The sequence below is a fragment of the Cetorhinus maximus genome, chromosome 9 (genome assembly GCF_964194155.1).
Source record: "Cetorhinus maximus chromosome 9, sCetMax3.hap1.1, whole genome shotgun sequence".
Lineage (NCBI taxonomy): Eukaryota > Metazoa > Chordata > Chondrichthyes > Lamniformes > Cetorhinidae > Cetorhinus > Cetorhinus maximus.
In genome coordinates, this window is record NC_135887.1 from 8,308,443 (window position 1) to 9,461,875 (window position 1,153,433).

Sequence of the window (1,153,433 nt, forward strand, 5' to 3'; positions counted from 1 at the left end):
AAATTCCAAATAAGTTCAGGTCATATTTACTCAGCCATGTTACTCAACATAGAATAAGAAATTCATCGTCCCGAATGGCAAAGAAACAGATATGAACGCAGATTTAAGAAAACAATCAAATGTAACCCTTTGAGTACTGATTGTCTATTGCGGCTTTCAGAATGCTTTTTTTTAATTATACGCTATCTGCAGAAATGAGTTTCTGTAAATGATGATCCTTTTGTCAAAGAGATTCAACACTATGCCACCATGGGACCTCTCTCCAACTGCAGCATTCCCTGAATCAGTGAAAATGCTGCATTATCATGGAGCAGCTGTGAAATAGATCCAAAAAAGAAGCTGCAAATGGGAGATATTCCCTGGAACATCAAAGGGCTTTTTAAGAGGTGGAAGCACGCATCATTTAAATCAGCACAACTCAAAACCATATATAACCATATATTAATTAGGATGCAACTTTATTCCACTGTCTTATTTTTAAGATGAAATTTAGCAAGTTCAATTTTGTCCAATTTTATGTATCAATGAACATCTGGAGTAATTATATCAATTTTGCTGCAAATTTCATAACTGAAAAATCTTTAGGAATTTGAGAAGAGCCTTGGTTCCAACTAACCTGTTCCTTTCTAATATATCCCTAATACATCTACGCAATTTCTCAACAGGTCTAGAAACATTCCTAAAATCTTCTTAAACAGATTTTTTTTTAAGGTTTCTCCACAAGTGTAAAAACATGGCGCCTTCCTTTCCTACTGCTGATTAGCATATTTTTCACATGCGTCTCCCTGCTGATCTTGGCACAAAAGTTTACAGCCATTCTTCACTGGACCCTGAGAAGAGATAACAGCCTTGAAATCACTTCCATTGAGCACTTATCCCAACTGGGTCATTTTCTTGCAGTCCAGGTGTCACACAGATGTTGATGGGCAGTGCACCTAGGGTCACTGATAAAAGTGTTCGCATCCTTGCTAGTTATGATTCGACCACTGCTTATATGATGCTTATTTAGAAGTTTATTATTGGGAGGTGCCAGTCACTTGATGCCACAGTCAGCACACCACTGGTTGATTAAACTCTTTGAATCTTGCAGTGATATCATCATTAATTTAACTTTTCACAGAGGATTTTATCATGCATTAACAGATTGAACATTATGTGTCACCCATGGCATCCATTGCTAAAAAATAACACATCCCTCATAGCTACTCTAGATAAGACTCCTTATTCTGATGGTTAAAATAACACTGCAAAAAATGTACTATAAAAATAATAGTGCATGGTGAGTTCAAATGACAAAATAAACGATGATATTTATTCTTATATTTTATATTATCTGAACTCCCTCAATGAAATTTTCATCCATTGTTCTCTATTCAGTTGACAACATGTTCCAGAACTATACGATAATATTCAAAGAGACACAGGAATATGAGCTGGAGTAGGCTATTTAGCTCCCTAAGTTTGATCCATCATTCAATGAGATCATGACTGCTCTGCACCTTAACTCCATATATCCACCTTTGCCCCATATCCCTTGATATCTTTGGCTAAAAGAAATCTATCAACCTCTGTTTTAAAATTAACAATTGATGTAGCGTCAATTACCAATTGCAGAAGAGAGTTCCAAACTTATACCACCCCATGTGTGAAAAGCGTTTCTTAATTTCACTCCTAAAAGATCTGGCTCTAGTGTTTTGACTATACTCCTGAGTCCTGGATGCCACAAACTGCAGAAATAGTTTCTCTATAGTCCACCCTATCTATTCCTCTTAATATCTTGAAAACTTTGATAAAATCACCCCTGAACCTTCTAAATTCTAGGGAATACAATGCTAATTTGTGTAATTTTTCCTCATAATTTACCCCTTGGAGACCAACTATCATTCTGGTAAATCTACGCTGCACTCCCTCCATGGACAATCTATCCTTCCTAAGGTGTCCTGTGGAGAGCTGTGCACAGTACTCTAGGTATGGTTTAATCAGGGCTTTGCGTGGCTGAAACATGACTTCTAACCCTTGTATTCTATTCCTCTAGTTATAAAGGTCAGCAAGCAATGAGCCTTTATGATTATTTTGTCTACCTGCTTTTGAAATGTTAAAGATCCCATGTAACTGGGCCCGAAAGTCTCTTTGAACCTCCACTGTTCCTACCTTTTCAGTATTTAGAAACTATTGTGTTCTATTCCTTTTAGGTCCAAAGCGGGTGACCTTACGTTTGCCTGAGTGAAAATCCATTTAGCACAGTTCTGTCCATTCACTCAATCTATTATCTCTTTTTGTAATTTGATGTTGCCATCTACACTGCTTACAATGCCGCCGAGCTTTGTGTCATCCGTCAAGTGGGATGATTCAAAAAATCTCCAACACACAAGACAAACTGCTTTCCTGTCCTCTTTTACTTTCTGTCGCTGTGTATTATTTCCATAGATTCACTCAGTCTGCAGAACTGACAATACAACTCTCAGCATTGTCCTTATGAGCAATGTTGTGATTAGCTAGCAAAACCACTCTTTCCAGATACAATGTTCCACTGCTGTTAACAAAATCATCTAGTGGCCCTGCCAAGAACTGCAAAAAAATATCTGCTGAGGCCAACATGTCAGTCAAAGTCAGGTCTGATACTCAGCGACCTTCTGAGGTGCGAATGAACTCGCCACTATGAAAGCTACTGGGCACCATGCCTCTAGATGCTTCTTTGAGAATGAAGAATCAGTATTGCTGCATAAGATCTGATGATCAGCAGAAACAGTTTGCGTTTTAGTTTTAATATAGTTAGTGTCTATTCATGCAGTAGATCAGATGCCACAATGGGAACATATGTTCCAACAATTAGGAAAACCAACATGAGCAGCAAAGGTGGCTGAAAAAAAATCTTACATCTGCTCATTGTGCACAATACAATCTGGAGGCTTCAGTATGTAAATTTAGAAATTCAGAATTAAAGAATAGAATTGTGGAACATTTAACCTACATTGTTCTGAAAATTGATAATTGTAGTGTTGGAGCTAAGGTGTTTTAATATTTGGTTCATTTTATCATCAGTGACTTATGGGAACCAATTTCTCTCTGCAGCACAGGTTCAGTAATTTACCCCTACAGCATGTAACCATTCCAAGCAAGTCTATTACTTTCAGGTTGGCAATGCTGGAAAGCCTAAGCTATTGTTCACTGAATCAAGGCGTGGCTAACATAATGTGATAATAGGCTGGACATTCCTCTTCAAATCTGATATAAATCTAGTTCTTAAAAGGTTCATCGGTCCAGTGATCTACATAGGACTTTGAACTCACTGCTTTAGTGTTAATATAAATTGAGATGTGGTCCACTTTATAACCAACAGTTACATAAAGCTGTTTTCAATCAGGTCTTCCCAGTATGATGTGTAGTACACAGATTCTATACTGTCTTGATAATGAGCATGAATGCCAACCACAGTAGCATCCTCCTCTACTGCACCACTGTGGCAATTCCTATCACATCTGAGAGTTTCCTTGGCAGTAAATGTGCTATAAAGTTTTGTATGCAGCTGCTGGAAATTGGATTCAGACTACCTATTGTTTTATTCGAGACCCTTATTAACTGGCAAGTGAGATAGAGGGGATCTTAAAGCTTTTTATGAGTTCAGCTCACTTCTAAGCCCTAGAGGTGAAAGAACAATATTCCAACATAGTAGGCCAGTTCCCTGTAACAACTTAAATTTAAGTAACCAAGAATCTACTTGCCATTTTCCACTGAGAGAAAATTTCGCAGTCAGCATCTACCAATCAATATTGGAAACAAAGGAACCTGTGGTTATTATTATTCTTGAGCCAAGTGCAAGAGTTATGTGAAAGACAGTAGAATAAAGTATGGGCTGTTCAGGTATTTTTCAATGGTGCACTTTCAATGCACAATCATGTGGCTTTAAATCAGCCTTGCAATCTGATTTACTGTTGACACTCTTTCGTGCCCAATAGTAATGCATGGACTGGTGACCTTACATATTGTCTTTTACTTTTAATTTTTATATTGAAAAAAAATTCTGTTGTGAAAGAACGTTTGAGTGGTGATATTATTTCTCAGTGAGTGAAAGTTGAATAATGCGTTCCAGTTCCTCCTCCTCCTGCCTTTTACGTTTCTCTACTTCCTCTTGCTCCTTTGTAGAGAGTTCCATAGCCAGTCGCAGCTGCTCATCATAGTTGGGGTACAGTTGGTTGCTGGGTATGTGCTGGGTGCTGGGCTGACTGAGGATGTTGTGTTGTGGTGTTCTGAAACAATTATTGTGCACAGAGTTAGAAACAAATGATAAATAACTGCATGTGAACTCTCTTCTGGAACATCCTAACTGGAGGCAGACCTCTTATACTGTTAATATTATGTTCTCTGAGTCTAAGAAAGCCTTTCAGGAACCTGACAATATTATGCAAACCATTGGAACGCTAATAAAATGCAATATCACAAACGTAGGCCATTCTTTCTCATGTTTTTGGTATTTTTAGCTCCCTTATTTCATTGCAGGTCCAGTATAGCATTTGGAGGTAAGGAGGAGGGGTATAATTTTTTTTTGAACAATCCTGTCTGAAGTCACTTCCTGTACCATTGCAGTCGGCTACCTATAACCCAGGAAGCACTTGCAACAAGAGCCTCCAATCTTAAGTTTTATTTGCCCCACGTGCAGCATCAAAGGGCATAATCCTATAGGGGGTAGGTAACTGGAAACTGTTTTGTGATCCTTCTTCAAAGTGATAGAAACAAGACAAAATCCAAAACAGGTATTTTAAAGGTGCCTAAAAAGTAACTAATACTTTAAACTCAAGGAACCAGTCATTTTAAAAGTGTTGCAAACTACTGAACGTGTACAGGCAAGATAACATCGACAATGGAATGTTTGTCAATCTGCTGTACTTAAAAATCTGGCGTAGAAAATAATGTTGGTGATTTTGGGTGTCAGTCTGTTTATAAGTAGCATTTAACATTCACAAATAATGTGAGGTAACATGGGCTGTAATACCAGGAAAAGGAGTGTATTTTGGGCAGCATACATACTCCTTGAAGCCAGGTGTGACAGCGCTAGGAAATGGAATCTTCTTCCAACCATCACCGACAATTATATCAAATAATCCCAGTCTCAAAGTGAGTTACAAAGCTCAGGGCCTTCTGCAATTCTGTGACAAAAAGCGTTCTTTGAGAAAGTGGTCGATTACTCCAGCCTTAAATTTTCAAGCAGTGTTTTTTTTTGAACTTGTAAAATGGACTAGTTGTATTTGAAGTTGCGTTGAAAGGCAACTGATTATGAGTTTTAACAGTTAGTCATCATGTGAAAATTAAAACCAATAGCAATGAGAGTATTATCAAGTTATGTAACCAAATTGTGGGCGGGGTTTTCCACACCCGCCCACCGCCGTGATCTTCCGGTCCCGCCGCAAGTCAATGGACTTCTGGCAACAAGGCCGGAAAATCCGGGCCTATAGGCGAAATTAATTTAGCCATGGTTACTAGTTGTACCTTTGTTTCAATGTACGTCCATTGTTATAGAAACAGTTTGATCAATCACTAAAACTAAAACCCAAGTGTACACAAGACTCAATTATGCCACATTAGCAAGAAGGCGTGGGAGACTTAAAAAAGGTACCATCAGAATACAGGTTCAAAGCCACCTCAACCCATCATGACAAAGCGCCCACAGAGCATAGAAAATCAGGACTACAGTGCTGTGATAGAGAATGGTACTAATAACACCACTTTGATTTGGCAATATGCTTATTACTGGCCTTAAACAGGTGATCCTGTTTACCATTCTTCACTTTTCTTGGGGTGCCAATGAGCATCATTGGGCCTGTGAAGACCATATTGCCATAGGAAATTGTGACGTTACTGCGTCTGGCCCCAAGTTTCAGCACCGGGTGGCTGACAGCAAAGGAATCACTTCAGAGCTAGAAAAAGCCAGAGGCCGCCATCTCCATCCTTACCTTTAACCCTTTGAGCACTGAAGGACTTTATTTTATCTTCTGAAAAACAAACATGTTTACCATCACATGTACAGATAAGCTCACAATGCTATCGCAAGAATGAGAATTCTGGCGGGAGAAATATACCGAAAGACATTGAAGCAAAAGTACCGCAAGTGTCAAACAGGTCTCTCTTCACCGGATATGCAAAAGCAATGGAAAGTTGTACCATTGTACTTTTTTTTTTGGATATCTTGCACTCCTGGCCCTTACAGTCCTGAATGAGCAGATGCCCCTGCGCACATTTCAGAAGTGGAGGCTATTACTGAATATATCTTATATATCCCTTGGAAATCTGTTGCCAGAAAAACTAATATTACTATATTCCCAGACACATGACACTGTTTGCCTTCAGGGCCTGTGTCACAATAAACTTCATTTTATCTCAAACAGCTGCTCAATCCTTTTGTTTGCTGAAGAGTGAGAAAATCCCATATTGATGACTTTTTATAAAAAAAATATCAAGTATACTATTCAATGTAAAGACCAGCAAATCTCTGGCACTGTTTAAATTGAGCAGCTTGTGTGCTTTTCTTTCAAGAGTTATGATGCAATTTGAACTGCCTAATTCAATTGCTGCCTTGTACCTCACTGTTAGATATCTATTAACTGCTCTATCTGACAGCCTCAGCACAGACTGCAATCAATCTGCAGCAGACTGCTCACCATGTTGCATCTGTATAAGGCACGTCAGCACACAGACTCACCAGAATGCATGGTAAGAGGGTAGGCAGCAGGCTTCCATTATATGATTTGCTCAAACCAACTGCAGGGATAAGCAGAAGTGCCATCGCAGTAAATGATACCGCACTGCTCACAATTCATCACCTAGGTCACCTCAGCTAAAATTCTGCCTGGGTTGCAGCTCCACAATAAAGCACAGCAAACGATCAAAAGGCACCTAAATTAATTATTGAACCAGCATCACAGCTAAAAAAAAAAGCAGCATCAGCGCTTATACACTGACAGCAGTCAACTAAATGTGGACTCTGCTCCTACTGTTGGCGTACTCTGGCTAAGATGAAATGCTGCACTGACCTAAACAGTACAGGAGACAAGGCTACTGGATAGCTTTTTTTCTGGGTCTGAATCACTGCAGAAGTGATGTGATAAATTAGCGCTGTCTACTATTGCATAATCCAGATCTGGGAGCAAACAACAGCTTTAAAATTTGTAGCCTTCCTGTTTTGATATTCAGTCCAATACTCCATACACGTAGATCAGTTTTAGCTATGCTACCTTGTGGGCCTTTGATTTGTATGATCTGATTTAAGACTTTATCACATATATATTTCATTTATATTTATCCTCCTGATAAATGACTCAGTCTTTCATCTAACTCTTGGTGTGAAAATCCCTATTTTCTCATGAATAATTTAAAAGCAACGTGCCGATTTTATGCTAAAGAGAGCTGACAAGAAGATTTAAACATGTTTCCAAAATATGGATACTTAGGCAGATGTCATGGACTCTGCATCCCAAGCCAACTTGAGTACATAAGAACCAGGAGCAGGAGTAGGCCCCTCAAGCCTGTCCCGCCATTGAATAAGATCAGGGCTGATCTGCCCCAGGCCTCAACTCCTCTTTCGTGCCACCTCCTCATATCCCTCAGCTCCCCGATATTTCAAAAATCTATCTACCTGCTCTTTAAATACTTTCAGTGATCTAGCCTCCACAACTCTCTCTGGGATAGAGAATTCCAGACATTCACTACCCTCTGAGAGAAGAGATTCCTTCACATCTCAGTTTTAAATGAGTGTCCCCTTATTCCGTAACTATGGGCAACATTTTCTCCCCATCGGGGGTGGGGGGGGGGTAAGCGCGGGAGCGGCCTTCCGAGCGGCGCCCCCAATCGGGGTCGGTCGGGGGGGGGTTGCCGCCATTTTGTGTGGGCGAGCCAATTAAGTTAAACTTTTGTGGATGCTGGGAATCCAAAATAAAAACAGAAAATGCTGGAAATATTTAGAGGAGCAGCCAGTTCCTGTGGAGAGAGAAATAAAGTTAGCTTTTCAGATTGATGAGCTTTTCAAAGACCTGAAATGTTAACTTTGTTTCTTTCTCCACAAGTCGCCGCTTTGACCTGCTGAGTATTTCCAGAATTTTCTGTTTTTATTACTCTGTTAAATTTACCTTGTGACGGAGAAAATTTGGGTGACTTAATGGTCCATTCACACTAAAAGTTTGAACGGTAAAACAATCAAGCTATATGGGGGATAGGGCGTCGAAGTTGAGTTGAGGTAGATCAGTCGAAATCTTGTTCAATGGTGCAGCAAGTTAATGGGCTGAATGGCCTATCCCCGCTGCTATTTCTTAAGCTTTAATTAATTAGCATTGGTGAAAAGTAGTTTCAACACCAAAATAATTCCAAAACGAAGTACAGTGCAACTTCTTCCACCAATTATGATTCGGAGGTTCTCTTATGGGTTTGAATGAATTGTAAAACCTCTGCACTGCTATTTACTTCTTTTGGGAGAGGCAGGGTAATTTTGTAATTACCATTATCGCCTTGTAAAGTTATTTGGGAGGTGAATACATCGACATGAAGGGTGACGCAATGACATTTATTGTGGCGCCATGTCTGACTGCCTTCCTCCAATTCAGATCTAGCAAGAAAAAGTAGTGCATTTAACCCCTGCTTCTGTATAATCCCAATACAGCAGTTAACATGTTTGAAGTTCAGTTACTCTTCCAAAGCAGGCTATTTTTGATCGTTACATGTGCCTTAACATACTCAAACATTCACTAAACCAGTAACATAAGGCTTGTTAAAGACTGTATATAATTTCTGAGAGGGGTTTGGTACCCTAGGGTTGTTTCTGAAGCATCCAGGAGTAGCACGGTATTGGGAAACTTCCATCTACACTGGACACCCATCTTACTGCAACATGAGCACATTATCTACTGTAGTGTATTGCCTTATGAATGAAGAGATGTAAGACACCTTTGCAAATGATTTAAGCCCTTCATAACATGCTAACATGTGCTTTAACAAATATTAACTCCCATCTTTTCATTACAAATGATTCCCACTTTTAAAGTTTTAATCTTCATGAATGAGGCTTAGTGATTTGTTGGATATTAATAGAAATTGTAGAAACATTTTGGGAGTTCCCCAATGTGTCGTATTAAAGAGAATAACCTGAATTCATGATAGTGGGATAAATAATTCATTTTATGACTAACTTTAATGGATTTTACAGTGTAAGTAAATTGGGTTTGTGGTTATAGTGGCAGAGGATTTTTTTTATATAAAAAGGCCTCCAGTTGTACATAATAAATGCTTTAAATTAAAGCCAATTTACAGTTACGAATCATAAAGCAACATACTGCATTGTGGAAATATTAATATAAAAGGATAAAGTTAGCAAGTAGATTGTTAACCCTTTGCGGACTGCCAGCGCTTTCCTGCACTATGTCCAAAAGTAGCCCAAGAATTCTCCATTTCCACTGAGAGTGAACTGCAGCATATGTAATGATACTTACAATATATTCAAAATTAGATTGTATAAGTCTCATTTTTGGGAAGACAGGTGACTGAAAATGTATGTTTCACTGAAATATTGAATAAAAACGAAAACAAAATAAGTCCTTCAGCCCTCAAAGGATTAATTATAAGGGGGGTGGTGGGGCAGTGGTGAAAACATTGCTGCCTTTATACAGCAATTCTGTTTTTATTCTCTGCTTTTCTCTGCTCTGAAAGCTAAACAATGGACCAGATTTGGGCAATATCAGTGGAGGTTTACAAACACTCATTCAGTTTTGCAAATTCAACCCAGTACGAGATAATCAAGTGTCAGATTCAATCAGTAAGATGCAATATTTCATTTAATCAGTGTTTGCAGTTAGGTGCAATACAATGAAGCACTTACAAGTGACTTGAAACGAAGTTCCTTGCCATGACCATAACTCGGTGTTAAACTAGGGATTGTTTGACAGGGGACTGGGGTGGGGTTGCCGAATGGTGGGGTTGGTGGGGTGGGGGGTGCGGGGAATGCTGTCTGATCTTTAGATTTTCTCCTAACTTATTAACTTGCGATGGATGTAAAGCACCCAAAATTGCCTGTATTTTGTGCATGTTTGTTTTTGGATAATCAATTGCCAGCATCAATGTGATGCCAGCTCACAGCCAGTGGCATTAAAGCAACCATTTAAATATTACCGGAGTTACAATGGAACGAAATGCACAGTCAGTGATGTTATTAGAAATGTCACCTTGGATGTTTACCTTGGTGGTTTGAGCTCCCACAGGCAACCATGTCAATGTTAGAGGATTTAAAATTTTAAGGTATTATTATATTTGCCTTACACTTTAATTATTACTGACATTTAGTCTATGCTTACAGTAGGGTTCTAGAATTCATATACTGTAAAAGTTTTACTGGGTGTCGCTCTCACAGAGAATGAACATGCCCTCAAAGGATATCATTCTTTTAATTCTTGACATCTCAAATTAACAAGACGGGTTGGGGGCTGAAGCCTAGCCTCTGAATTGGAGCTTTTTAAATCTTCACTAACTACAGAATCAATGAGATCTGAATTGTCACCCATATCAAACTGGTAAACCTGCCAAAAGATCTTGGAACAGCTGCCCTTGTTCAAATTGCCTTCATTAGGCATCCTGGCAGGAAATGTGGTATTATCCATTTTATTAAAACTCCCTTTTGTAAGACACAGACAGCTTTTTGAGAATCAGCTGGTCACAGCAATCTGGAAAATATCCAAATGTTCACTCAAATCTTCCAGAGTCCATTGTTAGGTCGGTATCATCGACATAAAGATAATTATTTTCTTAGTTATGTAGCCTTCCAACAAATAAATATGATTGACCACTATATGTTTATCTTTTCTATGGATGTAAGGGGATAAGAGTTTTATTCATTATGTCCTGCGATCTATTATGGAACTTCCAGCTGCCACTTCTTCCTGTGATAGCATAGAAGTCAACAATTCTGTGGAATGATGAGCTGGAATAAGTTAGTATAAAGCAAAGGTAAAGGTCCTGGGAGAGGTTTGATGTACTGGCCTTTCAAGTGAAGGATGAACACGAGACCATTGTAGCACTAAATTTGGGAGCTAATCACCTGCCTGAGCTCAGCAACTGGTAGGTCTCTTGCAAACTTCACATTGCATTGTCTGTATCATTTACCCTATTTAATCTATTAGTAAGTGAGGGGCTCAACATCTAGAGCTTTTGTTCCTGATACAGAGGCAACAAGCCCCAAGTTTTGTCTGCAGCTGTATTTATCAACAGTAATACTTCTGCTGGAGGAGCGGGTGAGTGTGTTACAGTTTTCTTGCCTTGAAACTGGGAGTATTTAGAAGTAACAGATACCAAACCACATTTGGAATGGCTTCCTGTGGAGTCAATATGACTTTTTGATCAGGAGGAATGGGAAATCAGCTGTATATTTTATTTATCCTAGGCTGGGATTTTTGTTTTGATTTCCGCACTGTGTATTAATGGGAACAATGCAATTTGCTTCAAAGTTCAGCTTTAAATTTTACTTTGCATGTCCCAAATTTAGGTTTTCTCGGTGGCAACTCAAAAATGGATTGTCACCTGTGTCCTCGCTCACGTTCTTTAGTTCTTTAGACATAAGTCAGCCCATAACCTACTCGAGAAAGTATGAATAAGCATAGCCACTATTGTACATTGCATTCCGTGATCATTTAAGTGTACTACTGCCCAATGTCATCCAACCCTTAGATGATCAGATGCATAGTCTACTGGAAATATGATCTATGCTCCTGCCATCTAGACATGTAGCAACAAACAGGTAAGGTGTTATTTTGAACTTTAAAAATAAAAGGCACTCGAGGCTCTTCCTTTTTTTTTTCAGTCATCCCATCGTTCCTGCTTGATATGAGTCAGGCAGTGTATGTGGGGATTCTGAACATCTCTGGCATGTTATTGGATCTTCTAGTTAAGCACTGAGCCGAATTCATAAAATGAGTGAACCAACAAAAAGTATACGGTAGGTTAGCTATTTTTTAAGAGTTAACCTGTTTTAGGTTGATACACCAATGCCAAGGGTTAGGCCGCATGTTACGGTAAAGTCTTTGCAAATCCATCAAACATAAATGCTGCCCTTCACACTGCCAATTGAATATAACTTACCAGAAGTTATTTATGACTATTTTGCTGAATTGTTTCTCTGTGGTTGGTACTTAAAATGATGCGTTGAGATAATTCAATGAGGACATTTGCAATAATGTCCTCTGACAGGTTTGTTCCATCTAATGAATGTGTTACACTAGAAATGCACTTATAACAGTAAACAATGAAATGCCTGTAATCCAAGTGTTATCTAAGATCCTGAGGTACTATATACCAGAGTTAATGAATCTCTCCAAATCTGCACTACCTTTCTCCTTTCCTATCCTCACAAGTCATCGGCCGTGTTCCTGGCTTGCTGTTTGTCAATGCTTCCCAGATGGTCACCTGGAAAGAAAATATGAATAGAAAAATAGGTGAATAACATTGAAAGCATGGCAGCTATCCATAATGTCATTAATTTAAGTTTCTTGTGATTAATGGAAACAAGGCGAAACTCCAAATGTAGTTCCAGGCCCCAACTGGTCTGAAACAGGCAAGTTGCATCTGTTTTTTTTTAACATTCTCCTCTACCCAGGTGTCGGTGTAGACTCGATGGGCCGAAGGGCCTCTTCTGCACTGTGATCCTGTGATTCCCCCCTGCCACCCTACTCCTCTGTGCATCCAAGATAAATGTAGTAACCAGAGTTGTAACAGCTGCGACACCTCAACCCACCGATAAATTTAACTGAAGTCCTTCTCCTGGCGAGTGATCAATGTGTGAAGTGGTCTTTTAAGTGGAGGCAAAACTTTGTAATCATTTAAGAGGTGGTTGGATGGTGTGAAGGGAGGCCTGCATTAGGCTTTGTCTGGAGGGATGAACCGGGATGGGCTGAATAGACTTTTGCTCCTTTGCAGCAATCTTTTGATTGAGAAAAATGAATGACTTAGGCTTGGGCAATTGAAAAACAACACAGTTGAAAAATCAAGTCAAGATTCTGAACGTTCAAAGATGATAAGGCTGATATTAGATGTGCTGAACCTTTGCATATTGTGAAACCCGAAGTAGCAATTGCCTCAGAATTTCCCTCATCACCCTGCACCTTGAAGGCCAACGGTTGGCTCTGATTGAAAATAGTGTTACAAAATGCATTGCTCCTTGACATGAGAAAAATTCTGGTCCTAGATCAGGATGAGGTTGATGGAAAATATACCACTTGTGTACACAAAAATACTGTTAGGAACCAGAGATAGATTAAGTAAGTTATATTTGTATTTGTGGCTGTTAGGAATGAGTTTTAGCTTTAAGTTTAATTTGTGTTTCTGTATTGAGGGGGGGATCTTGAGTTTTAGATGCCTGCATTCTAATGAGGCTTTATGACTCCTGGAGGGGAGTTAGAACAAACACAAGGTAGAAAAAAAAAACTGTGTTGTTGCCTAGGAACAGGGGTCCAGAGAGAGTGACCCACAGAGACAAAGAAAAACAGAAATGCAGTTTCAGTTCAGTTGAAAGGAATTGCCAGCAGAAGTAGCATTGGAGAGGGACAGATAGCAAGTCCCAAACTAAAGTTGAAGCCAGGAGAGGCTGGACACAGCAGAGGGAACTGTAGAGAGAGCAGATTTCCCATAAGAACAGGAGATAGTCCCAGAAATCAGGGAGCTGGTCCTAAAGGAAAAAAGAAAGTCCCAAGAAGACCTTCTAGTCAAAGGAAGAACAGAAGTCTAGAAAAGGCCCTGTTCAGTGGAAGTGGAAGTAAGGAGCAGAGAGAAAGACTCCAAGCTTAAAGGGAGAAAGCTGCAGGACGCAGACTTAAAGCAAAATAGGCTCGCGAGAAGCCAGAAGATCCGAGGAGACAGTCAAGGTTGGTGACTCCTTACTATGGGCATGTGAAGCAATGGGTGCTCTGTTAGCACGGCTGGGTATCTGAGTGTGTGTGGAAGGCAAAGCTTAAATGCACGTGGTGATTCAGGGGAGAGGAACATCGGAAGGAGAGTTTGAAACCCTGGAGGTGGACCCTTGTGGAAGGCCTCCAAGAGAAAATGTCATTTGGGAGAAGAATCCAAAGCAGGTTCTTTGAGAGTGGAGATTGGAAACCCTCGTGTGAAAGAAGGAGTTCAGTGAGACTGGTTGGCTCACGGTGTAACAAGTGCCTGGGGGGGAGTTGAGGAGAGATCCATAGCATCTGTTTGGGGTGGCATCTATCACTTAGTTTCAGAGTGTGATGTGTCTGACCACAGGTCACCTAATGGTTTACATGGACTGTACTTACTGTGAACATAAAAGTTTTTGTAACTTGTGTTACCCTTACCCTTAATAATCTATATTCGTAACAGAGTTTGGAAAGTCGGGATTAATGGGAACATTGATGTTTTGTTCCGAGAACATAGGAAAAAGATTTGTTCTGTTCAATACTTGTAACTGGACCATAGATATGCATTTAAAAAAAATCAAGATATTGTAAGCTATACTAATTGAAATACAGAAAACCCACTTCTAAAATTGCCATTACACCACTGATAGTGAGGTCATTTAAAAACAGAAAGAACTTTGAGTCCATCACAAGCTTTAAAAAGACAAAGCTGATAGGATGTTTCTGAAGACAATGCAGCTTTGCAGAATGCAACCTTGCTTTGTGAAATAGTGTACAAATGAAACAAGTTGTCTGAATCTAATTGAGATCACTCAACACTGCTTAGTAAAATTAAATTACAATTATTGTAAAAGGATACCGAGATACTGGAGAAAATGCAGAAAGGATTTGCAAGTATGATAGCAGAACCAGAGATTATAACTATCAGGAACGACTGAACAGACCAAGTCTCTTTTCTTTAAGAAAGAAAAGGCAGAGGGATGGCCGAACAGAAGTCTTAAAGATGTGGAAGTGGTTGGATGGGGTAGATTTAGACATGTTTTCACTTAGGGGAGTCCAAACCTAATGTCATAAATATAAGATAGTGACTAATATATCCAATAAGGAATTCAAGGGAAACTTATTTATCCAGAGAATGATTAGGATGTGGAATTTGCTACCACATAGAGTAGTTAAGGGAACAACATAGATGGATTTAAGGGAAAGCTACATTAGTACATGTCAGATAAAGGAGTAGAAGGAAATGCTCATAGGGTTAGACAAAGTAGGATGGGAGGAGGCTTGTGCAGAGATTGAACATCCCCATAGACTGGATGGACCAAATGGCCTATTTCTCTGTAACTTCTACGTAATTCTATGAAACATGAAGAAGGGATGTAAATACTATTTGCAAGAATGACCAGATATGCTGGGTTTTGATGAGGGGGTACCTTATAAGGAACTAAAAGGATGTATTTATGAGACATCCCTTTAAACCTGACTTCACAAAGGCTCAAGCTAATCTTTCATTTGTTGCTGATGATCAATTCAGGCAAATGCTCCTTAAGATTATTACACTCTATTGGGATTATAATACAGCATCATAGTTAAGTCCAGTAATTTCTAACAATCACACCTGAAAGATTGAATTCCAAAATTGGGATAAAACTCAGGAGCACTGGCACGCTGCAGTTCGTGTGATGCACTCAACTACTATCTTTGATGTTAGGAAGCATTTCACATCCTCCTTGTTGCAGTATTCATGAAGACCACTCCCTTCTCCCTATTCATAGTCCCCGACATCGTCTTGGTGGAGGAAGTGCACAGGGCACAGCTAACACTGTAATGAACTCCTTTCAATATTATATCTTGGTGAAGACAACTGTGAGCATTTATTTATTTGGGGCTGGTGGAGGTATTGCGGCAGGGAGGGAGCAGCTCTAGGGAAATTCTTGGCTCAAGTATTTCATATTTCATTGTCCTGCCTTCTAATTATGAATCTTTTAGCCAAGAAGTGGTTCACACAGAATTGCTTTTTTGATCTGGATTCGGGAATAAATTAATTCAAGATTTACAAGACCTAATCAATCATATTGTGCTGTGGACTAAAAAAAAATGCATTTACATAGGATGAGGCACTATCGTCAGGATATTCTGGATGTAAAATTATTTCCCAAGTAATCAATTCAAATAATTGTGTAGCAATAGGATCCCAGCTCTCAATCCTCTTGTACGAATTCACTGTACATCGGTAACACTTTGACCTTTGGGAATTATTATTGCACAGACACCAGTTGTCAGCGCAAGAATTAACCTTATGCAGAATAAATTCACATCTAAAATTGAACTAATGGACAATATCAGCTTTCGTAGTCACAGGAAGTGATTTCAAGGCTATAACCTCATTTTGGGATTTAAATAACAGTTACTAACAGCTCAAGCTTCAATCTTATGACATTATTTGATTTGCTCAGTCAGATTACTTCTAATCACATCCAGATTTTCATTATTCTTTACATAATTTATTATTAGAGCACATCTGAAGCTCCAACTGTCAGTCCCAGAGGATGTGCAGATATCCCTCATTCTTTTTCGGTACTCTCAGTCCTTTTAACTTATTTTAAGACCTGTGTGAATTTAACATGCAGTTCCTGTCCCCAGCACCAGAGGGGCGATCTTTCCTTCCCCCTACCTGATCGTATTCAGTGCCTGCTTCCAGCAAGCTCTGCTGAATAGCAAACTGCAAAAGGTCATCATCCTCCTCCCGCAGGGAATCCCGGTTGCTGCCAACTACGGTGTAGCCTCTGGGCACTTCAAAGAGCGCCGGGTCCATATCGCAGCCACGACACGAAGCTGCCAAGAAAAACTTGAAGATTTAACCGAAGTTTGCTTGTAAAACAAATTCCATCAGCCATTTTATTACCTTAGATAAATGCCACGGCTGTCAGCACACGTCAGTCAATAGTTATGTGAGCAGCTTAGACATGGGACTTAATCATGGAAACTATAAGGCTTCTATTATCTAGTCTTTTTTTTAAGGGATGCTGCTTTTGTACAAGGGAGGTTAGAAGCTGGCTAAATTCAAAGATTTGGCAAAGACATGAAGGGTCAAATGTCATGAAACTTTCCTGTAGGATTGTATGATTCCAAGTTCATTGGAAACTAAGTAAGTACTGTTTCAGGGACTGAGCTAAAGATCTGTTGTGCAAGTGCAACATCCTTTGGAAATGTATTTAATTGAAATAGGAAAGTCTCCATAGACTGGTACAATTAGTGGTGTTAAGATAACCTAATGACACCATTGATTACACTATCACATAAATCTCAATCAACAGTCTAATAAAAGCATTTTATAAAGACACTTCGTTGATTGCAGAGTTAAAATCATACAGCGCTGAAAGTGTCAACTCAGCTCATCATACCTATGGTGGTTCTTTGAAAGAATTAGCAATTCAGCTCATTCCCCTTCTTTTTCCCCTAGACCTGATTATTTTTTGTTTTCAAGTGTATATGTGATCCCTTTTGAAAGTTGTTGTTAAATCTGCTTCCACCACCCTTTCAGGCAGCACATTCCCGATCATAACAACTCAATGCACAAAACAATTCTCCTCATCTCCACTCTAGTTCTTTCGCCAGTCTTCTGTGTGCCCCCTGGAGTCTGGGGGTGGGGGGAAGGAAGGAGTCCTGAGAGGGGGAGGAGCCCCGGGGAAGGGGGGAGGAAGGAGTCCCGAGAGGGGGAGGAGTCCCGGGAGGGGGAGGAGTCCCAATAGGGGGAGGAGTCTGGGGCGGAGAAAGGTCTGGGGGCGGAGGAAGGTCTGGGGGTGTAGGGAGGAGTCCCGGGGGGAGAGGGCGGAGTCCCGGGGGAGAGGGAGGAGTCTCGGGGGGAGAGGGAGGAGACTTGGGGGAGTAGGGAGGAGTCCCAGGGAGGGAGGGAGGAGTCTCGGGGGAGAGGGAGGAGCCCCGGGGGAGAGGGAGGAGTCTCGGGGGAGAGGGAGGAGTCTCGGGGGAGTAGGGAGGAGTCCCGCGGGGTAGGGAGGAGTCCCGGGGGGTTAGGGAGGAGTACCGGGGGGGTTAGGCAGGAATCTGGGGGAGAGGGAGGAGTCCCGGGGGAGTAGGGAGGAGTCCCGCGGGGTAGGGAGGAGTCCCGGGGGGTTAGGGAGGAGTCCCGGGGGGGTTAGGCAGGAATCTGGGGGAGAGGGAGGAGTCCCGGGGGGGTAGGGAGGAGTCCCGGCGGGGTAGGGAGGAATCTGGGGGAGAGGGAGGAGTCTCGGGGGGCTAGGGAGGAGTCTCGGGGGTGTTAGGGAGGAGTCTCGGGGGGTAGGGAGGAGTCCCGGGGGGAGAGGGAGGAGTCCCGGGGGGGTTAGGGAGGAATCTGGGGGAGAGGGAGGAGTCTCGGGGGGTTAGGGAGGAGTCCCGGGGGGAGAGGGAGGAGTCTCGGGGGAGAGGGAGGAGTCTCGGGAGGAGAGGGAGGAGTCTCGGGGGGAGAGGGAGGAGTCTCGGGGGGAGAGGGAGAAGTCTCGGGGGTGGGGGAGGAGTCTTGGGGGAGAGGGAGGAATCTCGGGGGAGAGGGAGGAGTCCCGGGGGGGTAGGGAGGAGTCCTGGGGGGGTAGGGAGGAGTCCCGGGGGGGTTAGGGAGGAATCTGGGGGAGAGGGAGGAGTCCCGGGGGGAGAGGGAGGAATCTGGGGGAGAGGGAGGAGTCCCGGGGGGGTTAGGGAGGAATCTGGGGGAGAGGGAGGAGTCCCGGGGGGAGAGGGAGGAATCTGGGGGAGAGGGAGGAGTCCCGGGGGGGTAGGGAGGAGTCCCGGGGGGGTTAGGGAGGAGTCCCGGAGGGGTAGGGAGGAATCTGGGGGAGAGGGAGGAGTCTCGGGGGGCTAGGGAGGAGTCTCGGGGGTGTTAGGGAGGAGTCTCGGGGGGTAGGGAGGAGTCCCGGGGGGAGAGGGAGAAGTCTCGGGGGGAGAGGGAGGAGTCTCAGGGGGAGAGGGAGGAGTCTCGGGGGGTTAGGGAGGAGTCTCGGGGGGAGAGGGAGGAGTCTCGGGGGAGAGGGAGGAGTCTCGGGGGAGAGGGAGGAGTCTCGGGGGAGAGGGAGGAGTCTCGGGGAGAGAGGGAGAAGTCTCGGGGGTGGGGGAGGAGTCTTGGGGGAGAGGGAGGAATCTCGGGGGAGAGGGAGGAGTCTCGGGGGAGTAGGGAGGAGTCCCGGGGGGGTAGGGAGGAATCTCGGGGAGAGGGAGGAGTCCCGGCGGGGTAGGGAGGAGTCCCGGGGGGGGTATGGAGGAATCTGGGGGAGAGGGAGGAGTCCCGGGGGGTAGGGAGGAGTCCCGGGGGGTAGGGAGGAATCTGGGGGAGAGGGAGGAGTCCTGGGGGGGGGTATGGAGGAATCTGGGGGAGAGGGAGGAGTCCCGGGGGGGGTAGGGAGGAGTCCCGGCGGGGTAGGGAGGAATCTAGGGGAGAGGGAGGAGTCTCGGGGGGTTAGGGAGGAGTCTCGGGGGGTTAGGGAGGAGTCTCGGGGGGTAGGGAGGAGTCCCGGGGGGAGAGGGAGGAGTCCCGGCGGGGTAGGGAGGAATCTGGGGGAATGGGAGGAGTCTCGGGGGGAGAGGGAGGAGTCCCGGGGGGTTAGGGAGGAGTCTCGGGGGGTAGGGAGGAGTCCCGGGGGGAGAGGGAGGAGTCCCGGGGGGTTAGGGTGGAGTCTCGGGGGGAGAGGGAGGAGTCTCGGGGGAGAGGGAGGAGTCTCGGGGGGTTAGGGAGGAGTCTCGGGGGGAGAGGGAGGAGTCTCGGGGGGTTAGGGAGGAATCTGGGGGAGAGGGTGGAGTCTCGGGGGGAGAGGGAGGAGTCTCGGGGGAGAGGGAGGAGTCTCGGGGGGTTAGGGAGGAGTCTCGGGGGGGAGAGGGAGGACTCTCAGGGGGAGAGGGAGGAGTCTCGGGGAGAGGGAGGAGTCTTGGGGGAGAGGGGGAGTCTCGGGAGAGAGGGAGGAGTCTCGGGGGAGAGGGAGGAGTCTCGGGGGTGGGGGAGGAATCTGGGGGAGAGGGAGGAGTCTCGGGGAGAGGGAGGAATCTGCGGGGAGAGGGAGGAGTTTCGGGGGAGAGGGAGGAGTCTCGGGGGGTTAGGGAGGAATCTGGGGGAGAGGGTGGAGTCTCGGGGGGAGAGGGAGGAGTCTCGGGGGAGAGGGAGGAGTCTCGGGGGGTTAGGGAGGAGTCTCGGGGGGGAGAGGGAGGACTCTCAGGGGGAGAGGGAGGAGTCTCGGGGAGAGGGAGGAGTCTTGGGGGAGAGGGGGAGTCTCGGGGGAGAGGGAGGAGTCTCGGGGGTGGGGGAGGAATCTGGGGGAGAGGGAGGAGTCTCGGGGGTGGGGGAGGAATCTGGGGGAGAGGGAGGAGTCTCGGGGAGAGGGAGGAATCTGCGGGGAGAGGGAGGAGTCTCGGGGGGAGCGGGAGGAATCTGGGGAAAGGGAGGAGTCTCGGGGGAGAGGGAGGAGTCTCGGGGGGAGCGGGAGGAGTCTCGGGGGGAGAGGGAGGAGTCTCGGGGGGAAGGGGAGGAATGTGGGGGAGAGTGAGGAGTCCAGGAGGGAGGAGCAAGGGAGGAGGAAGAAGTAACAGAGGAGGAAGGAGTAAACTTGGAGGAAGAAGTAAGGCTGGAGGAAGGAGTCAGGAAGAGGGAAAGACTAAGGTGGGGATCTCTGGGGATTGGCGGGAGGAGTCCAGTGGGCGGGTGGAAGAAGTTCCAAGGGGGCAAGGAGTCCGTAGGGGTGGGTGGGGATGTCCAGGTGAACATGCAAGGGAGGGATCTGCTGAGTCCATGATTGCCTCCTGGGGATGGAACTGAGGACAGGCGTGGGAAGAGAGAATAGTGAGAATGACCGAGGGCAGAATGAGATGGTCGGGTGGGAGGGTCAGGATGTGACGGTATTGGTAGAAGGGAGGGCGAAGGTGGTAGGTGGGGACTTGGAGGCAGACACAGATCCTGGAGGTGGGAAGGAGGAGGTCGGGGAGGTGAATGTGGGTGGGGGTGGGATTTTCGGGAAGGAAGGGAACGTGCACGTTCACCTGGACATCCCCGAAGGAAAAGGGCTGGGGCTGGTAGGTCACGGAGGGGAGGTGGAAGGTGATGCCAGGGGGGTCAACAGGAAAGGAAATGGGTGACTGGGGGAGGGGAAAGGATGGGGAAGTGCAGGAGAAACTGTAGCACTGCCATGCTGGCTAAATCGAAAGTGAAACGCGAGTCGTGGTGGGCGAGATCAGGCGCTGTATGGGAGTGTGATCAGCGGGTGGGCGGAGATGCAGGTCAGCTCAGATGGACAACTGCAAGCAAACCCCAGCAGGCAGGATTGAGAATGCTCAGGACATTGAGATGAGTGTGATGAGGGAAGGATGCTTGGCAGAGTGCTGGCACTCGAGAGCCCTCCGCACACACAGATTCTCGCTCCAGAATCACTCGTGGGCCAGCTGCGTGCAGCTGAACTGCTAGTTGGCAGGAGGCGGGATGCAGGGGGAGGACGCGTGAGGCCTGTCAACGAAGCTGAAAGACACCATTATACATTATTCAGTGCAAGTGAATATATTTTCAGATTGTAAAGTGACAAAGTGTGTTCACCCGTGCAGCCAACTGTGATCAGAATTTGTTAGCTTCTGAACGCCTTAGACTCCCAGGTGCTCCCCTGACCGACACAGCAGGGGTGGAGACAGCCTGTGCAATGGTTGGCCCGTGTTGCCTCTGATGACTTCGGTGTGGGTCCTCTGGAGAGCCGAGGCCTTGGGGCGGTGGCTTGCTTTGGCTGTCCTCCTGTGGGTCATCTGCTCCCTGTGTGGTGACAGAGGACGAGGTTGAGGAGGACAGCTTCCGAGATTCCTGAGTGGATGACCCAGGGTGTCCAGCTGTCGCTCCTCCTCCTTTCGGGTGCCCAAGGGCCCCGGCCTGACTCCTTGAGCAGAAGGAGCACCTGGAGGGATGTCGAGGTGCCCCCGCTTCCCTCTCGTGTTGCCACTGCAGGAATTTACCCGTGGCCAAGGCAATGGAGTGCAGTGTGCACGCATCTCTGCGTTCTGCTGGACAAGGGTCTCCATGGTGTCCGCCATCCTCCCCATGGAGACCTCCATACGCACATATGTGGGCACCACTTTATCAGAGAGCAGGCAAATGTGCTCCTCTGGCTCACGTGTCACTCTGTTGAGGGCTTCCGACACCTCTGTGTGATGTTCCCCTGTCTTCTGCTGACTCTGCGATCAGTTGGGAGGCCAAATCCAGAGGCTCATCATCCGACTTGTGGCCCTCACAGATGCCTCTTCCCCAGCAGTCCTCTGAGTGCCAGGAAGCTTGGCTGAACCTGTCTCTTCCTGCTGCAGACATGTGTCTGTGCGGTGATCACCAAATTGTGAACCTGAGCCTGCTCTAGATCTAGATCCCACCGAGGTGTGTGTCTCTGTGCTGGTGCAATGTGTGGGTAAGCGCTGTGATGGGTCTTCCAGGCTGCTTATTTCCAGCTTTTCATTGGATGAGGTGTCCTCTTGGCTGGGCTGAGGACACGGATGGAGCTGAGGGACTGGCTGGCTGAGGGTGTTGGTCGCTTGGCAGAGCTCCCTGTGAACCAAAGTAGAGATAATGAGTGCATGGCAGCAGAGTCAAAAGCAGGAGAGAGAGCACTCACAGTTGTGTTGAGAGAGGGATGATGTGGTGCAGGATCCTCACGACAGTGTTCACTGCCGACCTCCTCATCCTCACCGGTCACGCTCCTCAAACTGAGTGAGGGGCCTAATGCGGGCCACTCCACCCCGGGTCTGAGACCTCTTCCTGCTGATGTGAGCCAGCTTCTCCTGCATGAAAACAGATGAAGAGAGTATGAGCAGGACACACGGCACTGAGTGGGGTGTCTGTGTGGTGAGTGGAGCCATGGACAGAATGAAGATGTGAGCTTGGGAGGAGATGGGGATGTGAGGGTGTGTGTGAGAGTTAGTGGTGTTGTCCCTTGAGGTGTGAGATCCCTGTGGATGTGTGATGGGTTTGTCAGTGTGTGAACTGAGAGTGATGAGAAGAGTGACTTACCCTGGCGGAACGGATAAGACCATTCACCCTGTAGTGGCACTGGGTGGCTGTCCTCTTTTACAGGGCATTGGCACTGACCACCGTTGTCACCAACTCCCATCCTCTCTACTGGATTAGTGCTACTGCTGCCCACCCTGCGGTCAGAGTGGGGGTGAGGTAGAGGACATCAAGGCAGGCCTCCATTGTGTCCAAAAGGCATCATTAAAGCGGGGTTTGGGACGGTTTGGGGTGGGGGACGCGGCTGCTGTCTTCTGGCCTTTCGGGGCCATATCTTCTTTGCAGCAGTCGTGAGCTGGAAGCACTGAGTGTGCGCGCGGCTGCACTTTTTAAATATGGCGCCCGGCATGAGGAAGTGGCGAGGTGATGGCGTGGCGGGCGATCGAGAGTCTGCCCGCTATTGAAGTGGCGTGTTTCCCGGGAATGCATAATGCACGAGGCTGTATTGGGACCACACAGGGTGAAAAGCCACCATTGCAGCCAGTGGATAAAACGTCCTTTTTAGCGTCCGCTACCCCACTTAGCGCAAATCTGGAACGATTACGCCCAGTTTCTTTTTATTTATTCTACCAGCTCCTTAAAAACTCCTCTGCTTTAGGGACTGACTATGTCCAGGTTGCGGGTCCACAAACGCCATCAGTTCTCCGGCACTCACCCAACTGTACATTGCTCCCATTGTGGCCTCAGCATAGTGTTCAGCTATCATCACGTCCCAAGCTTGTTCTAACCCAATGTCTACGCATATTCGCTTTCAAGAATGGGAATACTGCCTGATTTTCCGCCCCCCCTCAAGCCCAGTCCTGCCAACAGCAGCAGCAGGAAGCTTGGCGGGTGGGGGGAGCTTAACTTGGCGGAGTTCAAAGGTCAGTTTCCCGACAGTGGGATGAACTTTCGGAATTAAGTTCTCGAGAATTCAAAGGCGGATTTAAAAGGTGGTCTGAGCTTCCCGACAGACAATGCCAGGGAGCCCTTTTGCGTGCCTTAGCATGCTCATTAAAAGGCCACCTCTCTGGAACTGAGTCAAATTAAGGGCCCTGACAGTGAGAAATTGGAACGTTCACATTCACAACGGCACATAAGCGGCGCGCACCTGGCGAGGTAGACTTCTCCCACGATTAACGGTGAGTTGCTGCCGAATTGTCCTCTTTGGGGAGTGTCTGTCAATGCCAGCCTTATGCTCGAGACCACGCCCCCAGGCGGCGGCAGTGCAAGTTGTGTGGAGGATGACTAAGGAAGGGAGGAGTGGTCAGTGGGGATGGGTGGAGCAGTGCTCAGGCAAAAATGGAAGGGATAGTGCAGGCTCTCCGGGTGCCCATTAAATATGGTGCCCAGACTTTCAACCCCGTGAGGTAACGACGTCCTGCCTGACCCCTGCCGTGAGAATCGGCGAGCTCCTCCCAGATGCATATATAATGAGGCACCAGCGTGTGGTCAGCCATCCCGCAGGCATCACTCCCACTTCTATGCCTGACCAATCTTAGACTCCAGAACAGAAGAGATTCAGCCCCAGGAACACTGAGGCCAACTGCAGTGGCCTAATTGTTGTGACCAGCAATGCTACTTAAGTGAACCTTGTAGAATTTACAAATGCAACAATGCATTCGCTTTAAGTGAAGTTTTTCAATAACAGACATCTGCTTAGCTGCTTTTATTAATTTGCCTTAGTGCTGTGTTAGTGCCACTGGCTTCTGATAATGTGGATGGTTCTCAGCTGGTGGCAATGTGAAAGTAAAGTGGTCAGATTTGCGATGGTTTATGGTCAGGAAGATCCAGTTACTTGAATGGAAGGGTTTCTCCCACCACAAGCCTTAAAGAATCCAGCACATCTATGCTGGTGTCACCACTAACTATTTAAAACCCACAAGTTAGGAGCTAGCAGGAGAATCACTGATTGGAAGCCAGCTGCACCATAACAATGTAAGAGCAGCAATTATATCTCACCACATGTAATTATACTGTATCGCCTGTGCCCAATTTAAAGCTAATTCATTTATTTTACTTATATGGTTACTAAAATGAAAAAGAGATTTTGTGAATTCATAACCCAATGACTGTCTATAAAAGTCTAATGAAATGCAACTGTAGCTCAGTGGATCGCACTCTTACTTCTGAATCAGCAGGTTGTGGGTGCAAGTCCCACTACAGAGATTTGAATACAAAAATGCAGGCTGACACTACTGTGCCTTACCGAAGGAGTGCTACACTGTCACCGGTGTGGTCTGTCAGATGAGATGTTAATACCAAGGCCCTGTCTATCCTCTCAGATCCCGTGGTACTATTTTGAAGAACAGGGGAGTTATCCCAGTGTCTTGACCAATCTTTATCCCTCAGTCTATATCACAAAGTCAGATTAACTGGTCATTATCACATTATTGTTTGTGGGAGTTGACTGTGTGCACATCGGCACAGTAAATGGTAGGGCACTGAGGAGTACGGAGGAACAAAGGGATCTGGGAGTTCAGATACATAATTCCCTGAAAGTGGCATCACAGGTAGACAAGGTTGTAAAGAAAGCTTTTGGCATACTGGCCTTCATAAATCAAAGTATTGAGTATAGGAGTTGGGATGTTATGATGAGGTTGTATAAGACATTGGTGAGGCCAACTTTGGAGTATTGTGTGCAGTTCTGGTCGCCTAACTACAGGAAGGATATCAGTAAGATTGAGAGAGTGCAGAGAAGATTTACTAGGATATTGCCGGGTCTTAAGGAGTTGAGTTACAGGGAAAGATTAAACGGGTCAGGACTTTATTCCTTGGAGCGTAGAAGAATGAGGGGAGATTTGATAGAAGTTTACAAAATTGTGAGGGGTATAGACAGAGTAAATGCGAGTAGGCTCTTTCCACTTAGATTAGGAGAAATAAACACGAGAGGACATGGCTTTAGGGTGAAAGGGGAAAGGTTTAGGGGGAACATTAGGGGGAACTTCTTCACTCAGAGAGTAGTGAGAGTGTGGAATGAGCTACCATCTGACGTGGTAAATGCGGGCTCACTCTTAAGAATAAATTAGATAGATACATGGATGGGAGAGGTCTGGAGGGTTATGGACTAGGTGCAGGCCAATGGAACTAGCGGAATAATATTTCGGCACAGACTAGAAGGGCCGAATGGCCTGTTTTCTGTGCTGTAGTGTTCTATGGTTCTATGGTTCTATGGCTGTTGAGTTTCCGATATAACAACAGTGACAATACTTCATTGGCTGTTCAGCCTCTTTGGATCATGGTGAACGGCACTATATAAATCCATCTTTTTTCCCCTTCGTGAATCACATATAATTTCTACATTTTCAGAGAATGAAGATTAATTAAAATGACAACATTCAGCTCAAGTCATACAGTTCTCTAATTAAACACCCACATTTTATGGCGTCAATGTTAGGTTAGACTGTAAATATAATAATAACCTAAGAATGACTGATATTAGTGTTGACTTTTCTGGGTTTAACATGTAGTGATAAATCACTGCCACTGTTATTATTGCTGTAGTTCAGTTTCCCTCAGACGCATGACTCTTTCTGAACCACCAGCCTGTAAATCAGACAAGTTTATTTTGCTGCCGCCACTGACTGTGCAAGACACAGAGAGCTGGAGGCAGTTGAACAATGCGAAGCAATTACTTATTTGCTTCCTGTTGATGCAAACTTTTATTTAAATGTGTATTGTGCTCATTCTGGTTTTTTTTCCTGAAAAACAGCACTTCTTATTTCAACTAAGGTGTTAACCCATTTAAAATGAATGACTTCATAAACCTATTAAATTATTGGAAAAATTAATCATAGCAACAGATTAATTGTTCATAAGAAAATATCTCACATGACAAATATCTAACAACTTCCAGCAATGTGGTGCTAAATATTTCCTCTACCTCTGCTTTTAGAGTGTTAGGGGTCTAACCACCAGCAACTTTGGATTTAATCATTTAAACATGCAATAGAAGAGTGGTATCCACTAATGGGGCTTATAGACGGTTATCTTTTACAATAAAATAACACCTCATTCTAAAAGAATCATGCAAAGCCCTCCATTGCTGTTTTCTGTTCTTTTAAGGGGCTCCATATCTGACTGAGTGGTGCCTAGTTTAAATGAGAGTCTTTTTATATCTCCTTGTGTTTCTAACCATCTGCCAGTACTTTTATCTGTCTTTGTCTGGCCTTATCTCTCTCATTTCCACCCCTCGGTTCCTGAATGTGCTGCTATGACATCAGTTACATTGAGCAACATCACACAATGTTTATACTCACTTAGTCAATGGAAAAGGGGCAAAATAATCAACCCATTCATTCAGCCTGTTGCTATCACATCATGGATTAAGAGAACTCAAATCCAGCAGGCAAAGGTAAAGTTGCAATGATATTGAATAACACAATGAAGGTTTCAGGATTCATTCGTGAGTGTTGACGTGATTTACATCACTGGCATCGAGTATATTGGAACAAATGAATAGCCAAAAAGATCCTTTTCCTTAAGGATCTCAGCTAATAATATAAAAAAACAGCTACTTATATTTACTCTCCAAATGCTTTACAATCCTCACATCTTTTGATAAGAAAATTTGTCAGAGTTCTTTAAAATTCGTTGAATTTATCTATTCTCCCCCACCCCACCACCACCCCCACACCAAATCCTTTAAGGTTCTGGATTATGCAATGTACCATTACCATGGTGAGAGGCTACAAGTTCCTTGAATTGCCCAATACCCTAGTGGAGCCCCAAAACTTGCTATATCAGATATCACGTATGTCATTCCTGCCAAACTGTGGTTCTCAATCAATATTTTACAAGGAAAATACACTTTTGTTTACACAGAATTCGGGAAACAAAACATAGGGATCAAAATATGCAGTGTAGTTATTATTGAATAATTATATTTTATTACTGTTGCTGCCAACAATTACTTCGCCTGGGTTCCGATTCCACAGTCAGAAATGGCGCCAGCGTTCCAATTAATTTATATTTCTCTTTAGTGGCACTCTTTGGAATTTTTGCACTGGACTCTTGGTAATCAAGAGTCGAGCTTTCCTGCAACGTTAACAGTAAGTCAAAAGCACAGCCAAAACAAATCTGCAATACATCAATTACTAATATACCATAATTACAGTAGATCCATCAAAATAATTACTGCAGCCTACACTATATGAAGCATTCATAAATCCTAATAATGCAATCACTTCTTATTTATAGTATCAAGTTATATTTAAAGGTAAGCTCTTTTCCCTCCTCCTCTTCTGACCTGTGTCAGGGCATGGTTTTACAACTGCCAACAGGCCTCAGCCCAAGAGCATATGCCCAAGTTGACAATACTTTGACTGGAAGCACAGACAGGAACAGGCTACAACGTACACGTCTGTATGGGAAACATCATAGCCCCATCCTGTTGTCACTCAGTGATACAGGATAGCAATCAAGAACAGGAGTCCTTTTTTACTGTAACCTAGCAATGATGAGGCTAGCTGTAAAATCCTATCAACTGTCTTTGCTGTGATCAGTTTTTAAAAGACATCCCAGTAACAGCAAATTCTAAAAGCTAAATTTTCATAGATTTGAGTGTGCTAGGTGTGTATTCAGTGGGTGCTGTTGTTAGGGTGGCTAAACATTCTGAATCTTAGAGCCACACACCATAATCTTCAGACGTTCAGAGAGCCGCAAGATACGGACAAACTTTCCAGACATGTTTTTATTACTATTACACGCACTTCTGTGAGGAAACCTTCAGCTTTTTCCTCCCTTCTCTTCCAAACTTCCTTCACACACAACTCAGATCGTGGCAAAAACAAACCTGCTTCACTGACACGTATCAGAGTGAGCACATGCTCACTGCTTAACTGATATTGGCAGCCTTGCTATTCCAATGTGGAAAACCAGTCCAGAGGTTAAAAATAGATTTATTTTACTTGGGGGAAAAAAAGTTGTAACCACCGATTGATGACAAATTTGAATCAGAGTACCTGTGTCCCAATACAGTAGATTCTTACGTTCCTCTTCTGTATTAAACTGTTTCCTCCCTTTCCAGACAGAGGTTCAAGTTGGAGGTTCAGCAGCGAGAGGGTGGGTTATGGACAGGGTTGCCAACCCTCCCAGAATGACTGGGAGACCTCCAGATTCACCCTCAATCTCCCAGCGGCTATTAAAAGCAGCCTGAGAGATTTTAAAACTGTAAGATTCCATCAGCCAACTCTGGTGACCAGAGAGTCCATTTAACTGAATGGTAATGGATGATTGCGTTTTGTGCAGCATGATAACATAGAACGTTTATGTCACACCCACGCCCACGCACTGCACTCATGAACGTCGCTGTTTGCTGCCCGGTCTGTTTTTTAGTCCCGCTGGCGGACGGCGCTGAGCCTGAGAGCGAGTGAGCCTCGAGTCGAGACAGAGTGTTATAGACTTGATTTTACAGACACGTTTCTCATGAGAAACAGTGAACTTTATTTACAGGTCTTCAGCAGCAGTTAAATGCTTTCATCAAAAATCACAACAAAAAGGCACAAACACCACCCCTAAGGTTCCCCACGCTTAGGGCTGATTCGTTCACACTGTCATATGATACTACACAGTACAATTACTCTTAAAGCTACAGTCACTCCATTCCTTAAAGCTACAGTCACTCCATTCCTTAAAGCTCCAGTTACTACATTCCTCTCCCTTTAAATTTTTGTTACAGTTTGTATTTTCAAGAACAACTACATTCCTGACATTAGGAATATATACATGGGTTATGAAATTATAAGCTCAGTCCCTCAGGTGGTTTTCTGATCTGGGTGGAATGTTGTAGCTCCATGGCTTCAGAATCTTTAATGAATCTTCATTTTCTGGAACTGCAGCAGCACCAGGTACCTCCTTAGGCCCAGGCAGTTCAGTGTTATCCACTCCGACAGGGACATCGGGTGTGTGTACCCTTGGTTGATCAATCACAATGGGGACCAATGATTACAGGTGGAGCATTGGCTTGTTGGGGTATCTCCCTTCTTCTAAAATGATCCATGTGTTTTCGGGTGATCCAGCCCACCCCTTCTATGCGGTGCGACAACGGTCTAGTCACAGAAACTATTACACCGGTAACCAACTAGATACACCACTGGAGTTTTGTACAAATACTGTTTCACCAACAGTAAATTCTCACTCTCGACAATGCAAATCATGAGTCACTTTTTGATTCCCTTGGCTGTTCTCTACCTTCCCCTCCAAATTGGGAAGCACCAGGCTTAATCTCGTATGAGGGCGGCGCTTCATAAGTAATTCTGAAGGTGTTGAACCTGTAGCAGTGTCGGGGGGGGTCGTTCTATAGTGAAACAGGAAACGGGAAAGTTTAGTCTCCAGTGATCCTCCCAATAATTTTTTTATCCCATCTTTAAAAGTTTGGACTGCTCTCTCAGCCAATCCGTTAGAGGGCGAATGATCCGATTCTGTTTTTGAGTGTTTGGTACCATTTAGGCTCACGAATCTTTGAAATTCAGCATTAGTAAATGCGGCACCATTGTCTGAGACAATGACTTCTGGCAATCTGTGTATAGAAAAACTTTAGTGTAATCTTTCTATCGTCGCACCTGACGTTGGAAATCTAACTTCGTACGCGTCTAACCATTTGGAATGTGCATCAATTATTAGTAGAAAAATGGTCTCTAGAAATGGACCTACATCATCTATATGCCTGGGGTCGGCCAGGCCATTTCCACGGGTGTACTGGAGCTGCAACAGGCAACTTCTATAGTTGCTGGCACTGGAGACAGTGTCTAACCATTTTTTCTATATCGCTGTCTGTACCTGGCCACCAGATATAGCTCCTTGCAAGCATTTTCATTTTGGAAATTCCAGGATGGGTGCTATTCAGTTGGGCCCCCTTCCTTGTGAAGGAACAACAACTCGTGCACCCCATCATAGGATATCCTCATGACTACTCGATTCATTCTTTTGAGTGAAGAATGACTTCATTTCTTCGAGGACTGGTTCCTGGGACCATCCTTTCAATACTCAGTCTCGTACTCTAGATAAGACTGGATCACGGTTTGTCCAGTTTCTTATTTGTCCTGCGCAGACTGGTGAAGAATCCAGGAAATTCATCGCTAATATGATCTTTTGAGGAGTTGGAGCATGTTCAATGCTCTCCTGCAAAGGAAGGCGACTTAGGGCATCTGCATTGGCTCTATGCATCCCTGGTCTGTGCATAAAAGTGTATTCATATGCTGATAAAATCAAAGCCCATCTTTGAATTCTTGCGGAAGCTATGGGAGGGATTGTTTTTTCTTTGCTAAACAGACCCAAGAGTGGTTTGTGATCAGATACCATACTATACTCTACTATGGTACATGTTGGCCACGTACATACTGATGAAATTTTTTGACTCCAAAAATAATAGATAATCCTTCTTCCTTGATTTGTGAATAACCCTTCTCAGCCATTGAGAGGGTTCTGGATACATAGCCTCTTGGCCTTTCTGAACTTTCGTTCATCTTGTGAGATAGTCCCGCTCCTGTGCCATAGAGAGGAGACATCGCAAGTTAGCACCAATTCTTTGGTCAGGTCGTAGTGTACTAACAGGTTCGAAGAGTGCAAGAGCTGTTTAACTTTCGTGAAGGCTTCTTCCTGAGGTGACTTCCAGGACCAACATTGGTTTTTCTTTAATAATGAATGTAGAGGGGCTAGGGGACCGTTGAAAAGTTGGGTAGAAATTGACCATAATAAGTTACCATACCCAAGAATGACTTGAGCTCTGACACATTTGTAGGTGAGGTTGCCTCCTTAATAACTTTAACTTTTTCTCCTACCAGGTGTAACCCTTTGGCATCCATCCGTTTGCCTGAAAGATACACTTTTCCTTTTTCAAGTGCACCCCTGCTTCCAAGAATCACTTTAAGGCTTCTTACAAGTTAGTCAAGTGTTCCGCTTCTGTTAACCCAGTTATTAGGACATTGTCCAGGTAGAACACAACTTGAGGTGGTCCTTGCAGCAAGCTCCCCATCATCCTCTGGAAAATCGCACAGTCTGAAGAAACACCGAAAGGCAGGCACGTGTATTGATACAACACTTTGTGTGTGTTTATGGTTACAAATCCTCTGGGTGCATCACCCAGTTCCAGCTGCTGATATGTGTGACTCATACCTAATTTAGTGTAAGTTCTCCCTCCTGCTAATTTGACACACACATCCTGAATCCTGGGGATATACTTGTCCAACTTGGCAACCTTGGTACCTTGTTTACTGTTAACTTGTAATCCTCATAAATACAAATGGTCTGATCCGGTTTCAAGACAGGGACTATGGGTGCTGCCCATTCTGGAAACTGAACCGGCTGAATAACACCCAGCTTCTCTAAATGGCTTAATTTAGTGTAAATATTCTCTCTCGGGGCAGAAGGCACAGGCCTGGCTTTAAAAAAATGAGGCGTTGCTTCAGAGTCAACATAGATCTTTGCCTGCAGGCCCTTGATTTCCCCAGTTCCTCGCAAAAGACCTTGTCATTTTTTTTAGAAGCTCTGGCAGTTCTCCAACTCTTAGCTGGAAAATTTCAGACCCATTTAGTTTAATTCCTTTTGACCAATCATAACCTAGAAGGCTTGGTCCTTCACCTTCCATTACAATCACAGGGAGCTGTGCTGTCTGGTGCTTGTAATAAACAGATATAGTGATAATACCTTTCACTTGCATGGCTTCACCGGTATACGTTTTCAATTTGGCTGAAGTCTGCTCCATATTCCATTGTTGAGTCGCCTTGTTTAAATATTTGAATGGTCCTCCCCCACTATAGTGGCTGATGCACCCGTGTCCACTTCCATAATCAAAGTTTTTCCATTGGCCTACAGAGTAACAGTGATTGGCTCTGTTTTCCCTTCTTTCACATTAAATAGAGAATAAACATTGGGATTAGTGGTTTCTGGTTCTTTCACATTATGTACTCTTATTGGTAGAGCTGTTGTCATGGAGAATGCGCCAGGGAACAGTGAACTGCCATGCTTTTGTTTAAATTCAAACCAGGCAGGTCAATGCAGTGCCTTGACCAATCAGAGCCCACTTGCCAACCAATCAGCACTCTCTTCTCATGCAGTACAAATTGTTGTTCCCTTTGAGATTTGGTATTCTTGCGAATCTGTCCTGATGAGTGCAAGACGAAAAGCTTCGATAGCAAATTTCTTTTTCAGCAAATGCAATTTTGTTTTTATATTACAGTAATGCAACCAACAAAAGACGCACAGGTCCCCATAGCAACCCTGGGAGCCCACAACCGAATAGACCTTCACATTATGTCTACAAATACGTTGCCTGGTTTGGAAAGCCATTTTCATTTATGTGGGAAAGGGAGTCAGTCCCCTTACTTACACCCTATTAAGTAACTTCACATTGTACACTGGAACCTAATACAAATGGCAGCCAATTCAAATGAAAAGATGGAGAGGTCTGCACAAAGATCACTCTGCAAATGGAAAAGGTTGGAAACTGAAACATTTTAAAACGTGGATCAGATTTCCATAGACTTATTATGATAAAAGGATACAGTTAAGTATTCGCTTTCACGTTCGATTATATATGAAATATGTCCGTGTTTTAACACAATGGGGTAAATTTGAATTTACACAATAGTGTAAAATGGCAAATTGGTAACTTGTTTTACATCTCCTGATTTTTTATTCCCATTGCCTTTAATAGAAATGCAAATTGGGAGAGATGTAAAACGGTTTTGTAGTTGTTCACTTTATGTTATTGCACAACATCAAAATGATTCCGATGTGAGTTACTGAGCAATGTTTAACACTGGAATATTATGCGTTTATCTGCAGTTAACTGTACTCACTATAGATAATTAATCACAGACTGGGACTCTTAACACATACTCATGGAGCTGGAGCTGCTCACACTGGACGTATCGCTGCTGGGAGATGGGGCCTCACTGGTAGGACTGTTCCTGATGGAATTCACTGGTTCATCGCTGCCGTTCAGATTCACAAAGGTGATACGAGCATTCAGGATGTGAAAAATTGGAATTTCTGCAGAGAAGATTTAAATATTGCTGAGGTCTCCAATGCAAGGCTAAAGACAATGCAAGTTCAAACCAACACGAGAATTTAAGAGACCTTTAAAGCATGTTGAAATAATTGGATTCAAAAAAAAAGAAATAGTTGCGTTTATCCAACACCCTGTCAGACTCTCGAAGGATCTCAAAGCAGTGACTATTGTGGATCAGTTGTCAGGTAAGCTAGAAAAATCCAAGTTCATCTGGTTTATTTTGCTAACACTCGCTGAGGGATGTTAACTAGGATAATTTCCTTCTCTTCCTTGTTATTGGGGCAGATCTATTACATTTTAGGACTTTTGAGTCCTAAAGCATTTGATACGATTTATGTTAATTTGTTGCTATTAGAGTGAATTCCCAGCTAGATAAGTTTAAAATTCGCCTGCTGGAGCCACTTGGCTAAAGAGGAAATTAATATATTGATAAGCTCTCTCTTGAGGGAGAGCAGCCATTGAAAGTTGTGTTCATGACATACATCAGTTAGACTGTGGTTTGTTAGAAACTAATTGCCAAAGGTCTTTAAATAAAATATCTCCCTGGGCTCCCAGCAAACATTTTACAATTGTTGGACTCTGCACAAAGCCGTTTTGAAGGGAGAGGATGCAGTAGCTACTGACCAATTCTTGGAGGGGGGAGGGATCACGAATCAAGGCTTCAACTTCCTGTTGGACAGATGACAAAAAAAAGATGCATGTGTTGCCTCTCCCTCAGAACACTGCATCAACTGATATGCAAGTAAGGCCTAGGCAGTTTATGTTAAGAATATATCTAACCAAACCCAAAGTTAAGCCTTGATCTAATGCAATCGGAAAAAAATCAAATATATCTAGCCTGTCCCAATATAGGGGAGGGGGGTGTGTGGGTTCTTATTTTTCTTACCTATGAGGGGGTTCTGTTGTGAAACCTTTGAGTCACGCTGTTGCATTACTTGGCATTCAGCAGTAGAGGCAAACTCCTGAGCATTAGGGAGTGAGAGTGACCAGTGTCGCTGAACTTCAAAGCTGCCTAAATCTATCTCAAAACTTGTAATAAGGGGCAGAATTTTGCCCTTGGCAGGGGTGGTCGGGAAGTTGGCCGCCGCCTGTGATTGGCATCGCACTGCGATTTCAAGCTGGTGGGCCAATTCAGGTCCGCTCACCGTAAAACGCAAGCGGCAGCGCTGGACGCTGCCTGTGGCCGGGGTGGGGGGGAGTGCAAGCAGGCTCAGCGTGAACTTTGCGCATGTGCTGCCTCAGGGAGATGAAGCGCAGTTAAGAAAAGAAAATGAAAAAAATACAAATGTAATAAATCGTCCCCTTGTGTGACTCTGTCACATGAGCAGGGGGCATATTATTGAATCAATCTTAAAAATTTTATTTTATCTTTAATTTGCTTTTGGAAACCTCATCCCATCTGTTGGATGAGGTTTCCAAAAGAATGCAAAGGCTGCTTGGCCTTTTCGTCTGTGGGCAGCGAAACATTGGAGTTAGTTGATTAATTAAAGGCCTTAATAGGGCCTTTTAATTGTTGGCGGGTGCGCTGTCGGCTCCAGTGCGCGCCTGCCGACCGAACTATCGCGCGATTGTGCGTAGACATCGACACGCTCGGCCGACATTGACGCGCGTCATTTCACGCTCGAGCGGGTCGGGGGCACGCCTGCCTGCCGAGCGAAAATTTCTGCCCAAGGTCTTTTTATCATCTCCCGGAACAGGCAGAAAGGATCTCAATCCCCAAAGGGTGACAACTCTGACAATGTAGCATTCCTTCAGTACAGCACAGAAACATCAACCCAGGTTAACCATGTAAGGCCTAGTCAGGGAGACAACCTCACAGTCTACTTAACTGGAAGCAAGAATATTAACTGAATTATACTGTCAAAAGGGCACATGATTATATAGAATGGCTCTGGACTTTCAGGGTTTCCATAATGCTTGAAGTCTTGTTGAAACCATTAGAAAATGGCAGCAACCTACACAAACTCTGGTGGGATCAACGTTGGGAGAACCACTGCAAGTGACCCCAGTGTAACCACTAAGATCGTGGCCCAGGCAATTTTGGGGGCAACAAGTGAACATCTAGCATTTCAGATGTCAAAGTGTCAAAAAGATTATTTTAAAAGGGAAAAGAATTCAATCATTTTCTGCTGTTTCATTTTTTTACCTTGATACGCTGAACTTTCCTGAGGTAAAGAATTGGAAATTAAAATCAGTTGCTGATCTACTGAACATCTCCAAGCAATTTACCTCTACCCGGCCTCAGGGTCTGCCTGTTTTGGCCTCTTTCCCAGAGGGAATGCCTGAACAGTGGCCCTAAAGAGTCAGGCTATGTTAAATGCAGTTCCATCTTAGCAGTTGTGTTGCACGTCCCAAACTACCATAAGTGATAATTCAGGAATTAAGCTAGTTTTTTTTGTAAAAGGGCAATGCTAAGCTCTTAGGAATTTACAATTCACTATTCTCCTTAAGATAATAGAGTTTGGTTGTCTTTGGATGTGACATGCAGAAGGCAAAAGGCATGTGAAAATGCAGAGCTTCTTTTCGGTTGCTTACCTATTTTGACTGGAAATCCTGGTGGGAGCCGTAGAGTGATGAAGTCCCTAAGTTTAGCAAAAAGTGCGTTGCTTATTGCCATGAGGTCAATGATGGGAGCTACCTGCTCAGAGAGGGACAGTGGGTGGTCCTCACACAGCCAGAGTTTCGCTTTAAACCTTGTCAGAGAGATAAGGAAATACACAATTAGCATTTCAACATGTGTTTCCCTTAGCATGTACTGTAGAAGCAGCTTTAATGGGAAGAGCCTTGTGAAAAGGCAAATGTTGCTTCTATTGAACTGGTCTTAAAAAAACAAACTCTACGGAATGAATAAATCCCTTGGTTAATATTCATATTAACAAAGTGCTTATTATTTGGAATTGAATGAATCATATGTGTTATTGACATATGGAAAAATCTATTCTTCCACTGTGGAGTTACACCTAATGTAGAAATGTTACAGCATTGAATATAGATTAGTGCACATTTGTATAATCACACTTCAGATATATTTGAATAACGTAAAATATCTATTTACATTCCACAAGACCACAGACATCAATTGATGCAGTGCGTCAACCTTAAATACTCACAAGGGGAACGAACCTTAACCAGTCTGTAAAATGCCAGTATCATAGACTCAAGCACCTGAAGTGACCTACCAGTGAAACTTATGGGAGAGAAACAAAAACATCAATAGGTGTTACTGTTCTTGCCATTTAAAAAAAAAAAATTGCAGATATTTTGTGTTTATTAAAATGAGATAATACAATGAAAGGGAACAAAATACTACTGACCAGTCAGTGCCGGTCTCAATCTACCTAGGGTAAGGTAAGTGAAGAATAAAGCTCTCCCTTCAAAGTGACAAAACCAATACTAGAACAGCAATACATTCTTCAGCTGTGTAACAGTTTCCATTTTTGGTACAAGTCACCTTTGTGACCTTTGACTGCTGACCCTGTGCTTGTTACTGAACCATTGCCCACCAGCAATGAAGTTGAAACTTCTCAGCTTCGGTCCGGTTAAGACCCTTACGGTGGTTGGCAGACAGGAGACTTTTCACCAAAGTGTCTGGCAAGCCAAGAGGTGAGACTATAGTGCTGGCCTATAGCATGACGCATATAAGCCTAAAAGGGAGGGAAAATCCACAGGGATGATTTTTTTAAATCAAAGGGCATCCTTATAAGAGAAAATCATAATTTTTTTTAAAACCTTACCCCGGAAAGTTAACTTATTCAAGCTTGTCATGATAATAGCCGATTGTGGTTGTGCACTCCAGTATTAGATACTATACGGTACTCTGTACTATATATGGGGTCACCTGACCTGGAGGTTGAAGGTCAGATAGTACATGTGGGAGCCTGACTTGATAGACTTCAGACACTGCAGATATGTGTTCATATTAGGAAAATGTGTTATCAATAAAGTTAGCTCAGCTACAATGTCGATGGCCTGTGTGCGTCATTAAGAAATAAGAAACAAGACATGGTGTCAGAAGTAAACCAAATGCGACAATGGAGGTTCTGAAACCACCGACAGAGCTCAGTTTGAAGGGAAATCTCGCCAAAAACTGGAGGTGGTTCCGGCAGCGATTCAAGCTGTAACTCACAGCGAAGTGATAAAAAAGACCCTCAGGTACAGTCTTCCATCTTTCTTCATGTAACAGGGGAAGAAGCCCTAGAAGTCTATAACACATTCACATTTGAAAGTGATGAGAATCGAAATGACTTGAAAGAAATAATGGAAATCTTTGAAGCCTACTGCAGCCTGAAGAAAAACATTATGTATGAAAGATACTGATTTTTTTAAACATGCACGCAAGGCAGTGACAGCATTAGTCAGCACGTAAACAAAAACAAAAACAAAAAACTGCAGATTCTGGAAATCCAGTCAGTAGGACTATTTTTAGTCAGTACGTAGCTGAGTTGAGAAAACGAGCTAAATTGTGTGAATTTGGAGAGCTTGAAGAATCACTCATCTGAGATAGAATAATTTGCGGGATTGTAAATGACTCTCTGAGAGGACGGCTTTTCAGAGAAGTTGATCTCACGCCGGAGAAAGCAATAAATATCTTCAGAGCAGCAGAGACAACGAAATGCCAAATTAAACAGATGACAGAAGATGATAAGCCACACACGGTCAAGCAGTTTAGATGCAGTTAAACAGAAACAGCCCCGGGAAAGAACAAATAGACAACCTGAAGGTAAAAAGAACAAAACTGTGATTTAAACATTTAAATGCAGCCAATGCAGAACAGAGCATTTACCACGTAGTTGTCCAGCTTATGGAAAGTAGTGTAAGAACCGTGATAAACTAAAACACTTCGCGAAGATATGTAAATCGAAGAAAGTGCACACGATTGCAGATGATAACACAGACAATGAAACTGAACTTTTCGTTGGTGCAGTAACAACAAATTCCAAAGTAGAAGGTTCATTTAAAAATTGCCAAAGTGATGGTGAATTTCAAGCTTGACACAGGTGCACAAGCAAATGTCATTCCTATAAACCTGTATTGTAAGATAAGCAAAGAAAAACAGCTAACTAAAACAGAAGTGAAGCTGTCCACTTATACAGGTGAAAAAGTTGCTGTAGAAGGAAAGTGCACACTTAGAGAACTACAAAAAACAGTTTCAAGCACTTCCATTCACAGTGGTGAAAACTGATGCATAACCCATTGTTGGAATCAAAGCTTGTGAAAATCTGAAGCTAATCAAGAGAATAATGACTGTCACCACTGATGACATCCTGAGTGAGTATAAAGATGTGTTCCAGAGGATTGGCTGCCTAAAAGGAGAACACACCACCAAGACTGACGAAACTGTGACACCCAAAATACACCCGCCCAGGAAAATACCAGTAATGCTGAGAGGCTGACTGAAAGCAGAGTTGGACAGAATGGAGAAACTTCACATCATCAAGAAAACTGAAGAACCAACAAAGCGGGTTAATCCAGTTGTAACTGTAGAAAAATCAGATGGGAATCTGCGAGTCTATCTGGGTCCCAGAGACCTAAACTAGACAGTGCAAAGAGAGCATTACCAGCTGCCCACAGTAGAAGAGATCATGTGTAAACTAGCTGATACTAAATACTATTCAGTCTTGGATGCGAGTTCAGGCTTCTGGCAGGTCAAGCTGGATGAACGCAGCTCCTATCTCTGTACCTCCAACACACTATACAGGCGATACAGGTTTTTATGCTTCCCTTTTGGTATTAATTTGGTTCCGGAGGTGTTCCACAGAACAGTGAAGCAGTTGTTTGAAGGGTTAGAGAGCACAGGAAGCTATATCAATGATGTACTGGTCTGGGGAGTCTCACAAGAAGAACATGACCACAGACTGAGGCAGGTACTGGCCAGAGCTAGAGAATTGAAGCAATCATGAACATGCCACCCCCCAGAGTGTAGGAAAGACTTGGAGAAGTTTTTGGGAAAGGTGACCTATCTTGGGAAATTCATTCCGAACATGTCAGATCTGACAGCAGCTCTCTACAAAATGATGTGGAATGGGACTGGGAATAAAGTCACCAGGAAGCTATGACTAGTCTGAAGAGAACACTGACCCAGGCACCAGTGTTAAAGTATTACCATGTCAGTCAGCTGGTCAAGATCTCAGTGGATGCTCCAAGGACTGGCCTGGGAGCTTCCCTCTTGCAAAGTAAGGCAGCAATGGCATACGGTTCAAAGGCAATGACTGAAACACAGCAGCCGCATGCCCAAATAGAGAAAGAAATGCTAGCAATTGTGTTTGGCCTAGAACACTTTCACCAGTTTGTCTATGGCAAAAGCGTGGAGGTACAGTCTGAACATAAACCTTTGCAGCTAAACTTAAAAAGCCCCTGAACTGTGCACCACCAAGAATCCAAAGATTACTAATGTGTCTGCAGAAGTATCAGGTCAGAGTTAAATACAAACCAGGCAAGGAAATGTACATCACAGACACTCTGTCACGTGCATACCTACCCATCACAGAGGAAGAGGATAAAGAAATGGAAGCACAGGTTCACATGCTGACAAAGGACTTACCTGTGGCTGTAACCAAACTGGATGAGATCAGGGAAGTGACCAAGAATGACCCCACCCTGAGAAAACTGCAGCAGATTGTGCAAACTGGCTGGCCCACACATTGGACCGGAGCCCCTTCTGATGTACAAGAGAACTGGAACTTTCGTGAGGAACTTCATGTAGCAGAAGGAATACTTTTCAAGGGAGAAAAGATCATAATTCCGGCAGCAGTGAGGAAAGAAATGCTGCAGCGCGTACATGAAAGTCACCTCAGCGTAGAGACATGCAGGAGAAGAGCCCGAGATGTAATGTATTGGCCTGGAATGGGAGCACAAATCGGGGAAATGGTGAGTGCATGTGCAGTGTGCCAAAAGTACAGTAAATCACAACAAAAAGAACCACTCCAACCACACAGAGTTCCAGAGAGGCCCTGACAGAAAATTGGAGTGGACTTGTTCACATTTGACAACAGTGAGTACCTACTGACAGTATATTATTACTCAAAGTTTTTTGAGTCTTTGCTGCTGAGAAATGATAGTAAGAGCATCACTGTAATAAGTCATTTAAGATCAATTTTTGCCCACCACGGCACACCTGAAGTGCTCATCACAGGCAACGGTCCACAATTCTCAGGCTCTGAGTTTCACAAATTTGCACAGGACTGGGAGTTTTTGCCACACTACGTCAAGTCCCAAATATCCACAATCCAACGGAATGGTGGAATGTACCGTGCAGACCCTAAAACACCTGTTGAAGAAGACAAAGGTGGACGGAAGAGACCCCTACCTGGTTCTGCTGGATTTCAGGAATACTCCATTAGAGGGCTTTGGATCATCTCTAGCACATCTCCTGATGGGGAGAAGACTAAGAAATAAGCTTCCAATTGTGCCCCAACTGTTATTTCCACAGTCAGTGAGCTACAGTGTTCAGGACTTGCTCAGACTGAGACAGCAGAAGCAGAAACAGTACTTTGATCGAGGCCCCTGAACTCTGCCTGACCTGAACATGGGAGAGACGGTGAGGGATCTGCAATCCTGCTGTTGTCACAGGAATCACAGGAGAACCAAGGTCTTACATAGTGCAGACTCCAAACGGACAACAGTACCGGAGAAACTGGAAAGATCAGAGAGCACACGTTGGAGCCTGTCTTGATAGAGTTCAGAGACTGCAGATATGCGTTCATGTTAGGAAATGTGTTATCAATAAAGTTAGCTCAGCTACAACGTTGATGGCCTGTGTGTAGCATTAAGAAACTAGAAACAAGACAAAGCTCTATACTTTAATAGTTTTATTATTTCATTTTCCTTGTTTCTAATTCAGATGACTTAAAATTCCCAACGCCATCCCACCAAAACACAAGTTTATTTCCTACCCACTTCAAGTTCCCTCAGGCTAAGAGCATAGACTTGCGTATAGACGTATACCGACACCAGCTCAAGCTGGGCACTCGGGAACCACCTGAGAGAGGCTGGTAAAGGTTTTTCTCTCTCTGCCTTTTGGAGAGTTCCCAGGGTTCCCCTTAGCACCTTGCCAATGGCATCGCTTGCCCTTGAGCTAAGATTTTTGTTTTGGTCCATGGAGCCTCAGTGGTATAGTTTGTCCCACCTGTATATTCCCCTGTTTGGGAACTCTTGTTCCATCTAGGCAGAACAGCAGAACACTTGGATCATTCATTCGCTGCCAGTAAAAATGCCTCCTCGCAACTTGTGCTTCAAATGATGGATGGCTTTGTGTGCAGTGGCTGTTAGGCATAGGACATGTTGCTCCAGTTGAGGAACAGCACCAGTACAGGCACAATGGCTGAATGGCCTCTCTGTGCACTGTAAATTCTATGGTCCTGTGATGTTGAAAGTGCTAAAATGGACCAGCAAATACATTTAATAATATATTCCAAAAAGCTAAATCTACCTGCCTAACTAATGAATATGTATTTAACAGGGAGTACGACAGGGGTAGTGCTACATTGTTAGAATATGACATGAATTGGTATTTATTCATAGTCGTAGTCATTACTAGCTGAATTTTAATTTACCTGATGTTGGTTCTTTGTGGCCTTATTTATACAGATGCCAGGGTACAGACATGCCACCTGCTGTTCAATAAACATTCTCTATTAATTGAGTAAAATAAACATGGTTTAAAGAGGCAATCAATCATTCACCAGGATTGACTGAAATTACTCACGTGCTGTTATGATTAACTACCTTTGGTCATTGTTCAATAGCCAAGTAAACAAAAAGCGGCTACTATGCAATAAATAATTGCACCAACAATGCCCACAAACAGCAACAATACAACTGCCCAGTTACACTGTTTTTGTGTAACATAATTGAGGAACAAATATTGGCCGAGGCATTATTCGAATTTCCTGCTCTTTATCAAATAGAACATACCATAAACAACCTCATGATGCACTAAAGTACTATTGTGGGGTTTAACACAGCATTTGAACTGGAGCTAGAATGGCATAAAATTGGCCAAACTGACATGGGCGCGAGCGAGATTTTACTGATCATTTATCCTACTGTGGTTTTTGGATATTGTGGCGGAAGCCACAGTTGGCAGGACAAGCAGGAAGCATGTGCAAGCTGTTGTCTGAACAGATGACTGGTTGAATGCACTGACCATGGTTTCAAAACTTGTTCTTTGTTTCTTTTGTCAGTTCCCAACTGAAGGGAAAACTGCAACTTCAGGTTCCCGGGAAATGAAGCTGTGACTTCTGGATTCTAGGAAATGAGGCTGTGACCTCAGGTTTCAAAGGAAACGGAAACTAGTTGAAAACAGCCAAAGGCACAGAGCCATAAAAAAAGTTTAGACTGCTCATGGGTGCAGTGCAGTGCAGGCAGGATGTGGAGTGTTGTGTGTAGGAGGTGGAGTGTTGTGTGTAGGAGCTTACAGAAGGAAACCTGAAGGCTGAATCCAGGATTGGGGATAGGAAAGTAAAGTTACTGCCACTGTCAGTTTTATTGAAGGAATGGATTAACTGGACCCAGCCATTTTGGTGAAAACTATGCCCATGGGACTTGGGTTGGTTGGATGTAGCCAAAAGAATCAATGGACATTTCTCTACGCTAACATATATGATAATTGCAGTGGGTTAATTGAAATAATTCAATATTAAGATTGATATTAAAACGTGCATTAACAGCTTTAAAAGTAGACAAGTGTAGTTATGAGAGCTCTTTCTAGGCATGATGGGAAATATAGCCAATACTGTGGGAACCAGCTAAGAATCACAAACCGTAAACCTAATGGCCTTCACAGCTTGGGTAAACAAGGTGTTAACGGGTTAAGGAAACAGGCAGGGTGTCATTAAGACCCAGGCACGAACAAACTCCTGCTGAGGCCAAATGCTGAAACTGTTGAGATAACAGGGAACATCTGCAGAATGAAGTACCCCTACTCTTGAGTAGGTGATGTGTGTGTTAAGGCAATGCCAGTGATGGGGGTTGTAACAAACAGTGTTTTGCTATGTGAGAACCAAGGACTATAAAATTGTGACACCGACTTTGTATCGGGGAGAGATCCTTGGGAAAGGAGCCAAGATGATCTCTCCAGCAAATGCTTGAATAAAACCTTTGCTGACTGGAAACTCACAGACTTGAGCGGGCTCATCTTTTTACCACAACACAATCCAACTCATCAACTGCCATGATGATTGGGTGACCTGGTGGAAGGGAAATTGGTATGGCATGTTGGATGACAGTGCAGGATACCATTAGAGAGGCTCAATATTGCAGGACTTAGTACAGTCACCTACTCCACCATTGTGAGAGCTGAAAGGGTATTCTAAATTGCCATAGAATATAACCACAGTAACAGCAAGATTAGTCCCTTGATCCATCTAGCCTGTTTAGCCACAATATTTGTTGGGTGCATTTCTAATGCTCCCGAATCCTATTTGTTGACAAACTCGTTCAGTTTCTTCTGTGAAGCCCATTAAGGTATCTTGTTCTATCACTGTTGGTAATCTGTTCCACATACTTACCATCTGTTTTAGTTAAAGAAAATAATTTGTCATGCTCTCTAAGGGCATGTACAATGATAGAAATTATAGCAAGCCTGTTGTGTCATTCACACAGTCAGAAAGGCAGGAGGGGTGGGGAGTTGTGGGGAGTGATTTAGTCACACCGACAGGTGCAAGTCTATGATTGTGGACGTTTCTTTTTTGTTCTTTTATGGGATCTGAGCGTCCCTGGCAAGGTTAGCATAGCTCACATTCCATAACGGAATAAAAAAAACATTCACAATCCTAAAGCTGCACCTGTGGTGGTCAGAGCTCAAAGTAAAGGAGAATAGGGCTGAACGAAAAATTGGTTTTAGTAAAAGGCCATTTTCGTGCAATCTTTTCAAACGTTCCTCCACTTGTATTGTGTCAGTATCATATTTTCAAAACATGAATTCCTTTGAAAACAGTGGTTCTCATGCCCTTTCCCGAGCTGCAGCTTCAAACAAGTTCCCCATATGGGGCACAAGAGAGGAGCAAACACAGGGCAACTTACCATATTACTGAAGGAGGAAACAACATGAGAACTGAGGCCACTGCCACAGTGAGGATGGGACAATTGAATGTTTTTTTATTATTAGTCTTATCTCTAACTGCCTTTTAAATGGGTGTAAAAATATCTCATTGTACTCTTAGTAGTGGAGCCAGGAGCTCTAGTGTCCTGGCCAACAGTCATCTCCACCAAAGCCACTAGCTCATCTGGTCACCCATCCATCTCATTTGCTGATGGTCACATCTCGATGTGTGTACATTGATGGCTGCACGTGCCTATTTAACAACAGTGGTTATGCTTCAAAAGTCATTACTAGGCTATGAAGTGCTTTGGGACATTGGGAAGACCTGAAAGGCTCTGTATCAGTGCAAATCTATTTGTTTTCATCTGTCTTATTAGTGGATTAACAGATTCCAATTCACCAGCCATTATGAATAATGCAGACTCAAAGAACATAGCAAACACATGCTGTGAACTTACATAAAAGATGCAATGCTTGTTGAATTCTTTGATTACAGGACTCGTTAATACTTTTTTATTGAACTGTATCCACTTCACTAGCAAATTCTGCATTTTTTGTCTGTGAGATAAACTGAAAGCATCAGTGCCAAAAATGGAGATTAATCTATACTGCGGGCATTTAATTCAAGGTGAAATATACACTTTGTATAAAAAGGTTAATCATTAACTTCATTATTCCAAATGCTTTAATGTAGGGAATATTCTAACTTTGAAAGGAAGCACCTTTAATGCAGTGTATTTGTTTTTACCCTTCATTAAAAAAAATTATGGATATCAAGTAGACTTTTTAAAAGTGACGATTCATTTTGGTGCAGTAAACTCAGTCAATTTGTTTCCACAAAATAAAGTGTCCAGTGGTTGAAAAGCAGCTAGACAGCAAAACACAAAAATAAGAAAAATGGAGCTAAACTCCTTCGGAAACGTTTCCTATTCTTATGATGCATTTAATGCATTTGGAGAAAACAGCTAAAGTGAATATTCAGCGTGGATAAAAGCAAAAAACTGCGGATGCTGGAAATCCAAAACAAAAATAAAAATACCTGGTAAAACTCAGCAGGTCTGACAGCATCTGCGGAGAGGAACACAGTTAACGTTTTGAGTCCGTATGACTCTTCATTTGTTGATGAAGAGTCATACGGACTCGAAACGTTAACTGTGTTCCTCTCTGCAGATGCTGTCAGACCTGCTGAGTTTTACCAGGTATTTTTATTTTTGTTTTGAATATTCAGCGTGTTGTTTATTGAAGTTTGGGTAAGAATTGGGGATTAATTGAGGATTGACTGAGTAAACCCTTAGGGGGATAAAAAACTCTAAACACAGGGCACCTGTGGGATGTAAAAGAAAATGAACTTGCATTCATACAGCACATTGCATGACCTCAGGATGTCCCAAAGCGCTTTACAGTCAATTAAGTACCTTTGAAGGATAGGAAACATGACAGCCAATTTTCTCACAGCAAACTCCCATAAACAGCAATATGATAATTGCCACAGAATCTGTCTTTTCACTGAGGTTGATTGAAGGATAATATTCGTCAGGACACCAGAGAGAGCTTCCCTGCTCTTCTTTAAAACAGTGACATGGAGTTTTTTTACATCCACCTGAGAGGACAGACGGGGCTTTGGCCTATTGGTGCATCTGAAAGAAAGCACCTCCAACACTCCCTCATTCGTACGCTGCAATATCAAACAGATCAGCAGCTCCCAAACTGTGGGTCACAACCCCCAATGGGGTCCCGAGCTCCTTCTCCTCTGAAGCAGCAATGGTGATTATGGAGAGGAGATGACCCAGTCGGGAGGCACTGCTGGGACAGCCCTCGACCCACTGGATCAATTCTACCAAAGAGAACAGGGCGGAGCGTGGGCCCAAAGTGCTCTTTAGCTCCGGAAAACACTTTTAGCGGCAAGGTCAAGTGGGCCGGGGATGTTTGTGGGCCAACTTGGTGTTGACCCTGAGCGTGACCAGCGTGTGGGAGAAACCGGCAGGTAATGCAGACGAGTTGAGAAGGTGAACGACGGCTTCAATCTTTACTATATTTCTGCTCCTGCCTGCCTGTTGTACAGGCTTCTTAACCTGGCTCAGGCTACACAGGCACCGGCAACTTGACCCAAAGCGGGGGAAGGGGAGATGGGGCTGATGAGTGAGTGAATGAATGGGGTGAGGGGCTGGTTGTTGGGAAGAGGGGCTGCTAAGTGAGTAAGTGGTGGGGGGGTTGGGGGTGGAATTGGGAAAGGGGCTGGTGTGTGTATGTGAGGGGGAGGAGTTTTAGGAAGGTGTGGGTGTGATTACAATGTGTGATTACAATGTGTGTGTGGGGGTGAAGGGAAGGGAGAAATCACTGAGTCTGCTTTCACCGGGGAATATGGAGAGCTTGGCTGAATCCTACAACAGTACATAATATAGTAATATTTTTACAAATATTCTAAAATAAGATATTCATATTTATATGATGTACTATTATAATAGTAATATGCAAACTTCAATAATTATATACTGGATATTACAATATACTGCTTTATTGCTGTTTTGTTTTTGCTGGCATCTGGGGTCACATTAATTTTCAAGTGTTAAAAAGGGCTCACATTGGAAAATAGTTTGGGAAGCACGGGCTGAGAATGTGTGCTCGGTCTTTGGAGTAGGGCTTGAACACACAATCTACGGACTCAGAGACACGTCCCATAATTAAGTCCACGATCAGCCCAGAAGTGCCTGATAAGGACAATGCCTTCCTGAGATCTAATAAAGCTGTTAAGATATTGCAAAGCACCAGCATTTCCTTCTGGTTCAGGGTTTAGATCTGGCGAATGTTGGGGCGGTTTTGGTGAGGAGAGGTGCTCCAACTTGCGCAATGAAAAATCAGCAATTCAGTCAAGCTTTGTCTCAGAAGAGCGCATTATGGATCATTATAGGCAACAGCATCTCATTAGCACTCAGTATGCCTGCAAATTGCCAAGTGATGGACGCTTTCCATTTGAAAAATGCTAATCATTGGAGTTGATTTTAGCACGCAGTGCTTCAGAATTTAGCAATTTGTGAAACATGGTTGTTTGACAGAACAGTATATTCCCAGATAACATGAACAAAACTGTAATATCCTACTTACGTCTCATCATCACAGTGCTGAGTTTATAATTAACTCCATTATATGCCATTTGCTTTGCTTTCTGCTCTGTTTCCTACCCCATTTTGTGTCCATCTCACTGCCCAGAAGGGAAAAACAGTAAAAACTGGGAAATAGGAGTTACTGGTCCAAATTGTTCTTGTATACCTTAAAATGGAATACCAGTAAAAACTGGGAAATAAGAGTTACTAGTCCAAACTTTTTTTTCCTTTGGGTAGTGAGTCCTGAGTTTTTTTTGTTATATATATCCTGCATTACAACCAGGACAACACACCAAAAGTACTTAATTAGCTGTAAAGCACTTTGGGGTATCTGGAAATCACGAAAGGTTTTATATAACTGTTAGGTTTTCTTTATTTGTTTTGTGCAGTGTTGCCTTCTATCCACTAGTGTTCACTGGCACGGATAGCGAATGTTATATCATACATTAAGAAAGTGTTGCAAACATAAATAACTGGACAAAGGGACAGTTGCTATCTTCCTTTTAATGTTAAATGAACTCTGTATCTCACTGTGAAAAAGACTTGTTGGATTACAAACCTACACCAAGGATTTTGTTTTAACAACTTTCTCTCCTCATTCTTTTCTGAAGGTGTTGATTTCTGATGGGGTAAAATTCCATGAGTGCAGGTCACAATCGAGTGGATTATGGCCACGTGGGAAGTCTGGCAGCTTTAGTTACATTGGCTGGTGTTGGGCCAGAGGAGTGGGCCACATTTGGGGGCTCCCTGGGCCCATCGCAGGCACTTCCTGTAAGATCATTCTGCCCACCACCCCCCTCCCCACTTTAACACTCCACCCTGGCCTCTTGAACTCAGCACCCCCACCTGCCTCACTCACCCCCTCATCGAGACTCCCGACCCCAGACTTACCTGTCAGTCTGGGCTCCTCAGCACTGGGGACTGCTTGTAATCCAAGCAGTGACAACTGCTCCCAACTGGTGCTACTGGGACTTTGAGATGCCAATCATCCAGGACTTCCTCCTGAGAAAGGGGCGGAAAATTGCTGCAGGGTAGCGGTGGGAATCATGGGTAGGCCCTGCCCCCGAATTTTTATCCGGGGTGGGGGAGACTACGGCACCCTGTAAAATTTAGATGTATGCTGTGGATTATTATTCTAAATCTCTGGATTACTGGTATAGCAACATAACTACTACTACACCATCATATCTCCTACAGAATCAAGTTGGATAAATGTTTATTTCCCTAACATGAGGACCGTAGGGATTTTTGTAATATTACTGTCAGCCACAGGGGCTGAGATCAGACATAATACAAACAGAAAATGCTGAAAATGCTCAGTAGGTCATCGACAGACCCGAAACGTTAATTCCGTTTCTCTCTCCACCTGCTTGCCTGACCTGCTGGGCATTTCCAGCACTTTCTGTTTTTATTTCAGATTTTCAGCATATGCAGCATTTTGCTTTTATGCTAGTGTCGAGATCAACTAACTCAGGAATTAAACCTAAGGACTCTTGGTCTTAATGGTGTAGTTGTTCATTGCCCTTTATCATGTCAGACTTTATGGGTGCCTTAGTTCTATCACCAACACAGACATGGAAGATCATTAACCCAGTAACCCTTTTTCTTCATTTTGAATCATTAAACACAATATTGACCCCCGGAGATTGGCTCATCAGAGTCTAAATGGACTCACTGATCTTGGAATCGTAGATCTGAGGTTCCCTGGAAATGAGTTACAAAGTTGCACTCTAAAATCATGGTTCCAATATTGTCTTAAACCATGATGACAGAGATTGAGACTGCCTACCACACATCCATACCATCTCTTGTCTCCATCCCTACCTCATCCCACCTGCTGCTGAAACCCTGAACCATGCCTTTCTCACCTCCAAACTCATCCATAACCTTATAGTTAATCCAAACACTGCCACCCTAACCCTGACCCATCACTTCTCTGCTTCCTGGCCTACATTGCCTCCGGATTTCCCAATTCCTTCAATTTATAATTACCATCCTCATGTCCAAATCCTTCCTTAATCTTGCCCCTCCCTATCTCCAACTCCTTGTAGCCTGAAACGCTCTGCGAACTCTGTGTTCCTCCTACTCTGACCTCTCGTCCTTCAACAACTCCCTCATTGACCCCACCATTTGCTACCACGCCTTCAGCCTTCTAAGCTCCAAACTCTGGAATTTCCTCCCTAATTCTCTCTGTTTTTCTAACTCTTGTTCTCCTTTCATATCTTCCTTAAAACATATCTCCTTCACCAAGCTTTCAGTCACTTCATCCAATATCTCTTTCTTTTGATTAGTGTCAAATTTTCTCCAATTATATAGAAGGACAGAAATAGGCTATTCGGCTTAACGAGTCTGCGCTGGTATTTATGCTCTAACTTTGCTGCATTTCAGCCTTACTCCATTTTGCTGCATGTCAGCCTTTCAGCACATCTTTCTAGTCCTTTTCTGTCATGTCCTTATCTAGCTTCCTTGCGAAAGCATCCAAGCTATTTGTCTCACTTTTTGCGGTGGTGAGTTCCACTCTAAGTAAAGGAGAGGATGAGAACGGTGTGGCCTGACCAGGGTCCTATCTGAGTTTAATATAAATTTGTTCCTTTTGAATTCCATACCCTTAGAAATAAATCCCAGTGCTTTTGAAGCACTTTTAATTGCTTTGCGAACCTGCGGTGTTCCTTTTAGTAATTTGTTCACTTGTATCCCTACATCCCTTTGCTCTTCTATCCCATTCAGTTTCTTATTTTCTAAGGTATAGATAATGTTTGCATTTTCCCTACAAAAGTTCACCGCCTCACATTTATCAATTTATCACTTAACTGCTGAGTGTGCAAGTTTTCTAATGTCTTCTTGTTTTATGTTGCATTCATCCTCAGTCTATAGCACCCAGTTCGTAGCATCTGTAAATTCTGGTGTTGAGTCGAAATCCAAATTGTTAATGTGAATTATGAGTAATATTGGTTCCAGCATGATGTTTGTGGAATAACCTGCTCTACTTTGTATCATTACCCTTTACCTCAACTTTCTGCTTTCTTTTTTAACCAATTTGTTGACCATGAAGCAACTTGACTCCACATACCCAAACCTCTGCCATGAGATTACCATGCACATTCTTACTGAAGGCCTTTTAGTTGCTGTGTAGCAACTAGGGATGTTTTCCTATGTCAAAGGCACTATGTAAATGCAAGTTGGTGCTGCTGCTTATAAACCTAATCCCAAACCTGAGGTTAGATTTAACCTGTCTGCCTACTTGAATCTGAGATTTCAGCTTCGGTGTGTTTCGTTGTAGGAAGAACATGGCATTTCAGTTTGTTACGTCTACTTAAGGGGATCAGGGTCCTTGTTATGCATTTGCCGTGTTAAGACCACAGCAGGATACAGGAAATTACATCATATTTATTAGCAATCGCAGACAACGAAAGAGGCTTTTAGCTTACTTCTGTGTTTTTGTGGTGAGTTCCATGGGGCGTCCAATATCTCGGCTTCCCAGCTCAAAGTTCGAGTTGAAATACTCCTCTGGAGTAATAGATGTTGGGTTTGTATTGCTGAATGTCTGAGTAATGAATGCCTGGATCACAAAATGATATGACCTAATTACAGCAGTTCTAAAATACGTTACAAAGGGTTGGGTTTAACAGCAGTGAAACAGCAATTCATTATAACTCAGTCTTGTTGAATCAATCCGAAGTACAATCAGATCATAATATAGGGCCACTGATTTGCAGTTTCCATGGGAAAATGAGAGAATCGGAGATGTTACCCACTGAAACAGTGAAATCCCGAGTCCCAGGTGAAACAGAATGTGACTTATTTGGTCACTGTAAGCCAGTGGTCCTCAGTGTAAATAGACAGAGACACAGAACATGACTTGCAAAACTCCAGTGAAAATCCTTGAAACCCCTGTAATAGAAACAAAATCAATCACTGTGACCAAGTGGGCCTTCATATAGTCTAATACAAACTGGAGTGCGGGCAGATTTTTGAGAGCCTGAGGGCTCGACTCATTTGCTAATCCATTGGCACTGCTTTCTATAAATGGTTACATTTTCATTGGCCAGTCAAAGTTTGGTGAATTGGGCACCTGATCAGGGTTAGTGAGTTGAATTTTAACAGGGGTTTTCCCAATAGCCCAGCATAGATGTGGTGGATGGTCAGCAAAAATCTTGGAGAAGCAGCACACGTGGCTGCTTATGCTGCTTATTGGGGATTTCCACTGAAGGTCTGATTGGGAGAACCTCCAATCCTTTCTCTTCTTTAATCATCCTTGTCCTGGTTATGAATTGCATTCAGTTCTTAAATACTGGGCATGGCAAAGTGCAAACCCAAACTCAGCACCACTTAATCACTAACAAAAACAGAATTACCTGGAAAAACTCAGCAGGTCTGGCAGCATCGGTGGAGAAGAAAAGAGTTGACGTTTCGAGTCCAACATGACCCTTCAACAGCGATCCTTTTGTCCGTGACATCTTTTGATTATCTGCTCCTATCGCTGCTTGCTTGTCCCTACAACCACCCCCACCCTCAACTTCTCTCCCCCCACCCCCCACCTTAAACCAGCTTATATTTCACCCCTTTCCTAACTATACTTCAGTTCTGTTGAAGGGTCATGTTGGATTCGAAACGTCAACTCTTTTCTTCTCCACCGATGCTGCCAGACCTGCTGAGTTTTTCCAGGTAATTCTGTTTTTGTTTTGGATTTCCAGCATCCGCAGTAGCTTTTTGTTTTTACCACTTAATCACTACTTGATTTAGCTCATCTTCTTCCCTGCTCTTTCAAACTTGGATAGTGTTCTGCACTTCATTGAGGTTTCTCATTTTAAAACAAAACAGTTTTTCCAGCATTTGTGTTTCACTGGGAATGACAGATTAAGAAGCACTTTGACGCAATATACTTCTGAAACACCGTAAGCTTGAAAAAAAAAGTCAATTTATAGTATCCTGTGACAGAGAGCAGACTTGAACTGAGTTAATATCACGTGATCTATAAACTATAACAAAGTTCTGACTGAGGTAACAGAACAAAATTTCCAATACAAACCCCATTGTGTGGTCCAACATGTTGCTCTGCAATGCCCAGGAAGGACTGGAGAGGCGTTTTACTGCCTGCAAAAGACAAGTGGTGCTTTTTCACTACAGTGTTAGTTCTAAGGTAAGTGTGTTTACAATGATTGATCTCTTCATTAAAGATGTAAACCTGCTGAGTTAGAACTGTTTGAATTTAATTCATTTTTTTGAGAGGCAAGACTCCTAATGAGATTGCCTTCCTTAAAAAATAACAAAAATGATCAATGAGGAATTCCTTTTCTACTTTATTCGGAATGAAGCTATCATGGAGAAATGTGTGCAGAACATTTTGATCTATTGCCTTAAGTCTTCAGCTTTTGGTTCTGTTAATTAAGCTATCACATTCAACTTAGTTTTTCCGGTGTATGAGCTATTCATTTTATCATCATCCCCGCCTCAACCTGGTGAATAGTTTTGTCACCAATTTCCACTACCTGTGCTCTGAGTACAATGACTTGAACTGCACATGATCCCAGTCACAGACTGATTACTGTGCAGCATATTCATGATGAGCTTCAAGGTCGGTCCAATTGACTAGTCATTAAATATGAATTTATGCTGATTCACACTGATTGCTCTATGGAATTATTAAGTGTCAAATCGCTTCATTTTTACACTGCTAATATTTTTTTCAGAAGTAATGTCACTTTTTAATGTCTCCTTTCACTCAGTTTATAGATGAAAGTTCTTTAGCTTGAATGAGTTTAACTGATAGAAGCCACCCTCTGCCAAATATTGCATCTGGCTAGAGATGACATCAGTGGAAACCTCTTCAGTCCCAGGGATCAAGGTTACAGTTACAATATCTATCTTAGATTTACAAGTACAGACCCGACTGCTTATAATCCCCAAACTTGTCAATCACTAACTGGACCATAAAGCAATTCTGTGCAAAATGCATTACATTAAGGATTGAAAGTGTGAATTGGGAATGGTAATGATTTCAGCTGCACATATTTGAATTGTATTTCTTTTAATGATTAGTTGAACCACAGTGATGTCACGCATGAGGGAGTCAAGACTGACTGATGTGGGGTTAGAAGGCAGGGAAAAATTGGATAAAAGCGAAATACTCTGAAGAAGAGTATTTTGGAGCTTTGAAGAAGAGTCATATGGACTCAAAACAAAAGCAAAATACTCTGAAGAAGAGTATTTTGGAGCTTTGAAGAAGAGTCATATGGACTCGAAACAAAAGCAAAATACTCTGAAGAAGACTCAAAACATTAACTCAGTTTCTCTCTCCACAGATGCTGCCAGATCTGCTGAGTTTTTCCAGCATTTTCTGTTTTTCTTGAGGAAAAATTGGACCAGGGTGAGCACATGTAATTTGCTTCCCATTTTAAAAGTCATGCATTCTGTCCATAGAACTAAATAATCCCTTCATTTTATCATAATTATAGTTAAATATCAAAATGTGTTGCAATTTGAAAAGCAGTGATGGGTCAAGCAAAAGGGTTTCTTTGCAATGGAGCCTAAGGAATACAAAACTAAAGATCTACTGGTTGGAGGGTATCATTACGTGGTAAGTTTACATTTTCCATTATAGAAGTTGACATGGACACCTAGGATGGAAGAAGGTAACATAAAAAGTGACAAAGTAGCATGAGGATGTAAGGTTTTGTAGACACTGAATTTTTAACAGGTTTATAGTTATGACCAGGTAGAGCAGGAACGCTTTGTTTTAAAATGTATTTATCTATTTTTTATTATGTTGGGAGTATGCACTCCCATTCAGAATAAAATATATTTTTCCCATCTGTAAAGGGCACCATCATCAAGAGTATCTAACCAGATATTCCTGCTTTTAAAGAGTAGTGTATTATCAGTGGGCTAAATTTCTTCACCCCCGCCCCCTCGCCCCCCACCTCCAATTTTTTTTCTACCTCTCTTGAAGGTTCTTAGTTCAGCTGTGGTATGGCTGTATCAGTGCAAGCCTGCTCTGTTAACCCCTGAAGTAATCGTTCTTCATCAATAAGGGGAGCAGTTCTGTTGACATATAAATACACACACATGCACACGCACATACACACACCTTCCTAGCAGGTATCGCTGATGTAAGAATCCAGGCTGATGTTTACTTTCACTAATTGAGGTCAAATGTCACTCCGCCCCGCTGCCACCATGGCTGGGATTTTCCAGCCCACCATGATGGGAACCCCCGTGGGGGATGCGCCGGCCAGGCCAAAAGTCCATTGACCTTCGGTGGGACCAGACGATCCCGGAAGGAGGGCGGGGCCGGAAGATCCACTGAGATCAGGAATTGAATCTCAGACCTTTGTGGTTTTTGTGGCTCAGTTCTAAACTGCAAATTATATTTACCAACTGGAATGTGCGAGAGCTTTCCAGGATGACTTCTCTTCTGTAAATGCCTCCCTTGTTATGAAGAAGCGTCTGGCCTTTGTTAGGTGCATGAGGTGTTTTTAAAAACTTAAGCAGTTCTTTTAGCTGCTGAATTTAAGCTGGGAGACCAATGTGTAATATGGCAGCCTTTCCACCCAGGAGAACTCTGAATATGTTGAAATTCATTGTAAAGTTCTACGCCTGGAATTTCCACAGGATTTCCCCAGCTAGAGGTCAGAAGAGTGACCTGAGAACACGTTAATGGCTATAAACGGCTGCACATGCTTTGTCTCCAAGGCTTTTGCCAACCCTCTGCTGAAAATATGGCAAAAGATTTGAAGAACCCCATGGAAATTCTCCCCTTTATGTTGTATTCCAATTTTACTCATACTGGCAAAATTATTGCCAATTGGTTCTGTATACTTGCCACTCTTCTGCAGACTAATCTGATTGCTTACATTCCATTTAAATGCAATTTCAGACATACCAATGAACCCTATATGGTTGCCTTCAATATCAACAGCACCATTGCAGAGTGTACTGCAGTATAAATGTCCTTTGTCTTCTTAAGCCAGAGACAGTGATACTATCCTGAAATGGGATTTCAATCTTTGATGAAAGCTGTTGATGGTAGAACACCTAAACGGTGTGCTCCAATAGCATCTAACATTAGGTTCCCATATTGTGACTGTTCAAAGCCCCACAGGCCAACAGTGCACATTTAGCATTGCTAGCCTATATGGACCTCTCCGCAGCACCAGGGATGGTCCTGGTCAGGCTAGTAAAGTCTCCAGATTTGTATACACACCACAGTATTGAAGTAGCATTTGCAATGTAATGATAAATTTTAGCACAGCAGAGATCAAAACACGTTAGTGAACCATTCCCAATGAAAGATATTCAGTAATATAAAACAACATAAACACCAAAGTTGTAATTTTGTGGTCTGTGATGAGCAGCAATGGCACTGAGGGACATTGTTAAATTATAATCAGCCTACTTTTCCTTTGTTCCATAGTTCTTCCCTCCCATTTTCATTCAAAACCCATTGAGACAATGGCGTCTTTTACTGAAACTTAGTTCTTAGGCTGCCAACAGCTTCAGGGAACTCCAGGTCCCCCAGGTTATCAATTTTTCATATAGCTCAACGAAATGCTATGGAAGTACAAAGGAAACTCCATTATCCACCAGATGGAGTGGATTATGGAAATTGGTGAATAATTGAGAGTCTCCAAATCTGATCTTCTAACAGCACAGCAATACCCTAGGCACAGGAATGAAGAGAAGCACGATACAATTAACAATAAGTGTACTTTGATTCGGTAACAAAAGGAGATGAAATACAAGCAACAAAAGGGGCAGGGTAACCTGGTGACATCTTACATAAGGCTTTTGTCCTGTGAAATAACCAGCGGATAATTGGCATGAAAAGCTAATCGGAATATGGATAATGGAGGTTCCACTGTAATAAGCTTACTCAGAGGTCACTAAAATGAACACTTTGAAATTTAAGCAAATATAAAAACACTTTACTTCTGATCTTCTGGCTGCTCGATGGGGTAACTCGTTGGTGGACCAACAGAGTGGACGCTGGTGAAACAGGTTTGTGTCGTCGGTGCCCTAGAGGTTGAAACAATTTAAAAAAAACACAATCTGGGGTTGAGAAATGCAAATGGGTGGTGTAGCACCAGCTCTTTGCCCCCAGATAGCAAACCCTAACAACATCAGCATGTAAAACAATTATGGTGTTGACTTTGAGAAAGCCCAGAGCTGTCACGCCTGCCTCAATCGCAGCATTACACTAAAAAACTATTTCCATTGCAAATATTTAGTTTTTGAGTTGGAAATCATTTTGCCCTGACATTAGATCTCTGTTAAACCATTCAAATTGAGTGCCTAGCTTCACCCACCTCACCAGTCCACCTCTAGGGAGCCCAAATAACACATTATTAAGAGGCTTACCACCCCTTATCTCACATGATCACCCAGAAGCCTGTCTTTCTAGTCAGATTGCTTTGCAACTCCATATTAAATACCACAACTAATTAACTTCAAAATGGACATGCTTACATTAGAGTCTTTATAAGCCTTTTATTTTAAAGAAACTCATTTACAATATTTGTACCGCAGTTAATTAAATTATTGCGAAAGCAAGTGAATCTAAATTAAATCTTTAGCTGTGTGTTCTTTGTCTAGTGAAGATAACTGGCACGTGTTGGGTTGAAAGCGCTCAGTATTCCCAATAATGAACATGTAAATATTTTAATCTTTAATATTATTCTACAGTAAGATAAAGCCGTAATTTTCTGCATTCTTCCAGGAGATGAATCAACTGGTATTACTATTGGATCAGTCATGTGATGCCACACATGTTTAGCCCCCTAAACCATTAGTTTCTTTTTTAAGCTCCTATGTATTTCATGATTCACCTACCATCTCACTGTGGTTTGCTTTTTAGCACTGCAGAAAGGTGTCATGACTAGGCTAGCCATCAATACCTCAAGGCTTTGCCATTTTGTTATCTTAAGGTAGTCTCCAGACGTAGGTAATATAATGTTGCCAGTATAATGCCTGCTTGACATTTTGAGTTTTAACCTTTTGGTTTATAATCTCATCAAAGCCTCCCAATTGGATTGTAGCTTTCAAAGCCCTTGTCAAGCACCTAATCATCATATATTTAATGCAGTGCCTGCCATGTGAAATCTGTACCCTGAGAATAAATAGGCAGTGATATAATATACAGGACCTGCATTGGAGCCAGTATGAAATTCATCTTGTGTCGATTATATTTTTACTGGAGTGAGAACCATGTATTCAACAACAGGGTGTGAATATGGGGAGAGAAGCTTTCCGAGATTAACACTATCCCCCCCACCCCCCCACCCCACTCTGCCACCCCCAACAGATGTTCCACAGACAGAAGATATTGGGTATATTTAAAGTTATTGATTTATTAACTCTTTTCAAAACTAACGTTTACCTCCCCACTTACTGCTCAGCTTTAGAGACTACCCCTGCTCCTGGCACATTTGCAGTTACTATTGTCTATAAGGAATAGAATGCTTCAGCCTCTTTTCATTGTTCCTTTCTTCCCAGTGCCGGTGTTAATGAGCTGTCACTGCTCTACCTGTTTACACATGCTCAACGCAGGCCCAGTAATGCACTCCTTTACTTACCTTTACTTTTACTCTTGTTCTGGTCCGATAGGTGCTCTGTTCTTGTCCTAGTAACTAGTTCCACATTTGAAGCTCCATAAACCTATGAGGATGCATGAGAGGGATTTTTATTTTGCAAGAAAACCATTGAGTTACATAGAAAGTACACTGAAATGGGCCACCGAATCCAACTTGTACCTGCCAGCATTTATTCTGCACATGGGCATCCTCTCACCCTACTCCTTATGCCCTATCACATTTACTTCTGTTACTTTCTCCCTCACACGTCTATCTACTTTCCCCTTAAATACTCTGGTTATATTTGCCTCAATTACCCCTTGGGGTAGCCCATTCCCCATTTCTTACCACTCGTTGGATAAAGAGTTTCTCCTGAATTCCCTTTTGGATGTATTAATGACTGTATTGAGCTCTGTCTAGTTTTGGATATCCCCACAAGTGGAATCATCTTCTCTGCACCAATACTATCAAACGCTTTCATTATCTTAAAGACCTCTATCAAGTTTCTGCTCAGCCTTCTATTTTTAGAGAAAAGAATACCAGCTTGTTCAGGCTTTGCTGACAAGTGCATCCTCTCAGTTCTGGTATCATCTTTGTGTATCTTGTTTGTAACTTCTCCAGTGCCTCTATGTCATTTTTATAATATGGAGACCAGAATTGTGCATAGTACTCAAAAGAGTGTACTAACCAAGGTCCAATGCAAGTTTCATATAACTTCTCTATTTTTCAATTTTAATCCTCTAGAAATAAAATCCAGTGCTTGCTTTGCTTTCTTCTACCATAGAACCATCGAACACTACAGCACAGAAAACAGGCCATTCGGCCCTTCTAGTCTGTGCCGAAATATTATTCCACTAGTCCCATTGACCTGCACCTAGTCCATAACCCTCCAGACCTCTCCCATGCATGTATCTATCCAATTTATTCTTAAAACTTAAGAGTGAGCCCGCATTTACCACGTCAGATGGTAGCTCGTTCCACACTCTCGCCACTCTCTGAGTGAAGAAGTTCCCCCTAATGTTCCCCCTAAACCTTTCCCCTTTCACCCTAAAGCCATGTCCTCTCGTGTTTATCTCTCCTAATCTAAGTGGAAAGAGCCTACTCGCATTTACTCTGTCTATACCCCTCATAATTTTGTAAACTTCTATCAAATCTCCCCTCATTCTTCTACGCTCCAAGGAATAAAGTCCTAACCTGTTTAATCTTTCCCTTTAACTCAACATCTTAAGACCGGGCAACATCCTAGTAAATCTTCTCTGCACTCTCTCAATCTTACTGATATCCTTCCTGTAGTTAGGTGACCAGAACTGCACACAATACTCCAAAGTTGACCTCACCAATGTCTTATACAACCTCACCATAACATCCCAACTCCTATACTCAATACTTTGATTTATGAAGGCCAGTATGCCAAAAGCTTTCTTTACAACCTTGTCTACCTGTGACGCCACTTTCAGGGAATTATGTGTCTGAACTCCCAGATCCCTTTGTTCCTCCGCACTCCTCAGTGCCCTACCATGTATGATCGTATTAACCTGTGTTGCTTTTTCTAGTGGTTTGTGTATCTGTACCCCTTGATTCTTTTGCTCCAATATCCTCTTTAGACTCTTTTTTAAAATTATCCATTCACAGGATGTGGGTGTCATTGGCAAGGCCAGTATTTATTTCCCCTTCCTAATTGCCCTTGAGGAGGCTGTGGATTTTGAACTCACGGGCAGAATTTTTCACCCTCCATATGGGCGTCCGCCGGACCCGAACGGAAGTGAAATAGCGCGCGATGATGTCGGGCGAGCATCCCGATGTCATCACGCACTCTCGCGATCTTTCGGTCAGCAAACGCGCTGCTGCCTCTCTTATTAATTAGAGTTCCCGGTTATGAACGACACTGATCCCTGTGGAACACCACTTTCTACCTTTTACCAGCCGGAGTACTGTAGCTACCCCTTAACTTTTACTCTCTGTTTTCTGTTTTGTAGCCAACCTGCTATCTGTTCCCTGATTCCCCATGCTTTGGCCTTAGTTATGGTTCTACTATACGGTACCCTGCATGTGATCTTGCCTAAAACAATAAGTATAAAGCATGGTACCAAAATATTTAATCATAGTATCCCTGAAATTAACACAGAAAATTAGAAATTCCATTAATGATATTATCAATACTTGTTTTTTAACCAAAACTACTTGAAAAAACAAAAAGTCAGAAATAAAACTATTAGATATGTAGAGTTAGCTCTTAGAAAGTTGTTGTGCCAATTAAGTCCTTCACAAAGCGGCTGTACAAATGATCAAGTTGAGATCCATAGAGATAAACTGAAGGCGATGATCATCAAATAATATACTTGACACAATATCTTCTGTGCTACTTAGGCTGAGAAGGAAGGGTAGGTGGGGACATGAGGGTGGATAAATGTTCTAAATTTTTCCTTGATTGACCTTTGAAGTTAGGCAGGACGTCCTCCCGGGAGATTAAATAGGTGCATGACAGGATAGGTTTTATCTGGCTAATGAAGCAACAAGTCTAATGAGCAGAAAGTCCTTTTCTTGCACCATACTTTTTTGTGTCCTTGTAAGCTTGTAACGTGCGTAGGGTTGCTAGCTGTGATTAAATGTATTCCTGGAGGTTTCATCACATGACTTGTCCCCACACTCCAGCCGTTATCACAGAACTTTAACGGCACAGAAAGAGGCCATTTGGCCCATTGTGTCTGCACCAGAGGTTGGCCAACACATCCATCCTTGTGACGCTTTGCCTTCTTACTCAGACTGGAAAGCAAAAAGACTCATTATTCAACTGGATGATACTTTACTGTCAGCCAAACAGCCCTTTCCCCCCAACCCCACCATTTTCAATATCCTTCGGGCAGAATTCTGAGTTTGGCGGGCTGGTGCGATCGGCGGGCCTGGGAGCAGCTGGGAAACGGGCTGCCGCCTGCGTTCGGCACCCCCCCCCCCAACCCCCCCAACCGCGATTTCACACTGGCAGGCCAATGAAGGCCCGGCCAGCGTGAAACGTGGCTCCATTGGTCGGGAAGGGCGAATGGAGGCCGAGGCCTGTCGGCCACCGGGTCCAATGGCAGCCCAGCGGCCGGTTTAAAAACAGCCCAGGCAGCCCCTGGAGAGCTGCCAGTGAAGGGGACACCTTCTGTGTTGTCAACAGGAAATCATGGCTTCCAGTGCGGCTGCAGACGCCAGGCAGGAGGGTAGGTCGGGTGGGCACTCGGGCCCTCTGGTTTGCTGATGCCTCGTGGTATTCCTGGAAGAGGTGGCTGCCAGCAGGAGCATTCCCCAGGGTTGGAAGGAGGAGGCCACTGCACCTTACAATAAGAGCTTGGGAGGAGGTGGCAGTGCTGGTCAGCAGCCATGATGTTGTGTGGCGCATCTGGGTCCAGCGCCGCAAGAGGTTAAATGACCTACTGCGCTCAGGAAGGGTGAGTACCATGTTGGCATGGATCAGTGTGTTGAAGTGTTAAGGGCTAGCCGTGTCCCCATGGAACTCAGGGGTGTTAGAGCCTGTGTCCCAACTGTCAAAGACGCTGGAGCTGGCCAAGGGGGTAAGCCCTGGCTGCTTGGACTGAGTGCCCTGTGGCTTGAGAGCCACAACTCAGATGTGCCCTGCCAGGTGCTCCTCAGGTGGGGTTGGCCAGAATGCAATGGCGCTGCAGGTAGTGAATGGACTAATCAATGCTCCTCCGTCCTTTCAGGAGAAGACAGCCCATAACAACATTGAAAGGTTGTGGGCTGGCGGAGGCCCCATAAGCCTCCTAATCCTAACCAGATATGAGCAGGACGCCTTGGAGCTGGAGAGGCATTGTGCACCTCAGTCAACCGGCAGAGGAGGGGCTGGGATATCAGACGAAGGTAAGAGTGCAGTGCACAGAGTTGAGAGTTTCGGATGGTGCAAACATTCTTGTGTAGTCTCATCCATTGATGGGAGCCTCTCGACTGGATTCCCCATTGAGCATTGGAAGATGAAGCTGGTGCCAGCAAGTGGGGAGCACCAAGACGTACCACTGGCAAACGTAAGTTTAAGGCACCATGAGCACAAGAGGGACTGATCATGGGTGAACTCCTGTTGTGCAATATTTTGTTTATGTTTGCTGGTCTGGGGTTGAAGACCAGGGAAGATTCCGTTAATTTGTTTTGACTGTCAACATAAGATAAATTTTCTTTTGTTGTAATGGCCTGAGTATGCTTCACCTGTTTTATTTAATGTGGTGCAGGGTACGCCAGTATGTAATGCTGGATGTGGGTGGCTCGAGACTTTATTGCGCAGGCACTGAGTAGACTTTGGGGTCAAAGGAAAGGGTCATTGCAGATATCTGGGATGGAGGCAGCAGCCCTGGCATGAGATGGTAACGCTTATTTAGCTGAAGGAGCGTTGGATCAAGGCGACCCTGGTGTCCCTGCCTCCCTGGAGGTTACAGAGGTCTGCCTCTATGCCCTCAGTGTTCTCCTCATCGTGCTCCTCTTCTTACTCACTACTGGACTCATCATCTGTGGTTTGTTGAGCTGCCTTAAGAGCCTCTTCCTCCAGTGGGTCCCCCCTTGCCAGTGCCAGATTGTGGAGAGTGCAGCACATGATGACTATCAGTGACACCCACTCTGGGGGGTACTATAGTGCACCTCCTGAATGGTCCAGGCATTGGAAGCGAATCTTCAGAAGGTCTATGGTCTTCTCTATCACCGCCCTTGTGGAGGCATGACTCCTATTATACTGCTGCTCTGCCTCTGTTCTTGGGTGGTGGAGAGGCATCATGAGCCACCTTTTCAAGGGATAGCCTTTGTCACTCAGCAGCCAACCATCCAGCCGGGCTGGAGCACTGAAAAGCCCCGGCACCTGGGAGTGTCTCAGGATGTAGGCGTCATGGGAGCTGCCTGGGTACCTTGCACAGACTTGTAGAATCAGCATCCTGTGGTCACACACTATCTGCACGTTCATGGAGTGGAAGCCCTTCCTGTTGACGAGGGCACCCGGCTGACCCGCTGGTGCCTTGATGGCCACATGTGTACAGTCTATAGCATCCTGGACACGGGGGAAGCCAACAATCGCTGCAAAGCCTCTGGCTCGCTCAGCCTGGCTGGCCTCGTCCGTACGGAAATGAATGAAAGTCAATACCCGCCTGAACAGAGCTTCTGTCACCAGCTTGACGCAACTATAGACAGCTGATTGGGAGACTCCACACAGACCCCCCACTGAGCCCTGGAAAGAGCTGGAGGCATAGAGTTGAGGGCCACTGTGACCTTCAGAGCCACTGGCATGGGATGTCCACCCACACAGTTGGAGCTGATCTCAGGCCCAATCACCTGACAAATGGAGATCACTGTCTCTCTTGAGAGGCAGAGCCTCCTTTGGCATTGCACCTCGGACATATTGAGGTAGCTGCATCACCGCCTGTAAACCCTGGCAGCAGGATAGTGGTGTCTTCCGAGGCCCCTAAAATCTTGGCCTGCCAGCTGGCCCTGCACCCCCTGTGCCTGCGTCTCTCCTCCCACAGGTCCCTCCCCTGGAAGCTGCATTGGGACACCTGGCCTCCTCTCCCTTCTGCCCCTCTCTTCCTCCTCACAGGAGGTGCCACCAGTGGAGACCACAATCCCCATTACCATGATACATGGAAGAGTTCACTCAGTCTGAATTCTCCAGGGTCCTTGGAGACACCAAGGAGACCTGAAACGAAGCCTGGAAATGCTAACAATGAAGCCCCGAACAGAGATGAAGCTGCCAGATACCAATAAGTCACCAGCAACAAACTATCTACCAAACTCCTCACACTGGCGATGCTGCTGAACCTTTTTATCCCGCCCGTGGATGAGGTTTTTGAAATTGTTGATTGGCTGCTTGCCCATTTTGCCTGTGCGACGAGCGTGAAATCGCACAGACAACAAAAAATCAGCATCAATTGGCTTTTTAATGGCCTTAACTGGCCTCTTAATCAATGGTGGGCGCGGCTCCGGCTAACCGAAACATCGCGCAAGCGCGGGACGATGTCAGGACGCTCGCGCAACGTCCTCACGCGCTATTTTACGCTCGAGCGGGTCAGGCCCACCCACCCGCCTGCTCAGTGAAAAGTTCTGGCTTTAGAGAAATGTACAGAGAAACGTTCAAAGAAAATGTCCCGACAATTTTCTCCAGGACTGTACACAGCAATTCTTGGAGACTCCAGGCCCATCCTTGTGGGTTGACAACCCTCAGCTTGTATCCCCAGCAAATTCAAATGACAGCTGGGGATCAGGGAAATCATGATCATAAATCTACACAAACCATTGCTGTAATACTGGGCTACCAAGTTATCTAGGGACAAATGTTAACATTTAGTGAGCTGCGGGCACAGAGATTCGCATGGCAGGACACATACTGGGAATTTGGATGCAGAGGTCAATAATTTACAACTGTCATTTTCCAACTATTAAAATTAGGCTGTCAATCAAATGCATTAACCTCCGAGCCTCGAGTTCCTGATGTGTGGTAACCTCACACAAAGTTTCCTATTGGGAATGCTAAATCATAAATGATACTCCCTCTTGTTTGCATAAGAACATAAGGAAGTGGACTAGGCCACTCAGCTCTTTGAGTCTGCTCTTCCATTCAATAAGATCATAGCTGATCTACTTCTTTGATTCTTTCATGTGATGTGGGCATCGCTGGCAAGGCCGGCATTTGTTGCCAATCCCGAATTGCCCTTGAACTTAGTAGCTTCTTAGGTCATTTCAGAGGGTAGACTCAACCACATTGCTGTGGGTCTGGAGTCACATATAAGCGCCAGACCAGGTAAGGACGGCAGATTTCCTTCCCTAAAGGACATTAGTGAACCAGATGGGATTTTACAACAATTGAAGATAGTTTCATGGCCACTATTACTGAGACTAGCTTCATATTCCAGATTTTTCTAAATTAACAATTCAAATTCCACTAGCTGCCATGGTGGGATTTGAACTCATGTCCCCGGGGCGTTAGCCTGGGTTTCTGGATTACTAGTCCAGCGAAATTACCACTAAGCCATCGTCTCCCCATATACTCATCACCCGGCCCCACACCCCACCCTGCACCCTGCCATCTCTCCTTCAAAACCATTTTCCTGCACTATCCCACTATCCCTTGATGTTTTTAATATTTAGAAATCTATCAACCTGAGTCTTGAACATCTTCAACGACTGAGCCTCAACAGCCCTCTGGAGCAGAGAATTCCAAAGATTCACCACCCTCTGAGTGAAGAAATTCCTCCTCCTTTCAATCCTGCATGGCCTGTCCCTTATGCTGAGAATAATCTCGCAGCACACAATAGGGGCACCCTTGAATGGTTATTAGCACTTTCCTTTACCTTGGACTCATATCCGTTTATTATCTCAGTCTTCTCACTCCTCCAACCCAGGATTCCAGATTTATTTCTGAGAAAGGTAAATTGAAAAAGAAAATAGCAGTGAAGTCATCTTCAACACATTCCAATTACTGAAATCTGTCAGACCCGATACATTATTCAGTGTTGCGCAACAAATCAGTTCAAATCATGTTACTTGAGGCATTTAAAATTAGCACACGTAAAGGTTACTTCAAGGAAAGGTGGGAGAAGAAAGCAAGTATTTGTGAACCATTTTTTATTTTTGCTTATAGTTTAGTGTTTGTTTTATGCCCTATCTACTTGGTAAAAGCAGATACGTTTTGGTCAACAATAATTATTAACGGAGTAAAGTAATCAAAACAAAGATGCGCCACTTTGTCAAACTCCAGCTATTAGATTCTCAATATGTTGGCCAGTCAAAGCTGGGAAGGCTGTAAGGTGATACGTTTCCTTGTAGGGGTTTGGAAGGGATAATGGGACCTCTGGGACATGAACCTGAATCCAGGAGTGATGGGATGAAGATAAGAATTTTACGTTAATTATTTGAGCAATTTCACCTTGATTCCTAATGGGTGTGCAAAAATTGGCCATCTTACTTAGAAAAATTGCAAAGATGTCTAGTGTGGGGAATGGAAAAAAAATCATAATGGTACAGTAGAGATTGTTCTTCCCAGGCAAGATTAAGGCATATTGTTGTGGTTGATCTGAATACAATAAGCTGTATTCCACATCAAGTATTAGTGCTGACATTGGACTAAAATGTAGGGAACTTCCCATTCTCCAGCTCTACTGCTCTTCACCTTTATGTCAAATGCTCAGATGTTGAATTTGGATCCCAAATTCGTACCTCCCACACTTTGGGCCCAATTTTAACCCTGGTAATTGAATGGATTTTGAGTGAGTTAAAATTTCACCCAAATTTGTTTCTGGACATCCCATGGTTTCTGCTTTGTCCTTTTGAGTTTGATGCACACAAACCATTTTGTGTTCACTTTGCGTTAGCTCAACTGCCAAGGAATGTCATGAACTGGGCTTAATAATTAACCTTCATCACCAACATACTGTTTAAGGAGTTAATAAATAAATATTCATGTGGCATTGTAATGTCGGATAGTTGGAGGCTGCAGGCAGCTTGTCTGAGTTCAGTAGAGTCCATCAAAAATGCAATTGTGCAACTGGATCGCCCCTACGTGGTTGAGATCCATTAAGTCCGCACAGGCTAGAGAAAGAACCTGAGATCTTCCTGGTCAATATAGCGCAGTACATTTATCTACTTAGCCTCTGAAGGCAGCAAGAAATAATATTAGGGCTGTGATATATGGTGCAATTTTAACTGTTTCAATTTAGGAAGTCACCTGTACTTCTTCCTTTAATTTAATACTTGTCTTGCCACCACTTTTATTTTTTACTTAGCACTCAGCACTAAAATGCACTTTTGAATTTTAGCAAAAACCTGCGTATTTTAGCACATTTAGATAATATTCAAAGAAGCACTCCTAAAGCATTGTGTACATTGCTTCATCCTTCATACTATAACTCACTGCGTATCAAACATCACCCAGTATATGCAATGCTATCTATATCATTAAATACTACTGTTAGCTTTGACCCGTAGAGTACTGAAAAATTTGCCTGCTATTATATCTAACCAGAAGTGTGTAAAGACCTGACAACTGTTGCAATGTATTGTCAAATATGTTCAAGCTAAATGAGTTTTTGGGAGATATAGATAAAGCAAGTGTTGAAAAATATCTATTCTGTCAAAAATATTAATTTAACATTCTGATACAATTGAATTAGATAGTGATTAAGTTACTATGCAAACTAGTATAGGAATGCCAATTGGAAATATTACACAAATATATCTACTGTAAACCTGCTAGTTAGGTTATGGTAGGAAGTATGGTTATTGTACAGAATTGGAAGAGGCAGCAAATAACGAGGACTGACCTGTCAAGAAAGAGATGACATAAATATCTGGTGTGGAGAGGATATTTTGGAAACTAAGCATCTTTTGCCTTTCAAATAGAGGCTGTAAGATGGAGCATGATCATTTATTGAAAAATGAATTACTGTGTGATTCATTCACATGACTCACATCAAATGTTACGCCAGAAAACCTCACAGTCATATATATTTTGTGTTACATATATGTTACTTATGTTGTCTACCAATTAACGAATTTAATGATTCTTTGTTCAATTCTTGGCACTGTAGAGATAGGAGGGTGCATTACACAAGCCTAAGGTCAAGTGACGCAACCAAAGAGAAACACTAATGAGATCAAGCCTTGGTTCCATGTAGCTTCCTATAGCCTTTGTAGCTTGAAGATAGATCCAAATAGGAAAGAAGGGAAGAGGAGTCAACATGGAGGGAAGGAAAGAGGTTGTGTATCTGTAATGGAATTTGCATTTGTGCACACGAGAACTTTGAGGAGAGAAAGGAAAAAGCAACAGAGAGGTAGATTGTGAGAAGAAGATGACAAGAGGCATAAGGCTGAGCAGAATGGCGCCAAAATACAGATAAGAACGTAAACAAAAGTAGAAAGTCAAGCAAAGAGTGAGCAAAGCAGAAATAATTTCAAGAGATGTTGTCAGTGAGCCCTTTAATGTAAAACCAGGGGGAAAAAAACTTCCATTCAAAAATAACAAGAATAGTACAGAAGACCTTTGAGAAATCAATATTTGTAAAATAAAGAGTTAGAGTGAATTTCTTCAGGGGGATCTGTGACTAACATTGGCAGAAGGCCAAGGAAACTCTGTTTAGTGCATAACAATCCTCCAACAAAGTTACTGTGGCCAATCAGGATGACTGACAAGAAAATGCCTTGCATAGAAATCAGGATGGGTTCTGTGTTTCAGAGATAAAAGCAAAGAACTGCGGATGCTGGAAATCCAAAACAAAAACAAAAACAGAAATACCTGGAAAAACTCAGCAGGTCTGGCAGCATCGGTTGATGCTGAGTTTTTCCAGGTATTTCTGTTTTCGTTTCTGTGTTTTAGAGCATCAGTTCTGGGGGGAGGTGAAAGACTTGTGGAAGAATCTCACAAATACAACAGTAATATTGGTGCTGCTACTATTCATGTTCCTCTTACCTTAGTAAAAATAAATTCCTATCCCTTATATCCATGAGCTTGGCTACTATAATTCATTTACCTGCGTGCAGATATGTAAGGAAACATTTTCATGGCTTTAATTTTTCCTTAGTTTGCCTTTTGACCCAAGTATTGGGAAAATCAATTTTAATTAAAATGGTAAGATTGTTGAAGGGAGGAGGACTTGAGTTGCAGTGGTAGCATCCCTACTTTTGGGCCAGAAGCTCTGAGTTCAAATGTCACTTCAGGACTAAATGTCCATGAAAGCTGCGTGCATAATGTGGCCATACACATTGATTATCAGCCTGTAAACCCTTCCAATACCTGATGGCAGGTGGAAAGACCAGGAGAGTTTCCTGGTCAGCCATACTGCAGAGGACTACGGCAAACCACTGCGGTACTTTGCCGAGCATAATCATGGACCAATCCAATGGGAGTCCATCGTCGCCAATGCCCTCTTGGGGCATGGGACTTGGAGGAGGAGGAAGATTGTTGAATGTAAACAAAGCATTTAAAACTTGTCCAGAAAATAAGCCCTAGGTTTGGGTTTGGATTCAGATCTCAGAACAAAGGGAATGGCCAGACTCAAGAATTTGATCCAAACATTAGATTTTTTTTTTTTCTTGTTTTTCTTAGAATTTTAGAACAAGATTTCAGATCCAAGAAAGGTCTGAAGGATTTCTACTTCAACCTCTGTGAATTCAAATCCAAAATTCTGAAGCTTAGTCCTGGGAAGCACAAATGATCCTACTGGGACCTTCGCCCCATAGTGCCTACCTCTTTGGCCGAGTGGCCATGTCTCTTTATGTCTCTTATCTCTTTATGTTGCATGGTGCCAAATGCTGGTTGATGGTGCTCCTGTGATGCGCCTTGGGACTTCTTATTACATAACAGATGCTAAATAAATGGAAGTAGTCGTTCTGCTGGAACCCAGCAACTGTTACCTTTCAAATGAGATGTTCTTGGTATCTAGTTGGGTGGTAACGATGGGGGTGGTGAGACGACTTGCCACCTGCTCTTCTGAGGGCTGCACGGCAGCCAACAGCATGTCACGGTCAAAATTAGCCAGTGACAGAGTTTCTGAGTATACCATTTGACGATCATGGTCAATCTCCATTACAACTGCGCAGTTGTCTAGTGGAAGCAAAGAAATGACAGAACATTAATAGTACCATCTCCTTCATTCAAATGATGTGAGTATTTCACCTGTGGCTCAGTGTACCGAAATCGTAAACACATTGAAAAGGAATCGTTTGTGAATTTGCTACATCTAATACACATGGAAATACCCAATTTCAGTTAAAAAAAAATAAATAGAAACATGGAATCTCCATGGAGATCCTTTGACTATGGTGTTCAGTATTTTCAGTATTACTTCATCACAACTCAATAGCACATAACAGTATAATAGGTGCTCTGCTTATAATTTAAAAACCCTATAAATAAAATACCTACTTGGGTATTACACCGTTGATGTAAGGCTGTCAAAGATAGTCATTGGGTCTTCTTAAATGTAGCTGTAACTCAGTGGTAGCACTCATGCCTCAAGGTCAGAAGGTTGTGGGTTAATGTCCCATTGCAGACTGGACTACAAAATCTATGCTGACATTCTGCATGGTGAGAGTGCTGCACTGCCAGAGGTGCCATCTTTTGAATGTGACACTAAACGAAGACCCTAATTACCCCAAGTGGACATAAAAGATTCATTGCCACTATTCACTGAAGAATTGGGAATTCCTTGAGTCCTGGCCAATATTTATCGGTAAAACAAATTATAGGAACATAGGAAGTAGAAGCATGAGGAAGCCATTTGGCCATTCAAGCTTGTTCTATCTTTCAACTAGATCATGGCTGATCTTCTACCTCAATGCAATTTTCTGCACTTTCCTCATACCCCTTGATATCTTTAATAACTAGAAATCTATCTCAGTCTTGAACATATTCAATGACTAAGCCCCCACAGCCCTCTGGGGTAGAAAATTCCAAAGATTCAGTACCCTCTCAGTGAAGAAATTTCTCCTCATCTCGGTCCTAAATGGCCTACCTCATATTCTGGGACTGTTTCCCCGGTTCTAGACCCCCCCAAAAGAGAATTACCTGGTAATTATCAGATTATTGTTTCTAAGACCTTGTTGTGTGCATATTGGTTGACACTTTACCAACATTTACAACAGTGACTATACTTCAAAAGTACCTAATTGGTTTTAGAGCACTTTAGGATGTCCTGAGGTCTTGAAAGGTACCATTTGAATACAAGTCTTTCATTTCCTTTCTGCAGCACTTAGGAAAAGGGCACAAGATCTGTGCCTACATGTTTCGTTCCTTTGGGGCACCCAATCCTGGCAGGCCAGTTAGCAATATATATCTGGCCCTTGCCAGTATTGCGCCAGGCTTTACATCTGGTGAGCAACATGTAAATGTATCAGTGCCTGGCTGTTACTTGCAGAAAAAAACATTTAACGGTTAGTGAGAGGTGCGTCCACATTCTCTTCTGGTCCGTATGCAGCCAATTGATTTTCTTGGCTCTGCTATAAACCTCTGAAAGCTAGGTCCCTCTGTTGGTGTATGGCATTGCTGTGTAGCTCTGGCCCTCAATTCAAAAGTCACCATGTTATTGCATCATCTTTTATTTCATTTGGGTTTTTTGTTCTGCCTATGATTCCTGGCATGACGCTGCCTTTAGTGCACTCCTTTATCTTTATGTTCATTTTCAGACGGGTGTCTGCTAGCTACATTCTTTACAAGAGGTCAGTACTTTTGTATGGAGTTGCCAATGGGGCTGCCAGCTAGATACATAAATTGTCCAGCAAGCACAGGGCAAAAAACAAGCTAAGTTATAATATCTGAGTCTTCAGGCAGAATCTTGCAGTCCTGCCAGCAGTGGGAAGCTTGGTGGGCGAGGGTGGAGGAACTTAATTTACCGTTAGTTTCCCGATGACAGGACGAACTTAATTCCTAAAGTTTTCGGGACTTTAAAGGCAGGTCAAGCTTCCCGACAGACAATGTCGGGGAGCCCTTTTGCATGCAGTAGCACGTCCCCCGCCAAATTAAGTTCCCTGTCAGTGAGAAATTAGAATATTTACTTTTACCACTGCACATAAATGGTGTGCGCCAGGCAAGGTGGACTTCTCCCATGGTTAACGGTGAGTTGCTGCTGCATTGCCCTCTTTGGCGAGCGTCTGTAGATGCCAGCCTACGCTGGAGACCAGGTGCCGGCAGCTGATCAACATTTACAGCTTCCATGTACTCTACTGAGGGTCCTCTCCCTCATGCTCTCTGTATTACCCTGTGACCTGTCCACAGACCTACTAAATAATTCCCCAAAGCTGACCAAGGCAGGGTTGGCAGGAAAGGGTGGAGCAGTGGCTGGGGCAAAGGTGGAAGGGATAGTGCAGGCTGTCCAGGTGCCCATTAGAGCTGCGACCCCCCCCATGAGGTAACAGCAGGGACGGCAACTTCCTGCCTGCCTGCCCCCACCACAAGAATGGGCGAGCTCCTCGCAGATGCATATTTAATGAGCTGAACAGTGCAAGATCGCGCATGGTCAGCCCTCCTGCACCCACCACCCCCCCCACCCCTACCCCAGCAGAAACCACTCCCACTTCCACATCCAACACCAAACTTAGATTACAGAATGGGGGATTCCACCTTCAGTAATCCCACTGCTTGTTGCAATCAAGAGGTGGTGACTGTGAAACTCTGTTTTGAGCTTAAGCCTTGGCCTTCAGTTATGCTGCCTGTTGGTGAGACCGTTCTGCTGTTCAGTGTAAAAATGCAGACCATTTGCAGTTGTGAGTCAGAAAGAGTTCATTAAAAGTCCAGTTACTGGTGACCTAATGGTGGCCTGGGTTTATCTTCAAATTTCCTGCAGAGCTGAAATTTTGCCCTGCCAAGGCCTTAATGATCTGGATTACTTATAATGTCAGCTTTATATCAACCAAACAAATCGCATTCCTTCAAAATGCACATACATATAATCAAAAATCCAATAAACAAAGCACATTACAGCATGGGTGAGTAAATTCAATTACTCTGAGCCTACATTTCAATTAAAGTGACAAAAAGTTAACAGCATTCTGCTTTGTTCAATGATCATTCTTTCATTGCACTGTCCATCTAATCAATTACTGGATAATCAGTGGCTCCATTAATAAAATATATAGACAAATTGATTTGCCCAAGTTGGGAACCTAGAAACAGTAGCCCCATCTAACAAGTTGCATTAATTAATCACCAAATGATTTAGAGGTGTTAAGCTGAATGGTACAGGCTATTTGGCAGATCATACACAGGGCTGAGGATGCAGCCAGATAATATGCATCCCAGGCACACTTAATACACCAATAGACACCAAAGCTGAAAGTGAAAGATGATAGAACTGTAATTCCTGCCTTTGCTAATTTTTGGAAAACTAAATTGGTAACAATTGTGGCCGGAGTTTAACAAAGCGATGAGTGGTACCCATTGTAGATGGGGCATTATATTATCATTCACATGGATTCCATCTGATCTTCTGCCCAATTCTCAAACTCAGACCTTAAGGCACTGTCTATAATCTGCTTAAAATTGGTGCTTCCAATTAAAATGGTGCCGTGGTGGGTGCTAGAAGCGTTTGTAGCAAATAACAAATGATAGCCATCCCACCCCCACCTTATGCAGGATAGGCAAGAAGATTCCATCTTTAACCTGCGACCTGTGTGGAATTAGCTGATTTTAGCCAGAGGAGCACCATAACTAGCCTCGATGTCCAAAGGGAAGAAGAAAACCAATCAGCTAGGGTTCCGGCTTCCATACAGTGATGGCTGTTCAAACTAATTGCGTGCGGACAATGGGTAAGGGCAGCGATGAGCTTGGTTGTGATGTTTCTGCCCTGACTCTCAGTCGTTAAAAACACCAGCTGACACACAGTCTCGTTCACAAATCAAAAATGGTCACTTGGGGATGAGCTTCAAGAGGGCAACCAACCTACCCCTCCTTGGGAATCAGCACTTTCAGGGAATTATTTATAGATATTTATAGACATTTCACTTCCAGCCTTTTACTTGCTACTTTTTTTTGCAATGGACCATGGTCACTGGTAGCAATCAGCTTGAGAATTATTAATTACCATTGACCATACCTTTTTTTTTACTAAATTCCTATTTGTTTCAAATTCATTATAAAGGAAAAATCATATTTTGAGAGCAAATTGAAGCAATAATTTTCAGCTTAGCATTTAAACAGCTTTTTTTGCACATTCCTCTTTAGGCTGACTAGCTCCTTGACAGCATTTAATGAATTGACAAGTGGATTGCACTCAGTGTTATGCTTATTATTGTACCTGACATAGATTGACAACAACTCACCAGGAAACCAAACAGATCGACAATGTGCAATTGCACTACTATTAAAACCGAATTTAAAAAAAAAGTATTTTCCAATTTTCTCTCCTAGATCTGCCAGCTCACACTGGGCTCCAGTTCAATAAAATATTCGGAGGTGGCCCCTTAGCCAGAGTGGAAGTAAGAGTAAATTAGCTCCAGTCAACAGTTCAAGTGATAGGATGACCACCTTCCCCAGTTTCTGGAGGTGTCAGCTGTGGCTCGTTCATAGCACCCTCGCCTTTGAATCAGAGGGTTGTGGGTTCATGTCCCACTCCCGGAAACCAAGAACTGTGATTGTACTCGAAAGAGTTGCAATCTGTGACTGTTGATAACTCAAAAGAGTTTCCCCAGTTTCTGCCACAGTGGTAGGTGGGAATATAGTGGTGGACCCAGCAGTGGTAAATGGAGAGGAATTGCTGCAGATGAATGCAGTCCCACTTTCCTCTCTCCAGAAACTTTTTCACTGACTTTCCTTCTAAACAAATCTGTAAACGTGGACCGGTTCACTCAGGGTTACAAGTTCGTGTTTCAACTTGATGAAGGCACTGCGGGTCACACATTCCAGAATACTGCCTGCACTGTTGAAATGTTGCTGCAAAAGAAAGGGTCCCTTTAGAGATGATCTGTAGCTGCCTACTTGCCAGAAAACAGTCTGACTTTTCGTGAGTTTATTTATGTTTTGGCCATATTGATTTTGCATATGTAAACTGTTCTGTGAGATAGCAGTGCATGGAGAAATCTGATGTTAAATAAACAATTAATTATTTTGCCTAATTTATTTATTGATGTGGTTAACTCTGCACAATCCCCTCAGTTTTGCTCATCACAGATACTGGTTAGTAGGGAGCTACCTGAGATAGACATTCTCAGGTCTCAACCCTCCCGGCCATGTCAAAATTCTGACAGGCACAAAGATGCAACAGAAGGGCTCAGAACCTGAACTTTTCCTCATTCCATAATCCAGACCAATTTCAGGCAGGAGAATCCCAAAGAGTTTGATAGCATTTTGGCTAAGATCAAGTGTAGTATCTGTTCTTATCAGTTTTTAGTTGGCTAGGGAGGGACCATGATCATGGTTGCTTCTGCATGTGTGTAAGTGTTGTTTTTGTGGGTATCATTTCTTTTACTGGGGGGTTTCAGCAAAGGCTTTGGCCTTTTTGCCCTTTGGTATTGGAAGCTTTTCTGTGGTTACTTGAAGGGGCTTCAGGGCCTAACATTGGGAACTTAAAGAGGTGATGGCTGTAACCAGTCGAGCCCCAAACCAGGGGTATGTAACACTGTTAGGGTGGCGGTAAAAGACAGCAAAGGAGTTACACCCATTGACTGTGTCTTCTTCATTAAGAGAATCCTTTTGGAGTCCTGTGGATTCAAAGCTGCGGAGATCTACTGTCCGCAGGACTTCCCGAGCGCTGGATACTTTGATGTGACCTTCAAGAATGTTGCTGCCTGCATCAAGTTCCTGAAAGTGTTCAAGGAGAAGAGAGACCAGCCATAGATGAGAATCCTCATGGTGGAGCCACTGTTTACTTTGCCATCACAGCGGGACCGTGTGGTGACCGTGCATGTCTACAGCCCCCATGTTCCTGTCACTGATGTGCTCACCTTCCTCGCCAAGTATGTCGACAAGGTTGGGAACTGCAGAGAGGTCAAAAACGCCTTCGGGATTTGGACTAGCAAATGCAAAGTTAAGGTCACACTCAAGATGGATGGTAAAGGACGAATTCTCCACCCTCCTTCCAGCTTCGCTGTCGGGTGAAGCCATGGCTACCTTGTCTACGTTGGGCAGCCCAAAGCTTGTTGCTCATGCGGCAACTCTGGTCATGTGGTGGCCAACTGCAGCGCCGCCCTCTGCAAGAACTGCAAACAGGAAGGGCACCAGACAAAGGACTGCAAACAGACTAAGTGCTGAAACCTGTGTGGCGAGGCAGCTCACCTCTACAGGACCTGCCCCAAACGCTGCCTCACTTATGCACAGGCAGTCAAAACCAACAAGGGGGAAGCAGACAAAATGGTCAGTGTCACAATCGCCAAGGACACTTGCAAACCTCCACCACCAAGGCCTCCAGCGAGCACAATGGGACAAAGAAGGACACAGAGAGAGACAAGATGAAGGAAAAGATTGAGGCAGCAGACAGCCAAACGACTGCACCGCCCCCTGAACCTCCCACTCCTCAGCAGAGCGAATCAATGGAGGAGGAACCAGCAGACAATCAACCGGGTGAGTGGCAGCTGATGAAGACGGCCAAAAAGAAGAACGGGCTAAGAAAGGACCATTTCCCAGACGAGTGGCAAGAGGTGACTCCCATCTGACAAGGTTGACACGGGCTGCTGCTCATTGGATGAAGAAGGGCAAGGGTGGCATCAGCAGAAAAAGCGGCAAAGCTCTAAGGAGCTGGAGGAGGAGACACCAGAGCTCCAGAACACGGGAGACAATGAAGAGACCAGCGCACCCCAACTTCACCCTCAACTTGAAGAGACCACCACATCCCAGCCCCAGGAAGCTGGGAGAAGTGAAGCACTCAGCGCACCCCAGCTCCGGGAAGCCGGAGGGGGAATGGATCGGAGAGACTTCTCCAACAGAGAACAATTCAAACCTCGCTCCTTGCACGAACCCCCCAGATGCCACCTGAGTGGAACATCTCCAATAGGGCGGTTCAGCACAGTTTCCTCAGCCCATCCAAAGTGAGACAATTTGTGAACACTATGGGTATGCAGGAGCAGACCAAAGGTCTGGAATTCTCAAAGACAACAGGTTTGCTACATGACAAAATGCTTTAAAAATGGGGGTAAAGATTGTATCCATTAATGCGCATAGCGTTAAATCTACTACGTGGTGTGTTGCGACCTTGGATTACCTTGCCAAGGTCAAAGCTGACCTGTTGTTTCTGCAGGAGTGTGCGATACCGCACCTCAGCTCCTACAGGCAATGGTCACCATGGTGGGTCCCACGGGCCATCGATCTGGTCGGGAGGAAACGACTCTCGTTCCTCCGGCCTGGGTATTCTGCTGCTGGGAGGCAACTTCACCATCTCCGAGGTTAAGGAGGTGGTGGGCAGGTGCCTCCTCGTTGCAGACGTAATGTACAAGAATGCTCCACTCCGGGTAATTAACGTGTTCGCCCCGTCACAAGGGGCCGAGCGGCTGGAGGTTTTTCAGCAGCTCCCACTGCTGCTGGCGACCTCCAGGCTGGTCATTCTGGGCGGTGACTTCAACTGCATCATCAATGCGGCTGGAACGATCCGGCGGGGGCGACAGCAGATTGGACGCTACGTCCCGATCCCTGATGGAAACAGTTAAGGATGCCAAGCTGCACGACGTCTTCAGCAACCCTGCAGATGGAGCGCAGCGTAGATACACCTGGTCGCGGCCAGACGGGTCCATCCGTTCCAGGATAGACTTCCTGTTTGTGTCCCGCGCGTTCGCAGTCAGATCCACCGACGTCAAGCCGGTGTTCTTCTCTGACCGCTGCCTCCTGCTGGCTGACTGTCATTTACAGGAACACCAGAGGGTTGGCAGGGGGACATGGGAGCTGAATGTGCAACTACTGACCCCAGAGAACATTGAGGAACTCAGGAGGGATTACAAAGGTTGGAGAACAGTGAAACCCCTCTTTGAGTCCCTGACTAACCGGTGGGAAACAATCCAGGAGAACATCAAAAGGTTTTTCATTCTCACAGGTGTCCAGAAAGCTAGAAAGGAATAGAGGGAAATGTCCCAACTCCAGAAAAACATGCAGAATCCGGCTGCAGTAGATGGGGATCGATGTCAAGGAGGAACTCCAAGAGGTGAAGAGCCAGCAAGCCTCGCACTTTGCCTCGGAGGCCTCCAAGATCATCTTCCATTCCAGAGTCCGCTCCGTGGAGCAGGATGAGACAGGTTCATGTTTCTTCTTCCAAAAGGTACACAGAGAGAGCTCTGTGATCAGCAGCCTGAAGGAAGAAGACAGCTCAGTGAAGTCATCACAGTCCAATATTTTGAGGATCAGCAAATCCTTTTATGCCGGATTGTATGACGTGAAGCCCACAGACAGCACGGCCTCCCTGTCCTTCCTGTCCTCTATCACGGAGGTCTTAGACGACAGTACACGGGAGAGTCTGGACAAACCACTAACTCCTGACGAACTGACAAAGGCCCTTGAGTCCTTCGAGAAGAGTAAAACTCCCGGAAGCGACGGCTTGCCGGCTGAGTTGTATTCAGTTCTGTGGGACTTGATCGGCCCAGACCTGCTAGAAGTGTACGAGAGTATGCTTCTGGCCGGCAGCATGTCAGAATCCATGAGAAAAGGCATCATCACCCTCATCTACAAGCAGAAGGGGGAAAGGGAGGAAATTAGAAATTGGTGACCCATTTCACTGTTGAATGTGGACTATAAGATTCTGCCCAAGGTCATCGCCAACCGGATCAAGTCTGCTCTGAAGTTAGTGATCCACCCTGACCAGACCTGCACTGTGCCTGGCAGGAAGATCTCTGACAGCCTCGCGCTACTCAGGGATACGATTGCCTATGTACAGGACAGGGGTGTGGACACCTGCCTCATCAGCCTGGACCAGGAGAAGGCCTTTGACAGAATATCGCACACCTACATGGAGGATGTGCTCTCCAAAATGGGGTTTGGGGAGGGAATCCGCAACTGAATCCAACTGCTCTACACTAACATCAGTAGCGAGGTTTCAATCAATGGGTGGGAATCAGAAAGCTTTCCAATTAAATCTGGAGTCAGGCAGGGCTGCCCTCCCTCCCCTGTCCTGTTTGTGTGTTGCATAGAACCCTTTGCTGAGTCCATCAGGAAGGATCCGGGCATAAGAGGAGTGACAATCCCAGGCAGTGGAGGCACTCAGGTCAAAGCCTCCCTGTACATGGACGATGTCACCATCTTCTGCTCGGATCCTCTGTCGGTGCGCAGACTGATCAACATCTGCGACCAGTTTGAACTGGCCTCGGGAGCCAAGGTAAATCGTGGCAAGAGCGAGGCCATGTTCTTTGGGAACTGGGCTGATCAATCCTTTGTCCCCTTCACTGTCAGGTCAGATGGCCTGAAGGTGCTGTGGATATAGTTCAGAGGGATCAGGGCATGTGTTAGAAACTGGAAGGAGCGAGTGGCTATGGTGGAAAGAAAACTGGTCATTTGGGAGCGATGCTCCCTCTCCATTGCGGGTAAGAACCTGGTCATCAGATGTGAGGCACTCTCGCTGTTGCTGTACGTGGCGCAGGTCTGGCCCATTCCAGACTCCTGCGCGATGGCGATCACCCAAGATGCTTCACAGAAACAGAGAAAAGTGGATGCCAAGCTAAAGAAGGAGAAATTAGAAGTCTTGACGAACACTCTCTTCTAAGGAAAGAAGGAGAGGGAAGTAGAGAGCTGGAGAGATTTCGGGATTGAGTTCTGAAGTCTGGGCCTAAATGGTATAGCTGTATAATGCTGGGAGGTTGGGGAAATGCTTGAGGCCAAATTGGAGGAATGCAGTTCTCAGGGGTTTGTGGGGCACAAGTGTCAGTCTAAATTTTAATGTTCAATGTTTGCACAGACCTTGGCCCCACAGCTCCTCGATGTGGATATGGGAGTGGGGTCTACATTGTTTTAAAACATGAATAGTTTTCCCTTTCTAAGACCGAACCATCCTGTTCGTGGGATCTCAGTTGAGATTTTTCGTTTTTGCTTCAGTTTTCTTTCTGCGATAAGTCTCAAACCAATGAATTTCTAGTTCAAATTGAGAGTGTCAATCTCGTGTAAACCTCCCTGTGGTGCTTATAAGGTGGTTAGGGCCAGCAGGACTGTAGCTATCTTCAGGGGACTGACAAGGAGAATGGCAAGGAGAATGCAAATGTGTATAAAATAAAATAAAGGGTACAATTTTAAAGGGGGTGCAGGAGCAGGAGTACCTGGGGTATATGTGTGCAAAATGTTTAAAGGGGCAGAACAGGTTGAGAAAGCAGTCAATGAGGCATGCAGGATCCTGGGCATAGAGTACAAAAGCAAGGAGGTTAATGGTGAACCTTTATAAAACACTGGTTTGGGCTCAACTGGAGTATTATGTTCAATCCTGGGCACCACACTTTAGGAAGGATGTGAAGATATTGGAGGGGGTGTGGAAAAAATATATGAGCTCCAGTGATAAGGAACTTCTGTTTTGAGGATAGATTAGGGAAGCTGGAGTTGTTCTCTTGAGAAGAGAAGGTTGAGGGGAAATTGGAAGAGGTATTCATAATCTTGGGACATCTGGGCAGATTAGATCGGGAGAAACTGTCCCCACTGAATGGAAGGATCGAGAACGAGCGAACACTGATTTAAGGTGACTGACAAAAGGAGGAAAAACTTTTTGCGCAGTGAGCATTTAGGATCTGGTTTGCATTACCCAAGAGTGTGGTGATGGCAGATTTAATCATGGTTTTCAAAAGGAAATTGGATAATTATCTGAAGAGAAAGAAATTGCAGTGCTACAGGGACAAGACAGGGAAGTGGGATTAGCTGAGTAGCTCCTGCAGAGAGCTGTGTGAGTAAACATCCTATGATTCTATGAATAACTCCAGACTCTATTATTTGACCTCTCCTTAGAGCTTATTAAAAAGACCAAATATTAAGTGCAGGGAGCGTGTTAAATGATTCTATGTTGAAAGAGGTAATCCATGTGTGTGTGGTAATCCCTTACAGAAGCACACCATGATGAAGTATTTACTCCTGAAGTGATTTTTTTTAGAACTAAGAAATTGCCCACATTTCATGGCTCATAAATATTAAGCCAACACGGCAAGATGGATTTTATTTAAACTGACCTTGTCCTCTGAAGACAAAGCTGCGGCTCCCCCGCTGCCAGGTCATGTGATCAAAGCCGAGCAGTGTCGTGTCGACCCGCAGATTCTGTCCACTTTTCCAGACCCTGTAGGTGTCGCTTGGGCAGATTTTGGAGACCAGGGGCACTGCAACAATCATGCGAGACAATCATTAGCATTCGGACCGGTGTAGACAATTCTCTCCTGCAAAAAAAATTGACGTTTAAGCACCCAATGAGGATGCCAGCAATACAGGCAACTTTTGTATGTTGAAAATGACTAGATAATTGGATCCAGTAGTATGATTCACGGTATGTCACATGATCACCAGCACAATAGATCACATCCGGTATCTCAAGCCTGATATAGCCTGATAGGTTAATTGAATAATCTTTCTTCTACATCCTTAGCATTAAAATTACCAATTATTTAAAAACAATTTTTGATAAATATTGACATTCGAGGTAAATGAAGCTCACTGGCACATCAGAAAATTGCCAGTTTGCGCACAGCAAATTAAGATTCTAGCTCAGTTCTAGGAACCGGCAGCCCAACAGGCTGAACATTTACAATCACGCATCATTGGCCCAGATTTTGCAGTCAGCAACCAAGCCAGGGCACCTCTTGCTGGCCTCAAAGGCAGCTTCACTGAGAGATCTACCAATCTGTGGTGAGAACTTTAACTCTCCCAATGTGTCATTGATTGTAGCATGGTTTAATGGGGATTTCCAACGTTCGAGCTGCAGTAATACCATCGAGCTGTTTAAGTAACCAATCACATTAAAGAATTCTCATAGATAGCCCATCAGGAAATAGAGAACACTAATAATCAAATCACTTTTTAAAATTTTATAGGCAGTGAAATAAAGATTGGGATAGATACATGGCATGAAAATAGCAGCTGAAGTATCCTGAAGAATCTCCTGAAATTTTTTTCAGTTATATTAAAAAATTTAATAACTAATCATAATGGAGACATTTAACAGCACTCTATATATCATTCAGGGCTGGGTCAGTTGTTCAGCAGTAGTTAATATTCAAAGTACCATTAAAAACCCAGTTATACCTCACTATGCAGGACCTAACTTTTTATGGGATTTCTATCAGTGACATGAGAGTTCCCACCAGATCAATTGATTTCGCTGAATGCCAGCTCTGGGTAGGAGTCCATATCATAGCCAGTGGCAGTGGTGTGAATGAAAACCACAACTTCAGGATTTCTGAACTAATCTGGGCTTGTGCTAATCATTGAAGTTGAGGTCAGATTCAGAGGGGTATTCACAGTGCACGCTGACAATTGTCTATCAAAAACACCACAAATTCCGAGCCATTTTATACAGATGTTGTTCACAATGCTTCTCCTACTTGATGGGGAATTGCAATCTTCATCTGCTCTCCTGGATACTATTTAGTCATTGCAATGTTTGCAGAATAATGTCGCAGGTAACCTGAAGGGCTTTGCATCATTATCTTCCATATATCCACCTATTGATGGATGGATAAATGAGAATCCATAAATGTGCTGACAGTATGTCTCCAGAAAGCACTATGCACAGCAGCAACAATTTGCACTTATTTGGTGCCTATTATTTAGAAAGATATCCCGCTGAGAGAGACGGTGAGATTAGTCTAGGTGACTTATGTGGAGTCAAATTCAAGCCAGCTGATGGACCACATGGCTATTCCAGTGCTGTACTATTCAATGCTTCTACACACTGGGAGGTTCCCTCGCCAAGGAATTCATTTTGACTTCCTTCTCCTGGCATTAACGGAATGGTAACAACCTGAAACTGGGGTTGTAACCTTACCAACACAATTTCACCGGCAATGCAGTCAGTTCCATCTTGAAAGGGCCTGCCACTGAATGTCCAAAATGCCCGCTGGCTTTGGGCAACATGTTAATCGGAGTTCTGTGATGTAAATAGAACTTGGATTGCCATTCTTGGTTGGAACTGGTTGGAGCCCAGGCCGTGCACTTCCACAACCGATGGGACCAAAGAGACTTCTTCGTGCAGCTAACCAAGGACGGCAGTGTACCAGATTGTATTTGTGGATCCCGGGACAAACCCTCCCCACAACACCCCCTCCCCACTAACAAATGTTGATGGAGGCTGCCCCACCCATTCTCAAGGTCTCACTCCAGCAAGCTGCCTCTGAGATGTATGCCAAATTTAAATGAGGACAAGGCCTCAAAATTGAGGAGGCCTTTTCAACCCCAGAACAGACATCCAGTCAACACTTCCATTAGTCACGCAAAAGTTAAAATCACCATGCATGAGCATCTTGACCCCAGCTGATGTTGAGCATACATATACCAATGTTTTGGTCCTGGATGAAGTAGAGTGAATATTAGAGTTCACAATATCAGTAAACGTTTAGGGACCAGATGAGATTTGAGTGTCTGCGTCAATGAAGTTTTGGCAGCAGATGAGGTTGGCTGTGTTTGTGTTGTTCCACCTAAGGTGAGCGTTTCGGCATTAATAAGGTTGAGTCTACATCAGGGTTTATTATAGCTTGAAAACTCCTGCCTCACTTTCTCTTCTTTAAGACTCTTAGATGCTCCTTCTTAACCTAGTACGATAAAAATGATAAACAAAATCAGGTAAATGAGATCCATGAACTGGCTTTAAATCTGTAATAGCCGTCAGCCACCGTAGATCTATTTTACATCCAGAAATGTAGGCGCTATTTCAGTTCAGTCTATAGGCTTTTTTCTTAATGGAATTGGTGGGATGAATAAAGTTGCTTCAGGCTCTTATCACATTTCACACAGCTCCAATGAGCAATCCAGCTCTGACATGCTCCCAATTTGCAGCCCGGAGTTACTGGAGCAAAAGCATCCCATCATTCAAACCCAATCCACTGCTACAACCTGTTCCAATCCTGCAAATTGATTCCTCTTCACATTGTCAGCACAGAAGTGGTTTCAAATGCTACTTAGAATTCACACTTCTCAATGTGCTGAGCCTTGCTCCCTGGCAGGCAATGCCTCCTGTTACTTAAGACATTATTAGCATCCACTTATTAAACTTTTGGGCAAGGAAGCGGAACTATTAAGATGTTCGCTTCTCACGGATGTTACCTCCAGAGCCCTTGGCGCTCTGAGCTGTCAGTTTAAATTCCAAACTGCTTGATGGGGAGTAGTGGTGTGTAGAAAACTGTGACAGCAGGTTAAATAACTTTCGAGTATCACAGGCATTAATATCCTAGATCTCTGATGTGCTGCACACAATGTAATTGCTCCTTATCTAACGTACCTCATCCATTGTGCTGTTATAGTATTTAATTTGTATATGGATAGATAATACTCAACATCTGTATATGATATACAGTTACTAATCATTGAATAAATGTGACCTTCCATGACCATCAAAATTCACTATCTTTCCATGATTTACTTCCTCTGAAAATTTTTAATTAACTCTTGTGCAGTCCCACTGGTGCCTAGTTGGTAGATCATTCTTCGCAGTACACTGGATGTCAGCAGGTATTTTAAGATGGGGGTCATGAAACAATGCCTACATACATGTATTTTTCAGCAGAGGCCATTGGACAGCAACCTGTGGGCTTCTGAACCCCACAGTCAGGCTGAAATGCCACTTAAAAAAATCGCACTGTGAGAAGCAGTCATTTATTGCGATTTTCCCTGGGGTGACCCATTAATGGCCAGTGGGTTGGCTCACCGTCCAATTAATGGCCAGTGGGTTGGCTCACCGTCCAATTAATGGCCAGTGGGTTGGCTCACCATCCAATTAATGGCCAGTGGGTTGGCTCACCGTCCAATTAATGGCCAGTGGGTTGGCTCACCATCCAATTAATGGCCAGTGGGTTGGCTTGCCATCCAATTAATGGCCAGTGGGTTGGCTCACCGTCCAATTAATGGCCAGTGGGTTGGCTCACCGTCCAATTAATGGCCAGTGGGTTGGCTCACCGTCCAATTAATGGCCAGTGGGTTGGCTCACCATCCAATTAATGGCCAGTGGGTTGGCTCACCGTCCAATTAATGGCCAGTGGGTTGGCTCACCGTCCAATTAATGGCCAGTGGGTTGGCTCACCGTCCAATTACGGACAGTGGGAGGGCTCTTGAAGCTGGAGGGCCAATCAGAGGACTTCCAGCTTCAAAGCAGCAGCAGATGCAATGGAAAGTAAGTGAGGGAGAGAGAACTTCAAAATGGCGGTGCCCTCTCGCTAACCTTTTTAAATTTAAACTAAAAATTGGATTTAGCAGCTAGGCCGCCACAGTGAATGGGAGCCCCCTCTACAGGGTGGCCTGCACCCAGACAGGCGAGGCCCTGTAGGCAGCTAAATTGGCCCTTGTTGCCTGCAGGAACCTGGAGGGAGACTGGGATTTTCCAGTCTGTTACCGGGGCTCAATATGCCTTTGATCACTTGGATTGGCTGCTACCCAGGTGACTCAGCTGCCCGTTCTGCCACCCAATTCCAACCTCTGCAAAAAAGGTGGGATGGAACCAAGGAAACATCATGCAGGCTGGCGGTGTTGCCCACCCACCTCCAATCCTGGACCCGGCAGGGCCTAAAAATCAAGCCATTGGATTGGAAATATTAGCTGCCTTTTCCTCTTCTTTAGCCTCAAGATATTGGGTGACATTTTTACTCACTGAAAACCTATTCACCTTTACAACATTAAAATTGGGCCCATTGGGCCTGAAATGCCAGTTGGACTTAAATGGTCAACACAGGAGGGGCTGGAATTTGTGCCAGAATTTGGTTCTGCCAGGATGTGTTGCTTTGAATTCTGTCATTTCTTCATTGCAAATGTTTCTACGAGGAAGTTTCTGGGCCAGATTTTAGTTTCCAAATGGGGGCGGGAATCAAGTTTGCAAAATGCTGAAAATAGTTTTTTTAGGCAGGAAAAACAATTTTCCTCTGACCTCCTGATCCTGTGCCATTTTCATCTGGCCTATTTGCAAGCCGGGAAGGCTTTGGGTAGAAAACGCATATGCACCTCTTCTTCAGTTGGGGTCGCCATTGTGAGGAACACAGGAAAATTGCATGTCCTTCCACACACTATGTTCATGTACTGGTGCAGGTTTTGGAAGCCTTAAAAAATGGACCTCCTTGGAGAGATCATGACCACTGGGGGGGAAACCTGTTGAGGATTTGGGAACATTCTGATAGGTAAGTGTAAAATGTTTTGACACTTTCAAATGTCACTGTTGGATGCTGTATTGTAATGTAAAGGTGTTTTTAATACAGTGATTAATCATAGGGCTCTATCCTGCAAAGGTAAGTTGACCATTAAATTGACCAGCATTGTATAAGTGTTGACATGCATTACAGTACATTTTCCATGGAGAAAGTGTCATAATGCATTCTAAACTGTAGAAAAATGTGCTGGGAAGCTTTCTTGTCATGTTTGCTACTGTAATTTGCTGTTGAAAGTTTAAGGAAATCTAACCACCTGCCCCCCTCCATTCATTGACAGACAATCTGCTTTGTAATAGAATTGTGGCACCATCTGTTCTTTCAGTTTCAGAGTTTTGGAGCCGCAAGCTAATGTTTTGACAACTGTGGTCATTATAAATGTTTGGCTGAGTTCCAAAATCTATAATGTCTTGAGCTCAGCAGGTACTCCAAAATCTGGTAATGTCTTGAGCTCAGCAGGTATTGACATAGCTGCTCAGGGGAATGATTGACAGTTTTTAGAGGTTGTAATAACATAATCTGCCTTTGATGTGGTCTCTGACTACATGGTTGTTTGTTTGCACAACATAATGACCACTTACATGATTGAGCTTTTTTTTCTATAGGAGTACGTTTTCTTTTCTTTGCAGTATCAATGACAAATGTTTGAATGAGAGTTTTATTAGATTTTTCCAGGTTTAATTGTTTTACACCTGCGTTTAAAGAATTTACATTGCTATTGTTTGGTTCCTGAGGACTGTGTGTAGTTCATAATGGGCGAGTGACTCTGGGGAAATATATGGAGGGCTTCAAGTGGGCATGGGGTGGTGTGGGAGATTTGAGGAGGTATGGGACTCTGAGGAGGCATGGAGGGGGCATTGGGTTTGGGCGGGTGGGTGAGTAGGGGGTGAAATTCAGGGGGCATATGAACAGTATTGGGAGTGGAGCTGCCGGATGGCCTTCTAACCCACGTTCCTCCTGCACTCCATCGCGGCAAACAGCACCACAAACCCAAACCCTGCAGGAGAAAACAAAAATCCCGGGCAAAGTCAGTCATGAGTTGTGTGTGTTTTGGAAGTCGGGTCCCAACCTGCATTTCGCACACCCCTTACAAAAATCCGGCCCTCTAGCTCCAAGTATGTGAATGCCTGCCGATAATAAACGTCCCTGGTAAGGTTTTCCTGAATGTAAACCTTACTCATCCTAACCTAAAAATTCAATTTCAGCCTTCACCTTGCTCGCAGAATTGTTCTCTCGATCTTCTGCCCGAAATAAAACATCTAACGAGTCAATTTAATTGAAGGTCAGATCAAGCAAGTTAGGCTGTCAGGACAATTATCCCATCATCAATGTATTCCTTTAGGCTCTACTGGGAGTGCAAATGAGTTGACAAGATGAACTCTCATGGTCAAGTTATGCTGCAGTCTTTGTATTGATGAATGTAGCTTTTTGTTATGAATACAAATACTACAGTCTAGCTGGGGAGTGATCTGACAGTGCATTGGATTTTGTCAAGCAATTAAAGATCTTTGCTTTCGCGTCCACTATTCAATGTTAGCCAAGAGTCAAATACATGCAATGGCTTTTTGCCACTATTGAAGAAATATGGTGGTGGACATACCATAGTTTTCCCCACACAGATAGGACAAGGTGTTCCATAAGAGAGCATTGTGATGTCATAGGTATAGAGAGAGGGATCTACAGTGTCTGAAGCTCCAAACTGTGGTAGAAATGTGCAACTGCAGATATGACTATGCATCACAGAATGACACTCCCCAAATAAAAAATGCCACAACATACATGGCAAATTTAACGTATTACTAGTTAATCTATCCTGATGTTGCACATGACAAGTGAAGGTCAATCATAGTCTTTAAGGAAAGCTGGGTTAATTGCTTAAATGGTGGGGATAACAGAGCCAGGTGCACAAATGTAATTTAGTTTCCGTTTTAAATTAGATAATCTGTCCTTATTTTATATTTCCATCTAAAATTCCTAGGTCCACATTTAAAATGGGAATTGCTTATGTAGGATTGTCATGCTGAATTTACACCCTGCTATCAGTCATGGTGTGGCAGTGCCTTAAATGGGTTAAGGGTGGGGGGCTGGTAATTACAGCAGGACAAGTGTATTTAAGACCGAGATAGATGGGTTCTTGATTGGTAAGGGGATCAAAGGTTACGGGGAGAAAGCGGGAGAATGGGGTTGAGAAACTTATCAGCCATGATTGAATGGTGGCGTGGACTCGATGGGCCGAATGGCCTAATTTCTGCTCCTTTGTCTTATGGTCTTATGGACAAGTTGATTGTTTCCATTATGAATATGAATATAGGAATTGATAGTCCAGAAAGATGGCAGCGTACAAACTGATATAAGATGTTTAATATTGAAAGAAAAGAAAAACTTGCATTTATGTAGCACGTTCCTTGGCCTCCAGACGTCTCAAAGTGCTTCACAATCAATGAAGTGCTTTTTTGCAGTGTGGTCACTTTCATAATGTGGGAAATGCAGTGGACAATTTGCACACAGCAAACTCTCACAAACAGCTCTAGAGACATAGGATGATCTTGGAGTAGCAGATTATTTTGGCAGAGTGTGAGATCCATTAGCACTTGGGGTGATCAAACCAGACCTGGCTAAACCTGTCTGCCAGATAGTCTCTCAAGTTTGCACCCCTAGTGGGAGCAAAGATTAATGCAATACCATGGCGCGACCAGGATTGGACAGAAGTCTTTGCTCAGGATGAGGGTGTCAAAGGTAGAAGTGAGCAAATGGTTGAGCAAATTGGCAGTAAAAGCACGGAAGGTCAAAAGCTATGTAATCGGGAGTTAGAAAGTGACTTGTGGAAGACCTTTCCAGGGTTGAATGAAGAAGGAAATGAGGTTGGAAGGTAGGGAGGTGTGGGTAATAAGGCCTGGATGGAAATGGCTGAAGATGATTATGTCATCTACTTTTTGCTTAGTCAATAAGGACTGCTCTCTAAATCAATGGCCGGGATTTTCCATGCCCGCTGTCATTGGGCGTGAGTGGACAATATGGCGAGAAGGCCAAAAATTGGTTTCATAACGTTGTGAAACCAATTTGCGATCATCCACTCATCCCATCGATGGTGGGCCGTGTTCCCCGCCACTGGGTGTCAGCAACCTCATTGTAATACATCAGCATTTTATTCTAAGGCCAGGCTGCTGGACTCATCCCCCCCTGCATTGGATCGTCTGCCCACGTTGGCAGGAAAACACGCCAATGTGTTTCACAATAGCATATATAAGGCTTGCACTTTGGCGGGCTGCACTTTGCCCAGGACTTCAAGGTTTGTTTTCCCACCTTGCTTCAGCCAACACTTGCAGCCATCAGCGCCAGGCTTCACAGACAGCACCACATCACTTTTAGAGGGGCTCACGGGCAGGTCTCTACCTGCCAGACCAGCCGTTTATGGGTGGCTTTTCAATGGCTGCAGGGCTAGGGTTTGCTTAGGGAAGGGCGAGAGGTGGCCTCAGGCTGCAGGATGAGGGTTGTACTGCGGAGAGAGGGGATCCCAGGGTGTCTTTGGGGGAACATGTTGATCTGTGCAAGTGGCCTCGAGATGGTGAGGGCTGAGGAGGCAGTCTCCAGAGGAGATGAGGCCAGATGGAGATGTGAGAGTATGTGTGTGAGAATGGGGTGGTGGGGGGTAATGTCCCTTGAGCTGGCAGTGAGTGAGATGCCAGTAAATGTGTGATGGGCTTGAGTGTGTGAGTTTAGAGTGATGAGATGGTTGCCATACCCTGGCAGCACGGATGTGATCATTCATCCTCTATCTGCATTGGATGGCCAACCTCTTCTGTGCGACACTGGCACTGATCACCACTGCCATCGCCTACCAAGCGGGAGTGGTAATATTGCTGCCACTCCTGCAGCCAGAGCAGGGGTAGAGGACATCATAGCGGGCCTCCATGGTGTCGAAAAGGCACTCGAAGGCTGCAGTCTTCTTGCTTTTCAGGACCATGTCTTCTCTGCAGCAGTCCTGGGCTGGAAGCACTGAGCGCGGCTGTACTTTAAACATGCCGCCTGGCGTGATGAAGCGGCGAAGTGATGGCATGGCAGACGAATCAGAGCCATACCCACCATGGAAACGCCGTGTATCCTGGTGATGCATAATTAATGCGGCGGGTTTGGGACAGTATGGCGTGAAAAGCCGCCATTGCGGCCGGCGGGTAGAGCGTTGCTTTTCCCATCCGCTTACCCACTACTGCGTGCAAATTTGGGACAATTCCGCTCGCTAGCAAAGCTTTACTCTGCACGTGACTCAGGAGGAGGTGCTAATCTCTGGGCCATGCGGATGTCAGGAGTCTGTAAACACATCAATAACAATTTTTTTTTACTGAGGGATGATTTGTTTTGTGCAGTTAGTTAATTGGATTGATTTTTACAACTGCTCAGCTTTCAAGGTCAGCGTGTAAACAGTTATTCCAAAGCAAGCTGTCAGTGGAGTTCCTGCCAGTTTGAAGTCTCAACAACGCCAAGGGGAAAGTGTGTTACAGGTGTGTTCCGAAGTTCAGCACTTTGGAATGTATCATGTACACCGAGTGGCCTTGGCAGAATGACAGAGATCTCTCATCAAAGGTGGCGGGTTGACAGCCCTGTGTGATCAGAGTACAAAGTGAGCTCTCCAGACACCTGCCCACACCCTTAGGATGTTTTAATTCCCTACTCCTTTACCTCAATTTTGGCTGAGCTGAAGTAACAGATTGCTCATCTCCAGGAGTCTCTTGGAATAGCCAAGTTACATTATTAAAAGCTAGTGGGGGCTAATGGAAAACTGTTATTCTTATCTTCAGCTCATTTTATCAATATTTGAGTTCTTTTGCCAATCGAAATCAATCTTTTAAGTCTAAATAAATTCTATTGAACAAAAATGGCTTTTTGAGAAACTGTGTTTTATTGGGTTCACCCAGCTGAGGGATGCGGAGATGTTAAGAGTGCTGAGTTTTATAGTGCTCTTGTAGATTCTTGCTGTTGAATGCTCAAACACTTTTAATCTACAATCTTGGCAGGGCTTTCTGCTTCTGTAATCCTTTGCCATGATTTACCAACATTTACCTTAATGCCTTGGGCTGGTGAGAGCAGAAGCATTAAAAAGAACTTCAGTTTCTGTCTCTTCTCATTGAAAGATTTCCACCCATTCAGACTGGATGAGAATTTAAACCCAGATTCCAGGGGTGAGAGGTCATTGTGGTACACCCCTATTCCATACAGGTGGATGTAAAAGCTCCCATGACACTATTTGGAAGAAGAGCAGGGCACTTAGCCCTGGTTTCCTGGGTAAAATATATCCCTCAACCAACATCGCAAAAAAAAAAGACTATCTGGTCATTACCACATTTCTGTTTGTTGGGAGCTTGCTGTGTGTAAATTGCTGCTGCTTTTCCTACATCACACCAGCGACTACACTTCAAAAGAATTTCATTGGCTGTAAAGTGCTCTGAGGTGACTGGAGGCCTTGAAAGATGTTATGTAAATGCAAGTTCTTCCTTCCTTTCACTAGAAGCTGACCATTTCGTTTTGAATCCTTGCGCTGTAGAATGTGCCAATTTACATTGTTAATCTTCTCATTTGCGACAAAAAGGAAGCAACTGCAGTTTTTGTGCTCAGTCTATTTATTTTGATGGGGATAGGAATGAGAGGGTTGTCCTATGAAGAGAGATTAAACAGAATAGACCTAAATTCTCTTCCATTTAGAAGAGTGAAAGGTAATCTCCTTGAAACATGTAAAGTTCCTAGAGGACGTGACAGGGTAGATGCTGCGAGGTTGTTTCCCTTGGCTAGAGAGCCTAGAATTAGGGGACTGAGGTGAGAAATTTCTTCACTTGGTGGAATTTGGATCTTTGGCGTTCTCTGCTTTCTGGAAATTCGGTCGTTCAAGACTGAGATCAATATATTTTTGGATGCTAAGGGAATTGGGGCATGTGGGGATGGGCGGGAAAATGCAGTTAAGATAGAAGATCAACCATGATCTTATTGGATGGCAGAGTAGCCTTGAGGGACCATGTGATCCTGTTTCTTATATCCTTATGATAGAGCGAGGAAGGAGAAACTGTTTCTGATGGCAGGAAGACCGGTAACCAGAGAACACAAGTTGAAGAAAAGTGGAGATACGGGGAGAATCTGTTTATGCGGTGAGTTGTTATAATCTGGAATGCACTGCCTGAAAGGGTCCTGGAAGAAGATTCAATACCAATTTTCAAAAGGAAATTAGATATATATTTGAAAAGGAAAGTTTGCATGGGTGTGAGAATGAGTGGGGGGACAGTGGCGGAGGAGTGGGGGAGGGTTGTATCAATTGAACACCTAGCTCTTTCAATGAGTTTATCCATTTAACGTAAACAAGTGAAGGATTAGTACATGAATATCCCTATGTCAGTCAATATTTTTAGCAGCATTCAGTAACAGAATGGGACACCCACTCACAACCCAACCAGGTCAGGCAAAGTCTGAGGCAAGTCTAAAATTATTCATTAGGCTGACACAAAAGGCCGTAATACAGAGGAATGGCAGAACTTTGAAAATCCATTGCCCTACAGGGATGGTAAGACTTTGATGCACACTCATTTTAAAAATTACTATTTTAAGGATAAGAACTCTGCTCATAGATTAGGGATAAGGGCTGTTACTTTGAAGAAAGTTTGAATCTCCTGTCAATGAGCTTAATTTGCCTTCATTACCATTGCCAAATGATGCTGGATCTACAAGGTCAGAAAACAAAATCACAGGATAAATATAGAACAGGGAACTCATCAATCTCGAGAAAAAACATTACTGTCCCCCACTGCATCATTTAATTGGATCTTGAGTGATGTTTTCTCCTCCACTCTCTACGCAAAACACCATTCTAAATGTCAATTCCTTTTCTGATGAAGAAAATTCCTGACCTTGACAACGAATTTTTACTGAATTAAAAATAGGGCCTTTCTTCTTCTGATTTTTATACAAGCTGGACTAGTCATAGGTTTCTTTAAACAACTTTTGTGGTCTTGTCTGTCACAGTGGCATAAAATATCTCTTGTTACGTCCTTAATTCCTTTTTCACCTGTTCAGCCTGCCTGTGTAATGTATCATGCCTGGCAGAGAGGAAAGTTCTGGAACAAATTATTATTACATAGGGCTGCCATCTCAGAGATCACATGATAAACATAGACAAGGATGGTTCTTAGCTTATAAGTTTAGGGAAACAAATCTAAGGGGATAATTTTCCCGAGAACATGCCGGCAGGAGGGAACTTTGCCTGTCAGCCACAAGGCTCAGCGAAACAAGAGCCCAAAAATCTCCATTCCCCTGCTGGTGAGTGGGGTTCCTGGCATGCAGAAAATGACTCCATTAGTCGTCCCAGGAACTGCATTGTGAACAACTCCATGGCATAGCTGCAGCTTAGAGAGTAGCTTTCCTGCCTCGGAGGTAGCAGGTTGTGCGTTCAAGTCCCACGACAGGGAGTTGAATGCAAAAACCTAGCACTGAGGGAATGGTGCACTGACAGAGATCCCATCTTTGAGCTGCACTTGTTAAACCGAGACCCCCATCTGCCCTTTCAGATTAACATAAAAGATCCCATGGAAAAGAGCAGGGGAGATATCCTTGATGTCCTGGTCAATGTTTGTCTCCCAATCAATATAACAGAAACAGTTTATCTGGTCATGGTCATATTGCTGTCTGTGGGAGTTTGCAGTGAGCAAATTGGCTGCTGTGTTTCCTACATCAGTGACTGTACTTCAAAAATACTTAATTGTCTACGAAGTGCTTTTGGGTGTCCTGAGGCCGTGAAAGGCTCTCTATAAATGCGAGTCTTTCTTTCACCTCCACTACACTACATGGGAGACCATTCTAAGTATCCTCTTTGACATCAGCCCTGACCTTTGCTAGGTTTAGCCTTGTTCTACCATTCTGGCCTACCTTGCAACAGTGCTTTTATACTGTCTAGTAACTGACATACCTCTTTAAGATCTAACTCTCCGTCATCTCCTATTAGGGATAAAGAACTCTACTTTTGTCAGTCTTTCTTTATTCCTCACTGTAAGGGTATAAATATTAAAATGCATCAGCCCTCTAAAAAGGTAAGGTGCAACGAGGAAACATTGCTGCCATGTGTTTTTAAGGTTTCTAAAATCCCGAATGTGGTCAAAATGATACTTTGGCAAAAACTTCTCAAAACCTCCACAGAGTAGATTGGATTGAACTTACCCCAGCTTGTAAACTCCCATTTCATTTCAACATAAAAGTCTTGTGCCTGTTGGAAACAAAAGAAAGGATTGAGGGTTATAGAGATATTAACAGAAATGCTGGCTTTATTTTTCAAAGGGTGGAGGGAAAGGAGATTACCTATCCTTGAAGAAATGTTTGAGTAAATGGTGAGAATGCAGGGGTCTATATTGAAATAATCATTCATAGATCCAGGGTAGAATAGCCTTGATGAGCTGAATGGCTTATTCTGGCTCTAGACTTCCTTGCATTTTCATGATTGCATTCAAAGCCTCTACTTTTCAGTCCCATCAATCTACCAATGTATTCAATCAACCATTTAATCAAAGGCCTCTTACTGTTGACTTCTGAGCTGTCTCTTTCTTCAGTATGGATGCGATTGGCATTGGTTTTCTTATGTTCTTGCACCAGCGTTCGAACATATGCTTTGCGAATGTGTGAATTTATTTTCAATTTTGTGTTTTATAAAAGAAAAGTTCACATTATTTACTTTCCTTTCGCTGTCTCCCCACAATAGTTACCTTCCCCAATATGAAGGAGAGTTTGGAGGAGGCCTGGTCCCAGACCATTGCCAGTGGCAGTTTGCACGTATAGGTTTGGAGGGTGAATGGCCCAGAGTAACCAGGCCTCTGATTTTCTCTTCAGTGTGGAGACGCACATGTAACTGCCAATGATGGCACAGCTAGGACCTCAAAGTATGAGTATTCAATGGTGTGAGCACATATCCTGCAGCACAGGCGGTGGTGGTGTAGTGGACTGATAACCCAGAGACCCAGGGTAGTACTCTGGTGACCCGAGTTTGAACCCCACCACAGCAGATGGTGGAATTTGAATTCAATAAAAAAATCTAGCACTTAAAAGAAGTCTAATGATGACCTTGAAACCACTGCTGATTGTTGTAAAAACCCATGAAATTCTGCCATCCTTACCTAGTCTGGCCTACATGTCACTCCAGCAGTGTGGTCGACTCTTAAAAAAATGCCCTCTGAAGGGCAATTAGGGATGGGCAATAAATGCTGGCTTAGCCAGCGATGCCCACATCCCATGAACGAATATTAAAAAAACATGCTATGTCACCATTCACCCAGGGAAGGCGGAACACAAAAAGAAACAAACTATAATTGCCTTTTCCCCCCAAAATTCAGCATGAGAAATTTCTACAACAAGCCTCACTGACAACAGAAATGTTCTGAGAATGCTGCTGCTTTACCTGACGGAGTTTTTCTAATAGGCATGGGATCCCTGACAGTCGTTTAATAGATCTTTGGTAATCGCGATATCGAAGGACAAGTTGCACCAGCTCCAGGTCCCCTGTACTTATAGCCTCCTGGAGACCTGTAAGTCGAAAAGGATGAGCTCATGGATGAAAAGACCAACAACTGCTGAATTCTGTCGGTGAAAGCAAGTGATTCATTTCCAAAGTACCTTCATAAAAATTTCATTCAGATTTTGATAGCTGTTTTAACAAAAAGTATTTGCCACAATTTACAGAAAGCTGCGTCTGTGGAAAATGACATGGCCCCCTGCCAAAACACTGCTGTAATTGTATCAATTGGTACATTGTTGAGACAAAATGGAAAAATTATCCTGAGATTCTACTGCACCCCCACCACTCATACACAGTGGAAAATCACAGGGGCGTTGCCCATGGATTTTCCAACCATTGATACAGCCCGAAACACCGTTGCAATATTTAGCTGCCAACCTGCTTTTTCCCTTTAAGATCACCACTCCGAATATTCCCGATGGGAAAGTGGCAAGTCGAAATAATTGAAGCTGCTTTTAACTTCTAGGGAGTCAATCACAGGGTGATTGTAATAGTTTTTACAGCTCTGGCTCCAGGTCAGTAAAACTGATTGTAAAATAAATGTCAGAGACCACATATAAAACTTAAATCCACATCCTATTATTTTGCAGGCATCTCATGTCGTCGACACTAATAGGTCTTAGATCTCATTCATGCCTTTTTTAAGGGCTCAGCTTTTCTGACACCCTCCTGGCTGGTCTCCCACAGTCTATCCTTTGTAAACTACAGGTCATGCCCATGTCTTAAATCCCATTCACCTATCACCTCACTGACCTACATTGGCTCTCAGTAAAGCAACGTCTTGATTTTAAAATTCTCAACCTTATTTACAAATCCCTCATTGGCCATTTCCTGCCTTTCCTCTGTAATGTCCTCCAGCACCACAACCTCTGGGATCTCTGTGTTCCTCTAATTCTAGCCTTTCGCGCATCCCTAATTTTAATCGCTCTCCCATTGTTGGCCATGCCTTCAGTTGCCTGGGCCCTAAGCTATGGAATTCCCTCTCTACACTTCTCCACCTATCTACCTCACTTTCCCCCTTTAAGACACTTCTTAAAACCTGCCTCTTTGACAAAGCTTTTGGTCATTTGACCTAATATTTCCTTTTCACTGCTGTTAAGTAAGCACAGGCTCAGGTAAATAGAAGTGTAATTTGTTGGAAAACTGTTATTTCGAATATCTGGTCAGTTTTCAGGCTGAAGTTCAGAAACCGATCATTTTGCATCTAACATGTGGTTCTCAGTGGCTTGCTCACAAAGTGAATCATTTGAAATGTAATACTTGGGAGTGTGACATCTGAACATATGTGATTGCAGATAGTGTGATTGATTTTTGTCTTCATGACCTGGTAGTAATTCGGTGCGGTGGTGTATTTTGTGTTGCTGGTTTTCTCTTTGTGCCTCATCCTCTCTTTCTGCCCCTTCCTTTTTTTTTCTATTTGTCATTCTTCACTTTTCTGTCTCTCTCTTTTTCCCATCTTCTCTCCTTTCTGAAGGGTGATGAGGGAGTGATGTGGCATGGTGGGGAAAGAAGCCACCAATGTCTGCAGGCCGCACTGAGGTGGAAGTTTGGTGTGGGGGGAGGGGAGGGGAAGCGGGGAGGGGGGATGGTCCTCAGTGGCTCCCTTCCTATCTCCTCCCTTAATCATATGCACCTTCCTTCAACCACTGACTCCTATTTTGGTCCCCACCCTTTTACTTACCTACTGCCTTCTCCCTTTCTACAATCCTCTCACTCCCATCACTGCTCCTACACTCTATCACTTTGAGCCACCTGCTTAACACCTGTATCCTTGGTCCATTCTCACTCACTTGGCTCTTGACTCTTTATCTGCCCTCTTCTACCCCCACATGCTCCCCAAAAGGTCAGAGATTAAAGGTCATCATCAGACCTAATCAAATGAATTACTGCCAGCTACCTATTTATCTATATCAAATCTGATTAAACCTTGCATGGTGGTACTTCTAGGTACATATTGAGTATTAGCATTTTTATGTCAGAAGATTTGTTCGAAATCATTTCACTTCAGTAGATGTTGGTTCTATAGGTCCCAGTGTAATCAGTGATAGGACTACAACACCGGAGCCCTGATTCTCCGTCCCCTACTCGTGACAGCGAGAGTTTCTTCCCACTGTTAGCACAGGATCGCAGCTCATATCCGCACTGAAAACCACATGCTTGATTCAGAACTCCAGCAGACAGATGTTAAGTGGTCCTCACTGTGTAAAAGTAAAGCAATGCTTGCAGTCCTGTCAACGTTTATTGCAAACACTGAACGTTATCGAACAAAACATTATTGGAATATCTACATATCTGGACCTTGAAATGTAAATGGTTTTTAGATTACAGGCACGATTGGATTTTTGAACATTACTATGAACGGCTGTGACAATGTGAGAGGTAATTACAACCCTGTAAGTTATAAGCAATTTAATGTGAGAAAAATAGCAGGAATGTCAAGCCTGCCATGCTTTCTTCATTTAGCTGCAAAAATCTGAAATTAAAGATCCACAAGTAATGAAGCTTTGGAATGTAAAATTAAGTTTGATTATAATTGATTTTGCAGCATAATAGAAAGTTGAAAAGTGTCCCTACATATAGAGTCAGGTCCTCCAGCACTTCCTACATTGCCTAAATATGATCACACATTATTGCACAGCCAATATCCAATTGATATATTAATGTCACCTCAGCTGTACTCACTCAACACTCAACTCTGCTGCAGAATTGTTGGGGGGGAGGAAGGTGGGGGTGGGGGTGGGGGTGGGGGTGGCGGAGCTGGTTGTAAAGGGAAGATGGCGGTGAAGTGGTAATGCTAATGGTTAATGCTCTGGGGAACATGGGTTCAAATCCCACCATGGCAGCTGGTGGAATTTAAATTCAATTAATTTTTAAAAATCTGAAATATAAAGCTAGTCTCACATCCCAACGACAGACATCATTAATTGTTGTAAAAACCCACCTGGTTCACTAATGTCCTTTAGAGAAGGAAATTTGCCATCCTTACCTGGTCTGGCTTACATGTGATTCCAGACCCACAGTAATGTGGTTGTCTCTTAGCTGCCCTTGAAATGGCTTAACAAGCCACTCAGTTCAAGAGCAATTTGGGATGGGAACCAAATGCTGGCCTTGCCAATGACACCCACAACCCATGAAAGAACAGAGAGAAAAAAAATAACGAGTTAGGTCAAAAGGTGACTTTGCTGTTATAATTTAACATAGCTTGCTTCATTAAAAAATGAGTTTCTTGTCAGTTTAAACCTTTAGCATTTCAATATTAGGTCATAAGAGGTGCAAGAATTGAGAACAAAGTAATATAACATAACCAGGCTTTGAAATGTTCCAGGCTGAATGCCCAGAGATGGAAAACAGGAATTATTTGACCCGGAGTTTGGTCTCCGTGACTTTAGAAAGTTGGGGATGAGAAACAGACAGGGTTATTCTTAATTGGAAAATAAAAGACTTCTAACGCTAGTTCCTATTGAAATCATTTAGATGTATAATGTGGCTGCTCTGCAACTGTTGCATATATTCTGTTTGTTTCACTGATTCTGTGAAAAGTAATGTAACCTGTTTCTGCATGAAAAGTTATTCAGTCATCAGATTTCATTTGATTTGCAATCTGTCTCCCAGTTTTATCTCCTAAAATGATGCTGTTGGAATTTCCAATATTCCTGGTAATGGCCTGACGTGGAATGCATACTCCATCACTGAACAGATCCTTTTAGCAGTAGGATAGCTATTGTTTGGGCACAATCTACCCAGAAATTATAAGCATTATCCTTCATCACAATGGTTTGCATAACTATAGTATATGCAAACAAAACAATTACACTGCTGGATGTGTTCTTTGAAGAATTGGATGTTGAGTGGGTTTGATTTGTCTCCTCTTTCCTGTGGGCTCGGCATGCCTGTGCATGAATCTATAGCACAACACCAGCCCATGATTTAGCACTAAGGGGACCTAAAGTGGTGCCAAGGGCACATGTAAGAAATCACACTGGTGTTGAAAGGGGCTTTCTTCTGAGAGTGATATTATGGCATGTTTTTGGGACAGTGATCGAGGCATTTCTTGCACTGGCAATCTTTACCAAGAGGCTGAATTTCTGTTGTATGTTTAGCAAAATCGTTAATGATTTCGAAAGGAAATTGGATAGGTAATTGAGGGAAATAAACTTGTGGGGCTACGATGGTAGAGGGGTTGGGTGGGGGTTGGCAGGGGAGGGTGGGGGGCTGAGTGGGCCTAGTGGATTGCTCCACAGAGAGCTGACATGGACTTGATGGGCTGAGTGGCCTTCCTCTGTGCTGTCATGACTCCGTGACTCTATAAGGAACAATTTTAGAAGCTTATCACAAATACTGCAGTAAAATTCCATGGGGTAAATCATGACTTTTGCGTGATCATGTAAGAATAGGCTGCCTACATCCCAACCTATTCATATTTCCATTGGCTTTACCTGTATCCATTAGCAACAACTGAACAGCTCTACAAATGCCTGTGGAAGCTATGACCTTAGCAAAGATTACAAACAGATGAAAATGAAAGGGGATGTAGTTTTCCGAATCCACCTTTTATTTTCCTCTGTTTGCAATCTTTGCTAAGTTCATAGTAGTTGCAGCTACAGTAGTTGCAGAGAGCCTTGTCTGTCAGCATTGTAATTCAAGAATTCAGGCACATATTACTCATAGTGTTTGACCACAGGGCTGAATATTGTGGGCAGTATGTGCCCAAATTTATGCTGATAATTCAAAAGACTCATTGTTGGCACCACGGATTCCTAAACTTATCCTGTTCTTTTTTTTTCATTCATTGGATGTGGGCGTCACTGGCTGGGCCAGCATTTACTGCCTATCCCTAGTTGCCCTTGAGAAGGTGGTGATGAGCTGCCTCCTTGAACCGCTATTGTCCATATAGTGTAGGCACACCCACAATGCTGTTAGGGAGGGAGTTCCAGGATTTTGACCCAGCGACAGTGAAGGAACGGCCGATATATTCCCAAGTCAGGATGGTAACTGACTTGGAGGGGAACTTCCAGGTGGTGGTGTTCCCATGTGTCTGCTGCCCTTGTCCATCCAGATGGTAGTGGTCATGGGTTTAGAAGGTGCTGTCGATGGAGGCTTGTTGAGTTCCCGCAGTGCGTCTTGTAGGTGGCACACTCTGCTGCGTTGGCGGTGGAGGGAGTGAATATTTGTGGGTGGAGTGCCAATTAAGTGGGCTGCTTTGTCCTGGATGGTGTCAAGCTTCTTGAATGTTGTAGGAGCTGAACTCATCCAGGCAAGTGGAGAGTATTCCATCATACTCCTGACTTGTGCCTTGTAGATGGTGGGCAGGCTTTGGGGAGTCAGAAAGTGAGTTACTCGCCACAGAATTCCTAGCTTCTGACCTGCTCTTGTAGCCACAGTATTTATATGGCTTGTCCAGTTCAGTTTCAGGTCAATGGTAACCCCCAGGCTCTTGATAGTGGGGATTCAGTGATGGTAATACTATTGAATGTCAGGGGCGATGGTTAGTTTCTCTTTTGTTGTAGATGGTCTTTGCCTGGCACTTGTGTGGGACGAATGTTATTTGCCAATTGTCAGTCCAAGCCTAGATATTGTCCAGGTCTTGCTGCATTTGTACATGAACTGCTTCAGTATCTGAGGAGTCGCAAATGGTGCTGAACATTGTGCGATCATCAGTAAACATCCCACTTCTGACCTTATGATGGAAGGATGATCATTGATGAAGCAACTGAAAATGGTTGGGCCGAGGGCACTACCCTGAGATGAAACAATCCAAACCTATTCCATATGTTCTAAACTTACACCATATTCCCAGCTATTTGATATTTTTCTTAAAATGGGCTATATAATTAGATTTGCTTACACCAAAATATAATTTGGCATATAAATGTAACATAAAGAAATAAAATCTGGCATCTCCATCTTTCAAGGACTCTGAAGAAAGATGTTCAATTTTCATATTTAATACTGTACATGCCTCATTAATTGCATTTTAAAATCCTCTAAGCAGCCTGAATTCAATAAGATTAATGTATTAAAAGTTTACCAACTTCCTCAATGATTCAGTGAATTTATCCTCAGTAACTGATCCCAGGTTTCCAAGGTATTGATGCCAGGTTCAAACATCAGTCTGTATTGAGTTACCTTATCTAGGTGGGCCAGTGGGAGAGTTACTATAGTTAAACTCAATGTCAGTGGATTAGGAACAAAGAAGGGAAGAGACCCCTGATGGAAGTTGGATAATGAAGGGATCATGCTCAGCAGTAATGCCCCCATGGTTAAATAGCCTCCTGACACTAACTGTGAAAGCTAACACATGGATAATGATCACAAGGGTATGGTAGTAGAGGGCAATAAGTGCCGATGAAACTAACTCAGTGAGGAGTCAACAGTTTCAGGAGAGGAGATAGGGAGGAGCAGGAGAAAACAGTGAAAATCTTGAACATGGAGCCTGTAGTCTTTATCATTAAAGACTATCATTAAATTATATTATTAATGTAATAAAAGCAAAATACTGCGCATGCTGGAAATCTGAAATAGAAACAGAAAATGCTGGAAAAACTCAGCAGGTCTGGCAGCATCTGTGGAGAGAGAAACAGAGTTAACGTTTTGAGTCCGTATTGACTCTTAATTGCTTCCCAGATGCTGCCAGACTTGCTGAGCTTTTCCAGCGCTTTCTGTTTTTATTTCAGTACAATGTAACATTGGCGAAAAGCTAAGATGGAGCATAGATTTTACAGCATTCTTAAATCGGGCGTGTGTTAGGGGAATAGTTCCTTCAATCCTTGTCCTTGAATGTATCCAAAACCGGCTAATGCTAGTCAATGGCGGATCAAACAGTAGTTTTGACGTATTTTAGGAAAGGAGGAACTTTGACATTCAGTTAACAAAGAATTGTAATTAAATATTGATTTAAGGAGGGGATGTGTTAAAAAATGTTCCAGTTGTTGGGCAAAGTATTCTGAGTAGCCAAATGCTTTGAATTCAGTGGACTGGGCTAAATCAGAGCTGACTAACAATACTATTACAGGACATGCTAATCTATAGGTGGGTGTCAACCATTTTCCCCTTCCGTGCACATACAGCAATGGTGGCCAAATTTGTTATGGTTCCAGCACTGACAACTTCTCTTAAAACAAATTGTAAAACAATTCAAGGACTTTGGCCACTTTTTATTGCGATTGGTGAGGGAGAATGCCTCCGTGTTGAAGGTGTCATAGACGGCCGAGAGATGGTATGATAACTTTTCCCCTTTCTCCTCACCGGTTGGTTGTCCGCAACAAGATATGTATTTTAGAGGGTGTGTTTTAAATCTTTTGAGTATCGTGACTTTTAATAACAGACACAAGACGGGCTTTCAGGTAATTTTAAGTCAGAAGAAAAAAATAAACATTTATTCACACAATATCCCGAAAGGTAAATGCCATGAAAACATACACTCCCTCAAGCACACAGACATGCGTATACAGGTACAGGTGCATACTAGAGACGAGGCATGCATTTAGGCTGTTAATAGAATAACAAGAAACAAATCACATGTTCAAAATAGTCCTTTTAAGATGCATACATTCCAGGCCTGGATGGGTTCTCTCTCGTGGTTCTTTGGAGATGAATGGAAGTTGGAAATCTCTGGGTTTCCAGATGAAGTTGTGGCCAAGTTTCTGTAGAGATGAATCCTTGCAGGTGTGGACAAATTTGCCCCCTCTCACTGTCTGTACTGACTGGTTGTTTAGGCAGGGTTCTGTTCTTCTTGCTGAAGGTATGGTCCCTCTTGTCCTGTTGGTTTCCAGACTGACTGGTTGATTCTTGGAGGAACAAAGTTTTTTTATCTGAAGTCAGTTTAGATCATGTGACTACGTGATTGCTACTTCTGTGGTCCACACAAATGATTCAAAGTTAGCAGCCATTGCTACACAGTGGGCAATGAATGGCGGCAGTTCACACCTGCTTGTGATGAACTGGTTTCTTCACACTTCTCTTTGTTATGTTTCAAGCTTGCAGTCACTGAGTCTGGGGGACCACTGAATTTGAGTATCGGAAAATACCCAGACAGTGCGCAGGAGGTATAAATTCACAAGTGGTCACACATTTTAAACGTCTTTTCAAAGGAGGGTCTTCCACCTATGGACATTTACATTTTAATGACTTTCCAGAAGCATTTTTGGACATGAGTTAATCCTTGTCCATCTAGAAACCACAAAAGTTGACCTGAACTTTGGAAACCATCTTTGCAGCACATTGTCTAAATTTAAAGTCAATTTCAATACGTTCACATTGAATAAAATCTGTAACTCAAAAGTTAGGAGTATGATGTCTTTACTGGGCATGACAAAGTGCCCTCTCAGTTACTTAGCTTTCTTTCCAGCCTGCTGATCTTCTCAAGCCAGAAGGCCCTCCATTTCGAGAGCCCATTGCCCACCATTAATTGGACAGTGAACCTGTTTCCATGCCAATCAAGGGGGCATCTCAGTCAAAATTCTGAGGAACGAGTGTTCCCCCCCACCCCCCCACCCCCCACCCCCCCACCACCCCCAGGGGAGGGTTGGGATCTGGAAACAGACCCAACACCTGTTTCCCACCCCCAGAGCAAAAGTGCAACCCTATATTTCACAGGATAGCAATATCAGGGCAGATTTTAGTGAAGTCTTTAGCAGAACCTTGCTGGACAGAAGTGCGAGTTGAAGATAGAGTTATAGGATCGCAGGAATTGCTTGGTGAGAAAAGGCCAAGGACCATCCAGCTTGCCTTCTACCATCTTGGTGGCTACATTTTTTCCTTCCATGGATGTGGGCATCTCTGGCAAGGCTGGCATTTACTGCCATCCCTAACTGCCCTTGAACTGAATGGCCTGCCAAGCCATTTCACAGGGCAGTTAAGAGCCAACCAAATAGCTGTGGGTCCAGAGTTACAGGTAGGCCAGACTGGGTAAGGACGGCAGGTTTCTTTCTCTAAAGGGCATTAGTGAACCTGATGGGTTTTTACAACCATCATGTTTAAGGCTAACTTTATATTCCAGATTTATTGATTGAATTTAAACTCCACCAGCTGCCTTGGTGGGATTTGAAGCCATGTTCCCAGAGCATTGCCTGGGCCTCTGGGTTACTGGCCCAGTGATTTTACTATTACACCACCATCTCCCCACTTGCTACAACAATAATGGAGTAGTTGACTAATGTTAGCAATCAGTCTCTATCGATGAGTCCACAGCAGATCTGGTTATGACCTGAGGAAAAGCTCCTGTGATGAAGAGCTTTGGAAACTATAAACCCAAAGCCACCTTTTGTCCCAAGCAAACTTCACTTACCAAATGCCTGTTTCAAATTACTCATGTACTGTACTAACCTGATTCTTCAATTCATGTACCCATCTCATGAGGAGTATAGCCACCCTGATTCATATCAAACATAAACGCAGCATTGTATTCCATTTATGGGATTTTAGCCAGTCTGAGTCATTTTCTAGAAGGCACAAGCACTCAGCACCTAAATTGAACTGTCCCTTCATGGAGATGAATTGGTAATCTCATTCAGAGAGGTCACAACGTGGGTTTAGCGTCATAACATTGGGGTCATGCATATCAAAGGTCCCCTGGTTTAATTCCCTCCCTGTGCTGACTTAACTGATTTCCCCTGATACAGTAGCTACAATTAGCTTCAGCACCTCTGAGCTAAGGAGAAATGAAAATCAGCCTGGCTGATTGCTCTTCAGTGACCTCTGCGGGAGAGTGTTCGTGTATGGACATCAAGAAACAACTTGTCTGTGACGCCGTTCGCTGCCAAAAAGCTTATTAACAACTCATGTTTCAGCTCTTGCATGGTGACTAGCCGATTGGGTCCTGGCAGCAGCTGCAGTGGTACCACCCCAGAAATAACCTTTTCAATACAGATTGGAGGAAAAACTGAAAGTTAAATAATTGGACCCCCACACAGACGTGCCATGCATATGTAGCGTGCATTTCTGTAAATGCACAAAACAATCATAATTACACCCATGGGTAGCTCCACTGGATGGCTAGCAGCAGAAGTGAAACAGCTTCACTCGATCCACCTACACACACTTACATCCTTTGCCATGGTTATAGCAGTGTGGTTGAGTATAAGTACTTAACGTTGTGCTCACTATCCATACGATATGAAAGCGATTCAGTCTTAAAATAAGATGAGTCCCAAAGGTGATCATTATTGGCAGCTCTCTCTCTCTAGTTCACTGCTGAACAATTAGACATGGGTTTTATTTACTCATATAAAAAATGCTTTCATTACAATGTGCAGCAGAATCAGAATGGTCCTGTAATGGTGCAGAGTATTTAGTGATGGTTTAATGATGTTGTTTTATATTCAAATTAGAATCTTCCACTCAAGACCACACTGAAATACATCAATTAACTATTGGTAAAAGAGAAATTAAAAATAATAGAAACCGTCTGGTAAAAAATGCTTTGTATTAATCTCCAGTGCTCTTAAAAACTGCTTTACTTGTTAGAAATTTACAACTTATTCTTTCTAATGACCCAATTATTTATACTGTAATTTATAAAATTTGCACTGCCAAATAAACCTGACCATATTCTTACAGGTGCTCACAATGTTGTAATTTATTTGACAGCACTAAATTCTCAATTTATCTTAAATTACTGAATACATTGAGATCTGGATAAAATTCTGTTTCTGTTTTGTCCACAACAATATTATTGCCCTGAGCTGTAACAGGTTTGTAGCAATGTTAATGAAGTAGTCCAAAATTGGCTGAGAGGCAGGAAGCAGAGTGTGATGGTAAAGGGATGTTTCTGTGACAGAAAGCCTATTTCCAGTGGGGTTCCACAGGGCTCGATGCTGGGGCCCTTGCTGTTTGTGGTGTACATAAATTATTTGGACTAAAATGTAGGGCGTATGATCAAGAAGCTCGCAGATGACATGAAAATTGCTGGGGTGGTAAATAGTAAGGAGGATAGCTGTAAACTGCAGGAGGATATCAAAGGACTGGTCAGGTGGGCAGAACAGTGGCAAATGTAATTCAACCCGGAAAAGTGTGAGATTATGCACTTGGGGAGAGCTAACAAGGCATGGGATTACACTGAAAATGGTAGGACCCTGGAAAGTACGAAAGTACTATAGATCAGAGGGACCTTGATGTGCATATCCATAGATCCCTGAAGGTAGCAGGGCAGGTGGATAATGTGGTTAAGAAGGCATATGGGATACTTGCCTTTATTAGCTGAGGCGTAGAATACAAGAGCAGGGAGGTTATGATGGAACTGTATAAAACGCTGGTTAGGCCACAATTGGAGTACTGTGTGCCGTTCTGGTCACCACGTTATAGGAAGGATGTGATTGCACTGGAGAGGGTGCATAGGAGATTTACCAGGATGCTGCCTGGGCTGGAGGGTCTGAACTATGAGGAAAGATTGGGTAGGCTGGGGTTGTTTTTCTTGGAGCAACAAAAGTTGAGATGGGATCTGATAGAGGTGTATAAGATTACGAGGGGCATAGATAGGGTAGATAGGAATGCACTTTTTCCATTAGTAGAGGGCTCAATAACCAGGGGGCATAGATTTAAGGTAAGGGGTAGAAGGCTAAGAGACGAGTTGAGGAGAAATTTTTTCACCCAGAGGGTTGTGGGAGCCTAGAACTCACTGCCTGAAAGGGTGATTGAGTCAGAAACCCTCATAACATTTAAGAAGTATTTAGATATTCACTTGCGTTATCGTTGCCTCCAGGGCTATGGGCCAAGCGCTGGAAAATGGGATTAGTGCAGTCAGATCTTTGTTGACCCAAGCGGACACGATGGACTGAATGGCCTCCTTCTATGCTGTAGATGCCTATTAGTCTAGAGCTGTTAGTAAAGGAATCAACCTCTATTCAGATTAATGACCCCACGTATCAGTTACAGAAAAAACAGGAAAAACCTGTACCTCAAAAGGAAATGTCTAAAAAAAGACCTGGTAGAGGCAAGTAAGATGGTAAAGCATGTTTAAAAAGGCAAATTCAGAGCATTGTCATGACAGCAGGTCAAAGATTCAAACTGCCAAAGGCCAAATGTAGGTCCGATAGCAGGGAGTTCCTCTTCAAACAAAGACTGAGCAGTACACGGACTTCAGGGTAGAGGTGAGGAGTAAATGCTATGATCACAGACTCAGTTTTCTCTTGAGATGTGAATGAAAGTTGGCTAAACGACTTCTTCCTCTACACCTTTCCTACAATCCTGCAAACTCTATGGGGTTAAATTTGCAACATTCCCATGTTGCGATTTCGCAATCCCTTGCCAACTGTGTGTGAGGCCCGAATTCGGCTGCATAAAGCTTACCCTTGTGTATTGGAGGGATAAGATTAAACAGATTCCATCTAAAATCCTTTCAAATATGCGTCTGTTTCCTCTTGATTGTAGGTGCAAGATGCAGACTGACGTGTGAGACATCTGTGAGTGCAGCTGAATAAATGGGTGAAACCTCAAAGCTTCCAAATAATTTTTGCTGCTGCAAAGTTCATCCATAGCAAGAGATACGATTTAAAGAAAGTCAAGAGTGTCCAAGAGTGCTGGCAGCCTCAGGCGATGTGGAAGGGTCTTTGTTTGGTATTCCATTTTGCATTATACTTCATTAGTAATTGAAAAATAAGATGGATCTTTGTAACAATACTGTGAGCAAGCTTTAGAGTTCATTTTTTCTGGAAGTAGGATTGTAGAGTGATGCAGCATGGAAGGGAGGCATTTGACTCATTGTTGCCTAGGCACAGTCTTTAAATTGTTGTCCAGCTCCCTTGCTCTTTCCCCAGAGCCCAGCAATTTTGGTTTCCTTTTCAAGTAGTTCAAGATGCAGCCCCCAGCACACACTTCAGTCCCTAACCACTGAGTCCATCCCTCTCTCTAGCAACCACCTGAGGCTGAACTAGGCTGTTCACAACACTGGTGTCACATTTGTCCCCAAGATGAGTTTCCAACTGCCATCTGTTATGATATGGCAAGTGGTATTTGCCAAGCTGACCAAATCCACAAGGGAAACTTGGCCAAGCTATCACAACGATTTTGCAATTTGTATTTATTACGAGAAGGCTTGTGCACTGAAGTCAGAAGTAATGAGTCCACCACTACCACCTTTAGAGATTTTAAAGATTAAATTAAAACATTTATTAACAAAAGAAGAAAAAACTTAAACACACACAGGATTACAGTTACACAGTTATAACTTGTTCCCAGGATTTCTACTTAAACAGCCTCCCAACTACCCACTTTAAGGCAACAGTCCAAATTGTTTCCAAATTTATTGTCATCCAGCAATTTTACCATAAGCACCCACTGGACAATGGACTTCCAAAGGCTTTTAACACAACTTTGGTCACTGGAACAGCAAACTTCTGCAGGGTGGCTTTTCCCCAAGTCTGTTTCACACACCTTTCAATATCTCGCATAGCCACCCCTCACACAGCGTTCCATCCTTCTTTAAATATATTTCTCCCTTTTTGATATGTAAATCCCATGGTTTCAACTTGTCTTTAGAAGTTACTTTTCCCAGAACATAAAAATCTTTCATGTTCTCATTATGGCCAGCACTTCTGGGAAAAATTAAGGTAATAACCTTGCCTTATTCATCTTGTCAGTTGTAAACATTCTCCATGTCCCTTTGAAAATCAAACACTTCTCCACTTATCTAAAAATGCAAATTTCATTCACACCTAACTGCCGACCTCACCCCAGCTTTAGTCATCTCCATTTCAAATGCTTGTTTTACGCCTTATTTCTTTGATAATTTAAACCTTGCAGTCTAATCATCTCTATTTTAATTAAATTAGCCCAGGCATAGAACCATACACCCACACACATGTGTAAGCCTGCTTTAAAATATTACACGATAATATTAGGAAAAATACGATAGTTTCCTGACAATCACCATGACTGCCTATTGCCCCAGCCTCAGGTCACTTGTTGCTGAAATCCTCATCCATGCCTTTGTTACATCGATACACGATTTTTCCAAAACACTCCTGGCTGGTCTCCCACATTCTACCCTCTGTAAATTTGAATTCATCCAAAACTCTGCTGCCCATGTCCAAACTCACACCAAGTCCCATTCACCCATCACCCCTGTGCTTGCTGATTTACATGGGCTCCCAGTTAAGTAACTGCTCAATTTTTACCTTCCCATCCTTGCTTTCAAATTCCTCCAAGGCCTTGACCCACCCTATGGGCAGAATTTTGCCCTTGATGGGCGGGCGGGCCCGGCCGACTCAGCGGTGGGCGGGCAGGCAGCCGATCGCCGCCGCCGAAACGGGCCCCGCCGCCATTTTAAGTGTGCGGGCCAATTAAGGCCCATCCAACAGGCCGCCCTATGGGATTCCCCAACTACCAGAGTGCGTTCTTTCGCACATGTGCACGAAAGAGCGCACATCTCCCTGAGGCTAAGTGCTGCCTCAGGGAGATCGCTGAAAGGCTGGCAAATATAAAAAATAGAACAATAAAAAATTCATTAACATGTCCCCCTCATGTGAAAATGTCACACGAGATGGGGCATGTTAATCAAATAAACAAAAACTTTATTAAATGTTTTTAAAACCCGCTATCAAACCTCATCCCGCCACTGGATGAGGTTTGTAAAAAAATCTCCTACCCGCCTGCCCATTGGGCCCATGCGCCAAGCCGAAGTTCGCACGGGCCCCTCAAAATCGTCGACGGTTGGCAAGTTAAGGGCCTTAACGAGGCCTTTAATTAATGGCGGGCGCGCATCCCGCTGCTGAGTGCGCCCGCCGACCGAAATATCGCGATGCCGCGTGCTGACATCGGGACACTCGTGCGACGTCAGCGTGCGACATTTTAAGCGTTGGCGTGTGGGCTCCGCCACCCACACGCCAACCAGATGATTCTGCCCCATACGTGTAATCTCCTCCAGTCCAAGATATCTGCAGTCCTCTAATTCTGGCCTCTTGAGCATCCATGATTTTAATCACTCTATCATTGGTGACCGTGCCTTCAGCTGCCAAGGCTCAAAGCTCTGGAATTCTCTCCCTAAACTTCTCCACCTCTCAACCTCAGACTCCTCCTTTAAGATGCTCCTTGAAACCTACCTCTTTGACCAAGCCTTGGGTCATCTGCAGTAATATCTCTCTATTTGGTTCAATGTCAAATTTTGTTCAATAATGCTCCTGCGACGTGTCTTGGCACATTTTATTAAAACAAAGGCACTACAAAATATATGTTGTTGTTTTTATCCAATTCCATTTCAAAAGCTATTATTGAATCTGTTTTCACCATTCTTTCAGGCAATGCATTCCAGTTCTGAACAATTCACTGTCTAAACATTTTTTTCTTCATTTCACCTCTGGTTCGTTTATCAATTATCTTAAATCTGTGTCCTCTTACCAATTGTTGTAATATGCCTTTAAGGGATAGCAGCATGACATCACTAGAAGGGAAATGTGCCACATGATCCAGTCTTAGTTTCACTTTTGACTTGAGCAGAGCACACACACACAGTACTGATATCTTCAAGCTTTATACCTGTGTATTTCTGTTCTCATGTGCCTAGACTTAATAAATGAACTCACAATGTGTTTACCCAGTCCTGTATGAGTGATTGATGCCATGTGTCTTGTGCAGTAAATAAGCCCAAGGTATTATATCATTATAATAACATGACACCAGCCCTTATGCCATTGGAAACAACTTCTCTTTATTTACTTTATCAAAAACCTTTAAGATTTTGAACATCTCTATCAAATCTCCACTTCACATAACCCATCAAATCACCCCTTCATTGAGCTAAAAAGAATGATTCCCTTTTCTCAAGTATCCCCGCATAATTGAAGTCTTTCATCCTGATCCCATTCTAATAAATTTCCTCTGCAGCTTCTCTAAGGTCCAAGACGACTATATCTCCCACCACTTGCCTCACCAAAACTGTTGCAGTGCTCTTTTGGCATTTATCTCCAAATGACAACTTGACCTGACCTGCTACTCCTCTGGCAGTTTCTCCTCCTTTGAGCATCTCACCTCATTCCACCCCTCTCGCCTCTCTTTCAAAATCATCGTTCTGCACCGTTCCTCCCAAGTACAATAAAAAGTTTACCACCGAGATATCTTCACTGCTTTCCTCCCTCGGCTTCTGCACCAAATGACTTTTCTGATTCCACATCCTTGCAAACTATCATCCCATCTTCAACCTCCCTTTCCTCTCCAAAGTCCTTGAACATGCTGTCATCTCCCAAATCCATTCCTATCTTTCTCGGAAGTCTATGTTTAAATCCCTCCAATCATTATTCTATCCCTCCATAGTGAAACAATCAATGTCACAAATTACATCCTATGTAACTGTAACAAAGGTAAATAGTTCCTCCTCATCCTTCTCGACCTGCCTTTGACACTGTTGACCACAACATCCTCCTCCAACGCCTCTCCACTGTTGTCCAACTGAGTGAGACACTTCTCACCTGGTTCCATTCTTATCTATCTAATCATAGCCAGGGAATTACTTGCAATGGCTCACTGCTCCTGCACTGTTACCTCTGTTGTCCTCCAGGACCTATCCTGCCCGGTCTCCCACATTCTGCCCTCTGTAAACTTGTGGTCATCCAAAATCCTTGTGCCCGTATCTTAACTCGCAGCAACTTCTGTTTCCCTTTCAACCTTCTTCTCGCTGTCCTACATTGGCTCCCAGTCATGCAATATCTAGATTTTAAAATTCTCATCCTTGTTTTCAAATCCCTCGCCGCTCCCTATCACTGTTATCTCCTCCAGCCTCATAACCCTTCGAGATATTTGCGTTCCTCTAATTCTGGCTTCTTGTGCATCCCTGATTTTAATTGCTTCACCATTGGTGGCCATGTAATCAGTTGCCTATGCCCCAATCTCTGGAGTACTTTCCCTATACATCTCCGCCTCTCTAACTCACTTTCCTCCTTTAAAACACTCCTTAAAAACTAACTCTTTGTCCAAGTTTTTGGAGTCCGAATTCTCCTTATGCGGCTCAGTCTCAAACGTTATTTTATAATGCTCCCGTGTAACACCTTGGGACATTTTATGATGTTAACGATGCTATATGGAGGGAGGTCACATGACGGGAATGGAGCAAGGCATGGCTGAAGACCACTCCCATGATTTCTGTCATTTATCCCTGTAAAAATTCCTGATATTGGGTTAAAAGTTTCAGCTTTTTGACTGTCAGTGTTTTGGGGTTTACTCTGATGCTCAACATACATTTGAAATGTCTAAACCCAGAGACAAACGCAATCAGAATGAAACCGGGCCTGGTGCTTTATCAGCTGCCGTGTCTGATATTACAACTGGTAACAACATGGCGGGTTTCCTGTGCTGAATTTTAATTCTGTCACCTCAATTACTGACTTACAGAGCACTATTCTCACTGAATTTGCTGGACTCCGTTTGGAGCTCAGTTGCTGTTCTACAAGCCTCTGTCACCTCCTTCAATCATAGGCTGGGCGACGTGGAACAATCAGCTACTGACTCGGGTGACAGAATTGCGGCTCGGGAACCCCTCTGCACCCACCTGGAAGCCCAAAGCACTAAATTATTGGTGAAGGTAGGTGACCTGGAGAATCGCAGCAGAAGACAAAAATTTTAAGGATTCTCTCGGTGCCTGAGGGTGCGGAACAGGGAAATTTTTACTGAAGCACTTCTTTTGGAGGTTTTCGTCAAGGAGAGTTTCGATTCGCCGCCGGCAGTGAATCGAGCCCATTGTTCTTTGGTGTTGTGGCCACAGCATGACAAACCCCCAAGGCTGATACGACTAAGAATGCATCACTATAGAGTGAAAGAGCAAATTATGCATCTGTCTAGAGAAAACGATCAACTGTTCTTTTGTGGAAGCAAGATCTTCATCTACCCTGACCTCAGCGTGGGTCTAGCCTGGCATCATGGAGAATACAAATCTGTTAAAGTCCAACTTCGTGAAGCCAGGCTTAAGGATGGCCTTCTCCACCCTGCTGGCCTGCGTGTTACTTTCAGCAGAGTGAATTAGATTTTCAACACGCCACAAGAAACTTCAGCCTTTATCAAGGACACAATTGTATCTTCTCTTAATAAGTCATATCGTAACTTCACTCAGGACAAAACGGTGCTTGATGCTTAATTAGGTAACTATGCCTGATGGTTCTGTTACACAATAAGTTGTGTTGCTCATATCAATCTCTTTGTATCTTACGTCCAAACTGCACTAATCGTGGGAAGTTTTACATAAACCCAGTGGGTGTTTATTTTTTACCTTTTACCACATATGCAATTGAACTCTTTGAGAGTTGAATCTCTCTCTATAATCTCCCTCTCTTGTTGAGTACTGTATTACAAAACTGTTGCTTCTGGACAGATTCTGAACCTTGTTTAGCATGTGCTGAGCTTCACAATGCTTTTATTTGGGATATTTGATTGTATAATGCTTCAATGTGGGCTGTCTTTTCAAGACACACGGGTAAGATAGGTTTGAATAGTAGACTAGCTGTGAGGGGTAGCATTCACCTAGTTTGGGGAGGTGATATAAACTTTTCTTTCCTTCTCCTCTTCTATTTTTTTCTCCCTTTTCTTCTCTTTTTCTTGCTCCTTTTCAAATATAAATATATACTTTCCTTTTGGTCAGTTTTTAACATTCTTCAGGTAGATGAGCGCTGGTACAAAAAGGTTAACATATGGAGGCCATATGCTTTGATACGCTTTTATTATCATAATGTCCACTAATGTTAAAGCCTCACAGGGTGGTTGTCCAATCCATTTTATCACCTGGAATGTGAAAGGCCTAAATCATCCAGTTAAAAGAAATGAAGTTCTCTCTCATTTACATAATTTGAAAGTGGGCATTGCCTTCCTACAGGAAACTCACTTTCGGACATCTGACCACTTTCCAATGCGGAAGGATTGGGCTGGGCAGAGGTTTCATTCTCATTTTCATAGTAAACTGAGAGGTGCGGCAATTCTAATCCATAAAGGCATTCCCTTTGTTCACTCTCAGGTTATAGCTGACCCTAATAGCCGCTATGTTATAGGACAAGGCAGATTTTTTAACTGTCCATTGATCCTAGTTAATGCATATGCACCCAACTGGGATGATCAACCATTTCATTTCAAGCTTATTTTCCATTCCTAATTTAGACTCATATCGTTTACTTCTTGGAGGAGACTTTAACTGTGTTCTTAACCCAAGTTTAGATCACTCATCCCCAAAATCTGTTCCAATATCAAAATCAGTGTCAGCCATCAGCTCTTTTCTGGATACACACGGATTGGCAGACTCATGGCATTTTCTACACCCATCAGCAAGGCTATTCCTTTTTTTCTCTTGTTCACGTTTTGACTACTTTTCCTTGACAAGAGGCTGCTCCCATTTATTCAACCTTGCACAAACAATAGTTTTGTGATCTCTGATCATGCTCCCTTAATTTTAGCAATACGATTCCATGATCAACCTGTTTGTTGTCCACTATGGTGCCTTGATTATCTTCTTCTGGCAGTCCCAGAGTTAAATAAATTCATTTCTTCACAAATAGAGCCTATTCCACTCTTTATATCTCAGACTCCTTTTCAGATCCTGGTTTATTTCACCTTTTTTTCGATAACATTGACATCCCATCTCTAATGTCTGACTCTATGCATGTGTTAGAAGCACTCCTTTCCCAAGATGAAATACTAAAGGCGATTAAATCCATGCAAAGTAATAAGGCACCAGGACCGGATGGATTTCCAATAGAATTTTATAAAAAATTCCCATCCCAACTTTCTCCATTATTACTGTCTCTGTCTTCAGAATGGTTTTTCTTTAAAATGCTCCATCCTCATCTTTGTCTATTCTTTTAAAGAGGGATAAGGATCCTCTGCATTGCAGTTCATACCACCCTATTTCCCTTTTAAATGCGGGTGTCAAGATACTAGCTAAAGCCTTAGCCCACCGTCTTGAACCTGTCCTTCCATCTATTATCTCTCCCGACCAGGCAGGTTTCATACAGGGCAGGCAATCCTTCTCTAATTTAAGGTATCTTTTCAATATTATTTATGTGCATTCAACTACTCCTCTCCCTGAGGTTCTGATAACTATGGATGCAGAAAAGGCTTTTGATAGAATGAAATGGGACTAACTTTTCTTCACTCTTCAAAAATTTGGATTTGGACACTATTTTATAAAGTAGATAAAACTATTGTATTCCTCAATGGTTACTTCAGTACATACAAATAATATCCACTCTAAACTCTTTGACCTCCATCGAGGTACCAGGCAGGGCTGTCCCCTTACCCTGCTACGTTTTGCTATTGCTATTGAGTCCCCGGCAATTTCACTGCGGACCTGTGAAGATATACAGGGTGTTTTACCGGGTGGAGTCGAGCAGAAACTTTCCCTATATGCCGATGACCTGCTTCTTTACATCTCTGATCCAGCCTCACCTCTCCCACATATTTTCTCTATTCTTGAGCGATTTGGTCATATTTCAGGTTTTAAAATTAGTTCGCAAAGGAATGAAATTTTTCCTATTAACTCTAATTACCACCTTTCTTCCCTCCCTTTCAAGGTCTCAGTAAACAGTTTTAAATATCTAGGAATTTTAATTACTCGATCCCTTGGAGACCGTTTTAAGCTCAACTTTGACCCTTTGTTAGAATGTACCAAGCAGGACTTAATGCGTTGATCTAGCTTATCCCTTTCTTTAGTTGGTCACATAAATTCTGTAAAGGTGAATATTTTGCCAAAATTCCTATGCTTATTTCAGTGCATTGCACTGTTTATCCACATTAAGTATTTTTTTGTTGCAACAGACAAATTAATTTCTTCCTTTATTTAGAATTAGAAAACGCCCAGAGTTCATGAAGTTTTTCTACAAAGACCCAATCATTTGGGTGGTTCGGAACTTCCAAGTTTTCCGTTTTATTATTGGTCTGCACATATCCATAATATTTCTTTTTGTCTTCATTCGGACTGGGCTAGTTTAGCGTGGGTGCAATTGGAAGCAGCCTCCTGTCAATCTACATCTCTGCCTGCTCTGTTGTGCTCCTCCATTCCTTTCTCAACCAGTCACTTTTCTTCAAGCCCTCTCGTTGGACAGTCACTTAAGATTTGGACCACCCAGTTCAGAACACACTTTGGGTTCAATCTCTCTGTTTACGCAGCCCTATTGATGCAAACTATTTATTTCCACCTTCTATACATTGATAATATTTTTGCTTCTTTTGACTCTCCAACTTGGAAGTGCAATCTGCCCCACACACACTACTTTCGCTACTTACAAATCAGAGATTTTGCGTGCAAAAAAAATTGCTCAGTTTCCCTTATTGCCCCCTAAATCACCAATAGATATTATATTAGAACTAAATCCTTCTGTTGGGGAGTTTATTTCCAAACTGTATTCTCTCATTTTTTCACTATACTGCTTTTCGCTATCTACCTTGGAGCAAGATTTTGACTCAGACTTATCAGACGATAGCTGGAAGGCTATTCTCTCTCATGTACATTCCCCATCTGTTTGTGCAAGGCATGTGTTGCTACAATTTAAAATCTGACATCGTACCCATCTATCCAAAGTGAAATTATCTAAGATTTATTCGAATTTTGATCTAAGCTGTGATAAATGTCATACTGCCCCAGCCACTCCAACTCATGTGTACTGGCCGTGTCCTAAATTGGCTTTATTTTGGGCAAAAGTTTTTAGAACACTCTCACATATTTTTACTAGCAACATTGAACCTTCTCCTATTACATCACTCTTTGGAGTGGAACCAAATGGCTTCCCTCTTAGAAAAATTCAGACTGGCGCAAACACCTTTTCAACATTATTGGCTAGACGCATTATTCTATTAAATCGGAAACAGTCTGCCCGCCTTCTTTTACTAATTGGATACGTGATCTTATGTAGAATCTTAAACTTGAGAAAATAAAGTACACTATAAGAGGCTCCACTGATGGATTTTATGTAGCTTGGCAACCTTTCTTAGATTATTTTGAAGAACTAAAGCTCTGTGCTTTCATCTAACTAACCCTAATTAGATGGTATGTATGATATCTGACCTATAATTGTTGTTGATTTTCTTATTATTTATTTTTGGGGGGGAGTGGCTGGGGTGGGTTTCTTTATTTTTCTTTTTCTTCCTCCTACTTCTCTTTCTCTTTCCCTTTCCTTTCTCTTTCTCTTCCAAGTGTAAGTGTATTAAATTATTGCTGTCCTGTAAGCTTTTCTTGTACTCATTGTGATTGTCATTAAAGCTTAATAAACAGAAATTTTAAAAAATGCTATATAACTATACTTTGTTGGCGTTGTCATCTTGACAACCTTCCTAAAGTGTGTTGCTCAGAATTAGCTGCAATATTCCAACTGGGGCCTAACCATGTGTCTTATAAAGGCTTAGCATTGCTTGTTTTTGTATGGCTTTTAATAACCTTCTCAACTTCTCCTGACACCAGCAAAATCCTGTGGACATCTCAGATCTTTCTGTCTCTGCATCCACCCTTTAATACCTGCAGCATAATGGACTGAGTTCATGCAATGTGAGAATGTCGGATTTCTGATGTTGAGGTGAGGTACACAGGCCTTTGGGAATGTAGGGTTAAATGAGAGGGACATAATGGAAGGAATTTGATTTGCCTTCTCAACCTTTTATTGAAAGCAATGACCAAAACATTGCTGCCTCCTTCCTCTGGCTACGTTCTATTTTATGCCTTGTTTCCCTCCTGCACAATCTCCTCCTGATGTTAGGATGGAAGTTCATCACTCTCTCTCTCTCTCTTTCACACACACGTACACACATCATCAGCTCCTACAGCTTTAGAATGGACATTATGCAGCAAGCTAACACAATTCTGGACATGCTTCCTGGGCTATACTGCAAGGCACTGCCAGATTTGTCCAGGCACCAAAAGCAAGATTTCATAATGCTATTGGTCTCCTCCAACAAACCTCTTGTGGTCCCAAGGGCCTCATCCTATTAGTCCTCTCCCTGTGTATGTGGAAGGCATATTAGTGTCATCAGCCATGACTTCAGGAGATATACTGGATCACCAGTTGACTACCCAGAGGCAGAGTTTTAGGTCGTCTAGGCTGGTATGGTGGATTGCCACTTGATAATAGCATCCAGGCAGATTCCTGGGCAGCAAGCATTCAGTTGCAGCATAAGGTGATGGGCATCAGACACTCACTATATCAATGAAATCTATTCCTGATAATGAAATTGAGAGGGTTGTTGCTTGGATCTTTCACGGCCATGTACACTCTGTTAATTATTCCCTGTTCCTGTGGGAACCCTGCAAGACAATAGAATTGGGTGTCTATAGAATGCATGACTATAGAATTGGGTGTCTATAGAATGCATGACATGACTATAGAACTGGGTGTCTATAGAATGCATGACTATAGAATTGGGATCTGGGTGCCCTCGTGCATGAATCACAAAAGGCTAGTATACAGTGGAGCAAGTAAATAGGAAAGCTAATAGAATGTTATGATTTATTGTGAGGGGAATTGAATACAAAAGTAGGGAGGCAACACTTCAATTGTACAGGGCAGTGGTGAGTCCACATCTGGAGTACTGTGTACTGTGTTGGTCTCCTTATTTAAGGAAAGATGTAAATGCGTTAGAAGCAGTTCAGAGGAAGCTTACTAGGCTAATACCAGGAACGTGCAGCTGTCTTATGAGGAAAGGTTGGACAGGCTAGGTTTGTATCCACTGGAGTTTAGAAGAGTAAGAGGTGACTTGATCAAAACCTTTAAAATCCTGAGGGGTCTTGACAGTGTGGATGTGGAGAGGATGTTTCCTCTTGTGGGAGAATCTAGAACTGTTTAAAAATAAGGGGTTGCTCATTTAAGGCAGGGATGAGGAGAAATATTTTCTCTCAGATGGTCGTGAGTCTTTGCAACTCATTTTCTCAAAAGGCAGTGGAAGCAGCGTCTTTGAATATTCTTAAGGCAGAGCTAGATAGATTCTTGATTAACAAGGGGGTGAAAGGTTATTGGGAGTAGGTGGGAAATTACAATCAGATCAGCCATGATCTTATTGAATGGTGGAGCAGGCTTGAAGGGCTGAGTGGCCTGTGCCTGCTCCTAGTTCATATGTTAATATGTAATTGGTCTACTTACTCTCTTTATTTTTCAGATAAGACTGAGAACATGATGAACTATGAGATCCATCCAAGTAGAGCATCAGTTACTTTTTTTAAAACAGTGTTGAAGTGTTAGTTGACAAAGTAACCACTGCCTACTCGAGAGCAATTAGGGATGAGCAATAAATGCTGGCCTTGCCAGCAACACTCGCACCCCAATGTTATGAATGTGAGACAATTTTGCACTTTTTCCCACCCCTTGACTGAACACAGCAAGATGTATTTTTTATGAAGGAGTGTTTTAGCCCTTTTGAGTGCTGTGACTTTAAAGAACAGACAGGAAAAGCTTTCTTGTAAGTTTAAATCAAAGGAAAGAATAAATGTTTATTTCCACAAAATCCAAAATGTAAATGCAACAAATACCCACTCTTCAAGCACACATTTACACACGTAAGAAAAGATGATTTCTGCAGATGTAACATGCACTTAGATTACTAGTAGGGTAAAACAGAAACAGTTTACTTCTTTACACTGTCCTTGAAATGGTGGTTGAAAACATTACAGGCTTGAAGGATTCTTTCTTGGTTCCCTAAAGACAAATGGAGGTTGGAAGTTTCTGGCTTCTCAGTCAAAATTGTGGTCAAGTCTCTGTAGTGAAGAAATCCAATATTGCAGGCAAAATATATTAGCCCATCTTCACTGCCTGAGATGACTTTCTTTTCAAGGCAGGGTTTTTTCCTGCTTCTGGATGAGATCTTTCCCCCGAGGTGCTGGTCCCAAACTGTCTTGCTTGGTTGCCCTTGTGGATAAATAAGGTATTGGCTCCCCCTCCAGCCAGTTTCTGTCATCTGGTGACAGTATTGATGTATTACATTACCCACACAAGGGGTTGAAGTTGATGTAATTGGGGAAATACTTGATATCCCACCAACATTCCAGCTATGATCATTCCCACTGAGTGGCTTTATTTGAAATCCCATCTTCATGGGGCTGACAGGTCTAGCAGCCATTGTTGTTATAAGCCTCTCCCATTAAAAATGATGAGGGGTAATCAATCAGCAGCTAGGAGGGCCATTTGCATTTAAGTAACTTCCCAGAGATGTGTTCAGGTCTGTCTGTCTCTGTCTGTACCGAACCCACAAAAGAAATCACCTGATTTCCTGCAGTCCATTTTGTGAAGCTGCAGTGTCCATATTTCATGTTATTTTTTTCAAAGTAAAGCATCCATCTCCCAAGGGCATTAAGGGCATATGATGTGACCATAACACCAAGGGCGAATAGAGACAAAATGACAAGGATTTCTCAGGGCCACTTAGAAGCATCCAAAGGCAAAGTTTTGGTGGGTCAGTTTTTGGGCGGAGATTTTGATAGTCACCACACTGCCCAATTTCAATTTTAGTGCTTCACGGTTAAATAAATATTCAGCCCAGTATGCCACAAATGCATGGATTTGCTTGTAGCAGTTTTAGTCAAAGGTCAAACAGTGCTTATTATTCAAGCTCCTTCGCCCCTTGATAAGATTAGTTTGTTGTTTTAAATTGATAAATAGATGGTAGCCACAATGGTATCTGTTTTGCTCTCAGTTAAATAAATGAATGGTTTATCCACTATGTCTAGACATTTGAATAATAAGCAAAAGCTTTCTGCATAGAAATAGATGATTTTATGGTGGCTTACCTCTCAGTACAAATCAGTACTGCAGTTTGGATCAGCAAATTCTCTTGAGTTAACAATGTGGATATATTAGGATTACTGAAAGGATCATTTTTCTACCTTGAATTTAATCTCATCAAGTTTGACTAATAAGATGAATATAAAGGAAAGTAACTGGATATGAACAGAAACCTGTTGCAATTCTTCTTCATTCTGAGATTTGGGGATAGGAGCCCTATATTATGAAGCTTGTGTTATACATATTATGACTGAAGGTCAATTGACACAGACCAAAGGGGTACAGATCATCAAATATGGGCAGAATTTCACAAATCCAAAAAGTTTTCTTGAAAAAAGCTAGCTAACCACTTTGCTCATCTTTTCTGCCATTAACATCTGCATGTTGTATTATTTGATTACATTTGATCATCTTTCCACTTCCTCCTGAATTGTGAATTATTATTTTAGTTGCTTTGACTTTATGATCTCTGTAGAGACTGATGACTTTTAAAGAGAAATTTGAACTTCCAGTTATTAGCTGAAAGGAGGACACACAAGATTTCACATTTTAAAAGTTTTACTGAGACAAATGCAAAAATAACACTATGAACTAAACACTATTTTTATTTTGTAAGCAACGTATACTTTCAATTAGTGAACAGAGTGTGTTCCTTTCTAATTTTAGTTACAACTGAAAACCCCAATTTTGTTACATTATCGCTCTCTTAAGTAGATATTCAATTTTCCTGAAACCAGTGATTCTCAGCTCCCAAGGGTTTACTTCTGTTCTGTTCCTTTTGCAATACTATCTTCCACAGCGAACGTTTTCCTGGGGATTCTTCCTCTAGCACCAGCTAGGAAAACCCTCCAGCCTTGTTTTAACATCTCACGAACTTGGTTTTCAAACTGAGTGCAGACTCCCACCCATGTTCTGCACGATGAACAATAGAACCAGCATTTTCTCTGCTCAAGACGCACGCCTGACTAAATTCTATCTTTTCCTTGCTCTCCTCCTCTCAGATGGCTGCAGGCCACACAAGACCAAAAAACTGCAACTGCCGTTAGCCTGTGATTTTTCTGGGTTTATAGGGAAGCCAGTAACCTGATCTCAAAATGGCTTCCTCCATCTCCTTCTTCATGGCAACAAGAAACACCTTAGCTTTGTATCCAAGTAGAAAGGCTAATCAGTTACCTCTGGTCACATCTGCCTTTCATCTTAGAAACAAAGCGACAAGTTCCAGCAACTTGATATTGATAACTCCTTTCTGGGTCTTAGGATACTTGGGATCTTCTCACTGTGGACTTAGAAACAGTTGCCACTATCCCCAAGTGTAAATATCTAGCACCTTCCTCCCAACAAAATAATCTGAGTCTTCCATTTGATCTTTAACAATTAAACTACCCAGGTTTACATTCCTGGCAGACTTCAGCACATCACATGATCCCTTTCATTTACCTGAAATTTAAAGATACTGTCCCAAATTTTAACACTGCTATAAACCAAAAGATATGGTCTTAAAACATAATAATCCTATAAACCGCACAATTGTGACAATTTGTACAAATGCTGGTTCAACAATTTTCTATTGCTGAAGAGAGTGGAATAGTTGCTTGAGATTATAGTAAATCCAATACAGGTACAGCAATAGGTTAAACATGAATCACACAATTCTGAAAGAGCAGATTATGGAAAAGGTCTAAGGTCCTCTCACAGGGGGCAAGGTCCATTGATGGAGACCAGTGGGAGTCTATGGACAGCGAAATATTTCCACAAAAGCCTAAATTAAAACATGGTAAAATTCAACAGTATTTCAATAGAAAACTTGAGTCTACCAGTTGTGAGTAAGGTATTACTGTACCTGTCCATCCATTACGATTCTCTTTACTAACATCAGCGCCATGCTTTAGCAAAACTCTTGTGCACTCCAGGTATCCGAGCGTGACAGCAAGGTGCAATGAAGTCCGACCTCGTGGGTCAAGCTGTTCAATGTCAACCTGCCAATCAAAGGAAATGTTCAGCAGTTGCATTTTTCACCTGTTTGCTACTTGGATTTATAAATAAGCATGGAAAAGCAAAATTGGTCACATCAATGACAGGGTCATCTCCAATGGAACCTACTGTTTGGACATTTCTGTTAAAATCTGAGCTAGAACCAATTTGAAGCTGGGATTTTGCTGCATTGTGTGAGATATTTGAGCCAACAAACCTTCGACTGGGCTCAATTCTCTTTTTGCTCCCAATTATTTCCTTTCCTTTCCTCAAGCCACTTGACTTGCACTGGGTGTTCATCCACCACCTCACTAAATGTCCACTTTTCAGGTGTGAGACTAGACAATGGATATTCAACTGTGAGAAGCATCACATTACAAGCTCGGCTAAAGTGCAAATAAATCCACTTTCCAAAAGGTCTGCCAGCAGCTCGCAAGAGAAGCATGACTGAAACTGTTGTGGTCGTGGTGATTCTCAGGTAATGGAAGCAGAGCGAAACTGGGAAGGGGGGCAGCCAGACTGGGGAGTAGGCCTGACCAGAGGGTGCTGTGGTAGAAGTGACCAGGCAGAGAGGGTGGTGGTGATGATGATTAAGTGGGGAAGTAATGGTTAAGAGGTGGGAAGGTAGTAGCGATGATCAGATGGGGACGCAGTGGCAGTGATCGGATGGAAAGGTCTTGTGGTGATCGGGCATGGAGGTAGCAGTGATGACCAGGTGGGGAGATGGTGCTGGTGAACACGTTGGGCAGTGTAGCAATGATTGGGTAGATTTGTTGTAGATCTGATTTTCCTGTGTACAGCCTAATGGTACCGCTGCCTGCCTTAGGATAAATCAGTCTTTGAGTGGGGGGCCTCAAACAGGTGTTAGGCTCCTTATTTGCATTTTCAAAGGGCCTTCCTCCTCTATGAGGCATGGGACCTGCAATGATCTGCTGGTCTTTCCCAATATAGTGGGTGGTGCATTTTTGGATCATATTGAACTTAGACTACCTGGTCTCCATATTAGAGGCTTAGTGGGCTGTTTAGCCTCTGGTAGTGCTGCATGGCTGGATTTATAAGCCTTGCCCTTTCAATTACAATGTTCTTGGCATCATTCCTCCTGCCTCTTGTGACTCCAACAAGCTGTGATAACAGCAATGTGTCCGTCACCTAAAATTGTAAAAGCGATGACTGCAAGGGGCCACACTGGCATGGAATAAGCCATATCTTAAGCTCCAACAACAGGTCTGGATTTGTAGCATATATTTCCGCTAACTGGGTAGATTTCAGATCTATTATATCGATTCAGAAAGCCACAGCAAAACTTGAGATTCATCTGTGTCAGAACATAATTTAATAATTAGGTGTGATTAGGAACTAGTTAAATCATGCTTTATGATTGCAATCTTTATTCATGCATTATCGTTTAGTGAAATAGTTACATAACTAACTGGTCTTTAGTGTTTAGGAAATGAATCTTCCCTTGAAAAATTGGCCTGTCAGATACTTGTGTTTCAAAGCGAGAAGCTATATGTGCGACATTTATTGGCTACATTGATGAAGCTTTTACTACAGATATTATTAAGCATAATTGAACTGTTATAATGGATCAAAATGCTCAATATCAGAACCTTAATAACCTTTGTCCTGTAGCCAAGCCCCTACAAATACTGCAGGAATTCCATAAAGAAGATAGGGAAAACCAACTTTTGGTTTTGTTTCGAAGTGCAATATATCTGGCGCTGAGCTATAATGTCTTTGACATTTGCTCCATTGGTGCTGACTAGACGGTCTCATCATGGCTATTTATCAGTTCATTGAAATAAAATGAGTCACCACAAAATGCTTGGCAGCTCTTTTCATTGTGATTTATCATTTTCAAGCTGCAGTTTCTTTAAGAGACGCACCTTCTGTTACATGGAGGGAGAAATCCAGAGGATGAATGTACCATTTTCACTATAACGTCACAAGTGACACAGTATGGTTTGCATAATTGCCTGTCCTCCTTGAAACCAAGTACGCGGACATTATAGGGCGAATAAGCTCAAGGCTACTCCCCCAGTGGCTGAGTTGGACCAGAGGTTCGGCCTCATACAGGCCGTCCATCTTTGCTCTTGCTTGCAGTTGGTGCGTGGCCTGTGCTAAGGGGACAACACTTTTGGGGAAAAGATAGAAAGAACAGAAGGAAGGGAAGGGGAGGGAAGGAGGGAGGGAGGGAGGGAGGGAGGGAGGGAGGGAGGAAGGAAGGGAGGGAGGAAGGAAGGAAGGAAGGAAGGAAGGAAGGAAGGAAGGAAGGAAGGAAGGAAGGAGACTTGCACTTATATAATTTTTTTCATGTCTCAAAGTACTTTCCTACCCATTAGGTATTTTTGAAGTGAAGTCACTATTGTAATAGGTGATGCAGTGGTCAATTTGCTCACAGCAAGCTCCCACAAACAGCAATGTGATAATAACCAGATAAATTGTTTTTGTGATGTTGATTGAGGGATGAATATTGGGCAGAACACCAGGGATAAGTCCCCTGCTTTTCTTTGAACAGCCCTATGGGATCTTTTACTGAGAGGACAGGCAGGGCCTCACAATTAATCCAAAACAGCAAAATGTTATTTTATTCTCATCATTCAATGATAGATGGAGCCTCCAGGGATGAAACGCGGCCTGCCATAAACCCTTGGGAGGCATGTCTGAGTACAATGGGCAGAGTTGGTGCCAGCAGAAGTATAGGGCCACCTGCCCAGATACCTAACTTCAAGATGTTATGCTTGAAGACAAAGCCAGAATGGCTGTAAAAGAACCATTTTCTTGCAGCAGAGAAGAAGAACAAATATTAAACATTTCCACTGTTTCAATAAATGATCATAAAGTAAACATTGACAGGAAAACAGATGTGTTTCCAAGGTATATTGTCTTTCCTGGAGGCAGACTAGGAGGTATCAGGATGATGTATGTTGCGCCAACCGCCAAGGTATTGGCTCTGAGGAAGAGACATACAGACTCGGAACGTTAACTCTGTTTCTCTCTCCACAGATGCTGCCAGACCTGCTGAGTTTTTCCAGCATTTTCTGTTTTTATACCAAGGTATTCAAGCTACTTAATCTGGACTCCAGAAGAAATCATTAAAAAAACTTACAGCGTATCAAAAAAAGGAATAAGTGCAGCCAGCGAGTTACATTCTAACATGAGTATTTTTAACTGACATTTTCCACATGCCTTTAGGTGGTGATAGCATCTCAGCAGCTTCATTTGTACCAAAGAAGGTGATGTGCACAAAAGTTCACAGGTCTTCTGGATAATGTTAGCACTGGTTCTAACTTCTATTTAGGCGTTATGCGGCTATGGGAAAGCACTGGAGTTGCTGGGGATAAACTGCCACGGCCATTTTAACTGCCTATTTAATTATCCCTGCCAGGCGGGGAAGGTTAAAGCCTTCTTTATAATTCAGAGATGCCTGAATCTGGACAGCTGAGAGTCTGGAACTGCCACCATTGAAAGGGCATTCACAAAACGTATGTTTAATTACCATCCTCCTGTATCTTGTATACTGATCACTGAAATATATATTGGTATTTCGCTCCTTTGTGTGTCCTGAAACAATTGTCTGCCTCTTGATCTCCATATTATTTAAGCCCAGGGAGCTACCCTAGACAAATATTCTTACAGTAATCGTTTAAAAAGAGGGTATTAGGCCAGTGACAGTGATTTGCAAGGCTATAATTCAATTGAATGATATTGTTGATTATATCACAAATGCTATGGGAAAACGTGTTGAGACTGAATTACAGCCTTAAACTGGAACATGATAATACTATACATTGAGTATATTAGGCAGTAACAGGATGTTAATATAAGAAACTTAAATACTTGACAGAATAGAATTACATGTTTTCAACTCTAAAATAGTGAAAGATACACTGCACGCTATACAAAGTGCGCCATTTGCGGGATTACTATTCAGCAGTGACTCAGTTTAATACAGTTCACTACTAAATTACATGGTTTAAAAATATACCTTGATTAAAACGGGAAGCTGTGACCCAGTGGCAGTATCACCTCTGAATCAGAAGGCTGAGGATTCAAACCCCATCTTCGTGACTTCAGCAAGTGATCCAGACCTGATACTGCAGGGCTGCATTTTGGAGGGGCTGTCTCTGGGATGAGATGTTAAACCCTGATATGACCTCTCACGTGCACGTAAAAGATCCCATGACACTATTTCAAAGAAGGACGTGCTGGCCAATATTGATCCCTTATCACTAAAAAAATACATCAACTCGTCATTATCGCATTACCGTTTGAAGGAACTTGCCTGGGTGCAAATTAGATGCCACATTTCCTACAGCAGAGCAATCACTGCAGTCCAAAAGTACTAATTCACAGTAAGCCGCATTGAGACATCCTGAGGTCATGAAAGGCGTCATTCTCTCTTTATAGCTTGAAAACAAAGGGTGCAAATGATAGATGTGTATATTTCCACTGTTTTTTCTCTTATGATTGTCAAAGTAGGTTTGATGGTTGTGCCGTCAAGAAAGTGTAGCTTCTACATTCCTTTGAATAAGATCTTCTCAGCACAATACAGTTAACATGATGAGTCGTTCTCAACTGACAGCAAGGCTTGAGGTAAAACTTGTTTTAAAATGAAAGGGGTGTTCGCTAAAAATAAGTCCGGCGAATTTTGTGAAGGAAGTAATATGGAAACAATGGACTTGACTTTCCTCTTGGGAGCTTGCTTTGCTTTGCAAGTCGGGCCATTTCGTAGCTGGCAAACTGCACACTCAACTGACGTGTGGTTTTGCCCAGAATTTTTGTCTTTCCCCACAGGGTTCGGGTTTGCACTGCAGTTTGTGAGCCATGAACTAGTGCGGGAGGGATGCAAGTGCTGAGGCAGGCTGGTAGGAAGGCCTGCCTCAGTTCTCGGTGATGGCAGCATGGCTCCTAACATTGTTTAAAGGTCCCTTAAACCTCACTTCTCTCCCCCTCATCCTCTTATCCCCACCCCTACACCCTATGTTCCCTCCATGAGCCCTTATGTATCCTCCATACCCAGTATCCACCATCTACAATCATGAAATTGCATGAAATATCAATTTAAAATATTTTACATTCCTTGGGAAAAATATAAACTTCTCACCATCTAATAAAAGCCTCCCTCAAACACGCTATTATTAATACTGTGAAACAAATGCATTTTGCCATGTGAAGAAACCCTTCAGATACTTGTATTATTTTGTGTCAACAAACCAGAAACCACATCACAGGCACAATCTGTTATTACAACCTCTTAAGACTGTCATTTGTTCTCAGCTGAATGGAACACCTACTGTACTGAAACCCATCCACTGAAACTCAGCCAAGCATTCATAATGGCCACTCTGTAGTTGGACAACTGCTGGGAAGATCTGAACAAGGAAAGGGAGAAAATAAGTTTTAAAAAGAAAGATAGCGTGTACCTTCCCCAAAGAGAACTGAGGCCTAGGAGCAGATTAGTGTTCAATAAATGAAACTATAAACCTTACAAATAAGTGACTCGGAGGGGATCAATTCCTTGGTTGTATTGTGATAACAACATTATAAATATAGTGACAAGGTTTCTAAAAACAATTAAATTATTTCAAAAAGATGCAGTTAGACCTTTGTAAAAGTAACAATGAGGGAAGGACACCCCACTGGATGTACAATGGTTGGACTTGCTCTGGGGACGAGTGGTTGGGGGGTGGGGGGTGGGGGGATGAATGAATGGCACTCTCTGATCACTATAGTTACACTTGCCGACAGACTTTCTATGGACTATTGTACTGGAGCTTATTGTAAATTAGAGAGCCAAACTGGCACCGTGTCCTCTACAGGGGATCAGAGACCTGCGTCAACAGGGCAAACAATTGTGCATTTCTTCAACCAATCAGATTGAGGAGCCACTAATGAGCTGCGCAGTCAGAACCAGAAAAAGTCAGTTAGAATGGTGAATGTGATGCCAGATCGTGTACAGAAAGCGAAACAAAGGCCAGAATCTTACCAAAATCCAGCTTGTCCTGCTGCCGGGACCGAAAGCAGATCTCAAACCTTGGACAGTGGGACCCCAGGCAGGGTTTTATCAGTGGCAGTCAATGAAGATGCCACCACTGGGACTACCATCCAATTGAGGATGGCAGCCCCGCCTCTCGCAGCTGCTTTCCCAATTGAATGACTACCTAAGCCAGCTAGCTGTTTTCTCTCACATTGTTTTTAAACTGTGCCAGGGCCAGGCAGGCGGGCCCCAATTGGAGGGGTGAAACCTCCAGTGGTGTCATCGGAGTCAGGGGCTGGGGCAGCCATTGCCACTCGGCGGGGTGGGGGGGGGGGGGGGGGGGGAGTGGGGGGGGGGGAGGGAGGGGAGGTGGGGAGGAGAGGGGTGGGGGAGGGGGGGGGAGAGTGGGGGGGAGAGGGGGGGGGGAGAGGAGGTGGGGGGGAGAGGAAGTGGGGGGGGAGCACTCCCGTGTGCGGTGGGGGTGCCCATTAAGGAATCTGCCCAGGACCTGCTGAGAGGCCACCACAGTTTATCTCCACGCTCAGCGTGGCCCCTCCCAATGCTGGTAAAAGTTTGGCAGGGGTGGAAAGAAGCTGTTAAGCTGTTCATTGGCCAATCGGTGGAGTCGGTGGGCAGCCCACTGCTGACGTTCCCACCGTTGAGAATATGGGAAGACACGAGCTCCCCTCACAACGCCTCCTGCCGCCATTTTACAAGGCCTCCCATCCCATCTCCAGGGGGGTTGGTAAAATTCAGCACAGAGGGAAGGGGAAGAAAGGTTGCATTCAGGGAGGGAGATAAACCTACAGGAAGTAAAAAAAATGCATTTTCTTTATTTTCTTTTTAAAACTTCCATCAATGATTAAAATCTGTAGGAATGGGACTCCACATTTGTAGAAGGTAATTTTCAGTGCCAGAGAGGTTGTTGGTAGTAAGCAAGACTTAGTATGACGTTAAATGGCTGTATATACTGAAATGGACAAGCCCTAATTTTTTCTGGTGCATTTAGTCCTTTTCTCTGCAATGTCACGCCATTCCCTGTATTTGAATGCCGAGGCTCTCAGCAAGATTCTATCATTGGGCGGCTTTTGGAGCAGCACGCTGTTTTTAACTGCACATGTGTGGGCGCCGACAGTTAGCTGCCTGATACCCACACAGATAACAGCAAGCGCTTCTAGACTCACTGGTATTTCTAACCTCAAAATCTGGCCCAATGTGCTTGCTAAACACTCGGGGGAAATCTTTCTCCTACATTTTTAACAACTCTTAATGAAATCCAATAAACAACAAGTGAACTCATCGTTATAAAGCACAGCAACACAAAACACCACAACATTGAACATTGATCTGCTCCCGTTGATTTGGTTGGGATTAATGCTGCAACTTACACAATGAGAAAAAATGGTTCTAAATAGATGCTGGGAATGTTCTGAGAGCAAAATTTTACAAGTGGAGTTGTAAATCTTAATAGTATTAATGTGTACACGCAGCAGCTCCTTGACCTGACATCTCTTGAAACTTATATTGGAACATTGAATGATTGGGCTCAATCTGCTGAATGTATTCTTTTAAAGTAACTCTGATGCTCAAGCAATGTTCTCTGAATGAGAAATATGTCTGCCAAAGCAATAAAGAGCTCTGGAATTGATTTTTTAAAGATTTAAATGGAGTCATTTTTTTTGTCAATTGGGGAAAACTGATCTCAGCCTAAGCTCCGACTTCCAGCACTCAGCTATTGCCTGCAGATGGCCCTCTCTCAATTATTGTCAGACCATGTACCACAGCACTGATTCGCACCAATGCCATTGAGTTCCTGACCTCGGTCACATCATTGAAAAGAGGCAATGCAGTGATCCTGGCTGGCTGCTCAAGCTAATGGATGGCTCATTCACATCATTCACCTCCATGTGCTGTCATTGAACAGTATAAGGAAACCAAAACAAGAAACACAGAGGTAGTTATGCTGGGGGGAAAAAAATAGGAGAGATGGTCTGGTTTGGAAAATTATACGCCGAAAGTTGTCATTTTAATAATATGTAGTGAGAAAAAAAGGAGCTTGGGGCAGGCAACGGACCAGGAGAATCTCTCTTATCATTCATGTGTGGACTCAAGACGAATATCTCCATTGAAGAAGAGTTGCTGCAATCCACATTGATAACAAGAACTCTAAGCGACCCTGAAAGTGATCTTCTGCAACAGTGTTGTGTGGCATGACCCCACTCTGACCAATCTTGGAGTGAACCTGGACTGCATGCAAACCTTCTGCTGCCACTTTGAAAAAGGTCATCACCAAGTCGGAGACAAGAGTTAGCCCGGCCCAGAAACTGGAGATTACAGGCTGGTGCATATCAGCATTAGTGCTTTGGACATCAGCGATGGTCCTTGTGTACACTGTAGCTGAGTGCAGTGCACTGGTATGGAATGGAAGTAGCCAGACTCGACTTGTTAATGTCCAACAATGCGTTGTAACACTGAGGCACTCATGTCGACCCCAAACACTCTGTCTGGCTGTGCTGTCGCACGTCACTCCCCTTTTCATTCACCTCCGGAAAATCCAGCAAATCGAGGAAGTGAACTTCTCCCCACACACCAGCACCTCGACAACATTCCTGCACACTGCCTGAAGTCGTGCAAGGCCTTTTGGACCCAAGTGCCTAATCTTTAACAGTGCAATTTCAACCTTCCTGATGAAGCTTGGAAAGTAGAACGTAGTTCACAGGAAGTTACAAACGAATCGTTTGTGAAAGATCCAACTCAGGGGACTCCTAGCTGTGATCTTCTGCAAAGCTCATGGTCAACCCTAAACCGCATCTACACAAACCATGACAGATACGGGTGCTTGATGCACAAATGGAGAACTAAAAACTCTCCAGACCATTGGTACCCAGAACAGACCATGGAACATATAACAACTCCACGCCCACTCACAATTACGAAGGGGGCATCACAGTGATATATACTTCGTTAGCCACTGCCATAATTATCTGAATTAACAACCGAATGCAAAAGGTACAGTCATTGCCATATACCAGCCATAAGAAAGAGGTTTCTCATGGAAAATAAAACATTTCTAAACTCTTGATCCATCCTAAACGAACCTGAACTTGAAAGATTAGCCCAGTGATCTGATATGCGTATGGTACTGCAATGCTGCAGTACAATCTTTGCATGAAAGGGCCTTTACATCTATCGCGTTCAAAACTTCATTGAGATCAAATGTTTCTGTGAAGTTTGCTGTTTAATAGCGCTGGGCGATCAACTCCCTGGCATCACAGATAAGCTGCTGTGGGACTTAAATGAGCATTTGAAATAATCCCTGATCAATGATGAGTGTTTCATAGTATAGCTTAGAATCGCAAAAAATGACACTTGCCAACACAGCCCATCTACATTTTTATTGGAATTGCTTGAAATTTGTTCAGATAGATGGGCTACAATGCAAGATGAAGACACAGGCCTCTATGTTACTCAGATCCCTTGTGGCTTTTTGATAGGACACAATGCTTCTTCTACAGAATACTGCAAGGTAAAAGTTGTTCCTTGTTGCACACATCTGCCAGGTCGAAAAAGGCTGCACAGAAAGTAATAATTTCACAGGGCTTTGTCCCTCTCCCCCAAGCACCTCTGTAATACGTCTAGCCCTGTATTGGTCTGGGCAATTTTTCAGGTTGCCCTTATTGACTACGTAAAACAGGCATCAAGCACCTTGTTTAATTATTACAGGTCCCAACATTGTTTTAATGTAGATTTCCAGCTTTCACACAGTTTTGTCTGTGAGGTGAGGTCATCAGTTTTGCATTAGAATAAAAGGAAAATTTCCAACCGATGGAGGAAACTGTAAATTGCACTATTTACTGTGGTCTGGTATATTTCTCTAGCTTACATAACAATCCCTAACAGTAAAATTCCCTCGGATATCATTTAGCTGTAAAGATTTCAACAAATGGGGATTCACTGCCTGTTTGATGTAGAAAGAATCTGTCCACACACCAGGAAAATCGTCTTAATAGCGTTCATGTGTCTGAGTCAGGTATGCCTATTGCTGAGTTAATTAGTATTCTATCTGATGATGGACACTAACAGGGCTCCATATAGTGACACCACTATTCCTGGCCATTACGCCTGCAAATTGCACTGCTATAAATAACTGGAATTAATTTTGTGCACATAAAATCATAGAAATTTACAGCAAAGGAGGCCATTCGGCCCATTTTGTTTGTTGCAACCAAAAAAGAGCTATCCTGCCTAATTCCTCTTTCCAGCTCTTAGTTCATAGGTTACAGCACTTCAAGTGCATATACAAGTACTCTTTAAATGTGATGAGATTTTCTGCCACCACCAGCAGTCAGTCTCAGATCCCCATGGCTTCCCGGGTTTTTTTCCCAGGCCGGAAATTTCCAGCCCCATCGGTGTCAGGCGTCATGGCGGGTGTCGGGAGGGGCAATATGGCAAGAAAGCCAAAAATCGGTTACACTCCGTCATGAAAACCAGTTTGCGATTGTCTGCTCCACCTGTCAATGCCGCACACCAGGAACCTGATTTCAATACTTTAGCATCGCATTATAAGCCCCCTTCGCTGGGATCACGCCCCCGCCCCCCTACACTGGATCACCTGGGCATCACACCAACTGAACATAAGCGACATGCACCTGGCGAGCTGCACTTTGCTCAGGACTTTAAGGTTTGTTTGCCTGCCTTGCTTCAGGCAGCACTCACAGTCATCAGCGCCAGACTTCACAGGCAGCACCACCTCACTTATAGAAGGGCTCACGGGCAGGTCTCTACCTACCAGACCAGCTGTAAGGCTGGGGTGGCTTTTCAATGGCTGCAGGGCTAGGGTTTACTCGGGGAAGGGGGAGAAGTGGCCTCGGGCAAGGGAAGGGGCTGTACTGGGAAAGGAGGGTATCTCGGGGTATGTGCGAGGGCACAAGTTGATCTATGCAAGTGGCCTCAAGATGGTGAGGGCTGAGGAGGCAGTCTCCAGAGGAGATGAGGCCAGATGGAGATGTGAGGGTTTGTGTGAGACAGTGAGTGGTGATGTCCCTTGAACTGGCAGTGAGTGAGATGCCAGTGAATGTGTGATGGGCTTGCGAGTGTGTGAGTTTAGAGTGATGAGATGGTTGCCTTATCTGGGCAAGTGGAGAGTATTCCATCACACTCCTGACTTATGCCTTGTAGATTGTGGACAGGCTTTGGGGAATCAGGAGGTGGGTTACTTAAGCTCACCTATTCCCTTTGGGGAATAGTAGGGAGATGGTAGAGGATTCTTGGGCTGATTATCAGGCACTACTACTGTGCCACAAGACCTCCCTACTTATTGGGGTGAAAAACCTTCTCCCCAGGTCACCTCTAATTCTTCTGCCAATTAATTTAAATCTTTGTCACATGGTTATTGATCTGTTTGTTAAGGGAAATAGGTCCTTCCAATCCACCCTATCTAAGCCTTTCATGATTTTATACACTTCAAGTAAATCTCTCCTCTGTTTCAAATACAACAATGCCAGCCTATCCAATTTCCCTTCATAGTTAAAATTCACCAGTCCTGGCAACATTCTTGTGAAAAAATATATCATGGCAGCAGGTGCCCAGAGTCCATCCACCATCCACAAGGCACAAGTCAGGAGTGTGATGGAATACTCCCCACTTGCCTGGATGAGTACAGCTTCAACAACACTCAAGGAGCTTGAAACCATCCAGGACAAAGCAGCCCGCTTGATTGGCACCACATCCATAAACATTCACTCCCTCCATCACCCACACACAGTGCCAGCAGTGTGTACCATCTACAAGTGCACTACAGGAACTCTTCAAGGCTCCTTTGACAGCATCTTCCAAACCCACGACCTCTACCATCCAGAAGGACAAGGGCAGCGCATTGGAACATCACCACCTGCAAGTTCCTCTCCAAGCCCCACACCATCCTGACTTGGAACTATATCACTGTTTGATCACTGTCTGGGTCCAAATCCTGGAACAGCCTGGCGTAAGAGCTGTGGGTTGCCTACACCACAAAGACTACAGCGCTTCAAGAAGGTGGCTCACCACCACCTTCTCAAGGGCAATTAGGGATGGGCAATAAAAATGCTGGCCTAGCCAGTGAGGCCCATATCTCATGAAAGAATAAACAAAGTGTGTGCGTGTGTGAGTGTATGAAGATACACTAGGGCTAGAATCTTCGGGTTGGCGAGTAGTGGTGAGGCCTGCTCGCCGATGCATAAAATGACACGCGGTGATGTCGGACGTGCATCCCAACGTCACCGCGCGTCATTCAGATCTTCAGTTTGGCGGGCACGCACCGGAGTTGGCTGCGTGCCCGCCGAACTGTCAAAGGCCTGTTAAGGCCATTTAAATAGTAATTGAAAAATTTAACGGAGCTGCCCGCCCAACCTTAAGGTTGGCGAGCGGGGCAGGCGAAGAGCCCAGGCAGCCTTCGCATTTATCATGAAACCTCATCCACGGGCGGGATGAGATTTCATGAAGTGTTTAGAAATTGAATGAAAGTTTTAATTAAAGTTCATTGACACTGTCACATGAGGGGACATGACTTAAAAATTTTTTTTTTCTTTATTATGATCTCCCTGAGGCAGCTCTGTGCCCCGTCTCAGCCTACACCCCCCACCCACATAGGGAGTGCTCAGCGCTTCCGGGTGTGCGTGTCACGCTGGGCGGGGCTTAATTGGCCCACCCACGTAAAATGGCGGCGCGCAGCTGATGACAGGCGGCGATTGGCTGCACGCCCGCCCACACCCGCTCCTGTCCAACCCCCCCCCGACGGGGAGAAGATTCTCCCCTCGGAGGCGGATTCGTCCCAGATTTGCACTGTGTGATTTTTTTTTTGACATTTCACAACATTTCTATGAATGCACTTCATTTTTTATTGCAGTATGCATTTCCCAAGGCCAGGCTGTGCATTTTGACATCTTCTTTTAAAGCAAGGGAAAAAAACAACCTCTAAACGAAATAAACCTGCACAGTGGTGAGGCAGGGTTGGCACACAATCTGAAGGATGCAGATTTTTTTTGTTAGATACATAAAATCTTCACTCCACTGGGCTGGTGATAGCGGGCAGGGAGAAAAGCCATGTTACCCGCCGGCCGCAATGGCAGGTCTTTGCGCCGTATCATCCCATTCCCGCCTCATTTATTAAGCAGCCATAGGAAACGTGCCATCCCGCGGGTGGTCGACCTCCAATTTTCCCGCCATGTTGTTACCTCGCCGCTAACTCGCGGAGGGCGCCATATTTAAACTGCAGCCGCACGCACACTTCTCAATCCTTGCACCCCAGGACTGCTCCAGTGAAGACATGGCCCCAAAAGCCAAGAAGAGTGTAGCCACCCCCAACGATTCAGTGATGGCAATACAAGTAAAACAAGTCATCATAATTCACAACCTAGTTATAGACAGTCATTCAAATAAAATAAAATAGAAAATAATGAAACAATTGTACGATTATGAACATTTAATTATACAAATAATTACAATTCGTTGCAAAATGCAGGTCTCTTTAATTTGCAATATAAAAATGAAAGGTATGCTGTACTCCGCATTTTGTACTTAAGTCCATAGATCATATGTTGTCAGCTTGAGTTCATTAACTTTCAATTATTTACATACTATTTATGAGTTTCATAAAAGAGGGAATTGGGCTGTCGCATGTTCTATTCATTCTATATCTTATTTGCAGAATGGTGACTTTCTGTAATACATCCTTCCTGTAATAATATATATTATGCAGCCATCCCTCCGCTCATTGTATTTTGCTGAAGAAATAAGTCTGCTTTTATTGTAAGATACTGCTGTAGTTCTGGTTATGAGTTCTGTTTGCTGGTGGTTCATGGAGAATCTTTTCAAGTAGATTCTGTAGACTGTTTTCTGTAGTGTGCAGTTTAAACAGAATTTGTTTGCTGACTTCGCTGTTTCCTATTGGTGATGCTGTTCAGACAACAATGTTTCAACATGATGTACAAATTGGACTGAGAGTTGGTTACTGATATTTGCACCAGATATGTCATTTAGTTACAGCTTAGCTCTGATCAACACTTCTGTGCTCTAAGTCCCAGCATAGACACCAATATAGACTGGTTCATTTGAATAGCCTATTTCTGTTCTGTAAATTCAATGTAAAAATAGTCTGATTCCAATCTTTGTGATGTCAGGAATTTGAACCTTTAAATCACTTGGTGAGAATATTTCAATCCTGGGTCAAGAAAACAAGAAAGCAATATTTTTCTTCTGGTAATAACACTATCATATTTCTTATGTACTGGAAGACAGGCTGTTGGGGGTTGTGAATGTGGTAATTGGAGTAAGAGCCAGAGTGACTGCAAGAGTTTAAAACCTATACTAAGGAATGGTTTTGATATGTTAATGAACCAAGAGGAACTTCAATCAGAATTTTACATAAAGCAATAAGAGGAGTAGTTTTGAATTGAGTTGCTTTAGTTCAAAGAGGGATATATGCAAGTTGTAAAAGGTGTAAGTAAGTAAGGTAAAGATAGGGTAAGTTTGTTTTTGTTAAGTCTAAGAGCTAGGGTAAAGAAACAAATTTCATCAATTCTGGGAAGAAAGCATTTCTGAAGAGACTGGTTGAGACAATAGAGATCAAAGGGAAGGGTAATTGTGGATTTTTTTTTTGCTTTTTAAAAAAAATAAACATTTACTTTACTATAAAATCATCACAAGTAGCCAGAGACATCATTTCTTGATTTCAGAACCTCTCATCATACTATACAAATTGCAAAAACCATTTTGGCAGCTGTTTCAAGTTTCCCTTTGGGATTTGGATAGCTCAGCATTTACGATCAGCTGTGCCATTGTCGCACAAATGATCTCCATGTAGTTTGCATTATAACTGGTGATTCAGCAATGGTCCAGTCCGTATAGAGAGAGTGGGTTGACAATAGAGCGACAATATGATCATCCTGATGCTCTGACCCATGCTCCCTGTGATAATGACTTTCCATTGGAAGAGTGGAATCGCTCCTTAAACATGTTATATGTACATTTCACAGGTGGTGTCCCTTGCACTTCAAGGAGGTTCCAGGCTTGAACCCCAACTTGTCCTAGGCTGATTGTTGTCAAGTTGGTCAGCAGAGAGAGCACCACAATTTATCTCAGGATCCCATGACCTGAATGGGGAAAGTTAATCAGCATTGATACCCCTAGTTGCTAACTAGTTGGTCCTGTTGAGTGTGTGTGAACATCAGGTTCAGGTTTGGTTGTTAGGCTACACATGGTGGAATGTCCGCCAACATCACCTGCCTAGGCTCAAACATGAAGAACAGACACTGGGCTAGTTTCTAGAAGGTTGCCGGCGTCTATTGAATCACAGTCCTGTAACAGACAGGGGATGGGGGGAAACATATTTTACAATTGAAGGACAACTGTATTAGCAACAAAATTAAATATGTTTATGGAGAAAGTGAAGAAATAGCCTAAATTCTCCTCAATATAGTGTATAATCATAAACAAGTTTAACAGAAAATAACTTTTGCATGATTTTAAGAAGAGATACCATTGGGTTATATGAGAAAATCTGGTGCATCATTAATCCCCGATTTGTAATGTAGTGCATTAGGCAGAATGTCAGCTGTGATCTGCCTGATATCTAAAGGAGAACAGAAGGCAACAGTGTCATGGGCTTTAGGTTTCTAGAATGACTTTGACTCATAAGCAGTGTTTACAGCTGCTGTGAATTCAGATTTATTGCAGACTCACAGCCATTTGGATTTAGTCCTCCAGCCTAACTTACAGGCAGCCAAGGCAACCAGAGTAATTCTCTCATGAGGATCTGAAATAAAAGCAAAAAACTGCGGATGCTGGAAATCGAAAACAAAAACAAAAATACTTGGAAAAACTGAGCAGGTCTGGCAGCATTTGTGGAAGGGAGCACAGCTAACGTTTCGAGTCCGCATGACTCTTCAACAGAACTGAATCTGAGGATCTGAAACTGTATTGTCAGAAATGCTTTGCATTAGCTGAGAAAATAGCTCTTGTACTGCCACAAAAACTCTATGTTAGTGTTTATGTACAGTGTAGTGGTGATGCCACTGGGCTAATACTACGGAGGCCTGGGCTAGTGATCCAGAAAATAATATAGGTTCAAATCTCACCGTGACAGATGGAGAATTTGAATTCACTTTAAAAGATTTGAAAATTTAAAAACTGGTGTCAGTAAAAGTGAAGCTGTTGAAAAATTGTAAAAAAAGAAATCCTCAAATGGTTTATTAATGTCCTTTAAGGAAATAAACCTTCTACCTTTACCTGTTTATGGTCCTATATGTGACTCCAGTCTCACACCAATGTGGTTGACTCTTAACTGCTCCTAGCAATGACTTAGCTAGCCACTCACTTGTATCAGCAGTTACAGCGGTTCAAGAAGGCCTGCCACTTTCTAAGGGCATCGAGGGAGCAGCAATAAATGCCAACATTGCCAGCGATGCCCATTCCCTGAGAATGAAAGAAAATGTATTGACGATGAAAAAAGGTAACCTGGGCCCTGTCAGCTAATTCCATCTCCATATACTGGCCTTCCCTCTCGCCCCGTCTCCCAGGGGCTAAACAACAGAGACCTGTAGCCAATTCAGGATCCTCCCTCAGCATCTACTCTATGAACCCACATGAATAATCAGGCAGGTCTACTAATAACCTCAGCCTCGTCAATCTGAATATCCAGCATTTTGTGGCGTGGGTGAAAAACTGATTGATACTCTGATTATTCTCAGGTTCTTAAATTGAAACTTGAGGCTGATTTATCAAATGAACTGCACCGGTTCGGGTAAATCTGTGATGTTCACACTCTGGGCTTCCTGAACCGGGGGGAGAAAAAACATGCCTACCATTATCCCGACTCCTCCCAGCCTCCTAAAAATTAGGAACAGAAGCAAATATGGAGAAGGCCACCAGATCCTTTCTTTCCACAGAACATGTACAATTTATCCTATCTTGGGTTCTATCCAGTCCACACAAACTTTTGCAGGAGAGCACAGGCAAACTGCTAAGAGTATGCTTAAACTAATGGGGTTGAAGGTCTTTTCTTACTGCCAAGCTGTGAGGGTCCCAGTTGACCTGTGGCAGCACATTTTCAAGAGGACATTGGCCTGCAGCACCAGACGGGTAATGCAACATAACCTGACACAATAATCTCACTCAAGGAGACTATGGTGCTAAATGAGCAAGCAGAAAAAGCCACTAGGACGCATTAGGTGATATTCTTCTCAGGTTGAGGCTTAGGATACATTAATCAGAACTTCAGGCACCAGCTAGCAGTGCAAACCCTGCTTGGGGAGTCTGTACCCAGAGAGCCAACAATGGAAAAGGTGCCCCCTTCCCCAGCACTGGTTTCCTTTACCTTGATAAGCTTTCAATTCCTCACACACCGACACACTGCCCCTAACACTTTTGACACATAAGGCTTCAAATAAATACTCAAGCCTTGAGGTTGTGCCAGCAATGTTTGTCAGAACACCTTTGATGCAATTCAAGATATCAGCAAATTTTAATTTTAGTTGATGTGTGGGAAAAAAATTGACTATGACCACAAGGTGTCATCAGTGAACACGTGTAGCTTACATGGGCAGTTCACATGCTCGGAGATACATAAAGCGAGAGTGAAGTGCCTGGATAGGAACTGAGCCCATACAACATTGTAATTATGTGCAGCTGAGGCAGTCATCTATTCATAATATATTAATCTGTCCAACTAGATCAGTTGAGCACTGTATGACAGTAACACTACCAAACCAAGCTGTGAACTACCCTGATTCTCTTGAATTCCATCAATTCTTCCACTAGAGTTGCAGACTTCTGTAAAAGAAAATTTGCTAGAAAAGACTTATTCAAAGGGTAATTTTTCAACTTCACATTCCCAGCAGGGACCCCTGCCAAGAGCGTACATCAAAAAGTCTTGGCCCAGCACTGCCCAGGATTCTCCAACTGTTAACAAATTTCTGGTGTGCAAGACTCATTCATCTCATTAATACTTTATGGGATGATTCAGAAAGTTACTGCCTCCTCCACACTCAGCTATTATCACATTAAAAGATACAGTAGTAGAGCAGTGCATTGCCACTGCATTGCCATGGTCCACAGATTGATAGGGTATGGGTTTTTTTACTAGCCCCAAATTGGTTTAGTATCTTCTCCTCCATGCTCCTGACCTTTGCCTTCCCTGCAAATGTGGAAGGAGTCCCTGTGACAAGTCTCCGGGTCCTGATAGACTTCATCCTAGGGTCTTAAAAGACATGGCTAATGAGATAGTAGATGTGTTGGTGTTAATTTTCCAAAATTCCCTAGATTTTGGAAAGGTTCCATCAGACTGAGGAGTAGCTAATATAACCCCTCTATTCAAGAAGGGAGGGAGGCAGAAAACAGGAAACTATAGGCCAATTGGCTTGACGTCTGACGTGTGGAAGGTGTTAGAATCAATCATTAAGGAGGTTATAGCTGGGCACTTAGAGAAATTCAAGTTGATCAGGAAGAGTCAACATGCTTTTGTGAAAGGGAAATCATGTTTAACCAATTTATTCGAGTTCTTTGAAGGGGTAACGTGTGCTGTGGACAACGGGAGCCTGCAGACATGCTGTAATTGAATTTCCAGAAGGCATTTTATAAGGTGCCGCATCAAAGGTTATTGTGGAAAATAAAAACCCATTGCATATTAGCATGGATAGAAGATTGGCTGGCTGGCAAAAAACAGAGAGTATGCATAACTGGATCTTTTTCAGATTGTTAGGATGTGATGGGTGGAGTCCCACAAGGGTTTTTGCTGAGGCCTCAACTTTTTACAATTTAAATCAAATACTAAGATGAGGGGAGTGAAGGCATGATAGCTATGTTTGCAGATGACACAAAGATAGGTAGGAAAGTAAGTTTTGAAGAGGACATAAGGAGGTTGTAGACGGATATAGACAGGTTGAGTGAGTGGGTTGACGGAGTATAACGTGAGAAAATGTGAAGTTGTTCACTTTGGCAGGAAGAATATAAAAGCAGAGTGTTACTTAAGCAGAGAATTCTGAATTCCGAGCTGCAGAGGGATCTAGATGTTTTAGAGCACGAGTCACAAGAAGTTAGTATGCAGATACAGCAAGTAATTAAGGCTAATGAAATGCTATCCTTTATTACGAGAGGAATTGAACATAAAAGTAAGGATGTTATGCTTCAGTTATACAGGGCATTGGTGAGACCACATCTTGAATATCGTGTGCAGTTTTGGTCTCCTTATTTATGGAAGGATGTAAATGCGTTGGAGGCGATTCAGAGGGGGTTTACTAAATTGATACCTGGAATGAATGGGTCGTCTTATGGGGAAAGGTTAGACAGACTGGGCTTGTTTCCACTGGAGCTTGGAATGAGGGGTGACTTGATTGCAGTACATAAGATCTTGAACGGTATTGACAAGGTGGACATGGAAAGGGTGTTTCCTCTGGTGAGTGAGTCCAGAACAAGGGTCCATTCTTTTAGAATTAGGGGTCACCCTTTTAGGACAGAGAGGAGGAGAATTTTTCTCTCTCAGAGGGTTGTGTGACTTTGGAACTCTCTGCCTCAGAAGGCAGTGGAGTGGGGCCATTGAATATTTTTAAGCCTGAGGTAGATAGATTCACATTAGGCAAGGGAATCAAAGGTTATCAGGGGTAGATGGGAATGTGGAATTTGAAACACAAACAAATCAGCCATAATCTTAATGAATGGCAGAACAGGCTTCAGGAGCCAAATGGTCTACTTCTGCTCCTATTTCGTATGTTCATTTGCACATTAGGGAAGTTCTACAATCTTAGCAAGACTGAAAGCGAAGACAAAAACACACCGTGTCCTGATCAGGGAACTCCTCTACACTGACGATGCTGCACTAGTCGTCCACATGTCAACTCAGCTACAAAGAGTCATGGACTGTCTCTCTCCTATGCCTGTAACTTGTTCTCTCAAGAAAACCACAGCCATGGAACAAGCTGTTGCATCTCTGCCCCTGATCATACTAAATAACACCCTGCTAGAAGTAGTTAGCAAATTCTACTACCTTGGGTTCACAGTGACAGAGAATCTATCCCTTGGTGCAGAGCTTGATACACACATAGGAAAGGCAGCTATCACCTTTGGCCAATTTGCGAAACCTGCATGGAGTAACACTAAGCTGACCCATAGGACAAAGTTGATGATTTGTAAGGTTGCTTTCCCAACACCTTGACGTGTGGTTGTGAAACATGGGCGACTCAAGGCTATTAATAATTTCTATTTTCGCTGTCTGTGGTGCATTATGGTATATCCTGTCGGGACAAAATTATGAATACAGCAGTCCTCTCAAAGGCAGAGCTCCCAAGTGTGTTGGCAGTAATCAAACAGAGGTGGCTTCGTTGGCTCAGGCACATCTGCAGGATGGAAGATGGTCGCATACCCAAGGACCTTTTGCAATGGTGAGGTGGCTGGAGCTACACGACCAGCGCAGAGCCCAATGCTCCACTTCAAGCGTGACGTGAAGGCTGTAACCATCGACTATCACATCTGGGAGTCACTCCCTGGTGAAAGAGGGAAGTGGCGACACCTCCTGTGGGCTAACATGTACCATCGCAACGACCAGTGGGCTACAGTAGCTTGGCAAAAGGGGCACCAACACCAAAAAACAAAAACCCACAACATGATTTGGCAGCTTCAGGTGGCAGAAGCAGCCTCTCAAGGATTGGCCTTGACAACCATCAGCAAAGGTGGACCAAATGAAGATGCCCCACCTAAATGGATTGTTTTCTGCGCGCCCATTATCTCTTGCAGATGGGGAGGGGGGTCTTTCTTCATAGTTCATCATGAGGTAAGGTTCAGACTGTGAGGTTGCTGCTTTCATACCATTAATGGTTCCCTCAAGGAAGCCCTTGAGAAAAAGCATTGCAATAAGGTTCTTGCCTGACCTTTAGGCCTGTGGAAAACTGCATAACAAAGGGGGGAACCTGAGCCACTCACCATCCTGACTTGGAACTACACCGGCCGTTCCTTCACTGTCGCTGGGTCAAAACCCTGGAACTCCCTCCCTAACAGCACTGTGGGTGCACCTACACCACATGGACTGCAGCAGTTCAAGAAGGCAGCTCACTGCCAACTTCTCAAGGGCAATTCAGGAATTGCCAAAAAAAATCTGGCCTTCCATCGATGCTCGCGTTGCAATAACAAATAAAAAACAAACATAGTTTTTGTCAGGATAATTTGTACAATACTTGAAATATTACCTGGAAGTGAACCAACTGTGTATCAGAGTGGCTATAAAACCCAGGCCTTTTTCTTTTGAGGGAAAACAACAAGGGGCGGATTTTATGCCACACACCCCCAAACCCCACCTAGCTGGGTGTGTTTTTGGCTGGGGCGCATGTAAAATATAAGTGTCTAGCCCACTGCCTTCCCACCCATCCCTAACCCAGTCCCCATAATATAGTAGGAGAGTAAGCCCTCCCACCCTGAGGTTGATTGAGGTCTTTAACAGCCCAACTAAGGGGCAATTAAAGGCTCTACCACTGTAATATGGTTGGTGGTGGAAGGCAGGTATCTGCCCCATCCACCCCCCCCCCAGCCTCCAAAACCTGACCCCCTCCCCACCAAACACCCAACTGCCAACTGCTCCGAGGGTGCCCAATCCCTCCCCATCCAAAAATCCCAGACTTACATGAGTCCGGAATCCATGCTGTCTTCTTTGTGGAACTGCTTGCAGTCCCAGAGCCATCCACCACTGGTGCTGCTGGGGCTGCAAGAGCTGCCGGCCAATCGGATCAGGCCAACAGCTCTCAAGGGCAAGACTTCCTTCCACTAAGGGGGGTAAGTCACATGCTGAACTTGTTAAGGTCGCCCGCAGCATATTATCGCTGCAAGACAGCCTTTTTGCAAGTTGATCGGTTCACAGCTGACTTTTCTAACAAAGAAGGGGATCTGGGATGACCAATATACTCCCGCCATAAAATTCACTCCCAAGCTTATGTGCCTGCAACCTTGTGTGAAACAGGTCTTTCACAGCCATAAGGAATGCTTCTAAACTCCATGGTACAGGCAAGATATTCTCTGGTTCATGTCTTCCCTGTTTTTGCCTTGTTTATATTTGTCTCAGTTGGGTCTGTTCCCAGCCCTTTTCAGCACAGAGGATGATTAGGGGCATTTCCATGACAACCAACAGTGCTGCTCCATTTCTACACAAAGAAACCACTAATGGTGGTGTGGTTCGGGTCTAATTTATCCTCTCTCACTTCCCCTTGTAACCTAGCACCTTGACCTCCCCATAATCAGCTGCTTCATCAATCAGCTTGACCAAGAGATGCCAGAATTCATCTGCAATACATTGTAGCAGGTGTAGCAGAGTGGCAGTATTGACACAGAGACATGCAGTTTGCTATCCCCCCATTTGATGCTGATATTTTTGCATAATTCTATTCATTAAAAAAAAACTTTATTCGATATCTTCCAATAATTATGAAAATTTAGGGAGGGAGTTCCATTCTCCTTTGGGATCAGATTCCTAGCTGTAGGTAAATGCTAGTTTCATAGAATTGTTCCGGCATAGAAGGAGGCTATTTAGCCCGGCTCTCTGAATGAGCAACTTGCCCAGTGCCATTCCCCATTCTTTTGCTTGAACAAAGTGCTTTGACTCCATCCTCAGACATTACCCCATACTGCACCAAGGTGACACTTTCCCCTTCCCCGTGCAGCACTTTGTGGGCTGCTCATGCAGAAATGGTCCAATCAGCGCTGATTTAGAGTTGGTTTGGCACTGGCCACATTCAGACAACACAAACTAATGTCACGGAGGATCCTCACAGTGCAGCCTTTCATCCTGCCTGTCTGGATTTAGACTCAGAAGTAAAAGGCACCCCCACTGCCTGCCCTGTCCCCTCGATTGGTTCCTGATAATGAGTGACCTGCTTCATGGACTTGAAGCCATGTTGACAAATCAATCCAACCTTGGATCGTTGTTGGGTCAGGAGCACTCTCACTATCCCGATGCTTTAAGAATAATTTCTTTTTTTAAATTCCTGTATCATACCAACAAGAAAATATTTCAACTCATAACCTTAGAAAACCTACAGGATCAACGTGTTTATAATCTTCCTAAGAGACTTTTTCTGCCCTCCTCATTCTCCTGAATGCTCTGACTCCATGCAATGGCCCAGATAAAATGGCGATGCCGTCAGTGCTTAACGGTACTGAGGAGTAAATCTGACAGCAACAGTCACTAAAAAACAGGGGAAAATTGGACGATGCAAAAGAAGAAGCATGTACCTTTAATACTGTTCATTGCTCATCTGTAGGCTTTTTAGTCCCAGAGTAAATCAAACAGATTTGTCATGCTTTATTGACCTTCTTAATTAATGCCTGTTGGTTCTGGCAGCCTTCACCAAATAGCACGGAAGTTCAATGATAGCCGTGATTACCTGGAATGTCTTGTCAAGCCTACTTAACATTGGATTACTAAGCAAGTCATTCTGAGTCCTACCACCACCACCAGCATCCAGGCCCCAAAGTTTTGCATTCGCAATTCAGTCAAATTTTCTTATTACAGATGTATGATGGTATAATGCTCAGCAGCAGCTAATGTATTATAAAAGACAGCCTGTTAAATCCTTATTTTTCAATAATGAGCAGATTATTCTCTCTCTCTGTCAATCACAGGCCTGCAGGGCGCTTTAGGAATGTGAGCTGTGTCAGGCTAAGATGGAAATTCGAACGAGAGGAGCTTGGTTGTGAATGAAAAGCTGGGACATTCAAATTCCTTTCTTGAGCAGTGTAGGGAGCCTGGGAATATTTGACTCATGGCAGAATCTGAGTTCCACTGTCACTTTGGGCCAAAAACCTTGGGCGTTATTTAACGCGGTGGTCAGAGGTCTCGCCCACTGGCTCGAGAACCAGCAAGAGCCCCGTATCGTCCCCTTTTGGGAAGGTCAACTCTATTTAGAGACCATCGGGCACTTAAATGGCCAGTGGGCTTTCCCCTGGATCAAGGGCCCTAAGGGCGGAAATCCAGCCCCGCCCCCGAGAACTGCTGACCAATCGGAGGCCGGCAGCTGTGCACTGAAGGTAGCACCAGTCAGAGCAGCGGCAGCTGCCGGCAATGCACCCAGCAGAGTCACCAAGATCGCCGAGGGACACCAGAGCGAGGGCAAGATTGGGGTTGCAGGGGAAGGGGTCGGCTGCAAGGGCATGAGGTTGCCTCTCCCCACCCCCTTTCCCAATGCCAAGTCCCTCGATCGGGCACTGAAGGCCTTTGAACGATGGGTGGCCCCCACTCCCCAGGAGCCTGCGCGAAGGGTTTGCTTTTTGGGCTACCTGCTGCTGGGTGAATACCCAGCGGAGACAGGGTGAGTGGGCACTCGTTGCCCACTTCAGGACTTCAGTTGGTGGTGGGGCAGGAAGTTCATCCATAGTCCTTCAGGATGGAGTCGGGGAGATGGTGGGCTCCCCACTGCCACCCTCCTTCCCGAATAAATAACACCCTGCCTCCAAAATTACCTTGGCAAGGGAATTAAATTTCACCCCTTGAACTGCTGGTGTAAGGACACATTTGCACTGTTTTCTCATTACCATATGGGCACCGCCCTGGCAGCACACTTTACTTGCTCACAAAGGCAAGGGAGTGGTGAAATTTCTGGAAAGATTCTTGAAAGCACCTCAAAACTGCACAAACACTTCTGTTTTAACCTAGAGTGGTGTAGCCGTGTGTTCTGGAAACGAAAAACATCCAGTCACCTTATCCGGTTCCAGCAATTTGGCCCATCTTGATTTGGACAGCAGCTTTGGTGAAAGCATTGTAAAGATGAGTACTAATTCTGGCAATTCCCAGGGTACAATCAGGAATGTTGCCTGAATGAGACTGCCTGGGAAGTCAGGTTAAGGACAGGCAAAGAGCCATTTCATCTTTGGATGTGAGGGACATCCCCTTCACCAAATATAGTCACAGCTAAATACGATGATGTGGCAGAACAGTTTCCTGCAGTTTACAGTTAGGAGGAGAGCCTTCTAGATGAAGGAGAAAGTTTCTCAAGAAACCAGCCAGGTACATCAGTCTTCCACTTCTCTCTTTGAAGTGCTCTGCAGAGTCATGCCTGAAAAAAAGCACATGTATTTTCACTTCTTCAGCTGCATGCCTACACGGACCTTCTAATCCCTGACAAGCAGTCTTTTCACTGTTGGGGGACAGAGCCATTGGAGACTCCCTCACTACCATTTTATGGTCCCAAACTGGTTTTGAAGGAACCAATGCCCTTTGAAGGGAAGCGGGTTTTGGATTAATCTTTGTGCCGCTGTTCAAGCAATGCCAACACTTCCACATGCTGTACATCACGTTCTGGTCCCTTTCCCCTTTATCTTTCACCTCAAGAAAAACAGAACCCCTAAACGGGTGTCCATGGTGTGGACCAATTTATGTTGGCCAGGTAAAATGACTGGATGCTTATTAGGGGAGGCAAAGTCATGTTCCCAAATAAATGGCTGCTCCGCTCCACATTAAAAGGACACAAACATTTGGAGGCTCTCACAAGCCTGGAAAAGCTCAAAAATAGACAAGTGGGGACAACAAAGAAAAAAATAACAGGCTCAGCAGAATTGGACACCGAGATCTGGGCGCTGGATTCCGCCCAATGCAGAGATCTCCTGCAAAAGTTATGGCAGGACTTCAATGGTTGTGAATGTTGAAGCCTACAAATTCACCCTTAAGAGATCTTCTGATCTGCCGCACTGGAAGACCCAGTCTCTGCTTCAATGTTGCTTTGGCAGACCAGGATGGTAGCATAATTTCTGGCGAAGCCCGCACTCTCCGCTGGAATGCCTCTGATGCATAGAACAATGATTCTTGGACGTGGGACAGTGCAAGCCACTTGTGCCCCCTGCACAAAGACCCAGCCTAAAATCCAGGCCATTGTTTATCCAGCTCAGGGACCATATGTTTTCCTCCCTCTGCTCGATCACGCAGATTAGCAGCACAATTTCAAGCCCCTTGTTTTGATCCTCAGTGTCAATTGGTTAATAGGGGTGCAGCACAGTTATCGTTCCTGTTGACATTCAGGTTGATAATGCCAATTTTCTCCCTTCCTGAAGTTGATGGGTCTTTGCTGAGGCGCTGATGTCAAGCCAACATTCTCTGGCATTCATCTGGGCTCTTTCATATGAGGTTCTAATCACCCAGCTGCTCACCACAGGATTGTGATCTCTCCGTCTCTGGACGCTGCTGACATAAGCAATAACCCTGTGTAGCTGAAGCATCCCTTCACTGCAAAATCCATTTATGGCAATGAGTGACAAGCTGCCTAGAATGCGTTGGACTGTAGACAATGTGTAGGTGGTATTAATGTATTCTTCTCTCCTCTATTCATAGCCTTTTTCTCTCTTTATTATTGTTCTCTCTCCTCAAGAGATTTGCAAGTATCTTTCGTTATCACAATGGAAAGTGAAGGAAATTGTTATTGAGGTGGGACTATGAAAATTGTTGGGTCTTTATTCTTGTGTATATTTTTATGTACAAAACCTAGATGCTCTCAGAAGTGCCAGAATCAAGTCTCAGCAGACTGCTTGGCCCTGCAACAATCAATACTGGTTGAAACTCTGAAACAGCACACAATCTGCTGCTGAATCTGAGGATGCTAGAGGGATGTATGAAGGAATCAAGAGAGCAACAGGCCCAGCATCATCCAAGTCAGCCCCCTTGAAGACAAAGGCGGGGTGACCATCACTGAACCAAGCAAGCAGATGGAAAGGTGGGTGGAGCACTATCTCCAACTCCAAGCAATGGGGAACGTTGTCAGCGAAGAAGCTCTCAGCGCCATTCCGGACTTTCCTGTCATGGGGGAGCTGGATAGCGAGCCCACCATAGTAGAGCTCAACACCACCTTCTCAAGGGCAACTAGGGATGGGCAATAAATACTGGCCCAGCCAACGAAGCCCACATCCCGTGAATGAATTAAAAACCGCCATTTGACAGTCTTGCTAGTCATAAAGCTCCAGGATACGATGGCATTCCACCTGAAATCACCAGACATGGAAACCCACAGCATTGCTGCAGCACCTCCATGAATGTCTCTGTTGGAAGGAAAGATTTGTGCCTCAAGACATGCATGCTGCAAAAATAGTCAGCTTGTTCAAAAATAAAGGGGATCACAGAGACTGCAACAATGACCAAGACTTGTTAAGTATTGTGGAGAAGGTCTTTGCCCATGTTGCTCTGACCAGCTGGCAGACCCTGGCATTATGCATCTACCCTGAGTCTAAATGAGGCTTCAGAACTGGCAGATCAACAGTTGGCAGGATGTTCTCACTTCGGCAGTTACAGGAGAAGAGCAGTGAACAGCACAGACCACTCTGCATTGCCTTCATAGACCTCACCGTCGCCTTCCACCTTGTCAGCAGAGATGGACTCTTTAAATTGCTGCAGAAAATAGGCTGCCCGCCTGGACTCCTGGACATCATTTCTTTCCACGAGAACTTGCGCAGTTTAATCAGTTACAATGGGGCGTCATCGGAGGCTTTCAAGATCGGCAGTGGGGTAAAGCAGGGCTGTGTCCTGGCACCAACTCCCTTTGGCATATTTTTCTCCATGAGGCTGTAGTTCAAATGAAGGTGTCTACCTGAATGCCAGACCTGATGGCGAGCTGCTCAACTTGGCGAGTCTGCACACCAAGACCAAAGTGCATAATGTCCCAGTCAGTGAGTTGCTGTTTGTTGATGACGCCGCGTTGGCATCCCAAACAGAAGTTCACTTATAACAGCTTGTAGATCGGTCCTCCTGGGCCTGCAAGGAGTTTGGACTGACAATCAGTGTCAGGAAGGCCAAAATTAGAGGCCAGGACGTAAAGTCTCCACCTCCCATCGACATTGATAGCCTCACTCTGGAGGTTGTTGACAGCTTCACATACCTCGGATCAACAATTACCAGCAACCTGTCCCTTGATGCCGAAATCAGCACCAGGATTGCCAAGGCCGCAGCTGTCATGTTAAAGTCGAGAGGTTGAGTGTGGACTGTTATGAAATACAACTTACCTTAATCTTGAGCGTGGAGGTTGGGAAATCCAAGTCCCGACAAGCCTCAGATCCCCTGCGCACGCTCAGTGGGAGGGGGTTGCACATGGGCAGATCAGTACTTTCATCTTCTTTGGGGCCCAGTGCATTTGTGTCTAGAAAAACAGCACAAAAACCCAGATCAAGTGACTGGGTGCAGAGTGCCATAGCCAGCAAGTGTCCCAGACGGGGGACAAGGGAGAGGGGACAAGAACAGGTCCCAAAAAGAAGTCCCAGGTATGGGACAGAGACAGGGGACAGCAACGGGTTCCAATTAAGTTTAGGAAAAAGAGAAGAGCAAAGAAACAGGCTCCAAATTAGAGAAAGGGCGACAGGGAGCAGACTTTAACTAATGAGAGCTCAGGAGTAGCCCCGGTAATTGAAGGGGATCATTGGGGCAAAAGTACTCCTCTGGGGCATTAGCCTTCTGTTTGATGCAGTCGAAGATCTGAAGTTGTGTCTGCAATTTAGTCCTTGGGGAATCCAAGGGAATGAAATCTTGGAAGGCGAGATTGAAGCCCTGCGAGGTGGGCCGTTGTTGATGCCATCTGAGTCTGGCAAGTGAAGGGGGCTCAAGAGCAGCCCTGAATATCCAAGAAGGCGACCAAAGGTTGGTGACTCCGTGCTGCGGGCCGTTGGGGCAAAGGTATTCCCTTTGGGGCAGCAGTGTTCTGCTCAGCGTGGCTAAAGAGCCGATGCTGTGCTTGTGAGTTAGCGCTTGGGTGATTACACAGGAATCTTGGGGAAGAAATCTTGGGAGGTGTGACTGAAACCCTGCCACCCGAGTTGGAGTGATTTTGGAGAGGATTCCAAGGTGAAAGCCTCAAAGGTGAAGATTGGAAACCCTCGTGAGAGAGACAGAGTTTCAGTGAGACTGGCTGACTCAGTGTTACAGGCATCTGGGTGGGTTGTTGAGAAATCCATGGAATCTGTCTTGGTCGCATTTGTCATTTATTGTGTAATGTGTTGTGTTCGACCAGGGTTTGCCCGTTAATTCACAGGTACCTTACACTTACCCTGAATGTCAGAAAATAAGATAGATATTGTAAACTGTTTTCTCTTTCTGGCCTTGTATAGTAAAGTTTATTTCTGTTTGTTCAAAATCCGTAGAATCTCTTCACTGAGCAAGTGCCCTGAATCTCAAACTTTGTCTACTTTAACCAACATGTCATTGGTCCCTAACTGGATCTCGCCAGCGTCTTTGGGATCTGGCCAAGGATCATAACAGGACCAACAGCAAACTAACTGAAAATACCAAGCTCCGTGTGTACCAGGCTTATGTTCCCAGCACCCTCTTTTACAGCAGCGAGGCACTGACAACTTACGCAAGCCACAAAAAGAGGCTGAACAGCTTCCACCTCCGCTGCATCAGATGAATATTGGGCATCTCCTGGCAAGACAGAGTGCCAGCATGCAGGGATGTCCCAGCATGTTTGTCCTCTTGTGTCAGTGGTGGATCCGTTGACCGGGTCATGTCAGCCGAATGGATGACGGCCGCATCCCAAAGGACATTCTCGATGGTGAGCTTGTTGTCGGCATGAGGCCAACAGGTCACCCACGTCTGCAATACCAGGATGTCTGCAAGCGAGACTTCAAGTTGACCGAGGTCGGAGTCGGTGCATGAGGAGTCCTTGCCGCTGACGGTGTGCCTGGAGACGAGCAGTGCAGGGAAGGGTGTGAAAAAAAGCAGAGGACAAAAGAAATGACCAGATGGCAGAAACGTGAGCCCGCCACAAGGGAAAAACATCAGTTGACCTCAGGCCAAAGCTATTCACCTGTGCCAGCTACAGAAGGGACTGCCACTCACCAATCAGCCTCTACAGCCACAACAGACGATGTTCAATACACCCTGGGTGCAATCCACAGTCTACGGAAATGGATTAATGCCAATATACATCCTTATCACCCTGATTCTGAGAGACTGCCGAATTACCTTGCCACACAATTTACATGACAATCACTCAAACTCCTTGAGTTAATGACCCTGTGTTGATTCAGCTCCCTCATACAATTTTCATTTTTTGATGATCTCTCTATTTTGTATTATCTCCATGTAGCTTTCATAATTGGCATAATTTAGTGTTGTGTTTTGTTCCAATAAGGTTATAACTGAAAGGCAACCATTTAGGATCACTGATGGGCCCTTAATTCTATTATATTCGGCCGCAGTGTTTTTTTTTTCCACACCAGTCAAACTGGCACTAGGTCCCAGATTGACAGGGAAAGCTTCTGAGGTTACTTTTGAAAAATGAGACTGTGGGGGGATTCCCTACTCCTGGCAGGATAATGGTGCTATAGTGTAGGCCTAGATTCAGCACAGGTCCAGGGCTTCATTTATCAACACTGATGAATTTAGCACTTAATGGTCAGAAGGGATCAAAGAGGCTAATGGCTCAGAAATATCAGGGACATGAGAGAACAGTTAACCTGTCTTTTTATGATATCTTAATGGAATTATCATCAATTATTGAGATTCACTCAGTGAATAACATAACCACAGCAGTTCCGAATGTAAATGTGCAGTGATATATTGGTAGCTTTATAGCTGCTGTGAACTTATAAAGCTGTGTTTCAACTTTAACAAGAATCTTTGCAGAACTTAATTTTCTAGACAGAATTATGATTAACCTTGACATCATATTCCCTTATTATTTCTCTTGACTGTTTCAAAAGTGTTCTTGGCACCTGCAGCAGAGCTGGTGTAGAGGGGACACGTGAATGGGATCAACTTCTACCTTAATTATAGTTGCAAACAGAGGTGAACAAATGGCTCAAACTCTCTTGTGGCGTGTTTGAAGGTGGGGAAAGCACTTAATCAAGCGGGAGACAGGCCTGTGAGCACCACAGCACCTTCCCACGTCTGCCAAAATTAAACCCAGGGCAGGAAAGCCCTCGGTCAGCCTTCCCGCACTGCCGCCAATTGAGGCCCTAATGACCACTTATGGGCCTCATGCCACTGCCATTAGTATTAACCCACCTCATCACCACACAGGGAGCATGGGAAGCAAACCTGTGTGGGCTGTTTGTGGTCTTCTAGGGCTGGGGGTTGGTGCCTGACTGAGGGTCCTGGCATCAGGTTGGGGGAGGGACCCGCAGAGAACCACCCTCTCTGGCCTTGCTGCCAACCCCCCTACAACCTCTTCCCCGCGAAACCCCTCCCGCCATTATTTACCTGCGGCCATGGGTCTCTCCTCACTCCTGGGCCTTCAGCGGCTGTCATTCCAACAACAGCCACCACAACCCCCGCCAGTGACACTGCTGAGCATAAGAACTGCCGGCCTCTGATTGGCTGAAAGCTTTCAGCGAGCGGGACTTTTGCCCCTGAACTCGAGGCACTCAATAATGGCAGGTCTTCCCAAAGGGGGCAACATGAGTCTCCCACCGGCTGTGCAGCCGGAAGGTGAGACTCCCAATGCCTCCCTAAATCCTTCCCCTGCGGCTCTGCTCGATGTACCTTCAATGATTTCCCAGAGGTAGAATCGGCAACAGCAGCATCAGCAAAAACAAGGGCAGCCCGCTAAACATGGCAGCAATGTGTCTGACTGCTCTGCTGCACACTGTGCCGCCCATGAAGCAAAATGCCAGCTTGGCATTGTTGTCAGTACTTTTCCCCCCCCCTCACATTGTGGGTCCCAGCCCCATTTCAGCACCTGTGACACACAATCGAGGCTGACACTCTGCAGGATTGTTGCACGTGCTGTCTTTTGCATGTGACAAAGCCCCAGCTGCCTGTTCAGGTGGATGTAAAAGAATTAGGGTTGCCAACTGTGACTCAACGTATTCCCGGAGGTTTCATCACATGACTTGCCCCACATTCCAGCCATTCGTCAGCCAACAGACCCACCCTTGTGGCGCACTGCCTTCCTACGCCAATTAGAAAGCAAAAACACTCATTGGCCAGTTGGATGATGCATCACTGTTAGCCAAACAGCCTTTTACCCCCATTTTCATTATTTTTATATCTGCTAAAGAGAAATGTTCAAATAAAATAACAAAAAAAAACAATCCTCTTTTAATGCCCTGATGGTTTTCTCCAGGGTTGCACACAGCAGTGTCCTGGGGACAATCTTCAATCCCTGGAGACTTCAGGCAACCCTAAAAAAAAACCCATGGTCCCTTTCAAAGAAGCATAGCCGTCATGGTCAACATATTTCCCTTAAACCAGGCCACCAAGAAAAAACATGTTAACTGGTCATTCACCTCACTTACTGTCTACGGTACCTTGGTGTGTCCAATTAGCTTCCATATTTGTCTACAAAATAACAATAGTGATTGCACTTTGCAAATAATTTTGAAACATAGAAAATAGGAACAGGAGTAGGCCCTTCGAGCCTGCTCCGCCATTCATTATGATCATGGCTGATCATCCGACTCAATAGCCTGCTCCCGCTTTCTCCCCATATCCTTTGATCCCTTTCACCCCAAAAGCCATATCTAACTCCTTCTTGAAAACATACAAAGTTTTGGTCTCAACTACTTTCTGTGGTAGCGAATTCCACAGGCTCACCGCTCTCTGGGTGAAGAAATGTCTCCTTTATTGGCCGTGTCGTGCTGGAGATAGCCTGAGGACATCAGTAACGTCTTCAACAGCTTGGACTTGCTCGGCCGACTGTTTCTGAGCTGTAAATACTTTGCAGTGTGTTTTCTGTGGGTGTACCTACACCACATGGGCTGCAGTGGTTCAAATAGGTAGCTCACCACCACTTTCTCAAGGGCAATTAGGGATGGGCAATAAATGCTGGCCTAGCCAGCGATGCCCACATCCCATGAATGAATATTTTCAAAAGTCTTCACAGTTGTACAATAAAAATACGTAACTTAAAAAAAATAGTAATCTCCCCTCCCCTCTCTTCAGTGAACACTTCCAGCAAATGCACAGGACTGGCATCAGCTGCTATAACTGGAGTGTTAATAGCTCAGAGAGGAGTGAGAAGATTGAAGGCAGGATCATCCCAGATCAGTGCAGTGTCAGGCGGGTAAAATAATGTTTTACTCGCCAGCTGCAATGGTGGGTTTTCACGCCGTATTATCCCAAACCTACCACATTATTCATGCGTTCCCGGGAAACACGCTGTTTCCATGGTGGGCGGGCTCTCATTCGCTCGCCACGCCATGACCTCGCCGCTTCATCATACCGGGCGCCATATTTAAAGTCCAGCCACGCACACACCTCTCAGCGCCTCCAGCCCACGACTACTGCAGGAAAGATGTCCACGAAAGACAAAAAGACTGCAGACCCCATGTTTAGTGACGCATCACTGGAAGGCCTTTTGGACCCCATTGAGGCTCGCCGTGATGTCCTCTACCCCCACTCTGGCCGCAGGACGGGCAGCGGCGTGACCAACCAGGCTTGGTAGGCAATGGCAGTGGTGATCAGTAGAAGATGGTCGATCTCATCAATTCTGCTAGGGTAAGGCAACCATCTCATCACTGCAAGCTCTCACACTCAAAGCCCATCACACATTCACTGGCATCTCACTCACTGACAGCTCAAGGGACATCACCACTCCCTCTCTCACACACACACACCCTCACATCTCCATCTGGCCTCACCTCCTCTGGAGACTGCCTCCTCAGCCCTCACCATCTTGAGGCCACTTGCACAGATCGACATGTGCCCCCAACACACACACACCCTGGGTTACCCTCCTTCCCCAGTACAGCCCTGGCCCTGCAGTCTCTTCCGTCCCCCTTCGCCAAGCAAGCCCTAGCCCTGCAGCCATTGAAAAGCCACCCACATGTGGCTGATATGCTCGGTTGAGACCTGCTGTGAGCCCCCCTAAAAGTGGATGGCGATCCAGCGGGGGAGAGGGACGATTCCAGTGGGCAGGCCTCGTAATGACATGCTGGTGCCTTACAATGAGGTTCCCGATGTCCGATGGTGGAGAACGTGACCCACAGTTGGCAGGCTGAGCGGACGATCACAAACTGGTTTCACGCCGCCAGGAAACCGATGGCGCCATATTGTCCGCTCACGCCACTAAACATGCCCAATGCTGGCGGGCACGGAAAATCCCAGCCTGAGTTAGGTATTTGGTTCTGACTAATGGTAGAGGTGAAATGATACTTCCAGGACTGGAAGGATGTAGTGAGTGAAGTCCCTCAGTGAAACGTGTTGTGCTACCCATATTTACTATAAATATGTTCTGTTGAAGGGTCGTGAGGACTCGAAACGTCGACTCTTTTCTTCTCCACCGATGCTGCCAGACCTGCTGAGTTTTTCCAGGTAATTCTGTTTTTGTTTTACTATAAATATAATACAGGGTTAATCAATGGCAGGCAGCACAGGTTTCTAAAAGGCAAGTTGCATCTTATAGAATTCCTTCCGTTACAGAAGGGACAGTTAAAGGCAGTGAATGTGGTTTATATGGATTTTTCAAAATGTATTTGGTAACGTACCATGTAAGAGATTTATGGCAAATGTAACGGCAAAAAGAATTAAGGTGAATGGATAGAGAACATTTGGAGAGCAGAAAGTAAAGGGTACGAGACTGTCTAATAACATTTCGCGCACAGTGAACTTCTTAGGGAGGGCAGGCCTATTACAAATGCTCCGGTTTTGATGGAACTGTATCGACGATTTTACATCGATCTCTGGAAATTGATGTTGCCTCCTGAGATGCGCAACCTATATCCAGCCAGGGATTTGCCCTTCACGCAGTTGTCTGCTCCTCTGTATTAACAGTTGTCCTATTCGCAATTATCTGTATTATGGATTCTCATGCTGCTGGACCACTGCCTGCAAACTGCTGGATTATTAAACTCCAATCAGATTTCCATGTTAACACAACTAATTCACTGTTAAATTAGATGAAGTGAAGCCTAAGTATGTGGCAACAGTGCAATAATGGAACATCGAAAACACAAGTAATGGATCGCTGTGGGTTAATTACCCTTTTTAACAAATGTTGCTGGGAAGTAATAAATTTAGGTTTGGCAATATCTGCCGCCATTCATCTTAAGTCCATTTCTGATATTGTTGTCGAATAGAAATTGGATTGTGACGTGCGTATAACTGTATCCATGCATCACAAAATCAATCTTTCCAGCACGAGCTCAGAATTACAGCAAAAGTCCAGATTTTATCCACTTATTTTCCATCCAACTGGATGAGATTATAATTTATAAATAAACTACGACAGTACAACCAACACATATATGACTGCAAGTCCGGAGCGTAATCTAGTTCACATTTATTACAGCAGAAAACAGATTTGTACAGCTGCCATTGCTGTTACATTTTTTTCCAGATAAAATAGTTTCACAGCTGGGTGTAGCAAGCAACTTTCTCTTACAGTACAGGAGCTCCTACTATTTTCATGAAATGTCACTTAAAAAGCAATCCCTTTTTTTTATTCGTTCGTGGGATGTGGGCTTCGCTGGCTGGGCCAGCATGTATTGCCCATCCCTAGTTGCCCTTGAGAAGGTGGTGGTGAGCTGCCTTCTTGAACCACTGCAGTCCATGTGGTGCAGGTACACCCAGAGTGCTGTTAGGAAGGGAGTTCCAGGATTTTGACCCAGCGACAGGAAAAGAACGGCGATATATTTCCAAGTCAGGATGGTGAGTGGCTTGGAGGGGAACTTCCAGGTGGTAGTGTTCCCATGTATCTGCCGCCCTTATCCTTCTAGGTGGTAGTGGTCGTGGGTTTGGAAGGTGTTGCCAAGGGAGCCTTGGTGAGTTCCTGCAGTGCATCTTGTAGATGGTACACACTGCTGCTACTGAGCTTCGGTGGTGGAGGGAGAGAATGTTTGTGGATGTGGTGCCACATCCTGTTCCTATAAGAAAGATCATTTTGGATGCCAAGACCTGTTGGCACCATGTTTCGTCTTAGATCTTGAAAGACAATGAAATGCCTTCAACATTCATTGCAAGCCCTCCAGAAGCTGCACTATTCTCAAACTGAGCTCCAACTGGCACACGGTCCTCCAGCTTTCCTTTGCAAGTGGGAGTGAAGATGAGGGAAACATAATAGTTGAACAGTTGCCCACACAATGCTTTCTACAGCAGCTGCTCACAGCCTGATGAGAATACAAAGGAAACCAGAAACTTGCCTTGAAATAAACGCTTGCAGTGTTAAGAATTCAAAGAGTTTTGGGAAAATTTAGGACCAAAATTGGTAATGCCTAAGAGACGGAATGGTACACAGTGAAATATTACATCCTAAACATAGATACACCTGTTCGCATAAACGTAGCTGTGGCAAAGCTACATTTGTATTATGTTTGGTCAGGTCTGCTCAATGTTTCAACATGATGTCACACGTACAGGTTTAAGCTTACGAAAGGCAAATTTAGGACTGATGTCAGGAAGCTCTTCACACACGAGTATGATTTGCACAGGTCTGAGTTTCCTCAAAATTACTGCCAACCTGCCTTGGAAACTTCACTGGAAATGGTGACACAGTAATCGTGCATCATTGACTCCCCAATCCAGTTTGGATTATGATCCAAAGCGAGACACCCCTAGTTGGTTTTTCATCCCCCAGCTCAAGGAATCTGAGGCCAATTGCAGTGTTTCTGCTCCCAACTTGCCTGAGCACAGCTAACTCAGCGTAGACAGGGGATGCCACTGGGCAACTTCTTGTCTGCACAGCTCGGATTTTGAAAATCCCACTGGTCAAACGTTAGGTGGGTGCTGAATGTAGGTTTGAATTAAAATGTCTGACTCTCTAGGTTCAGATAAGAGAGGGTTGTAACTTGTCATTGCAACTTTCCTGAGATGTCACTTTGAGACATTATTTATGGTGTAACCTTTCCATGTCCCATCTCTACTTAATTTGTGTATCTATTTGTTATAGTTCACATAGGAGAGCTGGAGTTGCTATGGCAATGCAAATGGGAGTTAATGATATAAGCCAATGATAATGTTTCATGTATAAGGACAGCAGTGCTTTGTCAGTGTCTGCCTCAGTGAGAGGCTTTATTGAACTGAAGAGAAATGGCAGCCTACAGTCAGCTTACCTCATTGCAGAGTCACATCACTATGACAGGCCAGGAAGTACATTTAGTAAAGATTGCATTTCCAAAACCCCAACACCCCCTTTTTCCTAGCAAACAGAAGACACATTTGCATGCATGATCCTGTGTGATTGCGAGTTACCCAAGTTACCCGCTATACACCCATTGTTACTAGTCAGTCTCTGCACATGCTATGTACACATAGTCTTTAAACCATGCAGGTCTTTTAAATGTGTGCATTTACATTGGCTGTACATCTGGGTGATGTTCCTTGTTCAGAGAGTGTCATTCCTGTGGCACTTGTTTCCTTGGTGACTGTTGTTGTTTCACTGCAGTTGTTGGGGACAGGTGGATCTCTGGGATTGATGGTAGTTTTGTACTCAGTACAGCTGACCAGCTGATTGTGGTGAAGAGCAGCTTCGCTAGTTGATCACATATGCCTGCAGTCGCGCCTGTAGATCTGGCTGAGTTTTTTCAACTCCTGCTTTGTGTTGCCAGCTGTGGAATTGAGGGTCATTATTTCCTCCTGGTCCCTTTGTGCTGTGTCTGACATTTCAGATCGCGCACAGATTGGTTCATTGAAGACTTCGGTGTATTGTGAGTGTTCAAAGGTGTATATTCAGCTGGAATCTTGCCCTTCAAATCTTCCAGTTCGGCTCTGATGTGAACATTTTCCTGTAGAACGGCTTCACTTACCTTTGGCTTTTGCGATTCATTGCACCGATGTGGTCGGCAACCATTTTGTGGTTTACCTCACTCTGGAATCTTTTGTTTCCCTCACTCTGGGGTCTTTTGTTACCCTTTCTCAGTTGGCATGTTCAGGGTTACCAGCCCATGTTTTAGGCTTGCTCCAGTTGAGATGAGTGGCCGTTGCATCCCATCTATGATCTGGAACTCGAGAACTTCCTTCTTGCCATTGTATTGGGCTCACAGGCTAATTTGTCCTCTTGGTCAGGCCATCATGTGGCCTGAATCTTACTTTCGAGGGCTTCAATTTTGGATCGCTGTGTTTTTATAAATTCATTTACAGGATGTGGGAGTCACAGACTAGGCCAGCATTTATTGCCCATCCCTAATTGCCCTTGAGAAGCTGGCAGTGAGCTGCCTTTTTGAACTGCTGTAGTCCCTGTGGCATAGGTACATCCACACTGCTGTTAGGGAGCGTGTTCCAGGATTTTGACCCAGCAACCATGAAGGAACGGTGATATATTTCCAAGCCAGGCTTGGAGGGGAAATTCCAGGTGGTGGTGTTCCCAATTACCTGCTGCCCTTGTCCCTTCTAGATGATAGCAGTTGTTCAGCCACTTCACACAGGCCTGCGAAGGTCATTGTGTTGCATGATGCACCATTGTCTATTTGGCATTTCTTGTTGGCTTGATACTCTCCCTTTGTGGTCCTCATTGTAACAGCCACAAACCATTCATCTCCTATAGGTTTGACTGAACCAACCTGTTGTATCGTGAATAGTTCTTCATCAGACTCTTCTGTTGATATCTGTCCCGTGGCCATCTGTGTAGGTTGTTTTGTTCTTTCTAGCCAAACACTTGTGTGCAAAATGATTCTGCTTCTTGCATGAAAACACTTCTTTCCCCATGCTGGGCAATCCTTAATTTCCTTTGTATGCTGCCCTCCTCAGTATTTGCATCTTAGTCTTTGTCTGTGATTGCTCTGCCCTTTTGGCTTGGACTGTCTCTCAGCATAATGTACCTCCTGACCTTCTCTGTCATACCTATGCTCTAGTTGACGTTTCGCAACTTCCGCATTTTGACATACGTCTTTCTTTAGTATCAGTTTCTCATCTTTCAGTAGGCTTGCTCTCACCGAGGGGTCTCGCGCGTCTAAGACTAATCTATCTTTAATCAGATCATCTCTTACCTGTGTGAATTCACATGATTCTGCTACCTGTATTATTGCAGTCACGTACTGTTCAATAGTTTCTTGTGCTCTACTGTTGAATACATATATAACATTCACTCAGAGTTCAAAGCATTTGTTCAAGGCTTTAAAAATCCCTGTCATCTTTTATCTTCTCGACTACAGCTCCTCACACCCCGCTTCCTGTAAGGATTCCATCCCATTCTCTCAGTTCCTTCGCCTCCGTCGCATCTGTTCTGATGACGCTACCTTCAAAAACAGCTCCTCTGACATGTCCTCCTTCTTCCTTAATCGAGGTTTTCCACCCACGGTCGTTGACAGGGCCCTCAACCGTGTCCGGCCCACATCCCGCGCATCCGCCCTCACGCCTTCTCCTCCCTCCCAGAAACATGATAGGGTCCCCCTTGTCCTCACTTATCACCCCACCAGCCTCCGCATTCAAAGGATCATCCTCCGCCATTTCCACCAACTCCAGCATGATGCCACCACCAAACACATCTTCCCTTCACCCCCCCTGGCGGCATTCCGTAGGGATCGTTCCCTCTGGGACACCCTGGTCCACTCCTCCATCACCCCCTACTCCTCAACCCCCACCTATGGCACCTCCCCATGCCCACGCAGAAGATGCAACACCTGCCCCTTCACTTCCTTTCTCCTCACCGTCCAAGGGCCCAAACACTCCTTTCAAGTGAAGCAGCATTTCACTTGCATTTCCCCTAACTTAGTCTACTGCATTCGTTGCTCCCAATGCGGTCTCCTCTACATTGGAGAGACCAAACGCAGACTGGGCGACCGCTTTGCAGAACACCTGCGGTCTGTCCGCAAGAAAGACCCAAACCTCCCTGTCGCTTGCCATTTTAACACTCCACCCTGTTCTCTTGCCCACATGTCTGTCCTTGGCTTGCTGCATTGTTCCAGTGAAGCCCAATGCAAACTGGAGGAACAGCACCTCATCTTCCGACTAGGCACTTTACAGCCTTCCGGACTGAATATTGAATTCAACAACTTTAGATCTTAAACTCCCCCTCCCCCCATCCCCACCCCGTTTCATCCCCCTCCCCTTTTTTTTCAATAATTTATATAGATTCTTCTTTTCCCACCTATTTCCATTATTTTTAAATCTAAAACTAAAACTTTGTTAGTCTTTCCACCCCACCCCCACTAGAGCTGTACCTTGAGTATCCTGCCATCCATTCTTAATTAGCACTTTTCTTAGATAATATCACCACCTTCAACACCTCTTTGATCCTTTTGTCTGTGACATCTTTTGATTATCTGCTCCTATCACTGCTTGCTTGACCCTACAACCACCCCACCCTCAACTTCTCTCTCCCCTGCCCCCCACCTTAGACCAGCTTATATTTCACCTCTCTCCTAACTATACTTCAGTTCTGCCGAAGGGTCATGAGGACTCGAAACGTCAACTGTTTTCTTCTCCACCGATGCTGCCAGACCTGCTGAGTTTTTCCAGGTAATTCTGTTTTTGTTTTGGATTTCCAGCATCCGCAGTAGCTTTTAGCTTTTTGTTTTCATCTTTTATCTTCGTTCATCGGTTAGATTTAGGGTGGTATAGACTTTGTAGCAGTCTCTCCCCAGCAGTGCTAGGAGTGTAGCTACTCTTATTTGTTCTGGCTTTTTAATTAAGTCTATTGGAATCTCATAGTTTTGCCATTGTAAGTGGAAAAACTGCCAATTATGCCACGTATCACCGTTCATTTCGACTGGAGCTGGGATTGGAAAGTTTGCAAAGTTGGCCCTGTATTTACTTGCAGCCTTTGATATGTGTTTACTTGTCTTCTGCCCTTTTGTGTTTGCTTTTCCTTTGTCAATATGTGTTTGCTTGTCTTTTGTCCTTGTTCCGCAGCTTAGTGCTTTTCCGGAACTCCTTTTTCAGCAGCTTCTTTTTTCAGATTTCAACATTTCTGTGCGCCTTTCTGGGCTGCGTTTTCTTTGCACCATTTCCAGAGTTCAAAAATCTACTTTTCTTCACTTCCTGACACCATGCTTCATGTATAAGCACAGCAGTGCTTCTTCAGTGTCTGTCTCAGTGAGAGGCTTTATTGAACTGAAGAGAAATGGCAGCCTATAGTCAGCTTGCCCCATGGCAGAGTCACATGACTATGGCAAGCCAGGTTGTGCACTTAATAAAGATTGCATTTCCAAAACCCAAACAGATAATGCACAACCTTGGAAAGTATTTAATTTTATTCCTCAAATAGAAGAATTTGTAAGTTAAATAGTTTAACTTTCTGACCTAGCTGGTTCTTTATTTTTAATTAATTCACAAGAAGAAAATTCAATATTTTCTTACAATTCAAAGGGAGCCCATTATCACCCCACTAATCGATATTTTAGCTCCATTGTAAATACAAATGAGCACTGTCCATTGCTTTTAACATTACATGTGGAATAAGTGATGAGTATTCTTATTTAAATGGACTAACAAGAGTCTCTGCATTTATACAAGTTGTTAAGTCAGCACTTTACATTTAATCAAATTTTTCCTTCATAAAAAGGCAGAATTATTTAAGGGATACCAGAATGATTGAAGGGATTGGATAATGAGAAGTGATTATGTAAATTGGACATGTTCTCACTGGAAAAGAGAGGATTGACTGGTCTGATAAGATTGCTGCTTTTAGGATTCTAAAGGGGCAAGTTAATGTAGACCATGACCAATTACTTCACTTTGTCTGCAACAGGAGAACAAGTGGACATCATCTGCGTTCGAAGGGTGAATTTGAAACTAATCTGCCCCAAGTGTCACTCTCTTCTTATTCCCCACTTAACCCCAATCCAGCGCTCCCCTTCCCACAATGTTAATTCTCCGCCCTCACATAAAATTGTTAAGGGACTTAAGGGGTAGATGGGATTTGCTGGGAGGCTGGTTCCCCTGGCTGGGGAGTCTAGAACCAGGGGCACAGTACCAGAATGGGTCAGCCATTTAGGACTGAGACGAGGAGACATTTTTTCACTTTTTGGCATTCCCTAGGTGGTAAGAAATCGATAGCTAAGGGGATCAAGGGATATGGGGGTAGCGCAGGAAGGTGGTGTTGAGGTAGAAGATCAGCTATCATTTTAGTGAACGTCTAGAGCAAACCCGAAAGGCCAAAAGGCCTATTCCTGCTATTTCTTGTGTTCTTATGACAGAGATTCTGGGGGTGGTGGGAGGGTGAAGTTTAAGAATCTTAAGAGGGCAGTGTATCCCCACCCTGCCACATTAACAACCAAGGGTGTGTAGTATGTCATGTGAGGTTCCTGCCCTACCACAGTGCAAGAGCCATTGCTTGGTAATACAGAAGTTGAATATTACTGAAAAGAGAGACATGTTGCTGGAGCTTTTTGTCTTGCACTCATCAGAACAAATGCAAGAACGCCAAATTTTGAATAATCACAACAATGGTGTGAGATATAACTCCAGGATTGGGCAGCACTTGCTGCCAAATCCTGAGTGTGCTAATAGCTACATTAACAAGCAATTTAAGATAATCAGTCGGGCTTATAACGTGGCTCATTTATGCTTGCTAGAAGTGAAATCCATTCATTCACATCCGTTCTCTGCAAACAAAAGGAATATGTTCAAGCCTTGCACCTTTTCTGAATTACCCAGGAACTTCAGGAGCCTATAGTTCCCTGTTGCTTTCTCCATGGCAATGCCTCGGCCAATCAGTGAAGAGTGCAGGAGGAAATACCAGGAGCAGCACCAGGCATTCCTAAAAATAAGGTGTCAACCCGATGACGCTACAGCACAGGACTACTTGTATGCCAAACAGCGGACGCAGTATGCAATAGGCAGAGCCAAGCAATCCCACAACTAACTGATCAGATCTAAGCTCTGCAGTCCAGCCACATCAGTCATGAATGGTGGTGGACAATTAAACAACTAACAGGAGGAGGAGGCTCCACAAACATCCCCATCCTCAATTATTGGGGAGCCCAGAACATCAGTGTAAAAGACAAGGCTGAAGCATTTGCAACCATCTTCAGCCAGAAGTGGCAAGTGGATGATCCATCTTGGCCTCCTCCTGAGGTCCCCAGCATCACAGATACCAGTCTTCAGCCAATTCGAGTTACTCCACGTGATATCAAGAAACAGCTGCAGGCACTGGATACTGCAAAGGCTATGAGGCCTAGCAATATTCCAGCAATAGTACTGAAGGCATCATGACTCTTTGGCTATGGTAAACTGGAAAAGGTTTATCAATGTGTAATACACTAAAGGTCCTTTTTGTGCCTTCATGTATTATATTTACTTCCTGCAACATTTTGTCAGTGATTCTTTTCTGCAACACAATTGCCCTTTCTATTCTATCACACTTCAATATTACATCCGGCTGCGATGCAGTTTCCCAGCTCCAAAATAGGTGGCGCTGTGATGCTTTTCTCTTGGCTTCCACTTGCCCGAATTGACTGACTGGATCATATGATCAAGTTCAGCCATAGTCCCCCAAGCCCCAGCACCAACCCTTTTTCTTAATTCAGTACAGCACTTAGGCCTGCAGAAGAAGTTAAGAGACTGACAGGTAAAAGAAAATTTACTCCGGTGTGATGTCCCTGGCCCTTGATGCCGGAAAATTGGTTTTGGCCAAAAACAGTATTTAGAGGTTGTCTTTTTAAAATGTCTGTATAATTAATCAGTCAGCTCCCCATTCGTGTGACACTGCATAAATACACACCTGAGATTTGTTTTGTTAAATGTAATGGTTATTTTATGCTCAAATTTGCACTGATCCCCCTCTTGCACAAGCCAAATTGCTTCACTCCAACATCAATGCGTCTGTTTCTGGATTTGTAACAAGAGTAAAGTGCTGAGTGGCTAGAGGAGTTGCATTGGAACATATTTTGTTAGGGCCTTCTCCCTATCAATGTTACCAGACCATTTTTTGCCCTATTACTTCCAACCTCTCCAAAAATGCCAACCCCAATCCCTTCCAGGCATCTTCAAGACTCTTTTTCTCTCCCCCCGATGAGTACTAAGTCCAGGTTTCTAGAAATCACACCGCCACACCACCCCCACCGGAAATGCAACAGGAGTTGCATTTCCAATCATCCAAGAATCTGGTCCCAATCCCACTACTCTAAGATAGAAGCTGAAAACACCAGAAATACACAGCACTCCGGTCCGCATCTGTAAAGGTAAAAGAAAAGTTATAATGTTTTGGATCCGTACCTTCGTCAGACCTCATGACTCCAAGAATCTGGCATATTTCCCTCCCACACTGAGTGACTACTTCCCCATTCCTTCAAGATGATGATGCTAGTCCCATTATTCCCACATCCAGGAGCCTCATTCCCAATCCTCGGAACTACCCATTGATCACTGAAGGGCCCCAAATGCTTCTTGCACCTCTGTCAGACCCTGTTATATCCAACAATTCTCACATCTCGCATGATCCCACGCTTATTATTTCCATTTTCGTGCCTTGTTACTGCTTATCGTGTAGACCTGGGAATCACCTTCCCTATTGCTTGCACGATACGAACACCTGTACCTCATTCTTCCAATGTCTGGATCACTATCGCTTTATTTTTCTTTTAAATGTTAATATTTAATTTATATGGATATGTATTAATTATTTACACAGATGATGATTCAAACCTGATGCCTTTGGATTGCTATGACAAAGTTACATACAGGGTGGTAGTCTTTTGCATTCTGCCAAAAGGAACACAATCTATCAGGTATTTAAAAGGTAACGTTTCAGTTCTAAAGAAAGATAGGTAACCAGGGTCAATGTCATGGGTGACATGTTATCTGATTGTGCAACTTACTGAAGTGAGGTTGCTGGTGCACAATGGTACAGAATTGAATAGCGATAAAGAGAACAGCTCCGAGAGATAATAGCAAAGTTTAATTATCCCCCACACAGACTGGATTAAAGTAACGTGTGAGGTAAAAGTGGAGAATAATTTTTAGAATTCATCCAAGTCTGATCAGGATGAGAATGAGGAGAGATATTAGGAGAAATTTCTTGGCATTGTTAGTGCTTCTCACCAGAAGTCGGTGGTCAAAGCATCAATCCTGCAATGTGAAAAAAATGTAGAAATATTAAAAGCAGAGGAAGGTTACAGGGCTTATGTGATGAGAGCAATCTCATGAAATATCTGAGCTTCAGCTCGGCTGCATTGCTCAGTGAAGAACTGACAGTGAAAAGATGGGCCGAATGGCCTAATTGCACTGTAACCATCCATGTTTCTGTGGTTCCGTAGTTATTTTGTGCTCTCAGTCTGGATTTACAGCACAACTCTGAGCTTGCAAGAATTTAGTCACTTAATTATGAAATAGTACAATTGTGCCATAACTCTGAAAGTGCATTGCCATACTACTTTCTTCATTATTTCAGCTTCTATTTTTTTAAATATTTAATATTCGGCTTTGCTTCTCATTATTAATTGTTTATATCCTACACTTTTTGAGGCTTTATTAATGTAAGCAGTTTCAATTCCATCATTGATTTTTACACTTAACATTAAATTTGGATATTTCAGAATTTACTTCGGCAAAATTATGTGTCTCTCTGCAATGTCTTATAGACATATTGGGAAAGAACTGTGCAGATATAGCCATTTTAAAATTGACATTTGAGTCAGTCTACTGCTGCCTTAGGAATTATATTCTGGGGGCTAGATTTTTAGGTTCTGCCAGGGCCAGGGACAGAGGCGGACAGGCGCTGAGTTTTGCATTCCCGGTCCCTAGCTCCGCCCAGACCCCACACCATTTTCCTGGGGGTATGATGGAGGCAGCAGAGTTACCCGCCAACACATGGCATGAGACGATTGAGCACGTAAGGACTTAAGGTCAGAGGCCGACTGAAATTTTCCAGTTTGCCTCCAGGCCCCTATAGGAGGCGGGGGGTTGGCTGCTGGGAGGCTGCACACTGTACACGGGGCTAGCACCCCAGACTGGCTTGGAGGCCCTCACTGCCAGCCTGGGTTCAGCAGCAGCCATAAGACACACCCTGTTGGAGGGGGGAGGGGGGGTGGGGAGGTGCCCTTTCGCACATCCCCATTCCCTCAATCACAGTTCCCTTGTGATCGAGCAGCATGTGCCACACAGCCCCTGCCGAAGACCCTCCACACTAAACCACCCTCTCCCCCACCTCCGATTCGGCCCCAGCAAGCCAAAATTTGCAAGAATGTGACAGTGGGAAACAAATTTAAAGTGAACACCATGTCATTGGCATGGAAATGGTAAATGTGTGGCACTGATGGCATACGCACTGGGATTGAATGGAAGTCCCTTTATCCGGTCTCCATGAATGATGTTGGTCCTGGCAGCAATCCCGGTCTCACACCAGCTGCACTGGTCAGAACCCTGGTTTTGCTATTGAATCGAGAGCCACTTTCCTCCTGAACAATGTTATATGGGATGTAAATATTTAGGCGATAAAGGTCTGGCTATGCTCACCACACGATCCGGTCTTCTCAGATGTCAAGTAATGATCCACTCGCTCTCCTCTCGGCCTCCAGCAGTGCTCCTGGCCCTGGGCCTAGTGCAGTACCAGCGGTGGCCACCGCTCCTTATGGCGCCATGAAACCGAAGAGCTGCCAGTCCTCTGATTGACCCACAATGCCTTAGAAACAGGCCCTTCGCCTCCAGAGGGCCAGGGATCCCAAAGGCAGGCACTTAACTGACTGACATTTAATTCTGTCGGGGATCTTGGAAATAGTCATGGCAGGATTGCCACTGCCTTTCTAGCTGGCGGATGGGGCCACCGCTGCACCTATTAACATCAGCCTAGTGTGGGCTTCTGACCCCCCTTTTGAGCCTGAAGATGGGGTTCAGAAGCCCACAGGAAAATCCTGCCTTGAGATTCTGTCCATTTGTATGCATAAAGTGTGAACACTGTGTAAATCAGTGGTGTTGAGCTGAGCTGAATTTTTTACTCTCTGTTACAATAATTTGTTATATTGGGATGGGAAGAGATAAAGAAGATTTTTGTACCACACATTCATAATAACAAACTTTTATATTCTAGTGCCCACCTAAGTCCCAAGATAATTACTTATTCTCTGTTCGGTTGACAGAATTTGGTAAATATTCATATTCTCCATATTCCAAGCACCTACATACAAGTATTCAGATTTATACGTCCAGGACCTTCACAGAGTAACTCGTATGCTGCCTTGCGGACTGTCATTAAAATACAAGTCCTACTGTCGAGGGAATGGGGTTCACCTCAAACGGAAATGGTGGCTGAAAATTGTACCCGATGTGAAAATAAATAATACCTGAGACTGATCTGTTGGCCAAAATGTTAAAATAAATAAACGTGCTGTAGATACCAATTGATTCATCGGCTCTCACTGACTAATTTGTGCTTGCTTGCCACAGGAGTTTTTAAATAAGGTCCAAGCTATGTAAAGGCAACATGACTCACTCACACAAAATTAAATGTTAATTGTTCTGCAGGTGTCAATCAAATTATCAAATCATGAAAGGCTCAATGTTTCTGCTACCATATAATTCCCCTCACGCTGAAATGCTGACGTGAAAATAATTAATTAGTTTAGGCAGATGCCTGACCTGGTGGCCAAACCAATGGATACTTTCTCTTTCCGCGCTATCCTTTGTTCAAGTCCTAGTTCCTGCTCTGTTTTGCTTTTTACTCTGGTCTTTTTTTTTCCCCATGTCCTGTTATTTTCCTCAGTCCTTTTTTTAAACAAAATATCACAGTTGTTTTTAAAAGCCAGATCCCCAGCCTTTCTTCCCCACCACCCTTTTTCTTTTCAATTCCTTTATCTTTTTCTGCATACATCAACCAAAACCCCTAATATTTCAGTCTGCACAGCCAATTCCTCACTAATTCAGTCCCTCAGCTACTCCATAGAACCATAGAATACTACAGCACAGAAAAACAGGCCATTCGGCCCTTCTAGTCTGTGACGAAATATTATTCCGCTAGTCCCATTGACCTGCACCCAGTCCATAACCCTCCAGACCTCTCCCATCCATGTATCTATCTAATTTATTCTTAAAACTTAAGAGTGAGCCCGCATTTACCACGTCAGGTGGTAGCTCGTTCCACACACCCACCACCCTCTGAGTGAAGAAGTTCCCCCTAATGTTCCCCCTAAACCTTTCCCCTTTCACCCTAAAGCCATGTCCTCTCGTGTTTATCTCTCCTAATCTAAGTGGAAAAAGCCTACTCGCATTTACTCTGTCTATACCCCTCATAACTACTCACTTGCCCTCTTACATTCCCCACCCGACAAAGCACTAGATCTCTTCCTTCTCCTTCACTACAATACCCCAGCTATTAACTATCTTGAAAAGTACTCAATTGTCTCCTGCCCAATAGTCCCTATCCACTCCCCCTCACAAGTCCTCAATTTTGCAAACCCAATTGGTTATTCCTGCTTCTTTACAAACCAAACAATATGCTCTCACAAGCCACTTGGGCTCGCCCAGCATTGTAAAACCTTCTCTTATAAAGGAGTGTATGTTCTTGCTTCCCAAGAACAACATTGGAGATAAAATATATTATGTATATAAAAAGAAGTCTCCCATCTAGTGCGTGCTTGTGTCTGACACACCTTGGGTGTCACATTTGTCATGCAAATTATTGGCTTTACATATGCATTTGATTAGTAAGTTGCCTGAACATAGTTTTTTTTTACGAATCTCCATAAAACAGGATAGCCTTGTAAAATTTAGTAACTTCAGACTGAAATGGAACAGTAGCAAACAGGAAATAATGCAAAGTGTAATATTAAAACATACCATCTTTTAGTAATATATTTGCATTTTAATTTCCACAAAATTATCTACCAATTTCAATATGTCAAAATATGATGTGTTTTATTATGGAATAAATTAAATGTCACAAGTCATCCTTCTGAATTATTTCATTTCACAGCAGCTTGGTCCTGGCAATGCCCAGCAAAATCATTACATTTACAACATAACTCCTTGCAATCTTCCAGCTTTCAAAACCTGTAAGTGGCTTTTTCCAGCCTTGCCGAATAAATGAATGCACAAACGGTATCATCAAGCCTGCTTATTAACATATTGCTTCATGATATAATCTATATATTATCAGAAACTGTCAACCTGCCAAAACAGATGCAATTGATTTTCTGTATTTTTGTGTTCTGTAATATAATGTCTATATTATAGTTATCGGACCTGAACCAATTTAAAATTCAGCCCAGCAGGGTTAAGTGAAGATTTGCTTGCTTTGTTTTTTGCAAGTTCTTCTTTCTATCTTACAGCAGCCATTCCATTGAGAGAAAGAAGCTCCAATGGAAAAGAGAGCCAACTGTATCTAACTGAAGAGGTTAAGAATAGTAGCATATTGGACTAAAAGAATAAGCTTATAATATTGCAATGGAAAGTAGCACGTCTGAAGATTGGTCCTCAGAGATTGCCCAAGAAATTGATGAAGAGGGAGAAAATAGAGTATGAGAGTAAACTAGGTATAAAAACAGATTGTAAGAATATGTAGAAAGGAAGTGAGTAGTGAAGATAAACATAGAGGCAGAGACAGGAGAAATTATAGTGGAGAATAAGGAAATGACAGAGACCATGAACAAATGTTTTGTGCCTGTCTTCACAGCAGATGACACAAAAAATACCAAAAATAGTGGAGAACCAAGAGCCTAAAAAGAGCTCTTGAAAAGAGTGAAGAACTTAAAGTAATTAACATTAGTAAAGAAAAAGCATCATGGAACACAGGACATGATGGCCTATATCCTAATGTTCTAAAGGAGGCGGCACCAGGGATAGCTAGTGGATGCACTGGTTGTGATCTTCCAAAATTCCTTAGATTCTGGAATGGTCCAGTGGATTGGATAGAGTATCCATTCATCCGACTTTTAGCCGGTCTGGCCACTGTGTGGTACTGGATGGTTTTATGTCTGGTGTTTTGTGCCTTAGCACACTTATTGTAGTGATGCCTCAGCAGGGGCCTAGGCTCTCTCCTTTCCTTGTCTGCAGCAGCCTCAAAGAGTCTGGGAGACAGAAAACAGGCTGGTTTACTTTTTTTTTTCCCCCACATACCCGCCCCCACCCTCCAACCTGCCCCCCACCTCCTCCCCCTCCACACACACACACACACACACACACACCTCACCATCTCTCACTTGCAATTGGCCGTTTTCCATCTTGAACCGCGAAGGGTCACCATACCTGATGACATCATCTCCATATGCAATTATGTCATCTCCATGCATGATGAGGTCATTGTGTGTGATGATGTCATCCCCGTGCCAAAGCAGTGATCAGAATTCGTGGCCTCCAGCAGAATGGCCACCCTACAATTGGAAGCTGGCAAATGTAACACTGCTATTCAAGAAAGGAGGGACAGAGAAAACAGGAAACTACTGGCCAGTTAGCCTGACGTTAGTCTTTCCTGTAACCTATAATACTCATAATAAGGTCCATGGAACAATGAATACCAACTTCTCCTACGCCTTTGACCTTGACAGAATTGCTGCTTCACATGCTTAAGGGCCTTCATTCATTGGCCTGCCTAACTGTGGCATGTTGATCAAGTTGGGACTCAGTGTTGTTCCTCTTTTCTTCTTTCTCTTCGGCAAATGAAGTTGAGAGTATGTTATTACCAGGCAACTTTACCCTTACCAAGTCAAAAAGTCAATCAAATACTATTAGCGGGCAGCATAATCCAATCAAGTCAATATTTAGAAAATGAACAATTCAGTTGAACTGCTTCTGGTGAGGAGAAGTGCCTGTTATTCAGCTGGTAACTGTCTGCAATGCTTCAGTTAATCAGGGTCTCATCGTTTGGAGAAACTCGGGGGCAGACCCACAGCCCTTCACTCCGTGGTAGAACATGTTTACAGCTTTCCACATAACAGAAGCTTTTGAACAGGATGTTAATGGAGATTCTGGCCGTCAGAAATTGGTTAGTAGCTGTGCTACTACAACCTTTGCTGGAAGTATAAACAATAGGCGAAGGCAAGATCAAACCTGGCTATAATCCCAATCGTTGATTAGTTCACCAAGTTACTTGAGGGGCTTAATGGCCTTCTCCAGTTCTTATGTTCCTAACGTTCACTGATCAGTCTTCATACACGAAGAATAAACAGTGGGTGAGGAACTAATTGGGCATCAATACCTGCAGAACTGAATCTTGCCTAAATCACCACCTTCAGGAGAGGGTGAATAGAGGAGAACATTGCCGAGACCTAGATGGAAAAATTAAATGCTTATTCTTTGTGTAAGTTGGCAATTGAATTGGGAAGGGTCACATACAGCTCCTTCCAATAAACAATAAAGGAGAAAGTATTGCCACAGAGAAGAATGAGCTCAACATCCAATGGCTTCAAAGATGATTAAGCTGACCCGCAAAAACAGAAAATAGATCCACTGCAACCAGTGAGACCATCACTTCCAGTCCAACAACTGAAAGCACGATCTCCATCTGAACATTTCGAAACAAACTACCTGGGCGAGGGGGGTCCAGGAGTCCAACACTGCCTCAAATTCCCAGGACTCCTGAGAAACACTGAGATTTGCTTTCATGGGCTTGCTGAGTTTCACTTATCTTGACTGGACCTCATATAAACATATATGTTTATTTTGAAAATCTTTATGAAAACCTTCTGTGTCTATATGGTTAAAAAAAAAGCAAACAGATATGGTTCCATTCATTTCATTAGGCTCTCAACTTGTCTCATTGCTTTTCCTCATGAAGTGTTGTCTTTGGCAATTAAGTTACTTGAGCAGGCATACCTTTGTTTTTGTAACTTTATTTAAGTTTATAAACTCCTTAATATCAAAGGTCTGACTGCCAACGTAGGTATGGCAATCATTTATGGCCTCGTTCATATTATAACACTTTATGCAAGCAATAGAAATGTCTTAAATAGAACTGTTCAGCTATTGCTTTATGAAAAGGATAGTGGAGCTATCTTTTCTCCACCCTCTCCTTGATAGAAAAGAGCAGAAAATATCCCTTGATTGGTGCAAAAAAAAAGTCAGCTAGGATTTTCTCTTGGGGACTGTTCATGTGTGTACAACAGTTGATTGCAGGATCGTGGCTTGTCTCATTGTCATGCTTGAAAAATTAACTAAATGTTGAGTTATTTTGATCTAATTTTTTTAAAATATGCTTCAAGGGTAATGTAATTGGGAACCAGCTGTAGAAGGGAATACAGTCATTGACACATCTTTCATCCAAAAACTCTTGTCAATTTTGCTGTCAGACTTGGATGTGTGGCAAGTCTAAAACTCCCTTCAAACTTCCCAATTATTATGAAACTGACAGATACTTGGGATTGGTATCAAGAGCAATGTTGAAATGGGTTAGAGTGCCATCTGAAACCTTCATTGAGAATTATACCGTGTTATCATTCATGGTAACATGTTATTCTCTCTATAATTTAATGGCAGTCACCCAGCGTCAATATTTACAGTCTCTTGTTTTATTTATGGTTAACACAATGGCTCCAGTCACTTTATGTTGGCCTTTGCATGCTTCAAGTAAAGTCAACTTCACACAAGGCATAATACCAGAAAGCTCTATCGTAAAGGATAAATGTATTCATCATGGTTTGAAAATGTTACTCATAGCTCTACCAAGCATGAGTGATGACCACCTTTCCGCTGCTTCACTTCCGTGTGATCTATGGTCCCCAATCAGCAGTTGGCAACTGTAATCTAGCTCATGAATACTTATGTGCAAGCCCTTAATGTCATTTCAAGACTCTCTTCCACCATGTGTAGTTAATACTTTATGCTGTCACATACAACCTCAGCCAAAGCAAGTACACTATTATTTAACTCATCCAGGCTAATCACCATTTTATATTTTGGTAGTGCCTTCAATATAAAAAAGAAAGTCTCAATCTGATTCACAGAGGGTGGAGGAGGAAAAATAATAATTAGGAATACACGAAGAAGCACACACTGATTCATGGAGCAATTAGGAGAGAGAAGAGGAGGGCTGGTGAAGTTCTAGAAAATAGGACCATTTCATTGTTCCAGAGCACTAAGGTTCACTCTTACACGGCCAACTGCTGGCCCAACTGAGATTGGTTGACAACGCAAGGCATCCTGAGCTATTTGCCTCAGTTCCACGCAATGAGTCAGATCTTTATCACTGAGCCATCAGGATCATCCCTCTGTTATTTGCTAATCCACTTATGTCAATATGAATGGATCTTTGGCCCTGCTGTACAAACACACTGACGTTACAACTTTATGATCTAAATATGGATTCCAAATAACACCCAAAAATTGATCTCTTAAAGGCCAGTCCTTAAGCTGTGAACATGATTGACTAAATGAGGGACTGACCATGACTATAACTCTTTAGAAATAAGCCCATTTCGATACTCATGTTGCAGTTACTTGCCATCATAATTTTATCCAATCACGTCCTGTCCTTGATGTCCTGATATTGTCTATAAGGCCCTACCAAGCTGGGATGCCTGTACTTGGTGAAACATGATGTTTACCTGCACAAGGGGTGTTTCCCATCTGCTGGTGCACACACATGGCACTGCTGTTGCAGGGCTGAGAGGGTCAAGGTACAAACAAGTTTCAAAGTAGATCACAATATATTGTACTCAAGCAGCTACACTGGGTCCAAAGAAGCAGGCTCACCAACTGTGAATTGCTCTCTACAAATATGAGTCTACCACAGTGAGTACCATCTGGAAACATTAAAGTACATTTTTTCTTTTTTATGATAAACATAGAGTACCATTAATTATTGAAATGTCCATTTGCAGTAGACCCACAGGTGGATTGTATATGTACACAGCCAACTGCAGTTGAATGCATAGCTGCTTCAAGGATAGTATCCCAAAGCAACTGCCACCTCCATTTCACTCTCCTTCTCAAAAATTCCAATTCCACTCACTCAATATTTTTCCTTTCCTCTTGTGACGGCGCTGACTCTCACTGAAATGACAGCTCCCCTGTGCCCCATTTTATTGCCTAGGCAGCATGGTGCAGACTTTGCACTGCTGAGGTGCCTACTTTTCTGTGGATCTCAAGTAGGCCAGGGGCAGAAATGAGTTGCACCCTGTCGCATCCCACCACTGCGCAGCTCCTCTTTCTCTCTCTCTAATATCCCCCCCCGCCCCAGGTTCCCGGTTTTCATGTGGGCAGGAGTATGTAAGAATGGTGCTACTAACAGAAATAGGTCTTCTGCTTTGTATTGTCGGGAAGCGAGACACTAAGGCCACCTGTTTGGCCCAGGTGCTCAGCACGCGGTGGTAGGGAGGGAAAGTTTTCAGGAAAGATGGGACCTGTCTAGGTGCTCGCAGAATGTGATCCTGCATACGCCATGGAGCGAGGAGCTCACTATTTTAAAAATCAATTCTAATGTGTTATTGGATCGGAGTATACAGTTAAGTGGGCAAAGTCATTGCATTACATTATCACTCCAAATGTCAGACTTGTGAGATAGTTAGTTCATGGTCAGCATTCCCACAGCTGATGAACAAAATGGCAGTGGTTAAATCCATGGCATAAAGCATCATCTTCAAGTGTGGTCAAAAGTAAATAAATAATTTGTAAAGGTACAGCTTCCAAAACCGTCACCAGACTATCCTTTATTACTTTTGAGTTTTGAAGGTCTTCTTTAAAGGTGTGCTCTTAGAGAATCTTTCAAAGAATCAAGTTGGAACCATTGTTAATGGGCCAGTGAAGCTCCTGCCTGTTTCTGACGGTATCTTCCTGTCCCTATTTCAATAGCCATCAGAAACACAAGTCAGGGAACCAGCAGCACTGATCTCTGTCCAATTTTATTCTCTGTAACACCCCCTGTGCATGTCGGCTGCAATGGAGAAGGGGATTCATCTCCAGGTTCTGCATACACAATCCTCGATTCTGCTTGCCTAATTTAGCTGAGTTCAGGACTCAAAAGCTGCTTTTTATATTGTTTTTCCTTCAATTTGGATTCTGGGAGCCAGCTTTTCTTGCTGTATGGTTGAAATTGTTTTTTTGTAATCCAGCAGTAGACTTGCTGGACCCAGGTCAGCGAACATCACCCATTATTTCCAAGACTTCCCTTCATGTCAATACCGCTATTAAGAATAGCCTGTCAGAGTAGCCTCTATATTATCACATGAATAAAGCATTGTGTATAGGCTGGTTACAGCAATTAGACCTATAAATAGAACCATGGTTTTCTTGTTCACAGGCAAACATAAACTTTGACTTGACAGATAATCCTTGTCGCCTTTTCATTCCCCACATATTTCATTTGCTGTTCACGCAGTTGCGTTTTATTACCCTTTGGTTTAAATTTAACTCTTTCTGCTTATACAAGAAGGAAGTGCCTTTCGGCTCGTTTCCCACTCCCGAATTCTTCCCATGTCTCTTTCTGCTTGTCTCACCAGGGTAATTCTGAATTGTCTTACCTGTTACGAGAATGCACTGGCAATAGGCAAGCTCATGTGTCTGGATCCAGGAAGAATAGTTTGAAACCTGGTGCCATTGATCTGAGTTTGTCTTTAACCCTTAATGTGGGTTACGCATTGGCAGCAGGGAACAAAGTACTGATCATTTGCATAATCGGAAAAATCGCAGGAGAGAAAATCATCCTTGTTTTCAAAACCCTCTGTAGCCTGGCTCCTCCCCCTCTGTAAACATGTCCGGCCCGCAACCCTACGAGACATCTGCGCTTCTCTAATTCTGGCCTCAAAAGCATCCCTGCATCTTAATTCTTCCACCAATATGATGGCTGGTCCTTCTGCTACCTGGGCCCAAGTTGCTGTTATTGTACAGGAGAGATCCCAATGCACCAAGCTGGACTATGAAAATTAATAAGTTTGATTCATGTAGCACCTTTTAACGTAGAAAGACATTCCAAGAATTCCAGAGTTTAGGTCCATGACAGATGCCAATGGTGGAGTGATGAAAATCAGGGATGTGCAAGAGGCTAGAATTGGAGAGGTACAGAAATCTCAGAGGGCCATTAAGCTCTTCCACTCCCAGTGTATTCTGATATACTGTCAAATTCCACAGCCATAATGCCATTATTTCAACTTAATTAGAGCATAAGATGCGAGTACTTTTGCTCCTGCGATGCTGTAGGTGAATTAATTTCAAATCCTCATCACACATCACAAAGTTTATCATCAAATTCTCTGAGGATAGGGTATGATTCAATCTAATCGCATCAAACATAGGTCAATGAAGGGTTAACAATACAATCTGAGCAGGTGCTGTTCCCCAGTCACTGAAGTGGGCTGACCTCCATCTCATTTGAGTGAAGCACCCAGAGAAAATCAGGGATGGAAGAGAAGTGAGAGGCTCCTCAGCCTCTTTCTGCACACCAGGCAGCAGGTGGATAGAGAGTCGGGCAAAGGAGGAGGAATCCTGCCTGTTACCTAGGCTGAGGATTTAGGCATGGTAAACAAAATCCTAAAGCAGGAAGATAGATAAATGCGCTGCTGGTATATCGATGAGTCACTTCGACTGAGAAATTTGCAGGTACATTCTGAGGGAGCCGATCTCAGCTGAGGTGACAGAAGGGATTCTGCAGGTGACCTCGGGAAGGGAAAAATCAGCCAGGGCGTCTGTTCCTGTTTGCGGTCCAAGTGAGGTGTGTGGCTGTGCAGCGATTTTAGAGATGATTTCCTTGCACTCCCAACTGACTATCCTACTGACATTCACAGTAAACATTCGCACACAAAAAATAAACATTAGACTATCCTTATCTCAAAAGCCACTCAAGCCGATTAAGGAAGGTGGGAGGAATCCAATGTTGCTATGGCACCGGAAAGGGTCAAGGCAGGCTATTTTGCATCTGTAACAATTGGCTCAATGCAGTTTCTGAGACTTGTGCTTCTTCAAGGTATAAATTTAAAAACTCTTCAGTTGAGTTCACTGTCTGCATGCTAACAAAAAAGAATTCAACTTGTAGATTCTGTGAAGATGGATTTTTCTTAATATTTTGGGAATATGGTGGTATTCTAAAAAGAAGGGTGTGTGTGTGTCCATGATTAAGTAAACTGGGGTAAGGTTAATAAAGACAGCTTGTCTGTGAGAGTTGAGAGGTAAAAAGGTGAAGGTGGTAGATGAATGCATTTGCAATGAGAGGCTACGGTGAAGTTGGATTTATAAGTAAATAGGTTGGGTTTTTTAAATTTGCATTTGGATATAGGTAGAGATTTGGCTTTTCAGCTGTTAAATTTCAAGGGGGAGTTTAAGGGACTTTGACAATTTTCATATGTAAACAAGGGAAGATTATTACATTTTATTTGGTCCGAAAGTGGAGGCAATAGGAAATCATGAAAGATTTTTATATTTTGGAAAAGTTAAGTTCAAAGAGGTGCTGAGGACAATGGAATCTGAGATGAAAGGGGAAAAGGATATTTAAGGAAAGATGTTCAACTGATTGTGGTGGCTGTATGGGGGAGATGTCTTGAGACCAGCTCTGTGCTGAGAAAAGGTGTGAAATCTGAAACAGCCATCTGGTCAAACCAGAAAAATCTTTAATTCAGAAAGCAGTTTGGGTGCTGAACTGTTTTGGATTTGCACAGCAGAGTGGAAGAGTTTGAGAAGTCATGTGGTATACCTTTATTAAAATGACAGCAGTTTTGCCTTGGGGTAATATTACTAGATTTTTATAGCAAAAAATCTATAGAGGGAGTTGTTGCCAAATAGTTTACTTGTGCTTTCTGACAAAGTGGATTTTCTGGATGGATTTTTTGTAAGACTGTTTCAACTTTGTAACTTTAGCATTTTAAAATCCTAATGGTGTTATTGGAGTTCTATGCTTCTGGGATCAGTAATGTTTCCTCCTCATTTTCAAAATACCAAAAAAAAAGGTTATGATCAGTAAGACAGGCTTCCCTCAGGGATTTGGCTTGCTCAGCAAATTGGCTGTGGTTGTAACACTTCCAAGGAGCAGAGGTCCATGATCCGTTCCCATAGAACGAGGTAACCTTGGCAGTTAATGAAGGAAGACCAACGGAGATGCCATTCCCATCTGCCAGATTCTCTTTTTAAAAAACAGCAGTTTGTTTAAAAACAAAGCCCTTTCAAGAGGGCTTTTTTTTTTAACATTCTTGTAAATACTTTTAAACTCCTGAGAAAAACTTTTTAAAAATTAAGGAAAGTTATTAACATGTTGCAAAGCTCTTTAAATGCTAAAAGCTCATGAAAAAAACATTTTTAAGATTTCTTATCAGGCTACTCTGGGTTCGATCTCTCCTTTAAAATGAAGCCTCATGCAAGCAATCCCACAATGCCCCTTCGCTTGGTATGTTGACCACCGCTGGGAGCTGGGAGATAGACGAGGGAACTATGGCCCTTCAGTGAATCTTGTCCAGCTGCTGCCATTTGCCTGTGGTGGATCCTCAGTGAAGTTGGATGAAAATCTGCTCGTATGTCTATGCATGCAGACCTACCCCAGACTTCAGTCCCTTCCAATACAGCCAAAAATTGGCTGCCAAATGGAGACAATGCCCTGTGTCCAACAGCTTTTGACTGCTCTGAACATTATCAATAAAACAGGTATCCCCTGTTGATAAAATATATTCCCACTTTATTGCTTGTATTCCCATTTGATAGAATATATTCTCATTTTATCCCATCAATCTCCATGTCACAATACACTCTGATCCTATGCAATTCCCATTTGATACAATCCATGCCAATTCCAAATGAATTCCTACTTAAATGGTTTCGTGTAAACCGTCAAATATATTCCCAATGGAAAGAAGGTATCTGCCCAGATTATTGGGATCCAAGGCTTACTCAACATGCTGGTGAAATGTGTTACTGCAAGGGCATAAATCCAGAACATCAGGACTTGAAGGGTACAGTGGATTAGAAAGCAGTTTTTCATTACTGGAATTCAAACCTAGCCCAGACAGATGGAACATCAATGTCCTCTGTTAGTTGCAAGGTACAGACTAGAGGGAGCCTCATCTGCAATCTAGCTATACTGTACCAGACCTAGGAGCACTTGATGCTGACATTAGGGCCCTCAAATGGAAAAGTGCCCCATCGCTCAGGGACTGCAACCCCCCACTTTAATGAGCATCAATAATGTTACACTGAAGGAGAAACCAGGTAAGAATGGGCAGCACAGAGCTTATCCTTAAGGTTCTAATCAAATCTCCATTGATTGTACAACTGTTTCCCAAAGGTGTCATCACAGCGATATAAAACCAGAATAATAGCAGTTGATGTTTTAAAACATCTGTTCTGTGTCACATACATGTAGCATCCCTGGAGAGAAATCTGATCAACGTGGCATCTGAAACAATTCATTGGTGTTCCTCACTAATGAGAACTTGTAGCGGGAGATACTAATTGCTATGACCCTGAGACTGCTTTCCTTTTCCCTATGGTTTCCCAGTTGAAAAGCCTTCTAAATGCCAGCCTTCACTCTAGAGCACATAAACAAATGAAATTAGAAGAGCAAATTTTAGCTTCTCTCACATTTTCAACTTGTAGCTGCTGGTTGCTTCTGTCAGGTTTGAAGCATATTTTTCAAGTAATGCAAATGAGTTGGTATTCTATGGCTGTGCCTTTTAAGTCATTAATCCTGATAATTTGAGCATATTATCTGTCTTCATCGCATTAACATATTGAGTGGGTAGGCTGTACACAAACATTCTACTCTGTCATTTAAAGCACTGTGACTTCTTCTCAGTTATATTAGAATAAAGCCAGTTAAGGGCCCGCTCGGTAAATGATGCAGAATTTGAACTTTAATGGCAGGCATTTGAGAGTTGGCCTGTTCAACATGAATATGTGAAAGATTTTAGAATAACCTATATTATAATAGGACATATTATTTCATCAAATGGAAAAGATTATCATGCATCGATGAATAATCAAACATGGTAATAAAAGGCATAATAAGTGGCCATCAGTCAGGATAGAAACTTGTATTTATTTTGTGATAGGTATGCCAATGCAGCTGAATCCAACATTCTGTTAAATCAAAGTTCCTTGGCCATCGGCACTCACACAGCTTTAGCTCTGTGCATGCCTGAAATGTTGAATGAATACTGCTTCTTTCTCCTTCCCCCAAACATAGTGGAATAAATGGAGTTGGGAGGGAAGGGGTTGTCAAGTGGAACAATGGTACAGGATTCCAAGCCAGTACCGTACTGTATTCATATGTGCAGCAGAACAGTTTGCTGGCAGTGTGTTGTGAAGTATAATTCAATCCAGGAGTAATGACAACCGATGCTCAAATACATTGTGTCAGGCAGCAGGGCCATGGGATTGAGCTCTTGCCTTGAAGCCACTGCTATCTATTCCTTGCACTTTATACCATAGCCCTATTTAGAAATTGTGTGTGTTCTTGCACATCTCTCACTGTTAAGTGCCATTTTGTTGAGATCACTGGGGACAACATGAGATGGATGATCAAATATAAAATGCAGAGCCCAAACATATATGGGGCTTGTTCAACTGGTACTGATGTGTTTTACAGGAACCGGTTAATCTGTTATAAACAAGGCATAACTTTTGCGCTCTCTTACATCCCTTATCAAGCTGCATCTATGTGTTTTGGAGTACTTTCTGTGCTCTATGATGCTTTAAAGCTGCTCAGGTCTGGTTCGTTAGTCTCAAAGACTAGAATGCCCATCTTACTGGCACCTTGGTCGTATATCTGTACAAATCCTTGAAGGTTGCAGGACACATTGAGAGACTAGTTAGGCTTCATAAATGGAGGTTTTTAGGACAAAAGCAGGGAAGTTATGTTAAACCTTAGTAAAGCTCTATTTAGGTCACAAATAGAGTATTGTGTCCATTTCTGGTCACCACGCTTTAGGAAGGATGTGAAGGTCCCTGAGAGAGAGATTTACCACAATGGTTCCAGGGATGAGGGATTTTAGCTCCAAGGTTAGGTTGGAGGAGCTGGAGTTGTTTTCCTTGGAGCAAAGGAGATTAAGGGGAGATTTGATAGAGGTGTACAAGATTATGACAAGTTTAGATAAGATAGACAAAGAAAAGCTTTTCCCATTAGCTGGTTGTACAAGGACTAGTGGACACAGATTTAAGGTTTTGGGCAAGAGGAGCAGGTGAGATGCAAAGAAGAAGATTTTTATGCAGCAAGTGATAAGCTAGAACGTGGTGCCGACGAGGGTGGTAGAAGTAAAGATGAGGAATGATGTCAAAAGAAAATTGGATGTACACTTGAGAGGAATAAACCTATGGGACCATGGGTGTATAGCAGGGCAATGGGACTGAACAGATTGCTCCACAGAGAGCTGGCATGGACTCGAAGGGGTGATTGGTCTCCTTCGATGTATGCCTTCATGACTGTATGACCTGGGGCCACAATAGTGCTAATAAAGTGCTTTATAAAAGTTGTTTTAAATTCATTAAAATAAATCTTTAGCTTACTAAAGATCTGTCATCCGTAGATCGCTGAGGTGATTGATTATTAAATTTAGTAAAAGAGTGTAAAAGAGTAGTCTACAATAATTATAGCAAGTTAGCATTTTAGTGTACAACCTGAGCACTGCAGTTTGGGGAGGTAACCAGTAGGGAAGTGTCAGTCGGTAGGTGAGGAAATAAGGTCGTGCAGGTCAGCTGAGGAGTGGAACTGAGACATTCTAACCTTTGAGACAAGCTAACCAAACCTGAGCTGATTTGAAGCTCTATAGGGCACCGAAATTACTTCAAAACACATGGATCCAACCTGGTAGGGAATATAAGGGATGTTATGAAAACTAAACTTAACCTCGCTGAAAGTGGAGGTCAGGAACTTCAACTCCCCATGGACCTCGGAGCTTTAACGCATACATAGACCGGGAGCGGGCTGCACACGTGCAGTTCTGCAATTTTTACGTTCTTTGGGCCCAGTGAGAGAAGGAAAGGAACGACGCGAAAAACAATGTCAAGTGGCCAAGAGAAGAGTGGCATGGAAGACCAGTGCCCGAGGTAGGGAACAGGGAGAGATCCCAAAGGGAGAGGGGGCAAGGAGAAGTTCCAAATGAAGAGTCCCAGAGAGGAGACAGGGACAGGAAAAGGACCCAGTTCCATTAAAAAGAGAGGAGCAGAGCAACAGGCTCCAAACAGGAAAAGGGCTGCAGAGAGCAAACTTTAATTGAAGAAGGCATCCGAAGGTTGGCGACTATGTGCGGGGGTGCTGTAGGGGCAAAGTCTGCACTTTGGAGCAGCAGTGTTCTGCTTGGCATGGCCGGAGAGCTGAAGTTGTGCTTGTGAGTTGGTGCTTGGGTGCATACTTGGGAATCCAGGAGAAAGGGAATCTCGGGAGACAAGATTGAAACCCTGTGAGGTGGGCTGTTGTTGATGCTGTCCGAGTTAGAGCGACTTTTGGAGAGAATTCCCAGGTTAGATCTTTGTAGGTGAAGACCGGAATCCCTCGTGAGAGAAAGAAGTTCAGTGAGATTGGTTAACTCAGTGTTACTGACATCTGGATGGGTTGTTGAGAAATCCATGGTCTCTGTTTTGGTCATATCTGCATTTATTGCGCAATGTGGTGTTTGACCACAGTTTGCTTGTCAATTCACACATACCTCATACTTACCCTGAATGTTAGAATATAAGATAGATATTGTAACTTGTTTTATCTTTCTGACCTTGTAGTAAAATTTATTTTTGTTTGTTCAAAACCTGTGAAATCTTGTGGCTTTATTCTCTGAGCAATTGTCTTGATTCTCAAACATTGTCCACTTTAAACAAATTGTTATGGGTCCCTAACCAGATCTTACCAACAACTTGGGGGTCTGGTCTAGGATCATAACAGGGAACACACAAGTTATGCCTTGTTTTTAATAGGTTAACCTGTCACAGTCAAAAAAAAAACAACAGTACCAACTGCACTCTCCCCATATATTTGAGCTCTGTATTTTAACTTTGTTATTCTGTCTCATTGTCACCACTGATCTCAAGAAAACTCAACAGTGAGAGAAGTTTCAAATATTTTCCCTTCCCACTGAAAACACTGACCTCTTGCCTGTCTTTGGTTCAGAAGGTACCAGTCACCTCCCAGCGACTCACTCAATAGTGGCCATGATTCATGTGTGAGGCTTGACAGTGTCATAGGCTATTCGTCTGTGCAGGGCACCGCAACCTAATTATTCTGTCTCCATCCGTGATCCATTCACAAATGGTCTGAGTACAAGTCACTAGAAATCAATCAGGAGCTTGGAGTCTTGCATGACCTCAGGGTTGGTGATGCCACCATGGTGCTCTCGTCGCTGTCCCACCACAGATCAGGAATCTAACCCTGGGACTTTCCCAGTTTGTATGATTCAAGTCGTCATTATGTAAACCTGCTGATCCATTGGGTAGCTAAGAAACAGTAAGAACTAATGCCACATTTACCCAAACATGGTGACAGTTCCAACTGTCCAGGAAATGCTCCAAGGTAATACTGAGGCAGCTGTGACTGCTGGCAAGGGGGCCACCATGTCCAGTGAGTGGGTGACCCCTTGCAGCCGATAACATTAACATAAATGGTTCACACGTGCGTTGTTTCTTTTGCATTGTCGCCAGTGCCCTGAAATCTAATCTGCCCTTGTGAAACCAGCAGCCAAGAGAAAATAGGTGTGTATATAACATAAGACCACTAATGTGAACTACTGTGATCAAAAGGACAGCAACACTCCAACAGGCGGCTCATGGGGACAATGCCGATTTCCATTCTCAGTTGGTGACATTCTGTTGCTGGCGCTCGCAGCAAGTGCATGCTTCTGTAGCATGTCTCTTCAATACTCTGTCTTAGTTTCCATTAAAACTGATGAGGCCAGAAGGAACGATAGTCGGCATGATCAGATTGTGTCATCACTCTGGTCGTCGGCAGGCACTTTTATTTATTAACAGGAAGAAGATCTTTCATCATCCAAGCTCTCAGGATTCAAAACTATGCTCTGTATTGACTCATAAAAAGACTAAAGATTACCTGAGGGAATTCATGTAGAATGCTGACAAGCTTCTATAAGTGCACTTTCTGTGAGAAGGAATAAAAACATGCAGACATTTGATTTCAGGATGAACTCGGTGTTGAACATAGTTTGAATTTAAGTAAAAGAAAAAAAAATGTTCACGTTTTCTCACATCTCTGAGAAATGTCTCAAAGCACGTCACATCTGATTTTGAAGTACGATGGCTTACAGTGGAAAACCAGCAGTCACACTATGCGCAGCGCAATTCCACATCCATCGATGAGGTGAATAAGCAATTAAATTATCATTAGCATTGTTGGCTGAGGGAGATAATGTTGACCTGAACCATCAGAACAAACAAATGAATCTTCATTTTAATGATTCAACCACACTATGACACTTCAGACAGTGCAGCATGTTACAAACACTGGACTTTACAGGATGGTTATGTTTTAAACTGTCTCCTTTAATTCAAGGTAAAATGGAGTAGTTTGGAGAGGGGGGATGTGACCTCCTGCAAAATCTGCCAGAGATAAGCCCATGTGACCTGGTTGCCAAGGTGAAAACTCATTGAAATATGGTACAAGTTTTAACACTTTGACACAAAGCGGGTTTGGCAGCTGGCCTTGCCATGCAATCACGCCAACGTGAGCGGATGATCCCGCGTGGGAGGGAGGATTCTGGTGAGCTGGGCTTATAATGACATGCAGATGTATTACAATGAAGATCCCGACGTGTGACTGCGGGTCCACCATTGACGGGCACAGCGAAGGATTGCAAACGTGTTTCACGACGTTGGGAGTTTTGCCCTTCCCGCCAGGTTGTCCGCTCACGCCCACCGTGACTCCCGACGCCAATGGGCACGGAAAATTCTGCCCAATGTCTTCCTTTGCTCCACAGCTTCAAAGAGTAAAGATTATGTGCTTGTAATGCACCTGGCTGATCACGTTTCACACCGAAAAAGACTGACGCTATTTTTAAAATGTGAAATAAAGAACCGAGAGCCAGAGTGAAAAAGAATAGAGTCAGAACTAACGTAATGAAGTCTTGATTTCAATCTGGAAAGGATGTAAAATTGGCAAAAAGAACGAGATACCATGTTTGGAGCTTTGGGAACAAGGAGAAGACTTCACTGAAATGTAGAGATAAAAGAAAGTTGGCAGCAAGGAGAAAGTTATTTTGGATTTGAAAGGCCTGTGAGATGGGAAGAGCCTCCAAAATATGGGAGCGGTATTTAAGTATTGAAATGATCTTTACTTTAGGAACTCAGGGTTGTTGAGTGGATCAGCATCTTGTCCTTTACATCTGGAACCTGAGTTTGAACACAGGACAGGCCGATAGATCCTTTTGGTTTGGTGGCTGCAGAGATCCTGAATGAGATGAATTTGGATATTCACAATAACAATCTTGGGGAGAATTTTCTCCCCATCGGGCGGGTCAGTTGGGAGCGGGCACGGGCGGGCGCAGAGCCGATCGCCGCCCGCGATTGGCTGCGCACCGCCATTTTACGTGGGCGGGCCAATTAAGGCCCACCCAGCATGACCTGCGCCCGGTAGAGCTCAGCGCTACCTATGTGGGTGGGGGGAGTCGGGGCCTGCGCTCTTTCGCGCATGAGTGTGAAAGAGTGCAGAAATCTCCCTGAGGCACGGAGCTGCCTCAAGGAGATTAAGCTGAATTTGAAAGTTCAAAATAAAAAAATTTAAAAATCATTTGCACATGTCCCCTCATGTGACAGTGTCACATGAGCTGGGACACGTTTATCAAATGTTTAATAAATATTGATTAATTAATTTAATAAACCCTTCCTGAAACCTCATCCCGCCCGTGGATGAGGTTTCATGAAAAATGCAAAGGCCGCCTGGGCTCCTCAACTGCACCCCCCGCCAACCTTAAGGTTGGACGGGCAGCCCTGTCAAATTGGTTAATTACTTCAATTACGGCCTTAACAGGCTTTTGACAGTTTGGCGGGTGCGCAACCGACTCGGGCGTGCGCCCGCTGAACTGAAAATCCGAATGATGCGTGGTGACGTCAGGACACACGCCCGACATCACCACGCGTCATTTAACATGTTGGCGAGCGAGTCCCGCTCACCAAGCCGAAGATTCTGGCCTTAGTGAACGGATGGTATCATTATTGCTCCATTCAATTTTTTATATTTGGGTAAAAAAAATTATGACCTTGTTTATTTTTGACTGGTGCTAAAATATCGCTGAAGCTTTTTAAGAGTTTACTCCTGGCTAAACAAATTGATTCGTACTGATTTCAGGTCGTTATGTTATCAGGCCTTTGCTTGCAGTCAGCTGATTCTGAATAGCATTTCACTCCAGGGAGAAACAATCCTACGGAGAACCTTAATCTCAACCCAACTGCACATACTGATAACATTGGGATTGGGAAAATTTTAGAAACCAGAAAAGAAAGACTTAAAAAAAAAATGAGGGATAAATTGGAGTATGAAAGAAAACCAGCAAGAAATATAAGAACTGACAGTAAAAGCTTCTACAAGTATATAAAAAGGAGAAGAATAGCTAAAGGGAGTATGAATTCCTTAGTGGGTAAGACTGAGGAATTAAAAATGGGAAATGAGAAAACGGCAGAGACTTTGAACAAGTGTTTTGCATCTATCTTCACAGTAGCAGACACAAAAAGCCATGATCTTATTGAATGGTGAAGCAGACTCAATGAGCCTGCTTAGTCCTGCTCCTATTTCTTATGACCTTATGATCTGAACAAATATTGCACAATCTTATTTGATTATTGAAGTATAAACCAAAGGTTCTTATCCTTAGCAATGCAAGTGTATTTACCCTCCTCTCCTTTAGTTTTATTCACAGAAGTTATCTTCCTAGAATATTTATCTGAGTGCACTCTTTCTTTTCATATGTCTGTGTGTACACTTTTTGAGAATGCAATTTAAAGAACAAAATGTACCATCCTTCACCTAAGACAACCTGCTTCCAGACCTCTATAAGCAGCTTAGGGTACATGGCATTTCAGCTTTGCCTCCTTTTCCACGAGGAACCCACAACTTCCATTTTCCATATTTCCCTCACAACAGGGTCAAGGTTGTAAACTTACTGTACCAATTGTGCCACGTCCTATGGATAGTAACATGTTGTATGTCAGTGCAGCAACAACAGGTTGCCAAGGAATACTGTGCTCCTACTTAAAGGGTCCCTGATTCCCATGTTAAACTTTTCAGGAAATTTCAAAGCGAGAGAGGAAAATCAGATTCAAAAAATGTACTCAGTGCAAAATTCAGCTTTAGTGTCTTTGCAATCGCAGACCAGTTGAGCCAAATGGCCCACTTCTGTACTGTAAATTCTATGTATGGAAGTATCCCTATGAGAAATTTGCATCTATATCTCTATTCTATTGTCCTGTGATGTGCTCACAGTATCCAATTAACTTAAACTTGGAAGCTATCTTAAGAAAAATAAAAGAAAACTGATAGGCTGAAGCTCTATAATCTGTTTTCAATGGGAATCATAATGATCTTTCAAACTCAGTTGAAATGCAAGAGAAAAATTCTTTGTAAAAATGAAATGTTCGTTTTTGATTGTTCTTTAATACTTTTTGAGTAGAAGTGTTTACTGTCCAACTTTACATTAACCATGCATTGCCTGTGCAGTAAAGAAGATAATTTGTTGCTTCATATGGTATGGATCGAGATGAGGTCACACACAATGAGATGAGATTTTGTGATCTCATTCTGATCAGGATCAGCATAAATAATGCTATTACAATGTGAATTAAATGTACTCAGATTGTTTACAAAACAGAAGAAATAACATTAAGTTACAGAAATGACGACCATTGCAGCTGGAGTATTACAGCAGCTCTGAGTAGAAATTGTTTGGATGGAATGTAGTTCTTTGTTGTGCTCTAAGATAGACAAAGTCAATATATAGCATCACCAGATAAAAAAAAAACGGATAATGAAGACTCAAACTGTTGTGTTGGGTAAATCAACTGCTTTAAATGCATCATCTAGAAATCTACAATAACATAGCTGTCTCCAATCACATCCTCAGTGCACACACGTAGGACTGCTGGATTAGGATGCCAAGCAGGATGTGTTGATGGGGTTTAAATGGCTGTTAGGATCAATCTAGATTGCAATTATTCTGAAAGTGAAGAAAGGGAAGGCAGATCTCTAGAAAATGTGCAATTTATCATTCAGCCATCCTATTGTTCTCTCAACAGTTTGTCATCCCTGGGCTGCATTCAACCAATACAAAGTAAAGGGAGTTGTTTGAGCTAAATATTTGCAAAATTATCATGATCAAATTGTTTGTCCTGAAAAACACCCATTATTACAGACACAATAAGTCCTGTCTCAAGCATACACTGAACTGGGTGTTGGAAGGGATTTATCCATTGCTGTGATTATCCCCACTGCTAAATAACTTGCTGCCACTTATTATCTGGGCTCATGCACAAATACTTGGGGGAGCTACTGGAGACTGGTCGGTACCTAGGAAAATAGCGTCATGGAGAAAGCACACAGTTTCAGCTTTCCAGTATATATCATGCTGCTGCCTGTATTTATTATATCTTCACATACACCAATTCATCTGAATAATCTTATCCGCGTAATTGATTTTAAGTATTCATTAATTGCAGCCGCAGAACATTTTTTCTTTCAAAGATGCACACAACCACACAGACCAAAGTGATGAAGCCTGACTTATGTTAAAAATACAAAATTTATAACATTGTTATGCTTTGGGACTGTCTCTTTAATTTAAGATAAAGAAGGAGGAATGAAGGGGGTCATGTGACCTGTTCTAAATTCTGCCTGACAACAAGCCTGGTTGGCTTGGTTATTAAAAGTTAAAGGGGGCCCAGGCTATCGTACTGGGAAGAAGGTGCGAGATGTTTACACCAGTAGACAATAACAGAGCAGTTGTGCTGACTGTATGGACCTTTAGTCTCCAAGTTTCACAGGGAGGTATTAGGAATGTCAGGTTTTATAAACAGTTATGCTTTGAACTGTCTGTGTATCTGGATAGAAAGGAATAAGGGATCTAGAGGATAGCTAATTAGCACTTCTACCCAGACACAGGGTGCATGTAATTCACTTTGCCATCGAGATGGGCTTGGGGAAGGGAAGAGTCCAGAGGAAGCCATTGTAGTATCGAGTTACGGGGTTTCTAAGAGATCCCTGAACCTCTCAGACCCAAGTCAATGTGCAAGAATCTGAGAGAAAGCAGGAGATGGAGGCAGGTGCTCTTGCACCTGAGCCAGAGAGATGCTAACCCTATTGTGGAAATTCATGCTCAGATTGAAGAGACCGAGTTTGTGAGAATTTAAAGGAGGTTGGAAGATTTGCCTAGCCTGGGCTAGAGTGAAGGAATCTCCAGTGTAACCCTCACAGTGAAAATCAGTTCTGGGATTAGAAATTACTCAGCTGGGAAAGGAAAAAGGAAGCAGACTGTCAAGAGCTTTGGACTAGTTCTGGAAGAATAAAGTTTAAGGGACAGCATAAAGTATAAACCTTGTGGGGGATGGTCAGTTGTACTAAAAGTTACATGGGGGATCTTTTCTTTAATTTAAAGTATAAGTTGCCTGCTAAATAGTGGTTAATCAAAGTTGCTTTTAGTTTGTTGGTGTAAAAGACTTAAAACTTGAAAACTTGTTGTGTGACCTTCTAGTCAGTCACTGGAAATTCTAATATATTTGAAAAGCTCGTGGTCTGTATGAGGATCGTAACACTTCCAATGCACTGAGTTTGTTCAGCAGAAGGTCCATGCTGTCATCAGGCACAGCACAACGCATGGAAGTGGGGAGACACTGAGCATAGGTCCAGATGGTTTGTCATGGGAGGGAAAGAATATCTGAGTGCAAGTTACTTTGATGAACATTCCTATGTATCTCTTCCTTTTTTTTGCCCCCTGTTTTTGGGTCAGCCAACTCACTCTTGCTGTACCAGTCGGACCAGCCAAGCCTGACCCTGTTCTCATTCACACATACACAGAACACGGGTTACAGAATGGTGTTCAGCACTGACAATCCTGATTGATTTGTCCCTCCCTCCCTTAAGGATGCTGAGATGAATTGTAGCAAAACTGCAGCTCTGCTCTGTGCGGCCACCACAGTACAGACTGGGAAACAAAGCTGGGATCTTTTAGCCTGTATAGCTTAATGTTGCAGTGCGTAATATTGCTAGGCCACCAGGAACTCCATGGAAATATATTAACCTGGTACTAAACAGTAGATGCCATCCAATTAACCTATTAACTGGGGAATAGCGGATGCTGTGATGGTGGGCGGGCGGAACAAAAATAATTGGTAATCTATTTTAAAGTGTGTTTGTGGGGAAGGAGAGCATGTAACTTTGAAAAAAATTAACTTATAGGTAGTGACTACATCCACCTTTAAAATATACTTTGATAGGCATTAATCTTCATGGAGGTTAAGGTTTGACAGATATCCTATCAGAAGCAAAAGTCATTTGATAATTTACCTTTGTTCATCTGTATCATTTCTGAGCCTGGTCTTTGAGTGTGAAATTGCGTGACGGTCCTCCTATAATCATGATTATGTTGGATATTTGTCATACACAGTTTATGGTCATAAATATTTAACTAAACTGACAGATATTGAAGCATATGACTGTAGGCTATATTTAGCTTTTATTCTTGAGGGGAATGAGAAAAACAAGTCTCCAATCAAATCAATCCTCATTTCCGAGCTAAATGAGCAGCTTTGCCTCCTGTCTGGACACTTGGGATGAATCCTATAGTGAACAATCATGTTTCTTATTTTGAGTGTTGTTCAGCATGCATGTGGCTGCAAATATTGGCAAAAGAAGGCAAGTTACATAATGTGCTTTCCCTCTCCCGTGCCCCCCTCCCCACTCTCCCCAGCTACCTGCCCCCTCCCCCCAGCTCTTTCTGCTTTATCCACATCCCACCAAAGAAACACGCTTTCAAGTGGTTCACAAACAGGGGTCTGAGGACCCTTGGGGATCCATAGAGACTTTTCAGGGCAAAATGATGTAAAAATGCTTCAGTTGGTGGCCGGAGCAGACTTGTGTAAGGTGGGAGGCAGAAGCAGAGAGCCGCCGTACATCTCACCTAGGAGGCTGGGGAGCGTGCATGGGACAGCATGAATATCTCTATACCTGTAAGAATCATTAAAACAGTCTTGGCATATAGCACTTTCATATTATGATTATCATATAGTACTATAATTTAAATGGAGTGGGGGGGGGGTCCATGATTACTAATCCGTTTGAAAAGGGGTCCCTCAACCCAAACTGTTTGAGAGCCACTGCTGTAAGTGGTAGTTTTCTTGTAGTCAAGAGTCATTGTTCTTAAAATTAACATTTAACAGTATATTTGAGATCTGAAATGAAATATGGATACTGAACTATGCAGGCATTCTAAACTAGTTGCAAACGACTGGCTGTATATTTTCAAAAATGTTCTTTTTTTATTTATACTGTTTTATTTATTCACACTTCTTTCAGGAACGCCAGCCTTGAAGAAGTTATATTGTCCAGCGCCCCAAATACTCCTTCCATTGAAGACAGCAACTTACAACTACTTCCTCCGATTATCTAGTATACTGTACGCATTGTTCACAGTGTGGTGTCCTCCATGTTAGGGGAGCACAAACATAGCTGGTGACTGCTTTGCTGAACAGTTCTTTCTGCCCAGAAGTCTAACCCTCAGCTCCTTCTGGCTCACCACTTCCATTATATTTCAGTTTTCAGTTCTGAAGAAAAACCCGACCCAAAACCGTAGCTTGTCTTTCCTCTCAACAATTTTCATTTATGTGCCACCTTTAACTCATAAAAATATCCTGTGACATTGCACAGAGGCGAAAATAGATGCCGAGCTGTAGAATAGATTAGGACGGGTGACCAAAAGGTAGGGCAAAAGTTGGGCTTTCAAGCGGGACTTCAAGAAGTGGAGGGGTTTAAGAATTCCAGAGCGTAAAGCCTGAGCAGCTGTAGGCACAGCCACTAAAAGGGCAGTATCAGGAGGGAGGTACAAGAGGCCCAAGTCAGAAAACAGAGAGTCCAAAGGAGGAGCTGATGAGTCACGAGGGAGGGGAAAAACAACAGAAGGATTTAAATACAGGGGAGCATTTAAATTCGAGTCTTTGGGAGTCTGGGAAACCAATATAGGCGACAAAGATAGAGTGAAGGTGAGTGGAAATCAAGTGGTTTGGGATACAAGCAGTGGAATGTTGGATGAGCTGAGATTTCTAGATGGAGTTGCACAGCAGGTCAGTCCTTATCTCAACAGGTACTGACTGACCCTTTTGTGTATTGCCTAGATATCCTGTTCCCGTTTCAGGAATATGGATGTAGATGAAACTTTTTATGTAGGAAGGTTCATGTCGTGGTGAGCCATTTAATTCCATAAGTATCTCGCAAATAATTGGATGATGTCATCAGCAAATGGCAAATGGATAGATTATACTGATAGATCATGAGCAGGGTCTGAACAAGATGTGTGTTTTTTCTTAGAAAAGCTGGCAAATTGCTTAATGCAACCCACAAAACCCTGGGAATGCTGGAATCCCATGTGATTAAAAACAGGATTTGACTTCTGCCATTATGCAATCCAGTGCCTTTAACAGTAACCGGACAATCTTGCAGAATGCAATCCTCAAAACACTTGCGAACCCAGAAGCCCATGAAAATAGAATTTAAACTAATTCGTTCACCATAGACAACGAGTCGTGAGTTGACATTGGTATTCATCAGCTTCCACCACCTAGTCTATCAATGTCATTGAAGTACAGGCCAATGTCAACATGTTTCATATTAATCGGGGGCCTTCCTCATCTATGTGCTGAACTACTCACTGAATGAACTCACTGAGCCACCAGGGAAGCTCTAGGCTTCTTCAGGCTAACTGCTCGTTTATCTCATTTGTCGTCTGCGGAACTGTGTTGTGCACAAATCAGCTGTTATGTTTGCCTTCAAAATAAGTGACTACATTTCAAAAGTAATTCCGTGGCTGCAAAGTACTTTGGGATGCCCGGCAGGTCGCGAAAAGTACAATAAAAATGCAAGTCTTTTCCCTGCCCTTTGCCACATATTTTTGAAAAAAGAATTCTAATGTAGCTGGAAGGTGGACAGGATTTAATATCCAAATGGTTAATGGATAACCAGTGCTGGATTAAGTGAGATAATTTCAACGTTTAAACAATAACTGAGATCCTGGCCAAATCACAACCCAGAAAGCTGAAATTTAATAGATAGGTTGAAGGAAATGATAATGTCGCCCTTTGGGAATAGCAGATTCCGACTGAGAATAGCAGATTCCAACAGCAATTGAACTTCAGTGACATTCTTTGACACACGGTGCTTTCGAATTCTTAACGTTGGTCAAACGTGACTTTGGACCTGTACGTCTTCGTCCTGCTGCAAAAACTCAGCCAATTTACCACAGCTGAAAAGAGTAGTTTTCAACTCGTGTCTGGCAACTGCATCTTTGCTGGCTCCATAAACACCTGAAACTGCTAAAAACTGTTTTAACTCATAAGGGACGTTCTGTTTAATTCTAATACCAGCAAGATGTCGGTGGTAGGAAGTACCACCAACAAGATTCTTAAAAAGACCTGCTCCTTTAAAAATTCCGAGAGAGAAAAATATTGTATTTTTAATGCACTTTATCTCTAATTTGCAATTTTATTATATGACAGAAGCAAATACAGTTAAATATAGAGTCTTGTTATTAATAGGCATTCAACAGTCTGACAACATGAAACCAGTGTTTCAAGAATGTCTGACAGCATCTGTGTAAAGAAAGTATGAAAGGTATAATTTTGTGGAAGCATTTAACCTTTCGCATTGTAGACGCAAGCACTTGAGCAGAAATCTAGGCGTTTACTCATGTATTTTCTGTACATGGTCTAAGTTGAGTTTGGTAGGGGATCAATTTTATAGTTATAGAAATAACAACAGGGTTGGAGGTCATTCAGCCCATTCTTTCAATAGCCCATATATCAGCATTGTATTCAACTGAGGGGTACACCAGTGCACAGCTCAAGCTAATGAGGGTCAATTGAAATATAGAAGTTTCAGAACAAAAGGACACATTAAATCATAATAGTGACAGGAAAGATCATTGGGAATTCTGATTGATTTTCCCCTTCAGTTATGTGGTTCAACCATTGAACTTGTTGAAATCAGGTTAACTCAGCGCTGTCCAAGGATTAAACCTGGAACTTTCAGGTTTTTATAATTTAACAACACAGTAATGCCTTTACCTACTGGGCCACCAGCAGATTTAGCGCAGACTTCTGAACACCGTATTCAGCCTCAAGTGAGGGTCAGAAGCCCGCACTGTCTGAGGAACAGTCACTTACCTGTGGTTTTCCCTGGACCGACCGATTAATGACCAAAGGGCGGTCTCAAAAACTGCAGAGCCAATCAGAAGCTTTCCAACTTGAAAGCAGCAGCAAGATGCCACGGCAGGTAAGTGAGGGAGGGGGTGCTCTAAAATGAAGGCACCTTCTCTCCAACCTTTTCAAACTTAAAGTAAACGACAGATTCAACAGCCTGGCCACCATTGTTGGTAGGGGAGGGGTGGGAGGGGTGGGAGGGTTGCGGTGGTCTCTCTATCCACAGGGAGGCCTGCAGCTGCAGCCAGGGAGGGACTGTAAGCTTGCCTGGAGCATTCCCCGACCTCCCCACACCCACAACCCCATCCCCTCACACCAACGCCCCCCCCACCATGGTCTGATACTGGGAGGACGCCCCCCCCAGACAACTGAACCATTCCCCATTGCCTGCGGGGGAGGGGACCTGGATGCCAAATGGCAAATCCTAGTCAGTGTCCAACAATTGGCCGTAAGTGGTCCTTAATGAGCTCAGTTGACTATCCCGTCTGCCGCCGCTCCATCCTGCCTCCGGAACATGACCCAGGGGAGGGATGGATCTGGGAAACAGGCACATTGACCGGTGGCACAAAATTCCACACCCACCCACCCACCTCTGTTCCTGGTCCTAGCGGTCATTGAAGAAAAGACACTTTGAAGGTGTCACCAGACATTAAAACACTGCCAGCTACTAGATTATCCACATTAAACCATAATGTAAAGCTCACTTGCTGTCATAATGCACCATGTGTATGCATTTTAATGGTAATGCATTTGAACCAAGCAACAATGGTAATCCATTTATGTGACCATTATGTAAGCTTCCATCACACTTCAAAGACCAACAAATCCCAACTGAATATTTATTAAACATACAAAAGCCAAAAGAAACCCAGTTTTTTCCCCACTGTTTCTTTTCACAGCCCAGGAAAGTTGCTGAGATGAGCAGAGAAGCCAAATAGTGACCAATCTACTAAAATTTCCAACAACAACGATAATTAGCTTCTAACTGATCTTGGGGTATTATTGCCCAGGACGTACCTAAGAAGAGTCACTTTACAGGGAAAGGGCAGATTAGCAGCTAAGTATTACCACTTACAAGTATACAAGTATTACATACCCAAAACCACAAACTAAAAGGCGAGCCATGATATTCAGCTAGTGTTTTTTTTTTGGAATTGAGGGCAGTGTAATATTTTCTTACAATTATATCATCTCTCAGGGCCATGAACCCAACTATGCTGAAGATGGGAGGTAAGGTAGTATAATAGTTCACCTCATTTCTATATTTCCTCAGTTCTGATGAAAAGTCATACGGACTCGAAACGTTAACTGTGTTCCTCTCTGCAGATGCTGTCCGACCTGCTGAGTTTTTCCAGCTATTTTTATTTTTGTGAATGGTTATGTTGCTGGATTAATACTGCAGAGGCCTTGACTGTTCTGGAGACATGAGTACAAATTCTGTCATGGAAGCTGGGTAACTTAAATTCAATTAATTAAATAAATATGGGATGAAAAGCTAGTATCTGTAATGCTGACCATGAAACTACTAGATTGCAATAAAAATTAATGTGGTTCACTAAAGTCCTTTCAGGAAAGAAATCTGCCGTCCTTACCTGCTCTGGCCTACATGCGATCCCAGGCCCACTGCAATGTGGCTGACTCTTAAATGCCCTCTTGAGTTAGCTTAGGCAGCCACTTAATTTTATTCAAGGTGGCAGCTCGCCACCACCTTCTCAAAGGCAATTAGGGATGGGCAATAATGTCAGCCTTGCCAGCGACACCCAGGTCCCCTGAATGAATTAAAAGCCAGTTTCCAACTCCATTGTTACCACTCTGAGCATCGTCACTAAGGGATGTGGATTGACTCTTGCTCTGTGTTTCCCTCCCTGTGATAATGCCTGGTTTCTGCCCGTCACCTGACCACAATCACATAGCTGAGTCCAGCCATGAACCAGGAAAGGGGGTTACTAACCTTTCACTGCGAACCAAATCACAGTTCAACAAAACAAGGGTCACCAATGTTCACCGTGGCCATGACTATCAGCTTCAAGTTCGAGTGAGCTTACGGAGTTAAGAGTATCAATTTATAACAAAAAGTGAATCCCCTGGATGATCATAACACTGCAAATTCAGATTGGGATTCCAATAAGGATTAGAAACAGTTCAAACTTTGCTTTTGCAGTTTGCAATATCTTCCGCAAAAGGTGTACTCTGACTGGTAGAGACATTGCCATGGAGAATGCACCAGTGATGGTGACTGACAGTTAACTGCCAAGCATTGTTTGAAATTTTAAAAAGGCAAACAATGCTTGGCAGTTAACTGTCAGTCACCATCACTGGTGCATTCGCCATGGCAATGCCTCTACCAATCAGAGTCCACTTGCCAACCAATCAGCACTCTCTTCTCATACAGTATAAACTGTTGTTTCCCCCTGTTATGTGTATTCTTGCAAAGTGTCTTCGATATGTCTCTTTTTGCAGCGATTCTGTGCTACCAAGCGACTATCTTCCTAACCCTGAAGCTGGGATGATATCACTGTAGTTGTTGCTATTCTGTACTTAGTTTAAGACACTGAAGTAATACTTTTAGTTTATTAGAATTATTTATTCTTTTTGCTCTTTTATTTTGTATTTTATGTTTGAATTTCACAGGCAGGGGTTTGGAAAATTCTGTTCTCAATACTATTTCCTCGTTGGTTTTCAAGGTCAAAACCTGAACATTTTACAGCCTGGGAGAGACGTAAATCAATAAAAACATCATCTTAAACTTGTATATCTTGCAGACCTCTAGTGGTACTTGTGCAATGATTTTACAGAATAAAATGTCCCAAAGTACTTCATAGCAATAAAAAGCAACCAGAAACTGAGAAATGAAGGATGATGGACTGGGGCCTTGACTATTTGCAAGCGGAAAGTAGGATTTGAGGAAATTTTGAAAGTAGAGGAGAAAGTTAGTAAGGCCTTAGGGAGATCGGAGTGCCGGCTTGACGTTTCTGCAGAAGAAAGTTGAGTAGTGAAGGAAGGAACATATAAAGGAGGCCGATCAAAAGAATGGAGGGCATATTTAGGAACAGGAATGTAGAACTGGGGGAAGTCGTAGAGTTGGGGAGGGGCAAGGCAAGGTAGGTGAGGGAAGGACTTTGAAATTGGTGCATCGTTTAATAGTGAATTAGTGAGAGTCAATGAGAATGGGGCAATGGGGACCAAACCAGGATATGATACTGTCAACAGAATTTTGGAAGAGATGTAGTTTGTAATGGTTTGGATTCAAGAGGTCAGCAAGAAGAGCACTAGAGTAATTCGGTGTCAAGGTGATGATGGGCACGGAGAAACATTTCAGCAGCAGCAGTTAGAGACAAGGGCAGAGGTAGGAAAGGGAGGTTTTGTGGGTAGCGTCCCTGCCTCTGTGCCAGAAGCTCCAGGTTCAAATCCCAGTCCAGGACTTGATAGCCAAGTCACAACATGGCCAAACAGGTTGATTATCAACCTGCAATTCCTTCCAACATGCCTATGGCAGGCGATAAGAACGGGGGAGACTCCTGGTCAGCCATACTTGATGCAGAATGGCTCCCCTCAAGCTTTAGCCTCTGCCCTCAGGCTAGCGATCTTTTCCCGAAAATGTGACCTATGGAAACAGACACAAGCGTATGGTTCATCTGCCTTATGCATCCCTAGATGTGTGAAGCCTTGTAAGTTAGAGGTGGGAAGGGTTGCAGAGGTGATCTTCAAGGTGACAAAGACTTAGGGATTGAAGATCATCTCGAGTCAAGTAGGACTGCCAAATATCCAGGATTGTTCTAGAACCTCCTGGAAATTAATAATAATCTCCTGGTCACTACTACAAGCAACCCAGGAGAAAAATCGTGAGAACATTTTTAAAAATGGGGTTTTCTTAGAACAGTGTTGTTTTAGTTGTAAAAAAAAATATTGGGAGATGGGGTGAGATTATTTGGCTAGAATCATCTGACATCCCCTAAGTTCAATAGAGTCGGGGGGCAGAGGTGAGTATGGTGGCCATTACCAAAGAGAAGGTGCTAGGAAAACTGAAAGGTCTGAAAGTGGTTAAATCACCTGGACCAGATGGATTACACCCCAGAGTCCTGAAGGAGATAGCTGAAGAGATAGTGGAGGCGTTAGTGGTGATCTATCAGGAACCGCTTGAGTCAGGGAGGGTCCCAGGGGACTGGAAAATCAATAATGTAACTCCCTGTTTAAGAAGGGAGTGAGGCAAAAGACAGGAAATTACAGGCCGATTAGCCTGACCTCGGTCGTTGGTAAGATTTTAGAGTCCATTATTAAGGATGAGATTTCAGAATACTTGGAAGCGCATGGTAAAATAGGGCAAAGTCAGCATGGTTTCATCAAGGGGAGGTCATGCCTCACAAATCTTAGAATTCTTTGAGGAGGTAATGAGTAGGTTAGACAAAGGAGAGCCAATGGATGTTATCTACTTGGACTTCCAGAGGCCTTTGACAAGGTGCCGCACAGGAGGCTGCTCAGTAAGATAAGAGCCCAAGGTACTAGCATGGATAGAAGATTGGCTGTCTGGCAGGAGGCAGAGAGTGGGGATAAGGGGGTCCTTCTCAGGATGGCGGCCTGTGACTAGTGGAGTTCCGCAGGGGTCAGTGTTGGGACCACAACTTTTCACTTTATACATTAATGATCTAGATGAAGGAACTGAGGGCATTCTGGCTAAGTTTGCAGATGATACAAAGATAGGTGGAGGGACAGGTAGTATTGAGGAGGCAGGGAGGCTGCAGAAGGATTTGGACAGTTTAGGAGAATGGGCAAAGAAGTGGCAGATGGAATACAACATGGGGAAGTGTGAGGTCATGCACTTCAGTAGGAAGAATAGAGGCATAGACTATTTTCTAAATGGGGAGAGAATTCAGAAATCTGGAGTGCAGAGGGACTTGGGAGTCCTAGTCCAGGATTCTCTTGAGGTTAACTTGCAGGTTGAGTCAGTAGTTAGGAAGGCAAATGCAATGTTGGCATTTATTTCGAGAGGACTAGAATATAAAAGCAGGGATGTGCTGCTGAGGCTTTATAAGGCTCTGGTCAGACCACATTTAGAATATTGTGAGCAATTTTGGGCCCCGTATCTCAGGAAGGATGTGCTGGCCCTGGAGAGGGTCCAGAGGAGGTTCACGAGAACGATCCCAGGAATGAAAGGTTTAACATATGAGGAACGTTTGAGAACTCCGGGTCTATACTCGATGGAGTTTAGAAGGATGAGGGGGGATCTGATTGAAACTTACAGAATACTGAAAAGCCTGGATAGAGTGGACATGGGGAAGATGTTTCCATTAGTAGGAGAGACTAGGACCCGAGGGCACAGCCTCAGAATAAAGGGAAGACCTTTTAGAACAGAGATGAGGAGAAACTTCTTTAGCCAGAGAGTGGTGAATCTATGGAATTCATTGCCACAGAAGGCTGTGGAGGCCAGGTCATTGAGCGTATTTAAGACCGAGATAGATAGGTTCTTGATTGGTAAGGGGATCAAAGGTTACGGGGAGAAGGCGGGAGAATGGGGTTGAGATTGAATGGCGGAGCAGACTCGATGGGCCAAATGGTCTAATTTCTGCTCCTATGTCTTATAGTCCTACATAGAAGGAATGGCTGGAGATCAAATGATGCAGCCACTAGGAAAGTATCCACCCAGAGTCGGTAACCTTAGATTCTAGCGAGTCAGAGGCTTTGCACGTTCTTGATTTAACTCATTCAAAAATTGCAACCAAAACTTGCACTTAAATAGTTCATTTAAATTAGTAAAATGCTTCAACGTGTTTCCTAAAGGTGAGGAATGGACATTCAGCAAGATTAGGAATAGGACGGAAGTGATGGCCAAACAAATAAATGTTGAGAAAGTTCTTGAAGCTGGTGGTGTTGTACAATAAAATTCATAATTTAGAAACACCTGAAGTGATAAGTTGGTACAGTGTTTAGTTTTGAGTATAGAGTTCTGATCCATATGTCAAAAGGGCTAGCATGCCAATTCACTGGGGATTTCCAGTTCTGTTTCATTTCAATTTAAAGCTTGTGCTGATTGAGCTAGTCAAAGTAGCTTGGAGCCATTTTATGTGACAAGCTAGGTGATATTGATTAATCAACATTTGAGGTTAGAATATTCTCCGTGCTATATTTAACAAATTGGCTAACATGTTCAATTGGAATTCTTCTGTTCACAAAGCCTTTATCCATTAAAAATAAATAACCTTTTAAAATATCTCTCGGAGTGGGACGTTGTTACCCCTTGATTTGAAATTGCGACTCACTCTCTCCCAAAAGGCGATGATTTTTGACTAGAGCAGTTTGCTTTCCAGTTCTCTCTTCTCCTCTCCCTAAGCTGCTGACAAGGTAAGTGCGAAGGGAATTCACTGTTCTCCAAACCTTGCAAAGGACCATAAAGATGGAACAAAAATCCTATTGGAAATCGGGTTTTGCCTTCATCAACTTCACAACCTTCCTTTACAATGAAGTAAATTCTTTGAGCATTGCAACAACCAAGATCCTGACCACTGTTTTCCTATCTTCTTTTGTTTGTTTCCCAGTATAGTGTGATGGTACAATTTGGTCCTAATTGGTAGCAGAGCATCACATGAATCAAACCGTGTTGTGCAAAAAGTGACATTTGGCTCTTCCCTGTCTCAAAGGATTTGACAGATACTTTTCCAATGAAAAAAAATGCCCCTTTAAACATAATGATAATGCCTCCTTGCCCCTGTAACCGTTAGTGCTGTAATGCTGAAATGTAGCACATCGGGCTCTAAGTGACAGTGCTAATGTGAAATCCTTTTACTTGGGAGGGAAATAAGTGGCTACAGGTTGGAAAAAATGAATGTGATGTGAGAGAAATGAAGTGCTGTCTTAGGTAATTATACACGTCAGAAAGTAATCGGTCTGAGGCCAGCTGGAATATCATGAACTTTTCCAAAATCTATTATTTAACCTTTTGAGAACTGTGGGAGCAATCCTACACTAGAGCTCTTGTAGTGTTATATTAAGTCCCCCACTTAGGGTAAGGGTAAAATGTTTGGTTGATTAACAGGACTGATTTTTGCTCCATTCATTGGTTCTGATAGTTTAGATAGTGAGTGGCTGAGCCAATTCTGCTAGAGCTTGCTGTCAGAGGTCACTTTGAATAATAGCCATTTGGGCACCCTGCCAGAGGTTTTAAGCACCCTTAAAACTGCACCCCCAGCAAAAAATTAAAGGTGGTTGGTTCATCAAGTGGCTGCAGAACTGGGTGATGCAAAATTGAGATGTTACACGCCATTGATCGCAAGGTGCAGTTACAACATGACCAGTTTACATGCTCAGTTTCCATTATGAATGTGAACATAAGAAATTTCTGGTGGGGAATACTGATTGAAAAATGTGACAATGAGGAGTATGTTTGTAGATATGATGTGCCCCCAGAGGCTGGGGCCATTTATTTGAACATCTTGCACTAGACTCAAATTGTCATTTTGCAAAGATTGCATCTTAATTAACATACCTAGCAAACAAAAAAAACCTAGTAAACAACAAGACTTATAGCTGGATATTCATGGCAGAATTATAATTATGCAAAACATGATGTCACTACAATGACCAAATAGAAGTGTAAGACAGTGCGAGCTGTAAAAACCCAACTTGAAATCTTAGACAGCAATATTCGAGAAAACTAGAAGGGCTCATTTTATTGAAACAGGATCCTGTTTTAGAGTGTTACTTTGTGTTTCAATTAACGTGCATTCACAGAATCACACAGTGCAGAAGAGGCCCTTCGGCCCATCGTACTGCACCGACACATGAGAAACACCTGATCTACCTACCTAATCCCATTTGCCAGCACTTGGCCCATAGCCTTGAATGTTATGATGTGCCAAGTGCTCATCCAGGCACTTTTTAAAGGATGTGAGGCAACCCCCCTCCACCACCCTCCCAGGCAGCGCATTCCAGACCGTCACCACCCTCTGGGTAAAAAAGATTTTCCTCACATCCCCCCTAAACCTCCTGCCCCTCACCTTGAACTTATGTCCCCTTGTGACTGACCCTTCAACTAAGGGGAACAGCTGCTCCCTATCCACCCTGTCCATGCCCCTCATAATCTTGTACACCTCGATCAGGTCGCCCCTCAGTCTTCTCTGCTCCAACGAAAACAACCCAAGTCTATCCAACCTCTCTTCATAACTTAAATGTTTCATCCCAGGCAACATCCTGGTGAATCTCCTCTGCACCCCCTCCAGTGCAATCACATCCTTCCTATAATGTGGTGACCAGAACTGCACACAGTACTCCAGCTGTGGCCTCACCAAGGTTCTATACAACTCTAACATGACCTCCCTACTTTTGTAATCTGTGCCTCGATTGATAAAGGCAAGTGTCCCGTATGTCTTTTTCACCATCCCACTAACATGTCCCTCCGCCTTCAGAGATCTATGGACACACACGCCAAGGTCCCTTTGTTCCTTAGAACTTCCTAGTGTCATGCCGTTCATTGAATACTTCCTTGTCAAATTAGTCCTTCCAAAGTGTATCACCTCACACTTTTCAGTGTTAAATTCCATCTGCCACTTATCTGCCCATTTGACCATCCCATCTATATCTTCCTGTAGCCCAAGACACTCAACCTCACTATTAACCACCCGGCCAATCTTTGTGTCATCCACAAACTAACTAATCCTACCCCCTACATAGTCATCTATGTCATTTGTATAAATGACAAATAATAGGGGACCGAGCACAGATCCCTGTGGTACGCCACTGGACACTGGCTTCCAATCACTAAAGCATCCTTCTGTCATCACCCTCTGTTTCCTACAACTGAGCCAATTTTGAGTCCACCTTATCAAATTACCCTTTTTTTTCATATGCATTTGCCTTCTTTATAAGTCTCCCATTAAAACTATGTTCAATAATATTTAGCTAAAACAGAGTTATAACATAGGCATTATATTATTGATGGGTTAGTGTCAATATGATAAACCACAATCAAGGCAAATGCGACATTGAATAGTCCAAACATAGGTTGCCAAAGCACCATAACCATAATTTTACATGATTTAATTACATAGTTATCATTCTGACTTTCTAAACTATGGTTCTATGGGTTGAGACGGGCTTGAGCATCTCAGTCAAACAGCAATTCTTCATAAAAGCAAAGTACTGCAGATGCTGGAAATCTGAAACAAAAACAAAAATTGCTGGAAAAACTCAGCAGGTCTGACAGCATCTGTGAAGAGAAAGACAGAGTTAACATTTTGAGTCCGTATGACTCTTCTTCAGAACAGCCATTCTTCATAGATGAAGCCATTCTTCATAGATGAGCAAAGACAATGAGCATCAACAAACTGTTTAATGGAACCAATGGAGGTTGTACCTGGGCCCCTCATGGTCTGTGTGGCTCAGTTTCCTATTGGGTAATGTTGGTGCCAACTGAGCTATTTGGGGGAACCTTTCCATTTCTTCAACTGTCAGCCAATCCATGGCATAACAGACAATGATTGATAAAATCTAATACTAGAGGAGGTTTTTGAAGAGATTTAATACATTGCTAGTTCATTACCATCGAATGCTTTTCAAGGAGGAATTTTTTTTGGAGATTTCTTTTTAAATTACTGAGTGAATTATTTTGCATTGTGTCAATTTTAACCCCCACTTTGGCCACAGTGTAAGTGCTGTTGTAGTACAATACCATGTCATCAACTTATTTTTTACCATTTACAACTGGATTGTTAATGTATTCAAAGATATTTGTTGTGTAATTTTGGCCAACATAGATGGTGGATGAAAGGAAACGGATGAGAAGCCAGAGAATGGAAAGTCTGCTGTACGATAGCAAAGGGGGATGAGTTCATTTGCCACATTAAAAAGTCTGAATTGTTTGTTCCAAGTTAGTTCCAGAATAAACATGACCCACTAACAGTACGGCCTCATTATGCTGGAGATGGAAGCATTTTCCATCATTAGCATTAGGAAGCCTTGATCCTAGCCTCACCTGCTGTCACCTCCTGTAGAAAGACTGGCCCATTTCCCCTTTACGCGTTTGGTATTAAGTATGACAAGTTATCTTTGATGAAAATCGCATAGCTGAGCACCAACTAAGGACTGAAACTGGGCCACTCCTAATCTGCATGATTCAGGAACCACGCTGTGAGCACTCAGACATATGGGAAGCTGATTTCCCCTGCCATTCATCAAGATGTTTCTGTTTCCTGACATTTTCTACATTCACCATAATTACATAATGCACTTTGCATTTCTGTTCTTTAATTCTTTTATCAATCCTTTCAGGTGATAAACTGTAAAAACATGATCATTTCCAACTGTTGACTGACTTGGAAAACAAGCTCAATAACGCCATTAGATAGACGCAATTAGCCAGGACAATTCTTTCATGTTACAAGGCCCCTTCTGACACCAATGGAAGCAACTGCCACAACTGACTCAACCAGACAGTAGGTTTAATGTGGAAGCAGTTTTCTCAGGGTTACTACTTGGGATGCAGAATGTTAGTTAAAAAAAAAATGACCTTGTGAACAAAATTGAATAGATTGTTGGTTAATAGGGACATCCGTCCATGAAAATAAACAGAAGGCATTGGTCGGCAATGAGATTTATATTCAAGGATTGAACCTAAAATCTGCTTCACACAACTGCCTTAATGTATCATTTTTATTTCATTGAGTTTACTCAAGGATTGCTACACTTATCACTTATTCATCTTCATACTGAGCTCTGCCACTGACTGGGCCTCTGGCTAAATCAGGTCTGCACACATCATTTACAACTTATTTTAAAAATCGTACATCGGCTTCTATTCCAATCTGCAAACCTTAGATCTGTCACTATATTTTTCTCTCTCACTCCACATCAACTTTTCCCAACAAAGTACAATGTTAATTTCAATGTCATGCCGCACATCACACCATTTGGCTAATTGTGGTGTGATATGGCATCATCTTGGGCCATCCGGTTCCAATTAAATCTACTTCCAGAATTGCTGTACATTTTGCAAGTAGTTGTCGTAATACAAAATGAAAATACATAAAAATAAGGATAGAATATATTATGATATTATGTATTGTGTAAAACTGTGGAAGCAGTCTGAATAAAAATTTTCAAAGGGAAATTGGATAAATACTTGAAGGGGAACAACAGGCAAGGGAGTTATGCTACGGGGAATGGGAAGGGAGTGGGATTAATTGGATAGTTCTTTTAAAGAGCCAGCACAGACATGATAGCCCAGATTCCGTTCTATATCACTCTATGACTTTAAAATAAAAACTGAGTTACACCTGCTCATTCTGGTCCAATCACCCCCAATTGTCTAACCCTGCCTTGTCTGAACACCACACTTGATCTTGACTCTCCACGTGTAACACCATCGGAGAATTACTAGTTAGTTCATTCAAGCAGCAGATATACAATAGGTCTGTCAGGATCTAAAATGAAAGAAGATGGGTAAACATTTTTGTAGAAACTATTCATTAGAACTCGAAGTGGACAGTAGTGAGTCATGTTAGAAGGCTGATCAAAACAGAGGTGTGACAAAAGATAAGTGCCATGAATTAAAATAGGCTAGGCCATTTTTATATCTAAACTGTTTTCAAATTTTTTTTTTAAAATGAATGGCTTACTTCCCCCACAGCTATGGTTGGCCAGCCTTTCCTGACTGTGTCATTGTCTACTGTATCAAAAATTAGCTCCCGCCCACAGAATACCATTACAGATTACAGACATGTAAAATCCTCACCACTGCCTCCTTCATTACATCAGTGCACAGTGCCATGAGCAGTCAACCTGAGGGTCTTCCCACATGATGCCAGCACTTTAGTTGATAAATATTCTAGCTGATTCATAGTAAGTTAACTGTGCAGCTGGAGTCTGGCTTTAAACTGCATGGACTCGCAACCTCATGGTGGGGAGCAACTCCTGGAGTACAAGACAACTGCTCATTTAAGCAAAGGAGGTTTTAAATTTTAAGACAGATAGACTGGTGATTGTACAGCACGATCTGCATTTAGGCTCTGAACATGCTGCAGCTACCTTTTGGCACCTTTAAACTTGTGCAGCTTTTCAATGAGGAAAAGTGGATTTGAAGTGACATTTAACGTAGTTGGTTAATGATTTGTGATGAGGCTGGCACTTTTTTGTCAGAACAAGGCAGGGTATGGAATGAAACTATAAAAGTGTTTAAAATTACGAAAGGATGGCAAAGCGTTGTTAGAAGTAGACTGTTTCCAGTAGTTGAGGGGTAGAATGAGGGACCATCAACACATGGTTAAACGCCCGTCCAAGTTTTGCTGCATAGCCGGAGGCAGAAGGATGCTCGGGGATATGATCTGTCACATTTTTTTTTTGGTCATTCATGGGATGTGGGCATCACTGGCTAGGCCAGCATTTATTGTCCATCCCTAATTGCCCTTGAGAAGGTGCCCTCCTGAACCTCTGCAGTCCCTGTGGTGTGGGTGCACCCACAGTGCTGTTGGGGAGGGAGTTCCAGGGTTTTGACCCAGTCGCCATTTTGTACTCTTGCACCCTATTGCCAGAGTGTCAGTCCCATTGGCAGGGAACACCCCCCACCCATTTGTGAATGGGCATATGCAAATTTATAGATTTCCAGCTATTTGTGCTATTTGGAGTGTCGGATACAAGGGCAGCCCGTGATCCAGTGTTCATTGCATGGCAGAAGAAGGTGGAAAAACACTCCTGGTAACCAGGGCCTGTACTCACAGAGTGTATGTACAGTGAGCACAAAAAGAAAAGTAAACATTTTTCATCAAAAATCCTTTTTTAGCAGGCATTATGGGGGATTTTTAAAATTCATTTATGGGATGTTGGCGTCACTGGTTAGACCAGCATTTATTGCCCATCCCCAGTTGCCCTTGAGAAGGTGGTGGTGAGCTGCCTTCTTGAACTGCTGCAGTCCATGTGGTGTAGGTACACCCACAGTGCTGTTAGGAAGGGAGTTCCAGGATTTTGACTCAGCAACAGTAAAGGAACGGTGATGTATTTCCAAGTCAGGATGGTGAGTGGCTTAAAAGGGAACTTCCAGGTGGTGGTGTTCCCATCTGTTTGCTGCCCTTGTCCTTCTAAATGGTAGTGGTTGTGGGTTTGGAAGGTGCTGCCTAAGGAGCCTTGGTGCATCTTGTAGATGGTATACACTGCTGTCACTGTGCGTCAGTGGCGGAGGGAGTGAATGTTTGTGGATGGGGTGCCAATCAAGTGGGCTGCTTTGTCCTGGGTGGTGTCAAGCTTCTTGAGTGTTGTTGGAGATGCACTCATCCAGGCAAGTGGAGAGTATTCCATTATACTCCTGACTTGTGCCTTGTAGATGGTGGACAGACTTTGGGGACTCTGGAGGTAAGTTACTCCCTGCAGGATTCCTAGCCTTTGACCTGCTCTTGTAGCCACAGTATTTACATGGCTAGTCCAGTTCAGTTTCTGGTCAATGGTAACACCCAGGATGTTGATAATGGAGGATTTAGTGATGGTAATGCCATTCAATGTCAAGGGGCAATGGATAGATTCCCTCTTGTTGGGGATACTCATTGCCTGGCACTTGTGTGGTGTGAATGTTACTTGCCACTTGGCAGCCCAAGTCTGGATATTGTCCAGGTCTTGCTGCATTTGGACATGGACTGCTTCAGTATTTGAGGAATCATGAATGGTGCTGAACATTGTGCAATCATCAGCGAACATCTACACTTCTGACCTTATGATGAAAGGTCATTGATGAAGCAGCTGAAGATGGTTGGGCCAAGGACACTACCCTGAGGAACTCCTGCAGTGATGTCCTGGAACTGAGATGATTGACCTCCAACAACCACGACCATCTTCCTTTGTGCTAGGTATGACTCCAACCAGTGGAGACTTTTCCCCCTGATTCCCATTGACTGCAGTTTTGCTAGGGCTCCTTGATGCCACACTCTGTCAAATGCGGCCTTGATGGCAAGGGCAGTCACTCTCCTCTCACCTCAGGAGTTCAGCATTTTTGTCCAGGTTTGAACCAAGGCTGTAATGAGGTCAGAAGCTGGGTGGCCCTGGTGGAACCCAAACTGAGCGTCAGTGAGCACGTTATTGTTAAGCAGATGCTACTTGATAGCAGTGTTAATAACCCCTTCCATCACTTTACTGATGATCGAGAGTAGACTGATGGGGTGGTAATTGGCTGGGTTGGATTTGCCCTGCTTTTCATGTACAGGACATACCAGGCAATTTTCCACATAACCGGGTAAATGCCAGTGTTGTAGCTATACTGGAACAGCTTGGCTAGGGGTGTGGCAAGTTCTGGAGCACAAGTCTTCAGTACTATTGCCGGAATATTGTAAGGGCCCATAGCCTTTGGACTATCCAGTGTCTTCTGCCGTTTCTTGGTATCATGTGGAATGAATCGAATTGGCTGAAGACTGGCATCTGTGATGCTGGGGATCTCCGGAGGAGACCAAGATCGATCTCCAATCAGCACTTCTGGCTGAAGAATGTTGCGAATGTTTCAGCCTTTACTTTTGCGCTAATGTACTGGGCTCCTCCATCATTAAGGATAGGGATATTTGGGGAGCCTCCTCCTCCAGTGAGTTGTTTAATTATCCACCACCGTTCACAAGTGGAGGTGGCAGGACTGCAGAGCTTAGATCTGATCCATTGGTTTTAGAATCGCTTAGCTCTCTCTAGCTTCACCAAGCTGACACCTCAGTTTTAGGAATGCCTGTTGCTGTTCCTCACATTCCCTCCTGCACTCTTCATTGAACCAGGGTTGATCCTCTGGCTTGATGATAACAGTAGAGTGGGGAACGTGCTGGGCCATGAAGTTACCGACTGTGGTCGAGTGCAATTCTCCTGCTGCTGATGGCCCAGAGCACCTCGTGGATGCCCAGTCTTGAGTTGCTAGATCTGTTCGAAATCTATCCCATTTAGCACAGTGGTAGTGCCGCACAACACGATGGAGGGTATCCTCAATATGAAGACAGGACTTCGTCTCCACAAGGACTGTGCGGTGGACACTCCTACCGATGCTGTCATGGACAGATGCATCTGTGGCAGGCAGGTTGGTAAGAATGAGGTCATGTATGTTTTTCAGTCTTGTTGGTTCCCTCGCCACAGACCCAGTCTGGCAGTTATGTCCTTTAGGACTCGGCCAGCTCAGTCTGTGGTGGTGCTACTGAGCCACTCTTGGTGATGGACATTGAGGTCCCCCACCCAGAGTACATTCTGCACCCTTGTCACCCTCAGTGCTTCCTCCAAGTGGTGTTCAACATGAAGGAGTATTAATTCATCAGCTGAGGGGGTGGCAGTACATCATAATTAGCAGGAAGTTTCCTTGCCCATGTTTGACCTGATGCCACGAGACTTCATGGAGGCCGGGAACGATGTTGAGGACTCCCAGGGCAACTCCCTCCTGACTATATAGCACTGTGCCGCTACCTCTGCTGGGTTTGTCCTGCAGGTGGGACAGGACATCCCCAGGGATGGTGATAAGTCTGGGACATGATCTGTAAGGTATGATTTTGTGAGCATGACTATGTCAGGCTGTCATGCCTGTATCTTGACATTGTGGCAGGCCCCTAAGCCTGCCTTGTCAAATAATGTTCTCTATTTGGTAACACTTCAGACCAGGGAGCCCATCTCTAGTAGGTAAATGACCTCAAGACTGAAAAATAGGCCAACGCCAATTGTTCATCCATTAGTTCTTTGTCTGCTGACCTACACTCGCTCCTGGAAAGGCAAAGTATTCATTTTAAAATCGTCAGCCTTGCCCCTCCATGGCCTCACCCTTCCTTCTCTTTGTAACTTCCTCCAGCTCCACATCCCTCCAAGATCTCTGTGCTCCTCCATTTCTGGCCTCTTGTGTCCCTGATTTCTTTCACCCCTCTGTTGGCAGCCATGCCTTCGGCTGCCTAGGCCTTAAGCTCTGGACTGTCCTCTCTAAAGCTTCTGCTTCCGTCTCCTCCTTCAAGACACTCTTTAAGTCCTAATTTGTAACATCTCTTGGTGTGACACCTATCAACTTTTGCCTGATAAAACTCTTGTGAAGTGCTTTGGGGGCTTTTCTACTATATGTTAAGGTGGAACTTGCTACCACATGGAGTAACATAAATGAGCATTGGTGCCTTTAAGGGAAAGTTGGACAAGTGTATCAGGAAGAAATTAATAGGAGGAGATGTAGATCATGTTAGTTGAAAGTGGGTGAGAGGATGCTCACGTGGAACGTATATCAGTCAGGCCAGATGGCTTGCTCCTGCGCTATAACTTCTCAGTAAAGGCAGTATATAAATGCAAGTTGTTGAGGCTGAGGGTGGGGGTAATTTCAATGGAAGGTAGTCACGCTGTCCTTCTCCCTCTCCACTTGAAATGTGCCCTAACAGCCGGGTGTACTGGGGGAAAGGGAAAGCTGAGGCCAGCATTGTTAGGAGAGGAGACTGAAAACTGGGTGAGGGCAGAAATTCAAATGCAAACTACAATGAAATTGGCAGGAGCTATTTATTACATTTCATGATATTTAAAGAGGCAATAATTCTCATGAAAAGCTATTTGTTTATAAATATCCAATGCAGTGGCAAAAATTACCTCAAAAAATCACCATGTTATTTGCGTGTGCTGCATTGTGTGAAAAATCATTCTGGTCCTTTTGATTCTCTCGGGCAAACTGTGCTTTGCCAGCACCTTTCTCATGCCAATGATAGCTCTTTAAACTACCTGTTGCACATTAGCAAATGTTCTAGTCCATGACATGCAGGTAATTTTTTGTAGTGAACTTTGTGTAGAATCCCCAGGGCTAAGATAATGAGACACAGGCTTTCTTCAGCTAGCGCTTGTCACTTGGGCCCCTGGCTCCAAGCAGGTTTCCTGCTGTTTCTCTCTCTCTGCTTGAATCTGTGCCCAAAGTAAACCTCCAAGATTAGTAACCTGTTATCTGGGGGAGGCCCGAGTGCCTCACATGAACTATCAATTTCACCCACGCTTTCAGGGGAGGTACTGAGATAATTACTAGATATTGACTCACCGTCAGGATGGGACACACCATAAGGTAAGCTGATCTGAGGCGTTCTCATTGTACTTTTAATGGCTGTTTAGGCGATGGTCTGGGAGCAGCCTAATTGCCGTCTGCTCTCTCAGCTAAGGAAAAGTGCCCGACGCAAGATAAGGTTGAGAAGATGAGAAGCGTAAGTTGTGAAGAAAAAGCCATCTTCACTATCCCACCACAGTGTGCGAGACAACCATGCTTGAAATTAGTTTTGAAAGTTTAGGAATGGGCATATGAGAAGTCAGCCAAACAAGGAGCTTGTGTGCGCTGAAATCAAAGAGAGCATGGCCTTCTTATCTCTTCCACTCAGGGAAGAATGAAAGGAGCTCAGAGTTTTAGGAACCAACAAGGAGGCGGAATGCACAGAAGTGCAAACAAAACAAGTTTGCCATCCCTCCAATAATCCCTCTGGAATCCTCCAACTATCTCAGGCTCCATCAATCAATCGTATTTTTATTATACTCTTAAGAATTTGCAGAATAATATTCTGTACTCAAATCAATATCCAATCAGATTTCAATCCTAATATGAACCCAAATATACAGTGAACTAAAAATGTAGATGCAAATGTAGACATTTCTCGGCCGCCATTTTGAGAATGCTATAGAACATTAGTTTATGGTTTTCTTTTGAGACTCAGTTGCAATGCTGGTGAGGCAGACAGACCAGGAAGCTTTCGGGTTTCAGTCCCTGGGCTGTGTTGTGTTAACTCATCTCACCTGTGTAGGTGGCACAGGCATGAACCCCCAACAATGGCATAAATACCAACAAAATGATGTCTGGGCACAGGTCACCTGGTCAGGTGTTCACACTTGAGACAACCATCTCGCCTTGTTGCAACAAGGTATTTAAAAATATTTCTTGATGCCCTTCCTGAACTCTGTTACTGAATTTTGTGGAATCTCTATTACCTCGCTTCCATGGAAACATATTATAGAATCAATATTTAGTTGCTTTTGAAGAGTGGTTTCTGAACATCATTTCGATTTGACACCATTTTATTAACATTCCTCACAATTATTACAGCTGTGGTCGACATTTATTCACTTCTTGTGCTTTAGACTGAACAGTGATTGCTTGGCTAATGCATTTTGTTTCTTAATTTCAATACAGAGAAAATAATTTCATGCAGGCTTATGCAATATGTCGCACCCACTGAAACCACTGAATTCCGATGTTGATTTAACCCCAGATTCACCACATCGCTAAACCTGCCTAATTCTACCACCTTGACCAGAGGCGGGCAACCTGTGGCTCTGGGGCTGCCCGCAACCCGTTAAGGATTCGTGCTGCTCCTGACCTCGATCGATCAAACCCATTTTTTTTCTCATGATCAATTTTCAGAAAAAAACTATCTAAATGTGTTTCTAATTTAAAAAAGATTATCAGAGATCTCAAAATCTCCTTGGTCGTGAATAACAGATAACGAGTGGAGCTTGTGAAATATTTAACCACAAAAATATGAAATTCTTTTGAAAACTTGCTGGATCAAAAGTCATAAGTTACAGTTGCACTGTTTTGCCAACCAAAATGATGATGTGCACCATTGCGTTAATGGTTTACCTACCATCCACTAGGCGATCACGGTCACTTCCAGACGTAAATGTATACATCAATAAAATAAATAATTGTAACTAAAAGCAAAATACCGAAGATGCTGGAAATCTGAAACAAAAACAAAAATAGCTGGAAAAACTCAGCAGGCCTGACAGCATCTGCGGAGGGGAACACAGTTATTCCTGTGGACTACAACTGTTATTCATCTCCGCAGATTCTGTCAGACCTGCTGAGCTTTTCCAGATAATTGTGGCTCCTGTTTTGCTGCAAAAAATTTTAATTCATCACAGGAAACGGCAGTACTGTGTGGAATATTAAGATAGACAGGTTTTTTTAAAAAAACTCATTAGCGTTTGGATTTAATTTGAAAAAATTGACACAATTGGAGGTGTTGAAATGGCTACAACGACTTTGAGGGGCGGAATAATGAAGCTAGCCACAGATATCACCAGTCAGCAGATTAAGGATATAAATTCATCCCCAGGCTTCTCCCTTGCTTGTGTGATGTTGATGACATTGCACAGATTTCTCTTCTCTGCAGGAATGTGAATGAGCTTCAGTAAAAAGATTTTACATAGAAATCCATAAATGCGTCTGTCTTATTTTTCATTATTATTGGCATTTGAGTAACAACATTACGACCCTTAAGATATTGCATCTTTGACTAAATTTTAAAAATGGCTCTTATTATTAAGGTTGCTGACTCCTGGCTTAGATGAACAACGGCAATACCAAGTTACCTGTCAAGCACATCCTGACTTGCACATATATTGCTATTCCATTATTTTGTTGGATCTAATACCTGAAACTTCTTCCCTATCAACATTGTGGAAGTATCTTAACCAGAAGGACTGCAGCGCATTGCAGAGGGGGTTTCATTTAAACAGTCCTGATTTATCCTCTCACCACCCGTCCATAAACAGAAATGTGTTCGATTTTGATTTCCCCCTTTATAAGCGGCGGCGTATTTCCCAACCCCTCAGTTTTGGTGTGATCCAATTTCTATTAATAACTGCAAAGCAAACTTGAGATAGGGTAAACTCAAGAGGGTTAGCTTATTTGCACGCACTCAAAACACGGGAGGAGGGTCGCTACGTAGCCCCACGTGCATTGATACAATAAAAGAGGGATAGAGGAAGAAACATTTATAGGGAAAAGACCACAGAGCAAAGAATTATTGTTTCACGTGAGTCCAGTGTCTAGAATCAAAGTCCAATGGTATATTCCTTGAAAAATTCATTATGCCCTTAAGTAATTCGTGGCTGTAATTGGATTTTCATGACAAATGTCACATGACCCCCACCTCTCTAATTTGGCTTTAACGAAGGGTGTATATCCCTTTGTCTGGGTTCCTGACATTGTTAATGTTCCAACCATTAAATCTTAATGGGAGGTTGCAGGGTCCTTTGTCCTAGCAGATGACCCGGCTCTGGTTGGTCAGGCGTGGCCTATGAAGTATAGATGGCCTTTGTATAATTCCCTTTGAATTTGATCTCTACAGTCCACAGGGGCCATTAGCATCTCTTCAGAAATAAGGAGTCACAAGTTTCTGCAATACTGCCAAATAGTTTATAATATCCCCGTTTAAACATTGTTGGAAAATGCCAAGCATTTAGTGGACTGTCTCATCTCCCTGACCGACAGGATAGTGACTATTCCAAGGTGTGAAGTGGACAGGGTAGTCAATCTTCCCCTAAGGACACCATCCTGATATCCTGCTTCTCCCATTCCATTAACATAAGAAATTCAGCCTCTTCCCGGTTTTCTTGGCTAAATGTGTTCAAAATAAAGGAGGAACTCTCAGAAAAATGATTCCGGAACCGAGGAGTTTGTAAAGGTGAAATGAATTTTGTAATATTAAGCTTCGGTAATTAAGGCCTATAAATGGTAATTGAACCTCTAAAAGCTCCTGTACGTTAGCGCTGACTAATGAATGTGCTGCCGGCTTTAGACACCGTAGCTTCTTTATACTGGGCAAGATCTCTAGCAATGTGGCACACAGAGACTGCATCACATCCTGGTTAAGTCTGCAGTTTGCAATCTGTTGGTATCGCTTGGCCTCTTATTTTAGGTAGATGTGTGCGTCAGTTGTCGGAGTGACCAATTCTGCGTTTCAGTTTATGGCCATTCAAATAACGTTGACCCTGTTTGTTAGAACAGGGCTGGAGATCCTGAGTCAGAGATGTCAAGGACACTGGGCATTCCCTTCCCGTGGTGCTATCCTGCCTAAAGGGCATTTCAATACGCGTTTGATTCTTCATTTCATTGCAGGTCGGGTCAGATTCATGACTTGGTTTCAGATATTTTTCTGCCAATCTTATCAACAGTTAAAAACATGACTTGCTGTGACCACTTGATAATTAAAACTATCTACGTTATTAATAGTTTTTGGAGTGGGGTGTGGGGGGGCGGATTAACCGTTTGTCACATGGCTGGATAGTAAAGACTAACTAGGCTATAACAGGGTTCAATCGGCTGGTAAATAGTCATGAGGCAATTATCAAAGGTATTCAAGGCCTCTACTGTCTTCAGTGATGTGTGACATTCAACGTGAGACCAAAGATAAACGCGTTTGAAGTATACCATGACTATGATTTTCCAATGCTTCTGCTGATATGTAATTACTAAAACCAACATTAAAACAGAAACACCATCTGCAATAATCAAAAGACAGATTAAATGATGATTGGGTTCTTTCACAGACCTGAAGGGACAAAGAGAATAATGGAAGGTCAGGTCAAGGAGGTCAATGACCCACCCCCACGGATATTTGATAACAATCCTTTAACCATTTCAACAGCAACGCTGAGGAAGGCTCGTGAGATTAGAGTTTCGATTGGTGCGAGCATACATGGCTCATGTGGAGAGGTCAACCCCAGGTCCCAATTCCCTCATCCTGCAGCGCTGTCATTTTGCCACTTGCACTGTTTTATTGCTGCATCTGCGATGTGTTTGTCACTGCAGGGCACCTCCTATTGAATTTCAGCAAAGTATTGACAGCTTGCGCCTGCAGGACTTGTAGGGCTTAAAATGACTCTCATAAATCTATAGCTAATTGGTTTTCTCCCACTGTCTTAATTATAAGGTTGAGATTCCCTCCTCTAAATTAACAGATCCCAGATCAAAAATGGGGATTGATCTCAGATTTAAGAGTCGTTAGTGTGTAGCACTGTGTGTTCCCCCCATCTTACTGCAGTGTACACTTTGCTTCAGAATTGAATTCTACCTTCTCGCACAGCTTGAGGTCCATTGTATTGACATGTTTGCATCATGGCCTCTCCCTGCTGGCCTCCCATCCACTCACCAACTACCCATTGACTGGATCCTATGCTGCATATTTTAAATTAAAAAGAGAGCAGCATTGTAATCCTTTACAGTACATGTCACACTTCCTTCTATTTGCATATCACGCATTAGAAACGTATACCATAATAGAATAACAATGTGAAGCCACAAATTCTCGCACTGGATTTTGTTCAAGAATAAAGCCCCTACCTCCTCCTCCTGCATTGCACTGACTGTATTGCAGTATTTTGCTTTTGTTTTGATTAATAGAGTTCCTGTTAAAATTATACACAGGACAGTGGAATGGGGGAGGGGAGAGAGTGGGTGGTGGTGGAGGGGAGGGAGGATGTGGTGGGAGGGCGTGTTGGGGGATGGGGGGGGTGGGGGTGTTGGGGGATGGGGTGAAAGGGGGAGGGAGGGTGTGGTTGTGGGAAGGGAGGAGAGGGGGTGGTGGGGAGGCAGGAGGGGGGTTGGTAGTGGTGGGGAGGAGGAGGTAGCGGTGGTGGGGAGGGAGGGAGGGAGGGGGTGAGGGGTGGGAAGGGCTGGTAATGGGGGGTGGTGGTGGTGAGGGTGGCAGTGGGGAGGGGTAATAGTGGGGAGGGAGGGGGAGCGGTGATGGTGGGGAAGGAGGGGGTGGCGGTGGTGGGGGGAGGGGGAGGTGCTGATGGTGGGAGGGAGGGGGATAGGGGGGTGATTATGGTGGGAGGGGAGGGAGGGGGAGGGGGTGGTGGTGGCTGTGGGGAGGGAGGGCGACGGGGTGGTGGTGGGAGGGAAGGGGCTGGTGGTAGGGATAGAGAGGGGGGGTGGTAGGGAGGGAGGGGGAGGGGGATAAGGGTGGCGGTGATGGTGGGAGGGGAGGGAGGGAGAGGGGAGGTGGTGGTGGCAGTGGGGAGGGAGGGGGAGGAGGGTGGTGGTGGTGGGGCGGAGGGAGGGGGAGGGGGAGGGTGGTGGTGGTGGGGAGGGAGGGAGGGGGGGTGGTAGGGAGGGAGGGGGAGGGGGATAAGGGTGGCGGTGATGGTGGGAGGGGAGGGAGGGAGAGGGGAGGTGGTGGTGGCAGTGGGGAGGGAGGGGGAGGAGGGTGGTGGTGGTGGGGCGGAGGGAGGGGGAGGGGGAGGGTGGTGGTGGTGGGGAGGGAGGGAGGGGGGGTGGTAGGGAGGGGGAGGGGGATAAGGGGTGGTGGTGGTGGGAGGGGAGGGAGGGAAGTGTTGGGGGAGGGGTGGTGGTGGCAGTGGGGGGGGAGGGGGAGGGGGGGGTGAGGTCCAGGTGGTTAAAATTCAATTTCAGCAGCGGTGTAACGATGGTGGTAGCCAATCTGCTGCTTGTTATAAAAACAGAAAATGCTGGAAAAACTCAGCAGGTCTGGCAGCATCTGTGGAGAGAGAAACAGAGTTAACGTTTCAATTCTGTATAATCCTTCTTCCGAGCGGACTCGAAACATTCACTCCGTTTCTCTCTCTGCACAGAGGCTGTCAGACCCGCTGAGTTTATCCAGCAGTTTCTGTTTTTGTCTCAGATTTCCAGCATCTGCAGTATTTTGCTCTTATCTTGCTGCTTGTTACACATTGCTGGGTTCACCATTCCACTGACTTCACCTGATCGTATCTGTTATCGTACAAGGCTTATATCTTAATACAGTAAAATCTTTATTATCCGGCATCCATAGGGAATGGGTGGTGCCAATTCATCAAAAATGCCGGTTAACGGAGAGTTCCATTTACCAATAGAATGCAGCACAATTAATAATTGTAGCTGGAATTAGTATGCAAGTGGGCAGTATTCCTTTTACTTTTAATCTTTAACAGTACATTAAAACATAAATTAAAATATAAAGTAATACAGTATACAGGTATGGGTTCCAGAGAACTTCATAATTGCTTCCGGTTGGGATTCATATTAAGGGGAACATCCCCAGAAATTCTGGTCACAAAGAATTCCAGTTAGTGGAGTGCCAGATAACACAAATTGAACTGTACTATGTTAGGCTACTGGTAAAACAAGATTTTGACCAAAAGCATTTTCAAAAAATGTTTTTGAATGATTTCTGTGGTTTCTTGTCCTGGTTAGTTGTTTTGTTAATACTCCTTTGCTGGCTGTTCATCCATGTTTGGTAGTTCCTTAAGTGTCAGTGTCCATCAGAAGGTTCTTTACCTATTTGGCGATATTCCAAATTTATATGTGCAGTTAAATTACCTGTTTCTTTTTAATTATTCGTTCATGGGATGTGAGCGTCGCTGGCTGGGCCAGCATTTATTGCTCATCCCTAATTGCCCTCAAGAAGGTGGTGGTGAGCTGTCTTCTTGAACCGCTGCAGTCCATGTGGTGTAGGTACACCCACAGTGCTGTTAGGGAGGGACTTCCAGGATTTTGATCCAGCGACAGTGAAGGAATGGCGATATATTTCCAAGTCAGGATGGTGTGTGACTTGGAGAGGAACTTGCAGGTGGTGGTGTTCCTTGTCCTTCCAGGTGGTGGAGGTTGCAGGTTTGGAAAGTGCAGTCAAAGGAGCCTTGGTGAATTCCTGCAGTGCATCTTGTAGATGGTACACACTGCTGCTACTGTGAGTCAGTGGTGGAAGAAGTGGATGTTTAAGGTGGTGGATGGGATGCCAATCAAGCGGCTGCTTTGTCCTGGCTGGTGTCGAGCTTCTTGAGTTTTGCTGGAGCTGCACTTATCCAGGCAAGTGGAGAGTATCACCCTCCTGACTTGTGCCTTGTAGATGGTGGACAGGCTGTGAAGAGTTAGGAAGTGGGTTACTTGCCACAGAATTCCCAGCCTCTGACCTGCTCTTGTAGCCGCAGTGTTTATTTGGCTGGTCTAGTTCAGTTTCTGGTCAATGGTAATAACACCAAGGATGTTGGTAGTGGAGGACTCAGTGATGGCCATTGCCTGGCACTTGTGTGACACAAATGTTACTTGGCACTTATCAGCCCAAGCCAGAATATTGTCCAGGTCTTGCTGCATATGGGTTTCAATATCTGAGGAGTCATGAATGGTGCTGAACATTGTGCAATCATCAATGAACCTTATGATGGAGGGAACATCATTGATGAAGCAGCTGAAAATGGTTGGACCTAGGGCACTACGCTAAGGAACACTCGCAGTGATGTCTCAGGACTGAGATGATTGACCTCCAACAACCACAACCATCTTCCTTTGTGCTAGGTATGACTCCAACCAGCGGATAGTTTTCCCCCTCATTCCCATTGACCCAAGTTTGCTAGGGCTCCTTGATGTCATACTCGGTCAAATGCTGCCTTGATGTCAAGGGCAGTCACTCTCTCCTCACCTCACCTCTTGAGTTCAGCTCTTTAGTCCATGTTTGGACTAAGGCTGTAATGAGGTCAGGAGCTGAGTGACCTTGACGGAACTCAAACGGAATGTCAGTGAGCTGATTATTGCTGAGTAAGTGCCACTTGATAGCACTGTCAACAACACCTTCCATCACTTTGCTGATGATTGAGAGTTGACTGCTGGGGCATTAATTGGCCAAGTTGGATTTGTCCTGCTTTTTGTGGACAGGACACACCTTGGCAATTTTCCACATTGCTGGGTAGATGCCAGTATTGTAGCTGTACTGGAACAGCTTGGCTAGGGGCATGGCTAGTACTATTGCCGGAATGTTGTCAGGTTCTATAGCCTTTGCAGTATCCAGTGGCTTCAGCTGTTTCTTGATATCATGTGGAGTGAATCAAATTGGCTGAAGACTGGCATTTGTGATGCTGAGGACTTCAGGAGGAGGTTGAGATGAATCATTCACTTGGCACTTCTGAATGAAGATGATTGCAAGTGCTTCAGCCTTGTCTTTTGAACTGATGTGCTGGGCCTTGCCATCATTGAGGATGGGGATATTTGTGCAGCCTCCTCCTCTTGTTAATTGTTTAAGTGTCCACCACTATTCACAACTGGACGTGGGAGGACTGCAGAGCTTAGATCTGATCATTTGGTTGTGGGATTACTTAGCTATCTATCACATACTGCTTCTGTTGTTGGGCATGCAAATAACCCTGTATTGTAGCTTCTTCCGGTTATTTCCTCATTTTTTAAGTATGCCTGGTGCTGCTCCTAGCATGCCCTCCTGCACTCTTCATTGAACCAGGGTTGATCCCCCGGCTTGATGGTTAATGGTAAAGCGGGGAATATTCCAGGCCATGAGATTACAGATTGTGGTTGAGTACAATTTTGCTGCTACTGATGGCCCCCAGCGCCTCATGGATGCCCAGATTTGAGTTGCCAGATCTGTTCAAAATCTGTTCGAAATCTATCCATGGTGGCAATGCCACACGACACGATGGAGGGTATCCTTAATGAGAAGCATCTCCACAAGGACTGTGCAGTGGTCACCCCTACCAATACTGTCACGGACAGATGTATCTACGACTGGTAAATTGGTGAGGACGAGGTCAAGTAGTTTCTTCCCTCTTGTTGGTTTGCTAACAACCTGGTGCAGACTCGTCTAGCAGCTATGTCCTTTAGCATTTGGCCAGCCCAGTCAGTTGTGATGCTACTGAGTCACTCTTGGTGATGGACAGTGAAGCTCCCCCACCCAGAGTACATTCTGTGCCCTTGCCACCCTCAGTGCTTCAACATGGAGGGGTAGTCATTCATCAGCAGTGGGGAAGTGGTAGGTGGTAATCAGCAGGAGGTTTCCTTGTCCATGTTTGGCCTGATGCCATGAGACTTCACGGGGTCCAGAGTCAATGTTGATGAGTCCCAGGGCGTGTTGACTGTATACCACTGTGCTGCCACTTCTAGTGGATCTGTCCTGCCAATGGGACAGGACATACCCAGGGATGGTAATGGTGGTGTCTGGGACATTGTCTGTAAGGTGTGACTCTGTCAGCCTGTTGTTTGACTAGTCTGTCAGACAGTTCTCCCAATTTTGGCACAAGCCCCCAGATATTAGTAAGGAGAACTTTGCAGGGTCGACGGAGTTGGGTTTGCCATTGTTGTTTCTGGTGCCTAGGTCGATGCCAAGCAGTCTGTCCAGTTTAATTCCTTTTAGACTTCGTTGCATACATTTCAAAGGAAATTTAAGAGTCAGACACATTGCTGTGGGTCTGTAGTCACATGTAGGCCAGAGCAGGTGAGGATGGTAGATTTCCTTCCCTAAAGGACATTCTTGAATGAGATGGGTTTTCATGGTATTCAACAATGGTTTCACGGTCCTCATTACAGAGGCTAACTTTTAATTCAAAATTTTTATTAACTGAATTTAAATTCACCGGCTGCCACATTGGGATTTGCACTCGTATCCCCAGAACATTAGCTTGTGCCTCTGGATTAGTAGTTGAGCGACATTACCGCTACGCCATTGCCTCACTCTTTTTATAGCTAAGTTATTAAATAGAAGGAAGTGTGATATATACTTGGCTTTTGTGATGGCTTTGAGGTGTGATAGATGTTTGACATTTTAAAATGGGCTGCACGTCGATTCAAGACTTATAATTCTACAGATGGTGAAGTGTCCCCTAGTTAAGAAGGGACCTTGAAGAGGTTTGCAAGGCATCTCATTTGCAAGCAGAGAAACCATCAATTTAAGCAGAATTTGAATTCGTCGCAAGTTACCTTGAGTGGTCTCTAGTGCAGCGATCTGAAATCAATTCAGAGGATATTAAGAATGGAAGTAACATATTGCAATATATCCAGCTTCCTCTGTGCAACACTCTACAGCATTAAATCCAATACCACAGGATATGAGGGCAACAACCTTTGTGATATGCTAGAAAACTTCAAGAAAATTCTATACTGTTCCAAGCACAGTAAGTGCACAGGAAATTGCACTTCAACTAATCATCAGGAAAATTAGCACAGGCACCGAGGGTTGTTATAGCTTGACACACATGAGACTGGAGCAGATGGCCTCCATCTACAAGTGACTCTTGTCCTAGAAATCTGCATTTCCTTTCATATTTTTAAGTGGGCACTTTTTAAAATGATTATATTGTTCATTCTTATCTTGTGGCTGGAGCGATTTTGTTTTTACTTTTCTGAAATACTCTCACCTAGTCAGGAAAGCATTTCTATTGCCGTCGTGAACTCTGCTTTTTGCCTCAGCCTCAGTGGTGCTAGTCTTGAAAAGAGCAGTTAAACATTCTTCAAACATATTAAAAGTAACTGTACTCAAATGGTATCTCTTTCACTTCATCGTCACAGCAGCACTAGAGGATGCCATTCAGCCCATTGAGTCCATACTGGCTCTCTATAGAACAATCTAGTCAGCCCCGATTCCCCTAGAGTTGTTAGGTGTTTTTGAATTATTATTGCAGTATATGGTACACCATTGTGCATCGTGTAAACCATGCAGTAAGTAACCTTGGGGATGATTTTTTTACACGAGTTCACTTTCATGAACGGAATATGCCTCTTTGCAACCATGAGGAACTTTAACACATACAGTGCCAAAACTGACTGGGGCTAGAACATAAAGCTACCTCTTATGCACTCAAGGACTTGGGAATATGCCCTTGTAGTTTGTGGGAACTAAACCGACCTGAATACCCTAAGTGGACCGAGTTGGGCACCTTAAATCATTTTACACATTCTGTACCAGGTCACAAATATAAGGGATGGAAGCTAAATCTGAACTGATGTTATATACATAGATTTCAGTAAGGCCTTTGACAAGGTCCCTCATGGCAGACTGGTACAGAAGGTAAAGTCGCACGGGATCAGAGGTGAGCTGGCAAGATGGATACAGAATTGGCTTGGTCATAGAAGATAGAGGATAGCAGTATAAGGGTGCTTTTCTGAATGGAGAGCTGTGACTAGTGGAGTTCCGCAGGGATCAGTGCTGGTACCTTTGCTGTTTGTAGTGTACGTAAATGATTTGGAGGAAAATGTAACTGAGCTAATTAGTAAGTTTGCAGACGACACTAAGGTTGGAGGTGTTGCAGATAGTGAAGAGGGTTGTCAAAGGATACAACGGGATATAGATCGGTTGGAGACTTGGGCGGAGAAATGGCAGATGGAGTTTAATCCGGACAAATGTGAGGTAATGCATTTTGGAAGATCTAATACAGGCAAGAATTATACAGTAAATGGCAGAACACTTAAGTGCTTCGACGGGCAGAGGGATCTGGGTGTACAGGTCCACAGGTCACTGAAAGTGGCAATGCAGGTGGATAAGGTAGTCAGGAAGGCATATGGCATGCTTGCCTTCATTGGCAGGGGTATTGAGTATAAAAGCTGGGAAGTCATGCTGCAGTTGTATAGAACCTTGGTTAGGCCACACTTGGAATTTTGCGTGCAATTCTGGTCACCACATTACCAGAAGGATATGGAGGCGTTGGAGAGGGTGCAGAGGAGGTTCACCAGGATGCTTGAGAAACTCAGATTATTCTCACTAGAGCGACAGAGATTGAGGGGCGACTTGATAGATGTCTACAAAATTATGAGTGGCATGGACAGAGTAGATAGTCAGAAGCTTTTTCCCAGGGTGGAAGAGTCAATTACTGGGGGCCATAGATTTAAGGTGAGAGGAGAAAACTATAGAGGAGATGTGCGGGGCAAGTTTTTTACGCAGAGGGTAGTGAGTGTCTGGAATTCGCTGCCAGAGGAGGTGGTGGAAGCAGGTACGATAGTGGTGTTTTAGAGGCAGCTTGACAAATACATGAATAGGATGGGAATAGAGGGATAGGGACACCAGAAGTGCAAAATGTTTTGGTTGAACGGCAATATGATCGGCGCAGGCTTGGAGGGCTGAAGGGCCTGTTCCTGTGCTGTACTTTTCTTTGTTCTTTGTTCTTTGTTCTTTGATAATTAGAACTGATCTTAAATTGGGAGTTAATTTAAATTTAATTTTAAATAAAGTCTGCATTTAGGTCCTTTTTGAATCTGGATATAGAAAGCCCATGATCCCAAACGTTGCAGCGGAAGTGGGAAGAGCCATGAACGTCTCTATATCTCTGCATAGCCAGTTCATCCTTTCCACTTGAAGTTTCCTAACAGCCGTCAGAGGTCGAGCTGTTCCCCACTGTAATAAAAACTGCAGCTGCAGAGAAGCATTTTGGCATAAGTCTAGATTTTGCTGAGAGACAACCTGATCCTTAATGCTATAGAGGAGAAGAGTGCTCATTTTCCCTTGTCGACTGAAGCTGTCACATTTGATCTTTGATAGCCTGGGATCTATCCCATTTCACCAGAGTCTCAAGGAATATCTGACACTTGAAGCATGCATCTAATTTATTTTTGCAGTACACTACAGGATTAGAGATCCATGGAGATATGTATGCTCACTTTTGGGTTCAGCTTTGCACATAACCTGATTTTGACTTCTGAAGTTAAATTCAAAGCTAAACCCAGAGCAAAATTTTGAGTTTGCGCAGAATCTAGGCCTCTCTGAATCTAAATATAAAGAAGGACCTAATTCAGGGTCAAATATTTAAAATTAAATTTAAATTACTCCCTAGTTTAAGGAAAGTTCCAATTACCAGTTCAGATTTAGCATTCATCGCTTATATTTGTGACCTGTTACGGTATGGGGAAAATATAAAACAGGCAATACAAACAGTTGCTTGGTAGTATAGAACTTGAGTAATACTGAAAAGAGAGACATGTTGCTGAAGCTTTACGTCTTGTACTCAATAGGACAAATGCAAGAATGCCAAATTTCAAACGATCACAACAATTTATACTAGAGGAGACAAGGGTGCTAATTTTTTTTTAAATTATTCTTTCAGGGGATGTGGGTGTCGCTAGCTAGGCCAGCATTTATTGCCCATCCCTAATTGCCCTTGAGAAGGTGGCGGCGAGCCGTTTTCTTGAATCGCTGCAGTCCATGTGGTGCAGGTACGCCCACAGTGTTAGGAATGGAGTTCCAGGATTTTGACCCAGCAACAGTGAAGGAACGGTAATATATTTCCAAGTCTGGATGGTGAACTTGCAGGTGGTGGTGTTCCCATGCACCTGCTGCCCTTGTCCTTCCGGAAGCTAAAGGTCGTATGTTTGGACTGTGCTGTTGAGGGAGCCTTGGTGAGTTGCTGCAGTGCATCTTGTAGATTGTACTCACTGCTGACACTGAGAATCGGTGGTGGAGGGAGTGAATGTTGAAGGTGGTGGATGGGGTGTCAATCAAGTGGGCTGCTTTGTCCTGGATGTTGTTGAGCTTCTTGAGTATTGTTGGAGCTGCACTCATCCAGGCAAGTGGAGAATATTCCATCATACTCCTGACTTGAGCCTTGTAGATGGTGGACAGGCTTTGGGGAGAATTCCCACCTTCTGACCTGCTCTTATAGCCACAGTATTTACATGGCCATTCCAGTTCAAATTCTGGTCAATAGTAACCCCCAGGATATTGATAGTGGGGGATTCAAGGGGAGATGGTTGGATTCTCTTTTTTTGGAGATGACCATTGTCTGGAACTTCTGTGGCACGAATGTTACTTGCCACTTATCAGCCCAAGCCTGAATGTTGTCTAGGTCTTGCTGCATATGGACAGGCACTGCTTCAATATCTGAGGGGTCATGAATGGTGCTGAACATTGTGCAATCATCAGCCAATCAGAGTCTACTTGCCAACCAATCAACACCCTTTTCTCCTGTGGTAAAAATTGTCGTGAAATTTGGCATTCTTGAGTTTGTCCTGATGAATGTAAGCAAAACATTTCTCTTTTCAGCAATGTCAAAGAGGCAATATGATAATTATCATGGAGAAACGGAAAAGTGAGAAGAGGAAACTACAACAAAACTGCTCTTCTTGAATAAATCACATTACAGAAAAGACTCATTAAAAAAGATAAAAATGCAACATCTCTTGACAAAAACACAGAGCCAAGAATCCAGAGGAAAGGAAAATAATTTCCACCCTCAGTACACAAATGGTAGAGTTTATTTCAATTTGCTTGCCTCTGCTCTTGAAGGTGAGGGGATACCTTTTCCTGGGTGTTAGCTAGCTACCAGTGTGCCACCCAAATGGACACACTTCATATGTGAGCCAAGCAGAGCTTTTCTGTTGACAGTGAGTAAGCCATTATTTAATACACTAATAGAGCACCCCAGATTCATCCCAATTAAAGACACTCAAGGGTTGATCAGCCTTGAGGAGTCCGCGTAACACATTTTACATCCACAGTTCTGCACCTGTAGTTCAGCTTTTCTCCTTGTACATGACTGAATGTTATGCTACAGCAAAACTTCCATCTCTGAAGCTAGCCTCCAAGGAATTGAAAGCATGTTTTCCAAGTGCTTTAACCAGCTGCTTGACTTTTTGTGCTAGATTGACGAGTGCATCTTTTCCATGTACATTCTGAAACCAGTGGAGAAGTGTGACCTCAACCTCTTCATCTTTAACTTCACATTTCTTTTTCCTGTTTGAGTTGGAATTCTGCTGCTACTTATTGTACAGCTTTTCATACATCGAACTTAGAAGCAGGAGTAGGCCATTCAGCCCTTCAAACCTGCTCTGCCATTCAATAAGCTCATGAGTGATCTGGTTGTGGTCTCAACTCCATCCTCCTGTCTGCTCCCGCAACCCTAGACTCCCCTGTCTATCAAAAATCTATCCAACTCAGCCTTGAATAAATTCAATGACCCAACCTTCTGGGGAAGGGAATTCCACACATTAATGACCCTCTGAGACTATTTCAGCAAGTCCAAGACAATAGATTTGGAAGACCAAAGTGCTGTGTGAGGTTGTGTTGGCTCATAAATTAGAGGCAATTAAGTATACAAGGGAATTGCACCTTAATGAGGTGTGATCTACTGAACTCAACTTGTTATGACAAATTAACAGAATAAAATGTTTCAAGGTGCTTTACAAAAACGTTCTTGAGCAAAATATGTCACATGAGGTGATATTAGGGCAGATGACCAAAGATTTGGTCAAAGAGGTAGGTTTTAAGGAGTATCTTAAAGGAGCAAAGCAAGGTAGAGAGACTGAGAGGTTGATGGAGGGAGCTCCAGAGCTTAGGGCCCAGGCAGCTGAAGACCTGACCACCAATGGTTGAGTGATTGAAATGCTGAAGAGCCAGAATTAGATGAGGGCAGATTTCTCAGAGGGATGTAGGACTGGAGGTACTTACAGGGATAATTAGGGGTGTGGCCATGGAGGGATTTGAAAACAAGGATGAGAATTTTTTTCAAGGCATTGTGTAACTAGAACCCAGCGTAGGTTAGTGAGCACAGGGGTGACAGGTGAACAGGATTTGGTGTGAATTCGGACACATTCAGCAGAAATTGGGTGATCTTGAGTTTATGGATCATGAATATGGGAGGTGAGCCAGGAGTGCGTTAGAATAGTTAAGTCCAAGGTTTCAACAGCAGGTGAATTGAGACAGGGGTTGAGTTGGACAATGTTACAGAGGTAGAAATGGGCGGTCTTAGCGATAGCCGATTATGTGGGTAGAAGTTCGTCTCTGGGTCAAATATGACAACTAGGTTGCATATAACCTGGTTCAGCCTCAGGACAGTTGCCAGGCAAAGAGATGACGTTAATAAAAGCAGAAAATGCTGGAAATATTCAACATATCAGGCAGTAGCTGTGGCGAATAAAGAGTTAACATTTCAACCTACTTTGCTTTTGTACTAGAGGGGTGGGGCTGGTGGCTAGGGAGCAGAGTTTCTGGCAGGAGCTGAAGAGAATGGCTTTGGACTTCCCAATATTTAATTAGGGGAAATTTCTGCTCATCCAACACTGGATGCCAAAGAAGCAGTCTGACAATTTAAGGACAGTGGAGGAAAGGCAGGCTGTCATCAGCAGACATATGGAAGCTGATGTGTTTTTGGGTGATGTCACCGAGGGCTAGTATGTAGATGAGAATTAGGGTTGAGGGGGGTGGCACAAAGATAGATCCTCGGAGGACACCAGAACTGACAGTGTGGGAGTGGGAAGAGAAGCCATTGCAGATGATGCTCTAGCTGCAATTAGGCAAGAATGGAACCAGGCAAGTGCAGTCCCACCCAGCTCGACAACGGTGGAGAGGCATTGGGGAAGGACAGTGTAGTCAACTTTTTCAAAGGCTGCAGACAAGGTTGGGAAGGATGAAGAGGGATAGTTTACCTTTGTCGCACTTACATAGGATGCCATTTTTGACTTTGATAAGAGATGTTTTGATACTGTGGACAGGGCTGGAAACCTGAATGGCGGGGGGGATTCAAACAACCTGGGAAAGATCAGCATACATTTGGGGGATGATAACACATTTCCGTGACCTTGGGGAGGAATGGGAGGTTGGAAATGGGGTGGTAGTTTGTAAGGACACAGGAATCAAGGTTTAGTTTTTTTGAGGAGGGGGGTGATGATGACAGATTTGAAGGAGAGAGGGCCAGAACCTGAGGAGAAAGAACCATTAACAATCCCAGCTAACTTGTGAGACAGGAAGGAAAGTTGGGTAGTTGGCAGTTTAGTGGGAATTGCGTCGAGAAAGCAGGAGTTGGTCTCATGAACAAGGTGAGCTCAGAAGAGGCACGAGGGAAGATAGAAGATAAAGTAGAGAATGACACACATTCAGGGCTAGTATGAGGGCAGCCTTAGAAGATGCTTGGCCAGTGGGCTAGGAGAAGGGAGGTAAGTGATAGAGGCAGTTTATGTAACCTTTGGAATTAAGGGAGCAGAAATGAGGACTGTACCAGGGGAAAACAGCCAGAGTGAGAGAATGTTATAGTTTTAATATGAATGAGGGCATCAAAAGTGGAGTTGAGGGTCTGGTTGAGCAGATTGGTAACTACAAAAATGTCAGGGTCAACAGAAAGCCCAAGGTTAGAAAATTGAGATTTTGAAACTACAGTTGTCAATAAATTGGGGGATAATTGCTTACAGGGGCAGATACAGAAGGAAGTAGGGTTTGAAGAAGGAAACAGGATGTGCATGGAGTGTGATACAAGGAAGTGATCAGAGTTGGTCTTACCTGTGATTGATATTATGGGACATGTGAGATGCCAAGGTCAAAGGGGTGGTCATGAATGTGGATTGAGTAGTTTACATGGAGAGAGAAATTAATGGTGGGAACAGTGAACTCAGAGGAGAGACAAAATGATTTGAGATAAAGGTTAAATTTACCTAGGATGAGGAGTCACGTGATGCAGAGGCTGAGGGAGGAATGCAGTGAAGATATCTCAGTGAGAAAATTGTCATGGCACTTTTATGGGGACAAGGATTTTAAATGAGAGCTGAGAGGAGTGAAAGAAGGTGAGATGCTCAAAGGAGGTGTTATGGCACAGTGGGTGGTAAATGCTGAGCTGCTCAAATCCCAGAGGGAAACTTGAGACAGCTGCCACAACTATTTTGCAATTTGTATTTTTATTTCGAGATGCGTGCCTTGAATTCAGTAGTAATAGGCTCACCAAATCTTAGAGATTTTTTACTAAACTAAACCTTTATTAATAAAAGAAATGATTTTAAGCACATACACAGGTCTACAAATTACTACTGTGATAACTCCTACTTCCCCTAATTAATCTAACTCCCAGTTACAGCCCCATTAAGGCAACAGTAAAACAAAATAGATTTCGACAGACCCAGGCCAAGCACGCAATACCCTGGACAGTGATATTCAAAGTGAATTCTCTTAGCTTCAGTTCCTGGACACAGCAGCTGGAGGCTGGAAGCTTTTCACACTTGTTAGATCTTAGAATGCCTTCTCCTCACACATAACCTCATCTCCTTTATACAGGTTTCTCCGTTTTTAATGTAAATCCCATTGTCCCAATATGTCTTTACAACTTTACTTTTTCCATAATATAAATCTTCCATGGTACTCGTATTATCAATAATCTTTGGGAAAAATAAACACACTGCTTGGCTTAGCCTCTTATGGCTAGGTGTAACACCTTACCATCTCTTTGAAATTAATGACTCTGCTTTATCTAAAAACACAAATATTCTTCACACCTCACAACTAAAGCTTCAGCCATGTTTACACATTTAGCATTTCAAACCTAGTTTCCCTTCCGATACATCAAAGCACCCAGACCAGCTGTCTGAAATTCAATTAAAACCCCCATACACACCCCGCTACACACAGAAACTAATCCAAACCCCGCTATTAACCTACCTTTACAATAAACATGAATGATATTATGAAAATTATGATATTTTCATGACAGAGAAGGAAGTGCCAGAGGGATCAAACCAAGGTGTAATTTGGTCATAATAGCCATGCTGTCACCTTGACAGTCTGGATGAGGCAAGTGGTGGAAGGGAAGGAGGCTTCAGTTAGTGGGGTGGTGTTATGACCCCTCAGCTAGGTTTCCAACAAGGCCATCATGTTGATGCAATCGTCCATAATAAGTTCATGGATTGCAAGTGCTTTGGTCACAAGTAAATGGACACTCTGGAGGGAGATGCAGAGAGATCCGGTGAGAGCTGATCAGCTGGAAGAGTCCACAAGATCAACATTGGGAAGGGTGAGTTGGATAGACGGAGATTGGCATGATCAGGCCCCTCCCAGCATGCTGGGTGAGGAGTTCAGCAAGGGAGTAGGATGGAGTAATTGTGATTGCTGCTCATAAAAAGGCAATGACAAGTGCCTCAATGGTCCCACAGGAGGATGCCAAGAAAGGCACTGAGGGAAGCTGTTGGCTTATTTAAGAGGGAGGTGAAGGCTGGGATGGTGGCAGGAGAGTAGAAAGGTTGAGGGGCACTGAAGGGGTGGGGTAGGGATTTGGGGGAGCAGAGTACTTCAGAAGGGAGAAATGAAAACAATAATATAATGAAATACACAGAGTGTTTCACATTATCAATGGCAACTTTGCAATGGATTACAATGGAAATGGAAAATGGTTAATGCCATTTAGCCAATTAAACAATTGCCTAGTTTAAATAATAGTCTGATTTCAATGCAGGCATCTTAAGTGATAGAGGCTGTATTGGAAAAATGTGAGGCTGTTGGCACTTTACTCATGACTAGTGCAGGCATTTTAGATTTTATAGGAAAATTTATAGTGATATTTTTAGGTAACAGCCGAAATATTTTCAATATATCTTGCAAACAATTCAGGCCAGGGCACTCTTGAGGTACTCACCAAGTACCAGCAAAAAGCCTGAAAATCAAAGCAATTCACCAGCGCTTACCTCACTCTCTTTCTGATTGGTCACTGCTTATCCCGGTGCCACTTTCCTATCACATTACAGCTATTCCCTTCTACTGCCTGACTTCCACTTCCTGCCAACGGTCTAGTTTGTCTTTTATGAAAGAGCTTCTGTCAAAGCAGCACCGTTGACATTTTGGGATGGAAAGATCACAAAAGGGTTGTGCAACATTCTCCTAGCATTTATTGCAAGTAACGCAATGTTTTCCACTTCAAGTGGCATGATCAAATTGCCTGTTTATGAAAAGTGGAAAAGTTGTGTTACAGGAAGTGACAATACCACTACAGAATGGATGAAGTAACGTCTTGCCGATTAACAATAACTTCTACAAAGTCAAGTGGCAGATGAAGTTCAATGCAGGAGAAGTATGAAGTAGTGAAGAACTGTGGCTATGAGGATAGATTGGAGAGGTTGAGACTGTTTTTCCTTGGAGAAAAGACTTGATATAAGTATTCAAGATCCTGAGACGAGACTTGATATAAGTATTCAAGATCCTGAGGGGTATGGACAGGGTAAATAGTGAGAAACCTTTCCCACTAAAGAGAACATCAAGAACTAGAGGGCACAGATTCAAAATAATTGGCAAAAGGAGTAACAGTGATGTGCGGAAAAATTTTTTCACCCAGAGGGTGGTTGAAGTCTGGAACGAACTTCCTGAGAGGGTGGTGGAGGCAGGTTCAATCAAGGTATTCAAAATGGAATTGGATTGCTATCTGAAAAGAAAGAATGTGCAAGGTTATGGGGATAAGAAAGGGGAGAGGAACTAGGTCTTTCAGAGAACCAGTGCAGACTCGATGGGCTGAATGGCCTCCTCCTGCACTGTAACAATTCTGTGATTCAGATGAATTTAACGAAATACGATTCTCTGAACTTTGTTCAGAAGATTTCTTCAAGGCGGCTCTCATACTGGGAGCCTTTCAATTATTTGACCATCGCTGCGCTCCCATTCATCGCTCGCTAATTGACGTCCGCATGTAATTTTCCTCGGTGAGCAAAATCAATAGGCTGTAATCTTTAGTCGGTGACATTAACAAGCAAAAATCAGACAGCGCTGCCCACTGACTTTATAAAACAAGTCAAAAGGTTCTTTAACATTTGAATGTCAGTGAAAGGATATTGTGATAGAAATATTGACAGCACTTCTTTGACAGTCAGCTAAACTATTTTATTATTCATTCACAGGGTGCGGGCAAGGCCAGCATTTATTGCTATAACTAATTGCCCTTGAGAAGGTGGTGGCGAGCTGCCTTCTGGAACCACTACAGCCCATGTGGCAAAGGTACTTCCATAATGCTGTTGGGTAGGCAGTTCCAGCGATGATGGATCAGAGGTATAATTTCCAAGTTAGGATGGCGTGTTAATTGAAGGGGTACTTGGAGGTGGTGAAGTTTCCATGCACCTGCTGTCCTTGTTCTCCTAGGTGATAGAAAGGAGTTGCTGTCAAACAAGCCTTGGTGAGTTGCTGCAGTCTTCTTGTAACTGGTATACACTGCTGCCACATCGTGTCAGCGGTGGAGGCTCAATTGCACTCAACTTGTATGCAAGTGAATAGCAGCATATCTATGGACATTGCATTTCAGCGGCTGTGGATTTCTTCCTTGAGTGCTCGATTCGTGTTGCTGTTAATTTGGGTTGCGGTTAAGCTGTAATAGGCTGTAATGGACTTTCAGGTGCATTTTAGATGAATTAAGACTTGTGCAATGCTGTAAAATGATGGCGTTGCTCAAGTGAATAAGGTGATGAGACACCTTCTTGAGCCGCTGTAGTTTCGATAGCGAAAGCTCTCCCACAGTGTTGCTAGGGAGGCAGTTCCAGGGTTGTAATCCAGCGATGATAAAGGTATGGCAATATATTTCCAACTCAGCGAATGTAAAGGTGGCGATGTTCCCACGTATCCGCTACCTTTGCCCTTCTAGGTGGTAGAGGTTTCTGGTTTGGCAGAATACAATTTTCTGTATCTTTTTAAAAACTTATTCTTTCACATGACGTGGGCATCGCTGACAAGGCCAGCATTTGTCACCCATCCCTAATTGCCCTTGAACTGAGTGACTTGCTCGGCCATTTCAAAGGGTAGTTAAGAATCAACCACATTACTGTGGGTCTGGAGTCACATGTAGGCCAGACCAGGTAAGGACAGCAGGATATTAGTGAACCAGATGCATTTTTATGACAATCAATGATATTTCATGGTCACCGTTACTTAATGCCTTCGATTCCAGATGTTATTAATTTAATTTAATTTTTCAAAAATTGTTAATTCCAAATGTTAATTTAATTTAAATTACACCAGCTGCTGGGTGGGATTTGAACCCGTGACCCCAGAGCATTAGCCTCTGGATTACTAGCCCAATGACGCTACCACTCTGTCACCACCTTCCTGGCACCATCTGCTGCATAGCTGAAGCTGAATAGCCTTTGTAATGCACAGAATCTGAAAGACCCTTGTTTTTTTTCTCTGTATGGAGACAATCGGATTTGGCCTGGGAAGTTCACAATGCTGCCTCTCAGTCAAGGTTGTGGATTTGTAATCTAGGCCAAGACTGCTTGCAGTACTGAAGAAGTGCTGCATTGTCTGTCGGTTGTGACATCAAGGTGACGGCCTTTCTGGCAGTTTTGGTGGGCTTTAAAAATCCCGTGGCATCACTCAGAGGAGAACAGGGAGTTCTTCCGGTGTCCTGGCTAGCATTGCTCCTTCAAGCAACATCACTAAAGCTGATTCATTTACAGCTCATTCATAGTGTTGCTGTTTGTGAGATACGGCTGTGCATAAAATAGCTTCCACTTAGCTCATGCAAACAAAATTCTCTGCAGTTTGTTGTGTGTGAAGTGCTTGGACACGTTTCAGAATGCTTCACAACGTCAAGGTAAAAGCAAAATACCGCGGATGCTGGAAACCTGAAACAAAAACAAAAATTGCTGGAAAAACTCAATGGGTCTGACGGCATCTGTGGAGAGGAATCTAACAGCCACTTTCATACACTTGCCAGCAGAGATCACTGACCAGTGATCAGGAGCAGGACCATTTCACTTAGTCTTGTGAATGGGTAAGGGATCGAGGGCAATCAGCGTGTACAGTTCAGCGTGTACAGGGCTTTTTGGAGAAGAGGGGAGAAAAGAGGACAAATATGCCATTTGGGAGTGGAGTCACTAAGATATGCAACTATGTTAAAGAGTCGGACTCAGAAATGGATTTGAATCTCTTTTACTCTGCAAACACCTCCTAGAAAAATAGATTGATGCTTTCGTTTAGAAAGATTCAGGTCATTGACTGTTGGGTTTCTGATTATGCCCTTGCCCTGCGAAGGAAGTGCGAGAGCTTGTCGGAGGGGCATGGAGGGTGAGGTTTTTGGAGGATGAGGTGTGTCATGTTTTTTTTTGTTCTTAAAGTTTTTCCTTCATTTCTGATAGTGTCTAGAGAATCTGATGAAGAGTCATACAGACTCGAAACGTTAACTCTGTCTTCCTCTCCGCAGATGCTGTCAGACCTACTGAGTTTTTCCAGCAATTTTTGTTTTTGCTTCATAACATCAACTCTTTTCTTCGTCAGTGTTCAGTTTAATGTCCAGATAAATAAATGAACGAAACTTCCCTCCCCCATTTCCCCCTAAACACTTCTGCCCTCCACTTCTGAAGGCTCATGCTGGTGTAGGGTTCAATGATAGGGTGACCAGATGTCCTGGCTTTGCCAGGACAATCACGGTTTTTCATTAAATGTCCCAGAGCACCGACAGTTTCCTTGAAATAGTCCAAATGTCCTGGTTTTCACCTTTTTCCTTTATTGTCAAATATAAACTGGGCCTGGAGGAAGAAAATCTGTGTGAAATTTCATCCTTCTGCCTGTTAACACCTATCACATCACATTGCATTGCATGCAGCTGGTCTGTATCCTCCCTGCTCCTTGACATCGCCAAAGAAGTTGTCACTACCTTTTTGATGCCGACGGCTTGATTGCTGATGACACCTTTTAAATGAGCTATGGAATAGGGCTGCCAACTCTGGACATATTCTGGGAGGTGTAATCACATGACATCCTACCGTCAATTGACCCTCCCCCTGACTCCTGCCATTGGTCGCCCAACATGTCAATCATCATGGAGCCCTCCCTTCCCATAGCTTTTCATTGTGTCCCAGTTTTGACTTTTGAAAATCTGGTCACCCTGTTCAGTGACTCCCAGTGCACTTTTCTACCATACCCAAATAACTAACCTTTAGATGAGCCTAGACATTGAGTTGGCAGACCATTGAGTTGTTTGGTATTAAAGCTGTGCCTGATTCAGTCCTCACCTAACAGCCACTTCCATGTGCTTGTCAGCAGAGGTCACTAACCAGTGATCAGGAGCAGGACCATTTTACTTAGCCTTGTGAATGGGTAAGGGATCAAGGGCATTCAGCATGTAGGGGACCTTTTGGAGAAGAGGGGAGAAAAGAGGACAAATATGCCATTTGGGAGTGGAGTCACTAAGATATGCAACTATATTAAAGAGTCGGACTCAGAAATGGATTTGAATCTCTTTTACTCTGCAAACACCTCCTAGAAAAATAGATTGATGCTTTCGTTTAGAAAGATTCAGGTCATTGACTGTTGGGTTTCTGATTAAGCCCTTGCCCTGCGAAGGAAGTGCGAGAGCTTGTCGGAGGGGCATGGAGGGTGAGGTTTTTGGAGGATGAGGTGTGTCATTTTTTTTTGCTCTTAAAGTTTTTCCTTCATTTCTGATAGTGTCTTCAGAATTATTAATATTGTGAACTTATCATAAATACCCTAATGTCAGTCAGTGCAACATCTGATCTCTGTCGGTGTTAATCTAATGCTGTTAATCTATTTCTGGCCACTCTGTAGCTGACAAAGGCCTGATAGCACAGCATTCTATCTGACTCCGAATTATCAGTGCACTGCACGCATGTGATGCCTGACCACTGGCGTGAGCCTAAAGGCTGTGCATGCATCTGATGCTTGGTTATCTTATAATGGATTATATATTGATTGCCATCAACTAGGCTCACACACCAATTGACATCAGTGGGATAGGCTTCTAATTTCTGTATATCCACATTTTAGGAATTCTGTGCATACACACCCCTCACTAACATTCATCGATAATGATCGTATAAACGCAATAAGAGTTTCCTTAGATTATCCCTAAGGAGTTTTCACCTTGTGAGGCTGCACAGATCTGCAGTTAAACAAAATATCCCTTTTGCCATTACAAAAACGGCACAGAAAGCTGCAGATAACAGATTTTCCATTTCCACTGCCAGTTTTCACTGCAAAAAAAATACATAAACGCATTCGATTTTATTTTAAATAAATAAAAAATCAGGTCAGATGCTCCAAGTAGGTTAATCCTATATCAATGTCTTGCTTTCATTGGGTCTGTTAATTATGAACCTTAAAAGGTTTCACAGTGGAAAAGGGCAGCTAAACAAACCATGCGTTCAATCGGCAACACAGTTACCTGATCCATTTTGCAAAAGGAATCTAAGTATTTTTCGGGCAGCAATGCCAAATCAAAATCCAGCAGCGAGCTCTAAAGTTTATTCATTTTCTGTTCCTTCCTAATTTACTCCTGAAGGCCTGTGCTCAGGCTAAGCTTTGGTTTCAGAGTAGCTGCTGGTTGTGGATATGTTGCTCATTTATTAAACGCGAAGCTGGACATGTCAGGCTATTCATCCATCAGGAGCATCACCGCCAAGCCTCATCCTGCAATCAGGAATGGGAAATCTGACTCATTTTTCCCCTTTCTATACCGGGCCAATGATAACACCATACTTCCGGCCCTGACTGAGATAAATTCACTCTCCACAGACAGTAAATTAATCCTGGGACCTTCTGGCTTACTGTTACACTAGGGAATGTTTTTACCGATACACTATCAGGATAGCTCCCTGTTCCCTGAAAGTGAATCAATCAAAGTTCCAGAATATTCACCAAACCTTATAACACACAGTATTTAACCCTTAACAGTTGCCTATGAAGAAAGAAAACTTGCATTTATATGGCGCCTTTCACAGCCTCAGGACATCACAAAGCTTTTTACAGTCAATTAAGTATTTTCAAAGTGTATTCATGTTGCAATGTAAGAACCGCAGCAGCTAATTTGCATGCAGAAGAGACCCCAAGCAGCAATAAGTTATTGACCAGATGATCTGTTTCTAGTGGTGTTTGTAGAGGGATAAATACGACAACACTGGGTGGCGGGGAGAGAGCCACACTGATCACCTTTGAAATAGTACCATGGGATTTTTTTATATCCATGTGAGGTGGCAGATGCAGCTTTGGTTTAACATCTTATCTGACAGACAGCACCTCTCAGTGCTGCACTGTGAGTGTGAGCCCATATTGTGTGCCGGAGCGGGAGACGAACCCACAAACTTTTGACTTGCAGGTAAAGTTGCTGCTACAGACACTAGGGGTGGGATCGTCTCAGATTTCCACTAAGTGCGGTAGCAGGCGGGAAAAAGAACGTTTACCCACTGGCCGCAATGGCAGCTTTACACGCCGTATCATCCCAACCCCACACCATTAATCATGCATTCCCGGGAAACACGCCATGTTGATGGCAGGCGGGTTTGCATTCGCCCACCACGCCGTCACCTCGTGACAGGTACCACACACACACCTCTCAGTATTTTCAGCCTATAACTGCTGCACGGAAGACACGGCCCTGAAAGGCAAGAAAATTGCACCCCCACCCCAGTTTATTGACGCATCTCTTGAGCACCTTTTTGACACCATGATGGCCTCTACCCCTGCTCTGGCTGCAGGAGGGGGAGCAACATTACCAATCTGGCTTGAGAGGCGGTGGCAGCGGTGGTCAGTCCAACGCCCTGCAAAAGAGGACAGCCACCCACTACCGCAAGAGGATGAATGATCTCCAGGGTAAGTCAGTCTTCCCATGACTCTCAACTCTCACACTCAGAAACCCGTCAAACATCCACAGGGGGATCTCGCTCACTGCCAGTTCAAGGGACATCACCATTCACTCTCTCACACATACTCATTGTCCTCATCCTGTCCATGGCACCACTCACCAACCACATATGCCAGCCATACTTATCATCTGGACTGGCAGCATTCCGCTTATACACTGTAATCACGATCTGTAATCATGCAGGACAAGCTGGCTCACAACAAAAGGGAGAGGTCACAGACTGGTGGAGGAATGTCCGACATCAAGCTCCTCACAGACTTTGAAAACAGAGCCATCCAGCTGGCCGGTGATGACTGGGACCGGTCCTGTGCTGACGATGAGGTCAGCGCTGCTCTACCAAGTGAGAGTCCAGCAGTGCAACATCCATCAGACAACTATGCTGTGAGCAATGTGCCCTGCACTAATCATCTCTCCTTGCTTTCGCAGGCACATCTGCCAAACAGCTGAGGGAGTCCACGACACACAGCCTCCAATCGATCTCCGAAGACACCTTGGAAGAAGAATCTGAAGGCACCCTCATTGAAGACCCATCACAGCGCACACCCACACCCTCCACCAGCGCAGAGACACTCACCTCGGTGGGGCCTAGTTCTAGAATAGCCTCGGGATCACAATCCGGTGAGCACACCGCACTGTCTGATCCAGAGCAGGCAGAGGCAGGGACTCCCCGGGTTTCCGGCATTCAGAGAGCTGCTGGAGACCAGAAATCTGCTGAGTCTGAGTCAGATGAGGAGCCTCTGGACTCGGTCATGTCAAAGTTGCTGGAGCTGTAAAGGCAAGCTCGGGAACATCAGGAAGGGATGTCCGCTGCACTCCTCAGATTGCAAGGCACGATGGAGGAGTCCATCCGTCTTCAGACTGAGGTGATAGTGCTGGCATTGCAGTGCACAGGGGTCAACACTGGTAGGATGGCAACGGCCATGGAGACCTTGGTCCAGGACTTCTGTCCTGCACTGCTGTGCGGGCTTAACTCCATCGCTGACGCCATAGTTGGCCTCCAACAGTGTGTATGCGAGATGGGTGCAGGGCAGCTTGATCTCACTCCAGCTTCCCCTTCTCCTCAAGGTGTCAGCCAGGAGTCCTCTGGCACCCATAGGGAGGAGGATCAGCAGGTGCACGCCCTGGGTTAATCCACCCAGGTTAATCCGGGAGTGTCCGGCCCATCCAAATCCCCTCTTCCTGTGACCCAACAGTTCCAGCTCCACAGGCCGAGGAGGGTGTCACTGCCACACAGCAGGACCCCGAAAACAGGTCGTGGCCCTCAAGGTCTTGGCCGTCCAGAGGACGCCGCCAAGGTCATCACAGGCAGGGCTTTGGCAGTCGGCAGCTGCCTCCACCTCAGCTGTGGATGTTGGGGGAGCACCAAGACAAAGCGGCAGGGTTAGTAAGGTTAAGAAGGTGTAATTCTTTTGATTCAAAACCAGTTGAACTAAATTAACAGATCAGGGGCAAAGTAAAAGGCAGCTCCTTAAAGGGAAACTGCAAAAACGTTGCACAGCCTGGGCACGGGTGTTAATCACTTGTACAAAATCGTCACTATTGTAAATAAACTCCCAAGAATGTCTCCCTGTCTATGGCTCCTTGTTCTGATGAGCAGTGTTTGTGTCACTCAGATGTGAAACCTTGGTTCCTGCACAAGATAAAGGCAAGTGTCTCAGTCCAGGGCCTCTGCCCTGTGCTCTGTGCAGCCTTCAGACCAAAGTGATGGTCCAGCCTCAACCTCCCTGGACACATTACTGACGCCTGCTCCTCAAAGGTGCTTGTCATACTGTCAGAATGTCATGGACAGAGGTCACAGAGTTCCATCACTCTCTCTCTGTGCTCTCAGCAACTCTGAGCTGGGGACAGCCCCCATCTCTTCAGCCTCTGTGACCGGTGACTCTGTGCTCCTGAAGGGCTCAGCTGCTGAAGTTGACAAAGGGTCAGTTGCATTTAAAGTTTCACGGCTGTGTCTCTGTGATATGACCCTGATCACAGAGCGCAAGTGAGCTGCCCTCCGTCCGGACAGGAGTCAGACATTTACAGAGGCTGTGTGAAGGTCTATGGAGTGTCCTCACTGCATATTGTCATCATCCTCCTGCAATCAAGTGACTGTTAGAATCTCCACTGCGTCTCCATGACGGGAGCATTCTCACAGAGGGTATGTGTGCTGCAATCAGCTAGACTGGAGTCAAGTGTTCACAGATGTAATGTGAAGATCTATGGTGTCTCCTCACTGCAAGTCGTCATCATCCTCCACAAATATGACAGTTATGAGGGCCTCCCAAGCTCGTGTGCCTCGTCTGGTCAGTGCGATGGCCTCGTCGCCATCATCCTCGCCTTTGATGTCCTCCTCCCCCTCATCCCCGTTCCATCCTTCTCATCAGAGGAGATCTTCAGCTCCTCCATCTCCTCCTCAGCCGGCTCCTCTCCCCATTGCAGCGCCAGGTTGTAAAGGGCACAACAGGCGATGACAATCCGTGAACTATATCGTGGATTCTCTGCGGACAATGTTGCAGGGCTCTACCAGACTGGTCCAGGCACCAGAACCTTATTTTCATATTCCGATGGTCTGCTCCACCAAGCTCCGAGTTGCAGCATGAGCCTTGTTGAACCTTCGCTCTGTTGCAGCCTGAGGCCACCGCACGGGTGTCATCAGCCACCTCCTCTGCAGGTAATGCTTGTCCCCAAGGAGCCATCCCTGCAGCCTCTCTGGACCATGGAAGATGCCAGGGATCTGAGAGCGACTGAGAATGTAAGAGTCATGGACACTCCCTGGGAACCGGGTGCAGACCTGCAGGCTGTGTTTGTGGTGGTCGCAGACCAGCTGCACATGGAGCAAATGCAAGTCCTTGCGGTTGACATAGTTGACCACTTGTTGCGACAGGGATCTGAGCACCACGTGAGTGCAGTTGATGGCACCCTGCACCTGCGGGAAACCTGAGATCTGGGCAAACCCCAGCGCTCTTGCATCCGGGCTTTCCTGGTCCGGGGCATAATGCAGAAAGTTGTGTGCCTTCGAGAAGGTGGCATCCGTGGCCTCATGGATACAGTTGTGGGTGGAGGTTTGCGATGTCCCACAGAGGTCACGTGTGGAGCCCTGAAAGGAGCCACTGGTGTAAAAATTGAGCGCCATGGTCACTTTCACGGCCATGAGCAGTGGATGCCCTCCATGCCTCTGTGGCTCAAAATCCTGCAGCAGCTGGCAGATGTGACTGACCAGTTCCCTAGACTGGTTCTCGGTCATCTGCAGGAATGAAAGCGGGCGTCTATAGATCCTGGGTCTAGCTAGGAGCCAACCAGCAACAGCTCGCTGTGGCTCTTTAGCAGTGTGTGCAGGAGCCCCAGCTGCCCCTACTTCCTGAGGGTGCTGCTCCTCCCTCTGCCCTGCCAGGTGCTTCCATAACTCTCTTCTCCTTCATCTCTGCTCTCTGTAAGCCATGAGGCATACAGCTAGGTCACCAGGCTCCATGCAGGATGAAGGAAAGAGACGCATGGGTTAGCTTGGGTGTTCTAAGAACCTCTCTTGGTTAAGTCTGAAGGTTCCTTACTGCATCCAGAGAGTGCTGGCTACCAGCTGGATGGCCAGAGTTTAGTGCGCTGCATGGCTGCCCGAAACCCCACCCACCTCCAACCCACCCCACCTGACTGATTGGCGGCAGCTTTGCCCATTGGACCGCATGCTGTGCTCTCAGCTCAGGCACAGGCATTCTCCTAACCCGCACTGCAAGGCTGCATTGTTAGCGCGAACCATGGGGGAGACTGGCCTAAACTGGAATGATGATATTGCAAGAGGCTGTGAGCACCTCCACCAGTGACTGTTCTACGGCCAGCTTTAGCAAGGAGATTGTACAACGTGTGCAGTCGTCCAACTGTTCTGCAGTCCACTAAAACACTCATTAGTTTGCAGTCTGTGCCTGAGGGGTGAAAAGCTCTGGAGCACTTGGTGGCACTTTCATGACTCTGCATTGTTTGAGTGGGCAGATAAGCTAGAGGCCCAACTCCACACACATCAATGTGGCTGCATCTGCACTGTCTCAGCTGTGGAGGAAAGGTCATTTATACAAGGTTTCCCTGATGTGTGGCCACTTCCCTCCCCCCGACCCTGCATGTGCTTGTGCACCACCTTCAACCGCAGGGCAGCCCTTTCCTCCCCCACCCCCCCCCAACTCGCCTCAACTGCTGGGCAGCCCTTTCCTCCCCCACCCCCCCCAACTCGCCTCAACCACGGGGCAGCCCTTTCCTCCCCCACCCCGCCCCAACTCACCCCAGCTGCAGTGCAGCCGTTGCCCCTGCACCGCACTGTCAGCCAGCCGGAAAAAGGTGACTGGTCCTGTGCCCTCGTCTGAATGCGCGGCGCCACAACCTTGAGGTCCAACAGGCAACCCTCGCGATCGCTGCTCAACATTACTGCGCACTTGCCTCCGAGTTCCTCTCAAAGTGCAGCTCGCCAGCTGCAAGCCTTATATATGCTGCAGTGAAACATATCAGCGCGCAATCCCGCCGACGTGCTCAGGTGAGCCAGTGTTTGGGGGGAATGATTCCGGCGAGCTGGGCTTATAATGATATGCAGATGTATTACAATGAAGTCCCCCAGGTCCGACAGCGAGAAACGTGGCCCGCCATTGATGGGCAGAGCGGACGAGTGCAAACGTGTTTCACAACGTCGCGAAACTGATTTTTGGCCTTCCCGCCATATTGTCCGCTCAGGCCACCGACCACACACCCACCCCCTCCGCCCTCATGGAAAATCCCACCCTAGATTTCAATGCTTTCAACAACCACGAGGAGCGACTTCTATTCCTCATTACAGTCACTAACATCTGCACCTTGTTGTTTTGCCACCCTAAATGCACAAGAAAAACACAATCGACACATAGGGAATTTTAAAATTCCCCTGATTAAAGCTGTTGGTTTCCAAGAGCCGCAAACTAGGTGAAAGAAACCAATGTCTTAATACCCAGGGTGAGGTGGATTGTTTACACTTACAGCACCGACTCCCCGGGCTTGACTTTCCCCACAGGCTTCAGGACCTCGAAGTCAAGGTCAAATGAAGGTCGGAAAACCGGACTGTGCGGGAAACGGTTACCTGGCATCGATTTTCCCAGAATTGGCCAAGTGACAGCCAGAGGGCGGGGCTCACTGTAAAGTTACTTACAGCAGGCAGGCTTCCGGCCTTGATGGTCAATAGGAGGTCCCCCCCCCAGCACTGAAGAATCAGAAGCTTGCCTTTCCAGGTAAGAGAGTGGGGGGAGGGCACCTCAAGATGGAGATGCCCTTCCTCTCCAACCTTTTAAACCTTTATATTTAAAAAAATCTCCTCAGCAGCCAGGCCACCATCATAGAAGGGGAGCCTGGGGCTGCAGCTGAGGCCAGGCAGGCAGTGAGGGCCTCAGAGCCTGTCAGGAACACTGTCAGAGTCTATTAATGCTGGACACCAATAATTTGAAATTGAACTGTGTTTTCAGTGTGCCAGTTGTTTTGAGGCTGTTGCAGATGGGGAAAGGGCGTGAGCACAGACCCCTTGCCGGTGCTACACTGAGGTAAGCGTGCTAATGTACAAAATACAAAGCCTAAAGCCACTAAGTACCCGATAGTGGCCAGACTGACTAAAAACCGAACTGCCCAGTACAAAACTACAACAACTTATGTTTATGTAAATTACGAATGGCACGCCTTGAGTTGGAGTGAGAAGAGAGGCAGTCCCAGTCATGAATACTAGTGTGAGGTACCGAGGGTGCCTAGTGTTTCTGTACCTCAACTCCCAACTCAAAATCTATCTGTAAAGAAGAAACATGCCTTTATATAGCATTCCTCTGGAAGTCTCATAGTACTTTACAGCCAATGAATTACATTTAAATTGTAATAATTTTTCTAATGTAGGATAGGTAAAAGCCAACTTGCACATACTTGGATCTGTCAAACAGCAAACAAAGTGATTAACTAATCTGCTTTGGTGGTGGTAGTTGAGAGATGGCACAGGAATAATGGGGTGAACAGCCTCCTTCTGTGCTCATATCATTCTATGAATGTAGGCCAGAACACTGGCAGAACTTCCCTGCTCTTCTTCGCATAGTGTCATTGGTGGTTGAACATCCAGCTGAACAAGATCAGACCTCAGTTTAAGATGTAATCTGAAAGATAGCATCTCCAACAATGTAGCATTCCCTCAGAAACACACTGAATTTGTTGCCAAGCTGAGGCGTTCAGGTCCTAGACTGGGACTTAAAACCATGGTCTGGGAGATGGTGACGTAGCGGTAATGCCACTGGACCAGTGATTAGAGGCCCCAGGCTAATGCCCAGTGGTCACGAGTTCAAATCCCACCACCGCTGCAGCTGGTGAAATTTAAATTTAATTAATAAAATCTGGAATTGAAAGCTACTCTCAGTGACGGTGACCATGAAACTATCATCGATTGTTATAAAAACCCATCTGGTTCACTTATGTCCTTTAGGGAAGGAAATCTGCTGTCCTTACCTGGTCTGGCCTACATGTGACTCCAGGCCCACAGCAATGTGGTTGACTCTTAAATGCCCCCTGAATGGCCTAGCAAGCCATTTTGTCCAAGGGCAATTCGGGATGGGTAAACAAGTGCTGGCCTTACCAGCGACGCCCACATCCCATGAAGGAGTAAAGAAAAAAATTAACAAGTTTACATAGGTAGCTGCCAGTGATACCGTTCAAATTTGTTCCTCAGTACACCCAGTTTTTTCAGTGTACAGTCCCTTTAAATTGTTTTGCACAGCCCCACGCACAAATATTTATCATGGGATATGGCCTGTGCAATACCTTCCAGGCTCCTGTGGGTCCCACACATGTGTACAGCTTAGCCAACACATAGGTAGCTACCGTTATAAATGTGAGCAAAGGTATTTATACAACAGCATTTATATAGCACCTTTAACAGGGAACGCTGTCCTAAAGTGGTGGACAGAGATATCTGTAGATAAAAATGGGTAAAGAATTATGAGCGGTTAAAAGTTTGCTCAACAGGTTAGCTTTACAGGGGCTCTTAAAAGCAGAAGCTGAAGCAATGGAGGGAATTAGAGGGTGGGACCCAGAGAGCTGAAGGCACGCCCGCCAATTGGGCAAACAGAGGATGGAATGCAGCAGAAGTTTTGAGTTGTAGAAACACAGTCTGGAGGGTAGCGGATGGCTACAAAGATAGGAAGGTGTGAGACCAAGGATAAGAATCTTAAATTTGAGGCGTTGGGGGACCAGGAGTCAATCAGTGTAAGTGATGGGTGAGCAGGACCTGATTCGGGACAAGATACAAGGATCAGAGTTTCCATTCACCCATCACGAGTGTGATCAGTGGCCTATGTTGGTCCTGGTCTGGCAATACTCAGTTTAAGAATTCTCATTCTGGTCCTCCCCCACTTCCTTATTTCTGGAACCTCCTCCAATCCTCCAAGATCTCTGTGCGTCATCAATTCTGGCCTCTTGTGCATCCCCAAATTTAGCAGTGCACCGTGCTTTCAGCCACCTGGGCCTGAATCTCTGGAATTCCTTCCCTAAACTTCTTTGCCTCTCTTATCTCTTTTTGTTCCTTTGAGACGCTCCTTCAAACCTACCTCTAACCTAATATCTCCTTATGTGGCTCATGCTCCTGTGAAGAGCCTTGGGCTGTTTGTTGTTGTGTTAGTGGCACTATATAAATGTAAGTGTTGTTCTGTAAGCATTTCCCTTTTCCTTTATCTGACACCTTTGTGTTTTATTTGGTGATACAGATGAGAATAGCAGTATGTGAACATTATCATTATTCACCGTTCCTTTGCTACTGGAAAGCTGGCTTAAATCCAAGGAGGTGAAAATATGTTCACTGGAAAAGCTGTCAAGGATATTGAGTGAAATGGAGTTGGACAGTCTATATACAGTCCCTAGTGGGCATACGTCCGCAGCCTAGCAGCTGCTGTGAACAATTCACCAACAGCAACCTCACCTAAAGTGTCACAGTATGGGAAATGAAATGGTTCTGTTCGTGTTGTTTTCTGTTGCAATGGAGATGAATTGAATGAGAAACTTTGCATTACTAACTGAATGTGTCACACATGACCTGTTAGCAGAGATTGTAATTACTTCTAAAATCACAGGGCTGAGTGCGCTGAATAGTCACTGAAAAATGAAAAGAAAAGTTTAATTCATCAATATTGTCTCCCCTTAATCACTTGTGATTACATCCACAAATACACATTGATTCTAGAAACCCTGATATCTACAGTTCTGTTAGCATTTGGAACTATAGTTCCTTTGGAATTTTTACAGTTTCATTTTTCTGGTTTCCTCCTTTCTCTCCTGAAAGTAATGACTTTCACTCTTGTACAGCTCAATGCATGAGGGACAATTTTCCAAATTTGTGCAGTTGGGAAAATACTGGGAAGCAGATTTCCTGATGTCCACAGTTGGCTGGCTCCCTCCCCCCACCTTACCAGTAGAGCCAACTCAGAACCAACTCACCCTATGGGGAGCCAGCATTATGTCCCAATAACCATCTCTATCCTCCTCTTTCAGTTCTCTGTCCAAAGACAGCTCCAGCCCACCGCTCCACAGCCTTCACCACGGGTAAGGCAAGGAGGCAGACCCCAAATCACCTCAGCCGGGACAGGGATCAAAGCCCGCGCAGCGGCACCAATCTGATCCAGACCGACTGTCAGCCAGCCGCTCCCCCACTCTCCCAAGGAGTCTAAGTTGCCGTGGCAACGTACACTTTTACATACATGTTGTATTCTGGAGCTATGGACAGTGATGGCAGAGGCTCCAATTTCCTTCCATCATATGGCTGACCAGGCATCTCCCCAACTCTTACTGCCTGCCACTGACGTATGTCGGAAGGATTTACAAATTGATACTCAACCTTCCTTGGCCGTTGAGGCCTGCAGCGGGACTTGAAACCAGAGCTTCTGGCTCAGAGGCAGGGACACTACCCACTGTGTCACAAGGCTTCCGGCTCCATTCTCTATATATGAATTTAAACTGTAAGGATCAGAGCACTACCTGATGATGGAGAGGATGCCAGTCCTTGTCTCTCCCAACATCTACAAACCGTACACTGCCCAGCAAGACGAGATCAATGATCAAAGTGCTGATTTCCCCAGCTCCCAAGACATTAATGACCCGGATTTTGGGATCAACAACGGTACTAATCACTGACATTTTGGTTAGGTGTAAACTTAGCTAACAATGACGGAGGCAAGAATTTCACTTGCAGGGAGGGAGGAATCCCTCACGTCATTGGGTCTCAGTGTGGCTCTTGAACTCCTAACGTGGACAAAAAGGCCACATCACACAGTGCAGTCAATACAAGGCAGGGCCACAGAATCTCTCAATAAATGGCTGCAGTATAGAATCACGTCAAAAAGCCATGAGAACAATGGAATAAATTTGAGCAGAATCATTTACAAGAATCAAATTTATACATTTTTTAAAGGCCAGATAAATGGTCAGTCATTTAAAAAAAATCATACTTATATTTTTAAAAAGTTAGATTAATGATAGTTATTAAATCATAAATGTATACATATTTTAAAGATCAGGTAAATCTACCTGGTCAATAAATCAGGTATCAGAACAATATTTAAAAAGCCTTCCAATCAATTTGAAAGTCAGATCCCAGAGCCTTTTTGAAAGTTGAGATGCTTTCCAGTGTTGGGGTTGCCAACCCTCCAGGATTGGCCTTGAGTCTCTAACACATGCAGCAACCTTGGAGAAAATCATCAGGACATTAAAAAAAGATTTTTCTTTGTCATTTTCTTTGAGTATTTCTCTTTACCAGATATAAAAATATTGAAAATGGAGGGGCGTGGAGAGGCTGTTGGGCTAATAGCCGAGCATCATTCGGACATACGAGCGAGGAGCAGGAGTAGGCCATTCGGCCCCTCAAGCCTGCTCCACCATTCAAAAATATCATGACTGACCTGATAGTAACCTCAAATCTACATCCAGCCTACCCCCCAATAACCTATCACCCCCACCCTTGCTTACCAAGAATCTATCCACCTCTGCCTTAAAAATATTCAAAGGCTCTGCTTCCACCGCCTTTTCAGGAAGAGTTCCAAAGAGTCACGACCCTCTGAGAGAAAAAATTTTGCCTCATCTTCGTTTTAAATGGGCGACCCCTTATTTTTAAATGGTGACTCCTAGTTCTAGATTCTCCCATAAGAGGAAACATCCTCTCCACATCCACCCTATCAAGACTCCTCAGGATCTTATATGTTTCAATCAAATTGCCTCCTACTCTTCTAAACTCCAATGGATACAAGCCTAGCCTGTCCAACTTTTCCACGTCAAATAAGCTGCCCATTCCAGGTGTTAGTCTGGTAAACCTCCTCTGAACTTCCTCCAACACATTTACATCCTTCCTTAAATAAGGTGACCAATACTGTACACAGTACTCCAGATGTGGCCTCACTAGCGCTCTGTATAACTGAAACATAACCTCCCTACTTTTGCCCTACTCGCAATAAATAATAACATTCTATTAGCTTTCCTAATTACTTGCTGTACTTGCATACTAGCCTTTTGCGATTCATGCACTAAAACACCCAGATCCCTCTGCATCTCAGAGCTCTACAGTCTTACACCATTTAGATAAAAAGCTTCTGTTTTATTCTTCCTGCCAAAATAGACAATTTCACACTTTCCCACATTATACTCCATTTTCCTCATCTTTGCCCACGCACTTAACCTATCAATATCTTTTTGTAACCCCCTTATGTCCTCTTCACAACTTACTTTCCTACCTATCTTTGTGTCATCAGAACATTTGGCAACCATTCCATCCATCCCTTCTCACCAATGGAATATTCCTCTCCTGTCCTAACCAGTAAATCTCTAGAAATTCAAAGTCACGTGCCACTGGTTTCCCAAGGGAGAAGAATTATTGTACTCCTATACCCAATATCAAATAACTGCACAGGCAGTCACGTTCTGCAGGGGACCTGATTATAGGGAATTAGATTAAAGGACTCAACCAAAAATGCTTCAATCAAACTATCTCGGTTGAATTCCCCAGTAGAGATTCTTAATGATTAATTAATGACACACATAAGCGCTCTGCAGTGCCGTATTGCCGAATCTTACAATCAAATAATAGGCACCTGTAATTAACATAAATGGCCACAGATGTGTTCATGGAACATATAATTCTGGAGCACATTAAGCTTCATGAAAGCTGCCTATTTTTAGCAAACAGCAGCTTAATTCATGAAAGGAACAATACACATCAACAAAATACTGTGGATGCTGGAAATCTGAAATTAAAAAAAAGCTGGAAATATTCAGCAGGTGGCGCAGCCTCTGTGGCGAGAAACAGAATTAACGTTTCAGGTCGGTGACCTTTCATCAGAACTGAAGAAAGATATAAATGCAAGAGTTTCAGAGCTTTTAGAAGGGGGTAGGGGCAAGAATAATGGGTATAGTGATGAAACAAGGCGTGATTGGCTATGTAGCAGCCATCTGAATGCAACATGAAGAGATAAAGAAAGAAACAAGCCAGCAAAAAAAGAACACATGGAACAAGATGGAGGCAGAGGTTATGATCTATATGGCTATACAGGGAGGCCAATCTTCCTGGATTTTACAGGATCATATCAGAATTGAGGTGATTGTCCCTTGTCCCAGGCTGTGTGTTGTCAGGTCGCTCTTTTTCCCTTTGTTCCACCCTTATATTTTAAAGTAGGCATTTACGCGTTTGCACTGCTTTGACAGGTTCACCAGTAACCTCCAACCCCTCACAGGTTCACCAGTAACCCCCAACCCCTCATAGATTCACCAGTAACCTCCAACCCCTCACAGGTTCACAACTCCCAACCCCTCACAGGTTCACCAGTAACTCCCAACCCCTCACAGGTTCATCAGTAACCCCCAACCCCTCACAGGTTCACAACTCCCAACCCCTCACAGGTTCATCAGTAACCCCCAAACCCTCACAGGTTCATCAGTAACCCCCAACCCCTCACAGGTTCACAACTCCCAACCCCTCACAGGTTCATCAGTAACCCCCAACCCCTCACAGGTTCATCAGTAACCCCCAACCCCTCACAGGTTCACCAGTAACCCCCAACCCCTCACAGGTTCACCAGTAACCCCCAACCCCTCACAGGTTCATCAGTAACCCCCAACCCCTCACAGGTTCACCAGCAACCCCCAACCCCTCACAGGTTCACAACTCCCAACCCCTCACAGGTTCATCAGTAATCCCCAACCCCTCACAGGTTCACCAGTAACCCCCAACCCCTCACAGGTTCATCAGTAACCCCCAACCCCTCACAGGTTCATCAGTAACCCCCAACCCCTCACAGGTTCACCAGTAACCCCCAACCCCTCACAGGTTTACCAGTAACCCCCAACCCCTCACAGGTTCACCAGTAACCCCCAACCCCTCACAGGTTCACCAGTAACCCCCAACCCCTCACAGGTTCACCAGTAACCCCCAACCCCTCACAGGTTCACCAGTAACCCCCAACCCCTCACAGGTTCATCAGTAACCCCCAACCCCTCACAGGTTCACCAGTAACCCCCAACCCCTCACAGGTTCACCAGTAACTCCCAACCCCTCACAGGTTCACAACTCCCAACCCCTCACAGGTTCACCAGTAACCCCCAACCCCTCACAGGTTCACCAGTAACCCCCAACCCCTCACAGGTTCACCAGTAACTCCCAACCCCTCACAGGTTCACAACTCCCAACCCCTCACAGGTTCACCAGTAACTCCCAACCCCTCACAGGTTCACCAGCAACCCCTGTCCACACATACAGTCCACCCACGACAAAGCGCCCCTTAATTCTTTCCGAGAGTTGGTCACCCTGGACTATGAGGTTATGACAATACACATCAAATTATGTTTGACTTTAAATACAGGATAAAACTGAAGCAAGATAACTGCTGCACTTAGTATACATATCTCAGTGAGCTCTCATTTGACAGGCAGAGGCTGGGTGACATTGAGCCTTCAGAACAGGTGTGTCCAGACTCAGCTGGGAATATGACCCTTGCAGCCCAGGTAACACTGTTCTGTTTGATTTTATAACTCTTAGTTGCTGGCTTGTCCTGTTTGCATTTTCTCAGCCTGGGAATTTGAAAAGGGTTATTATTCTGCACTTTTGGACATTTGTTATAACGCAAACTTTAAAATAAAAAAAGTGTGTTTGACTTTGAAACTGTGGCAACTCGTTAGGTGTTTTTCCCCCCTCAGGTTAGTGGCTGTAGGAAAATAGACCCACAAGTGCCATGCTAAACAGCATTGACTGTTAAGCTTCTACTGGTTCAGTTACTGATGGAGGAAGCCTAGCAGAATATGGGCATGTCATTGTCACTGCACTACTGTCAATACCAACGTGTTGGTATTTTCATAATACATTCTAATATACTTTGCATCAATTGTATTATAATATCTGGAGTGAGCCGCAGTCTTAGTGGAAGTATTCCCTCTGACTTAGAAGGTGTACGATTCGAACCTTAGTATAGATAATCCCAGTAAGTGGAGACTGTAGCTCTGTCTTTACATTCTGGGTTGACATCCAGTGGGATACTTGCTCCTGCCAGATATGGGCGCTTACTCCCCACCCCTCCCCCTCCCCCCACCACCACCCATCATTGTGTGGGTTGTGGAAGCCCATAATCTCTCCAACCGTATAAGACTAACCAATTTATTCATTAGTGTGAAGGTGGTTATGGCTATGGAGGGAGTGGTCATGCTATGCCCAGTGAATCAGCCTGCAAATCTTTCCATTACTTCACACAAGGGGAGAGTGTGAAGATACTCCAGAATGCATCGCATGGAAACAAAAGAATTGCAGTCTCGCTGGGGGTGAAAAAAATGCAACATTGCAAGTTGTCTCTGTAAGCTCACAGCGGATGGGCCAGTATATATGCCATGGAATTGTGTACATTTTTAAAACAATTTTATAAGTGTGATTAATGATGCTTCATCTATAAAAGGTGAGTTTTTGATCCAAGTAACTCTATTGAGGCTTGAAATGATTCAATTGTGTTGTTTTCCATGCCTCTCAATTTATTTCTACTGACTTTCCCACTGGGGTCTGACACTGCTGAACCATTCATTTTGCAGAACCTCAACCAAATGGGCAGATTTTATGTATGAGCTTAGACTGTACTTGCATGTTAACTCAGAAAGCTAACATGCAGGTTAGGCAAGCAATTAGGAAGAGGAATTGTTTGTTTCTCTTCATTATGAGGAGGTTGGGATATGAGAGCAAGGAAGTCTTGCTGAAATTATGTCAGGCTTTGGAGCAATCACATCTTCTAGAATGCTCTGTGCAGTTTTGGTCTCCTTTCCTAAGGAAAGGAATATTTGCTTTGGAGAGTGTGCAACAAAGATTCATTGGATTGATTCCCAGGATGAGAAGATGGTCCTCGAGGAGAGATTGCATCAAATGGGCCTACGTTCTTTGGAGTTTAGGAAAATAAGAAGTGATCTCACTGAAACATAAAATTCTTAGCAGGGATGTGACAGGTTAGACGCTGAGAGGCTGTGTCCCCTGGCTGGAGAGTCCTGAACTAGGGATCACAGTCTCAGGATAAATGGTCGGCCATTTAGGACTGAAATAAGGAGAAACTTATTCGCTCAGAGGTTTGGAAATCTTCAGAATTCTCTACCCCTGAGGGCTGTGGACACTCAATTGTTGAGTAAATGCCAGACTGAGACTGACAGAATTTTAGGCACTAAGGGAATGGAAGGATATGGGGATAGGGTGGGAAGATCAACCATGATCTTGCTGAATGGCAGCACAAGCTGGAGGGACTTTATGGCCTCCTCCTGCTCCTATTTCATATGTGAGTCTCAGGGGGCGATTTAGCTCTCACAACAAACTTGACCCGTTTTTACTCCATATCTGCACACGCGCCCACACAAATACATATTCTCCAATAGGGATTGCTGGATCTCCCCTCCCTGCCCCCACCTCCTGCAGAGCCATTTGGTCCAGCTGTGAGAACAATTCACTATCAGACTATGGAATGAAGCTGGAACCTCTGTAGTCTATATGATTCAGGATGAAGAGTTTACTAGCTGTGCTTGAGGAAGGGGGTGAGGGGACATAGGAACAAGAGAAGGCCATTCAGCCCATCGAGCCTGCTCTGCCATTCAATACGATCATGGCTGATTGAACACTTCAATGCCTTTTACCCACATTATCCCCATAAACCTTTTAAGTTATTGTTGATCAGAAATCTATCAATCTCTACCTTAAACATACTCAATGACTGAGCTTGCTCTGGGGTAGAGAATTCTAAAGATTCACAGCCCTCTGAGTAAAGAAATTTCTCCTCATTTCGGTCCTGAGTGGCTTCCCCCTTATTTTGAAATTGTGTCCCCTGGTTCTAACATCTTACCTGTATCTACCTTGTCTATTCCTTTAAGTATTTAGTAGGTTTCAATGAGACCACCTCTCATTCTTTGAAATTTTAGAGATTACAGGCCCAGTTTCCCTAATCTCTCTTCACTCCCTCTATGGCAATAATATCCTTTCTGAGGTAAGGGAACCAAGATTGCACACAGTACTCCAGGTGCGGTCTAACCAAGCTTCTATACAATTGAAGCAAGACTTCACTACTCCTGTGCTCAAATCCTCTTGCGATAAAGGCTAACATTCTATTAGCTTACTAATTACCGCTGTACCTGCATGTTAGCTTTCAGTGACTTATAGACAAGGACACCCAGGTCTCTTTGTACATCTACACTTTCTAATCTCTTACCATTTAGGAAATACTCTGCACATCTGTTCCTTCTAACAAAGTTGATAACCTCACATTTTTCCATATTATATTCCATCTGCCATGTTCTTGCCCACTCACTAAGTCTGTCCAAATCCTCCTGCAGCCCCTTCACATCATCCTCACCACACACTTTCCCACCTAGCTTTGTATCATCCACGAACTTGGAAATATTGCATTTGGTCCCCATGTCCAAATCATTGATACGTATTGTGAACAGCTGGGGCCCAAGTACTGACCTTGCGGTACCCCACTTGTCACAGCCTGCCAACGTGAGAATGATCTGTTTATTCCTACTCTCTGTTTTCTGCCTGTTAATCTATGCCAGTATACTGCCACCTATATCATGTGCTTTTATTTTGCTAATCAACCTCCTGTGGGGGACTTTATCAAAAGCCGACTGAAAATCCAAGTATACTACATCCATCGACTTTCCTTTACCATTCTGTTAGTAACATCTTCAAAATCTCCAACAAGTTCATCAAACATGATTTCCCATTCACAAATCCATGCTGACTATGCCCAATCGGATCTTGATTATCCAAGTATCCATTTATCACATCCTTTATAATAGATTCTAGCATTTTCCCTACTACTGATGTAAAGCTAACAGGTCTGTAGTTCCCTGTTTTCACTCCCCTTCCTTCTTAAATAGTGGGGTGACATTTGCTACTTTCCAATCTTCACAAACTATTCCAGAATCTATAGAATTTTGGAAAATGAACACCAATGTATCCACTATCTCTATAGCAACCTCCTTCAACACTCTGGGATGCAGAATATCAGGTCCTGGGGATTTATTAACTTTCAGTCCCATTAATTTCTCCAATACAGCCTTCTTACTTATACTAATTTCCTTCAACTCCTCATTCTCCCTAGTCCGTTGGATCTCTAAATCTGGGAGATTTCCTGAATCTTCCTCAGTGAAAACAGACACAAAGTGATCATTTAGCTTCTCTGCCATTTCTCTATTCCTCATTATGAATTCTCCTGACTCTGCCTGTAATGGACCCACATTTGTCTCAGCCAAACACTTCCTTTTTACATACCTATAGCAGCTTTTACAGTCCATTTTTATGATTTTTGCTAGATTGCATTCATATTCTATTCTTCCTTTACCAGTTTCTTGGTCTTCCTTTGCTGTATTCTAAAAAACCTCCCAATCTTCAGGTTTACTACTGCTACTGGCAACTTTATAAGCCTTTTCTTTCATTCTTATACAATCCTTAACATACCTTGTCAGCCACGGTTGACTGACTTTTTTTGGGTTTTTGCACCTTGAAGGAATGTATAGGTGCAGTAAGCTATGTAATAGTTCTTTGAAGACTATCCATTGCCTATGTACGGTCATACCTTTTAATGCATTTTCCCAATCCACATCCGCCAATTTGTCCCTCATGCCTTCATAATTTCCTTTATTCAACTTTAACACCCTTGCTTCAGAGTGAACTACCTCACTTTCAAACATAAAGTCAAATTCTATCATTTTGTGGTCACTCATCCCTAAAGGTTCTTTTACATCAAGATTATTAATTAGCCCTTTTTCATTACATAATACTAGATCCAAAATAGCCTGTCCTCTAGTCGGCTCCTCAACATACTGCTCTAGAAAACCATCCCTAACACACTCCAGAAACTCATCTTCCACAGCATTAGTGCTCGATTGCTTTACCCAGTCTATATGCAGATTGAAGTCACCCATGATCACTGTATTACCCATACTACATGCTTCTCTCATCTCCTGATTAATACCATGCCCCACGTTACCACTACTGTTTGGTGGCTGATAAACAACTCCAACCAATGTCTGCTGCCCTTTGCTGTTTCTTAGCTCCACCCAAACAGATTCCACGCATTGTTCTTCTAATCTGAGATCCTCCCTTATTAATGCACTGACTCTATCAGCACAACTCCACCTCCTTTCCCTTCATGTCTGTCCTTCCTAAACGTCGAATATCCTTGAATATTCAGTTCCCAGTCTTTGTCACCATGCAGCCATGTTTCCGTAATGGCAATTATATCATACCCAGTTACCTCTATTTGTGCCTTTAGATCATCTACCTTATTGCGAATGCTGCGCACATTCAGGTAGAGTGCCCTTAACTTTGACTTTTTGACATCATTCTGCTTTCGAACCATACCCAATGCTCTGCTTTGTTTCTCCTGCCTTCTAGTCTCACTAATACTTCCTGTTGCCAACTTTACTTTCTTCCAATTTGGGCCACCCCTCAGGTTCCCATCCCGCTGACAAGCTAATTTAACCCCACCCCAACAACACTAGCAAATCTCCCTGGGAGTATATCAGTCCCAGTCCTGTTAAGATGTAACCTGTCCAGCTTGTACAGGTCCCACCTGCCCCAGAACCGGTCCCAATGCCTCAGAAATCTGATGGTCCTTCCTCTTACACCAGTTCTCCAGTCACGTATCTAATCAATCTATCCTCCCATTGCTGTTGCTCACTAGCATGTGGCACTGGGAGTAATCCTGAGATTACTGCTCTTGAGGCCCTGCTTTTTAATTTCCTTCCTAACTCCCTAAAATCTGCTTTTAGGACCTCGTCCCTCTTCTTCCATAGGTCATTGGTAGCAATGTGCACCATAACTTCTGGCTGATCCCCCTCCAGACGAAGGATGTCCTGCAGCCGCTCCATGACATCCTTGACCCTGGCACCAGGGAGACAACACGCCATCCTGGGCTCACATTTACTGCCGCAGAAATGCCTGTCTGATCCCCTGACTATGGAAGGCCTATCGCTATTGCCCTTCTATTCTTCTGCCTCTCCACCAAACAATGCCCCCCTCCTCCTCCCCACCCTCCCCCCCCCCACCCCCACCCCCACCCGCCACAACCCATACAGCTAAGTCGCTGGAGACTGTTAAAAGGAGTTTGTCAGATTTTGTTTCAAGTAACTTTCTCACATTTACCGAAACTTTCAAACGGGGCATTTGTGGCTCATCTTAGAAAGAACAGAAATTTACAACATAGTCGGAGACCATTCGGCCCATTGCACCAGCTGGTAAGGAGCCATCCAGCCTGATCCCACTTTCCTGGGATCACTTTTCTCGGTCCGTAGCCTTGTAGGTTATAGCACTTCAAGGACATTTTCAAGCGCGCAATCCCTGGGTCAGAGATTCTCGCAAATGTCAAGTTGCATCTGTCATCACTACCTTCCTCCTTCCCGCACTTGTAGATTTACTTAAAAGGTTATCAGTCAAAACAAACCGTCCACAGCAGGGGAAGAAAGCTAATTGGAATGAGTGAATGGCAGATTGAGCACCTTAACCAATTACTGATTATCTGAGAAAGGTCACTTTGGTATTGACCAGGCCTCCTGGGAGAGGAATTCAGCCAGTACATTCAATGACCAAGGGAGAAAAGGGGTCAGAAGGAGGCGTGTTTTGCTGGTGAACATTATTTTATCGTATGCATGCTATGAATTGCAAATAGCATGGCTGAAATTACTGTTTCTCTTTCAACAAATATGTTGATACAATGGGCCATGATCCTGCATCACTGGCCAATGTTCGTGAAAACGTTGTAGTTTAACCTGCGTTATACTCACACTGACCTTTCCACTAACCTTTGTAAATAGTCCACTGAAAATTTCAAACTGGGATAATGGAGCAAGGAAGAATAATTGAGGGCCAAAACTCTCCTGAACATGCCACCTCATACTTGGTGTTAATTTTTAAGAGTTTAGGGAATCCCTCAGTATCTTGTCCATGGCCATGCTGCATGTCTGAGCCTGGACTATGTGTACCAGACTGTTCGACCATGGGAACCTACAGAGCCCTGACTAATCATGTCCTCACCCACACTACAAGCTCTTGCAGTAAGGAGTATAGGATTAAGAGCAGAAGCAGCAAGTCATGACTGATTCTCATTTTTTCATTCCAAGGCCAGAAGTAATTAAGCCAATCATGTTGCCTACAGATGCCCTCAGTGAGATTAAACCAACCAGGACAGAGCAGTGAAGAAATCTGGGACCCCTGAAGTGCCTTGATCACTCCTGTACCGCACAATGTGGTGTTGGGTTTTACATTGTGTTATGTTATGTCCTTAAATAGGAACAATTCACATGGACTGAGCTAACCATACAACACTGTTGTACACTATTATTTGGTGGTGATCTGAAAGTCATAAAGGGGCCTCAATGATATGAAACTAGTTACAGATTTCTGTTAACTGGAAATTCCAGTTGTTTTATTCAAATGTTTTAACAGGACAATAATAACTTTCAAAAGGGAATTGAATACATGCTTGAGGGGGAAAGAGTTATGAAGCAGGAGAAGAGAAACGGGGCTGATTAGATCGCTCTTTCAAAGGGGCAGCATAGGCTTGATGGGTTGAATGGTCACCTTCCATGTTATAATTACCATTTTTTTTAAAAATGAGGCAGGCATATTTAATTTTGTGGATGAGTTGGCCATTTGATGATATGAACAAGGCATCTATTTTTTAGAAGTAAAGGGTTTAACAACATTCATTCCTGGGTTCCTTATACGTTCTTTATAGCTGCGGCTGAACATTCATATTATAAGAAACCTTTTGCAGCAGTCAAACTCTGTGAACTCAATGTAACCATTTTCACTGAAGAATTTCTTCCAGAAACCTAAAAACTTGAGATGTTGATACAACTTGGAGCGCAATTCATTATTCTACCCAGCTAGGCAGCAAAATTAATGCAGCAAAGGCAGGTCTCAAAAAATCGATTAATAATAGGTTTTTATTAAGGTAAAGGAAACAAATGAAACAGAAAATAAGAGATTCTGAAGTACTGTGGTATTGTAAAAGTACTGCAGTATTGTAACATAAATCAGCATGGGCATACAATATATTGCACTGTACCAAATGTTCTGGGCATTTAATTAATGCTCCCATTTTCCCCCAAACAGGATTTTAGTGGGCTCTGAGTTTCGTTCAATTTGTGCTGAATTACCAAATACCTGTATTTAGATCAATTTCGACACCATTTTTCCCTCACTCATCTTCTTTCACCAGAAACACATTAGTTTCCACATGTATGCTGACAGCAGCAGGCTCTACCTCGCTACCAACTTGCTCTACTCCTCCAATGTCTCTAAATTATCGGACTGCTTGTCTGACATTCAGTCCAAGCTGATTAGAAATTTCTGCAAATTAAATATTGGGAAGACTGAAGCAATTATTCAGTCTCCACCACAAAATTCTAACTCCACCTCTCTCCCTGGCAACTGTCACAGGCAGAATCAGACTCTTTAGCAACCATGGCGTCAAGAGCTTTCAACCACATACTTGCACCATCACTGCAGTAATTATGGTTTATTTAGTGTGTAATGTACCTTTAAAAATAGTACCTGTTAAGGAAGATCACATGATCTGTAGTAACCAATAGGAGAGTAACGTGGGCTACCTCAGCAGTCAGTGTAGAGATAGAGTTGGAGTTGAAAGCGTGTGTGTAGTAGCTGCTGAGTGTATTGTAAATAAACTTAATTTTTCCATCCAAGAATTGTCTACAGATCAACTCTATCATTAATAGTACAACTTGGCCACCCTACAGCAATCACTAAAACCACATATTTCCACCTCCATAACATCACCCAACTCCATCCATGCCGTGGCTCCTGAAACTCTCATCCATGCCTTTGTTACCCCTAGACATGATTATTCCGTTGCACTCCTGGTCAGCCTATAATGTTCTACCCTCCATAAACTTGAGCTCACCCAAAATTCTGCTACCCGCGTCCTAACTCGCACCAACTCCTGTTCATCCATCAACCCTTTGTTCATTGACCTACACTGGCCCCCGTTTAAGGAATGCCTCAATGTTCAAATTCTCATCCTTGCTTTCAAATCCCTCCATGGCAGCGCCCCTCCCTATCTCTGTAATCATCTCCAGCCCCAAAGCCTTCCGAGATATCTGCATTCCTCTAATTCTGGCCTCTTGAGCTTCGCTGATTTGAATTGCTTCAGCTGCCTCAGCCCTAAGCTCTGGAATTCTCAGCCTGAACCTCTCTGCCTCTCTACCTTGCCTTCCTCCATTAAGACACTCTTTGACCAAGCTTTTGATCATCTGTCCTAATGTCTCCTTATGAGTCATTTTTTTTATTAGTACCGTTCTTTTTTAATCGTTCTTGGGACATGAGCATCACTGGCAAGGCCAACATTTATTACTGATCCCTAATTGCCCTTGAGAAGGTGGTAGTGAGCTGCCTTCTTGAACTGTAGCAATCCATGTGGTGTAGGTACAATACACCCATAGTACTGTTAGGGAGGGAGTTCCAGGTTTTTGACCCAGCAATAGTGAAGGAGTGGCAATATAGCTCCAAGTCATGATGGTGTGTGGCTTGGATGGGAGCTTGCAAGTGGTGGTTTTCCCAAGCGTCTGCTGCCCTTGTCCTGGCCAGAAGAGGTCACGGGTTTGGAAGCTGCTGTCAAAGGCACCTTGGTAAGTCGCTGCAGTGCATCTTGCTCCCACTGTGCACTGGTGCTGGAGGGAGTGAATGTTTAAGTTGGTAGATGGGATGTCAGTAAAGGAGGCTGCTTTGTCCTGGATGGTGTCGAGCTTCTTGAGTTTTGTTGGAGCTGCACACGTCCAAGCAAGTGGAGAGTATTCCATCGCACTCCTGACTTGTGCCTTAGAGATAGTGGACAGGCTTTGGGGAGTCAGGAGCTGAGTTGCTCACCACAGAATTCTGAGCCTCTGACCTTCTCCTGTAGTCACATTATTTAAATGGCTGGTCCAGTTCAATTTCTGATCAATGGTAACCCTCAGAATGTTGCTGGTGGGGGATTCAGCGATGGAAATGCTGTTGAATGTCCACAGGTGATGGTTAGGTTCTGTCTTGTTAGAGATGGTCATTGCCTGGCACTGGCGAATGTTACAAGTTACTTTTCAAACCTGAATCTTGTCCAGATCTTGCTGTGTGCATGCATAAACTGCTTCAGTATCTGCGAAATTGTAAATGGTACTGAAAATTCAGCAGCGAACATCCCAAATTCTGACATTATATTAGAGAGAAGGTCATTGATGAAGTAGCTGAAGATGGCTAGGCCGAGGACACTCCTGCAGCGATATCTTAGGGCCCCTGTGAAGCATTTTGGGATATGTTATTATGTTAAAGATGTTATATAAATGCAAGTTGTAGTTTCTGGCTGAAGAGGTAGTTGTTTTTTCTAAATTTGTCTCATAGCATGATTCACTAAGATGAGGGGTTTGCCTCATGGCTTTGCTTTGCATTGCTTCCAGAATTTAGATGGTTCCCTTGGTGACTAGAGCTGAGCACATAATTCAAGGTATAGCCTGAGCAGACCACTACACCACTTCAGCACAATGGCCTCAAACTTGCGCTCTACTGACTTTGTCAGCTTAACTAAGCATTCTGTTTGTTTTCAGTTCATTGCTGCTGCCAAAGTGACCATTATTCAGGAGGGAGATTAGGGAACCTTGTGGCTCAGGTGGTAGTGCCCCTGCCTCTGACCCAGAAACTCCAGGTTCAAGCCTGACTCCAGGAATTGTTGGCCAGAGGAGAAGCAGCTCAACAGATTGGTCATCAGCCTGCTAATGCTTCCAACGCTTCCCCCACTATTCCCAAAAGGAAAGTGTATGTGACAATATGAATCAAGGAGATGGGGGGATTGCCAGCTGATTCTTTCCTCCATAACTCAAAGGAGCTGAGATAACTAGCAACAACCAATGACTGTTCTAGTTGAGATCAGCTGATTCAGCCCAAACTATTTTTGAATCTATTTAATATGATTTTTCTCCCATTTTTACAATTCCCCGCATCATGCATCATTGAGGAGGGACAAGGGCCTTGGATCCATTTCTCTTCTGTTGCTACTCTTAGTACAGTCACTATCAGTGGTGGGACAACGCCCATGCAGGCAGATTCATCTGCTCATTTGCCTTTAATTGAAATTAAGAATTCTTTTGGGATTGTCAAACAACTCAACTAAAGAAATAATCTAGTGTAGCAAAAAAGTATTCTAATGGCTTGGATGAAAGGACTGACTATAATGTAGCCAAATTCGCAGATGAGACAAAGAGAGGTAGAAAAGCAAGTTGTGAGGAGGACATAAAGAGTCTGCAAAGGGATATAGACAGGTTAAGTGAGTGAGCAAGAATTTTGGCAAATGGAGTATAATGTGGGAAAATGTGAGGTTGTCCACTTTGTCAGGAAGAATAGAAACTTAAATGGAGAGAGACTGCAGAATGCTGCAGTACATGGATCCCCAGATCACTCTGTACATGAATCACAAAATGTTGGCATAAGGTACAGCAAGTAATTAGGAAGGCAAATAGGATGTCAGGTTTTATTGCAAGGAAATAGAATAATAGGGAGGTCTTGCTACAACTGTACAGGGCATTGGTGAGACTGCACCGAAATTACTGTGTACAGTTTTGGTCTCATAACTTAAGGAGAGATATACTTGCACTGGAAGTAGTTCAGAGAAAATTCACAAGGCTGATTCCTGGGGTCAAGGGGCTGTCTAATGAGGAAAGGTTGAGCTGGTTGGGCTTATACTCTTGGAGTTTAGAAGAATGAGAGGTGATCTCATTGAAACCTAAGTTTTTAGGGGGCTTGACAGGGTAGATGCTGAGAGGATGTTTCCTCTCATGGGGGAGCATTGAACTAGGGGGCCCAGTTTAAAGATAAGAGATCTCCTATTTAAAAGGGAGATAAGGAGGAAATTCTTCTCCCAAAGGGTCATTAGAATTTGGAATTCTCTTCCACAGAGAGCAGTGAAGGCTGGATCATTGAATATATTCAAGGCCGAGTTGGACAGATTGTTGATTGACAATGGAATCAAGGGTTATGAGGAACAGGCATGAAAGTGGAGTTAAGGCCACAATCAGATCAGCCATGATCTTACTGAATGGCAAGCCAGGCTCAATGGACCAAATGGCCTACGCCTGCTCCTATTTCTTATGATCTTATAATCTGTTTTATCTGATTAAAATTGGTATTTGTTTCTTTTTATTTCTGTCTTGCTATGTAGAAATGAAAAAAAATCATCGTCACCCACAGAAGAATGGCCCACATCTTCCAGTCAGCATTGGGACCCTGTGTCCAACACTGATCAGACAGAAAACTACCCACTTACTTGCATACGATTTTTCTGTCCAAACTTCCATTGGAGGGTCCTGCAGAACTGCCTCAGCACAGGGATCCACAGAAATAGCAGCAAAGAGAGTCTGTGTTGAAGCCTTTTTTACAGCACTAGCTGCCGTATTCTAGTAAGTGTTTAAATGACCCAGAGCCTCTCAATGTGTTAGTATATGAGTTAATGGGTAAGTGGGTGGGGTGGCAGCTGGGTGGGGTGGTAGATGGGTAGAGTGGGTAGGTGGGAGGAAAGTCAGGGGTTCAATGGGATAGTCAGGGATTGGATGGGAGTCAGAGGTGGATCAGTGTGAGTGATTGGGAGTTCAGTTGTACAGTTACCAAGGAGTTAGACTAGGATTTTTCTGTCTCATATTTCCTGGTTTACTATTCAGGTAAGTAAGTCGGAACTGTCTGAAGTCTCCAACTCTAACTCTGAGTCAGAGACTTTTTCAGAGGGTCCTGGGGATCAGGGGAATAGCCCACTGGAGGCTCAAACTTCCTGGGCAATTCCCATGGAGTCAGTATGTCGGGACTTCCGCAGGATCCCAAAGTGCATCTTAGGTCATACATCCAGTCTCTGATGACTCAGGGGCCAGAAGATCTGAGCCATTGTACCAGGTCGTTTTGTTGCAATAATTGTTTGGTTTGTCTGAAAACATATCTGGGGAGGAGTGAAGCCTTCCTATTCAAATCAAATCCTGTGTGATTTTGTTCAAATAGGTGTATAATTGGCAGCCCCTTTTTAAATTCAACATATTCTTTAAAGTCCTGGTAACCTTTTTGAAGATATTTACTTGTATGCATTCTGCCCTTTTCAAATTAATAAGTCTATCTGATGCTTTCGAAAAGACAAGCGCCTGTCTGTAGCCTTAAGATAGTATAGCTAGAGCCTCTGGAGTTAATTAAGTAAAATAGCTTCCATTGTGCTGAGAGCATAATAAGAGAAACCTGAAAGGACCTGACAGGGAAGTTTTGACATGTCTTACATGCTTCAAGCTTAAAACGGCATTGAAATTCTGCTGTCATTGAAGAAAGAGAGATGCTACTGTGTCTTTATCCCCACCTTTGTGACCTAAAGTTAGACTGTCCAGTAAGATCCAGAATATCAATATTAATCAACTGTGAAGACTGACATTCTTTGAATCTTCCATTCTACATTCTTCTGAATGATCTCCAATGATTTGACCCTGTTATTACAATTTAATACATCAACAAGACTTATTAAAGTTACATGAAATTGTATTCAATTCAATGAAACAGCAGCTATTTATTTAAGTAAACTCATCAAAGTAACACAAACTATTTTATTTTAATGGAAGAATGACATGTTAGATCAAAAACAACTGCAGAACAAATGAGGGAAAAGGAAACATAATCGACAAACTCTAACTCAACCCACTTCGAATGCTCACTTTATATTAAACTCAAATGCAACTTTCAGACATGTATTTAGTTTTGATTACAGTTGATTAACACCCTCAGCATTACACCCAAACGCACAACAGAAATACTGCAGTAAATGAAATATGGGGAGGGATAAAACGTCATCAACTACGAGGGTGGTAAGGTTAGTGATGTTTGCATTTATTTAAAATTCAAAACACTAAATAATACTTCCTTCTCAATTTGTCCTTCATAGTAACATCTGATTATAAGGCACTTTGTGCTTCAAGGGTGCTCCATGAACATAACCACTTGCAAGATCTACTGCATTGCACCTCACAAGATATACAGTACACTCCATTGATGGTACTTCTAGGAAGTCTGGGTTAGTTCATTATTCACGATTCTCCTTATCACCACCAGCTTTCTGTAAGGTGCTCAGTTATCTCATTTACTATAAAATTTATTGTGATTGGGGAAATTTTGATAGGCCTTGTGCTTTTGGTGTCAGTGATTCTATGACATGTGAGGCCGTCTCCCAAAATTTATCATGTTAGATAATCTTATTTCGTTCCCATGCTTTGTCTATTTTTCTTCTCTCCCTACTACCCTGAAGGAATTTGGACAAATAAGAGATGATCAGAGAGTGCCAGCATGGATTTGTAAAGGACAGGTCATGTCTAACACACTAACCTGAATTTTTTGAGGGTAACAAAGACAATGGCGTGTCCGTCATTCTTATTTACATGCACTTCCAGAAGGCATTCAACAAGGTTCCACATAAAAGTCTGTTAACAAAAGTGAGCATGCATGGAATTGGAAGCAACCTATTGGCTTGGATAGGGAATTGATCAGGAGGTAGGAAGGACAGGGAAGGGTAATGGGTACATATTCAAATTGGCAGGATGCCGCTATTGGTGTTTCCCAGGGGTCTGCCCTTGGGCCTCAGTTTTTCATGATGTGAAGGAATAAAGAACTGTATAATCTAAGTTTACTGACAACACCAGGTTAGATAACACAGTACATAGTGCAGATAGGAGGAAAAAGTTGAAAACGGAACCAAGTCAGTAGATGGAGTTAAGCTACAGATCATCGTCTAATTTAATGGCAGAACAGACTCGAGGGAGTTGCCTGGTCTGCTCCTGTTCCTATATTTCTGTGAGTGCCAAGTACCAAGAAACTGTTATTCATGTGTGAGTCTTGACGCTTAAGAGTTAGAAAACAATTTGATTGTTTGGGAAAATCAGAGTCAGGCCTAACTTTTATGGAATTCTGGGGTGGCTGATCAACATGGAGGTCATCACAGCTGAGCCTGCTCCTATTCTCATCAGGGAACATTTGCATTTTCCAGCAGACATCACTGAATAGTGATCAGGTCTCGCAACCCAAGCTGATTTTTTTTTTTTACACGCTATCCACTTAAGATCAACTAACACCACACCTAACGAGGGTCAAGCCTGAACTCTGATCTGTATTGCTTAGGTATTTGCTGCCTTTGACAGTTGAGGCATTGGCTGAGTTTACAATGAGTGATGTCGAATCTATAAGCATCACCAGCTTTGTCTCATTTTTGGGGATAGGATAGCGGATTTAAATCCATGTGCATTCTGGAACACTACCGTAACACCCATTCTGGCAGGGTGCCAAAATGTGCTGTGAGTTTGGGTCTGTTGGTAACCCCTCTGCCTCGAATCGGAAGGTTGTTGGATCAACCCCACTTTAAGACTGGAGAGCTGAATGTAGGCAGGCAATTCAATGCAGTACTGAGAGTGCTGCAGAGACACTCTCTTTCAGAAGAGATGTTAAACATAAAGCCACCTGTGCCTGATGCAAAAGATCTTGTTAGATCTATTCAAAGAACTGGGGGAGTGTCTAAGTCAACATTTATCCCTCAGCCAACATCATCAAAACACACAGATGAGGTGTTTGGATGGTTGTTTGTGAGAACCTGCTGTTTCTCAGATTAGCTGTCAATTAAGTACACTTCAAAAAGTAATTATTAGATGTGAAGTTGTGTCATGAGGGCTTGGAAGTAACTATTTAAATGCAAGTTCTTTATTCCTGTAATAAAAAACACATTTACATGGTGAAACCAGTAAGTGTGTGCCCATTTATTTTGTAGCGAAGTTTCTATTGAAACTTATGAAAACAACTGCACATTTCCAAGATTGTGCACTTACAGTTGTTTTAAAGTCATGTTTCACAGCTGTGTAACAGGCCTGGTGATGGGGAAGGTTGGGCTCTGCTGGTCTGTGCCATGGGATGAATGGTCAGGCTGATGGCTGTCAAAAAGTAAAGCTACCTCCCTTGTGTATTTTTTTAAATTTATTAATTCATTGGATGTGGGCATCACTGGCTAGGCCAGCATTTATTGCCCATCCCTAATTCCCCTTGAGAAGGTGGTGGTGAGTTGCTGCCTTGAACTGCTGCAGTCCATGTGGTGTAGGTACACCTACAGTGCTATTAGGAAGGGAGTTCCAGGACTTTGCCCCAGCGACAGTGATGAACAGTGATGTATCTCCAAGTCAGGATGGTGTGTGGTTTGGAGGGGAACCTGCAGGTGGTGGTGTTCCCATGCGTCCGCTGCCCTTGTCCTTCTAGGTGGTAGAGGTCGCGGGTTTGGAAGGTGTTGTCGAAGGAGCCTTGGTGAGTTGCTGCGGTGCACCTTGTAGATTGTACACACTGCTGCCACTGTGTGTCGGTGGTGGAGAGGGTGAACGTTGAAGGTGGTGGATGGGGTGCCAGTCAAGCAGGCTGCTTTGTCTTGGAAGATGTTGAGCTTCTTGAGTGTTGTTGGAGCTGCACTCATCCAGGCAAGCGGAGAGTATTCCATCACACTCCTGACTTGTGCCTTGTAGATGGTGGACAGGATTTGGAGAGTTAGGAGGTGAGTTACTTGCCACAGAATTCCCAGCCTCTTACCTGCTCTTGTATCCACAGTATTAATATGGCTGATCCAGTTTAGTTTCTGGGTATTGTCAAATGGGGTAAGTGCTGGGTGCACTAATGGAAAACATTTTGTTGCTGTCCATGCCACCTCATCTCTCCTTCTTTGCCTCAGCGCTTATTTCTCTCACTTCTTCGTGGAGTACCTTGGGTCTCTTTATATGTTAATGGTGCTGTATAAATGCAAGTTGTCGTCATTGTTGTTGATCACCAGCTCCAGCAGCATCAATGACACCTTGTTTACGTTGTATAGGTACAAAAATTGCAAACCGGCAATGCACAGTCAGCACAGTTTGTGGTAAAACTGGTTTGGGTGAATGAAGTAGGGTGTTTGTTTGAAAGGAGAGTCTTTACAAACAAAGTTTACTGCTGTTTACTTTTCACAGAGGTGGATCTGAAGACATTTTCCTCAGTGTTAGATGTTTTGTTTGGACATAACCAGTTTCACTGAGGTTTTTTCCCAAGTTGCTTTCATACCATTGGCACCATACATGCAAGTCCCATGGAGCTGACAGCAGCACCAAAATTGCCTTATTCACTAAGATTGGGCGGAACCATTTTTGTAATATTGTACTATGCACAATTCAAAAGCAGCTCAAATGTCATCATCATCTTATCAATGCAGACCTCAGCACAGTCAGGAGGTTTGCCCATTTAGATCAGGGTCATTGTATCTTGTGAGTTTAATCCAGCTGAATAGTTTTCGATGAGCGAGGCACATAAAGCAGCAACAGCCCTTGACATCAGATGTCACTGTACTTAAAGTTCAGAATTAAGTGAATAAGTTCTCACATGTGCAATCAAGAACTTTAATCAGGTCATTTATCTCCAAATGCCTGTTCTGCCCTAGAGCTGGAAAAGATCGAGTGTCTCAGAAACACCAGTGACATTTGAATAGTGGGAGGTGAAAATATCCTCTTTTCACAATAACTGGAAGAATGACTGTTTTTCTCCTTCATTATTTACCTACCAATAAAATCACATTCTCAGCTGTTGCTTTGCAGCTGTGGACTGCCATGGTTTTGTTAGCTGATCATTTATGATTGAGAAAAACCTCTTCATTAACATGAATAAAGCCCACTTGATTGGTACCTCATCCACCAGCTTAAACATTCATTCTCTTCACCATGAGCATACAGTGGCAGCAGTGTGCCTCATCCACAAGATACACTGCCAGCAACTCGTCAAGCCTCATTCGACAGCACCTTCCAAACTCATGACCATGTCATGTCCATAAACATACTTTTTTTAAAAAAATGGTCCTTGCTGGACCAAAAACATGGTCGTGACAGGTCACATGATTTGCAAGTTGGCTACAGTTCTTGAAACTTCCAACAGTAATTGCAGGACAAAGCTCAACCCTCATCCTTGTGAAATCTCACACCTATTATTGTGTGGACCCATTTTAATCAATGAAAAAAAGGGGAGCAGCAGACAGTCTTTCTCACCAGCCTGGACTTATAACTAAAAGCCACTGAAACTCATTATACCCATGGAGGCGCTAATAGCCACCATCTATTTTGTAAGGAGAACAATGGATTTTGATCAGAGACATAGAAACTGATTGTTTACCTGAAACTGACTCATCACGTGACCTAAGCTTCTCTGGCTTTGGAAAGTTTTAATGTTACACTCCTGGACTCCCAGAGCAGTCTGCTGTTTAACATCCTGCCTGTCAACACCAAAGCAGGACTCCAGGCTGACAACAAAGCCTGCCTCAAGTCTAAACCTCCCCAAATCCTGGTTCTCAAGAAGATTCCTGCCATCACCTGTAGAGCAGACCAAGTCTCTGTATACCAATCTCATCTTGCTGCATCATCTTTAAAGGAATTCTGCAACTCCTGATTTTAGCTAGCTGAACCCGCCTAACTTTAGCTCCTACATGAAGGAACACTCACTGGATTCTGACATTCACATGAATTAATATCCATAACTTTGATTCTTTTTTTTAAGTTATTCCTACTTGTAAAACTCTTTTCCCCTTCTTATTTCCTTCCTGTGTGCTTGTGTGTGTGTGTACGTAGTTGCGACAACCATCTCCTGGATTTGAATGTATGAATAAACAATACTTCTGATTTAACCATATATGTGTGGTGAGTCACTTTAAAATTGATTTCACAGATAGAGGGTTTGGGGAAACACGCTACAGCCTATTTCAAAAATGTAAACACCTCTGCTTATGGACAGATTTCAAGAACAAAGGAGTTCAGTTTGCCTCTCTCCCCTGTCCGTAACAACCCATACCATCTAGAAGAACAAGGGCAGCCGACATGTAGGAACACCGCCACCTGCAAGTTCCCCTCCAGTCACACGCCATCCTGACTTGGAAATATATTGCTGCTGTTCCATCGTCACTGGCTCAAAAGCCTGGAATCCCCTCCCAAACTGCACTGTAAGCATACCTATACCACACAGATTGTAGTGATTTAAGAAGGCAGCTCACCAGCACCTTCTCAAGGGCATTTAGGGTTGGGCAATAAATGCCATGACATCATCCCATGACAAATAAAACGATTGACCCCCCTCCTTGTGTGTTCAAGGCCTCGATTTCATTGGGAACTCGATTAAATTGCTGGTGTCATTTTTGACAAGCCATTCCTTTAATTCTTAACTTTAAAGTTGCTGTCAACTTGAACTATTGCAGCTGTCAGGACAATGCAATTAAAAAGAAATTTGCACCAGCTTGATTTCCTCCATATTCCCCCATACAAGGTCTTCACTGTAGAAACCCTGGTGTCTATGCCACAATCATTTCTCTAATAATGCTTCTATCGGAGTCAGTCTCTGTGGCAACTGTCCAAATGATTCTGAAATGTTGTCAACTTGAATTAGATAACTACTGTGATCTTCATTAAATTTTGATGCTGTATACCTATTTAAGGAGAATCTCTCGTCTACCATTAAATATTTATTATTGCATTAAAGGTATTGTAAATCCTTTGAACATTTTTTTCCCCTTGTCTTTAGCTTTTTATTGGTTCACTAGCGTTACTGACAGATAAATGTTTTGCTGCTTTTTAGGGCATTTCAAACAAATGATAATTTCAGTCCCTTGCGCGCAGACCTTTTAATAGTTAGAAGAGATTCATTGCTGGAGCTTACCCTGTTTGACTACGGTAGGGGAATAAGTGGAGCTTTGCTCGTCTTCAAAATACTGGCTCTTCTTTTCTCTCCTGCCTGCCCAAACAGTGCTGACTTAAACTGGGATATTGTGCCAACCACCTATCAGAACCTCAGCCAAATAGCAATTCCTCAAGAACAATTATTCATTTCTAATGACTGTGGAGTCCCACGGCTCAAGATTCTGCTGTTAGCAATGTGTGCACATTAATAGCTATCTGGATGATCTGGCTGAGAATTTTAATACACATTGATTGCCTTCAGCTGCAAAATTGCCTGTTTAATTATTGATGCAAACCAGAATAAGGTCTTAAAGGGAACACACATAAACATAAACCAATATTTGAGTGCAACAAACTATTTGAGTCACAAACAAACCTTCACCATCTACGTTGTGTGCAAGTCTATTAAATATAACATTTCTATATATGTTGTACGCTCTTTATTTGGACATAATGCACTCCCGGCTGCTCTCCCAAATTCTACCCTCCGTAAACTTGAGATTATCCAAAATTGTGCTGCCCATGTCTTACCTTGCACCAAGGCACGTCCACCTTTCACTCCTTGATGACCTACATTGGATCCCAGTTAAGCAACATCTTGATTTTAAAATTCCAAACCCTTGTTTACCTATGCCTTCCTGGCCTCACCCCTCCCTCTCACTGTAATCTTCTCCAGCCCCATAATCTTTCAAGATATCTACACTTCTCTAATACTGGCCTCTGGTGCATCCCGGATTCACTCCATTATTGGTAGCCACACCTTCAGTTGCCTAGACCCTAAACCCTGGAACACCCTCCATACAACTCTCCACCTCTCTTTCCTCCTTTAAGTTCACCTCTTTGGCCAAGCCCTTGGTCTTCTGATGTAATATCTCCTTATGTGGCTCTTTGTTTTATGATATGCTCCTGTGAAACACCTTGGTGCATTCCATTGCGCTAAATGCACTATAAGCATAAGTTGCTTTTGTCGTTGATGGTCACATCGCCAATTTCAGAATCTTGACAGTAGAGGGAGCTTCATAAGCATCAGAAGCTGCAGTACCTATAACCAAAGCATCACCAGTGAACTCTGAAGGAAATTCACGTAGTCCGGGCTATCATCACCAAAGCCACAAGAGATCCAATGGTTGATTTTAAAAGGGCATAAAGTATAGAGCTAATGGGGAATTTGATCAACTTCTCGATATTCTCCAGTCCTTGACTGTTCTTCCCTTAGCATATTCACATCAATTCAAACTAATTTGGGGCATGTATCAATGCAAGAGGTGCAATGTAACATTTGTAGTCAGGCTCCAATCTAGTATTCGGGTGCAGGGACGCTGAGCCATGTCAGACCATTCGTGTAGGTAGACTGACACCATTTGGGTCTTTTACTGGGTAAAGTGCAGTTATTGCCCACTATGGACCATTGTTTAAAAGTACTCAGCGAATCCATTAGAATTCTTGGAAACTTGGCACAGAGTCATCTTATCATTACACCATAGCTGCCACTCCTGCCAGTCTTTCTTGGCGCTAAAAATGATCGAGTGTGGAAGCACAGCTCTGCATATTTGTCCAATGTTTTCTAACTGAATCTAGTGCAACTAAGCTACACATCATGCTGTAGAACAATTAATCTGAGTCACTGAGCTTGAACTCCAAAGAGAGAGAGAGAGAGAAAAGGAGCACTGGAGAAGAAAGCTCTGCAATTAAATTCATTAAGCCAGGTTTTCCAGTGATTACGCCGATGGTAACCCGTACATTTTAGTAAGACCATAAGGCATAGCAGCAGAAATTAGGACATTCGGCCCATCGCGTCTGCTCCGCCATTCAATCATGGCTGATAAGTTTCTCAAACCCATTCTCCCGCCTTCTCCCCGTAACCTTTGATCCACTTACCAATCAAGAACCTTTCTATCTCAGTCTTAAATACACTCAATGACCTGGCCTCCACAGTCTTCTGTGGCAATGAATTCCATAGATTCACCACTCTCTGGCTAAAGAAGTTTCTCCTCACCCTCTGTTCTAAAAGGTCTTCCCTTTACTCTGAGGCTGTGCCCTCGGGTCCTAGTCTCTCCTACTAATGGAAACATCTTCCCCACGTCCACTCTATCCAGGCCTTTCAGTATTCTGTAAGTTTCAATCAGATCCCCCCTCATCCTTCTAAACTCCATCGAGTATATAATGGATTGCTATTAGCAATTCTTTATCGAATATTTTCACACTATCCATTGGATCAGTTAAATTTTTGTGGGGTTTTGTACGAAAGAATCCATCTCAGATCATTTATCTTTCTGTACCATAACAACACTGTGCCAGCATCTATTAATGATTCCTTTAAGTACAAGAGGAATTTCGGTTCAGTGATGGAAATAAGTTATTTAGGAACAACTGATCATTCTTGGTAACTAAAGGATGAGTAAAGTGGAACAGTACATGCATCAGACTCTTCGGGAAACCTATGGGGAAAAAAATATTGTAGTCTTTACTTTGACTCAGGTCAGCCATATGTAGACTATATCTGAAGAGTCTGCCTAGAAGTCTTTCATCAGTGCATACAGGTAAGGTTTATTAAAGTCAAACACTGCTGGATGGCAAACCCACACTGCCTGTATTTATATAGTGAAATTAATATTTAATTTCAAATGAATTTAAATATAATTACGTTTGGCAATGCAGTTGGTATGTATGATTGATATACCATAAAGATTAATTTTGTGCAGAGTATTGCTGCGTAATAACCACTTTTTTAAATTCTCATGAGTGGTCAAACAGACTATTAGTCGTGAAAAATGGGAGTGCCATCTGAATTGGTATTTGTTATTGTAGTTTGGACTGGGGAATACTTTCTACATAAAATCGATAACATTCCATCAAGAATAAATTCTTTCTCGCAAACCTTTAATACTACATCAAATTGTTAGAAAAAAAGTGGGTTGATATTGGAAATGAAATTCTTCGTGGATTGTTATCATAGTGCTCACACTGTACTGACAGGAGTTCCTAATGATGGATCTAAATTTCAAGGCTGTTAGTCTAGAGCTCAGTTACCTTCTGACAATTTTCTTTCAAATGCAATTGTGCCCGCGAAGGCATTGTTTATGGGAAGTCAGCTTTACAACTACAGGCGGGTTATTACCATGGATTATCCTGCTTTTTAAGGACCTCGGTGTAATCTTTTAGAGCGGGCAGATCCTCAGGTCAGTTGAGGATTAATTGCATTTAGATACTTTCTCAAATCAGTAAGAGATTAATCACATTTAGGAAGGTTCTACGATCAGTAAGAGAGTATGTTCTTTGCCGAGGTTATTTTTCTGAAACAAGAAGGAAATGATTTTTTATAAATGCTTTTCTAATATGACACAGTTGTGACTAAGTCTAACACTGAACTGTGCAAGATGTGTCTCACAAACTTTCACATAGAATGTGATGGATAATTTTATATCAACCTAGTGTCTGTCAGCTCCAGTGATCCTGACTCTAGTTCCTTGCTGCTATGTAATGAGGCAACGCTTTTGTCTCTCGAGGTTTGGTGATCCACATGAAAAAGTGACTTCCCCAGGTGCCTCTAGAGGTAGCAGCTTTTAAGCATCAAGATGCCATTATTTCTAGCAATGATCTGGCTTGCTAATGTTTTTTCCCGACCTTAAGTGGAAGCAGATCTACAATATAAATGTCACGTCAATTGCAGATGAAATTCAAGGCTGTTGGGTTAACAAGGTCAAGGCTGAGCGGTGTAATTTCAGGAAAATGCAGCAAATTGTGTGGACTGCAGCAAACCTGAATGCTCGGGGTAGTGGCTATTTTAGGTATTCAATCATTTTATTAGGGTGTTAAATTGCCTAGACATCACAGGACTAATGTGAATACTGGCCTGTGGACACTGCAGATTCAGAGCAATAACAATTACTTTTACAACAGAATGGTGTGCCAACCCATACCCATTTCAAATGTAACAGCCTGATACACATCACTATACATCCAGACTCGGCAGGCTTGTATGACAACCATGGAGGCGGCCTTATTTTCATTTGCAGACGCGTTTGCAGTTAGATATTTTAATGTGCTGTCTCCAGCAGAATTCAAATAACTGCAGCACTATCTTCTCCTGACTTGTACCCTCTGCACTCGCACCAAATCAATGAGCCTTGCGACTATTAGCAAAAGCATCTCCGCAGAGAAAAATCTGTGTCGCATCTGACTGCACTTCTGTACAAAGTTGAAACAAATGATTTGACGTCGGGGGGCGGGAAGAGCTCAGGAATCCAGGCAAAGATTGAAGTCAGTTCTGTGATGCTGTAAAATACACCTGGCATTGCAGGTTTAATGATCGCAAATTATACATTAGTGGCTTTCTGAAAGGAGAAGGACATTCACTTCTCTCAACCGCATTCACCCTTCACTTCATTTCTGCTGCTATAGGATTATAGGCATTGATAGTATAAGGCCCATATACAAATAAGGCCACCTTTCTTTTTTGCTCCTCTCAGCTTCCCTCCGATTTCCTTACTATCCCGTCCTGCTTTCCTTTCCTCCATTAAAGGTAACAACTCATCAGATAGAGTCCCATTGGTGGCAGTCTGCTGGCATCACACACAACTCTCCGTCTTTCATGCGACTGCTATCGAAGTAACTGAAGCTGCATCTCTTAGTGATATTAACAAGGATACGACTAATCTCAATGTGATTTTGGAATCAGTACAGGTAAGGTCCAACACCTGTAAATACAGTCCAGCAAGGTCAGGGACAAAGATATGAGGGAAGAACTAAAGTGGGTTGACCGAATAGAATGATCTATTTAACATCTTAGTTTAGGATGCACTGAGCAGCCTCGCAAGCCTAAGATTTAGAAGTGCATCTGCTTAAGATATTACCTCAAATGGGTCAAGAAGACAATCAGAAACAAAATATGAAAGAGAAATGAGTTTCGCAAGGCTTACAGTGTAGGTGAAGGACTGGCTGTGAGGGGAAAAAGGCACATGCTGGAGGAGTGATGTCAGAGTGGGCGAAATTAGTAATTACTACTCACTCCTTCTATAGCACATTCCAAACCTGTAACCTCTACCACCTCGAAGGACCAAGGGCAGCAGATGCAATGGCATACCACCACCTGCAAGCTACACACCATCCTGATTTGGAAAATTTCGCCGTTCCTTCACTATCGCTGGGTCAAAATCCTGGAACTCCCTCCCTAACAGCACTGTGGGTGTACCTACACCACATGGACTGCAGCGGTTCAAGAAAGCCGGTCAGCACCACCTTCTCAAGGGCAACTAGGGATGGGTAATAAATACTGACCTAGCCAGCGAAGCCCACATCCCGTGAAAGAATTTAAAAAAATCAACTCTACCTGTATCCCATGCATAATATAGAAGTGGCAGAAAGGAAAAACAGAAAGGGAACTGAAAATGATATTAAGTTTGACAGTTAACATGTCACATCTTTGTGTAACAATAAGTAAACAGAAGATGAATGTTTAATTATATTTTGAGATCCTTTGTATTTAAGTAGAAGAAGCTATGAGAAAATTGTACAGTGATGTGGTCAGACTGCAGTCTTCAGGCTTGGTCAACATAATGGAAATATTGAAACCAGAGCACAGGCCCCAGGCGATGAAGGTAGAAGTGTCTGTGGAGGGGTAAAAGCAGGGGAGAAATGCACAAGGTTGATGCATTGCTCCAAAGATTTTAGAAAAGACTGAGAACCTAGGACTCTTTTTTTTAATATGTTTACACTGAAGGGAAGTTAAATAGATGCTAAAAAGCAAAGCTAAGATTCATTTGGTGCACAACTTCAAGATACATCTCGATAAGGAAAGGGCATAGGTTGAAACTGCTGAATTGCAAGTTCAGGATAGATAGTCGGAAGGACTTCCCTACACACAGTTTATCAACCGTTGGAATGAACTCCAGATAGGATAGTGGGGTCGAAAATCTTACATGAGCCAATTTGCTGACGTGATGGATGAAATGTAATTCTTTTAAATAAATGAGTTATCTTCTGAATCCAATTTTACTGTCATCTGGTATCTGCACATTCCTATTTGGGTGTAACTAGTTCATTTTTTTCCCTACCTTCTTTATCCTAATACCAGCCTGGCTGAGATTTACACCAGTTATGGGTTCTGAATGATCCGTATGGCAGCTGTTCCTTTAACTTCTTTGTTGGGTAGAGGTGGAAGGGAGTGCTGCAAATGGCCCTTTAAATTGCCATGGGATAATGTTGTCATTCGCCCTCCCCCCATTCCCATGTGGTCTGATGGAAAAAAATGGCACAAGAACTTATGTAAATTCCTAATTACCATATTCATCCGGCACCAGTCACTACCACCTCACCCCACTGTATGACATGTTCCTTTTGTACCATGAAATCACTGTGTCATCATTACTGCTCTCAATAACAAATTAAGAATTGGGCACCCGTGACATATAATGTGCTGTCCACTTATTGCCCTAACACCTGTCAAGCCATCTCTACATAAGGGTTATTTTTCAGGCAAACCTAAAGGACAGGTACTTTATATTGTAATGTACGTATGTAAATTATTGCAAATTCTGTCTCTTTTATAAATTGTTTATTTTGCTCTTCTCGTGTCTGTAAAAACTTCTTCCTATTGCAGAATAGCAATTCTTTCCTGGAGCAGGCTCTGAAGCAGATCAGCTGTCTGCTTCACAGAGGCGGGCAGTCAATTAACATTGTTAAGGCCAAAGTTAGGGGCGATTTTGCTGCCCCACCAGCATTTTGCCAGCGGCAGAGCAGCCCCCACCCCATGCAGATGCCACAGGCACAAGGAGGTTGCCACCTTGCGGCAGTTGGGGGACCATTGGAGCCTGAGGCTCCAGGCCCCAATGACGGGGCCACGGGTAGAAAAGGCCACGATCCACCAAGAGGGCCTTTCCCCTCTGCTCCAAGATGTCAATCAGTTTCGCCCCTCAGATTTTGTATTTGTTTCCATGTCTCTGAGAGTGCCTCCGTGTTAAGGTGCCCTCGCTGTCACCAACATGCCTCAGCAGCAGCCACCTCTCCTTTGGGCTTGTCAAGAATCTAGAGCTGCTGGCCTCTGATTGGCCAGCATCATTAGGCGTCTACCTGTCCTTAATCATGAGCACACACAGTCTTTAATCAGATGGCCAGCATGGAGGCTGTCATGAATTAAGTCCTGACATCAGGGACCCTACAGGTCCAGAGCCCACAGCAGGAGGGCAGCAGGACCGCGATAGCACTCTTCTCGGTGGCAGCCGCTTAATCAAGGATGGCCGGCTGGCTCTTCATGCTGCTGGCCCAATTGGAGAGCCAGCAACTCTACAGCTTCTGCAGTGCCACTGATAGAGGCGGCAGCTGCTGAGGCTGCAACGGGAAAGAGAGGGCACCTTGCATCAAGCAAGTTGAGAAGTTTATTTCTGTGCTGGGGCCAGGCAGGCAGGCTCCAGTGATCAGAGGGGTAAACCCTCCAGTGGCAGCATCAGGGCTGCGAGGGTGACCATTGCCACCAGGGGACCCCTTCTCAAGGCACGAAGCCTCGGCAAACCACATCCTCCGTGGGAAGCCGTCTCCATGCATTTGGCGCCTTCCATACTTGGCAAGGGGCCGTGCCCCCGCTGGCAAAATACCAGCTGCCTGGGAAAATGGCAGTCAATGGCCTTTTAATTATGTAAATTGGTTGCCCACCTCTGGTTGGTGGACAGCCAAGTGCTGCTGTTTCCACCACTGGGAATATCTCCGAGCAGTGTAAACACATTGGGCTTCCCTCCCGGTGCCTTTCGTTGCCATTTTCCTGCCCTTGCCCAGCTCCTAGCCCCTCTCCAATGGGTGGATAAGAGCCCGGTCGTAGAACCATAGAACGGTTACAGCACAGAAGGAGGGTATTCACCCCATCATGGTGGCACCAACTCTCGGCAAGAGTTATTATCATTCATTTGTGAATACTTAAATTTTATTGTAACCATCTACTAATAGTAAACATAAATATTAGTTGCAAGTTACAAATGTCCAATTGTACTTGAATTCAAGTAGCAAAGACATCAATAATTTAGCACTCAACCAGGATAGCAAAAATGACTTGTCTGTGATTCTGTATTTGATGAAGTATACCTGCTGCAGCAAATAAATCCGTGCCCTAACACCGCTTACAGTGCCCATTTCAGCCTTTCAGGTAATCCCTTTTGTAATCCATATATCTCCTCTGCAACTCATATTGTTGAATTCTCCTGTTCTGATTTTGGCTAACTTTAAACATTTCCATCTGTTCTCATATCCTCCAATAGCCTGACCAAGTGACCAGTCTTTGTTTGCGATTTTAACCATGAATATCTGCAGGTTATCACTGGGGTAGAGGGAAATCATCGCCAGTTCTGGCCGCTCTCTCACCAAAGCCCACACATCAGGGTCCTGGTTAATGATCAGGAATGTAGCCAGCCATTCCCCCAGCTGGGGGACAATAATTCTAAACGCTAACAGCCATCACAAGATTCAGAAGCTGTTTTTCGTGGTGGTTCCTTGTATTAGCAAAGTCCTGGCAGTTTTGCTTTTGGCTTGCAGCCTGCACTTGGGGAATCAGCAGAAATAACACAATGTGAAAGAGCCTATTGTCTGCCAGGGGAAGTGGAGTGTGCTGCTGGATAGGAAAGAAGCTAACACAATATTTATATTTTACAGAGAAGTGACAACCTAATCCAGCAAACGGCAAACGCATTAGTCTTACATCAGTAACAGGTAAAACAATGCAATCAATCACCAGGACCAGGCTGGAGGATCTTGGAATTGATGTTGTAAATAACGTACAAAAAGGCTTCAGGAGGGAAATGTCCTGGCAGATCAATTCATTTGCTTAGAGGAGGTGGCATTGCAAGTGGACTATGCAAAACCTTATAATGTCCGATATCGGGGCATTTAGGAAGACTTGTGTAAAGCTCCTCCTGATAAGCTGCTATACATAAACATGAAAGTAGAGGATATTCAGATAAATCCAGGAAGTGAAAGAAAGACTTGCATTTATATAGCACTTTTCATGAGATGTGGGGAGACGGTGACATAATATCACTCGACTAGTAATCCAGGGGCCCAGGCTAATGCTCTGGGGACATGGGTTCAAATCCCAACACAGCAGCCGCTGGAATTTAAATTCAATTGATAAAATCTTGCCTCAGTAACGTTGACCACGTAACCATCATCAATTGTTAAAAACCCATCTGGTTCCCTTTAGGGAAGGAAATCTGCTGTCCTTACCCAGTCTGCTTACCCAGTCTGGCCGACATGTAACTGCAGACCCATTGCAATGGGGTTGACTCTTAAATGCCCTCTGAAATGGCTGGGTAAGCCACTCAGTTTAAGAGCATTTAGGGAAGGGCAATCCAGCGATGCCCACATCCCATGAAAGAATAAAAACAACTGATCACTGGACATCTCAAGGTGCTTTGCAGCCAATGAGGTACTTTTGAAGTGTAGTCACTGTTGTATTGTAGGGAACGTGGAAGCTCAGTTGTGCACAGCAAGCTCCCACAAACAGTAATATGAGAAAGATCAGATAAACCTGTTCTTGTGATGTTAATTGAGAGAAATATTGACCAGGACACCAGGGGTAACTCCCCTGCCCTTCTTCAAATTAGTGCCACCTGATCTACAAATCATTCACCTGAGCAGGTGGATGGGGCACCGTTTTGACATCTCATCCGGAAGAAGGCACTTCCAACATAGCAGCGCTCCCTCAGTACTGAGAAGCTCAGCGCTCCCTCAGCGCTGAGAAGCTCAGCGCTCCCTCAGTGCTGCACTGAAATGTCAGCTTGGACTTTTGTACTCAAGCCCCTGGAGTGGGACTTGAACCTGGAACCTTGCGACTCAGGCAAGAGTGCTACAAACCAAGCCACAACTGACACAATGGACAAGAAACTGGCATAAGGTCGGCGCAAGGTCATCCATCACAAGTCTCATCTGAGGTTTATTTCCCTCTGTACCAAAATGAAATTTACCAGAAATAAGTTAGAAGAGAAATTATGGGATGTACATTCTCTGTGAATGATGGAGAACAACCTGCCAGTTTGAAGGATTAAATTCACTGGTCCTGCCTGATATAATATGAGCTCTTTAGATGTCTCAATGATGAGATCTTGAGACTCATATTTAAACATGAACCCTTTATTGTTGATCTTTATCTATTTACAGATCCCAGGTGCTGTTTCCTCCATGCAGGCTGATCCAGGATGTTCTTTCTAGACTGTTCTCTCTGATTCTATGCATCATACCATGGACGGTGCTATGCTCCACTCCCACATTAATCCTTGCTCTGCTGAGCACCTTTACATTACAATGGCATGCAGGCACATACTACAGCAGTGTCTGCAGCAAGCAGCCACGTTCACAGGGATTAGGGCTTAGCATTGCAGTACCCATTGCATGGCCCACACTCCTTTTGAAAGCAAGGCCACGCTAATGTGTCAAGTTAATGTGTGCAAAAATGATTGAAAGGAAGCCAGATCTAAAACTGCAGATGCTGGTTCATAGGACTGAAATTAAATGGCACCAGCATTAGAGGAGCTAATGACTAATTCAATACAGCTCAGGGATCAAACATGAGACAGGACTCAGTAACTCATCTTTCCTAATTTAACGTCCCTAAAATATTTTTGCTGTTTCTCATGGAGATTGCTCATCTTTCCCTTGATGCATAATGTTAATCAGATTCACCAGAAAACTACAGCAATAGCGACTGGAAGAAGTGGTTTATTTCATGGAAGTTTCATTACAAATAATTCTTCTCGAATATGGTTTTGAGGGCAATTTCAAGCCTGTTACCATTATTTCACGCTCCTGTTATCTTTTATTTGACGATGATTAAGAAACTCAATGAGCAATTTTAAAGTGTGATTCTGAATTGAGTTCTTAAATATTTTAAGGGATTCTTGCACCCAGGTGATTTTTGTAGAGTTCTCTTTGATCATCTCTGGCATTGCATATGGGAAGTCGAGGTGTAGTGTAGTGGTCAGTTAAAACAGGAATTGGGCATCATGAAACCACAGCATGCAGATACAGTATAATCAGTCAATATTTTACAATTATACATTCTGTATTTATTTTGATATCTTTACTATAAATTTGGACGTTCACATTTATAATGGAAAGTATCCAAGTAAACTTGTCACTAAATCACAGAATTGTTACAGTGTAGGAGACCATTGGGCCCATCATGTCTGCAACAGATCCTGGAGCATTTTAACTTAGTGCCAATCTCTTCCTTTTCCCCGTAACCCTGCACATTGTTTATATTTAAATAATATTCCAATGCCCTCTTGAATGCCTCAATTGAACCTGCCTCCACCACACTTTCAGGCAGTGCATTCCAAACCCTAACTATTCGCTGTGTGTAAAAACATATTGTAATTACACCCTCCTGCCAGTCAAGGTTCTGCAGCACCACCATCGAGGGGAGGCCAGAGTTACGACATGACAAGTTTACATTTGGCAGCTTCCATGTGTAAAAGGCTCTTAACAATGGACAAATTGGCAGGAATTGCATGCAAAGATCAGATTGTTGACATGCTGCAGATAAAAGGGCTCTGTTCTTTGGGATGGCAGGGTGTATTGAAGTGTTTGTATATCTCAAGTACAGTTTTAATGTCTGGTAGTCATTCTGTTGGTTTTTTTGTTACTTGTCGAAATATTTTTCAATGGCATTTTCATTTTTGAGTGTACCAAGGTGAGGGATTATTCATCAGTTCCCACTACTTGAGCCCATGTACAGAAAATAGACATTGGTTGAGGTCCTAGAGAGGCAAGTGCAACCCAGCAGGAGTAGCATCTTCAGAAGTTTAGAGGAGAAAACTGAGAGGAAGAGAAGAGACAACTGAGGTGGCTTAATGGAGGACAAAGAGTACAATATAACCTCAGCAGCTCTCACTTTGTGGCTGATGCTTAAAAAAAAATGAAATAAATGTTTGGCAACCTTTTTTCATTTTTTGACAAAGGTTAAGACAGGATGGCATCAATCAAGTCCATACAGAACACCTGTCAACTGCACCAGAAAGTGGCAAGTGATAATGTGTAATCTCCACCAAAAAAAATGAGTTTGTTTGTGCAGTGAAGAATTGATTTCTCCAAGTTTTGTGCTCAGAAGATTAAACAGAAGATCCATGTTTTAATAAGATTTGTCATCACCCTTCAGTTTGTTTTGAGGCAGCAAAAGGCTCCCAAAATGACGGGGTTTGAATTTTGTGCATGTAGTTAAAGCTTCAATTAAAAAAAACAAACGGTATATTTAAAAGCGCAATACAGTTTATGGGTCAGAAGGCACTCACTGCCTTACTCGTAGATGAATAACTGACGGAATAGTATGTTCAAAGTAGAGAAATGAGTGTCACTGACCCACAGATTGTGCATTGTGTGTAGCGCCTGTAATACAGTACCGTTTTGTAAATAAAATTACACTCAACATTATACAACATAATAGCCTATCACTGAAATAGACAAAGGGTAATGTTAGCTTCTAAATAAGCTAAACTTAGAAATTACCATTGCTGATATCTGTGGACGAATCTTTAACAGGTCTGTGTTGCAATCTTCTGTCCACTATTTTAGCATGAGTGTTAACCCATTTAAAATAAATAGTTTAATATATGTAATATACATCCTAAAATAATGGACCAAGAATATCTTTCAATGGTATTAAACACTTGTCAGCTGAGTTGATTAACTTTTCCACATGTGCATTCGTCTAACCAGGGTATTGTATTCACTTAAAGAATTCTTCACTCTGCCTGTTTGTTCTTCAAACTACTCGCTCAACGTACAGTAAAAATTTCTGCGGCAAAGAACACACTCAGTAATGGAGAAGTTAATGATTAGGTATGAGACAGACTGATGTAATTGATGCAGACGTTTTCCAAAAGCTAGCAAAATCAATAAGAATCAAAAACACCCCAAGTTTCAATGAAATTCACTCAGGGTTTCTCCACAGAAGCTGCTATTAGCTTTACAGCTAAAATTCTAATACCTCTCAAACTCATTAGAGATCAGTTTGACTTTCAGTGACAGCAGAAAATTGTCAATTTCCATTTCAAATATGTATGGAAATCTGAAATAAAAACAGAAAATGCTTGAAATGCTCAGCAGGTCGGGCAGTATCTGTGGAGAGAGAAGAACAGAGTTAACGTTTCAGGTTAGTGACCAAAAAGTTCATTGACCTGAAACGTTAACTTTGTTTCTCTTTCCAAAGATGCTGAAAGTACTTCCGCCCTTTTCTGTTATCAATTCAAATGTAGTTATTCATCTTTCCAAATTTTCACTGACTTTACTGACTTGAACAAAAAATCGGAAGAGATGTAAAATGGGTGGCTGAGTTGATATCACCTGATTTACATTGTCAACTAAAGTCAAAATTATCCCCAGTATAACTTTGACTTAATGCTGCTATTTTAAAAATTGCACATTCAAAACACATTACCAATAAGCAGACCCATATGTATAAGATACCTTGTCATTTCAAATTGCGAGACATGATCTATATAACAAAATGATCAATACGTATCTCAGGATTGTAGCAGCAGCTATTATAGAAGGTAATGGGGTATCAAGGGATGAGAGTCCAGTGACCATGGTCTTCTGGAACTTAAGTGGTCACTTTTGAGGGTTGGGAAAGAATTTCCCAGAGTATTTTTTTCTTAAATTGCCTGTCGCAGGAGATTAAATAACTTGTGTGTGTCTAAGTGTGTTTGTGTGAGAGTGTGTATGGAGAGGAGATGGGGGAGTGGAGGGAGGACAGATGGCAGTGGTGGTGTACAGAAGTTGCACCATGACAATGCTGGACTGGCTCACTGCACCAGCTGGTCTTTTCCTATCCTTAATTTTTGTAATTGGATTATGTAAGGTGATGAAATGGTGATATTTAAAGGAAGAGAGAGGGGGGTGGGATACTCCGTTCAGCATGCCTGCTGCTGTCTCCTCACTTTGAACTTTCATTATTTAATCAATGGACAATCTTGTTCTCCCAGCCATCCCAATCAAGGCTGTATTTTCTCTGCACTAACTGCTCCAGTCATGACTGGCCTAGTTATGCCATTACGAGTTATGTGATAGCACGTTGCAAACCAAGCAGCTTGTGCTTTTTGGTTAGGTGACCCTTTGGGAAATCAACTCATTTCCCAATGGATCCCAGCAGGTGATGCCATAATATGTACTTGTCTGCAGCTGATGGCATTCTAGTTTATGTTGCTCAAACTCACCAGCTGAGTTCTTTATGCATGGGCTCCCTGGGTTATTAGGTAGTTGTAAACTGTTCATACTTTATACACAAAAGCATTGGATCCATGAAGTGCTCATCAATTTCCAGGGTAAGGTACAACGACTCCCCTGACACAAGGTTTAGTGGGTTTTTTTTTTCTGACGCACTCTATAATTGCATGCAGAGTATCAATGAACAGCCATCCCATTTTATCAATCTAATGCATACATTGTGACTGGTCTCCTGTATAATGAATGGCAACTTAACAGGTCATAGCAAAGGACAAACAGAAAACTTGAGTGAAATGCTGCTGAGAGCATGAATTTTCTTGTTTAAAATAATGGCCTGGATTTTGCAATGAGCGATGGCACTTACTGCTGGCCTCAAGAAAGCTGCCCTCAAAGATCTTGTGAGCTCTGGTGTGGATTTCACCTTTTCCAATGTTCTTTTCATCCTGGTTCCAACTCAAGGGGATCTCTAAAGGTGGCCAACAGTGATGTCATCAAGCCAAATAAGTAGCCAATCACATTGAAGAATTCTCATAGACAGCAAACCAGGAAGTATTCAGCAGATTTTATCATTCACTTTTTGGAATTTTAGAAAAAGCAAATTATAGATTGGGACTTACATATGGGATTAAGGTAGAATCTGAAATATAATTATCTTTTGTTAAAAAAATATATTTTCATTATAAAGATCAATGGAATTTTTATCACAGAATGGACAGATTTGACATTCCACAAACACAAAACTAGTTTCTCAGGGCCAGACAGGTTGTTCAGTAGTAATTAAGACATAGAATGCCTTTAAAAACTCAATTACATTTCATTTATCAAGGCATAACCCTTATCAAGGGTTTGCCAAATGATGATAGTGTAAAAAAGTCAACATTCCTATCAATTTCTATCTGCGAGGGCTTCAACAGTGCACCCCATGGAGGAACATGGACATACCAATGACAACTTAAGCATTTCTGCACTTATCTGCACATGTGCAGACGTCAGGAGTTCCTGTCAGTTTCACAGAACGATGATGCCGAACACTGACAGTTTCACTGGCATTACAACGGCAGAATCGAGGCCATTAAGTGTTCAATACTCATAAAAGAAAACTCTCCTCAATGTTTATTCTGCACATAATGGCAGTAAAATCAGTTTTCAGTTAATTATGCGCAAGAACATGTGCATCCCACAGCTCCCATAGACATTTACAGCACAGAGGGGCATTTGATACATCCTACCTATGCCAGTCCTTTGCTAGAGGAGTTCAAAACTATTCCCAACACCCTATATTTCCTCTGCTCCAAGAGTTTAGTTACTTTTCCCCTAAAAGGATGGAATGGCCTCTACTCCCACTTCCCTCAAGCCAAAGCATTTCATTGGCTAACGACTCTGTGTAAAGGAATTTTTCCTGACCTTGCTCCTTGATTAATTTTAAGAGTGTGCTGCAAGCCTATCAAATTAATTAGTAATTCACATGTTGTGTTACGTAGATTCAAAATGCCTTTAAGTCAAGCCACGTAAGAGGTTCTGGTCCAAGTCTACCTGGTCCTTCAATCCCTCCAACAGAAATGTGCATCTGGTTTATGAATATTGTGTCAGGCTCTAAGTATTTGATGCAAAATACCCCAAAAAATCGATTTTCGTTTTAAAACAAGCAAGTCCATGTTTTCTATTACTGTGCAATTGGAGTGTCTCAGCCAGAAGGATGAAACTGCATCTGTTCACCTGGCATTTTATGGAGTTGGGGGATCTTTCTTGATGCTGAACGTGTGTCAAGGGAAGGCATTGACTGGAACATTGTGCTCTAAAATGACACCACCGATGCCAAATCAGCATTGCACACTGATTGATTGAACAGCATGTTCTGCAAGCCTCCGGCAGATGTTTACTGCAATCGCACTAATGCCTGCACCAACATAGCACCCAGCGCAATTACAAACATACGAACATACGAATCAGGAGCAGGAGTAGGCTATCCTCGGGCCTGCACCACCATTCAATAAGATCATGGCCGATCTGGTTGTGGCCTCAACTCCACATTCCTGTCTACCCCCGATATCCTTTGATTCCTTTGTTAGTCAAGAATCTATCTACCTCTGCCTTCAAAAAAAAAATCAATGATCCTGCCTCCACTGCTCTCTGGGGAAGAGAGCTCCAAAGACTAATGACCCTCTGAGAGGAGAAATTGTTCCTCATATCAGTCTTAAATGAGAGACCTCTTATTTTTAAACTGTGCCCCCTAATTCTAGTCTCTCCCACAAGGGGAAACATCCTCTCAGCATCTACCCTGTCAAGTCCCCTCAGGATCTTATGGGTTTCAATAGGATCGCCTCTCATTCTTCTAAACTCCAATGGATACAGGGCCAACCTCTCCCACCTTTCCTCACAAGATAAACCCCCACCATCCCAGGAATCAGTCCAGTGAACCTTCTCCGAACTGCTTCTAATGTATTTATATCCTTTCTTAAATAAGGAGACCAAAACTGTACACAGTATTCCAGATAGCCCCATACATGTGTGTGTGTACATTGTGGACCCCATTTTGGAGTCCTAAGGGTACTTGTGCTACACAAAAATCGGCACTATTGAGCCAAATTGCTTGCCCATTCCATTTAAACACATTGGCCAGGTACTTTGCCATCTGGGTTGCCCTTTCAGTCATTCTCTTTTTTAACTGGTGTCCACCTTTTTCTGAGTATTGTATGATGATATTCTGCTACTTCCTCGCACACTGTCGATTGTTTCATTTTTATTTTCCAGGTCCACGAGGCAGACCAACGGCGCATTTGCTTTACAGCGCCATTGTCTATAGTAACGGTGACGTTAGCAGCAGGATTGCTGGGTGACTGAGGCGCTGATACCTACAGAAAGAGCTGACTTTCACTGATGCCTGCAGAGGCAGCAGTACAGCAGCTGCAGTGTAAAGACAGTGTCCGAAGCTAGAGCGGACCATCTTTTCTGCCATTGTCGCACTGAATAATGAATCCACCTGTGAGATTTTTTTGGTGAAGGCTAGTAATCAGAAAATAAGACAATTGTGGCTTTTAAGCAACGCAGCATCGGTGTTCGTTGCTCCAGGAGTGTAAAATCCGATGAGGACGGGATACATTCCACCTTAAGGAGAGTCCCCCGAGAATTACAGAAACACTCCTTTTTGAGTTACTATATAATATAAATCCTTACTAATGGCCCCTCACCTCTGTTCAGTGGCTGGAGATTTTAGTCATTAGTAAAATTATGTCCACTAGGATTGCCCCAACTTTTATGTGAAAGTATTTGTTTGCCATGTTATGCTGGCTGCTCATATGCCTGAGTTTGTTTGTGAGGTTAACCGGAAGAGTTGACTCTTCTGAAGAAGAGTTAACCAGAAGATTGTCAGCAATCCTTGCTGGAGAATGATGTATTTGATCTTACTACTGGTTTTGTACATCTTTCTCCCAATTTCCTCCCCTTCTCTCCCAAAACTAGCGTCTGATATTGGATTTGCAGTGCTGCAGCTGCCATCCCATTTCTGAGGCTAGGCAGTGGGCTTGGGTATTTTTGGGTGTAGATTGATTGGGCACTAGGTGCGGCCATTGCTCTGCCTTGCCTGTTCAATGAGGACAGCAAGAGACCAGATCAGTTTTGGCGAATGGCCTTCATTTAAATTTAGTGGTCTGTCAGCAAAAGGGGTATGTGGAGGAGGGGGGGTGGGGGGAGGGAGGGAGGAGGCAGAAAATCCAGCAGCCCCTTTGCAAGATCAAACAGGCCCATTCAATCAAGGGGAGGGGACAGGCAATCAGAGGGGGGGTTTGGCTAATTGTTTTTCTGAGGGGAACCCCACACTTACCGAACTGCCTCCAGCAACGTTTACTAGGCTGCTAGTTGGGCCACTCTACGTTGAACTCCACAGTTCAGGGCTTGTTCAGCATGCCTGTTGTCAACTGGAGCACCAAAACAGCACTGGGGTCTTATGTATCTCATACATAGCTAGATTAATGAAGTTCCTGTATGTTTATGGCAGGAGGGGGTACCTGCCCAAATCAGAAAACCTTAGGCAGCCCAATTAGCAGTTAACTTTTTTTCTATTTTCATCTCATTCCTGCGCCAATCGAGCTGATAAACATGGCGATAGTGAGGCGTGTCACTCCCAGGGATTGTTGGGAGGCTATTCTGTTGGGAGGGGAAACATCACAGCTGAGCCCAATCTTGTCTCCACTCTTAACCATGAAACCATTCTTTCCAACATGAGTCATGAGATAAAATCATGAACATAAACCATTATTTTTCCCATCCTATCTCCGTTGTCAATCTGCTCAAGATCAAACTCACTTGCCACAGAGATTGGGACCTCACATCTTAATTCTGCTCTGTATGAGTTCAGTGATACACTTGGTTGTATAGTTAGCCACTGAGATATCTCGATGCGGCAGTGTATTTAGATCTGAGTTCAGATATCCATTTTAGACAGGTTAGATCCTGTGAAATGAAGACCGCTCACAGGAAACAACAAGCATGCTGTATGGCCGAATCTGAAACATGATGTCTCATCATCTTTTGTGCTTATTAGTGTAGTTCTAGTGATGACCTGGCAGTCTCCCGAGACGCGGTCTTGTAACTATCAGTCCAGATATTTCCTGCTGTTTTGGAATTTTAGTTAACGTTTCCTTAAGTCAGAAGATAAAGGAAATTCATAGTCACCCTGCACATTTGCAACGGAACTTTTTGGTTCACTTTGACATAGTCACTGCCACTTTGCATTTTAAATGGATTTTTATTTTCTTCAATTCACAGCATTGCACATCTAGCTTTTAATAGAAATGTGTCCATTTAATTCTCCCAGATTAATAATTAAAGTGCAATTCACTTTCAGAAGGAAAACAGCTATAGGCTGCTTCAGTGGTCAAACAGACTGACTGATCATACGAATGGTTAGTGTCTTTCACAAAATTGCTTTCGGTCACCTCAGGCCTACACTTTGGAACTCTCTCCTTAAATCATTCCGTCTCGCTATGCTCCAGCCTTTAAAACTTATCTTTTAACCTAGGTTCAGAGGGGTGACTGAAAGCTTTCTCTTTGGTTTGTTGTCTGTTCCTCTTCATGTTTCCCTATGAAGCACTTCACCAGTGGGCTGTTTTTACTTTCAGACTGGCACATGCACAATACCAACCGTGTTGAGGTGAAAATGTCGAACTTCGTGCAGCCACCAAAACAACAGTACAATACAATGAGACAAGATGGCCACACCCACTAGGAGCCTCAGGCTCCTAGCCTCCAGAGGGAAAGAACCTATAGTGGCATGGCCTCTTTCTTTCTCTCCCTCTCTCTCTCCTGTACATCACATACCCATTTTCTGCTAAATTAATGATGCCCCAAAAATAAACTACGTTTATACATGTAAACCGCGTCCTCGTATCAAAACGCACTCACAATCTTCATGCCTCTCGTCTGATGCAATCTGAAATCAGCCAGGTCTAGGAGGTGGGCACCTGTGGCCTGCAAACCATTATGTAAATGGATGGTCTGCCATATCGAAGCAGGTGACGTAGATGCTTTAACTGTGGAGTTGCGTGATGTAACGGGGCAGTGATTGGCTAACTGCCCTAGCATCAGGTCCAATAGGTTCACTTTTCAATGGGCAGTGAGTCCTGGAGTCGTCACTTCACCTTCTGTGTCTCTGAATCCACGGAGAGGGTTATCCTTGGTTCTCTTCTCCCGTGTGAAACCATCAGTGAGGAAGGGGGCCAAGTTAGGATCAAGCATCAAAACGTAAATTAGGTCCTGACACCTATGTTCAAATGAACTGATTGTCTCGATCTTTCCTAAGCACCACTGCTTCGGTGTCTGCTGCACGGCTGCCAGAGTTTCAACTGTTACAGTGCTGTAACACTAAGGATTAAATAGAGGTCAGTTTCTGAATTAGTACCAAATAAACTCACCAATTTATTTTGAAGAGGGGTGTGAAAGTTTTCTGATGCTGCCACCATGCCAGTATGCTGTGTTTACTTTCAGGTTGGCACATACACCAGATCACAATACCAAAAGTGCTGAGGTGAAAAAGTCAATCTTTAATGCAGTGACTAAAACAACAGGATAAAACAATGAGACAAGATGGCCACACCCACAAGGGAGCCCTGGGGTCCCAGCCCCAAGATTTGGGGGAGGGGGGTGGGGTGACGGCAATGGCATAGTGGTATTGTCACTAGACTAGTAATCCAGAGACCTGGGGTAATGCCCTGGGGACCAGGGTTCAAATCCCACCATGGCAGATGGTGGAATTTAAATTCAATAAGAATCTGGAATTAAAAATGCGATGATGACCATGAAACCATTGTCAATTGTTATAAAAACCCATCTGGTTCACTAATGCCCTTTAGGGAAGGAAATCTGCTGTCTTTACATGTGACTCCAGACCCACAGCAATGTGGTTGACTCTGAAATGGCCTAGAAAGGCACTCAGTTGTAACAAACTGCTACAAAGTCACAAAAAAAAATGAATCCGGATGGACCACCTGACATCGGCCTAGGCAAATGGCAATCTCAGCCCTGTCAACCCTGCAAAGTCCTCCTTACTAACACCTGGAGGCTAGTGCCAAATTTGGGAGAGCTGTCTCACAGACTAGTCAAGCAACAGCCTGACATAGTCATCCTCACAGAATCATACCTTACAGACAATGTCCCAGACACCACCATCACCATCCCTCGGATTGTCCTGTCCCATCGGCAGGACAGACCCACCACAGGTGGCGGCACAGTGGTATACAGTCGGGGGAGGGGAGTTGCCCTGGGAGTTCCCAACATCGACTCCAGACCACATGAAGTCTCATGGCATCAGGTCAAACATGGACAAAGAAACCTCCTGCTGATTGCCTCATACTGCCCTCCTTCAGCTGACGAATCAGTGCTCCTCCATGTTGAACACCATTTGGAGGAAGCACTGAGGGTGGCAAGGATGCAAAATGTACTCTGGGTGGGGGACTTCAATGTTCATCGCCAAGAGTGGCTCGGTAGCACCACTACTGACCGAGCTGGCCGAGTCCTAAATGACTTAGCTGCTAGACTGGGTCTGCAGCAGGTGGTGAGGGAGCCAACAAGAGGGAAAAACATATTTGACCTCACCCTCACCAACCTGCCTGCCGCAGATGCATCTGTCCATGAAAGTATCAGTAGGAGTGACCACCGCACAGTCATTGTGGAGACAAAGTCCTGCCTTCACATTGAGGATACCCTTCATCGAGTTGTGTGGCACTATCTCTGTGCTAAATGGGATAGATTTCAAACAGATCTAGCAACTCAAGACTGGGCAACCATGAGGCGCTGTGGGCCATCAGCAGCAACAGAATTGTACTCGAACACAATCTGTAACCTCATGGCCCGGCATATACCCTGCTCTACCATTACCATCAAGCCAGGGGATCAACCCTGGTTCAATGAAGGGTGCAGGACGGCATGCCAGGAGCAGCACCAGGCATACCTAAAAATGAGTTGTTAACCTGGTGAAGCTATAGCACAGGACTACTTGCATGCCAAACAGCATAAGCAGCAAGTGATAGACAGAGCAAAGCAATCCCACAATCAAAGGATCAGATCTAAGCTCTGCAGTCCTGCCTTTTCCAGTCATGAATGGTGGTGGACAATTAAACAACTCACTGGAGGAGGTGGCTTCACAAATATCCCCATCCTCAATGATGGAGGAGCCCAACACATCAGTGCAAAAGGTAAGGCTGAAGCATTTGCTACAATCTTCAGCCAGAAGTGCCGAGTGGATGATCCATCTCAGGCTCCTCCAGAGGTCCCCAGCATCACAGACGCCAGTCTTCAGCCAATTCAATTCACTCCACATGATATCAAGAAATGGCTGAAGGCACTGGATACTGCAAAGGCTATGGGTCCTGACAATATTCCGGCAATAGTACTGAAGACTTGTGCTCCGGAACTTGCCTTGCCCCTTGTCAAGCTGTGCCAGTACAGCTACAACACTGGCATCTACCCAGTATTGTGGAAAATTGCCCAGGTATGTCCTTTACACAAAAAGCAGGACAAATCCAACTCGGCCAATTACCACCCCATCAGTCTACTCTCGATCATCAGTAAAGTGATGGAAGGAGTCATGAACAGTGCTATCAAGCGAATCTTGCTTAGAAGTAACCTGCTCATTGACGCCCAGTTTGGGTTCAGTCAGGGCCACTCAGCTTCTGACCTCATTACAGCCTTGGTTCGAACATGGACAAAAGAGCTAAACTCCTGATGTCAGGTGAGGGTGACTGCCCTTGACATCGAGGCCGCGTTTGACCAAGTGTGGCATCAAGGAGCCCTAGCAAAAATTGGAGTCAATGGGAATCAGGGGGAAATCTCTCCGCTGGTTGGAGTCATACCGAGCACAAAGGAAGGTGGTTGTGGTTGTTGGAGGTCAATCATCTCAGCTCCAGGACATCATTGCAAGAGTTCCTCAGGGTAGTGTCCTCAGCCCAACCATCTTCAGCTGCTTCATCATTGACAGTCCTTCCATCATAAGGCCAGAAGTAGGGATGTTTGCTGATGATTGCACAATGTTCAGCACCATTCACGACTCCTCAGATATTGAAGCAGTCCATGTCCAAATGCAGCAAGGCCTGGACAATATCCAGGCTTGGGCTGACAAGTGGCAAGTAACATTTGCGCCATACAAGTGTCAGGCAATGACCATCTCCAACAAGAGGGAATCCAACCATAGCTCCTTGATATTCAATGGCATTACCATCACTGAACCCCTTACTTTCAACACCCTAGGGGTTACCATTGACCAGAAACTGAACTGGACTAGCAATATAAATACTGTGGCTACAAGAGCAGGTCAGAGGCTAGGAATCGTGTGACAAGTAACTCACCTCCTGACTCCCCAAAGCCTGTCCGCCATCTGCAAGGCACAAGTCAGGAGTGTGATGGAATACTCTCCACTTGCCTGGATGAGTGCAGCTCCCACAATACTCAAGAAGCTTGACACCATCCAGAACAAAGCAGCCCACTTGTTTGGCACCACATCCACAAACATTCACTCCCTCCACCACCGACACACAGTAGCAGCATCTACAAGATACACTGTAGGAATTCATCAAGGCTTCTTCGACAGCACCTTCCAAACCCACGACCACTACCATCTAAAAGGACAAGGGCAGCAGATGGGAACACCACCACCTGGAAGTTCCCCTCCAAGTCAGTCACCATCCTGACTTGGAAATATATCACCATTCCTTCACTGTCGCTGGGTCAAAGTCCTGGAACTCCCTTCCTAACAGCACTGTGGGGGTACCTACACCACATGGACTGCAACAGGTCAAGAAGGCAGCTCACCACTACCTTTTCAAGGGCAATTAGGGATGGGCAATAAATGCTGGCCCAGCCAGCGAAGCCCACACCCCATGAATGAGAAAGAAACCTATATTGGTGCTTTGGGATGCTTTGTATGTTAAAAGTGCTGGATAAATGCAGTTGTTGGTGGTGGTGGTCATGGCACCAGCCCTGTGAATCCACCTCACCTTGTAAAGAGGGCAAATTCAGAGCAAAGACAGACTCACCACAAAGTAGGTGGTGGGCTTTTTCTTGTCATGACATCATATAAATTGAAACAAAGGGACTCAGTTCACAGTAGGAAACAGGCCATTATCAGATCAGCATCGCTCTGCTCATTTTCATATTGTGCATCATAGAGACTTACTGTGCAAGTCTGGACTATTACTCAAGAAAGTATTTTATAAGCAATGTTTCATGTAAAATGTCTACCATTATTTCAATTAAATCCTTCAAACCTATTCATGATAAAATAATAAATCTTGAATCACGCATTAAACGTTCAATACTCTACATTAATATGTATTCTCCTTACAACTAATTACCGTGGTTGGCAACCAGCTCTGTCAGAAAGTAAGGGTTCTGTGTACATGGGTAGCCAGGCAGCTCTTGCATCAGCTTGATGGGATGGTAACTAAAAGCGTAGAACATTTGAATGTTGTCCTCATAATTGGCGTTCATACCTGACTCATAGCACCAAACAGGAGCTGAATGAACACTTGATTCAGCTCCCATTAGCCCTATTTACAGTGGAAATCGAAAAAGAATGAAGTTCCAAAGGCCATCATCCTATACAGGTCTTGATTTGAAGACTGTGATGAACAAAAGCTTTTGATTGAAATGAAAATCTAACTTCTTTGGCAGCAAAGGAAACTTCTGAAGCATAAAAAAAAGCAATCTCGTCACTGCACAGTCAGGCTGCAACACAGTAAACACCTATATATACTTCAATTTGAGGGCAGTTACGGTATGCTGAATATAAATTTGATTCTTGGTCTTCCCATTATATACTGTATCAGTTTAAAGCAATATACTTACTGCAATGTACTTAAAACAAATAACATTGGACATCCCCCAAAGACTCAGGGAGCAAATGTACTGTCTGGTATGCTGCCACCTATTGCAAGGGTGTCCAATGCTTTATGTCTTTATGCACTGCAAAATTATGTACCATGTAATCTCATGAGCTACACATACAGCTGGAATTACCCCTGGGATTCTCTAGTAGGAGATTGAAGGAATTCTTGGAGAAATGGTGCCAATGGCTGAAACAGCTGTGTGTGGTATTTCTCCTGGGGTTTCACTGCTTTGCCATTAAAGTTGGAGCAGGAGATTGGGAGAGCCCTTTGGAAAGTTCAAAATCTAAATCAATGTTCCCATTAATGTGCATAAATCTCAAACTATGGATGTGAACAGATTTTGCAGTCCTGATTTCATGGTTATTCACCAAGAGGGCAGCTGTTAAGACAATTTCATTATTAAAACAAGTGATGGGCATTGGCTCACCCATAATGCGTACAGCTGTAACACTCCCGGGTGGGGGGGTGGGGGGAGGGGGGAAGGGGAGGCAAAGGGGAGAGAGGAACTGGGAGTCTGTCACTCTGTTGAGCTGGCTAAAGGATAAACCTGCTTGAGGTAAGAGACCATTTTCAGACTCATTCTTCCCTTATATACAATTATTGGAGTTAACATCCATGACCAGAACATTCACTTTCAAACAGAAGGAACTAGCCTTCTAAGAAATATAAACACAAATAGAACTTTGTTTGGTCTTCATGGACTTGATTGTCCATTTGACATTGTTTGGATGCCTTGGAGCTATTGAGATGTACAGACCAGGAAAGCCTCAAGCTTGATCCTCCCCGTGCCTTAACTCGTCTGGCCAGGTTGGTAGTGGAAAAAGACAACTGTTCCAGTGAAGGCTGGGGGAAAAAATCAATGCTGTTGTTTCTTCTTTAACCCCACTGGATGCAAGGTGCGTGGGTTTTGGCTGAGGTCAGGATATGTCTCAGCCGCTACTAGTTAACCTGACAACACTCAATGTCTAAGTTGCAAGGCTGTTGGCATCATACCTCATTATGAGTGACTGCATTCAGTAAAGGACAAGGTGAAGGGAAATAACTGGGAGGAAAAGCATGGCCTAATCTTGTCCATGTATATGTAGAGGGCGCCTTAGCCATCTTCATCACTATTTATGTATCAGTCAAAATAAAAGACTAGACATTAATGTTGACAATAATTGTAATAATTAATGTTGGCCTGGGGAGGTAGTGGCATAGTATTCCAGAGACCCAGGGTAATGCTCTGGAGACCCGGGTTCCAACCCCACCATGGCAAATTGTGAAATTTGAATTCAATAAAATTAATCTGGAATTAAAAGTCTTGATGATGACCATGAAACCATTGCTGATTGTTGTAAAAACCCATCTGGTTCACTAATGCCCTTTAAGGAAGGAAATCTGCCGTCCTTACCTGGCCTACATGTGACTCCAGACCCACAGCAATGTGGTTGACTCTTAACTGCCCTCTAAATAAGGGCAAATAGGGACGGGCAATAAATGCTGGCCTAGCCAGCGATGCCCAAATCCCAGGAACAAACAAACAAAAATAAATATTTGCAGGTGAATATTGAATTCATTTATAAGATGGTCCTCCTGTCCACTTTAACAGAGATTTAGCAGTTGTTTAACATAATTTCTAGCTTAAAATTGCTTCAGTTTGTTCACAAGCAGTTGTGCCGAATTAAGGAAATGGATTCTCTGATGATTGTATTTTTCTGGTGATTTTTCCAAGACCGGATGTGCCTCCTGACAACCCTAGAGGATATGATTTTCCTTCCCCTAGTTAGCAATGGCTGCACTTTTTTTCTCAGTGTGGTTGCACTCCTGTGTAATGTGTTAAGTAATGCACATCTTTAAAGAGGACGTATTAACATTAGTGCTTCTGACAAAAAAAAAACAAATCGAAAGAATTCTGATTATTTTTAATATATTTTGGAGATTTGTTTTCCTCTACCACTGATTTAAAAGGACATCACCATTATGATAAGCGGATAGCAAATTTAAATTTAGTTTGCAAAGGTCATTATATGAATCATGCCAAAGAATGCCATTTCTTCACTGATGCTTCATGTTTTATGTGTTTTCTTCAAATAAAATACAAAATTGCCATTTGCAAGCCACCTTACACAAATATGGTATGCTAATAAAAAACAAATCACCGGCACACGAGGGGGCCAGCAGTTAACGGTGAGTTTAATCAACAATACAAAGAGGCCAAATTAATGGGACCTTACATTACCTAAAAAGATGAGTCATTTCCATGTGTAATCCTTTCCTTTTAAATATTCCATTCCGTAGCAGTCCCTGTCACCCTGCTGGACTTTGCTGCAACATCTTTGCTTAAATTTGGGAGGGATTGAATTAAGATGGGCCGAATGCCCTTCCTTTTCTGTAATAATCTCATGGTCTTGTGAAATGGAATGTGAAAACAGGCACCAGCTCCCTGCCTTTACAAACCACCAGACCCATCTGTAGCTCTTCTTTCATCTAAAAGACCCTTGAGCATAATGTCACCTGAGGAAAATGTGCTCAACTTTCCTGCAATATGATGTTTGAATCTCTCCAGTCAGGGTGTCTGCCCGGACATAGCACCTGAAACAGACATAATCGAAGCCACAAATGACATCTCTGGGGTTTTTTTGACCTTGTCCCTCTTAATCTTTTTCAGCTTTTGACACAGTCAACCCCATCATCCTCTTCCAAAGCCTCCCCTGCAATGTTGAACTCAACCCTTACTTCATTCCGCTATTATCTATCCAATTATAGCCAAAACATCTCCCACAATGCCTTCTCTCCCTGCCCCTGCACCACACCCTCAGTAGAATCATTATCATATTTTACAACACACAAGGAGGCCATTCAGCCCAACATGCCTGTGCAGGCTCTCTGAAACAAATAATCCCATTCCTCCACTCCTGCCCTGTAGATTTTAAAATGCTTCTTTGTGAAATATATTCCCCCCTTAAACGCTATTCCGAATTCTGTTATCCCAACTGATTTTGGTTTGGAATTCCTATGATCTAACAACCCTCCAATTGAATAAAGTTCTCCTTACCTCTCCAATGATGCCTTTAAATTGATGCCCTTGCATTACCGACTCACCAAAAGAGTAAGGAATAGCTTTCCCAGCCTCCCATTTACCTCATCAAAACCCAATTCCAAAGCATTTGCAAGAACAGCAACTTGCATTTACAACGCCTTTAATGTAGCAAAATGTCCCAACGTGCATAACGCGAGGTTTTTAATCAGTCGAAAATTGACACTGGGTTACATTAAGAGATATTGGGACCAATGACCAAATGCTTGGTCAAAAACGTAGATTTTATGGAGTGAGATAAAGAAAGTACAGAAGTGCAGAGGTTTAGGGAGGGAATTCCAGAGCTTAGAGCCTAGGCAGATGTAGGCATGGCTGTCAATGGAGGAGGAACAAAAACCAGGGATGCGCAAGAGGCCAGAATTGGAGCAGCACAGCTACCTTGGAGCACTGTAAGACTGGAGGCTACATAGATTGGGATTCATCCCCTGACATGGATTTGCCATTCCACATTTACTGTAATGGGGGTAATTGTGATCATTGGCATTGGGTACATTGATGTACAAAGGGACCTGGGTGCCCTTGTACACCAATCACTGAAAGCAAGTATGCAGGTGCAGCAAGCAGTTAAGAAGGCAAATAGTATGTTGGCCCTCATTGCGAGAGGACTTGCGTACAGGAGCAAGGATGTCTTACTGAAGCTGTACAGGGACTTGGTGAGAGCACAGCTGGAATATTGTGTGCAGTTTTGGTCTCCTTACCTAAGAAAGGATATACTTGCCATAGAGGGAGTGCAGCAAAGGTTCACCAGACTGATTCCTGGGATGGCAGGATTGTCGTATTTGGAGAGATTGGGCCGACTAGGCCTGTATTCACTGGAGTTTAGAAGAATGAGAGGGGATTTCATTGAAACGTATAAAATTCTGACAGGGCTGGACAGACTGGATGCTGGGATGATGTTTCCTCTGCCTGGAGGGGGTCTAGAACAAGGGCCAGAATTTTTGCCTCGTTGGGCGGGCTCGGTAGGGGCGGTCAGGAAGCCAACCGTCGCCCACGATTGGCTCTGCAATGCGATTTCACGCAGGGCGGGCCAATTAAGGCCCGCCCTGCGTGTATCGCGAGCAGCAGCGCTGAGCGCTGCCTGTGTGGGCGGGGGGGAAGGAGGGAGAGCCAGGCCTGGTGCGCAGTTCACGCATGCGTACGAAAGAGCGTTTCAGTCTCCCTGAGGCACAGAGCTGCTTCAGGGAGATTGAAGCACTTTTTAAAAAAATTAATAAAGCATGTCCCCTCATGTGACTCTATCACATGAGATGGGACATGTTTTTAATTGCAAAATAAAGTTTTAGCTTTAGGAAACCTCATCCCGCTCGTGGATGAGGTTTCCTAAAAAATGTAAAGGCCGCTTGGCCTTTTTGCCTGCCCGCCAACCGTTAGGTTGGATGGGTAGCGTAAATTTCAAGTTAATGAGGGTGTTAATGTTAATAGGCCTTTTAATTACCGGCGGGCGCGCAGCAGACTCCGGCGTGCGCTCTCCAAACGAAACATCGCAAGACTGTGCAATGACATCGGGACGCACGCCCGACATCATTGCACGTCATTTCACGCTCAGGCGTTTCGGGCGTGCACCTGCACGCCCAGTGTAATATTCTGGCCAAGGGGTCCCAATTTCAGGATATGGGATAGGCCATTTAAGACTGAGATGAGGGGAAACTTCTTCACTCAGAGGGTGGTGAACCTGTGGAATTCTCTACCACAGGGGACTGTGGAGGCCAAGTCACTGAATATATTTAAGAAGGAAATAGATATATTTCTAGACTCTAAAGGCATCGAAAGACATGGGAAGAGAGCGGGTGTATGGCATTGACGTAGAGGATCAGCCATGATCACATTGAATGGTGGAGCAGGCTCGAAGGGCCGAATGGCCCACTCCTTGTATTTTTCTATGTTTCATGTTGTCTGCAAAGGCAGGATATGATAAAAATACAGCTTCTATATTGTCTCCTCACAGGTACTGATTGGAAACCAGAGAGGGAAAAATGATTTTAAAAGTATTAAAGGTATGTTGTAATTGGAACATATAAAAAAAAATATTTTTCTATAATGACATTTTCAAAAAGCACACTTTTCAAAATTGTTCATCTGCATTTTATTACTGAGCTGCAAAACTAGCATTTCTCCCATTTTTCGTTATAGAATTAAGGAAAGTATTGCCCCTAGGCAGCATTCCAGTGGGTTATCCAACTGTGCAGGCTAACAGCATCAAACCTGATAATGTCTTCTGTGATGAACTTTCTATCATAGGTCAATCATGGAAAACCCTGTCTGATTTTTTTCCTGTTGCCAGCCCTGGGACTTTGGGACCAATTACAATGTACCAGCTGCTCCCTAGCAAAGATGAAGTGAAACTAGGCAGAAAGTAAGAATAAAAGCCACAGGATCTTCATTGTGTGTATTTCTTAGCACCACCTTGGGTGTTGCCTCCATCGATGCAAGTCACCGGGGGAACACGTGGGAATCACTTGTCTTTGTCTTACTTGTTACCTGTCTTTACATTTGCAAAAGAGGAACACAAAATAGAATGGTGTAATTAGGTTACTCCAGTGTTGAAGAGGGAAATACATATGTGTGAGAATTTATCTATACAGGGCCATTATTTTTATAGCTGTGCATAAAACCAAAATCATTTTCTTACATTCCTGCCAAGCTGCTTCAAATAAATTTAAGTGAAGGCATGCCCCCCACAATTCAATTTCAATGTAATTACAGACATTTGATTAAACTTTTAGAGGAATACAGTGTCAGAGGTAAGTGCAAGGTAAAAATATATCACTTTAAACAATTTTAATATGGAGACCCATGAAAGATGCATTGTTCACCTCTAATAAGCAGTGCCAAGAGACTAGCTAGGACTGCTTCCAAGTTAACTCAATTGCTCAGTCTATGCACTTTTAACACTCAATTGCATCAATAAGAGAATTAACACATATTACTTAAGGTGAGTCTGAAGGATATTAGCCAAGCTGGTGCCAGTAGAAATGCTGTTATGATCTCAAGGGAGACTATTAACTTTTAGAAAAAGAAATTCAAACTCCCAGTTATTAACTGAAATAATTACGCCGCAAGGTTTAACATTTTTAATTTTTTTTCCAAACAAGAGTTAAACAAAGCAAGTACCTTAACATTATATTCTGTAAACATTTATCCTTCAAGCCTGAAAATCACAACAGAACACTTTCTGTTCTACTGTTATTCCACCCTCTAGCTCCCCTATACTTTCCAGGATCTTGAATGTTCTTTCACTTCTCCTGGGACCAATCCAAGGGTGTGCCACAGCTTTTAGGAATTCACTTTGATTCTCCTTAGTGTTCCTGCTATTCCACTGAGGTATAAGACTTCTTGAGGGTTCTTCCACTGCCATCCTTTTAGGCAATCCTCCAATTCTCTTTGAGCGCCTCGTGCTTATGGACACCCCGGCTCAAGCATGGGTCTCACTGCTCTCTTGCTCAGTGACTGCAAAATCAGGCAACACCCTTTGTTTCTGACAGCCCTTTCGCTACTGTTTGGCAGCTTCTGGCAAATTCTATCTCTGGAATTCTCTACCCCAGAGGGCTGTGGGTGCCCCATCATTGAATACATTTAATTACAAACCTCAATTCCCAAACTAAAAGTTATATTCCTACAACATAGGAATCATTAAATTAGACATTTCCACAACAATACGTTGTACATCAATACACTCTTCAAAGTGCCACTAATTTAATTATTAGATGCAGGAGTTGCCATTGCTGAAACTCCCCACCCCTCCCAAGCAACACCCTCAACACTGGAAACAGTTTAAGTTGTGTGGAACAATCATCTAGAAATTTGAAATTAAACAAATAAGAGGTTTGTGAATCCCTTTACCTTATCTTTAGTACAGGCTCTCTGTTTGGTGTTCCAATGATAGTTTAGAATAACAATAATATTTAGTGAAAGACAACAGAAAAGGCCATTACAGCATTATGGAAAATACAAATTCATGTTTTGATTTTAATTAAACAGCAGACTGGAGGATGAGGGGTAAATAATTTATTTCTGAGGATTTACTCACTTAATCCTCACCGCAAAATTTATAAGGTGAAAGTAGTCTTAAAGTCCAGACACCAGCAAACTGCCTTTAGTTGGAGAGTTTATTTCTGCATGTTGCCCAAATGCATATGTTTAATTTTTCAGGTCCATCTCTCATCTGTAAAAACTGCTCACTGCATCCCAGGATCATCCTGGAATAAAGGTAACACTCAGCTGCTCTTCTCTACCGCAAGCCATTTTCTTAAATCCCTCTCCCCTGTCTCCTTCCCCCTTGCCTCCAACAACAAGTGCAAGGGGCTCATGGTCTTCTTTGTCACCAACATTGAGACCATTTGATCAGCTGCCTCTGCCACTTCCCTCCCCCCAGTCCACCAGGCCAAACCTCCTCTGAGCTCCCCCTGTCCCACCTCTGAACTTGCATTTTTCTCTAGTTTCTCTCCTATTCTCCACCATATCCTCCACGAGTTCATCTTGTCCATGAGACCCACCTCCTGCTTTCTCGACCCTACTCCCACTAAACTACTGACCGCCCAACTTCCCTTCCTGTCTCACATTTTAGCTCGCATTGTTAATGGTTCCCTCTCCTCCAGTTCTCTCCCTCTCTCCATCAGGACTTCAGCCTTCAGGAGAGAATGAAGGAAAGTGCGGAGGGAAAAGTCAACAAATAGTATAAAGCTACTAGGTTCATAAGGAGTGGATTTCATCTATGTTCTGCCATGTTCCACATCACTCAGTTCCTCGTAAATATCAGCAGTTTAATTTTAAACATTCAGCTGTAAACTACTGAAGTGATATGAGTACTCGGAGCCTTTGTGTTTCTTGCCCCATTCCATTCCCCTTCTATTAATGGCCCTTAATCACATATGAAAAACCTGAGGTTGTGTCTTAGAAGGATTTTCTTAAAAAAAACAAATTGCATTGAATGTAATTTTGGGGTTTTTTCGGTATGCAACTGCATCGCAAATATAATCTGAGCATGGTCCTAAAAAATATTCTTGACGCTGTTTTTGTGCAGGGTCTTCTGCATGAGCTACAGTGCTTTACAAAAATAACTTCTATGTCCAAATTTTTTATCCTCACAAACACCAATGGTGTGCTATCCAGTGAGGAGAGCCAAAGGCTCCAGTCCAGAGACAACTCTATGGATGCTGTCAAAGTTGTTCCCTTAGAAACTGTCAGGAGGCAGTCAAGCAATAACAAAGGCCTACCTCTGAGGCTTATTTTCCCTGCCAATAGCAGAGAGAACAGCTGAAGCTGTCAAACTTATCCACAAGGCTGTATAGATGCCAGGTTTGGATCCAAATCCCTGAGCACCAATCCATTTTATTTTAGTTTGCAAATATCCCAAAGTTTTGAAAAGTATTACAAGGTTTAGCTATGCATCTTGTATTTATTTATACACTTTATTTAATGTCAATCTGGAATGTAATCTCTAGCTGATTTTTTAAAAAATCATTCATGGGGTGTGGATGCTGCTGCCAAGGTCTGCATATATTGCCCATCCCTAATTGCCCTTGAGAAGATAGTGGGGTGAGCCAACATCTTGAGTACAATGTAATGGTTTTCTAGGCCATTTCAGAGGGCAGTTAAGGAGGGGCTAAGAGTTACATGTAGGCCAGACCGGGTAAGGACAGAAAATTTCCTTCCTTAGAGGACATTAATGAGCCAGATGGGTTTGTACAGCAATCCAGTAGTTTCATGGTCACCAATACTGATACTAGGTTTTTATTCCAGATTTATTTAATTAAGTAAATTTAAATTTGGCAGCTGCTATGGTGGGAATTTAACTCATGTCTCTAGATTCTGTTTTTGTTCTCTAGATTATTAGTCCAGTAAAATAGCCTCAATGATACGAAACCCATTTCGTGTGTTTCCCTTCTTTTCTAACCCAGATGAAATAAGATCAGCTATTATGTCCCAACTGGAGCTTTAATTAAGATTAGCTAATTCAACACAGGTCAGGGGTCAAAACGGGTGCACTTCCAGTTTGTATAGTTCAGGTACACACTAAAAAAACCTCGCTCTGCTGCTGGTAAATTGAATTTTTAAAAAATTGCTAAATAAGCACATCGTTGTTTTAAGAGCAATAAACCTCCCCGCAAATGTCAATGAGCCTCATTTCAATTTGTTGCCCACTGTTCCCTTGACAACATTTCAACCCTTCAAGCAGTACAGCAGTTACTTATACTTTCAAAAAATGACATGAATTTGAATGTTATAAAATAACAACGGGTATGTGGAAAATAGCTACGTAATAAACCAGGATTATTTTGATGTTTACAACAGAATAAATTAAATGATGTGACCTATACTCCAGCATTCAGCACAATTGTTTCACGATAAATCCAATCCTTTTGCTTTTTAAAAAAAATTTCTTTCATTGACAATCAAAAATGAAAGCAAATCCCTATCATGCAACCACAAAGGCTAATATATGGGTGAAAGAGAAGAGAAAGTAAATTTGGAAGTTGTCATTAATGGATGCCACATTTGGGTTTTAAAGGCCTGCAGTTTGCAAGAGGAAAGGGAGCCTAAGGACATTTTGAAGTCTTGGCAAAACCTGGAGCAGAAGATTGGGTGTCTTGATTTCAATGTAGTGGGAAGATTGGGAGATTGTATGTATTTATCACAGTATATTTGGAGAACATCAGGAACAAAAGAAGGTTGAATGACAAAAAGAACAACAACTTGCATTTATATATCATCCTTAACACAGAAAACATGCAGGGATATAAAAATCCACATTAGCAACAGGAGATATCTGAAGGCATAATAGACAAGATAGGCTTTGAAGCTGGGGTGAGAGGAGTGAGGTGAGTTTAGAGGAGATTTTCAAAGTGTAGGACTGAACACTATATAGAGCAGAAAGAAAGGGACATGCACACACGGTCCGAACTGGAAGAGCTAAGGGCACATGGAAAGCTGGAGGACATTCCAAAGGTAGGATAGGGTAAGGTCACTGGCTTGCAAATGAGAACAAACATCCAGGCCGAGGTTTTCTGGCCCCATCGCGGGCGGGACCCGCCGCAGACGAGACGGCACCCCAGCCAGAAGCCCATTGGCTTGTGGTGGGACCGGAAGATCCCGGCGGCGGGCGGGTGCAGAAAATCCCGCCCTTAGAGTTTGGTGCATTGGGATATGGAGAGGTCGTGGAAGTCTGAAAATAGAGAGTGATAATTAAATGGGCGTTAATGAAATGTATGTTGCAGGCAGTAGAGTCTTATGTAGGATGGAACTTAGTGGACTGTTGTGAATGGTGCAGCAGCTGGGTCTAGAGGTAGCAAAGGAGAGTGGTGGTGAGGTAAGAGATGAGCAATGTTGCAGATGCAGAAATGGATGATCTTGGTCTCAGGATTAAATACAACACCAAAAAATTGCATATCGATGGGGGTTTAGTTTCAGTGAGCCCTCAAAAGGAGGGTAGGATCAGCAGCCTGGGTGAGGAGTTTTAAAAGAAAGCCAAATAAACGATTTCACTTCCAAATATTAAGTCGGAAAAAGCTGTAGCTCAAATATGATGATGATAGGCAGTTGATGCTGTGGAATAAGGTGGTGGAGAAAGACGGTGTTGGGTATGGTCAACAAGTATGCAGAGAAAAGCTTACCATGGTCAAATCGATGAAAAATAAAGACACATAAGGTTGCAGTGAAGGGAGAGTTTGGAGGTTAAGAGCTGAGAAAGGGACCCCCTGTTAGGTGACAAGCTGTTTACTCCACAGTGACCAGGTATTAGGGAGAGATCCTTGAAGAACCTCCCACATGTGAGATCGATTCAGGCAGGAGGCGATGGTGTAGTGGTATTGTCACTGGTCTAGTAATCCAGAGACCCAGGTTCAAATCCTGCCATAGCAGATGGTAGAATTTGAATTCAATAAAAACCTGGAATTAAAAGTCTAATGAAACCAATGTTGATTGTGGTAAAAACCCATCTGGTTGACTAATGCCCTTTAAGGCAGGAAATCTGTTGTCCTTACCTGGTCTGGCCTACATGTGACTCCAGACCAACAGCAATGATTCTTAAATGTCCTCTGAACAAGGGCAGTTAAGGGTAGTCAATAAATGCTGGCCTAGCCAGTGATGCCCTAAAAAAATACATTCATACTAGTTTCCTTTTGGTATTGTTTGGGAGCTATCACTTTTGGCAGAGTTTATAGAGTCCTGAGCCACCCAAGGGAAAAGAGTGGAAATTAGGAGACAATGCAGGTGATATAGAAGTTCCATTTAAATTCAGAGGAGATGGTGGAGCCAAGAATTTCCATAGATGAAGGAAGATTAAGAGTTGGATTATCAAAGGAAAGAGTGGTATTTGTTAGAATTGTGAGAAGCTAAGGAACTTCATCTTTTATTAAATAAACAAGCTTTTCATTCCTCCACTGAAAAGAATGATGGAAATTTAGATGCATGGTTTCAACCACTGCATTTAAAAAGACATGGAGATAGAGAGTACCAAGGGAACACGGTGTGAAGGAAATATATGGATGTAGAGTCAATTCTCAGTATGAATAATAGGATGACTAATAATTGGAGATCAATGATCTGAAGAAGGAACAGAAGGGGAGATGGCTCCATAGTATTCTTGAGTCAATGGGAAAATAGACATCAACTACAGCATAGAGAGTGTTTTCAGAGCAATAGCCATGATGTTCGTTTTAGTGGGAGGCTGTAGAAAGTGTACACTCTTAGACCCCAGAAAGGTTTTGGAAATATACAAGACAATGGCGTATAACCGACTTAAGTGTTCAATAATATAAATTCAGAGGTGTGAACTCTAGTTTACAAGTGGAAAGGGCAAACCAAAAACCAAACTGTTGATTGTGGTTTAAACTGGAACTTTTTCAGACTTTTCAAATTTACTAAATTACTTAATTTATTCTTGTAATGGATGACTTTAAGATATAAAATTATTTTTCATTCACCCCTATCATCCAGAACGCTGAAACCTAAGAAGCAGTTTGAATTTTTTTCTGCTATTCCCTCCTTCATGTCTTTCTCTTTTCTCCTGAAGTCAGTGAATCATGCTAGGGTGGTGTAAATTTCCCTTTTGGTATTGTTTGAAGGCATCACAGTTGAATACAATCCTGGCTTCACTTGATAAAAACGAGACCAGGAAACCTGGCGGGTTTCCCCTTTCCTTGATATCAGACTGCTAGTTCTTATGCTCCCATTGCTCCCTTGGCTGAGATCAATTAACTCAAAACAGGTGAGGGATTAGCACTTAGGTCTGTGTGTCTGAGATTCATCTAGCCAGCACAGACACAATGTGCTGAATGGCCTCTTTCTGTGCCATAACTTTTCTATAGTTCTATGAGTGCATGATAGTTAGCATTTTGAGAGTGTAGCCCTTGTATGACCCTCTGGTCAGCTTGGCACACTAGTAGCACTCTTGCCGCTGAATCAAGCTGTGGGTTAAAGCCCTCTTCCTGGGATCTGTGTATATAAACTAGATTGACACTTTTAGTGTGGTAGCGAGGGAATATTGCACTGATGAAGGTGTTGCCTTTCAGATGAGAGATGAACCAAGGTCCTGTCTACAGCTGGAGGTAAAAGATTCTGTGGTACTATTTGACAAAGAGGAAGAGGGGAGTTCTCCTGGTATCCTGGCCAGTGTTTACAATCAACATTGTTTATTTTGTTGGGTTTATATTGTACAGTACTTACCTTCGTTCCTGTGCCTACAGTAATGCTGTAGTTTAAGTATAAGACACAAATTTTGGGACTTTCAACTACTAGCGCATTTCTCTTAAACATTTGGAGGATCTGGACACAGAGTAAACTACAGATGGACATTGTGTTAACTGCAACAACGACTTGCACTTATATCACAGCTTGAACATAGTAAAAAAATCCCAAGGTGCTTCACAGGAAGATTAAATAGATTTGGCCTTCATTCTCTGAAGTTTAGAATAATGAGAGGCGATGTAATTCAAATGTACAAACTTCTTACAGGGCTCGACAGGGTAGATGCAGGGAAGGATATTTCCCTTGGCTGAGCGGGTGGCAGAGGACACAGTCTCAGAATAAGAGGCAGGCCATTTAGGGCTGAGGTGAGGAGGAATTTCTTCACTCAGAGGGCGGGGAATCTTTGGCATTCTCTGCTCCAGAGGGCTGTGAAGGCTCAGTCGTTGAGTATGTTCAAGACTGAAATTAATAGATTTCTACATCAACCGATTTGAGGATAGTGCAGGGAAATGGTGTTGAAGTAGATCAGCCATGATCTCAATGAATGGTGGAGCAGGCTTGAAGCACTGAATGGCCCATACCAGTTCCTATTTCTTATGTTCTTATAACCAGACAAAATCTGACACTGAGCATAAAGGCGGAGTAAGAGTCTAAAACTCACTGATTTACAACCAATGGGGTTACTTTCTATCCGATATCAACCAGGTACTGTGTGACAGACTGAGTCCTGCCTCCTTTGTCTCCTATTACTGATACTCTGCCTGCCAAATGTTGGTGGGTATTGTGGGATAACAATAGAACATCTAGGTGTGCAATGTACTTCCAATATTTTTAGCCAAAAGAGTAGGTATGTGCAAAAGAAGTAGAACACAAGAATATTACTTTACATTCTTCATTTTTTAACTGAAGCAGTAACCAGAGGAAAGTACATCTCCTTGGGATTTTATAAAGCAAATTAAAACCTAGAGTATTCCTTCAAACTGAAAGATGATTGCTTTTTTCAACCAGTGTATTTGTAATTTGGTGATGTGGAATTGCACATTCACATAGGTGCATCGTATTTTCTACCATCGGGCAAACTCCACAAGACTTTCTGCAGAGAAAAATTGAACCATACATGTTGGAAATCTGAAATTAAAATAGAACATGTTGGAAATGCACAGCAGGTATGACAGCAGCCGTGAAGAAAAGGCAGGTTACCATTTTGTTACCTGTCTTTCTCTTTCAGATGCTGACTGGCCTGCTGTGTGTCTGCACTGTTTATTTCTTGTCTTTACTACCTGACTTTGTGCCCCGAAGCACCTTTTTGTTGTCAGTTATGCACATACACAGTGTGTGGTGTGGGTGACTGTTGGGGAGGAATGGGAGAGAGAGGAATGGACCCCTTTGTTTAGTCAGTGTCGCTTTGTACTTCTCTTGCACAGCTTTAGTCATCCATGTCAGAATGTACACAGCCACTTTGAAATGCTCACTGTTTTAACTGCTGAACTAACTGCGTGTCTGTCCATCAGTAACAGGGTCTAAAATATGGAAACTCGAAATTAATAGTACAACTGAGGAATAATGAATTACTGAGGAATTGCTGCACACATTCATTCTTCTTGTTTGCATAAACAAAGCACACTCCAATGCACACACACCTCATTTGCATGTCTGTTTAATATTCATTAGATAGCGCCAAGCAATCATTAGAAAAATGTATATTTCAAAGTTATTTATTGGATCATTTGTTTTGACCCCTATTTACAAGATGAATGTTCAATCCACAAATTTCAAACTGTTACTATCTTGCTTTCTATTTGATGTCATCCACCTCAGATCTTATATTGCAATGTCTTCCTATCTACCAGCCTTCCATCATTACAGAGATAAAAACAAAAAACTACTGCGGATGCTGGAAATCCAAAACAAAACTGGATTTACCTGGAAAAACTCAGCAGGTCTGGCAGCATCGGCGGAGAAGGAAAGAGTTGACGTTTCGAGTCCTCATGACCCTTCCGCAGAACTGAGTTCTGCGGAAGGGTCATGAGGACTCGAAACGTCAACTCTTTCCTTCTCCGCCGATGCTGCCAGACCTGCTGAGTTTTTCCAGGTAATTCCAGTTTTGTTTTCCATCATTACAGTCTACAAATAAACGTTGGCAGTATTAGTAGACCCTCTGCAGCTGCTTTAATGCAAACAATGACCCATTTATTTTAAAGCGGCTAATGCTTCTTCTAAAGTAATAGATAGAGGAATGTCATATAAATATGTTAAATGTTTGGCTGCGACATCCCCAACAATGGACCAGAATTTGCTGTCAAAATAATGGCAAAGCTAATGGCACTCACCTTACGTACGGGTAAATGCTACAGAAACTTCAGGTGCGTGGTTAAATCTGAATATACAAAGATTGCTGTCCAAGTTGCACCTCTCCACCATTAGTTTCACAAAGACAGCATCTTACCCTTAGTCTGCCCTTTTTTAGGAACTTGCTGGATTTGCCCATTAATAGCCCATTAAACTTGCCACAGAAAGTTCAGATTTGACATTTCAAACATATTAACCCTTTAAATGACATGTTAAGTGGTAATGATCATCGGTCAACCTCTCTGGCACTGAAAATTATTACAACCAAGTTGGGCTTCCTGTCTTACATCTGGAAAAAAAAGGGATGAAAGTTAAAAATTATATTTACAAAATAAGATAAAGACTTTTTTTTTAATGAAGTAACCAACTGAGATAGTCACCCTATAACATATGGACTGAATGGGATTGGTATTAAAGCTGAAAATCAGACAAAAATGATTCTATTAAGTAATTTATTTGAAGCATTCTCATATCCAATAGAGTTCATTCAACAATTCACTTATCACCTTCTTTCACACAATTATTTTTATTAATAATTTTAATCCCACAAAAATGAAACACAAATGCCTAAATTCACACAAAATTATTATTATACTCAAAAATATTTGACAAAAAATATTTCTTTTCACAATTAATTTACCTTTATTTGCTTTACTTGGCTTGACTCGAGTTTAATTAGATTTTAAAGTTTTACTTTTTTGCTAATCATTCTCTACTCACTGTGGCATTCTGAAAACCCTCCGGATCAAAATTTACATTGATACCTATTTCCTCAATGCCTGTTATTACTCTGAGTATTTCATCATCAGTGTCAAAGGCATCATCTGTAGTATCACTCTCTACATTCTCAGTGTCACTGTCTGCAATTTCAGTGTTTAGTAACACATTAAATATTTCATGACAACCCACGTTAGAAGTTCTTCCTTCATGAGCCAAAATAAAGATATTTCTTGGTGATCCCACTCAGCTGTTATATTTTCTGATGATTTTCAGGAAGTGTTTTAAGTGGGTCAAGTGGCTCACTTAAGGGTGGCAATCACACCTTATCATTTGCGTAACACATTGAAAGTGGTTCTATTTTTTTATTGCTCCATAATATTCATATACTTCTGATCCACAGCCAATATCATATATTGAATCTGATTCATAATTATGATGGGGATCACAGCTGAAAGCTTCCTTAAAGAGTATTGGTCTCTTACTTGCAGCATTTGTTCTTCTTGCATTCTGTTGCTCTCTGTCAACTTCTTGCCTCTTGCTCTAGCCTCTTCATCTTCCTGTTATCTAATTGCTGCCTGTTGCTTTCCCTTACCAAATAATAATGTGTAGCTTTTCAGAACATAACTTACATGAAACAAATAGAAATATGCAAGAAAGTTGGGGATTTATGACATAAATTCATCTCATTCTTTCTTGGAACAGATGGTTAAGGTTAGGTAAAGCATGTCTGAGTTACATTGTCAGTGGGGACACAGTGTAGGTAGGGCAGTGGGATCCCCTGCTAGAAAGCCAAAGCCCCCCTCAGTGGAGATGGTTAGGTGTCAACTCTCCTGCTACATGCCTTCTTGGTCCAAAGTGTCATTGGAAATTTTAAACTTGATTTTATTTTCTTTCTGTCTCTTTCTGCTTTCTCCCTTAATGCAATCTTTCTTTTCTGCTTTTTATTTCTCTTTCTGAGCCTGATTTGGCATTGAATTCAACTCCTCCCCAATCCTTAAATCCCATTGGTTAAGGAGATACATTTGGGTGCCCTGTTTCCCTCACTGCACCGTTATCAGTTACACTTTCGGCAACTTAGTGGGCATTTATTTTTTGATCTGAAGGGCTCAGAGACAAGCCTAACTAATGGCAGACATGCTGTTAAATGCCCTGCTGCAGCAAATTCTGGCCCAATAATTTTTAGGTTTATATACTGTTTAGTATTGCCTCAGTCACTCTATGGGGCATGGGTTACGGGATACCTGTGTGTGAAAAGTAGTGCGAGGATTGTAAGTTTCTTTCATTAGTATCTGCACTAAAGTCCTGAAGTCCAGCTGTCAAGCTACCGTGACAAAAATTGGCACAAAAACTGCACACCATTTTTCTCATTTGAATAATTAGTATAAGATTCCAGCACAGTGTTTGCCTAGCATTGATGGCTAGTTTAATGGTAACATGGAAAATCTGATTTTCAGCTCAAATTGAATGGGAATATAGCGATTAAGCACTAATATAAATTAAATATAACTTGTAGGTAGAATAAGGTTTGCAACAGAACTTGCAAGCTGGTATTTTTCTTCACTGGTCTGTACGCTTGATTTTGAGCTGTGCTCAGTCTCAGTGGGGCTCAGTTTCTCATGCCGGAGCCTTATAAAATTGGGAGTGTAAAGGACTGCAGATTTAATTTGGGTTGTAAATGCGGATTATAATTATCACAGGTGGATTGCCATTCTCACAGTCTGACAGCACTCCCACCTCAGAGTCAGAAGTTTATGCAATCAAGTCCCACTCAGCAGACTTGAGCACAAAAATTTAGTACTGAGGGAGTGCTGCACTGTTGGAGATGCTGTCTTTCATATTAGGGGTTAAACTAAGGCACTGTCTGTGTTCTCAGTGGAAGTAGGGAATCCCAGTGTACTTTTTCAAAGAGCAGGGGAGTTATAGCTGATGTCCTAGCCAACATTTACATCAACATCACAAACACAGGTTATCTGGTCATTATCACTTTGCTGTTTGTGAGCAAATGGCTGCTGTATTTCCTACATTACAACAGTGAATACCTTTCAAAAATAAAAACAGAAATACCTGGAAAAACTCAGCAGGTCTGGCAGCATCGGCGGAGAAGAGCAAAGTTGATGTTTCGAGTCCTCATGAGGACTCGAAACGTCAACTTTGCTCTTCTCCGCCGATGCTGCCTGACCTGCTGAGTTTTTCCAGGTATTTCTGTTTTTGTTTTGGATTTCCAGCATCTGCAGTTTTTTGTTTTTACCTTTCAAAAGTACTTCATTGACTGTGAAGGACTTTGGGACGTCCTGAGATTGTGAACAGCGCCATAGAAGTACAAGTCTTTCTTTTTCCTTTTCTATCTTCTAACAAACCACCAGAAGATGTAACCGCCTATTGAGCTAAATATTTACAACTCATCCATATCCTGTGGACAAAATATATGATAGTCACACCAAATTTAATCACTCCCAGCATAAGAAGCATGAATGCTGGAGAAAAAAACCCCAGAAAATACAGTAAATGTACAGGATCTAAAAGAGGAAAATTAACCCTCCCTTCACTCTCAGACAGAGTGTTTTGATGAAGTAGCACACATAAGATGAGAACTCATCTTTAACTTTAGGTGTCAGCTGACCTGCTGTGCAATTCCAGCGCTTTTTACTTTTATTTCATGATTTATCCATTCTTTACATTGAGCATAACATGGGGGAAATTGCTAACCAAGCGGAGCTCCCGCACGCAACAGATCAGATCAGTGTACAGTGGTCTTCCTGTAACACATTCACATGACTATGAGAACTGGCTATACAATTAGAAACTTTGGATTGAACATATCAGAAAATTGACATTACACAAATCCACAAAGACTCTTAATTTCCGCATGAGGCATTATTGATTTCTCTGAAGGCAAAAGCTTACGACTGTAGAGCATTTTGAGGCATTCATCACAGTGCTATTGAAACTCCCAGGAACAACCTAGGCTGTTTCTAATAGCAACCGTGTCTTTTTTATGTCAATCGCAACACAAAGATGCATTTGCCCATGCATTAGCACAATATGGTGACATTGACTTGATTGTTGATTGACTTGATAATTAATAACATTTAACAAGGCTCATATGACTGCATTATCATGAAGTCAGAGTATGTACACCTTTGTTCTTTATTTTTGTGAACATAAGAAAATATAGAATCAGGGAATGATCATCTCTCCTACCCCTTCCAATATGAGGAACAACCAATGATGGTGGAATGTACTAATTTCACTGTATATTATCAGAGCACCATGAAAATCACTAGTTTTTAAAAAATTTTCATAGGATGTGGGCATCGTTGGTTAGGCTAGCATTTATTGCCCATCCCTATTTTCCCTTGAGAAGGTGATGGTGTGTTGCCTCCTTGAACCGCTGCAGCCCATGTGTTGTATGAACACACACAGTGCTGTTAGGAAGGGAGCTCCAGAAATTTGACCCAGAGACAGTGAAGGAATGGCGATATATTTCCAAGTCAGGATGCTTGTGACTTGGAGGGGAAATTGCAGGTGGTGGTGCTCCTGTGCATCTGCTGCCCTTGGCCGGAATTTTCCCTGAATTGCACTAAGTGTAGTGGCAGGCGTGAAAAAAGACATTTTTTTCCATTAGCTGCAAGAGCAGGCTTTTGCCCAGCATAGGGGTGGATGATTCCAGCAAGCAGGGCTTATAATGAGATGCTAAGCTATTGAAATTACCCTCCCGACGTGCTGCGATGGGGAACGCAGCCCGCCATTGACGGGTGGCGCAGACGATCGCAAACTGGTTAGACGACAACGTGAAACTGATTTTTGAAATCTCCCGATATTTCCCATTCCCGCCCACTATGACGCCCGCTGCAAATGGGAGCGGAAAATCCCGGCTCTTGTCTTTCTAGGTGGTACAGATTGTGGGTTTGGATGATGAAGGAGCCTTGGTGGAAAAGAGTTGAAATATAGTCCTGTGACCTGACAAGTACTAAGGCTGCAGTTATACTGACACTATCATGTCAATGCATAGTAACTTTCCACCCACAGTTCATGTTGCACTGTCCTTTCTCTTCCACCCTCTTCCTTACTTAAAGCTTCTCGTTCCATGCCAGTATTAACTGCAGTCTCCTTTCTTTATCTCCCACCTTGCTTAATGTGGAACTTTCTATGCTCCCTCTTCCCATGCCCCGCCCCCACCTCCAAGTTAATGCTGGCAGTGTTTTTCTCCATTCACCGTCCTTCCTCATTCCCAATGAGTCAATGCTTACATTTCCGATCTTCCCTCTCCATTAGTGAACGCTGACACTCTCCTCCCTTCCCTTCTGCCAATTACCGCTAGCACTGCTCTCCCCATCAAAGTTTCATTCCCAAAGTTCTGCTCTCACCTTCTCCCACTTTCTTGCCCAAATAAAAACTCCTTACAGCTTAGCCCACCCCTGCCCCCATTTATTCTCCCTCCCAAAATGCCACATCTGGCTTCCTCCCTCCCCATCAAAGTGCTGCTCCTGGTTAATTCCTTCGTTCCCTTAAAGTGCCACTCTGACTTTTCTTCCCTAATGTGTTGCTCTACACGCTGAGGGGAAACTGGAGCGGGCATCCTTTACTCGGAACGCCTCTCCCAACGGGGAAGGTGCCCTGATAAGGGGGAAGGAAACAAAAGAAATCCCCCATATTATACACATAACAGTCAAGGGTGTCACAGAAATTCATAGGAGCTGGGGTTTTTGAAAGCCATAAATTAAAACTTGCTTTGTTGTACAAAAAAGGCTATTGTGGTATTATTTAAACACAAATTTCTCTCACAGACACTACTGATCTTAAAGCTGTTTTGTTCTTCCTCTGTGCTTTTGTTCTTTGATCATTAATCTGCACATTTAAATTGTTACCTCTGGTTGCAGCAGCAGAACAAACTGACAAGCTGAACCGAAGCTTCATCTATTAAACTGACATGTAAGAGGCTTGAATTTAATGATTAAATGCATAACTGGTTACCAAAGTTACCAAGTACTTTTTAGCTATAAATGGTAAATGAAAGAGGCTTACTATATCCAGAAAATAGTGTACCACACTATTGGGTAGTCCCTGGTGACAAATGAGCCCTGTGTTACTGTAATTTAACCCTGATGAAGTTTGGTGCTACATCAATGATTTTTTTTGCCCTCATTGGCACTGTGTCTGTTTATACTGCAGAGACACTTCCAAGCAATGATTCTGCAGTACCAGCCCTGGATCTTGATAATGTGGAAAATGTTCCCTTTATAGTGTAAAGAGCATTCCACAACACTGGAACAAAAAAATCCATATCTGCACACACCCAGTTGCTTTACCATCACAATATGTGAGTTTGTATGTGACAATGAATGATGCCTTCATCGATCACTCAAGTTGTTTCGTTCACAGTGAGTGAAAGGCACTGGTGGAATCTACCACTTAGCAGGGACAATGAGCCTCTGCAAGCAGCAACACCACCTTGTTTCCTTTGCTATGGCAGCTGTAAAGTAAGGGCTGCCATCTGCAGCAACACAGCAAATTAGCTGATGTTCATATGAGCTCTCTGTGCATTGCAACATAAGGATAAGGTTGCATGGCTGCAAGCACAGCATCACATACCAAACAAGCCATTGGGAGAACTGAGCACAGTAATTTTGCACAGGATTCAGATGTCATTTGCCCCTGAGCCAAGCGAATATTCTTCCCCAAACATAAAGCTAGCTGAATGCTTATTAAAAGTTACTTAGTGCAGAAAGAGTAGCAATGAAAATATAATCACTCAAAGGAGCGGCAGGGCCAATTGTATTTGACAGAAATGGTTTCCTGTGATTTATAAACAGCTGATCTGTGACTAGGTTTGCAAATATATGTTCTATATTTTTGTCACTGTAATTACTCATTCCAGTCATTAAAAATGACCACTTATTACTGAGACCATGATCTGAAAGAAAATCTGTTGGAACACGTGGTCCTAACGCAGTGGCTTCTCTCTTGTAACTCTTTCCAGTACATTCACAGTTCTTGACTTTTTTTTTGTTCAAAGTCCTGGAGTGGGACATGAACCCACAACCTTCTGACTCAAAGGTGAGGGTGCTATGAACTGAACCACAGCTGACACCAGTCTGACTGACTGTCTGATCATCGTTAATGAATACCAGTGAAGTCGTCAGCAGTCTCCACGATGATTGTTACTAGAATGGCACTCATTGTCTTGCAAAGTTAATAAATGGACAGAGTCATATTTGTCATATCATTCAATGGGGAAGTGGGTACTTGCACCTGAACCCATCTGCATCATAAAAAAATGTCCGGGCATGTCCACAGGTTATAGTAAAGTGTTCAATATGGGAACAAAGTTTGTTGATTGGCTCAAATATCCTATTAATAAAAACCAATTAAAAATCACTATCTACAAATTGCCTGAGACTTCCTGTTTGTCATGCTACTTCCTCTCATCACAATTTAGTGGTGTAACTTGAAGTTAGTTCCTGAAGTATAATGGTGACACCAGATCCTATTATTTTAAGAGATAATATTTAAAAATGACTAGTCAGCCCTCCGGCTACTGGTGACACTGACTTGCTCTGGTCCACCCATCAATCTACCCTGTTACAGGAAGCTAAAAGATGTATCAATTGCTTAAACTAACTGTGAGCAAGGCCACAAGGGAATCACTAGTCTGTAAAAAGAATTCACTCTTTTCACAGTATCTGGTTATTTAATTGTTATCTTATCATTAAAAGAATTCACTCACACATAACCAAGCCTTGAGCCAATCCTTCGAAATGTTGCTGGGCCCAGCCATTTCCTCTAGGTCCCTGATGACTCATTTCTCTCCCAAATCCTGTCTGAGCCCCAGCCTGCCCATTCCCTCCTGCCCTCCATTCTCTCCCATCGGAAAAAAGAGAACACAAATGGAAATTTGAAATTTACAGAAAAACACACCCTGTTCTTTAAAGTCAACCTTTTTTCTCGGAGCTGAAGGGTGAGTGTATGCTATTTTACAGGTGGGAGAATGCCATTTGAGGACATGCATTATCTCATTACACACAAGATTAAATGAAAGAGGTGCATTTTCTGAAAAGTTGAGCAAATTTCTAAAAAAATACTGTAAACCATCCTATAGATAACATACATTCCGAATTTCAATAATTCAGCAATCTCTAGACAATTGCTACCTATTCATAGGAGCACTGTGTGCCTGCGGGAGCCTCATGTCAAAGTTTGTTTTGGGCCCTTAAGCACCAGACAATGACCCTAAGTACTATCTAAGTAAACTGATCAACTTGATCATGATCACAAAAAGGCACGTTTGCAATAAGTAATATAAAAATAGTTGACAAGATGTTCTGGGACCAGCTAATATAATTATATCAATGTCATGTCTCTGGATCCGTTTGGAGCCCCTGAATGGCTCAGGACTTAATGTAGTAATACGGTCCAAAAGGTTGCTAATGTTACTGAATTAGTAATCCAGAGGCCAGGACTAATGCTCCATAGATGTGAGTTCGAAACCCACTGGGGCAGCTGAAGGAATTTAAATTCAATTAATTAATAACTCTGGAATAAAATGCTTGTCTCATTAATAATAACCATGAAACTACTGGACTGTTGTTAAAAACCCAGGTTCACTAAGTACCTTCAGGGGAGGAATGCCATCCTTACCTGTTCTGGCCTACACATGACTTCAGATCCACAACAATGTGGTTGGCTCCTGACTGCCCTCTGAAATGACCTAACAAGTCACTCAGTTGTTTCAAACCACTACAGAAAAAAGCACCGTGGGTGTATTTACACCACATGGATGGCAGTGGTTCAATAAGACGACTCATCATCACCTTCTCAAGGGCAATTGGGCAATAAATGCTGGTCTTACCAGCAATGCTCACATCCCATGAAGGATTGAAAAAAAGTACCATACCATCTTATTGGATCAATTCATTGTTATGAAGGGAATGTCATCTAATAATTTGCTCTTCTTTTCTATCAGGCGCCAGCCTCCAATGTTATATTTCCATCATCATTTTCTTTCCAAAATACAAAATATCAATTTTTTTTCAAAGGAGGGATGAAGCATGAACAAGTATCTTGACTAAGGTCCTTCATACCAAATTGGGTTCTGATATTATATACATCAGCATTACAGGTAGTATTTAATTAGGTTGATCAAGTTTAAACAGTCTCTATACAATCATATCCATCACTTCTTTGTAGCTAAAACAAAAACAGAATTACCTGGAAAAACTCAGCAGGTCTGGCAGCATCGGTGGAGAAGAAAACAGTTGACGTTTCGAGTCCTCATGACCCTTCAACAGAACTGAGTGTAGTTAGGAGAGGGGTGAAATATAAGCTGGTTTAAGGTGGGGGGCGGGGGGAGAGAAGTTGAGGGTGGGGTGGTTGTAGGGACAAGCAAGCAGTGATAGGAGCAGATAATCAAAAGATGTCACAGCCAAAAGGAACAAAGAGGTGTTGAAGGTGGTGATATTATCTACGAAAAGTGCTAATTAAGAATGGATGGCAGGACACTCAAGGTACAGCTCTAATGGGGGTGGGGTGGAAAGTCTGACAAGGTATTAGTTGTAGATTTAAAAATAATGGAAATAGGTGGGAAAAGAAAAATCTATATAAACTATTGAAAAAAACATTTTCAACACCTTCAACACCTCTTTGTTCCTTTTGTCTGTGACATCTTTTGATTATCTGCTCCTATCACTGCTTGCTTGTCCCTACAACCACCCCACCCTCAACTTCTCTCCCCCCGCCCCCCACCTTAAACCAGCTTATATTTCACCCCTCTCCTAACTATACTCAGTTCTGTTGAAGGATCATGTGGACTCGAAACGTCGACTCTTTTCTTCTCCACCGATGCTGCCAGACCTGCTGAGTTTTTCCAGGTAATTCTGTTTTTGTTTTGGATTTCCAGCATCCGCAGTAGTTTTTTGTTTTTACTTCTTTGTAGCTATCTGACAAGGACATGTAAGTGATGACAATCTTTTTCACTAAATGAAAACATACACCATTATTACCACGAATTAAACCTGCTTGGCTCCTTTAGGCTTGAAACAATACAAAATCCCAGGCAAATAGTTGACTACAACAAAGACTGCAGAAATTAAGTATAAGTTATGCAAGACTTAAGAATCAGACTAAAATTTCTATGTCTACATTGTGACAACCTTGAGGGGAAAAAAAATTCTCTGCTTATGCAAACTGTTACACCATCAAGGGATTGGGATTCAGGATAGATGGCAGTGGGAGAGTATCTTAGGGAGGCAGAGGATTGGCATATTAACACTGCACCATATGGTGGTAGGATGAAGTTATTTCCCTGCAAGTCAACAATCGTAACCCAAAAATCTGGGTTGGGGCCAAGTGGAGATGTTTCCCAAGGAAATGAAGAAAGAAAAACTTATAGCACAATAGAGGGCAAAAATAAAACAGTTAAAAATATGTACACACATTTAATTCCATTTTTGGATATCACATTTCATGAAACAAAGTTATATTTATTTGAAGGGAAAGACAGATTTGAGAAGTTCAAGTTATGCATGACCTAACTTATATCTCCTGATTTACCTTATCTTCTCTCCGATCCTTTCACCCTTGGTGGTGTTATTGCACTTAGTTCTTTATCTACAGTTGTCAATCATCTCATACGTGAGATGCTGTGTATTTGAGTCTAAGAAGTTAACTGGAGAATTTACATGAAACTTGTACTGAGGACATGAAGTACCTAGATGCCTTTACCCGGGGATATGCTAAATTATACCAATTAAATGTATTGCTTATTCACTTTCATCTGACATCAAACATGAAATTCCTGATTAAAACTGAACTGGAGGCAAATGAGCCTTTGTCTGAAAATACTGGTTAAAATTACAGCGAATATGCTTAACTGAATAGCTTTCCATGTTAAGATTTGCTTCCAGTTAAAGTTTACATTGTTTAAGGTCTCTTCAAGCAAAAGTTATTTTTTTAATATATACCAATAATAAATAATGCTTTGATTAATGAAGGTCATTTTATATCATAATCACTCTGTTGTCCCTATCCACGTAAGTCACATTATTAATCCCCAAGCACTCAGGTACAGCCTTTGTGAGAATCTTTAATACATGGAAAGCATGAGTAAAGTCATATTAGATTGACTTTCATATAATTGCTGGATCAGATAAACAGAGGTATACACCTTACTCAACTGGGTATACTCCAAATCCCAAGATTCAGCGTCCTCTGTGGCCAAAACCTTGTTTACAATTCATCTCCATTTACTAAATTGTTAGACACTAATTCAGCTCCGAAATAGTAAACCAGGTAATGTTGCTAGGACCCGAAGATCACTTTGTTCTCCATAATAAAAGGGCTAACAGTTTCTATTCCTCTGGATCTATGCTACTTGCTTTAGTTTACTGCTTGGATTATCTCAACTCCCCTTCCATACTTTATGACCATGGCAGTATCCGACTGCCCTTGGCTTTTCAGCTGGATTTTCCACTTAGAGAAAAAGATAAGCATGGCCCTATCATAGCACCCAGAACTAAAGTAATCTTTGTTTTATTTTGCATAGAAATGTGTTTAAGTCTGACCTCATGGTCTTTGACTGTGAATGTGGCAGTCACAAATGGAACTTCAATGTGCCAAACTAGTCATAGGATTCATCGGAGCAGATGTTACACCTCCCGTAATGCCTTGGCAAGCCTTGGACCATATACAATAACAAAAATTAAAATCTCATCAACCTTTTGCTCATCAAAATACTCTTAAAGCTTTCCCCAAGTTCCCATCCTTTTTTTTTGCTGGTAGCTGGAGCAATTTTTTCACATGATTTTGGTTTGAACTACGGTATATCATGGGTATACAAGGCAGGAACATTTAAAGAAACTAATATTCCTAGTTGCAAATCTTAAAAAAAACCTGAGTAAATTAATGTGAACATTAGAGATTTAGGCCTAGGAACTGGATCATGCCCAAACTGAGCAGCAATACCAGTGTAGTCTGTTCTTTTAAGGACTAGCTTGATGTGCTGAGTCACAAACAAATTTCACAAAGGGCCTGTAAGGCCCTTGAATTGCATATACAATTGTCCAAATGCCAGTTCCAGACAGTTGCCCTGACAGGGCAACTTAGCCAATATGTTGTGGTGTATTTATGACTTAGAATAAGCAGACGCAAACTGCCCACCGTATTAGGCTGTTATGCCTCTCCTTTACGCCTGTAAAATGGATGCAGTGAGATTGAATATCTAGGCCTTAATCTATTTTGATATATGCTATGGTATTAATCATGACTCTGTTGCACTCTTGCCTCTGAATAGGTTCAACTCCACTCCAGGACGTCAGCACAAATGTTAAAGCTGACAATCCAGTGTAGCTCTGAGGGAGTGAAAGATCGTGTGACATTATTTCAAAGAAGGTCAAGGGAGCTGTCCCTGATGTCCTAGCTGGTCAATATTTCTTTCTCAATATCACAAAAACAAATGATCTGATTGCTGTCACATTGCTGTCTGAGGGAGCTTGCTGCCAACTTTCCTATCTTACAGCAGTGACTGCACTTCAGAAGTACTTTGTGGGCTGTAAAGTGCTAGATGACGTCCTGAAATTGTGAAAGGTGCTACTTAAATGAAAGTCTCTTTTCTTTTCAAAATGTAGGTTACTGGTTCATAAGGATGGAAAATTCTGCTCCATGTCTTTTCATCCACTGCTCTTGAGCAAGGTGCCAAGAGGCAAATCTGCTTCTGATTTCCCTTACTACCCCCTACTCAGCACTTCCTCTGATGGAAGATCTATATTTCATTCGCTAAGATAGAGGAATATCCAGCATTCCATCAAACTAAAGACACTCTGAAGCAACACTGGGCATGATATTAAGGTTAATCACAGCTATACTCACAGATATAAGTATCATTTACCAGATATAACTGCCAGTATCATCTTATACACATGCATTATTTTTCACACTGCACTGTGGAAATAACCATTAGCTAGGCGCAAATTCACATTGATCATTTCCTAGTAAGGCCTGATGGAGTGGGCTGCTCTGCCATATTGTCTCTAGAATACACTTAATTTACTGTAATAGCGCAGTAGCAAATTGTGATGTTGTAGGAAATGTAATATTTTATTATGGATCAAATTAATTCTCTGCCTAACTACTATCCTCGCCTGACAGAGAGACTGCTATTGTGCACAATGCTATGTGAGTGCCAGGTCATTAAAAACAAGGCAGAGATGCTTCCCAGCCAACTATGATTTAATGGGAGATGTTGTCCTGTGGTCCCAGCGGAATGTTAGAGAGCCCACAGCAGGGTATTGTGTACAATTATGAACATCCTCTGAACAAGGTTCCTGGCCAAAAAAAAAAATCTATTCAAAAGTGTAAAAAAAATCCAGCACAAAATTGATCGATGTCTAATGTATTGCCTCCTGGGTCTTCTCATAGTAATTACCCCCATGGTGACGAGCAAGTGCTAGGCATTGAAGTGGCAGCAAATAGGAAGCTCCTCCCCCACTCTATTTAGATCATTGAATCACTGTACAAAATCATCTAATCTGAAAACATCATGTACACACTGAGGTTAAAACACAAGAACTTCTCCAAAACATGGTCCTTGCTTCTGGTTTTCTACCAAGAATATTCTGGCATATCAGCAACCCTTCCACCCCTTCATATTTCAGGCAGCATTGTAGAGGAACACACTGCAAGCCATCTGACGGAACTCCAGATTTAACCCGACATTGATACTGTGAGCAATCTCAGCCATACATTCAGATATAACTACCAGTTATGAGATATAATGGCCAGGATTGTTCACCATCCTACTTCCAAAGGTGTTGGCCCCTTCATTGATCATTGTTCCACAAGCACTGGGGTGTCCTTCAGAATTCCTTCCAAGCGACCACCTTCCTGTGTGCCCCTAAACAGTGAATGTTGGTATGCCATTTACCATGAGAGATATTGCAGCCTAGTCCTATAGGAGCAGGAAATCTGGTTTTCTTCCCCCACCTCTCCCTCAGCACCACTATTGAGGAGCACATTGACAACAGCTAACTTGGTACAAATCAAGATTCCAATAAAGGACCTTCTGTTTTGTATTGTTTTGTGTCATATTATGATGCATTTCCCCAGTAAGTTGTCAAGGGAACTTGTGGAGTGGTTCTTAATAGAAAAATTGTAAAATGCCTCTCAAAAGTCTGACATGACACAATATCTGATAGATCCGATATTTATGCTGCTCTCGTTAACAGAGAACACTTTCTGTTGGGCTTCCAGCTGCAGCATTGTATCAAACCTCAGAAAACAAATGTCATTTTGATGTATGAGCGACGCTGTCTGAGCTGGCACTGAGCAAAAATTCATGGAAGCTCCCCTTTTCCAGGCACTTGAAGAATTACCAGTCTGGATCCTTACAGATCCATTTATCACAATATGTAAGGCCCTCTTTCAGTACCTTTTGCTGCCAATGTGAACCATGGGTGGAATTTTACACCAACGGGATTTTATGGTCCCGCCAAAGTCAATGGACTTTTGAACGGCTCACTGCATTTTACAGCCTCACCCTCACTGCAGCAGGTGTGTAAAATTCCCCCCCCACCCCCCCAATATTTTACTATTGCTGCTGTGAATGGAGTATTGACCCTGTAAGGGAGCGGGAAAGAAAGAGAATTCCATTCCAAATGATGCCCCTACTGCATCATTTTCGAGGTGATGTTTCTCAGCATTATTCCAGGCGGAGCAATATCCTGTTTGCCGTTGTTGATAGTTTATTCACAATTCGGCAGTGTACAGGGGATTTTATTTCCGCCAGGGTTTCACTGACGCAGGCGTCTATAAATTGATTTTTCTTAGATTCGTTTCTAAAAGAAATGTGCACTTTCCTACACGAACCCACTTTTTATTCATTGTGATAAATGCCACCTCTGTGAAACAGACGGCAGCATTTTACTGTGGAATTTGAGACTGAACAGGGGTCCTGAGCCCACACTGGCTAGCAGTGAGACCAACTTGGTGATTTTCCCGGAGGCGGCCTCCTAATTTGGCCACCTTTGCGCTCACCAACTTGTTAAGCTTGGCGGGCAGGCTCCTGAAGCAGCCGGCACTATCAGAGGGCCGGTAGTTCCAATATGTGGAGGTGGGCGCTGCTGTAGGCGGGTCGACCTTGAGGGCAACACAAAATGGAGGCACCCCTCAGAGGGGACAAAGTTAAATGAATTAATCAGAGGGCCAAGCCAATATGCCTCTTGGGGTGGAGGGAAAACCCCCACAGGATGCATCGTTGGGGCTGCTGCCTTTCATGCCCACAACCCCATCTTTGGAGCGTGGAGACTCCAGCTCCAAAGATCCCCCAAATTGCCACAGGGAGGCTGCCTCCATTAAGCTGGCAGCTTCCACATGCAACAGGAGGCCACTCCGCCACCAGTAAAATGCCACTGAGGGTCCAAATTGCCCCTACTGGGGACTTAAATATACAAATTGGCTGCCGCCCTCTTTGGTACAGACAGCTGACCTGTTTCCTAGGCTACCCCTGGGAAACTTCCCTGGCGGCGGGACTGCCTTGGGGGCCTGTCCTCACATGGCTTATGGCTCCCCAATTTTTCCTAGCACCACCCCCCTCCTCCTCCCCCAACCTCAAAGATCACCACCCTGGGGCCAGTGAAATTCAGCCCAGAGTGCAGAACTCCTAGTGAGATCTCTTTAGTTAGCCGACCTTATTTTAACCTTAGTTTGGTGTCATTGCATTTACAAATCACTCTTCACATAACAGGGCTCCACAGAACAGCTTACCATCTATAATTGTCATGGTTGACAGGAATGTGAAATATAAACTTCAGCTGGAAAGCTTCAAAAGGTTTTTAAAAGTTAAATTGTATATCTAATTCAAAAAGCAATCTTTGGGAGTCTGTCCAAGGCAATACATTATGTATTTGAAGTCTGCGAGAGATGCTTCCAGCTTTGCTCTTATGGTTTAAGAAATCCAAACAATGTGAGTATATAAAACCATTGTACATTACCTATATTACATTTCATCTGAATCTGCAAAATCAGAGAAAACAAGTTGTTTATGGGCTTTTTTAGTTGCAGTGAACACATCTGGCAAGTCTAGTGGATCTCCTTTTGCAATGTTTATCACAAGTGAAGATTGTGAAAACCCCCAGCATCAGCAGGGAAGCTGTCTGCAAGAAAAGGTTGTAAGCTGCATAGAAGGAGAAACCCAGAGGCTTATATAGGAAAATAATGCTTGCACAGAGATCATAAATCCTGTGGCTACAAGAGCAGGTCAGAGGCTAAAAATCCTGTGACAAGTAACTCACCACCGGACTCCCCAAAGCCTATCCATCATCTACAAGGCACAAGTCAGGAGTGTGATGGAATACTCTCCAATTGCATAGATGAGTACAGCTCCAACAACACTCAAGGAGCTTGACACCATCCAGGACAGAGCAGCCCATTTGATTGGCACCCTATCCACAAACACTCACTCCCTCCATCGCCAACACACAGTGGCAGCAGTGTGTACCATCTACAAGATGCACTGCAGAAACTCACCAAGGCTCCTTAGGCAGCACCTTCCAAACCCACAACTGCTATGATCTAGAAGGACAAGAGCAGCAGGCACATAGGAACACCATCACCTGGAAGTTCCCCTCCAAGCCATTCACCATCCTGGCTTGGAAATATATCACCGTTCTTTCACAGTCGCTGGGTAAAAATCCTGGAACTCCCTCCCTAACAGCACTGTGGGTGTACCTACACCACATATACTGCAGCGGTTCAAGAAGGCAGCTCACCCCCACCATCTCAAGGGCAACTAGGGATGGGCAATAAATGCTGGCCTATCCAGCGATTCCCATATCCCATCGATGAATAAAACAAAAATTGTAGCAGAGAATTAGCATAGCAGTGTAACAAAAAAGCTCTCCTAAAACAGAGCAGAAGACAAGGTCAAGGCTGCCTAGAAATGGAAGACTTTGAAGATGAAAGTTTCCTGAATGTATGGTAAAATGTTGTGGGTAACTGTATTTGTAAGTTATGCATTTATTATTTCGGAATTCTTTAATGTTGTATGTTTTATATAATCTGTTAAATTGTCGGTGGTGTGGCCCACAGTCAGTTCTTAAATTTAAGGTTTTTACATACAAGATGGCAACAAAGATGCGAGAGATTTCAATAACTCACTCCCAAGAGCTACCTGGTGACCAGATCCTGAACCTACACTGTGACAGTAAAACGGAATGAAAAATGTTTACGTAGCAATTGCAAATGTGAGTAAAACAACTAAAAATGCTGACAAGAGGAAGTAAGGTGCATGGACAGAATTGGATGTCTTACATAAGATTATTACTAATGCATAGATATATTTTGAAGGTCATTTGTAGTGGTATGTAGAATAGTAGGTGAGAACAAATGTGGCCATCGCCATTGGTGTATTTTCTTACCTGTATGGATGAGCAAATCACTGAATTTCTGTGAACTGGGGACGAGAAACGGCAAAGATTGTCCCACTTGAGGATGCTGTCCTGGAGAATTGGTGGCACTGGAAATGGGTTTCTAATATCACATAAATCTTGGTGGTGCAGTCACAAAGCACATTGCCACCTGAGGATACTTTCATGCTATTTTTTCATGCATTCTCAGAAGGTGCCATATAGGTTGGGTACTGGTCTTTCAAATCATAACACCCGCATGTTTTGTATCTGCTTATGTGAAAAGTTTGCACATAATAGACAGGAACAAGTTTTAACATTTGCCTCTACAAATCTTTGGCTAAAAGACCATAGTCAGAAAGGACATAAATGTGTTGGAAGCTATTGCAAAACTCACGACTAATAGCACCCTTTTCTTCTTTTCCTCCTACTAGCCATTCACCAACAGAGACATAGATTGTTCATCAACTACATGTCACAAAGCATATCAACATGTCCCCTCTGTTGGAACAGATTCCTTTCCTTCACCGTGCTTCTTTACCTTTACTGAAAATAAAGTGTTAGTTCTGGTGTCAGCAAACAAACTAGTACCTGACAGCAGCATCCAACTGTAAGCTACAGCTCAATGAAAAAACACTTTCACCTCTGAATCAGAAGGCCGTGTGTTCACACACCCCTCCAGAGACTTGAGCACATAATCCAGCCTGACACTCCATTACAGTACTGAGGCATTGCTACAATATTAGAGGTGCCATCGTTCAGATGAGACATTAAACCGAGGCCCTGCCTACAGCCTCATCTGCTCTCTCAGGTGGATGCAAAAGACCCCATGGCATTATGTTGAAACACAGCAGGGAAATTATCCCTTCACCAATATTTACTCTTTGAACAATATCACCAAAAAGAACAGATTATATCTGATCAAATATCACATTGCTGTTTATGGGGCCTTGATGTGCACAAATTGGCTACCATGTTAACCAAAGCACTCTGGGACATCCTGAGGTCATGAAAGGCAATATATGAGAGAAGGTCTCTTTCATTCCATCAGATGCAGGCAACAGCACATTTACATTCACCCTGGAGGATTTATCATCTCCAGTTGAGAAAGAATATTAGGTTCATCAGGAGGAGCAACTGGAACCAACTGGCCAGAGGAAAAGCTTAAGTTGTTCCTTGGTTACTGAGGCCAGGATTTGGCACTGTTCTAGATCTGTATAAATAGTGAGGCTGTTGGCTGAACACCAAAGTTTCAAGTTATTTGATAATGTTCAAAACTGCTTGCAAGGTGACAAAGTCTACTAGTGACATCTGTGGTGTGTTTTTTGATGGTTTTTCCAAGGTCACCATGGAGCACATTCAACTCCATAGCCAGGGACAAGCAGCCAAGTTTCTTTCCTGAATCAATTACAGCTTTTGACACTTTGGGCTCCAATATACATGAGGTAGTCAGAGGGTAAACCCTAATTCAGATCTTCACCCTCCTCAGTGCGAGGCAACTATCTGTTGCCATGCATGTCCCTGGAGATGACCAACATCTGGTCTAAGGCATGAGGCACAGATGAGGTTTGATCTCCTTCCTTTGATACTTCTCTTCCTCATCAAAATCTCAGAGTGACAAAGGAATTCCAAAATATACTTCCCATCTCGGAGATGACAATAACAGGCTTATGGCAAAAGGGGTGAGGTGGAGGATTACCAAAAATGCCATTAGAAAACACAAAAACAATGAATGCAATGATCAATATTTTTTTGAAAGGGCTCTAGAAAGCCCTAGAGCAATACGACTCCTAATGCATCAGCAAAAAAATTTTAATGCTTCTTTAATAATACAATACTCAAAGGTCAGAATATGCCTTTGTTCCAATATGGATTTTATATGGACTCATGACACTGTCAGTACATTCCTGGTGGAAAGTACAGGAACTCATCCATGATAGCTATTGAAAGAAATTTACATGAGGTTTGTCCCCTTAGCCTCTCGGATCATTCCTGCAAAAGTTCACACAGAGGGAGGATTTTATGGAGCCCACAACAGTGAGAAACATGGCAGGCCGGGTGACTTAATGAGGCAGGATGCGAAATTTCGATTTCCCGACGGTGGGTTGAGATGCGGCAATAAAGTCAGTGGCAGGTTTACAGCATGTTTGGCATTATGCCCACCTGTGGTGGGTTCATACTTGTAATACGTCTGCATGCTATGAACATATATTAGCATGAAACAGTTTTTAATAAAGTCCTACCCTCGGGATAAAGTCAGTGGCACACGAGTGTCAGCTTTGTGCAGCTGTGTGTAAGGTCAGCGGTCTTCCTTGTTTAATTCTACAGCACAAAGGAGGGGAGAGGGAGAATGGCAGATTGCATGGAGGCTTGGGGCTGGCAAGGGTGAGCCAGTGATGAGAGGGATTGTGGAGTTGGGTCAGCAGCATGGGGGAGTGGAAGAGGAATCTAGGGCCGGACAGAGGGTGGGGTGGGGCATGGAGGAGTGAAGTGGGCATCTTGGCTGTTGCGCAGTGTGTGTTGGGGACAGTCAGTCAAGGAAAGAAAATGTGTGCCCGTCTCAGGTTGTTGGCTGATAGAGTTCTTGCAGAGTTTGAGTTCACCTACAACATTTCAGTTATCCCCGCTGAGAGTGATTGAGGACAATGTCCTTTACAATGCATAGAAGGGAGGGCCAGCTGAACCTGTAACTTCAGCCATGTCTGACAGAGTGGCCAGTACAACACTGGACACCAACATGAACGTTCAATAAAGAGTGAACAAAAGAAACACACCATTGTTTCTTCCACAATAAAGAACATGTTCCTAACTCCACTCTAACCATCAATGCGTGCCAACCATGAGGTGTGCCAGTCCAGTTAGCGCTCTGACTAAGCTAGTCTCAACACATAACGATGATACGTACATGAATAAAGTGAAACCAATACAATGTGAAATATTTTCAAATGAATTTTAAATTTGAAAAACACCTTTGTGCTCTAGTCCTCTGTTAATGGCAGTGCAGTTGGACAGGAGGATTGTGGCTGTGATGCAAATCCTCCCTGTTTGACCAGGAGGCTCTTTTATAGCCCATCTGTACCTGCTGTATTGGTGAAACCCACCATCAGCTGACAGTGAAAAGCTTACCCCCGCTGCTGAATCACATGTATTTTCCATGCACGTCATCAGCACTTCAAAATTTAATTGTAATCACATGAGAAAATGGAAAAAAGAGAGCGTAAGAGGCACACAATTCTAGTTACAATATGAGCAATGGCACACTGTTGACAAAATCCTGGCCAGTAAGTCCCACCAGAAAAGATTGCAAGGTTGGAAGCAGGTGAGCTGCAGATCTATAAATATTTGTCTGATTCCTGGCACTTCTGTAGCAATCATTATATCCAACCTAACAGACCAGTTCTACAACAGGAGTTCATGCACAGCAATTAGGAATGGGGATCCTGCTAATGTTTCCCTTACCTAAAAGGTTTTCCAGTGAGTAGCAATCCCATGCCTGTACTGAGTTAATGATCCTGGCCAAGGTTTGATATGGATACTGCAATTAATCTCACTAATTGGGTTATAGATTGGTCAAAATCAGCTAGGGTTTCTACTCCTAATTGTTATCCAGTGAACCTTACTAGAAGTGCATGTGTGGATGTTGGATAAGTATAGGATCAGATTCAAATTTTGACCTCATGTTTAAATAACCTGCTAACGCTCACTGTCTCGGCTCAGACATGAATAATGGATCCATGTGATTGAGCTCAGCTAACTCAACGCAGATCAGGAATCAAACCAGGGTCCTTCCGGTTTGCATGGCTCAGCTACACATTGGGGTAACAATGTAAGTCAAAGAGTTTTAGGCAGCTTTTTGTTTAAATGCATTCAATTCATGTAAGAAATGTTATTTAAAAGAGAGTTTGCTAAAATCACTCTTTTATTACATTCTTGAATCCATTGTGAACATTCGAAATATTATCTGAAAATTAAGGAATTCACACCTGATAGCAATGTTAGTTTCTTTTTTAATTCTCAAGAAGTGGACAGTACTGGCAAAGTTATATTTTTACTTTATTTACCAAAATGTCTTTAGCATGGGGGAGCTCAAGATATTGTTCTATGAACTTTTCTAGAATTTGACATTAAAACAACTGCAATGACTAAATTGAAATGATGGCAATAATACCATTTAACATCTGAGTTTAACACCTGTTCCTGGTAAATCTAAACACAATCTCCACTAATATTCTTCGATTTAAATAGTTAATAAAACAACCTTTTCATTTATTCAGCGACAGTGTGCTCTTTAATATCTTAAGTCTGAATTATCAAAATAATTTGCAGATCTCCCATAGCCCAACTTACAGATGTGCTGGTACCTGAAATACGATTAATGATGTTTATTATGATTCCACAGCAGCCATATAACAACAGCAATTTTACCATCACAAATGCAAAGAAAGAAGATAGACTGAAGGTCAAAACATTGCCTTATTAATACTCAAAGTTGCACATTTTCACAGATACAATATTTGAAATGTCAATTATATGAAAAGTGCAAGTGACTTTCTTTCTTTCTCCCAGAAACAGCTTAATCCCAGTATTTAGAATTATGTCAGTTACATAGAGACCAGTAAAATTATTAACCCTTTGAGTGCCTAATTTTCTTTAGTAGCTGTATTTTTATATTTCACTTAAGATTTAGACCTCAACAACTTGATTGTGAGTGAGTTATTTAATCTAATGTTACTTCCACACTGTTGTGAATCCTCTGCCTATTGGAATGGGCACAGGGCCAAAGTGTTCAGTTGAATTCAGCATGTGTCAGGCACTCAGCTGGGGCAGGTCCAAGGGAGTAAGCTGATTTCCAAACACATCTGTCTATGTAACGTTATTTACTGTGCTTGTTTTTTTTCACAAAGGTTCCCTGCAGAGCTCTTGTGGTTGTGATTTATTTCAAACATTGACTCCCCTGAGGGTTTTGTGGCTGAAATTACCACTATGTGTAGTACTGACCAGGCAAAATAAGAAAGGCCTAAGATTAGCCGAGGGTGCTATGATTGTTCCCAAAATTATTGGGGTGAAGATCAGGGCTGCCAGTCTCAATTGGCGTCCAGTGACTCCAATACAAAATGTCTGCTGATCAGGTGAGGACAGGGTTGAGTTTGACTCTGACATCTCCGGTAGGCTGAATAGCTTTACTCACAGTTTGAGTTTGCACGTGAGTGAGGTATTCAGTCAAACTCCACCAAGAAAATCACCATTAAGAGAAGAGTTCAATCTTTTAAAGAAATGAAATCAATCAAAGCAACTTTGCAGTCTTAGCTTGCCAATGTGACGTCACACCAAAATACATACATTTTGTCATTTCTCCGACGTTTCTCCATAGAAGTGCTTTAATCAAGATTAGCAGTTGCAATTTAAGATGTATTGTAATTTAATCTAATGTAATTGCAAATCACCACCTAACGATAAGACTGAATATCCTTTCAATATTGACTGAGGGAAATGTGGTGAATAACCCATGTGACCCTGGTACCAGCTAACTGCATTTCAGTCAGGGATATCATTTATTTCTTATAAGGGTAGGGATGATTTTCTGCCAAGACACCTTGCTCATTTTTTCATGTTATTTAATATACTGCTAAGAAGCATATTTTTGTTACGCCTTTGTCTTATTTCCCATTTTCCATCACTGATTAGAAGATAATGGGGGAGAAATTCAATAGCCCCCAAAAGCAGGGGATTGCAGAGCACCATTACATTGCTCCCATTGACTACAATGCAGGAAGTACTTCATGCTGCCTGCATTTTCAAACAATTTTAGCATCCAGCCAGTGCTAACCATTCTGTTAGATGGTTGGATGCCTGAGCAGGGAGCTAATACTGTGAGTGACCAGTATCAGTAAAAGTTAGCCCACAACTCTTAAAAGAGAGGTGTACCGTGGCTGCAGGTGCTGGCAGTTGTGCAGTGTGAATCCAGCCTGTGAAACAGTGAAGAATTGCACAACATGGGGGAGAGTGAGCTCCAAGGTTCTTAAATGCTGCTCTAGAGATCTTGGTGGAGGAGGTGGAAAGCGGAAGAGATGTCCTGTATCCACTGGGTCCAGGAGGCCCTCCATTAACGAGATCAGAAGGCAGTGGGTGTTGTACGCTGGTTGTGACTGACTAAGGAATGATTGCAGAGACAAAAGGTATGTCTGAACAATAATTGGTAAACATTGTTATTGCTCTCTTTCATTAATGGCCTTGTGTGCGAAGATTCTCTTGTTATCCTCCGTGTATCTAGAGGTTTTCGTTCTGCACACCTTTTCAAAGAATCCAAACCTTTTACAATGTAAGCATTTTGCAGTGCTTGGAGGACACTGTTCATACCTGTGGGCTTTTTAGCGTCACAGTTTTGGCATGGTTTAGCAGCATCTAGAGCTTTTGTTCCATAAGGTGTCTTTTACCCTGGAGTGCCGGTGACATTCTTTTATTTAATAAGTTGCACCATCATTGGGGGTGTTTTTGATCCACAGTTTGCCTTCTCTTTAGTACGTCTCTATTTTGTTTACGAACCTCCATTTGTCTCACTAACTGTATCGTCTTCTCCAAAGTTAAGTCTTCTTTGGATTGCATAGGTCAGATAGGGGGTCATCACTGACACCAACTATGATGCGGTCTCAGATTAGCTCAGTTTTAAGATCACCATATTTACAACCTTCAGCCAGTCGATACAGGTCATTGATAAAGGTATCTACTGGTTCACCTGGTGTCTGGATTCTTTTGCTGAACTTGGCTCTTGCTAATATCAAGTTACTCTGTAAATGAAAATAATTATCAAAGGCTTTTAAGACTTCTTCGAATTTTTCTGATGTTTCATTGCTATAATGTCTTGCTATAATGTCATCAGCAATTGCTCCAATAGCATACAATAATGTATTGACTTGTTTAGCCTCAGACTTGTTGTTCAATTCGGATGCAATTCTGAATCTTAAAAATGTTTTCCTCCATAGTGCCCAATTCTGTGTTTGGTCTGGCCCTTCCATGTGCCCGAATCAATCAGGCAAGGTGAATTTGTAATCCATAGCTTTTTAAAGCTTTTTTTAGAAGGTTTGCCTTGATTTTTTAAACTTCTGTTGTGGTAGTGGAGTTTCCCACGCTGATCAGCCTTTCACTGATACCCTCCGTGGTCACTGATCATTTTTTGGTAATTATTCCTAAATCTCACAGAATTTTTGAAATCATCGCTGAAGTTAGGGTTAAGCTTTGTTCACTGCTTTCCTGCCATTGGAAAATCATCTTTAAGCAGCTGAAAATTTTTATTTCCATTTTCATTTTATTTTATTTCCATTGCTGCCTCGCGGTCACCGTGTGTAACAATGCCATTCTCGGATCCAGACTACGGGGTGCCTCGAAACCCGTACTTGCTAAAAGTGGACTTTTCCCAGTGTTGCCTGCTTATTGTGCCATTAATTTGAGTATTTGGTGTCTTTTTCAAGGTTTGCCCACCCTTTCTCAATTGTCACTAGGTTCTTTGGCTCTGCTGTCGGATTGGGGTTTTTCACGGATCAACGCGTGCTACGGTGTCACCTTTGGTAAACCGAACAGTTGATTTTTTTTTTCTCTGCCTCCACGTCTTCAATGGAGCTCTTTTGGAGATTTTTAACTGTCTTACCGAAGTCTTCAGTTTTGGCACCTTTTCTCAGGTCAGACTTACAAACTTATTTAAAGTTGATTTTTAGAGATTTTGGGGTCGTTCACAGCTGCCACCATGTTGTATGTTGGTTTTGACTGGCTAAGGAATGATTGCAGAGACATAGATACGTCTGAACAATAACTGGTTTATTGGATGAACATAACTATACACAGATATACAAGACTACAGGTGTTACTCAGTCTAAGCCATAAGCTTTCTCCTTCTTGACTCTTGGTCATGTATCTCTCTCTTACACCATCATGTGGGCAGTACATTAACTCTTTCAGCCCTGAACACCCTAATACTACGGTGGGAGATAGCCATGGAGATCAGTGACAGGAGTCATGGCACGAGGAACTGGATGCAGTGCTGCATGAGGTTCAATGGCCTCACACAAGTGGTCAAGGTCAGTGAACGCTTCTTCAAATGTCATATCCTACAAAGTGCACCACTAGCCTCACACACTGATCAATTCACTCTCCATCGCTCACCTACCAATAATCTCTATGAATCCGGACTCATGCCTGGTATTCATATGCTCCACCACACCGTCACATACTCAGCACTGCTGCAAGCCCCTCACCCACATTTCACAGTATGCACACACTGGCATCTATTCAACCATGACAACTTACAGGTTCTGATGAAGAGTCATACGGACTCGAAACGTTAACTCTGTCTTCCTCACCACAGATGCTGTCAGACTTGCTGAGTTTTTCCAGCTATTTTTGTTTTTGTTTCAGATTTCCAGCATCCGCAGTATTTTGCTTTTACAACTTACAAATCTTAGTTCAAGTCTTCACCCTCCTCAGTGCTGGGCAACTATCCATTCTCATGCAGATCCCTGGAGATGTCCAACAGCTGGTGCATGGCAGGAGGCACAAATAATTTTGCAGCTTTCTATTATTCTTTTGATACTCCTCTTCCCCGACACTCCTTTTTCTTGTACATAATCCTCTCTCTCATGTCCCACCTCTCCCTCATCTCACACTCTCCTTTCATTTACAAGTTGCACATAGTGTAAGCATGCACCTCTTACTTCTCCCCTCCCATCATGCACCACAACCTTGCCCTTTCTCCTTTCAGATACCCAGGAAGTGCAACCTGGCCCGACAGTGGAGGAACAACAAGAAGATGTTGATGATGAAGACAGGCCATTACTTGATTTCACACTTGCAGCTACCAGCACAGATACTAACAATGCACATAATTTCAAGGATAGCATACAGGCAGGATCTGCATGTGGTGAGACAATGGGCATGAGTGGGCTGCATCCAGAATAGGGTATGAGGATGACACAGATGCCAGCTCACAGGAGGGCAAGGCCATGGCATGAGTTCTGCAGCAAAGGATTCAGATGAACACTTGAATGGGATAGCCTACAGAGAATGCTGATGAGTATGCATAACAAAATGCTTTGGGAAGCCTGCCAGAGAGTCTGCAATCAATGTCAAGGAGTATCAAAGAGTCCTGCACCAATTTGACACAGGAGTTTGGAGCCCAGTCTTTTTCAGCGTGGAAATGGTGGCCAAGTCCATCAGCACAACTATGGGCCTAACCATGTGCAATGCCTGATGGTTAATGTCTCAGCTTTCATTGCAGCACAAACTGCTTCCACCAGACAGCTGAGTGCTGCAATGGAAACTGAAACTGAACTCATGCAAGCTCAGACAGCTGCCATCATGGCGATGGGTTACAGTGTTCAAAGGGACCTCCCAGCAGTCCAGAAATCTGTCCTCCAACAGATTACTAGGGTGGCTTGAGGCCCCATTGCAGGGGAGTGGCTCCATGTAGCACGAACCTGCTGTCTTCTCTTAGAAAGACAGCATTTGTCCATCCACCCCTCCCACCCCATTGCCATGCTGTTGCCTAGGTTGTCAGCCAGCTAGCCTAGGTTGCTGCTGAGATGGTGCAGTCCGCAACCAGGCCTCTGAGGCTCAGCTGCTTGATGTCATCCTACAAGGCATTCAGCAGTCTCCTCCACTGAAAGTCAGCAGCCTTCCACTTGCCAGGCTGCAGGAACTGGGGTAACACCGAGTAGGAGCACCAGGACATGCAAAGACACATGGCAAAAAGATATAGAGGGAATGGACCAAGGTGATTAGTTGACTTTTGTATATAGCATGACTTCATCTATGAATTTGGTATGGATTGTTTATTTTGTGGTAGCTTTTGCTTTTGCATTGTGACCAAGCTGTGGTGGCCAGTGTCAGAAGAAATGTAAGGAATGGGACTGGTAGTGAATGGGAAATTGGAATTGTGCACAAAGATGTGTCTAGGTTGCCTTCTTCCACCTCCTCCTGTTCCTCCCCTTCATGCTCCTGTTCCTTACTGCTCGCCATATAGCTGGGAACAAGAACTGTACTCTGCTAATGACAAGGTGGTGCTACACACAGCAGATCACCATAAACCTTGATACCCACTGTACCAAGTACTGCAGGGCTCCTCCATATTGGTCCAGGCAGTGCAAGAACTGCCTCAGCACATCAATGGTCTGCTCTATCACATTTCATGTGGAAGTATGGCTTTCATTGTATGCATGATGTGTACATGTGCATGGGTTGCATCCTGGGGACATCAGCCATGTCCTCAATGATTAGTCCTTGATGTCCAGTAGCCATCCAATGATTTGCCACAAAGCTCAAATGCAGCTGGTACAATAGATTGCCATAGAATTAAGGTATTATGATTGCTGCTACGATCCCAGGCATTGACCGACATGACTCAGCGCCTATGGACACACCAGTTGGATGTTGAGGAATTTGATGTTGCTAATACTTCGAGCTCCAGCCTGGAAGTAGCCAGATGCAATCAGTTATTCAGCACCATGACCTTCACAGCCACTGGAAATGTACTTTCCCTGCTCTGATGTTGCAATTGTGGCGACAGCAGGGGACAGATTTCAGTGAAGGTATTCTTATTGAACGGCAGATGTCTCACTGATTGTACCCCCACAAACGCTCAGGTATGAGAATTCTCCCTGAACTCCATGGGAAAATATGCTCTCCTCCTTAGAGCCCTTCTCCCCCACCTCCTCCCTTTTCCAGCAGCTTGTCCTGCCCTGAGTGTCCTCTCCCTCCACTCCAAGTCACACTTTATTCAAAGAGGAATGATTACAACTGCACCCTTGTCTGGGAGCAAATGGTTTGTGCAGAAACTTTGAAGTCAACAATAACTCCTTCAGCACCTGCCACACCACTTCCTGGAGACTTCTGCAACTTTAAACAACTGTAGAAAGAACCAAACATTTGCGGAATCAAAGCAACAAGCAGAAGAAATCAGCCTGCGACAGTTGATGGTCCCTTTAAATAGCACCATCATGTCACATGCAATTTCACAGTCCAGGTGTAGATCTTGATGTAACTCTTTCGAGTACATTCACAGTTCTTGACTTTTTTTTTTCCGGGAGTGGGACATGAACCCACAACCTTCTGACTCAAAGGCGAGGGTGCTATGAACTGAGCCACAGCTGACACCTCTAGATCTTGATGTAGCTGTACATCTACAGCTGTGCAAGCTAAAGAGAGGGTGTTAGCTGAAACACCATCACCAAATTAAGGGAGGTGTCAGCTGTGGCTCAGTTCATAGCACCCTCGCCTTTGAATCAGAGCGTTGTGGGTTCGTGTCCCACTCCCGGAAACCAAGAACTGTGATTGTACTTGATAGAGTTGCAATCTGTGACTGTTGATAACTCGAAATAATTTTGAGGTGTCAGCTGTGGCTCAGTTCATAGCACCCTCGCCTTTGAATCAGAGGGTTGTGGGTTCATGTCCCACTCCCGGAAACCAAGAACTGTGTTTGTACTCGAAAAGAGTTGCAATCTGTGACTGTTGATAACTCGAAAGAGTATCACCAAATTAGCATTGCATGCTGATTGGTGTCATCATCTTCTGCCTGCTCCAGCAGCTATTCGCTGTGCATAATGATAACCCCTCCACCAATATGGTGCCCGGCATGACTCATCCCAAAAGTATGCTTGCATGCTGCAGACACCAATTTGTTCCCCTAACCACACCTATAGCGTCCAAACAATAGGCACTACCAACCCCAATTCCACACCATGAAGCTACCTCTTTTGTTTGGTTATTCTATATAAGAATACAAAAGTTTGAGTAAAGTGAATCTTCTGGGATTTCAGTGCAGGAACAGATTTTGATAATGATGCTCGTTTTTTCCCCTTTGAAATGATTTATGGTGTTCTGGTTTTGCATGAAATTCTAATAACTATGGCAAACAATGAGTGGATAAGATTGATTGCAAGAAAATAACCTTGTTAAGTTTCCAGACCGTGTCACAAATCCAAACCTCCATCAAACATTGACCGATTTATTACAACCCGAGGCCTGAGACGGGGTTATTTTCATTGAAATCATTCCCATCTATTATCCTTAGAAAATATACACAGGCATTATAAATAACATCATTGAATCTTCCATGGCAATGCTGAAGGATAAAGAAAATTGAGCAGACAACTATCAAGTGTATTGCACACCAGCCACAGGGAACTAAATGAATGTGTGACCATCACATACTTCAGTGATGCACAAATAAATAAATCTTTGCATGTAAAATGGTGAGTTATGTTTGACGTCAGTTTATTGAAATAAGTTAACCTTGTATTCTGTAACTATGAGAAGTTGATATCAATGAAATGTGTCCTTCCATTCTTAACTTTCTACAATGTTATTTTGTGAACTTATTTTTATCATTCCCAGTTTGCTTTCCTGGTTTGCACCTTTCACGGATTGGTGGGTGTGAGGCCAGGAGAGCAGAGCAGATGTGTGGACCCACACCAGGAAGAGCCAAGGAAAGGTAAGCCTATGAAAATAGTGTACAACAGGTGCAGGCCTATGGGCATAGAATGTGACAGAAGCAGGATTACAGTTGGGAGAACCAGGCACATAGGCTGTAGAATAGAAGTTAAAGGCAGCAAAGAGCCAAGGTCAAAAGTGCCTTTATCTGTTGGATCAATCTGTGAAACCTGAGTCCACAGCAATGGTAGCGGTGGTAGCAACAATGTCAAAATCCCAGTGTTGGCAGGGACTCTGTAATTATTGCTGGTGACAGTGGTCAAAATCATTAAGCTGGTTGATAATTTGGGGTTGTAGCAGTTCACACCTGTCACACAATGCCTTAGAACAGAGCCCTCACTGAGGCCAGAGCTATCATTGATGTATAAACCAAAAGCTACCAAGCCTCTGCCTGTTTCTCTGCAGCCTATACCAGCTTGATACTAGCATCATCCAATAACCACAAATGCCATTTTCTGGCAGGGTCACTCGATAGGAGTAGGATGTGGTATTCTCTCCCTCTTCACTCAAAAGGGTCTCTCTATCCCACACCCTTGAGGAGGTCTCTCTACCTCTCTTTTTTTTCTCTCCCTCACTACAGTATTTCTCCACCCCCCTCTCTCTATCCCATCCCCTGAACTGGATTTTGGTCTCCTCTCTCCCTCCCCTGTCCATAGTAGGGTTTTCCCTCTGCCTCCTTCATTCTATCTCTTCTCCCCCGCCACCAACCCTCCCCTTACCTTCACAGACCCCCAATTAACAGCTTTTCTGTCTTTCTTCTACCTCTCTCAACAGCAGAGTTTCTGTCTACAAAGATTTACACAGTGGAATTGAATGCTACATGACCTCAGGAGCTTCTTCTGGATCATACCTGAGCATTGAACTGCCAGGGTATACAGGTTACTGGAGGAACACCTCATCTGCAGGGGGCTGACAGAGGCATGCCCTACTTATAGCCACATCTCAAGGACCTGCCTCCCCCATGCTGACAGACATTCCAGTGCCTAGCTGCCTCATAGGCAATAAGAATGTCCAGGCTGCCCCCAAGACTCCATTCCATTCCCTTTGTGTTCCTGTGTGTAATTGGGTCAATACAAATATTTCTGCATGTTTTCCCCATCTTCTGGATGACTTCCCTAGCTCGAATGCTCCTATTGGAGTCCAGTTTCTGTAGATAATAAGCCTAATCTCATCAGGTGCACTGGACTTCAAGTCTCATGTTATGGCTTGGAGAAATAGGAGTAAAGGAATTCCTTCCCCTTGGCTTCACTTCCTCAGACATAGCCGGCCTCATAAGAGTTGGACAGAGACTCCACCCATTAGAAGCCCAACTGTGAAGTCACTATCCTTTTTTAACAAACCATTCCGCCAGACTCCCACTGCGGTTCTGGTGGAAGAGTGAGGGCATCCCAGCCACCTATCCTTGTCCTTCAACCTGTCCAACAACCGGTTTCCAATCCCTGTGTGAGCCTTTAAATAAATAATGGCAGGTAAATTGTTATATATAGAACTAACTGTTCCACTGTCTTTAGTTGTTTGAATCATTTTATGGTGAATGAATGATGTGTGATGTCAACGTTATTATAATGACACATTGTGCTAACGATGTAATGGAGGTTTTAAGACATATTCATCTAAAACAATTTATATCGGCCTGAACTTGGATTTGGGCATCGTACAAACAAATGTTTTGAAAATGACTTTCCAAATAGTATTAAAACATTTGCCAGCAAAACGTTTAATGAGTATGTAATTTATTCATTTTGAAGAGAATTTGTTGTGTTTTAAATGTTAATTGACTCAGCAATTTATTGTAAGCAAGATAAAAAGTTTGCTCTCCTCTCTTCTTCTGAAGGTAATGATTCATACAGCATAGATTGATGGTCGATGGCAGACCTCCAGTAACTCATCTACACAACCATTCTGCATGCATGAGACTAAACATTGAATGTTGGCAGATAGTTCAACTGTGGGAGGTATTTCAGTCAAACCCAAACCCATTGAGTTTCTTCTTCAAACATAGAACCATACAACACAGAAGGAGGCCATTCAGCCCATCAGGTCTGAACTGGCTCTTTGAAAGAGCTATCCAAGTAGTCCCACTGCCCTGCTTTTTCCTTATTGCCCTGTAAATTATTTATTTTCAAGTGTATGTCCAATTCCCAAACACAGCAGGGACCAGTAGATAAACAATCAGAAGCAGAAACCTTTCTTGTTCTTGCCTCTTTAGTTCAGAATCCAGTCATGTTACCTATTGCATCTTTTCCACTAACATCAGCTCACAAAGCAAGAGGCATGAATTGAAATGGGGCCTTGCTCATCTGAAAGGCTCTGTACTTCACCATAAAATGTATTTACATGCTGAACTAACAGTGAAGACCAGCGTCTGTGTTACAAAAAAACAGCTCTGGATATTGCATTATAACAGGACTGCAGCAGTAAAGTGATTAGGTTGTACTTAGAGTAGAATTACCTGAATAGAAGTTACTGTGAAAAAGCTTGAGAGAGGGACTGTTTGTGACACTATGTATGAAAGACAGAACTATATAGGAGTATACCACTTAGATATAATTAATTTCTATTAAAGAATAATGTAATGTTCATATTTTATAAATTATCTTGAATTAGTTATTCTGCAAACAAAAACACTAATTGTCATCTTATAGAGAAGGTATTACAATTTTGAGTTTTTGTGGAACCATGTTCTCTGTACAGATTCATAACAGGTCTTGTTTGGCAGCATTGTTTCAAATGAGCCAGAACATATAATTGCAGCTAACAGAGTTATGTGACCTGTGAATTTATGATTTCCTTGTTTGCAATAATCTGGTTACTGGATTAAATTTTGTCTTGCGCTTTATACTGCGCACACACAGTGTGTGTGTTACTCACCACATAGATGTTACTCACCAATTAAGAATTTCTTTTAGCTAAAACTATTATATTTACAACTCATTTTATAACAAAAAATATACTATAAAGTTTAATATTCAAAAATTAATATGATCTAACTCCATAATATTTAATGATACTTTTAAAGAACAAGAATACAAGTAGTAGTCTTTTCTATTTGAAAATCAAAGTTGGTGTTACTTGTAAGGGGAGTTTAATAGGTTTCATCTTGTACTACCTTGCCGATTGGAATCTAAATATAATGAACATAATATAAGCCTTAAGTTACGGAATATTTTATCTAGCTAAATTTCAGAGTTTAGAATGGTTTAAAGAACTGTAGAAAACTTCTATTTTCATCCATTTAGTTTTTTGAAACTAAATTACCAACCGAACACAATATTGATGTTTTGAAATTATAGCAATATCACAAGCACTCGTATCTAATAAATATGTTTATGTATCTATTTATGGAACTTGACTGAATTTTCACACGATACAACTGAAAACACACTCCTGTCTGCACACCTACCTATTCTATCACATTTTTCCAGGTATGCAAGTTTGCTAGTCAAGTGTAACAAAAGCCCTTGAATGTTGGACAACAAGCTCATTCTGAGTGAAAGAAGTTCCGCTGTTTACATCAAATTCTACACTTCACCATCTTAAATCAGGAATTCCAATTCCAACTAGAATCGAAGCCCACTTCCACTTGTTCAACTCAAATACTTAATCTCTCGAACAACATTGCCTGTTCTTTTGGTAGAAGCAATCTGCAATATATGATGGCAAGTAGAAAGGAGATGATGCATAGCAACTGCTTCAGGCAGACTAAATTCTCAGCATTACAAAAAGAAACCAGAGATGTGTATAAAAGACTATGGAAATAGAAAACTATTGCCATCTTATAGAATAATGTCCCTGTAGCGAGTAAAAGTGTAACCTTCCTCAAAAATAATTACATTAAACCACTCCGTAAACATTGTAACATTGGCAACAAGGCTTGTTCATTCATGGCCATCTTGAATATTAAAACTTTTGTTCATTTGCATACATTCTTGTTAGGGTGTAAAAAAAAGCCCCAATGGCACACGATTAATATTTGAACTTCAATTCTTTAAATGAATCAGAATCACTGCATTCGCATCCAATGAATTTAGCATGAAGGTAAGAACTCTCACATTTACATTGTCTGGGCTTCAAGACTGGATGAACAATGGATATCTGACGATGAACAATTACCATTTGTAAAGGTGAAAATCAGAAACAATTTAATTCCCTGCATAATGCATTGTGTGCAGAATATAAAACAGCATACCTTTATACCCTTATAGGGAAAAGCATACCGGGCAAGGACAGTTCTGCTTCCAAACCATAATGCTGGAAGCACAGTACATGGTTAACGGGAACAAGTAACTAATTTCATATCATAGAATTGTAGAATGGTTATAGCACTGAAGGAGGCCTTTTGGCCGATCATGTCTTTGCAGCTTCTCTGCATGAACAACTTGGCTGATCCCACTGCCTCTGCCCTTTTGTGTAGCCGTGCACTTTTTTTTCCTTCCGGTGCTTATTCAATTCCCTTTGAAAGCCACAATTGAATTTGCCTCCATCAAACTCTCAGGTAGTGCATTCCAGTTCCTAACCACTCGCTGCATAAAAATACTCTTCCTTATGCCACTGTTGATCCTTTCGCCAATCAGCTTAAACCTGCTTCCTCTGGTTCTGACCCTTCTGCTGTAAATGGGAATTATTTCTCTCTATCTACTCTGCCTAGATCCCTCATGATTCTGAATATCTCTATCAAATCTCCTCTCAACCTTCTTTTCTCTTAGGAAAACAACCTCAGCTTCTCCAATCTGTTCACTTAACTGAAGTCCCCCATCCCTGGAACTATTCTTGGTAATCTTTTCTGCACCCTCTCGAAAGCCTTCACATCATTCCTAAAGTGGAGTGCCCAGGATTGAACACAATACTCCAGTTGAAGTTGGAACTTTATAAAGATTCAACATAATTTCCTTGCTTTTGTACTCCATGCCTCAGGATCCTGTGTTTTAGCCACTTTCTCAACCTGCCCTGCCACCTTCAACAATTTGTGTACAAATACCCCAATGTCTCTCTGTTCCTGCACCCACTTCAGAATTGTATCCTTTACTTCAGATTGCTTTTCCTCATCCACACTTCTCTGCATTTTAAATTTCATCTGTCATATGTCCATATTCCACCAGTTTGTCTATATCCTCTTGAAATCTATTACCATCCTCCTCACAGCTCACAATACTTCCAATCTGCAAATTTTGAAATTGTGCCCTGTACACCCAAGCCTTGGCCATTAATATAGATCATGAAAAGCCGTGGTCCTAGTACCTATGCCTGGGGAACCCCACTATATACTTTTCTCCAGTCTGAAAAACAACTGTTCACCATGACTCTATTTCCTGTCACTCACCCAACTTTCCTTAATTAATCCATACTTGTCCAAGTAAATGTTAATTTTGTCCCAGATTATCAGTTTGAAAAGTTTTCCCACCACTGAAGTTAAACTGACTGGGTTGTAGTTGCTGGGTTATCCTTACATCCTTTTTTGAACAAAGGTGTAACATTTACAATTCTTTGGCACCATGCTGTTTCTAAGGAGAATTGGAAGATTATGGCCAGCAGCTCTGCAATTTCCACCTTTACTTCCCCCAGTGTTCTCGGATGCATCCCATCCAGTCCTGGTGACTTTTCAACTTTAAGTACAGCCAGCCTTTCTAATACCTCCTCCTTATCAATTTTTAGCCCATCCGGTATTGCATCTACTTACATTTTCATTACAACTTTAATAACATCTTTTGCCTTGGGAAAGACATGTTAAGTACTCATTTAGTACCTTAGCCCTGACCTCTGCCTTCAGACAGGTATCCCCATTTTGGTCACTAATCAGTCCCACCCTTGCTCCTACTACCTTTTTACTATTTATGTGCCAATAAAAGACTTTAGATACCGATTATGTTAGTTTCCTGTCTCTTCTCATACTCTCTCTGTGCCTTTCTTATTCTACATTCAACTTAGCTATCACTCATATTGTCAACCTGACACCTGTGATCTACACCCTTTTTGCTGTTTCATTTTACTCTCTATCTCTTTCATCATCCAAGAAGGGCTGGCTTTGGTTGCCTCTATATCTTTCCCACAAGTTTATATTTAGAATATATCTAGTAATCTAATGGTACCTCTGTTGTTTCTTTATTCTAACCAAGTAGATTCTGTCCTTTACCCCCTCCAGGACATCCTCTGCCTACTGTAACATAACATTCTCCTTAATCAATATTGTCACCCCTGCTCCTTCCTACCTTCCCTAACTTTCCTGAAGACTGCATCGAGGAATATTTATAACCAGTCCTGCGCTTTGGTGAGTCGTTATTTCCACAACATCATATTTCCACGTGGCTATCTGCACCTGCAGCTCATCAACCTTATTTACTGCATCTTCAGTAAAAATGTGAATTAATTATTCCAATAAAATATCTTGGGTATATAACTAAAATGATAGAACTACTTAATGCATTATTAATTCCTATTAATAAAGAGGGAATTAGGTAAAAATCACAATATGCTCTGTTGCAACAGAAATACACTATTAGAAATAAAAACAGGAAGTGCTGGGAATACTCAGCAGGTCTGGCAGCATCTGTGGAGAGAGAAACAGAGTTAACGTTTCAAGTCCAATATGACTAAGCGTGCTTGGGGGAACAATAGCTCCCTGGTGCATTTGCCATGGCAACATCTTGACTGATCAGAGCTGACTTGCCAACCAATCAGCACACCTTTTCTCATGCAGTATTAATTGTTGTTCCCTTTGAAATTTGGCATTCTTGCATCTGTCCTGATGAATGCAAGACGAAAAGCTTCGGCTGCAAGTCTCTTTTCTCAGCAAAGTTATTACATCTTGAAGTAATTTGCAAATTTACTGTAACTTGAAACAGCAAAGCCCTAATTTCCTTTAAATATTTGGGAATATACTGCACAAGAATATATAAAGTTTGATATGGATTTACAATGCTGTGCATTAAACTCTCTGGTATCCATTTTCCCCTTCCCTGCAAGCAACACTTGCACTGGCAGAAAAAGTCCCACCCCACCCCATCAATGTCAGCTCCATGTAATCTGTGCTATTGAATAATGCCCACTTCATTTATCCTGTTTGGGTGATATATTATTCTTTGTTTCTTTCAGATGGGCGGGGGGAGGGCAATTTAGACCACAGGTTGCTGGATCCTGTTACTTTATGGCTAATCCAAGGCTGAAACGGACAGCAAACTTTACACAATGCCTTAGTAATGAAAGGGAACAGGCGGCTGCGTATGTTTTACATTAGAGGCAATTCGGAATATAATTTGAAATTACACATGAAACCTGACGTTGCACACAGCTCGATCAAGAGTTGTCCGAAGACGCTATCTATTGTGCATGGCCAGTGGAATGATTTTTCTAACGGCCTGGTTTGGGAGGGGGGAAGAAACGACAGGATTGTTGGCAGAGGGAGAAACACAGAACGATGCCTGGTCTAATCCCTTAGATCCAGCCGAGACGAATGTAGCGGATTCCCCCACCATCTGAAACTCTGCAGTCACTAGATTAACTGGAAACTCAGTGCCCCCCAATTTCCTGACATGTTAATCGTCCGATCTAGTTCCGAATAACTGACTGTAATATTTCCGATGCTCTCGGACGACATGGAAGGTTTGGAGCGTTTCTCTGTTTCCGGGTTCGAGGTGAAGCCACATTCACTCCACAGTCACAGGCTGCCCTTTGCTACCATTCACAAAGAGATGCTAGAAATGTATCTTGCTCCGTTCACTGCATTTCCGGTCCAGAGTTGGGCTTATCTATTCTCTCTGGATATTTTCACCTGTCAGTGGCGGATTGTGGCGGGGGCCCAGCTCAGTAAACTATTATCACCCTGTTAATGAAATGGGGCGGGGTGTGAAACGCTGCTCTTCGCTCAAATTTACACACTGGGCGCTTGTGCGCTGGCGTAAATTTCCACAAAATGGATCCAAAGAATTTATTTGCTGTTCATCCCATGTATGGAAACACCCCGGGGTGTGGGGTGGGATAGTTTTGGTGCTTCCCTCTAAAGAGGTGACATCCCGGGGCCATATTCTAGCAGATCTAACACCAAATTATTACCGCGCCTAAAGTTAAATATGGGCAGAAGCTAATGCTGGTTGCAGCGGCCTGGGAATTCAGGCAAGTTTAATATTAGCACAGTTCCTGGGTGGAAAAGGTTGTATTTTGTGATGTAAACATTTATTCCGACCCGGCCCCATGGTAAATCTGAACTGTCGTTGAAGTTGCAGAGATCTAGACGAAACTGGAATGTTTCTGAACATAATTCGGAATCGCTGTGCTGCAAGTTCTTGTCAAAATCAACTTGGAAATGAGAATATGAACGTTCTCTTGGAAAAATATAATGAGCTCTAGCCGTTTCTTGTGTCCCCCTAATCCCTGCCAGCCTTTAATTCCAGACGTCGCCTCCACAGTTCTTGCGAAAATAGTAACTGCACAAGCCCAAGAATCTATTCATTCAGATGCATTCATTTTTGTGGGAATTACTTATGTTTTATCAATTCGTTGCACCCAATCAATTAAAAACAATTTAGCCCATGTTGTACGAAATCGTCCCTGGGACATCTTATAGCCCGAGCTATGTAGAAACGGACAATCCCGGGATTCGGTTTGTATTTCTGCAGGCTTTATCTTGCGAGCATCTGTCAAATGTTATTTAATGTGGTGGGAAATGGCCATTTCTAATGATCAATGGAAATGATGGTAAAAAGAAAACGATATTGACACACTTTTAATTAATGGAAGAATTTTCCCCGTTGCCTATGTTACATTTATGCCCTATCGCAAGCAATTTACACTGTCTCAAAATCAGCTTTTGACTGTTACAGAGACCATGCTCAGCAAAGCGATGTTACAGCTGGATAGTACAGTAGTGGAGGGGAGCGGAGTGGCGCCTGCGCGATTAACTGTGCATCGAGCTCTTTAAACCGTGCAGCTGTGAAACGACAGCCGATACAGAGATAACAGCCCTCCATCCCCCCCACCCACCCACCCCCCAGCCCTCCTTTTTTTGGTTCTTATATCAAGTATGTATCGGAGGCATTGTACACCAGAGAAACTGTGTCAAAACGACACCCATAGATTTCTTGCAGTTGTTCATCAAACGTGACTTGATTCTAGCCAGAAAGCTACATCAGACAGTACGTCAGAAATTTAAACGATATTTATCACTATGATAGGAAACAGGTACAACACCATGGGAAAATAGTTTCTGTCTCTGCATAGTTTAGAAATAAATTGAAATGCCGGATCCTCGCAAGGAATAATTATTTTAAATGGACTTCTGTTGTATAAACCAGCCTCATTTAGTTTGTGGCTTATTTTGAATGTAGGTGCAGTTAGTTGCAAGCTTTTGTTGCTTTTAGTTCCGCAGAACGCTTAATTTGCTAAAACAACAATGCTTATTTTTTCATTTGCCACACTATAACAACTTTCTCCCTTTGAAGAATTCCTGGAAATTTGAAACCATTTCGATTGTGGAAAGTTAAATGTGCAGCAGAGTTTACGGGAATATTTCAAAGCACTTGGCATAATCTCCTTTCCACGACAGAACACATTTGGTTCCCGTTTTACTATGGATGCCTCATTTCCATATAAAATAGTAAAGCGGAGAATAGTAAACCTCACATTTCGTTTTTAAGTGGCCGAAGAGAATTCAGACTAAAAGTAAATACATAGTGGAAGCGTCGCGATCGGGATTTTCTCCTTATTGGGAGAAACACATTGAGACAATACCTAACCCAACGAAGGAATCAACTCATTATACAACACGAGCACAATTCCGTCAACCCAATGCCTGCTCACGGACATGGTCACAATTCGAGTTCAAGAGTATTTTTAATGTAGAAAGAATAAATAATCTCCAATCTTTCTTCTAAATGACAGCATTTAATTTCCGATACATAATTAAAGAGTGATTTGCCGGGTACCACAGCATCTGACAGCATTTAGATAATTCCACTTGCATTGCACCACCCCAATCACACACACATACACACATGACCCACCTGCTTGGTGCTAAGTTCCTTTTCCAGCTCCTTGTATTTATTATGCCAAACCAAATAATGCAACGGATATTTTTCTGCCACCCTTCTCGCAGAAATCATTCTGATATCATTCTTCTCTTCCAAATATCATACAAACTACCTTTGCAGCAGACAGTCAAACCCCTGGCAACAGGCACCAATCCTATATTGCTCGGCTACTGAATATCAGACGATAGGAAGCGCTGTAATTCTTGCTTTCTCTGTATTGGAAAAGAGGAAGTGGGAGAGAATCGAAGGGTGAGGAATTACCACCTTACTGTAGGGGAAACTTACATATTGGAAATATGTATGGAGCGCAGACTACGAATAGTATAAGGAAAAATCTACAAGATGGCCATCTTAAATAAACCATTATTTTTTGTGCATTCAGCATGGATACTGATTATGGGAAATATACAATAATTATGCATTTAATTTTTTGGTCAACCCCATTACCTACAATATTGGAGGTGCGTGGTTGTAACACCTCTTGGGAGCTGTAGTTCATCCGCTGAGGTTAGGATTATTGATGACAATTTATAATTTAAAATGAGCTACATCTTCTTAACCAACTCCGAGGCAATAATTCTCATATTTATAAATATTGCCATGCAAGTCGATGTGCTCCAGTCTGCTCAATGACATCACGCTGGCCCCAGCTGTCCCGGGAGAACTACAAATCCCAGCGTCCCTTGCGGTCATGGCCCCGCCCCCCCCCCCCCCCCCCCAGAGCGGGCGGGGGTCTCTTTTCGGAGTCGACCAAACTTCGGAGGAGGGGGGGAAGCCGATTGGCGATCAATGACGTAATGCACGCTGGCCCGCCTGTCCATTGGTGGGGCCGAGCTGTCAATCGGTTGACGGCGCGTGGGAATTCCACCAGCAGGTTGAACTGCGCGGGCCCGTGTCGTCATTTCCCGGTGGCTCTGGGAATGGGGGCGGGTGCCGGGGAAAGCTGCGGTTTTCCAGCAACTTGTCTCGAACCGGATGCGTCTGCGCTAAACACACCGGCCCTGGGAGATTTAGAGACTTGGTGGTGTCCGGTGGGGGGGGTGTGTGGTGTGGTGTGTGTGGGGAGGGGGAGGGGGGGAAAAAGGGGGGGGGGGTCAAGTGCTGGATATAAATAAACAGAAGAGGGAGAGAGAATAATAATTATCCCAAAAAAAAAATAAACCCCCCTTCCCCCCCCCCCCCCCCTCAACCAACCAACCAACCAACCAACCAAAATGTCCCGAAAGCTGCGGCCCAACGAAGTGTGCGCCGACTGCAGCGCCTCAGGTACGTGACTGAGGGAATATGGGGGGGTGGGTGGTGGTCGGAGCCCGGGTATCAGGGCCGCCTGTGGGCTTCTGGTGGGACGCGGGGGCCGGGCGGCGACGGTGGTGGGGGGAGGGGGGAGGTGTGTTGGTTCGAATGGGGTTTGACTTGGGGCCTGTCAATTTAACCGGTCAGCAGCCCCCCCGACTCTTTCCCCCCCCCCCCCTTCAGCAGCAACGGCTGGAAGGCGGTGGGTGTCGGTTGAGCCACTTGTGGAAAATAAACTGAAGTGAAACCCCCCCCCCCCCCCCCCGTTTGTCGTTGACTGAAGGAGAGAAGATGGTCCCATTGCGCCCCGGGTATCTTCTCTTCTCCAGTGCCAGCGGCCGGTTATAAAAAGTCTTTTTTTTAAATTTTGGAAACGTCAAGTTCCTTGAGTGGGGGGTGAGTGGGGGGTGGGGGTCCTGGGCCATTGTCCCAGGGCTGAGCTGTGATAAATTCGATGCTGCAATCTGTTGGACGAATTAACCCTACCAGCCGTTAAAAGAAACCGGGTGTTTCTTTGTGATCCATGTCCCTATAACATGCAAAATGCGACTCCGAGTCTGTGGATCTGTACCCCCCCCCTCCCCACAACCCCACCGAGAGCCCCTTTTTTAATGGATGTACCAAACTTTTCATCGGTATCGCCGTTTGTATGAGATTCGAAACATCCAACCGCTGCATTTATTTTACTGGAAAGAGCCAGCATATTTATTTGACCTTTTTTTTTTAATTCGAGGTGGAGTGCTTAAATATTCGTCGTTTTAAAGAAAAAAAAAAGAGACCCAGTTCGTTTAAAACGTTCTATTTTGCGATAGTCACTCCAGTTACATAACAGCTGAGGCACAAACGCGAGTTGGTTTTCTGCCAGTTGGGCTGTGATTTAAGTCTGATGTGGGGAGATATCAGATCTGATGGAGCAGATATCAGCTTTGTCGGAGCGAAATCCATGCTTATATTTTTTTAAAAAGTAGGAGTTTGCAGTAATTAAGGGATTATGCCATTGGAATGCATTAGTTATGTTACCTTCAAATTTTGAATTATATTTAAGTTTATGCAATATAGTATACTCAGTAAAGTGCATTGTTGGTTTTCTTGTGGCTTAATTTGGGATTCTTATCTATCTTGTAGTTTTTGTCACACTTTTGACATTTGAGTGTTGTTGTTCCTGCTTTCAACTGTGTGAAGAAAATGTAGACATTTTTATTTCTTGATTTTTTTCTATACTTGACATCCTCTCTGTGCATATTTTGTATTCAAAAATAAAATGCACCCTTGAATGGTCTTCCTGCCAGCCACTGCATTCGTCCAGGGGCAAGCAGAGAGTCTCTTATTGTGGTAAGCAGGTTGCACATGTCTCTACCCAAGGTGCCGAGAGAGTACTTGGGTCCAACTGCATGGGGAGGATTGTACAGCTTGGACTCCCTTTGTGCATTTGTAAAATGTTGGGTTGGTGCTCTTGGTGTTGCCTCAAGATTTCTAATAAAGACAATTCTTGATAGCATAATTTCTACTGTTCAGAGCTTTGTATACATGGGTGGTGAACCTTTTAACTATGTTTACAGTCACTGTCACTACATTTGTGAGGCTCAGATAATCGAGAACAATATTGTGAAATGTTTTATTCGTGATTTTTTTTAGAACTAAGGATTATGTCACGTTCTCTATACCCAAAAACTAAATTTCTGTACATCTTGAGACTGCATTTTCTTTCTCCAAATTAAAAGGTGTGCGCTTTTAAATATGGACTAATACTGCTAGAAATTGGTCCATTTTGCATGTCACTTATTTGTATTTGTAGCAATGTCTGTCTTTTGGATGGTGGAAGAGAATATTTGTATGATTCAATTTAAAATGGGGGTACGGTTGGTTGGGGGAGGCAAGAAAGTTATCTATCGATGCAAGTTTATTGCACTATTAGTGCCACCAACTGAACAAAAGTTCCAGATCATTGGCAGAGAAGGGAAAATCTATTAAAAAAAAACTGAATTGAAATATTGATAATGTCAAACAAAGAAAGTTTACATAGATTGGCCAATTTACCAAAATGTCAGATATCAGTTATGATCCCCAGCTGAGGTTATCCCTAGACAAGCCTGATCCCAGAGTGGAACCCAGCTTGATAGATCCTAACATTTAATTTGTTTGTTTAGATCTGTGTAGAGTAGCTACTGAACAGAGTCACAGGAGTCAGCTGGTGAACTTTTAACGAAAGAATAAAACAGTTATTCAACAAGAAAAGATGAACTTTATTACAATGCTCCTTCACCCACAGCTATACCTTTACAGATATATACAAATTTGTTAGAAAAACATTAGCTATAAGATAGCTTTTGTAACTTATGTCCACAAAGTACACAGTCCACGTACCAATAGGCACCCTTGGTCAGACACACCACACTCGGAAACCAAGTGACAGATGCCACCTCAACCTATGCTATGGATCTCTCCTCAACTCTCTTCTCTCTCTCTCTCTCTCTCTCTCTCTCCCTCCCTCTCTCTCTCTTTCCCACCCCCCCCCCCCCCCCCCGCAACAGACGCTTGTCACACTGAGCCAACCAGTCTCACTGAACTCTATCATTCACACGAGGGTTTCCAATCTCCACTCTCCAAGAGCTCTCCTTGGAATCTTCTCCCAAATCAATGCTTTCTCTCAGACACCTTCCGCAAGGGTTCACCTCCAGGGCTTCGAACTCTTCTTCTCCCAGGGTCACCACATTCGTTCAAGTTGTCTTCCATGCACCCTCTTTCACTGACTCAGCTGTCAACAGTACAGCACTGCTTCACATGCCCATAGCCAAGAGTTACAGAGTTTCAGTTGTCTCTTTGGACTTTCTTGCCTCTGTTCTTGCTTTAAATCTGTTTTCTGCAGCTTTTGTCTCTTTAAATCTGAAGTTTGGGGTCTTTCTCTCTGCCCCTCACAATTAACTTAATTAATAGGACTTCTCCAGGTGCCTGTCCTACCCTTGACTAGAAGGTCTTTTTGGACTTTCTCCCCTTCACTCCCCTGGATTTTTGGGGTTTTTCTTTAGCTTGGGACTGGCTATCTGTCCCCTTTGTTCCAGCCCCTCCTGGCAGCACTCCAAAACCAGCTGAACTCCAACAGCTTCCAAAACAAACTGCTGTCTTTCTCTTTTGTGTGTGTCTGTGGGGAGGGACCTGCCTCTCTGGCCCCCCTGTTGCTAGGCAACGCCCAATTCTTCTACCCTTTGTTTAACTTAGCTTACAGTCATAAAAAATCTTGTTAGAAATGCAAGCACTCTTTAAAAGTGAAACTAAAACTCAATTTGACCTTTCTTAATGCAACAATACAGAAATAAAAATCAAACTTAAAGTTTAAAGCTAAAACGCATTCCTAACACCTACAAATGCCAATATAACTTAAAGTATCTCTATTTCCTAACACAATTTCTCTAGAAATCCAAACCGTCTAATTCTCCAAGAGGAAGGAGTAAATCGGAGAATGCCCAAACCATATGTGTATGTGTTAAGCCAGAGACATAAACGCACACCTACACAAATAGATATTGAATTGGAAAGCACATAACAATGGACTGTGCTGTTTGCAATAGACACCGAAGAGGGAAATGTTAGCAAATTGCACTAGCTGATTGATCTCAAGGTATTGAAGTTTGTTTCCAAAGATCACTAAAGGACATTTGCTTTCTGAACAACCAATTTGTAAATCTTTTACCATTGGTTATAATTTAGGATTGTTCACACAATCCAGTGAAACATTTTCAAATGGATAAAGGCTATAGGTCGCAGTCATGGTATGAAAAGTAATCCCAGCCTTTACCAAAATAAATGAAGTCCAAATCCTCAGTGCCTGAGAAATTGATCTATTGATTCACTTAAACCATCGTCAAGAGTGTAATGAAATGCAAACTTCCATTCTGCGCAGCATACTTAAAATCTTAGAAAGTTATAGCATAGGCTATTTGGTCAATCAAGTCTGTCCTGGTACTCTTGTTACATAAACCATTGGTCTAATCCTACTCATCTATTTGCTCCTGTACCCTTAAATATTCCCCTCTTTCAAGCAGCTCTCTAATTTTAAAATAATTTACTGTGCTTCAACAACGGTTTCTGGCACAATTCAGATGAGGTCAGTGAAGGACCAACTTACGCAGAAAGAATGGAAAAACTTGGGCTTTTCATCCTCAAAAGGAGGTGAATGAGAGGCCCTTGTTGAGATAGAGGGAGTGTTTTGGATCCTTATTTTTTTGAAAAGATAGATCTTCAAACAGCTTTAAACCATAACACAGGACATGGGTTCATAGCAAAAAGGCAAATGTAGGACTTTTGCCAAGAAGCTTATTGCAAAACGACCTTCTGGAATGGGCAGTTGGGGACCTATGAAATGATTTAGGAAATATAATTGGATGTCATGGAGGAGTGAAATGTAGGGTGGTTCTTGGTGGATAATTTAAGATGTGTTGACTGATCTATATACGATTGTAGAACGGTACAGCAGTAACGGAAGCCATTCAGCCTATCAAGTCTGTGCTGGCGCTCTCATAGAGGGATTCAGTTAGTTCATTTCCTCATATCTCCGCTATTTTTTCTCCAAGTATTTTCCAGTTTCCTTTTGAAGGCTGCTATGGATCTGTATCCACCTCCCCAAATGGCATTGCATTCCAAATCCTAATCACTCTTGCATAAGGTTTTCCCTGATATCACATCTGGTTCTTTTGGCAATCACTATTCTATATCCGTCTTGATAACAATCATGAGGTGGAACCCCGGCTAATTTTTTTTCTTATCCCATCTCTACCCAGAGATGCTAAAATGTTGTGCCTCAGTGGTTCTTTGGCTGACATTAGATAACCACACAATGTGGCACATTTACTATTGGGAGTTTAAAAAAAACACAATTAGTTCTGTGTTTAAAGTAGATTTGTAAAATTTGACAGATGTCAACAACAAAGACTATTCAATGTTTTGAGAATATTTTCCCAATTGGCTGCTTGAAAATAAACCAATTGATCCAGTTTGTTTTCGGCGATGTTAATTCATCTTGTGATGTCAATTTTTTGGCAAAAGCTTTCTTGAAAGTTTTTTTTACTTGGTTTTTGTGGCAAACTTTAAACCTTGCTCCAAAAATGTAATCTGCTCCTTCAATATGCTAGTAAGAGGTAATAAATACACTGCTCAGTGTGACTTGCACAATTCTGTTCGCAAGATCCTAGCCTTGATGCGTGGTTGGCTGATCTAAATGAAACAGTACAGGGTCAGTAGAGACGTGTCCCTGGGTTAGGAAAGGGAAAAATTGGCCAGGGTGCGATTCTTGCTCTTTTTCTATTGGTCATTGCTTTGAAGTGTATGTGTGAGTGTCAGGTGAAGACTAGATTTGATCATCTTTCAGGATTGAAGAGCTCATCACTAGACTTTACAGGTTTTATAAAATTATAGCAGTTCATTATCTCTGCTCGGTCAACTTCTATTTTAATCAGTGAAAATTTTTTAAAATTTTAAATTTAGTTTCTTCATGTATGCGTCTTGGTTGTAATTTATGTAGGTTAGTTTATAATTGGGTGGATTTGCTTTTGAATCCACTTAATCATGGCTGCTCTGAAAACTACATGTTAGGGATAGCCTTTGGAGCAAGTTGGAGAATGTGGTCTTGCTGCATTTACTTCTAACCTCTCATTTACCTCAAACACCATTGGTCATCGACTTACATTCAATGCAATGTTTTCCCTTAACTTTCCATGATTGTGGTACAGGGATTGTTTAAGAAAACTAAGAACCATAGAGCCATAGAAAAGTTACAGCACAGAAGGAGGCCATTCAGCCCATCTTGTCCATGCCAGCCCCAGGACACCCAGGTGCCCTTTCTAATTTCTAATCCCACCTTCCTGCACCCGGCCCATAGCCCTGCAGCTTACAGCACTTTAGGTGCAGATCCAGGTACTTTTTAAAGGAGTTTAAAGTTTCTGCCTCTACCACCAACTTGGGCAGCGAATTCCAGACACCCACTACCCTCTGCATAAAAAAGTTCTTCCTCGTGTTCCCCCCCTACACCTTCTGCCACTTATCTCGAATCTATGTCCCCTGGTTCTAGAATTCTCCATCAAGGGAAACAATTTTATCCTGTCCACCCTATCTATTCCCCTCATAATTTTGTACACCTCAATCAAGTCACCTCTCAGCCTGCTGTGTTCCAAGGAAAATAGCCCCAGCCTATCCAATCTCTCCTCGTAGCTACACTTTTCTAACCCTGGCAACATTCTTGTAAACCTCCTCTGCACTCTCTCCAGAGCTATTATGTCCTTCCTGTAATGTGGTGACCAGAACTGCACACAGTACTCCAGCTGTGGCCTCACCAGTATTTTATACAATTCCAACATTATATCCTTACTTTTATATTCTATACCTCTGCCAGTGAAGGAGAGCATTCCATATGCCTTCTTTACAACCTTGTCTACTTGAACTGCTGCCTTCAGGGACCTGTGTACTTGTACGCCAAAATCTCTCACTTCATCTACCCTTCTTAGTATTTTCCCATTTATTTTGTAATCCCTGCCACTGTTTGACCTCCCTAAATGTATGACCTCATACTTCTCTATGTTAAAATCCATCTGCCACTTTACCGCCCACTCCACCAACCCATCTATATCGTTTTGGAGATTATGGCTATCCTCTACACTACCCACTACTCGGCCAATCTTTGTGTCATCTGCAAATTTTCCAATCGTGCCCCCCACGTTCACGTCCAAATCGTTAATATATAACACAAACAGCAAGGGTCCCAACACCGAGCACTGTGGAATGCCACTTGAGACAACTTTCCATTCGCAAGGGCATCCATCAACCATTACCCTTTGTTTCCTATGGGAGATGTTTTTTAAAAGTCGATGCAAGTGCCAAATTTAATCTCAACTCTATACTTGCATTTTTAGACTTGTTGGTTGTTCCTTTGCTATTGTTGCTCTCTTGCTGATAATGCAAAAGATCATAGTTTGATGAAAGGTCATCAACTTGAAACATTAACTCTGTTTTTGCCTCCACAGATGTTGCTGGACTCGTTGCATATTTTTAGTACTAATATTTTCTGTCTTTATTGCCTTTTGAGGTGTGTTGAGACCAAACTTTCATTTTTCCCATTTATATCTATATATAATGGATTTGACATCATTTTAAAGCCCCATACCTCTCAAATGTGCAAATACATGTATGTTGTTTGCACTTTTATTAGGGTTCAATTTTACTCTGCAGAAAAATTATCACTGGCATTGTAAGTGCTCTTCTGAGAATTGGCATCATGACCGGTGGAAACGGTTAGAGGGGCTGAATGGCCTACTCCTGTTCCTGTGTTCTTGATCCTGTGAAACAGAATCAGACACTTTGCATTGTATTTTGGAATAAGTGTACCACCAAAGCAAACTGAATTAGTTTTGAGCAACTTCACCCTGATTGTCATTGCAAGGTAAGTGATCTTGCAATTTTTAGCAGAATTATGTATTTCTTAAAAAAAAAATCTTGTTAGGTCCCCCATTTTATACACAATTCCCTAGACAATAGAATGGGAAGGCAACTTTCTAATAAGTTTCTTTTGCTCTGTAACTGGGTCCCTGGAGTTGACTGGTACTAAATCATCTACAATGGCTCCTCTTGCCACACCTGCACTGTTTGTTACCTCTGGTGTCCCCCAAGGATCTATCCTTGGCGCCTTCTCATTTTATATCCACATATAGCTTCTCAGTGGCATCATCTGAAAACACATTGTCAGCATACATGTGGAAACTGATAGCACACCTTGCTATCACCTCTTTCAACCCCTCCACTGCCTCTCTAAATTGACAAACTGCTTGTCTGACATCCAGTGCTGAATGAGCAGAAATTTTCTCCAATTAAAGATTGGGAAGACCAAAGCTATTATCTTTGGTCCCCACCCCATTCTCTGCTCCCTAGCACTGATTCCATCCCTCTTCCTGGAAACTCTGAGGCTGAACCAGACTGTTCGCAAAGTTGGTGCCATATTTGGCCATGAGATGAGGTTTTCACCATTATAGCTGTACCAACTGAAGAAGAAGGGTTCTGAAGAAGAGTCATACGGGCTTGAAACGTTAACTCTGTCTACCTTTCCACAGATGCTGTCAGAACTGCTGAGTTTTTCCAGCAATTTTTGTTTTTTTTTCAGATTTCCAGCATCCGCAGTATTTTGCTTTTATATAACTGTACTATAACTAAGATCACCTATTTCTAACTTTGTAACATTGCCCAACACTTCCTTTGTCGCAGCTCATATGCTGAAACCCCCTTCCATGCCTTTATCTCAGCTTGGCTATTCCAATGCACTCTGTGTTGGTCTCTACCCTCCGTATGCTTGAGGCATCCAAACTCTGTCTCTGCCCTAAGTTACACCCATCACCCCTGTTCTCGCTGACCAACATTGGCTCCCAGCATAGCAATGTTCTTTAAAAATTTTCATCCTTGTTTTCAAATCCCTCCATGGCCTCGACCCTTATCATCTCTGTGACCTCCTCCAGTCCTACAACCCTCAGATCTTAGGTCTCTACATTCCTACAGTTCTGGATTCTTGTACATTCCTGATTTTAATCGCTTCACCACTGGCAGCAGTGCCTTCAGCAGCCAAGGCCCTAAGCTCTGGAACTCCCTCCGTAAATGTCTCTGCTTATTATCTGTCTTTCATCGTGTAAGGCACTCCTTAAAAACCTACCCCTTTGACAATGCTTTTGATCATCTGCCCATACATCTTACGCAGCTTAGTGTCAAGTTTTGTTAGATAATGCTCCTGTGAATCTCTTAGGGATATTCTACTACAGTAAAGGCACTATGGAAATGCAAGTTGCTGTTGCTTTTGCTTGCCAATTATAGTGACAGTCTGGGGGTGAATATTATTGTGCACATGGATTTTGTTTGTTGCCCTATTTCTCCCAAACGAATTATTTTCTTGAATCAGTGAGAAAGAAAAAAATCATCCAAGTCATGTTCACATGAAGTAATTTGTTATCCCCTTGATTTCCAAGCCATTCATTTACCAGTTTAAACCTGGATATTTTTACTTTGAATATTCATCAACTGAAGAAGTGTGAGAATTTATAATTTATTCACACATCCCTGACTAATCCAGTGCCTATTTACTGCGTGGGATGAGTTGAAAGAATATTCTTCTGAATATAGTCCGTATCCCGTAGGAAAAGTAGTCATAGAGATCTACAGTACAGAAAAAGGCCCTTCAGCCCATCGAGTCTGCGCCAGTCAAACAAATGCCTTAACTATTCTAATCCTATTTTCCAGCACTAGGCCCATAGCCTTGTATGCCATGTCATCACAAGTGCACATCCAAATACTTCTTAAATGTTATGGGGGTTTCTGCCTCTACCACCCTTTCAGTCAGTGAGTTCCAGATTCCCACCACCCTCTGGGTGAAAAAATTCTTCCTCACATCCTCTCTAAACCTCCTGCCCCTTAACTTAAATCTCTGCTCCCTGGTTATTGATCCCTCCACTAAGGGGAAAAGCTCCTTCCTGTCTACCCTATCAATGCCCCTCATAATTTTATACACCTCAGTCATGTCCCCCCTCAACCTCCTCTGCTGCAGGGAAAATAATCCCAGTCTACCCAATCTCTCCTCATAACTAAAACTCTCCAGCCCAGGCAACATGCTGGTAAATCTCCTCTGCACTCTCTCTAGTGCAATCACATCCTATAATGTGGATTCCAGAACTGCATGCAATACTCTACCTGTGGCCTAACCAGCGTTTTATACAGTTCCAGCATAAACTCCCTGCTCTTATATTCTATGCCTCGGCTAATGAAGGCAAGTATCCCATATGCCTTCTTAATCGCCTTATCCACCTGTCCCGCTACCTTAAGGGACTGGTGGACATGCTCACCAAGGTTCCTCTGATCCTTGGTACTTCCCAGGGTCCTACCATTCATCGTGTATTCCTGTAACTTGTTTGCCCTGCCCAAGTAAAATCTACATTTTCAGCTTTTGGGTTTCAGCAGTAGAATGCTATATATTATTATCAGTCAATACCAATTCAACTATCATTGATTAATGGATGGGGATGCTTTTATCATAAATTTTGGAATATGATTTCTGATCCTGGGACCGGGGTTCGAATCTCGTCACAGCAGATGGTGGAACTTGAATTCAGTAAAAAAAAGTCTGGAATTAAAAGTCTAAATGATGACCATGAAACCATTGTCGATTGCTGTAAAAACCCATCTGGTTCACTAATGTCCTTTAGGGAAGGAAATCTGCTGTCCTTACGTGGCCTGGCCTACATGTGACTCCATGTGGCAGCAATGTGCTTGACTCTTAAGTGCCCCTGAACAAGGGCAATGAAGGATGGGGAATGAAGGATGGGCAATAAATGCCGGCTCAGCCAGTGAAGCCCACATCCTGTGAATGAATAAAAAAAATTCCTAGCATTACCTGCAACTCAGATTTTCATGACCTGAATTTTTTCCACGTTGGGTGGGCTCGTTGGGGGCGGCCGCCCGCGATCGGCTTGGCACCACGATTTCATGCCTTGTTTGGCGTGTATCGTGAGCAGTAGTGCTGAGCTCTACCCGTGCAGGCAGGGGGTGGTCCAGCCAGGTCCAGCGCTCTTTCACTCACGCACGCACGCGAAAGAGTGCTTCAATCTCCCTTAGGCATTGAGCTGCCTCGGAGATTGAAGCGCTTTTTAAAGAAATTATTAAAAACATTAAAAATTTAATGAAACATCCCCTCATGTGACTGTGCCACATGAGATGGGACGTGTTTTAATTTTTCAAAAAAAGTTTTTAATCAATTTGTAAAAGCTTTAGGAAACCTCATCCCGCTTGTGGATGAGGCTTCCTAAAAAATGTGAAGGTTGCTTGGCCTTTTCGCCTGCCTGCCAACCGCTAGGTTGGACAGGCAGAATAAATTTCAAGTTAATGAGGTTGCTAATGGCCTTAATAGGCCTTTTAATTATCGGCGGGTGTGCAGCCGACTCCATGCGCCCGCCAAACGATACATGGCGAGACTGCACGCCCGATGTCATCGTGCACCATTTTACATTCCAGTGTGTTGGGCCTGCCCCCGCTCGCCGAATGTAAAATCCTGGCCCATGTGATATAGCGCTTGGTGGGTGGAGTTATTCTGGATCAACCAGATGTTTAACAAATAATGTTATAATGTTTGGTAAGCTAAAGTTTTCCCAGGCTGTTGGGTAGTTTAAAACAATTCTGATTCTATACAGTACTGGAAGTTTGATGTCCTGTTACCTATATTTCAATGGTTTTAAGATTTTGGATGTAGGTATACTCAATAGGTGCAGATTTTGGAATGAGATTTTAGGAGCTGCTGGGCATCTGGAACTGAAATTTTGGTGGTATTCATTATTATCTTTTCAAAGTGTAACTAGATTTGCCATGCTATTATATGCTCCAATCAGAAAATTAATAAGCTGCCTATTCTTCCTTTAATGTTCTAATATTGCTCATTTCTTACTACTACAACCAATGGAAACAATCTTTCATTGTTCACCCCCTCCAAAGCTTTTATAATTTAAAAAATCCGTTAGAGCTCTCTTACCATTCTCAGTTCCAGTTAAAACTATTAACTTTATGCACCTTCATAACCATTAATTTTCATTCTTGGTATGATTCTAGCATTCTGGGATGCATACCACCCTGTTTTGTTTAGTACTTTTTAGCCAGGAGTATTTTTAGTTAGGAAGAGTTAGGCCCTCATCAGAAACTTGCTTTTTAATCGGCATCTTTGTTTTAGTAAAACATCCTAAGATGCTTCATAAAGGCTGGATGGGGAGGGTGGAAAGAAATCTAACACCAGGAAAGGTGTGGATTGAAGGTGTGGTTGAAGAGGACTGTTTTGAAGATCAAAATGCACACAACAGATGTGTTTAAGAACAGAATCCAAGTGTGCTGGGAAATGATGATTACAGGTTTCACCATCTGTGGTGAAATGTAGGCAACGAAAGCCAATCAATTATTATTGGCCAAGAGTGGAGGAAGTAATTTGGAATATGGGCTGGTAGAGATTGGTTATGGACTGAAAGATTGTGGAGGTAGGATGGGGCGAGGCAAATGAATTTGTAAATGATTTCAAAATCCTTTTCCTCCGTGAACTAGAGGATCGAGAGTCAGTGTGAACAAGGATTGAAGAACAGGAAATAATAATACCATGTGAAACTCTGGATATATTAGTGCTTGTGTGGGTTGGAACTGAGGAGCCTGGTGCACAGGGCTTTAGAGATGAGACCATAGGGGTCAAGATGCAGATTTGTTTGTTGGGCGTATAAGTACTTTCTCATCTGCTTTCTCTCTTTCCAACTCATCTTTTGTGTTTTGTATTTATTGTTCTTCTAGCTCCTATGTTTTTTTGTTATCTCCCTTTTCTATCCTCTTGCCATTTCCCTTGTGAGTTCCACTGATCTTTTCTAGGCCCTATTCTGACTTGTTTGGAGCATTGATTATATGAAATAGAATTTTGTACAGGACTAAGTTGGAAGAAATACCCCAATAAAGCTAGCAGAGCTTTGTGGGAATTAGTGTGGGAAAGTGGCAGAATGAGGCCGGGTGGGAAAAACAAGAGGATTTGAGGCCAGGGAAAGGAAGCTGGTTAAGTTGTTGCTGTGCTGGGAGCTAGCTGCAGGTCTGGCATCTGATTGGTCCCTAAAGAGACAGACCAATCAGGTTGGACAGGTTTATCAGGATGGATTGGATCCCAGAAAGTGGGGCTTCAGCTGGAAAATTGATTTTTCAGTTGATTGAACAAATTCTTGCACTGTAAAGTAAAAGCAAACTCTGCAGTTCCTTTCCTGTACAGTGTTGGGGACAATATTGTACTTGGTTTACTCGGTGTATGGCCAAGATACACACATTTTGAACAATGGCACTGAAGTAAGAAACTAGATATTTAACAGTTTCTCTGTTGCTATGCCTTGAATATGTTCCATTCCCTGTGGTTTTGTGGCTGTTAGTTACTATGAGGTACACATTTCTCAAAGCAACCTTCAAACTTAATAGGCATCTGGAATATAAATGCTTTAAAAATGATAAATGCTTACATTTAGAATTTTTTGACCATGTTTAATGCTTTGTTTTAATGTTTTGTGGCTAATGCCACAAAACAAGCATTGAAGTCTGAGATTGAGTTGGCGCTCCACTGCAATGAGTGAACAAGAAATTGCATTTAATGCTTTTTATATTGGGAATATTATATGAGAGCCTGCTTTACTTCCTGTAAAATCTTCCTTGAAAGATTTCACATTCTGGGAATCTGTCTCTGTGCCTCCAAGGTCAGTAGATTTGTGCTGGTAGCTGGACTAGACAGAGGAAAAAGGTTCCACACTGAGTGCTCAGTTTTGGACAGTGTAAATAAGGGCATTTAAGCATGTTATATGGTAAAGTTTTTTTTAAATACTCCCTTTCAATAATTATGTAGTGATTCCTATAATCTACTTAGGCCTTTCTGAATCTACTTGGTATTTTAAATGGCCCCATGCATTGACTACTGCATCTGAATCTAATAGTTAACTCACTGCGGTAAATTCTACAATGAAAATCACTTACAGTGGCTTTGCTTCCTGCTGCTGCAGCATTACTTTTTTATATTTATTTATGGGATGTAGGCTTTGCTGGCTGGGCCAGCGTTTATTGCCCATCCCTTGTGTCCAATGAGAAGGTGGTGGTGAGCTGCCTTCTTGAACTGCTGCAGCCCATATAGTGTAGGTACACCCACAGTGTTGTTAGGAAGGGAGTTCCAGGATTTTGACCCAGGATCTTGTGTCCACCTTGGCCCTCTCCTATTTTTCATCTGTAAACTACCCCTCAGCAGTATCTTTGAAGGCACAGCATTAGTTTTCATTTGTATGTTGACAACACCCTCTCTACCTCACTATCACCTTTCTTGACTCCTCTACTGTTGCTAAATTATCAGACTGCTTGTCTGATGAGAAGTGATCTTATTGAAGCATATAAGATCCTATGGGACTTGGGACTTGACAGGGTAGATACTGGATGGATGTTTCCCCTTGTGGGGCAGACTAGAACTAGGGCACAGTTTATGAATAAGAAGTCTTCCTTTCAAGACTGAGATGAGAATTTTTTTTCTCTTGGAGAGTCGGTAGTATGTAGAATTCTCTTCCCCAGAGAGCAGTGGAGGCTAATTGAAGTTATTCAAAGCAGAATTAGATTTTTGATAGACAAGGAAGGCAGGGGTGATAGGGAGTAGACAGGAAAAGAGTTGAGACTACAACCATATCAGCCATGATCTTTCTTAATGGTGGAGCATGCTCGAAGGGCTTACTGGCCTACTCCTGCTCCCAAGTCCTATTTCTTATGTTCCATTATTCCTGACATACAGTACTGGATCAGCAGAATTTTCCCCCAATTAAATATTGGGATGACCGAAGCCATTGTTTCTGGTCCTATTCCAAACTCCATTGCCTAGCTGGTGACTCCATCCCTCTCCCTGGCAACAGTTTGAGATTAAACTAGCTTGTTTGCAACCTTGGTGTCATATTTGATCCTGAGGTAAGTTTCCAACTGCATATTCGTGACGTCACTAAGACCGCTTGTTTTCATCTTTTTCAGATTGCCCAATTTTATCCTGTCTTGGCTTGTCTGCTGAAACCCTCATTTGTGCCTTTGTTACCCTCTAGACTTACTCCTGGCTGCTCTCCCACATTCTACACTCTGTAAACTTGACGTCATCCAAAACTCTACTGCCCATGTCTTAACTCACAGCAAGTCCCATTCCCCTATTATCTCTGTGCTCAATGACCTACATTGTCACCTGGTCAAGCAATGTATTAATTTTAAAATTCTCATCCTAGTTTTCAAATTCCTTCATGGCCTCACTCCTCCCTCTATCTGTAATCTCCTCCAGCCTCACAACCTTCTGAGATATCTGCACTCCTCGCATTCTGGCCTCTTGTGCATCCCTAATTTTAACTGCTTCGTCATTGCCTTCAGTTGTCTAGGCTCCAAGCTCTCGAATACCATCCTTGCATTTCTCTGCCTCTCTACATCGCTTCCCCCTTTAAAACCTACCTCTTTGACCAAAATTTTGCACATCTGACCTAACATCTCCCCATGTGGCTTGGTGTCATACCTTGCTTTATAATGCTCCTGTGAAATGCCTTGGGGTGTTTCATTATGTTAAAGGTGCAATATAAATATAAGTTGCTGCTGTTCTAGTTCAATCTGCTTGGGTAAGCTGGAAATTTCAGAAGCAGGGCCAGACTATTGCATGCTAAAACAACAGCCATATTTATTTTCACTTATTTCATATGTGCAGTATCTTAATTTAATATTATACACCATATTTAAACACCACAAGAAAGCTCTTAACACACTCAGCCTCTAGTCTAAGAAACAAATCCATACCAGTTGCAATGGCTTAATCAGCCCAATAAAATCCACACCAGCAGTGTTTTAGTTTCTTGAGGCTGTAATGTTAGCTTGCGTTAGAGTTCTTCTTTCCTTCTGACTTGCTTAGATTAAGGAATAAACTGCTGATGGCTCAGTTTTAGGGAAGGATTTCTTTGATTTATTACAGAGGGCTAATTGCTGTAAATTGCTGGTGGATCTTTTACAGTACCAGTGGTCTGCCTTGCTATGCAATACTGAAGTGCATCTTATAGTAGAAAAAGGGTGCATTTACTCTACAAGTTTAAGATTGGTTCCAAAGTGCAGCCTAAATCGGATATTATGACCAGAATGAACCTGAGCTGAAATAATATGCGATTCCCTCTTCAGGAATTCTCTCTTTACTTCATTTCATCATTATTTCCCTGACTTGGGATTTAGCTGCATTTACACGATAATGTGGCATCGGTATTAAGCAAAACTGCTTCATGTTGGTGTCAGTGAGCCTTTGGTGTTTGCTGAGATGCTGACACTGTAACCTTCGTCTGCATTTTAAATACACCTGTCAATCACATTCAGATCAAAAGGTTTTTTTTTATCTTAACCAGAATAATTATCAAAGAATCTTCCAGCATTCTTTTAAATTTGGGGGGAAAGCAGCATCCATCTTAATTTGGGTTACATTCTTAAACCTTAAAAGGCAAAATTTCTAATTTTGATAGTGTCACCCGGAATAATGTGATAGGTACATGTGAAAGGGTGTTAGTTTTATTCAAGTCCTATTTTATTCCAAGATACTAGTTTGCTACTTGCTTACAACAAACATGTAGTGACATTTCCATAACTCATTTAATTCCTGTCATTTTTAAATGGGTCACTACTTGATGGTTTTCGTCAGATGTACCTGAGTTTGGCTGAATTTAGAAGAAGCCAATTTGGATGGATGTGTTTGGACTTGGAATAATGATGACTAGTGTGACCAGACAGTGCTAAATGTTGAACCAGCATTGTTAACTCTATCAAACGTACAATGATCTGTGTAAATCCTATTCCTATCACATTTTAACTTTTTAAATGATTTCCAAAACACTATCAATTTTGTTTCTTAATTCGTGACAAGGTTATTCCTCCTGCTGCCCCCCTCCCCCAAACCCGACCATTCTACTTGGCAGTTTTTATTTATTCCTTTGCAATGGAGTTATCTATTCTCATCGTGTTTCCTGATACATCCTGTACTCTTTAATATTTGATACTTATGTTTATCCAATTCCCTCTTATATGCTGCGCTTCAGTAGGTACTTATTGCTGCGTTCCACATTCCAGTGACACTTTATGTGGAACACCCTTAAATCCATTTCCCCATTTCTGATTCACCAATCGCTGGAAATATTTCTCTAAAACAAACGCAAAAGAAATGAATGCTGGAAATCTGAAATAAAAATAAGTTTGAAAGACAGCATCATGTGAAGGGAAGAATCGAGATTGTGCAGTTAAAAACAGTCAGGGTAAAGGGGCGGCTAGGGAGGAAAGTACATAAGGCAATGTCTGTGATAGGGTGGAAAGCAAGAGAATTAGATTGCAGAAGTTGACGAATGCGCAAGGCAAAATGGCATGGTAATATGACAATTAAAGAAATAAAAAAGATGAGTACAGGGGGGGTGTAAATGTTCACAATTGAGTAGCATAAGGAGAGAGACATGGAAAACCTGGCAAAGAGAAGGCTGTCATGGCCCAGGAATATGGCGCAAGAAAGATAGGTGGACCACGAGGAGCACCTCGCCCACCATGTGCCAAGCGGGATCCCAACTTCAAGCACTAACCCTCCACTTCCTGTAGCCCTGCTGTAGTTTATCCCCATATAATTCACTGTTTCTTAAACTCTGACATTTTGAAAGCTTTTACATTTGCATGTAACAATTTGTGTTGTATCGAATGAGTCCCTAGTTTGTCAACTCTCACATCTATATTCGATGTCCTTGTATATTAAAAAATACCCTTGCATGCATCCAGAAAGCATGTTTTGTGCTACAGCTGACTCCATGACCGTGTCTGGAAGCGGCATGGCATTAAACTGAAGACTAAAATCACACAACCTGACTGTTGTCCTTACCACCCTGCTGTATGGCACAGAATCCTGGGTCTACTATAGGCACCCCATCAAAACTTTGGAACACTTCCACCAAAGATCATGAATAGGAGCAGGAGTAGGATCCCTGAGGCCCATCATGAGAATTTGATGGCAGGACAAAATCTCAAGCAATGGGGTCCTTCATCATGCTGGGCTCAACAGCATAGAAGCCACCCTCCAGCTTATATGTTCATGCCACATCTCTTATATGGATGACTACAGAATCCCCAACCACATCTTCTATAGCGCACTGTCTCAGGGCAAACGACATCAAGGTGGTCAGTACAAACAATATAAGGACACTCTTTAAACAGAAAAGAGCCTTACAAGCTTCTGCATTGAAACCCCCTCTCTTGTGAAAACATTGCAGCTGACCAGCCCATGTGGAGGCAAACACTGAAATTTCAAGCGAAAACAAAAAATGCTGGAAAAACTCAGGTCTAACAGCATCTGTGGAGAGAGAGAGACAGAGATAACGTTTCGAGTCCACATGACTCATCAGATCTAAAGGAAGATAGAAATGTGGTGAAATATATACTGATTAAGTGGGGTGGAACAATTGACGCTGGATAGAAGGCCAGTGATAGGTGGAGGCAAAGAAGGGATGGCAAAAGATGTCATAAACAAAAGGTCAGAGTTGTTAATGGTGGTTGTACTGGCTAAATGAGGTGCTAATGGTGACATTAAGAAAGCAAAATGTGATAATGGCCGGACCAGGGTAGGCACTCTAGAAAGTGACAGATGGCCCTAGTGGAGGTAGGGTGAGGGAAGAAAGATCAAAAATAGGCTAAAAGCTGGGAATAAAACAATGAATGAAAATGGAAATAAATTTTAAAAATAATAATGAAAACAAGTGGGGGGAAAATTAATACATTTTAAAAATAAATAAAAATGAATATGGATAAAGGGGGGTGGGGATGGAGGAGAAAGTTTCATGCCCCTTTTCCAGAGACTTCCAGGACTACTCTAACTCTAGGGTCACGCTCTTCTCTCATGGAGCTATGTACAAGCACATCGTCCATATGGCATATTACTCCTCTCGTGTCTTCTAGGGTTTGAGACATTGTTCTCTGGAAAATTTCAGGAATAGGTGCAATTCTGAATGGTAATCTATTAAAGTAATAATGAGCGAATAGTGTTACAAAAGTGGTCAGCAACTGGGATTCTTCTGAAGGTAAGCATGCAGGTGCAGCAGGCAGTAAAGAAGGCAAATGGTATGTTGGCTTTCATAGCCAGAGGATTCGAGTACAGGAACAGGGATGTCTTGCTGTAATTGTACTGGGCCTTGGTGAGACCACACCTGGAATATTGTGCACAGTTTTTGTCTCCTTATCTGAGGAAGGATGTACTTGCTATAGAGGGAGTGCAGTGAAGGTTTACCCAACTGATTCCTGGAATGGCGGGACTGACATATGAGGAGAGATTGAGTCGATTAGGACTATATTCATTGGAGTTCAGAAGAATGAGGGGGGAATCTCATAGAAACCTATAAAATTCTAACAAGACTAGACAGGGTAGATGCAGGGAGGATGTTCCCGATGGTGAGGGAGTCCAGAACCAGCGGTCACAGTCTGAGGATATAGGATAGACCATTTAGGACTGAGATGAGAAATTTCACCCAGAGAGTGGTGAGCCTGTGGAATTCATTACCGCAGAAAGTAGTTGAGACCAAAACATTGTATGCTTTCAAGAAGGAGTTGGATATAGCTCTTGGGGCGAAAGGGATCAAAGGGTATGGGGAGAAAGCGTGAGCAGGCTATTGAGTTGGATGATCAGCCATGATCATAATGAATGGCGGAGCAGGCTCCAAGGGCTGAATGGCCTACTCCTGCTCCTAGTTTCTATATTTGTCCAGATGCAACTGCCAAAATCTACTGTTTGCATCTAATTTGATGAATAGAGTACCCTTGGCCAATTAGGCAATACTCTCATCCACTGAGGCTATCGGATAGATCTCACGTTCCACTGATTTGTGTAGTTAAATTAAATGCACACGTATTCTAACTCAGCCATTTGGCTTTGGGACCATGACCATTGCTGAACACCATTTTGTGGCATGGTTACTGGTGAGACTTGCTATCGCGTATTGTCAGTTTCATCCTTGACTTGCCCAAGAGTGGATGAGGGACTTTCTTTGGTGTAAAGAGGGAAATTGTTTACATTTGTTTAGCATAAGCTCTTATGTTAAAATGGCACTGGGTCTTCAGTCTTCCCAATCCTATAAATAATCTTGGAAGTTTATTCCTGAATGTATTTCTGTAATGCTCATCAGCAACGTCATTAACTTTGTAGATCAGCTTCAATAAACAAGCCTTCCTGCTTAGTGAAGAAGATCCTTGATTCTGGATAGCATGTAGAGGTTCAAAAATTTCTCTATCTTTGTACTTCAGTTTTGCCATGTGTTGGCCTATGACTTTCAGCATGACCTCACTCAGACCCTGTAAGGTGATAGTTGAAGGCTGTAGTGTAATGCGCTCAAGCCACTTCGTCTGATAAGACAGAAACTCCTGCCCCGGTGTCTAATTTAAACTGTGGGGTGTTCATCCACTTCAAGTTTGATATTCCAGTATTTATTTTCTGTTTCATTTAATTCCCCTAGGAAAGTTATTTCCTATTTCTGTGGTTCTTTCACTTCTTGTATTTGGCTTGGCTTTAATATTTTTTCCTCATTTTTGCAGGCTCTGTGTTTTAGGTTGGCAGACAATTTAAAAATGTCCTCTTTTTCCACAGTTGAGGCACTTTGTTCTCCCTACTGGGTAGTCGCCTTGCTTATGCAGGTTTTTCCCCACCACACCAAGAACATTTCAAGATGGCGATTGGCACACTTTTCCCTGTTTTCTTGGACTTCTGCTTTCCCTCTTCTAGCCTATACACTGAACAGCCTCACTCATTTGTTTCCATGAGGTCTTACCTTCCCCGCAAACACTGTTTTCCTTTCTTAACTCACTTTGTCTTGCAATTTTTACTACCTTGATTTGAGTCAAGTCTTCTCTCATTTGCAAGAGATCTGATAGAGTTTCACCTCAACCCTTAAGACCCCAACTACTGTTCGATCATGAATCCAATCTTCCCTCAATATTCCGTTGTCACGGTTTTCTGCCAGTCTATGTACATCATTGATGAACGAATCCATGCTCTCGTATGGTCTTTGTTTTCACTTGCTAAATTCTGCCCTTTCATTTAAATTTTTGCAAACACTAAAATATGAATCAAATGCTTGAAGGGCTTCTTCATGAGAAGTTGTGCAATAGTGAGGCAGGGAGTCATTGGCAATAGCTCCAACTACATAGATTAAAGTACTGATCTGATCCTTTCATCATTATTTGTGCAAACCAGAAGTGGTTCTACATCTAAACCTCTTTTTCTAGTTGCCCCGGTGCTGAGCTATGTTGCATGCCTCAGGACTGCAGATTGGTTCTGGGAGTTGTAGTGTGGATTCCATGCTTGTACCAAGCCCTGGAATAGTTGATGCTTCACTGGTGTTATTCGTTGATTCTGGTCTGCCTTCACTGCTGCTCGGACTCTGGGTCTGTGTCTCAGCTTGCATCTGCTGCACCCGCAATGCTCCAATGTTTTTGTGAGTTTTGAATGCTTTCCTTTCATCCTTTTAAGGATCTCTTGACTTGCCAGGTCTGTAGCTGCTTCATGGAGTTTTTTCTGGATCTTTTACTTGCTGTCTGCTGCCACTATATTTTGTCATGTGTTCAGGGTCGAGACCGAGTTCTTTGGAGTTTGTCTGTTTTTCCATAGTAAGCTGCTTCAGACTATCGTTTGTTAAAACCATTAGTCTTTATTTATAGCTACAATATACATATTCGGTACTCTGCATGAAGTTGGAACTTCTGCTCCCCCCAGATCTCTGTTACACAATCATATGGTGTTATGTCATCATAGCATTTGCATCATGCTTCTGAACCCTTAACATGGTCCATCTAAACAGTCCTTAGATTGCTGTAACTAATATGTTAGCTGTTACCAATATGTTTGTGCTGTGGTGTTATATTTGTGTTAAGTGTAATGGTGAGCGTTTGAAATTTTCATACGCAGCCCACTGGAACTTCAAGTACTAGCCAGCAGTTTAGATTCTAACACTTCAGACCTGGACAGTGAGTAGAGAGAGCATTTAATATTTGCGTTTACAGATTTTGCAGGTGCGAGCCATATGAGAGTAAGGATATTTCATATTAGCTAAGGTACACAGGCTTGTGTGTTCCATTGCCCTATGTTCTTCCTCCCAGCTTCCCCTCCTTAAGAGATAAAGTCCTGGTAGCCACATTTATAGCAGCCACATTGCAAGAAATGCTGTGCACGTTGCGGATGCAAATGAGAACCAAGATGTTGAAAATGGCTCCTTTTGCTTTATGTAGCCCCTTACCAAAAACCTTTTGCAAGCAAAATGTTTTGTGTTTGACCTACAGAAGTCTTCCAGATCATAGCCATACTGTCATAGTACTTTTCGAGGAATTTGTTGCTAAGCAAATCATTAATAATACTTGCAGTTGCTGGTGCAAGCTCAATTGGCACTAACTAATTGATTCTTGTTTTAAAAGCCTTTTGAATTATGTTGATATCAGCTAGCTTTCATAGTGCTATTTTTATTAGCAGTAATCCTTGACTGTGAAGTCATGTGGTAATCTAGGTGTCATAGCAGCCCGAAACCTGTGATATCTGCTTTATAGGATGACTTGACAAAACTTGGCATTTTACCAAGAAAAATTTAGACTTGGTAATTGTCGAGCTTAAGGTATGAGTGGGGATCGTTAGTCAGTTTTTGCTGTCAATTTAAAAACCCAAGATTTTATCTTTGTTTTATTTAAAGGACAACATTAACGAGGAAAATGGGACTTAGCAAACTAAATTAAATGCAAATAAATCCATTTTTAATTTAAAAAATGAACATCACTAAAATTCAAAACAAAGAAGTGACACAAGTGCAGTCAAGCTAAATGATAACCCACAATTACTTACAGCTCATAGACATCATTTCAATGGGGTTCATCATCAAATTCTTGCTAAAATCCTACATTTAATTTAACAAAAATATTGAACCCATATTGTTCCTCCAGCCACTTACTGTTATGATGATGACGGAATAAAATTTGTTGGACGTTATGCATAGGGAACCATTATGATCATGCTTATAGTAAACAGCTTTGCATTGTCACCTGAATCAGCCTCTGGTTTAATGATCTGTTTCTTCAGGGGATTACTATCAGTGTGGTAACTATTTAGTGTATTGCAGTCCTTAACTAACTAGGAGTAAATGACTGATGTCTGCTGCAGTATAAAGAATATTGTTCTTAGAGCAATACCCAGATGGTCTAGGTCCTCTTTTTTTTTCATATATCAAAAAAGTATGCAAATTGCACAGCTTCAGTTTATTTCCCCATGAGAATTGAGTCCAGAGTGCGTGGCCATTGTACTATCTTGAACATGATATCAGATGAACATAGCTTTTCTTTGCCATGCTGCAGGTTTTGGCATAGTTGGAGTGTTGGAAGAATAAATTATGAAGGCTGTTGGATGAAAATATGTCTCATATACTGGATATTGGTGTCCAGTTAACATACATATTCGTGGGTGCCTTGCTGGGAGACCGCAGAATGGGGACAATAAGCTCATATCGAGTAAGAAATGGGCAAACCTGGACTGATACAATGTTTTCAGAGAGTAACCAATAGGCAAATTAATTTCCCAGTTTAAAGGCAGTGTGTGGAATGAAATCTGATGTTCAGTGTCCTGAATTTAGTCGCGTTGTTTCAAATTTTCCATTAGCACACTGTTTATAGGTTTTCAAACTGTGGTCTGAAGAACTGTAGTGAGTCAGTGTGGGGGTCCTCAAGGGTAGTAGATTTTTTCATCAAATTTCTGAATTTTTGACATTGCTAATATATTGCTTTGGTAGCTGGCATTCTTTTTAAAAATTCCAACAAGAGGTCAAAGAGTACGTCAGTATTTATTTCATATGGTGTCAGGGTTGGGTATGGGTCTTGCCCCATACAAAATCATTGCTGTATTGCCCTGTGGCTGCAAATAAGATCTGATATGAGTTTGCAGCACAATTGTAGTAACCAATTGTATCAGCATGGAGCTATTTACTACTGTTCAGTATCAGAAATTAAAAATGCTAACTGAATTGCCCAAGGCTCTGTAGAATTTGAGTCGTGTGGTTGGTGTATACATAAGGTGGGAAATTTAATTTTTTTTAAATTGTAACATTTTATGGACAGGTCTGACTTTCATGTAAATGCTGAACATTGATTGCGGTCTGGGTCATCCTGACTTTGATTCTATGACTGAGGTAAAAATTTTCACTGGACTTGAAAGTGAACTGATATCAGCTATTGCTTTGACATTTTTCCTAAGTATTACTCATCACTGTTCTTGCCAACATTGGAATCACAAGTGCAGTGTAATAACTTGGTGTGATTTTCAGCCTTGCAATGTGTTTGCACCCCAATTTGCTGTTTTAAGTACAAAGTTATGTCTGTATGCTTTGATTAAATAAATGATTTGTTGTCTTACCAGCCCTGCAGATTATGCTATTTGGCTTAAGTGCTTTGGAGTTCAAGATTGCACGATAGAGATGAAAAAGGTCCTTTGGCCTATCGTAGCTAAATAACCCAAAAGGATTCCAGTTTTTTTTCTTTCCCTTCCCCCATCATAACATGTAATTGTTTCTTAAATGATTCTATTTATTTGTCTCCAGTACTCTACCCAGCAGTCATTCCACATGTTGCTCATAGTTTGTTTGAAGAGCCTTGTGATGTGAGTCCTGAATTTGTCTTTCACCTGTTGAAACTTGTACTCACTCTGACTGATTAATACTTAATTTGAAGTAGTTTCTTGTACCAATTATATGAGCATGGAGCTATTTACTGCTGTTTAATTTCAAAAATTAAAAATGCCACCTGAATTGTCCAGGGCTCTGTAGAATGAGTCGTGTTCACCAGTAGAAATTGCCAAATAGCCCTAGCTCTGGCTATAGTGATGCGTTTTGACTACATGCACCAATTTTGGCAGAAAACGCCTGACGTACAGATAAATGTACTTCACACACACGTTTACTTAGCAAGCATCTATCAACATTCAGTCACCTGAGGAATAAAACATTCAGAATGAGAAAGTAAATACTCTCACACCTGTCTTTTGTCTTACTGTTCTATGAGTAAATGCATAAAGAGATGAAAATATGCATGGCTATGCCATACTAATACGCAGTTCGACACACCTGGATTTTTAGTTTGCTATGTGTGGTTAATGGCTAACATATTGGAAAATGCTCCTATCCAAGTTCTCTTAGATTGGAACCCAAGTTGTTTCACTCTTAGCACTGATTCAAGGGATTATTAGTCTTCTATGCAACATTTCTGAAGTTTGAATCTGTCCATAGTTTTTTTGAGCAGGATTGGAGACTATACTCAAGCGGTGGTCTGGCTAGGGCTTTGTATGGCCTAAACATACCTTTGTACACCTTGGGTTTCTACCACATTGGCTATTTGCCATTCTAATTTCTTTAATGATTGCTGCTTTGTAGTGATTAGACATATTTAGCAATTAGTCTACCCACATTCCTAGGCCCTGTTCAGCTTCACAGTTTTGCTGTTTCAGTATCATTCGGTGATAACTTCTGTGGCTTCCTGTTCTTATGTGTTTATATTTCATATTTATCATATAACTTCATCTGACCACTTAGATAATGTTCCTCAGCTACTGCCTCAGATTCAACTACACTCTCCTAATCTGGTACAGTGACTGAATTTGACCAGTTTGCATTGAGTTTCCTATCCATTTTCATGATTTTCCCTTGAGCATCCATCAGTATCATTTTCTATAGAACTTCATCTGTTGTTGGTTCCCAATGCTGGTGCCCTTAGATGGATATCCTCTTTTGTAGACTCTGTCAGGTGGGAAATTATACCCTGTTAATAACACCTTTATTGACACGTTCTTGAGTTCAGTAATGGTTATTTTCTAAGATTCTTGTGTAAGTGTTCAGCCTGCGGGCAGTGGCTGGAAGCTCTTCTAATTAACTTGGGTGTGGATTACTATCCAGGTTTGCTTAATAGCTGAAAATACAGCAAGCTGCCAAATTAACATCAATGTGTTAATATCTTTCTCTAATGCTTCCTTGTGTTTCTGGTCTTCAAAATCCAAATACCACTTACCGGAGTACCAAGGTATGTTGTACTTTCTGAAGAATGTTCCTTTAAAGTTCAATGATAGTTGGGCACAGTGATGACATGAAGTAGTGTATCAATGGCATATTTTGTGTTCAGCCTAGGATATTGGGGGCATTCCAAACACAGCCAGATCTTTCATGAGTGAAATTAGAAAAGACATTTACACACACAGCATGTTAGAAGTTTGGAACTTTTTGTAAATGGAACTGGATGCCAGGTCAGTTAATTTTAGATCTGAAATTGATAGATTTTTGTTAACCAAAAGGTATTAAGGGATGTGGGGCAAAGGTGAGTATTGGAGTTAGGTTGCAAATCAGCCATGACCTCATTGATTGGTGCAACAAGCTTGAAGGGCGAAATAGCCTAATCCTTTTCCTAAGTTCCTAATAGAGCACCGGTTAATTCTGCCACTAATGAATGCTGTAAGTGCAGGATAATATACAGACTAGAGGAGATGGTAAATGCAGTTTTTGGGTATGCTGAAAATGAAATTTGCACTGAATAACCTGCATTTATCCATATCCAAATTGTGTTTAGTCTGCCATGCAAAATGATTTGGTGGCTGTCCTAAGACTTATGGTTGCAATGTGATGTTGAAATACAAATAATTGGAATAGAATAGCATTGGGTACCAATTTGTTTTACACTTCTAATCTCTGAACAGTCAAGGATTTTGACATTTACAAAATGTATTTTGATTAGTTTTTGTAGCTTTCCCTGGAGCTGCTATATGCCATTTTTTCAAGAACCTTTCCCTTTTGACGGAAATAAAAACGGAAAATGTTGGAAAAACTCAGCAGGCCTGGCAGCATCTGTGAAGCGAGAAACAGAGTTAAGAGCTATATTCGACTCAAAACATTAACTCTGTTTCTCTCTACAGACCTGAGTTTTTCCAGCACTTTCCTTTTCTATTTCAGATTTCAGTATCCACTGTACAGTATTTTGCTTTTATTCTTTTGACATAGGTATAAAATAATTTAATGGCATAATTAAAAGAACATATGAAATAGTGGGCCATTTGGCCCCTCAAGCCTGCTCTGCCATTCAATAAGATCATGGTTGATCTGTTTGTGTTTCAAATTCCACATTCCTCAAAAAAAAATTCTCCTCATCTCTGTCCTATAAGGGTGACCCCTAATTTTAAAACAGTGCCCCCTAGTTCTGGACTCAACCACAAGAAGAAACATCCTTTCCATGTCCGCCTTGTCAATACCGTTCGGGATCTTGCGTGCGCTTGGCCGTGCGCTTGGCCATACATATACTTCAGTCAAGTCACCCAAATCTTAGCACATAGCACCTATAGCAGGGATAAATTAAAACTCTGGCAAACCCTATGACAAATTTATATAGTTTTCTGCAAGCCAGAAATCCACTCACTTTTGAAAGAATAAATAATTTTGAATTGCAGAATTTACACAAGTATGGCTAATTGTAACCTCACGAGGGAAGGGACAGCTAACAGCTTCAATTTTCATAGGAGCTTTTTTCATGTTTTTAATATTAAAGGTTTAATATCATGACTTTAACTACCATCAGTATCTGGTTTGCCATGCAGTGATGTAAACTCCCAGCAGGTTCCTCTTATCTGTTTGCCCAGGTGATTTTAATTCATGACACAATTACTATTTCATTGTAATGATCTGCTAAGCTCGAGTTTTGAGGTGCTCAGTTTGAGGCTCTGGTCCAGACTTGGTTTTGGTAGGGGGTAGTTACCCTCTTAAACAACGGTATTTTAAAAATAATTGACCGCTAGTTAATTACTTGTGTTTTTTAGATCTCGCTGTGCAAAAATTAACTGCCATCTTTTCATACAAAATGTTGCTTGTTGACTGTGAAGCACTTTAGAATATTCTGAAGATATGAAAGGCACTTTTGTTAGACGCAAGATATCTTTCTTTCTGCATTAACCGGAAATGCATCCGGCCACATTTACACTTCAATCATTTTTTGACTGTACTTGCCCTGAGAAATAATTTTATTAAAGCTAGGATGTTGAGACAGTCTGGATAATAATTACACAAAGTTTGACTGGCTACTTGAAAATCCAGTTGAAGAAAATGAAGATCAACACAAAACTGAAATAAACTATTGTTTTGGCTCTCTTTATATTAGTATATTAAATAAGTTATTGAATTTAGTACATTCTGAAGAAACTATTTTGTAAATTGCAAATGCAATATTTGTAAAATAACAGCTTAGAAACTTGGTGCCGTGCCGTTTTTCAGGCTCAAAATAGGCACCTAAGCACTCTGTAGTGGACAGGGCGTGCATGCTTATTAAATGTAGGAAGTGTGCCACTCACGATATTGATATTGACAGATGAAGGGCCTGTGCCTGAAATCAGGTAAGGTGTTTTCTCATGCATATAGGGGTCCTAACGCCTGATTGAGGCTCTCCCATTGCAAAGTTGGGCTGTCCAAACACAGGCAGCACAAGGCTGGCTTGGGGTGGTCATTCATCTGGTTTTAGACCAAACCATCTGGTTTTCAGCTGGTCTGTCCCCTCTCTGGCACCAGATGCCTTATGTCTGGTATTTTTATTTTGGGGTCAGGAACAATGCAAACAGTCGCTACCCTGAAACAGGATCTTTCCTGTACCTCACACTGACCACTCAAAGTTATTCACTTTGGTCATAAGAATAGAGAAACAAAATATTTTTTTAAAAGGTGTGTAACTTGTAAATGTTGATATTCGGAGAGACTTGGGTGTGCTTGTACAAGGGATGCAGAAAGTTAGCATGTGGGCACAGCAGGCAATTAGGAAATCAAATGGCACGTTGACCTTTATTGCAAGAGGATTGGGGTACAAGAATAAAGAAGTCTTGCTTCCAATGTAGGCTTTGGTAAGACTACATCTAGAATACTGTGCAGTTTTGGTATCCACATTTAAGGAATTATATACTTGCACTGGAGGTGGTACAATAAAGGTTCACTAAATTTAGACCCTGGGATGAGGGGGTTGACCTATGATAAAAGGCTGAGTAAATTGGGTCTATATTCTCTGGAGCTTAGAAGAACGAGAAGTGATCTCATTGAAACAAACAAGATTCTGAAGGGGCTGGAAGGTAGGGTAGGTGCTGAGCGATTGTTTCTGCTGGTTGGGGAATCTAAAACAGAGGCACATTCTCAGGGTAAAGGGCTGATGATTTAGGACTGAGATGAGGGAAAATTACTTCACTCAAAGGGTTGTGAATCTTTGGAATTCTCTATTCCAGAGGGTGTGGGTGCTATATTGTTGAATACTTTTAAGGCTGGGATAGACAGATTTTTGCTCTTTCAGGAAATTGAGGGATATGGGGAGCAGGTAGGAAAATGGAGTTGAAGTCTGAGATCAGCCATGATCACATTGAATGGTGGCGCAAGCTCGACCAGGCGCGTGATCTTCACCTGCTCCACTTGTGTTCTCTGCCACAGCGAAGCTCTGGCTGATGCCTGAGCTTGTCCTTTCCCAGCCGGCCTGCCACACTGAACTCCCTCACCTGTCCGGATCTACAGAGACTTTGCCCTGTTTGTGCTGAAGGCAATCGCTGATGCCTGCTCACCCTCCTTCCTTCCTTGATCACCTTTCTGCTTTGGATAGTATTTTAAGATGCTCCTCTGATTTTCTCTTCCCTAATCTCTTGAAAGTGTTAGCCCTTGCTGTTCCACCCCTGTCTCTTAGTTCCTCATCCAAGTGACTAGTTTTCAGATTGAACCTGACTGGCTAGCTTTTCTGGGAGGGGCACTACAGTTGAACCAGATTAGGCCTCTGGACATGTGCACAAATCTGTACTTTTCAGCATGAGTGAATAGAGATTGTGAGAGAACCCTGACAACTTTTATCTCCTCAACCCAAGAGCAATAAAACCATTTGTAGCACCCCTGCTACCATCTTGGCTAAGATTAATTAACTAATAAGGAAGCTGAGACCTACTGTTTTGCACAGCTCTGTTTTACATTGGGCGGTGAGCGAATTAGTTTTGCCACTGTGATTAATTCTATTTGATTCCACTTAAATGGCCAGTTCTTCATTTAAGAACAGTATTCACAGCATTATCTGGTCTTAGCAGCCAACCCTATTACCATAAAGTAGAGACTTTAAAAATGGATGAAGCAAGCTGCTAGGTGAGAGTTCAAGCTTATTTTTAATAACCTGTTTGAAATAAGTGCTAATATGTGTTTCAATTTTCAGAACCATCTTTGTTTCTGACTAAATCCAAATGTCTGGTTTTCAGGTGCCGTGTTTGCTGTATTCCATTTAGGTTAGCTCAAAATTGTATCAAAGCTTCATTCAAATCATTTCCGTCATAACCACTTGAATTAAATTTGAGCAATATGATTCATACCCAGTTTTAAGATTAATCCTAACCAGCTTTCAGGTAGCATGATGTCAAGAAGTTTGGATCATAGTGAGGCTTGCCTGGCACAACTGCAGAGTCTACCAAGATTCCTTATTTCTTTTCTACAGAACACAAATTGTCAATACAAGAACGTTAGCAACTAGCAGAAGGGTATTGATATTTTCCAGCTTGTCCTGCAATTTTTGATTATTTTACTGGACTTGCATGTATTCCCTTTTGCAACTGTGCTAAGAATGTATGTATCCTTCTATTTCCAACCAAATGGGGAGTGTGCCCTTTTTATCTTTTTAAGAATGCTTCAGTGGAATCCTTATCCACTACTCTGGTGCGGAGGGTGGGGGTCTTACTCTCGAGAACCGACAATCGTGTTTTAGATGGTGGCTGTCTTAACTATCTTTGTTCTGTTTAAATATCATCATCTTTGATTTTTTTTAAACAGAAGACTAAGCTGGCATGGTGGTATTCCAATGCCCTAATCCATAGTTATGGAAGAATGTGAGTCTACTTTCACAGTTTACAAACAGCAAGTTTCAATATTTGTTCCAGAGGAAGAAATAAAACACTAATAGCTCCCTACAGAGAAGAGGGAGAACCTAAAGCACTCATTCCTGCTGGCATTGTGACATCGGCAGGTGCTTAAGTGCAGATTGCCTGATAATCATCACTTTGAACAGTGCAGGATGACCGGTGAAAATGGAGAATAACTTGTCAAAACAAAATAGGCTGTTTTGTTCTGCTTTCAGTGCACAACAAATAATTTCCTATGGAGAAATGATTAAATTCTCTGAGCTCCTTTTTTAATCAATGACTGTGAACAATTGTTGCTATTTTGTGAATTTGTTCCACTGCTTCATATCATTTCTAAAACTGAACAAGTACAATATGCATTGACATCACTTTTTTGAACTTGCCTTTCACCTGCTTGACTTAGTTTTCACAAGTTTCCAAATTAGGATTTCACTTTTTGAATTAGCTAAAATTCTAAAACAAATTTGAAGTCCAATGAAAATATATAAAACTTTTAACAATATTGTTGCCCATAATGGTGCAAAATAATGGGCATCACATTAAGTCATATTGTTATGTATCTTGTTCTGTGGTGTTAGCATTGCAGGAACTGTTGCATGTTACAGCTAATGCACTGCACATACATGAACATTTAATTAGGTAGTCATTGATCAACATCTAGAAAGCAAGTTGCAGTCAGCTAGAAAAAAAATGTGACTAGTTTCTTGCATTGTATATGTTGCACTGGTAATCTGACTAAGATGAGTGTGATGTATAAAATACTATGATGAAACTAATCAGATTTATTGCATAAAATGTGTTTTTTTTTGAGCTTGATATGAAATTTTACAGAAGGCCTTCTCAGGCCTATGTGAGAGATCCAGGGCCAAGTTCTGGTGGTTTTGTGGCTAAGGGAAGTAGTTGTGGCAAAGAAGGCATGTGTTGCCAAGTACCCTTAAGTGGGGAGTCAGCCTTATGGCTGCATGCCTCTATGCACAGCAATTTACATGAAGTCTTGCATTAAATGGCAAGTGATAAGCAGGTCTAGTACATGGTATTGGACATCTAGAACATCAAGATACCACTTATAGGTCCTCCCGTTATGCTGAAGGTACACACCATATATTTTTTGGGCTTTATATCTACTAAAGTTGGATTGCAGAGAAATAGACTGAAGCTGAATATCCAGCTGGTAAATTTGCCACCTAGTGGAATATGGTGTGTGTCTGTCTGTCTTCAGGAGCATGCTGACACCACATTTTATGATCGGTTGTGTGGTTCATAAGTAACTTCTGCTATCAGCTGTTTACCTATTCACTGGTCAAACGTGAACTTATCAGTTGGTGTCCAGGTGACGCCAAGATAATAGGCTTGGTGATAGGAGTTCAGCAAGTCAATTCTATTCCAGCATTGATAATTTGCTAGCTGAATTGTTGCAAACCCTGTAAGGCAGTGTGGGAGTCTGTTTCAAAATTCCTGTGGTGATCCTGCAAAATTAATTGAGTTCAGTAACAATTTTGTGTTAATGGCTCAAGGAAAGCCATAATAGGGCACAGTACTCCATAATTGAAAAACAAGGCAGGACTGGTTTCTTGAAGTGTTTTGGGGATCAGCTCCCCAATTTGTGGAGTATAAAGTTTTGTTGTTGGAGAGCAGTGTGGTGACCAAGGAATTAGGAGAATTGCAGCTATTTTTTTTATAATAGTGTAATGGGATCTTTAATATCTACCAAAATAAGTGTTTTGCCCATCATACTATCCAAAGGGCAGCACCTGTAATGATTTGGCAGTTCTTCAATACCGCACCAAAAGTCAGGCTAGATTGTGTACTGAGGTCCAGGAGGGAGACTTGAATTTTGAGTCATAGAGGAGTGTTTTGCTAACTGAGCTAAACTATTTGAACTCTGTTTGAAAAGTGATAAATCATGTCCAATTCATTTGATTCACTTTTACGCTTTTGCATTAGATATTCTTGAATTGTCTCCTTTTATAATGACCTGGTATTACTTTCCTACAATAGATGGCTATTAAGCTAATAAAGATGTAGGTGGAAGGAATATACTTAACAGAATGGCATAATCAGTAGTTTCAAATTTTCCAGAAGAGTCTCCATGTTGAAAGATTTACAGATGTATCAAACACATTGAATATTGCTTCCCTTTCCCTGCCCCCAATTTAATTTTCCTTGGGCGCAAGGCACTAGTTTTGGGGCTACTTGGATGTGCAATTCTCTTGCATTTTACTGATCGATTCAATGGTAAAAGTGGATGCATTACTCAGACCTAAAGCCTCTAGGTTCAGGATGCAGGCAGTTCTAAAACAAAACCATGTGAAATTTGTGTCCTGAAGCACATGTTACTTATTGAGTATTCATGGCACAAAGCAATCATTAATATCAAAGTGCCATCCAGAAGAGCCCTTACATTGGAGTTGGCTGCATCACTCTAATTTTGGTTAGGGAAAGATGCTGCACGGAGAAATATCAGCTAAGAAATGGATGAATGGAAGGGAGGTTGAGTTAAATACTAGAAAAACTTTAAAACCTGTTTGGACAGCCACTAACTTACTATAGTATCTAAGTAACTTCCTTTCGTGGTACTTTTTTACTTCTTGTCTTGGAGTGGTGCAATGCAGTACTGAGGTGTTTTGGATCAGATGTTAAACCCAGTTTCCGTATGCTCTGTTAGGTGGAGGTAAAAGATCCTATGTCTATTTTGAAGAGAAACAGGGGAGTTCTCCCTGCAGTCAGGGCAACATTTACCCCTCCTCCAACATCACTTAAAAAATTCAGATTATCTGGTCATTTTCTTATTGTTGTTTGTGGGATATCACTGTGTGCAAATTGGTTGCTGCATTTCTACATTACAACAGTGATTTCACTTCAAAAGTACCGAGTTAGTTATAAAGTGCTTTGGGACATCTTGAGATCATGAAAGGATTTTTTTTCCCTCTTTCGGCTTTACCCCACGTTACATGCGATCGCCACAGTTGATCAGTCTTCTCCATCTCCATTCATATCAACCATCATTTTTGGGATTTGGCAGTGTATTTTACAGCCAGATGCCCTTTTGCCTCACCCCCTTTATCCGGGCTGCTGACCAGCACCAATACACGCTGGCTTACCTGAATCAGTAGTTGGGTTGTGAAGGAGCTATATAAATGTAAGTATTTCTTTTCATTCGCTGATTCAGTCATGAAGACTATTGGTAGGGTGTTCAGCTGTCCAGCTGTGTATGTTTTCCAGTGGCATCATCTTGATAGAGATTGAGACAAGTGCTCTGGTTGATCTTATTTGTTCCTACCCTATTGACCAGTACTGCCCCAAACATGAGCATTTCAACTGGCACAGCACACACTAAAAATTGATCCTGGGAATTTTGGATCCCTGTGGCTCTGTTATATGCTGGCATTTATTAACTCTGTCACTTTGGAAGCTCAGCTTGATTGGAATTGTAATTGGCTAATAAATTTGCAGTTGGTACTTGCAAAGGTATGAGAATCATTTTAGTCCCTATTATATTAACTTAATGGTTTCAGTGTTGTGTAAGGATAATATGTTTTCCTGCCTAGAAGGATTACTTAACTGGTGAGCAGGCTAGATTTTAGGAAAAAAAATTATCTTTTTATTTTAAAAACTTCATTAATCAACCTAGCTATGTCTGTCAGAAATAAGTGCAGATCAGTTGAAGTTGAAATTCAGACCTAAATTATCCTTCCACAGCTAAATGTCAATGGACACTCAGCTGCAGCGCTAGTGAATAATGGGAATTTTTTTCTGGTTAATCACTGCCCTTGCTTTCCAAATAGTCCCACTTCGATGTGTGTGTTGTGATAAGGCAGGTGACAGTTTTGCAGATTGGTAACTGGATGAAAAAATTAATTGAAACCCTCCTTCACATCTGACAGTGAAGGGTGCTGGTATATCAAAATTCTGCACTGTTATCATGCCTTTACTCAAGCAGCTGCTATATGGGCACACATTTATTAAATGGCACAGGGTATCAGACAATGACATACTATACAGTAACCCTGAAAACTGGTTGTGCATCTGTCAATTAATTTACAAAAGTGGCTTTGTGATCATATAGTAATACTAGCTTATGCAGCTGCTGGTTAAAGAAAGCAATGTTTGCCTACATTTTGTTTTCTGATTCCAGTGCCCTTTTCCAAAAGGGCAAGATATGTACAGTAACTTGTTTGACACCTGCTACCAGGTTGCCCTGTAATTCAACATGTTGATGTAATATGTGGTCCTATAATGTAGGGCAGAGCATTTGCTCTACTGAAAAATATTGCTAAAGCTTTTCAGTTTTTCTGAAGTATTTCAAGGATTCTTTTCATGCAACTATTTGGATGCTGAGAGCCTCAGGGACTCATCCAGTTTTACTAGGACTGAGGCTGTTTGTGCAGGGGGACAAAACCATTTATCTTGATGACTGAGCTCCTTAACCATGATTGTTGATGCATTTACTCAAATCCTTCAGTTAGATTTTTCAGATGGGTGTCTGTTCCTCCCCCTCCTTGATTTAAATATTTCCTTTGTGCCAAAGCTAAATTGAAGGCTAGAGACACAAAATTGGTTGACATGGCATAGAAACAAATAATTATCTAAGTCAATTAATGAAGCAAAATGCCGCATTGACTACGCCACGTGCACAGCATGTAACATCCTAGGCTAGCAACTTGAGCACTAAAGCGATAGCTGAATGCAAGAGAAAGTGTGCAAGGCCAGGAATAACATAGGCAAGCAGATAGCGATTTCATAGAAGCTTCCACTATCTGGGAAGAGAAACAGCAGTTAGCTGAAGAGGGTGGAGTGCATAGAAGAGACTGATTTGGCACACTACATTACTAATATAATGGCTAATTGACAGTTGTGGAGATGTGGGATTCGAAACTAGGAAATTCTTGGCAAACTTTGACAGCATATTTTGATTGCAAAATCTGCCTATTCTTTCAGTAGTCAGAAAAAATCCACTTTATGGCACGAAATGCAAATATCAAAGTAATGAAAATTACTGAGGAACTGAGCAGTACATTGGGTAACCATATTGTCCTCTCCATGAGAAGAGGAAACTTTACTCCCCTGACATGCTGTTTGCCTACTGGGAATGCCAAATGCTAGCACAAGATAACAATAGTGCAAAAGTAACCTAATCCCCAAATGCATCACCTTTTGTCTCAAAATATTAATTTTAAGGATACTGGCAGTCACTTGGTGGTACAGAACTTGAGTATTGCTGGAAAGAGAAACATGTTGCTAAAACTTTTTGTCTTGTACTTATCAGGACAAACGCAACAGTGCCAAATTTCAAACAATCATGAGAAAAGGGTGCTGATTATTTTACATTGGTTGTTAGTGAGCAGAATCACATCCAGCAAGTAGACATTTTGTTTGTCTCAACAATTGGCTGATTGGATCCAACAGCATGTTCCCTTGATTGTTCATAATAGGCAGAGTACGGACCGTACTCAACCAGCTCATGCTTGCAAAAGCCAAAACAAAGATAATCAGCCGTGATTGTGACATGGCTCACTTATGCTTGCTATCTCTGCAAACAAAGGAATATGTTTAAGCCTTGCACATTTTTGAATTACCTTAGAGCTCAAGAAGCGATAGTTTCCTGTTGCTTTCTCTATGGCAACACCCAGCCAACCAGAGTCTACTTGCCAACCAACCAGCACCCTTTTCTCCTGTAGTATAAATTGTTGCGATCGTCTGAAATTTGGCATTCTTGCATTTGTTCTTTGATTGCAAGACATAAAGCTTCAGCAACATGTCTCTTTTCAGCAATATTCAAGATACTAGCATTAAGGTCATTATTTTAGGGTGAACTTCAGTTGCCTGCCTATGGCAGCCTGCTGTCTAAATCTATCCAATCCTGTAGTTTCTCTGCTCCCTGGCTGTTTAAATACTCATTTTAAGCCGTACAGAATAAGAAGCTCCCAAACTTGATCTTCAGCTCATGCTGTTAGCTGATATAAGCTGGCAAAGCTGAAGAGGTGATGCAATTAATATTTACAGCGCTGGATTAGAGGAGAAAAATATCATGCCAGGACGTTATACCTTATCATGTTATGATCCCCGTGGAGATCGATGAACTGAAAGAACCAAATTTGATGAACAAACTCAATGAAAAACAGATGGACACGATTTTACTTTTTCATAACTTTAATTTATGTTGATTTGGGTTTGATTGTTAAACATGAATAACAGGCAAATCATGGTCAATATAAATTATACATTAAATAGCAGACACAACAAAGATAGGTCTCAGATTTATCAAGCAGCCCACTCAGCATATATGGCACCAATTTCAGCCACAAAGTCCTTCAAGATTTTAATTTTCCTCGGGTAGATGTCCAGCTCGTTTTCTTCAAGGATTTAGCCATTGATTCTCATCTGACAGCAGTTCCCAATCAACTTGAATTCTACAGGTATAATCTTTAGCATATTGGTGCACTTCTCCAGAACTGTCTCAGCTACGTGCCAGTTGGCGCTGGTTTTGGTTTTGTGAATCGCCTTTATCTGATCCGTTTGTAAAAACTTTGTGTGCTGTGTGGCTGATTCTGATTATTGAATGCCTTAACTTAGAAGCAGCGGCAGCAACCTTACTTTGCTTATTGCCCACTCCCAGGTCCAGCCTTGGGGTTGTCCTTCAACCATGTCATATTCTTTCCCACACAAAACCTAGTCAACCCGTTTTCACACCCAGGTAACAGGATTGTGGGTTTTTGTTACACCAGGCACTTCACTGTGCTGAACCACGCCAGACCATGCTGTGCCAGCTAGGGTCACATTGGAAGAGGTAACATATGTACATGTGGGCTGGTGGACTGTTGGAGTCTCACGGCGTGCACGTGTCCAGCAGCCCAATCATGGTGAGCTAAGGAAGGAAGTGCATCCCAAAAGAGGGGCCCAAGCAACATGGTCCATCTCCCTACTCTGCTGCTTGCTGAGCCTGTACAAGCAGCTTGTACTCATGATGTACCATTACAGCAAGCTGCTTCTGCTGACCTGGAAAGGATTTGCCCCCAGTGCTGTTCAGGACCACCTGGCTGCTAGCAGTTTCACTGTTAGCAAAGATGGGCTTCCCCCTTGGGTTTCCTTGATTCCCAATGCTCCATTACTGTGGAATCCATCACAATCACTATCCTGTAACCTCCTCCGAAGCCCATGACTTCAAAATTGAAATTCAAATCAATTCAACTGGCATAAGTCAAAACATTTAATGAGTGGTGTGGCTCATCATGGGATAAACTAATGTGTATTTTCCCAATGGGAATGTGGTCATCGATAATTATCCAACACATGCTGCAGGAGTATTTAAAATAAAAGCAAAATACTACGGATGCTGGAAATCTGAAACAAAAAGAGCTTGAAAAGCTCAGCAGGTCTGACAGCATCTGTGGAGAGGAATACAGTTAACATTTCGAGTCCATTTGACTCTTCATCAGAATTAAGGAAAAAGAGAAATGAGGTGAAATATAATCTGGTTGAGAGGGGTAGGACAGGTAGAGCTGGATAGAGGGCCAGTGATAGGTGGAGGCAAATAAGAGAATGCCAAAGATGTCATAGACAAAAGGACAAAGGGGTGTTGACAGTGGTGATATTAGCTAAGGAATGTGCTAATGGTGACATTAAGGGTAGAAAGCAGGACGAGCAAGTAACAGATAGCCCTAGTGGGGGTGGAGTGGAGGGAAGGGAGGGATCGAAATAGGCTGAAAGGTGGAGATAAAACAATGGATGGAAATAAATTTAAAAATAATAGAAATAGCTGGGAAAAGGAAAATATATAATATATATATATATATTTTTTAAAATGATAAATTATTGGAAAAGGGGTGGGGGGTCAAAGTGGGTGGGGATGGAGGAGAGAGTTCATGATCTGAAGTTGTTGAACTCAATGTTAAGTCCGGAAGGCTGCAAAGTGCCTAATCGGAAGATGAGGTGCTGTCCCTCCAGTTTGCGTTGAGCTTCACTGGAACATTGCAGCAGGCCAAGGACAGACATGTGGGCATGAGAGCAGGGTAGTGTGTTGAAATGGCAAGTGACAGGGATATTTGTCGCTTTACTGTTTTGCTTGCGCAGAAAATTCTAGTTATCAAATTGGTTACATGCTCTGCTTCTATTTGGATTTTGGCTTCACAGGCTTTTGATCAAATTAGATCAATGTTTTTAGCACAAATGAGCGCTATGAGACCTTGAGTTAGATTGAAAATAAATATAGTAACTGCCACAGTCTTGTGCACAAAATCATTCAGAACGGGTTGTTTAATTCAGGTAAATCTGTCCCAATGCTCATCTTTAAAGTGAAGGAACTGAGGTCAGTTTTGGCCACATATTAATCAAAATTTCACTATTGTCTTGATCACTGTATACGCCTCCTCAAACTGCCATTTACATAAAATTGACCCATCCCTGGAAAGGTATTGAGTGGGTGTCAATTTAGGTGCCTGTGAACTAAATGCACCCAGGCTAGGTAGGTTGCAAGCCAGTGTCAATACAGGTGTATCTGAATTAATTGGTAATAGGACTCCGCCTGAATGCTTAGATATGTCATAATCAAATCTTCTATATTCCCAGCAGTATAAATTAAAGCAATCTAATGCTGCCCTTGGATTATAGTCCTCTGTTTTATGAAATGTAATTGCTGTGTCAGTCAGCTTGTTTACATTGAGGGAGAGATCACTCCTTCATTTGAGTATACCGAACCAAATATTTTTTTTAAACATCCAGGTCATGTCCATTTTTACCTACCTGACGGAATCTAAATATATTAGTGTGTTAAGGATAATGTTGTGTAGACACAAGCATAGATTGCTGACAAGTAATAAGGTGATGTAATGACATATTAAAATGATCAGCCTAACTTGTCAATTGTTGTAATCCTTGAAATTTGGTGGAGAATGCACTACTGCAGCACTCGGCGATGCAAGAGATGAAGAGAGCCTTGGAAAGTGTGCAGAGGGGTTTTTTTTACCAGAATGACACCAGGGATGAAGAACTTCAGTTATGTGGAGAGATACTAGAGAAGATAGGATCATAAGACTTAGGAACAGGAGTAGGCCATTCAGCCCTTTGAGCCTGCTCTGCCATTTGATAATATCTGGTTGTAGTCTCAACTTACACTTTCCTGTCAGCACCCCATAATCCTTGACCCCGTTGCCTATCAAAAATCTGTCCAACTCAGCTTTGAATATATTCAATGACCCAGGCTCCACTGCTTTCTGGGGAAGAGAATTCCACATACTAATGATCTTCTGAGAAAATTTCTCAGGGAGACATCTTATACTTAACCTATGTCCCATAGTTCGAGTCTCCCCCACAAGAGGAAACATCCTCCCAGTATCTACCTATCAAGTCCCTTCAGGCTCTTGTATGTTTCAATAAGATCACCTCTTATTCTTCTAAACTTAAATAGGCATAGGTCCAACCTGTTCAACATTTCTTAAGATAAGCCCTTCATCCCAGGAATGATTCGAGTCAACTGCTAACACAATTATATCCTTTTCCAAATAAGGAGACCAAAGCTGTACACAGTATTCCAGATGTGGCCTCACCATTGCCCTGTACAGCTGCAGTAAAACTTGCCTACTTATATATTCCATTCCCCTTGCAATAAATGCCAACATTCCATTTGCTTTCTGAATCACTTACTGTACTTGCATACTAACTTTTTGTAATTCATGTACCAGGACACCCAAATCTCTCTGTCCAATAGAGTTCTACAATCGCCCTCCTTTTAAATAGTATATTGCTTTTCTATTCTTCTTGCCAAGGTGGACAAGTTCACATTTTCCCACATTGTATTCCATCTGCCAGATTTTTGCCCACTCACTTAACCTATCTATATCTCTTTCAAGACACTCTACCTCCTCTTGACAGCTTACCTATCTTGGTGTGATCGGCAAATTTAACTACCATACATTCGGTCTCTTCATCCAAGTCATTGATTATAGATTGTAAATATTTGAGGACTCAACACTGATTCCTGTGGCACTCCACCCTTGGCTTGCCACCCTGAAAATGACCCATTTATTCCTACGTTTTACTTCCTGTTAGCTAAGCAATCGTCTATCCCTGCTAACACGTTGCCCCCTACACAATGAGCTTTTATCTTGTGAAGAAACCTTTGACATGACTCCTTATCAAATGCCTGTTGGAAATCCGAGTACACCGCATCTACATGTTCCCCTTTATCCACGTTGCTTGTTATATCATCAAATAACTCTAATAGATTAGTTCAACACTATTTCTCTTTAACAAAACCATGTTGACTCTGCGTGATCACGTCGTAATTTTCTAAGTATCCTGTTACAACCTTCTTAATAATGGATTCTAGCAATTTCTCAATGACAAGATGGTAGGCTAACTGGCCTGTAGTTTCCTGCTTTCTGTCTCCTTCCTTTCTTGAAAAAAGGTGTTAGGTTTACTAATTTCCAATCCGCTTGGACCCTTCCAGAATCAAAGGAATTTTAGAAGATTATAACCAATGTATCTGCAGCCACTTTTAAGATTCTAGGATGCAGGCCATCTGGTCCTGGGGGCTTGTCAGCCTTTAGCCTATTAGCCTTCCCAGCATCTTTTCCCTAGTGATGGTGATAAGTTCCCTTATCAATTCCCCAAACTCACTCTAGAGAACCAACACTAGCTTTAGTTGCTCTTTTCCTATTTAAATACTTGTAGAAACTCTTACTCTATTTCTATATTACTAGCTAGTTTTCTCTTATATGCTGCTTTCTCCCTCTGTCATTTTTTTTAGTTATTCTTTGGTTCTTAAAGTCAGTCCAATCTTCTGACCTACCACTAATCTTTACAGATTTGTACAGTGTTTCTTTCAATTTGATTATAATCCTTATTTAGCCACAGATAATGCATCCTTCTCAGAGTCTTTCTTTCTCACTGGGAAAAATCTTTGAGAATTATTAAATATCTCCTTAAAAGTCTGCCACTGCATCTATACTATTCAACCTTTTTAACCTAGTTTCCCAGTTCACTTTTGCCAGCTCTGCCTTCATACTTGCACTTCTCCCCTTCAAACTGAACATGAAATTCTATCATGATATGATCGCTGTAACCTAGAGGCTCCTTTATCATGAGACTATTGATTAATCCAGTCTCATTGCACATTACCAGGTCTGGAATAGCCTGCTGTCTGGTTGTCTGTAGAACATACTGCTCTAAGAAATTGTCTCGAGTTCATTTTCAGGCTACCTTTGCCAATGTGATTCGTCCAATCTACATGTAGATTAAAGTCACCCATGATTATTGCGGTACTTTTCCTACACTCCCATTTATTTCTTCCTATATACTCTATCCTACAGTGCAACTACTATTGGGGAGCCTATAAACTACTCCCACAATTGACCTCTTACCTTTCTTATCTCTACTCAAACTGATTATACATCTTGCCTCTTCTAAGCTAAGGCCACCCCTCGCTACTGTACTAATAACATCTTTGATTAAGAGAGATACCCCAGCACCTTTTCCTAGCTTCCTGCCTCTTCAAAATGTCAAATACCATTTAATATTCAGGTCCTAGCCTTGGTCTCCTTGCAACCATATCTCTGTAATGGCTATCAGGTCACATATTTATTTCTAGCTGTGCTAACAATTAATCTGTTTTGTTATGAATGCTGTGCATGTTCAGCGAGAGCGTCTTTAACTTCTACCATTTTTGCAATCTCTGGCCTTATCTGCAGGTCTGCTGGTGCATTCTTAACTTTGTATGCTCTGACCCTTCCTGCCACATGTTGGTTATCATTACCCAAATTGTTGCCCTGTTCTTTGCTTCCCTTTGATTTACCAATTCTCCCTTTGATTTACCAATTCACTCCTCGCATGACCCTTTCCTCCCTACTATTTAGTTTAAAGCCCTCTCTACTGCCCTAGTTGCACGACTCAGTACAATAGTCCCAGCATAGTTCAGGTGAAGACCTTTGATGGAATTGTTCTCCTTGGAGCAGAGAAGATCAAGCAAAGATTTAATAGAAGTCTTCAAAATTATAATTTTTTTATAGAGTAAATGCAGAGGAATACTTTCCTCTAGCAAATGGGTTGGTAACATGACACACATTTAAAATATTTGGCAAAACAACCATGGGGAGATGAGAACTTTTTCACATATAGAATTATGATCAGCTGCCTGAAAGGGTATGGGTGGCAGATCTAAAAGTAACTTTCAAAAGGGAATTGGATAAATACTTGAAAAAGAAAAGTTTGCAAGTCTATGGGGAAATAAAGGATACTAATTTGATAGCTCTTTTGACGAGTTGGCACAGGTAGGATGGACGAAATAGCCACCTCCTGGAAGATCCATGGTTGTGAATGACTCTGAAGTTTTATTTCTGGTATCCAGTGCACAAATGAGCAGAATATTTTTAGGACCATCGTATTGATGGACACTACAAATTCCTCTGGGTCAATATTCATGATGTGGTTAATTTATAGCTCTATATTAGTGGAGAAAGGAACAGTGCACCGGTCAAGTAGAAATTTGATTGACATTGATAAAGATTATGTTGACTATAGCAACAGAAAGCCAAGTTGACTTCAATCAGGTGATTAACCACTAAAATGGTATTGGACGAGTGAACTGACTGTTGAAAATGTATTGCTTGATAAAGTTACCTATTTGAATGGTCCTGAGCATGATGGACCATACTGAGATTTTGCAGAGTATTTTTAAAATGTTTGTTTAACTCTGGGCTGCTTTTATGCATTTTATCATTAATAGCAGTTGAAAAGAACTGGAAATCATCAATTGTCACTTTTAAAATTGAACATCTCTTTCCCTTTTTGTTGATAGGCATTTATTTAAACAACAACATTGAATACCTGCATATTTCTGTAAAGGTTTCTGGTTAATGGTTTCTATAAATCATTGAGAAGTAAAATCTCAGTTCAGTTATGCTTACTACCAAAGATATAGTAACATACCACATGCTGATTCCTGCAAAGTGCTCTGGTTTTTCCTCCATGTGAGTTGTACTTGTGCTTTCTACTTTAACATCTGACATTTTTGATTGCCCCTTCACTTGTCATTTGTAAGAAGTTCCATCCTTATAGCAGCTTGATGGTACCAATCTGAGCCACCATGTCAGTGATAAGTACTAAGAGTATGTGTATGCATTTTAAAGTGGCTTGTGAATACAAAGGCAGAAATTGCATCCCATGGTTCTGATATTATTATGGTTTGTGGTCTCTTTGGAGGCCCTTGATTCAGCTACTGTCTTGTTTTTTGCTGCTTGGCCATCTGTTATCCTATGGGTAAATTTTATTGCATTCAGGTTACCCTTTAGATGTGTCAGCAGGATTTGCATGGTTGACTACAACATGTGTTCAGACAGCCTTGTTCTACCCACATTTTATACAGACAGACGCGCTCACACTCGCTGCCAGTGTGTATATTTTTTAAAAAAGTATTAAATGTCTAATTATTTAGTGAAGCTTTGCTGACTGAAAGGAAATAGTTGAAGGATTTTTCTATTCATGCCCTCTTTCCAGTTGAGGCATGCTACTGAATTGGTGAAAAATCATGACATTGCCAGAGTGTTTCTTGCATTTAAAGGAAAATAAAAGTGACTTCACACAAGTATAATTGGGCTGAAACCTAGTGGACTTTTGCAATTGAATTTTAAGAGAGATTAACCCCATTAAGATTTACTGTAATTGCTGATGATTTTACAATGCACTTTCAAAAGAATGCCATTTTAGTGCTAAGGTAGAAGGATGCTTATTTTGAAACTGTTTTGATTGCATAGCCATTATATTTGTACCTGAGGAAAATTGGCTTGGTTTCTTAACTGAAATGCAGCAGAAAGCATAATCTAGCCTGTGACTGTCAGTAGTGTCAGTAACGACAACTTGTATAGCATCTTTAACTGAATGAAATGACCCAAAGCACTTCACAGGAGAATTATAAAATACAGTAATGATGCCAAGCCACATAAGGAGATATTAAGTCAGATGACCAAAAGTTTGGTCAAAGAGGAATGTTTTTAAGGAGTGTTTTAAAGGAGGAAAGTGGGATAGCAAGGTGGAGAAGTGTAGGGAGGGAATTCAAATTAGGGGCCTGGGCAACTGAAGGCATGGCCATCATTGGTAAAAGGAGAGAGAGTGTGTAAACTAGTTTTAGCGTTTTGAAGAATGAGTGATGACCTCATTTGAAACAGAACTCTTAAGGAGCTTGACAGGATAGATGCCGGAAGCACATTTCCCTTGGCTGGGGAGTATAGAACTAAGTAATGCAGTCTCAGAATAAGCAGTTGGGCATTGTGAACTGAGGTGAGAAGAAATTTCTTCACTCAGTTGTGAACCTTTGGAACTTTCTACCCCAAAGAGCTGTGGATGCTCAGTTGAGTATATTCAAGACAGATTTTTGGCTACTATGGTAATAAAGCAATATGGGGATGGTGCTGGATACTCTTTCGAGTTATCAACAGTCACAGATTGCAACTCTTTTCGAGTACAATCACAGTTCTTGGTTTCCGGAAGTGGGACATGAACCCACAACCCTCTGATTCAAAGGCGAGGGTGCTATGGACTGAGCCACAGCTGACACCTGGTGAAGTTGAACCATGATCTTATTGAATGGCAGAGCAGGTGTGAAGGGTGCTACAGCTCAATCTTGCTCCTATTTCTTATGATCTTGAGTCTCCACTCCAGCAGATCCGCTGCTGAAACCCTCATCCATAACATTGTTACCTCCAAGCTCAACTATTCCAATGCTCTCCCATCTTCCACTGTCCGTAAGCTTGAGCTTATCGAAAACTCTGCTGCCTGTATCCCAACTTGCACCAGGTCCCATTGATCTGCCACCCCCGTGTTCGCTGACCTGCGTTGGCTCCTAATCGAGCAACACCTCAAATTTTAAATTCTGTGTTCAAATCTTCCATGGCCTTGCCCTATTTCTATAGCCTCCTCCAGCCCCAGCTCTGAGATCTGTGTGTTCCACCACTTCTGGCCCCTTGTGCATGCCCAATTTCTTTGCCCCACCGTTGGTAGGAGTGCCTTTAGCTGTCTGGGCCCCAATTCTGGAATTCCTTCTCGAAGCTTCTCTTCCTTAAAAGATGCTCGTTAAAACCACCCCTTTGACCAAGCTTTTGGCCACCTTTTCTACCATGTCAAGCTACTGGGGATCACATTTTGCCTGTGAAGTGTTTTGGGGTGTTTTACTATGTTAACTGCAGTATATGAATGTAAGTTGTTGTATAGTGTTGAAGCCTTCCAGACTTGCCATGGTAATGTAGCTTGCCACCAAAAAAGGTAATGAGCTCATTGGTTAAATTTCAGTGTAGAACCTTCTATACATTGAAGGAAATCATGGAATTTCTATCCTCATTATAAAACCTTTTTTCCCTGAAATTAACTACTTTGGTGGAATAGGTTAGCCTTCAGAATGAATAATCTGCTTGCATTTCTATGATGGCATTGAGCTCTGCCCCTGTCATATTATTTTTTGAAGCATGCTCAGAAAGCTATACAGTATATATCTAGTTACAGGCTGGCATAGTCTTTTCCCTATGTGAATAAAATTGAGCAACATCTTCAAAATGAGTTGAAGAGTCTTAACAGTACTGTACAAAAACGAAATACTGCAGATGCTGGAAATCTGAAATAAAACACAAATGCTTTAAAAAAAAATTCAGGTCAGGCAGCATTTGTGGCGAGAAGAAAGGAAAGTTAACCTTTTCAGGTTGATGACCTTTCAACAGAACTGGAAAATGTTAAGAGATATATCAGGTTTTCAGCAATTTCAGAAGCAAGGAGAGGGAGGAAAGAGCAAAAGGAAAGGTCTGTGATAGATTGAAAGGCAGAGTGATTAAAAGGGATGATGGTGCAAGGCAGAAGAGGGTGGTAATGGAACAAGTGAAACAAAAGGTGGGTCAATAGTTGTAAATCACAACAGAATCATTACAAACAGCTGCTATCCTGAAAAAATGGAGGCTAATTTGAAATTGTTGAACTTTGTAGAGTTTGGAAGGCTGTAAAACACCTAATAGAAAAATGAGGTGCTGTTCATTGAGCTTCCACTGAGCTTCATTGGAACTGTAGGAAGCCAAGGATGAAGAGATCAGAGTGGGAGTTAAAATGATGGGCGACTGAAAACTTATAGTCACACCTGCAGACTGAACTGACATGTTCCTCCTCAAAGCAATCATCCAATCCGTCTCCCTAATGTAGTGTAGAACACCTCTGTTAAGTCTGAAAGCATAACCCTGAGCTTCGAATTACTGAAGCAGAAATTGTGTTTTTGGTGATGTTGATTGAGGGATAAATATTGGCCAGGTCATCAGAACATCTGCTCTTTCAAATACTTAAGCAGACAGATGGGTGCTCAGTTTAACATCTCATCTGCAAATGGTGTCTCCGACAGTGCAGCACTCCCCTGTTATCGCATTGAAGTGTCATCTTAAATTGTGTGCTTGAGTCTCTGGAGTGCGACTTAGAATTCTACAGCATAGGAGGAGACCATTTGGCCCATTGTGCCAGTAGTGGCTTTTTGGTAGAACCCACAGTCTTCTGACACAGGTATGAATGCTACCACTGCATTTTAACAAATGGTTCCATGGCTACTGATCTATATTTTTCAAAGAAAAATGGACTGAATTTCAGAACGCAGTCCTAAAGCATTGGTTAAAAAATCTGTAATTCCATGCAATAGGTACTTTGACTTATTCAGCCGCTACAAATCATTAGCCTTAAATATAAACTGACAGGATGCAGTCGGCAGAACACCAGCCATAGCCCCAGAATCCCATGTAATAAAGCAAAATTTGACTGACTTGATTTAATCAGTCACTGCAAACCAGCAGCCCTGCTCATGTTCCATCTTGTGGGCTGTTCACCACTTGCCCTCACTTCCCATCTGCTGTGTTGTGCTGCCTAACTGTGTGATCAGCATTAATAGACAAAGCAGCTGCTTTTTAGGGGCACTGATAATTTGATACATTTATACTTAAGCCAGTGAGCTCACTGTACACCTTAATTCTAATAGCAGAGGTGTCAGCTGTGGCTCAGTTCATAGCACCCTCGCCCTTGAATCAGAGGGTTGCGGGTTCATGTCCCACTCCCGGAAACTAAGAACTATGATTGTACTCGAAAGAGTTGCAATCTGTGACTGTTGATAACTCGAAAGAGTTTAATTCTAATAGCAAGTGGCCACCTCTTACCAATTTCTGACAAAGTACAGGAGTTTCCCAGATACCTGCAGTCTTTCAGCATTTCTTACATCTTCCTGTTCATCGCATTAGCCTAGTTGAATGTCACAGCCAAACTTGGTGGTGTTCTCTTGCAACAACAGACATGTTGACAAGAGCAGTCAAGAGCAGGAACAGTTATTTTTTTAACTTTCTCATTGTTCCATTTGTGATTAACTAATTCAAGTTAGATTGGAAATCGTGCCAGGGAACTTCCAGTCTATATTAATTAATACTACGCTTGACTGTGTACACTCATGGAGTAGGCAACCGTAGGTTCTTAAGAGTGACTTGAAGCTGTAAAGTTAATGGTAAAAGGCAGCTGCTTAATTAACCCTTTTGAGCAGTTTCACCTGGCTAAAATTTAAAATTTCACTAGATTTGAGGAAAGCATAGTTTGGTTAAAACCAGTGACTGTTTAGTAGCCATAGAGGCAGTTGCAACAATAGGAAGGCTATAAATTAATGGTTAGATGTACAGTATTTCATTGGCATTTGCACAAATGGCTTTTTCCAACCACGGTTAACAATATATTCATTTTCTCTATGGACAAAGGCCTCTTTCATGAAACATAGCTTTGTGTTTTATCAAATGGATGTTAAGTAGTTTAGCAAGCTTCAATGCTATGAAGGCCACTCATTTTGAAAGTTATACTACAGACAGTTTTTGTATTTACAGTCTTCACTGTCAATGGAATGCACTTTTGAAAGTGCATACTGTTAATAAACGTGTAAAACAAATTGAACTCTCTGAACGCTGATGTGAAATGACTGGCATTAATGTATTTGGTGTTTTACAATCAATGTAAAAGAAAATGAAAAGTTGTAGTAAGTCTAGAGCAGACAATTTTGCAACCTAGGTTGTTATACTCCAATGAGAACCTGAAGCAGAGAGAACTGTTAAATTGATGAAATTAGTTAACGCTTAGAAAGGCTAATTAGATGCAATCAGCACGGATTTGTGAAAAAAACATTGTGCTTGACTAATGTAATTGATTTTTTTGAGGAAATCTCAATGCACAGATTGAGCGAATGCAGTGCCTAATATGTTTATAGATTATTTTTAGACTTTTGATTAAAGTGCTACATAAAATAACTTGTTTGGAAAATAAGTTGCATAATATTAAATGGTATATAACTGCGTGGATAAAAACGGTTTAAGGATGGAAAGCACAGAGTAGAAATAAATTAATGTTTTTTGGATTGATGTGATGTGGTTATTGATGTGCCACAGGGATTGTGCTGTGATCTTTATTTACCACTTTTTGTATAAAACAAAAATTGGGTATAGATATTTGCTGCTACCAAATTGGGGGCATTGTAAACTGGGGAAGACTGGAGGAAAATATTGGCAGGAGTGGGCAGGTAATTTTTTTAAAAAAGTGAATGGAAGTATACCCTAATTGTGATCTAAGTGTTATCTCGTGTACAAATACACAAATTAGGACTTTTTTTCACTGGGTCAGAGGGATGGGGGTGGGTGGGGTCAAGGGAATCTAATGGTTGTTTTTAAAATAATGAAAAGTTTTGAGACAGTAAATAAGATTGTTTCTACTGATTTGGATTTATGTCCTTTGTTACTATTTCACTAGATGTTACTAAAAGGATGAAAGGAGCAGTTTAAAATTGTTTCATTCAGTGATGATGATGTGAAATGCTTTACCACAGATGCCTGTGCTATCATTCCTTTTTTAAAAAAAGGATTTGGAGCAATAGTTGGAAAGGAAAAATATAAAAGCATGCAAGGATAGCTCCAGTTGAAGAGCCAGCAATGGTATGGGTGTGTGAGGTTGGATGGCTTCTCTCTCTAGCTGCTTAAATTTTATGCCAGTTATTTGAACTAACCACTAGCTTGTGATGTCATAAACCATTTTGGTGCAATAAATTCCACCTGCATTTAATTCACACAGTCTTTCATGGTGAGTAATCTTAATTGGTAAACGAAGTTCAATTGTGGTCTTTCGAAACTATTTCATAATATAGACATTTCATCCAAATGATATGTTGGGTGAGGTTAATGAGGTGCTGCGGCTTCCTCATGAAACTAAGCATAGCATAATCAAAGCTGTTCCTAATAAAATAGGAGTGCAACTTCAGATCACAGCTTTCTGTTCACATTTTACAGCAGGAAAGCTTTTGGGATCATTGGGTAGAAAACTAACCTGCCCCAATTGAAACGACAACCATTTTCTCTGAATTTATACATTGAGACCATATCTTACCTCCCTTTACATATATTGTTGGTAAGCTCATAATTCCATCATTATTTAAATTTGTAAAAATGTTAATAAAACAATAAACAAAAACTCAAGTACAAGCAGAGTGAATTTGACTTGGCCCAATTTATTTTTGCTCTTGGGATTTTTAGGAGAATGCTTTTGTTCTGCTTATAGTATGTCGCATGCTACTGCTGTTAAGCAGTAACCCTCATCTTTTAATATAAAAGTCTCTTGACAGTATTTCCAGGTCGAATTAAATGTCCAGCCTGAATTATCCATATGGAACTCTAATATCCTACTCATTGTACCAGCTGCTGCAGTGTGATGGTGCATCTTTAACAATTGTGCAACTGGGTAGCACTTTATTAATATTTCCTGTTTGGATTAGTATTGAATGGGAGCCAGGATGCAGCTTTGTGCACAGATTTTCTTAGAACTTCACTCACTGGCTTCAGGCTGCCAATGAATTTTCTAATGATTGATGCAACCATTGCCCTTTTAGCTCTTCACAGTCGGTAAAAATGGGAAGTAATTCTATCAGGCATCTGATGAGTTTTGATACATGGAGTTTGGGTGTAGATCAGCCATAATTTTATTGAATGGCAGAACAGGCTCAATGGGATAAAGGGCTACTTTTGTTCTGATTTTCCTACAATATTGTTTGGTTCCAATTATACAGTGGATCTTCCAATTTGTGTCCCTGGGATTATGGGGCAATGTTTTGCAAATAGTCTCTTATATGTAGCTATCAGGGATTGTGGTTGATGGAAGATCCTTGCTATGATTCAATTTTCTGGGCAATATTTGATCCCCTTAGTGTTTAATCTAAATATGTGTTAAAATCTCCAGAGAAGCAGTAAAAACAAATTGAGCAGTATGTCAATTTGACAAAATGCTGTCTTTAAACTGCTTATAGATTTTTTAAAAATGAAAATTGGGAAGATTATAACCATAAATGAATTCCAAGAGCTCATGGTGGCAGTCTTAGCATTTGGCTTTGGTCAATCCAGCTAACTCAAATTTCACACTTGTATCTATTTGAAAGGGGATCTTATGAATTATGGAGGCAGACAGTCCACTAAGAGGTGGGAATACTGGAGATGAAAACCAATGTTAAGGAAGTAGTAGTGTTTTAACATACCGTTTGTCTGACAACTTTGCAAAGAGCCTTGTTTACAGTGCAGCTGCTGCCAATGACAATCTCACTCAGTGGCAGAACTGTAAAGGAGGCAGTGTACCTGGATCTGGCTTTGGCTGGGCCTCCATAAGGAATAGCAAACTAGCATCAAATATAAATAATGCCAGAGGAGGGAGTGGCTACTACCTTTTCTGTCGAGTTATCCAACCCAAGTGCGCTTAGTTGCTCATTGATCTGTTTGGGCCTTCCCAAACCTTTAGGGAAGATTTAGTGACCTGAGAATTCAGTGCTGTGGAATCTGCCTAATTCATCAATTGTAAATGTAGCACAAAAATGCTTTTATAGTGTAGAGGAGGCATAGCATTCGTAAATTCAGTAATGCTCTTCTTAGAACCTGCAATAAGCAATGAGTGGTATCCTGGATTTGGCATATAATGGCAATGAGCCTACTTTGAAAAAAAGAAATGGATTAAGGATTTTTGGCACAGATAGCCCTGCTCCCATGATATCCCCCTGATTAAAAAGGACCATGGTACCAGATTACTGAGCCACTCACCCCCCCCAATAATTGATGTGTAGATTATGGTCACAATTCTACTCTTGCCAGATTATGGTGAGCAACCTGATGCAAATACTTAAATTATTTGTATTTGCAGTATACAGCATGTAGGTTTTGTACAGCACAATTTCTGACCCAGAGACTAGATTTGTATTCGATGCACCAATTGCTTTTGCTTTTGGCACAGTTTGTCATTTGTCAATCTTGTCCTTTTTACTGACCCCTTGGATGTCTTTGAAGCAGCATGGAAGGGACTGAGTGCTCCCTGACAGCACAACAGTTTAAAGGAGTTGCATTTAATACTAAGCCCTATAGATGAGTAAAATGCCAGATTAGTTCCCTGGGTTGTGTTCAGTTATCATGCTGCACTTGGTGGTGGCACTACAATTGGTTCTGACATTCCTTAGCCAGGAAAAAGGAGAAAAAGGTATACTTTCTGTACCACACTGCTATCCAGTGACTTTCTGGTGGCAAATGTGTGGACGGGGTTGTGTTTGGTTATGGTTGACTAAACTTCTAATCTGTCTAGACTTGCCCTTGAAGTATAGTCACTTAGGCAAGGCACCTGAGGGCTACTGGTGCTTTGGAACATTACCCCAGCATTAGCTGCTGCCTTCAGGAGAGGGGAACAATTGATTGGAAGGGAAAGAATGAGCTCAAAGCCATTGATTATAATGTTTCTCTGGAAGAACTGCTTTCTGTTGTAATTAGAGACTTTTCATTTTGTTAGTACTCCTACTGAATTGTAACACTATATTTGAACTTCCATTTACAGGATTATTTGTGATTTCTTAGGAGTACTACAAAATAGAAAAACTGCTAAGGAAGTTCTAGTTTATTTCTATGTACTTCTTTAGAATAAATGTGCCAAATTTGTGATCTAATGTAGCTTTAAGCGTGCCAAAGGAAACACCGTGGGCAATTGTGATCAAATTTAGCTCTGGAAGGCTAATTTTAAAAAAGGTGTGCAAATTCCATCTTCACAAATGTTTATGAACTGAAGTATGAATGTGCAATTTAACCTTTATGCTTTTCAGCAACGTTATTGTAGAGCTAAGATACTGGATTTTATAAAAATGATTACTTTAAATCTGCAACTGGAAGCAAGGCCTAATATGTGTCTCATATTTGGCGTTTTTTTTCTTAATGCTAATCTGCTTTGCTATTTAAACTTAATTTGGTGGCAGGCATGTGGCAACATGTACCACAGCATTTCAAATCATTGCCGTTTTTTTTCCCCATCACCTGATTGTAGGACCGGCTTAATTCTTGCCTTGACCACAGTTTGTTACTAATAGAGCTATTTGCACAGCACGTATGTGGCCTAATAATATCAGTACTTGGCAAAATTCTCGATGCTACCACGAGAATAACGATGGCTAGAATCTTTTGCATGGCGGATCTGGATGATTGGGATTGACGTTTGAAATTCAAACTAGTAGAACTCTTAATGTGTTTGCAATTACATTCAAAAGGCATGAAATCAGTGAAATTACCTAGCTTCTAAAGACTGAGAGACTGGGGGTGGTTGTAATGATTACACTTAAAAGTATTAAACTTCTTGTTCTCTTTTAAAATATCCTCCGCATTTGCTATTCAGTGGCAAATCTGTAAGCAGCATTTTTAAATGGAATGACAAGCAAATGGAACCTTATAAACTAGATAATCTACAGAACATCACCTTTTCAAGATTTCTGATAGTACTATATAACCAAAATGTGTCTTATCTACCTGGATTTCAAAAGGTTACAAAACATGATGAATGCTGATTTTACTTTATAAACATAGTTAACAATTGCTTTGTATAAACAAAGAGGTATAGATAGACCTTTATAATGTGTAACTGAGTATGGTGTATCAATCGCCAGATTCAATACTCCATAACTGAAGATTTTTTTTAATGCATTTTCAAAACGATGAAGAACAAACTAGGAATTTCCGGTTAGAGATTATCACTGAATGTACAGGAGTAATCCTGTACTTATGTTCATAATCTGCTGCAATATGAATCTAAATACATCGTGGCATCTTTAAGTAATTGTAACCGCTAAAGCAATTAGATTGTCCACAAGAGAGGAGCAATGGCGTCTACACAAATACTTCTCACATAGTTTAAATATGAAGAGCAGGCTGATCTGTAACTCTTGCACTGCATTATCATTTGTGAATTCCATTCAATGCTACAAATGAGAGAGAATTCATATGCTATTCATATCCACATTATCATGGTCTCTTTTGAAAGAATGAAAAAGGCTGTAACGCACTTTCCTGTTTTGAGTCACAACAACAATTTGCATTAATATAGTATTTTTAACATTAAAGAAATCCCCAGACACCCACAAACAAAATAAATATTGAACTTGCATCGCAATAACCTCCCAGAATTAGGCCATTTCACCCAAACTGGTTTGTGCTCCACAGGATCCCCCTCTCATCCTACTTTATCTTGCCTGATCAGCAAATCTTTCTATTCCTTTCTCCTTCATGCACTTTTTTGGCTCCCCCTCAAATGCATCTGTAGTATTTGCCTCTTCTGCATTTCATAGGAAGATCCACGTCCTAATTACACTCTAGGTAAAGAAATTTCTAATGGATTCTGATAAATGTTTAAAGGATCAGGAAGGCAAGGAGTTTTAGGATGATTTTTGCATTCAATACAACTAGCTTTACTCAATGAGAGAGGGATATATGTAGGGGCAAACATTTTGCAAAGGCATTATGGGTCTTTGTTTTGTGAGGTGGGTAACTTCACTCTGGTGGCGAAACTCAAGGACATGAGGCTTTTGACTATGTCACAAAGGCCTGTTTCTCTGAGCAGTAGTGGGGCTGAATGTGCTTTACTATTATCGACTTCTCTTTGAGGTAGTGACTTGAAATTACGCAGACATTAAATTGTAAATATTTGCCACCTATTTCTGATTGAAGGACATCCGTATGCTTTTTTTCATATCTCTGAATAATCCTAGTTTTAAACTTTTATCGTTTGTCTCAATTTGTTGGGATAGAGGCCAGATAGGCCTTAACTTTTGTCGGTCTAATTTCTAAAAATTCATCTTGGAAAGGTCAGTGTAAGAGACCAATCAGGGAAAGGGCAAACAAGCTGGGTTTCTTTTCTCTTGAGAAGGCTGAAAGGTGACCCAATAGAGGTCTTTATGATTACGAAAAGTTTTGATGGAGTAGATAACAGTATTTCCATTTTTGGGGAAGAGCAAAACTCTAGGCCATCAATATCAGATAGCAAGAAATCAAATGGGGAATTTGGAAGGAACTTCAACCAGTGAATGGTGAGAATGTGGAACTCAACCACAGGGAGTAGTTAAGGTGAATAGTATATATGCATTTTAGAGGAAGCTGGATAAGCATGTGAGGAAGAAAGGGACGGGTGGTTGTTTTGCTGATAGATGAGGAAAGATGGGAGGAGTCTCGAGTAGAATATGAATGCCAGCAGGGACTGGTTACACCACATGGATGTGCTGTATATTCTGTATAATTACAATATAAGATTAAGGTCAGTGGATTGTAATTGTTTGACTTGAAACCAAATAAAAATCCCAACAAAAAGTGATTTCCTTAAGGGGACTGTAGAGTGCCCTGATTATACCTCACACTAGATAACATATCAAAAGTTATTAAATATATACATGTGCATTATATTGATTGCCATTGAAACCACTTCAATGATGTGAATTGTCCTTCCCTCCCTTGGCATTGTCTGCTCAGCATTAAGACTCGAGATGCATTTCAGCTACATGAAATCATCCTTGATGGAATAATACAGAAATACTCAATAATTTTTCATGGGGAAAAACCATTTAAATACAAAAGCCCCTCGTTGCCACTCATACAAAAGGACTGGAGCTTCAAATACCCTGACAACTCAAATGCACTTCAAATAAGTAAATTCTCGTTTTGAGTGTCGCTGGCTGGACCTGCATTTATTGTCTCTCCCTAGAGACGGTATTGATGAGCCAACTTGGATCACTATACTGTAGTCTATATTTCGAGGCTGGAATTGCATTGCTGTTAGGTAGATAGTTCAATGTAAACGGTATGACATTGCATGGGTGCCTGTTTTTATCTTGCTCAAATGGATGCACCAGCAGACGACTATGAATAATTCAGATTTTTGCAGTAAAAAATTTAACCAAATGATTGATTTTAACAAGCATATGTAAACACAGTAAGATGGAAATTTAATGCAAATAAATTAAGTAATTTGAATTAAATGACTTTGAACTAAGAGGATTAAACTGCTTTCAGTGATGGCAAACACTGGAGACGAAAACATACAAGAATCACTGTTTTGTGAACCTGTCTCTAAAATGCTTAACCTCTCCATAAAATACTATTTTGGATAATGAGTATGTCAGTGAGAAGAATGGAATCATAATGAAAGCTATCAATCAAATTAATTCTCTTCAGTGCAGTGCAATGCCAGTAATGTGGCAGCTCTCTTCACATCTGGGACCTTGGTTCAAATTTCGTTTAGATAGATGGGATGAAAGTTTCTTTGACAGCTGTTAAAGGTGCTCTGGGATGAAAGTTTCTTTGACAGCTGTTAAAGTTGCTCTGTGAAATTTATTTTCTTCTGGCTTTGAATCTGCATGGAAAGTTTCCTTTGTGGCACCTTAACTGATATAAGGGGGGAAAGCAGATATCACAATGGTACAATTGAGGGCATGTGTTTGAGGTTTGGGATTAGACACCTTGGTGGGGTAAAATAGATATAACAATACTGATCTTTAGCCCACACTTTTAGCTGACCTGCAAGAAGTAGTAGAAATTGAAACATTCCCTAGATTTTTGAGGAAGACACAATTAAGCAGAAAATCTAAAAGGAAGGAAATGTGTTTAAACCAGAACAATTGTGATCCCATACTTTAAGTATAAGAACCTAAATGTATTCTAAGGATGCTTTATTTTAAACAGCATTTTTTTTCAAATTGCTTTGGTTAGGTATGCACACAATCCCTGTGCTGAAATCTGGAATCTTCATTGTGAGGAAAAAAAGCACTAATCCTTAAAACTTGTGACCAGAAGAATTGTTCCTCAGAGATCCACATGCTTGTTGCAAGTGGTGTCATTAAGTTAAACTTTTCACAAACGTCAGCTTGGTTTAGTCTCTGGCACTCTGGTCTCTGATGCAGAAAATTTGTATTCAAGCCCACTGTAGAAATGACTACATAAGTGCAGGTTTGATGGAGTGCTGCATTTTCAGCAATGCTGTTTTTTCTGAGGAGACACTAAACCTATATACAAAGATGGATGTGAAAGATCCAAATCCAATCAAAGTGAACAGTGTATACCTTAACAAACATTCTTCTTTTAAGCAACACTATAAAAAGCAGATTATCTGGCTGGTCATTCATTTGCTGTTAGCGGGATCTTTCTGTGAAAATTGGGCGCAGCATTTGCTTATGAGTGACTCCACTTCAAAAGTTAACTATTCGAATGTGCTTTGGGAGGTCCTGACATTTTAAGTTGTTATAGAAATGCAGGTTCTTTTTGCTTTCTTTCTTTGTGAATAACTTGGCCAATCTTTGTACTTGAACAGATAGATTGTTCACCGTCACTTGCCCCATGATCTAATTATGCACTGAGAGCAATAGTAAGGCATTTGTTTCTTTCAAGAATACACGTTCTCTTTGTTGGAGAGGGGAGAGCTGAACTCGCCTCCCCTGTTTTCTTCCTTTGTGCCTCACCTGAGCTGAAAGATTGGGTATTTTACCCCTACAGCTCCAGCCAGTAATTCCATTCTGAAAGCAGTTTTGTGAAGTATATTAGAGTAATAGTAATCTTTGAACCGTATCTTAATGTTTGACAGTTGAGCTGAGACCTACTTTCCTGCCCCTGTTCTTTGTTTTTATATGGATCGGAAAAACAAAATTAAAGTTTCTGCAGCAGAGGTCAATCTCAACAATGCAGAGTTTCCATTTTGCAAATCCCCTCCCTTTTGTCTCTCCCTTCTGGCTCTGACTAGCGGAAGCAGCATTGCATCAGCGATGTGAGAATTCAAATGATACATTCTTGAATTTGATCAGTACAGTTTTTGTTTGATGGGTGTTACTAGCAGGGCTAGGGAGAGAAACCATGGGCCCTGGTGCTTGGCTGCACCCCTCCCCCAGCAACCTTTTAACCCTTGACAGCTTCTGTCGAGCACCTTTGTGATGTGCCTTGGGTCCTATAGAATAGGATGATGCAGCGCAGAAGGAGGGTATTAAGCCAATTGAAATCTGCGCCAGTTCTTTCGAAAAGAAATCCTGTCAGCCCCACCACCAACACTGCCCCACCACCACCACCACCTGTTCTTTCCTTTTATTTTTCTTTCCAAGTATTTATACAATTTCTTTTTGAACACCAATTTAAATCTGTGTTCCCCACAAAATCAGGGAGGGAGTGCACTCTAAATCTTAACTGCACTGTGCAAAAGTATTTCATCGTGTTGCCTCAGGTTCTTTTGCCAGTCAACTTGTGAAATTAAATCTGGGCCATCTGATTATCGATCCTTTGGCCATTGGACACTGTTCCTTTTTATTTTATCTAAACCCTTCATAATGTTGTACACCTCCGTCAAATCTCCTCAGGCATCTTGGCTCTAAGGAGAACAAACGCATCTTCTTTGTAATCCCATATCCCTGACTCTCGTAAATCTCTTGTGGACCCTCTACAAAACCTTCACACTCTTCCGGTGCCCAGAATTGGAAACCATTGTCACAGTGGGACTCAATTTTTTTTACATAGGTTCAGTAAAGCTTCTTCACTTTTGTATCCTCTGCCTCTATTTTTAAAGCCCATAGTGCAGCTTTCAGTATGATACACTTTACAACCATGGCTTTGTCAGATAATTACACGCAACTTGATTGTTCATATTATGCAGCCAACTCTGCTTCTTAACGTGGCCCTTTGCAATGTCCAGACAGCACATCTAACAGACCCAAGAACCACAGACAATAACCCCATGTACAAATGAGAATATCTTGAACTCAGTGACATACTTGATTGATGCATGACACTTGGTTTCAGTTCCAAATTTAAAAATAGCCAGAGCTTCTAGTAAATTAGCACCAACCAATTCACCTGCAATAATGTGCTTTTTCTGTCCACACAAGTGGGCTTTAGCAGAAAAATTACACTTTGCATTGAATGATAAATATTTTCTCATGTTAATTTAAAACTAACTGCATTTGCAGGTGCCCAGCATGGAGCATATAACAGGTGAGCAAAGTACTGCAGATGCTGGAAATCTGAAATATAAAGAGAAAATGCTGGAAATCAGCAAGCCAGGAGGCATCTTTGGAAAGAGAAACAGAATCAATGCTTCAGATCCATGATCTGCACTAGTTCAGACAAAAGTGACACAGACCTCTGTTTCTCTGCACAGATGCTGCCAGACATGCTGAGCATTCCCAACACTTCCCATTTCTATTGGAGCAAAAATAACCCCTTTTGTGAATCACAATCTTTATAGTGCAGAAGGATGCCATTCAGCCTATCAAGTTTGCACTGGCTAGCTGAACGAGCATTCTATCTAATCCCACTCCCCTGCCTTATCCCCGTAACCTTGCACGTTCTTTCTTTTCGGATAGCAATCCAATTCCCTTTTGAATACCTCGATCGAACTGCTTCCACCACTCTTTCAGGATGCTTGTTCAAACTCCAACCGATCTCTGGGTGAAATGATTTTTCCTCACATCACTTCTCCTTTTGCCCATTATTTTGAAGCTGTGCCCTCTAGTTCTTGACCTTCTCAAGTGGGAACAGTTTCTCACTATTTACCCTGTCCATACCCGTCAGGATCTTGAATACCTTTATCAAGTCTCCTCTCGGCCTCCTTCTCTCCAAGGAAAACAGACCCAACCTCTCCAAATCTATCCTCGTAGCTACAGTTGTTTATCCCTGTAATCATTCTTGTGAATCCCCTCTGCAATGCCTTCACAGCCTTCCTCAAGTATGGCGCCCAGAACTGGAGGCAGTACTCCAGATGAGGCCTAACTAGTGTCTTATACCAGTTTAACATGACCTCCTTACTCTTGTACTCAATGCCCCTATTAATAAAACCTAGGATACCATATGCTTTATTAACTGCTCTCTCAACATGCCCTGCCACCTTCAATGACTTATGTACATATACACCGAGGCCCCTTTGTTCTTGCACCTCCTTTGAGCTGCCTTGAACTACTGCAGTCCATGTGGTGTAGTGCTGTTTGGGAGGGAGTTCCAGGATTCTGATCCAGTGACAGTGAAGAGACAATGATATAGTTTAAAGTCAGGATGGTGTGTGGCTTGGAGGGGAGCTTGCAGGTAGTGCTGTTCTCATACACCTGCTGCCCTTGCCATTCTAGGTGGTAGAAGTTGTGGGTTTGGAAGGTGCTTTTGAAATAACCTTGGTCAGTTGTTGCAGTGCATCTTGTAGATGGGACACACTGCTACCAATATGCATTAGTGGTTGAGGGAGTGAATGTTGAAAGTGTTGGGTGGGGTGCCAATCTAGCAGGTTGCTTTGTTCTGCGTGGTGTTGAACTTCTTGCGTGATGGTGCTGCACTCATCCAGGCAAGTGGAGAGGATTCCATCACACTCCTGACTTGTACCTTGTAGATGGTGGAGAGGCTTTCGGGAGTCAGGGGGTGAGTTACTCGCCACAGAATTCTCAGCCTCTGATCTGCTCTTGTAGCCACAGTATTTATATGGCTAGTCCAATGCAGTTTCTATTCAGTGGTAACCTCCAGGATATTGATAGCGGGGGATTCAACGATGGTAATGCCATTGAATGTCATGGGGTGATGGTTGGATTCTCTAGGTTGGAGATGGTCACAGGACATTTATGTGGCACGAATGTTACTTGCCACTTAGCCTAAGCCTGAATGCTGTTCAGGTCTTGCTCCATATGGGCACAGACACCGCATCAGTATCTGAGGAGTTGCAAATGGTGCTCAACGTTGTGCAATCATCAGTGAGCATCCCCAATTCTGACTTTATGATGGAAGGAAGGTCATTGATGAAGCAGCTGAAGATGGTTGGGCCTAGGACACGACCCTGAGAGACTCTAGCAGTAATGTCCTGGGACTGAGATGATTGACTTCCAACAACCACAGCCTTCCTTTGTGTTAGGTATGACTCCAACAGTGGAGAGTTTTCCCCCTGATTCCCATTGACTCCAGTTTTGCTTGGACTCCTTGATGCCACACTTGTCAAATGTGGCCTTGATGTCAAGGGCACTAACTGTCACCTCACCTCTGGAGGCCAGCTCTTTTCTGTCCATGTTTGGAGTCAGGCCATAATGTGGTCAGGAGCTGAGTGGCCCTGGTGGAACCCAAACTGAGCATCAGTGAGTAGGTTGTTTAAGTGCTGCTTGATAGCACTGCCAATGACTCATTCCATCACTTTGCTCATGATCAAGAGTAGACTGATGGGGTGGTAATTGGCTGGATTGGATTTGTTCTGCTTTTTGTGGGCAGGACATACTTGGGCAGTTTTCCACATTGCCGGGTAGATGTCAGTGTTGTAGCTGTATTGGAACAGCTTGGCTAAGGATTTAGCTAGTGCTGGAACATATCTTCAGTACTTCGCTGGAATCTTGGCAGGGCCCATAGCCTTTGCAGTATCCAGTGCCTTCAGCTGTTTCTTGATATCACGTGGAGTGAATCAAATTGGCTCAAAGCTGACATCTGTGATGCTGGGGACCTCTGGAGGAGGCCGAGATGAATCGTCCACTTGGCACTTCTGGCTGAAGATTGCTGCAGATACTTCAGCTTTGCCTTTTGCACTGATGTGCTGGGCTCCCCCATCATTGAGGATGGGGATATTTGTGGAACTACCCCCTCTTAGTTTAATTGTCCACCACCATTCATAACTAAATGTGACAGGACTGTAGCGCTTAGATCTGATCCATTGGTTGTGGGATTGTTCAGTTCTTTCTATTGCATGCTGTTTGGCACACAAGTAGTTCTGTGTTGTAGCTTCACCAGATTCTCATTTTTAGATATACCTGGTGCTGCTTCTGGCATGCCCTCCTGCACTCTTCTTTGAACATGGTTGGTCCCCTGGCTTGGTGGTAATGGCAGAGTGGGGCATATACCAGGACATGAGGTTACACATTGTGGTTGAATACAATTTTGCTGCTGCTGATGGTCCACAGCACTCCATGGATGTCTAGTTTTGAGTTGCTAAATCTGTTTGAAATCTATCCCAAAAAGCATGGTGGTAGTGCCACACAACATAATGGAGGGTATCCTCAGTGTGAATATGGCACTTTGTCTCTACAAGGACTGTGCAGTGGGCACTCCTCCCCATTCTGTCATGGATAGATGCATCTACAACAGGTTGGTAAGGATGAGTTCAAGTAGGTTCTTCCCTCTTGGTCCCCTCACCATCTGCTGCATTTCCGGTCTTAGCAGCTATGTCGTTTAGGACTTGGCCAGCTTGGTCAGTAGTGGTGCTATCAAGCTACTCTTGGTGATGGACATTGAAGTTCCCCACCCAGAGAATATTCTGTGCCCTTGCCATCCTCAGTGCTTCCTCCAAGTAGTGTTCAACATGGAAGGGGACTGATTCATGAACTAAGGGGGAGATGATCGGTGGTAATCAGCAGGAGGTTTCCTTTACCATGTTTGACCTTATGCCGTGAGACTTCATGGGGTCTGGAATCAATGTTGAGAACTCCCAAGGCATCTCCCTCCCAACTGTATACAGCTGGACTGCCACCTATGGTGGGTCTGTCCTGTCAGTGGGACAGAACATACCCGGTGATGGTGGTGTCTGGGACATTGTCTGTTAAGGTATGATTCTGTCAGAATGAATGTCATGCTGTTGCTTGACTAGTCTGTGGGCCAGCTCTCCCAATTTTGGCACAACCCCCATATATTAGTGAGGAGGACTTTGCAGTGTTGACAGGCCTGGGCTTGCCGTTGTCATTTCTGGTGCCTAGGCCAAGGCTGGGTGGTCCACCCAGTTTCTTTCTTTTTGTAGTGAGCGAATGAGCGCTGCATGCCCAGTTTCATACAACTGAGGGGCTCACTGGTCCATTTCAGAGGACATTAAAGAGTCAACCACCTCGCTATGGTGTTGCTATTCGTGACCTATCGACACCCATGCAGATCGAGGTGGAGGAGGCCATGCAAATTTTATCTACCCACTTCATCTGCATCATTGGCCCAAAGCAGTTGCAATGCTACATCCTCTACATCTGAGCTGCTAATTATGGGCTCTCAACATAGCAGGGGAGGGCTGGTGTAGGCTCAAGAGAGGGGATGCACTGGCACTGGTGCACCTTTTAGGTAGATCTGCCTGGAGGTGACCAATTAGGACGCCACATCCAGGAGCTCTGAATTGGCTGGGTTCCAGATGAGGTGAAGCCTGTGGATATGGCCGTGTGCCACCTGCAAAAGCTGCAAGTTGAGCTCGGGGGCCCTGGGCACGCAGCACTCATTCACTCACTGCCCCTGGGTTGAGAGTTTAGCCATTTGAGGGAGGGGCAGTGCTGTCTCACTCTGTCTGATGGATTTTATTATTAGAGAAGTATAAGTCCAAAATACCAATTTTACCAGTAATCTTTGGGAAAAATAAATGCATTGTTTCTCAACTTCTGGCTGGGTGTCATACTTCATTCCCTCTTTTTGAATTCAAGCTAGCCTGGTTTATTTAGAAATGCAAATGTTCTCTTTACATCTATGTTTACTTACTTAACATTTCAAACCTATCTTTTCTTCTGTTACATTGCTGCCTTTAATTAATTTAAGTTTCCCACACCCACACCCCGCACTATTACTCTATTTTACAATAAATTCCAATAACATTATGAACATTATATCTTCCTGACATTCCCCCTCCTTATTACAAAATGAATTGTCATAATTTAAAAAGACTGCTTCATTTTGTGAACCCATCTTACATTACCTCCTATACTTATTACACTATTACATTACTAGATGCATGCATTAACATACCAAGGATTTTAATATATCTTATCAACAGAAATCATTCCAGTCCAGTGTCCAGGTTTTAAATGTCCAATTTTCCCTTTAAGCTTCAAACTCTTGACAATGCATCAGCAATCAGACTTTCTCATCCCGTCACATGTATAATCTGTAGATTAAATGGCTGCAGTAATACACTCCATCTGAATAGCCTTGCACTCTTGTCTCAATTTATCCAGAAACTTTAAAGGATTGTGGTCTGTATAAAATGTTTTATCTTAGTGTTTAATTGACTGCCACTACTCTTCAAGGAATGCCTACCTTGAAGAAGTATTGCTCTTCTCTATTTTTGCTTAGTTCTGTTGAAGGGTCATTTGGACTCGAAACGTTAACTGTGTTCCTCTCCGCAGATGCTGCCAGACTTGCTGAGTTTTTCCAGGTATTTTTGTGTTTGTGTTTGATGAATTGTTTGCAACGTAAATGCAATTTACCTTAAAACCAAACCCAAAGCCTCCTTTTCAATCATTGAGTATCTTCTCTGTTGTACATTGAACTTCCATGAAAAATACCCTATCGGTTTTTCAATCCCAGTGTCGTCATCTTGTAACAGTACGGCCCTAATGCCTATATTGCTTGCGTCAACGGCCAACTTAAATTGCTTGGCGTAATTGGGTACTGCCAAAACTGATGATGTAGTTAATACTGTCAAATTTTCAAACTGTCAAATGCCTTCTGACATTCCTGTCTCCATTGAAACTTCTTGTTCTTTTTTTAATAGTTTAGTCAATAAAGCAACCACGCTACTAAAATTTGGTACAAATTTCCGATAAAACCCACCCCTGCCCAGAAATCGCAAAATATTTTGTTTTGTTGTAGGCACGGGGAAATCCACGATAGCCTTGACTTTCACACATCTCTGAGCCACCTCACCATGTCCAATCGTCTGGCTTAGATACGTAACTTGCATTTCTACAAATTCATTTTTAGCCAAGTTCATCACCAAACTAGCTTCTTGTAATTGAGTAAATAATTCTTCCAGATGTAAATACTGCCCCCCATGTCTGATTGAAAACTATCAAGTTGTCAATATAAACAGCACAATTGCTCAGACCTGCAATTACTTCTTGTCAGTCTTTGAAATGTTGCAGGTGCATTTTTCATACCAAACAGCTTGACTTTAAACTGATGTAGTCCATCTGGCATCACAAAAGCCGACATTTCCTCTGCTCTTTCTGATAATGGTACTTGCCAATATCCTCTTAGCAAGTCGATCTTTGTGATAAATTTTGATTGTATTGAGAAAGTGGGACAATCTTCCAACCATGGTATAGGATATGAATCCACTTTTGTCACCGCATTCATCTTTCAATAGTCCACGCACAGTCTGTGTTCCATCCGGTTTCAGTACCAACACAATAGGCGACCTCCAGTTACTGCAGCTAGACGAGGTATCATTTTGAAGCATGAATTCAATTTCTTTCTGCACTTGTGATAACTTTGGTGGATTTAATCTGTAAGGATGTTGCCTTATTGAAGATGAAACTTCTACAGACACATCATGTATAGCTAAATCTATCCTTTCCAATTTAGTTCCACAAATATCTTTGTTTGACTGCAATAGCGTGTCCAAATCACTTTGACATTTGCTTGGAAGGCAACTCAATATTCCATTTAAATTTTCAAGCCCCCCTTCATTATCCAATTTGATTAGAGGAAAATCAATTTCAGAGTCCTGCACCTCTTTCTCATTATCCACTATCACTAATACCTTTTTGTTCCTCTTTCCTGTCAAAGTACTTTTTAAGCATATTTACATGACACACCCTCTGCTTCTTTCTTCTATCTGGAGTATTTATTAAATAATTTACTTCACTGAATTTCTAGGCCCACTAAATCTTGCACTTAATGAATCACCTACTACTGGTAACAAAACTAATACTTTCTCTCCAGAAATATAACTCTGTGCTTTAGCTTTCTTGTCTGTCTTCACTTTCATCACTTGCTGTGATATCTTTAAATGTTCCTTGACCAATCTTTCCCTGAAATTTGATCTGTATTCCATGAGAGTAGTTTCTGAATTTTGACCCACCCATTTCTCATGAATTAATTTGTGGCCCCCTTACCTCATGACCATAAACTCGTTCAAAAGGGCTAAAACTAGTCGATGCATTAGGAGTGCCTCTAATAGCAAATAACAAGAATGTAGTTCCTCTATCCTAATGCTGTGGATAATCCTGACAGTGTGCTGTCATCATGGTTTTTTAAGTTTGATGCCATCTTTCTAAAGCTCCTTGTGAATCTGGATGGTAAGCTGTTGACTTAAACTGTTTTATCCCCAAACTGCTCATTACTTCCTTAAACAGCTGTGACATGAAATTTGACGCCTGATCTGATTGTATTTCCTTAGGTAAACCATATCTTGCAAAAAAATTTGATTAACTCCTCCACAATCATCTTAGTTGTAATATTTCTTAAAGGTATCGCAGCAAGAAGCCTGGTAGACACATCCATTATTGTCAGCAAGCACTGATTTCCACTTTTAGTCTTAGGGAAGGGTCCTACACAATCAATCATGACCCTAGTAAAACGTTCTTCAAATGCTGGAATGGGAATTAAAGATGCTGGCTTAATAACTGCTTGTGGTTTCCCTATCACCTGACGTTGACATGTTCTACAGAATTTGACTACATCCCTATGCAATCCAGGCCAAAAAAATGGTTTCGCATTTTTACCTGTGTTTTTCTAATTCCTAGATGTTCCACCATTGAAATTTCATGAGCTATCCTCAGAATCTGATTTCTATATCTAAATGGTATTACAATCTGATGCACCTCCCTCCCAGCTTTCATTTGCTGAAGTATGATAAGGCCTCCATTTTCTCATTAAAACATTACCCGTAAGGTAATAACATTCTGGAATACATTTTGCCTCTGTTTCTGAGTAAGCTGTCTGATATAAATGTTTTATTTGCGAGTCCTTTTTCTGTAACTCCACTAAATGTGTTGAGTTAAACACTTCAGCTGCATTGTCTTCCAGTCTTTCTTCCTGAACAATGTTATCAAAAACAGTGCCAGCTAATTGGATTTCCACACCTCCTCTCTGCCTTTGAACTTCCTGTTCTTGTTTCAACCTATGAGCCTGTTTCCATATCACACAATATGGAAACAATCCAGGATGCTCTTTCTGCAGCACTCCTGTTGAAACCACTAATACAGGCTGCTCAGCTACCATAGGTATCACCCACATCTGGGACCCAGCTATATCATTACCCAAAATAAATTGAACCTCTGCAATGGGCAATTTTTCCACTACAACAATCACCTCACCTGTTTTCCACTTACTTACTCTTTAAATTTACCTTCCACAATGGAATAGCTTTAGCAGCTCCATGAACCCCACTTATTATCACCTGTTCCTGCAATACTTTCTCTGAACAAGTCACTATCCCACAAAATTGAGGATTGACTAGCCCCATGTCTTTTTAAAATTTTAACATCTTTACCTATACCACCCTGTACACACAGACCTTCCCTTCACACACAAAATCTTTAAACATTTCTGCAACCTGCTTCTCAATTCTCTTGGGTAAATTGTGAACACATTCCCACTTCTTTACCTATCACTGATATTTCCTATTTTACCTGTACACAAACAACTGGTTTTTTTTCTGTGCCTGAACCTCAGAACCCACTGTACTTTTACTTCCAGACCTTTTCTGCACCCCTATAATTCCAACAGATTTTCCCTGCAATTTTTTCAGCACATTGACTTTGTGTGCCCCACTTAATTACAATGAAAACACCTCAACTTTTGAATGTCACTTCTACCCTCAGTACCTTCCTTTTTATCCTGAGAAAGAACTTCTTGCAAATTTCCACCTACTCCTTCTCTTCCCTGACTGCCCACCTTCATTTCACCTTCCCACTTTCCATCCTTTTCTGATTTAAAGGGGTGACGATAAAAAAAGTTAACCTCTATGAACTAGCTCATAATCATCAGCTATCTCTGATACTTGTCTTACCGTTTGAACCCTATGTTCCCCCACATGAGTTCTCACTGTCGAAGGAATTGAATCTTTAAATTCTTTCAAAAGAATTACCTAAGAGCTGCATATGTCATCTCTATCTTTTAATGCCTTTATCCACTGGTCAAAATTACTTGGATTTATTCTGTCAAACTCTATAAGTTTGCCCAGGCTGTTTTCTCATATTCCTAAATTTCTGCCTGAATGCCTCAGGAACCAACTCATATGCACTCAAAATAACCTTTTAACCACATAGTTCACCAACATTTCTTCTGACAGTGAAGCATAAAGCTCATGTGCTGTACCCACCAACCTGGATTGTAACAACAATGTCCAGTTTTCCTGTGGCCATTTCATCTGTTTAGCTATCTTCTCAAATAAAATAAAGTATGCTTCCACATCTTTTTCCTCAAACTTTGGGAGAGCTTGTACAAATTTAAACATCTCCCCACTGGGTTAAAGGTTTTTTTCATCATCAGAACTTTCCTCACAATCTGAGATCTCTTTTTTAACCTCAGCCTTTTAAGCAGGTATTCCCTTTCTCGTTTCTTCTCTCTTTCCCTTGCCTCTCTTCCTTTACCTTCTCTCTTGCCTGGAATTCTGGTTCTAGCTTCCTTTCTTTCTACTGCCTTTTCGCTTGCTCTCTTTGGAATGCCCGTTTCCTTTTTCTTTTCCGCCCTTTTTCTGCCTCTAGCTCAAGTTTTTTCACTTCCTTTGCTTGTTCAAGTTCAAGCTTCTTCATTTCTAACTGAAGTCTCACTACCCCCAGCTGTGATTCACTAGTGTCAGGTATCACTTCCAACTTTAAAAGCTGTGCTATAGCATCAATTATGTCTGCTTTCTTTGCCCCTGCAGGTAATACCAATTGTAACTTCTCCGCCAATTCCATTAACTTAACTTTAGTTACCTTTTGTGAACCAGCCAAAGTTATAACCTCAACTCCCAGACAAGTCTTAGTAACTGCCAAAGGCATATTGTAGTCTCACCACTTAAAAATAAACCTCACAGCAACTCCTAAATTCAAAGTGCTTCTCATACTTGTAACCTTAAGATTTACCAACTCCAAACCAATCAAAGAATCTCAAATATATCCCACAAAGAGCCCCTAATTTCTGTTATGGCAGATGGATGATAAATGCCGAGCTGCTCAAATCCCAAAGGGAAACTTGAAACAGCTGCCACAATTGTTTTGCAATTTGTATAAATTTTGAGATGCATGCCTTGAATTCAGTAGTAATAAGACCACTGAGTCTTAAAGATTTCTTACAAAACTGAATTAAACCTTTATAATAGAAGAAATGATTTTAAGTACACACACACATTTACAAATTACTACTAGCATAACTTCTAAATGCCCTAGTTAACCTAACTCCCAGTTACACTTTTGTCAAGGCAACTGTAAGACACACAGATTTTAAAAGACCCAGGCAAAGAAACACAAAACCCTGAACGATCCAATTTAAAATGAGTTTTCTTAACTTCAGTTCTTTGTAGACAGCAGCTTGAGGCTTAGATGCTGGAGGTTTTTCCACACTTGTTAGATCTTAGAATGCATGCCCTTACACACAGCCTTCTCTCCTTTATATGCATTTTCCCTTTGAAAGCAAATTCCCATTGTTTCACTATGTCTTTGGACTTTTAGCTCTCTAATAATAAAATCCATCAAAGTACCAATTTTACCAGTAATCTTTGGGAGAAATAAATGCAGTTTCTTAACTTCTCCTGGCTAGGTGTAATATTTCACTCCCTCTTGATTTCAAGCTAGTCTGGTTTATTTAAAAATGCAAATATTCCTTTGCAAGTATGTTTACCTACTTAAAATTTCAAACCTACCTTATCTTGATTGTTTTGGAGTTGGTGAATCTAAAGGTTATGAGTATGAGAAGCACTTTGAATTCAGGAGTTGCTGTGAGGTTTATTTTAAGTGGTGAGACTGCAATATGGCTTTGGCAGTTGCTAAGACTTGTCTGGGAGTTGAAGTTATAACTTTGGCTGCTTTACAAGAGGTAACTAAAGTTAAGTTAATGGAATTGGCGGAGAAGTTTACCTACTTAATATTTCAAACCTGCCTTTAATTCAATTAAGCCCACACACACACACACACACACACACACACACACACACACACAGTCCCCACTATTACTCTACAATAAATTCCAATAACATTATGAAAATTATTATATCTTCCTGACATTGCTGTTTGTGGGAACTTGTGCACAAATGGGCTGCTGTGTTTTCTGCATGACAGCAGTGACCACACTTAAAAGTACTTCACTGGCTGTAAAATGCATTTGGACGTCCTGTGTTTGAAAAGTGCTATATAAATGCAAGTTTTTTTTTAAGCAATTGAAAGAAACAGCTAAATTTAAATTGAAGCTGAATGGTTACTGTTCCAGGAGAGTAGCTTTTACCAATAATGAGCTTGACCTGAAACGTTAACTCTGTCACTCCAAGCATACTGCCAGACCTGCTGAGTATTTCCAGCATTTTTTTGTTGTTATTTTATATTTCCAGCATCTGCAATATTTTGCTTTTACCTTTAACCACCACTTAGAGTAAAATTAAATTTCTGATATTAACTGCAGCAAGAGTAACGTTTGTTCTAATGCCTCAGGGCCAGTATGGACAGAAAACGATTGACCGTGAATCAGATGTGATCATTTGAAGGTGATTTGCTTGATCTGGGATATTGTCTTAAATACTTTTGGCCAAAGTTGTCTTAATCATTTGAGTATGTGGTGGAAAGATATTGTTCTCGATTTGGGTGTCAAGATAGTATTGGCGTATGACCTAGTTTTCGGCATTACCCATAGTGGTGAGTTTTGGCGCTTGAAATATTACCGTCACGTAGCCTTGGTTGATTTCTGGTTGTAGTTTGGAAAAGAGCTGCGTTTGCAGTTCTCGTATTAAAGGAGAGTAAAGAAGTGCAACCATTTTTCTCCTTTATTATTGCATTAATGTAGCACATTCTATCTTTCAACCACCTCGAAGCACATCATGTCCAGTGAATTACCCTGAAGCACAGGCACGTAGAGCAGCCATCATCTAATGCTGTAAGATCCCAGGAACAGCAATGGCCAATGACAAGTTTATTTGGTTTTGGCAGTATTAATTGAGGGGGCTGCTAGTTGGGTAGAACATGCCTGGGAGCTCCTGCATGACTGTGTGAATAGTGCAGGTGATCTTCGTCCACCACATCACACAGGTCGGCGGGACTGCGGATTAAAATGCGAATGAGGCAGCTCAAATCTGATATCCAAAATTTGATTGTATTTCCACACAAAATAGTTGTTGAAAATTATTTTTTTTTAAAATGGGAAATGGGCCAGTTTCTTTTTAATTCTACGTTTAATGTGCGCTAACCCCAAATGATTTAGTTACCCAAGCTTGCCACAAGGAAGACTGTCCTTGAAGTTGCTGACTCTTAAGGGCAGCATCTGCTGTAAAATTTCAGGTTAGATCTAGTTGTTGTCCCAGGCCCGAGGATTAATAAGTTGTGATTTATATTGATGCTCTCAGTACAAACTGCTACAGATAGGTCTGTTGTTTGGCTTGCAGAATGCGTGTTTCCTTAGTTAGAAATCGGGAGAGTGGTCGTTCAGAATGTTTGATAGAAGTTTAGTGTTGTGACCTGGACTGAATTTCTGTAATGTTTGCAGCCCCCATGTGGCCAATAAATGAAATTGCCATTCACTTCAGAAATGCAGTTAACAGATCTGAGTTTTTTACTGCCTGAAAAGCTGAAGTCATAAATACGATATACATGTGTACGGTTATTTAAGATTTGAATTGAGTACCAGAACTTAAACCCATTATGCAAGGTGAGATGAGATATAAGCGATGAGGAGCAAAATCAACTGATTTTGGCTAAAGACAAGCTCTTGACCTGGCTAAGATGATGTGTGAAGGTGGCCCAATGACTTAGCCATTATTTATTTTCTCTCTCCTCCATTCCACCAGCACCCTCCCTCAACCTCCACTCAATATGGCAGAATATGGCTGATTTGAAAACTGCAATGTATTACACTGTTTTCTAATATAATACATTGCAGTAGTGAAAATCCCTTTAAGGACCTTATTGAAATTGAGGCAATGCTATAAAATTGTGTCCCACAGTTGCATTGCAATCTTCTTTTTCCTTCTGATTTACATTTGAGACCTAAAGCAATTCTATCAATTTTTACCAGCACCATCTGTTCTAAGGATATTCAGTTTTTTGCAGCTGTGATAAATTTTAGGAGTGCACAGTTTGTACTTGCAGTTCTACCTTCTGGTCTCTGCTTCGATGCCTTTGCTGGTAATTAGCAGTTTGTCCAGCCATTGAATTGAACTAGGTTGTTTTGTGGTTGAAATTCCATCAGAGCAGCATTACATGGCATTATTATTAATCTTGGACGTTAGTTCTGCAATTTGATTTGTTTGTTGTCACAATGGGAAACCAGGGTAATGGCCATTTGACTTGGGCAGCATGGCCTCACACCAGGCTTCTATTGTCCAACCTCAAACCATATATCTTAAATCTGTCGGGTTTGAAATTGATCAAATTTCCGTTTTAATTAATCAAAAGAGTCATTATTTTCTGCTTAAGGTGATGATCTTCTCAGAAGTTGAATAGGTACAATAGAGTACTAACTTATACCAAGATGGCCTTTACTGCTACGAAGACTAAGGATCTGTATAGACTCATTTCCTTATGTTGTTAGAACTCCTTAAATTCAGTCATGATCTTAATGAGTGGCAGACCAGACTCGTTGGGCCAGTCCTCCTGCTATTTCTTACGTTCCAGATGTTAAAAAAAAAAATTGCCTGCCACTCAACTGCAAAAGTGAAACTTTTTCCTCACTTTGTGACCAGTTTTTCTGTGTATGACTAACTCCCATGTTGCTGCACCCAAAGTGGGCAAGAGGGGTTAACCTGAAAAACCTTGTCTCTTGTATAGCAATAAGTGCTGAATTTAAAAGGTTTTTATTTTTAAAAGGTGTATCTTTTTTTTCAAAAAGCATGGCATTTCTCCAGTGGCATTGCAAATGGTAAGTCAGAGGAGATTCTGCCTCAAGAAAGCTATGCCGTGAAATGCAGAATAAATTGGATAACCTTAGGTGATGGTGCTCATTGGCAAAACAGTTTTGTCTTTGGGTTGTTTTTGTGTAATTCTATTTATCTTTGTTCTGCCTGTTCCTATTTCTCTTTTTTAACACCATGTTTTGGTAACCGGTTCAAGCTGCAAGTTGAAGGGCGGATATAATCATTTTTATGACTGCTTTCGGTGTTTTTGTTTGATTCATTCATGGGCTGGAGGAATCACTGACAAAGCCAGTGTTTATTGCCCCATCCTAAGTTGCCCTTGAGAATCATAGAATGGTAATAGCACAGAAGGCGGCCATTTGGTTCATTGTGTCCATGCCAGCTCTCTGTAAGAGCTATTCAGCTAGTCCCACTCCCCTACCTTTTCCTTTATAGCCCTGAAAATCTTTTTCTCTTATAATATCCAATTCCCTTTCAAAAGCCACATTTGAAGCTGCCTCCACCCTAGGTGGTAGTGAGCTGCTACGATCCACATGGCGAAGTTGCTTCTACAGCAGAGACATTGAACAAATTTTTACGTATGTCTTTTACAGTAGAAGATGCAAATTACATTCCTGAAATGAAGGGTAACCAAGGGTAATAAGAGTGAGAACCTTTTAAGTAATTAATATCAGCAGAGAAAGAGTATTAGAGAAATTTTAAAGGACTAAAAACCAACAAATCCCCAGGATCTGATGGCCTACATCCTAGGGTTCTAAAAGAGGCAGATGAAGAGATAGTGGATGCACTGGTTATGATTGTTCAAAATTCCCTAGATTCTAGAATGGTCTCAGAGGATTGAAAGATATTTAATGTAGCTCTACTATTCAAGGAAAGAAGGCTGCAGGCCTCCCAGACCCAGTGCAGGAAGGTGGAATTAGGTTGGGTAACTTTGCGGACAAGCATGGATATAATGGGCTAAATGACCTTCTGTATCTTAAATTTTGTATGGAGGAGAGAAAAACGGGGATCAACTCGCCAGTTAACCTGTCATCACTAATCAAAAGCACTGGAATTTATTAACGAAGTCTTAATGCATTTAGGAAATCATAGTATGATCAGACAGTGTCAACATGGTTTCACAAAAGGGAAATCGTTTTTGACAAATTTATTAGGGATTTTTGAGGATGTAATTAGTCGGGTAGATAAAGGGGAGCTAGTAAATGTTGTGTACTTGGATTTCCAAAAGGCATTCGATAAGGTGCCAGATGCAACCCCACTATTTAAAAAAGGAGGGAAGGAGAAAACGGAATTACAGACCAGTTAGCCTAACATCATAGTAGAGAAAATGCTAGAGTCTATGAAAAGCATGTGATAACAGGACACTTAGAAATATCAATGGGATTAGACAAAGCATAGATTTTTGAAAGGGAAATTATTTTTGACAAACCTACTGAAGTTTTTTGAGGGCATAACTAGTAGGTTAGTTGAGGGAGAAGCAGTGGATGTGGTGTATTTGGATTTTCAGAAAGTTTTTGAGAAAGTCCCACGTAAGACGTCAGTGTGTAAAATCAAAGCACATAGGATTGGGGGTAATATATTAACATGGATTGAGAATTGGTTAACAGACAGGAAACAGAGAGTAGGAATAAATGGGTCTTTTTTGGAGTGGCAGGTGGTGACTCGTGGGGTACCGCAGGGATCAGTGCTTGGGTCCCAGCTATTCACACTGTATATTAATGATTTAGATGAGGGACATAATATTCCAAATTTGCTGATGACACAAACTAGATGGGAATGTGAATGGTGAGAAGGATGCTAAGAGGCTTCAAGGCGATTTAGATAAGTTGAGTGAGTGGCCAAGTACATGGCAGATGCAGTTTAACGTGGATATGTGTGAAGTTATCCACTTTGATAGGCAAAACAGAGTGGCAGAGTATTATTTAAATGGTGATAGATTGGGAAATGTTGATGTACAAAGGGACCTGGGTTTCCTTGTACATCAGTCACTGAAAGCAAGCATGCAGCTGTAGCAAGCAGTTAGGAAGGCAAATGGCATGTTGGCCTTTGTTGCAAGAGGATTGAAGTACAGGAGCAAGGATGTCTTACTGCAGTTCTACAGGGCTTTGGTGAGAGCACACCTGGAGTATTGTGTGCAGTTTTGGTCTCCTTACCTAAGAAAAGATATACTTGCCATATAGTGAGTGCAGTAAAGGTTCACCAGACTCGTTCCTGGGGTGGCAGGGTGAGGAGAGATTGGGTCGACTAGGCCTATATTCACTGGAGTTTAGAAGAATGAGAGGGGACCTCATTGAAATGTATAAAATTTGGACACGACTGGACAGATTGGATGCAGGGATGGTGTTTCCTGTGGCTGGGGTGGGGGGGTTCTGGAACAAGGGGTCACCGTTTCAGGGCCATTTAGGACTGAGATGATAAACTTCTTCACTGAGGGTGGTGAACCTGTGGAATTCTCTACCACAGAAGGCTGTGGAGGCCAAGACACTGAATATATTTAAGAAGGAAATAGATTTCTAGACTCTAAAGGCATCAAGGGGTATGGGGAGAGTGGGGGAGTATGGCGTTGAGATAGAGGATCAGCCATGATCCATCATATTGAGTGGTGGAGCAGGCTGAGGGCCAAATGACCTATTCCTCCTCCTTTTCTATGTTTCTAGATGAAAGGTTTATAGGTAAGATAAGGGCTCATGAAGTTGGATATAATACGTTAGCATGGATGGGCAATTTGTTAATAGACGAGAAGCAGAGTAGTGATAAACAGGGCATTTTCAAGTTGCCCGGCTGTAACTAGTGGGAGTCCTGCAAGGATCAGTGCTGTGGCCTCAGCTATTTACAATCTATATTAATGACTTGGGCGAGGAGACCGAGAGTAATTAATCCAAATTTGCTGATGATACAAAGCTAGGTAGGAATGTAAGCTGTCAGGAGGGCACAAAGAGACTGCAAAGAAATTTAGACAGGTCAAGTGAGTGAACAGCAATTTGGCAGATGGAATATAATGTGGAGAAGTGTGAAGTTATTCATTTTAGTCATAAGAATAGAAAAGCAGAATTTTTTTTTTTAAAGGTATGGAATTTGTAAATGATGTTCAAAGGGACATAACTGCACTCGTACAAGGAATACAGAAATTAGCATGCAGGTACAGCAAGCAATTATAAGGCAAATGGCATGTTGGCTTTTATTGCAAGGGGATTGGAGTACAAGAATAAGAAGGTCTTCCTGTTAAAGTTGTATTGGTCTTTGGTGAGACCACAGCTGGAATACTGTGCACCATTTTAAGCTTCATATTTAAGAAGGATATACTTGCATTGGAGGCAGACAGGGGCGATTCACTAGATTAGTTCCTGGGATGAGATGGTTGTCCTATGATGAGAGACTGAGTAAATTGGATCTTTACTCTCCAGAGTTGAGAAGAATGCGAGAGAATCTTATAGAAACGTGCAAGGAATGGTAGATGCTGAAAAATTGTTTCCCCTGGAAAGGGAATCTAGAACAGTGGGTACAATCTCAAAATAAGAGGTTGATCACTTAGAACTGAGATGGAGAGAAATTTCTTCAGGGTTTTGAATCTTTCGAATCCTCTGCTGCAGAGGGTTACGGATGCTCCATCCGTGGCTGAAATAGACAGAATTTTTGTCTGTGAATCAAAGGATATGGGAAAGTTGATTTGAGGCAGAAGATCAGCCATAATCTGAGCAAGCTCGAGGGTCCTTATGATGTACTCCTCCTGTTTCTCATGTTCTTATGCAGCCCTGTTAGGAAGTGAGTTCCAGGATTTTGACCCAGCAATGATGAAGGCATGGCAATATATTTCCAATTCAGACTTGGAGGGGAGCTTGAAAGTGGTGCAAGTAGAAGTTGCTGTCCTTGTTTTTCCAAGTAATAGAGGGTGCAAGTTTGCAAGGTGCTGTCGAAGAAGACTAGGCAAGTTGCTGCAGTGCATTTTGTAGATCGTACAAACTGCTGCCACAGTGCGCCAGTGGTGGAAAGAATGTTAAGGTTAAGGTGCTGGTGGGGTGCCAATCAAGCTGACTGCTTTGTCTTGAATAGTGTCAGGCTTCTTGAATGTTTTTGGAGCTACACTCACCCAGACGTGTGGGTAGTATTCCATCTCACTCCTGACTTGTGCCTTGTACAGTTGATGATGGAAAGGCTTTGGGGAGTCAGTTGTGTCACTTGCTGGAGAATACCCAGCTTTTACTCGTTCTTGTAGCCATAGTGTTTAAATAGCTCAGAGCTAATTTTCTAGTCAATGGTGATGCCCAGGATGTCATTAGTGGGGGAATCGACGATGGTAATACTCAGAGTTTCCTCAATTAATCGTTCAGTTGTCCACCAACATTCCTGACAGCATGTGGCAGGACTGTAGAGCTTTAATTTGATCCATTGATTGTGGGGTTGCTTAGCTCTGTCTACAGCATACTGTTTCCAATGATTAGCATGCATGTAATCCTATAAATTGCTCCTCCTGTAAACCTATTTCAGTTTCACTAGCTCAACAAGGAATAAACGTTTACATTTACCTTGTCGTTTAAAAACTGATTCCTTAATTGTAGTGCGTATCCACTAATTACATATTGTAATCTGCACAGATCCTGGTTGGGCATCGATTAACCGTGGAGTACTAGTTTGCGATGAGTGTTGCAGTGTTCACCGTAGCCTTGGTCGACACATTTCAATGGTGAAACACCTCCGGCACAGCTCATGGTCTCCAACTCTCTTACATGTGAGTAATGTGTGAAAGTGGGACTTGTCTCAGCTATTCTCATTTATGGGTTTGTAGAGTAAAGATAGTTTTAAAGGGTGTATTTTCTTGACCTTATCTACTTTTAACTTCTCTTGGGATGAAAGGATCTCATAAGTTTGTGATTGTATAATTGAAAGCTAAAAGGTTTAACTCTTGTCTTTCAAATATTTACAGATGTGTAAAGAGAACAAAATCTTATGGTATCTATCACATTGTTATGCTTGTGTATGAGTGATAGAGGACAAATTAATGTTGGTAATTTTCTCAAATGAGTTAAAAGCAAAACACTGTTGATGCTGGAAATCTGAAACAAAACAAAAATAGCTGGAAAAACTCAGCAGGTCTGACAGCATCTGCGGAGAGGAATACATTTAACGTTTCGAGTCTGTATGACTCTTTATCAGAACTAAGGAAAAATAGAAATTATGTGAAATATAAACTGGTTGAGGGGGGTGGGACAGGTAGAGCTGGATAGAGGGTCAGTGATAGGTGGAGGCAAAGAAGAGATTGCCAAAGATGTCATCGACAAAAGGACAAAGGGGTGTTTGACGGTGGTGATATTAGCTAAGGAATGTGCTAATGGTGACATTAAGGGTAGAAAGCAGGACAAGTAACAAATGGCCCTAGTGGGGGTGGGGTTGGGTGGAAGAGATCGAAATAGGCTAAAAGGTAGAGATAAAACAATGGATTGAAACACATTTAAAAATAATAGAAATAGGTGGGAAAAGAAAAATATATTTTTTTTAAATTAAAAATTATTGGGAAAAGGGAGTGGGGATGGAGGAGGGAGTTCATGATCTGAAGTTGTTGAACTCAATGTTAAGTCCGGAAGGCTGCAAAGTGCCTAATTGAAAGATGAGGTGCTGTCCCTCCAGTTTGCGTTGAGCTTCGCTGGAACATTGCAGCAAGCCAAGGACAGACATATGGGCATGAGAGCAGGGTGGTGTGTTGAACTGGCTAGCGACAGGGAGGTCTGGGGCATGCTTGCGGACAGACTGCATAAGATACCATAAGATTCCGCAGAGCGGTCACCCAGTCTGCATTTGGTGTCTCCAAGGTAGAGGAGACCGCATTGGGAGCAGCGAATGCAGTAGACTAAATTGAGGGAAGTGCAAGTGAAGTGCTGCTTCACTTGAAAGGAGTGTTTGGGCCCTTGGATGGTGAGGAGGGGGGAAGCAGGTGTTGCACCTTCTGCGGTTGTGTGGGAAGGTGTCACGGGAGGGGGTTGAGGTGTAGGGGGTGATGGAGGAGTGGACCAGAGTGTCCCGGAGGGAACGGTCCCTACGGAATGCCGACGGGGGGGGGGTGAAGGGAACATGTGTTTGGTGGTGGCAGCATGCTGGAGTTGGTGGAAATGGCGGAGGATGATCATTTGAGGATGACCTTCAAATGAGTCTTTGATTCCAGCAGTGAAGTTAGAACAGCATCCACTTAGCAATAGTCCGGCAGTGTCCCCATAGGAATTCGTAAATTTACTGAGACCAGCTGTGGAACAGAGTGGCAGGTATAAAGCGGGTGGCCATGCTCCATTTTCTTGAATGAGCAGTGAAGCATGGCATATAGAAGTAGTTCAACAAGAAGGAAGGGGGAAAACTTTGAGATTTTGTGTACAAGAGCTCAAAGCCCTTCTTCCCCTTCGCATTTTCTCTCAGCTATTGCTGCTTCAATTAAGGACCTCACACCCCAAGTTAAAGAGAGCATCTTTTATGGCTTTTTGGTAGTATAGAAAGGACGGTTAGAACTGCAGAGAGTTGCAGCTTTTATGTATTCAAGGCTCTGGTTTTTTTTAAGAAGATGGTGTTCAAATTGTAATTTTATTCTATATAAAGTGTTTAAAAGTAAATACTAGGGGCAAAAGGAAAAAGTCCAATTTCTATTTAAGCATGAACTTGTAAATACTAGGTTATCCACATAAAACTCTCTTTTTAGCCCAGAAGGCAAATGACATGTAAATAAAAGTTGGAAAATGATCTATTCCGGAGTATACAGTTTCATTTTTGTTGCTCTAGAAACTCATTGGGCTAAATTTCTCTTATGCTGTCCTGCATCGAATGACCTGTGAGCGTCCTTTTTCTTGGTGCATGAAGAATGTTCCCTTAAGTGACATTTGAGGGCCACCAGAGCCATATGGCTGTTGCTGTGATTTTCCTGCTTCAGTATTTCCCCTTCCTTTCATGTAATCTTAAGCTTTTTAATTGCTACTTTGCTCTGGCTTCACTCGGAGTGAAGCAGATCTTGTAATGTTGTAACAAGTTGAAAATATGTAGAAATTATTATATTCCTATATATATTATACTCCCCACCAAATGAGATTAATTGTGTGGATAATGTCAAAGCTCTGTGCTACGTTGCAAGAGACGTTTCAGGGACACACCGATTCAATTGTAGGAAAGGAATAAATAATTAACTAATTTCCTACTCTGCTAAACCTTTCAATTCTGTTCTCCAGCACAGCAGTTATACTTTAAGAACCTATTGAAATAACAACTTGTACTTATATCACATCCTTAATGTAATAAAATGTTCCAAGGCACATCACGGAGCATTAAAAAACAAAATAAGGCACCAAGCCACCTAAGTATTATTAGGGCAGATGAACAAAAGCTTGATCAAAGAGGTAGGTTTTGAGTGTCTTAAAGAAGGAAAGCGAGGTAGAGAGGCTTGGAGAAGGAGTTCCAAAGGTTAGGACCCAGTCAACTGAAGGCAAGGCCACCAGTGTTGGGCAATTAAAATTAGGAATGCTGACGAGACCAGAATTAGAGGAGTGCAGATATCTCTGATGATTTAGTGGTATATTTTGGCAGATTTTAGAAAAAAAACTTTTTTTCAGGCGATTGATTTTGAGAGCTCTTAGTATTTTTTTGTATGAAATAGGTAACTGGTCTGTAAATGTATTGTGCAGAGTACTGAAATTATAAACTGGTTAAATGTGATGCTGCAGTAAAATAAATCTGGCTAAAGGCATAATGGCCTTAGAAATAACATAGCAACATGTACATAACCCGCTATGCTGATGGGAAGCTGTATCTTTACTATGGTATTTTGAGTTGCAAGCTCTAAATGGAAATATGCTATTAACACGTCAGCATGTTTGCTATAGAGGTTACTGATAATTAACCAGATGTTTTAGTGGTGGGACCCCAAGTATCTAGTTGTTCCATGAGAGCAGAAAAGGATGCCAACACTCATTAGGTAAAAGGCTGCTGATACACTTCTGTATTTTCACTGATGACTAATGCATTGACCTTTTGACTAACTGATCGTTCATTCTGCAGGAGCCTGTTCCTGTAGTATTCTAATTAATTTTTCAATCAATCTGGTTAGGTTCCTGAGGTTCTGCTGCACTTGACCTCTTCATACATGTACCTTAATCAGGATCTCAGAGTGGGATCATTTTATTTTGCTGCTTCTGTTCCTGAAGGTGCAAGACCACTAGACTGTCTTTATATAGTGAATTGTATTCTATATTTAATTGTCCTAATTAGATTTATTCATATGTTAATAGCTGAGAGCCCAATGGTCAGTTATAAATTTGGTTTATGGTTTTCAATGAATAATCAGATGTTGAATACCCAAGGCCATACTCCTCTTCCCCTTCAGTCCAATAATTGATTAGAGATGTGAATTTGCAAGCACAAGTTCCCCTATGACCTCTCTGGGTTGCAACATGTTGGTAAATCAACAACTGTTACCAATGTTGTTTTTAACTGTAATTCCTTCCTTGGTCAATTCAATATATTTTTTATTTGTTCATGGGATGTGGGTGTCACATGTGGGCAAGACCAGCATTTATGGCCATCCCTAATTTCCCTTGAAGATGATGCTGAGCTGCCATTTTGAACTGCTGTGGTTCATGTGGCACTGATATGTGCACAGGGAGGGAGTTCTAGGATTTTGACTCCCAATGAAGGAATGACGTGCAATATATTGCACATCAGGATGATCTGTGACTTGAGAGTGCAACGATGGTGGATGGGGTGCCAGTCAGGGCTATTTTTCTGGATGAAGTTAAGGCTATGTCCTTGATCATGTTAAGCCCATGGAGTGGTGTTGGAGCTGCACTCATCGAGCCAAGTGGAAAGTATTCCATCACACTCCTGACTTGTGCTTTGTAGATAATGGACAGGTTTTGGGAAGTTGGGCATGACTTCCCACAGGCTTCCCAGCCTCTGACCTGCTTTTGTAGCTGCAGTATTTATTTGGCTAGTCCAGTTAAATTTCCAGGCAATGTTGTTGGTGGGGCATTCAGTACTGGTAACACTATTGAACGTCAAGGGGAACTAGCTGGATTCTCTCATGTTGGCGATGGCCATTGCGTGCCATTTGCATGGCATGAATATTATGTTGCACATTATTTTGAAAACAATAATGGATACTGTAGTTAACCCATAGAGGAAACTTGGATTGTAAAATGTATATGTAACAAGCTTTCACTCAATTAAATCTAAATATTCTCTCAAGTAAACCTAAAAATTGAGTTATTTTATTCAGTATAGTTAAGTAACTAGTTTTTGGAAAAATAATGGAGTTTATTTAATTATTTACTTCATGTCATGCTTTAAAGTGAGCATCCTGCATCATCAGTGGGAGAAAAATGACAAGCGAATTGAATGCTGATGAAGAACCCATGAGTCAGACATCTTGAGTAATTTATTCTCCTGTTTTCAAATAAGGATTTGAGTTATTTTCTTGGGGTTAGATGCTCCTTTTTGATTGATTTGCTTTGTTCATGCCTACTGGGTGCTGCTTGAATTATCAAAGGGAGTAGCTTTCTTCTTCATTATTCATCCTCTATGACAGTGATCACATTTATTCCAAGTTGAAGCATCGACTGTATAAGAGAAATTAAACATGCAAAGAGACAGTCCTTTATGAAATACAGACTTTATAGAAATATATTGAAGGATTATAGGAAGCTTTGAGATGAGGAAGGAGGTACCAAGATTATAGTCTGGAAGAGAATGAGGAGGGGTTTGCTAGCTGTAAGATTGGCCTCTAATAAAGCAAAGAATGAATAATGAAGCTTTGTTATGGGCAGGTGCATGCAAGGTACATAGTTGAAGATGATCATTTTATTCAATTTATTTTTTTCCTAAAGGAGTTGGCTTATTATGGGACAAGGCTCCACAGGACCCATTGCTACATAACCCAATGGTTACTCCTGAAATATTTCTGTAATGCACTCACTCTCCTAGAATTGTAGAGAGAGGAGAAACAAATGCCAGAAGACCAGCAGGAGCACTACTCTTGAATTAAAAATTGACTTCTTGTAGGAGTAATCATGTAGAATTAAAATGATTTGCTATGAATGATGTGTAATAAAATAACAAATAATGCTCCTTCACTATTCTGGAGTGCAAAGTAAGGAAGACAAATTGAACAAAGTAAATCATTAGAGATGTTTATTGATTGTGCAGATTAATTCTAATGTCTTGGTTCATATTGACTTACTCGTGGCAACAAGGACACTGCACCAGCAGAGATGGAAGTACTTTTAAAATGAAAAAAAAGGCATACTCCAATTCTCCGACATTATCTAGGACTACTTTTCCAGTGTTTTGAGCGTGTAGACCTGAGGTGTAGAATGTGAAGACATTCTTCCTATTGGCTCTTCAAAAGGTCTAATAGTGCTCATTAATACAGTAGTGAATGTAAACCAGGAGAGCATGCTCAGAAATGATAGGTCTACAGCTGAGCACTTCTACCTTGGTGCTTTTTGCAGCAATATAAAATTGTTTTAAGAACCAAACCACCTCCCATAATGTGAAGTCCAAGATTGTATTTGAAAGATTGTGTAAAAACAAGTCAACTTCGGCAAACTTTGTTTCAGTTAAACTTTGGGTCAGTTCCTTGTAGTTCATGTCATTTTTGCCCATGAACAGCTTTATTTATCCTTGAAAGAGAGTTGAGTTAGCAGAGTTCATTTTTTAAAATATCTTTGAAATGTGTACTAGCAGACATCAGTTTTGTATGTATAGTCGAGTGTCTCGTTGAAATCAGGTACATCTTGTGAAAGTAAGCTGTTTGTAATTTCAAGGTGGATCTAAAATGATATTGTACTTTTGTTGCATGCAAGCACATGTTCACAACTGAAATGGAGTTGCGTCAGTTTTAAAAATAACTTGGGTGTGTGATTTCTGGTTCTGAATTATTCTATAACGTGGTGAACTGCTAAAAAGGGCCGTGGAGAGAAATAAATTACATTAGATTAGAATTGGTTCACCAAAATTTTAGAGTTGGTAGGGAAAAGTAAATAATTTGTCAGCTCATTCTCTTTTTAATGGATTGTAACCTGCTTTATATTGAAGGGCGTTTTTGAAATACAAAAGGCAGGGTTTTGGGGTGCACCTTCGTTAGCACCACTAATTAACTATGATGGCTTGCGAGCTGGTGTATTGAATCCAATCTGCATTTTTTTCCAAACTATTTGTATAAAGCAAAGCTTAAAGTATTATTAGATCTTTACAATTACTATTTGGCAGTGTGCTCCTTGTCTTTGTGAACATACTTCTGATGGTAGAATTTGGATTGCTGGGCAAGCTATTGGTACGTGGTACATAGTAGCCAAAGGTTAACTCGCTGAACCCTGCATGGACTTGCCTACACCAAAAAAATGGAGAAAGGTCAGCCAGCTTTTCAAAAATCCACTTGTTAAAATTGTTTTAGGAAATTGTGGCAGTGCGTTTAAGAAGCAAGTCAAATGAGGTTAGGAAAAGTACACCTTGCATTAATTAAGCACTGCTCAAGCTTTTTAAAAAGTCTGATCAATTGACAAGGCTAAACTGTGAGGACTGATGAGCAGGGGAGGAGACTAAATGTTAGGTGAAAGAGATAAAGGCTTTTCGGAGGCTTGAAGAAAGGAAGAGAAGTAGCCAGGTGGAACAGTTTTCGAAGAGAAATCCAGAAAGCAGAAAAACAATGGCTGAAGGGGTTGCCTGCAATGGATCTTTGAGATGAGGAACAGAACAAGCAGTAACCTACTGTCCCTGGGACAAAGTATGGGTTGTGACATGTTGCTGCAGAAATTTCCCAAACGGGTTGGTGAGGGGCTGTGGATGGATTTGAAAATTAAAATGAGAATTTTGAAACCTGTTCACTGAAGAAGAGTCTAGCAGAGATGGACAAGGCCCAGGTCATAATGCAGAATTTCATGCAGTGAAGCCTGGGGCGGCAAGGTTGAGTTAGCAGAACAAAAACAAAAATACCTGGAAAAACTCAGCAGGTCTGGCAGCATCTGTGGAGAGGAGGACAGTTAACGTTTCGAGTCCGAATGACCCTTCAACAGAACTAAGTAAAAATAGAATAGAGGTGAAATATAAGCTAGTTTAAGGGGGGGTGGGACAAGTAGAGCTGGATAGGCCTCTATCCAGCTCTACTTGTCCCACCCCCCCCACCCCCACCGCTTAAACTAGCTTATATTTCACCTCTATTCTATTTTTACTTAGTTCTGTTGAAGAGTCATTCGGACTCGAAACGTTAACTGTCCTCCTCTCCACAGATGCTGCCAGACCTGCTGAGTTTTTCCAGGTATTTTTGTTTTTGTTTTGGATTTCCAGCATCCGCAGTTTTTTGTTTTTATCTTGAGTTAGCAGAAGTTTGTGATGGCTGGGGGTGGGGAAATTGTGGAGAAAAGCTTTTGAGAAATCCCATCTTGGTGAATTTTTGCATCAGACTGGAGGAGGAAGGGACGGAATTTGGTGGTCTTGGCAATGGTAGGCTTGAAATCTAGTTTCACACTTAAGTAGAATGCAATACTTGTGCACTTCTGAGTAAGCAACACTGGAGGTCAATGGAGTTGGTCATAGAGCCATGGATGGCTTCAAGGCTTCCTGATAGATAATTGGAAAGTACACTGGAAACCAGCCTTTGTATTTTGAGAAATGATGTTGGCCTATGTGCAGACCGGAAAATCTATTCAAGTTATGCCTGCTTATTGTAGTCAAATGTTCTTGACAAATTTATAATGAGGAAGATATGACATTAACAACTTCCTAAGGGCTTTTAAAAACTCTGAGCGATCATCAAAATGCAAGAATAAGAACAAGAATGGAAGAGGAGTAAATAATTCATCACAGTAGTATGAGGGATTTATTGAAGCATTGTAGAACTCAATTCCAAGAAGCATTGGAAAGAAGGGAAGCTGAGGAAAAATTCACCCACCTGCTTGTTCTTTGTAACCTGTACTATATATTTAACGGTCTTGTTGGCTTACTGTGTTGTCTTACTGATTAGACATTCTGTTCGCATTTTGTGAAGACAATTCCTAACTTTTTGAGCATATGTTAGAAAAGATTTATGGAATAATTAATAGTGGAAATTAATTGAAGAAAAGAAAATGTTCCAGTGACTTGTGCTTTAGGCTGGAATTTCTGATGAAATGCCCTTTTGTAACCTCATTTAAAAATATAACTCCTATGATTTGAGGATTTCTATATAATATTGATCTTCTAAACTGTATTTGCATATAAGCTGCACATTTAAATTACAGCACTTCCAAAGGCCATGGGGGGAGAAAGAAAATTAGTTTGTATGCACACTGAAAATATATTTTAGAAAATGTCCTCCTTGTACATTTGATTTAATATAAGATAGGCATACTTTTTGCCTTTGTATTCTTTGAATGTTTCTTCTTCGAACAATGAATAGAGATGAAATTAATAAAGAAACTACAGCTTGAGAGCCTAAAACAGTATCTGTTTGAAATGAAGCACTTTGGCTAGATGAGACTCTCCAGATAAATTTAATGAATTCTCTCCTTCCCTTGTATTCCTCCCCCATCAAACACTTGCTGGGCTGGGGACACCAGTTGCCCTCTATTCCTTACTCAAGCAACTGCTATTCACATTTAAACTTTAACAGGAAGTGTCAGGCTATTTTTAGATTGCAAGAGCATAAGAACTAGGAGCAAGAGTTGACTATAAGGCCCCTTGAGCCTGCTCCACCATTGAATACGACCATGGCTGATCTTCTGGCTCAGCTTGTCTTTTCTGACTGCTCCCCATATCGCTTGATTCCGTAAGAGACCAAAAATCTATCCATCTCTCCCTTAAATTATACTCAACAATGGAGCATCCATAACCCTCTGAGGCAGAGAATTCCAAAGACTTACAACCCCTGAGTGAAGAAAATTCCCTTCCCCTCAGTCGCAAATGGCCAGCCCCATATGCTGAGTCTGTGCCCGGTTTATGTTTATGCATATTTAATATGCATCTTATATGCAAATGCAGCTTAGAAGATCAATATTGTATAGAAATCCTCAAATCGGGAGTTATATTTTTAAATGAAGCTACAAAAGGACATTTCATCAGAAATTCCAGCCTAAAGCACAAGTCACTGAAACATTTTCTTTTCATCAATTAATTTCCACTATTAATTATTCCATAAATCTTTGGGCCGCTTTTCTTGATTCACCAGCCATGGGAAACAACCTCTGTGTCTACCTTGCCAAGCCCCTCTAAAATATTATGCATTTCAACTAAATTGCCTCTCATTCTTCGAACTCCAAAGAGTAGAGGATAAATTTACTCGTTTCTCAACATAGGCTGACCCTCATCCCAGGAACCAATCAAGTGAATCTTTGTTGTACTGCCTCCAATGCAAGGATATCCTTCCTTTGATGTGGAGATAAAAAAACTGAGCACAGTACTCCAGGTGTGGCCTTACCAAAGCTCAATACAATTGTACTTGGGACAAACCATCCCCACCCCGATTTCACCTCATGTCCATGGCTGCATACTTCCATTGGAGGGTTGCTTAATGGTGGTCAGGACTGGGAATTGTTCGTTTTTTTTTTACCCTCTTCCCTCAGCTGAGGCACTGAATCCGATGGTAGACTTATTGCCTTTCTAGCTGAGATCTAATTCAGCACACATCTCCAGGTATGTTGGGCTGAATGGCCTCCTTTTGTGCTGTCATTTTATGATCTGGGAATTTCCTGTCTCTACAAATCAATTGCTTGTTGGGTAAATTTGCTTAACTAACAAAACTGTACTGTCATTTTGACTTTGGCAGTGAAATCCCTGACAAAGCAGCCAGCCAGTACCTGCTGTTGAATCTCATGTGAATAATGGTCACTGAGTGAGGTAGCAAAGTGTGACCATTGCATAATGAAACTTTAGCCCAGCAAGGGGATGATGCCTTCAGGAAGGGAGAGTAGAAATTTGGTGAGGGCCTATAAAATAAAGTGGAAAGCATCTCTAGTAAGATGTGTTGTATTTATGCTATTCTGTCCTTACAAATAAAGCATCGTCACTGCTGGTTGTGGCAAATACAAATGAGCTGCTGGTAGTAGGTGATGTGATTGGTTTGTTTGTTTTCATTTGTCTCCGGTGAGCTAAGAGCTCAGCCCTCTTGCCTAGGGTAACAATGTACCGCTTCATTTTATGAAGAATTACCTGCATCTCCCAGCACCTGGAGGTTCTGTGGTTGGGAAATTAATGTTGCAATTTTAACTTTGAATCAACTGCCCTTGAATTTCAGATGCAAGTGCCATCGGTGCTCTGAAACCCTCCACACAATGTGGATGTAAATGGACTGAATTCTAGAACATGAAGTACCAGCAAATTACAGTACTGCTTCAAATAGAAACAGTTCAGCATTTAAGGGGAGACGAGGCAAGCATACGAGGGACAAGGGAATAGATTATTATGATGGTAGATTTAGATGAGAAAAGATGGGAGGGGTCTCAGGTAGAGCATAAACACCAGCGTGGACTGTTTAGGCTGAAAAGCCTGTTTCTGTGCCTTATATACTAAGTATGTAATCCTATGTATGCAATGTGAAGTGGATATCATTCAAATATACTTACAAGGTTTCCCCATCTATTTTAAATTATTCTATCCTTGATAACCCTGATCCTGTTTTTTTCCCTTTGCTGGAAAGGAGTTCTTCATCAGTTTTAAATATAATGTAAACTTTGGGTTGTACCTAATGTGTTGAAGACATTTTTGCTTCACCATAATTGCATAATTAAAGTGGCCTGTTGTATTTTGTAGTTTTCAAATGGGACGGATTTAACTAAGCAGATTAGTAAATCTAATTTCTTGTATCAATCTGCTATTTTGTTTGGTTTCCTGTTCTCTCTCCTAGTGGATCTTTTCCAAAACAAAGCCTTGTTTTTTTCAGGGGGAGAGGGGGATTGGAATACAATTGATTTGAACAGACTACTTGCAAGGACTGGCAAAGATTTTGATTCATGATTCGATAAGCAGGGATATGAGATTCTTCCTTTTTCCATCTAGCCTAAAATCAGCAAGGTGTTGTCCTTTATGATGTGGCTAAGAACGCAATTCTTGACGGTGGTAGCGTGATATATATATATATCTGCTATCATAAATTTTAACAAATTCCCGAACTAATCTCCATTAAAGCAACAGCAACCTATATACTTAACCAAAAACCAGGCAAAGCATTTTCACCTTACGAATTCAAAATGAGGTTCTTTTCACTTTGGCTCCTATGGAGCCAGTTAGAAGCTTGCAGCTGCCTTTTGATCTCACATTGCCTCTGTTCTGCACACCCAAAAACTGCTAAAGTTATACCTACCTCTGCCCATTGAATGTTAATTCTCATTGTATCACCAACCTCTGAACTAAACCTAAACAAAAACAGAATTACCTGGAAAAACTCAGCTGGTCTGGCAGCATCGGCGGAGAAGAAAAGAGTCGACGTTTCGAGTCCTCATGACCCTTCAGCAGAACTGAGTATAGTTAGGAGAGGGGTGAAATATAAGCTGGTTTAAGGTGGGAGGGTGGGGTGGGGAGAGAAGTTGAGGGTGGGGTGGTTGTAGGGACAAGCAAGCAGTGATAGGAGCAGATAATCAAAAGATGTCACAGACAAAAGGATCAAAGAGGTGTTGAAGGTGGTGATAATATCTAAGAACATGTGCTAATTAAGAATGGATGGCAGGACACTCAAGGTACAGCTCTAGTGGGGGTGGGGTGGAAAGACTGACAAGGTATTAGTTGTAGATTTAAAAATAATGGAAATAGGTGGGAAAAGAAAAATCTATATAAATTATTGAAAAAAACAAAAGGGAGGGAGAAGAAACAGGGTGGGGATGGGGGGAGGGAATTTAAGATCTAAAGTTGTTGAATTCATTATTCAGCCCGGAAGGCTGGAAAGTGCCTAGTCGGAAGATGAGGTGCTGTTCCTCCAGTTTGCGTTAGGCTTCACTGGAACAATGCAGCAAGCCAAGGACAGACATGGGGCAGGAACAGGCTGACACGATCAGTCTGCCGGGACGGTTCTGTTTGTGGATTTTGGGTAGGAGGTAGAAGCGGGCCGTCCGAGGTTGGGCGACTATCAGGTTGGGAGCTGTGGGAGGAAGATCTCCAGAGGAGATGAGGTCAGTGACAGTCCTGGAAACAATGGCTTGATGTTCAGTGGTGGGGTCATGGTCCAGGGAGAGGTAGGAGGAAGTGTCTGCGAGTTGATGCTCAGCCTCCTTGAGGTAGAGGTCAGTGCGCCAGACAACAACAGCACCACCCTTGTCAGCGGGTTTGGAAATGCGGTCGTCTCTACATTGGAGAGACCAAACGCAAACTGGGCGACCGTTTTGCAGAACACCTGCGGTCTGTCCGCAAGAAAGACCCAAACCTCCCTGTCGCTTGCCATTTTAACACTCCACCCTGCTCTCTTGCCCACATGTCTGTCCTTGGCTTGCTGCATTGTTTCAGTGAAGCCCAACGCAAACTGGAGGAACAGCACCTCATCTTCCGACTAGGCACTTTACAGCCTTCCGGGCTGAATATTGAATTCAACAACTTTAGATCTTAAACTCCCTTCCCCCATCCCCACCCCGTTTCTTCCCCCTCCCTTTTGTTTTTTTCAATAATTTATATAGATTTTTCTTTTCCCACCTATTTCCATTATTTTTAAATCTACAACTAATACCTTGTCAGTCTTTCCACCCCACCCCCACTAGAGCTGTACCTTGAGTGTCCTGCCATCCATTCTCAATTAGCACATTTTCTTAGATAATATCACCACCTTCAACACCTCTTTGATCCTTTTGTCTGTGACATCTTTTGATTATCTGCTCCTATCACTGCTTGCTTGTCCCTACAACCACCACCCCCTCAACTTCTCTCTCTTTCCCCCCCCTCCCCCCTCCCCCAACCTTAAACCAGCTTATATTTCACCCCTCTCCTAACTATACTCAGTACTGCTGAAGGGTCATGAGGACTCGAAACGTCGACTCTTTTCTTCTCCGCCGATGCTGCCAGACCTGCTGAGTTTTTCCAGGTAATTCTGTTATTGTTCTGGATTTCCAGCATCCGCAGTAGTTTTTTGTTTTTATCTCTGAACTAAACCTCTTTAACAATAAAACCCCTCTCATTGTGCCGATTTTATTAGTAATATAAACATATGGCTTGGTAGCTGCTAGATAACCATCAGTTTTCACCCCACTTCTTGAATGCTCTATTCAAAAAATGCAAATGCACTCTACCTCTCTGTTTACATCTCAAACCTAGTACATATCAAAGCACCCAGACTAGCTGGCTTTAATCCAATTAAGGCACACCCACAGACTAAACCTCTATTTTAAAAGAAAAATATTTTCCGATAATATATACATTAATAGCTTCATGACAATCTGTGAATGAAATTAGCATTCTCTCTCTTTCTCTCTCTTTCCATCTCTGAATTTCCTAGATATATATCATTCCCCACTTAGATACATTCAGCTTTTATATACCAGTGCTGCTCTATAACTTCCTGCTGGGAGCAGATGCAGGATGTTTTGACAAGTTGGGGTGCACTGATCTTAGGAATTTGCTGTGTAGTGACAAAATTTGTGGGTGAAACTTCTTGTTCCATCACTCCGTTCCAGCATGTTGTATTATTGGCACACCTATGCCTGGCCATTTACAAAGTTTCTAACACTGGTAACATTATCCATCATCAGACAAAAGTACTTCAGCTCAAAAGTTAATGGAATATCTGACCACAAACATATAATCTTTATCTTTAGAAACAATTTTAAATGGTCATCTTTATTTCGCCTTGTTTTAGATGGTGCAGACCTTAGCAAGTAATGGAGCCAACTCAATCTGGGAACACTCACTGCTTGATCCAGCCCAAGTGCAAAGTGGACGGCGCAAACCAAACCCTCAGGATAAAGTACAGTGAGTTCCATTTACCTTAAAAATACAAGGCTGCTGTATTGGAATTACATGTACACACATCATCCTCTTTTCAGTGAAATCTGTGCTCTTTTTCACTTTTCTCATATAAGTAATAGTCTCTAGTAGATGGTTTGGTTTCAAAAAACCATTGATGTGATTAGTCCATTCAACAATTTATTCTTAAATAAACACTCCAGGATGTGTACAATTTACATAGAAGCTTCATCTTGTTAAGCCTCAGATTTCATTATTACATCTAAACTATTGGAAATCATAGTTTTGGAATTATAACTAATAGATAAATAAGATTAATTGCTGGTGATCTTTTCCGATTGCCCTTGAAATAGCGATTGCCAGGGTGTACAGTTATTATTGTGGTAGTGATAGGTCTGACATTGTAATTGACTGTGAAGTTTTTGTAAACTTAGTGAGACTGCAGTTATTTGGTTATTAAAATGTGCCTTTTTATGTTTGTTAAACTACAGCCCTACCAAGGCAGAATTCATACGAGCCAAGTATCAGATGTTGGCATTTGTCCACAAACTGCCTTGTCGTGATGACGATGGTGTTACCACAAAGGACCTGAGTAAGGTGAGGTGTCTTGAACAAGTTTTATTTACAGCTGTAATAGCACAGTGATGACAAAATTAAATCTGTTTTTTTGAATTTAAACTAATTTGAATATTAGAGGAGATTTGCAGTTGGATATTGTCAGTTAAGATATCACATCACTTGATAATCTCTTGGTTGAACAATTCTCTTTTTTCTTTGCAAATCTTTGTTGGCACAAGCTTTCTAGAGTGACCTATGAATAACTTGGGAACAAGCATTTTTGTTCTCTATGCTGATTCCTGCCTGCATAAGAATCCCATTTAATCCTATTGCATTAAAGCACTTGCTGGTTTTATCCAAAATGCAAGTTAATTATCTCAGGTTCCATAAATGCAAAGAAAACCAGTCATTTAGAGTTTGTGTAACAGGCTCCCATGGCTTTTAATGTATTAATCTAGCCTTTGAGTGAGCAGGTTTAAAATATAAAATTCTGGCCTTCTGCAATGTTTTCACCCAAACGTACACAAAATCACTTTTAGTTATTTTCAGTACTGGGCGATTGCCACTTCACCAGTATTCGATTACAGTATATTCACTCTGTTTCCTTTTTAAAATGTCACCATACAAACTTAACTCTTTAGAGGCCATTTTAACTTGTGTTTAAAATTGAGTAGGCTTGTACTAATACCATGCTTTTTGTATCACTGCTTTGCCTCAAATGCCACAAATGGTCCAGTGGCATTTATCGCCCAATGATTTCACTAATAAAGCATGTCATCATGCTGTACGTGCTGTCTCGGTGCAGTTATTGGAACGATATAGTCACTAGCAAAACGCACAGAAACCCAATAAAAAGTTTATAGCCTCCTGACATCCATCTTTATCATTATATGCAGTACTTCAGTTTCACATTCAGATCTTTGGGAGACTTTTCACAGCATCAGGATTGTAAGCTGAAGTATTGCAGTGGTATATCATACCCTGGGGCATTGTAAGAAAATTGCATTGTCACTCTGCACAAGCTCATGGGAGTAGACCTTGTTGAATGCTGAAAATCTCATTAAAATGTCATTACTCGGCAATGGGAACATCTTGACCAATTTGTGAGGCACAGGAAAATACCTTCATTTACAGGAGAAGATTTTCTTAGCCTTTAAATAATTGCCTGGTTAGCCCTATAACTGGCGTAACTACTGCACTAGTAAAGGTTTAATGTGATGTATAGATCGGGTATGCAAAATGTATTGTTTTTATTTACAGTTCAGTGGTGAGGATAATCTCTCAAACTCACCTAATAATCTCTGATCCTCATCAGCGAAATGTAAAGGAATTGCATATTTTTAAATATAAATTGGAGGGAATGCAGCATCTGAATTTTAAGCACTTCGGTCATCATCAGGGAATTGTGAAGAGTGAAATTTTGGCTATGTATGTGTGCATGTAGGAAATATGTGTATGGACCTTCTATCCTGTTGCATGGTGTGATTCATGACAGAAAGGAGACAGTTCTCTAAAAGGTGGGTAAACTGTGCCCCCAGATAAAAAAGCAAAAGGGAGCTATCAGATATAGTAATTTTTAAATAAAAATGATGGCTTCAAATTTGAAAGTGGAAGTAGTTACCCAAATAGAATATATAGATGTTTTCAGCATTATAAATATTTCTTGACTAAAATAGAACTGTAAATGGTATCGTCAGAGAATTCTGAAAATAGTGTAAAAGCAAAAATAAAAGCAAAATACTGCAGATGCTGGAAATCTGAAACAAAAACAAAAATAGCTGGAAAAAATCAGCAGGTCTGACAGCATCTGCGGAGAGGAATACAGTTAACCTTTCGAGTCCGTATGACTCTTCATCAGATCTACGAAATGTAGAAATGAGGTGGAATATAAGCTGGTTGAAGGGGGTGGGACAGGTAAAGCTGGATAGAGGGCCAGTGATAGGTGGAGGCAAAGAAGAGATTGCCAAAGATGTCACAGACAAAAGGACAAAGGGGTGTTGACAGTGGTGATATTAGCTGAGGAATGTGCTAATGATGACATTAACGGTAGAAAGCAGGACGAGCAAGTGACAGCCCAAGTGGGGTGGGGGGGAAGGGATCGAAATAGGCTAAAAGGTAGAGATAAAACAATGGATGGAAATACATTTAAAAATAATGGAAATAGGTGGGAAAAGAAAAATATATATTTAAAAAAAAATAAACTTTAAAAAAAATTATTGGAAAAGGGGGGATCAGAAAGGGGGTGGGGATGGAGGAGAGAGTTCATGATCTGAAGTTGTTGAACTCAATATTAAGTCCAGAAGGCTGTAAAGTGCCTAGTTGGAAGATGAGCTGCTGTTCCTCCAGTTTGCGTTGAGCTTCACTGGAACATTGCAGCAAGCCAAGGACGGACATGTGGGCATGAGAGCAGGGTGGTGTGTTGAAATGGCAAGCGACAGGGAGGTCTGGGTCATGCTTGTGGACAGACTGAAGGTGTTCCGCAAAGCGGTCACCCAGTCTGCGTTTGGTCTCTCCAATGTAGAGGAGACCGCATTGGGAGCAGCGAATGCAGTAGACCAAATTGAGGGAAGTGCAAGTGAAGTGCTGCTTCACTTGAAAGGAGTGTTTGGGCCCTTGGACGGCGAGGAGGGGGGAAGTAATGGGGCAGGTGTTGCACCTTCTGCGGTTGCATGGGAAAGTGCCGTGGGAGGGGGTTGAGGTGTAGGGGGTGATATAGTGTATTTATTTCTTTATTTTCTTTTGTGAAGAAAGCATTTAACCTGTACTGTGCACCTTCCCTCAACTAAGATCAGGATTTGTTCATGGGGAAAAATCAGTTGTACAAATCCACATTTGCCATTCTGGAGTAATACCCTATTTTGTTATCATCCATTGTTGGCAAGGTCAGCATTTATTGCCCATCCCTGATTGCCCGTGAGAAGGTCGTGTTGAGCTGCCATCTTGAACTGTTGCAATCCATGTGGTGTAGGTACACCCACAGTGCTGTTAGGAAGGGAGCTCCAGGATTTTGACCCAGCAACCGTGAAGGAACGGCAATATATTTCCAAGTCAGGATGGTGGATGGCTTGGAGGGGAACTTCCAGCTAGTGGTGGTTCCATGTACCTGCTGCCCTGGTCCTCCTAGATGGCAGCAGTCATGGGTTTGGAAGGTGCTGCCTAAGGACCCTTGGTGAGTTTCTGCAGTGCATCTTGTAGATGGTACACGCTGCTGCCACTGTTTGTCGGTGGTAGAGGGAGTGAATGTTTGTGGGTGGGGTGCCAATCAAGTGGGCTGCTTTGCCCTGGATGGTGTCAAGCTTCTTGAGTGTTGTTGGAGCTGCACTCATCCAGGCAAGTGGAGAGTATTCCATCACACTCCTGACTTGCTTTGTAGACGGGCTCTGGGGGGAGGCAAGTTATTCGCCACAAGATTCCTCGCCTCTGACCTACTCTTGTAGCCACAGTATTTATATGGCTAGTCCAGTTCAGTGTCTGGTCAGTGGTAACCCCAGTGAGGGATTCAGCGATGGTAATGCCATTGAATGTCAAGGAGTGATGGTTAGATTCTCTCTTGTTGGAGATGGTCACTGCCTGGCACTATAGTGCAAATGTTACTTGCCACTCGTCTGCCCAAGCCTGGATGTTGTGCAGGTCTTGCTGCATTTGAACATGGACTGCTTCAGTATCTGAGGAGTCTGCAATTGGTGCTGACAATTGTGCAATCATCAGCAAACATCCCCACTTCTGACCTTATGCAAGGAATGTCATTGATGAAGTAGCTGAGATGGTTGGGCCTAGGACGCTATGCTGAGGAACTCTTGCAGTGATGTCCTGGAACTGCGATTATTGACCTCCAATGACCTCAACTACCTTCCAGCGATGAGTTTTCCCCCGATTCACATTGACTCCAGCTTTGCTAGGGCTCTTTGATGTCATACTCGGTCAAATGCCAACTTGATGTCAAGAGCAGTCACTCCCACCTCACGCCTGGAGTTCAGCTCTTTTGTTCGTATTTGAACCAAGGCTGTAATGAGGTCAGAAGCTGAGTGACCTTGGTGGAACCCAAACTGAGCATCAGTGAGCAGGTTTTTGCTAAGCAGGTGCCGCTTGATAGCACTGTTGATGACCCCTTCCATCACTTTACTGATAATCGAGGATGGCCTGATGGGGCAGTAATTGGCCGGGTTGGATTTGTCCTGCTTTGTATACAGGACGTCCCTGGGCATTTTTCCACATAGCCGGGTAGATGTCAGTGTTGTAGCTGTACTGGAACAGCTTGGCTATGTGCGCATCAAGTTCTGGAGCACAAATCTTCAATACTATTGCTGGAATGTTGTCAGGACCCGTAGCCTTTGCAGTATCCAGTGCCCTGAGCTGTTTCTTGATATCATGGAGTGAATCGAATTGGCTGAAAATTGGCATCTGTGACGCTGGGGACCTCCAGAGGAGGCCGAGATGGATCATCCACTCGGCACTTCTGACTGAGATTGTAGCAAATACTTCAGCTTTATCTTTTGCACTGATGTGCTGGGCTGCTCCATCATTGAGGATGGGGATATTTGTGGAGCCACCTCCTCCAGTGAGTTGTTTAATTGTCCACCACCAAGCTCTGTCCATCACTTGCTGTTCTTGCTGTTTGGCATGCAAGTAGTCTTGTATTGTAGCTTCACCAGGTTGGCACCTCATTTTTAGGTATGCCTGGTGTTGCTTTTGGTATGCCCTCCTGCACTCTTCATTGAACCAGGGCTGATCCTCTGGCTTGGTGATAATGGTACACGGCTGGATCTGCCGGGCCGTGAGGTTACAGATTGTGGTTGAGTACAATTCTGCTGCTGCTATAGCCCCCCCATAGATGCCCAGTTTTGAGTTGCTAGATTGCTTCAAAACCTATCCCGTTTAGCACAGTAGTCGTGACACACAACATGATGGAGGGTATCCTCATTGTGAAGACGTGACTTCGTTTCCACAAGGACCCTGCGATGGTCACTCCTACCAATACTGTCATGGACAGATGCATCTGCAACAGGTAGGTTGGTGAGGATGAGGTTTGTTCCCTCATCACCTGCTGTAGACCCAGCCTAGCAGCTATGTCCTTTAGGACTCAGCCAACTCAGTCTGTGGTGGGGCTACCGAGCCACTCTTGGTGATGGACATCGAAACCCTACACCCAAAGTACATTCTGCGCCCTTGCCACCCTCAGTGCTTCCTCCAAGTGGTATTCAACATGGAGGAGTACTGATTCATTAGCTGAGGGAGGGTGGTATGTGGTAATCAGGAGGTTTCCTTGCCCATTTTTGACCTGATGCCATGAGACTTCGTGGAGGCTGGAGTCCATGTTGAGGACTCCCAGAGCAACTCCCTCCTGGCTGTATACCACTGTGCCACCACCTCTACTGGGTCTGTCCTGCCAGTGGGACAAGACATAACTAGCGATGCTGATGGTGGTGTCTGGGATATGATCTGTAAGGTATGATTCCATAAGTATGACTGTGTCAGGCTGTTGTTTGACTAATCTATGAGACGGCGCTCTCAATTTTGGCATAAGCCTCCAGGTGGACTTCGCAGGGTCGAGAGGGCTGGGGTTGTTGTTTCTGGTGCCTAGGTCGATGCCGGATGGTCTGTCCGGTTTCATTCCTTTATATTGACTTTTTTGTGGTTTAATACAACTGGTTGCAAGGCCATTTCAGAGGGCCTGGAGTCACATGTAAATGAGACCAGGTGAGAATGGCAGATTTCTCTCCCTGAAGGACATTAGTGAACCAGATGGGGTTTTTATGACAATCAGCAACGGTCCCATGGTCATCATTGGACTTTTAATTCCAGATTTTTATTGAATTCAAATTCTACCATCTGCCCTGATGGGATTCAAACCCAGGTTCCCAGAGTATTACCTTGGCTCTCTGGATTACCAGTCCAGTGACAATGCCACCATGCCACCGCCTCCCCCTATTGGCCTTTTTTAATAGTTGTTGACTCTTTCAATTTTTGAGTTGGATATTTCTTGCAATTAATCTGATTTAATATCTATGCTGGGGAATGACTTGTATTTTTTGTATATTTGTTTATGGGATGTGGGGGTTGCTGGCCAGGCCAGCATTTATTGCCCATCCCTAATTCCCCTTGAGAAGGTGGTCGTGTGCTGCCTTCCTAAACCATTGCAGTCCATGTGTTGTAGGAACACCCACAGTACTGTTAGGAAGGCAGTTTCAGGAAGTGGGGATGGACAACATTCAGGCTTGTGCTGGTAAGTGGCAAGTAACATTCACACCACACAAGTGCCAGGCAATGACCATCTCCAACAAGAGATAATCTAATCATTTCCATCTGGCATTCAGTGGCATTACTGTCATTGAATTCCCCACCCTCAACATGCTTTATTGACCAGAAACTGGATTGGACCAGCCATATAAACACTGGCTACAAGAACAGGTCAGAGGCTGGGAATTCTGCAGCAAGTAACTCACCACCTGACTCCCCAAAGCCTGTCTACCATTACAAGGCTCAAGTCAGGAGTGTGATGGAATACTCTCCACTTGCCTGGATAAGTGCAGCTCCAACAACACTCAAACTCAACACCATCCAGGACAAAGCAGCCTGCTTGGTTGGCACCCCATCCACCATAACAAACATTCACTCCCTCCATCACCAATGCACAGTAGCAACAGTGTGTACCATCTACAAGATGGAACTACAGTGAAGGAGCAGCGACATTTTTCCAAGGCAGGATGGTGAGTGACTTGGTGGGGAACTTGCAGGTGGTGGTATTCCATGCATCTGCTGCCCTTGTCCTTTTAAGTGGTAGAGGTCGGGGGTTTGGAAAGTGCTGTTGAAGGAGCCTTAGTGAGTTGCTGCAGAGGGTCAAGGGCAGTTACCCTTACCTCATCGTTTGGGTTCAACTCTTTTGTCCACGTTTGGGTCAAGGCTGTAATGAGGTCGGGAGCTGAGTGGCCCTGGCGAACCCGAAGCTATTTCCTGTGACACGCAGTTCTGTCATTGGGAACACCCAATGTTACACACCTTGGGTCAGGTAGAAAGCAAGGCTCCCTCTTCTCTGCCCCAGTTGACACACTCCCCATGTCAAAAGCACCACCTGCTGTAGCAGAGTAATATCTTCCACAAAGGCTTTATGGTCTCTGCTCCCGTGACTAATTGAGTTGCAACAACTATCAAATTACAGGTAGCCTTGTGTGTGACCTGTGCCCACTGGAAGTTTGGAATTGAAACTGCTCATACTAATTTCAATTAGCATCTTTGCAGCCATTGACGGAATTCACAGATGTTTCAGTCTGAGCTGGAATTAAGCAAAATTCTTAGTGTTAAAGCTGGAATGGTCGTGAGAAATTGGGCCAATTCACCATTGCCTAGTCCCATTGTTCCTTCCTCACTTTAAAACCACATTTCAAGGTCCATTCAAACAGTTGATAGAATTGGAGACATAAGTAAAAGTCACAATATAAGACATTGAGGAATACATCGCACATGCCATCTGACTGTTCCAAAATGTATAAAATATTATCGTTGAATTGTATTACAATAATTTTAGCTAACATTTATATTCTCTTTTCTTACAACAGCAACTGCACTCCAGTGTCCGCACAGGGAATCTGGAGACATGTCTCAGGCTACTGTCCCTGGGAGCACAGGCCAATTTCTTTCACCCGGTAAAGTTTATTATGGAAAAGTTTTCCATAATTTGGAGCATTTCATAATCTATTTTAATTAAGTAGGCCAGTCAGCACCAGAGAGAAAGCCATTCTGATGACCTTTCTCTTTCAGATGCTGACTAACCTGCTTTACATTTTTTTTGTTTCTACTGTTTTCAGTTATCACACCTCCAGTATATGGATTTTAGGGGAGAGAGAACAGGAAAATTTAGATATTCTTTCATATCAACAAACTCAATTCCTATTTGCCAAATTGAAAGTTCATTACAGCAGGTTTCTTAAGATTTTCAAATGCAATTATGCAGATTATACACACTGCCATTCTGTGCTATTTATTTTTCAATAAAAGTCATCAGTACACAGTATTTTAATCCCAGTCGAGCAGCATAGTCTGAGTTTAACAATGTTACGTTGTATAAAAACTGTGATCAGACAGCAGAAAAAGCTATTCCGTTGTGAACAAAATCTGAACAAAAATTTGCCTGCTCACTGGCGCCATTATATAATGAATTAAAAAATAGATGCATGTTCAAGGCTGCCACATACTCAAGTCTTGGATCATAATCAGTTGAACTCTGCTCTCAGCTCAAGATATTGACCAAAAGTTTTTTTTAAGGCATTGTACTCTCCCAGCCATCTGTTTGTTCTGTCATATGATTCAGTATACAAACACTTCATTTTCATGATTCCATTTTCTGGACGTTCTACATTACCTTCACGCACCACAGTGTCAAATATATTCTGAAACTGTGAACTGAGGGATTAAAATAATAAGCTGGAAAGCATTTAATACTATGGAATACAATTAAAATGGAGCCGTTTTGGTTTGCATTCCAAAGGTCTAATTCATCTGAATCTAGATGATGTTTATAAATGGTTTACAGCACTGAAATGTCTTAAGTGTTTGACATTGTAACACCTGAAAACTGGGCTATTGGTTATTCAATGTATATACACTCCCACTCATTTCTTCCCTTTTTTTCTCATCATTCCTTTCCAAAAAATGTTTGCATGCAGTTCCACAGATTTGCTGGGTTTTTTTTTGAGACAATGAAGATTGGTGGGCAGTTCTACCATCAGAGGGCATCACAGCTAAATTTGATCCTATCCTTGGCAGATGTCCACAAATAGAACTCTCAGGCTTTCCGATTGAGGTGAAATATAGCCATAGAGTCAGAGAATGATAAGCACAGAAGGAAGCCATTCAATCCATCATTCCTGTGTCGGTTCTTTGAAAGACCTATCCAGTACTCCATTTCCTGTAGCCCTACAAATTGCTTTTGCCCATGAGTATTTATCCAAGTCCATTTTGAAGTGTATTATTCAATCATCTTCCACCCTTTCAGGCTTTGCATTCCCCCCCCCCCTGCCCCCCCATCGCTGCCACACTGTTTCACCCTACTTTTTTTCATAGATTCACTATTGCACCTACCAGTGCTCCAGCTAAGACTGGTTAACATAATGCCCAAGATTGACTCTGCCACTTGCTTGTGAAGTGCTACTGCATCATAAATTGAGTTCTGTAAGTAAGCTAGTGCACTAGGGTACATGTAATTTGCTGGGTTTATTGAATGTTTTATATTTTCCATTCATCAGGAAAAAGGTACCACTCCCTTGCACGTAGCTGCTAAAGCGGGACAAATACACCAGGCTGAACTTCTGGTTGTCTATGGTGCAGATCCTGGAGCACCTGATGTTAATGGCAGAACTCCCATAGATTATGCCAGGTTAGTGGGGGAGGAAAGACCCTCAGTCATTTTGTACATTTTTGTTTCATTTATATTACTGCTGCAAATCATTGCACTCCTTGTGGTTACAGCCATTATTATGGTAGCTGACCTTAAAATGTGTGGGCAAGTAATGCAGTTCTTGGTTTTACATCTAGATTGTTTCATAAAAATGCATATCTCTGTTAAGGGCATGTACTGTTGTGTATATTTTGATATTTGTTTTGTTTAATGTTTTTGCTTTTGAAATAGTTAAAGCAAAATGAAAGCATTACAACAAAATATTGATGCAAGCTTTTCTTATGAAATGTTTAAATCTCCAAAGTTTTTGCCCTTGGCACAACATGTTCAGAGAAATGCATATTGTTTTGATATGATAAAACTATGCATGTCAGCAATACAAGCTCATCTGAAGAAGTAATTTTGTGTGACCTGAAAACTTTACTGGTTATAAAAGAGAAACCAATGCCATGGGCATCTAGTTAGTCATTCACACTTAATATAGCCATCAGTATTTTTTTTTAAAAAGCCAATGTTCAATGCAACAGACCTTCAACATACATGGAGAAAGTGGCAACAAGTGAGAATCTATTTAGTATAGTCACTAAGTTTTCCAGAGTGAGAGTTCAATGTTTTGTCCAAAGGTATCTTGTGTAAATCATTTTTTTTAAACTTGCATTTACATAGAATTTTACAGCACAGAAACTGGCCATGCATCCCAACAGGCCGAAACATGTCGTCATGCTCCACATGAGCCTCCTCACACCATTCAAGGGATGTGGGCCTCGCTGGCTCAGTCAGCATTTATTGCTCATCCTTAATGCCTCTTGTGAAGGTGGTGGTGAACCACCTTCTTGAACCGCTGCAGTCCTTGTGGTGTAGGTACACCCACAGTGCTGTTAGGAAGAACATTCCAGGATTTTGACCCATTGACAGTGAAGGAACAGTGATATAGTTCCAAGTCAGGATGGTGAGTGGCTTGGAGGGGAGCTTGCAGGTGCTGGTGTTCGCATGCATCTGCTTCCCTTGCCCAGATGATAGACATCACAGGTTTGGAAGGCACTGTCTGACCCCTTGGGGGTTAGAGTCATGCAGAAAAAAAGATGTTTTCATTAAGCAACATTCCAAAAAGATGACACAAATTTGTGTTTGCAAACCTTTTCTTGGGAACAACAAGGCCCCTAAGTTGGAAAACAAAATGTAGACCTTCCTTCACAAAGTTGTTTTATTTTTTAAATAAACCAGCATCTTTCCCGCTTGGGGCATCTGCAAACACGACCTAACTGGGTTCATTTTCAGAATGCTCGAGAACTCCAAAATGACACTAGTTCCAAACTTGAAACAATTAGATCCCAGCTCCAGTACTGAATGCCATTAATGTTTGACTGAGAGTGCACTGCCCTTCTAGCAGGAAACCATCTACCAAAAATGCCTAGAAATATTTCCTGTTGATAGGGCGCGTGCTCCCACAATAAAATGCTGTAGGAGTTATATCATGAAAATGTGGTTGTACAATTCTACCGTTTGGATGAGAGCCAGTTTAAGAAAGTAAAAAGTAGTGAATTGTTGTACATAGATCTCCAATTAAAAATAGGGCCCGATCACTTAGTGACCTCTGCTGATGCTAATGAGAGCATTGCACAGAGGCCACCATTCAAACTATAAAAACCTCTTGGAAAGATCACATCCCAAGTCTTGCAAGGAGTGGCAATCACGGTCGGATTGCTGTCCACTCCTCCTTTTCTGCTCCACATTCCTTCCGATCTTGGCTTCTTCGGAAATGTGGAACAGCCTTCCGTTGAACTGCTTCCTCATAGTGCTGGATTGTCAGGGGAAGAGAAGTTACATCCCCTTTTTACAGCACTAGCTGCCATATTCTGCCAAGTGTTCACTAAAACTGAAAAGCTTCCAAATATTTAAACAGCTTTTCAGTGTGTTAGTGAATGGGTGTATGCGTGAATGGCTGAATGAGTGGGTAGGTGTGTAAGTGCGTAGGGTGGGTGATGTAAGTGGGTAGCGTGGCACCTGGTCGGGTTTTGGGGAGTCCCAGGGAGCAAGGGAATTGCCCATCGGAAGTTCAAACTTCCCATGCAATTCTCAGTCAGTGCGTCAGGACTTCTGCAGGATCCCAAAGTGTATCTTGGGAGGTATGTTCGGTTTCCAATGATTGGAAGTCCGGAAGATCTGGGCCGATATGTCATCAGATACCTTTCACGTGACAGTAGGAATCTAATTTGCCTATCAGCCCACAACTGAATAAAGAAGCGGGGATGGTTTGATTTGTGTTTTGTGACTATTCTGCTAGTTATCTAAATGTAATCTTTATTGTTTTTAGTGTCTAAAATTAAAAACACAAATATTTTGTGTTACTAGAAGGGACTGAATCTAGAATTAAGTGATCGCAAGATGGGTTAATTTCTTGTTCTCACCTCCATGCAATCTTTATTCTTTAATCTTGACAGGCAAGCAAATCACCATGATCTCGCTGACAGGCTGGTGGAGTGTCAATATGAACTTACAGATAGATTGGCATTTTACCTTTGTGGACGGAGGCCAGGTAAGTGATTTCTGCCAAGGCACCTGAAGTATATTTCTGTTCATACTATGAATATGGCCATTGGATAAATACAAGTGTGATAGAAGAGGATCACTGCTATTAACTATATAGAGGCCCAATTACTTGTATTCAGTGAGATTGCAAAATTCTCCCTCTTTCCCAAACCTAAAAATTAATAAGGAATACAATTTTTAAGCGTGAACTTTCAATTGAAGCTTTTTCAAAATAGATGTAATTGTCAATAGCACTGTTCGAGGAGGGAATTGAATATGAATGCTATTGCGTAAATGTCCTCCTCTTGGTGGTCTACTTGTGAAGTTGTGATCATGTAATTTCAGTAGTATTTTTCACACTCCTACAATTTATCCTGTGTAACTTCTTTATTTTTTCATGGGATGAGAGTACCGCTAGCAAGTCTGCATTTATTGCCCATCCCTCATTGCCCTTGAAAAGGTGGTAGTGAGCTGCTTTCTTGCATCGCTGCAGTCCATCTGATATAGGTACACCAACAGTGCTGTTAGAGAGAGAGTTCCAGGATTTTGGCCCATCAACAGTGAAGTAACAGCAATATAGTTCAAAGTCAGGATGATGTGTGGCTTGGAGGGGAACCTGCAGGTGGTGGTGTTCCCATGCATCTGCTACCCTTGGCCTTCTGGGTGTTGGAGGTTTGTGATGAAAGTATAATAATTCTCACATTTTTCTGGTTTATTGTGAAGTAGGTTTATATGAATAAGTATAGTTGGGTCTGTGTGTGATTTAATTACATCTTGCAGTCAAGTAGATTGCAAGCCTTAAATCATCAAAAGAAGCTAGATGCTTGACACGATAATGAGTAAACATGGATGCTGGTATAGCGTGTAAGGTGTGAAGGGAATTTGCATTTTTAGATAAATGAAGGAGTATTTGGATTTCAAAGGGATCTTAGTCTGTTTATAACTAGCCAGATAAGCAAGGCTAAGGAATATGTTTATTATCCCAAAGGTTACTGACAATATATAGTGGCAACATGAAAGTTTTAATATTATGAGGGAGATACAGTTTCAAAGACATATGGAACAATAGAATTTACATATGAAAAAGAGAGAAACATATATAAGGGACAATGAAAGGCTACCTGGCAGAAGGCATGTAAGATCTAATAGGAGTGTGTGAAATAGCCTTAATGAGGCCTCCAACATTTGTACATAAGTCTGCTATCTAACGAAACTGAAGTTGGGGAAAAGCCATTTGGAATTCCACTGTCTAAGGTGTGTTAACTTGCTGAGCTTGTTTTAAATCTAAAATCTATTTCGGACAGTTGTTTTAAAGGGAGTGTAACTGGGACTCAGGTTAATTAGGAATTTTAGGAGTTGTTATAGTAGTAAGTAATTTGTAGTCTTATGTATGTGCTTGAAATCTTTTGTTAATAAATACTTTAATTTAATTTTTAAAAATTCCTAAAGGCCTTGGTGGACTTAATATTTCTGAATTCAGTGCACACATCTCATAATAAATACAAATTGCAAAACTGTTGTGATAGTGCAGCCAAGTTTCCCTCGTGGATTTGGTCCACCTGGCGCATACCATCTGCCACGTCATAACAGGCTATGGGTTTGGGAGATGCTGTTGGAGAAAGCTTGGCGAGTTGCCGCAATGCATCTTATGGATGGTACACACTGCTTCCTTTGTGAACCAGTGGTTGAAGGAGTAAATATTTAAGGTGGCTGATGGGGTGTGAATCAAGCAAGCTGCTCTGTCCTGGATGGTGCCGTGTTTCAAGCGTTGGAGCTGTACTCATCCAGGCATATTCCATCACGTTCCTGACTTGTGCCTTGTAGATGGTGGACAGGCTTTGCGGAACCAAGAGGTGATGGTTTATAGATGGTTCTCAAGTTGGCATGATAGCCCATGTATGTTTTCAAGCTAACACATTGTTCTAAGTTTCAGAACACCCTCCATGTTTGGCTAAAACATAATACCTGGTTTTATGCTGCCATCTTGGAATGGAACTTCATTTGGTTGACTGCTTCAGGATTAGCATCCCAGACTTAACATACTACTGTTCCTTTTTAGTGCTAGCAACTTTCTGTAAACATTTTTTTATACCACTTTATCTTGCCATCCTCCCTCCAGCCAACAGAAATGTTGGTTATCAAAGAACTAAGCTACCATAACTGTTCATATCTCTTGTCCAAACCTTATTTCCCAAATCAAGAGATTCTAAGCCAGCCAGAGCCATATTGCAATACTGCAACATGAACAAAGGATTTCATGACTTGAGCAGTGTAGGCAAAAACTTCCCAATTCCACAATTTTATTACACCTTATGTTCCTCAGCATTCATTTTGAGGAATACTTGGTTTCTTTATCCGTTAAGTTCCCATTTTGGCATTCAAATGTTCATGTTTGCTGAATTGTGCCAATGACCTATTCATTATCTCATTGTAACATAGTGACAATAATAGAAGATAGGGACACAGAGCTATGCAGATGCAACTAATGGGTGAGACTTAGTGAATAAAGATGCGCACCTCATGCAAGAGACTTTTATTTTCCCCCACGGTTACTAGTCCTGTTCATTGTTGTGGTACTGCATCCTGTACCCATATCAGGACTTGGCATCAATTTTTTTCCTCTGGTGCTACTCAATCCTAAAATAATAGGAGAAAATAATGGGATAATATGTAACAGTAAAATGCTAGAAATGGAGAGGTCAGGGTGATGCAGTGGATTAGCCCACTATACTTTTTTTTTTCAAGCAATGCTCAAATTAAAGGGACATGTTGTTGAAGCCTTTCATCTTGCACTCATCTGGACAGATGCAAGAATGCCAAATTTCAAAGAGAACAGCAATTTATACTGCATGAGAAAAGGGGTGCTGGTTGGTTGGTAAGTTGGCTTTAATTAGTCAAGATGTTGTCATGGCAATCATAAAAGAGTCAGGGCGTCGGGATTTCTGCAGAAGTTCGTCTTGGTGGTGGGGGCGGGTGCAGGGGTACATCCGGTCGTCTCAGATCTGGAGACCAGAAGATCTAAGCCAGTATGTCATAAGATATCTTTCAGGTCACAACAGGAACCTAGTTTGCCTATTAGTCCACAACTGAATAAAGAAGCAGAGTGTTGCTATGACACGACAGATGATGTGTGCTAGGTGGATCAAACCCATGAGGGAAACTTGATCACGCTTTAAAAAGGTTTTGCAATTTGTATTTATTTTGAGCTCCGTGCCCTGAATTCAGAAGTAATAAGCCCACCAAGATTTCAGAGGTTATTTTTTAAAAATTAAATTAAGCGCTTATTAACAAAAGAGAAGATTTCCAGCACATATATAGGTCTACAAATTGCTACTATAATAATGCCTAAAACCCCTAATTAATCTGGCTTCCAGTTACACCCTGTTAAGGCAATGGTAAAAAAAAATAGATTTTAAACCGATCCAGGCAAGTCAACACAATACCCTGGACAGTAGAATTCAAAGTGGCTTTTCCCAGCTTTAGTTTCTGTAGACAGCAGGCTTAATGCACAAATACTGGAGGCTTTTCACACTTCTGGCAGATCTTACAATGCCTTCCCTGATACATAGCCTCATTCTCCTTTATAAATGTTTCTCCCTTTTAATGTAAATTCCATTGTTCCCATATATCTTTGGGACTTTAACTTTCTCATAATATAAATATTTTCATGGTGTTAATATTGTCAGTAACCTTTGGGAAGAATAAACACACTGCTTGGCCTAGCTTCTCTGGCTTGGTGTAAACATCCTACCAGTTCTTTGACATTCAAACTGCCCTGATTTATCAAAAAATGCAAATTCTCCTCGTCTTACATTCTAAGACTTCAGCCATGTTTACATATTCAGCATTTCAAACCCAGCTTCTTTCGATGAATCAAAGCCTCCAGACCAGCTGTCTCCAATTCAATTTAATTCACCCCCACACACGCAGAGAAACTATCCAAACCCTACTTTTACAATAAATCACAGTAATACTATGAGAATTATGATACTTTCATAACAAGCATGAAATGCACGACAGGTCTATCAGCATCTGAGAAAAGATAGATTAACATTACATGCTAGATCTGATATTAACCTATCTTTTAGATTCTGACTCTGCATTTCCAGCATTTTATTGTTTCAGATTTTCAGCATTCATGCTATTTTTGTATAAAAGGTGGTTTGATTAGTGCTTTGTGACTATTTAAAGTGATGCTTTATTAAGTCCTATCCTCCCTATGACTGGTTCTGCACAACATGAATTGGCCAAATGGTTGAGCGAGTTGCTCCAGCCAGTTCTGAGTGAGTATTCCACATATATGATGAAGGATCCCTTCACTTTCACAAATACTTTACATGACATGCATATCGGCAGCAATGCAGTGTCTGTGCTTATTTGACGAGCCTATTCACTAATGTGCCACTCAAGGAAGTCATGGACATTTGTGTCACGTCACTATATCTTGACAATCTAGATGTGCTGCCATGTTCTGAATCTGTATTCAGTGAAGTTATGAACTTAGCAACTTGCGCAGTTGAATTCAGCTTTAATGACACCACTTATTTCCAAATAGATGTGTTGCCATGGTTTCCCCTCTAAGGCCAGCTCTCACTAACATTTTCGCTGGCTTTCACAGAAAACATGTTTTCAGTGGAATGACCGCTAGCCATCTACCCATTGCATATTTCTTATACGCAGATGAATCTGCAGCTGTGTGTAGGAACTTCCTTACGCACCTTACCGCACTCCATCTCATGCCCAAATTCATCTTTGAAATTAAGCAGTCTATAACTCCCTTTCTTTGAAGTGCTAGTTGAGAAATCTGTAAATGGATTCTCTACTACTTGCAGGATAATGGGTATCAAATCATTGCTCGCTGTCTATCGTGCATACTCATGAATGGGCCTAAGGCTACCACTTTTGGACCTGAAAAGTGGCCAATCTACCTCAAACCACCTGGAAGGGCTAAGTATCTCAAAAATTTGAGCAACAGGTGAAGCTAGCTGTTTCACACTGCTACTCTGTCGTGGCAACATACGTGGTGTTTTCGACTAACAGGTTGCTCCCACCAAGCTAGAAAGACGCTCTGTCTGCCACACAAATGAGTAATGTAGTATATGAATTTAGTACTGGTGCGATGCCAGGTGGATTGTATGGAACAGCATGCCCCTTTGGCAGTTCGCAATAGGCAGAGTACTAACTGTACTCAACCAACCCGTATCTGCAAAACTCAGGGCATAATGTCTAACGTTAGACGTGATTCCGCGATTGGGCAGCATTTGCTGAAGAATCCTGAGAGTGCAATTCTTAGCACACTAAGACTTGCTAGAAGTTGGAAATGTTCATAAGCAGGGACCTGACCTTTGCAGGCAAAAGAAATATGTCCAGACATTGTATCTTTTTTGAACAAACAAAAGCACAGGGGACAATAACTCCCTGATGCATCCACCATGGCAACATTTCGACCAATCAGGGCTAATTGCCAACCAATCAGCAACCCTCTTCTCATGCAGTATAAATTGTTCCCTTGAAATTTGGCATTCATGCATATGTCCTAATGAGCGCAAGATGGAAAGCTTCAATAGCATGTCTTTTTTTCAGTAATATATAATTTCCTGGCACTGCATTTAATTTATTCCAGGCTCTTGAACATAGTATCTGCTGGTTGTAGAAAGTACTAAATTTGGCAGATGGTTTCGGCAGACCCAGTGCAGTTCCTCATGAGGATTGAGCTGTAAGACCAAACTTTTGTAAGTCGGTGCTAAATTGATTGGCCTCATTTAGACTATAGGATGCAAAGTATGTCTAATGCCTAGTTTATAATGGAAAATTAGCTATTTCAGGATATAACAGCGGTACAACAGATACTCTGTTTCATGTCCTGACCCCCCCCAAAGCTGCTTCACAAGGATCATGAAAAGTGTGACTTGTCAATCATCTCCATTTTGTAACGGCAGCAACACTCTAAAAGCTTGCACCATCTTGGGCATCAGTTTACTTCACTGAGCTAACTGCTGCTAGACTTGAGATTCCCACCATCACTACCATTGGATGACTGTGGCTGGAGTACATACTATCTGCAAAAGGCACTGCAGCAATTTGTCATGGTCGCTTTAACAGCACTCACCAACCCCACAACATCTACCACTAAGAACGATAAAATCAGCAATATCATAGGAATTTCATTACTTCCGTGGTTCCCATCAGTTTGCCATTCTGGTTTAGGCTTGCCCTGCTGTTCCCTATTGGCATTGGCTCAATATCCTGGAATACTCTGCATAATGCCCGTTGTGGGTGCACCATTAGCACAAGGACTGCAGCAGTTCAAGGAGAGAGTCTACCAGTGACTTTTTCGTGGCATGATGAGCAGTAGTTGTAGCTTTGCCTGTATTGCCCACATCCATATTAGAACAATTTTTAAAAAAAATCAAACTTTGATCATTTGGCTTCTGTTTACTGCAGTAAGCTTGGCTAATGTATCCATATATAGTGAAACTTGCTTAATTGCATCCACTCAGGACATTCCTCACATTGCGATTAAAACTGGAATTTTTATAAAGCAGGAAGCAATAATAGCAACATGAATCAAGGCTTGCTTGGTGCATGGCAGCCTTTATTTGCCTAAATTTTTCCAATACCAGGCAACAAGTGTGAATACAAAGTACTAAAAAATTGTAACGTTTGCATTATCTTCAGGTAAATACAGTAGAAAACATTAAAAAATATAATTTACTGTAGCTGCAATTTTTAAAAATGTATTTAATATCTAATAGTATATGTATTGGGCAACTCCTTTCACAGCACTGGGAAATGCTGATTGCTTTCCACTGAATCTGAAGCCTGGAATGTTCCTCTAAGGATTGTTCACTTGAGTTAAGAGCCACACAGTCTCTGATGTAAGCCATGCCCCTTTGTGGTTTATTAGCACTACACTGATGTTTTTATTCTCCTCCTTCCACAGATCACAAAAATGGGCATTATGTCATTCCCCAAATGGCTGACAGGTGAGACTCCACCTTGTTTCACATCAAAGCTGAGGGATTAACAAGTTAATGAACCAGTATATTTATGTTTGGTTTAACTGATGCAGATTTGCTCATTTTCATTGTGCTGATAATGCATTTCTGTTTGAAAGGTGGTTCTTTTCCCATTTCTCTAATTTGTACTTTAGTTACAGTGATGTTCTTGTTTCAGAACTTCACAATACAAAAATCTGTTCCAAATCTTAACTTTACTTTCATTCTAGTCCTAAAAGTGGGTTTCTCAAATTAAAGTTGTGACTGATGCAGGTAATCTATTTGTAGAATTGCAGTAAATTAAAAACTTTTTGTCCAAATTGGTTTATGTTGGAGTCTGCAAGACCACATGGTTGCTGGTCAATACAATAACCACTTTTCGACGAGTGCTGAGAAGTTTGAGAATTAGCCCTCTTGATTTTGGCATGATGATTGCATCTTTTTTCAATAATTGGGAAACATATATTTGTTGTATTTTGAAGTTAGTGGTGGTAGTAGAAGGTTTTTATTTTCTGCATTTTAAAAATTCTGGTGATTGGCCATATTTCAAACATATTTCTAACCATGCTGATATTGAAAGAAAAGGGTGAATTAAATCTCCAATGTTGTTTTGTAAGTGAACACATTGGTAGGTTCGACTGTTTTTAAGATTCATTTGAATGGTGTTCTCTATTTAATGTTGTATTTGGTTGGCTTGTTAGGACAATAAACTATAACAATAGCATGGTTTAAAACTTTCTAATTGTGTAGTAGATATTGGGTACAATTATGAATTCAAATTTATAATATACACCCTCAAGCTTGTATATGGATTCCGTTTTTGAAGAGTGAATAAAAGGTGACATTTCAATGCTTGCAATATATAACTGTGAAAGTACCTAGTTGAACTTAATTTTTCCAACTGTACTCCAAGCTTTAAGGAATTGTGTGTCATCAGTGACAGACAAAATATAAGCAGACGTTTATCACGAATACAACTTCACATCTCCACTTAGCATTCATTCTGGATCATCTGTGTGCATTTGTAATGAATTTTATCTCTTTTCATAATACCAGTGGTTCTCCATTCAGTGCCATTCTGACTATTCTCTACATGTGTGCTACACTGCCTTCCATTCTTATTGCTTTGCTGCTCCTTCATCCTTGTAAACACTTAGATATGCAATTTTTAGTTATGTAACTATACAAATGCCTCTAATTTGTCAGTGGCCCTCTTAACAATTTGGGGCAGTTTATTCACTTCACTCAAGTGTTCAGATGTTTCAGAAATACCTTTTCACATGTTTTCTGTGCTTTTTCAGAGCATGCAAATTATACATATTTGCTAGAACATTGGAAGGAGATGACTTCTGTAACTGCATAATGGTCTCTCCTGCAAAGTGGGACTTGATGTGTTAGACAATTTTTCACTTCACAAGTACAAAAGCAAAATACTGCTGGAAATCAAACGGAAAAAGAATGCTGGAAATACTTAGGAATCCGCTCCCCCCACCCCCCCACCCAAAATCATACAGTGGACTCTTTTTTTTAAACCCATCTCCAGTATTATTGCTCCACCTGGACTCCTCCCTCTGACCTCTTACCACCTCTCGAGTTCTCCTTTGAGAAGTGGCAGTGTGATATTGCCATCTCAATTTCTCTGTTCCCCTCACTCACACTCTAACCTATCTCCCCTCTGAACTTGCCGAACTCTTCTCTTCGATCCAACCTTGACATTGTCATCAAACCTGCTCACAAGGGTAGTGCTGCTGTTGTCTCACGAACTGACCTCTACCCTGCAGAGGCCGAATGCCAACTCTGTCACTTCCTGGCTTTTGATAAGGTCTCACATAAGAGGCTAGTGGGCAAAATTAAAGCACATGGGATTGGGGATAATACACTGGCATGGATTGAGAATTAGTTGACAGACCAGAAACAGAGTGGGGAACCAAAAGCAATATTCCCAAATTTGCTGACGACACAAAACTGGGTGGGAATGTGAGGAGGGTGCAAGGAGGCTTCAGGGCATTTTAGACAAGTTGTGTGTGTGGGCAAACACATGGCAGATGCAGTAACAAGGTGGATTAATGTGAAGTGATATGCGTCGGTGTGAAAAGCAGAAAGGCAGAGTATTATTTAAATGGTGATATATTGGGAAATGTGGATGTACCAAGGGACCTGGGAGTCCTTGTACACCTGTCAATGAAAGTAAATACGGAGGTGCAGCAAGCAATTAGGAAGGCAAATGGTATATTGGCCTTCATTGCAAGAGGATTTGAGTTCAGAAGTAGGAATGTCTTACTGCAGTTATACAGGGCCATACCTGGAGCATTGTGCGTGGTTTTGGGGCCCCTACCTAAGAAATTGAGGGAGTGCAGCGAAGGTTCACTAGGCTGATACCGGGGATGGCAGGACTGTTGTATGAGGAGAGATTGGTTCGACTGGGCATGTATTCACTAGAGTTTAGAAGAATGAGAGGGGATCTGATTGAAACGTATAAAATTTTAACAGTGCTGGATGCAGGGAGGATGTTTCCCCTGGTTGGGGAGTCTAGAACCAGGGGCCACATTCTCAGGATATGGGGCAGGCCATGAGATGAGGAAAGATTTCTTCACTCAGAGGGTGGTCAACCTGTGGAATTCTCTCCCACAGAAGGCTATGGAAGCCGGGTCACTGAGTATATTCAAGAAAGAAATTGATAAATTTTTGGATATTAGGGGCATCAAAGGGCATGGAGAGAAAGCGGGAATATGGCGTTCAGATAGAAGATCAGCCATGATCATATTGAATGGCAGAGCAGGCTCGAAGGACCGAATGGCCCACTGCTCCTAGTTTCTATGCTACCTGGGCCTTGACCTCACTACCAAGCATCAAGCTATTGTCTCCAGGACTGACAGTGACCTCGTCTCTTCTGGCCCACCATGATCCAAACTTATAATCCCCCAACTCACAACAGCTTGCTTCTATCTCCTTCCTAAAATCCACAAGCACGACTGGCCTGGTAGACCTATTGTTACAGGCTGTTCTTGCCTGCTGAACTGATCACTTCCTATCTCAATTTTAACTTTTCTCCCCTTGTGTTAAGACTGCTGGACTTTATAAGATAGTTCTGTTTCAAACTGTCATCTTTAATTCAAGGTAAAATGGAGTAGTTTGATTAAAGCGGGGTGTGACCTTCTAAGAAATCTGCCTGGAGACAAGCACTCGTGACCTGGTTGTCATAGGTACAGTGGCCCCGGCCCAAATATATTGAAAATAAGGCGCAAGTTTTAACACCTGGGCACAGAAGTATTGATTTTGCTGCACACAGACTCTGGCTGCCAGAGTCAGTGAGACAGAGATTTGGGGAAAAAGACTGAAAACAGGTTGTGCTAAACAAGGAAAAGAACTGTTTTCTGGTTAACCACCAAGCAGAGTGCTGATAAGGACTGATTCCCTGTTTGAGGAGATGAAGCTTGTATAGATTTAAAGACTGAGGAATCGTCAGAGGGTGCCTTGCTGCTAGAAGTCCATTCGATTATGCTCAGAAGATTGAGTAGAGGGAATCTTTTTTGAAAAGGCGTTGGATGATTCACTGTGGCGGGACAGGAAGAAGGGATCCTATTGAAACCATGAGGAGTTTGGGATTTTATAAAGAGGACTAAACCTCTGCTGAGAGTGCAATGTAATGTACAAATGTGGTGTGGGTTTATTGGTTACGTTGATAAATTAATAGAGTACTTTTTCTGTAGTTTAGTGTATTAGTTACTGCTAAGCTATGTTTAGTCTATGTTGATTTTAGTTTTTGCTAAAGTAAAAGTCTTAAAATGTGAAATTTCGTGCCAGTCTTTGCACGATCAATGGGAAATTCATATATTTATCGGCCTTTAAAGGGATAGTAAAACCTTGTCCAGACTCTTTCTACCTACATCCGTGACTCTTTAGGTGCCTCTGTCACTTTAACAGTTTCAAATTTCCTGAACCTAACCATCTCTTCATCATGGACATCCCCTTCCAGGACATTCAAAGTGCTCTCCGCTTCTTCCTTGAACAGAGGTCCAACCAGTCTATCATCAATTACCACCCTACTCTGTCTGGATGGACTTGTTTGTGCAATGAACAACTTTACCTCTTAACTCCACTCACTAGCTCCAAAAAAAAAGATGTTGCTGTGGGCACCCATACATGTCCCAGCTATGCCTGCATTTTTGTAGGGTATGTAGAACATTCTTTGTTCTAGTCTGGTTCAGTCAGCTCCCTCACTACTTTTTCTGTTACATTGATGCATGTTTTGGTGCATTTCTGCTCTCTCACTGAACTGGAATTTTTTTTATCAACTTTGCTTTCAATTTCCACCCTTCACATGGCCAATCTCTGACTCTTCCCTTATTTGACTTCTGTCCAATTCTGGGAATAAGCTATCAACAAATCACCATAAACCCACCAACTCCCACAGCTACCTCAACTGCACTTCCTCTCACCCCGCCTCCTGTAAGGAAACCATTCCATTCTCCCAATTCTCTGTCTCCCCATCTGTTTTGATGATGCAACCTTCCATCTGATATATCTTCCTCTTTCCTCAACAAAGGCCACAGGGCCCACAACCGGGTGTACCGATTTCCCGCACTTCTGCTCTCATTCATAGGAACATACGAATTAGGAGCAGGAGCAGGCCACTCGGCCCCTTGAGCCAGCTCTGCCATTCAATAAGATCACGGCTGATCTGATTGTAACCTCAACTCCACATTCCTGCCTACCACTGATGACCTTTAACCCCTTACTTATAGAGAATCTGCCTCTGCGTTAAAGATATTCAAAGACTCTTCCTCAAAAGGCAGTGGAAGCAGAGTGTTCCAAAGACTCACGACCCCCCCGAGAAAAAAATTCTCCTCATCTCTATCTTAAATGAGCAACCCCTTATTTTTAAACAGTGACCCCTAGTTCTAGATTTTCCCACAAGAGGAAACATCCTCAGGATCTTAAAGGTTTTGATCAAGTCACCTCTTACCAGATACAAGCCTGCCCAACCTTTCCTCAACTCTCCCATTCCTGGTGTTAGTCTACTAAAATCCTCTGAACTTTTTTTTTAATATATTCATTCATGGGAAGTGGGCATTGCTGGCTAGGCCAGCATTTATTGCCCATCCCTAATCCATTTAAGAGTCAACCACATTGCTGTGGGTCTGGAGTCACATGTAGGCCAGACCAGGTAAGTACACCAGTTAGTTAATGAACTAGATGGGTTTTTACAACAATCGACAATGGTTTCATGGTCATCATCAGACTTTTAATTCCATTATCTACTGCGGCGGGATTCGAACCCAGGTCCCCAGAGCATTACCCTAGGTCTCTATTCCAGTGAGAATATCACTACGCTATCGCCTCCCCAAGCTTCCAATGCATTTACATCTTTCCTTAAATAAGGAGACCCGTACTGTACACAGTACTTCAGATATGATCTCACCAATGCCCTGCTGAACTGATGTATAACCTCCCTACTTTTATATTCAGTTTGTCCCGCAATAAACGATAACACTTATTAGCTTTCCTAATTACTTGCTGCACCTGCATACTAACCTTTTGTGATTCATTCACTAGGACACCAAGATCCCTCTGAATCTCAGAGCTCTGCAATCTCTCACCATTTAGATAATATGCTTTTATATTCTTCATGCCAAAATGGAAAACTTTGTTTTCCCACATTATATTCTATTTGCCAGATCTTTACCCACTCACTTAACCTATCCACTCACTTAACCTATCTATGTTCCTTTGTGGCCTCCTTACGTCCTCTTTATATCTTTTTGTCCTACCTATCTTTGTCATCTACAAATTTAGCAACCACACCTTCTGTTCCTTCATCCAAGTCATTTATGCCCTTCCCTTCCCCTCCCTGCCAGACGCATGATGAGTGACACCACCACTAAACACGTCTTCCACTCTCCTCCTCTTTCAGCATTCCAAAGGAACCAATCCCTCTGTGATACCCTAGTCCACTCCTCCATCAGCCAAATGTATCATATCCACCCCTTCCCATAGCACCATTCCATGAAAGCACAGGAGATGTAATACGTGCCTTCTTACCGCCTCAGTCCTGACCACCCCAAATACTTCCCAGGTGAAACAGCGATTTGTGCTCTTCTTTCAATTTAATATGCCGTGTTTGCTGCTGAATGCAGTCTGACCTACACTGGGGAGACCAAACAGGGTGACTGCTTTGGTGAACTCTGCTGTTCAGTCTGCAAGCATGACCACAGCTTCCAGGCCCCTGTTATTTTAATTCTCCACCCTTGCTCTCAGCTGACCTTTCTGGAACACTGTAGAAGGCAGGGGACAATGAAGTTCAACATAAGCTCGAGGAACAGTACCTCATCTTTCGATTAGGCATTTTACAGCCTTTCGGACTCAACATAGGGTTCAACAATTTCACACTGTAACCGCTGCCCCAATTTTGTTTTTTGTTTTCTTTTTCTTTGCAGATTTTGGTTTTAACTCATGTTTCTCTTGTTTTGGCTTTTGGACGGCAGCTCTTCATCATTCTGCCATTCACACTTCCTCTAGATACATCTTGTGTTTCTTGTTGTGTTACCACATCATCAACACTTTTATCATTTAACCTGTCCTGCCTTCCACCCTATCACAGATCTTCCCTTTTGTTCTTTTCCCCTCCCTCCCTGCCTTTCACTTGCTTAAAACCTATTACTCTTCTAACTTTTCCCAGTTCTGATGAAAGGTCATCGAACTGAGGCGTGAACTCTTGTTTCTCTCTCCACAGATGCTGCCTGGCCTGCTGAGTATATCCAGCATTTCCTGTTTTTATTCTCAGTTGACAACCTTGTTTGACCTCCTATGTGATCTTGCAAAGTAACAGGCCATTTCGCCCAGCAAGTTTATGTCATTTATATTCCAAACAAGCCTCATCCCACCAATTTTCATCTAATTTCATCAATGTAACCCTTCTATTGCTTTCTCCCTCGTGTATTTATCTCCCTTCTCCATAAATGTATCTTTGCTGGTTACCTCAGCTACTCCTTGTGGGAACAAGTTCCAAATTCTAGCCACTCTCTGGGTAAAGAGGTTTATTCTGAATTCCCTTTTGGATTTATGAATGACTGTCTTGTGAGGGAGACCAGACTAGGGATCATAAATACAAACATCAAATTTCTGTCTACCCTACAAACCTTTTCATAATGTTTTATCAAGTCACCGCTGCCATTACACCCCTCGCCCCCTAGCTCCAGCCCCCAGACTTCTCATTTTTAGAGGAGTGTCCCAACCTGTACAATCTTTCCTGATAGTTATAACCTCTCGGCTCTGGTGTCATTCTGGTAGATTTTTTTTGCATCTTTTCCAGTGCTCCTCTTTCATTTTCTTTTTTATATGGAGACCAGGATGCTTCACAGTAGTAGTCCAAGTGAGATCTAACGAAGGCATCATGCTGGTTTAACATAACTTATGTGATCTTCAATTCTGTACTCTAGAAATGAACCTACTTCTTCTACCTTTATGTATTTACCTTTATGTATTTATTTTACCTTTTTAATGACCTTACTGTATTTCTAAATTGTGATTTGTGCACCTGAATTTGAAAATGCATTTTATTTTGATGTATTTTGTGTGATGAAAGCTTAGTGTGTCCTTGGTCACTTAGACTGGCCACTTCCTGCTTTTACCTTATTTGACGGCAGGCTTGCTGCCAGTCATGTTGTTTGGGTTAGGAAGTCTTTCGCAGGAGGGAAGACATCAGGCAGAGTTGTCCTGAACTGTTGTCCCTGCCCAGTAGCTGTCTCAAAAACCATATTGCCAATGCCCTGGGACAGAGAGTCTGCTGATGAGGTAGGGATTAAAGTCCATCACGGAGAGGCATAAAACATTAGAATAAGATTAATTAAAATTAAGGTCTAAAACGCCGAATACAGATTCTCTTACTTAATCTGAGTCACCATCTCCTCTCCAGCATGGCACTTTATTTATAGGCATACCAAAAGCTTCATTCAATCTTGTCCCATCTGCAATTGTGATGGCCGGATTCCAAAAAAGAAATGCATTGGTTAATTATGGTTCAGCTACAGGGTACATGGATCTTTTCAAAACACATCCCAACAAGTTGCAAGCAGTGTTCAACATGGAAATTACAGTGATTAAATTTGGAACAATGTAACCTCTGACTCTCCTGCCCTCGTTTACTGTAGCTCAGGTAATGCAATGCTTCAGCTTTTGCAATGCCACTTATGGCATCTAATCTCGTAAACTTGCCTCCGACAGCATCAACTTTTATATTCTCAGCATTTTATCACTTTCTCACGTTTGGACTGTTGAGAACATTCTCTGCGATTATATCATCAGGAGGAAGCTAGAACAGCAATCGTTTCCTTTCATCCTGATGTTTGTTTTACGACAGACTACTATTCACTGGTTCTGCTTTCCCTGTCAGTCTGGTACTGTATAAAATTCTGTGGAGGTACTGTGGTGGAAATGTTTAATATATAAGTCTCCTTTTAAAGGCGCATTCACATAAAGTAGTTGAATTAAGTTCTGAAGATGTTATAACTATCTATTATAGCTATCTAAGTTGATATATGGAACATGTTTCATTATTCCTGACAGGCTTTTTCAATGTTAAAGGTGTTACACTAAGTGACACAATAGCTGTTATTTTATGGAGGGAGTATATCCCTGTGATTTGTGCAGTTTGGTTACTTAGATTGCTCAAATTGCTCTCTGCAATTATTTTTCAGTTGCATTTTTTATTCTCTAAATGAAATTCCTAATGTCCAGTTTGAGGATTCAAATTAAGTTTAAAAAATAAGTTATCCATTGCATTACCTTTCTGTCTTTTAATATCCTTATTAAATATTTTATTTGAAGGCCTCAGCCATTCCCCCCCCAAAAAAAAGTCGGTGAGTATTTTTGCTTAAAGCTGGGATCCTTGAGCTGAATTGGATTGTGCAGTCTAAACATGTATAGTGCTCCTAACTTCCCTGGAACTAACAGTATTGTATAGTCACCTGCAATGATGGAATATTATTCCTCAGCTTCTAGCCAATGTTTCCAGTTGCTTTTCAAATCATTTTGAAGATGCAAAATTATATTGAGTGAGTTTTTAAAAGAACACACTTGAGAGGCTGTGAGAGAGAGCAAGAACTTTGAAGCCAGCTAATTATCTCCACCTGACTGTTAGGAAAGGCCAGTCTTAATCTCTGCTTTTGTCTCATAGGTGTTAGAATCAGGCATTGATTTATCTCATCTGATTTAATTTGGAAAGATTGAGTTAATAGTACATCAAGCTTCTTTGAGGAAAACAAGGGAGAAGAGGAAATCTCTTGTTTTCCATGTTACTATCGTGGTTAAATAGTTGTGGTTAGGGTTAAATTGGTTAAATGTAATAAAATTAGTTTCATCTAAAGCTTGCTAAATTATGGTCCAAGGTTTAAGTATTATTCCACGTGTAATAGATCTGTGGATATATGAATATAGCTATTATATATTTAAAAGATCTCAGCAGTTTTAAGGTTGGCGGGGGGGAGAAACCCATTTGAATTGGAAACAAGTTCATGAATCCAGTCTTGTGGGAACACAGCTAAATGTGTCAGTGGAAAGGATGACACTATTGATTGCACATCTGAATGAGGAACAGAAATAGAAGAGAACAAAGTTCAGTAAAATGCAAATAACAAGGGCTACTGTACTTAAAGGCCAAGAACTGAATGGGTGTTGGCCCAAAAATGAACAACAAAGAAAGATAGAAAACTAACGCAGACGTAGCTTACACAGGTGCTGGCATGTGACTGGAGCAGGCTGAAAATGTAACTGTAAGAAATCCCCACCACCACTCCCATGTACCAATAGGAGCCAAATGAAATAATCCTCTTCCCAGCAGAGATACAAAGTAGTAACTGGAGCCCACCCCTCCACTTTCAGTGGTTGGCAGATGAACACCACTTGTGCCTGAAGGAATAAAACCTATTCTCACTGCTGAGTCATGTTTTGGTGACCAAGACTATCTTCTCCCTATTTCCCCTGCCATCTGAAACCCACAACCCCAAACGCATTCCCTTCCTCTTGCTACTTCACCTCCCTTCAAATCCGTCCTTTTGTCTCCCCTCCTTTCTCCTTTCTGCTCCTCCTCACCTCACAAATTTTTTTTATTCATTCATGGGATGTGGGCATCTCTGGCTAGGCCAGCATGTATTGCCCACCCCTAATTGCCTTTGAGAGTCTGGCGGTGAGCTGCTGCCTTGCACAACTGCAACTGGAAACATTGGCTAGAAGCTGAGGAATAATATTCCATCATTGCAGGTGACTATATGTGGTGCAGGGAGGGAGTTCCAGGATTTTGACCCAGTGACAGTGCAGGAATGGCGATATACTTCCAAGTCACGATGGGAAGGGAGCTTCCAGGTGGTGGTGTTCCCATGTATCTGCTGCCCTTGTCCTTCTAGAAAGTAATGGTCATGAGTTTGGAAGGTGCTGTCAAGGAGCCTTGGTGAGTTCCTGCAGTGCAACTTGTACACACTGCTGCCAGTGTGTGTTAGTGGTGGTGGGAGTGAATGTTTGTGGTTGTGGTGCTAGTCAACTGGGCTGCTTTGTGCTGGATGGTGTCATGCTTCTTGAATGTTGTTGGAGCTCCAATCATCCAGGCAAGTGGAGAGCATTCCCTCACACTCCTGACATGCTTTGTAGACAAGCTTTGGGGAGTCGGGAAGTGAGTTCCTCGTTGCAGGATTCCTAGCCTCTGACCTGCTCTTGTAGCTACAGTATTTATATGGCTAGTCCAGTTCAGTTTCTGGTCAATGGTAACCCCCCAGGATGTTGGTAGTGGGGTGTTCAGCGATGGTAGTGCCGTTGAATGTCATGGGGCAATGGTTAAATTTTCTTGTCTGAGATGGTCGTTGACCGGCACTTGTATGGCACGAACTTTACTTTCCATTTGTCAGCCCAAGCCTGGATATTGTCCAGGTATTGCTGCATTATACATGGACTGCTTCAGCATCTGAGGAGTCGTGAATGGTGCTGAACATTGTGCAATCATCAATGAACATCCCCACCTCTGACCTTATGATAGATGGAAGTACTTGATGAAGGAACTGAAATGGTTGAGTCTAGGACACTACCTTGAGGAACTCCCGCAGTGATGTCCTGGAACTGAGATGATTGGCCTCCAACGACCATAACCATCTTCCTTTGCTAGGTATGACACCACCCAGCGGAGAGGTTTCCTCCTGATTACCGTTGACTCCAGTTTTTTTTAGGATTCCTTGATGCTACACTTGGTCAAATGCTACCTTGATGTCAAGGGCAATCAGTCTCACCTCACCTCTGGAGTTCAGCTGTTTCATCCATGTTTGAACCAAGGCTGTAATGAGGCCAGGAGCTGAGCAATCCTGGCAGAACCCAAACTGAGTGTCAGTGAGCAGGTTATTGATCGGCAAGTACCACTTGATAGCACTGTTGATGACCCCTTCCATCACTTTACTGATGATTGAGAGTAGACTGATGGGGCTGGGTTGTAATTGACTGGATTGGATTTATCCCGCTTTTTGTGTACAGGACGTAGCTAAGTAATATTCCACTTTGCCGGGTAGATGCCAGTGTTGTAGCTGTACTGGAGCACAAGTCTCCAGTACTATTGCCGGAATGTTGTCAAGATCCACAGCCTTTGCAGTCTCCAGTGCCTTCAGCTCTTTCTTGATATAATGTGGAGTGAATTGAATTGGCTGAAACTGACATCTGTGAAGCTGGGGACCTCTGGAGGAGGCTGAGATGGATCATGCACGTGGCACTTCTGGCTGAAAATTGTTGCAAATGCTTAAGCCTTATCCAATGGTACCTTTTTACCTTGACTCCTTGTGTGAAATGGTGCAGGTCAATGGTGATATTGACTATTACATCCATTAAAAATGGAGAACAGTTGCAACATTTTACTGTTATTATTCCCATTGACCATCAAACTTGTTTTTTGGACAATGTCTGTTCTCCTACTCCTTCATTCCCCGTTCCTCCGTTCTTCCATATTTCATCCCATCCTTCTCCCCTTCCTCACTACTCCTGCCCCCTCCTGCCTGTTTGCCACCTCCCACCGTTGTTTCCCTCTTCTGTCAAAACACTTTTTTATTTTCCCCGCATGCTTGCTTTCTTTCCAAGTGCTGAATAGAAACTATCATCAATTTGAGTCATACTTTCTTTAAGGGCAAAAGAACCAAGTTCGAGATTAAAAATCAAGATCAGTTTAAAAAGTACTCTCCAAAACCATCAAAATAAAAACCTATGGTTTTATTTTAAAAGTGTCCCAGTAGATTGCTGTTTCAGAGACTCAACGTGAGCATGATGGATTGAATTACCTCCTAATGTGTTGTCAGATTCTAATTCCAAAGAAACATGATCTTTCATTTGGAGAATTGACTTTAATGAAAACTTACCCCTGTTTATTTGATGTTGAAGAATTGATTGAACATGTTAGGAAAAGGTGGGCAGTTTGGAGCAGACCCTAAAGCAAACAGCTGCAGATGTTGGAAATCCAAAGGAAAAATATTTCTAGTATTTACTTTTTTTGGAGGCTGAACCGCTTGAGCATAAGATTCAACTATTCTCCTGTTTCATGGCTACCTGCAGTAGAGGCATGGAATGAGGTACTAGAATGCTCAGGTTGTGGAAGTGACATTATTACCCATTTTTAGCTAGTCTTTTAATATAGTTTTCGCTGTTTTCTGCAAATTCTAATGAATCACTTATTTTGCGGTAACAAGGGTATAATAAATTTTAGAACTGCATTCACACCATGTTGTCTACAATTGGACCCATTTCAGTTACTTAAAGTTATCCACTTCTAAGCAACCACAAGGTGAAATATATACATGCATTAAATTAGCAATGGCAGTAACTTTTGTGGAAGACCAGTACATCACAATCCTGACTAGATCCTTCATTTCCTGAAGCTGTTCAAAAATCCAGTGAAATTAGTGAAACCAGTAAATTCCTTTGGGCTTATATTTTCATTTGTACCTTAGTGGGTTAATAATTCTGGAAAGCTAAACTTCAAATCAAAACCATAATTTTCTATTGCCATGCTAAGTCACTAGAGATCAAGATGTTTGTAGCTGCAAATACTGTTTGATGGCTTGAGAGAAATTTTCCACCCCTGTAGTCTGTAAATTTAAGTCCACCCCTTGCTTGCAAGAAAAATCACAGGCTGGCAAACAAAATTCGAAATTCTCAGCCAATGTCTGAACATAAATGCCTCAGTTGGATTTGGAAAAACATAGTTGACCTACAAAACAGCATTTGATGCTTTTAGCACGTTTTGAACTATTCTATAATTGTATTTGTAGAGCAAGGTAATATTGAGTAGTATGCACAAAATTTCTGAGTATTGTATTAAGAAAGCTATGCCATATATCGCAATCGCCATATAGACTGATAATTTGTAAAAGATATTTCAATTTCTAGTGACTGATTGGAAGGATCACACAACAAGATTTCAAGTTTTATGACTTTGCCTGTAACAAACAAACTAAAAGCAACTCTGTCTAAACACTATTCAGTAGGCAATTTATACTCTAAACGACAGTAAAGTTTCCCCAATATAACTTTTAAAATTACCGAAAATACCCCACCCCACGGCTATATTTTCTCTGTCCCTTAAGTAGACACTTTATTCCCCTGGAACCAATCCAAAACTATTCTCCGCTCCCACTGGCCTCCGTTTTTCCTTTCCCAGCTGAGTGACTTCTAATCCCTGAACTGACGTTCATGGCGAGGAGATTCCTGACTGTAACCAAAGCTAGGCACATCTTCCAGCCTTGTTTAAATCCTCATGAACTTGGTCTCTTCAATCTGAGCTTGAGCTCCCACTCGCATTCTGCACAGTGAATAACAGAGTCAGCATTTTCTCTGCGTCGGTTGCAGGACTAGCTGCCTCTATCTCTCTGCTCTCTCCCTCTCTCAGATTCTTGTAGACTAATCTGTCTGAGGGGTTCGGGATACCTTAAGAAACCTGTAGCCGATACTATAATGGCTTGCTATGGACTTTTTCCTTCCCAAAACTCATATCCATATCATCATAGAATCACATGGGCCTTGTATCCAGGTAGAAATGTTTTAACGGAAATAAAGCTATAGCTTTCCTACGCAGTATGTGTGTCCTGTATGTGGCTTGAAAAGGATCTTTGAGATGGGGCAGCTAAAATTTCCCCAAGGTCAAAAAAGTAGCCTGTACTTGAGACTGCTTGTAAAGAGCAAGTAATTTTGAATTCCTTAGATTTCTTAATGAGGTAGCACCTTCATGTTTGCTACACTCATTTTGTTGAGGTAGGGAGCAGACCTAGAATGCTTTATGTAATTAAATATCTTGACATGATTCATTTCATTGTGTGTTTATTGTGTGCACAATAATACTGGGCCAGATTTTGCTCTTAAAATAGCAGTGCCATTGTTTGCAAGTGGCATCATGATTTCAGGTGAAGGGCGGGTGTGAACATCCAAAAGTTGCTGTCTTAGTTGTGCTGCTTTGCCATTTGCCTTGCAAGTACTCTGTCTGCCTCGACCTTGAAATACATTGATCAGTGTGAAGTTGCTGTATTTACACAGTAGATAAGAACTCAATTTGCCACAAAGTTATGTCTTGTCAATATAAGTCTAAGTACCCTTTTAATTACGTAAATGTTAATTACTGCCACTCAACCTCTTGCACTAAAACATGTTACAATTGTGGACTTTATTCCTTCAGATAACAATTGATGGAGATTTTAAATGTCAAATTTAAAAGTAAACTTTTTTCACTACTTGTTTCTCTCTATACCTGATTTAACACTGAATTCTTCCACTCTAATTTACACTTCCTTTTCAATCTGCACTGTTTATTTTATAACCCTTCAAACTGGCTAAGGAATACCCATTTGCATGCCCTGCTCACTCCAATTCCACATCCTGTTTCTCTCACTGCCACATTGCAGTCTAAAGCTGCCACAGAAAATATTGAAAACCTAAACATGCAAGGGCAAATGTGTCTAATGGCAGACATTGCGACAGCAACATCTAGCTCAGTGTGTGAGAAGATTTTTCCTGAAGGTGCTACCCCTTTAAGAAGTCCAATTTACACTAATTAATTTTTTATGAACTAAAACAGACCAAGTAACAATTAGTATTTTGGAATTGGCAAAAGAGATGTATGCCATGCACAAGTTTTGATTGTTTTTCTGACTTGATGCAGATTTAATTTAACTCCTGGAGTTATTGCTGCAGAAAAAAGTTCAGTTTTATAATCTTGTCATTCTTATGCTTCATTATTTGTAATGTTGGCCACAGTTTCCTATGAATCATTTCTCTGTCTGACTGTTAAAAGTTTTATTCATTTAAATAGCTTTGAAAATCTCTACACTGTAGTCTGACCTTGAGAGCTCATTGCTAAAGTATACTTGAGTTGCTTATAAACTTGAGCCCCATGCAAATGGGCTTGAGAGTGGGTGACTACAATTGAGTGAGTCTATATTGCACTTCATTGACCTAGGGTATAATTCCAATGGATGATGAGCTCTGAGTATATTTGTGTATTTTTTAAACTTGAAGCATTGATACAACAAATCGGACAGTTATTCTTTGTTGAAGTTCACTATAACTTACACCCTTATTGTTTTCAGCATTAATGCAACATTATTGTATTGATTAAACCATTTTATATTGTAATCTGTCTTTGCCTCATGAGAAGGGGTTGTCTTAGGCATGAAAGTTTCAAAGTATCCACATATATTCAAAGTCTGGTGGCATCTTAGCTTATTAGGTTGCTTATTCTAACAAATTTTCCTGTTTTTCCTCCTTTGCATTCCTTGGAAAATAGAACACGGCAAAAATGCATGACTCAGAGGTATTTTTTCATTTAGATCTTCCATTTGTTCACAAATTGTACCAATATTTTCTCCACTTAGAACTATACTTCTCTGTATTTCATACCTGTAATTTGTTGTTTGACAAAGTACAGCATACAGAGGCCATCTGGAGCCACATTAGCAATCGTTCAAATGCTCGTGTTTGAATTGATTTACTGTAACTAGATAACCTAGTAATCTGAAGTACACAAGTGCATTGTACTGCCTCCTAACTTCCTCTCCCATTTTTCATTACCTCACACAAAATGATCATTTCATAATATCTTTATAGATATTGTTGCATTGTGTTCATCCTGTTAGTAGAATGTGAGATTCATAAGCTAATATCTGACATTTCTTGTGACGTCAAACAAAAGTTTGTTCAGTTGAAAAATTAGGCCCCTTGAACACATTTGCCTTTTGGTAGTTTTTTTAGCAAAACTGCAGTTAAAATTATATTCAAGTCCTCCAGCTAATTCTCAGGAATCCCTCCGCTGTTTTCTTTCCTGTTCACCCCTTAAAAATAAACAAATTATATTCACTTTCTGTCCTTTTTTTTTTAATGCCTCCGTGGCCTCTGGATGCATTTGTTTCTTTAGCTGGAAAATTTGGCAAAATGTTGAGTTCACCTATATTTTGGCACCAATGATTCTACGTGTTTTGAGTGATAACATGCATACTTTTCCTACTTGGAGGAACGACACTGAAGCACTTATGTGTGGTTTGTGTCAAAGAATTGGGCAGTGGTAGGATTTGAACTCGTGTCCACAGGCTGTGAAACGTGGACTTGTAAAATCTACTGCATTAGCAGCTAATACAGATTGTGCAACTGAAATAGAGCAGTGGTTATCTTTTATCCACAGACTTCCCTGAATGCCTATGCAGGCTACCAGTGCAAAAACTGTCATCCATATTCAGGAAAATAATGATAGCTGCTAACGTTGCTATTTAGCAATGTTTCTACCATTGGAAAGGGGGAGATGGCATCTCTTGAAACGATGCTCTGTCATTGCTGTCTGCAAAGCCACCTCCTTAGCATTGTTACTGCTTAAAGAATAACTGCTGAAGGTGACAGAAACATAAATTTAAATGCAGCACTCTAATGTTCATTTAAATGTGAGAGCATAAACTTTTTGCATTTTGATTGTAAATACCATCACTTGATTAGGAAACGTAATTGAACTTACACCAAAATCTGCTAAATTCAAAATGAAGTGTGTGGGGAACTTTCAAAGCTGCAACTTGGCCCTTTATATAAAAATGGGATGTGATATGGCAGTGGTAGCCATCTTAGTGACAAATCTTTTAGCAGCTTTTAAACAAACCTAAGTGTCTTCCTTATTAATTTTGAAAAATGCTTTCTTTGCAGGTATGCTTCACATCTTCAATTTATACTAGTAAAATAGCTACAATAACATTTGGAGTGAAGATGCAGGGTTGGAAAGAATCTCTTAATTTATTTGCCACGGTTCCTTAATCACCCTGATTGGTAGAAGTAACAATTGTTAAATTTTTTTTAAAAAAATCTACAAACAAGTGAAGGTTTAGGGTTGATCAACTTAGTGAAGTAAGTTGTATTACTTGACATTACAATTAAAGTAAATGAGAACTGAATTTAGAAATAGTAATTTGGTAGTACAGAGCTTGAGTATTGCTGAAAAAAGAGGCATGTCTAAGCTTTTCATCTTGCACTCGCCAGGATACTTTGCAAGAATACCAATCTAAGGGGAAAACAACAATTTATACTGTATATGAAGTGACTGCTGATTGGTTGTCAAGTGGTGTTGCCATGGAGAATGCACCAGTGATGGTGACTGATAGTTAACTGCCAAGCATTGTTTGAAATTTGCACTGTCAGCCAATTTCAGTCAGGCTCGCAGTCTGGCACATTTACGTGTACTGGAAGCTACATGTATCGATACAGAGGACCCTGTTCTTTGCAGACAAAGAACATGTACACACATTGTGCCTAAACAAAATAAGTGACAGCCACTCACTGACTCGTTCCTCGGCAATGCCTTGACCAATCAGGGTCAAGCCTGGTTTAAATTTCAAACAATGCTTGGCAGTTAACTGTCAGTCACCATCACTGATGCATTCTCCATGGCAATGCCACTTGCCAACCAATCACTCTCTTCACAGACAGTATAAATTGTTGTTTTCCCCTTTGGATTGGTATTCTTACGAAATGTCCTGATGAGTGCAAGACAAAAAGCTTAGACATGTCTCTTTTTTCAGCAATACTCACATTTAGAAATGTTAAGGCAATTATGTATAATTGGGAGAGAGTGTAGGAGTGTGTGGTCAGGAGAGGAAAGAAATGCACCAGTTTCAATGTGATTGCGTTGCAACCTATCTTGAGGGAAGCAAGAGTTGTAAATGATGCAGTAGGTACCAGTGATGTATTACCTGACATACTGTTGGAATAGATTGTAACCTGGCCAAAGCTCTTTGGAAGAATGTTTTTTTTATGATGAGCGTTAACATAAAATGTTAATTTTAACTTGAGAATGTGCTGTTGAAGGGTTAAGTCAGTACATTAAAGCTAAAATGGTCACTTTATAAACAACAGTATAATCACTGTAAAGGGCTGCTATGTCATTAGTGGATGCTGCTCATTGCTATTGTTGGCCCCTACCAGCAGCTAGTCCACTAGTAACAGGAACAGTATGTGGGCTCACTTTTGAAGACTGGTGGAGCAACTCGGAGCTCTGTGAGCTGGTTCTACATGTGCTGCCCCCTACATATCTTCCTCAGACATTGGGGAAGATACAGCTCCCAGCCTGTATTTCAGATTCAGACTTCAAGATGGAACCTCTGTACAAACCATGGTGCAATATAAATGCTACTTTTTACAGCATCCAGAAATCAGAGTTGTTGCAATTCCATTTCTCTAAAGGATTATGCATTATAAACGGGACAGCTTTCCTAGAAAAATTGACTTCCTGGATTCACTACTTTTTAAAAAAAAAAATTGGAATTGGAATTATTTTCAAATAATCACAGAACACTTAAAAATATTTAACATTGAGTTTTTTAAATTGAAGATATTAACTTCAAAAATCTTAACACTTAAACAATAAGATCGATTATGTAAATATTGGACAGATTTATTTGACCTTTCAAAAATAGATCAAATTTTTTAAAAACTGAACTTGACTATAACTGTATATATTTTTAAATGTGGTATTTTACAGCTGAGAATGTGAAATGTGATGCATTTTGGAGTTCCGTTTCAACATTCCTTAACTACAATATTAAAATCATTTTCGCTGTTAGATCACCCTTCTAGTTTTGAGTGCTTGATACATTAGGAACCTGTAACGCACTCTGATACTTACCCTGAGTTTAGATCAGGGGTTTGGAAACTACAGTTCACAGCAGGCCTTGGGACTTCTGCGCATGTGCTGGCTGGGAAAGGGCCGCAAATGTGCAGCCAATCCGCTTTCACATCTTCAGGAACCGGCCCTGCACGCATGCACAGAAGAAAAAGAAAATTGAAACCCTGCCAAACTGCAGTCAGGTGACCTGAAGAGCACCATTTGGGAGGTGTCCCAGGGATCAGGGCACGGGGAGGGGGACAGGGAGAAGGTCCCAAGCAAAAAAGAAAATCCCAAGCCAGGGAGTGGGGCAGAAACAGGTCCCAGAAGGTGGTCCCAGATAAAGGATGAGGACAGAGATAAGAAACACATCCTGTTAAGTAAAGTTGAGACAAAGGAGCCATAGGCTCTGAATTAAAGACCGCGCGCTGCAGGGTGCACACTTGAAGCAAAGTGGGCTCGAGAGAAGCCTGAAGACTTGAGACGGCAGCCAAAGGTTGGTAACTCCTTTCTGCGGGCAGTGGTGTTCTGCTTGGCATGGCCGAAGATCTAAAACTGTGCTTGGTAGGTGAAGCTTGAGTGTATGTGGTAAACCGTGAGAAAAGAATCTCCAGAATTTGGGATTGAAACCCTGGAGGTGAATCCTGGTTGAAGCCATCCAAGTGAGAGCGACGTGTGGGAGAGAATTCCCAGGCGAATTTCAAATGTGGAGATTGGAAACCCTCATGAGAAAGACCGTTTCAGTGAGACTGGTTGGCTCACGTTGTGACAAACACCTGGGTAGGTTGTTGGGAAATCCACAGAATCTGCTTTGGTCGCATCTGCCATTTACTTTGGAGTGTGGTATGTCTGTCCGCGATTCACCAGTTGGTTCACATGTACTGCATACTTACCCTGAATATTTTATGATAAATTATTTTATCTTTCTGAATTTGTATGTGTCTGTAAAGAGATGGATAGCTGGGGTGAATGAATCGTGAATAGTTATGATTTTCTTGTGTTTGTATTAAGATCTTTCCAACCTTTTTGCCTAGTGTAATATAGCTCATTTTTCTTGTTTATTAAATGTTTTATTCTTTGTGTTAAAAATTCATCAGCAGACTCCTGTGAACTTGTTCAGTAACTTAGCTCCACGGTTTAAAAAAAAAATAAACGTTAGGATCTATCAAGCCAGATTTCACTCTGGGATGTGATTTGTCCAGTGTTAACATCAGCTGGGATTGTAATAAATCTGATCGGGTCCTTCCATAATCCTCCAATTCCTTGCAGTCTCAACTCCACATTCTTCTCGCCTTCTCAGTTATACCCTTAATGCACAATTATTCTCTGCCTTCTCTGGCAACCACCCAGACCACTGCTCAGATTAACAAGGAAAGATTTCCTATTCAAGCAAACAAAACTCTGAACTAAAGTGGAATGAAAACTGAAAAAACTGCTCATTTCAGTTTTTTTTTATTTGAAACATCTTCTTTCAACAATTCCATTTGATATATAATTATTTTTGTTACACTTGTGTGTATGTTGCCCTATAATTCACCAAGGATACCACCTGGATACTTCAATGGAAACTAAACACAGACCAGTATTAAAGTAATTCCTTTAATTGTTTCATCCCATTTAATTTTGTTCTGATTTGTTTTTTTCCCTCTTGGTTAGAACACTGTGTTCATTGTTTTGGCAATCAGGATTACTGTGGCATATTTTCCAGTTAAGAGTTGCACTAAATTGGATAGCAGATCAACATAGCTTGTTTACAAAATAATCTATTTCCCTCCCTTTTTCTTTCCCCTTCTCTGGAAGAATTGAGCAATGCATGACAACTTGGACACGGCTTTATTACGAGTCTTTGCCTTGTATAATTTACTAACATTTGTACAAAAATACTCTCAGTAGCCCAACTGTTTTAAAATAATAAACACTTCGGATAAAGAATAACAATTGCACAAGAAGGTTCACAATGGAAAAAAATGCTTTACCACCTGGATATATATCCCTGTTGCCTCAGCATTGTATTTACACAAAAGCAAATTGAATCTTGGACACCACTAACTAAATGCACAGGAAATTCATAGTACTTTTAAAAATATATATTCATAATTACAAACTATTTCTCATTCCAGTAAGTATAAAGTTGATCAATTCAATTGGGCATCAAACCAGCATATATTTAGCAGGATATTATTGATAGCTGCTGTTCTGATGATACATTGTTGTTGGTTATCATTTAAGTAACGTTGCTAGGGAGTAGCACTATTTCACAGTTAATTTCTACAACCATGTGGTAACAATACTACACCTCTGTTTTAAGTTACATACTTTATAATGACCATTTAAACTGCTCCACTACAAAACTCGCGTTTTATGTGGTTTTAGGATGTTGCTGTACTTTAAAATGTTTTCAGTCATTTTCCTTGTATGCTAAATTTATAAAAGCAGTGATAAATAGAATTATGGAAACATTAGTTCTTCACGGGTGTTTTTACCAAGCTCCATGTGAAAGTGAGAATATTTTTCTTATGCATGTTTTCTTTGATCTGGTGCCTGAGTTATGGTTTCTTTCATGTTTCTCTTCAGTAGTTTGGACTTGTCAGAACTGGCTAAGGCTGCCAAAAAGAAACTTCAAGCAGTAAGTTATGAATAAACAATTGCTTTGGTATTGTTACTAATAACATTTTTTCTTCCAGAGAATTGAAGTTCCCTTGTATAAATATGCAGATTAAGTTGCCTTTATGTATTGCAATTACCTTTACGCATAGATAAGTATAGAAAGCGGAAATAAATGCAGAAAATGCTGGAAATACAAAACATGTTGGTCAGCATCTGAGAAGCCAGATTAACATCTCAACCACAGACTGCCTTGTCACAACTGTTGTATTTCCATAACTTTAACCTTTTAAACATGCGAATGCCTTTCTTGGCCACAATGTAAACTCCCAGTGTTTGCTAAATTAGCTGCAGCAATTTATTTCATTACCCTGGATTAATATTCAATAATGTAGTAATGGTATAATATGTTAAAAATAAATTTGGAAAAAGCTGCAGTGAATATTAGCTTGCTAAAACCAAGAAATCTTTAGAATAAAGAAGTTTGTGTAAAATCTAGTTCAGCTTGACACAATATACTTCATTTGGACATATATCACAAAGTATTGCATGATGCTAAAAGCTTCTTTTCAGCCTCTATGAAAATTAAATATTGTGTTCTTCTATTACACTTGAACCTTTTTGTGCATGTTGTTTCTTCATTGAATTTTATATTGTGTGCTATTTGCTGCCTTTTGGTAATGTAGTTCAAATAGTTGTCTTAACAGAAAACTCTAAAGGGATCTGTGATAAATTTGAATCTAAGTATTTGCACAGTAAAAACTTTGCCTTTCACTTGGTTCCTAAACTCCGTGACAATGACCAACTTTAGTGGCTGCAATGTTTGATTTGCAAAGGCCACAGTTTCTTCTGAAATGATCTAGAACCTTGAGTTTTAGCCAATCCTAGCCTCTCAACATTCACATGCTTTTCCGATAGGGGCCCACAGGAGTATGACCAGGAACCTTAGAACCACACATTGAGGTGCAGAGGCAAATGGTATAGCATCTTTACCACCACAAGAGATGAACATATGAACAGTGATAAGTGCTTTCAGTCCCACTAATTTGATTTGTAATCATCAACTTTTTGAAAAGCATTAAAATTTAGAAGACAAACTGAATATCTCATATAGCTCTGAATGTTAAATTAACTTAAATCAGTGAAAATACATGTAAAACTTTTTTGAAAAAATTCTTTATTCATGGAGCACTAAATGAAGCGATTTATGGTAGTAAATTCTTTTGATTATTTGATTTTAAGATATGATTGGATCATAGGCTGAAATAACAGGATAGTTTTGATGGCTAGGTGATTGTTGCAATTTTTAATGAAAAATTAAATTGACATATGAAACAGAGGAAGATGCATAGAAATTAGATCAACTCTGATATTTCCTATCAAAAAGCCAGTGTGCACTGAGTGCTGTGCTGTAAACTTCTATTGTTTTTCATGGGCTATTCCTGTCTTTTATTTCTTCTTGCTTTCTCTTTTTGGTGCATTCCCTGTTGATATGGTTTCATTGGGTAGCTTGGCATAAGAGGAAAAAGTGGATACATCTGTGCTGTACCTTCCATAGCACAGTATGATGGTACATGAGGCTACCTATTGGCTAAATATTAGGCTCTTTGTAAATTTATTCAAAAACTTGTAACAAGTTTTGCCTTGTAAAAAGTTTTGCCTTGTTAAAGTGTACTAGAATCATGGTTCTGTACAAACCTTTTGAGGTAGAAGGCCAGATCCATGTTCCATAACAAGTACATGGACCACAATACCCTTTTCAAGTCCAAAACAATTATGGCCATAGGTCTACAATGATTAAATCAGTTAGCTTCCCTTTTCGTTGCGTGAGGTTCTGTGGTTTTTACTGGAGATCTGTAAATTTCACTCTAGGATTCTCTTAATTTTTCTGTGAAACCAGTGGTCCTTGTTCAACTCCTGGTCTATCCTGTGCTTTGAGTCATTGAGCCACACCATTTCCAACTCCTCTTTCTGTGTGTCTGTGTGTGTGGCTGCACATGAATCTGTCTACATCTTTTCTAACTACTTTTCACCTTCCCTTTCTCTTATTCCTCTTACTTTTCTGCTTTTACTCTTTGTATCTGCAACCACAGTGGGGAGGGAGACAGGAGAGGCACCAGCATGGAAATTCAGGCAGACAGAACTGGGACTTAGGCAAATCCCTATTAGGAGATGCAGGCAAAGTACTGGCATATTCATGCTCTATGTGAGCCTATGTTAGGCCTGTTGTGCATTCCTTCAACAGCAACTAAAAGCAAATTGTGACAAAACTTGTATATCTGAAATTGAATAAAGCTGCAAACACACAGCAACCTGGCAGCAACCATCTCTAGCTCTCAGCACCAACCCACAGCTGAGGGAGCACAAATGAAAAACACTCCCTTTGAGAAACCTACTGGCAGACAGACTAATCTTTGGAAGAAATGGAATAAAAATAACATAGCTTTCACAGTGGGAGGTGAAGTGCAACCCAACCCACTGCAGCAGTATCTGTTTTTAGCTCCCCCACCAGCCGATCAGTTATGTCTGTTTCAATGAGCAATTGAAACCATAAACTGGAATTGGACAACCCCAGCATAGAGCATTTTCCAAAAACATTCTGGAAATACTCAACTGGTTATGGAAGCATCTGTGGAGAGGAACAGAGATTATGTTTCAGGCCTGTGACTTTATGTTAGAATGGGGAAAAAGTTAGAAACTGCAAGCCCCTGGTTCTTGTTCAGCTACCAGTCAATTTTGTGCTCAGAGTCATTGAACCACGCCATTTCTAATGCATGTGTGTGTGTGTGGGGGGTGTGTTTTGAGCAAGGAGTAGTAGGACAAGGGCAAAAGGAAAGTCTGATAGGATGAAAGACAGGAGAGATTGAATGACAGAAGAGTTAGTCTTCCAGGGCCGAAATAAGGGCACTGAGATTATGGTCAACAGGGTTTCCCTTGTCCTCGCCTTCCAGCCTCCAAATTCAATGTATAATTTTCTGCCACCTGCAGCGTGATACCGCCAAACACCTCTTCCCTTCCCCTCCCCTTTCAGCAGTCCAAAGGGACTGTTCCCTGTGTGTTATCCTGTTCCACTTCGCAATCGCCACCAACACCACCTTCCCCTCCCATGGCACCTTTCCATACAAATGCAAGAGATGTAACACCTGACATTTTACCTCTTCTCTCTCCACTATCCAATGACCCAAACACTCCTAACAGATGAAGCAGTGATTTATGTGAACTTTTTCAATCTAGTCCACTGCTTACAATGTGATCTCCTCTACATTGGAGAGACCAAATGCAGATTGGGTGACCACTTTGAGGAACACCTCCGTGCAGTCTGTAAGCATGGTGCCAAGCTTCCAGAGGCCTATCATTTTTATTCTCCACCTTGCGCTCTCACTGATATTTCTGTCCTACTGCACTGTTCTAGTGAAGCTCAACATAAGCTTGACAAACAGCACCTAGTCTTTCAATTAGACACTTTACTACCTTCAGGACTTAACAGCAAGTTTAATGATTTCAGACCATAATCTCGGTGCCCAGTTCATTTCCTTTTCTTTGCATGTTTTGGTTTTTCTCTCATTTTTTGCATGAAGTCAGCAGCACACCCACTTTTTTTTTCTTGTCCCATCACCATTTTCTTTGGCCCTGGAAAACTAGTTCTTCTGTCATTCAATCGTTCCTGTTTTTCATCTTGTCACCCTTTTGTCCTTGCACCCCTTGCTCAAAACCTATTACATTTCGAACTTAAACAGTCCTGATGAAAGGTCACAGGCCTGTAACGTTAACTCTGCTTCTCTCCATTGATATTGCTGAGTATTTCCAGCATTTTCTGTTTTTATTTCAGATTTCCAGTATTCTGCTTTTCAATAAAGTATTTTCAGTTGCTTCTGAATTATGAACTAGAAAACATTGTCTAATATCTTTCAAGACCTTTGTGGCAAAGTTAAATACAATAATTAAAATGTGGCAGCTTTTAAGCTGAAAATTTAAAATGTGGCCTGTACACACAGGAAAAAAGATGTTGTGATTTTTAATTTTCTCAAACAGAAATGGTGTACACCTAACACTTTTTTATGTTAGTTTTCCCTCAGTTAATTATGTGTTAGCACTTGGCTTTTTTAGCATAAAGATAATGCAGGTCTGTGCAAGCCTTCCTTTCAACTGCATCAATGAAGTACAAACCTACTTGCTTTCAGTTTGGACAATACAAAAGATGCTTGAAGTTTATAAATTGCTGTGCGTTCCATTTTCTATGTGCAGCTGAATAACCGCCTTTTTGAAGAACTTGCAATGGACGTTTATGATGAAGTTGATCGACGTGAGAATGATGCAGGTATGTGGAAAGCTCTGCTTTAAATACGAAACTATGGACCTTTTTCATATTTATGAATGGTATGAAGAGTAAGTGTTTGTAACCTGCTTGCTAGAAAGATTCTGCACATAATGAGGCTTAGCATTTTCACCTCATTTCCTACTAGGAGCTCAAACTACCCATAATTTAATATGTTGCATTGAATTAGCAAATTTACTGAAGACAGTAAGCATGGCTAGTATCAAAAGTGGAATTATTGTACTAACAAGTTCTTCTGAACTTGAGTTTAAGATGCACTGTTGCAGCTGAAATTTACTTCAGTTTACGATGCAGAATCTAGTTGTTGGAAGTGTTTCTTTCTGCATTGTTCCCATCCTCCCCTGTTGCAAACACTCAAAGTGGAGTGTGAAGCAAAGCAGCTACAGAAACCTTGTGTGAATCTTGCAATCTAGATCCGTAATCCCACTGTAACCTTACTGTTATAGATACAGATATACTTTTGTCTACCTTGATGTGGGTGAGAGGATCATAAAGTAACTCTTGAAGTGAGGCCTGATATTGACAGTTGAAAATGTGAGTGTAGTTTCCTGGTCAATTTTCTTCCCTTATTTTGAAAGCATGGCCTCAGTATTGGGTTATGGTTCTCTGCCAGAATCATGGTCACCTCTGTCCCCCAGTGGTATCTGGATGTGATCTTCCAACAGGGGTTACTGAGTAGCCATACAGAATGGAAATGTACATTGTGGCCAAAAGTGTCTTTGTTTTTGTGAAATATTTGTAATAGTTGTTATTTCAAAGTATGACCTGCATTTTCTATCCAATTAGTTTCTCACAGAAATATGTCTTTAAAACTGAAATATTTTTACTAGCCAGATTGCAGCAAATTTAATGTATTGAAGTCAGGAATTGAATTACTATATATATATTTAAATAACAACACTTTGAGCCTTCCATTTCCTTAATGCTTCACAATATTCAGTTGTGGAATCATCCAGCACAGGAGGCCCTTGTCCCATCATATCCTTGCTGGCTCAAGATCTACCCAGTTTGTCCTTAGTCCTGCAGCATTAGATTGGTTATCTGACAGTGAGGCATTACTTTGGCCCTAATTTGTCACAGAATAGCCTCCCCATGCCCCTCTTTGTGTCGCATGTTTTCTTCACTGATGTGGACAATTTTATGTCCAGTTTTTGTTAAATCTAGAGAAGGCAGCAAGGTGGCTGCCAACCGACAACAAGATCTGGTGAGGACAGGCTTTGCAGAAGCTGGTGCAACAGATGAGAGCCAAACTCGGCTTCATTTTATTGCTGCAGAAGTTAAAATTTGAAGGTTATTAAAGGAGCAAGTAACATAAGCTGAATGTTTTAAGTATCTATAAAATGAACATGCAGAAGTTTTGTTTTGACAGTCTGCAAGTGTTAACTTTCTCTTCGGGCCTTTAATCAAACATGTCAAAATAAAAAATATTTCATAGAGGTATCAACATCTCAATTTTCAGACCAGCAGTAAAATCTGCTCTCCCTCTGAATTTTTGGCTGTGTGACATGCAGTTAACAATCTTGAGAGCCCATGGGAACAGCTTGGAATTTTGTGTTGACAAAAAGATGCAAGATTGCAATACAAGGTCATATTAGTTTCAGCAGAAGATACATTTCCTCTCAAACGAGCAAGTGAAAATTGAGATCTTTCCAGCTCTATACCATCTGGTATACGCTATAGATAGATTTTAGCCCTGTTTTTTTGCTCTTTTAATTCAGTTTTTTTAGTTAATAGCCCATACTTGCTGCTTATGCAGAACATGAGTCAATATCTAGATATGTAGCTTATACATTTTAAATATTTGATGGCTGTATAATAGATAATGATTGCTTCATCATGGAAGGCATTTTTCCATCTTCCTATCTTTCCCCACTCTCCTTTTCTCTTCCCTCCTCCCTTGTACTAATCCCCTCCAAAACTACTACTATTGTGTGAATATTTCAAGCTACTCATGTAGGAAGGATGTCACCCAGTACAGCTTGAAATTGTCCTCTCAGAGGATCTGTATGTCTGTACACGCACACATTCAGCTATTTGGTTATCTTGCAGGTTACAGGAAGCAGAAATGTTGACCGCTGCCATCTCCATTTCATAGCCCACAGGTTCTGAGGCTAATTGCAACATCCTTGCCCCCAGTCACATAGGACAGTGAATGAACTTGGGATCTTTAGGTCTCTGCTATTCAGTTCCACACTAGCCAGCCCATTCACTAAACAAGCCATCAGAACTCCTGTCTGGTGGTTTAATGTAATACACCATTGAATATTATTTTTGAGCAGTATTACCAAATTCTTTAGGATTAAGTTGCTGAAAAGTTCACAATCTACTATTTTTTTCAGAGATGTCAGAACAGATCAGCAATTGTTTAAAATCACTTTTGTCTCAAATTAATCTCTTGAAGAAAGTGAATAATGTAGTGTAATATTGGAACCAATTGCATGATAGTCAGCAAACACAATTATACAATTTCAGTAAGGAAATGTGATTGGAATGTGCTTACTGTGGGGAGTGCATGTTATTGTAGCCAGCAGACTTTCAGTGACTGAAAAACCTATCCATTTTTGGAAAAGTTTTTGGTTGTAGCGCTTTCCCATTATCTGATGAGGATAAAGAACATGTGGGTATTTAACTGTGTGTATACTGCAGGGAAGGGGATTGACCGTGCAAGAGTAGAAAATGTGCTGTTTGGTGTTCAAGCGGTTTATCTCTGCCAAATATGGACCAGGTTCAATCCATTTGTTGTTCATCATCCTATTGGTTCTTCTGACACATTTCCTAAACGTAGTTGCCAGCTATCAAGACAGGAAGAGAGATTTAATACCAAAGCTTATTCCAGTTTCATGCTTGAGAGCAGGAGGTACAAACAACGTACAAGCGCTTTAGCTTGCTACCTGAACTGCAATACATAGAAAAGTTTAATATCAAAGAAGGTAAGAATCATTTTTAATTTTTATTGTGGCTACTTGTGTTAACTGTGTTTGGTCTTGTTTCAGCTAGTTGAACTAATTTCACAGCCATGAAGATGCATTGCACTGTGTTTGAGGCAAGGGCTGTTTAATTTTCCATCAAATTTTGTTGTTTTACTTTGTGCTGGTTCTTAAACACCCTTTTCAAGAGTGCTAATTATTTGGTATATCGAGTGCTCAGAACCTGGCCTATTTTAATTTGGAATTGAGGTCTTTGTTTAAAAAGTGGATATCTCTTAAGCATGATTGTTGATTACTGGGTTGCCTGGTCTTTTGTTGTTTTTAACTGAATGTTAAAAGGTGAGATGAAAATTTTGAGGTGACTTGTGAAAGCTGGCTAGATTGGAACAGAAAATTAAATGAAAAAGTTGCCTTCTGTATAAAGTAATCACATTGTTAATGTTTATTTCCAGAATTTCTCCCCTTCCCCACTTCAAAGTGCCCTTACAATGGTGCAGTTTTGCAGATGCTCAGCTATCTTATGACCCAAATGGCAAATTTACACCTCTGAGCTTAGACAATGAAAGTTGGTAGGCTACATTGTAGCTGGGCCTAATCTTTCTTTTATAAAAACAAAAGACTGCGGATGCTGGAAATCCAAAACAAAAACAGAAATACCTGGAAAAACTCAGCAGGTCTGGCAGCATCGGTGGAGAAGAACAAAGTTGACGTTTCGAGTCCTCATGACCCTTCAAGGGTCATGAGGACTCGAAACGTCAACTTTGTTCTTCTCCGCCGATGCTGCCAGACCTGCTGAGTTTTTCCAGGTATTTCTAATCTTTCTTTTCCCTGATGTGCATTCTTTCCTGCAGGGGCCTCTGTATAGCTAATAGAAATGAGAATACTGGCTTTTTAAAATTCTTCCTAGCTCAGTGCAGTGAATATTAGTTGTACATCTTGGCTAACTCGGCACAGACTGGGTGTCGAACCTGGGGCCTTCTTGCTCTGTATGTTTCGGTGTCACACTGGACAGTGTGATTATTCGCTAACCCGCTGGGAGATCTGTTGAAATGCAGTAAGATTTGTAGCACCCTGATGTTTGAGAGACACCTCGCTAAATTCAGTGAAATGCTGGTGGCAAACTCAGTTGCAGAGAAGAAAATTGAAACTTATCATGTATAGTTCTGGTTAAGTACTGTGGAATCTTAAGCAATTGATATTTTACAAAGAGCTATAATTTAAGAACATAAAAAATAGAAGCATGAGTAGAGCATATGGCCCCTTGAGCCTTCTCCACCATTCAGAAAATCATGACTTTCTGCCTCAATTCCACTTCCCTGCCTGATCTCCACATCCCTTGGGTCCTTGAGAGATTAAAAATCTATCTATTCCAGCCTTGAATATAGAAATTGAGTATGGCTGAAAAAAGAGACATGTTGAAGCTTTTTGTCTTGCACTCATCAGGACACTTGCTAGAATACCAATCTAAGGGGAAAACGATTTATACTGTATGTGAAGAGAGTGCTGATTGGTTGGCAAATGGATTCTGATAGAGGCGTTGCCATGAAGAATGCACCAGTGATGATGACTGACAGTTAACTGCCAAGCATTGTTTAAAATTTTGAACACGGCCTTGTTCTTTGCAGACAGACAGAACATGTACACGCATTGCACCTGTTTGCGCTAAACAAAATAAGTGAGAACCATTTGCTGACTCATTCCTCAGGGCAATGCCTTGACCAATCGGGATCAAGCTGCTTGGTTTAAATTTCAAACAATGCTCAGCAATTAACTGCTGGTCGCCATGACTGGTGCATTCTCCATGGCAATGCCACTTGCCAACCAGTCAGCACTCTCTTCACGCACAGTATAAATTGTTTTTTTCCCCTTAATAATGCTATTCTTGTGAAATGTCCTGATGAGTGCAAGACAAAAAGCTTCAACATGTCTCTTTTTTCATCAATACTCAAGTTCTGTACTACCGCACTAATATAGAAATAGGTCTTTCGGCCCACCCGACGCATGTTGGTGTTTATCCTCTATTCAAGCAGAAGTCCTAGTTTCAAGTGCTTGCGCTGTTCCCATGTTCCATCATTCTCTTTACTTTCAACCACTGACCTAACCTTATTCTTAAATGGTCTCTGCTTCAATCACTAACTTCAGTAGTGAATTCCTTAGCCTCACAACTGTTTTGGTTTTTAAAAAATTCTCCTTCCCTTGTTCTAAATCTAGCATCGATGTTCCCTTGTTCTGGGCCCCTCAGCCTCTCAAACAAGCCTGTTATTATATATTCTGTCCCATCCTTTCATAACATTAAACAGCTCTACCAATCACATCATAACCTTTGTTTTCACAAAAACTATCTTTCAAGTCTTTCTTTATAGTTGCAGTACTCATTCTAAGCCAAGAATGTGAATCTGCACTATATCCTCTATTGCTTCAGCACCCATCCCATTGCATGGAGCTCAAACTGCACACACTTCAGATGTGATCTTACTACGGTTAAATTCATATGAAATATTGCAGCTTGATTTTAGTATTTTATACCTTTTAAAACCTACTTCTTGTGACCATGTGCCTCATTCCTTTTTTCTTTCACACCCAGACTGTCCCCATGCCAAGTATAATTTTATTTTTTTAACAAATATGTACTATCTTGCATTTACTGGCATTATTGACATCTGCCATTGTTTTCTCCTATTTCACAATTTTATCAATTTCCCCTTAGAACTTCCTTTGCTCAATGGGTTAATATGTCTCTTATTTTTGTATCTGTAAATTTAGCCACTACTCTCTAATCCCATATCAAATCAATGATGTATGCAGTGGAACAAAACCCTGTGGGATACCACTGCTATATACAACCATCTTGAGAAATTGCTTTCAATTCCTAACTTGTTTCCTCCGTTCTAACCAGTTTTTAAAGGAACACATTTCATATCGCTTAAATGTTCACCACCAGTCTCCTGTTCAATGCTTTCTGAAAGACTGGATTGTACCTCATCTACATTTGTCACCTCACCGAAGAACTTTTTCAAGGTTTTTCAAGTATGGTCTTATCTTTCTAAATCATGCTGAATTTCCGGTGTGTCCTGGAAACTCTTTGGAGCAATGTTTTATCTGAAAACATAACCAAAGTTAATTGAAACAAAAACCAAAAGTGTTGGAAAAACTCAGCAGGTCTAACAGCACCTGTGGAGCAAAAGACAGTTAACGTTTCGAGTCCGTATGACGACTCTTCAGAGCCATATGGACTCAAAACGTTAAATCTGTCTTTCTCTCCACAGATGCTGTTAAGCCTGCTGAGTTTTTCCAGCATTTTCTATTTTTGTTTCAGATTTCCAGCATCTACAGTATTTTGCTTTTACCAAAGTTAATTTGTTTATATCGTTTTATTCTGAAAGTATTCTTTGGCGTGGGGGAGGGGTTGCAGGCATTGGTCTTGTTTTCCCTTATGCTCTTCGCCTTCAACTTATTTTCAACTAATCATTTGTTCATGCAATCATGTGTTACAAATGAGGTAATCTACAAAACCTCCATTGTAATTTGGCCTATATTTTAACCAGAACAAGTATATCACTATCAAAACACAATTAGATTTGTTTCAGAAATTCGAGTATATTGTATGTGCATTTATTGGAGTTTGTGGCATCCAGTCAGAAGCTGTCTGAAATACTTGTATTAACCATTTGCAGATTGATTTATATCAGAGGATAAAGGATAATGCCATAAGTAATGGTCACTTTGAATAGTATAGTTTCTGAATGATGTGTGTTTCCCTCTTTCATGCATGCTATACAAATAGGCAGAGCAAATGGGCAAATGCTATGTCAATAGGATTAAGAGCCTTGATATATTCATCAAATGTAGCTTTATACCTGACAGCTGCATTTGTCAAGTGCCTGCAAGTCTAAATGAGCAAAACATTCAAAGAGCTGTTTCATTTTTTCAGAATATCTTCTCTGAAAATGCTTTAGTGATGTGAACACATGTATTGGTAATTGGATCAAGGCTGACTAAACTTATTATTCATGGGGGACCTTTTAATAGTGCGGGGAAAGGAACTGCTTCACTCCCCTTTCTGTCTACCAAATCTGGATTCAGATCAGAATGCAGAAATGAATGGATAGTGTTTGGCCTAATTCTGCCACGTTATTGTCAGTAGCACAATTTTTGGTGAGGGTGTCTAAACTGAAAAGAAAATGACAAGACTTTTATTGGATTTGTATACTATCTTAAACCACGAGTCAAGTGCGAATGGTCACTTGAACTGAAGTTGTATTACATCTGTGCTATTCATTTCAGACTAACAAATGAGCCCCTCTTTTGCTTCCACCCCTACCCTAATAACAGTCTAATTGTCAATATCTATAACATCTGAATTGCACATTATAAGTTAGTGCAATGAAGGTATGTTATGGAAAATGAGGTTACAAGGGTATTCATGGAACTAAGTCCTATGCTAAGACGATGCTCCTACGCCCTATATTTCTATGAATAAGCCATGGATTAAGCCATTTGGACCTTTGGGCCCGCTCCACCATTCACTAAGGTCATGGTCGATCTAGTTGTGGTCTTGGCTTCACTTCCCTGACTGAATCCTGTAACCCTTGACTCCCTTGTCTAACAAAAAATCTATCTAACTCAGCCTTGAATAAATTTAAAGACCCAGACTTCACTACCTTCTGGGGAAGATAATTCCACACCCTACTGACCCTCAAAGAAAATTTCTCTTCCGCTGTTTTAAAAGGGAGGCATCTTATTCTTAAACTATGTCCCGGCCTTCTAGTTTTCTCCAGAAGAGGAAACATCCTCTATCCAGCTTATCCAATCCCCTCAAAATCTTATGTTTCAATAAGATCACCTCTCATCCTTCTAAACTTCAATGGGTTTAGGCCTAACCTGTTCAATGTTTCTTCATAAGGTAAGCCCTTCATAAGGTAAGCCCTTCATCCCAGGAATGAGCCAAGTGAGCCCCCTATGAACTGCTTCTAAAGCAATTGTATCTTTTTTCAAATTAGGAGACCAGAACTGTTCACAGTACTCCGGATGTGGTCTCACCAAGGCCCTGTACAGCTGCAGTAAAACTTCCCTACTTTTATGTTCCATTCCTCTTGCAATAAATGCCAATATTCCATTTGCCTTCCTATATCACTTGCTGTACCTGAATACTAACTTTGTGATTCATGTACCAGGTCACCCAGATCCCTCTGCACCCACCAGGTTCTGCAATTTCTCTCCTTTTAAATAGTATACTGCATGTCCATTTTGGTTGCAAGTACTCCATTTGCCAAGTTTTTGCCCACTCACTTAACCTGTCTTTATCCCTTTACAGACACTCTATCTTCTTGACAACTTACTTTCTTGCCTATCTTGTTGTCGTAGGCAAATTTAGCTGCCATATATTTAATCCCTTGCAAGCCATTGATATAGATTGTAAATAGTTGAGGACCTAGCACTGAGCCTTGTGACACTCCACTAGTTACAACTTGCCATCCCAAAAAAAGACCCATTTATCCCTACACTCTACTTCCTGTTAGCTCACCAATCCTTTGATTGGTGACCATGATTCAGTAAGTTTCAAGGTACTGGTGGATAAGGATAACAGGAGTCCTTGGGATAAGGTGCTTAATTGGGGGAAGGCTAATTATAACAATATTAGGCAGGAACTGAGGAATCTAGACTGGAGGCGGATGTTTAAGGGCAAATCAACAACTGACATGGCTTTCAAACATCAGTTGATAAGAATTCAGGACCGGCATGTTCCTGCTAGGATGAAGGATAAGTATGGCAAGTTTCAGGAACCTTGGATAATGAAGGATATTGTGAGATTAGTCAAAAAGAAAAGGGAAGCATTCATAAGGTCTAGAAGGCTGGGAACAGATGAAGCCCGCGGAGAATATAAAGAAAGTAGGAAGAAACTTAAGCAAGGAGTCAGGATGGCTAAAAGGGGTCATGAAAAGTCATTGGCAACCAGGATTAAGGAAAATCCCAAGGCCTTTTATACATATGTAAAAAGCAAGAAGGTAGCCAGGGAAAGGGTAGGCCCACTCAAGAATATTAAGGTGGATAAGTTCCCAGGACCAGATGGGATCTACCCCAGAGTATTGAGGGAGGCAAGGGAGGAGATTGCTGGGGCCTTGACAGAAATCTTTGTATCCTCACTGGCTACAGGTGAGGTCCCAGAGGACTGGAGAATGGCCAGTGTTGTTCCATTGTTTAAGAAGGGTAGCAGGGATAATCCAGGAAATTACAGGCCGGTGAGCCTTACGTCAGTGGTAGGGAAATTATTGGAGAAGATTCTTCGTGACAGGATTTACTACCATTTGGAAGCAAATAGGCATATTAGTGAGAGGCAGCATGGTTTTGTGAAGGGAAGGTTGTGTCTCACTAACTTGAGCGAGTTTTTCGAGCAAGTGACAAAGATGACCGACGATGGAAGGGCAGTGGATGTTATCTACATGAATTTCAGTAAGGCCTTTGACAAGGTCCCTCATGGCAGACTGGTACAGAAGGTAAAGTCGCACGGGATCAGAGGTGAGCTGGCAAGATGGATACAGAATTGGCTTGGTCATAGAAGACAGAGGGTAGCAGTGGAAGGGTGCTTTTCTGAATGGAGAGCTGTGACTAGTGTTCCGCAGGGATCAGTGCTGGGACCTTTGCTGTTTGTAGTGTACGTAAATGATTTAGAGGAAAATGTAACTGGGATAATTAGTAAGTTTGCAGACGACACTAAGGTTGGAGGAGTTGCAGATAGTGAAGAGGATTGTCAAAGGATACAACGAGATATAGATCGGTTGGAGACTTGGGCGGAGAACTGGCAGATGGAGTTTAATCTGGACAAATGCGAGGTAATGCATTTTGGAAGGTCTAATACAGGTAGGAATTATACAGTAAATGGCTGAACCCTTAAGTGCATCGACGGGCAGAGGGATCTGGGTGTACAGGTCCACAGGTCACTGAAAGTGGCAACGCAGGTGGATAAGGTAGTCAAGAAGGCATATGGCATGCTTGCCTTCATCGGCAGGGGTATTGAGTATAAAAGCTGGGAAGTCATGCTGCAGCTGTATAGAACCTTGGTTAGGCCACACTTGGAATATTGCGTGCAATTCTGATCGCCACATTACCAGAAGGATATGGAGGCGTTGGAGAGGGCGCAGAGGAGGTTTACCAGGATGCTGCCTGGTCCGGAGGTTATTAGCTATGAAGAGAGGTTGGAGAAGCTCGGATTGTTCTCACTAGAGCGACGGAGATTGAGGGGCGACTTGATAGAAGTTTACAAAATTATGAGTGGCATGGACAGAGTAGATAGTCAGCTTTTTCCCCAGGGTGGAAGAGTCAATTACTAAGGGACATAGATTTAAGGTGAGAGGAGAAAACTTTAGAGGAGATGTGTGGGGCAAGTTTTTTATGCACAGGGTAGTGAGTGTCTGGAATTCGCTGCCAGAGGAGGTGGTGGAAGCAGGTACAATAATGGTGTTTAAGAGGCAGCTTGACAAATACATGAATAGGATGGGAATAGAGACCTACGGACCCCAGAAGTGCAAAATGTTTTAGTTGACGGGCAATATGATCGGCGCAGGCTTGGAGGACGGAAGGGACTGTTCCTGTGCTGTACCTTTCTTTGTTCTTGAAATTAGGAGAGCAAAAAGGGGGCATGATAAAGCATTGGCAGGTAAAATAAAGGAAAATCCAAAGTTATTTTACAAGTACATTAAGAGTAAGAGGATAACTAGAGAAAGAGTAGGGCCCCATTAAGGACCATAGTGGTAATTTGTGCGTGGAGCCGGAAGACGTAGATAGGGTTCTAAATGAGTACTTTGTCAGTGTTCACAAGGGAGAGGGACGACGTGAGTATGGAAATCAGGCAGAAGAACTGTGATATAATTAAAGAAATTAGCATAGAAAGGAAGGAGGTTCTAAGTGGTCTGGCAGGCTTAGAAGTAGATAAATCTCCAGGCCTGGATGAAATGTATCCCAGACTGTTGTGAGGCAAGGGAGGAGATAGCAGGGCCGCTGGCAATAATTTTCAATACCTCTCTGGCCACAGGAGAGGTGCCAGAGGACTGGAGGACAGCCAATGTGGCGCTGTTATTCAAGAAAGGAGGAAGGGATAAACCAGGGAAGTACAGGCGAGTCAGACTAACCTCAGTGGCGGAGAAACTATTGGAAGCAATTCTGAGGGACAATATTAATCTACACTTGGAGAGGCAGGGATTAATCAAGGATAGTCAGCATGGTTTTGTTAAGGGGAGGTCATGTCTGACCAATTTGATTGAATTTTTCGAAGAGGTGACCAGGTGTGTAGATGAGGGCAGTGCATTTGACGTAGTCTATTTGGACTTCAGCAAGGCTTTTGATAAGGTCACGCAAGGGAGACTGTTAACAAAGGTAAGAGCCAATGGGATCCAAGGCAATTTGGATCCAGAATTGGCTGAGTGGCAGGAAGCAGAGGGTGATGGTCGAGGGGTGTTTTTGTGACTGGATGCCTGTGTCCAGTGGGGTTCCACAGGGATCGGTGTTGGGTCCCTTGCTGTTTGTGGCATATATAAACAATTTAGACTTGAATGTAGGAGGGTTGATCAGTAATTTTGTGGATGACAAGAAAATTGGTGGTGTGGTAAATAGTGAGGAGGATAGCCTTAGATTACAGGAGGATATAGACGGGCTGGTCAAATGGGCTGATCAGTGGCAAATGGAATTTAATCCGGATAAGTGTGAGGTGATGCACTTGGGCAGGACAAACAAGGCACGGGAATACACGATGAATGGTAGGACCCTGGGAAGTACCGAGGATCAGAGGGACCTTGGTATGCACGTCCACTGGTCGCTTAGGGTAGCGGGACAGGTAGATAAAGTGGTTAAGAAGGCACATGGGATACTTGCCTTTATTAGCTGAGGCATAGAATATAAGAGCAAGGTGATCGTGCTGGAACTGTATAAAATGCCACAGCTAGAGTATTGCATGTAGTTCTGGAATCCGCATTATAGGAAGGATGTGATTGCACTAGAGAACATGCAGAGGAGATTTACCAGGATGTTGCCTGGGCTGGAGAATTATGAGGAGAGATTGGATAGACTAGGGTTATTTTCCTTGGAGCAGAGGAGATTGAGGGGGGACATGATTGAGGTGTATAAAATTATGAGGGGCATAGGTAGGGTAGACAGGAAGAAACTTTTCCCCTTGGCTGGGGGGGATCAATAACCAGGGGGCATAGATGTAAGTTAAGGGGCAGGAGGTTTAGAGGGGATGTGAGGAAGAATTTTTTCACCCAGAGGGTGGTGGGAATCTGGAACTCACTGACTGAAAGGGTGGTAGAGGCAGAAACCCCCATAACATTTAAGAAGTATTTGGATGTGCACTTGCAATGCCATGGCATACAAGGCTATGGGCCTAGTTCTGGAAAATGGGATTAGAATAGCTAGGTACTTGTTTGACCGGTGCAGACTTGATGGACCGAAGGGCCTTTTTCTGTGCTGTAGACCTCTATGACTCTATGATTCACTATCATCTCTTGATTTTCAATGACCTTTGGGAAATTTTTGAAGTCTTCTACCGTGAAGACAGACACACAATACCTGTTCAATACCTCTGCCATTTCTTTGTTTTCCATTATCAGTTCCCTAGACACTCTCTCTGGAGGACCAACGCAAGCTTTAGTTCTCTTTTCCTCTTCAAATACTTCTAGAAACTCTTACTATCTGTTTTTAGATTGCAAGCTAGCTTTCACTTATGCTCTGCTTTCTGCCTCTTTATTACCATTTTAGCCATTCTTCAGTTCTTGAAGTCTGTCCAATCCTCTGACCTACCACTTATTAGCAGATTTGTACAGTGTTTCTTTCGATTTAATGCTATCCTTGGCTTCCTTATTTAGCCCTGGATGATACACCCTTCTCAAAGAGCCTTTCTTTCTCACTGGGATAAATCTTTGAGAATGATTTAAAAAGCTCCTTAAAAGCCTGCCGCTGCGAGTCTACTGTCCTACCTTTTAACCTAGTTTCCCAGTTCACCTTTGCCAGCTCTGCCCTTCATACCCTCATAGTTACCTTTATTTGTTTAAAACACTAGTCATAGACCCACACTTCTTACTTTCAAACTGAAGATGAAATTCTATCATCTTGTGATCGCTGTCACTTAGTGGCTCCTTTACCATGAGGTTATTGATTAATCCTGTCTCATTGCATATTACCAAGTCTAGGATACCCAGCTATGATAAAAGCAAAATACTGCGGATGTTGGAAATCCGAAATAAAAACACAAAATGTTGGGAAAACCCAGCAGTTCCAGCAGCATCTGTGGAGAGAGAAGCAGAGTTAACATTTCGTGTTCTGAAGAAGAGTCAGACGGACTCGAAATGCTAACTCTCTCTCCACAGATGCTACCAGACCTGCTGAATTTTTCCAGCATTTCCTGTTTTTTTTTAGGACACCTTGCTCTCTAGCCCTAGAATGTTCTGCTTTAAGTAATTATCCCAAAAGCACACTATGAAGACATTTTCCAGTCTACCTTGGCCAATCTGTTTCTCCCAATCTACATGTGGATTAAAGTCACCCCATGATTATTGCAGTTGTCATTGGAGGACATGCATATGGCTCATTATTCATTCACTTCATGGTAATTGGGCATATTGTCAGAAATAAAAAACATTTTTTAATTTTAATTTTTAGGCAAGTTAGGTACTGTGGTTTTGCATACTTGCAATCTGGGTTCAAATCCAGCCAAGACTAAAGGAATAGAAGTCTGTGCTGTCTATGTAAGCCCTGCTAAGTGCTACCAAGCTGCAGTCTTAGTAAGTTTAGCTACGTAGTGCAAAATCACCCACGTTTTGGCTAAATTGGCAGCCCCACTCAGGCCAGGAGAATGGTTGCTGTGGGAAATCGAAACCCTCACAATGATGCAGAAGAGGGAGTGGACTTGAAAAATTGGTTTTGTGGCAGATTAGAGCAGGGGACAATAGAACCTGAATTATTGCTAGTTTTGGAGTGGTTAATGCTGATTGTGAACAAAAGTGCAAGGTTTTTTCTATTTTCCAGCACTCATGGCCCTTACCATATAAACATTTTAATGAATTTAAAAATGAAAATACATAAGTTTTGATTGTTGCAATGCTGTAACTTTTAAAGTATTTTCCTCCTTAAAAAGCAGGCGAATTTCATTCTAAAATATGGCAGATGAAAATGTGTAATTGCACACTTAATCATCCTGTGATTGAATATTGTATGGATTAAAAAATTTTTAAAAATTGTTTCTACTTTAGTGTGTGATTAAAATGTTCATTAGTTTGGCACATTATATAGTATTTGTAGTACTAAGTACAGCCATTACCTGTTCCATGCTCTCATTTGTGAGCCATTGAATATCCAGAAGACATTTCTGTAAATGCTTTAATACATTCCATTATTAAGCTTAATGTACCCCACAAAGCCTTTTTGAAATTTCAAATTTACAACAGAATAAAGATGACTTTCCATTAATGTGTGTAGATCGGTAATCTATTGTCTACTTGTTGTATTTAAAGCTACCATTGATAAAGGTTCTATTTTTGGCTTTCACTGATTTTAATGAAAATTAAAAACATTGATTTGGCAATGTAGCAGAAAGCAAATTCTGAAATTGAATACCCAGTGTTCATTACGCAGCATGAAAAGGGTCCATAACTAGTTCCGTTAATATAATTTCTAATTTTTTAAAAATCAAATTGTTTCTTTAAAAAAGTGCCTGTCTTCTCCTTTGTAAATATTTTTCATGTAAATGTGATGTCATCCCAAGAAGGCTGTTTAGGGAGAGATGATTGAACCTGATGTGTGAGAATTTAATTAATACTGAAAGATACTGTCACCAGCTGAATTGCTTTTGACTCTCTTTTTTTCTCGTCGTCACTATGTATGATTTGACTGTTGCAAAGTATTGGGTACCATGTCTGCCCTAAATTAGACCATTCCCCACGTCCTTATTACTGTCTGTTCAAACAAAACTTGATTAAAGCAGATTTATCATTATTAACTTTATGCAGAGGTAATGGTGAAATGCAAAGTGGCTATAAACCCAGCAATTTGTTGGCAAGAAATAATATGGTTACTTTATATGCATAAAATTGCAAAAATAATAGCTTTATTATTTAATAGCTTAAATTGTTACTTTTTGTCCCTTTCCACAAAGGAATATATATATATATAAAAAAATGACAAAGCATGCAGACAAAAATGATTATCTGAATTCTGGAGTTTTAAATAAAAATAGGATTAATTAAATTTCATGCCTTTCTATGTATATTTTATATCATATAGTTCCATACAAGTTCCCATTATAAACTGAAAGGACCATAATCATTCTTGGAATCAATTATGGATTCGATGACTAGGATGTAGAGCTAGAGCTTTGCCTAATGGAGGAATTAAGTAGATGAGTGGCAGTGCAGTTTTAACTTGTGCACTTGCATTTCAGTTACACTGAGTTTATCATGAAGTACTAATCTGGAATGTTTCGGACCTGGTCAGTCAATGCCACTGAATAAATATTCAGATGCAATTATTAAAACATCGGTATAGTTTGTGTATTTTCAGTTATTAGAACTCCATGAACTCTCTAGGCTATCAACGTAGTGTAATCATGGGCCTGTGACATTTTGTGGCATTTATATTTACACTTGAGAAACAGAACAGCGCAGGTGGACCTATTTTCCAAATCTAAGCTTTTGAGTACTTTAAGCTGCAGAACACCAGGATAAATTCCTGTTGATGAGACAAATTCAAAATGATGGGGCCATGTTGCAAAAAAGCATTGAAGTAAATCAGCTTACAGGTTATTTCTCCTATATGGTAGTGTTAGCAATGTGTTAAATCCAGTGACAGCACTCAACTGGTGAGACAGCAACTGATTCATGTGCAAAATATATTAAAGCTTTCAACTGTGTAACTTGTTTTGATGCTTTTGATTCAAGCAAGCTAGTCAGGTTGAATGAACAACCTACTAAAATGCAGATAAGACCAGGATTCTTAATAAATCTCTCATTTGATTTTTAGGTTCTCAAAGTACATTTTCACATTCAATTTAGCTATTGTACTTTTGTGTACATGCATATTATAGAACCATTTATATTTAAATATGGATTCACCTATTTGATGAGGCTATTGTACACCTATTTTTTTTAAATCATAGCACAATTGCAATATGTAGCTGTACTCTTGAGTTAGTAACTTGAGTGTATAAATTTAAACTCATCGCCAAAAAACTGAGGGAGTGATTAGGAGAAACATTTTTTATACCTTGTTAGGGCATCCCATAACATGAAAGAGGAAATGGACAAATATTTGGAAAATAAATATTTCTAAAAGTGAAGGGAATGTCTCTAAATGGATAACTCTTTTCAAGAACTAGCACAGGCGCGATGAGCCAAATTACAACATCTGTTTTGTAAGATTGTGTTTCTGGTCAAAATCCCAAGTTTCTACTCTAGTGGCACTATGTGAACCTAAATTTGAGAGGAATACATCTGAAAGAATGTCAAATATCCACAATGCCTTTGCATTTGTCATTTTAAGGTTCACTGTGCTTTTCACCTATAACACATCATAACTTTTTAGTTATTTATAAACAAGGTTTTGCATTCAGACATGGACCAGGATTTTGCTGTAGTAATGACAATGAAACTGTCAGTGCTAGCTGAAACAGCAACATCTGGAGTCCACACATGCAGCTAAATATGAAATTCAGAAATTGCTGTCGGTGATTCTACGCTTTACCATAGGGTGTGTTGTTGATGTCCCCCCACAAACCCTGACTGCAGTCTAGCAGAAACCCCTGAACTGCTTGATGAGAATTTTCCCTTTTGTGCTCTTAGTCTCACTGTATAAACTATTGAAAAGGTTGCATATTGTTGAATGAGGTGTAACTGGGTTTTTAATGGTGTACGCAGTTAATCGTTACTACTGAACAACTTCACTTGCTCTGAAAAACTAAGTTTATATTGGCAGAATGTCAAATTTTTCCAATGTGACTAAATAAAACCCCATTTTAAAACTTGTTTTATAAAAACTTGTGCATTTCATCTCCTACCTTAATCCCATGTGTATGTCTGGATCATTTATTTTGCTCTCTTTAAAAATTTTAATTAAGGGAAAGACAGTGACACATTGGCAATGTCACTGGACTAGTAATCCAGAGGCTCAGGCTAATGTACTGGGGGCACGGGTTCAAATCCCATCACAGCAGCTGGTGGAATTTAAATTCAATTAATGAAAAAAATCTGGAATTGAAAGCTAGCATCCGAAGTGGTGCCATGAAACTATCATTGATTGTCGTGAAAACCCGTCTGGTTCACTAATGTCCTTTAGGGAAGGAAATCTGCCATCCTTACCTGGTCTGGCCTACATGTTGCTCAAGATCCACAGCATAGCAATTTGGTTGACTCTTAAGTGCCTTCTGAAATGGCGTAGTAGGCCACTCGGGTCAGGGCCAATTAGGGATGGACAACAAATGCTGGCCTCGCCAGTGACACCCACATCCCATCAAAGTGTTTTTAAAAATTAAGAATGAAAAATTCAGTGCATTTTGCTTCCTGGTTTAACATCTGAGAATATATCAATGTAATTGGCTGCTTACCCTGAATGATGAAGTCACTGTTGCCGGATGTCTGGCGATCCCTATGACTTGGTGCCAAATTTAAACTGATGTTGGGAGAAGTGAAATGCACACTACAGAAATCGTTAGATACATGTGGGCAGCTTTCTTTAAGGTCTCAAGGCAGCACCTCACTTCGCCACTAACTGCGAAACCTGGGTCAGGGTCATTGAGGAAGGGGGGGAGTCATAAAGTTTCAGTCTTTTTGTAAAAAGTCAAATTGAAAGAGGTTTTAACACTTCTGATACATAACATTGTGAATTATGAACAGACACACAGAAAATTAAAGCTATTGCCACCTTTTGATAGCTCTGCTACAAAGTGGAGTTTCAGCATGGGCAGCTTTAAGCATCTGCTTTAAATCTCTGCAGGGAAGGCAAATTACCAGGCTGGTAATTTCATGGTCCACTATCTTCTAAATTATATTTTGTGGAAGCCCCAGTTAGAGTAAATGTGGAATAAAGTGATGAGATGCATTGTATGTTTTTCACCACTAGAGGATGCTGAAAATGCTGGAGGATCTGAATGTTTGACCACAAAGTACCAAGTGTTTGCAAGAAATTGAGTACAGATGGGCTGGATTGCTAGGCTCATGGCTTCCAATGTACAATACACTCTATATTGGTTCTCATAGTAAATCAGTAAATTATAGAAAAAAATATATTTTTACCTTCCACCAAATCACTTGAGTGTTTTTGGAAGGCCTAATTACATAAATGCGTCAGTGTGTAAATTTAACCCTATAAGTCTGTATTCGAGTCCTTCTAGATAATTGCATTTATTAACCTATTGATTTAAGACAGCCATAACTTGCACAGTCCCATACTATGCTCAGGACAAAACTAGCATTGCTAGCTTGCAATTATGATAGTTTGGTTTTTTAGTTTGCACCTTACTAGACCAAAAACCACTCTTGTTCCATGGTAGCACCCTTCAATGGGGAGGGAAAGCACGAAGTTTTAGGGTTAATCTAAGATATTAAAATAGAAATGATCTCCACAGTTGGGTCATATTGCTCAGAGTAGCTTGGTGTAGGACAGCAGAAGCATGAATTAGCCAGTTAACAACTCCTCTGGCAAGCTTATTTGCTTAAAAAATACACACTGGTCACAGGAACTTGTAAAATGTTATTTTCAATGAACAGTTTCATGCTCACTAATACTATCATCTTGCTATATTTGCAGTGTGGCTGGCCACCCAGAATCATAGCACATTAGTGACTGAGCGCAGTGCTGTGCCCTTTCTTCCAGTCAATCCAGAATATTCTGCAACTAGGAACCAGGTATGTTGAAATACAAGTGTCTATTAAATATGTTTTTGATTGTGTTTATCATGCCTGAGGTAGTGTATGTGTGTAAAAGTTTTTTATTTATATAAAAACATTGTATATATTTTGTACACATTATAAAATGTTAAACATAACAGGAAAAAAACGAATGTTGGGTAAAAGAGAAGCTTGTTCAAGTCTTCAAATATTTGATAGGGTGGTTTCTTTGAGTTTTGCCCATCCTGCAGCACACTGTTACAGTGAAACTGGCCATAATGAAGGTGTGTGAGAGTGAGGTCTTGAGATTTTGATAATGTTTGCTCGGCCCTCCTGTTAGTACAGTTGAGATTAGGGATGTTCCTGTGTTCAGAATCTCAAGCTCAAAGCTACATGTTATAGCAAACTGGACCGCTTGCTCTCCTTAATGAGGCTGCTTCAGACTATATTTTATCTTGATGCCGCCAAACTTGGTTGAGTGCCTTTGCCTAAATTCATCTTTCTAGGAGGAAGTGAGATGGTACTGTACTGAAAGTTTTCTCAACATGGTGACTGTACAGGTCCACTGTATTAATGGGCAATCAATGACTACAACCACCGTTAAGATGCAGTTCTTGTTTATAACCAAAAGAAATTGTCCCTAAGGTTTCAGTTGAATATTAAAGCAATTACAATGGGATGCATATACATATATCTCAATCTTAGTTTTGTTTTTCCACTTCATTTATTTACTTGAATATAAAATATTTCATGCTGTAGAGGTGTCATTTTTAGCTGTTCTCCAGATTTGATACCCAGCTTTGAGCTTTTTCTATATAAACCTATTTTGTAAGTTATATCACCGTTGTCTGGTATCTGACAGCATTTCTGCCTAAGTGTATTGCTGCTAAATTCTTAACAGGAAGTAGACCGTGAGAAATTAATATGTTGACCTTTGTGCTGCTTCAGATACACTGCAGCAAAATAGAGTTTCCTTTGATTCTTCGAATCGATTGCATATCTTTCCCACAAAACTTCAAGCCATTGGGCTCTTGTCACTTCATTTCACACATAGCTGCAGAAATGTGCTGATGTTTGAACTTGATTAGCCTTTTATAATTAAAAAAAGGCTTGGCTCAGGAATGCTTAAAACAGTAAAATATGAGCGACCTAATCGTCCAAAGAAAGATAAATCCAACAAGTGTGCACAGGTGTTTTTGCGTTCTATTTGAGTCTAATTAAATTCCAATAGAAGCTAGAAGTTGAAGGTTAAAGGACTCAAAAGTAGCTCCCTCAGTATTGTGTCATCCTCTACTGAAAAATGGGGTCTAATTGCTGTTCTGATGCTACAAGTATCTCATATGTCTATCCTGTTTAACACACATTTTTGTTGTTTTGTGGGAGAGGGGAATGAGGGAATTTGGGGAGGAAGGGTGAGTGAGGAAATTTCACTCTCATACCAGAGTTTATTTCCTAAGATTATGGTTAGGAGGTAGGGTGGTTAGGTGGATAGGGTGTAAAATCTATTATCTACCATGGCTGTTGTCATCTCAATTTAGAATATTCTATGAAGTGTCTCCATCTTGATAACCACACTATAATTTTGGCATGTGGTGCATGTCCTAGCAAAGAGCATAAAGAAAGCCATCCACTTCCCTGTAGCAAAGAGCGAGAGTCCAGATGGCTGTGTTGCCTGCCCAGTGCCAGGGCTTGGGACATCTGCTCAGGGCTGGAGAGGGAGGATCCAGTTGTCGTGGTCCATGTAAGGACCAATGACATAGGTAGGAAAGAGGTTCTGTGCAGAGAGCAAGAGGAGCTTGGCACTACATTGAAAGGCAGAACCTCAAAGGTTATAATCTCGGGATTATTACCTGAGCCGCATGCAAATTGGCATAGGGTGCATAAAATTAGAGAGGTGAATATGTGGCTCAAAGACTGGTGTGGGAGAAGTGGGTTCTGGTTTGTGTGGCACTGGCACCTATACTGGGGAAAATGGGGGCTGTATCGTTGGGTGTCTACACCTGAACTGGGCTGAGACCAGTGTTCTTGTGAACCACATAACTAGGGAAATAGAGAGGGTTTTAAACTAAATAGTGGAGGCAAGGAATCAAATGTGGAAAGGTATGGTATATCAAAGAGTAGAGACAAGGTAAGTGAGGAAAATAGTAATATAGGAAATGAGGGTCGGAGAATGGCAGGAAGGGACAGAAAAAAACCTAAGAATGCACAAAGAATCAAGACTAGATGCCACAAAGGTAATAAAAAGACTAAACTAAAGGCTCTGTATCTGAATGCGCATAGCATTCATAACAAAGTAAACAAATTGATAGTGCACATTGAAGTAAATAAATATGATCTGATGGCCATTACGGAGATCTGGCTGCAAGATGACAAGGATTGGGCCCTGAATATTGAGGGGTATATGACCTTCAAGAAGAATAGGAAGCTAGTTAAAGGTGGAGGAGTAGCACTTGTTAATCAAGGATGGTATTTGTGCAATAGTTAGACCTTGACCTTGGTTCAGGAGGTCAGGATGTAGGATTGGTTTGGGTGGAGATGAGGAATAGTAGGGGAAAGAAAGAAGTCACTAGTGGGAGAGTGGTCTACAGGCCCCCTAACAGTAACCACAATGTAGGACAAAAGTATACAAGAAGAAATATTGGGTGCTTGTGATAAAGGGATGGCAATAATCATGGGTGACTTTAATCTACATATAAACTGTAAAAATAGGAAAGGCAGTAGTAGCCTGGATGAGGAGTTCATAGAATGTTTTCAAGATAGTTCCTTAGAGCAGCACATTCTGGAACCAACCAGAGAGCAGATTACATTAGATTTGGTATGGTGTAATTTGACAGGATTAATTAATGACCTCCGAGTACAGGCACCCGTAGGTAGCAGCGACCACAATATAATTGAATTTTACATCCAGTTTGAAAGGGAGAAGAGTGGGCCTAAGACTAGTATTTTAAACTTAAATAGGGGCAACTATGTGGGCATGAAAGCTGAGCTAGCTGAAGTGAATTGAGATACTAGGCTATGGGATAGATCAATAGAGAAACAGTGGCAGACATTTAAGGGAATATTTCAGAATACTCAAAGTATATCCCTACCAAAAGAAAAATTCTAACGGGAGGACCCGTGGTTAACTAAAGAAGTTAAGGCAAGCATCAAATGTAAAGGAAAGCATATAACTGCAGAAAGACAAGTGGCAGGTCAGATGATTGGTCAGAATATAAAGAATAACTAAAAGTTTAACCAGGAGATAGAAATTAGAGTATGAGAGGAAGCTAGCTAGAAATGTAAAAACAGATAGCAAGAATTTCCACAGGTATTTAAAGTGGGTGTTGGTCCTCCAGACGGTGAGAATGGGGAGTTAATAGTAAATAATAAGGAAATGGCAGATGAAATGAACAAATATTTTGCTCCTGTCTTCACTATCGAGGATACCAAAAACACTCCAGTAATAGCTGCAAATCAGGAGGAGAGGAACTTGGTGAAATTACAATCACTAGAGAAGTAGCCATGAGCAAACTGATGGAGCTGCGGGCTGACAAGTCTCCGGGACCAGATGGATTTCGTCCTACGGTCTTAAAAGAGGCGGATAATGAGCTAGTAGATGCGTTGGTGTTAATTTTCCAAAATTCCCTAGATTCTGGAAAGATTCCATCAGACTGGAAAGTAGCAAACATAACCCCTCTATTCAAGAAGGGAGGGAGGCAGAAAATAGGAAACAATAGGCCAGTTAGCTTGATGCCAGTTGTGGGGAAAGTATTCAAGTCAATCATTAAAGAGGTTATAGGTGGGCACTTAAAAAAGCTCAAGGTAATTGGGAAGAGTCAGCATAGTTTTGTGAAAGGAAAATCGTGTTTAACCAATTTATTAAAGTTCTTTGAAGGAGTAACATGTGCGGATAGAGCCTGTAGACATACTGTACTTGGATTTCCAGAAAACATTTGATAAGGTGCCACATTAAAGGTTATTAAGGAAAATAAAAGCTCATAGCATAAGGGGTAACATATTAGCATGGATAAAAGATTGGCTGGCTGGCAGAAAACAGAATGCATAAATGGGTTAAAAACAAAAAACTACTGCGGATGCTGGAAATCCAAAATAAAAACAGAATTACCTGGAAAAACTCAGCAGGTCTGGCAGCATCGGTGGAGAAGAAAAGAGTCGATGTTTCAGGTCCACACGACCCTTCAACAAAACTTTGATTGGCAGGATGTGACAAATGGAGTCCCACAGGTGTCTGTGCTGGGGCCCCACCATTTTACAATTTACATCAATGGCTTAGATAAAAGGAGAGAAGGCATGGTAGCTGAATTTGCAGATGACTCAATGATAGGTAGGAAAGTATGTTGTGAAGAAGGCATGAGCTTGCAGATGGGTATAGATAAATTGAGTGAGAGGGCAAAAATCTGGCAGATGGAGTATAATGTGGGAAATTGTGAAGTTGTTCACTTTGGCAGGAAGAATAAAAAAGCAGAGTGTTACTTAAACAGAGAACGACTGCAGAATTCCGAGGTGCAGAGGGATCTAGATGTTCTCGTGCATGAGCCACAAAAAGTTAGTATGCAAGTACAGCATGTAATCAAGAAGGCTAATGAAATGCTGTCCTTTATTGTGAGAGGAATTGAACATAAAAGTAAGGATGTTATGCTTCAGTTATACAGAGCATTGGTGAGACCCCATCTCGAATACTCTGTGTAGTTTTGGTCTCCTTTTTTAAGGCGGGATGTAAATGCGTTGGAGGCAGTTCAGAGGAGGTTTACTAGATTGATACCTGGAATGAGCGGGTTGTCTTATGAGGATAGGTTGGACAGACTGGGCTTGTTGCTGCTGGCGTTTAGAAGAGTGAGGGGTGACTTGATTGAAATGTATAAGATCCTGAATGGCCTTTATATGGTGGGAGTGGAAAGGATGTTTCCTCTTGTGGGTGAGTCCAGAAGTAGGGAGCACTGTTTTAAAATTAGGGGTCGCCCTTATAGGACAGAGATGAAGAGAAATTTCTTTAAAGGTTGTGCAACTTTGGAACACTCTGCCTCAGAAGGCAGTGGAAGCAGGGTCGCTGAATATTTTTAAGGCAGAGGTAGATAGATTCTTGTAAGGCAAGGGAATCAAAGGTTATTGGGGGTCGATGGGAACGCGGAACTCGAAACATAAACCGATCAGCCCTGATCTTACTGAATGACGGAGCAGGCTTGAGGGGCCGAATGGCCTATTTCTGCTCCTATTTTGTATGTTCTTATGTCATCTCTTGAAGTATCTCAAAGCATTCATGCATGATTGATTACTTATGAATTTCAGCCACTTAGGTAAGCAAACACAACGGCCACTTTTATTACAGCAAGAATCCACACAGAGCAGCATATCAACAGACCTATTTATCTGTGGAATTTAAGATCACTTCATGGGTAAATACACATTGATACTGAGTGAGTTTGATGTTCAGGTTTGATGTCTAGTCTTTACTAAGTTACATAAGATCAGAGAACACTGGTGGGGGTAGTTTTATAGATCCCCTAACAATCAGATAAGAGTATAAATCAAATTCGAGGACCGTAAAACAAGAGTAATGCTGTAATTCTGAGCAACTTTAATTTTCATATAAAATTGGCAAAAGTAGCTTGAGGGATGAGGTTGTGGAATACATTCAAAACAGTTTTTGAGAACAATACATTGAGGAGCCAAATAAGGAATGGACTATCTTCTATCTAGTGCTGTGATAGACAGGGTGAATCAGTAATCTTGTAGTAAAGGACCCTGTTATGATCTCCGTGGGGAAACTGTAAATCAAAACAAATAAATTCACTGAATGACCCCCAAATGAAGAAATTATTGGTAAGATTCCACTTTTTGTAGCTTTTAGTTTAACATGAATTGGAACCAACACAAATTAAACATGAATTAACAGGTAAACAATACTTCAAATAAAAGGATAAATTTCACTTTAAATAGTCAACACAACAAAGATACACCTTCCACAAGCGCAAACATCACTCTCTGCACAAATGTGACACTACGTGTAATCTCAGTCCTTACAACTGAATCAATTCGGCCCGTGAGTTGCATTCACTGGCAGGCATATTCCACCTGAGGTTTCTAGATACAGTTGCCACCCAAACGGCGCACTCCTGCAGAATCTCTTTGGTTAGGTTCACAACAGTCTTGATGGCAGAGATTCGCCAAGGGCTGCTTTTACCATTATCCTTTAATAAACCCCGTTAAATGGTTTAGTTGGCTCTGGCAAAACTGAAGCAGCAGCAGTAAAATTGCCCAATTCACAATCCCTGCTGTAATCCTGTCTTCAGCTTTCTGCCTTGTTTAACTATATCTCACACAGCTCTTTGTAGATGTGCCTTCTCTATGCTCTCCTTTGCTGGACCTCCTTTGTTCTTTACAGCAGTAGGTTCTTTGTCTTCTCTGTGTCTGGCCACACTGTTTCTTTTTCTATCCTAACTTCCTTTCTGTTAGAAGTCCAGGTCAAAAGTTGCCAGATAACATGGACCAGTGTTCCTTCTTGGGTAATAAAATTGTAATTGATCCATTTATAATTGATGCAAAAGCCCTTTTCAAATATTCTTAAAAACATTTGCAGATTCCACAGACATTTTAAAGAAATTACAAAGTTTCCTTACTATACAGCTTCTAGGTCAAAAGTTGTCACAATCCCTTGGGGAAAAGTGATCATTATATGGAAATTCATAAGTTTCAGAGTGATGTGATTTAAGTCTGGAACCTGGTTCTTAAATTTGAACAGGGTCAATTGTGGAGGTATGACAGGCAAGTTGACTGAGGTAGAGTGGGAGATTAGATTAAAAATATGGTGCTGGATAAGCTATGGCAAAAAATCAAATAATAAATATACATCCCCTTGAATGAAACGCCATAGAAAAACTGACATGACTTTGGCTGACTATGGAAAATAGGGATAATATTAGATGAAAAAAGGCTTACAATGTTGCCGAAAAGAATATTAGCTTTAGGATTGGGGTAGTTTTAAAAACCATCTGAGGATAACTGACGAGTGGAAGGAGAAAATATAGTGAGAGTAAACTACTGTCACAAAACTACCATATTTTTCATAATATTATTGGGGGTTATTGTAAAGTAGGCTTATGTTTGTGTGTGGATGGTTCTTTCTAGTCTGGCTGATTTATTTGAATTATAGTTGGATAGACTGCCAAATTGAAATTATCAAGAGTTAGGTGTAAAAATATTTAAAATGCTCATGAGTGAGCTAGGGTAAAGTCAGTAGGTAGGGTGTGAATTAAATTTGCATTTTTAGATAAGTGGAGAAGTGTTTGGTTTTCAAAGAAACATAATAAAGTTTTACAGCTGACAGGATAAATAGGGTAAGGTTATTACGTTTATTTTTCCCAAAAGGGAAAAGCCATATTGACAACATGAATGATTTTTATAGCATGAGAAAAGTAAATTCCAAAGACATATGGACACAATGGGATTTACAGGTTAAAGGGGAAGGAATATATTTAAAGAAGGATAGAAGGCTGTATCAGGGGTGGCCGTGTAAGAGCGGAGAACCTAAAGTTGCACCTTGGGGACAAAGGCTGCCCCCGTGCACATGGCTAATGATCCCTTCCCCCCCCACCCCGTGCCACTGTGATCAATTCAATGATCATAATAATGAAATAGTTAACTTTGATCTGCCATGCCTCATAGGGAGCGGACTGGTCAGGCTATATTTTGACAAATGTGTCCTGAAACCTGCCACAGAGTGGGGGGGAAGTGCCTCAGATTGACACAATTTGACTACGTGAGGGCAGGGGCCCTATAATAGCCACAAGAAACATTGTGAAGCAGACATTCAACCTGCTCAAACAATGGTTCCACTGCCTTGACCACCCTTTATTGCATGAGGATTTCTGAACTGTTAGAATCAAGACTAAAGTTTTCTTTTGGAAGGATTTGGCATGATCTGGACCTGTGGATGCTAATCTGGGATTTTTTTTTGAAAAGGTCAAGTTCGCCTTGGAATTGTAAACAAGTAGGCCTCTTCCAAGAAATCACTTGACCTATATGGTACTTGAGAAGGAATTTTGTTTGTGTTGAGCTGCATAGCACTTTACTTAGTGAAAAGCTGGGAGACATAAAAAGCAGTCACATGGGAGAGAGGGGAAAAAACTTAAGTTGTGAACCTGCTTGCTTGGAAGGCAGTCTTGTTGGAGAATATGCTGAGCAAAGAAGGCTATCTTGACAGGCTCCCTCTCTCTCAACCTTGCCTAAAATTGTGTGGCTATCAACCTTTAGCCTGACAATCCTCATCTGAGTGTAACCAGTCTGCATTTGGACCTGTGCTGAGAACATCCAGGCATCCACCGGGACCAACGGCCTGTCTTCACACGAGAGAACTCCAGGTCGACAGCGTTAAGACCCTGCGGACTTTATCCTTGATTTTATAACGCCCATCCTCCAAAGCCCATCTCTGCAGAGAAACTCTCTTTGTTTGTCTGTGTGTGCTGGGGGAATTCTTTAGGAAGCGATAGATAGTTATACTTCCCGATTACAATTGTGCGTTAACCAGTACTTGCAACTTGTTCAAAGAAGTTTTCTTTTAAAATAAATTAATCGTTCTGAGTTTTTGAAAGAAGCCTGGTCAGAGTCTCTCTTCCTCTGGGCACTAGAGGTATAGGTACACAATTGGCTATTTTGTTGAGAAAATTAAACAAATTAATGGTATGGCCTGTGGAGTAGTGGGCCTTGATAATTCGCGTACTTCTCCCATCCCGGTCGTAATAGAGCCATAACATAAATTCTCCGTAACATTGACATTGAGGAACAGCCATTGCCTCCAGGAACCTGAAAGCGGAGGAGGAGGCGGCAAAGGGGATGCACCCTGACTCCCTTCGCTCTGAATGGGCTGTCAAAGAGTGCCCAGACTCTGCTTTCAATAAATTTAGCTCCTTTGACCACTATCGATCCACCATTACATCCCATCATAATGTCCCCCTTAGCCATTATCCAAGAATATAAACTGTGAAAATCTTGTCATTAACATCTTTATGCAACAGCATATCCAATGATACAAACAGAAATTAACTGTCCACCCTTTTACATTCCCTTAGTGCCCATCTTGGGTGAGCCTATGCCTTTCCCCTGCTTGTACACAGTGCTCCCCAGTGGCTGCAGCATTACTGGTGGAAGGTTGTTGACTTACACTGCACATGGCCTTGTGGGATACCTTTGAGCAGCCCTGGACCTTGAGTGCCTGGCTTCAGACTGCAGCACCTCAGTGTAGATCACAGAAGCTGGGCTTGGCGGTTGAGAGGCAACGGCAAGGGCACTGGTGGAATGGTAGTAAAGGGAGCATGAATACTGTCATCCTGAGAGAGGACAGCAGGCTCAGGCTCACTGCCATTCCCATGGGGAGGCATCTCGGCAATCCTACTAATCTGTTGGAGGACAGGTTGCTGGACTGCTGTGAAAGCCTGCAAATCCCTTTTGAGCACAGATTCACAGCCGTGATGGCGGAAGTCTGAACCTGCATGGCAGCAAGCATGGATCTCATGACCTCCACCTGTACTTCCATTACAGCACTCACTGGGTGACTTTCACCTGTGCTGCAGTGGAAACTGAGACAGCGGCCACCAGACACTATATCATGGCTGAATCCACTAGTGTGGTCATGGAATTTCTACAATGGAAAAGATAGGCTTCAAGCTCTGTGTGATGCACTCTGCCACATGAGACTCCACATGGCCTTTCAGGATGCCTTTGAGCAGCTCTGGGCCTTGAGTGCCTGGCTTCAGACTGCACCACCTCAACATAGACAGCATAAGTCTGGGCTTACTGGCTAAGAGGCAACAGCAAGGGCACTGGCTGAATGACAGTGATGGGAGCTGGACTCCTCCATGCTCCTTGACAATGACTGTCTGAAGTTTGCCATTGCACTAAATATTTCAGTGTGCATAGTCGTCCACATTCTCCTGAATGCCATCCCGCTCAGGACCTCGTTAGAATCCTTTGTAGCCTCCCCCACATCCCCAGCTTGATGGCTGCCCACATGCTTGGTGATTCATGTGTTTTCCCTGTAGCTTACTTTTCCCATTTCTTATGCCCTTATCCTGTTTCTTATGTTTTTTATGATCTCAGCTGATGATGCTGAGGGGCTGCAACTGGCCTCAACAAAGCAAAGTCAGAGAGGATGAAGGCTGGGGTGAAAGTTAGTGTTTCCCCTCTTTTCGGAGCGTGCTTACGCCACAATCCAGTGCAGCACATAGCTTCCTTTTCAAGTGGCCTGCCAATACTCACTTATGAAGGGTAAATGGTTACTGGAAGGTCCTCTGCTACCTATTGAACAATACACCAGCATGAGGAGACGAGAGTGCAGGTAGAAAGTTAGGGAAGATTTTTTGTTTTCCAAACCAAACCACTATCTCATCCAGCTGTTGGGAGTATACTGTGTTGGTAGCAAATAACTTCACAACAGTTATTGGTGGTGAGCAAGATAGTAGTGGCCCTGGGAATATCAATGACATTGATGAGATAAATAACCAACCCGGAGGGAGTACAAATAACCAACTGGATGGAGGAAGGAAGCACGGTTATAATAGCTAACTATTGGAGTGAGGCATTGGTGTATAAGTGGCATGAGGGGGATATGCTGTAGCTGTACCTTAGTATATTGTTACTGACAGCACACTATATCATTTATTCTGTTCATCATTTTGGTGGTCGTTGATGTTGCTTCCAAAATTTCCGTTTCTAAGTAATATGTTACAGTGAAGGGGAAAACATTTGTGAATGACTCCCAGTAAATGATTTCTAAAACATTTGAACGCACAATGTGGTGTAGGAATAAACAGTGAAGTGACATGCAACAAACGCTACAGCGTTTATATATCCTGTTTATAACTCTCTTCAAAATGAAAGTCGTAACTCACTGTGCTTTAGAAAAACAAGTTCCTTTCATGAAACTTTAATATTCTTTAAGCTTCATGGTTTCTGCTTTCAATATATTTAGATTTGATATTTAATTTTTTCCTCAGTCATGGAGTATTCCATGACCTTTACAGCTTTCAAAATGTACATGTATTTTAGAACCCTAAGACTACAAAAATGATTTTACCCAAAGTAGTAAATTTTAATAATGAAATGCTGGTCTAAAACTAATAATAAAGGAGCTCCTCTGAAAGTAAAACCAGCTGCAAGTGAGGATTTTCTATTTTTAATAGAAATCAGCTGATTTGGTTGATTTGGTTTTATAACATTATTGCTGATTGCTTTTAATTAGCAGAGATACAAATATTGTTGAAGATAGATAGAAATATTGAGCGTTCATCTTTCATAAGACCACAAGAAATATGTGCAGGAGTAGGCCATTCAGCCCATTAAGCCAGCTTTGCGGTTCATAGCATCATAGCTGATCGGATTGTGCCTTAATTCCACTTTCTGCCTGTCCCCCATAATCCTTTTAACTCTCGTCAAAAATATGTACATTTTGAAAAATGTGTCTCACTTTGCCTTGAATATACTCAATGACCCAGCCTCCACTGCTTTCTGGAAGAGAATTTCAAAGGCTAACAATCCTCAGAGAAGAAACTCCTCCTCGTTTCCATCTTGAATGGGAGGCCCCTTATTTTTAAACTGTGTGCTAGTTCTAGATTTCCCCCATGAGGGGAAACATCATCTCAGCATCTACCCTGTCAAGCCCGCTCAGAATTTTACATGTTTCAATAAGATCGCCTCTCACTCTTCTCGGCCCACCTGCTCAACCTTCCCTCACAATACTACCCCTTCATTCCAGGAATCAGCTTAATTAAGCTTCTCTGATCTGCTTCTAAATGAAAGTGTATCCCCCTTTGTAAAGAGTCCAAAACTATGCACAGCACTTCAGATGTAGTCACACCAATGACCAGTTTTAGCAAGACTTCCCTAGTTTTATGCTCCAACCCCCTTGCAATAAAGACCAACATTCCATTTGCCTTCCTAATTGCTTGCTGTAACTGCGTGCTACCTTTTTGTGATTTCATGTACAAGGGCAGCCAGATCCCATTGTACTATAGCATTCTGCAGTCTCTAAGATAAAAACAAAAACTACTGCTGCCAGACCTGCTGAGTTTTTCCAGGTAATTCTGTTTTTGTTCTGCAGTCTCTCCCTATTTAAATAATATTCTGCTTTTTCTATTCTTCATGCCAAAGTGTACCACCTGACATTTTCCCACATTGTACTCCATTTACCAAATCTTTGCCCACATCTATCATCCCCAACACCATGAGCTGTTATCTTGTGTAGCAATCTTCTATGTGGCAAATCCAAATACACTACATCTACTGGTTCTCCTTTTATCCACACTGCTTGTTACATCCTCAAAGAACTCTAATAAATTTGTCAAACACAATTCCCCTTTCACAGAACCATGTTGACTCTGCCTCATTGTATTATGATTTTTTTATTAATGCCCTGCTGCTTCCTCCTTAATAATGGATTCTAGCATTTTCCTAATGGCAGATGTTAGGTTAACTGGTCTGTAGCCTGCTTTCGGTCTCCTGCCTTACTTGAATAGAAGCATTACATTTGCAGTTTTCCAATTCGTTGGGAACTTTCCAGAATCTAGGGAATTTTGGAAGATTACAACCAGTGCATCCACTATCTCTTCAGCCACTTTTTTTTTAAGGTCTGAGGATGCAGGCCATCAGCCTACAGCCTTTGTCCCACTGGTTTTCCTAATACTTTTCCTCTAGTGATGTGATTATTTTAAATTCCTCCCACCCTTTTGCCTCTTGCTTTTCTACTTCTTCATTAATGTCCTCAGCCCATCTACTTTAATTAGGTGGGATCAGTTGGAGAGAAAAACAAGCATCTTGAGTTCTTTCCATGTCCATCTGTTCACTTACTCGTAGTTTCAGAACGTTCTGCATTGCAGTGTGGTGAATGTCTGACACAGATGTTATACAACTTCATGGTGTAAGCTAACTGGGTAATTTGTTATTTCACAGAAAGAATGCAGTTTATTAGTGTCCAGCTATGCGAGATTGCAAGATAAAAACAGTTGAGGGAGACCATTCAGCTCATCTATCCAAAATTTTTTCAAACTTGGCCTTTCCTCATCACATCCTCTAACCATATCTTGAATGAATCTAGGGTTTTGTCTCCTCGACACAATCCAAATGACTGCTGCAATGTTGATTGCTCTGTGCTTGAAGTTCTTGCTAAGATTTGTCTTAACTTGACTTTTCACCACATTTAGGGTGTCCTTTTTTATGTCCTATCCCAGCTTCTTGTAATGTTCTAGATTTGCTGAATATAAGGTAATATTTTGCATTTTTCTATAAGATCATCAATGTCTTCTTTCAAACAGTGTCTGACTTTTCTCATCTTTCCTCTTAACTGAGTCCTTTGCACCAAGCGATTAACTCATCGCGCCATGGCTTTGATGTGATTAAAACTAAACTAAGTGTTTGCAAAGTGCAGTCTGACCAAAACGGCATGCAATTCCTGACTTGTACTGTTCTGATCTAGTAATATTTTTCAGTATTCTGTTCATCCACTGTTGCTCTGCAGCAATTTGATGTTATCAAGACTTGAATCTATCACCACCTTCAATTTCCCTTCTATATCTTTAGCTAGCCTTGCATTATTCGGAGTGTACTTCTGACAGCATTTTTTGCTCTACTGTATGGTACCTCTCACTTTTCTGTTTAATTCCCTGGGCATTTACTCATATGCGGATTCTAACTCCTTATGGCAGCTGTGACTTAATAGCCTTTCTTTCCTTCACTACTCTTCCCCACCCCACCCTGCCCCACCCATTCCACCTCCATTTAGTACCTTCTGTTGATGTAATCATTTTGCATTGGATTTCTGAATCCAAGTTATTTAATGTTGTTCAAGTACAGTACGAGCTCCAGGACCAAACCCTGACACACACCACTCGATATGCACATTCCCATCAGTTCTCCCCTCAGCCAATTGCTGATTCGTGTCTTACCTTGAATTCCTACTGCTGTTTCTATGGCAGTCTCTTATGAGGAACCGTATTGAAAACTTCCTGAAGATATGAACTATCTAGTTTTCCTTTGTCTTTCTAAGATTACAATTTTGAAATGCCTTGGGGCATATCTCTACATTAAGGGCAGTGTATAAATGCAAATTATTGTCCACTTGGGGTTTCACTTACTTGAGCATAATCTGTAACTTTAGGGCCCGGCATATCACTTACTCTGCCATTATCATCAAACCAGGGGACCAATCATGGTTCAATGAGGAGTGTAGGAAAGAAGCCAGGACCAGCACTAGGCATATCTAAAAAAATGAGGTCCCATCCTTGTGAAACTGCAACACAGGACTAAATGCATGCTAAAAAGTGAAAGCATGTGGTGGACAGAGCTAAGCGATCCCACAACCAGTGAATCAGATCAAAGCTTTTGCCCTGAACCTGAATTTTTTTCCTCTGAGCTTGTTTTGTGCCTGAGGCTCACTCTGTCGTCTCTGAGCGCATTCCATCAAGACAGCTGACCAACTTCCCTTCCCCAGGCCCCATGCTAACAGATATTGTAAATGGCTCCCTCTCCCCAAGTGCTATTTTCCACACCCTCACTTTCAAAACTGCTGTCGTCATACCCTCCTCAAAAAAAACTTGACTTCAATCTATGTCTTTGCACATTACCCTTTCTCCTCAAGTGTTGCCAACTCCCAAATCTGCATCCATGTTTGAATCTCTCTGATCAGTTTCCCACCCTGTTGCAGCACCAAATTAATACAAGCCAAAGTCACAAATTGTATTAAAGCAAAAAACTGCAGATGCTGGAAATCCAAAACAAAAACAAAAATACCTGGAAAAACTCAGCAGGTCTGGCAGCATCTGCGGAGAGGAGCACAGTTAACGTTTCAAGTCCGAATCAGATCAAAGCTTTTGCCCTGAACCTGAATTTTTTTTCTGAGCTTGTTTTGTGCCTGAGGCTCACTCTGTCGTCTCTGAACGCATTCCATCAAGACAGCTGACCTGCAACTTCCCTTCCCCAGGCCCCTCCGGGACACCCTGGTCCACTCCTCCATCACCCCCTACACCTCAACCCCCTCCCACGGCACCTTCCCATGTAACCGCAGAAGGTGCAACACCTGCCCCCTTACTTCCCCTCTCCTCACCGTCCAAGGGCCCAAACACTCCTTTCAAGTGAAGCAGCATTTCACTTGCACTTCCCTCAATTTAGTCTACTGCATTCGTTGCTCCCAATGCGTTTCCTCTACATTGGAGAGACCAAACGCAGACTGGGTGACTGCTTTGCAGAACACCTTCGGTCTGTCCGCAAGCATTACCCAGACCTCCCTGTCGCTTGCCATTTCAACACTCCACCCTGCTCTCATGCCCACATGTCCGTCCTTGGCTTGCTGCATTGTTCCAGTGAAGCTCAACGCAAACTGGAGGAACAGCACCTCATCTTCCGACTAGGTACTTTACAGCCTTCCGGACTGAATATTGAGTTCAACAATTTTAGATCATGAACTCTCTCCTCCATCCCCACTCCCTTTCTGATTTTCCCTCCCCTTTTTTTCCAATAATTTATATAGATTTTTCTTTTCCCACCTACTTCCATTATTTTTAAATGTATTTCCATCCATTGTTTTATCTTTACCTTTTAGCCTTTTTTGATTCCTTCACCCCACCCCACCCCAACTAGGGCTATCTGTACCTGGCTTGTCCTGCTTTCCACCCTTAGTTAGCACATTCCTCAGATAATATCACCACCTTCAACACCTCTTTGTCCTTTTGTCTATGACATCTTTTGGTTATCTCCACCTATCACTGGCCCTCTATCCAGCTCTACTTGTCCCACCCCCCATTAAACCAGCTTATATTTCACCTATTTTTACTTAGTTCTGTTGAAGGGTCATTCGGACTCGAAACGTTAACTGTGTTCCTCTCCGCAGATGCTGCCAGACCTGCTGAGTTTTTCCAGGTATTTTTGTTTTTGTTTCACAAATTATATTCTCCATGATGCATTTTCTTCCTTCGTCCTCCACAACTACTAGGCAGCTTTTGAGGTCAATCACACCATCCTCCTCCTGCAATGTCTATGTCTCAGGACCACTGTCCTCATTTGGTTCATAGCCAAGCATGTCCAGCAATGGCTGCTCTTCCATCCCCTTGCCATTATCCATATACGCTGGTGGAACCCAACTTTACTTCTCCATTACGTGACTCCACTGCCTCTGTTTTGTCAGACTGCTCATCAGGAGTCTAGTCATAGATGATCCACAATTTCCTCTGTTTAAATACTGAGAAGTCTGAAGCCAGCATCTTTAGCCTCCTGCTGCAAATTTTGTACCTTTGCCACTAATTCCAACCTCGTTCCCAGCCATTGCCTCGGGTTGACCCAGACGGCTTGCAGTCTTGCCATTTTATTTGAACCTGTATTGCATCCTATCCACGTTAAAGACTGCCTACTTCTACCTCTGTAAGGTCATAACTTGGTGCCTCTATCGCAACTTATCTGCTGCTGCAACCATCAGCCATGCTTTTGTCACCTCCAGTTGTGACAATACCAGTTGTCCCCTGGCTGCCTCCAATCCCTCCACACACTGTAAACTTCAATCATCCTCAACTCTGTTGCCTGTATTGTATCCCGCACCAAATGCCACTCTCTCACCATCCATTCCTGGCCTCATTGACTGACTTTGGCTCCTCGTCCCCAGCACCAGCATATAAACACACATCCTCAGGTTTAAATGCCTTCATGAGCTCACCATCACTGCCACCTGCACCCTTCCCAACCATCTGTGTAAATTCCACCATTGGATAGTTGTGCCAACAAAGTTGTTAGGCCCCACACTCTTAAATTTCCTCTGTTAAACACCTCTGCCTTTCTACCTCCCTCTAATTTAACACCCTCCTTAGAACTCACTTTCTTGATCAGCCATTTGTTTACCCCTCCTCTATCTCCAACCAGGCTCGGTGTCCATTCTTTTCTAACTACCATGAGGACCTCTATCAAAAATACCATATAAATGCAATTTGTTGTTTTGAAGTAGAGTGATTCTAGGTTCCTATCATCTGAAAACAATTGTGTAGCTTGGAATTCAGGTGGCCACTGATTGTATGTGCAAGAATGACAATTGATATCTGACAGTGAAAAGATGGTTGCCATTTTGATTTTATACTTAAGAAGTATTACTCAAAGCTACATTTCAGAAATTTCCTGATGGTCCTGGGCACTTCATACACTTATTTTTCATTACTTTAATAATGGGAGACAGTGGATACTCCTGCCCAAACTCTCAACAGTAAACATTAGCTGGCTAGAGTGCAGAGCTCGGCACATGTTCAAGCACAAGCATAGAGCTGCTCATTGTTGAAATGAATGTAAGATGAACTGACAGTAGAACCTGGATCTGTCAGCTGAAGATTGTACTTCACATATGTGTAGAACCTGGATCTGTCAGCTGAAGATTGTACTTTGCATATGTGTAGAACCTGGATCTGTCAGCTGAAGATTGTACTTTGCATATGTGTAGAACCTGGATCTGTCAGCTGAAGATTGTACTTTGCATATGTGTCTGAATCTGGTGGCTGCACTAAAACTGCAACACTAGAGTATTATCCCTGTCCTGTCAGTTAACTCCGGATATTATATTTATTTATGCACATTTTGGATGTACCAGGTTGAAGTTGGTTTGCGTTTCTCCGGGTCCTGCACTTCCATGACAGCCTTGCCTAAATCCACATCACAGGCAGCTGTCAGTGTAAATTGCTTAAGGTAACAATATTCTTCCACTTGCATTTTGATGTGTCATTTTTTTGTGTTTAAAAGCTTTGTTCGTACCAGATGCCGTATATTACTTTTTGAATGCTTCTAGGCAGCTCATCTGTGCAAATTAAGTGCTGCTGCAGTAGAATATGGAGAATGGTTTTTATCCAGTGTCTGCAAGGATGTTTTAAAACTGAGGTCATATTTTTTTTTAAAGATTTTGATACAAGGAGAAATGGTCCTGTTACTGTTCTGATTGGAATTGTATTGACATAATGAATAGCAGCAGGTCAGCAAAACCTGTGGAAGATTACAGTGACTGTGCGTTCCGTTTTCTGTCCACATTCCTCTCTATGCCTGTATGCTGTAAATGAGGAAAAATCTGATCTATTTTTAACAATGAACAGTTTATTCCTTGGCGTGTTCTGGCCCTGTGGTCTCTGTCGAATTTTTGGTATTTTTTTTTCCCTGCTTTGAAATCTTTTCAGTGTCTTTTGATTGGCTTAGTTGCTGGCACGCCTTGCATATTTCCCCAGCTGGGTTCAAGTGATCCCAGTGATCATTGGTTACTTTGGCTGTGTGGTTTAAAAACTATTTGAAAGTGGGTCAGCAGACTGTGGCCAGACAAGGGGCAAGAGAAAAACATTAGCAGAGAAGAAAGCCTCTGTCTTCAATTCGAGCCGAAGGACTTGTAACAAAGAAGACCTCTTGTCAATAGCCTTGCAAAATCTCACAATTGACCATTGATAAATTCATAATCTTCGTTATTATTATTTTCAGGGACGACAAAAACTTGCCAGGTTTAATGCCCGGGAGTTTGCAACCCTGATTATTGACATTCTTAGTGATGCAAAGAGAAGGCAGCATGGAAAGACACTAGGTAGTCCAATTGGTAAGTGAATTTTTAAAAAAAAAACTTTCAAAGTAATATAAGTTAATTTTTTAAACTGTTAAAGTTTATATATCTATATAATGACTTGATCACTAATTAGCTTAGATTTCATGCTGTCAATAATTACATAATGTAACACAAAAATAGGTATGTTTAAAGCTTGTTAATGGTGGCACTTAACTGGATAGGACAAAATAGAAAAGTTTTGTGAAGATGCTAGTATTAACCAGCCTAGGATATTTTCTTTGACCCAGTATATTTAGTGAGGAGTGAGGGAATAATGATGTAATTTGTTTGGTATTTCTGCTGCTATTCCGGTATCTTGAAAGGTTTATTCAAGTTATTTGTTTTTACAGCCTATTCAGTTTAAAATCATTTCAGATGCTGTAATAGATTGTAGCGCGGTGAGACACTTATTCACTACGCTTTTATGTAGCACATTTCCAATCTTCAGAATATCTTTGTGGGGTGCTGTGGGGGGGAAGCGTTGCCAAGTTAGATGACAGCCTTTGAGCCCCCTAGTGGCCACATAGTGACCTTCTCCTCACGCCCCTAGTCCAAGAGAATTAATGTAAGCTTTAAATATAAGTATGACACAGTTCATAAATATTTAGGCATATTGGACACAAAGGAGCCTAAATGGCATTGATTTTGTATATTAATGTTAAGCTAAGACACTATTTTAAGGGTACTTAATTCCCTCACCTCTCTCGTTTTTGGTCTCTGACTCACAAAAGGCAGATCCAGTGGACAAATCATGTTCTGCAGCACTGAAAATCCTTCTTTAAACAAGATGCCTGTAGTCATGTATAAATACCCTGAAGATCACTCTGTTCCCTGCCTTCTCCACACAGTACCTTTCCACACTGATTCATCTGATGTTTGGAACACAGTGGTATACAGTGAATTGCAAATATGAGAACCTTTGCATATGAGGCCAAAAGTTTATAATCGGAGGCAGCTGTTCATGAAGTCAATCACCGTATTTCCATGCAAACAAAAAGCTGCAATTTGAAAAGTTGGAAATGCTACATGAGCAATTTTTATTCCACGGGATCATACATCAGTAATCTGAGAAATTCATTGTGTGGTATTTTGTTTATAAAATACGTAGCTGTTGCTAGATCTTGGCCTTTTTAGATATCCTTGCATGTTCATCCAGCAGTGCCACTCTAGATAATGGCCAAAAATAGGAGCAAAACTTATTTCAAGGTTCTTCTTCACACCCCACCCCTGCCATACATCTCCCTTCCTCCCTGTCCTGCTGACCACTCGCAAAGACCAGGAATACTGAGGCCACTTGTAATACTCTGGCCAAAAATATGCATAAAGAATGTGTCTTTCCCAAAAAGAAAAGCTCAGCCATCACCACCACTTCAGTGACACCACCACTGCTGTGTCACCTAACATCTTCAGCGTCACCATTAACTAGAAACTTTACTACACCTGCATATCAGCACCATGGCAAGACAGGCTAGGCATTCTGAGCGGCTTACCCCCGAATCCTCAAAAGACTCTCCACAGGTCACAAGTTAAGACTGTGACAGGATACTCCCTGCTAGCCTAAATACGTGCAGCAATAACACTCAAAGGTCAACACCATTCAGGATACAGCCTAGTATGCTTGATTGACACCCTGCCGTTGGGCTTGATATTCAGCCCTCCACTACATTGTAGCTTGAGCGTGTGCTAACAAATGATCCACTGCAGCACCTCTCCATTTTACTTTAGCAGCACCTCATAATTTTGTCTCCTAGCCACAAGCCTTAGCCACTGAGAAGAGCAAGAGCAACAAGGTCAGGGAGTATTTTCCTCTGCAAGTTGCACACCATTCTGATCTGGACAAATATCATTGTTCCTGCATGGAAATCTAATTCTCTACTAAGCAGCATTGTGGGAGCACCATCGCCACAAGGACTGCAGTGATTCAAGAAGGATACGCAGCCACTACCATCTCAGGGCAACTACAAATAGGCAATAAATGTGCCCTTAACCACATCCTGAGAGCAAATTTTAAAGAAAATGGAGAAATTCACTTTTAAAGATGTCTTAAGTGCTGAGGGAAGATATTTTGTATTGAAAGTAGTTCTTACCCAAGCCACTCCAAAAAACTGAAGAGCATGCAGTCATCATAAATCACACTGCTGCTTTTGACCAAAGATTGTCAAGATTTAATATTTTTAAACATTAAGAGATTTTTGTGTTGCTTTCTTTTCTGACAGCCTCTTTCTAACTTTTGTACAATTTGTTAGAAGAAAACTTAATGTTTGTTTTAAAACAACCATAATTTCTCACCAGACTTGGGTATTTTGTTGTTCTGTTGCTCCCCTACGTTCTTTCAGAAGGCCACTAACAACTACCATTACCTTGCATCCTGTGTACATTTTAGATTCTCTCAAATCATTCCCCAGGTTTGTGAATTGCTAATGTGTTGCTGGACCTGTGTAATGGGTTGCTTGAGGAGCATTGACTGGAGCGGATAGACTGACAGATTTTTCCATTCTGCCTGTGGGACATGTCTACTCAACACCTCCAGTAGTACAATGCCAATTTTTCTTGTACGCATCTGTGTGTGATTATTAACTTAGCCATTTAAACACAAGCAAAATAATTAATGCTGTAAATGCAAGCCTAAGCTCCCTTGTTTTAATCCAGAAAATATTGACTATCTTCTGCGGAACCAAAATGATCGTCCTGACAGTGACTTTGGTGATGATCAGCATGATTACGATAGTGTAGCTTCTGATGAGGACACAGACGCTGAGTTGCACCGAAACGCATCGTCAGCCAGAAACAACCGAGCAAAGGTGAGAAGTGTGATCTTAGCAGCTTGCATGATTTTAAATTGGATAAGTTAATGGGGGACTTGAATTTTAAAATTTTGTTTTGTACATTTAGTTTGTTTCTCGATTGTGAACAACAGCAGCAATATATTTTTAGCCACATCTATTCCCAATGCCTTTCCATGCTCATTACTTTTCAGAAGGATGAACTAGATGCCTGCTTGGATATCCTTGCTATTGCAGCTGTTGTTGCAGCGACTGGCCTTTCAATGTGTGTACTCTTGACCCTTCTTAGCATAACTGAGATAAAATCACATTTTGGACAATCTGTGCAAATCTATGCCCTCCCATTAAAACTTAGCTCATGATACTCCTACTTTCTACCTCAGTATGCTATCTTGTAACACGTGCGTCAAGTGGATTGTTGGGAAAAACCAAGGGAGGTGACTGAATAGTAAAATGTATATGGCTGTTTTGTCAGTCAGTGATCGATTCATTCATAATCAAATTTTGTAGCCTTTTTTTCTTGTCAAGAATTTTTATTGTTTTTTTGAGCAAGGAGCTTCATACAGTCTCAATAAATACCCCTTGTTACATAGCTGGGTTTAATGTTTAGTTTCTGATACTGTACAACCTAAAAGTGTTGGCACAGTCTTCATTCTGTTTATGTTGGAGCTAAATGTTGGCAAACTAATGCAACTTTGATTTTATATTGATATAGATTTAAAGTAAAGTTTGGGTCATGCATGTCTTACTTTTCAAACCTCAGTTAAATTATTTTGATGCAAGAGCTGAAAGATTGCCTGTTAGATTTAGTACATACCTTTGCACAATTTATTAATTTAATTTTCAAGCTGCAGAACCTAGGACAACTTTTCCTCAAATTTAGTTGATGCATGTTCTAAATTTGCATTAATTAGATGAGTTATATATCAGCAGATCTGCTGGAACTAAGTTTATAAAAAAAAACAAGTTTGGCATGTATGGTGATTTATGCCAACTTGCTTTCAACTGCATATTGCCTCAAACCTTCTGATCCTGAGTATCTAAAGAAATCTGCAATAATTCCTTCATTCCCAGTAAAGAATGTCACTTCTATCACTGAACATCTATTACAAATCTTCAGAAATTTTGCTTTCCATCAAATATTCTTTTCTATTTTAAATTTTGTAACAGCTGCCGAGATGCAGTGGCAGGTTTCCCTGTGGAATTACTGCACTTTGTATTGCAGTTGGAAGCAAGTTATAGCCTATCTGAGTACTGGTAGCATAATTTTGTCTCCAGTTGACTAGTCTTGAACAAAGTGGAAAGTTTCCATATTGGGTCACTTTTCTAGATGAACCAATACTTTGAATTAATTTTTGTGTTAAAAACTTGGAATAATTAAACTGGATTATGGCACATATATAAGTCAGCACCACTTATTCTACCCATTTTTATTTTGAACACTAAGGCCCACTGACCCTACCTTCCTCATCAAAATATTGATCTATTGTGCTATGGTGCTCATAGAATAGAGAGTAATTTAAATCTTCTGTTGATGGAAACTTCAAGTTTTCAAATTGATCCCAGAATAAATAGTGCATGTATATAGCAACATATTTCTGCTGAGAGTCAAAAATCTTGCAAAACGACAGGAAATACCATAGAGCTTGCCAGCACAAAAGACTGTAGTTTAGGTCTCAACCACACTTTTTTTTAAAGTGTCATTTTTGCAGTCTGGTGTGCAGCCAAGGTCTAAATTGGAGATTAAGAAACTGATGCAAAACAGTATGGCCTTTCATTGCTCCTCTATTGTGCATGGTTGCAAGGGCTTTGTACTTGCTCCGTTTAATTGTTTTGGTGCATTGCATATTCTAGTTGCTAGGTGCTAAATAGCATTTGCCTCTCAAGCCTCTTGTCAGGATACCTAGGTGCTGTCATTACATTTTAGCTGTAACACATATTTGTACCTCCCCTCTAAATATTCTATCTGAAGAAAATTTGATGGAAAATTTTAAATCACTTTTATGTTTTATAGGCTTTTGTTCACTTGTAGCTGAATTGAGATTGTCCCCAAATTCTTAGTGTTCTTAATCACTGAAAAGAGAGAGCTCATGCCCCAAATGCTTGAGCTGATTTAGCCCATTTCCCAGAAACAGAGTTCTGTTGTGTTATATCGCCTGGCCATTCCATTAATAATGTTGGTGCATGTTCAATAACGAGCATATAGGAGGAGGCTTTCAAATGACAGGCTATAATGTGTGGAATGTATTAAATATGTACTCGAAGCTAATTCTGTTTCAATCATGAGTATGATTACACTATGCTGTTTTGTATGTTCCTTGTATTACTTTGGAATAGTGGTTGTCAAATTTTGTGCTCCCTTCCAGAACTATCAGCTCCCCATGTACCCCGATAGCACACAGGTTTAATAATTTAATCCCTTTAATGCTCAAGCATTGTACAAAATGTACAAATTATAATACGCAACAATGGCTTAATAGTATTACTTGCCATTACTGTGACATATGAGCTTGTTTATTCAAGCATAATCACATGATGCCTGTAGTGAGAAGTGATGGTTTGAGTTGAAAGTTTTCGGAACAAAGGTGCTGACAGTACTTTGACTTCATTCCGGTGATTGGTGAAAAATCAACCTACACACTGGTAAATTGGAGCAAATGGGTGCAAAACCTTGAAGCACCTCCAACAAGCATTAACTAACCTCAGCTCCCACAATAAGCACCAATTATCCCCATCCTCCTATCCCCCTCCCAAACAATCAACTGCACCACCAGTCCTCCCCTCCCCCTCAGGGCCTGCTGTCAGACAGTGTCTAGAGTTGTACATGTGGTCCACATGAGGCAGTCATTTGGAAACTTCCACTGTGACTGGGTTACTTCTAAAAGCAGCCCCAGGGCATGATTTCACAGCAATCTTGCCCATGTCTATGGTACATCTCAGGACTTCCGAGCTCTCTCAAGATCATGAGAGGCTTCACCTTAATGAAGAGTCCCATGCTATGAGATATGTATGGGAGAGAACACAAACAAAGGGGAAATGGAATAGGATCCAGTGCCATTACACCTTCTCCTGGGTAAACCCCCCCCCCCCACCAGGATGTGTCTCATACTCCCAGGGGTGCAAGTACCACGGTTTGGGACCGCTAATCTCAAATAATTTGGCCATGTTGTGAAAATTCTTCTAAAATCAGTAATTATGGACAAGTGCTGTCTTTTTTTAAATCAGCTTTAACAGTATCAAAAACCTTGTTTTGTTTTAAAGAAGTTTTATTATGGATTCCATGATGTTATCTGTGATCTAATTGCTTTGATCATGATTTGATACTACCATCTTCAATGGGAATTTACCTTTTATAAGTTTGAACTTTTGCTTCTCAGCTTGAGTGTATGACCTGATCCGCTAAGATTCCAGCAATCCCTGCAAGAGGAAATTTGGAGGAAATATTTTTAAATAACGGGGAACTGATTACTGCTCTAAGCTTCACAAGTAGCGACTATCACCCTTTGTGAACATTTTTGAAAAACTCGAAATAGCAACTGCTTCTACACTGATGCAATTATTGAAATATGCTTTTTTTGAGGAAAGATGGACCTTAACTAGGAAACTAACACTGTCACAGCAGTTAGCAGCTAAATGAAGTCATAAATATAAGACCGAAGAACAGACCTGCTCAATAATCTATCACCATACATCATATCAACTGAATGACATTTGCTCATTGAGACTATCTTTATTGTATTTCCTGTGTAAAATATTCCTGCTAACCTCCACTCCATTTACTCCTTTACCTCTACAGCTGGGCTACTCAAATGTGAGGAAATGGTGGGCACCACCCACATCTAGATTGTATACCATTACACCTGGACCACGTATCTGCCATTATAAAAAGATGTTAGTGTTGCATCAGGAATTGACACCCATAGCATGGAGCTGACTTGGATTCTTCTCTCTCCCCCACCACCTCAAAAAAGCAGTACCACAGAATGAGTTGCAAGCACTATTCTATGGCTGATCAAGTATAGAGAGGTGCCTCCATAATGTGGATGTGTAAAAATATCTCCATGAATTAAGAGGTGGACGCAAAGGATTTAGAAAGGCAGGGGATCAGCACAAGAGGGGACAAGCGGCTAATTAGAAAAGAGTGTTGTGAATTGAAATGGCAGTTTTTCTTTCCCTTGTGAATAATTGCCTGCTTCAGCAGTGGCCTGACTACTTTTACAGCCGTGTTTTAGTCATGTTAAAAGCCCTAAGTTACTGAGTGTTGTGGCTGTTCAGTTTTTTAAAATATATATTTTTTTCTTTATGTTAAGAGCATGGATTCATCCGACTTATCAGATGGCCCCATAACACTGCAGGAGTATTTGGAGGTGAAAAAAGCTTTGGCTGCCTCTGAGGCCAAGGTTCAGCAGCTAATGAAAGTAAATAACAATCTAAGTGAGGAACTGCGCAGACTTCAAATGCAGGTGAGTGAATGTAAATGAGGATTCTGGTAGCTAAACTTGAGTGTTTTCTTTTATTTGAGTAAATTCTGCAGAAGATTAAAAATATTTTTACATTTGGTATTTTTTAAATTTACACTCCCAAGTGCCAAGGGTTTGATTCTGCACTTTTGTTTTTAAATTTTTGATATATTGAAGAGCCAATTGTTTTTGGGGTGGTGCCATTAAACATAAAGGTAAAGGGAAAACTAAATAAAAACAGAAGATTCAAATCTATGGCCAGTATTGCACTGAGAACTGATAAGTTCATATTTTGTCTAAATCTTCATCTAATTACATACAAAAGGTGGTATCGTTTTGTCATTTGCATTTCCATAAAAACTGGTATGTCAAATTAATTGGAAAGTACTTTATTCCTTCAATAATTCTGCACAAGTAGCCTTTAACCCTGTGTGTCAGTGGTTTCACTAGTACTTCCATCAGAAAAAGATTATTGATTGCAACACAATATACCTTGGTGACCAAAACTAGACATAGCACTCAAGGTGTGGTCTGACTAATAGTTTGAATTTGATTTTCTCTGACTGGTATTTAATTGATTTGGCAATGCAGGTTAACATTTGATTTACTTGTTATTTGCTGTCCTTCATTGGTTAGACATATTCTGCACCAAATCTGCTAAAACTCAGCTCTCTTTCCACTTCACCTTTAGCTATGCCAACATCATTCAGAGAGTATCTGTGTATGTTGATTATTTTTCCATCCTATGTCCGCTACTTGCCCGCATTAAATTTAATCTGCCCTCTTGTATTTTGTCTAATTTACTGTGCTGCTTCCTCCAGTTAGACTCCCTCCCAGTTTGGTATTAACCTCATGCAAATAAAATCACTTTGATGAAACCAAGGCACTATTTCTCTCTGCCTGGATAATGTAGCCCACAACCCCCATAACCCTCCACCCCAAATGCATTCAGCTTCTGAAGCCCAACTTGGGCAGTACATGGTCATTACTGGACGCTGCTGGCTCTCACCCTGCGGCTTGAGCCAGATGAGTGGCCAAGTTGACTTGGTGCACTCTGCTGGAACTCAAAGCACTAGCCACAGTTCTCGCCATATTTCAGCATTGGTCATCAAAAGGAAAAGCTGCTTGAGGCCCTTTGACCATTAACATAAACTGCTGATCTACTGCTGGCTCCTGCAGATTATTCTCCTGCAAACTCTTCCCTTGTCCTTCAGTTTTCCCACTTGTTTGACTCTCTATCCTCTCTGTCTCTCCTCTCTCTCTCTCTCTCTCCCTCTCTCTCCCTCTCTCTCTCTCTCTCTCTCTCTCTCTCTCTCTTTCTGCGCCCTGGTCTTTCTACTTTGTCCCATTAATACCAGGTGCATTGGGTTTTTTTTGCCATATGGACATATCAGCTACTTGCATGCAAGTTTGTTAAATTTAAGGCCAATGCATGCTGCTAGCCCTTTGGATGTCTTCCTGTTGACATCATTTGCTCCATTTTGGTTCTATAACTTTCACAGTGTTTGATGTTGACAGGAAGTGCTTGATGTGAAGCAGGAATTACTTGGCCAGCTACGTTGAGCCTTTTCCAGCTGTGGCAGCCCTCCTAACATTAGGTTATGTGCATTTTCAATGATAAACAATTAGTCTGGCACTGTCAGACCATTTTACAAAAATCAATTTAAGAAAAAAGTGTCTATTTACTTTCACTTGTCTTTCATTATGAAGCATGAAAGTTAACAAATTGATAGCTTGCTTTCCTGGGTTATGTTTAGAGTATCGATAGGAAATCTCAGTTGCCTTAAAGAGATCCTTTATGAGCAAGGATCTTTCTAAAATAGATCTATGCACTTACGATTAGAGCTTCACCACTGGTAAAGTTCATGACAAAAAAAACTTTGGCTTCAAAGGCAAAATAAAATAGAATTGCTGTAGCCTAGCAGTCATGAGAGTAAAGCCTTTGTACTGTTGTAGTCCTTGGTTTGTTTTGTGCTATTACCAACTTTCCAACCCATATCCAGCACTTCTTAATTAGTCAGTTGGTAACTGGGCTTCTAGGCTATAGCAAAAATCTAACTAAGACTTGTAGCTGAATTGTAGCAGGTAGAAAAATTATGGAAGTTCGGCCCACAGAAATGTGTGCCTTCTGTTAATTTACAGGGCAGCATTGGTTTGTCCACTGTGCAGGACTTTGGACTTTTTTCCACTTCCATTAGTTGGGGAAAGATGGTGTTAGTTATGAGTATTGTTCAAGTTTTCATTTTGTTGTGGTCTGTTGTGAAAAATGAACCAGATTTACTTTTCATATAAAAGTCTAATACACCATTATTTTTAGTGCAAGCCTACACTGTTTAAGGAGATCTATTTTGTGTATGCATTACAGATTATTTAGCTCTGCTTTGAAGAGTTTTTGCTAAAATCATCTGTTTGATATGAATGAAATCTGTTAAATAATTTGCTCCCTCCATTCATACCAGCAAAGTTAGCTCAGCAGCACACTACGTTCTTCTGCTTACTGTAAAATTCAAGCATCACTGCGCATGTGCTAGAGGTTATACTTAAAGTCATAGCAGTCTGAAGGGCATAGTATTTTCTATGAGAAAAAGTTAAGAGGAAAGCAAACCTGGTCTTGTACACTAAATCATCTTTTTGGCATTGCTCTATGAACAGATCAATTATATTTGCCTGTATTTTTGATTTTTGAGAGGTTAATTGTTCCCAGCACCATAGCACTGCTGATCCCTGAGCTACCTCATGGGCAGGATCTTTAAGATTATATAGGGATTAGCTTAGTTGGCTAGATGACTAGTGCGTGGTTCAGAAAAACACTAATAGCGCAGGTTCAATTCCCATTCTGGCTGAGGTAGTCTGCATCCTCACCCTGCCCCTGAGAGCGGAAGGCAATGGTGGACCACCACTGACAACAAAAAAATCTGCCAAGAAAAACAGCTCGAGCTAAAGTATCAGCAGACAATAAGCCAAGCATCTGTCTTTGGACAGAACAGACATGAATGAATGTGATGAAATGCGATATTGCAGCTTTTATCATATTAACCTTAAAGATGTATTTTGAGTACATTGTGGGGTGTTTTTTTTTCAGCAAACTGTGTTTGTGCAGCAAAAATCTTCTACCTCATCCCAGCATCTTGACCACATACCACATCTGTTTTTTAATGAAATTAGCTGTCATTGCATTCAGCAATATAACGATGCAATGGTGCACCCCATGCCTTTTCACACGACTAGGTTTGCAAATATGGTGAGGCATAGAGTACAAAGCAAAGAAACTATAGTGAATCCTTATACAACACTGGTTTAGCCTCACCTAGAGTATTGTGTACAATTCCAACACTTCAGAAAGGATGTGGCAGCATTGGAGGGGGTGCAGAAGAGATTTACGAGAATGGTTCCAGGGATGAAAGATTTCAGTAATGTGGTTGGATATTTGAGATTGTGCTCCTTCAAGAAGAGAAGGCTGGAGGAAATTTGATGGAGATGTTCAAAATCAGGGGTCCAGACAAAGAAGATGGGGTAAAGCTGTTCCCATTGGTGAATGGGTCGAGAACCAGAGGACACCAGTTTAGTGATTGGCAAAAGAACCAAAGGTGACATGAGAAAAAACCTCTGTGCAGCGAATGGTTAGGATCTGGAATGCATTGCCTGCAAGTGTGTTCGAGGCAGATCCAGTTGTAGTTTTCAAAAGGGAATGGGATAATTATCTGAGGAGAAAAACATTGCAGGGAGAAGGCAGGGGAATGAAACTAGCTGAGTAGCCCTTGCAGAGAGTTGGCACAAACGCAATTGGCCAAATTGCCTGCCTTTGTGCTGTAACCATTCTGTGATTCTATTTCTGCCAAGGATATTGGTCATTTTAGTCATAGTATTTGCACAGTATCTGCAGACTAACTTGAATTTGGTATTTTTACTGAACGATAACAATACCGTGAAAACTACTTAAACTTAAAACCTTTAGTCAAAGCAGTGTATGACTGTGGTCCATAGACTTTCAAATCATTCATCAAAGTTAATGTTCACTTTGGAGAATTTGGTTGCACAATCTCTAAGCTTTAATGTAAACGCACTATGGCACATTAATGTATTAGCCTTATCAAGTAAGCCAACTTAACAGCAAAGAATATTTAGGCAGGAACACTAATGCTGCTTACACTAGTAACTTGGAATTGAATTTGCCCTAATTTCACGCCAAATTATTCGTTTCTGCCCAAAACATTTTTATACAGCATCCTAATTAATGTCGCTATACATTTGTTTAATGTCTTACATTGTTATAATAGTCTCGACCATCTCCAGAGAGAATATGGTTAGTCTTTATATAAATAGACTTACTAAATTAGCAAGTCAGTGATCAAATTTCAGACCTAAAATTTAATTCTTTTAAGGCTGTTTTATTAAGCTGCCTCTGTTTTAGGCATTCTATAATTTTTTTTGTTATTTTGCACCAGAAATTATGATAGAAACAGAATACCTAATAGCTATTAAAAAGGAAATGGATGAATATTTGAGAAGTCATCCATAAAATGGCATGGGAAAAAGGCAGGGGACTGGGACTAGGTTTGTAGCCATTTAAGAGTTACGAGCAAAAATGGCCGCCTGTGTTTTAAATAAAATGATTTCCTGGACAGTCAATGGCAACCAATTTTATTTTATTTCTTGCCTGCAATGACCACCCGTTCTGATAACATGCCCTAAGTTGCCAATTTTCCACACGGGGAAATTGAGGATGCAAACTTGTGTCCACCATACCACAGCATTCTGCACTGATATCTTTAATGCTTTCACTTTGCAGTACTTAATGCTGCCCTCACTTTCTTCAGATGGTTTCAGGCATCCTATCTGGCTTGTTGCACTGGACAAAGTTGAAATATTTGTACAAAGCCACATGAATATTTAGTTATCATTGCTAATGATGGAAATATAGATATGAAATATAAAATAATTTAGTCACATCTGAAATGTGTAATCCAAGCCCTCTACACCCTCCTATATTATGTTGCTGTCAGTAATTTTTGATAAAGCAAATGTTTAAACTGTGCAATGAAGATGGGTCCTTAATACCTATTAAATTATTATTTTAAGGTGTTGTGGATTCCTTTTTGATTACATTTCAGATTAATAAATTGCAGACAGAGAATGCACAAATGAAACAACAAACTCCTAGTCTGCATCCGTCACCAACTACCAGTGACCGCCAGGACCCTGCCCCCCATGCAAGTGCAAGTAGGCGTGATCGGCAAGCCGTGTCCATGTATGAAACCAGATCTGGACAGAAATCCTTTGGACAAACTACTGATGACATTGCCACAAGACCTCAGCCTTTGGATTGCAATGTGAGTTAATGCTTTACGATATGGGTTTCATTTCAAACAAAGTGCATTGACCTTTTCAGCTTCTTGTCCTGCTTAATCAACATTAATAAAACTATGATATCTGTTTAGATTAGGAATTGTAAAACAGTAATGCAGTAACCCCATGTCTCTCATTTTCCAGATTCCAAATTCTAATGGAGAAAAATATTTTTAATGTTTATTAATGAAGTGTTTTATCTTCTAACTGTAGCTGCAGTGCAGAGTTCTGGTTATAATTTGCAAGAGAGCTGCTGTTGTGTTCAGATGTACTATTAAGCAATTCATGCTCAGCATTCAGTTTTGAATAAAATTATCATTTGTATGATCAAGTGCCCATAGCTAATACACATGGGAGTTGTAAACTGTTCCATCAGTTACACATGAACAGAGATTTGTAAAGACTTGTGGCACAGAAATCATAAAACACAGATAATTGCTGCATGTAGCTCTGTTCCTGGTCCTTGTTTTTGTGCTCAATTTGCAGTATTGAATGTTTCCTCATCCTGACTTTAAAACTATAAAGTGAAAATATATTCCATATAGCTGCGGTAATTAAGTTCTTTTTCAGTTGAATAAATTCAGTTACTTTCTCAAATTATAAACTATTCCGTTCCCTAATACTGGGTTGACCAAAAGAGTTGGAGACAGGTATAATTATCATGAAAGGTTCGCTCTAAAGTCCTTGAATTGGCCCTCCCCTCCCCTAACAACTAGAGAAAAATAAATGTTCCAAATTTGGGAAATGAACAAAGCCCAAGTCCAATCAGGCTTCACTAATTAACCTACTTCTGCATTATGGCTGTACTCAGTCTAGTGAAGAACAAAATCTAATGGAGTCTATCACAAATATACTGATGAGCAGATGTGAGAGTCGGTCACTTTAAGATTGACGCACTCAGTGAGATGAGAAAACAAAACTTGCACTAAGAACTGTATGCTGTGGGTGCATAAATATTTTAATGTGCATATGCACGTATGTATTAAAATTGAGTCAAGTGTTGATATTAAAACATTTGAAATCATGTATTTCATATTTGCACACGCGTTAGATGTGCCAACAATTTTTGAAAAAGCATTTTCATCTGATAATTGCTAATGACTCTAGTGCATCTAGAAAAATGATCAAGTTTAATTAAACAAATCATGAGAACTTAATTAAATGAATTAATCTACAGTATAATTATTCAGTGAACATCATTTTTGAGAACAGTTAAATAAGGGAATCACATTGGTTCAATGCAAAGTTTTATGTGAATGTTGCTTCATTTGTGCTATTTTGTTTCATTAATTCAGTATGCACGTCACATTAACAGAATTCACAATCTACTAGTAAATCTGACAAAATACTGCTTTTATTTGACTTCTTCAGCATGAGACTGTTTAACCGATATTTATCTACATAATACAAGTTGGCTATAACAAGTTACGTGCATGGTTTGTTTTATCGTCAAGTTCATTAATATCAATGTGCATGCCATTGTTTACACTGTCCCTTCCATGTTACAGATTCGCAGGGGTGTCTCCGTGACCTCTGTACCTTTTCCCTTCTCTCCGCTGCACTCCTGTTCACAGGACTGCGGCAGATCCGTGGTTAAGTACCATCTCAGTTGGGCTCAAGTAAGAAGGGGCAGAAAGGATTCCAGCAAGTGTTCTAGGAGTGTCCATGCCTTTTGCATGGATTTTATTTCTTCGATAATCTTTGCTTCTCTTTTCCCTTCAAAGATGGGAGGTTCTTTTTTGGAATGCCTAGTTGAATATGTCAAACCAACTTTCAAACGATATTTTTCTTGAATTTCAGAATGAACCATAAAATTGAAAGTGAAACTGCACATTGTAAATAAGTTTCAGGGCAATGCAGCCAGGTTCATGAATATAACAATAGTCTTTTCTCATTACACCACAGTTGTAATTGTTAATTTAACAATTAAATCTTGGCACAGAAGGAGCTATTTGACTTGTCATGTAGTGCTTGCTTTCTCATGGAAGGACTTATGGAAATCCACCATTTGCAGACCTCCAGTGTGTTATAATAGAATTTATACAATCAGTAATTTGTGCCTCAGCCACATTGTCAAGTTGACCTGAACAAAGTATGTTGTATTACATTGGCAATCTTGCATTAAGTCAACTTAGCTCATCGTACAGTTTTTAAAAAATATAAACTTGGGCACTTGAAAAAAGACTGCAGAATCTTTATGCTTACTAAACATCACTGAAGCTGGCCCAAAAAAGTACTGTCCTAAATCCTCTTCTACAATGGTATGTATTGAAAAAAATCATTAGATGCATATGGCCCCTTTTTTCTGCAAGATGTTCTTGCCATTTCGTACCAATTTTACCAGTTCAGTTATTTGCTGAATAAGATGACCAGCCTCTTCAAAGATGAAGCAATAAAGCTTTTTTTCCTCCCAGTATCTTCAGAATTAATTCTCAATCTTTAAATGGCCTCACATTTGTTTTAGGCAGAGAAACTACTTAGTTTGACAGCTGAGTACAGGATAAGGGGTCAACTGACATTTTCGAGGCAGATTTTTGTTGGGTAAGAGCGTCAAAAGGCAAGGGGCAAAGGTGGCTAAATGAATTGAGGTTCAGATGCGCCATGATCCAGTAGAAGGCTGAAACTGATACAAGGGGCTGAATGGTCTATTGTTTTATGCATCCCTACATACTGTAGGGGTGGATAAGTTATCGCTAGACACTGATTTACATATATTAATAACTTTTTTCTTTACAAAACTTGAAATAAATGAAATAGAACATTGCTCCAACCATTTTTTAATCTCAAAAGTGTGGATGTTTTCTAATTTGTCACCGTTTTGTTTATTTTGATATGTGCCCTCGCAAGTGAAGTTTTTCCATGGCATTAATATACCTGGTATAGAGTAGCCTGAAGGGAAAGTAAGGATTGTTTACAACTGAACTGAAAAAGCTGTATAATGAAACATGATGGAAAAAGAATCAGCTGATTTGAAACAGTTATGCAGTGTGCATTCCAAAAGATAAACCCCTCTTGCTCAGCTGTTACTATCAGCACTGCTCAGCTAAATAATGCTTCCCTTTTTAACAGTCTTAACATCTTTCCCCTCTTGAATAACATAATGACCTTCGGTGATCATGTATTTGTCAAGAAAGGCCATTTGCCATTCAAGTATTCCACTTCTTTCTTGTTTTCTGCTGACTGTTCCTGTTTTTCCACATATTAACCCTTTGAGCACTGCTTTCCTCCCTCTTTCAGTTGAATTGAGACACAGGTTTTGTAAATTTAAATAAAAGCAGCTGATAAATTGCTATGTTTTAATAGCAGGTATGGAAACTATTAACTGAAGCATTATAAAACTTAAACATCTGTTTTTTTATAGTCTAATTTATACAAAGTCTTTGGGGGTGCAGTAGATCAATGGTAACGTGGCTGAACAAATCAGCAGAGGGCCAAACTATTGAGGGAAAATATTCACAAACTTCTACTCTTGTCCACGGAAACTAGGGGCACCTTTCTATTCATCAAACTTGTTTTACTTTCCCTGTGAATGGCTTTCTTTTGTTGTGTTGTGGATAAATTCTTGATTGTCAATTGTTTTAACTGAGTTAATAGCAGTTATTGCAGGTAGTTGTCTTTCCCTCAACTACTACCATCCATATTAGATTTACAAAAACTGAGTCAAAATTCCAGTAGATTTTCTCAAGGGAAATGCAGAACTGTTCTCCTCCTAACCCCCAAGGATGTAATCCTTTGAGAACCTGGTGCCTGCTGAAATGGTTGGTACCTGTTTGTTACCATTAGTGGGATTTATTGTAAATTCCCGCTAAATATTATAGAACCAAGGGCACCATAATGTGTGATTAAGGGAAGACTTTGTTTACGGCTCACCACCACCTTCTCAGGGCAATAAATGCTGACCCTGCCAGTGACACCCACGCCCCATGAATGTATAAAAATATAAATTTTTGTAAACTTGAAATGCCATAGTCAACTGCTACTGTAGTCCTCAAAGGGTTAAATTCAGAACATTTAGTCAAGATTACTATTTTTGAATGAGAATATTGCAACCAAAGACTCTGATATTGCCCATGTAAAGTAAAAGGAGAATATTTTTATAATTAAGCTGCATGAAGAAGACATCATGCATAATGGCAGATGATTCTGAGATCTCACCGTTCAGGATAATCATAGTTAATCCTTGCTTGCCAGGTTTTCTTGAATCAAGATTTAGTTGCAGTTTGGTGTTAAAAAATGTCTTGTCCTTTATTCCTTTAGATTATAGTTGAGGGTTATTGTGGAGGGTAACAAAGGAAACCTAGGCGGGAGAGCAAAATACTGTGGATGCTGGAAATCTGAGAAAAAAACAAAAAGTGCTGCAAGTACTCAACAGGCCTGGTAGCATCTGTGGCGAGAGAAACAGAGTTAATGTTTCAGGTTGATGACCTTTCGTCAGAACTCTGAAGAGGTCATCGATCTGAAACTTTTAAATTTTTTTTCTCTCTTCACAGATGCTGCCAGACCCGCTGAGCGTGTCCAGCATTTTCTGTTATGATTTGAAATCTGGATAGAGCCCTGTTCAGATTCTTGTTTTTATTTTCACGTTTGTACTTGAATTCATGGTAGTCTTAGCCAACTGTATTTCTTCCGAAGGAGTGGAATTACTAACGTGTGTCGATATAGTTTATGTAATCAATCAATACGTTCACAAATCTCTTATTTTAATGAAGTCTTGCAGTTTGCATAAAATAAATGTAAAATGCACTGAGCCTAACAGTTAGGGGAGCAAGTTTGCTATTGCAGGAAACTGGCAAAATTTAATTTAAAAGGAAATTAATTTTGAATGGCTATAGGAAAAAAACCATTTGGTAATAGTGTTCACGGAAGCCATCTAACAGAAATATTTGATAAATTATGTTATTTGCAATCTCCCCTTTGTGTGAAATTGCATTAATAAAAGTTCTACGGGTGTTATGTGCACTTTCATTCCTTGAGTTTTCCACTTGCCTCACTTTTGGAAGGGAAATACAAGACCAGTGTTAGGAAGACAGCATCTGGATATTGTGTCTTCCATTGATGCCATCAGAAGTCAAATTTGAACAAATCTTTAAGGTTTGGTGAAGTTTTTGTAGATTTCTGTGAAACAGCTACCCATTTTGATTGTAGCCATGCACTATTTGTCTATCTTCAAATGCATTACTTTGAATATTATTACAAAGCTGATGAGCTTGAGAATTTGGAATTTTGTTCCTTCCTCCCTCCCCCTCCCCACATTATTGTGTATGGGTCTTTCTGTCTTAGATATGCAGACTGCTAGTACAGTCATAGCACATTAAGACTTGTGTTATTTGAGACCAGTCTGGCTTTGCATTATGAAACTATAGTGGTGAAGACAGGATTTGATTTTACATTTAGATTTCAACACTTGATTAATATGTCCAGTTCTCACACTTAAAGGTGAAAAAATGTTTTGCTTAAAATCCTCTTGTATGGGAATCTCAGTAATGAGAAAAAGGAAAATGTTCAAATCTGTAAACAGCTAGTTATGCAGCATTAGAAAGATGCTTTTGAAACAGGAGAGCTGTGATATATTGGAACCATCTGCCGTAATGTAGGTATTAACAAAAAAAGTTAACCTTTTCTGAAGAATTGCATGCACTTTTATTACTTTACCTTTTCTGTTAACCCCATAATTGCTGACTCTTTGGGTGCAGGGGCAAGGGAATTGTCAAGAAGTTGAAAATATTTAAACTGTTGTTCAATGTGTATGCCAGTAAGAATCTAATTAAAACTAATTGTAAAACTTGTGATTCAGAACATTCAAAGGGTTCAAAAAGTCTTGGGTTTCAGAGCAAACTTTTTGTGTTGTTTTGCTAACCAGTGAATTTAATGTATATTGCGAGGGTATTCTTATGGTGTCAGAGCTGTTACGAATTGAAACAACCATCCAAAAAATGCAGTTAAGATTTGGATGTTCTGAAGTCATATCTGGTCCAGGTTTCCAAAGCAAAATTTGTAAACTCTACAGTTGGTCAGATCCACACCATCCTTTTAAAGGATTCTATGGAATGCTAGTAATACAGCTGACGGAATTGCACTTCACAAATAGCACGTTAATTCCTTACTTTAAAAAAATAATTGAAACTGATCTTTCCCCTTTTGAAAGTATATTATTGGCAGAGGGTGAGAGAATTTGCAAAACCTCTGACCTAGTTACACTCTGTGACCTCTGTTGCACCCCACATCCAAGCCAGTGCACCTACCAACTTGTGTTCAAAGCTGTGTTCTAAGCCTGATCCACTGTGATGTGTGCCCATTAATTTAAGTAGTGGTCTCATTGATGCAAACTGGTGTTGCAGTAGGAATCTTGAGGCTTGTCTTGGAATTATGTTCCTTTGACTTGTACAGCAACCTCTTTGAACCTCTGATATTTTGATTTTAATATTGAACTCGTATTCTGAAGATTATGGTTTTTGGAATAGTTTTAGATTTTACAAGTTTTGCTATTAAATGTGAACCTGATATCCAATTTGGCGAAGCCTTGTGTTTTTACCATTTTTTTTGTACAGTTTCTGGTTATAATTTCATTAGGTGATGAAATTAACTTTGAGAAAGTGATAAATTAAGGAATTCTCCTATTGGGCATTTGAAAATGCTATTGCAAAAGAAGTATAGAAATCATGCTTGATCCTGCTCTTTATCCCAGGTGAAAATATGGAGCTCATTTAAGTATAGAATGATCAAGTTTTTTGATGTGTGCAAAGTCTTTAAACTTTGTTTGAGCTGGGGGCATGGTGAATAATTGGTTTGTTGTTTTTGTTTGTTCCAGCTACTGAAATGCGGCAGTTGACAATGGAACTCTATCTAAGCATACCAACACTGTATTGAGTTATTACAGTTCTGTGATTGACTTTTGCTCTTCAGCAATCTAATTTTAATTGAGATGTAAGGAAAGGGAGGTTGGAGATGGGGCAATAATTGTCAAGGATAGAGGTGTTTTTTTGGTGAAGGAATAATGACTGTATTGAAAAGCAGAAGAATCATGCTTGAGGCGCTGGGGCAACTATTTCTAATATTGGCTAAATTACAAGCCCGGACAGGAAGTTGCATAATCAGGCATTTAGTAGGATTGGCATTAAAGGAGCAGAAGGCTCCCTACTCTGAGGAATCAAACAAATGATATTCCATTTAGAGTTTGTGCTCATTGAGTTCTACAATTTCTACACTCAGAAGTAAGGCCTGAAACAACATTAGAAAGTTTAAGGGCCTAATGGAGATGCCAGTTCCAAGTTGGTGTGAGTAGTGCAGCAGAACATTGAGTGGGGAATGGGAGGGGGATGTCGTTTCTCAAAATGCAAGTTCTGCTTATATATTCAAAGCACTGACTCTGTTTGTGGGGAAGGATTAGAAACCACCACTATTGAATCCAACCACCATGTAACTTCCTGGAAAGCTTAAAATAATTTTAACTTGCTTTTTATCTTGAGCAAACGAGATTATTTGGCCCTCAGCTATTTCATAACCAAAATGCAGAATTATGAAATCTGAATGTTAAATTTAATCACTGAATGACGAATTTGATCTAGCACAGTTATTCTCAAAGTTGCTTTCATGTTTTATCATCGGAAATTGGGGTAACCTCTCCTACTTATCTGCCTGTAATGTTCTTGTAATAATTACTAATGAACAGTGCTTTAACAATAAAATCTATGCATCAGTACACCACATTGTTTGCTCACATTTTATTTTCACTTATAGGTGTCCAAACTGGACAAACGTGGCAGTGGAACAGACAGTGATTATGACAATACCCAGACCAATGAGCTGCCACTGGGGTGAGTAAAACCTGATTGGAGATTGTAATGCCTTGTTGATTTGAGTTTAATAGAACTCAACATGGCAGAATTTCTGCACTATGTACATTCTGGAATTATTTTCTAAATCAGATGTTGGTGGTTTGTTTCTCTGTTCTTCCTGCACAAAGCTATATCTGTAGAATTGGGCACATGCCAAGGCAATCCTTGAGTTGATAATGGAGATGTGCTAGTTGTTTCTGTTTTAACAATTGTTCCTTTTTGCCTCTATGTTCTTAATAACAGTGTAGCTTTTACAATGCTGAGGGAAGGAAGTGTGCGCCATAGGTGCTTAGTTTAATTCTGCAGAACAGAACATCACTGATGCAGTAGAGGGTAGACACCAGTTTTGCAGTCCTGTCCTGTATTATTGTATACATTGTGAAAAAAAAATAGCATATTTGGTTTCTGTCAGGTTATCAAAGCCATCATATATCTAAAAGTTTTAAAATTTAATTTTTTATATTTTTATGAAGCAACTTGCACAGTAACTCTCTAATTTTCCTCACTACTTTACTGAAGATGGTGACTCATGCAAAGGTATTATTCCCTTATTGCCAGAGGAGGGAACTCCCTTCCTAATAGCACTGTGGGTGTGCCTACACCACATGGTGCTGCATTTTAAGAAGGCAACTGATTACCACCACCTTGAGGGTAGATGGGGATGGGCAGTAAAAGCTATCCTTGCCAGTGACACCCATGTTCTATGAACAAATAAATAAAATGTACCTTTTCAAAAGAGCCTTTTTTCATTTGTGAAGACTGCCAGGTTGACTGTGGAAAGCCTCGTGGCCTAGATATCTACGTGTGTGCACATTCAAGCAAGAGTCACTTGACAGCAATCAGGACCTGGCTGAAATTTTTAAATTTAGATTATTCTCTCCATTACTTTTTCAAAGCACAGGGATACTGAGGAAAATTGTAGTGTTCCCATGACTGTTAGTTACAGTGACCAGCAAGTGTCTGAACCTAATTTTTATGGTTCATTGACATGTCACTTGATGCATTTATCTACCTATTGGGGAGTCCTGATTTTTATATTATTGTTACCAAAATCCTTTACAGATTGTTGAACTGATCCATTCTGCATATCCGATATGGGTGCAGTAATATTTTATTTACGCAGGTAGAGTTATACTCAGGCAACTCATCAAGGCCCAATTGGGTACGGTCTAAGACCTGAGGACTTTTGCATCTTCATATTATTAAGATGTTTGTTATATTAATATTTGAACTGGTAGACATAATTGCCAACAAGGTAGTCATATACTCCTTTTGCAAGCCTGAAGTGTTGTAGATTACATTGCACAGTGACAATGCTGCTTTTGTGTTGAACTACAAGACTTCTTGGTAGACATAATTGTAAGAATGAAAAGTAATTGATTATTTTCTGGAAATTCTAGCATCGACCAGTTCCTGACTGATGAAGGCAAGTATAAATTTGCCAGTGCAAGATGAATTTCTTCACACCTTTGCAGCCTCCTGAAATTTAATCTGAGGTATCCAGAAGTCTCTGGTCATTGACACTTGCTCATGTATGTACTCGCTCACCCAACAGCTTGCAGCCACCACCTATTAAATGCTATAGCCTAGGCCTTTTGGGGTTCAGGTGACTCATTACCATTTATGGTATGATCTGAATGCTCAATCTGGTTACAGCCTTTGTAACACACTCTCAGGCATCTGATTTCTATATGCACGTGGTAATGTGCTGAAAACTCACTGTAGGCATCATTTTGGTTGCTATTCTATATTATGTTTATGTTCACTCTTGTTTTCCCTTAATAGTATTGCTGATGGGAAGATGGGAAGGGATGATGACTTCCACCTAGAGTATGATGAGCATGAGGGCGAGCTAGATCCAAGCCTTCCTAGTACAGAGGATGTAATCCTTAAAACAGAGCAGGTCACCAAAAACATCCAGGAGCTTCTGCGAGCTGCACAGGAGTGTAAGCATGAAAGGTTAGTATGGAAATCACTAAAACTAGCATCAACCAGTGTAAGCTGTCGGTTATGAGTAATGCCTGTGAGTTAGAAATGATTAAAGATTATGTTGAAGAAGCTCTTATTTGGCTATACTGGCTACCAGACAGCTAAAATAATCTAACAGTTTCTAGGGCATGAGACTTTATTTATTTGTTAAATACATATATGGCATGTTAAAACATATTTAGTACAGAATTTCAGTAGCTTTAAACAACTCTCTCTCTGCTAATTGTAGCTATACAATAGTAAATCAACCATCAGACTGCAACTAATGATGTGTCACCAATCCTAAATCAAGACCCTGCATCTGGCACCTGCTACCACTTGCAACACTGACCACATTGGTCAAACTCAGAAATATCTGTGGCTTTTTGTTTCTCTTAAACCCTTTGAGAACTCCCTGCTGCCTTGTTTTTTTTCTGTTCTCTCCCCGTATCTCTGCAACTGCCTCAGTGACACTGTTTTGATCTGGTTGCACTCATACCCAACACAAGGCAAATTCATCTTTCTCTCTAATGGTTTCTCAGCTTGCAGAGTAAACTTTGATGGACCTTCTGTTCATTCTCAATCCCATCCTCATTTGATTTCTATATCCTAACTAATAATAAAAGCATCAGGAATCATGGAATTAGCTTCCATATGTCCTGTAAATATCCAGCTCCACAACTCTGTACCTCCTTCACTGATTCAAAGACTGCTGCTACAGTCTTGAAACACCTGTCCACGATCAAGACCTGATGAGTCGAGCTTTATTCTAGTTCAGTATTGCCTAAACTAAAGCAATCCTTTTTGGCTGCCATCAACACCTTCATGTCTCTGTCCTTGATTTCAATAGCCTCCTTGGCTATACTTAAGGCTGAATCGGGGAATATTATTCGATCCCATACTTCCTTGCCCTCAGACCTGTTCTCTTGACAGATTTCTTCAGCTTCAACATTGCCAGCCTCTACCCTTACTCCATCCATCATCGCTTTGATGTTTGACTTTTCTAATCTTTTCCTAGCTGGCCTTCCAGCCTCCATCTTCAATAAGCTTCAACTCCATTAAAACTTTACAGCCTGTGCACTTGCCTGCAAAAATCCCACATTCCCAACACCCACCTGCCCTCCTCAAAGCCCACTGGCTTTCCTCACTCCAGCGGGTTGACTTCAAAATTTTTATCATCCCTCCACAGCCTAAACTTGCCCCATTGTACTTTGGTTACTCTCCTTCCTTACTTACTGGCACAGAATGTGGTCTTGACACCTGTGCCCTTTCTTCAGCCATTGATTAATACTTATTCAATCACTGTGCTACAACTACTGTTCTGGAACTACCTTTCCAGTTCCCTCTGCCTTGCAGCCTTTTTGCCTGTTTTAAAAAAAAACCATCACAAGCCCCTCATCTTTAATATGGCTTTAGTTTTCTTCAGCCCCATCCATCTCCAATTTTTCCTTTTTGTTCTCCCCAGTGTATAATATTTTGTTTTCCTGATGCTAATCACTTTGAGACTACTGCCCCTATGCATTGGTAGAAATATAAATGAATTTAAGGCATATGGTATGTTACTATCCAACTATTCTAACTGTGCGTCAATGACTGAATCCTAATCTGTCTATTTCATTGACAGTTTTGTGCCATGTTCTGAAAAGATTCACTCTGCAGTCACTGAAATGGCTTCTCTCTTTCCGAAGGTAAGGCTTAATTAGAATACACCTGATTTAGAAACCGTTATCAATCCGTAGGCATGTTGGTAAGATTCTGGTCCTCTGGTAAGTGAGTGCAGAATTCAGATTTTGGCTTTGATTAGGAATATTAGTTACTATTTACTCAGCTGTGAAAGGATGGGGCAGTGGAAAGGGAGGCTTCCTGAAAGAATGGATTTCCTGGATAATGCTGGAATTAACTGCAGGACTGAATTTGCCTAGTGCTGTCATGTAGTAGTTTTGGTCACTCCAGTTAATTAAATGCTAAAATTACAGACTAATATACAGTCCTTGCATTTAACATTATTAAACTACATTTACTAGTTTTTGGTGCACTCCTGCTCCGCTCAGCTCAGCTCCACATTCAGAAAAATTCTGTACCTTGGCAGGCAGTCCTGAGGCTTAGAGTCCTTGAGTGCAGCCAGCGATGGTGCTGGCTGCCTCGGGGCAAACCAATCTTGGAGAGGGGACTTCAAATAGACAATAAGCCACTTTATTTGCATATACAAAGAGACCAATGCATGCTTCAGACATGATTCAAGGACACCTCTTGCTTATCCTTACCTAATATGGTGGACAACACTCTTACGGTCAGAAATGTGTGAATGCTTCCTACCTGCCATATTGGAACTTTAATCTTAATTCTTTTCAACCAGTTCAAACTGACAGGCTCATTGTTCGGTAGGAAGGGCAGCCGGGGAGTGGATGCAGAATAATTAGGAGATTGCAGGAGGGGTGGTCTGAGATCACAGGGTGGTTACTTGAAGATTAAAGTTCCAATATGGCAGGCAGGAAGAATGCACACATTTCTGACCGTAAGAGTGTTGTCCACCATATTAGGTAAGGATAAGCAAGAGGTGTCCTTGACATGTCTGAAGCGTGCATTGGTCTCTTTGTATATGCAAATAAAGGGGCTTAATGTCTGTTTGAAGCCCCCTCTCCAAGATTGGTTTGTCCTGAGGCAGCCAGCACCATCACTGGCTGTACCCGGACTCTAAGTCTCAGGACTGCCTGCCAATCGCAAAGGTACAGAACTTTTCTGAATGTGGAGCTGAGCTGAGCAGAGCAGGAGTGCTCCAAAAACTAGTAAATGTAGTTTAATAATGTTAAATGCAAGGACTGTTTATTAGTCTGTAATTTCAGCATTTAATTAATTAACTGGAGTAGCCAAAACTACTACATGACAGCACTAGGCAAATTCAGTTGCTGAATTCAGTTTGCATTAAGTGTAAAAGCAAAGTAATTAGTTCTGGCTCAATGAAGAACGCTTAGGTTTGTAAACTTCTAGCAGCGAAGCTAATGTTGATCTTGCAATTTAAAGGTTCCTAACTTATATATTTTCTAAAATGATCAGAAGCCTGCCCTGGACACAGTTCGGTGCTCTTTGAGATTGCTAAACGCGAGTGCCTTCCGACTGCAATGTGAGTGCAGGAAAACAATTCCACCGGAGCCGGGTGCACCTGTTGACATTCAGTTGCTCACACAGCAAGTCATCCAATGTGCCTATGACATTGCCAAGGCGGCCAAGCAACTGGTTACCATAACAACCCGTGAGAAAAAACAATGATAAAGCACTTCATTCACATTCCTTTTTTGGAGTACGTTTGGGAGATTAAAACATGCATCCTTCTTCAAAAGCAAACTGAAATCCCTGTACATATTCTGATTAAAGTACTGTGGATTTTTTTTTTTCTGCAATAGATTGTATTGGCTTTCACAATAGATGAAAGCTCCTGGAAAGCTTAAACTTCCAGTTTTGTGGTAGAACTCACCAGTAATAGTTAATCAGAATTGCTACCACTATACAATGACACGGCCAAAACACAAAGTCGCAATGTGGTGATAGCCAATGATCTTCGACTTTTGACGTTTCAGCAAGATGTGAATATTTACTTTCTCGACCATCGGGTTATGTTACACTGGAATTCTTGACTCTTCTACAAATAAGTTGTTTTGCGAACGTACCAAGTACTACATTATTGGTGAACACTATGATGTAAAATTTCAGTGCAACAAAGGCTTCATGCATCCAGTAACTGTTATATGAAAAAGAACTGCAAGTAAAGCCACACCTTGAAGATTGTTGATAGTTCCTGTATGAGACCACTTAAGTTTAATATGGACTATCAATGAGTTATTCACTGATCCATTTTGCCATCATCTGAGGCTGAAGAACGGTAGATGTTCTAAAAACCATTAGAGAAAATACAAGTAGTGGGGTGCCTTTTTTGTATAGAATACTGTGAACCTGTGACTGTAACTGGCAACCATCAGTACCATTGCATCTATGTGCATTGTGTGCCTTATAACAGTTGAATCTTGTTAAACAGTTGTATCTCATAATGATGTAGTCTTCACGCTTTGCTTTAGTAGTGGCACTGTTTTTCACATTGACCAGTCCAAGTATCATGAATCTGTGTCAAAGTGAGTTCATTGATAGTTTACTAAAGTACAGTAATTACTGTGCAATTGCTCAAAATGCTATTTGACCATGTATTGGATGTTCTTCTTAGTTTGAATACTGTTCTCTAACACCCAATGTACATCAATATTTTCTTGGGCCATATTACAGGAACTGATGGGTGCAGCAATAGTCCCTTCAACACATGATTCATATTACTTTGGGCACAGAATGTTGGGGGCATTTTCAGTTTCCAGCATTCTTATTGTTTCAGCCTGCTGAAGATAATTGTCATTAGAGTGAGTGGAGAAGACTGGCCATTACTACACAAGACTTGAGCCTGATTTATATGACACTTGTTCTCACTCTTGGAATAAGAATAATATCCGTTGTTTCATTTTATTTATGAAAATTAAATGGCCATACATTTACTTCCAAAAAACATTTTACAAAGAAAAAAACATCTCCAACATTTGTCTTGAATTGACTTGACATTTAATACTGTACAGTAAAAGAAATACCATATAGTAACTGTAAATGTTTTAATTGCTGATTAGTTTGGGCAATGTGACCTGGTGAATTGACTTAACTTAATGATTTCAGCACCCTTATATTAACTACTCGCTTGCCATGTATCTGTGAGCCACAGACATGAGGCTTTATGGTCGTGGAAAAATTATCAATAAGAAAATTCTAAGTGCAAAGTAGTTAAAGTTGCAGTCTTTATTTTGTGAGCGGAACAAAAATCATATTTTGAAAAGAAAGCGGTGAAAATTGCTCTATGCAGTTACAGGGAGATGGAAATCACATTGGGATGCTAGTATTGCAATGTTTTCAAATGCTGGAAAACTGATTTGATTAAAAGGGAATGATAATTAGGGAAGGATTTTGCAGCCCATAGATTGGAAGAAACTTGGATAAACTAGAATCTTCTGAAGTATGAGGTATGCACACTTGCACAGCTTTTTTTTATTTTTTCCAGCCTTAATTGAAGTCCTGGGTATATAGTATCGGGGTGCTGTTTTGTATATAAAAAAAAGTAAATGTGCATAGGTTAATAATGTTAAACAAAAGGACTTTTTATCACTAATCTTACAAGTTAATGATGTAGCTGGTGTAACCAAAACCATTGCGTTGGCACTGGCAGACTCAGTTGCTGAATTCAGCTTGTGCTAAATGTAAGAGACAAAGTTGTTTGTGGAATGAACATGGAAGCTTTGTGAATCTTTTTACTTGTTCTTCATTTGATAAAGTACTCATCAAAGTACTGAAAGATATACTGATATTTTAAAATGTGTTGATTGTTTTTTCATACATTCAGTGAAACACAAATGAACACTATGATAGTTCAATGAGAAAAATATAAAATTCTGAAAAAGCTGTTGCAGGGTACAATGCAGGCAAGGCATGCTGTGCAGTCAGAGGGAATTGAACTTCATTCCTGGATACTGTCTCAAATGCCTTGTTAACTTGACACGATACTTTAGTATTTAGACTGTGGCCTAGGGCATTTAAAAAAGGATGGCTCAGAATGGGTAGGGAGGTATTAAATGACATAATAAATGGCAAGGTTCAATCTGGTGTAATAGCCTTTTGTTACTATGTGAAAGCTGCCGCTGGGAAATTTGCAGCAAGCAAGGGAAAGGATCAAGTGTTATAGCCTTGTGATTGCTTCTCATTGCCCAATTCAGACTCTTAGTTTGCAATGCTAATATTCTATGGATAGCTGACACATTGTACAACATTGCCTTCACTCCAATCAGTTTTAATTTGATTCTGTAAGTATCAAGTCTTGTTTACAACAGAAGTTATGAAATGGAGAATTTTGAAATGGAAGTTTCATATAATCTATAGGTTTTCTCCCAGAACATTACTATTTAGAATGCCTTAACCCACTTTACGGCTTTTTTAAATACACAAAATGAATATCAAGTTATCAAATGGGCAGTTAACAGTAGTGAAAGAAACTAATTTCATTTGTAATTTCCACGCACCATTTAGTGCATCCATTGTTGAAAAAATTACACCTTCCTCAGTCATAGGTGCATTTCAGAACTGAGGGTCAGAAATCTTCACTGTCACAACCTTAAAGATAGGATTAAATAAGATGCATCCTGGACAGCATGGATTTACTTGTTCCTTGTTCTATGTTGAACAGGGACACTAAGCAGTAAGTTGTCAGCATTGCATGCTTGATGCAGGGGAGAAAGTTTGAAAACCAGACAGACATGCTGATGCAGTACAGAGGAGTCAGACTGGGACAGAAGCTGCAGGTGCATTTGCTGTCTCTTTTTTTTAAAAAAGTCTGTTAACTGACAAAGTCAAAGTAGTTTGGAAGATTGGTTAAATATATTTTCTGTTCAATGATGTAATGCACTCATTTCCTTTGGCTTCTCTGGTGTTGGTGCACTCTGCCTGCAGGGATATGTGAAATTGGTCTCTTGTACACACAAATAACTGTACAACCTTCAGGTAAGATTAGAATCACATGTAATATAACAACCCCTTATCTCACTGAAGAAAGTTGTGATTTTATATACTCACTGACATCACTTTACAAGGATTTGAGGCAGCTCTGAATGCTGGTAAGCCACAGGAACGTACAACTGTCACCAAGAAAATCTATATATCGTAAAACGGGGGTTGGGGGTGAGTTGGGGGGCTAAAAGCAGTAATGTGATTTGTGTGTTCAGGTAGTAGCTGATAACTTACACATAGAAGGTTTCCTCTCCACATTAGCTGAGCTCCATCACTGTATAATCGCCTTGGAATTCCCTCCTACCATTCCACAATTGACATTTTTCTTTGGGCGAGGGGCTGGGTGGATGGAACAGAGGCAGAGACAGAGATTAAATTTTATCTCTGTATTCTGGGAATGAAGAATGTATCAATTAAGTTGTACACACGAAAATAAAACTTGTTTTTTTTTTAAAAAAGGAATCATCATGGAAAAATTAACATTTTTTTTAACACAGTAATAGCGGATTTGCCGTAAAAGGTATTCAAATGAGGCTAGTGATTGTTAATTCAGAATACATCTAAAGGAAGTGTGTGCTATATTAATGTCGACCATCCCATCCAAATTACAAGTATAATCAGTATTACACCTTGGCAATGGTTTAAAAAGAACTTATATACCAACACATCGAATTTTCCTATAATCTCCTAAAAGTTACACTCAAGCGACATAGTAGGAACATGCTAGAAGAGATTAGTTCCTACTTGTAACATTGCAGCACATGTTTCTAAGGCACTAGAACTCTACCTACAGCAATTTAAAATGTTAATTTTACATTCACCAAAACAAGTTGTATATATTAGAAATTAATCAAAACCTTGGAGTGAGTTCAGTTACAATCTAATCCTCTGGGTTCAGATGCTGTTTATAAACTGTATTTCACACAGTTTTAGAATGCCTTCTGAAGAGACCCCTTTGGGGTCCAGCTTTGTAACTCACTCTTATTTTATATATCATGACTAAGCCCCAATGTGTGGTTAAAAAAATGTTTTTTAAATCCAAATGTCTGATATCTCAAACAATTGGTATTAAGCATGCACTTTTGAACAATTGAGTGCTAAAAGTTATATTTAACACGACCGTCACTGACCTGCTTATTGTTTATGTTGTGCAATGAATGCTAATTGTAACTAATTCCATTTAGAAATGCACTCTATTGTAGCTGGTAGTGGAAATGTGGTGGTGGGCTTCCTTGTAAACTCATCTATTGTACATTTGTATTGAAATAAATACATTCAGTTGTGCACAATGCTTGTTGTAAACTGACTTCTTAATTTAATGGGTTAAACATTATTCAAACAAAAGTGGATTTTATTAGAATGTGGAGAAATACTAAACAATGTATACTAATTATTATATACATCTTAGATTCATCTAATTATGTTGAGAAAAAATATTGAAGGCTGGTGTTAAGAACATAAAATTTCTGATCAATTTTCTATTGGAATGATGAAATGTCTTGAATAAAAGTTTCTGGATTGTAAAGAAGTATTTGAGGATTTGATTGTCCACTTGTACTGTGGTTCTAATACTTCCATTGGGTATATAAATGTGACTCCACTTTAACAGACGTTTAACTATATAATAACTGGTTAGTTATATAACTTTCGTGTTAGATGTGGAGCTGATATTTGAAAGTTCAAGGAAAAAAATTTAATCAAGATATATAAAATTTGACTCTGTGATTTGATGTTGTGCCATGATCAGAATATTTGGAATTTATTTTCAAAGTGTATGTCAATTTTCAAGCCCATTTTTAAATAAATAAAAGCATGGCCATTTCAATTCTGCTTGTATGAATTTTAGAATATAGTATGGTTTGTGTCAAAAAGTAAGGAAGACTTACTATTATACTGTGCTTCACAACTTAAAGCAGTGAAATGATGCAAGTTTATGGCAAATTGGACACATGCTTATTTTGAAAATGCGATGATATTGTTAAAATCTGACACTAATGCGAGGAAAAGATATTTCCTCCCACTGAAATTCGTTCTTCTACAGGAACAAAGATTCCCAGTTTCTTTCATTTCAGTGGAATGAATTGCATCTGCTTTATTAACACTCGAGGTTAGTTTTGAATATGTGTTATTACATTTCCTTGTAATACAATTAGCCAGATTTTGCTGTAACAGGGCATTGAACTACATCTGCTGTTTATTAGACTTACCCTGCACCCTTCAGCTCAAAACATTTTTTGCCCACAAAGTTGCTGGCACTGCAAGCTGAAAAAAACAAAGGAAATATTTTTTTTAAATAATTTGATGTTTTAAAATTTCCAGCAATGATTCATACCTAAAGGAATGGGACATTACACTTGTAATAGTTTACACTGCCAGAGGGGTCGGTTGGATCATTAAATATATGTTTACACTTGAAATGATAAGTCTTAACTGTGGTGAGTTTACTTTCTATCGCTATACAAATTGAGCAACTTCACAACATTCAGTGCATTTCAGTGGTGACGCAGACAGCACAGTATCATTTTTGCAAAGCTAACACGAAGTGGCACAACTTGGGCATCAACATTTGGATGTTCGCATTTAACCATGCATCGCTTCTCACCTCAAGTTGCCGTACCATTTAACCACACAGCAATGGGTGCCATTAACGTTATTTTGACAGCAGTACCTGGCTCGATCGCTTGGGTCAAATCCAATGCAATATCACTGTAGTCATCCTAGAAGAAACAAAAGCCTTGCTTTTATAAAATACCTTCATGACTTCGCAAAAACTGCATAGTGCATTAAGCACTTTTGAAGTGTAGTCACTATAGACAAAAACAGCAACCAATGTGTGTACAAGGTCTCACAAGCAGTGATGAGAAAATAAACATAACCTGCTGCCCTGTTTGAGAGAGCAATGTCAGCCAAGGCACCAGGAGAACTCCCCTGCTCATCGTGCTATAATGCCATGTGTTGAGTTTGATGGGGACTTTGTTTAACACATCATTTGAAAAACACTAACTCCAGCAGTGCAATGCTGAGGAACTAGCACTGGAGTATCAGTCTGGTTTGTGCTCTTCAGTACTGGAATGGCTCTTGAACCAGCAACCTTCTGACTCTGGCAAAAGAACTACCACTGAGCTAAGGCTGACACTGATCTGACCACAGAAGCCTGGTTTCCAGCAAGTTCCACCTTTACATGTCCTACAGAATTATATTTTAAAAGGCTTAATGCATTTTAGGGCCCACATGGTTTGGCTTTGCTATTTTTTTAAATTATCTGTTCTTGGGATGCGTATTGCTGGCAAAGAGAGCATTTATTGCCCATGCCTAATTGCCCATGAGAAGGTGGTAGTGTGTTGCCCTCTCGAACCTCTGCAGTCTATGTGGTGTAGGTACACCCACAATACTGTTAAGGAGGGAGTTCCGAGTTCTGACCCGAGGACAGTGAAGAAATGGTGGCATCGTTCCAAGTCAGGATGGTGTGTGACTTGGAGGGCAACTTGCAAGTGATGACTTTCCATCTATCTGCTGCCCTGGTCCATCGAGATGGTAGAAATTGCAGGCTCGGAAGGTGCTGTCAAAGGGGTTTTGGCAATTTGCTGCTGTGCAGCTTGCAGATTAGGCTACCACTGTGTGCCAGTGGTGGAGGGAGTGAGATGGTGAATAGGATAACAGTCAAGTGGGCTGCTTTTTCATGGATGACTTGAGTGTGGCATCAGGGAGCCCTAGCAAAACTGGAGTCAATGGGAATCAAGGAGAAAACTTTCTACTGATTAGAGTCATACATAGCACAAAGGAAGATGGTTGTGGTTGTTGATCATCAATCATCTCAGTTCCAGGACATCACTGCAGGAGTTCCTCAGAGTAATGTCCTAGGCCCAACCATCTTCAGCTGCTTTATCAATGACCTTCCTTCCATCATAAACTCAAAATGGGAATGTTCGCTGATGATTGCAATGTTCGACACCATTCGCATCTCCTCATACTGAAGCAGTCCATGTCCAAATGCAGCAAGACCTAGACAATATCCAGGCTTGGGCTGACAAGTGGAAAGTAACATTTGTGCCACACAAATGTCAGGCAATGACCGTTGGGAAGATAGATGTTATTTATTTTAATAGTTTGGGAATATGGTGACATTCTGTAAAGGATGTGTGTGGCCATGATTAATTAAGCTGGGGGCAAGGTTCATAGAGACAGCTTGTAAGTGAGAATTGAGAGATAAAAGGGTAAAGGAGCTAGATGCGTGCATTTGCAATGCAAGGCTGTGGTGAAGTTGGATTTACAGGTAATTAGGTTGGGTTTGAAATTTTCATTGAGAAGTAAAAAGCGCGCAGAGACTTCATTTTGAAAAAGAGCACGGAGAGCAGGAAGACATCATTTATAAAGAGCGCGGAGAGCGAGGAGATCATTTATAAAGAGAGCAGAGAGCAAGGTGACTTCATTTTAAAGGAGAGTGTGGAGGCTTCATTTTAAAGAGCATAGAGAGCGAGGAGATTTCATTTTTAACAAGAGCATGGAGAGCGGGCAGACTTCATTTAAATGAAGAGCGAGACTTCATAAAGAGCACGAGAGGGAGAGAGCAGCAAGACTTCATAGAGGGAGAGGAGACAACGGTTGGTGAGTGACAGGTGAGCAAACACTTTATATAAAGTTTAAGATATGCCCGTGCAACTCGGCCATGTGGAATGTGCATCCTGCAAGATGTGGAAAGTCGCGCAGGCACAAAATGCTGTCGATGACTACATCTGCAGGAAGTGTCATCAGCTGCAGGAACTTGAGCTATGGGTTGAGTGGCAGCTGGAGTCATTGTGTGTTCTCAAGGCTAAGAATTACGTAGATAGCATGTTTAGAGAGGTGGCCACACCGCAGCTAAGCAGTATACAGGCAGAGGGGGAATGGGTGACCACCAGAGTATCTAAGAGAAACAGGCAGGTAGCGCAGGAATCCCCTGAGGCTACCTCGCTCTCTAGCCACTTTGCCATTTTGGATACCGGTAAGCAAGATGGTTCCTCAGAGGACTGAAGCATGAGTCAAGTTCGTGGTACCACGGGTTGCTCAGCTGCACAGGAGGGGAGGTGGAAGAGTGGAAGTGCTATAGTAGTAGAGGATTCTATAGTTAGAGGAACTGACGGGCGTTTCTGCGGCTGTAGATGCGACTCCTGGATGGTATGTTCCCTCCCTGGTGCCAGCGTCAAGGATGTCACAGAGCGGCTGTAGGACGTTCTTTTGGGGAGGGCAAACAGCCAGAGTTCGTCGTCAACACTGAAGCCAATGACGTGGGCAGGAAAAGGGACGAGGCCCCGAAAGCAGATTTTAGGGAGTGAGGAAGGAAATTGAAAAGCAGGACCTCGAGCTGTAATCTTAATATTACTCCCAGTGCCACGTGCTAGTGAGCATAAGATTGGAAGATTGAGCAGTTCAATTTGTGGCTGGAGAAATGGAGTAAGAGGGAGGGCTTTAGATTTCTGAGGCATTGGGATCGGTTCTGGGGCAGGTGGGACCTGTGCAAGGAGGGCGGGCTCCACCTTAACAGGATTGGGACTAATGTTCTCATGGGGAGGTTTGCTTGTGCTGTTGGGGAGGGTTTAAACTAGATTGGCAAGGGGATGGAAACGTGAGGGGAAATTCAGAGGGGTGAGGAGAAAAACTGGCAGTGGGAAATAGAGAAGTATCAGAGAGTAGTATCAAGGTAAATAGAATACTTGGAGAGTTTGATAGAATTAGAGTAGGCTATAGTAAGTCATTAAGCAAGGGGGAAAGTTTAAATAGCCTAAATCTGGATTAATGTGCATGTTTGTGAATGCACAGAGTGTGGTTCATAAGATTGGTAGACTACAGGCACAGGTTAACAAATGAAACTATGATATTGCTATTACAGAGACCTGGCTCAAGGGCAGGAGTGGGCGTTAAATATTCCTGGGTACAGGGTATTTAGGAGAGACAGGAAAGGAAGAGCAGGGGAAGTGGCAGTATTGATTAAGGATGGTATTACAGTTCTGAAGAGAGATGATGTTCCAGGGTGGGGGGTGTCAAGGATGGAATCTCCCTGGCTAGAGGTAAGGAATGAAAAAGGTGCAATAACATTGATCGGTGTAGTGTATAGACCACCAACTAGAGGAAGGGATATAGAGAAACAAATTTGCAAAGAAATTACAGAGAGGTGCAAGAATTATAGAACAGTTATAATGGGGGACTTCAAATATCCAAATATAGACTGGGATAGGAATAATGCAAAGCGATAAGAAGGGTAGAGTTTCTGGAGTGTGTTCAAGATAATTTTCTGTAGCAGTATATTTCCGATCCAACGAGCGGGCAGGCACTGTTGGACCTGTTTCTGGGGAATGATTTGGCACAAGTGGATCAAGTAACAGTGGGAAAGCATTTACGGGCCAGTGACCATTGTATCATAAGGTTTAGGTTGGTCATGGAGGACAAGGAGCTATCCAGAGCAGGGATAATTAATTGGGGGAAAACCAACTTCCATGGGATGAGAATCCATCTGAGTCGAGTGAATTGGAATCAAATGTTGGCAGAAAAGACAATAGCCGAGCAACGGGTTACCTTCAAAGAGATAGTATTGCAGGCAATGTCAAGGCATATACCCTTGAAGGGGAAAGGTGGGACAAATAAATCTAGAACACCCTGGAGGACGAGAGAAATAGAGGGAAAAAGTACATGTATGACAGATGTCAGGTAGAAAATACAATAGAGAATCAGGCTGAATATAGAAGGACCAGAGGGTAAGTGAAAAAACTAATCAAATGCAAGGAGGGAGCATGAAAAGAGTCCAGCAACTAACATTAAAGGGAATCCCAAGGTTGTCTTTAAGCATGTACATAATAAAAGGGTGGTAAAAGAAAGGGTAGGGCCAATTATGCATAAGAGAGGAGATTTGCATATGGAGGCAGGAGAAGTAGTGGAGGTATTAAATGAGTACTTTGCATCTGTCTTTACAAAGGAAGAGGGTGCTACCCAGGCCGAGGTGAGAGAGGAGGTAACTGGTACATTCAAGGAATTTACAATTGAGGTGGTAGGCTATCTTTACTTAAAATTGATAAGGTACCAGGACAGGATGAGATACATTCGAGGATATTGTGGGAAATGAGTGTGGAAATTTGAGGCGTTGGTGATAATCTTCCAGTCTTCCTTAGACAAAGGGGTGGTGCCAGAGGACAGGAGAATTGTGAACGCTAAACCCTTGTTCAAAAAGGGGTGCAAGAATAATGCCGGCAACTACAGACCAGTCAATTTGACTTCAGTGGTAGGAAACTTCTGGAATTTATCGTTCGGGACGAAATCAATTGTCATTTAGACAGGTGCATGATAATTAAGGAAAGTCAGCATGGATTCATTAAGCGAAAATCATGTTTAACTTGGAGTTTCTTGAGGAAGTAACAGAGAAGGTTGATAAGGGCAATGCTGTTGATGTGTATATGGATTTTCAAAAGGCATTTGATACAGTGCCACACAATAGACTTGAACAAAATTCTAGCTCATGAAATAAAAGGGAAAGTAGGCACTTAGATCAGAAATTGGCTGACTGACGGTAAACATGATAAATGGTTGATTTTCAGATTGGAACAAAGCCTGTAGTGGAGTTCCCCAGGGGTCAATGCTGGGACCCTTGCTGCTCTTGATACATATTAATGACGTAGACTGTGGTGTGCAGGGCATGATTTCAAGATTTGAGGATGATTCGAAGACTGAAATTATTGTTAACTGTGAGGATAGTCTTGAACTTCAAAAGTACATAGACGTATTGGTGGTTTGGGCAGATGAAGTTCAATGCAGAAAAGTGAGGTGATTCATTTTGGCAGGAAGAATGTGGAGAGACCGTATAAAATAAAAGGAGAAACTCTAAAGGAGGTGCAGGAACAAAGGGGCCTCAGTGTATATGTACATAAGTTATTGAAGGTGGCAGGGCATGTTGAGAGAGCAGTTAATAAAGCATATTGTATCCTAGGTTTTACTAATAGGGGCATTGAGTACAAGATTAAGGAAGTCATGTTAAATTTGTATAAGACACTAGTTAGGACTCACCTGGAGTACTTTTTAAAAATTCATTCACAGGATGTGGGCTTCGCTGGCTGGGCCAGCATTTATTGTCAATCCCTAGTTGCCCTTGACAAGGTGGTGGTGAGTTGCCTCCTTGAACCACTGCAGTCCATGTGGTGTAGGTACACCCACAGTGCTATTAGGAGGGGAGTTCCAGGATTTTGACCCAGTAACAGGAAAGGAACGGTGATGTATTTCCAAGTCAGGATGGTGAGTGACTTGGAGGGGAACTTCCAGGTGGTGGTGTTCCCATCTATCTGCTGCCCTTGCCCTTCTAGACGGTAGTGGTTGTGGGTTTGGAAGGTGCTGTTGAAGGAGCCTTGGTGAATTCCTGCAGTGCATCTTGTAGATGGTACACACTGCTGCTACTGTGCATTAGCGGTGAGTGAATGTTTGAATGTGGTGCCAATCAAGCGGGCTGCTTTGTCCTGGATGGAGTCAAGCTCCATGTGTTGTGGGAGCTGTACTCATCCAAGCAAGTGGAAAGTATTCCAACATACTCCTGACTTCTCTCTTGTTGGAGGTGGTCATTGCCTGGCGTGAACGTTACTTGCCACTTGTCAGCCCAAGCCTGGATATCGTTCCGGTCTTGCTGCATTTGGACATTGACTGCTTCAGTATCTGAGGAGTCGCAAATGGTGCTGAACATTGTGCAATCATCAGCGAACTTCCCCACTTCTGACCTAACAATGGAAGGGAGATTTTTGATGAAGCAGCTGAAGATGGTTGGGCCGAGGACACTACCCTGAGGAACTCCTGCAGTGATGTCCTGGAACTGAGATGACTGACCTCCAACAATCACAACCATCTTCCTTTGTGTTAGGTATGACTCCAACCAGCAGAGTTTTCCCCCTGATTCCCATTGACTCCAGTTTTACTAGGGCTCCTTGATGCCACACTCGGTCAAATGCGGCCTTATGTCAAGGGCAGTCACTCTCTCATCACCTCGGGAGTTCAGCTCTTTTGTCGATGTTTGAACCAAGGCTTAATGAGGTCAGCAGCTGAGTGGCCCTGGCAGAACCCAAACTGGGCGTCAGTGAGCAGGTTATTGCTAAGCAAGTGCCGCTTGTTAGCACTGTTGATGACCCCTTCCATTACTTTACTGATGATTGAGAGTAGACTGATGGGGTGGTAATTGGCCAGGTTGGATTTGTCCTGCTTTTTGTGTACAGGACATAGCTGGGCAATTTTCCACATAGCCGGGCAGATGCCAATGTTGTAGCTGTACTGGAACAGCTTGGCTAGGAGCACGGCACATTCTGGAGTACGTCTTCTGTACTATTGCCAGAATATTATCAGGGCCCATAGTCTTTGCCCTGTCCAGTGCCTTCAGCCGTTTTTTGATATCACGTGGCATCTGTGATGCTGGGGATCTCCGGTGGAGGCCGAGATGGATCATTCACACTTCCAGCTGAAGATTGTAGCAATGCTTCAGCCTTATCTTTTGCACTGATGTGCTGGGCTCCTCCATCATTGAGGATGGGGATATTTTTGGAGCCACCCCCTCTGTTAGTTGTTTAATTGTCCACCACCATTCACGACTGGTGTTGCAGGACCACAGAGCTTAGATCTGATCCGTTGATAGTGGGATCGCTTAGCTCTATCATTTGCTGCTTATGCTGTTTGGCACACAATCGTCTTGCGTTATAGCTTCACAAGGTTGACACCTCATTTTTAGGTATGCCTGGTGCTGCATTGAACCAGGGTTGATCCCCTGGCTTGATGGTAATGGTAGAGTGGGGGATATGCTGGGCTATGAGGTTACAGATTGAGTTTGGGTGCAATTATGCTGCTGCTGCTGATGGCCGACAGTGCCTCATGGATGCCCAGTCTTGAGTTGCTAGATCTGTTCGAATTCTATCCTATTTAGCACGGTGGTAGTGCCACACAACATGGAGGGTATCCTCAATGTGAAGGCGGGACTTCATCTCCACACCGACTGTGCGGATTGGGTGTCAGGAAAGGAAACCATTTGATAAAGTAAATTCCAAAAGTTTAATAATTTCTGAAAAATAAATCATATATCATACAGAAATATCATGAACATTTATTTGAAACTGTTTTCTTGATTACTAAGGAGAGTGACGTGATGTGATGTGACACCCCACGACCAATTCTGTGAATTTTACGCATATTGTTCCCTGGTCACCACAGTTTGCATAAAAATTCCCAATAGCTGAAAAATGCCTGTTTCTACATGGATCTGGGCAATGAATCACTTCCCTGTTCGCCAACATTTAAGGAAATAATTGACTTTCACTTCTGCTAAATGCCTTTATAAGGTAACTGAAAGCTGCAGAATTTGTTTTGAGCCTTGCACCACTTAAACCTGGCAGATGAGACACAAGGGTATAATTGAAAAATGGATCACAGCTGACACAAATCAACGTTTTTGTAATGCAACTGTGTTAAACTGATAAATCACTGCACGCTTAAATGTGCTCTGAATACCATTTCCAATAGGTTCGTCTCGATACAAAATCAGTAACACAATGCTCTTACTCTTCTTGTAGTAAACATAAATAAGATTGCACACCTATCGATATGAATATTCTATTCTGCAGAAAAACCCCTGTGAAATCACTCCCACTCCACTGCAGCTTTCAATTTAGCCCTTTACATACAATAATACAAAAATAATTCATTCTACAAATATAAATGCATTTGCCGCCAGAGTTTCTTCCTAATGAGGTGGCAGCACTTTCTTCTTTGTGCTTGGTAAGTCGTTTAGTTTTTTTGCGTTGCCACCTCAAGTTGCACAGCGTTTGAAAAGTCTGTTCTCTGGAGATTTTTTTCTGTCAGGAAAATGAGACCTTGTGTTTGTTTTTAAGTGTAGCAGGAATTGTTTAGCAGGAGGCGAAAACAAGCACAACAAAAATCTCTGCAGAGGTGTCATACGGACTCAAAACGTGAACTCTTGTTTCTCTCTCTGCAGATGCTGCCAGACCTGCTGAGTTCTTCCAGCATTTCCTGTTTTCGTTACAGCGAAAATCTGGCCGGCAGCCGACCATGACTTTCTGATTGCCACTTAATTCTTTTTTCTTAGATCACTGCGTTTGATCTGGTTGCTCCATTATACTCAGTAATGCAACAACCAGCTCTGAGGTTAAATTAAAGTCCTTAATAAATGATGTTTCCCTGATAATCCAGAACCGAACGCTGGGGGTAACTGAGTTGATGGGCTCGGGCAAAAATGGATTTTTTCTTTTTTTTCTTTTTAAAACTATCAGAATTTTAAAGGGTTGGTGTTTAATTTTGTGGTTTTTGAGGGTTTCACTTTCATTTAGGAGTTTGGACAAGACTAGGTAGTGCAGTTGGCTCAGTTGTTAATCTTTGAAGGACAAGCACACCAAAAAAAGAAGCAATTCTAGTTTATGCCTTTATAGTAAGGAACAGATTGCTGCTACAACCGTCTCTCTGCTCCCTGCCTATCAACTTATTTAATTTAAAAAAAAAACTTGCTCTCAAGGCTGTCAGGCATATAATCAGGAATTGATTATACAGTAACCTGCCTGTACAGCAGGCCTCTCCCCAACTCTCAAAGCTAATAAAATCTACAGCACAAAAACTGGTCCCTGGCTGGCGTTTATTCCAGAGATGAACCTCTTCCTATTCTGCTGCCATATCCCTCCATCCCTTTTATCTTGTTTAAGTCCAGTTACATTGAACAGGTTTAGAAGCGAAGAAATTGAAGTTAATGGTTTACTTTACGCTAAACCTGACGACGGAGCTTAGCAGATTATTTTTAATATCTTAATTGTTGAAGTTTTAGCACTGCTCCAGACTAAGGGCAGCAAATCTGCTGTGAATTACAGTTGATGGGAATGATGGCAAATGATGGGAAATCTTGGATATTGTAGGTTCAGAAGGGGTATGATTTGACATTTGCTACAAATTGTAATCCCTTGACGTCTATCACTCCATAAAAATGTTTAAGTGGGTATATTTAAACTCTACAGGCAGGGATCATGTAAATTTGTGCTTTGTAGTATTGCAGCGAAATTGCAAGAGTTATGAAACAGAACACTGCTAAAGTCTCTCATCATCTGTGCAGTTTCCCAGAATGAAATTTGACAATATATGATTTACATGTTAAACAAAGTACTTGTGTCACAAGTCTTTAGTAAAATATATAATTTTAGACTATTTGTAATATAATTTCTCTGCCATCTTTCGCATTTTTTTTCCAGCTTCATTGTTTTTGCAGAGGTATAGTTCCACCTCTCAACTGCAGTAAACATCTACTTTTAAAGAGGCTGGATCAGAGAGCACTGAAGTCACCTCATCTAATGGAATGGTAGCCCCAGTGAACATCTTTGGTAGCATTAGTCACTGTTGTCACTTGGAAGAACATCATAGGGTGAAATGGATTTCTTTTTGTATGGGAGCCTTTTTTTCCTCCTCTTGCCAGACATGGTGAGTCTTCTCTTTATGATATCTACGAGACCAAACAACAATTTAATATTGTTAGTAGAACATTTAAAACTGTACACCTCATGATGCAATGGGTCCTGGGGTGGGGTACTGACTAAGTGGATTTGCAAACGGTAGGTCACAAATGCCTAATCGTATTGAACTTTTTTTAAGGAAATTGCTGATTGCTAAAGTTGACACGTCATGTTGAAACTTTATATTTAAAAAAAAATGTTTGCAAAACAGGATGTGTTGCAAATATAATGCATAGATGGCATATTGGCTGATGTGTAGAAAGCAGACACTGGGTAGCAAATGGATGTTTCTCAATTGGCAACTGTAATCAGTGATGCAGCTCAGAGTCTGGTGTTGGGATTAATACCAACATTTTATGAAGAATTAGGAAGGAGGCCACAGACAGGTTAAGGGAGTGGACAGATATATGCACTTGACTGTAAATATTTCTGTATTATCCTCCTGCCCAACAACCCTCCAATATATCTGTGCACCCTCTAATTCTGGTCTCTTAAGCATCCCCTATTTTAATTCACCTGCCAGCTGGCAAGGCCAAAGCTCTGGAACTCCCTCCCTACATCTCTCTGTCTCTACCTCTCTTTCCTTCTTTAAGACGGTCCTTAAAACCTACCTCTTTAGGTTTCACCAAGCTAATGTCTCTCCCTTTCTGTGGCTCGTCAAAGTTTGTCCTATAAGGCTCCTGTGAAGGACCTTGGGACAATTTATTGTGTTGAAGGTGCCATATAAATAAAAGTTGCTCTTGTACTAATTCAACAGCCTCAATTGCAGACATCTTATTGCTCATGTTTCCAGCATTCATCTAAATACGCTGTGGCCAGAATTCTTCACCCATCGGGCAGGCGCGCGCCCGACCCGAATGAGAGTAAAATAGCGCGCGGTGACGTCAGGCGAGCGTCCCGATGTCGTTGCATCCTCACGCGATATTTCGGTCGGCAAGGCACCCGCCAACAATTAAAAGGCCTGTTAAGGCCGTTAAAGTAATAATTAAGTTCAATTTTTCGCTGCCCATCCAACCTTACGGTTGCCGGGCAGGTGAAAAGGCCAAGCGGGATTTTTTTAGGAAACCTCATCCACGGGACGGGGAGTGGGGGGGGATGAGGTTTCCAAACGCAAATAAAAATTAAATAAAAATGTTTAAATTTCATTCATAATGTGTCCCTGCCCGTGTGACGGTCACAAGGGGACATTTTTTTTTTAACATTTCAAAACTCTACTTTTAAATTTTTAAAAAATCTTCAGCTCCCTGAGGTAGCTCCGTGCCTCAAGGAGATTTCATTGCGCGCACTCGCACCCTAATCGGCTTGTCAGCATGAAACCGCGGTCATGGCCCCATCGCGGGCGGCGGGCGGCTTCCCTACCACCCCCACCCAGCCCACCCGACGAGGGCAAAATTCTGGCCTGTACGTTAGATCTGACTCTCTTGTTTAGGCCCAGAGTGTCTGCCTTTTCTGCTAACTGGGGTTCCTGTACACCTCAGTTAATATTCAGAACACATCCAGTCTTTGATAGCATTTTCCTGGGATTTAATTTATTCCCTGTATGTCTAGTTCAGTTGCACTAGGGTCTCTCTTTGTCCTTTTATCCTGAAAATCTTCTTTGAATAAAAATTGCCTCATTATTCGTGCATCTGCCTGCCTCACTAATTTACTTAATTTTCTTTGTAAATGTTCCCCCTTTTCCAAACATCTGCTTTCCTCATCTTCAAGACTGTCCTTGGATACATGTGTTATTTCTTAATATGGTTATCCACCATAACTGGATGATCTTTTGTCATCTTTTTTATATTTCCTCAATATATGCTGCTCTAGCTCAAAGTAAAGAATTCCTATAGGTGTTGTCTTTATGGCAAACATGCCTGTGCTGCTTGAGAAAAAAGTTCCCTCTGATTACAAACTCCGAGCCTTTTTTAAGCTATCATAGGTTTCCTATCTAACATTTCCTCTTTGACCTGGTTTCCTTTTTATATTGAGGGATACTGTTTGGTCTGTTCACTATTGCAATTTAATGAATTACTTCTCAAGTTCACGGAGGTAAGGAAAAAGATTGTGGTCATCCAAAGCTCTGCTGTCCATGTCTTAACTTGCAGCAAGTCGCGTTCCCCCATCAGCCCTGTTGTGCTCACTGACTTACATTGCTTGACTGAGAGCCAATGTCTTGATTTTGAAATTCTCATCCTCATTTGCAAATCCCTCCATGGCTATGCCCTTCCCTTTCTCTGTAGTCTCCTCCAGCCCCCAACCATCCAGGATATCAGCATTTCTCAAATCCTAGCCTCTTGCGCATTCCTAATTATAACTGCACCACCATGGGGTCCTGCCTTCAGTTGCCTTGGCCCTAACTCTGGAATTACCTCCCTGCCCCGCTTTCCTCCTTTAAGACACTCCCTAAAACCCACCTCCTTTGGTCATCTGACCCAATATCTCCTCCTCTGGTTTGGCGTCACACTTTGTTTCGTAATGTTCCCGTGAAGCACCTTTGGAAGTTTTTCATTCCGTTAAAGAGGCTACACAAATATAAGTTGTTGTTGCACTTTCCCTTTATAGAGGCAGTGTTCCTATTTTCTTAGTTTACCTCAATGTGTGCCTCCTTTGGTTGCCAATCCTGCACCTTCGATCCTCGATCTTCAGCTCCAGGCCTAGCCTATCTATCTCATTGACCTGTGATAATTCATGAGTCTAATTTTACCCGTTCACCCTCTATATTGCCCTCACTTATATCCGGTGCTGGACCACACACTCTATGACAATAACCCTTCCCTCGAGTTTTACTATTGAGACCATCTAATATTGGTGGACTTCCTGCTACATAAATATCTTACAGCAAACAAACCCTCAGCATCTATAACAACTGCGCAAGATGTTTTATACAGGAGGATAAAAGAACAGATGCTGAGTTAAAGGTGGGATATTAGGGATTCAGCTCATGGTTGAATTGGATACTAAGGTTGCAAACTGTCTGATTTAGTCCACGACAGTAGTCAAAGTGGGGAACAGAGTCGGATGTGAGATAAGATTTTTGGGACAGAGCCTGACAACTATGTTCAGACTTCTAATTTCTTGATGGAGAAACTTGCACCTTATTCAAAACAAAATGCCAAATAACTAGTGTATGGGATCTTGGGTTTCATCAGTAAAGGAGTTGAGTATGAAAGCAGGGAAGTTATGCTCAACCTTTATAAAGTTATGGTTAGGCATCCAGTTCTGGTCACCACACTTTGGAAAGCATGCGTGGGTCCTTAAGAAGGTACAAAGGAGATTTACCAGAATGGGTTCCAGGGATGTGGGAATTTAGCTAGAAGGTTTGACGGGAGAAGCTGAGATTGTTCTCCTTAGAGCAAAGATTGAGAGGAGATTTGCTAAAGGGATACAAGATTATGGCATAGAAACAAAGAAAATAGGAGCAGGCCATTCGGCCCTTTGAGACTGCTCTGCCATTCAATATGGTCATGGCTGATCCTCCATCTCAACACCATACTCTCTGTGCTCTCCCCCTACCCCTTGGCACATTTTAGATAAGGTGGAAAAAGAAAAACTGTTCCCATTAGCTGATTGTACAAGACTAGGGACACAGCTTTAAGGATTTGTGCAAGAGATGCAGGGGTGATTTGAGGAAGAAATTAGTTTATGCAGCGAGTGGTAACGACCTGGACATCGCTGTCTACGAAGGTGGTGGAAGCCAAGACGACCAATGATTTCAAAAGGAAATTGGATGGGCACTTGAGGGAAACAAACTTACGGAGCTACGGCGGGGGGGAGGGGAAATGGGACTGAATTGACTTTACAGAGAGCAGGCATAAACTCAATCGACGATAGGCCACCTCTTGTACCGTATCTAGGTCGCCTTGGTAACACAATTAGAATGATATTTAGTTAGGGGCTGTTAAAGTGCTGAATTGGTAGTTTCCTTGAGTGTAAATTCTACAAGTAGTTCTTTTTTTTTTAATAGAGTTTTAGTGAGGGTAAATTTCCCTGACTCCATCAAACTGTTTCTAGGAAGGCAGGTGCAGTTGTGGGCTTCTAGCTGCTCCCATAACTCTTATTAATTATTTCCATTCTAAATTTGTGGACAGGTAACATTTTAAATAGCAATGTTTCACCTGTTACTCTTTTGCCCAGTTGCCACTTGTGACTGATGGCCAGTAAATTAACGTTGGCCAATTCACTCCTCCTGAAGATGCCAACACTGCCAGTTACTGTGGAAACCGCTCAAATTGAGTAATGCCACCAATTGGGAGGATATTTTTATCTCAAAACATTGCATCTTATTTTTTTCCTTCTCTACCAAACGTTTCACATTCTAAATCTGTGGATAGGAAACGTTTATTTTTTTTAAAAAAAGTTTCACCTGCTACACTTTCTTGCCCATCAATGCCTGGAACTGGTGCCCAGTATAAACTGTCACTCTTCATGAATTTTCTGTACAGCCTAGTGTACAATACGGACAGTGTAAGGAACACTAAGAGAAATGCGAGTGCAGCAGCAGCCCAGGCTGCTTCCTCTGTTCGTGGTGTGGGGATGTACGATGTCCTGTCTTCCACATAGCGCTGGGTTTTCTTAAGAGCCCCCGCCTTTAAATGATTTGAACCCGCCACATCAGGCACAGTCTGTACGTTCTGAGATGCCCCATCTTCACATTTGCACTTCACCTTCCCAGAACCCACTGCTGCGGTTTCATTGTGACCATCCTGGGAATTCAGGATCACGGTCTCATTGGTCTTGGAGGTATTTGTTTCCTCCACCGCGACTTTTTGAACGGTTCTGTCACTGCCCATCTCTCCAGGGTGGCTTTTATCATTACCCTCGTTTTGCTTAGGGCCAACACCATTTTTGGAAGAGATTTCTGAAGTATGCAGTGGCTGCAGAGGTATTACGTTTTTCCCACTCACTTTGCTCCCATTCTGAAGTCTTTGACCTGTGTCCCCATTGACAGCCGGACTGTCTGGGGCATGGTTGATATTAGCAATGATTTTAGCTACCTGCTGTTCTTTAATGGCAGAGTTCTCAACCATTTGGCTGTTAGCTTTGCCAATAATACTTCCACCACTTTTAATTTGTTCTTGTGAAGAATTAGCTTCACTATTAGTCTGCTGAGCTTTCACTTGCGAATGCGATGAAGAATCTGAAGTGTCGTGCGTTTGGTGGTGCTGCTGAGGAGAATTTGGCTGTTTAGCAGTCAAGTCACCTGTTTTCAACTGTTTAGCATCATTGCTGTCCAGATAGGTCTGTTGGTGGACTTCATTTACAGGAGGCTCTTTTAAAGTGGGTGTTGTGGACTCCAATTCATTGCTCCTTCTGTTCTGTTCACCTCCAGTTTCAGAGTTTCCCTTCTTTGTCCCTTGGTTTTCAGAAGTCCTGCTTTCCACTGCTTCCTCAGAATCTCCAGAAATTACTGCTGGCACAGTGGGCTGTCTCCTTGCTACTTCTAATGGCATAACATTGGCTGATGGTTTGTCAGAGGATGCATTCTTTGCAGAATCCTTATCTTGCTTCTGTGCAGATATCCTGGTAAAGGAAGGAAGGAACCCTTCTACCTGTTTGCTGGTTTGAGGAGCTCCTCTGGTCTCGGGGCTTCTCTTCCTCCTCAAAATCCATTGCAATCCTTTGCTGAGCACGTTAACTCCAACTTTATTCCGTTCTCTTATGGCTGACTGAAGTTCGCTTTTCTTAAAGTGGCGTCGCAGTTCCTGCCAAAGAAAGCGGCAATTTTGAAATTTTATTTGTTAGAAACAAAACACTACATGTGTTTAACTCCTACGTTGTGAGTGAAAGAACAAACTTGCATTTTACACCATGCCCTTCATAGCCCAAGTATGTCCCAAAGCGTTTTAAAGCCATTTAACCAGTTTTGAGGTCACTAAGAACTAAAAACTATTTATAGATGAAGTGCAGCATAACAGGTAGAGCCCTAATCTGTCTTCACCTGACAGTCATGTCTTCAAATAACATCATAATAGCTGAGCGTGTTCTGGCTGATATTCCGCCCTTTAACGCCCCAGGTTGTTTGAGGCTAGTATAGCATCCCATCTGTTGCCTTGACTAATACAGCACATACCTGGACACTTTATTCTGTATCGCTTTACACCAGACTCCTGTTAATGTGCCTACAATGGGCTCTTCAGGTCTTATTAATTGTTAATGTAATTTATTTAACATAGGCAGCGTCTGACCATCTATGAATCCTGATTAAAATTTTAAAAATCCTCCCACGTTAAAATTTTATTAAAAACTAAGAATCATCTGCAAAAACAATTAACTTGTACATTCGTGATTTTTTAAAAAAAAATCAAGGCCCGTTTATGAATTTTGAGCTCTAACCTGGAGTGAGTCCAGAGTGTGTCTTTCTTGTAGGCCACATGTGTCCTAGCAACCATGAATAATTAATTCCTGCTTTGTCTGCATCAGTAGCTCCCTTAGTGTGTTAGCTTATAAAAAGGTTCCACTGCTTAGGTAGCAACTCTGAAGCAAGCAAAACTGACAGGGTGATTCCATCTATGGGCGTTTCCTTCAGCAGGAACTTGAATTTTACCCTTTCAGCAGGTCAGTTTACCTTCACTTGGTTTTCAGGGCAGACAACTCGATCACTATTATCTGAAGCCAGCTTTGCTTTACAGATCAGCAGGTAATTGTAAGCGCCATCATCCTTCATTTCCGTGTTACGGCCCAAGTTTACACTCTCCCTCAGCCAAGTAACAGCTTCTGCTAGGTTAATCCTTGACATTTCCAGACTTGTACCCCATGCAACCAGGGCCAGAGGCTGTAAAAGTAGAACAGGAGAATTAAACGAACTTAGTTAAAAGGAGAGTGTTATAGTAAGATGGACTCGTTCTCATGTAAAAATATCGATGTATTTGTTTCCTCTGAATGCCAAGTACCCAAAGGGCCCTGTCTCACTAAAGGAGGGGAGGATAGAACAGCCTGACACCTCCGCGTTAAAATTAAAAACTAAGAATCGTATGCAAAAACAATTAAATTGTACATTTGTGATTAAAAAAAAAACTCAAGGCCCATTTATGAATTTTGAGTCCTAACCTGGAGTGAGTCCAGAGTTTGTCTTTCATGTAGGCCAGGTGTGTCCTAGCAACCACGAATGATTAATTCCTGCTTTTTCTGCAGGAAAGTAGGAAGTCAAATCAACCCAATATTCTCCTCTTTCATTATACTCCAATTCTCCGCCAGCTCCAGTTCCTCCTATGGTACCTGCAGGTCAGATACTAGACGTCTCCATGCTGTCAGCCAGGCTAGGAAGTATTCAATTCCTTCCAAGTTCTTAGGTTTGGATTTTTGGAGTCAGGCAGACTCCGGAGATCCTGAGGATTCACAGGAGGGACCGAGATGTAGAAGTCCCGCCCCCATTTCCTTACTCATCCCATTTTTGCCGACAGGGGAAGGGGGTGGGGGCCCTAACTCAGTCGGGCCATTTGAAATTAATGCTAAGTTCAAACAGAACCCATTTCCGCTGTTCCAAGGGCCTTAACCTGCAGCGAGAGAGTCACAAATTTATGGAGTAAACTCTTGTGACGGGCAGATTAGCTCTTTTAAGTATCATGATCTGCAGTTTTTTAAATCTCTCGGAGGAAAAAAAAACAGGCTGAAGCAAAGTGAAAAAATATCCTCTGTAGAACTGTTTTGACAGGTCATCTGGTATATGGTTAGAAAAATACATTATTGAAACTGCAGGAACAGATGGTAGAGTTCTTTGTTGACATTCCCCAAGGGCTCTTATTACACATGAGGTCCAATTATGAATGGTTGGCTGAGTTTTAGAAGCTAGAAATGGGTGCCGAGTTCACATTTTGAAAGTTTAAAGTTATTACTGAATAGAACTTTGTTTTTACAACACATTTAAAATCTTTGTATTTCACACATGGGAGTTTCTTTCAGTATCAAGTGCGTATGAGTGAGAGCTTTATTAGGTTTTTTTTTCATCTCCACATGGCTGCTGAGGTCTGCCCATGGTGGATGCTGGGTGAGTGGCTATGGAGATGGCAAGTTAGTATGAGGAAGCATGGGGGTATGTGGGGCATGAAGTGGGTGAAGGCTAGAGGGCCTAACAGCTTCTAAGGCAACTGCGGTGAAGTCCCATAGAACCAAGATGGGCCTTCGGGCCTGCCCCACGGCTGCCTACTATCTGCTTTGGGTCAGCAGACCTGACTCTATCCTGTTGCCAACTGCCCGGAACCAAAATTGGGCGTAAAGGAGCCGTTTAAACCGAGGTGAATCTGCCTCGGGCGTGTAAATATAGGTCCACAGCACAAAACTGCCCTATTAGTTCACACTGACTGCAATGCTGTGCTGTGAATTGGGTTTCAGATCACTTTTACTTCAAATCTCTCCTCATGTATGCAAACTGCATCCAGCTGTATCCTTGCACTTTTGGTAATTGGCATGCACAGTAAAGTTATCTGGTTCTATACAACATCAGTCGAAATTATACAGTCATTAAAAACTTTATCAATAGATCATTGGTAGAAAATACATCTTGTAGCCTCCACACCTTTTGCAGTGCGAGCTGAAAGGGCTGCTTACCCACTGCTGACTGAGATTGAGATGCGGCGTGATGATGTGCTTGTACATGCATGCTCTCGCCAGCAGGGAGAGCTCCTCCTTCAATTGGGGATGCACACATGGATGATAAAGGAAAGCAATCCCACCACGCTGGACAAGAAAACAGAGCAATTTAAACTACCATCAAAGTGAATTAGCACTAATTTGAGGAACAGTTAACCAAAAATGCAAAATTATGGATGAGATCTTCTGTGAAAGGCGGAAAAGCTACTATAAATGAAAGCTTGAGGAGGATGTTAGGCCCGAATGAAAGTGAGTCAGCTTTCTGGCACCTAACCACCAGGCGTGGCAGATTAATTATCAGCATTAGTCCAAAGTCCCGCCAATTTAATTAGGCAGCCATGCGTTTAATAACAGCCAATAAGATTGCTAGAAATCAATGTTAATAGGTGGTTAATATCTATAGCCAATGAAAGCATCAGGAAGCAGGGTGCGGTCAAATTTATCACTTTTTTTAACGTGGTTGAATGAAGAAACTGACCAAAAATGTTGTTTCTAACTCTGGAAATCACAGTGCAAAATAAAAATTCTCCAGTTGCTTAAAAACTGATTGATTGATTGATTGATTGATTGATTCAAGTTACTTTTTTTTACTAGAATGCGTTTTACACATGCTGCAAATAACAGATGGTCAGCCTACACTGTAGCATAATCACTGCCTCCGCAGAGGGTTCTCCATTATCCATTTGCAGAGCTGGTATATTATCTATACAGCCTCACTCATACAGATACTCATCAACTTACATGACTGCCTCACCTCTTTTTATATACTAGGCTAGTGCCTGCAGTCTGGTAGTCCATGATTTTTCCATTACTCGCCTGCTAAACAACACTATAACTGCTCGTGCCAAAGTTGTACCCCCTACCCTCCCATTTGTGCACAATAAATACTTGTGTGGCTGAAGTTTCCGTTTGGAACAAAGCAAGCTTAAGCATATCAATAAATAATGCAATACCTGCAAGTTGTGGACCCAGCGCTGTGGTGGGACATACAAGTATTCTCCATACGTTGCCCAGATGGGTCGATACATGCCACTATCCAGTTCAAAAAGAAAAAGGATTAAGTAAGCAATAAGGTGGGTTACCTCCCTCACACGTGGCCCCGGCTGGTTTGCTGACAACTTGCAATTTGATACAGTTCATCCAAAGGATCGGGGCTTCACTCAAGAATGAGAAACAATGCCAAAAAGCAAAATGCCACTTTATCTACACGACCTTGCCATCTGCAGAAGGTGCAAATCCAGAAGAACTCACCAGTGCACACACGACCAGTGGATTAGATTTAATAAAGTTACTGACTGTTTAACAAAAGGCCTTTAACAAGATGTGAATAACACATAACTGTTCCATTAACCACATTATTAAATAAAGACAAGGTGCCAGACGGCTCTGACAGAAGGTCATTGACCTGAAACTTTTGTTTCTCTCTCCGCAGATGTTGCTGAACCTATTAAATATTTCCAGTGTGTTCTATTTTTTTTATTTCAGATTTCCAATATATGCCGTATTTTGCGTTAACCGCATTGTTAATGTGCCTTTTGGTCAAAATAAATAGAAACTTGAAAGATCTGCATGGCTCTAGTGAGACATTTAGACATGCTGCCTCGTCATCTCCAAATTTTAATAAAATGTCCATTAAAAAAATATATTAGGAAAAGGAAAATGTTGGTCCATTGCCTTTGTGAAACTTGGTTTAATAGGCAGATTTTTGTATTCTTTTTAGGGAATCACGATGTAGTTGAGGCAGGGTTCAGCCAAGATGGTATTGAGTGGCACAACAGGCGTGAGAGGCCATGAGCTCCTCGTTCCCATGTTTGGTCAGAGTCTCTGCCACTGTGCGGTTACGGACAGATACAACGAACTGGAATTTGCAGTTGTAATGATGAGGAAACTGTGTGTGGCCCAATCTTTTGTTCGCCTTCTGCAAAGTGATTTAAAAAATGATAGATAGCAAAATGGGTTGATTGGCTGGTTCAGTGAGATTGGCTGCTTACCCTGTTTGGCAACATCAGTTGCTGGATGCCTGAAGACCCCCTTTATTTGGCACCCGATTCAAACCGACATCAGGAAAGGGGCATTTCAATTACAGAAATTGCTCGATCTCTGAGGGGTGGGAAGTGAGGGGTGGTGGGGGGCAGCTTTCATCGAGGTGAGTGGTAGGCGCTATAGCTTCACTGGTGACTGCAAAATCCAGGCTAATAAGTCACTGAGTCTCAACGAGAAAATAACTTTAGGGCCCAAATAGAGCAATATTTAATTGTGTGCTATTATAAACCCTTAAGGTTTTCACTAAAAGACTTAAACAGGAATTTTGGGTTTTTTTTTTAAATGTTGGCATAATTCTTCAAATTTGCCCTGGTCCCCATCCATTTTCCTCAAGTTGGGGCAGATTACATAAGCAAGACGGACTCCCGGTGTGATTTCCGCCATGAAAATGGGAACCTACTGGGAGCGACCAAGGCAATTCTGGCTAAGAGCAAGTCCTCAAAGAAAATGGGTGCCGGGGGTTGAACAGAGGTAGGAGAGATCACTGCCAGGATTGGGCCAGGGAACATTGAACCTTTACCCCACTTTGTAAAGCCTATTGTCAATTTTCACACAGCAGCCTGGGGAAGGGGAAAAAATCCACTGCAAACCCAGGCCCTGGACCGTAGCTTTCAATGGCGTATGAAGAAAAGAGTTGCAAAGAGCAGTGAAGGTTGGGGGAGAGGAGGGAAGTGAGTAAGGAAATCATAATCTGGGCAATGAGATGGCAATAGGCATCCATTCACCACCTCATTTATGGGTGGGATCAAAGAGGACAGTCATGCCAAATGTCACCAACAGGTTAGCCTGGAGTCAGTATCTGTTCTAAAACAGTGTGGCAACCCGTACAGGAGATCTGTAACCTGTTTGAACCAGGTCAGCAACAGAGCAGCTCTCAATCTGTCCTCACAGAGACACGCAGAGTCCAAACCAGGAAGTGTCAATTAGAATATTTAATTCAACGTAAAATTATGTATAGAATGTGATATAAAGAGGGGGAAAGAAAGATGGGATTGAGGGATAAGAAGCAGAAAGAAAAAGTTGAAGAAAAACTTTAAGTTTCCAATAATTAAAGACTGAAGGAACGTGATTCAAGGTTTCAAGAACTAGAGAGTTTGATTCTTCATAATTAAGATGTGCACGTGCATTCCGCTAACAATTCATTTACACCCCTGAATGGAGAAGCCTCGACTTTGTCTGGTATGTTTAGTGGGCATGTGTTTGAATGCCGAGCCCCTCAATAAGATACCAGGGTAGTGAATCTTGTGGAGAAGCAGGATAACTCAGACAACATGCTGATTTCCACGTTTATCTACAAATGTGGAGTCTCCAGCAGTTCCTGCCCGATTTACATCTCAATAACAGAGAGCACCGATAGCCTCACCCTTATTTCTCTCGCAAAATCCAGGCCAATATACAAGAGCACAGAGATGTGCAGGTTATTCCTCTGACAGATGTGCTGGACAGACACTGATGGTGTGACTCCAGTGATATCATTCTCACCAACTCATTTAAAAAACAAATAATGCTCATCCTGCACCTAAAAGCAGTATAACACTGATTTAGCCACATTGGCCAAATTTAGTGTTGTAATGATGTTGCATTTGGGGTTGGGTTGTTAATTTAGGGTAAAATGAAGGGGATCAAGTGACCTGGTTGAAGTCTGCCTGACAACAGGCCAGGGTGATGTGGCTGTTAAAGATTAAAGGAAGGCTCATGTTGTTTTGCTGGTAAGTTGGTGTAAGATGTTCGCATGAGGAGACAACAGCAGTGGTATCTGTATTTACAGTGGTTAGACTAGAAGTCTCCAAAGTCCCAGGAAGGTGTTGAGAATGCGTGGTTGTAATCACTTATGCTTTAAACTGTCCATCTGATTCCAAGATAGAATAGCTAATCAGCATTTCTACCTGGATACAAGGCTCATGTGATTCATGTTGCCATGGAGATGGGTTTTGAGTGGGGAAGAGTGCAAAGGAAGCCATCGTCAGCTAGGGTTACACAGTTACAGATTTTTCTAAAATTTCTCTGAATACGACTGGAGGCCATAAGTCTCTATGATTCACCATGCAGAAATGTGGGTAGGAGCTCACATTCTGATTGAAAAGACCAAATTCATGAGGATTTGAAAAAAGGCTGGAAGATTAACCTAGTTTGCACTAGAGTAAGAATCTCCAGGAAAGACCCTCACTATTAAGGACTATTAAAGCTCCAGGGTTAAAAGTTGCCAAGCCGGGAAAGAAAAGAAATGTAGGTAAGTCCTCAGGAGCTAAGAATCACATTGGTCAGGGGCCAGGAAAATTGAGTAACTACTTAAGGGACCACTGTAAAGTATGCCTGCGAAGTGGGTTTTTTAGCTGTGTTAAAAGTAAAAAGGAAAAGTTCTGTTCTATAGTTCAAAAGTATAAATGGCCTAAAAAAGTGTTTAGTCAAAGTGCTTTTAGGATCTGTTTGTTACAGTAAAAGTCTTAAAACACGGGGCGGAATTTTACGGCAGCATCGGGGTGGGGGAGGGGCAGTAAAATTCTGTCCATGAAATCTTGTCATGTCATCCTTTCAGCTACCCCTGGGAGCTTGAATTTTTTTAATGGCAGCGGTCCATACGTGGATTATAATGTTAGCAAAACACACTTTCTGCCATTCCATTATTTATCTCAATATATTACACATTTCTAAACACATTTATATAACATATTATTTTATAATAAACAGTGAAGGAAATGTAAGAAAATGCCAGAACCTTAACCCACAACCTCTACCACCTAGAAGGACAAGGGCAACAGATGCATGGGAGCCACCATCACCTGCAAGTTCCCCTCCAAGCCACACATCATCCTGACTGGGAACTATCGTCGCTGCTCCTTCACTGTTGTCGAGTCAAAATCCTGGAACTCCCTTCCGGACAACACTGACACCAGATGGACTGCAGCGGCTCAAGGCGTCGGCTCACCGCCACCTTCACAAGGGCAATTAGGGGTGGGCAATTCCCACATCCCAGGAACAAGTAATAAAAATGAACACTCCCCTCTGACTTTATCTTCTGCAGTACTTTTGACCCTGGTAATGCATTTTGAAGTTCAACAAAAATTAGTTCAAACTGCTCCTTGATGTCACTTTGTCATTCTGATGTTACGTTTGTGAGACTGCAAGGCACCACTGAAAAGCGATTAGCGCAAAGCAATGACTTTACAGTTATTGATCATACACACTAGTTACAGCATTCAACACAGAAAACAGCTATATGGCCATCAGAAACTAATGAGCCATTGCTGTATAAATAGAAACCTGCCCAGCTGCTACCTTCCCCCCAAACATGAACTGCCTCCATTGGCATTGATTCAGACACAGAATAATTGTGAGATGCGGTCAGCTACATTCTCAATGGATTGCTAGAAAACAACATGTGAAGGCAATTACACAAGTAGTATTGCACCAAGGGAATGTTTACATTCATTGTTAAACTTGAAAGCTTGTGATCACTCCTGGCTGATGGGATTTTAATATATTTTATATAAAATCATGGCTATAAATACTGCACAGCCAACCTATGAACAAATAGCAATTTGCTCATTTGTACTGTGCTTTATTCTAAATGCCTAGCAAAAGCACAAGTGCATTCTTTAGAAAATAAAGGCATCTCAGGAGTTCAGTATAGACAGAGCTGAGCGATCCCAAAATCAACGGCAAAGCTCTGCAGACCTGCCACATCCAGTCGTGAATGGTGATGGACAATTAAACAACTAACAGGAGGAGGCGGCTCCATTAATATCCCCATCCTCAATGATGGAGACGTCCAGCACATCAATGCAAAGAAAATGGTGAAGCATTTGCAAACGTCTTCAGCCAGAAGTGGCGAGTGAATGATCCATCTCAGTCTCCTCCTGAGGTCCCCAGCATCAGAGATGCCAATCATTAGCTGCCAATGTGAATCATTCCGCTTGATATCAAGAAATAGCCGAAGGAATTGGATACTGCAAAGGCTATGGGCCCTGACAACATTACAGCAGAGTGAGAGAGAAACAGCATGGTCATTTACAGCAAGAGTGTGTGAGAGAAACAGCAGGGCCATTTACAGCAAGAGTGTGTGAGAGAAACAGCAGGGCCATTTACAGGAATCTAGTGCAAGAGAAACAGCGTAGTCATCTACATCAAGAAAGCGTGAGAGAAACATCATGGTCATTTACAGCGAGAAAGAGAGAGGGAGAAGCAGGGCCACTTACAGGGAACAAGTGTAAGAGAAACAGCGTGGTCACTTACAGGGTGAGAGTGTGAGAGAAACAACGTGGTCATTTATAGCGAGAGAGAGGGGCAGGGCCTTTAACAGTGAGAGTGTGAGAGAAGAGTGAGACCATTAAAGAGCACAAGGGGGAAAAGAGCACAGAGAGCAGCTGATTGGTGAGTAGGACTGCTAAGTATTTCTAGTCTTTAAAATAAAGTAAGGTCTTTAGTTTATGTTTAGATCTTTAGTCTTTTCTCTTTTTCTTAAAGATAGCTTAAGTATAAAATCGATACTGGCATATATAAAAAATAATTATAATAAAGTCTAAAGAGTGGGGATATTAGAGTAATTAATTAATAAATTGAATAAAACACGATGGTGATGGCAAGACTGGTGATGTGTTGCTGCTGCAGCATGTGGGAGCTGCAGGACACCAAGGTGATCCAGGGTGAACACATCTGTACCAAGTGTTTGCAGCTCAAGGAACTTCAGATCCGAGTTAAGGAGCTGGAGTCCGAGCTGCAGACATTGCGCCGCATCAGGGAGGGGGAAAGTTACCTGCACACTTTGCTCCAGGAGGCAGTCACACCCCTCAGATTAGGTAATTCAAATTTGGTCTGTGATCAGGGACTGGAGGATGTGACTGCAGATGAGGCAGGTTTGGGAACCCAGGGGGTAGCGTTCAAGGAGCCTTGGCCCCTGCAAATGTCCAACAGTTACAAGGTTCCTGCAAGTTGTGTGGATGAGGGCGGGGGCTGCAGGGAGGATGAGCGAACTGACCACGGCACTGTGGTACAGGGAGCCATTCCAGTTGGGGGGAGGAAATGGGAACATAGTAGTGGTAGGGGACAGTGTAATTGGGGGGATAGATACTGTTCTCTGCAGCTGTGAGCACGAGTCCCAAGGCTGTGTTGCCTGCCTGGTGCCAGGGTTAAGGACATCTCCTCAGGGCTGGAGAGGAACTTGGAGTGGGAGGGGAGGGGTCCAGTTGACGTCATCCACCTTGGTACCAACGACATCGATAGGACTCAAAACGAAGTTCTGCTGAAAGAATTTGAACAAATTAGGAGCTAAATTAAAAAAGCAGAACCTCCAAGGTAATAATCTCGGGATTACTACCTGAGCCACAGGCAAACTGGCATAGGGTAAATAAAGTCAAGGTGTGGGAGGAATGGGTTTCAGTTCATGGGGCACTGGCATCAGTGCTGGGGTAGAAGGGAGCTGTTCCGGTGGGACAGGCTTCACTTGAACCATGCAGGGACCTGTGTCCTGGAGAACCGAATAACTAGGGCTGTGGAGAGGGCTTTAACCTAAATAGAAGTGGGCGAGGGTTTTGGAAAGGGGATATGTAGGCTTACAAAGCAAAAGGACATGGCAGCCTTACAGGGCAGCTATTTAGGTAATGATACCCAGAGTGTGATAGGAAGGGACAGATGGTCAAAAGGGGAAAAAATGGTAGAAAGGCATAATTAATGGCTCTTTACTTAAATGCACGAGTATTCAGAACAATACAAATGAATTAAAGGCACAAATAAAGGTTAATGGGTGTGATCTTATAGCCATTATGGAGACATGGTTACAAGGAGATCAAAGCTGGGAACTAAATATTCAGGGATATATGATTTTTCGAAAGGGCAGGTAGGAAGCAAAGGGTGGTGGGGTAGCTTTGTTGGTATGAGATGGAATAAGTACGATAGCATGAAAGGACCTTGGATCGGAAGATGTAGAATCCATCTGGGTGGAGGTAAGAAACAACAAAGGGAAGAAGGCACTGGTGGGAGTAGCCTACTGGCCCCCTAACAGTAGCTATACTGTAGGACAGAGAATAAATCAGGAGATAATGAGGCATGTAAAAAAAATGGTACATTAATCATGGGTGACTTTAATCTTCATGTAGATTGGGAAAAGCAGAGGTAGACACAAGCAAGAATTCATAGAAAGTATTTGGGACAGTTCCTTAGAACAATATGTTGTGAATCTAACCAGGGATCAGGTTATTTTGGATCTGGTAATGTGTAATGAGGCAGGTTTAATAAATGATCTCAGAGTAAAGAATCCCGAGGAAAGAGTGACCATAATACGTTAGAATTTAGCATTCAGTTTGAGAGTGAGAAACTTGGGTCGGAAACAACAGTGCTAAACTTAAATAAGGGTAATTACAATGGAATGAGGGCAGAGTTGACTGGAGTGGACTGGGAAAGGAGTTTAGCAGAAAAGACAATTGGTGAACAATGGCAGATGTTTAAGAAAATAGTTCATGACTCTCAACAAAGCTATATTGCAGTGAGGAAGAAGGATTCAAGGAAGGGGATAAACCAACCATGGTTAACCAAGGAAGGTAAGGACAGTATCAAATTGAAAGAAAAAACATACAATGTGGCAAAGATTAGTGGTAAGCCAGAGGATTGGAAAAGTTTTAAAAACCAACAAAAGATGACCAAAAAAATAATAAAGAGGGAGAAAATAAACTTTGAGGGTAAACTAGCAAGTAATTTAAAAATGGACAGTAAGACCTTCTTTAAATATATAAAGAGGAAGAGAGAGGCCAAAGTGAATATAGGCCCCTCAGAAGATGAAACTGGGGAAATAATAATGGGTAACCAGGAAATGGCAGAGGAGTTGAATAAGTACTTTGCTTCAGTCTTCACGGTAGAAGATACTAATAGCATTCCAAAAATACTAAATAATCAAGGAGCAAAAGGTTAGGAGGGGAGGTGGGGAGAGAAATAAGTACAATAACAATCACTAGAGAAAATGTACCAGGGAAACTAATGGGGCTGAAGGCCAATGAGTCCCCGGGACCTGATGGGTTGCATCCTAGGATATTAAAGGAAGTAGCTACAGAGATAGTGGATGCACTGGTGTAATCTTCCAAGAATCCTTAGATTCTGGAAAAGTCCCAAAGGATTGGAGGACGGCCAATGTAACGCCCTTTTTCAAAAAGAGAGGGAGACAAGAAACAGGTAACTATAGGCCTGTTAGCTTAACATCTGTCATTGGGAAAATGTTAGAGACTATTATAAAGGATGTAATAGCAGAGCATTTAGAAATACATAATCTAAACAAGCAGAGTCAGCATAGCTTCATGAAGGGGAAATCATGCATATCGAATTTATTAGAATTCTTTGAGGGGATAACAAGCAGGATAGATAAAGGGGAACCAGTAGACATAGGGAAAAATTTTCCCCCCGTTGGAGGGATGGGAAGTGCAGGAGTGGGTGTGGTCAGGCGTGCCTTCATTGGGGGTGCACCGCCATTTTACGTGGACGGGCTAATTAAGGCCTGCCCAGCGTGACATCCACCAGGAAGCACTATGCGCTCCCTGTGCAGGGAGGCGGGGAGGGTATTCCCTCAGCCGGGAGTATGCTCTTTCACGCATGCGTGTGAAAGAGCGCATGGATCTCCCTGAGGCTAAGTGCTGCCTCAGGGAGATCGCCTCAGAATTAAAACTTTTAAGACAAATGTTTAAAAAATTTCCCTGACATGTCCCCTCATGTGACAGTGTCCCATGAGTTGGGACATGTCCATCACTATTACTGAAACCTTCATTAAATATTTAAAAACCCTCATGAAACATCATCCCGCCCATGGATGAGGTTTGATGCTTTTTCTTAAGCCCGCCAGGGCTCCCGGCCTGTCCGCCAACCCTAAGGTTGGACGGGCAGCCCTATCAATAACCTAAATTGGTTTATTAGTGGCCTCAATAGGCTGTTGACAGGTCGGCGGGCGCACAGCTGAACTGGTTGTGCCCCTGGTGACCTGAAAATGGCAGGCCCCGCCCCCGCTCGCCGACCGGAAGATCCTCCCCATAATATATTTGGATTTCCAAAGGCGTTTGATAGGGTACCGCACATAAGGCTACTTAATAAGATCAGAGCCCATAGTGTTGGGGGTAGTACATTAGCATAGATAGAGGATTGGCTAACTAATAGGAGACAGAGAGTTGGGATAAGGGGGTGCATTTTCAGGTTGGCAGCCTGTAACTAGTGGAGTGCCACAGGGATCAGTGCTGGGGCCTCAATTATTTACAATATATATTAATGACTTAGATGAGGGAAGTGAATGTACTATCGCCAAGTTTGCGGATGACACAAAAATAGGTGGGGTGGCAAGTGGTGAGGGTGACACAAGGAGTCTACAGAGGGATATAGGCAGGTTAAGTGAGTGGGTAAAAACTTGGCAGATGGAATATAATGTGGGAAAACATGAGGTTATGCACTTTGGCAGGAAGAATAGAGGAGCTGAATATTATTTAAATGGAGAAAGACTGCGGAAGGCTGCAGCACAGAGGGAGTCCTTGTGCATGAATCCCAAAAAGCTAACATACAAGTTCAACAGGTAATAGGGAAGGCAAATGGAAAGTTGGCCTTTATTTCAAAGGAGTGGAGTATAAAAACAGGGAAATCTTGCCAAAAATATACAAGGCTCTAGTTAGACTACATGTAGAATACTGTGAACAATCATGGTCCCCTTATCTAAGGAAAGATATACTGGCATTGGAGGCAGTCCAGAGAAGGTTCACTAGGTTGATCCCGGGGTATGGAGGGATTTTCTTACGAGGAGAGGTTGAGTAGGTTGGGCCTGTACTCACTGGAGTTTAGAAGAATGAGAAGTGATCTTATTGAAACAAATAAGAATTTTAAGGGGCTTGACAGGGTAGATGCTGAGAGGTTGTTTCCCCTTGTGGGAGAGTCTAGGGCAAGAGGGTATAATCTGAGAGTGAGGGGGCGCCCATTTAAAACAGAGATGAGGAGGAATTTCTTCTCTCAGAGGGTAGTGAATTGGTGGAATTCTTTACCGCAGAGGGCTGTAGAGGCTGGGTCGTTAAGTATATTCAAGGCTGAGATAGACATTTTTATTCAGTAAGGGAATCAAGGGTTATAGGGAAAAAGGCAAGAAAGTGGAGTTGAGGATTATCAGATCAGCCATGATCTCACTGAATGGTGGAAAAACTTGATGGGTCGAATGGCCTACTTCTGCCCTTATGTCTAATGGTCTTATAGCTCTGAAGTCTTATGCTCAAGAACTTGCCGCGCCCCTAGCCAAGCTGTTTCAGTACAGCTACAACACTGGCATCTACCCGGCAATGTGGAAAATTGCCCAGGTATGTCCTATACACAAAATAGAGGGCATATCTGATTCAGCCAAGTATTGCCCCATCGGTCTACTCTTGATCATCAGCAAAGTGATGGAAGGTGTGGGCGATAGTGCTATCGAGTTGATACTTACTCAGCAATAACCTGCTCACTGATGTTCAGTTTAGATTCCATCCGGGCCACTCAGCTCCTGACCTCAATACAGGGTTGGTCCAAACATGGACAAAAGAGCTGAATTCTAGAGGTGAGATGCGAGTGACTGCCCCTGACATCAAGGCAGTATTTGACCGAGTGTGGCATCATGGAGCCCTGGCAAAACTGGAGTCAACAGGAATCGGGGGAAAGCTCTCTGCAGGTTGGAGTCATACCTAGCACAAAGGAAGATGGTTGTAGTTGTTGGAGGTCAATCATCTCAGTCCCTGGACATCACTGCAGGAGTTCCTGAGAGTAGTGTCCTCAGCCCAAGCATCTTCAGCTGCTTCATCAATGACCTTTACTCCGATATGAGATCAGAAGTGGGGATATTCACTGATGATTGGACAATATTCAGGCTTGGATTGATAAGTGGCAAGTAACATTCACATCACACAAGTGCCAGGCAATGACCTTCTCCAACAACAGAGATTCCAACCATCTCCCCTTGACATTCAATGGCATTACCATCACTGAATCCCCCACTATCAACGTCCTGGAGGTTACCAATGACCAGAAACTGAACTGGAACAGCCAAATCAAATCCTGTGGCTGCAAATGCAGGTCAGAGGCTGGGAATTCTATGGCAAGTAACTCACCTCCTGACTCCCCCAAGCCTGTCCACAAGGCACAAGCCAGGTGTGTGATGGAATACTCTCCACTTACCTGGATGTGAGCAGCTCCATCAACACTCAAGAAGCTTGACACCATCCAGGACAAAGCAGCCTGCTTAATCGGCATCTCACCTATCACCTTAAACATTCACTCCTTCCACCACAGGGGCAGCAGTGTGTATCATCTACAAGATGCACTGCGGCAATTCACCAAGACTCCTTTCTGTAGCAGATGGAATATAATGTGGGAAAATGTGAGGTTATGCACTTTGGCAGGAAGAATAGAGGAGCTGAATATTATTTAAATGGAGAAAGACTGCGGAAGGCTGCAGCACAGAGGGAGTTGGGAGTCCTTGTTAATGAATCCCAAAAAGCTAACATACAAGTTCAACAGGTAATAGGGAAGGCAAATGGAAAGTTGGCCTTTATTTCAAAGGAGTGGAGTATAGCCAGCAACACTTGCAAATCATGAAGGAATTTTTTTTAAATTCATGGAAACTGTTTCTTTTGGTTATATTATTTATAATACAAAGTTTTCTTTTAGTTGTGCTTTTGTTCTGTGGGCCTTAGTGGCTTAGTTGGCAGGAATCGAGTGCATAATCAAGGCTGACACTGCAGTGGAATTCTGGAGTAGTACAGCATTAGCAGAGGTGCTGTTTTTTAGATCACATCAAAGCACTCCGCTGGATCTGGGTAATCCAGATCCGATAGACAGCGGTCACAGTCTCTATGGTTTCACTGGCCACCATAAACAGACTAACCAATCGCATCTCTCACATGTTGCATGTCAATTAACTGTCAATGTTTCGCCTATGTAACAACAGTGACTGCACTTTGAGCTAATTCATTGTATAGGAGGCACTTTGAGATTTTACTGATCAATGTTATATCGGACACAAGAAATGCTTTTTTTTTAAAAAAAGCTGTTGTTCCGGAGAATCGGTCTGTAACCGATTCTGCACTTACATTGAGAAGGTGGTGGCGAGCAAATTAGGGTTGGGCAACAAGTGCCAGCCCTGCCAGCGATGCTCAAATCCCAGAACGCAAATTAAAATACACTGCGTTACTTGACAATGATGCAGATTTTACACTAAATTTAATGCTTGGAACATTCTGCAACATACCCTCAACTATTCTGATGTTTCCAGGTTTAAACAAAAGCAATAAAAAAAAACGAAGTGATTGTGGTCTTTATTACGTGTCATCATTTCCCAATACCTGTTTGGAATTTGCTTATTGTATTCAATCCGTTCACCCACACACACTCGAACAGACTCCTGCCAAGAAAGAAAACAGCGGATGTCAGACGGTGATTTTTCTGCTTCTTTAACACCCTTGTCAAAGTAACAAAAGCTATCTCACAGGCAAAGCTGGGGCTGAAAAACCAGCCAGCTTGAGTTTAACCCACATCAATCAAGAACGTGATTAAATAGCCAGATATCTGATTGTTTGGGCGGGGCGGTACATTATCCTTTCACACCTACATGCTGGATGTAAAAGCAGCTGAGACGAATGAGGCAGAGATTTTCTCTGTTGTCTGTAAAGATGGTTTTGGGATTGCGCCTGGGGACATTTCCATTCTGTACCGGTCGGCCGCATAAAAACACTGCCCAAAATTGAAAAGTTGTCAATCTGGTTTACAAAGTCTCCCAACAGAATGGTTTCAATGTGTGTTCCAGCATTGCCCGCCTTGCTGAAATTTGTTACTTCTCTCCAATGGGACTACTTTTCCTCTCTTTGACCTGGTTAATCTTCATTGCTTTCTGTGTTGTTTCTCATGTTTGATCAGATATCTAAACCTCACTTTCTCAGCCACTTCTCCTTGCTCAGCAACTGCCTCGGGCCTCTGACTTATCCCACGTGGATTCCAAATTAAATTCCACCCTTCGTATTTCAGATCCACCCATAATTATAAATATCTCCAATACTTGTACTCCTTTCAACTGAGTTTCCTGTATTCGCTGCTCTCAATGCACCCGCCTCGACATCAGGGGGGGTCCCAACACGATCGGACAGTCGCTTTGCAAAGGCCTTCTTTCAGTCCGCAGGCACGAGTCTGAGCTTCTGATCACGTCATTTTAATTTGCAGACTCAGTCCAACTTTGATCTGTGCCTTTAGCCTCCTACACTGTTCCAATCAAGCTCAACGCGAGCTCGAGGTACAGCTGTCCATCTTTCGATTAAGCACTTTACAACCATCCAGGTTCAAAACTGAGTTCAACAATCTCAGGTCACAACCACCTGCCCCTCAATATTTTGAACGGCAGCTATTGGAAATGGTACTGCTCTTGCAATTTACACCTCCTCTGGACCCACCTTTTGTTTATTTTCTTATTCTCGTACTGGCCCTCCTTTGCCTCGCACCATCATCCTTGCGTCATTTAACCTCTCCCGCTTTCCAACTAATCACTGACTTCCCTCCCCCTCTTCCTCCCCTCCGACCTCTCTCTCTGCCCCTGCACTTGCTTAAAAGCTGCTCTAACGTTCTCTCATTCTGACGCAGGTTTAATTTGCCTGAAATGCTAACACTCTCCGCAGATTTTAACAGACCTGCCTTTTCTGTTTTGACTTGAGATTTCCAGCGTCGGCAATGCTTTGCTTCTGTTCATTGTGAGTGTAAAATTTTGTTTCTATGGGAACGATTGACTTATCACGGAGGTTTTAAACAGTGGATCATCTTCCTCTCACCACTTGCAAGGACGGGAATTTGCATTTGGAAAGCAACTTTCATGACCTCACATCGCAAAGTGCTTTCCAGCTAATTAAACATGTTTTGTAGTGTGGTCACTGTTGCAATGTAGAAAGTGCAGCAAGTCAATATATACACACACCAAACTCTTCCAAAACTGCTAAGGTGATAATGATCAGATATCTAGCGAGGGTTACATGTTGATCAGGGTGTTGCCTATTCTTTAATTAGTGTGACAAAATCTTTTATTTGCACTTGAGCAGGCAGGTCACCAGGTTTTGTCATTTTAAAAGGTGCTAAATGTTTTAAATTTAAATTCTTATCTGAAGCACCTTTGACATTGCAGCACTTCTTCACTACGGTATTGGCCGAGATTATGCACTAAAGGTTCTGCAGTGGGGCTTCGATGGTCATCTGACAGGAGTGTCAAGGCTGAAATTGCTACAATAGGATATGATTACTTAAGATTGGGTTCAGCAAATGGGTAGTTGAGGCAGTACAGATGGGACATTACTCTGCATCTAATCATGTTGTAAATAACCCAGGAATGCTCGATGCTTTCACTGGGTGCCTAAGGTGTTCTCTAGCACAAACATTTCCACCTTTGATATGCATAAGAACAATTCACCCTAAAGGTAGGCCTCAGAGTCCACAGTAGGGGGGACCATGAACTTTGTGCCATCTTAATTTTGGCAGAACCACTGCAGATTAATGGGGGCCATAAATTGTGGCCAGCTCACTGCAGTCGGCCAACAACACTGATCAGGATAACCGTTCAAACCTGCCTGAAAATATATTTAATTTGATTTTATACCAAAAGTGAATGCGACCATAGAATGGGCACCAAATTTGAGAACTGGTCCTGCTCGCTGGTAGCACATTCCCTATGAATCACATTTATAACCACTTGAGACACTAATCAGGGTTACAGGAATGCTGCACTGTGACTCCAGGGACTGCAATAATTTGAAACAAACCACATCAGATTAGATTACTCTATGTGAAGACCAATACTTTAAACAACACAGTACACTATTGTGAATTCCATAAGAGCATTATATTAAACATTCCCAATGGGACATACATCACAGCTCATTGAGGTATGCATTAAACTACCATATAAGGTTAGCACATCCAATAAGAGATATATATGAGCTACCACGAAGAAGATACTTCTTGGCAAATTAAATCTGTGTTTCAGGCAGGTTTTTCCTGTAGTTTGAGATTTAGAATTACTAGTTAAGCAAGATTCTTTTATCTGTACTATTAGTTTGAAAACTGCTCAGTCAAGGCTATCTCGTGTGTTATATCTTGATTAAACTTTGGTCATGGGAAGTGAAACGTTGTCTCTGTCGAAACGTAGTGTGGTTCCACAGGTGCCAACCACATCCTGGTACATTGCCCAGGTGGCCATCATCCAGGTAGGTGTGAGGCCAGAAAGTGATCTGACTTTTGAGAGATAACATTGCCAAATCCAATCATTGCGTTTTCTACCATTGCTGGTCTTAGGGAGTTGGTGGGGGGGGCTTGGGGGCTTGTTGGGGGGAGGAGGGGGGGGTGGTAAAGAGATCAGCTGGTGGTCGGGTGAAGCTTGTTCGGTCTGGAGAAAACACTCCTGCTCCTCCTGGCCCACAAGCTGTGCAGCGCAGGGACTTTAAATTTACGGATTTAACCCGTCTCACTTGCTGCCAGCTGCCGGTTTCCCAAGGCCCGTGAAACTCAGCTGAAAATGAGTTAGAAACAGAACGACGGCTCAGAGTAAAACCTCACCGTGACGTGTGACCGGCCAGCCCACTTACTGCAAGCCCGCTGGTTGCCCCACCCCTCATCCTGCCTCCGTTACAGCTGCAAGCGGGCAGAATTCAGCCATCTGGGTTCCCGCTTCTGATATATTTGCCTTCTAACCTCAGACGTAACCCCGCCCCATCCGTTTTTTGGAGATTAGGGTTCAGCCCAATGTGTCAGCAGTATTTAATCATACCTGTTCAGGATATACTTTGGCCACACTTGGAATTACCTGATAGATGCAGAAAACACAGATCAAAAGGTGTTACAGAAGCAACATAGTTACTATGGTTTATTTAACAACAGAAAAGCTTCCAAATTGTTTCACTGGTGAACCAGATTTTTTTATTGCCCCCCCTCCCCCCAACTATATAAACCAACGATGGGCAACCTAGGCTAGCGAGTGGGCTGCAGAAGTGGCCCTCCTTCATCTCAATGGGCCGCAAGATTGAAATCGGGAATGTGCACTAACCGTGATCCCATGAATAAAACTAAATACATTTAATGCAGGCCGAATATTTCATAACGAGTCATAGAAAATGCTTAATCATTCATATACGAATAGAGCTATCATCAACCGCAAATAGCAAAAGCAAAAGAAATATTGATGCTAACCTTACACCCATACTCAGTGCGACTTCCGGTTGGGTCTGTCCTCCACCAGCTTTGTTAGGTTAGGACTTGGGGACACGCAGACGCTTTGCAATTCTTGGCAGTTCGTCTACTGAACTTGGTTGCATCTGACGAGCCCCACAGCAGAAAATGTCTGCTCGCGTGCAGTACTTTGATTGGGCACAGGGGGAGCACGCGGCTCTCACAGTCCAATGTTGCGTGCAATCGGCGCGCGCCACTTCACGGGCCCTTGCTTTACGTGCGTATCACTTCGGTAATACCGGTAGGAAAAAAAAACTACGCAGACAGAAACCAGCAGAACCTGGCAAACCTGCAAGTGGGCAACGGTCAACAAAATGCCTCGCAGGCAGCACTCAGAACCCTGGTGGGCCGCATGCAGCTAGTTGCCCATCACGGTTATATACCAAGTGGCTGAAAGTCTGCTTACTTTTACAGGCAAACAGCTTCCTAGATCAAGCAAGGAAACTGAATGCCCCCGTCACATAGTGCAGCATAAAGGAAATTCGTGTGGTTTAGCCCTAGTTTTGAATTGGTCTGTCAGGGGGATAATCATTAGGTTTAGTCAGGTTGAGTCCCAACCTCAGTAGATTTAAGTATCATTATGTTTTACGGTCTAGGGTGTTCATTTGGTTTCAGTAAGAGAGAAACAAGCTTGTTGCTGGATGTCATTGGCACCTTCTGACTGCGTGGTGCCCCAGTTGATGAGGTGTCAGACACCTGGTATAGTACTTTTGACAATGGGCAGCATGGAAGCCAAAACTTTTGTTCATTATATTAATTAACCAGAAGAACATAAGAAATAGGAGCAGTCGGCCACATGGCCCTTCGAGCCTGCCTTGCTCCTTTGAGCCTGCCTTGCTGTTCAACAAGATCATGGCCATACTTCGATATCAACTCCATTTCCAGTCAGATCCCCAAATCTTTTGATTTCCTTAGTGTCCAAAAATCTAATGGTCTCCATCTCACTTATATTCATTGACTGAGCATCCAAAATCTTCTGTGGCAGAGAACTGCCCCCTGAGTGACTGAGTGAAAAAATGTCTCTTCATCTCAGTCCTAAATGGTTGACCCCTTAACCTCAGACTATGATCCCCTAGTTCTAGGTTCTCCAGTCAAGAGAAACAGAATCTACTGTCAAGCCCTCAAAAAAAAAGTATACGTTTCAATGTAATTGACTCTTACTGTTCCAAACGCCAGAGAATTTAGGCCCATTGTACTCAATCACTCCTCATAGAGGAGCCCTCTCATCCCAGGACCCAATCTTCATGGCAAGTATCTCCTTCCTTACGTAAGGAGATCAAAACTGTACACAGTGCTCCAGGTGTGGTCTCACCAAGACCCTATATCATTGCAGCAAGCGAGACCTTCTTACTCTTTGTTATACTCCAACCTCCTTGCACTAAAGGCAAACATACGATGAGCCTCCCTAATTGCTTTCTCTAGCTGCATGCTAGGGGACCGTTTGGCTCAACTGGCTAGACAGCTAGTGTGTTAATCAGGTTAATGGACTGGGTTCAATCCCTGTACCAGCTGAGGTAGACTAACTCCTTACCCCTACCTGTGGTAAAAATTCATGGTACCTTTGCTGTGGCTAAGCAAATAATCTCCAAGGACCTGTCCTGAGGTGGAAAACTCAAGGAGAAGCTGCAGGCTAACTTTCTGTAATTTGCATACAAGGACACCCAAATTGCTCTGAATCCTAACGTATGTTAATCTCACCTTTTAAAAATTATTCTTCTTTTTCATTCTTCCTACCGAAGTGGATAATTTCACACTTCCCCATATTACACTCCATCTGAAAGCTCCTTACCTAATCACTTAAAGAGAAAGACTTGCATTTATATAGCGCTTTTCACAACCACTGGATGCCTTCAAGCACTTTGCAGCTGATGGAGTACTTACTGAAGTGTAGTCACTGTTGTGATGTAGGGGAATCGCAGCAACTAATTTGCTCTCAGCAAACTCCCATGAACAGCAACTTGAGAATGACCAGATAATCTGTTATCTGTGATGTTGATTGAGGGATAAATATTGGTCTGGACACCAGTGAGAACTCCCCCCGCTCTTCTCTGAAATAGTGCCATGGGATCTTTTACCTCCATCAGGGAAGGCAGATGAGGCCTTGGTTTAACGTCTCATCCAAAAGTACTCCCTCAGTGCTGCACTGGAGAGTCAGCCTTGAATTTTGCGCTTGATTTTAACCAATCTATATCCCTTTGCTTCCTCCTCACAGCTTCTTTTCACACCTAGCCTTGTGTCACCAGCAAACTTGAATACATTACACTTGATCTCCTTATCTAAATCATTGACATAGATTGTAACTAGCCGAGGTCCAATCGCCGATTCTTGCCGCATTCTGCTAGCTGCCGTCCCATGAATGGCCTGTTTATTCCTACTCTATTTTCTATCTGTCAACCAATCCTTAATCCATGCTAATATCTTGCTCCAAAACCCATGAGCCTTAACCTTGTGGAACAACGTCTTTTGTGGCATCTTATTGAATGTCTTCTGAAAACCCATACATACACCACCACTGGTTCCTCTCAACTACACTGCGAGTCACACCCTCAAAAGAAAAACACCTCTACTAGAATGCCATCAATATAAGATAGTCACCAAAAGAAATCCAATAGGGGTAAAAGAGCTTCTTCTGAATTCCAAAGAATGCTGAGTATGTGGAATTTGCTATCACAGGGCATGATTGAAGCTACAAGTATATGAGGGAGAAAAGGATAGAGGGTTATAATAGATTTAAATGAGGATAAGATGGGAGGAGGCTCGAGAGGAGCATAAACACTGGCATAGACTGGTTGGGCCGAATGGCCTATTTCTATATCTTATATCCAACATGATTCCATGCAAGATTTGTCAAACACAACTTTCCTTTTGTAAAATCATGCTACCTCTGCCTAATCACGTTGGGATTTGCTGCATGCCCTGCTACAATGTCCCTCCTAATAGATTCTAGCATTTTCCCTACTATTGATGTCAGGCTAACTGGCCTATAATTCCTTGTTTCCTTTCTCCCTCCTTTCTTGAACAACAGGGTTACACTTGCTTCCTTCCAATCTATGGAGACGGATCTAGAATCGAGGGAATTCTGGAAGTTCAAAACTAATGCATTCACTATCTCTGCAGCCAGCACTTTTAAAATCCTAGAGTTTACCCCAAGGAATTTGTCAGCTTTTCATCCCGTTAATTTTTCCAGTGCTTTTTCTTTACGGATATTAATTACTTTATGTTCCTCACTGTCATTAGACCCTTGGTTTTCCACAATTTCTAACATGTTCCCCTAGTGTCTTCTATTGTGATGACAGACACAAAATATTTATTCAACATCTCTGCCATTTCCTTATTTCCCATTATAATGTCTTCTATCTCTGCCTCAAAGGGATCCATGTGTACTTTCCACATACTTAAAGAAGTTCCTACAATCTGTTTTTATATTTCTTGCTAGTTCACCCTCACATACTAGTTTCTCCCCCTTTATCAATTTTTTGGTCATCCTTTGCTGATTTTTAAAACCCTCTCAATCCTCAGGCTTACTACTCATTTTGGCAACACTGTAAGCTTCTTCAATAATGCCTTTAACATAATAAAATATCCCACAGGAATATTATAAAACAAAATATGACACTGAGCCACACAAGGAGATATTAGGCCTTTTGACAAATTTTTAAGGAATGTCTGAAAGGGAGGAAGTGAGATAGGGGTGTATGGAGGGAATTCTACAGTGTGGAGCTTAGGCAACTGAAGGTGCAGTCACCAATGGTGGAGCGATTCAAATCAGAAATGCTAAAGAGGTGAGGATTAGAGGAACACAGATGTCGCAAAGGACTGTGGGGTTGGAGGAGGTTACAGAGATAGGGAGGGGCCAGGTCATGGAGGGATTTGAAAAGGATGAGAATTTTAAAGTCAAGATTTTGCTTGGCCAGGAGCCAATGTGGGTCAGTGAAACAGGGATGATAGGGAAACAGGACTAGCTACCAGTTAAGTCATGAACAGCAGAGGTTTGGATGACCTCCAAGTTTATGATGGATAGAATGTGGAGACCAGCTAGGTATGCATTGGAATAGTTAAGCCTAGAGGAAGCAAAGAAATGAATAAGCATTTCAGCAGAAGATTAGTTGAGACAGGGTGAAGTTGGGGTGATGTCATGGAAGTGGAAATTGGCAGTCATAGCAATGGTGCATATATGAGGTCACAAGTTCATCTTGTGGCCAAATGTGATATCAAGTTTGTGGTTTGACTGTTGCTAGGGCGAGGGATGGAGTCAGTAACTAGGGAATCGAGTTTGGAGTGGGGAGCTAAAACAATGGCTTTGGTCTTCTCAATATTTAATTGGAGGAAATTTCTACTCATCCAGTAACAGATGGGAGATAAGCTGCTGACAATTTAGCAACAGTGGAGAAGTCGGCGGCGGTGAGATAGAGCTGGGTGTTGTCAGCATACGTGTAAACTAATGCTGTGCCTTCAGATAACATCACCGAGGGGCAAGGTCTGGATGAGAAATAGGAGGGGACAAAGGATTGATCCTTGCAGACACTAGAGGTAACAGCATGGGAACAGGAAGCGAAGGCATTGGAGGTGCTATTCTGGCTACGATCAGATGGATAAGAATGGAACCAGATGAGAGCAGCCTGAGCCAGAAGAAGACAGTGCAGAGGTGTTGGAGGATGGTGTGGTCGACAGTGTCAAAGGCTGCTGACAGGTCCAAAAGGACGAGGAGGAAAAGTTTACCTTCGTCACAGTCACATAGGATTTCATTCTTCTTTTAATCTAATACAATCCCTAATTCCAAAAGTTAGCTATGGCTCCTCTTTTTCAGTGGAGATTTAAATCCACAATAGAATGTATGTTCATTGTGTATCATGGAGAGAAACTTTATACCTTACCACTTCTGGAAGTGGCCAAGTGGGTCCAGGACAGACAAGCTCTTCTGCTGGTGGTAAATCCATTTGAAGATTAATCTGAAAAAAAGGGGGCATCATAAATATGAGTGATTTCAAGCAAGCAAAGCAACCTAACTATTCAAACCCGAGCAATGCTATTTAACCAATCATCCCTCAGGAGAGTAGAGGCTTTTCATTGACAATGCCCAGCAGACAAACTATTGAAGGATGAGAACAAGACAGCATCTGTCAACTCATTCCTAGAAGAATTTAATTACCCAGTTAAACTGACCCTTCGATTGCGCTAAAAGCAGAAAACTGAGGATGCTGGAAATCTGAAATAAAAATAGAAAATGTCGGAAAAGCTCAGCAGGTCTGACAACATGTGCGGAGAGAGAAACAGAGTTAACGTTTCAAATCCATTTGACACAGAGTCTTCTGAAGATCCTTCAATTACGCTGACCAGCAACTCCACTGGAATGGAACATTATTCCAAATCCTGGATCTTTACGTAATCAGGAATGGAACATTATTCCAAATCCTGGATCTTTACGTAATCAGGAATGGAACATTATTCCAAATCCTGGATCTTTAGGTAATCAGGAATGGAACATTATTCCAAATCCTGGATCTTTACGTAATCAGGAATGGAACATTATTCCAAATCCTGGATCTTTACGTAATCAGGAATGGAACATTATTCCAAATCCTGGATCTTTACGTAATCAGGAATGGAACATTATTCCAAATCCTGGATCTTTACGTAATCAGGAATGGAACATTATTCCAAATCCTGGATCTTTAGGTAATAGTTTCCATTTCCAGGTCGTTATGAAATAAGTCAGATGAAAGCAAAACACCGCGGGTGCTGGAAATCTGAAAGAAAAACAGAAAAAGCTGGGAAAACTGGGCAGCCTCTGTGGAGGGAGAAATGTTCCAGTGCAATGTGACTCTTCCTCAGAGCTGGAGAGAGGTGGAAATGCGAAGGAAGAAATAAGTCAGGATCTTCAGCAGTTTAAGGAAATAAATAATTCAAATCCGCTTGAAAGATTAAATGGGGAATTACAATGAAGCCAGTTTTTTGTGTATCCCCCCCGCCCTGCAGTTTGCATTGATTTGCAGGGGGAGGGAGACAGTGTTAAAGCCCCAGTCCATTGCCCTCACCCACTCACCTGGCCAGTATCACAGGGAGCCCGGGGCGCCCTCAGCTCCGCCACAGACACACACAACAGGAGGAGCAGCAGCCCGGCTCCGAACTGCACCAAACCCCCGCACCAATCCCGAACCATAACCCCGCTGGCTGCCTGGCTGCTTAACCCCGCTTCTCAGTGAGAGAGCAGCGGCAGCCTCGCCAGGGTAGCCCGAGGCCGCCCCGCTTCCCTCTGCTGCTGCTCCGGCTCCGGCTGCTGCTGCTTCCCGGGGACGGCCAGCTCCGGCCGCAGGAGCCCAGCCATCGCTACCCACCCACCCCAGGACAAAATGCTGGGCGGCTCGATCCTCCCTCCCTCCCTCTCCTGAACTCTTTATTAAAACGCGATTAGAAGTTTAAATGCTGGAGAATCAGACAGACCCCCGGCTACAAACTTGATACAAGCTCCAATGTAACCAAAAAAAAAACCTCGTCTCAGCTGCTACGGCGCCCCAACCTCACCAAACACACACACACACACACAAACTGCGCATCAACTGAATCGAAATGTCCCTTCACCCTCTTCCCATCCACTTTCAGCTCCCGTCAAACTTTAGAAAGCACACAGATAAAAGCAAAATACTGCGGGAGGCTGGAAATCCACAACAAAAACAAAAATGCCTGGATAAACTCAGCAGGTCTGACTGACAGCATCAAACAGAGTTAACCTTTCCAGTCCGTATGACTCTTCATCATCTGAGTTAACATTTCCAGTCCATATGACTCTTCATCTGAGTTAACATTTCCAGTCCGTATGACTCTTCATCATCTGAGTTAACGTTTCGAGTCCGTTTGACTCTTCATCATCTGAGTTAACGTTTCGAGTCCGTATGACTCTTCAGAGTCATACGGACTCGAAACGTTAACTTAGATGATGAAGAGTCATACGGACTCGAAACGTTAACTCTGTTTCTCTCTCCGCAGATACTGTCAGACCTGCTGAGTTTTTCCGGGTATTTTTGGTTTTGTTTTACAAAGCACACGCCTGTTTCCCTGGTTATTGCTGGTAACTCCCTCCAAAAACGCATTTTGTCGGGTTCATTCTATTCCGATCGGCGACACTGGGGTCGACCTAACTGGCCATGTAAAGTAGAAAGAACACAGATTATAATTTAACAACCGTCCAGTCTAATTCTTTTTTTTTTAAATTTAAAACAAAACACTGTGCAATTTTTTTTTTTAAAAACGCAAACGAAAATGCTGGAAAAGCTCAGCAGGTCTGGCAGCATCTGCGGAGAGAGAAACAGGGTTAACGTTTCAGGTCTGTGACCTTTCACCAGAACCGGATTTGGTGTATGCTGCAAACCTGATTTTTTTTTCTAAAAACGAAGGAAGGAACACGGAATTACATTTACTGGGACAGGGTCTGTGGGTCATCAATAAAAGGCCATCAACCTGAAGGATTGGGCTAAATCTTCCCGGACCCCAGGGTGTCAGGGTTTTGTTGGGGGGGGAGGGGGTAGGTGGGGGAAGCAGGAAAATAGCAGGGAGCTGCATTGGGACAGACTCCTGAAGGTTTCTCACCGCAGGGGAACTTTCCCAGGGTCGAGTGAAATTAGGATCAGCTAAACCGCTCCACAGAGGCAGCCAATTAACTATTAAGGACCCAATTCATGGTAATTTTGCAGCCTCCACCATTTTGCCAGTGGTGGAGCATTCCCCCCCACCCCCCTGGCCTGTGTAGAAGCCACCAGCTCAGTGGAGGCGGCCTCCCTGTGACAGAAGGCGATGATTCGGGCTAGAGATTTGCACCAATGATGGTGCCACGAGCAGGAAACGCCGCTCCCGGCCCAAACAATCCACCCTGAGGGATCCCCCTCCCAATAGTTTGGGCCCTTGTTATTTTTTATTTCTTTCTGCGCACAGGAGGGTGCCTCTATCTTGAAGCGCCCTTGCCATCACTTCTCTACCTGTGAGGCAGCCAAGGGTCCAGAGCTGATTAGGCTGAAGGCATTGGGAAACCCGCTAACCATCCTTAATAAGACAGCGAACAGGGAGGTGGTCAATCGGGAGGCTGCTCCAGGTAGATTATGCCTTTGGTGTAATTTAAATGCAGGGTCATGACCCCCATTGGATCCTCACATCAGAGTTCAGAAGCCCGTGGGAGAATCCAGCTCATTAGTCAACAATCTCCTTCAATGAGGATTGAGCAGTCATACACTGGATCTCAGAATTTCTCAACAGCCAACAACAATGTGCTCAATATGACCGAGTACTGCCAGTTGGGTGTGCTACATGCTGGGGTACCACAAGGAACCAAATTAGACTCTATTATATTTTTAGTCATCATAAACAATGCCTGTATTGTTATCACCATACCTATTCATCACTGTAAATACGTGCATGACCTGACCTTCTTGGAGTGTCATTATCAAGGTGGTGCATCTCACATGCATGAGGCAATCACTTCATTCAGTGAATGGGCAACAGTGAATCACATGAAACTGAACCCCCAAAAGTGCAACACTATGGAATTGTGTTTCATGTGCAACCCCCAACCCTTCCCACCACCACCCACCCACCCTTCCCCCCACCCCCGATCCCACTCTTATAGACTTAGGCAATGAGGTTGCACAACAAGCATTCATTGAATTATTGGGAATCTATATTCGAAGTAATCTCATATGGGATTACCAATTGTGCGAAATGTTTAAGAGAGCAAATGTAAGACTTCACATGTCATGTCTTCTCAAGCATCACAATGTATCTCAAACTGACATACACTGCGTTTAATAGTTACATAAGACCCATTGTTAAATGTTCAGTGCCTGTTTGCAATGCTGTACTTACCAAACAGTACTTGTTCAGATCTGGATCCTCTTCTGATGTGACCAATGTTCTGATGCTGCTGCTTGGTTCTATTCTACGATCCTCTCTTGATCCTGTCCTGCTGCTCTCCGGCCTAACTCTTGTAACTTACTTAGACATAGTTCCTCCTGTCCCATGTGGGACAATGGGCAGCAAGACTCCGCCACCGGCGCCAGTCCATCACAATCTCCTTCACTCCAGGTGGTGCCTGGCTCTTGAAAGTCCTCCTTAAACATACTTCATCAGGTCTTCTTTGGCCAGCTCCGTCTTCTTCTTCCGTCAGCTGGTATCCACTCTACTGCCACTCTGATGGGACATACATCCAGGAGGCAAAATACATGTCCTGTCAGCTTCAGTTGTTTCTCCTTCATGATGTCCTGCAGGCACCTCTGAGCAGTTCTCTGTAGTACTTCTTCATTGGTGATGCTGTGTCTACATGTGATGCCCAGAATGTTACAGAGGCAGCGCTGGTGAGAAAGGTCCAACTTACATGACACCTTTGCTGTTCTTTTCCATGTCTCGCTGGCATAGATTGCAGATGGTACTACTATGGACTGTTGATGGTGTTGATGGTGTTGATGGTGTTGGCTGCCCAGGCTGTGTGGAGCCACTGGAAGACCAATGCTTCTTTGCCAATTCTTTTGTGGCCTTTAATCTCTACATCACTCTCACTGAAGATGTTGCTCCATAGGGAGGGGAAGTGGTTGACTTCCTTGATGTTCTGTTGCCCAATGGTGATGAGGGGGCCTTGTTGTGTCCAGCTGTCACTGACTTGGTCTTCTTGCAGCTGATGAGTAGACCAGCGTTGGCATGGCTACTAACTGACCTGTCTTTGATGCCACTTTTGAGGGCAGCTATAAAGAGGTGATTATGGTGCAAGTGTTTGCTCTATTGGGGTCTTTCCAAAGGGTGGGGTGGCCAATGAGGCATTGCCGTATTCTAAACATGAAATATCGCCGTACCATATTGGAGTCATGTCGATAATTGGAAAGGTGTAAATATATCCAAGCATTGCGCCCCATCTTGGAGGCACTGCAAAAGATGTCAGAAAGCATGATCAGACCAGTAGAGCCTCAGATAAATTCTAACTTTTTAAAATTTTCATTAAGTTTCCTGTGGGCCAGGAGGAGCAGGTGTGTCCCTCCTGCTGTAATCATCAAACCTTTTCAGACTCCTCTGTCTGAGCTTCCCCTCACCGCCCCCAGCCACAATCCTCCTGGAACACCACCCCTTACTTATCTCGACAACACCCATTTCTTGGCTCCCCCAGCCACCTGGAGCTGCACAATATTCCACTGTCGTCCACCGGGTCTCCGCGCCAGCCCCATTAAATTTGGTGGGGAAGGGAGATCAGACTGAGACCTGGGAATTCTAAATGCCGCGGAATCACTGACCTTGCTTCAGCTGCCATGATTCTCACCCTAGGTTAAAACTCAGGTTCACTTTGGCTCTTTCTCTCTCTCACTCTCTAACACTTTTCACTATTACATTGCAATTTGTCCCACAGATATCATGTCCAGGGAACTGGATCGTACAGGGGGTTTTTGTCTGGGTTTGAACCTGGTCTGAAGAATGATGGAAAGAGAGTATCCCACCACTACTGGCCTGACATGTCTATGTGAATTGAATCCATGTGAACTGACCACTGAAATTGATTCATGGGGAAATGAGTGGGTAAAAATTCAGAAACTCCTCTCCTGGATTATGTGACAAACTTCAGAGAAAGATTGAACAGAGCATGAGAGTTAGCTAGAGAACATTTAAAAGATATTGCAGCAAGTGATGAAAATGAAGGCAGATGGGAGAGCCACAGATCGTAGTTTTGTTACCGAGGGGAAAGTGTTAGTTTTGTTACCAGTACTGGGTGAATCATTAAAGGCAAGGTTTAGTGGGCCTTACAGGATTGAAAAGAAATTGAGCAAAGTAAATTATTTAATAAATACTCCAAATAGAAGAAAGAAGCAGAGGGTGTGTCATATAAATATGCTTAAAAAGTACTTTGACAGGGAAGAGGACCAAAAGGAGATATTAGTGGTGGTTGGTAAGGAGAAAGAGGTACAAATGAAGGATTCTGAAACTGAGTTTCCTCTAATCAAAATGAATAATGAGGGGAAACTTATAAGTTTAAATGTAATATTGAGTTACCTTCCAGACAAGTGTCAAAGTGATTTGGAGAAGCTATTGCAGTCACACAAAGATATTTGTGGGAATAAGCTGGGGAAGGGCATATTAGCTACACATGATGTAAGTGTAGGGGATTTATTTTCAATAAGGCAACACCCTTATAGATTAAGTCCAGAAAAGTTATCACAGGTACAGATAGAAATTGAATTCATGTTTCAGAATGACATAATTGAGTTTAGTTACAGTAACTGGAGTTTGCCTATTGTGATGCAACCAAAACCAGATGGAACACAAAGACTGTGTGTGGATTATCGAAACGTGAATATAGTGACAAAAGTGGATTCACATCCTATACCACAGTTGGAAGGTTGCATTGAGAAAGTGGGACAATCAAAGCTTATCACAAAGATTGACTTGCTGAGAGGATATTGGCTAGTGCTGTTATCGGAGACAGCAAAGGAAATATCGGTTTTTGTTACACTATATGGACTTTATCAGTTTAAAGTTATGCCATTTGGTATGAAAATTGCACCAGCAACATTTCAAGGACTGACAAACAAAGTAATTGTAGGACTGAGCAATTGTGCTGTTTATATTGACGACTTGATAGTTTTCAGTCAAACGTGGGAGGAGCATTATTTAATTATTATGACACAGCCAATGGTAAAGGCTGAGTTGTTCAAATCCCAGAGGGAAACTTGAAACAACTGTCATAACCCATTTTTGCAATTTGTATGTTTCGAGATGCAGACTTTGAATTCAGTAGTAATAAGACCACTGAGTCTCAAGAGGTTTTTTATAAAACTAAATTAACCATTTATTAATACAAGAAAGATTGTAAACACATACATATGTCTACAAAATTACTACTATAATCACTACAAAAATCCCCTAATTAATCTGACTCTCAGTTACATCCCCATTAAGGCAACAGTAAATCTCATAGATTTAACAGACCTTTGGCAAAGCACACCCTGGACAGTCACATTCAAAATGAGTTTCTTTCAGCCCTGGATCCTTGCAGACAGACTTGAGGCTTACAGGCTGGAGGCTTCTCACACTTGTTGGATCTTAAAATGTCTCTACCTTACACACAATCTCCTTTCTCCTTTATACATATCTTTGTCTTTGAATGTAGATTTTCCATTGTATCACTAGGCTTTTAACTTTACCTCTTCTAATAATAACATCCTTTCATCCCACCAATTTTATTAGTAAGCTGGAAAAAAACACATTGCTTGGCATCTTCTAGCTAGGTGTAAGATTTCACCCATGGGAATGGTTTCTTTTAACAAATGCAAATTTACACCTTAACTTCTATCCTCCTTATGTTTATCTCATTAACATCTCAAAACTACTATACATCAAAGCACCCACACTTGCTGGCTTTAATCCAGTTAAGACACACACATAGACACAGATCCCACTAGGACTCTATTTAAAAATAATTTTGAATAACATTATTATATTCTCTTGACATTAATCAACTGCAAGAAGCTAATTTGGTGATGAACTTGGCCAAAAGTGAGTTTGCAAAGCACAAGTGACATATCTGGACCATAGCATTGGACATGGTGAGGTGGCTTCAAGAGATGTGAAAGTTAAAGCCACCATGGATTTCCCTGTGCCTACAACAAAACAAGAAGTTTTGAGATTTCTGGGCATGAGTGGGTTTTACCAGAAATTTGTACCAAATTTCAGCAGTGTGGTTGCTCCATTGACTGAACTGTTAAAAAAGAACAAGAAATGTCAATGGACACTGGAGTGTCAGAATGCTTTTGACAGTTTCAAAACTGTATTGACTACGATACCAGTTTTGACAGTGCCCAATTATGCCAGGTAATTTAAGTTGGCCATTGACACAAGTGATGTAGGCATTGGTGCTTTACTGTTACAAGAAGATGAAACTGGAATTGAGAAACTGATGAACAGTTTTCATGAAAACTGAATGTACAACAGAGAAAATATTCAACGAATGAAAAGGAGACTCTGGGTCTGGTGTTAGCCTTGCAGCATTTCGAGGTTTATGTTGCAAGCGATTCATCAGAAACAATTGTTTATACAGACCACAATCCTTTAAAATCTCTGGACAAATTTTGAGACCAAAGTTCAAGGCTGTTCAGATAGAGTTTATTACTGCAACTATTTAACTTACACATTATACATGTGGCTGAATGAGAAAATCTAATTTCAGGTGCATTGTCGAGAGTTTAAAGCTCAAAGGGAAATTGGACATTTAAAACCCGGACATTGGACTGAAATGACCTCTGTTAATACCAAGGATTTGTATATACTTTGTTGCGTTAATGTATGCATCTGGTAATGTAATAGCTTGGGTATATAGATAAGTAGAGTAGGTAGTGTAAGATGGGTTAGGAAAATGAAGCTGTCTTTTAAAATTATGATGGTTCATTTTCCCATAAGGTTGGAGGTGTGATGAAAGTATAATAATTTTCATAATTTTTTTGGTTTATTGTGAAGTAGGTTTATGGGGGTAAGTATAGTTGGGCCTGTCTGTATGATTTAATTACATTTGGAGTGTAAGCTTGACATCATCAAAAGAAACCAGGTGCTTGACATGCTAATGAGTAAACATGGATGCTGCCTTAGCATGTAATGTGTGAAGGGAATTTGCATTTTTAGATAAGTGAAGGGATTTGGATTTCAAAGGGATCTTAGTCTGTTTACAACTAGCCAGATAGGCAGGGCTAAGGAATGTGTTTACTTTTCCCAAAGGTTACTGATAATATTGGCAACAAGGAAGTTTTTATATTATGAGGAAGATATAGTTTCAAAGACATATGGAACAATAGAATTTACATATTAAAAAGAGATAAAAATATATAAAGGAGAACGAAAGGCTATGTGTAAAGGAAAGCCATGTAAGATCTAACAGGAGTGTATGAAATAGCCTTAGTGAAGCCTTCAGCATTTGTGCATAAGTCTGCTATGTAACAAAACTAAAGTTGGGAAAAAGCCATTTGGAACTCCATTGTCAAGTGGGTATTGTGTTAACTTACTGATTCTGTTTTCAATCTAAAACCTATTTTGGACCGTTGCCATAAAGGGGGTTGTAACTGGGGGTCAGGTTAATTAGGTATTTTAGGAGTTATTATAGTAGTAAGTAAGTTGTAGTCTTATGTATGTGCTTGAAATCTTTTATATTTTGTTAATAAATATTTTAATTTAATTTTTTAAATCTCTAAAGGTCTTGGTGGACTTATTACTTCTGAATTCAGTGCGCACGTCTCCTTGTAATAAATATAAATTGCAAAACCATTGTGATAGCTCGACGAAGTTGCCCTTGTGGATTTGGTCTGCCTGGCACATATCATCTGCCACGTCATAACAGGGACTTTGTGGACCCTCCTTTTCGCGGTTTTTCAATGTAAGCAATAAACTAACATTTGAGTACACCCTACCTCGGGCTTGCTGTGGGGTTATTAGTAGGAATTGTATCACGCAAAAACCAAGGGATTGGGAAATACACCACTGCTTATTAAAAAGGGAACAGGTCAAAACACCTTTCTGCTTATGGACGGGAGGTGAGAGGAAAATTTAGTGCGAGTTGAATGGAACCCCCACCTCCTGTCTGTAACAGTTTATTTGTTTTATTATGAACCCCGCCCGTTTTGCCTGACTCTATTTAAAATGTTTGTTCATCTGAAGCAGGTTCTGTCAATATGTCGGTCTCCCTGTTTTCTCTTCTGATGTTGACTGACCCGAAGTGCGTTATCAATATTTTCAGCCACTTGCACATCCTGTTATTAGTTCCCGGGCAGCATAAAACTCCCTGCAATTCCATTCACTTCATTTCTTGACACGAGCAACCAAAAGGACAGCTAACGCAAGAAGTGGAATATTGTTAGGGATAATGATACACAGGAGGAGGGTAGGTGCATATTTGAAACAGATTTTACTGCACAATGTATGAGATATAGACAGTGAGCTTCTAGATTGGGAAAGCTTTCTTTCTCAAGCAATGACATTCCATGCCGACATGAGCATAAGGTCTTATTGATCAATAGTATTTTTGGGAAAAGTCATATCCAATAGTTGCACCAGTGAACAGAACTATGGTTGAAACCCAATGCTTCTCATAATTTAACAGCAGATGGTTAAAGTTCTCTTCCAGTCTGTTGTAGCAGATGTGCTAAAGGAACAGGCAAAGATTATGAAAATGACTTTAAAAAAAAACAGATCATGCAAGAAAACAGGGAGAACTAAGGTCAGGACAATTCTGCAAATTTGCTCTGTGGCCATCTGTTGCTAACTAATTGTAGTCATTCCACAAAAACCTCAGATTTTACTTTGAAAGAGTAAAGCTGCAGCAACAAGGCTAGATCAGCAAAAAAAATCTCAAAACTCGATGGATAGGTTCTTGTTCAGTGAAGTATAGGTGTTTCCAACAGGTCGCACATCTAGCGTGTGCCTGAAGTAAGTTAGCGTGCTATGTGCTGGGCTGGCTGCTCATTTTCAGCTTGCACCACTGGCTAACAGCAACGCAAAGAAACAGTGTGGAAACTGGGCCCCTCGTATCCCCAGGCTAAAGCTTCTGAGGAACCCAGAGGAGGTTTGCCCCCACCAGACAAGCAGCGTGCAGGCCCACTGATGTATGGACATGCCCCTGATGCTCATGAACCAACCTCCAGCAAAGGGTGAATAGCTCCACTGCCTTGTGGATACCTCGGGGAGTTGAAGGTTAAGGGAGTAAACCCTGACAGGAAATCTGGAGTGGAACCCAAAGGCAGACTGATGTCCAAATATGTCATCTTTCCGACACCTGCAACCAAGCCGGTGCCAAATGTAATGCTTTGCATTCATTTGGATCCAACAGGGGGGTTGGCCTCCCTGCCTCGGACATCATGGCCTGGGAAAGATGAATGAGAACGGACAGAGGCTACTTGAGCTTTGCTGCTACCTCGAGCTTTGTGTAACCAACACTTTCTTTCAGAACAAACCATGCCACAAGGTGTCCTTGAGACATCCAAGATCAGAACATTGGCACCAGCTGGACCTGATTACCGCCAGATGTGAACAACACACACAGCTGCCTCAGCACTGACTGAGAAAACAGAGGCCAGTGAATGGTGCACTGTCTTCCTCTGCAGCAAATATGGCAGAGACGGCCATGTCAGAGTGGGGCTCCTGAGCCTTAACACAGAGCGGACCACCACAGCACAAACCCGCCACCTCGTGAGATGGAAAACGGCCTGTGGTGTGTTCAGACAGAAAACATTCTGAATAACGAAGTTCTGGTGAAGGGTTCGACCTGAAATGTTAGCTTTTGCAGCCCCCTCCGTGACCTGCGGAATGCATCCACCACCTTCTGTTTAAGTTTGAGAAATTCTGTTTGTATAAAAACTCATTTGCTATCATCATTAATATGCTGCAGCGTGTAAATTAGATTTCAAGTCCGAAGAGACATTAAAGGGGGAGTACATTCTTTTCAGTGTCTCAGACTTCCGGTGTTTTGCGTTGGATCCTGTGGAATGTAGTGTTACGTCACTCCGAGCATTTCGAGATGTTCCCTGAAGCACTCGTGTTGCAGTTAAATAACAGATCGGAGAAGTCAGTCAGTTGGCAAGATGGAAGCTGTAAGCAGAGAGAAAGTTGTTGAATATGTGAGTTCTTCATCTTCTATGCTTTATTATAATCTTTCTGTCCTTTCCAGCATTCACTGTAATACATCTGGCAATTCACACAAGGATGCACACCTTCACACATGCTCCAACCTCTTTCCAGGCACTGGCTGACCTGTTGTGCAGTTCCCACTTCAATAAATGTTTCAGAGGCGACTGGCTGGATGGTGCCACCTAGTGTCCAAACTCATTTATGTGTGAAATCTCGTAATGATGTGCTGCTCGAACCAAAAACAGAAGAACAGGTGGAAAATGTATAATGAATTTCAAATGATCATCTCCTACTGCTGGATGGCTAATTGGCTTGTCATTGCTCATGTTATATCACTACCTTTAATTGAGAAAGATCAATTTTGTCACTCTATTCATCACATCATACAATACATACAGAGGGCATGAATTCACAGGCGGCACGAGAAATTAGCAGAATGTCTAAGCCATTGTCTTTATACAGCATCCTGTTTGTGCTCCCAAATTCTACATTTTCCACAGGATAGGAAGAAACCTACGTCCAGAAATATCAGGTAGTCCTCTGGTTCCAGTTAAACAGTATCCTTCATCATCCTAGTTCAAGCTTTCCTGAATTTTAAATTGATCTTTCTGGTCAATGGATAGATCAGACCCTTCCTTGTCCCACTGCTATTATTTTACTGAGGGAGTGCTGCAACATCGGAGGTGTTGTCTTTCAGAGGAGATATCAAACTGAGGTCTTATCTGTCCTCCCAGGTCAAAGATTCAATGGGTCCTATCTCATTTGAAGAAAAGCAGGGGAGTCCTGTCTGCGTCCTGGCCAATACTTATCTCTCAACCAACACTGAAAACATATCATCTGATCATTTATCTCACTGCTGTTTCTGGGAACCTACTGCACACAATCTGGCTGCAACTTCAAACACAACGCTTTATTAGCTGTAAAGCACTTTGGGATGTCCTAAGGTTTTGAAAGGCGCTAGATAAATTCAAGTTCTTTGCTTACTATCCCGAAAAGTTTTTAAGATCGTTGATAGTTTTGTTTCTTATGGGAACCATAGCTTTGATCCTGACATAAGACAAAAGCACAGCCGTCGCGGACTGGATGGAATGTTTGGCAAGTTGCAACAGATTCAAACACAGGCCTGACTGAAGCCAGTCCAAATCTTTACTGATTTGGTGAAATTTTACTAATGGCGACTCTTTCGTTGTCAGCCAATGAAACTGAAAACTTGCATTTCTTTTCCTATTCAGGGTAAGGGAACAGTTTTAAGATATTAGGGTATTTCCTGCCTCTTTCATGCTCCCTGAAGGCCAACGACTTGTTCCCAAGGCCTTGGCTGATGCCTTCCCCCGGGCACTCGGTCTGTGCCTCATCTCCTTCCCTACAAGAAAGTTCCTCACTATGCACAGCCTCATTGCTGAGCTTAATACCAATGTGTGGAAAATCCTGGCTTGGGCTTCTTTTTGATCACCAACTCGCCATTGTGATCACAGGCTAGAACTTGGCTGAACTTGGTCTCCGTCATTCCCGACACTGGATTTTTTTTTTTCAATTCAGCTCTGAAGGTGGCAAAATGATTCACTTTGGCTCAGGTAGAGGTCAAATGTCATGGTAAGTTGCATAGGGCCTCAGTCTGGTGGCCCTGATGTGTGGTCAGGCAAGAGGAGACAGTGGAAGAAATTACAATTGGATTGTTTCTCCTATATACAGCTTCTCAATGCCATTTACAATTGGACTCAATGGCTGAACTAGAACAAGGTTGGGATCCTGCCTCATACCATTATGATTGGCATTCAAACAAACACTCAAAAGGGGAAAAAGTTGAGGAGTCTCAAACTGCAAGAGGTTGGAAAGATTCTTGCCTTCAGGGGATGAGAGAACAGAAGTTGCATGAATATTTTTTGGGGTGGGATTTTATCCATTTGTTTTCTTCGCGATTATTTTATCACTTTCTTCTCCTGGTAGGTTATTCCACCCTCCCCTCCTCCACGCCATCCAGTTGTCTTTCTTTGGGAGGCACAAAGAAAAGAGCAGCTTGGGAAGCAGTCTTCCTTATATCATCCATCAATGCCAGGTGGGTCCAGCTGGTATGTTGGCCTTCATTGCAAGGAGATTTGAGAACAGCAGTAAGGTTTCTTGCTGTAATTGTATAGAGCCTTGGTGAGACCGCACCTGGAATATTGTGTACAGTTTCGTTCTCCTTATCTAAGGAACGATATACTGGCCATAGAGGGAGCACAGCAGAGACTGATCCCTGGGTTGGTGGGATTGTCCTATGAGGAGAGATTGAAGAGACTGGGCCTGCATTCTCCAGAGTTTTTAGAAGAATAAGTGGTCATCGCATTGAAACTTACAAAATTCTTACAGGGCTCGATAGGGTAGATGCAGGAAGGATGTTTCCCCTAGCTGGGAATGTTTGGGGGGGCTTAGAACCAGGGGACACAGTCTCAGAATAAGGGGTAGGCCATTTAAGACTGAGATGAGGAGGAATTCCTTCACTCAGTGGTTGGTGAATCATTGGAATTGTCTACCCCAGAGGACTGTGGAGGCTCAGTACTGAGTATGTTCAAGACAGAGATTGATATATTTCTAGATATTAAAGACATCAAGGGGTATGGGGATAGTATGGGAAAATTGCACTGAGATAGAAGATCAGCCATGATCTAGTAGCAGAGCAGGCTCGAGGGGGCGAATGGTCTACTCCTGCTCCGATTTCCTATGTATGTTCCCATGTCTCCCACCCCACCCTTCTGGTCAGTCTTCCTCTAAACCCATGACACTCAAAATTGGCATTTATGAAGAAAAATTACACCTCCAGTTTATGCTTCTTTTTGTTAAAATTTATAAAAAGTCTCAATACTTTCTCGTACCCTTTACTTCACCCTAAGTTTGTGACTATCCGGGCAGCCTGCAGTTTAATCCTGTCATCGGGGAAAGCCATTAAGTAGACAAGCCTGCTTGAAAACTGTGAGTTGGGTCCAAACAACAGGACAAAAATCGAGTCCTCGCAGTATTCGTGGTTGCGAGACCTGTAGGGGAGGCTCCTCCTGACCTCGTTCAGGTTGCTTACGAACATGAGGAGGTCGTTCAGGACGTCCTGCCGTTGGAAATAGTTGAACAGGAAAAGGAAGGAAGTTTGTACCCGGACGTTGAGCATGTCAAACGTCAGCTCCAAATTGGTGGAGAAGTTGATGAGGATTTGGAGCACCTGGAATTTGATGCTGGACGATCCCGACTGCAGCAGGTAGAAGAAGTCCGGGATGACATGTTTCAGCATGAAATGGTTCTGGTGGTTGTGGGACATCTTGGTGAGGAACCTCAGGCCCGGCAGCTGTTCGAACTCTTGCAATGTCGAGGTGGTCAGTTTCAGAACCTGGGGGATGTATCTCACCAGCAAATCGCGATTCACAGGGTCGTTGCTAAGGAAATTGAAAACAGTCACAGCGCTGGCCTTGATGTAGCTGAGGGGGTCATCCAGCGATTCCGCAATGATGGAAATTCCGCCTTCGGAACGGAATAGCTCCTGGTTGGTGGAAAAGCCGGGGATGCGATAGATGCTCGTTAAGATCGTCCCTCTAATAACAGGGTCTTTACTTTCATGAAGAATGGTCAAAATGCTCTTCAGGTCCCGAAGAGTCATCTTGACAGAGTTGGACGAAACAGAACTTGAGGGAACTGAGTGATCTCCCAGAGCACCGATACTGTCCAAGGTACTATTCCCACACTTGTCAATAAGCAGGTCTTCGTCATCCTCCTGCGGAGTGACCAGCCCTGATCGGATAGCTCTGTATAGTAAATATACAGCCCCTGCGCCTGTTAGAATCCCGATTAACCTCTTCCTGTATGTCTCACCAAAGAGTTCCCCCATTTTAAAATTGGTATTGCTTCCCCCCCTATTGCCAGATTGACCAAATTTGGCATCGACCTGTTACAAACTCTGCACTGCCCAATGCATATTGTTCCAATTGAATTTTCCATTCTGTATATGCTTTGAAAGTTTTGCAATAGTTGTGTCACAATGATCCCTGACATCATAATAGTGGACATACGTGATACAGCAATGACAAGTTGGTGGGATAGTTTGACAGTTAATACTGGCCCTGTAACCGATGCAGCACCGCCACCACAGAGAAACAGAGAAATCATAGGCAACAGCCTTTAGCCACGGTTGTGCTACATAATCCTTGACTCATTGTTTAATCTCCATGGAAATTAGTAACAACACTTCAAAGGGTTGTTCATGGTCTTTGTCTCCACAGCAGTTTTTAAAAACACACAAATTTTTTATGCAATGTGATTTCTGTCATATAAGGGTCTGGTACATGCAGGGTTAATGTGGGACTGAGTACAGTACTGCCCACTCAGTGGTGTAAGAAGCCACATGACCCAGACCAGGAGTCAGTGTGATGTTGAGCAGAGATGGGTTAAGACCTAAGCATGGATTTAGCTCCTAGCCTGTACCCTTTACTGTACATGTGTAAGTAGTTCTACTTGTTAATAAAGACTTACAGTTAATCTACTGAAGACTACAAAGGCTTCTTTAACGGGCACCGTTCTGTAACCAACACCCTCCCAACATGTTGGCAGCAGGAATTAAAACCCACAGCTTTGCTAAAATGCGGAAACAAACTGAAATGCTGGAAGACTAAGAAAAACTTTAACAAAGCATTCTGACCTGAAAGACGCTCCCAAAAGAAGCAAAGGGCACAGAGGAAAGATTGCCAGAAATCACTCCAGAGAAAAGGCCTGGAAGCTGAAGGCAGAGATTTTTTACTGCAGCAGAAGACACCTTAGAATCTCCCTGGCAAGTCCAGCTTCAGATTGCAGAGTTGACAGAATCTGCAAGGGTAAGCTAAATACTATAAAGTTCCTGGCTGCACCTAGTCCTGGGAACCCTTTAACTAATTCAATATCAGAAGCGCCATTTAAAGGAAGACCATCGCTAAAACCCTATCCCCAAATTGGAGACTCAACATGTGGCCCTCTGAGCTCACCAGAGAAAAAAAAAGGTAAATAAATAAACAAATAAGTAATTAAATATCTTGGGATCATCGCGACTGTCCAGTTCAGACAACTGCAAGCATCAGTTTGAATTAGAGCACCTCATTACTAGGCAAAGCAAATCGCTGAACAAACGAAGTTGGCAGACAGCCGACCCAGGCAGCCATTGTTTAAACATTTTCTTCTTCAAAACGTGTGCTATCACCATTTCGCGGAGCCCACCAAAACTGGCAAGCACAGGAAATCCCTTTGTTTCTGAGTGACCGGTAACGTCGTCTTGAAATCCAGGAGAACTTCCAGAGAAAGTTTTTTTAAAAAGACACAGAAGGTAGAGTAAGAAATCACCTTCCAGCACAATTCTCCAATTTAAAACCCCTGGATGGCCCAAACTTCTTGTTTTGAAGCTTTCCTGCGGAGTTAAAAAGTTGGAAAGAAAACAGCGCAATGGGAGCCTGCTGAAACCCGAAAATCATGGGAAGAAGAGCAGAGAAGAAAAATGGTTACTGATCAGCCATCCTTAAAAGGGCAACAACATTTAAAGCTGTAACTGCAGAAAAATATTAAATGACCATGCATCTAAAATCCAACCTAGCAGACCAGTATGGACTCATCCCAAGGTCAAACCTAACAAAAAATTGGGTGTCCAGGAGAGGGGAAATTTTAAATTATTGAAGTGCATCAGGTCTAAGCACAAATTCTGAGGAAGTCCAGATTAATACCTTTAAACACTGGTTTGGTGAACTTGCTGACAAAGTAATCCTAACGCAGTACATTGCTGAGTCCTCAACCAGCTTCAATGAAATACTAAACGCCTTTGACAAATATTCTAATCTTCAAATGGAGGAGCCTGCAAAGCTTGAACAGAGCCATGGAAAACTCCCAACAAAGTGACGAGAGGACGAAAGACAGTACCTGAACAAACCACACAAGGGCACCAGAGAGGCAGGGAACTTTCCACAAGTCCCAAAGGCATACCTTTTTGAACACCCCGACATGTTTCTGGAACTATACCAGCAGCTGGTAGCGAGTGACAAGGAAAAAATCCTGTGGCAGAAGTAAAATCTGAAAATGTTCATATCAAAGTTGGACTGGAAGATTTGAACCACATGATTGAAGTTGAGTATATACCTTTGAAAACGCACATTAAACTAAAGTCTTCAATGAACCAAACTGTTCGAGATCTGAAGAAACAAATTTCAGAGACGTCAGAATAGGACCAGGAGGAAAGAAAGACCCTCAATTTCATGGCTGGCAAATCAAAGTGGGAGTTAGGAAAACGCAACCAGCTGTACAGCCAGGCACTACAGCAGGCAGAAAAGGTACTCAAAGAAGCTGCAGTCTTGAAAGACTCTTTGAAGAACGTAAACGTGCCCCTGGGAAAACATGAGGACTTAGAAAAGACGTTGAACGCTGCTTCAGAGAGCTTTTCACCCCTCAGGCACAGACTGCAAACTAATGAGTATTTTAGTGGACTGCAGAACAGTTGGACGACAGGGCACATTGCACAATCTCCTCGCTAAAGCTGGCCGTAGAGCAGTCACTGCTGGGGGTGCTCACAGCCCCTTGCAAAGTCATCATTCTGGTTTGGACCAGTCACCCCTATTGTTCAAGCTAACAGTGCAGCCTTGCAGTGCGGGTTAGGAGAATGCCTGTGCCTGAGCTGAGAGCACAGCATGCTCTGCAATGGGCAAAGCTGCCGTCAATCAGTCAGGTGGGATGGGGTGGAGGTGGGTGGGGTCTCAGGCAGCTATGCAGCACACTAATCTCTGGCCATCCAAGTGGTGGCCAGCACTCTCTGGGATGCGTTAAGGGGCCTTTAGACTTAACCAAGAGAGGTTCTTAAAATACCCAAGCTAACCCATGTATCTCTCTCTTTCATCCTGCAGGAGGAGTACATCAGGAACATGGAGCCTGGTGAACTAGCTGTATGCCTCGCGGCTTACAGAGAGTGAAGATGATGGGGAAGAGAGTGATGGAGGTGCCTGGCTGCACGGAGGGAGCAGCAACACCCTCAGGTAGATGGGATGGCTGGGCTCCTGAATACGCCGCTGAAGAGCCACAGCGAGCTGACGTTGGTCGGCGTCTAGCTAGACTCAGGGTCTATAGACACTGCCTTTCATTCCTGCAGGTGACCGAGAGCCAGTGTTGCTGAAGACTGCGAATGTCTAGGGAATTGGTCAGTCACATCTGCCAGTTACTGCAGAATTTGACACCACAGGTACATGGAGGGCATCCACTGCCAGTGGCTGTGAAAGTGACAATGACGCGCAATTTTTATGCCAGTGGCTCCTTTCAGGGCTCCACAGGTAACCACTGTGGGATATCACAAGCCTCCACCCACAAATGCATCCATGAGGTCACTGATGTCATCTTCACAAGGGCACACAACTTTATGCATTTCGTCCGGGACCAAGGGAGCCAGGATGTAAGAGTGATTGGATTTGCCCAGATCTCGGGTTTCCCGCAGGTTGAGGGTGCAATCGACTGCACTCACGTGGTGCTCAGATCTCCATGGCAACAAGCAGTCAACTATGTCAACCGCAAGGGCTTCCATTCGCTGAATGTGCAGCTGGTGTGTGACCACCACAAACACATCTTGCAGGTCTGTACACCGGAGGCCCTCATAGCTGCTAGATTTATGGAGAATGAAGACAATATCCAGTGAGGTGGCCCCATAGATCCTCACATTGTATCAATGAATGTTTGAATCCAGTCTGGCTTATGGTAGTGCATATGCCTTCTGTAATAATGCTCCCATAATGAAGACGCAGTGGAGGCTCTAATAGTCACTCGATTGCAGGAGGATGATGACGACATGCAGTGAGGACACTCCATAGATCTTCACACGGCCTTTGAGAATGTCTGACTCCTGTTTGGCAGCTCGCTTGTGCTCTGTGATCAGGGTCAGCCGCAGACGCAGCCATGAAACTTTAAAAGCACCTAATCCTTTGTCCACCTTCAGCACCTGACCCCTTCAGGAGCACAGCGTCATTGGTCACAGATGCTGAAGAGATGGGGGCCAGCCCCACCTTAAAGGTGCTGAGAGCACAGAGAGAGAATGATGGAACTCTGTGACGCCTGCCCACTACATTCTGGCAGCAATGAAAAGCACCATCAAGGTGCACTAATATGTCTAGGGAGTGTGAGGCCGGACTACCGCTTTGGTCTGAAGGCTGCACAGAGCACAGGGAAGAAGCCCTGGACTAAGACACCTGCCTTTACCTTGTGCAGGAACCAAAGATTCACATCTGAGTGACATGAACACTGCACATCATAACAAGGAGCCATAGGCAGGGAGACATTCTTGGAAGTTTATTTAGAATAGTGAACATTATGTACAAGTGATTAACACCCATACCTAGACTGTGCTAATACAGTTTCTTAACTTTCTTAACCCTGCCGCTATGTCTTGGTGCTCCCTGGACATCCACAGTGGAGGTGGAGACTGCTACATCCTGTCTGTGATGACTTTCATGCTACACATGAGGAGGGCAGAGACCTGGTGGGCCCTGGCCTGCTTTCGGGTCCTGCTGTGTAACAGTGGCATCCTCCTTGGCCTGTGGAGCTGGATGTACCAGACATTCCCGGGGTCACCTGGATGTATAGCCCCGGGGGGGGACACCTGCTGACCCTCCTATGGGAGCTATGGGTGCCCAAGGCTCCTGGTTGACTCCTTGAGGAGAAGGGGAAGCTGGAGTGAGATAGGGCTGCCCTGCACCCCTCTCATGTATACACTGTTGGAGGCAAACTAAGGCGTTGACGATGGAGTTCAGCCTGCGCAGCAGTGCAGGACCGGTGTCCTGAACCAAGGTCTCCATGGCGGCCACCATTCTATCAGTGTTGACCCCAGTGCGTTGGCATGCCGGCACTGTCACCTCAGCCTGAAGGTGGACGGACTCCTCCATCGTGCCTTGCAATCTGAGGAGTGCAGCGGACATCCCTTCCTGATGTTCAGTTGAAGCACCGAGGAGACAAATACAATGTTCACCTGCCCTGCAAGAAATGAGTTCAAGTAGCGGCAAGAACTGATCAATGCAACAGCGGAACTGACCAAGTGCCGTTCAACATGAAAGAGTGGTAGGAAAGAATGAAAACACACCCAAATGCCAGTCCAACCTTCAAGCCAACAGGAACAACCAGAACCAACAGAGCCTGCCACTCCTCCAAGAGAGCGGCGAATGAGATGTGGAAAAGTTGTAGGGCCCGAACCTGTAGATTCAGGGGCTTGAGGTGGGGAGATGGGATAGTGAGAATGTTGTAAGAATGCTAATACAGTAATAGCAATAATGTAGTAACAACAACGTAAATTCATAAGACAAGGCAAAGTAAGACATGAAGTGTAGCTCCACATAAATTGGATTAAGACTTGTGGGAGGTGTAGTATAAGGGTCTGGCACATACAGGGTTAATATGGGACTGAGTACAGTACTGCCCACACAGTGATGTAAGAAAGCACATGACCCAGACCCAGGGGTCAGTGTGGTGTTGAGCAGAGAAGCAGGGAGATAGCTCCTAGCCTGTATTCTCTACTGTGCATGTGTAAATAGTTCTACTTTTTAATAAAGACTGACAGTCAACCTACTGAAGACAATGAAGATTTCTTTAAGACACACCATTCCATAACCAACACCCTCCCAACATTGACAGTTTTTAAAATACAAAGGACGTTGTATTACATCTTGGGTTCTATGCTCAAATCTCTGGAATGGGGGGAGTTTAGCTGGAGTTGTAGAGGAATGTGATTGAATGGGTCAAATCACCTCTTTTCACTCATGACGTTTCTGACATTGAAATAGGGCTGATGGTAGATTACTGCCACTGCCAAGTAAATCAGGAGCAAATGTAACATTACCCAACGGAGTTGTGAAAAAAAAACCCCACAAAATTACACTGAAGAAAAATTGTCCATGGAATAGCACAAATGAAGAATATTCTGAATACTTTTTTTCTAAATGATCCACAATATGCAGAGTCAGAAACAGACAGAAGACACAACTGCACAATTCATTCTCAAAAGGTTAAAGTCCTGAATTTTTCATTTTAGAATGTAAATGAAAGAAACCAAAGCACTGCAAGGAAAATCACTGGACTGAAAGGAATTGCACTTTGATTCAAAACTAGGCCAGATGCATGTGGGGAGCATAAATTTTTAATTTCCTTTAGGGCTTGCTACCTCCTGTTTAGAAAAAAAATGCTTAATTCGTACTTGGTTGAAACAAATCCTGTTTTATTAATGAATGATACTTGGCTTTACTTGTGGCTTTCATTATGTTCACTGCAAAAGAAATCAACTTTTGCAATCAAAGTGCACCCTACATATCAATCAGATAGCTGAAGTTCATCTTATCTCTGTTTCCAGTCTCTACGAATAACGCCAATCCCATTTTTAGATGATTTAGCACATCCCCCACCCTTTCAATTAAGCATCCACATGTCCTGCCCCTGTTAAAACCATTGGGCCCAACCAGGCAAAGGTCATTCAATGCCATTATGGTAACGTTAGTCCGTGGACTGACAGACAGTAGTGGATAGACGTATTTTGTTGCTTTGTCTCCAAGAAAGCATTAATTTCTACCAAATAAATGATGAAACATACGGCTTTGAAATTGTAATGAACAAATAATAGTGTCGCGTGGTAGTATAGAACTTGAATATTGCTAAAAAAGAGACATGTTGTTGAAACTTTTCATCATGCACGCATCAGGACAGAATCACAAGAATATCAAATCTCAAAGGGAACAACAATTTATACTGCATGAGAGGAGGATGCAGTTTGGTTGGCAAGTGAACTCTAATTGGTAGAGGCATTGCCAAGCTTTCGTTTAAATTTAAACCAGACAAGTCAACTCTGATTTGTCAAGGCATTGCCATGGGGAATGAATCAGGGAATGGCTGTCCCCCAAGTTTTTGTTTAGTTGAAAAAGGCGCAATGCAGCGACAATTCTGTTTGCAAAGAACAGGGCCCTGTGTGTGAATACAGGTAGCTTCTAGCACATGTAAGTGAGTCACTCTGTGGTAATGTGGTATATAAATTTCAGTGCTGGTTTGATACCAGGCATGTAGGCCATATGTCCCAAGGACTGGTGGATTGCATCAAATAGCATGTCCCTTCAGCTGTTTGCAACAGGCAAAGTGCTGACTGTACTCAACCAGCCTGTGCTTTCAAAACTCAGAACATGGTGTCCAACATTAGATGTGATTCTGTGATTGGACAACACCTGCTTAACAATCCCAATTATGCTAAGAATTATACTATCGACAATTTATGACCAGCAGTCAAGCTCATAGTATGCTCACTTATGCATGCTAGAAGCTACATATATTCACACACGGAACCATGTCCTTTGTAAACAAAAAGAACATGTCCATGCATTGTACCCTTTCCAACTAAACAAAAGCTTGGGGCAGCTATTCCCTGGTTCATTCCCCATGGCAATGCCTGGACAGATCAGAGTTAACTCGTCTGGTTTGAATTTAAACAAAAGCAATTAATTGTTTTCTGGTGCATTCTCCATAGCAACACTTCTAACAATCAGAATCCACTCGCCAATTAACCAGTATTCTTTTCTCATTCAGTATAAATTATTGTTCCCTTTGAGATTTGATATTCTTGTGATTCTGTCCTGATGAGTGCAAAATGAAAAGCTTTGATAGCATGTCTCTTTTTTCAGCAATACTCAAATATTAGCATATGGAACTCCAAAGCTCTCATCTAACAGTTAGAGTTTGAAATGTTTAGAGAGCTGTGAGCAGAAATTCCACACCTTCTAAACATTTGAACTGAGGTCAGGTAGGATCCCCTGAGGATTTTGACACAACATTGGGTTTACTCTCCACGCAGTGTCAAACTGAATTTTATATTGTGGGTTAAGTTTTGGTGTAAAGTGCACCAAACACTAAACATAGTGCAAATGCAGCCTAAGAATGCTCAGATTTCTAATCTTTCGCCCAACAGAAAATTTCAACATTTATGTCGGGAAACTAAAGTATAACAAAGTGTCCACTGTCCACTTGGGTGGATAAACACTGTAAGAGATAGTTGTTTAAGATGGGAGATGCTGAGAGTGACAGTTGGAAAGTCACTGAGCCATGAGTGAACAATTTTTCCATGAAAACACAGCACTATATCAGTGATCCTTCAGTCTGCATAGATAAAGGTTGGAAGTAGCTTGAGATCCTCTGCAATTAAATAGTTCATTCCATTGTCAGACTGTGCAATTGCTACTGACTGTGCCAGGATCTATCTGCCACCCCTCATTAATACTGCATTTTAGCTGCTTCATTAGCCTATCCTGCATTGACATACCACCTCCCCCATCCTGCGCTCCCAACTCCAATACCATCCCAGATTAAGGAGAGTGTGTGTTAGTTTTTCTCCAGGCAAAAACAAGTAAAATTGTTTTTCTACACAAGAGCTACAAAGGGATCCATTTGCAACGTCAGCACCCAACCCCCACGCCCTCCCAGGTAAAAGTTTCTTCCTCGAAGTAATAAGGACGGCAACTGTGGCCTGTGCTTCTTCTGCAATTAATGAGAAGTTAGTGTCACTGCCCAAAACTGCCAAAATCTCTGCAGCAAGGCATGAAAAATGAAGCCACTAATGGAGGAGGAAACCACAATGATAAATAATCTTAAACTGTGGATTTGTTAACTGCTGAAAAGATTTTAGTACTCCTGAGATCATCATTCTGCACTAAGCAGTGAAGAAAAGAATGATTCACATTTTTATAGCACCTTTCATGGCATCAGGATGTCTCAAAGCACTTTACAGCCAATCAAGTACTTTTGAATTGTAGTCACTGGTGTAATGTCGGAAGCATGGCCTCCAAATTGCACAGCAAGCTCCCACTAACAGCAATGTGATAATGATCAATGAAATTATTTTGTGACATTGATCAGGGGAAAATATTGGCCAGGACACCAGGGATAGATTCCCTGCTCAAGAATGGGATTTTTTACCTTCACTCGATATAGCAGACGGGACCTCCATTTAACGTCTCATCTGGAAGACGACATCTCCAACTGTGCGGCACTCCCTCAGTACTGCGGTGGAGAGTCAGCCTGCATTTTTGTACTATAGGCTCTGCAGTGGGATTTGAATCTGACACATTTTGACTCAGAGGCATGAGTGCTACCAACTGGGTCTCAGCTGACATGCAAAAGAGGAAATGGAAATTCAGGCAGGCAGATGGGGAGGATGATACAGATAGGTGGAAGAAGATACAGATAGAAAGTCAGGGAGTTAATCCAAAGACGGTCTGAGGAACATTTAATAGGTGCACACAGATGGACAGTCAGCAACACACATGAAAAGATAGGAACAAAGACAGACAGAACCTTGATTATTCTCTCTGCAGGTAATGTTGTAGCATGTCAATGGTTTCAATCTCTTTTTGTGCTACCAAATTTACATCAACTGGCATACGAAGTATAATGGACAGGAAAAGACTTACTGATCCACCCAGCCTTGCCTTCTTGTTTTTGTTAATTCATTCATGGGATGTGGGCTTCGCTGGCTAGGCCAGCATTCATTGCCCGTCCCTAATTGCCCTTGAGAAGGTGGTGGCGAGCTGCTGCCTTGAACTGCTGCAGTCCATGTGGTGTAGGTACACGCACAGTGCTGTTAGGAAGGGGGTTCCAGGATTTTGACCCAGCAACAGTGAAGGAACGGTGATATATTTCCAAGTCAGGATGGCGAGTGACTTGGAGGGGGACTTCCAGGTGGTGGTGTTCCCATGTATCTGCTGCCCTTGTCCTTCTGGTTGGCAGTGGTCATGGGTTTGGAAGGTGCCGTCTAAGGAGCCTTGGTGAATTCCTGCAGTGCATCTTGTAGATGGTACACACTGCTGCTACTGTGCGTCAGTGGTGGAGGGAGTGAATGTTTGTGGATGTGGTGCCAATCAAGGGGGCTGCTTTGTCTTGGATGGTGTCCAGCTTCTTCAGTGTTGTGGGAGCTGCACTCATCCAGGCAAGTGGGGAGTATTCCATCACATTCCTGACTTGTGCCTTGGGGAGTCAGGAGGCGAGTTACTCGTCGCACGATTCCTAGCCTCTGACCTGCTCTTGTAGCCACAGTGTTTATATTGCTTGTCCAGTTCAGTTTCTGGTCAATGGTAACCCCCAGGATGTTGAAAGTGGGGCATTCAGTGATGGTGATGCCATTGAACATCAAAGGGTAATGGTTGGATTCTCTCTTGTTGGAGATGGTCATTGCCTGACACTTGTGTGGCGCGAATGTTACTTGCCACTTGTCAGCCCAAGCCTGGATATTGTCCAGGTCTTGCTGCATTTGGACATGGACTGCTTCAGTACCTGAGGAGTCACGAATGGTGCTGAACATTGTGCAATCATCAGCAAACATCCCCACTTCTGACCTTATATTGGAAGGAAGGCCATTAATGAAGCAGCTGAAGATGGCTGGGCCAAGGACACTATCCTGAGGAGCTTCTGCAGTGATGTCCTGGAGCTGAGATGACTGATCTTCAACAACCACAACCATCTTCCTTTGTGCTAGGTATGACTTCAACCAGCGGAGAGTTTTCCCCCTGATTCCCAGTGACTCCAGTTTTGCTAGGGCTCCTTGATGCCACACTCGGTCAGATGCTGCCTTGATGTCCATGGGAATCACTCTCACCGCAGCTCAAGAGTTCAGCTCTTTTGTCCATGTTTGAACCAAGGCCAGGAGCTGAGTGGCCCTGGCGGAACCCAAACCAGGCAACAGTGAGCAGGTTGTTGCTAAGCAAGTGCCTCTTGATAGCACTGCTGATGACCCCTTCCATTACTTTACTGATATTGAGAGTAGACTGATGGGGCGGTAATTGGCCAGGTTGGATTTGTCCTGCTTTTTGTGTACAGGACATACCTGGGCAATTTTCCACATAGATTTTCCAGTGTTATAGCTGTACTGGAACAGCTTGGCTAGGGGTGTGGCAAGTTCTTCAGCACAAGTCTTCAATACTATTGCCAGAATATTGTCAGGGCCCATAGCCGGTGCAGTATCCAGTGCCTTCAGCCGTTTCTTGATATCATGTGGAATTAATCAATTTGGCTGAAGACTGGCACCTGTGATGCTGAGGACCTATGGAGGAGGCCAAGATGGATCATCCACTTGGCACTTCTGGCTGAAGATTGTTGCAAATGTTTCAGCCTTATCTTTTGCACTGATGTGCTGGGCACCTCCATCATTGAGGATGGGGATATTTGTGGATCCACCTCCTCCAGTGAGTTGTTCAATTGTCCACCACTGGATGTGGCAGGACTGCAGAGCTTAGATCTGATCCACTGGTTGTGGGATTGCTTAGCTCTGTCTATCACTTGCTGCTTGTGCTGTTTGGCACGTAAGTAGTCCTGTTTTATAGCTTCACCAGGTTGACACCTCATTTTTAGGTATGCCTGGTGCTGCTTCTGGCACGCCCTCCTGTACTCTTCATTGAGCCAGGGTTGATGATAATGGCAGAGTGGGGGATATGCCGGGCCATGAGGTTACAGAGCGTGTTTGGGTACAATTCTGCTGCTGCTGATGGCCCACAGTGCCTCATGGATGCCCAGTCTTGAGTTGCTAGATCTGTTTGAAATCCGTCCCATTTAGCACGGTGTTAGTGCCACACAACAGGATGGAGGGTATCCTCAATGTGAAGGTGGGACTTCGTCTCCATAATGATTGTGCAGTGGTCACTCGTACAGGTACTGTCACAGACAGATGCATCTGCGGCAGGCAGGTTGGTGAGGATGAGGTCAAGTATGTCTTTCCCTCACCACCTGCCGCAGGCTCAGTCTAGCAGCTATGTCATTTAGGACTCGGCCAGTAGTGGTGCTACCAAACCTCTCTTGATGATAGACATTGAAGTCCACCACCCAGAGTACATTCTGTGCCCTTGCCACCCTCAACATGGAGGAGCGCTGATTCATCAGTGGAGGGGCAGCGCTATGTGGTAATCAGCAGGAGGTTTCCTTGTCCATGTTTGGCCTGATGCCATGAGACTTCATGGGGTCCAGAATCGATGTTGAGGACTTCCAGGGCAACTCCCTCCTGAGTTTATACCACTGTGCTGCCACCTCTGCTGGGCCTGTCCTGCCAGTGGGACAGGACATACCCCAGGATGGTGATGGTGGAGTCTAAGGTATGATTCCATGAGGATGACTATATCAAGCTGTTGCTTGACTAGTCTGTGAGACAGCTCTCCCAATTTTGGCACTAGCAACTCCCCCCTCCTGATGTTAGCAAGGAGGACTTTGCAGGGTCAACATTCCGGTGCCTAAGTTGATGCCGGGTGCCAGGTGGTCTGCCCGATTTCATTCCTTTTTTGTGTCTTTGTGGTGGTTTGTTACAACTGAGTGGCTTGCTAGGCCATTTCAGAGGTCACTGTGGGTCTGGAGTCACCTGTAGGCCGGACCAGGTAAGGACAACAGATTTCCTTCCCTAAAGGGCATTAGTGAACCAGACAATTGTTTCATGGTCATCATTGGACTTTTAATTCCAGATTTTTATTGAATTCAAATTTCACCATCTGCCATGGCAGGATTCAAACCCAGGTTCCCAAAGCATTTCCCTGGGTCTCTGGATTACCAGTCCAGTGACAATACCACTACGCCATCACTGCCCCCAAACGTTGTCACATTTCTGTTTATATGGAAAGGTAGTTAAATTCTTGCTCAATATGTCAACAAGAGGCGTCTCCCTATCTATGTTGTCGGCATATTAAATGTGTTCTGCAGACCTATCACTCTTTAGAACCTTTTGGATAAACTAATTGAACTCTTTCTTGAGCCAAAAGCCACAGGTTAACGTTTTTGAATGAGATGTGCCCCTAGTCCTCTCATCTGCATTGCAGAAGTTTGTCATATTTATGTCAAAGTATTTTAGCGCTGATGCTTAAGGCAGGATCTGCTTAACCTCACTCAGACACTTCTCCAGACAGTCCCAAAAAAAGTCTTTTTCTCTCCTTTGGGCCATGAGGAGTCTGAATCATTGATGATTTTGGAATAGCTTGATGAACATAATCAGTCATCTCAAAAACTTTTTGAACATCTCGTTTCTTTACAAGGGTTGTTAAACTAAGCCCGACTTTAATCTTAGCAGAATCTGGGTTTTTGTTTATCTACAGCATACATATTCCACTTGCATTCCACGAACTTCATTTTATTCTTGTTCAGTTTGAAACAGTATTTGTTGGCATCATTGTAATAGAGCCTAAGATTTTCCAGGCCCTTTGGTGATGGGCTGGGAGGCAGGAAGGTTGGCAAAATGGCGGGGGAAGGTGTCAGGAGGGGTGCCTGGTGTCTTCCCACCACTCTGCCATAATGCCAGCAGTGGGAAAGTTGACAAATTGGCTGCCCATCAAGAGCTCACTTCAACCACTCAAGCAGCCAGTTAAGGGCCACTTCCCACCCCCCACAGGAAATTTGCCCATGTTGGGAAGGTTTGTTGCCGCATGGAGGAGACTGCCTCTGGAGTGTCCTATTTTACGGGCACACCATAGCCCACGGAAGACCCCTCCTCAGCTATTACCACCCTACAGCACTGGCAGTGCTGGTGCCCCAGGACAACCCTCACCCCTCACCCTGGTTGCTGGCTGCCAATCCCTGGCTTCCCTCAACCTAACTGAAATCTCTTTGAGGGCGCTAAGCCATTGAGGTGGTTCTCTCGCTTGGTAGCTGCAGCCTCAGCAATGGCCACCATTACAAGTGGCGCTGCTGAGCTGCTGGCCTTCTGGTTGGATGACAACCCTGGTGACGGCCTCTTAATTGGCCACTGCCGGCGATATGCCACCAAAGTTCTGCCACCTGACAAAGCAGGGTCGCCTCCCACTTTCAGTAATACTTCTGCTGGCTCAGGAAAATTCACCCAGGAGCTTCTAGTTTCAATCAGAATCCTAATGACCTGTGCCTTAGATTAAAATGTCACCTGCTATGGTCCGCAATGCTTCCAGATGTTCAAGTACCGCAGGAGCTGTGGAAATGCTGAAAGGCACACAAAACAACCTGCACCTCCCGAATGGTGTTGAAAAAGTAGTTGAGTAATTATTCATCTATTGTGGCAGGCAAAAACCCATTCTTCAACAACGGTGAATGGTTTAAATTTGAGAAGCCCAGCCAGAACCTCCAAAGTGGGTAGAGGTGATCTTTGAAGGCTCTGTTAAATGGTTTTAGATTGATGTACAGCTGAAAGTTATCATTCCTTTTAATCACAGCCCCATTGGTCCCAGTTGGCTGGGACACTGAGTGCCAGCACATTCTTATCAACACGTTCTCAACATGTCATTTTACAGATGGTAGTAGCTTTCTGGCTGGAAATTATGTAAGTGAGATCAATCTGAAGGTTCACAGTGCTTTCTAATTTCCCTTATCCTTTGATAATATTCAGGGCCACCATCCCTTATCCTGTAAACTGCGACGAATCCTCTGTCATTATCATATGCAATTTACGGTCACGAGTTGTATATGTTGAATGGCTAGTACCTAGAGTAGGTCTACATCCACTTGACACAGTCTGAAACTCAGCTTCATGTCGTTCTTGTGGTTTTGAAATTCTGACCACTTGCCGTTTGGATCATCGAACAGGCTCCAGTATCCATTCATGGGTCAAACATCAGCTGTAGCTTGCTTTTTATGGTTTGCTGTTTATGAACATGCTTACATATAATTTGTTGGTACAAGACATTATACATATCCAACAACTTCAGCTGAGAGAATTCAGCCTTCATCTGAGTTGTAGTTAGCTTCACATGAGTTTTTCTACTAACCTTTGGGCTTCAGACATGTGGCTGAGAAAATGGTTTGGTTCCCGGCCTGTAAGAAACCTCCAAAACCCAAGCAAGCCAGACTTCTTTCTTTCTGACTTGGCACTGTCTTGAATTCAGAGAAACTTCACAAAATTTGTTGAACTTCCCCTCTCCTTACTAAATTAAGCCTAAATTTAATTAAATTCCTTTCAGCTCCAATGCTCTTTTTTCATTACCTCTATTGGGAGAGTGTCATTGCAAGCTTTCAATATCAATTCTGGTTTCATTAAAAGGATGCCATTCTGTCACGAGGAATGGCGTTAACTTCAATCAGGCTTTCCTTTAGATATCCTGAGATACCTGTTGCAACTAAAGTGCAGAGACTTGCTATTTATAATTCTATTGCCTCATCAGGCTCTTTGGTCCATTATTGAATAGATGGTACTCATTAAGACTCTCAAACACAAAACTATTTTAACTTGCTAAGTACAATATCTATCCATTTCAAACCAAAGACCATGGCTCTCTGATTCTGCAGAGAATTAGGGCAGGAGTTCTGACATCATTTGATTGTTTAAAAAGCTGCAATATGACTCCCCAAATTCTTTTAAAATACCTGTCTGCTCAAGTTTCATTGGGGATACATTTTAAATAATAGATTCAGAAGAGCTGTACAGTGTCTACATTTTCTGTTGTAATATGCCTTTAAGGGATAGCAGCATGCCATCAATAGAAGGGAAGTGTGTCATGTGATGCAGTCACAGTTTCATTTTGGCCTGTGAGCAGAACACAGTACACACAGCTCTGCTACTGATGTCTTCAAGCTTTGTACTTTTGCACAATGGTCTTATGTGCCTAGTCTAAACAAATGAACCCACAATGTCCTTTCTCAATCCCTTATGAGTGATTGGTGCCTTTATATCATTATAAAATATGATATTTTCCAGTACTTAACATTTTAATTTTACATTTTAAATTACTTTGCAGTTAAGCAAAAACAGTATCTACTCAGTCTTTGGGTGCTTATTTGTTGAAAATTACATGGATTAACAGGAAACGGACTTTCATGACTTAAATGGTCTTTTGTTCTGTACGCTTTTAAAATATTCTGGTGGATTCATAACGTTCCTTCCAATTCTGACACCATCTAATCTTTCTTGTTTCAAGCTTTTGTCCATTTGCACTAATATCGCTATGTGGCTCAGTGCCTCATTTTGCTTTATAACAATCCTGTGAAGCACCTTGGGCTGTTTTATTACATTAAAGGTACTAAAATGTTGTTATTGCTGTTAAGCTGAGTTAGAAACAAATGGGAATAAAGACTTCGGAGCTTTAAAGAAGTGGAGTATTTACTAATCAGTTCTTCTGTCAATCATACCGGCATCTGTGGGTCAGGAGAATCAGGCATCTTTCTGTACTTTATTATTGCTGAGGCAAATAAACACATGAGCCCATGGCTCTGTACCCAGGGACCCTGTACGGATATGCAATTCCTGATCAAATTCACCATAACGCAGAAAAAAAACTGCCTACAACCACTGGATCAAAATATTTTAGCATTTAAAATTAGTCAGTAGTGGCAGAGATGAGGCAAGATTAGGGCGTGGGGATGTTTGTGCGGGAGTGCAAAAGGACTCTAAAACATTCCAGATGCTGAGGATCCCAAGAATTCATAATGTGGCTCTGAAATATGGCGGCAAAGTAAAACGTGAAGGTGAAGCCAAGCCTGGGCTTTATTAATTGTTATGATCCCTGGCCAGACCTCCAAGTTGTTGGTGAGAACCAGTTTGGGACCAAGAACGCTTTGCTTAAAACAGACAAAGTTTGAGATCCAAGACGTTTATTAAGTGAAGAAAGCCACAAGATTTTAGGGGTTTTGAACAAACAAAATAAACTTTAGTATACAAGGTTAGAAAGATAAAACAATTTACAATATCTATCTTATACTCTAACATTCAGGATAAGTACAAGGTACATGTGAATTAAAAGAAGTCAACATTGGTCGAACATATCACACTACACAATAAATGTTAAATGCAACCAAGACAGATTCCTTGGATTTCACAATAGCCCACCCAGATATCTGTCACACTGTGAGTCAACCGATCTCACTGAAACTCCGTCTCTCTCACAAGTGTTTGCAAACTTCACCTTCAAAAATCTTGCCTTGGGATTCTCTCTACACGTCGTTCCAACTCTTCAGGCTTCAATGATGGCCTATCTTGCAGGGTTTCAATCTTACCTACCGAGATTCCGTTCCCCTGGATTCCTGAGTATATTCAAACGCCAATTTACAGATGCAATTTCAGCTCTTCGGCCATGCCAGGCAGAACACGACTGCTCCAATGGAGTGCTTTTGCCCCAACGGCCTACAGCACAGAGTCACCAACCATTGGCTGCCATCTTGGATCTTCAGGACTTCTCTTGAGCCCACTTCAATTATCGCCTGCTCCCCGTAGCCCTTTCTCTAATTGGACCCTGTTTCTCTGCTCCTCTCTTTTTATTAACTTAACTTGGACCTGTTTCTCTGCACTGCTTTTGTCCCTTACCTGGGCCTTTCTTTTTAGACCTCTCCCTATCCCCCTCCTTTGGCCCTCTCTCTGGTACACTTCTTGGGACCTCTCCTGGTCCTCCTCCCTTGTCCCTCTCTCTGAGACAATTCTTGACTCTTCCAATTAAAACTGACTGACTAAAAACTGACTCCCCAAAGACAGTTCAAGAGTACTTGAACTGATCTGGTGACCTATCGCAACATTCCAAGAGGGTCCCGACCTTGTTACTAGGCAGGAACATAAGCAGTGGAACATCCTATGCCTTAAATGTTACAATGTCCATAGTCTCCAAGCTTACATAGCACACAGAGACACAGAAAGAATGGATTTCATAACATAATGTAGAAAGATGGTTACATAGGATTATATGGCACAGACACAGGCCATTCAACCCAACTAGTCCATTCCAGTGGTTATGCCCTCCTCAAACCTCCTCCCATCTTTTCTTACCTAAATCTACCATCATAACTATCGATTCCCTTCTCCCTCATATGCTTGTCTAGTTTCCCTTAGATGCATCTATACCAACAGTTCCCAGCTAGTGTGCCATGAAGGTCACCACAGTGTGCTGGGAAATTAGTTTCAAAATTATTAATATGTGCATGTTATTAAGAAATCCAACTTACCTTAGTCTTGAGCACAGAGGTTGGGATCTCCAAGTCCCAATCAACCTCGGGCCTCCAGCACACGCATTGGCTGGGAATGGGCCACACGTGTGCACGGTTCAGATTCTTTATGTGCGGGCGCATGGGGCTACCAACGTAGAGAGAAAAGTGAAGACTAAGGGGGACAGGGAGAGGTCCCAAACAGGGGAGAGAGGACAGAGATGAGTTCCAAATGGAAGTTTCAAGTAAGGGAAGTAGTCAGGGTCAGAAACCGTAGCCCAATGAAGTTAAGAAAAGGAGAAACAGGCTCCAATTACCAGGGCTGTGGGGAGCAGGCCTTAAGGGAAGTGGGCTCGGGAGAAGCCCTGACGGTCAAAGAGGCCTCAAAAGAAGCCCCAAATATCCGAGAAGGCAACCGGATGTTGGTAACTCCATGCTGCGGGGCTCTGAGGCAAGAGTACACCTTTGGAGCAGTGGTGTTCTGCTTGGCGTGGCTGAGGGGTGAAATTGTGCTTGTAAATTGGTGCTTGAGGGCATTTATTGTGTAGTGTGCTGTGCTTAACCACACAGTTTGCTGGTTAATTCACATGCACCTCATACTGATCCCGAATGAACCATTGGCATATAGTATACGATATACACAGTCATGGATAAGTTCTTGAAGAGGAAAAGTGAAGAATCCCACTCTGATTCAAAACCACAGAACCTCAATGAAAAAAGTCAGGTCCGTACACAGACAGGGCAGCAACAGCTACATGGCCTTTGGATTTTTGTGGACTGGTGATGCCTCTTGCCCTGTCCCAGAATGCCTAATTTGGAGGGGGAAGTTCTCAAATGCTGCAATGGTACCAAATAAGTCCAAGCGCCATTTGAATACAAAACACCGTTCGCTCTCCAGCAAGGACATACAGCACTTCAAGCACCTGAGCGAGCAGAAGGTAAAGCGAAATCAACATCTCATGGAGTGTGTGCAGGTCTCAGGTAATGCACAGGAGGCAAGTTACCTGGTGGCTGAGGTCATAGCAAAATCAAAGAGGCCGCACACAATTGCCGCAACCCTAATTGTGCCGGCATGCAAAGGCATTGTGAGAGGAATGTTGGGAGCTGATACCATTCAAAGAAATCGACAAAGTTCCTTTTTCTGATAACACAATCGAACAGCGTCTTGACTAAAAGTTGATATTGAACAAATGCTTCAAGAGAAATTAGAACTGAATGGAAAATTTGCCCTGCAGATTGATGACCCTCAGACATTAGCAGACACTGCCAGCTCTTAGCCAATGTCAGGTCTGTTGACGGGGATTCTACCAAAGAGAATTTCTTCTTTTGCATAGAATTGCCTGGTCATGTGAACGGAGAGGGAATCTTTCACGTCACAACTGCTCATTTGGAGGAAAACGATCTTAACTGGACCCAGTGCAATAGCATCTGCACAGATGGAGCGGCTTCCCTGATGGGAAAATTCAAAGGGTTTGTGAGTAAGGTGAAAGAACAGATCCTGACATCCAGGTCAGCCACTGTATCCTGCACTGTGAAGTTCTTGGCTGGGATTTTCCGTGCCCGCTGGCGTCGGGCATGTTTGGTGGCGCAAGTGAACAATATGGCGCGATAGGTTTCACGCTGTTGTTGCAATCATTCGCTCAGCCCGCCAATGGTGGGCCGCATTCCCCGCCATTGGACGTTGGGAACCTCATTGTTATGCATCAGCATGTCATTGTGATGCCAGCCCGCCAGACTCATCCCTCCCTCTGGATCGTCCGCCCACATCAGCAGGAAAACACGCTGATGTGTTTCATAACAACACATAAGTGATGTGCAGCCTGGTGAGCCGCACTTCGCTTGGGACTTCAAGGTTTGTTTTCCAACCTTGCTTCGGTCGTCACTCACAGTCAACAGTGCCAGGCTTCACAGGCAGGACCACATCACTTTTAGGGGGGCTCACAGGTGGGTCTCTACCTACCAGATCAGCCATGTGTGTGTGGCTTTTCAGTGGCTGCAGGGCAAGGTCTTGCTTGGGGAAGGGGGAGAATTGGCCTCAGGCAAGGAAAGAGGAGGCAGGACAAGAGCTATACTGGGGAAGGAGGGTATTCCAGGCTGTGTGTGGGGGCAAATGTTAATCTGTGCAAGTGAGGAGTGAGGAGGCAGTCTCCAGAGGAGATGAGGCCAGATGTAGATGTGAGGGAGTGTGTGTGAGAATGGGGGGTGGGGGGGTGATGTCCCTTGAGCTGTCAGTGAGTGAGATGCCAGTGAATGTGTGATGGGCTTGAGTGTGTGAGTTTAGAGTGATGAGATGGTTGCCATACCCTGGCATGAGACCATTCATCCTCTATCTGCATTGGATGGCCAAAATCTTCTGTACAGCCTTGGCACTGACCATTGTTGCCACCACCTGCCCATGCTGGATTGGTGATGCCGCTGCCCGTCCTGTGGCCAGAGCGGGAATAGAGGACATCACTGCAGGTCTCCACGGCGTCCAGATGGCATTCCAGTGACGCGTCAAACCTGGGGGCTGCAGTCATTTTGCCTTTTGTGGACATCTTTCCTGCAGTAGGTGGTCTGGAAGCACTGGGATGTGTGGGCGCAGCTGGACTTAAAATATGGCGCCCGGCGTGATGAAGCGGCGAGGTCATGGCGGGCGGGCGAATGAGAGCCCACCCACCGTGGAAATGGCATGTTTCCCGGGGACGCATAAATAATGTGGTGGGTTTGGGACGATACAGCATGAAAACCCACCATCGCGGCCAGCAGGTAAAATGTCGTTTTACCGGCCCACTTGGTGCAAATCTGGGATGATTCTGCCCCTTGTTGCCAAAACAATGCCGCCTGAGTTAACTTCAGTATTAGACCGAAGAGTGAAAATGGTGAATTACATAAAATCATGTCCTTTGAAAGCGCGCTTGTTTACTATTTTGTGTGAAGAGATGGGAGCCGACGACCATGGTTTACTCACACACACAGGAGTGCGATGGTTGGCTTGGGGAAAGGCCCTCCCTTGTGTTTCTGAGCTCCATAGCGCTGAAAGAGTTTTGGGTTCTGCATGAATTGCCACCCAGGGATTTAATATGTGATTATTGTTGGTGTGCTAAGCTTGCATATCTTTCAGATATATTCAGCCATCTGAATGAGCTGAAGGTTAAAATTCAGGGAAAAAGCGAGAACATTCTGACCGCGACAGATAAACTTCAAGGCTTCAGATCAAAACAGGCCCTTCGGCAGGAAAAAAGTGGCAAGTGGGTTGACTGAAATGTTTAAGCTGATACCAGCGAATCCCGCTGGCATAACCATACTCAACCTCATCTCTGCACATCTTCAAACACCACAAGAGATGTTCGAATGCTACTTCCTTTCCGCGAGTATGGAAGACTTTGACTGGGTACGTGATCCGTTTAGTGCCACTTCCTTTAGAATCGTCAAAGAAGTTGTCATTCAGAGAACGAGACGAATTTGCAGAGCTCAGGATGGACCATACGCTGAAACTGAAGTTTGCAGAGATGCCTCTGGATGCATTTTGGTTGCTTGCAAGACAAGACTATCCATCTATTTCAGACCGCACCATAGCAGTGCTCTTACTGTTTCCCAGAACCTACCTGTGCGAGTTGGCTTCTCAACACTGTCTTATGTAAAAAAAACAAAAGGAGAGAGCACCTGTCAGTGGAGCAAGACCTGTGAGTTGCCCTGTCAGCAGTTCCTCCCCGGATAGAGAGACTCTAACCACAGAGGCAGGCCCAGGTGTCACACTAATGTTGTCTGTAAGATGCTGCTCATAGTATTTCCTTCATTTGCGTTTTGCTCTGATTCATATACTTTTAATTGCAATATTATTTTTAAAACTGAACTTTTTTTCATTGTGTTATAAATATGAACATCCACATTGAAAAATGAAGGCTTAAAATGGTGAAAACAATTGAAATCTTTAATGGGAAACACTTTTAAATTGTGTACATTTTCTATGAAAATATTGTATTTGACATGCAACTAGTGATAGGGCTTTCATTGTCAACTGCTTAAACTAATGAACATTGTATTAGATGGTGGCTTGACGTGTTTATAAGAGGTTTTGGAGATAAAAGGCTTTTGCTAGAGGGCAGTTCAGATGGAGAAAATAGGAGGTGTGCCCCAAATTCTTTTATTGTATAAAGATGCGCCGTGACATACAAAAGGTTGGAAACCACTGACCTATATGTTCTCTTCAACCACTCCCTGTGAATGAGTTCCCCATTCATGTTGATGGCAAATGGCTTATCTACAGCTTAAGAAGAACGAAAAAAATGAAACTTCATAGGCAATTCTGATAAATTCGCGAGAAACAAAAAATATTATGGGTGGAAGTGAAGAGGTAGACATCAAAGGCTTGAGTTAGGGGAAGGTGTATCGAGGAAAAAATTCTCTCGTATTCTGTCAAGAACATGAGAGATGTTGGAAGAACCTCTCCAGATTTGGGAGCAATAGTCATTTCTAGGATGAACAAAGCTAATGATGTAAAGGAGCTAAATGTTATTGAGAGGTAAAAGAGTGTTAGGTGTGAAAACTGAAACCAAGCTTAGTGTCAGCAATCGAGCAGACGTGGGAATTCCATTCAAGGTCAGGAGAGTTAGTTATTTTACTTTACCTTGTGCAATTTGTTCACCATTTATCTGAAGTTATAATCAGTGAACAGAATATTGCCACATCTTCATTGTCCATGGTCCCTAAAAGAAATAAAATTCAGGCCTGCAAATGCATCACACAGTGCATAACTTGCGCTGAGAGAATCGAGGAGTTGCTCGATATGTTGGTTATTATCTTATTGAACGGTTAAAATTTGCAGCACATTCTAAGGATAGCCTTTCATGTTTGAAAATTTGATGAATCGTAGGGCAAGAAGAATAACAAGGGAAGCAAAGGCGCTAAAAATACCAACCATGGTGAAAAGGTCAAATGAGCCCACTCAGGAAAAAACTCCAATTGGTGAAGACGAGAGAGACGAGCTAAAGTTCTATATAATTTTTAAAAATCTATTTTAACATTGTACAGATCACTGTAGAAGAGATTTTACAGTAAAATCTATCAGCACTTGCCATTATTAAGGGATAATTTGGACAACTTCTGCTGACCGGACATGTGCAGTTTAATGCCGAAATCAAGATGTTATTGATTGGGTTTCCCTGCTTCTGCAGAAGCTTTGCTATACCATACCTCACCAAGAGATTTGGCATTGAAACACATTGAGGGTCCGAGATTGAGGTGCTAACGTGATAATTTCCCACTAAACATACCAGAAAAAAGTTACAACTTGTCCACCGAAGTGTGAGTGAATTTTGGACGGCATTATAAATTTTAATTACTGAAAAACAACCTCTCTGGCACTGAAAATGAACTTTTTACAAGTGTGGAGTCTCATTCTTTCGGGCTTTATTTATTGTTATAGATTTTTAAAATGGCAAAATTTATATTATATTTTTACTTTTCCTTTCTGCCTCTTTTATCTCATCATCTTTCTTGCCCTCTTTATTCTGCTTTCTGTACATGGTTTGATATTGAATTCAATATTCCAACTACCCTTTCTGGTTCAGACCCTGTGTTTTTCAGTGAGAATTCTTCAATCTGATTGGCTAAGTATATGCACAGTTGCTTGTCCCATTCAAACTAATCCTAGGTCACCATGCTGTTTGGATTTCTAGTAGCTGCAGATTCCAGTGGAAAAACCCATAGAAAGCACTGAGAGAAAAACCTGGGCCATTGTAAATAGCTGAGGTGAAATCTAGCTTGACACATAGGACTAAAGCTTTCATATAACCCTTTTAATTTTATTCTTTCACGGGATGTGAATGTGACTAGAAGGACCAGCATTTGTTGTTCATCCCTAATTGCTCTTGAGAGGTGGTGGTGAGCTGCCTTCTTGAACTACTGCAGTCCATGTGATGTAGGGACACCCACAGTGCTGTTAGGGAGGGTGTTCCAGGATTTTGACCCAGCGACCGTGAAGGAATGGTGATATATTTCCAAGTCAGGTTGGTGTGTGGCTTGGAGGGGAACTTCCAGGTGGTGATGTTTTCCCATGTGTCCCCTGCCCTTGTCCTTCAGGGTGGTAGTGGTTGCGGGTTTGGAAGGTGCAGTTGAAAGAGGCTTGTTGCTGTGGTACATCTTGTAGATGGTACACGCTGCTGCCATTGTGCGCTGGTGGTGGAGGGAGTGAATGTGTAAGGTGGTGGATGGGGTGCCACTTCCGCTAGCTGCTTTGTCCTGAACGGTGTAGAGCTTCTTGAGTGTTGTTGGAGCCACACTTATCCAAGCAAGTGGGGAGTATTTCATCACACTCTGGGCTTGTGCCTTGTAGATGGTAGACAGGCTTTGGGGAGTCAGGAGCTGAGTTACTCGCTGTAGAATTCCCAGCACCTGGCCTGCCCTTGTAGCCACAGTACTTACATGGTTTGTCCAGTTAAATTTCTAGTCAAGGGTGATTCCCAGAGTATTGAAAGTGGAGCTTCAGCAATGGTAATGTCATTGAGTGTCAAGGGGCGATGGTTAGATTGTCTGTTGATGAAAATGGTCATTGCCTGGCACTTGTGTGGTGTGAATGTTACTTGCCACTTATAAATCCAAGCCTGTGCATTTCCAGGTCTTGCTGCATATGGACATAGGCTGCTTCAGTATTTGAGGAGTTGTGAATGATACTGAACACTGCGCATTCATCTCTGATCATCCCACTTCTGACATTATGTTGGAGAGAAGGTTATTAATGAAGCAACTGAAGATAGTTTGGCCTAGGGCACTATCCTGAGGAGCTTCTGCATTTCCTCCAAATGTCATGACTTTAAAGATTTATGCAATGTTATAACATATAAGTATCCTCAACACCTCTTAGCAGGACAAAGTCACCAACTCAGAGGTTCTGAAGCATGCTAATTCCATCAGCATAGACCCATCGCTAAGACATTCATTGGGTGGATGATGGCCACATAGGCAAACGCATTCTGCATGGTGAACTAGCCACTGGGTCACAACTTGCTGGGAGTCCATACCTCCACTGCAAGAACCTCTGCAAGTGAGATTTGAAAATGGTGGACATTGACACTGACAACTGGGAGACAGAGCCGACAGCTATGACCTCTGGAGGCTAATGTTTGGTGGCGAAATGGAAGAGGTGAGCAGAAACTGAAAGCTCAGCTGGCCGAGAGGGAAGGCCCAGAGAAAATAGAGGCCAGCAAATCCAACACTTCCTGAGCCTATTGTTTGCCTCTGTAGAAAATGCGGCAGAGACTGTCATGCCAGAGTGGGACTCCTGAGCCACACCAGGCGATGTTTAACACAGAGTTGACAACGACGGTGCAACTATTGTCTCACATGATGGAAAGTTGCCAAGACAAGACATACACACCATGAGCACAGTAAGGCTAAACATTTTCAAAATGGATACAACAGCTTAATCTTTCATGCCTGTGATGGAACTCAATAATAAAGAAGGGATTGCAGTGTATTTCAAACATTACCCAGTAATAGCATTAAAAACTCATATGTCAAGGTTACTACAAGAGTCCAATGCAATTACAATCCACTTGGAGGATTTCATTCTCAACATGACTTCTGGTTAAGCCTGTCTTGTTATAAAGCTGCCTTGCCAGAGAAGCTAATTCTGATTGAAAGACCCTTTACCTGCATTCCAACAATATCTAAAGTTTCAATAATCTGACAAAATAGGAAAAATCAAATCAATTCAATGCTGAATTCCAAATCACTCAATTCACATTGATATGAATTTTTAGCTTTGACTGTAATTGTCTGGGTAGAGAACAGCATCGGACACTTTGAGCATTGTCCATATGATGGGAAAAATTGTTTTTGGCATAAAAACGTTGAATTTACCATTGCTGCTATTCCTGATTCTTACAGCCCCCGCTCTTAACCCTGTTTTATTTCTCAGTAAGTTTAATGTACAGAATGACAGTTCTGATTGGACTAATTTAATTCAAACAGTACCATTATCTTATAGCAATAATACAAAATAAAGAACATACCATGCTTTCCCATATTAGTCAGTTCTCTTACAGGATTTAAACTTGTTTAATATTTCACCATTCTCTACTGCAGCATGCTTTTGTCCTGTTTTTATGCTGACTGACTGCATCGCACTATTTTCTCTCCAAACACCATTCACTTTCAAAATACCTCCTGCTTGACCTATCTATGTTTGTGTGTTTTATCTCTTGTAGCTCACAGCCAGAAATTGGAAACCTCCTCCTTGGCACCCAGGGCCTACAACTCCCCAAGCAACTGGGTGACCGTTATGCAGATCACCTTCGGTCTGTCCGCAAGCATGACCCAGGCCTCCCTGTCGCTTGCCATTTCAACACTCCACCCTGCTCTCATGACCACATGTCCATCCTTGGCCTGCTGCATTGTTCCAGTGAAGCTCAACGCACACTGGAGGAACAGCACCTCATCTTGCGACTAGGCACTTTACAGCCTTCTGCACTGAATATTGAGTTCAACAATTTTAGATCATGAACTCTCTCCTCCATCCGCACCCCCTTTCCGATCCCCCTTTTTTCCAATAATTTATATAGATTTTTCTTTTCCCACCTATTTCCATTATTTTTAAATGTATTTCCATCCATTGTTTTATCTCTACCTTTTAGCCTATTTCGATCCCTTTCCCCCACCCCACCCCCACTAGGGCTATCTCTACCTTGCTCATCCTGCTTTCTACCCTTAATGTCACCATTAGCACATTTCTTAGCTAATATCACCACCGTCAACATCTCTTTGTCCTTTTGTCTATGACATCTTTTGGCAATCTCCACCTATCACTGGCCCTCTATCCAGCTCTAGCTGTCCCAGCCCCCCCTTAAACCAGCTTATATTTCACCTCTTTACTATTTTTCCTTAGTTCTGGTGAAGGGTCATACGGACTCGAAACGTTAACTGTGCTCCTCTCCACAGATGCTGTCAGAAACCTGAGTTTTTCCAGGTATTTTTGTCTTTGTTGTGAGATTGAATTGTTAATTTCTTACAATCTATGATGAGGCAACATCAAAGCAAGATGCTGAGATCACCTCAGACCCATTTCTTTTTAAGTTTACCTGTATATGTCATCTTTTAAAACATAACACTTAAATATTTTTCCAAATCTTTTCTGTGGACAAAATAAGCAAAATATTTCGAAACTTCAAGCTGTTATAAGTTTCTGTACCTGGAATTCTGGTAACTTCCGAGGGAATTTATCTATTTTATTCATCCTTACCATTACGCCATTGTCTAGGGAAGATGATGGTGTAATAGTAATGTTGCTGGACTAGTAATCCAGAGGCTCTGGGAACCTGGCTTCAAATCCCATCATGGCTGCTGGTGGAATTTTCATGGTGACCATGAAACTATCATCGATTGTTGTTGTAAAAACCCATCTGTTTCACTAATGTCCTTTAGGGAAGGAAATCTGCCGTCCTTACCTTGTCAGGCCTACATGTGACTCCAGACCCACAATGATGTGGTTAACTGTTAACTGCCCCCTGACAAGCCACTCAGTTCAAGGGCAATTAGGGATGGGCAACAAATGTTGGCCTTGCCAGTGACACCTGCCCACCATGAAAGAAAAAATTGTTTGGCAGATTTTGGTTCCTCAGGGTGAGTCCATGACCACTCTTCCGAAACAGGCAGTTTTAAAGAGCTACAGCACCCATGCATGCTGCTTTACACCAGCCATCCACGGTCGCACCTCTATTTTTGTTTGTTTTTTCATGGGATGGGGGCGTCACTGGCAAGGTCAGCATTTGTTGCCCATCCCTAATTACCCTTGAATTGAGTGGCTTGCCAGGCTGTTGCAGGGGGCAGTTAAGAGTCAACCACATCGTTGTGGGTAAAAATTAAAAGTGCTTCAGATGCTGGAAATCTGAAATTTTAAAAACTCAGCGGGTCTGACAGCATCTGTGGAGAGAGAAACAGAGCTGATGTTTCAAGTCCGTATGACTCTTGTTCTGAGCTAAAGGTAAGTAGAAATGTGATAGATTTTATACCGTTTAAGAGGGGGTGGAGCATGCGGAGCAGAATAGAAGGTCAGAGATAGGTGAGAGCTAAGGAGAGATTTGACAAAGATGTCATGGACACAGGACAAAGGGAGTGTTAATGGTCGTGTCAAAGACTAAAGAAGGTGTTGATAGTGGCATAAAGGTACGATAGCAGAATGTGTTAAAACAGAATAAGGGTCAGCGCTCTGTGAAAGCATAATATGGAAACAAGTGACAGGTGGCCCTGTTGGGGGTTGTGGGGGGTGGTAGGCAGGGGACGTGGTTGTGGTGGGGAGAAAAGATAAAAAATATATATATATTAAGAAAGTAAAAGTAAGAATAAATTAAATAAAGGTAGATAAAAATTTTAAAAAGGGATCAAGATGGAGGAGAGACTTCATGATCTGAAGTTGTTGAACTCAATATTCAGTCCGGAAGGCAGTAAGGTGCCTAGTCAGAAGATGAGGTGCTGTTCCTCCAGTTTGTGTTGAGCTTCACTGGAACATTGCAGCAAGCCAAGGACGGACATGTGGGCATGAGAGCAGGGTGGAGTGTTGAAATGGTAAGCGACAGGAACATCAGTTTCACATTGCTGTGAGTCTGGAGTCACACGTAGGCCAGACCAGATACAGATGGCAGATTTCCTTCTCTAAAGTATCTTCAAGAACCAGATGAGTTTTTACAACAGCAATTGATAGTTGTCATAGTCACCATTTCTGACACTAGCTTTATATCATAGATTTTTTAAAATTTAATTTAAATTCCACCAGTTGCCACAGTGAGATTTGAACCATTGCCCTCCAGGGCTTAGCCTGAGCCTCTGGATTACTAGTCCAGTGATATTACCACTACACCACCATCTCCCCACTTATAGCCTTTTATATTCTTGAAAATAATGGGACCTTCCTAAAGTTGTACCATGATCTGAAAGCGGGATCAGGAAGCAAAACAAAAAGTGATAAAACTAAAGGAGGAATTGAAAAGCAGAGGAGATGGCAGCAGAAGACAGGAGAGTGTGAGTGCAAGAGAGAGGGTATGGAAAAGGAGAGTTAAAGTTCCAAGAGAAGACAGTTCAAAAAATACAGAGGAAGAATGAGAAGAGGAGAAGGGAAGTACGAGTGGGAAAGGAGAATAGGATCTTGCATCATCTCACTTAATCATGTCTGATTACAGTATGGTTCGATAGATTGAAATGGTCTGAATATGTATATTCCTATATTCCAGGTTCAGAGAGTGACAAAGACTTACTGACTCTACTGCCACGCCTGCAGTGAAAACGTGCTTCACAATTTACCCAGTCATGATTTGGAAAAGTGAAAGTATTTATAATAATGAGAGGTGCCTGGGTTTCACTGCAAACGCTCAGTCACTGGGGAGTGATTGAAAAAGGACAACCCTCCTTTTTAAGGCTATCTGGTATATTGTTAAGGCTAACATTTTTTCCCCCAATTTCTAATGAATTCTATTAACATTCCACCAGGGTAACGGAAAACAAATTTTCGGGGAAGCCCAGTTTCGATAAATTTGGAAATTAAAATGATTCACTTCAAGAAACTATATCTGAAGGCCATTACTGTCAAGGATGGGAATGTAGATCTTCCACATCGCTGTGCATAGCAACACTCTCCAGTGCCTCACATGCTGTTTCATCCACAAAGGAGCTGATAAAAGACTCTGCAACACATTCTTGTTTCCAGGAGTCATTACCATGTTACTTCCAATAGCAGGTCAGTAATTTGAAATAGAAAATTAAAACTGTGAGAGGCACATTCTTTGTTCTAACCAATAGTTCAAATGCATCACCCACAATTTATCACTCTCACCCTGGTGGCTGTCGTAATCATTCACATTACGACAACAAGGCATTTATTTACAGGTTAGGTAATTACACAGATCAGTGGGGCTTTCCATTGCAGAAACTGTTTCCTCACTTTCATTTGTTTTATAAAATGCTTACAAATTAGACCACAGACAATAACAATTATTTTTAAAAACTTATAGCCAAATGGGATCCAATAATCTAAGCAGTCCATTGCATTTATCCTGAATCCCAGTGTGGTTGCAGAACTGGAAGATCTACAATCGACATGAACTTCTCAACCCGGCAGCTGCAAGTGAAATGCCGTGACCAAAGGAGACCACGATATATTGCCTTCATCGATCCCACCAAACGTTTGATCTTGTGAGCAGAGTGGGGTCTGTTTGAGCTGCTGAAGAAAATTAGCTGCTCAGTGTGATCTCCTGCTTCCATGACAACATGGCGGGTAAGGTCAGCTGTGACAGGACAACATCAGAACCCTTTGGGATCTGCAGTGGGGTCAACAGTGTTGCACTCTGTCACTGCCGCTGTTTGGCATATTCTTCTCTTTGCTTTCAGGTGATCCACAGAGAGTGTCTACTTACTCACGTGAATGATGGAAAGCTGTTCAGCCTGGCCCACCTGAGATTGAAGACAGATGTCTGACAAGTCCTCATCAGAGAGTTCCTCTATGTTAAGGGTGCTGCACTAGCATTCCATACCAAGGAACACCTTCAGTGGCAATGGACAGAGTTTCCCACGCCCATAAAGTGATTGGTTTGATCATCAGCATTAGGAAGACAAATGTCATGGTCCAAAACATGGTCGATGCTGATTGATGGTGATATGTGATGCCGGAGGTTGTTGATAGCTTCACATACCTTGGCTCCACAATCACCAACAATCAGTCACAATGCTGGAATTAGCACGAGCACTGCTGTAATGTCCAAGCTGAGTGAAAAGAATGTGGAACAACAGCAACATGACTGAGAACATCAAACTGCGAGTCTACTAGCCTGCATCCTCAGCGCACTCCTCCATATTAGAGAGACCTGGGACAACATATGCCAGGCAGGAGAAAAGGATGAATATTTTCCACTTTCACTGTCTCAGATATATCCTTGGCATTTCTTGGTGGGACAAGGTCACCAATTCAGAAGTCCTGGAGCATGCTAATTCTGTCAGTGTACACTCATTATTAAGCTAACAACGTCTGCACTGGCTTGGCCAGTTCATCAGGTGGATGACAGCTGTATACCCAAGAGCTTTCTGTCCAATGAACTGGCCGGTGGGTCATGACCTCCTGGGCATTCATACCTTTGCTATAAGGACACCAGGAGGGGATTATGAAGATGGCCCACATTGGCACAGGCAACTGGGTGACAGTCACTGACGTGACCAAGGCCTCTAGAGGCGCACTGTCCTGGAGCGGCATTGGAAGAGGTGAGAAGAAAAAGAAAGCTCAATTGGCCAGGAAGAGGGCCAAGAGAAATCAGAGGTCAGCAAATGGTGTACCTGCCCAGCCCACTGTCTTCCTCGGCAGCAAATGTGGCAAAGGCTGTAAGGCCAGAGTGGGACTCCTGAGCCACACCAGGTGATGCTTAACACTGAATGGACCACCACAGCACAAACCATGATCTCACAAGACAGAAGAATGCTAGAAGAATTAGTGCAGCCATGGCCTAGTTATCATCTCTCAAAGCTTCCATAAGATGGCACCTTCCAATACTGCTGCTTCAATAAAATAACCTTCTGCCTTTTTGGCCATTATGGTAGCAGACAGGCACAATGTTATTATCAAGAATCACTAACACCATATATAAGCCATTCTTGGGAATAGACTTTTGTGATGCAGCCTCTGTAAATTCTTTGTTTATCTACTTTTGTAGAAGAAACCAAATAGAAATTTATCCCTCAACACAATTGTATACATTTGGGCACTGAATTATCCTTCAACCAATTATTGAATTACAGTCATTCTGAAAACTCTCATCTGGTTTCATTATGTATTGAATGCTATTTTCTATTGCACAGATATACAATCACAAGAATTCCACAATTCTCTAAAGTTCTGTCTAGGTTAATTTTATGAAATAGTTACTCTATATACACTTGGGGCTGCATCTTCCAGAAGGGGAGTGGGGGGGCGGGGCCAGTTCGCCAATGGGTAAGATGACGCAGTGTGACATCGGGCATGCGTCCCGACGTCACCCCGCGTCATTTAGATTTTCAGTTCGGTGGGTGCGCAGCCGACTCGGCTGCATGCCCACTGAACTGTCAACGGCCACTTAAGGCCTTTAAGAAAATAATTAAGCCAATTAATGGACCTGCCCATCCAACCTTGAGGTTGGCGGGCAGGCAAAGAGCCCAGGCGGCCTTCAGAAAAACATAAAACCTTATCAACGGGCAGGATGAGGTTTCATCAGGGATTTAAAATGTTTATAAAATGTTGAATAAAAGAAATTGACGTGTCCCAGCTCATCTGGCAGTGTCACATGAGGGGACATGTCAGGGATTTTTTTTGTGCACTTCCAAAAATTTTTAGAACTTCCACCGATCTCCCTGAGGCGGCACTTAGCCTCAGGGAGATCTGTGCGCTCTTTCGCATGCATGCGTGAAAGAGCGGCAGTCCCGGCTCAGGGAATCTCCCTCCCCCGCCCGCACAGGGAGCACTCAGCGCTTCCAAGCGAACGTCACGCTGGGCGGGCCTTAATTGGCCCACCCACGTAAAATGGTGGCATACTCCCAATTGGGGGCGCCAGTCGGGAACCTGCCTGCCTGTGCCCACTCCTGCACATCCCCCCCGATGGGGGGAAAATGTTGCCCTTGATCTATTTACTTCGTTTATGTAAGAAACTATCATAGTTTACTATTACAGTTCAGGTACAACAATGTGTATTAATAAGAACAACTGTTGTCATTATGTGACTACTAATAGTTGCAGCCTCCTCCTTAAGGAGATCAATCCTGTATTTGTTTCGATTCAGGAAATTACATTCAATTTATTTCAATATTTCAGGTTTCTTGTTCTTGTGATTTATAGGCCAGGTACTTTATGCAGGTATAAAAGATCAGTCATTCATTTGAATACTACATTTATTAATGATTATTACCAGTGTAGATGAGGAGATTGGCAGATTATAGATCCAATTCCTGCTTTGGTTAATTTCCTTTAAAAGCTCTGAGTTGAGCTGAGTTGATGTCTACCAGATTGAGAGAACACACTGAACTTTCAACTAATCCCAAGTTCAAATTCTGGGACCAATTGATCCATGGTTCCAATTTCCATCCATTCCTCACCTTCACAGGGTCTATCTCGAATTCTCCCCTCCCTTTTTGAACCTCTCTTCTCTCTGGCGATGGGCATTCTACTGATGTTACAAGCCCACTGACCCCCACAACTTCCTGCAGTTCACTTCTGCTCGCTACATATCCAGTTCTCCTGCTTTCTCTATCTCGGCCTTACACACCATTCTTATGAAGCTTAATACTGGTTGCACAACAATATTTCAACTTTCTCTTAGCGTGTTCTAATCCTTTGATCTGACTATTGACTTCAGTAACTTCACATTAACTGTATCTTCATTTTCAATTTAATTTTTGACCAATAGTTTTTCCATCTTTCCCACGTCCACGGGCTGCCCAATCCTTTAATTATTCACACATCCTTTCTTTGAATGTCTTGATATTTCTATTCATTATCTGACTGAAGTAACATCATTCATGATTATACTCTGGATTTGTCTGTCTTTTGCCACATGCATTTCCTCAGCCCCTTTTCACGATTGCTTTAATGTAGCCATCAGGCTCTTACATTTTAGAACTGGAAAAGGTCCACACCTGAAACACTAACTTATTTGTTCTCTTCAAAGATGCTGTCTGGCCTACCATGCATTTTCAATTTTTGTTCAGATTTCTAGTATTTATTTTTTTGCATTAACGTAGTGCCTTTTGTGTCCTCAGGACACCGCAAAGCATTTGAAAGCCAACAAGGTGACGACTGAAGTGTCATCATTCTTTTGCAAGGCAAGAATCAGATTTATTGAATCTTGGCTGAGGTAGATTTGATAGGAAAACGCACTCAGCTATATCCAACAAATTCCCATCTGTATCTTCCCCCTAGTGCCACATCACAACATTCTTCGCAAAAAAAACGTGACTCCTCATGAGCATTGCCACAGGAGATATACCAGTATATTTTTATAACTATGTCACAAAACATTTGCCGCTTTCATTAACTTGAGATGATGTTGACAGTTTCTGTCATTGGTAAACGAGGACCCATCTTAAAATAGTGCCGCATTTCATTTTTCCTGGACTCGCTCCATTCCTGTCAACAACCGTGCAATATTTTTGACCAAAATTTGTGGAGGTGCAGCAACGTAGGTTTGGAGACTGAACAAGAATTTCTATCCTGTTGTATGTTTTCGTTATCCACAATTTGAAATAACTTGCCTCGCTCACAGTCACATTACCAATACATTATTTTGCTCAAATCAAAAAGCCAAGCTAATTTGGTCCTGCATTTAATTATCGCATTTCGCTTCTTTCACGAGGAACGCAACACATGTCAACGGGAAGAGGTGTTATCACATTCTGAGTGCGAACAGCCTGCGGAGAGGCATAAAAACCTATCACCTCAAACGTCATCACCTCTCAGATGCTGTAACTGAAATTCTCTCTGATTATAAATGAAGTTAAAAAAAAAAATCTTGTAAAAGTACTCATTGTGTGATCAGAGCTGAAAATTAATAAATCCAATCTGATTAACATTGCAGCTCAGTTCAGATTTCTAACCTCACCTCTGGTTGACACGCACACAACTGATGCAATGATGTTTTTGCAGTGCGGTGAAGGCTTGATGGTATGAATGCTGTCACAGTTTATTAGCAAACAGGGAAAGCTTTACCAGCTGCCAATTTACCTTGATTAGACCACACTTAGAGTACTGTGTGCAGTTCTGGTCACCATATTATTAAAAGGATATAGGGGCACTGGAGAGGGTGCAGAGAAAACTTACAAGGATGAAACCAGATGTGCGTGGGTATCCGTATCAGGAAAGGATTGACAGACTAGGCCTATTTTAACTTGAAAAAGGAAGGCTGAGGGGGTGGCCTAATTGAGGTATTTAAAATTCTGAAAGGTTTTGATGGAGTAGATACAGAATGTTTCCTCTTGTGGGGAAGAGCACAACTAGAGGCCATCAATATAAGATAGTCACCAAGAAATCCGATAGGGAATTCAGAAGAAACCTCCTTACCCAGAGAGCGGTGAGAATGTGGAACTCACTGCCACAGGGAGTGGTTGAAGGGAATAGTATTTAAAGGGGAAACTAGACAAGCATATGAGGGAGAAAGAAATAGAGAGTTGTGATAATAGATTTAGATGAGGTAAGATGGGAGGAGACTCGAATGGATCATAAACACTGGCAGGGACTGGTCATGGATGCCGAACTTTAAAAGATGATTATATTTTAAAAAGCCCCTTTAACTGAAAGTGAAGCAGAACATTCTGAAAAGGGGGGATGGTGAATTCCTGATAAACACCTCAGTTTGGAGAAATGCCCATGTGGCTTCAGGGTGCCATGGGGAGGAAAATTCAAATACAGACCCATTGCACTATTGGGTGGCAGTTGTACAATGGTTAGCATCTCACAGAAAAAGGCTTTCCTGGTCCTGGGTGAAATGCGTAAAGTTGTGTGCCCTCGTGAAGATGACATCCATCACCTTATGGTTGCATTTGTGGGTGGAGGCTTGTGAGATCCCACACAGGTCACCTGTGGAGTCTTGAAAGGAGCCACTGGCGTAAAAATTGAGCACCTCAGTCACTTTCATGGCCGCGGGCAGTGGATGTCCTCCATGTCCCCGTGGTGCCAAATCCTGCAGCAGCTGGCATATGTGACCGGCCAGTTCCCTAGGCACATACAGTCTTCAGCGACATTGGTTTTCAGTCATCTGCAGGAATGAAAGGTGGAGTCTATAACCCTGAGTCTAGCGAGGTGCCAACCAGCGTTGTGGCTCGCTGTGGCTCTTCAGTGGTGTGTGCAGAGCCCCAACTGCCCCTTCTTCCTGAGGGTGCTGCTCCTTCCTCTGCACAGCCAGGCACCTCCATCGCTCTCTTCCTCATCATCTTCGCGCTCTGTACACCACAAGGCATATAGTTAGTTCAGCTCCTGATGCGCTCCTCCTGCAGGATGAAAGAGAGAGACACGTGTGTTCTAAGAACCTGTCCTGGTTAATTCTGAAGGTCCCTTAACGCATCCAGGGAGTGCTGGCCACCACTTGGAAGGCCAGAGTTTAGTGCACTGCATGGCTGACCAAAACCCCACCCTCCTCCGCCCCCCTCCACCTGACCGATTGGCTGCAGCTTTGCCCACTGGACTGCATTTTGTGCTCTCAGCTCAGGCACAGACATTCTCCTAACCCGCACTGCAAGGCTGCACTGTTAGCTTGAACCATGGTGGAGATTGGCCCAAGCCTAAATGATGACTTTGCAAGGGGCTGTGAGCACCTGCAGCAGTGACTGCTCTACGGCCAGCTTTAGCAAGGGGATTGTACAACGTGCCCAGTCGTCCAACTGTTCTGCAGTCCACTAAAATGCTCATTAGTTTGCAGTCTGTGCCCAGGGGGTGAAAAGCTCTGGAGCACTTGGTGGCACTTTTATGACTCTGCATTGTTTGAGTGGGCAGATAAGCTAGAGGCCCGACTCCACGTATGTCAATGTGGCTGCGTCTGCACTGTCTCAGCTGTGGAGGAATGGTCACTTTATACAAGGTTTCCCTGATGTGTGGCCACTTCCCTCCCACCGACCCCGCATGTGCTTGTACACTACCTTCAACCGCAGTGCAGCCCTTTCCTCCACCACACCCCCAACTCGCCTCAACCGCAGGGCAGCCCTTTCCTCCCCCACCCCCTCAACGTGCCTCAACTACAAGGCAGCACTTGCCCCCCCAAAAGTCGCCTCAACTGCAGGGCAGCCCTTACCCTCTCCCCACAATGCACCTCAACCTTGAAGTCCAACAGGCGACCTTCGCAAGTACTGCGTACTGCGCAACGTTAATGTGCACTCACCTCTGAATTCCCCTCAAAATGCAGCCCGCCAAGTGCATGCCTCACATATGCTGTCGTGAAACAATATTGTCGAGGTGATGTGGGTGGAGGATCCAGCCGGTTGTGGGGGAGCAGGGGGGATGATTCTGGTGAGCTGGCCTCATAATGATATGCAGAAGTATTACACTGAGGTTCCCGATGTCTGATGGCGGGAAATGCAGCTCACCATTGACGGGCTGAGGGAACAATTGCAAACTGGTTTCACACGCCGTGAAAATGATTTTTGGCCTACTCGCCATCTTGTCTGTTTAAGCCTCCGGACACACCCGACACCAGCAGGCAGGGAAAATTCCACCCCATTGTCTTTTATACATTTAGTCCTGTCCTTCCATGTCTGAGAATGTGCTCTTGGTCACATAAGCTCACAATCTATCACAATAGGTGCAAAGTGTTTCAGATCAACCATTCGGTTTTGCCGTGTATCTTAGCATTCCAGTGACTGACACCTTGTTATCTGCTATCGCTGCCACAATCTATCACAATAAGTGCTAAGTTTTGTAGACCAACTGTCTCGTTTTGCTTAACATTCTAGTGACTGACACCCATCTATCTGTAATCATTAGGTTCACACCTGCTTCAGGCTAGTCTGGGCTAGTTTTTGCTGTGTCCTTTGTCTAGGCTATATGTCAACTATCCCAGCAGCCTTTGCTTTACAGGCTCCTTCCTGATACTTTTTCATGGCTAAAACTACTACAGCTGTCATGCTGTGCTACTGCTATCCTAGGTTATCTTTGCTAATAAATGACAAACACCTTGCATATTCTAACAATTCCCTCTGACCTTCTCCTCTCCGACCCTTAGTAAAGGCTTCAGCTTCATCCCTTTACGCCCCTACCTCAGTGAAAGTTGAGGTCAGCATGATGCTGAGTTCTTCCATCACCTTATACCCTTATACCCCGGGCTCACTTCTTTTGCTAGAAGTCTCCCCCCGCTACACAGTGGACCCTTTTACCCATCTTTAAAATTCACATCCTCCTGGATCCCTCCCTCTGGCTTTTCACCCCCTCTAGATCTTTCCACTGAGAACTGCTGGCATGACACCGCCCATCGCCATTTCTCTGCTCCCCCCACTCAGTCTAACCCACCTCCCTCTGAACTTGCAGCATCCTATTCTCTTTGCTCCGACCCTAACATTGTCTGCTGGAAGAGGTGATTCGGTTGTTGTTTGGCATACCAACCTCGGCCTAGTTAACTCTCTGACACATCCTCCTACCTGCCCCAGACCATGACTCCACCACTGAACATCAAGCCATCATTTTCAAGTCCAATACTGTTGAAAGGTCATTGACCTGAACTCTGTTTTGCTCCTTCATAGATACAGCCAGACCTGCTGAGTATTTCCAGCATTTTCTGTTCTTATCCCAAATTTGTAATCCCCTTTATCCTGCAATTGTGATTTATCTTGAAATAATGGTAAAGATCTATCTTTTCTCTTTAACTTAGTATCTTATATATCTCTGGAAAGATCTGCCTCGAATGAGCTCCCTTCAAGGCTGAAACATCACATTTTGTCTAATCTTTTCTCAACTCAATGCTTTGACATTGAGAGAGCTTGGATTTATTGACCAGAGTTAAATGCAGTAGTTAAGTGGTAGCTTGACCAATGCACCAGTCTGAAACTTGTACAGCACTGATTTGACAACATAGATCAGCATCTGTGTGTGATGTTCAATATTAATCTGCAAGTTCTGGACTGGACATGGTCAGTGTAGAGTCCACTGTCAAACTCATACCCCTTTCAACCTCTAATTGACACAAGAATATTCAAGTCCTCATTTTTTTCTTCTAATGTGCATCGCTGTGTTAAGTATCATATGCCATAGTTCTGCTTCATGAATAATATCTAAGTTCTTTTTTATTCATTCAAAGGACGTGGGCTTTACTGGGTGGGCCAGCATTTATTGCCCATCCCTAGTTGCCCTTGAGAGGTGGTGAGCTGCATTCTTGAAACGCTGTAGTCTATGTGGTGTAGGTACACCCACAATTCCTGCCCCAGCCCTAACTCGTATCCTTCTCTAGTGTCTCTCTTAGCTCTCCTCATGCCTTCTCTGAGCTCATCTTGTCCATGCTCCCTCAACCCTATTCCCACTAAACTATTGACCACCCAACTTCCCCTACTGGTTCTCATGTTAGCTGATATTGTTAACAGTTCTCTCTCTTCAGGCGTTGTCCCTGTCTCCTTTAAATCTGCCCATCATCATCCCTTTCCTCAAAAAGGCAACCCTTGACCCCACTCTCCCCACAAACTATTGTTCCATTTTCAACCTCCCTTTCATCTCCAAAGTCCTTGAACAATTTGTTGCCTCAAAAATCAGGTCCCCCCACCCCTGCCACAGTATCCTTATCAAAGTTACAAACAGCATCCTATGTGACTGTGACAAAGGTAAATTTTCCCTCCTTATCCTTCTCGACCTGTGTGCAGTCTTTGACATGGTTGACCACACCATCCTCCTTCAACGCCTCTCCACAGCTGTCCAGCTGGATGGAACTGGTCTCTCTTAGTTCCATTCTTATCTTTTTAATCTTATCCACAGAATTACTTGCAATGGCTTCTCTTCCTGCTCCCACATTGTCACTCTGGTGTCCCCCCTCCCCCCCCCACAATGATCTATCCTTGGCCCCCTCCTATTTCTCACCTACATACTGCCCCTCATGACATCTTCTGAAAGCACAGCGGTAATTTACATAAGTATGTTGATGGCCAGGTGTACCATGCCACCATCTCTTGCCTCCTCCAATGTTGCTAAATTCTCAGGTTGCTTGTCTAACATCCAGTACTGGATGGGCAGAAAATTCCTACCACTAAACATTAGGAAGACTGACGTCACTGTCTTTAGCCCCTGCTCTAAACTCCATTCTCTAGCTACTGACTCCCTGGCAATGGTCTGGGAAGGAACCAGATTGTTTGCAACTTTGGTGTCACATTTGATACAGAGATAAGCTTCCAATTACATATCTCCATCATCACTAAGGTTTATTTCCACCTCCAGAGCATTGTTCAACTTCATTGGTCCCTGCCTTAGCTCATCTGCTGCCAAAACTCTCATCCATGCCTTTGTTACCTCTCGACTCGATTATTCCAACACACAGCTGGCTGGTCTCCCACATTCTATCCTGCATAATCCTGAAGTCATTCCCAAAACTTTGCTGCCTGTTTGCTTACTCACAGCAAAGTCCCGTTCACCTATCACCCCTGTGCCCTTTGACTTGCATCAGGCTACCAGTCAAGCAACACCTTGATTTAAAAAAATCATATTCTTGTTTTCACATCCCTCATAGACCTAACCCTTCCCTTTGTCTGTATTCTGCTCCAGCCCCACAGCCCTTCAAGATATTTGCACTCATCTAATTCTGGTATCTTCAGTATTGTTAGGAAATGGATACAGTTTAAGTAAGTTATATTTGTATTTGTGGGTGTTAGGAATGAGTTTTAGAGTTAATGCTTAAGTTTGATTTGTATTTCTATATCTGTGTGTTAAGAAAGGTCAAATTAAGTTTTAGTTTCACTTTAAAAGGTGCCTGCATTTCTAACAAGAGTTTTACAACTGTGGCAGCCAGGTTAAACAAAGAGTAGAAACAGTGCTGTCCTAGCAACAGGGGTCCAGAGAGGCAGGTCCCTCTCACAGACACAACTAAAGAAACAGCAGTTTTGAATTCAGTTTGAAGCCAGAACTCCAGAGAGACCGGACACTGGGAGAGGGAACTGCAGAGTTAGAGCAGATTTCTCAAAAGAGCCAAAGGGTCCCAAGGTCAAAGGAGTGAGACAGAAACAGGAGAAAGTCACAAGCAGACTTCTTCTAGTCAAAGGAAGGACAGGAAACGAAAAGGTCCTGTTAGTGAAGTTAAGAGTGAGGGGCTGAGAGAAAGGCTCCAAGCTTCAGATTTAAAGAGACAAAAGCTGCAGAAAGCAGATTTAAAGTGAGAACAGCTTGCAAGAGGCAAAGAGGTCCAAAGAGGCGACTGAAGGTTTGTAACTCTTTGCTATGGGCATGTGAAGCAGTGGTGTACTGTTGACAGCTGAGTGTGTGGAATACAGCTTGAATGCATGTGGTGACCTAGTGGCAAGGGACATCGGAAGGAGATTTTGAAACTCAGGAGGTGAACCCTTGCAGAAGACTTCTGAGGGAAAGTGTTAGATTGGGAGAAGATTCCAAGGTGAGTTCTTGGAGAGTGGAGAGTGGAAACCCTCATGTGAAAGACGGAGTGCAGAGAGACTGGTTGGCTCACGGTGTGACAAGTGTCTGGGGAGGGTTGAGGGCAGATCCATAGCATCTGTCTGGGGTGGCATCTGTCATTTGGTTTCAGAGTGTGGTGTGTCTGACCACAGGGTTGACAACTGGTTTACATGGACTGTACTTAATGTGAACATTAAAGTATAAGATAGCTTTTATAACTTGTGTTATCCTTACAAATCTGTATATATCTGTAAAGGTATAGTTGTGGGTGATGGAGTATTGTAATATCGTTCATCTTTTCTTGTTCAATAAATGTTTTCTTATTTTGTTAAATGTTCATTAGCTGACTCCAGTGACTCTGTTCAGTGGCCACCCTGCATGTATCTAAACAAATGAATTAAAAGTTAGGATCTAACAATCTGGGTTCCACTCTGGAATCAGGCTTGTCCAAGGGTAACCTCAGCTGGGATTATAACAAAGTGGGGAAACTCTCCTTCTGATGTCCCTCTCCCCTGGGTCACCACATGCATGTTTCTTCCATGCACTTTTTCTCACTAACTCAGCCATCAACAGTACATCACTGCTTCACATGCCCATAGCACAAAGTTACAGGCCTTCAGCAGTCTCTTTGGACCTTCTTGCCTCTTGCAAGCTGTTCTCACTTTAAATCTTCTTTCTGCAGCTTTTGTCTCTAAATCTGAAGCTTGGAGTCTGTCTGTCTGCCCCTCACTCTTAGCTTCATTAACAAGACATTTGCCAGGTTCCTGTCCTTCCTTTGTCTAGAAGGTCTGCTTGGGACTTTCTGTCTCACTCCTTTGGCATGGGGCCTTTTGGTTCTTTTGGGAAATCTGCTCTCACTCTGCAGTTCCTCTCCCAATGTCCAGTCTCTCTGGAGCCTTGGTTTCAAATTGAACTCAAAACTGCTGTTTCTAGTTTCTTCTGTGTGTCTGTGGGAGGGGCCTGCCTCTCTGGACCCCTGTTGCTAGACAACAGCACTGTCTTTTCTACTCTTGTTTGGTTACCTTAGCTGCCACAGTCGTAAAACTCTCATTAGAAATGCAGGCATCTTTTAAAGTGAAACTAAAACTCAATTTGACTTTAACACACTGATACAGGAATATAATTCAAACAAACATTAAAGCTAAAGCTCATTCCTAACACCCACAAATACAAATATAACAAACTCAAACTGTCTCCATTTCCTAACGACATCCCTGATTTTACTTATGCCAGCATTGGTGGCTGTGCTTCAGCTGCTTATGCCCTAAGCTCTGGAACCCCTTTCCTATACCTCTCAGGTTCTTTACCTCTCTTTCCTCTTAAACAATGCTTCTTAAAACCTACTCCTTGATTAAGCTTTTGGCCATCTGCCCTAAAATTGCCTTATTTGGCTTGGTGTTTAATTTTGCTTTACAATGCTTCTGTGAAGCACCTTAAGATATTTTATTAAGGTGAAGGCACTATATAAATGTAAGTTTACACCAATCAAAGCCTCTAGGGATTCATTTGCATAGCTACATTGTTCAAGTAGATAGAACTTTGATTCCAGTTCTGATGAAGGGTCTGTATCGGAGTCATTAACCTGTCTTTCCTCTTTTCAGATGCTTAAAGGATTTACAGTACTCCTGTTTTAATTTTTTACTTACGATAGTGATAAGCAAACCTTACTTGATAAATTTCAACTGCAGGACAAAACATCAGCTGTACCAAATGTTATCATCACCTTAATTCCACGTCATTGCAGAATGATGGGAACAATGTGTGGCTCACACCGGCAATTCCCCCTTCACAAACAAAAAATGGTTTGCCAAACATTTTTTCATGAAAGTGGCACTTCTTTAAGAGAGGCAGCTTAGATTCCTGGAACCTTCAAATGTTTCGTGCCACTGATTTTTGTGAAAGTGCAGCAGACCCACATTGCTGTTGTGCAGTTCAAATCCTGCACCCCCCCCCCCACCCCCCCTCCCTCCCCACCTCCCCCCCCCCCCCCCCCCCCCACAATCAACCTTGTGTTTCGGACCATGAGCTTGTGTCTTCATCAAGAGAAATTGATGAAGACAATGGCCTTTCAAGGGCCAGGTCACAAACTCTACATTTCAAATGGTTCTACCTCTTATCTCTTGATATGAATGCAGTCAATGTTCTGAAAGCCAGTGTTATTTTGCGTGTTTGAAGGACGTTGCAAGGTCAGACTGATTTACGCAGTACCCCACAAAATAATATTTAACCTCATGTTTACACACAAGTCCACAAGCCAGAATCTCAACTGCATGCAGTGTACACTCCCCATCACTCTCACCACCTGTGATTATTGTTGGTAGCTGGTAATTTGAACTAGGTAAGCATTTGCCATTTCCATGGATGTTAATAACATGAGATATCTCAAACAAAAACAAAAAAAATGCTGGAAAAACTCAGCAGGGCCGGCATCATCTGTGGAGGGAGAAACAGAGCCAACGTTTTGAGTCCTTTTGACTCTTCTTCAGAGCTCCGAAGAAGAGTCAAACAGACTCAAAGTGTTGGCTCTGTTTCTCTCTCCACAGATGATGCTGGCCCTGCTGAGCTTTTCTGGCATTTTTTGGTTTTGTTTCGGATTTCCAGCATCCGCAGTATTTTGCTTTCATCGTGAGATGTCTCAACGAGCCTATATTTCATCAGTTTCAGCACGTGGAACACAGTTTGAAATGTCCACTGTTTAGTCATCCTCAATGCATTGAATAGATTGAGTGAAATATATTTGGTTTTTCCTCTCTATTTTTCTCACTCTCTAGTCTATTCAAACTAGTTCTAGCAACAAGGAGCATTTTTTTTCTTAAGTTAAGTCCACCCTGCAGTAAACACTGCAGTGTAAACAACCATAGTGTAAATGGAATCGTTGGAATTTGATAGCAGGAAATACCAGCAAGGCATTGCACGCTACAGGAGTTATACACCTCAGAACACAGAATTAATCAAATTCTGTCAAGCACAGATCTTCGTATTAAGAAGGGTCGCTCTGATAGAACAAATAAAAGATGAGAATTACAATTTTGTAAACCAGTGATTATTTCAAACCTCATTACACAATTTTCACCATATGAAGACCTAAACAACAAAAGACTTGTTGGTAGCTAGATACAGATTAGTTATATACTTTGCTATGAGGTATAAATTGCAGCATTTAAAGCATAGTTGCAGTTATAAAACCGTCCTGAAATAATGTCAAAAGTATACCGATTTTGTTTGGGTTTCGATTTTTGATTGAATATTCGTGAATGAATATTTGTGAATATAAGTGTTACCAATAATGTGAATGAATATACATTATGGTTAAAATGTTTCCCTCCCCAAAACCGATATCGTCTGGCTTGATTCACAGTAAGGGAGTAACTGCAACAAAAAAAAACAAAGGAATGTTTGAACTCTCATTGACAATCTTTCCTAGCTGACAAAATACAAAAACATTTTATATTACATTTACAAAATAATTCTTTACAAATGTTATTGGTTACAAAATAAAACGAAAAATGAAATTGATTAGAAAACGAAATGAGAAATGGAACATTTTAAAATGTATATTTTCCATTCCTGTTGGGTACGTAATGCCACAGGTTACACTTCCGCCAATTTACTTTGAGACTTTTGTTAATGCCACTCTGTTGGGGGAATACGACGAGAGTAGTGCAGGTTAACTTATATTCTGATTGTGCCTCTTTGTATATCATCTGCCAGGCACCTTCTGGACATTCATGACTTGCTGCAGCAAGGGATTGATTGGCCATCCCTCAGTTGTCGACACTTGTGATGCCTCTGGAACATTTGGAATATTCAGGGACCAAATAACACCACATGAGATAAATGTCAAAATGTGTAGGCTTTGCTGAGGAATGTAATTAAATGACTTCTCCCAAATTACAGATCTGGGTTTTCAACTCAATCTCTCAGTTTAAAAAAAGGGCAAAAAAAGGCTCATCCTAGGGAGAGAACCCAGATTTCACCATACCCCTTAGCAATGCATTGTCAGACGAGCACACTCCATGGCAGATACCCTCAAACTTTTCTCACTTCACCATTCTCTGTATAAATGTAAATTGTGCAAACATTTTCTCTGTGGTCATGAACTGACTGCAATCTTAAAAAGTTATTGTTGTGATATTGCCAGCAATAAGGCAGATTTTGACTCACGTGACCTTGAAAGCTGAATATTTCACATCATCTTTATTAGATGATTTATTGTTCTTGAAATAGGCAGTCCTTCAGCCTTATTACAGAAGGTGTTACTACATCAGGAATTGAGGAGCACATCAGCATGACACCTTAGCATAAACTATTATTGTCTCATTACTAAAAGAGTAATATACCATCAAACTTTGTTTGACCTTTATAGGGATAACTATAAAAATATAACTACATTTACGCAGATTTATTGCAGTCAGGTTTTGATTAGCACAGTGCCAAGAAGTGTTAAGCTTAGGCAATAACATGCCTGTAATCAGAGTTAAAGATCATTCAGAACAATTCAAGGCTTGGAATCAGTTATGAGTGGACCCAAATTCTAACTTAAATTTGTAAAATGTTTCCACTGTATTTAGTGTTGTATAAATCAACCCTCTGATAAATTCACAAGCAATCTTTTTAACCCCATTCACTCCCATGTGAGGCCCTTAGATCCAGTTGTTACCTGGGAGAGAAGAGTAGTGGGTTTTTATTCAGACCTTGTTCATGCTGATCTGTTATTGTCAGAAATAAGTGATGAAATTTGACCTTCTTGCCAGATCTTTCTTTTTGGGTAAAGAAACACTTTACATCATCCGATTCTAAGACAATTATCGAGGTGTTTTCTGGGATGAATAGCCTACCATGTATGAAATCTTGGCTGTGAACCTCAGGCCCATACTCTCAACTTGGGTCCATGACTGCCTATGAGCTTATTGTGTTAATAAAAGAGAATGTATATAATAGATTACATTTAAAGCAAGCCAAGAAGCTGAGTGTTTGATGTCCAAATTTAAGGCTGTAAACCTTAAACTTAGCCCTGTCTGGCAGACGGTCAGCAACAGGATGCCAATTTTTAAATCCCTTTGATTCGGTTGTGCTTCTTGACAGTCCATTTCAGAGCTAAGGCTAGCATATAAGTGGAGATATATTTGCAAGCGCAAATTACTTTGGCCTCCCAGTAGGAGAGCCATTGGTTGCAAACAGCCTGAATGAGAAATAAAAATTAGAATAATGTAAAAAAATGGACACAGCAATGTACTGAAAGTACAATACCTAAACTCATGAAGATAGAAAATCCAAAAGGAATAAAATACCCTTTTCAAAGTATACCCTTACACAGCTTGTTAAGTGACAGGATCTTTGAATGAAACAACCCTTTTGTAAACTTTTACAATATGAAGTGGTGCTTGCAATTTCATGCCAAGGAGCACAGATCTCAGATCTAATTAAAGCTGGATAACTAGGCCTGTGATTTAGTGACATGGAAACCTTTCAAGTTTCGGTCATGCTTTTGAAGTTCATAGACAACACAAAACAAACCCTGCATGCAAATTGCCATTGATTTATTGACAAACCAAGGTTGTGCCAAAAATGTTTAATCTATTGCTCCAAGGCCGGAATTTTACGGTCCCGTTGCAGCAGGGACGGGGCTGTAAAATGCAGTGAGCCATTCTGAACTCCACTGACTTCGGCAGGACTGTTAAATCCCACTGCTGTAAAATTCCACCCCAAGTATCACTGAGTCCTCCCACCTTTATGTTACTGCGTTCATTTTCAGTACTGGTGAACCAGTTGTGTGGACTTTTGTCCACTTGGCATGGAAAAGTAATTTTGATTTCTAATCCTTATCCCTGCAAATATTTTTTTTTAAATTGGTGTGTGTGGCTCATCAATTTTCAGGTTAAGTTGTCAATAAGTAACCTCGGCAGTTGCCTTCTTGCCTAACATATTTTAAACAATACTATATCAATAAGATGACAATATATTTTATGTACTATGTATTTTGATTATATTCACTAAATCTTTTTTATACTGAAATAGCACAAATAAATTGTTCACCAGGTGAAACTTTTCATAAAAAATTCTGTGTTATTTCCTGATATTGTCATGACAGTTTGTTACTTCAATTTCAAATATAAATGTAATCTTGGTTGCCAGTTTCTTTACAATTAAATAGTTAGGAAAAATAAACATCTTAATATAGTAACAAGTCTGTCGAGGATCACTTGGAAATAACGGACCAGAATTTTCTGCCAAAATAATGCAGGCTTAGCGCACTCACCATTATTACTGTGTAATCGTCCATAACCTTGTGGTAAGGAAGAGATAACCCATGAGCTGGGAATCATCACAAGCTAGTGGACAATTTGCACCTTCCTGTGAGTTTCAGAAAAACATTACATTTGCACGTTAATTGCCAATTAAACTCTCTGCAGAAGGTTAGCACTATCGCTTATTAGCATGCGTTACCTTTACAATTATAAAAATTATATTTCTGCAATGCCACTCAACCTCTTTGGCCCGGCAAGGGAACAATTTATACATTTGAGTTTCATCCTTGTTTGTAGTATATTTTTTGAGATTTTAAAAAATGAATTAATTTTTTTCTTTCTTTTACATTCAATTTCTTTTTCCTCTTTTTATCCAACCTTTCTTTCCATCTATAGTAAAAACAGAAATATTAGAAACACTCAGAAACTGTGAAGACAGAAACAGTGTTAATCTTTCAGCTGACCACCTTCCATCAGGACTCTTTCCTTCTCTTTATTTCTTTCTCTTTACCTAATTTGACTCTAGTAATTCTGTTTCCTTCATTCCTCTGTTTCTTTCTCAATCTTTAAATCACATTGATGAAGGAGATTGATAGTTGGTCCCATCATTCAACAAATATCCTAAATGAACATAAACATTTCAGTTCCTTCACCTCCGTCGCATCTGTTCTGATGATGCCACTTTCAAAAACAGTTCCTCTGACATGTCTTCCTTCTTCCTTAACCAAGGTTTTCCACCCACGGTGGTTGACAGGGCCCTCAACCGTGTCTGGCCCATCTCCTTCGCATCCTCCCTCACATGTTCCTCTCCCTCCCAGAACCATGATAGGGTCCCCCTTTTCCTCACTTATCACCCCGCCAGCCTCCGCATTCAAAGGATCATCCTCTGCCATTTCCGTCAACTCAGCATGATGCCACCACCAAACACATCTTCCCTTCACCCCCCCTCGGCGGCATTCCGCAGGGATCGTTCCCTCCAGGACACCCTGGTCCACTCCTCCATCACCCCCTACACCTCAACCCCCTCCCACGGCACCTTCCCATGCAATCGCAGAAGGTGCAACACCTGCCCCTTTACTTCCCCTCTCCTCACCGTCCAAGGGCCCAAACACTCCTTTCAAGTGAAGCATTTCACTTGCACTTCCTTCAATTTAGTCTATTGCATTCGCTGCTCCCAATGTGGTTTCCTCTACATTGGAGAGACCAAACACAGACTGGGTTACCGCTTTGCGGAACACCTTTGGTCTGTCCGCAAGCATTACCCAGACCTCCCTGTCGCTTGCCATTTCAACACTCCACCCTGCTCTCATGCCCACATGTCCATCCTTGGCCTGCTGCATTGTTCCAGTGAAGCTCAACGCAAACCGGAGGAACAGCACCCCATCTTCCGACTAGGCACTTTACAGCCTTCCGGACTGAATATCGAGCTCAACAATTTTAGATCATGAACTCTCTCCTCCATCCCCACCCCCTTTCCGATCCCGCCCTTTTTTTTCCCAATAATTTAAATATATTTTTCTTTTCCCACCTATTTCCATTATTTTTAAATGTATTTCCATCCATTGTTTTATCTCTACCTTTTAGCCTATTTCGATCCCTTCCCCCCACCCCACCCCCACTAGGGCTATCTGTACCTTGCTCGTCCTGCTTTCTACCCTTAATGTCACCTATTATCACATTCCTTAGCTAATATCACCAGCGTCAACACCTCTTTGGCCTTTTGTCTGTGACATCTTTTGGTTATCTCTACCTATCACTGGCCCTCTATCCAGCTCTACCTGTGTCCCCCCCCCCACTTAAACCAGCTTATATTTCACCTCTTTTCTATTTTTCCTTAGTTCTGTTGAAGAGTCATACGGACTTGAAACGTTAACTGTGTTCCTCTCCGCAGATGCTGTCAGACCTGCTGAGTTTTTCCAGGTATTTTTGTTTTTGTTTTGGATTTCCAGCATCCGCAGTTTTTTGCTTTTATCCTAAATGACCTTGCAGTGCTGATATCAACTTGTACTTCCAGCAATTTGCAGCACAAATATTTTTTGAGTTGAAGGGTGAGGGAAATGTCTAATTAATATGGCACACTTGCGAGATGTCTTGCTTTAGCAATAATTGGACCAATAATACTGACAAGAGAATGTATAACAGAAAATATCACATCATCAGTTAGACAACCTAAATATTATGTAAGAGCATAATAAATAGAAGCAGGAGTAAACCACACAGCCATCAAGTCTGCTCTATCATTCAATATAATCATGAATAATCTTTGGCTTCAACTCCACTTTCCTGCTCATTTCCCATATCCCTTTATTCCCCAAGAGACCAAAACTCTGTTTATCCCAGCCTAAAATATATATAACTCACAACCCTCTGGGATAGAGAATTCCAAATATTCACAACCCTCTGAGTGAAGAAGTTTCTCCTCACCTCAGTCCTAAATGATCGCCCCCTTATCCTTAGACTCTGCCCCCATGTTCTAGATTCCTCAACCAGGGGAACCAACCTCTCAGTGTTTACCCTGTCAATCCCTTTCAGATCGCGTATGCTTCAATGAGATCACCTCTCATTCTTCTAAACTCCAGAGAGCATAGGCTCAATTTACTCAGCCTCTGGTCATAGGACAACCTTCTCATCCCAGGGACCAATCTAGTGAACATTCACTGTTCTGCCTCCAATGTAAGTATATCCTTCCTTAAATGTGGAGACCAAAACTGCACACAGTATTCCAGATGTGGTCATTCCAAAGCTCTAAACAATTGTAGCAAGACTTCCTTATTCTTGCACACCAGACCCCTTGCAATAAAGGCCAACATGCCATTTGCCTTCCTAATTGCTTGCCATGCCTGCATGCTGCTGCAGGTCAGTGCATGAGGTATGTCATTAAATGTGTTCTTGCACCCTTCAGCTTGTGTTTATAGAAAGGATGCTTCTCTTACATATTTGTTATTTGTTGGAGGGTGCTGCATAGCAAATAGCTGTTACATTGTTATATTACTGTGGTCAATATTTAAAGTTATTCATTGTCCATGAAACATTGAGGTATTTTCAATAATCTTGATAAAGGGCTATTTAAAAGCCCAGTCTTCCTTTCCTTCATATTTTATATTAATTAGGAACTGCTGTACCAAAAAATTGCTGTTTATAGATGTTATGATTCGTCACAGTGAGGACTGTCACTTCTGCAGTTCAACAGTTCTACTAAAACTCTATTGCATTCATAATGAATTGGAGCAGGGTTATGATTTTTTTTTTCCACTTGACCTTATCTGCACTACCCCCACCAATTTATATCATCATTAAAAATGCACTCGGTTAAATAACCCTCTTCTTTTTATGAGAGTGCAATTCAGTTGCCAACTTCCTCTTTGACACTTAGTTCTAGGGTTTGCCAATTTGACAATGATGACCTCTCTTTTATTCCCCTGTATTGTGTCTCAGTTATTGAGAAGTCCAAAATTTATTTATAATGAAAAAGATTATCGATGCTGCAGAGCTGTTGAAAGCATAATGCTTCTTAAATTCTCCTTTTGACACTCTTCTCTTTTAAAGTTATGCCATATAAGCAGGAATATACATTAAGTGTAACTCCAGTGCAGTGTGATGTTTGGTTTGAACATTGCTCAAAGATCCTATTTAAAAACTTACGTAGAGTTGTTTAAAAGTCCAAGCAGTTAGTAGCTTCCCCCACACTCTTAAAATATTTTCAATTAACCAAACTGGTGGAACTCTGGACTTGCACTCAAGCATACAGGTCCTGGGAGTTCAATTTGGAGCCTGCTACTTAGTAATGTAATGCCTGGCTGGAACTGATTCTCTGGGTACAGATCTCAGACTATGCCTAGTTTACTGTGAAGGAATCCTTCAAATATGGACACCTTCACGCAAATATTTACATACCCTTGATGACTCCATAAAAAATGTTGCTTGTATACAACAACAGAACTAATCAGAAAGTCAACAATAGAGAGAGAGACACAGAAAGCAAATGGATTTGCATAACCACCTACCCACCCAACCCAAAGATTCACTCCCTTCCCCTAAACCCCATATGCTGTCGGGACTGTAACTTGAAAACTTCTGGTATAAAAGAATAGCTGTAGAATTACAGCATTATACAGCACAGGAGGAGGTAATTTGGTCCATCATGCCTTTTGGTTGTTTGAAAAAAAAGCTATCCAATTAGTTGCATTCCCTGGCTCTTATCTCCATAACCCTGACATTTCCTTTTCAAGTATCCAATTGCCTTTTGAGTTACCAATGAATCTGCTTCCACCACCTGAGAGCAGGCAGCGCATTCCAGATTGGAATGACATAAAAGTCATAATTATATATATATGTCATCTATCCACATGCATCACCCAAACCTTAACTGCAAAGCTGGAGATACCATTATATATGGAAGATATTTCCTGTGATAATCACCCTTTTAATGTCTGGAAGCCTGCATACATTAACCAGGCTGGATAATTTAAATATCGGTATTAGCACATATGTTTAAAAGCTTACAAACAATAACTGTTGCGAAAAAGTCTCTGGTCCATCTAGACTGTCCCACACAACTGTGATAACTCGTGTATCACAATATAGACATTCCCAACTCCACACACACACACACACACACACACACACACACACAATGTGCTGCTTGGAATATTTGTCTGAAGGTAAATATTTTGCGTGTCAAGTATAATAATTACAAAATGGCAGACTTGCTAGTTTCATGTTTTCTCACCAAACAATTGAAAACTAGTAAAAGCTATTATTTTAAATCCATTGTGTTTCATTTTAATAGGCGATATTGTGGCACACAGCAAACTTGTTGCCAAAACCACTTTAATAAAGCATTTTAAATAGTAATTTTTGGAGGCAAGACTCGAACCTTTTCTGCAGGACGAGGATGAGAAGAAAAAAACACGCCAGAATCCTGTGCACTTTGCCCAACAATCTCACTGCAATTTACTTACAGAATTTTACAGACATGCTTTTGAAGATTATTTAGGGTGCATTAGAATGCCTCTTACATATCAATGCAAAGTGATTTTGGGTGTACTTCATTATAATGTAACAGCATGACTCATCCAAACACCAATGTCTGAAGAGTATGAACTCTCTGGAATGCTGTTAAACATCGGCTTGAGTTTGCACTAAGTCCAGTATGGTTCTAGCCTCTAGGTCATTTTGCTGCAATAGCTCTAAGAGACTAAAAAGTCTCATAGTACCATGAGAAGAGCAAGGGGATATCCTGGCTAATATTTATTTCTCAACCACACAAAAAAACTTATACTTCTAAGTGAACAGTGAAGTGGAAAGCGATTAGCTTCAGAAGGACATAGACCAGCTGGCGGAAAGGGCAGACACATGGAAGATGAAATTTAATGCAGTGTGAGGTGATACAATTTGGCAAGAACACAAGGAGAGGCAATATAACCTAAATGGGGCAATTCTAAAGGGGATGCAGGAACAGAGCAACAGAAACAGAGGGGTATATAAACACAAATCTTTGAAGGTGGCAGAACAGGTAGAGAAAATGATTTAAAAGGCATAATGGGATTCTGTATTTTATAAATGGAGGCATAAAATACAAAGTCAAGGAAGTTATGAAGAATCTTTATAAAACACTGAATTGAACCCAACTAGAGTATTGTGTCCAAACTGAGCACCACACTTTAGGAAGGATGTGAAGGTTTTAGAAATGGTGCGGGAAAGATTTATGAGAATTCTTCCAAGGATGAGGAAGTTCAGTGATGCGTGTTGACTGGATAAGCTGAGGTTGTTGTCCTTAGAGAAGAGCAGGTTGAGAGCAGATGTGGTCGAGGTGTTCAGAATCATGAAGACTCTCGGCAGAGTAGACAGAAAGCGTTCCCATTAGCCGACGGGGCCAGAACCAGAGAATCCCAATTTAAGGTCATTGGCAAAAGAACCAAAGGCGACACGAAGAAAAATGTTTTTACACAGCGAATAGTTGCAATCTGGAATGTGTGGTCTGAGAGTGTGGTGGGGGCAGATTCAATCCTGGCTTTCGAAAGGGAATTGGCAAGGGTAGGATGAGGGGGAAACAAGCAGAACTAAAGGAAAAGTTGAGGAAGCAGGACTATCTTCTTTTTCTCTTGCAGAGACCTGGCACAGACTGGACTGGTAGAATGCTCCCCTTCTGTGCTGTAACCGTTCTACGGTTCTATTCTAAAATCAACATCGCCTAAAACAGATTGTACATTCATCTTATTGCCATGTGTGTGTGCAATTGGCTGCCACCTTTCCGTCCTGAACACTTGGCTGCACTTCCCAAAGTAACTGGATGTGAAGCCACTTGGGTCATTGTGAGGGCGGGATAAATGACAGTTCTTTGGACTTTGCTAAGGTCTAACACCTTCCTACACGCGGACGCTGATATTGAAAGTGAAAGGTGACATTGTGGGGAAATAAATCTTCAAAGGTAAATTCCCACCGATCGAAACTGCAGGGAGGTAAAAGCAAAGGCGCGGAACAAATGCCCTCGGGGTGATTTACCCCCCACCCCACCACGGCAGCCCATAAAACCAAAGAGAGGGAGATGTTTACACTCGAGTTAACTGATTTCGAGATATGTTGATGAACTTCTGCAGAGAGAGAGAGAGAAATAACTGAACTTCAACCAACTGTGGCAATGTCCCCCAGTGTGTGTGTGTATTCACCCTGCAATAAGAAGGCTGCTGGTCGCCAGTGTTAGGAGCTAAGGATAAACATCCTCAAGTTTAAGTTGTGGACAGAAGTGGCGCTCGCTGGGGACCTGTGCCCTGCTCCGGTGGGGTGGGGGCGAGTGTGGGAAATTGCTCTTGGGCTGTTGCTGGTCGCCCTCCTCTGCCTCCTGCTGGACGGGGTTTGGCTGCTGCTGTTTTCCCGGCCCCCTGTCCCCACCCCCCCTGGACACTGGGCGGTGAGCCGGGCGGCGGACCGGGCGGCGCACCGGCGGTGGGCCAGCGCCGATCCTGCTGCTCGTCCCCAACGCCCTGGGGCAGGGTGACCCCCCCGCGGGGTGGGCGGGGGGCGCCTCTCGCTGCGGGAGGCCGTGGCCCAGCTGCTGGCGGCCAGCGAGAGCAGCGGCTCGGCCCCTCCTGCTCTCCTACCCGGGCGGCGGCGGCGGCGGCCGCCCCCATCTCCCGCCCGCCCGCCCCCATCTCCCGCCCGCCCGCCCCCATCTCCCGCCCCCATCTCCCGCCCGCCCCCATCTCCCGCCCCGCCCAATCTCCCGCCCCCAGGGACTGGCTCGAAGCGGGAGCGCCCGCCTTCTACCCACTGGGTCAGGCTCTTGTATCAGAAAACCAACCTCAGCAGGTAAATGAAAGCCAACACACACTGCGGGTGCTGCAGCGGAAACAAACCAAAGCTATATATAGATATATATTATATATATTAAACAAGAAACATCCCTGGGAAAACTCAGCAGGTCTGACAGCATCTGGGGACAGGACAAGAGTTCAATGCAGAGATAAAAACAAAAAACTGCGGATGCTGGAAATCCAAAACAAAAATAACCCCTTTCCTATTTCTACTTAGTTCTGTTGAAGGGTCATGAGGACTCGAAACGTCAACTGTGCTTCCCCTCCGCCGATGCTGCCAGACCTGCTGAGTTTTTCCAGGTATTTCTGTTTCTGTTTTACAAGAGTTCAACGTTTCGACTCTTCTTCTTCAGAACTCTGAACGTTAACTCTCTCTCTCTCTCTCTCTCTCTTCACGGATGCTGCCAGACCTGCTGAGTTTTTCCGGCATTTTTTTATTTTTGTTTCTGAGCAGATAAATCCATAGGAGCTCGTTCACCCCCCCCCCCCTCCCCCCCACCAAGATTTGGGTTTTTTTTGTGGGGGGGCAGTCTTGAAGGACTTCCTGGAGACACTGAAGCGGAGATAGATTTTTAATCAGTAAGGAAATCAAGGGTTATGGCGGTGGGGGTGGGGGAAAGGGCAGGAAAGTGGAGATTATCAGATCAGCCATGATCTCATTGAAAGGTGGAGCAGACTCAGTGAGCCAAATGGTCTACTTCTGCCCCATAGTCTAAAGTTACTTATGATACCCTCCTGGGGAGAGTCCCTGTCCTAACTTCCCAAAGACCACCACCCCCTCTACCCTGTCTCACCTTGAGAGGAAAGCTCAATTCAGATGTTTACAGGTACACAGTAACAACACAGACACACAAATACATCAAAGACACATATACAGCAAAGATACATGTACAGAGAACATACACACATGTGAGTAAAGGGCAGGAGTAGGCCATTCAGTCCCTCGAGCCTGTTCAGCCATTTAATAAGATTATGGCTGATCTGATAGAAACCCAAAATCTGCATCCCAACTACCCACAAACAACAATGGCTTTCCGCCAGGAATAGACAGCAGTTGGGTACAGTCTAATCAACACTGAAGCAAAGGGAAATAAATAGGGGAGCAGTTATGTTAAATATCTAAATAAAGTGTAATTGCCCACTTGAAATGGGACAGCGCCATTATAGAACACAGAAAAAGCACAACTATTCAATAGGAGCTGGCAGTAAGAGCGACAATATAATTTCGGCTCAATTTGATCACAGCAACACCCGGGGAAATGGTGCCAGAATCAACTTTATTTTTTTATTCATTCATGGGTTGTGGGTACTGCTGGCTAGGGCAGCATTTATTGCCCATTCCTAATCATGCTCGAGAAGGTAGTGGTGAGCTGTCTTCTTGAACCGCTACAGTCCATGTGGTGTAAGTACATCCACAGTGTTTTTCAGGAGAGAGTTCTAGGCAATATAGTTCCCAGTCAGGATGGTGTGTGGCTTGGAGGGGAACTTGCAGTTGGTGGTCTTTCCCTGCATCTGTTGCCTTTGCCTTTCTAGATGGCAGAGGTTAATGGTTTGGAAGGTGCTGTTGAATGACTCTTGGTGAGTTTCTGCAGTGCAGTTTGTAGATGGTACACACTGCTGCCACTCTATGCTGGTCACAGAGGTGGGAATGTTAAAATAGTGGAGGGGATGGTGTCAAGCTTCCTGAGAGTTGTTGGAACTGCACTCATCCAGGTAAGTGCAGAGTATTCCATCACACTTCTGAATTGTGCCTTGTAGATGGTGGAGTTACTTGCCACAGACTTCCCAACCTCTGCTCTGCTCTAGTAGCCCAGTATTTATATGGCTGGTCCAGTTAAGAGGTGATGAATCAAAAGACATGAACACTTATTGATATCATTGCTCTAAGCATATCCAGTGAGAACACAGTGAAGAAAGGTGAAGGTAAATATTACAATTTATTTATAATTTTTCATTTGTAACACCACTAGTTTGTTTTTGTGTTCTTATATGGTTGGGTCTCCAAATTGTCCCATGTTAGAAATTTGACTGTTCTTGTACACCCCATTGCGTCTCTGTTTGAGAAGGCGCATGTGCTTTTAGGATGAGATAAAATCCCACTTATTTTTAAGAAGCCAAGTTATCTGAAGTCAGTAAAACCACTAGGGTAACCTACACAATCATTAAAAGAACCTAAAGCCTGAATCTGTTCTCAGCTGATGACCATAATCATATACTTTCCAGCAGAAGGTAATTTATCTTTCCCTCCCTTGGGATAATGAGACATGAATTTGCTTCTTCAAAGGTTGATCATTTAATTCAAGAGACTGGGAGTCACATGGGGTGAGGGTGAGGGTGGGGGTGGGGTACTTTTATGACCTTTGTGATTCAGGGCTACAGTAGGTGGTGTTTTTGGTGGCTGGATCACCAGGAATACATAAATGGTCAGGATTTTTGACAAAGATTGCATGAGTACATCCCAAGTGCATTGGTTCATGTTTCTGATGCCAGCAACCATTGAGCCAAAATTAATATTAGATAAACCATCCTCAGGTAGTAGACATGTGCTTTCTAGTGGCCAATAGGAAGTGCAATGTACATGCCACCTAAGGAGACCAGAAACAAACAGATCTTATTTATTCCATCTTGTTGCTGTCAGTATCTCATAACATTGTCCACAAGGAGCCAAGAACAAATGTAGTCTTCAGGTGAAATGAAGTTAGAGGGTAGGGAGATAATTGGACCAATTTTAAAGCCATACAACTGTCCTACTAGTATATAATACTTGAAAATTTTTTTAAAAAATTACAGTAGGAAACTTGGAACTTACCCCAACAATATTAATAGCATCTAGTAGCATGGCAACTCAAATCTTTGGGCCTACAACCTCTAATCAGAACATTTTCAGTTCTGAGTAGGGAGGTTGCTTCATATTCACACTTATATAGGAAAGATTTTGTAGTACTAAACTGGGTTACCAGATGGGGCATTACTTAGTTGCATGGTTTCAATCTTATATAATATTCCATACAGACTGAATTTGGTTATGCAACAAGCAATATTGGGAAGCAAGGAATTAATTAAAGAGTTACAGCATGTAACAAGCTGGTGACATGGTGGTTCTGATATTTAGGGGATCTTTTTCACCTTCTTCCCTTGGGCAGTAAACCACAGGAGTTGTAGATCATTGTAGAACATCTCTGATTTTCATTTCCATCCAACTAGGCTATTTTAGAGATATTATTAAGTAATGAGACAGGGTTAATTAGTAATCTTATAATAAAGCATTCCCTGGGGAAGGGTGATCAAAATATTTTCATGTTAAGTTTATCATGCTAACGAAGGGGAAACACTATTGTATTAGGAAATATTGGACTTTAAAAATAAGACCTGAGTTTTAAAAAACTGCACACAAGCCACTGGCTGAAATGCTGCAGGGTAACTCCCTAAGACGTAATGGAACCCATCCTATTGCCAGACAAGGTACTTCTGAAGACATCCAGAAACTAATTGCTCCCTCCGGTATAGGCAATGGGACGTAATGGGAGATGAGTATCATCTCATCAAGAAATCCTGTGAGCAATGCCCAGACAGATTTGTGAATTCACTTCCCACTTGGAATATACAAAGGAAGGGGCTAAAAGTGAGCTGAAAAGCTGCCCTGGTATCTGTCTGTTGGTGGGTGTTCTAAGAGAGAGCAAGTGTTGGAAGTTTGACTCAGAAGTAACAGCCACACACAGTACCCCCCCTGCAAATCACCATTTTGTAGGTATCCTGATCTCTCTCCCTCTCTACCAAATTCAACACTACTGGAACATTGAAACTGACTATTCTCTACTGGAGTCAACTCTCAAAACCAACTATTCATCTACCAGAGTCAATTCTACTGGAACCTCGAATCAGGCTATTCATCTACCGGAGTCAATTCTACTGGAATCTTGAATCGCAACGGCCACAACACTCAATCACCTACTCCCTATGAGTCAAGGACTGTTCCGTATACCTTTTTTAAATTAATTTATATATATATATATATATTCACTTACTTCAAGCTAAATTCTTACTTTTAACCTGTATGACCGTGTATGGACATGTTTTATCCTTTTTTGCCTTTAGTAGTTAATAAACTTACTCTTACCTTTTACTCAAAAAAAGTCTGATCAAATTGGCTCCTACAAAACCAGTACAATTGGATCTAGGAGAAAGTTATCCACGAAAGGGGTCCTTTTTACATTAAATCTTGTGTGACCAACAGGGGCGTGGGGGGTGCTGAAGAGAGACAGGGAGCCAGTTCATCCCTCCTCACCCAGGGCATAACAATTTGGGGGTGTCCCAGCCAGATGGTGACAAATTGAGGAGTCTCGCCTGGATCAACAACTTTGGGGAACCTCACCTGGGGGCGGGTCATAACAAGTTTGATAGTGATGTGGTTGAGGCTGAAACTAGGGTCTTGAATTTAAAGAAAGCCAATTATGAAAGTATGATGGGTGAGTTGGCTGAGGTAGATTTGGAAATTGGATTAATATAATGGTAGATAAGCTATGACAAATATTTCAAAACATAATTCATAATTCTCAATGAATTTACATTTCTTCAGCAATTAAAAGCACCACTGGAAAGGTGGTACAGTTATGGCCAATTAGAGAAATTAAAGACAATGTTAGATTAAAAGAATAGACTTACAATGTTGCCAAAATGAGTATTAATCCTAAGGACTGGAAGAACTTTAAAAACAAGCAAAAGATGACCAAGAAATTGATAGAGGGAGAAAACAGTAAAAGAAATGAGCAAGAAATATAAAAAGCAGATTGTAGGAGCTTTTACAAGTATGTACAGGCAGAGACAGTAGGAATTATAATGGGAAATAAGGAAATGGCAGAGACATTGAACACATATTTTGTGCCTGTTTTCATGGTAGAAGACACAAAGAACATGCCGGAAATTGTGGAGAACCATAGGTCTAATGAGAATGAAAAATTTAAAGTAATTATTAGCAATGAAAAAGCATTGGAGAAATTAATGGTACTAAACTCAAACAAAGCTGGACATGATGATCTACATCCTAGGATTTTAAACAAGTTGGCTGCAGAGATAGTGAACGCGGCATCGACTTCCATAATTCTCTAGATTCTAGAACAGCTCTTGTGGAGAGGAAGGTAGCAAATGTAACCCTGTTGTTCAAGAAAGGAAAGAGGGAGAAAATGGGAAATGCTAAGCCAGTTAGCTTGACATCAGTCATCGGAAAGATGCTAGAATCTATTAATAAGGACGTGGTAATAGGGCACTTGGCAAATCAGACAGTGTTAACATATTTTTGTGGAAAGGAAATTGTGTCAAATATATTGGAGTTTTTTTTGAGGGCGTAACTAGCAAGGGCAGATAAAGGGGAACCAGTAACTGTAATATATACTAGATTTTCAGCATTGAAGGCATGCGATGAGAGGCCACACAAGAGGTTGTTACAAAAGATTAGTGCTCATGGGATTGGAGGTAATATATCAGAATTGATAGAAGATTGGTTAACAGACACAACCAGAGTAAGGAATAAACACATCATTTTCAAGATGGCAGAATTTAACTAGTGGAATTCTTCAAATATCCATTCTTGGGCCCCAATTAATTACAATTAATATCAATGACTTAGATAGCAGAATTTTTTTTAAAAAAAGATGAGATACTAGTAAATGTTAGAATTCAGATGGATTTGGGAGCCCTTGCACACAAATCACAGAAAGTTAACATGCAGGTAGGTACAGCAAGCAATTAGGAAGGAAATGGTATGCATGGGTTTTGGACTATAAGAATAAAGGGGTCTTACTGCAATAATACAGGGCTTTGGTGAAACCACACCTGGTGTACTATGTACGGTTACAGGTATTTACCTGAGGAAGGATATACTTGCCTTGGAAGAGGTGAAACAAAGGTTTGCTAGGCTGGTTCTTGGGATGACAGCGTTGTCCTATGAGGAGAGATTGCGTAGAATGGACCTACGCTCCCTGGAGTTTAGAAAAATGAGTGGTGATCTGACTGAAACATATATATTTCTTAGAAGGGTTGGAAGGCAGATGCTGGGAGATTGTTTTGCCTGGCTGGATAGTCTGGAATTAGGGGTCATAGTCTCAGGATAAGGGATTAGCCATTTAGAACTGAGATGATGAAAACCTTAACTAAGAGGGTTTAAATTTTTAGAATTATCTGCTCCAAAGGGCTGTGGGTGATCATTGTTTGAGTGCATCCAAGCCTGAGATCAATAGATTTTTAGACAATAAAGGAACCAAGGGATACAAGGATAGGGTGGGAAACTGGAATTGATGTGAAGTTCAGCCATGACCTTGTTGACTGGCTGAGAAGGCTCAATGGCCTACTCCTATCTCTCATGTTCCAGTGTCCATCGAAATTAAAAACAAAAACAGAATTACCTGGAAAAACTCAGCAGGTCTTCTCCGCCGATGCTGCCAGACCTGCTGTGTTTTTCCAGGTAACTCTGTTTTTGTTTTGGATTTCCAGCATCCGCAGTAGTTTTTTGTTTTTATCCATCGAAATTAATATTGGGTAGGTTCTATAACACGTGGGCAATCTACTTTGCCAGTTGACGACTCAAGTGGTGAAAGTGAAAATTACACCCATGAGCCTTCAGCACAAGAACCAATTTCATTGTTAGCTGTAAAACAGCAGCTGAAAATTCCAGTTGCATTTGCTAGAATTACAAAGATCTTCAGTATAGCTCACTGAAAAACAGATGCCTAACTTAAGGCTATCCCAGGTATAAACAACCCTGACGTATTCTGAGGGGAGGCGATGGCGTAGGGGTATTGCTGCTGGACTAATAATCCAGAGACCCAGGGTAATGCTCTCTGGACCCTACATTCAAATCCTACCATGGCAGAAGGTGGAATTTGAATTCAATAAGAACCTGGATTTAAAAGGCTAATTATGACAGTGAAACCATTGTTGATGGTTGTAAAAAAAAAACACATCTGGTTCGCTAATGCCCTTTAGGGAAGAAAATCTGCTGATCTGGCCTACATGTGACTCCAGACCCACAGCAATGTGGTTGACACTTAAGTGCCCTCTGAACAAGGGCAGTTAGGATGGGAAATAAATGCTGGCCTAGCCAGCGATGCTCACATCTCATGAATGAATAAAAAAAATTACCTCAAATCCTTCAACCTTTACTTCAGTCACTACTTTCATCCTTTGGAATAGTTGGGAAGGTGGTGGCATTATCACTGGACTATTAACCCAGGGGGCCTGGGTTTGAATCTCACCAAGGCAGATGGTGAAATTTGAAAATTCAATTAAAAAATTATTGAATTTTTCAATAAACTGAAAATTATTCAAATGAAAAAAAAATCTGGAATTAATGATTAAAAGTCGAACGATGACCATAAATCAATTGTCATCTGTTTCACTAAGGTCCTTTAGGAAAGGAAATCTGCCATCCTTACGTGGCCTGAATCCAGACCCAAAGCAATGCGGTTGACTCTTAAATAGCCTAGAAAGCCACTTAGTTCTCAGGGGCAATTAGGGATGAACAGTAAATACTGGCCTTGCCAGCAATGCCCCCATCCCATGAATAAATAAAAAAATGTTAATATATTAACTCAAATAAATATTGAGCTTGGATTAAGGTGGATTAGATAACCTGATGCAGCTTGAGATAAACTTACGCTGCAGAAAATCTCCCTCTCAGCTGAGAGATATGTAGTTACAAAAACAATTGAATGTGCATCCATGCCTAAATATAGCCATTTTTTGGTGGAAGACCAAATAAAATCTGGGGAATCTGCCACCACTTTTGAATAGGAGGTTCAGCTATTGCAAACAAAATTTATATCACTGAAATGTATGACAGAGCATAGAACATTACAGAACATTTTAATGGGTAATTAATTATTTGGGTATTAAATTTGTCAAAATTATTAAATGTTAATCAGTTGATAAAATCCTCAATTGTGGACCACAAAGTTGTGGTCAAGCTCCACATTAGGGTTTGAGCTGACAATTGAGCCTGTTACTCCAATACAAGCACTGAGAAAATTCACAAGATGAAACATGAAGTCCCATCTCTTTGTTTTGATTTATAGTAAAGATTCCTTGCACTAACCAAAGAATGGTGAATACTCCTAGGTCATAGCCAGTGCTTCCCCCTCAAAAAATACGATTTTAAAAAAGGCAATTGGTTATTGATTTGACGACTTTGGATACTGTCGGCATGAAATGGTTGCAGTGTTTTTATACTTTAGAGTTGCTGCATTTCAAAGTAATGTGAAACATCTTGAGGTACTATGTGGTAGGATACTAGAGAAATTCAAATATTAACACATTTCTCCTGCTAGAACTTAAACTAGAGTCGTGTTGCTATCCGAAGGCAGACAATAATAACATGCACTTAAAGACCCTCAAAGGTCAAAAGGGACAAGGTGCATTTCAGCCACTCCACCTGGTACCTTTCCAAATATTGGAAGCATCCCCACTCCCCAAACCTGATGCTTTGCCAAATGTTGATTGTTATTTACCTGAAGAAGTTAACTTATACCTTTTTGTTCTTTTATAAGTACTTTTTTTTTAATACTCGTTCACAGGATGTGGGCGTCGCTGGCTAGACCAGCATTCATTGCCCTTTCCCAATTGCCTTGAGAAGGTGGTGGTGTGCTACCTTCTTGAACCACTGCGGTTCATGTGTCATCAGAACACCCACAGTGCTGTTAAGAAGGGAGTTCCAGGACTTTGAGACAGGAGATCAGCTTCCTAATGCTGCCTCCACGGTTTGGATGTTGCTCCTATGTCCTGGTGGCCGAAAACTCTCCATGGTAACAGAGAAGCAATCTGATAAGGATGCCATTTTAATATTTCATGCAACTTATATCAAACTGGCGTAGTAAAATAATCTAGCATTCAGTTGTTGGCTTTGTGAACTGCTGATTCACAATTATTTAATCTGCCTTCCCAAATCCCTTTCCAATTGACCTTTATCTAAAATCAAACACAGTAATTTTAAATACCCACAAAAGGCATCAATCCTTTCATGAATTTCACAGTTACATTACTCTATATTTCTAGATATGCCACTGTTCTTGGAGAAATAATAGATACAGCGAAGTTATTCAGAAGCTGCACTCTGAGGGAGTTGGAGGAAACGCTATTTTGCCAGTCAAAGACCAGTAATTTGAGTTGGGCTTCCTATTGGGAAAAGAATGATCCATTGAGGGATGTGGATGAGGTCGCAGTTCCTCTTCTGTGTATCTGCAGCAATGATGATCCATGCAGAGGCAACCCAGAGATCACACTGTCTTTTGAGTTATTTGAAACCAACGCCTATTTCTTCCTTTTGTTAACCAAACACGGAGGACATTGTGGCTTTTTTACGAGCAGATCTTCCTCATGGAGCCATGAAGCTTTACTGGAATTCTTCAAATCAGTCAGTGAATTTTTCAGGGCTGAGGAAAGGACAAAGAAGGTTTACAGAAAAAAAGTGTCAATGATATCCTACAAACGGAGGGGAGCTGCTACTCACAAAAAGGAATCTGTTTGTCCTCATAATATTCATGAAATTTTTAACTGGCAAAGATCTTATACAAGATGTATAATAAGCTTTTTGTCTTTGGTGGCAATCCTCAAATGTAAAATAGGTCAACAAGGATAGAATTATTAGATCCAGCTTCTACACATATGTAAAAACAGATCTATTGAGACATTGTTTAGCTTTTGGTATGCCTGTTAATTTTGAATACATTTCCATTGTGTAAACATTTCATAACTTAAGTGTTACATTTTATGTTACTTAGGGTGGAATGTAAAGTACTTTACAAAAATATAACTATGGACAATTCTAAAGTTATACAAGTGCTCTTCAAGAGAGTATTTTTTATGAATATACTTGTACTGTATAAAAGCATACTAATTTGTACATGCTGTACTAACCATTTAACTGCAAATATTTTGTATTGTATATCATTGCAGCTTACCCCAGCCACTTTTGATGTAAAGCATCAAGTTTTGTCAATTCGAAATTAAAACTGAAATTGTTGGAAACATACATAAATACGAGGATACAAATTAGGAGGGGTGGGCTAATCGGCCTCTCGAGTCTGTTCTGCCGTTCAATAAGATCATGGTTGATCTGACTGTGGCCTCAATGCCACATTCTCACCTATCCCCGACACCCTTTGACTCCCTCGGTAGTCAAGAATCTATTTACCTCTCCCTTAAAAACATTCAATGACCCTGCCTCTGCCACTCCCTGGGGAAGAGAGCTCCACAAACTCACGACCCTGTGACAGAAAAAAAATTCTCCTCACCTCCATGTTAAATGGGAGACCCCTTATTCTTAAACTCTGTCCCCCTAGTTCTGGTCTCTCCCACAAGGGGAAACATCATTTCAACATCCACCCTGTCAAGTCCCCTCAGGGTCTTGTGTGTTTCAATAGGATCACCTCTCATTCTTCTAAACTCCAATGGATACAGGCCCAACCCGTCCAAATTTTCTTCATAAGATAAGCCCCTCATCCCAGGAACCAGTTGAGTGAACCTTCTCTGAACTGCTTCTAATACAATTATGTCCTTACTTAAATAAGGAGACCAAAACTACACAGCGCTCCTGATGTGGTCTCACCAATGTCCTCTACAACTGTAGCAAAACTTCCTTACTTTTATATTCCATTCCCCTTGCAATAACAACATTTTATTTGTTCTTCTAATCACTTGCTGTGCCTGCATACTAACTTTTTGTGATTCACGTACTAGGGCACCCAGATCCCTCTGTACCTCAGAGTTCTGCAATTTCTCTCCACTTAGATAACACTCTGCTTTGCTATTCTTCCTGCCAAAGTGGACAAGTTCACATTTTCCCACATTGTACTCCAGCTGACAAATTTATGTCCACTCAACCTATCTGTAACCCTTTACAAATCCATTATGTCCTCTTCAGAACTTACTATCCTACCTATCTTTGTGTCATCAGCAAATTTAGCAACCATACATTTTAGTTCCATCATCCAAATCATTGATATAAATTGTAAATAGTTGAGGCCCCAGCATTGATCCCTGTGGCAATCCATTGGACACATCTTGCCAACCCAAAAATGACCCATTTTTGCGTACTCTCTGTTTCCTGTTAGCGAACCAATCATGTACCCATGCTAATATATTACCCCCTACACCATGAGCTCTTGTTTGATGTAGCATCTTGTTAAATGCTTTCTGGAAGTCTAAGTACAGCACATCCACAGGTTTCCCTTTATCCACATTGTTTGTTACTTCCTCAAAGAACTCCAATAAATTAGTCAAACATGGATTTTCCTTTCAAAAAACCATGTTGATTGCATTGAGATTTTCTAAGTGCCTAGCTATAACCTCATTAAAAATAGATTCCAGCATTTTCCCCATGACAAATGTTAAGCTAACTGACTTGTAGGTTCCTGCTCTGTGCCTCCCTCTTTTCTTGAATAGAGGAGTTACATTCACTATTTTCCAATCTGGTGGGACCTTTCCAGAATCTAGGGAATTTTGGAAAATTAAAACAAATATATCTACTATTTCAGCAACCACTTCTTTTAAGGCCCTAGGATGAAGTCATTCAGGACTTGGGGATTTGCCAGCTTTTAATTCTAATCATTTTCTCAGTACCCTTTCCCTGGTGATTGTCATTTTTTTTTAAGTTCCTCCCGCACTTTCACCTCGATTCACACTTATTTCTGGAATGTTATTTGTATCCTGTACAATGAACCCAAGTGCAAAATATCTATTCAATTCATCTGCCATTTCCTTATTTTCCATTATTAATCTCCTCCGACTCACTCTCTAGAGGACCTACGCTCACTTGAGTTACTCTTTCCCTTTTTAAGTATATGTAGAAACTCTTATCTATTTTTATATTTCTAGCTAGCTTTCTCTTGTACTCTAATTTCTCCCTCATTATTCTTTTAGTTATTCTTTGCTGTTTTTTATATTCTGTCCAATCTTCTGACCTGCCACTCATCTTTGCAGAATTGTACACATTTTCTTTCAGTTCGACACTACCTTTAACTTCCTTAGTTAGCCACTGCTGGTGCATCCTTTCCCTAGAGTCCTTCTTTCTTACTGGAATGTATCTTTTCTGAGTTTTCTGAAATATCTCCTTAAATATCTATCCCTTAATCAAATTTCCCAGTTCACTTTAGCTAGCTCTGTCTTCATACTCTCGTAATTGCCCTTATTTAAATTTAAAACACTGGTCTTACACCCTTTTTTCTCTCCCCCAAACTGAAAGTGAAATTCAATCATATTATGATCACTGCTACTTAGGGGCTCCTTTACTATGAAGTCATTAATTAATTCTGTCTTGTTGCACATTACCAGATCTAGAACAGCCTGCTCTCTGGTTGGTTCTAGCATTTGCTGCTCTAAGAAACCATCCCAAAAACATTCAATGAACTCATCTCCCAGGCTGCCCTTGTCAAGTGAAGACCATCCCGATGGTACAGCTCCCATTTTTCCCAGTATTGATGCCAGTGCCCCACAAATCAAATTTCCCCCATACCAATCTTTCAACTACGCATTTAACTCTCTAATCCAATTTACCCTACGCCAATTTGCTTGTGGCTCAGGTAATAGTCCAGAGATTATGACCTTAATGTTCTTTTTTTAAAATTTAGCCCCTAGTTGCTCGTACTCCCTAAGCGGAAACAATTTCCTAGTCCTACCTAAGTTGTTGGTACCAATGTGGACCATGACCACTGGATCAGGTCCCCCCCCACCCCCCACTGTACTGTAACTCTCGGCTGCAGAAAACTGTCTACATCTCTCTGACTATAGTGTCACCTGCTCCCATTACATTCCTATTAACACCCCCTGCTTGAATGGCTTCTTGTATTACTATGCCATGGTCAGTTTGCTCATCCACCCTGCAGCTCATGCTTTCATCCATACAAGTTGCAAGCACCTGGCACCTGTTGGACATTTGCAATTGCTGAGGCTCTTCCACTTCTACTTTCCAGATCCCCTTACCTGCCTCCCTCTCAGTCATACCTTCCTGTCCCTGATCACTGACCAAATCAGAAGACCCTATTCTAAGGGGGTGACTGGCTCCTGGAATAAAGTGTCCAGGTAATTTTCCCCCTCCCTGATGCATTGCAGTGTCTGCAGCTCAGCCTCCAGCTCAATTACTCTGAGTTGAAACTCCTAGAGCTGCAGACACTTACTACAAACGTGTTTGCCTTGGATCACACTGGTGTCCAGGAGCTCCCACATTCTGCACTGGCAACACACCACCTGTCCTGCCTCCTTTATCATGAGTTAATGAATTAATTATTTTTCTTAATGAATTTATCATTAATAAATCCTACCACTCCGAATAAATGTTACTATTGCTAGTAAACCTTACTACTACTAATCAAACCTTACAAAAACTAATAAATTACATAAGTTTTCAAAGATAAACAAGCAAAATAATCACCAAACAATTATTTAACTGTTCCCCTGTGAAGACACACTTTGATATTTTTTCCAGAACGTTGTTGGTCCACAGGCTGGCATGACTGGATCTCTCCCTCTTGTGCCGCTTTTGAACTTTTGCCAAGTCTCTCCCTCTCCCGCTGATTTTGAACTCTTCCGGCTCTTTCCCTCTCGCGCTACTTTGGAATGTCTGATCAGACTGGTAAGGGGGTTGGGGAGGGGATTTTAATTTTGTTTGATGGTGTGAAAAGGGGAATATAGAATTAGCTTCCCCTTCTCCACCACATCCAATGTTGTTTTCAAGCCAATGGAAAAAAAGTTTGGGTGAGGTGAATAATGAATAGTTAGTTGCATGTATCCATTTACCTATCAGCCAGTTACAAATTACCCCCAATTTCAAACATCTGAACTAGGGAAGAGACAAGAGTAATGTTAACCCATCTTTCTGCTTCCATATGCTGATAGATCTGCCATATATCCAGAATATCTTTTTATTTTATTTCCTATTTCAACATTTACAATTTTTCCCTATATCCTTATTTGTTAATAGGTTTTCTGGATATCTAAATGTACTTTTGCAGACTTTTGTCTTGCAGGCTTTCCCTTTGGAAAAGACAAACCGGTAATAATTCTGAAAATGCATCCGATTGGAGGGATAGTTTTCTCGTTTGAAGGAATTATGTTCGACTTCAGCATAGTACAACTATGCGATACACTTAGAGGCTAATTTAAGATTATGCCGAGCAAACCTATTTTCCATTATGAGTTAGATCCCTTTGCCAGGTGTTTTGGAATTATACAGCACACTATCTTAATATTAGAGCTGGTAAGGCTTTTTTTCGAAGACTAGTTATTGTTTTCTGGGAGGAAGAGATGTGAAAGATGTGTATTGTCCTCGTCCTGAGCAGTGACAATCCCAACACATTCCTGAGAAGCTGCCATTTGGCATAGTGGCTTACCTCCTCTAAGGCCCCACGGGGGCAAATTTCTGCATTCATTGCTTTTTGATAATTAAACCATGATGATCCTGGTGTAGACCATAATGTTGCTGTGAAGGAAGGTCACCAACACATTGCTCTTTCCTGATACTCTCCATTTCATGATTCCAGAACTAATACCAACAAGTCTTTACAAATTGAGTTTTTATGCGGTATGGGAGTGATGCAAGATTCCTTTTGAAGACTATCAAACACTTGAAAGAATAAATGCATCTTCAAATATTCTGTTGACTTTTCCCTGTAGAAATAATGGGCTTATTGTTAAATATGTATTAGATGAAGAGAAATTCTAAAACTAAGCATGTCCATTACAAATCAACAGTACTGACCTCGCAGTTTATATCTCTGAGTTGGAACAATATGTCTCTTGCCTGTAGTCCCAACGCTAAAGTACTGGACATCAAATTGCATTCTTGAGCTTTGACCGTTCAGGGTTGATCAAATCAAATCGCTATCAAGTGTTACAATGTTAAAGGGTTTCAATAAAGGTTGATGCAGGGGAACGATTTCCTCTGGTGGGGGAAAGCCAGAACAATTATGCAAATTAATGTTATACAATTTAGGAATGACAAGTACATTTTTCAGACAAAGGGTAATGGATATCTGGAAATCTTCTCCAAAAAAATCTATGGCAGCTGGAAAATAACCCCAGTCTATCCAATCTCTCCTCATAACTAAAACTCTCCAGCCCAGGCAACATCCTGGTAAATCTCCTCTGCATGCTCTCTAGTGCAATCACATCCTTCCTATAATGCGAATTTCCAGAACTGCACGCAATACTTTAGCTGTGGCCTAACCAGTGTTTTATACAGTTCTAGCACAACCTCCCTGCTCTTATATTCTATGCCTCGGCTGATAAAGGCAAGTATCCCATTAGCCTTCTTAACCACTTTATCTACCTGTCTCTCTACTTTAGGGACCGGTGGACATGCACACCAAGGTCCCTCTGATCCTCGGTACTTCCCAGGGTCCTACCATTCATCATGTACTCCTGTGCCTTGTTTGTCCTGCCCAAGTGCATCACCTCACATGTTTAGTATAAAGATAACAAAGGCATAATTTATTCAGAATCTTGATAATTCTTTAATGATCATGGACAATGAAAAATAGATTTGTAGTTTACTTTTTTGGAAATAAAAAGTACTTATTTTTCAAATATTAGAACTGTTTGTACTTTGATTTCACCTTTACTCACTAGTTCATGGAAAGAAGTGTAATTTGAGCAACAGAGTGTATTGCAGGTCTTAACACTTCGTTGAACCAATTGTTAAACATTTCCTACCCATAAGCTTGATCTTGAGGAACAAATCCATGTATTATAAAAGCCCAATAACTCAAGTAGTGAGACTTCATTTCTAGTCACTCAATCGGAAGCATTTAATTCACAAAAAAAATTTCTTCCCCTCCCCCCTCCCATTTCCTGGTTAGAAAAAGTGAGCCAGTGAGTTGGAAACTACCCCTGCTCAGTTACCAATGTAACTCTGTAACCAATATGTGGCAGGGAATGGTCAAATATCATTCATCCACAGAGATGTACAACTTTTGCCAGAAAATGACTGTAATTTGTTTCAAAGCATCTGTGTCATTCATTCCTACCTGGAGAATGAATCCCAAACTAATTTTGCCATCCTAGTTTAAAAAGAGAGAAAAATAAAAACGTTGGGCCAATCGGCCTAAGTTTGCACTAAATGTGGTAGCGGGTGTGAAAAAAGTTGTTTTACCCGCCGGCCGCAATGGCAGGTTTTTGCGCTGTACCGTCACGTTCCTGGCACGTCCTGCCTCATTAATAATGCATGGGAAACATACCGGATCGCTGGCAGGGCAGCCTCTGATTCACCCGCCCCAGCGTCACCTCAGGCCTTCAGTAATCAGGGCGCCATGTTTAAAGGGTGTCCCTGCACAGAGATAGCTCTCTCTAAGGGATGCGGCAAAGTCATGGCTGCCAAAGGGAGGAAACATGCTGCCCCCAAATTTAGCGATGCCTCCCTCAGGCGCCTACTGGGCGCAGTGGTCTCGAGGCCTGCCATGAAGTCCTCTACCCTCCGCTCTGGGTGAAAACCAGCCAGCAAGGCCCACCAACCCAGCATGGCAGGCGGTGAAAGTCGTGGTCTGCGACAATGCCCTACAAAAAAGTTCAGTCGCCCAGTGCTGAAAGAGAATGAATGATCTCCCCCATTCCGCCAGGGTAAGTCACTCTTCTCATCACTCTCGACTCACGCACACACAAACCCATCACACATCCACAGGGATCTCACTCACTGCCAGCCCAAGGGACATCACCATTCACTCTCTCACCCATGCCTTCATCTGCCCTGTGGATTATGTCCTCATCCTGTCCATGGCACCACTCAGCACTCACACATGCCAGGCATCCTTCTCATCTGGCCTGACAGGCATCCTGCAGGACAAACTGGCACACAATGAAAGGGAGAGGTCGCAGACTGTTGGAGGAATGCCCAACATCAAGGTACTCACAGACTTTGAAAACGGAGCCACCAGCTGGTGGGCGATGACCGATGTTCCTGTGCTGATGGTGAGGTCAGCGGTGCTCTACCAAGTGAGGATCCAGCAGTGCAACATCCATCAGACAACCAGGCTGAGTGAGTTCCCCTTTTCCGCAGTGCCCTGCCATGTACTAATTATCTCTCCTTGCATTCGCAGGCACATCTGGGAAGCAGCTGAGGGGGTCCATGAGCCAGGTCCTCGACTCAGGTCCTGAAGACACGCAGAAGAAGAATCTGATGACTCCCTAATTGAATACCCGTCACAGCGCTCACCCACACCCTCCACCAGCACAGAGACACACACCTCGGTGGGACCTAATGCTAGAGTAGCCTCAGGGTCACAATCTAGTGAGCACATCGCAGGCGAAGGCGAGGACTCCCAGGTCTCCGGCACTCTGAGGTCTGCTGGAGGCCAGAAAGCTGCTGAGTCTGAGCCAGATGAGGAGGCTCTGGACTCGGACAAACCTTAGTTGCTGGAGTTGCAAAGGCAAGCTCGGGAACATCAGGAAGGGATGTCCGCTGCACTCCTCAGATTGCAAGACACAATGAAGGAGTCTATCCACCTTCAGTCTGAGGTAATAGCGCAGGCATGCCAACACACCGATGTCCACAATGGCAGCTGTCATGGAGACCTTGGTCCAGGACATCGGTCCTGCACTGCTATGCGGCTGAACCCCATCGCTGATGCCATAGTTGGCCTCCAACAGTGTCAACGTAAGAGGGGTCCAGGGCAGCTCGATCTCACTCCAACTGCCCCTTCTCCTCAAGGAGTCACCCAGGGGCCGTTGGGCAGCCATAGGGAGGAGGACCAGCAGCTCAACTGGTGCTGGTCCTCCTCCCTAAGGGTGCCAGGGCCAGGTAACTCTGGGAATGTGCAGCCAATCCAAATCCCCTTTTCCTGTGACCCCATCATCTCCAGATCCACAGGCCGAGGAGGGTGCGCCTAGCCCACAGCAGGACACCCAAAGCAGGTCGGGCCCTCCAGATCTTGGCCCTCCTGAGGACGCCCGCCAAGGTCATCTCAGACAGGGCGTAGCAGTCAGCAGGCTGCCTCCACCTCCACTGTGGATGTCAGGGGAGCACCAAGACTTAGCGACAGGGTTAGGAAGGTTAAGAAGATGTAACTCTTTTGAGTTAAAACAATTAACTAAATTAACAAAATAAGGGATAAATCAAGCACAGCCCCTAAGTCAGGTCAGCTGTAAAATCAAGGAAAAACTTTAAAGGAACCTTACAAACATCAAATCAAGATGTGATTAAAGGGGTCAACAAAACACCCCAGTCCCCGCAGTGCCCATCGGGCACGGAAGGCCTCGATGGTGCCGGCAGACACCGCGTGCTCCCTCTCCAGGGACACCCGGCCGCGAACGTAGCCGCGGAAGAGGGACAAACAATTGGGCGGGACGACCCCCTCGATCGCCCGCTGCCTGGACCTGTTAATGGCCAACTTGGCCAGGCCCAGGAGCAGGTTCACGAGGAGGTTCTCCTCCTTCCCGACCCCCTTCCACACCGGGTGTCCGTAGATCAGGAACGTGGGACTGAAATGCAAACAAAATAGTAACAAAAGGTTTTTAAATAACTGAAAAGGGAGTGCAGCCTATAACACCCTATGTAAACATGGTCCACGGACTCCACAAGACCACAAAAAAGGCAGGTCTCTTGGGAGTCCGTGAACCTACACATTCTTCGATTGTATGGGACTGCTGCATGCAACACCCTCCAACCCAGGTCCCCGATAGAAAGTGGGAGGACACCTCCGTAGTGGGCCTCCCATCGTAAGAAGATGTAACTCTTTCGAGTTATCAGCAGATCGCATGTTACTCTTTCGAGTACATTCACAGTTCTTGGTTTCCGGGAGTGGGACATGAACCCACAACTTTCTGATTCAAAGGCGAGGGTGCTATGGACTGAGCCAGTTGCACAGTCTGGGCACAGGTGTTAACCACTTGTACATAATGTTTATTATTGTAAATAAACTCCCAAGAATGTCTCCCTGCCTATGGTTCCTTCTTATGATAGGCAGTGTTCGTGTCACTCAGATGTGAATCATTGTTTCCTGCACAAGATAAAGGCAAGTGTCTCAGTCCAGGGCCTCTTCCCCATGCAATGTGTAACGTTCAGACCAAAGTGATGGTCCAGCTTCACACTCACTGGACACATTACTGATGCCTGCACCTCGATAGTGCTTGTCATTGCTGCCAGAATGTCGAGGGCAGGCATCACAGAGTTCCATCATTCTCTCTGTGTGCTCTCAGCACCTTTGAGATGGGGCTGGTCCTCCCCATCTCTTCAGCCTCTGTGACCTGTGACACTGGGTTCCCGAAGGGGTCAGGTGCTGCAGACTGAAAAAGGATCAGGTGCATTTAAAGTTTCACGGCTGCGTCTCTATGATACGACCCTGATCACAGAGCGCAAGTGAGCTACCCTCAGCCAGACAGGAGTCAGACATTCACAGAGGCTATATGAAGATCTATGGAGTGTCCTCACTGCATGTTGTCATCATCATCCTCCTGGAATCTAGTGACTATTGCAGCCTCCGCTGCGTCTCCATGACATGAGCCTGAGCACTGAGGGTATGTGCACTGCCATCAGCTACACAGGAGTCAAACGTTCACAGATGCAGGGTGAGGATGTCAGGACTGTCCTTACTGCATCGCTCTGCTCTGCTAAAGTCCGGGTCGTGGCATGAGTCTCGTTGTACCATCGCTCTTCTGCAGTCTGAGGCTGCCACACAGGCGTCATCAGCCATGTCCTCTATGGGTAGCCCTTGTCCCCAGGGAACCAACCCTGCAGCCTCTGTGGACCCTGGAAGATGTCAGGGATCTGCGGCCTGCTAAGGATGTAGGAGTCTGGGCACTCCCTGGGAATCGTGAGTAGACCTGCAGGATGCATTTGTGGTGGTTGCAGAGCAGCTGAATATTCAGCAAGTGGAAGCCCTTGCAGTTGATGTAGTTGACTGCTTGTTGCTATAGAGATCTAAGTGTCACGAGTGCAGTCGATGGCATCTAGCTCCTGTGGAAAACCCGAGATCTACATAAATCCCAGCGTTCTTGCTTCTTGGTTTTCCTGATCCTGGGTGAAATGCACAAACTTCTGTGCCTTCCCTGACCTCCTGGACACACTTGTGCGTGGAGGCTTGTGAGATCCCACACAGGTCACCCGTGGAGCCCTGGAAGGAGCCACTGGCATAAAAATTGAGCACTGCGATCACTTTCACGGCCACTGGCAGTGGATGCCCTCCATGTCCCCATGGTGCCAAATCCTGCAGCAGGTGGCATATGTGACTGACCAGTTCCCTAGACATGCAGAGTCTTTGGTGACACTGGTTCTCAGTCATCTGCAGGAATGACAAGCGCCGCTTATAGACCCAGGGTCTAGCGAGGCCCTACGAGTGATGGCTCCATGTGGATCTTCAGCTGCATGCGCAAGAGGCCTTGATGCCCCTTCCTTTGCTGAGCCAGGCACCTCCGTCGCTCTCTTCCTCTTCTTCTCTGCTCTCTGTAAGCCATGAGGCATTTTGCTAAATCACCAGACTGCATGATCCTGATGTTCTCCTCCTGCAGGATCAAAGAGGGAGAAGTCTGGGTTCGTATATGTGTCCTAAGAACCTCTCTTGGTTAAGTCTGAAGGCCCCTTCACGCATCCAGGACAGTGCTGGCCCCCACTTGGATGGCCAGTGTGTAGTGCAATTCATGGCTGCCTGAACTCCAACCGCCTCCGCCCAACCCCACCTGACCAATTGATGGCAGCTTTGCCCACTGGACTGCACGCTGTGCTCTCAGCTCAGACGCAGGGAGTCTCCTGACCCGCACTGCAAGGCTGCGCTGTTAGCTTGAACAATGAGGGATATTGGTCCAAACCATAATAAAGACATTGCGAGGGGCTGTGACACCTCCACCAGTCACTGCTCCATGACCACCTTTCGCACGGGGATTGTACAACTTGCCCAGTCGCCAATTGCTCTGCTGCCCCCTAAAACACACATTAATTTGCAGCCTGCACCCAAGGGGTGAAAAGTTCTGGCGTATTTAATGGCACTTTCATGCTTGAGTGGACAGAAAAGCTTCAGAGATCCAACTCCAGACATGTGAATGGAGCTGCAGCTGAACGCTCACAGCTGCGGAAGAATGCTCACTTTTAACAAGCCAAATGCCAAGTTTCCAAATTATAAAATAAGTGGTACAATTCTTAAGAGGGTGCAGGAGCAGAGGGACTGGGTGTATGTGTGCATAGATCATTGAAGGTGGCATGACAGGTAGAGAGAGCAGTTAATAAAGCATATAGTATCCTGTATTGTTATTTATTAATAGGGCAAGGAGGTTATGCTGAATTTATATAAGACACTAGTTAGACCTCAGCTGGAGTATTGTATGCAGTTCTGGGTGCCACACTATAGGAAAGATGTGAACACACTGGAGAGGGTGCAGAAAAGGTTTACAGGAATGGTTCCAGGGATGAGAAACGTCAGTTATGAAGATAGATTGGAGAGGTTGGGACTGTTCTCCTTGGAGTGGAGAAGGCTAAGAGGAGATTTGACAGAGACGTTCAAAATCATGAGGGGGCTGGATGGACTAGATAGAGAGAAACTGATCCCGCTCGTAAAAGACCATAAGACCAGAAGACATAGGAGCAGAAATTAGGCCATTCAGCCCATCGAGTCTGCTCCACCATTCAATCATGGCTGATAAGTTTCTCAACCCCATTCTCCAGCCCCTTACCAATCAAAAACCTATCTATCTCGGTCTTAAATACACTCAATGACCTGGTCTCCACAGTCTTCTGTGGCAATGAATTTCATAGATTCACCACTCTCTGGCTAAAGAAGTTTCTCCTCATCTCTGTTCTAAAAGGTCTTCCCTTTACTCTGAGGCTGTGCCCTCGGGTCCTAGTCTCTCCTACTAATGGAAACATCTTCCCCACGTCCGCTCTATCCAGGCCTTTCAGTATTCTGTAAGTTTCAATCAGATCCCCCCTCAGCCTTCTAAACTCCATCGAGTATAGACCCAGAGTCCTCAAACGTTCCTCATATGTTAAGCCTTTCATTTCTGGGATCATTCTCGTGTACCTCCTCTGGACCCTCTCCAGGGCCAGAACATCCTTCCTGAGATATGGGGCCCAAAATTGCTCACAATATTCTAAATGTGGTCTGACCAGAGCCTTATAAAGCTTCAGCAGCACATCCCTGCTTTTATATTTTAGTCCTCTCGAAATAAATGCCAACATTGCATTTGCCTTCCTAACTACCAACTCAACCTGCAAGTTAACCTTAAGAGAATCCTGGACTAGGACTCCCTAGGATCGAGAACAAGAAGGCACAGATTTAAAGTAACTTGCAAAAGAAGCAAATGCGATGTGAGAAAAAACTTTTTCACACAGCAAGTGGTTCGAGTCTGGAATGCACTGCCTCGTGCTGAAGGCAGGTTCAATCGAGGCACTCAAGGCAGCACTGGATGATTATTTGAATAGAAACAATGTGCAAGGGTATGGGGAAAAGGCAGGAGTCAAGTCATAATGCTCGTTTGGAGAGACGGTGCGGACATGATGGGCTGAATGGCCTCCTTTTGCATCGTAACAATTCTGTGATTCTGCACGGCTGCTTCCCCCACCCCACCCCACCCGACCCCCTCACCCGCCACACCTGGCATGTGCTTGAGTACTTGCTTCAGCCTGTGCTGCCTTGCCACCCCCCAACTCTGCCTGACCCACACTGGAACCCTTGTCCCGGTAACACACTGAAAGCCAGCTGGGGAAAGGCGATATGCCTGCGTCCCACCCCCGCGAATGTGCTTGATGTCCTGCCTGCGAGCACTGTACAAGGTTGTGTGCACTCACCTCCTAGTTCCCCTCAGAAGTTCAGCGCACCGGGTACATACCTTTTAAAGGCAGTCGTGAAGCGCGTCGATGTGGGCGGTAAGTTTGATGTGAGGGGACGATTCTGGCGAGCAATGAGATGCTAAAGTGTTGAAATTAGGTTCCCTTGTGCAGCAGTGGAAAACGCAACCCGCCATTGACAGGTGGAGCGGGCGATCGCAAACTGGTTTCACAACAGTGTGAAACTGATTTTTAGCTTTTGCGTCATGTTGTCCCCCCTCCGTCCGCCACAACGCCTCACGCCCAAAGGGCCGGAAAATTCCGGCCAGTCTTTTAAAATTTGGATCGTCAAGTCTGTATTCATCCCTGACGTAAAAGATACCACATGACTGGAAAGATTTCGGTAATTGGCTTTGCCAGAAAATAAAACACATGTTAACAACTACAATTTTTATTTATATAGCACCTTTAATGAAATATAATGAAAGGCACTTCACAGGAGCATTATGAATCAAAGAATGATGCCGAGACACATAAGGAGCTTTTAGGTCAGATGACCAAAAGTTTGATCAAAGAGGTAGGTTTTCGGGAGTGTCTTAAAGGAGGAAAGCGAGATAGATAGAGAGTCAGAGAGGTGTAGGGAGGATATTTCAGAGCTTGGGGCCCCAAGCAACTGAAGGCATGGCCACCAATGGTGAAGCAATTAAAATTGGGGATGCACAAGAGGCTAGAATTAGAGGAACACAAATATCTGAGAGTTGTGGTGCTGGGGGAAATTATAGAAATTGGGATGGCCGGGGCCATGCAAAGATTTGGAAATGAGGATTTTTAAAATCAAGACATTGCTTGACCAGGAGCCAGTGTAGGTCAGCGAGCACAGGGTGATAGGTAAACAGAACCTGCTGCAAGTTAAGATACGGGCAGTAGAGTTTTGGATGACTTCAAGCTTACAGAGGGTAGAATGTGGGAGACTAGCCAGCAGGGCACTGGCAGAGTCATGTTGAAAGGTAATAAAGGCACGGATGAGGATTTCAGCTGTGGATGAGCTGAGACAAGGGCGATTTCAGGCAATGTTACAGAGGTGCAAATAGGCAGTCTTGGCGATGGCAGGAATATGAGGCTGGAAAGCTTATCTCAGAATCAAATGTGACACTAATGTTGCAGAATCTCAGACTGCTGTCAGGAAAAGGGATGGAGTCAGTAGCTAAAGAATGGAATGTAGAGTGGGGTTTGAAAACAATGGCTTCAGCCTTTCCTATTTTTAACTAGGAAATTTCTGCTCTTCCAGCACTAGATGTCAGATAAGCAGTCTGACAGGAACATAGGAAATAGTAGCAGGAGCGAGCTATTCAGCCCATCAAACCTGCTCTGCCATTCAAACAGATCATGGCTGATCATCTACCTCTATGCCATTTTTCCCCACTATCCCCCATATCCCTTGATGTCATTGGTATCCAGAAATCTTATCAATTTCTGTCATGAACATGCTCAATGATTGAGCTTCCACAGCCCACAGGGGTACAGAATTCCAAAGATTCACCACACTCTGAGTGAAGGAATTCCTCCTAACCTCAGTTTTAAATGACCTGGCCCTTATTCGGAGGCTATCCCCCCTGGTTCTAGACTCACCAGCCAGGGGAAGCATCCTATCCACATCTACCCTGTCACACCCTTTTGTAAGTTTCAATGAGATCGCCTCTCATTCTTCAAAACTCTAGAGAATACAGGCCCAGTTTCCTCAATCTCTTCTCATATGACAATCCTGCCATCCCAGGGATTAGTCTAGTGAACCTCCGTTGCACTCCCTTTATGTCAGATATATCCTTCCTTAGATAAGGAGACCAAAACTGTATACAATGCTCGAGATGTAGTCTCACCAAGATTCTATAGAATCGCAGCAAGATATCTTTACTCCTGTACTCAAATCCCCTTGCGATGGAGGCCAATACACAATTTGTTTTCTTAATTGCCTGCTGCACTTCCATGCTAGCTTTTAGTGATTCATGAACAAGGACACCCAGGTCTCTTTGGTCATCAACACATCCCAACCTCTTATCTGCCTGTTCTTTTTCTCCCAAAGTGGAGAAAACTCATTCACAATTTACTCCAACTCCATGTCCTTGCCCATTCATTTAGCCTGTCCAAATCCTGTTGAAGCTTCCTTGCATCATCCTCACAACTCATGTTCCCACCTAGTTTTGGGTCATCAGCGAATTTGGAAATACTACATTTGGTCCCCGCATCCAAATCATTGCTATAGATTGTGAACAGCTGTGGCCCAAGCACTGATCCTTGCAGTACCCCACTAGTATGAGCCTTCAATCCTGAGAATGACCAATATATTCCTACTCTCTTGTTTTCTGTCTGTTAACCAATTCTTAATCCATACCAGTACCTTACCCCCAATCCCATGTGCTCTAATTTTGTTTACTAACCTCCTGTGTGGGACCTTATCGAAAGCCTTCTGAAAATTCAAACACACCACATCCACTGGTTCCCCTTTATCTATGCTACAAGTAACATCTATAAAAAAAACTCCAACCGTTTTGTCAAACATGATTTCCCTTTCATAAATCCATGTTGACTCTGCCCATTCATATTATTAATTTTTCAAGTACTATCTCTCTATTAATAACTTCTTTCAGTTCCTCGTTTTCTCAAGCCCTTTGGTTCAGGGGGATTTTTCTGTATCTTCCTCCATGAAGACAGGCGCAAGTGTTAAGACCACAGCCGATGTTATTTGCTGAGCAAGCCAGATCACACCTGTCTTACTGATCATAACTTTTTTTTCGTATTTTGAAAATGGACAGGAAAAGTTACTGACCCCAGAAGCATAGAATTCTAGTAACACAGGCAGGAAGATATAATAATATTCATAATGTTATTGGGGTTTATTGTAGAGTAATAATGGGGTCTGTAAGGGTACTGATCTCGTCCCTTAATCCACCCTCTTCCCCACCATCTATCCTTCCTAAATGACCAATACCCGAATATTCAGTTCCCAGTAACCGCATCTCTACGATGGCAATTAAATCATACCCATTTACCTCTATTTGCCCCTTCAAATCATCTACCTTGTTGTGAATGCTGCATACATTCAGAAAGAGTGCCCTTAACTTTGTCTTCTTAACATTATTCCACATTGAGTCTATTTGGTGTTTCGTCTTCTTTCTAATTTTGCTTACTACTTTTCTACTTCCTGTTACCATTTTGCTTTCTTCCAACCTGAGCTACCTCTCAGGTTCCCATACCCTTGCCAATCTAGTCTATACCCTCCCAAACAGCACTAACAAATCTCCCTGTGAGGATTTAGTCCTGGTCCTGCTAAGGTGCAACTCATCCATCTTGTACAAGTCCCACCTGCCACAGAACTACTCCCAATGCCTCAGAAATCTGGTGCCCTCCCTCCTACACCAATTGACCAGCCACGTGTTAAATCGCTCAATCCTCCTATTCCTATGTTCACTAGCACATGGCACTGAGCGTAATCTGAGATTACTGCCTTTGGGGCCCTGCTCTTTAATTTCTTTCCTAACTCCCTAAAATCTGTTTTCAGGACCTCATCCCTTTTCCGACCTGTCTTTAGTAATGTGGACCATGATCTCTAGCAGTTCACCCTTCACCAGAAGAATGCCCTGCAGCCACTCTGTGACATCTTTGATCCTGGCACTAGTGAGACAATACACCATCCTGGAGTCATGTCAACTTTAAAAAAAAATTTGTTCATGGGATGTGGGCGTTGCTGGCTGGGCCAGCATTTATTACCCACCCCGGGTTGCCGTTGAGAAGGTGGTGGTGAGCTGCCTTCTTGAACGGCTGCAGACAACTGTGGTGTAGGTACGCTCACAGTGCTGATAGGAAGGGAGTTCCAGGATTTTAACCCAGCGACAGTGAAGGAATGGTGATATATTTCCAAGTTAGGATGGAGTGACTTGGAGGGGAACTTCCAGGTGGTGTTCCCATCTATCTACTGCCCTTGTCCTTCTAGATGGTAGTGGCCGTGGGTTTGGAAGGTGCTGTCGAAGGAGCCTTAGTGAATTCCTGCAGTGCATCTTGTAGATGGTACATACTGCTGCTACTGTGCGTCGGTGGATGAGGGAGTGAATGTTTGGGGATGTGGTGCCAATCAAGTGGGCTGCTTTGTCCTGGACGGTATCAGGCTTCTACATTGTGTGGGAGCTGCACTCATCCAGGCAAGTGGAGAGTATTCCATCACATTCCTGACCTGTGCCTTGTGGATAGTGGACAGACTTTAGGGAGTCAGGAGGTGAGTTACTCGTCGCACAATTCCTAGCCTCTGACCTGCTCTTGTAGCCACAGTATTTATAAAGCTAGTTCAGTTTCTGGTCAATGGTAACCTGAGGACATTGATAGTGGTGGATTCAGTGATGGCAATGCCATTGAACATCAAGGGGCGATGTTTGGATTCTCTCTTGTTGGAGATGGTCATTGCCTGACACTTGTGTGGCGCAAATGTTACTTGCCACTTGTCAGCCCAAGCCTGGATATTGTCCAGGTCCTGCTGCATTTGGACATCGGCTGCTTCAGTATCTGAGTCGTCGTGAATGATGAACATTGTGCAATCATCAGCGGACATCCCCACTTTTGACCTTATAATGGAGGGAAAGTCATTGATGAAGCAGCTGAAGATGGTTGGCCAAGGACATGACCCTGAGGAACTCCTGCAGTGATGTCCTGGAGCTGAGATGACTGACCTCCAACAGCCACAACCATCTTCCTTGACTCCAACCAGCAGAGTTTCCCCCAATTCCCATTGACCCCAATTTTCCTTGGGCTCCTTGATGCCACACTCGGCCAAACGAAGCCTTGATATCAAGGGCAGTCACTCTTACCTCACCTCAGGAGTTCAGCTCTTTTGTCCATGTTTGAACCAAGGCTGTAATGAGGTCAGGAGCTGAGTGGCCCTGGCAGAACCCAAACTGGGTGTCAGTAAGCAGGTTAGTGCTAAGCAAGCGCCGCTTGAAAGCACTGTTGATGACCCATTCCATTACCTTACTGATGTTCGAGAGTAGACCGATGGGATGGTAATTGGCCAGATTGGATGTGTCCTGCTTTTTGCGTACAGGACATACCTGGGCAATTTTCCACATAGCCGGGTAGATGCCAGTGTTGTAGGTTTACTGGAACAGTTTGGCTAGGAGCACAGGAAGTTCTGAAGCACAAGTCTTCAGTGTTATTGACAAAATATTGTCAGGCCCCATAGCCTTTGCAGTATCCAGTGCCTTCAGCTGTTTATTGATATCACGTGGAGTGAATTGAATTGGCTGAAGACTGGCACCTGTGATGCTGGGTACCTCTGGAGGAGGCTGACATGGATCATACATTTCACACTACTGGCTGAAGATTGTAGCAAATGCTTCAGCCTTATCTTTTGCACTGCTGCGCTGGGTTCTCCAATCATTGAGGATGGTGATATTTGTGGAGCTTCCTCCTCGTGAATTGTTTAATTGTCCACCACCATTCACGACTGGATGTGGCAGGACTGCAGAGCTTAGATCTGATCCGTTGGTTGTGGGATCGCTTGTCTCTGTTGCTGTTTATGCTGTTTGGCACGTAAGTGTTATAGCTTCACCAGGTTGACACCTCATTTTTAGATGTGCCTGGTGCTGCTTCTGGCATACCCTCCTGCACTCTTCATTGAACCAGGGTTGATCGCCTGGCTCGATATTAATGGTAGGGTGGGGGATATGCCGGGCCATGAGGTTACAGATTGTGTTCGAGTACAATTCTGCTGCTGATGATGGTCCACAGCGCCTCATGGATGCCCAGTCTTGAGTTGCTAGATCTCTTTGAAATTTACCCCATTTAGCACAGCGGTAGTGTCACACAACACAATGGAGGGTATCCTCAATGTGAAGGCGGGACTTCATCTCCACGACTGTGTGGTGGTCAGTCCTACCGATATTTTCATGGACAGATGCATTTGTGGCAGGCAGGTTGGTGAGGATGAGGTCAAGTATGTTTTTCCCTCTTGTTGGTTCCCTCACCACCTGCTGCAGACCCAGTATAGCAGTTATGTCCTTTAGGACTCAGCCAGCTCGATCAGTAATGGTGCTACTGAGCCACTCTTGTTAATGGACATTGAAATCCTCCACTCACAGAGTATATTTTGCATCCTTGCCACACTCAATGCTTCCTCCAAGTGGTGTCCAACATGGAGGAGCACTGATTCATCAGCTGAAGGAGGGCGGTACATGGTAGTCAGCAGGAGGCTTCTTTGCCCCTGTTCCCCTTGCCCCTGTTCCCCTAACAAATGCCCTATCACAATTGCCTTTTCCACTCTCCTTTCTCTCCGCCTGTGCAGCTGAGTTACCTGTGGGGCCACAGACTTGGCTTTTACTACACTCCTCTGAGGAACCATCACGCTCACCACTCTCCAAAATGGAAAAACCGGTTAGCAAGCAAGGTCGACCCAAGGTCGATCCTGCACTACCTGTCTCTTAAGACTGACTGTCTGACAGTCACCCATTCCCTCTGCCTGCATGCTGCTAACTTATGGAGTGACCATTTCCTGGAAAGTGCTATCCACGTAGTTCTCTGCCTCACAGATGCACCAGTGATTCCAGCCACCGCTCGAGTTCCAAAACCCAGAGCTCAAGCTTTTGCGGTCGGTGACACTTCCTGCAGATGTGTTTGTCTAGGACACATGGTACATCCACAACTTCCCACATTCTACAAAATGCACAATCCACTCGGCTGAGCTGCCCTGCCATACCTTAACGTCATAAACTATTTATTATAAGTAGAATAACTTAGTTACTCAACAATCAGCTGCTTCCACTGCACCAATTTAAGAACTAATTACTAGAGTGTAAAAAAGGTAGAAAAAGGAGTACTTCCTTCCTTCCTTCACTGAACTCCCTCACTCACTGAACTCCAATTTCTTACTCAGTTCAAGCTGCACTCTGTTTTGATAATTTAGTAACAGTGGAAGAGTCAGCAGAGGTGATGGAGAGATAGAACTGGGTTTCATCAGCACGTATGAAAATTAATGCTGTGCCTTCAGATGGGTGTTGCCAAAGGGCATTGTCTAGGTGAGAAATGGGGCGAGGGGGGGGGCAAGGATTGATCTTGGGGGAACACCAGAGGTAACAGTGTGGGAGCAGGAAGAGAAATCATTGCAAGTAATTCTCTGCCTACAATTAGAATGATAACCACATGACAGAGGTCTCACCCAGCTGGATGACAGTGGAGAATGACATGGAGGATGACATGGTCAACTGTGTCAAAGGCTGCAGACTGATTGAGAAAGACGAGGAAGGAAAGTGTATTTTTGTCACAGTCACATAGGATTTCATTTGTGACTTTGATAAAAGCTGTTTCGGTAATGTGGTAGGGGCAGAAACCATTTTGGAGGGATTCAAGCATGGAGCTCTGGGGATGGATTTGGGAGAAGACACAACTTTCAAGGGCTTCGGAGAGGAAGGGGATGTTGGAGATGGGACAGTAGTTTTCAAGGAGTGGGGTTAAGGGTTTTGTTTTTGAGGGAGGTAATGATGGCAGATTTAAGAGAGAGAGAGACACCTGAAAAGAGAGAACTGTTTACAATATTGGTTAACATGTGGGAGCCAGAGGGGAAGTTGCGTGATTAGCAGTTTAGTGGGAATAGGATCGAGAGAAGAGGAGGAGGGTCTCACGGCCAAGGCAAGCTCAGAGGGTCTGAGGGAGATAGGAGAGAAACTAGGCATAGATGAGAATTTAAGCTTAGGCCAGGGGAGGAGGGGGGGGGGGGGGGGGGGGGGGAGAGAAGAGGGGTGGTGCGGGGAGTTGGCATTAAGGGAACTTTGGTCATGTGGACCAATGGAAGCAAGGGACACAGCAGAGGCAGCTGACTGGATTGTCTTGATCTTGGTGACGAAGTCATCCATGAGCTCCTCATGCTTCGGGGGAGATGGTGGCGTAGTGATAATGTTGCTGGACTAGTAATGCTCTGATGACATGGGTAGAATGCTCTGAGGAATGGGTTCAACTCCCACCACAGCAGCTGGTGGAATTTGAATTCAGTTAATAAATATGGAATATAAAGCTATTCTCAGTAATGGTGACTATGAAACTATCATCAATTGTTGTAAAAACCCATCTTGTTCGCTAATGCCCTTTAGGGAAGGAAATCTGCCATCCTTACCTTGTCTGGCCTATATGTGACTCCAGACCTACAAATGTGGTTGACTCTTAACTGCCTCTTAAATTGTCTCACAAACCACTCAGCTCAAGGGCAATTAGGGATGGGCAAATCTTGGTCTTGGCGGCCATGCCCACATCCCACGAAAGAATTAAAAAAAAACTTGGAGGTAGAGGTGGAGGGAACAGGTGAGAGGTGCTTAAGATAATTTGCATTAGAGAAAAGCTGGGGTCATTTTTGCATTTCAGGATGATATTGGAATAGAGAGCAGTTTTAACAGACAAGAGCAAGACCTTAGTGTTTTAAGTGATGGCAACCTTCTGTCCTGCAAGACGGCGGTTGGTGCCATGGTGATCAACTCTGTGTTAAGCATCACCTGGTGTGGCTCAAGAGCCCCACTCTGGCACGGCAGTCGCTGCTGCATCTGCTGCAGAAGATGAAAGCAGGCCGAGAAGATGCATAACTCATTGGCCTATTTTCTCTGGGCCTTCTTCTCAGCCAGCTGAGCTATTCGTTTCTCGCCTCTTCCATTGCCCCTCCAGTCAGCTTCCGGAGGTCACAGCTGTCGGTGACTGGCTCCCAGTTGTCAGTGTCTGTCATCCTCATATCTGACTTGCAGGTGTCTTTGCAGTGGAGGTATGGACACCCATGTAGTCGTGACCCAGTGCCTAATTCATCGTATATAAGCTCTTTGGGTATGTGGCTTTCATCCAATGAACGTGGCCAAGTCAGCACAGATGCCATTGGCTTAGCAATGATTGTATGCTGATGGAATTAGCACGCTCCAGGGCCTCCGAGTTGGTGACCTTATCCTCAGCACCTCTTGGTAGGACATGTTTGAGACAGCAAAGGTGAAAACTGTTGAGTCTTTTCTCCTGCCTACCATATGTTGTCCAGGTCTCATCGTTGTAGCAGAGTGCACTAAGGAGGCAGGCTTGATAGACTTGCAGTTTGGTGTTCTCAGTCAGGTTGCACACTCCTTTACTCAACTTGGTGTTTTAAGCGGTCCATTCAGATCTGGCAGTGGATCTCTAAACCAGCAGTCTGCCATTTCCTTTCAAGGTTGCACCTACAAAGCTTTGAAATTATTCTCTTCAAAAAGGTCCTAAGTGAAATAATTTTGGACAGTCTCAATCCAGTTGCTAACAGTATGGACACAACATAATATTGTCCCAACAGAATTTCTGGTTTGGGAAATAAAATGCATATCACTGACGCAGTATGAGTTAATCTTCTTAGATTAGGGCTGAGTAGCACAACTGCAACAAAGTAGATGTAGCTTTACGTTGCATCTAGCCAACATTAGTATAGCCAAGGTGGGATTTGTTTAACGCTGATGATAGCTGTTTAAAATAGGAGTTAGGATAAAGATCAACCCATCATCTCACTGAATGATGCAACAAGCTCGAAGGGCTGAATGGCCTACCCCTGATCCTAGGAAAGTGTTCCATTCTCTAGCACTAGCATTCTTCATTTTGCCGGGTACAAAATTTACATACAAGATTTTTAAAAATTCTATCCGAAGTTGGGTATTTTCAGGGAAGTTTGGCCAGCAATTTTAATTCGTTTTGCTATATCTGCAAGTATATGTACCACTACTATATACAGTTACTATCAAGCTAGGATTTTACTGTAACTAAAAAATTGGGACAAAGTCTCAAGCCCTATACTTTACAATAGGTGGCCTCCAAACACTATAAATCACCACTTGTAAAATGCAGTGTGAACATCCAGCATTTAAGGAGGCACATCTTACTTTTGTAAATTAAAAATAAATACTTGGGTGTGAACAAAAGTTTTGAAAAACAAGTGTATACACTAAAAGTCAAATGTGCAAATTCTTTTGCATATCTTCTGGTTTAATTTTTTATTAAATTTATCTTATCTTCAAGTTGACTGTTGCAATTAATCCTAAATCGCTTTTTTCATTAATTAGGATGATGGAAAATTAGTCAATTTTCTTTTCAAAGTTCCCAATTCTACTCAATGGATTCAACCTCAGTGATTTCAGCATGGCTACATTTATATCAAACCATATACTATGTCAAATGATGTAGATGTCTATATAGGTAAAAACAAAATCAAACAATTTAATAACATGGCAGTCATCTGAAATAACATAAATGAGCAAAAGATACACAAGCTGTACTAAAATTACTTTATTACAGTTGATTTTAACATCTCCTTTGTAACAATACAAAGGATAATTACAAACAAAATATTACATGACCCTATTTCTCTTTCTCTGACACTTGGTAACAGCTTAACTTCACAATCTATACAATTAATACAGGTTATATGAGCTAATGTATGTTGAACCAGAAGTTACCAGAATACTGACATTTTTACTGTACAATTTTAAAAGAAATACCAGTAAGTGAAGGAACTTATTGGTAACCAGCTATGAACAACTGGAATAACAATTGCTAAAAAAAATGATTAAAGTAGATTTGGTTGTTAAAATTTAAAATTCAGATTTTCTACCATACATGTGCAAATAAAATTCAGAATTATGCCGAGAACATAGAAACTCCAAAGTAGAATAGAAATGTAAAGATAAAAGTTGAAGAAGCTCAAACATGCTGTCTGATTTGTTAAAACCAGCCAGTTTCTCTAGGTTAGATTAGGTTATACATTCATGATGTGTTGTCTTCACCCCATGGGACTAGTGTTAAAACATTTTTAATGTTTATGTTAGAAATCTCAAGTTTTTGTCACAATTCCTGCAAGCTATTTAAAATGTACAATATTAACATTTCTCACAGTCCCTCATTCATTACTAATGCACATTAAACTATCTTTTTTTGTTGCATACTAAAACAAAAGGGATTCTGATAGTAGCATAGTTAGTAATGAACATCTGTATTTTAGTACAAATACTCTTTTCAAGTACTGTGTGGGTTTAGTGGTTTTCTTTAACCCTTTACACCATATAAATATCTTACTGCAAAGAAATTGTTAATAAAATTATGCATTTACAAGATGTCAAGTCATTAGGCCATTTTTCATTATATGCACTCTATATATTTTTAAAAACTGGAACTGCGTTAATTTATTCAGAATCCCCAGTAAGAGCTGTGATTTTTCTTTGTTCAGAGCCAGCGACAACTATAGCAGAGAAAAGGGATTTTGTATAACTAAGGACATTAGATTAGCTTACCAAACAGCATGTAGTCATTCCCTACCTCAACGGTGGGTAAAGCTCAGTACTACACGTTAACAGATTACTACTATACCATAATAACCTACTGTTGAATATTCCACAAATTTTAGCACTAGGTTGATCTTGGTGAGCTCCCTTTCCTCCTGTACTGACTGCTGGGCAGCAGTATTGGCCAATCATTGTTCATCTAACAGTGAACCTAGATAAAGGGCATTCCAAAGTTTAAGCAAAGCTCATTTGGAGCAGTTTGGAAAACTGTATAATAGCCCTAGATGAAATAAATTCTGTGGCATTTGCTGTTGGGCAATGAATACAGCTAGATGTTAATTTTTTTATTCCCCTCCCAAACCTACTTCATTTATGATTGTTCATCATCACATTGCTATCTTTGAGTGCAGATAAATAATCTATAACCATATTGTCAAATACATTAGCCACTAGCCACAGAGGGCTGATTGGGAATCTCTTTGTTGTGACTAATTGCATTTTTGATTAGTAAATAAAGAGTAATAGACACATTGAGCATATGATCTCAACATTCATTTGCACAGTGTATGCATGTGTTCTTTAACCTTTAATACACATGTAAATCTGCATTGTGTAGGTATATGCAAGATGCTTTCCACTAAAATCAGAACATTCAGCTAAAATGGTTTCACTGTAGCCATGCCAGTATCTCAACAGTGATTTTAACCAGACAACACTGATCTATAGGATCATTCACAATCTTGATGCAATCTTGTTCTTATGTTCAACAGCCATATAAGGATGATCTAATGTTTCCACCCAACCTGTATGAAAACTAACGAAACTAATCTCAAGCAATGCAGTAAAAAGAAACTGCAAATAAATCTAGATTGTGAAGTCACTATGTAAACTGCACTAATACTATGCCACCTCACTCACTGTAGCATTCTTAATTGGCAACTATGTAATCTCTTCAAAAAGTGTAATTATCAAAGTCAATTATAAAAAGCAACACTGTTGGCACATTTTTAATAGTTGCTTCTTAAAACAAATGACATACATGGTAATTTGACAGCATTGATAAACTGTTTTCTTTGCACTCAATGACTGTGGATTTTACAGTAGCTATCATCCTGTATTCTCCCTAAAATGTGCATTGTTGTTGTTATTTTGGGGGATTTCTACTTTGGAGTGGAATATTCTAGTTTAGTGCAGTTTTTTTTCACTAGACGCATTCATATAAATTAATGGAGGAGAGTTAACCAAAAACAGTTGTCTATTTATCTGTCCCCCGTGTAGCAGCTACCTGAACAGCAGGTTTAAATTGAAGAATGGGAGAATTTTAATTTTGACTTAAAACTGCACTTGAGCAGTCAGACTCTGCCTTTTTTGAACTAATTAAAAAATGGAAAACAAAGCAAGTTAACTAATATTATCACCCGGCAAATAGAAAATCCAATGGAATTATGGGTTATACTTGACTAACTTCTATGAGTACTGGGAAACGCTTTTTTTCTTTGCAAACCTACATAACTCAGTATTACATGTTGATACTCAAATGATTAGCCACAATAGCACACTCTCCTACAAGTTCAGGTTCCAAAGCAAAGTCAGGGAGCACCTTGCATTGCTACTCGTCTCACCATACATTATGATTGGCAGTACATTTCTTCCATTCAGAAATTTTTTTAATATAAAGATTTACAAAAAAATTAAATTCTTGGCACCTTCCTTCATTTTCAACTCATTTTCCTGTCACCTTAATTACAATCTGGAAAAAAAAAGCTTTCACAGCCTTAATATTAAATATGGTGATAACCACAGCTATAAAACATGCTTTAAACCAATGTTTTGTGGCAGAGTTATGCATTCCAGCCATTGGCACAAGTGGTGAGGTGCCTACTTCAAAACTGAGCAGTCAGGAAGAGATGCTGAATGGAGGCAAAATTAGAATGTATGGGAGTGACAGAAGGAGTACCAGGGATTGAAGGGGATGCTTCTCTTTTGTAATTCTTACTAAAATGGTACTCAAGAAATATTTTTAATCTTAACATTATAGAAGATGGAGGCAACCTAAATGCTCAGAATTCCTGATAAATACAGTAAATTCAGTGGAACTAATAAATTATAATTAGACCATACAAAGTGTATTGTAATTACTGGGGATGTAACAGTAGAACACCACAGATTCCAATGACTACTTTTGTTGCCCACTCGAGTGAGTGCAACTCCCTAATGGACAAAGTTAGCATTTATATCTAGACAGGTTCAGCATTGTATAAATATGGTACCCCCTCCACAAGTGATCATGTGGCATCCTGTTTATACAGTGGAAGTGTTGATAATACCAGCAATTAGATTGTATAAATTGTTAAGTAGTTGTTAAGTTTTAATATGGGTATTCAACTACACAGACCCAGGGCAGCAAACAGAATCCAGTGACAGAATGTGATGTGCATCATCGCTGAAATTCACTCTTGCAGGAGTTAAAGTATCACAATTGAGACAATTTTACAAGAGCACTCATGGAATTGGAAACATTTTCAGTTTCACCAATGCCATTATAGTTATTTTCTGTCAATTCTTGCTCACTGTTTAAGTTTCTAACTTTCATCTCATATCTTGCACAGAGGTAGCATGACTGAGAAAATGGAACCATCATTCTTGTTGATCTCAGTATGCTAAAAAAAGAATCTCAGTTTTGATAGCATGATGACAGTGTGTGATGAATTTCAACTTGCTGTATAATGCAATGGTAGGTTGTCAGTTAATCTCTCCAAGGTGAATTTCTGACCGCCACTATATAATCAGGGAGAGTTTTAAGTGGGAACCAGGTATTTCTAGCTTGGGGTGGAGAAAAAAAAACAAAATAGGAGTTGAGTCACTCTGACACAGATTCATGAGTCTCCTAGAAGCTGGACACAGAGCAGCATTGGGAGGGGAATTAAGCAGATCATGCACCCAACTTTGTACAACAGGCAAGATTCTCAAAAGGATTTGCACCAAAAATTAACATTTACAGGTCTATAAACAGAAGTAGCCATAAGTAGATCATTTTTAAAAAATATGGGACACTGCATTTACTAAAAATGATGGAAACTGATAAATTAAAATAATTTTGTAACAAATTCTAAACAAAAACTATATTTAAAAAAGGTTACTGTTGTAGAAGTTTTAAATTGTAGCTAAACTTTCTCTTTAAATCCAATTTACACAAATTAATCATTTCTCAGCTTTAAAAAAATATCAATAACTAAAAGCCAATAAGCCTGTGACAGAGTAGCAAGTTCTGCTTTTAAGCCATTTTGCCTAAATGGTTGTTGCATGTCTTCTTTCATAGTGTAACCAATCACAGAACAGAGGAGGTGCCTCAAAATCTTAACTCACTAATGTCCTCCAATGGAATATGGATGCATAAGAGTCAGTTAATCATTTTATCTCAGCTAATGAAAAAAGATATTTGAACCAGCGAGATTATCACACCAGATTGCTTGCTTGCTCTCAAATATCAAAGTAGGCTATGCCTATGCGTTGCTATTATCTAAGCAGTGTTAACTACAAGTCTGTAATTTAGAAATTAGAATATCCACCACCAAAAATTATTCAAGCATCCTGCATAAATGATTACTGTACCATCACTCAAATGCAAAGTTGAAAAACGTTCTGTTCTCAGCACTTAGTTCTCCCCTTATTTTTTTAATAAAATAATTATAATTTGGAATTACTTAGAGAAGAGTGCAGGCAACAAGATACTGGGCCTGAAAATCTAGTGTTAAAATTACAACCAACAGGAGAAACAAACCAATCACATGGGGTGGGGTGGGAGGGAAAATTCAAACCATGCCAAAGTAACAGTGAAGTTAAACATGTGAAAACACGTAACTAGCCTTCCTTCCTACCTATATTGATGATTTTGGCAAAGAAATGACAACTAAATTTGTGACAAGTTGCACAATACAGGATGAAATAACAAGTTCGACTATTGGCAAGATTTAATGTCATCTCAGCATAAGTTTATACCAAAAGTAGTTCTTATATGGAATGCAGTATATAAAGGGAATTTTCTACTGCCCAGTCAGTCAGTACTGGAAGGATGGGAAGCAAGCATAGCTTTCAGATGTATTTTCTTGTCTGTATAACACATTTAAGACTTGTTACATTATACTACAGCGTAGTAATAGTGATACATAGAAAGCTAAAAAGTCATAGGCATGCTCATTGGTGCTAATAATGGCACTAAGTTCTTTCTTTAGTTGACAGAACCTAAATTCAGTATAAAAAGAGTCAGGAACTAGGCCAGCAGCTCAGCAATTCCAATTTACTACATATTTACAGATACATACATTCTTCAATTTTTAAAAAAAACTTTTCCGATGTAACCTGAATTTTAGGGAAGTGTTTTACTTACTGCAGCGTTCTTTGTGAAGGGACAATAATGTTCACAGTATAGTGGCAATAGATTATTGTACAACTCATAGACCATGCACAATGTAAAGTCCTTATTGAAATGTGCCAAAGGTCAGAACACATTGTACAACAGCCTATTACAAAAACACTCTGTAATTTTTACTTATTAAAAAATAAAATTATACTATCTGTATAATTTAAAAATAGTGTTCTGTATCGAAACTGTTTTAAGAACAATATATGTGGTTTTCAGTAATGGTAATGCTTTGTTAATTCTCACACGTAGAGTTTAAAACTGCTTTCTATGGTAGTTTGTAAACACCTTAGATTTGGAGCATGTTCTTTATGGTGCAGTATCACCATTTTGGAGACACATAGCATGCTCAACAGGTGGTTGGAAGGAGTATGCTGCACATAATGGATAAATTTGAAAACTATGGAGTGGGGAAAGTCAAAACAATTAGCAAAAGGCAGTTTTTCTTTAATCAATTATTTGGTGAATTACTTATGGCATCGTTATGCATTAGTTAAAATTAATATCCTTCCTATTAACTAGTTCCATACTCTAGGCATGTTAGTGGCTAAATAATTCACAGATAATGTAGCAAAAAGTTAATGCCAGATGAGTAACTGACCAGTACACAAATGCAGGCTTGTGGCTGTACATAAATACCAAATGCTTGTACCAGACTTTAATTCGGTCCCACTTTCAAAACAGCCCAACTTCCAGTCTGTTCACTATATACTCTTTCTGCTCGAGGAATAGAATCTAAACTTTTTTTCATATAATACCTATTTCAGCAGATAAATGCCTCAGGCAAACAAATATAAGGTTGGTTAGCAGCTGGTGAGATTACTGGTTCAGCCCTTGAAAAAGTAAAATGGTGTGATGGCCAGAATAATGCAACTGATGACAACCAAATGTATTTTTTAAATGAAGAAAATTTTCAATACAACTTGGAAAGTATACTGCTAAATAAGGGCAAGGAAAGGGATGTTATGGTGCCACAACGCCACCAGCTGGAGAGAACAAGGCTCAGCAAGAATTTTCTTTTGGCCTTCCTTCATATTTTTTCTCAAGGGCTGATCAAACAGATAATGAATGGTGTAATGACAAATGAAAAAAAATCCATATTAACATAAAAGACCTGTTTTTCCTGAAAGGCTAGACAAACATGCCTGCACTCTGAAACCCAACCACAGTACCAATAGAAGGCTTTCAAAATGATGCATAATGAGCAGTTTTTGCAGAGCATGGAGGCAAGACAGCAGTAACACAACTGTTCCCCAACCTATTAAAATTATGTATAGGACATGTGTGAACCATTTGAAATTTGCGATGTGACACTTGTGCTCCTGCTCATGCCTTGCTCAGATCTGCCTCCGGAAGCTGTCCGCCTGAGAGCTTGGGGACTGTTGCGGACCCCCATACTACCTCCTCTGGGCACAGCAACAACAGGGCCAGCAGGATGTCCCCAAGGTTGGGACCCACCTGACATAGGGTGACCCCAGGCTGGAGGGTGGCCACCCATGGGGTAACCCCAATGATGCCCTGCTCCTCCAGAAGGGTGATGAGACCAACTGGTAGCTCCAGGGTAACTATGGCTGAAAGCCTCTGGAGACAGATTAGAAAGAACCATGTTGCTAAAGCCAAGTCTCATGCTTTCAGAGTCAAAAGCTTCTATTTCTCTGGCTTGACGTTCTAGTAAGCTTCGTATTCTTTCAGTGCGTTCATTCTGTAGTGCCAGCATCTCCTCTTCGATCTGAAAATGGAAAATAGAAAAGGTAGATTTGAAACTATAATCAGTTTACAATATGATATTTAATGCATACAAATATCCGGATTTATGAGATTGCCAGGAAACCCACTGCATAATTGATATGTGATATATACCTAAGTGATATAATAATACTGTAAATCTATTTTACAAATATTGCCTGTTTCAAGATTAAATTTTATATTTTACTAACATGCAGCATAGGAAAATAATGGTGCAATGATGGTGTATCCATTTGTTTATGCAACTGACATAATTTATAGCCTCCAAATTGTCATGAACTGTTCAGCTGATTCTGAATAGTTATTCTGCCTGAATCGTGAACAGGAAGCAATACTGTAACAAACGCCGTTAGAATGTAACTGCTTGTGCAGTACCAGTACCATCTGCTTATTGATGGAAGAAGGAAGTGCAGTAATATTGCTACCAGCAAATATTTAGAAGAACAGTATCACTGACCAGCTAGAGTATTTGGGGCAACTGAGTCTTTTGAGGCAGAAAACTGAACAGTTTTCTGAACTGAAAACTGAACAACTAATGGCATGCGTTCTTAACTGGTTGATCTTTGAGTATTGCTGAAAAAGGGGGCATGTCTAAGCTTTTCATCTTGCACTCATCAGGATACTTGCAAGAATACCAATATAAGGGTAAGACAACAATTTATACTGTATGTGAAGACAGTGCTGATTGGTTGGCAAGTGGCATTGCCATGGGTGGTGACTGACAGTTAACTGCCAAGTATTGTTTGAAACTTAAACTTGACCCCGATTGGTCAAGGCATTGCCCTAAGGAATGAGTCAGCGAATGGCTGTCATTCAGTTTGTTTAGCTGAAACAGGCGCAATCTATGTACATGTTCTTTCTGTCTGCAAAGAGTAGGGCCCTGTGTATTAATATATGCAGCTTCCAGTGCGTGCAAATGCGCCACACTCTGAGCCTGACTGACAATCTTAAATTGGTTGTCAGCATAATTCTTAGCACATTGATTATTCAGCAAATATTGACCTAGCATCACACTGGCACTGACATTCATAGACCACATTACTCATTTGTGTGATAGGCAGAACGCTTTTTTTGGCTTGACAGCAGCATCCTGTTAGTGGCGAATACCACTCTTTGTTCTCTGAAGTTTAGAAGAATGAGAGGTGATCTCATTCAAACATACAAAATTATTACAGGGCTAGACAGAGTAGATGCAGGAAGGATGTTTCCCCTGGCTGGGATGTCTAGAACCAGGGGACACAGTCTCAAAATAAGGGGCAGGTCATATAGGACTGAGATGAGTAGAAACTTTTTATTCAGAGGGTGGTGAACTATCACAATTCTCTGTCCCAGAGGGCTGTGGAGGCTCAGTCATCGAGTACGTTCGAGACTGAGATCGATAGGTTTAAAAACATCAAGGGATACCGGGATAAGGCAGGAAAATGGTGTCTAAGTAAAGATCAGCCATGATCTCACTGAACGGTGAAGTGGGCACAAAGGGCTGAATGGCCTACCCCTGCTCCTATTTCTCATGCAGCATAAAACTGAAACTTCATCACTGATGCAAGTAGAGATCCCTGGATTCAATCTCCCTCAAAGACAGTGGACAAGGTCAACTGAATCCACGCAGGACATGGGACGATGTGCCCACCTGCCCCAGAAGAGGAAGATGAGGAATGACCCAGAGTGTGATTGTGGCCATTAGCCCCAGAGCATGGAACACATCACATCAACTTGCCCATCAAGATATGTTGTGGAAGGTACCCAATTTCTCCATCCGGCATCTCAAGAGGCCATCAAATGAATAGCAAAACTAGACACTAGGCATTATAAGCTTTTCCCATTATCCATAAGAGGAAGCTTTTAAAAGGACAATGCAGGAGAGTTACTGATCAGTATTATGGTGTTCAAGGAATGTGTGTTGTAGACAGGCTAGTAGAAGAAGTTCTTCACTTAACAATCCTTTAACAAATTAAAGGGGAGAAACTGCTAAAGCTTTGTGAAATTTTAAAACTTTTAAAGTACAAATATGACAACAGTGTTTACAGATGAATCAAGGACAGACTCAGCTTGAAGTAGTAGTTAACTGGAAGAGTTTCCTTCTGCAGCTTATTTAAAACATTTCACTATATTTGAAGATCTGGAGATGAGCATTTTAGTATTCACAGACAGTGTGTCAGCTGTACCTTTTGCTCTAGTAGGGCTCTGCGTAATGAGACTCTTTGCTCTAATTCTTTGCGTTCACGCTCATGCTGCGCCTCAGTCTGCATTTTTATTTTGCTCTGGTATGCATTAAGCAGCTCAAGCTCCTGCTGCAACTGCATTTTTAGAACCTGGCATTCAGCCTCCTGAGCTTCATCTAGGCGTAACTGTAAAAAATGCAAAAGAAAATCAAGAATTAATATTTGGAATTAAGACAAATTGACTGCTCAGATCTGCTACAAGTGGTTTTGTTATGTACAAACGTGAGACATATCCTGAAATGATCATCCTCGCTATAATATTACACTGTTCAGTTTGGTTTATTGATACTTATGAAAAATGAAATTAAAGCCAGCTAAGACCCTGACATTGCATCATCCTGTAGGCTTGAGAGTTTTCTGTGTAACTACAAATTATTGGTCCAGATTTTTCTGTAGAGAGGCCATCGGTGCTTGGCCTTATTACTGGATAAATCTGACAGCACCTTCAGGTGCCTGCATATGTGCAATTAAACACAGAAATCCAAAAGTTACTGTCAGAGATACCCTGGTCCTTGCTGATAGATTCAGTACTGAAATCACAGCAAAGGTGTGAACATTGGGTACCTACCCATAACTTCGGTGCGAAAAATGGCTGAAAGGATAGGGCAGGTACATTTGGGAATAATTCGTTTTCAAAGACATAATGTGATAATTATTGAACAATCTGTGGTCTTGAAAATTTAATTTTACAAGTGTGGAGTCTCTATCCCTCAGAAAAAAAAAGGTGAAGAAGATTTTATCTCTCTCCCTTAATCTCATCTGCAATCCCCAACCTTTATTCCAATTCCTGCTCATGATTTAAATGCAACTTATATTTCCTTTTTTAAAAAAAATTTTCTGGCTCAGACTTTTCACAGCTTCTAAGAATTCTTCAATCTGACTAATTGAAGAGCTATGCTATTGCTGTCCCTGCTTACAGATGGCACAGATCCTTATGAGCGTGCATTGAAACAGATGCTGGGTGATTGGAATCGCTGCTGACAGGCCCACAAAAAGTCTACGGGCAACTGTACAGAAAGTGAATGGGAAAAACCTTTCCTTTGTCACCGAGAGGAAAATCTGGGCCAGCACCTGCAGGGCACCTCAGTGACCTAGAAATGTGCTGTGTACTTGATCCAGTAATTTGATTTTCATTCTCAATTTTTGCTGCATTAGAAACTATTTTTTTTCCACAAATTTACACTGATGCTAACTTCGCAAATTGGAGAAGGAACCTCTGAATCAAATACTTATTAGCACCAACATGATCTGTGAGAAATATCTGTAGTACTAAATTCAATTCATAAATTTAGTTTTAGATATTATTTTACAGATACAGGTAAACACAATCCACATTAAAATACATTATAAAGTGCTAATGCAAATCAAATAGTTACAAAATTCTACCACAAATTACACAAGTATACAGATTGCAAATGCAAAGTTAAATATCACAATTGAGAAAACCAGTCTGAGCGCAGAACTTTCACATATAGACAGACCCTTTACCAACTACGTTATTTTCAAAAGGTTACAGTTGAAAACACTGTGTAATAATACTGCCATCTACTGGTTATGATAAATACTGACAAAATCTACAACCATCAATGAAAAGGTAAAATGTAAATACAAACATTCATAATAGTACTGCCATTCGAAACGGAAAGCCAAAAAATATAGCATAATCACTAAACTTGTAATACCTTTTCAGCTGTGAAATGGTACACTCCCATAAATTGAATGTTCCTAAATGTTTTCAGTTAATTAGGTATCAGCTTTAAGGCTGAAGAACCCAAGTACAGCATTAACTCACAAGCAGATATTCCTAAAGCCCATTTTTAAATGCTTTGACAAAAAAGTCCCCAATTAATGTTTGGAAACAAGGTGGGTTACCACTGGATGTTGAGCAGCTAATAACAGAACAGAATGTGTGTCAGCAAGTGATGTGAGAAACCTAAAAGAGTGGTAGGATCAGTTCTGTATAACTTACAGCATGCATTTCCCCTTCATTATAAACTTATGTATTTAGTTACTGTTGCTGTCAAAATTACTTTAAATATACTTTAAAAGTTGGCAACATACTCCCATTTGTATAATTTTCTTAGTCTTCATCCATCCTAATCCTGGATTTTTGTTCTGACTGTCCTTTACCATCTTTGGGCAGGGAATTTAATAGGAAATTTTGTTTCACCACTTTCTCCACTGCAACATTTGCATCATCATGGGGCACAATTAGAGAAAGTAGGAAGGAACTTACATACTTATATGTAGAAAGCACATTTCATGTCTTCAGGGCAACCTATAGCACTTTACAACAAATACACCTATAATTTTGTATATGAACGTGACAGCTAATTATGCACAAGGTTCCATAAACAGCAAGGAGACAAATGACCATTTAATTTTATCTTGGTGGTATTGGTTACAGCTGGATATTGCCCAGGACACTGGTAATTCCCTGTTCTTCTTTGAAAAAGATGCCATGGAATTACCTGCATCAACCTGAACACATAGACAGGGCCCGGGTTTAACATCTCGTCCAAAAGACAGATGAGGCATTAAACTGGCATAAAAGAACTACTGTTTTTCTGTTATTGATACCAAGTCTGACCATTTAAAGGCCATGTCGCAGTTGTAAGTGCCGCCCTTTTGCCCATCAGACTGAGGAAGTGTATGTTCCAAGCTTTACCCTAGGAGTCATAATCTATAACAAATTTGCACTGATTGCCTTGTGCATCCAGGGGGTTGTAGCCTCTTTATTAAGGGATGCTGCAAACATGCAATGAATGGAGAGGGGTTTCAACTGCTGTGCTTCATTATGATCATTTGTATGTCTATTATTATGGTATTTCTTGAACAAAATGCAATTGAACATCACCCTTTATTGTTTATCAGAAATTAATTCATAATTTTTCACAATAGCAAACATTAGCTTTGAAGCTTTAAAGATTCATTTAAAATAAGTTTTTTTATTTTATTTACCAGTTACAAAAATAGGATGTGGCGGCCCAATACTAAAATACAAGTTGAGAGGATCACTAATAAAATAATTAGTAATAATAATGGGAATAGCTGCACATCCAGATATAAAGTACTCCCATATTCTACTTGCAGCCAAACTCTGCCAATTACATAACATATTTTTCAAAAACTGGCTAAACTCACGTGTTCACAAAATGGAATATGGACTTTAGTAACATCGGAGCATTTATTTGTGCGTGTAAATTATGTACGGGGGTCCAGGAATTCTCTTGTTGCTACCATTCCATACTTAACTTGCATTTCTTTCCATTAGTGAATTGTATTTCCGCTTTTTGGTCAATAAAAATTCCTTTGCCATTATCATTACTACTGGACAAATATATCTAATGAAACAAAGCTGGCTTAAAGCAAAGATGCAAGTAATTTCTGTATCCTGGGACAAACTGTACCATCTGCAGCTTTCCAAAGTTCCTGGGGATGTATAAAGCATTCCTCCTAGCAAACATCAATTATCTAAGTCATAAAAATAGGGACATGAAGTGAACTACTCAAAAAGTCAGATTAAAATTAATTTTTACATCACTGTACTTCAAAATTACTTCTTTTGTATATCTTTTCATTCTAGTCTAGATCATATCGAATAGAGTTTGTGTGCTGTTGGTAACTTAAGGGTCAATCTCTACATCACTATCAAAAATGAGTGACTGAATATGTCTCCACATAGTGCTTTTGAATTCAAAACTATTTCTGGCATTTTGCTGTCAAGTCTTCTATGCTTATAAAATTACTATCTTTCAGAACAGACCATATTGAAGCCATTTCCAAACAACCAAATGGCACTTTGAACCAAGAAATTATTTTTTAAAAACAAAGTAGTTAATAATAAAAAGTTAAAATTCTAGGTGATTCTCCATTGGCTAACACAAGTGTGAATAACCACACTTGGCTCTTTAGGAATACACAATATTCTACTTTCAGCAGCCTTTTCAATGTGCCAAAGATTCTAACAGTCATGTGCATTTCTTGATAGAAAAGCCAATGCTTTGGCATGGTTTATCTTTGTGTGCAAGCAAGTTAAATATCCTGTCTTGAGTACACAAACAGTTGACACTGATGCCAAAGTAGGAGTTAGATTGCCTTAATATTAATTTGTTCTACAACAGTCTTGCTTCAAACTAAAATATAAAGGAAGATAACAGTACTTTCCAGTTGGGAGAAACATTGATGTATTGCAAACAGTAACTTAGAAGTATATTCTGAGACTATATTAGTTCAGAATGCATCAGCTGCATGGTCACGTTCACTAAACTTTTCCCTCTGGATCCAATTTTTAATGGGTTACTTCGGCTTGATAACTAATTGTCTTCACCAGACAAAACTAAGCAAAGGAGCTGTTCACTCGATTGAATGAAATTAGATCATTAAAATTCAAATGTATACTTACTGCCTGTGTTGACAGCATTTCGTTAATGCTGTGATCGTACTGTTCAGCAAGTATGGCCAGTTTTCTTGTCTGTTCGTCCTTCAGTCGTTTCAGCACTGCTTTATGTTCACTCTTGGGGGTAGTTTCTAACAGGTGGTTGCGAAGTGCCTTGTACTGTCGTGTCTGAATCTTGCAAGTATCCTGGAATTGTTTCTTGATTTGCAACTCTTTTGACTAGAACATACACAAAACTTGTTTTAAGCGATTTATCCCAGAGGTCAATACTTTTAAGTTACCACAGAACAGAATTACAAACTTTCAAGATTGGACTGGAGCAGTTTCTGCAGTAGAAAAGCAATCTGAGTTGATTAGATACACATAGTTTCAAAAATATATATTTATATTTTGCAGTTTATTTTTAAATAATTTTAAAATGAACCATCTACTACAATTTAAATACAAAAATTCTTTCAATTCAAATAAGTCAAATGTCCTTCTTAGGCAAAGAATTTTTAAAGGCCTGTTTTGTTTGGAACAAATTTACAATGATTGTCAAAATTAAAGAATGAAGTACTGTCAATACAAAACATTACCCATTACAAGTTAAGAAAAATCACAAGATACTTGACATTTCTCTGTTCCACTAGTTTTGTTGTTCTCTTTCATCAGAAACCTAGCACCAGGACCATCAGTGAGTGGCCTATTGAAAATGGTACTCAGCAATTTGTCTTTTCCTGGATGCTGACAGCTAGGGATTAAGTTTAAATCAGTGATTGTACCAGGTTTGGATCCCTCCTGAGGAATATTTAGAGGTAAAAGATGCTGTTTTCAATGGCACCACCAAGGCAACCAAGAGTTGGGGAATGCTTTATTTAACATATAATTTATATGGGCTATATTTGGTGGCACTCACGTGAGCACAGGGTGTTTTAAGTGGCAACTTGGTTACTGCAACCCTATATCTGGAAATAGGAAGGCCCCACTTAGTTGATAACCCCTGGAGAATTACAGAAATACTATGCATACCCTCCTGAACAAACCAAACATAATGACAAAAATAACATGTAAAACAAGTAACTGAAAGTTGGAAAATAAATAATTCTTAAATAATTATAGCTAAACCAATGATAAGAAGGTAAATCAATTCTCATTTACGTGACCTTATACAAAATGCATGTTGATTGACTGGAGTCCGCAAAAAGTATAGACTAGGCAGCATTGCACCATGGCTAGACAGATATTTATCTCCACTACACCATAGAAAGTTTCCAGCTTTAGCTGTGCCTTCAAGGAAAAGAGTTTAAGAGTGAGTGAAGGAAGAAAAATGCTCACTGGCCCAATTTTGCAGCAGCTCGAGTGATAACTGAGGCAACTTAAGTGTAGGTCACACAGTCACCATCTTAGATGCATGAAAGGGAGATAGGGGGTGCAATTTGGATCCAAAAGGGGCAAAGAATTATTTTAAAAAAGAAACAAGTCTATTTTAATCTCTTTGCTTCATAACCATTTGTACCTTCAGACTCTTGGGTTGCTGCCGGACCTCCATTCCATGTTTCCGCCGCAGCTCTCGCTCTCGCCGTTTGTTGTACTCCAGTTGATTGGTGAGTTCAGTTTGGTGCTGCAGCCTAATTAGCTCACTGCGCATTCTCTGAATAGTATTGAGGTGGCGGAATTCCAGCTCCTGCATGGACTCATGATGGCGCAGCAACATTGCATGCTCCAGATCCTTTTGTGTTTGCTTCTTGTTTAGCTCCTAAGACAGAAAGGATACCAAATCATAAAATGTGAGGGACACCATATAAATGGTCTGGTGTTCAATTTGGTGAGATATGAAATCCAATATTATGCATATTTTCCTTTTTACACTCTTCATTAAAGTTTCTCTGCATTGCAAATCTTCACCATCTTTAGATCTATTCCTAAGCCCTGCCATTTAACTGGGTGCTATGGAAATGCACAGAAATAGCTCCAAAGTGAACTGCCTTGATTTTTCCTCCATCCATCAGATGGAAGAACCTGGTCTCCTTACACCAGGCAACCAGAAGATGATCAATTCACTGTGGTAAATTACAGCCTAAATCTGCATACTCTTGATCTGTGGCATTGTTCATTTCAGTACCAATATCATGCTACCATTCAATTTTACACTTTTGCTTTACATGTTGGCATGTCAACCATCTGCGATACATTTTAACTGTAAGAATCTTCAGAATTAAATAAATGAATATGTTCAAAATTATACTTTTTTCTTATGAGGAAAAAACCATTACACAGATATTCTTGCCAAATGCACCTTAGCTGATAAAATGTATTTCCAAATGAAATTAAATCACACATTTAGGACTGGATAGCCCAGGGGATGAACTTAAGACTTTCTACATCCAGTATTGTTTGAATCCAGTACAGGAGATGGAGAGGAGTATCTCCTTTCCCATGGCTGCTGGATATTCTAAGTGAAATTAATCTGGGTTGTGTTAGTATAAATTTCAGTACAAATTAATCCATAAAAGTGACCAAAATGGGTGTTTCTATAAAGGTCAGTACAATAATGGTGCTCTGTTAGAGTATAGTTTTACTGTGGTGTGAAAAGACACAAAAGGGAGAATGGGTTCTGTTCTCCAATATCAAAATCCCTTAGCACAACACACAATTAGGAGCCGTGTCGTACACCTATTTTAGAAGTAAAGATGGCTAAACAAAATTAGTACCTCTATTCAAAGCTGGAAATTCATGGTCAATATGATTTGAAAGGAAAACAAAGAATGTGTTCTTTAACTTTAATGGTACAAATAAAACATTCCTAAAAGGATATGCTTATAGGGTGAGATGAAATAAAGGTGGGTGGGAGGCTTGTGTGCAGTATAAACACTAGGATGAGCTAGTTGGACTAAACCAGGCATTTCCGTTTTTTTTTCACTCAATGGGCCGACGAGTAAATTTCAGATAGGGCAGAATTTTGCCATCGGTGAGCAGGGGGCGGAGCCCACTCGCCAACACGTAAAATGACGTAGGGATGACATCGGGGGGAGCCCCCAGTCTCACCGCGCCCCATTTAAATTTTCAGGAAGGCGGGGGCACAGCTAAATCAGCTGTGCACCCGACAACCTGTCAATGGCCAACTGAGACCATTGACAGGGTCATTAAAACAATTAAAGGACCTACCCGTCCAACCTTAAGGTTGGCGCGCAGGCCAGGAGCCCCGGCAGGGAACAGAAAAAACATGAAACCTCACCCAGCGGCAGGATGAGGTTTCATGCAGGGTTTTAAACATTTTAATAAAGTTAGTATGTATAATATGAACATGTCCCATCTCATGTGACATTGTCACGAGGGGGACATGTTAGGGAATTTTTTTTAAAACATTTTTCAGAGTGTAAGCGATCTCCCTGAGGCATGTGCGCTCTTTCGTGCGCATGCGTGGAAGAGCGCACTCTCGCTTTTGGGGAACCCCCCCCACCCCGCCCGCACAGGAAGCGCATAGCGCTTCCCACCAGACTTAATTGGCCCGCCCACATAAAATGGTGGTGGGGCCTGCTTCTCTGGCAGGGATCGGCTCCCCGCCCGCTGGAGATTGGGTCGGGCCTGCCTGCCCGACAGGCAGAAAATTCTGCCCATAAGGTTTGCCACAACTTTAAACTGTATTTCAAAAAAAGGCTGAGGTATTAAGAAACAATTGCTAAGCAAAAATAAAACAATGTCATAGCAATAGATTAAGTTAAAAAAATAACAAAAATGACCAGAATGTGAGAGGGTCAGAGTGTGTATGCGCCACATTCACTCCCAGGCTCAGGGTGTGTGTTTGTGTTGGTGTGGTGGTGGTGAGAGTGAATGAAAAACCCAAACATGGGAATACAGCAGACCACACATACACGCCAGTCATCTCTTCCTCACCCCACCCTTCCACCGATCTGGGGCTCCGCAGTGCCTGGGCCCCGACACTCGCGGTCCCACTCGCTGGGGCCCTGGCATGCAAAAGAAAACCTCTTCCACTGGTGTTCGCTGCCTCTCCAATCAGATTGTTTCTCTCTCACATTTGCTGCTGATAGGCTCACTATGAGTGAAACAATCAGCAGCAAATGTGGGACAGAAACAGTCTGTGATTGGAGGAGCAGCTGGTTACAGAATCTTACACTTCAACTTACCTGTTTGACCAGCATTTTGAAAACTGTCTCTGGGGGCTGCATTAAATGGCTTTAGGGGGCAGACGCGGCCTGCGGGCTGGATGAGCCTGAATTTAACAGCCTGTTTCTGGGCTGTAAATTCTGTAGTTATCTACACTGTTTAATTCAACATAAAAACCTGATAATTATCAGTAGCTTGCATACTGAGCTCTGTTAAACCAGAGTATAATCAATAAATGTGAAGTCTCATCACTGTGGCTTTGTATCAAACAGTAGCATATCCGCACACATCCAGTTCTCACAAACAGCAATAAAACAAATGAGCAGTTTATTGGTGGAGAGTCCTTCCCTGCTCTTTTTCAAATAGGGCTTTTTACATCCTGAAAGGCCATATCTCACCTAAAAGACATATTTCCAACAGGACGTATTCTTTCAGGGCTGCACTGTAGTGTCAAGAAGCCTAGATTATGTACCTAAGTCTTGGAGTGGGTTTTCAAAGACTGCTACTAATTGGCCCAAGGCTAACACCATTTTTCACATATTTTCAACTAAGCTTGTAGAACAAACAGGAAAACCTTTTTTAACATAAAAAAGTCTATTGAGTTTTTATTTGCTGAAGTTGTCTTATATTAAACTAAAGGGAGAGGGAAATGCTTAAATATGAAAATTATTTAGCATTTGATGCATTTTACTGCAACTTCAGAACAGATTACTACACTAATGCATGCAAATCTCCAGTGAATCTAGGGAAACAGTCCTAACCAGCACCTTGATGATCAATTTGCTTTAAAAGCCATTCAAGCTTTCGTGGAATCCATTAGGAATAATTGCTCATGTGAACCAAACAGCAATGAAATGAATGAGTGTTTTATTGGTAGAAAGTCCTTCCCTGTTCTTTTTCATATAGTGCCATTGGGCTTTTCACATTCACCTGAAAGGGCATATGTCATCCAAAAGACACATCTCCGAAAGGGAAGTTTTTCCTCAGGACTACGCTGAAGTGTCAAGCTTAGATTATGTACCCAAGACCTAGAGTGGTGTTTGAATCCACAATCTTCTAGAGGCAAGGCTTATACTATTAACTCAAGGCTTGTTTGGGAAGTGAGTTGGTAGCAGAAACATTGGCACCCTAAAAACAGTCAATACAAATTTCTCGAGGAGTCGCTCAATCCTCAAGAAGACTTGGAAATCCTGATCAGCTAATATTAAGCCAAGACAGAGAAGTGAAGATACCCACTCACCTTGATCTTGGGAACTTGTGCTTCTTTTTCCAATACTGCCTTTACCCACAGACAGCAACTGTACAAGCCTAGTTTTATTTCAAGCCAATTTTCTATTTTTTTTTATCTCTAACAAGTACATGATTTATAATATGTAGAGATAGTTGTCATATCAAGACTGGACTTGAGTAAATACAATGATTGTACTCAAATAATTATGTTTCACAGGCATACTCGCTATTCATTTTGAGGACATTCAGTTAACAACATACCTCCCGTACTAGATCCTGCTCAAGGTTATGACGTGAAAGCAACATCCTCCGTTTGAAACGTCGACATTCCAGTTCTAGGTACTGACGCTGGCGCCGCAGTAAGTTAGCTTCTTCTTCAGCCTGGAAATGCTGGAAATTTTCCTTCTGCTTTGACAGCCATTCTTGCTTCTCCTTCTTTGGAGTACTCTGATTTTCATTCAGCTCCTGTCAATTGTAAAAATATTACAAAAAATGTTATGTAATATATTCTATGGCAACAGTTAAATTTTTTCAAATTATCACATTATCTATCATTCTTTACTCTCTCAATTTGACCCTTGCAGCTATGTTTACACAACTCATGTTCGAAACGAGCAATCAGATTTGTGCATTTTATTGGTGAAGTCTACATACATACCACATTCAAGTTTCTGCACTCAAAGCCTGCATTGAGCTAAGTGAATGATCTGTATATTTTCAATCCAAAGTAGTATGTCAACATACAAAATTTAGGTTATGAATTTCTCAGTAAATTTATATCCTGGCCTTGGAAAAAGCCTAAAGGAGGGCAACTAATTTGATAGGCTACCTGAGCTATGAGGAAAGAGTAAAAGGGATGTTTACACTAGAGATAGGTTAATTTAAAGTCATCATACTAAGACACTTAGGATCTTCAATATTTTCAGAAGCTCTTTGCATTTAAACTCAAGATGAGAAACTAAAATACAGAATTAAGATACAGCTTGTTCATGGAGAGAATATTATATGGAACAATCTAACGATTTGGAAAAAGAGTACCCTACAAATTTTAGGAGGAAGATGGGAAAATCTTTAGGCACTGAAGGTTAAAAGACATCAAGTGTCTTAATTTGATGTCTTAATGGTGGCCAAATGGATGAAGATGGTAATTTACAGTCTTATAACTTGAAGGAGGGGAAAGATGCAGGGGCTAATTTAAGCACAAATATAAATGCAATGGTGAGCACCAGCGCTCGCTTTATTGCTCTCGGAAGCTGTAGAACAGATTTCCATAGTCATGAATTAAGTTCTAAAAGTTAACCATGATTTTTTTCACATCCCACTAGAGTTAGCAGTAGCTGGGGAGTGTGATGTACCTTCAAATACACAGGATGAGCATGGATGAACTCGATGGTCTTCTGTCATCTCTTTTTAATTTAGATGGAAATTTACATGAACCATTATTTGTGAAATAGGCATCTATGGTTTAGTTAACTTTTTAAAATTTAATGTCCATTTTCTGAAAATCTGAACCAACGTAATTTTTGCTTAGACTAATTAACTAATGATAAAATAATCTGTGTGTGCTGACATATAGCATAAATGTTCCACTTAGAATGCAATGATTGCTGAGGTTATAAAATGGCCATAATGAGTGCTGCTCAGTTTACATTTTATTTTTGAAAAACCGAGAAGACTTTTGGCAGCAATGAAAACAATTTTCCTTGCTTTCACCCTCTTCTGCTTCTCTTAACAGCTGGAATAGACCATCAACTCCGGTGGCCCGGGGTAGGCTACTTAAATGAATTTGGTGTACAACCCAAGGAAAAGTAAAAATAATAAAAGGAAAATAGGGCATATGGAAAACTTGCACTCAAATATGAAATAAATGCAATATAAAGGTTTGCACTACATGTTTACATTAAAGGAAATTATAATACCAATTTTAGATTTTGGTACAAGTACATCACACAGTTTTTAACAGTGCATTATAGGAAAATACACAATAGTGCTTATGTTGTAAAACGTCGTTAATGATACTAAGTCATCAAACAGTTTAGGGATAATTCATGCAATGACCTGGTCCACAGTTAAGTTTTCAATAAATATAAGCCTTAGATAGAGCTTCACAGAATCACAGAATGGTTACAGCACAGCGGGAAGCCTTTCAGTTGTCATGAGAGCAGACCATAGCCTGAATTACTTATGGACATATTGAACTTTTAAGTAAGACTTATGTTTTTTTTTAAAAAAGGACTACAAGCAAAAGCTGGCTGAGACTGTAACCACTAACTGGAAAATTCCTATATGGATTACACTTGACCAACTAGCCCAGAGAACAGAATGTTGCACCTAAAAAGGTGTCAAGGCCTACTTCAGACAGACACACTTCAAAGGAAATGATGCAATGCAAAAACTGAACGGTAATCTCCTGTGGCTGCGAAGATAATGAAGGCTGATTATCATCTTAGCAGAAACCATCTCCTGTGAGCTTTTACCTGACAGTGGACATAATATGAGTTGAAAAGAAAGCAGATCTGGGCAAAAGGCATGTTTGTTTTTTCCCTTCCAGGAATATACAAGAAAAGGGGTTAAAAAAAAAAAAGCCAACTGCAACCCCAGTTGTATATGCTAGTTTTGTTGTTCCAGGCCTGGTGTGCAAGGGCGTACTGTGAAGATCACAGCTGAAGATCAACTAAGCGTCCCTGTGCCTGTAGGTAAAAAAGTCCTCTCTCTCTGATTGCTGGGAGCAAGTCACAAGTCAACAAAGCCACAGTCGAAAAGGAAACAGGACAACTCCTTTCAGCTAACCTGCAGAACCAAGAATCTCCAAACCAACTGCTCAACTTCCAAAGTCAGCTCTATCGGAATCATCTAACTTAACAGCCACAACGTTTCATCATCTACTCCTCATGGACTAGCCAATGACTGATTCATATATCTATTCAACTTTTATTTCTGGACTCACTTCTCATTTCTAATCTGTGTGTATATGCGTTGCATTTTTTTTTTTCTCTCGTGTTTAGTAACTAATAAACCCACTCTAACTTAAGAAAGCCTGTTAAATTGGCTCCTTTTAAAACATAAATATATTTGGACTGGGAAAAGGTATCCATGACGGAAGGGATCCTTTTTAAATTAACCTTGTTGCGACCAACCAAGGGGGTTGAATAAAGAAGGGAAGCTAGTTCATCCCTCTTCACCCGGGAGCATAACAATTTGGGGTACTTCATTTGGGATCATAGCAAATTGGGAGAACTTCACCCGGGGAACGGCCGTAACACAGCCCATCATGTCTATGCTGGCTCTCTGAAAAAGCAATACACCTCATGTCATTCCACTGCTTTCTCCCCATAGTCCTGCATATTCGTCCTTTACGGATAATAATCTAATTCCCTCTTGAATGCCTTGATTGAACCTACCTCCACTATACTCTCAGGCTGTACATTCCAGATCCTAGCCACTCGCTGCGTAAAAAAGTTTTCCCTCATGTCGGCATTGCTTCCTTTGCCAATTACCTTAAATCTGTGTCGTCTAGTTCTTGTTCCTTCCATCAATGGGAACAGTTTCTCCCTATCTACTCTATCCAGACCCCTCGTGGTTTTGAATACCTCCGTCAAATTTCCTGTCAACCTTCTCTTCTTCCAAGGAAAAAGCCCCAACTTCTCCACTCTATCTACATAACTGAAGTTCCTCATCCCTGGAACCATTCGCGTGAATTTTTCTGCACATTCTCTAATGCCTTCACATCCTTCCTAAAGTGTGGCACCCAGAACTGGATGCAATATTCCAGCTGAGGCCGAACAAGCATTTTACACAAGTCTAACACAACTTCCTTGCTTTTGTACTCCATGTCTCTATCAATAAAGCTTAGGATGCTATATGCTTTATTAACCACTCTCGTAACCCATCCTGCCACCTTCAATGATTTGTGCACATATACACCCAGATCCCTCTGTTTCTGTGCCTCCTTTAGAATTAATATCATATTCTATTTACGTATACATATTTCTTACTTAATACAGCCACAAGCCAGATTAAGCACTATATGAAGAACTTATTCCTAACAATGAATATTTTAAGTGACTCTCACAAACAATTTTAAGTTCAACAGCAGATCCAAAAAATTAGCACCAATCATTAAGGGAACAGAGGAGATAGGCATCTTTTCACCTCTTTTAGTTGTTCTTTACGTAGCTTGTATTCTCTCTTTTGAGATTCCAGGAAGCTATTTAATTCTTTCTTCTGCTGTGCCTGTATGTGCTGCTGAAATTTCTTTTCTTCAGTAGAAACTGCTTTGGTCTAACAAAATAAAAGAAAAACAAACAAGTTTTGGAGATTAAAGAAAAGATTCCTTACTAGAGCTACAATTTCTAAAGAAAACCATATTCCCATCCCTCTTCCAGGAGGGACATTTTGCACATTGCATCATCTAGCTGCATGAATGCATATCACATCTACACAGCTGGGCAAGAAAATGCATGAAAAGTTGACGCAGTCAAGGAGCTTTGACAATGTCAATTACCGTAAAATTAATGTCTTTTTGCTTCATAAAACCAACCTCCACCATTGCTCCTCCCTCCCAAATGACAAATACCTCACCAAAATGCACAGTAATTAAAGTGAGAGCTGTTTTTCTGGAGTTAAGAAAATTTGTTAGTTAATAGCAAAATTGATTGTCAAAATAACACCAATTTAAACATTATCAGGAAACACTCAGCAGGTCTGACAGCATCTGTGGAGAGAAAATCAGGGTTAACGTTTCGAGCCCTTATGACTCTTCTTCAGAACTAAAGAGAAGTAAAAATGTGGTGAAAAATATATTGTTTAAGGGGGGTGGGACAGGTGAAGCTGAATAGAAGGCCAGTGATAGGTGGAGGCAAAGGAGAGATTGCAAAAGATGTCATAGACAAAAGGTTGAAGGGGTGTTGATGGTGGTGGTACTGGCTAAAGGAGGTGCTAATGGTGACATTAAGAGTAGAAAGCAGAATGAGCAAGTGACAGATGGTTCTAGTGAGGGTGGGTGGGGTGGGGGGAGGGGGCAGTGTGGGAGAAAAGGTCAAAATAAGCTAAAAGGTGGGGATAAAACAATGAATGGAAATACATTTTAAAAATAATAATATTAGAAATAGGTGGGATATATATATAAAAATTTAAAAATATATATTTGTAAAAAGGGGATCAAAAAAGGGTGAGGGTGGAGGAGAGTGTTCATGGTCTGAAGTTGTTGAACTCAATGTTAAGCCCAGAAGGCTGTAAAATGCCTAATCGGAAGATGAGGTGCTGTTCCTCCAGTTTGTGTTGAGCTTCACTGGAACATTGCAGCAGGCCAAGGACGGACATGTGGGCATGAGAGCAGGGTGGTGTGTTGAAATGGTAAGCGACAGAAAGGTCTGGGTCATGCTTGCGGACAGAGCAAAGCAGTCACTCAATCTGCATTTGGTCTCTCCAGTGTAGAGGAGACCGCATTAGGAGCAGCGAATGCAGTAGACCAAATTGAGGGAAATGCAAGTGAAGTGCTGCTTCACTTGAAAGGAGTCTTTGGACCCTTGGGTGGTGAGGAAGGGGGAAAGTAAAGGGGCAGGTGTTGTACCTTCTGCGATTACATGGAAAGGTGCCGTGGGAGGGGGTTGGGGTGATGGAGGAATGGACCAGGGTGTCCCAGAGGGAACGGTCCCTACAGAATGCCGTCAGTGGGGTGGTGAAGGGAAGATGTGCTTGGTGGCGGCATCATGCTGGAGTTGGAGGAAATGGCAGAGGATGATCCTTAGAATGCGGAGGCTGGTGGGGTGAAAAGTGAGGGCAAGGGGGACCCTATCATGGTTCTGGGAGGGAGAGGAAGGTGTGAGGGCAGAAGCGTGGGAGATGGGTCGGACACGGTTGAGGGCCCTGTCAACCACCGTGGGTGGGAAGCCTTGGTTAAGGAAGAAGGAAGACATGTCAGAAGCACTATTTTGGAAAGTGGCATCATCGGAACAGATGCGACGGAGGTGAAGGAACTGAAAGAATGGGATAGAATCCTTACAGGAAGCAGTGTGTGAGGAGTTGTAGCCGAGGTAACTGTGGGAGTCGGTGGGCTTGTAATGAATATTGGTGAACAGTCTATCGCCAGAAATTGAGGCAGAGAGGTCAAGGGAGGGAAGGAAAGTGTCAGAGATGGGCCATGTGAAAAAGTGATGGAGGGGTGGAAATTGGAAACAAAATTAATAAACTTTTCCAGGTCCAGACGAGAGTATGAAGCAGCACCGAAACAGTCATCGATGTACCGGAGAAAGAGTTGTGGGAGGGGGCCTGAGCAGGACTGGAACAAGGAATGTTCCTATATAAATGGAAGTTGTTTTTGCTACTTAACAAATCTGCTTTTCCAACACTTTTCCAATGTTGGCACAACATTGTAGCTGGGAACTTCATCAACGTGTCTCCCCACCACCACTGTAACGTCACTGGAAGTGCAGCAGAGACCTTTTTTAAATTCTTTCACAGGATGTGGGTGTCGCTGGCTAGGCCAGCATTTATTGGCCATCCCAAATGACCTCAAGGTGGTGGTAAACCCCCTTCTTGAACTACTGCAGGTCATGTTGCGTAGGAAGGGAGTTCCAAGATTTTGACCTAGTGACGGTGAATGAACTGCAACATAGTTCCAAGTTAAGATGGTGTGTGGATCTTGCAGGTGGTGGTGCTCCCATACATCTGCTTCCCTTGGCCTTCTTGGGTGGTAGAGGCTGCAGGTTTGGAAGGTGCTGTTGGAGGAGCCTTGGTGAGTTGCTGCAGTCCATCTTATAGATGGTACACACTGCTGCCACTGTATGCTGGTGGTGGAGGGACTGAATGTTGAAGGTGGTGGATGGGGTGCCAATCAAGTGGGCTGCTTTGTACTGGATGGCATCAAGCTTCTGTTGCTGTTGGAGCTGCACTCATCCAGGCAAGTGGAGCGTATTTCATCACACTCCTGGTTTGTGCCTTGTGGGGATGGATAGGTTTTGGGGAATTGGGTGAGTTACTCGCTGCAGAATTCCTAGTCTCTGAAGTACTTTTGTAGACACAGTATAAATACGGCTGGTCCACTTAAGTTTCTGGTCAATGATAGCCTCTAGGATGTTGACAGTGGGCATTCACCAATGGTAATGCCACTGAATGTCAAGGGGAGATGGCTGGATTCTCTCATATTGGAGATGGTCATTGCCTGGCACGAATGCAACTTGCCACTTGTCAGCCCAAGCTTGAATGTTGTCCTGGTCTTGCTGCATATGGGCACAGACTGCTTCAATATCTGAGGAGTTGCGGATGGTGCTGAACATTGCACAATCATCAGCGAACATCCCCACTTCTGACCTTATGATGGAGGGATGGTCATTGATGAAGCATCTGAAGATGGTTGGGCCTAGGCACTATCCTGAGGAACTCCTGCAGTGATGTCCTGGGACCGAGATGACTGACCTCCAACAACAACAACCATCTTCCTTTGTGCTATGACTCAAACCAGTGAAGAGTTTTCTCCTGATTCCCAATGACTCCAGGTTTCCTTGATGCCACACTCAGTCAAATGCTGCCTTAGTGTCAAGGACAGTCATTCTCACCTCACCTCTGGAATCCAGTTCTTTTGTACATGTTTGGACCAAGGCTGTAATGAGGTCAGGAGCTGAGTGGCCCTGGCAGAACCCAACTGAGCATCCGCGAGCAGGTTAACCTACTGGTGTTGCAAGCAATACATCTATCACACTACTACCAAAGTTACATAGTGAAGCAGGACCAGTTCTGAAAAAGGCTCTCTCTGTTAATGAATACTGTCAGCATTCTTGTTTTCCCTTGAATCTCAATGAAAAACTGCATGCACAGTTGTTTGAAGATGAAGAAACTGCAATGCTCATTGTTTCCACCTGGATGTATATACATTGAATCTGGATAATCAACAGTTTCAGGTTATGGGAGTGTGGGAAGTTTCTTTGGCTTGCACCAATAAATAGGTTAACCATGTCAGCTTCAACTATTCGACTAGAACCGACATGAAGGTGCATGCACAATCTCCATTTTTTGTAGTTTTGTTGAAAAGCCAAAAATCAATATAAAGCTACATTTACAGACACTGGTATATTAGTAATTGTGCCCCAGGTCGCAATATTAATCATACTATTAATCCACTTAATGAACTTAAACAAAACCTCCTCAATCAGTAGAGACATTGCACAAAGTTACGAGACCAGTATTTATGCAAGGTACCTCTTTTTCCATAATACCCAGATGTTTCTTAATAAGTTTCTCCATCTCTGCAGCAAAGCTGTTGCGTTGCGTTTCTAGCTCCTTGTCAAGCCGAAGCCGATGTTCGTCCATCTCTGCTTTTAGCTTGTTTTCCAGCGCCATTAGCTGCTTCTGATGCTGACGTCGCATGCGCTTATAACCAGACATCTGCTCCCGAAGCTCAGAATCTTGTTCATGCTCTTGGATTTGCCTTGTGACCTGAACAATATGAAAACATAAAGTGATGTACTAACTTAATAGCTACAAACCACTAATTATAAGTTTAAGCTCAACAAACTGTCTTCTGAAAATTTTTGATTACATAATCTGGAAAGACACTATCTGCAGCAAAGTTTTTCACTGAAGTAACCAACATTTTACACAAATTTAAAGTGCATACAATTTTTAAACTGCAGAATGAGCCAGAACCTTCAGTAACTATCTTAAACTATGATATATGAACAAAGGTCACTCAGTTCACCTTTATGCCAACAGGAGCACTTTGCATCTTTGTTGTGTTCTACTAGAATAAATTTGGCGTGCAATGTAAAATTCCTCATACAAATATAAAAACAAGTTCAGAGATAATTTCACAGCAAGAGCAGTAAGGTGCAGTAGCTTTACAGCAAACAAGACAGGATGAACAGATTAATCCATTATGTGTACCAAAAGCACAAGGTTTTATTGAAAACAAACTGGTCAACTGCCTTGGATGTCTATAGATGGTATTCCAATCTACATTAAAACTCTTAGGTCAGTGCAAATTTCTTGTCCACAAACCTTATGTGCTGTTGTCAGGTTCTTGTCATACTTTCGTGTCAACAATTTCTATTACAAAAGCTTATGCTGACATTTTGTAATGGAAATTGCCTATGTAAGGGCATCAATCTGACTGCACAATCTGGCTATGGCGTTCCCCCAATTATTTCAAAATTCTTTCTGAAAATTATTTTTCATCCACCACTTTTTCCTCGGCAACTGAAATTTCTAAAATCTCAAATAATTTTTAAACAAAATTTAAAAAATACTTATTTCACAGTAATTTGCTTACTTTTATCCACTGTTTTGACTTTTAATGCTTTATTTGTTTACAGTGGAAAGATTCAAACTTTCCTGAAAGCCTAGGTTTGGAACTAATACCTTTGTGCAGAGCTGTCTCACTTTGAGCTAAATTTGGATTGTGCAGTCTAAGGAAGCAGAGGTTATCTAATTTCGGAGACATTAATACTGCTCAGCCAGCTATATTGAGGAATATTTTTCCTTTAGTACCTGGCAATTTTTGTTCAAATGTTTTTCAAAATTATTTTGAAGAAATGCTAGAGAACAAATTTGAAAAGCATTGAGGTAAGATTCATAGTTTTTTTTTGTAAAAAATGTTCATCCACCTGTTTTGCCTTTGTTTTGTTTTCTATAAACTTTGGTAAGTGAAACAGGGAGACAAACAACAGGATCAGAAAGACAGAAAAAGAGAGTGAGTGTGCCTTTCTTTGTGTAACATTACTCCAATCTTCAAAGCTGATGTTTTCATGCAGGCTAAAGAATCTCAACTGTGCTTTGTTCAGTTAGAAGGGATCAAATATAATGGCTTACTTCCATGAGACAGAGATACACCTAAAAGCAAGGAGGGGTGGGCGAGAAGAAACAATGAGAATGCAGAGAGAGAGAGAGAGACACACACACACACAATTATTCTCTTTATTCTAATTTGAGTTATTTTTTTCATAAACGACTTGAATTTTGAAAGCAAAGCCTGTTTGAGAGCAATCAGTTAGAAAGGGAGGCCAGGAAGGGATGAGGAGGATGGAAAGTGGTTAAGGTGAGCAGGCCTCAGACTGCTCTTTACCTGTCCTTGTGGGTAGAGTGTGACATTTGGGGGCTGGGGGAGGAAGTGGAAGGATGGTTAAGGTGAACTGAATGAAAGCAGAGCAAAGGGAGACTGGGTGTGAGATTGAAATACAGGGGTGAGCAGATAGTTGTAAAGGAAAGAGTTAGATCAGTAATGAAAATAGAATTGTAGGAAGAGCTAGGGAAGGAAGGTTGTGGTATCAGAGAACATGAAGGGTTGAGGTGAAAATATGAGTGATTGGAGAGGGGTAGGGGAGGGATTTGTTTTGGAACACATTCTCCTTGCAACACGTACCCTAAATTTAGTTGGCAATTTTTGTTGGATCTATTCCCATCATACTACTCAACCAAAGAGCAAGATTAAAAAGGTAGAGAGAAGACAGAGAGCGAGAACCAAAAATGGAACGAGAAAGACAGCAGAGAGGCAATGTTACAGCAACACAAAGACAACAGGGATAGTTACGAAAGTGATCCTAATTTCCAATTCACTGTATGTAGTGCAATAGGAGATCAAGTAGCATTATATTAAAAAAAAAATGCATGACATTAAAATGAGGAATGAATTGCATTTGGAAGCTGTGATTAAATGCCTAGTTCTCAAACTTTGTTTTATCTGAAGAAGTCTGTGCGTGGTCTTGACTCTGCACGTAAAATGTCATGGGAGATCAACTAATGCATTATTAAAAATTGGCACTTTTCTATCTGACTTCTTCGTGTGTCGTTATCAAGTCACATTCTTTTGTCAAAATTATTAAAACTGTCAATTTAAAATGGAAATCCTGCAAAATGTAGTTTCTGGTCATGGCCAGTAGATGGTGGAGTGGAGTGAGTTTCTGAAATCTCTTCCCAACTCATTCATCTCTCAAAAAATTATTCATTAACTGTCCATGAGTAGTAAGTACATGGGCAATTTACCAGTGATCTGCTAAGGATTTTAAACCTGTCCATTAAGAAATCATACAGGCTTACTTTCCAAAGTGAAGGGAAGACCACTTTTCAGTTTGCCAATCAGAGAACATTCCCTTTATTTCTGTGTTTTGTCTCAGGCCTCTCAGACACTTACCACCCCAAGTCACAAGATTACCTCCAATTTTGCTCACTCTCATTTTTGCAAATAATCTCCATGTGGAAACTTATTAATTGACTTCTGGAGGTTCATGTAGGCAACATCCACGGACATTCCCCCATCCATCATGTGAACAAACTCCTCAAAAAAATTCAACGACTTTAGCACACCAATACTTTTCACAGGCGGAACCTCATAAACACCGTGGCCAGCTTTCAAACAAAACTACTCACCAAGGAAGCTGTACGTATTGTGGCAAAATGTTCCCGATTTCGGTAGTGCGATTTATGGCGCGAAACTGGAGGTGGTGACTGTGGTTCTGAGCCCCTAGGTCTGTGATCAACTTCTTCACCATAGAGATCATGGTCCTGATAAGTAGAGTGTGAAAAATAAGTGGCCAAACAACTGTAAAAGTACATTTTAATTGTACAATTCTTTTCAATTTCCAAACCTCAAAGTGGAACTCATCCATAGAGGGTACACACCCCTGACTCTTTGTGACCACATCACCCATATTTTCCAACCTAGGCCAATCAGCACAAAATTAGCTACCTGTCTGTGGGTGTATTAATAGAAAGGACATGCAAATGAAGGAGATATGGTGCACTCAAGGGACTCCTGTTACACCCAAACATCCAGCGTTCAAAGGTGAGCAAGAAGGAAGCACAAACATTTTTCCTATACGTGGCCTGTGAATTGCTCTTACAGGGCTGACTTACACAGAACCTTGGAGGATCAGAAATGTTTCAAATTCATTTTAGCACTTTTATCAGCCAACACTAAGGGCGGTGACAATCTTATGCTGTAAGGCTCCAAGCCCAGTTACAGCAAAGCCCCAACTCCATTTAGGCTGTACTCTTTAGCAAAGCGTATGGAGCCAACTTCCAGTGTAGATGTCCAGCCTTACCAGTGATGCAATCCAATTAAAAGGAACCAGAAAATCAAGGTCCATGCTTGTAACTTACACCAGCTTTCACAATACCTTGTATCGTTAAACTTAAAAATATTCCATCTCAACAAATGTCACTATGAAGTAAAAAAGAAACGATGGGAAGGGCAAGGACAGGATTTTGAAAGGGAAAATTGGTGAATCCTGACAGTCTAGTGCACATTAGTGCTCAGCTGTTGAGTTCATTGAGGGGACATCTAAAAGTTTCTTTTTATTTGTTGATAACTGTCTTATCATGGGCCAATTTGTGTTGGTTTGGGCGCAGTACCTTTATTTTTCTTGCATAGTCACCTTTCTCCGCGTTAATACTGCTGGCCCTCTGAGAAGCTGTTTGTTTTATTTGGGTAGGCAGTGACAAGCCCCACCATGGCTGCCATCTGCCTTTGCCACTGGCACCAAGACGACAGCTCCTGCCTCCTGGAGGCTCTTGGCACCATTAATTGGGTGCTGAGCTTGCCTCCTGCCCAATTATGGCATTTACATTTAAAAATAGCATTGCATGAGTGACGCAGTTGAGATGTGGGGTTGGGACCAGATGTCAGTGTTCCCAAACCTGCTGAGAGAATCTGGCCCTAGATTGCTGATTCTCAGAGAATAGTGGGAGAGGTGGATGTATCTTTCTGCAGCCACATTGCATTCCATGACTTGGGACGAATAGAATGGCCATTTTCTTTTCTAAAAAGGCAAGGGTTTATGGAGGCTGGGGCTGGCTTGATAAGATTAGCAAGCTGTTGACAGGGTGTTGAGCCATAAGCTGTGGGAGTGAAGCTCAGTAAATAGTTGGCTTTAGAGATACGATTACTCTGGTAAAGAAAAGTTGATGGGAGGAAAACTATGAAATAAAGATGGGGTGAGAATAATTCAGAAAAAGGAAATAGCAAGAAATTGGTATCAGAGGAAGAAGCAGAGATGCAACTGCAGGTGAGATCATATATGGACCTCCAAGTAGATCACCAGTTTGCCTCATTTATTGCATGGAGAGAGGATGAAGTAAGTCAGTGGGAAGGAATGGAGGTTGGAAGATGGTTGCAGTGGAGAGTAGGAGTTTGAAATTGCGTTAGCTTGTGGAGATAATTTTATTCTATGAGGAAGATTGAGTTAGCAGGAGTGTGAGCAAGTTTTCAGCTGTTGAAGATTTTGGCGTGACTGCAAGGCTGATCACAAGCTGGGTTTATTGAACCAATGGCCCAAATCTTTGGCTATGGGAGGAACTACAGGTACTGCACCAAGGCAGTAATAAGAGTAACACAGTTCCTGACATATTTTGAGGACAATGTCGTGAAAGGTATGGAAGACCAACAGAGGCATCAATATGCTTCATAGGACAAAACCTCATACTGAAATATACCTTCAGTTATTTGATCAGAGAAAGCAATTTCGAGACCAAGAATGAAACACATACAGAATGGCAATCAGCTACAATCAATACCAAGTGAGAAAGAGCACTGAGCAGCAGATTTAATTGGAGTTTGGTAGTGCAGGTTACATTTTTTGTAAAGGCGGCAGGGGTCATTATCTATAATTAGACAAGAACAGTTTTCATTTGTTTTGACCTCTAAGTAATATCATAACAATGGTGGGATTCTAAGTTACCACATCTTCAGGTTGGTTTTGCATATTACAAACAAACTTTCGCCATTCTGATAAGTGAGATGAAGGCAGTAATGTTCAGCAAAAGTAGTTTTCTCGTCTTACAGATAACTTCAAAAGGAACCTTTGCATTTTGGCCAAAAGGTAAGGAAAGACCTACCCCATTGCATTCTGTCCACTCAATGAATAACAATAGAATACATTGTTACATAATTTACTGCCATCTCTTGGTGAAAACAAACAATCAGCTAAATTGTGGTAAAATTTTGAACTTATTTGCACAAAAGTGTAAGTATGTATCATTTTATTGACATGCACAAAGAAATATGAGGATGCAGATTATAACTTTGGTAAAATAAAGCCATGGTCCAAATTGGAACATGGAATCACATAACCAAAATTATAGTACATTACAATGTCTATTAATGATTTTGCCCTTTCCTATGGGACAACATTAATTCTTATTTATATGTGGAGGTTAATTGAAAGAAGAAACATCTCTTCAAAATCAACTACCGCATTTTTTGAAAAAAAATCTTAAACTTGCTTTTAAAAAAAGGTTTTCAATATTCTAGACATTTGCAGAAAGATACAAAACTGGATTTTTTAGGGACATCAACAAATTTAGGTTTCCACTGCACCCAATATCAAGGCTATGTAGTACAATATATTTACATACATTCTAAATGAAGTAAATGAAGGAAAAAGGTATTGAGAGGCTTACTGGTTTTAGGTGGATAACAGAGCTATTTGACATCACTGTATGATCTCCCTCCTGCATCATGGCAATCTCACTATTATCATCCGAAGCATCTGGAAGACTATTGACGCTACTGCTTTGGCTACTAGCACTGATGGACATGCTTGGTATAGACTGATTACTGCCCACGCTGTTAACAGTGCCTGTCCTACCGACACTGTGTTCAGGCTCCTTTCAAGTAGAACAAAAATATTAGAACACAATAACCATTACAGCTTTAAGAAAGTGTTTTATGAGTTCATAACAGATTAAAGAGAATAATCAAATTATATCCGTAACAAAGCATGACTTTTTGTTAAATACAGGTCAATTACATTAACTAGGAACATACAGTATTTGTTGAAATAAATTAAATCTGAAGTCATGTACGCTTTTCTTTCTGTACTTTAGCAAAGTAAAGTAAAACAAATCCAAAGGATAATTTCATAATCTAGAATTGATATAACACTAATTTAACGTGTAGTTAAAAGTATTCAGATTAAGGCCGCGAATGGTCTTCTTGTCTTTGTGAACTGAAATAGGAAGGTACTGTAAAGGCAAAAAAAAAAATCAAGGAAATAAATTACTTCTTTCTTCAAGTTAAGGTGCAGAAGTTTTCTCACATAACTGAACTATTCAAAATAAAAGAATAATTATGATCACAGACAGCTGTCCTACCTCCTCTTCCTCTTGGGCCTCAACTGCAGGTCCATTATGTGCTTCCTGAAAAAGGATTTTCTTCATCTTTCTATACTGGAGGTTATCAAGCTCTCTGACAGCATCTTTCGTCCTCTGGATCAAATCTATTAACACCGTTTCGGGGCGCTCTCTAACAACAAAAGCGTGCTACAAATTGAACAAATGAGGCAAATTACAATCGAATGTCACAGGCTAACAATTTTTACCAGCCTTCCAAATATAATTAGTCATTTTTTTTACACAATTCCTGCATTTATGTTTAAAGCAAAACATACAGAAGAAATTTTAAAGAATGACCCCATCCAATAATTTCAGAACTGAAATTCAGGAACATGAATACATATGTAAATTAGAAGAATGCCCCACCTAAGATCAGGAGTAGCATTATTCCCAAATTGTTCTAATTTATTTTCTGATACTTATTAAGTTCTACTCCCTTTGATGTCTGCTTTTCCCTGTTTGGTTGGATTGGAACAACTGCCTCTCCTCCGAACCATCGTTTGCTGTCAGGGCTGAGACATTCCTGGTAACACTCCATTCCCCTAGAAGATGACCTCTCAAGCTGAGCTGCCTGTTGCCTGTGCTGTCCATAACTTGCTCACAGACAATAAAATTTGCTCGGTTTGATTTCACTTTTTCTTTAAAGATACTTAAACTGAACCGAGGTATTATTTAATTATCCCAAACAAAAGATAGGAATTAAAAATTATAGACTTTAAAAAATCTCAGTTTATTTACCATTGATTGTATTCTTATTCAGAGTATTATTCATAAGAATAGCTAAATAAGGATATTATAAAAAATGTTTCGGTTAAGCTACATTCACAAAAAAGGTAGAATACCAAGCTGAGAAAACGTCAAGGTATATTCTCAGAGTATATTTTTAAACTGCCACAGTCAACAGTATTACTTTCTACACCAAAACATACAATTATTATTCATTTAAGCAAAAAAAAACAATTTAAGACTTGGCACCTTATTTCAGTTACAGTTCATAATTTTGAACAGAAAACAATTCACTGAATGAAGCATAGAAAAGTTAATATTTTAAAAGTCAACAATAAAAATTCAGCACTGATGAGGAATTGGAAGTTGCCAGAATTAGTTGCTAACATTTCACATCAGGTCATAAGTGAGAAGTTAACAGTTTCCCTCATGAATCAGGCAAGCTTCATTTGACTTTCTCCTTTATAAAGAGGACTTTTATCATTCATACACAAAGAAAAACTATACCACTAACAACAAACATTTGAACAAATAATCTAATTATTAATATAGTAAACTGTGTGTTATCTGGCACTCTACCAACCGGAATTCTCTAACTGAAATTTCTGATGTTCCCCTAATATGAATTACCACTTTACCAACCAAATGCAATTACATAGTTATCCAGAACCTGTACCTGTATACTGTATTATTTTCTACTTTATGTTTTAATGTACCATTGATTATAGGTAAAAACAATACTGTTCTTTACTTCTTGCCCAATTGCATGTTAGTTCATGCTACAAGTGTTGCACTATATTCCACGGGTAAATGGAATTCCATTAACCAACATTTTTGATTAGCTGGCACCACCCAGACCCTGCGCATGCTGGACAAAAAGATTTTACTGTAATTAAAAATTACAATGATAAATCTACAAACCTCTTCAACTTTTCACTTTTTTCAGTTCAGTAGTATACTTTTAAAAGTATTAATTCAATAAAACAATCTAAATCCATTTTGTGAGAAATTAAACATGAAAATCTGCCAGAGTGTGACACATTTATTCTCGCTTTTGGAATTAATCTCTCATTTAACTCTTGTGGCCTTTTTCCTGTTGTCAGTGCAAAACTTTTATTTACTTGTTCTTTAAACTGCTTACACAAAACGTAAAATAAAACATTTGAGAAGATTAATTGCTCAAAGGAAGAGAACCAGTGACATCAGATAAAAGTAAAACACTGCAAAACACTGCTTAAAAAATAAGAAAGAAATAAAAAGCTATGAAGAAAACCACATGTGGATAAAAGAATCCAGTGATCTAGACATGGCTGAGAAAAAGTGATACCTGTTTTGGAACCAAAGTTAGCTGCTATGGCAATCTTTTGTGACCTTCTCAAACTTTTTGTTTTAATTAGAGTGAAGTAGTTTCGAACCAAGAAAGTGTTAAACAGCAGAAGGAGCAACATCCATTACTAAGAAAGAAAGACTAGGAAATTTAGCAATATCAAAGATATCTCACCTAGTAAACCATTACCCATTCAATCATATTATACTCATATTGAAAGGGTTCACTTTATATTGAAGGCAACCACAGTGCTAGTTTTCAAATACAGCTTAAGGGTGCATTTATATTGAAGCTACAGTAGCTGTCCTATGGGTTCCAGTTAAGCAATACTTTGTTTATACTGTCTGGTCCCAACAGGAATTCTTCCACCCAAGGGAGCTCTGTGCGAGCATGCTTACATTGTGAGCTTCACTTTCTACTCAGTTGTTTCATTTTAAGTTTCTGAAAGTGCAGCTGGGAATGTCCACACTCTCCATTTAAAATCAACTCCAGGCAAATTTAAAAAGGGCATAGGATGTTCAGAGTGTACTCCATGTTACATCAAACTCAAGAAGTGTGAGACTGCTTCCTCCAGGGTGTCTTCACACTACTGAGAGCCAGATTCACGTTTATACAGGTACTTTAATTTTAGAAAGCAACAATGCTAAATTTGCAGAACAAGACACCTCAATATTTGTTGTTAATAAATGTCAGTTTTGTTATTATTACAAATTAGTTTGTAAGCAAATAAAGGCTGGACAAAAGCCTCCAGCAAAATGATCAGTACAGGATTTAATTTGGAAGTCTGTCAGAACTAGTAGGATTATTCAAAATTGCAGCCAAAGGTTTTATGGAAATGCAGCGCAGGTGTTTAGGGCAAAAAAAAACATTTCCATACTCTGGTCTCCATACAACCACAAATATTCACAGGCTGGTTTATATATTTTTGTAAGTTGTAAGTTTTCAGTTCTACAGACTGCTGCTTTTTTAAAAAAATGGCCTCTTCCAGGATGGCATAAAAAAAAATCAGTTTTTATGTTGCATGAAATCAGTACACGCTAATGGAACAAAGAATATAATGTACAGTACTTTGTCAAGATAAGACAAAACAAAACATTACTTGGTGAAAATCTAGTTTCTGAACAAAACATGGGCAATTTTGTGACAACTGCATTACACAAGTTTTCAAGAGTGAACAGTAGGACCTGAAATGCTACTTAATTTGTGTTACAGTGAAAATAAACTAAGGACTTGAGATGTAAAAACAGATCACAACTGTAACAAAACTTTTCCTTTTTGTTAGATGCCCAAAAAGGTAACATCCTTCATTTCTGCGTTTCAGACTTGCAATCTAGGTCTCTCAAGCCTTCTTTGAGAAGAATCTTAAGAAAACTCAACAGAATGACAAGAACTAATTCCATGGGAAACCCTTGACTGCCGATAGAACAAAAGGTGATTTCTCCAGTTACATTCTTCAGGGACAGATTAGGGTTTTAGACTACAGAGGAGAAAGCCAGTAATTCAATTGTTAGCATCCTGTGCAGTTCTGCTCCAATGCACAAACTTGGTATAGATTTTACGTAACTTCAAATACGCAACTTGGTCAAATTACATTTCTGCAGGATAAATCATGTCATCAAATTTTTAAAAAACTAAAAATAATCAAATTCAATATTCTATAAACCATAAAGTATGCTTAAGGAATTAAGAATATATCTGCACTGAATAGAGAATCCTACTGACTTTCAGAAGTTCCTCTGAAGTGGGTCTGTCTTGAGGAATCTTCTGAAGGCAGGAGTCTACAAAGTTTCGAAAATAGTCAGACCTGGGAAAATTATAAAAAAAATTCATTAAGTACCAAATTTTCACAAAATATGTTCAGTAAAATTGTACAGTTTCGCAATAGAGTTAGCCCATGATTCTATGGCCTGTAATTGGCATTGATAATTTGTGTGTTTTGTACAAACAAACATTCATATTTATTTTCACTAAAGGTACTGGCATTGATTTTTTAAAAATCCTATCATGGCACAAGTCCCAAATGTTTGGCATACCATAAAAACTGGGGCAGAATAGATGATTTGTACTCCAGGTAGTTTCCTTTGAATATCACTCAGTTAATCTTGTGGAAAATTAAGAGTTGCTTATGATCAGAATAATTTTCTCATGTCAGGTTTGCTGTGTATTTTGCTATTCAATTTTGATGAAAAGATGTACAAGTTCACAGGTTTGCAAATTTTTCCACAGTGAAAGAATGTAAAATGTAGCTGGAACCTGTTAAGAATTTCAGTCTATTTAAAATGACTATTTTCTAGGTAGCACTTTCACCTCTGAGTAGGAAGATTGCAACTCAAGTCCCACCTGAGAGACCTGACCCCAAAATTTAGGCTGATATTTCAATGCAGTACTAAGCAAGTGCTATATGAGATATATAAATATCCTTTAAGACCATTCTAGTGATTATGACATAAAGCACTTCTACTTTATGGTAAATATGATGCTTACACAAAAAAGATGTACAATATTCAGATTATGGAAAGGAGTTACAGTGGCATTCGTCACTTGGATGGAATTTGAAAACGCTATTTCCAAATATTTAAAAACCATTAAAACGTAAAAGAAAACCTGTGCAAATTACTGCCTTTTTATTTTGTTTCAAAACTGGCAAAGCATTCAAAAAGCAAATTAAGTGAAAGGCTCAATTTCTTCTACATTGAAACAAAAATTGCACCAAACTGAAAATAAAAACAAATATTGCCTGGGTTTGTGAATTATTAACCACAAAAAACACAGATGATTTTGCACTGTCAAAACCAAACAAAGAGTATCATAGGCAAACTTAAGAAAAATTTAAGAATTTACAGAAGTGACAAATTGTTTTTAAAAAAATCAAAATCAATATCAAACAGGAGTATAATTTTGCTGACCTAGGTAATTTTTTATCTTTTATATCTGGAGCACATGGAACATCACTTTTTCTAAATGATCTTTTTAAGGACCAGTTCATATGGGCCATTTCTGTGCAGCACAAATACTGCACAAGTGATGGACCACTGAGTGCACTTTATAAAAATGCATGCTTAAAAACACTATTACTCTAGGCATGCCAAAAGAGAGTGCATTATATAAAATTCAAGTAAAATTTGCTCTGTGTTGAACCTGAAGAGCTTTTAAAAACTTAAATTAATATCTGTAGTGCCTCCATATACATGCAACACACAACATATGCAATGTTCCTGTATAATTAAGAAACCCTACAAAATATTTGTCCATTCCTTTGACATGTTTCAAAGGGCTCCTAAAACAGCACTAGCAATACCTACTCCAGTTGTAATGAAAATGAAGTAACATGCACCAATTAGACAAACTGCTTGCAGAGAATGCAAAACTATGATAAACAAAAGTAATTAACGGTTGGTAACAAATGTTGAACTGAAGGAAATAAACTGTGTTACCAAAACCATGCATAGAAGGTAAAGACGATTGAAGAAGAAACAAAGGTCTCACAAGTGATTACACAAATTCATGCACAAACTTGTGAAGGTAAAATATTTCAAGTGAAGTGCTCGAAGCAATCTGTTCGAATGATATTCAGAAGAATAAAGTTAAATAAACCAGACCCTAACCTCAAAATTATACAAATTATAAAAGTCAGAATCTATGAACTTAAGCTAATAAGATTTCAACATGGAATCAGGCCTCCAAGGAGTTCCAATTTGGTTAAAATAAATAACAGCAGCTATGCAGTATGATCCTGACATGTTCATTTGAAAAGAAAAATATTATCTGATAAAAAAGTAAATCATCTAGTCATCTTATCTAAATTGAATTTTAGGTTACGACTTGGAAATTAACACTGAAAATTCTATCAAAGCACCAACCACAGCTATCAAGAAGGATGGTTACAGGTTGATTCGGACACATTTAACATGAAATCCATAGAAGGTAGTTCACAAAGGACTTTACAACATGTGATTTTTATATCTCTTACACACACACACATATCTAAGTTTGCTGATGATACAATGCTAGGTGGGGATTTAAGTTGTCATGAAGACAGAGGCTGCAAAGAAATATAGACAGATTAAGTGAGTGGGCAACAAGATGGTAGATGGTATATAATGTGAGGAAGTGTGAGGTTATTCACTTTTGCTTAATAGAAAAGCCAAATTTTTTTTAAAGCCATGTTAACTTGTAAATGTTGATGTTCAGAGAGACTTGGGTGTGCTTCTACAAGGAACTTAAAGTCAGCATTCAGGTACAGCAAGCAATTAGGAAGGCAGTTGGCATGTTGGCCTTTATCGCAAGGGGATTGGAGTACAAGAATAAAGAAATCATGCTACAATTGTACAGGGCTTTGGTGAGACCACACCTGAATATTGTGTGCAGTTTTGGTCTCCATATTTAAGGAAGAATATATTTGAATTGGAGGCAAGGTTCAGTAGATTGATCCCTGGGGTGAGAGGGTTGTCCTATGATGAGAAGCTGAGCAAAATACTCTCTGGACCTCAGAAGAATGAGAAGTGATCTCATTGAAACATACATGATTCTGAAGGAGCCTGACAGGGTAGACACAGAGGTTGTTTCTGCTGGATAGGGAATCTGGAACATGCAGACACAGTCTCAGGATAAGGGATCAATCATTTAGAACTGAGATGAGGAGAAATTTCTTCACTCAAAGAGTTGTGAATCTTTGGGATGCTGTACCCAAGAGGGTTGTGGGTCCTCAACCATCACCAAGTACATTTAAGACTGGAACAGACAGATTTTTGATCTCTAAAGGAATCACGAGATATGGGAAGAGACAGAAAAGTGAAGTCGAAGCTCAAGATCAGCCACAATTACATTGAATGGCAGAATAGGCTCAACGAGCTGTATCGTCCACTCCTGCTCTTGTCTTGTGGTGCTGTGTGTACACACACAAAGAAACACCATTTTATATATCTTTTATATATAAAATATTATATATTATATATGTGTATTATATACACACATATTTTGGCAATTCATTCCTCAATACCTACACCAGCCAGGATAGGCAATGACAGAGCTCATACTACCGTGATAAAATCATATGAATTACTTGTAACTGAATATTACCCAAACTAATTTCACTTACACAATGCCTGCAACATTTTGATCTCCTGTATTTTATATATGGTATGAAACTTTCATGCTTTCCTTTTGTGATTTAACTCACCCACACCTTTTAAATGTTTTACAGCCTTGTACTACATTACTAGTTCTGTTCCAGAATATGTACTGAATAACTTTATTTCATTCCAACAATTGCAGCTCTTATCGAAACTCATGTCGCCCCTGAAATTGATTATTAAAACGCCCACCTAGCTAGCCTCAAAGCCTTCATAAACTCCAGTTTGTCCAAAACACTGCTGTTAGTATTTATTTTGTCAAATGTTCCATTTGTACGTTCTTGCTAACCTAGTGAGATTTCCTGTCCTCTGCTAAACCTCTCTTTCCCACAACAGTAAATTTGAAACCCTTGCCCTCATTTTCAAATCTCTTCATGGGTTTTCTTCACCTAACCTCTGCAACATCTACCAGCTTTACATCCTCTTCTACGCTGCTTAGTCCTCTTACTCCACCTTTTTGTGCATCCCTCTTCTGGCAGACCAATCAGCTGCAACCACTGTCTGAAGCTGCTTCCCGTATCCCTCTGTCTCGCCAGAACTTTAAAAACCTGCTTGGTGTTGAGCTTTTTGAGTGTTGTTGGAGCTATACTCATCCAGAGAAGTGGAGCGTATTCCATCATACTTCTGGCTTGTGCCTTGTAGATGGTGGACAGGCTTTGGGGAATCAGATGATGAGTTATGCACCCCAGAATTCCCAGCATCTGACCTGCTCCAGTAGCCACAGTATTTATTTGGCTAATCCAGTTCAATTCTGGTCAATGGTAATGCCAAAGCTGGTGATAGTGGGGGATTCAGTGATGGTAATGCCTTTGAATGTCATGGGGAGAAAGTTGAGATTCTCTCTTGTTCGAGATGGTGATTGCCTGGCACTTGTGTGGCGCAAATGTTACTTGCCACTTATCAGCCCAAATCTGAATACTGGTCAGGTCTTGCTTCATATGGGCACAAACTGCTTCAGTATCTGAGGAGTTGCGAATGGTGAACATTGTGCAATCATCAGCAAACATCCCACTCTGACCTTACGATGGAAGGAAGGTTATTGATGAAGCAGTTGAAGGTGGTTGGGCCATTTTTAAAAAAATTTATAGGATGTGGGCATTGCTGGCTAGGCCAGCATTTATTGCCCATCCCTAACTGCCCTTGTGAAGGTGGTGGTGAGCTGCCTTCTTGAACTGCTGCAGTCCATGTGGTGTAGGTACGCCCATGGTGCTGTTAGGAAGGGAGTTCCAGGATTTTCACTCAGCAACAGTGAAGGAACAGTGATATATTTCCAAGTCAGGATAGTGAGTGGCTGGAGGGGAACTTCCAGATGGTGGTGTTCCCATGTATCTGCTGCCCTTGTCCTTCTAGATGGTAGCAGTCATGGGTTTGGAAGGTGTTGCCTAAGGAGCCTTGGTGAGTTTCTGCAGTGCATCCTATAGATGGTACACACTACTGCCACTGTTCATTGGCGGCAGAGAGCCTAGGACACCATCCTGAGGAACTCCTGCAGTGATGCCTTGTGTCTAATATGATTGGCCTCCAACAACCACAGCCATCTCCTTTCGTGCTAGGTATGACTCCAACCAGCGGAGAGTAGACTAATGGGCCAGTAATTGGCCGGGTTGGATTTGCCCTGCTTTTTGTGGACGAGACATACCTGGGCAATTTTCCATGTTGCCAGGTAGATACCAGAGCTGCAGTTGTACTGGAACAGCTTTCCTAGGGACGCAGTTAGTTCTGGAAAATAAGTCTTCAGTACTATTGTCAGAATGTTGTCAGGGTCCATGAATATCAGGGCTTCAATCTGATTTCAGGGTCTTCACAAACATCCAGAGCTTTAGCGATGGGCAATAAATGCTGGCCTAGCCAGCGAAGCCCCAATCCCTTGAATGAATTAAAAAAATATTTGAAAGCCCTTCAACTATACCAGATGTAACCATTTCCTTGCATCCATTATATATCATATCTGCCCATTATACATTACACATACATTTGTTTATCTATGGTATATTCAACAGTTTAATTTAAGTAATACTTGATTTTAAAAAAGTTAAAGGAACCAAAACAAGTTATTGCTTATTTTCATGCTTTGTAGATATGAGATAAAAAGCCAAATGCACAATATTTTCCAACCACTGTAGCAAACCAGATTTTTCATTTTCGATATTTAACATTCATACAAGCAAATACTAAATTACAAGATTTAACACCATTACAATTTTAAGACTCAACGGACTTGTGGCACCATTTATACTATTATTTTCTTACTGGAAAGCCATTTAGGGTGTGATTGTATTACAAGTAGGCATCGTAATAAGACCCATTATACTTTTCCTGTTTATCCTTAGCAAACAGCAAATGCTTCTACACAAACAAGAAAAGGAATCATCTTCTAAACAGAGAAATATATTACTGTATTAAGAACATTTAAAACCGAAGCCATCGTAAATTTACTGAATATATCTGAAAATGATAATGGAAGATATTAATACAGTATATTGCAAAGTCAATAAGAAACTTGCTGCAAGAAAAATTAAACCTGAACATTATTTGGTAATTGGACACATTGATCAACAATGGAGCCATTTGTTTGAAATCTCCCACAGAATAGACAATATTGAGGTTGATCCACCTAACATTACTGGTCTCATCTACGATCAGAAAGAGGGTTGTATTTCCCAAAAATAATTTATATGAATTTGTACAGCCTATTTTGATTGTTTCCATTATTCGCTGTCCTGCTGCTGAAAAATGATTGAGGCAAACTTCAAATGGATGCATTATAGTTTTGCTGATATACAATAAATATACTTATGTGAGTCGACTGAGGTGGACCTCCGAGGAAACTGTCACTTACTGTGCAGCTAAGGTAGAAAACTGAAGTTATGGATGCAATGTTAACAGATTTTAAAAATGTAACTGAGAGTAAAAATATTTATCTGTCCACAATTAGCTACACATATTTTAGGAGTTATATAATTTGTACTTAAAATCCCTATGTATATCTTTCATACTAAACCACTACAATACTATCTATAATCTATTTGTGAAAGTTATTTAAATCTGTTCTTTCCCAGCAGTTTTCAGATTTTTCCCCAAATCAAAAGAGAGGAAAGTTATGAGTTATATAATCAAGCTACTAGCAAGTGGCTCTGAAAATAAGCTCTGATAATAAATAGGTCTTACTTAAGGATTTAAACTAAATTGCAGCAAAATATTGAAGAGGCTAATATCTAATAAAGTCAAACCAATAACGATTCTAAAAAACAGAAATCCCAAAGTGATTTTGATTAACAAAATTTGATACTAGGGCGAAGTTGTGATGTAAAAATTTGATTTGGTACCAGTGGATGGATATGACATTGTGCATGGATAATCCTGGGTTTGAAGCACAGTTGTAGTAATGTTTAGCTGATAACCTGCTGAAGTCATTTAAGGCCTGCTCTAATTAGACAAATCCAGGTATCTGTAGCTACTTATAAACCTCTGAGGTCAATTAAAGGGCAGTTATAGCTGCTTATAAAATAAGGCTGCTTTCTTTCCCTTTATAAAAAGGTAGCTTTGTTCTGTAATGGTGTGTGATTTCCTGGGGTATGAATGCCTTGTACTGAACTCAAGATTTTTATATACAGGTGGGACATAAATCGATATATAGACTTAGAAGAGACACAATGAAGGCTGCATGAACTGGTTATGAGGGGGATTTGAATTTCAAATATTACAGCTCATGTCAGTGCAGTATTGATATGGTAAAATATTGTTACAACCATAGCGAAGCACACTGATCAGAATTGGCTTATAATTCAAAGGTCATGTAGCTATATCTTACGGAAAATGGACTACACATAAAGTTTGAAACTGAAGGTGCCATTAGGGGATTTAATCAACTAGTCTTGCAGGCAACCAAAAATATGGGCGTGTTAAGGTTTTTCTATAACTGGTGTTAATAGTCAAATAAAATATGTACTTTGGAGCTCAGTATGGATTAACACTAAAGCGTTCAAGCTCCAATATTTATTACATTGTTGTCATTAGTCTGAATCAATTGAGTGTTTTTAGAAATCATCCTAAATGACACAGAGTTAAGATTTTCAAAGACTAATCTTCTTGGTACAAATACAGCTATTTCAACATTTAGCATCTTCAAAAATATACAAATACTATTTAAAGATTATGCAGTGCATTTTAGGATAATCTGTTTAAACACTCGGGATTAGGGATAAACCTTCATCTACTGACAAGTATTTCTTAAACTGGCAGTTGTTTATGATTTAGAAACATCTGTTTCTACACAAATCTCAGGACTTCAAACGTGTACTCACCATTCATTAGACTGAAGAGCAGGTGACTCATTCTGCGCTATATGGTATAAGGCACTCATTGCATTCATATTAAACAAAGGAGGCTTTCGCTCCGCTGTGGGCAGAGTAGCAGTAATCAGATTTCAGAACTGATAACAATGAAATGGTAATTTTCAGTGTGAGATTTAAGGTTTCACTTAGAATATAATTGCAATAATTCTTAATGCATTGAAAGAAAGAGTTTCAAGCACAACTGATTATACTTTGTGATTATAGCATTCCCCCCCCAAGCCATTTATAATTATTTCACGTTCTTAGTTAACTGCAGTGATTTACCTAATTCAATGCATGTAATTCCCAAGGACCAGACATCTACTTTGCCATCATATTGTCCTTCATCCATGGCAAGGATTACTTCAGGAGCCATCCTATTTCAATAAAACAGTAGTTTTAGTTTGATAAATTTGTATTGTAACAATGATAATTTTATTGATGTTGCTGTTATTATACTAGTAATAGAATTATAGTTCTAAAAATTATAATGGAGACATGAGACAGTCATGGTGTAACAAAGTACTGAAACTATTTTCAGCCCAACACCAGCATATTTGAAATACAAGCACTTAAAATAGTATTTATCGGGATACTTTTGTTTAAAAGCCACTGAAATAAAAATTGAACTTCAAAATAACCAGGTTTACCATTCATCAAAAGACTTAGGGCAGAATTTTACCGCCCCGTCTTCAGCGGGACCAGAAAATCCTGTCGGTGGAAGGAGCTGCAAAATTCCACCCTCAGTTTGATATTAAAACAACAAGCTTTGTTAAATTAATTTAAAATGGTTTGTTTTTAATTTCTGTGCTATTCACATTCAATTACATCAATTAACCATGCTGAAGCAGAGACTCAGCATTCCTGGTTTGATAAGTGGGAAAGTCCGACATTCTCAATTTCTTGTAGCCTTGATCAAAGGGACTATTATGCTCAAGTACCAGGTCCTGAGAAAATAAAATCCTGCTACAAGCATCAGCTTTTCTGTGAATTTTGTAATAATTACATTGATAATTTCACTTAAAAGATATCTGAGTGTTTTCGTTCTAACCCTCTCCGCAATGCTGATTTGTTAGTACATTCAACAGGCATCAGCAGCACTCTGGCACTCACACTTCGTGTGGACGGCTAGAAAATTAATTTTATTTTGGGGAAAGATGCTGTATCAAAGACAAGCTCAATCAAGGACCTAAACAAACTTACACTGTTACCTACCCAAACTCTGCATGTGGATTTTCCAACAGGAGTTAATGATAATGGGCAGGAGTGGAAAGATCAGATGATTTGCCCTCTTTGCAGTATGAAACCAATGTAACAGCCCTACCTTTGGCACAGCTGGAGCCATTTAAGTCAGGACTGACCAAGAATCTAACCTGGAACTGTACTGTTCAGTACCATGCCAGTTAACAGTGAAAGCTATAAATTCTTATCCAGGTTTATTAGTGACAAAAAAACGAGTTTGGCTTTGAAGGTTTAAATATTCTTTAAGTTTTATTTTTATAAACTACATATTGCACTCAATTTACAGAATTGAAATGGGAATCCTTATCTGTGCATTCTATTGTAATTTTAAAAGTTAGCAAAACCATCATGAGTATACATTATGTACTTTCACCAACAAACAGCAATATGGCTGGTGAAATGAAACAGCATGCTGCCTCCTAACCTGCCTTTAAACAATTTTAATTCTATTCATGCTAAATCAACTCCTATTCTCATTATATGGAATAAATAGGCAAAGCTGGACTCTTTTTGAAACTGCATTCTAAATTAAGATAATGTCTGATGACAATATATCAGGTTGTTAAAGAGATAGAGGAAATTATTTTTTGCTGTTGCAAATGTAATTGCAGTGTTCAAAATAATAGTGCACACTAAAAGCTTCATTTTAGTTTTAATTCAATGTTTATAAATGACATTGTCATTTGCTGTCCCTCAATAGGAGGATGACATCTAGTCAGGGTTGCGAGTTTCTGCCATGGATCTTCATGTGACTGAACAGGCTGATTTTTGACCTGCAGGTCTTTGGGCACATAGGGTAGGCTATTCCATGAGGTAGTGGGATCTGGGGTGCATGGCTTCCTTTTCTTCAATGAAATGACATCTAACCTCCTACCCGTTGCAAATTTCTGATAAGTAGATGATACATTTGCCATATTTGAATCCACAGCTGCATGTAAGAACTTCCTCACACACCTTAAAGGGCTTCATCCTGCACTCAAAATCACCTTTGAAATGGAACAGTCAAACCGAGTTCCTTTTCTTCGACGTGCTAGTTGAGAAATTTGCCAATGGGTTCTCTACTACTGACTACCACAAGACTACCTTTGCTGGTCAATATATGCGTTGGGATTCTTACACTTCCACGCACTATAAGATTGGCCTGATCAGCAGCCTCGTAAATAGGGCCCAAGCCTTTTGCGCACTGTGCAAGCTTGATGCAGAAGTACGGCACATCAAAGCCATCCTGCGGGATAATGGCTCTCTTGGTCAGATCATCACTTACTATATATCATGCAAACTCATGATTGGACCTAAGACTGCCACTTTCGGTCCTGAGAAGTGCCCAGTCTACCTCAAATTACCCTGGGGTAATGTGTCTCAAAAATGTAAGCAACAGGCGAACCTACCTGCTGCACATTGTTACTATGATGTAGCAACATGAGTTGTATTCTCCACTAACAGGATGCTGCTGTCAAGCCAAAAAAATGTTCTGCCTATCACATAAATGAGCAATATGTTATATGAATTTCAGTGCCGCTGGGTATATAGGCCATACGTCCCAACAATTGGTGGACTGTAGCAAACAGCACGTCCTTTGGCTGCTCATGACAGGCAAAGTACTGACCATACGCAAACAGCCCATGCTTGCAAAACTCAAAACTTAATGTCCAACATTAAATGTGATTCTACAATTGCATAACACCTGCTAAACAATCCTCACTGTGCTAAAAATTACACTAAAAACCAATTAAGATTGTCAGTCAAGCTCGCAATGAGGCTCACGTATACATCCTAGAAGCCACATGTATTCACACACAGGGCCCTGTCCTTTGCAGGCAAAGGAACATGTCCACAAATTGCGCCTTTTTCAAACAAACAAAAGCTTAGGGAACAGTCATTCTCGGGTTCATTCCCCAGGGCAATGCCTTGACTAGAGTCGATCTGCCTGGTTTGAATTTGAACAAAGCTGGGCAGTTAACTGTTCCATGCGGCATTCTCCACGGCAATGCCCCCGTCAGAGTTCACCTGCCAACCAATCAGCACTCTCCTCTCATGCAACTAAATTGTTGTTCTCCCATTACTGTTGGAAGATTCTTGCAAGCTATCCTGATTAGTGCAAGATCAAAAGCTTTTACAGCTCTTTCATTCAGCAATACTAGTTTTCTTTCCTTCTCTGTCAGCACTCTGCCTCATTCTAACTGCTGGTAGAAGTCTGTGCATGACTTTGTTTAATGTGGGGACCTTGGGATGCCGTCATTGTTCACAAGATCATGTTGGGTTAGTGATCAGACACAGGAGACGTGTCAAATCATGATGACCAGGACCACATTGCCACTGTAGCCTTCTTCCGCCTTCACAGCCGGTGAGACACACAGTCTTCCTTTGCCTTTTCTGCCATTGAGCACATTTTGAACCGTGCTTTGTCTGGCACCTCCCTCTGACCTTGCCGCCATGGATGGCCTTGCCATGGAGCTCCCGACGGCATCACTCAAGGGGTTATTGGAATGCACGTCAAGGTGGTGATTAAAACTGTGAATGACAGCCAAATTGCTTCCTTTGATTTGGCTTCCTGCTTATGATATAAATTATTCATTAAAGACAAATGATCATGCATGGCTTTTGGTTGAAGAAATGTTTCTTACCAATATGGTGTTCCCACAAATGAATTGGCAGGAGATACTATGGAAGCAGATCCAAAATCAGCTAGTTTCACTTGGCCTGGTTCCGTCAGGAGGATATTACCTGCTTTTATGTCTCTGGTTACCAAACAAGTAAAAATACAATGAAGCAACAGTCAACAAATTCAGCAGGCAACTCAAAATATTGTTCATGTAAGCTGTATCAAATAATATAATCATCATACATGCTTTATCAATATAATTTTCTTTATATTAACACTTGTGGCTTTAACAAATTTATTAAAATGGTATATGCTCAAAACGCAAACCAGGAAAGATCCTATAAAGTAATTTTGAGGTGCTTTATAGAAGATGTATTGCTAAGACACTATTTCTGGACAAGCATTTAAAAAATAAGAACAGCTTCCCCAATGGTTCAGTGATATAGACGGTAGGTAGGATCTGATAGCACTACAATTGGCTTCAGCACCTAGGTTATGGCTGGGGAAAATAAATCAGCCACTAACCCTGCTCCTTAACACAATCCAGCAACTGCTGTTGGAAATACATCCAAGCGGATGTTTTGTGAAGGTTAGGATCAAGTTCAGCTGTGATACCCACTTCCTCAGGCCAAAACAGTCAAGTGTCAGACATGGATAACAGTTACTTGGGCAGTCATGCAAACTGGAAATCAATGAGTGCAAGAAGGGTGAGAAGAAAATGAATGATAATGCTTCTTTCAACAAAATAATAAGCTTTTGGTCATCTAACCTAATATCTCCTTATGTGGTTTGATGTGATATCATATTTTATAATGCTCCTGTGAAGCACCTTGGGATGTTTTATTACACGAAAGTTGCTATACAAGTTGTTAAATGCATTCAAAATGTTTGCGTGTGTGAATGTGTGGTCAGAAGCTCATCTCGAGATCAAATATTCATCCTCTTCATGTCAAATGGAATCTCATACTAGAAACCATTTCCCATCTGAATGTCAAAAAGAGAAATTTCTGCCTGCTATGCTTACACCTTATTTTACTAGATTTCTTTGGTAACCGACAGCTAATAATGGTAAATATCTACTACAGAACCAAAGGTTAATAAATTGTGGGATTACTGCAAATTTATGGATAATTTACACCAGTATATAAAATTGTTTGAACATTCTACAATTTCCATGTTTTGCACCTTTGTTTTCATTTACAAAATGATTTTTTGCTAATGCTCCACATTTGCAGTGGAATTGGACAAACAGAAGAGTATTAATCAATTCTCAGTGCTTTTAGTAAATTTAATCTTGTTATTGTTAATTTATTGAAAATTGCAATCCTTTAGCAGATACAAGTACAACCGTAATTGTGAGAAATCAAAAACATGCATCAGTATGCAGAAAGTGCTTGCTAAAATATAAAACTCTTATTTTCAATCTCCAATTTTTTCCTTGCCAAATCTGTAATCTGAATTTAATTGATTTGGGTTTCAGACCAGTATTGGTACAGTACAGTTTACACATAGCCTCTAGTTATGCTGCTTCTGAACCACATGTTGAGCTTTCACTGACGCAAACTTGGTATTGAAATGTTAGCCCAAATGCTACTTATTAAAGTATTGTCATCCTGATCCAGTGTTCCACTGCATAGGCTTACCTGTGAATCATGTTGTGGGAATGCAAATAGGCTAATCCCTGGAGGGCACCATGAGTAATGGCTGCTATCTCAATTTCCTGAAGTGGTTTCTTATGAACTGAAATTAAACAAAACCTAATAAACGTGCTATTGGAGGAACATTTTGGTATCCCTTCATTATTAAAAGCAATGAAGAAGAAATTCACAAAACATTTTCTTCAACCTCAAATTTTGAGCAAGATTATTTTTATTATTAATTAAATTTCAGTTGTTCAGGTTCAAGGACAAACCTCTGCCAAGTGTTCTATAACAATCTAAGGCTTCAAATAAATATTACAGATTTTCTTAAATGTGCCTGATAGGAAGGATAAACTGGTCCTATTATATCAGATATGCTTGAGAGAGAGAGAGAGAGAGAGAGAGAGAGAATGTCAAAAGGGATAGAGTATTAGCATCTCAAAATCTGCTATGTTCAGGAGAATTACAAGATAATAAACATTTATTTAAGCATGAGCATCAACATTCATGGAAAGTTAGGAAACTGAACTGTTTGAATATGTACGTTTGAATCAAAGCATTAAGAAAATGCACAGAGTAATAGTGCAAGACAAATATAGAACTATATTTTCACCTTTTTGTTAACGAGATAGATAGGCTCTTGATTGGTAAGGGGATCAGAGGTTACGGGGAGAAGGCGGGAGAATGGGGTTGAGAAACTTATCAGCCATGATTGAATGGAGGAGCAGACTCGATGGGCCGAATGGCCTAATTTCTGCTCCTATGTCTTATGGTCTAACTATGAAAACATACAAGCTGCCTTTTATTTTCTCCATGTAAGAGTGGAATTACACACAGGTAGAAAAATGTTTTAAAAAAATAATTTTCAAATGGGGGTAGATAGGAATCGAATTTTCTCTGTATAACCATTACTTTCATTGAATTGAAAGGTTTAAAGAATTTATTAGAAAACATTTTACATTTATTTTAAAAAGAATCAAAGTTATATACGAATTCAATAAAATATGGTGAACTCGATGATGTAGTATAGTACCGAACAATCCTGGTTGGGAGGCCTCAACTTCAATGTTTTGTGTGCACTGAATTAGCTCATTTCAACTTTAATAATATATAAAAACAGAAAATGCTGGAAATACTCAGAAGACCAGGTAGCATCTGTCTACAGAGGATCATTGACCTGAAACAATGTTTTTATTTCAGGTTTCCAGCGTCTCAACCATGACCAGAGTGACTCCTGCTGAAAAGTTGTGTATGGGCAATAGATGAGCATCCCCAGCTGTGGATGCCACATACTGTAGCTGAATAGCTTAACAAAATTTAAGTTGAAGCTTTATTACCATTAATGCCATTATTGTAATGATGCAGAAAGGAAGGGAGAATAAGAATGAAACTGGAAGTAAAAAAAACATATTACAAAATACTTAAGCCAATATACAAGATGGGTCTTGTGTAACTAAGTTCATTGCTCAGGGTATACTGGACCATACTGAATTCACTGTTTGTAAATACAAGTTATTTTGGAAATGTTGAACAGAAATATCAGGCTAAGAAAACCATTTGAGATACTTTAGATCATAAGAAATAGGGCGAGTAGGCTATTTGACCCATCAAGCAGCCTTTTCTATGTTCTATTTGGATATGTAGTGATTGAAAAATTGAGATTAATGTATCAATTTCTTGAATATTTTCCAAAATATACACAATGTTTTCAGCATGTACTTGAAAGGAACAACTTCCAAGTAGAGAATGGAAAATTTTTACCTTCTAGAAGGTCTGAAGCGGACCCTAAACAGTACTCCATGACCAGCTGCAAAAAGAGCAAAACAGCTGATAAAACTATGTTTAAAACAGCTTAACTATGTTAAGCAACCTTTGCATATCCACAGGTCTCATATTAGAAAGAAAATTGGGTTGCCACAGCTATAATCATACAGCAAAGAATGTACACTGGATACATGTTTGATGAAATTGAAGTGCACCTTGATTTCCATTGATTGAAAATCACCATGCTTCAGACTCAGGTATGTAATTTAAAAGCAAGAGAGTTTCATCTTGATCACTGTTAGAAGTCAATGTTATAAAACAAATAGGCTAAGGTGTTATGTACATGAAGATTTACTTTTTTTACATTAACCATTTGTAACCAAGTTTGTCCTTCTGAACAAACAGGTCCAGTATCAAAATTGCAGTTCTCAGATCTTGAAGCCTGTTTAAATAGAGATTTTTTTTCCATTGGCTCTGAGATTTGAGGGCTGAAACAACATTCTGGATAAAATTACTAAGGGCTCTTTGATACTTCATTAACAATATACACAGTGGTGCAGTCAGTTCAGTTATTAATAAATAAATTAAATTTCTTACCCAGGCTGTATGTTCCCTTAGATAACAACCTTTGTATTCAATGCTATTTGGATGTCTTAGCTTCTGTAGAAATTTGACTTCTTTGATAATATCCTGCCATTTCTGTAAGAAATTTTTGTAATTGTTTAGCAAAATTGAAAACATATTTTTGAAGCTAGTTAAAAACAAATTTGCTCAAAAGGATATAAGATATTGCATCGGATTTTGCAGTAAAAGTACCAGAGAGGCTATCAACACTTATTATTAAACAGTATATCTGTCAGCCACTTCCGGAAACTGCACACAAGCAGTTAAATGTAGAAATCAGGGTGTTGCCCTGCTCCTCGAGAAGCTTCACTGTACTGGTATCTTGCCCAGAGACTCACCAGTGGAACACATGAAGAGTATGAAGTTCCTGTATTTACCCACTAGGTACCCACTAAAGTTGCCAGAAATGAAAGGGCTTGCCCTTTTTAGTGCGTGAATTTTTAACTGTGCAGTTAATCTTAATTACTGCCAATAACTGCTTCAGCACTGAAAATTAACAAGTGTGGTGTCTCAACTCTTCAGAATTAAATTGTTGAAGATTTACAAAAAATTTTTTTTTAATGTTTTTACAAACCTTTTCTTTCCTGTCTCTTCTGACCTTTGTCTTGATTCTCATCTTTCTTTGCACATCTTTATTTTACTTTCTGTCCATGATTTGCCATGGAATTAAATATTCTAAATTATACTTCCTGGTTTAGACCCTGCATCCCTTGTTAAGAAATCTTCAATCTGACTGGTTAAGTAGATACACAGTTGCTTGTCTGTTCACACAGATCTCAGACCCTCAGGAGAGGGCACTTTGCTGAAATGGATTTCTAATTACCGCAAGATCCAGTGCAAAGCCCACAGAAAGTCTGCAGGCAAGTATAAGCGCAATGAACTTGCCAGTGACTGTAAAATTCAGGCTGTTCAGTGACAAAGCAATGGCACTGACCTCGAAAAAAGCTGTCCGCAGCGATCTTTGTGGCACAGATTTCCCCTTTCCCAAAGTCAGTTTAAATTGATGTCAAGTCAAGTGGACTCCATGAATCTAGCAACAGTGATATTCTGCAAGCAACTAATCAACTGAAATAGCCAATCACACCGAAATATTCTCATGGACAGCAAACCAATAGGTTAAAAACCTCTGAATCCGTTCACTTTTAATTTTAAATTTTACAGATAGTGAAAGACATGATTGGGACATATGTATGGGATTAAGGTTGAAACTAAAATACCATAAGAAATTTCAAAAAGTATTTTAAAGATCTGGAATTTATCATAATGGAGAAATTTGATATTCAACGAATATAAAATTACTCTTTCAACACCAGCGAGACTGTTCAACAGTAATTACGAACTTAGCACACCATTAAAAAGCCAGTTACAATATTTCAACAAGCGAGACTAAGAATTTAGGAGCTCTGGTCAGTTCAATGACTTCTAATTGACTGCATTCTGGGTAGGACCTCACCAGCACAACTGATGGAGCAACACAAAATCAGTGATAGCAATTTCACATTTAATTGCATGTGTGTGGAGTCCAGAAGTCAGTTTCAGAAGAACAATATATACTTTTTAAGGGGGATGGGACAGGTAAAGCTGGATAGAAGGCCAGTGATAGGTGGAGGCAAAGAAGAGATTGCAAAAGATGGCATAAACAAAGGGTCGAAGGGGTGGTGATGGTGGTGATACTGGCTAAAGGAAGTGCTAATGGTGACATTAAGAGTAGAAAGCAGGATGAGCAAGTGACAGATGGTCCTAGTGGGAGTGGGGTGGGGACGGTGTGGATAAAAGATCAAAATAGGCTAAAAGGTGGGAATAAAACAATGAATGGAAATAAATTTTAAAAATAATAATAGAAATAGATGGGGAAAAATATAGATAAATATATAAAAATTAAATATTTGAAAAATGTTGATAAAAAAGGGTGGGGATGGAGGAGAGAGTTCATGATCTGAAGTTGTTGAACTCAATGTTAAGTCCAGAAAGCTGTAAAGTGCCTAATCGGAAGATGAGGTGCTGTTTCTCCAGTTTGCGTTGAGCTTCACTGGAACATTGCAGCAGGCCAAGGCTGGACATGCGGGCATGACAGCAGGGTTGTGTGTTGAAATGGCAGGCGACAGGAAGTTCTGGGTCATCCTTGCGGACAGACTGAATGTGTTCTGCAAAGCGGTCACCCAATCTGCGTTTGGTCTCTCCTCTGGAGACTGCCTCCTCAGCCCTCACCATCTTGAGGCCACTTGCACAGATCAATAGTTCCGCACACCCTGGAATACCCCTTTCTGCAGGACAGCCCTCGCCATGCAGCCTCTCCCCTTGCCTGAGGCCATTTCTTCCCCTTTCCCCAAAAAATTGACCTCTGGTAATCACTGTGGTAAATGTAGATAAAACAGGTAATCAATATTGACTAGGACACCAGGGAGAGCTCCCATTACCATAATCAACTTAAAAAAAAATTTATTCATGGGACGTGAGCATTGCTAGCAAGGCCAAGCATTTATTGCTCCCTAATTGCCCTGGAGAACGCAATGGTCTTTCTTGAATTGCTGTAGGAACATGCAGTGCTGCTAGGTAGGAAGTTCCAGGAATTTGACCTGACAGTGAAGGAATGGCAGTAGAGGCCACTGGTTTGGATGGTGCTGTTGAAGAAGCCTTGGTGAGTTGCTGCAGTATATTTTGTAGGTGGTACACACTGTAGTCAGAGTGTGTTTGTAATGGAGGCACTGAATGTTCAAATGGTGAATGGAGTACCAATTAAGTGGGCTGCTTCATGCTGGGTAGTGTTAAGCTTCTTTAATGTTATTGGAGCTGCATTCATTCAGGTAAGTAGAGAACATTCCATCACACTCCTGACTTCTAGATGGTGTAAAGGCTTTGAGGAGTTAGGAGATTAGTTACTCGCCACAGAATACCCAGCCTATGGGTCAGTCCAGTTACGTTTATGGTCAATCATGTGCCCAAGAATGTTGATGGTGGGGTATTCAGCAATAGTAATGCTGTTGAAAGCAAAGGGAAGGTTGTTCGAATCGATGGTGAATGTCCAACACGTGTGGCACAAATGTTACTTGCCACTTATCAGTTCAAGCCCGAATATCATCCAGGTCTTGCCCCATGCAGGTAGAGACTATTTCAGTATGTGAGGAGTTACGAATGGAATGGAATGCGGCAAACATTTCCACTTCTGATCTTATGATGGAGGGAGGATAACTGATAAAGCAGTTAAAGATGGTTGGGCTTTGACACCATCCAGCAGCAATGTCCTGGGGCTGAGATGGTCGGCCTTAAACAACCATAACCATCTTACTTTGTGAGCGGTATGACTCCAACTAGTACATAGTTTTCCCCTAATACCTATTGACTTCAATTTTGTCAGGGCTCCTAGATGCCATACTTTTAATAATAATATAGATAGATATAGTTAACAGACAGTATCCAAAGTTTAACTCCTGTTGATGCCATTTCAAGATGATAATTATCTATTACCTTATTAAGAACGGAAACCACATCAAATAAAGTAAATAATAAAGTTCATTACCCTAATACTTGTAATAGTCCAATCTAAGATATTTTTAAAGCCACATTCCCACTTGTAAATAGAATAATACTGTTGCTACATTGCCTTTGAGGTCATGTTTTTTCTTTGTTGAGGTGACTTATAACATAAGTGAGGTGCAGGACCAGGATTTCACTCAATCCTCATTTCAAGATACTACTATGTTTTTCTGAATATTGCACTTCAATGTTTAATAATTTCCAAAGATTCTCAGAGCTGTTAATTATTCCAAGTAGATTTAGGTAACAACACTTGTAATGAATAGTGGAATCCAAAATCACAGAAGTCAGCATTTGTGAATTGCAAGAAAGATCATTTTCAGCAGCATGTTGATGTTACTGCCGCAGAACCATCAAGTCTATTGTCAGATCATGTGCAATAATTTGGCACAAATTGTAAATTCTGATGTAAGGGTTGTTACTCAAAGGATACCACAGTAATCTGGGAAAGAATCCTACTATTGTAATTGAAAGGACAACTATCCTAGATGCACAGTGAGTCTTGTTCATCAGCTATACTCAAGCAACAATGGATTCCTTTGGTGTGAATTGGTGTTGATAGTTACTCAAAAGTAAAAAATAATCAGCAAGTACCTTTCAGTGACAGTTAACTACTACATTAATACACTTCAATCTAAATATTTTAAATTGAATTCCAATTAATATTTAAGGATGCTACACTTTATTTTTGGATGTGCACGACCTGGACAACTTACTTGAGCATGCATCTTTTGCAATTTCTCAGCTTAGTGTTCCATATACTATAGCTATATCTTGTATTTCTCCGCAATCCTACAGTTTAACATGCAAGAATAATCCATTTACATTACTCATTTCAAGGGAGATATGATTGGTGTCACGACAACCACCATAGCAGTCAGTTCAAATTTGTCTTAGTGTTGGTACTAACTTTGGTCAATCCAAGGTTAACATGATGATACTACAGCAAAGCCCAATTATAGGAACTTCCTGCTTGTGAAACATATAAGATCCTGAGGGGTTTTGACAGGGTGGATGTGGAGAGGCTGTTTCCTCTTGTAGGAGCACCCAGAAGCTGGGGTCATTGTTTAAAACTAAGGGGTCACACATTTAAAATGGAGAGGAGGCGAAATATTTTTCCCTCAGAGGGTCATGAGTCTTTGGAACTCTCTTCCTGAGTCTTTGAACATTTTTAGGGCAGAGGTGGATAGATTCTTGATTAACAAGGGGGTGATAGGTTATCGGGGGTGGGTGGGATGCAGATTTGAGGTGACCATCAGATCAGCCATGATCTTATTGAATGGCGAACCAGACTCAAGGGGCCGAATGGCCTACTCCTGCTCCTTGTTCGTATGTTCATAAAATAGAAATAAAAGCATGCTATAATTCATTTGAAATATTCCTTCCACAGCTGTTAGGAAATCTTCATTATACAGAGATTTTTTTTCTACACTAGCCTGCATTTTGCTTATGTAGCAATTTTAACTCTTTCTGCATCCTTGAAAAGAAAACTGCGTCAGCCTTTATAGCAGAGCTTCTCGATTGTAAAATTTTAACCTCTGGTTAAAAACTTGTTTCAAAAGCCAGTTAGTTTATTTAAATTGGTCCCATCTGCAAAGTAGATGGTGAAACCTAGTATTCGTTAAAAAAGTAACAACTTGTATTATTTGGTGCCTTTAGTGTAATGAGTCCCAAGGCACTTCGTAGGAGCATTATAAAAAGTATGACACTGAACTAGACAATGATATTGGTCAGATAACCAAAAGGTTGGTCAAAAGAGGAAGGTTTTAAGAATTATCTTAAAAGGGGGAAAGCGAAGCTTAAAGACAAAGAGGTGTAGAGAGGGAATTCCAGAGCTTGGGGCCGAGACAACAGAAGACATGGCCAATGATGAAGCAATTATGATTGGGAATACACAAGAGGCCAGAATTATAGAAATACAGATTTCTCGGAGGCTTGTAGGTTGGAGGGGGGATTTGAAAACAAGGATAAGAATTTTAAAATCAAAACGTTGCTTAACTGGGAGGCAATGCAGGCCACTGAGCACAGGGGTGATAGGGGAACAGACTTGCTACAATTTAAGACATGGGCAGCAGAGTTTCAGATTACCTCAAGTTTACAGAGGGTAGAATGTGGAAGACCAGCCAGAAGTGCCGAATAGTCGAGTCTAGAGGTAATGAAAGCATGGATATGTGTTTCAGCAGCAAATGAGCTGAGACAAGGCCAAAGTTGGTTGATGTTAGAGGTGGAAATAAGAATAAGTGGAAATAAATGACATGAATTCTTAAAAATAAAAGTTAAACGGCTATATGTGGAAAAAAAAATAAAACAGTCAGCCTAAGTATGGGCAAAAGTTGCAGAAGCAGAAATGTTTGACAATTATTTTAGTTAAGTTTAATGTTGCAATAATAAAGCTCTTCCTGATATCTCAGACTGCAATTCAAATGTAATTACGTGCAGCATTTTAAAACATGATCAAACTCTGTATAAATAGAAATGTATAATATTGGCCGGGATTTTGCGGTCAGCAGCAAAGCAAGGGTGTTTGCTACTGACCTCAAAGAAAACTGTGCTGAGGAATCTAGCGATCACTGTGGGCAAGAACTTTAACTCTCTTGCAATGGACAATAATTGTAGCATTGTGCAATGGAGATTTCCAGCACCGAACTTTAGTGATGTCATCAAACTGTTGAAGCAGCCAAACACATTAAAGAATTCTCACAGACAGCAAACAGGAATGAAAAGCACTAATAATCAAATCACGTTTTAAAAATTTTTAGAGGGAAAAATAAAGATTGGGACATACACATGGGGTTAAGGTAGAAGCTGAATTATCAAGAAAACTTTAAAAATCTAGTTTAAAAAATCTAGTCATTAATTGAGAGACAGTTAACAATGTTCGACAAATATAAAATTACTTTAAGGCCAGATGGATTGTTCAGCAGTAGTTATTATTCAGGTCATCATTAAAAAACCCAATTATACCTCATTGAACAAGGTTCAACTTTTTAAGGGGTTTAAAACAGCAATATGAGAGCAAGAAGGGGGAAAATCAATCAACTCAGGTGATTTTACTGATCGTTGGCTCTGACAGTTCACTGTCAAAAACTTCTCAAACTCTGGGTCATTGTTACTTGCTTTAGTCTTGTACATTGTTGGAATGGAAATATAATCAGTTGAGCCTGAAATTTCCCAAAACTGTCAGCAGTCTAGCCTAGCCATTAAAAAAATTAAGCCATCCTGACACAGTTCTTCTTAGAAAAAAAATCACTGGATTGCAAAATGACTTGACCAGCATCTTAAAACACCCACTGCCCAACTTCTTTTCAGTATCAAAAACCTTCTGAGTGTTGTTGGTGGATTAATAGATAAGGAACAGGGTTCTCAATATTCATGCACGTGAAGAATGAAATGCTTCCTAGCCTTTGACCATGCATTCTCTATTTAAACAGTGCCCAAGTCAATTAATTTTTGTTTCATGTTTACACATTTTCTTTGCTCCTGGCAAGTCAGAGGTTAGGCTGTTTTATAACAATATGGGAGGTCATGACATGTAAAGCATAGCATCAGAGTTTTGATTTACAATGACTGAACAAGTAAAATAGTCTGTTTATTAACTAATATTTTCACTGCACTGTGGGAATTATTATTCTAATCATTATTTGTTTTTTTACAATAAGTACTTCAAATAACTTTTTAAAAATTTGTCCCCTAGCTTTTCTTCAAATAATGTTGAAGAAGCAACATATCAAAGCTGCTTCCAACAGAGGGGAAAACATCTAATTTGGTTATGTTAAGTGCTACTACTGCATTCTGGGAAACTGTGCACTTCTCATATATTTGATCTGCCATCATTTGCAGAGTCACTACATTACAATAGTGACTACACTTCAAAAAAGTACATCACTGGTTGAAAAGCGCTTTATGATGCCCGGTGGTCAAAAAAGACACTATATAAATGCAAGTCTCTCTCTTTTTTCACTGTGCTGGATAACTATATGCAGTCCACAATTTTGGAAAACATTTGAGGCATTGAAGCAAAAACTAAAGAGAGATAATTAAAGGATGTAAAAACCAAGTTATAACTTTAACATTATTGTGAAATACATAATTCTTGTATTTATACTATTTAAATCTTTTTAAAGAAATGTCATTTACAAAAAGAAAAATGGCTGACCTTTCAAAATGTATTGAGAGATGTATTCAATTTGCTCATCAAACCATTACAAAAATGTTTAGACATATTTTTCCAATTATAAAATGTTTGTTTAATTATTTAGACACACAATCCATTGGAGGCTGGTTAGCTCTGTTAGCTAGATGGCTAGTGAGTACTTCGGACTAAGCCAACAGCATGGATTTGATTCCCGTTCCGGCTGAGGTAGACTCGGGACCTGTCTTCTCGCCCTACCCGAGACTGCATGTCAATGGCAAACCACCACTGACAAAAAATAGCTCAGGATGAAGCATTGACAGATAATGAGCCAAGGACCTGCTGTCAGGCAAAGCACATACATGAAGAAAGAATAATCCCATAATGAATACTGAAATAAAAAGTGCTACAGGAAGAGGCAGTTATAAACAGGTAGTACATACCAAATAAAAACTTTTAAAAATATATTTGCATCATATGTTAATATAAAAACGTGCACATACACCACTGATAACTTGGGGGGCGGGGGGGGGGGGGGGGGATAGTAGTTGGTATATTTACTGTTGATGATATACTGTCATGCTCTAAGCACTATTAATACTTTGGTTGATTTAATTAATCATGAATTAATTCTTACACAAGGAGCAATAAATATATTATTGGATTCAAGTGAAAACCATGAGAATGTAGAGCTACTGGAAAACCTTTAGCAAAGTTCTGAAGTTACATTCCTCCATTAATTTTGGAAACATTTTGCCTAGACAATAGCAAAGTACATGCTTGAATTAAAAAGTATTAAAACACATACATTTTTTTAAATATAGAAAGCTGAACTTGTTCAAGTCAACTTGAAGATTGGTCACTGTGATAAAATTTTCTATCTAAAATTTTAAAAATGCTTCCTTTTGTTTCAGTGCTCTTCTCTAACTTAGTCTTTCACCTCCCTTTTCCACAGATCTTCCAGCTCTGCTATCAACACAGCCACATACATGTTACAAGTTGCTTTTGTATCACCACCAGCTAATACTTTTAACCATGAGTGCTATTTGTTTTGACATTTTTAAAACTTTATTCTACCACTGTATAAAATGGCCGAACCAAACGATTACACTTTTACCTCGATGAGTTAAGTTTTCCAACAAATTATTTGCTTAATAAATGTGATCTGAAATTTTATACAGTAATGTACAACAGTTTTGGAAAAATAACACGTTTATACCTGAATCAATTACAGAGCTGTGTCTTGTACAAAGAGCACATTCAACTCTGTTCCCTTCCTCATTCAGCTTACTTTTTGGAGGCTGTGCCAAAATCTCAGCTCCATGCACTCAATAATTAGGTACTTAACTATGTAGTTTGTGTTCTCACTTTCAGCAGAAGCTGAGCTTCTTATTTTAGCCAGAACATTCAGTGGCAGTGCTGCAGTAGTGAGATGCTGCCCCAAAGGAAGGTGGCTTTAAAAAAAGTAAGCAGCTGATCAAACACCAACACAAATCAAGACCATGGAGCAATTTGTCAACTCAGGGAGTAGTCAAGTCTAAAGGTGACTGAGGCAAGAATGAGGGTTTCAGCAGCAGGTGAGTTGAAATGGGGGCGGAGTTACAAAAGTGGAAATAGTTGGTCTTAGTGATGGTGCAAATACACAAATAATGAAGAGTCTATTTGGGAACAGAATATACCCTCCCAAATAAGAAGTGGGTAATGTCCGGATTTCAAAAGAGATAGAAAATTGTGTCAGATAAGGTAATAAGATAAAGCAACCAACATCGGATGAAGATGATGTGGGTCTATGGAAGTAATTTGTACTACATTAGTCTATTTTTGGTATGCACACCAATAGCTGAGAAAAGGCATTGAATAAAGAGTAAAAAAAAACATACAACCATACGAACCAGGAGGAGGAGTAGGCCACTCAGCCCTTCAAGCCTGCTCTTCCATTCAATAAGATCATGGCTGATCTGATTTTAACATCCCACCTACCCCTGATAATTTTCACCCCTTTATTAATCAAGAATCTATCTAGCTCTGCCTTAAAAATATTCTAAGACGCAACTTCCACCGCCTTCTGAGGAAGAGTGTTCCAATGACTCACGACCCTCTTATCTGCCTTAAATGAACGGCCCCTTATTCTTAAATCGTAACCTCTAGTTCTAGATTCTCCAACAACAGGAATCATCCTCTCCACATCCACTCTGTCAAGACCCCTCAGGATCTTAAAGGTTTTGATCAAGTCACCCCTTACCCTTCTAAGCTCCAGTGGATACAAGCCTAACCTGTCCAACCTTTCCTCATAAGACAACCCATGCATTCCTGGTATTAGTCTATTAAACCTTCTCTGAACTGCTTCTATCACATTTACATCTTTCCTTAAATAAGAGACCAATACTGTACAAAATACTCTAGATGTGGTCTCACCAGTGCCCTGTATAACTGAAGCATAACTTCCTTATAATTCCCCTTGCAATAAACGATAACATTCTATTAGCTTTCCTAATTACTTGCTGTACCTGCATGCTAGCCTTTTGTGATTCATGCATTAGGACACCCAGATCCCTCTGAATCTCAGAGCTCTGCAATCTCTCACCATTTAGATAATATGATTCTTTTTTTATTCTCCCAACCAAAATGGACAATTTCACATTTGCCCACATTATACTCCATTTGCCCGGTCTTTTCCCACTCACTTAACCTGTGTCACTTTGTAGCCTCCTTACGTCCTATTCACAACTTACTTTCCTACCTACCTTTGTGTCCTCAGCAAACTTAGCAACCATACCATCTGTCTCTTCATCCAGGTCATTTATATAAATTGTAAAAAGTTGAGGCCCCAGCACAGATCCCTGTGACACACCAGTCATTACATCCCACCAACCAGAAAAATACCTATTTATGGCTACTACTCTGCTTCCTGTTAGCTAGCCAATCTTCTATCCATGCCAATATGTCACCCCCCCTACACCATGAGCTTTTATTTTCTGCAATAACCTTAGATGTGGCACCTTATCAAATGCCTTCTGGAGAAATAAGTACAGTATATTCACTGGTTCACCTTTATCCACAGCATGTGACTCCTTCAAATAATTCCAATAAATTGGTTAAACATGATTTCCCTTTCACAAAATCATGTTGACACTGTCTGATTGTCTTAACATTTTCTGAGAGCCTGCTATTAACATTTTTAATAATAGCTTCTGACATTTTCCCTATGATAGGTGTTAAGCCAACTGGTCTGTAGTTTCCTGCTTTCTGTCTCCCAATGAATGTTTCCGGAGGATGGGAAATTATCCTGGGTCCCCTATAAAAAAAATCCCATGTTTGATGGGCAGTATACCCACATTCACATTTTAATCACTGTATCCATCTCCTTGAATTGGATGTGAATGATATATAACATGGGAAGACCACAGGACAATAAGAATATGTATTGATATTGTATTGTGGGTTACAGAAATTAGGATTATGGATTTATAGAAGCTACAGGCCTAATATAAATTTCTATGAATTTTCAATAAACTCCATCATAGAAAGGATAGTTTTGTTGACCTCAGTTTTGACCTCAGTAGTAGCACCCTCACCCCAATCTGAAGATCATGGCTTCAAGCACCAGTCCAAGACTTGAGCTCATAATGTAGAATGACAGTTCAATGTAGTATTCAGGGAGTATGGCATTGTTGGGGAGCATTGATTTCTTGACTCAATGTTAAACCAAATTTGCCAGTTCAAATGGATGCAAAAGATCCCATGGCATTTTAAGTCAAACAAAAGCAATGATGCCTCCTGTCCTGGTCAGGGTTTATTTCTCAAGCATCACCAGATTAACTGGCCATTTATCTCATTTACTGAGTATAGACTGGAAGGTGTGTTTGCCTACATAACAACACTACACTTCAGTTAATTGAATACAAGGTACAGTGCAATATCCTGACGATGTGAAATGCTTTTTGTAAATGCAAGCTCTTTTTAATCAGTATTATGTCCATACTTAGTACCCAGATGTCACCTTAATGCAAGCCGATGAGAAAGTTAAAGAAAATCTGTGATATATTATTAAATCAAAAATAGATGGAATAATTAGTCTGAAAGATTAAGTGGAGTTTGGTAAATTTTACTGCTAAGATAAAGAAGAACTTTAATTTCAATCGAAAAATTACTTTGAATGCAGGATTGGTAAGCTATCGTTTGCTCTAAGCATGTGGCTAAATACTTCAAAATAAATGTGTATATTATATATGTATACAATCTTTTCTTAATTACCGCAAAAATTCCACACATTATTTCAAAGCATAGTAGAAAAGTAACTAGCATTTATAAAATTTTTATATTCCTAGAAGTAACTCTGATAAGCAGTTTTCTTGATTTAAAAATATACTTTAAATTCCTACTTTTAATGGAATTTCAGCAAGGCACTATAGAAAAAGTATATTAGGTTTATAATCAAATTCACTACATATTTTACACACAAATATTGCATTTGACATGCTTTTTGTCTGTCACATTTCAAGTATTGTATTACATACATACATTTCTGTCACATCGGTATTTGATTCCATATTCATGAAACAGTAACAGGTAGGAAAGATACCATTCAGCAAGCAGAATTATAGCCATGGAGAAAATTCAAAAAAGAATAGAAATCTAAAAAAAACAGGCAGTCAGCAATAGCTACCAATTAAAAAAGAATGAACCAATCAAATTGTTCAAAAATCCTTTCAAACACAAATTGGGATTCTCCATGAAGCAACTACTAATGGGAATAAGGGGTAGGATTTTCGGGTTGTTGGGTGGGCCCAGGAGCAGCCGGGAAATGGCCCGCCACCCAATTAACGGCCAGCCAGTGTGAAAGGCATGCTGAGAAGCTCAGCATTGCCAGGGTGGGGGCAGGAGGAGGGTGAGCGCAAAAGTCTGCACATGCGTGGGAGAGCGCACACTCAAAGCTCCCTGAAGGCAGGGAGTTCCCTCAGGAAGCAAAGAATTTTAAAAATAAAAATAAAGATTTTGAAAATCCAAAAAATAGTCCCCACATAGGACTCTCTCACATGAGCAGAAGCATAATTTTAAAAATTATGTCAAAACATTTTTTTAAAAATTAATATCGGAAACCTCATCCTGCCCGTGGATGAGGTTTCCTCAAAAATTCAAAGGCCGCCTGGCCAATTCGCCCGCCCGCCAACCGTAAGGTTGGATGGGCAATGAAAAATCGCTGATAATTAAAATACTTAATGGCCTTAATAGGCCTCTGAATTGTTGGCGGGCGCATTGCCAACTCTCGTGCACACCCACTGGACAAAATATCACGCGACTGCACAATGACATTGGGACGAGTCAGGTGCGTGTCTGCTTGCGGGACATAAAATTCTGCCCTAGGTTTGCAACATAATAAAGACATTTAAAAATGCAATGATAACAAAATTAATCAAGCTTAGCTAACAAATACAAATTTCTATCTAGGCACATTTCTATCTAGGCACATGTCTAGCAACATTTCCCATTAATGGCCTATGCATGAAACCCGAGCCCAAACTCATGCAGGTACTCAGACATATTACTGTCATTTGAATATACAAAACAAGTTAGCAGCCTAAATCCCCCACCTGTACCTACATCTTCTAGAAACACTTATGATCGACTTCATGATTCTACAGACCTCAAGTTTCTTTATTCGTTGATTGCAAGTGACCGCACAAGCATGCACACACACAAAACGTATCCTTATTTCCTTCATGCATATTTTAGAATATACGCACCTCATTGGACTGTTTGCCACTATATGACATTTTCTTGATAGCCACCACTTCATTAGTGCGAACATCTCGTGCCTATAAGATTTAATACCAGATATTACCAAGTTTGAGAAACTAAATTGAAAACTAAACCAAAAGTAACAGAGCAGTGGAGAATACAAAAATAACACAACCTGAATGAAATATCTTTGGCCAGACATGGGCTGATCTTTGAAATTCCAAGAATAACACTTACTACCAATTTTCTTTGAACCATTTAAAAACTAAAAACTAATCCATAGTAAAATCAATCCCAATGGATTACTCACTTCACTCTTCATGGAATAGAACATTCTCAATTGCGTTTTTCTTCCTTGGTTAGAATAATTTTGGACTTCTTAAATGTTATTTTGTAATTTAGGGTCTGGAATTTCACATGTACCTACCTGCAAGAGTTAGCTGCACTATATTGTAAATTTTACTACTTCAAACAGTGGTTTCACACAACTAAACCAACCCGCTGCTACAGTAGTTTACTGGAGGTGGGGCAGGTCCACACCATGCAAGAAGCCCGACGGCTTTGGCTGCGCATGCTGGTATCGGGCAAAGGGGAGGAGGAGGGAGAGGGCCCTCCTTTGGAAGTCCCTCGGCCCACTGAAGACACCCCACTGCAAGTCATCCATCCTTTAACCATCCCCCCGCCCCCCGGCCTGTTTAACCTCCCTCTCACTGAGACCAATGACCCCAGAATTACCTGGTCACCTTGGTGTCGTGGGACTGCCTGAAGTTCCAGCAATGGTCACTGCTGCCGGGATTAAAGGGCTGCTATCCATCCAATTGGCCGGCAGCTCTCTAAGGCAGGACTTCCTCCCGAGAAAGGGATGGAAGTCATGCATTAAAACAATTTGTGCTGCTCCCAGCATTAAATTGCTGCAGGGCAGCTGTTGGGATCGTGGATTGGTTACCCACCGCCCACCAACCCAAGGCAGAGAAGGAACTGCGGCGCCCCATAAAATCCAACCCATTACGTCAGGAAAGTCTGCATACAGGCTACCAAAATTGTTCGCCTTCACACCCAATTAAGAATTAACATTAAATAATGTAATTATATATTCATGGATCCTCTTTGACAAACATCATTAAATATGGGGATGATGCTGGCAGATATTATCTAAAGTGCAACTATGTGAACACACACTGCTACTGAAACTCCAAGCTTCCAGCTAGTGAAACTAACACTTGATGGTACCTGATGGAGACAATGAACTTAGACATTTGTGCTAGCAGCGATGCTGTGTAAAAGATCCCATGGCACTATTTAAAAAGTGGGAAAGTTGACATGGTATTTTGGCTAATATTGACCAACATCACATTGCTGGTTGTGGGACCTTGCAAAAATTTGCTACCCTACACTTCAAAAATTACTTATTTGGCTGTGAAGCACCCGAGGATTCCCTGAGGTTGCAGCCTTATCTCAGAAAAAATTCTTCTACATGAAATCCACGATCACCTTTTGCATTTCATATGAGAAAAATAAAGAATTTATCTGCAGTTTTAAATGCTGCCCTTGCCATCTGAGCACTGGCAGTTACTCCAAATTGCAGTATTGTAATGTGGGAGCCTTCACAAAATACTTCAGGCAGGTTGATATACTGATTTTTTTTACAACCAAGGCCTTTCATTGAGGCTTGAATTCTAACATGTGTTGGCGGCCTATACAATGAAGTATTTGGTATCAGTCGACTGTCAGCATCTAGACCTTCTATGCTACATACAGTTAATAAAAGGCTTAAAATTTCACTGGGATTTCTACAAAAATAAAAAAAATGGCTAGGAGGAAAAGTTTCTGCAATAACAACCAGATTCTTAACAGAACTTACTTATTGAAAGCTAACAAGGATGTGGGGCTAAAATCCAACAAAGAGAAAGGATTTCAGAGGCAGCACAAATTATATACCACAGAAAAAGAAACAAAATCCTACTGCAAAATATGCTTTAGTCATTCAAAATGAAAATGCCTACTGGTGTGTGGACATTAAGGCCTTTTGGGAGCTAGACACTTTATAGGATTCTTTTTGCTTCTATGAAAATAGATGCAATTCTAATCATTTTAACTCAAATTACAAAGACATATACTTGGTACAATTATAGCCACTTTAGTTTAGGCATTCATCCAATTTTAGTATTTAATTGCCATAAACATGGATACAGTAAGGCAAAATAATTAAGATGGCAAGACTATATAAGAGCTTATCCTTAAAATATGAAGCATAAGGTGGCAATTTAAAAAAATTGAAAGCTTCACTGAAGTTATTATTTCAATTGCAGTTATGCCCAGAATGATAAACAGGAGTGGCGGCACAAGGTGCATTACTCATTTGGAGAGCCAGCACAGAAACAATGGACTGAATGGCCTCCTTCTGTGCTGTAACGACTCTGCAATTCTCTGATTCAAATAACTGGCTGAACTTATTTATTTATTTTTTTAAAGCATACTTACAAAATAAACTGCTCCAAAGCTGCCATGGCCAATTTCTCGCAAATCCACAAACAGCTTTTCAGGATCTTCTCTGTAGAACAGCTCTGCTATTTCTGGGTCCTTTAGGCTTCCTGCTCGGTTGGTTGACGGCATCCTACTGTGCGGTTAGCCGTCTGACTATCTGGGTTCACACTGTCTTAATTCTTGCTGCATCTGCATCAATGACGCCTCTTGAACATGGACAACTGAAAAAGAAAAAATGCTAATTATTGAATTTGTAAATCCTCTGATCAAGAATGCTCTTAAGATGAAGTTGTGAATTAAATTAATGGTATATACAATGATTAAACTAACTGAACAATGATTAAACTAACTGAAATCTGATTTTTTTCCTCTGGAAACATTTCAAAATGGTGATACTTAATAAAATTCCAGCCATAAAATAGTAACATACTTGCAACATGGCAGCAGTGGTAGATTCCCAACCAGAGGACACAAATCTGAATCAGACCCTTGATTGTCATGTGACAATATATGTTCTAACATGAATAGCTCATATTCTACTTTTCAACCAAGCACAGAACAAATTAACTTTTTCTTTGGATTGAAGGTGGAAAGAGGGAAAGAAAATATGCGTCAAACAGAAAGACAACTGAAATTTAGTAGTCTGTTTTACTTGCAGCAAATAAAACTAATAAAAAGAAAAAAAAATTCTTCACAGTTGTCATGAATTAACAAGTTAACCAGAATGTGAATTACGCAGGATCTGGTAATTTAGAAATTCCATAAACATGGATAACAATGTGGGTTTTGTCTGAATATATAACTGAATAATTTAGTCAAACAGGAACATTAGAGCAGAAGTAGGCTCTTAAGTCCATTCCACCATTCAATAAGATCATGGCTGGTCTGCAACCTATTTCCATATATCCACCTCTGCCCTAAATCCCTTAATACCTTTGGATAACAAAAATCTATCATTCTCGGATTTAAAATTCACAACTGATTAACCATCAATTGTAATTTGCAAAAGAGTATTCTGAACTTCTACCAGCCATTTGTGTGTCAAAGTATTTCCTAATTTCACTCCTGAAAAGTCTAGTTCTAATTTTTGGACCACCCCAAGACTCAAGGTCAAGGCTCTCAAACCAGCAAAAACAGTTTCTATCTGACCTATCTGATCCCCCTAATATCTAGACAACTTTGCTCAAAACACTCCTTTAACCTTATAAACTCCAGGGAACACAACCTGACTTTGTCTAATCTCTCCTTGTAATTTAACCCTTAAAATCCAGGTATCATTCTGGTAAAAGTACGCTACACGCCTGCCAAGACCAAATATTTGCTCCTGAAGGTTTGATGTCCGGAACTGCTCAAAGTACTGTTTATGTGATTTAACCAGGGCTTTATATAGTTGAAGTTTAACTTCTACCCACTTGTATTCTAGTCTTCTAGATATAAACCATTCAATGAGCCTTCTTGATTATTCTCAGTACCTATTCATGACAAATATACATTTAGAGTATAAACCACTGCAGTATAAGATTTAGGATGGCCTCTAACAGCATTATACATATTTTGCAGTCTGTTATTCAGCACAATCAGCATATTCATATTGAAAAGCAATTACTGAGGAGCACAGGGACAGGTGGTGGCCATTCAGCCAATCAAGCATTTCTGGCCTTCTATATCTCTTTCCTTTCAAACACTTCAACCGATTTTGGTCTCAGACTTCTGGGGCAGTTCCACATTCTTACTACTTCTTGTATGAAAAATTTTAACTGATTTTATTTCCGTGGTTTAGCTCACATTCTAAAATTACGCTCCGAAATACTCTACCAGAGCATAGTCATAGCCTACCTACCCCATCAGTTTAAATATCTTCAGCAAATCATTTAACCTTATCTGCAGAAAATATAACCCAATTGCACCAATCTCTTCAATCCCTTCATCCTAGATATCATTCCAGTGAATTGCTTCTGTACTTTTTCCAAGGCCAAAATATCTTTTTGAAGATGGGATATTCAAAACTGTTGGGAAGAGGCGGTGGCGTAATGGTATCGTCACTGGACTAGTAATCCAGAGACCCAGGGTAATACTCTGGGGACCTGGGTTTGAATCCCGCCATGGCAGATGGTGGAATTTGAATTCAATAAAAAATCTGGAATTAAAAGCCTAATGGTAACCATGAAACCATTGTTGATTGTTGTAAAAACCCATCTGGTTCACTAATGTCCTTTAGGGAAGGAAACCTGCTGTCCTTACCTGGTCTGGCCTACATGTGACTCCAGACCCACAGCAATGTGGTTGGCTCTTAAATGCCCTCTGAACAAGGGCAATTAGGGATGGGCAAAAAATGCAGACCTAGTCAGCAATGCCACATCACATTAATGAATATTTTAAAAATTGTAAACTGTAAACTGCAGTAGCACTTCCTTTGTTTTAGATTCGATACAGAATCAAGCCTCTTTGATATGTCAACACATTTATTTTTGATCACTTTCTTGGCACTTGTGAACTAGCTTTTAATAACCTTGGATACCTAAAGCCCTTTGGTCATTTACCCCCAACCCCTAATGATTCCCCATTTAGACTGTACTCCCATCTGCTCACCAAAACATTTCTGGAGAGAAGGCAATTAGAAAGTTATGGTGAGCAGGGAAATAGTTAAGATGGATCAAAAGGCGCTAGCTTATACGAACATACAAATTGGGAAGAGTAGCCCATTCAGCCCCCTCGAACCTGCTCAACCATTCAATAAAATCATGGCTGATCTGATTGTGGCCTCAACTCCACATTCTGCCTACCCCCAATACCCTTTGACTCCCTTGTTAGTCAAGAATCTACCTACTTACCTCTGCCTTAAAAATGTTCAGTGATCCTGCAACCACTGTTCTCCAGGCAAGAGAGTTCCAAAGACTCTCAACCCACAGAAAAAATTTCTTATAATCTCAGTGTTAAATGGGAGACCCATTATTTTTAAACTGTGTCCTCGAGTTTTCATCTCTCCCACAATGGGAAACATCCTTTCAGCATCCACCCTGTCAAGTCCCCTCAGGATCTCATATGTTTCAATAAGACCACCTCTCATTCTTCTGAACTCCAGTGGATACAGGTCCAGCCTGTCCAACCTTTCCTCATAAGATAACCCCTCCCATCCCAGGTATCAGTCCAGTGAATCTTCTCTGAACTGTCTCTAATGCATTTATATCCTATCTTAAATAAAGGGATCAAAACTGTACACAGTACTTCAGATGTGGTCTCACCAATGTCCTGTACAACTGTAGCAAAATATCCCTACTTTTATATTCCATTGCCCTTGCAATAAACGTTAACATTACATTTGCCTTCTTAATCACTTGCTTTACCTGCATACTAACATTTTGTGATGAATGCACCAGGACACACACATACGTCTGTACCTCAGAGTTCTGCAATTTGTCTCCATTTATTTTTCCTGCCAAATTGGACAAGTTCAGATGTACACACATTATACTCCATCTGCCAAATTTGTGCCCACTCACTTAATCTATGTCCCTTTGAAGGCTCCTTATGTCCTCTACTTTCCTACCTATCTTTGTGTCAATTTAGCAACCATGCATTCAGTCCCTTCATCCAGGTCACTGACATAAATTGTAAATAGTTGAGGCCCCACTGATCCCTGTGGTACTCCACTCGTCATATCTTGCCAACCCAAAAATGCCCATTTATGCCTACTCTCTGTTTCCTGTTATCTAACCAATCCTTCATCCATGCTAATATGTTACACCGCGAGCTCTTATTTTACATTGTAACTTATGATGTGACACCTTGTCAAATGCCTTCTGGAAATCTAAATACAGCACATCCACAGGTTCCCCTTCTTCCATGTTGCTTGTTACTTCCTCAAAGGGATCCAATAAATTAGTCAAACATGATTTCCCTTTCACAAAGCCATGGTGACTCTACCTGACTGCTTTGAGATTTTCTAAGTTCCCCAATATAACCTTCTTAGTAGTAGATTCCAGCAATTTCCCAAGAAAACAAGCTAACTGGCCTGTGGTTTCGTGCTTTCTAACTCCCTCCATTCTTGAATGGAGGAGTCACAATCACTATTTTCAATCTAATGGGACCTTTCCAGAGTCTAGGGAATCTTCAAAAATTAAAACCAATGCATCTACTATCTCAGCAGCAACTACTTTTAAGACTCTAGGTGAAGTGCATCAGGACCTGGGGACTTGTCAGCTTATAGTTCAAATAATTTTCTGAGTACCCTTTCCTGGTGATTGTAACTGTTTTAAGTTCCTCCTTCTCTTTCACCTCCTGATTCACAATTATTTCTGGGATGTTATTTGTATCCTTTACAGTGAAGACAGATGCAAAATACTTGTTCAATTCAACCGCCGTTTCCTTATTTTCCATTAATTCCCCAAACATTCTCTCCAGAGGACTCAATTTACTTACTCTTCCTTTTTAAATACCTGTAGAAACTCTTACATGTTTTTATATTTCTAGCTAGTTTTCTCTTGTACTCAGATTTCTCCCTCCTTCCCCCTCCTTCCTTTGCTGTTCTTTACATTCCATCCAATCTTCTGACCTGCCACTAATCTCTGTGCAATTATACACTTGTTCTTTCAATTTGATACTGCCTTTAACTTCTTTAGTTAACCACAGCTGGTGCTTAAGAGTCTTTCACACTGGAATGTATCTTTTCTGAGTATTTGGAAATGTCTCCTTAAATGTCTGCCATTGCATCTCTATTGACCTATCCCTCAAACGAATTTCCTAGTTCATTTTTTGCCAGCTGCCTTCATGCCCTCATAATTGCCCTTATTTAAGTTTAAAATACCAGTCTTAGATCCACTCCTCTCTCCCTCAAACAGAATGTGAAATTCAATCATATTATAATCACTGCCACCTTGAGGTCATTAATTAATTCTGCCTCACTACACATTACCAGATCTCATATAGCCTGCTCCTGGTTGGTGCTAAAACACACTTATGAATTCATCATCCAGGCAACCTTTGCCAATTTGATTCATCCAATCTATGCGTAGATTAAAATCATCCATGATTATCACCATGCTTTTCTCACAAGCCCCCATTACTTCCTCTTGTATACACCATTCTATACAGTGTGGTTACTGTTAGAGGGCCCATATACAACTCCCAGAAGTGACTTCTTACCTTTACCATTTCTCATCTCTACCCAAACTGATTCTACATCTTGATCTCCAGAACTAAGGTCATCTCTCTCTATTGTACCAATGTCATCCTTAAATAATAGAGCTACCCATCCACCTTTTCATAGCTTCCTGTTCCTCCTAAATGTCATGTACCTTGAATATTCAGGTTACAGTCTGTCATTGTACAGCCAAGTCTCTGTAATGACATATTTATTTTTGCACTAAGGACTTTTTCCCTGTTCCTGAATATTTTTGCTTATTTCACAGTGATGTTTCCCCTTGAGGCAAATAGAGAATGGTACAGGTAACTCAAGGAGATAACCTAAATATAAACCTTCAGTTAATTGTTATTTTGTGGGTGGGTGGCAGTGCTAGATCCTTTAATGTGAAATGAGAGCGGAATCTCGGGGTAAGAAAGACAGCAATGAGAAATAATTGAAAAAAGAAATAAAAAGCAAAACCATAGTTTCGAACAAGAGAAAATCCTTTATTTCCCTCTTTTCCAATTCTGAGTATCTTCTGCTGACATCAGAGGTTGCTCTGATTCAGTTGCACTGCTGGCAGATTTCTAGTAGCTCCCTCAAACAACTATTGTGTGTGTGTCAGTGTTACAAAATCACACCTTGTGTAAATATCTTCTCTGATTTAATTGCATCAGTTGCTCCTGTAACAGTCTGAATGTCTTACTTTTATGAAAGCTGCCTCATACTGGCCTATATTTGCATAGGAGTATAACCCAGGGGTGTAACACTAGTCTGTAATTTATAACCTGAACTACGTTTGTGCTTCTCATGCAGTTTCTTCAATCTCACTAAAGAGGAGCCAAGCAAAAACGGTGAGGTGGGTTAAGCAGGTTTATGTCACAGCAAAGTGAACATATAGAATCGCTTATTTAACTGGATTCTCTCAATTCTATCCATTCATCAATGACACAGATAGGTGGAATTGTAAGCAGTGTAGATGGAAGCATAAAATCACAAAGATATTGATAGATTAGGTGAATTGGCAAAAGTGTGGGAAATGGATTTCAATGTAGGCACATGTGAGATCATTCACTTTGCACCTATGAAGGTTAGATCATAATGCTTTCTAAATGGTGAAAAGCTTGGTGGAGGTCCAAGAAGACATGGGCCCAGGTATATAGATTGGTAAAATATCATGGACAAGTACAAAAAACTAATTACTACAATGATAATTTGACCCTTGGAGTCCAGCTAAGAGAAAAGATAACATGAACTAGTGTTGTATTCATTGAAAATTAAGAATTGATTTGATTGAAGTTTTCAAGATATTAAGGGGTACTGATGAGATAGAAAGCAGGAGAAACTGGTTGGTGCCGGGGTGGGGGGCAATGTTGTAGTGGTATCTAGGACTAGTGAAATTGCCTAAATATTACAGCCAGGCCTTTCAGAAGTGAAATTAGAAAATAGTTCTACACGTATTTGTTCTCTTCCACAAAACAGCAGTGGTGCTAGATTAATTTTAAACCTGAGATTGATAAATTTCTGTTAACCAAAGTAATTAAGGGGTTTGGAGCAAAGGGAAATGGGTCAATGTTGTTAGGTCACACATTAGCCATGTAATAAGGTCTAAGTTAGGTTTTACAGTGCATGTGTGTAAATGCATAGAGCTTAATAATTTGAGCTGGTGACCTACAGCGCAAATAACCACATGGTAATATGATGTGTGGCGATAACAGAGCCTTGGCTCAACAGAAAAAGGCAGGACTGGGCATTAAATATTCCTAAATACAAGGTATTCAGGAAAGATGGAATTGAAAGAGGAGAGGAGGCTGCAATGATTAACAATATTACAGTCCTGGAGAGGGAGGATGCCCTGGAGGAGTCAAGGACAGAAACTATTTGCTTAGCTAAGAAACAATATAGGTGCCATGACACTATTGAGTGTATTCTATACACAACCATCTAGTGAAAAAGATATAGAGGAGCAAACTGGCAGGGAAATTATAGAGGGGTGCAAAAACTATAGAATAGTGATAATGGGGCACTTAAATGATCCTAATATAGACTGGGATAATAACAGTACAAAGGCCTAGAAAGTGGAAAGAGTATCTAAAATATGTTTAGGAGAACTTTATTGAGTAGTATGTTTGCAGTCCAACAAGCAGGGAAGCATTGCTGCATCTGGTTCTAGGGAATGAGGTTCATAGGAACTTAGGACCTAGGAACAGGAGTAGGCCACTCGGCCCTTTGAGCCTGCTCCACCATTCAGTATGATCATGGCTAACCATGAATTGTGATCTCAACTCCTGTCCTGTCTGGGCCCCTGTCCTGGACTCCCTTGTCCATCAAGAATCTATCTAACTCAACCTTGAATCAATTCAATGACCCAGTCTCCACGGCTTCCTGGGGAAGGTCGGTCAAGTGCAGCAAGTGTTAGTAGAAGGACATTTAGGGAACAGTGATCATCGTGTCATAGGATTAGATTAGTTATAGAAAAGGTAAAGCAGCATTCTGGAGTAAAAATACTTACTTGGCAGAGGGCCAATTTATGTGAATTGAGAATGCTTCAGAGCGCTGAAGAGGAGTCATACGGACTCGAAACGTTAACTCTGTTTCTGTATCCATAGATCCTGTCAGACCTGATGAGATTTTCCCCCATTTTCTGTTTTTATTTCATGTTTAACTAACTTGATTATTACTCAATTTGATGGTTGATGTGCTGTATGTGGACTTTCAAACGGCATTTTGATAAGTACCACAAAGCAAATTTGAAGCCCATGGAATAAAAGCGGAAGTATAGCATGGACATGAGGTTGGCTGAGTAACAGGAAATTTATGGAGAGTAGTGTTAACAGCTGTTTTTCCAGACTGGAGGAAGATATACAGTGGGGTCAGTACTCGGACCACTGCTTTCCTTGATATATATTAATGATCTGGACTTGGGTATGCAGGGCACAATTTCAAAATTTGCAGATGACACAAAACTTGGCAGTATTCTGAGCTACGACGAGGGTAGTGATAGACTTCAAGAGGACGAGGCTGTTGGTGGAATGGTTGGACACATGGCAGATGAAATTTAGTGCACAGAAGTGTGAAGTGGTACATTTTGCTAGGTAAAACAAGGAGAACAAATACAATTTCAAAGGGGGTGCAAGAACAAAGACACCTGGGGGTTTATGTGCAAAAATTATTGAAGACGGCAAGACAGAAAAGGAGGTTAAAAAGGCATATCGGATCCTGACCTTTAAAGCTAGAAGCATAGAGGGCAAAAGCAAAGAAGTTATGGCGAATCTTTATAAAACTCTGGTTTAGCCTCTGCCGGAATAGTATGTCCAGTTCTAGGCACCACCTTTAGGAAGGATATGACTGCTTTAGAGACGATGCAGGAAAGGTTTACAAGATTGGTTCCAGGACGAGGGACCTCAGTTATGTGGATAGATTGAAGAAGCTGGAGTTGCTCTCCTTATAGAAGGTTGAGAGGAGAATTGATAGGAATCATGAAGGGTCCAGGCAGAATAGATAGAGAGAAACTGTACCCATTGGCATAAGGGTTGAGAACCAGAGGCCACCGATTTAAGGTGGTTGGCCAGAGAACCATTGGCAACACAAGGAAAACATTTTTACTTATAGTGGGTGCTTAGGATCTGGAATGCATTATCTGAGGGTCTGGAGGAGGCATTTACAATTGGGGCTTTCAAAAGGAAATTGGATAGTCACTTGAAGAAAACAAATTGCAGGCCTACGGGGAAAGGGCAGGGGAGTTTAACTAGCTGAGTTGCTCTTGCAGAGAGCCGCCACAGACAACAGGTTGAATGGCCTCCTTCTGTGCTGTGACCATTCTATAATCTCACTGAATAGCAGAACAGGCACAAGGGGCTAAATGGCCTACTCCTCCTCTTATATTCCTACAGAATATCTATGTCATAATACAAAATAGAGATACTTTATTCAACCCCAGAGTGTGGCCAAAATAAGATGGCTTCTAATTATCCATAATTTCTAACTTCTTTGCCTCATCTATGATCAAAAGCATTCACAGCATATTCTTTAACAAACCCAACTATCTTTGCAGCCTTCCTGTTTCAAAAAGACCCACCTCCTCCACCGTGACCTCAAGCCTATGTGTCACAGTCTGTCCTGTCTCCCTCACTACTCAACAAAAAGGGTCAAATGTTTTCCAATAGAACAGGTGCAAGATGTTTTTGGTTACTGACAGTCTGATGAATTGATTATTTACAGTCTTTAAAGATTTCTCAGCATGAGCTCATTAGCATTTTCCCAATCTAATACCTCAGTCTTTTCCACACACTTGTCTGAATATATTCAGCTTATAAAAACCCAATATTAAAAGCTTTTTCACTTCCTATCTGTGGAAAAAATATAAGGAAATCTTGAAACATGACAATTAGCTTACACAGCAAATTCTGGCAGTCTATCCGACAATAAGGGAAGCATCACAACCAAGGTCAACAACTTCTCACGCTATATACATGCACAAGCATCTCCAACAAGAATCAATGGATGAGTTCAATGATTTTCCCCTTTCCTGGTCCAGGGCACTAATGTCAACTGTAATGTTCCCAATGGACCAGTTTTACCTAGCTCACGGCAAACCAGGGAAACTTCTTGTGTGCATACAACTCAGTTCTGTATCAATCCAGCATTTAACCACGGAACCACTAAGGAATTTTCAACCTTTTCTACTTAATTCAAAGTAACTACACCTTTAGTATTTATTAAGTTTAATCAAATTATGCTATATGGATCAACTATTCATGTAGTTAAGTAAAGCTCACCAGTGTAATTAAACCACTATTAAGGCAAATCTTCTATCACTTCCTCCCCTTGACAAACATAGAACAGATCAATCAATAGCACATTGTCATGTGTTTTTTGTATACATCTCAAAAAAGCTTTCTAAAAAAATGGTCTAACACATGCATGTACCCAAGTCAAAATATCAAAATTTGCATTACATCCAACTTCTGCAGCAGAAACAACGCAAGAAAGTTAACTGGTTCCTTAAATGGCCTACAAATTTATCGAGGCCAATGATTTTTTAGTTATATTTAATATTCAATTATCTTAAACCATTTACATAAAATATTCTAAAGCCTAATTAATAATTTATCCTCATTATTCTTCACACACATATGCCGTTACATGATAGTCGCTGGAATTTATTTCTACAGAGCAACCTTTCCTCTCAAAATAATAATTTGCTATATGGCATTCACCAGACTGCACAACTCTGCACGACAAAATGCTCACGAATCAGGGAGTATAAGAGTTGCACTCACTGGTTCTATTAATAAAAATAAATACAGTAAGTACTTCAGGGCATTTTTCTGAACAATAGACAATATGATCATAGTCTGGATTTTGAACGATGGGGGAGGAGCGGTTTTAAACACAGTAAAACCAAGAACAGTAAAGGAATGTTCTTAGGATAAGATGATGATGTCACATTGTTGCATCCTTTCGCAGTGTGGCTTTTTACAAAAAGGACACTGTTGTTTAAGAACAACTGCTGCTATCCCAACATGCAGTTCTCCATACATCTGTTGATTTGGCTAGTAGGGTGAGCTGCCAGTATGACATAAAGTCACATGGCACAATCAGGAAGACAGCTGAGGAGATTATTCTTTGGCTTCCTTAGTGATTTCACTTCTGTTTGGTTTTATTGTTTGGCAAATGTCATCAGTAAGTGTAAGCTTTACTCACAGAAGAATGCTGGCAATGCTGATCCGGCATTTGCACAGCAGGAGGCTCCAGGTGGCCCACTGCACTTCGTTGCATTAGTGCTAACTTGTTTAAAAATCCTCTTTGGACTGTGGTCACAAAACTATGAGAAGCTGGCACTTCCATTACCCTTTTCAATTTATTGACTTCTGTGGGAACTTATATCTATTTATACCATTATTAGATGTTTAGAAAAAAACTAAACATGTTACATGAATTTCGATTATGTTCATACTATACAAGTGTCATTTCTTTCAATACTAAAGCACCACTAATTGGTAAACAATTAGAAACCAAAACCAAGATATTTGATAATAGCGAAACAAAAAGCATCTCTTTTTAGTTTACACATATTAATCAGGTATTGTACAAATCACATCAGACTCACTGATATTTTTCTCTGCAAGTTTATCAAGGGACAGTTTGCATTTGATTAACAGTACTGTTGCCAATCCTAGTTTGAAATCACTTACTAGCAACAAGGAGCTCAAATAGGCAGTTTTGAGATGAGGGGGGGGAGAAAGTAAAGCTGGGCTAGCAATGGACTGAATAACTTCATTCTTTCAAATTTGGCAGCGTAAAAAAAGCTAAGGTTCCCAGCATTACAATAACCTAAAACTGAGATTACGGTGACAACTATAAACTGAACTTTAGCTCTTACACTTTGTAAAGCCATCGAAGGATGTTGATAAATTTCTTCTGGGGAGGCAGTGACGTAGTGGTATTGTCACTGGATTAGTAATCTAAAGGCCCAGGGTAATGCTCCACGGTTCAAATTCCACCATGGCAGATGGTGAAATTTGAATTCAATAAAAATCTGGAATTAAAAGTCTAATTATCACCATGAAACCATTGTCGATTATCGTAAAAATCCATCTGGTTCACTATTCTCCTTTAGGGCAGGAAATCTGCCTAGTCTGGCCTACATGTGATTCCAGACCCACAGCAATGTGGTTGACTCTTAAACACCCTCTGAAATGGCCTAGCAAGCCACTAAAAAAGTCTCAATGATGGGGGAGCCCAGCATGTCAGTGCAAAAGATCAGCTGAAGGACTTGCTACAATCTTCAGAAATGCCTAGTGGATGATCCATTTCAGCCTCCTACAGAGGTCCCCAACTTCACAGTTGCCAGTCTTCAGCCAATTCGATTCATTCCACGTGATATCAAGAAACGGCTGAAGACACTGGATAGTGTAAAGGCTCTGGGCCCTGACAATATTCCGGCAATAGTACTGAAGGCCTATGCTCCAGAACTTACCGCGCCCCCTAGCCAAGCTGTTCCAGTACAGCTTGAACACTAGCATCTAGCTGGCAATATGAAATATTGCCCAGGTATATCCTGTACACAAAAAGCAGGACCAAATCCAACCCAGCCAATTACCATCCCATCAGTCTACTCTCAATCATCAGCGAAGTAATGGAAGGATTCATCAAGTGTTATCAAGCGGTACTTGCTTAGCAATAACCTACTCACTGACACTCCGTTTGGGGCTCCGCCAGAGCCACTCAACTCCTGATCTCATTACAGCCTTGGCTCAAACATGGACAAAAGAGCTGAACTCTCGAGATGAGATGAGAGTGGCTGGCCTTGACATAAAGGCAGCATTTGACCGAGTGTGGCATCAAGGAGCCCTAGCAAAACTGGAGTCAATGGGAATCAGTGGAAAACCCTCCGCTGGTTGGAGTCATACTTAGCACAAAGGAAGATGGTTGTGATTGTTGGAGGTCAGTCATCTCAGTTCCAGGACATCACTGCAAGAATTCCTCAGGGTAGTGTCCTAGGCCCAACCATCTTCAGCTGCTTCATCAATGACCTTCCATCATAAAGGTCAGAAGTGGGGATGTTCGCTGATGATTGCGCAATGTTCAGCACCATTCACGATTCCTCAGATACTGAAGCAGTCCATGTCCAAATGCAGCAAGATCTGGAAAATGTCCAGACTTGGGCTGACAAGTGGCAAGTAGCATTCACGCCACACGTGCTGGATAATGACCATTTCCAACAAGAGAGAATCTAACCATCGCCTTTTGACATTAAATGGCATTACCATCAGTGAATCCCCCACTATCAAAATCCTGGAAATTACCCCAGGAATTGAACTGGACTAGCTATATAAATACTGTGGCTAAAAGAGCAGGTAAGAGGCTAGGAATCCTGCAGAGAGTAACTCACCTCCCTACTCCCCAAAGCCTGTCCACCATCTACAAGGCACAAGTCAGGAGTGTGATGGAATACTCTCCACTTGCCTGGATGTGTGCAGCTCCAACAACACTCAAGAAGCTTGACACCATCCAGGACAAAGCAGCCCGCTTGATTGGCACCCCACCCACAAACATTCACTCCCTCAACATCAATGCACAGTAGCAACAGTATGTGCCGTCTACAAGATGCACTGTAGGAACTCATCAAGGCTCCTTAAACAGCACCTTCCAAACCTATGAGCACTACCATTTAGAAGGACAAGGGCAACAGATATATGGGAACGCCATCACCTAGAAGTTCCCCCTCCCAAGCCACTCACTTTCCTGACTTGGAAATATATCGCCATTCCTTCACTGCCGCTGGGTCAAAATCCTGGAACTACCCCCTGTAGGTGCACCTACACCACGTGGACTGCAGTGGTTCAAGAAGGCAGTTTGCCACCACCTTCTTAAGAGCAATTAGGGAGGGGCAATAAATGCCAGCCTAGCCAACGAAGCCCACATCCCTTGAATGAGTAATAAAATAAAATTCTCCAATGTTTTCCAAAATCCGGGTTCTTGAGTTATAAAATCGCACCAACCTTTTTTTTGGCTATTATTTGAATACAGAAAATATATCTACTAATCATGCCTTATCATCCATTATTCTTTACCTCTTAAGCAACAAATACATTTACAAATTCAATTTCCTAAATCCAAGACACACATTTGGAAGTCTTTATTTTCAACTTCCTTCCTTATATGTTTTATTTGCCTAATTTCCTCCCCTCAAATTCTAATAATCTCTGGTAATTTGGATAAAAGGAAGTTAAGGAGGCAAGGGAGGAGATTGCTGGGGCCTTGACAGAAATCTTTGTATCCTCACTGGCTACGGGTGAGGCCCCAGAGGACTGGAGAATGGCCAATGTTGTTCCATTGTTTAAGAAGGGTAGCAGGGATAATCCAGGAAATTACAGGCCGGTAAGCCTTACGTCAGTGGTAGGGAAATTATTGGAGAAGATTCTTCGTGACAGGATTTACTACCATTTGAAAGCAAATGGGCGTATTAGTGAGAGGCAGCATGGTTTTGTGAAGGGGAGGTCGTGTCTCACTAACTTGATCGAGTTTTTCGAGGAAGTGACAAAGATGATCGACGATGGAAGGGCGGTGGATGTTATCTACATGGATTTCAGTAAGGCCTTTGACAAGGTCCCTCACGGCAGACTGGTACAGAAGGTAAAGTCACACGGGATCAGAGGTGAGCTGGCAAGATGGATACAGAATTGACTTGGTCATAGAAGACAGAGGGTAGCAGTGGAAGGGTGCTTTTCTGAATGGAGAGCTGTGACTAGTGGTGTTCCGCAGGGATCAGTGCTGGGACCTTTGCTGTTTGTCGTATACGTAAATGATTTGGAGGAAAATGTAACTGGGCTAATTAGTAAGTTTGCAGACAACACTAAGGTTGGAGGAGTTGCAGATAGTGAAGAGGATTGTCAAAGGATACAACGGGGTATAGATCGGTTGGAGACTTGGGCGGAGAACTGGCAGATGGAGTTTAATCCGGACAAATGCGAGGTTAATGCATTTTGGAAGGTCTAATACAGGTAGGAATTATACAGTAAATGGCAGAACCCTTAAGTGCATCGACGGACAGAGGGATCTGGGTGTACAGGTCCACAGGTCACTGAAAGGTGGATAAGGTAGTCAGGAAGGCATATGGCATGCTTGCCTTCATCGACAGGGGTATTGAGTATAAAAGCTGGGAAGTCATGCTGCAGCTGTATAGAACCTTGATTAGGCCACACTTGGAATACTGCGTGCAATTCTGGTCGCCACATTACCAGAAGGATATGGAGGCGTTGGAGAGGGTGCAGAGGAGGTTTACCAGGATGCTGCCTGGTCTGGAGGTTATTAGCTATGAGGAGAGGTTGGAGAAACTTGGATTGTTCTCACCAGAGCGACGGAGGTTGAGGGGCGACTTGATAGAAGTTTACAAAATTATGAGTGGCATGGACAGAGTAGATAGTCAGAAGCTTTTTCCCAGGGTGGAAGAGTCAATTACTAGGGGACATAGATTTACGGTGAGAGGAGAAAACTTTAGAGGAGATGTTAGGGGCAAGTTTTTTTACGCAGAGGGTAGTGAGTGTCTCGAATTCGCTGCCAGAGGAGGTGGTGGAAGCAGGTACGATAGTGGTGTTTAAGAGGCAGCTTGACAAATAAATGAATAGGATGGGAATAGAGGGATACCGATCCCGGAAGTGCAAAATGTTTTAGAATGACAGGCAATATGATTGGCGCAGGCTTGGAGGGCCAAAGGGCCTGTTCCTGTGCTGTACTTTTCTTTGTTTCTTTTGCTTAAAATTTTTCATTTTTTGTGAATACTTTTCACAGTCCAATTTGCTACTTTTTGCATAGCATCTGGAATTATTTTATATTGTTACAATCCTCTGAATTCAAATGTTTTAATGCAAATTTCTGACAGGTTATTAAACATTTGTAAAAAGCTTATATACTGCAAGTACTTTAAATGGAAGCCCAAAAAGACATTCATTTTTGAGCCAAACTCAAGCTATAGAATACTAACTGAAAAACTTGCTAGCCTTTAGCTTTCTGACTATTATAGCCTTTTGGAATACTGGGTTACAGTCTACTTGCACCCAATGGGTGTAACCACCCATCGCCATCACCCGCCTCCCCCAAAACGGAAAAGGATAGGTGGGACTCATTAGTCTTGGTTGCAGCCCACCTAGGAACTGCGAAGAAGAAATACAAAAGCAACTCAGCTACTCTTGTCAAGTATGTAGCTCAAGAATCCTGCGTATGAGTCACGATCTGCCATAAGGCAGAACACAATTGATGGTCAGGTTATACTAGGAGAATGTTCCATATAAACACTTGCTGACTCTTATGAAGGCATTAACAATTTCAAGTATAAGAAAGAAAATATTAAACAAATCCAGTATTTTCCTTTAATTCCACTGTAATAAAAGGACTTTTTAAAAAAAAACAGAAACTGTTATGTTAACAATTTTACCAAATTGAATTTCCAGCAATTTTTTTCAATGTTTGATGGGCCAGCCAAGGCTTCAGACTCACTTAAGCTGCTAGATGAGCGTTCCATAATTTTAGGGAATTTTTTAAAATTTGACTTTTAAAGTTTAAAAGGTTTGCAGTAAATCCTATTCTTGCACATTAATATTGCAAATTTTGCTTATCTGCAAAGCAAAATGTGTAGCATAACTTGTCTATTGTGAAATACATGTTCAAGTAATCATGGAGACTAGTAATTGGATGGGATCAGTACATTCAACAAGAACTGCTAGTTTTTGTTGAGTTTACAGTAATGAATTTCAATTACCTTAGGGTCACATTTCCTTTCCAAAGTGTGTCTGCATTTCTGTAGAAATCCACATCTGCCACTATACACAGATGACATCTTGGTTTCAATTTCCTTTTAAATAAGGCCTTTTTTAAAATTTAATGTTACAACTTGCATTCTGTTGTCTCAATGTTTCAGCAATGCTCTTGCACATGGCAGATTGGGACAAAAATTGCATCACAAATATTTTGTATTTTGTGTTAAAAGTGAAGTGTCATCTATTATGCAATTGCACAATACCCTACATATCTTTCAGTTCTCCCTGAAAATTTCCAAATAATCAATGTAGTTACAATGTAGGCAAACAGTACCATTTTTTCTCACTTATAGGAAGTTTCCAATTTATCATGTAATCAGGTAATATTTTCAAAAAGCTCTGTCAATCAGTACAACAGCTGTGAATTTTAATTGGGAAAATTAAATCTAAAGTTGACATAACAGATAAATACTTTAGAAAGTCCCTTTTAACATCAACATTTTACATTCCATGCTTGGATTTTAAAACAATATACACGTTCAATTAATTCCCTGAAGCCACAAAAGGCCTTTACAGCTCAAAAATTCAATTTTCATGCAGATTTTGTCTGTGGATACTGTTCAATATTTTCACAACCTACACAAAATACTTCACACCAAGAAAAATTAAATTATATGTACATCTGACTAACAACAGTCAACCCTTTGTCCTCATCACAATGTGTTACCTTTTGTCTCTACTTTCATGCCTGTATTTTCTCCCCCATTACACACCAATTTTTCCTTTCAGCCCCATCTTGTCTTTAAATTTAGTTCAATTCTTTTCTCTGCGATTCAGATAAGGACTGGGTTTAACGTGCAATATATACCAGGAAAATCTATTTGCTTTTTGAAACCTTTTAATTATAGATTTATTCTAGCAAATACAAGTATAGAAAAGTAGGTCGAGAAGTAACAATTATAAATTTTTAAAGAAATGTACAGTCAACTTAGCACACAGTTCAGTCTTTACAAACATGACAACCTAAAACTAAAACAGAGCAACTTGCCTGAACAGCTCACAAGTCCTTATAAAAATGTAATTAATATAAATTTTACATTAACTGCATATTCCATCTTCAAAAAGAAATCTAGATTTCGTGTCACATCGAATTAGATTTCAATTTGTGAATTAAGCAATTCCTGCGGTGGTATAGTTCCTTTAATTAAAAGCATAAAGCTGTTGTTACAATTAATTTTGAATCATTTAGCATAATAAAGAACTAGATATATATAGTGTGCTTCAGTGAAGAGTTCGCCAAGTGTCTTCAATCATGTAACAATAAAGCAATAAAGACCTCGTCCAGTAAATAAATACTGTGGCATTTAAAAATTGATGACTAAATAATTCCTATTATAGGATTCATCATCCAAGTGTACCAATAATAGAAAGGGAGAGAGGGAATGAAGAAAATATCGAAATGAGGCTCTTGAGGTTCTTCAGCTGGCATTGTCATAAACTGGTACAAATGCGAGCACTAAAGAATGAACATTTTCCAATGCATTCAATATACAAAAATCTTAATCTTCTACTGTATAACTATCTCACTGAATCATCAAGTGCAGTAAAGAGTAATCTTTCATACCCTGGTGAAAGAAAATTGTCTTACTGAAAAAGATACATTACATCTTCAAGATCTTGTTTACCTTACTACTGCACAGTACTTCCCACAGCACATTTGTATGAAACACCCAAGGGCCACATCTCAATTGAACAGAACCTCTACATCTTCCACTGCAGGTTTGGGAAGCAAAACTATGGAACCAACCATTTAAAAAAGGGCAGGCATGAATGCACTGCAACAAGTGCTCTGCATCACCAGAGGGACTGAAGTTAAATTAAATGGGTCATCTCTATATTGGTGGTGTATTCCCTCAAAATTGATCCTCGTACTTTCAGTGAGAGCTTTTGCCCAAATTAAGAGTAGTTTTATTGGCCGAAGGGAACTTTCTCTGGATGATAAGGTAAAAACAGAATTTTGATTTATTTCTTGGCTTAGAGAGGTGATAGAGATAGCAGCTGATTGGATATTGCCAATATCAGACAAAAAAAACATGAGCTCCTCAAACTTGACATGGGCGGGGGGTGGTGATAAGAGTGTGGTTGGTGAAGAGTAAGTTGGAATAAGTCTGTTATGGTGCCTGTTTTACAAGGTTACCATTCTACATGATTAAGAATAGAAATCAGTTGTGTTTGCTTTGTGTGTGTTCCTGTTGTTCTGTACTATATGCTAAACACACATTTTGAGATCTGCCATCTTCTCAGCAAATTTATTAAGGCGTATGTAAAAATCTTATTTGGGTCTCAGCTCTTAATGCAATATAGTGAAATCAGCAAATACTTAATAGATGTCAACCAATTTTTAATACATTCAAATATTTGATCAACGCACACTTAAATTGGCGCTTAATGATATTCATGGGTAAGCTACCATAGTGATTATGTTACTGGACTAGTAATCCAGAGACTAATGACGGAGAGAAAAGAGTTCAATCCCACCACAGTAACTGGAGAATTAATATTAAATAAAATTTGGAATTTAAAAAAAGCTGGTATCAGTAATGGTGAACATGAAACAACTTACTGTTGTAAAAATCTATTTAGTTCAATTTCCTACAGGGAAGGAAATCTGCTGTCCGTACCTGGTCTGGCTTATATGTGACTCCAGACCAACAGAGATGTGGTTGGCTCTTAACTGCCCTGTGACATGGTCTAGCAAGCCACTCAGTTGTATCTGATCACTATGAGAAAGGATAATGAGAATAAAACCAGATGGGCCACCTGGCATTGACCGAGACACCGGACACGACAAAGACATACCCAACCCAGGCGATGCTGCAAAATCCTACTCACTAGCATCAGGGATGTGTCTCCAAATTGGGGGAGATAGCCCACAGACTATTCAAGCAACAGCCTGACAAAGTCATACTCACAGAATCATACCTTTAATCAATGTCCCAGATTCCTCCCATTACCATCCCTGGATCTGCCCTGTCCCACTGGATGGACAAACCCACCTGAGGTGGAGGCACAGTGGTGTACAAGTCAGGAGACAGTGGCTCTGGAAGTCAACATTGACTCTGGACCCCATGAAGGTCATGGCATCAGATCAAACATGGGCAAGGAACCCTCCAGTTAATTATCACCTACTACCCACCCTCAGTTGATGAATCAGTACTCCTCCATGTTGAACACCATTTGAAAGAAGCAGTGAGGGTAGGAAAGGCTCAGAATGTACTTTGGATGTGAGATTTCAATGCCTATCACCAGAACTGGTATGGTGGTGCCACTACTGACCGAGTCCTGAAGGACAAAGCTGCCATACTGAGCCTTTGGTAGGTGATAAGGGAACCGAGGGGGAAAAACCTCCTTGACCTCACCCTCAATCTGTCACAGAGGCATCTATCCATGTCAGTATTGGTAGGAATGACCACCGTACAGGAGCCTCTTTGCAACTGAGGACACTCTCCACTGTTATGTGGCACTACAACTATGCTAAATGGAATAGACTCAAACAGATTCAGGAGCTCAAACTGGACATCCATTAGGCACTATGCACCATCAATGGTAGCTAAACTGTATTCCTTCACAATCTGTAAGCACTCGTGGCTGGCCATATCCCTCACTGTACCATGACCACCAAGTCAGGTGATCAACCTTAATTCAATGAGTACAGAAGAGCTGCCAGGAGCAGCACTGGACGTACTTAAGATTGAGGTGTCACCCTGGTGAAGCTACAACGCAGGACTACTTGCATGCTAAACAGTAGAAGCTGCATGCTATGGACAGGATCAGATCAAAGTACTGCAGTCCTGCCACATCCAGCCGTGAATTGTAATAAACTAACCAGGGGAGCCAGTTCCACAAAAGTCCCCAGCCTTAAATGAAAGCAGAGCCCAGCATGAGTGCAAAAGACAAGGCTGAAGCATCTAAAACAATCTTCAGCCAGAAATGCTGAGTGGATGATCCATCTTGGCCTCCTTCTGAGACCCCATCATCACTGCTGTCAGTCTTTAGCCAATTTGATTCATTTCACCTGATGTCAAGAAAATGCTGTGCGCACAGAATACAGCAAAGGGTATGGCTCCGACAACAACACAGCTACCGTGTTGATGACTTGCACTCCAGAGCTAACCAGGCCTCTAGCCAAGCAGTTCCAGTTCAAATACGCCACTGGCATTTAACTGAAAAATGGAAAATTGCACAGGTATGCCCTGTCCATATAAAACAGAACAAATCCAATCCCGCCAAATTACTGCCCATCGGTCTACTCTCACTCATCTGAAAAGTGATGGAAGGTGCCATCGACTGTCCTATAAAGGGGCAACTTTTCACCAATAACCTGCTCAACAGTGCTAAGTTTCAACTCTGCCAGGACCACTTGGCTCCAGGCTTCATTTCAGCCTCAATCCAAACATGGACAAAAAAGCTGAATTCCAGAAGTGAGGTGAAAGTGACTGCCCTTGACATCAAGGTTGCATTTGACCGAGTGTGGCATCAAGGGCCCTAGTAAAACTAAAGTCAATGGAAATCGGGGCAAATTCTCCAAAGTTTGGAGACAGCACAAAGGAAGATGGTTGTGATTGTTGGAGGCCAATCATCTCAGCCCCAAAATAGTGCTGCAGGAGTGCCTCAGAGCAGTCTCCAAGGCCCCAACCAGCTTCAGCTGTTTCAACGATGACCTTCCCTCCATTATGAAATCAGAAGTAGGTATGCTCTGTAATAATTGCACAATGTCCAGTTTCATTCACAACTCCTAAAATAGTGAAACAGTTTGTACCCACATGCAACAAGACCTGGGCAACTTTCAGTGATGGACTGATAGATGGCAAGTAACATTCATGCCAACAAGTGTGAGGCAATAACCATCCCCAACAGGATTGTCATTACCATCACTGAATCCCCCACCACTGGTCAGAAGCCTAACATGGATATTAGCATAGATAGAGGGCTGGTTAGCTAACAGGAAGCAGAGTGTGTGGATACTTGGGTCATTTTTGGATTGGCAAGCTGTAATTAGTGGAGTGCCACAGAGATCAGTACTAGGGTCTGAAAATTTTACAATCCATAGTCTGTATCAATGACTTGGAGAGGGCTGAAGATATGATAGCCAAATTTGCTGATAGGTAGGAAAGTTGTCAAGGGGACATCAAGAGTCTACAAAGGGATTTGGATAGGTTAAGTGAGTGAGCAAAAATTTGGCAGGTAGCGTATAATGTGGGAAATGTGAACTTGTCCATTTTGGAAGGAGGAATAGAAAAACAGTACATTATTTGAATGGAGGTAGACTGCAGAACACTACAGTAGAGAGGGTTCTGAATGTCCTGGTACACGAACCACAAAAAGTTAGTATGCAGGTGCAGCAAGTGATTGGGAAGGCAAATGGAACGTTGGTGTTTATTGCAAGAGGAATCAAGTATAAAGGTAGGGATGTTTTGCCACAGTTGTACTGGGTGTTGGTGAGACCACATCTGGGAGTAGGGTATACAGTTTTGATCTCCTTACTTAAAAGATATAATTATATTAGAAGCAGTTCAAAGAAAGTTCACTCAGCTGACTCCTGGGATAAAGGTGTTATCTTATGAGGAAAGGTTGAGCAGGTTGGGCTTATATCCACTGGAGTTTAGAAGAATAAGAGGTGATCTTATTGAAACATACAAAATCCTGAGGGACTTCACAGGGTGGATGCTGAGAGGATGCTTCCCATTCTGGGAAATTTAGAACCAGTGGACACAGTTTAAAAATTAGGAGTCTCCCACTTAAAATTGAGGTAAGGAGAAATTTTCTCTCTCAGAGGGCTGCTAGTTTGTGGAATTCTCTTTCTAGAGAACAGTGGAGGCTGGGTAATTGAATATGTTCAAGGCTGAGTTAGATAGATTTTTGTTCAGCAAGGGAGTCAAGGGTTATTGGGGAGAGGGGTGAGGGCAGACAGAAAAGTGGAGTTGAGGCCACAATCAGATCAGCCATTGCAGTGCAGGCTTGAGGGGCTGAATGGCCTACTCCTGCTCCTAACTCTTGTGGTCAAGGCACATAAATACTGTGGCTACAAGAGCATGTCAGAGGTTTGATATTCAGTGGCAATTAATTCATCTTCTGATTTCCCAAATAATTACGTCTTACATAATTACAAATAAAAACATCTACAAGGCATAAGTCAGGAGTGTGATGAAATATGCTCCACCACTTGCCTAAATGAGTACAGGTCCAACAACACAAGAATCTTGACACCATCCAGGGCAAAGCAGCCCACCCACCGTCTTAAACATGCACTCCCTCCACCACCAGCACACAGTGGCAAAAATGGACATCATTTACAAGATACAATGCAGCAACTCATCTAGGCTTCTTCAACAGTAATTGCAAAACCTGTGACCTCTGCCGCCGGGAACAATGGCAACAAGTGCATGGGAATGCCTCCTGCAAGTTCCCCTCCATGTCATACATTATCCTTTCTTGGAACTATATCACCAATCCTTCATCGCTGATTCAAAATTCTGGAATTCACCATCTAACAATATTGTGGGTATACCTACACCACCAGAACTGCAGCAGTTCACCACTAATTTCTCAAGGGTAAAACAATACATACACACACAATTTTACATGGCCAGGCAAGTAGTGTAACAAATTTACAATGGGCTTCTGTTGTTAATTCTAAGTTAAGTGTCTACAGGTGGGGGGGCACTCATTGGGTAATCGCTTGCGCACATATAAAGAAATGCTCATTGACACTGGGTGGTGGGTTGTAGTTAGGAGCTATACATTTGTAACGTCTCACTGTAAATAAATCTAAAACTGAGTGAAGATTTACTTCTGGTCGCCTCCCTTCAACTGGCTGTATGACGTTTAACATCTGTCAGCAGCATGTGTGTGTGTGCTTGAGAAAGGGAGGTGAAAATTACACAAATCTTGTCTACCTGCTTGAGAAAGGAAACAATTGTCCTCAGTTCATGACTGCTTTCTTGTAAACAATCCTGTGTGAAAATGTATTTAAGTGAAATCCTGCTTGACCAGGTTATGTGTTTGTTGAAAGTGTTTTATATGTCACTGAAATGTGAGCTGCAGTGGAACAGATTTTATTAATTAGGTAGATAGCTTTTGATTTTATGTTGCACCAGTCTCTGAGAAATGAGACATAACCAACATACCCTCTAATTTTCTGAGTTTGTAAGCACATCCAATTTAAATTCTTTTACACGGCTGTTAAAGGGACCAGCCCGGTCGGTGCCTGTGCGGAAACTCTTGGGCTGTTACGTGACCTAGAAAGAGCACTGGATATGACAAGGCAATTGCTGCATGATTCTTCAGTTTCTTGTTTTGCTGTACTGTTATACAAGATGGGTCCAACAGTGACTCAGTTGGTTTAAAACTCGCCTCTAAATCACAAGGTTCTGGATTCAAGTCCCAATCCAGGGCTTGAGCACAAAAATCAAGACTGACATGCCAGTGCAATACTGAAGGAGGATTAGCCATCTTTCAGATCAGATATTAAACCCAGGCCCCATCTGCCTGCTCAGGTGGATTGTACAAGATCCCATGGCACTAGTTTGAAGAGCAGGAAGTCACCTGTGTCCTGGCCAATATTTATCTCTCAATCAATGACACAAAAACAGATTAACTGATAATTATCACATTGTTGTTTGAGAGAGTTTTGCTGAGTGCAAATTAGCTATCGCGTTTCCTACATCACAACAGTGACTATACTTCAAAACGTACTTCATTGGCTGTAAAGCACTTTGCGACATCTGGTGACCATGAAAAGCACCAAATACATGCAAATCTTTCTTTCTTTAAGATAGGAGCTAATTGAGTCACAATGAGTTAACTTCCCACCTCCAACCTTTCATCAGTGTTTCATTCATTGTTCACTGAGGAAAACTAAGATGATTCTGAACATCTATTATAATTCTGGGACAGATGGAATATTTATCATGGGTAGCGGCTGATTTATTCTTGCTTCTGTATAATTTTACTTCTTGAAAGAAACTTGCTTAGTAGTTTCTAGCTTAAACAGTAAGGTCTGTCAGTGCTGTCATCTGCCAACTCCGAGGCCTTCAGAACAAATTAGAAAAACTGCACTATTTCTGGTGACTATCACAACAGTTTCAGGGTTCACTACTTCCCCTTGCCTTACTATTTGAAGTACATAAGGAAGCCAAAGTTTCAGTTTAATGCAAGTCCAAATTTGTCAATGAGAGCTGATCTTTTGCAAGCACGAGTAAAATGCATTGTTAAGCTGAATCTTAACACCTAGATAGAAGTTATACTGCCTTTAAGTGCCTGGTTGCTCTGAGATATAAAACCACCTGGATCTATATTATACAGATTTTCACTGAAAATTTACCTGTTAAACAAAGCATCTGGTATATACAGCACCCTTATACAATCGTCACCCATCTACAGTATGTAGGAGCTATCAAATCTGCCAACTTATTTTTAATTCATTCATAGGATGTGGGTGTCACTGGCTAGGTCAGCATTTATTGCCCATCCCTAATCGCTCTACTTGAACCACTTCACTCCCATGCTGTGTAGGTACATCCACAGTGCTCCAAAGAGGGAGTTCCAGGATTCTGACCCACTGAAGGAATGGTGATATAGTTCCAAGTCAACATTAAGAATTATGTTCAGTTATGAGATTTCCCAAATGTTAATTCTAGACTTGGGTAATCACATTCCTCAAAAAAGGCTCTCCATGGCTAATGTGTCTCAAGAATTTCAAATTTGAGAGAATGAGTACATTCGTACAAGCGTAAGAAAGGTAGCATTTTTGTTTCCTCTTGAAACAAAAATAATTATATACTTGGAAATCTAAACTCAACCCTATTTTACTGGATACTTTTATTGGGTGAAGAGAGATTATTTTTCCCCAAATAGGTCACATTATTTCCCAAGAGGCTTCTAACAGGATTAAAGAAATGAGAGGACCGAGTTCAGACAATTAGCAGTAATCTTTCCAACTGGGAATGAACAGGGGAAAACGACTTCGCTTCAAATGAATGTCACTTCAAAGTTAAAATCTGACACTTTTTTCTGTTTCCTTCATCTTTTCTCTTCCCCCTCAATGTAAGTAATATTTATATCAATACTCTTTTACTTTGTACACATCAAAGGCAAATTGTTTATCTTTACCTAACAGTTTCCACCAGCTCCTCAGATTCTGCCTCAACAGGCCTTCAAAATGTTTGACTGTAGGTCAAAAGAGGGAGCACCTTCTTAGCCAAATAATCTTTGATTGTAAATTAACAGGGAAACTAGATTCTTGCAGTATATGCCCAATAAAGAGACATCAATTACAAAGACTTTACAGTCTATATCACACATTAGGGAAATAAAATGTCCTTCAGCTTTTCACTCCGACAACATCAATTGGTGATTAAAATTGGCCGAGAGGATCATGATAGGTCACTATCCTTTTGTGAAAGCTAACCCAAGCATACATTGACCTCCATTCCCCTCTTCTCTCTTCCCCCCTCGCCCCTTGCTTCTTATCCAAACTTTGAACTTTATTCAGAGAGACATAAGGACAGGCAACATATGACTCAGGATAAGAAATTCCATAAATGAAATGACTAGGGGCCAGCAGTAGGACCTTGGTGCAACCCATGAGCCCTGCCAGGCTGTGAAGACTATTCAGTTTCGGTGCATTGCGAGCATATCAGAATGAAATTTGGAACTGGAATGCATCCATCTGCTTCAGATTCAGAGGATACAAAAAGTTCCTTGAATGGGAGACTGAGCAATGTTCTCACTTTAAGAATCACTTTAAAACATTTTGCATTCTAATAACAATCTTGGAGAATTTATAATAGACTTTGCACTTCAAAATCTACACAATAAACAAAGACAATGTAAGCACCATTGAAGATAGTCTATGGTTGGAGGGGCTAGTGTTGATAGTGCAATTTTTAAATTCAATGGCCAACATCAACTGACACAGGTTTGAAATCAGACTTCAGCAGCAAGTTGATGGAGGACTTGATTAAGGATTACAAAAACAATTCCAATAATAGAGTATCAATGTAGAGAATGCAATGCAAGCATAGTAACTCACACAAAAAAAACTTGACTGGCTTACCAATTGCCCAATCAAGAAAAAAATTAGATGGCAGACATAAGTAAAGAAACACATACCTGGTGTGAACCAGCATAACTTGCCCATAAATGACAACAGAAAAAAACTGAAGTACAAACCTAGAACAAGTTTCTATATTAAGCATAGCTGATGTCTCTAACAAGAGGGAATCTAGCCATCTCCTGTTGACATTCAATGGCATTACCACTGCTGAATTTTTTACCATCAATATCCTGGGGGATTACCACAGACCAGAAACTTCACTGGACCAACCACATAATAGGTCAGAGGTTGGGAATTCTGCAGCGAGTAACTCACCTCCTGACTCCCTAAAGTCTGTCCATCATCTGCAAGGCACAAGTCAAGAGTGTGATGGAATGCTTCCCACTGGTCCGGATGAGTGGAGCTCCAACAACACAACACTGTGCACCGGTAAAGGGAATGAACGTTTAAGGCAGTAGGATAGAGTGCTGATCAAGTGGGCTGCTTTGTCCTGGATGATGTAAAAAATCTTCATTTTTTATTCATTCACAGGATGTGGGCTTTGCTAGCTAGGCCAGCATTTATTGCTCACCCCATGGGACTCTGGTCAGAAGAACTCCAGTGGGGGCTCTGGGGAAAGAGCAGAGGAGTTGAGACTAACTGTATAGCTCTTTCAAAGAGCCCACATTGGCACAAAGGGCCAAATGGCACTGTATTGCATTGTAAACTTATACAATTGTATGGAGGATGTTTATTTATTTGTATATAAACATTGAATGACCAAGAGTTACACTATATTTATTAAAATACGAACAAATTAGAAACAAATTAGGACCCTTGAGCCTGCTCCATCATTCAATAAGATCATGGCTTAACGCCCCTTTCCTGCCCAAGCCCGATACCCTCTGGTTCCTTTGTTAGTCAAGAATCTATCTGCCTCTACCTTAAAAATGTTCAATGACTCTGCCTCTACTCATCTCTGGAAGAGTGTCCCACAGACTCAAGACCCTCAGAGAAAAAAATTCGCATCTCCATCTTAAATGGGAGACCCCTTATTTTTAAACTGTGTCCCTAGTTCTGGTCTCTCCCACAAGGGGAAACATCCTTTCAGCACCATCCTGTCAAGTCCCCTTAGGATCTTATGTGTTTCAATGAGATCACCTCTCATTCTTCTAAAGTCCAATGGATACAGAGGCCCAATATGCATTGCTTTATATAATATTTCTGTAATTTGATCTTTTACATAACTAGCACAATTAAAGACAATGTATTCATACAAGTCCAATATATTTCATATAGTCTATGCAAAAATGTAGAATATGTACGTTACATTTTCAACTATATATACTGCTGAGTCCTGTCTGAATGCAAAATGGTTCTCAATTAAATTTCTTGTAAATTTAATTAACTGTTGGTGACTGCACAGAGTATGGCATGCTCCTAAAACAGGAAAATAAAAACTGGAATGGTCCAATACTAAGCATTTTAGAATAAGATTCCATTTACAGCGTACATTCTATATAATTAAGTTGCCAGAGAGTCAAGAATTGTGATGATCACTAAATTCTACAAACTATATAAATCATTTGAACACAGAGAAGGCAGACATCTTCATTCAAGATGAAAAACAGGAGACTGCTCTTTTTCCTGCTGCATTTTGAAAACCAGCTACAAAAATTACACATTTTAAAGCATATGGTTTTATGGATAAAAACAGGCATTCTTCCAAATATTTTTGTTAAGAGAGATTTTAGGACCTCGATGCCAATGGAAGACTTTGCTAAGACATGAAAAATAAAAAGCAAATTACACTCCAATTACATTGTTCTATACCATATTATCTGTATAATTCTACGCGTTGGAAAAGAACTGCAAAAAAAATTGTCAGAACTCAAAATAAAATAATTTCCTTTGGATGTGCATAACAGGCAGAGCACATACCATATTCAATCAGCTACCGCTTGCAAAACCCAAAACAAAATGTCTACTGTTAGATGTGATTCTACGTTTGGGCAGCACTTTCTGAACAATCCTGAGTGTGCTAATAGCTGCACTAATAACCAATGTAAGATAATCAGTCAAGTTCGTAATGTGGCTCATTTACTCTTGATAAAAGCAACATACATTAATACACAGGGACCAGTTCCCCCAACAAAACAGGAAAATCAATAAAATTTCACTGTGTAGCAGCAGTTTGGTATTCAGATGCTCTGCATTATTAGTAGGAGACATGTTTATGTCGCAACTTTGTGCAAAGTAAATTGCTGAAATGTTTATGATAAAATATCATTACACCTTTAACTGATGTCTTAGAGCCTTTATTTGATCATGTAACAATTTGTAATAGGTATACATTATATATTTGTAATTAAAACTAACAACTTAACTGATAATACTGCCAAACAGATAGTTTTACATCAATATTAAATGTTTTGATGGATTAGTGGTGAATACATCATGGAAGATAATACTAGGTCCACAAATCAGAAGTCCAGTCATCCATCTGAAACTTTATCCCTACCTTCCTTTCTCTGCAGATGCTGACTGACCTGCTGGGTGTTTCCAGCATGTTCCATTTTTTATTTCAGCATCTGAAGTATTTTTCAAGTTTGGTTCCTGGTACGTATTCAGTTAGAGGGACTTCTAGAGTATCTCAAAGGCTTAAGGCCGGGTAGGGGAGAAAAGCAACTTTGGTTCATGCCCTTCATTATTACCCAAAACATGCCTTGTAAATCTGACAGACTGTATACCATACCTACATTAATAAAGTCCTCTGGGTGAATTTGACTGTTATGACAAGGCTCACATATTGACAGCTGTGCATCTCACCAAGAACTAAGTCAGCAACATTTTCTATTCGAGTCTTACTGATCCATTGCATAGCTTTGGCTATATTTTAGAAAATTTAAATCTTGTGTTGTGGAGTTGAACAAACAGCTTGAACTTTTTTTGGTCATAATATCCTCAATGCCTCTATTTCACATTTTAAAACATCCTCCAGCCCAAGTGCGTTATTTTACTATTCACTTTTTTGACCTTTATGTAAAATTTAAATTTGATAGCATTGAGTATCATATTTCAAAGCATGAAAAGCTGTTTTATAGTGAGGATAGCAAACTCATTGGGCATTTTGTTTTTAAAGTCCATCATCAATTGGTTCTACAAATAACAGTTGATGCCATGGGCTTTCAATACTGATGGTGAATGCTAAAACACATTTGAAGCAGGTTATACATCATTACTTCTAAAGCAGTAACTTCAGGAGAACTCATGTACATATCAAATTAAGACAGTAAGGATTTGAGTATTGTTGAAAAAAAAAAGTGCCTTCGAAGTTTTTCATCTTGCACTCATCAGGACAGATTCACAAGAATACCAATTGTCGAAGGGAACAACAATTTATACTGCATGAGAACAGAGTGCTGACTGGCTGGCAAGTGGACTCTGATTGGCAGAGAAGTTACCATGGAGAATGCACCAGGGAACAATGAGCTGCCAAGCTTTTGTTTAAATTCAAACCAGGCATGTCAACTCTGGTCAAGTCATTGCCATGGGGAATGAACCTGGGAATGGCTGTCCTCCAAGCTTCTGTTTAGTTGAAAAAAATGCAATGCTTGGACATGCTCCTTCTGTCTGCAAAGGACAGGGCCCTGTATATGAATATACATAGCTCCTAGTATGCACAAGTGAGCCATACTGCGAGCTTAACTGAATCTTAAATTGGTTGTTAGTGCAATTCTTGGCACTGTTGTTCTCAGTCAATTTGCTGTTGTTCCACACTCTCTTACTCAGCTTGGGCGGAACAGCTGCAGCTTTTGCAATGCATATAAAGAGTTTGGTTTGACTGTCAGCACCAGGAAGACAAATGTCATGGTCCAGGATGTTGCCATATCATCATTTATCAGCACTGACAATGTGATGCTGGAAGTTGTTGATAGCTTCACATATCAAGCCTCCACAATCACCAGCAATCTGCCATTTGATGCTGAATCATTTGACTTTAGTGGTGTTTAACATGTGCAAAATGTCTACCATGCTAAATAATGGCTACACTTCAAAAGTGGCTATAAAATACTGAGGATATAAAAGGTCTTTCTTTGTAATGCAATTTTTCTAATAAATTTGCTTGTAGAAAGTGTGGGGCAGGAAGCACAATGTGGTTGCAAAAGAGGCATCAAGTGGGACATCTGAAGAGAGATGTTGTAGACAAGAACTGAGGCTAAAGTCAATGTGGAAAATGGAATATTCCGAACAGGGGTGGTACTGGGACACAGCCAGATTATAGCTGATTCACCTGTAAAATAACAGGTGAATCTGCTTGTCTTGTTGTTAATTGGGCAGGCTAAGCTAGAGAAAAAAATGGGGAATGGTGGGGCAGGGAGGCTAGGAAAAGAACTGCTGTATTAGGTGTCCAGAGAGTAATTAAGCAATGCAGCCTGTGTGCTGAACCAAGCCCAGCAGAAGAGGCTATAGCCATTAGAACCCGGATGAAGTCAGTTCTGTTATAGCATTTGCCTCCAAGTCAGGATTAAAAACTCCCAAGAAAACAACAAAAATTGAAGTGAGTTCAAACTCAAGAATACCTTGAGAATTTCTAAACCTTAAGAGAAAAAGGAAAACTAACAATATCCATCCAGTGTTCTGGATGGGTTGAATTTGTACAGTATACTGGCAGTTTTCTGCTACTTAAAATACTGAAATCATTTTTAGTTTACCTTATTTTGGGTTTATTGTTTTCAATTGATAGAATTTTATGCAATTTTATATGAGTTTAGATGCATTTTTCTTCAGAACAGACAGAACGAGTTCACATCAGTGAGTGAGTACACAGAGTACACAAAGAGACTCTGAGACCACACATATCAATGATGGGATTATACGAAGTTAAGGAGGTCAGCAGCAGTGTGAGGGGGAACAGGAGGAACTGGGCATGCACACTGCAATGCATGTTCTATAAGAAACTGAACTTGCAGTCTGTAAACAGTAGGTTGTGTCTGACTAAGCCAGTTGAACTTTCGGAGATGGTCACTGAGACGGCAGCTAGGGAAATATCTATGTATACTATGTGGACATTCAGAAACCATTCGATAAGATTCCACACAAGAGATTAACAAAAATTAAAATGCACAGATTTAGAGGCAATCTCATGACAAGGGTTGGTAATTGTTTGCAAGGTAAGAGGCAGACAGTGGGGATAATGGGAATGTTCTCTGATTGGCAGGATGCGATAGTTGGTGTTTCCCAGAGATCTGTACTGGAGTTTCACCTCTTCACACCTGGATGCTTAAATGAAGGAACAGAATTGCAAATTCAGAGTTTCAGATTACACTAAGTTAGAAGGCACTGGTTTGGAGGGAGCAGGATGCTATAACAACACACAGTGGGCAGCAGTATGTACCATCTACAAGGTGGGCTACAGCAACTCACCAAGCCTCCTACGACAGCACCTTCCAAACCAGCAACCTCTACCACCTAGAAGGACAAGGGCACAGATGCACGGGAACATCGCCATCTGTAAGGGCCCCTCTATGCCACAAACCATCCTGACTTGGAACTATATCATGGGGCAACGACATAAGTGACTGGAAAAAAATGAAGGCAGGTAGAGGTCTGTTTGGGAAGTGCTTTGTTTATTATTTAATGGGATGTGGGCGTCGCTGGCCAGGCCAGCAATTACTACCCAGGCCAGCATTTACTGCCCATCCCTAATTGACCTCGAGAAGGTGTTGGTAAGCTGTCTTCTTGAACCACTGCAGTCCATGTGGTGAAGGTACACCCACAGTGCTGTTAGGGAGGAAGTTCCAGTGTGAGATCATCTATTTTGGATTGAAAGAAGTAATTAAGAGTAAAAGGATAGTAAGGGACACAATTGGTCCCCTTGAAGATCAGAGTGGCCGTCGATGTGTGGAGCCTCACGAGATGGGGGAGATCTTAAACAGTTTTTTTTGCATCAGTATTTACTCAGGAAACTGGCATAGTGTATAAGGAAGGAAGGGAAACAAGCAGTAGTTTCATGGAACATATAGAGATTAAAGAGGAGGAGGTGCTTGCTGTCTTACAACGAATAAAGGTAGATAAATCCCCCGGGCTTGACATGATATTCCCTCGGACCTTGAGGGAGACTAGTGTAGAAATTGCAGGGGCCCTGGCAGAAATATTTAAAATGTCCTTAGCCACGGGTGAAGTGCTGGAGGATTGGAGGGTAGCTCATGTTGTTCCGTTGTTTAAAAAAGGCTCCAAAAGTAAACCAGGTAATTACAGGCCAGTGAGCCTGACGTCAGTAGTAGGTAAATTATTGGAAGGTGTTCTGAGAGATCGGATATATAATTATTTGGACAGCCAAGGGCTGATTAAGGATAGTCAGTATGGCTTTGTGCATGGTAGGTCGTGTTTAACGAACCTTGTAGAGTTTTTCGAGGAGGTTACCAAGAAAGTAGATGAAGGAAAGGCTGTGGATGTTGTCTACATGGACTTTAGTAAGGCCTTTGACAAGGTCCCACATGGGAGGTTAGTTCAGAAGGTTCAGACACTTGGTATCCATGGAGAGGTTGTAAACTGGATTTGAAATTGGCTTTGTGGGAGAAGACAGAGAGTGGTAGTGGATGATTGCTTCTCAGACTGGAGGTCTGTGACTAGTGGTGTGCCTCAGGGATCTGTACTGGGACCATTGTTGTTTGTTGTCTATATATTTCAATGATTTGGATGATAATGTGGTGAATTGGATCAGCAAGTTTGCTGATGACAATAAGATTGGAGGCGTTGTGGACAGCGAGGAAAGCTTTCAAAGCTTGCAGAGAAATCTGGACCAACTGGAAAAATGGGCCAGAAAATGGCAGATGGAATTTAATGCGGAAAAGTGTGAGGTGTTACATTTTGGAAGGTCAAACCAAGGTAGGACATACACAGTAAATGGTAGGGCACTGAGGAGTGCGGAGGAACAAAGGGATCTGGGAGTTCAGATACATAATTCCCTGAAAGTGGTGTCACAGGTAGACAAGGTTGTAAAGAAAGCTTTTGGCATACTGGCCTTCATAAATCAAAATATTGAGTATAGGAGTTGGGATGTTATGGTGAGGTTGTATAAGACATTGGTGAGGCCAACTTTGGAGTATTGTGTGCAGTTCTGGTCGCCTAACTACAGGAAGGATATCAGTAAGATTGAGAGAGTGCAGAGAAGATTTACTAGGATGTTGCCGGGTCTTAAGGAGTTGAGTTACAGGGAAAGATTAAACAGGTTAGGACTTTATTCCTTGGAGCGTAGAAGAATGAGGGGAGATTTGATAGAAGTTTACAAAATTGTGAGGGGTATAGACAGAGTAAATGCGAGTAGGCTCTTTCCACTTAGATTAGGAGAAATAAACACGAGAGGACATGGCTTTAGGGTGAAAGGGGAAAGGATTAGGGGGAACTTCTTCACTCAGAGAGTGGTGAGAGTGTGGAACGAGCTACCATCTGACGTGGTAAATGCAGGCTCACTCTTAAGTTTTTAAGAATAAATTAGATAGATACATGGATGGGAGAGGTCTGGAGGGTTATGGACTAGGTGCAGGTCAATGGGACTAGTGGAATAATATTTCGGCACAGACTAGAAGGGCCGAATGGCCTGTTTTTCTGTGCTGTAGTGTTCTATGGTTCTAAGAAACAAATCGTAGTATTTTCCTAATGATGAGAATAGGAGCTGTGGAGGAGCAATGGGATTTCGGTGTCCATGTACACAGATCCAAAGTCTAATCAAAAAGGCTAATGGAATGTTGCCTTTTATCCTAAAAAGTTTGGAATACAGAAGAGGGAAAAGTTATGCTTCAATTCAGGGAGGTTCTCTAGTGTGGCCGGGGAGGGTTTAAACAAAATTGACAGGGTGGGGTGGGTACTAGCTTACAGAAGTAAATAAAAGAAATAAGGTGCATAAAGTGTGTGTTGAACAGTACTAGGGGAGGGACTATTACCATACTAGATAGCAGAGGACCGAGAAGGACCACAAGGAATACAAAGACAGGTTTACAATGCATATAAGTAAACACACAAAGTGTGGTGAATAAAGTTTGTGGAGCTACAAACACAAATAGCTGTGTGGGAATATGATGTATTCCTTCACAGGATGTGGGCATTGCCGGCTAGGCCAGCATTTATATTGTTCATCCCTAATTGCCCTTGAGAAGGTGGTGGTAAGCCGTCCTCTTGAGCCGCTGCAGTCCACGTGATATAGGTACACCCACAATGCTATTAGGGAGGTGGGGTTCTAGGATTTGGACCCAATGACAGTGAAGGACCCATGATATAGTTCCAAGTCAGGATGGTTTGTGTCATGGAGGGCACCTTTGCAGGTTGTGGTGCTCACATGCATCTGCTGCACTTGTCCTTCTAGGTGGTACAGGTCACTGGTTTGGAAGGTGTTGTCAAAGGAGCCTTGTTGAGTTGCTGTAGTCCATCTTGTAGATAGTACACAATGTCGCCCACTGTGCATCGGTGGAGGAGGAAGGAAATGTTGAAGGTGGTGGATAGGGTGCCAATCAAACAGGCTTTGGCCTGGACGGTGTTGAACTTCTTGAATGTTGTTGGAGCTGCACTCATTCAGGCAAGTGGAGAATGCTGGCAACTGGGCATATATCTGCAGGGAAATCAGAGACGTACAAGATCGGCAGAATGGTAATACAGGGGGACTTGAAATACCCAAATATAGATTGGGATAGTGTTAAGAGTAAAAGGTAGGGGAGGAATTAATGAAATGTGTGTTCAGGAGAACTTCTTGACCAGTATGTTCTGATTCCAACTAGAAAAGAGGCGTTGCTTGATCTGGTGCTGGGGAATGAGGTAGGGAAACACTTAATTTAGACAAGTAATGCAGAAGAGCAAGGAATACTGTAAAGTAGAACATCTGAATTGGAAGAGGGCTAATTTCAAATGGGATTAGAAGCAATCTAGCCAGGGTAAAATGGAACCAAAGGCTGACAGCAAAAAGCTGTAATGGAACATTGGGTAATCTTTAAGGAGTACAGCCTTCAGATACAGGCTAGAGACATTCCAACAGGGAGAAAAGTAGAGGAACCAAAGCCAGAGCCCCTTGGATGACAAGGGAGATAACGAATATGATGAAACAAAAGAAAGTGTATGCTTCATGTCAAGTGAATTCTTCAAGTAAGAATCAAGTCAAATATAATAGATGGAGAAGGGAAGTTAAGTGGAAAGCAAGACTGATGAAGAATATGAGAGTAGGATGGCAGCCAACATAAAAGGGAACCCAAAAATCTTCTAGCGGCAAGTAAATAGTCAGCGAGTGATGTGAGGTGCAGTAGGTCCTATTAGGGATATTAAGGGTTATATATGCTTAGAGCTGCCGGGCAAGGCTAGAATACTTAATGAGCGCTGTGTCAGTACTTAGGAAGGAAGAAGCAGCTGGCAAAATATTGGAAGAAGTGGAGATGATAGAGGTAATTAATGGCGTGAAAATCGAGAGGCTGGAGGGACTGGAAAGGCTGCATATGCATAGAGTGGATAAAACACCTAGTCAGATGGCTTACATCCCAGGTTGCTACAGGAAGTGGTGGTGGGAATTACCCAGGAAATTGCCATAATCTTCCAATTTTCCCTAGATAAGAGGGTGGTGCCAGAGGATTGGAGTGTGCTAAATGTGACACCCTTATTCAAGAAAGGGTGTAAGGACAGTCCTAATAACTACAAGAAACCAAAAAAGGAAAAAATTTAAGTCAGGCAAAGAAGAAGAAACACAGTTAACGTTTCAGGTTGACTGACCTTTCATCAGAATTACAACCTAATAATAGAACTTAATAACTACAGACAAGTTAGTTTATCAACAGTGGTGGGCAGTTTTAGAAATGGGGCTATAAAATCAACAGAAACTTTTGAGTGGTTTGAGTTAATTGAGCATAGCTAGCACAGATTTGCAAAAGGCAGATCTCTTGGTTGAATAATCTAATTTAATTTTTTGATGAAGTAACAGAAAAGGTTGATGAAGGGATTGCAATGGATATATAGATTTTACTAAAGCGTTTGACAAAGTATCTCACAAATGGCTGGTTAACAAAATTGTAGCTTATTCCCCAAGGGTCAGTGCTAGGATCACTGTTTAGTTTGTTAGATATATAGAAATGGCTTGGACATTGGAATACAGAGCAAAATTCCAAATTTATTATACCAAACTTGGAGGAGTCGGAAACAGTGAGGATGTTACAAATCGACTGCAACAGGACGTAGCTAGGCTAGCAGAATGGGCAGACAGGTGACAGATGGAATTTAATAAACAGAAGTGTGAGGTGATGCATTTTGGCAGAAGGGATAGAGAAAGGCAATATAGACTTAATGGCAGAGTTCTGAGCGTGCAGGGACAGAAAATACCTCAGGCTGTATATGCACAGATCTTTGAAGGTGGCAGGACATAAATAGAGTGGTTAGCAAAGCATATGGAACCTTGGGCTTCATAAATAGAAGCATAGAATACAGAAGAACCTTTAGAAATCTCTGGTTAGGCCACAACCAGGTTATTGCATCTAATTCTGGTCGGCACATTTCCTGGAAAGATACGAGGGTCCTTGAGAGAGAGGGCAGGAGAGATTTACCAGGATGATTCCAGGGGTGGGGATCTTAGCTGCAAGGTTAGGTTAGAGAAGGTGGAGCTGTTCTCCTTGGAGTAACGGGGAAGTGTACAAGATTTTGATAGGTTTGGATAAAGTGGACAAGGAAAGGCTGTTCCCATTAGCAGATAGAAGGACCAGGGGGCAGAGACGTAAGGTTTTGAGAAGAAATGGAGGGGGGAATGTGAGGAAGAAATTTTTAGGCAGAACATGGTAATGGCCTGGACACCTCTAACCACAGGGGTGGTGGAAGCAGAGACGATCAATGGTTTGAAAGGGAAATTGGATGAGCACTTGACAGAAATAAACTTGCAGAGCGATAGGGATAGAACAAGAGAATGGGATTGACTAGTTTGCTCTATAGAGAGCCAGCATGGACTCGATGGGCAAAGTGGCCTCCTTCTGTCATAAATGACTCTTGAGTAGTACAGAGCCTTGGTCAGACCCCACATGGAGTGTTCAGACTTGGGCACCGACCCTGAGGAGAGATATTTTGGCTTCAGAGGGTATGCACATCAGATTCACTAGAATGATACCAGGTATCAAACTTAAATGAAAAGACAAGTTTTATAAACCTGGCTCATATTCCTTTATTTTTATAAAGTGGATCAATGAGCAAATTTGGATGTTTAAAATAAAGAAGGAGTTTAATAGAGTAGATACAGAAAAACTGTTTCTTCTGGTGGGGAAAATCCAGAAAAAGGGAGCAAAGAGCTAAAATTACAACTAGGGCAGTTAGAAGTGAAAGTAGGGCACATTTAATCACACAAACAATAGAGGATAATTCCTTGTCCTGAAACCCCAAACCCCACCACTGAGGCTGTGGGTGCTGTGTCAACTTCCAAACCCACAACCTCTACCACCTAGAAGAACAAAAGCAGCGGATGCATGGGAGAGGACCTGCAAGTCCTCTCCAAGCCACACACCATCCTTGGAACTATATCGCCGTTCCTTCACTGTCGCTGGGTCAAAATCCTGAATTCCCTTCCTAAAAGTAACGTGAATGTTCCTACAACACATGGACTGCTGCGGTTCAAGAAGGCAGCTCAACACAACCTTTCTCAAGGGCAATCAGGGATGGGCAACAAATACTAGCCTAGCCAGCAAGGCCCACATCCCATGAATGAAGAAAAAGAAACTTTCAAGACCAAGATCAATCCATTCTTTTAGGTAAGCCTATCAAGAAAAATGGAGTAATGGCAGGTAAATGGCGTCGTGATACAGATCAGCCATGATCTAGCAGAAGGGCAGGACAGAGCCAAGAGGCTGAATGGTCTAGTCCTGCTCCTATAATTGATGCAATGTATGATGGACACCAGATTTTAAAGCAGGAAAGTGATAAAAATTGCAGGAAAAAATGAAAAGAAATGAAATGATGAAAATGCACGTAACTCACATGCACGTACAGACCATTAAACAAACAGAATGGGCACGCACAATTTGGAGGAGGAGTCAGGAAAGTTGAACTGAAAGTAGAAGTTGCAGCTAATTTACTAATTTACATTCCCAGCTGCCAACATAAGAGTGGTCCTCCTAGAGAAAAATATTTTCCAGAAATTCACAATAGCCTTCTATTACACAGACAACTGGAGGATAAACTTCAAATTCAAAATGAATGATTGTTTAATTGGTTTAAATTTCAAAATTACAACTTAAATTATCAAAGAGTGTTAGTTTGAACAGGTCAGCTCTTTACTATTAGTGGCACACTCACTTTGGGGGAGTAGGGGATGTTTATAGTCACCCTGATGCCAAGTTATCTGGCTGGAACAAAACACAATATTGTAAAGCCTTAAGATAGCAACGGAATTTTGACCTTGTCTGCTCCAACTCTAGGTCTGGTGATTTGCTCTGACAAGCTGCTAGTATTTACTACTTTTAGAGAATAATAATACTTTTATTCCTGAACATTTGCAACACTAGTGATTTTCAGACTCCTGTTCTTACTCTAATGTTTGTTGCTTTCCTCTCCCAAACTCTAGGTCATAAGATTTTGGGTCTCTGTCTTTACTCAACATCCCACATGTCACAAGACTAAGTGATCAAATGTCACAGGTTTAGGCATGATGTGCTTAAATTTCCAAGAATACATACAACCAAGTTGTCATCCCTACCTCCAGACGATCGAAAACAGATACAGAAAACTAAGTGCGTATGTGTTCTGATTAACATTTCTTTTTAAGAACAAACGCCAGTATGTTGACTATGCATATATAGCCAATATCAGCCAATCATTAAAAATGATCAAATTGTTCAAGTTTTAAAACAATTCTACACAGGAACATTGGACATAGAAGCAGGAGTAGGCCATTTGGCCCTTCGAACCTGCCCCACCATTTGGTATGATCATGGCTGATCTGGTTGCTGTCTCTGTTCCACTTTCCTGTCTGCCCCCCCATAATCATCAACTCCCTTGTCTATCAAAAATCTATCTAACTCAGCCTTGAATAAATTTAAAGACCCAGCCCCAATACTTTCTGGGAAAAAGAATTCCAGACTAACTACCCTCCGAAAAAATTACTCTTCATCTCTGTCTTAAAAGGTAGACTTCTTATTTTTAAACTATGTCCCCTAATTTTAGTCTCCCGGACAAGAAAAAACATCCACCCGGTATCTACCCTATCAAATGCCCTCAAGATCTTATACGTTTCAATAAGGTCATCTCTCATTCTTCAAAACTCCAATGGGTATAGGGCTAACTTGTTCAACCTTTCTTCACAGGATATGCCCTTCATCCCAGGAATGAGTCAAGTAAACCTCCTCTGAACTGCTTCTAACACAGTTATATCTTTTTTCAAATAAGGAGACCAAAACTGTACACAGTATTCCAGATGTAGTCTCACCAAGGCCCTGTACAGCTGCAGTAAAATTTTCCTACTTTTTTATTCCATTCTTCTTGCAATAAATGCCAACACTTCATTTGCCTTCCTAATCTTGCTGTACTTGCATGCTAACTTCATGTGATTCATGTACCAGGACACCTAGATCCCTCTCTACCACTGAGTTCTGCAATCTTTCTCCATTTAAACAGTATACTGCTTTTCTATTCTTCCTGCTAAAGTGAAGTAGTTCATATATACCCAACATTATACTCCATCTGCCAACTTTTTGCCCACTTACTTAACCTGGCATATATATCCCTTTGCAGACTCTACCTCCTCTTCAAAAACAGAATTACCTGGAAAAACTCAGCAGGTCTGGCAGCATCGGTGGAGAAGAAATCAGTTAACGTTTCGAGTCCTCACGAAGGGTCGTGAGGACTCGAAACGTTAACTGATTTCTTCTCCACCGATGCTGCCAGACCTGCTGAGTTTTTCCAGGTAATTCTGTTTTTGTTTTGGATTTCCAGCATCCGCAGTAGCTCACGACCCTTCGTGAGGACTCGAAACGTTAACTGATTTCTTCTCCACCGATGCTGCCAGACCTGCTGAGTTTTTCCAGGTAATTCTGTTTATGTTTTGGATTTCCAGCATCCGCAGTAGCTTTTAGCTTTTTGTTTCTACCTCCTCTTGACAACTTACTTTCTATCTACCTTGGTGTCATCGGCAAATTTAGCTACCCTTCATCCAAATCATTGATAAGTTACAACCTTAGTTTCCCATTAAGCTGGGAACTTCTTAAAGTTTTTAAATAAAATTTTAAAAATACAGAATTTTCTTCATGTCCTGATACCTCTCTGGGCATCGCATTATTCAACAGCAGTTCAGATATCATATGGATGTACACACACACACAAACCACCTTCCCCACAGCTGCTTGAAACCTTCCTCTACTTAAAGTTGGTAATTGACATTCAAAAAAAAATGATACATACCTATGGTGGGTACTTGTGGTGCATACATGAACCCAAATGTAGCCTCTGTATAAAACAGTCAAGATTGTTTTTGTAAGATGATCTTTTCTAATGACTTTTTGCCCTTCCTCTCCTGAAGACATCTTAACATTTGCTAGGGTACATGCATCAACTGCTCTCCAATACTTCACCCAAGTATCCCTTGACCATGTTTTATTCTTGACTGCAGACGCTCTTGGCATCCACTTACACTTTGAACAAGAATTGCTACATTGTAATCAGGAAAGAGAACCCAGGGTTATTTCTCTTGCCTAACCCAGTGGTGCTGGGGCAACTCAAACAGTTGTACAACTGTACTGCTGGAGATCACTTAACAGAACCCAGGTTAGATTATCTTGGTATATATTGCATAAAACATGTAACAAATTAAAAAACATTCCACGTTTTAAACATTTTTGTATAAGAGGAATCATCTAATTCTCATTTGTGAATATTTCTAAGTAAAGAAAACATGGTACTTTTACAGAATAGATATCTTTAGGAACAACTTATCCAACTTGTCCTTGGGACTGGTAAGGGGGACTCACTCGTCCTAGTTAACTTTCATCTGGCCCAGATTCAATCCAAATGAGGTCAGACATGAATAGGGAACATACAGGCTTGCTGCCTTTTCAAGTCGTAATAAAAAAGATACACACTTTCTGCATGTTATGCATTACAAAGTTATTAAGGAGGGCATCTCACCTCTGAAAAATTAAACTCTCAACTACGATCAAAGTTACATCCATTTATTTGATGCATGTCACAGGGAATTAGCTTAGAGGAGTTACTTAACACTGTTAAGATAAGTGAATTAATAGTTAAATGCCCTGAATAGGTGCAAGATGAGCTGAAAAATGTGACCACAATGGCAAAACTGCACATGCTAAACTAGGGACACCAAAAATCATATCCCTCTTGAAGGGGAAATTTGTCATTGATCTGGAATTTTTAAAATGAAAACCTAACAAAGTCTTGCTTTTAAAATATGACTATTAATTTTGATTTAGCTTTGCCTTTAATGACTAATGACAATAACATGATAAAGTTGGTAAGATTTGCAGTATTTAAAAAAGAAATCAGAAGCAAAAATGTCACAATTTGATCTATAATCCCGCTGCCTGCTGTGCTCCCATTCTGTTCCATCAAACTTTGCAAAAAGTGGTAACCCTACTAAGGATGGTTTCATACCACCACCCATTTGGGTTGCAAATGAAGGTGAATTGGATGAACATAAAGAACAATTGGTACAGATAACTGTGGAAAAACAATTGGTTTTGGAAAAACAAATTAGCAGAATTCAAGCCAAATCAGTCACCAGGCCCTGATGCGATGAACCCCAGGCTGCTGGCATTCAGAGTAGAAAGTAGCAGTTCCAACCACAGATTTTTAATCCACAATTACACAGAATGTGCATTTGGACTGGACAGTGGCCAATGTAACACCTCTGTTCAAGGTGGTGAGAAAGCAGGCAATTATAGGTTAATGGGCAATCTTGATGATTTTATCTCATTGTGAATTCAATGAGTATTTAGAACTGCGTATGTTAATCATCAACTGTCAACACAATTATTAAAGGCAAGTTACATTTGACAAATTTCATAGCTTTTTGAAGGAGTAACTGTCAGAGAGAAAAGAAATGCAGAATATACTGTATATGGATTTTCAGATGACATTCAATAAGATGCCTCACAAGAACCATGTTAGAAATTTTTTCGCACGTGAAAAAGGAGTAGTATGGATATGAGGTTAGTTGATGGTTGGGAGCCAAAGTTAAAATAAATGGGTATACCTTGAATTGGAGAAGTATTCAAAATGGTGGACAAGGGATCAGTGGTAGGTCTGCTTATGTTATATTGGACAGCATAGAGAGCACAATTATTAAGTTTGATGTTGACAAAAGTATGGGGTTTGGCAAACAACAAGGATTGCAAAAGACTTCAGGAAGACACACAGAGATTAGCATAATGAGCATACAGGTGGCAGAAGCAATGTAATATTGAGATAATACACTTTCATTTCTTGCTCTTCCTCTCAAAATGTAACTCAGTGCAAAGACACTGAAGGGTGTAGTTAAGAGATTACCAAGGATTTCATTTCCCAATTTCCTGGACATGTGTGTGGAGGTAGATAAAGCTATATAAAAAAAGGATCAGAATTTTTGGGTTTTATATGTAGAGACACATAATACAAGAGTCAAGTAGTAGTGATAAATATCAATATAAATTATTATGCAAAATATCAATTAGGCCAAAGTTAAGGAGTTATGTGCTCAAAAAGGAGTGTTGGAGTATGGAATGCTTGCCACAAAGCAAGGTTGAGGCAGAGACTAATTCACCTTTTAAGGAAAACATATTGGAAGCAGAGGAAGCTCAATTTTGAATTACTCTTGCAACATGTCAACACCGACATCAAAAGCCAAATGGCTACCTTCCACTTTTACCTCTCATTTCACTTTCTCCTATTGGATTCTACAGTGTAAAAACCTTACCTGCTTAGTACATCTAACTCAACATCAAAACAATGCAAGTGCATGGTGTTGCTATCCTCCAGTTACAACATAAGCTTTAAATCAAAGTTAATTTCAATAATATTGAGCCTGGAATACAGCACATCATAGTACAACCAGAGCTGAAAGTACAGGATCACTAAACATTACAGGCGAATGACCATATCCCCTAATGTTCTCAGCTCCATCACACCGATATATGTTCCTAGCTAATTCCTTCAAAGGGATCAGCATGCACTGTTTAAAAAAATCCATTTCAGTAAGCACAGCATAAAGGGGCAGAAACATGATGTTAATCATGTGGCTTTGAAGGTTGATGGTTGGAACATCAACATTATAAAACTTGACTAACCTGTTCTTGGAACATATACACACTTGCCTAAATTTTCTTGCATGCAAATAAATATGTCGTCATTTTGTTTTGCGATAAACTAGGCTGATTCAAATTAAACGTTTCCCACCTACATCTGAAAATAAACATAACGTAAGATGACTATGTGGATTCCAGCTAAGTTTTCAACTCTTTCAAATATTAACTAGAATGATTTTCAGTTATTAAACGCAATGTAAATACCAAACAAAATAATTTGTTTGCATTTTAGAAGCTTTGAAAAATAAGCAACCTTAGTTTATTTTGTAGAATTGAATTCAGAATTGTTTTGGAAACAGAAGATATACCGCTTCATTCACTTAAGTGTGTCCAAAACACAATTATTTCAGTTTGGGTCTGTTGATGCAAGAGATGCTTTTCACAACATAACAAATCTCTCCTCACAATCACCCAATCCCACGCCCACCATCAACCCAGCACCACCATACTCTGCCAGGTTAAGCCACTTCTGGCTGAATCACTTTGCCCATCTGAAGGAAAACAAGAACAGACAGACAGAAGTATAGAGCAGAGTTGAGGGAGAAATAAAAACTGAAGAAACAAAAGAGGCAAGCACAAGCAAATGAAGGAGGAGAGTATAAATAAAATAGATAAAGAAAGTGGTAACATGAAACCAAACAGGTCTGGGCGAGGGGAGAAACATGAACCAAATGAGCAAAACAGGCTGGATATTGCTGGAAAAATAACGGCGTGTTAATGATGCATGCCATTATTAGTGTGCAAATCTGCCAGCAAATTCAAGGGATTAAGAGATAGACTGTAAATCCTGAATCTCCAGAATTTTCTCGTCAATTTATGCTGCTCTGTCGTTTGCTTTGCGCAAATGCCATCTCACCCTTAGCTTCTCCATCATTGCAAGAACATGCTGGATTTGGACAGTAAATGCTCATTAAACTCACCGCAGAAAGTTACAACTGGAGCTGGAACTTAACACCTCACATACCTTTATAACATGATCATCGTTAATACAATGCCAATGCATCTCTCTGGACCAGAAAGTGAACGAATTAAATTGCTCAATCTCATTCTTGCATGTTTAAGCTGAAGATTTTAAAAATGACAATTTTTATTTTTTCCTTATCTTCCTTCCTCTCTGAATCAATCTCTTTCCTTTTTATTTCTTCTGCTGTACCTGATTTGACCCTTCATTTACCCACTCTAATTTGCACTTCTTCTCGGTTTCTTTTTCAATTCAGTCCCATCGGTCAAGGAGGAATACTGTTGGTCCTGTCATTCACCGAGGTCCAAGATGACCAGTTGCCTTCAAGCCATTATCAACTTGCACGTCCAGCAAATTACAGCACAAAAAAATTTCAAGTTGAAGGGTGCAGAAAAGAGCTTGTCTAATGACACATGATGAGATACCCTACTCCAGTAAACTCCAGACCTATGAAGTAGAAGTTGAACGGGAAATGGAAGCAGCAATATAAATTGAACACAGTGAGGAAAGCCGGCAGAGACAGATAAGAGAAAGACTTCTCTGGTTCGCTGTAAGCATTCCAGAGGAGATCCAATTACTTCTGAGCTTTTGCTCAGTAATTAGATGCATCTTAATATCTGCAGGTTAAAACTGTCCCTGGTATATTTGAGAATTATGCAAAAATAGCCAGTTCTCCTCCAAAAACTATTTAAAAACCTTGAAAATAATCAAGATTCAAAAACTTGCTATTCAATTTTACGTTGGGGTTTCACCAGTAGTTACGCGTGAAAACGATCACTTTGTTTGTGCCTCAGAAGCAAAATGAATCTTGTACCGTAAGAAGGGGTTGTAAAATTACCCTTGCTACTGTGTTACACTCATGTAGCTCTGATCAAAATCAGAAATTTGTCATGCTTGAAAGTACTGTATCTTAAAACGGAAGATGAACATATGTTCAGTTTTCACAACATATTCCCAACCCAAGAGAATGATGCTGTCACCATCTTCAAGTATATGTCAAAGTTGTCCTCAATAAAAAAAATACCCAGTAACCGAGGGAAATGGATGCAATCAAGGTTAATCAGACTAAATGCATTCTGTTTGAACAATTAAAAATTGGGTTAGATCCCCATTAAGTATTAAAACTTATCCACGTGCCTCAGTTTTGAGCCAGAGAGGGGAACACCTACCACCTCCAAACCTTCTGAGTTAGACTCGAAAGCAGAAGTCAAAGCTGCACCTTTACAGCCGTCCATGAAGACCCATTGTAAAGCTGTGATTCTCGCATTCTCATCAACAGAATTGACATGCTTTCTTCCCATTTTATTTTCAACCTAACCCTGCAGCTGACCGCATTTTAGGAACTTTAAATGCAGTCCTTTAAACTTGCATCAAAGTTACCAATAGAATATTAATGTAGGCCCAAGGAATACTTGTTAAACAATGCATTTCTCACCTCCCCCACCCCTAACAACCATGGTAAACATCATACATGAACAATAATGAAGTGAACAAAATATTGGGGAGCAATCAGTGCCCGTGGGCATGATAGCCAATTTCTACCACAAAATCCAGGCCAATGCCTCCTTCCATGAGTGTGTTACAAATGATACGGAATTTTACTCTTAGAAATTCAGATACAGGTCAGACCTGTAGGTAGCAATTTGAGTAGATGCTGTTCAATGACACCTGTTGCATGGTTTGCTTCCTGGCCCCTCTGCAATTTATTTCTGATCCCACTCCCATGTCCAGAGTGCTGTCCACAGCTGAGTTCAATACCACTGGAAAATAAATTTTAAGCAGCTGCCTATGTTTCGTGTGATTTCCTTCACCTCCAATTATTCTCAAATTAAGTGTGAGAACTGAAAACCTATATGGTGTACTTACTCCATATTATGCACACTCCTTAAATGCATTTCTTGGATGTACATGTAAGGCCTAGAATGTTTTAACAGATTATATACTGATCAGATCAGATCAAAACTATTTGAGTGTCTCAGATTGCATTTAAAATAACATAAAGATAAAAACAAAAAGCTAAAAGCTACTGCGGATGCTGGAAATCCAAAACAAACATCCGTGATTCCTCTGACACCTTACGTCACATCAACAATTTCCAGTTCCCTGGCCCCAACCGCTTCCTCTTCACCATGGATGTCCAATCCCTCTACACCTCCATCCCCCACCAGGATGGTCTGAGGGCCCTTAGCTTCTTCCTTGAACAGAGGCCCCAACAATCCCCATCCACCACTACTCTCCTCCGTCTGGCTGAACTTGTTCTCACACTGAACAATTTCTCCTTTAACTCCTCTCACTTCCTCCAAATAAAAGGTGTGGCTATGGGTACCCGCATGGGCCCCAGCTATGCCTGTCTCTTTATGGGGTATGTGGAACATTCCTTGTTCCAGTCCTACTCCGGCCCCCTCCCACAACTCTTTCTCCGGTACATCGATGATTACTTCGGTGCTGCTTCATGCTCTCGTCGGGACCTGGAAAAATTTATTAATTTTGCTTCCAATCTCCATCCCTCCATCATCTTCACATGGTCCATCTCTGACACTTCTCTTCCCTTCCTTGACCTCTCTGTCTCAATTTCTGATGATAGACTGTCCACCAATATCCATTACAAGCCTACCGACTCCCACAGCTACCTCGACTACAGCTCCTCACACCCCGCTTCCTGTAAAGACTCCATCCCATTCTCTCAGTTCCTTCGCCTCCGTCGCATCTGTTCTGATGACGCTACCTTCAAAAACAGCTCCTCTGACATGTCCTCCTTCTTCCTTAACCGAGGTTTTCCATCCACGGTCGTTGACAGGGCCCTCAACCGTGTCCGGCCCATATCCCGCGCATCCTCCCTCACGCCTTCTCCTCCTTCCCAGAAACATGATAGGGTCCCCCTTGTCCTCACTTATCACCCCACCAGCCTCCGCATTCAAAGGATCATCCTCCGCCATTTCCGCCAACTCCAGCATGATGCCACCACCAAACACATCTTCCCTTCACCCCCCCTGACGGCATTCCGTAGGGATCGTTCCCTCCGGGACACCCTGGTCCACTCCTCCATCACCCCCTACTCCTCAACCCCCACTTATGGCACCTCCCCATGCCCACGCAGAAGATGCAACACCTGCCCCTTCACTTCCTCTCTCCTCACCGTCCAAGGGCCCAAACACTCCTTTCAAGTGAAGCAGCATTTCACTTGCATTTCCCCTAACTTAGTCTACTGCATTCGTTGCTCCCAATGCGGTCTCCTCTACATTGGAGAGACCAAACGCAAACTGGGCGACCGTTTTGCGGAACACCTGCGGTCTGTCCGCAAGAAAGACCCAAACCTCCCTGTCGTTTGCCATTTTAACACTCCACCCTGTTCTCTTGCCAACATGTCTGTCCTTGGCTTGCTGCATTGTTCCAGTGAAGCCCAACGCAAACTGGAGGAACAGCACCTCATCTTCCGACTAGGCACTTTACAGCCCTCTGGGCTGAATATTGAATTCAACAACTTTAGATCTTAAACTCCCCCTCCCCCCATCCCCACCCCGTTTCTTTTCCCCCCCCCACCCGTTTTTTTTTCAATAATTTATATAGATTCTTCTTTCCCCACCTATTTCCATTATTTTTAAATCTAAAACTAAAACCTTTAGTCTTTCCACCCCACCCCCACTACAGCTGTACTTTGAATATCCTGTTTTCCATTCTTAACTAGCACTTTTCTCAGACAAAGACCACCACCTTCAACACCTCTTTGACCCTTTTGTCTGTGACATCTTTTGATTATCTGCTCACACCACACCCTCAATGTGTCTCTTCCCCCCCCCCACCCACCCACCTTAAACCAATTTATATTTCTCCCTTGTTGAAACTATGCTGCAGTTCTGCCGAAGGGCCATGAAGGCTCGAAACGTTAACTGATTTCTTCTCCGCCGATGCTGCCAGACTTGCTGAGTTTTTCCAGGTAATTCTGTTTTTGTTTAAAATAACATGTTTTGTAGCATTCAAAATATAATAAAAATTGGAAGGAACATTCTGCTAAAACGAATTCTTTAAAATTCAGGAGTTAAAAGTTGTACAAATTGAAGAAAGTGCAGCAGTTTCTGCTTTACGTTGATGAAATACAAACATGGCTTAACACTGTCCAAGGACTTTGTTCCATTTTGCTTCAGAGGTACCAGTGGATATGAAAAAAGACTTGCATTCAAATAGCGCTTTCTACCACCATCCAACATCCCGAAGTGCTTTACAGCCAATTAAGTACTTTTGCAGCATAGTCGCACTTGTAATGCAGGAAACATGGTGGTTAATTTGCACACAACAAAGTCCCATAAACAGCAATGTGATAATGCTGAGAATATCTGCTTTTTGTGATGTTGATTGAGGGATAAATACTGTCCAGGACACCGGGGATAATACCCTGGTCTTCTTGGAAATAGTACCACAGGATCTTTTACTTCCACTTGAGGGGGCAGACGGTTTAATGGTCTCATCTGAAAGAACGCATCTCCAACAGTACAGCACTACCTCAGTACCACACCGGAACGTAAATCTTGATTTTTGTGCTTAAGTTCTGGAATGGAGCTTGAACCCACATGTTTGTGACTCAGACACAAGAATGCTACCAACTGAGCCAGAGCAGACATACATATGGAAAATATTCCATTTTTTAAAAATTGAAAATTCCCATACAATTGCAATCTAATGCATGTATTTATCTAATTTCTACACAAAAGACCTGTTTTGATATAGCTTCCTTCATTTCAGATAAAACAGTTACATCATGTGAAAAACGTAACCTTATCCTTAGACTTTTATCTAGGAACACAGGAACAGAAGTGGGCCATTTAGTCCTTCAAATCCATTCTGCCATTCAATTAGATCACGCTTGATCTGTCACCTAACTCCATATACCTGCCTTTGCCTTATATCAATTAATATTTTGGTTAACAAAACTCTGTTCACCTCAATTTTAAAATTAACTGATCTAGCATAAATTCCCCATTTGTGGAAGACAGTACCAAACTTCTAGCACCCTTTTTGTGTAGAAGTGTTTCCCACTTTCACTCCCAAAAAGTCTGGCTATAATTTTTAGACCATGCCCCCTAAGACTAAACTCCTCAACCAGTACAAATAGCTTCTCTCTCTTTCTACATCGTCAGTTCCCCTCAATATCTTAAAAACTTTGATCACCCCTTAAACACCTAAATTCCAGGGAATACAACCCTTGTTTGTGTAATCTCTCTTCTGTGGAGTCCAAGTAGCATTCTGTAAACTTATTCTGCACTCCCTCCAAGGCCAATATGTCCTTTCTAAGGTATGGTGCACCAAACTATTCTCAGTACGTCAGGTGCGTTCTAAACAGGGATTTGTATAGCTGCAGCATGCCTTCAAACCCCTTGTAATCTAGAAAGGCCAGCATTCTATTGGTGGTCTTGATTATTTTCTGTCCCTGTTCATAACATTTTAATATAATATAAAATAAAAACAAAAAATGCCAGAAAAACTCAGCAGGTCTAGCAGCATCTGTGGAGAGAGATACAGAGTTAACATTTCGAGTCTGTATAACCCTACTTCGAGTCTGTATGACTCTACAATGACATTTTAATGATCTGCATATCTGGACCCCTGTTTGGATCTTCACTATTTCTAACTTTTCACCATTTAGAAATACCCTGTTCTATCATTTTCAGATCCAAAGTGGATGACCTCACATTTGCCTACACTGAAATCCATTTGCCACAGTTTGTCCATTTAGCTAATCTATTACCAACTCTTTGTAATGTTACGCTTCCATCTACTGCTTACGATGCTACGCATCCTTGAGCCATTGGTAAACTTGGATATTTGGTTTCCATTCCAAAGTCATTAATAAACACTGAACAGTTAGGCCCCAATTTCCAAAAGGCATTCAATAAGGTACCACACATAAGGCTACTTAATAAGATAAGAGCCCATGGTGTTGGGGGTAGTATATTAGCATGGATAAAGGACTGGCTAACTAATAGAAGACAGAGAGTTGGGATAAGGGTGTTATTTTCAGGATGACAACCTGTAACTAGTGGAGACCCACAGGGATCAGTGCTGGGGCCTCAGTTACTTACAATATATATTAATGACTTAGATGGGGGAACTGAGTGTACTATCGCCAAGTTTGCGGATGACACAAAAATAGGTGGGAAGGCAAGTGGTAAGGATGACACAATGGGCTGAATTTTGCCATTGGCGAGCAGGGGGTGGGGACCGCTCGCCAACGCGCAAAATGACGCAGGATGACGTTGGGGAGAACCCCCGACGTCACTGCGCTCCATTTAAATTTTCAGGAAAGCGGGCCCGGTGCAAAATCAGCTGTGCGCCCGCCAACCTGTCAATGGTCAACTGAGGCCATTGACAGGATCATTAAAACAATTAAAGGACCTTCCCGTGCAACCTTAAGGTTGGCAGGCAGGCCAGGAGCCCCGGCAGGGAATAGAAAAAGCATGAAACCTCATCCACCGGCGGTTTGAGGTTTCATGTAGGGATTTAAAAACTTTAATAAAGTTTTAGTGAAATTTATGAACATGTCCCATCTCATGTGACATTGTCACATGAGGGGGACATGTTAAGGATTTTTTTTTCTATTTTTAATGTTTGAACAACTGTCAGCGATTTCCCTGAGGCAGCACTTAGCCTCAGGGAGATATGCGTTCTTTTGTGCGCATGCGGGAAAGTGCGCACTCTCACATTTGGGGAACCGCCCCCCCCACCGCCCACACAGGAAGCGCATAGCGCTTCCGGCCGGGTGTCACGCTGGGCGGGCCTTAATTGGCTTGCCCACTTAAAACGGCGGCAGGGCCCGCTTCTCAGGCGAGGATCGGCTCCCTGCCCGCCAGAGATTGGGTCGGGCCCGTCCGCTCAATAGGCAGAAAATTCTGCCCAAGGAGTCTACAGAGGGATATAGACAGGTTAAGTGAGTGGGAAAAAACTTGGCAGGTGGAATATAATGTGGGAAAATGTGAGGTTATGCACTTTGGCAGGAAGAATAGAGGAGCTGAATATTATTTAAATGGAAAAAGGCTGCAGAAGGCTGCAGCACAAAGGGGTTTGGGAGTCCTTGTGCATGAATCCCAAAAAGCTAGCATACAATTTCAACAGGTAATAGGGAAGGCAAATGGAATGTTGGCCTTTATTTCAAAGGGAATGGAGTATAAAAATGGAGAAGTCTTGCTAAAACTATACAAGGTACCAGTTAGACCACACCTAGAATACTGTGAACAATTTTGGTCCCCTTATCCAAGGAAAGATATACTGGCATTGGAGGCAGTCCAGAGAAGGTTCACTAGGTTGTTTCCGGGTATGGAGGGATTTTCTTACGAGGAGAGGTTGAGTAGGTTGGGCTTGTACTCATTGGAGTTTAGAAGAATGAAAGGCGACCTTATTGAAACATACAAGATTCTTAGGGGGCTTGACGGGATAGTTGCTGAGGGGTTGTTTCCCCTTGTGGGAGAGTCTAGGACCAGAGGGCATAATCTCAGAATAAGGGGGCATCCATTTAGAAGAGAGATGAGGAGGAATTTAATCACTCAGAGCGTAGTCAATCGGTGGAATTCTTTACCGCAGAGGGCTGTAGAGGCTGGGTTAAGTATATTCAAGGCTGAGATAAACAGATTTTTAATCAGTAAGAGAATCAAGGGTTATGGGGAAAAGGCAGGAAAGTGGAGTTGAGGATTATCAGATCAGCCATGGTCTCATTGAATGGTGGAGCTGACATGATGGGCCAAATGGCCTACTTCTGCTCCTACGTCTTATGGTCTTACAAATCTTTGCAGGACACAGTAGTCACATCTTGTCAATTGAGTACCTGTCCATTATCCCTACTCTCTGCATTCTGCCACTTAGCCACTTCCCTAATCAGGGCAATAATTTGCTTTCGGTTTCATGAGCTTCAACTTTAGCTAGCAGTCCCTTGAGGAATTTCATCAAATGCCTTCTGGAAGTTCAAATAAATAACATCCATTGGCCTTCCCCCGTCCACTATTTTAGTCACCTTTTCAAAATATTGAATCAGGTTCATCAGGCAGATTACCCTTTACAAGTCAGTGCTGATGCACACTGATCAGCTGAAGATTTAAGGTGTTCAATCACCCTATGCTTAATTATATAGATTCTAGTAGTTTTCCAACCAAGACTAACCTGGTCTATCGTTCCTTGGGTTCTCTCTCACCTTCCGTAAATAGTGGAGTGACATACAGACTTTCCCAATCTAAAGAAATTGCTCCAAATCAAAAGAACTTTGAAAGATAATACTTAGGGTATCTGCAATATTCACACCGACTTCCTTTAAAACCCTGAGGTTGAAAGCATCTGGTCCTGGGTGTTTGTTGCTCTTTAGTGCCATTATTTTCTTCATTATTGTTATTGGCATCTATTAGTTAATGATATATTTGATCCACACAAATCAAGGTGCACCTATTTGAACCTTTAACTGGAACATAACCCTGTTTTGGTAGCAGAACCAAAATCATTTATCCACATAGTACACTTTCTGTGGGTGTTTCACATTAAACCCGCTTCCTGAAGAAAATTAGGAATGCAACATGGCAAATGCCCTACAATGATGAAACCATCAGTGAATTTAGATGCACCTCATGCTTTTAATAAAAGAACATAATTTTAATACAACACTAAACTGGTTTTGGAACCTTTTGTTTCTTGCAATATGTTAATTCCTCTGTTGCTTTGTCATATGTTTAAAGGGTGCAAACATTTATAAAAATTGTTTTGGAAATATACATGCCATTATCTAATTATCTTTTGCTTTATTTTAAATTTACGAAACCTCAATGGAAAATAGCTTTGCAGGTGCAGCACGCTGAAATAGTTTTGATATATTCTCTGAATTACAGCATAAGTAGTATGTAGTAGTAGTTTAAAACAATTTCAGATCAAAATGATAAAAATTAAATACAAAAGAGTGTTGTGAAGTTCTTAAAGCAGTAAAGTTGTTGGTTCATACTTTAAATTGTGCAGTACTGACTATTGCACTATGTTCAACCAGCAAAGATCAAAGACCAGAAATGCATTATTGTTCCCCAATTTTTCCTTAACTTCCACTCCAGGTAAACTTACAGATCAGAACAAATAGATGAGGTAAAATAAACACTGCTCTCAGTTTCTGACTACCAGTCCAAGAACCAGTCAAATAAAGTTGCCTAATGAAATAATTCAGGAAACCCAAATTGGCAATGAGAAATCCTAATATCAAGTTCGGAAACATTTATAGAATGATGTTGAGCATCATTTATGTTCAAAAAGATCTATTTGTGGCATTTGAAATAAGTCATGATAATCTACCAAGAATTACCAGGCAATGCACTGGCATTATGAAACTTGCAAATAACACTAAGCACAACTTAATGCTACCATTTAAAATTTTGAGTGCTTGAACAATCCTTTTGTTTTAATTCTTTCACAGGATGTGGGTGTTGCTGGCTAGGCTAGCATTTGTTGCTCATCCCTAATTGCCCTTGAGGAGGTGGTGGTGAGCCACCTTCTTGAACCGCTGCAGCCTATGTGGAGTAGGCACAGCCACAGTGCTATTAGGGAGTTCCAGGATTTTGACTCAGCAACAGCGAAGGCACAGCGATATAGTTCCAAATCAGGATGGTATGAAGCTTGGAGTGGAACTTGCAAGTGGTGGTGTTTCTTTGTGTCAGTTGCCCTTGTCCTTCTAGGTGGTAGAGGTCACAGGTTTAGAAGGTGCTTTGAAGGAGCACTGCTGAGTTGCTGCAGTGCATCTTGTAGATGGTGCACACTGCTGTGACTGTGTGTCAGTGGTGGAGGGAGTGAATGTTTACGGCAGTGGACAGGATATCAAACGGTATCACTTGCTTGTCCTGCTTTCTACCCTTAATGTCACCATTAGCACATTAGTTAGATAGTATCACCACTCTCTACACCCCTTTATCCTTTTGTCTATGACATCTTTGGCAATCTCTTCTTTGCCTCCACCTATCACTGGCCCTCTATCCAGCTCTACCTGTCCCACCCCCCTCAACCAGCTTATATTTCACCATATTTCTATATTTCCTTAGTTCTAATGAAGTCATACAGACTCGAAACGTTAACTGTATTCCTCTCCGCAGATGCTGTCAGACCTGCTGAGTTTTTCCAGCTATTTTTGTTTTTGTTTCAGATTTCCAGCATCCGCAGTATTTTGCTTTTATCTTAGAATACCAAACAGGCTGCTTTGTCCTGGATATTGTCGAGCTTCTTGAACATTGGAGTATTCCATCACATTCCTGACATGTGCTTTGTAGATGGTGCATAGGCTTTGGAGAGTCAAGAGCGGAGTTACTTGCTACAGAATTCCCAGCCTCCGACCTGCTGCTGTAGTCACAGTATTTATATGGCTGGTCCAGTTAAGTTTCTGGTCAACGGTGACCCCAGGATGTTGCCGGTGGGGGGATTCAGCAATGGTAATCCTGTTGAGTGACATGGGGAGATGGCTAGATTCTCCCTTGTTGGATATGGTCATGCCTAGCATTTGTGTGGCACAAAAGCTACTTACCAAGCCTGAAAGCTGTCCAGGTCTTGGATGACATATGGATACAGACGACATCAGTATCTGAGGAGGGGTAATGGTACTGAACACTGCAATCATCAGCAAACATCCCCACTTTTAGCCTTATGATGGAGAGAAGATCATTAATGAAGCAGTTGAAGATGATTGGGCCAAGAACACTGCCCTGAGGAACGCTTGCAGTGATGTCCCAGGGCTGAGATGATTGGCCTCCAATATGCATGTCTTGACTTGAATATTTACCTCGCAGCTCGGGAAGTACAGTTCCCGGTGGGCCTTGGGACTTCTGCACCTGCCCCGGCTGGGAAGTGGCCGCACATGCGCAGTTTGAGTTTTTTTTACGCTCTTCAGCCAGGAACTGGCACCTGTGCAGGAGCAAAGGAAGAAAAAAAGAATGGTGTGAAAGGCAGGTCAGGTGATAAGGAACAGGAGCACCATGAGAGAGAAGGTATCTCGTGGAGTAGGACACAGGGAGGGGGACAGTAAGAGGTCCCTGAAGCAGGTCTGAGGCATGGACAAAGACAAGGATCAGAAACAGATCCTGTTAAGTAAAGTTGAGAGAAAGGAGCAGAGCAATAGGCTCCAAATTAAAGAGAGAGCTGCAGGGAGCAGACTTGAAGCAAAGTGGGCTCGAGAGATGCCCCGAGGATCCAAGAGAACAGCCGAAGGTTGGCGACTCTATGCTGCGGGCTATAAGGGCAAAGATATCTTTGGAGCAGTGGCATTCTGCTTGGCATGGCTGAAGATCTGAAATTGTGCTTGGAAGGTGAATCTTGAGTGCACGTGGAGGTCCAAAGGAAAGGAAATGCAGAATACGAGATTGAAACCCTGGAGGTGGATTCTTGTTGAAGCCCTTCGAGTGGGAGTGAGGTTTAGATAGAATTCCAAGGTGAGTTCTTTGAACGTGGAGATTGGAAACCCTTGTGAGAAAGACAAGAGTTTCAGTGAGACAGGTTGACTCACAGTGTAACAAGCATTGGGGTGGTTTGTTGAGAATTCAACAAGCTTTAGTAGCATCTGGCATTTACTTTGGAGTGCAGTATGTCTGTCCACAGTTCACCAGTTGGTTCAAATGTACTGCATACTTACCCTGAATATTAGGCTATGAGATAGATATGGTAAATTGTTTGATATTTCCAAATTTGTAAGGGCCTGTAAAGTGATAGCTGGGGTGGAGGAATAGTGAATATTTGAATCATTTTCTTGTGTTGTATCGAGATCTTCCCAACCTTTTTGTCTGGTGTAATATAGTTCATTTATCTTGCTAAATAAATAGGAACATGGGACTTAGGAGTACGAGTAGGCCATTTAGCCCTTTGAGCCTGCACCACCATTTGATATGATCATGGCTGATCTGGTTGCGGTCTCAGCTCCACTTTCTTGCCTGCCCCTCATAACCCTCGACTTCCCTGTCTATCAAAACTCTATCTAACTCAACCTTGAAGAAACTTAAAGACCCAGACCCAATACTTTATGGGGAAAAGAATTCCAGGCTAACTACCCTCAGAAAAAAATTCTCCTCATCTCTGTCTTAAAAGGTAGACATCTTATTGTTAAATTTCATCCCCTAGTTTTAGTCTCCCTGACAAGGGGTAACATCCTCCGGGTATTCACCCTATCAAGTCCCCTCAAGACTTTACATGTTTCAATACGATCACCTCTCATTCTTCTAAACTCCCACGGGTCTAGGTCCAACTTGTTCAACCTTTCTTCATAGGATATGCCCTTCATCCCAGGAATGAATCCAGTAAACCTTCTCTGAACTGCTTCTAAAGCAGTTATATCTTTTTTCAAATTAGGAGACCAAACCGTTACACAGTACTCCAGATGTCTCAGGCCCCGTACAGCTACAGTAAAACTTTGCTACTTTTATATTCCATTCCTCTTGCAATAAATGCCAGCATTTCATTTGCCTTCCCAATCACTTGCTGTACCTGCATACTAACTTTGAGATTCATGTACCAGGACACCTAGATCCCTCTATACCACAGAGTTCTGCAATCTTTCTCAATTTAAATAGTACTGCTTTTCTATTCTTCCTGCCAAAGTGAAAGAAATTTTGTCCACTCACTCTACTTGTCCATATCCTTTGCACTCTCTACCTCCTCTTGACAACTTATTTTCCTACCTATCATCAGCAAGTTTAGCTACCATACACTTGGTCCCTTCATCCAAGTCATTGATATAGACATTGACAAGTTACTGTCTTAGCTTCCCATTAAGCTGGGAACTTCTGAGTTAAAGTTAAATAAAATTTTAAAAATACAATATACCGAATTCTCTTCATTGTCATGAACAATTTAATCACAGAAAATAGAAACTCAGGGCAGAATTTTCTGGGCCCGACCCAATCTCCGGCAGGCAGGGAGCCGATCCCCGCCAGAGAAGCGGGCCCCGCCACCATTTTACGTGGGCTGGCCAGTTAAGGCCCACCCAGCGTGACATCCAGCGGGAAGCGCTATGTGCTTCCTGTGCAGGTGGGGATTTGGGGGGGGGGGGGGGGGAGAGAAGAGGGGGAGAGAGAGAGAGAGAGAGAGAGAGAGAGAGAGAGAGAGAGAGATTCCCCAAAAGCGAGAGTGCGCTCTTTCGCGCATGCACACGAAAGAACGCACATCTCCCTGAGGCTAAGTGTTGCCTCAGGGAGATCGCTTACACTTCTAAAATTATGAAAATTAGAGAAAAAAAAATCCCCTAACATGTCCCCCTCATGTGACAATGGCATGAGATGGGACATGTTCATAATTTACATTATAAATTTATTAAAGTTTTTAAATCCCTACATGAAACCTCATCCCACCGGTAGATGAGGTTTCATGTTTTTTCTATTGCCTGCCGGGGCTCCTGGCCTGCCCGCCAGCCTTAAGGTTGAACGGGCAGGTCCTTTGATTGTTTAATTGATCCTGTCAATGGACTCAATTGGCCACTGACAGGTCAGCAGGCACACAGCTGATTTGGTTGTGCCCCCGCCTTCCTGAAAATTTAAATGGGGCGGGATGACGTCGGGGGTTACCCCCAACATCATCCCGCGTCATTTTACACGTCGGCGAGCGGGCCCTGTCCCCTGCTCGCCATCGGCAAAATTCTGCCCATAGAAACTAGGAGCAGGTCATTCGGACCTACGAGCCTACTCCACAACTCAATATGATCATGGCTGATCCTCTATCTCAACGCCGTATTCCCTCGCTCTCCCCATATACCTTGATGCTTTTAAGGTCCAGAAATCTATCTATTTCCTTCTTCAATATATTCAGTGACTTGGCCTCCACAGCGTTCTGTGGTAGAGAATTCCATAGGTTCACCACCCTCTCAGTGAAGAAGTTTCTCCTCACCTTAGACCTAAATGGTCTACCCTGTATCCTGAGACTGTGACCCTTGGTTCTGGACACCCCCAAACCAGATGAAACATCATCCCTGCATCCAGTGTGTCCAGCCATGTCAGAATTTTATACGTTTCAATGAGATCCCCTCTCATTCTTCTAAACTCCAGTGAATACAGGCCTAGTCGGTCCAATCTCTCCTCATGTGACAATCCTGCCATCCCAGGAATCAGTCTGGTGAACCTTCGCTGCACTCCCTCCATGACAATATATCCTTTCTTAGGTAAGGTCATCAAAACTGCATACAATAGTTCAGGTGTGGTCTCACCGAGGCTCTGTATAGCCGCAGTAAGACATCCTTGCTCCTGTACTCAAGTCCTTTCGCAATGAGGGCCAACATGCTATTTGCCTTCTTTATTGCTTGCTGCACCTGCATGCTTGCTTTTAGTGACTGGGGCACAAGGACATCCAGGTCACTTTGTACATCAACATTTCCCAATCTATCGCCATTTAAATAATACTCTGCCATTGTTCTTCCTACCAAAGTGGATAACTTCATACTTATCTATGTTATGCTGCATCTGCCATGTATTTGCCACTCACTCAACCTGTCTAAATCACCTTGAAGCCTCTTAACACTGACCTCATCGCTCACATTCCAACCAAGTTTTCTGCTGTCAGCAAACTTTGAAATATTACATTTGGTTCTCTCATCCAAATCATTGACATATATTGTGAATAGCTGGGGCCTAAGCACGGATCCCTGTGGCACCCCTAGTTACTGCCTGGCGCTGCGAAAAATACCATTTATTCCTACTCGGTTTGCTGCCCGCTAACCAATTCTCATACCATGCCAATATATTACCTCAATCCCATGTGCTTTAATTTTATATACTAACCTCTTATGTGGCACTTTATCAAAAGCTTCCTGAAAAACCAAATACACTGGTTTTCTCTCATCCATTCTGCTAGTTATGTTCTCAAAAAACTCCAGTATGTTTGTCAAACATGATTTCCCTTTCATAAATCCATATTGACTTTGTCTAATCCTGTTGATATTTTCTAAGTGTCCTGTTATCACATCCTTTACAAAAGACACTAGGATTTTCCCTACTACTAATTCTAGGCTATGGGTCTGTAATTCGCTGTTTTCTCCCTCCCTCCTTTTTTAAATTGTGGGGTTACATGTGCCACCGTCCAATCTGCCGGGACTGTTCCAGGATCCACAGAATTTTGGAAGATGACAACCAATATATCCATTATTTCCATGGCGCGGCATGACTCCAACCAGTGGAGAGTATGAATATGCAATTTATTTTCCAAGCAACCATTCCAGTACAAAATCACACTGTGGAGGAGGAGGCTATTTTACATCCCAATTTGTTTGGTCATCCAGAATTCCAGCTTTGGATGCCCTTCCTTTCCACCACTGCCCCGCAACCCGTAGGAACATGTCCAGTTTGCACCTTTAAAGCACAGTACCTTTTAAGCAAGTACCACCAAAATAACTTGAATAAAATAAAATAATGTTCCATACACTTAAAAACAAGTCATTTTTAACAAAATATAAAGAGAATTATGCAAAGTACATTCCGTGAAAGGGTCAAGCAGAGATTTTTTTTTTTACGGCCATAGCTTTAAGAATATGATTTGGTTTTTCTCTTCATCCTTAAGGTTTTTAAGTTTTATTCCAGCCTAGTTCTCACATACTGGTCCCAAAAATTGGTTCACCAATCCAGTTCTTCCATCCTGACTGTTTATAAAAAGTAAATCAGAATTTTATCTGATCCAATACCTTGCCTGGCTTGCCCATCATCCTTGTCCTTATTGACCTATGTTGGCTTCTGGTCTCAATGCCTCAGAATAAAAATTCTCATCCAAATGCTTAAATCCTGTTGCTGTTTCACCACTCCCTCGCACTGGAACCTGCTGTATCACCAACAATTCTCACAGAATTCGCTTTTCCTTTGATTCTGATTTCATGTATCTGCATCCACTTTGCCCAAAGAATGGCAACTGTGACTTCAGCTACCTGGGCTTATGTCCCACAATTACCTCCCTAATCTGCTGTGCCCTACAATTTTCTGACTGCCTAACCCTGCTATTGAAACCAACCCTTCTAGGATCTCATTCCGATGAAGTCATATTAGGCTTGAAACGTTAACTCTGTTTCTCTCTCTGCAGATGCTCCCAGACCTGCTGTTGAAGCACTTTGGAAATTATTTTCCAAGATGTATGTAAATTGTGTTACATTAAGGTATGTTTAAAGCTTAAAAGCATAAAGCAAACCAATAAATTCACACATTCCACCAGTGAACTGTGATCAGGTGCAAGAAACTAAAAGAGAGAAATAAATTGAAATACAATAGTGAAAACAATGGACAAATGTCAACTACATATGCACCTGCAGTGGATTTTACTCTTGATTTATTTTAATATTTCAATCATCACTATATAGAATCCAATTTAGAATCTCCTTTTCAAGATGTGTCTTATGGTCTTAAATGAGTAAATGGGAACGCCAATTGATGCTTTTAAGTGGAAAACCTTGAGATTACTATGCATACAAGGAGTTATAAGATTGCAATAAAATAAAGGAACTGTGAAAAGAAAAAAAATTAGATGCCATTGCTTGAATTCCACAATTGTATTTCTCTGCTCTGGTAGTGCTCCAAAAACCTTCATAAAATTTAACGGTTTCAACTAAGAATTTTTTAAAATGGTGGTGGCAGTGGGAGGAAATGCAGGCTAATACAGAAATTTTATTTTCGCCCATTAGTACTTTGGGAGTCTCCAAATATGTTGTGGGTGGTGGAGTAAATTGTATGTAGTTCTTTACTGAATTTGTAATACTGCAATTAGCAACAATGGGAACAGGCAATACTGAGCAGCTCAGCTGTCTAATTTTACTCATGTTAAGTCAGTGTTGTCCAATACTTAGCCACTGGCCACGTGTGGCTGATTGGGAATCCAGGAGTTGCGGAATGCAACTTTGATTAGTTAATAAAATGAGTGATGGAAATAGTAATTGCAAATGGGGTCTCAACACATATTTGCAAGATGTATGCATCTGTATTTTAATCTTTTTATGTTGGTAAAATGGTAATATAAAAAGCAAATATTGCAAGTGTTTTTGCTCATTATGTGTTCTACACTTCGATGGTTATTGTTCTCTTGTTACTTGTTACTATATTGTGCAATACAGGTGAAAATGCAAGACTTCAGCACCATGAAAATACCAGCCACACCACATGGAGAGATGTTATCACTGCAGTCAGCATGACCGATCAGAATGTCTGCTCCAGTCCAGCAGAAGAAAGCAAACCCAACCTGTAACAAGCAGCTCTAACTGAGCAGGACATAGCAAAGAGAAAGCAGCATTCAACTAGATAGAGTGCAGAGGTGGTTCTGGAGGGTTTTATGCATGTGAATATTCTCTCCAATCACAATGATGAAGTCAAAGTATTATTCGCAACTACTAGGCAAAACCCTAAAAGCTGAGTGATGACGTACTATGGTACTGAGCTTTGGTTTTCGTTTCACATTGAATGGCTGTAGATGTTTAAGTAAATGTACATGTGAAATACTTTTATTTAGATTGTGCTGATGGCAATTTCTCTTGGATAACACTGCTGTAAGCAGATCTTATTGCATGACCTAATAATGCAACATAAGTTTAGCCCATTGCCATACTGTAGGAGGGCACATCAAGGTTTTTTTGGCAATATGTTATTCAATCTTATCATTGTGAGGCAACAGACCAGTATGTACTTGAGAAATTTTTTTAAATTGCATCTGTTCATGTCTTAAATGAAAAGTAACATTTCTAAATAATATTTTTTTTTGATTGGTCAACAGAAAATGTAATTATATAAGCGGTCCTGCAGTAATTGGCTACTGATGACACTTAACCAAGTTAGAGGAAAAAGTGGATTTCCAATTGGCTTCATTGAAATATGTTAAAATTGTAACTACAAAAATTATAGCTACAATCCAAACTTCAAATTACATTTGGTATTAATATTTCGTTCTTGAAAAAAGTATTATTCATAACCAACCTCTGACCCAAGAAAACATGAAAGGACACATAATACTGGCAAAGCAGAAAGACAAAAAGGAACAGTTAAATATTTGGATTTCGTCTGAAAATACCAGCCTACTTAATGTAATGATCTCATGTAAGGTTGCATTATGACGCCATACTGATTTTCACAAAAATACCAAAACATATGCCAATTTGGGTCATAGAAAACACGCAAAAAGGTTTACTGTCATTCAATTCATTATCTCTACTGAAGTGAACAGCATCTCAGAACACCACCAAGCTCACTGCAGCAAAGGAGCTTGGTTGTGATTCAATGCAACAAAACTGCAAGGAAATAATTTTGTGCATGTACCTGCTTATCGATTCATCTCATGCAGAGCTGCCCCAAGGGTTTTTTTCAAAAGATGGGGGAACCAATAAAACAGGATGCCAAAGGCCTTTGACATCAAGGCAGCATTTGACCGAGTGTGGCAACAGGGAGCCCTAGCAAAAGTGGAGTCAAAGGGAAGGGCAGGGGGACTCTCCGCTGGTAGGAGTCACATCTAGCACAAAGGAAGATGGTTGTGGTTGTTGGAGGACAATCATTTCAGTTCCAGGGTGTCAATGCAGGGGTTCCTCAGGCTAGTGCTCCTGGCCCAACCATCTGCAGCTGCTTCATCAATGACCTTCCTCCCATAAGGTCAAAAGTGGGGATGTTCGTTAATGATTATACAATGTTCAGCACCATTCGTGTCTCCTCAGATACTGAAGCAGTCCATGTCCAAATGCAGCAAAACCTAGACAATATCCAGGCTTGGGCTGACAAGTGGCAAGTAACATTCGCGCCACACATGTGCCAGACAATGGCCATCTCCAACAAGAGAGAATCTAACCATCACCTCTTGACATTCAATGGCATTACCATCACTAAACCCCCCCCACTAACAACATCCTGGGGGTTACCATCGACCAAAAACTGAACTGGACTAGCCATATAAATGCTGTGGCTACAAGAGGTTAGAGGCTAGGAATTCTGTGGCGAGTAACTCACCTCCTGACTCCCCAAAGCCTGTCCACCATCTACAAGGCGCAAGTCAGGAGTGTAATGGGATACTCTCCACTTGCTTGGATGAATGCAGCTCCAACAACACTCCCAGAAGCTTGACACCATCCTGGACAAAGCAGCCCACTTGATTGGCACCCCATCCACATGCATTCACTCCTTCCACCACTGACTCGCAGTGGCAGTAGTGTACCATCTGCAAGATGCACTGCAGGAACACACCAAGGCTCTTTAGACTGCAAACCCATGATCGCTATCACCTAGGAGGAGGACAGCAGATAGACGGGGACACCATCACCTGCAAGATCCCCTCCAGGCCACTCCCCATCTATACTTGGAAATAGATCGCTATTCCTTCACTGTCGCTGGAAAAATCCTGGAACTCCCTCCATAATAGCACTATGGGTACACCTAGTTGACATGGATTGCAGCAGTTCAAGGCAGCAATTCACCTTCACCTTCTCAAGGGCAATTAGGGATGGACAATAAATGCCGACCTAGCCAGTGACACCTATATCCCATGAACGAATTTTTAAAAAAGGCTCTTTTCCCCCTATATTTCCAAGGGCTAAACTAAGATCTCAATATTCATGATTGGGATGCATGTGTCACTGGCTAGGACAGCATTTATTGCCCATCCCTAATTGCCCCTGAGAAGATGGTGGTGAGCTGCCTTCTTGAACTGCTGCAGTCCATGTCGTGTAGGTACACCCACTGTACTATTACGGAGGGAGTTCCAAGATTTTGACCCAGCGACAGTGAAGGAACGGTGACATATTTCCAAGACGGGATGCTGAGTGGCTTGCAGGGGATCTTACAGATAATGGTGTTCCCATGTGTCCTGGGAGGATTTCCCCCTGCACCCCTCTCCCCCATACCCATGGAGGAATAGAACATGCATATTTTAGTTTGTTACCAGTCCTCGACCTGCCATTTTTCTCCCTCATTTTTTGTGCTAATTGTTTGCCCTTCTCTCTGCTGAGCGTATTGACTTCTCGGGACAGTAGAGTTCCAGCAGCACCAGGTGCCATCTGGTACCCCCATAGAAGTGGTCACTGTTATCACATGAGCCTAAACAGCAAGTGATGCTTACCTACTCAGCTGTGAAATGTTACAATCAAACCTTATTTTCTGTCCTCATCTGATGTCCAAGCATGCATCTCTTGCAGTTGTCAAATGGATAATAACTACAAGTACGAACCTTTGCTGATTTTCACCTCCTTAACCATATATCCTGAGGCCTATTATAATCACCCCTATCTTCACCCAAACTTAGATCAACTAAGTCATTGCAGGCCAGAGATCAAACTTGGATCCTCCCTCCCTACATGGCTTAGCTATTCCCTGTATTTAATCAGCTGAGCAGCTATGAATGAAGCATTTTTTTTCTGAATGTCAGAGTAAATGCAAGGTACTATCACAAAGTGCCTTTAAATACCAGGAAATACAAATATGAACAAATTATACTACTGCATTTTTTTGTGAAAAGCAGGTTAAGGACAAAGCACAACACTTCTTTCTATATGAAAAGCCCACTATAACACAAGGCAAATTCCAGTAATGCTATCCAAACGTTTTATCTATAATCTCCAGTCAACAGTCAAACATTAAGCTCCTATTATGGTGGTAATGCAGTGAAAAACTCAAAAGTAAAAAAGGCAACAGAATAGATTACAACTTCCTTACACCCTTTAACAAATTGACTATATCAGTTAGCCTATTTTTTTGCTGTGCGAAAGAGCAGCCACAGAGGTCAGGGTGTATGGGAAGCATGGCAATCTTAAGTGAAGGTGCTGAACACCTGTTGGAGTACTCAGCAAAATGAAAATCATACATGTATGGATGAGGAGGGCCTTGTATCACACCAGTGCATGTGCCTGGGCAATAATGTGTGTATATTAGTTAGATGTATGTATATTAGACACACACACACGTGCGTATGTACATGTATGTTACACACACACATTAAAATGTACACATTACTGTTATGGTACAGGAGGGGGCCATTCAGCCCATCAAGTCTACGGTGGCCCACTGCAGAGCAATCCCAGTCACTCCCATTCCCCCACTCTATCCCTGTAGCTCTACAAATTTATTTCCCTTGAGTGCCTATCCAATTTCCTTTCAAGCTCATCACCACACACATAGGTAATGAGTTCCAGGTCATTAACACACACTTCATAAAAAAATTCTTCCTCGCATACCCCCATATATATTTATTTATAAGGTAACTCAGCAGACTTAAGTCAAAATTGGAGGTCTGGGTGTCAGCCTAGGCTCACTCATAACACTTCTGCCTCAGAGTCAAGTTGCTTTTTTATTATTATTTTGTGGGATGTACCACTTCGATCTTGGCATATAAAATGACTCAATTTTTCTGGCTCCAAAGATCGTGTTTTTGCATATACTCAACGTACAGGTCAACCCTCCCTTTTCAGCCATGCCGTGGTATACCTGTATTAGTAGTCTGCCTAAATTTTTCACTCCACAAAAGCCTGTAATTTATAGCTGGGTGAAAGGATCAAGCAGGCAATACAGACTCTGTTGCAAAAATGCTTGAGAGTTTAAGACATGCCCACATAGAGCAGACGCCACTTGGTGAGTGATTAAGAGAACTGAGACACCCAACGAAACAAATAAATTATGAAGCTGGTTTCAAGCTAAAGGTGATAACATGTGCCAGCTCATCAAATAATTGTGCTGCAGCGAGGGAATTCAGTGTTAGTGAAAAACGGTTGTGAGAATGGAAGAAAGAAATCTTCTTCCTGGCAGATTCCAAGATCAAATTGGGTGGGACTTGAAAAGAGCAAAAGGTGGGAGAGACCGGCAAGAGTTGAAAAGAGGCATGAAAGGGAGACACCAGCAAGACTTGAAAAGAGGCTGAGTCAAGTCAGTGGACCAACCATTTCTGAAAAAAAATCTGCGACTGCAGAATGAGGGAGCTCCTGGACACCAGTGTGATCCAAGTCGAACACATCTGCAGTAAGTATCTGTGGCTTGATGGCCTTCAATTCAGAGTCAGAGAGCTAGAGGCTGAGCTGCAGATGCTGCAATGCATCAAAAAGGGGGGAAAAGTTACCTGGGGCAGCTTATTCCAGGAGGTGGTCAGACCCCTTAGGATAGGGCCTTGATTTGGTCACCGGTAAGGGACAGGAGGGCATGACTGCGAGCGAGGCAGGTATCGGGATTGAGAAGGTAAAAGCAGAGGAGCCTCAACCCTTGCAATTGTCCAATAGGTTCAAAGTTCTTGCAACCTATATGGATGAAAGCAAGAGCTGCAAGGTGGATGAGCAAACTGACGATGGCACCATGGTACAGGAAGTCATTCAAGTGGGGGGGGGGGCGGGGGGGGGGGGGGGGGGGGGGTGTCAATCAGAATGTAGTGGAAGTAGGGGACAGTATAGTCAGAGGGATAGACACAGTTCTCTGCAACCAAGAGTGAGAGTCCAGATGGCTGTGTTGCCTGCTCAGTGCCAGGGTTCAGGACATCTGCTTGGGGTTGGAGAGGAACTTGCAGTGGGAGGGGGAGAATCCAGTTGTTGTGGTCCATGTAGGTACCAATGTCATAGATAGGATTAGGACTGAGGTTCTGCTTAAGGATTATGAGCAGCTAGAGGCCAAATAAAAAAGCAGAACCTCAAAGGTAAAATAATCTCTGGATTATTACCTGAGCCACAAGTCAAATGGTGTAGGGCAAATAAGATTAGAGAGATGAATGTATGGCTCAAATCAGTTTTGACTAGGGCACTGGCGCCAGTACTGGGGAAAGTGGGAGCTATGTCATTGGGACAGTCTTCACCTAAACCGTGCTGGGACCAGTATTCTCTCAAGTCATATAACAAGGGTGGTCGAGAGGGCTTCAAACTAAATAGTGGGGGAAGGGATCATGCGAGAGGAGATGTAGTAAATCAAAGCAAAACAACGAGGTAACAGCAGAGTAGCAATTTGCGTAATGATAACCAGACTGTGGCAGGGAGAGGAGTACAAATCAGATAACCAGCAGATAAGGTCAGTGTGCAAAAATGGTAAAAAAAAAAGACAGTTAAAGGCTCTGTATCTGAATGCATGCAACATTTGTAGCAAAATGGATGAACTGTCAGCACAAATAGAAATAAACAGGTATGACCGGATAGCCACTACAGAGACATGGCTGCAGGATGACCAAGGCTGGGGCCTGAATATTGAAGTGTATTCGACATTTTTAAAAGACAAAGCCAGGAAAAGGTGGTGGGGTAGCTCTGTTTATTAATGATGCCATTGCATTTATTCAAGGCAGTTAGATTTTTGATAGACAAGGGAGTCAAGGGGGCAGGTGACAAAGCAGAGTTGAGACCACAATCAGGTCAGCCATGATCTTACGGAATGGCAGAGCAGGCTCGAATGGCTGCATGGTCTACTCCTCTTCCTAAGTCCTGTGTTCCTATGTCCTAAATGAACCATGAGAACAGGGACCAGCCATTAGCCTGATCTTGTGAAGCACGTATCGGAAAGGATCCTTGAAAATGATCAGAATGGTTTCATTGTCACCAGAAGTGCAAAGCATATATACAAACACTTAAGTGGGCTAAATCAAACCCCGAGCCCAGCAAAGATTTCAGAACAACAGCTAGTTGGTGTAGCCGCTTTATGGAATGTAAATGCCTAGTGTTGCAACAGAAGACCAAGATTGCTCAGAAACTACCAAGAAACCTCGATGCCAAAATGGCCAGTTTCCAGCAATTCATCAGACAGCTGCAAAAACATGAGTGCCCATTATGCCACATGCCAACATGGATGAAATGCCCATGAATTTCAATATACCCAACAACCGAACTGTGAAGTGGGAAGGTTCAAAACAGGTCCTGTGAAAACCACAGGACATGAGAAGATAAGTTTCGTAGTGGTACTAGCCTGCATGGCCAACAGAACAAAATTAAAGTCTACGGTAATTTTCAAAGTAAAATCATGCAAAAATCAAGCCCCTGTAGGAGATTTTGTGCCTATTCATGATGATGGTTGGATGGATGAGGGCGGAGTGAAGTTATGGATCAATAGCATGTGGAATAGGCGTCCTGGTGGCCTATATAAAGAATGCAGCTTATTAGTATGGGCCATGTTCAGATCCCATATAACCGATGAGATGAAGAGGTGCAGGTGAATAAACACCCACATTGCAGTTATCCTAGCAGATGGTAGACAGGCTTTGTGGAGTCAGGAGGCGAGTTACTCACCATAGAATTCCCAGCCTCCAACCTGCTCTTGTATTTATATGGCTAGTCCAGGTCAGTTTCTGGTCAATGGTAACCCCCAGGATGTTGATAGTGGGGGATTCAGCAATGGTAATGCCATTGAATGTCAAGGGTGATGGTTAGATTTTCTTCTAACCTGGGCGACTGGATGTGGCAGGACTGCAAAGATTTGGTTTGATCTGTTGGTTGTGGAATCACTTGGCTCTGTCCATCGCACGCTGCTTCCGATTCTTAGTGTGCACATGTTGTACCTTTAATAAGGTTGGCACCACACTCTGGTGCTGCTCCAGGCATGCTCTCCTACAGTCCTTGTTGATCACCTAGCTTTATGGTAATGGTAAAGTGAGGGATATGTTGGGCCACAAGATTACAGATTGTGGTTGAATACAATTTTGCTGCGGCTGATGGTTCATAGAGCCTCATTGAGCAGCTCAAAACTGGTGATCTGTTTTGAATCTATCCCATTTAGCACAGTGGTAATGCCACACAACACGATGAAGTGTATCAGTGTGAAGACAGGACGTCATCTCCAGGTGGACTGTGTGGTGTTCACTCCTACCAATATTTTCATAGACAGATGCTTCCGTGATTGGTAGATTGGTAAGAACGGTGTCAAGTAGGTTTTTCGCTCCTTGGTTTTCTCACCACCTGCCACAGGTCCAGTCTGGCAGATATTTCTTCAGGACTCGGCCAGCTCAGTTAGTAGGGATGCTACCGAGCCATTCTTGGCAATGGACATTAAAGTTCCCCACTCAGTACATTCCTCCCATTGCTATAAATTGGCCTGGCCTTCCCAGTTCACCACTGCTACTGCTGCACACTGTACCTACAACCTTTCTACCCTCAAGTGCTTCTTCCAAGCGGCGTCCAACTTGGAGGAGCATTGATTCATCAGCTGAGGAGGACGGTGGATGGTAATCAACAAATTGCCCTTGCCCACATTTGACGGATGCCAAGAGACTTCATGGGGTCCGAAGTCAATGTTGAAGGCTCTCAGGACAACTCCCTCCCAACGACATACTACAATGCTGCCAGTTCTGGTGGGTCTGCCTCGTCGGTGGGACACGACATGCCCAGGGACGGTGAAGGAGAAGTCTGGGTCTTAGGTCATACTCACCAGATCATATCTCACAGGCAATATCAGGCTGTTGCTTGACAAGTCTGTGCAACAGCTCTCCTAGTCCCCAGATATTATGAAGGAGGACTCTGCAAGGTCAACTGGACAGGATGTACCTTCGTCATTTCTGGTACCTCGGCAGATGCCAGGTGGTTATTAGGTGGGCTGTGTGAACAACGTGCAGCAGTTAGTGGTGAACTGTGAAGGCCAAATCAGTTTTAGAACCATAGAAAAGTTACAGTGCAGAGAGGGGTCATTCAGCCCACCGTGTCTGCAACTGCCAAAAAGAGAAAAAAGAAACTAGCAGCTCATTTTAATCCTGCTTTCCAGCACCTGGTCCGTAGCCTCGCAGGTTACAGCACTTCAGATGCAGATCCAAGCACCTTTTAAATGAATTGAGCGTTTCAGCATCAACCACCAACTTAGGCCATGAATTCCAAACGTCCACCACCCTCCGGGTGAAAAGGTTTTTCTTCATGTCTCCTCCAATCTTTCTACCAATCATCTTAAATCTATGCCCCCTGGTAATTGACCCTTCAGCTAGGGGAAAACAAGTCTTTCCTGGCTATCCTATCTAGGGCTCTCATAATTTTGTACACTTCAATTAGGTCACCCCTTAGCCTCCTCTGTTCTAAGGAAAACAATTCTAGCCTATCCAATCGCTCATTATAGTTGCAATTTTCAAGCCCTGGCAACTTTCTTGTAAACATCCTCTGCATTCTCTCCGGAGCAATTACGTCCTTCCTGTAATGTGGTAAGCAGAACTGTACACAAAGTTCCAGCTGTGGCCTAACCAGTGTTTTATACAGTTCCATCGTTACACCCCTGCTTTTGTATTCAATACCTCACCCAATAAAGGAAAGTATTTCATATGCTTTCTTGACTACCTTGTCCACCTGTCCTGCCACCTTCAAGGGCCTGTGGACATGCACTCCAAGGTCTCAATTCCTCAACCACTTTCAATAACCTCCTGTTTATTGAGCATCCCCTTGCTTTGTTTGCCCTCTCCAAATGCATTACCTCACGCTTTTCCGGACTGAATTCCATTTGCCACTTCTCCACCCACTCAACCAAACCATTGATATCATTCTGTAGTCGACAGCTATCCTCTTCACAGCCAATTTTTGTGTCATCCACAGATTTCCAAATCATGCCTCCCACATTTAAGTCTAAATCATTAACACATACAACAAACAGCAAGGGCCCCAACACTGAGCCCTGTGGAACACCACTGGAAACCGTTTTCCATTCGCAAAAACATCCATCGACCATTGCCCTTTGTTTCCTGTCACTGAGCCAATTTTGGATCTAACCTGCCACCTTAACCTGTATTCCATGAGATCTCACTTTCCTGACCAGTCTGCCACGTGGGACCTTGTCAAATGCCTTACTGAAATCCATGTAGACAACATCCACAGCACTACCCTCATCAATCCTCCTTGTTACTTCCTCAAAAAATTCTATTGTTAGTAAGACACGATCTTCCCCTAACAAGGCCATGCTGACTATCCCTGATCACTCCGTGCCTTTCTAAGTGACTGTTCATTCTGTCTCTCAGAATTGTTTCCAATAATTTGCCCACTACTGAAGTCAGATTGACCGGCCTATAATTAATGGTGCAACATGTGCAGACCTCCCAATCCTCTAGGATCTCACCTGCATCTCGTGAGAATTGGAAAATGATCCTCAGAGCATCTGCTTTTTCCTCCCTGGCTTCCTTCAACAACCTGGGATGCAATCCAACTGGTCCTGGTGATTTACCCACCTTCAAGGTTGCCAGTCCCTCTAGTACTTCCTCTCTCACTATGCTCATTGTATCTAATATTTCACATTCCTTTTTAACAAGAATGTCTGCATCATTCCTCAGTGAAGACAGAGACAAAGTACTCATTGAGAACCCTGCCCATATCATCTGTATCAACCCACAAGTTACCATGTACATCTCTGATAGACCCTGGCTTTTCCTTAGTTATTCTCTTGCTCTTAATGTACTGGTAAAACATCTTGAGATTTTCTTTGATTTTTTTTCTGTAATTATATTTTCATATCCTCTCTTTACTTTCCTAATTTCCATTTTTACTTCACCCCTGTACTTTCTGTACTCCTCTAGGCTTTCTGCCGTCTTTTGTGACTGTCATAAGCTGTCTTTTTCTGCTTTATCTTGGCCTGTATGCTTCTGGATAAGCAGGGGGCTCTAGGTTTGGCAGTACCACCTTTTTTCTTTGTGGGGACATGTCTACACTGTGCCCATAGAATCTCACCTTTGAATGCCTCCCACTGATTTGACACAATTTTTCCTTCTAATAGCTGTATCCAGTCCACTCTCGCCAGCTCACCACACAGCTCTGTAAAATTTGTCTTCCCCCAATTTAGAACTTTTACTCCTGTTCTTTGTCCTTTTCCATAATGATGCTAAATCTAACTATATTATGGTCACTATGTCCAAAATGGTCATGCCCAAAATGGTCCCCCACTGCCACTTCATCCACTTGCCCAGCTTCATTTGCTAAGATGAAATCTAGAATTGCGCCCCCTCTTGTTGGGCTTCTCACATGCTGGCTAAAAAAGTTCTCTTCAATGCAGTTCAAGAATTTTGTGCCCCCTTCGCATTTTTCGTATCCCACTTGATATTAGGGTAGTTGAAATTCCCAACAATTACTACGCTACTTTTTTTGCACTCAGAAATCTGACTACATATTTGCTCTTCTAACTCCCTTCCTCTATTTGGGGGTCTATAGTACACTCCTAGCAACGTGGTTGCCTCTTTTTTATGTCAGAATTCAACACTGGCTTCACTAGATGCTTCATTCAGTACATCCTCCCTCCTCAAAGCTGTAAATGATTCTTTAACCAATAATACTACACACCCAACGTTTTTATTCCCCTCCCTATCCTACCTGAAAACTCTATCCAGGGATGTTGAGCTGCCATTTTTTCCCTTCCTTAAGCCAAGATTTCATTATAGCATGATGATATCATGCTGCCATGTGTCTATCTATACCCTCAGCTCATCGGCTTCATTTACTATGCTCCTTACATTCACATATATATCTTTTAACACTGCCAAATTCCTGTGCTTTACACTTTTTAACCTGTGCTGCTTCCGTCTTTCAGATTCACTCACTAATTCCCCATCTCCCATTCCCTGCTCTGAATTTGCCCTCAGGTTCCCACCCCCCCCGCCAATCTAGTTTAACCACACCCCCCTCAACAGCATGAGGATATTCGTCCCAGTCTTGTTCAAGTGTAGACAGTCCAGCTTGTACAGGTCCCACCTTCCCCAGAAATCTGATGCCCACTCTCCTACACCAACTTTCCAGCCATGTGTTTATTTGCTCAATTCTCCCTTTTCTATACTCAATTGCACGTGGGATGGGAGTAATCATGAGATTACTGCTTTACAGGTCCTGCTTTTCAATCTGCTTCTTAGCTCCTTAAAGTCTGCTTTCAGTACCTCATCCCCTTTCCTACCTGTCATTGGTACCAACGTGGACCACGATCTCTGGCTGATCACTCTCCCTTAGAAGAATGCCCTGCAGCTACTCCGTGACATCCTTGACCCTGGCACCAGTGAGGCAACATACCATCCTGGAATCACGTCTACAGCCACAGAAACGCCTGTCTGTTCCCCTAAATAACGAATCCCCTATTACTACTGCTCTTCTCCTCTTCCCTACTGTACAGCAGAGCTGCCTGTGGTGCCACAACTTGACTCTGACTGCACTCCTCCGAGGAACCTCACCGGCATCCAAAAACGGAAAATCAGTTGGTGAGAGGGACCCCAGGGATTCCTGCACTAGCTGCCTAATTTTTTTTGGCGGTCACACATTCCCTTTCTGCCTCCAGGATCCTAAGCTGTGAGGTGACCACCTCTCTGAACGTGCTATCCATGTAGCTCTCAGCCTCGCAGATGCACCACAGTGACTCTAGCAGAGATGAAGGTTCTGCAGCTTCCTGCCCATCTGGTTGCCTAAGTCGCCTGGTAGCATCCAGAATTTCCCACATATTACAAGACACGCATTCCACAAGACCGAGCTGTCCTGCCGTGGCTTCAATTTACTTTCCTTGCATTAACTTTATTTTACTTTGGTTTACTTATGTAACTTTATTTTACCTGGCCTTGATTTAACTTTATTTCCCTATTGCTCGTGTTTCTTACTTAAATGTAAGTAGCCCTTTCTTTTGAAAATAATATGTTTTTCTAATTCTCAGCTACTTGATGACACTCCCTAACAGCAGTTTCCTACCAATCAATGAACTTATGTTTCTCCTGTGAACTTAGGTGCTGCTGACTGCCTGTCTAAGAGACCTCCTCTCGCTCTTTCCTCATTGGAAGGATGATCCTGTGCTTCGAGAGTGAGAATAAAAAATTGTGTGGCAGCGATGAGAGCATGGAGACAGGAGAGGGAAAAAGGTCTGGACCGAACAGCCAATTGCAGTGGAGCATAGTTTCAGAAAAAGATATTCCCAAATGATCTGGAAAAAGTTGTATTTTTTAAAACAAATATTGACATTTAACGTAACTAGCAATTAAATCGTAAATTGCAGTTTTGCCCAGGAAAAACACACTTAAAGAAATCCCCCGTCTAGCCACTTCCATAATCTAACTCCAATCCACCTTTGAGAACAAGAAATGAACTACCGAGTTTAATTATTATAGAAAAGCATGGCAGGCATCCACAGTCATTGGATAATTACAGTGAGGAAGATCTTAACTCATCCATTTGGAATGCTTTATCTAATTTTCTCAAAGAAATACAGAGCTTGTGCCTCCATTTCTCTATCCAGCACTCCAGTTCTGATGAAGGGTCATACGGACTCGAAATGTCAACTGTATTCCTCTCCGCAGATGCTGTCAGACCTGGTGAGTTTTTCCAACTATTTTTGTTTTTGTACTTCATTTCATGTGTTTAGCACTTCCTCTGTGAAGAAAAGCTTCCTGGCATCTACTTTACATTTACATTTTAAGATGTAGCCTCTTGTCCTATACGCTGAAAAATTACTTCAAATCAAATAGATTCATCTTTGCCATGCCACTTACAACCCTGTAAGATCACCTCACAGGCATCTTCGTGCAAAGCTGGAGAATGCAAGTTTCTTTAGTTTTTCCTCATTTTCATGCCTTTAAAATTGGGAATCATCTTTGCAGCTTTCTCTATTTGGCATTATTCAATATTGCATTAGCTTTGCTGATTGCTGCTCTGCATTGTTTGAACATCAACTCAACCAAGATTCCCAGTTCTTTTTCAACTTCTTCCTTAGTGATTTCAACACCAGGAAATGCATATGTTGCCCATTATCCTTCCCATATGTAGTACTTATAATTGACTGCCATTGCTCTGCTCTCTTAAATATTTGCCCCGCTCACTTTATAATTTATAGTTGTTTTCTCTATTTCCACTGTCCCTCCTAGTTTGGCATCATTTGCAAATTTGATCAATATGTACTGGGTTTCTGAGAAAGTGTGCCTTCCAGGAAAACAACAATGCACAAGACTTAATATATTTATGGATTTCAATGGCCTCTCAATCATTGTTCCCTCTAATAAAGATTCCTGCACAGCTCATGCCCTTTAAGTTATGGTGCAGCTACGCAAAAAAATTGAACACTTAAACAAATCACTCACACACTTCCAAAATAAAATGGGTACGTGGCTCCCAACCCAGTAAGTCAAAACTCTGATTTCTTTGCCATTACAGCTTTCAATTTGAGTTCACATGCACGGAATAATGAAAAAAGTTAAGTCCTTGTTTTTATACACAAAATGTTATAGCAGCTATTTGTTATTAACTGGATTTTTCTGCTTTCTTCTGTTTTGGAAATTTTATGATTGCATTTGGAAATTGTTTAATGTCAGGCTCCCTTTATTTTAAGTTTTGAAATGATGCACAAGTTGAATGCACCATGATATGTTTTATGTAAGCCACACAGATGATCCCAGTTATGCCAAAATAGGTGACTACAGCTAGGATGGCATTTGGGACACTACACCTGGGGGTGGGGGGTTTCAAGAGATAGAGAAGGAAAGAATGAAGGAATTAAATTGAACATTCAATAGGCTTTCTGATCAGGATGTGGCCAATGGAGTAGATCCTGAATAAGGACAGATGCAGGTCAGGCTCCCCCGCTTTTCCTCCCATTCCCAAAATAGCCTGCCAACTACATGTGTGAACTAGGAGCACATACGTAGTGTACCAGAGGATGATGTATCCCCATATTGTATCACAGATGGCAGGGTGAGGGAAGAAAAGTCAAGTTAATTAGTAGCAGTTTAAAATTCAAAAATATCACACTAAACTAAATCAAGAATAGAGAAAGCTAACTAAAACTTGATAGTTAAAATGGTAGATTAAATACTCAATCTTTCATAACTCTAATTCCTTAATGGCATTATATCATTGGCTAATGGATATCCAACTATAATAAACTCAGGTTAAAATCTACATGATTTTGTTGGTTACAATCCAGAAACAACAGAACTCAACACTTCCTTCAGCAATTGAACAACTTTAAAGAGAACATTCCACAGGTGAATATCATTGCTACTTGTGCAGGTCACATAAGACTCTTAAGAATATTACTGTAACATAATTTACTTTAAAATGGCAAACTTGTTTTTGTGCTACAAACAGCTCAAAATTTACTCCCCCAGAGATTGCTACAGTTGTAACAGCATGGATTTTTTAACTAATGTACAACCAATTTCTCTTTCACTGTATCATTCATATGGTCAGCTGCCCACAATGAAACAGACATTTTTTTTAATATAAATACAGCAATGATATTACACAACCGCAAAATGATAGGATGGATAGGATGAAACCTCGCACAACAGCTTTGGGCTTTCTGTATTTGGCTGCGCCAGAGCTGATAAACATTCACATATAACAGGTTTTAAACCAGAAGAGGGAATCAATATCTCGTGATATCAAATTTAGAACTCAGTGCACATGTATAATTTTATATATCTATCTCCTGGTTTTTAGAATGGGGCATGCTAATTTTTAAGACAGAAAACAAAACTAGTGCAAAGTAATAGAAAAAAGCAAAATGACTTCTGGCTAATGGTGACTGCTGTTACAACGGATTGTTGGGTCAGTTTGCTTTATTTAATTTATCAAGTTCCTTCTAGCTTTAACATCACTTTTGAAATCATATATATAATAGCTACAAATCAACTGTAATAGTGCCAGCTTTCATTATATATATACACATATGCTCAAGGAGTCTCCAATTTTTTTCCACTGTTGAGTTACATGCAGCATTACTAGAACTCGAGGCTGCTGCTGGACTAGGGAACTATGCCGTAGAGCAGGGGTTCCTAAACCAGGGATGAGATTTTGGAGTTGTGAGCTCCAAGGCCATAATGGCGACTGTGAAGCAGAGACTCTGTCAAAGTCCTGGGAGTGGCTCTGAGGTCCCAAGATACACACACATGCTTTTTCTTTCCCTGCTCGCAGTTCACTGGGAGGGGAGTGAACAAGTTTCGCATAGGCAGTCTCAATGCCTGCCTTCAGCACACCCGATTTTCTTTTAGGCATACTGGCCTGCTTCAAACCTCTATATTGATTAAGCCTGGATATCACATCAAAAATTAGATATGCACCATCAACCACAGTGCCAGATTTTGAGGGCCCGTGTCACAACAGCCTGCCCATGTATCTCATTAGGTCCAGTAATATAACATTCTTACGACATAGTTCAAAACTTAAAAACACACAATTTTCACATATTTAAAGTTAGTGCACGCTTTAATAGTTAAACAGTGAAGGTCACTATCCTGCAACTGTGTTTTATTTTGGCACTTCTCCCCACCTGAGTCAACAACTCTCGTATCCCCCAAATTTTCACTCTGGGTCACAACACGTCAGAGGCATTAAAATGGGGTCATACCAGGAAAAGGTTTGGGAAACACTGCATAGTGGGAAAAACAGAAACATGGCTAAATCCAGAGGATGAAAATGAACACAAATTTCAGGGTTAAAATGTCTTTAGAAATGACAGTGGACAGAAAGGGGGTAGTGTAGTGCTCTGTCAGAGACACTTGAGGGGCAAACAAAAAGAGTCAATCTCTAATCCTAAAATAAATCTAAGGCATACAAGGGCTGTGCTATAGATTTCCTAGTGAACATAAGGAGGAAGACAGTTTGCTCTATGAAGAGATACAAAAGATACAGAAAATTATTTTAATGACAGACTTCAATCAACTGAATATAAGCTAGGAAAACCCAAGTGGTTGGTAGGTATGGTGCATGAAGGTTCTTAATCCATTTCATCAAGGAAACTATGAGAGCAATGCTCAATGATTATTTGTTAATGACCCAGAAAATGTACAAGAAGTCATAGCACCCCTGCAGAATAGTAACTATAGAGGGATAAGGTGTAACAATATCTGGGGGTCAGAAATACCTGAAACCAGGAGCCTGGTACAAAATAAAATCAAGATGTAAATAAGGCATATTACACCTGTTTGAGGACCCCCACAAATGCCTCAGCTCAAACCAAATGGTTTGCAGCCTAACGTGGTCTTTCAAGGGACTGCTGCAGGCCACAAACAACAAGGCACCTGGGCACCTCCTAGTCCCACATTCAAAGAACAATGGTCACTCCAGTGTCGGCCGCTAATCCATACCACCGATCGCCACTATAGCCTGCCCTTTCTTTGGTGGCCTTTGGTTTCTCACTTGCGGGCCAACTTTCAACTGTGCCTTACTTGCAAACTGCCTGCTGCTCTTGGCAGGCTAAATGGGAATGAGGCTCAATTCCCAATACTGGAGGCACCTCATTCCTCACCATTCAGACAAGGACCAGTCACTGCATCCTGCATGCCCAAAAATGTACATGACCAAATTTCTAGATCAAAAGAGTGTACATTTCTCTGGGGGTTCTCTGGCTCATCTGCCATAATTTTGTCCAAAGAGTTGCAGAAAACTTGGAAAATTGGTGTAAATAGCAAAATTCACCTCATGCAAGGTCAATCCAAACTCAGGCTAAGCGGTCAAACTCAGACTAAGCAAGCATGATCCTAAACAACTTACACATTAAAAGTGAGGTGAGGAAGAAATGCTTGTACAAGTATTGCAAGGAGAACAAGGGGCTCACTTGAATGAATTGAAGAAAATGCAAAAATACGTTGAAGTAGAGATCAAAGGGCAGAGACCTGGAAAAAGACAAAGCATCTTTTGGCAAAAATAACAGTCAAAATGTCTGTCAGTACCACAATAAGGGCAGCCAGAGAAGGGGTGAAAACCATGAGACACACGAATGAGTGTAAAACTGAGGATGAGCATAAAATAGTAAATACTCAATGAATAAATCCTTCATGAAGTGACACATGAACAACATTCCTGCTCTAAACAAAATTTCCCAAGTAAAATCAATGCCTTCATTATAAATGAGATGGAAGTCCTAGGCAGTCAAAGTAGGTGGAAAACAAACAAATACCCAGAAAGAATTATCCCAACACACTAAGAAAGACTAGGGAGACAATATAGGGAGGCACTGACAATTATTACAATTATGGTTATTGGTATGTATATTCAAAAAAGGTAACAACATGGACACAGGTGGTCCATTAGCCTTATTCTATCCCATGTAAAAAAAATGGAAGCAATTGTCAGGAATAAACAGGGATCATCTGTACAATACCTAGTTAAAATCAGTCATCGTGGATTCTGAAGGAGAAAAATCTGCCTGGCCAACCTTTATGACTTCTTTAACAAAAATGGCAATCCAAGTGGATTGTGGTAAACTCTAAGATATTGTGCACTTAGACTTTCAAAAGGCTATTTCCACACAGAAGACTATTAATTAAACTCAAACTTGTGGGATTCAGAGTAAACTATGGGGCTGGATAAGAAATTGGCTGAACAGTAGCAAACAAGGAAATACAGAGTGAGGAAGGGAGTACCGAGTTGAGTGCCAGGATCACTGCGGTTCCTAATTTGCATAAATGGCCTTGAATCAGAAACCAACACAAAGTGCTCACATTTGCAGATGATACCAAACTATTGTAATTAGAAGCAACATCTCAGAAATTACAGAACAAATTAGACAAAATATCTAAGTGGGTAGAAGACAAGTGTGAAGTATTACATGTAGGAAATAAAAATGGACAACACACATACTTCATGAATTGTGTTTAAATAGCTTAGAATTAAGCTGATGGGGGCCTAGAACCTTAGATTCTATGCTCCTCTACATGCCCAACCAGTGCAACTCAGCAGCCAACAAAGAGATTAGGAAGTTGAAACATGCAGCCAAAACAATACAGCACAAGTTCAAAGAGATAGTTATCAACCTTTATACAAATCTGATCAAACTGTAGCTTGAATACTGCACTGGCCATCAAGCAATGAGACATTTCAAAGCTGAAGGCAGTGCAGAGAAGAGCTATGAGGCTGATCTCCAGCATCATGGGTGAGAGTTAGGAAGAAAGAAAACACAGAAATTTAGCATTTCTAGTCCAGAAAGAAGACAATAGGTGACCCTACGCAAAATTCAGGAATTCAATCTAAACTATAAAAGGAAAATTATGGGATAGTGCTTTAAACCAGTAAAAGGTAATGTTAAGATTAATAGAAGGAAATGAATCTTCACAGAAAATGTGATAGTGTGGAATAATCTTCCAGGTAAGACAAATGAGGGCCCATATCCTACAAATATTTAAGGGACAATTGGATGCTACGATGGGACAGGGCAACATTAGGTTCTCTGGATGCAGGAATTAAGATGGGTTGAATGGCCTTCATCAATTATTTTGTGATCTTCTGAACAACATACCACAATTATATTCTGTATGTTGTTAGTTGCCAAGTTGCTTCTTTTAACAAGAAACATGCATGCCCATTTTCATATATGGAACTTTTTTTTTTCCAATTTTTCTTCTAACAGGGCGAAGAATATCAATACTGGGAAATGGTTGCACCAAGTCAGTATCAAATATCCAGAGATCTGTATCTTTGTTTTCCATTTATCTATATATACAAGAGGAATTATACAATTTCAATTAATTTGAAATCCCGCAGAATTTCAATCTTTAATATCACAGAATCTGAGACTATAGCCCGAAGTTATTACATAAATGTATATATTATAATGAAGTGTGTGCTATAATGAGGATGTTTATTTATGGTTTCTCTTATTACAGAGCAGTCATAAGCAATGAATTACATTTGTGGTTTGGCAGGGTTCATATATCTACTTTTGACATGGGAAAATATTTTACAGAACCTACCCAGTGACCTCTGCTGGGTTTGTGCATGTGGACCTAATGCTCAGCTATGCTCCCTTCCCCCAAAGTTGAATGAAGTGCCGCCACTCACCATTAAGGCTCTCTTATGAATAATGGCCTTTGAAAGATAAAGGATAGAAAACAACCAGTACAAGTGGAGCCATTCCTAGCAAGGGCAAAACACTGAAGGAAAAAATGTACATTTTTGTGCTTATCAAAACAAAGGAAGTTAACACTGGGGAAAATAATATTCTCTCAAACACCAGCGTCAAAATCAAGTATTCCCTCAGCAGGCTACAGCGCGGCTAGATGAAAATGAAGTCTCCCTCTGCCAACAGTGTGCCTTTCAACTGCTCTCGGATGCTGCACCACTGACATTTCACATTTCCTACACCAGCCATAGTTGTGGCCTCGCAGTACCAATTTTGTGGACCCACTCCCAGTTCGAGTTGGGTCGAGACTGCGTAATTTTATTTAGGACTCCAATAGCGAAAGGACAGATTTTTTTCTCAATTGGATCTGGCTGCATTCAAGTCCAAAAGAAAATATCATTTGCAAGCCACTGCATCACACCAATTGCAATGAAGGGTAACCAGTGCAACATAATAACTAATTATTTTTTAGCTAGACATTTTTTAGTTACCACAATATTTGACAGCAATGAAAGAAATGGCAAATTACATTGGAAAAATAACTGCTCACTGTTGAAAAAAGCTTCTAGTTTACCCCGAGTTTTTAGTTCAGTATCTTCTGTTGATTCTGTTGTGAAGACTTCAGTCAAGTAGTATTTCTCTGCAGCTGTACCAACAGGACTGTAAGTTGTCAGTTTCTGATTTGATACTTGCAAATTTTTGAGTGTTACTCCTGTACTGAATATATCTGTGCAATTTTTATGAAAACACATAGGAATCCCTGATAATGGCAAGGAAGAATTTAGAATATGTCCCCTAAACCCCAGGTGCAAAACCTCTCAAGTGAAATCAGTCCTGTCCATTTTGCTTCACAGGCCAAAGTGATATTGCTTGTTTAGCCCTCCATTCTTACCCAAGGGAAAGGGCTAGAAATATGGCTCCATAGTAAGACAGCAGATACAAATGAAATACAGCTGTGCATCCACACCCTAGAAAGCTCCAAGTTTGTAGTTCATGTTGATCCCTGAGGATGTAAGGAAAAGTTTTACAGGAAGTAGTGACAAGCTCTCCGTGAAAGTTTCTTTTACCCATTGAGCAATTAAAAATCATTTGGATCATTTCACTTACTGAAATTTCATTATTGTGTTGAAATTTCATTTGAATTTTACAAAACAGACTAATATAATAAATACCTATTACGCTTGCACATGCAAATTTATAGGCTAAGAAATTTTTATTTTTCTATGCTACTAAGGAGTTTGAAGTTAGTTGAATGCTCTTGTTGCTTCTCAAGTTTTATTTCACCGTCAGTGATAGGAATGACTGACTACAAATGACTGACTAGCAATTTAATATATTTAGAGGCATTTATATGTCAAACAAATCCACATAATTACTTAATTTTCCCACTATATACATGGAAGCCTGTACAGTTTATAACTGAATAAAAATCTTGCATCCTTTCAGCCAGTAAGCCAGCTGTCATGTTTAAAAGTAACTGTGCAATCCAACATGATGGGAAATGAAGAATTTCAGCCAAGTGAAATTTTATGCCTAGATGAGGAACTAACTATGTAGGACCACAACATTCAGAAACTGTGTTCTCAAACAAAATACTCAGAAATCAAATCAAATTAGAAGGTCAGTGAGAATCTATCTCCTTCACTCACTGACCAAGGCTTTAGCGCAAAAATCTTCAACTCTTTAACAAATGAGTCACTGCACACATCGCTTGGTACAAATACACTGTTGCCTGCTCACGGTAATCATGTTAAAAGTAGCTTCCTTGGTTTCTCTGACTGCAATAATGAAAGCTTTTTTAATCGCATGACACCTTTCTAAATCCACCAAATAAATAACATTGAAAGAACATTTTAACCATCTGCACTCATCATTCTCATCGTAAACCCACTTTAACAAACTCCGTTGCAAGAATATTGATTTTCAACTGTTGAATTTGCAGATTATACATTATCCAACATAATGGACAACTCAATCCATCACACACCTAATAACATACCAAACACTCTTCACTGGAGATTATTCTTATGGATTGCAGGATCAAAGAGTTGTGTTGAAGGTAAAATAACTTGTTTGCATTTCTTTTTAAACCAGTCCAAAGCATGCCACGTTGCACAGTGATAGTGATTCAGAGTGGAGCCTCGGTTAGAAGGTTCTTTTATTTAATTTGTGTGTGTGTGTGTGTATTTGCTGACAGAAGCAGTCAGTTCAGTTTGGATTTTGAGGGGGAAAAGCAACTGGAAGATTTGCTCTAGTGGAAGAAATATACAGAGGCCTCACAAGAGCCTTAAGGCAGAAAACAGTCAGCTTGAATAGTTAGCTTGGAAAGAGCTGTACAAAACCTTTTTAAAAATTCTTTCATGGGATGTGGATATCGATGGCTAGGCCAGCATTTACTGCCCATCCCTAATTGCCTTTGAGTTGGTGGCAGTTAGCCACCTTCTTGAACCACTTGATAGTGAAGGAACAGCAACATAATTCCAAGTCAGGGTGCTGTGTGGCTTGGAGGGGAGCTTTAAGGTAGTGGTGTTAGCACGCATCTGCTGCTCTTGTCCTTCTAGGTGGTCGAGGTCGCGGGTTTGGAAGTGCTTTGAAGGAACCTTGGTGAGTTGCTCCAGTCCATCTTCTGGCTAGTGCACAATGCTTCCTTTGTGCATTGTGGCGGAGGGAACGTTTAAGACAGTGGATGGGGTGCCAATCAAGTGGGCTGCTTTATTCTGGATAGCGTCATGTTTCTTGAGTGCTGTTGGAGCTGATTTCATCCAGGCAAGTGGAGAGTATTCCATCCTACTCCTGACTTGTGCCTTATAGATGGTGGACAGGCTTCAGGGGGTGGGGGATGGTCAAGAGGTGAGTTACTCACCACAGAATTCCCAGCCTCTGACCTGCTCTTGTAGCCACGTTATTTATATGATTAGTCAAGTTCAGTTTCTGGTCAATAGGAGCTGTGGGAGAAGACTAGGAAAAAGCAGTCTACGCACGTCCAAAGCCAGGGCAAATAGCTGAAGAGTCCAGTCATGAGGTCTTTCAAGAAAATTGGAGGATTGCTTAGCCAAAAGCTAATGGAGGGATGCCCATGTAATTTGTACATCAAGGAATACCTGGAATACCCAGGAGAATTAAAGTAAATTCCTGAGGGCTGTGACATACCTTTTGAGTTGGTCCCAGGAAAAATGAATGAACCGTCAAAATTTCTAAGTTAAGGGAATCCAGGGGTAAGTAAAAATAGAACTGAGTTTAGAGCGTAAGTCTTTATCAGCAATAGTGTTAAGTTAGTGGTGCTTGCTTTGTTTGTTTTTTTAATTGAATCTTATGGCGTAGATCTGTCAGTTAATTATTGGTGTTCGGATTTCTCTTTAAACGTCAACGATCCTTAACACAAGTGAGCATTGTGTGTGTGTGAACCTAACGGAGTACAAGTCAACAGGCAACTTGACTGTGGACAGCATCAAAGCCCAACTTATTCAAGAACTACGCAAGCATACTTACTAGCAGGGTCTTACCATTCAGCAATGAACCTGGCTGATTTTACCTCTTGTAAGCCCAAAGGCATGGAGACAAATTATAGCACCTTAATTGGTACTTTGAAAAAGTCCAACTAAATTAACCCAGAATGTGAATCATATCTGGGACCTCAAATGGTTTGGTGATGAATGTATCCATCATCGCCAATGATTCATCTCTAATTTAATACACATTGTGGGTTTTTATAACTACAAAATCCAATTTTTCCAAGGAATATTTTCTGACATTCAAAACATCAGGTTGAGCTTTGGGCTCTCTTTTTTTGGCTAGCTGGATATGCCCTGCTTCAGGCATTGATGACACAATGACCCCATAAAATTTGAATATGTTTTAGAATTATATCAGTGGCTGCACCCAATAAGCCACTTGTGCAGACTTCATGAAGACAATTCGAATTAATAAGCATTTTTCGATGTTTATAAAGTGGTTAGTGAAACCTTTAAAAATGTTGGTCCTATCATTCGATAAAGCAATTTGTTAAAGTTCTTCATTTATCCCGTTTTACAAGAATGAGATATCTGTGCTATGTAAAAAGCCTTTCTCCTACAAAGAAAAATTGTTCTTGACTACCATACTCAGAGTTAACATGTAACAGAAATCAATAAAAAATTAAACATTTGACAGACTGTAAACCTTCTATTTATACAAAAAGAGTTAGACCACTATATTCTGCACTAGGTCCTCCTTTTTCTGTGGATGAGTACGTTAATAGGCAGTCAGTGGTCATTTAGCTACTTGCACCAACAGCTTTTAAAAACTGTACAAAAAACATATTGTAACAGTTTAAAAATTTTGTAAACCATAGCTTGAATTGAATTTTTCTGCTTTGCAGCTGTTACTGGCTCTGATCATGATCCTTGCAGCCCAATCAGCATCCTATGCTCCTCCTGCTCCTCAAAAGTATTGCAAACGCCAGACTCTGATGTTAGAAACTTTGAAACAAATATAATCTGTTAACAGTTCTAACTTTCTAAAGCAATGACAAATCATCTTAGTCAAATTAACAGCAATATAATTATATTACCTGCAGAAAAGACAATAAAATACAAGTTGAAGTGCAGCAACTCCAGTAGCATAGCTAAATATGCATATCATTCATAAACTATGACTGGTATAAATCCAACACTTTTTGATATGCATGATTGCTAAAGGAAAAAAACTTCAATCTAACCACATGGACACAGACTGATCCCAAGGCCAACTCAACTGAGATGATGCCACACAAAGATAAAAACAAAAAGCTAAAAGCTACTGCGGATGCTGGAAATCCAAAACAAAAACAAAATTACCTGGAAAAACTCAGCAGGTCTGGCAGCATCAGTGGAGAAGAAATCAGTTAACGTTTCGAGCCTTCACGGCCCTTCGGCAGAACTGAAGCATAGTTAGGAGAGGGGTGAAATATAAGCTGGTTTAAGGTGGGGGGGGGGGAGAGAGAGAGAGAGAGAGAGAGAGAGAAGTTGAGGGTGTGGTGATTGCTTATCTCCACAATCACCACACCCTCAACTTCTCTCTCCCCCCCCGCACCCCCCCACCTTAAACCAGCTTATATTTCATCCCTCTCCTAACTATGCTTCAGTTCTGCCGAAGGGCCGTGAAGGCTCGAAACGGTAACTGATTTCTTCTCCACCGATGCTGCCAGACCTGCTGAGTTTTTCCAGGTAATTCTGTTTTTGTGATGCCACACAAATACTGGGTTTAAAGAAAGGTAAATGGTAATTACTTTTCCAGCATGGTTTTACTGAGTAACTAAACGATAATGTTAGTGTCAAAAGCTACGTTTACATTTGAAAATTTGGCATTTAATATGCGAACACCAGCACCAGGTCCAGAGTATTTACCAACTAAACAAATAAAGGAGATTTGAGCCAAATGAATTCTTTGGGTACAAAAAGAAAACTGGGAGGAGACATTACAAAGTCATATCTGGCATAATTATAAATATTAGAAGTACTGAATTCTCAACTGAAGATGACCAAACTCTTTCAGAGCTTTTAATGGGACATAATCAAGGCCACCTATACCAATACTATCCTGTACACAAACATTTTGAACTGAAAATAAAAGTGACAATTTTACACTTGTAAGCTGTTAAATTACTTTACCCAGTTACACAAAGTTCACTCTTGTTACCACAGCATAGTTTGATTTCATCACAAAAGGGGTGTTGATACATTCCACAGATTTAAAAAGATAGATTTTATTTTGTGAAACATTAAAACACGTATGACCTTGACTAAACAATTCACATATTAGAAAGCTTTATTTCTTCCTTGTAACACAGCAAACTGCCACCTCCCAAATGGGTGACGTGCAGAAGTGTGTTATACTGAAGCAGCATCAGTATGAAAACATTCATGGTCATTTCTATGTTGACAAAAAGCCTTCGCATCAACTAGGAACTCACTGTCCACTGGCAACATGCAAGTCCATGGTTTTCCCATTAGAAATGTTCTCTAGACTATGAAAACAGATAACCGATTCTTTTGACTTCAAGAGTCGTAGCACTTGAGGTCAGGGAATACCGTTAAAATAATGAACTGCTAAAATAATTAGAGTCATTTATGGCACGAGTCCATTCCCACTGAGTCCATGCCTACTCTCTTTAGAGCAAACTAGTCAGTCCCATTCTCCTGCTCTATTCCTGTAGCCCTGAAAGTTTATTTCCTTCAAGTGCCCATACAATTTCCTTTTGAAATCATCGATCGTCTCTCCACTATCACTCAATTTGCCTTGTAGTGTAGTATACCAATTGACAGGCTTACTTCAAAATAAATATTCACATGTTGAAGTCCCAACAGACCCCAGAGTAATGACCTGATGGAAAATAAAACCAAGCATAAAGAGGTAACAGCATAATTAATGTTAATACACTGCTGGAAAAGTTATGGGAAAACATCAGTTTGTTGAATAGCTCTTTCAACTGAGGAAATGTGTGAGAGGGGAGAAAATATAAAGTAACACACTTCTTAAAGAAACTAAATTTGTACACATTGAAATACACAGATCAATTAGCTTAACTGATAGTTTGGTTTCTTCAAAAGATTTGCTAAAGATTTCACAATATTTCCGATGTACTACCATAGTAATATAACCATCCTCCAATTCACAAGTCAACGATGATAGTTTAAGCAGCAAACCCAAGTGAGGTAAGTTACTACAGCACAGTTGAGAAATCAGGGTATTGCATAACTGTTTGTTAAGTATAGAAACTTATGAACATGGTCAAACTATAGTTTGCAACCATAAAACAAAAATATGTAAATTTAAGAATTTTTTTACATTTTACATTAGTTTACTATATAAATGCAAAAAGCCCTATGGCACTTTATAAAATAAAACATGAATGGATGAACATTTCCCATGTCAGAGAGGCATTATTAGGGGTGAGCAAAAGTTTTGTTGAAAAGATAGGCTTTTAAGAAGAATTTTAAAAGAAAAACATAGAGTTTGCATTTGATAGTGTCCTTCACATCAAAGGGATGTTTCAAAAGTACCGCACAGCCAATAAATGACTTGTTTTGAAGTGAAGTCACTATTGTTTCTTAGGCAAGTGCTGCACCACAGGTCTCACAAAGAGCACTGAAACGAATGAACATGTTCATCTGTTGTTGGTGATTGAGGGTAGACCAGAATATTGGGCAAAATTCCTGCGAAACTGTGCCACTGGATCTTTTGTACCAATGTAGGCAGAGCTTTGATTTAATCTCTCACTTGAAAAACAGACAAGGCAATACACTTTTTTTGTGATTGACAGAAAGCTGTCCATTTACAGAGTGTGTCACTGTTTCTTGCTTGTAAGCGCTGTCATTTTGCCCATTATTAGACTGAGGCGGTGGAAGCTTTAAGCTCCATCCTAGGAGCTGTACTCTACAGATTGCCTTGAGTTCAGGGATTTGAAAAAGTGCCATGGGAGAGTATACATCCACCTAAATGGGGAAATGGAGCATTGGTTTAACATTTCAAATTAAAGGCACAATACATAAACTAGGTGTGAGCCTACATTATGTGCTCATGTCCTGGGGTGGGGATTGAATCCAAAACTTTCTGATAGGCAAAATTGGTGTCACTGAGCCAACTGCACATGAGAGAAGTGTGGATTTAGGAAGAGTGTTCCAGAAAGGAAAGCTGAGAGGGCTGAAGGCTCTGCCATTGATGGGAAAATGAGGGGGATGAAATAAGGGGGACGTGCACATAAACCAAAGTGCCAAAGGGAATCAAGATTGAAAAGGTAGAGTAAAAGAGGCCATGCAGCAATTTGAAGGTAAAGATGAGGCTCTTGAATTTAATATATTGAGAAATGGAAAGCCAAAGAGGTCAATGAAGATAGGAGTGATAAGCAAGCTGGACACATTTTGCACATGTTAGAGTTTATTGAGAATGGAAAGCCAGCAATGAGAGCATTGGAGCAGTCAAGTCTAGAGGTCACAACAGTATCAGTAAATGGTTGCAGCAGTGGCACATACCCAGCAATCTGGATAATAAGACAATACCCCAGAGAAAACAAGCAAGGTGCAAAGGTCCAGAAAGTGGAGAGCCCAAAAAAATGCTTCTAGAGTCCTGCAAGACAGAGAGCTGATAGGCCCCAACATATGCAGAAATGATTCCACAAAACAAACCATTCAATCCAATCTGCACCTGTTCATAACCCACACAAGCAGTAGCTCTAACCCAGTGTGTTTACTCAGTTCCCATATCTCTATCTGCCTTTCCTTCAACCAACTTTCAAAGTTAGCATGCTCTGCTTCAATTGTTGACTCCTGTATATTACAGTAATGCATGTCCTCTGCACGTTCTCCGATTACTCACTCTGCATCCTGTCTCAGTCCTGCACTGCTGCACACTCTAGAATCACTCAGGTCTTGGATTTAGTTATGATTTTACTCTATTGCTATTAGTGCAAAACTGTCATTGCAGCTGAAAGGAAGCAGAATTATTGAGTGAATAATGAATACAATGAAAACAATCAGAAAGCCGAACCTTTGAGTTATAAATAAAATGTCTATACAGGTAGATGTGAGACATACATAACTGTAGATTTACAAACAAGGCTTAATGCTAGTAATTTTAATTTTTTAATATTTCATAGTATTAATCAGCCAAATACTAATTTTTATCATTTGAGCAACTCACCTCCTGACTCCCCAAAGGCTGTCAATCTACAAGGCATAACTCAGGTGTGTGATGGAATATTCTCCACTGGCTGGATGAGTGCAGCTCCAACAACACTCCAGACGCTTGACACCATCCAGGACAAAGCAGCCTGTTTGATTGGTACCCCATCCACCACAATATACATTCACTCCCTCCACCACCTACACACAGGGGTAGCAGTGTTTACCATCTACAAGATGCACTGCCGCAACACACCAAGGCTACTTCGACAACACCTTCCAAACCTGCAACCTCTACTACCTAGAAGGACATGGGCAACAGATACATACAGGGCAGCACCATCTCTTGCAAGTTTTCGTCCAAGCCACTCACCATCCTGACTTGGAACTATATTGCCGTTCCTTCACTGTCGCTAGGTCAAAATCCTGGACATCCTTCCCAACAACACTGTGGATGTTTTTAAAACACAGACTGCAGCGGTTCAAGAAGGCAGCACATTACCACCTTCTCAAGGGCAATTAGGGACTGCAATGAATGCTGGCCTAGCCAGCAACACCCACATTCCATGAATGAATTTTTAAAATTTCACTTTGGCAAACACAAAGCATGAACTAATATTGCATCTCAAACCCAAAAGTGATCAACTTTGAAATCTCAATAATTCATAACCTGGATTAATTTTCAAGCCAAACCAATCTATCTGTTCAATTAAAGACCCACCAGATGAAGTTACACATTTTTAAAAAGCATTGTTCAGCTTCATATTTAATTAAGTCAAACAGCACCATTGTCCTATTGTTAACCATATTACATTATGATCCAGCTTCTAACTTGAATATACTTCAAGTATTAAATAATATGCCATTGCAACCTATTAATTCCCTGTGCAAGCCTACTGTAACCTCAAATATTACAATACATAAATCTTGACTACATTTTGTACATGACATTTCAACCAAACAAACATCAAAATTGTAGCACGTTACAAAAAACAGAAAGAGTATACAAATTGGGTTTTAAAAAATCTTACAAACTGATACTGTTTGTAAACAATAGCAAATAGCAAAAAAAAATCAAAATTGAAACAATGTGATCAGAAGTCAAATATGACATGAAAAATGCTTCAAAATTCATGACTTCTTGCTTTTAAGTCTTTTGACAAGCAAAAGAGTTCCATTAGAGTCCATTTAGCCAAGAACGCACAAATAGTTTTGACCCGGTAAAAATTACCACAAAATCGACCATAAGTTTTAAGCAACTAAGTAACCCCTACTCCCCACAACCCTGTCTACAGAGAAAGTGTTTCTTTTTCTCCTTTACTCTACCGAAAATACAGGCTTTTGCTGGTGTACAATTGAAAGGCATTGCCAGCCCAAGCGCTCATTCTTCATGCGCAAATACATTGGCAAGCTAGTCAACTGTGAAGAGTATCATCATCAAGCCTGATCATATCTTCATCCAACACCCACATAGGCACATCTTCCAGCAACTGTTACTGCATAGCAGTTAGGACAAAAACCTTGGCTGATTTTTTTTGTCCCTCCCTAAATGAGGAGTGCTAAAACAAACTCAGTGCCCCAACCTGTTACCCCTGTTAAGATCAGCTCACTCATCACAAATCAGAAACTGAACTTTTGACCTTCAAGCACATATAGTTTAGTGCTACAATTGGTGTGTCCTTATCAATCAGTTATCAACAAATCTCTTGGTTAACGAATATAATCTAAAAGCAAAGGAGAATTAAGAAACTAAAAGCAAGATAAGGAAAAAAAAAGTTAGAAATCTAAATTAAATTCAAAACAAATCAGAACACTTAAGGTATTGGTTGCCGTAAGAGAAAAAAATAACTTTTTCCATCTGGATCAGTAAATATGAAATCAAGGCAGACAATTCTCCATGAAAATACAATTTTACTTCATAGAATATTTGCTAATTTCTCACTACCTATAACGCAGTGAATGTTTAAAAATGAAAATGAGAAACTTGCTTGTCAAGGTCAAAAGTTATCTTTTGATCAAGATCATATGTTTTCTCTTCTGAAATAATATTTAACAGCACTTGCTATAGTTTGAGCTATATTTCTGCAATTTGGAATGGAAATTTGACATTTCTGCAACATCATACTTCCCAAGCTTGAAATTAAGCCTCCATAACCAATGAACAGCAATTCACCGGGTTGCAGTATAGAAATTTTTTAAAACTGCACCTTGACATATGCAAACTACCTGCACTAAATGGCAAATAAAAATTGCAAATAGTCTTTACAAACTGAGGTACAGTGCAGTAAACGGATATTAGTAATCACTCTTCTATCAGGCAACGTTATACTTCCACTGATCCATTGTTAATAGTCCTTGTCTTCGGGGTCTATGATAATTTGCACCTGCACATCATAGGATTTTACAATGTGATGCAATTGATTTAATCTTTCTTCCCTCCCCATGAACATATGATAACAACCAAATTATGAAAACATTTGATATGGAAATATAAAAAAAAGCCCATCCCATATTGCAAACTGCACAGAAGTGGGAGATTTTGATGAGAACTTCATACTCATACCGATATCATTTAACAAAAAGAATCTGCCAGACAACCTCTGCTTTGCAACTGCTGTGACATTTGAGACAAAAATTTTTGAAGTCCAAAACAGTCATTATTAAAATTAATTATTTGGGAAACTTGTAATGCCATATCCTCTCTTCAATAAGTAAATGTATTTTAATGAAAATATACAGTTTATCTTTTCAAATATACATATATATATATATATGTGTGTGTGCTTATATGTGTATGTGTATATGTTTTATTTATATATATATATAATATATAAAAATAAAGCATTTTAGAAAGATGTTTACCATTTTTTAGCTTTCATATCAAAACTGATACTCATGACAAATACAATGGTTTGAATGTGAGTAATGACTTTAGGAAGGATGATTCACAATATTAAATAATCCTATATAACACAATAAATGAGGGGAGAAAAGAACACCAATTTGAACATGCACAAGAAAAAGTGCCATCTAGAATTATAGAATGTAATCCATACATAGACTAGAATGAATTAGAATTTAGAAATATTAATTTACTAATTATAGAAAATTCCTTCAACGTATCCCAATGGATTGAATTTAGAATTCACCCATGTTAAATTACCAGCACAATTACCTCTTTAGTAAAGATGCAACGTTATTGCTTAAAAGCTACAATTTAATTCATTAAACTCTACTCGTAAATTCTATGCTCAGGTGCTTTTCAACTGCAAATACCATGAAACCTTGTATGCTGGTTTCACTGGTTTAACGTCACACACACTTTTACAAATGCCTGATAGAAATTCTTCCATGCTCCAATTTTAAGGTATTTTAAGGTTTGAAATTGTGAGGGTGTAACCTACATACTGTAATTAACAGCAAGTTTTCCATGAACTTATAAGTTATCAAATGCACAGTAAATTTAATGAGTGACAATATACAATACAAGCCTGCATCTACAGTCAATGTCCATGCTAATGAAAAAGGAAAACTAAACAAAAAGATAACCTCATTGAATAAAAACAAAGAAATGTCATGGCACTTAACTAATTGAGGGGTTCAGATGACAGAAAAGCTTAAACATTTTATACCTATCATCTGAAGTCCTCGATCCCAGGTACTCCCAGGTATCCATTATTCACTGTATACACACACACATGCTAGTTTTCCCTCATTTCCTGCCACAATGTATAACTATGGTTTTGGAAGCTTATATGTAGGATTAAACACATAAAGCCACCAGAATATCATCACTATTTATCACAGGTTGCACAAACACTTTACAAACTCAGGAGGTGAAAGACATCTCAATAGGAGTTAGCTAGTATCAACAAAACATTCGCTACCTTATTATTTTGTTGAAGCATGTCAAAAGCCTCGAATGAAATCACGGCCTGTACCTTTATTTAGTATAGTCAAAGTTTTCCCCAAAATAGGTTCAAGTCATTAACAATTTGCACAGAGAATTTATGGCAGTTTACATGTATAAGAATGCATAATCTTGCTTAACTTTCTGATAAAAGCTATATTTCCCCTGCCAGTCTCCTTAAACTTCTTAAAAATGTTATTTTCTCATGGAATGTGGGGATCGCTGGCAAGGTCAGCATTAACTGCCGATCCCTAATTGCCATTGAGAAAGTGTGGTAAGCCCCATTCTTGAACCACTGGAGTCCATCTGGTATCCATAGCAGTCTGGTACAACTGAATAGCTTGCTAGGCCATTTCAGAGGGCAATTAGGAGTCAACCACATTACTGTGAATCTGGAGTCACATGTAGGCCAAACCAGGTAAGGATGGTAGATTTCCTTTCTCAAGGAAATCAGTGAACCAGATGGGTTTTTATAACAATTGTTGATAGTTTCATGGCACAATTACTGAGACCAGCTTTCAATTCCAGATTTATTAATTCATTGAATTTAAATTCCACCAGCTGCCATGTTGGGATCTGAAACCATATCCCCAGAACACTAATTACCACTATGCCACCATCTCCCCATACAGCAACTTTTATAGTCAATCACCTTTTCAGTTACACTTGACATTAAAGCAAAACATACTTGACATTAAAGGAATTCAAATTACTGCAGGGCAACTTATAAGTTTAAGCACAAAAAACTATTATTCATACACACACACACATTATATATTATAGTTTACAGCATTCCAGCACCAAATATGTTCATATTTGCAGTTTACATAGTCTAACAACACATTTACAAACATCCAGGGCTGAAGATGTATTTTCTTTAGCAAAATATCAGGCAATGCACAAGTTAAAAGTCTAGTTATGACACTAAATGCTTTTATGTTACTCAAAACTATGGCTGCAGTTCAGTAAAGTGAGAGTACCCCCATTTCATACAGCATGATATTGGAACCCCCCCACCCTATATTGGACTTTTAAAATCTGACTCCCAATGAAACGCCGCAACATTCATCAATACTTATAATTGACAGGACCTGGAGGGGGGGGGGGGGGGGGGGCAGACTTGTTTTTTGTAAATGAAAAAGGACGAATCTCTCATTTACATGGTCCATTAGAGAGAGCAGAAAAAAGAGGGAGGGGGCCCGGAAAAAAACCTCTTGGGGTGGGGGGGGGGGGAGGAAACGATCGTAAACACCAACCTTCGAAAATGCTGTCACGACTCTTTACAGCTTTGTAAACATTCGGGGGGTGCGTGGCGGGGGGGGGGAAATGTGCAACTAAAATCCTACAGCCCAGTGAAAACCGTGGTGCGTTTTTTTTGGGGGGGGGGGGGGGAGAAAGAGGAGAGGAAAAATGTGGTCAAAAACACAGCTCCTGCCTTTCTAATAAAGCCTTTCTTTATCCTAATGTTTCGTCCCCCCCTCCTCTCTGACAAACAGACATGACGGATGTACGCAAGCTCGTAGCAGCATTGCAGTCAGAGCAGAGAGAGAGAGAGGGAGAGGAATTTAGGGCAGCGGAATCCTGCATTTCTCTCTCTCTCTCCCCCTTCACCCCCCGCCCCCCCCCCCAAAAAAAAATCCAAATCAATAATATACACAGTAATTGAGGAGAAATTATGGGCAAGAGGTGACTGGGGGAAGAGGGGGGTAATGTGGAGGGGGAGAAGGGGGGGGGGAAAAAAGAGAGGAAAACTCAACACTCACCCGTGTAACGCGGCTGCCCTTCACACCAAACCGGCCAGCAACCCAGGAGAAAATTAATGTCAGAAGTGGAGCAAAACTCCTCCCAATTTTTCCCTCTCTCTATCCCTCCCTCTCTCTATCTCCCTCTCTCCACACAGACACACACACACACTCTCTCTCTCTCTCTCTCAAGATGGCGGAAGTGAAGGGACGGATTATGCGCACATTTACCTCACGGTCTCGGCCCCCCGTCTCCGGCCGTCGCCGTCGTCGCTGCCGCCGCTGCTTCCAGCATCCGCCCGATTCCTCCACCCCCCCCCCCCACACCAACCACCCCGATCTCCCGGTGCAGGGAGAACGGATCGAAAGCTCGGCAGCTTCCCCCCCCCCCCCTCCTCCTCTCCTGTCCCGCCTTCGCTCCTCTCTCCAACTCTCCTCTTGTTTTTTTTTGGTGGTTGTTGTTGTTTTTCTTTTTAAAAAAAAATATATATATCTTTTCTTTTTTTAAAAAAAAAATCGAGGGTTTTTCGCTGCCCCTGTGGGAAAGGGGGGATTTTTGTTGTTGTTATTGTTGTTGTTGTTAATGGGGTTTTTTTTTGGGGGGGGTTTGTTTCTGCTCTTCTCCCCCCACCTTCCCTTTCTCTCCCCCTCTGTCTCTCTCTCTCTCTCTCACCCTCTCCCCGTCTCCGCTGTCGCTCCAACCGCAGCCCAACGGGAAGCCCCGCAAATCCCGTGCACCCGCCCCGCGCGCTGCCATCGCGAGATTCCTCCTCCTCCTCCTCCTCTCCCCCCCCCCCCCCCCCTCCTCCGGCGCGCGTGCTCCAGGACACAGCCTCTTTGCAACTTTCACTGCAAACTTTTCCTCTCCCTTCCCGCTCGCCCGCCCCCTTTTACTGCAGGCAGATGTCTTATTATTAACCAGGAAGGGTCAAATTACAACTGATTGCACCTCCACTGGAAACGACTGCCGACCGATTGCACCTCTACTGCCAAACCTCTCCCTTTCCCCCTCTTTTTTTTGCTTTGAAGGTACTTGGCTAAAACTGGAACAGATTCCACACAGCCACAGTGAGCATTCTTGCCTTAAGGCCAGCTAGTTGAGTGTCAGCAGCAGGCTGTACAGTATATTAAAAGAGGCATCAAATCACGTCCAAGCACCCCTCCTTCCCCCCCCCGCCCCCAATCGCCAAATCTGCCACCACCCAACAGATCAAGCTGTGATCAGCAGATACTGCTCAAGAGTGGAAATCCTAACTCAGTTTTTCCTCCTTCCTAGCCGAGGACTGCTGAGGCCAATTGTTATATCCACCCACTGCCCAGTTGAGTGCAGATAACTCAGTACAGACTGAATCAAGCTTAGAACTCTCTAGTGTATATAACTTAATGCTGCACTTGGCACCACTTTTAAACCAGCAGGGAACTATCTTCCCAATTTAACTTTATTTTATGCTTCTCATTGCTGTGGTTGAATATTCAATCTAGTAGTTTGCATTTTCTCTACTATTTTGTTTTAATGTATAATTTACATCCATTTCCCTGCAGAAATAAAATCCAATAAAATAAAAATATTTCTTCAGTGCTTGTTCCACTGTCCAGGAACCTCACTCAGTCATCTATAACATTGGTTCAATTTGTAATGCATTGCCTAAAGCAGAACTAAACTAAAGAGATCATGAAGATTTCGTTTCAATTCCCATTCTTTACTAATCTCAACTGAGGTGTTTGCATACACACTAAAATTGATGTCAGTGCCCCTGGATGAGGTTGACGAATCAGATAAGGTTGTTATTCCTGATCACTATCCACTGACCCCTGCTGGAAAATGCACATATGTGGAAGTCAAGTGAAAACATCAAAAACTGAGCGAGAACATTTAAACTAGAGAGGAAAATAGAATATTGATGTTTCAGGCACAAAGCTGTCATCCTTAAGAGTAGCATGTATAGTCCTAGTCACCAAGTCACACTCTGGCATCTGTAAACAAGAGCCTCAAGATGGGATCCATGTATCAGAGATCTTCAATACAAGCAAAGATGACAAAAAATTGGGCTTAAGATGATGTGACTGAATGATGGCTATACAGAGATATCCAAAATAACATAAAACCAGAACACAACTCCAAACTAAACAGGTGTAGGACCACAAGCCACAGATTCAAATTGGCAAAAGCAAATTTAGGAATGGTATATGAATTTTCTTTACACAGAGTGATCAACATGTTGAATGGATCCCTCACAGCAATGGAAGGGGAAAAAAATGAAATAATTTAAGAAATATGCTGTGGTAAAAAGAATGTACACTCTTTCTGGAATAACAAGCTATGATAAGTCAAATGGTCTTCCTCAAATGTGACTACCTTGTGATTCTATATGAAAGGAGGAGAAACATTTAAAAGTACCTATTCTCCCTCATTTTACTAAGTTTCGGAAAAATGCCTCATTATGGAGACCTACAAGCCTACAAAAGAGTACTTTTTGTTGAGCCTCTCTGGTGACGTTCAATCCCAGGGAACTATGTTATAGGCTTGAAAACTGCATCAGCTGAGTCCAGAAGCCTAATTCACACACTGATCACACTGTGCGGAGAGCCTTCTGATATTGATCCTGAATTTTCCTTTTTCAGTACTCCTTCTGCAGACACAGCTTAATTAAACAATGTGTTTGTCATATACCCTTTCCCTACTATTAACTATATAAATAGTTTCAACATCCATTTCTTTTTTTGGCTCGTCATTGTTTCTGTGGTGATTTTAGAGGTGACTCCCACTGCATTCAGATCACTACTTTCACAAAACTTGAAATGCTTACTAAATTTTTACCCATTGGCATATCTAGCCTGATAAAGCAAACAATGGCATAGGTTTTGTGGTAGTAGATATGCCAAAACTGTCAGCATTTGCTGCTATTACTCTTCTGAAACTAACAACTCATGAAGTGCAGTTACACACGAAAATTCAAAAATTGCTGTCATGGTTCAATGCTTCTCTATTGGCTGTGTTGCTGTAGTGGTTACAACCACTTCAATTGGAAATCATTGAACTGATGAGAAATTGCACTTTACCGCTATGAGTTCCACTGTAAAAATCCTTGAAAAGTTACACCTTATTGAATGAGATACAACTAAGTTTTTAATGGCATATGAAGTACATATTTACTCATGAACAACCTCTCTGGCCCTGATAAAGTAGTTTTATATTTACCTTTTTTTAAAAAAAGTTTATAAATGGTATTTCCACCTTAATAGTTATGTATTTAATATTTATTTCACCCTCTGTAAAATGATATTAAAAAGTGAAGAATAATCAGTGCTTTTAATTTCCAGGTTTCTTGTATGAGTATCCTTAAATGCGATTGGCTGCTTGCCATGCTCAATGACATCACTGTTGCTGGATGCTTGGAGATCCCCTTGGCTTGATGCCAGATTCAAATTAACATTAGGAAAGATAAAATCCACATCACAAATATCATCAGATCTTTTGGGGCAACTTTCTTTGAGGTCAACGGTGAGCGCCATCATTTTGCTGCTGACCACAACATCTAGGCTATTGCTTTTCTATATTCTGAAAATGCTGAACAAAGACAATTGGGATAATCTGCCATGAGCCTGTATAGGTCCAATATTAATATCTTAATACTAAGTCTGTTGAATCAATAAAGGATGTCAATGAGAGGCAACTTATTTGCAGGAACTTAAAGATAAAGGAAACTAGTGTGACGTGTAAATTTTTATTTCATTCTGCTGTACATCTGCTATGTTGTATACATTTAACAGGTAGGTTAATAACCAAATAAGGTTTCTTAAACTTACCATTTCAAGCTTTGGGAGTTCTAAAAATAATGTTGCCAACTGCAATTGTGCTGTCATATCCTACCTTTATCATAACTGAAATTGTAACTGCACATCTTGTGTACAACATTTTATTTATTGAAAAATTAATGGTGCCACTTAAAATGTCATAATAGTTGTATCAAACTACAATGTCAAAACTGCGACCAGTGTCAAAAATTAAGTTTGCTATCTGTGCTGCACTTCTTGATAAAAAGAGAGAATTGCCTTTAAGTGCGGTCACATGCAGTGTCTTAAATAAATATTGGAATTCTATCTGCCTTTTCCTACCACATTGATGCACAAGGGGAAAGTCATTTCAGCCCAATATGTTATAACACATCGACAGTTCTTCCTGTTCTCAGTAAATACTTCCTTATAATGAGTTCTTCATTTTAGATTGAGAGCCAGTTTAAAAATTCAAGTATGATACTACAGATTCCAGCTGATGGAATGAAACACTTGTCCTATTTCTTAAAAACAAATTAAGTCTTTTCAAAATTAGTTTATTTAATAAACACATAGAGTAGAAATAATAATGTAAGTTTTGAAATGGTATAAAATATTGTATCATAAACTTTGGCTTGAAACTACAGATTTCTTTGTGTCTAGCATACTTCAGAATACAAGCGATTTACAATCCTCAAAATGAAAATATTTATCAGTAATGGTGAGGCTCAAAGCAAATGTTTGAAATTAAATTTCTTGCCTAAGGGGAATGCATTGCTTAATATGCTGTTGTACTATGATACAATGACGAAATTCTGTGTTACATTGCCACCCTATATAAAAGAAAAAAAATCAAGCCTTCACTCAAAATTAAGGACAACATATGCCTGTTAAAAAGTCTCAACTAAATAACTAGGACTGTGATTTATTTTGTTCATTTAAAATGTGACTGTAGATAAGATCTACATATGTAAAAATTGTTTGTTAATCTATGCCTCTTTTCAGACCAGAGTCTGTTTATCAAGATTGTAAAATAACCACTCAGACAACTGGACTTTGCGGTTTGGTGTTGATTAAACTTCAGAATCAAACCACAAAATAAGATTTTCACAAATCTACACCATTGTTGCAAGGCATTTAAAATGGCTACAATTATTTTACGTGATTGAGAATCCTTGTAACTATCTTTCTTTGTGTGCTAGTTTTCCAAATCCTTACGTGACAATTTCCAATGACTCATTTCCTTTACAAGGTCACATATGTTCAGTTCTTTTTTTCAGTTCTATTTCAAGATATTAGGTATAAGACGAAAGAAATTCAGTATGGCATAATTTGAAAGAGAGTAAACATTTTCAAATGGTTAAGAAAATTGACTGTACACATATTTTGCTAGGCAAATTTCGATTGTCCAGGTTAACTTGAGTTCAAGACATAGTGAGCAGCTTAGGTGATTTTAGTTGGTATGAATTATGATGATAAACTTAGCAAGTATCTTTCCATGCTATTGATAACACATTTTGCTAGGTGTGCTTTTCCAAACAAGTATTTGTACTATAGATGCAGCTCAGAGGCCAGAAGCACTTTACGAAAAATAAACCTAACAACTTTCTATTGGTGCTGAATCATGTTAGATTACAATTAAAAATAATTAAGAAACAGCACAAGCAGGGCACACTTGCAGGTCATTACTTTGATCCAGCACTTTTATATAATTAACTTCCTTTGGAGCACAAATAAATAACTAGTTTATTGAATAATAATACACGGCAGTGAAATATTTCAAGTTGTGATACTTGATGGGATCTTATGATAATAACACTGGCATAACTTTCCTTTGTTCTCTTAGTCAGATGTCACTGTGAACAGTTTCTGTCTCTTTCTTCCCAACATAGTTTAAACTGTCAAAATGATCTTCAGTGACATCAGGTCAGGTGTCTTACAATGAGAATTTGTTGCTCAACAATATTTTTAAATTATTTCATGCTTTTAGAGGAAATTTCCCCATTGCATTACAAAGTAATAAGAAGTATTTCACCTTATGATGAGATACACTTCATGTCAAATGTTGTTAAACCCTATTATTAATCTATTAAAATAAGAAAATGAGAAATGGCAGCAGGCATAGGCCATACAGCCCTTCGAGCCTGAGCTACCATTCATGGCTGATCTTCTAAAATGAATGCAAAATACTGTGAATGCTGGAGATCCGAAATAAAACAGAAAGTGCTGGAAGAACTCAGCAACCTGCCGAGTTCTTCCAGCATTTTCTGTTTTTATTTATGACTGATCTTCTATCTCAAATTCAACTTCCTTCCCGATCCCTTGCTTCCATTAGAGTTCAAAAACCTATCGATCTCAGTCTTGAATATACTCAACAACTGAGTATCCACAGCCTCTGAGGTAGAGAATTCCAAAGGCTCACTTTGGACTGAAATTAGAATGAAGGAATTTCTTCTAATTTCAGTCCAAAATGGCCGCCCCATTATCCTGAAACCATGCTCCTCGTTCTAGACCCTTCAACCGGGGCAAACAGCCTCGCAGCATCTGCCCTGCCAAGCCCCTTTGAGAATATTATATGTTTCATTGAGGTCTCCTCTCAATTTTCTAAACTCCAGATAATATAGACCCATCTCTCCTCATGGGTCAGCCCTCTCATCCCAGCAACCCAGGTGACTGAACCTGTGTTGCACCTTCTCTAAGACCAGTTTATGCTTCCTTAGGTACAGTGACCAAAGCTGTGCGCAGTACACCAAGTGGATAAAAATAAATCCAACTGAGCAATCACGGCTGTAATAATGTTCGTGAGGTGTTATACTTGTATTACAATGTGGCTTCCATATTTATTTCTTTTTAAATTACATGCCATATCATGACATATACATATATATGTATTTTTACATATATATATATGTTTGACTTGGTGCCATATTTGACCCCAGGGTCAGCTTCCAACCACATATGCCTATTTCCACGTCAGTAACATCACCCGACTTCGCCCCTGTCTCAGCTCATCTGCTACTGAAACCTTAATTCATGCTTTTGTTACCTCTAGACTTGACTATTCCAATGCATGCCTGAGTGGTCTCCCACAATCTACCCTTCATAAACTCAGAATTATTCAAAGCTCTGCAGTCTGTGTCTTACCTTGCACCAAGTCCCATTCACTATCACCCCTATGCTCGCTGACCAACATGGGCTCCCAGTCAAGCATTGTCTTGAATTTAAAATTCTCACCCTTGTTTTCAAATCCCTCTATGTCCTCGACCTCCCTATCTCAGTAATCTCCTCCAGCTCTACAACACTTTGAAATATCTGCGTTCATCTAATTCTAGCCTTTTGAACATCCCTGATTTTAATTGTTCCACTACTGGTGACTGTGAGTTCAGTTGCCTAGACCCTAAGCGCTGGAATTCCCTCCTGACACCTCTCTGCCTCTCTATCTCACTTTCGTCCTTTAAGACACTTCTTAAAACCTACCTCTTTGACCCAGCTTTTAGTCATCTGATCTAATATCTCCTTAAGTGGCTTTGTGTCATGATTTGTTTTATAATGCTCCTGTGAAGCACCTCGGGATGTTTTATTATGTTAAAGGTGCCATATAAATATATGTTGTTGTTGTTATATGTTTTATATATTTGAATGCTTGGCTGGCAATCAGCACCACAGCTCTCAGAGAAGGCCGTTAGAATAGGCTCTAATATTTCACATATAAGCAGAGTTTAAAGGAGTGAATCAATAGAATTTTTAAAATTCACCTGCAAAAACAGAGAAGTTCACTTTTTTTATAAATACTGACTGAGCATTTGCCTCCCACCCAATTTGAATATGTGTGAACTTTCCTCTGGGTCAAGTAGAAATTTACCACTAATAATTATTTAGGCCAGCATTTATTGCCCATCCCCAAATGACCTTGAGAAGGTGGTGGTGAGCTGCCTTCTTGAACCACTGCAGTCCATATGGTGTAGGTACACCCACAGTGTTGTTAGGGAAAGAGCTCCAGGATTTTGACCCAGCAACAGTGAAGGAACGGCGATATATTTCCAAGTCAGGATGGTGAGTGGCTTGGAGGGGAACTTCCATGGTGATGGTGTTCCCATGTATCTGCTGCCCTTGTCCTTCAAGATGATAGCAGTCATGGGTTTGGAAGGTGCTGTCTAAGGAGCCTTGGTGAGTTCCTGCAGTGCATCTTGTAAATGGTGCACACTGCTGTCAGTGGTGGAGGGAGTGAATGTTTGTGGATGGGGTGCCAATCAAGCGGGCTGCTTTGTCCTGGATGGTGTTGAGCTTCTTGAGTGTTTTTGGAACTGCACTCATCCAAACAAGTGGAGTGTATTCCGTCACATTCCTGACTTGTGCCTTGTAGATGATGGACATGCTTTGGGGAGTCAGGAGGTGAGTTACTTGTGAATGTTGGCATGGAGAGTATGAGGGGCCATGGGGGGTGGGCAGCAGGGATAGGTTGGCATGGAGGGTATGAGAGGCCATGAAGGTGGGCAAAGGGCATAGGTTGACATGGAGGGTTTGAGGGGCCATGGTGATTGATTGAAGCATAGGTTGGTATAGCTGGGGCTTGGGCAGTGTGTGGGAGGGATGAGGAGGTGTGAGGGTTGAGAGATGGAGAGCTGTTTTATGTTTTTCTGGTTTTTTTTAAACTTTGATGTAGTGCTGGTGCACAGAGACAGGCCTTCCACCCAATCCATCTCTACACCTGGCATCCTCCACACTTGTTCCACACAGCCCGGCTCCTAAGAAAGCCCACCACCCCGGAATGAAAGTCTGACAATCAGTCAGACATTATTAAAAGTCGGCTCACAGAGCCAGGAATTCTCCCGACTCTGCGCACCCGATGTGCAGATGGAAATATAGGCCCCAATTAGCAAATACCCCTTTGCTACCTGACTTACATTGGATCCCAGTTAAGCAACAAAATGATCTTAAAATTCTCATCTTCTTTCCAAACCCCTGAATGGCCTCACCTTTCCTTATCCTTGTAATGTCCTTCAGTCCTACAACCCTCCAAGTTATCTTACTCCACCGTTCTGTCCTCCTGAGAATCCTCGATTTTAATCAATCCACCATTGTTGGCTGTTCCTTCAGCTGCCAAGGGCCTAAGGAGGGGCCAGCAACCTTTTTTTTTTACCTGAAGAGCCTTTTAGAAAAAAATTGCCAAAAATATAAACTATTGGGAACTGCAAGACAACAATTTGGCATTTTTAAATCAAATATTTGTCAAATTCCCAAGTGTCACTTGTAGAACGCATCATTTAAATATATAATAAATAAAATACATTGGATTTATGTAAAATCAAAATTAAAATAGGTCTAACTCTGAATTATTGTGTTTTTGACTTTAACTATGGGCTGAATTTTCTGGCTGGTGGGGGGGGCAGGGGATGGCAGAGTGGGAGTGGGCGCGGACACAACCGCTGTCCACGATCAGGTCCGTACCACAGGTGGGCAGGCAGGGGAGGGTCTGCACTGACCGCTGGGTCCAATGGCGACCTAGCGGCCTGTTTTAAAAAGTTGCTGCAGTCTTTCCAAGGCTACGAATCATGGCCAGTGGAAGGGCTTCCCAGAGTGCTGCTGCTGAGCAGGCCAGGCAGGCGGGTAGGGCAGGGGGGGGCACTGTGCTCCTTGTTTTTCCAATGATTGCCTTGCTGCCCTCCACCAGGAGGTGGCAGCACGGCGGGAGATCCAGATCCTGGCCTGGAATGAGGTCTTTATGAGTTGGTGTGATTTTTAACGCCTTTTTTTCATTTTGTTTCATTAAATTTCTTTGGTTGCAATATTAAATTCAGACATGTCACCATGGTTTGAGGGTGCCTCTTTTGTTCTGCAGGTGGATGGTTTCCAATAATGTAACGAGTGCTTTGTGGGACATTCAGCTTTATTAAGAAGGACCTTAGTTAATGTTCCTATCCAGGCAGATTTTGCACTTAGGTATCAAGTATGGAGCCTGCAGCCCAGGCTTGTCCTGGAGGTCCATATGTGTTGGGCTAGCTGAAGGTTCGTTGGATTAATGCCTCCCGGGTGTCCCTGCCTCCCTAGAGTATTCCCGGGTCAGTGTCTACCCCCTCAGCATTTCCCTGTGTGTGCTCATCCTCAGACTCACTGCTGGACTCATCGTGTGCAGCCGTAGCCACTGCGTCTACATCTTCATCATCCACAGCGTCCCCCCTTTCCAGCGCAAGATTGTGGAGAGCGCAGCATACAACCACTACCAGCAACACACGATCTGGGGGGTACTGGAGTGCGCCCCCTGAACGGTCCAGGCATCGGAAGCGCATCTTGAGAAAACCAATGGTTCTCTCCACCACAGCCCTTGTGGAGGCATGGCTCCTATTGTACCACTGGTCTGCCTCTGTTCTTGGATGGCAGAGAGGCATCATGAGCCACCTGAACAGAGCGTCTGTAACCTGCTTGACACAAGTGTGGACAGCTGATTGGGAGACACCACAAAGATCATCCACTGAGCCCTGGAAGGAGCCAGAGGCATAGAAGTTGAGGGCAGCTGTGACCTTTAGAGCCACTGGATTGGGGTGTTCACCCACACAGTTAGCGGAGATCTCAGGCCCAATCATTTGACAGATATAGTTGACTGTCTCCCTTGAGAGACAGAGGCTCCTTCGGCACTGCACCTCAGACACATTGAGGTAGCTGTTTCGCCGCCTGTAAACCCTGGCAGCAGGATAGTGGCGTCTTCTGCGGCCCCTTCCGCCTTGGACTACCTCTGGGCCCTGCACCTCTTGTGCCTGCACCTGACCTCCCAAAGGTGGCTCCCCTGGAGGCTGAATGTGCACTCCTGGCCTCCTCCCCCTTCTAGCCCTCCCTTCCTCCTCAGAGGAAGTGCCTCCAGTTGACAGTTCAGCTCCCATTCCCAGGCTAAGGGAAGGCTTCCTGAAACATGCAGGCCCAAAAAAGATTCCTCACTGCAGAGTGCTGAACTCCAGTCCAATCAGCTGGTATGCGTTTTGAAGTATTGCAGATCACACAGGCAAGTATCAATAACTTTGAAACATCAATATTTGACAGAGCACACTCGTGACCCCACTGAGACCTCTTATCCTGCCTGTGGATGAGGTTTATACAAATGTGTCCTACCCGCTTGCCCATTGCGCCCGTGCGCCAACCCAAAGATTGCATAGGCGCCGAAAAATCGTGGTCGATTAAGTGGCCCGTTGATTAATGGCAAGCACGCATCGGACAGCATCGAGCACCCGCCCAACGAAATATCGCAATGGTACGCGGTGACATCGGGACGCTCGCCCGATGTCACCGTGTGTCATTTTATGCGCGTGTCTGTGGGTCCCGCCCCCGCACGCCAACGGGAAAATTCTGCCCTATAATTTTGTCAGTAGTCATCTCTAAAACAAATTTTAACAAAAAAAAGTGCCTGCAATAGACACTTGGAACTTTATTTTATTTAATCTCAGCATGGGACCTGAGGTCTTCCTACTGTGCATACTGGGTGAGTTGGCATGGTAGGTATAAGGGCAAAGGGTGGTGGGTGGGGGTCAGCTATGGATTCCTGTCATCAAAAAATTGCTTTTAAAAGCACATTCAGAATAATTTCTCATCTCAGTTATATTAGAAACAATAATGGTCGCAACCATAAAACCTTTTCCTTGAACCAAGGTATTATCTATAAGCATGGCGTAGCTAAAGCACATGCACAGGTTTATTTAGAGCACAATGATTTTTTCATTAAAATAATCATCCAAATAATCAAAGTAAAGTGCAGCACAATGATTAACCTTTTATCCCCATGATAAAGACATGGCTCTTACTTTTCTTGACTTAATTTTTTCTAGGCTTTTCTCATGTTAATGTGATCCAACTCGCCAAGGGTGGTAGCTGCAAATAAGATGTTAAAGAGCTGATCCACGTGTGGCGTTGGAGATTGAGGTTGCAGATACCTGGCCAAAGATCTAGAATTCCCTTACTAAACCTATCTGTCTCTCTTACCTTCTTTAAGATGGACCTTCAAACATACCTGTTCAACCAAAACCAAGCCCCAATACCTCCTTATGTGGCTCGGTGACAAGTTTTCTTTGAAAATGCTACGGTGAAGCACCTTGGAAGCTTTACTACATTAGAGCCGCGATATAACTACAATTTGTTGTAAAATACAGAGGAGATTTAGGTATATTGTACTTGGGTGCAAAACTCACTTGCACCTCAAAATCCTTTAGGCCACAACTTGATTTGTGTCTTGATTGTGCATACCCATAACTGGCAAATGTTTTACACAATATAATCTTAAATTCATACACAGTGGCTTTTCTCTTTCCTTAAATAAATGGCCATGACTACTGCCCTATAAAATGCGTGTCATTTCCAATTCATTCAAATTCCGGGTGCAAAAACACAATGAATTGCAGGCCTTGGTAGTCATTATGCTTTCCTTTTAAGGTTCTTCTAGTTACTTTGGCTTCTCAAGGTGATAGCTTTAACAGGCAGCCTTCATTTCTACCCAAGACTTGCACTCCACCCTTGGTGATAGCTATAATTTGTCTGGGCACTTTTCATCAATGGGCAAAGTCACAGTAAGCCCGTTCTACCACAGTAAACAACCTGTTATACAGCAGAATGACATTGAGGGGTAGAGACAGAGGCCAGGATTTTGCCCTTTGGGTTAGGAGCCCGACGTCGGAGTCAGTTGGGAATCTGAGTAAGAAACAATCACTTGGCAGTGATTTCCCTGGAATTGGCCATGAGGGTGGGTTTGCCATCCAATTAAGAATGGTGGGTGAGCTCTCAAAGCTGGAGGGGTAATAGGAGGCCCTCTAAATCAGAAGGAGCTGCAATCTACAATATAGCAGGCACTTTCATCTTGAGCTATCCTGTCAGCACATTTTCAAAGTTTTATCTTAAAAAATGGCTTCAGCAGCTAGGCCACAGTTGTGGAGAGGGAACACTCCACTGGGTGATCTGTGACTACATCTATGGTGGGGAGGGCCCCAAGGCTTGTCTGGAGCACTGGCAGGTGGCCTCCAGGCAGATGGCCTATTTCCCAACGCCTTGATGGTCCCACAGGGCAAGTGGAAAAATCCAGTCAGCCTCTGACGATAGGCCATTTTATCCCCTTATACCATCGCCAGGAAACTGGCGTGGGGGTAGCACGATGGTGTTGGCAGACTGGCACACTGGCCGTCAGGCATCCATTTTCATGCAAACCTCCCCCACCGCTTGTTCATACTTAGACCCATAAGCGGACGAAAATCCTGCCTAGCGTTTGACTGTGATCCTTTTCACTCAGCAGCCCAGTTAAACAATATGAAGTACACTCAGCAATGACAGGTAAGTTCTAATGTCAGGTCATTCAGTTATTTATTTGAACATAACACCCTTGTTATGGTAAACTTCAGTGTATTAAATGCTTTTGGTATTCCTGCAAAACCTTACTAATGATGTAAGTGGCTGCATGAATTTAATCTGCAAAACCAGGGGTTATTGGTAAAGGAATTTTAGCCAACCATATGTTGATATTAGCACCTTAAGTTACCACTCTTTTGGACACAATAATGTTCAAACTGATTAGTACCTATTCTTTAAGTGAAGCTGCCACCATTAGTATAGAGTGAATCAGATGTCTGGTATGGCACAATCGCAAGTGTTGCTTAATTTGTAAAATAAATATAGGCATATTGCCAGTCAAAAATTCTTTCATAAGCTTCAATTTATAGATGGGAATTTACTATACAAACAGTGCTCAAGCTTAATCTCCGGAAGGCAGTCCAATCTGTACAGAGTATTTTTTATTGGTTCCTTATTATCCACCAATGAGACAGTAGGACTCCTCTCTGTATCCAAGCAGAATGGAAACAATGTGAAATGAACATTTCAACAACTGATCTCCAAGCTCTTACACACTCTTTACTGTATCACACAAGACAATAGATCCTCGCTGAGTAACTAACAGGTCAGCAATATTTTTTCCTGTTAGATGAACACTTACTGCTTTATGCCATTTTAGATAAAAACATGTTTTCACATTTTTTTCAGTTTCATTTTCCTATATTTTTTAAGGAAAAGAATTTATAGTTATGATGCATGTGATGGTAAATTAATGTAGAACGGGTCTGGTAGTTAAAAACAGGATTCATTTTACAGTAAAGCACAGCAATATTATCCAGTTAACAGCAATAAATACAAACCACAAATGCGTCAGTTTTGTATATACAGAATGGACTGTGTGATTAAAGTAAATAACATACAGGTTACCAACATTATGGAAATGTAGGAATAGTATAATTATACTTTTTTGTTTTAACAGGCATAACAAAAGGGATAATTGAAACATTTACCAATCAAATGATTTATTGTTTTAAGCGAAATAAAAACAGAAGGTGCTTGTAATATTCGGCAGTCGGGCAGCATTTATGGAGGAAGAAACAGAGTTAACGTTTCAGATTTAAAGTTTCCTGCACTCTGCTCTACCCCCTTCCCCAGAACCATCATAGGGCTGCCCTTATGCTCACCTGCCGCCTCGCCAGCCTCTACATTCGATGAATTGTCCTCCACCATTTTCACTGCCTCCATTATGGTGCTCCCACCAAACACACCTTCCCCTCCCTTACGCTTTCAGCATTCCCAAAGGACCATTCTATAAGCAATACCCTTGTCCACTCCTCAATCACACATCAGCCCCTCCCCTACCCACAGTGCCTTTTTCATGCAAGCACAGGAGATGCAAACCTACCCTTTTTCCCCCTCCATTCCCACTATCCAAGGCCCCAAACATCCCTTCCAGGTGAAAGTGATTCACTTGTACCTCTTTCAGTTTAGTATACCGTATTCGCAGTTCACAATGTGGTCTCCTCTAGAGTGGGGAGACCAAACGCAAATTGAGTGACCACTTTGTGGAAACGCCTAAGTTCAGTGAGAAGAAGAATTGCTTTATCAATCATCCAAAAAAATGGGGGCAGAGATTACGATTTGAACTCAATGCCGAGTCCAGCAGGCTGTAAAACTCTAATCAAAAGGTGAGATGAGGTTCATTGGAACAATGCAGGAGGCCATGGACAGGGAGGTCAGAGTGGGAGAGGGTCAGGAATTAAAATGGCATGTGACAAGAAGCACAGGATCACGATCAGATCCTGGATTTCATATCAGTACCAATTTACTTACCCATACATTATATAACCAAGATGTATTTATTTGAAAAACTCCTTTTTAAAATTCTGTTGTGGGGTTTGAGTATCGCTGGCATTTGTTGCCCATCCCCAATTGCCCTTACAGAGTAGACACAATGTCTGTGCATGTATTTTTAAAGGTCAATTAACAAAGAAATCACTTTCAGGTTGAAAATATTGGCTATCTTACTCTATCATTTCTACACTCCCTACAACCAGCTTCAACCTGTTCTCTCCGGTTAAGCATTTAAGGAGAGCAGGTAGATGCCGTTGTGACAGCCAATGGCACAATATTCCCATAAATTTCTTAAGCAAGAGGGTGTTCTCGCAGTGGGCTGCAAGCCAAATGTAGAATTGTTGGGACTTGCTAAGACTGTTGGTGAGGGCCTGTTCTACGACAGTTAATAATGTTAGCAAGTCCTGACAGCCTTGTTGCCAGCTGCTGGAGATGAATGCTCCCCAGCACTCACTAGCACAGTGGACCTTGTACAAACCAAAAGCAGCTAGGAAAACAATATTACTGTTTGCTGGATAATACACATGAAACAGCTGTTGGATATTTACCATAGTTAACTGTAAATTGGACTGAGTCACTATGAGTAATCTTTTCAGTAAAGTTTATTTCCTCTTGGAGATCTAAACACGTGGACCTCTTTATGTTTACTGTACATACAATTCAGTGTCATTAATTCTATAAGTGTATTTATATATGAATAGTCCTGAACCTTGAACTGTCATAAAGACATTAGCACATAAACAACCACAACCTTTGTGGTAATCCTTTAATCCATTCTTAAAAGTTTAACACTCTGACAACCCTTGCTTTCTCAAAGAGATAAAAACAAAAAACTGCTGGAAATCCAAAACAAAAACAGAATTACCTGGAAAAACTCAGCAGGTCTGGCAGTTCTGTTGAAGGGTCATGAGGACTCGAAACGTCGACTCTTTTCTTCTCCGCCGATGCTGCCAGACCTGCTGAGTTTTTCCAGGTAATTCTGTTTTTTGCCTTGCTTTCTCATATTTGTTTTCCTCCCTTCAATTCACACACCTTCCTTCTATTTTCAACTCAGTTGTCAAAGCATGAATGTAAGTGCAGTAACTTCTCCAAGTTATGCCAACACTTTGATATCCTGTTGTAGTGACATCAGCCTGATTTTTAATTTAAGTATCTCACTGAAATACAAGATACACAAGTAATGTGCCATTTATAATTGTGCTGTCTGTGTTATTAAAACAAATCAACATTTCACAAAGATACAAAGGATAACCATTAAATGGATCAGTCAATAAGTTGAATTTTGGTACCCCCTAATGATGGAAGGAATGGCCATTTATGTTTGTCTGAAGCCTGCAGATGTCACACCAAATAAAGGTTTAATAGTTATGTCATCATTTATTTGCTGGTGAACATTCCAGCGTGTTTTACACTGGAATAGGAATCTTTCGGCTGAATGAAGCACTTGCTTCTCTAACCCTCCCGAAGCATGCTGGAATATTCATGATAACCAACTCTGCAGCAAATCAGTGACTGGTTTGTTGTGACAGAATCAAAACCCTTCTTACTACCATTTGCAACTATGTCAAGGTTATGCAGACACAAACAAGATCTGGTAATCTGGGTGCTGCCAGTATAAGTGGTTCAGGGCAGCTTGCTGCAGTTTGTATTTGGGTAACTATGAAATTCATGAATAAATCAACATACGAATCAATATATGCAAGAGCACAAATATTTTGATCGAGAGATCTTTTGAAGCAAAAATCACACATTTTATTTCCGTGAACCATTGCTTGTCCACCATTGAAAGAAAAGTTGGCATAATCTTTTCTGCTACCGTGATTGGCATTTTATTATTACAGAGGCAGCACCTTTGGGAGCTCAGACATTTTTTTCTGTCACGATAGACTGTGGGAAATTTTCTTTTCTTAATCATGACTGAGTAATGTTACTCGTCCTTATTACAAACCAATACAGTAACTTACTGAGGCAGCTGCCTGTGTTACATCAATGCTGTCTATTGCATTAGGGATGGGTCTAGGCTTTCCTACGTCTGACAACCCTCTTACTAAGGACGAGGGTGCAGCCCTATCCAAATGGAGAGAGTTTTTGCCCTTACAGAAAAATATGTGGAGAAATCACTTAAAATGACTAACTTAAAAGTGTGAGCAGTTGGTGATTCAGCGTACTAATGTTATTATTTCAGTGGAAAGGAGTGAAAATTTGATCAGATGGGGGAGGGAGTGGCATAGTGGTATTGTCACTGGACTGGGATTCCAGAGACCCTGGGTACCTGGGTTTGAATCCTACCACGGCAGATGGTGGAATTTGAATTCAATAAAAATCTGGAATTAAAAGTCTGACGATGACCATGAAGCCATTGTCGATTGTTGTGAAAACCCATCTGGTTCACTAATGTCCTTCAGGGAAGGAAATCTGCTGTCCTTGCCTGGTCTGGCCTACATGTGACTCCAGACCCAGAGCAATGTGGTTGACTCTTATCTGCCCTCTGAACAAGGGCAATTAGGGATGGGCAATAAATGTGCTGGCCTAGCCAGCGACACCCACATCCCATGAATGAATGAAAAAATGAACCACTTTCAAAGACAGACAAATTCCTTCCATTTTACTATACAAAAGAGAACTACAAAAAAGTCATTGTCATGATTTATTTACTAGTGGACGTTCCAGTTTGATTTATGATGTGACACAGAACCTCAGGCTGAATAAAGCACGTTACTTCAGAATCTCTGTCCACATACCGGAAGATTCGCTATAACCTTACTGTGCAGCAAATTTTAAGATGATTGGACCTTTCTTATGGTCATCTGACAGATTCAAAACCCATCTGGTGATCAGGTCAGAAACCTACTCATGTTCCACCACCTGCATGATTAAACATCCTATTTGTTGTAGTACTGAGGTACAGAGACTACCAAGTATTCAATACTAGTCTGTGCCAAACCTACTAATCTCAACAACACTAGTGATGGGATGATGCCACTCAGGCTCCATGCTCATTGGCTGAGGAAGATAAAAATCAGCCAGTATACCTACTTTTGAATGCTCTCTGGAACATCTTATAATGGTACAGCTATAATTAGAAGACATATAGACCTATGGAAAATTATGATCTATTACAGTTGCTAAATAGATCATTTATATGCTTTGTTATGCATATGAATAGGCATAATTTTGATGTGTTGAATGTGTGAAGTTACGTGTATTCAGATATAAGCTTCCCGAAGGAAACTAAGGATGGGCAAATAATGACCTAGACCTTGGGTTTACAGGGCACAATTTCAAAGTTTGCAGATGATACAAAACTTGGAAGCACTGTGAACTGTGAGGAGGACAGTATAGAATTTCAAAAGGACATAGACAAGTTCGTGGAATACAAAACAAAAACAGAATTACCTGGAAAAACTCAGCAGGTCTGGCAGCATCGGCGGAGAAAAAAAGAGTTGACGTTTCGAGTCCTCATGACCCTTCAACAGAACTGAGTAATATTAGGAGAGGGGTGAAATATAAGCTGGTTTAAGGTGGGGGGGGGGGGGTGGGGAGAGAGAAGTTGGGGGTGGGTGGTTGTAGGGACAAGCAAGCAGTGATAGGAGCAGATAATCAAAAGATGTCACAGACAAAAAAACAAAGAGGTGTTGAAGGTGGTGATATTATCTAAATGAATGTGCTAATTAAGAATGGATGGCAGGACACTCAAGGTACAGCACTAGTGGGGGTGGGGTGGAAAGACTAACAGGGCATTAAAAGTATAGATTTAAAAATAATGGAAATAGGTGGGAAAAGAAAAATCTATATAAATTATTGGAAAAAACAAAAGGGAGGGGGAAGAAACGGAAAGGGGGTGGGGATGGAGGAGGGAGTTCAAGATCTAAAGTTGTTGAATTCAATATTCAGTCCGGAAGGCTGTAAAGTGCCTAGTCGGAAGATGAGGTGCTGTTCCTCCAGTTTGCGTTGGGCTTCACTGGAACAATGCAGCAAGCCAAGGACAGACATGTGGGCAAGAGAGCAGCGTGGAGTGTTAAAATGGCAAGCGATAGGGAGGTTTGGGTCTTTCTTGCGGACAGACCGCAGGTGTTTTGCAAAGCGGTCGCCCAGTTTACGTTTGGTCTCTCCAATGTAGAGGAGACCGCATTGGGAGCAATGAATGCAGTAGACTAAGTTAGGGGAAATGCAAGTGAAATGCTGCTTCACTTGAAAGGAGTGTTTGGGCCCTTGGACGGTGAGGGGAGAGGAAGTGAAGAGGCAGGTGTTGCATCTTTTGCGTGGGCATGGGCAGGTACCATAGGTGGGGGTTGAGGAGTAGAGGTTGATGGCGGAGTGGACCAGGGTGTCCCGGAGGGAATGATCCCTACAGAATGCCGCCAGGGGGGGTGAAGGGAAGATGTGTTTGGTGGTGGCATCATGCTGGAGTTGGCGGAAATGGCAGAGGATGATCCTTTGAATGTGGAGGCTGGTGGGGTGATAAGTGAGGACAAGGGGGAACCTATCATGTTTCTGGGAGGGAGGAGAAGGCGTGAGGGCGGATGCGCAGGAGATGGGCCGGACACGGTTGAGGGCCCTGTCAACGACCGTGGATGGAAAACCTTGGTTAAGGAAGAAGGAGGACATGTCAGAGGAACTGTTTTTGAAGGTAGCATCATCAGAACAGATGCGATGGAGGCGAAGGAACTGAGAGAATGGGATGGAGTCCTTACAGGAAGCGGGGTGTGAGGAGCTGTAGTCGAGGTAGCTGTGGGAGTTGGTAGGCTTGTAATGGATATTGGTGGACAATCTATCAACAGAAATTGAGACAGAGAGGTCAAGGAAGAGAAGGGAAGTGTCAGAGATGGACCATGTGAAAATGATGGAGGGGTGGAGATTGGAAGCAAAATTAATAAATTTTTCCAGGTCCTGACGAGAGCATGAAGCAGCACCAAAGTAATCATCGATGTACCGGAGAAAGAGTTGTGGGAGGGAGCCGGAGTAGGACTGGAACAAGTAATGTTCCACATACCCCATAAAGAGACAGGCATAGCTGGGGCCCATGCGGGTACCCATAGCCACACCTTTTATTTGGAGGAAGTGAGAGGAGTTAAAGGAGAAATTGTTCAGTGTGAGAACAAGTTCAGCCAGACGGAGGAGCGTAGTGGTGGATGGGGATTGTTCGGGCCTCTGTTCAAGGAAGAAGCTAAGGGCCCTCAGACCATCCTGGTGGGGGATGGAGGTGTAGAGGGATTGGACGTCCATGGTGAAGAGGAAGCGGTTGGGGCCAGGGAACTGGAAATTGTTGATGTGACGTAAGGTGCCAGAGGAATCACGGATGTAGGTGGGAAGGGACTGGACAAGGGGAGAGAGAAGGGAGTCAAGATAACGAGAAATGAGTTCCTTGGGGCAGGAACAGGCTGACATGATCGGTCTGCCAGGACAGTTCTGTTTGTGGATTTTGGGTAGGAGGTAGAAGTGGGCCGTCCAAGGTTGGGCGACTATCAGGTTGGAAGCTATGGGAGGAAGATCTCCAGAGGAGATGAGGTCAGTGACAGTCCTGGAAACAATGGCTTGATGTTCAGTGGTGGGGTCATGGTCCAGGGAGAGGTAGGAGGAAGTGTCTGCGAGTTGACGCTCAGCCTCTGCGAGGTAGAGGTCAGTGCGCCAGACAACAACAGCACCACCCTTGTCAGCGGGTTTGATGACAATGTTGGGGTTGGACCTGAGAGAACGGAGTGCAGTAAGTTCAGGGAGAGACAGATTAGAATGGGTGAGAGGAGCAGAGAAATTGAGACGACCAATGTCACGCCGACAGTTCTCAATGAAAAGATCAAGAGAAGGTAAGAATCCAGAGGGAGGGGTCCAGGAGGAAGGAGAATATTGGAGGTGGGTAAAAGGATCCGTTGAACGGGGAGAGGACTCCTGCCCAAAGAAGTGAGCACGGAGACGGAGGGGTGGATTAGTGGTAGATGCAGAGAAATGTGTAGTGATTCATTTTGGTAGGAAGCACATGGACAGGCAATATAAAATAAAGGGTACAACTCTGAAGGGAGTACAGGAGTAGAGGGACCTGGATGTTTATGTGTTTATTAAAGTTGGCAGGACAGGTTGAGAGAGCAGTCAATAAAACATACAGTCTCCTGGGCTTTATTAATAGGTGCCTAGAGTACAAGAGCAAGGAGGTTATGCTGAACTTGTATAAGTCACTAGTTTGACCTCAGCTGGAATATTGCGCCCAGTTCTGGGCACCACACTTTAGGAAGGATGTGAAGGCATTGGAGGGAGTGCAGAAAAGATTCACAAAAATGGTTCCAGGGATGAGGAACTTCAGTTATGAAGATAGGTTGGAGAAGTTAGGACGGTTTTCCTTGGAGAAAAGAAGTCTGGAAGGAGATCTGATGGAGGCATTCAAAATCATTGGGGGTCTGGACAAAGTAGGTAGGGAGAAACTGTTCCCACTCGTGAAAGGATTAAGAATGAGAGGGAACAGATTTAAAGTAATTAGCAACAGAAGTAAAAGCAGTATGAGGAAAAGCTTTTTCATGCAGCGAGCGGTTAGGGTTAGCAATGCCTTAGAGTGTGCTGGAGGCAGGTTCAATCGAGGCGTTCAAAAACGAATTAGACTGTTCTCTGAAAAGGAAGAACGTGCAGGGTAATGGGGAGAAGCAGGCGGATGAAACTAGGTGAGTTGCTCAGTCAGCAAGCCGATGCAGACGCGATGGGCTAAATGGCCTCCTTCTGCTCTGTAACAATTCTGTGATTCGGTGAAATGCCACCTTCACCAATGACACCATATCCAGAGACTGAATTTTAATAAAAGTTACTTTTACACTATTGTTTACTTGGATTGGATCCTGGATGAATGGTGCCTATAAACTGACTCTCAACATTTACATTACCCAATTTGAACCTCTTACTTTGGTCACAAAACTACAGGTCCGAGAAAAATAATAAATAATATAAATCCTGAGCTACCGCTTTCGTGGTTATGAGAGTTCTGGAATCTGAATTAAACCAGAATCAGTGTAAATGTGGCTACAAAGCAATGAGTGTCCTGTGAATAAGAAACATCATCACAAGCCCTGTGGAATATATGGAAAACAAAAACACAAATGCCTGGAAAAACTCAGCAAGTCTGGCAGCATCTGCAGAGAGGAACACAGTTAACATTTCGAGTCCGAATGACCCTTCAACAGAACTAAGTAAAAATAGAAGAGAGGTGAAATATAAGCTGGTTTAAGGTGGGGGGGGGGGCGGGAAACAAGTAGAGCCAGTGATAGGTGGAGATAACCAAAAAGTTGTCACGGACAAAAGGGCAAAGAGGTGTTGAAGGTGGTGATATTATCTAAGGAATGTGCTAATTAAGGGTAGAAAGCAGGACAAACAAGGTACAGATAGCCCTAGTGGGGGTTGGGTGGGGTGAAGGAATCGATAAAGGCTAAAAGGTAGAGATAAAACAATGGATGGAAATACATATAAAAATAACGGAAATAGGTGAGAAAAGAAAAATCTGTATAAATTATTGGGAAAAAAAGGGGGGGATCGGAAAGGGGGTGGGGATGGAGGAGAGAGTTCATGATCTAAAATTGTTGAACTCAATATTTAGTCCGGAAGGCTGTAAAGTGCCTAGTCGGAAGATGAGGTGCTGTTCCTACAGTTTGCGTTGAGCTTCACTGGAACAATGCAGCAGGCCAAGGACGGACACGTGGGCATGAGAACAGGATGGAGTGTTGAAATGGCAAGTGACAGGGAGGTCTGGATAATGTTTGCGGACAGACCGCAGGTGTTCCGCAAAGCGGTCACCCAGTCTGCACTTGGTCTCTCCATTGTAGAGGAAACCGCATTGGGAGCAATGAATGCAGTAGACTAAACTGAGGGAAGTGCAAGTGAAATGCTGCTTCACTTGAAAGGAGTGTTTGGGCCCTTGGACGGTGAGGAGAGGGGAAGTGAAGGGGCAGGTGTTGCACCTTCTGCAGTTGCATGGGAAGGTGCCGTGGGAGATGTAGGGGGTGATGGAGGAGTGGACCAGGGTGTCCCGGAGGGAACGATCCCTACGGAATGCCGCCAGTGGGGTGAAGGGAAGATGTGTTTGGTGGTGGCATCATGCTGGAGTTGGCGGAAATGGGGGAGGATGATCCTTTGAATGTGAAGGCTGGTGGGGTGATAAGTGAGGACAAGGGGGACCCTATCATGCTTCTGGGAGGGAGAGGAAGGTGTGAGGGCGGATGCGCGGGAGATGGGCCGGACACGGATGAGGGCCCTGTCAACCACTGTGGGTGGAACACCTTGGTTAAGGAAGAAGGAAGACATGTCAGAGGAACTGTTTTTGAAAGTGGCATCATCAGAACAGGTGTGACAGAGGCAAAGGAACTAAGAGAATGGGATGGAGTCCTTACAGGAAGCGGGGTGTGAGGAGCTGTAGTCGAGGTAGCTCTGGGAGTTGGTAGGCTTGTAATGGATATTGGTGGACAGTCTATCACCAGAAATTGAGACAGAGAGGTCAAGGAAGGGAAGGGAAGTGTCAGAGATGGACCATGTGAAAATGATGGAGGGTTGGAAATTGGAAGCAAAATTAATAAATTTTTCCAGGTCCAGATGAGAGCATGAAGCAGCACTGAAGCAGTCATCGATGTACTGGAGAAAGAGTTGTGGGAGGGGGCCGGAGTAGGACTGGAACAAGGAATGTTCCACATATCTCATAAAGAGATAGGCATAGCTGGGGTGCATGCGGGTACCCATAGCCACACCTTTTATTTGGAGGAAGTGAGAGGAGTTAAAGGAGAAATTGTTCAGTGTGAGAACAAGTTCAGCCAGACAGAAGAGAGTAGTGGTGGATGGGGATTATTCGGGCCTCCGTTCGAGGAAGAAGTGAAGAGCCATCAGACCATCCCAGTGGGGAATGGAGGTGTAGAGGGATTGGACGTCCATGGTGAAGAGGAGGCGGTTGGGGCCAGGGAACTGGAAATTGTTGATATGATGTAGGGTGTCAGAGGAATCACGGATGTAGTTGGGATTGGACTGGACAAGGGGAGAGAGAATGGAGTCAAGATAGCAAGAAATGAGTTCCATGGGGCAGGAACAGGCTGACACGATCGGTCTGCCGGGACAGTCCTGTTTGTGGATTTTGGGTAGGAGGTAGAAGCGGGCCGTCCGAGGTTGGGAGACTATGAGGTTGGAAGCTGTGGAGGGAAGATCTCCAGAGGAGATGAGGTCAGTGACAGTCCTGGAAACAATGGCTTGATGTTCAGTGGTGGGGTCATGGTCCAGGGGGAGGTAGGAAGAAGTGTCTGCGAGTTGACGCTCAGCCTCTGCGAGGTAGAGGTCAGTGCGCCAGACAACAACAGCACCACCGTTGTCAGCGGGTTTGATGACAATGTCGGGGTTGGACCTGAGAGAACGGAGTGCAGCAAGTTCAGAGAGAGACAGGTTAGAATGGGTGAGAGGAGCAGAGAAATTGAGACGACCAATGTCATGCCGACAGTTCTCAATGAAAAGATCAAGAGAAGGTGAGAATCCAGAGGGAGGGGTCTAGCTGGAGGGAGAATATTGGAGGTGGGTAAAAGGATCCGTTGAACGGGGAGAGGACTCCTGCCCAAAGAAGTGAGCACGGAGACGAAGACGGCGGAAGAAGAGTTCAGCACCATGCCGAGCCCGAAATTCATTGAGATGAGGGCGTAAGGGTATGAAACTAAGTCCTTTGCTGAGCACTGAACGTTCAGCGTCGGAGAGGGGGAGGTCAGGGGGTATAGTGAATACACGGCCGGTGCTGGGATTGGAAGACGGCATGGGGACAGAGGGACAGGCAGGGGTGGAGGGTCCTGGATGGGTGTTGGTGTCGATGAGTTGTTGGAGCAAATATATGGATGTGGATATATGGGTATTGGGCTTGTACGTGTTTGGGCTGCCACTGAGGTGAATGGTTTGAGTTGGGGAGTTTCATGACTCACTGGGGGGGGGTTGGGTGTGGGATGGAGTTGGGTCCACTGACCCTGGAAGCAGCGCGTAGGTGACCATGGGGGTGAGTGCCATGGGGGGATGGTCAGAAGGTCTGACTTGATTCTCTGGGACTTCATTCCAGTTGTTTCAGAAGCTATTAGTCCCTCTAGCCCTCACCCTTCAGACCCCTTCAACCACCAACCCCACCCCACAGACCCTCATACCATCCATCCCAAGTCATGCCCCCCACCCATCCCCCATAGTCCCTTATATCCTCCATGCTAACTTAATGCAACTCATGCCCCCACCTATCCTCATAACCCCTCATAACTTCCATGCCAACTCCATAGCCACTCACCGAGTACCCACCATGGGCAGACCTCAGGAATCACGGGAGATAAAATAATAAATAAACTTCTAACAATCTGATACAGCTCTCACTCCTCCATTCGCATTCATAGAACCCATTCAAAGCTTTTAAACCTCAGGTGGTTAATCCCTTATAAAAACAAACTTCTATTCAGACCCCACATTAAATACAGCCAATCCTTTAATAGCCTCCTTAAATCGTCAATCAAATTGTGAACTCAGAATCCCCTGCTAAGATAATTGTAGCTTTTGAAACTTAGCCAAGCATTCATAATAATGTAAGCCCTTGGAGAAATATCAACAAAGACCTCTATTGAAACTGCATGAACAGATGCTACTGTTTTTTTTTCTAACCCACAGCCCTGTCAATCAGAATTTTTTTTATATTACTCTCCATGACAGCTGCAGCCTGCTTTTTTTTTTAGGAGTTTAAAGAGCAGGGGATTTTAAAAAAAACTTCAGATCATGACAGTTATACAGACCTTATCCGTCCCTCAAGAATGTTTATGTCTACTTCACCAATTCGTGACTCCCCACACTGTGGGCAGAATTTTACGGCAGAGGGATTTGACGTTCCCGCTGAAGTCAGTGGGGATTATAATGGCTCGCCGCCATTTTACAGCTGGAACGGGGCCGTACAATTCTACCCTGTGGGTTAAAGCCCTTGCAACAGCCAAAATTGGTCTGTTTAAGCTAAGCACTGAGTTTCAAATGGCCCTTCTGAGTTTGGGTTCATGACAGCTGGTAACTTTCATAATGATTGTTCTGTAGCTTGTCCACATTTAATTTCACAATTTACCAATGTTGGGATTTGAATTTGCATTGTCTGGGTTAGCAGTCCAGTAACTTACCCATGACATGACCATACTTGTGGTTTGAAGATAGCTTTACCTACCTCAAGCAGCAGTTTTGTGTTTCTGCTTACTGTCAGTGAGATTGCTTTCTCATAATGAGTGGCCATTCCATCAGCGAGAAGGAAAAAAAAACATGGTGGTGACAACAGTGAAGAAACAACATCCTTAACTGTTCCTTGTAGGTTTCCCCTTTTGGCATTCTATTTTTCTTAAAGTAGGAAAGCTTGTTCAAGTAACAATGTGCAGCATGCATGCAGAGGGGCTTATACATGCAGGTATTCCCTCCATGCCAATTTTATTTTGTTCATCAAATGATGCAATATCTGAAAGGTTAAGGACCAATGGAAACATCCAAAAGGAGGTCGTTGGCTTGTGGAGACCACATTACATTTTGAACACACGTAAAAATAAAGAAGTTATAAGAAGAAACCAGGTCACTTGGCACAACCAGTCCTCACAAACAAGAAACCCTAACCACATTTACTTACCCTGCTCCCATATCTCTTCAATCTCTTTTCCTCCATCCACATATCCATTGTAATCTTGGATGTTGTTTCTTCCTCAATCACGAACCCTTGTAAGTGGATTCCACACCCTCACAATTCTCTCTGCAAAGAAGTTACTTCAGTGCTTGGTTCTAAATCTTTTATCTACGTCCCCTCAATGTTGACTCCTTGGGCTGAATAATATGGGGGTTGCGGGGGGCAGCGGTGCTGGACAGCATACAGCGCTGCGGGGTGGACTAATAAGGGTCGGGTGCCCCTCATAGGGGAGGAAGTCCCACCCTCTGGTGCTGCCAGCCAGTCCGATTGGGCTGGGGGGGTTTGGATAGGTTAGGGAGAGGGGCGGTGGGGGTTGTTGGTGGGTTTTAGGGAGGGAATGGGTAGGAAGGAAGGCGGGGTATTGACCTAAAGGGGACCGCCCCACAATGGGCAAAGGGCAGCCCCTGTCATCCTTCCCACCCTTTAAGGGTTTGATTTAAAATATTGAGCTTCCCATTCCTGCCCAGCTGCCCATGCAATTTATGACATGGGCAGCGTATTATCAAGATCAATTGGCTTGATAACAAAGCCTCATTGACCCTTAATTATACATTTAAATATATCAGACAGGCCGGTGACCAGCACCCGCCACCCTCGTATTTTGGGGAGTTCTCAGTGGTGGGCGGGAAGTTGGTCTATTTTATGAGGGCCCCCCTACCCCTGTGGGAAACATGCCCACCGGGGGCAGGTAAAACTCAGCCCCTCAACTACAAGAAATAACTGCTTCCAGGTCACTTGTCGCATCCTTTCATCATTCGCCAGCACTTATATTGACAGCAATTTTGCATTTTAAAAATTCAGAATAAAACAAACTCAACAAGAAGAGTGACACTAGGGATTCCTTAAATTAGTGATGTTTGCAAATAGAAATTACATCACTTGTATTGTCCTGCGATTCAGCTGCCATTTGCAACTTTAAACAAGGGGTGATACAAAGTCTGTAAAGGTTACTGTAACTTTATGGCCCATTTATGACATACAAGTCACTTCCTGCACAGGTATTGCTGTTTTAATGTCGCAGTGTGATCCCATTTACTATAGTGCAGTACCTACTGTGACAGTCAGACCTGAGAAAGTCCATCCAGGCCATTGATAGTAAAACTGATTTGCTTCAGCCATACACGTTCTTTGGCTAATTTACCCAATATTGTAACACTTACATTGGAGGCACAGACAAATTTACCCTTAGAGGAATGGAAGAAATCTACTTCAGTTGTACAAGTTGTACCATCTGTTAACATTTTTAACTTGTTGCTTTTGTCAGGCATACCCCAGTGAACATAAAGAAGCCAAATGTTGCCCCATGAAATTTAGTGTAGACAAAATGTAGTTATATCTGTCCAGCCTAGTTCATTAATGTTTCTGGAGGGTTTAACCTGTTGCTGAATCTTGGCTTTGCCAAACTCCATTGAAGTTCTCTGGACTTAAATACGTGGGTGTATCCATGTGTGAAAGGAATATGTTTTCCATATAAAGCAAACAGAAACTCTACTAGTGTGGATGCCTTGAAAGCCTTGTATCAAGATTCTTATATAACTTTCTTTGATACTGGTGCTCATTTAAGTCAGACTCTGGAAGATTGACATTTCTGAGCTAGGATCATTATATTGAATTCACATGTTAAGATACTATAACTGACTTCCTTATCAGAGTGGGATAAATTAATGAATTTGTCTTTATTACCAGTGAAGTATGCAGGAACATTTTTGGTAGTGTAATCACCTGTAAGTGGATCAAGGATGTCAGTCTATATGCATGAAGGGCAGTATAAAAGCAGCTTTAGGCATGGTCATGGGTTTCAACTAATGTCAGATGCCCAGCTGACCAAAATGGGGAGAATTTCCTCTCTGCTGGGCGGGCTGGTTGGGAGCAGGCTCGGAGCTGATTGCTGCCTGCGATCGGCTCTGTGTTGCCATTTAATTTGGGCGGACCAATCAAGGCCGGCCTAGTGTGACACACGCCCGATGTGTGGGCGGTCGGGGTGGGGGGGGGGGGTTAGGAGGGAGAATCAGGGCCTGCGCTCTTTCGCGCATGCACGCTGAGGCACAAAGCTGCCTCAGGGAGATTAAGATCAAAATGAAACATTGAAAAAAAGAAAAAAGAAAATTATTCAGATATGTCCCCTCATGTGACAGTGTCACATGAGCTGATACGTGTTTATGAATTTTCATTTAAAAAATTTATTTAATTAATAAAACCTTCATGAAACATCATCCCGCCCGTGGATGAGGTTTCGTGAAAAACGTGAAGGCCGCCTGGGCTCTTCGCCTGCCCCCCAACTTTAAGGTTAGACAGGCAGCCCTGTCCAATTGGTTAGTTAGATTATTAATGGCCTTAACAGGCCTTTGACAATTCGGCAGGCACGCAGCCAACCCCGGTGTGCACCCGTCGAACGAAAGATCAGAATGACGCGTGGTGATGTCGGGACACACGCCGAACAGAAGATTCCGCCCAATAAAAACATTTGGATACCAAAACAAATGTATAATAAAAAGGACCCTATCATTTTTTTTTCAAATTTGAATATGAAAAAATCTTTATAACCTTTTTGCTGTCTGCTTCTACCCAACACATCAACAGAGTGGAATTTACAAGCTGAATAATAATTAACAGCACTGTTTACTGAAGGCAAAGGCTGGTAGTTGAATGTGCCACTGATTTTCTGATGTGAAAGTTCACTTGAGTAGAAGAACAAGAAAGTTTTGTTGATTTATACAGCTGTCACCCATTTATCCTGATACCTACAGTTGCTGAGTTGGTGCCAAGAAGTCTTATCTTAAGCATTCACCCCATTTACATTACAGCACATTAGCATGCACAGGGAAGCTATTAAATGTTAATTTAAGGATTGTCATGATAGCAGTCCATAGCCCAAATCACTTATGGACATCCTCGACTTCTAAGTAAGACGTGTTTTTTTTTAAAGAAAGGACCTACAAGCAAAAGCTGGCTGAGACTATAAAGTAACCACTTGCTGGAAAATTCCTATGTGGATTACACTTGACCAACTAGTCCAGAGAACGGAATGTCGCATCTAAAAAGGTGTCAAGGCCCACTTCACTTCAAAGGAAAAGATGCAATGCAAAAACTGAACGGTAATCTCCTGTGGTTGCGGAGATAATGAAGGCTGATTACCATCTTAGCAGAAACCATCTCCTGTGAGTTATATCCCAGAGTGTGGACATAATGTGAGTTGAAAAGAAAGTAGATGTGGGTGAAAGTCATGTTTGATTTTCCCTTCCAGGAATACACAAGAAAAAGGGTTAAAAAAGCCAACTCCAACTCTAGTTGTGCATGCTAGTTTTGGTGTTCCAGGCCTGGTGTGCAAGGGTGTGCTGTGAAGGTCACAGCTAAAGAACATCAACCAGGCACCCCTGAACTTGCAGGTAAAAAAAGGTCCTATCTTTCTGATTGGTGGAGGCAAGTCACAAGTCAGCAAAGCTACAGTCAAAAAGGAAACAGGACAACCCCTTTCAGCTAACTTGCAGAACCAAGAATCTCCAAGCCCACTGATCAACTGCCAAAGTCAGCACTACCAGAACATCCCAACTTAACGGCCACAACGTTTCATCATCTACTCTTCACGGACAAGCCAAAAGATTGATGCGTATACATCTTTTTAAACTTTTATTTCTGGACTCATTTCTCATTTCTAATCGGTGTGTATGTATGTTGCGTTTTTATTATTTTTTAGTAACTAATAAACTCACTCTTTCTTTGACTCAAGGAAGCCTGGTTAAATTGGCTCCTTTTAAAACATAAATACGTTTGGACTGGGAAAAGGTATCTATGAGGGGAGGGATCCTTTTTAAATTAACCTTGTTGCAACCAACCAAGGGGGTTGACTAAAGAAGGGGAGCCAGTTCATCCCTCCTCGCCCAGGAGTATAACGATTTGGGGTACCTCCTTCAGGATCATAACAGATTGAGGGAACCTCACCCAGGGACCAGTCGTAACAGGATGCAAAAAGGACCATTGCAAAAAGAATCTCGATAGCTGCTTCATAAATATTGCATTTGTGCCTAAAGCCCTTACACTGTTTAACAGCCAAGACAACCGTTTAGTTTGTTTAAAGGAATATGTTACTGGACTAGTGATCCAAAGGTCTCAACTAATGATCCATACAATCACCTCTGAAGCTGGGAAGTTTAGGGTAGAATCGCCTGTGCTGCTGGTGTCGTCCGTATTCAGTGGCGTGAGTGGACAATATGGCGAGAAGGCCAAAAATCAGTTTCACGATGTCGTGAAGCCAATTTGCGATCGTCCGCGTATCCCACCATCGGACGTCGGGAACTTCATTGTAATACATCTGCATATCATTATAAGGCTAGCCTGCTGGACTCATCCCCCCCTCGCTGCCCACATTGACGTGATTGCGTGCTGACATGTTTCACAACAGCACGTAAGTGATGTGCACCTGGCGAGCTGCACTTCGCTTGGGACTTCGAGGTTTGTTTGCCTACTTTACTTCGGGCAGCACTCGCAGTCATCAGCGCCAGGCTTCACAGGCAGCACCACATCACTTATAGGGGGGCTCACGTGCAGGTCGTTACCTACCAGATCAGCCATAAGGCGGGGGTGGCTTTGTGCAGCTGCAGGGCTAGGACTTGCTTCGGGAAGGGGGGAGAAGTGGCCTCAGGCAAGGGAAGAGGCTGCAGAGTGAGGGCTGTACTGGGGAAGGGGGGTATCCCAGCGTGTGTGTGGGGCACAAGTTGGTCTGTACAAGTGGCCTCAAGATGGTGAGGACTGAGGAAACAGCCTCCAGAGATGAGGCCAAATGAGATGTGAGGGTATGACAAAAGTACAATAATTTTCATATTATTTTCTGGTTTATTGTGAAGTAGGTTTATGAGAGTAAGTATAATTGGGTCAGTCTTTGTGATTTAATTACATTTGGAGTCAAGCAGAGTGCAAGCTTGAAATCATCAAAATAAGCTAGGTGCTTAACATGCTAATGAGTAAACATGGGTTCTGGCTTAGCATGTAAGTTGTGAAGGAAATTTGCATTTTTAGATAAAAGAAGGGATTTTTGGATTTTAAAGTCTGTTTACAACTAGCCAGATAAGCAAGGCTAAGGAGTGTGTTTATTTTTCTCAAAGGTTATCAACAATATTGGCAATATGGAAGTTTTCATATTATGAGGAAGCTACAGTTTCAAAGACATATGGAACAATAGAATTTACATATTAAAAAGAGAGAAACATATATAAAGGTGAATGAAAGGCTATGTGAGGGAAGGGCATATAAGACCTAACAGGAGCGAGCGAAACAGCCTTCAAGAAGCCTCCAACCATTTGTGCATAAGTCTGCTATGTCAAGCAACTGAAATTGGAGACACCCATTTGGAATTCCACTGTCAAGTGGTTACTTTGTTAACTTGCTGATATTGCTTTTAATCTAATTTTGGACTGTTGGTTTAAAGGGAGTGTGTAGCTGGGAGTCAGGTTTATTAGGAATTTTAGGAGTTGTTGTAGTAGTATGTAATTGTAGTCTTATGTGTGTGCTTGAAATCTTTTATTTTATTAATAAATATTTTAATTTAATTTTTAAAAACCTCTAAAGGTCTCGGTAGACTTATTACTTCTGAATTTGGTGCACACATCTTCTTGTAATAAATACAAATTGCAAAACCGTTGTGATAGCGCGAGCAAGTTTCCGTCGTGGATTTGGTCTGCTGGGCGCACATCATCTGCCATGTTATAACAGAGGGTGTGTGTGAAAGAGTGAATGGTGATGTCCCTTGAGCTGGCAGTGAGTAAGATGCCAGTGCATGTGTGATCCTCCATCTGCATTGGATGGCCAGCCTCCTCTGTACAGCATTGGCACTGTACACCATTGTCATCGCCAACCAAGCCGGACTGGTAATGTTGCTGCCCCTCCTGTAGCCAGAGAGGGGGGGTAGATGACATCATGGCGGGCCCCCACATCATTCAAAAGGTGCTCGAGGATTGCGTCATTAACCTGGGGGGCTGCAGTCTTTTTGCCTTTTGGGACCGTCCGGTCTTCTTTGCAACAGTTGTGGACAGGAAGCACTGAGAGGTGTTTGCATGGCTGCACTTTAAATATGGTGCCTGGCATGAGAAAGCGGCGAGGTGATGGCGTGGCGGACGAATGAGAGCCCGCCTGCCATGGGAATGCCTAACTAATATGGCGGGTTTGGGACGATACGGCGTGAAAAGCCACCATTGCAGCCGGCAGGTAAAATGTCGTTTTAACCGCCCACTACCGCATTTAGTGCAAATATGGGATGATTCTGCCCTTAAATTCACTTCATTAAATAAATCTGGAATAAAAAGCTAGTAACGGCAATGGAGGCCATGAAACTGCTGGATTGTCATTAAACCCCATTGGGCTCATTAATGTCCTTTAGGGAAGGAAATCTGTCATGCTTACCTTGTCTGGCCTATTTGTGACGCCAGACCCACATCACTGTGGTTGGCTCTTAATTGCCCTTTGAAATGGCTTAGCAAGGCACTCAGCTGTACTCAAGATAGCTCAGCTCATCACTTCTCAAGGGCAATTGGAGATGGGCTATAAATGCTTGCCTTGCTAGTGATGCCTACACCCTGTGAATGAATTTTTAAAAAATTAAGCTAACCTTAGGTGGGTTGTTGGGGTGGATGCTTCATGTAGACAAAATACATTGGGTTGGGTTGAGGGAAGAAGCTCCTTGCTTAATTCGTGCTGCTACGTATAAATCAGTCATCCTCAGTAGTTACATATTCTGAAAGGGAGAACTGTGGTTGAAAAGTATATAGATGGTCTCGGAGTAATAGCTGGAAATGTAAATCAGGGAAAAGCCCATAAATCCTCCCATAATAGAATGAAACTAAGCCGAGAATTGGTGACTTTCACCCAGTACTGGCAGGACAATAGTAATAGAAAGTCTAGGATTCAATTCACTTCTTGTTGGTGGAGCTACAACTATTTCCTCATTCTTCAATACAAAAGCTAAATACTATGGATGCTGGAAATCTGAGATTTGAAAAAAAAAAACAGAAAATACTAGGAATGCTCAACAAGTCAGGCAGCATCTGTGGATAGAGAAACAGAGTTAATTTAACTCTATTTCTCTCTCCGCAGATTGTGCCTGACCTGCCGAGCATTTCCAACATTTTCTGTCTTTATTCCTCATCTTTTGTTTTTGCTCCCGATCAGTTGCCAACAAACACTGACTAAACACCCTAACTCTTCTAAATGGAGAAGGTCAGACAGCCTTTCTATAGCCTAGGTTATTGCCACTCAGATGTGATCCAAGCAGGACAAGATAAATAAGTTGGTCCTCCCTCTAAATGAAACACAGGGTTTCATTACAATGGATAATTCCATGTGCTATGGTCGCTGAAAATCCTTGAAGCTTTGAAGCATGTGGACAATAAAAGGCATGTCTGGCACTCAACTTTACAATTTTTTGGCCAAGATATAGCTGGCCAAGTTCTTGACCACCAAATTACTGGATAAAATAAAATTTACAACAGTTATTTTCACCCTTCATTATAGAAGCTTTCTAATGGTGGGAAGCTTTTCGAGATTAACATATTCAGATAAATATCATACACTTTGTACTCTTCTGCCAACCTGTAAATACCCAGCTGACTATTATAATTATACACGAGCACACTAGCTGATTGTATTGGCAACGGTGAGTCAGAGGATTTAAGTATGACATCTGAAGTGCAGCAGCTAAAATACAACAGGATGTGAGTTTGACGGGATGCAAATGTGACATTTGCAGGAGGATTGCAATACACACAGGACTTTGAATATCTTATTGATGCAAACTATCAGATCCCCATGGTGCTGCTCATGGTGAGTCAGAGGGCTGATTGGATCGGCTCTTGCAACCTATAGGCCCCCACTTTTCTCCTCCCCCTCCCAGCCTGTCATGGTGTTGAATTGGCAGATGGGCTTTCAATGCCAAGGTACTTTTGAATTTGGTGAATCGTCATAACCCTGGCGTTATGAGTCGCATCAGGATTTAGGGTGTGGGAGTAACAGTACAGCCGCTGTTCTAATCAGTGGTCTAACGGATTTTTTGCCTGTTGATGGAGAACACAACACAGACAGGATCCTCTCCCTCATTTCAGTTGTTTCATTTATATCTTTATTTCCCCCACATCCAGTGTAGCAACTGACATTTTGAACTACTGTACAATTAAATATCTATTTATTTCCCAAGCTAATTACTATTTTGTACTATCATGTCGTCCTACAATTTGAAATGTCTGAACTTAGTCCCACTGTGTGCACCGGACAGATGACATGCTGAGACTTCATTCTAACAAATTGATCCTCATGCAGTTTGTTCTCCCTGTTGGCAAAGTCATGACAGATCAACAAGTATATCTATCTATATGTCTATAGTGTATTAAATACCTTTCGTTTGTTTGCACTTCCTGTCTGTGCTACTGAACACCCTAGTGCCAAATTTTACTTGAACTTTTATGTGCCAAGTGTCTCCTTCATAAATTCCCAAGTCCACATTTCATGTGGATTTTTCTTACATAACCTCATTAATTTGTGAGCTGTGACTACTGGATTCTCAAAATGCTTTCTGATGGCTTTCTTTTCTGCTACAATATTTTTTCTCAGCATCTGAAATTTCTAATGTCCAAAATAAGGCTTTGAACAAAATTCCCCAAAACATTTCACTATAACCCTCATGACATTTATCCACTGAAGGTTTTTTTTTTGCATCCTTTCATTCCTTCATTAATTTTTTTTACTTGAAGACCTTAACTTCTCTCAAAGACCTGGCCCTGGTCTTGATATTTTTTGCTGCGAATAGAAGTCAGGTTGTTTAAGCACACCTAATTTTCCAGGATGCAACAGTTTTCAGTTAGCTGTACTAATGTAATATTTTCTTTGTACATTCTGGCAATTTTTGCCCAGTAGCTTATTTTCCAAGTAATTTTAAAACAAGAGGGGCAATTTTAAAAGCTCAATTGAAGTGAAACAAAATTCTGAAAAGGGCTGTTTATGTGCAGTGAAAAAAAATGATAAAGTACCAATGATACACTAACTATAGCTTTTGTGTTATATAAACTTCACAAGAGAAGAGCTGACAGAAACAAAGGGTCAGCGTCCATGCAAGTGTTCCATTAAAAAAAGAACATTGAATCCACCCAATAATCTCACCTGTTTTTTCGTTGATGTTTAGCCATGGGAAATGTTCATTTTTATCTCAGATGTGAACATGTGAATCTTTAACATGTACAATGGGTGGAATTTTCCATGCCCACTGGCGGCGGGCGTGGTAGGCGGTGTGAGCGGACAAAATGGTGCAATCAGTTTCATGACAGCAGGAAGGCAGGTTGCGATTGTCCGCTCAGCCCCCCCAATGGCGGGCCCTGTTTCCCGCCATCGGTCGTCGGGAACTTCATTGTAAGACCTCAGCATATCATTATCAGGCCATCCCACCAGGCTCTCGCACCCCCACTGGATCGTCCGTCCACGTTGGCGGGAAAGCGCGTCGATTTGTTTCACAACAGCACAGAGGCAACATGCACTTGGCGGCCTCCGCTTTGGGTGAACTGGAGGTGAGTGCACAGCCATGTTCTGCAGAGCTCGCCAAGGTCGCCTGCTGCTTTGCAGGCTTCAGGAGCACTGGGGGGGGTGGGGGGGGGAGGTTGGGGGGTGGGGTTGTTGGGGTTAAGTGCTGCCCTGCCCAACTGGTGGCGGTGGGGGGGATCAGGGGGCAAGTGCAGCCCTGCCTCTGAGACAACCTTTGAGGTTGTGGGTGAGCGCTGTGATGGGACTTCAGGGAGGGTGCCTCCAGATCCTCTTCAGATCGATTGATTGGAGGCCCTGGGTCATGGACACTGTCGGCTGTTTGGCAGATGTGCCTGCGAAAGCAAGGGAAGATAATTAGTGCAGGGCAGTGGCCTGTGAAAGAGGACACATCACTCACAGCATGGTTGTCTGATGGATGTTGCACTGCTGGATCCTCACTTGGTAGAGCAGCGCCAACCTCATCATCAACACAGGATCAGTCCCAGTATTCGCCAGCCAGCTGGATGGCTCTGTTTTCAAAGTCCGTGAAGACCTTGATTTTGGCCATTACGCCACCGGACTGCGACCCTCTCTCTCTTGTTGTGTGCCAGCTTGTCCTACATGGATAGAAATGTAGAAAGTGTAAGCAATACACCTGCCAGGCCAGATGACAAGTATGCCTGGCCTAAGGGGGCATTGAGTGGTCCCATGGATGGGATAAGGACAATAACGATGAGTGTGAGAGAGTGAATAGTGATGTCCCTTGAACCGGCAGCGAGTGCGGGCCCTGTGGATGTGTGATGGGTTTGTGAGTGTGAGTTGAGTGATGAGATGAGTGACTTACCCTGGTGGAATGGAGGAGATCATTCATCCTCTTGCGGCACTGGGTGGCTGTCCTCTTTTGCAGGGCATTGGCACTGATCACCGCTGCCATCGCCTCCCAAGCCGGGTTAGTGCTGTTGCTGCCCATCCTGCTCCCAGAGCGGGGGTAGAGGACATCCCGGCAGCCTCCACGGCATCCAAAAACCGCTCGAGAGACGAGTCGCTGAACCTGGGGGCTGCAGTCTTCTTCAGTTTCAGGGCCATGTCTTCCATGCAGCAGTGGTGAGCTGGAAACACTGAGATGCGTGCATGTGGCTAGACTTTAAGCATGATGCCCGGCGTGATGCAGCTGGTGATGGCGAGCGGGTTAATGAGAGCCCGCCCATCATGGAAACGGCGTGTTTTCCGGGAGTGCATAAATAATGAGGCGGGTTCGGGATGATCCGACATGAAAACCCACCATCACGGCTGGGGGGGTGGTGAAACATCGTTTTACCCCGCCCGCTACCGCACTTAGTGCAAATTTGGGAAAATTCTGTCCAATAAGGGCAAAAGATTCCTTTCTCATTCCAATTTGCTTTTAAGTTCAATTTTGAAAAAGAGGCCCTCTTCAAGGAAAAGAATAGAAAGAGAAAGAAGAAGAAGTTGGGCCAGGAGAGTTGAGGGAGAGAAAGGTGGCTTGAGAGGGCGAAGATCAGAGACAAAGGGAGAAAAGGGTAAGAGAGCTTGGAGAGGGGGATGAGAAGGGAGGGAGTGTATTAAAAGGGGTTTCAAAGGTAGTGTACACTTTATGTCCATCATACTTCTGACATCATAGGCTGAGAGTTTTCTCTCCAGGAGAGGGAAACTGAGCTTTCCGGCTCCCGAACCCACTCCCAAGGGGGAACAGTCACATTGAAACTTTCATGGGGGTGCCCCCTTACTTGGCCTGGAGACAGGTTGGCCATCCAATTAAGGGTGGCAGAAGCGCTCTTGAAGCCAGAGGGCCAATCAGAGGCCTTCCAGTTTGAGAGGAGCAGCAAGATGCAATGGTAGGTAAGTAAGAAAGAGGGTCCTTCAAGGTGGAGGCACCCTCTCTCTCCAACTTTTAAAAATCTTCAATTCGGAAATAGATGTGACAACCAGGCTATGCTGTGGGACAAGGGTGGGGGAGCCTTCTACAGGGCTGCGAGGGGATTTTGGCTGCTTCTAAACCCCGGAATGCTGGTTAGCAGTCCAAGTGTGTATAGTTGCACATTTTCACAGCATGCATCAGTGGGGATAAAACTCACTGCAAGTGGAAGTGTATTACGGTATCTCATACAGGGGCAAGGTCATAGGGTTACTTTGTTTTTCAAGATGAGATTGAGGAAACATGTACATCCTTCATATCATTTTTTTATTTGATGTGTTCTGCTATCATCTATTTAATCTATAACAAACTAATTTTACTTCAGAGGCAGCCTGGGAGAGATAAACAGTTGATTAATAGCACTGATATTTTCTTTCATTTATGTTTCAAAATTCAAAACAATGGTCGCTTCTATATTTTTTTCTCTCAATGGAAAGGGTAAGACTCCAATCGTACATCAGGTTGCGTTTCCAAGGAGCTGAATGATGAATTATTCATTACTGGGGGCGGACTATGCTGACCAATTGCCTTGCCTCCTCCCGATTGGATGTGGATGTCAGACATGACAAACCACTCTGCCCTTCACTTGGGTTCCAAATGCCAATTGGGGATCTTTTGCTTCAGAGCTGAATGGGTAGCGCTTGCTATTTGTAAGCTTCATCTCCTTGCAATCAAGTAGAAAAAGCTGAAGTAGGTGACACAAGCAAATCCATTTTCAGTAAAAAGCTACAGACCAATGGAAAGCACGTAATTTATGACTTTGCTCTGAGGTCAAGTGTCAAATGGCCAAGATTCCCAGGGAGGACAAAGAAAATGCTTCAAGGGCACTCCAAAGCTCACCTTGAAGTGCGGCAGCACTGATCTTACTGACTGGGGGAAGGTTGCTAGCAATCGTCCAGAATGGTGACAATTTGTCCTTTAAGCTGCACCACGCTTTGAATACCAATGTCTTAATAATGAGGCAGAGCGACAGCAGAGAAGGAAAGAAAAGGAAGCAAATCCTGCACTCTGGATCCCATTACCTCATGGGTCATTCTGCCCAAGGTGTCCACAGATCTGCGGGTCAAGAATCAGCCTGCTCTGTCATACGAAGAACCATGGCTGAAACTCACGACCCTGAGTGAACGTCATCCTCGAATCAAGGGGTAACTGATGATTTTCTCAGGTGTTTTTTTATGAGAAACAGGAAGATTGATGGTTCGTAGAGGAAAGTTGTCACTGAGCTGTGTCACCTGCTATAGTAACAACTGGAGACCTAAATTGGGGCATAGACAACACTTAGAGGGAGACGGCAACATCGTGGTAATGTCACTAGACTAGTAATCCAGAGGCCCAGGCTAATGTGCTGGGGTAAAAGCAAAAATAAAAGCAAATTACTGGGGATGCTGGAAATCTGAAACAAAAACAGAAAATGCTGGAAAAACTCAGCAGGTCTAACACCATCTGTGGAGAGAAAAACAGAGTTAACGTTTTGAGTCTGTATGACTTCTTCAGAGCTAAAGAGAAGTAAAAATGTGATGAAATTTATACTGTTTAGTTGCGGGGGGGGGGTGGGAGCAGGTGAAGCTGGATAGAAGGCCAGCGATAGATGGGGGCAAAGGAGAGACTGACAAAGATGTCATGAACCAAAGGACAAAGAAGGTGTTAATGGTATTGCTAATTGCTAAAGGAGGTGCTGATGGTGGCATTAAGGTAAGAAAGCAGAATGTGATAATAGCAGGACAAGGGTAAGCACTCTGGAAAGAACAACTTGAACAAGTGACAGATGGCCCTTGTGGGGGTGAGGTAGGGGGAAGGGCCGGTGGTGGGAAAAAAGATTGAAAATAGGATAAAAGATGGGGATAAAACAATGAATAAAAATGAAAATAAATGGTCCCCAGTTATGCCTGTCTCTTTATGGCTTATGTGGAACATTCCTTGTTCCAGTCCTACTCAGGCCCCCTCCCACAACTCTTTCTCCAGTACATCGATGACTGTTTTGGTGCTGCCTCATGCTCTCGTCGGGACCTGGAAAAATTTATTAATTTTGCTTCCAATTTCCACCCCTCCATCATTTTCACATGGTCCATCACTGACTGACTTCCCTTCCTTGACCTCTCTGTCTCAATTTCTGGTGATAGACTGTCCACCAATATCCATTACAAGCCTACCGACTCCCACAGCTACCTCGACTACAGGTCCTCACACCCCGCTTCCTGTAAGGACTCCAGCCCATTCTCTCAGTTCCTTCGCCTCTGTCGCATCTGTTCCGATAAAGCCATTTTCCAAAACGGCGCTTCTGACATGTCTTCCTTCTTCCTTAACCGAGGTTTCCCACCCACTGTGGTTGACAGGGCCCTCAACCATGTCCGACCCATCTCCTGCACCTCTCCCCTCACACCTTCTTCTCTCTCCTGGAACCATGATAGGGTCCCCCTTGTCCTCACTTTTCACCCCACCAGCCTCCGCATTCAAAGGATCATCCTCCGCCATTTCCGCCAGCTTCAGCATGATGCCACCACCAAACACATCTTCCCTTCACCGGGACTGTTCCCTCCGGGACATCCTGGTCCACTCCTCCATCACCCCCAACACCTCATCCCCCTCCCACGGCACCTTCCCATGCAAACGCAGAAGGTGCAACACCTGCCCCTTTACCTCCTCCCTCCTCACCATCTAAGGGCCCAAACACTCCTTTCAGGTGAAGCAGTGTTTCACTTGCACCTCCTTCAATTTAGTCTACTGCATTCGCTGCTCCCAATGTGGTCTCCTCTACATTGGAGGGACCAAACGCAGACTGGGTGACCGCTTTGCGGAACACCTTCGGTCTGTTCGCAAGCATGACCCAGACCTCCCTGTCGCTTGCCATTTCAACACTCCACCCTGCTCTCATGCCCACATGTCTGTCCTTGGCCTGCTGCATTGTTCCAGTGAAGCCCAAAGCAAGCTGGAGGAACAGCACCTCATCTTCCGACTAGGCACTTTACAGCCTTCTGGACTCAACATTGAGTTCAACAACTTCAGATCATGAACTGTCCTCCATCCTCACTCCGTTTTTATCCCCTTTTTTTCAAAATTCATTTTTAATTTTTAGTTCTTATTTTTTTAACCACTTATTTTTATTTTTATTTATTTTTATTCATTGTTTTATCCTATTTTCAATCTTTTTTCCCACCCCACCCCCACAAGGGCCATCTGTCACTTGTTCCATGTTGTTCTTTCCAGAGTGCTTACCCTTGTTCTGCTATTATCACATTCTGCTTTCTTACCTTAATGCCACCATCAGCACCTCCTTTAGCCCTTACCAATACCATTAACACCCCCTTTGTCCTTTTGTTCATGATATCTTTGTCAATCTCTCCTTTGCCCCATCTATTTCTGGCCTTCTATCCAGCTTCACCTGCTCCATTCTTAAACAGTATAAATTTCATCACATTTTTACTTCTTGTTAGCTCTGAAGAAGAGTCATACAGGCTCAAAATATTAACTATGTTTTTCTCTCCACAGATAATGTGCTGGGGACATGGGTTCAAATCACACCATGGCAAAGAATTGCAGAATTGGAAGTTAGTCTCAGTAATGGTGACCATTATTGTCATCAATTGCTGTAAAAACCCAACTGGTTCACTAATATCCCTTTGGGATATTATTATCCTCCCCTTTAGGGAAGGGAATCTGCCATCCTTACCTGCTCTAGCCAACATATGCCCACATCCCATGAAGGAACTGTTAAGGTAGCAGTGACCATTAACCTCTAGAACACTTGGTCATTTCAAGCTGCAGAAGGTGGCACAAGCAACATCATACAGCTGGATGCCCTTTACTGCCATTGTTCCACCCCTGATGCATTGTACTCCAAGAGGGACTAATTCATTGCCTTCCCCATGGAGACAGCGAGGCAAGCGGGCAGAGCTTTGCGCTTTGCCACGATGGTTGGCAAGGCATCACCGACTGCATGAGCAGTGCCTTCCATGCTCCACATGTAAACCCAGGGCTGGCACAGATGTGAGGTGATGTGAAAGTGATAGTGAGGACAGAAGCCGAAGGAAGTGCATTGGAAGAAAGCGATGGGAAGTGGAAGGGAGCAGGACTCCCGATGCTTGCGCTATAGGTAGTGAAGACTCAGCAGAGAGTAGTGAGACAAGATGGGAATTTTACCTTGATGGTGAGGCTGCTCCATATTTCAAAGACACGCAGACCAGTGCTAGCTGCCCTGAACCACTGCTCTGACAAAGATTAGCTAATTCAGCACAGACCAGGAATTGAAGCCAAGATCTTCTTTCCTATTTGCTGCATAAACTCGCTGAACTATCAAGGGGGCTTTCAGAATGATCTGCTGAGTAACTTTACATAGAAGGCAGTATTTCTTCAGTAGTACATTTATCTCACGGTAGCACTGTCAGCGGAGAAGCCATACGGTAAAAGAGACAGCTCTACTGCCTACAGAGATGCAACCTGAAAAATGGCTTTCCAGGTGCTGGTGGGGTAAGGAGCACTGGCAGCAATGTTGAAGCTGCCCCTAGCAGTGCCAGGTGTTGATTTCTCTGGCTACAAACCTGCGCAGAACCCCATACCACCCCCCCTCCCCCTCCCCTCCCAGCCATCAGACAATGTTAACTCTCAGGCCTCTCATCAGCACAGCAAAAATCAGTCTGCCATCCAAAATCTGAAGCGGCAGCTGACCTGTGGGCAGAGGCACAAGGGTAGGTGACAGGAGGCCAAGCGAAGCAACGATCTTACACCATTCAAGTCAGTCAAGAGGATGGTTCAGGAGGGGCTCACAATCAAGCCCAGGGCAGAGGGGGACTACAAGGAAAGTAATAAAGAAACATCAAACATTGCCTTTTGAGTCTTTTCTTGTCCCGACTCCTCCTCCTGCTAAGTTCGCCTGGCCAAGAAACCCTAACAGAGTACCCTATACTGACTGCTCCGGTTAAAATAGCAGTCGGACCCCCAAGAGACCATTGGAGCCTGATCTTCATTATTAAAGTACCACCCAGTAGTTTCTGGTGGGAGCTCCTCTCACTAATTCAGAAGAAACTGGTTAAAATTATAACCAGTTGGGTTGTCATGGCTCATAGGCAGAGTGTCTCATGGGTGATTTTGACCGCTGGTTAAGTATTAATTCTTGACTGACAAGGGAGTCAAAGTGTATAGGGGGTTGACGGGAAAGTTAGAGGCCACAATCAGATCAGCCGTGGCCTTATCAAATGGCAAAGCAGGCTCGAGGGGCCAAATGGCCTCCTCCTCCTCCTGACTCATATGACCATATGCATGTTACAGGTTTGAAGTAGCGTGGAATCAGGAGCTTTGTGCAGAATCTTCTCCAATAACACAAACAATTAAAAGTTCTTTCACAAGCAATGTTAATGATATCAAATAATCTACAATGTGTTTGCCCCATCACAGGAAACGAGAATTTCAGCTGATGCTACAGTGCATGAGGAGAAACTCCCAAAGTTCAATGTCAAGATGACAAAAATCATGTAAATCGGCGAGCGTTGTGGCAAATGGCGAAATGCTTAATTTTCTTGCCAGCTTTAAGTATCTTGTGTTCATCCAAACTCTGCTGCCTGTACCTTAACTTGGGTCAAGTCTCATTCACCCATTGCTCTATGCTTGATGATGTACATCGGCTTCTAGTCTGATGCCACTATAATCTTAAAACTCTCATCTGAGTTTACAAATCCCTCGATGGCCTTGCCCCTCCTGCTGTTTGTTGGAGGTGCTATGTAAATGCAAGTTGTTGTTGTTGCCCATTCCCTAAAGACCTCTTTGTTATTGTTGAAAGAGAAATTGAAACGGGAATTGTGAGAGCAAGGGACATTCCTACATTTCTGGAAGAATCGACATGGAAATGGAAATAAAGAAAATTATTTATATGGAGCTCTCTTCTGTATGACGCAGATGGACAAGGAACATTAATGAGGGTAAGAAAATCAGGGCATTTGAAAACCATATCATTTACTTCTCAAGATATCCTATGTTAACGGTAAATCAGTTGTATTATCAAGGTTAAGAGTATACAGGTGAAGGGTATTGATTGATTGAGAACATATAAAGAAAGAGTCCTGGGGGAATGTCGGTGTTCTGGTGATACTGTCACTGGAACGAGACCCCAAATAATGTTCTGGGGAAAGGGGTTCAAATTCCTTCAGGGCAGCTTGTGGGATTTAAATTCAATGAATAAATCTGGAATATAAAGCTAGATTCAGTAATGGTGCGACTATTGATCACGATCAATAATTGTGATTAATTAAAGAAAGACTCTTGGTACATTGGATGTTAGCAGGTAGGAGGCGGACATATGTAATGCTGTATTCTGCAAATAAACCAACTATGAAGAAAAGGAATTGTGTTGAGTGTCATACTTCACCATCTGGCTTGGGATCCACTTAACAAATTGGACGTCTAGACACACCAAAAGTCTAATTCTTTAAGGGTGTGGAAGTGGAGTTGATGGTTGAATTATGAAGGCAAAGATATCCTTGCTGTGGTAAAGAGTTTACACACACCATTTAGGATTGACTATTCAATGGAAATGAAAGAAGGGTTACATATGCAGTCATGGTTTGATAAAATCAGGAAATAGTGTGACAAAAAGATTTTGACCTGTATATTTACAGCTCACAGTAAAGGAGATAGGGGAAAACTTGTTTGGATTTATGTAGTTACACTTTGCAGTCTTCCTGATAGAGGGTGGATTAATGACAGATGGGATGTCAGAGCAGATTGAATCTTATAATAGGTCTGCTCACAGGGTGTCCTGAGCTACTGTTTTAAAGCATAAACATAAAGAATTGAGACATCGATAAGTGTACAGGTGTTCCTTTTTATAATAGTTAGAATTTTGTAACAATTCATATTAATACACTTCCTTTTAAACCCTATTGTTTTCTCATTTCAACAACATTCTGTGAATGTAATATTTAAGTTTATGCCTGAAACAGCAGGACAAGCTTGTGAATACTAAGCAGCCTGGTCTGAATGTGATTGATGGACTGATAACTACTACTTACTGTTAAAGAGTCAATACTAAATATTTCGTACTCACCACACACACAGCAGGCAGTGTTCACAGAGTGCAACCTCACAGGCTTACTCACCAACTGTGCCCTGTGGAGGCATCATTAAAACCCTTTCTGGTATTTTAGTAGACACGCCCTGGATATATTGGTGGAATTTTTGTTGCAATTTTGGGCAGTGTTTTCATTAACAGCAGAGAATAAATGTTATTGTAACACGGCGTGGCTTAACATACAAATTTGCTAACTCACTTGGCGTATGGCATGAATAATGGGGAGTAATGTGAAAATGAAGGAAATCTGATGTTGAACATTGAAAAAAAGTGTCTTTGCAAATTGTAGTGTCGTTGGCTGTTTACTGAGTTTGTGACGTGAGCTGCACTTTTAACTGGAGCCTGCGAGCCACCGATCGGAGACTAAACAGGCTCCCAATGGGAGGAAGTGATCCGAAGCTCCCCTGCGAGTGATACACAATCCTGACTGAATATACATCATCATTCTGATATCATTGCTGTGTTATCCTGGTATCCCCTATCTAAGAGCGTTATGGGAGTTGCCATCACCACAAAGATTCAGGCAGGGGTCCCAGCACCATTTTATTAGAGCATCCAGAGTTGAGCATTAAACGTGGCCTTATTGGCGATGTGAGAACAAATAATAAAAAAAAAACAGAAGATATCAGCTGAAAGCGTTCTTGCATGTCACCTACTACCCATTTATAAACGATTCTGGCAAAGGTCCTGGAACAGGTTGTCTATTTGTTTTCTGGGTGTAGGAACGGCAATGGGGAGACTAACTGAGGAGGGGGCAACATGAAAATTACCGAGAAAACTTGAGCCAATAAGTATTTAAATAGTCACTCTATATTTTTTCATTCCAAAGTTCTGTTTTCCTTTGGGGTTTGGACTTTATTTTTGAATGCATGTTTTGATTGCTGCTTGGGTAGTTTCCTGAACAGGGTGTGTTCAAGCAGGGTTTGTAAACAGTGTCAAATAGCAGCTCACAGTCCAGAGCTAGAAGCTCCTTAAGATTTGATTTGTTTGCATCGAAACTGGGGGAGCACGAGGCCTCCTCATCCACCTAGAAATCTGCAGCAGTTTAGAGAATGTAACCCCAGGATTTTATTGATTTATTTTACATAGTGGTTGGAAAGATACAGCCAGTGAGTCATTCCACAAGCAAACTGAACTGAACTGAATTAAGAAACAAGGGGAACAGGATTGGTCTGCAAGAGAATGCTCATCCTCCTCAAACACCCTCTGCACAATACTTACTGGTGAACTCTTATGACTGAAGCAGCTGGCATAGATAATGAGGTAGCTAGAACACTTAGGTACAAAGCTATTCAACACACAGGCTTAGCAATTAACTGCGCTCTTAGCATCAGTCTCTGTTGAGGCTGGGGTAACAGTAAGCAGGCAATGAGTCAGCAGTGCTGTTATCGTAAACTACATGAAGCAGAGAGGTAAAACATATTCCACCTCAGACATCAAGTGGCTATAAACGGCAGGCGCTAGAGTATTGTGTACAATACCATAGGAAGGCGTCAAGGCCTTGAAGAGTGTACAGAGGAGGTTTAGCAGGATGATGCCAGGGGTGAGGGACTTCAGTTTCAGGAGTGAATGGAGAAGCGGGGATCGTTCTTCTCACACCAAAGGAGGTTGAGGGAGGCTGATTTGAGGTAATCAAAAGTTTGAGGGGTTTTGATAGTGAAAGTAGGGGTAACCTGTTTTCTCTGGTAAGTGGTCACTAACCAGAGGCCATGCATTTAAAATAATTGGCAAAAGAACTAGTGGGGATTTTTTTCACATGGGTAAGATCTGGAATAGTCTACCTGAAAGGTGGAATCAGATTCCATAGGAACTTTCAAAAGGCATTTGGACATGTAAACATAGATACATAGAAAATAGGAGCAGGATTAGGCCATTTGGCCCTTCGAGCCTGTTCTGCCATTCATCATGATCATCATCCAACTCAATAGCCTGCTCCCGCTTTCTCCCCATATCCTTTGACCCCTTTCGCCCCAAGAGCTATATCTAACTCCTTCTTGAAAACATACAATGTTTTGGCCTCAACTACTTTCTGCGGTAACGAATTCCACAGGCTCACCACTCTCTGGGTGAAGAAATTTCTCATCTCAGTCCTAAATGGTCTACCCTGTAACCTCAGACTGTGACCCCTGGTTCTGGACTTGAAGAGGTCTCATTTGCAGGGTTATGGGGAAAAGGCTGGGGTGTGGGATTAAATTGGACAGCTCTTTCAAAGGCATGGCAAGGCATAAGAGATCAAATGGCCTTCATTCCATGTTAAATGATGCTATCTTTTACTTTATAACCAGCTCTGACTAGGCGGGGCGGGGGGGTTCCACAGTCAAAGCACTTTTATACCCAAAAGAGTTGTGAGAATGTGGAACTCTCTCTCCCCCACAGAGCGATGGATGCTGGGTCAATGGGAGTTTTCCAGACTGAGATCGACAGAGTCATATTAGGTAAGAGTAACAAGGGATATACTTCGAAAGATGTATAAATGGAGTTGTGGTACAGATCAGACGATTTGATTAACCTGATAACCTGAAAGTCAAATGAGCAGGTTGGATTCTGCCAACCTCAACTCAATTGAAACAATTACTGTTAACCTCAGGTTTCAGATCTCCAAGTTGTGCAGCAAACATAATGTGAGACCACATCACACCATCTCAGCTGCACAAATGGAAATTGGAGATGTTCAGGATGGATGGTGGACATAGAGATTCAATGATGCCTCCTTGGAATTAGTGCTGGGTGCAGACGGGAACAGGAGGAACATACTTATCCCCAGCAATGGGGAAAAAAGAAACCTGTTGCACTCACCAAATAGGTTGACTGGAGGTAACCGAGGAGATGAACAGCAAGAGTGTTGTGCCCATGTCATGGATGCAATGTATGAAGCAGTTTAATGATCTCACCAGGTCAGAAGTCAGTTCACTTGCTGATTTAAATAAATTTGATCCTCCCCACCCCCCTCCCACTATGTCTGGTGAAGCATTCTCTGTATAACTCCTCAACTACTACTATTACTTCTCAAATTTCAACAGCCCCCCTGCCCTTTTTACATGCTTCATCACATCCCCATTTATCGATCCATCATTGCCACTCACTGCAATCCATATGCAATGTGATGCAGCCATCTCAGTCACCCACACTGAATGCACTGTGTTCATCAGGTGAATACCTCATCTTCCTTCACTCACGGGTCTGTTTCTTCACCCCTTGTGGAAGAGAGTGCAAACCTCAAGGGATAGGGACAGGATCAAAGATGGATTGCCACAAATGGTCCAGCTCACTGATGCAGATCTGCCCTGGAGATGAGTAGCACAACTGAATGCCTCCCAGTCACAGATGGAGATACAGCAGCTGATGACAGAATTATGAATATTCTAGCTCATTCCACCATCACCATCACAGGATGTGCACCAGCAATAAATACTTGCAATTTGGTGGGTCCACTTAGTTAGTTCATCAGTTAATTACATTGAGTGATTCACACTTCAAAAGTAAGCACAAGCAGGCTTAGCATAAGCAATTTAGCTAGCTAGTAAAAGCCATGCCATGCACACTCTGCACAATTGTGGAGAGGATGGAGCAGATTGATTTTATCACTGGTATATTGGTGTAGGGAATTGTGAGAATATCTGCCATGGAGAGAGTAGCCACTTCCATGGAACTTCAAGCATGGCTCCCAAATGAGTCCATGCAGACCATGCCCACGCCCATGCCTTAAACAGGGTGACACATACTGTTAGTGAGACCATATAACATGTCACTGATCTCCGTCAAGCTGGTCTTCAATGTGGTAGAAGTGACGTGGTGTTTGTCCAGGAGATGGATAATGGCAAAAACAATATATGAAAATGGGAACTCAAAGTGCTTTACATGGCATTCCGTCACAGGTACAGGTGAAGCAATCTTTGGCAGGGGCCTTAAGGACTCCAAAACACAGAGGGCATCTCAACAGCCAGGACAGGAATCTAAGCAGCCTGCCTCTATCTCTACTGAAGCCACACAGGATGCATGTAGAAGCAGTATCAAACGCATGGTCTCAAGATTACAATTAACCACGGGAATGCACATGGTTGTTACAACATTCACTCACTTTTCCAGAACCACTTTATCCAATTCAGGATCGCAGGGAATCAGAGCCTATCCCAAAAGGCAATGGGCACAATGTGCAGTACACCCAGGACAGGACACCAGTCCATCACAGGGCACAATTTACCATAGCCAATCCACCTAACCAGCACATCTTTGGACAGTGGGAGGAAACCAGAGTGCCCAGCAGAAACCCACGCAGACATGAGAAGAAGGTGCAAACTCCACAGACAGATACCTGATGTCAGGTTCAAACCCGGGTCCCTAGAGCTGTGAGGCAGCAGCACTAACCACTGTGCCATCATGCCACCCACATATTATGATGTTATCTTTTTCATAATGCCACGTAAAGTTGACTGATGAGCACCACTTTCATGTCTTGTCCATTACTACGTCTCAAGTGCCAACTTGCTGTTTCACCTGTTTCATGTTGAATGTCAATGCACAACAGAACCCAATGGGCAGATGTGCAATGGATGGATGAGTGCATGATGGGAAGATGATCCTGGTGCAAACAGCAGACCCCAGGATTCCCTTTTTTATGTTTCACACTCAGTGAGCCTTGGCGACATTAGTGAATCCCTGGCAGCAACGTACACAACTGATTTGGCAATGGGTTCCCAGGTTCACCTCCTCTGTACCTTTCTGCTACACAATGTTGTACAGGACACAGCACACCATTATTATCCCCGACACCTTTGCTGGGGAGTTCCCCTCCAGACCTATCTGGAAACCTGAAGTGCATCTTCAACATTCCAATAGCTTGTTCGATGACACATTTGATGGTCATGTGGCTCTGGCTGTAGCATTCCTGCAGCTCATTGGTGAGTTTCCTCACAACAGTCATGACCCAGGCTTGAAGTTGCAAACCCCAGCCTCCTAGGGGACAGCCCTTAAAAGTCTACTTCCAGGAAGGAAAAGGAAGGCTGCACACATTATGACAACATCATGACAGCTCCCAGCTTGCCTGGATGAGTGCGGCTCCAACAACACTCAAGAAGCTGGACACCATCCAGGACAAAGCAGCCTGCTTGACTGACAACCCATCCACAAACCTTCACTCCCTCCACCACTGACGAACAGTAGCAGCAGTGTGTACCATCTATAAGATGCACTGCAGAAACTCACCAAGGCTCCTTAGGAGCACCTTCCAAACCCATGACTGCTGCCATCTGGAAGGACAAGGGCAGCAGACACATGGGAACACCACCACCTGGAAGTTCCCCTCCAAGTCACTCACCATCCTGACTTGGAAATATATCGCCGTTCCTTCACTGTTGCTGGGTCAAAATCCTGGAACTGCCTCCCTAACAGCACTGCGGGTGTACCTACACCACATGGACTGCAGCGGTTCAAGAAGGCGGCTCACCACCACCTTCTCAAGGGCAAATAGGGATTGGCAATAAATGCCGGCCCAGCCAGCGAAGCCCACATCCCGTGAACAAATTTTTAAAACTCTAGCAATCATCTGCATGAACCTCTTCTTGCACACCAGCTGCACATTGATGGATGAATATCCCTTGCAGTTTACAAATTCTCCCAATTTTTGTAGCTATGCTCGGTTGCCATGTGCATACACTCGATGGGTGTGGCGGAGGCGTTGCTGAGGGAAGTTTGCTAGCACTCTGATGTGTCACTGATACTCAGTCCAGGTTTCACTGCAGGAGTGTGGTGACAACAACTGCTCTGTACATTAGGACTTCTATTGATTTGTGGAGGTTTTCTTGTCAAACACTCGTTGTAGCTTGTAGAAGGCTAAGTTGGTGCGTCCATGGTGGCCTTTTGAGAGAGCTGGCTGCCAAATGCTAGTGTCCTTCTTGAAGCCAGCTCCACAGGCATTCAGGCAAAGTTCCTGCAAAATCAACTACGATGGATGGGATACAGTGTCCGGATGGCTGAAAAACATCTCCCCACCAGCTCTTGTTTTCTCAATTCTCAAATAGCCAAAGCTCCAGGGGAGAATCAAGAAAACGCTTCTCGGACACTCTGAAGCTTTCCTCCAAGCCTGACAGAATGAACATTAATGACTGGGAGGAGCTCGCCACCAGTGGTTCAAAATGACGACAACTTGTCCATCAAACTGTGTCACGCTTCGAGTCCAAATGTCTTAATAACGAGGCAGAGGGGCAGATGTGAAGGAAAGGAAAAGAAGCAAATCCTGCGCTCTGGATCCAACTACCTCGTGGGATGTCCTGCTCCAGATCCTGTCAAAGGGGGTCACATGGAGTTAGGTTGCAGATTGTTGAAGGGCAGAACAAGTTCGCAGGACTAAAAGGCCTACCTTTGTTCCTATGGTATCTGTGCTTTTGAGTTGGCAGCCCTAGCATAAGACCATAAGACATAGGAGCAGAAAATAGGCCAATCGGCCCATCGAGTCTGCTCCGCCATTCAATGAAGGCTGATAAGTTTCTCAACCCCATTCTCCCGCCTTCTCCCCGTAATCTTTGATCCCCTTACCAATCAAGAACCTATCTATCTTGGTCTTATATACACTCAAAGACCTGGCCTCCACAGCCTTCTGTGGCAATGAATTCCATAGATTCACCACGCTCTGGCTAAAGAAGTTTCTCCTCATCTCTGTTCTAAAAGGTCTTCCCTTTACTCTGAGGCTGTGCCCTCGGGTCCTAGTCTCTCCTACTAATGGAAACATCTTCCCCACGTCCACTCTATCCAGACCTTTCAGTATTCTGTAAGTTTCAATCAGATCCCCCCTCATCCTTCTAAACTCCATCGAGTATAGACCCAGAGTCCTCAAACGTTCCTCATATGTTAAGCCTTTCATTCCTGGGATCATTCTCGTGAACCTCCTCTGGACCCTCTCCAGGGCCAAGACATCCATCCTGAGATACGGGGCCCAAAATTGCTCACAATATTCTAAATGTGGTCTGACCAGAGCCTTATAAAGCCTCAGCAGCACATCCCTGCTTTTATATTCTAGTCCTCTCGAAATAAATGCCAACATTGCATTTGCCTTCCTAACTACCGACTCAACCTGTAAGTTAACCTTAAGAGAATCCTGGACTAGGACTCCCAAGTCCCTTTGCACTCCAGATTTCTGAATTCTCTCCCCATTTAGAAAATAGTCTATGCCTCTATTCTTCCTACCAAAATGCATGACCTCACACTTCCCCACGTTGTATTCCATCTGCCACTTCTTTGCCCATTCTCCTAACCTGTCCAAATCCTTCTGCAGCCTCCCCGCCTCCTCAATACTACCTGTCCCTCCACCTATCTTTGTATCATCTGCAAACTTAGCCAGGATGCCCTCAGTTCCTTCATCTAGATCATTAATGTATAAAGTGAAAAGTTGTGGTCCCAACACTGACCCCTGCGGAACTCCACTAGTCACCGGCCGCCTTCCTGAGAAGGACCCCCTTATCCCCACTCTCTGCCTCCTGCCAGACAGCCAATCTTCTATCCATGCTAGTACCTTGCCTCTAACACTATGGGCTCTTATCTTACTGAGCAGCCTCCTGTGCGGCACCTTGTCAAAGGCCTTCTGGAAGTCCAAGTAGATAACATCCATTGGCTCTCCTTTGTCTAACCTACTCATTACCTCCTCAAAGAATTCTAACAGATTTATCAGGCATGACCTCCCCTTGATGAAACCATGCTGACTTTGCCCGATTTTACTATGCACTTCCAAGTATTCTGAAATCTCAACCTTAATAATGGACTCTAAAATCTTACCAACGACCGAGGTCAGACTAATCGGCCTGTAATCTCCCGTCTTTTGCCTCACTCCCTTCTTAAACAGGGGGGTTACATTAGCAATTTTCCAGTCCTCTGGGACCCTCCCTGACTCCAGTGATTCCTGAAAGATCACCACTAACACCTCCACTATCTTTCAGCTATCTCCTTCAGAACTCTGGGGTGTAATCCATCTGGTCCAGGTGATTTATCCATCTTCAGACCTTACAGTTTTCCTAGCACCTTCTCCTTGGTAATGGCCACCATACTCACCTCTGCCCCCCGACTCTCTTGAACTTTGGGGATGTCACTCGTGTCTTCCACTGTGAAGACTGACGCAAAGTACCTATTCAGTTCCTCCGCCATTTCTTTGTTCCCCACTACTACTTCTCCAGCGTCATTTTCCAGCAGCCCAATGTCCACTTTTGCCTCTCTCTTACCTTTTATATATCTAAAAAAACTCTTGCAATCTTCTTTTATATTACTGGCTAGTTTACCATCATATTTAATCTTCTCCCTCCTTATTTCTTTTTTAGTTGTCCTCTGTTGGTCTTTGTAGGCTTCCCAATCCCCTTGTTTCCCACTGCTCTTCGCCGCATTGTATGCTTTCTCTTTAGCTATTATGCTGTCCCTGACTTCCCTTGTCAGCCATGGTTGCCTCGTCCTCCCTTTAGTATGCTTCTTCTTCCTAGGGATGAATTTTTGCTGTGTGTCCCAAATTACTCCCAGAAACTCCTGCCATTGCTGTTCCACTGTCTTTACTGCTAGGCTCATCTCCCAGTCAATTCTGGCCAGCTCCTGCCTCATGCCTCTGTAGTTGCCTTTATTCAACTGTAATACCGTTACATCTGATTCCAGCTTTTTCCTCTCAAATTGCAGGGTAAATTCTATCATATTATGGTCACTTCCTCCTAAGGGTTCCTTCACCTTAAGCTCCCTTATCAAATCTGCCTCATTATACATCACTAAATCTAGAATTGCCTGCATCCCACTAACTCCAAATAAGAAACAAGTTATAAACAGGATAGGATTTGTTGCACATCTGGACTCTTCCCAGAAAAAGTAACCACATTATCTCTGCATCACAGTCATGTTAGAACACATGAACATTTGCTTGATTGCTTTTTCATTATCAAACCAATAGCTCCCACTGCTGGTGAAAGACCATTAGATGTAGTTGTATAATGTGCTTCGAGTATTTAAGACAATCTCCTGCCCTCACATTAATTGCTATCTCTGTCCTGGAGAAGCTTGACCTGATTAAGTCTGGATGGCAATAATCTGACCACAGTTCATACCTTCAATTGGATCGCGCGCGCCTCCTTTACAACTTACTCAGATTTTCTTTTACATATATCCATAGTAATCACCAGGTCCTAAATCATTGCCAAGGCCTTGTAGTGTCTTCCATGAGAAGCAGCAGTCTATATGAAATTCCTCCATTTACTGTGCTGCATCCACTCACTGTCCCGTGTGATCTTTATCAGCTCAAGCATGGATTTGGTGGGTATTTTGTCAAGCCTCTCCATTCTGTCTATAACTCTGAATTTCTGATGGCCACCTTTGCCTCCACTTCAACCTTCAACATAAAGTTCAGAATGAAATTGTTTTTTTTTTCTGCTTTGCACTTGTACCTGAACATTGACATTTACAATTTCGGACCTTGGTAGTTTCCTCTAACTTCCTGGCTGGTTTCTTTGCTCACCTTCCATTTTGTTACCATCCATTTTGAAATTACTTACAGCCATTCACTTCTTGAGCTGTTCTCAATTACCCTCTATCTAGTCTAATGCCTTTTCACCATCTGACTGTGATGATCTTACTATGATCATCCAATATTCACCACCTGATGCAAGATTTCTAAAAAAAAACTTGAAAGGCTATTAAACCTGCATAGATTTTTTTTGTGACAATAACTATCACAGGCAATTCTGGACTTCAACCAGTTCTTTTTCTTAGCTCTACAAGTGGCTCACTCACTCCCAGTTCTAATGAATTGCATCCAAAACATTCATCTATCTTTTCTCTGTCCCTATGGACCTGTTGCGCATTTCTAGTACTTCGAGATTTGTCAGAATTTCAAACATTGCAAATTGGGCAAATCTAAACCAAGACTTTAATAATGCTGCCACCTGATGATGTGAATAGGAATTGCACTACAAATATTAAACAGTTAATATTCTACTCTCTGTAGAAATGAGTAAACTGCACAGAAATGTCAAAGTGGCTTTTATACCCTTTATTAAAAATAAAAGTGTGACACAGAAATCTTGTGTGTGACAAGGTGCAATGTTTGAAGTGTAGCATATCTCAAGACATTTATATGGAGAAATATTTTAATAATTTGTTCCAGCTTTCTCCTTTTTCTTTCGAAACTCATGCTGAAGCATGGTCTATGGTCATGGACTTCCCTCTAGAAGCTCAACCAACTGGTCATTTTTCATTAGTTCCTGACTTGGAACTATATCGTCGTTGCTTCACTGTTGCTGGGTCAAAATCCTGGAACTCCCCTCTCTAACAGCACTGTTGCTGTACCTATGCCACAATGACTGCAGCGGCTCAAGAAGGTGGCTTACCACACCTTCCCAAGGCCAATTAGGGGTGGGCAATAAATGTTGACCTAGCCAGCAACGCCTACATCCCATAAAATAATTTTTTTAAAAGTAAGTGACAGAGTTATGACAGGCATCGCAGCTAAGTCCACACCTGGTCATTCCTCACTCCATATTGGCACTTGCAAACATTCCAGCAGGAATCACCAGAAAAAGATCAGGAGCAGGAATTCTGGCTGATTTTTCCCCACTCTACCCCAGGACACTGAGGCCAATTGGCATTTTGGCTGCCACCATGTAGCTCAACACAGACTCGGGACTTTCTAGCTCCAGGTCAATATCCTGGAACTCCCTTCCTAACAGCACTGTGAATGTTCCTATACCACATGAACTGCAGTAGTTCAAGAAGGCAGTTCACCACCACACCAAGGGCCATCAGAGATGGGCAATAAATGCTGGCCTAAACACCGACCCCCATATCCCATGAGCGAATAAAGTTTTTTAAAAAGTTTTTAGTAGTTTCTTTTTCTAATTTCATTAAACTTGGGTTAAGTGGCGGATGTGGTCAATAGTTTGTTAGTGCTGGACATGAAGTACTCACAGTACTGGCGGCATCAGATTCCCTTCACTTCAGTTTGGTAAATTGAAACATTAGTATCAGAGACAGCTTCAAACATTTTTCTTAGCGATGAATCATAATTCTCCGGATATTTGAGATCTGATCACAAAATCACCCAAAATGACACCACAACTTCTTAAGCCACCCTGTATCCATTTATGGGTTATTCCAGGGAGCTTTGTGGGACTGAAATCGAATTTTATCACAGAGGCCCTCAGTGCCTCTTTATCCATTTCTCCCTACAGTCTGCAACAAAGCTCGGTATTATGCAACAGCAACTTCTTGGTTTATTTTGGATCTGATTTTAACTCTGAATAAATTGAGAAGAAATCAGACCTGGGCTATTTTAACCCCACCCACCCCCCACCCCAAGCCCCATTAACATGCAGCCAGTCCACTTATTGCCCGTTACAAGGTCTGTGGAAAACGAGCTCTTGGCTGTCCACCGACATCGAGACAGGTAGAATGGGGAAGGGATTACAGGAAGCCAGCGGGAGGGGTGAGGGGGTGTCCAACTTAAACTTTTCTTATGGGATCTGGATGAAACCACAAGAGAGAAAAACTTGCCTTTTGGGACCTATTAGCATATCTCTCCTCCTCTGACCGGCTTCAGCCTGGCTGGAAAGGCACAGCGCATTCTGCACTCAAGTCCGAATTAAAATTGCAGTCAGGGCATATTTAAAGGCGGTTTCAGGCGAGTGCTGTCTGAGCAGGAAGACAGCAATTGTGGTAGACTACAGCCCCTTCCTTTCCTTGCTCAAACTCGCCTGTCCTCCAACTTCAGACAGCTGGCGATGAAGGCAGGGAGAGCCACTGAACAAGGAAAGAAACATCATATATCAAAGGAATCTATCAAAAAGATGTTTCTCAGTTTCTTGGAAACTGAACTGCTTACGTGCAAGAAATTAAAACTGTATTTTCCAGTACCCGGTGCCCGAAATTCTGAAGTCATGTGAACAGGCACACAGTGGGGCTTTTGTTGGGCAGGCTGCAATATTTTCAGTGAATTTCGACCAAATCTACACTAAAATATTTATTTACAAGATCCATACTATTTTAATAAGGCACTAAGGTTTTTTTTAAAAATTTATGATGTCTTACTAGCTCAGAGCTATTCACAGTTACCCAATTTCAAGTTAAACCATTTCCCTTTTTCTGTATAGTTTAAGTTAAAAGTACAGCGCACGCCTTAACTCTACACTGAGGAGGTTTTTTTGTGTGTGTGTATTTTCATTCCCCACATTCTGTCCATTTGGCCTGAAGCTTGGCAGTCAGGCATCGATTGCCAGATCACCATCCAGATCTTTTCATACCAGCCAGCCACCAGGAGGCAGAGATGTCCAGTGCTAACCCTACCATGTGATTTTTCTAACACCCGCGAGGCAGCAACTGCAGCATATCTTAAAGCTTTTCAAATTAAGAACTGTGTAGAGCAGCACTTGACTCTGCACTTTTCCACCCTCCATGCCAATCACTGTTACTTTGAACATGAGCAAGATTAATATCACGGATTCAGATCTGAGAACAAGCCTGTTTAATAGGCTGACTTTATACCTTGGCTAATGTTCTTTAGTAAGCGACCACCAATTGCTTAAAAGGTTAAAGTGAATCTTTTCAGCAAATGAACAAACTTCTAATTTAGAAAATACAGATCGAGTTTTCTAAACAACTTTCAGGAAAGATGACTCTTCCTTTCCTAAGCAACCAATTGGTTTTAAAGACTTATAGATTCTTTCAAGCTCCAGTCCACAATAGTCACTCCCTTTTGCAAAAATACTGATCCACAATTGTCTGTGCCTAACTTGAATTTATACAGTGTCCTTCCTGTACAAAAATGTCCCAAGGCACTTTACAGAGGCAGAACAAAAATGGATGCCAAGACTTAACAGCAGATAATAAGAGGGTGGCCAAAAACTTGGCTAAACGGATAGGTTTTAAGGAGCCTGAAAGAAGAAGGAAGAAACAAACTTAAGATAAAGAGGTGTTCCTGCTTTGGCAGGAATTTCAGAAACACTCAAGGCATGGCTGCCAATGGTGGGGCAAAGGCAAGGAATATGTACAAAACCAAAATTAGAGAGGGATTCCTTGCATAGGGTTGCCAAACCCTCCAGGATTGGCCCGGTGTCTCTAGGTGTTGAAAATCGATCTCCAGGACACTGCAGTGTGCAACCCTGGAGAAAAACCATTAGGACATTTAAAAATATCTTCCTTTGCCATTTTCTTTGAACATTTCTCTTTACCAGATATAAAAATATTGAAAATGGGGAAAAAAGGCTGATTGGCCAACAGTCATGCATCATCCAATTGAGTAATGAATCTTTTTGCTTTCTAATTGGCGTAGGAAGGCAGTACGTCACAAGAATGAGTGTGTTGGCTGACTAATGACTGAAACATGGGGAGCAAGTCATGTGATGAAACCTCCAGGGATACAGCTAATCACAGTTGGCAACTTTATCCCTGCAGGATGCTGAAGGTCTGAAAAAAATTACAGAGATAAGGAGGGGCAAGACCACAAAGGGATCGAAACTCGAGCATAATAATTTTAAATTTGAGCTGTTGGGAGAATGGAGTCTATTATAGGTCAGTGAGGACAGGAGCAATGAGAGGGCAGGACTCAATGCAGAGTTTTGGATGACTTGAAGTTTACAGAGGGTGGAGAATGGGAGTCTGTCCAGGGAAGCACTGGAATAGTTGAATCTAGAGGTGAAAAGCATGGATAAGGGTTTCAGCAGCAGATGAGTGGAGGCAAATGATATTAGGGAGGTGGAAGCAGGATTTTGTGATGGAGAGGATAGGGGACCAGAAACTCATCTTGGGGTTGAACAGGAAGGAGAGAATGCAAGCAGTCTGCTTCAGCCTCAGACAGTGGTCAGGAAGGGCATGGAGTCAATGGTGAAGGTGGTGGCAGAGGCCAAAGACATGACCAGTCAATAGCAGAAATATTGAGATCAGTGCTCAACTTGAAAACACAAAAAATTGATTTTTTTCTGAAAGTAGGTACAAATTGATACTTTTAAGGGAGATATTAAAATTAAATCCAAAATTCAACATACAGTATTGTGTTGATTTCATATTGAGAGCTATACTTTGGAAAGGTTTCCATTATTATCTGTGCAGCAGTATTGCCTCTGTATAGTCTCTCTCTAATCTGGACAACACTACCACTTTATATTTTTTGGATTATCCAATGCATCCAACCAGCAAATTCCAAGGTAGCCACCCAAATGCCAAGATGGGTGCCCAGTGCAGGTGTGCGTTAGACTACAGTTTTCATTACTGTAATTAAAAACACCTAGAAAGAAAGTGCAATTGCATTAACCAGATATGCCATTTAATGAACAATTAATTATTTACAGTTTTATGCCCCATCACTTTGAATATTTCACTAATGTGTGAAAATGTTGACTGCCATTTTCATTCCCAATGTCTTTCCTGCAAATGCAGACAGGATCACCTGTGCTAATGAGATTTTCTGTCTCTTTCACAAGATTGCCTCATTTTTTTTTATGGTGTAATCGCCATCTGTGTGGACATCTCAACTTTCAGTAAGCTTCTTCAATGCAAGGAAATGCTCACTAGCCAAGACTAGTTTGTTTCCAGATCGAAGTGTTGGGAGGTAGGTTCTCAGCTTTCTGGATAATCTTTAGATAAATGTACTGCTCTGATGCATTCGCTTATCAGCAGTCAGATCAGAACTATGTGTATGAAAGACCTGGTTTAAATTGTGTGGATTGATGATACCTGCAAAACAACAAGCAGATCTCATGTGAGAAATGGAACTCTGAAATATTGTCATGTTCGTGAAAAAAATAAATTCATGGCCTCCTAAACACAGGTGAAAAATGTAGCTGAGTTTTGGAAGATCAGCTAAGTAGTACTGCACATTACTTGGTGTCTTTGACCTTCCTGTCAGTGACAGAAGTTAGATTAGCTGGGATGAATTGGTAAATCAGTACTCAGTGTACAAACAAGGCCTGGGATCATTCTCATAGCAGGAGATGCACAGAAAAACTTCAGAGTCAGCTTTCACTGATGAAACTGGTGAGGAGCTAGTGTTATTTGCTCATGACTGTTTTTGATAGCTGTTCAATCCACATTTTAATTGGCACATCTCCAATGACCATTCACTATGTTGAAAAATTAGATGTCAAAAGGTAAAGAGAGGGAGCAAAATTAAATCAGTGAATTACCATCACATAGTGAAATTAGCAATTTCCTTACAAGTGCAAACATTGTTCCTATATTGTCAGCAATCATTTTAAGAATGAGGATGAGATTGAAGATGAGATGAAATCTACGTCTGCATGTCTTGTTAGGTCTGCTAAAAACAGCAAATTTTAAAACTTACTGGTGCATCTCCCTCTCCATCTTTTGCAAGTGCTCGCTTTAGTTTTATGGAGTTGGTGCCTCCAGATGTTGGGCAAGGCAATGGTGAGGTTTTCAAAGGCATATTGCCTCCATGCTTCGTGGCAGGCATACCATTGCTAGGTACAACATTTCGATTTGGACTTTTGACTGCATTATTATCGGTCAGAATATTTGTGCCACTTGCTCAATTTTATCCTCATTTTAACTCATGAGAATGAGAATGCCAATGAACTCAGGAGATAGAATATTTATATAGTGGGGCGCTACACACAGAATGAACATTAGCAACTGTAAGTGGAAAACAAATTTGCATTTATATAGAATCTTTCTCAACCTCCAAACATCCCAATGCACTTCACAGCCAATGAAGTGTACTTGAAGTGTAGTCACTTTTATAATGTAGGAGGTCAATTTGCATGCAACAAGGTTCCACAAACAGCAAGAGCCAGATGATCAGATTATCCATTTTAGGGATGTTGGCCAGAGAGAACTCCCTTGCTCTCCTTTAAATATTTGCATCTACTTTATCTTAACGTTGTATGTGGTCATGATAGATATTGCATTATAAGCAAAACAGCAGACCCTTTATGGAGTCAGAAATGGAATCTGTAAAAATACACAAATGACTAGTTAATAGAGTTCATGGGTCAAAAATTGCTTTTTTGAATCAATAATTAAATGATTAACAACCACTTTCCCACATATTCTCTTCACAGCAATTTTATTTTTTCAAGACTAACATTAATTATGTAGGAAATATGAATGAAAATCAAGATGGTGGCAGTGTGCCATTTTGCTTTTGCACTGTCTGAACTATTAGTGTTAAAGCATTAAATGCACCTCGCCTGTCAGATGCTTCTTTCATACTTCCTGATTGCTAATCGGTATCCAGGTGCAAAGATCATGGAGAAAATAGATCAAAGTACTCTTAAAACTTGGATTGTTCAAGATTTGTGTTGACAGCAATTCAGTTGCAACATACTGCAGTTTTGGCCTGGGCAAATGATCTAGCAACATCTAAATGTTTGCTATTTTGAGAATCCTGACATCATTATGTTTGACCTTTGCTAGAGTATAGGGATTATGTAGAGCTTTCATCAGCATTGGTTTCACGTCTTAGAGAAGGGAGGCCTCTATCTTCCTTTCTTCTGTAAAAGAGTTGTACACCACTAGATTGGCTCAATCAAAGCACAATGCATGGGCCATCGAGAATATACATTGATGTGCATAATTGTCTGACATTGGTTGCTTGCCATCTGCACAGCAATGGAAGAAGTCTTAAACAAAAACAAAAACAGAATTACCTGGAAAAACTCAGCAGGTCTGGCAGCATCGGTGGAGAAGAAAAGAGTTGACGTTTTGAGTCCAATGACCCTTCAACAGAAGTCTTCCTGTATATGTATTCTAAAGGTCTAATGGTAGGCACAGAATTATAGCTGTTTCTTTTATTGTTGCTAATAGTCTTTGCTGAAAGGTCAAGGGCAAGTGAATAGCAAAACTGAGCTGAAGTTATATCCTCAATGGAATAGGGGAGAGCGTAATGAACAACTCCTATGATGCCCTAAATGGATGCCTGAAAGGACCTGAAGAGATAACAATTCAGTTGAGTCACATCAGTGAAAGGACCTTCCACCCATACCTCAGTTTGGCCGTGTGCAACTCAAGCCCCACAGATACATGGTTAACTCTTTAAAAAAAACAGAGATTGGCAATAAATGCTGCCTTACCAAATGCCAAGGACCAATAAAATAGAAATTCAATGAATTGGTGACTTTCATGAGCAATGCATGTGGATAGCAGGCCACTGCTGAGCACTAGCTATACAGAAGCAATCTCTAAGAGACAAGTTTTAACATGCACGTAAGCACCTGGATGGAGAAAATGGAAAAAGTGCTGAAACTGAAAGGAATAATCTATAAAACAGTTGTGAAACTGGCCTTGTTGGACAGTACAGAGAAACTTGGGCATCAAGAAGAAAGGAACAATGACTGGTTAGGAGATGCGGATGCTGAGATGGATGCATGGAGTAACAAGAAAGGACATTACCACCAGTACATCGTCAGTGAAGATTGTGGGAGCATCCAAGAAAGTAGTCAAGAAGGGATTGAAATGGTATGGTCATCTGTGTGGAAAGAGGAAATGTGGTGAGGTAAGTGATGGAGTTGGGACTGCCAGGAAGAAAAGGAAGGCCTAAGACCTGATGAATAGATGCGGTGATGAGAGACTTAAATGCAGTGAGATTGGAAGGGAGAAAGATCTGGTAGCTACCAGCTAGTTGGGTGACTGACTGGGAGATGGAGAAGGGTGATCAGCCAGCAGTGGTGACTCCAAGTAAGTGTGAGTAACTGAAAGAAGGAGGAAATGCAGAAAGATAAGCACCACATATAACAATTGTAGGAGGTCCATTACACTTCATTTTGTGAATGGTAGGCTTTCTAAATGGTCTTTGCATTCTTGGGGCATAAGCTCTCTAAATAACAACTGACCAGTGTGTGGAATGCTGTGGAAATGAAAACAATGCACTACTGGCAGTGCTTTGATGAACCATTGAAATCCTTTCCTTTGTTTGAATTGCAAACCTCTCAGGTGTAATTACAATGTGTGAACCCAATCTTCATATTTAACCCATTGTGAATAAAGCTACAAGAGTTTGTCTTGATTGATCTTTAACACGAGCTCAACAGTGCTTAAAGAGGGTTTTCTTTTCCACGAATGATTTATACAAATGTACTTTTCAGATTATATAAATACAAGAGGAGAAAGTAATCAAAGAAATGGCGTTATGACCTACGATAAGATTTTTCTCATTCAAATACTCACATGCACTTTCTTTGTTAAAACTTCACTCAGAAGAAAACACTAAGCTGTCTGTATTTTTGTGTTCAGATCATTATCACGGCCCCAAGGTGCCCTCAGTGCAAACATTTCCACCTCCAAAACAGCCCCCCCACCCCTCCCCCACCACCGCCAACCCCCCAGCACCCCTCAACACCTTGACGAGGGACACAGGAATCCCAGAGGATACGACATGGAGAGCAGATGACTGGTTTAAACTGCTCTCTGTGTGCATTTTCTTCTGCTTTGTGCCCATAAACTAAACAAGGCCAAATAGCCATTCTCCAATAGTAACCCTGAAGCACACGAGCAGAGTTTCTGTTCAGATGCCTAGTTACTTAAATCAATGGGCTTTGCAATTTGCATCCTTTTTGTGTCAGATACTGAGAAACGAAAATGTTCAGTGTTGACAAATTTGAAGAGCCAAAGTTGAGTTTGACAATGAGTGTCACAGAGGCATCACAACAACCCTCAGAAATTACTTTCTTGCGTGTAAAAGCTATGGATGGACAATAGTGAGTACAAATAATTCAGCTGTTTATTGTAACTGTCAAGTTCGATAAGATTCAATATTTACTGCTGTGGAAATATAAACCTAAAAGTCAAGACTGATTAAAAAAAAAGCTGAACTGCAATAACTCCCATCTGAGTCCTGCTATGTTGAAAGCCAGCATTGGAGTTTTGGAATATAGCAAATTCAAATGAACAAAATCTAGTTACCATACCGGCAACAACCATAAAATTTACTGTTTATCCATGTAATATAATCCCGGTTTTCAAATCATTAACCATTTAATTTGCTGTTCAGGGAAACAAACCTCCAGTGAAGATAACACGCCTTTCATTAATAATTCACTCATTTCCATTACTTTCTTGTAATGTGTCACGAATAACAACAGGCAGCTTGCTGTCCGGTCGCGACTCGTTTCCCCTTCTTAAATGCTTTCTTAAAGTCTTCTTAAGCTCATAAGCGTAAAATTAATAACATAGTCGAAATTAAAAGGTACATTTGCAAAGGCTGCAGCAGCCTTAGAAAGCACAATTCAAACGACTGTGCCTCCAGTCCATAGGGTCAACAGAATGTAAACTGGGAAAGTACAATATATATTGACACTGAAGTGATGTACATCAGGAATTTGTTTAGATTAGATGCAATAAATTTTGAAACACAATAAAAATTGATTGAGTCCATAGTGGGATGATTAAAAATGGTTTCTGATTCCAGGTGAAGATTTCTTCTATGCGCAGAAAGTCATGACCTGTTCCTTAGAAAGTCACTACCAATTTTTCCATACCCAGGAGCAAATCTCTTCCGTCACATCACCAACCATCTCTGCACTTGCTGACATTCACTGGCTCCCATGCAACAATGCCTCAATTTTAAAATCCTTACCCTTGTTTCCAAATTCCTCCATGACTTTGCCTCTCTCAATTTGTGTAGCCCCCTTCCGCTCTACAAGCCTTCAAGATCTCTCCATGCCTCTTATTCTTGCCTCCTGTACGTCCTGCACTATAGCAGCCAAGCCCTAGCCCCAAGCTCTGGAATTTCCTTCCCAAACGTCTCTAATTCTCTCTCCTCTCTCCTATGTGATCAAGCTTTTGGTTATCTTTCTTGATTTCTCCATCAACGGCTTGGAGCCAAAAATGTTTTCATTGACATAACTCTTGTTCAGCATCTTGAGTTTTTTTTACTACATTAAATGTGCTACAGAAATGTAAGTTGTTGTTGCTGGGAGACGATCTGAAGCAGTTGCAGTGTTTACAAAATCCAATGTAGACATTATTAGTTGGATTAGTGTAAGTCCTGAATTAATCAGCAAAGTCCTGTTTTATTTCTGCATGTTGCTGTTATTTTTGGTTTTGCTAAATAAGGGAGTTGTTTGAATAGGCCTCTCAACTTACAGTAGTTCCACATCCATCTGCTTTATATAATATTGTAATTTGATGACTGCAGTAGGCTATGTCAGGCTGACACTTAATGTTACTCAGCACTGGGTTGACAGGTCAGGCAGGAGGTCAGATAGTGATCCAGGCAGGCCTGTACTTGAGATGCAATGGAATTATGTCTACTGGCAAGGAAAAGTTTTAGTAACTATCAGCCAATTGGGAACCAACTAGCGGAAGAAATGAGCACATGTACAATGTTTCACACATCGACAATTGTCTCTTATACTAAGTAACATTTTTACGTGAAATCTTTTTTAAAAAAAAATCGTACCCAAAGCAAAATTAGGGCACTGCCCTGTGCTTCTCGTACCTTGAATTCTGGACAGCTTTATGTTAATGCTATGTTAACACTGGCGCAATACAGTGTACACACACCAGTTATCTAAAGTGCACTGTAATGCAAAGTCAAAAAATCAGGACAGAACATTACAGGGAACTGGTCTATAAATTTATATTTATGTCCTAATTTTGTTGTGTATTTTGGCTGACTCCTATATATAGTTCTGTAAATTGAGCTATTTTATGCAGTACTACTAAAAAAGGACGTCAGTCTTCGGTTAGCGTAGTCTAAACACATTAATAGAGGACTGCTCAAAGGCTAAGGAATTTTTTTTTATGTAACAGATAGCAGCAAGGACAATAGAAGCAGTCAGAAGAGCTAACTGTGCAACACATGTAACTTTACCTGCTGGAACACAAATGAAAGTTCAAAAATCACTTGCGTCTGTTAGTCAAATTTCAATCCCTGGATGTTGCTCGTGCCAGTGGAGCAGAGTACATGGTTATAAAAGCACTGTAACTTCCTAAAATCTCAAGCAGTCCTCTATATAGAGTCTAGACTGCACTAACAATCAGCCGTCTAAGGAAAGACGTTGAATAGCTGGAACTGGAGGAGAAACGGTTGAAAATAAGTGAAAAGCAAAGTGTGAAATAAATAAAGGAATTGGAAAAAAATCAGAGTGCAAAAAAATAAAAGTGTTAGGGGGAAAAAAGGAAGTTACTCAACATCATTGATAGATCTCACTAAAACAAAATGTTACTTTGAGTAGCCAACACAAACTCAGCACTTGTGGGACTCAAAATGTTGGCACTGAACCAATAACATAGCAAAATAATGCACCAATTAAGAGATGAATTAATATCTGTTAGGGAGTAAAGGGACACAGCCTTTTGTTTATTTTCCTGTCAGATAATAGCAGGAAACAAATCAAAGGCAGAAAACTAACGTAAATAAAATTCATAATTAGGAAAAGGGTTAGCAGTTTTAACCTCGTTTTCATGAAGTCATACTTCCGAACAACTATCACCAAAACTCATTAATACCTGCTGACTGTTACTTCCTGGCGCACAATGTGCTGTGGTCTGCAGAGGAATGCCACTCTAAAATTGCATTCAGAGAATCAATGATTGTACTGTTAAGTTTACAAACTTGAATTCCAGAAAGATCTACAAAGGTCCTGTGAGATCAGCTTCTACAATTTTGTTTGTTGACTTATCCAATGAAAAGAATAGATTCTTAACTATACATGAAGCCAGAACAAAAAAGCATTCCATTGAGAACAATAAAGTTGTATTATTTATATTTAAAGGCAAACATGACTGAAATACCAGGGGGTAGAAGTCATGCTTCAGCTATGCAAAGCCCTGGAGTACTGAGAGCAGTTCTGGACACCTTAGGAAGGATAAAGTAGCCTAGGAGGGAGAGCAGTGTAGATTTATTAGGATGATACCTGGACGCCAAGGGTTAAATTACAGGGAGAGATCTCACAAACTAGGGTTGAATTTCTTGGAATTTAGAAGGTTAAGGGGTGACGTGATTGAAGTTTTCAAGATATTAAGAGAAACAGATGGGGTAGATAGAGAGAAACAATTTCTGCTGGTTGGGGTGTCAAGGACTAGGGGGTCATAGTCTAAAAATAAGACCCAGATTTTTCAGAACTGAAATTAGGAGACGCTTAAAAGGATGGTGTAAGTTTGGAATTCTCTTCTGCAAATTGAAATTGATGGTAGATCAAGTGTAAATTTTAAATCTGAGATGGATTTTTGTTACTCAAAGGAACTAAGGAACATGGAGTTAGGTCACAGATCAGTCATGATCTTAATGAATGGCAGAACAGGCTCGAGGGTTTAAATAGCCTAATGCTGTTTGTTTCAGACTGTTCCTTTACCATTTTTGGGTTATTTGAATTGAATTAAGAATTTAATTCCTTCTTTTACACCTATAATTCAAAAGAGTTTCACAGTGATTGGCAACAACTCCCTTTACATAGAGTAAGCATTCCTTTAGGAATTTGGGGGATCAGGAGAAGCTCCTGAGCCAAGCATGGTGAGAAACCACATCAGGCTTCTGCTTGTTCACGGGGCTGTGTGCATTCGCACAAATAACACTACAGCTACTTGGATATGCATTTGCTGCTTGCCCTTCACCAGGAAGGCAGTCGCAGAACTTCCCTCCCTATCTTCTAGACCTGGACCTCAAAAACTCCTCCGGGACTGTGACTTTTCATCCCACGGCAGTGAAAATCATAACTGCCCCAAATTTCTACGCCACTGGCTCCTTTCAAGATTGCCTTGGTTGACATAATCAGATAAGCCGGTCTGCTGCACACCAAACAACAGGTCTCCGTTTCAGGTTGGTTGGTTTCCCAAAAGCAAATGGCCTAACTGATGTAATTATAAAAACAAAAAGCTAAAAGCTACTGCGGATGCTGGAAATCCAAAACAAAAACAGAATTACCTGAAAAAACTCAGCAGGTCTGGCAGCATCGGTGGAGAAGAAATCAGTTAACGTTTCGAGCCTTCACGACCCTTCGGCAGAACTGAAGCATAGTTAGGAGAAAGGAGAAATATAAGCTGGTTTAAGGTGGGGGGGCGGGGGTAGAGAGAAGTTGAGGGTGTGGTGATTGTGGAGATAAGCAAGCAGTGATAGGAGCAGATAATTAAAAGATGTCACAGACAAAAGGATCAAAGAGGTGTTGAAGGTGGTGATATTTGTCTAAGAAAAGTGCTAATTAAGAATGGAAGACAGGACACTCAAGGTACAGCTCTAGTGGGGGTGGGGTGGAAAGACTAACAAGGTTTTAGTTTTAGATGTAAAAATAATGGAAATAGGTGGGAAAAGAAGAATCTATATAAATTATTGAAAAAAAAGGGGGAGGGGGGAGAAACGGGGTGGGGATGGGGGGAGGGGGAGTTTAAGATCTAAAGTTGTTGAATTCAATATTCAGCCCGGAAGGCTATAAAGTGCCTATTCGGAAGATGAGGTGCTGTTCCTCCAGTTTGCGTTGGGCTTCACTGGAACAATGCAGCAAGCCAAGGACAGACATGTGGGCAAGAGAACAGGGTGGAGTGTTAAAATGGCAAGCGACAGGGAGGTTTGGGTCTTTCTTGCGGACAGACTGCAGGTGTTCTGCAAAACGGTCGCCCAGCTTGCGTTTGGTCTCTCCAATGTAGAGGAGACCGCATTGGGAGCAACGAATGCAGTAGACTAAGTTAGGGGAAATGCAAGTGAAATGCTGCTTCACTTGAAAGGAGTGTTTGGGCCCTTGGACGGTGAGGAGAGAGGAAGTGAAGGGGCAGGTGTTGCATCTTCTGCGTGGGCATGGGGAGGTGCCATAGGTGGGGGTTGAGGAGTAGGGGGTGATGGAGGAGTGGACCAGGGTGTCCCGGAGGGAATGATCCCTACGGAATGCCGTCAGGGGGGGTGAAGGGAAGATGTGTTTGGTGGTGGCATCATGCTGGAGTTGGCGGAAATGGCGGAGGATGATCCTTTGAATGCGGAGGCTGGTGGGGTGATAAGTGAGGACAAGGGGGACCCTATCATGTTTCTGGGAAGGAGGAGAAGGCGTGAGGGAGGATGCGCGGGATATGGGCCGGACACGGTTGAGGGCCCTGTCAACGACCGTGGATGGAAAACCTCGGTTAAGGAAGAAGGAGGACATGTCAGAGGAGCTGTTTTTGAAGGTAGCGTCATCAGAACAGATGCGACGGAGGCGAAGGAACTGAGAGAATGGGATGGAGTCTTTACAGGAAGCGGGGTGTGAGGCGCTGTAGTCGAGGTAGCTGTGGGAGTCGGTAGGCTTGTAATGGATATTGGTGGACAGTCTATCATCAGAAATTGAGACAGAGAGGTCAAGGAAGGGAAGAGAAGTGTCAGAGATGGACCATGTGAAAATGATGGAGGGGTGGAGATTGGAAGCAAAATTAATAAATTTTTCCAGGTCCTGACGAGAGCATGAAGCAGCACCGAAGTAATCATCGATGTACCGGAGAAAGAGTTGTGGGAGGGGGCCGGAGTAGGACTGGAACAAGGAATGTTCCACATACCCCATAAAGAGACAGGCATAGCTGGGGCCCATGCGGGTACCCATAGCCACACCTTTTATTTGGAGGGAGTTAAAGGAGAAATTGTTCAGTGTGAGAACAAGTTCAGCCAGACGGAGGAGAGTAGTGGTGGATGGGGATTGTTCGGGCCTCTGTTCAAGGAAGAAGCTAAGGGCCCTCAGACCATCCTGGTGGGGGATGGAGGTGTAGAGGGATTGGACATCCATGGTGAAGAGGAAGCGGTTGGGGCCAGGGAACTGGAAATTGTTGATGTGACGTAAGGTGTCAGAGGAATCATGGATGTAGGTGGGAAGGGACTGGACAAGGGGAGAGAGAAGGGAGTCAAGATAACGAGAAATTAGTTCCGTGGGGCAGGAACAGGCTGACACGATCGGTCTGCCAGGACAGTTCTGTTTGTGGATTTTGGGTAGGAGGTAGAAGCGGGCCGTCCGAGGTTGGGCGACTATCAAGTTGGAAGCTGTGGGAGGAAGATCTCCAGAGGAGATGAGGTCAGTGACAGTCCTGGAAACAATGGCTTGATGTTCTGTGGTGGGGTCATGGTCCAGGGAGAGGTAGGAGGAAGTGTCTGCGAGTTGACGCTCAGCCTCTGCGAGGTAGAGGTCAATGCGCCAGACAACAACAATACCACCCTTGTCAGCGGGTTTGATGACAATGTTGTGGTTGGACCTGAGAGAACGGAGTGCAGTGAGTTCAGAGAGAGACAGATTAGAATGGGTGAGAGGAGCAGAGAAATTGAGACGGCTAATGTCACGCCGACAGTTCTCAATGAAAGGATCAAGAAAAGGTAAGAATCCAGAGGGAGGGGTCCAGGTGGAGGGAGAATATTGGAGGTGGGTAAAAGGATCCGTTGAACGGGGAGAGGACTCCTGCCCAAAGAAGTGAGCATGGAGATGAAGACGGCGGAAGAAGAGTTCAGCATCATGCCGAGCCCGAAATTCATTGAGATGAGGGCGTAAGGGTATGAAACTAAGTCCTTTGCTGAGCACTGAACGTTCAGCATCGGAGAGGGGAAGGTCAGGGGGTATAGTGAATACGCGGCTGGGGCTGGGATTGGAAGATGGGGTGGGGACGGAGGGACAAGCAGGGGTGGAGGGTCCCAGATGGGTGTTGGTGTCGATGAGTTGTTGGAGCTTGCGTTCCTTAGCACTTGAGAGAAAGAGAAAAAGTTTCTTGCTGAGGCGACAGATGAGGCGAAGAATAAAATGAAACTGGGGGCACGCGCAGCTTTGAAAAAGGGTGCGTCGGTGCTGCTGGAGGGAGAGGTCGAGTGTGTTCATATGGCGGCGCATGGCACTGAGTGTGGATCTCAGAATGCGACGGGAACAGCAGTCCGAGAAACGTTTTATGTCCCGGAGATACCTGTAATCCTGGGTGGGTTCGAAACAAGAGGGATGGAATTTCAGTTGAAATCCACGTGGGGTGAGTCGGAGACGGAGACAGTCACTGAGAAAGGAGATATGGCCGTGAAAGCGGGTTTTAGTAAACACCTTGTCAAACACCAGGAGAGAAATGGAAAGCAATGAAGGTGAGCAGGGCAGAAGAGACAGGCGGAAATCCTGTCGGAGAACAGAACCGTACTTCTTCAGAGAGGGCATTTCTTGAAGAGACGTGGCAGTCAATTAAACACAGAGATAAAAACAAAAAGCTAAAAGCTACTGCGGATGCTGGAAATCCAAAACAAAAACAGAATTACCTGGAAAAACTCAGCAGGTCTGGCAAGGAACAAGGTCTGGCAAGATGAGGAACAGCACCTCATCTTCCGACTAGGCACTTTACAGCCTTCCGGGCTGAATATTGAATTCAACAACTTTAGATCTTAAACTCCCCCTCCCCCCATCCCCACCCCGTTTCTCCCCCCTCCCCCTTTTTTTTTCAATAATTTATATAGATTCTTCTTTTCCCACCTATTTCCATTATTTTTAAATCTAAAACTAAAACTTTGTTAGTCTTTCCACCCCACCCCCACTAGAGCTGTACTTTGAATATCCTGTCCTCCATTCTTAATTAGCACTTTTCTTAGACAAATATCACCACCTTCAACACCTCTTTGATCCTTTTGTCTGTGACATCTTTTGATTATCTGCTCCTATCACTGCTTGCTTATCTCCACAATCACCCCACCCTCAACTTCTCTCTCCCCCCGCCCCCCCCCCCCCCCCACCTTAAACCAGCTTATATTTCTCCTTTCTCCTAACTATGCTACAGTTCTGCCGAAGGGTCGTGAAGGCTCGAAACGTTAACTGATTTCTTCTCCACCGATGCTGCCAGACCTGCTGAGTTTTTCCAGGTAATTCTGTTTTTGTCACTGATGTAATTGATTAACGTGTGTAATAGATTCCTGCAATAACGCAAAGGGCATTTATGAACACAGCAAGGGGTTCTATTCCATCAGTGCAGACTATCACCATCAAAACTACTAGATGCAGACAGCTGGTAGGTTTCCTAAAAGTTGTCGTGGTGCAATGTATTCTTGCCCAGCTGTAATCTCACCAATATTTCAAGGTACTTTCACCCGAGCTGGATGGATGGAGCCTTGGCAATCAGGGACGCCCGCTCAAGTTGTAACTCATGACAAGAGCAGAATCAGAGAACTGTAGCAGAAAGAAGTGACATGTAGAAAAGTCTAAAAGCGTGATACCGGAAGCTAAGAACCCAAGTATACAAAAAAGTGATCTCCTCTGAACCAAACAAACTAGCAAGGTGCCAACTTTGATTCCTGTCTGTGTGGAGTTGACAAATCTCAACAAAGCAAAGTAGGGATGATACAATTGGTTATATTAGGAACGAGAAGAACAAATAATGATCCTTTTCACTGACTCCTGCTGGCAGAATGAGGCGTCTGTACATATATGCACATGTCAGGGAAACGCTAATTTGGGGTGACTATGATGCCCCCAGGGGTCAAACAGCCTGTTGGTGCACTATCAGAACTTTCAAATGAATAGTCATTTGAGTTAGGCTCTGATGGATTACTGCTTTCCATTGAACTGTTTCCCAGCAAGGATGTCGACACCTTGAAGAAAGGGGGGAAAAGGAGAAAATTAGGGAGACAAAAAATTAACTCTTTCCTACTTCTCACTCGAAGCATGTGGAAATCAAACAAGATCAAAGCAGCATGCATAGAGGCAGAAGAAGAACTGATGGAAGTTACAAATACTCTGAAATGTAGCTGGTTAACTGCCCCTTCCCAGTAACACCAGTTATAACTCTGGTTACATTAGTGCTGGAGGAATACATTAAACATGAACAGGTGAAGAGCAAAAAGGATTCAAATAATTCCTGAATGAAGAGTTTCAGCAAAAATTGACTTGATTTATTAGCTAACGACAAAATACTGATGGGAATTATTTATTTGCTACACACTTAGCAGCAGGGTCATACAAGAATGGATTTTGGATTCTGGTATTTCATATATTTAAGCATTCAGAATTCAAGTGGAGTGGATTTTAATACTTCATTATATTCACACGTGACACACTGCTTCTCATAAATATTCAAAACCTCTCCTTCACTTCAACAAAGCTGAACTCACCTGGTGCCCACCACCACTTGGCACCATTGAGTCCACCTGTCAATCATCATGCCACTGTCAGTGCTTCTCCACCTGTGAGCCAACCAGTCCAATCTGCAGTCCACTCACGCCTCAGACCGAGCCCACCTCTGGCTGAAGCTCAATTATCGTGCAGTCCCCATGGAATGTCTCTACCGACCCCAGTTGGAGAACCACTGATTTACAAAGCAACTTGTTATATATTTTTTTTAAAAGTGACTATTGTGACCCATTAAGTTACTGCTAAAAATTGTGGTTACTTACCTGGAAAGTACACTGAAAACAAATATTGAAAAATAATAAGTTGTATAGGGTTTGTGCCTCATCAGAAATGCTCTCAATGCTCTGTAACCTGGCAACCAGAGACACTGAAGGGGAAAAAAATTGTTTCATGATTCCAGCGTAAAGACAGAAATTAGGAGCTGTTAAATATATTCTCTCAGTATAGGTCCACACACTCCTCCGTTCTGTGGCACAGAAAAATGCCGAGAATATTCCAAAACAGAAGAGAGCATTGTACCTCCAATCAGAACAATATTACTAAATGGTGACTTGGTGAATGAGGTCAAGACCCACCCCAAAATATCATTTCTTCTGTTCTCTTCACATGTGGTCTTACCTGCTGAGTGCTTCAAGCATTCTAGTCATAGAGTTCTACAGCACAGAAACAGGCCCATTGTGTCCGTGCCAGCCATGAAGTGCCTATCTATTCTAATCCCATTTTCCAGCACTTGGCCCGTAGCCTGTACTTGGCCCATACTTTTGTATCAAGTCCAAAAGGGTTCACAGAGTTGTAAACTGGTGTGGAATCTAGACTAATTTTCTCATTCCTAATCCCTGGGTTACAACGACAACATCCATCGACCACCGTAAGATCAGCCAACTCAGCATTCTGGATTAACCTGGGACTTCACTGACCCATAGACCCCAGTACTACTCAGCGAATGAACTTGCGAAGACATTGCTTGGTCCACTTTTCTACCAAGTAAATGGCAGGTGAGGTAGATGGAATGGGAGCAGACTAGTGTGGAGTATGAATATCAGACTGGTTGGGTCCAAAGGCCTGCTTTGTGCTGTTTATTCTCTGCAAAGGCGCATAGGCCTGAATCTTCCAAGCCGTGAGAATGTGTGGAGATTCCCTCGACCCAACGCTGCTGCAGATTTCTTCCAGGATCTTCCGACCTCAGCTGTCAAAGAAATGCGCAGCGCATCATCTGTCGGGAATTCCGTCAGAACAGAGTCGGGGGAAGAGTGTACACGCTCCCTTTTTACCGCACTAGCTGCCGTATTGTGGTAAGTATAAAGGTCCAGCCTTTTAATGAATATTAGTGAATGGATGAATGTATGGGTGAGGTGGGTAATGGGGGGTGGGGGGGATGTTCAGGTGGTCGGAGGTTGACTGGGGAATCAATTCTGGAGTTACCTAGGTGTTAGACCAGGTTTAAACTGTCTAACATTTCCTGGGTAACCATCAAGGGAAGTCGCACAGGTCTGTCCCAGGTCTCTGGCCCTAACTCAGAGTGGGGGACATTTGCGCAGATTCCCGGGCAGCATGGAATCAGCCCATCAGAAGTTTAAACTTCTGGGCCAATTCCCTCATTGGTCTGTGTGTCAGGACTTCTGCAGGCTCCAGAGACTAGACGATTTGAGCCATACTGTATAAATGGAAAGTTGCTCTAGCGCATTACAGCTATCTGCAATATGAACATTTGAAAATGACAGGCTGGCAAACTGCTCCAGCAAGCTTTCCCCACACTCATGATGGCTACAGCATTCTGAGTAAACATTGCACGGCTGTGACAATCTTCTGGGAAAGGGAGAAAAACCCAGGTCTAAAACTGGGAAAAGGAAATTCTCTAGAAAATTCATCAATGATCACTTATAGTTTGTCTTTTTGTTGTTTATAGTTTGTATATTCTATAGTAATGAAGATCAGGAAAGAAGGGCCCAAGAGTAATTGATTTAAAAGGTTTAATTTAAAGGGATAAGTCATGGCAGGAGAGCTCAAAGCCGTGGTGTGCTCTTCATGCTCCATGTGGGAAGCTGAGGATATTTCCAGTGCCCGGGACCAGCATGTGTGCAGGAAGTGTGTCCAGCTACAGCTCCTGGAAGCTCAGGTTTCAGAGCTGGAATGGCTGGGGACACTGTGGAGTATCCGCGAGTCTGAGAGTGTCATGGATAGCACGTTTAGAGAGGTGGTCACACCGCAGCTGAAGGGACTTGAGGAAGGAAGGGAATGGGTGACCACCAGGCAGTCCAAGAGAAACAGGCAGGTAGTTCAGGAGTTCCCTGGGGTCCCGCTCGCAAATCGGTATTCCATTTAGGAGGCTGGTTCCTCCAGTGAGTGCAGACAGAGCCAAGCTTCTGGTATCACAAGCAGCCTGTCTGTATAGGAGGGGAGGAAGAGAGGAAGAGAATAGTAATAGGGGATTCTATAGTCAAGGGAACAGATAGGCGCTACCGTGGCCATCAACATGACTCCAGGATGGTGCGTTGCCTCCCTGGTGCCAGGGTCCGGGATGTCACTGAACGGCTGCAGGGCATCCTGAAGGGGGAGGGTGATAAGGCAGAGGTCATGGTACATGTTGGTACCAATGACATAGGTAGAAAGAGGTATGAGGTCTCGCATCAAGAATTCAGGGAGTTAGGCAGTAGACTAAAAGGCAAGACCTCTCGGGTTTGTAATCTCTGGATTACTCCCAGTGTCACGTGCTAGCGAGCTCAGAAATAGGAGAATAGCACAGATGAATATGTGGCTTAAGAGTTGGTGCAGGAGGGAGGGTTTTAGATTCCTGGATCACTGGGACTGTTTCTGGGGAAGGTGGGACCTGTACAAATGGGACGGTCTACATCTGAACCAGAGCAGGACTAACATCCTTGTGGGCGGGTTTGCTAGTGCTGTTGGGAGGAGTTTAAACTAATACAGCAGGGGGAGAGGACACAGGATGTTAGCAGAATAGGGACACTTCATAATACAGTAAAACAATCAAGTTAGAGGGAGTACAGCTGCATTAAATTTCAAGGGAGTAAGGCAAGGCTGGATGGCCTCTACTTTAATGCCAGGAGTATTACAGGTAAAACGGCTGAGTTAAGGGTGAGGATTGACACGTGGAATTGTGATATCGTAGCCATCACAGAGACATGGTTGAGGGAGGGGCAGGATTAGCAACTCAACAGTCCGGAATATAGAATCTTCAGGCAAGACAGGGGAGGGGGTAAAAGAGGAGGAGGTATTGCATTATTAGTTAAGGAGTCAGTTGCCGCAGTAAGGAGAGATGATATCTTGGAGGGGGCATCGAATGAAGCTTTGTGGGTAGTGCTTAGGAATAAAAAAGGGGCAGCCACATTGTTAGGTGTTTATTATAGACCCCCAGATAGTCAGTGAGAAATTGAGGAGCAAATATGTGCACAATTTGTGGAGATGTGTAAAAACAATAACAGTAGGGTAATTATATTAGATGATTTCAACTTTCCCAACATTAATTGGGATAGACATAGTGTTAAGGGCTTGGATGGAGTGGATTCTTGAAATGTGTACAGGAGAACTTTTTAGGTCAATATGTAGAGGGTCCAACAAGGGACGGCGCAGTGCTGGACCTAATTCTGGGGAATGAAGCAGGACAGGTGGCTGAGGTGGTGGTGGGGGAGCATTTTAGTGATAGCGACCACAACATGGTACAGTTCAAGTTTGTTATGGACAAAGAAATAGACAAGTTGCAAAAAAAATGTTTTGGATTGGGGGAGAGTGGATTTTGATAAAATAAGGCAGGATCTGGCCAAGATAGACTAGGAACAGCTACTTGTGGGGAAATCTACAGAGGAGCAGTGGGGGGTGTTCAAAAAGGAAATGTGGAGGGTACAGGCTCAACATGTTCCCTCTAGGGTGATAGGAAGGAGTAACAAGCCCAGAGAACCATGGATGATCAGAGATATTCAGGTTAGGATTAGAAGGAAAAGAAAGGCTTTTAGGAGGTACAAGGGAAGCAAATCAGCAGAGGCATTAGTGGAGTACAGACAGTGCAGGGTGCAGCTTAAGAACGCAATTAGGAGAGCAAAGAGGAGATATGAGAAAGCTCTGGCTGGTAAAAGTAGGCAAAATCCCAAGATATTCTATAAGTATATCAATGGGAAAAGGATAACCAGGGAAAGAGTAGGACCCATAAGGGACCAAGAGGGCAATCTATGGGTGGAGCCAGAGGACATCGCTAGGATGTTGAATGAATACTTCACATCGGTCTTCACCCAAGAGAATGAGGATGAAGGTATCAAACTCGGGGAGAGAGACTGCAAGGTTCTTAAGCAAATTGATATAGGGAGTGATAGGGTATTGGAGGTGTTGGCAGGCTTAAAAGTGGACAAATCTCCAGGTCTGGATGATTTGTGTCCCAGACTGCTGAGGGAGGCAAGGGAGGAGATCGCAGGGGCTCTGACCCAAATTTTAAATTCCTCTCTGGCCACGGGCGAGGTGCCAGAGGACTGGAGAACAGCTAATGTGGTTCTGTTATTTAAGAAGGGTTGTAGAGATAAGTCAGGGAACTACAGGCCAGTGAGTCTCACATCAGTGGTAGGGAAACTATTGGAGAAAATTCTGAAGGAGAGAATCTATCTCCACTTGGAGAGGCAAGGTTTGATCAGGGATGTGTCAACATGGCTTTATCAGAGGGAGGTCATGCCTAACAAATTTGATTGAATTTTTTGAGGAGATGACCAGGTGTGTAGATGAGGGTAGTGTGGTTGATGTAGTTTATATGGATTTCAGCAAAGCCTTTGACAAGGTCCCACATGGGAGACTTATAAAGAAGGCAAATGCACATGGGATACAGGGTAATTTGATAAGGTGGATTTAAAATTGGCTTAGTTGTAGGAGTCAAAGGGTGTTGGCAGAAGGATGCTTTAGTGACTGGAAGCCACTGTCCAGTGGCGTACCACAGGGATCTGTGCTGGGTCCCTTTATTATTTGTATTTATATAAATGACATAGATGGCTATGTGGGGGGTAGGATTAGTTAGTTTGCGGATGACACAAAGGTTGGCTGGGTGGTTAACGGTGAGGTTGAGTGTCTTGGGCTACAGGAAGATATAGATGGGGTGGTCAAATGGGCAGATAAGTGGCAGATGGAATTTAACCCTGAAAAATGTGAGGTGATACACTTTGGAAGGAGTAATTTGACAAGGAAGTATTCAATGAACGGCATGACACTAGGGAGTTTTGAGGAACAAAGGGACCTTGGTGTGTGTGTCCATAGATCTCTGAAGGCGGAGGGGCATGTTAGTGTGGTGGTGAAAAAGGCATATGGGACACTTGCTGTTATCAATCAAGGCATAGATTATAAAAGTAGTGAGGTCATGTTGGAGTCGTATAGAACCTTGGTCAGGCCACAGCTGGAGTACTGTGTGCAGTTCTGGTCGCCACATTATAGGAAGGATGTGATTGCACTGGAGGGGGTGCAGAGGAGATTCACCAGGATGTTGCCTGGGATGAAACATTTAAGTTATGAAGAGAGGTTGGATAGACGTGGGTTGTTTTTGTTGGAGCAGTGAAAACTGAGGGGCGACCTGATCAAGGTGTACAAGATTATGAGGGGCATGGACAGGGTGGGTAGGGAGCAGCTGTTCCCCTTAGTAGAAGGGTCAGTCACAAGGGGACATAAGTTCAAGGTGAGGGGCAGGAGGTTTAGGGGGGATGTGAGGAAAAACTTTTTTACCCAGAGGGTGGTGATGGTCTGGAATGCGCTGCCTGGGAGGGTGGTGGAGGCAGGTTGCCTCACATCCTTTAAAAAGTACCTGGATGAGCACTTGGCACATCATAACATTCAAGGCTATGGGCCAAGTGCTGGTAAATGGGGTTAGGTTGGTAGGTCAGGTGTTTCTCACGTGGGGGTGCAGACTCAATGGGCCGAAGGGCCTCTTCTGCACTGAGTGATTCTGTAACCCCTTCAGGTGATTGAAATCGGTCCAGGTCACATCTGTAAAGCCTTATATACCTTGCAATCTCCACCCGTCACGCACTAGTCCACCCACTTTTGAAGACATACAGAGAGGAAAGACCCATCAAACCAGTCTGCAGCCAGAAGTTGATTACTCTCTGGGAAAAAGAACTGTCTAACATCCAGACTATCCTACTCTAGTACAGTTAAACTCATGGTCCTTGGTCTTCCCCAATCTTTAAATTGGAATAATCAATAATACAGAATCCTCATGATCAATACATAAAAGGCAGCCTGTCTTATCTGAGAACTACATATGCTTTCCTTAAAGCAGTTGATACATAAATGGTTAATCAGTATCTGTTTCCACAATGTCCAAATCATTTTAATGCTAAATTTACCTATCAGACCAAGCTCACCTTTCAATATCCTAATCCTGGAGCGTGTTATCTAACACATTTTTGTACCTGCTACTGCCCAAGATACTCTGTGCCTGCACATTTCTGTACAAGTCCATGTGGTAGAATTATCTTTCTTCAAATCACCCCAAATTCAAGATCTAAGGCTAGCCAAACATAGGTAGAGGGAATAAAAGGTTGGGAATATCTTTTCTAAAAATGCAGTCAAGGATAACATCCAAGATTGTATGCATTAAATAACTGGACTTATTTCCTTTGCTGCTCTTCAGTGTTTAACAATCTGGACAACTGGTCTATTCTTCACACCTTGGAGAGCCTTACCAAAAGCAAAATGACCCATGAAATATAAATCATCCCTTAAGGTGCATAATAGTTTGTGAACTCTTTCCTTTTTAATTAAACATGTTTTCTATACTACAAAAATGATTCAACTAACAAAGTTATTAGAGTCGCTCCAGGTTTATGAATTTTCGCCATCTTCAAGAACCTTGAGTTAAATGCTCCACCTTAAATATAATGGTAACAAATAGGAAGCGGCCAGAATTGGGAAAAATAACTCACGTTCACGTAAGGAGGTAGCCAAATGCCAACCCTGCGTCTTTTTAATGTTTCTGTTGTGTGTGCAATGCTGAAAATGTTATACTTCATCGTTTGCCTTTTCACATGGTCACATTTTGCAAACTTAAAAGGAATTGCCCTGCTTGAATTACTATTTACGAACATACTAAATTTGAGCAGAAGTAGGCCATTTGGCCCCTCGAGCCTGCTCCATCATTCAATAAGATCATGGCTGATCAGTATGTGTTTCGAATTCCACATTCCCATCTACCACCGATAACCTTAGATTGTTAGGCAAGGGAATCAATCTACTTCCACCTTAAAAATATTCAATGACCCCGCCCCCCACTGCCTTTTGAGGAAGAAAGTTCGAAAGTCTCTCAACCATGAGTGAAAAAGTTTCTCATCTGTCTTAAAAAGGTAACCCCCAATTTTAAAACAGTGCCCCCTAGTTGTGGACTCACCCACAAGAGGAAACATTTTATCCATCTCCATTTTGTCAAGACCATTCAGGATCTTATATACTTCAATCCACCCTCACTCTTCAAAACTCCAGTGGAAACAAGCCCAGTCTGTCCAAACTTTTCTCATATGACTCATGCCAGGTATCAATCCAATAAACCTCCTTTGAACCGCCTCCAATGCATTTACATCCTTGCTTAAATAAGGAAATCAAAGCTGCACACAGTATTCGAGATGCGGTCTCAGCAATGTCCTGTATAACTGAAGCAGAACATCCTTACCTTTATGTTCAATTCTTTTTGTAATAAAGGATAGCATTCCATTAGCCTTCTTAATTACTTGCTGTACCTGCATACTAACTTTTTCTGACTCATGCACTAGAACGCCTAGATCCCTCTGCACCTCAGAATTCTGCAGCCATTCTCCATTTAAGTAATACTCTGCCTTTTTATTCTTCCTGCCAAAGTGAGCAACTTCACATTTTCCCACATTATATTCCATCTGCCAGATTTTTGTCCACTCACTCAACCTGTCTATATCCATCTTCAACCTCCTTATGTTCTCTTCACAACAAACTTTCCTACCTATCATTGTCTCATTCGCAAATTCAGCTACCATGCCTTCGCTCCCCTCATCTCAGTCATTGATATAAATTGTAAAAAGTTGAGGCCCTGCGGGACTCCACTTGTCACATCCTGCTAATCAGAAAAAGACCCATTTATGCATGCTCTGTTTTCTGCCAGCCAGCCAATCTTCTATCCATGTTAATATGTTACCCCCTACACCATGAGCTTTTATTTTCCGCAATAACCTTAGATGCAGCACCTTATCAAATACCTACTGGAAATCCAAGTACAGTACGTCTACCGGCTCCCCTCTACCCACAGCACATATTACTCCATCAAAGAACTCCATTAAGTTGGTTAAAGATGGTTTCCTTTTCACAAAACCATGCTGACTCTTCCCGATTACCTTGAGTTTTTCTAAGTGCCCAGCTATAACCTCCTTAATGATTGATTCTAGCACCATCTCCACGACAGATGTCAAGCTAACTGGCCTATAGTTTCCCATTTTCTGCCTCGCTCCCTTCTCGAATAGAGGGGTCATATTTGCAATTTTCCAGTCTGATGGAACCTTTCCAGAATTTAGTGAATTTTGGAAAATTCACATCAAAGTATCTTCTACCTCATTAGCCACCTCTTTTAAAACCTTAGGATGAAGTCCATCTGGACCCGGAGACTTGTCAGGCCACAGCTCCATCAGTTTACCTAGTACCACCTCCCTAGTGATTGCAATTTCACCAAGTTCCTCTCTCCCTTCCACCTCCTGATTTACAGCTGTTCCTGGAATGGTTTACAACTAACTGATAATTAATGACGATTCAAAAGCACATCAAGCATGTTCCAATTGTTGATACCGTATTCTCCATTCGGATGACAAATGCAAGGTGTCAGCAAGTATATGTCATGATTTTTTTCTTTAAAAAAATGATTTAATTTCTTTGCTCCCATTAAGATTTACCTGGGAAAATATGTAATTGCATAAATTTGTGTGCGTTAAGTAAATCCAAAGCTACTAATTGTCAGCTTCCATTTCTGCACTGAGTTATTGACCATCTTTTGTTTCATAGGGGACTGAAATGTAGGGGATACTTATAACCTAACCTTCCTGACAGGAAGGTGTCGGGATTGGGCATTCATTTTATGACCCTACTTGATTTTACTTTCCATTTAGGTACTGGGTCATTCCAAATACTAGGCCATGTTTTCTCCGGGGTCAGATGAGTTCCATATCCACCTGTTTACAGGAAGTGAATCAACCACTTACATGAAGTACAAGGGGACAGCAAAAAAAGAGAAAAAAAAAACCTTAACAGTTCTATCTAAATGCCAGCTTAATGTAAAGAGTCGGGGATGCAAAACATGCTCGTTGAAGCAAGATGACATAATCTACGTAAACATAAGAGTTAAGGGCTTCCATTCCCTCAATGTAGATGGCCTTCAATTTCTACAAAAAAGATCCTCCACGTTAGTAAAGTTTTTGGGTGGTCAATTAGGCCTCCAATCTTAGTTAATTAAATACTTCAAACAAGAGCATGATCAACTTCAAAACTGCCTGCTAAACCAGAAGTAGCCTGAAAATTGCTTATGTCATTACAAAGTCCACAAACAGATACGTTCGTCATAGAAAACAGATTACATCAACTTTTCAAAACAATTCCAATAATCTTTGTGGTGGACTGCCAGATAGTTCAGATCAACCAATCTAAAACAAGGTCCAACATACATATAATAGTTATAAATGGTCTGCAAACGTGTGCATTATATACTTGTCACACTTTTGCTTTCGGGTTCACTTGTGCAAACAGTACATATTAGGTGGTTTATCACTGCAGTTTAATTGTAACAGCAATTGCGATGACCATACTGACACGCAGAGTAAAACAACCATGCATTACAACCCTAGTCAATGAAACGAGAAAGACTAAAGCATTGTTCTGATTGGTCGACCCACAAACTCCATTCCCTCACCGTTGATTCCATCCTCTTCCCTGGCCACTGTCTCTGGCCGAATCAGATTGTTTGCAACTTTGGCATCTTATCTGACTCCAAGCAGAGCATTAGTCCTCATATAGTCTCCATCGGAAAGACTGCCCATTTCTGCTCCTACTTCACCCCATCTGCTGCTGAAACCCTCATCTGTACTTTGGTCATCTCCAGGCTTGATAGACCATTAAGTTGAGCTCATCCAAATCTCTGCTGCCCATTTACTAACCTACATCAAGTCCCAGTTGCCATAACCTGCTCTTGGCAACCTATGGTGGCATTCAGTCCCCAATGCCTCCAATTTAAAATTTTCATCCTTGTGTTAAAACCCTTCATGGCCTTGCCTTCCACCACCAACATTCCCTCTTTTCTTTTATTGTCATTTTGCATGACCTACTCATTTGAGTGAATGGCACTTTTAAAGTGTTTTGCAAGTATCTTAAAAGGGATGAGTTGTTCATGACCTGCGTGTTAACTTCCAGGTTGCTGCGCAGTTTAAAGGAAATACTGCCCACCACCTCCAGTCCCACAGCTCAAGCATTCTATGTTTTTCTGGCATTTTACCCAATCCCACTCCCTCACGCTTGATATGCTATGACATCCTTCTCTGGAATTTCACACCTGAGGATGTCAAGAACCACTTCAAAGGGATTATACTGAAAAGTACTGAACATAACATTTATATTCCTAGAAGACTACCTCTCCAGCAGAGAGGAAGTCTGCTAAAACAATAGTTATATGAAAGAGATTTTCCTAGCTCATCAAGATGGATAATGACACATTTGCGATTTAATGGCTAGGATATTACAGAATCTAATCACCCCTAGCATGAAATAAAAGTAACCGTCAGCAAACTCCTTCTGAAATCATTAAGGGGAATGGCAATATGACTGAAGTAACCGTTTTGAAGTCTCTTTAGTACAAGCTGCTAAAGAGTGATGCAGTAGTTTGGAAAAGCTGCCAAAGGAGCAGTAATACTTTCCCCTCTTCGCTCCACTCCCAAGTTAAGGGCCAAATTAAGGCCCTATTGCTTACAGTTTCAAAAAAATCCAGCACGTAGATGGTGAACTTCCATTGAAAGGAACCTCAGGTGCAAAAGTCATTGACTTTGGAGACAAGAGTAGATTAAAAAATTGTCCCTGGCAATTGCAGTTACATGGGCTTCAACTCAACCCCTAGAATTTAAAGGAACTTGGGAAAGATTTCTGCTGCAGCCGTAGTGACCAGCCAAGGACGCAGTGAACTCAAGTTTTTAATCATCTTTCAGCATCGAACTACCTACAGTATAACTTGTAAATTTTGCATGCTTGTGTGCGAGAATGTGGGTTGTGAAAGTTTGGGACGTTGGGATTACCTTTATAAATATTCTATCTTCACCTGGGTAGGTTTTTAACTCAAGAAAAATGAACCCATTTATTTTAAATTTCAGGAAAGCCTGGCAGACTTGTTTCTTTGCAAATCAGTACAAAAATGGCCAAACCCAGATATTGTGCAAAATTCCTTCATTCTTCCACAAAGCTGTTGCAGTCAGATTGGAGTGGAAGGACAGGGGAGTCATATCTTACCCCTCCTTACCTGGCTATAACAATAAGAACATTCATTCTGACCAATATCAACTGCTGTTACTGTAATCCCTTTTATGGTTAAATAGCTAGCGAGACATTTTAAGCTCCTTTGATGCTTCAGCATCTGTATTTCTGCAACAGTGGAACTTCATGAACAATCTTTTCTTTGGTGGTTTGCTCCAAAGCATTTACAGCTCATTTGTGGCATTCATCGGCAAGGCTACATAAACCCAAAGATCTCCCTCCCAGCAGGTGGATTGGTAGCATAAAGTCTAGCTACTCCATGATGTTGAAATTGCTCAGGTAAACAGGCCTATTCAGGTTAGGTTATATGGAACCTTCCTACAGCTGTACTAGGATAATTGCTACCAGATGTCTAAACTGCCGCAAACTATTCCAACTGTGCATGCACCTGGCAATATTTCTCTACAATAAAGGTGCTATACAAGTGCAAGTTATTGTTCCGTGCTGATTGGGTGTCTTTACCAATTATTTTGTAATACTGATGGTAAGTTATGTTCCTTTCTCAATAAATGAAACTATCACCTTTAAAAGTACTTCAAATTGGAAAAATTTTGTTGTTGGTCTTAACTGAATTGCCAAGAACCAAAGCAACTTTGGGCTACTTTAGTGAAAATGGATTGGTCAGATGAATCATGTTGCAATTTTGATCACCACAAAGATACTTGGATAAGTAGTAGTGCATAAGAGTTGGATCGATTGGTCAAAGCATGTAAGGAATGTACTATGACCAAAAGTTAAAGCAGCTAAGTTTTATGACAGGGAACTTCGTCGCCATAAAATATTAAATGGTACCAATCTAGATTACTGTAAATTTAATCAAGCTTGATCAAAGGACATAAATAAATCTTTATTCAGAAGTGCTTAGTATAACCAAGCAAGGCGAAAGGTGGGGAAACATTTACATTTAATTGTAATGACTAATGGCATATTGGAAGAGTTTCTGTACCAAACAGATAAATATTGAAAGGCTAAATGAGTATTTTGTATGCTTCCCTTTTATGTTATTGTGCTCATCCAATTTCTGGCATCAGTTAACAATTCAACATGATTGTTGTCAAGGTGCTTAAGGTTGTTCATCACTTGATTCCACTGGCCTGATCCAAATTTTGTTGGTTCTCAGCCAAGCATGAGTCAAGTCTTTTTGTAATGGCTTTGTATGACAAGGGAATAAATGGAAATGACATTTGCACAACTTTGTATTTTTACAGAATAAATTAAGTTTCTTTTTTTGGGGGGGGGGGGGGGGGGGGGGGGGAAAGAGGGGAGGGAAGAGAAAATTTGGGGGCAGAAAGGGGAGGAGAGTTCCATATAACCTTTAATGCAATAGACAAATAATAAGCCTATGAAATGATCCAAAACTCCGTAAAATAATTTCAGGTACTTGAATGTAATGGTTATGTCTATTTTGATATTTTGTCAAGGGGAGGCGATGGCGTAGTGGTATTGTCACTGGACTAATAATCCAGAGACCCAGGAATCCTGCCATGGCACATGGTGGAATGTTGAATTCAAGCTGGAATTAAAAGTCTAATGATGACCGTGAAATCATTGTTGACTTACCTGGCCAACAGAAATGTGGTTGACTCTTAAATGTCCTCTGATGGCCTTGCAAACCACTCAGTTGTATCAAACTGCTACATCACAAAAAGGAATGAAACTGGATGGACCACCTGGCATCAACCTAGGCATTGGAAACAATGGTAAACTCAGCCCTAAGTCGTCCTTACCAACATCTGGGGGCCTAGAGCCAAAATTGGGAGAGCTAGTTCAAGCAACAGCCTGACAGCCATCCTCATGGAATCATATCTTACAAATAATGTCCCAGACACCACCATCAGTGGTATGGAGCTGCCCTGGGAGCCCTCAACATCAACTCCAGACTCCATGAGGTCTCATGACATCAGGCCAAACATGGGCAAGGAAACCTGCTGATTACCACGTACTGCCCTCCCTCAGCTGATGAATCATTTGGAAAAAGCACCGAGGATGAGAATGAACTCTGGATGGGGAACTTCGATGTCCATCACCAGGTGTGGCTCAGAAGCACCACTACTAACCGAGCTGGGCAAGTCCTAAAGGACATAGCTGCTAGCTTGGGTCTGCAGATGGCGAGGGAACCAACAAGAGGGAAAAACATACTTGACCTCATCCTCACCAACCTGCCTGCTGCAGATGCATCGGCCCATGACAGTATCGGCAGGAGTGACTGCCGCACAGTTGTTGTAGAGACCAAGTCCCGCCTTCACATTGAGGATACCCTCCATCGTGTTGTGTGTCACTACAACCGTGCTAAATGATTGAGCAGATCAAGCAACTCAGGACATCCATCAGCAGCAGCAGAACTGTACTCCAACACAATCGTAACCCCATGGTCTGGCATATCCCCCTACCATTACCATCAAGCCAGGAGATCAACCCTGGTTCAATGAAGAATGCAGGAGGGTATGCCAGGAGCAACACCAGGCAAACCTAAAAATGAGGCATCAACCTGGTGAAGCCACAACACAGGACTACTTGTATGCCAAACCGTCTATCACTTGCTGCTTATGCTGAGCTAAGCTATCCCACAACCAAAGGATCAGATCTAAGCTCGGCAGTCCTGCCACATGAATGGTGGTGGACAATTAAACAGCTCACTGGAGGGGGAGGCTCCACAAATATCCCCATGCTCAATGATGGAGGAGCACAGCACATCAGTGCAAAAGATAAGGCTGAACCATTTGCTACAATCTTCAGCCAAAAGTGCCGAGTGGATGATCCATCTCGACCTCCTTCGGAGGTCCCCAGCATCACAGACGCTGGTCTTCAGCCAATTCAATTCACTCCACATGATATCAAGAAACGGCAGAAGGCACTGCATATTGCAAAGGCTATGGGCCCTGATAATATTCAGGCAAAAGTACTGAAGGCTTGCACTCCTGAACTTGCTGAGCCCCTAGCCAAGCTGTTCCAGCACAGCCACAACACTGGCATATACCCGGTTATATGGAAAATTGCCAGGTATATCCTGTACACAAAAAGCAGGGCAAATCCAACCCGGTCAATTACTGCCCCAGTCTATTCTTGATCATCAGTAATGGGTCAACGGTGCTATCAAGCAGTACTTGCTTAGCAATAACCTGCTCACTGGTGCCCGGTTTGGGTTTCGCCAGGGCCACTCAGCTCCTGACCTCATTACTGCTTTGGTTCAAACATGGACAAAAGATCTGATCTTGTGAGGTGTGAGTGACTGCCCTTGCCATCAAGGCAGCATTTGACAAAGTGTGGCATCAAGGAGCCCCAGCAAAACTGGGAATCAGGAGAAAACTCTCGTCTGGTTGGAGTCATACCTAACACAGGGTAAGATGGTTGTGGTCGTTGGAAGTGAGTCATCTCAGTTCCAGGACATCACCGTAGGCGTTCCCCAGGATAGTGTCCTTGGCCCAAACCATCTTCAGTTACTTCATCATTGGCCTTCCTTCCATCATAAAAGGTCAGAAGTGGGGATGTTCGCTGATGATTACACAATGTTCAGCACCATTCGCGACTCCTCAGATATGGAAGCAGTCCACATCCAAGTGAGAAAGACCTGGACAATATCCAGGCTTGGGCTGACAAGTGGCAAGTAACATTCGCACCACACAAGTGTCAGGCAATGACCATCTCCAACAAGAGAAAAATCTAGCCATCGCCCTTTGATGTTCAATGGCATTATCATCACCGAATCCCCTAGTAACAACATCTTGCGGGGGGGAATTACCATTGACCAGAAACTGAACTGGACTAGCCATATAAATACCGTGGCTACAAGAGCAGGTCAGAGGGTAGGAATCCTGCGACGAGTAACTCACCACCTGACTCCCCAAAGCCTGTCCACCATCTAAAAGGCACAATACTCCCCACTTGCCTGGATGAGCGCAGCTCCAACACTCAAGAAGCTTGACACCGTCCAGGACAAAGCAGCCCTGCTTGATTGGCACCACATCTACAAACATTCATTCCCTCCACCACTGATGCACAGTAGCAGCAGTGTGTACCATCTACAAGATGCACTGCAGGAATTCACCAAGGCTCCTTCGACAGCACCTTTCAAACCCACGACTGCTACCATCTAGAAGAACGAGGGCGGCAGATAGATGGGAGCACCACCACCTGGAAGTTGCCCTCCAAGTCACTCAGCATCCTGACTTGGAAACATATAACCGTTCCTTCACTGTCACTGGGTCAAAATCCTGGAACTCCCTCCCTAACAGCACTGTGGGTGTATCTACATCACATGGACTACAGGAGTTCAAGGCAGCAGCTCACCACCACCTTTCTCAAGGGCAACTAAGGATGAGCAATAAATGCTGGCCAAGCCAACAAAGCCCACGTTCCGTGAATTAAAAAACTTCCTCCTACTGTAGGCATTAGCTGTACACATGTTTATATTCGAATATTGCTCACACTATATTTTGTAGCCTCTTCCAATACCACAGCCAAAATATTAACATGGACAATACATTCATGTTTAATTTCATATATAATCAGAATTTGCTTCCTTCCTTTAAAACATAGCATGTTGTGGGTGTTCTAATACTGCTATATGTGCAATACTTTCATTAATTTCACCTAGTTCTTCTGGTTTCAGAAGGTTCAGCTTAACATGTTCTATCATAAAACAGTTTATATATAATGCCAACTCTTATGTATGCAAGTACCAAGAATTTCAGCACAAATATACTGCCCATAATTTGCTGTCACAGCAAATGTTGATGTGTAAATGCTGCAGCAACTTCAGATGAGGGCAGATGCAAGGTTAGAAACAGAAATCCCAAAGTTGCTTTGAGATGCGCTGCCATTAACTTTATGAAAATGGCACTTTGCTGTCTGTATGAAATTAGTTGAATGATGTGAAGTTGTTTTATTTGTGTGGTACATACTAACTAAACTCAAAAGGCGAGCTGGTCTGAAATAACAGTTTGTCTTAGAGCCATTTAAGGCCTGCACATATTTAAGTTGGGATTGACTGATTCTTTTACCGATGCGCTAAATGTCAATTATTACCAATGAACCTCTCTGGCATTGGAAATTAATTACAAATATGAATCGGATTTCTTCAGGTTTTAGTTAGATTTTTTTCTTTGTCATGCTTTGTGTATCTCAATCCAATTTTTCTTCTCCCTCTTTCCATACTGTACCTTTATTCACTCACTGATTTACATCAGTCCTTGTACTGTTAAAAATCAGATTGAGGGATTGTGAAATTAAGGAAACATGCTTTTGCTTGCCCCATTCCCCTTGTTGCAAGATTATCAAGATTCCCCTGCTACAATTATGGCCTATAAAATCACAGAACTGACTGTACTTGAACTTTAGAACTGCAGAACAAATCCAGTATTATTTCACAACTAGTGAAAATTGCTACCTAAGTAATGACTATTGTCTACTTAAGCATGGCTACAATATGTTGCAGTCCAAACTATATTTAAGTGAATAGCAATTAATGCATGTAAAAAAAAAAGGAACGGAAAATAGATTTATTGCAGAAAATAAAGCAGCAGAAGAGTTTTATTTGAACAATTTTTGTACCATGATTGTCAGTGAACTTAGTAGACAGTCATGACTTAAGTCTTGAAAGGAAACAAAAACTGAAATGCCTGCACTGAAATTTAATTACCTCCTGGAGCTAGATGGCATGGCTGAAGCTGCCAGGAATTGACTTTTACAGCTAAAATCTATTACAAAGTGGAAGAGTATTACAGAAAGGAATTTCAAGAAGGTTAAGGAGTGACAAAAACTTTGACAGATGAAACCTCTCATACAATAAAATTGGATCACAATTTTCACATATCATATACTTTGAAGTTGCCATGTGTTATTAAGGCCACAGTCCTATGCCCAAGGTGAAGCTTATACAATTATTTCATAATATACCATTTGCATAAGAGCTGTTCAAATGCTTGGTAAACATTATTTAAAAAAAACTTTCCAAATGGGTTTTAAGAAACTTCAGTCTGATAAAAGCATATTTCCCCTCTCACGTTTCACAGTATATTTCAATGCCCATCTCAGTCTTTTTAAATATAAAGGTGACTAACCAGATCATGTCCATTATTTTGTTAAGGGGGAGGAAAGGGATAATATATTTTCAGTGTTCAATAGGACTTTTGCTGGTGTGGGACAGTCACCATAACATAAGACTGAGTTGTAGCTAGGATTGACAACACAGTAGCAGAGAATATATATTGTGCATTCATTAGGCAACCTCCTCCTCTGGGAAGAAGGGTCCATATTTGTGCATTCCTTACATATCTAATGCTTTTAATTTCAGGTATTTTACCAGTGACAATTAAACAGCTCTTTCAGAAACAAAAGCAATTATACCAATTGCAAAGATTTGCAAAGAACTCAAACCATTTTAAGCAGCAGCGGTGGACAAACCAGAATCATTTAAATAAAACATGGCAACTTCCAAGAACCAAATTTGCTGTGGGTTGCTGTTATAAATTTTACAAGGGAATTCATGCACATGTAAGCATCCAGGGCTAGTTTCTGTGCTTTTTATACCAGTTAAATCATGATACAATATACAGCTTAGATAATAGTTTATTTTATTATATACAGTAACTGGTTCAAAGCAAGGGAATAGTGTTCCTTTCACATCAGAAATTTCTTAGATGCATTCAAATGGTACTGATCCCAACTAAGGAGTGCATTCCCATACACGCTAGAATTTTAACAAATGTATCTCATTTACATACTTAGCAGGAATGCTTTTCCCTTGGTTTTTATTTGGAGACCATCTCAGATGATATCATTTAGTTTTGAATAATGATTGTGGAACAGAAAATATTTCAGCCAAAGTCTGTTCCTTTCTTTTTCCAGGGTCTAACATTTTGTTTTGAAGGAGTATTAAAGCCATTAAATCCACAGATTTTAAAAAAGGTTAATTTGAAGGGAATGACTTAACTGATAAATAAAAATTAACTCCTGGAGCTCACCAAGTTACTGTACATCAAGTCTGGCCAACAAATTTTAAAATGTATGTTTTTGATTACAAGCTTTAATACATCTGTCTACTTACAATAAATTTGACATCAAATGTTGGTCAGCCAAAATTACCACACAATTCCAGATATTTAATCCATTAAAAAAAGACTTGTTTTGAAGAGTGTAAGCAACATACATCGGTGATTCATTAGAAAGAAATACTGTACTCTAAATTTGATTTGACCAAATAGACACTAGGAGCCCAAGGTCCCTTTGTGGCTAGAAGGCTTCCAAATGGCTTAAAATGGGTTTTTAGGGCAATCAGAAACATACATTTTGGCCAAACCAACAGCCATACATCTCTCTGTACACCTATTTATATTAACATCCATTTACAAGATAACATTCTATATAAATTCTCCTATGGCTTCTGAAACAGAAAATTCAAAAATTGACACTAATTGAAAATAGCAACATAGTTTAATCAGAAATTATGCAGTTCTTTACAAATGTTAGAAATAAGAACTTTTAAAACATTTTTGCGATATAGATTATAGCTTTTAACAATTGAGAGACATACAAATAGGTGACAAATACATGAAAAAGGGGTTGGGTCGTTTTGTTTATTAAACCTTCCGGCTCTACCCTGTAAGCAGAGTTTGAAGTTACAATGCAATTCACAAACCTGTGTTATCGCAATAGGTCAAAGGGGTAGGGACAATTCTACTTTACTAACTGGTCATTTGCCCAGCAGGATATGTTCACTTAGTTGAACCCAACCATGGAACTTGAAATGCAAAATTAAGTACAACACACACACACACACACACACACACACACACACACACACACACAAACAAAAATCATACTGGATGGGAAGAACTCTACTAACTCAAAACACACGTGCATAGCTCAATACCATCAGCTCAAGCAAACATTACTGGAGCTTCAGCAAAACCTGAGTGTGCAAAATGCATTTCTAATGTAATGCAAGCAGCCCAGGAAGTAAATCTTACACAATGATACATAGAGGGATCTGTATAAGGCAGAATTAGCAAAGAGATGCTTTTCTGAGAGGGGGAGGGAGGGGGAAATTACACCATTTTATTCAGGACAAAGAACTGCAGACAGCTATTTTTAGCAAGGTGCTTAAAAACAAATTCAGGATTCACAGACAGACAATTTTAAAAAAAAGTTTGAACTGGTTAATTTATAGACCAGTACGCACACAATTTCTAACCAGAGTGAAGCCAATTCTATGTATTCATAAGTCATTGCATTCCAGACGGGAAAATGTTAACCGTTTATATAAATGTGCTGCCCAGCTCCTGGCCAGAAACAAATTATACCCAGGTTACCAGTACAACAGCAAGACAGAATAAGCTTGGCTGGCAGTAAATGCATATTTGTGTGGTCTGATATTACCCCCACCCCTACCATGGTATATCAACTGGTGTTAAAATGTTGACCAACTCTGATAGAAAAAGTGACTTCTCTGAAACTAGTTATAAGTTTGCTGAATTCACCCATTGTATAAAGGGAATATATAATTGTACAATAAATGGTAATTCGTTCCCTTATAAGGTCAATCAGGCCATCTAATCACACATAGGTTAAACTTCCTACTCCAATACTGCTATAATAACACAGCCTTGTGTATTTAACATTTATGCTGTTCTCTCAGCTTTAAATGGCATTAATGAAATACGTTTCTTCATCAGCACTTAATTTATGGCCACTATGCGTAGTCACTGTAGTTAGTCACAGCATACTGCAGCATATCCTTACCCCACCCAAAAATAATGCAGCAGGGAGAAGAGAGTGGCTGTGACTCTAAATTCCTGAAAAAAGTCTAAAGTGTGCTGGCTAGCTTAGCACAAGTGTAAAATTTAAAGGAAACAAAATATTCCATGCATCTTTTCACTAGCATACTCGGGCAAACTGCAAGCATAAGAACACTTGGGAATAAGCAAATTTAAGATCAAATCTGCAAAAAAAAGACACTTTGCTATTCTCTTCAATTTTTTTTAAGAGATCCTCCAAGTATATACTGTTACTAGAACAATGTAAAAAGTTATAATTACTGATACCAATCCTGCTGTTTTATACTGGGTGATCGACATGGATTTACATCTGAATTTCTATAAAAGGCAGCACCCTACTTCTTCCTCTCCTGTCCCCACCATTCCCGAAGACAAATGTTCTTCAGATATTTTTTTTATTTGCAGGGAGACAATTTATCATTTTCTAGGTCAGTCATCACAATATCTGGACAATCAACATTGAATAAACCATTCGGTGCTGAGAAGTACAAAGTTAGCCACTATTACTTTTACGTGAGGAATATTTTTCAAAAATTGCAAGGGAAAAGGCTTCCTTATTCTTTTGCACGATGGAAAGAGGAATGTACCCATTTTGTGAACTGAAACTTATTAGGCTGGGTCATGTCTATTCATTTGGAAATACATAACCAGTAATTTGTTTCATTACCAAATACTGGTTTATGGTTAAGAAATACTGCATTTGAACACAGCAACATGCTCCAGTCACCAACTTCACTCTGGTGGTACAGTATGCACTGAGCAAATAATTATGAAGTACTATGCTAAAAATGTCAAAAAAATAGGAGTTGGTGTTATGCTCCTTCAGACTCCAGCTTCCCATGTTGCATTTTGTTTTACATTTTCATACTGACCCCACCATCTCATGCCTGGTCAGGAAGTCTATGTAGCAGCTTCAGTTATTCACATACAACCCAATTTCCACCTTTTACTGTAAACAGTCATTTGAAAAGGGGAAAAAAACCCTTGAACATTGGTCTAAGGTTTAAACAGCTAAAATGTCTCCTAGCTGCAACCCGCCAAAATGTTTCTGCAGATCAGATATTCAATCCCACATATTTACACATGAGTTTTTTTAATTTTTGTTTTTAAATTAACATAATTAGTAACAATAGCAAGCATTTAAAAATACATGTAATTTTATGGTGGCATACAGACAAGACTTGCAATAATTAACCACAAACTAAGATAAGCCCTGGTAACCATACATGCCATCAATTCTGATGGTATACATACGAAACATGAAACTTGGGAAAAACATAGACTAATAAATTTCTTCAAATGAATGTGGGCAGGAATATGGAGCACACATGCATGTTGACAGCCTAGCTTAACTCCCTGAGGTTCTGGCAGCCTTTGTGTTGGGAGAAGGGGGGTACTACATGGGAACTGGAATGAAAAAAGGCTGACCTGCAAGGCCTACAGCTGGACTGACATAGCATTACAAAAAATGATTTATTTAAAAAAACAATACAGGTATCAAAGACGTCAACCATGATTAGTTTGTATCTTAAAAGAACCTATGCTATCTTACTTTCTTAGTGCCATTCTGCAATAATTAGACCTCTATGATGATCATTACTCAATGATGAAATGAAATCAACACATGGCACAAAATAAATTAAGTTCTTATTCTGAATACTAATAAATGCACCAGACACTGTATAGAGTACACACACATTCATTCAGTCCCTCTTCCCATGTTTTTAGTCTCTTCATAGAAGAAGGGGCACCACAGTCTACACTGTATTTGGTTTATGCTACAGTACTAACACTCTTGAGGCGGAAAATGTTATACCTACAATAGTAACACATTAGCATTCACTGTACTAATTAGTCACAATTGATTGACCTGTACTTAAAACTTACATGCCTATCCAAAAAAAATATAAACAGATTAAAAAGTTAAGAAATTTTAAGTGCTTATTGAAGAATCAAGGAGGGGGCATCAGGGAGAGATCACAAGACAGCACAGAAAGGGTAAGCATAACAAAATCTGGGTGGAACTACCCAGTGGTCCTGTGGCCCTAGATAACCAGGATATTGTACAGTACCAAACTCATACTGGACTGTCGGACCACTCGTTCCAGGGATCAATAACCAAGTTATGTAAGTTATCATAAACTAGCCTTAATAGCCATTAGAAGTCAGTAACTGATGGCATGAATCAAATTTAATGCTGTCTACAGGCATGACACTTTCCAGTTCGGCATTTGCAAGTAAAAATTTCAGTGAGAATCACAGAAAATTTCTACCAGCAATGCGCACAAAATAAGCAATAATTGCAATTCTAAAACAATACTGCTTGCTATATTGAATTATTCAGAAGTGTATTTTACTGTCAGTGTATATTACTTGACATTACTGGTCAAGCCCTAAACCATTATTATTTTTGTGTTTAAGCTAGCACAAATATTAGACAGACAAACTAAAGTGTAAAGAAATGTCAAGCCTTTCCATTCTATAGGAAGAATTTGAAAGGACAGTGGTTTCCTGCATTTTCATATTGGTACACAAAAGGATATTCAAAAGCATTTCCAGAAATTAGGATTACAGTGCTGGACAGATCCTGCACCCAGACACTATGGGCTAACATTTTTAAAATTCCGGCTACCATAATGAGATTTAAGTCTAGCAAGCACACACCTTCCTCCCACACAAAAAAAAAATCTGCTAGCCTGAACACCACTTTCTCCCCAGAAATCAGGATTTTCTTTAAATGTGAAGACCAGCAGAAATATATTTGGCATTGTAGGATTTTAGTCTGTTAGGCAAATTAGAGGCCACCTACAGTCTAGTGCTCAAGACAACAAAACTGATGTGAAAGCATGAGCATCTGGAGAGGAGTGGTGTTGAGCACTGGGTTACATCATACTTTCCACAACCACACTGCAAAAATTAAATTGAGAACATTTACTTTGCACGACATAGCATAAAGCCACAGGAACTTCCAAAAAAAAAATCTCTCTCCAATCTGGCACTTAGTCTTACATGCTGCACAAGCTGTAGTGTGTAATAACTACTGTTGCACGTTCAGAAGTCCATGCCTGCACACGCTTCACTCACTTCTAATATTGCCATAAAGCTCTTTGCCGATTTGTAAAATCCAAGCAGGTTTTTCATATTAAAAATATATATTTAATAGTTTAGAAGCAGCAATAAAGCTGTGGACTACAGAATGCATTAGAATTCAATAACCAAATTGTCTTTTTTTAAACAGAAACTTTTAACTGTCCCATAAGAGGATTAAAGAATGTAAGAGTGATCCAATTTTAGCTTGACTTCAAAATCTACTTTTTTTTTTTATTTTTCTTTTAAACTGTATGTTCTGCGTGATTCTGGTATATACTGCATGAAAATGCAAGTCTTAAAAAGCAAGATGATATTAAAAAGGGAAAGGAGGGCATAGTAAGCAAATACATATCATTTTGTAGTAGTTAAGGCCAGCACGCAACAGGGAAATAACCTACTGAATGAAATATTTAATGACCTAGAGAAAGACAGTGAATGTAAAGCCCCTACAGCAGAAGCAGTGCGGTTTATGTTTCTAACACATACAATGGCAAAATTTTTAAAAAAATTAAAAGGAGGGAAAGAATTATACAACATTAAATACCTAAGTTGAATCACTCCACAAATTTCACATGATACACCCTTTTGCATGTGGAGCATGGTCTTTTTGACCAGTGAACAATCAGAACTGCATCGCCTAATATTGCAGTTGCCTGTGACTTTCCGATTTCTTCCCAGTGATGAATTAAGACAATTTTCCCCAAGGCCTAACTGACCATCTTAATCCCAGCAAAAGCCAAGAGCCTTTCAGCAGAAAAGAAAAACACATACTGTACTTCAAGGCATTATTCCAGCATAACTTTTTTTGGGTTTTAAAAAAGTTTTGTAATCCTCCTGTTTTCCCGTGTGGAATCTTGGTGCACTCTCAGCAAAATGCAGCCTTTGTGAAGTGGGACAGCCCCTTCAGTGGTTCGTTGGAGCCTGAAGTTACACCAGCAGGATCTTAAGAACCAGACTTAGGTAAAAAGTCCACTATTCACTGATCATTGCATTCAGGTTTTGTTTTGTAATATGTTCAGTACCAGAGGTCATTAAATACCCAATTAGAGTCCATCGAAACAACTGTACGACACGCTCTTTGCACTCACTCAAATTCGGTTTCCTTTGTTTAAAAAATATTTTTTTGACTATTCTCCTGAACTGGTCCACCGCTAAAGAGATGATTTTAAAGGAGCACAAGAGCATCCAGACAGCGGCTTGCAGCAACAACGAAAACAGACCATTCACCAAACTGACTTCATTGATCAGGACGATCCATAGATTCATCATAGGTAACTACTCTTGAAGGATCTGAAAATAAACACAAGTTCTTTCAGAACTGAAAATTAAAGTAAAACACACACAACTACATAAAACCAAAGAACCCATCATCACACTCCCACCTCTTATTAAAATAAGAAATCGCAATCCTAGTCCATTCCAACTTGAAAGTTGGACAAATCTAAATCTCAAAATCGTATTGACAAAAGCCCCAATTATACAAACTATTTCAAGTTAACAGTTTTGGATTGTGACAGATTTCTCAGTTTATGATATTTGAGATACATAGAAGTTTCAGTTCTCCCACCTCCCCAGATTTTGATATAGAAACTAAATGCGGAATGAGTTAATTTCTTTTCCCTTCAGTTAAATCCAAACACCAATTTAATTTAAAAGTTAATGCGATGTCAACCTTTACTGGCTAGCTTTGTTAAATATATTTTGTATTGAATCTGTACATAGACATGTTTATATACATCCATACAAAAAACTTCAGTATTTCAGAAATAACAGTCTCACTAACCTTTCAAAGGTGAAACAATATTACTGAAAAAGTTGGGATCCCTAAAATTAGCATTTTTACCTTTCAGCATTACTGCCCTAGAAACATTGCACTTTTGATGTTAAATCAATTTATATTACGTTCAAGGAATAACATTACATCTACCTGCTTCAGTAAAAAAGACAAAAACCAACTGTCAATTAATTAAAGAGCAGGACAGCACTCCTACAAAGGCTCAAGTGATACTTGTGCTACGAACCAGCAATTCCCTGGATTTGATCTACAGAAGGCACTGAGTTAATTGATGCATCCTGCAGCAACAGTGCAAATGATAGCCATACTCCCATTTCAAAATGGAATCCAATGGCCTTGACTGATCCAATCCACATGTTTTTTTTTAAAACACTCATCATGAGATGAGGAGGAATTTCTTCACTCAGGGTGGCAAGTCTTCTGAATTCTCTATTCCAGAGTGCTGTGGAGGTTAGGTCGAGTAAGTTCAAGACAGAGATTGACAGATTTCTAGATGGTAAAGGCGTCAAGGGATATGGGGATAGTGCAGGAAAATGGTATTGAGGTAGAAGATCAGCCATGATCTAGTTAAATGGCAGAGCAGGCTTGAGGGCGTACTCCTAATTCTATGTTCCCATCTGGAATTTCCCAAAAATCCGCCAAATGAGACTTGCACATTAAAAATAGTTACAAGGAAACAAAGGGTGCTGACATCTATTGAAACATGCCATTCACAAGTACTAGCTTCATGTGCACTCCGCCGATGCTGCCAGACCTGCTGAGTTTTTCCAGGTATTTTTTATTCTTTGTTTTGGATTTCCAGCATCCGCAGTTTTTTGTTTTTATAGCTTCACGTGATATTGTTGGGGGGGCGGGGTGGAGGGGGAGTAGGTGAATGAGGAAAACAGTATTCGAAGAGCACTGAATGACACGAGCTGCATTCAAATCATTGTTAACTCCATTGGATTCCCTTGATTATCAAGCTTAGATTGTAGAATAATGTTTTATTTACAGTGTACTGAAAAAATTGCATTTTTCAAAAACATTCAAATTTGGTCAAGAAACCTGCAAGAACATATATTCCTTAATTTAAACAAAGCTTCCCACGTTTCATGTTTTAATTATGCTTACCTTGTTTATGCAGGTTCCATATAGAGTCCATTTCTAGGGGGAAAAAATAAACATGTGTAATTAAGACAAATATAATCAAACAGGCTTACTTTTACAAAAGTTCCCAGAGGAAGTTGCATGTCTATGGGGAGAGCACAGGACAGAGGGATTAGTTTTGGATTGCACCAAAAATCTGGCAAAAACACAGCAATACTAAGCTGCTTAGGTTATTTTTGAAAGTTAGTGGCAGGTTTTGAAAGTTGATGGTGCTGAAATAAAACAATTTAAATAACTGCTATGGAGGTAGCGGCTGCTCAAACATTTTCTAGGTGAATTTCCATTTCATTCATGCAAAAAAAAAATTCAGATATACTTGTATGCAAAAAAGCAAGTTAACTTTGTGTGCATGTTTTTGCTCAATATTCAAATTAATTCCAATTTGATGCCTGGCAATTGTTTAATAAAGGAAAATTTTACAAACGTTGCAAATACTCAAACTCTGCAGGCTCGTGACTTCATTTCTTGGATCCCTCTCAGAGAATTCAACTGCACAGAATCAAAGCATAAGGCCATTCAGCCCATCATGCTTGCTCTTCCCCATTGCTGTGTAACTTTTATCTTTTCAAGTATATATCCAATTCTGTTGAGTTTGCTTTCATCACCTTTCAGGCAGTGAATTCCAGATCCTAACTGCATTAAAATATGCACCTTTCCTCCGGTTCCTTGTTTGTGTTCACAACCCTTTATAATCTTAAATTCCTCTATTAAATCTTCCCTGGACCCTGGATAGGCCTTTTTAAAAAAAAAAAAGCCTAATCAGCTTGTCCTGCTAACTTAAAAGACATGTGTATGTAAAATGTATATTTAATAGGTTACAAAGTGGGATTGATAATTTTAGCAAGCATTCAACATAACTTGTAAATAACAGTAATGAAGGCTTTATAATTTTGCATCTTTAAAATTTGAAACAAATCTATGGAACAGATTTGAAGTTCTGTGAACGTCAAAGTTGAATGAACAGGACTTTAAAAATGCTGTTCCAGTTTTAACTGAAATGCTGTATTGTAAATATCATCCTTTATTGCAACACCTCTCATCAGCCCCTTACTGCATTCCAAAGTTGTACTTTATCAGTTCCTGCAATCAGCAGTACAATTACATCAGGTTGCATAAACTAGGTTTGCATTCCCTTGAGTTTAGACAGTTGAGGGGGTGATCTAATCCATGTGATTAAAATGGTAAAACGATCGAGCATGGTAGATATTGAAACAATTTCCTCTGGTGCTGCATTACAGGCCAAGGGAACATAATCTTGCAGTCAGAGCTAGACCATTTAAGAGTGAAATTAGGAAGCAGTTTTTCATAAAAGGTTGGTAGAAATTTGGAACACCACTATAATATTGTAGCTGCAGGGCCAACTGAGTAAGTGAAACAGGCTTGAGGGACTGCATGGCCTTCTTCCGCTCCTAAATCAAATGAAGGTTATTGCATAGTAATTCCTACTCAGTGCTTTCATACTTTTAAAATGAAATTAATTCTTAAAATTAATTGTTCACAAATAGCGTTCAAGTATTTTTGAACTTGCATCTCTCCTCCTCACAATGAGCTCATCAGGAGACGCACCTTCCCCCTCTCGACCAAATACTTATTTTTATAGACATCCAGTGAAGTGTTCAACTATGGGGCCAAAGACTCCACCCTCATTGAAACACACTGGGCTCTGTTCAACACTTCCTCACTACAGTATGTCCCACGTTGGGAACTTCAGCTGTTTAAGGATAAGAGGTGTCAGCTACACACAATTTTCAACCATTAGTCACACATCTAGGTTTTTTCAATTATCATTAAGTTATATTAATTGCACTACAGGAGTGCATGTGCAAACGAACAAAGTGTGGCTAACAGAGTTGGCGAGGCGCAGGAACAAACAGCGATGTGGGAATATGATGTAATGGTGATAAGTGAGACCTGGCTCAAAGGAAAAATGGATGCATAATGTTCCTGAGTACATGGTAAAAAGGAAAGGGAGCAGTTTTCATTAAGGAAAATATTACAGTGCTCGAAAGAGAAAATGTCCTTGAGGCCAAAGACAGGATTTATTTGGTTGGAAGGAACAATAAAAGAGCTATTACGTTACTTTGCGTATTTTATACACTAAACAATGGGAAGGCGGCAGAGAAACAAATTTGCCAAGAAATTACTGAGAGGTACAAGAACCAGAGAGTAGTGACAATGGGAAATTTTTAACTGCCACAGTACTAAAAGGCAGAGGAGGAGAGGCATTGCTGGATCTAGCCCGGGGGCGCAAGGCAGAGGAGGAGAGGCATTGCTGGATCTAGCCCGGGGGCGCAAGGCAGAGGAGGAGAGGCATTGCTGGATCTAGCCCGGGGGCGCAAGGCAGAGGAGGAGAGGCATTGCTGGATCTAGCCCGGGGGCGCGAAGCGGAGGAGGCCCCGGTCGGGGGCGCGAAGCGGAGGAGGCCCCGGTCGGGGGCGCGAAGCGGAGGAGGCCCCGGTCGGGGGCGCGAAGCGGAGGAGGCCCCGGTCGGGGGCGCGAAGCGGAGGAGGCCCCGGTCGGGGGCGCGAAGCGGAGGAGGCCCCGGTCGGGGGCGCGAAGCGGAGGAGGCCCCGGTCGGGGGCGCGAAGCGGAGGAGGCCCCGGTCGGGGGCGCGAAGCGGAGGAGGCCCCGGTCGGGGGCGCGAAGCGGAGGAGGCCCCGGTCGGGGGCGCGAAGCGGAGGAGGCCCCGGTCGGGGGCGCGAAGCGGAGGAGGCCCCGGTCGGGGGCGCGAAGCGGAGGAGGCCCCGGTCGGGGGCGCGAAGCGGAGGAGGCCCCGGTCGGGGGCGCGAAGCGGAGGAGGCCCCGGTCGGGGGCGCGAAGCGGAGGAGGCCCCGGTCGGGGGCGCGAAGCGGAGGAGGCCCCGGTCGGGGGCGCGAAGCGGAGGAGGCCCCGGTCGGGGGCGCGAAGCGGAGGAGGCCCCGGTCGGGGGCGCGAAGCGGAGGAGGCCCCGGTCGGGGGCGCGAAGCGGAGGAGGCCCCGGTCGGGGGCGCGAAGCGGAGGAGGCCCCGGTCGGGGGCGCGAAGCGGAGGAGGCCCCGGTCGGGGGCGCGAAGCGGAGGAGGCCCCGGTCGGGGGCGCGAAGCGGAGGAGGCCCCGGTCGGGGGCGCGAAGCGGAGAAGGCCCCGGTCGGGGGCGCGAAGCGGAGAAGGCCCCGGTCGGGGGCGCGAAGCGGAGAAGGCCCCGGTCGGGGGCGCGAAGCGGAGAAGGCCCCGGTCGGGGGCGCGAAGCGGAGAAGGCCCCGGTCGGGGGCGCGAAGCGGAGAAGGCCCCGGTCGGGGGCGCGAAGCGGAGAAGGCCCCGGTCGGGGGCGCGAAGCGGAGAAGGCCCCGGTCGGGGGCGCGAAGCGGAGAAGGCCCCGGTCGGGGGCGCGAAGCGGAGAAGGCCCCGGTCGGGGGCGCGAAGCGGAGAAGGCCCCGGTCGGGGGCGCGAAGCGGAGAAGGCCCCGGTCGGGGGCGCGAAGCGGAGAAGGCCCCGGTCGGGGGCGCGAAGCGGAGAAGGCCCCGGTCGGGGGCGCGAAGCGGAGAAGGCCCCGGTCGGGGGCGCGAAGCGGAGAAGGCCCCGGTCGGGGGCGCGAAGCGGAGAAGGCCCCGGTCGGGGGCGCGAAGCGGAGAAGGCCCCGGTCGGGGGCGCGAAGCGGAGAAGGCCCCGGTCGGGGGCGCGAAGCGGAGAAGGCCCCGGTCGGGGGCGCGAAGCGGAGAAGGCCCCGGTCGGGGGCGCGAAGCGGAGAAGGCCCCGGTCGGGGGCGCGAAGCGGAGAAGGCCCCGGTCGGGGGCGCGAAGCGGAGAAGGCCCCGGTCGGGGGCGCGAAGCGGAGAAGGCCCCGGTCGGGGGCGCGAAGCGGAGAAGGCCCCGGTCGGGGGCGCGAAGCGGAGAAGGCCCCGGTCGGGGGCGCGAAGCGGAGAAGGCCCCGGTCGGGGGCGCGAAGCGGAGAAGGCCCCGGTCGGGGGCGCGAAGCGGAGAAGGCCCCGGTCGGGGGCGCGAAGCGGAGAAGGCCCCGGTCGGGGGCGCGAAGCGGAGAAGGCCCCGGTCGGGGGCGCGAAGCGGAGAAGGCCCCTCAAGAATAGGAATTATGGTATTATCATGTTTAGATTAGTTATGGAAAAGGACAAGGAGAAATCTAGAAGAACACTTAACTGGAGGAGGGATCTAGCCTGGGTAAATTGGAGTCAGATTGGCAGGCAAAAATGTAACTGAGCAATAGGTGGCCCTTAAAGAGATGGTTTAAGTTCAATCTAGGTACATTCAAAGTGGGAAAGGGAGGGCAACCAAAGCCAGAGCTCCCTGGATGTTGGAACTGACATGTAAGGTGAAGCTGAAAGTGAGGAAGTATGACAGATATCAGCTTGACAGTAGAAGGGAGATCAGGTTGCATATAGAAAGTAGAGCAAGTGAAAAAAGGAAAAGGGTCAGAGCGAGTATGAGAATAGATTGCTGCCGAAGGCAAGAGGGAATTTAAAGGTTTTCTGCAGGTATATTAACAGCAAGAGCTTTCAGAGGAGCAGTGACTGATTTGGGGCCAAAATGGATATCTATAGGCAAAGGCAAAAGGTATGGCTGAGGCACTAAATGTGTACTTGTTAGTTTAATGTCATTGGCAGGGAAGAGTTTAATGTCATTGGCGGGGAAGTTTTTAGAAACAATAATTCAGGAGAAAATTAGTGGCCAATCATGGGCAGCCAGCATGGATTTGTTGAGGACAAATCATGGTTGACCAAATTAGTTGAGACTTTTGATGAGGTAGCAAAGGATTGCAGGCAACGCAGTTGAAATGCATGTGGATTTTCAAAAGGCAGCTGATAAAGTACATATTAGACTTAATTAAAAAAAGTAGCAGCATGGACACAAAATTAGTTAACTGATAGAAAACAGTTGTGATGAATGGCTTTTTAAAAAAACTGTACTGTTGAGCTCCTCAAGATTACATACAAGAACTACTGCTGTTTTTGATATACATTAATGATTTGGGGGGGCACTGGGCACAATTTCAAACGCTGCAGAAGTATAACAAACACCAAGGACACAGAAATGACCTTCAAGAGGACTGGTGGAATGGCAGATGAAATTCAGCACGGAAAAGTGAGTCAATACATTTTGGAAGGAAGAATGGCAAGACAGAATACACGCTAAATGCTAAAATTTTAAAGGAGGTGCAAGAGGAGAGTCAGAGATTTAGAGAATGGAAGGCCACCATGGCCCATCATGTCCACACTAGCTGCCAAGTAGCCATCCAGCCTTATCCCACTTTTAAGCTCTTGGAGCATTGCCTTGTAGGTTACTGCAAATCATGTGCATACCCATGTACTTTTTAAAATGTTGAGTATTTCTGCCTCTACCACCCTTTCAAGATGAGTTCCGGATCCGAACAACCTCTGGTTGAAAAACATTCCCCTTTAGTCACCTCAGCCTCCTGTATCTTACCCTAAATCTAATACCCCACCACCCCAGTTATATTTTTTTCTTTATTCTTTCACGAGATGTGGGCTTTGCTGGCAAAGCCAGCATTTGTTGCCCATCCCAAACTGCCCTTGAATTGAGTGGTTTGAGAAGCCATTTCAGAGGACAGTTAAGAGTCAACCACGTTGCTGTGGATCTGGAGTCAGCATGTAGGCCAGGTCATGCAAGAATGGCAACTTCCTTTCCTAAAGGACATTAGTGAACCAAGTGGGTTTTTATGACAATGATAATTTCATGGTCACTGTTAGTAAGACAAGCTTTCACTTCCAGATTTATTAACTGAATTCAAATTCCACCAGCTGCCATGATGCGATTTGAACCCATGTCCTAAGAGTATTAACAAAAATACCTGAAAAAACTCAGGTGGTCTGACAGCATCTGTGGAGAGGAATACAGTTAATGTTTTGAGTCCATATGACTCTTCACCAGAACTAAGGAAAAATAGAAAAGAGGTGAAATGTAAGCTGGTTTAGGGGGGGGAGGGAGACACACGACAGGTAGAGCTGGATAGAGGGCCAGTGATAGGCAGATATTGCCAAAAGATGTCATAGACAAAAGGACAAAGAGGTGATATTAGCTAAGAAATGTGCTAATGGTGACATTAAGGATCAAAAGCAGGATGAGCAAACTACAGTTAGCCCTAGTGGGGGTGGGGTGGGGAGGGGGAAGGGATCGAAATAGGCTTGAACTTGTTCTCTCACTGAACAATTTCTCCTTAAACTTGTCTCACTTCCTCCAAATAAAAGGTGTGGCTATGGGCCCCAGTTATGCCTGTCTCTTTATGGGGTATGTGGAACATTCCTTGTTCAAGTCGTACTCCGACCCCCTCCCACAACTCTTTCTCTGTTACATCGATGACTGCTTCGGTGCTGTTTCATGCTTTCGTCTGGAGCTGGAAAAATATATTAATTTTGCTTCCAATTTCCACCCCTCCATCATTTTCACATGGTTCATCTCTGATACTTCCCTTCCTTGACCTGTCTCAATTTCTGGTGATAGACTGTCCACCAATATTCAATACAAGCTTACCAACTCCCACAACTACCTTGACTACAGCTCCTCACGCCTGTAAGGACTCCATCCCATTCTTTCAGTTCCTTCGCCTCCATCGCATCTGTTCTGATGATGCCACTTTCCAAAACAGTTCTTCTGACATGTCTTCCTTCAATGAGATTTTCCACCCACGGTGGTTGACAGGGCCCTCAACCGTGTCTGGCCCATCTCCCACACATCCACCCTCACACCTTCCTCTCCCTCCCAGAACCATGATAAGGTCCCCCCTGTCCTCACTTATCACCCCACCAGCCTCCGCATTCAAAGGATCATCCTCCACCATTTCCGCCAACTCCAGCATGATGCCACCACCAAACACATCTTCCCTTCACCCCCCCGGCGGCATTCCGCAGGGATTGTTCCCTCCGGGACACCCTGGTCCACTCCTCCATCACGCCCTACACCTCAACCCCCTCCCACGGCACCTTCCCATGCAACTGCAGACACCACCCAAGGGCTCAAACACTGCTTTCAAGTGAAGCAGCATTTCACTTGCACTTCCCACAATTTAGTCTACTGCATCGCTGCTCCCAATGCAGTTTCCTCTACACTAGAGACACCAAACGCAGACTGGGTGACCGCTCTGCGGAACACCTTTGGTCTGTCCACAAGCATGACCCAGACCTCCCTGTCGCTAGCCATTTGAACGCACCACCTTGCTCTCATGCCCGCATATCCGTCCTTGGCCTGCGATGTTCCAGTGAAGCTCAACGCAAACTGGAGGAACAGCACTTCATCTTCCGACTAGGCACTTTACAGCCTTCTGGACTGAATATTGAGTTCAACAACTTTAGATCATGAACTCTCCTCCATCCCCACCCCCTTTCCGATCCCTTTTCCAATAATTTATATATATTTTTCTTTTCTCACCTATTTCCATTATTTTTAAATGTATTTCCATCCATTGTTTTATCTCTACCTTTTAGCCTATTTCGATCCCTTCCATCCACCCCACCCCGACTAGGGCTATCTGTACCTTGCTCGTCCTGCTTTCTACCCTTAATGTTACCATTAGCACATTTCTTAGCTAATACCACCATCAACACCCTTTGTCCTTTTGTCTATGACATCTTTTGGCAATCTCCACCTATCACTGGCCCTCTATCCAGCTCTACCTGTCCCACCCCCCCATAAACCAGCTTATATTTTCTATTTTTCCTTAGTTCTGGTGAAGAGTCATACGAACTCAAAATGTTAACTGTATTCCTCTCCGCAGATATCATTAGACCTGCTGAGTTTTTCTAGGTATTTTTGTTTCGGATTTCCAGCATCCGCAGTGTTTTGCTTTTATCCTAAGAGCATTAGCCTATTTCTCTAGATTACTAGTCCAGTGACATTACCACTATGTCACCAGCTCCCCTGTAGACCCCTCAACCAAGGGGACTTCCTATTCAACTGATTTATGCCCTGAATTTTGTACACTTCAATTAGGCCTCCCTTGGCCTCCCTCAGCCTCCTCTGTTCCAAAGAAAACAATTCTAGCCTACCCGATATTTCCCTATAACCAAAATCTTCATTCAGGCACTCCAGACCAAGAGGAACCCATGTGCAAATCTGGTGGCGAGGTAGGTTAACAAAGTGGTTAATAAACCATATGTATCCTAGGCTTTATAAATAGGAGGCACAAAAATACAAGGACCAGGATGTTAAGCTAAATCTACATAGGACACCATTGCAGCCCCGGCTGGAGTCTTGTGTCCAATTCTGGACACAACAATTTAGGAAGGGCATGAAGGCTTTGGAGGATATGGGAAAGATTAACCCAAATGGTTCCATGGATGAAGGGTTAGTTATGTCAATAGGCTGGAGAAATTGGGACTGTTCTCCTTAGAGCAGGGAAAATGAGATTTGATGAGTTGTTTAAAATCAAAAGGTACAGATAGAGCAAATAAAGAGAGAAACTGTTTCCAATATCTCTGATTATCAACTGTTCAGTCAAAGGCCTAAGATGATTCGCAAAGAACCAGAGACGACACAAGGAGAAACTTCTTTTACACAAATGGCCAGGATTTGGAATGCATTGCCCGATAGCGATGGGACACGTTCAACAGTAGCCCTCAAAAGTGAATTGGATAGATACTTGAAGAAAAATTGCAACCATATGGGGAAGGAACAGGAGCACAGGACTAAGCGGACTGTGCTTCGAAAGCGCCACAGACTTGATGGGCCAAATGACCTCCTGTGCTGTACTGCGCTATGATTCTAATTGACACAGGCTGCTATGCCAAGATTAATATTGGTCTAGGTCATGAAGGTAAGGAAGGAATCAAACAGAAAAATACCAGAGGAAAAGATAAGACGGGATAAAGAAGCAGGGTCATTGAGAAATCAATGCTAGATTTAAAAATCCTGACCACTGCACTGGAATTATACTAAACTTCTATTCCTTAAAAGGCTAGAGGTATATTTTTCCTCCACTATGGAGGATAGCAGAAAGATAGATAACAGATCCCTTTTACATCAAATATAGTTTGTAAAGATAATCAAGTAAACTTAAACTGTATACAGTGAAACTAAACAGATGTAGATCTGATGGCTTGTATAGATGAACTGCATAACGTCACCCTGACTCCAGTCCATCAGACCAAATTCACCCTGCTACAGCCACCTTTGGACATACCAGAAAATTGGGTGGCAGTTTTTTCTTGGGCTTCTGGAACCCAACATCAAAATCAAATAGGGGTTCTGAGCCCACAACTGCAGGAGAGATCAGCTATCTTCCTAATTTGCCACTTGAACTTTTTGCACAAGGGCAGCAGCCATAAGCACTTTATGTAAGAATGTCTCCTTGCTTATTAAAAAAAGGGCTAATTTTCTTACACTAAAGAGGGCTGACGAAGTCAAGCTTCCCTCTGTTGCTTTATGCTGTTTCAAGACTTCAGTGATAGGAGCACTTGAAAGGAAAAATAAAATTCTTGGGAGTTTAAACTTTCTGCACAGAATGAAGGGTACTTTAAACAAAGTAATGCCCTAAACTTCCCTTTCTCTTTAGATACTTTGATCCTCTCACCGGTACACATCAATTGTGTGTATTATATTTTCCCTTTGATCATTATTTACCGTGAAACAAGTAAATAATACCAGATTTGACAAAAAAGCCAAAGCACTGCCAGGTTTTTGCTGTAAACGAAACAAGGCATTCTGAAATTTTATTCTGAAATTTAAAAAATATAGGAAATACTATGGCATAGAGATTGCTATGATAAAGCTATTTTTAACTTGTTGGCTTGATGCTAACTTAAGGGGATTCAAAAATTTCCCTGGAAAACAATCTTTTAAAGTATACCATGTGCAATATTTTGGTACAATGAGTAAAATGTTTTTGATTTATTTCTCCCCAACATTGCAATGCATTCAAAATATTGCTTCTAGAATAGTGAAAACAGATTGAAATGATGTGCACTGGTATTACTGTATTATTGTAGCTTCCTATATGCTTTTACCTTGTGACAGTCTTATTCAACAAAGCTGCTTTCAAAGAGGCATTCAAATTTCTGTGTTTCAAAATTATGTATGGTAACTTTTAAAATTTAAATAGATCTGCTGAATGACAAGTGTGAACAGCAAAGTTCAATTGGTTTGATGACCAAACATAACATCCAATGCCTTTATAAAAATTTCCACAAAACTCTATTGGTTTAGGTAGTTTATCTAGGAGTTGTTGAACCATGAAAGACTCACACTTGATGGTTGGTCTTCAAGTTAGCTAATTTTAGCTAGGATGACTGAAGGGGTGTTACACTTGGCATTTGTGCTACGTTAGAGGGGAGAAAAAAATGCCACAACGTCTGCTCCTAGTAAGTAATGACTCATGACAGAATTATACACATGGATTACGATAGCCTATGACCAAATTGTCTGCAGCAACTCATTGTAAAAAGTCATTATTGCTACCTGGTTGAGGTACCAAAGCACAGGGAAACATCTCAGCAAGAGGTCAGTATTTTCAGGAGAGCGATCAAGAAAAATGTAGTGACATTTCCTCGCATACAAAAGACCAACTCTTCCAAACCAATGTCTAGACCTATCAAATAATCCACAGTCATACTGGACATGTGCCATTTAGCACACAGTTTTAAAACTACATAGACCAATCTTAGGAATAACTTTCATATTTATATCATTGGGACATTATTGGGAAAATTCAGCTATTCAACAGCTACCCTGTTTGGAAATGAGGTACAATGGCAAGAAAACTCCCCACAAGGAATGCTTTGATACATACGTAGAAGCTCTTTAAAAATGTGAAGTGCACCAGGAGCTTGGTCAGAGAACCTGTGACGCTTTGCTAGTATATGCATTACGTGACAAAGACTAAGCAAACGAAAAAAGGTTCTTAGTTTACTTCTGGGTTTGTACTGGCAGATATCAGAGGGGGGGGGCAGCAGATTGAGCATTACAACTGGCCTCAGCATACTGACATGAGAAAGAAATGTACATAATGTAATATTGGCCAATTATCAACAATGTGTACAATCAGCCCTAAAAGGTGCATTTAAAAGTGCTCATATCCTAACCCACTAAACTCACTCCTGCTCTCACTGACATAACATCGGCCTGTTTCCCACCCCCCCATACCTCATTAAAAATCCTAACCCAAGTGACTTTGCCCCCACCATCTCCAACTCCCTATGGCCATACAATCCTTCACATCAAATAATGTGCATACCCATTATATTCATCTCATCATTGATGTCTTCACCTGCCAAGGCCCACACAAATTCCCTCTAAGCCCCCTCATCTTTGGTCCTCTTCCAATAACTCTTCTATTGCTGGCTACTGTTAAGTACTTTGAAATATTTCCATGTTAAAAAGGTACTATGCAAATCCAATTGTTGTTGGAACTGTGGATGTGCGCAGCCCTTGGGTACCTCATGCAGGAGCCTATATTCCTCGTGCACAAAGACGACAGGAACCATCAGCAAACTATTCACTGTAACTAGCATAAGCTGGTCACCATACAGTAACCACAATTGCAGACTTTCCATCAAGATGACTGGATATTGATCAGAAGCAAAGGTCTTGGTTGCTTCTACCCAACTAAAGTATAATAGCATTCAATATTCACACACGTACAGAAATAAATCAAATTAAGACAACACAACCGTGACACACTTGTCTAGCAAAATTAGTTTTACCAATTATTGGTTTTACTTAAGATTCTGTAGTTAAGACATCAAAAGGATATTCAAAAAAATATCAAGCTCATGAGTACAGCTGGCACATGTGTTAGTTAATTTTAATTGGAAGCATTTGAGTTCTAAAAATAAACTTTTCAGAGCCAAGTTAAAACTATTTTTGGGGCTGGACTAATTGAGTGAAGACTGGAGAAACAATTTCAAATATAACTAAAATAACTAATTAAGCACATGCCATTTGCTAGCCTTTCTTTGCCGTTACAATTGATTCCCCAAGTGTTGCCACTTCAACTTTGTCCAATTTTCTTTAGAGTATAAATCTATATATAATTGCCCTTTCAGTACACTCTTGCTATAACTCAGACGATAATGTGCTAGAAATTAAGCCAAGACAAGCCATACCTTTAGTACTCCTTCCAGCCCTTGTAAGGGGCTGCATTCTACAAGGTCACTGGTGCAAGGCCAGTACAGGATCTCCGAATGCCAAAGTTTTCTTGCTCCTGACCCTCAAGAGGGGCTGAGTGAAAACATGCTACTGAAGGACCCATTCCAAGGCCAGGATCATACCCAAAGATTAAGCAAATTGTTTAGACATGGATCACTTTCAAAGAAGTGCCCAACATTTCAGTGCAATTTATGCCTTTTCAGTTGGTTTACGTCTTGGTTTCACAGCTTGTGGCTTGGGTGGTGGGAAAATGACAGGACCTCCTGCTGATCCCATGAAATGTGACAGACTCAGAAGTATTCGGCCTTGGAGTTCTCCATTAGTGTTACAAAGTTTCTAGAGCGTGCATGGAAGATATGTTGGTGCCAGAATGCTTTTGTTGCTTCCAGCAACTAAGATGAAATTCAAGAAATGCATCTTTGAAGCTTCTGCCAACTGCACTCTACTTCTATGTAATCTTTCGATACACAAACATGCTCAATTCATCCAAATGTCTCAACCTGAAATTTACAAACAACCAGTAACCTGCAAACTTTTCAAATTGACTGGCCTCAGGAATATTAGGACCGTTTCACCACAATGATTACCATAAGTCTGGTCAGCAGCTAAGCATTATAAAAGTACTCCAGAATGACTTGTAAACAACCCAAGGAGAAAAGGGTTCCCATCTCTAACTTGCAAATTATACATTCTTTCCTTCTAATGTTAGATGTCACACTTCATTTACCTACACATGAACTTTTGCAGCACACTTGCACCGAATGGCCTCAAGCTTCATATCCATAAAACAAATCACAGCTGAATGGCATCTTCAGTATCATTAACTTTGTGAAATCCACCAACTTCCTCCCCTTTACTTTTGATACTTTTGTCCTCTTTCTTCAGTGAAATGGTGTGCAAAGAATTCATTAACGAGTCTGCCATTTTCTTCCTACCTATTGTTGGCACTCCTTTGTTGCTTTTTATTTCTGGGACTGAATATGGGGCAAGGGGGAGAGGTAGTTTCTTAGAGCAGCACATTCTGGAACCAACCAGAGAGCAGGTTACATTAGACTTGGTATTGTGTAATGTGACAGGATTAATTAATGACCTGAGTAAAGGCACCTCTAGGTAGCAGCGGCCACAATATATGATTGAATTTCACATTCGGTTTGAAAGGGAGAAGAGTGGGTCTAAGACTAGTAGTTTAAATTTAAATAAAGGCAACTTTGTGAGCATGAAAGCTGAGCCGGCTGAAGCGAACCGGGATACCAGGCTAAGGGGACAGATCAATAGAGAAGCAGTGGCAGGCATTTAAGGGTTATTTCAGAATAAGAATAAACTTATTCTGAGTAAAGAAAAATTCTAAAGTGAGGATACACTACTATGGTTAACTGTTAGGGAAAGCATCAAACTTAAAAAAAAACATACAAGTGTGCAAAGATGAATGGCAGGTCAGATGGATTGGTCAGAATATAAAAAACAGCAGAGAATGACATAGTTTAATCAGGGGAAAGAAATTTGAGTATGAGAAAAGCTAGCTAGAAATGTAAAACAGATAGCAAGAGTTTCTACAGGTATTTAAGAAGGAAAAACGTGAAGTGAGTGTTCATCCTCTGGAGAGAGAGAATGGGGAGTTAATAGTAGATAAGGAAATAGCAGACGAAATGAACAAATATTTTGCTTCTGCCTTCATTATAGAGGATACAAAAAACATTCCAGTAATAGCTGGAATCGGGAGATGGAGGGGAGAGGGAAACTTGGTGAAATTACAATCACTAGGTAAGCAGTACTGAGCAAACTGACGGAGCTGCGGGCTGACAAGTCTCTGGGTCCTGATGGACTTCATCCTAGGGTCTTAAGAGGTGGCTAATGAGGTAGTAGATGCTTTGGGTGTTAAATTTACCAAAATTCCCTAGATTCTGGAAAGATTCAATCAATCTGGAAAGTAGCAAACATAACCCCTCTATTCAAGAGTGGAGGGAGGTAGAAAACAGGAAACTATAGGCCAGTTAGCTTGACATGTGTCAAGGGGAAGGTGTTAGAGTCAATAAAGAGGTTATTGCTGGGCAAGTTCAAGGTAAATCGGGAAGAGTCAGCATGGTTTTGTGAAAACAAAGTCATGTTTAACCAATTTATTAGAGTTCTTTGAAGGAGTAACATGTGCGGTGGATAGAGGGGAGCCTGCAGACATACTGTACTTGGATTTCCAGAAAGCATTTGATAAATGTCACAAAAGATTACTGCAGAAAATAAAAGCTCATGGTGTGGGGGGAACATTCTAGCATGGATAGAAGATTGGCTGGCTGGCAGAAAACAGAATGCATAAATCAGTCTTTGCCAGGGTTGTGACGACTAGAGTCCTGTAGAGGCCTCAACTTTTTACAATTTATATTAATGACTTAGATGAGGGGAGTGAAGGCATGGTAGCTAAATTTGCAGGTGACAAAGCTAGGTAGGAAAAGACATAAGGAGCTTGCAGACAGATATAGAAAAGTTGAGTGAGTGGGCAAAAATCTGGCAGATGGAGTATAATGTAGGATAATGTGAAGTTCACTTTGACAGGAAGAATAAAAAAACAGTATTACTTAAACGGAGAACGACTGCAGAATTCAGATGTGCAGGGGGATCTAGATGTTCGCGTGCATGAGCCACAAAAAGTTAGTATGCAGGTATGGCATGTAATCAAGGCGGCTAATAGAATGCTATCCTTTATGATGAGAGAAATTAAACATAAAAAAGGATGTTGTGCTTCAGTTAAACAAGGCATTGGTGAGACCGCATCTCGAATACTGTGTGCGGTTTTAGTCTGCTTGTAAATGCGTTGGGAGGCAGTTCAGAGGAGGCTTACTAGATTGTTACCTAGAATAAGTGAGTTGTCTTAGGAGGATAGGCTGTACAGGCTCGGTTTGTTTCCACTGGAGTTTAGAGGAGTGAGGGGTGACTTGATTGAAGTATACAAGTTCCCGAATGGTCTTGACAAGGTGGAAATGGAAAGGATGTTTCCTCTTGTGGGTGAGTCCAGAACTAGGGGACACTGTTTTAAAATTAAGGATCGCCCTTATAGGGCAGAAATGAGGAGAAATTATTTGAGGGTTGTGACTTTGGAACTCTGCCTCCGAAGGTGGTGGAGGCAGAGTCACTGAATATTTTTAAGGCAGTGGAATCAAAGATTATCAGGGGTAAATGGGAATCTGGAACTCGAAACACAAACAGATCAGCCATGATCTTATGGAATGACAGAGCAGGCTCGAGGGGTCGAATGGCCTACTTCTGCTCCAATCTCATATGTTCGTAAGTTGTGTACACCAAAAACAATTTTCTGGGGTTCCATCAAAAAATATTTACTGTCCTGTAAAACCTTAGGAATCTTTGAATTATTTTTCTAGTAGGGATGTGAACTTCTCCCAAGTTTACAAAACCTAGCACCCATTCTTGCAAAGTCTAACCACTGACTCAGTGAGCAACATCAAGTGGAGGTGCATACTGAAGCATTGCATTCAATGTGCATTTCAGGCAGTCAAAAAACATAACTGTATTGCTTTTATCAAGCAGAAGAATTACAAGCAACCGTCAACTTTTAGAAACATCAACAGTTGGCCTCTAATTAACCTCAAGGTATTGCTGTTTGCATTACTTCGCTCCAATGAATTCTCCAGCACAGACCTTGAGAGGCCAGGCTGGATCAAAAACAGCTCTACCGTAGTAGTTTAACTGCTTTTCCTTTACAGGTATAGGTGGTCAGATAACAAAAGTTATTCTTGGCCAACTCACAGGAAAAGACAAATGGCCTAGATATGGGGATTGGGGGGAGGGATGGGTGGTAGAAAGAGGGTATTGGGGAGAAAAGGATTGAATGCAATAAAGAGCACTGCAGATATACAGTAGCTTTCACATATTACAGAAATCATGCAGAGACAAGAGCCTTCAACTGTGAATATAAAGGTCTCTAACTGGTTTAAATTAGCTGTGCAAAGTTTAGCTGCAAGCTCTACACTCCACACTAAAGTCACCCCCACACCACTGCATAAATTAGGAAAACACTGCCTTAAAAATACCAGATATGGACTTCCGCTATTGCTTATGGTTTAATGCACCATGCATTGTGCAACCGTATTAAGTTGAACTCAATTTTTGTTTTAATATAAAAGGAAATTACAGGCCAGTGAGCCTTACATCAGTGGTAGGGAAATTATTGGAGAAGATTCTTCGTGACATGATTTACTACCATTTGGAAGCAAATGGCGTATTAGTGAGAGGCAGCATGGTTTTGTGAAGGGGAGGTCGTGTCTCACTAACTTGATCGAGTTTTTTGAGTAAGTGACAAAGATGATCGACGATGGAAGGGCAGTGGATGTTATCTACATGGATTTCAGTAAGGCCTTTGACAAGTTCCCTCATGGCAGACTGGTGAGAAGGTAACTTCGCATGGGTTCAGAGGTGAGCTGGTAAGATGGATATAGAATTGGCCTGGTCATAGAAGACAAAGGGTGGCAGTGGAAGGGTGCTTTTCTGAATGGAGAGGTGTGACTAGTGGAGTTCTGCAGGGATCAGTGCTGGGACCTTTGCTGTTTGTAGTATACATAAATGATTGAGGAAAATGTGACTGGGATAATTAGTAAGTTTGCAGACGACACTAAGGTTGGAGGAGTTGCAGATAGTGAAGAGGGTTGTCAAAGGATACAACGGGATATAGATCGGTTGGAGACTTGGGCAGAGAAATGGCAGATGGAGTTTAATCTGGACAAATGCGAGGTAATGCATTTTGGAAGGTCTAATACAGGCAGGAATTATTGCAGTAAATGGCAGAACCCTTAAGTGCATTGTCAGGCAGAGGGATCTGGATGTACAGGTCCACAGGTCACTGAAAGTGGCAATGCAGGTGGATAAGGTAGTCAGGAAGGCATATGGCATGCTTGCCTTCATTGGCAGGGGTATTGAGTATAAAAGCTGGGAAGTCATGCTGCAGCTGTATAGAACCTTGGTTAGGCCACACTTGGAATATTGCGTGCAATTCTGGTCAGCACATTATCAGAAGGATACGGAGGCATTGGAGAGGGTGCAGAGGAGGTTTACCAGGATGCTGCCTGGTCTGGAGGTTATAGCTATGAGGAGAGAAACTCTGATTGTTCTCACTAGAGCGATGGAGATTGAGGGGCGACTTGATAGAAGTTTACAAAATTATGAGTGGCATGGACAAAGTAGATAGAAGCTTTTTCCCAGGGTGGAAGAGTCAATTACTGGGGGACATAGATTTAAGGTGAGAGGAGAAAACTATAGAGATGTGCAGGGCAAGTTTTTTTACTCAGAGGGTAGTGAGTGTCTGGAATTCACTGCCAGAGGTGGTGGTGGAAGCGGGTACGATAGTGGTGTTTAAGAGGCAGCTTGACGAATACATGAATAGGATGGGAATAAAGGGATACGGACACCGGAAGTGCAAAAAATTTTAGTTGTCGGGCAATATGATTGGCGCAGGCTAGGAGGGCCGAAGGGCCTGTTCCTGTGCTGTACTTTTCTTTGTTCTTTGAGTTAGGATTAAATCTGGAATTCAATTTAATTTTCTCTAAAATAGGAATCATAATTTCACATCTCAATAACAACGAAACATGTATAATTACAAATTATGCAGTCAACTGCTCTAGAAACTCCTGCAACAAAACGTTAACTAGTGTTTGCTCTATCAAATTCAGAATACAAATTATAAGCATTATTTACGTCTCTATTTAATGTATTACTTGATTTCCAGTGCCTGTCTGTTGATAAATTGGAATCTGCATAATTTTGCAAGGACTGGGTTGTAACCATGCGTCGTGCAATGTATTGTTCTACTAAACTGGAGTGTCCCATTAAGACCACAAGGTCTAACTCTTATAAAAATGCATATCCTGAGCTGAATTAGGAGTTGTGGGTGGAAAAGTTTGCGCTTCTGAAGTCTTCTACCTCCCCAAGCTCAAAAATGAAAATGACAACTTATCTTCCCATAAGATAATAAATGTGAATGACAAACCTCAAGTTCCACTCTGTTACATTAGGCTGTATCCACTTCCAAAGGACACTAAGGTAGCATGGCTAATTTTTTGGGCTTAATTAGTGATTCTGCCACCGGCAGTATTCTTAACTACATGCCAAATAGGGCAGTAAGTGCTGGAAATTAAAAGGTGTATAAGACTGCAAACTATTTCAAAATAAACCATACCTAATCAATCTTCAAAACTAAACTGCAGATTATGTGGAATGCACACAATTCCATTAAAAAAAATGTCAAAGCAGTCCATGTGGGGTGCATGAAAAAAAACAGTACTATAAGGGCCCCAAATTACAGTGCCTGTAGGAGGCACCAGAGGCACATGGGCTTGCCTCCAAATTAAACATTCCTTCAGGAAATTACAACATATTCATCTTTCCGCATTTGTCTAAAACCTATTTATATTTCTTCTTCTAAGAGTTATTTCTATGCATTGTGGGAGAAACCTTTAATATGAAATGCCATGCCAAAGGTTTAACAAAATCATACCTTGTTAAGTCATTTGAATTTTTAGTTTACTACCCTTGTTCCTTAATTGATAAGATTGATGTTGCCCAGCTTGGAGACCTCCCAGTTTGCATCTAGGACCAAAAAGGATGCCAACCCGCTGATTGTTCAATCTCATCACTGATGTCAGCTAAACAGCACCTCGCTGAAGGTGGAGCTCTGTGGCAGGTGGGAAAATACACCAAGGATTCTAATATCTCCCCACAAGGAGTTTTAACAATTACTGTACCCTACTCAGACATGGGAGGAAGAACTTGGTACTAAGCACTTTACCTGCACTTACCAAACTCCATTAATATTTTACAATGATTCAAACTCATTGCTGCAATTCGACACTTTTCTCTCCCCTTCAATGAAGACAATCACTTCATGCCCGCACAGACTTTTACTAAATATGTGGACATAGTTCTATTGCAACTTGCAATTATGCTGGTAAGAAAGAGCAATCTGCAGTGGCACAGGTGCTTATTTTCAAATCTCCCTCATCAAAATGAACTGAACTAACATTTTTATTGCAGATATGCATTTCAAAAAACTCTAAGAATCAGTAGTTATCCTACTTGCAAGATATTAACACTGGAAGGACACTTATCTCCTTGCAGACCATTTCTATTACATTTTTCAATAGTTGGGGCAATCAGACATCAAATAGCAGACAAAAATAGCTGGAAAAACTCAGCAGGTCTGACAGCATCTGCGGAGTGGAATACAGTTAACGTTTCGAGTCCGTATGACTCATCAGAACTAAGGAAATAGAGAAATGAGGTGAAATATAAGCTGGTAGAGGGGGGTGGGACAGGTAGAGCTGGATAGTGGGCCAGTGATAGGTGGATGCAAAGAGATTGCCAAAGATGTCATAGACAAAAGGACAAAGGGGTGTTGACAGTGGTGATATTAGCTAAGGAATGTGCTAATGGTGACATAAAGGGTAGAAAGCAGGACGAGCAAGTGACAGATGGCCCTGGTGGGGGTTGGGCGGGGAAGGGATCGAAATAGGCTAAAAGGTGGAGATAAAACAATGGATGGAAATTTAAAAGTAATAAATAGGTGGGAAAAGAAAAATATATCTTAAAAAATATATTTTTAAAAATTAGAAAAAAGGGGATCGAAAAGGGGGTGGGGATGGAGGAGAGAGTAAAATGCCTAATTGGAAGATGAGGTGCTGTTCCTCCAGTTTACGTTGAGCTTCACTGGAACATTGCAGCAAGCCAAGGACGGGCATGTGGGCATGAGAGCAGGGTGGTGTGTTGAAATGGCAAACAACAGGGAGGTCTGGGTCATGCTTGCAGACAGACCGAAGGTGTTCCGCAAAGCGGTCACCCAGTCTGCGTTTGGTCTCTCCAATGTAGAGGAGACCACATTGGGAGCAGCGAATGCAGTAGACTAAATTGAGGGAAGTGCAAGTGAAGTACTGCTTCACTTGAAAGGAGTGATAAACTGTCCACTAATATCCATTACAAGCCTACCGACTCCCACAGCTACCTCGACTACAGCTCCTCACACCCCACTTCCTGTAAGGACTCCATCCCATTCTCTCAGTTCCTTCGCCTCTGTTCTGATGATGTCACTTTCAAAAAGAGTTCCTCTGACTTGCCTTCCTTCTTCCTGAACTGAGGTTTTCCACCCACTGTGGTTGACAGGGCCCTCAACTGTGTCCGGCCCATCTCCCACGCATCCACCCTCACACCTTCCTCTCCCTCCCAGAACCATGATAGCGTCCCCCTCGTCCTCACTTATCACCCCACCAGCCTCTGCATTCAAAGGATCATCCTCCACCATTTCCGCCACCTCCAGCATGATGCCACCACCAAACACATCTTCCCTTCACCCCATCGGCATTCCTTAGGGACCGTTCCATCCGGGACACTCTGGTCCACTCCTCCATCATCACCCACACCTCAACTCCCTCCCATGGCACCTTCCCATGCAACCGCAGAAGGTGCAACATCTGCCTCTTTACTTCCCCCCCATCTCACCATCCAAGGGCCCAAACACTCCTTTCAAGTGAAGCAGCACTTCACTTGCATTTCCCTCAATTTAGTCTACTGCATTTGCTGCTCCCAACGCGGTCTCCTCTACATTGGAGAGACCAAACGCAGACTGGGTGACTGCTTTGTGGAACACCTTCGGTCTGTCTGCAAGCATGACCCAGACCTCACTGCTGCTTGCCATTTGAGCACACCACCCTGCTCGCATGCCCACATGTCCGTCCTTGGCCTGCTGCAATGTTCCAGTGAAGCTGAACACAAGCTGGAGGAACAGCACATCATCGTCTGATTAGGCACTTTAGAACCTTCTGGACTTAACAATGAGTTCAACAACTTCATGATCATGAAGTCTCTCCTCCATCCCCACCCCCTTTCCGATCCCCCTTTTTCCTAAAATTAAAAAAAAATTTTTTTTCTTTTTCCACTTATTTCTATTATTTTAAAATTTATTTCCATCCATTGTTTTATCTCCACCTTTTAGCCTATTTCGATCCCTTCCCCCCACCCCCATTCGGGCCATCTGTCACTTGCTTGTCCTGCTTTCTACCCTTAATGTCACCATTAGCACATTTCTTAGCTAATATCACTACCGTCAAGACCCCTTTGTCCTTTTATCTATGACATCTTTGGCAATCTCTTCTTTGCCTCCACCTATCACTGGCCCTCTATCCAGCTCTACTGTCCCACCCCCCTCAAACAGCTTATATTTCACTTCATTTCTATTTTTCCTTAGTTCTGATGAAAAGTCATACGGACTCGAAACTTTAACTGTATTCCACTCCACGGATGCTGTCAGATCTGCTGAGTTTTTCCAGTTATTTTTGTTTTTGTTTCAGATTTCCAGCATCCACAGTATTTTGCTTTTATCAAATAGCGTAGAGTTAGAGCAGCTAATGACCAGGAGCCAGTTGATCAGATTTTCTCCTTTCCCTTGCATCTGCCCATGCCCCGTCAACCGTCCATTTGAATACCATAAGCACCCTGTCAGGATACATGGTTCAAAAGTGACTTGATTCTGTTAGCTGAGTTGAACTTGGAATTAACACATCATATCAGCTGTAAGTATAAATTTTATTTCTGACCGTACCCTTGCAATCATTTTGTCTGTTGCCATTCAGGGTTATTCCCCACTTTCACATTCTAATATTTGAAACCATTGCATTTCATGATAACTATAACACAACTGATTTGAAGAGCTTGACTTTAATTAGCTAACATAACCAGTGCAAGCTGCATAAATTTGATACTGCTCAACAGCAGGGGTAGGTAAAGATTTGATCAGTAGACATTTGTCAATTGCAACTGGGATGGACTTACCTTCCCAGTATTGGCAATACTGGGAAGATCACAGCAGGCTACTCAATCAATTTAAAGATTTGGCAATTAAAGCTCCCGAGGTCTGATCAATAGGAATTCTGACACCTATATACATATAAAATATAGAAAAAGTTATTACTCCACTCACACACAGCCTCCCCTTAATGAAGCTTCCTGGTCCAGCTATACTTTCCATCACTTGCCCCACTCAAACCATTGCAACTGCGGTAAGGCCCTCATCTCTAAATCACACCTTGGTAGCTCCCCTTTCTCTTCTGGCAAATTCTTCTTTCAGCATCTCACCTTGTTCCACAATTTACACAAAGTTGTTCTTCCAGCCACCCAAATATCAGTCCAAACTTCTCATAACTCCTCTGCTTTCTTCACTCTTTACTGAATGACTTCTCATCCTCAGCTATTTCAACCTCCATCTCAACTCTTCTGCTTTCCTCTCAAGTTTACTAGCGCCCCCCTTCCCTCCCTAAATCTCTCCCTTCATATAAACTTTCTTACATGCATACACAGACAACTCATCAATCTTGTCATCTCATGTGCCTTCACTATTCCTATCATTACAATCACTGATAAGGCAATCTCTGGTCATTTCCTTGTATTGCACTCTAACCACATTACCCTCCCACTTTTTCTCTGTCCGATCCTAGGAAAAACTTTCCCTCAAGTGCTTAGCTCTATGCTATCAAATTCCCAACTATATAGCCTTTGGCCTTTAATGCATCATGCCATCTCAGCAGCTGCTTTCCACCACCTTTTATACCCTTGACTCCACAAAAACTATTACTCTTTCTCATCCTAATCATTCCCTTGCTATACTCATCTCTGCTCTCATTGCCAAACAACTCACTTAGTCATCTGGTTAAACCACTTCAGAGCATTACTGGGGGCTACTAAAAGAGTTCTACCTCTTCTCCACCCCTCGAGTCTTCACCTATTTCTAAACAGTCTGACTGATTGTCCAACATTCAGTATTGGATGAGCAGAAATTTCCTCCAATTAAATACTAGGATGATAGAAGTCATGTCTTCAGTCCTTGACAACGACCACATCTTGTTCACAACCGTAGTGTTAATTTGCCTGAGATAAAACTTCCCACCAGACATCCCCACCAAGAATGCCTATTTCCACCTCCATATCACCCAACTCCATCCTTGCCCCAGTTTTATCTGCTGCTGAAACCCTCATGCATGGCTTTGATAGCCTTTAAACTCATTTATTCCAATGAGCTCCTGTCTGGCCTCCCACTTTCTGCAGACCTGAGGTCATTCAAAACTCTGCTGCCTGAGTCCAAACATGTATTGACATTGGCTTCTGGTCAAAATGTCTCAAATTAAAAATTCTCACCCTCGTTTTCAAATCCCTCCATGGCTTTGGCACTTCATATCTCAATTTCCTTCAGCCCCTCCAGATCACTGCACTCTGGCCTCGAGTGTTTCCGAAGTTAATCATTTCACCACTGACGGCCGTGCATCAGCTGCCTAGGCCCCAACCTCTGGCATTCCCGCCCTATACCTCAGCGCTTCTCTTTCCTCCTCTAAGACACACGTTTAAAACCTATCTCTGACCAAAATTTTGTTCTAATACCTCTTGTGACTCAGTGTCAAATATTGTTTCTAACACCCTTGTAAAACACCTTGGGATGTTTTATTACGTTAGAGGTTCAAATCAATGCAAGTTTTTGTTTATTCATTGAAACTGAGTCTCAAGCACAAACTTGTCATCAAACTATGTATTTCAATGCCTTGTTGGCAAATACACCTCTTGACATGGTACTAAAGTACAGCTCAAGGTGGATTCAGGTTCATCCCCTGGACTGCATTGACTTTATTTCAGCTAGGAGGGCATCATATTTGGTCTCAATATCCTCAAGTAAAGCACGGCGGGGGGGGAAGAAAGGAAGAAATAAAAACCTCATTCAAGATTCCTGCTTTTGATTGTTATTAAATTACCCTGCTGGAAACAAGCACAAGCAATGTGAAGAACAGGATCAGGCTCAAATGTGAAGACACCACACATTGACAAAACCTGGTTTGCACTTTAGACCAAGAGAAGAATTACCACTAACAAAAACTGCTAGTGTGCTGCCAGGAACAAAATAGGTGGCTGGTAACATACAACTTCCAGTGGAAAGATTTATGCAACTTTCTTGATCAGGCAAGATTTATATTCAGTTACTAAAGCCTTTCATCTAATCCAGCTACAAATTTCCCAGATATCTGCTCCAGACTCAAGCTGTAGAATTCAATTTTGGGAAAAAACACAAGGTCATTTCACTTCAAGAAACCCATTTCTTAAATAGGTTTCATTCTGCTTTGTCTTAAGGTAGGCTTTGTTCTACACCACATCTTTGCAGTGCTACATGTGTAAATGCTCCAATTTCAAATTGTAAATGAAGGTCTACCCAAATTTTGAAGCAAGTCAAAACTCAAGAGCAGGCCTGAAGAAAAGCACGTATCTAATCCTTGTACATAATATACATTAGCTTTAGCAATGTTAAAAAATAATTCAGAAAGAGCCAAATCAATTCAAAGCAAACAGAATTTAATGGTGGAAGAGGGTAGGATAGTATAGCGGTTATGTTACTGGACTATTAATCCAGAAACATGGGCCCAAATCACAGCATGGCAATTGGGGAATTTATATTCAGGTAATTAAATAAATCTGGAATAAAAAGCTAGCTTCATAATCTCGTTTTATTAGAAATGATGACTGTCAAAAAAACAAACCACATCTGGTTCACTAATGTCCTTCAGGGAAGGAAATCTATCATCCTTACCCAGTCTGGGTAAAGTGACTCCAGGTGACTCACAAATGGCCTCTGAAATGGCCTAGTAAGTCACACAGTTGCATTCATGAAGGCAACCACCACCATCTTTACAAAGGCATAAATGCTGCCTGTGGCAAAAATCCTTGTGCATACCATATATTATGTTAAAAATAATTTAGATAAAACATAACTAAAAACCACAATTTCAATGGTGGAAAACGTGTCTTCCCACCCTATTAACTATCAGGGTCATGACAACTTGATATGCAATTGGACTAAAGTCAAACCCAATCTCATTGCAAACTTTTAGTCACGTGTCAAAAATTGGAACTCACTGAATTATTCACTCACTATTCACTGGACACTAAAAAACGGTGCTCAAAGCCTATTAAGATTAGCAAAAATCCCTGTTCTCAATGCTATGAGATCCTCAGAAAAGGAGCTGCATTAGAACATCTAATTTTCATTTCTGTGCAAGCTCTGTTGACATATTACCTTTAGTGTGATACATAACAGCGGATTTCAAGTCAAATGACCCAAAGCTGTCTTTTCTGTCAAAGCCTCTGTGGTACCTTGGGTGTTCTTTGGCTGATGGCACCAAAGCATTGGTAGAAGAGGCGTGTTGTGGTGTCTCACTCCCAAAGTCCTTTGGGACAAAAACTATTGCACTTTGGCTTGTAGCAGCCATCTTTTGCAGTTCACTAACATGTGGCTCCGTAGGCAAGGCCATGCCCTCAGCAGAAACACTAACAGCCACTGTGGCAGTCTTCACAACACTGCTGAGAACCTGAGGGCTAGTCCGTTTGTCTAGTTCATAAGCCTTTGGAAACACAGGAATTTCAGATCCTGATGACAGCAGTTCAGCACCCTGTGAGGCCAAAGTGGCAGCACATTCAGCTTGAAACGTCACCTCCAGAGGTGGGTTGTCCACAGATCTTGCAGTGGCTAGCTCAGGGCCAGCACTTGGCTCATTTATAAAAGATAATCCCCATTGGTTCTGGAAAATATCCCCCAGGTTTTGTTGAGTTGTCTGTGATGGCAGCTCCACCTGCGTCGTGCTAGGAAGCACAGATTGCATATTTGAAGGGTAGAAAAAGAGACCCTGCTTCCTTTGTTCCGTGGCCACTGAGTCTGTGCCATCAGGGGACACTGAGGTCTCACTCCCAGATGAGGCAGGCACTACAGTATTAGCAGCAGCAACTGTCTGGACTCCTGAAACACCAATATGCCCATCAGTCACTCCTGAAGCCAAACCATTGGAAAAGCTAGATGAGGTGACAGCCTTTACAGCAGACATGGGAACCTGTGACAAACGACCTGAAGCTTGTGCCTGAGTGTCCACAGCCAGTGACTGATTTGAGGGTGATTTGTTGAGGTTCTCTTTAACTTTACTTGCATAACTAATCTTGGGAACAATTTTTGCACTACTGTTGTCCACTGGGAAGACTGGAGGCGGTTTAAAGAGTGTCCAAGAGTCTTCCTTTGAAGTTACAGATGCTGCCTTTGATTTAGGTCGGTCTTCGTATTTTTTACCACCACTAGGTTTCCCATCAGAGTTTTTCCGCTGGGTTTCACCAGCTCCCATTTTCCCACGAGCTCCAGCTGGACCAACTGCTGTAAGTTCATACCTACCACTAGGCTTAGCATTTTCCAGACGATTTGCCTTCTGCTCAGGTACCTCAAGTTTGGCATTTTCAAGATCCAACTTTGGGGCGAGTGGATTCCCCTCGTGCTGCATGATTTTGTCTTGAAACAAATTTAAGTTCTCAACACCTTTGTCGCTATTCCTCCTACCTTTACGTTTCTTCGGTGTGGTGTAACCACTCTCAGATCCACTACCATCATTGTCAGCTGAATTCTTGACAGAAAATCCATTTGTAATGTACCCAGAGCTGCTAGTTATAACACCATTGAGAAATGATAATGCCTCCTTTTTCTCAATAGATCTGCTATCCCTAGATTTATTCTCAAAGACTTTGTCATTCTTTTTGTCCATACTGTTCTTTTGATTATAATTCTTTGTTTTACTACCCACTCTGTTATGTGCGATAGTTTTTGTTGTGTGCCTGGGGTTGAAATTAGTGTCTAAAAATTGCTTCCTGCCATTAGTTGCGCTGGAAGAAATCAAATTTACTTCTTCGGTATCCTGGCTTGCTACAAATTCAGACTCGCCTTCCGATCCAGCATCACCATTTAATTCTTCAAAACCTAAAAAAAAAAGAGACAAAAGGTTAAATCTTAATTACATTTCTAAATTAAAGTAGCTTAGTTGTAGGGACTGCAAGATTCTCTAGTATTTCAAGCGTACTATGCAATTAATTGTATTCAAATGTAGGGGCACACAAGTTAACCTCTGACACAGCATTTCTACACGATACCCAAGAGTACTCGGAGAGCAGAGGAAAATCCTAAAACTACAAACGGGACAAAAAAAAAAGCACACAATTCTATTTATGATAAACTTCAACGGGTTATTCATTAATAGAATTCTAACTCACTCAATATAAGCAAACAGAAAATGTGAAAATTCTCATCAGCTAAACCAGCCCTTCTTCTGTACTATAAGATTCAGCTTGAGAACTAACTGCTGGAATTTATGTTTTAAGTACATCACGTGATGAGAAATCAAACACCAATTACAGCATGAGGAGAATCAAAATTGTTGAAGATAATCTACGGGTCTTGTTAAACTCAAAATCTATAGTATGGAAGTAACAATAATAAGAAACATTCATAAAGCATAGCTAAATAATTGACTTTAGACCAAGCCACTGGTGAACATATTCTACCACAATGACTTGTCACTCAAAATAGGAGGAAGATCAATAACCTAACACCATCCTCAAAAACTGTTATATAAACTCGCTATACAAGTTGAGAAATATACATCTGTCAAGGTGTGGAGAAGAGCAGGGGAAGAGAAACAGGGAGGAAAATGTAAGAATGGTATGAACTTGATTTATTCAGTTAAGCAGAATCATTAGAAGATAACAGAATTGGTGGAGGATTGGAACAGTAGCAGCTAGTAACGTGCTTGCTTCTCACAGGCTTTAGTGTTTAAACGGAAACTCTCCCTCCCTACTCTAGTCCAAACAAGTCTCCTGAGTTAAATTGAGAATAAAAGTTCCCACTTAAATGTCATAGTATTTAGAGGACACACCAGCTGACAGAACATGCAGCACTCTATTTCTCCAAAAGGACAAAGACAGGATTTTCTGACATGCACATCACATCTTCCCTATCTTGCTCTACTACAGGAATATCTCTCAAGATGTCAGAAGTATTTAAAATCAAAGATTTCCCTGCCTTTAGTATAGGTTCCTACTGCTGATATAGAGGAAGCCTAGCAAAACAGGCATGGCAAAAGAGAGCTTTAAAATTAGTAGGAGCAAGATCTGAGTTGTGAAGGAGATTTACTATTTGAATATAAGGGTATTGGAGAAACAGACTAAAAGTTGATGGAAGCACACGGATTAAAAAACTGCTTTATATTTTTGACTCTTCATTAACTCCAACATGGTCAGCTTGGCTCAGGGATGGCAATGTTGCCCTTAAAGATTGCGGGTTCGAGCTGCACTAAGCACAACCTAAGCTGATTCTTCAGTGTAGTACTAACTGGTCGTCGATCTCCTTTGTAACACCTTGTGCACACAACAGAAACTAAACTTTAGAAATAATTAATTAGCAATGATATATATATATTTTTTTTTATATGATCTTTTCCTTTATTTTTTCATTAGCATACAGTCCACAATTTAGCAGCCTTGTCTAGGCAGTCACAGAACTGGTGCATAGGAAAAAAATCAGTGGGGCAGCGAAGGATGCTCTGCTCATTGTGGGCCTAGAGGAGAATGCCTTTTTATTCAAAATACTCCAGCTTCAGGCTCAGTTAAAAAAAATAGAATTTTTATCTTGGATAGCCTGCCACTGTACAAAGTTTAGCACACATTGGTAAACTCTGATGGATCACTATTCAGACATTAATATTTTCCCACTGGCCATTAGCAGATCCTCATTTCACACAACTTATGACTGTGATGGATTTCTGAGTGAGCACTAGAGACTCTCCAGGGAGTGGAGTACATAATGAAGAATGCAATCTGAAAGATTGAGACATTAATAGCAAAGGTTTGGCCAGAATGTAATTTTCATTAATTTGTCCCTACTTAAAATTTGTTGCGCTCAAGTTAAGAGCATGTGAAATAGGGAATACATATTTTGCCTTCCTGCCAAGCAGTTGATCAGGTACAGCGTGAACCAGTTGCTGAATAAAGCTTTCTCTCTGCCACATTAATGTGACTCCAAGGGGAAGGAAAGTCTGGCAGAGTGCTTTTAATTTAAGGTACTAATAATTTAAAGAGCTCTGTTTTATGTACATATATTTAAATGTTAAGCTTTCTTTGGTGTAAAACAAACATTCAACTTTTGCCTCCACGGAGAGCTGCCGAATGAGTTCTCTTCCTCCCTGCTGGACTGGCTCATGTGATGATCTGGAGCAGGTGACTCCATGAAAGAGTGCTTGGATTGCTTTGGGTACAAATATAAAATTTAAGAGCAGAAACTTAAAAAGACTGACCAAAATCTCTACATATTAAGAGCAGCTTAAGTTTCTTGAAGTCAGTAACTGATGCAGGACTGCACAACTCTATACCTGAAGATTCTATGGTGCTATTTTCTTAAATAAGGGAGGTAAAGCATGCAATACAGAAGTCTGCAAATAAAACAGACAGGCAACTATATTAATTTCTATAATGTTTCATTAAATGGCCCATGTAATTACAGCAACAGTTTACCCATGACCTCTGTTCTGAACAGCACAACAGAGTCTGCAGGAGGACATTACTACTGTTATAATAAGAACATTACAAGTATTTTCAAAGTTTGACTTCTTTTAAAAAAAAGGATTTCACAATAGAAGTTAACAATGCTTCATTTCACCTCAGAATCAAGACATTTTAAGTTAGCCATATTGGTTAAGGGGCATAACTAACAGTTAAAAGTTCATAATCTTTTTGGTAGACTTAATATACCGAAGTCAAAGCCTCATTTCTAATCCCAAATTAGTCTATCACACTGCTCCACCATATGACCACCATAAGGCGGGAGAATGGGGTTGAGAAGCTTATCAGCCATGATTGAATGGCGGAGCAGACTCGATGGGCCGAATGGCCTAATTTCTGCTCCTATGTCTTATGGTCTTATGGACTTTGAGCACAAGGAAATTAACGGATCACAAAACTTTTCAGAAACAATAGACAGAATTGCCAATGCAAAAACAAATGGACAGTATTTTGCTAACCTACAATGAAGTGTTACTTTTCTTTTTACGAAGACTAGCTGGTATGAATATCCAAATTGAGGCTTAATGGGCAAGTATGCTAAAAGATATAATTCAATTTTCTTTTGAATGCTGTTAAAAATCTTCCCAAGATGAAAATGTAACTTTGAGGCAATTTATTCACCTAAACTTTCATCCATAAACAGGTTAGACCTGTAATATATCAATTTATGTTCCACAAACGAATCATGAGAGCCTCAGAAAGATAGGATTTAAAGTAACCTTTTCAAAGATCATTTACAAAAAGGAATTCAGCAGTAGAAAATTAAACAATATTGTATTTGAAGAAAATGCTGTACTCTAGCTTTATAATTTTATTACAGTAAAGCTATTACTGGAATAAAAGTGTTACTTCCAGCCAAGTATAGAGGAGTAAATCGAGCAAACTTCAAGCCGACGCTAGAAACTTCCTTGGACCTGTTCACTGTCTTCAATGAAATTAAGAGTTACATCTAACAGAACAGATCATGAATCATCAGCCTGCCTTCTCTATTAAATATCTAATTTACTAAACCTTTGATATAGAATTACAGAAGTTCAAAAAGTGAAGCACAAATAAACAAGGGGCAGTTTAGTTTGAAGCAAAAGGAACTAAAGCTTAATTGGATTAAAAGGAGAATCAAACAGCATTGTCTTTCTCATATAATTTCTCCATATAACGCTTGAAGTTTTGGTTCCACAAAAATCTTGCTTTAAAGGTTGCGCCATACAATGTCCAGATACCTGTCTTAATTAAGAACTTGTATTTATATAGCATCTTTAACAATTGTTTTGACACCGAGCCACATAAGGTGGTTCTAGAACAAATGGCCAATAGGTTGGTCAAAAAGATAGGATTTATGAAGTGTCTTAAAATAGGGGGAGAGAAAAAGAGAGGCAGAGATACATAGGGATGGAGTTCCAGAGCTTAGGGCCTTGGCAGTTGGAGGTTTGGCCACCAAGGATGGAGCGATTACAAGCAGACAAGAGACCAGACATCTGAGGGTTTGGGGACTGGAGGACATTACAGAGACAGGGAGGGGTGAGGCCAAAAAGGGATTTGAAAACAAGGATGCAAATTATAAAACTGCAGCTTAATCAGCAGCCATTGCAGGTCAGCGAGCGGGATGAGATGATGGGTGAACAGGGCTTGGTACGAATTAGGACACAGGCAAAGTTTTGGATCACCTCAAGTTCAAAGGATAGAAGCATGAAAGGCCAACCAGAAGTGCCTTGAAATAAGTTGAGAGGCGGCAAAGGCATGGATGAGGGTTTCAGCTGATGAGCTAAGGTACAAAGTCCCTTGCTTTCAGCCACCTCGAACACAAATTCAAAAACTTGAAAGAAGTCATGAAGAGCCTGCCAGTGCAAGCGCCAGCAGATAGGCCAAAAGAAAACCATATACCATATTGGACATGCCAAGGAGGATCAGACTGGACTGTTTATACAAGTTAGAGATCTACAACTTTCATTAGATGACCCATAAAGGGAGTCAAAAAAAAAAAGACCCAATATGGAGAAACCTATGCAGAGTAAATAATGTTTTGATTTGCTGGCAGTCGATTGGGAACCTGAAACAGGATTAATGGCTCCTATACACCAAGAAAATCATTTGTTATTAAAATACCTTTTGCACTTTTAAGTAATTTCCAGTACCCGACTAGCTACGAATCCTATAACTGAATTTCTACATTAATGACTGAATGAATTTCTACATTAATGTCCATAAGCAAGGTACCATGAAACAGCAGCAGCAATAGTCAGTTTTTCATTCCAACTTTCATTACTGTCAAAGGTAAAGTGAGTAGCAATGTTTTAGGCAAAACTATTATAGCAGAATAAAATCTATTTTAAATAAACTGAAAGGGCATTTATTTACATTTTTACACATCTAGAACAATTTAAAATTATGGATATCAAATTTAGATCAATGGAATAAAGTCAGCATTGTCAGATTTGAGAGATTCTATTCAGAGAAAAACTGGCAGCGGCAAGTTCCACTTAGAGGGAAGCTCCCTTCTACAGGCTGATTATTACAACAATGGTGAACAGATACCTAACTGGAACATGACAGGGTCTGGTCCAAGCTGTCTCACCAAGCAATGGTTAATGCTAACATGGTGACTCTTCACTTTTAACACCAACCCCCTGGATCCCACACAACCACTGCTGGAATTAAGATTAAAAGTCATTAAATATTAGTGTGCACACTGGTTACCTCAAAAGCAAGTGTAAAGCTCAAAACAGTTAATTCATATTTGTTGCATTCAGGCATTTGTAATAGCATGGTAGAGATTTAGAAATGATCTATTATTGGGCACTCACCATTTCAGATATTTTTGAAAGTATGCCTATAAATCATATTACACACAAACTTAAATCCAGTGTGGTTATAAGAATGAACTGCATAGTTCAATCTTACACATTTAACAATGACAATGTGTAACTGGGCTAAATATATTTGGAGTTAAAAATCAGAGAAGATAAAAAACGCATTAAAGATATCTGAAATCAATTTTAGTAAGTTATCCGATCCCTAAACAATGGAAGTCAAACAAGTCATATCAGATTATTTCGTGAGTACTATGCATTTTGCCAGCCTTCTGCGTCTATCCTTTCCCTTAAGTAGGGTTTTAGTAAGGCCTTAAAAATGCGGTTTGATTCCACAAACGTTACTGAAATATACTTTAAGACAAGCTAAAATAATTTATCCTAAATGTTTAATGAAATATTTGCGAGAATTCAAGAGTTTCAAAAGAAGTGCTGAGTGTTCCGGAGTGTAACCAGACCCTCCCTGTCCTCATTTAGGCTTTCCCACGTTGCAAAGCTGAGTCTGTGCCGCACACTGCACCTGCCAAATAGTGACCCCCCCCCCGCCCGCCCCCCTCCACACCCGCAGCCCCAGCCAAAGAAAAAAACTCAAGCAAAAACCTTTGCAAAATCGTGAATATATATTTCGCTTCCATCTTGGGGGAGGGGGCGGGAAGAGAGAGAACTATTCAAGGGATGTCGGTTCATGTTATGAACCCATTTCCAATTTAAGGGGGGGGGAAGGAAAGAGAGGGAGAGAGGAAGAGGTTGGGTGGAGAAAAAGAGGGGAATAAAGCACCGAGATGATACTGGAAAGCGCTTGGGGGGGGAAAGAAAAGTGACAACATTCAAGGGTTGGGTACCTTTAAAAGACCAAAAATGGGACGGCGGTATAAAAAGTGAAAAAAACAAACCAAAAAAAACACATCGGGAGTGGGAGTGGGGGGGGAGGGGGAGGGCTGCTGCAATACTTCCTCCTCCTCCTCCTCAATGTCCAGAATAATTTAGTCTCTCAAGAAAAGGCAAAAGACTCTTAAAAGACAAAAATAGCAATATACTCTCTTTTGTAATAGTGCTTGAAGGGGGGGAGAGAGAGGGAGAGAGGCGGGTGTTATTTAAAATAAAATTACCATCCAGAATGTGTGTGTGTGTCTGTCTGTGTGTGTGGCTCCTCCAACATGGCGGACAGGAAATGGCAGCTGAAGAACATTCCAGTAAGCCGGCATCATCCCAGCCGGGGCCGGGAGGGCCGGGGCCTGCCTCTCCACGCCGGCAAAAAACACACACACACACACACCACCACCACCACACCACCACCACCGCGCCAGACAAGGGGGGAGCTCAGCCGCCCAGAGGAGAGGATGTCAGGCTGCAATGGGGAGAGAGAGGAAGGAGGGAGGGAGGGAGGTGGAGGAGGAGGGGGGGAGGGGATAAAATCCCCACACGGCAAAACTCCGGCCTTCGGGCCTCGAGTTACTGAAGCAACCAAGGTCACCAAGAATCGCGGCGGCTGCAAACCGCCTCCCCACTCCTCCCCTTCCCCTCATCATCATCATCATCATCCCGACATCTTACTTCACTTCACCTCCCCCCCCCCCTCCCTCCCCCGCGCCTCCACGTTATAAAATATATATATATATATTATATACATGCACGGTCTCACCTTTCTTCTTCTTTTTCTTCGTTTTCTGACTGTCTGAGACATCGCTTACTTTGGTGATTAAGTCGCCGCCGGTTTGCTGCTGCTGGGCGTCTCCATTGGTGAGAGGAGCGGGAGCTGAAGGCGGCTCGCGGCTGCACTTATCGTCCATTGAACGCGGGGAGAGAGAGAGAGCGAGACAGAGGCTGACACTGCGCCTGCGTCATGCGTTTTACTCAACAGGCTGCAGCTGATTCAACACTTCGACCCGGCCCACTCCACCCCCCTTCCTCCTCCTCCCCGCTCCACTAGCGCTCCACTTGAAGCTGCAGATTCGACACACACACACCCACCCACCAATGCCCTATCATCATTCCAACAGAGAAACAAATACAAAACAAATACATCCATTTAGCTATTATGTATATTTTTTTTAACGTTTTGTATTTATGTATATTCATATATATATATTTATGCTTTTATATCCTTTTATGCCCTTTATATATCTATGAACATACCTGTGGATTAGGAGTTGGAGTAGGCCATTCAGCCCCTCGAACCTGTTCCACCATTCAATAAGGTCAACTTATGAGATGGCCTCAGCTTCACATTCTGCCCCAATAACCTTTGTCTCCCTTGTTAGCCAAGAATCTATCTACCTCTGCCTTAAAAATATTCAATGACCCAGTCTCCACTGCTACCCGAGGAAGAGTGTGCCAAAGACTCACGGCCCTCTGAGGGAAAAAAAAATTCTTTTCATCTCCGGCTTAAATAGGAGACCCCTTATTTTAAAACTGTGTTTTAAATGCTCACTTCCTACTTGGAATTGTAGACCAGTCACAACGGACTGAATGACCTCCTTCTTTGCCTTTACATTCTATAAAATTAAAGACCACAGTGAATGATGGAATGGGCACGATGGAATGAATGGCTTCCTTCTATGATTTACCATTCAATGAAAAGACAAGCATTTGTGTTTATCCTTTCGCAACCATAAGACATCCCAAAGCTCTTTACAGTCAATTAAGTATTCAGCCGTAAAGCGCTTTCAGATGTACGGTGGTCATGAAAAGCAAAAGTGCGATATGCAAGTCTTTCTTTTGGAGTTTGTTGAAGTGAAGGTACCATGGACACTTGTGCTTTATCTGTGTATAAAAAGGTCACTTGGGATGACAGGAAGGGCATGATGGGCCAAGTGGCCTTCTGTGCTTTACCATTCCATAAAAGAGACAGGAAGTCATTTACCTTCAATTCAACATACTCAAAAAGAAAGACTTGCATTTACGCAGCACCTTTCAAAACCATAGAATGTTCCAAAGCTTTTGTAGCTAATGAATTACTTTTGCAGCGTGTTGTAGGCAATGTAAAAGCCAATTTGAGCACCACACATTCCCATGAACACCAACATGACAATGGCCAGATAATCTGTTCTTTTTGTAATATTTATTGAAGGACAAATATTGCCCAGGACACCAGGGATAACCCAATCAGTAAGCTCCTTTATTTGGCTTTATCACCAAATAAATTTGGAAGCAGCTGTAGTTATATTTTCACTCTCTCTCAGCAGGCAAATTTGCAACTACTTGCAAATATAGCACCTTTAACATGAGCAACAATCCCAAGGAGCTTTAACGGGCAAAAATTGATGCGGAGGCAAAAAAGGAGATATTAGGATGGGTGACAAGGAGCTTGGCATAAGTTTTAAGGAGGTCTCACATGAAGAAAGAGAGGTGGAGAACTTAGGAAAGTAATTTCATAATTTAGGGCCTAGACAGCTGAAGACATAGCCACTGATGTGGGATGAAGGAAGTGAAGGAGAGGCAAGAGGCCAGGATTGGAGGAACATAGAGTTTTCAGAGGGTTGAACTGCTAGAGAAAGTTGGAGGATGGTATGAACCATGTCAAAGGCAGCAGAGATATAGAGCAGGATGAGGAGTGATGGTGCATCACAATCACAGAGAATATGTTGTGAAGTTAATTCAGAGCATTTCAGTGCTGTAGCAGGGGCAGAAACCCCACTGGAGAGTTTAAGCGAAGCATGGAGTAATGGGGAAGACAGGCACAAATTTGTGGGGCAACAACACTTTCCTGGACTTTGGAGAGAAAAGAGAATTAGTGATGGGACGGTAGGTTGTTGTTATAAGTTGTATATTCAGTAGGCCTCATGAATAGGTTCTGAGTCTTGTATGGTTGAAAATTAATTGGTTATTGATAGCACATAACTATTTACATATATACAGGGTATAGCCCAAGTTATGAGCTTACTCCATGCTTGCTTCTACACAGGTCTCTGTCCACTTCACAGCTGACTCTTGTCTCAGGTCATGTGTCTCTTTACATCACACTGTGGTCAGCACTATTTCCCAGTTCCACATTAACCCTTGCTATGCCAGATACCCTTACAACATAGTCGTAAGAAGAGAATGTTCAAGTATCGAGTTTTGAAGAGGGGATTGATGGGGGCAGATTTTAAAGGAAGTGGTGCAGAACCCAAGGAGGGGGAAACATTTACAATATCAGCTAGCATTGGGACCAAGAAAGGAAGTTGGGTAGTCTTCAGGTTAGAGGGAATAAGGTAAAGAAAGCAGAAGTTTGTGTTTTGTGGACAAGAAAATCTCAGGAGGTATGAAGGGAGAAAGAAACTAGAGTGAGGTCAGGGCAATCATTGGGGGAAATTGACAGACGAAAGAAACTAAATGTATGGTCTCAATCTTGGTGACATTGTCCACAGGTTCCTTGTAATTTTCAGAAGTTAGTCAGGTTATTCCATAATGAGGCTTGAAACTATAACCCTATGACTACAAGGCAAGAGTGCTACCAGCTGAACCAATCTGCTACATGGCCTACTTTTAATGTCTATGCACATGCATATCAGTCTTGAAAACTAGGAAGAACTAAGGAACAGTGTCAAAAAAAGCTGACAGCTCAGAGATAGACCTAAGTGAATGACATTGAGTCAAATAATTGGACTGAAACTGAGCATGGACTATAATATAACAACAAAATGCTTCGGAAGGTGGAAATCTGAAATAAGAACAGAAAATACTGGAAAAACTCAGCAGGTCTAGCCGCATCTGTGGAAAGAGAAACAGGGTTAACCTTTTGAGTCTGTATGACTCTTCTTCGGAAGAGTCACTATGGGCTATAATATCTTCCAGCCGGCAATATAACCCCATTCAATTTTATTGTAGGGGAAAATTGAAAAGGGCATTAAAGTGCAAAATGTAGTAATGATGGATTTAAAAATTTCTGAAGCCATTGTAATGTTACCTACGCTACAACATTGACTACACTTCAAAAGTGCTTAATTGACTAAAATGCTTTGGAATATCCTCAGGTCATAAGAGGCAACGAAAAGGCAAGTTCTTTCTTTTAAGGCTTCATTTAGAATATAGGTTAATGCCTCTTAAAATAGTGGATTGGGGAATGTTACAGAATGACATCCATCCATTATTATCACAGACATAACTTGTAACTTATGTTGTTCTTTTCACCCTGTCAAGTGGTTGACTTTTGGCACTTCAAATGGGAGAAAATAATAAAATGCACTCAGAACGTCCCAAAGCAATGTACAGTCAATTAAGTTGCAATATTTGAATCGCAGCAGTCAATTTGTGCACAGCTAGCTCCTACAAACAGCAATTTGATAATAACCAAATAAACTGTTTTTATTTTGTGATGTTGATTGAGGGATAAATATTGGCCACGATACCAGAGATAGCTCCCCTGATCTTCTTCAGAATAGTGTCATCGCATCTTTTACATCCACCTAAGAGAGCCTTGGTTTAATATCTGAACAGAGAAACAGCAACCCCAACAGCACAGCACACTCTCAGTACTACACTGGAGTGTCAGGGTGGAGTTTTTCCACTTAGGTCCTGAGGCTTGAAACCACAACCTTCTGCCTTAGAGGTGAGTGTGGTACCAGCTGAGCCACAGCTGACCCCAAGTAACATGTTGCAATCACTAAAAATGTTATGTGAAAAAATATGATTTACAGGGACAGACATGAGGAGGTGAGTTTTGTGCTGTCATAAGAATGTCACTGCCTTCCTTCGGAGTCTCCAATTTATTGTAGTCTTATTTATTATTACCACTCCTTACAATTCTCCGTGGATGTGAATTGGTCTAAAATTTGTAGTATGTTCTCTCTCTCTCTCTCTCTCTATCTCTCTCCGTCTATTGCAAGAATAAAGGGAGAACTTCACCACAAGCATATAAATAAACTGGAAGGGCGCAGAGTTTAGGGAAATGGTGCAGCCCTATACGCCAGGGACATTTGTGAGATTGCTGCCCATCCTTGGGAGGTAGAAAGCTACAAAATGAATTATTCTTGTCAGATCCCTAGAGCTTAAAAATAAATTCAAAGGACCCTGGGCGCGCCTTCCAAAAGCTGCCAGCCAATCAGAGGCTGGCAGTTCTGTTGAATGGTAGCACCCCCGGCCGGGGAGGCAGGGACTGCTGCTGGTGCAAAACCCATTCGAAGCCGAGGATCGTCACTGGATCCCAGGTCTGTTATGATTCTAGAACAGACCCCAAAGTTCTTGGTAAGATCCGGTCAGGGGCTAATAGCACAGGGCAGAATTCTTCGTCCCGTGGGCGGGCGCGGGCCTGACCCGATCGGGAGGAAAATATTGCGCAATGGCCTCAGGTGGGCCCCCCCGACGTCACCGCACACTCGCGCAATATTTCGCTCGGCGGGCACGCACACGTGCTGGAGCGGCGCTCGCCATTAATTAAGCGGCCACTTGAGGCCCTTAACAGTCCAACTGACTGTGATTTTTCTTTGCCTGTAAAATTTTCTGCTCATCACACGGGCAAAACGGGCAGGCGACCGGGCGACATTTTCACAAACCTCATCCAAGGGTGGGATAAAAAGGGTCAGCAGCATTGCCAGTGTGGGTAGTGTGGAGTTTTGGAGATAGTTTGCAGCTGGTTGCTTATTGGTACTTGGCAACTTCATCTTTGTTCAGGGCTTCATTCTTAGCATTCCCAGGTTTCATTTCAGGACTCCTTGGTGTCTCCAAGGCCCCTGGAGGATTCAGATTGTGTGGACCCTTCCAGGTATCAGACAGCCTTCCATTACCCAGGTAATGGGGATTGAGGTCTCTGCTGGAGGCACCTCTTCGGAGGAGGGAGAGAAAGGAAGAAAGGAGAGGAGGCCAGATGTCCCTATGCAGCTTCCAGGGGAGGGCCCTGTGGGAGGAGAGGTGCAGACACAAGGGGCATAGGGCCAGCAGGTAGTCCAAGGTGGAATGGAGCTGCAGAAGACGCCACTATCCTGCTGCCAGGGTTTACAGGCGGTGATGCAGCGACCTCAATATGTCCAAGGTGCAGTGCCAAATGAGGCTTCGCTTCTCAAGGGAGAGCATGACATCCATTTGTCAGATGATCTTTTGATCCCTTGATCTCTTGATCTTTTCATTAAGAACTGTCGACGTGACATCAGTCGTCTCAATTTCTCTGCTCCTCTCACCCAATCTAACCTGTCTCTTTCTGAACTTGCCACACTCTGTTCTCTCAGGTCCAACCCTGACTTTGTCATCAAACCCGCTGACAAGGGTGGTGTTGTTGTTATCTGGCGCACTGACCTCTACCTCGCAGAGGCTGAGCGCCAGCTCGCAGACAGTTCCTCCTACCTCCCCCTGGACCATGACCCCACCACTGAACATCAAGCCATTGTTTCCAGGACTGTTGCTGACCTCATCTCCTCTGGAGATCTTCCCTCCACAGCTTCCAACCTCACAGTCTCCCAACCTCGGACGGCCCGCTTCTACCTCCTAACCAAAATCCACAAACAGGACTGTCCCGGCAGACGGATTGTGTCAGCCTGTTCCTGCCCAATGGAACTCATTTCTTGCTATCTTGACTCCATTCTCTCTCCCCTTATCCATTCTTCCCACCTACATCCGCGATTCCTCTGACACCCTACATCATATCAACAATTTCCAGTTCCCTGGCCCCAACCGCTTCCTCTTCACCATGGACGTCCAATCCCTCTACACCTCCACCCCGCACCGGGATGATCTGAGGGCTCTCCGCTTCTTCCTCGAACAGAGGCCTGAATAATCCCCATCCACCACTACTCTCCTCCGTCTGGCTGAACTTGTTCTCACACTGAACAATTTCTCCTTAAACTCCTCTCACTTCATCCAAATAAAAGGTGTGGCTATGGGTGCCCGATGGGCCCCAGTTATGCCTGTCTCTTTATGGGGTATGTGGAACATTCCTTGTTTCAGTCCTACTCAGACCCCCTACCACAACTCTTTCTCTGGTACATCGATGACTGCTTTGGTGCCACTTCATGCTCTCGTCTGAACCTGGAAAAATTTATTAGTTTTGCTTCCAATTTCCACCCCTCCATCATTTTCACATGGTCCATCACTGACATTTCCCTTTCCTTCCTTGACCTCTCTGTCTCAATTTCTGGTGATAGACTGTCCACCAATATCCATTACAAGCCTACCAACTCCCAGAGCTACCTCGACTACAGCTCCTCACACCCCGCTTCCTGTAAAGACTCCATCCCATTCTTTCAGTTCCTTCGCCTCCGTTGCATCTGTTCCGATGATGCCACTTTCTAAATGACATGTCTTTCTTCTTCCTTAACCGAGGTTTTCCACCCACGGTGGTTGACAGGGCCCTCAACCGTGTCCGGCCCATCTCCTGCGCATCCGCCCTCACACCTTCCTCTACCTCCCAGAACCATGATAAGGTCCCCCTTGTCCTCACTTATCACCCCATCAGCCTCCGCATTCAAAGGATCATCCTCCACCATTTCCGCCAACTCCAGCATGATGCCACCACCAAACACATCTTCCCTTCGCCCCCCTTCTGTCAGCATTCCGTAGGGACCGTTCCCTCCGCGTCCAAGGGCCCAAACACTGCTTTCAAGTCAGCACTTCACTTGCACTTCCCTCAATTTAGTCTACTGCATTTGCTGCTCCCAATGCGGTTTCCTCTACATTGGAGAGACCAAACGCAGACTGGGTGAACGCTTTGTGGAACACCTTCGGTCTTTCCGCAAGCATGACATAGACCTCCCTGTCGTTTGCCATTTCAACACTCCACCCTGCTCTCATGCCCACATGTCCGTCCTTGGCCAGCTGCAATGTTCCAGTGAAGCTCAACGCAAACTGGTGGAACAGCACCTCATCTTCCGATTAGGCGCTTTACAGCCTTCCGAACTTAACATTGAGTTCAACAATTTCAGATCATGAACTCTCTCCTCCATCCCCACCCCCTTTCTGATCCCCCTGTTTTCTAATAATTTATATATTTTTTTAATATATTTTTCCTTTTCCCATCCATTTCTATTATTATTTTTAAATTTATTTCCATGAATGGATAGCATGAGATACTAATCCTAATGCCCACTGAGGTGCTGGTATCAGCGCTGGTGCCTGCTTCAGAGAGCGGGTGTGATGCAAGCACAAATAACGCCCGGTGGTCCTTCAGGGTCAGGGGTGGAACTTCAGGGTCTAGAGAGCAAATACCTGCTGGCGAACCTAAAAGGGAGAAGAAGGACATGTCATTAGTTAAAGTCATGCCAGGTACCCTGGTGAGACAATGGAGATCTGCATCATGGTGCCATCGTCTTCCAATGATCAATGGGGACACCAGGCTCGAGGTTCACGTCAACGAAAAGACTGCACTAGAATGGCTGCCCAAACTGAACGTCTCACCTCTGTGCACTGTTACCTTCGTCTGCAACCCCCACCTCTCCACACCTGGTTGCACGTGGGGTGTGTCGGCTCTCAAGCTCTAGGGCATCTTGCTTATATGTCAAGAGGATTAGGAGGCTAGTGGGGCCTTCCCCAATTTGTGACCTTTTTATATTGTTGTGGACCATCTTCTCCTGAAAGGACAGAAGAACATTGATTCGTCCAGTCTGTACCTGCAACGCCATTGCAGCCTGGCCAACCCCAGCTGAGAAGCACCTCGCAGGGCACATCCAAGTCGTCGCCCTCGAGCCACAAGGCACTCAGTCCGAGCAGCCAGGGCTCACCCACTTGACTAGGTCCAGCGCGATTGACAGTTGGCACTCAGACTCTTGCACCCCTGAGGTCCACGGGGTCAAGGACACACCTTAACACTTCTGCGCACTGACCCATGCCAACATGGTACTCACACTTCCTGAGTGCAGTAGGCTATTGAAGTGCTTCTGGCTCTGCACCCAGAGGTGCTGCGCCCCGTCACGGCTGCCACCTCCCCCCCATGCCCTCTTGGCAAGGTGCGGTGGCCTCCTCCTCCCATCCCTGGAGACAAATATGTCCCTCCTGGCAGGCACTTCCTCCAGGAGGATGGCGAGGTGCTCTTTAGAGAAGTGGAGAGCCGAGTGCCCACTTGACTTGCCCTCCTGCCTGCCGTGTCCAGCTGCACTCGGGTCCATAGTGTCCGCTCAGGGGACGTTCTCCATAGCAACCCTCCAGGGGCTACCTGGGCCGCTTTTACATCAGCTGCTGGGTCACCATTGGAGCCGGCGGCCGACAGGCCCTTGCCCCCACTCAACCCTTCCCGGTGAGTGTGAAGCCATGTTTCCTCATAAGGTCAGAAGTGGGGATGTTCGCTGATGGTTACACAATGTTCAGCAGCATTCATGACTCCTCAGATACTGAAGCAGCCCATGTCCAAATGGAGCAAGACCTGGACAATATCCAGGCTTGGGCTGACAGGTCACAATTAACATTTGTGGCAAACAAGTGCCAGGCAATGACCATCTCCAACAAGAGAGAATCCAACCATCGCCTCTTGATGTTCAATGGCATTACCATCACTGAAACCCCCACTATCAACATCCTGGGGGTTACCATTGACCAGAAATTGAACTGGACTAACCACTTAAATACTATGGCTACAAGAACAGGTCAGAGGCTTGGAATCCTGTGACGAGTAACTCACCTCCTGACTCCCCAAAGCCTGTCCACCATCTACAAGGCACAAGTCAGGAGTGTGATGGAATACTCCCCACTTGCTTGGATGAGTACAGCTCCCACAGCACTGAAGAAGCTGGACACCGTCCAGGACAAATCCACTTGATTGGCACCACATCCACAAACATTCACTCCCTCCATCACTGACACACAGTGGCAGCAGTGTGTACCATCTACAAGATGCACTACAGGAATTCACCATGGCTCCTTCGACAGCACCTTCCAAACCCACAACCACTACCATCTAGAATGACAAGGGCAGCAGACACATGGGAGCGCTACCACCTGGAAGTTCCCTTCCAAGCCACTCATCATCCTGACTTGGAAATATATCGCCGTTCCTTCACTCTCGCTGGGTCAAAATCCTGGAATTCTCTTCCTAACAGCACTGTGGGTGTACCTACACCACGTGGGCTGCAGCGGTTCAAGGAGGCAGCTCACCACCACCTTCTCAAGGGCAACTAGTGATGGGCAATAAATGCTGGCCCAGCCAGCGGAGCCCACATCCTGTGAATGAATAAAAGAAAAACTCTCAACGTTAAGGTAAGTCTGACTTTGATAACAGGCCACAGGTGAGTGAGGGTTGGGGGTGCTCACGAGGCAGGGGGATTTACAGCAAGGGCACGAGGGTGGGCTTAGGGCCCCCCCTTCCTGATGTTCAGCCCCTCAATCAGACACTGAGTGCCTTTGAATGAAGGACCCACCCAGGAGCCCACAAGTAAACACGCTAGGGTTTGATTGTCATGCGGCCCGCAGTGGTGGACAGGGTCTCACTCCGCCCACCACTGGGTGAATGCCAGCGGCAGCAGGATGTGGCCCTTAAGTGGCCATTAATTGGTCATTTAAGGGCCTCCATTGTTGGCAGGGCAGGAAAGCCGTCCATGGCCTTCCCACCGCGGGCATAATCAGGGTCAAGGCAGCAGGGACCTCACCCGTCACCCTTCTACCTGATTAACTGCCTCCCTCTCCACCAATTTTGTCTCAAAGGAAGGCACAAGATTCTGCCCTATGGCTGTTCCCTGACCAAATTCTTCAACTTCTTTGAGAAAATAGCAACCTATGGATTTTTGGTCAGCCCCATGATGTAATGTACCCAGAGTTCCAAGCAGATTTAAAAACTTTCCAAAAGGACTTTGATAAAATCACGCACAAGAAACAAAAATCCATGTGCAAAATGTTGAAAACAGTCAACAGATGAACAAGTAACAGAGAGAGAGAGAGAGAGAGAGAGAGATCCAGGGACCAGATAACATTAACAGGCAGATACTGGGCACAAGAAGTGCAAATAAAATCCATGATAACTAAGATGCACAAATGAATGCTAGACTCATTAGGAATAAGACGCCTGAAATGGAAGCTGTTGTGGCAGGGAGGAACTACAATCTAATACTCCACACACAGCAAAAATAACCATGGGGACATGACCAGCCCAATGCTTACTCTTCCTGGTGACAATAAACTTAATGACATTCGATGAGTTATTGGTCTGGTATGAATGTTTATCACTTCAGTGCAAAGCATTTAAATTGGAAATCTAACAAAGATGCCTGTACGCAGTTGTACTTACAGGTTGTGATACATCAGAAAGAATCTTAGTGAAGTGAGCACAAGTCTAGTCTCGGACTACCAGCGGCTCAAGAATTCATGAACGCTTGATCTCTTTTCCATGAATTATATTTGAAACTACCAAAAATGAATGTGTGCACCTGAAAGTATAAGAATCCCATGATCTGACACCTGCTATACCATTACATTTGGAATAAAGGCAGAAAATGCTGGAAAGACACAGCAGTGTTGTAGGTTACCATGTCTCCGTCAGAGCCTTAAAAGGTCTCTACCTGAAAAACAGGAATGTGCTTTGAGCATTTTCTTATATTACTTTAGATTTGCTACATTTTCAGTCTTCCTCTTGTTTGCATTTCCTGTGTCTGGTGAGTTAAGTTTTTCATTCTGACCATCTGCTTCCAGGGTGCTCATGTCCCATGACAAATAAAAAAGCAATGTGGGCAGCGCTGGTAAGGCCCACATTTATTGCCCATCCCTAATTGCCCTTAAGAAGGTGATAGTGAGCTGCTTGAATGACTGCAGTCCATCTGGTGTGGATACACCCTCAGTGCTGTTAGCAAAGGGAGTTCCAGGAATTTGACCCAGTTACAATGAGGCAACAGCAATATAATTCCAAGTCAGGATGGTGTGTGACTTGAAAAGGAACTTGAAGGTGGTCGTGTTCCCACGTATCTGCTACCCTTGATCTTCTAGGGGGTAGATGTCATGGGTTTGGAAGGTGCAGTCGAAGGAGCCTTGGTGTTTTGCAGCGGTGCATCTTGTAGATGGCACACACTGCTGCCTCCTTGTGCTGGTACATAAATACAAACATATGAAATAGGAACAGAAGTAGGCCATTCAGCCCCTCGAGCCTGCTCCACCATTCAATAAGACATTGGTTGATCTGTTTGTGTTTCGAGTTCCACATTCCTATCTACCCCCAATAACTTTTGATTCCCTTGCCTAACAAGAATCTATCTACCTCTGCCTTAAAAATACTCAATGACCCGGCTTCCACCACCTTCTGAGGCAGAGAGTTCAAAAGTTACACAACCTCCTGAGAGATAGAATTTCTGCTCACCTCTGTCCTAAAAGGGTGACCCCAAATTTTAAAAGCGTCCCCTAGTTCAGGACTCATCCACATGATGAAACATCCTTTCCAGGGATGTTTCCTGACTGTTATCTGAAAAGGAAGAATCTGCAGGGTTACAGAGAGAAGGCAGGGGAATGGCACTAAGTGAACTGCTCATTCAGAGAGCCAGTGCTGACACGATGGGCTGAATGGCCTCCTTCTGTGCTGTAACAGTTCTGTGATTCTGTAAGCCTTACTTGCATTCCATGTGGCAAATGGTGAAGTTTAATTTTTTTCTGCTTATAGTGCAGGCCTAACAAACCATCATTTACTTAGGCTATCTTCTCTCAGTGAGCAGCACCACACACAAAATCCAAACTGTAACTACAACTCTCAGCAAACACCCAGATAAATTGAAACCAGAGAATCTCCCTAAGCTCCACCCATCTCCATGATGACATGGCATGCTCTGGGATGTCCTCAAATAGACCTTTAGGTTAAGTTTCCCTCATTTAAAATTCCTCCTTTGATCTGAAGAAATAAGTGGATTTTACAACCTTTCAAGGTTTACTCAATGCTTTAAACTAATTTAGCTTTAACTCCCAAAACATCTCTGGACTACCCATATTGCAAGGACTGCAGACATCATGTCCCCACCAAAAGACCCACAGATATGTCATCCATTGTTTAAGTTGCTCCACCCATTTTATGATTCGTAGCTTTCTAGATGTTAACTTGCCTGGATAAGTGCATCTCCAACTACGTTCAAGAAGCTTGACACCCTAAGGACGAAGCAGCCTGCTTGATTGACACCCCTTGCACAAACATTCACTCCCTCCACCACCGACGCAAAGTAGCAGCAGTGTGTACCATGTACAAGATGCACTGCAGCAACTCACCAAGGCTCCTTAGGCAGCACCTTCCAAACCCACGACCACTACCATCTAGAAGGACAAGAGCAGCAGAAAGATGGAAACACCACCACCTAGAAGTTCCCCCTCCAAATCACTCACCATCCTGACTTGGAAATATATCGCCGTTCCTTCACTGTCGCTGAGTCAAAATCCTGGAACTCCCTCTCTAACAGCACTGTGGGTGTACCTACACCATAGGGACTGCAGCAGTTCAAGAAGGCAGCTCACCACCACATTCTCAAGGGCAATTAGGGATGGGCAATAAATACTGGCCTGGCCAGTGACGCCCACATTCCATAATTTCTTAAATCAACGTGGCCCCAACATTTTAAGTGTAATAAACTGCACCTTGTTTGAATTGCCTTTACTTGAGGGCTGCCCTTACCAGTTTCTCAACCAGAGATCCCCATTTTCTGTAGTTAAAATTTTAATTCCTAAACTAAAAGTTATATTCTAAAACACATGAACCGCAACACAATCATACTGATGATAGGAGTCACAAGACCATTTGATAAAACCTCATAAAAAGCTATTCATCTCATAATACATAGCCCAATAAACCAGGGTTCTGAGAAGTATTCCTTCTTCAATTAGTTTGCTAATAATAACTATTAGAAACTTAAGGCATCTGTCTTTGTAGATGTATATTTGATGTTTATTTGTATTCAGTAGCATCTGGATATTCGGCCGTTGCATAGTATGATAAATTAGCTACAAGTGTGACTGTTCCCAGTTTATAAAGTTATCTAAGCATTGGGAACTTCTATAAATTGGTTTCAATGTTTGACACATCAATGTCTTCTGCAATAGATAGTCACATTTACTAATCAACTGGAGAAGGGTTTTTGATCCAAAGTCACTTTAAAATTACCAGAGGAGTCATTGCAATGTTAAATGATAGGACTTAATATAATTTGATGACTGCTACCTTTGCATTATAGAAAGATAACACTGTGTGGCCAAATATCATATTTGTTCAATATGACATGCAGACAAGCCTCTTTTACCCAGATCATGGATTGGGGAATAGATGTTTAAAGTGCACTATAAAGCCCCCTTTATGAGGCTTTACTGGGGTATGGAACCCTGCTAGTGATGGGCGCGGCTGAAAAACTGAAAACACAATGTTGAGTGCCTGACATGCAGTATGTTAAATTTTGTAAGGTATGATTAATATGGGCTGGGTGGGAGACAGTAGGAACCTGTACTGCAAGAAAGCCCAACTCTAATTTGATTAAAATTATTCAAGTTGCACATCTGGACAAGGCTCCATACCCAATAAGCACCTTGCTCATATAAAATTAGCACATTATAATGGGGCTGGCCTACTTTGAATTAATCCTTAAAGCAAGGCCACTAGTTTAAATAGGTGGTGAACCGTAGTTTGGCTTTTTGGCAGTAAGCAATTATCTACTGTGTACTTAACACATTACATTTTTTTATTTTAGCCTTGTGCATTCTTGTATTGTGTTAAATAATTAAATTTTCTAATCAAGACTTCCCTCCAGTCTGGCCTCATTTTGTTACAGCATTATAAGTTCCAATTGACAAAATGAGGAAGGTGGATATCCCTTTGGGTGGTCCCATTGTGCTGCATGAATTTGATGAGGAGGACAATTCCATGAGAAGACGAAATGTCCCAGTTCAACATGTGCTTGAGTCAGTACCCAAGGACCTGTCTTTTCAGACTCCAATGCTCCTATGTAGCTGTGTCAGGGAAGTCACTTCAGGGACAATCAGCAAGCAAACCACGCTATCCACCACAGGCTGACTTACAGGCAACATTAAATGCTGATTTGACTCTTTCAATAGCTGTGGAAGTTGCAGCAGCTGTAAGCTTAGCTTCGACGCAACAGGCTTGCAAACCAATGCATGAGGCATTTGCAGTTCATACTTTTATAAAGCAAAGGGAAATGACTTTATCACTTTCCCAGTGGAGAAGAGACACCAACTGGAGAAAACATAGAACTTTACTGCTTGACAGGCTTCCCAGCAATTTATTACAGATGTTACAGGTCAAATGGATGTACCCATCAGAATTCCACACACACACGGAGGAAAGGATCTTACTCCATTTTTTTTATATTAGCCTGCTCATTAATATCCATTATCCAGACAGCAGTTATGCATCCAGCAACCCATCATCTCCAAATTATTTCAAGGTCACCAGAGAATGAATAGATGGGGAGCTGTAAGGCTAGGGCTAACATTTGCAATCATAGTCATCCACAGAGCAGCAGTGCATAAATACAATAGAAATCAGGGAGGGGGACTGTGATATATTTGAACATATTAGCATTGAGAGGCAGGAGGTGTTAGCGGTTTTAGCGGGTTAAAAATGGATAAATTCCCAGACCCAGATGATATGTATCCCAGGCTGCTGTGGGAGACAAGGGAGGAGATTGCAGGGGCCCTGACATTAATTTTCAAATCCTCTCTGGCCACAGGACATGAGGACTGGAGGACAGCTAATGTGGTACCATTATTCAAGAAGGGTGGTAGGGATAAACCAGGGAACCATAGGCCAGTGAGTCTAACATCAGTGGTAGGGAAACTTTTGGAAAAAATTCTGAGGGACAGAATTAATCTCCACTTGGAGAGGCAAGGATTAATCAAGGATAGTCAGCATGGCTTTGTCAGGAAGAGATCATATCTAACATATTTGATTGAATTTTTCAAGGAGGTGACTAGGTGGGTAGATGAGGGTAGTGTAGTTGATGTAGTCTACATGGACTTCAGTAAGGCTTTTGACAAGGTCTCACATGGGAGACTAGTCAAGAAGGTAATAGCCCATGGGATCCATGACAATTTGGAAAATTGGACCCAAAATTGACTTAGTGGCAGGAGGTAGAGGGTGATGGTTGAATGTTGTTTTTGGGACTGGAAGCCTGTGTCCAGTGGCTTACCACAGGTTTCAGTGCTGGGTCCCTTGCTATTTGTAGTGTTCATTAATGATCTAGACATGAATGTAAGAGATATGATCAGTAAGTTCACAGATGACACGAAAATTGGTGGTGCGGTAAATAGCGAGGAGGAATGCCCTAGACTACAAGACGATATAGATGGGCTAAAAGCAAAGTACTGAGGATGCGGGAAATCTGTTTTTGTTTTTGATATAGGCAGGCTGGTCAGATGGGCAGAACAGTGGCAAATGGAATTTAATCCTGAAAAATGTGAGGTGATGCATTTTGGGAGGACTAACAAGGCAGGGGAATACACAATGAATGGTAGGATCCTAGGAATTGCAGAGGATCAGAGGTACCTTGGTGTGCATGTCCATAGATCCTTGAAGGTAGCAGGACAGGTAGTTAAGGTGGTTAAGAAGGCATATGGGAGACTTGCCATTATTAGTTGAGGCATTGAATACAAGAGCAGCGAGGTTATGATGGAGCTGTATAAAGCATTAGTTAGGGCACATCTGGAGTACTGTGTGCAGTTCTGGTCACCACACTATAGGAAGGATGTGACTGCACTAGAGAGGGTGCAGAGGAGATTCACCAGGATGTTGCCTGGGCTGGAATGTTTCAGCTATGAAGAGAGACTAGATAGGCTGGGGTTGTTTCCCTTAGAGCAGAGAAGGCTGAGGGGGGACTTGATTGAGGTGTACAAAATTATGAGGGGCATAAATAGGATAGATAGGAAGAAACTTTTCCCCTAGCGGAGGTGTTAATAACCAGGGGGGCATAGATTTAAGGTAAGGGGCAGGAGGTTTAGAGGGGATTTGAGGAATTTTGTTTTCACCCACAGGGTTGGGGGGGTATCTGGAATTCACTGCCTGAAAGGGTGGTAGAGGCAGGAATCCTTACAACGTTTAAGAAGTATTTAGATGAACACTTGAAATACCATAGCATGAAAGGCCGTGGCCTATTATGGGCCAAGTGCTGGAAAATGGGATAAGAGTAGATAGGGGCTTGATGACAGGCACGGACATGATGGACCGAAGGGCCTCTTTCTGTGCTGTAAAACTCTATCGGCAGAATTTTATGGCTGATGTGCGGGTGGTGGAGCGGTTCCAGCAGGAGGTCACGCCTGAGGGACATGGTCAAGCAGATCCAGAGCATGAACAGGTGGGTCAGGAGGAGAGACCCAGACAATGAAGGCAAATCTCCAGACCTAGGGTTTATCGTAGAAGAGTCTCCTATTTATAAATGAGTGAGAGGCAATGCCATGCACACCTGCACTTGTCCCGAGCTCTGGTACATCACATATGCCAAGTTCTTCATGAAGACCGGGTGCCACGTGAAGTTGGAGGGTATCCCGTGCCAGTAGATTTGAAGGTGACCACAGCGCTAAATTTATTTGCCTCTGGCTCTTTCCAAGGATCAACAGGGGACCTGTGAGGCATCTCTCAGTCCACAACACTTTGGTGTATAAAGGAGGTCACAGATGCCCTTTATAGGAAGGCCCATCATTATATCAGGTTTGCTCTGGACAAGATAGCTAGGCTGTGAGATTCACCGGCTTCACCGCCATCTCAGGTTTCCCGAGAGTGCAGAATGCAACTGACTGCACCCATGTGGCTATACGGGCTCTATGTCAGCAGCCCCTAATGTTTATAAACTGCAAGGGCTACATCAATGTATAACTGGTGTGTGATCACCGGAGGCACATACTGCATGTTTCTGCATGGTACCCCGGGAGTTGTCATGACTCCTATATTCTGAGTCACTCACAGGTGCCTGAGATTTTTGAGACCCCATTACATCTGCAGGGATGGCTGCTTGGGGATGAGGGGTACCCACTGAAACCTGCTGATGACACTGGTGCATTGCCCTCAGAGTCGTTCCAAGGAGAGATACAATGCTGCTCACAGCTCCACACGCTCCCTTATAGAACAGACGTTAGGGTTTCTGAAGATGCGCTTCAGATGCTTGGACCACTCAAGTGGCTCACTACAATACACTCGTTATAGGGTTTCCTGCATCACTGCAGTGGGTTGCGCCCTTCACGATCTAGCAATGTAAAGAGGTGACACCTGCCAGAAAATGAACTGGCGGAGGATGAGAACTCATCAGAGGATGAAGATCTGGAGGCCCAGGAACCTCATGAGGCTGCTGAGGGTCAGTATGAGAATGATCACGCAATGGAGGAAGGAAGACGTGGGAGATGTGCCGTGCTACATTAATTGCTGACAGGCTCCAGGAAGAGTAGTCAAGTGAGGGCATATGGCCACGTCTCTCCTAGCCCTCAATGCCATTTACTTTAATCTCGGGATGTCCAACCACTTGCAGCAAGAACGAGTCTTGCATTCGCACTTGCGTGTTCTGGCCTCATAAATCATCCGGCCATGATCTTTGCTTTGATCCATGGTACCCTGTGAGTGAGCTCACTCTGGGAACTGAGAGTCCACTGAGGAACAAGAGTGATGAGAGAGAAGACTTGAAGCCTTCACCGCATTCTAATGATGCAAGCACTGTTGCGATTGAGATGTGGATGTGCCTAGGGATCTCCTCCTCCCGTGCATGTCTTGTCTTCTGCCACTACCACTGAGGAGACACAAGTGCTGCCAGAATATCAATACTGATGAGCTGCCCTCAATCAATGGTGCTCTTTGAGGAAGAAAAGTTAGAAATGTTTCCATTGGAAACTTCAAATAAAGATTTAAACACATCTCCCTGATACAAGTTCAACTGAGGTTGACATCACAGGAATGTTAATCTCACAGTGGGACATTATCACTGAGTGGGAGGATGGCTAAACCTTGACATTAGAGGATTCCAATGTACAAAATCACAATGCCTTCAATTGCCCAAAACAGTCACATAACCATCAAATGCATTCACAGAAGTACAATTTCTTTACATGTGTAGCATGCCCATGACCCAAAAGTGACATCAATTTTTCTTCACTTTCCTAACTCTATCACTACGCCAGCCCTGACATCCTCAGCAGAGGAGGAGGCAGCTGCTGACTGCTACATCCTGCTGTCTGTGATGACCATGGTGGATGTCCTCCGGTGGCCCGAGGCCTGCAGGGCCCCAGCCTGATAAGGGTCACCTGCTCAGGGGCTGAAGCGCCCTTGGCGACCTGAGAAGCTACAGTGGGGTCACAGGCAGATGGGGCTGTGAGCGGCTGCACACCCTTGCAGCATCCAGAGAGGAGGCCCCCAGGGTGTCTGGATGATGCTCACCCTCCCTGTGGGTGCCTGAGGGCCCCACCCTGATTCCTGCAGGAGATGGTGCACCTGGAGGGAGGTCAAGGTCCCTCGTCCCCATGTCGCCTCCATCCTGATGATGCCCACCAGGGTGCATGGCCATGGAGTACAGGGCCGAGCACAAATCCGGCAAGACCTGCTGGACCAAGGTCTCCATGGTGGTCGCCAGTCTTCCCATGGTGACCTCGAGGCGCTGTCATGTCAGAGCCACAACATCAGGCTGGATGCGGACTTCCCTATCGTTTGCTCTAGTCTGCTGAGTGGCTGCCAAATCTCTGCCTGATGTTCCACTGCCTGTCGCTGCATCCCCAGTTGGCAGCTGCTTCCAGAGGCTCATCATCTGACTCAGACCAAGTGGGTGGTTGGTCTCCAGCAGCCCTCCGAATGCTGGAGATCTGAGCTGTCCCTGCATCCGACTGCTACGGGGAAGTGTCAGTGAGATTTTCCTCAGAAAGTGAGCCCAAGCCTAATCTGCACCTGTGCCCCACCGATGTGTGTGTCACTGAGCTGGTGGAGGGTGCATGCGAATGCCGTGATGGTTCTACTAGGGCTTCCCCTTCAGACGTGGTCTGGGGGCTCAGACTGGTGCTTGACTGGCTTGGGAGCTTTGATCTGCTGGTGCCTGGAAAATAGAAAATAGAGTTTTAGTTAATGAGCATGAGCTGTATAAGACTGCATGTGAATCACTGTGATTGTCAGAGTTTGATGAAGTGATGGAGCTGTGATCCATACTAGGTTGCTGGGCGAGTCCGATCTCCCCTTCCCCACAGGAACAATTCCTGTCCTTCCCAGTCAACTCAGCTGCAACCTCCTTGAACTCACTGAGGGCAATGATATCGGCTGTCCCTCCCCTGGTCTGCGATCTTTTGCACCTGTTGTGTGCCAGCTTCGTCTGTATGAAGAAGAAAGAAAGGCAGGTGATGAGATGGGATGGAGCAGAGTTTGGGTGAGATGCAGGTCCCATGTGTGGTGATCCCTCCCCAGAAGAGCCAGAGGATGGAGTGTGAGCAACATGATAGATGGGATCGTGGTGATGTGAAAGTCTCGGTGAGAGAATGAGTATTGATATTTATCCCCCGCTAATGGTTGTGTGAGATCCTTGTTTGAGTGCACGATGCCATGATGAGAGTTTAATATTGGAGGGAGTTGAAGGATGCCTTATCCTGGCGGGGTGGATGAGATCATTCATCCTCTTCCTGCACTGGATGGCATTTTGGGCTTGGTTGCCAGCCATGCTGACCTGTTCTGCGACGGCCTCCCAGGTTGGAGATGTGAGGCTGCTGTGCTTCCTACAGCCATCCCTGGGATACAGGACTTGCCTGTGCGCCTGCATTCCTCTGGTCAAGGCCTGGAGGGTCTGGTAGGTGAAGCTGGGTGCAGCCTCCTTATTGAGGCTCTCAGCCTTCTTTTCGTGGCTGCAAGGCATCTCTGCATGTGTCCGGGAGACAGGCGGGCTGGAGAGAGTGAGCTTATGTCTTGGACTGGCCTTTAAATATGGCGCCTGGACTTTCGACCCCGTCAGCTGACAGTGGGCGGACAGATCAGCTCCTGGCCCACCAGGTGATTCGCACCAATACTCGCCTGTACATAATGTATTCGCTTCCAAAGCACGGAATTGGGCATGAGTTCCCCCCATACCGGCCAGCGGGGTGGGAGCTCCTGAAACTGGCACCCGCCAATGTACTTAGTCTCATTAATGGAAAACTGCGCACAATGAGGATAAAACTACCACCCCAGTGGTCCAGCACAGCATAGAGAGGTTAAAGCAGCAATTCTGTTGTTTGGATGTCTCAGGTGGGGTATCGTTCTACAGTCCAGCCAAAGCTTTGAAAATTACCACAAGTTGCTGCATGCTGTACAAATCTACCGATCGGTGAGAAGTGTATATGCAGGAGGATGGATGAGGTCCATGGTGCGCCAGGCCCACAGGAAGAAGATTAGGGGGCGTAGAAAGATAACATGATTTAAGGGCAGGGCAAATGCTGCAATACTCCATGAGCTCTGTGACTGAGAACTAAGTTCAATAATGGATGAATCCTGTTCTGGAACAACATTGCTTTGCTGTTACAACACTTAGGCCTGAATTTTACTCGAAAGCGGGCATGCGTCTGACCTGAACGCGTGTAAAATAGCGTGAGTCGGGTGTGCGTCCCGACCTCATCGCGCACGCGTTCAATATTATCATCGGCGCGGGAGTCGGAGTCACGCCCGCCAACAATTAAAGGGTCAATTAAACCAATTATGAACCAAATAGACAGCAATTTTATGTTGCCTGTGCGAATTAGTGCTTGTTGCACAGGCAAAATGGGCAGGCAGGCATTACATTTTTATTCATTTGCCGTTCAGGGGCAGGATAAAAGACCCAGAACGCAAGAACTTTCATTTTATTTGTAATTTTGTTGCTGTCATTTTTCTGAGTTTTGACAGATTTCCCTTTGATTGCGCTAGCTTTCCAAGCTGGCTCTCCTACAGCTCTGTGCCAAAGTGCTGACAAAATTGATCAGTTTGTACAAACCATGGGGAGCATTGACGTTTACAAAAGGTATTGGCCTTGAAAATCCATGGCCATTTGGCATCTTGCCACTGTAATTACATTGGGGAGCGTGCTGAGCTAAGGGTAGGGGCTCTCCGAACGTCAGACTCCCAGGCCTTCATTATGACTCAGCACACAGATACTGGAGGTTTGTCATCGGAGGTGTCCCAACTGACCCAGCAGTAAATGTGGAATATGGCCAGATCCCTGCATCATTAAAAACAGGTTTTTAAAAAGGATTCCCCTACAAAAGGGAACAGCCACACGTTGTCTGCAGCCCCCAGCACCACCCCCACCCCCCTCACTTCGCCCCCCATCACAGCCTCTAGCCCTAGCTGCGCCACCTCAGCTGGGTAGTCCAGAGCTGCTGCAATGGCAGATAGACCAGATGCATCTTTGATGGCATGGGTGTCTACCACGGTGCTCTCTGGAGTTCAGCAGATTATATATTCAAGTCCCACTTCAGAGAGTTGAACACGTGGGCTTACAGTCCCAGCGCAATCCTGAGTGAGTGCTGCACTGCCTGTGGTGCCAGGGTTCAGGTGAGGTGTTAATCTGAGACCACATCCGCCCTCTCAGGTGGAAGTAAAAGATCCAACATTGCTGTCTATGGGAGCTTGCTGTGTGCAAATTGGCTGGCCAGACATTCCCCACATTATAGCAGTGACCACACTTCAAAAAGCAGTGAAGCACTCTGGGATGTCCTGAAGTTATGAAAGGTGCTGGAGAAATACTTATTCATTATTTTTTTCGTTCTTCACTGATGTAAGTAGATGAAGGGAACCCCCTCCCCAATATTTCCCCCCTGCCGCTCAATCCACAGCTTCCTCACTGCTGCCACAAAGTTTGGTTGGATCAGTGGCAGATGCTGGGCAGGACCTGTAGATTTTCAAGATATATTTCAGAGCTAATATATACAAATACATTGAGTCAGTGGAGGTTTTAGCCAGGATCAGTTCATAGCCAAAAAGCTGCAGTATTAACACCAAATCCATTTCCGTGTTGTAGGACCCATCTGCTTTTCCAATGGAAGTTCAATTGCAGTTACCAAAGTCCATTGGGCCAAGTGCCGACTCATTCCCACCCCCACCTGCACTGTCAGGCCAACTGGAAGATGCGTTGCACGCTGGGTTGGCCTTAAAGCCTGAAATTCAGGCCTTCGTTTCTCCCACCAGAATATGATGACGTTCCTCGTACTGAAACTCAGCTGTTATCATTCAGCGCCCTTCCAACTCTTGCTACTTTTCCAAGACTTTATCAACAAACACTGTCCACATGAAAGCTAAATAAAAAGATCAGTATTTACAGATCAATTTCTTTTATCTGCTCCAAATTTTCAACCACCCATTCTCTTGGTGACCCTAGAAGTGTTTTTCCCGCCAATTAATCGAATGCTTTGTCTAAGTGCTTCTTGGATGAGGAGAACTAATTAGGCGATTATATCTCAATAAGCTATGATGGTGCCTTTAATCTTAGGGGTGCATGGTCATGAGATGGCCCTGCAACAGGCTGTCCCTGCCTTCTTCCCGGTACTTTATTCATCCTTTGAGACACCTGGAAAGGTGCCTCTTCTCCTCCAATGTCACAAGTGCCCCCACCTGAATAACCATTGATTTTCAGGAGGAGAACAGTTTCAATGGTCTTTTCTAAGTGGCTAAGTCTGTTGCAACCCTTCACCCAAACCTATAAATTCTGGCAGCAACAGATTCCTATGAGTGAATGCTCAAAATATAATTAGCGTCAGTGTATTTGTAAGGGTAAGTTGTTCTGTGGCTGTTCCTCTGTGCTTTGGCGTTCCCCTACAGGTGATCATGAGGATGCCATTCATTCCATGGCACTCTGCATTTAAGAAATCTCTCATGCTCATCTACAGTGACGATGCATGTGTCAGTTGTTATGGGCTGCTCTTGGCAGACTCAAAGGAAGTTGTGAAGGCTTCCTGCTTCTGTGCTAATTCCAGTTTGAAGCATACTGGTAGGATAGCAATCCAGTACTCAAATAGCAGCTGGCCAAAGTAGGCCCTCTGCCTCGCCCAATCTCTGATCCACTCCAGTCACTTTCACCGAGTATCTCTTCCTCAAAATGACCACCTAGGCTCTTCCCAAGAGCCCCAGGAATGGGGTACTGTTGTGATGGCCCATCATCCATGATGGCACTTACTCTCCCAGTCTCATCTTGGGTTGAACCTATTAGAAGAGGATACAAAGGGATTACAGTGCATCTCTGAAACAATGCTTCCAAAGAGGCCTGGAGGCCTCATTACCCTTCCAGATCTCATCTACGCTACTATCAGAGGAGTGGAAGGCTCTGTCATTGTGGGTAAACTCTGTTGGTTTGAAGGTTGTTCTGGCATCTGGGTATCTTTTCATTCTCATTTTCCATTCCTTAGTACTGAACTGCTCTTTGTCAATTCGGCAGTTGTGGTGATCAGTAGTTGATGATTTATCCCGTTTTCTTCCAGGGCAGACAAACACTGTGCTTGTCTCCGTACCGTTTTTTCCTCTTCTTTCATTGTCCAGCTCGCCACGACACATATGGAAGGTTCACATTTCAACAATGGAACCTTCATTCCCACTTATTTCGCGATTTTAGCCAAATTTTTGATCTACTTCTTTTCCAGTTGTTTTTCAATCTTATGAATCTTTTCATTCAGCTCAGCAGCTCCTCCGGTAAGTTGGGTTGTTTTTATTTCAGAGCTATCTGTGTAACTTTTAAACGCTTGAACACACACTCCTCAGAGGTAAGAAACAAAGAAAATCTATGTTTGTGAACGCACACAAGTATTCAAGATTATAGTGTGCTTATGCATAATGACGGGTGTTTCCATGCAAATGTTTTTCTTTTCACAAAAAGAGGTAAGCTTTGCAAGTTCAAAATGATCCACATTGGGAAAAATGTCTCATATTCAAACAATAAATCCAAAATTGCACAAAGGCAATTGATTTCCAATTTTGCTTTTATATTTCTTCTCTGCACCAAAATTGACATCGCTGCCATATATTACACTGATAGTAGCTGTGCTGGTGCGCGTACTAGACAGAAATCCAGTCTTAAGATGCGAGGTAAGCTTGCAAACGGGCTCAATTTCTCTTTTATGGAGTTTGGCATAATGTGACTTGCTAAAATTCTGCTACAGTCCAACTCAATTGCATTTACATTACAGCTCTGAAACTGGGTTTTCACCAGATTTACAGCTAGTCTTTATGAACAGTGCAAACTAGCTTACTTTAATGTGAACCTGAATGAAAACATCCACCTTATGCTTTAACACCAGCTGCATTGTCATGCTCCTGAAAAATGTAGAAACGTGCAGATAAAGTGAAAAGGAAGAGAATCTGTTAAATTTTATTAGTTCCAGAAATGTGCGGCCTCCAAAGCCTTACTAATGTCACTGTTCGTTTGGGTGATGCAATATTGTATGTTAGAGGAGAATGAGCCAAAGACTTTCCAGATCAAGCGAAGCCAAGCATCTGTCTTGGCTTTCTAAGACGAAATGCTAACAGATATGCTGTATATACTTGAGTAATAGTCAATCTCGTATAAAAGTTGACCCTGGATTTTCCAAGGATTCATTGCTCGGGCTCAGTTCACTGCCTCACTCTGTCTTCAGAGTAGCACAGCAGAGACTAGGATTTGAAGCAAGAGTTTTCTGATCTTTCTGCATCGATGCCAGATCACAGAGTGCAAATTTTCCACTTACATATCGGGGAGCCATGGAGCTAAGCTCACTGAGCTGTCATGAACAGTCCTATGGCTCCATAAAATGATCATTAAAACCTTACCTTTTTAGGTTGTGCCAGAATTGCCAAGCAATGAGCATCTTCAACAAGAGACATTCAATGGTACTACCATTGCTGGATCCTCCAATATCAACATCCTGGGGGTTACCCCAGGAACTGAACTGGGCTAGCCATATAAACACAGTAGCTACAAAAGCAGGTCAGAGGCTAGGAATCCTACGGTGAGTAACTCACCTCCTGACTCCCCAAAGCCTGTCCACTATCTACAAGGCACAAGTCAGGAGTGTGATGGAATACTCTCCACTTGCCTGGATGACTGCAGTTCCAACAACACTCAAGAGGCTTGACACCATCCAGGACAAAGCAGCCCGCTTGATTGCCAGTCCATCCACAAACATTCAGTCCCTCCACCACTGATGCACAGTAGCAGCAGTGTGTAGCACCTACAAGATGCATTGCAGGAACTCACCAAGACTCCTTAGGCAGCACTTTCCAAACCCATGACCGCTACCATCTGGGAGGACAAGGGCAGCAGACACATGGGAATACCACCACCTGGAAGTTCCCCTCCAAGTCACTCACCATCCTGACTTGGAAATATACCGTCATTCCTTCACTGTCGCTGGGTCAAAATCCTGGAACTCCCTCCCTAACAGCACTGTAGGTGTACCTACACCACATGGGCTGCAGCAGTTCAAGAAGGCAGCTCACCACCACCTTCTCAAGGGCAATTAGGGATGGGCAATAAGTGCTGGCCTATCCAGCGATGCCCACATCCCACAAAAATGAATTTTAAAAAGGCTTTCTTATTGCTCCAACCCACTTCCTCGCAAATGTATGAAACTGCAAACCCGAACACCCAGCATGGTTCTCTGCTGGCTGTGTCAACCTCGAGCGTTGGTAGCTGGGATGGCTACAACTCTGTCCGTGGACATGAGCCTGGCACTGCCAACATGCAAGGTTGGTGCAGAGTGGCCCAGTGCCACATTCATGCCATTAGCCACAGACACTGGTGTAACCATGCAAAGCAATTAGACATTGTGTTTGCTCTAATGCGGTTACTAACATTATTCTATTTCCACAGGGGAAAATGTCCCAGAATGTCAGATTCTGAACCTACTCCAGAATATGATGACTCAGAATATTGAGAGGATGCACTGTCATGGCATTCACCTGCACCCTCCACCAACAGAGAGACATTCACCTCGGTGTCCACCGAGGTGAATGTCTCTCTGTTGGTGGAGGGTGCAGGTGAATGCCATGACAGTGCATCCTCTCAATATTCTGAGTCATCATCCTCAGAAGTGGTGGTGCTGGTGGTGCTGGTAGAGCTGGAGCTGTGAGTGGGCTCCATTCTCTTCCTCTCCCTTTTCTTGCTGGTACCTGGAGTGGAGAAGAGAAAGATTTAGTGGATGACTAAGTAGGCTCCCTTATTAAAACAATGTCTCGCTCTGTCAGCGTATCTAATGACTGCGGCCTGGAGGCATCCTCACTGGCTTCCTGGGGGTGTCCTGTCTCGCCTTCAGTGCAGGCACGGTCCTGCTCCTCCCCAGCTAGTTGTGCAGCTTCCACCTCGAAAGTGGCGAAGACTTTTCTGAATGGAGATCTGCGACCAGTGGAGTTCCACAGGGATCAGTGCTGGGACCTTTGCTGTTTGTAGTATACATAAATGATTTGGAGGAAAATGTAACTGGGCTAATTAGTAAGTTTGCAGACGACACTAAGGTTGGAGGAGTTGCAGATAGTGAAGAGGATTGTCAAAGGATACAACGGGATATAGATTGGTTGGAGACTTGGGCGGAGAAATGGCAGATGGAGTTTAATCCAGACAAATGCGAAGTAATGCATTTTGGAAGGTCTAATACAGGCAGGAATTATACAGTAAATAGCAGAACCCTTAAGTGCATTGACGGGCAGAGGGATCTGGGTGTACAGGTCCACAGGTCACTGAAAGTGGCAACGCAGGTGGATAAGGTAGTCAGGAAGGCATATGGCATGCTTGCCTTCATTGGCAGGGGTATTGAGTATAAAAGCTGGGAAGTCATGCTGCAGCTCTATAGAACCTTGGTTAGGCCACACTTGGAATATTGCGTGCAATTCTGATCGCTACATTACCAGAAGAATGTGGAGGCATTGGAGAGGGTGCAGAGGAGGTTTACCAGGATGCTGCCTGGTCTGGAGGTTATTAGCTATGAGGAGAGGTTGGAGAAACTTGGATTGTTCTCACTAGAGCGACGGAGATTGAGGGGCGACTTGATAGAAGTTTACAAAATTATGAGTGGCATGGACAGAGTAGATAGTCAGAAGCTTTTTCCCAGGGTGGAAGAGTCAATTACTGGGGGACATAGATTTAAGGTGAGAGGAGAAAACTATAGAGGAGTTGTGCGGGGCAAGTTTTTTACGCAGAGGGTAGTGAGTGTCTGGAATTCGCTGCCAGAGGAGGTGGTGGAAGCAGGTTTGATAGTGGTGTTTAAGAGGCAGCTTGACAAATACATGAATGGGATGGGAATAGAGGGATACGGACACTGGAAGTGCAAAATGTTTTAGTTGACGGGCAATATGATCGGCGCAGGCTTGGAGGGCCGTAGGGCCTGTTCCTGTGCTGTACTTTTCTTTGTTCTTTGTTTGTTCTTGACTCCTAATATCCGGCAGTGTGCCACTGGTCTGGGCCTGCTCCCTTCTGTTGTGAGTATTCTTGTCCTGCAGACAGACAGAAGGATTGAATGTCATCCAAATGAGCAATTTAGGAGCATGCATGCCATTGCCAGCTCCTAAGTCCTCCCCAGTAAGTGATTAACAAGCAGGATGTCCTGCAACTCTTAGAACATTGACAGTATGAAGTGGCTGCCAGACATTAGTGCACATGTCCCATCTGCTGCTGAGTGCTGCAGCCGAAACTTCTGTCTGACATCCCTGTGCGCTTGCACACTTACGCTGCCTGATGCCCTTATGAGTGTCAATTTGTAGTGAGTAGACCATGCCACTTACCCTGGCGGAATCATCCTTTTCCTGCACTACAGGGTGGGTGTTTTGTGGGTTCCAAGGTTACTAACCTCCGCTGCCACCTCTACCCAGGACCTCTTGCTGCCATCCCTGGGAAACACAACCTCCTGCCTTTCCTGCATGGCCTGGAGGGGAACCTGCGGGGAGGCATCATTAAACCCGTCAGGCCATATATTGTCTGCTCCATGGCGTTCTGGTGTCTGCAGAATCTGGAATGACGGCCAGATTGATGCTCCTGGCTTGCAACGAGTGAACGGCTGTCTGGGCGGCCTTTAAAAATGGCGCCAGGAGCTTCGGGCCCATGAGCTGAGGTAAGGGCAGGGACAGCGACTTCCTGCCCCACCCTGCTGCAAGGTTCACTGTGCTCCTCGCCTGTGATCACAGGGGGACAGCCGTCCTGCCCCAGAGAAGAAATGACTCTCGTATCTGCTCCTGCCATCCAAATGTACACTCCCAGAACAGAAGATGCCGCCCGACCATTCTGTTTCTCGCCACAGCTGTGGCCTGACCTGCTGAGTATTTCCAGCATTTTCTGTTTTTATTTCAGGCCACTGTTTTAAAGGAGCTGGTGACCCTTTTAACCTGCCACCAGCACCTCCCTTCTGCGTCAGATGACAACGCAGTAGCTGCCATGATCCCCGCCGGGCAGCTGTTAATTGGCCAGCGGGTGCGAGATCACTCTCCGCGAAAGGTGTTCGGAGCAGGAGGGTCTTCACCACCACCCGGTTCCGCCTCTGCATTCCTGCCACATCCCAAATTCCGGCCCTAGAGAAAAGAGACGCAGCCTGTTCAGTCTTTCCTGGCAGTTATAACCTCTCAGGTTCTGGTATCATTCTTGTAAATCTTTACCTTTCTCTCATCAATTTCTACATTTCGTTTTGGTTCCCTTGAATGTTCACCACACTGACTTTACATTGGCTGAAAATACTGGAATCAAATTTCATGTTTCTCAAAAGCAGCTGGCAAAATACAACAAAGTATTGCCAAGTATTTACTGCACAGAAACATGCCAATTGACACAACTAGCCCATTCCCTTATAAAACCCATGATACCTGGACTTGTCTTCTGGCCTTACTAGCATGCATTATATTGCTGCCTCAGGCCAACCAACCTCATGCTGTTACATTTTCATGGCAACGATTTGTGTTTAAGATATTTTCAGCTATGCACAAAGGAAAATAAAGGGAATTTTTGTTGGCTCTGTCTTTACGGCTACTTACATGCTCTCAGAGTAGCTCTCCAGTTAATGATACTGTTTCCTGTTAAAATAAATCTTTCATGCCTACGACTTTCAAGAACATGGAGCTAAATACAATTCGTTGCCTGCATTTGTTTTGGAATCAGTCACTCCTTACATATCCCTTTGCTTTTCCTCATGGTCTCACGTTCATTAATAACCAAGAATGTGGGTGATCTGCTGCAAGGCCTCTGCTGGAAGTCGCGCAAGGACATTCCAAAATTTCCCTTCCTGCGTGGAGGGAAGCAATTGCCCATGCTAGCTAACTCCCCATGATGGCGTGGCTGTGATTAGTAATCCCCCTGCAGAGGAGTGTTAATGTTCCAAAGTGTTGCTTGCCTGTATGTTTTTTGTATTAGTACAGATGTGGAAAGGATCCTGAGCCAGTGCTTAAATCTGACTCAGATTCCCACTGGCTCCTGCCAGCCTAGTGCATTTGCCAATTATACACAAATTTATATTAATGCGCCCTGCTGGGGCACTAACAGTGATTGAGGCAGTGGAATTATTTGTATGCATACATTTTTTTGCTGTTGTTAATGATTACACATGGTCAGATGGAGAGGCTAATTAAATCTATACCTAAATGATGGCACACAGTTTTGAATTTTCATCTTCATTTACTACCTTCCTCCACTGCCTCATTTCTCTTTACCTCTGCAATCTTTTTCAGCCCACACCCTTGGCCTTTGCCCTTCTCTCTTCTAATTCAACCTTCTTTGTGAATCTTATTTTCCCGCATTCTACTATTGGTGGCAGAGTTTGGCCTTGCTACTTTCTTCCCATGGTTAAAAGCTTCCCTGAACCTAACTCTTCTCCAAGGTTTAAATGTAAGTTTCTGTTGCCTTTGAAAGTGGCCTGCAAGGTTATAATTTTTTTCAACCTGGTTGGTGAACTGCTCTCTGAATGCTCACTCATTTGTTCAACTCATCAAATTGCTATGGGAACATAGGTTGCTAGGCACAAAAAGACCACGGTGCACCTAGCTCCCCTCCTACCATCTTGGTCATCATATGATACAGCAAGGGAGTTGTTGACTAAGCATAGCAATCAATATCTATTAATTAGTGTACCATAGACCCAGACACAAGATGAGAAAACTCTCCGTGGTAGAGAGCTTTAGGAATTGGGGGTTCCAAGTCAGCTGCTCCTCCCAGGCACTCTACACTGATCATGCGCCAAATTACTCACTCACTGTATCCCAAGATATTATTTTCTGAAAGTGATTGATCCAATTTGCAATGGAATGAATCAACACCATCTCTTTCTACCATCCCCAAAGTAAGCCTTGTTCTGTACATCTTTTAATGCATTGTTTACTTATAATGAGGCAATCACGTTTTGAATGAGGAATCTACCAATTTAAAAATAGGTGATCAATTTTGCTGATCAAAGCAATTCTCTGCCAGGTTTGCTGATGTATATGCTGTTAGGTTGTGGATAAATACCTCGATGATTTTGTGCTGAGCTGGGGGTTGGGGGTTAGGGGTTGAGGGTGAACCGAACCATTACTTTTCCTTGAAGTGTCTTCTGGTTAAGCAACCAGCACCATTGTCATACCCTGATGTTTTACTTGTGTGTTAGTTATAACAAATCTGTAAGCCAATCATTTGTGAACCTAATGAACAGATGTAAGCATTGGTAATACTGTTCTCGCAATTTACGGTATGACTTAACACATAACTTTGAATCATAAATAAAATATTAACTGTTGTCTTGATGGAATGTAAATAGTAGCCGATCAAAATGTCCGTTTAGAACTTTGTCATTTTGTTGATTGGATCTCTAATAATCTTGAATTATTTCAGTGATGGTTTTCCATTTTTGCTTTGCGAATTTTTGCATCAACAACTTCCTTTTGGTGAATTAACGTATTCATTAAGTTGAAGGATGGCAGAGTGGACAATGAAACACTGTTCTATCACTGCCATCTAGTAGCCTTGAAATTGCTGTTGTTGTTAAGCCTAACACAAGGTAAGGAATATGGGCAATTTTAGTGACTGCCAGTTAGCCCTCACGTACCCCTTCATGAGTACTTCGAAATTGCTACCAGGCAAAAGTTGATATTCCAGTTATAGGTCACATGCAATGTGTTGGTCACTCTTGTGTTGAGCTGCAGTATATGGCCTTACATTAATAGGAACTTAACTACTAAATTGAGTAGTCATTTCTTAACTACTTAGGTTTTTTGCATACTACGGGGATTTGTAGTCAGTACAGTACTAGTATTTGACTTAGCAATGAAGAATCAGCAAGTGCAAGAAAGGCTACAGTAGATGCTTCTGGAACACAGCAATTTTGATATTGAATGTTAGGCTAGTTGACAATTTTAAACATTTGGGACCAGATAGAGCCTTGGAAATCAATTTACTTCCTATGTTTTAAACTTCCCTACATTATGATTCACATTCTCTCTTCAATGTGCAAAAAAGATTACATTCATAGCCACAAGAGAAAACATGTCAAAAAAATGTCAACATTTATAAAGTTGTTATATATTCTGAAGTAGAATATAGTTCTTTTACTGTGACGTGTCTTCCAAACAAAGCTTATGTCATAATTTCAGGGTACATACAAATTGCAATGCTAAATTAAACTCTGAAACATTTCATAAAATGTTAGTTTGGAACTGATCAATGCTTTGGCAGATTTTTTTTTAGTTTTGCAGAATCCTCTTCTCTTCCATATATTTCTGCAAGAAAGAAAATTGTGGTTATATATAACACCAGTGTGAATTTCTATTTCCATTTCCATTCAATAGACAAAATTTCATAAAGTGGAGTTGGGGGGTGGGGGCATGGCATGCAAGAAAGCAAAAGTATCTCCCCATCTCCAGTAAAGGCCTAGTGGTGCCCTTATTCTTTTGACATTTTAACGCCATTCTAAGGGTTTCACTCAAGGCCAAACTGGCCTGTAAGTGAGATTTACCTAGAGATTTAGTGAGTGAGATTTACCTAGAGATTTAGTAAGTGAGATTTACCCAGAGATTTAGTAAGTGAGATTTACCTAGAGGTTTTAATATTTTGTCGTGCTGTTATGGTCTATGAAGAATTCAAATTTATGGTTACAAAGCAGCAAACTTAATTACAAGCAGATTCATTACACAGGGAGCATAAAGGAATAGGAGTTTCAGATATTTTGCTTTATGTTTATCCATTAAAGTTACGCATGAAACCTATTTTTCAAATAAGTCACTAATTATCTGAGATTAGGAGAAGTAACGTGTACACCAGATTATTTGTCTGATTTATTTCTCACTTCTATCAGCTCAATGTGGAAGCTAGCTAATTTCCCATCTATGAGAACTTGCGAGGTCCCACTGCTCATCAGCAGCACGCTAAGGAAGTCTGGGCCTTAAAATGGTTTGGATCTTGTGCTGGTACTGACAGGTGAATGGAGCAGTTGATTCATCTTTGGTCTTTGGTGAGGAGCTGGTCTCAGCTGGGGAGCAATAAGGGCAGGTCTGGGTTAGAGAAGAGATTATCTTGGGTCCTTATTCCTGATTATTATCAGGCACCCATCAGATGGAAGTCTGAGCCAATAAGGGTCAGATGTGGCTCAGCTGTGACGTTCTCCTTGGTTGAACAGTTTGCTGACACTCAAGGTAAGGGCTCATATATTAATGATGGCCATTTGAGCGAGGTGATTGTGGCCAACTGCCACCAAGGGAACCATACCTCTGTCAGGCAGTGAACATCTTTAGGAGAGGAGGGGAGTGGGAGTAAAATGGAGAGAAATAAAAAGGAGTTACCAAGAAATATTATGCATCAACTGAGAAATGAGAAGAAGCAATTGCAAGAAACTAACCTCACAAACAGGATTTAGATGATTTCAAGAACCACCAAACGAAAGTGGTTTACTTTTTGGTCCCCTCCATCCTTAAAGATAGTAGATAAAACATTAAGTCTGACCTGTCATTAGAGTTTGTTGCCATCTGTTGAATGAACACTTGCTGCAGGGCAAGGGTGTCACAACTGCCATCAATAGTTAGGATCCTCCATTCAGTTAACACCTGGTGGCATCTTGGCTGAAATGTCTGATGTTATCAGTGCAAACCTAAAGCAATATAAACAGGCAAATAGCACTTCTGTAATAATACTTAAGCAGGCATGCATATATGTCTATTTGTTACTAAATGTAAAGGTAAATGTCTGGAAAAATTATATTTATTCTGTAATAAGTTCATGAAGTAAATTCTTGCATTTAATCCTCACAAAAATAGTTTTCTAAAAGATACAGGCCATTCCTAACTAGCTTAATTAAACTGACAATAGATGTGCAGCATATGTAGTATCCATGGACTTTCAAAAGGCATTTAACAAAGTGCAACCTCACAGTAAGGCCCATGGTAATGAAGGTAAAGTGATGACATGACAGAGGGTTAATATAAGGTAGAAAGCATGGAGTAGAAGCCCTTAACATTTTCTCAGGTTAGTAAGATGTCATTAGTAATATTCCCCAGGGATCTATGTCAGGACCTCACTTTGTTGACCAAAATACATAAATAATTTGGACACAGGAATAGAGTGACAAGTAAGGGAGAATGGCAAATTGTCAGGGAGAATGTCGGATCCAACAGCAATGTGTTGGCATTTTGGGGAGTAGGCAGACAGGTAACAAATGCAGTTCAATGTAGATTACAGTGAAATACCATACGTTGTATTAAAATAACCTGGATATTGGAATCTGAATTGTGGCCATTTAAAAAAATTGCTCACATAGTGTGATTTGAAAGGCGGTGGCATACTGGTATTATCACTCAGTGGTATTATCATTCCAGAGACCCAGGGTAATGCTTTGGGGACCTGGGTTCAAATCCCACCATAACAGATGGCAAAATCTGAATTCAGTAAAAAAATAAATCTGGAATTAAAAGTCAGGTGATGACCATGAAACCATTGCTGATTGTTGTAAAAACCCATCTTGTTCACTAATGCCCTTTAAGGAAGGAAATCTGCTGGCCTACATGTGACTCCAGACCCACGGCCATGTGGTTGATTCTTAAATACCCTCTGAATGAGGGATGGGCAATAAATACTGGCATAGCCAGTGATGCCTGCATCCCATAAACAAAAATATGTCGTTTTTTTTGCCACAGTGTCTGCCAAAATAGTGTGGGCAGACATTTCAGTCAAATACTTTAAGTACCCATAATGCCAATATCTTCCTGTGTAATTTTAGGATCATGTTATTGATTGTACAGCAGACTACTCTCTCAATGGGAGTTCTGTAACATAGTCCGTTACACAGCACCAGTAGACTGAAAGAAGGGAGATCGACAGCTATGGTTTATGGCACAGAAATTCCCAATGCTAGCTGGGTTTCCACAGAGGAAAGGATGAAAAAGGAGCAGACAAGCTATTGTAAGCCATTCTTGTTCATCCCCTGGAGTCCTGTTGTACAACAGCATCAGTAGAGAATTGGGAGAAGTGTCCTGTTGCTTTGGAATTGTATATGGGGAGCTCAAGAGAAAACCCTTCATTTGACACAGTTCATCAAAGATGAAAAGTAATTTGTAGAAGAAAGCGCAAGTGATTCCGCACTTCACATGATTCAATAGAAATGGAGTACGAGACTCCCTCTGGTGCTGGGAATGTGTAAATAAATGAATTCACCCCTTTGCTTGTTCTCTGGGTCTGCCCCAGGGTCCAATCTTAATGAGAGGAGGTTAATCGGCTTCATAAAAATACAACAGGCTTAAAAGTATAAATCCACCTAAAGCTGGAACTTTGTGTCCTGAGGGACCCATTGAGGTATGCAGACCTGACCACAAGACCTGACTAGTACCGCTCCTTACTATGAAAAAAAAAGGTATGTAGATGGAGCAATCCCAAGCTAATCAGTCTGATAGAGGGCAGAGATATTGTGGACAGTACAGTTTGAAAGGCTTTTGTGCGCTGCGAATGAGAAGAATATTCAATATATTCGGAACTGAGGTCATAGGAAGGAAGCCTTGCATTCCAACTTTCCCATTCAACAACGACAACTTGTATTTCCATAGTGCCGTGAATGTAATAAACTTTTCCCACAGTGCTTCACAGGAACACTATAAAGCAAAATTCAACACAGAGCTCCACAAGGAGAAATGAGTGGAGATGACCAAAAGCTAGGTCAAAGAGGTCAGTTTTAAGGAGCTAATTAGAGGAGGAAAGAGAGGTAGAGAGACAAAAAGGTGTAGGGAGAGAATTCCAGAGCTTAGGGCCCTGGTGGCCTAAGGCACAGCCACCAAAATTAGAGAAGTGTAGTAGGGCTAGAGAAGATTACAGAGACAACAAGGAGCAAGGCCATGGGGGAATGCCAGATTTTATTAATTGGATTTAAATTCCATGGTGGGATTTGAATCCATGCCCCCAAAGCATTACCCTGGACCTTGGAATTATTAGACTTTACTGCTACAACACAGTTTCCCTTTATTTTGTTAGGATAGTCAAATCTATGGATAACAGAAGTATGGCTGAAGGTTTGAGCAGCACAATAAGAGAGGGATGGAATCAATTGATTTTATGGAGATAGTAATAGCCTTCTGAAATGTATGAGTCCAGTCTTCTACAAGGAGTCCTGTATAGAACAAGTTTAGAGAAAGCAATGGAGGGAACAGAAGATTTATATTAAGGAAAATGCATCATTCCTCATGCTTACTGGTACAGTGAAGTTCTCTTTCAAGTCAAACTGATAAAAATGCAGCACAGGCTTGTGCAGAGACAATAAGAAAAGGAATGATTTAGAATGTTGGCGAGGGTAAGCCTAAATGGAGCCTGCACAAAATTAATGGGTAAAACATTTAGGAATGAGGCTAAATTGAAGTTGTAAATCTTCTTAAAGCCTCAGAAAAAGATTGCCAAGATGTTTGCACCCTTTGCAAAGGGGTTGAGGGGGGCAGGAGAGGCTGAAAAGATGCAACAAATTGGAGTCTGCGGGCAAATAGCACAGTGCTGCCGCTGACCACCTTTATCATGACTGGTGAGGTGGGCGTGCTACTGCATGACGTGGGTGTGAGGAGGTTGCCCCATTGTGCACACTTCCCTGTGTCCCAAGCCTGGCAGGGGGCAACAGCCAGGTTTTGGGAACAATCCAGCAGAAAAATGATTCATTTTAAGGAATCCAGCAAGGTTAGACTAACCGTCATTATCATGTTCCCAGTTGGCGGTCTAAAATTGCATTGCCTGTCAATCTCCACATTTATAGCTCCTGCACGCCTTATCCTCAGCTAGTCTTAGAGTTAAGATACAATGTATAATTGAAAGCCTTGTCACATCTACATCTTCCAAGGATATCGTATACTAAACTCTTGTAACGCAAACAGGAGGGCTGTGACATAAGGGCAACCATGCCGTTCTATTAAAGGGAAAGGAGATAATCGTGTTGGCCATCAGTCACTAGTTTAATGCATGTATAGTCAGCATGTTATCTGATATTGCAGTGCTAGCCAGGGTGAGTCATAGACTTAGCACTTGAGGATAGTGGTAAACATGCTAACTATGGGTATTGCTGTTCTTATGTTACAAGCTGGCCACCAGTGTCTTTTCTGCAGATGGCAAAGTGCTGCTCTGTTGACCCAGAGTAAGCTGAGACAGTTGTCTTCGGTAATTGGCGGGGAGATGTGCCAAGATCTGTGCATACGATGTGGGATTGACTGATCTCACTGGCATCATGTGCTACTTCAATCATGGATTACTGTATTTGAAGTTTATCAAAACAATCTTACTGTAAGGATGAAATACAAAACCCCAAATGTTTTCAGAAATGGAGATATTAATAAAAATATCAGAAATATGGAAACTGTCTAAATCAACCCAACGTCATGAAAAAGCTACCAGAAACATTATAAAAAATATGCAAATGTAATTAATAACATTCCTTTGCCTGTGGAGATTCCTTGCTCCGATTCCAACTGATGCATAACGTAAAAGAACAAATTCACCACCCTGTTGAATTATATGCTATATGCTCATTTCGGTATGTTTGCATCCAATCTGGGGCTTTAATGAAGCTCGGGCAGCAAGCACTTCAGCTCACTAAAACCGAATAGTGCTGAATTTTGAGGACGTGAAAGAAATCGGCACAGGGCCTCCTCTTCCAATTCGATGATCCCTCTTAATTGTATTACTTTCCCATTGCACAGGGCTACTTACCACCTCTGAAAAATCACAGGCCCTTCAATCAGAGCCTTTTCAAATTTCTCAAGCTGATCTTCACCTGGCTCAGTTGGTAACATGCTTGCTTCTGAATTATAAGGTTGTGGGTTCCAGTCCCACTCCAAGACACAAACATAAAAATCAAGACTGACATTCTGGTGCAGTACTGTAGGAGGACTGGACTGTTGAAAGTGCTGTCTTTCATATGAAATGTAAAACTGCCTACTCTCTTGGGTAGATATAAAAGATCCCATGGCACTATTTCAAAGAAGATTAGGGGAGGTATCCCTGATGTCCTGGCCAATATTTATCTCTCAATCAACATCACAAAAATAGATAGCCTGCTCATTAAAACATTGCTGTTTGTGGGAGCTTGCTGTGTGCAAATTGGCTGCCGTTTATTCACATTACAACAGTGACTACACTTCAAAAGTACTCCATTGGCTGTAAAGCACATTGGGATGTCCGGTGGTCATTAAAGGCACTATATATATTCATGGGGAGGCAGTGGTGTAGTGGTATTGTCACTAGTAATCCAATAGCCTAGGCTAATGTGCTGGGGACATTGGTTCAAATCCAACCATGGCAGTTGCTGGAATTTGAATTTAATTAATAAAAAATTCAATTGATTAATGAATGAATGAATTTTTGTGGTAACAACTCTCAGCACTGGGGAATGGCTTCTCTGAAATGTTTCAAGCTAGAGAAACCATTTTTACATTCACACAAATTGACACTAAAACTGTTCCATATAAGTATCCAAGATGATTAATGAAAAAAATCTGGAATATAAAGCTAGTTGCAGATTGTTGTAAAAACCCATCTGGTTCACTTATGTCCTTTAGGGAAGGAAATCTGCCACCCTTACCCTGTCTGACCTACATGTGACACTAGACCCACAGTAATGTGGTTGACACTAGACCCACAGTAATGTGGTTGACCCTTAACAGCCCTCTAAAGCAAGCGACTCCATTCAAGGGATGGACAATAAGTGCTTGCCTTGCCACCAATGCACTTATCCCATGAAAGAATGAAAAAATAAATGAGTCTGAGGCATAATATTGGAATGTTTGAGTGTAAGGGTGGCAGCATCCTTATTGTATTTTTAAAACTCTTTTGGAAGGTTACCAGCTATCAACATGAGCATTTTTAAAATCTGCATTGATAGCACGCTGGGCTTAAATTTTTGTGGTAACAATTCTCAGCACAGCGGAATGGCTTCTCTGAAATGTTTCAAGCTAGAGAAACCATTTTTACGTTCACACAAATTGACACTAAAACTTCCATATTTAGTATCCAAAATGTCACATGTGAAAATTAAAAGAATTCTGGAGAACAACCACTTCTCCCAAATTATTGTTGTTTTGATATAACATATCCTTTATTACATGGTTATGGAACCAAATTGAAAACTTTACTTAACAATGTTACAACAGAGACTACACTTCAAAGGTACTTAATTGGCTGTGAAGAGACATCTTTTTGAGACATTCAGTAGTTGTGAAAAGCACTTTATAAGTGCAAATCTTCCCTTCTTAATGAAGAAACTGTAAGCATAATGCAAGTTAAAGTCCTCCCAAGACCTACTGGAGAAAGAAATATGAAGAAACATTTCCTGCACTTACCAAGACTAGAATCAAAAGGTTCTACAAAAATCTGAGACACATTCTCAGTACATTGCGCAATTCAAATGAAAAAAAACTATGCCTGACATGGAAAGAGAAAACAGAGTTTGAGTCACAAACAAGTGCTGAATCTTATTTACTTTGCTTAGCCAGCTAAGGCCTAAAATACGTGCGCAAAACACAAAGACTAGCTGAATGGCATGGTATGAATCATACATTAATCATGCTGTGACGTTGCCAAAAGTGATGTTATGGAGAAATGTGTCTGGGAAAGAAAATGGATCTTCTAGCTTTGAGGGAAGTGATTTTTGCAAATATTTTACATAAGACTTAAAAATAAGCAGCTGTCAGATAAGTGGATCTGGGGTTGGGGAGGGTGCGGAGGTGGAGGTCACACGCTGGGCCGTGGGTCGGGTTTGGGGTCTACATTTAGGTGTTAGGAAAACCTGGAGCCTGTGATTGGGGGGCCCCGAATGTCACAGTTAGAGGTTGGGAAGCATGGAACCTTCAATCGCGGAGGCTGGAGGATTGGGTTTGGGAATGACAATCAAGTCTTTTAGTGTGGAGTCAAGTGGAGCATTCCTGTTTCCCCCAGCTCCACATTCAGGATACTTACCCTGGTTGGCAAGCATTCTGTCGGACTGCTTTGCCTGAATTCAGTCCGTGGTGAATTGGCTGTCTCAGTGCCATTTCAAAGGACAAAGGCTAACTCATCATCCTCCTGGAATGTGATGCGCCTTTTGCATTGTATGAACAATACAGCCAAGCCAACACAAAGGGTTAGTATATGAGATGTCTGCACCAGCCAGCTCTGGACAAAGGCAGATCTATTTGTAACTCCTCATTTCCAAAGTTGTGCTAATGGTTCCACAGTTACCTGCTTAAAGTACAATGGGTTTTAATGAGGGTCCTTAAAGTACATCATTAGCTGAATGGCTCGATCTGAAATCACCCTGTCACATGACTGAGACTTGAGCTGCTGGAATTTCTTTAATTATACAGCTTTTGGACTCTGTATTCTGTTGCGGTTTAACCTCAGAAGAGAAAACCAGACTCCAGGCTAGCAGCCTGCCTCTGACTTCCATCTTTCTCAAAGTCGAATCTCCAGCAAAAATCCTGTATTTTGCCTATAGAGTGAACTAATTCCCAGAATACAAGAATACTTTGCTGCATCTTCAGCCTCCTCAACCAAATTCCTAGGACAAAGACCAAGAACTCTGCCAGACAAAACCACCTGAAAGAACCTTCAGTGGACATTGACTTACTGGACTCTACTCACGTGGGTTAATGCCGATTCCTTTTGATGTTTTTTTAAGTAACTCGCAATTTGTACCTTCTTTCCCTTTCTTTCTCTGCATTTCTACCTTGTATGCTCGTGAGTGTGAATGTGTGTTGCAATCGATCCCTCAGGTTTTGAATGCGCTAATAAACCCTAGTTTTGTTTCACCTTAAAGAATTTGCTGTGGGGTTATTTTTAACATTGGGCCTCAAAAACCAGGGTTTGGGAAACACACCAGGACTCATTTCAACAAGGGAAAGGATACTACGGGAGACAAATTAAATTAGAAATTAAAACTATCGCTGTCACTGGCAAAAGAGGGGAACAGTAATAATAATTCAATTCACCTTACCCTCGTGTCCATAACAAAAAGGTATAAGTCTTCTTCAGCTACAGGCAAAGGTTGCCACTTGCTTATCTTTACTCAAGTTGGTGATCAGTGCACTTCCAATTGGAAGGGTGTGCGGAATTATTGCCCACCATTTTAAGAAGTTAGTAGACCACACAATGTCTGAAAAACTGGCACTATATGGCTTAATTTCTAGGCCATTGGGGGAGAAAAGGATCAGTTTAGGCTGTGATGTCCTCCATGCAGCTAGTCACTGTCTAGACTCATACTGCTGGAAGCAGAGCCTCTTGGGTGAGAATTTCTGACACTTTTGTGGAGTCAGTAGCCTCAAAATTTGGAAAAGTCAGAGTTCCATTTTCCAAGGTATGGGAATTCTTATAATAAGAGCTGTTCTTGCTGAAAAAGCTAGCTTCTCCTTCTCATTATAACTGTCTCCCTGTCTACGGTAATGGGAACAGGGACTCTAACCAGCAGTTCCATTGGCTGGGGACAGGAAACTTGGTGGTAGCAACTCCTAAAAGATTGTCCTTTGTGGTTAGCAGGGAGGGAGCTTTCTCTGTCAACGCTGACGGAATTGCAGCAAACAAGGGTGAGCCTTTTTAGAACAAAACACTTCCTGTAAAAATTATATCAGTACAGTTACTCAGATCCTTCAGAACTCAATAAATATGGGGATGAAGTCTGCTGGTAAAAGGTGGGGTATCAAACTTTGTGTCCTCACCTTTGCAGGCTTGAGGCAGTTGAATTGGTTAACTGCCCAAACCCATAACCTTGACTATCTTGAAGGCCAAGGGCAACAGGCGCATGGGAACACCACCACCGGCAAGTTCCCCTCCAAGTCACTCACCATCCTGACTTGGAAATATATCGTTGTTCCTTCACTGTCACTGGGTCAAAATCCTGGAACCCCCTCTCTAACGGCACTGTAGGTGTACCTACACCACATGGGCTGGAGCAGTTCAAGAAGGTGACTCGCCGCCACCTTCTCAAGGGCAATAAATACCGGCTTTGCCAGTAATGCCTATATCTCATGAACCCATAAAAAAAACCCCAAAAATGGACAATTAAGCAACACCCATTCATTGAGTTGCAGCTAGTACATTAAATAGATGCTTGCTGATTTCCATGATTTCAGTATGCAGCCAGCACTGCCCACCCTGTTTGTTGGCTGCACGTATCCATTGGTGGCCCAATATCACGAGTGGTTAGTGCTACTTAACGACAACCTGTACCTCTTACAGAGAAGACACATTGTGGGTGCAAGAAGTGATGGGAGTTGTTTGAAAACTGAATTTGACACTTTGATAAGTGGCTGAATATGTGAGTGGGCAAGTAGGTTTCTGATAATGCACTGGAGGCCTGGGTGCAAGAGATGGAGAGAAGGAGACACATCCTGTATCAACAGGCGGGCATTGGGCTCTCAGTGCACATGCTCAGGAGGCTATGGGAGGAGATAGCGATGGAGGACAATGCCAAGAGTTTAAACCCCAAGAACATGGATGCAGTGCAGGAGGAAGTTTAATAGTGTGCCAGAAGTTATCAAGGTAAGTGAATTGAATCTTCAAATGGCCATATCCTGCTAACTGCATCACTAGCCTGAGCCACTGCTCAATTCGTTGCACTCCCATTATCCACCTATCAACAAACTCTATCAACCAGTGCTCAATACTTCAATCCATGTGGTTTACCTCACCCTTACATTCTTAGATGTGTTGCAAGTCTCATGCCAAAACTCACAGCTATCAGAAACTGTCAGTTATTTAACAGTGAGAGTGATGTACAGTTGATTTTCCAGGCAACTTTCCTTGCTGGAAACATTGAACTTTATTTACAAGGCAGCAGCAGCAGTTACATGCATGCATCTAACTCTATAGCTAAAGAACTCTCTCCTAGGGGTTCCCTGTGCTACAAACTGCTTGGTTTACACAGGTCATGTGATCTTACAACACAGGATTATTCTAAAAGCTATGGTCCTACGTACATCGAAACTATAATTAGCACATTCCTCCCCCTTTAACTTTCTGTACATTTTGTGTTTACAAGGATATTTATCTCATGACATTACAATATTCACACTAGTCATGAAATTATAAGTTCAGTCTTTCAGATGGTTTTCTGATCCGTGCAGAACACTGTAGCTCCACGACTTCTGAATCTTTGGCAGGAACCACAGTCTCTGGAATCGCAATAACATCAGTCACCTCATTAGGCACAGACATTTCAGTATTGTTCACTCCAACAGAGACATCGGGGATGTCTGTCCTTGGCTGAACAACTTCAACAGGAAGCACAGGTTCAGCAATGGTTACAGGTGGAACATCATTTTGCTGGGGTATCTCCTTCTTCTTAAACGGTTCACATGCTTGCGGGTGATCCGGCCCTCCACTTCCACGTGGTGCGATAATGGTCCAGTCACAGAGCTTATTTTACCAGGTAACCACTTCTGTCCTTCACCGAAATTCCTTACATATCTGTTTCACCAACAGTAAATTCTCGCTCACGACTATGCAAATCATGAGTCGCTTTTTGGTTCCCTTGACTTTCCTCCACCTTCCCCTCAAAATTGAGAACCATACGGCTTAGTCTTGTTCAAAGATGACGCCTCATCAGTAAGTCTGTAGGTGTAGCAGTGTGGGAGGGGTTGTTCTGCAGTGAAATAGGAAATGAGCAAGTTTAGTTTCCAATGGTCCACCTGTTAATTTTTTCATTCCCGCCTTTTATTGTCTTTTTGGAACCTTCTTCCTTTTTGTCTTCTGCTTTATACCACAGAGTTTAGTCCCGGCCTTCATTTTGACTTCACTATCGGCTTGACTTCTCGCAGGTGAAATCTCAACTTGTCTTAGTTTGGTAGGAGCCACCCATGATTTTGTTATCTACTCGCATCTTGGAAAGTTCTACAACTTTTGCTTTCAAGGCCTCTTCAGCTTCATTCAGCTGATTCTTCAGCTCTTCTGTGTCCTTCTTGTATCTGTTGGCTTCCTCCTAGAACCTCGAACATTGCTGCATCTTCTCTGCCAACTGTTTTTCAGTTTGTTTAGAGCGATGTTAAATTCATTCTGCTTCTCTTCGTAATTTTCCAGAGGTACGAACTTCGATCTGAGAGATCCTTGTAGTGTATGAAGGTCTTTCAATGGGTTTTCCTTTCCTTTGCAAACCTCACTTGCTTCATCTTGAATTCTGTAATTCAGCAGAGTCTCCTTGAGTTTCTTCTGCTGTTCTTACATGTCATTGTTTAAGACAATCTTCATTTCCTCAGGTTGCTTCCTTGGGTTCCTTTTTCATCAGGTTGCAATACTTGGACTCTCCAGGCTCTTCCCGAAGTACTTTGCCTTGTTGCTTTTCCAACTCAGGAACTCTTCCTATTCCTTCTGAATTCTCACTGGCCAATCAAAGTTAATTTCCCTCAACCAATTTTGACCTAGAAGGCTTAGTGCTTTGCCTTCTACCACCATCACTGGCAGTTGCGCTGTTTAGTGTCTATAATAAACAGCTACACTGGTAATACCTTTTACTTGGATTTCTTCATCTGTATACGTTTTCGACATGGCAGAACTCTATTCCAAATTTAATTGTTGAGCACCTTTATTTATATTTCTGAAGATGTGCTCTCCTACTACAGTGCTAGAAGCACCAGGGTCTGCTTCCATTTTTAAGGGTTTCCCATTCACCTGTAAAGTGACAGTGATTGGCTTTGTCTCCCCTACTTTCATGTTAAATAATGAATAAATGTCAGAATTGGTAGCTTCTGGTTCTTCCACGTTATATACTTGGTATTTGGGGAGGTGATGGCGAAGTGGTATTGTTGCTGGACTAGTAATCCAGAGGCCCAGGGTAATGCTCTGGGGACCCGCATTTGAACCCTGCCACGGCAGATGGTGGAATTTGAATTCAATAAAAATCTGGAATTAAGAGTCTAATGATGACCATGAAACCATTGTCGATTGTAGTAAGGAAATCTTTAGGGACGGAAATCTGCCGTCTTTACCTGGTCTGGCATACATGTGACTCCAGACCCACAGCAATGTGGTTGACTCTTAAAATGCCCTCTGAAATGGCCTAGCAAGCCACTCAGTTGTATCAAACTTGACAAAGTCTCCAAAAAAGGAATGAAACCAGACGGACCATCTGGCATTGACCTAGGCACCAGAAACGACAATGGAAAACTCAGCCCTGTTGACCCTGCAAAGTCCTCCTTACTAACATCTAGGGGCTAGTGCCAAAATTGGGAGAATTGTCCCACAGAGTAGTCAAGCAACAGCCTGACATAGTTCCTCATGGAATCATACCTCACAGATAATCTCCCAGACTCCACCATCACCATCCCTGGGATTGTCCTGTCCCACCGGCAGGACAGACCAGCAGAGGTGGTGGCACAGTGGCATACAGTTGGGAGGGAGTTGCCCTGGGAGTCCTCAACATTGACTCTGGACCCCATGAAGTCTCATAGCATCAGATCAAACGTGGGCAAGGAAGCCTCCTGCTGATTTTCACGTACCACCCTCCTTCAGCTGATGAATCAGTACTCCTCCATGTTGAACGCCACTTGGAGGAAGCACTGAGGGTGGCAAGGGTGCAGAATGTACACATGGTGGGGGACTTCAATGTCCATCACCCAGTGTAGCTCGGTAGCACCACTACTGACCGAGCTGGCTGAGTTCTAAAGGACATAGCTGCTAGAGTGGGTGTACGGCAGGTGGTGAGAGAACCAACAAGAGGGAAAACCATACTTGACCTCATCCTCATCAACCTGCCTGCCGCAGATGCATCTGTTCATGACAGTATCGGTAGGAGTGAGCACCACACAGTTGTTGTGGAGACGAACTCCCGTCTTCACATTGAGGATACCCTCCATCGTGTTGTGTGGCACTACCACCGTGCTAAATGGGATAGATTTCAAACAGATCTAGCAACTCAAGACTGGGCATCAATGAGGCGCTATGGGCCATCATCAGCAGCAGAATTGTACTCGAACACAATCTGTAACCTCCTGGCCCGGCATATCCCCCACTCTACCATTACCATCAAGCCAGGGAATCAACACCGGGTTCAGTAAAGAGTGCAGGAGGGAATGCCAGGAGTAGCACCAGGCATACCTAAAAATGAGGTGCCAACCTAATGAAGCTACAACACAGGACTACTTGCGTGCCAAACAGGATAAGCAGCAAGTGATGGACAGAGCTAAGCGATCCCACAACCAATGGATCAGATCTAAGCTCTGCAGTCCTGCCACATCCAGTCGTGAACGGTGGTGGACAATTAAACAACTCACTGGAGGAGGAGGCTGCACAAATATCCCCATCCACAATGATGGGGGAGCCCAGCACATCAGTGCAAAAGATAAGGCTGAAGCATTTACTACAATTTTCAGCCAGAAGTGCCAAGTGGATGATCCATCTCGGCCTCCTCTGGAGGTCCCCAACATCACAGATGCCAGTCTTCAGCCAATTTGATTAATTCCACGTGATATCAAGAAATGGCTGAAAGCACTGGATACTGCAAAGGCTATGGGCCCTGACAATATTCCGGCAATAGTACTGAAGACTTGAGCTCCAGAACTTGCCGCGCCCCTAACCAAGCCATTCCAGTACAGCTACAACACCGACATCTCCCTGGCTATGTGAAAAATTGCCCAAATGTGTCCCATACACAAAAAGCAACAAATCCAACCCGGCCAATTACTGCCCCAACAGTTTACTCTTGATCATCAGTAAAGTAATGGAAGGGGTCATCAACAGTGCTATCAGGTGGCACTTGCTTAGCAATAACCTGCTCACTGGTGCCCAGTTTGGGTTCCGCCAGGGCCACTTAGCTCCTGACCTCATTTCGGCATTGGTTCAACATGGACAAAATAACTGACCGCCAAAGGTGAGGTGAGAGTGACTGCCCTTGACATCAAGTTTGCATTTGATCGAGTGCGGCATCAAGGAGCCCTAGCAAAACTGGAGTCAATGGGAATCAAGGGGAAAACTCTCCACTGGCTGGAGTCATACCTAGCACAGAGGAAGATGGCTGTGGTTGTTGGAAGTCAGTCATCTCAGCTACAGGGCATCACTGCAGGAGTTATCAGGGTAGTGTCCTTGGTCCAAACATCTTCAGCTGCTTCATCAATGGCCTTCCTTCCATCATAAGGTCTGAAGTGGGGATGTTTGCTGATGATTACACAACGTTCAGCACCAATCATGACTCCTCAGATATTGAAGCACTCTATGTCCAAATGCAGCAAGTCCTGGACAATATCCAGGCTTGGACTGAAAAGTGGCAAGTAACATTCGTGCCAAACAAGTGCCAGGCAATGACCATCCCCAACAAGAGAGAATCTAACCATCGCCCCATGACATTCAATTTACCATCACTGAATTCCCCACTATAAACATCCTGGGGGTTACCATTGACCAGAAACTGAACTGGACTAGCCATATAAATACTTTAGTTTCAAGAGCAGGTCAGAGGCTAAGAATCCTGCGATGAGTAACTCACCTCCTGATTCCCCAAAGCCTGTCCATCATCTACAAGGCACAAGTCAGGAGTGTGATGGAATACTCCCCGCTTGCCTGGAAGAGTGCAGCTCCAACAACACTCAAGAAGTTTGATACCACCCAGGACAAAGCAGCCCACTTGATTGGCACCACATCCACAAACATTCACTCCCTCCACCACCAATGCACAGTAGCAGCCGTGTGTACCACCTACAAGATGCAATGCAGGAATTCACCAAGGTTCCTTAGACAGCACCTTCCAAACCCACGACCACCACCATCTAGAAGAACAAGGGCAGCAGACACATGAGAATACCACCAGCTGGAAGTTCCCCTCCAAGTCACTCACTATCTTGACTTGGAAATATATTGCCATTCCTTCACTGTCGCTGGGTCAAAATCTTTGAATTTGCTCCCTAACAGCACTGTGGGTGTACCTACGCCACAGGGACTGCAGTGGCTCAAGAAGGCAGCACCATCTTCTCAAGGGCGACTAGGGTTGGGCAAAGTATGCTGGCACAGCCAGCGAAGCCCACATCCCTTGAATGAATAATAAAAAAAATTGACTTTGTTTTTTGCTTGGAAGCCTGGTTTAATCTTGCTTTACAATGTTTCAATATGTGCCATCTTTTGTGATAAAAATAGCATTCCACCATCGTTATGAGTATAATTATTTCCACATTGATAACTGTTAGTTTTCGAATTTGCTGCTAAGCTGTTTCCTCTAAATTTTCGATTAGCTTGTTCCCCGCTTTGCAGCAGTGTCCCACTTTCGGCTGACTGTTCCTGCCATTTTGTGCACCTTGAACCGCTTGTGAATCCCTTATAGCGCTTTCCATCGCAAGCACTATCTCTAACGCTTTCTTAAAATCAAGATCCACTTCAGCCAACAATCTTTGCTGAATAGTATCATCTTGCATTCTATAGACCAAACGATCCCTGAGCATATCATTCAGGATTTCACCAAAATCACAATATTCCATTAGTTGTTTTAATTTCACCACAAAGGTAGGAATGGTCTCCCCCGGGGCCCTATTGCAAGAATTGAACCTCTGCATTGTGACTGAGGGCTTGGGTTGAAAATGTCCCATAATGAGGTCTACTAATTCACTGAAGGTCTTTGAATCAGGGGCACTGGGAGCCGTCAAGCTTTGAATTAAACTGTAGGTCTTTTTCCCACAAATTCTTAGAAGAATCGCTCTCCTCTTTTCTTCCCCCATGATTTTGTTGGCTTGAAAGTAGAACCCGTGACGTTCTATATTTTGAGACCAGTCATCTGTGGCTGGCTCAAAGGGATCAATTCTGCCAAACTGTGGCATCTCGGATGAATATACCTTCCTTCCTTTTTAATTATCTTAGATACTCACAATTGCTGGGCAGGGAACAGCACTGGATCCGATTTATCCCACTCTCATCTCCAGTTTGTTATGGAGTTGATTTTCCAGGCAACTTTTCTTGGTGGAAACATTGGACTTTATTTACAAGACAGGAGCAGCACCTACATGTGTGCATCTAGCTCTATAACTAAAGAAGAACTCCCTCCAGAGGTTCCCTGCGCTACAAACTGATTGGTTTACACAGATCATGTGATTTTACAGAACAGGATTATTCTTAAAGCTACAGTCCTATGTTTATCAAAACTATAATTACTACAGAAAGACATCACCCAAACATTGCGGGATACTCACTGACACCCTTCCATCTTCCATGCAGGAGAAAGTGATGCAAAGCAGGAGGCAGCATCAAAAAATGAAGAGGGGGAAGGGTGCCTGAACATTTTAACCCCCATGGAGGAGAGTGTTCTGCCCATCATTGGAAGGGGTAGCACAGAGGCAGAGGGTTTCTGCACCCTCATCCTTCTTTTCTCTTCCCACTTCACCTTTGTCCCGCTGATTCACAAGCTACAGATAGCATCAGCATGTGTTTCATACTTTCCCGTCTCCCCTCTGGCTCGCCACAACCCAATTCTTATCTCTTTTTCATTCCATATAGCTAGCCGGCCATGCACCAGCCACTTGGGTGTATGAGGCTGGATTTTCAGGAGGTTTCGAACAAGGCTGGCTGGTGCGCCGGATCTGGACCCCATTCCCAGCGTCAGCCATTCTGGGTTTGAGACTAAGCCCCCTCCAGCTGCAATGGTCCAGCGCCCTAATTCAGTTCATTACGAGCTTTCTTAAACATTGATTTAGGAGGTCATTTGGGGTTTTACAGTCGGCCGCCAGTTTCCTGACTCAATGGTGGTGGAGGTTTAACTGCTTAGAGGCAGCAGGCCGGGCGTCAGCCTGCCAAGCAGGCCTGCAGGCCTTCCCTCCCTGCCTGGGGCAGCGGGGAAGTTGGGAAAATGCAGCTAAAGATGTCATAGAAGCGCCCGCTCCCCCAACCCACCGCCACTGTGGTGATCTGGCTCTCTTTTCTACTTTGTAATTAAATATTTACAATAGTGGCTGAGAGTCCCTGTTGAAGCACCCTCTCAGTTCCTTGCTCTTCATTGCAGCTGGAGGGGGCCTCCTCTGAAGCTGGAAGGCACCCGATTGACCCTCCATCTTCAAAAGCCTGGCCCTCCCCTCCCTCCTTAAATGGGCAGAAAACCTGTCTCCATGCCAATTTAGTGGGCACCCTTGTCAAAATTCCAACCAGTGCCTGTTTCAACACCCCCTCCACACTCCTCTTGCCAACAGGATGGGTTCAGGACCCAGAAACAATAGTGGCTCCTGTTTCCCACCCCCACCCCGCACCATCTCCCAAAATGAAAATCCAGCCCATAGTGTCTGTCGCTTAATTAACGGACAGATGATTGGTTAATTTGACACATGCCCAGGGAGGATCCTGTAGAACATAAGCTTAATGCAGTGGTGACCTTCACAGTTTCTGGGACCAGCCTTCGCAGTTTTGCAGGTTGTCTGCAGCTCAGTTAGGAGCTGGTGGCACGGGTTTGTCACAAGATAGAGGCCAATCGCCTCAGACACACCCAGGTATCATTTTCAAAACCAATAAATAGAATGTGCTTATACCTTTCGAGATTTTGTCACACTTCGTGTGACTTCCCCTCATAATTGACCTCATCTCAATCATGCAGCACATCACCCAAAGGGACTTGATGCTCACATGCCTGATTTTACAAGCTTTGCGTGGCCATAGTGAAAATGGGGACAGCCCATTCATGGACAAGGGGGAGAAAAACAACTTGTTTACAACAGCCTGTCCCTCATCATCAGTGTAGTACCTGGAGCAATTACATAATAGCATTTACAACGTGCTGTCCTGGCTTTTCAGCTTTAAAACCAGCAGATCAACCATGACATTGCTCATAAATATTCCAGAACAGCTGTGCCATTTGACTGCTAATATGGAACCGCTTTTAAATTGACCTGTCTTGTTAAGGCCACAGTTCAGGTACTCCCTGCGAGGAAGTGGTCAAAATAAGCATTCCTGAGGTTCGAGGCTAACTGCTGAGAGAAGTTTCCGGAGTTCAGCAACCACTTGTAAATATCAGGCTCCAGTGTTGAAAAGAGGCTAAATTGCCAAGAACAGAAAAATCGTCAGGACATGCTTGGCTCTCCTTACTTTTTATTTTAAATACGCTCCTGAAACCTGTTTTGTATTGGAAACATTTTGAGATGTGACAGACAGGCAATGGACACAAGACGTTTATGTACACAGAAGGCAGGCAGAGTGAAGGAATCAATAACGATCCATGATTCAATTAATGTGCCTCGATGTACAGCTTAGTCAGATTTCTGAAACAGAAATGCCGACAGAGCGTTTCAAAATGTGAATCCAGATGATTGTTTGCAATGTTAGGGGTTTGTTTCCTTATGGAATGGAAATGCAACAGGTTGCACTGTAGTATAAATGGCGATAGTAAAAGGTCTAAATTATCCCCGAGGAGCAAGTCAATGGGGCCCAACTTCTTCAGAATGGAGCAATTCTGATCCCGATCCCTCCTAGCTGAGGGCAGCTGAGCGATTTATGGACGCACTATAAAGTGATAAAAGCTTGCTGAGAACATAGGCTTGATTTTCAGATCCGTGTGAAGTTCACTTACTTAGTTCTGTTGAAGGGTCATGAGGACTCGAAACGTCAACTGTGCTCTTCTCCGCCGATGCTGCCAGACCTGCTGAGTTTTTCCCAGGTATTTCTGTTGCTGTTTTTGTTTTGGATTTCCAGCATCCGCAGTTTTTTGCTTTTATCACATAAAGCATGCTGGGTGCTGGTGCAAAGCTGAGCAGAAGTACAGCGAATTGATTGCACGCAGTTTTCAGTGGTCTGCTAATTTGCACAATTATTCAAAGTTACCTATGCAGTTCTGGCTCTTTTGCATGCCCTATGGGACGGGGGTGGGGTGGGGGAGGTGACTTGGTATAAATGGTTAACAGGATGGATATGCTAACCTATGATGTAGATGATGATGTATCACTGACATCAGTCAGTCATGTGCTAGACTCGAGGGAAAGAGAGAGAGGGGATTGAAACACGGCATGCTCAGGTGGAGCAACATACCTACCCTGTAATCTGCTTAGATATAGCACTAATATACAAGTGTTAAGCAAGAACCAGAGCTTATCCAATAACCAAGAACCAAGATAAAAGCAAAATACTGTGGCTGCTGGAAATCTGAAATAAAAACAGAAAATACTGGAAAAACTCAGCAGGTCTGGCAGCATCTGTGGAGAGAGAAACAGAGTTAACGTTTCAAATCCACGTGATCTGAAGAAGATGCTACCAGACCTGGTGCAATTTTCCAACATCTTCTGTTTTTATACCAAGAACCAAGAGTCCACAGATCAAAGGGATCATCCAAAACATGCAAGGGGGTGGTGTGGGTGCGGGGAATGTCAATGAAAATCGTACTTTATGGGGAAATTTTAAAATGTGCTAGGGCAAAAATTCTTATAGTCTTTGGAAAAGCTCGATCCACCATCAGCCTATTCCAAGACTGAGGGGAGAAAGGAAAGCTAGGCAAAAATGAAGCATAAGGAAATCTAATGTTGTGGCACAGAGGCAGTCTATGAGCGAGTGACAAAGCAGCCCAGCATCGCTTTCAAAGCTGGGGAATAGGATATTATGTTACATGGACGTGAGGAGCTTTACTCTGTTTGTCATTCCGCAGTATCCCCTCCTCTAGGGCATCAGTGCAGCATAGCTGGAATAAACATGAGGTCATAAAGCTAAAGGTTGATGTTGATCTGCACAGCCCTTGGCATTGTGGTCTACAGTTCAGGTTATAGGTCAGTTTACAGCCTGCAGAGCGCCACTTGTTCCCCAGTGAATTAGATCGAGCACACTTGGACAGAGTGTTTGGAACAAACGTGGCTCCACCTCTATTCTTGGGTAGATCATGGTGATTGGATGTGGTCTTTCACTGGCACAACCAGTCTTCCCTGGTAACCCTTCACCGCACTTCCCTTTCTTTCTCCAGAAAACATAAACATAGACAGATTCCTATCAGGAAAGCCACTGTCCACATTTTTGAGCTGGGACCTAAGCAAAGAAATGGAAATGTTAAAAAGGCATGGCCCAAGATAATGTCAGCAAACAAATTTCCCAAAAGAAAGCTGTAAACGAGGAAGAGAAAAACACACACACCAAAAAAAAAAAGCCCAATTGTATTTTCTGCATGTTGCCTTTCAGAAAGCAGGTGAATACTACCAGAAATTGGGGCTGAGATTTCTCTTTGGGCCCTTCCGCGTTTTACCTGTTGTTCTGCCCAATTGGTCACAGCAACAATCTCCCTCTTGGCAGTAAGAATCCTGCTGGGATTCACCTTTGGGATGGCTCCCAAACCAGGGAAACGAGTCAGGTTAAAGATGGAGATGGAGAGCTTGTGTTTTATGTGGGCAAAAATTTAGAACATGCATAACTAATTGTGAAAATTATGTCTGGTTACCTATTGAGAACATTTCCAAGTCCACAATACATTTTGGTGTTTGTCATTGTGAACTTATTTTTTGAACATTAAGGCTATAAGGGTCTTGCAATTTTAAAAAAAACATATAAGTGGCATGGAAAAGGCCATCTATTTTGCAAGCTGGGGTGATCCCATTGCTATCACAATACTTGGTTATTTTTTGTTGAATTTTCTTTCTGCTCATAATAAATACTGTAAGGCACAGTTTTGATTGCTAACCTACATTATTTAATTTACTTAAACCTTATTGCTCTTCAGAGGATCAATGGCCTGTCCTGAGTGACCTTGTAAAAACATGTAGAATATTACTTTTTTCCCTTATACCATCTAGCTAGCTGACAGATGATGCTCAGAGTGAGATGAAAGACATGCTCCTGTTACATATATTTTCCCGCGCATTAATATCATGTGGGAACCCTGGTTCCCGCTTGCCCCACTTCCCCATTCTCCTTAATGAAGAGACACCTTGCCTAATTGTAGTGGATTGAAATCAATTAAATAAATGAGCATAAACGAGAGATTGGACCCTAGCTGGACTTCCCTGATCTGCAATGGCAGAAAAATAAATTTAGAATGGATGTCCTTTTTCTCATTGTAAATATCTTAAAGGTAAACCATTTTACGTTGATGGGTTTTGAAAAAGAGCAGCAGAGACAGCGTAAAGACAGGTCATGTTTTTCTAATGCAGACCAACTTCTCTTCATTTAAGTGGGTCAGGAATTAAACAGAATAAAACTTCTGTTTCATTACAGTGAAATATCACAGCATTTCCCACGGCGCTCTTGTTCCATTGGCAATTAGAAAATAAGCTGCCCCAGACGCTCTCACGCAACATCATGATATCAGCAAAAACATTGAAATGACCAGCTCACTGCTAGTGCAACTTCTGCCCAGTTTCTCCAGTCTAGTTTATTAGTTACTCATCTTGTTGGTTTGGTGGATCACAATGTTGCTCCCACATCACTGATGTGAGTATGTACACTGGGATGGATCTGTTACAGAGTCTACAATTCAGTCAGTTGAATAGTTGAATAGCACAGGGTTGATGTGGGATGCCACAGGAGATCTTAAAATAAGGTGCTTCAAGTTCTATATGCTGCTTTCATCATCTTGTGATGTGTTGCCAGATGCAAAATCCTGAATGAACCCAGCATCACAAAAATGCATCTTCAAATTTGGAATTGATCCAAATTGGCTTTGTCCATTCTCCTTTTTACACTCAATCCATTAATCCCACTTGGTTTATCAGTTTTAAATTATTCCAAATTAGCATCTTTCTTTGGGGCCAGTTTATAGTCTAAAGTAAGAGAGGGGTACTAGCTATCAGGAGGAGGCCAGTCTCAGCAGTGTCAGTAACCCTCTGCTTGACCTAATGCCAATGACATTTAGTTACAGCAATATTCCAAGAAAGGTTTCAGTGCCTGTGTACCAGGACTGCCTCAGACTGTGCAGTGCTGTACTCCCTTCAATCAGACTCTAGCATTGTTCTGTGATAATCTTCTTCTACAATTTACATGTCCCTTTAAATGAAACAACTTCTAGAGCCTTTATGGATTGAGAACGTTTGGATCATGGCCATCAGTATAGATCCTTCCAACCAGTCAATATAACCGCTTTCCAAAAATAGCTGAATGGGCATTATAGTGCATGACACAGATGAAAAAAGGAATGTATCCAATTTCTCTCTCATTGTAAAACAACTGAAGCATTTCTATGGAATAAATTTACCTCAAAGACTACCTTTGAGGGTCTTGTCCTTTATCACTAAAGAGCTGCAAAATCACTCTGTATTTGCCCACTGAGGTGTTATTCATACCCCACAGCTGACACAATTCTGAAGTCTTTGTGATGAATGCAGCTTATATCTAGTGAAAAGAAATGATTTTAAGTGAATTTCATGTGAAGGTTAGACTGAATTAGGCTACTTGACTTTGGTGAGGGCAGGATTAGACCATTTAACTTTTTAACATCATAGCATAACAACCCTTTTTTCTTGAGATGGTGAGTGGGCCTTAGAAGCACAAGAAACAGAACATGCACCACGCAGACCATTCAGCAGAATCACCATCCCAGTTGGGAGATTTCCTACATTCCTATGACTGCAATCCAGGGAACCACATGAGAACAATATACTCCATTTTAGGAAGAAGGAAACAGATATCATTTGCCTTGTCTTCCTCTGCTCACATTTTTTACTACATTAATTAACGGGCCACTTAAGGCCCTTGACTCACCAGTCAATGCTGATTTTTCGGTGCCCGTGCAATTTTCGGGTCAGCGCATGGGCGCAATGGGCAGGCGGGTAGGACACATTTGTATAAACCTCATCCACAGGCAGGATAAGAGGGCTCAGAGGGGTCACGAGTTTGCACTGTCAAATGTTGATTTGTGAAAGTTACTGATATTTGCCTGTGTGATCTGCAATACTTCAAAACGCACACCAGCTGCTAGGTCAGGACTCACAACCTTCAGGTCAGCACTCTGCAGTGAGGAATCTTTTTTTGGCCCTGCAGGTTTCAGGAAGCCTTCCCTTAGCCTGGGAATGGGAGCTGAACTGTCAACTGGAGGTAGCTCCTCTGAGGAGGAAGGGAGGGCTAGAATGGGGAGGAGGCCAGGAGTGCACATCCAGCCTCCAGGGGAGCCACCTTTGGGAGGACAGGCGCAGACACAAGGAGTGCAAGGTCAAGAGGTAGGCCAAGGCAAAAAGGGCCGCAGAAGATGCCACTATCCTGCTGCCAGGGTTTACAGGCGGCGAAACAGCTACCTCAATATGTCTGAGGTGCAGTGCCGAAGGAGGCTCCATCTCTCAAGGGAGACAGTCAACTATATCTGTCAGATGATTGGGCCTGAGATCTCTGCGAACTGTGTGGGTGGACATCCCATGCCAGTGGCTCTAAAGGTCACAGCTGCCCTCAACTTCTATGCCTCTGGCTCCTTCCAGGGTTTGGTAGGTGATCTTTGCAGTGTCTCCCAATCAGCTGTCCATACTTGTGTCAAGCAGGTCACAGACGCTCTGTTCAGGCGTGCATTGACCTTCATCCACTACCACTGGGACCAGGCAAGTCAGGCACAGAGAGCCAGAGGCTTGGCGGCCATTTCTGGCTTCCCCCGTGTCCAGGGTACAATAGACTGCACACATGTGGCCATCAAGGTGCCAGCAGGTGAGCCCGGTGCCTTCGTCAACAGGAAGGGCTTCCACTCCATGAACATGCAGATAGTGTGTGATCACAGGATGCAGATTCTACAAGGTCTGTGCAAGGTACCCAGGCAGCTCCCACGACGCCTACATCCTCAGACACTCCCAGGTGCCGGGGCTCTTCAGTGCTCCAGCCCGGCCGGATAGTTGGTTGCTGGGTGACAAGGGCCATAAGACCATAAGACATAGGAGCAGAAATTAGGCCATTCGGCCCATCGAGTCTGCTCCGCCAGTCAATCATGGCTGATAAGTTTCTCAACCCCATTCTCCCGCCTTCTCCCCGTAACCTTTGATCCCCTTACCAATCAAGAACCTATCTATCTCAGTTTTAAATACACTCAATGACCTGGCCTCCACAGCCTTCTGTGGCAATGAATTCCATAGATTCACCACTCTCTGGCTAAATTAGTTTCTCCTCATCTCTGTTCTAAAAGGTCTTCCCTTTACTCTGAGGCTGTGCCCTCGGTTCCTAGTCTCTCCTACTAATGGAAACATCTTCCCCTCGTCCACTCTATCCAGGCCTTTCAGTATTTTGTAAGTTTCAATCAGATCGCCCCTCATCCTTCTAAACTCCATCGAGTATAGACCCAGAGTCCTCAAATATTCCTCATATGTTAAGCCTTTCATTCCTGGGATTGTTCTTGTGAATCTCCTCTGGACCCTCTCCAGGGCCAGCACATCCTTCCTGAGATATGGGGCCCAAAATTGCTCACAATATTCTAAATGTGGTCTGACCAGAGCCTTATAAAGCCTCAGCAGCACATCCCTGCTTTTATATTCTAGTCCTCTCGAAATAAATGCCAACATTGCATTTGCCTTCCTAACTACCGACTCAACCTGCAAGTTAACCTTAAGAGAATCCTGGACTAGGACTCCCAAGTCCCTTTGCACTCCAGATTTCTGAATTCTCTCTCCATTTAGAAAATAGTCTATGCCTCCATTCTTCCTACCAAAGTGCATGACCTCACACTTCCCCACGTTGTATTCCATCTGCCACTTCTTTGCCCATTCTCCTAACCTGTCCAAATCCTTCTGCAGCCTCCCCGCCTCCTCAATACTACCTGTTCCTCCACCTACCTCCAACTGGCTATCCCCTCAGAAGGTGGCTCATGACGCCTCTCTGCCATCCAAGAACAGAAGCTGAGCAGCGGTACAATAGGAGCCACGCCTCCACAAGGGCTGTGGTGGAGAGAACCATCGGTCTTCTCAAGATGTGCTTCCGATGCCTAGACCGCTCAGGGGCGCACTCCACTACCCCCCAGATCGTGTGTTGCTGGTAGTGGTTGCATGCTGCACTCTCCACAATCTTGCGCTGGAAAGGAGGGACGCTGTGGACGATGAAGATGTAGACGCAGTGTCTGTGGCTGCACACGATGAGTCCAGCAGTGATTCTGAGGATGAGCACACAGAGGGAAATGCTGAGGGGGTAGACACTGACCCGGGCATACTGCAGGGATGCACGGACAACCAGGAGGCTTTAATCCAATGAGCCACAGATGGACCTTGAGGACAAGCCTGGGCTGTAGGCTCCATACTCGATACCTAAGTGTAAAATCTTCAAGTTAGGAACAGTAACTAAGGGCCTTGTTAATAAGGAATGTCCCACAAAGCATTCCTAACATTTTTGGAAATCATACACATGCAGAAGAAAAGAGGCACCCTCAGCCACAGTCACATGTCTGAATTTAATATCACAGGAAAGAAACTTAATGAAACAAAATAACAAGGGTGTTTGAAATCAAAGGATATGATAAAGACCTCATCTCGGGCCAACACAAAATCACCAGTGAAAAACCCGTGGTGTGCCTAAGGTGCCTTCTGTTTACGTTTCCGGGTGCTTCATCTAGGTGCTTTCCCCTCGCTGTGAGTGGCATCTGAGACAGCTGCTCACTCTGCTGTCCTGTTGGCCTCGATGACCTTGGCGGCCGTCCTCTGGCCCGTGGAGCCTGTGCTGGCCCCGCCTGGGAGGGAGCGGCCAGTTCCACAGCTGGCACCTCCCCAGTCGTTGAAGCCTCATCGGATCCCACGGTCACTGGCAGAGGGGTGGAGGAGCTGCTGCCCTCATCCAGAGCGCCCTGAGAGGAGCCCGCAGAGACGACAGGCAGCTGCTGCGCCGATGTCGCCTCGGACCTCTCTGCTCACCGTGGATGGATGGGCACCGAGCTGGGAAACTTGGTGCCCACACCATCTCCCACACTGGCACTGACCAGCTGAGGTCAATGCTGATGTGAGGGCTTGCTGGTCCGAGCGCATCCCCAGGAAGCCCTGATGGGTCTCCTGGAGGAGCCTCTCCACAAGAGTCACCACTCTCTCCATGGAGGAAGCATGGCGCTCGGACATGTGGCTCATTGCTTCGGCGATCGTCCGCATAGACTCCACCACCACGGAGACCAAGCCAAGCATAGCCTCATGTATCTCCCCCAGATGCTCCCGCACACCCGGCTGAATTTCCTGCCCCTGCTGTGTCGCGGACGACTCCAGAGGCACATCATCAGGTACTGACTGAGCATGTGCCTGGTCCCCTGCAGCCCTCCAACTGCTGGTGCCATGGGCACTCTGTGTTTCTGCCAGCTTCTCCAGCGACTGTGAAATGCCCTTACCACTGTGCCCCGGGACACTAGCTGATGATCTAATTCCCTCCGAGGTGCTAGTATCTGCGCTGGTGCCTGCCTGGCAAAGATGGTGTGACGTTGGTGAGTCCGAGACTTCAGGGCCCTCAGGTGTGAGAGGGGGCCTCTGCTGCTCCACTGATGTTGAAAGGAAGATCAAGGACATTGGATCAGTTAACGTGGAGACAATGTCAATGTGCATCCCTGTCCCCCGGATCATTATGCACTCATCCTTCCATAAGCAATGGTCAAGCCGTGTTGTGAAATTAAATCACTGAACATTCAGCACTGCCCTGGCTGTTGGGAGAACAATGGTGACCTCACTGCTGGGCAAACATACCTGCCCGTGGCACCCCAGCCTCACTGGCACCAGTGGACCTGGGCACTTGGCACCTCTCCAGATCCAGGGCCTCCTGCTCAAACCGGCTAAGAATGGCGACCTGCGCCTGGCCGCCGCCAGTCCTCACCCGCTCTGCCGCGTTATGAACATTCTTCTCCTGAAAATGAGGGACGAGCATTGATTAGTGCAAATTGCACATGGGCTCACTTTGCGCACAGCCCACCCCAACCCGTGTGGGACATTGCTGGGCTCCAGTGCCTCCTCACCCCGCTGCTGCCAAACACTCACACAAAGATGCTAGGCCTGTTCCACACCCCTCTCTTGGCCACATGCTGCCTACATCACATTAGGCAGCACACGGTATATCCTTCCATAGCAAGGAGGCACAAGCACGTGGAGTGCAGAGGGCAGCAGATCGGTCAGTGCCAACGCCACCTTGAAGCTCCCCTCCCAGCATCTCATCACCCTGACTTGGACATATCCTGGAGTTCCAGCTCTGCGCCTGGGTGCAGCTCCTCCAGGTTGCCCCCAAAACAGTCATGTGGGTCTCAAAGTACCACATGCTGTGGGTGCAGAACCCATCTCTTCACCACCCTCTCAGGGTGACCTCAGCATGGGCAATATCTGCTGGCCCACCCAGCGAAGGACAAATGCCATCAATGATTCAATGCAGTCACTACACTCAGACTTGGGGGCTGCGGGCAGCAAGGGGGTAGGCTGACCTGCTGGGTTAAATGCCCAATGCCAACATTGTCCTCACCCTGCCAGAGCAACACGTCATTGAAGCATTTGCAACACTGGATCCAGATGCACCGCACCACGTCACGGGAGCTCACCACCTCCTCCCAGGCATGTTTCGTCATGTTGGGGGGCCTCCTCCTCCCCTCCTGGGGAACCACCACCTCCCGCCGTGCTGCCACCTCCCCGAGGAGGGCAACAAGGCAGTCATCGGAAAAACGAGGGGCACACTGGCCCTCCACCCTACCCTCTGGCCTGACCTGCCCCAAAGGGCTACTGTCCGGCCTGGCCTGCCCCAATGGCCTACCCTCTGGACTTGCATTAACTTCATTGCCGCTCTGCACAGCCCTTTGCCCAGCCATTGTGAGCAGCCTTTCCGAGGCTGCCAGGCCTTCCTTTATACAGGCCGCTGGGTCACCATTGGACCCAGCGGGATGAGCGTGTCCACTATGCACGGGAGTCATGCCTGCTCCGCGCCCCACCCCACCCAGCCACCCAGAAAATTCAGCCCTTGGAACTTCTATAATCTGAAAAATACACCATTGTTCAATGTGGAGTCTTTGTTGAACATGGAAACCAGGGGAAGGAAAAGCACCATAAACTGTCTATTGATCCATCAATGCCTGCATCTGGGCAAATTTCATGCAATTGGCAAAAAAAACCAGAGATGGTTTCCAGATGGAAAATGGACTGCTGCAGTAGTTAATCCATTTTGAATGAATAGACTTTCACCCATGGGATGACACAAAGCTGGGTGGGAGGGTGAGCTGTGAGGAGGATGCAGAGATGCTTCAGTGTGATTTGGACAAGTTGAGTGAGTGGGCAAATGCATGGCAGATGCAGCATAATGTGGATAAATGTGAGGTTATCCACTTTGGTAGCAAAAACAGGAAGGCAGGTTATTATCTGAATGGCTATAAATTGAGAGAGGGGAATGTGCAATGAGACCTAGGTGTCCTTGTACACCAGTCGCTGAAGGTAAGCATGCAGGTGCAGCAGGCAGTAAAGAAGGCAAATGGTATGTTGGCCTTCATAGCGAGAGGATTCAAGTACAGGAAGAGGGATGTCTTGCTGCAATTGTACAGGGCCTTGGTGAGACCACACCTGGAATATTGTGTGCAGTTTTGGTCTCCTTATCTGAGGAAGGGTGTACTTGCTATAGAGGGAGTGCAGCAAAGGTTTACTGATTCCTGGGATGGCGGGACTGACATATGAGGAGAGATTGAGTCAATTAGGATTATATTTGCTGGAGTTCAGAAGAATGAGGGCGGATCTCATAGAAACCTATAAAATTCTAACAGGACTAGACAGGATAGATGCAGGAAGGATGTTCCCGATGGTGGGGGAGTCCAGGACCAGGGGTCACAGTCTGAGGATATGGGGTAGACCATTTAGGACTGAGATGAGGAGAAATTTCTTCACACAGAGAGTGGTGAGTCTGTGGAATTCGTTACCACAGAAAGTATTTGAAACCAAAACATTGTTTGTTTTCAAGAAGGAGTTAGATATAGCTCTTGGGGCGAAAGGGATCAAAGGGTATGGGGAAAAAGCAGGAGCAGGCTATTGAGTTGGATGATCAGCCATGATCATAATGAATGGCGGAGCAGGCTCGAAGGGCCGAATGGCCTACTCCTGCTCCTAGTTTCTATGTTTCTAAATACAATCAGGAAAAGAGTCACACTTTAAAGTTCTTATTAGTCTTGGAACAACTTTTGCAATTTGAGCTGTTCCAACATATCCTGACTATATGATTTAGTCCTGAACATTCTGCGTGAAGTGATGTACACTCAAAATAATCTTTAGAGGAAAAAAAACAAAAGGCTGGATTTACCCCAACGAGTTTATTTCGTTGAAATTCAGAAATATTCAATTTATTTGGAAATGTGCTTTAGAAAATGTGAATTGATTGATTGAAGCTGCAACCTTGAAGACAGTCCCTCAGGAATTGTGTATAAATAGACATCTGTCCCTATGGAACTGTGACTCACATATATATACATATATATTTGTTCCAAGTGAGAGCCAAAATTACTGCGATAAGTACTTTAGCCGAGCTACTAAACGCAAGCTGAATTGCCCAAGTGTTGTTGGCTTTCCCAGAATGCATTGCATAAAATAAGAACGTGCGTATTTCAACACAATGTTCGAACTTGAAATTTGCCAGAACCACACATAGTTCTTTCCACCTTTCAGGTGAGATATTAAGCAAAGCCAGTCTGCCTGTTCCTGAGGTCCAGCTGGACATTAAAGATCCCAGTGCACTTTACAGCGATATGACCAGCGCATCACCCACAAGCAGACTTCGTGGTCAGAGGTTTCCCCTCGTTGGGCGGGCTCAGCAGGAGCGGTTGGCTCCGTCCTGCGATTTGCGGCCGGCGGACGGGCCAATTAAGGCCCGCCCAGCGTGAGACGCGGATGACGAATGAGCAAGAAGGGGCGGGCGGGGGGGCCGGTTCTCAGTGACCAATGGCGACTCAGCGGCCAATTCAAAAGCGGCCTCGGCAGCCGTTCGAAGGCTGCCAGTGAAGGACGTGGACCTCCTGATGGAGACCGTAGCGGGTGGACCCGGCAGGCGGGTGGGCAGCTCAGCGACGCAGTCAGCCCCGCGTTTCTCTGATGAGTGTCTCACTGCCCTCCTGGAAGAGGTGGCAGCACCAAGAGAGAAACAGAGAGAGATCCTGGTCCCCAGGGACGGGAGGAGGAGGCCCCTCCCACCTCACCAAAAATGCCTGGGCAGGAGATGGCATCCAGGGTCAGCAGCCATGATGGTGAGGTGAGGCACACTTGGGTGCAGTGCCGGAAGTGATTCAATGGTCTCCTGCGATCGGGAAGGGTGAGCACCGTGTTGGCATGTGTCACTTAGCACAGCAGATAAGAGCTGCCCATCCCCCCCACCCCCCAGACCTCAGAGGTGTTAGAGTGTGAGTGGCAAATGTCAATGAGGCAGGATCTGGCCAAGCGGGTGAGCCCTGGCTGCTTGGACTCAGTGCCTTGCGGCTCCAGAGTCACGAATCGGCTGTGCCCTGCGAGGTGTTCCTCAGGCGGGGTTGGTCAGGCTGCAATGGTGCTGCAGGTAGAGAGTGGACTGATCAATGCTCCTCTGTCCTTTCAGGAGAAGATGAGCCATAACAATGCAGGAAGGTTGTGGACTGGTGGTGGAGTGCCCCACCTACTCATCCTCACTTGATTTGAGCAGGAGGCCCTGGAGCTGGAGAGGCGCCATGTGCCTAGGTCAACTGGCCGCGGTGAGGTTGGGGTGCCACAGGGAGGTAAGAGTGCAGTGCACTGAGGTCAGAATGTCTGTAGTTGCAGCCATTCCACTGTTGTCTCTATATTGATGTGAGCTTCGAACATGGAATCCCCATTGATAACGGAAAGACGAGGGCACCCTGATCCGGGTGCCAGGCATGTACAGTAACAGTGTAACAGCTTCAACTAATGACATGTCCTTGTTCTTCCTTTCAGGCTCACCAGCAGCCCAGCGAGGTGAGGATCCTGAAGGGCCACCACTGACCCCAGAAGACAGCACCCATCACAACGCACCCACGTCACACCCTCTCAGCCAACCAGGCACCTGCACAGATCCCAGAACCTTGGTGGGCATTAGATTGGCGGCTAGTACCTTGGTGCACATTGGTGAGGGCACTTCACACTCACTTGAGGTGCAGGCGGAGTCAGAGAGTGCCCAGGGTGCTGGAAGTCGGGGGCCTGCTGGGGATCAGGGCGATGCTCAGTCGGTGGCTGATGAGGAGCCTCTGGAGTCGTCCCTGAGGCAGCAGATGCTGGATGTCCAGCAGGGTGTGCGGGAGGATCTGGCAGAGATACATGGTGTCCGTTGTGGAGGAGTCCATGCGGAGTGTGACCAATGCAATGACCCTGATGGCCAAGCGCACTGCCTCCTCCATGGCGAGAGTGGTGACTCTCATGGAGAGGCTCCTCCAGGAGCTGAATCGTGGCTTCCTAGGGATGTGTTCGGACCTGCAGCCCTCACACCGGCAATGATCTCAGGTGGTCACAGTCAGTGTGGGAGATGGATTAGGCACCCAGTATCCCAGCTAAGTGTCCGTCCATCAATGGTGAGCAGGGAGGTCCAGAGCGACCTCACGTTGGCGCACGAGCTGCCTGTGGTCTCTGTGGGCTCCTCTCAGGGCGCTCTGGATGTTAGCAGCAACTCCTCCGCCCCTCTGCCAGTGATTGTGGCATCCGATGAGGCTGCGGTGACTGGGGAGATGCCAGCCGTGGCACTGGCCGCTCGCTCCCAGGCAGGGCCAGCACATGCTCCACGGGCCAGAGGACGCCCACCAAGGTCATCAAGGCCAACAAGACAGCAGAGTGAGCAGGCTGTCTCAGATGCCGGTGCCAGCGAGGGGGGAGCACCAAGACATAGCACTCACAAGCGAAAACTTAAAGCACTTTAAGCACAACACGGGCTTATCACTGTTGATACTTGCTTCCCGCACTTTTAAGTTAAATGTTCATTGGTGTGATGGATAACACCTCTCAATTTCATTTGTATTATATCTGCCAGGCACCATATCATTAAATGTGTTTTTCTACAACAAGCCTCTGGGTGCTTCATTTGTTCTGCAGGTGCAGGGTAACCCAGGATGTTATGAGTGACTTGTTTCTCATTGAACTTTATTGAAATGGCACAGAGTGCATGTTGTTCACCAAGCAAATGTTCCTGTCAGGGATCAAGTATGGAGCCTGCAGCCGTGGCATGTGGTAATGGTTCTTATTTGGTAGGCTAGCTGAAGGAGCTTTGGATCAAAGATTCCTGGGTGCCCCTGCCTCCCTGGAGGTTACCCAGGTCAGTGTCTATCCCCTCAGCGTTCTCCTGACCGTGCTCGTCCTCAGACTCACTACTGGACTCATCGTCTGCTGCCAGAGCAGCTGCGTCAAGATCTTCTTCCTCCACTGCCTCCCCCCTTTCCAGCGCCAGATTGTGGAGAGCGCAGCATGCAACCACTATCAGTGACACACAATCTGGGGGTACTGGAGTGCGCCCCCTGAATGGTCCAGGCATTGGAAGCGCATCTTGAGAAGACCAATGGCTCTCTCCCACAGCCCTTGTGGTGCCGTGGCTCCTATTGTACCGCTGCTCAGCTTCTGTTCTTGGATGGCAGAGAGACATCATGAGCCACCTTCTGAGGGGATAGCCCTTGTCACCCAGCAGCCATCCATCCAGCCGGGCTGGAGCACTGAAGAGCCCCGGCACCTGGGAGTGTCTGAGGATGTAGGCGTCATGGGAGCTGCCTGGGTACCTTGCACAGACTTGTAGAATCAGCATCATGTGGTCACACACTATCTGCACGTTCATGGAGTGGAAGCCCTTCCTGTTGACGAAGGCACCGGGCTCACCCACTGGCGCCTGTGACTGGCCACATGTGTACAGTCTATAGCACCCTGGACACGGAGGAAGCCAGCAATGGCCACGAAGCCTCTGGCTCACTCTGCCTGGCTGGCCTCTTCCGTACGGTAGTGAATGAAAGTCAATGCATGCCTGAACAGAGTGTCTGTGACCTGCTTGACACAACTGTGGACAGCTGATTGGGAGACTCCACAAAGATCACCCACCGATCACTGGAAAGAGCCGAAGGCATAGAAGTTGAGAGCCACTGTGACCTTCAGCACCACTGGCATGGGGTGTCCACCCACACAGTCGGAGCTGACCTCAAGCCCGATCCTCTGACAGATGGAGATCACTGTCTCCCTTGAGATAGTCTCCTTTGGCACTGCACTTCAGACATATTGAGGTAGCTGCATCGCCGCCTGTAAACCCTGGCAACAGAATAGTATCTTCTGCAGCCCCTTCCACCTTGGACATCCTGTTGGCCCTACGCCCCTTGTGCCTGCACCTCTCCTCCCACAGGTCGCACCCCTGGAGGCTGAATAGGGACACCCGGCCTCCTCCCCCTTCTAGCCCTCTCTTCCTCCTCAGTGAGGTGCCTCCAGCGGAGACCACAATCCCCATTCCCAGGGTAAGGGAAGGCTGTCTGATACCTGGAAGGGCCCAAGTAGTATGACTCCTCCAGAGTCCCGAATTGAAGCCTCTTATTTCTGTCAAAGCAGCTCTGAAGTGAAATGAAGATGTCCTGTTCACACAAGCAGGCAGCAGCAAGTTATAAGCTAAAGTACTAACTACTCGCATTAGCGAGCTGACCCATCCCTCTTATCCCGCCCGTGGATGAGGTTTTTGAAAATGCGGCCTGCCCACCTGCCCATTGTGCCCATGCGACAGCCTAAAAATCACACGGGCTAGGTAACCTCCGAGACAATTCATTAATGGCAGCTGCGCCTCCGTCTCCATCGTGTGCCTGCCTAGCGAAATATCGTGAGGGTGCGCATTAACGTCGGCACGCTCGGCCAACACCAACCCGCTTTATTTCTCGGGCGGGCGCGTTGGGTGTGCATCCAAACCTAAAACCTCTGACCCATGTGTTTTTTGCTGTTTGCGGGACCACATTTGGCTGCTGTGTTTGCCTAAATAACAAAGAATTGGCAAAGGATTTTGTTTATGATTAAAACAGAAATATGTGCAGCTTTTGGAAAAGGGTAGAACTTCCTTTGAATTTTTGCCTTATGGTGCCATAATCACAACGCCCCTCCAAGCGAATCTGCTATCTTCACCCATCTTCCCCCAAACGCTTCTCTTCACCTCTTGGGTTAGTGGGTAAATTGTGTACTATGGACCTGAGCCATAAAAATCCAGAAAATTCCAGGCTACATTTGGACTAATGCCTCTGGGCTAACTGGGAGAAGATGTGCTAGGGTTTCTGCACCATCACTGCTATTCAGTGACCCCGGCTGACATGTGGCTGTCAGATCAGGCGTTACAGTAATTCAGAAAGTTTTTGAATCCTCTTTCATTAGAGATGTGGTGAACATGTGATCATTGAAATTTTTTACCCAGTGCATTTTTGTAACAGACTTGATAACTACATCCGTTTCTTTATTTGTTACACACTATTTAAAAAACATGTTTGTGGTCTATTGTCATGACTCACTAATGTGCCAAAATATTTAGCCATTGAGCAACAGCGATAGGCATAGAGGAAGAAAAGAAGGGTCAACCATGATTGTCATTGTGCTTACTCTAGAGTAGATTATAACAGATCATTGTCAGAGTGTGTAACTCTCTTGTTCACTTTCAGATGAGGAAAAGCAAGTACTGAAGAGGGTAAAGAGGGAGAAATAACATTTAAGTGAATAATAAACTGATCTGGGGCAGAACTCACCATTTGGATTTGGATCCCCTACATCAGGGTCAAACATGGGTCCCAACCCTGCGCAGTGACAGAAGCAGCAGCCCGACATCGATGCTTTTCCAGGATTGGCCAGTTAGTGGCCAGAGGGTGGACACATCATCCGATTAAGGATGACAGACGGGCTCTCGAAGTTGGAGGGCCAATACGGGGGGCCCTCCAGCACTGAAGGAGCTGTAGCCTGTCGTTGCTGGTAAGGGGGAGAGAGAGGGTGCCGCTGTTTTGAGGTGCCCTCTCTGCACCTTTAACAGATTTGAAACTGAATTTGGCTAGAGCTGCCAGAACACCATTTCAGAGAGGAAATCCCTCCATAGGGCAGCCTGCATTCGCAACTGTAACCGGGTAGGCATGGTGGTGGTGGTAGTGGTGGTGGCGGGGGTGGTGGCGGGAGTGGGGGTGGTGGCTCCTGGAGTGCTGGACCCCCCAGTCTGTTGCTGGGAGGCCAGTTCCAGGCAGCTTCTGTGCACCTGATGCTGCGGGGAGGGGTACAGTAGGCAAACCGGAAAATTCCAGTCAGTCTCTGATCAATGTCCTTAATTATCCTCTCTTCGTTGACTTAACAAGTTACCCACCGCTTGTGGACGGGTAGCCATTCCTCACCAGATCCGACCTCCAAGAAATTGGCTGGGACTTGGGTCCATGACGGGCAACCAGCACGCCAGCTGGCATCGGCAAATTCTGCACCTTTCCGCCCCAGTTTCCACCGCCCCCCCACACCCCCATAAAGCCACCAAAATCCTACCCCTGGAATGAACTCAATCACAAATTAATACAAAACGTTGTGCGTGCGTCTGAATCTTTCCACGTTCATGAGAAGTTATGAATGACTAACTTGTGTGCTGGTTCACCATTTTACCAACCATTGGAAGCTGGAACTGAAACAGCAAATCCTGGAAACAATCAACAGGTCTGACACCGTCCATGGAGAGGGAAGCAGGGTTAATGTTTTACCAGAGCTCAGTGGCATTACAGACAAACAGCTTTTAAGCAAGTAAAAGGAGGGTTGAGAAATAACTATGAGGAAGTGTTTGTGAAAGGGCGGAGAACAGGAGTGATTCAGTGACAAAATTGGTGATGGTGCAAGACAAACGAGGTGATAATAGGACAAGTATGGAAATAAAAGCTGGGTAAAGGAGGAGATGGTGGTGTAGCGGCAGCATTACAGGACTAGTAATCAATCCAGAGCCCCAGAATAATGGGGACACTGGTTCAAATTTGAATTCAATTAATAAAATTTGGAAGTGAAAGCTGGTCTTGGTGATGGTGACCATGACAACTGATTGTTTTTTTCACCAACCCATCAGGTTCCCTCGTGTCCTTTTACGGAAGGAAATCTTCTGTCCTTACTCGGTCTGGCCTACGTGTGACTCCAGACCCACAGCAATGTGGCTGACTCTCCGAAATGGCCTAGCGAGCCGCTCAGTCCAAAGGGTATTAGGGATGGGCGACAAATGCTGGCCTTGCCAGCGACGCCCACATCCCGAGAATGAATAAAGAGAAACAAAACCAAGGAGGTGTAAATGATAACGTGGAAAATCTGACAATGCTCAGAATGTTGCCATGGCCTGGGAATGTGACAGAAGGCAGGCAGAATCCATGGGTGACTGGTATCCATGCTTGATTACATCCATGGGAGTATGGGGAGGAAGAATGAGACCTCTCATGAAGTTTGATGATTCTCCGAAGAACAAAAGCTGGCTAGCGAAATATGGCTGGTGAACATTTCCCAGCTTATCGTAAAATGCTGGAAAAATTTGGCACCTGTGGAGAAAGAAACAGAGTTAACGTTTCAAACCCACATGACTCTTCAGGACATTTCCCAACTGGCTGAGGACATGGAAGATGAGGATCTAGAAGTCATAGAATGACACAGCACTGAAGGAGGCCATTCAGCTCATTGTTCCTTGGTAGAGCTATCCAATAAATCCCAGGCCCTGCTCCTTCCCCATAGCCCAGTAATTTTTTTCCCTTCAAGTATTTATCCATTCCTCTTTTGAATGTTATCTGCTTCCACCAGCATGTCGAGCAGTGCAATCCAGATCACAACTCAATTCAGTCGGGCACAAGAGCCTTTTGTTTTGATAACAGAACACTGCTGGTGAGGGATGAACCATTTCCCATCATAGTGGATCCAGCTATTGAATTTTTAGGGCTGTCAAATTATCTATTTTAAGTGTTTCTTTAGGAGCCTTTGCAAGGATAGAAACTGATCGTTTTTACTTTGACAGATCATCCAAGCCTGCGCTGAAATTTTCCCTGGGATTTCTGCCTCTCCGTTCCATCTAGATTTATCCCCAGTGAAGCTAATGATTTGTAAAATATCCTCCAGGCTTGCACAAAGATGTTTCTCTGTCACCCATTCAGCCTGACTACAAAATAAAACACACCGGGCCCGTGATTATTGCCTTCCACAAGACTAAAAATCACTATGATAAAAATTGGACAAGCTGAGTTGCGTTCGCCCGAGCCAACAGGTTACACTTAGAATTTCAGTTCCTTACTCATGGTTGCTTCGGTTGGTGTTGAAAAAATCCATAACTCACGGCCCCCTTGCAAACAGAATAAGAAAGCAATATTAACCTTTTGTTGCAAATCTGGACTCAGTCCGGTCCATTGTGTGAGGTCAATGGTCTCTCATGTTGGCTGTTCCACAGCTTTGGGCAAATGGTTGAACCTTTTACCAAACAGCAAACTGATGGACAGATTAAAAGTCCCTCAGCAACAACAAATTAAATACTGTTAATTTACAAGTATAAGAAAAGAGACGATGGTGTTATTTACTGCGGTTTGGTTTATTTTTGAATAGAAAGAGCTACAACCTTAAACCCAGTCTTCAAATGTCACCTTTCAAAATAAACTTCTGTGAAATTAAGTGATGTATGACTTCTCTTCCTGTATCTGTTGGAGAGGTGTAAAGGCTCAGCTAAAATCCAAAATAGTTTCTTTTGCACTTATACTGTATCCGTAGTATTAATGTGAATTAGCTTCACCTTGTACCAATGCTGCCGCTGCAGTCTTGAACCCAGAGTGAATGATGAATTCCAGGGTAAAGTGGACTCTCAGTCTCTGGAAGAGGGAGTGTCACCCTGGAGTCAGGCTAAATTGGGACTACAGGTTTCATCCACAGTTTCTTAGTATAAGTGTGAAGCTGTAATGCAAGTACACACCCAGAGTGTCATTTCGCTCCAAATACTGAATTCAAAAATGGAAAATAGTTGAAAATTCCTGATATAGTATTTCAATTATTCGGAGAATATTAGGAATATTCTCCTCCTTGGTTCTACATGAAACCACTTGCTTCTCTCCCCTTGAAATTGCTAACCCATTTCCCGCCTCACTCCACAACCCCCATCTATCCCAGCCCCGGACTCTCCTGAGGAAATCACTGGTGTCAGAGCTGGCAAATTTAGTTCACCCTTTGTTAGCTGCCTCTGGGGCCATGACTGGTACCCGCAGTTTGTCAAGTGGCCGTGGCCCTGCCACTAACCTCACTAGTCCTGTGGAGTATGCACCACAGCAGGCCTGCACCCCAATTCATGCACAATCCCATTTCTCAGCCCTTGGGTGGAATCGCCCCAGATTTGCACTGTGCAGTAGCGGGCAGGTAAAACGACTTCTTACCCGCTGGCCGCAATGGTGGCTTTTCACGCTGTATCGTCCCAAACCCGCCGTGTTCATTATGCATTCCTGGGAAACACGCCGTTTCCATGGCAGGTGGGCTCTCATTCGCCCGCCATGCCATCACCTCGCCACTTCATCATGCCAGGCGCCATATTTAAAGTACAGCCACACGCACACCTCTCAGTGCTTCCAGCCCAGGATTGCCACATGGAAGACAGGATGGCCCTGAAAGGCAGAAAGACTACAACCTCCGCCTCAGTGATGCATCCCTTGAGGACCTTTTGACCACTGTGGAGACCTGCCGTGATGTCCTCTACCCCTGCTCAGGCCACAGGATGGGCAGTTGCATCATCAATCCAACATGGGAGATGGTGGTAGCGATGGTCAGCGCCAATGCACTGCAAAAGAGGACAGCTACCCAGTGCTGCTAAAGGATGAATGGTCTCATTTGTCCAACCAGGGTAACTCACTCTTCTCATCACTCTCAACTCACACACTCACAAACCCATCAAATATCCACAGGGATCTCACACCGCGAGGGACAACACCACTAACTCTCACACACACCCTCACATCTCCATCAGGCTCATCCTCATTCTATCCATGGTTCCGCTCACCACACAAACATTCCACTCAGAGCCACGTGTCCCGCTCACATTCTCTCCATCTGTTTTCATGCAGGAGAAGCTGGCTCACAACAGCAGGGAGAGGTCCCAGACAGGGGATGGAGTGGCCCACATTAGACCCTTTTGAGGAGCGTGACATCGTGCTGACTGGTGAGGATGTGGACACTGCCTGCGACAACGGTGTCGGTGGCAAACACCCTCATGAGAATCCTGCACCACATCATCTCTCTCTTAATGCAACAGTGAGTGCTCTCTCTCCTGCTTTTGACTCTGTTGCCACGCACTAATTATCTCTACTTTGGTTCACAGGGAGCTCTGCCAAGCGACCGACACCCTCAGCCAGCCAGTCCCTCAGCTCCATCCAAGAGGATTCCTCCTCCATTGAAGAGCTGGAAATAAGCAGCCTGGAAGACCTGTCACCGTGCTTATCCACATCCTCCACCAGCGCAGAGACACACACCTCGGTGGAACCTAGATCTAGAACAGGCTCGGGTTCACAATCTGGTGGTCACCTCACAGACACATGTCCGCAGCAGAAGGAGTCAGGCTCGGTTGTGACTGCTGGCACTCGAGGGGACTGCTGGGGATCAGGCATCTTCCAACACATCCTGGAGGATCAGCAGAAGGCACGGGAACATCGCGCAGATCTGTTGGAAGCCCTCAGCAGAGTGGCGCGAGAGGAATGCGTCCGCCTGCTCTCTAATGGGTGTCTACATGTGTGTGTGCGTATGGAGGTCTCCATGGGGAGGATGTCAGACGCCATGGAGATCCTGGTCTAGCAGAAAGCAGAGACGTGTGCAGACCTGCACTCCATCGTGGGAGCCATAGGTGAGTTCCTGCAGTGGCAACGCGAGAGGGAAACAGGGCAGCTCGATTCCCTCCAGGTGCTCCTTCCCTTCAAGGAGTCAGGCCGGGACCCCGGGCACCCAAAGGGTGGAGGAGCAGCAGCTGGATACCCCTGGGTTATCCACTCAGGAATCTCAGAGGCTGTCCTCTCCCTCCGAGTCCCCTTTGCCTGTGAGCCCCTCAACCTCGCCCTCTGTCACCACAGAGGGAGCAGTTGGCCATTGAGTGATTCTGGAGGAAGAAGTGTGTGTGTGTGTGTGTGGGGCAGGGCTTTTCGGAGCCTCGTGTAAGCCTCTCCCACTCTCCCATGCACGTGGATCCTTCACCTATCACAGTCACCTCAATGACCTAAGCATTCTCAATGCTGCCTGCTGGGGTTCGCATTCAGTTGTCCATCTGAACTGACCTGCATCTCCGCCCACCCCACGATCACACTCCCATACAGCGCCTGATCTCACCCACCACGACTCTCGTTTCATTTTCGATTTGGACAGCATGGTCTGGATTCGGTTCTTTGTGGCTCCCCCAGCATTTCCCCTCCCCCAGTCACCCATTTCCTTTCCCCCATCACAGTTGTCCCCCCGGCATCACCTTCCACCTCCCCTCCGTGATCTACCAGCCCCAACCCTTTTCCTTCGGGGATGTCCAGGTGAACGTGCACGTTCCCTTCCTTCCCAAAAATCCCACCCCCACCCACATTCACCTCCCCGACCTCCTCCTTCACACCCCCAGGGTCCGTGTCTGCCTCCGAGTCCCCACCAACCACCCTCGCCATCCCTTCTACCGCTACCGTCCAACCCTCACCCTCCCACCCTACCGCCTCACTCTGCCCTCGGTCATTCGCACCATTTCCTCGTTCCACGCCCACCCTCAGTTTGCACCCCAGGAGGCAGTCATGGACTCATCAGAGCCCTCCCTTGCACATTCACCTGGACACCTCCCCCCTCCAGATCTCCTCCCCTCTCTGGACCCCTGCCCCCCTTGGAACCCCTTCTCCCACCACTCCACACCCACCCCCCAGACTCTCCTCCACCTTGGTTCCCCATAACTGGACTTCACCCCTGCTTAGTCCATCCCCCTTCCTGACTCCTTCAAACACCCTTACTTCTTCCACCACCCTTAATCCTCCCCCTCCCCACAACTCCTCCCTCCATCCTTCTTCCTTCCTGACTCCTTCATTAAGCCTTGCTCCCTCCCCTCTCTGCACTCCTTCCTCTGCATGGACTCTCTCCCCCCTCCGAGCTCCTTACGCCTAACTTCCCAGATGCCGTCTCCTTCCGTTACCCCTCCTCCCCGTACTCGCTCCCCCTTCCCAACCTCACCCCACCTGACACCTTCATTCCCCTCCTCCCAACCTCCCCCCCAGCCTGACTCCTGCAATCGCCCCCTCCCAACTTCATCCCCATCCTGACACCTCTTCCTCTCCCAGTCGATCCTAGACTCCTGGACCATCCTCTCCCACCCCCCAGTACATATTCCTCTCCCAAACACAGCCAGACCTTCCTCTCCACGCCCTCGACCATCATCCGTTGTGAGCAGACCCTCAAAAGTGACTTTCCACCTTCCATGGCCTGCTTCGCTGCAGAACCATATCCATGAGAATCCACCCAGCATGTCATGGATGCTCCTCCAGTTAGCCGTTGGTCTGCTCCTCGGGGTGTCTGCGGTGTGAGCAATGCCCTGGTGGGTAACTCCTAACTTCTGCACGTCACACTTGTCAAGACGTGTGTGTGATCACGCTGATGTGGATGGACAATCCAGCGAGGGGGGAGGGGGAGGGGGAGTTAATTCCAGTGGGCTGGCCATATAATGATATGCAGATGTAATACAATGAGGCTCCTGCTGTCCGATGGCAGGGAACGCAGTCCGCCATCGATGGGCTGAGCAGATGATCGCAAACTGGGTTTCCCGACATTGCGAGACCGCTTTTCGGCCTTCTCGCCATGTTGTCCACTCGCGCCGCCGAGCATGCTCAATGCCAGCAGGCACGGACAATTCCGCCCCTTGTTTCTGAATGGATCAGGGCAATAGCAAATAACTTGCCTTAATGGATCGCAGACTTGACATTTACTCATCTTAAACACTTAGTCTTGATAAATACAGGGCAAAATTGTGCAATAGGCCACAAGCTTAACAGCAAAGCGCCTCAATAAACATGCCTCGGTTTAATGAAGCTACAGAATGCGGAATCGGCAATCCTGAAAAATTCCTTCTGAATAAAATGAACCTTTCTACTACTTGGTCAGTCTGCCAGGGATCAGCCATAAAATATGCGTGCTGAAAGTCACAATTTCTTGGCCCTGTCTTGATACCTGTTGCCAACTGTAGAGTTTTTGAATCCTTTCACACACGAAATACAGTTTGGCCAGTGACTGAAAAACATAACCGATACATATTTCAACATAAACTTCCTGGATGCATCTGCTCTCTGAAGCAGGAGGGTGACTGACCCCTGTCGGAGTCGCATTCATGATGATGTGCTCTCTAATAAGGTTCCTGGCCTGAAAATTCAAACTCTTCAATCAGAGATGGAACCAGACTGCAGCAGGCCAAAACAAGGACTAAAAATAACAGACATACACTGAAGCAACACCCCTCCTTGCCCCTCCCCCATCAGCATTCATGCTCTTTTTCAAAACAACAACTCTATGGATGGTCTTTTCATTTATTTGATGCCTCTGCCAGTAAAAACATGTTCATTGTAAAATGCCAGTGGCAGGAAAAGCATTCCTTTCTTCAGTCGCTCTCGTTATGCATATGGTCCCAGAGCGATAAGGGAAATTTACTGGTGCGCAAATAAGGGGTGCCATTAAGTATACATTTCCATCAATAGAGGTGAAAGAAAATCACAAATGACAGAAATCAGAAATGTGAAAAGGAAATGCTGACAATGCACAGCCAGTCAAACAATATCTGAAGGACCAATGAAGGTTCACGACATCGTAACTGTCTCACTCTTTCAAACCTGTCCTGAAGGCCCAGTGATTAAGTTAGTAATAGTTTATAAGGACAAGTGAAAGCAAAAACAAGAAAGGCAATTAACCCAGCCAAGCTGGCCTGATCATCCGAATTCCTGTACCGTGTCTGCTCATACTCCTTCCATGTGTTTCCTGCTTTGACTTCAACCCTCTATCTCTTTACTAAAGTTTGAATCAATAATCTATACATTTATTTCTTAAATATACCAAGCTTACAATATACCAGCTTCCATTGTGTAATACATGTGAATACCTGTCACTCTGGTGTTTACTTTTAAATAAATTAGAGTGAATATCAATTTTAACGTTAGTAAATTACATGAAATATGTTTCTTTCTGGTGAATTAAATATTCACTTTGCAGTATTCATCCAGGGTTTTCATGTTTTATTTTTAAGAAGGGGATTGAAAACAATGAAAAAAAACTTCTTTTTCCTTCACATGATTATTTGACAATTATTTTCCAATAGACCCTCAGAGTAATTGTACAGGATAACTTTTGGATTCGAAGAGAAACCGGAGATATGCAGGCCTTATGGGAAGGTGGGGTTAAGCTAGAAGATATTAAATGGCAGAGCAGGCTTGAAGGGCTGAATTGCCTACTCTTGCTCCTATTTATTTCATTGTTATGATACTAAAAGCAGATAAATAGTCAACTGGTGCTGTATACTCCACCCAACCTCTGTTCCTGCCCATCTGCTTCATGTGAAGTGCCTTGCATTTGTTCTGTTAAAATTTCTACATGAGTGCAGTACAAGTTGTAGTCACTGAAATCATTGAACTGAGGAAACTTCACTCCATGGGCCTTTTTTCTTACAGACCCACAACAAATTGACTCTCTAGATCACTAATCTTTATAGAAGGCAGAATATTGTATGGTATTTTGAATTGATCTTTGGATGAGATGTTACTGAGCCCCTCGTCTGCCCCCTCAGGTAGACATCCCATTACACAATTTTGAAGGAGAGCAAGGGACTTATCCCTGCTGTCCTGGCCTATATTTATTCCTCAATCAGCATCATGAAAAACAGATTATCTGGTCATTATCACATTGCTGCTTCTGAGAGCTTGCTGTGCACAAATTGGCTACTGCGTTTCATAGAAACATAGAAAATAAGAGCAGGAGTAGGCCATTCGGCCCTTTGAGCCTGCTTCATTATGATCATGGCTGATCATCCAACTCAATAGCCTGCTCCCGCTTTCTCCCCAGACCCTTTGATCCCTTTCGCCCCAAGATCTATAACTAACTCCTTCTTGACAACATACAATGTTTTGGTCTCAACTACTTCCTGTGGTAGCGAATTCCACAGGCTCACCACTCTCTGGGTGAAGAAATTTCTCCTCATCTCAGTCCTAAATGGTCTACCCCATATCCTCGCAGACTGTGACCCCTGGTTCTGGACTCCCCCACCATCGGGAACATCCTTCCTGCATCGACCCTGTCTAGTCCTGTTAGAATTTTATAGGTTTCTATGAGATCCCCCCTCATTCTTCTGAACTCCGGCGAATATAATCCTAACCGACTCAATCTCCCATAAGAGCTGCCTCAGGGAGATTAGTTTGATTTTAAAAAATTTAAATAAAGAAGGAAAAAAAAATTTAAGCCATGTCCCCTCATGTGACAGTGTCAGTGTGACAGTGTCACATGAGCTGGGACATGTCTGTGAATTTTATTTAAAATTCTTACTGAAATTTAAAATCCTTCATGAAATCTCATCCCGCCCGTGGATGAGGTTTCATGATAAATGCGAAGGCCGCCTGGGCTCTTTGCCTGCCCCCCCCCCCCCCCCCCGCCATCCTTAAGGTTGGACGGGCAGCTCAGTTCATCACTTTAATTAGGCTTTAAGCGGCCTTAACGGGCCTTTGAAAGTTCGACAGGCGCACAGCCGACTCCGGTGCGCGCCCGCCGAACTGAAAACCGGAATGATGCGCGGTGACGTCGGGATGCACGCCCGTGTCACCGTGCGTCATTTCACACGTCGGCGAGCGGGGCCCTTCCCCCGCTTGCCCACCCGAAGATTCGGGCCATAGAATCGCCCCGGTTTCGGCATTGACATGCTTTGATGGTTAACCTCAGGCAGTACAGCCTGCCTCTGTGTGCTGAGGTTTGGCCTGTTTGTTTTGCAGTGTTTATGTCCACAAAGCCAAGTTTTTTTTGGGTTTTATATTTAATAAAAGGCGAGTTGGAGGGGATTCCGATCCCGCACACCTTTACATTATGATGGCACGCAGGCACACACAGCATCTTACGCCTCAATCACCAAGAAGAAAGATGACAATTTATCGCCAGAGCCTTTGTGAAATCTATAGTAACATATTTCAGAAAGGAAAGGACAATTAAAACATCGAACCTGATCATCGCCTTTAACTTTGAAGCCGCATTGCCTTGCAGTAAAAAGTCCAAACCAAAGTAATCCAAGACTAGAAAATGGTTGGGCATCAATGAAGGTAAAGACATCCCATAATATTCAGTATAAATATTCCACCTGAGGTCTACACCTTATGGTCAGAATTTGTTTTGTAGCTAAGAAACAGTTAAGATATTAAGAAAGCTTCGCATCAGTCACAGCGACACATCTGCAAGCAACTGTGGAATATTACTGTGCAGTGATGCAAATAGAGAAACACAGCCCATGTCCAGTGACAGCAATAAGGAGAGCGACCAGCTAACCTGGGGTTTTAAATCGGTGCCACTCTTTGAGGGAGGGATGTCGGCTAGAACGCTGGGAAAGCTCTCATTCCACTTCCAAAAATACCAGGAATACTTGCAACTAATGAAACCTGGAATATGGGAACTGGTCCAACATGTCCTTTGAAGGCTCAGCAAAATGGGATTATGCTCTGAAAAGTGTTTCAATGAATGCATGTTTATTTAATATCCATGTCCAAGTAAGAGGATGTATATTTACCTCCTTCAATATCCTTACCTTGAAGCCCTCTTCTGGCAGCTCCGCAAATTACATGGCACGCAGGCACACCGATTGTGGATTTTTATTTTGTAATTAGTAGGGAGATTTGTGAAATATTCCACAGTACATTAACTAAATAAATTGAAAGGGGTTAAAAAATCTTTCTAGGTGTCTTGCTATTCCTTGTATTCCCTTTGCATTTCCTAAATAGAATGAAAATCTTGTGTCAAACTGAGGTTCCAGGCGCTCAAAAGTCAAGGCAGCAATTCAGTCACATCAGAACTGTCACAATATTCATTGCGTTCCTGAAGTAATGAAGGGGTCATCAACAGTGCTAAGACGCGGCACTTGCTTAGCAATAACCTGCTCACTGACGGCCAGTTTGGGTTCTGCCAGGGCCACTCAGCTCCTGACCTCATTACAACCTTGGTTCAAACATGGATATAAGAGCTGAACCCCACCGAGGTGAGGAGAGAGCGACTGCCCTTGACATCAAGGCCGTATTTGACCGAGTGTGGCATCAAGGAGCCCTAGCAAAACTAGAGTCAATGGGAATCGGGGGGAAACTCTCCACTGGTTGGAGTCACACCAAGCACAAAGGAAGATGGTTGTGGTTGTTGGAGGTCAGTCATCTCAGCTCCAGGACATCACTGCAGGAGTTTCTCAGGGTAGTGCCCTTGACCCAACCATCTTCAGCTGCTTCACCAGTGACCTTTCTTCCATAAGGTCAGAAGTGGGGATGTTCCCTGATGATTGCACAATGTTCAGCACCATTCATGATTCCTCAGATTCTGAAGCAGTCCATGTCCAAATGCAGCAAGACCTGGACAATATCCAGACTTGGGCTGACAAGTGGCAAGTAACATTTGCGCCACACAAGTGCCAGGCAATGACCATCTCCAACAAGGGATAATCTAACAATCGCCCCTTGACGTTCAATGGCATTACCATCACTGAATCCCCCCCTATCAACATCCTGGAGGTTACCACTGACCGGAAACTGAACTGGACTAGCTATATAAATACTGTGGCTACAAGAGCAAGTCAGAGGCTAGGAATTCTGTGATGAGTAATTCACCTCCTGACTCCCCAAATCTTGTCCACCATCTACAAGAAATAAGTCAGGAGTGTGATGGAATACTCCCCACTTGCCTGGATGAGTGCAGCTCTCACAACACTCAAGAAGCTTGAACCGTCTGAGACAAAGCAGCCCGCTTGATTGGCACCCCATCCACAAACATTCACTCCCTCCACCACTGACGCACAGTAGCAGCAGTGTGTACCATCTACAAGATGCACTGCAGGAATTCACCAAGGCTCCTTAGACAGCACCTTCCAAACCCACGACCACTACCATCCAGAAGGTCAAGGGCAGCAGATAGATGGGAACACCACCACCTGCAAGTTCCCCTCCAAGTCACTCACCATCTTGACTTGGAAATATATTGCTGTTCCTTCACTGTCATGGGGTTAAAATCCTGGAACTCCCTCCCTAACAGCACTGTGGATGTACCTGCACCACATGGACTGCAGCAGCTCAAGAAGGCAGCTCACCACCACCTTCCCAAGGGCAGTTCGGGACGGGCAATAAATATTGGCCCAGCCAGAGGCCCACGTCCCGTGAATGAATAAATTTTTAAAAATTGCTTTTTATTTTACATATCCAACATGTTACAAATTTTAGAGTGATCACATTCACAAGATGACCGGGTGGGCAGGGGAGGGCACGGAGAGCGGTGGTAGGGGTGCGGGAGAATCCGGTGGGATACCTGTTTCCGGGCGTTGGGAAAACTGTCCCTAATTTGATGGGTGGCGGGGAGGGTCTGACATGGGAATCTCACCTACAGGCAGCGGGATGTCAATTAGGCTCATTAATGAGTCACTTAGGGACAATTATCCCTGAGTGCACCGGACTTAATGGTGGCTCAGGGGTTTAATGGGTCTCTCATGGTTCCCAAAGGCCGCCCAGCAGATCCTGAGGGGTTTGCCAGCGGCCTATCAGTGTGGATCCCTCATTGACAGGCGCTCAGTGTCTGACTGAAGGGACTCGGAACCCTTCACCAGTGACCCCCTCCCGGTGACCCCCATCCTGCCCCCTCACCTGACCGCAGGGATCCAGCGATGGTTCCTGGTGAAGGCTTCTGAGCGTTAACAGCAGCAGCCACGGCTCTTGGGGGCGGGATTTCCCCTCTCTGGTACCTTGATTGTGCAGGAGGCCCAAATATGGCCAATTAAGTACCTGATTGCACTTAAATTGTGTCAGGCCCTGCTCCAGCGGGTTGTCCAGCCGGTTTTGGGGGGACCCTCATACTGGAACTAACATGTATGTAAGAGACTTTGGGATGTTTCTGAAAAGCCTCCCCATCTCAGTAACCTCACCCAGCCCTCCTCCAAGAACTCTGTGTCCTTCCAATTCTGTCCTCTTATACATCCACTGCATCTTTTGCCCCAACATTGGTGGCCATGCCTTCAACTGTCCAGGCCCTACAATCTTGAATTTCCTCCCTAAAACCTTTTCTCTTCTCTAACTATTCTAACGAGGTTTGAGGTCACTTAACCTAATATCTCCTTCTTTGGTTTGGAGTCAAATTTCTTTTGTCTGATTACATTCCTAGGGACGTTTCTCCATATTAAAAGCACTACATAAATGGAAATTGTTGTTCTGTGATTTTGCAGCAAGTTATCTTCTCTTTCTACAGTAGTGCTTTGGACGGTACCTGGATTTCCCTCCATTGTGACGTACCCAACATATAACCTGCACTGGCTAGCATTTAATTCCTGCCCAAAATGACAAAATACGCACAGTTTCTTTTTATAAATTCTTACATTTAGCTAACAGCAAATCGTTGCAGGGCTCATTATTTTTTCCATTTTTATATATTTTGTTTAAAGTCGGAACATTTAACTGTTTGCTTTGCATGGCTGCATGAGTTAAATTCAAAAAATGCCACTCCTGTAACAACATCCATGTTTCCTCAGTCTGTATCAGATAAGTAAATACTGAGGATCAGTTAACCAGATCACTCAATTTTTCTGTACATACTGCACATATTTGGGGTTGTGCTGCCTGAAAAAAGTCCAAGAGTTCAAGGTTTTGTTCAATTTGAGTTCCAAATCCTACTACTGTAAACATGCTGATTAAGCTAGCCCAGGCCAGTCTGAAACTCTGTGTTGAACCCCTCGAGATGGCAAACTTCTCACAGATGAGAATGGGCAAAGGGTCCACCGACTACAGGTTAATTTTAACAACAACAACTCCAGGCAGGGAACAGCTCGGTTGAGAATTTAAAGAGCTTTACATAACCAGTGTAAACTGAAATGATAAATATTCAAAAGATTACTTTATACTTAGGATGCACAAAGGGATTACCATGGCTCCTGATAAGTCACTTTCACTGATTTGAATCAAAGGTTGATTCCTGTGAATGTTTATGAGGAATATATGTTGTGACCATTTCCAGAGCTGGAGAAATTAGTAGTGGTGTTTTTCGAGAATCGTCATGCAATATCCCCTACAGACATTTTATTCATCTCTCGTATAGTCAGAGACCATTTAATATTAAGTGCGGAAGCATTGTTGCAACAAAACGATGAACATTTACACAAGAGATTAAATACTTTTACTCTACACTAAAAGTACAGAGAGTGAGGAAAGGCTCTGTACGTTTGTCTAACTCACATTATTCACTTTTAGAAATTTACAGAGTTAGTTTTCACATTATAACTGTTATAGAAAAAATGCATTGTTACTCACGTCACTACTGCACTGCGATCAGGCATTTTGCACCTTTGAAATGAAATGGAAACTGCAAGGCATCATGACACTATGATGGTCGTTCTGTTACGAATATGGTTCTAATAGTGAGATGGAAAAGTGCAGACGTAGGGAAACACGAAAGGGTACGAAGCTGCAGCATAAGCTGGACGGCCGCTAGCCTCTAAGACATGGGCCAGAGTTTTACGTCCCACAGACGGGCGCGTGCCCGGCCTGAGCGGACATGAAATAACCCCGAGATGGCGTCGGGTGAGCGTCCCGACGTCACCGCGCACTTGCGCGATAATTCGCTTGGTGGGTACGCGTGGCAGTCGGAAGCGCGCCTGCCGACAATTAAAGGGGGCAAGTCAGACCATTAACGATGCGATCAACGATGAGATTTTTACGGGGCCCGTCCAGTTGGCGGGTTGGCGGGCAGGCCATTCTCCCAGGCGGCTTTCACGTTCTTACCCAAACCTCAATCCGGGGGCCGGATGAAATCTCCATGCGGAAATAAAAAGAGATACCTGGGGACTGGTTTGTTGTGAGATATGCTGTGTCAGCTGCACTCAGTCAGCTACCTTGATGGCCCAGCAAGATTATCTAGTCAACCACTAAATCATACAGCCCAATAAAATCCCAATCTGCGCTGATTAAATGTTCTATAAATGACATCAGGACCACTGAGTTAGCAAAGGGACTTTTTCCATTCCTAGTTACAATCCAGCAATCACTGTGATGTATCGATGTTATGCAAGGATAGGATCAGGTGATGCCCCCTGCAGTCAAATAGACAGCCAAACCTTATCATTAAGGTTTACACATTAATATGTTTTCTTATTTGCTTGTGGGATGCGGGTATCACTGCATTTATTGCCCATCCCTAATTGCCCTTGCGAACTGAGTGCCTTTCAGAGGGCGTTTAAAAGTCAACCACATTGTTGTGGGTCTGGAATCACCTGTAAGCCAGACCAGGTAAGGACAGCAGATTATCCAAAGGACATTAGTGAACCAGATGGGTTTTTATGACAATCTGGCAAAGGTTTCATGATTTTTATTTTAAATTTCACCATCTACTGTGGAAGGATTCAAACCTGGGTCCCCAAAGCATTACCCTAGATTACTAGTCCAGTGACAATACCACTATGCCATCACCTCCCCTGGCCATTTGGGCGAGCTATCTGAGGGCACCGATTACATTTGGAGACATGCTTCAAGGATTTAATGCCTTCAACAGGAGAGCAGAGAAAAACGGGAGATCTTTTAAAAACATATTACAGGTACCAATACCAACTCAAGCTTGTACCTCATAAGAGTGAGATTTTGAAGAGTTGGTAGCACTCTCGCCTCTGAGTCAGAAGATTGTTTTCAGGACTTGAGAACAAAAACTATGGCTGACAATGCAGTACAGTACCGAGGGAGTGCTGCACTGTTGGAGGTGCCATCTTTCAGATGAGACATTAAACCCAGGCTCTGCCTGCTCTCTCAGATGGACATATAAAAAAAAAATCTCCTGCCACTAATTGGAAGAAGAGCAGGGAAGCAATCGCTGGTGCCCTGGCCAAAGTTTATCTGCCAATCAACATCACAAGATGCAGGTTATCTGGTCATTATCATTTCGTTGGTTGAGGGAGTTTGCTGTGCGTGCATTGGCTGCCATGTATCCTATATTACGAAGGTGGCGGCTATAAAGTGCTTTGAGGCATCCGGTAATTGTGGAAAGCGCCATATAAAGGCAACCTTTATTTTTCTTTCAATTGGAGGCTAGATTGGAAAATCTATTCCACTGTGTTTACCATTTTCCTCTCTCCTCAGGACTAGGTTCCAAGCTATGGCCTAGGTGCAAATGTAACATTAACAATGGGAAGCCACGCAAGTGTGAACACTCTTATGTTTTTTAATAATAAGAAAAATGCATTCTAATGAAATAAAATTGCCAATAACATGAAAGAACTTGCCTCTGCTTTTCATACCATCAAAGCTATTCAGATCAGTGGAGTAGGAAGTGCAGTTGTTAGATATGAGGTTTTATAAGATAGCTGTGTTTTGAGACTGTGTAATCTTGCGTTCTGAAGTCTAAAGTTTGGGGGAGGGTGCAGACGTGGGAGTGATTTCTGCTGGTGGAAGGCGATCTTGCGCTGCATCTGCAAGGAGCTCACCGATTCTCCCTAACCCTAACCAATTCTCATGGCGGGGGCAAGCCGGAACTCACCCTCCCCGCCATTACCTCATGGGGTCAAAGGCTCAGGCGCCGCATTTAAATGGCACCCAGACAGCCATCCGCTCACTGCAAGCTCGGAGCTCTGGATTCCCCCCATCACAGGCAGTATGTCCCAGAGCAGACACGTCCCTGCGGATTCTCCTCCGTGCCGTCCAGGAAAGGCGGGAGGTGCTGTTTCCCAGGGAAGGCAGCAGGGGGCGCCGCTGTCGGACCGCGGCAGCCTGGGCGGAGGTCAGAGCGGAGGTCAGCGCCTATGGGGCCCACAGGGGAACTGCCCAGCACGGCAGGGAAAAGGATGAACGCCCTGCTGCACTCCACCAGGGTAAGTGGCACCGTCTGCTTACTGCCAAGTGTCACTCCTGAGGGCATCGGGCAGTGTAAGTGTGTGAGTGCACAGGGATGTCAGACAGGAGTTTGGGTTGCAAACAGATCAGCAGCAGATCGGACACGTGCACGCAATGTGTGCCAGCCACTTCACGCTGTCAAATATTCTATCAGTCGCAGGACGTCCTGCTTGTTAATCACTTACATCCGAATCCTCACCTCTATCGAGGAGGAGGTTGCCGAGCTAGCCAGGAAGGAGTAGGATCGTGCTTGTGCTGAAGGTGAGATAAGGCACTTCCAGGGAGCCAGGCATCCCTGTGCCTCCAGTTTGCAGTTGTCAGGTGCGCTGACTGAGTGAGACGTTACTTTAATAAGGAAGCCTGCTTGGGCATCTATTGGGGCCTTTCCTTTCTCCATTCCAGCAAGAAAAGGGACGGCCCACAAGGGAGACCAGCCACAGAACGACCCCCAACCCCACCTTTGAGGATGATGCCTCAGGATCCTCACAGGATGCCACATCAGGGCATTCACCTGCAGCCTCCAACAGCGCAGATACAGTCACACTGGTGGGTGCACATTCTAGAATAGACTCGGAGGCACAGCCTGGTGAGCACCACCCAGACACGGGTCCCCAGCTAGTGGGGGAATTGACAACTGAGGTCTCTGACACCGGCGACTGAGCTTCTTGAGTGTTGTAGGAGCTGCACTTGTCCAGGCAAGTGGGGAGTATTCCATCACACTCCTGACTTGTGCCTTGTAGATAGTGGACAGGCTTTGGGAAGTCAGGACGTGAGTTACTCGCCACAGGATTCCTAGCCTCTGACCTGCTCTTATAGCCACAGTATTTATATGGCTAGCCCAGTTCAGTTTCTGGTCAATGGTAACCCCGAGGATGTTGATAGTGAGGAATTCAGTGATGGTAATGCCCTTGAATGTCAGGGAGCGATGGTTAGATTCTCTCTTGTTGGAGATGGTCATTGCCTGGCACTTGTGTGGTGCGAATGTTACTTGCCATTTGTTAGCCCAAGCCTGGATATTGTCCAGGTCTTGCTGTATTTGGACATGGACTGCTTCAGTATCTGAGGAGTCATGAATGGTGCTGAACATTGTGCAATCATCAGCAAACATCCCCACTTCTGACCTAATGATGGGAGGAAGGCCGAAGCAGCTGAAGATGGTTGGGCCTAGGAAAATACTCTGAGGAACTCCCGCAGTGATGTCCTGGAACTGAGATGATTGACCTCCAACAATCACAACCATCTTCCTTTGTACTAGGCATGACTCCAACCAGCGGAGAGTTTCCCCCCTGACTTCCATTAACTCCAGTTTTGCTAGGGCTCCTTGATGCCACACTCGGTTAGATGCTGCCTTGATGTCAAGGGCAGTCACTCTCACTTTCACCTCTGGAGTTCAGCTCTTTTGTCCATGTTTGAACCAAGGCTGTGATGAGGTCAGGAGCTGAGTGACCCTGGCGGAACCCAAACTGGGCATCACGAAACAGTTTGTTGCTAAGCAAGTATCACTTGATAGCACTGTTGAAGACCCCTTCCATCACTTTACTGATGACCAAGCATACACTGATGGGACGGTAATTGGCCGGGTTGGATTTGTCCTGCTTCTTATGTATAGGACAAACCGGGACAATTTTCCACATAGCTGGGTAGATGCCAGTGTTGTAGCTATACTGGAACAGCTTGACTAGGGGCGCGGCAAGTTCTGGAGCACAAGTCTTCAGTACTATTGCTGGAATGTTGTCAGGGCCCATAGCTTTTGCAGCATCCAGTGTCTTCAGCCATTTCTTGATATCATGTAGAGTGAATCGAATTGGCTGAAGACTGGCATCTGTGATGCTGGGGACCTCCAGAAGAGGCCGAGATGGATCATCCACTCGGCAGTTCTGGCTGAAGATTGTTAGGGGTGTTTCAGCCTTATCTTTTGCACTGATGTGCTGGGCTCCTCCATCATTGAGGATGGGGAGATTTGTGGAGCCTCTTCCCCCAGTGAGTTGTTTAATTGTCCACCACCATTCACGACTGGATGTGGCAGGACTGCAGAGGTTAGATCTGATCCTTTGGTTTTGGGATTGCTTAGCTCTGTCTATCACTTGCTGCTTATGCTGTTGGCATGCAAGTAGTCCTGTGTTATACCTTCACCAGGTTGACATCTCACTTTTCGGTATGCCTGGTGCTGCTCCCGGCATCCCTCCTGCACTCTTTATTGAACAAGGGTTGATCCCCTGGCTTGATGGTAATGGTAGAGTGAGGGATATGCCAGGTCATGAGGTTACAGATAGTGGTTGAGTACAATTCTGCTGCTGCTGATGGCCCACAGCACCTCATGGATGCCCAGTCTTGAGTTGCTAGATCTGTTTGAAATCTATCCCATTTAGCACGGTGTTAGTGCCACATAACACAATGGAGGCTATCCTCAATGTGAAGACGGGACTTTGTCTCCACAAGGGCTGTGTGGTGGTCACTCCTACCGATACTGTCATGGACAATTGCATCTGCGGCAGGCAGGTTAGTGAGGATGAGGTTGGTTCTCTCACCACCTGGCGCAGACCCAGTCTAGCAGCTAATTCATTTAGGACCCGGCCAGCTCGGTCTGTGGTGGTGTTACCGAGCTGCTCTTGGTGATGGACATTTAAGCCCCCCACCCAGAGTACATCCTGCTCCCTTGCCACCCTCAGTGCTTCCTCCAAGTGGTGTTCAACATGGAGGAGCACTGATTCATCAGCTGAGGGAGGAGGGGGTGGTGTGGGAAGGGGGGGCGGTACAAGGTAATCAGCAGGAGGTTTCCTTGCCCTTATTTGTCCTGATGCCATGAGACTTCATGGGGACCGGAGTCAATGTTGAGGACTCCCAGGGCAACTCCCCCCCCGACTGTATACCACTGTGCCGCCACCTCTGCTGGGTCTGTCCTGCCGGTGGGACAGGACATACCCAGGGATGGTGATGGTGGAGTCTGGGACATTATCTGTAAGGTATGATTCTGCGAGTGTGACTATGTCAGGCTGTTGCTTGACTAGTCTGTGAGACAACTCTCCCAATTTTGGCACAATCCCCAGACATTAGTAAGGAGAACTTTGCAGGGTCGACAGGGCTGAATTTGTTGTCGTTTTCAGTGCCCAGGTCAATGCCGGGTGGTTTGTCCAGTTTCATTCCTTTTTATTGACTTCTTAGTGTTTTGATACAACTGAGTTGCTTACTAGGCCATTTCACAGGGTGTTTAAGAGTCAACCACATTGCTATGGATCACATGTAGGCCAGACCAGGTCAGGATGGCAGATTTCCTCCCCTAAAGGGAATTTGTGAACTAGATGGGTTTTTAACGACAATCAACAATGGTCATCATTAGACTTTTAATTCCAGATTTTTTATTGAATTCAAATTCCACCATCTGCCTCCCACCTCCCCCTAATTTGTGAAGCCTCCTCCTCCAGTGAGGTGTTTAACTGTCCACCACCATTCTGGGGACCAGGCCCCTGCTCAGCCCCATGCAGATGACGAACTTCTGGACTCAGCTATAAGAGACCTGACGGAGACGCAGAGACAGGCAGGTAAACATCTGGCAGAGATGCCAGAGGATATGTGCAGACTGGACCGAAGGCTGGAGGGGTCTGTCCATGTTCTGTCTGCTGTCATGGCTCCGGCATGCAAGCGCTTGGCGACCTCCTTGGAAAGGGTGGCAGCCACCTTGTAGACCCAGGTACAGCAGAATGCACAGTGGCTGCCGGATATGCGCTCATTCCCGCACTCCATCTCTTTAGTCATGGGTGCAGTGCAGCAGGGGCTAGGTGAGAGGGGGACAGGGCACCTCGACCTCTCTCCAGGTGCCCCTTCTCCTGCAGGAGTCAGGGAGGTGCCATCGGGCACCCACAGGGTGCAGGAGCACCAGCCAGGCACCCCGAAGGATTCATCCCAGGACACTCCACAACATCCCTGCCGCTCCACCTCCCCTCTGCCAGTGACCCCATCACCTCCAGCAGGTCAGGCCAAGGAGGGTGCACTGCACCTGAGCAGGAGACCCTCAGCAAGCTGGGGCCCTCTAGGACTCAAGCCACCTGAGGGTGCCCACCAAAGTCATCACAGTCAACGGGACATAGTGGTCAGCAGGCTGCCTCTACCTCAGCTGTGGATGTGGGTTGCACCTGGGCGTAGTTACAGAGAATGGAAGATAAAGAAATTTTGAGGGCACATAGATGGCATGGGTGTATAACCATTGTATAGTCTTTTGGCACTTGTAAATATTTGTTTAATTGCACTGTGTTCAGGTTTGCTGTATTCTCATGATGTTGCTAGTTGTTGCCATAGTCGCAGGGATTTAAGGGCTTTGCACTTTGTTCCCAATCAGATTCCGAAGATGTGGTTCATCCGATGCACCATTTATTGTCTCACATCATCAGTGATGTCATCACTGAGTATCCCGACATGCATATGTTTCAGCCTTGGCCACGGTGGCATGATGGTGCAGCCTAGACACACATCAGGCAACCCAGCAGATATTGCTCACCCAGTTTTGAGCGCTCTGAGAATGCTGTCTGTTCAATGTTTGAAGTCAAGTCATTGCATGTCCTGCTGGTGCCCTGATGTGAGATATGAGGAGGATGCAAAAAGGCCTCAAGGGGACTTAGACACTAAGTGAGTGACCAGGAACATGGCAGATGGAGTATGAGGGTCAAAAGCATCAGGCTCCACTGTGGTCTGAAGAATAGAAAACAAGAGCCTTTCCTTGATGGTGAGATAATGCGAAATCTGGATGGTCAAACAGACCTGGCTGTCTTTATTCAACAGCAACTGTAAGCTAACATGCAGGTACAGCCGGCAACTAAGGAGGCAACTGGCAAGTTGCTCCTGATTTCAAGAGGGGGTGAGTGTAGGATTAAAGAGGCCTGGCAGCAGCTGACTGCAGCCTTGGTGAGACTCACCTGGAGTATTGTGTGTCCTGTTTGTCTCCTTACCTAGGGAAGGATTGACCTCGCATAAAGGGATTGCAACCAAGCTTCACCAGACTTACTCCAGGGACATGGGGGTTTTCCCATGTGGTGAGATTACTGCAGCTCTTGGCCCTACTGGGATCTCGATTTCATGAGACCCATGAGTCAGGGAGCAAACCTGCTGCTGTGTGGGCTTCACCATAGAGAGGAGAACAGAACTGAGCCTGGCTCTCATCCCATTGTCTCATGATCATTATGTTGTCCCTTTAGTCGGCCAATTGTGCTCACCTTTAACTCCACCCACCCAACAAGACCCTCCTCCCACTTAGAGGATTCACAGGCACAGAGCAACTGTATTGTGAAGAAAAGCCTTGAAAAAATGGTGTGGGTAACTATCCAGACACACTCCACCACCTTCTACCCTCTCCCTGTCACCTACCAACATCCCCCATCACCCTTGAGCCACCCAATATAACCATTCCTCTCCTCTCCGTCACGCTTCAACCACCCCCTGTTACTCTTGCACCTATAACCATCACCCTCCACATACCTTCTCGCCGCTCTGAGCCTGTTCCCATTACAGTCCCTATGCCCACCCTGACCCCTCCAGTTATCTGAGCCACGTTTCATCTATTTCTGTGACCCCTATCCATGAAACCTGACTAATACCCTGGACCTGCCACCCTACTGCATCCTGCTCCCCCCTCTCACTGTGACCGTTACCTCCACTGCCCTGTACCCTCAGTTCAACCCCCTGGACCCCACTGTCGACAGCACTGACCTGCCCTCTAGGACCATATCTCTACCACCATCCTTGCCCTTCCCTCCACCCTTGCATTCCTTCTCTGCCTCCTACCCTTCCCCAGACTGTCTATCTTCCTTCCGCGGACAGCCTCCCGTCTTCCCTGCTAGTCCTGCCTCCCCTGTCCAGCCCCCGCCTCACGCTCCCCCCTACCCCCAAGGTCCTGCCTCCCCTGCCCAGTCTCCACTTCACGCTCCCCCACTCCCCCCTGGTCCTGCCTCCCATGTCCAGCCTCCGTCTAGCTTGGCTACCTGCACCCGGTCTCAATCAAGAGGCTGAGACTCGTGAGCAGTCCCTAAGAAGGCCAAAGCAGTGTCTGCTCACATCCAAGTCACGGAAGAAGTCAACCTTGCTAGGTGCCTGTTATTTGTACGTGGTCGTAAAGGTGAACATTTTAATTTCTGACTGGCAGGGAACTTTATTTGGAGGGGGAGCTTAATTCTGGCGAGGTGATCTTTCAATGAGCACGCGTGACTTGCTGATACAATAGGGCTTCCCGACATTGCTCATTGTGAAGCTCCACCTGCCTTTAAAGTCTCAAGAACTTATTTGCTAAAGTTCATCCCGCCCGTTGGGGAACTGATTTCCAGCCCCATGCCAAATTAAACCGCCCCCCCCACCCCACCGCCTGCCAGGCTTCCCGCTGCTGGTGGGCCCTGGAGATTGTGGTCTGTGGCTTTAACTTAGGGCAAAATGAAGGGGGGTCAGGTGACCTGTGCCTGACAACAGGGCTGGGTTTCAGGGCTGGTGAAGCTCAAAGGAATGTCCAGATTGTTTTGCTGGGATGTAAAGGTGTAAAGTGTTCACACTTGGAGACACTGGCAGCAGCATCTGTGTTTAGAATTTAGATGGCAGGTCTCCAGAGTTCCAGGAAGGTGTTGGGAATGTCGGGTCGTAAACTGTTCTGCTTTAGATTGTCCATTTACTTCCGAGGTGAAAGAGAGCTGAGGTCACCTGCTTGGATACAAGTGTGATGCAGGAAAGCACACAGAACACACACAGGTTCCAGCTCACAGACCCCTTCATTCCACAGTCACCGGACAGACAAGTACACACGAGAAAGAAAGTTACCCTAAAGAAACAAGCTTCTCACAGAGGACGGCCATTGTGCGACATCATGAATCCAAAAGAACATTGAAAGCTCAGCTCCTTGTTTTAAATCAAGAGCTTTGTAGGCTTGTTTGCTAAACAATGGGAATCAGAAATGCTTTGCTTTCAGGAGTGAAAGTTTGTGATTCTGAACCTTTCTCTTCGGCAGGATGTGCTTTACCTTCAAGTCTTTGGCTGATCTGCTGGAAATCTCATGGCCGAACTTGTCCTCCTGCTATTGTTCCTCCGTAGAGTGAGCAGCCACTGGCCGGATTCGATGATGGCCCACTCTGCCACAGGTAGCCTCACTGCTCTCCAAGCCTTTTAAAAATAGCTGCTGCAGCCTCCAGCTCGGTCAGTCCAGCCCTCGGCCTATCTTGGCGCTGCTCTCCTGCTGTCCCACTATATGCCGCATGTTCCTGGAGTGGCTGCTTCTCCTCTGGCGCCCATGCTTCCTCAGAGGCTCCTTCTCTTCAGGCCCACACTTCCTCGGAGGGTTCTTCTCCTCTGGCCCACGCTTCCTCGGAGGCTCCTTCTCTTCAGGCCCACGCTTTCTTGAAGGCTCCTTCTCCTCAGGCCCACGCTTCCTCGCAGGCTCCTTCTCTTCAGGCCCACGCTTCCTCGGAGGGTCCTTCTCTTCAGGCCCACGCTTTTTGGATGCTCCTTCTCCTCAGGCCCACAATTCCTCAAAAGCTCCATCTCCAGGCCCACACTTCCTTGGAGGCTCCTTCACCTCAGGCCCATGCTTCGTCAGAGGCTCCTTCTCCTCAGGCCCACGATTCCTCGGAGTCTCCTTCTCCTCAGGCCGCTTCAGCCTGAAACCCGTGGTCTCTAAGCTCTGCCTCCCTCCACGAACCTGCTGAAAACTGCTTCAAAACCCTGAAGAATCCCGGGCACACACCAACCCTGTGCCAGCCACCGCCACCTGCCAACGGAGCTGCACCATACCCAGCTGACAGCCATCTTGGTGACCATGGCATTCTGTGCAGAGGCCCAACTCTGCAATCCCACCAGTGCTGAAATGCATTCCCCCGCTGCACAAGGCCTGTGTGAGTCACGTTGCCATGGTGATGGGCTTTAAGAAGGGAAGGGTGCAGAGGAAGCCATTGTGATATTAGTTTTCCAAAACATCACTGACTATCACAGACAGGTTGGATAGTCTACCAGAATCTTGGAGAGAGGAAGCAGTTAGAGGGCAAAAGCCTCCATGGTTCACTGTGCAGGAAGGCAATGGCAAACCACCACTGACAAAAAGCGGGGGGACAAGTAATCCGGAGACCCAGGCAAATGCACTGGGGACATGGGTTCAAATCCCACCATGGCAGCTGGTGGAATTTAAGTCCAATTTATAAACCTGGAATTGAAAAGCTGGTCTCAATAATGGTGACCATGACAACCATCACTGATTGTCATAAAAACCCAACTGCTTCATTAATGTCCTTTAGGGAAGGAAATATGCCATTCTCACCTGGTCTGGCATATTTACATGCATCTCCAGACTCTTAATGGCCTAGCAAGTCACTCAGTTCAAGGGCAATTAGGGATGGGCAACTAATTCTGGCCTTGCCAGTGACACCCAGGTCTCAGGAAAGAATAAAGAAGTAAAATTTGCCAAAAGAAACAGCTCAGGATGTAGCATCAGCAGGCAATGAGCCAAGGACCTGCCTTTGGGCAGACCACACATGACTGAAATCCTCAGGAGCTAAGAATCACCTTGGCCTGGTTTCAGGAGAGCTGAATGTCTCCTGAAAGGACAGTGTAAAGTATATCTGTGAAGTGTGTTTTTTCAATCATGCTAAAGGCATCAAGGGGTATGGGGAGAGCTTGGGAATACGGCGTTGAGGTACAGGATCAGTCATTGGATAGCAGAGAAGGGTCGAATGACCTACTCCTGCTCCTATTTTCTATGTTTCCATCAAAAGGGGAAAGTTCTTTTCTGTGGTTTGAAGTATACATTGCCTACAAAGATAGTGTTTAGCCAGTAGCACTTTGGCTTTTGTTACAGCAAAAGTCCGAAAACATGAAATCTTGTCATGTTATCCTTTCAGCTTTTTAACTAGAAGTTTGAATTTCTTTTTCGAAGTTATCGGTTTGTACACGGATCATAACACAGCAAATCAGGTAAACCACTACCAGAGGACTGATGGCATATGAGACACAAAGGAATTTGTAACACGAACTTGAGAGATCTGAAACCTTTCCACACCAGTGTTCACATTCCCTATAATCGGTTCAATGCAAAGATGAATCATAACATTTTAATAGGTAACATATTTACTTTTCTTTGAGATCTGAGTCTTAATCATGTTTTACGAACATGTGAATTAGGAGCGGGAGTAGGCCATCTGATCCCTCAGGCCTGCTCCGTAATTCAATAAGATCAGGCTGATCTGATTGTGGCCTCAAAGCCACTTTCCTGTCAACTCCCGATACCCTTTGACTCACTTGTTAGTCAAGAATCTAGCTATCTCTGCCTTAAAAATATTCAATGACCTCTACTGCTCTTCGAGGAAGAGAGTTCCAAAGACTCATGACTCTCTGAGAGAAAAGATTTCTCATCATCTCCATCTTAAATGGGAGACCCATTATTTTTAAACTGTATCCCCCCCCAGTCTCAGTCTGTCCCACAAGGGGAAACATCCTTTCAACATCCACCCTGTCAAGTCCTCTCGAGATCTTATATATTTCAATAAGATCGGCTCTCATTCTTCTAAACTCCAATGGAAACAGGCCCAGCCTATCCAACCTTTCCTCAAAGAATAGCTCCCTTCATCCCAGGAATCAGCCGAGTGAACCTCTTCTGAGCTGCTGCTAATGCAATTACGTCCTTTCTTAAATAAGGAGACCAAAACGCTACACAGTGCTCCAGGTGTGGGCCCACCAATGCCTGTACAACTGTTGCAAAACATCCCTATTTTTATATTCCACTGCCCCTACATTAAACAACAACATTCTATGTGCTTTCCTAATCACTTGCTGTGCCTGCATGCTAAATCTTTTGTGACTGTATGGAAACACAGCATAGAACTAAAAATTATGCAGTCTATACGTTAATCAGGAGTCTAGCCTAATAGTGATTCCCTTCCTTATTGGTAATTTCCAGTTATACTGCATATATCTTAATTGGTCTCTTGCATTTGAATACTTGCTGTGAGGCTATCAGACTGAGTACATTTCTTGTGCCAGATAGTAACTGATAAACCATGAGTGAAGATCTCCCTTCATTTTCCCAGAGCATTGTCCTTCCATGAATAGATCTGCCTGCATTGCAAGAAATTACCTGCTCTCTTGTTGTCTAAAATAATATCATTTGGCTTTTGTACCTAAAGCTAGCATTTTGCTGTATACAAGCATATATGATGCATCCACAAAAAGGCATTATATTTCCTGTATTGTCACAGTAGATTTATTAATTAAAAATAGAAATAATATTTCATCCACTTTTTTCACCCACCTTATTTCCCTATTCATTTAGTATCCCCCTTTGTCTCTCTCTGCACACAAATACCATTTTCCCCACCTAGACCCATATCCTCTCATTTCAGACAAGGCAAAATGGCTTTCCATTAGAAATTCCCTTTTATTTATTTTCTTTTTGGAAGAAAGGAATGACAGAGAAATAACAAGCAGGTCCACCAGCACCAGGGGCACTGCTTGAGGAGATGTACTTCATAACGAAAGCCGTCACTGAGTCATAAAATGCAATCTGAACTTTAGCCCACCCTCACTAAAGGTGCTGCACTGCCAGTGGCTGTCAATTTCCCAATTGCCCTTAACTTTAATGTTACAGGGTCAATCCAGGTATATCACTGGAAACGCACTGTAATTTCAGGGTAACCAAACCCTCTCCATTTTGTGTTATTGAGGACTGTGCTGTTTTTTCACTGTTTCACAGCAACTTCATTTCAATTAACCTTGAACTAAATAATACTCCTTTACTTTTATAATAACGATGCTATTTCTCGGTGGGGGGTGGTTCCGGGTCCCAAAGCGAAATACTTTTCCCTCAGGGATTACAGATAACATTGCAATTGTAAAGAAAATAGTTTTGCTTTATTGATCACTCCCCAGCACAGGTTATAATCACCACTGGTGGATAAAGGCAGGGGCTGTCCTTCCAGCTGGCTTGTAGGCCAGCTTATCTGTGAATGCCATTTGGAAAGAAGCCACTGGGAGGAGTATTTAGCCCAGTACAGATCTCATAAGGTGACTGTAAAGCTAACATCATTTTTTCCTAGGTGCTAATCCTGTTAGGAATTTAGGAACATTAGGGACAGCAGCAGGCCACTCAGCCCCCTATGCCTGCTCCGTCTTTCTATTCTGATTGGTGCCTCAACTCCATTCACCAGCCTTTATATCTCTCGATAGTTTTACCTAACAAAGCTCTATTGATCTCAATCTTAACAGCTCCAATTGTCCTTGCACCCACAGCCTGTAGAGGACAGAGTTCCATATGTCTAATGTGCGAAAAAGTGGCTCGGATTTTGGTCCTGGATGGCCTAACTCTGCTTTTAAGATTATGCTCCCTTGTTCTTGGTTTCTCCACTAAAGGAAAAAGTTTCTCTGTATCTACCCTAGGAAATTCTTTTAGCATTTTAAACACGCCAATCCGATCAAAGGGATATGGTAGACCAACATGAATGCCTGTGTTGAGTTTTCAGTCTCTACAATTGTTATAGTTACTCTGCAGATTCTTTTTAATGTCCGTTAACAGAGGGAGAGGTTATGAAACTACATTTTCAGCAACAGAGCACATTTTGGTGGTTCTTAGCGTTTTGCCAGCATCATAACTATCTATGTTAGTGTTCCTGATGGCCATAGGTCAGGTCCCAGGTTTGATTCCGGGATGTGCTGTTACCTCATCTAGGCCAGAGTAGCAGCTAGGATTCTGCAATTAACTGCAGTGAGTTTACATTACGGAGGTTAGAGAAAATCAGCCTGGATACCTGTTCCTATGACTGCTATCTAGTAACCATTAAAGGACATTGTGCAGTGCCAGGTTCAAGCAGTGGCACAGGATCCAATGTCTTACCAATACTGTCTAGCTCATGCATGAAGAGAAACTGCTTATGCAATGCATTGAAGGACTGCTGATGCTTATGGAGTTCTACCCCAGCAAGGGTTAGAGCCTTCAGAAGGAGGAGGCGAGAAAGAGGGAGAGGGGAACATTTGGAAAGAACTGATACATTCCAATCTCTCTCCATCATATTCCTTCTTGTCTTTCTCAACTCCATTGATACTCTTATAGATATTGTTCCTCTGAACTTCAGTTTCCTGTTTCTTTGAACTCCAAATAATCTGTCCTACAGATTCTTCCTCTGGATCCTCAATATGTTGAAACCGAAGACTAGCTAATCTGGCTACCACACTTTAGGAAGGATGTGAGAGTCCTTGAGAGGGTGCAGAGGAGATTTACCAGAATGATTCCAGAGATGAGGGATTTTAGCTACAAGGTTAGGTTGGAGAAGCTAGGTTGTTCTCCTAGGTGCAAAAAAGGTTAAGGGGAGATCTATAGAGGTGCACAAGATTTCCCTATTGAAAGCTGACATGGACTCAATGAGCTGAATGGCCCCTTTCTGTCACATAATTACTCTATGGCTCTGTTGTAACATGCCTTTAAGGGATACCAGCATGGCCATTGTAGTGGAAGGGTGTTCAGCAGAACAAGGGTTAATGTGGGACTGGAGAATAGCACTGCCCATGGTATGATGCAGAGAGCCACGTGATAGTAGGCTGTCTGTAGAGTCTGGAAGGAGCCAACATGGAGACCGCACTCATGGATGGCAGTACATTGGATTTATACATAGGATTTGTACATAGCTATGGGTTACCAATAAACAGTTTAAGTTCAACCACACAAGCTCCAGACCTCTCAGTGAAACACCAAACAACTTTACAACATGGTGGCAGCGGTGGGATACAAACCTATGCCATCAAAATGACCGGAATAGAACACAGACAAACAGCCCTGCTGCTGATGTCCTCAAACTTTCTATTCATGTTGATATGTTCACATGTCTCTGTTCTTAATAGACGAACCCACAGTGTGTTTGCACACTCCCTTATGAATGATTGGTGCTTTTATATCATTATTAAAACACACGACAGGCTCTATTTGAACCCTCACCTATCAGGAGCAGGGAATGTGCCTGCGAATGTCTGCTAACAACGCATAGTGAATGAGGCTCGGAAAAATCTATCTTCTGAGTTCGAACTTCAACTCATCCTTTCTCAGAACCCAGTACCATGCTGAGTTTATATATTGTACCTTCCTGGGGTATACATTATGTCATTCAGTCTTTTCCCCTTGCAATGAACAGGCTTTTAAAATTGAAGTTAAACTTCATCTCTCCATGATCTATTGATTTATTCCACCTTCTCTTGCTCTTTTTAGCTTTAGATTTCAGTTCAATATCAAAATCCACACAAAGCACATCAGAGGATCGTGAAAACAGGATTGGAACTGCTGTTTGTATGTTCCTATTTATTAAGTTGTTTGTTTTTATTGCCAATTTTCCCCTTCCTCCCCTAAAGATGCTAACTTTGCCTGAGGTATGACTGCACAAGAACCTGGTGCTCTCTTGTACCCTACCCAAATGGGCCTTCAGTAAGTGTTAGCAAGTTATTTGACTGTGTGGTGTATCACAGCCAAGCCTGATCACGTCCTCACACAGTGTCACATGTACACTATCTAGCAGCTTGTCAGAGGGTTCGAGATCCGGAGAAATAGTGAAGGAAAGAACCTGCAATTACGTCACGCCCTTCACAGCCAATAAAGTACTTTTTGAAGTGTTATCACTGTTTTAGTGTTGGAATTCAACAGCCAATTTGTGCCCAGCAAACTCTCACCAGGAGCAATGTGATAATCACCAGATAATTTTTGTGCTCTTGGCTGAAGGATAACTATTGGCCAGGACATTGGGGAGAACTCCCCTCCTCTTCTTCAAAATAGTGCCATCGGATCCTTTAAGTCCATCTGTGAGGGCAGAGAGGCCTTGGTTTAATAGTTCATCCAAAGGTTAGCGTCTCTGACAGTGAGGCTTTCTCTCAGTACTGCACTGGAAGTGTCAGCGCAGATTTAGTGCTTAAATCACTGGAGTGGGACTTGAACCCACAACCTTCTGACCCAGAGGGGAAAGTGCTGCAACTGAGCCAAGGATGACACTAAGTGCAATAAATCCTCCCCTCTGCATCCATGTGCCCACACCCTCCTTCCTCAACCGAAAATAATTTTAGTTACACTGCCACTGTTGCCCAACCAGCTGAGACCACACAGATCACACACCAGACTCGAATCTGGGATCTTGTGGTCTGTGTGTAATGTTGTTTATTAAGAAATACCTCACACAATCTCCATGTAGGACCACACCTGTGCCAATGCCTCCCACGTCAGTGCCCCTAAAACAATATCAAGGGACTCATTATATTTCTTCAAACATCAGAAGGTCTTAAAACCAATCAAAATTACTCAACTATTTATTGAAATCCAAAATAACTACTTAGTTGCAGGCAAGGCAAAGCCACAAGAGCATTTTGGTAATTTAAGCATGTTGCATATTTCATGATCCAGCCAAAAGCATGTCAAGATCCCAGGGAAGAGACAGTTCCCGCTGCACATTTCCCCAGCCAGAGGGGAAATAGGAAGCCAGAAACAAAGGCTCCAGGAGGCTACATGCACCAACTTATACTCAATTTTCCTCAAGCTGAGCAATGTCAGCTCATTTGTGCCAGGCATTGAGTTCAGCCAAACCATGACATCTTCAAAGTATCAGCATATTGAATATCCTCCACGGCTAATTTTATGCCCAGTACCATGTCAAATAAATTACACTATTACCTATTTTGATCATTAAAACTTTTTGTGTCTGCATGGTGTTGCTATAGCATCTGCTTGACCAATCAGATTACAGAGCTATAGACCAGTAACCCATTGACAAACAGACTAATCATTACTCACCACTGGATCAGCTCTTGCCACCAGCAGGTTTTCTCAAGTTCTGTTCTGAGTCTTCCTGTGTATACTTCCTACTCACCTGTTTCAAACCAGCCTATCCTCTGAACTGCCATGAGCAATTCCATATGAAACCCTTTCCTTTTTTTTTATATTCTCATAACATAAAGCCAAGACATACACAGGTACAATTTGCAAAGATGTCAGTGAAATCATGAGCATTTATGTAGCACCTTTCACAATCACCGGTTGCTGTCAGGAATAGTGGGGCATACATGTTTAAGTAAACGTTCCTGTCACACAGAATGAATATCTGGAACTTTCCCTGATCAGCTGAGCATTCTGTCTCATGTAAGAATTTCAGTCAATCTTTCAGAATTTATAGTGGGGAAACAGTACTTTTGGGAGTATTTAAATTTATCCTTGAGAATGGCTGGTGATCCTGAGCAGATCATTGTTTTCATTTTCACATAGGTGAATTGCTGCTTATTCATTGAGTGTAATTAACACCCCCCACTGGACTATATGTTATTACATGTGAATGGATACATCTAAAGTTAACTGTAAAGATGTGGCCGGGCTGTGGTGCAGTGAATTTTCCAGCGGCAGCTGCCCCTGGGTTATTATTGGAATCACTGTGAATGCGAGGCACTCAAGTGACTAACTTGCCTCTGAAATCAGCTAAGTTAGATTTTTATTGAGATTCAGGTCTAACGTTGCAGACAGAGAGTTCACTTCCACTGAACTCAATATCCATTCCCTCCACCATTAGTGCACTGCAGCAGCGGTATGTACAATCCACCACGTGCATTCGGCATCTTACTGAGGTCACACTGACAGCTCCCCTTCCTCTGACCTTTGCCACCACAAAACACAAGAGCAGCTAATGCCATGGGAACGCCATTACCCCCGAGTTCTCCATCAAGTCACACGCCATTTTAACTTGTTGCTTGGCCTCCCGATGCTTCATCCGTGTTGGGTCAATATCTCTGGAATTCCCGACCTGGCACCGTTTGTGGCTGCACCATCACCACACAGACGGCAGCGGTTCACGTCGCCCACCATTACCTTCTCAAGGTAACTAGGGATAGGCAAGAAACACGGCCTTTATTGTGCCACCTAAGTTCTGCAAACAAATTTGAAAAATTCTTTGCTGTCTATTTTAAGAAGCAAGTTGAAATTGTGAATGAAGGAATTTAACATAAACTCACTAGAAGTTTGTGTGATAATATTGCAACAGCAACTTATAGGCTTAAGGGAAAAGTTTCCCCTCCCTGTCCCCCCCCCCGCCCACTCCCCCGTGAGGGGTGGGGGAAGTGCAGGCGCGCCTCCAATCGGTGTCCCCCCAATCGGGGGCGCGCCGCTATTTTATGTGGGTGGGCCAATTAAGGCCCGCCCAGCGTGCATCCACCAGGAAGCGCCATGCACTCCCTGTGCGGGCCGGGGGGGGGATTCCCTCAGCTGAGAGTGCTGAAGGAGTTTTGCGCATGCGCATGAAATAGCGTACTGATCTCCCTGAGGCGAAGTGCTGCCTTAGGAAGATCAGCTCCAAATTTAAAAATGTTAAAGAGACAAAAACAGAATTTCCCTGACATGTCCCCTCACGTGACACTGTCACATGAGTTGGGGCATGTCCATCACTTTTAGTGAAACCTTTATTAAATATTTAAAAACCCTCATGAAACCTCATCCCGCCTGTGGATGAGGTTTCATGCTTTTTCTTAAGCCCACTATGGTTCCTGGCCAGTCCGCCAACCTTAAGGACGGGCAGGTCCATTAATCATGTTAAGTACTTTTTAAATGGCCTCAATAGGCCGTTGACAGGTCGGTGGGCGCACAGCTGATTCGGCTGCGCCCCCGCCGACCAGAAAATGGGAATGACGCGGGGTGATGTCGCAAGTTCCGTCCAATGTCATCCCGCGTCATTTTACACATCGGCGAGTGGGCCCCTCCCACTCGCTAACCTAAAGATCCTGCCCTTGAGTGTTTCTACCAGATAAAAGATTTAAACAAATACACACACACAAACACTTACCTACACACACGCAAACACACATGCACACACAAACTCTTACCTACACACACACACAAACACACATGCACACACAAACACTTACCTACACACACACACAAACACACATGCACACACAAATACTTACCTACACACACACACAAACACACATGCACACACAAACACTTACCTACACACACACACAAACACACATGCACACACAAACACTTACCTACACACACACACAAACACACATGCACACACAAACACTTACCTACACACACACAAACACACCACTAAAAACAACAGAATGGGGAGGTGAATAATCTGTATACTATTAATAATTAGTTGATAGTTTGAATATTTATCTCTGAAGAGCGTGTTCATCAGTGATTAATAGTTTAAAAATTGCTTGCTGCGAATAATTCAAATATTAATTGTTCTAAAGTCACAATCCCAAAATAAAAAAATTTGAAACATGCATAATAATCTAGTTAATTTTTCCTTCCCCCTTTAGATAAATTATGCCAACTTGTAAACTGTTTTGCCATAGAAAAGGAAGACTCAGAAGCAACTGGAGAGAGGAGTGTTGAAAGAAACCCACCATTAAGGGGATAAATGTCAGTCTTTGCAGACAGTCATAAACCTTGTCCCCATTTCCAGTGCCTCTTGTTACAAAGCTGAGTGTGTCCGGAAGGAACGTGCCTGGAGCAGAATGGGAAGAAACCAAAAAATAAAATCACATTCCAAGAGGGGTGGCTGCAGGACATGTAGGAGGTTTGTATTTCGATGAATTAAAGGCACACCCAAAACCTCAAACAAACAGCTCTGCCATATTTTAATTAGTGGTTACACATTTCCTTTTGTCTTCATACGATATGCTTACGTTTTGCTTGGGCTTTTACTATAGTTGAAAAGTAGCAGGGAAACAACTATCCGGGTGGTTCTATTGATTCTTAGGGAGATAAACACAAGTTTACATGCACAAGAGATGACATCTTACTCGATATCAAACCTAAATGATTTCAGTCCATCACTGTTTTAATTATGTATAAACAAAGAGGCCTTCTTAAACTCATTTATGGGATCACTGGCTAGGGCAGCATTTATTGCTCATCCCTAATTGTCCTTGAGAAGGTGGTGGTGAGCTGCCTTCTTGAACCGCTGCAGTCACTGTGGTGTAGGTACACCCACCGTGCTGTTAAGGAGGAAGTTTGAGGATTTTGACACAGCGACAGTGAAGGAACGGCGATATACTTCCAAGACAGGATGGCATAGGCTTGGAGGGGATCTTCCAAATGGTGATGCTCCCATGTGCCTGCCACCTTTGCCCTTTTAGATGGTAGTGGTCATGGGTTTGGAAGGTGCTGCCTAAGGAGGCTTGGTGAGTTCCTGCAATGCATCTTGTAGATGGTACACACCAGTGGTGGTGGAGGGAGTGAATGTTTGTGCATGGGGTGCCAATCAAGTGGACTGCTTTGTTCTGGGTGGTGCCAAGCTTCTTGAATGTTGCTAGAGCTGCACTCATCCAGGCAAGTGGAGAGTATTCTGTCACACTCCTGACTTGTGCCTTGTAGATGGTGGACAGGCTTTGGGGAGTCAGGGGGTGAGTTACTCGCCGCAGTATTCTAAGCCTCTGACCTACTCTTGTAGGTCATGTTGAAAATCAGCATCAGCATGCAGCAGGACTTGTGACTGATCTCCTTGCTGGAAATATATTCTACTCTTACAGTTTTTAATGGGCACAAATTTTATTCCCCCAACAGAAGAGCAAAACATGCATCCAACACCATTAGCCTACAGTAGGGAAACCTGCGCTAGAATTCAAAGCAATTATGCTGTGATGGGAGAACCATGGAGCGGCACAGGAAAATATAAGACCCATTTGTACCACGTCTTTGCAGAAAAACGAGGATGAGGGCAAGCACAAAGCTATCACAACTACCACCAATTTCAGTTTTCATCAATCGTTTCCATTTAAAAGGACCCAGCTCAAGTCAACATTGCGTCCAGAGTCTGAAGTCTTCAGAAGAAGTCATACCTGCATTCATTCACACGCTTGAAAGTCAACGATTGGAATGTGGCATGATAGCTAAAACTGATGTCCTTGGAATTGAAGCTAAGATCACAGCAGGGCTCAGAAATGCATTGGGCGCAGGGGACAGACAGTGGGAACAAAAGGAATGATCTTTGATGGGCTGGCAGCAGAGTATTTTAGGAATTGATGCTGGGGTGCCACTCAATTTAAAATACTCCCAATTTGTTGATGATTTATTTCAAAATTTGACCTTGTAAGTACATAAATCTCTCTCCCTCTCTGTGACATACACATATGCACGCACATCTGGAAAATGCAATATCTGTTACTGTATGTCCTTATGCTATACTGTAGAAAGATGGCCATGGAAATTCACAAAGCAGATATTGATTTTCTACTTCACAAAGATACATTGGAAAAGTGGGCTTGTCAGTGAGGCTCTTCCCACGGCACTTTTTTTGAATAAAATGACTATAGACAATTGGCATTTGTACCAAACCCATGATAGTTCACTTTAAAAGGGTTCTTTAATTTTCTTGTCCTCTCTGGTTTTTGCTGAGTCCAATTTCTTCAACCATTATACAACGGACAGAATGAGTGGAACAAGTGGAATGGACTATTTGCAACTGGAGGTCTAGTGGCTACCTTTCCTTATTCTATTTACCTTAAGACACACTGGGCCTGAACTTCCGCAGAGTTGGCTTGCTACTCCGATCTTACTTTTTTATTTGGAACTTTTCTCGATCCCACCTCACCCGACCTACTGTCTCAAGCCAGGCGAGAACTCCGCAGGGCAGCACTTTCCTGAGGCCTTCAGTCAAGCGCTGCCGAATCGGACAGGAGGCGTCCACTGCCCTTATCTTACAGCACTGGCTGCCATAAATCAGGTAGGTTTAAATGCCCAGCTACTTTCAAGCCAGGGAGAAGGTAGGTTTGTCAGGTAAATGGTTACAGTTTGAGGAGGGGGAGGGCAGCTGGGGGAGATTGGTCTAGGCAATTGGAGAGGGGGTTGGTGGGGGGGATAGTGGGGGGCGATCAGACAAAAGCAAAATACTGCAGATGCTGGAAATCTGAAATAAAAACAGAAAATGCTGGAAAAACTCAGCAGGTCTGACAGCATCTGTGGAGAGAGAGAAACAGAATTAACGTTTCGAGTACGAGTGACTCTGTTTCAGAGAAGTCAGGTGGGTTGGACTGTCGGGGGAGGAGGACGGAAAGTCAAGGGTGGGGGGGGCAGTCGGTGGGGGGGTGGGGAAATTGGACAGTCAGGCGGGGTTGGGGGGGGCCGATCGGACAGTCGGCAGGGGGGCCTACAGTCAGAGGGGGGTGCCGGACAGCTGTAGGGGGGAGGGTGGGTTGTCAGCTCGGGCCTGAGGAAATAGTCGGGGGTTGAGGGGAGTCCGGGGGGAGCCCCACTGTGGGGGTAGTAGTCGGGGTGGTGGGGGGAGTCCCCCAGGGGTTTGGGGGTTTCCTGAGGGGGGATTAGTCCTGTGGGGTGTGGTTCTCATGGGAGGGGGACAGACCCCTAGGGGTTCAGGATTGGGAGGTGCCCCTTGTGGGGAGGGAGAAATCCATGGGGGGCAGAGTCGGGAGGAGGGGCAAGTCCTCTGGAGGTTTGGGGCGGGTGGGGGAAGTCCTCTGGGTGGTCGATGTGTCTTTATAATAGTTATGCAGAAGCTAGGAGTGGTTTTAAGTCTTCTAACTTCTTCTGGGTAAGTGTTGATGTAACACAGTCGGAATTATCTGAAGTTTGTGTATTAAATCGCATTTTCGGATGTTTGCACTTCCCGGGCAATTGATGTGCAAACCTTACCTGGGAACATCCAGTGGGGGTTTCCCCAGCACATCTTTGGGGTATCTCCCAGTTACACTGCCCTGGAACTCAGAAGTACTAAGTTTGAAGCACGGAATTGGTCAAGGTTACATTGGTGTAGATGTCAGGATTGCAACACTCTGGCCGGTCGATTTTACAAAGGACAGCTATTCCACATCCTTCTTTTAATAAGGACACAATATGGAACTGAGCAAATTATTTAGGAGGTGACAGGTTCAACCGCTCAGCCTTTGCTGAATCAACTTCTCTCAGTTGAAAGACAGGACATTGACATCCCTGAGATAAGGTTAAGGGAAAAAGAAATCTTGAGACCCCCAACTCCAAAGTGGCTGTATTTAGATATTAACAATATTATCACTATTATAATAACATACAAGTGCCAGGCAGTGACCATCTCCATCAAGACAGAATCCAATTATCTCCCCTTGACATTCAATGTCATTACTATCACTGAATCCCCACTTAATTTTACTTGCCATACAAATACCGTGGCTACAAGAGCAGGTCAGAGGCTGGAAATTCTGCAGCAAGTAACCCACCTCCTGATTCCCTAAAACTTGTCCACCATCTACAAGGCACAAGCCAGGAGTGTGATGGAATACTCCCCACTTGCCTGGATTAGCACAGCTCCAACAACACTCAAGAAACTTAACACCATCCAGGACAAAGCAGCCCGCTTGATTGGCACCCCATCCACAAACATTCATTCCCTCCAACACTGATGCACAGTGGCAGCAGTGTGTACCATCCACAAGATGCACTGCAGGAATTTCCTAAGGCTTCTTGACAGCACCTTCCAAACCCATGACCTCCACCACCTAGAAGGACAAGGGAACAGACATATGGGAACACCACCGCCTGCAAGTTCCTCTCCAAGTCATACACCATCCTGATTTGAAACTATATAGCCATTCCTTCATTGTCACTGGGTCAAAATTGTGGAATTCCTTTCCTTACATGCACTGTGGGTGTACCTACACCACACAGGCTGCAGCAGTTCAAGAAGGCCACTCACCACCACCTTCTCGAGGGCCATTAGGGATGAGCAACAAATGCTGATCTTGCCAGTGAGGATTTCACCCCATGAAAGAAAACAAAAAATAGCTGAGAACAGGATTGGATATAGACCTTCTCAACCCCACCTTCTCTTCGCCATTCAGATGGCCTTCCACCATTCACCTCATAGGGCCTGTTGAAGAACATCACATTCTTCAAGAATTAGAGGCAGCGAGATCATGGACTGGATTTTATTGTAGGCGAGTGGGGGTGGGGCCCGCTCGCCAACACATAAAATGACGCGCGGTGACATCGGGGGGAACTCCCGAAATCATCCCGCCCCATTTAAATTTTCAGGAAGGCGGGGGCGCAGGGAAATCAGCTGTGCGCCCGCTGACCTGTCAATGGCCAATTGAGGCCATTGACAGAGCAATTAAAGTAATTAGAGGACCTGCCCGTCCAACCTTAAGGTTGTCGGACAGGCCAGGAGCCCCAGCGGGAATTAGAGACAACATGAAACCTCATCCACCGGCGGGATGAGGTTTCATGTAGGGTTTTGTAAATTGTAATAAAGTTTTTTTGGAAATTATGAACATGTCCCAACTCATGTGACATTGTCATGTGAGGGGACATGTAAAGGAAATTTTATTTTTCTATTTTTAATATTTTTTAATGTACAGCCGGTCTCCCTGAGACTGCACTTAGCCTCAGGGAGATGAGTGCACTCTATCGTGTGCGTGCGCGAAAGAGCGCACTCTCGATTTTAAGAATCCCCCCCTCCCGCACAGGGAGCGCATAGTGCTTCCATGCGGAAGTCGCGCTGGGCGGGTCTTAATTGGCCCGCCCACGTAAAATGGCGCCGCGCCTCCGATTGGGGGCGCCGACCGGAAGCGTGCCCACACGCATCCGCCCATCAACTTACCCCCCCGAACAGGGGGAAAATTCAGCCCCATGGCCTGAAACTTGCGTTCATCGGGCCCCCGCGATCGGTGTGGATGTGGAATGTGCTTCCACTCACCATCGGCCCCCGAACGCAATTTCACGCTGGCTGGTGAAACGTGCATCGAGATGGGCTCAACGCCACCGGGGGGTGCGGGAAGAGGGCGGGCGCCAAGCGAAGGGAGAGTGTGGTCTCTCACTCCCTGGAGGCTGACGGCTGCTGCGGAGCTGCCTCAGGGAGCTGCAGTGATTTAAAAATGAAATGAGCTCAATAAACTGCTGCAAACTGTGACAATACTGTAAACACAAGCACCTGGCAGCAGACTACGCAGCAGATCATCCCTCAAACGTCTTCTTTCACTTTATTTAACCCTGGACGCTTCATCCCGCCCTGGATGTAGTTTGTAGTGAAAATGTGAAGGCCGCCTGGCTGTTTGGCCCGTCCGCCAACCGTAAATGTGGACGGGCCGCGTAAAGTCACTGACAATTACATCCTTAATGGGCTTAATTGTCAACGGGTGCACTTCCGACTCTTGCGCGCGCCTGTCGACCGTGAAGCTGCGCGCGCGGGCGATGAGTTCGGGACACACGCCCAACGTCATCTCACGCGATCTTACGTGCACTCAGGCCGGGTGCATGCCGGACCTCGGAACGCAAGATTAAGGCCCATGTGAAATTGTACTGCACCATAAGTCACTGTCTTTAGGAGAGGAGTGAAGAAAGCTGAAGAGGGAGGCAGTAGGTGTTTTGAACAAACAGTGCAATTGTGTTAAATGAGTTAAATTTATTACAGAGCATTGTGCAGTCATTGGTGCATATTAAATAGGATATATAGCCTTTATTTCCAGTCAGGCCTGAGCTGATGTACAGAAAGAATGTGCGCTTAATTCAGTTTTCTTTTACTATATTCATTATCTCAATTGTATTGAACTCTTATCAATATAAATGGCAGGAACTAAAATCCAGTTTCCAGCTATGTAAAATGCTATAGGGAATTCTACACTCTTAAGCTCACCTTGTATTTAAATGTTAATCTCTGCACTTTTGTTTCTTTCCAACAAGAGACAGTGTAGATGGTTTCTATTTCCAACCGTACGTATTCAAACTAATAATGAAATAACAGCCCAGATCTCCCCGTCTCCGGATTGTCGGAGGCCGGACATGTGCACTGGGACCTGCGGAGGTCCCAACAAGCTGACCTCCATAGGAATTGCCCAGGAAGATTGAACTTCCGACAGACAATTCCCCTGTTCCCCAGAGCCCTCTGCAAAAGTCTCCGACTCGGAGTTAGAGTCGGAGACTTTGGAAATTTCTGACGTAGTTACCTGGATAGATAACCAGGAAATGCTAGACAGAAAATTCCTAGTCTAACTCCTGGGTAACTACAGAACTGACCCCCCCAATCACTTACAATGATCCCCAACTCCCCCCCTCGACCCCCTCTAACTATCCCCGACACCCCCGATCCCCCCTTCCGAGAGCTCACCTGACTTGCCAACTACCCCCCTAACTCCCCTAAACTTCCAACTCCCTACCCAACACAACAACCCGTTGATTAACACTCATCCAACCCAACTACCCCTCCTCACCATGGACCACGCTAAGCCCTGAACAGCTGGCTACCCTTCCCGACCCAAACCCCCCCACCACCCCCCGACCAGAACTGATTACCCCTTCTGACCCAACTGGACTACCCCCCCAACCCACTCACCCACATACCTACCTCACCCACCTGCCACCATACCCATCTATCATGCTACCCGCCTGCCACCATACCCACTTACCTCACCCGCCCTACCCACTTACTTCACCTACCCTACCCACTCACGTCAGCCACCTACTCACCCTACCCATTCGTTCATTCATCCGCTCACCTTCTCGCCCATTAACTAGCATTCACTTATTCACCCATTCAATGACATTCACACTGGGCATTTAAGCTTACCTTACAGCAGCTGGTGCCGTTAAAAAGTCCAGTCTTCCCTCCGATGCTACTCTGCTGCGATGGAGTTCTCTCATGGGCCGTATTCCCGGAGAAGCCGGACCCGGAAGACCCAGCCGGGAACGCAGAGCCAAGTTGAGGCGCAGGAAAGTACGGTCGAAGTGGCAATCTGAAAGTAATTGCCACTTAGTGTAAGACGCAGACCAATCGCACCTAACAACAGTCTCATTCCACTATCATAAAAGTAGGGAATGCAGCATGTCCTACACCTTGTATTCATCAGCACTCAAAATGACCAATACATGGGATTTGTTTAAAAACCTAAAATCCAATGAGCCACTGTAAAGAGTCAAATACCTTCTCAGTCCAGTTTAGAAAGAATATTCACAGCAGGTTTCCTGGCTCTGAGTCAGAATGAACTGTTTCATTTCCCTTTCAAAGTATTCTGGATTAATTCCAAATTGAAGGCATTAATTTTTTTGATATTCCCTCTCCAGCTTCTCTGCTGCCCCCGTGACCTGCGGCCTTTGCCTTTCCCTTGCTCTCTCCAGGCCCACACATCACAGGCTCAGACAGCAGGAAGGCACTGGCTCCCAACTGGGGAGAACCAATCCCACTGCTCAGCGAGTCCGTAACTGGAGGAATAAACTTAAGATCGTGGCGATAAGAATGGTTAGGCAATGTTTTATACGCAGAGGGTTGTTGAGACAGGGAATGCCCCATCCAAAACAGTGGTGGAGGTAGAATCCAGGATACCCTTTAAGAAGGAAATGGATAAAAATTGTAATAAAAATGTCCATGTTTCGTAGCTTTCATATATCCAACACAGGTGTGATGGGGTGAATTGCTTCCTTGTGGGCTGTATAATTCTGTAACTCAATACATTATGTTTACATATTGATTGTCTTGAACGTTGCTTTTGAGTGAGCTAAACGGCATTATCAGTCGGCACTTTCTCAATTAGATGCAAGAACACTGTGAAGAAAGACACAATATTTATATTGGTCTCAGACCAACTCTGAAAACAGACCACACACCCTGCTGGCTCATTTGCTTTTCTCACTTGATCATGGGCAAAGCCTTTCCAAATTACTGACGAGAATCTGTGTGTAAAACACCCATCATCCTTTCTGGGATCACGCGCTGTACGAGGCTGCTGTATCCTGGGCAGCAAACTGCCCGCACTCGTGTAAACAGTTGTTCTCTGTAGTTTTACTTATTGACTATCACAAGGTCACAAGAATTCTGGAAGATGCGGTTAACTAAAAAAAACATGTGTCATGTCGAGAACAAAGACAAGATAAAGGAGACAGAAAACGTGAAAGACAGAGAAGGTAGGGTGAGGGACGCAAAATGGATAAGAAAGCGGGAAGCAGGGAGGAGAGACAATTTCTATTTACATGTATCCATCCCGTAATATGGCAGAAGGTCAACTTATTACCGTTCATTTTCCGTTAACTTCTGTTGCATTTTTACCTTGCACAGCAGACTCGGGGATTAAAGAGACATTTATGAGCTTAAGGTGGAGCTGAGTTGTGGAATGTTCTAGAGCTGAGGACAGTACCGGGAATGCACAACTGGTTCACATCTTGTTTAGGCACAGTGGATGAGGTGTAGCAGATATAACCTTACCTCTGAACATGTCAAAGGTTGGAGGCAGTATAGGTAGGTTCTTGTCAGTGGTCACGTTAATACTCTCCTTCATTAACTCCACAGTGTTCAGGACTGTTCAGACGACAGCGCAGGCTGGAGAGGGAACAGTGTACATACTGACTTCTACATGGATAAGATGGTCTGTAGAGTAGGAATAGCCTCATTGCTAACAGAACACAGAAACCAGGATTTACATTCGCTTGGGAAGCTGGTTGGACTGAAAATCACACTGTTACAGCTAATTAGTCCACAGAATTTGGGGATTCATGACTGTGTCTTACCATAACTAATCATCTGACCTTGCGATCACCATTAGGGCAATGGCATTACCCAACGTAGCTGTACCAATGAAAAGTCTTGCATATCGCATGCCCTCCCTGCAAGTGTCACAGTTACTTCAAGCAACACTTTCACCCTCACAGTTTCCCTCTCACAGTTTGTGGTTTTGAATTTGACTCAGGCAATCCCTGCAAATCAAGGACACCGATAATATATTTCATTTTACATGGTGACATCTCTATTGTCATTAACCAGAGTATTCCCCCAGCTCACCCTGAACATATCAAAATCTACGCAGAGGATTTTTCCCTCATTGGGTGGGCAGGCGGGGGCAGTTGGGAAGCTGACCACGATCGGGGGGGGGGCGGACCATGATTTCACGCTGGCTGGCCAATCAAGCGTGAGTCGCGCGCAGCAGCGCTGCCTGTGGTGGGAGGACAGAGGGAGGAGGGTTGCGTGCTGGAAAAGCCCCACGAGGCACCAAGCTGCCTCAGGGAGGTGAATGTTTTTCAAAGTAAAAAAATAAAGATTCTTGAAATGTTATAAAACATGTCCCCTCACGTGACCCTGTCACCTGAGCAAGGGACATGTTACAAATGAAATTTTAAAATTTTTATTTTATTTTTATTTGCTGTCGGAAACCTCATCCCGCCCGTGGATGAGGCTTCCTAAAAAAATGCCAAGGCCGCTTGACCTTTTCGCCTGCCCATTGACTGCAAGGTTGGACGGGCAGTGAAAAATTTCTTTCAATTGCCTTTACAATGGCTTTAACAGGCCTTTTAATTGTCGGCGGGCCCGCTGCTGACTCCGGCGCATGCCTGCCGACCGAAATATCACGTGAGTGTGCGGTGACGTGGTGACGCTCGCCCGATGTCATCGCGCGAGATTTTAACGCTCGGTCGGGTTGGGCGCGCATCCGCCCGACAAGCCAAAAACTTTCCCCCACGCGTTTGTCATAATCAGAACACTTAGCAAAAAGAAATCAATGGGTGTTGTTTAATGCTGCCAGTCAATCGAAACCAATGGGTGTTGCAGTAAGAGTAACGCCATCATCTGAAATTCTTACTTCATCCAAATACATTTTAGACAGTTATCTGAAAAGGAAGAATGTGTCGGGTCATAGGGAGAAGGCAGGAGAATGGAAACAGGTGAGTTGCTCATTTGGAGAGCTGGTGCAGACACGATGGGCCAAATGGCCTCCTTCTGCTCCATACCAGTTCTATCATTTTAAAACCAATGCAATACTATAAGATTCCGCTGTTGTTGTTTGTTCCAGGAGTAACATTGTGAGTTCCAACTGATTGTGAGCGAGGCCATGGAACATTCAACAACATTACAGATAGAATAAGACTGAAGCCACTACACAAGAGGCATAATATGCAGCATTCATGTTCACCACTCTTCACAAGAACATAATCCTTTGCCAAGTCACTGACCAATAAGAATAGGTAGTCTCATCACTCTCCTAAAAGTGTTTCTTAATGAGGCATGCACAAAATCTAAGGGGACAATTTTCATCAAATGCTTCAGGTATAAAAGAGGTAAAGAAGTGACCAAGTTGGGATCTTAAGCTTAAAGCTGATTTGACCCATATTTAACACAAGCCACCACCTTGCTAAAGCCAGTGCGAGGAACAAAGGCACCCCCCCCACCCCCCCCACCCCCCCACCGCCCCCCACAACCGCAGAGGCTTGTTCAATGGCTGCCTGCCGTTTGAAAATGTCTGCTATCCCTGATTGAAGAGGCTGCACAGCTTTTTGGTAGCAACCACTTCAACTAACGCCCTCTACTAACAGCAACCAACTGGGAGAAAACATTGCATTGATTTTGATTCAAACGTTACTTAAAGGGAAATTAAAAGCAAAATACTGTGGATGCTGGAACAAAAATAAAAATACCTGGAAAAGCTCAGCAGGTCTGACAGCATCGGTGGAGAGGGATACAGTTGACGTTTCGAGTCCATATGACCCTTCATCAGAACTCACTATTTCATGGTCGTTGCTGCTGGAGTTGTGTAGAGGACCTCGTGGCACTTTTTGGGGCATTTTGTCGAGTTCATCCACATTCAAGTAACATTTCTTCTGGAAATTCACTCTCCTAAAAGTGTTTCTTAATGAGGCATGCACAAAATCTAAGGGGATGATTTTCGTCAAATGCTTCAGGTATAAAAGAGGTAAAGAAGTGACCAAGTTGGGATCTTAAGCTGAAAGCTGATTTGACCCATATTTAACACAAGCCACCACCTTGCTAAAGCCAGTGCGAGGAACAACCCCACCCCTGGCCCTGCAGAGGCTTGTTCAATGGCTGCCTGCCGTTTAAAAATGTCTGCTACCCCTCATTGAAGAGGCTGCACAGCTTTTTGGTAGCAACCACTTCAACTAACGCCCTCTACTAACAGCAAGCAACTGGGAGAAAACATTGCATTGATTTTGATTCAAACATTACTTAAAGGGAAAACAAAAGCAAAATACTGTGGATGCTGGAACAAAAACAAAAATACCTGGAAAAACTCAGCAGGTCTGACAGCATCGGCGGAGAGGGATACAGTTGACGTTTCGAGTCCGTATGACCCTTCATCAGTACTCACTATTTCATGGTCGTTGCTGCTGGAGTTGTGTAGAGGACCTCGTGGCACTTTTTGGGGCATTTTGTCGAGTTCATCCACATTCAAGTAACATTTCTTCTGGAAATTCACTGAGGGCTTCAACCTAAAAACCATAAGTGTTGTGCTGCTACTGCAGCTTATAAGAATCGCCCGGAGAGAGGGAGCGCTGGCTCACTGGCATCTGGCTAGGAGATTCCCTTCACCTGGATGAGGAAGTAAGATCATGCAAAGAAGATCGGACAAGGAAAATCGTACGTAGCTGCTGAGAGAGAAAGGAGCAGGGGGGGATGAGGTGGACTTATTCCCCACTGCGAGTACAGGACATCCTTCCTCCTCTGGACCTCCCCACCCATCACCTCCAGTTCTACATCCAAAAACCTGTGCCCCCTTTCCCTTGGTCCGTGAGCCATTCTGCAACATGTTGCTGTGTGCCAGCCAGAACACTGCACGCCTTCCGTGGAAGTGGGTACAATCAAGACACATACGCTGCTCGGTAAAAATTGCAACCAACCAGCATTTGAATGCTAAACCTGTGCCTGCCTGTTTAGTACCTCCAGGCAAGTTCAAATTATGGTGATCAACAATTAGGACCAGAATCTGGTGCCTGTTTTTATTCAAAATAACCCTTTGACAATTGAAAAATAATCAGATGGCAAACATACTTGAATAGGTTTTCTGATCACTGCGATATCAATAGCAAAGGTTTAACAATGCATTCTGTACTTGAGAATAATAGAATAGGACAGGAACAAAACATTCTCTCATGTGTCTGAAGGAGCATTTGAACCAAGTTCCAAAAAGTAAAGCAGAGGTGGCCCTATCTCGTTCCTGGAGACAGGACGGCTCTTGCTCTGAGCTCTGCCCGAGCATTTGAAAGACAGGGTGACTGTGTCTTTTTTCTCGTTTTTGTTGGCCAAGCTGAGTGAAATAAACTTTTTTTTTAGAAACAAGTATCGCCAGTAATTGTGGAGGCATAGGCTGCTACCCTCTGTACAAGGGGCCTATTGTCTGTGGCGGGTAGCTGGTCATGATGTGTAAAGTAAATAAGGTGCCTTGGCATTCCAGCAGGTGGTCACATGCCAATAAGAGGGACAGCTGACCTCAACACAGCCTCAGATATGCAGCTTTGGCAGTCTAACTGGAATACCGATGCTTTTACTTCATGCTGCAGGTGAGAACGATGCCAAGCGGCTTTAATTCACTCGTGTCCTTCATGGAGACTAAATGGTTGCTTTCTTTAAAAAAAATACATTCTGTACCTACGACTAGAAACGACATAACTTATTCCTTTATGGCAATTTTAGGACAAAAACCTGACCCAAACCCAGTAAGATAGCTTAGCTGCAATACTATTTGTATCGACACGTTCCTCACTGAATCGTTTGCCTTCTTACCAATCACACACAGAAGATGAATAAAATGGTGGTAATTCCAACATTCTTGCAGCTCACTGAACATAGGTGGCAGACAGCCTGGGAGCACTTATCCTAAAAGAGATGAGTAACTCCGTTGTTAATTGGAAAAAATGGCTTGACTCAATTAAGAGACAATTGAATTATCATCATTGTCGAACATTCTGTTGTCCTTGAAGTTCCGCATTTTATGTGAAACCTGCAGCATCTAAAGCTGTGTAAATTTATATAGGGGTCACGTGATATTGTAAATTTGATTCCAAATTCTGCACTGATACATGGGGAGGAATAGGTTTCAAATACTTTGTCTCACTCAATAGTATGTGGTGATAGAATTTGGCAGTGCTTAGTTATATATTTTTTCTATATATATAACAAGGTGAGCCTTCATGCACAGTGGCTTGAATGAAGTTAATGTGCTACGGGTTGGTGGACATATAGAGCAGTATGACTGATATTTAAAAAACTTGGAAGGTATGTGTGCTTCACTTACTTGCTCTTCCTGCTGGAGGAGTAAATATGAAATTGGGGAGAGGCCACAAAAGAGGACATAAGAGACACATCACTGCCACCAGAATAACCTTGGGTCCATCATAACTACCAGCCTCATTTATATTTACTCAGTAGGCTGCCTGCCCATTTGCCGGGCAGGTTTTGCAGCAGGCCTCCACAGGCATTATTAGAGCAGGAATGCACCTCTTAAAGGGAGGGTGCGTTCCCCTTTCAGAGATTACTGTGTTGTACTGCCGCAAAGCAGTGTTTGTGAGAAATGAGCTGGAAGCTGGTCCAAAGCTTTCTGATGCCTCTCAGAAGGTCCCCGTGGAAGAGGTGACAGCAAGGAGTGAAACTCTCTCTCTCTCTGCGATAAACGACAGAAAGATGCCAAAGGACAACATCCAACAAACTTCGGGAGAGGTGGCTGAACTCATCTGTTCAACGCGCATTATCCCCAGGACCTGCATTCGATAGAAAGAAAGGCTCAATGAGAAATGAGGCAGAGTAGAGCTCTTCATTTCTTAAGCTTTCTGCTTAAAACCTGGCAACAGCTCTGCCCTCACTACCCCCCCAAGCCCCCACCATTTCCCTGCACTCTGAACACCTCCATCCCCTAAATCAGACTCCTTCTCCAAGGGGACGTTGTGCTATCTCTTCACCTCTATATTTTTGCTCAAGAGAACTGTGTAAAGCATGCAAGGCACATGCGGAAGAATCCAAAACTAGGGGCCATAAATGAAAGACAGTTACTAATGAATTTGTGTCTGGAATTGGCTGCCAGAGGAGGTGGTGGAAGCAGGTACGATAGTGGCGTTTAAGAGGCAGCTTGACAAATACATGAACAGGATGGGAATAGAGGGATACGGACCCCGGAAGTGCAAAATGTTTTAGTTTGAAGGCAATATGATCAGCTTGGAGGGCCGAAGGGCCTGTTCCTGTGCTGTACTTTTCTTTGTTCTTTGTTCTTTGAATCCAATAGGGAAATAAGGAGAAATTTCTCTGTTCGGAGAGTGGTTAGAATGTGGAACTTACCACCACAGGAAGTGATTGAGACACACTTTAGGGGGAGATGGTGGCATGCAAGGCACTTTCTCCAGACCCTGAAACCCCTTTACTGGAGATCCTTAAAGAGACTGCTGGTGGCCTCACTCATCCAAAATGCAAGGTTTTTGTTTTTTTATGAGCAGGCGAGGGGGAGCAGGAGGATCCTCTGGCCCACTGCCCGACCTCTTCACGCACCACCCTGTAACCCCAGCTCCAGCATCCAGCCCATCTTCCTCCTCACCAATCTGGGGAGCTGCAGCAGAACACTGGCAGTAGTTTTCTGCTCAGTGCAGATGACCATTGTAAATGCTGAATGGCCAACTTATTAATTATGAACTCTGGCAGTGCTTCTTGTGACAAGTCCCCACCAGACAGTCCTTTGAACTGTAAAATAAACAACACGGCCAATTATGTATAATACTGTCTCTTGCACAAATTCGTTTGCATCAAATTATGTTCAGCCAAAGATTCCCTCGCTAACATTTTTCTTTCTTTAGTCAGTAAAAGGTCAGCATTTTCTTACAAATATATTGTAGACGCACAAAACAGGCCACTCAGTCCAACTGTTTATACCCCACAAGTCTATTCCGATCCCATCTGTCTTAGCCCATACGTTCAGCATTTCTTTCTCTTCTTTCAATTACTTGTCTAATTTCCTTTTAAAAGCATCTAATCCATTTGTCTCAATCACTTCCTGTAGTGGTAAGTTTCACATTCTAACCACTCTCTGAGAAAAGAAATTTCTCCTTATTTCCCTATTGGATTCATTAGTAACTGTCTTTCATTTATGGTCCCTAGTTTTGGATTCTTCCACAAGTGGAACTATTTAGGGGGAGATGGTGGCATAATAGTAATGTCACTGGCCCTATAATCCAGTGATCCACACTAATACTGGCGACATGGGTTCAAATCCCATCGCTGCTGCTGGTGGAATTTAAATTCTATTAATAAAATCTGGATTGAAAGCCAGTCTCAGTAATAATGGCCATGAAACCATAATCAGCTATTGTGGAAATACATCTGGTTCACTAATGCCTTTTGAGGGAGGAAATCTGACATCATGTGACTCTAGATCCACAGCAATGTGGTTGATTCTCAAACTGGCCTCACAAGCCACTCTGAGTGCCTTTATGCACCCCCACAACCCAACCCCCGGACATGACAAGCTGGATGCGTGGTTTTACCAGTAATGCACGTTGCATGGCAACAAGCCCACCAGCAGCTGGGCCAATACCAGCAGCAGCATGAGGTCAGTAAGTGGCCGCTTAAGGGCCTCAATTTGTGGTAAGGTCGGAAGAACCATGGGCCTTCCAGCGCAGAATTTATTTCTGGTGGGGGTAGGAAGGTGGCAGGGTTCAGGTACACCAATAACCCACCTAATTAAATGTCCTTCCCACCTCCAAGCTCGCCACCAGAGGCAGCAGAAATTCCGCCCAATATCTCCTTACATGCCTTAGTTCATACCCATCTACCCACTTAGCCACTTACCCACCTCACCTACTGACCCCCTACCCACCTCACTCACTTATTCACCTCACCCAGCTCAGCCACTGACCCCTTATCCATCTCACCCACCTACCCCCTGCCCCCCTACTCACCTTATCCACTTATCCATCTCACCAACGTGATACACTTACTCACCTCACCCAACTACCCCTCTACTCACTTACACACCTGCACACCTCACCCACCTCCTTCCCCATTTACCCACCCAGCTCACCCACCTACCCCACCACCAACCTACCCCCTATCCACTTACCCACCTCCTCCCCTACCAACCTCCAGCAATCCCCTACCTGCTTCACCCACTTACCTACCCACTCACCCATTCATTAAGATTCAGACCCGACATTTAAACTTACCATGAGGCAACTGGTGCTGTAAAAAGTGGGGTGTGTCCTGCCTTCCTCCGACTCTACTCCGCTCCAATGAAGTTCCCCAATGGACGCTGCGCTGCGCTGTTCTGTAAAAGCCGGACTCCAAAGACCCTGGTAGAAATGCATAGTACCATTGAGTGGGGGGGAGTTTTCAAGCACTGGGGCAACCCGACGATTGTTGTCACTGCTCAGAAGATCCAAACCATTGATTCTGGTGTCTTCATGCTTCTCATTGTATTTGCGCTCAGCAACTGTTCATAGCTATTGTGGAAGTTTCATGCTTCTGGACTTAAAGAGAGTGTTCTTGCTAACAAAGAAGTCAACCTTGCAATCTTCTTTGAAAGTCAAACATTGGAGCACTTTGGATTACCTGAGAAATGGGGCATTGTCCTGTATGATCCAGTTGTGATGGTCACAGACATACTGAACAATGGTGGATTAGCAACTCTTGGCAATTCATCAAGATCTGTTGTGCAGTTGGCCCACAATTTCCTAAAATGCATGATTTTTGGGTGAGATTCTCCTTCATCAGCGCATGGTTGGAAATTCTGTCCTGTAATATTTTGACAAAGCTCTTGCCTGCTTTCATCCCATCAAGAACGTAAGATAAAAGCAAAATGCTGCGGATGCTGGAAACCTGAAATAAAATCTGAAGAAGGGTCATAAGGAACTCGAAACGTTAAATCTGTTTCTCTCTCCACAGATGCTGTCAGGCCTGCTGAGTTTCTCCAGCATTTTCTGTTTTTATTTCATCAAGAACTTCCTGTGCCCAGCACTGCCCCTCCCACCCCCCACGACAAACCTGTCTGCAAAACATTGGTCCAGGTGTAAAACAATCAGAAACATCCCGGGCTAAAGTCTTGTAACATCAGCCTCATTTCTTCTTTCCACCAAACCTACTGCCCTATTCCCGAAAACCAGGTGGTGGAGGACAGAACTGGAGCCTAATCGTTAAACATTTTATCAGGTTTTATTGACAGAGATTACAAACATCCTAATCCAACAGCCACATGTTCAACTGAATCCCCAGTTAACACCCATTACTTGAACACACGTACTGTAAATACCCAGTTACTGCACATTGAACACCTATTAGCCAAAGATCAATATGAGCTGTTTTGAAACTCAGTAAGTGTAGACTTTCTGATCTCTTCCAGAGGAGATTTCCTCCATGATCTCCCCCCTCCCTCCTCTCTGCCCCCTGGCTGCAGCCTCTCAATCTGACTAACTGCTGGCCTGGAAATGGAGAAAAATCACAATGCTGACACCACGTATTCACAGAATATTGCTTTCCACAGCCTGTACCTCAGCTCTTTTGCTGCTGCTACACTTCCAGACACAGTTACTTCAATGGCCTCCTTGCTGGCCTCCTATCTGCCCCTTCTATGAGCTGCAACCTGTCCAGAGTTCTGACGCATGCATGGTGTCCCATTCTAAATACTAGTTATCCATCATCCTTGTCATTGCTGACCTACCCCTTCATTTTAAGGTCCCTGTCCTCGGCTTTACATCCCTCTGTACACTTTCTGCCTCTACAGCCACCCCAAACACATCCACCCCCAATATTCCCTTCTCATTCCACCCCCTTCAACCCACCATTGGGATTGAGCTTTCATTCACTTAAGTTCTACAATTGGAATTCTCTCCATGCCTGACTTGCCTGTAGAAGTGCTATTTCAGTAAGGGACAGTGAATAGGAATGAGGAGAATAAACCCTGTTGATTTTTTTTTAATCTTGTCAAATTGGGGCCTTCCATAATCAGGTCACGCCAACTGCCAGTAAGGTAAATGCAGGATGCAGGGCAAGTGGAGGTAGACGTGGGGGGTGGGGGCTGTGGTGGGTAGAGTCACAGAGAGTTGAGGTCTTAGGGTCATGGGGGCCCAGATTATTTTTGTGGGGCCCACAGGTGCACTCTAGGCCCCCACAAAAATATTCCAAAATTACCTTGGGTGGACCTCTTTGGCCCTATCATCTGTGGGCCTGGTCAGAGTGTGCGCGGTGCCTAGAACTCCCAAGTTGTATATCAAAAGAGATCTACCGCCAAAGACAGGCTGGCTCCTAGTGGTAGGCCACTATCATAATATTGTCAGCCTCTTTGTTAGTGTTAATGGGTCAATAAAGATACTGAGCCAATTGAAGTCTTCACTGCTTTGTTAATGCCCGGGGATAGACTATGGGAGCACAGAAACAGTAGTAGGCCATCAAACTTCAAAGACCATTCTGCTATTCAATGAGATAATGGCTGATCTGTGATCTAACTCCATGGATATACCTTTGGCCCATATCCTGGACATCTTTGGCTAACAGAAGCCTATTAATCTTGGATTTAAAATGAACAATTAACTGCCATTTGCAGAAGAGTGTTTCAAGTTTCTACCACCCTTTGCACACAGAGGTGTTTCCTAACTTCACTCCTGAAAAGCCTGGCTCTACTTTTTAGGAATGTCACCTAGTCCTATATTCCCCCTATCAGCAGAAGTAGTTTCTCTCTATCTACCCTATCAGTGCCCCTTAATATCTTTATAACTTTGATCAAGTTATCTATTATTCTTCTAAATTTCAGGGCACACAACCTTCATTTATGTAATCTAAAGAGAAAAGTAGCCTCTGTGAGCCCTATTCAAAGGTGAATGTTGGTTAAGGACATTGCTATGGTGCCAAATGTCATCAACTAATCTACTGACACACCATTCCTGGTTTCACATGTGAAAAATGGCTGCTTGTTGAGGTATTGGAGGGCAGCTGGTGTCCAAGGAATTGTAACCTGCCAGGGGACAGGATCTTCAAGGGAGGAGGCAAAAAACTACAGAAATAAAAAAGCTGCAAGCTGAGGTTTTATGGCACCTTTCTGTTTGTGGTTATATGCTCAAGTCAGCATAACTGCAGAAGCAATTAAAAGAGATCTCACTGGAAAATACTTGTTAGGGCAGCATTCTCTCAGACTGGTTCCGATACTAAAACATTTTGACAAATGCAAAAGAGTGAAAGAAGAAAATGAGAAAAACATAGCTATTGAGGCTGAAGTTTTGCCCTTAGCAAGTTAGAAAAATGTTGTAGTGACTGGTCATTACCATACCAACACTCAGTGATGGTGCACTTCAGCAACTGATACTTAACTAACTACACTCAGCAAAACTTGGATCTATAAAATATTACACAGGCCTTTAATAATGTCCAGCAACCTAGTTATTAAAAGGGACATGTTTCAAGTTTAAAAATATTATGGCCACTGAGCTTTGTTTTGATAAAATTATTTCAGAAAGGGTGCCATGGGTTGCACAATAAACCATTTGATTTATTCGTGGCGACTGATAATTGCTACTTTTGAATTAACTGTCAAAGAAGTGCACAGGAGCTTCCAAAGACACACTTTTAGCTTTCTTTCTGAGGCAATAAATCTGTCATAAATAGGCATAAATCAAATGAGTTAGTAAGGACTGTCTGTGCACAAGGGCGGCATTACTCAAGTTTGTGGTATGGCTGTAAGCACTGGAAGCCTATTTTGCAAATTAATAAAGGAAGTATCCACGCCAACTATAAATGTAATAATTATAGGTGCACTGTCAAACCCTACCCTCGTGATTTATTTATATTTCCGATCTGAATCTGAATCGAATAATAGCCAAACCTGAAGACTGGGCAAAACACTCTGCACTGGCACTACAAACTGCTGGCTGAATCGGCTTTGGAGAGTTACTCCAGTCCAAGTAGGGCATTTTAAAATGAATATATATCATCAAACTAAAGGAGCACTAGCTTATGTAATCCTCTGGGACTCCTCGAATGAGCACCATTTCCACAGTCCTGCTGCACACAATGTGCTTTCATACTGTAAACAAAACAAAAATCACTCCTTCCGCAGAACAGAAATATATTGACCTGGAAACACAACAGGGCAGTCCTCATCTGAAAGAGAAAGACTGGTCAAAATTGTCGTAGGGACCCTCCATTTGAACTCTAATGCACCCAAAGCATTAGCTTCTCTTTCACTCTTTAGATGCAGGTTTACCTGGTTGCTCACACCCAGCATCTTCTGCCCTTATTCCAGTTCCTTAAATATGCTAATTATTGTATTTACTAAAGAGAAAGGAAATGAAGGGATGCTTTAAGCATAATTGATGATAACTGACACATTGTTCCCACAGAATACATGCATTAGGCATGACAGAGAGAGATAAATGATGCACTGGGGAAAAACAGCTGGCCCTACCTAGCACCTACAGTACAATGTGCACTTGTGTCCCCAGACGGCTCGTTGGCTGTGTGCAAAATTCTTCTGTTCTGTTCAGCGCCATCCCAGTTCATTCAACTAGTTCAAAAGGCAGGTTGTTATCCAAAATTTATAAATTTATCAGAAATTCTTCATGTAATTTGACACAATTTGGGAGAGTTAATCATTAAGAGCGATACTAATAAACCATCTTTGTAAAAAAAGGAATGACTTGCATTTATGTAGCGCTTATCACAACCTTAGGACACCCCAAAGCATTTTACAACCAATGAAGTGTATTCACTGTTGTAGGAAAGGTGGTGGCTAATTTTCATACAGCAAGCTCCCACAAACAGCAATGTGATAATAGCTGCACAATCTACTTTTGTGATGTTGATTGAGGAGTAACTCTTTCCATGGGATCTTATATGTCTCCCTTAGAGAGCAGATGGGACTCATCCAAGAGGTAGCACCTCTGTTAGTGCAGCATTCCATCAGCACTGCACTGGATTGTCAACTCCAATGTTTGTGCTGAAGTCCCTGGGATGGACTTGAATGCATGGCCTTCTGGCTCAGAGGTGAGAGCTCTATCCACATGGCTGAAACCAACTGAGCCATAGGACAGAGTACAGTTTAAAACCGAGTTGAATTCTTCCCATTAGAAGCTAACTTTCCTCAGACGCACATACAGTATGAATTAGAATGCAAATAATATTTGGGTACGATTACTGTCTACTTCTTGTAATTCAAAGTTGCTTAACCTGATTATTCAATCTTGTAGCAGGAAATTCTCATTCTTATTTAGATAACTTAATTCAAATTGTTGGATAATTCAATTTCCTACCACATAAAGAGGGTAGAAGGAAATACTCCCATTTCAGACTTCAACTGACAAGAAACTGCAACAGCATTATTTAAGCTCCTCCAGCCTTAAGACAATTGGAATCACCCCCATCCACTGTTTTTTCTCAGTTATATATCAAAGAATTACTTATAATATAATAGTAGAGGGGTCTCATGGCTGATGGATGCCCGAGCTTCTCCATTCAAGTGCTGCTGATGTAGTCATCAGTACAAGATGGGACTGATAACACAACTACTTCAAGGTTACCAGAATTTAATCTGCACTGCATCTTTTGGATGAATACTGTGTAAGTAGCTGTATGCTAAAACACTAAACGGGGTAAGGGTCAAAGGGGAATATTCATACATTTGTCTGCCATCCCCAATATAACTCAAACACATAATGAACAAGTCACCTTCACGTCCGTCAAGAATCTTTACACATGTTAAATTATGCTGGAAATCTTATGAAAGGGTTTGGCAAAGTAAAAGTGAAGATGTTTCCACTACCAGGGGAACCAGAACTAAGAGTCAAAAATGTAAGATAGGCACTAATACACCCAATGGAGAATTCAGGAGAAACCTCTTCGCCTAGAGAGTGGTTAAGATGCAGAACTCACTATCACACGGAACAGTTGGGTGACTAGCATAGATACATTTAAGTGGAAGCTAGGCAAACACATGAAGGAGGAAGAAATAGAAGAATATGTTGCTAAAGAGGAGGCTTGTGTGGAGCATAACCCCCAGCATGGGTTTGTAGGGCTGAATGGCCTATTTCTGTGCTGTAAACACTACGTAATACTATGGGCAGAATTTTACATTCCCCCACCAGCACTTTGTAGGTGGGGGTGAGCAGAAAATTTCTTGCATGACCTTCCCTCTGGGTTCCCGCCCCACATTGACCTCTCTGCCTAGGCTGGCTCGCCCATCCTTGCCCCAATTGAGGCCCTTAAGTAGTCGATAATTGGCCGCTCAAAGGTCGTTTCCCCGCCCAGTCTCAATTTTCAGGCAGGCAGGAGGAGTTCTGGGGCAGGGAGGGGCGGAGAAGGCCGAAAATATACCGGGTTCAGGCCTTGGGCAGGAAAGTGGGGGGGTTGGGCGTCTCCACTGATAGCCCCCTTTTAACATCGGGCACTGCACCCCTCCAATAAGGTCCGGTCCCCGCAGGTGCTCCCTCTCGCCCCCCAGCCTCAGCACCGATTCCCCAAACCCCCTTCTGTCCACCCCAGCAGGCCTCACCTACCCTCCCTGCCCCAAAACTCACCTGGTCCTGGATTCCTGAGACTTGGGCCTGGGGGACAGCTGAAGCTTCAGATGAAATGTTAAACCAAAGAGACGTCTGCCCTCTCGGGAGTATGTAAAGGATTCTCTGACATTATTCAAAGAAAGGCAGGAGAGTTCTTTCCCGTGTGGTGTGGAGAGTATTTATCCCTCATCCAACATCATTAAAAGCAGATTATCTGGATATTATCTTGGTGCTGTTTATAGGCTCATACTGTCTTCAAATTGGTTGCTGCATTTTCTTCGCTACAATAGTAACTACATATTAAAAGTATTTTATTACCTGTGAAACACTGGGATATACTGGGCGGTATTTAGCTTCAGTGACAGAGGTCTCGCCCGCCAACAGGAGAGCTGGCAGGAGTCCCATGTCACCTCCCTTGGGGAAGGCTTGCCGGGATTAAGTGCCCATCAGACACTTAACCGGCCAGCAGCAGCCCTTTCCTGGGATTTAGACCCCCCCCAGGGGAGGAAATCCTCCACCACAAGAGCTGCCGGCTCTCCATTGTCCATCAGCGCCACCGGGAGGAGTGGCTGCTATGAGTAATGCACCCACCAAAGACCTCGGATTGACAAGGGGCTGAGGCCACCGCTGAGTGGGGGTGAGGTGGGGGTCTTGGTTAGGGTGTCGATGGCTAGGAGGGGAGTGGGCCCGGAAGAAAGGGCAGTGGGTGGCTCTCACTGGGCCCCCTCCCTGATATGGGTCCCTCGATCAGGCACCGAGTACCTTTGAAGGGGGCGACCCCACTCTGGAAGCCCGCAAGCAAACCCAACAGCATTTACTTTTTGAGCTCCCTACATGGCAACTGCCCTGCCCTCAACCAGCGGCAGTGGGGTGAGGCCTTTAAGCTAGAATTAACTGCCCACTTAAGGGGCTCAATTAGTGTCTGGGCAGAAAGGCCATCCAATAGACTTCCTGCCCTGGACTTAAATCTAGCGGAGATGGGGAGTCGGCAGAGTCCCCGCCCTGCACTCTCCCACCCATTTAAATGCCTCCCCACCTCCAAACTCACCACTAGGTGGTCATTAAACTGAGGTCAGGAAAGGTGCTATATAAATCCAACTTCTTTCTTACCAGCTACTGAGAAATACAAAGTAATACGCTCAACAAACCTCAACCTTAAGCTTGAATAAGTGTCTAATTATGTGCTAAGCTATTTAAAAACTGATGCATTTTGCCAAATCAGAACCTCAGGTTTGGTAGAAATGCTGTCCATAACCTTCCGAACATGGTTAGAATATTGGGAGCAGCTCACAAGATGAATTCCCAACAAGGGTTGCTGACAGACAAAGCTGTAGACTGGATTCATAAAATCAACTGAAGTGAGAGCGAGTAACCAAATTACTCCTTTAAAGAGAGCTTCTGTCCAATTATTTTAAGTAAAGTGCTATTTGATTGTCATGTAAGTTTGCTAATCTATTTCGCCCAGAATCACTTTGCTGATGAAAATATCAAAAAGCCTTTCTTTGTAACAAAATACTCCGGGAAAACATTGCAGAAATCATATTCCAAAAGCTTACCAGAAAATTGTTATAGCATAAAAACACTCAAAGATCATTTTGCCCATCAAAGCTTATTTTGATAGTCCCCAGCCTAATTTCCTCCCTAAAGCTGCTAATGTTATTGTCTCTACTAGCCTTCCTGGAGATTATTCCAATCATCAATGAGTAAAATAGTTCTCCTTGATAAACATGCTTTACATTTTTGCTTCACTCATGTATGTTACCTTGACTTATTTTAAAATAATATTCAATAACACTTGCAACTTGAGTGCAAATGTCCAAATCACTCTTCTGTGTTCCATCTCAACATTTTTGTAGCAATTGATTCAATGATTTAATAATGACAGTGGGCTGAGTAAAATTAAAGCATCTTCCTTTCATTGCAGGCACAATGGCCCTGATTTAGTGTTAAGAATAACAGCGAGGCTGCCAACATCCAACATTATTATAGAGTAAATCAGACGGCAACCTCTGGAGTCCACACATGCACAGTCAGAAACCGAGAAATCCAGAAGCTGCCCTTCTACTCCATACACTGCGCTACACCAGCATCTGTCCAATAGACAGGGCATTAAATACTTGTTAGAGTGGGAAGTTGCTGTACTTGTCCTCTAGTTACCAACTAAACATACCAGAAAAAGTTAGGGCTGGTGCAGTCAGGTGTAAGTGATTTTTTTTTTTAAACAGAGTGATAAATCTTAATTGCCAAACAACCACTTTGGTCCTGAAAATTTAATTTTGCCAGTCTGGAGTCTCATTTATTCAGAATTTAATTATTGTTGGAGATGTTTTTTTTAAAAAAAATAACAATAACGGTTTATTACATTTTCTTCTTGTCTCTTTTATCACTTTCTCTCTTAATTCCACCTTTCTTTCCCTCTCTGTCTTGTTTTCTATACATGATTTTACACAAAGCAACAATTCTAATTGATACTTCCAAGTTTAGACTCTGCATGTCTCAGTAAGGGCTCTTCAATCTGATTGTTTGAAACAGCAGTTGTTGCTTGCCCTGGTCACACAACCAATTATCCCCTTTAGAGGTTGTCAAGCAGAGAATGGTCTCTAAATTGTCACTCAAAAACCTGCAAAAAGTCTGCGCAAAGCTGCAAGTGCAATGAATGGCTAGCATTGCTCGTTCGCATCTAACTACAAAATCTGGCCCATTGCTTTCTAACATAAGTCACGGGGGAGAATTTTCCCCAGGTCGGGCGGGCCAAGCGGGAGCGGTCGCAGGTGGGCGTGGACCCGATCGCGGTGCGCGCCGCCATTTTACACGCCATTCGAGTCCCGCCCAGCGTATTTCTCAACTCCTGAGGGTAGTGGGAATGGGCGGGCAGCAGTGGGTGTGCACTGACTGCCGGGTCCAATGGCAACCTGGAAGCCTGTTTAAATGAAGCCCTGGCAACCTTTGCAAGGTGGCTCACAATGGCCAGAAGAAGGGCTTTACCAGAGGGATTTTGGTGAGAAGGCCAGGCCGGAGGGTAGCGGGACAGGCCAGGCCGGAGGGTAGGGGGACAGGCCAGGCCGGAGGGTAGGGCAGTGGGACAGGCCAGGCCGGAGGGTAGGCCAGTGGGACAGGCCAGGCTGGAGGGTGGGGCAGTGGGACAGGCCAGGCCGGAGGGTAGGGGGACAGGCCAGGCCAGAGGGTAGGCCAGCGGGACAGGCCAGGCTGGAGGGTAGACCAGCGGGACAGGCCAGGCCGGAGGCTAGGGGGACAGGCCAGGCCGGAGGGTAGGGCAGTGGGACAGGCCAGGCCGGAGGGTAGGCCAGCGGGACAGGCCAGGCTGGAGGGTAGGGCAGTGGGACAGGCCAGGCCGGAGGGTAGGCCGGCGGGACAGGCCAGGCCGGAGGGTAGGGGGACAGGCCAGGCCAGAGGGTAGGCCAGCGGGACAGGCCAGGCTGGAGGGTAGACCAGCGGGACAGGCCAGGCCGGAGGCTAGGGGGACAGGCCAGGCCGGAGGGTAGGGCAGTGGGACAGGCCAGGCCGGAGGGTAGGCCAGCGGGACAGGCCAGGCTGGAGGGTAGGGCAGTGGGACAGGCCAGGCCGGAGGGTAGGCAGGCGGGACAGGCCAGGCCGGAGGGTAGGGGGACAGGCCAGGCCAGAGGGTAGGCCAGCGGGACAGGCCAGGCTGGAGTGTAGGCCAGAGGGACAGGCCAGGCCGGAGGGTAGGCCAACGGGGCAATGTGGCCCTTGGTTTTCGAATGTGCCTAGCTGCCCTCCTGGAGGAGGTGGCAGCGCGGTGGGAGGTCCTGCTTCCAAGGGACAGGAGGAGAAGACCTCCCCACCTGACTGGGAGGAGGTGGCCAAGAGTGTGAGCTCCCATGACCTGGTGCAACGCACGTGGGTCCAGTGCCGCAAAAGATTCAACAACTTCCTGCGCTGAGGAAGGGTGAGTACCATGTTGGCTGAGGTCACTTAATGCAGCCGTCAGCCTTTCCCCACAAAGCATCCCCCCCACTTCCTGCCCCCTGCCCCACCTCTCAGAAACTCTGAGTGCAGTTACAGCATTGAATCCTTCACAGCATGTGTCCCTCGCTGGGTGGATCAGCAGATATTGCCCATGCCTAGCTGACCCTGAGAGGGTTGTGCTGAGATGGGTTCTGCACCCGCAGCATGTGTGACACCGACACCCAAAGTATAGAATCGGGGGGATACTCAAGGATCTGCACCTAGGCAGAGTGCTGGAATAGTGAAGCATGTCAAAGTCAGGGTGCTAATATGGTGGGAGGGGAGATTCCAGGATGGGCGGGGCACCCATCCATCTGCTGGCCTTTGCTTTCCATGTGCTTTGCAAAGTTACACCTTGTGCTGCCAAATGTGATGGAGGCAGCATTTGGGCAATGGGGCGGGGTCAGCCCTGGCTTCTTGGCCTGAGTGTGCGGCAGCTGCGGGGTGATGAAGAACTGGAGCCCTGCAATGTCCCACTCTGCCTGGGTTGGCAGGGATGCGATGGGAATCCAAGTACAGGCTGGACTAATCAATGCTCTTCTCTCCTTTTCAGGAGAAGACTGCACACAATAACGCCGAGCGGATGCGGACTGGCGGAGGCCAGGCCCAGTTGGCAATCTTGACTCCTTTTGAATAGCAGGCCATGGATCTGGAGAGGCGCCATGCGCCCAGGTCCACCGGTGGCAGTGAGGCTGGGGTGCCACGGGGAGGTATGTTTGCTGAGCACTGGGGTCATCATATCTGTCCCAGCAGCCATGGCACTGCTGAATGTTCAGTGATTGAAGTTTGCAACATGGGTTGACCATTGATTATGGAAGGATGAGTGCATAATGATCCCGGGAACAGGGATGCACATTGACATTGTCTCCACGTTAACTGATCCACTGTCCTTGATCTTCCTTTCAGCATCGCCAGAGCAGGGCCGGGAGGAGGAGGCAGAGGGGCCCCCTCTCACACCTGAGGGCCCAGAAAATATCGACTCACCAGCTTCACACCATCTCTGCCAGGCAGGCACCAGCGCAGGTACTAGCACCTCAGTGGGAATTAGATCTTCAGCTAGTGTCCCGGGCCACAGCAGCGAGGGCATTTCATACTTGCTTGAGGTGCAGGCAGAGAAAGAGTGTGCCCAGGGCACCAGCAGTTGGAGGACTGCAGGAGACCAGGCACATGCTCAGTCGGTGGCTGATGATGGGCCTCTGGAGTCGTTCATGAGGCAGCAGATGCTGGAAGTCCAATAGGGTATGCGGGACGATCTGGCGGAGATACATGAGGCTATGTGTGGCATGGTGCCCGTACTGGAGGACTCCACGCGGAGCATCACTGATGCAATGAGCCTTATGGCCGAACGCCAGGCTTCCTCCTTGGAGAGAGTGGCGACTCTCATGGAGAGGCTCCTCCAGGAGAACAATCAGGTCCTCCTGGGGTTGCGCTTGGACCTGCAAACCCTCACAGCGGCATTGACCTCAGCTGGTTAGTGCCAGTGTGGGAGATGGTTTGGGCACCAAGTATCCCAGCTCAGTGCCCATCCATCCACGGTGAGCAGGGAGGTCCAAAGCGACCTCACGTCGGCGCAGCAGCTGCCTGTCGTCTCTGCGGTCTCCTCTCAGGGCGCTCCGGATGAGGGCAGCAGCTCCTCTGCCCCTCTCCCAGTGACTGTGGGATCTGATGACGCTGCAGCGACTGGGGAGATGCCAACTGTGGAACTGGCAGCTCCCTCTCAGGCGGGGCCAGCACAAGCTCCATGGGTCAGAGGACGGCCGCCAAGGTCATCGAGGCCAACAGGACAACACAGTGAGCAGGCTGTCTCAGATGCCAGTGCCAGCGAGGGGAGAGCACCTAGACGTAGCACCCATAGGCGTCAATTTAAGGTACATTAGGCACACCACGGGTTTCTCACTGGTGCTTTTATGTTGCCCCACTATTAGTTCAATGAGACTTAGTGTGATGTGCGACAACTTTTTTTGGTTCCTGAAGTTCATTTTGTAATCTCATTAAATTTTGACATGTTGCCATGGCTCAGGGTGATTACTTACTTCTGCAAGTGGATGGGAAGCCATGATGTTATGAGTGAGTTGTTTGACATTGAGCTTTATTGACAAGGGCCTTAGTTAATGTTAGTATCCAGGCTGATTTAGCACTCAGGTATCGAGTGTGGAGTCTGCAGCCCTGGCGTGTGTTGAAAGTCCATCTGTGGTGTGCTAGGTGAAGGTTCATTGGATCAAAGCCTCCCAGGTGTCCCTGCCTCCCTGCAGTATGCCCAGGTCAGCGTCTACCCCCTCAGCATTTCCGTGTGTGTTCATCCTCGGACTCACTGCTGGACTCAGTGTGTGCAGCTGGGGCAATTGTGTCTACATCTTCATCAACCACCACGTTCCCCCTTTCCAGCGCCAGATTGTGGAGAGTGCAGCATGCTACCACTATCATCAACACACGATCAGGGGGATACTGGAGTGCACCCCCTGAACAGTCCAGGCATCGGAAGCGCATCTTGAGAAGACCAATGGCTCTCTCTACCACAGCCCTTGTGGTGCCGTGGCTCCTATTGTACCGCTGCTTGGCCTCTGTATTTGGATGATGGAGAGGCGTCATGAGCCACCTTCTGAGGGGATAGCCCTTGTCACCCAACAGCCAACCATCCAGCCGGGCTGGAGAACTGAAGAGCCCTGGGTGTGTCTGAGGATGTAGGCATCACGGGAGCTGCCTGGGTACCTTGCACAGACTTGTAGAATCAGCATCCTGTGGTCACACACTATCTGCACGTTCATGGAGTGGAAGCCCTTCCTGTTGACGAAGGCACCGGGCTCACCTGCTGGCACCTTGATGGCCACATGTGTACAGTCTATTGTACCCTGGACGCGGGGGAAGCCAGCAATGGCCGCAAAGCCTCTGGCTCGCTCTGCCTGGCTGGCCTCATCCCAGCGGTAGTGGATGAAAGTCAATGCACGCCTGAACAGAGCGTCTGTAACCTGCTTGACACAAGAGTGGAGAGCTGATTGGGAGACACCGCAAAGATCACCCACCGAGCCCTGGAAGGAGCCAGAGGCATAGAAGTTGAGGGCAACTGTGACCTTCAGAGCCGCTGGCATGGGGTGTCCACCCACACAGTTAGCGGAGATCTCAGGCCCAATCATCTGACAGATATAGTTGACTGTCTCCCTTGACAGACGGAGCCTCCTTCGGCACTGCACCTTAGTCACATTGGGGTAGCTGCTTCACCGCCTGTGAACTCTGGCAGCAGGATAGTGGCGTCTTCTGTGGCCCCTTCTGCCTTGGACTTCTTGTTGGCCCTGTGCCCCTTGTGCCTGCGCCTCTCCTCCCAAAGGTGGCTCCCCTGGAGGCTGAATGACTCCTGGCCTCCTCCCCCTTCTGACCCTTCCTTCCTCCTCAGAGGAGGTGCCTCCAGTGGAGAGCACAACTCCCATTCCCAGGCTAAGGGAAGGCTTCCTGAAACCTGCAGGCCCCAAAAATGATATTTACTGTAGAGTCCTGACCTGAAGGCTGTTACTCCTGTCCAAGCAGCTGGTATGAGTTTTGAAGTATTCCTGCTCACACAGGCAAGTATCAGTAACTTTCACAATTAAATATTTGACAGATACCACTCGCGACCCGAGTCACCCCTCTTATCCTGCCCGTGGATGAGGTTCATACAAATGTCTCTTACCCGCCTGCCCGTTGCGCATGTGCGACATCCTGAAAATCGCACAGGCCCCAAAAAGTTGCAGACAATTGTTGCCTCAAGGACCTTGAGTACCTGATTAATTAATGGCAGGCGCGCATCTGAGAACATCGCGTGCCTGCCCACCTAAACGTCGCGATGACGCTCAGCCAACGTCACCGCAGGTCATTTTAAGCATCGGCGTGCGGTGTTTCTGCCGCACACTAATGAGAAAATTCCGGCCACGCTTTTGCCTTTCACCTTTCAACGCACATATACAATCGAAATAACAAGCCGGAACTGACAGTTATGAAGAAGTCAGCGGGCACTGGAGGCATTCCGCTAGATTGGAGCCGAGCTAATGTGACACCCGGGCCAGAACATTACGCTTGGCGTGTGCGGGCATGTGCCCGACACACCCTAGTGTAAAAGGACGCACGATGACGTTGGGTGTGCGTCCTGATGCCATCGCATGCTCTCGCGATATTTCGTTCGGCGGGCACGTGCCAGAGTGGGCTGCACGCCCGCCGATAATTGAAAGGCCTATTAAGGCCGTTAGCGAGCTAATTAAAATCAGATTTATGCTGCCCGCCCAACCTGGTGGGCAGGCGAATAGGCCAAGCGGCCTGTACGTTTTTTAGGAAACCCCATCCACGAGCGATGAGCTGGGGTCCTGCAAGTTTTATAAAAGTAAGGGCGGAATCGTCTGGTCCCACTGGCGGCAGGCGTCATGGTGGGCAGGGGGGTCAATTCGGGTGCGAGGGGCACGTGAAATTACAGTGAAATTACATCTGCTGGTGTCTGCCTGGCAGAACACGAATCCCCCCCTGGAGGCTGGTGTAAACCCGATTTGCATTCCGCTAATGGGGTGCAAAGTTAGGACCGACCGAAATCGTCCTCCCACGCCCGATTTACCGTTACGCCTGTGGGGAAACACGCCCGCCCAGGAGACATCTGGGCAAGCAAGACGGGCAGGAGTCGGGACTCACCTTTCCTGTCTTGCGCAGATCACAGGCACCTGAGAAGACGCTGGAGCCCTGCACCTACCGGACCCTGGAGGGACACGTGCATCCCATGCTGGGTGGATTCCCTTAGACGTGCCTCTTCTGCGAAGCAGCTCATGGAAGGTGGGAGGTCTCCATTGATGCTTCAGGACACCACAGTCTTGGCCATGAGCTGCAATGGATGATCGGCAAAGGTTGGGTGGGGGGGGGGAGAGAGGAAGGTCTAGCTGTGAGTGGGAGAGGACGATGTACCAGGGTGGGGTGGGGTGGGAGAGGAAGGAGAACCTTTGGATGTGGGGGGATGGGGTGAGGTTGTGGAGGGATCAAAGGCGTTAGGGGGTGAGGTTGGTGGGGGTGGGGTGAGGAGGGAGTATGGGGGAAGGAGGGTGTGACGTGGGAGAATGAATCGAGTGGGGAGGTAGATGTAAGGGGAGAGGAAGGTGAAAGGGAGGGAGTTCGGAGGGGGGAAGGTGTCCGGGGTGTGGGGGAGGAGGGAGTTCGGGGAGAGGTGTCTGGGGGTGGGGAAGGTGTCCAGGGGAGAAGGGAGTAAGGGTGGAGGAGGGAGTAGGATGAAGAGGGGAGTAAGGAGGCACGGTTTCCAGGTGAACGTGCAAGGGAATGGTTTGTGGAGTCAATGACTGCTACCTGGGTTAGCGAACTGAGGGCGGGTGAGGTAGGAGGGAATGGTGAGTGTGAGAGGGGGCAGAGGGAGCTAGTAGATTGGGAGAGTGAGGGTGCGATGGTAGTGGTAGAAGGGATGGCGAGGGTGGTTGGTGGGGACTTGGAGGCAGACACGGACTCTGGGGGTGGGAAGGGGAGGTCGGGGGATGCGGGTGGGATTCTCAGGAAGGTAGGGAACATGCACGTTCACCTGAACATCCTGGAACGACAAGGGTTCAGGTTGGTAGGTGATAGTGGGGAGGCGGAAAGTGATGCCGGGGTGGTCGACAGTGATTGGGAGAAAGGGTATGGGTGACTGGGAGAAGGGAAAGGATGGGGTAGCTGACAAGATACTTGACCACAACCATGGTTGTTGAAGTTAATAGTGAACAGAGCCTCATGTTGGACGGGCACAGGTGTTGCATGGGAATGTGATCAGTGGGAGGGCGGAGATGCAGGTCGAAAATGCTCAGGACCGTAAGACGGTGAAGGGTGTGGGTAAGCACTGTGACAGTTCTTCCAAGCTGCTTATTTCCAGCTCTTCAATGGATGAGGTATCCTCTTGGCTACAGGTGAGGATGTGGATGGAGCTGAGGGACTGGCTGGCTGAGGGTGTCAGTCGCTTGGCAGAGCTCCCTGTGAACCAGAGTAGAGATAATGAGTGCATGGCAGCAGAGTCAATAGCAGGAGAGAGAGTACTCACAGTTGTGTTGAGGGAGGGATGATGTGGTGCAGGATCCTCACGAGGGTGTTCGCCGCCGACCTCACCATCACCACAGGCACGGTTCACATCCTCACCAGTCAGCGCGATGGCCGCTCCTCAAAGTGAGTGAGGGGCCTAATGTGGGCCACTCCACCCCCAGTCTGGGACCTCTCCCTGCTGTTGTGAGCCAGTTTCTCCTGCATGAAAACAGATGGAGAGAGTGTGAGCAGGACACATGGCACTGAGTGGAATGTTTGTGTGGTGAGCGGAGCCAAGGACGGGATGATGATGAGCCTGATGGGGATGTGAGGGTGTGTGTGGGAGTTAGTGGTGTCGTCCCTTGAGGTGTGAGATCCTTGTGGATGTGATGGGTTTGGGAGTGTGAGAGTTGAGAGTGATGAGGTAATTGAATGGGCGAAAGCACTTACCCTCTTCCTGCACTGGCTGATTGACCTCCTCTGTCCTCCAGTGGTGCTGACTGCTGCTGTCACCATCTCCCAGGCCGGATTGGTGACTCTGGTGGACCTCCTGTGGCCGGAGTGAGGGTAGAGGACATCGCGGCGGCTTCCACTGTGTCCATCAGGCGCCCCAGAGAGGCGTCACTAAATCTGGGAGCTGCTGTCTTCTGTGCATTCAGGGCCATCTGACACCTGGAACGGTCCTGGTCTGTAGACATGAAACAGGCTGTGCTTTACATATGGCGCCCGGAGCTGTGGATATGGCATGGTTGGGAAGTCCTTGCCTGCCCTGCCAGTGATCCACGGCGTGATTCCCATGAGTGCATTATTAATCAGGTGGGACACTCCCAGAAGGGGACGATACAGCACAAAAATCCACCTTTGTGGCCGGCAGGTCATTTGTCACGCCCCCTACCGCACCTAGTGTAAATCTGGGATGATTCCACCCTAAGGGAGGCAATGGGATTTAAGGGGGCAGCCCCTCAATTACAAAATACACTAAACAAAATATGTGGATGGGTGGAGCAATGGTGGTAAAACATATGCAAAGTACTGCACATAGGAAGAAAAAAATGGGCAACATGCATTGTATGTATTTTACAAATGTCTTTTAAATAAATAAGTGTGACATTCAAAGGGACTCAAGTTACACTCAATGCCCAACATTTTGAACCAACACAACACAGCAAAGTAAAGAATATTGAACAACATAGCCACAACAGTAGAGGAGAAGACAAAATTACATAGAATATAGAATGGAGAGAAAGGCCATTCGGACCAACTAATGTGTGTTAGTGTTTATACCCAACATGAGTGTCCTCCCAATCCATCTCTCTCTTATCTTTTCAGCATATTTCTCTATTCCTTTTTCTTTCTTGCACTGGTCTGCTTTTATTTTGGGATAAAATAATTGCTTTAACCACTTCCTGTGGTGGTGAGTCCTCCATTCTAAGCACTCTCTGAGTAAAGAAATCTCTCCTTATCTCCCTATTGGATTTATTCGTAACTTACTATTCTTTATCTATGCCACCACCCCTCCCTCTCCCCCCACCCACAGTTTTGGATTCTACCACAGGTGAAAACATTCTCTCCACATCTACCTCGTCCATCCTGTGCCTAATTTTAAAGACCTCTCTTAGGTTACCCCTAACCCTTCCCTTTCCTGAAGGAGATAGCCCCAACGTCTTCAATCTTTCTCAATAGCTGTAATCTCTCAATTCTGGTATCAATTTTATTAATCGCTTTTGTACTTTCCCTGGTGCTGCTATGTCCTTTTAACAGTTGGGATCCAGAATTCGTGGTCTGACCAGGGTCCTATACAGAACTAACATGACTTCACTATGAATTTTATCCCTCTAGGAATAACTCCCAGCCCTTTGTTGACTTGCAATGCTGCTTTCAATGATTTGTTCACCTGCACTCCTGCTCTTCTACCACATTCAGTTTCTCATTTTCTAAGGTGTGGTAGATTTTTCTAAGGTGTAGTAATTTCTCTGCCAAAGCATGTCGCCTCATATTTATCTATGCTAACATTAGTTTGCCACTTAACTGTCCAGAATGCACGTCCCCATATGGTTTCTTGTCGGATGCTGACATTTTCCTTCAGTGTTGATTATCTCCAGCAGTTTGGCAACTGTCTGTAAATTTTGATATTGAGTTCCCTTTTTCGAAATCCAAATCATTGAGGTCAACCAAATTAGGATGGAAGTGTACCCTGCTCAGGTCAGCTCACACATTTTGCATTGCGTCCAGTTCCGATCAGCGAGACACAGAGCAAATATTCATTTACATGAGCTACTGCACCCCAGTGATGTTGAGCCCAGAGGTCTGCAGTCTGAGGGAAGACTGGCGAAATTTAGGCTTATCAGTCTGGAAGGAAATTGTCTGAGAGGTGATTTTTTATCAAGGTACGAACAAGCATAAGTGAAGCAGAAAGTTTTACACTCTGCCCAACTTTACTTTCAATTGATTTCAACTTCCACCGGATCCAATCCTGTCTGTTTCCCGCCAGACGGATTAGATTAAAATTATCTCACTGTGTTTGAATTCTAAATAGTAATATCTTTGAATGAAGAAAAGCAATTTAAACTGCATCTAATCGCATCATTCGGGGATATCATTAGCACTTCACATCCAATTAAACACAAAAAAGTGCAACCACTATTGCTGCGTAGGGAAAATGTGGCAGCCATTTTTGGGAACAGTGTAGTCCCACAAGCGGCAATGAGATGACGGCCAGCGAATTTGTTGTTGGCTGAGGGGTGAATGTTGGCCCGGACAGCAGAGAGCTCCCAGCTCCTTTTCCAATTGTTTCACAGGATCTTTAACATGCAGCTAAACCGCCAAACCAGGCGGCTGGAGCCTGTTAATCCATCATTTTAAGGACAGCGGTGCACTATTTACAGTAAATTGTTCGGCTGAAGATCATTGCAAGCTCCTCAACTGATCATCCCAAACCCGCACAGCTACATTTTACTACCTCACTGAATATTGTGTCTCAGGAACCAACAGAGAGCATTGAAAAAAAAATCAAAACAAACAAAAAAAAGGATTATTCTCCTCTGTTTACCATTTCAGGGACTGCAAATTCTTGAAATATTACAAGATTTTTAATTTGCAACATCACCAGCTACAAGGAAAAAAGACAGAGATAGGTGATATACATAGAGATTGAAAGGCAAACCAGGCAAGTCCGGGAGGATGAAGTATTTATGAATAATTTGCCTCCAGGTTTGTGTGCTCTGATTTGACACTTGTTGCAACAGCTTTCATTATCTGAGCTCTGCTGTCAAATTTCTTTCTCCTTGAGTATAAAATAAAAAGCTGAGAATTAATAATAGTAAATCAGATCAAACTGGCCTCCATTTGTTCATCAAAATGTACATACGTTTTCATGTAGGACCTGGGCTTCATTCCTCTTCCATTATTCATGCACGCACCCAGGCCATGGATGTATCTTTCATCTGATTCAATCAAAACAAACAAACACTATCAGAACTGGCTCTGATGGTAGTCACCCAATTTATCCAACACTCACCCCACCAACCCCCACCCCCACCCCCATTCCAGTGGGAGCTCCGGGCTAGGGGAAGGAGGGACTAGTGACATGCTTTGCCTTCCAGTTGGCTTATATGTCATTGTATCATTCGACATGGCCCCACCTTTCTATCACAAGAACTGGCAATCACACCACAGTGTGAGTGAAGTGCTCTTACTGTGGCATTTTGTGTCCCATCCTCACATAGGCCTAATAGTCCATAGGTCCATTAATATGGTGGCTGAGGCAGACTGAGAGCTCCCCTAATTGCTGATCTAAAAGATAACTAAACTTAATAGCTATGCAAGACCAAAAGACCATAAGGCATAGGAGCAGAAATTAGGCCATTCGGCCCATCGAGTCTGCTCCGCCATTCAATCATGGCTCATAAGTTTCTCAACCCCATTCTCCCGCCTTCTCCCCGTAACTTTTGACCCCCTTACCAATCAAGAACCTATCTATCTCGGTCTTAAATACACTCAATGACCTGGCCTCCACAGCCTTCTGTGGCAATGAATTCCATAGATTCACCACTCTCTGGCTAAAGAAGTTTCTCCTCATCTCTGTTCTAAAAGGTCTTCCCTTTACTCTGAGGCTGTGCCCTCGGTTCCTAGTCTCTCCTACTAATGGAAACATCTTCCCCACGTCCGCTCTATCCAGGCCTTTCAGTATTCTGTAAGTTTCAAGGATTAGAAATGCCTTTGGGAGGTTCTCCACCTCTCATTGGTTACATTTGATTCAAGTGCCGGAATCTTCCAGCACCCCCACAACACCACCCTCACTCCCCCCGGGTGGCGGGTTCCCCTGCATGGGGTCGGCGAGCCATTGAAATCTCTGTTCACATCGGCGGGACCGGAGTATCCCACCGGTGTGAGAGGCCGGAAAGTCCCGGTCAAGGTTTTAGTGCTTTGAATCTTCCTTATCTTTGTAGATCATCACCTCTGGTTGCGAGGTTGTTGCTAACACCTACCCCATGGCACCATTAATGCGGTTGGTGTAAAAGTGAATGTAAATGACAGAATAAAACAAAATAAAGGCCACCCCATAGGTGGCTGCAGGTCAACCAGATCAGTAGGCACATGGCTTATTGAGAACTGAAACACTGCAGGGAGATGCAAATATCAATCTCAGTTGGGTCAAGGAGTCCAGTAAATACTGACTAAGGGCTGAGTCTCAAATCTGCCAGTGTCCACTCTGTATAATGCTTATTACACAGCAGTTGTAAAAATGCAGCAAAAGAATGAATAGCGGAAGATGAATGATTACAAGTATTAAAATTAAAGTCTCCTGAGCTAATAGTATGTTACAATCTACACTTACAAGCCTCTGTCTTCAGGGCTTTCTGTTCTGGATGACATCTGATTATGGACGTTACAGATTTTCACACTTACTGACTGACAGCATCATAAAAAAGAACTAACTCCCTCAGGCTTACATCGGTTTTTTTTTTTCCCTGACAGAAAGGTTTGTATTTTCAACCTTTGTGGGCAACCATTTTTAAAATGATAGTGTTTGAATTTATGTTCCCACGCTTGTAGCTTCTGCAGTAAGGCCTGCAATTAGAAGCAGAGTACGGGTCAAGTCTACGGAAACAAGAGGTTTTTTGTGTCACAACTCCTTCCTTGTAGCAAGTCAACTTTTAGCAAAGGTGAATGTGCAAGTATAAATGGTAAGACACTTATGCAAGGGGCCTTATTTTAAACTGCTTCTCAGTGTCTTTGAGTCTTTTTATGCTTTGTCATTAAAATTTTGAAATATTTTTGTGTTTGTACATTAGTTATCGCAGCACAAAAATGCAGTATAGAAAGAATTTACATTTCTATAGCATCTTTCATGACTCTCGGATGTCCCAAAGTGCACAGACGGTGCACAAAATGCCATGAAAGCACTTATATTGAAGGGTGGCTATTGTTGTAATGTAGGGAAACTGCAGCCAATCCACACACAGCAAAGAGGTTGAGGGATAAATATTGACCAGGAACTCAGAAGATTTCACATTCTCTTTGAATAGTGCCATGGGATCTTTTACATGCACCTCAGAGGGAGGGCGATTTAACAGCCCATGTTTATTTCACAGTTTGACATCTGACAGCAGTCCCCTGATAATACACTCAAGTGTTAGCCTAGACTACATGCTCAAGTCCCTGATGTGGTGCTTAAACCAGAGGTGGATGTGCTACTTACCATTAGCCAAAGCCAACACTTTTAAGTACAAAGTGTATGTTCTAAAATTTCAGTAAGTTAAGAAATACTTTTTAAAAAAAATAAGTGCCAAATTAAACATGGGACACAACATAGACACCATTTCTTCAAGGTTTTCTGCCTCTCATTGTAGACATCCAGTAGCAGCATTGAGCAACTTCCAGGTCAATTATACCCAAGAAACTTTAGAGTGTAGTTTTCTCCAGTTGCAACATTACAAGTTTCTACACTTCAAAAGTACTTCATTGGTACTTCCACAAACATTCACTCCCTCCACTACCAATGCACAGTGGCAGCAGTGTGTACCATCTACAAGATGCACTGCAGAAACTCACCAAGGCTCCTTAGGCAGCACCTTCCAAACCCATGACCAATACCATCTAGAAGGACAAGGGTAGCAGATAGATGGGAACACCACCACCTTGGAAGCTCTCCTCCAAGCCACTCACCATCCTGACTTGGAAATATATCACCATTCCTTCACTGTTGCTGGGTCAAAATCCTGGAACTCCCTCTCTAACAGCAAGTGGGTGTACTGACACCGCAGGGACTGCAGTAGTTCAAGAAGACAACTCACCACCACCTTCTCAAGGGTAATTAGGGGTGGACAATAAATGCTGGCCTATCCATTGATGCCCACATCCTGTAAAATGAATATGAAGTGCTTTGAGCCATCCCAAGCGTGTGAAAGCACCATAGGACTTCAGCAAGGGCTTTGATAAGGTCCTGCATGGGAGACAGATAACAAAGGTAAGAGCCCATGGGATCCAAGGCAATTTGGTAAATTGGATCCAGAATTGGCTGAGTGGCAGGAAGCAGAGGGTGATGGTCGAGGGGTGTTTTTGTGACTGGATGCCTGTGTCTAGTGGGGTTCCACAGGGGTCGGTGTTGGGTCCCTTGCTGTTTGTGGTATATATAAACGATTTAGACTTGAATGTAGGAGGGTTGATCAGTAAGTTCGCGGAAGACACGAAAATTGGTGGGGTGGTAAATAGTGAGGAGGATAGCCTTAGATTACAGAAGGATATAGACAGGCTGGTCAGATGGGCTGATCAGTGGCAAATGGAATTTAATCCAGATAAGTGTGAGATGAGGCACTTGGGCAGGACAAACAAGGCAAGGGAATACACGATGAATAGTAGGAACCTGGGAAGTACTGAGGATCAGAGGGACCTTGGTGCGCATGTCCACTGGTCCCTTAAGGTAGCGGGGCAGAGAGATAAGTTGGTTAAGAAGGCATATGGGATACTTGCCTTTATTAGCTGAGGCATAGAACATAAGAGCAGGGAGGTTATGCTGGAACTGTATAAAACACTGGTTAGGCCACAGTTAGAGTATTGCGTGCAGTTCTGGAATCCGCGTTATAGGAAGGATGTGATTGCACTAGAAGGAGTGCAGAGGAGATTTACCAGCATGTTGCCTGGGCTGGAGATTTTTAGTTATGAGGAGACATTGGATAGACTGGGGTTATTTTCCCTGGAGCAGAGAAGATTGAGGGGGGGACATGATTGAGGTGTATAAAATTATGAGGGGCATAGATAGGGTAGACAGGAAGGAACTTTTCCCCTTGGCGGAGGGATCAATAACCAGGGGGTATAGATTTTAAGGTCAGGGACAGGAGGTTTAGAGGGGATGGGAGGAAGAATATTTTCACCCAGCGGTGGTGGGAATCTGGAACTCACTGCCTGAAAGGGTGGTAGAGGCAGAAACCCTCAATAACATTTAAGAAGTATTTGGATGTGCACTTGCGATGCCATGGCATACAAGGCTATGGGCCTAGTGCTGGAAAATGGGATTAGAATAGTTAGGTGCTTGTTTGACCAGCACAGACTCGATGGGCTGAAGAGCCTTTTTCTGTGCTGTAGACCTCTATGACTCTATGACTCTATAAATGCAACTTCTTTCTTCCTGAGCCTCCTACGTACTAACATGAGATTTCCAAATCCGAGTGGCATCTTTGATTGACAAGGCAAGACTATGTCTAATTTACCAAAAACTGGCAATGATCCTAGGAGAAACTGGTGCGTGACCATCCTAACTCCAAAATATAATTCAGCCAGTTAAAATGCTTGTCTGACCTGGGACAGTTAATAGTGCTACAGCATGCCTGCAATTAAAAAATATTTAATTTTCTAGCAAGAACAACAGAGATCTTGACACACACTCCCCCAAAAAGAATCAAAACACAAACATGCCCTTATTTAAAGGCAACTTTACTATTCATTCTTAATGATTGAAAATCACATTCACAGCAGAGTTTAAGGGTTCTGCAAAATAGTCCCATGTGATCCAACAGCCCCAAGTGCAAGAATGTCAAAATCTGCCCCAAATGCTCAAAAGACGAAGAATTTTTCGTTGTGCAACAGCATTTATGAGCCATGCTTCTAATAGCTTTAAAATCAGGAATGCTGTCCTCCACACCCAGTTCTTTGACATGTGTTCCCGCAAATGAGATTCTGCACTGGGGGCAGTGCCTCACACTTTCAAGGCTCTTAGGTCATAATACTGTTTGGATATTTATTGAATATTTATTAAGACATGACACGAATGCATCCGACATCTATGTCGTGAAGCAACAAGGCAGAGGTGCAGCTATCGTTTATTTCATAATGGCCCAAATGTCTCTTTGTGGCCCTACCCCAACAACAGGGCGTGTTATAGCTGAGTCGAATGCAATGCATAAATCTTTTAAAAGTGGCAATTTCCAGACTTTATACTGGCCGTCAGCAACCATTTCTGTAACAGGGCAAGCAATTTCTTTCCTCAGTCCTGGAATCAGTTTCAGTTTACTGTATTACCGTCTTCCCAATTCTTTGCCTGACCCAAGCCCTCTCCTACCCCAGCCCATAGCTTGAGATCTTCCTCTTCATGTTGAGGTAATTCAGCATTTCACTTGTGTTAGCTACAGAAAATAGGGATCAGATCCTGCATTTCTTACATTTTATTCACTGATCTCTTATATTTTTCAAGGTATCTTGACTGAGCTGTTGGCACTGTATACAGGGTTGCCAACCCTCCTGGGATGGCCAGGAGTCTCCTGGAATCAGCATCAATCTTCTTGTGGCCAAAGAAAGCACCCCGGCAGATTTTAAAATGACGTTTTAAACAAATCAGTCACATCATTCGTAGTTCTGAGCCACATCTGGATCTGACGCAGCACCGCCCAATCAAATTCAACTCCTAAACCTCCTAAAAAGGGAGCCAGGAGGACCCCGATTGGCTGGGACTTTTAGCGGGCTGCGATGCGATTGATGGGGTTTGAATTTCACTGAAGGATGATGTCCAGCTTTGAGCTTTGGTCAGCTGGGTCACACTTGCCATCACCATGCATTCTCAGGTAAGAAATACTCATAAATAGAAACAGAATGGATTTCACCTTTTAATGGGCAATAAAATATTTAAGTCCAGAAGTGGACTGCCAGACTGCTTAACTTCAGTATCTGTTAATTTTTTTTAAAAATTCATTCATGGGATGTGGGCACCACTGGCTAGGTCAGTTTTACTGCCCATCCCTAATTGCCCTTGTTCAGAGGGCAATTAAGAGTCAACCACATTGCTGCAGGCCTGGAGCAGGTAAGGACAGCAGATTTCCTTCCCTAAAGGACATTAGTGAACCAGATAGGTGTTTACAACAATAGTTTCATGGTCATCATCAGACTTATAATTCCAGATTTTCATTGAATTTAAATTCCACCATCTGCTGGATCCCCAGAGCATTACCTTAGGTCTCTGGATTACTAATCCAATGACAATACCACTACGCCATCGCCTCCCTAGCGCTAGACAAGTGGAGAGAGAAGTCTGTGCAGTGTTCCTCAACTTCTATGATAGGGATCGATCGTGGCCGTGAGTGGCCAGTGAGCGAATATGACTGAGTGCAGCAACAAGTCACCATAAGAGGGAGAGAGACAGAGTAGAAGATGGTTTGTACCTGCCCTATCTACATATTCACACATGCAGAAGGAATGAGCTGAGAGGTTGCTGATGGTAGACCTGCAATCACCCTTATTGCCACCAGACACAACAGGACCATTTCCAGCAGGATCTTGACCAGCACGGACGGTGAATCAGAGTCCCACATGGGAGTGGAGACACTGGGAGGGAACCATCGGCTCTACTGTCCAGCAGCACCAACCGACAGGTTTGCTGGGGAACGGGGAGAAAGCTGGATTCCATGATACCGGGTGTCAGCGGCACCGACTAATCCCTTCCTGGGCAGCAGCCAAGAGTGAGCGCCACTCCAGTTCCATGGCCTTGAGTCACTACCTCACTGCTGCCGGGCTGCAGCTGATGATCCCGGGAAGGAGGTAGGGAGGCAGGAGTCCGTGTCTGGGACCCTCTAGCTCCAGCTCAGAGAGTGGCACCAGGCAATTAAACTAAATAAGGCAAAATCTCCTGCCCGCAATGATCAACTACATTTTTTCCATCTTTTTTTCAAAATTCTTGCTTTAAAGTAATCCCAGTTTCACTCAGATTTCCTTCACTGATGTCACTTCTGCTAGACATCTCCCAGAATATGACCAGCCAGAGTTGGCAACCCTAATTGGATAAAACCAGGACTTCTATCACAAACTGGACATCTGTGGTGTTGATTCATATCTAAGAGACAAATGTGGTTAAAAACAATTAGCTGTATCTATTACATGGACCATAAGATATAAACCAGGAGGCAAAGGCTTCCCCTTTTCTACTCTTCTCTTCAGAGCGAGATTTAGCTTTCATTCACTAGACCTTTCTATCTGAGCTGTTCCTACTTTTATAGATGCTGGGTAACCCAGTCTCAGTAACATTTTGTTTTAATGTCACTTAACCTTCAGGAGCCAAGAACAATGTCAGCCTTTGAAGACACAATATACATTTGCAAGAACACAATCCTTAGGCAGAAGGGTGGGAGGCTGTGTCCTCAAACATAATGCAGGAGTTTTGGTAGATCTGGGTGTTTTCACTGAAGTTGGTGGACAAAGAAGTGGGCGGTGGTTTTGTAAATGAGGATCGAATTCTTCCCTACATGCGCAGAGAAAATCAAGAATAGCTGTGGCACCCCCCCACACCCCCCCACCCCCTTCCCCCCTCCCCACCCCCCCCCTCCCCCCTCCCCACCCCCCCTCCCCCTTCCCCCCTCCCCCCTCCCCTTCCCCCCTCCCCCCTCCCCCTTCCCCCCTCCCCCCTCCCCCTTCCCCCCTCCCCCCTTCCCCCCCTCCCCACCCCCCCTTCCCCCCTCCCCACCCCCCCTTCCCCCCCTCCCCCACCCCCCCCTTCCCCCCCCCCCCCCCCCCCCTCCCTCCCCCCCTCCCCCCCTCCCCCCCCCTCCCCCCCTCCCCCCTCCCCCCTCCCCCCTCCCTCCCCCTCCCCCCCCCCCCCCCTCCCCCTCCCCACCCCCCTCCCACCCCCCCCCCTCCCCCTCCCCCCCCCCTCCCACCCCCCCCTCCCCCCTCCCCCCCCCCCCCCCTCCCCCCTCCCCACCCCCCCCTCCCCACCCCCCCCTCCCCCCTCCCCACCCCCCCTTCCCCCCCCCCTTCCCCCCTCCCCACCCCCCCCTTCCCCCCTCCCCACCCCCCCCTTCCCCCCTCCCCACCCCCCCTTCCCCCTCCCCCACCCCCCCTTCCCCCTCCCCCCCCCCCCTTCCCCCTCCCCACCCCCCCCTTCCCCCCTCCCCACCCCCCCTTCCCCCCTCCCCACCCCCCCTTCCCCCCTCCCCACCCCCCCCTTCCCCCCTCCCCACCCCCCCTTCCCCCCTCCCCACCCCCCCCTTCCCCCCTCCCCACCCCCTCCCCTCCCCCCTCCCCTCCCCCCTCCCCCTCCCTCCCCCCCTCCTCCCCCTCCCCCCTCCCCCTCCTCCCCCCTCCCCCCTCCCCCTCCCCCCCTCCCTCCCCCTCCCCCCCTCCCCCCTCCCTCCCCCTCCCCCCCTCCCTCCCCCCCCCCTCCCTCCCTCCCTCCCCCCACCACCCCCCCACCCCCCTCCCTCCACCTCTCCCTTCCCCTCCCCCTTCCCCCCCCCCCTTCCCCCCCCTTCCCCCCCTTCCCCCCTCTCCCCACCCTTCCCCCCTCCTTCCCCCACCCCTCCTCCCCCCCCTTTCTCCCCCCAACCAAGGGAAAGGGGCCTGGGAGCAGATTGTTTACCTACCCTCTCATGTATAGTGCCAGGAGCCTTAAGGGGAAACTTCTGTTAAATCTCTGAATTTTTATTTCACCTACAGAACTCTTATTATGCATGCACTTTGGTTAAGGACTATAGATTAGAGCACATTTAAAATGTACTTTTGGAGTTCATTGTTTAATGCTCATTGGTTGGAACATGTACAGGTGTTTCGAATTTACCTGAACTAGACAAGGATGCATCATGTAAAGTGCAAATTGAGCCAAATTCAGAAACATCTGAATTCACTAAACTTAGGCAACTCTGACCAGGAGCGCAAGCCTGCGTCAACAATATACATACATTTTTAAATCCTAGTCTTCAACATTAAGCATGTCACGCAGATGAACACCCCACTGGAAATTTCACTGAATAACACTGTCCTTTGATAATACTTCCATTCTTCCAAAGACAAAAGAAATACCATATTCAAATGTCTTATCAAAACAATTATTGGGGTAAGCATTTGAACCTTAAGAGTTTCAGCATCAATTCCAATAAATGTGGAAATGTACAAAGCTAAGAATCTAATTCTAACAGTCAGTCAACATAGGCTGAAGAGGGAGATTGGAAATGTCATATCTTCCAAGGTATTATCAGAGAAAATTGTTACACTAAGGCTTTATTCAAGCCTTTCAAAACACAAGGGAAAATAGATTAGTAGCCTTCTGTAAAACAGAGCGAAATATTACATATGTAACCTAAGGCAGACAGAAATAGAGGCTTGCATTTATAAGCTTTCACAATCTCAGGACCTCTCAAAATGCTTTACAGCCAAGGATGTACTTTTGAAGTGTATTGACTGTTGCAAAATAGGAAACACAACAACCACTTGCACACAGCAAGATCCCACAAAGAGCAATGTGATAATGGCCAGATCATCGGGTTTTTTTTCAAGTGATGTCGCATGAGGGATAAATATTGGCCAAGACAGGAATACTATTTATCACCCTTCTTTATTTATGAAAGTAGATAGAATACTGAGGTCCAGCATCTCAAGAATTTAGCCAGAATGGTTGCTGTATACAGAAAGACTTGGAGAGATTGACTACATTAGAACCTGCAACCAAAGTTCTACAGTAGAATGTATGTTCCTGAAAGCCTGGTTCAAATGGGGTTTGAATTTCAGGAGGTCCAGTACATTAGCTGGGTCAGAAGCAGTCCAGACCAGAAGCAGCAGAATATAAAATTTGCTACTGGCATTCCATATGCATAAATACAAAATTGCAGAGGGGGAACTACAACATCTTCTCTGTCCTTGGCACAAACTGAGGTCTAGCTTCAGGACCATCAACACACGTGGTGCTGCTTCAGTCATAAACTGGTACAAGTGGCGAAGAACTGAGGATTCAGATCAAAGTTGCAACCGGGAAAGGGAATTTTCTCACGCGTGATGAGGAGCATTAGCAAAACCCACCAGCCTTTGAGTTGGACACTGTGGTTTTCATAGCTCGTCATCAGTTTAAATTTAGATTCTGCTGTGCATATTCTGCTGAAGTTTCAGTTCTGTGGAGCCAAAGGTCCAACTAACCCATCCTCTTAGTCTGGTTAAAATTGGTACTCAAATATTATTGAAAAAGAAATAAAACAATGAGCTTCTAGGTAACACTTTATAAATATGGTCCTGGAGTTTCTGCTGGGTTGTGGTGTTTTGTCAGTGCAATTTGCCCAGAATTGGACAAACCAGCGCAAAAGGTTGAGGAACTTCAAGCATTAATCACATGAAGTGTAAATCAAGTTTCCACATTCTTTTGCGAGTTTATTCGTAATTACATTGTATTTAATTTTAATTGTTTTGCTGGCCTATGACGCTGCTTTTAATGATTTGTTCACCTGCATTCCTAGATCCCTTTGCGCTTCCAAAAAATCAGTTTCTTATTTTCTAAGGTAAGGGTTATATTTCTACTTTTCCCACCAAAGTGCATCTCCTCAGATTTATCTATGTTATCCTTAATTTTCCACCTAACTGCCCATCTTTTGCTATGGTTTCTTATATCCTGCTGCATTTTCCCTCAGTGTTAGCTGTGGTGGGGTACTCCAGCGATTTGCCATCAATTGACACCTTAATCAGCCCCTTAGGCTTCCATCGTCGCCCCCCCCACCCTCCAGCACCTGATCCCGCCTGTTCCAAAATGGCCTGGAAGCGGGAAAATGCCGGGAAACCGGTCCGACTGCAGGCAGCAGGAAACCGCAGGCCCTACCCCTTGGGATCGCCTCTCCAGACTCTGAAGATCTGGCCCATCCGTCTTATCACATCATTCCGGGATACCCATAGGTATACCATAGGCAAGGAAGCAGCTTTTCAAAAAAGTGCAGCCACTATTGCTACGCCAAACAATGTGGCAGCCATTTTGTGACCAACATCGTCCTAAAAGCAGCTATGAGGCGATGAGCTGTTGATGTGTTTTCAGTAATGTCGATTGAGGGAGGAATGATGTCTCAGACAGCAGGAATTCCCAGCTCTTCACAGAATCACAGAATCATACAGTGCAGAAGAGGCCCTTCGGCCCATCGAGTCTGCACTGACACGTGAGAGACACCTGACCTACCTACCTAACCCCATTTACCAGCACTTGGTCCATAGCCTTGAATGTTATGACGTGCCAAGTGCTCATCCAGGTACTTTTTAAAGGATGTGAGGCAACCCGACTCCACCACCCTCCCAGGCAGCGCATTCCAGACCGTCACCACCCTCTGGGTAAAAAACCTTTTCCTCACATCCTCCCTAAACCTCCTGCCCCTCACCTTGAACTTATGACCCCTTGTGACTGACCCTTCAACTAAGGGGAACAGCTGCTCCCTAATCACCCTGTCCATGCCCCTCATAATCTTGTAAATCTCGATCAGGTCGCCCCTCAGTCTTCTCTGCTTCAACGAAAACAAACCAAGTCTATCCAACCTCTCTTCATAACTTAAATGTTTCATCCCAGGCAACATCCTGGTGAATCTCCTCTGCACACCCTCCAGTGCAATCACATCCTTCCTATAATGTGGCGACCAGAACTGCACACAGTACTCCAGCTGTGGCCTCACTAAGGTTCTATACAACTCCAACATGATCTCCCTACTTTTGTAACCTCGATAAAGGCAAGTGTTCCATATGCCTTTTTAACCACCCCACTAACATGCCCCTCCGCCTTCAGACATCTATGGACACATACACCATGGTCCCTTTGTTCTTCAGAACTTCCTAGTACCATGCTATTCATTGAATACTTCCTTGTCAAATTACTCCTTCCAAAGTGTATCACCTCACACTTTTCAGGGTTAAATTCCATCTGACTCTTATCTGCCCATTTGACCATCCCGTCTATATCTTCCTGTAGCCCAAGACACTCAACCTCACTGTTAACCACCCGGCCAATCTTTGTGTCATCCACAAACTTACTAATCCTACCCCCCACATAGTCATCTATGTCGTTTATATTAATGACAAATAATAGGGGACCCAGCACAGATCCTGTACGCCACTGACACTGGCTTCCAGTCACTAAAGCATCCTTCTGTCATCACCCTCTGTCTCCTACAACTAAGCCAATTTTGAATCCACCTTATCAAATTACCCTGTATCCCATGTGCATTTGCCTTCTTTATAAGTCTCCCATGTGGGACCTTGTCAAAGACTTTGCTGAAATCCATATAAACTACATCAACTGCACTACCCTCATCTACACACCTGGTCACCTCCTCAAAAAATTCAATCAAATTTGTTAGGCATGACCTCCCTCTGACAAAGCCATGCTGACTATCCCTGATCAAACCTTGCCCCTCCAAGTGGAGATAGATTCTCTCCTTCAGAATTTTCTCCAATAGTTTCCCTACCACTGTCGTGAGACTCACTGGCCTGTAGTTCCCTGGCTTATCTCTACAACCCTTCTTAAATAGCAGAACCACATTAGCTGTTCTCCAGACCTCTGGCACCTCCCCCGTGGCCAGAGAGGAATTAAAAATTTGGGTCAGAGCCCCTGCGATCTCCTCCCTTGCGTCCCTCAGCAGTCTGGGACACAAATCATCTGGACCTGGAGATTTGTCCACTTTTAAGCCTGCCAACACCTCCAATACCTTGTCACTTCCTATATCAATTTGCTTAAGAACCTCGCAGTCCCTCTCCCGAAGTTCGATACCTTCACCCTCATTCTCTCGGGTGAAGATGGATGTGAAGTATTCATTCAACATTCTAGCAATGTCCTCTGGCTCCACCCATAGATTGCCCCCTTAGTCCCTTAAGGGCCCTACTCTTTCCCTGGTTATCCTCTTCCCATTGATATAGAATATCTTGGGATTTTCCCTACTTTTACCAGGCAGAGCTTTCTCATATCCCCTCTTTGCTCTCTTAATTGCTTTCTTAAGCTGCACCCTGCACTGTCTGTACTCCACTAATGCCTCTGCTGATTTGCTTCCCTTGTACCTGCTAAAAGCCTCTCTTTTCCCTCTCATCATAATCTGAATATCTCTGGTCATCCATGGTTCTCTGGGCTTGTTGCTCCTTCCTATCACCCTAGAGGGAACATGTTGAGCCTGTACCCTCCCCATTTCCTTTTTGAACGGCCCCCACTGCTCCTCTGTAGATTTCCCCACAAGTAACTGTTCCCAGTCTACCTTGGCCAGATCCTGCTTTACTTTACTAAAATCCACTCTC

General features: G+C 42.6%; 6 protein-coding genes across 10 annotated transcripts; 1 reads left to right on the forward strand and 5 right to left on the reverse strand.

Annotated features, from left to right (window-relative positions):
* Nucleotides 1-856: 856 nt before the first annotated feature.
* ankrd13b (ankyrin repeat domain 13B) lies at nucleotides 857-353,009 on the reverse strand. 2 transcript variants are annotated; one of them, XM_078548005.1, is made up of 16 exons: nucleotides 352,792-353,009; nucleotides 123,359-123,494; nucleotides 95,741-95,865; nucleotides 94,513-94,558; nucleotides 81,160-81,303; nucleotides 69,970-70,159; nucleotides 65,913-65,979; nucleotides 58,600-58,681; nucleotides 56,957-57,043; nucleotides 53,058-53,122; nucleotides 51,457-51,587; nucleotides 36,422-36,579; nucleotides 33,715-33,867; nucleotides 16,564-16,724; nucleotides 12,353-12,429; nucleotides 857-4,247 (listed from the first exon to the last, which is right to left on the reverse strand). In XM_078548005.1, the coding sequence occupies exons 1-16, from the start codon at nucleotides 352,888-352,890 to the stop codon at nucleotides 4,052-4,054; spliced, it is 1,917 nt and encodes a 638-aa protein (XP_078404131.1). In that variant the 5' UTR covers nucleotides 352,891-353,009; the 3' UTR covers nucleotides 857-4,051. The 2 variants fall into 2 exon arrangements, with proteins under 2 accessions (XP_078404131.1, XP_078404132.1); XM_078548006.1 differs by lacking the exon at nucleotides 56,957-57,043.
* A 731-nt stretch (nucleotides 353,010-353,740) lies between these two features.
* git1 (G protein-coupled receptor kinase interacting ArfGAP 1) lies at nucleotides 353,741-555,428 on the forward strand. Of its 4 annotated transcripts, none has more exons than XM_078548010.1 (20): nucleotides 353,741-354,084; nucleotides 431,278-431,411; nucleotides 445,449-445,561; nucleotides 446,047-446,152; nucleotides 453,667-453,753; nucleotides 455,353-455,483; nucleotides 457,946-458,040; nucleotides 464,977-465,019; nucleotides 486,744-486,795; nucleotides 491,019-491,091; nucleotides 509,820-509,917; nucleotides 528,368-528,479; nucleotides 531,135-531,286; nucleotides 535,579-535,731; nucleotides 540,840-541,058; nucleotides 542,583-542,693; nucleotides 548,812-548,888; nucleotides 550,695-550,868; nucleotides 552,502-552,565; nucleotides 553,932-555,428. In XM_078548010.1, exons 1-20 carry the CDS (start codon nucleotides 354,033-354,035, stop codon nucleotides 554,142-554,144), a joined length of 2,259 nt encoding a protein of 752 aa, XP_078404136.1. In that variant the 5' UTR covers nucleotides 353,741-354,032; the 3' UTR covers nucleotides 554,145-555,428. The 4 variants fall into 4 exon arrangements, with proteins under 4 accessions (XP_078404136.1, XP_078404138.1, XP_078404137.1 ...); XM_078548012.1 differs by having other exon boundaries at nucleotides 540,855-541,058; XM_078548011.1 differs by having other exon boundaries at nucleotides 486,747-486,795.
* A 13,984-nt stretch (nucleotides 555,429-569,412) lies between these two features.
* On the reverse strand, nucleotides 569,413-602,280 carry tp53i13 (tumor protein p53 inducible protein 13). The gene is made up of 9 exons (XM_078548020.1): nucleotides 601,827-602,280; nucleotides 600,658-600,732; nucleotides 595,326-595,361; nucleotides 591,874-591,932; nucleotides 579,469-579,547; nucleotides 578,474-578,602; nucleotides 576,495-576,701; nucleotides 574,293-575,631; nucleotides 569,413-569,937 (listed from the first exon to the last, which is right to left on the reverse strand). Exons 1-9 carry the CDS (start codon nucleotides 601,941-601,943, stop codon nucleotides 569,825-569,827), a joined length of 2,154 nt encoding a protein of 717 aa, XP_078404146.1. The 5' UTR covers nucleotides 601,944-602,280; the 3' UTR covers nucleotides 569,413-569,824.
* Nucleotides 602,281-615,269: 12,989 nt separating this feature from the next.
* Nucleotides 615,270-616,259, reverse strand: LOC144684286 (armadillo repeat-containing protein 10-like). The gene has a single exon (XM_078547915.1). The coding sequence runs from the start codon at nucleotides 616,257-616,259 to the stop codon at nucleotides 615,270-615,272; it is 990 nt and encodes a 329-aa protein (XP_078404041.1).
* A 93,523-nt stretch (nucleotides 616,260-709,782) lies between these two features.
* taok1a (TAO kinase 1a) lies at nucleotides 709,783-869,822 on the reverse strand. Its single transcript, XM_078548019.1, has 20 exons — nucleotides 869,344-869,822; nucleotides 773,417-773,640; nucleotides 770,941-771,012; nucleotides 757,504-757,605; nucleotides 756,904-756,949; nucleotides 755,146-755,242; nucleotides 753,525-753,638; nucleotides 749,944-750,035; nucleotides 749,629-749,722; nucleotides 741,915-741,996; nucleotides 738,119-738,286; nucleotides 737,426-737,632; nucleotides 734,396-734,530; nucleotides 731,234-731,470; nucleotides 727,190-727,318; nucleotides 723,299-723,502; nucleotides 719,199-719,438; nucleotides 717,707-717,919; nucleotides 713,245-713,427; nucleotides 709,783-711,062 (listed from the first exon to the last, which is right to left on the reverse strand). The coding sequence occupies exons 2-20, from the start codon at nucleotides 773,546-773,548 to the stop codon at nucleotides 710,601-710,603; spliced, it is 3,009 nt and encodes a 1,002-aa protein (XP_078404145.1). The 5' UTR covers nucleotides 773,549-773,640; nucleotides 869,344-869,822; the 3' UTR covers nucleotides 709,783-710,600.
* Nucleotides 869,823-965,771: 95,949 nt separating this feature from the next.
* nufip2 (nuclear FMR1 interacting protein 2) lies at nucleotides 965,772-1,002,657 on the reverse strand. Its single transcript, XM_078548014.1, has 4 exons — nucleotides 1,002,444-1,002,657; nucleotides 993,649-995,361; nucleotides 968,433-968,465; nucleotides 965,772-966,817 (listed from the first exon to the last, which is right to left on the reverse strand). The coding sequence occupies exons 1-4, from the start codon at nucleotides 1,002,589-1,002,591 to the stop codon at nucleotides 966,765-966,767; spliced, it is 1,947 nt and encodes a 648-aa protein (XP_078404140.1). The 5' UTR covers nucleotides 1,002,592-1,002,657; the 3' UTR covers nucleotides 965,772-966,764.
* Nucleotides 1,002,658-1,153,433: the final 150,776 nt, after the last annotated feature.

Excerpts from the sequence above, each read along its gene's own strand:
- ankrd13b (XM_078548005.1), bottom strand. The coding sequence starts at position 352,890 with ATGATTTCTGCGAGAAGGGTGGCAGAAAAATATCCGTTGCATTATTTG. Across the intron at positions 33,868-36,421 it reads AGGATTTCCAGTCAAAATAG|AAATTCCAATTTTTCACATC; the intron begins GTAAGCAACCGA and ends TCTTCTCTGCAG. Across the intron at positions 16,725-33,714 it reads GAGCAGCTCCAGCTCCATGA|CTTCGTGTCGTGGCTGCGAT; the intron begins GTATGTGTTAAG and ends TTTTCTTGGCAG.
- git1 (XM_078548010.1), top strand. The coding sequence starts at position 354,033 with ATGTCCCGAAAGCTGCGGCCCAACGAAGTGTGCGCCGACTGCAGCGCC. Across the intron at positions 458,041-464,976 it reads CCTTTGTGGACGGAGGCCAG|ATCACAAAAATGGGCATTAT; the intron begins GTAAGTGATTTC and ends CTCCTTCCACAG. Across the intron at positions 509,918-528,367 it reads ATTCTGCAACTAGGAACCAG|GGACGACAAAAACTTGCCAG; the intron begins GTATGTTGAAAT and ends TATTATTTTCAG.
- tp53i13 (XM_078548020.1), bottom strand. The coding sequence starts at position 601,943 with ATGGTTCGGGATTGGTGCGGGGGTTTGGTGCAGTTCGGAGCCGGGCTG. Across the intron at positions 579,548-591,873 it reads AATAAGCAAATTCCAAACAG|TGGCATGTATCGACCCATCT; the intron begins GTATTGGGAAAT and ends TGAACTGGATAG. Across the intron at positions 569,938-574,292 it reads TGGGCAAGAAAGTGTAGCAG|ATATCATAAAGAGAAGACTC; the intron begins GTGAAACTTTTT and ends TTGGTCTCGTAG.
- LOC144684286 (XM_078547915.1), bottom strand. The coding sequence starts at position 616,259 with ATGGGGGAACTCTTTGGTGAGACATACAGGAAGAGGTTAATCGGGATT.
- taok1a (XM_078548019.1), bottom strand. The coding sequence starts at position 773,548 with ATGCCGTCAACCAACCGAGCAGGAAGCCTAAAGGACCCAGAAATAGCA. Across the intron at positions 757,606-770,940 it reads GTGGCAAACAGTCCAATGAG|AAATGGCAGGATATTATCAA; the intron begins GTGCGTATATTC and ends AATTTCTTACAG. Across the intron at positions 734,531-737,425 it reads CTGTTATCCACCTAAAACCA|GACCATGATCTCTATGGTGA; the intron begins GTAAGCCTCTCA and ends TCTACTTATCAG.
- nufip2 (XM_078548014.1), bottom strand. The coding sequence starts at position 1,002,591 with ATGGACGATAAGTGCAGCCGCGAGCCGCCTTCAGCTCCCGCTCCTCTC. Across the intron at positions 995,362-1,002,443 it reads GAAGAAAAAGAAGAAGAAAG|GTTTTGAAGAATTAAATGGT; the intron begins GTGAGACCGTGC and ends TTTTTTTTTTAG. Across the intron at positions 966,818-968,432 it reads ATGGAACCTGCATAAACAAG|ATCCTTCAAGAGTAGTTACC; the intron begins GTAAGCATAATT and ends GTTTATTTTCAG.